The sequence below is a fragment of the Ischnura elegans genome, chromosome 10, assembly GCF_921293095.1.
Source record: "Ischnura elegans chromosome 10, ioIscEleg1.1, whole genome shotgun sequence".
In the NCBI taxonomy this organism is placed as follows: domain Eukaryota; kingdom Metazoa; phylum Arthropoda; class Insecta; order Odonata; family Coenagrionidae; genus Ischnura; species Ischnura elegans.
The window spans coordinates 48,369,814-49,325,003 of NC_060255.1; the positions used below are offsets into that span (position 1 = coordinate 48,369,814).

The 955,190-nt window shown below is 38.0% G+C and overlaps 9 protein-coding genes across 13 annotated transcripts; 7 read left to right on the forward strand and 2 right to left on the reverse strand.

The window, feature by feature from the left end:
• The first annotated feature begins 7,424 nt into the window (after positions 1-7,424).
• Positions 7,425-681,369, forward strand: LOC124166899 (furin-like protease 2). The gene is made up of 18 exons (XM_046544607.1): positions 7,425-7,609; positions 195,388-195,522; positions 659,088-659,247; positions 663,886-664,058; positions 664,730-664,860; positions 665,307-665,452; positions 665,697-665,861; positions 666,057-666,174; positions 667,199-667,521; positions 668,272-668,689; positions 670,002-670,186; positions 671,699-671,855; positions 672,357-672,631; positions 673,415-673,697; positions 674,888-675,087; positions 676,359-676,631; positions 678,481-678,677; positions 679,618-681,369. Exons 2-18 carry the CDS (start codon positions 195,415-195,417, stop codon positions 679,780-679,782), a joined length of 3,477 nt encoding a protein of 1,158 aa, XP_046400563.1. The 5' UTR covers positions 7,425-7,609; positions 195,388-195,414; the 3' UTR covers positions 679,783-681,369.
• A 97,094-nt stretch (positions 681,370-778,463) lies between these two features.
• Positions 778,464-800,851, forward strand: LOC124166905. The gene is made up of 3 exons (XM_046544614.1): positions 778,464-778,763; positions 790,290-790,405; positions 800,661-800,851. The coding sequence occupies exons 1-3, from the start codon at positions 778,754-778,756 to the stop codon at positions 800,799-800,801; spliced, it is 267 nt and encodes an 88-aa protein (XP_046400570.1). The 5' UTR covers positions 778,464-778,753; the 3' UTR covers positions 800,802-800,851.
• A 5,340-nt stretch (positions 800,852-806,191) lies between these two features.
• Positions 806,192-807,470, reverse strand: LOC124167309. Of its 2 annotated transcripts, none has more exons than XM_046545260.1 (3): positions 807,238-807,470; positions 806,942-807,168; positions 806,192-806,853 (listed from the first exon to the last, which is right to left on the reverse strand). In XM_046545260.1, exons 1-3 carry the CDS (start codon positions 807,380-807,382, stop codon positions 806,821-806,823), a joined length of 405 nt encoding a protein of 134 aa, XP_046401216.1. In that variant the 5' UTR covers positions 807,383-807,470; the 3' UTR covers positions 806,192-806,820. The 2 variants fall into 2 exon arrangements, with proteins under 2 accessions (XP_046401216.1, XP_046401215.1); XM_046545259.1 differs by having other exon boundaries at positions 806,942-807,180; positions 807,238-807,466.
• A 79-nt stretch (positions 807,471-807,549) lies between these two features.
• LOC124167307 (poly(A) polymerase type 3) lies at positions 807,550-836,342 on the forward strand. Of its 3 annotated transcripts, XR_006866656.1 has the most exons (16): positions 807,550-807,683; positions 808,060-808,160; positions 808,239-808,433; positions 808,948-809,206; positions 810,016-810,120; positions 810,671-810,821; positions 810,996-811,207; positions 813,777-813,982; positions 814,097-814,264; positions 820,896-821,069; positions 822,031-822,082; positions 822,497-822,760; positions 825,342-825,656; positions 832,804-832,881; positions 833,030-833,646; positions 835,720-836,342. XR_006866656.1 is itself a non-coding variant. In XM_046545258.1 (15 exons), the coding sequence occupies exons 3-14, from the start codon at positions 808,240-808,242 to the stop codon at positions 832,843-832,845; spliced, it is 2,142 nt and encodes a 713-aa protein (XP_046401214.1). In that variant the 5' UTR covers positions 807,550-807,683; positions 808,060-808,160; position 808,239; the 3' UTR covers positions 832,846-832,881; positions 835,720-836,342. The 3 variants fall into 3 exon arrangements, 2 of the variants coding, with proteins under 2 accessions (XP_046401214.1, XP_046401213.1); XM_046545258.1 differs by lacking the exon at positions 833,030-833,646; XM_046545257.1 differs by lacking the exons at positions 832,804-832,881; positions 833,030-833,646; positions 835,720-836,342 and adding an exon at positions 826,048-826,425.
• A 6,691-nt stretch (positions 836,343-843,033) lies between these two features.
• On the forward strand, positions 843,034-861,090 carry LOC124166750. The gene is made up of 7 exons (XM_046544422.1): positions 843,034-843,344; positions 855,458-855,615; positions 856,132-856,595; positions 857,067-857,276; positions 857,391-857,501; positions 857,823-858,059; positions 858,332-861,090. Exons 2-7 carry the CDS (start codon positions 855,546-855,548, stop codon positions 858,680-858,682), a joined length of 1,443 nt encoding a protein of 480 aa, XP_046400378.1. The 5' UTR covers positions 843,034-843,344; positions 855,458-855,545; the 3' UTR covers positions 858,683-861,090.
• A 5,943-nt stretch (positions 861,091-867,033) lies between these two features.
• LOC124166727 (WD repeat-containing protein 43) lies at positions 867,034-876,149 on the forward strand. Its single transcript, XM_046544390.1, has 10 exons — positions 867,034-867,309; positions 867,560-867,840; positions 867,972-868,205; positions 869,042-869,209; positions 870,181-870,331; positions 870,459-870,539; positions 872,389-872,607; positions 873,125-873,285; positions 874,871-875,112; positions 875,886-876,149. Exons 1-10 carry the CDS (start codon positions 867,133-867,135, stop codon positions 876,038-876,040), a joined length of 1,869 nt encoding a protein of 622 aa, XP_046400346.1. The 5' UTR covers positions 867,034-867,132; the 3' UTR covers positions 876,041-876,149.
• LOC124166728 (trafficking protein particle complex subunit 6b) lies at positions 876,093-877,848 on the reverse strand. Its single transcript, XM_046544391.1, has 4 exons — positions 877,573-877,848; positions 877,426-877,487; positions 877,154-877,355; positions 876,093-876,327 (listed from the first exon to the last, which is right to left on the reverse strand). Exons 1-4 carry the CDS (start codon positions 877,666-877,668, stop codon positions 876,202-876,204), a joined length of 486 nt encoding a protein of 161 aa, XP_046400347.1. The 5' UTR covers positions 877,669-877,848; the 3' UTR covers positions 876,093-876,201.
• Positions 877,849-892,357: 14,509 nt separating this feature from the next.
• Positions 892,358-901,336, forward strand: LOC124166873 (brachyurin-like). Its single transcript, XM_046544585.1, has 7 exons — positions 892,358-892,464; positions 894,389-894,494; positions 895,510-895,666; positions 897,142-897,308; positions 898,219-898,317; positions 899,170-899,309; positions 901,080-901,336. Exons 1-7 carry the CDS (start codon positions 892,411-892,413, stop codon positions 901,239-901,241), a joined length of 885 nt encoding a protein of 294 aa, XP_046400541.1. The 5' UTR covers positions 892,358-892,410; the 3' UTR covers positions 901,242-901,336.
• A 20,525-nt stretch (positions 901,337-921,861) lies between these two features.
• Positions 921,862-948,966, forward strand: LOC124167146 (glutamate-gated chloride channel alpha-like). 2 transcript variants are annotated; one of them, XM_046544948.1, is made up of 11 exons: positions 921,862-921,996; positions 932,502-932,806; positions 933,797-933,864; positions 935,008-935,170; positions 936,914-937,004; positions 937,185-937,267; positions 937,402-937,536; positions 944,825-945,023; positions 946,199-946,303; positions 947,582-947,693; positions 948,523-948,966. In XM_046544948.1, exons 1-11 carry the CDS (start codon positions 921,971-921,973, stop codon positions 948,754-948,756), a joined length of 1,521 nt encoding a protein of 506 aa, XP_046400904.1. In that variant the 5' UTR covers positions 921,862-921,970; the 3' UTR covers positions 948,757-948,966. The 2 variants fall into 2 exon arrangements, with proteins under 2 accessions (XP_046400904.1, XP_046400906.1); XM_046544950.1 differs by having other exon boundaries at positions 944,825-944,891.
• The last annotated feature ends 6,224 nt before the right edge of the window (positions 948,967-955,190 follow it).

Below are 955,190 nucleotides of genomic sequence, written 5' to 3' on the forward strand. Positions count from 1 at the left end.
ATTTTTATGTATTCAGAAAGTGCTTTACTGTCATGACATCGGTATCATTTTGTGAGTTAATCGTTTTTGGGATCATTTGACGACGAAGTTGTCCATCTAATAAGAATTAATATTTATCGGTTGAGATGACTTGACTAACTTTGGTTGATAATGCCGTAGAACGGTACCAATGCTAGTAATGCGGTATATGTCAAATCGACCTTGTAAACGATTAATATTCATTGCAATGGGAAACAGTTGGAGCATGTCCATTAGAGTTTTTTCTTCGCTGAATCATGTAAAGTTGTATACTCCTCGTAAGCAAGCATTCAAGTTAATGCTAGCAACAGTATGCTTTATTTTCCTCTTATATTTCTTTTTTGACCAATTAAATAGAAATTTTTACTTCTGGCCAATTTTTATACTAGTTGAGATAGAGTTAACATTTTCATTCTTAATAATTTCATGGGCTCATTTTTTAAAATTTCATGGTTTTCATTTGGTGATGATTTTGTATTCCATCCCGTCATAAATCAGTGGCTACGTTTAGAGCATATGCTTCAGTAACAAAAGTATAGTAGGAAAAGAGAACCAGGAAAGTTAACATTCTTTTTTATTTTTTGATGGGTTGAGGAACGTCATTAGCCATCATTGGGGAAATATCTCCAGCCCGTTTTTTCAGTTCGCTACCCTGGTGGGAATCAGTTGAGTGGAGAGGAAGCTAGGCTATAGGTAGTGGAAGTATTCATGTCCCGTTCATTGTGTATTAATTTTGTGTAACTTGATTTATGATGCACAGTATCATTTAATGACATAATCGAGGCGAAGACCGCGCATGAGTGGTGAAATCCAATTTAGAGAACCTATAATTTACTTTATGTCTCTTGATATGCTAAAGTGAATTTATTGATACTAGTTCATTTCAAGATAAATATGCGATTTTCTTCTTGGATGCCGAGTTAGAAATGTTACGCTATTTTAATTGGTTGTGAACCATTAGGAATTTTTTTTCAGCTATATAGTTACGCCATGTTAAGTTGTCGTGGGCAAGACTCAAGGGCCTGAATTTTTACTGTAGACAAGAAGATAGCTGATGACTTCTTTTTTACTGGTCCAGACTGGAGCGAGATGGAACGCGACGTAACAATGGGCAGAAAAAGGTTCTCAGGGTAGAATGGAATGATTGGTCGAAAAGGAATAGAATTGGATTTCCAGAAGCATTATATAAATGACCGTTATTGGGTATGGGGTCGAACGGATTCGAGGAAAAAAAGCTAATCGCTTGGAGTGGTGTGGCGTAAGGACTTGAGGAATGAATTAAATTAATCCCACCCCTCGAACATTTGGTTGAAAGTTTTCTGGCGCCATGTTGACTGAGAGTAAAATTTATTTTTCCGCTTTTCACTCTTCATCGATCAGGAAATATTAGATTGCTCTTTGAATTATAAGACTTTTTTTTTCCCCCCTCACGGTAGCGTAGTGGGGAAAGCGCATGCTGGCTGACCGAAGGTCTAAGGTTTATATCGCGGATGATGTTTTCGGGAATCCCAAAAAAAAACAAAAATCTTCAATGTGTCATAGGGAAAGATCCTCCGCTCTTTTCGTGCCCGTAGATTAGTACGGGTTGAGCTTTACTCTGATCTACTTCGACCTACGGCTGGAATCGCTGAGTTAGTTGTATGTATTTAAAGAGGAATTTTAGCTTGGCGTAAAAATCTTTCCTTAAAAAAGCGTCCAAAGCATCGTGTATACTTCTTTCATCAGTTCAGAGTCAGCTCGCGTCGTGAGAGGACGTATCGGTAAGTCGCTCTCGTACCAGAATACCGAATACCTGCTGAATGCTAGTTTGCATGATAAACTAGAATTGACATCAGAAAATGGATTTAATAGACTGTACCTACCACATTATACGCAGGAAATATTAATTCGGAATTTAAAAGTGATCAAAACTAATCCCAGTGGTGTTGACGGGATCAATAATAAAATTTTAAAAATTCTAATACCTGTCGCTAAGCCCATGATACTTGATATATTCAACTGCTCGTTAAATTACTCGACTTTTCCGACCCTCTTGAAGTCTGCACAAATTCAGCCGATTCCTAAAATTTCTCAACCATAAGTAATGTCAGATTATCGGCCAATCGCGCAGCTAAGTTCACTGTCAAAACCTGTTGAGCGATTTGTACATGATGCCACCTTGGAACACCTCACTATAAACGACCTGTTAGATCAATATCAGTGAGGAATCAGAAAAGGACATAGTACTCAGTCTGCCCTTTTAAAAGTTACGGACGATAATACTCTCTCGATTGAGCATAAAAAGATAACATTGCTGGTTCTATTAGTCATAACTAAAGCTTTCAATTCGGTGAATCACGAAATTCTAATAAATCGCTTGAATGATGTTGGACTTCCAAATTCAGCCATGCTGTGGTTCAAGTCATACCTCTCTAACAGGAAACAAGCCGTTAGAAGACCGAAAGGCGAGCTTTCAAACTATTATCCTGTAACCAAAGGAGTGTCACAGGGGTCAATCCTTGGACCCCTTCTGTTTTCTATTTATATCAATGATCTTTTTAATGTTATCTTAAGATGCAAATACCACATGCACGCCGATGATCTTCAGATCTACATTGCTGTTACCCCTCTGATGTGACAGAAGCCATTAATAAGGTGAATGATAATATTCGAAATATATGGAAGTTGTCACAGGAAAACTGCCTGCAACGAAATCCCAGCAAGACCAAAAGTATCGTCATTAGTAGTAATATTTATGTTAATAGAGTTATACTTGATGCCCTGCCAAAGATAATTGTTAGAGGTGTCGAAATTGATTTTTATGATATTGGTACTAACTTAGGAGTTACACTTAATTAAACCTTATCATGGAATGAATACATAAAATCCATTTCGCATAGGGTCTTTACAACTAAATATCAGTTAAAACAATTTAGACACCTTATCCCCGTCCCCCTTCGCCAAAAATTAGTTGACACTCTTATTTTGCCTCATATAGATTATTCTTCGTGGTATATTCTGACCTTATAAATGAACTAAATCTGAAACTGCAGAGGATTCAATATTTCTGTATAAAGTATATTTTTGACATCACATATTATGAACATGTGACACCTTATTTTGAAAAACTAAGATGGTTAAAAATACAAGATAGGCGCTTACTTTAAAAGGCAAAATTTATGTACTAGTTAATCACGACAGAACTTCCCACATATTTACACCAAAATGTACTATATAATGCGTGAACAAATAAACGTCCAACACGCCACATGGAAGAACTTTACATACCACACTATCGAACATCTATTTACGCTAGGTCTATCTTTCACCTCTTGCGAAATATGGAATCAATTGTCTTGCGATTTAAAAAAAAATCTAAAAATGCAAGTCAATTAAACAAAAAATACTATGAAATATTGCTACATGTAAATAGAATATTAAAAGTTAAGTAATTATTGTGCTAAAGTCAATAAAATCAGATACATTTGTGAGTTCATACGTTTGTCTTGCTGATAATTAAATAAACATTTGTAAATTTTGTTCTATTTTGTCATATATGAAGTCGCATTCTGTGACCACGATGCATAATGTAAATCTATGTATATTTGTCTATAATCATGTAATTTTATTTTCTATTCTATTCATCATTATTGTGGAAACAACTTTTCAAAATCTTTACTTAAAAAAATGTGTTCGTGCATAAATTATAGTGTGGTTTTAGTGGAAAATTGTTTTCCTTATAAGTACTTAAATTGTGAAGAATCATTTTATGATTTATCTTTCTTGATGCCAGCATATTCGGGATCGTTATCGGTGCATTCTTGTAAAAAAATGACCATAGCTCCCAAATATAGCATCACATTTTGCCAAAGATATAATTTCAGCACTGAAGGTAGTACTCGGATAGGCATACTACTGCATATGCAGATGGGTTCGAATGCGAAGTGTTCTGTGCAAAACGGAGTGAACGCATGTGGAATTTCAAGCAAAGAAGCATATAGGATGTAATTATCTTAGGCTGCATCGTTATCTACCATTCCTTCTTCTGTTTGATTTACGATAGCATTAGTATTTTTGATTTACTCTAAGATATTTTCAATTGTATCGTAGGATGTATCCTATTTCATTGTGTATTATATCTCAGTACTTTGCTTGAGTATGTAATTATTCGTGGGGATTTTTTTAACGATTTTACCATTTTTGATGTTTGCATTGCACCGTTATCTATTAGAAAAGTTTTTGTGATTGTCGAAGTATCATGGCAATGGGATTATGACTTCATAGCAATTATAATTAAATTTTTATGCAGCGTTTCTATTATTTACTGAAATTTACTGCGAAGATAGCATTCTTGCTGGTCGTTCTTAAGGCGCACCACGTTTTAAAAGCCTTGTAATTGAAATATTTGGAATTTTTCTCCTTATTAGTAGTATTTCAAAATTCTAGAGGATATTCCTATTCTATTAGGAATTAATTATTATATCCCCTTTCCTGTACTCAAACTGAATGGAGCTTGAATTTTCCTTTTTAATATTCGCTTAATATTTATAGATTCTTTTTTAATGGTAGGTATATCAATTCAAAAACGATCCCGCGAGAGTATTCGCTAGTTTTCCGTAGATTTAATCATGAATTTCCTTCAAATTATAACTGCCAGTTATTGATAAGGGCCTGTGTACTTTTATCCAAATTTAAATTCGGGGAATTGACATTAGTAGTATAAATTGCAATGCTTGGATTTTTTTTCAAACACAATTTTTGTTTAGTTTGTTGTATATGATGCAGCATGAAGCTACAAAATTTAGGTGGGTGAGGAAATTTACTTTGCGTGTAGAATTTTTATTTGTATTATCAACATTCCATTAAAAAATAATACTTTGTTTCAAGAGTGGTGAAAATTTAATTGCTCTATTATAATGTGAAAATTAAAAAAAATGTATTGAAATGTGTATCCCACGTTAATGGCAGTTAGATAAAATTTTGCTTTCTATTGTGGTATTTATCGTGATAAATTTGTGCATTTGTGCGTTCTCTGTCAATGCAACTAAAGCATTGTATGTTCTGAGTAAGATTACATGTTTCAAATACATCGCTTTCATTGATGGTGTGTTTAAGACATGGGAATACCGAGTTAGATCCATGCACATGTTTTTGTGAATCACGAACGACTAAAACCCGACGATGGTCCTGCGTATCTTATTATCGTTCAATTTTATGAGATGAGTTTGTAGCCGATATTCAAACTTCAAAATTTTATTTTTATTTAACAGTCTTCTTCCCTCCATTTAGCGTACTTGTTGACCATGTGTTTCTAAGGCCGTTTTGGGTGGAATATGTAAGTTGGTAAGCTGGGACTGTTGGGGTTCATTTCTTTTTGGAGATCGTGTGCGCACGTCAGTGGAGTACGATCTTTACCTGACGAAGCCGTCCATGTATCTCCTTATCGTTCTTATGGTGCCACATATGTTGAGTGTATCTCATGACCTCGATAATCACGAAAGATGTAATGTGTCGTGGATCTTAAAAGTAGCTATGTGAGGTCATAATCTTAAAAGAAAGAGAAATAGACTGTGAATACGTTTTGTTATGATGTCCCGTCAAAACTTTTACTCTGTCATCATTTTTATGAAATCACTTGCAACTTTTATTTTGATGAATTTTTCCACTACCCAACGTTAGTGGAAAAATTACGCTATCACCTTATAATGACGTCATGTTTGATTTAAAGTCTCCAATGATATAATAAACTAACATTTGTCGTCATCAGTACGGATCACAAAACATGGTGTATAACTTAAGTGCTGAAGTAATAATTTTTCTTCACCCACCACTCTTTTTCATGGAGAAACCATCCATCCTTTTAGAAAGTTAAGTTCTCTGCAAGGATGAGTTGAGGGTTTAAAAATAAAGGTCAAGGGATGTTAAGGGAAGGTTAAAAGGGTTGTACTGGGAAAATGCGGTCGGCCAAGCAATCCAAGAAGTAAAAGAAGGGATGAGAAGGCGCTTTAGCGGTAGGCTAGGGTAGAAAATGGACGGCAGATCAAAGGAAACGTACGGAAGCGGTAATTAAATAGTTTAATGAGGTGTAGTTTGGGGTTTTGGGTAAAGGACTCGGCAAGGATGGGTGGATGTTTGAAACGAAGTCGTTTGCTGAAGGTTTTGACTTTGGAGTCTACGGGCTCTCTTCCAAGTGAGGTGTTCAAAATGCTCTGATCCTGTGGAAAGTTTTTAACGTTGCAGCAGTGAGAAGAAAATCGAATTTTTTCGCAACCCCGGATCTCATTTTCCTAATTTCCTGTCCTCTGTGGAGCTTTAATTGAATGTGAAGGCTGAGATATGCTGCTTAACATTGACTTATATCTTCTCTGAGATATTTAAATTTTTTATACTTTGTTTTAAATGCACATAAACGGATTATTGCAAGAGTATGGTGAAGACATGAAATAGGATTTTTTTCGTTCAGGAGCCTTTTATTTTACTGCATATACATTAGTATCCTTATGTATAGGCACTTTAAATTCTCTCGAGTTATACCGGTTGCATACGTGTTAGTGTGAATTGCCGAAGGTGAGTGTTAAGACTCGATTGGGGTTCTGAATGTGATACCCATTCGATGGAGAAATATGTTCTAATCCTAAAACAAGTTACTGTCGCACGGATTCGGTCCCTTATTGAACGTGAAGTCCCTTATCGGAGTACTTACGCTGTATTTATTACCTGCTGAAACCACCTGTTCCTCATTTCCGTCCGATTTGTGATGTTGGAGCTATTGTATGGTATGGATTTATGCTTTCGAGATTAATTAGTGATTTTCTATTATTTAATTTATTTCTGATTTGGAACTGCATGAATCCATGCGGGACAATGATCATACATAAATTATTGCCTGGTTATTTTTCGAAAATAGCAGCAAAATGTTTTTCACCGTTATGTTATTTTCCGAGAGGAAGGTGGTAATTATGAATGTATTGGAATGAAATTATAAACAATGTATTTTTTCCTGATCCCTTAAATTCTGTCCATAATTCCCATTTCCTGCTCTTGCTGTTTAATATTCAATTGTGCATTGTGATACTTTTTCATTTTATATTCGTTTGAGTCGTAAAATTTGGACATATTTATTGTTATTCATTGATTTTACTATATATACCGGTGTTATGGCTATACTATAATATTATCATTTAAATTTTAAGTATATTGGTATGCACCAATACGAGAACAAATTTCTTAAGCATGGGCACCATCGTTCCACGAGTATTCAATGTCGCGTGTTCATTTTTCTCTCCAGTTGGTCGAATTTCCGACACAGTCGTCATTTAGATATTTTTTTTAGAAATATAGCAAACAATTTTTATTGCTACCGTCTTATATGAAGTAATGATTTGGTAAATACTAATTTATTTGTTTTATTTTTGCCCTGTAGGTCCACTGGTTTGAGCAGCAGCACGAAAAGATTCGCAAAAAGCGAGATTTGACTTTTCCTTCCTACTTCGACTACGGCGAGGGGCCCAAAATCGCGCTCCCAGACGTCACTCACCACGATCAGCATTACCGTGCCTTCGGACTCTCCTCATCCTTCCCGGATCCCCTCTACAAGGAGCAGTGGTACTTGGTAAGTCTCTTTCATATCAGAAATAATTATTCGTTAGTCTTCTATCACGTTACCTATCATGGAGGTATTCTGTTCAGCCTATTTTATGCCGCAAATTGTTGTCAAGCACTCAGTTGAACTTGTTCCTGTTTTCAGATGACCGGGAATTTTTAATCCCATAATCCACAGTAAACATTAGTGAATCTATTGTTATTGTCGTTGAGCATAAAATGATGATGAAAATGTCGAATAATCACCGGTAAGGCTAAATACGTACTATTTTTGTTCAAATTTGCTTAATCGGAGCCAAGACTTTAAAGCTGAGTTATGTTATTAATGTATTGATTTTTTGCTTTAATTATATTAATGTCACATAATTTGCTGACATGAATTAATGCTGACATCTCGCGATAATTTTGAATTATTTTCGTCCGATATTTATATATTTATATTTCCCTCTCTTATACTGAAATATTTCCAGTATCATTTCCAAAATTGTTTTAACACCGCCTTAAAATCCAGCATGTCGTAATATGCTTTCTTCTTTTATTACGTGTAACCTGAGGTAGGAGATTGGGAAAGCATTTTTCGAACCATTTTTTTACGAGTAGTTATTACACCTGTATGGCAATTTTAATGATGGCGCCCTTCCAATGTATACAGGCCTGATGTTTGGAGTTCATGTTTGGCTCGCACGATGTAGTAAGAAATGTTCTACCAAATATTTTTATTTGAAGGAAGGAGCATGCATAAAATCAAGTTATAAATGAGATTGACTTTTATTACTATACGTTGGATGAACCGCATTACTTACGCAGCAGTTTTTTATGATGATAATATATAGTTCGCTATATTGGTGGCATGAGGAGATATAAATCCTGCATTTAACTCTTCGTATTATTTCATCTCTCGCTCGCTCCGAGTGCTTTATTTCTACACATGTCTGGTCTGTGTTGGACATTCAAGATTAACATGATCAAATGATTGTGACGGCATACCATTCGGTGGAAGATGTGTATTTAATATCCCTGCTACCTCCCGCCAATCACTGAATACTTCACAACTCCAAATTGAGGATAGGAAAAGTTGACGGGGTCATTGAGAAGTCTTGGTGTGGTGGGAGATTTGTGTGAGGTGACATCTGATTAATTTCCCTGTCCATCAGTCACCGGCATTTCTTGGCTATTCATGCACACCTTTTTTTTACCTTTAAATTATAATTGATAATGATAGGGGTAAATATTTTATCCTTGTTTGTGGGTGGTCATCTGAAATATTATGGCAATCTTATATCTTGAGGCTTGCTCATTATGGTTTAAATCAATATTTTTTCCCAATCAAATGGTGAATTAGACCTAATACCTATGTATTATTTATGTGCAATTTTTTTACCATGGAATAGTATTGAACAAAATACCTCGCCCTGTTACTATTTCAGGCACTGTAAGTGTATTTAATTGGTAAATCTCCTTCTCGGATTGACGTATTGGCATATATGGAGGTTATAAGTTTTAAAAATTAGAAAAGGAAAATTTTATTATTTTATCCATATATCAGTTTGTAAGGTGCATATTATGACCCATAGGGAGCGCTCTGCGATCACGTTAGCGTAATTATTTCAGCACCAAATCTTTGAATGTGTTAATCAACGAGTAGAAATGGATATTCATCCGTGCTTCTCCTCTCACGGAGAGGAACTTTTTCCTTAATGGCCATAGCTGGCGGTTTGGCTCCCTGTGGTCACTCTGACTTTTCTTATGGCTGCGTCTGCGCCATCCTAGGCTCGAAGACACATAGGAAAGCCCTTCGTTGACCTCCTAATGGCGGTGGCATTTTACACGGCTCGTGACCCCGCCAAAAACCGCGATATAGTGATTAACGCCCCGAGGGGTCGTTAATTCGGAGTTGACCTGAACGGGGCATGTTTGCTTGCGTCGAGGAGGCGGTATGTTCCAGTGTAGCGGTCCTTGCGGGTGCCTCGTGGCGTGGGGAAGGTTTGAATCTTAATTATATCACAGTCTTGTGATTTTATCCCAGTATTTCTCGGGAAATATGACGGCAGAACTGGGGCAAATGCCTCGTTTAGCTACGGTTCCTTTCTTGGAGTAGGGTAATTTTTCCCTCCACATTTGTCTGGTGGAATAGCTCGTAATTCTCTAGTTTCGGAATGATTAGCCGTCTTCAGCTTTGCCAAGCTAACTTCACAATCAAATGAGACCAGATTTCCTGGAACAAGTTAATGTTGAGGAACGTTAACGATAGAGATATCAACTTTACCATCCAGAAGGGCAGGATTGTGTTGGTTTTAGGTTTCAAAATTCGTTTAACCCGAGTGCCTCAAGTTTGACGGACCTAGAAACCAAGTGGTGAAGGCCATTATTTTTGTCATCGTTGGCATGTCAAAACTATGACCATTTGGCAATGAAAATTTCTCAATCAGTACGCCAAGTCTTTAATAAAATAGTTTTGTGAGCTCGAACATAAGTTGCATTCGCTAAGGAAACTTTTTAATTCACTTACATATCATTATATTCATTTCTATGGCGAAAGTAATTTTCATATTCATGTATTTATCCTACTGCTGTGTATAAGTATTTTTTATCAAAGTTCTTCCATGTAGTTTCAAGTGTTTGCCATATTTAAATATTATTTGATGCTTTCCTGGCAAATAATGAGGGTTAACTCTTCTTGGGATTCCCACCGGGTTAATTTATCCATAAGGGCCAACGTTTCAATCTCCGACTCGGGGTTCATCCTCTGGGCTCATCTTCAGCCCTCCATTCTGATCCTGTTTAGAGGTTACTCACTGTTTTCAATAATGTTAATGTAACCCACGATGTTCTAAATATTACATTGAAGGATCAAAACATTTTTTGACAGGAATGCTTATTTAATGTTTATCCTTTGAAATATTAAATACCTTTTCTTTATTCTATATGCTAGAGAAAATGGCCCAAAAATATTTTTAACTATTTATTTTATTTTGGTTATTTAACTAGTTTTAATTTCCTGCCTGTTTTATGTCAATTTTTGCGTTTTTCTCATTCCAATTTTTTTGCACTTTAGTTAGAGGTTGGTTGTAATTATTTTTAATATTTCAGTGGTCTGTAGGAAACCTCACATTTAATATGCCTCCTAATTTTCGAAGAATTAATAGTGACATCACATCAGCACAGACCGCGCGTATGGTCTTATTGCGGAAAAAGAAAACAGAGAATGTTACTTCTGGAAGTTGATTTAAATTAGTCTGAAGGATAACAAAAATCCTTCAATGAGGTTTTGCATACTTAGTCCATTTAAAACTTTCATGGGTGAATAGATACAAAATAATTTTATTTTAAAAACAAACATTGGACTGGATTTTTTATTTCTATGGCAGTACTACTCCACAATGTGGCCCCGGAAACAAAAAGATTTTTCATATGATAAAATCCTGAAATTTACGGTGAATGGAACACAGATTTGTCGATATTTTTTTATTACTCGTGTGTAAAAAAAATGCTTCTCAGAAAATATTGCGGTTATATTTTAAAATCTGTGATATAGGCAAATGATAACCAGAGTCAAGTTCATATACTCTAATTTTCAGTATGATAGCTTATGTCTTAGGCATAAAAAGCGTCACAAAAAATGCCCGATCGAGCGGGAATAGTGCTTCTATTGATAATGTATCATAGAAAGCCTTTGACTGACATTGGACTTCAGAAATAATAAAAGCTCATGTCAGTCCTTTCTGCAGATGGTTTTACCTTGTAAGGAGGGAACAAGGAATGATTTTCCTTTCCGCGATCCTTTATACGCCCATAACTCGTCGAGTGAGCATTTACTGGAGCAGACCCTGGCGCAGAGCGTACACTAGCAGCTAAGCTATTCAGGAGATGGAATGTTTCCTGTTAGCATTGTGAGGGAAATACGTGACTGTGGCCATGCATAAAACCCTCCCTCCCAAAATGATAGGCTTCTTCCGCCCCCGGGGTACTTGGCCTGTCTACGCGATGTTCCTCCCGGTAACAAAGAAGGCATCGTGACCCGTGGACGGGCCACCCTCACCCCTCTTAACCCACACAGAAACTTTTTGAGGACGAAACGTGAGATTTAGTGCTTGAGGAAGGTGGAAGGTACTAGCGCTAGCCTGTTCTATCCCTTCCTAGGGACGTCCATGTCCTGCTACCTCTAACGTCGACTTGAAAGCTCCGTTTTTTCCTAGCAAAACTCGGCCATTGTCCCTTGGCTAGGGTTAACAGATGTTACTAATACATTTGTAGACAAAATTTGTATACATTGTAAGACAAAATATATTGTTTCAATGTATATCGTTGTCAAATTCATTTTATATTTTATGGCTACACGCTTTCTCTATCAAAATTCAGATGAATCCTTGAAGGCGGCTGTGATGGACAGATGCTTAACCTTAGTGGGCTAAATATTTTTTCAAAGATGCCTTGACGTGTTTTTTCCATATATTTATAAGAAAATAAGGATGAGAAATCACGACCGTGGGTGTCACAAATGTGATGGATCCATTTATGTGGGACTTAGATATCAAAAAAAAATAGTCAGTAACCTGCCCCGTCAAGGCTGTTATGTCGTAGGAACAGAAGTTGCAGAAGGAGTGGGAGGAGTTTATTCCGCTCCTTAGACCCACATGTGTGACTAACTCGCAAGGGTTACATCGCTATGGGAATACCCATGCGACCATCTCTTCCGTTCCTTTGTCATTTTTTTTTTTAGTCTTTGTGTCTGTCCCTGAGGCCTTCATGCTTTGGGTAAATAAGTGGATAAAAGGGTGATTCCGCCGTCCAAACACGCAGAAAGTGCGCGCCTTGTTTTTCAATTCTTTGTTTTCAGAGTTGATGAATGGGATGAAGCGGAAGCTCAGACGAAATAGCGAATGGGGATTGCATTTTCCTAGGGTCATCGAAAAAGTTTTTCGATGAAAATTTGAGAGCTGCCTAGAAGGCTTGTAATTGAAAATATTTTGATATGAATAATGATTATTTTAGATTTTGCTCTTCTTAACTTTTATGAACTTGCACAAATAGAGTTGTCAAGAGAAAGTTCAATATTGAACAAGTTCTTAATTATATAGTAATATTCCATCTCCGTGGCTTGTAAAAAATAAAAATATGTTGAAAAACATATTTATCTTCGCTTTTCTTCAGTTGTTGGCTTTCTAATGGGTCTAATCAATTTTATGACTTAGGAGCTATGAGTACGTTTAGGTTTTTTCATCAATATATTGGGAGATAATATTTATTTACTCTTTCTTTTTTAAGCATTAATGTTTATAGAACTATAACTGATATTTTCTCAGTATTTCTTTCGCAAATATTTGCTCATCTATGAAAATATTTTGTTTTATTGCTTCAAATAACTTTCGCTAGGGTATGTATCTCGAGGCGATTTGTTATTTCTTCTAAAGCGGGAAGCACGCGCTCAGCTAAAATTGCCTCGAGTTTTATTGTCGGTTCTCTTCTCCAATTTCTTTGGTGGAATAAGTATGTGCTCAATGTGCAAAATATGCACAAAAGTATCATGCTGTACTCTTTTTTTTGCAAAATCCTTTCTGATCCTGGCTTCAAGAATTCTTGTGCTATCTATGCCAAAATATGAACCGAGTAAATAATTGCTTCGCGCATGTTTTATTTGTATTCTTCATTCACGTAGCTTAGGGATTTTGCGGGACTTGTCCAGTATATTCTGGCGTAATATCCTTAAATTTTTGTCTAGCCAACATTTCTAATGCCTCTCGTCATTTTAGTAGCTGGAGAAATGTGAACTCATATCTGAGTATTTTTTTTCCTTTGCTTCCCAAGTTATTTTTGGCAGTAGCCTCTATGCGTCTGTCTACTAAGCCTGAATGCAGGTATACATTTCTATCTTGAAATAACTCCAAATACCTTCTCAGGTATTTTATTACTTCGAGAAATAGTTGTATTTCCCCCACTATCATTTAGTCACGGAAAGAGAGAATATTTCAACGACGCGGTATTTTTAATAATCGATGAAAGGAATGAGTGTAAAAAAATATGCTCCTATTACTCAATAAGATTATTTTTATAAGGTCTTAATGGAAATTTTTCCTCAATTCCATTTCTACTAGGCCTCATTCAATAACGCTGTTCAGATGTCAGGGGGTGTGTTTGAGGTTGCAGAAATTCCCTTGCAACACCAAAGCCTAAATGATACACCTTTGGAAAAGAGACGGTCTCGGACGGTTATATAATAGTTTTACTACCTGAAAGTTACTGAATGCAATGAAACTTAATTTTCGTGCCTTAAGCAGTAAGGTGCACTAAATTCAAATCTGATAGTATAATTTTCGTTTCCTGTTAGGGTTCATTTGTAGTCAATGGCCTTTTGAAAGGTCATTAAGAGGTTACAATGTCTCCCCAATGAGCTGGGTAACGAAGGGATTTGATGTCAAATCACTGGATGTCAAACAATTAGACTGCGAGTTGCCTCTGAGAAAGAAAATGGCTAGAGAATTTCGCTGAATATGTGTAATTATATTTCCAGTGGCGTAATCCGGAGCGATCTATATTCTCTCCTATTCCAACTACTCTTGAGGCTGGATCAAGAGTGTGTTAGTGACATTAGATACATTTTGGAATGTATTGATTATTCAGTTTCGGAAAAATCGTTAATACGACCTCCGTTACTCCATTGTCTTAATATGCGGAATATTCGTAGTTTTCTCTCCCTCCCTATCTATTACACTATAGTATTGTTTCACTCCAAGTAAGTTCCATTACAGTCGTCTGTTTGCCGTCGTATTTTCGGTCCCTATTCTCGACGACACGAATAATAGGGGGGAATACGCGTCCACCGCAAACAGACTCGGCGAGAATTCTGTCAGCGTCTCCTCCAGCACATTCCGCACCCTCAAGGGGAAGTTTGAGGGGGGTTTTAGTGGTGCGAGCGATGAAGGAAATCTTGTTTCCGCAAGAAAATGGAGACATTGTGTTCGTTTGCGGTCGTCGGAGGAAATAAGGTTTAGTTTTTTTGACCAGAGATGAGCTCGTTTCTATTACCATTAAGAAAGGCAAACGAGAGGACGGTGTACGAAAAGTATTCTTGGGGGATATGGCGGTGGTAATGTCCATGATGGATGGAAAAACGTTGCGGGATGTGTGATGAGGATAAAGAAATGGTTGAGCACCTTGATTCCTCTTTATTTGTCATCTGAAGAAGTTCTGTGAAGAGAGGTGGTAGATATGTATGAAAAACACTAACATCACCGTAGTAGAGAACGTGAGTGGCGGAGTAGTTGTCTACTGCCTTGAAAGTGGAAGTCTTTATTCAGTGTCTTGGAATATAGACCTTGAAGAATTTTGAATCGAAGTTTGGCCAACAGTGTGGTATATTTATACACCTTCATCGGGGCTATGAATGAATATGAGTATATAATTTCTGATGCATAAAAGGTTATTGCATTGTTTTCTACAGCGATAAAAAAGAATTCAATTTCAAATTAATTGAATAGAAGAGTCTAAAATTTTGACATAATTATTTTTATTGTGTCAAAATTTTAGTCTTTCCTTTTTAAGGAGTATACAACTTAATACGTTTTTATTATTGCATTAAAAATTGCTAAAACCTTCAATGAATCATAATTATGTACTCATATTCATTCATAGCCCTGACGAAGGTGTATTTTTATATGTATACCGAAACTTTTGTTTTCATTTAATATTTTCATTTAATATTCTTCAAGACCTATTCTCCAAGGCACTAAATCAACATTAAACATAGAGATCAAGAGAAAGAAAAAAAAACTCAAAATATGGAAGTGTGTGTTACAAATGGAAGGGGCTGTCCTCAAAATTATTTTCTTCAGGTTTCAATTAGTGAAAATTTTGAGAAGGTTTATTTTTAGTTTTTAAAGATACTCGTAGCAATATGTTTAACGTCGAATTTCGTTCGCATTTCAGTGAGCATTCTGCACGAAAAAATAGAAGATAGATTTGCGAGTGGATGGAACAATAGTTAGAAAACAGATATAATAAAAATATATTGTAGTGGTAAGAAAAGTGATTACGGAAAGTTAATATGGAGATTTCTCCAGTTTTATCAAAATTTTGGTTTCTAGTTTTTCTTTCCTTGGAGTACGGCAATAAGTATTTTTATTGAAATTGATTATTTGAGGGAAAATGCATATGTTATAAGAGACATCTCGTTCTGAAAGACCTAGACTTTTATCAACTACCACACTCCAAAATGGGAATTTAGAATGCAAACGGCTGATAGATTTACTGAGCATTTTACGAGGAGCATAATAGTTATGTCTGTACTATAATTATGGGCGTGGCATTACAAATGTAGCCGTTTGCGGCTTTGGTCTTTGTAGTTGCGAAATCCTTTAAGCGTGAAATGTTATCCGAGAGCAAAGATTACGGGAGAAGGTTTAAGTGAACGTGTTTCAGCTTTCTCAATAAGGTTATTTTTTATGCTTCCTCTTTGATTCAAACATAAAAGGTTCTATGCAATTGAAACCTGAAAGGCTGAAATTCAATTCCTTGAGGAAAGAGGTTGAATGTTATCTGAAATTTCGGCTGCTATTGATGAGGTAACATTTATCACCTTTGATTTGCCATTTTGTCTTTTCTGAATTGTGATCTTGGTATTTGATATGGGTTCCCTCCGTTGCTATTCAAAGGGTTAACTTCAAATTTAGCTTTTTTTTCTAACTATTGTAGGGAATTCTGGACGATAAATGTATGGTTATTCATAACAGGTGAAAATATGAGTGTGAATTGATCTGAGTTTGATTAGTATTCATCTTAATTTTTAAGAGCTTCGAATAAGCGCACAGAAGAACGTGAAGAAATCATCGGAGAGAAATCTTCACTGCTGCATTTAAGTGGATTTTTTTGTTCCTTTGAAAAAGCAATCTTGGGCGATAACATCTAAAGGTTGACGCTTAATATCGGGAATGCGGTCTTATTTGCTTTAATTTGAAACGACTTTCTTAGAAAACATTCCGTTAGTGGCTTCGTTAGCACATGTTTAAGTGTCAGAGAAAAGGATCGTGCGCGATTTTCGTATGTAAAAGAGTGCTTCTACGCTATCAGCTCTGAATTTGGCCCAGATGAGGCCGTATATACGTTAGGTCTCGTCCCTTCCCGTGTTGCTCATGCTCGAAACCTTCTTCCATTACGCCCGATCCTCTCACCCAACTTCTTCTACCAGCTTTCTCTTTTCTTCGCTCGTAATTGGAAACGTGATATTCGGAAATGACTTTTTGCATGGGTCCCCGGGGGTGATGTTTACCCTGGAAAGATAAAATGGGTGTGCCTGTTTAACTTAAGTGTTTGAGGCTTGCTGGATTAGGTCTTGAATTCTTTTGGACCAATTTCGTTGAGTGCTTAATTATTTGTCTTCTCGAGGCGAAGCACGTATTAATTAGTCGCTCTTCACTTCAAATCATTCTTTCCTGTCAGTTCTTCGTAAGGATTTCTTTTCTTTTACTCCTTTCTTATGAATTTACCGCCAATTTTGAATTTCTAGCTTATTTGTCGAATTTTTAGGGTAATTTGCGATATTTTCCTTCTGATAACTGTTTTAAACAAGTAACAGTTGTTTTGGACCCTAATAGGCATCATTCTATATCAGGAATAAAAAAGTCTGAAATTGAATTGTTTATTCTTTTAAACAAGGATAATTAAAGGTATTCTGCATTTTACATTGCACTCTATGAGTATTAATGCTTGCACAAGATTGTATTTGAGCTTATGTAGAAAATCACCATGTAGATAAAGCATAGTTGTTATTCGTTCAATTCTCACGATAAAGGATTTCCTCAAAGTCACGCCCGCTACGACTAATTTTATTAAAAATGTTACTTTAAATAATTCTCATGAAAAATTGGGAATTATTCTCTGCAAAAATAATCCTATCTAAATGATCCAAACCTGCATGATTGTCTCCTATTCTCGTTGGCATGTCTTAAACAGCGGGTGAAACGTCTAGAAGAGACAACGTCCTTGGGTTACCGTCTATTTCATTGTGAGGAAAATAGTTAGGTCTCGTAAAGGGATGATGGGGCTGCGTCGGAATGAAGACTCGATCGGGAGCACCGAAATACGGGCTGAAACTCTCTTGCCGCGTCGCTTCGTTGGGTGAGATAAAGGCCCCAAGATGGGAATTATCGGAACGCCGATGCCACGTGCTAAAGGAGGTGTGCAGGGAAGGCGATAGATTGAGGCTTGGAGAAGGGGCTCAGGGGGATCGGAGTTGGGTTTAATCGCTCCAGCGAAAGGACTTGATTCGAGGGAAAGTGACGGTTATTGATTTAGGAGGTTCCTGCCGGAGTAATTAAGTTTTCAGCGTACTTGAGGTTCCCCTTAAAAAACAAAGTGCAGGGATAATAGGAAAAAGTACGAAGTTACAGGCTGATTGCTATTTAGATCTGAGAGAGTAATTTTTATTACTTGAAGATATTCCAGACAGAATAAATGCCCTTAATGCATTACTTTCTCTGGAAAAAGTTGGTTCTCAGCTGATTATTATGAGAGATACCTCATGAGACTTATTACTTCCTAGTTACTTGTGTTTGAAAATTCCAGACAAAATATTTATGGTTTGTTGATTAAATTTATATTTCACAAAATAAAGTCAATTTATTCCAAATATCTATTTCCAAGCAGTATGATCCCCTATCACTAAGTTAATTTGGAACGATAAATTATTTTTTTGCACCTGGTAACATAGGCGGATCTAGGGGGGTTATCATTGCGTTCATTTTGTAATACGGCGTTCCTTGTGCCCCCCCAGATGCGACCTTTCTTGTGCCCACCCCGGAAAGAAATCCTGGATCCGCCCCTGCCTGGTAATGACGAGGCTAACCAACTAATCCTGAATTCATAGGTGTGAGTCCCGACTAAATAAGTTTTCACCAATTAGGGTATGGCTCTTTTTTTAATTTCTGTTCAGAATTTAGAACATTTACTGTTTGGAACGTGGAAAACGTTATGACCGTGACAAAGCTCTGAGTAAGACGGACCAAGTAAATCAGAAATGGCTACTTTGTAGCTGTAAAAACGGTGGTGCTTGGAGTATAATCGGACAATACTGGTTCAAATCCTAATGAAGGATGGGAATAATTCTTCTGTAGAATGTTTGTACTTCTCTTGAGGTCTCACAAACGCTATCGACATTGATAATTTACAGAAGATCCATTTTTGTATAGCCTTTTGAGTGTAGCCTTTACTGTGTACTTAAGTTTAGATGGATATAATATATTCTCGATTATCCTGGTGATATTATGTCAAGTCCTTACGTATTTACCATGGAATCCTTGCTTCGAGTCTCGAAAGTGAGTTTAAACCGCTCATGGTATGCCTCCATGTGTATTTCCACGTCCAAAAAATATCTACCCTGCGATTCTCTCCTAGGGTGTTTGGTAGGGGGTGAATATTCACCAGCTTGCGCTTTGCCGCAAGCTCGCTTTATGGATTTAAATAATAGCAAAAAATAACTCGTAAATATTTAGCAAATTGTGTGAGTTCCCACTAACCTTGTATCGCTCAGCATCACAGGACTAAAATATAGATGGGCTTGCACATAAAAAAACTAAGGGTAAAACATTAAAACATACTTATCCATAATAAGTTAGTATTTTTGCTAGTACTGTCCGTGGGAATCGTTGTGACCAATATCTCGTATTGGAATTTTAGATGGCCTCTTGGAACCGCCCGTGAAGGAAAAATAATCAAGTTTCTATGCTGTGAAGGGGTTGGATTATTAAAAAGGAAACGGAAAGTAATCAATGCCGCGTGCCTTTTGCGCAATACCTGCTAAGCTCCGCTCGCGGAAGCCCTTACACTATGTTCGGAGCCGTGCATAATGTGAGCATCACGCGAAGATCTTTCTGCCTCGCGTTATATCCCCGCTGAAGGATCAGGACACGAAATCCTATTGAGGCGGAAGAACAATGGCTCGTGAGGCATTGTGGCCATAATGCGCCGTGGAGAAGGGAGCTATCTACTCCACCTTGGGGTCCTCTACCTCCCACCTACTCTACCCCCTGTCATCACGACCTGCTTCCGCCTCTCCTGAGACCCCCTCCCACTCGTCCCTCATTCGCCGTATCCAATATCGTCGCGCAGGAAAGGGAAGACAATTCCCCCATCAGGTGTGTCCCCCGTGTCCTTCACATGTACACATAGATATCCCTGTTAGACTCATTCACTACATTAACGGCAGATGTATGGAGTAACTGAGTTACCGGTAAGGATTACATAGTTGTTAACTATTCATTTTAACCGTTACATTTTCATAAAGTAACTACTACTTGTAATTAACTAATGAAGTTATGATAATAAGAACTACTTTCTTTCTCCTTCTATAACTTGTATCCAAGCATACCCCTGTTACACCCATTCGATACATTAATGGGAGATTATGTAAGGATCACATAGTTGGTAACTATTCATTACTACAAGTGTTGCAGATGTCTGGAGTGACTGAGTTACGCTAAGGATCAGATAGTTGGCAAATATTCATTGAAACCTTTATTTTCATAAAATATCTACTACTTGTAATTTACTCTTTATGTGCTGATAGTATGATCTACTTTCTTCCCACACATATACACTCTGTTACACACATTCACTACATTAATGGTACAGTTTGGAAGTAGCTGAGTTACCGCTAAGGATCGTTTAGTTGGTAACTATTCATTCTAACCATAAAATTTTTATAAAGTAACTACTACTTGTAATTCACTCTTAATGTGCTGAGAGTTATAGCTACTCTCTTCTCACACGTATCTCCGTTTCTCATATTCACTACATTTATGGCAGAAGTAGGGAGTACCGGTAAGGAACATATAGTTTGTGACTATTCATATCACTAATAGACTTCAAATACAACAAAAGCTTGAAATAAAAGGGCAATTTTATACCATTTTCACATAAATTAGTTCAAATTCTTCTAAGCAACAGTCATGCATGTTAAAAAGTTCAAATTAAATACTATACCTAATAAAATAATTCTTTTTATCAAGTTCAATAGAATTAAATGGGCAGAAAAACCAAGGAATGACATAAAATATAGCTCGACAGTCGGTGGAATGCACCTGCATCTTCAATAGATGGCAGCAGTGCAGAAATCGCCAAACGGCGGGAGTTTTCAAAAGACTCTCGCAGGTACGAACGGAATGTCGCTAGGAGTTCATTTGCGATGCGTGCCGAATCCGAGACAAAAGTATGCTCAGCATGCCATTTGACAGGTCTCTTCTCTTCAAAGAATGAGTGGGAGATATCATGGATAGTTGAAATGTCTCTCCCGCCTTAGGGATGAAGGCTTCGGCTATGTGGTCGAATCTACCTGCCGGTCGGAAAGGGAGAACAATGGATTTCGCTCATGAAGCCTGCCTTGGTGCGTCACGGCGGAATCCAATGAGTTTTTTGGTGGAAGTCTTGACGCGGGGGTGGGCCAAGCAAAGGAGAACCAATGAAACTCCGAAGTGTGGGAGATATGAGTTGACGCCTGCGGAAATACATTTTCTGTTAGGGAATCTCTCGTCCTGTCCGATTTTTACGGAGTAATTTTTGGACTGAAGGGGAATACCTGTCACGGCTTATCTTCTACTGTGCTCCACCTGCTTTGATGTTCTCGTAGCTCGAACAAGGGGCTCTCCAGAAATCATTGTAGGAATTTGAATTCCATTATTTTCTATTTAATTTTTTCTCGGTAAATTATCCATCTGTTTGTTATTGTTTAAATTATTTCTCATTTTCACTATGAGTATAGAGCTTCGCATAAACACTCTCGATATGAGTATCTTCTGCCTGCTCAATATCCTTTATGCTCATTTCATCATCTCCAAGTTATTTCAATCGCATGTTTTCAACATGGCCCCAGTGGTACCCACTGAAATTTTTTTGTAATTATCTCCGTATTAATGACGTTGTAATTTTCTTTTACCCCTAAATATAACACATGTTAACCTGATTTTTTCAGTTGTATGAAATTATATGTAATTTAACATCGATGGGGATCCTTCTAAATGTTTAAAAAAATTCTCAAAATTTTGAATGTATATACGTAGTAATGCGTAATTTTTGGTACTGATCGATACGTTAAGTTTCTGTGTGATATGGAAATTGTTCATTTAATCTGATATTTTAATTGGAATTTTCTACAAATTTCTTCTCAATTAATAATCTAGTTACCCTCTTTCATATCAAAACATTTTTTTACTTACCTTCTGATGACTCATATAAGTGCTCCAAGAAAAAATGACTATGTATGCTATCTGATTTTACGCCTTTACGTTGGATCATTCACTCCTGCTCGAGGAGCATTAGGTTTGTAAAAAGTTATCACTTGAGCAAAAGCCTAAAGATGTGCTTTCCCCGTGAGATCTTTTACTTGACTATGATCATTTTAGTGCCTGGAGCTTCTTGCTTTCTTCATCAATTTGAATCGTTGTGTAACCCACCCAGTGGGTGGGCCACCCACGGCAGGCTCCTTTTTTCGCTGCCGCCGTGATAACGCTCGGGAAGAAAGCCTTTAATCAGAAAGGAGGACTCTTGCTCTAAATCCTCGTGTCCTTCTCATTTCCCAGGGCGCAGCATTCCCTTCATCAGCGTCGCAACAACAACAGCTCATCCCTTAGAGACATTATACCGACCCTCCTCAGGATTCTACCCCAATCCCTCAAACCCCAGTCGGGGCTGTTCTTAATCCCGAGTTCTTATCGAAGGAAATCAGAAACCCACTATCTTTCTCATGTTTTGTCGCTCTTGCTCATTACCTCTTTAGATACTTCATCTTAGGTCCTAATCGACAGTATAAATATTATGGGAGGTTTTCCGCGCTATTGTCTACTTCTTCTGCCATTGCTTACTGCTCTTACAGCGTTAGCGGTCATCATGTGGTGTGCATTAGTAATTAGTGAAAAATAAGGGGAGAGAGAGCGTTATGGACTGGCTTTTGTTTCGCTTATAATTAAAAATGTTTTTTCGTCAAAGGGTACGTAAATGAGAAATGTATACCGAATTATTTCATGATATTATATCGGGTCATATTGAGTTGAGCGGATGAAATAACCTTGGGCTTTTCTTGCTGATAAATCAATACTTTGCTGTCTTGTTTTTGAGCGTCTCTCAAATTTTGTTCATTGTGGGTTGCATTTCCTGGATAGCGCAGACGGAGAAGAGTGCCATCATTTCCAAGTATAATCATTTATCAACAAAATAAAGGGAACGGGTAAAGAAGGATGTGTAAGAGAAGACATACGTTGGTGTGATAAGATAACCTGAAAGGAGAACTGAGTGGAGTGCTGCGTCAAACCAAGCCGAGGAGTGTTGACCAGTGATGATGGATTATTTATCTATAATTCACTTTTATTACTTCAAGTCGGAATTCACATTGATTTTCCGATGGGGAAGTGAAGTAGTTACTAATCATTAAGCTAACTTCGTTAAATTCTGTCAGGTGGTATCTCTGTTGGCTGTAAAGCACCGCCTAATTCCGTTGGATGGATTATTAAGCATTAAATTATCTCTACTTTTCATTCCATGTTTTAGCTTTATTTCTTCTACTTGTATTCTGGTAACTCCATTCTAAGGATAAATGTTTTTAGATGGGCGAAGATAACAAGTAGGTACATAATTTTGAAGATCGAAGGAAATGAGCATGACACTGAGTTAGTATGAGGTATATAAAGTGGTTCAGAAAGGTTTTTTGGGAGGAGATTGGAAAAAAGTGGTAAAGGCTCCGTTTTTCTGTAAAAAAAACTCATTCAGACAACGATGTCTGGACTTAATAAATAGATTTTAATAGTTTTTAAGCGTTAATCTTGAAACAGTCATATGCTCGAAAGAATTATAAATGCTGTGTGGTTTCCATAGTTTGAGTTTATTCAATGACCACCCATCAGCTCATTGATGATTTCTGTTCAGTTTATCTCTCCAAAATTGTCTCGAATTTTGCCCATATCTTGGAATAGTTAAGTTGCTTAAAATAGTTTAAAAGGAGCGCTAGGCAGGACCAAGAACTCATAATGGTAAATAAAGCTTTCAACAAACAGTAAGATAAACGTAGGCAACAATTAACAAAAAATATTCAATATTTATTTGGCATAAGTGATATGGTCACTGCCAAAATCATTTTTTAGGTTAATACCTCCCAAATTCACTTTTTTTAACTTTAAGTTTACCTTATTTCCTCTTTAATAATAATGTTATTCATTTTAACCAGAGAAAAGATGTAGTTGTTATATCTTAGACAAATTTTGTGTAATTTTTCTTGTCCCATGATGAATATTTTGGCTGTATTTAGGCGGATACATTTTTTTATTTGGTGATATCTACTTTTCATACCATTTTTGGGCTTTTTCTTTTATTCATGCCGGTCACGTCATATTAAGGAGAAATTAGTGGGTGGTTAAAGAAAGGAAGCATAGAGGGCCGCGAAAGGAGAGGCGAACTGCACTAGGACATAAAAGGAGGATTAGAAAGGATGTTTGGAAGGAGATTGGAAAAGAGCGGCAATGGGCTCAGTTTGCCCGAAAACACCTTTTCAGTCGGACCAATACCCGGATTCGCCCATCCCCGGGAATTTCAAATGAGCGGGTCGCCATTCTCAACGTCACCTTCGTGGTGTCACTTGGATTTCCGCAGTTCTCATCACCTTCTGAATGGAGAGGGTTAGGATTATACCCCGGCCCATCCACCCTATGTCCAACCCCCTCTTCCCCCCCCCCCCCTCGATGTCTCCTCTACATTTCTATCTTCTCTTTACAAAATATCCTCCCCTCCATGGTTGCGAAACCTAATGCCCTCGGACCCCCGTCTTCATTTCGGATTGTCACATCAATGTTGGTGGAGGTGAAGGTTATTCCACCATTCATTTTTGAATGGGTTCATATCCTGAAATCATCCTATTTATTAACTGTTGTTTAAGAAAAGTTTTACTTTCAATTTTTCATATTTATTATTGATTTAATATTATTAAGAGGACTTTTTCCACCACCATTGCTCCCTCGCATGCGTTCCTCTTTTCATATTTATCGATGAAACCGGTGTCAATCTTGAGTTGAGAGCCATTTTACAAGCTCAAATCATCTATAATTTTTAAAAATTATTTTCATTTTCTGTTTAAAAAATGGGATCTTTCACAAACGACTTGTCTTAGCTTTTGACAGGAAAAATATCTATCTCTAAAAAAACTCTATTTTTATATTTGGAGATTATTTTTACAATTTTTTGCAAGGGTGTTTGAACGAATTCAGATACCAAGTAGTGGTGAATGCGTCAAGTTTCAGTATTTATAAGACGAATTCCTCGATTTTCTGTCCAATTGCTACTATATATTACCCATCATGGCATCGTTTTCATTTGTGGACCTTTTTCTCCTCTCTTTTCATCATTTCAGACAATATCCAACCGAAGAGAAAGTACAAGATGTCCATAATAGAATTTTATTGCACCAATGGCTTTCCTATCAAAACATAAATCTTTCCCTTATTCTCCCCCTTTCCTTCAGGCTGCCCTTATCTACATACGCTTTTTTCTGCAAAGAACGAGATTATTCTTTCCTTTGTTCTTGAGGCGTAATGGGATGAGAAACATACGAAGAATTCTAAATATTAGTTTTCCATTTCACATTTCTTGTCGCGTCACTGCGTTGAATTGTTCTTCTTCCGTTGCGTTTGATTACAACACATCGTCTTTCCTTGCTCTGATTTCATATTTTTCCTCTTTATTTGTACTGGCTCGGATGTATTCCATTCATTTTCTCGTTTTCCAGTGCCTTTTTCTTGTTACTGTTTGTGATGTTAGCATATCATTAATGGAATGATACTACCGTAGGAAATTCTCGGAAGGCATTTCTGAATTCTCGTTTCTCTTTCAAATATACTTCAAGCATCTTGCTGGTCGTGATCATTGAATAAGATGTGAATCAGATGGAGTAAGAGGTATTTGACGGTGGCATCATTAAAGATACTATTACTATCAGATTAGAAAGGCTTTTAAGCCATATTTGACAATCAGTGAATTCTTAATAGGGTATTTTACTGTCTTAAAGTATTATTCAACATGTATATACATGGATATCATTAATATTTTAAAAACTTATTTGGATTTATATATTATGAAGGAAGCGACTACCTGCACATTCCCTTGTCGAGAAAATAACTCCGTACAGGGCGAAAAAGAAATGCTCAAACCCTTCGCAGAGCCAAAAGAAACATCCCGTGAAGGAGCCCGGCGCGAAAGGGTTAAAAACTAAAGATTTGGTATGTTTCCTTGTTTGGTAAAGTAAACGGCATCATTTATGGCTATTTACTTATCAAGTACCTATTTAAATAGGCGATGGTAATGGGTGATTAATTTTTAGTCATTCTTCTAGATCGTCACGGAACTGAAGACGAGAATAAGTTTGGACTCCGTTAATACTACTTTTTGTGGATATTTATTTTTGATGTAATGAATGATATTTTTTTATTTGATATGTTTTTATAGCCTCTTCGATAATATGTGGGAAATAACATAATGTTCTTGCCGTTACCTTTCCCCATTGCAATTTACTTTGTTCGCGGGTGCCGAAAGGATTTCTGACCCATCCAAAGATAGGAGTTTTAATTGGTTATAATAAGCTCTTTACCGTATTTTATCCTGGTAACAACCCCAACATCTTTATTTCATTTCGAAAACCCAGTTAAATACCATGTGATACACAGGTCATAGCCCTAGTTAAGAGACTTTTTGTAATAAATCGTTAATTATAGTGCTCCAGCATAACGTCCCGCAGTGTATAATACTGTTATAAAAAATTTTATCTCTCAATTCGATATGAGTGATTGCCTTTATTGAAGTGGCCTACCACCAAGAGATTTAAGAAAGTCTTTTCGTCGTGTTTTTCTGGATGCTGTTAATCTTCATAATGTACCCTCATATTAAAGTTCGCGCTTAATTTTGTATTTGCCTACCCGGGTATAGGTAGCTTAGTTTATTTTTTTTACCCATTATGAATTCGCACAAGGCATTAAGGTTATTTACTATAGTTTCTGTCTTTCGCTACTGAGGATTTATTTAGTAAATCGAAGGATCTCTTCTGTCTTTTCTGTTCCCTGCTATTTTGTACAAGTTTATCGCCGCATCCACCCAGTAATATTCTCCCCAAGGTTTCCTACATATCTTTTCTCTCCTCTTCCGTCTGTGACCTTTCCCTTAACTTCCCACCTCTCGTATTTATCATCATACTGTCATCTACCCCTATTGTGCTCCCTCCTGCTCCGCTTCTGAGACCCTATCATTACAAGCGCGTATTGTGCCCAATCAACGCCTCCTAGATACAGGCCGGAGCACCCGACCTCAACCACGTCATGTCCAGGAGGCCTTAGCTGCCGCGTTCTACCCAGGCGTTGTCTGCGTCTAAGCGTATCAACACCAGTTAAGCTTAGTTAGTGAGCAACAACAATTAAGATAGAGTTATGATGCGGTTCAACTTTTCGTACAACATGTTTTTTTTTCAGAAGTTATTCTTTTACTAATCATTTAGAAATTTCAGTAGCCTCGAAATGTTGTTCCCGTTCTTTGGTGAAATAGTCCAAGGAGTCCTCGAAGTTGGTACATGTCCCAGAATTTTTGCTACAAATGGAAACTTTAAGACAAAATACGTATCCTTGATTGTAAATATCTCTAAAGGAAACAGAATGTAACAACCGAAAATATTAGGTATTTACCTAAAATCGTCAGGCATTCAACATTTTTAAATTTCTCCTACAAGATTTTTAGTGGATAGAGATTCAGTCAGACGCTTCGAAAAGGGCTTTAAAAAGCAGTAGAAACCCTTCAGTAGAAAGCAACCCTTATCTGAACAAGCGAATGGGCAGGCTTCATGCTAATGCGTTCCGTCTTGTGTCTACGTGGGGCTGACACAACCCGCTCCGCCCCAGGTAACCATGCCACCTAGTCCCTCTCCGTCCTACGTAACCATTTACACGTCAACGCCTCCCACTAATGAGGTGGCTTTCTACACACGGTTGTACTGTGTTCTCCTGTGGTGCAAATGTTCTGGGGTTCTGGCCAAAAGAGGCCCTTTCCAAAGGAATATGTCTTAAGGTGTCCGTGTTTTCCCCATCCTGCGTGAAATTTTGGAGAAATTTGTCTTATTTTTATTTATTTTATTTTTATTTTATTCTCATACCACCGGATACAGCTCTTACTGGCCATTTTACACCGGGGTGTTCAACAAATGTAACAAGTAAACGTACACAAACGACCATGCCCTGGACCGGGGAAACCTACCCAGGCGGGACTCGAACCCGCGACCTCTTGTTTGGCAGGCGAGAACGTTACCCCGCCGCCACCGAGGCCGGCCGGCTTATACACCAAACATAAATCGTGCTGTATATCAAGAGATGATTTTTGATAAAATCCCTATTTAGTCTACGTTTCAAAAGTACAATACTTCCTTCATCAGGGAAATTATAAAAAATGAGGCAGCAGTTGTTAAAAAAAATCCAGCATACATTATGCACTCGATAAATCGGACTATAGTTACAAAATACTCAAGGAAAAATAATAATACCAATAATTGCCAAAATCAGCGAGCAATAAGGTTAAATAACTATCTTAACATGCATTATACAAAAGACATAAATGGCCTGCTTTGCATAATTTGTTAACACACAAAATATTGATCTAATTTTAATAAAATTAGGTTTATTATTTGAAATATCTTTTTTATCTCCCCTCTACGCACGGGAAACGCTTAGGTTTTGGCGTCGCAATACAACTGGACTACGTTGGCATTTTATAGTTGCTTGGAGTTGCTTAATATGTGTTAATAGTTCTACTGCATCACGGCTTTAATGTTTTCTTAGCCTTTTTCCCATACGCCAGGGAAATAATTTTCTGCGAGGACACTGTCTATAGAGATTTATTTATGTGTCTCAATTGATAGTCATTATAGTCGTTCATAGCGCATTGTTCTTTTTAGTTTAATTTTATCATTTTTATATAAATTCTTCTCGGTCCTTGATATTCTCAGTAAAGTGAGATTTAATGCCTAATTTATTATATTATATCACACCGAGAAATGCTTGATTCGAGTTATTTTCAGGGTATTGGGATGCACCGGGTTCTGTCCGCTTTAATATTGATTATTGGAAACCCAATAATAGATTATTTTGACTCAAATTCCGCATGGTATTTGTGCCGCAGTAAATCCCAATCTACGATATCGGCCGTTAGTCCTGAATGGCGCATCATCAATATAGACCCATTTCTAAAAAACCGTCATTACAGCTGATTGGCATAGCGATATTGTCTTACCTCATTCTTTTTGCTGGACGAGTAGTCAGCTCCGCTTTCGGGATTACGACGTAATAAACTTTTTTTATTTCATGGCTATGTTAAGCCCCAATCGTCAAAGTTATTCTCTTTAAAATTAACTATTAATCTTCCTATATCATCTGCTTGTTTCATTGATCGTAAAAGCGAGGTGCAATCATAGATGGAAGAAATATATCCGTTATATTCATCTTCGTCGTAATTGTCTTAATAACATAAACTTACCTAAGATTTACTGTTCACTGTAACCCTCAGCATTACTTTGATGTATTTATTGTTTTATGTTATAAAATTTATATTGTGGGAATTTGAATTTGGGCTCGGTGCTTTGGAAATAGATTTTTTTAATTCAATAAAATATAATAAATTAAATTTTTCAGTGCTTTTGCACTTTGGAAAATAATAATAAAATGGAAACAACCGCATGATGATCCCTAATGAGAAAGCAGAAAAAATTAAATTACGAACTGTAGTCCGTGCCCGTAACTTCTTATTTTTTTCTCTTTGTCAAAATCAGAAATCCACACTAATTTTATTATTTCTTCAGGAAGGTACCTAAATAATAGTTTTAGTAAATCATACAAATAGACGAACATTTAATTCTAAGTAAGCAATAGCCATTTTAATTTTTCTCAGGGCCTGTTTTCAATGTGTAGGACTCCAGACTTGAAGATTTAGCTGCATACCTGTGGTTATAACTTTCAAACTGCTATGTGTAGTGCCCTCGTTAATGTACGAAAAATGTTATTTTGCTCTTTTGATGGCAAAAGTTATAGCCGACATAATTATTTAATAATATTTCATCGGTAATGGTACAAAATCGTGAAATGTATAGTCTTGATTTTTACTCATCACCAGTTCCATTTTGTTAATAGACACCTTGGTCAAGACCATTCTTCAATTAATCAAAATTCCGAAATCTCCCAACTACCATGCGATAAAAAAATGACGATAACGATTATTTTTCGGGTGGATCGTGGGAAAAATAAGGCCCCTTTGATATAATGTATTTTGTTTCTAGCTGCTCATAGTTGGTCTTTATCGCACCCAATGACGGAATGAAATGCCATGATATCATTGCGCAATTAGTCCTGTGGAGAAGTGACCACACCCCGATATTCCCACCCCTCCTCCTTATTTGTTTCACCGGAAACATCCCTCAATGTTTGCGCCTTCTCGCTCTGGATCGATTATTCTACGATTCCTCGAAGCCCGGTCCATATCCCTATGGCACTCCTTCCCTTTAACCATCGAACCAACGCCCTTATCCGACCATCCCGCCTCTTTCTCACCCGCTTTCCGACTGTCACCTTAGCTCCCCGATCGCCCATCACGAATGATGGATGGATATCCTGACATGGTGGGGTAAGGGTACCGGACCCTAGGGATTCCAATCCTTTGGGAAGATTCGGCGAGCCAGCGCTGTTACTCCGTAGTCCCGTCACTCCCTCCTCCCGCTTCCTGGACCATGTTACTGGAGATAGAAGCCGCTTCGTCAAGGCCGGTCAGTATTTTTATATTCGCTCCGGAGTCCCCCTCGGGGTTGCGTCGACCGAAGCTTCGGAAATTACGGGCAAGATGATGTTTTGATTGCTCACACACCCTGATACCTGTTCCCTCAACCGCGGCTCGGGGTCGAAGACAAATCGCCCATTCCTCAAATCAGGTTATAATTCTTTCTTGATGTCCGTTTCATTGGGAGGTTCCATCCATTTCGTTCAGAGGATAGGGGGCCAGAAAATCGGCAAAATGGACACAGATTCGAAATGTGTGTAAAAATAGTCCTTCCAGTTACAGAGATGGAGCCAAATCAAACCAATTCACTCATTTTTTATTAGTTTTTGCCGAATGTCGTAGCTCAAGAAAAAAACTGTGCTCTAGAATTTAAATTTTCAATCTGAGGGTTTTAAAACCACGATAACTTCCAAAATCATATTAATGAAGAAGGAAATTATTATTAAAATTACCAATGATTCGTGTTTCCACAGTTCACGTAACAATTGCTATTTCAAAAATTGACTTAGACAACGATTTATTTATTTATCTGAGGACTTAGACTAAGTAACCATTTATGAGTCATAATTAATGCTAAATTAATAATGTCTCAACCTTATGCTCTCCAATACCATTAGATCTCAAAACGTATCGTATAGGTGAAGGAAAGCATACCTACATTACCTATAAGGAATTTTTGTAATGTACATATATGCTCATCTTTTCTAATTGTAGTCGCAAAGTCGTCTTTTTTTTCAAGTTTGCAACAAAAAGTTCTTGCCACAAATATGTGTTTTAGGATAGAGAGGCCCGTAGAATATTATTGTCGAGAGAAAACAGGCCCACCGCGATAGAGTATCCCCTGTATTCCGAGGTGATGATTCTCAAATTCAATACGTGCATTCGGACGTCCGTAATATGGTAATGGGAGTTACACCCTTCGCAGCTGTGATGTTTGAGAGAAAAATAAGCCCTGCGGCTCAAGAAGGGTCAAGAAAGTCTTCAAGTGACTTGATGTGTGGTCAAGATCTTTCCGCTCTCTCACTCCTATCTTTTATCTTTTGTGCATTCAGAAAATATCACTACTTCTTTGTAAGCTGTGGGTTATTTTAGGAAGCAGTAAATATGAAAAATTATTTAGTGTACTTGTTGTTGTATGGAGGAGTGTAGGAATATTTTTCATCAACTTCTCTCTTGCTCAAACGCCTGCCTTCACGTGATCCTGCACCTTTAAACATTGACCTATAGGTATCTCCTCTTTCTAAAATATTACTTCTTTTTGAGGAAGAAATTTTTAATTTTTATTAAGCTATTTGCAACGCTAATTTTCCCAAAGCGCGTAAATATATCTTTCTCTATCTCTTCACTTCTTAAAAAATATTTTTTAGAAAATAATTTTGCAAATCCTGTTGTCTTTTTTTCCTTTTGAAAACAGTTTGTTAGGGCTATATTGACAATGGTATTTTTTCAATGACATTAGGAATGCGTGCATAGGCCTGTATGCAGTATTATAAGCATTTGAGGCCAAGATGAAGACAAAGTTTGGATAGGTATAACTTCAGCAGTCAATGAATGCCATTGAACTACTTGAAGTAAAAGTGAAACGCATTCATAAAAACCTTTATTTTTTTCATTCAATAGTTCCTTGCTGTATTTCCTCAATTCGTCCTGTTTATCCTATCAGGATATTAATGTAAATTTTATATGCCTAAACGATCTTATATCAAGTTAAAAATTGAATTAATGTATATTTATTTAACGTGATACTGATTCCTATTTAGGAGAGGTAATATTTTAAGTGTGGTGCATTTACTTTTCTGATCATTCTATTGGTATTCGTTAATTAACGATTTCTTTCGATAAATATATCTTTTATATAACAGTAGCAAAGGAATTTATGATATTCACATTTTCCTGCAGCAAAGTTAATTTCTAGCAGTAATTAAAATTTAAATATATATTTCTGATTCCGACGTAATATTTATGCTGTATAATCAATGCAGTTGTTGTAATACTAGTGGTTTTAAAGTACTTAGCTTTAAGGGAGATGGCATATTTCTTTTCGTGATCCAAAATGGATTTTTTTTCGCCGTGTGACCCTTGATTCAGTGAATGCTTTCTTGTTGCGTTCCAGTATATCAAGCTCGAGTGAGGAAGGTAATTTTATTCCGTCGTGACTCTATATCAGGCCTCAACAAGTTAATATCTAGAGACATCGGGAATTTAGTTTTCAACCTAGAATCTCTGCAGCGGTCCGAATGTCATGTTCGTTGACTCACGGGGCGTACTTCTTCATCTGATGGAACCTGCCTGCTTGCTTAAGAGACTCATCTTAGGCTGACGTGACGTCCTATCGTCGACGAAATTCCGTACACCGTCCTCTTGGCAGCTCACGTGATTTTTCAACGAACGAACGGATTCCTACGAACGTTTCGAACTTTGGCTTTTTTTATTTTCCTGCCGTGATTATTTTTTCCTACTCGCTCAGCTGCATTCCCATCCGTCTCCCAAACACTTTCCTTCCACCGATCCACCAATCCTCGCTTTATTTCGTTTTTTCCCCCTCGTGTCTTTTTTTATTCGCGCATTCTTTCGTCATTTGTTTCCGAGACTCCGTCGTCGTCGTGTGGAACCCTTGCGAGGGCCCGTGCGGTGCGCTTTTGTTTTGTTTTTTCGCTTATTCGTCCCCGCACTCGCGTCGCAGTCTCTTTTTTTATAGCTAAACAATGGTTTTAGTCAGTCTCGGACGTTTTGGTCTGGAGTTTCAGAACGGTTTCCGCTTCCTCTCATGTCTACGTTATGAATCCGTCAGGACGCTCCTACAATGAAATGCGAGTGACGCTCTGAGACGGTTTTGTTCAAATTAATGTGGGTACTAGGTAAGGTAGGCTCCCGTGCTTCTCTTTTCTACTGTTACTACAGTTTATTTCGATATGTATGGACTTTTTCTTGCTTTAATTAACTCCTAAATATATTACCATTGAAGAATATGCTATCTGGAATGAATTCGTTTTATTTTAAACGAATCACACTAATATATAATTTTTATGTCATTCAGAGGCGGGGAAAGAAAGGTTTAACTGACTTGAGGACTCCAGGTATGAGGACTAAATTTTAAAGAAGTTACCCGCGGTGAAAGATAAATACAGTTGTTAACTAAAACTCTCTCTTGAGATAGATCTAGGGTAATCTTACCATGCGAAAAGTTTTGAAATTGTCATAGGGAAATAATTTTATATTTGTTTTACTTTAAAATAAATTATACATATGGATTTTCTTTCCTTTAATGCATCTCTCTACTTTGCTGAGACGTTCGTTTTTACGTTTTTGAAGTTGGATGTAGCTTGTGATCTGCTTTAGTTATAATCTATTGCTATATTTTTAATAAGTTAAAATTTTGGATGAATTTACTTTATTTTTAGTGTTTTTCTTTATTTACCCGCGTCATCAGTTCGGCGTGCAATTTTAATGGTACTTTTTTACTGCAAGTATGACATTTATCGTACTGCTAACAATTTCTAAGATCAACTAAAAAGTTGCTTTATAAAATTATTAACGTGATAGAGTAAAGGCATTCATTCAGGAAATGGAGGTGATGAAAAACTATTTGGTCTCCAAATTTTGAGTCCAAAACAGGGGAATCAAAATTTTAAGCGAAATGCGGTGTTATTAATTGGTTTAAGTCATAGAAATCATTTGCGATCTATCGATGCGTATTCACAAACATGTGGGGAAATATACAATTTATGTAATAGTATTTTCAAAGTGTTATATTTTTCAGGTGTCCCTATCTAGGTCATGGCAGAATTAATGCATAAAATTATAGTTTTATCCATTTTATTTTCAAATTGAACATTTGTCATGTAATAATCTTGAGAGCATTAATTTATGTTTCTGACAAAATTTCGTGAAAGATTAATGGCTGTGCCTATTTATGCGTTAATATATCTCAAGCACTTTGGTAGATGAAATTCGAGCAATTAAGGAACAAATAAGCAATAAATTATTGTTGCCTCTTGATAAGAATATGTTATGTATCGACGGCTTTAGACCCTCCATTCACAGCATCTCTTGCATTTCAACTAGAAATAAATGTGGAAAATCCTGTGGAGACAGCAGTGTGATTCCGGCGGGAGATACGGCTTGCCCATCACTTATTTTCGTTCCATCCCTCGGACAAATGAGATCGCGTGCTTTCGATAATAAATGATTGATGCTCATTTGTTTCGCCCATAAATCTCTTTTTCCTATTTCTTTTTTTCACGTTTCCCTTGGAGAGGGCTTCTGCCTAATCGGCCACTTCGTTTCCTAGCGGAAGGTGAAAGTACCTGTTCAGGTTCTTTTTTTGAAGTATTAAATTGAATTTTGTATTCAAATAATAAAAATTTAAAACTAAAAATTTATTTTTCCATCTAATTGTGCGATTGAAATCAACTTCAGTCTTTCCAACGCGTCAAAATGTAACTATGAACCATTTTAGTTTTTATTCTTATTTACGTTTCCTTTACTGTTGGTTAAGGTTGATTCCAGAATTTGACAAACCTTCTGGTTCTAGAATGTTACGTAAGATAATGTAGGTAGGACATTTGAGCTTAATTAAGCGAATATCAACAATTAGATGGCGCAATCTCACCCATTTTGAGATTGTTTCAGACAGTTATAATCGCACAGTTTTGTCCAACCTTAAATATTAAATGCCTTTAAAATGCAGAGAATGGAATAAAATATCTTAATGGGTGGATAGCCTAAAAAAATCGTTTTTCATGGTAACTGCAAAATGAACGTTTTTTTATGTTTGCGTTGCCGCAGCTCATTAACTAAGGTGTTTCGACCTCATGTTTATGGACCAAAATATGATTAAAATTGTCTCCCCTATCTCCTCCTGAAGTATTGCATATTCCTCCTGCAAGAATTTGTATAGTAGGGTAGTCCTTTATCAGTGGATGAGGCATTGCCAGTGTTGTGGCAATCCGTGGCTGCAAAATTTGCAAAGGAATACCCTGGGGAGAGAGATTAAATTCAGTTTTTCTCGAGGGACCCTCCAAGAATCGCTTTATGCTTTGGAGAATTATTCTCTTCGATTGACCCACACTTAGCTCAGGTTTCCCCTAATATGATTAGGCCTCGGAGTTGATGCGTCCAATCTAAGTAGTCAATGCCTGTAGGAGGTCATTTGATCGGGAAAGTCCTTGAAAGCCTTCAAATGATTTTCTTTAATGAAGAGCACTTATTTAACGACTATTACTGGTGGCTATTGGATAGAATATGGGAAGAAGAGGTTGTTCCGGATAAATTTCTGTACCAGCGGTAATTATTTTGTGGGTCATCTACATTCCGTTGAGTTTAATTGGAAGATAATTAAAATTTGTATTGATTATATTTAGATAATTTTTGGTATCATATGCTTCACCGCCTTTCAACGTCATCATTATATTAATTTAGTAAATTAATACCAATAAATGCTAATTAAAGTAGTTGCGTAACTCATTATAAAAATTGATGCACTCTTTTGCGGTACTACAACTACCGGCCACTTATAGAATCTTTCACATAATTATTGTTTGTTAGATCTTTACCTTGCATTTATCCTTTCGTTTTACCCCGTAAGATAGGTGTAATCATTTTATCCTCATTGCATTTGGAATATTCAATTGCTTCGTGACTTTCGGGAAGATTTTGGTTGCGTTACAAGTTTACTTTACGAGTTATATTTAAGGGATAACGTGTATTTATTAATTTTTATTAATTTTGGAAAATGCAGCCAGAAAAATCAAGTTCTGTCCCTTTACTAATGCTTCTACTCTACTCTCTACTAATACTTCACACCGTTTAATTTGACGCGTTTGCCATGAATTTTGGTGTATTTGATTCGAATCAAGTTCTGTTAATATGCCTATTCATATTTTTCCTAAATTGCTTGTTTTCGCTATTTTCGTAAGAATTTTGGAAATTGGGTTCTTTAATGCTTACTGAATTTAAATCATGATTTTTTACTGAAAATAAATTAGACACGATATTGCTTCATTGATAATGAGCTGTGATCACTGACGTTTTTTTTCATTTATTATTGTCAAAAGCATTTTCCAGCTAAAGCGAAACATTTGTGGCCACCTTTATAATAAATTCATTTGATTAACAGACTCTTTGCAAGGCTTTTGCTTAAACAAAAACTTTTCAATCTCTTAGACTGCTAAATACACTTGCACGTCAGAGGGAAATGGTTAGACTTAGGGTTTTATTTAGTTGCGGGAAATCATTGAGGCAATCAGTTATTATGAATCGATAATTGTATAATAATTATATAATCGATAATTGTATAATCGATAATTATACTCTAATGGTTGAAGGTCTTCGTTCGGGTGCATACCTTCTATGTTCATCAAGAGGGGTGTTTGGGTGGTAGAATTCACTGGCCTTAATCAATTAAAGGGCATCATTGAGGTACTTCAATGGATAATCACTTTCACTGGAACTTAATTTCATGTACCTTACCATTTCATATTCATCATCAAATATAGTAGAAAGCTTCATATGAATTGATTAAGTTAAACGATCAATAAACCTTATGTTGATTCACAAAATTAGTTATTGAAAACTCTGGAGAGATTTGGAGGAAAATATTTTGCAGCAGTAGGTTAATTGCCTTGCACGTAATTAATTTCAACTTATTTATATCGCTCTTTAAGGTATACCTGGTAATTACTAATAGTTTCAGCATTTAATTCCTACATTTTTAGGCCTGGCATGAGTGTTAAGTATCTTGTATTTACATTTCGTTTTCTATCTTAGAAATCTTGTCGCGGCATACGAAACATGAGGGAGAGATTGGAAGTATTGGAATTTTTAAACTAACCCATGGATAATCTTATTAATAAAACGTTATTCACAAATATGCTCCGCTTAACTCTTATAATGTAAGGGTGTTGATATTTGCTGTAGGTTGCGGGCTATTCTCTTGCTCCTAGAAAGGCGATCCAAAAGCCCAAATTGTATTGAAAACTCCGAATTTTTTCCTGCGTATGACTTTGATAAATTTTAATATCCGTTTTGAATGAAATTTTACTTTTGTAAGAAAATTTCCGTATGGTTTTTCTACCCCGAATGTAATTGTTTACCTATCTAGGAATCGACACAGAAACTGGGCCTGAAATATCCTGGCTTAATTACCTAAGTTCTTTCCCTACCTTTTGTATCACGCGTTCGTTTTTCTAGCGATATTGCCTTCTATCCCACCCCCAGGCATTCGGTTTAGGACTTGTCCGGAATCACCACCGATGTCCCCTCAATACCCTCATTCTCATTAAAAAAGGAAATACGTGAACTAAGCGACTCGACTTGCGCTGTAAGTTTTGAAAAGTCCACATTTTCGCAAACGATGCACCGATCGTCCTACATACCTCGCCCTGGCTTCAATGTATTTCGTCGGGGTATTCCCGAGAGTTAATCGTGGGGTGTGAACAAAAGGGACCTGTGGGGGGGTTATTTTGTGCTCCGGTACCATTCGATTCCTCTGGCTCAAATCCCTTGACGCATGAACTGCCTAATCCTTCCTATCACCCTCTCATCTCTCCCTTTGCTCTCCGCCTCCCCCGTCAAGCGCTCATCTACACCCTCTGACAAACCCTCTTCACCCATCACACCGCAGTTCCACCTCGTGGAACTCATTCTCCAACCAGTACTCTGCTTCGCGTCTGCCTTCCATCATTCTCTCTCTCCATATATATTCCCTCACCGCTTTCCCGTTCGAACCAGTCTCCCGAAACGGAGCTTTCTCCAATAAACCTCCTTCTTCCCTCATCCCACACGCCCACACGTCTTTCTGCATCACATTTTGAGTCCCCGCCTCCTTCGTGCCCGCTTAGCGCGTTCTCAACTACGGCCCATACAGCCTCGCGTGAAGTGTTTCTACATTTAAATACTACTCTGGAAGCAAACTTAATGGGCGTGTGTTTGGAGGTGGAACTTGTCCAGGAATACAAAAAAATTGGCTTTGCTATACCATTTGGCGGGAATACTATTTGGCTTAGCCAATTGCTTGGCGGCTACTATTGTTTAGGTGGCTATCGGACAGAGTATGAGAATGGAGAGGCTGTTCCAGTGAAATGTCTGTATTAGCGGAAATTATTTTGTGGATTATCTACATTCCTTTGACTTTAATTTGTAGATAATAAAATTAAAATGTTTATGGATTATATTTGGATGTTTTTTGGTATCATATGCTTTTATGGGGTGCAGTGTGAAGCAAATATGGTGGCTACCTTTACAGGCGTGGTCGGTCATGTCAACCCGGAATGCTTTTCGTGGCATTCTCGAAGGAGAAAAATAATAGCTTCATAATTTTTTATGGTAATACGCAACTTCACCTTGGTGGGATGTGTTAGGTTACAGAACGTCTACTAGTAAGAGAATGATAAAAAAATATGTGTCTTGAGGTGCTGGATGCCTGAGTTCGACTTAACACTCATTAAATGTCTTTACTGTTCGGGGGAAAATTTATCAAATAAATAAAAGAAAGCAATAAAATGCCGTGTGTCACTGAAGCCGCCGATGAATAGATAAATACCAAAATAGTTGGTCGCCAATGATGAAGCGCGACACACGACAGGAAAGGATAGGAAAATTGAACTGTCTATCATCAACTAAAGAATAGTTTATGGAGCTTATGAGACTCGGATTTCCAGTTTTGTTTCCCGAAAAAAAAAAGAATCGGGAATCCCGCACCCACGCGTGTTCACTCCGCGAGTTCACTTGGCTGCCCGCACCCGCGGAATGCGGCGGCATTTCTCGTCATCCCTCCCATTCTCTCCCCCTTCCTGCACCTCCCCGCTCCCCGTCTATAGCCGTCTCTCCCGCATCCCAAACCACTTTCCAACCGTCCCTGATGTTTCTCCATCGACATCATCATCATCATCATGAAGTCTCTCTCTCAGCCTCGCGATGATTTCAAAAGGGCGATCCACTCGTTGAGAACAACTTGTTAAGGAGGCACACTACGAGCTTGATCAAAATCCTCTTCAACATTGTATTTTTAATATACTATACAATATATAGGACATACTAACGCATACTTTGACATGAAATCAGCAGTCCGAGGAAACATCGGCGAAAAATCTCGAAATTATTCGCAAGAATTTCAAATGCAATGGATTTTTAATAATAATTGGGTTATGTATTCTTTTTTAATTTGACTATAAAGGACCAATAATTGCGGCTACAACGTTATATATTTATATTTTGAGTATAAACAGGATAAACATCTATCGCAAAGCTGGGGAAAAAACGTTACTTTTAATGTTGTTTTCCTTAAATTCAACGCTAGAAGGAACAATATGCCTTAATCCTTGAGTAGTCTTTCGCGGTATGCTGAAGATTCATCGGAGAGGTCTGCGGGATATGCACAGCTTTGTCCATCTTCGTATGGACATGAGAATATGACGAAGACACCTGACGGCATGAGAAGACGCCTGACTCCGACGGATGTGTGTAAAAGATCCACATCTCTGCATTTCGTCGACCTGAAGTAGCCTACTGAAATACCGGATCAACCTTCGTCTACGAATATGGACACAGGCGGTGCATTTCCCGAAAACCTCTCTGCCGAATTTAATATGCTATGATAATATATGTTTTGCTCCTTAAACATTTTAAAATACCATAGATACCAAACCAGGTTGGATCAGACGAGGTTTAAGTAACTCCATAGGCTTTTGCTTGTTGGTACGATCACCGTCAGAAAACAATCGTAATACTTTGTATAGTCGACTAAAAAAAGGCTTCTTAATACATAAATAGAACTTTTGAGTCATAAATAATATAATGTAGTGATAAATAAGTAATAATTCATCAAATTAAAACAATGTATTCGCAATTAAAGTAAACATTTGAATTACAATATGTCTTAATGACGGCACAAATTCGTTCTTACATTATAATATACTGAATAGTATAAGCGCATCATGTCCAAGGTTAAGTAACGAAATGGGAAATAGTCTGCAGCGACGCATTTCGCCGAGGTATTGAGATCCACGTAAAAAGATGCGTGCCGATGTGTGAACAGAAGCAAAGAGCGCCTTCCTTTCCTTCCAAACATGCGGTCTCCAATCTCACTCCTTTCTCTCTACCCCGTTCTTTTACTCCTCTCTTCATTCCGTACCGCGTGCAATTTTTTATATCCAATCCCTCTCGCTCCTCCATTGTTTTTAGAAACTTCGTGCGGAGGAAAAAAAAGAAATATATCTCGAAAAAAATCTCTCTTTCTTTCTCTCTCTCTCCCTTCCCAGTCTAAGCTGCCGAGTTTTTCAGCCCAGCGAGGCGGTCATAATGGGTGTTTCAGGCTTCGCATATTCCAGTGGATTAATGAAAAAAAATCGCACGCCTAGGATTGGTTGGGATTGAATTGAAGGGTTTTCGGTGATGAAGTGAGAGTCCCCCATCTTCATTGCACGCGTAGATATTTGCTTTTTGACAAAAGCCTGGGTTGTAAAGGAGTGGTTGCTTGTTTTGTCTGTTTTTGTTTCTCGCCCTCCCGGTAGGCGTTATACCCTTAAAATTTCATTCTTATGCAGTCCTTATAAGGAAGGGGTGGTATCACCTTCTTAATTATGGTCGTGATTTCGTTCTCGTATAATGTAGGGTTTCCCCTGAATTTAATAATTTTGAAAAGAGAAATTTACTCTCCGAGTTACGTTGTGGTCTTTTGTACAGTTTTAATGCACTATCTTGGGTGTGATAGCATAAAAGAAACTGTGATTTTATGGTGACTGGTAGGATCCAGAAGCAAATACGGTTCATTGCCGTCACGATGGCTAGGAAGAAAATCTGTACCATTTTCCCGTGGGTAGAAATTTATATTAGAATGGCGGAACTTTAAGCTAAAGTTATATGTATGGCTCCCAATATTTGTGTGCATGCGTACGTATGGACTTCTACTGTGCACCTTCCATTTTCTCCGTGCTTCAGACATTTTTAAAAATATTGTATTCATGAAGCAATTTAAATTTGATTTTTTATGGTGAAATAAATTAACTCCTTCCTGGTTCCAGAAGTACCTCAATACAAAGTTGATACGTGTAACCCCTACGTTGTTCCTGCAATTAATCGAGCTATGACTTATTAAATGCCGGAATGATCGAATAACCTCTCATGAATTTCCCATTGACATTTACTTTGAACTACCACAATTACCATTAATTTGTAGTTCTTCTGTGAGTAGTTGTGTTTGGCTCTCAAACTCATAAGAGTTTATTGCATATTGAATAATATTATACTATTACACTATTCTGTACTTCATTAATGGGTAACGTAGGTTTTGGTCCATGCCCATGTCAATAATGTACAAGTAGGGTACTTAGCTAGTATGAATGTTAGTTTTCACTACATGATGGATATTCCTTGATACATGCCACAAATTTTGTTTCAGTTTTATCTCTACCGTTTGCTCTATGGTTAAAATTGGTGGGAGAGCTTAGATCCGAAAATTAATCAGAGTGGAGCGCTTCTATCACCGTTTCTGATTCGCCAACGCTCATCAGGTTATTGCTCGGCATCTCGGATTAGAAGTTCACCATCCAAAATTTGCGGTCGGGTTCTTAGCACTCGAGCCTTGGGATGCGTTTACCCAACTGCTCCTTTCGTCTTAGCTTGATTGTGTTAAACCGTCGGTGGTTTTGCGTTTATCTCCGGTTACCTCGCACGACCACAGGCTTCGCGCCGAGCACAGCCGAGTGGAGAACCCAAATCCTCCTTTCAATCCGATTCGCGGTCATGCAAGACTGTAGAGGACTCCAGCAGGAGATTCCGGGAGTGTTTACTCCCTTAGCTTGCATTCCAGGTGAGAGCAGTGAGCGACCAAGGATATTGTGGGTGCCGCTGAGGCGAAGTTATGAGGGAATGGGGGCTATTCAAGCATATTCGGTTTGAGAAGAGGGGTGCTTGGTATTTCCCCGCGTTAAGCGTGCACATCCATCGTTTTTCCGATACCGCGCCTTTGTTAATTTATTGTGATAACGTTTCCTGAGTTGTTTTCAGTTCCAAATTAAAACGTCTTCAGGCCAGTGAGTGATCCAGTATGATATGATATTTGAAGTACGCGACCGATCGCTAAGATTTTTTGCGCTATTAGGGAAGGTGGAGAGAAATCTGGCGTTGGCATTACCTTCTCTTAACATATTTCGCTTAGGGTATCACGGATGGAGGGAATTTCGCGATTTAAGTGTCCTCCAATCAACACTCAAGCAGCTTAGTGGCAATCTTTGAATATTCTCACCTGAAATGATCCCTGGTCCACGGGGTGTGAATCCAACACTCTAGCCATCGCACCAATTGCATCCCCAGTGATTCAGTATCAAGTTTTGGGTGGGGAATCTATATTGGGGTGTATCTACGTACATGCTGTATTGCATAGTCTAGGTATGTTTTAATTCCTTGATTTATGCTGGTGTTACAATTTTCGTTTTGGCGTAGGAAATAGTTCCTCTGGGATCATTCCACTTGTTCGAGTTTGCTACCCACTATTCATCTACATCTACATCTACATAATACCCCGCAAGCCGCCTAAAAGGCGTGTGGCAGGGGGTGTTAGAACACCAGCCGTTTGCAGCTATTAAAAAAAAAAAGAAGTGCTCTAACGAGGTTGGGACAAGCGTTTATTAAAGTCCTTTATTGTTCGGGGGAAAAACGAATTCCCATATCTATCCGTTCGGCAAAAAATCTCTCTTAATTTATCGCTTCTGTCGGACCTGGAAATATAGTGTGGCTCTAAGATTATGTTCTCTGTGTCGCTCTTAAAGATATCCATTCTTAATTGTTCAAGCAATCTAAGCCTAGCGCGCAGCCTCCGAGTCTCCAACGGCTCCCAGCCTAATTCGCTTAACATCTGGGTAACACTGTCTGTACGCCCGTAGCGGTTTTTGACGAAACGCGCAGCCTTCCTTTGTATCTTATTCAGCTCGCGGATTGAGTCTTTCTGCACTGGATCCCATACACTCGCTGCATATTCAAGGTGCGGTCGGACGAGAGCGAAATAGCACCTTCCTTTTACTTTCTCATCCGAAAATCTTCCCACAATACGCTTGACGAATCCTAATTTCTTCAGGGCTATGCCGCAAATATTCTTTATATGTGTTCCCCACGTGAGGTTCGAGGTTATCGTAACTCCCAGGTACTTCACTTCGTCTGTTGCCTTTATGTTAATGCCATCTACTGCATAAACATTGTTAGTGTTGGACGAATTCCGCAAAAAATGTACCGCCATGCATTTGCTCAGGTTAAGGTCAAGTCCCCACTCTATTATAAATGGGCGTCTGTAAAATGTTCCACTGTCTGTGTTATTGGAGTATCTCTTAAATATTATTTAAGTTTGTATTTTGTTTTGCAGGAGGTAAGGAGATTTTGAATCAATGTTAGATTTGTACATCTGATTTTTTAAGGTATTGTCGCTCTCTATGAATTAATTTTAGAATTGATATTTATCGTCGATTCGGTTTGAAGGTATAAGATATATTTTCCCATTTAATGTTTTGAAAGTTTTTTTTACCATATATTCTGTTTGGATGAAAATTCTATAACATGCGATTGTATCATTTATTCAAAACATGTGTTTCAAATGTGATCGGTAATACTTCAGGCAGCGCTTGAAGCTATAAGATAGTGTTTGCGGATTAAAAAAATTACGTATAAATCTAGAGCAGGGAATAGTCTTGGCGCAAACTCACGTTGGCCAATACTAGGATTGCAGTTGATTTTAGTGTTAGTATTCTATAAATTGCTTCACGTAAGTATTGAATGAGTCCGTAATTCGAGTTCGAAATTCTAAAGCAGTTTTGGGAACATATACTGTAACTAGGAACATATACATAACTAGGAACATATACTGTAAACCAGCTGAGTTTAGTAATGGAACTTCAATATCTCTTCTTCCAATATCACATGGGCAAACTGCCAGTGATATTAAATCTGTGAAACTTGTGGCAAAAGCCAAATGATATTATTTAAGGATGAATCTCATACGTGTGTCATATGAAACGATTCTCGTGAATCTTCCAGATATCTGAAATTATTGATCAGAATTACACAAACGAAATGCCGTTTTGTTGGTTCCGTTTTAGCGAGAAATATGGATGCCCTTTGAAAACTGAATTACACATTTTTACACTCTGCTTATTACAAGTAAGTGGAGGGAGAGGTAAATAAAAGGTCAAATTATTTATCGATATATTAAATTTATTGAGACCCTTGGTGTAAGAGAATACATTTTCGTTGGCTTTGCTATTTTTTGTTTGCTTCAGTAATGAGGGTTGTTTTTAGTTCAAATTTCATCTAGTTTTAGTTTCATGCTATGCAGGCACTGTAATTTTTTCCTTTTTTACTTCCATTCTTTCCTCAAAATTAATTTCTTTATCGAGGCGAGGCGTATGTATTGGGTAATTTTACTAATGGCTCGTAGATGCGTTTTATCACCAAGTTCGCCGGGCTATAAATTACTCTTGAATGGTCACCAAATGTCAAACGATTAAGCAGTGACTGGAACAAGTCCAATTATTATCGACCATTGCTCCCGACCCATGAGTTAAAGCCATCCGCATGAAAAAAATTTCCTTCGCCATTAACTTGCCAAGCGCGAGAAGGCGCCTTGTATAAAAAAAGCGGTCATTACGACTGTCGTTTTCCCTTTCGTTCTCCGTTATGGTAGTCCCGTTTTTACCCCCCATTATTTTGCCACTATTTCCATTAATTATCATGTGGCATCCCTCCCGTTTCAAACGCGACCTTATCCCGAAAAATTGAGTGCGGAAGCAATGGAATGGAAAGGAATGCGGTTTCAAATTATCGCCCGTGAAAATCTGCGTGCGCCCTCCGTGAACATTTTGTTTGGTGCGATGAGGTGGTGGAAATCAACCCTCAGCGCGTGAATGCCAGTCTTTCTCTCCCATTGCAGCCACAGCAAAGTTTCGGAGCGTGTGGAGAACGTATGTGTTCTCCAACGATAATATATATATGAGCGTTCGTTCGAAATGCCCATGATGCTTTTTTATACATCTGCGAAAATTAGGACCCTTGTCGTCCCTCACGTTTTATTTCATTGCTTTCGTTGGCTCGTTCTCGATGTTTTCGGCACCAGGCTGAAAAAATACGTGTGTGCTTGTTGAGGGATGGCCTATGAAAATGTGCTAGAGAATCTCTTGACTGCCATCCGCCATTGGAATGGGTCGTAACAATGTGAGTTTCATTTGATGAAATTACGGCTGTGGCCATAGTTATTCAGAGCTCTCAAATTTTTTAAATGCCCCTAGTTACAGGTCAGCCCCTTTTATGTTTTTTTATATTTCATTTCCGATTATTAGTTTTCGGTGATGTGATTCTAGTATTCCTGTAATACTCGTTGCGTTTCGCCTGAGCAACCACGGGTTAGTGGAGAAAAAAGAAATGCTAAATTGCAAGAAATATATGGATACGTTCATGTATTCCATCTCCCTGTGTTCAGCATGATTTCGTCCGTTTATCTCACCAATGAAATGCAGCTTTTTAAGGTCATTTTCATCCTATCTCGATTATTTTCTCTTTTATTTCATATTTCTACAAAATATATTTATTTTAAGCATGCTTTTTTGCATCGGCTAGTATTCTTTGAATGTCATCAGTAGTCTTTTTTGAATGTGCTCCAACTGCGGCCTTAAATATATTTGGACTAATTTTGGAATTTTTCTGTATGCATAATATATTTTAACATTATTTTAATTCAAGGGGAAATTTAAGCAAAATTATTTACGGTCAAGGATGAATAAAGATTCAGACATAATTAATGATGAATATCGGTGTTTTATTTATTCTGAATATAAATTTAAGCTGACTTAAAGACTTATATAAATGACCTAGAAGAAAGAATAATTTTTCTTCCTAAGACTTTGAGAATCATTTATATGATGGTAGTGTCATGTGAAACAGATTTTGTATTCGAAAAGTAAAATATTTTCATATTAACTGAGTAAGAAAATGACAGTTATGTATTAAATCTTATTATTCCCTAAGTAAGCAAAGAAATATTGGATTTTCACCGTTTGTGAAAGCTGAATTGTCGCAGGCTCTTTTTCTTTAGATTTCGGATAGATGTGTTTGCTACCATCTCAGATTATTTACAATTTAAGAGCATTTAATGATCTAAATCTATGTAATGGAGTGGAACGCAATGGAATTTCTATTTTCCCTATTCTCGGCCACCGTTTTTAAATGCATGCACATTTTTGCGGTAGTCAAATGCTTTTGTGAATAAATTTTTGGCAACGAGCTGATATAATAGTGCAACTGTTACCCGATTACTTATCAGCAGTAAATAACTACCGTCACTCAGAAATGGCTAATGAAAGTTAACATTTTGAGAGCAGGTTGAAAATGTTTCATGATTCGTATTGCGGTCAGCAGGGAAAACCTATGAATTACTGAAATCGCTTCGAAAATTCTTTTATGATAAACCTGCACTTTGAATATGAGGATTTAAGACGCTTAAATTGGACAGAGCCAACGTTTCCCTCTCCTGCAATGTACCCAGGCTCTTGCGGTCATCTTCTGTGCGGAATCTGCTTCAATTTTTGGTATAGCACCTTGAATCTCGTCCCCTTTGCTTCCATCCTACCGAGCGGCAGCGTTCGAGTTTCCGCCCACAAATCGCCGTAATTTGTAGTCGTTAGTACGTCCTCGCATGCTCTCTCCCCACTCTAATTACCCCTGTCAATCCTTTCCCCTTCCAAAAGGCTGTAATTCGATCTTCAGCGGGGACGACCCAACCCGCCTACCTCCTCGCCCTCGAACAGAATCACTCCACCATCACCCTTTGCTCCTCCCAGCCTCCAATATTGCTCCGTCCGATCCTTCATCCTTGACAACCTCCCAGCCTTGCTTTCTCTCGACTCAAACTTAATCTCGGAAAATATGCCGCGTAATGTTATGTGCTCCTGATGAATGATACCTCATCAAGGTTGGAGGGTTGATTTAGGAGGCTCGGTGCAAATCCCCTGGGACGTTGTATATACGTTTTAGTGAAATTCCATTGCCAACTTAATAAGTGATGGACGAAAAAGGAAGTTATCGGCATGGTTAGTGATAAGAAGAAACTGTTTGAATGGTGTGTTCCCGGAAAACTCAAGGCAAAGTGTTCCCGCATTGGTCGAAGAATATTTGTACAGAAATGCCGGTGAGATATTAGATATCCACCGTAAAAACAATGATTAACGGGGATATGATAATTTGGTAGTTTTCTGCCTTCAAAATGTAATAATAAAATGGGCGTGAAAATCCAAAGGTAACGGAAAATAGACAGCCAGTTTGTGATAGATAATCCATTTGAAGCTGATATAGTATAAGAGGTGGATAAGACAGAGTCGAGATCATCATCGGTGATGGTGTTTGGTAACTATGTCAAACAAACTACTTTTCAAGCCAAGGTCATCGTGATGTATAAATCCGCTAATTATCTCTATCACTTGCTGGGAATACGGCTAATACTTCCAATATAATTGAGAGAAAGAGGAAGTAGACTTTTATTTAGAGGAGGTGAAATCGGTAAAAGAAAAATGCGTCGTTTTGGAAAAGCTTCCAAAAATAATCCGTTGTAATCCATTTATTTAACTGAACAATCATTGTTAAAGAGTGGAGAGTGGTGGCTCAGTGAGTGAGCGTTGTACTACTAATCGGTGGGTGTGGTCGCGGGTTTAAGCCAGGGTTCAAGAGACACCTCCATAAAAAAATATGGAAGATCGAGGTAGCTTAGGGTGAGGAACTGACATTCTATGTGTTGCTACTCGCTTCCTACTATTTGCTGTACCACACGTCTGCTGCTGATTCTGGGGTGAGCTCTACCCTCACACGTCCAACCATAACTAAGGGAATGGCCCACGAATATAGTGTATCATAGGCATCCCATCGTATCTATTTCGGAATTATTCACTGATTAAAATTCTGAGGTTAGAATTTATATGTTACAACATAACATAAGTTACAACTACTACTCACGTCTGCGAATCCTTTGTCTGCCGGACATCGTGATGTATTCAAGGCAACAGGCAAACTCGTAGCGCTTGGCGCAAAGTTTTTGTAGTTGAAAAATAATGCAGTTTTTACCTAAAAACCATGAGTAATGTGGTTCCTGCTGGCATCAGCTATCCAGGGCTAAAATTTCGTGACAAAATTTCTCCATTCTGTATAATAACCTATTTTATGCCGACTTTGCGAAAAGTATTTGTTTCTGTCTGCATACGTCGTGGCCGAACGTCCTTAAATCATCGCTCGTGGCACTTATCGGCAGTTCCTGACTCCTGTTTTGCCGGCCTCGGTCATCGATGGCGTATCCCACCCTCATTCGTGCCCTTTACTACTCGCGAGAGGTCTTAATCGAGTGATCTTGGGCGTGCCCAGACCCCTTTTGTGTGTGTATGCTTGTGCTCTCCATCAATACAGATTCGTTGTTTAATGACCCTTTCGCTATGTATAAACGCCGCGGAAGATTGATAACAGCTTTCAGGGGCCCAAAACGAGCGTTCCCGCCCACCCCTTGTAGATTACTAGAGATGGGATCAAATTTTCGTGCATGATACGTCCGTCAAGTGAAATTCTCTCCCTATTAAATTATCCCAAAATCTAATGTGCTGTCGCAATAAATATCCTCTTGGAGGAAGTGAAATTGGCTACTGCGAATTTTCTTTTAAACAAAATGCCGACGGATCACGGAAGTCTTGCGTGATTTATGGTGTCGAACGGGTCACGAATATGTTCATGTTTGATTTATCTTGGAGGTTGCCATGTCGTTTGCAAGTTGATCGAAGTTTTAGGTTGAAAAATTAGGTTTCATAGGTAAAACCTTCCAACTTCCCTTTCTGTGCCTCGTGATTCCTAGCAAACAGTAGAATTATCAAATTATTGCTGAGATCAATCCGACTTCAAAGTTGGTACGCAATGAGAATGATGCTGCTATTGACTGCGGAGGTTGTTGAGCATTTAAATGATATGAATATGTCGTAAGAAGGCTCAGCGACTGAAAAACTTACTTGTGGAGTGTGAAATAGTCCCAGGAATAAATATCTAGGGCCAGCATGAATTATAAAAACTTTTCAACCTGCACTCAAAATGCTAAGTGACTCTTCTGGATTTACTTTCCATTGCAATGTCTGTTTTGTGGTAGTTATTTACTGCTGATAAGTAACCGGGTAACAGTTGCACGGAGTAAGTTGAGGCCGGAGACCGTGTCTTATATTAAATCTATTCGTTGCGAACTGTACTACAAAAGCATGTCATAGGAGCGAAGTAAGATAGATGCATTAAAAAACGGTTGCCAAATATAGGCTAAATAGCAAACAAATCGCTCTCGTAACGAGTGGATGAATTTTTAAGTGCCTTATGTGCATAGAGCGATGATGGTTAATGTTAAAATCACAGCTTCAATTTCTGCTAAGACGTTCTGAACACGGAAAAAATGTTGTTCGCTGCCCTAAGATTAATGAAAACAATAAATTTCATTATGAAGTTAAGCGAATTTTATCATAATTTTTTTCACTAAATCTTTATCATTTGTTTTTCTCCGATAATTATGACTTCCATCTCTACTGAACGTATTTTTGTGAAAATTTCCTAATCGACTGCATTTTCACTTGACCCAAAATAGGTGAAAGCATCTCACAATCTCCTTGTCTGCCATTCTTATCGTTTATTCTAACTCTATGCGTGCATACATTCCTAAACTGCCAGCAGTGTTTTATGTTAAGTAAATTAGGCATTGTGTTATCTGAAGAGTCTTTTTTCATACTGTGCCCATTGCGGTCAGAGTTGTATTTTCCCGGAGCTAGCGGTATCTTGTGAATAATGTTGTCGCTGATGGAAATGCGGAGCAGCCCGATCATAAATCCTCAACGGAACAACGTGAAGGCATCGCCGCGCAGTCCGAATCGTATCTTCGCTCGCGGAGCAAAACGGGCATCGGCCATGCGTCGGGATGTCTAAACATGCGTCCATCGCTTCCTTGCTTGTTCGTCATATGGCGCCGCAATTATCGCCCACGGTCACGTAAACATTCCCCTGGAATGCTTATCACCCGTACCAGGGTCAGGCGCAGTCGCTTGTTCGCGCCGCTGTACTTCCTGGCGGGTCCCTTCTCACATTGGGGTCGCTAACTCTGACATGAAATCGCGATTATAATCATCAATTAATTACGTAAGTGTGAAAGTCATGCAGCAAAAACATACTTTCAAATTTATCCCCTGGGTGAGCACACATTAGTGCTTGAATGGTATTGCAAACTTTGTGTATGTTGGTACATTCCAGCCCTATAGTTTTTCCGATCCCTTATTAGTCCATTCTCACATTGGGGTCACCAACTCTGACATGAAATCGCAATAATTAATCATCGATTAATTATATGTGTTAAATTCATGTAATAAAAACGATTCAAGATTTCAGTCATGGATAATCCAGGTGGGTTCTAAAATAATCAAAGAAAATTTCATTGTAAATTTAGCCTCAGTGTGATTATATTATATTTTGAATTGTAACCCTTGTAATAATTATAATTCTATTGTTAACCTTAATAACCGCAAATTTGGCAAACTGCGTCACAAAAATGAAGAATTAAATACAATTTAGTTCGAAATAATTTTATGCGCGAAATTTTGACAAAAATGGAATTTGGCGTACTCCATTGCACGGCAATCTTGCTATGTTCTCCCTAAACAATGCTTTGTATTACTTACATTTCTATTTTGCCGTCAAACCCTTGTCAGAATCGGCGGTAAAGAAATTGAATAAGCCTTAAAACTTGTGCGGGCAAGGGTTATCATCCGATACGTACCCCTGGGAAATTTCTCTTTCACATCCGCTGTCAATCTCCGTTGGTTTCGCGTCGTAGTTTTTCTTCAAAATTCTGTCCGCCCTTCAAGGGTAAGGTTGTAGGTCAGAGGCCACTCAGTACTGGTCCTGCGTGCCTAACTTATTTCCCCACCCCTCCTGGTCGTGTTCTACCCCCGCCATCTTGCAGCCTTATATCCCACCGTCCATGGGTCATCTGCTTGTTCCCAGCGAGGCCATCAGTCTTCGCAATTAGTGGGCCTCGTGACATTCATCTTCCTCCTGCCTACGTTCTCTCCGGCCTCCCCAACCAGGGTTGTACATTTTTATGGTCCCCTAATTTTATTTCACTCCGCACTCATAAGTCCTTGACGTCTCGTCAGTGTTGTCATCGCGTAGAAAATTGCTCTTTAAGCATAGAATTTTACTATCTGTGATGTATCTTCTGTTATCCACGTACTTGGACTTGTTGGTGTTGTTTGTGACTCTTTGGTGATGAGTTTTCATAATCACACGCATTAATTCCAGCTTTCTTCCTCATATCATTCGATTAAAAGTAAATGTGACGTCATCTTTGTTTCGTAAATAGTTATTTCAGCGAATTTTGTCTTTCGTTTTGATTGACAAATCATGCATATCAAGTGCTGTAAAGTTAAGTTATAGCTAAAAGTTACTGAGGCAGGCGATAATTAGTGGAATAATATCCTGAACTAATGAAAAATAGGGATGGCAATATTTCTAATAATTTATTTTATAATGTACGACTATTTTAGACCGTCATGTCATTATGAAGTACAATGTGAAGTTACTGAACTCAGGAAGTGTTTACATTACTGTATACTCACATAACTTTATATACTTAACTTTAAAACGGCTCCTGACTTCAGAAACTTCACATTGTAGATGAAAATGACCTTATGGTCATAACGTGTACCATATTATACAATAAATTTGTGGAAAATTTGCCATCTCTCTGATTCGTTAAATGAGTTATGACTTTTGGAGGATCGTAAATAAGTAAAATATTTAACAAAACTGTGTCTAAGTGGAATGGTCATTTAATATAACGTATTTTCGAACTTTAAATTGTGGAGAAGTATGAGCCTTGGACGTCATTCCGCGAATAAGCCCTTGCATCCCATGTGTCATTTTCCATACCGGTATCAAAATGATTTTTTGAACGACCAGCGGTTGCTGTATCCTTATTTTCATTCTTTCCGTCTAGCGCTCTCGTCTCCGCACAAGTGGAGGAATTGCGGCGATAGTGTTTTTGCTGCGGCATATTGTCTGGCTTCCTCGTCTTCTCTTTTTGTACTTAATCTATCCTTCAGAAAGCTGGCAGAAAAGTCTCGTAAACGTCATTACGCTGATTCTTTCTCGCAGCGCGTATATCATTTTTCAATTAACCATAATTTCAGAAGTTTGCCCAAAAAATGAACTTTTTCTAATATTAATTAGTTTTTATTCTGAAATATTTCTATCTTGTAGGCTTAGTAAAGCTTGTAAGCTATTATTTAGTCGTAAATCCCTGTAGCATGCGTGGTTATTACATATGAGTGGAGATACGTGTGTTGATACCTGTTTAGATAATCTGAGAAGACAATTATTTCTTTTCGTGGCTGTGTATTTCTATGCATACATATAATCGCTATGCATGGAGAAAAATTTGTCTATTTTTATGTTTTACAAATCTTTCGTTTTTACAGATCATGATAATCTCATTTCAGTTCAAGCGCTAAGGACTACAATTAAAATAATAAGAACCTAAACAACTATACATTATTATGTTCATGTCAACACTGGAACTAGGGACCTATAATTTAAGTACTAGGAACCTAAATTAAGTAATGTTTTACTATAAGCTTTTTTCCGATGCCATAATTATTGTTCCTAAGAGTAGCCATCATCGATGATGGAGTTCAATTAGATTAAACGAGGAAAATCGTCGCTTGGGCAGGTATTTTGATTCACCCAAGTAATTATGGTTTTTAAAGAAGTCAAATTATAGTTTAATAAGTACTATTCCGTGATTATACAGGAACTGCTGTGACATTAATGCATAATAAATATTAAATATTCCAAAATGAGTATCGAAGAATCTAATCAATAGTAAGTTTCGAACCTCGCGTGAAGATTCATTAATGTTGGCCATTCCGTCACAGTATATGGAAAAGCTAATCCATTGCCCTATGCTGGTACTTTCACGTTTCCCTTGTATCACCTCGGGTCAATGGACACATGAAATATCGCTAATCGTCAACGAAGAAAGTTGGCCTATTTTCAATGTCCTTAAAGGGCATTATGCCATATTAAACCGTGTTTTAATCGAGCTGGGATTGTTTGAATGCTGAAAATATCCTTTCACATTGATCCACGCGTAATTAACAGAGTTCAAAATCTAATCATCGAGGCAAAGAGATGTGCCGTGGGTGAAAATCCTCCAAACTTTTAACAAAAAAAGAAAAATTATGCCACGTATCCGGATGACTTAATTAATTCCATCACTCAATTTTTTCAGTATTTTTTTTGGAGAGGGAAAAATATTTTTCTGGCGCCACCGAGATTAACGATTGTTTCTAGCCACGATTTATTTTTTCTCCGAAAAATCCACCGTCATTGTATTTCACCGGCAACTCTGTCTGTAGCCCCATTCTCGCACCGCAAGCTCCTTTGTTCTTTCCCTTGCTTTCGCATTCGCTCAACCAACCTGCTCCCCCAACACTCTCCTCGACAGCAAAATCTACGATCGAGCTCTCTTCCATGGATCCCGGCGTCCCCAACTTGCGAGGCCCGGCGTAATAAATGAATTAATCAATCGCTAATCCCCTTAGCGTTTGGACTCTCCATTCGTCTCATCCCGAAACTTCCTTCTCCCCCTAGCGCGCCGCTTTCCAAAAACTATATCCACGCTATCAGTCTCTCCAGGTTCGCGTCGCGTCGTTCCTTTGTTTCAACCCCACCTTTCGCGTATGCGTTCCCTCGCGCATCGCGGCCAGGTCCTCTTACTGCCATCACCCCCTCCCCTACCGTCCACCATCCGTTCGCGGAGTTGGGACGTGTTGGCCAGTGCAATTAGCGGTAATGGCGTTTGAGGATATCTCTTCACCGTAGCACCTCCTCTCTGTGTGTGGAAGGGTTGAGGGGTTTGGTCATGTGAAGGGCCAGCTTTCCTTGTGGAAATGAAGGGTCGTACATGAACTAATTTATCGTTTGCGGCTATTTATATTTTGCTTGGTAGAAGCATTCGGAATGTGGTGCTGCGGAATACTGATTTTAAGTCAACCGGACGGAGTAGTGAGGAAGTGATAACAATGAGAGAGAAGCTTTATGAAAACCTTAGTGGGTTCATCCCTACCGCTCGGCGGTCTTTTTTGGTTACGTATTATTAGTGCAAAACTAATTTTTACCATTTAGAAATTTGAGGACTATATTCAGTAAGATCTGGTTAGTATTAAAGATTCTGGTATATATATTTTTATAAAAGTTGTATATCAGTATTTTCTCAGTCGCTAATTTTTCATGAGAAAATGTTGATGAATATCTGCTCCGCACACCCTGGTAATTTCAAATTGATGAAGTTATATTTGATTGAGTAACACAGAAATGAGTTATGGTACTTTTTATAAGCTTTTCTATAGTTGCTCTAAAGGGCCTTTACTTAGAGATGTAATGGTACGATGATGAGTAATATTTTTTTGTGTATTTTTCTCTTGACGGCCTATATCCAGAAGAGTTATGCCTAAGTCTAGAGCTGGAGGCCTATGTCTAGAGCTATCAATAAATTATTACCTCTCAAATTTGCTATCAGGCAGCCAATGAGACCCACCATTTCATCTCGGCTTTTGCCACTCCAAAATTGTCCCGTGCGCGGATGCTGATTATTCCTGTTATATACACACTTAATTAGAGGTTCATTATCGGTCATAGGGCAGAGTAGTGTCTCTATTCACGCAAGCACGAATGCGATTCGAGGACAGCTCGTCGGAATGAAGGTGGAACATGCGCTGCTCTGTCCTTGGTTCTCCTGTGACCGAGAACCTCGCGCATGATGGCAAGGTGCTCCGCGTTTCGGGAATAAGCACTCGGGAAACGGCACATGTACACGCGCTTGTCTTCATCTTTCCCCGCATAGACATGTCGGACGCTGTTTTCAGTCCCGCGAAACGGTGCGTCATCCGAGAAATAACACGCGCGGGGACGGCGGGGATGATTCCCCTCCGCTCATTTGACGTTTCATATGCGAGTGGTGAGGGATGTCCGAATATATAAAGCGGTGACGCGAGCCAAACTGCGTTGAGACGAGGACATGTGCAGTCCGTGTCAGCGTCAGAGATGAAGAGGAACTCCCCGCTGCGACGCACAGTACGACCTATGGCATACATGTTTGGGCGCACAAATTTCAATCACTTTGCTCATCTATCTGAAACTAGTTGCACATAGGTTTCTGAGGTAAAAAAATATCTGGGACGCTCTTCAGTTATTTTTTAGCAGCAGGTTCAAAAGAAAAAATATTTTCTTAAATGTAGAAGCACCTATTTAATTTAGGAGCTAGTAAGCGGGTATTCATAAATTAAGAATACGATCTTGGAAGATAGCTATGATATTTCAGTATTGGTAATATTTTCTTAAACTCTGAAGGTTTCAGGCCGGAAACGCTGGTTAGCATTATTTCTAAAGCAGGTAGGAATATCCTCGAAAATATAGAGTTGCTTGTTAGATATCCGCTTTACAAGCATTTCTCTCTTAATTTCAATTGAAGATTAGTCATCCCATCATAAATCAGATGCCCCAGACTTTACTGATTTTATATAATATGAAATTTTTCATCTTAGATTCTTGACTTCAGGTCAATAAAAATGACCATTCATCGCACTGTAGCCCCGGAGTGGGAGCTTCCTCTGACGGAGTGTTTTATCGCGGGATCAGTAGTGCGTCGGACCAAGCATTGAGAGATGTAAAGGGTATGGTCGGACGGAGAATACTTTTTTTTACCACGGGACTGATAATGAATTTATTCCGTCAGGGTTGTCCGTGCATTTGATTCGAGAGAGTGCCCACGTTTTGAATGTGGTCGTTAGTTCTGGGGAAAAACGGGGGAAACGCGAAAAGAGTTGTTTAATTTGCATAAAATCGGCGGAAAACGTCCTATTGATGGAGTTCTTTCTGCTCCGATGTTGGGTGAATTGTTGAAATGGCAATTAATGCGTCGTTAAATCCGACTGGGCATGTTTCGGTGCATTAGTGAACGGTAGCTAACTGTGAGCACAGGCGGTTGTTGTCCCCGCTGCAGGACTCCTCGGTACTTCATTATAATAAAAGCGTTTCCGATTCTTTTTATTGTCCCTAGCCTTTTACTTCCGGATCGCTGGGTATTTAACTGGTTTGTAATTATCTTCCGAGGTAGTAAATTCTTGCGGCAGGGTTCGTGGAGTACATTTTAGTAGCAGTAGTTTTTTAACGACGCGGGAAATTTAGAAGTGTGGATAGGGATTCCTACTTTCCTGTTGTGGGATTAATAATTATTTAATTCAGATGGGTTTTTGTCGCCTCAATGAACCGAATGGCGCAAATTGTGGTAATACTGGATAACCATTGGAATCTGGGCTATATCTTTGGTATCGAACAATGCACGAATTAGCGTTTCGTGTGTGTTTAGAATTTTCTACATATTATTAAGTATAGGTGGAGAATATTTTTGAGCTGTTTTACGTGATGACACTCTCTCCGCTCGTAAGTTGCATTTAATTTTGGATGGATGTGGAGGAGCTATGTCGCCATACCTTTTATTCACCCACCGTAGGAATGGTTTGAGATTTCTAATTATTTATTTCAATGATTCATTATAATCAATGAATGAGTTAGTAATGGATTATATCCGATGATAAATTTCTATTATGGCCAATATCCATGTTCGTACGACAATATTTTTTTGCATGTTAAATTATTTCGTAAGTTCTGGCATCGGGCTAAATAGTGGAGGGTGTCATGATAAAATTCGTTGAAGGGTGCTGTAAATCCCGTGGTAAAATTTCTAGATTTCGTAGATTTTCTTCTCGATACGCTTTATAATACTCGATTTCTCGATACCATTATTTAAATAGGCTAGAGTTATTAAATTTCCTCCTTTATCATTCGTGCTTATGGTGCTAAAGATTTAGAAAATATTTTTTTCCTGAAAAATTGATCCACTTAAGAAAGATTGCGATTTCATTATTATAATCATAGCTTTTTCCTTTTCAAATTTAACCTTCTTTTTTGATGAGTTTAAGTAGGATAAATTGATATCTTAAGCATTTTTTAGTAGGTTGTTTTTTTGGAAAATTGTAGAAGTACCGGGACAGTGCAACATAAGATTTGAAATTGCCCTCATTTGTAGAAATTGCTTAGGCTAAAGGACAGAAATGTAACCGCTGGTAAAACGATCCATACTTCGATACGGTTTGTTGAAAAATTCCCGTACCACGCTTTTACTGATTATGCAATTTTACAAAAGTTTAATTTTTGTTGGTTTACTTTGTGGCTTGTAATTTCACTCAACATATCTCTTCAAAATGAAGAATAGAACATCTGCTAAATTATTCACCGACTATTTTATACATGCGATTACAGCTTGGGTTTTCTTCTGGCTTCGTAGCAACCAAACCTAATAAAACGGGTCATCTCCACACGTGGTCTTATTTTAGTTCTCTAAAACTGCCTGGAACTCTATTTCTATCACTGCTCTAGTGTATATGCGCTATGGAAAAGATCTTTTTTGGTGCGCTCATTGAGTGCGGATAGTTAATGCTATTATTTCTAGTTTTGTTGATACGGTATGCGATTAAATTTTTCCCGCATCTCATGTTATTTTTTCTTATAGTAAACGCTTGAACGTGGTGGTGGAATGAGATGATAGAATATGGTTAAGGGTAATATAAAAAAAACGTTTTCCAATAGGTCGAGTGTGCCGTAAACAATGGATAAGTGCTGTTTCAAAAAAGTATTTTGGTTTATGCATGTCGCATAGTTTTTGGATTGCTATTGAGGCAGTCAGTGCTTTAACGAATTTCGAATTTGAATTATCTGTACTTGTAAAACTTGTTTACCTGAAGAACCTCTTGATATCAACGCTTTTGGCTAATTGAGTCTGTGAAAAGGCCTCAAAAGTGGGAAGCCTAGAGCTTCTTTTCATCTAAATTCGGTCCCATTTATAAAAATATGAATCATACCGCTTCGTACTCTCCCAGTTATTTCACCCTTTGCCTCCTACCTCTACCTAAGATTCCTTTCTTTTCTATGAATAGAAAATTGGCTTGTTCAAGGGGTTGAGAAAATGGTGCCTAGTCACGCGAGGGAGCGACTGGCTCTGCAGCATTAGGAAGTAATAATTGTTCAACGATCATATTTGATATGAGGTGAGCAAAAGGTCTCACATTCGCTCTTGACTGTATCTCCCTGTAGCCGACGCGACCCCGTCATACTAAGCTTCAGGCTGTGAGGAAAACTGAGGGGTGTACGACGTACAGCGGACAACGGTGGAGATGAGAGGATTACGTTGAGATGGAAGCGATGATGGATGTATTCTCTGGCTTGAGAAGATTAAGAGGGGAAAGGTACTAGTAGGCTGGAAAGTGCTTGTTAGTTGCAACCGTGAGAAAAATTCGTGTTAACCCAGTGCGTAATTTCTAAAAATTTAGGTACCTGAACGCATACCCACATATATAATCCACACTTGATTTTCAAATGTTGGAGGTCACCCCCCTTAAACTTCTGGTTTGTTTAAACTTGTAATAAAAGTTTAAATGAGTTATCATGTTTTTACCATGCATAAAAAAATCATGACTTTTGGCATAACCCAATTTTTCCTGAAAGGTGCCGGAACGCCATTCCGGTGCGTTCTGGCCGAAACTAAGTACGTTGTACACCTTTTTACTCGTGCAATCTGCGTAATTTTTTCCTATTGTTCTGATGAAAAAGATGGAATCTGTTGGTCACATGAATTATGCTCTTTTATTGACTTTTATATCCGTGTATTAGCGGAATGGTTTCTTCCAAAACAGCAGTTAATGAATGTATATGTTAGGAACTGCCATAAATTATAGCTATTTTCAAAGAACCGAATTTTTAAATAAAAGAAAAATGGCTACGAACAACAAGCGCGAAAATTTTACATCTGTAAAGCTTTACTGGCAATTTTCTTGTAAATTAGATTCACGGGTTGTTTACCAAATCTGGTTAGATAGCATCGACATTGTATAGCTTTTTACTGCTACCAAGCAGTAGCTCTGCTACCATCTTCCAATTAATGTCGCCCATATGCGTTGGAAATAATGGATCACAGGGATAAGAATTATCAATGACTATTGAATAAAGTTATATGTACTCAGTGTAGTGTGAGAAATATGGAAGATATGAGAAGTAAGCAATATTTAGCTGAATAGTTATCATGCAATTTATCAACAAAGCGATTATCTGGAAAGATTCTCCTAGTAGAGTTAATATAGCTCTTTTCGTTGCCATCTTATAAAGTTAATATGATCTTTGTTGCATAGTTTATATATAGTATCTTAACATCCGATTAGAATTTCTTTCCAAATAAAGGCCAAGAACCTCTTCTAAATATAAAATGACCTCTGCATGGACATTGACGTCTTCTATTTGAAGATGTTAGCAGAGACAATTGTTGTTCCTATTCCCTTTGTTCGTGCAAACTATTTTTTTTAATGATGAGAGATTTGCCTTAAGAAATTATAACTCAGTAATTCACATGAGTGGAAATCGAAAACACTCTTGTTTATATCCACTCTGAGAGGCGTTGAGTCGTGGTGAATTTCAGGCCGTTTTTTTACGCTTGCCGCTGTGGGTGCGACGTGAGCCTTGGTGCGTCTGGGGGAGGTCTTGGTCTCGCAAACGGATCCGTCGCTACGTGATGGATTGATTGAAGCGAGGGGGGATTTAAGAGAAGCAGGGAACTTTGACAAACGTTTGATGTTGGAAGTAATATTACGCCCTAGCAACGCATCTACTGTTTACAGAAAATTGGGAATTTTATCCTTATTAGTAAAATTGATATAAAGCATGCTCTTTAGCTGACCTGAAGTATACAGATACTCATACACTTAACCTTGAAGGTTGAATATAGTTATGGGGATGTTACATTGCTCTAAACAAAAAATGCGTATCAACATTTAAGCCTCATGCTGTTTAGGCATGCATGAGTTTGATCCACTAAAATTATCTGCATCTATAGTATCCTAAATATTTGATGTTGTTAACGATATTAACCCTTGCTACTCATCTACTGTTACATTTTCAAAGAGAAATTATGTAAACGAAGGCTATCTTGTGAAACGACCAATTAGCTATAATCTTAGTCGCGGAGGGGTGTGGGATCGAGTGATGTAAGAGTTTTCGATTCCAATCTTGGTCGCATGTGCAAAAGTTGAAAACTGCTTTTGCTCAAGGGTGTAGCCTTGAAGATGTGTTTGAGGTGGCACGACCCAATGAGCAGAGGGCTAGAACCCCCTCTGTGGAAAATGTGTACTTTTTTATCACTAGATATCACATCTTATGCTATTTTTCCACTTCAAACTACACCATCGATTAGTCGTGGGGAAACTGTTTTGCTGAAACATAATGGTGGAGTAGAATAAATTTGTTTTCTATGTTAATATTTTTGTGCTAAAATTAATTGGATTGGTGTTAAATCTGCTACCATCTTCAGAGTGAAGACGCCCATTTGCGTTGGAAATAATGGATGAGAGGGATAGAGAAATATCAATTACGAATTAGTAAATTTGTATATCCTAACAATAATTATAATGCGAGTAACTTCATATTAGAGGTAAGATAACTCTTATCGTTGCATGCTTATAAAATTAGTACTTAGTTAATGTTTTTTTCCCCCTTACGCCACTGTTTTTGTTTATGTTTAATCTTAAGACTTGTGTAAGTGGTGAGGTGCGTTGAATTCCAGGCCGTTTTGTCGCATGCCGCGTTGGGTGAGTTCTGGGTGTGTCAGGGGAGGTCGAAGGTCTCGCAAGCGAGGATTCTTCCTTGATGGATGGATGGGCGTGAGAAGCGAGGGGAGGAGGATTAACAGGAGTACGAAAACGACGGGGGCCCGTGACGAAAACGTTTCCTCTCCACCTTTCACGCTTGCTTCATTTCACTTTGTCCCCGTGTATCCCTGCCCTCTCTCGCCGGGCCTTTTAATGTGGGTTTAACTTCATCCGAGTCGTAAACTCTGTCCTCATCCTTTTCCCCCCAAGAGAGTCCTCCACGAAAATAGCTGCGCTCCCCACTGCCGCGGGCCCTTTGTACCCCGGGGGAATGTATGTGGTGGACACATTGTGCTCCAGGGGTCTCATTGAGCGGACGATCCTTCTCGGTATTAAGATGGTAGGTTCGCTACTATGTATTTAAAACAAGATGGACTGGGGTTGTATGGCTACCTAGGAGGAAAATTTCCTGTTATTTTTATCCCTAGTAATTATTTTAAATATTTTTCATTTATGCTAAAAGAAATTGTTAATTTCATCAAAGACAACCTTTTTCTTTATTCACCAATATAACAGAATAATTTTTTTGCAAATCATTTTGCAATGAAAAAATTAAAATGATCAGCTGTCACGTCGCTCCTGCTTCCTCTACCCTGGCATACCACACGCCACACGGGATGGCATATATGTTGCTAGTTTCCTTCAAAATGTAAGGAGGAGTTCGTAAATGTGCTAACTAAAACATCAAAATGACCATGCGTTATATAAAGTAGTGATTTTCTGAATAAAACACGCGTTAGCGTTACAAGTAAAATATAAACGCCTAACCCATCATTTTGACAGGTTTTGGTCTTTAAAGATTGGCAGGTGGTATAACTCCATTTCTAAGAGAAAAAATCAAAGCATATTTGAACAATAATCGTACCATAAAAAATAAATTAAAGTCAGAAAAAATCAATTTGGCAGAAAAGAAATTTTATGAAATATGATTAAGTAAGTATAGTTTACTCCTCAAAATGACGGATCTGGTCCTTCTAGTGTTAAAACGACTACTTTTCTCACCTGTTATTTTTAGAATTTATGCTACCATCATACTCACCATATACAGGGTGTTTCAGGAGGAATCTGCAATACTTCCGGAGGTGGTAGGGCACACAATTTTAAGTATTTTTTGTATAAAAACATTGAGTCGCAACTCCTTAGTCACCAAACTATGTCAACGAAAACAATTTTTGGATGCACTTTGAAGTTACCATAAAAACGGGCTTTCTTGGGTATCCAGCGTTTTCGACATTTTTTTTTTTTTTTTTAATGTTCTGGATTTTTAAGGACATTAAATTATTAAGGTTGGACAAAAATATGCTTAATTAGGTTCTCTATAATTATGATTGTTTGCTTTGTTGTCATTCAAATCTCTGAACTAAATACTATTCTTATTATCTTTGTTAGTAATTGGGTTTGGGTTATGAATTATAATATATTTCAAGCCAAATTTCCCTCTTCATTGAAGTTAAGCAGATTTCAGTACACATGGAACAGATGTAAAACAGATTTAAAGATCGTAAAAACTGAAGTCTGAAAGCGTGCAACCTGATCACATTGATCTAATTATTTTCTTAATGAATTAAAGACAACGGTTGATGACGATGGTGGAGTGGGTGGGAATAATTTTTTGTCTTCCACCAGACCTAGGGTCAGGGAACTATTTTTGTGGCAATGACGCAATGTAGCCATCCGCCCACAGCCATCATGTTTTAAAAACATGACGCACATGATGGCTGTGGGTGGGTATAATATGGCAAATTTTACGAGCTCTTGTTCTCCACGCCGTAGTTTTTTTTTCGGAGAATTGGAATTCCTCTTCGAGGTCTTGCTCGTGTTACCGCGCGCTCATCAAAGCTTTTCCATGTGCCGTGCCCCTTTCGCGCTCACAGTCGCGTTACCACGCACGCGTAATCTTTCTTACGCAGAGAGGTGGGTGAGGAACAAGCTCTCATTCCGCGCTTTAGGACCCATCCTACTCCTCTTCGCCTCTGACATCGTGTTCCTTTTTCCGCGGTCTCTCATTTCTGTGCCATGTTCCGCCGCGTCGCGGTGGTGCAATATTAAAAATTCAGCGTCGCCTTTCGATGTGTAAGGTCGCTTCGCGTACGCGGCAGCCATCGTATTTAAATAAAAATCGTACCTCTTTTCATCTTGGATCTTTCAACTGTTATTCGAACGAAATTTAATACGCTACCTCAGGCGTAAGAGGAAGCTTTCACGGGTGGATTTTTTATGATTTTAGTGATCGGCAGGAATAATTAGCGGAGAAATTCGTACTAATTATTATGTTCGAAACACACGCCCAGGCTACTTCCGTTTATTTTTCCATAGTCGAAGTCTCTCATAAATTATATAAAGTTTTGAAATAAAGTCATGTGGTTGAATATGAAATTTTCACCTAGTATGACTCACTTGGTGATAAATTAGTTATTGAATTAAGTAATATAATTTATAATAAGTTCTTAAACTTGCGCAAGGTTGTTATTAAATATTATACCCAGTGGTAATTTTATATCTCATGCAAGAAAGTGTAGCATAATTGGACCTGTGACTTGGTTGCCTTTCTCCTTGGTACAGGTACCTGATGATGGCACCAATTGGTAGAGTTGTATTGTAACAAGTAAATTAATCTGTGGTATAAAACTAAGATGCTGTTTTAAATTTTCATGTCAACTACCTAAGAGTAGAGCCTCATGTTATTTTCAAATATTTTTTTATTCGTCTACATTTTCTTGTCGGCAGACAAGAAAAAATATATTACCTTGCACAAAATATTTATTCTTTGGCATTCGCGGATCTCATCATCGCTGAGGTTTATACTTGCAACGCTTTTGAGTTGTTCGACAAAAAGTAGACGTCATTGCTTCAGTCGTGGTTCTCCAAACCACGGATCTCGGTCCAGTCTAGGCCCGCAAGGTCATCTCTGACCATTGGAGACCATTAAATGTGCGAAAAATATTAAACAAATATAAAAAATAACGGTTGGGTTTATGATAAAAATAATGAATTAAAGCCTTTAATGTTTAATTTTATTTTAATTTGACCTCGAGTCGAATCGACCCCTTAACTGCTGTTTTGACCGGAACGAAAAGTTTTGAGACCTTTGTTGCAGGAATGCTTTCCGGTTCTACACCAGGTAGGGTTTGCATGTTTCGGTGGTGAACGCATGTATCGTCATTAGGAGTGATGACTGTCTAACAAAGGTTTCTGATCGCCCTGTCTAAGGTCAGGTGTCACTTGATTTGTCGCCGTAATGGAGTTGCTTTAAACTAACCCGGCGGAAAGCTCGAGAAAATGTCTGCAGCTAGTCCGCAAAAAAAGCCTACGATAGTATATAGAGACCAATGTTCTAAATGAAGAGGCGAAGGTTAAAATAAGGAACGGGTAGAAAATATTTGTGAGGGAGCGGGGATTGAATGGATGATCCCAACATAAATTATGACACGGAGTTTGTGGGAGAGGTGCCAGTATACTTGATGGCTGGACGGAGGAAGGCTTCGCTCCCGTGTTCTTTCGTGCGTGAGACACCGCCTCTTCTGTTTGTGCGTGCGCGGTAGCTCTGTCTCTCTCTCTATCTCGGCGCAAGACAAATAGAATAAGAACAGGCAATTTAGCAGCTAGACCAAGTGTTCTGAATAAAAGTTCCTGGAGGATCATCACCATCTTCCGCGAGGGGTATCCCACGTTAAAGGAGCTGGGTAGGGAGCGGAAAAAAGGTTTTAATATGCCGTCACATTAATTTGACATTATTTGTCATCAGCATATGCATCCCCGAGGAAAAACACGTATTTTTGTGACTGATGTCTCTCCTCTAAGCTTCCCGGGATGATATCATGTTACATTTTTCAAGTGGTTTTTTTTCCTACGGGATCTTTTCTGTATATTTGAGTGCGTCCTCATTTTGTTGAGAGAATCTTGAGTGATACATTGGTGTGCTACGGATAATTGAAAGCTTGTACAGCTACGTATGTCATTTATCACCTCTTGGGCTCTGGAATTGTCATTATCTGGCACAGAGGTTTTATGTCTACAGTTTCTTATTGCCATTTATAAAAAGATGTGTTAGTGTTAGGGGTAATTTGTACGTATAAATTTAAATATTTTCGTTCAGGTCTTATGTGATAAGTATTCTAGAAACGTATTGAAAATATAATTTTCATCCTGTAAATGTTCAATCTTTAGTGTATGCATTCATAAACAAATGCATGTTGACTTGATAAATTTCAGTAATCGATTTCCTAAGCTTTCGTCGCCTCCTCATCAGTGTTACAAGTCTAAACTTGGCGAATAAAATATATTTCTTGACTTCAATTTTCATTTTTTATTATTGTTAAACTAGGCAAGATTTAATATCTGTTAATTTCCATAGTAAATTCGTTTGACATTCAGAGTTTTGCTCATTGATTCCTCGTTCGTTTCAACTTCTGCCTGATTGCGTATTGAATAATTTTAGAAATTATATAACTAAGCGTGGGTTATGATGAATGTCAATCAAAGATGAAGGCTGAGTGCAGCAATGCACATTCTCATCGGAATTGTTTTCTACTTACCTCGCTGTGGTACTGAGGTTTTTTTGGAAAGTTTTCGCCTATTTGCGTAAGTAATATGAAAATTCCATTTTTAGAGAATAACAGATAAAAAATGAGTTTTGAGAAAATTTGGCTCGTTTTTTCTCCAGAAATTGTAATCATTTTCAATGGTATTCTAATTTTTCAAAATGTGAGGCTCTTGAGTAATAATTCATTAGCTAATTATCCCCATCGTTTTTGGATCAACCTTATGGAAGTTCATTAGTTTTTCTACTAATCTATTAGCTAACACTTGCTTTTTCTATTTTTTCTAAGATAGTGCTTTTTTATTAAGAGCAGTAAGATTTAGAGTGCCTAAATTATCTCTTATTGCCTGTACATTATTCCTTTATGAATCAAACCCCTGTAAGCAAAATCCTTATGCAAGGAAGCGAGAACTATGTGAGAGTTCGCAGTGGGGATAAAAACGGTGAAACTTTAGAAAAACTTAAGACTTGGGAATATCAAATCTGCTTAGTAGTTTAACCTTTGGCGGAGGCTTGAAAAACTTGAAAGAACGGCCTTTGAAATGCATTCGTAGAAACTTTGCGCGGTAGGTGGGTATGTAGCTCACAATGAAAACCTAGTTTCGGGAAGAGTTTTCCACTAAAAAGAAGATCCTGAATTTCTGCCTTTGGGAACTTGCCAGTTTAAAAAATTGTAATTTTGATGGAATAGATTACATTGGTAATATAAATAAGAACCTCTAGCTTGCACTATCCGGGACAGGATTCAAAATAACTGCCTTACAAAACTTTTTATTTTTTTAAATTAGAATTTAATTTAATTCCAGTTAGACAATGGGGAGGATACCGGAGGGAAGATCCTCTTTTCCCAAATATGAAATCACATATGTGCTTGGTGGTCAATAGCTTTTGTCAAGTCAATAGTCAAGTGCTTTTGGTAATTAAAAGTGAGACAGTAAAAAAAAAGCCTTAAGTATCCTTTATTCAGCGAGTACTTGCGTAAAGACGTAACTTTCTGTCCATTTTGGTAATTATGAAACTCGTAAACAGTAGTACGATATTTAATTTGCTCCGCAGCCTATGTCTGTCGTCTTATTTTTAATCCATAGGCACTTTGACCGCCTAATGGCAATAATGTCACTTTTGGAACGTAAAAGAAACCTAATTTAAATCTCATGGTATCTGGATAGGCACCATTCGACTGAGTAATATGCTTTCGTAATGTATTTTTTTCCTGCTTCAAGGCTAGCTATTACAGGTTTCGAATGTCCTTGCGCCCCGAGGTTTTTTTCTGCGATCTATGATGATACTCTATGCAGTTATTCTTCCTATATTTCCCTTTTCTATTCTATATTCTCGCTATTAATTAGTTTCCCCTGGCCTAAATTTTTTTCCTCGAGGCGCCCTTTTTGTGAATGGAATTTGGTGAAAAATTAATCTCAGATCATTTCATTTTTTGCTTTATTACTTGAGTACTTTGTAATATTTTCGTAAAAATGTATTCTATTAATAAAACATTTGTACGAGGCGTTTCTGCCCTCAGAGCCATCCTCTGGTACATGATATTGTAGTACATGAGAGTATCACATAAAGAATTTTGAGAAAGGGATGGGAGAGGATTTGTCAAGTTTGAGGCAGGGATGGGAAACAGACGTACAGTGGTGACACAGTTGTAGTGATATTTATTTTCTGAACAAAGTTAATTAGTTACAGATATTAGGTAAATAAAACAAACTATATAAACTAGGTATTTAGTCATGTAATTGATTTTCCATTCGATATCAGCGCAGAAACGAGGCTCACTCATGCCCCTAGGCAACCCAAGGTTTTGTACATTTCTTCTATCAATTTTTGCTCATAACTCTATTTAGAAAAAAAATACTAGTACCCATTGGCTTCCCATCCTGTCAATAATTGTGGAAAGTGCCACTGCCTTTGATTTTAATATGTGGAACTTCCGCTTCATCACACCTGAATCTGTTGAACTTACTGAATTACTACTTGAATTGATATATTTTGAAAGGTACTTCACTAGCGAGCCAGCTTTGGGAGGTTGAGATCGTCCCCTTTCCATCTCTGGGATCTTTCTTTCCCATCTTTGATGACCCACTATTTCGCTCTTATTCCATTCTTCCTTTCTCTCACTACAACCTTACTTTGCTTTCATCCCACCCACTGTCGGGACATCGTCCACAGCATTCCACGTAGGGTCCTCGCATCTTCCAACCCGGACAGGAACTGCTCCCTCCTCTCGCTCGCTTCCTTCCTCTCTCTCCCGACTCGAGGCTTGATTGATGGTTTTTAGATGCGTTTGGTCGTCACGGAAGTGGAGTGGGAGACATACTCCGCCTCCTTCCGCCTGGTAATGGCCGAGCGGTCAGTTCGCCTGTAGAGTGGGAATCCGCAATAAAAAAATTAAACGAACGCTATAAATCCGTTCCTTTTCCTATCCCCTCTCCACCTAGGGGAACGTATCTCCGCGGGTACTTTTTCCTCGTGGCCGTCTGGTTGCGGGGATAACGAGGATCTACCGTCCTGATTGTCCGGTTCCCGTGGGAGGGGGGAAGCCGTTCTGCACGAGGGAGACGGTTAATTGGGTCGTGGGTAATAATTAGCCGTCTCTCTGCGTCGGATCCTTTTACGGGGGTCAAGAGGTGGTGATGGCCTTCCACGTATTCCCTATTCAATACCTCTTTTGTGGAGATGAATTTCATCGTATTTTTTTTCCGTTCCTTTCCCCGATGTATTGCGTCCTTGTAAATCTTCCCTGGTCGTGAGATAGAAGAATAGTGTCTTATGGAATATGTAATGTAATGTAATATGATTCTTGAATCGATCTATACTAAATAATGATTTTTATTATTTTTTTCAAACAATTCCCTGCAGTTTCGCTCTTAGCTGCATCACTTTACTCACACACGAACATGTCTTTACGGCAAATTACCCTGATTACGTGGCATCATTAGAGAATGAAACCTTTTTCTTGAAATTATAGGAAAAGAATTTGCTTATTTGCTGGGAGAAAAACTGTAAAACTTAAATAAATGCGTAGACTAAATCAATAGCAAAGTTTGCGCTTCGGAGTCTGAGATATGAAGATAGAACGGCTAATGAAATAGTAACTTTTGACGCTAGATGGGTAGTTGGCATATGGAAAGTTGAGTGCCAAGAAGACTTTTCTACCTAAAAGAAAATCCTCGTTTATTTTACTCTTTAAGTTCCCATTAGTTAACATGTTGTAAAGTATACGAAGCAGCTACCTTCGTTTTAGATTTGAGGTACAATTCTCGTGTAATTAAGCCAGAGTCTCTTGACCATTGAAGGTTCCCTGTCACTCCGTCACCTTCCCCCCTTTTGATCCATTATAAAACCGGAAAGATAAGGTTTTTGCTGGAGGAAAAAGAGACCCGGAAAAGGTTGATTGAAGGAGTGTAGAAAAAAGGTAGTTTTCCAGGACCGTAGGAGGTCGTGTCTGACCCCACCTACTTGACGGGAAAAGGGTGCAGTGTTTGGAAATGGATGCCGGATACAGCTGGAAAACTACCAGTCCACTTTGTTGAATCTATTTGTCTTATTCCGATCTCGTTTCTTTCTCCAGAGAGGTCGGGAGGATCCTCTTAAGATTTTTCGAAAATGGCTGAAGATCCATTGAAGTATCCATCCATCATCCTGTGATCCCATGTTTTCTTTTCTTTAATTAACATGAGGTCTTTCGTAGCCTTTCGTCTTTGCAAATCCTACAAAGGCTTTGGTGCGATCTCTCTACGCGATCGTTTTGTGAGGGAGTAGTCTTCCGTTTATGCCCTCTATTTTGCTAAAAAGAACCGCCTAATACTTTCCATTGCATGCATCTCTGGACGTCTTCGCCGGGTAGCATATATTTTTTTTCAATCCATTGATTCCTGGGAGATAAAATACGAAGGTTTTTATCCTGAGAACTACACGTGATTCTTCAATTCTGATGGAAGTAATTTTTTTCTTCGTGTATTGTCTACGTATTGACTCCCATCAAAGAGATTTTTTTTTATTCGAAAGGAAATTTTGGATCAGGTCTTGTGCGCTGCTGCAATGGAAGCCTTTCGAAAGTGTGTCTTTGGAATAAAACAGCCTAATAGAATATAATATACTCCCCGGTTACTTATTTTTGCAAATACGATTTTTTTCTGTGTGAATATGTATTCCATGTGTAGTTAATGTCTCCCTAAGAAATTACTTAGATGGTGGTTGCACGAATCTGCGAAGCAAACGAAACTCTTGCTAATCACAGGAAATATTTAGTAAACTCTAAACCAATGATATATGACATTCATTCATGTCATCGCAGTAAAATATTGGATATTTTAAGCCATGATGGATAAATAATCCTTTTTTAATGGATTATATTCGCGGGACACTTGATTATTCGGGACTTCCGTCAGTTTCCATACCGTTTATTTTCAAAAGTTAAATGTGCCTATGTGTCGCTTTTGTCGTCAAGTAAGAAATAAGTGCTCATATTAAAGTTTCCAAATTGAATCGATCCAAATATTTAATATTGCAGGAATAAAGAAAAATATGTGTAGCGGGTTGCCAACCAAATACTATGATGACTCACAAAAGAACTAGCTGTATTAAGTCAACTTAACCATTAATGAGGGCATAAAAGTGGTGTATGGTGAGATGGACGAATATTTATCTCCAATTACATAATTGTGCCCATAAATATGGCCACTTCAATTAAACAAAATAAGGAAAATTGTATTGTTCTTTGTTAAAATTTCGAGAGTTTTTAGAGAAAATTGCTTACAGAAGTTTTTAAACCAGTTGTAAAAAATAATCACTCTAATCCATAAACTGCAACACCAACCGTTACTATTCCTTTTGCTGCTTGAAAAAATACCGTCAGCCAGTCAGAGCTGGCTGTACAGGATGTAACTTATGCAGTAGCAGCACTTCATAGGATTAATTATTTACTATAATTAAATATATTGTATATTTATTTATTGTATTAATTAGATTGTATACTTTTAATTAGAATAATTAAAAGTGTACAATCAATTATTTGAGATGAAATCAAGTCAAAGTTTTTTTTGTCAATTGCTATGGCTGCGTTTGTTTTACGGATGCTTGCAATGTCGTCTCATCGTTCCAACGTGAAGTTCTACTCATTTCGTTCGTATATATTTTAAAATATTATCTTTTTCGAAGTTTTTATTCAAAAGTGGTCCTTCATTTCGTAGTGAAATGGAAGAAAAGGTGAAGATAAGACGCGTATGCCTCATATTTTTTTCAGTTTTCTTGCACGGGCTAATGGCAGCATCTCTTTTTTCAAACACGCTATTATTCGCATCTTAAATTAGGTAAGTTTCCGCGCTCCCGTTTCCTTTTGAGCTGAAGAGTGCTCCTTTATTGAAATTGAAAATTAAGTTTTCTCCATTGCAGCGAAGGAGTTCATGAGTGCTTCCTTTAAGTTTATCTTTAAGTTAAACTTAATTTGCCGATACTCACCATATTTTGAAATGTATATTTTCTGCCTGAAAACTTGAATTTTTTTAATTTTGTTAATGGAAAGAGTTCTAATGATAACTTGTCTTCTTTTCAGGTAAGCATTATGTTCTACTAACTTCTTTGAAATGGAGGTGTAAGTCTTGATGTCGGTAAGTAGCTACACCTTAGAACAGCATCTACAACAATTTTCAACGGCGTGTCTTTTTGTTAGATTTTTTAACCAGTCAATTCCAGCACTACTTGCGTTATTGATTCAAATCCGTTGCGTTAAAAATTGGATTAGATTTATCTAGTCATTTTGTTAGTGAATATTGCCGCTTTAAACGTCAATCCCTTAGAACTTCACTTCTTTTTTACATAATTTATTGTTATTTTAATTTGCGATAGTGGTAATAATGAGAAATGGTTATGCTCAACTCCCTACATTTATTTGTGCAGTTTTTAATAACCCGATTTCTCTTGGACTATCACGGTTTCTTCGTTTTCTTCTGCCTTGAGAGAAAAGTAGAAAATGAGACGTTAATTAAGTTACTTTAGTGCACAAATTACGTCTACGAGCACCTCGTTCCATGATGACTGTGCTGCAAGAAAGTTCCTTGGGGTTGTTTGTTTGTTTGGTTTTGGGGAGCTTCCGAAATCATCACCCGTTAACATGATGTTGATATGTCGCTGATTAATTCTGTAGCGCAATCGATGTTAGCCTTGCTTCTTTCCTCATACCTTGTATCGTGGATAATTTTATAGGCAACTCTGCTTCTTTGTTAGGATAATTAGTTTGGCCCCAGTTTAAGATGCCTCAAATACTGGTATATGATGTAACGAAAAATACCTATTGAAATTGTATAATCTAATTTAGAATAACAATAGAATAAATTATATCTCCGTAAAAATGTTTATCATTGCCAACGAGATAAAATGGTGTTTCTTTTTCTTTTTTCATTAATCCACTTTTTTTGTGACATCCAGGCACATTTTCTCATTACAAATTCTCATTTTAATTTTATCACTTAGTTATTCCGCTTTCTTGTCATCTATTTATCATCTCCGTGTAATTACCAAAAAGTATTTCAAATCTGTGATTTTCCTAAATCCTCCGCGAGAATTTTTCGGGAACAACTGCAACATGGTTATCACTCATCAGCTGTAAATAAATCAGTTTTACATTTAACTGTGTTTTACTGTGGTTTTTCATTCCCAGGCCGCTGTTTCACCGCAGTTGAATAATATTATTTACGGTCCAATAGAAATTATTTCGTGCATAGTGCCTGTCGTCATATTATTTCGGTGACCTGTATAGTTAATATCATGTTGTAGAGTTATGTTCATAATTTTTGTTCAAGGAAGGAAATGAATATTTGCCGCGTCATTTCTGAATAAGACCTGATGCTTTCCCGGCGAATATATTCAAAGAAGCCCGAATAGCCTACTTTGTCATTTCTTAATCATTGCATGAGGAGGCTGCCTGCAAAGTGAATCTCCTCACGAGTGTCTGGCTCACGCGAATTCTCCTTCATTCTTGTTTTTACGCTCTCTAAGAACTTCCAAATTTCTCTTAACTTACGAATGCAATGGAATCTAGACCCCTGTGATGCCAGATTTTTCCCTTGCCCCTGCAAATACCATCTCATGCTATCTATTTTTTTCTTTGCTCTTTCTTCTAGAACTTAGCGTAGCGGGAAGCTTTATTTTTATCCTGTGAAAAAGTAGTTTTAATAGAAGCGTTGAAAACTCGTTTCCCGTAGCAGCAGGGTTGAGAGGCCTGTTTTACTTTTATTGGAACGAAATGTTTGCAAAATTTTGTCCGTCGGGAAGTTGAGATCAAATCAAATATTTTTTCCATGATCCAAAGCCTGTTCTTTTCTCGAAATAAATGTAATTTTTGCTGCTATAAGAATTTAACCATCTGAAATGCTTATCAAAACTGACTAGTGCAATTGGCAACATAAAATATGTATCTCTCTGAGTAGATACTCATTGAATAAAGTGGATGGCTCAGCGAGGTATCTTAGAGATGTTCTTAATTACATTATTTAAGTTGAGCTGCTTATGTGCTTTAAGTGAAAATTTACGTAGGTAGAAGAAAAATACTAATGGCAATAGAAGTTAAAAAATTAAATATCTCTGAAATCGGAGTTTAAATTAACGCAGTAGTCATCATATCTTCTCTTGCTGGTCATGAGGAATAGTATGTTGTTTACCAAATTAAACCGCCTTAGCCGGTGTATTGCTACCTGCAGTAATATTTTTGTGGGCCACGGAATTATTGAGATCTAGGTTGAAATATCATTAAAATCAATGATTTTTCACTGCAAGTACCTTATTTCGGTGCGTTTGTGTGAGTAGAGTAATTTTAAATGTAAATTCATCGTAAACATTGTCTAACCTTCTGGCACGTAGCTAGGAATTTATTTCGGGGGATTGTGTTGGTTAAGTGCAGTTTAAGTCAACCGTCTTCTGTTTACGTTAGTGGGCATTGATTACTTTCGATTTAATAATTTACTAAGATGAGCATTTCATTGAGATGTTAACGCGAAATTAAAGAAATATGCAGTCATAAATATATAAATTTGTAAACCAATGGCCTTACGATCACTAGCGTTGTATTTAGCTGGTATTGCGCGATATTACTGAGGAATTTGATCAAATTTCGGATGGTGCTTAAGCCTCAGTAGCACCCCACAACCTCCAGGCTGCTTGCCTGGTTACCGGTCTTCATAGTGATTTCCGCCTCCTCTAAAATACTTATATTTAAAATCAACTCTTTGAGCGTTTCAAAGCTCCACATGTGACAACTTTGTTCGCAGTCACACGCACGGGTTCAAAAGTATATGCATCAAGGATGAAGTTCGCCATATTAAAATATTTGGCTTTACCGGGATTCGAACCGGGATCTCCCGATTGCCGGTCAGGCATTATGAATATGTAGCGAGCATGTGGGATCCGGTTCAGAAAGACTTAATCCGTAAACTAAATAAAATACAAAGGAGAGCTGCGCAATTCGTCAAAAACTGCTACGGGCATACAGACTGCGTTACTCAGATGTTACTTAAGCGAATTAGGCTGGGAGCCGCTAGGGACTCGGAGGCTGTGCGCTAGGCTTAGATTGCTGGAACAATTGAGAGTAGATCTTTAGGAGCGACACGGAGAACATTATCTTAGAGCCCCACTATACTTTCAGGGGCCGTATTCTGTATTTCGTCGGTACCGCAACGATCGGTTTCCCTTTCAAGCCCACCGACTGGACATCATTCCGTACCGACGACGCGACGGCACTTTCAGCGATTCTGTAAGGTCGTCGGTTTCAAACCAGTCGGTACGGTTCCCCTTCCTTCCCAAACAGGGAAAATCCGAATATATCCGAAGTTAGAAGTCATCTAACGTGTTACCACCAATGAAAGAAGGGTGAAAACAAGTGAAGACTCATTGGCACAGTTTGTTGTTGTCATTCTCAATTTTTTTATTTGCGGAAATTACGACTTATTGCTAGATTACGATAATCGATATTGGATAAGTTGTTAACAATGCTTATATAATGTGTGGTAGTGATGCTGTACCTACAGAATCGAAGGAAACAATATTACAACATCACAATAAAGTTTGTATGTGATGGAGATTGTTGTTGCTGGAATGAATTATTGAAACTATCCTTAGTGCCGGTGCCGCGCCGATCGGTTTAGAGTTACAGAATACGGCCCCAGGTCCGATAGTAGGGATAGATTAAGGTAGATAATTTATCGAACGGATAGATATGGGAATTCTTTTTTCCCCCAAACTATAAAATACTTATATAAATGTTAGTCGTAATTATTTATCAGAATTTGCTTTTTATACGTAAACGGCAGGTGTCCTTTAACCTCCTACCTCACGCCTTTTTAGGCGGCTTGCAGGGTAGCATGTAGGCGTAGATGTAGGTATGTTAGCCAATTATACCATCAAGACATCTTCTCAGAGCGAATTGAGGATGGATTATACCGAATGCAACCCGGATCTCCGGGTTTGAATCCTGGTTATGCCAAATATTTTTTTCATGGCGAACTTCATCCTTGGTCTATATAAATCTTTGAAAGTCACTGCATTTATTTTTATATTTTCATTTTAATTACGTATTATGAAATTCAGTGTCTGTGCCGGGAACGACACCGACTGCGAAGCGTTGCATGCTGAATTGGCGATCAGCTATTCAGGTTACTCCGTGGTATAGTGGTAGGGATAAGAGAGGGTGTTCGGGAAATTTCCTTCGGCCGCTGCTGCCGCGAAATCGCGTTAATCGAAGCGCGCGTGGTAGCTTCTTCTTCGTCCCGGTGTGTGGCGTCAATTAGCGCTCTTTCCCCGCCAAATTAATCTAACTGCACTGTTGGGTTCCATTCCGCGTCTCATTAATTCCACGAGTGAAGTAGTGCCGCGCCGCACGTCACTTCTTAAAATCAATATGGGTAAGGTACGAAAGGTAGATCTGACGAGGATAGGCTCCGAAACATAAATCTCGTCGATATAGACCGCCTATAAGTAAATTTAAATACAGCACCATAAGTGTCTTTACAGGAGCCCTAATCTGAGAATAGCATTGTAACCATCAGCTGAAATACAATATTACTATTCATTCAGAGTTATTCGATTCTAATATTGGTAAATATACCGTAGCCCCATGTATTACCTTTCCTAGACTTGTTCCTTCCGTTCACTGGCATCGTTTTTCCCTGTGTTCTTAAGATGTGAATTTCTTTAGACATGCTTGCAATTTGATGAGAACTTAATGTGGAATAGATATCTCGGAGAGAGGAGTAAAGCTCCAGCAGATTGCCTATACTTTAAGCAGCGAATGTGAATTTTGCAAGACTTCTGTTAGCATTTCTTCATCCAAATTTTATATTTCCGGTATCAAAAACAAGCATTTCTTTGCGGAGTGCCTTCACCATCATTCGATATCTCGCACGTTGCAGAATTGGAGGTTGTTAAGGGTCTCTATTTTTTTTAGTAGAAAATATCGCGTCTCCCTTCACCTGAATTCATCTTTATCAAGCTAACATAACGATGCTGTCCTTCAATTAGTAAAAGGTCCTGTTTGACTTACGCCGAAAATTTTTATCCTTTTGAAGAGGGAAAATGCAAAAAGTAATGCCAATTGATTAGTATTATTCCTTCCACTGAGCGATTATATGTGCGTACCTTTTTTCTGTTGAGAATTATTTTTATTTTGATCCACGTGAACCAACTGTTTTTCGCTCTGAACGGAACTGCAATTCCAAGAATTATGGTGTTGATATTTGATAAATATATACTAATGAAGTAGGCTCATGAAGTATTCTCTGTTTGTTTTGTTTCTCGCGAAGGATGAATTCTGGGAGGTGCTCATGCTTGATATCTATCTAATATTCTGTGGTGGTAGTTTGCGAACTGCTAGTGAAATTTAATTCTGATAAAAGTCTACTTGCATTTGTAGAAATTAATTATAAATCTTTTTTTTTCATAGCATGCATCGGCTGTTAGTCATATCAAGTAAAGGTCTAATTAAAATGTAATATTTGTTCTTTTCGGAAAAGCTATGTTGAGGAAGGAATTAATTGCATTTATTTTGTATCTCCGTTCTAGTTTTTGTGTCGAAATTCCTCGTAAAAACCTGAATTCTCCCTATTTACAGATAAGATTAGCAAAGAGTTCTAATAAACCCAGGTTCCGATTATGTTCTTGGAATCAATCAATTTTAATGTATTCCCTTTTTATGTTGAAAAGACTTCCTTTGCTCCGCAATGTTGAAAAAGCAACGACCATGAAGCAGTCATTGTCAAGCGCGATTCAAAAGTTTATACGTTTAAAGCTTATACAAAAGTTTATATAAAAGCTTATCCTTTTGCGTTTTCTCTTAAATGAGATTATGCTGCTAAAGGCGAGCCATGCTTATTGAAGTTTAATACATTCATATATTCATTGGAGTTAATTGAAATCAATCGCATTCCCAAATTTAAAATTTAAGCAATTAATTTTCACTCTGCACTCGCGTAATGTTCCCTGTGGCAAGAAAAAGTTAATTGCTAATGCCATTTTAATGATAAATTTTGCAAGATAGTTATGAGGTATACCTTATGGCAAGAGTGTTGATATGACCTCGTCCTGGGTTATCCATAAAGGTGGTTCTTGGAGAGGTTAAATTCGGTTGGCTCAGGGAAGTCAACAGCTTCTCTCTTTGCTCAAAGCCTTTCACTCACTGCATTGATTCAGTCCTGTAAATAGCGTTCCGACTTGTGAATTTTAAAAATCGTTTGTTTGTCTTTGGTTTTAAAGGAAAATTAGCCTTAATTAAGCAAAGCATAATTGTCCCAGGTAAATTGGTGAAAGGATATGCTGTTGTAATTTCTTCTTGGAAAATTAATTTAGCTTCAGTTAGTTGTGATTGCTGCCGTAGAAATCTTTTCATACGTGCTCCATCAATTCATCAGACTCATGGGTGTCTTAGAAAAAGGTTTTTAAACAATTTTTCATAAAATTAATGTAAATGTTGGAGATTACTCATTCCAATTGTTTCACAGTTTTCAACTTGTCTTTGCGTTTCTAATTTCGTGAGTATAGCATGTATTCCAGGGAAACGACTTACCTACATGTTGGCTGCACGTTAAGGGTGGTAAGCTGCGCTTTACGTTTGGTAACCACTGGTACCAAATATTACTTTTGTACCATTCTGAGTGTTTTATGACATCTGTTGAGCAAAAATTAAACCTAATTTTCCAATTTTGTGTGTCAGTTTTAATGGGTGATGCTTGGGAAATAATAATTTTAGTAAAATTTGCGGGATTTAGCGTTTATTTTATGACTTAAAGGGTTCAGCTTGTCTAAAGGTTTATCTTAGGGCCTCCAATGCTAGCACAAATTTGTAATGAATATCAGAGAATTCAGCATAGATATCTTTCGATATTAAATCTTTGAAGTAATTATTTTTCGTAAGAAGTTCTGTTGTTTTTTTAAATGTGTTCACAGAATGTTTCTATGCTGCTTTCTTCGACCGATTGATAAGCCATTTAAGGAGTATTAATTAAAATTTGCAATGTGTCTTTTAAGAAGATATTTTAAGAATAAATCTTTTATTGGTTGGGACAAATTAATCCGTCCTTGTATTTTGAAGAAGCCAAGACAATTAAGTGGACTTACTTCTCCCGTTCAACCGATATTTTCTGTGGCTTGTTACGCGTTTTAAATTTTGCTTTCATCTTGAAATTATCATGCTACGTAGAGTAGGTCACTGGAAACATTTTATATACCCCTAAAAATTTAAAAATAGCAGCGTGAATTCAGCTATATATGGCGAGATATATGGCAAGAAATTGTATTTACTTAAATGAAAGTTTTTGTACCGTCACTTATGAATGTCAAATATTTGTTAGCCACAATGGGTTTCGATGTTTATCATTACTCTTAGGAGAATTGCTCTCAGGGTATCGTCATCGGTTGCAAAAAAAGGCGAAATAAAGGAGTGATGCGTGTTAAATCACGACTACGTTCTTATTTAGGCTGTCCCCTGTGGACTCGTCGCATCCTGTTTGATTGGATTCCGCTGTTGAGTGATTTGATGCGTTTCCATTGTTTGCCGTGCAATGGATGTGCACGATGATATCAACTCTCTTCGCTGCGGTGTTCCCTTCCATGCGCGTGCGTGATGAAATAATTTATGCATCGTTAATCTGCGCTCCCCCGTGGTAAAGTTTCCCCAACCTCGCGGTCTCCCAAACCCTTTCCCGGTTCAATTCGGTGCAGTCTCATCGAGCCTTTGACGGTGACTACAGTTTCGCTCGCCCCTTTATAAGCTATTTGCCGGCTTATCTTCTTTAATCTACATTTTCAAGCCGTACGGCAAATAGCAGTGGGATGAGTAAATTTTGGGCAACTGTTGCGTTTTGTCCGAATCGATTGTTTCATGGGGAATTTGGGAAGTGAGCGTTTATGTTTCAAGTAAACAAGGATTTGCTGGCCGGGCAATGTTTATTCGGACCTGCGTATTCATTAAGTATCCGTTCTGAAGTGAATTTACGTGTGGCATAATACACGTGGAATCCAGTTTGCTAAGAATTATCTTATTTGCAATCGGTTGAGCAAAGCTATATTAGAACAGGGTCGGGTCAAAAGGATATTTCAATAGCATGGTGTCGGCTGAGTTGCTTAAAATTACCGTGGTCATTGTCGAGGTTGTGGATTGAGAAGTCAGCTTGATTTAGTGTCGTATCCCAGACCCTTGCTCAATCTTAGGTCCTTACTCTAGCTGAAGTTGAGTTTGAGTCAGAGTTCGTAGTTTACAAACTAACTTCAACTCAAGTTACTCGAGCTAGATTAACTACGGTGAAATTAAAAAAAAAAATTCAATTACCTGAAATTTTTTCATTCGTGGTCTTTTCCTCATCACGAATAGCATTACTGGAGTACAATGACTCACGTGGAAGTACAGTATTATAATAAAGGTACCATTTGAACATGGCTTAAATGAAAACGCAAATACTTACAGTTTATGTTTTTAATTTTTTGAATTTTTCATCTCAAGCAGTTTTTTTAATGACTGATAAATTCCAATGTGTGCACCCTTAGTAGCGCAGAAGGAGATAAACCCGGTGTCGGCTGAGGCCTACTCGTAACTAAAGGCGCCAAGAGGATCACGGCGCAACGTCCCATCCGACGGACGGAGTGCTTCCCTTGAAGTCCCCTCCTCAAGGCACTCAAGTAAGAATTGGGCATCCTTGGAAAAATCTCTGCCATCCTATCCCTAATACCGTCCTATGAAAAACTGAACCCGCACCATTATTTTATGATTACCCTGTGTTCGTACGAGAGATATTGATTTTTAAAAACGTGAGCTGATGGCGGTGGACGTCTTGGAACTTGGTGACTCAATATTTTTTGGGATTTTAGTGAGGTCGATCAGTTCCGACGCGGCAACCGAGTTTAGTTCAGTCGGGAGTAAGTCTTCAATAATGTTCTAGATTTTGGCTGTTAGTCTTTAATTACTTTTTTAGTGTGTAAAATGATGCTTTTGAGTATTTGCTCTATTAATTACCAGTCATGTACGACATTTTAAAGCCTCGATGTTTTAAACTTTCTTGAGGCATGAAGACATTCATTCGTAATGAATGGTAGTGTAGATATGTCACAGAGCCCTAAGATTTCTTTGATTAATGGGTTATTGAGCATGTACTTACATTTCCATAAAGATTACTTCAGCTTATACGATCGTTACCTTCAGTGATAATGAATTTAGAACTCATAGGGTAGTTCATCTCACAAGTGGGGCTCAAATATGTTAATGAGTTCCCTATTCATTCTGTAATTTTATAGGGTTTTATTGGGTTACATACCCTAGGCACCACTCCTTGCTCACATGCCTCTAAAATTGTGTGTATTATTTGTTAAAAAGTTACATTTAAGTGCTTCATGCGACATATTAGTGGATATACTGCTCAAACAAAAGCTCCGGGTTTTTCCAGTTGAAATAACATGGAAGATCACTAGCATTCGGTGGAGCTTCTGGATCGTAATTTTGCGGACTCAAATTTTTCGAAGTTACACCTTTTTCCGCCCCGGGAGTAAAAAGAAGTTGCTAGGGAAGTGGGGTAAGGTGCAATGGTTTGGAAACTTTTGGAATCGCTGATTCATCCTGCGGTAAGAAAGTTAGATTCCTCTCGTCTTCTTTTTCATCTCCAGAAGCGTTTCCCCCAAAAGGTTGAGGGAGATTGAATTTGTGTCAAAATATACGATTCGATGCCGTGGGACATAAATGAAAAGGCGAAGAGTCACCGAAACGTTACACCGTCTTGATTGGAGAGGCCTGTTGGCGAAGCCGTCTTTCATTCATTTATTTTCTTCCTTCTGAGCATATGTATTTCGAAAGCTTTTGAAGTCCCGCTGCGATTAGTTCCAAGATAGCAGTCACTGGTTTTAGCCTGTAATTCCCTTCAAAGAGCAGTTTTAATGCAAAAAAAGTTATTCGCTTTCCATGCTTTCACCTTAATGGTGATATTTCACCTCGATGGATTGCTGACTAAAAAATGTGCGCTACATTAAAAAGTGAAATTCTGGTGTATGCCGCGTGGTATATCGGGTTTCAGCCCCAACGTTTCGAGACTGACTGCTGGTCACTTCTTCAAATGAATGGTGGTGGTGTTTGGCACTGTTGACTTAACATTTCAAGTCCACCTCTCTCACTAATGATATGCGTATTTAAAGTGTCTCATCCGAATTTAAGGTACTGCTTTAAACTTATATTCCATCGTCCGCGTTGCTGGCGCTCCACAGTGCATTCTGTACATGAGGTACGCCTTTCAGCCTCACCTATGTATTCTCAACCCTCCTCTTCGATATCTCCCTTGTTCTCAATTCTGCGGAGCGTCGGCTTTGTGTGTGGCCACCCCCTTGTTTCACATTGCGAGCAATCTTCATCCAGAAATGCGCAGGAGCCTGATGACCGCAGGATATCCATGAAGTGACATCACCACCAGACGAGCCGTAATGTAATAAAGCCGTGCTTCTCAAAGTACATCTCACGTGCTCACCCTGTCCACCCTCGCCACAGCACACGGTAGTGACCCATATTGTTAGGAGAGTTAGGAAGTTACTGAGTTACCGATTACGACTGCATTCCATTTGCTTTTTAATTGTAATCGTTGCATTAAAAATTTAACTGTTACTTGTAATACTCTTCTTGCTTTCTGAATGTTTTCGTTTCAATCAGTAAGCAATAGATCACAAAAGCTCGCGCCATGTTAATCGTTTTATCCCCACGTGCATAACTTAGCCCAGTTGCGATAATGATCTCTGTGGTTGTAGTCCAGACGTTGAGGAGAAAGGAGAAACTAGAAATCTAAAAATTTTTGCCGTACGAGTATTGAGTAGGACGAGTAGTAGCATTTTTACCTCCCTCTCATCATGTAAGACAGTGCAAGTAAAAGTCAGGTTGCTCGTCACAGCGATATGATTGTTATACAACAATGCAGTTGTGGGATGGGATGTCTAAAATGAAAACCCCTCACGGGTTTCTTTTAGACAAGACTAATTTGGACGCTGGGTTTTTCTCCATCCTCTCCTTTTCTATCCTTTATGACGTAAATAGCTTAAGCTGTCGGTCACATTCTCCAACTATAGGAATGCCAAGAATGAAAGATTATTAAATCTATGAAAATTTCTACTACCTTACGCAGTGCTTTAATTCGATGTTACTGCTGTTAATGTTCATCTTTAGAAAATGTGAAATAATTCGGAACTCGTTCTTTTGGTAAAAAAGCGTTGATTCAAGCGGTAATACTATTCTCTCAGCCGTAGAAATACACTTTGTAATCCTTATCAACTCATGTCCGCTGACTGAAAACGGAGAGATATCCTGAACTACGGCATTGAGGAAGAAAGAGGAGGCATTACGCTGAAAGAATGCTTTTTTCCCTGCAACGACTGAGGATTTATTTTCTGATATGAGTTGGGAATTTTTTTCTTGGCTTAGAATCAGCTTGATGGCTGTTATCTTTTTCTTCAGGGAAGCATTGTTATTTCTTTCACACCAGCAGGAAGAGTGAAAAGGCATGTATCATCGTATCTCCTTCTGTACGGCTTGGGTCGTTAAGGATCCCCCGAATTAACCAAGAAGGCGTAACGATGTACATCTCGAGTTTTTCTAATGGTCTGAGCTCGTCTCTGCCCCGAAATATGTCGTGGGCGATATATTTTCCTTCAATTTTGACGCCTTTGTCACTGATTTTTTTCGTCATTTCTTTCGTCATTATGGCCTTTTCTCGCTTAACGAGGACCCGTGGATAAACTCGTTACGTCACTGGCAGGAGCTCACTTCCCAATAAGCCGGCAGATCCAGAGGATGTTCAACCGATTTAGTTCATTAGTATTTCGCAAGGTGATAATCGAAATGGCGTCATGAGTAAAGAAACCTGATTCAAGCGACTTAATCCTGCTATTGGGAAATTGTTTCCTTGTCTTGCGAAGGACTCGTCCTCCATAATCTTCCTGTACTTTCTTCATTTTTCTTAATTTTAATTGAAGAACGATTTCTCATTAAAACGTGTCGTTGAGGTGTTCGCCACATGACTTAAGTCTGTAACTACTGAGCAAGTTTCTAGGCTGCAATGTTAGACATTTCATTTCCCCGTCTCTTTTGTAGATTTATTTGTCATTTCCTTAACACCTTCACTGAAAATTGTTGCGGTGAAAAGTTTGGCATTCCACTTTTCTTGACCTTCATAACCGCTAATATAAGGCCAGTTTCCCATATCCTCCTTAAAGAAGCAACATTGACCTCAAGTATTGAAATAGGATAACTTAAACATTCAGTTTTCCCATGAGTTCCATGCTAGAAAATAAAAGAAAGACCATAATATATAGTAGTCATTTCAGTTCCATTTTAAAATAACGGTGTCTTACGCAAGGTGATGGTAAATGTGTGGCCGTTATCTGTTTATTAAGCTGCTTAATTATAATCTATTCATCTTAATTAAACTCTTCTTTCTCCCTCGCGTTGCCATCCTTGATGGACCGCGAGGACCTAACACCTAGAACCATGAGCCTCGGTATAATTGCCATGGGAATCAAAGAACCAGGATAGCGTAGTGGTCTGCGAAGTAGCCCAGTAAGCCAAAGGTCCGTGATTCGATTCCCGGTCCAAGGGATTTTTTTCTCATGGCAATTCTTGTATATTTCACCGCCGTTCACGTGGCAGGTTTAGAAATATCACACATGGCTATTTTTATTTCAAAGAATATGCTTGTTCTTTTGTGATTTAAACTTAGCGTTTTAGTCTGTGGATATAAAATTGGGAATAGTTTAAATTGTCTAGAGTTATCATAAAATGACAAAATTTCAAAATGTCTGTGGCTTAAATTCTATTCTTGTATCAAATTCCTCTCGTGATTAAGCTGTGAGATCGATTTGCATTTCACTTAAAATTCTATAGAAAATAAATGGATATCAAAAAGATACCTCGATTATTTTTAATGTAGTTGGTTTGTTACAATCAACGCTTAATATACGAAATCAAAATAGTAAATATTCAATGTGATAAAAAACTTTGGCTGTAATTTATCTATTTTAGTTCTTTGAACTCCCTTTCACACCATTTATCTTTTATACGACATTTAAAATTTGCTTTCTAATTTAAGATCGCCGCAAAAATTAATTTTTTAGCGTTGCTGTACAAAGTCTCAAGCCAGAAGAGATAACTTTTCAGAGTTAAGATTTGGTCAATTCACCGTGTTGAAAACTGATTTCCTGAGTCCGTAACTCCTCACCTTTTGCGATGTCATTCCTTAATCTCGAAAAACGATTCGCATTTCGCTGAAGTCGCCAAAAGTGTCGAGGATTTAACAGACTCGGGAAGGTTTGGAGGGGAAGGAGGGTTGGGAAAAGCCCACATCTATTTCCACTCCACGGAGGTCCGTGCCAAGAAATCCCTTAGGTCTTTACCAGGTCCCTCGACTCCGTATCTCCAGTCTCAAAAATTGGGTCAGTCGTGAGTGGGCGGTGTGTTGTGGTTTCAAGGTGCTGGAGTCACGAACCAGCGCCGGTCTTATCCGGCGAAGATAGGGTTTATTTATTCTTTGTGTTTGTGTGTCGGCTTGAATGCTACCTCTTTGCCTGCAGGCGCTGTGCTGGCTTTTTTTATATAATAACTTGAGGAATTGGTTATCTCCCGAGCCTAAAGATCTGTGGAATAAGTTGGACATCATTGCTACCATCCTTTCGCAAAATTTTCTTTGCATTTTGAAGCCTTTCATTATTTTAAATATAATAGTAAACTATTTATTGCCACGCGTAGAAAAGTTGTATGAATTCAAAAAATATGTTTGCACTCTTTTCAGGCTTATCGTGGTGAAAATACGATACATCCTTGATAAATGTAAACAACAATAGCTATTTATTGGCTTCAAATATACCGTATATTTACTTCACAACCGAACTTGGTTTTGACAAGTCATTTTCAAGGAAATTTAATTTCAAAATACTTTTACTTGAAACTGACAAAGAGTTTCGAAAACATGTCCTTAAGAGGAGTGTATTCAATTGTGGAAATTACTATTGGTGTTTACGTTTTTTCATTCACTAAAAACTATCAATATCTGCAGTTTTAGTTGTTTACTGTTGCTCAGACATCGTGGGCTTTGTTGTTCGAGGGATAACGAACTAATAATAAATGACTGTGTGAGTGACATTCGTTAAATAATAGAACTCAATTTCACTTTGGAATTGTATTTAATCATTATTAAGCCATCTCTTTATAGTCAGGAGGGTGGAATTTAGTAGTTATTTTTTAAAATAAGAAAGATTTTCAATCACGCATAGTGGTTCCATCACAAAATGCTCTTTACTTAACTGAGGCATATTTGTACACCCAACCTATATATACGTAAATATATTGAACTCGTCTCAGTAATACTGCGTGAATAATAGTAATCACAAATTTTCCCTCATCTAAGATATTGAGTTGGCAATTATTCATCGTATTTCCCCTATTCTTGCCTTTTCACTCAAGTAAACTTCTCACTTGACTGGTTCAGAAATTAAGAAGTTTTTATTTTTTGCTTTAGGTTTTCACTTAATTGTCCTCGTTGGAATTATTTTGCTTACTGCTAAGTGTAATCGATATTTGTGTGTCGTATATTTCGTATTAGAAATTATCCTGTTTGTTGGCGTACTGTAGTACTAAAATAGGGGTTTAGCACAAATTATGCCATTCTGAATGTCTCCTTCCCGTTTGCTTCCTAGATAAATAGTTAGAGAAAAGGTAATATTGGAGAATATATGAGAAGCATACCCTACTTTTACTGTAAACCGTGACTAGCCGTTGATCGCTTTCAATATCTACATTTTATCTCCTAATGCTACACGTGTAAGTATGTAGTCCATTACGTCCTTGGCACGCTAAAATAATATAGCACTTTCCTTCCTCACTTAGCATCCGAGGTCTTGCCCCGGGAGGACGTTAAATTCAAAGTGTGTCGCAGCACCGAAACACTATCATGATTCACACCACCTGATTCAGTCAACCTGCTTCACCTTATAATTATTTGTTTTAACACATTGTTGAATTTATTTTAAAAGGTAACTATCGTCAAACATGGGAAATAAAAATAACCAATATATTTTTGTGATTTCACAAAGCATAATATAACGTAATTATTTTCTTGAGATATTGAGGGGGCTGCGCCCCCCCAAACGAATCTTTGAGGGGGCTCGGGCCCCCTCAGGCCCCATGGAGTCGGCGCCACTGGTAACGTATGTACCAAGTAGCGAGTGGCAGACTTTTTAAATTGCTCGTAAAGGAAACTGCTCGTTTCGTTATTATGCTTAAAAATTATCGACAGTTTTAGTCGGTGATTGTTAGTGTGTGTTCGTGAGGTATGCCGGCCGAGCCTCATTATTCCATAATGAAAAGTAATGGAACTTTCTGTACCAGCGTCACTCAATTAACAAATCAACTTGGCGTAAATAATGCTCCTGTACTTTTCCGTGCCTGCGTAATTGGAGTGCGGATTTCTGTTTGAGAATCTGCTGGAACAATAGAGGTAGTAGTTCATTAAAGATTTGCCAGGTGGTCTGCCTTAATTAAATATACCGCAATCTCGTGAGTCTGGGTATCGCGATTTCGAGGATATGTCTGGCCATAGAAAATCTCGTCCGTGTAGTTAACATGCTTTGCCCTGCGGTCATTGAATTGTTAGCTTGTTAATTTCTTTTGTTGGATGGCTGTTGCAAGTATCTTTCTGTTTCGTAATGGATCTACATCGTCCTAGCGTGGATTGAATCTCTATTAAATAGGCCTCTTAAAATTTTGTAAATTGTACACGTAGATATACTTCACTTAAGCCTGAAGCATTGTTTACTTTCTTAGGTATATTCCAGAGCATTTTTTTAGCTGTATGATCTCATATATCCGATATTTTCATTAAAAAAAATATTTAATAAGTGTTGATCTACTCAGTGGTTGGTAAAAAATATTTTATTTGGACTACCAATAGAATTACCTGCTGAAAGGCTGATTTTGATGTTTTGACTCCTTGTAGTAAAAATCTTCTAATCCTCTTTTTAATTGGCTGTATATAGTTAGTTTTTGTTAAACCTTTTACCAGAAAGTCGAGGTGAATTTTTCTGTCGGTAATTCCCTGGAAACGTAGAAATTCCCATTTATTTGTACCACCGTTTTTAATGCGCTTACTGTGAATTTTGAAATGATTACGTGAGCTTTAACATCGAGTTAACGAGTGATGATTCATTTAAAGTGCTGAAAATTTGAATCCGTAAATGGTCTAAGCAGTTCAGAATTTTAAAGCCTTTTGGAATTTTTAAGTCAGCATTTAATTTGGTCATCGTGGGTTGGTCGACCGCCCTGATGCTTTGATATATGTAACGCTCTGTAATTTTTTTCGGTGATCGAAAAAACGAATTTTCAGAATCCCAAAATCATCGGCCAAAGAAGCGATAATCATTCTGGTGTACGTATAAGGTCGCCTTCCTTTGATGTGAGGAAATTACCATTTTCTTTGGGAAACCGATATTCAGACCATTTTACGTTTCAACGGAATCGATACAGAGGATAAAGGGACACGTAAAATGAGAGAAATAGTCGTAATAAACGCACAGGAAAGTGACGGACGGTGAGGAAAGAGTGATTTGCGTAAGGGAGAGTAAAGAAAAATGGTGAGAGCAGCTCACGAGTGCCAGATATAGTATAGAGATCACACTTGGCCGTGTTAGTTTCTCATAAAATATATGCGTCTGAGTTTCCCTGCCGGGTATACTTTTTACTACGTTTTTCTTAACTTACTTTCGTGTCTGTCTGTCTGTCTGTTTGTTACGATGGAATTTTGTAACACAATTTTAACACACGTAACGACTAGCTAGAGCATTGAAACTTTATATCTAGCTCATATCTTGATGACAATGCATACTTATTTGTTTTCTGTCATGATTCTGGCTAGATTTCAAAATATATTTACAAAATTAATTTTGTATGTAAAATTAATTCCACACTTAGCCACCGGTGGCGCTGCAATCACATATCAGCGAATTTTTGAATGTTGTGCAACATATGAGCGCATTATTCAGAAAAATTTTTAAAAAAAATAAAATTTTGTAAAACTTAAATTTAAAAATCAATAATGTGAAATAACTTGCTTTAGTGAATTCAAAACTATAAATGATCAGTTAGTTGAGTGATAGTGACAGAAGGGAAGAGAGAGAAAGGAAGAAGAAAAGGAATAAATCATTTCAAAATAAAAAGAAGAAAACAATATTATAAATTTAAAAAAATTAAAAACAACCTTTTTATCGCCAACTAAAAAGAAAATAACTTTCTCTGTTCAAATGTAACCTTACATGCGCCCAACGTTTTTCGTTTTGGTCCTAATGATTGTCATAAAGTATGTTACTATTTGAGTAAATATTCATATCGAAACTCAAATATGGATAGAGAAATTTATTTTCTTCTTTTTAGTTGGCGAGAAAAACGTTGTTTTTAAATTTTTTATAATATTATTTTATATCTCATCGTGTTCCAGCCGTCGCGAATTTCGCTTCAGAGTAAAATTAAACGAGATTGATTTCATGCTATTGCCTTGGCGAACAAAATAGAAATGACGAAATCTCAGGTTATTTTATCTAAGTTTTATTTAATTGCTGGATTAAAAAAAAGCATTTGTTGTCATATTGTTTTTTTCGGTAGGAATATTTATTTCTCTTAACTGTAACGCGCATGAAGATGAAATTGTATTTTAATAAAGTATATTCATAAGCATTTAATTTACTTTCTCTTTTACCAACAATAATATTGAAGGGGGACGCAATGTTTTGCTTGGTTAATGTTTAATGGTAAATTCGCAGCCACCTTGCGTATTTAGTATTTAGCAAATAGGATAATGTTTCCTCGAGTTTCCAGCCGGGTGAGAATCCGAAGTTTCGATGTGTGTTATTAGGGTATTATGAAGAATCGCTTCAAATCATACTTTGAAGCGTATATTTTTCATTTTTCATTGAATTAATCATTGAGTCCCTGACGAATGGAAATATGACTGACCGCGAAACTTTTGTAACTATGAATCTTCTCACACCGCTGGAATTCCAAGAAAATTGCATTCAGTTGGTTTGCCGGAAAATCATGGTAATTTCTCTGCCGCATTCCTTTATTAAGGTAGTAGTGTAATCGATATCATTTGATATGTTGAAATTCTGGGAAAAGTCCCCTGCTGTAGGACAGGAGATAATTACTTTGGGCTGATAAAGATGGGCACAAAGAAGACAAACATTTGTGAACTATATTGGGAAAGAAAGCAATAGGAAACTGCTGTACACCTTTCTTATAATTGAGGTACTGAATTTGATCAAGGAAAAAATTGATTATAGGGGACAAAATACTGTCAAATAATTTTTTGGGTGTCGAGGGGTTGGTCTCCATTGAAATGGTTGGATTGTTGTGGCTTTTCTAACGTTTCGGCGTCCTCCTTCGGACAAATAATTACAATATAAATGAAAAGAAATCATTTGCTAGAAGTATATTGTGCTATAATTAGGTAGAGTAATGTTTTTAAATAAAATACTCATCTTAAAAAGTGGATAATCAATTAGGTTTAGTAATTTTAACTCGTAAATATTAACTATAAGATTAAATAATAATAATAATTGCCGATACTCAATGATCATTAACTAAATAGAATGGCTATCAAATGAATCAGTAAAACAGAAAAATAATTTAAATAGTTGATATTGCAGCGCCATAAAGCCACATATAATGTTCGCGGAGAAAGAGAAAATTGTCAAATACAAACATATTGGAGAGAAGTATGTATTATATGGAAATTTAATTATATTATCTATATTTGCAGAGTGACCAATGTCTCATGCATTTGCAAACGAGATAAATTTTGAAGCTAAGAATTAAAATAATAGTTTGCAACCTCTAGCGAAATGTAGTGTTGCTCATTGCCACATTGTGGGGGACTTCCCGAGCTAATAAAAATCTGAAAATCTAGAATAGGGTGAATTCTCTTCCGTAACTGCGTAATCTGCGTAGGATAGTTGGGAAGTTTCCATTTGGTGCAAGATAGCTGAGAATGGGGGATACATTGAGAAATTACAATTAGAATATTGTATTATGTCTTTGAGTATCGAAGGGTAGGACTCCGTTGTATTTAGCCATCGTCCTCCGAATAATTACAATTTCTAACGAACACCAATCAATTACAAGAAGCATGCTTTACTAGAAATATGCAAAGAAAATTTTAGACAATAATAAAATATGCACTGAGTTGTTGAGGCCTTTACTTTGTAGAATTCCATATTTAATGTTTGGAAGGAAATTTCTTAGCTTTTCTACAAAAACACACACTTTATTGCCGACTAGTTTCGGTTACACTGTCGACTAGTCTTGAAAATGGTACAGTGTAACCGAAACTAGTCGGCAATAAAGTGTGTGTTTTTGTAGAAAAGCTAAGAAATTTCCTTCCAAACAATAATAAAATAGCAGCAGTAATTTAATTTTATTAAGGGCCTATAATAGAAATGAACTCTAACCTATAATGGTGTAGTGAAGCAGCAGGGTGGGTCCGGTCTAACAAGACCCCTGGGGTGTCGAGAGCGTGGGTTAGGACTTAGACAAAGGGACTGTGCGGGTGAGTTTTTGTGTGTTGGAATTTTGAAGGTGGGGGCGGTGAAGACCGTGGGAAAGATTCCGGGCGACAAGTGTGCCGGAGGGGGGACGCATTGTTAAGGGGGGGGGGCTTAAGGAAGTTTGAAGAGAGAAGACGGAGGGGTCGACATTAGGAGAGAGATGGAGATATGAGCGAAGTCCTCTTCCCTCAGCAGATCGAAGAGTGGAATCAAGCAACGGAAAGGGAGGTGTGCCCTTGTAGTTATATAGCGTATTGAAGGAGAAAATCGTGCTCTTCATAGAATAGAAACCTAAAACTTGGAGATGTTTTAATGTTTACTCCATACCCACGACGGAGCACGATACCAAATTTGCAATTTCATGTATTTCATTAATTGATTTTTTTTTTCTTTCTCTTGATCTCCATGTTTAATGTTGATTCAGTGTCATGGAACATCTCCAAACAAATAAATCGTAATGATAAATCTTGGTGAGCCTTAATTATTGTAGATTCAATTACCTTAAAAATACGTCAAAAAGCGACTAATAGTTACTAATATAATAATAGGATTTTACTATAAAAAATCCAATTAATTGCAAAAAATGCCGCGATGAGGTGTATAAATATGCCGAAGCGTTGGAAAATTTTCCATTTAAAATTATTCACGACTTATACTCCAAGTCACTGAATCACCATTAATTTCATTTTTATATGGTGATTGGTGATATAGGTTGAATCGTGGCTATGCATTTGAGGTAACTGTTTGAGTGCGTCCGTAATTGACTCCTCGAAAAAACTTAGTTGGTAGTCTCCTTCGAATTGAAAAATAAATCAAAAATCCTAAAATTTAAGCGTGATAAAATGGAGGTTTTTCATATTCAAATAAATATTTGCAATTTTCTCCGATTACAGCTACAAATAACTAACCTCCACCACCCATACTAACCCCCAATACCTCTTTCTTCGGTTTTTCCAGGCAACATCATCTCATCATTCACACTCCTCTGTAATCCGTTCACTTTCTTCTTCAGGTTTTCCCATCTCCTCTCCCTACTCTCTCCTCTCAATTTCCACACTCCAGTTAAAAATTTTAAGAAATGATTTCACTACACACCAGTGCAAAACCTAGGTCTGAGTACGTTTTATAATCGTGGAAAATTCCAAATATTTATTTCAAAATGAAAAATAAAACATTGGATTGAGTGTATAATCGGTTTCTCTTTGATTCTAAATGTAACGGTACACTTTACTGCCATTGTATTCGTGTGTAGCGTGATTGTAAAAAGGACGTATTTATACGTAAAATTAATAAAGGATAGTTCCTATTACCTAACGGTAGGTCCTATTCTAAGGGTATCTTCAGTCTGTGGGAAAGAATGTAGCTATTATCGGAAAGGACGGGCTCCCAGGAAAAGGAAGACCTCTACTCCTGCCCATCTGCTCAATCTCCTTGAGGATGCAGCCTCTTAAAATTGTCATTATACATATTCATGAATTAGTACATATTATTACTAAGTCTCTTTTTGTTGGTGTATGAAATTGAGTGTTTTTTCTTTGTATTTATCTATATTTTTAACGTTGATTAGTGTCTTTGAGTCTGAGTCCAGGTCTTGTCTGTCTAGGTCTAGGTCTGTCTAAGTCTTGAAGAATTTAAATGCCAATTTCTAGCCAACGTATTATATTTATATACTTACCTTGATCAGGACTGTGAATGAATAAGAGTACATAAAGGCATACAAAGGTTATTACAATGGTTTTTAATATAATAAAATAATAAAAATAATTCAGTTTTAAATTAATTAAAAAGAAGATACTAGAATTTTAAATTCGTAATTAGTGTCAAAATAAGAATAATTAATAATTACTGACAACATTATATAATTTAAAATGTAATTGAATCTACTATGATTAAGGTTCGCGAAGATTTAGTGGCTAAATTAGACAAGAAAATTACACGTAGAAACCTTCATTTGATCCCCATGAGGATTTTCTTAAGAACTCAACCCTATCAACATGCCCTACGTAGGTGATTCCGTATAGGGAACCCGGAAACGTTGCACGTCCCTTCCAAGAAGGCAACCCAGGCTTTGGTAAAGGGGAATAATTTCCCGCGTTACCGAAGTGCCGACCCTTCGGAGTTTACCGAGGTCCTATTCCTCGTATTGGACAGAAGACAGGGAGTGAGGAGGGAAAGACTGCGGAGTTGGTACGGAGACGAGGAAAGATGGTACGTCATCAAGAAAGGAACTCTTTTCCCAGAAGTGGGATTGGGAATGGGGGCGATTGTGTAGAAGAAGCACATTTTAATGCATCTAGAATTAAATCCTTTGACTGATGAACTTGTGGGCGTAGCATTGGCACAATAATTTCCGAATTAATTTAATGAAGAATTTCATGCGTTTACCCAATTCAGGCTTTATTTTTTTGCACCCTACGTTGATTATGTGAGTGAGTCGTGAATGTTAGCAATTTAAACTGGAGAAAACATTTTTTTCCAACGATACTCTTAAAAATTTCATTTTTTGTATTCAGTCATTCAAAATCTTGATGTGTGAGTAGGAAATTGCATCGGGTGCCTAAAAAGTGCTTTGATTTGCATGACTTTGTAAGAAATCGTCCGAAATCACTTTGTGCATCCTACACAAATGTATGCATGAATTCTCGTCAAATTTTTGTAACTCTTCCTTCACTTTGAGTAGTAACATGCTGTTTTGTCTCCTTAGTTTTCATTGAACTCTTGTGTAATGTTTCACCACGAGAGGCTGAGGTCGATTCAGAGGTCAGCGCATAAAGATTTGAGATGATCGAATTTGAAAAAATTACTTAGAAATACCGTTAACGGCTCGCACTTACGTTTACCTCCTTAATTTATAGTGGCTGATTAGAATTAAAAATAAAACTGACACATATTTAAACTATACGGTATGTTTTATTAAAAATATCAGTTAATATTATTAGGAGTTGCGAAAAAATGGGCATTTTACTGTTATCAAAATGGGCAATGTAATGTGAGCTCATTTATTGGGCACTTTACTCTGGTTAGAGAAAAGTCACACCCTTAAAATATAATGTACGTTATTTTTAACATTTTAATGAAAGCTATCAGGAGTTTTGAAAAAATTGGGCATTTTACTCTCATTAAACATGCGTACCGATTTTTGCATGGCGTAAAAATTGGTTTCATCAGTTTTCGCTTCCGAAAAGCGTTTTTTTAAAATCACGTTTCGAAAGTAAAAATGTTGAAATGCGAGTAATATAGGCGATTTAGGTGGTGATCCCGGAAAAAACAGTACCGCTTTTGCCCTTAGGGTACATCGGGATAGGAAAGAGATGGAACATCCTGGGTATGATTTTCGCCGGGGTGGGTGGGGGGAAAGTTAGGCCCGTGCGGGCGCCGTGTGAAAAGCCGTCCTCGTAGTCTACAGTGTAGTGGGAGGGTCATTCTCGAGGTATTGTTCTTGGCATGCGGGATGGACCATACGAAATCCTTTACGCTGAAGGGTCTCTCTTACCCCATTCCCTTTTCTCTCCCGCTCATCATCATCGCAGAGGGAACCCCTTCCATTCCCTGTCTCTCCATCTCACATCAACGGTCTTCACTTAGACTTCCCCCTTGCATGCACCCTTTCATATACCTCCTTTACCTCTACAACTCCCACGCCCTTTTTCGCTCCGTACTCATCCCTTCGAGTCTATTCTCTCCTCTTTATATATATATAATATATACATATCTCTCTTCAGGGCCTCACTTCATTAGAGGCACATTCTCGCTTTTTCCCTCCGTTTCGCCAGTCTGTTCATTCTTTCGCTTCATCTCTTTAAAACACCCCTCCTTACTGCACTGACTGCTCTTTCAAAGTTTCTTATCTTTCCGTCCTTTATGCCAGAAGCTACCCTTCCAAACTCTTCGGTGACCGTAGAATTTCCCTTGTTCTTTATCAAGTTCCTCATCGTTGGTCCCTAGATTGCCTCAGGGTGGACTTTCTTCGTACGTGTGCTATGTGGTGGTGAAATTATCGAAAACGCTGGAGTAAATCTCATAGAGTCGTGGCTTTTTGAGAAATATTTCAATCCTGCCGCGTGATCGGCCGTGATATTCACATTTAATGCCATGGAAACAATCCTCTGCTCCGGAAATCGATCCTTGGACCTCTGGATTTCCGGCTGTCCAGGTTCCTTGATTCCCGTTGGAAATTTTACCGAGGTTTCCACCTAGCGTGAAGGCCCAGTTACTTTTCTTTGGCTATCCCACTCTTAAAGCATTTTGTTTTGCTTTGTTCTAAGTACTCACCCGAGATTTCAACCCGGAACCTCGTCGACCAGCAGTGAAGCACTACCCACTAGGCCACCGCACACAAGACCGTTAAGTAACCACGGGTGTTTTCTCCTATGAAGAAGCCGACGTCTCCGCATATTTAGGTTTGTTGATCGTCATGGCGCAGGATCTTAGTTATGACTTCGTCTTGGGTGCTCCTCGCAGCGAGTAGGCCCACGTACGTAATTAAACTCAAGGGAGTGGCTTATCTGGCAATAGCGTGGGTGTGGCTGCGTAAGACCCCACGTCTTAGTGCACCATAATCCTGCTCTTTCGCATAAGAGATAATATTCTATTCGATACGAATGTCTACGTTCCATCATGATATGCAATATTGTTACGACTGCGGGGAAGCTTGGTTATTAGTGGCCTTTTGGTATCGAGGGGTTGTCGGAATTGAAGTCAACCGAGCTTGAGGAAGTTGCAGTCATGTGCTGCTCATATCGAGTTTACCGTGCGACGCATAACTTCAATGTGAAATGTTTAATTTTTATTATGCTGTGCTCGTGGTTACCAATGTAATTGCATGATTTAAAGCGTTCAAATTGCGCCGAAAACGTGTTATTACGCCATGTTAATGTGCTTTTTTATGTTTGATGTTTATGAGAGCCTACGTTTTCCTGAAATTGAACTGTAATAAATATCTCGAATTGTAATTTTTAAGGGCCAATGTACACATAAACATGAACCATTATTAACCCTTTGACTGTGGATTCCATGTCCATCGATTAACTACGAATAAACAATTTTCATCACAGATATGCAATGCAGTAGATGATTTTTTCGACATTTTTCAGTCGAAACACGTTATATATCGAGTGAATTTGGAAGTGGCATGTCTTAAAATTTTATTAATTTCGAACCGCAAACGGATTGGTTATATATAAGAGTTTATTTACTAAAAAAAGTTATGTTCACTATTTCCAATGGAATGTATCTGCTATAACTGTATATTCGCGAAATTATTTTCTTTTGGTATGAATTACTTCAGCTATTTTAAGTATGCTAGGAATAATTTTTCATGCGCTCAGTTACGACTGCCGTTAAAATTGCATCATGAGCTAGATCTGTGTGATGTTAATTTTCCGTTTTTTCAAATTCTACCGTCATTTGAACATTAACAGTCCTACCTTCCCTGGGACACACCATTTTCCTGGTACGTGTGAATTTTTGCATACGATTAGCATTTAGTTCTCCTCGTAATGGTGTAAGACATTTCCACATGCACATCTCTTCAATCGTTGGGCATAATTACTGCTTTTTTACGATGGCCACGAAATAGAGGCATTCGCGCTCAGGGCAATAACGTGCGAGAAAAATGTTATCGTGCCCGGAAGCATTCTATCGCATTTCCCTTACGCACTCTTCGTCCGTGGAGATCTTAGCCGCAGATCCTTATTCTAAACACAACATTTTACGTCCGTGAGGTCGTTCCATTTCGTAAAAGTATGCTCGGAATAGGTTCAGATTATATTATTTTGACATCTTCCCTAAGTTCCTCGTCATAATTTGCGACCGTGAAAATCCCTTTTTCTGTTCTTTTCCTTTCCCTCTCATATGTTACCATACATATACCCATGTGGCAATCCACTTAGGCTCAATTTCCTCATTCTAAATTTTACTGTGATATCTACCTATTCAATCTAGTTAATTCAATGGCATGACAAATTGAGTTTTTTCTTTCTCTTGACCTCAATTTATAACGATGATTAGCGCTTTCGAGCATAGATCTCGAAGAAGTATATGCAAAAGTTATGGTCCAAGTTTCGGTGTGTTTTTATATCATCCTCGGGGCTTTTTTTTGCAATGAATGTGATTTTTTTATGGCTTGTAACTAAGCTTATTGATTGAATGATACGTATTAGCTTAGTTTCAATCAATATAAAAATCACAGTAATTGTAAACATACCCTGAAGGATGTATAAACATATATCGAGACGTTGGTCAAACATTTTTCATTTAATTCTTGAAGACCTTTACACCAAGATTCTAATCAACGGCAATAACGTGGCATTTATCTTTTAACCCGCTAGATAAAATATATTTAAATGATATAGGTCCTTCTCCTTTACTAAAGTAATTTTCTTCATTAATTACTTTCCGCTATTTATTTTTAATAGTTACCGCGTGATTGTTACCCTTAGTTGGGTTTTTCCATTCAATTCCATTCAGCAAGAGGGAAACGCTCCCGAAATTCCTAGTAAAAGTTGACATACATATTTTTAATGACTAATTATATAAATGGGAAACTTGCTGTAGATGAGTTATTATTTTCTAGGGAAGTAACATGCTGTGTTACTGGAGTTAAAGTGCTTGCATCACATATTTTAGCTTCAGGAATTATATGTAATTTCTCGAGTATACGATACAATATAATTGGCTATTTATTATTAATTGCAGCAATTAATACTACGAATTAATTTTTTACTACGCGGAAACATACGTTTTCCATTCTTTCATGGGTTCTCTCCATCGTAACGTTGGTATCGTCCAATTCATGGTCCCGCATATCACACAACCCACGCCCTATTATTGCTGATTTTAGTCTACCCTATTATTGCTTATTTATTCAACCGATTATTTATTGGCTTTTTTATTTAGTTTTGGAATGGGGACTATTTAATATATTTTTGGAATGGAATCTTTTGTTGATTTGATGTCATTCATTTTCAAATTTGTCCATTAATATATTAATTAGTAAGGTTGATGCAAATCAAATGGATCGACCGAGTTAGTAACGAGGAAGTCCTAATAAGAGTAGGAGAGAAGAGAAGCCTCATGAAAATCTTAATAAGAAGACGGAACAACATTATAGGCCACATCTTGAGACATGATGGCCTGATGAAGACAATCGTCGAAGGACAAGTGGAAGGTAAGAATGGAAAAGGAAGACCTCGAACAAAATATATGGAACAAGTAAAGGGAGATGTGAAAGAGAAGAAATACTTAGGTGTGAAAAGATTAGCTGATAGGAGAATAGAGTGGAGAGCTGCGTCAAACCAATCCTAGGATTGTTGACCAGTGATGATGATGATGAAGGTTGATGTTTCCATTCGTTCACATTTCCTAATTTAACCCTAAATTTAATGGTGTTTACTAATGCGTTCAGTTCAGGATCATTTGTCCTCTTTTCTACAGAATCTATTGTTTTTTCATTTTTAGCTTCTTGAAATACTACATTCATTATGAGATAGAGGTCCTTAATAATCCGTTCCTTACGCTCCCGCTAGAAGCACAATAGTTTTTATTGAGGACTAATTATTGGTCAGTACTATATAAATTAATTATATGTATTTAATTCTATTATTTTTACAAATTGGATTCGTTTTTTGTGCATTTATCGAAACAGAAGAATGTTTTTAATGTTCTTTCCATTTGCTTCCAAGGGCTCATGGTATGGAACTTAATCATGAGTCAAAAGTTTGTGAGGAATCAGTCTTTAATTTTGAGGTAAAATTTACTTTACTAATGTTGGATTAGAATCTTGTACTAGTAAATTTCTCGTATTTTGAACTTCCCGAACGAAAGGTTTGGCGTTATCTAGCAGGCATCAGAAATAATTACCCAGTGTACAGTGTATATGCTGGCAAGTCATAGGTATCGTCATCCTCAGCAAAGATAAAAAAATAGGTTCACTTATGTTGAGAGGTGTTACATGCAGTCTAATTCAGACTGCTTTTTTTCCATAAAAATGCCTTTTAAACGTATCGCGACGGTTAAAACCTTTACTGTTTGTCTTTAATTCCATCCTCTCCCGCCCTGCCCACGTCCTTCTTCAAATTCTCCCCAAAACGCCTTTTGCTCGTCTCAAAATGTGCGATGCATCGCAGATGGCTCCTGAGGGTATGCTTCAGAATGTTACTGCTTCAGCCACCTCGCTCTCTTCCCGTGTATATCCGGAATGCCTCCTCTCATTTTCCAGGCACCAATCCACTACCCTGAGGAACCCCGCCGTATTTTCCAGGCCCGCTCCTCCATAATATTCCTCTCCTCAACTCGCAGCATCGGGAATTAAAAGCGTTACTGCGGCCGTGGTGTGAAAGCTGCCCCGTGCCTCTCTTAATCCACGCCCATATGGAGTGGTCTAGCCAATGTACTTCGCAGTTATCTCGCCATTTCCTGCCTACATCTGCCGTCTGTGCCTGGCGGGCCTTTTTCTCTTCATCTTCGCCTCAAGGTCTCGCAGCCTGAGAATTTTGCGTACTTTAGGGATAAGTTCCTTCAGTTATCTCTCGTTAAGAAGGTCCCTCCACAGGCTTTATAATAAAAATGTCTTTATTGTTGCTTGATGTGCAATTTGCCTTAGATAGATTTCATTAATAATGGTGATAAAGACCGAACAGGTGGGAACTTAGCACTATAATTTAGCACTATATACTATAGTTTTAGATTCACTCCTTTTCAAACCATTTTTGACATTTATGATGCTATTTTCATTTATAATACGTGCTTTCTGCAAAAACGGTCTTTTAAATCAAATCGAATATTTTTATTCATCATTACTTCCACGAATAATATATTCTGAATAAATTAACAATTTTGCGCGTTGTTTTTACCATTGCTCATAGTGCGAACTGGCTCAGGGGAAAAATATCGCCCACCTATTTGGTGTGCCAGGTATAAGGACTATTCGCATGTAAAAGCAATTGATTAATTATGTTCTATGCCCATAAATTTTACCAGTCATTTGTAGAATGCGTACTCTATCCACCTGGTACTTGATGACGAGTTCTAGAATGTTTGCATGCTCGGTGCCTCTGTGTGAAAATGAAACTTGTTTCTCCCAATTTTTTATTTTTTTCAAAGAGAGTGACCGATGCAACTTCAGGCCTTCATTTCGTCGAGAGGTGCTTTTTTTGCTAATTTAGCATCGATCCCAAATTCTTTTTGAGCCATCATCTTTCATCTCACTTCGGCTTGCCTGGGAGGGTTTTTGAGCAAATCTTTAATTTGATCATGGCAGGCTTCCATTATTTTAATGGTTAGCCAGCTGTTGTATCAACTGTTTTCAACTTATAAATAGGATAGGTATTTCACCGTTGCCGTGCTTAATTTTCATTGCGTAGGGGCCTATCTTACTCACTTAACAACTCAGGCTAGACTAGAATAATAGCGGTGAGCTAACATTCAACCTAAAATTGCATCTGTATTTTGTGATTTTATGACCCGCCAATATTCTATTTTTATCACTCAGTTATTTTTTTATTGATTCAACGTCTATTCTATGTATACATTTTCTGGTGCTTGTAAATCGTATTCTTTTTGCTTGCCAGCAATCATTATGTTTGAAAAAATGATGCCCATTATATAGCGAATATCGTTTTCCGTTTTTATTCTTTAACTGAGCATGTCATCCTTTAATGCAAATATTCCTTGCATGCATCTCGTCATAAAAGTAATATTTAGATTTTTTAGAAGGCTCTCCCTGACTGTATACATTTTTTTGAGGGTGACCGTTGTAATTTAATCTTCAGCCTCCCTCTCGCCGTCAATGTATTTTTTTTCTTTACCAGAAATCTATCCCCAAACAAATTTTTAAAAATTTATCGACTTCATTGCCTTCATCTCTCGCACGATAGCCGGCCTACGGCCTGTTTTTTATGCACCCTTCGATTGTGTTTAACCGCAGCAGTCTTCTCCGTACCCCGTCACTCCGCGCACCACGTTTTTGCGTTCCCCCGTCACCTTTTCTTCAATGGTTGCCTGTGTTTCTCCCTCTTCTCCGACGTCCACCTCTGCCCTTGGATGCCTCTGGCACGTTTTGAGTGCAGGCCGCAATTAGGGAAGTCGTGTTATTCCCCTCTCTTATTGTCCGATCCTGTCAGTTACGACCGCGAGGCTTCGACAGTCCACTCTGTGCGACATCCTTCCACTTTTCAGTTTGGCTGTTGAAATATTTCTGTACATTGCTGACATTGATGACCAGTATAGATGTCCTAGTAGAATTGGTATATTATTATTTCATTTGGTTAATTTTTATTTGATAAACTTCCGCATAAAGATACTAAATTCGATTTGAACCTAATTGTGTATGACCGAGTGGGCTTCTTTTAAGAAAAAACTTTGTAAGAGTTTGACAAGGTTTTGAAAGGATGTATTTTACGTTATGTAGTGGTATTTAAGTGGTCAACTATTGTTTTATTTTACGGTAGTGTAATAGACGGCAACCATAATACCATAATATTCAGCAATTAATGATTTATAACTAGCTGCTACGATCGGTAATCGATGATGACTGGCGATCGACAGACAATTAAAATAGTGCACGTCTCAAATTTCGTAGCACGTAGTTCAGTTTTGACTATTGGTACTAATTTAGGGTATAAGACCGAGTTAAGATCCAATTTATTGTTCTTTTTCTGCAAATGTCGAGGTGGGAGATCGATCACTAGACCCAATGCAATGTAATGATGATCCCTGTCGTCGATTCCACCGATCCTAAGCGCAGCGTACAGCTTTCGTAGTATTAATTGAGATCATTGCTTGTCAAAATTTGGCTCTAAGTCTCTCGCATTTCCCTAGGGCAAGTCTCTTTCCCCCATCTGCACACTGTATGCCTGCGAAGTATCTGCCATGCATATCCCCCATCACTCTGACCCGCAAACAAATTGAGCCCTAAAGCTCCCCCTTCGCCTTCCTCTGACACTCGTCCTTGTCCTGTCTTTGGTCTTATCAAATTGGCGAGAGGGATAAAAATTCCCTTTTTTTGACTCTCCCTTAAACCGCCTTCTCCTTTTTTCTTGTCTCCCTGGAAAGCGACCGATCAAAACGCTTCTTGCCACATTTTCCCCAACCATTCAACCCCGTGAGGACGGCCCGAAAATTGACTTCTATAATATAATCTCTTGATGTCGCACCGCGACGGAACCGGTCGTATGAAATGAAAGATGTGAAAGTTATTTTATTTAAATTCTATATTTCTGATGAAATCAACCAATTCTTGATGCGTGCGATGCGAAAGCTCGACGTATTAAAATAAAATAAAATTGCACCACAACTTTTAATTCATAGTTAATATAAATTAATTATTAATAAAATTTAATCAATAATTATAATTTATTAATTAATAGTTGTGGACATTTACAATTAAATATATTATAATGTGTCATATTTCTTGTTTAAATTCGTGTTCAGATAAAATACGCCATGGGAATCCGGTCTTCGTGTTAGAATGAAATTCATAAAATTCCTTCTATTTATCTTTTTCTTTCCGAAAATTATTTTTAGAAGATATGAAATAAAGGCAGACAAAGTGAGTGTCTAGGATATTAAGGAAAAATATGAGATTTAAATATCATAATTAACTTTTATGCGCAATCGAGCAAATAGGTGCAACCATTGTTACTGCTCAGTTTCGTTACAGGTGTTGTCTTGAGGAATTTATCCCCTGACGATATTTTATAATAGTAATTATATCTTTTACTAATTAATTTAATTTTTCCTTCAAAACCTCCATTAAAATTTGAGATTGCTTGCCCCATTGCCCTCAGTGTTTTCCTCGTCTATCCTGGGCCGCATAGCTTTGAAAGTAGAAAATTAAAGTAACCCTAGAGAAGCAAGAGGCAAGGGTAGGGAAAAGGTACGGAAGGACGCTGAAGTGGAAATAGTGGGAAGAAAAATATAAAGGGTTTTCTTCCGAGGGCGAACGTCTGTATAGGTGGGCGGCGTCCGAAGGAGGAAGGCGTAGGAAACTCAATTATGAGGGATTTGCCGCGAAATTAATAATCGCCCAGCCTGCTTCCGAATCCTACCGAGTGGAGGCTTTCCCATAGCGTCCGCCTCAAAACCCCTACCTATCGCGAGCTGACCCAGCATTTCAGAACCAGTGCCCCGTATATTTTTCACAGCCTACTTTCCTAGGACTGAGCGGTTCTTGAAATCGTGAATCGCTTCACGTGAAAAAAAAGTAATTGGCAACAGCGGTGTACCGGTTCAATAGAGGGAAGGGTTTTCGTTACTGAAATTTAGTTTTTTTACTGATTTTATTTTTCATCACTGCAGGTTATTTTATCCCCAAGTTTTTTGTTAGCATAATATTTAATAATTCTTTGGAAAGGTAATTTTCCATTGCAAAAATCCTACTTAAAAATGTCGGTTTACTATGATTCTCTCATCAGTATAGCATGCTCTAGTTTGCGAATGTAAATTATTTGATATATTAAATGTAAATATATAAGATCGTACTTGTTGGCTTTTCTTACAAGATGTTCAGTAAAACAAAATTCATGATCATGCGTAATTTGAATCTACCGCCATATTTTTACCATTTTCTCCCTACTCCACGTCATCTCTCTCCACTCAATGCATCGCCTCTTAATATCTAGAATAAAAAAATACTCTTTTGACATTTCCCGATTGCTCTCCCGTCTATACCAATCAAATTTTTTTATGAAACCACTCTCTGATGCTTGGATAATTGAAATACCCTGGCAGAGAAAATTTGTGCGGTCTAGGGAAATGGTTGGTTGAAAAATTAATTAGTGTCGTGGTTTTGAGACCCTGATAGACATTTTTTGTCCACGTTTACTTGCGTCGAAAGCGGAGAATGAAAGTTAATTATCTAATATTATTAAAATTATCTTTTGGCAAGGCGATCACATGTGCTCTTTGGATTTATTTCCGAGATTTCCTTGGTAAAACAAATTGAAACCGACCTATAAGCTCCGATATACAAGATTGTTGAAGCAAATAGTTTTTTGGAATGAAAATGGTGTTGATTTTTGAGACTTGTGATGATTTTCATGTGAATTGCGTTAATTTAGTGATATACCGTATTGATAAGAAAGGGCATGATGTAAGGATGTGGTTCTTCATATTTTCCTTTTTTGTTTTCATATTTTCATATGTTGTAGTTATCTCTCATTACTTATTAAAACAAGAGTAATATGCGGTAGCAGTTTCGCTTTCATCATTTTTTTGTTAAAAATACACTATCCCTTTAAAGGTTTGTCAATTCCTCGTGAGTTTCTGTGAAGATTTAATTTTAACTTGTAACCCATACTTAGAAGATGTATTTTCCATATTCTTTAAGCACTGAATTAATTAATCCCTCCTCTTCTCTTTGATTCACATCCTTGCTCTTTCATTAACTATCTGATGACTCTTTCATTAACTATCTGATGATATTCCAGAAAAATTACACACTCCCACGGCTCCTTTCCTACTAACGGTCAACCACCCGGGTGAGGTTAAAAGGTCGCAGGAGAATGTTATTTCTGTTACGTAGTACCATGATATAAACCCTTGATGCCATTAGGCTGTTATATGAATCACGATTGCCTACTATCTTAGGCAAAAGCTCTGAGCCTGCCATCCAGAGATTTAAGTGAACTTTGTATCTTGTAATCAACCTAATTTAGAACTTTTATTAACTTCGTAATTCCCGATAAAAATACTTTTATTGCAAGTACTAAGGGTGTAGGGGCCGAAATAAAACAGCCTTAATAAAAAAAACACAGCCTGGCTTCATTTTTACGGACGTTGGCAGAGCTTTTTTACGAAACAATTGCATTTACGATGCTATTTACACTGTTGCGAGGCTGAAGGTTCTCATAAAATGAGACAAAAGTGCAATGGGTTGATGAAAACGAATAATAATGAGAGGTAATGGACGAACGTTCAACTCTCTTAGAAAATGAGTCATTTAAAAGTCATTGGTATTTTGGATAATTAAGTATATCCGTGTATTTAGTTTTATAGTAATTCATTTCTAATTTTCCTTCTATTTGGGTCCAAAAAATTATACAGAGGTTTGTTGATAGTAAGACTAAGTGTAGCTGGAAATGCTACTCTATGTAGCAAATTTAACTAATATACTTCCTTGTTACTTAAAATATTAGCCTGGTAGTTTGGTGGTTTGAGCACAATGCCGTTGATCGAAGGGTTCCAGGTTCATAGTCCGATTAAGGTCTCCGTAAACCCTCGTATAAAAATCCTTAATGATTAAGGTGATCCAGGGAAAATGATTACCCCCGCCCTAACCCTGATAGTGTGAAGATCGTATTCCTGTGGCTTCGTTTGGGCGAAACTTTTCTGTTAGCAGTTCAAACTAATCTACAGATTGAATCACTGATTGAAGTTTCATTTTAAAATACATAAAATACATTTTAAGTCTTCTTCTGCCTGAAGACTGCGAAATTTTTTTTTAGCATGTAGAATCAGTGTAAATGGAGACTTTAGGCTTGAGTGTGAGAAACCTTTCCACTATGGAAAATGTAAGAATAAACTTGGTGAGATTTTACACTATATTTAAATAAGCGCGAATCAGGTTTCAAATGATAGATAGCATAGATGACGGTGTAACGATGTTATGTAACAACGTCATTTTCCACTGTGGACTCAGGTTAGCACTTTGAGGTCTGATTTAATTTGAATTTGTACAATTGCAAGTAGTTTACTAATTCAATTAAAAAATGAGTCCTATATACCTATGCTAATTGCTTTCTAAGAAAAATGCTACTTCTACAAAGTGAAGACTGAAATGATAGATATATTATCGAGCGAGTGCTTTTATAGCGAGATCTCGATTCTGTTTATGCGTGCGTATTTTTAAAAAATTCATCTATTTCAGCCACTCTTCCGTGATGGAATGACGTGTTTCTGCGATCTGTCTCTCGCACTTCCGTGAATCGTCGTCAAATCCCTTGTTTATTATGCCCCGTGGAGTCTAGTTAGGTGGACGCCTCCGCGGTGGTGACTCTTCATCCCTCGAAATTAAATCCACGAATATTCCAGTGTAAACGTGATACCGGGGTAACGTACGTAATGAAACCACGTTGACGAGATTGTGTTTATGTCAATCTAAATATTTACCGACGCCCGTTATCGAAGGGTGAATGGGCGCCGCGCGACTGTTTATATCGGCAAACGACCCGCGGTCTTTGCCCGGGAAGAGCGTGACTATTTGTCCCAGCCGTCACGCTGCGCCGTACAGCAGTCGCGGATAGCTCTGTGCAGATGTGCACGTATATAGAGTCACGTGCCGCTTCATGCAATCAGTGCGTGAAATATGGTGGCTTTATAAGCAAGCGCAGTTGCTAGGGAGTTGCAAGGTAAATTAGTTATGCGCCAGAAATTCTGTTTTATTGTTGATTAGCGTCTCCGAGTATAGGCGTCGGAGCGTAGATTCAGTTCATAATGAGCCAAAATTCTAATGTAAATTAATTTGGTCCTACTATAGTTTTGTATATATGTTAAGTTTTTAGGTAAGTTTAGTTATGGTAGTTTCGTTACAATATGCCCCCAGCCATTTTACATATGTCGCCCTGAGCCTTGGAATTATTTTCTTATTTGAGAATTAATGAGCAGAACAATAGAGAGGTAAATTAAAGTTGATATATACTACATCCTTTAAGGACTTTATGCAAAGTAAACACTCTCATTTTTACTTTCTGGCTTTTGCAAGCTTCTGCTATAACACGAATTCAAATTACATTTTGCAGCGAAATAATAATCAGGATGTGGTGATCAGTCTTTCCTTTTATATTCGATTATCGAGGTAACTAGCTGAGTGCATGTGGCGGTCCTCTTGTATGCTGCATGTTGGCGATTGGTCACCCCTGCCAACCACCCTAGAGGTGGCTCGCAGGGATGATATAGATGTATAACGAAATTTGTAGTTAATTCCACATCTTGGCCTAATTGAGTTCAAAATGAGCCAAGTATCACCTGTAAATTAATTTGGTCCTGGGATGGTGTTGTATTTATGTTATTTTTTCGATGAAAACTTTCCAAGTATATCATGAATGGTAGTTTCTATAAAATGTGCCCAAAACCAATTTAGAAATGTCGCCATGAGCTTTGAAATAATTTACTTATTTGAGATGAATGAACCGAAGAAAAACATTTTCATAATCTCTGAGAAACTCTGCTTATGCTACTAAAACCTTAGTAGAAGTATTAATGGGATTTTGCAACTTAATGATTCGACTATCAGACAATTCAATTTCAATCGCGTGTCAATTTTCGACAAATGATGGAATTCTTTTACAAGGGCATTGAAAGTTACCCTTTCGAATAGGTAATGTTTTCCAGGTGATACTTTTCTTGCCAAATTCCGTGAGCAGGTGTGCAAACGTATTTTTAATCCTTTTTACCCATAAATACTCGCCTATCATAAGTTTTGTAGACGACGTAAGTGCGCATATCTTGCGATGAGATGTACAAATGCAAATCGAAGATCACATTTTCACCTCAGTTAAGGGTTATTTAAATCCCCTAGTACTTTTTTTCCTCCTTCCGCTGTGAACCCACGCTTTTAATGACTCCGTTGTCATATTTATTTACCCGTTGTATAGGAGGCAACTGTAGAAAAAAAGGAAAGAGAGAAAATTTCTCTCACCATAACTTGGAGCGTAGTTGAACCTTAATAATCTGGAATTTCCTCCCATAACCTCGCAGTCTCCTTCCAACCTTTCTCTCTCCAACCCCCTCGCTTTACTCCAGACCCTCATTATAAGTACGTATCTTCTCCCATATAATGGCGTCTGCGATTACTGCCTCCTCCCACCTCCATAACCTTACCTGCCTCTCTATCCTCCCGGCTCGATTCCAACAAGGTTCTTGGCCCACCCATTATCATCTCGGTCCCAGCGTTTCCTCTTGCCCCTAACCATCCACTCACATTGCCCCTCTCCCCCGCCCCTAACCGTCTCTGTGTCCCCACTCTGTACTGCAGGAACTCTCTTAAGGACGGCGTTATATTTTGTTACGGACTCGTTTGCCCAAAACGGCCACGCGGAGGAAAAGGGGCAGGTCCGGTACGGAAAATTTGCAAGGTTTTTTGGGGGAACGAGAAAAACAAGTCGAGGGAAGTCAGGAGTGAATAGAATTAATGTTTCCTCTATTATGCATCCCTTCTTTCTCTCTCTCTCTTTCTCTCATCAGCCACCCCTTGTTAGCTTAACAACCTCCATGTCTGCAACCGTCTCAACATGCCCCGTGGCTTCGGTTGTCCAGCTATTCTTCTCTTTGCAGCGTAGACTTTTGAGTGTGGATGTTTCTGGATGTCCTTCTCTCCTGCTCATGAATACGGATTGAATAATCGTCTGATTTTCCAATGCCTGAATTGAAATACCTTGAGTTCGCTGAGAGTAACGGAGGTTCAATTATTTGAATCCAAACCTATCTTGTAACGACCGTTGGAATTTTGTGCTAATGGCTTAATGAAACTCTAATAATTTTTACTGTTCCCATCAGTTCCAGCCAATCTTATGTAATTAATCTCAGAATCCCTGTAGCCTTTCAAATCTTCAACTACATTATCAATATTAGTGATTCTCAGAATTAAATTTAGTAGTGCCTTAATAGTTTTTCAAGTACGACTCTAGCTATCCTTTATCGCGTTACAATATTGTGTGTGCTTTGGATATGAAATGGGAAGTCAAAATATTTTCATAAACCCTAGCAGTCTTACTACGCATGGAATCAAATGGAAGTTGGCTAATGTCTGGAGAAGTACGGTACACGCCTATATATCAGTGTATTTGTATTTTCCGGAGAAATATTTTGTAAGTGAGAGTGGAATGCAAACTTTTCACAAGAAAAATATCATTTACTTCGAGTTAAAGCGAATAATTGTACCTCTGTGGAATTTTAAATGACATTTTCTCTTGTTGCTATTAAGATAATATTTTTGATGTCTCACACTCCCTCAAACAATCTTGAATGATTTAAATAAATTTTATTCTCCGCCTCTCTTCGCAAATAATTTTTCCTGTTTTTTTTTAGCGGCTATAATTCGATAAATATTATCGGCGTCTCTGAATTTTTCGAATAATTGCAGTAATTTTAATTATTATGATTTTCTATAGGTACTATATGGTTTTCTCATTATTTAATGTAAATGTTTTTTGACGTCATAATTAGCAGAAAAGTCAAGCCAAGGGTGAATCATTCAATGTGTGTGTAGCTGTTAATTCAGCATTTAATAGGCATTTAAATTCTTTTATTCGTCGATGTCAATTTTGAATACCAATCATGAAAATAGCCACTTATCTAAGTGAAGATGCCGCTATAGATGCATTTTAACACTCCCATAACCAGAAATTGATACCATATTTTTAGTTATCTGCCCCACATTTTTTTCGCAGGAATATTTCATGGATTAAGTATATTCCTGGATAATGGTTTTGTATCATTCGTAAAAACCTGTTTCTTTTTTTTTAGCTCCTTTGAATTGCTAAAACCTCTGACATTATCTTTTGAGTTCCAAGTTCTCTCTAAAAAGCCTCGCCCTCGCAAAGGAGGAATTAATTCACTCACTTTTCAGCGGCAACGGCGTGCATTCGTGCAGCGCACATACATACACACAGGAGAGTGCTCGGCAGTGACGCAGAGACCGGGGGTGTGTGTTTAGTGCGTTCTCCCCAAATATACAAGTCGTCGAGGTCAAAAGTTTAAATGTCCCCACCAGCGCACGTGGCTGCGTACGAAGATGGGAGTGGAAAATTAAATAATGTCGGAGTTAAAGCGGGACTGGCGGCAAAGAATCTCAGGGAAGTGGAGGTATAAGGGTTGGGAGAGATAGGTTGCGGTGTAGAGATTATGAGAGAGGGTTTTTTTTTTCTTTTACTTTTTCTCTCGGGAAGGGAAGAGAATTTTTTTGTGCAGGGGCTAGGGGGATTTTGTATCTGGGGTAATTTTTAGAGTCTTGTTCGGGGAGCGGAGAGAGTTGGTGGAGGGTGGATGTTGCCCTAGGGGTAGTAAGGAAAAGAGTGTGTCGTGCGATACTTATCTGCGAATTACGCTTACTGCCTTTACCCTCCACCTCCTCCCGGCGAAGAAGTAGGTGAGGTGGTTTTTTTACGCGGAGAAGAGGAGGGAAGATTATAAGGGGTGCTGGGGATGAACATGGAAGTCAGTGGTGTGGTTTTTGGGGCGAGGGTAGAAGCAGATAAGGACGGCCATGCATGTGGAATCTTTTCGGAGGGGAAGATAGGGGGGAGGCACAGAATTTATTCGCGTATAAATTTTTTTCTCCTCGCGGTATTAAAAAGAAAGGACGGGAACATCTGGTCCTAATCTACAAATTATGTGTCGCTTATTTGTTCCCGTTTAATTTCACCCTTGCTTGCATGTGTGGCCTCGTCTCGGTTTGTTCTCTTTTCCTCCCTGTGTGAACCCCGTTCTTCTCCCCCTATCCCCTCCTTTCCTCTGTGTACGTCCGCGCAGATTCCCCCGCACAAACGGTTGTTTCATCGCCGGAATGTAAACCAAAGCGAATGGGCTGCGATTGCCATTTTTTTCGGGTCGGAAAAGGCGGGCGAAGAGGTAGGCTTTCCGCGGGTGAAGAATGTATTAATGTGTTTCCTCCCGTTATCTTTCTGTGGCTTAATGTCAAAAAGGGGAATTTTTTATATCCATTCGCGAATACCCTTCTTCATCCTGTTTCCCTCCTGTAAACATTAGGGGGCGCGAATATATGCTTTGTTTTCCTTTTTTATTTTGAATTTTCCCCTCCTCGCTGCTTTGAGATATATTTTCTGCATTCCAGGGTATAGCATTGGTGCGTATTTGGAATATGAGAACTGCTTGAAGAACATAGAGCAGAATAGCTTTAGCGATAAAAAATAAGTAAAATATTTTTAAAAGAGACTTTTATTTTGGATGTTGTTAACCACATTCCAGAGGATAGCATTAGTTTCTATTTGGATTATGAAAACAGCTTAAAAACTAGATTTTTTTAAGCGATAACTTATATTAGAAGGTAGGAGATTAGTTAAAGTTGAATTTTTAGGTAAAATAGATCTATGTAATGATAATCACAATTTTTTTAATTTGCTCACTGTTAGAATTTATCCGTCAATGTTGTGTTACTCTGTGTAACATGGAAGTTTTTTTTAGATTCTTTCAAACTTGCATTCTACTCTATTTAGGGCTTGTGTTGATTTTCAGATTATTTCTGTCCGCGTTATCAGCATACTTTTTCGTATTCATTGCTTTATATCATAATAACTTCTTTATTTATAAGGAATATATTTATTCCTAAAGTACTAGTCCCATGATGATTTTTTTGTTTTTACTGCGACAGTAATTACAAAATAAATTTCGCACGGAGAAGAATAGATGACGTGATATGGCCGCTGAAGAAAGGGAATATAATTGGAAATTGCTTGACATGATTGATATGATGCTTCCACTAGTGTCACCAAGGCATGCGTGAAGAGCTTAATAAGGGAAAACAGTTTCAGAGAAAATATATTGTGAAGTGGGGTAGACTGAGGAATTAATAATTTGTTACATGGCTTGAATGAAGAGTAGGCTTTACGACAAGCTGAAGAAGTAATTTGGAGGGGGGAATGGTGGCAGGCAAAGGTTTAGTGTAATTAATCTCTCGTTAGCATTTAAAGCTATTTTCACTGAATCTTGTATAATAATCCACGCCTTCTGTCTTGAGTTTTATGCGATATCATAGGCTCCGGTGCAATTCTCCAATTAGGGCAAAGGAAGGTAGTCGCTCCTGCCGCAGGTATCCGCCGAAGCCATTCGGGCTCGCATTTGCAGCGTGATTGGCCGGTCGAATGACCCACTGCGGTGGTGGTCAGTCGGTAGATTCCAACCGTTCCGCATGAGGTCCCTTGCCATTTCCCGAGGCTGAAGATAGCCCGGTAAGGCCTGCTTCCGAGTCCTTAATGGGCACAGTTGAATCATTACGCAATACGTTGTATGGTAATGATAGAAACCATCCCTCAAGCGGCGAAGACGGGACTTTTTTTACCAAAATTGTAACGCTTCCCGTATTTTTATTGATTTCAAATGCATTAGCGACTGATGATTTGCGCATTGAAGTCAGAACTCGCTGACTCTGGCCGAAGGAGAAAAACTTGTAAAATCCCAAAAATGTTAGCAATGACGACTATCATCATTTTTCATAATCCTCCACTTTTTCGCCACACTCAGCGAAATTTGATATTCAAGGCTGAACTTTTAGCCTCGTATTCATTTGGAATGAACTTAACGACTCGGCAGTAAAATATTTTTTGTTAAAAATTTCATCTGGATGTTGTATTTATTAGTTATTCACTTTGACACTCCTTCAAAAGTTATTTAGTGCTTCATGCTCGCTCATTTGTTTTAGTTTTCGATTTTATTGTGTTAAGACGGGGTTAGGAAACAGGTTTGAACCTAGACAGTGAGGATATCAAGGTATCTTGCTGCGTGTGTTGGCTGAGTCTTGAGTCCTACGCTAGATTTAGATGGGACGTATTATGAGCGTCCATTCATCTGAGCCCTCTTGGGAGTGTTAATTGCCGCCACCTTCGCAATCTTACACCGGGGGTTTTCCGAAATGGCGGTTCTAAGTTCTATATAATGTTCTAAGCGTATAGGGCTGTCGTAGGAAAGATGAGTAGGGAAAAGGGACCTCAAGAGTGGTTAAAGACACTGTATAGTTTAAATTCATAGACTCTGCACAAAGCAACAATCTCCAAGCATTTATCATTTTTGTATATGCGAAACAAAAATACCGTTTTCTGGAAAGATAGTCTTTAAGAAACAGCGTAGCGGCGAGAGTTGGAGAAATTTTTTCTCTAATTGTAATGAATTACCTATTGAGACGCTGAACTAGAGTAACTTTTGGGAGACTGTAAATCAATTTTGGCCTTTTTTAAATATTTAGATACCCTATGCCTTTTTTGAAAAGTCTTCATTCTTATTTATTTTGTGATAACTTGTTGGTGGCGCATTTATTGACATTTGCTATCAACTTGTAATTTAAACTTCCTATCATATTTTCAAATTTTGAAATGTAGGATACTTTTGGCGAATGTCAACTCGTTATGCTCAGAAAATTTCAAGACGATAGCATCATTTTAATGGAAGTTTAAGTATTGGATTATTATTAAGGAAGAAAATATACTACCGATCGAGAGGAAAAAATACTTCGTATTAACCTGCATTGTTGCGCAACCTTCAGAATTTTGTGCTTAGGTCATGCGGTCGCCCCTTTGCATACGGTCCATCTACAAACATCAAGACCTAAATCTCGGAACAGCGTTCTCTCCTTAAGTGTAAGTTCAAAAAGAAAAAAAAGCGAAGAAAATCAAGGCCCTTCGCAAAGTCATTTATCAGCACCCGAGTAGGAAGAGCGCCTTTTACTCTTCTTTTTTTTCCACGCTCCGCGGGACCTTTCCCGAATGTCCCCGTTGCAAGGTTGGCCGACGCATACATCTATCTCTCGTCCCTCTTCGTGGCCTCCTTTGGTCTCCCCGCCTCCTATCCGATGGGCGAATCCGCGCTTTCAAATCTTTTCGACCGAGGAAGAGAATTCTCCGTTCTGTGGTTGGTTCCCTTTCTTTTCCCCACATCCGCGCGCAAATGAATCTTCTCCTTCTATCCCCCATCTCCAGGGGAAATATATGCATCAACGCGCATCGTCTTCTGTACATGAGGTTAAAGATTTAAAATGGCAAAAATCAAGATCATGTGGTGAATGCGATGGGTCTGTTTGGCTGGCAACAACGATAGCGTTCGTTTTCATATTATTTCTATTCGAATTTTCGCTATATCTATTAAATCCAACGCTCACGAGGAAGCAAATGTACTAGGTTGAATGCGATTATTGCGGCCGATAAGTTAAGGTATTTTTAATATACAAACAAGTAATGAAACTTAAATATTAATGAGAATCAACACATTTAACTGCACTGCCGCATCATCAGGAATTCAGATCTGATAATTCTGCATGTTAATTCGAATATTATTTCAATATATTGACTCAAATATTCAATTTACTAGACAGCACGAGGCGCTTTTCCCCTTGTCTCTGGTGACCCTTTTTTCCGACCCATGTTATGACCCATTTCATCTGTACCCCCAATATTTTGTAGTCTTCAAAAATTAATTTAATACAGCCTCCTTACTCCTCAGTACTATTTGATGAAAAGCGGGTGAAAGAGGTCACATCACTCTCGCTCTGTCAATCGTTTTTTACTTTACTGACGTATTACTAAAACTGAGCAACTGGATAAAAATCTTGGAAAATTGAAAATAAATTCCCGAAACTTTGGTGCATTTTTTAGAAGAGGACCAAAACTTGAAGATTTCATATTTTTTAAATTAAAAAAGTCAATAACAAATTAAATATATTGACGTGGTACTATTTTTAAGCCTGTGCTGTCATCTTGCAATTTTGTGGATGCATGGAGTAGGCCTTAGAGTAGATCAATAGTCATCGCATTTTAGTAATAGTGGTAGTTTTTATGAACTATTAATTCCGTTGTACATCTTTTGTTTTGTAGATAGTAAATTCCCATATTGTGAAAAACGTATTTTTATATCACTGTACGAATAAGATGCCGTCAATAAAATGGGTATGGCAGAGGCCTAGAGCAAACACATTATACCTGTAGTCAAGTATGAAACCTTTACCTCGCAGAAAACAACAAGGTGAAATTTTCGCATTTGAGATCCAGGTAAATATTTCTTGGGCGTGCTCTCTATAGCCTGAGGATTTCAAGACGATTGCGTTAGTGTATAGTAGGTTATTACTTTGATGTTCACGCTCAAGGCTGTTGAGGAATTCTGTTCGGGATCGTCACGGGATGGCATGCTGCATTTCTGTCAATGTTCAACGAACTTGTAGTCCATGGTCAGGACATGGAGCTCTTCGATGCCATTGTCATTAAGAAATGATACCCTGATGATGATGTTCCTCACGTGCCTCGAAGAGTCGGTAGACATTCTGTGAATGGCAACCCCAACAGAGCTCCTTATCATATGCTGTCAAAATCTAAATTCATTTTTTCACTCTTAAAAGTTATTTGCGCTGTTAGGGAAAGGTTGCGAAAGAACGGTGGATTGAAACCCTGCATCTACCTCAAGGAAATTGTATTCAGATGCTTGTGCTTGATGATGAGATACATTTTCCATGGTTTTAGCGTCATGTGTAGAAGTAAATTATGCAACTTTTAACTTTCTCCTTTTGCGTTTGAAAGAGCTAATCAAAGATATCATACAATAATTTTTCAGTCTTAGAATTAATTTAAGTCTTTCTATATATCTACCTACAATATTCCTGATAGTGGCGTATTTTGTAATTCATGAAATGGATGCAGATGCTATTAATATTATATTGCACTTACTTTACGATTATGTTATTCTAGAAAGGTATAAACATTTATGGCTTGGTTAGCTATTTTTCATGATATAATTTTTTTAAACCGATTTTAAAAATCATCGTTTTATAGTAATCGTGGTAGTTTTATGGTGTGTCCATTCCTTTGTGTGTCTCTTGTTTACAGATAGTAAATTGAAGCAGTCATATCGAAAAAAATGTATTTTTATATGACTGTATGAATAGCCGTCAATAAAATGGATATTGTAGGGACCTGGATAACAATCTCCAAATTGTGTCTTTTATTAATTTTTTACTTATATTGCAACTCTAAATTTCTCTTATTTAATTTTTTATACAAAGCAATTTTTGAGAATCGCCTGTTATGTCATATCAGTGCTATATCCATTATTTTACCCGTGGAGAGGGATTAGTTGACAAATACATAGTTGTTAGTTGCAGTATAATTTTTTGGCGACACTTTCTACTAAGCGTTGTTTTGAAGCAATTTATTGTACCCGTACGAATAGTCCGCGATTTTATTAAAACCTGACTCCCTACTAAATATCGACGATATTAATGAATATGACGTCATAGAGTATTTCATTTTTACTCCTTGGAATCATTGTTGACACAGTTGCTGCAACAGTTCATGTTAAAAATTAATTAATGAATTTTCTTTCGATTCTGCTTCATTAATTAATAATTAACTAGAGGTATAATGGATTACGCTTTGAAAAAAAAATTTGATGGGAGTGATGATTTTTAAGCATATCATTCAGTTTATGAACAATTGACATAAATTTCGTTTTGAAAACTAGGTGTGATTGCTATTTTTCTCTCTCGCCTCTCTCCTGATCATGCTCTCAATATCATCAATATTAAATTGCAATCCATAATTACTTTGAAGTTTTTCGGTTGTCCATGGATGAAAACCATCGTTGAAACTTTCTACTTCTCTCGCTCGATTTAACAGTCATTAAGATTCCGTAATTACCTAATTTTTTGCTCTTTTTCGATGAAATGGGTTCCGCGTCGGTGCTTCAAAAAACTTAAGTTCCTTTGTCTTTCTTTCTCTTTTCGAACTCGCGAGACGCAGCATTGGATCGGAGGTAGGAGGCTGGAGTGCTTAATGCATCTGGAATAGTTCCTGGGCAGGGTATTGCTCTTGGTATCCGTGGAACGGCCTTAATTAATTCTTGATTGATTCAAATTTAGTTTCACTGCACTCCCGTCTCCTGTGTTTGCGCTGCCTCCCAACCAATCCTCCGTAATCACTTCCAGAAGAGACGATCGCCTACGTTTTGTTCTTTTTGACCCCCTTTTTTATTGCTTTTATCGATGAAATCATCGGCATAATTGCGCTTTATCCCCGTCATTTTTTTATAACGTCAGGAAATAGGTACATCCATTTTCCTCTTCATAATCTTGGCTTCATAAATATTTTACTCTATGTGCATTCAGGACAAAACGTAAGTATATATCACATATGAATCGACTTAGTCACGAATCCCTTCACCCAAACGATAATTATTTCCTACAATTTTAAATTCCTTTAAAAATTGAGAATTGAGAAGAAGCTTTTAATTTAGCATTAAAGTTTAGAAAGACTAGAAATTTGATCTTTTAGAAAGTTTTCTTCTTTTTTTAACAGTGAATATTTTTATGTTCCTTCCCGTTAAAGTCAAATGCACATGAAATGAGAATATCCTCCGTTCTAAAAATTGATTTTGGTCATTATTCCAAGAATGGAATACTAATTATTACTAGGGAATCAGCAGTGACTGGTGTCATAATACGATTAATAAGCCGTTATGTAATCTTTATGAAGTAAATACGGTTTTTTAAAAAACGTTTTTGTTATGTTGGTATTAAGTGGCAAGAGGATTTTTCTTTTCCTATTATGTTTACTTCTGGCTCTTGATAACGGAGTTGCATTCGCTTTATTATTGTATTAAGCATTGAATAAAGGATTTTGACGTAGTAGAGCCGGGTAGGATTCTATACAGGTAAAAGATATGTACCTATATGATCGACTTGATTCGTATCCAACAAAATAAAATACTCCCTTCCGCTTGTTTAAATAGTAAGTTGACCGAGCCTTGTCTAGTATCGGCTTGCGAAACCATTCACTCTTTGGGGAAATAGTCCTACGTCGCAGGCTGCCACTTAAAATTCAGAATCCCAGCTTCCTGGGCACAATAACCGCAACATTCTTGAGCCCCCCCCCCCCCACTATTCCTCCCTGCCCGCCACTGGGTCGGTATTCATCCCCAACTCCCGTCGCTTTTAAGGGGGCATAAATTAAGGCCCCCCGAAACACAAACACGCAACAACCGCCCGATATACCAAAGGGATACACGCTCCAATCCCATCGCAACACCCTACCAGTCTTCCGTCCCCATAACTAACGCTTTGCTCATCCCCCATCAACTCGATGCTAAGAGGACAGCGTGGGATGGATTCCTTTATGCGAGGTAATCCGCAAGCTCCTTCGGTTTACTGAGATGTCCCTTCGAAAAATGTATGCAATTTTGTTACGGTAGAGTTTGCGAAAAAAAGTCATTCTTTATTGACCGTATGACGATTGAAAACGATTTTCACCTCCATGACCCAGTTTGATGACAGCTATAGAGCTTTTATTTCCTATAGAAAGGAGTTTAATAACATAACTAGGGCTGTTTTATTTCGATAAGTCGTTTTTATCTCAAAATTTTACGAACGGCATAACGTCATTCTCAGTTTCGTAATATACCTATTGGTCCTGCTTTTACAGTATGGATACTTGAATGCATGTAGCGTGGTTGTCTCTTGAATTGACCGTTTTACTTGCTGATCGAAGGGTTCCTAATCCGAACGACTCTTTTGGACACCCCAGTCTTAAACTCGGATGAACTTAAACCTCAAGTATTTATAGGAATCATAGGCTTAAAGCAATGAGTAATAATAAACGTCGTTTCTGATAGTACTCAGTTGTATCTCTATTTTTAAACAATGAACGTTATTTAAGCCTACTATTAATGCAGAGGACGCTTGAAATCACTTCCCATAAATCATATGTAATTGTACAAAATGTAAATGATCTTATACATGCGGCTAGACTATAGAAGAAAAATTTATTAAGGAACTATTTCTGGGCCAAACTCGAACTTGATACCTAAGAGCTTTTCAGTCCTTTAACGTCATATGTAACTTGCTTTTTCATCCATACTTTCATGTTTTTTTAATTCATGGGATATATGGGAATTAATTTTTTATCGTTTTGAAATCGGAGTGAAATCATTTTTGTTGAATTATTTAAAATTTACGCTGTTGATTTTGATAGAATAAAAATGTAATGATTTCAATGAATTACTTCAATTAGAACATATGGAAGCTATATTTTCTACCAGAGAAAGGTAATAGGTACGAGTACCATGTTTAAAAAAAATGTAATTCAGTTTTTCAAATCCATATTCTACCGAAGGGCCTATCAAAGGGCTTTGTTGTTCTAGAACTAGAGCATCGACTACGAGTGTATCCCTTAGAGACCAGAGAAGCTCTAAGCCCCCAGTTGTTGGGTAGTTGTTTTGATCGCGTCGATTAACCGAACACAATTAATCTATTCCTAGCGATTGATCGTACGCAAATAATCGATTATTTTCCGATGATCTCCCGTACCTTCCCTACGAACCTATTTTAAGCCCTTCTCTCCAACCCTCCCTCAGCATCTCCTTTTCCGTCAAGCCGCGATTAAGCCCATAATCCCCGCGGCGGAATAACAAAGGACGTTCGTCCTTTAGGTGTCCCCCAAGCCTTCCTCGTCTCAAGGCAGTAAGGGTTCCGGAGGAGGAGGAAGAAGAGGCGATAGCGAGGCGTGGGTGCCGTTGAGTTTTCGCCTCCACTTCTCCTGCACCCGCCCGCACCACCCCCTTTACCGCGCTTGATATCTGCTCCGCGTCGGAGTGGGGGAGACTTTGCGCCTCTCCCCCGGGAGGAGAAACTAGCGCACTAAGTTTCCGGAGCTAATTTGCTTAAACCAACCCTCGGCTTGGTGATAAATAATGGCCCGGGAGTTATAGGACGACGGCGTCGGCGTCTTCATTCGGACCTCTTATATGGAAGGCTGGCCACCGGCTTTCCTCCTCACAAGTCCTCCTGTGGTCCATGGACCTATTTCTACTCTATAGAACATTTCCTCAACTCGCATTTAAAATCTGATGGCCAGATTGTTGATCGACTTGAATGAAGCATTCCTACCAATTCTTATTTTTTCAGTCGTAGTGTCCAAAGGTATTAACATGATTTCTTGAAAAACGCAATTTCCTACAAACATACAGAGTAATACAGAATTCACGTCTAGATAAATCATGGAGTTGATTCACGTGTATGTGACACAACTATTATCATTTCTATAGCGGTTTATCCTAGCATTTAATTATGGAGCGTGGTTTTCTATTGGGTTGACCGTTTAGTTGCTCATTGAAGGGTTCCTAGTTTAAATCCGAACGATTCTTTCGGACACTGCTGTTTTTACTATGGGTGAGCTCAACCCGCTCATCGTATCATGAATATATACCACAAATGTTTTCATAAAGAATTAAAATGGGTATCCCATTGTGATGCGGCATAGTTAATTTTTAGTGATCCTTAGATCGTTCTGCTATATATTTATTTCATTATCGCCTACGGGCAACCATCCTGAGATTGCTTTGTTTTTTCAATCGAATCCTCTTTCCATCTTTTTATTTACACTTTCATGTTTCTTTCTAGACATAATTCATAACCCGTTCCATGTATCTTAACCGTAATCTTCCTTAGCATCTCTCCCTGCCCACTGGTCCTTCAACGACAATTATCTTCATATTCATCCACTATCGGAAATCGTCGGTCATTAACAATTAATTTATATGCGCAAGTTTGAACATCGCAAGGATTACTAGAATTAATTTAAGGAATATCGAATATTGATCTTCAAATCGAACTAGCCTCTTGCAAATGACCAGTTACCTTCTTGGAAGGGCTTGACCTTTTCATCCTATGAGGAATGCCAACAAGTAGATTTACAAGCTACCCCTTCCTCCCGTAAATTGGCAATGTAGTTTATGCATGACCCCTGATTTGCGAAGGAATATACCAGAGCCCTTTGTATCCTCGTCTCTCCCACAGGAGATTTCTGTGAGGCCCCTTAAGGGTGGGCAAGGGTTGGGCAAAGGATGTGGCTCTTTTCGGTAAGGTTCAGGATGTAGAATTTCATCTCGAAGCTGCAAAGGAATGGAGTGCGAGAAAATCCCCGGCGACGGAGCTCTGATGGTACTGAATCGCATGAGATTTTAACGTTGGATTTCTAAGGTTCGGCAGCATCCTGCATGTTGATGATTTATGGCATTTTGGATGGGAGATTCAGGGTGTAGGCAGAGGGAATGAATTGTCTGCTGCCTATTCTTGAAAGATTGCGTCTGAATTTAGGGTAATACAGTGTTCTGCCTTGTTTCACCATTGAAAGTCCGTTTCTCTTCATCGTTCATGCCATTTGAGGAGGAAGAGATATCTGTGACATGTTTTGACCATTATTAATAAACGCTTTTGTTAAAAAAAAATTAGTTTCACTCGATCACTTTGTCAAAAATCTTAAGGAAATAATGGTTTATCCCAAAACTACATATTTTTGTGGCATCAATTATTACATTATATATTCATGACTTAAATATAAAAATTTCAATTAACACAAATGAAAAATCTATGTATTTGTAGATTGATGAATTAATAAGTAGCTAATGATCGTCAAATTTCTCGGTTAAAAAATCTCAACCACATTTTAATAATTCCGTAGCCTTATCACGATGCCTTACTATGCCTCATCCTGCATTCGAGTTTTGATCAATATATAATCACTCATGATTCCTTCATGTTGCTGCTTTTTTCGCATCGGAGTTACAATTGTTTTCTGAACTTAGCTTAAACTAGTGTCTTCATCGCCTATTAATTTTTTTCTCTATTGCATATTTTCTCATATTTTTATTCTATCAAGGAATGTATCGATGGCTGTTTAAAAATATTAATTATCTTAATATTCTGGTTTATACACGCCGCCAAGATGTTAAGTTTACAGTTTGTAGAACCAATTCTGGGGAACCAATTATTCCTAATTTAAAGCGTGGAGTTTTCTCATTCTCGTCTTAAGTGACACCCTTTGTTTGAAATTCAAACTATGCAATGTTTTGGAATCGACTGTCTTGAACATAAAAAAATTCTGTCCTACTTTCTCTTGTATTTTTATCTGTGTGTTTGCTGGTGATAGATCTAGTAAGTTATTAATACTTGTTATAGGAATATCAATAACTTACTTCTTCTAGTATATGCGTAGATAATTATTGATTGAGTCAGTCTAATGTCATGAGCCACGTAAATGTGGGCTCATTTATATTTCCCTGCATTTTTGAATAATTAATGGTGAAATTATTTCCTGCTGGTGGTTTGAAGGATTTGTGCTTCATGTGGTACTAGGTGTAACTCCACTCTCTCATTCACCTATTTGAGTTTGCGACAAACAGGTGTGATGGTGCTAATTAACGAGCTCCAATGATTTTTTGGGAGAAAGCCGTGTTTCTCTTAATCTCTGTTGGATGAGCACGCGGTTAAGAATCATTCCTGGAAAGATTTAGTGGAAGATAATGCCGAAAGGTCTTTAAGGGACGGGTCGGTGGATTTATGAAGCTAGTGATACGGAAGAAAAGCAGACGTGACGGGGATCTCTAAGAATTTTCCTAGAGAGAGAGAGAGGGCGTGTTATTCACGGGTTGGGGAAGTTTGGAGCGCGTCCGGAGTGAGCTAATTTGGAAGTTGGTCGCTTCGCTTCCTTGCCCGAACCGGCGCTATGCATCACGCGCCATTCACGAAGTGCTCTTGAGGGACGTGAGTCTGGAATGAGGACAGGTTCGAGTTGATGGGAGGGTTCGGAAAAGAGAACGGGGGAACTGCCGCCCACTGAAGAAATGGATCGTTTTATAAAGTTTCGTTTCGACATGTTCCTCCCCGTATGGTTCGCAACTTGAGCGAAAGTTAGAATATGTGGGTTATAGGAATGGATAAAATGGCTTATAGGAATCGGGATGAAGTGTACTACTATGTCCTAGTTCGGGTCGGCTGCATAAAACGTGTTGGGAAAATTCAGGGATTTTTCGTCTTGGAGTTGTTGTGAGTGGACAGGAATTTCCTATCGTCCATTGCTGATGTATGCTGCTGCGATCGAGTTATAGGAGTGCTCTTAGGAAATAATGATATTAGGACTTAGACCTCCCTTAGGCAAGTAATTGTACGGCGACTCCTGCAAAAAAATCTGTTCTTTAAATTGTGGTGAATGCGTATATCTTATCCAGAATATATATATTAATGCATTGAAAATTTTTGTTAGCATAATAATTTAAAGGTTTTTATTTGACATTTCGTAGTTGTAGTTTCTCACACTGTGACACTGTCGTTTATTGATTCCATAGTTTCAATCCCATCAGATTTTGGTAGTTACGAGAATTATGTTTATTTCTCTAATGGGTTGGCAAAAATAAAGGCAATAATCATACATCACATGAAGCTGCATCATTTTAAAAAGCATATTATGCCTTCTTAACTCGGGAATGCATATTGAATCATGAAAAGCCATGTTTCCTAAATTCCCATGACTGTCCGTTTGGCAAAATATCTTTATTAATTTATCAATACCCTCCGTGTCGCCCTAAAAGACATCCATTCTATATTGCTCAAGCAATCAAAGACTAGCTCCGAGTATCTAGCGGGTCCCGAACTAATTCGTTTAACATCTCTGTAATGCTTTCTATACGTATGGAGCAGTTTTTCCTATTATTTTGTTGATTGGTGTTCAACAAATTTCCGATTGTGGTAATTCTCATTCGGAAATACATATTAAACCCCCCTTGCCTTGACTCTCGGAGAGTCTAAAGAAGGCGGGGTGAAGGCAAGCCACGAGGCTGCCGAGAGTTAAAGGGATGAGTAGTGGAGTAAATGTGAGAGGTGCCTGAGGGAGTGAGCGGTAAGCAAGTGAAGGGATCCTGGCTTATGCGGCCCTCTTGTGCGTGAGTGGGGAGGAGAAAGACTGTTGAGCCCGGGCGTGTGTGTCCGTGGGCAAGAGCTTAATTCGTCCCGGCTTGTGCTCTCGTGGGCTGCACGAGTGTGCCCGGTCGAAAGTGGGAGAGCGCCTTTTCCTGCCGCAGGGGCCACAATGGCCGCTTGGGCGCGTTTAAATGACTTTAAGAAATGCGGTAGTCTTTAAAGGGGACTGGAACGGTTAAACGTTTATCACAGGTAATTTGGTGTTCATTTTGATATTTTTATATTGCGCTCAAAGAATTTGAGGAATAAATATCATTGGCTCCAGCCATGTATAACCTTTTATTACGCTATAATAATATTTTTACCTCTAATAATTCTGTACAAAATCTTTGCTATTAACACTATTTTTGTAACGATAGTTTTGTCGATCCGGAGACTTAAGTCTTTTAAAATTTATTTCAAGATTGATGCAAGGTTTTTTGCTTAATGAAGAGGAATATGTCATTAATTGGGCTGGTTTATAACTATTTAAGCTACGCCAATTTAAGTTGTAGTGAACGAGGCTCAAAGGTGAGCCTTTTTTTCAGGAATGTGGGTTGTACTCCTGTGAATGGTTCTCTCGAGATGGTGGTGGGAAAAGAGGATTGAGCTGCACTTAATCCTGGTTCCTTCACCGACTCTCCAATATCCTCTTAAACATCCCACGCTTCGCCGTTCCTTACCTTACCCGAATCAATCATGTATTCCCCGTGGTATTCGGAACGCGCACCTTCTTGTCCGGGCGTTTTCCCTTCGACTGCCTTTATTACCGCCTCACTCTCTGTGTGCCCGTTAATTCTCTGATTAACGTATTGGGAGGGGAACAGTTTATGGGGAAAGGGAAACTTAGGGGTATTGGAAGACTGAATCCCTCTGAGAATTATCACTGAGATTATGGATATGTATTACACCAAATCATAACAGTGTAGGGCTTAGACCCTCTGTTTTCTATTGATGTTGAATTCTCTGTAAGGAGCTTTGGTTAGAGTTCTCTTTATCTGAGTTACATGGAATCAGTACCTACTCTCACTACTTTTAAAAAAAACTGTTATTGCTTTTAGATTGCAGGTCTGCTCGGATATTATTGGGTGATATCATAATTTGTTTTTATATGAAGCTGAGAGCTAATATTACAGATTGGGTTGCTTTAATAACTCTTTCACCTGTATCATATTCCACTCCCCATTCCAATTTCCATTCCTCCCTCTAAATTCTATTAATATAATTACTAACATAATATAAAAACTAATATAAAAAAAATATAAGTTATAATAAAATTAAACACTAAAATTTTTCAGAATTAGTGTTCCTCGATTCTTGGTATCCTGTATGTCCTTTGGATCTATTCGGGAGAATTGTAAATTGAATTAATTAGTTCAAGCTTCATTTATTAATGGTATTATAATAGAATTAACGTTTTTTGTATCCTATAGGTATATTTTCTGTCCCTTTACTTTTCTCTTAGATAGGTAGACTTTTCACTCATTTATATTAAATCTCATGCTACCACTAGCCATTAGCTTACTTGCAGCAATTTGTAATAATTATGATAATTATTGAGATTTTGGTTCTGAGTTTACTCACCACCGTTACGTTCTAGTCTATTATATGGATATTCTATTCGAACCATCTCTTCAATATCCAACTCTACTCCTTGGTCACCCCTTCAACTTTCACTTCATCTTTCAACTCTCTTCGCCTGCTTTCAAAACTCACCCCATTCATCTTCACTCTCTCGACTAAACTCCACCACGTCTCCCCGTCTCTCCTCTCCATCCTTATCGATGGAATTGATAAATATTTCCCATCTGTCTCCATAAATCTCGGATTTTTTTTCTCCTGCATGGATCACTTTTTTTCCCTCGTAGTTCCCATATTTCTTATCATTTCCATGCACGTCCAATCTCTATCTCCTTTTCCTCTTTCCACTCGCATATCATTTTCCTTCAGAGGGTTCGCTTGTCTGTTGTCTCGTGAGGGTTTTTGTTCCTCGTGACGCTCAAAAGTCGTTGTTTCCTTGTTTTTTTCCCCAACGCTTCTCAAGCGAAGGTCGTTCGTTATTTTAACTCCACGAGGGAGAGTAGATTCGTAAAAGCTCGGTAGTTTTGTCTCTTAAGATAATGACTGAGGTAGTTATTCGATTTTTTTACTTGTTCATTTTCAACATTCCTTCTCCCGGAATCGTGAGGAGAAATATTAACCCTCATTACCCTCATTAAGGGGTTCTTAGAACCTCTTGACACTTGTACTTTACGTTAGGCTTATGGAATCAAGAAAGAACTAGAAAGAAGGAAAGCCTAATAAAGTATTAAATGGAGTGTAGCGCTTTACGGTGCGAAAACAAGGAAACTTAATAAGGAGGACGAGAAAAGACTGGAGACGTTTGAGATGTTGTGATGGAGAAGAATGAAGATGAAGTAGACGGAGAAGAGGAGGAACGATAAAGTGCTGGACATGGTGGATGAGGAGAGCTAGCTTCGTGATGAGATTCGGATAAATGAGAAGGTTTATATGGAGCGAGTTCTGACATGAGTGAGAAGGGGACGTGGAAAACAGTTTTAGAGGGTAGAATGTTGGGTAAACGAGGAAAAGGAAGAACGAGAATAAGATTTTTAGTTGAATGAAAGGGAGTGGGCCTTATTGGAATTGAAGAGAGAAGTGCATGATGAGAGGGCCTTATGCCAGAATAATTCATAAATACTCCATGCAAACCTACCTAAATCTGCAGGCAATTTAATGATTATGTAAGACACGGTCTCAGGCGTTACTTTGTGGAATTGCTTCATGTTGAATGAAATAAAATAACTATGTTTTATTCCACACTTTATTTTAAATCGTACGACCGGTTTCAACACTTAGTGTTATCATCAGGTACAATTAGATGGGTGGCACGCTCTTAAATAGGTAATCGTGGGTGAATCCTTTTTTGATCCCTCCCCTTCCACCCACGTTTACCTATTTAAGAGCGTGCCACCCATCTAATTGTACCTGATGATAACACTAAGTGTTGAAACCGGTCGTACGATTTAAAATAAAGTGTGGAATATAACAGTTATTTTATTACATTCATTAATGATTATGATTTTTTTGAGTGAATACTGTAGACCTTATCGTGAAGGGCCTTTACCTTTGACCAAAACTCGTTTACGACTATGAGAGAAGAATAAAACTTTGCTGGTTCCTCAATAATTTATTCACTTGCGACGGCATTTGATACAATATATCATCTTCTGAAATTATTGTGGAACTAGCAAATTTTCGTTCTTTCCTGATAGCCATGAAGGAGTTCCATCAAGTAAGGCCTAAAACCATTGCATTTACGAAAATCCGTTTATTTGTTCACGGCCATATCGAAGAGCAGCGGCCAGATTTGAGCGGTTATGCCGCTCTCTTGAACTCGCAAGAAAAGCGTTCTAGCACGAAAAGAGCGTTCCCCCGTCCCTTTTTCTCTTTCTGTCCTACCGAAAATTTGATCACGCTTCTCTCATTTTTTTTTCTCTCTCCGAAGCTCCGATTTTGCGAGAAAAGGGGGCTTTGAGTTTCGTCTTTTTTTGGTCCCTTGATCGCCAGGGAGCTGTGAAAACCGTAGGGTGTGGAGCCCACTTCCAAGGGACCATTGTATTTATATATTCGACCGGCAGGGACCCGAGCGCGGCTCTTCCACATGGACGGTTTCGTATTTCAGGCGTATACCGGACTAAATACCCTTAACCTTCTACGGCTGGCGCCTTTGGGTGCCTCCCGTGCATAGCTATCTATAGGTGGGAATTGTTTTTAAAGGTATCCGCGGTAACAAAATATTTTTGTTTACCATGCCTAGTGTTTTTTGTTTTCTTTTTACATCTTGTGCATTTTTAGTTCTAAGTTTTGCTTTATAGGGAGCACTTTCGATGGAATATTCAACAAAAAAAAGAAGAGAGTAGTTTCCTTGGAAACCAGCGCTGCCAAATTAAGGCTTAAAAAAAGTCTGTGTATTTTATGAGAAATCTGAAAAACAAATGGTTGCATAGAAATGTTTTTTCAATGCTAGTGCACATGAATGCAATGCTAAAAATATTCGATAAAAATAGAAGCGAGAAGATTCCTTGAAAACCAGCGCTTCCCAGCAAATGATGGAAAAAAGTCTTTGTGCATTTACTGAGAAACCTTAGAATAAGCAGCATAGAATTGTGTGTTTTTTGATGCTAGTATATATGGGTGCCTAACATGCGTTTATTATGAGGTTTTTAGGACTTTTTGGTGAATTCTTGAATTGTTATCTAATTTTTTTTCTTTCTTGTCCTTTCAGGTGAGTTACCTGTTCTTCTTGTTGCCCAAACCTAGGTTAGCACGTGATAATGGTTCTGAAAGCGTAAGTACGTACAATCTTTTAACGTGTTATGGTACCGTGATTGGATGAGTACCGCAGTTTTAATAAAAAGTGAAATAGATTTGTTTCGGGTTTCCTACCCGGTCAGAGTCTGCATTTTCTAGGCCGGCGCTTCGATAGGATACTTTTCCAGCATTTTCAGAGATCAGCGTAGCCAGGGAAACCCGAGAAGAATGCTTTCAAGTCTTCACTGGGAAAAACTCAAATTCTTCATCACCTTGAAAACGGGTGATAAATAAGTGAGTAAATAAATGAGTGTGGAAATTTAATGCGGCTGGTTTTATCTTGTTAGGGCAAATTAAGTTGTTGTTAACGGGGCTGGACTCCTTCAGTGATCGTTTTAGCCCGTGTGATGTCTCCCCGTATTTCGCTTCGAATTAGATATGATATGATCGCGTAGTCCTCATGGTCTCGCCTATGTCTCGTCCGTTTATCCACCCTCCCCATTCGAGATTTGAACCTGTGACCCTATGTTCGGCTGCTAATCGCTTGGTGCTATGATTGAAGAAATATGTCATCAATCGGTCTGTTTCACAATAAGTGGCAATGATAATACGGTAAGTTAATCCGATCCAGTTTCGTCGAGTTAACTTTGTGGAAATATATAGTAACAAGATAGAAACAGCCGTAGTAAGCTCTTGAATACAGGCGTAGACAGTTCTTAAAAATAACGTGTGAAAACGTTTAAACTTGTTGAGATAAATAAATGTGAAAAATGACTATCGCTGTTTCCCTTTCCCTCGGGGGGCTAAGTTGTCGCGAACGGGCCTAGACTCCTTGACTGAACTTTCCAGCCCGTCCAACGTCTTCTCGCATTTAGCTTCCAATTAGATATGATATGATCGCTTAGCCCACGTGGTCTCGCCTCATTCTCGTCGGCCTAGCCATCTACCCACCTCCCGTCGGCCTACCCACTTTCCCATCTGACCCTCGAGGGAATGCCTTTGAGAGAGCGAAAGGAGGGCGCGGGAGCTTCGGGCAAATCCTTTGGGGAGGAATGGAAGAACGGCTGGGATTCAGGGCAGAAGAGAAGATGAGGCGGACCTAAGGCAAAGGGAATCGGTGGGTGGGTGTAGGAAGTTCAGGTGCTAGCGAGATAATACAAAGGATTGCGCCCCGTCGAATGCTTCGGCTCCAGTGATGGGGAACAAAAGGGAAGGGGTTTGGAGAGGAGAGATTTAAACGCCGCCAATAGGAAAGCTCGTAAAGTATTCCAATTATGGAAATGAGAGCCTTCGTCGGAATAGCATGGGGATAAATGGGGAAGTTTTACTCGAGGAGAACCTTAGAAATGGAACGATTGCATCGCTTAGAGATTTACATTTTGTTTCCTGCTTGCTTGTTAAGAAATATCTAGTGCATTGTGATGTGCTGGCGTCGTTTTTTCCGATTAAATTGGTTTTCCTAATGAATAGACAATCAAAAGATCTACCTTTGAGTATGATTAATTCAAGAATATTTTCCCAGATTCACTTATAAGCATCGTTGTAAACAGTTTCAGTTGTGTTTACCTTCTTCATGGTGACTTCACCTTATTTCAGTAAGCAAGAGCGGATATTTTTCTAGCCATAATGCCAGGCTAAGGATTTCATAGCTTTCTGTTAAGAACTCGACGTTCATTGTAACTTTTATTGTTTTTTTTATTTTTCCCTTTACTCTCAATCCTCTTAATGTTTTCCTCTACCCCGTCCACTAAGTGTGTGTGTACGTAATTCTATTGGAAGAGAAAATAATATAACTTAATTTGATTCAGAGTAATATTTTTTATTCCTAATGCGTTATTAAAAAAACTGCTCACGAAAGTTCGTTGTGCCCTGATGTATGCGGGTAATTGTTTTTTGAGGTTAAAAACCAATGATAACTTGCGGAAAAACGGGATTCCGCTTGATAAAAAAAGGAAAATATTGTTGAAAATAGCCCGCCTCATATGAGCAGAATTAATGATATAGGCATAACTTGCATGTATTGCACAATTTTTAAGCTTTGAGGAGCGCTATGAAGGATATATTTCTTGTTGTAAAATTAAAATATGTAGGTATTCCACTAATCATCTCTGTAAAAGTCACTTCGCGTGTTTCAAAGAGACAATTTTTATTTATGTTCACTCAGACCATTTTTTAGCGTGTTGAGTGCTTTTCTATGAAAAGGTTTCTCGGAAATGTACATTTAAGAATGGAAAAACGAGCATGGATAGTTTGCGCGTGCCATTTAAAATAAATACGCTATGTCTACTAAGATATTTTCCGAGGCACATAATTATTTTTGGTCAATTTAAATAGATGGATTTATGTAAACATGCCTTAGAGTGCCTTTGAGTGCATTAATTTTTAGCGTTTTAAAATGGTTTTGATTGTATTTTCTATTTATTTTATGTATTTTCTATTAATTTCTACTGTAAACTCATAATCTTTCCAATTGAATCCTATGCTAACAGCTGTTCTTCTACATATTTCACCTATGCATGCTAAATCTTCTGCTATTAGTTAGTCTGGGCAGAAGCGAGCCTTTTTTTAAATTTATCTTCTTCTCCGTTGTTGGTTGAACAGTTTCTAACTGCTAGACTCTGCCGTGAGATTGCAAAACTTAGAACAATTATTTAGTCTTCTCGACGGGTTGCTCAAAAGTTCCTCGGAAATTGCGTACAGTTTTGCTTGGAATAAGGATGAGAGTTACATACACTGGATAGCTATCAAGGTCGTAAAATATGTTCAGAGTTTTTAATGTAAGCTATCAGTAGCTGGTGCATTCTAACTTAGTTTGAAGAGCATGTGCGAATGTTGTTTACTGTGAATTCTTTATTTTGATATTATGGTGTAAAGGTTGATATTTTACATTATTGTTTTTGATACAGTGGGAACGCACAGGCAGGAAAAACGACGCTACATTAAAAAAAATCATTTATTCCTGTTCCACAGTCATCTCAAGGTTTTAAATGGCTGAAAAAGATCGGCCATGTATTAGTAAAATTTATTTGTTTCGCGTTTTGTAATAATATGTTAGTGTACTTTCATGCTAGTTTTGGAATATTTTTAGTATTAAGTTACCGTTTTTGTAAATAGCGCAAAAACTACTTTATCATTTGAAACTGTATGTCGTACAACAATTAAGGTTCTCGTGAATTCTTTGTAGGGCTTCGGGATTTCGACACGAGTTTTGCTCGTTAAACTTGAACTGTTTTTAAAGGTCGAGTTCTTAAATATCTAGTCGATAATCAATGTCAAGGCTTTGGATTTTTCAGGAGCAAGAGGTGTCTTAAAGCTGGGCTTCTAGTACATTTATATTTTGATAATCAATTTATAAAAATTGTTTTAAGTGAGATGCTTTATCGCACAATGATTGGATGGAATCACGTATTTGATCATCGTTTATAATTCCACCGAAGAATTTCCTTTACTCGCAGCACGATGCAAACGCCGATTAAAATCCGCAGAGGGACTCTTCTATCGTCGATCAAGGCACGGTGCTCGCTTCAAACATCTTGGTAGAGCAGGTGCACGCTCCAAAAAACCTTAAGAACTTGCGCACGGAAAGGGGATGCTGGAGAGGTTTAAGACGAAGACTCAGCCCGGGGATGGGTGACTGATTCTTTGAGCACAAAAGATATTTTTAAGGAGAGGAAGAAGAACGATATCTCCGGGGCGCGAGGTATGGGTAGACGCAGGGTTATGCGGGGGTCAGGTGAAAAAGACTCCGGAGAATGAGGGGAAGATTGAGGAGTTGCTAAAAAGAGGACGCTGGGTGGGGAGAGGAAATGGGAAGATTCTATACGAGGAAGTAGGTGGAAGTCACACAAAGGAAACGGGGAAGTTGGCTGTAGACCTTGAGGTGGGTTGGTGTGCCTCCTTCTTAGAGGGCGGGTTGGAAGGTTTCTATACGGGGGATGGATTTATTGGGGTCTCTGATTACGGATAGTCCTAGGACGAGGAAATGGGAGACTTGCGGAGTACTACGGGGCCGTGTGAAAGCAGCAAAGACATCAGAGGAATATGAAGTAATGTTTGAAAATCAGTAATCACCAGAATTTATGTTTCATGTTGTATGATAAAATTTATATGCATGCTAACATGCGAGTTTTGGAATGTTGCAAATTTTGTAACTTGCGCTGAAATTAAGTGTGACGTATAATGTTGAGAAAACTAAAAAGAAAATTTCTCTGGCAAGACCTAAAGATCAATAAAAATAAAACAAATTCTTGAGGCAAATAGAGAAAGAAAGATGGAATAAGAACTTCAGGGGACTAAGGAGACTAGTTTTGAGAAGGAATGCATGGTGGGCTGCTATAAGACGACCAGTGCTATCAATGAGTGTATGAACGCTTTAAGATCGTGGTACATCAATACCCGTTATAATCAAATACAGTGGTACCTGCTGAGGACTGTTATTGTATTCATTTATATAAATTTGTAAATAATTGATGCTAGGTAACCTACTTTTATCGCGTATGACTTTTTATACTTATGAATAGAAGCAGCCACGATAGGATATTGGTTGAAATTTTAAATAAATTTGCGATAACTTCGCGAACCGAGGAAGTTGGTTCAAGATTGTGTGGATCGGTAGGCGTGTAGTTTGGAGTGGGCTACATATATATATGAATTTGGGGATAAATAATACTGGTTAACCTTCTGTCATCACGCAAGCATCCATGGTAGTATTTTGTTTGCAATTATGTATAAATTTGCAATTATGTATGCGATAACTTCGTGAATCGGGGAAATTGGCTCAAGATAGTGTGGGTCGGTCGTAGGTGATAGTGGGGCTGGAAGTAGGCTACACATGGGGGATGGATTTATTGGGGTCTCCGATTACAGATCGCCGGAGGAGGGGGAAGGTAGAAGCTTGCGGGTAGCGCGAGGAAGGAGCGGGAACCTTGATACGGGCTTCCAATTGTGGTATGGGGGTCGGAGGAGGAGGCGGGTAACAGGATCCTCCCTCGCACCAGAATACAGACGCACACCGGCTCACACTGGGGCCGCCCCCCCCCCCCCCCCCCCCCCGAACAAGAAGGGAAGCAGCTACCTATGCGCCAAAGAGTGATTAATTGCTTCCGAAGGATCGGAGGCTTGTGGCGGGTAGGGAGAGTGATCTGGGCGCAGGGGATCCTGGGGAGGGGTTTCGATAAAGGAGGAGAATGTGGGCTAGGTATGGGTAAGGAGAAGGAAGGCCACTGGCAAGAATGAGGCGGTTGGGGATTTCTGGGAATGAGAAGATGGCACAAACAGGAAGTGGTGCCACTCCAGCGTTTTAACTACGTTTTTTTTCTGGCTCTTCTTATGCATTATATTAAAGTATTCTACCCATTAAAATAGGTTTGAAATAAGATTATACAAAACACTAATCTATCCTGTTATTTTGTATGGATGTCAATCATGGAGAACACGGAACATAGACCTGAATCGATTTGCAATATTTGAAGGAAGAGTGCTGAGGAAGATTTTTGGCACAGACCTTGATTTAGAAAGAGGAGAATGGAGAAGACGACATAATGAAGAAGTACATCATCTGTATCAAGAACCGAACATTATAAGTGTTTGGGAGTAGGGGTTGGACTAAGTAGGGGCAACTCTGGGAATGGGATGGACTGTGGTTAGATAGATCGGGGATAGATTTCCTAAGATTTATATGGATATGAAAATCTAAGGAAAGAGACCATGGGGTATACTTGTAAGAGATGGGTAGATGGAGTAAGAGAAGACTTGCAACAGCTAGGAACGTGGCGGAATTGGCGGAACATGACAGAGGACAGAAGAGAATGGTAGGTCTTAGTTGTACTATGGCGCAGGCGTCTGGGCCAGATCGCATTCAGTAAAGTAAATAAGAAAGGCCTGAATGGAGTATTTACAAAATATTCTGTCAGTGTCCCTTTTCTTCATGGACTTACCCTCTTCAATTCATAATAAGGCCCTTTCATTCTCTCTAAACATCCTATTCTCTTCCTTCCTCTCCCATATTTACCCAACATTCTACCCTTTAAAGTTTTCCTATATCCCCTCCCCGGTTAGTTCTCACTTTATCAATCTCATGTAAATGTTTTGTAATTTTTGCCTCGGGTTTCCATTCACAATATACTCAAAGATGAACAAAAAGTCAAACCAAAAGGAGAGTAAGTAAGGATAGAACTAGGACATATCTCTCATGGTTACTCATTCTTTGTATTGTTTATCTCAAACCTTGATCCACTTGATAGCACGAACAGGAAGTGGTGCACCTCCTTCGCTCTACTTACGAGCTTTTCACCCAAGGGGCTCTTCTCATGTATATGTTTTGTAATTTTTAATGTCCAGTTTCTATTCTCATGATGCTCTAAGATGGAAAAAAATGCAAAGCAAACAGGAGGAGAAGGAAGAAGAAACATTATTATTATATTAAAAAATAGTCGTTATACTGCAGCCATGTGGTCTTTTAAACTTATGTCTATGTGGCCTCTCGCGTTAGGAGACACAAATAGGGCAAACACGTCTTATAAACATCTATTTATGGATGTTCTTTAATTTTCCAAGAGGTAGCCAGGTAGGAAATAGTGAAGTTTATCGATTATATCCTATTAAGTCATGTTACCGAATGTGGGCCTTTTGTCAGTTCTCGTAATTCCGATTTCGAGAAGAAATCCCATTGTGAATATTCTTTACTGAAAAAATTGAACTACCGAGAAAATTGCTGATCTTCTGAATGGAGGTGGAATAATTTCTCCCGACATTCATTTGATGCATAATTTCTTCATGTTATCCGGGAAACTGTACGCCATCATCGTAAAACGAGACTAATTCCATCTGAAATGTTCGTCATTGCCGCTACTTCATGGATTTTCTGTTACCCGGCAGTGCAACTGTGGGAACATGGAAGGTTCCGATTTCAAATCTGTGTAGTTTTTCCTTTTTTTCATTCTCTCATCTACATGGCGTAATCATCACCATTACCGCCGTAAATCCTATGGGGCCCTTCTTACTTTTGGCTCCATTTTCAAATCCTTTTTTTTAACAGTCTTGTCTCAATTATCTCCAAACCCTCACATGTCAGTCCATACAAACCGTCTTGTTAATTGCGTTCTTCGATTGAAAGTTTCCGTCCAACGTATTTAGTTCCTTTTCGGTTCCCGGGGAATTTTGAAGGTGATGTCCTCCAGCCTTAAATCCCAACTCATTAAAATCGATGTGGCCTCACACGTTTGAAGAATTTATTCGAGAGTCTCATCCTATAGCTTGCGTCATCCTTGGAATTTCATAATTTTCTTAGCTTAGCGATTCGTGAAAGTAATGCCACGCTGATCATGTTCCATCATTGAATAAGAAATCCAATTACTCTAGTAAACAGGAATCAAAGAAAAGGTGGAAACGTCTCTTTAAACTAGTAAATTCCTTTTTATACACATTTTGTAATGTGTATTAGGCATTATTTACTTGATGCATAAGGTTGGCATAAAGACGACCAGATTGAAGAATGAGAAAGAATTAATTTATTATTTATTCAGATCTCATGAAGTAGTTAGATAGTTCGGAGAGAATGAGGCGATGAAGTGGATTTAGTGATTCTTTGCTCATAATATATGTTCAGCAAACATTTTGGGGACTCTTTTTATTTGCTACTTCATTGGCATTCAAAAAAGTGTTGTCCTGTAATTATGTCTTATGGATAACAGCTATTTTTGCCTGCGGCCAAGTTTTTTTTTGCATTTTTTCAACCATTTTTTGGGTCTAATTTTTATGCTAATCCCACATTTTTATCCGAGCGGCAAGAATGTGATAAAACTTATGTACCTCTTTCTCCCGCAGGCCCCAATTATTGAACCAGGGAGCCTTATCGTTGCCTTCTTGGCAGACACCTCGTTATTTTTCTCTCCTCCTAATCTCAATTTCTTCCTATCGGCTCATCTTATTTATTTTTTTCCTCGGTTATCGTGTCCCAGCGAGGAGGACAAGTTTTGAGATTTTGTAAAAAGTTTCTTTTTAGTGCCCTCGAACATCTTTCTATCTATTACTATTTTTCCCCTTTCTATCTTCAGCCATGACTGTTTTTATCAGAAATTTAAGCCATTTCCTGAATATTGCTATTTTTATCCACTTTGTTTTTAAAAAATTTTCAAGCGCCTTCATTTCTTCTTAGGAGGATGCTTTCGTATTCTATAAGGCATCTGTATGTTATTATTCAGTGGTGATTGTTCTTTGAGTCGTTGCTGATTGCCAGCTAAACTTAATAATAATAATTGCACCATGATAAAGAAACCGCGGTCTTAAAAACGCGAAGTAAGTCAAGAAACCAGTCAGTGGGCGTTAATAAATTTGTATTTATGAAAACGGTATACATCTTTCTGTCCATTCGATCCGTTGAAATTTATGTGATCTTCTGCCATTTTCTTGGCATTTCTAATAATAATTTGCGTTCTTACCTCGTCCATTCTTTATGTTTTCTATTTACTTTTATGTTTCCCCATATGTGATTAATGCCAGGTATTGCATAATTTAAGTCCAAAGTTGTTTCCGTTGTTTTCTGTTTGTTTTTCCGATCTATTTTCGTACATTAGGTGCTGCTTTCTTCAAGAATTTCTTATCCACTCTCTGTAGCATCTGTTTCTCATTTTGTTAGTGTCCATGAGTAGTCTAGAGTTATATACCTTGCATTTTTTTTAAATATTTTAGTTGTCTTTTGCTACGGAAATGGGTGATTTTTGAAATTTTAATGAGGATTTCCTTTTTGCGAAATGAGGATAAACCCTAGGTCACGGAATGCCACTTCTTTTAGTTTTGGTTTAAAAAAATATTTTTGGTGTGTTTCATTGCGTATGAAATCCAATACATAGGTTTTATCTTGTATGGTTTAAGGTTTAAGTTCATGCTATCATTAATTGCTATACTTATAGAAAGTTGATATTTGCTTCAGTATCTTCTAGTGAGGGCTTATAAGACGTTTATCGCGAGGCAGTGTTTCAAATTTCGTTCGTTTCAGTTTTCGGCAATTCATTTTCCCTCAAAATTTATTTTTCCCGTACTATACATGATTTTGTGTATTATTTTTCTTCTTTAATTTCTGTAAAGAGGAGATTCTTACGGCTGAGAATAGCGAGTTGTTGGTCGTTGATCTCCTTTCGTGACATTTGAACTTTTTTACCATTGAATATTCCTTCATTCAACCCTTATCTTCCTCTCCTCATCAAATAGGAGGGGATTAATTGTCATGACCCACAGATTAAGCTTTAGGCACGGTGAGGGTCGAACATAACCCAAGATCCACGTAATGTTTTATATAGTGCTATTTAAAGTTTGTAAGGGCTCTCGGTGAATCGGGCTAATTTTGTCTTCGTTTCGTGCATTAAGTCAGCATAGGCAGAGGTTTCATTTAAGTGTGCTTATTTCGCATTGTTACAGGTCATGAGGGAATTCTTGTCTTAGAAAGTAAGCTCGCCACAGTTACCTTTTGTCAGCGAATGAAAGCCAAGCGTTACGCTGCGGTTGGCGCCTTGGACAGATTTAAAAATTCATGAGCATTATTCATTCTCGACAATATCCACAGCCAAGCGCTCTTTCGAGACGTTTTCCTTCCAAGTCTGCATCAGATTAAGTTGGCCTCTCGCTGCTGAGACTCAGGTCAGCGGCCAGCCACTGAGAAATTCATGCAAGCGTTACGTTCACTAATGTCCTCGTGAGGACGCGGAGGAGCGAGGATAAATCTTGGTAATGAACAATTCAGGAGGGCGCATATGTTGCTTTTTCGAGTGATATTACCGCTTGCAAGCTGAGTGGAGACAAGATTTAGTGGATATCAGTGGTGAGGAACTCCAAAGGAGAGAAGGTTACATCCTTGCTTAACTCGAGAATTAATGTAGTAAAATATTCCTGTTTTGTAATACCTCTTCTCCGGATTTATACAAGTTTTGAAGGCATAGTTTATGGTATCGTATGAATCATGGTAGGCAGATATTCGGAGGAAGCAATCGACAGTTGATATCATTCGTGCCAAGGGTTGGGAAGGATGGGTAGAGAAAAACAAGATGCTGGCATTAGTCTGCTCTTGACCAAGGGTACCCAGGGAACCACAGCTTTATTTCCCATTTTACAGACGGAGTCAAGCGCCCTCCATGCAGCCTTTTAGTAAGAATGTGAAAGGTATCAGCTGCTGCCGGGGTTAGAACCTGAACCCTCCGCATAGAATGGCAACAGTCTAACCACAACAGCACTATCACCACATATATACTATTCGCAGCAGCCTCTGGCGAAATTATTTTGGATCTTTGTGTAATTTGTAATGGAAAGTAAAGTAGACTTTATCATTGGTATAAACTGCCAGCTTGTTGCATAGATACTATAGCTTATAAGAGGTGAAGTCTTGATGAAAAAGAGTAACGTGAGAATGGTTACTATGGCTGATGCTGTTTACGAAAAACTTGCACCGACATTTGCTAGTAAATAGGAAAAATATAATTTTATCATTGAAAAGGTAATTGGTAGTTAATAACAATATTTCGTATTGATGATTGTTATTGAATGTTTCATACTTTACCATTTCGTAACCTTACACAGTGAAGGCATGAGTATTAAAGTTTTTTCTCTACTTTTGCACTCGCCAAAAATTTTTCACCCTTAGGCAGAGAATTCATGAATAAAACTTGATGGCGGTTTTTTCTGATATTTTGAATTGTTTAGTAATCGTTTAAAGAGTTTCCTGTTCATCGTCAAAAGTAGTTCATTTAATTGGTAAATGTTTCAAGAGGGCAATAGAGGGTCGAAATTTGATGTGGTTATTTTTCCAACTAATATCCTGGAGGAATGCCTCCTTGGCAGCTAGATATTTTTCTCCGTTGAGAAGTAGTAATTTATGTGGCGTTAATTAGGTATTAGTTATAATGAGTCCACGAATATATCTTTTTTACTTTTTCTTGTACCTGAAACATGTCGCAGCATTTTCATTGGACTTATTTAGGAAGACCTCATTAGCAGTGAGAATGAGACGCCATTCGACTCATAGATACTTCGTACTTAAAGCCCAGCTTCAACACGCTCTTAATTGCACCCCTCAGTGAAGCTCGCGGGCAAAGCGAGTGCTCAGGATCTATGTCAGTAATGATTAATAACCGAGTAATTCTTAGCCGAGGATTTTTGCTTGGTTATTACTCGTTGCCTATTTCGGACTCCTATACTTTCCGGTAATCATTCCAACAATAAATCGCAACTTAAATAAGGTATTATCAATAAAAGACACTTTGGCACTTCCGCAATATTAAATTAGGTAGGCGGTAAGGAACTAACTGTTTATATTGATACCTCCAAACTTTCGATATGATTACGATAACTATCTATTCATGAATTTAGGATTTTTGTGAAGTAATTATGAAATCATATCTCAAATCACGATATTTTTTAAATTTAATACATTTGGGACTGCTTTAAGTATTTCAGGTTCCTCTTCGTCTACATGCTACTTCAATAGGCATATGGTGGGAGGTGATAGGCCACCAACTGGTTTTCCTTTACAGCTAGGCAAAACGAAAACAGAAATGGTGCGGAGTATCAGTAATTTGACTGATCAGTTCGACATGCATTTATTGAATTAATTTGTAGTACGTATGAAAAATGAATAGTTTCACGTATCCGTCCGACAAGATATTTCTCCTTATTTTACTGTTTTTTCGGGCCTGGAAATACAGTGTGTCGCTAAGATGATGTTCTCCATGTCGCTCTGCAAAATGGCTGTTCTTAATTGCTCAAGAAGTGATAAAATACGGACTGTAAATGGTGAAGTTCTCCATGCATTCCATTTTTATGCAGAATAGAATCTTGTAAAGTCTGAATCGACATATTTTCACCATATTGTCCATTTAAGATATTTAATATATATTGTTTCATATACATTAGAGTCTCTCCTTGTCTCCTTCCAGACGAAGACCCAAAGGGGTCGAAAATTCGAAACTAACGTGTGAGTTCTCTTTTATTTGTGTCTATGTTTTTTGTGGCTTATCATGGCATTTATTTATATTTATTTCATATACATTCATATATGTGTTGATATTATTTTAGTGTTTGAAATTAGCTTCTAGCTTAACTAGATAACTGGTTAATGTGTAATTATGCAGAATATAAATTATAATTATCCTTCTAGTTTACTTTTTTCGAAGGATAATCAACCATTTCTTTATCCACACGGTTCCATTGCATACAGGCATCCCTTGTTCCCTTAATTCAACAGTTTAAACTACCTCGCCCCGAGATAGGTTCCAGCTATCATTAGTGATGATCGAATAACCAAATTTATCAGCTTCGAACGGACAGTTACTAGTTGCCTAATAAATCATCGAAAATTAGTTTCAAAATGTCACAAAAATAATGTGGCTACTTTTTCATTCTCCTTAGCAGGTAGCCTATCTGATGGTGCCTTTTCCCGAAAGAGGTATGATTAGGATGACAGTATCTAGTGATCTTAAAACTAAAATTTTGTGGCGAAAAGATTGTCATCGAATTATGTATTCCTCTTATAATAACCGATGATTTCACGAATAAGCCAACATTTTCACTCGGTTTTGGGTACAGATATATTTGGGTAAAACATAGATATTTAACGTTGTTTTTGAGGAATTATTTTTACAAAATTTATTAGAAATCCACTAATTCCTATTTCAACCTAAAATCTCCACGCTCTTTTTGTAAATCAATTATAACTTGGAAACTACTCAGGAGCTCGCCTTCACAAAATAACGAAATGTTTCAAATTTTTTTAACTACTTCTAGGCAATTAACGCCTCCGCAAAATTTGGGAAATAAATTTTTTGCATTTCAATTTATTTCGTTTCAGAAAAATTGATTGAATTCTATACTACAAGTTTATTTTTGGTTCTTAATATCGTTCACTGGACCCTTAAGTAACTCTTGGTCGTCTTCTCTTTTCAACATCTCGTTGGAATTAATAGCCTCACCGTTATATGTTTCCAAAACTATCCTACGGGGAAGTTACTTCATTTCAGGATTTTCCGTGATGGTGATCTTTTTGTAGATATTGTCTTGTTTGTATGTGATTTTTTCCGCTGCTAGATTCTTTGCCTCCTCGAGAAGCTAGATGAAATAAAATGAATCCTAGGGTCTCATATCGTGGAAAAAATAATTACCATGGAGCGAAATATTGGAAATGTCTTACCCTTTCTTCACCATTAACTTTCAACTGGATTGTAAAAAATATGTGTACGGGACTTTACCAACTATCGTTTTTCCGTTGAGGTTTTTTTCTCCGCGTATGTGATAACTTAAAGTATAGAGAAGGTGAGATAACTGAGGTGTGTGTCCTAATAACGTGACCCCGTTTTTTTAGCTAAAATTTGAATGCTTTTTTACTCACTGTCAGTAATAACCTCACTGTTAGCGCATACTTTATTACCGATTTTCCCAAGTGTTACCCTTATTCCCTTCATTTGATTAATGTACTTTTCATTACGCTCCCATTTTGTCTCTACACTTGATGGTGTACCTAAATGCCTGTACTGTAATCGTACTCAGATTTTATGTTGAGATGTTCATGGAAAACGCAATACGTAGCCATTAGCATAGGATTATATTCATCCACGTGCCAAGGATTAAGTGTACTAAAACGTTTATGGGTCTTAATGGGAGAAAAATTTTATTTTGACAAATATTACTATTCCCGTTATTCAATTTTCTGATTACTTTCTTGAGGCACTTTTATTTTACTCTTTTTTCGCTTCATTCAGGAACTTCTTTCGTGGATTATATTTTTGAGGATTTGAGGTCGAGATGATCTATTTATAGGTAAGAGAGTTAAGGCGATTCTGTTAATTTTTGCTTGCTCGGCTGCTATTCAATGCTCAAGGAAATCTTCTTTTTTTTCTCCTCACGGTTGTGATTTTTACCCTGGAAATGAATGATTTTTTTTCAACATGAAAGAGGGGCTTTGTTCCTTCTTTTTTTTAAGGTCGTATATTAAATATAAAAAGAGTGGAGGATTTAATTTAAATGAGAACAGAAAGATTCCCTGTCTCGCCCTCCTTCATGGCACTTTCTCCTTCTGACCTTTTCCCATCTCATTCATTGTCAGCCTTTCTATACCCACGCCAATCTTTTATCTTTAGAGCCATCTCAACGGTGCCCCGGAGCTGTTAACCTCGTTCAAATTAAGTGCTAATGAAGGAGGGCCCATATTCCACGCTCATCAACCGTACCATTTTCCTCATTACTTTTGGTCCAATCACTTTGTCTCACACCCCTTTTCCCCTCTTTTGAATCTTCCATCCTTCTTTCAAACTTTCATCACCTTATAGCCCTTCTTTATCCTGCTTTGCTTTTCCGTCTTATATCCGGTAATTCTTCCTTCTCTGTAGCCCTTTAGTTTTTGTGTTGTGTCTCATATTCAGAGTAGCGATTTTCTTTGATCCCTCTCTACCTTTACCCGTTTACTTACAGGATTATCCTGTGTCTTAAGTCCCAGGCATTATAAATTATGAGTTAATGGTCTCGGGGTCAGGCATGATTCATGATTGCTCAATCACAGAGCTCTAGCATAACTCTCCATCTTTATGGTTGGTTAATGACGCTTTAAAATATTACTGGAATTCCATTCTCAATCCCTATCGAAAAAAAATTATAAAAGCTTATCTTATAAAAGTTCTTTTTTAATGCAAAATCATTTCATCATTCTAGAAATTAACTTCGAAAAATATATACTTTAGAGCTATTAGTTTACGTCTGCACCAAGTTTTTATTTTAAGTATTATTGCAGCTGGAATCGAATGCTCAGAGTTTTCGTACTGTTTGTGTATAAAAAAAAGAATGCTATTCTAGAAGCATTTTAATCTCATTAATTGGATGGGTTAGAGTAGTGTGATTGAAGATATTTTTTCTTCATCAACTGATTCTTGATTTGAGAAAAGACAGATGCCCTTATACTTATTAATCTGAGCTGGGTTAATCGTCGTACGGTTTATGGAAAGATCGACCCCAAGTCTATTGAATAGGTAAAATTTAGGGATACAAGGTAAGAATAAGTAATAGTGGAAGGTAGGAATTGGTAATATGCAAATAGAAATAGGCATTCTTGTATTGAGGAAAATTTTTAATGAGTTTTTAACCTATTAGAAAATGAGAATCGTTTTAATAGATAACAATTAAAATAATTGATATGGAACTATTCAAAAAGTGACATGGCGCTGTATTTATTCTTGTGCATTATCGTGGTATTTGTTAATGTTGCCATCTCTACGCTACAGATTTCTAATCACTCGAAATATTTTCTCAATTTTCACATAAGTAGCCGATATTTTATCTCCAAATTGCTTCACATCTGTTTGATCCAAGGAAGCGGCCGACATCCATCTTCTCCTGATCTCGAATTTTTTAGAACATGCATTTCAATTTTTGGCCAAAATCGAATTAATGTGTGCGAATCTCTTCTTGGAAGCGAGTTGGAACGAGTGCGTTGATAATCTGGGTAATTGGTTTAACGAAAATGCTTTCTAGTTAGAACCCGTCGATTCTCTCTGGCACGTAATGGAGAGGGAAGGGAAAAGTTTTCCTCAAAAGTTAGCTTCGCATCAATAATGTGTTTTATCTACGTAATGGATGCGATGTGTCCCCTAGATTAATAGTAAATGCTAAGAACAGTATAAAAAAATAATTTCTAATACATATTGGGATTTGGGCGACTTATGGATGTTAATAAATTCACGGTATTTTTTACGTTGATTAGTGTCGTGGAGTATAGGTGTTTAAGTATTTCAATGCAAATTTTTGTTAACGTTGCGGTATATTTATTCACCTTCATCAGGGTAATGAATGAATATGAGTATATGAATTTGAGACATAAGTGCATAAAAGGTTATGACAATGTTTTTCATAATAATAAAATGAGAAAAAGAATTTGGTTTTAAATGGAATTGAAAGAAGAGACTAGAATGTTGACATACTTTTTCAATTTTGACTTACCTTTTTAGTTTTGATTTACCTTAGTCGGTGATGGGCTTTGAGTTACTTCAAATGCGCAAAGAATAAAAGAGTCTAAATATTTTGTTCGTAATCTCGTAATCTATGCTATCGGCCGTCAATTGCTCAAAATGCTTACAGGTTGAAACTGACGCAACAAATCAGTTTGTACGTGTATACCGTAAATTAGTAGCATTATTTAAGTATTATCTGCTAATATGTGTTTAATAAAAATTAAATTTTCACGCTTATTGAAAAGAAATGGTATACTTTAGTATTCAGCTGCATAGCTATGCGCCGTGATAGGGTGTGTAATAAGGTATTTCTCTATTGAATGACCTCAGATGTGACACGGAGAGTAAAAACAGAAATGAATGCGTGGAGAAAATGCTCTAAAGAGTGAAATGCCATATTTTTCACGTGCTACTATTTTGGTCCACATATTTTTGTAGCCTGTTACTCAAATTTTTCTCATCTGCTTCGACGTCTCCAGCTGAGAGGCATCAGGATATCTCCGGTTGACGCGTCAGCTATATTTGATTCGAGGCCTAAGCAGAAAAGCTTTGAGAACAATCTTTCCCTCCCATTTTGAAGATTTGGGGACCCGGGCTAGGTCGTCGCGGATCACTCCCATATATTTCCCATCGGAAGGTTATAAAACACCCAACGCTGCGGTATTTCCTCGGCAGGAGGAAACCTCTCTCTTTATCCCTCCTACTCAGGCCTCCTTCCCCTCCCCCGTTCTAGAACTCGTCACCCCTCTCCCTCCTCCTACAATTCCCCCTCTCTGTCAGTCCCTTGTTGATTCAAATCAAAGAAATCCTATTTTCTCGTATTCTCCCCACCCCCAATATCCTTCTCCGCTTACCCCAGTGCTTCCTTCTCCCTTCCTCTGTTTCTGTCGCTAAGGCCCTTCTCGCTTGGCATATCCACTCCACCTGCTCTCTATACTCTCATTGTTGTGCCGTATGATTGAAGACTTAGGGGTCCCTTCTCGGACTGGTGTCGAGGGGGAGAAAAAGGAGCCTACCCGCCCTTCCTCTACCGCTTCCCGCCTCCATCTTTTAACCATTGGCAGGAAGGTTTCTTCACCTCTCGTCTCCTCCTTATGACTTCCACCTTAATCATTCCTTCCTTGTCCTTTACGTGAACCGTCAAACTGAAACAAGTTTTATTCTCCGTCATTGTATATATCGTTCTTTAATGCATGTTTCAACCATTTTACCTTCATACTCCAACTAAAACCAAGAGTTCTAACCTCCGATTTGTTTTAGAAATATCACTATGAATCCGTGAAATTTGCTTCAAATTGAGCAATAACTTGAACCTTGATCCTTCAAAGTATGTTAGGTTTTCTTTCCCCTTTTCTGTAAATAAACCCTTTGAGTGCAAGGTTCATGTATTTTCCCTTCCTACTCACACTCAATATCAATAATACAGGGTGGAGAAAAATTTTAACCCTGGATAGCTGATTCCAGTTGGAACAAAATTACGAATGACATTTCGGTCGAAAACGCACCATTTTTAAACTACAGAAACTTTTGAGCCAAGCCCTCCGATTGGCCTCGAGTTTGCCCTGTTGCCGGATGTCTTGGATACACCACGATCTTCGGCAGGCAAACCAATCGAAGTCATGAGTTGTCTGGATTATTGTGTTGGAAAGGATGCGTGGTGGGCAATCCAAAATGGCGGCTTATTTTCCAAGATGGCGGCATGTTCCGCATGTGTAATTTTTTGGGCCTTTTGGGATTTTGATCTAGGTCACCCAAAGACTATTTCCACCAATTTTCAGCTTGTTTAATTACTTTCCGTAATAACACTAAACATTATAATTATTCGTTTTTTCAGAATACTCATGCCTACGCTAACAGTATTATTAAAACTTGTGCAAGAAATCTTGATTAATGATTAATTAATCCTTTGATAACGATTTTTGAAAGCTCATTTTCCTAAGTTTACTTTACATAGTCCAATTAATTTTATAAATCAATTTGAGATTGATTGGCGCCCCGTTTCGGATATCGTGCTCGGTTTTGAAGTCGTTTTCTGTATATTTGAAATTAATCATTCCTAGTTGGAATAAATGTCGACGTATTTGGTCCGTTCTCGCGAAGGACAATCTTTTTTTCATTTTTAGTTTACCTATCACTTGCGTAAAAACGTGGCAGAATATTCTCTCCCTAAAAGTTAAAAAATCATGATTTCTCCGTAATAAAATATTGGAAGTGTTAGAGTTAACACGAAATCAAGGTTTAAAAATAAGCATAAATATCTTGCAAAAATGAATTGAATAGTATCCCACGTATCAACACAAACCCAATCCGCTTGTGTGATTTGGTATCAACTCTTGATTTATAATAATACGTAGATGGACTGGTGCAAATGCGGAAGCATGTTGGTAATGTGGAAGCACCTTTAGGGCTTGGGAGGTACAGTAGGCTAGCGGTGACCGCATCAACTACTTTGCCTGCTTCTTTAGTAAGTGTAGGAGCAGTGACAGTCAACTCATGGTTTATTGTCTGTGAAATACTAAAGTTTCTCTTCACTCGTAAAACTTTTGAGATAAATTTTTAATTTTAATTTAATCACCTAGTCCACCAAGCTATTTCTTAGCGTATATCTAGTTCTATAGATAGAAGTTATTATTAAGCATAAAACATACTAAAATATGGTATAACTAAGTAATCTACTAGCTGGAAAATGTAGCATAGTTTTAGCTTCATAGTTCAATATGTCGATGCTGGTAATGGGGGATCACAACACTGGGGTAAATGTGGAAACTTTTCCACATTTCCATCACCTAAATGTGTTGTCTACTGCATCACCTTTTCGCCAGTTTCAGAAGCCGATGAAGATTGTTGGCCCCAAGCGCAAGTGTAAATGGGAAAATTGGGATGTCCAATCTATGATAAAAGCGATTGTTTCCGTAAGAGAAAAGAAGAACACACTTTTTGCTTCAGTGTGGAAATTAAGAACTACATTTGTGACTTTTGCAAGTGAACATTTTATTGATAATTGCTATCTTTTTAAGCTTATGCGTTGATTTTTCAATGAATAATAAGTAGAAGCACTGATACTTCACTTTTCTATAGTATGAGAGCCAGAATACAAACGTTTCCACATTACCAGCACATTTTGGAAATCTAATCAGTGTGTCAATTTATAATTTATTATTATTTTTTACGAAGTAAACGATAAATGTAGCGTAAAACCAAAAGCGGTTACTAAGGGTTGTATCTTTGTGAATTTTTTTCATAAATTTAGAAAAATTCCATTGGAAAACAAGGTAGTTATAACATAATTTAAAACAGGGTTTCCACTCTTGCACCACTCCCTCTATGTGATATTGGAGACATTAACTGATTTTGTATTTTATCCGGAATTATTCTTTGGTTCTATTCTTTGTGTAAACTCATTACTATGTTCTTCTAAGGATCGTGCAGATTATCAATGGATGTTATTTATTTTCTTCCGACGTCTTTGTACCCTCAAACTTTTGCTTTACAATGCTTCGTGTGTGATATTACAGAAATAAAATCTTTTTGTATTTTAACCCTAATTATTATTTAGTGCATTGTGTTAACTCATTGTATGTTCTTCTGAGGATTACGCAGACCATCAATGAATATTATTTACTTTGTTCCGAGCTCTTTGTACCCACAAAGATACTAGCCCCCTTACTACTACCCTTCTCGCCACTCTGATCGTAAATCTCTGTCCCAGTGCAGTGGCGAAGTGTACGTATCGCCTCATACTCCTCTTCGCTTTATCAGTTGCCTCCTTTCACCAGCTCGACGAGTCCGGGGGACACTTCTTGCTATTGTGCTATTTTTTATCTACCGAACCTTCTTCGAATAGTTTATAATTTTTCCATGGCTGCTCCTCCAGGTCTGCTTCCCCTTTGATGTCCGCCTGCCGGGTTGAAGAGGGTTAGAACCAGGGGGAGGTCCGTCTGACGCATGCTCTTCCCTTTCTCCGAGCAGATACTATCCTTCCCGTCCCTCTCTATGGCCCTCTCAGTTCTCCGTTGTCACGGCTGTCAGCGTCATGCCAATTTTTTCCTTCCTGCCTCAGCTTATCCCATGTTTATATTGTGTGGCATGCAGGTGATGAATAAAAACAAGCCCCAACCATTCACATATTTTGGAATCATGGATATTGCCTTTGAAGACTGAATAAAATAAACGCTGAAATTCCGCACATAAATTAAAACAATACCTCAACTACAGCGTGGAATCTTCAGGCTGAGATACTACAGGTCTCATAAATGGAGTGTTTTATGTATTCATGATGGAAAATTTTCTGTTGAGTTACGCCGGAAACTTTTTCATTAATTATAAACTGTGTCATGCATCAGTCTGCAGCACACATCCTTCTTAAAATTATATTTCTGCGAATCTTTCTTGTATGAGGCAATGGTGAGTGGTATGTATGCAGTTTTCCATAAACTTAGCATAATTTTTCCCAGGTTAATGCGTTAATGTCTTAGTTTTTGCAGCTACGGTGATGAATTTATTGCTTTTTTTAGCTTAGTTCCTTGAATTTTTCCTTGTTCTATGATGTGAATGTATTCCCTGCATTTGATTTTATCTTATTATTTTTTCTTTATTCTTTTCTTAACCTATTTTGTAAGCTAAACTTAATGACGGTCCCATTCACGCGCATTCAAATTGGACCATAAATATAATTCCCAACTAAGTCATCCAGTTGATCCTCCTCTTTTCTCTAAGATTGTTTTTTTTCAACTCTTAATAAAATGGAACGGTATAAAACTATTGGAAAGGTAAACATTGAAAATAATAATTATTGAATATAATTATTGGAAAGGATTGTATTCGGAATCTGCCTTTTTTCTCGCTTATGAAAAGAGTCGTACCTTTGCAGTTTTTTTACGAACAACATCTCACTTGTACCAAATATTTATTGAAAACTGAGTATTTGATAAGAGGAAGTGAAGCGATTCATCCTACGCAAAATAATTACGCCAGTCTAAATCGTCGAATTGTCTTCTCAATTGAAAATACGACTTGATAAAAAATTGCAATCCTTATTTTCTTTGGCATGTTTTAACTCTTTGTACATTTGGATTATTTTCTGGGCCATAGTTTCTTACTCGCAGTTTACAAATTTAAACTCGATTTTGGTGATGGAAATTCGGGCATGACTAGCACGTACAATGAGTGATAATTTCAATAGGTGAAATATTCACGCAGCGCGGAATTTATTCACTCCTCCAATCCTAAGTTTGCTTTCTATGAATATTAAATTGATTTTATGTGTGCCGCGTAAAATATGGAATTCTTTTTTTTTCCCGCGACCTAGTTTTATGTGCGTACGGTCGTGAGGACCTCTCGACGTTGACTATTGTCCATTTATTGATTAAAATTAATACCCCTCCCTAGTGATTCCATTTTTGCTCGGTTTCCCCAGCAATTTCGAGGCGTCATCGCGAATTTGCTGCGGCATTAGGCAGCGCCAATTTGAATGAACGAGCAAGGAATCAATTCGGGAACTCATCAATTGTGAATTTCGGTGATTGTGCGGGTGTGGTGAAGGGTGAGCGTAGGAGGAGTGGGATACGAGTTGAGTTGCGTCCACTCAAAAGAGTATGCGTCTTCAATAGTTTATATGGCGAATGCGTAATTGCTAATAACGCATCATGGCGTTTGATGTGTCGTGAACCTGGTTAATTGATTGGTTTTTCGCGGATCGAATGCACGCCAGTGTGTGCAGTTCAGTATGTTTCATTAGGTGGGATCCTCTTCCCTTCCCGTTTAACTCGATGGCAGATGTTTCGGCGGCAGAGGAGTAAACCTAAAATAGATCAATTAGAACTGTGCGTGCGTTGTGGGCCTGCTCAATTGGTTGCGCTGACAACAAGAATTGAATTGAGCGAACATCGCTCTGTAGTGGATTATTTTGAAAAGAACCATTAAATGAGAGATTGTCGAAAAGTGCATGTTTTAAACAAATTGCGTAATGTTAGTTTGATTTATTCTTAATTTAAATTTATAAGTTAATTAAACAATCTTTTAGCATCGAATATTAAATATTTTCAATCCTACTTTGTTAAAAACTGTAAGGGAAAATTTACTCAGAGCAAGCCCTTAAGATCATGTAGCTTGTTTTCAAAATAACATTTTGAGAAGGATGCAGTATTGAAGAACTTAATTACCATTCCTCGAGTTACACGTGTTGATGTGATTTTTGTCAATTTAAGTTTCATTTGCTCGAAAATGTCGAGGGTCGCCGAGAAAGAATTAGAAAAACAAATTATTTTGTGTTTTCAATTGTCAAAATAGTCTCTTTTTAGATGTAATCATTTTTCTAAGCATTTTCCAAATATTTTACGTAAGCATATATAAATGTGAGGCAAGAGCTGGTAAACAGGAAGCGTTTTCAATATTCCATTTGAATATGCATCGTGGTCAAAGAATTCGATTGAAGTTGTTCTACCTATTTGAATCTGCGAATATCCCATGAGGAGGTTTTTTTGTTTACGTCTTGTATTTTCTATTTTTATCTTTCTGTTTGGATGATATAATCAATCATTTAAATGGATTTCAGTCAACGTGCTTTGCATTTTGAGCTTTTATACTTTGAACTTCGACTTACCCCCCTCTTACCCCCCCCCCCTCGATTTTCATCCCGTGGTCAACCAGTGAAAGCATTTCATCCCAGTTTATTTTTTTGCTCGCCCCATTTCACTGGCAAACACGGCTTTTAATTGTCGCCTGTAAATTATGGCCATGAGTCCCCATGTTTTTGCCCCGAAACACCTCATTTACCGCTTTTCGATCACCGGAGTCAAATATTTGTGCTCGAAATTAACTCGCGTAATGTCTTTCCCTATTCCCTTTCGTTTCCACATCTTTCCCCTCCCCCCCCCTTCTTACCCCGTCAAACATAACATTCTAATGGAGTGTTATTTTGGGCTAATTTGTCCCCGATAAACTCTATGAATTAATCCATTCCATTTCTCCTAACCAGCCCATCCTACCCTTTGTAACGCCCCCTTTTTTGTCCATTCCACGGTCATGTTCATCTACCGCCTCTCCCCTCTTACCCCTCCCTACCTTAACCAAGAGAAAAAAAATACAACACGGTCTCCGCAGCATCCTCGCCGAACCCAGCATGTGTTCCCAAAATTGAATAAGGCATCTCTTCGGCCGAGTTATCCCCCCCGTATTTTCTTCCATTTCTCTCGTCCAGTCTCCTATACCTACTGTCCTGTACATGCAGTCGAACCTTTTTCTCTTCCACCCTCCAGGGTTCCTTTATTCTTTTTTCGTTTCGGAAAGCCATCCTACCGATTTAGCTCGCCAGTCCTCGCTTTCCCTAGATCGTATTTTCTCTGCTGGAAACAATTCCCTGACCATAAAACTTCGGGGGGAAGGGGAGAAAGGAAGGAACTTGACTGCAATGCTTTTCGTCCCGGGATGGATCGTGTGAGTGTACAGTACATGTGCTGTATTTTTTCCCAATGAGAATAGAGGGAATCTAAATATCTTTTGCTGGGCCCTGGGTAGGAGCGGACAATGAGTGTTTTCGTTGAGTGTGTGAAGGGAAAGCTGTTTCCTTTGTGTGCGTAGTAAGCTTTAAAATGGTAGAAAATTGTAAAATTTTTGCAGTACCTGTCTTTTTCTTCCCTCCTGTGACCTTGTCTTGTTTAAAAGATCTTTTTAAATTACAATCTATCTTCTGTATCCCATTATTATCAACAGCTTCGGGCAATAATAGCTAAAGACGTAAAAAAATTGCTTTTATTCTGCTGTCAATGTTACCTGGCAGATTTTGTGATTCTCGTGAGCCTTAGGCTCATTTTGCTTTATTTGAATTTTTGAGGCGAGGGAGCCATTGAAATTTTGGCTGGCACAGCTCCTGCCTTGCCAGGAACTTACGGAACTGATTTGTGATGAAAGACGTAGAATGAAGTTCTAATTACGTTATTAGCTGAAGATAAATAAAATAAGTAAAATATAAAAAATTAATGACGGTGACGAATGATACCGTGCATCTGCATATACATGCTACCCGGCAATCCATTTCAATAGGCTTATGCCTGAAAATACCAGGACAACAGCCGTTAGCATGTACAGGAATACAAAATAATATTACCTGCTAGGAATTGGACTTCTTGATCTCGATGTAGTATTTACTTAAGCCCAGTGTTTCTCGGGGTAAAAATAAATTGCTGCAACTGTCCGTCTGGCAAAATATCTACCTTATTTTATAGTTTCATACTGAGCCTAGAAATAATGGAGCGATTAAAATGATTCCCTTGTCGCTCTGGAAGATATTTATTTCTAATTTCTCAAGCAATTAATGCGTAGCACGTTACGTCCAAGTTTCAACTGTTTCATGTTGTCTTCATTGTAGATGTTAAGCTCCCCGCATGCTCCTAGGATTCTCCTCGTCTTAGCGCACGAGCGCTCGTAGATGAATTCTGAGATCAGTGGCGTCCGATTCCCAGCTTGAGAGCTTTTACCATTACCGTCGGTCAAACGGAAGTTCTAGTTTGAGCTCCACGAGTCGTAGGTCAAGCATCCTTCGCAGGTCACCGCTATTCGGTGTAGCGTTTGAAACCTTACCCAGACGTGTATTCTGATTTACTCCGGCGACCTGATTGCCAGTGAGATGTGTCGCCTAACTAATTCGTTGAACTTGCTCTGCATGCGTCGAATTAGGGGTCTTAACTTGACATTGTTATTATGCTATTTGTAAGTAGTACTTACGCTTACGTTCCTAAGTATTATTAATCATTTTTTGAGTTTCTCGCTCTTTTTTCAGGTATTAATTATTTTTCTCGGCATTTCCATTATTATCAATACTTCTCTCCGATTTGCACTTGCCCTTATTCGAATTTAATGTGTAACGCTCCTATAACCATTGGTTGATGTAAGAATTCCCGCAGTTTCTTATTTTCGCTAACCTCAATAATATATGTCCTTCTATGGTAATACTTTTTCATGAAACTATTAGTTAGCTCCAGCTCTATGTGAATGTTTATTTAATCAAAGATAATTTGTGCCCTTCTTTACAGGTGGCTGACGGAATTATAAATTATTTGTATTGCTTTAAATTTAGGGTGTTTGAGCTTAATTTGTAATGATTTAACCTGTGAGTCGATTGGTAAAGTTGGGAAATTTTAACTTCGTAAATTGAATAGCAAAATTTCATGAGTGATTTTAAATTAATCCTCAGTGAAGTATAGAATCTCCGCGAAATTAAGGGGAATATAAGTTTCAGAATCCGTGATGAATCCTCTAACGAACAGAAATTACATTTTGGCATCGGCACTCCTCGTCCCTATTGGATTCTTCAGCCGTTTCTGGGAAATACAGTGAGATTACACTTTAACTTTAAGTAGCCGCTGCACCTGTGTGTGTTGGTGCTATTCAGGTGTTTACATAATCTTGAGTAGGTACATTGCACGTCAATATCCTCGCCTACTATCGATTTAGTTTCATTTGGCTACCCTATCTCCATCTCGGCTTATGGGATGGGACTTTCCATGGAAATGGAAAAACAATGGAAAAACAATGGAAAAACATCCAAAAATAGTAGGTAAATTTAATTAAGTCGTTAAGGCGCAGCCTTGTGTTTCCGGAAATAAAATATAGATTATAGCTACAATACGTATGTCATTTTCACCTAAACTCACTTAACCTATGCAAGATAATTATTAACGTAAGTTTCATGATAAAAAATAACCGTTCGCATCTCGCCTTCCTTTTTTCGTTGTTAAACATAAATAAGCGCTGTACTTGGCACGTTTAAGAATAAAATTGGGGAAACATACACTTTTAGCATCTGTTAATATACGTTTTTTTAACTTTTCTATTTATAACGTAGCATGAAATTTGTAATTTTATTAACACTAATGACACTTAAGAATTGATTATGAATTTTTGTTCACAAATTAATCATGCATGTCCTTAATATGGTATATAATTTGTATTCTATGAAGCCTTTAACTTCAAATTTACACAAGAAATGGAGAATAGGAAAAATACTACTCCGTGATAATTTTACTTTTCAACCCATAAAAATCGGTGATAATATTTTTTTTCATTTTTCTCCCATTCATTTCTTCATCTAGATATTTTTTTAAATTTTTATGTGAGATAACAGCTCGTTCTATTCTTGCCAGATCCGCAGTGCCATTTTTCTTTATCAACCCGCCTAAGTGTGAAGGAAATATATTTTTTTCAAAAGTGCCGTAGTATCCAACGCTCTAAATGAACTTCATTACGTTGGCTATTGCGCTGTGGATAATCGACTTTATGTTCACCTCTTGACGTCCACAGAATGCTCTGGGTATTTTATTATGACGTAAAAGGAATTTCCCATGGTGCAATGCGGTCTCATTCGTAGTCGTGAAATTTGCCGTTGGGCATTCATCTTTATATCTATCCTAAAAATGGTCATTTCCTGAACATGTGGCCAATGCGCTCCAAGGAAATTGTGCTCACTATGATTGGCTGGGGAGGCAATTGACTAGGCAATCGTATGGCACGTTGGTTAATAACTTAATTTGGAGCTATTCATGCATGAAGCTTGCATGTGAGGGGTAATATTCTGAGTTCTAGATTGTAGTTGTCCTGGCCTAAACATTGACGGCATGGTTAAAAAAATGAATTCATAATCGTACTCTTTGCATGCCCGCGAAGAATTTTACATTCATGCGAGCATCAAAAGAGTTTTCTGGAGAAATTTCGATAATTTTCTGGAAAACATCCTTGACAGTGTTCATGCGTCAGTGATTCTGCGAAACTTGATAACGTGATTAGGGTTAAACCTTAGACTAAAAAAATACCTCTGTTTGCTTAAATCGGATGTGTTAGTGCAAAAAATATTTTCATTTAAATATTGTTGAACTAGTATCTATTCTCCTACTAGATATCGTTATGTGTATTGTTCACCGTGGCAAACTACGCATTACTAAATGTGATGAAAATGTGCCATAAGATAAATTGCTTGAACTTTTGTTACAGTCATTCCAAGGACCTTGATAATTTGCACAGAAATATTAAAATATAATCATAGTGGTGGAGCCAAAATGGCAACCTGAATGACTGGTTATGGCGTCTCTCTTAGATACGGTTTTGGATGGTATTACATTACTAAATGCTTAGTATGGGTTATTTTCAGAGCTATTTATCACCAAGCTAGCAATTCGGTTTGCTCTGACCATCTCTTTAGTCTTGTGTCTGAATGTTTTTAGCATGTAAATAAAAAGCTCATCACTAAGTTCGGCGAAGTCAGGCACTTTCCATGCGTAACCTTTTATGCAATTCTGCCGTAGTTACTTGTTGCTTTGTTAAGTTCGAAAATAAGTACCATAAAAACATCCATGGGCACTGCTAGGAAACTCCTTCCCCTTCGCTGTAACACGTTCTTTTATATCGAATTTAGTTATAAATACGATTAGTTCTTCAGTTGTAGAATGGAATACATATTATTATCGTTTCTCTGTATTTTTAATTCTTTTCGGAATATTCCTGTTTTTTTCCCTTCATTACCAGTTTTTCTTTGGTTTTCGTCCATGTGAGATATCCGAGGAATAAATAATAACTCCCAGTATGACTACAAATACTAACTACCCAGATATTTTACTACGAGCCCACTCCCTCTTTTTTTTAATTCCATAGTAGCAACGTGTACCTATTTGGCAATAGATGATCGAAAGGGCCCGCTAGTCCGGATAGAATTCGGAGAGGTTTTTGTCAAAACGTCCACATGCTCGATGAAGAGGCCACATGCTCGATGGTGGGGGAAATAGTTTGTTTCGCAGAGTTTGCTGAAGGTTCATCTTGTGCGTAAAGCTCACTTTTTCGCTGCATAGTACGTGCCAGTTTGGTGAGAGAGACTCTGGAATGGGGTAATGTATGGTTCTGGGTGCGCGGATGAAGCCTCCGTGCCCGGGATGTCTTCTTTCAACCCCTCCTCGCAGCCTCGATCTACTGCCTCCCCCCTTACACAAACCCCCTATACTTGACGAAAACTATTCGTTTTGATTCCGGGACTAATTTATGGGCGCGGATATTTATAGCACGAGGCAGAATGATCAACATCCCTGCTGCGGGTAAGGATGGTTGAGTCGTTGGAATGGCAAAGGGGTTGTATGTGACGCTGGGAAGGGGTTGTCCCGTGAAGAATTGCTTTGGGTGGCTGACGGGGATGGTCCCGCAGATTCCGCAGGCTAGGGCGTGGGGGTCTCTCTTGAGTTTAGTGGTGTGAAGTGTGCCCCTGCGGAGCTTTAGGGGGTAGAGTCGCGTGGCATGGCTTGTGGGAGTAGAGGGGGTCGATGAATCTACGCAACTTGCGGCATATAGAAGCACATTGGGTCTGGTAATCTTGTGCTGGAAATTGAGTTATTGATTTTAGGAGGGTTTTTCAAGCCTTTTAATTTTACTTAAGTTCAAATGCATAATATATTATTATTCAAGATATAGCTGGGATGTGTTATCGCCTTGTGGTGAAATGTAGATGAAGAAATTTACAATCCTTTCACTAAATTTTTATTTTATTCTGCACTGGTATTGTGATTGAATGTTGATTTTGAAGAAGCAATTTCTAAGCTTAGTGCGTATACTTGACACGAAGCCAGTGTGTTTATACTCACTTTTAGCACTGAAATTTTGTGAAAAACCATTTTCATATATAATTCTTCAAAATATGGTTTATAATATGGTTAAGCACACATTCGACTGGAATGTTCCTGGAAAATAGTTTTATAATAAATATTCACCGTGATTGAAGTAGAGATACTCGCTAGTTCTGCTTTGTGAGGCGAAACTTGGTGGATTTTGCTTAACACTGTGAAATAGAGCACACACCTTCTCCTTATCGGGAACTTCTTTATTTTCGATCTTATGTTATTAAGTCATCATCATTGAGTTGTTGCACTGTACCTAATAATGCATTATATCCGATTCAGTAAGATTGCTCAATCCTGTTGAATTGTGCTGAAAACGTCAAAACAGGTCGATGGCACAGTTCGTGTGGATTAATAAAGATCCCGCTTTCATTTTACTCGCTAATTTTATGCCACCAGTCCGAAAAAATGGGTTTTTGTCTCATTATTTGTCACATTTCGCGAAATAGATGGATTTTTTCCAAGCATGATCTAAATTTACAAACCAAGAAATATGATCGTTCTCTCATTCTGCTGAATTAACTTTATCACCAGCGAATTTAGACAATCTAGGGAGCGTTATGGGGTTTACAAAGAGGCAGGAGTAAATGTGATGAGGGATGGTTGGCTCCAGAGTGTTATGGCGATGGTGATGGGGACTCCGAAAGCCTCGTGAAGTGGCGTTGCCAGGCTGCGGATGGGGAAATTGGAGTAGTGGTGGGGAACCCCCTCTGTTTCCTAGGTTAGTGGGAGAGACGAGGTGGGAATTGCAGTGTGGTGGTGTCGAGAGTCGGGTGTGGCGGAGAGTGTGCGGTGAATGGATGCTTGGGTGAAAGTGTAAGTAAGTGGCATGGGAGGGAAGAGAAGAATGTGGAGATGGAGGGGAGAGGGTGGGTTTATCACAGCCAGGGATGGCAACCGTTGCCACGCACAAAATGGGAAGCTAAGCGATGGAGGCTGGACGCCATTGCTGCATATCCTGCGATCGTTTTATTATTAATATAATATTCCACCAGTTAGATAGGTTTGTGTAGGGCAAGGGTCTTCAACCCGCGGCCCCCTGGCCTCATGCGTCCCGCCGGATAAGTTGTTTCGGCCCCTAGAGTCTAGAGAAAATATTGCATCGCGTCACACAGTATAAAATAACGAAGCATTCATAAATAAGCAATGTCAAAAATCGCAATGACTGATTTCAATTTTTAACTGATAAAGATTATTGCACTTTGAAATTGTTTTTTTTTTCTATTTTATTGATGTGGAGGTAAAGTGATGTGGATCATTGTGGCCCTCCGGACGGTATTGAATTTATTTTTTACTCTTGCATTAGTAGAGGTTGAAGACCGCTGATGTAGAGCATTTTTCAGACTACCTAGGCCTGTCTTACCTCCCAATTTGGGCTTCCCTCTTCAATTCACAATTATTTAAATCCTATTCTTTTCCCTCTCCTGCTTAACATTCTTCCCGCTAACACTGTTTTGAAAAGAAAAACAATAGCCCCACTTTTCTCTGACCTTCCTCTAATATTTTTATCTCCTTTGTATCCCATCTAGAAGCTTCATCTCCACACCCACAATGTCCAGTATTTCTTTTTTCCTCTTCCTCTCCTTCCAATTCACCCTCTTCATTCTTCTCAACACATACATCTACGACCTTTTCAGTCTTTTTTTTTCTTCATAAGCAACCATGTTTCTATTTCTTAAGGCGTTACACTCCAGATCAGGTTTTTCAACCACTTAACTTTGGTTTTCTTGTGATTATTCCTCGTAACGCATTCTCCGCAAGGCTTTTGTGAAGCATTCACTATAGCCTGCATCGCTGACTATCCTGCGATGGAAACCATATATTATCGGTAATATTACCTGGAAGAGTGTTTAAGATCTGAATGGGCTCGTTCTCCAATTTTAGCATCTTAGGAAGGAGTACGAGGGAAGACTGGAGGCGCTTGAGATGTGGGTGTGGAGAAAAAACGAGAAAGTAAAGTGGACGGAAAGGAGGAGGAACGACGAAGTGCTTGACATAGGGAGTCTTGACGTAGGGTGGGTTGGGAGAGGCATCTTGTTAATGAGATACGGAGGAAGCAAAAAGTATGGGTGGAGCAAGTACTTGGCCGGAAGGGTATGTTGAAGTCAGTGTTAGAGGGTAGAACGTTGAGTAAACGAATGAGAGGAAGGAAGAGAATCGGAGTTTTAGATAAAATGAAAGGGAATAGGCTTTATTGTAAATTGAAAAGGGAAGTCCATGAAGGGAGGGGAGACTGCCTGGGAATACTTATTAAATTCTCAATAAAAACCTACCTTAATTGGTAGAATACTGCAATAAAATGTGATGGAATTAAAAACTTTAGGAAACCCTTTTTTTCTTTCCCAGAACCATTCTGAGCGGAACATTGGCGGCCGCTTTGCTGATACGTTTTATCTCAAACCAAGTAGTGCTGACGAGCATCAAAAAAATGCGAAACCGATTGCCTCGGAAAATTGCGTCTAAGTTAAAGCAAATATGATTTTGAGTAAAAAAAGGAGTCTTGAATTCGACTGTTTGTGTCTGCTTTTTAATTTGTGTTAAAAATTGCATAAGACTTGTATTTTTACCTCCATATGCTAAAGCAGCGTACCTTCCGATCTGCAGCGATATGAATTCGAAAGTGAATGCATGATGTTGATAACCATAAGTTGTCTCTATCACAATTCTAGAATTAGTAAAATGCTATTCATACTGCTTTCCGTAAATTCATAAAAATATTTGAATTTTTAGCATCAATGTAGTCACACCTAAACACTGGGGAATTTAATCAGTTCATACTCTAATTTGAATGTATTTTATTTTATTTCAAATCATGTTTAAAAAATCTTTTTTTCAAATAAATAGACCACTTGGTCCCCCAGCGCTAAAGGCTTATCTGAAGGTGACATTACAAAACATTCACTTGTATGAAATAATATCGAATTATTAAAAGTTCAGAAGCCACTATAAATAAAAACCTTGTGAGCACATTAAAGAAACACTTATGCGAGTTTAAGTTGCTTCACCAGATCATAATACGTAAAAATCCGCTGTCTTATTAAATTAAAATATTTAACAACATGTTATAAAATACATAAAGTTACATAATTAGTTTAATCAAACTTATTGGAATGAAGAATAATCAGTTCCTTGTGAATGTGCACATAGAGGCCATTTGCTTTGCGGAGAATTTATTTCAAAGTACTGCGCATTCGGTCTGTGGAAATCTTACTGCAGCACTTGTAACGATTAGGGACATAAATAATGGTTTGCCTGCTTTCCCAATATGAGCCTCATCTTTCAAGGGAAAAAAAGAAGCATGGAACGGAGGAACAAGGCTTTAAGAGCGTGCTTATGCGGCCTCAGATCAGGTGGTGTCTCGCCGCGGTTCCGATACGTTTTCTCCGCTCTCCGTTCGCTTGTTGTATGCATTAATATGGTAGGCCTTAGTAAGAACCAGGAGAATTTGTCCCCATACCCTTAATTAACCCACGAGGCCATTGTTTTGAGCTCGTACTTTAGGGACATATGAGAATGTTCTGATTTAGTGTGCAAGGCTCTTGAGCATCTGTTGCCGACAAGCACATGTTTCGAATGTTCTCATAAAATAAACACTTATGGGGTCGAGATTAACCTATCATCAAAGTAGAATGCGCATAAGTTATGACCATGGGTGATTATTTTGCATGTATTCGCGTAATAGCGTATGTAATGCGTTAAGTCATGTGATTTAGCTTTTATGAGCATGTTAATTACATAAAAATAGTCACCTCCTCTACTGTATTCAAGCCTTGCCTTGCGTCTCTCTTTGCATGGATTTACTTCCGTTGAAGGTGTATCAGTTTATCACTTTTTATTTTTTTTAACCCGTATTTATTTTGAATATTATTTTCAATATCAGGAGAAGTGTGATACCCGTTTTCGCTGATGATTTATGCGATGATATTAAATATAACATAATATTTCGCTATGCTTGTAAATTAAATGAAAGCTCATAATGAACTCGGGAAAATTTAATATGATGATATTTTATACCTAATGGGCAAAATGTAGGGGTAGGGGTTCAAAAATCCTTCAGTGAGAATTAACTGTTATTGTGTCTACCTACTTGAAGCCAAATTTTTCAGATTCATTTTTTAGTGTTTTGTCTTGAGAGGGTTCTGATTGCTCCGTTTGGAAAGACTCACCAAAATATTTCGTCAATAATCTCCTTGAAATTGTTTATTTGCGATCGTAAGCGACGGCATTGTATTGGTATGCGATGTGTTACCTGGCACAGCGATGACATGTAATTCACGGTATTGGCTTCTCTTAAATGTAACTCGGCATAGTGGTGATATGTACTGTGCAGTATTGCCTTGTACTTTGTTAGCCGGTGCATTATCAAGGAGTATAGTTTCTCTGGTCGCACGTGCAAGCAATGTGCGGTGAGTGAAGACATGTGATAAACTACACCGGCGGATCGGGGAAATGATGGAGAAATATGGGTATCTCGCTGCGTAAAAGAATTACCGGCTGGAAGAGCGGACGTGGCTTTTGTAAGGGAAAAGAGGCCGTCCTTCGGGTTATGCATAGAGTAGGAGGGGGGTTAGATTTTTGGTATGCAATCGTGATTGGTCTCGTTTCTCCTTAATCCTCTTCTTCGAAATTGAGACTAACTGAAGGGCTCTTTTGGGTCCCCTCTGCCGATAAGGGATTCCGCTGCCTGGAAACTGAAGCCAAACCCATTCCCTGACTTTACGCCACTCCCATGCCTCTTACTGCGTAAATGCATACAAGAGTGAGCGTTAAAGATGATATGCTTGATATTTTATCAGTTTTGTTATTTTTATCAATACTACTACTACGTGGTACCCACAGATACTGGTGTTTCCAAAAAAAAACTAATCGCGGCCTTTCTCTCTGATGAACATTGCAGCGAAAAAATTTTTTTTTCAATGTATGCTGGTCACGCGTTACATTTTTATTGTAATCCATCAGTTTTAAAAAAATGAGCCTAATTAGATTGAAACATTTTCAAATAATAATATTACGCTTAAATTTCGAAACTATGATCGATGGAAAGGCCATAATTATAAAAAATTGCTGTGACCCTTAAATATCCACGACCCTATTGCAAGTTCTGTCAAATATTCAATGCTCCTTTTCAACCTACCATGCAAAATAATGCCGACATGTCTATCAATTCATCTCGGTAAGTTATCTAAAAATTCAGATAAATGTAATACATTGAAAAGGGAAAGATTACGGAAAGTTTTTTTTTCCGACAAAGGAAGGACGCTCATAGCATCGTCAAATTTATCTGCATTTAACCCCCGATATTTCTTTACACAAATTTATACATATATAACAATGGTGGCATTAACGTAATTAATTATGCAACAGACCCCACCCTTGTCTGCGTAATGTATTTGTGTGCCCTAATCTTCCCCTGCCTTTCCGTCGGAAACATGCATTTCCACCCCTCCCTTTGAGTGAATAAGTTCATTTGCGTGTATACATAACCACCAAATTTCACCGCTACCCCCCGCTTCACCTTTCTCCCATCTCATCTGCCGCTTCTCCTTTGGCATGTAATATGTCCGGAATGCCCAAAGGCCTCTTGTGACTCTTTTAAGGGAGACCCACTCGCACCAAGTTTCTTTTTTTAAATATATATTCGCCAGTCTTCCCAAACCTCTCTCGTCGCTTTTGCTCCCGCGAATTTTTTCACCTGGATAAAATGTCTGCGGGGAAGGGATTTATGTTTGCTTTGTTTACATTCCCGTTGCTCTTTGTCTACCGTCCTTCTCCAACCCGTAGTACATCTTCTTTTCCCTTTTGTCCCTACCTTTTACCGACTACCACTTGTTCTCTGTTTCAGTTCAGGTTTTCACGTGGGGTCTGTTTTCCCTAAAGTTAAATCTACCTACATTTAAAACGCTTGGAGCCAAAGATATTGTGCGTTATTGAAAGGTTTTAGCTATTTAAAGGACTCTCAGATTAGAACATATTCGTTCTTTAGTCAGCAAAGTAACGTATTTACCGGACATTCGGTGTTATAATACAAACTTCTGTTCATAATTCATGGTTAAAGGACTTGTATATTTTATAAAATTGTGTGTATTGATTCAACCATACCAGTAAACCAGGGTAAGGTTCTCCAACTCCATCTTGGCCGACGCTTCGATGAACGAGTTGTCCATCGTCATCAGGCCATGTCGAATCTTGAAAATCGTCCACCTTATATGCGGATTACAGCGGTATCAACTGGGGCAGGAGTTATGTGATTAGTCGATAAATTCCCGGCCGCATCAGCACCGGTTTTAATGAGGCGCTAAACCGGTGCTGAGGAGCATTCGTGAGGAACGAGCAAAAAGGCGGAAATTTCTCGACCAATCACATAACTCCTGCCCCGGTTGATACCGCTGTCATCCGTGTATAAGGTGGACGATTTTCAAGATTAGACATGCCCTGATGACGATGGCCAACTCGTTCATGGAAACGTCGGCCGAGATGGAGTAGTAGAACCTGACCCGGTGGAAATCCCGAGTAACCTTCCACAATTCTATTCGCCGGGAAAACCTGCGATCAGCCTTCAGTAAAGGCGAAGCTTATTCACGAACATAATTATTCGGAAGAAATATTTTGTATCAGCGGTTGTCATAGAGTTAGCCCGTTTTTTGCAGGTTCTCATTTGGATTTGCATCTGCATTTTCGGTTGAACTAGTGAGAATTTTAAAGTTACCATCGAGAATGGGTGTTTGATACTCTTTCTCAGATCTTTGCTTTTTTATGTTCATATTTTTCTTTTATTCCGCCCTCCCATACTCTCGACCTTCCCCATCAACGTATATTTATTTGCTGAGATTCCTGTGCTGGAGAGCCTTCTCTTCCCCTGATACCTCTTCATTTTTACGCTTCAGGGCCGAGAACTCGCGGATCCAGCTGTATTATCGGGGTGGCCGCTGGGTAGGCTCTGGTACCTAAGGGGAAGATATCCGTGCGACGGTTAATTGAATGCCGAATCAATTTAATCTCGGGCTTCGGAAGGGCTTGTCTTGATTTAATTATCATGCTTCGATGCTCCCAGTATCGATGAAAGCCTCCTGTGGCAATTGAGTTTATTACCAGTCATTCATGTGAGGGCCTATGTGAGACGGGTGATCTAACCGTTTTCAAGGTTCTATTGGGACGTTGGCAGATTGATTAATGGTGCCCTGAGACTTACCTCTTTTGATCTTCATGTTTTGGTGGAAATTAAATTATCACGGTTATACTTTCACGCTAGATTTTGCTTTCAAATGTTGAAAATTCCACCGTATTCGCGAAAATTGGTATGTTGATGATGGCGTATCAGGATTATTCTCCTAATTTAATGAAGGGATATGAGATGCTTTGAAGGGCATTGTGGGCTAAAGAATGGTTTTTGTCTTCTCCACTGAAGAATAGACTGTATTCATTGTGGAATTTCATTTTGAAATTTCTGAGCAGTGGAGAAATTATGATGAGGATCGATGAAAATCAAATTCGTATTCATAGGAGATGTATAGTGTAACGTTCCTGAAAGAGTAAAAAATATTTATGATTTTTTTTGTTTCTTTGATTTAACACGTGCTATAGGGAATTTTTGGCTAAAGGCTTTGTTCCTTGTTAATGCACCCCACAAGCGACTTGTGAAATGAATTATTTCATGGGGGATTTTGTTTTCTAGTCAGGTATTCACATTTTTTTTACCACGTAAGTTTTAGCCATTACTAAATGGGCATTAATTGACAATGGTAGTGTATCAGTTTTGGCCGACTAATGCCGAAATGCGGTTAGTATTGAATAAAATTATTTTTTTTAAAGTTGTTCGTTCGGTTTTTCAAGCATGATAACACCTTTTTGAAGATGGGAATTATCAGTATCTTCAAATGTTTGCGAGTTAACTTTGTGGAATTGGCTCATAGATAAACTGGTTTAAGACAAGATTTAACCAGTTTTGGACTATTTTGTTCATTCAGTTACGTAATATGGTGCCAATTTTTTCACCTTTGTGGCTCTATTGTCGTGCGTTCATCTAATATATTTGGAAATTTTTCTGAAATTTACATATTTTCTGAAGTATATTCAAGGAACTCACTTTATTTTCGCTTTAGTAGCGTTTGTGTGAACCCATTCCCGCAATCGATCACAACTAATCTCTTTTCGCTACATTTTTTTGGAACTTTTAGATGTAAATGATTAATTTTACGATTCATGGTCCAGTTTTTAGTTTTACCTCTGCATACCACCAGTTAATTTTACCTCTGCATAAACTGCGCATAGGACTCAAAATTTAAATTCTCTGCAAATCACTTTGTCCAGCTATTCATATTTTCAATTATAAATTTGATTATTTCCTGTTTATGTAACATTTATATTGATATTTAGCTACTGAGTCCAGCTGCCAATTACGGCATTCCTTTAGGCAACTGCTCACCAAACTTCATCCAGGTAGCAGTAATGTCTCATTTTACCCGCTTGGCTTTTTAATGCTTTCGGCAAATCATCGGAATTTAATTTTTAGACAGTAAAATATTGAATTATGTGTACTCAGTAGTATTATTAAAATCCACTAACTGAGAAAAATAAATCATAATAACGCGAAGTTATTCCGTGAATGTCCATTTTTCAGAAACCTTCGTCATCCTGCATAAATAATAAAAGGAATTCATGGTATTATACGTTGAAATTAAACAAAATCTAATCGAGAGGCTACTTAACATCCAAATTTTTGAAATCTTTTTTAATCAAATCGTTTTATTTCTATTTAGAGAATGCCGAGCAAACTTAATTAGCAGACTTTTTACGGCATGTGCTATGCTTATTGATGGGAATTTCCATGAAAATGTCTACGTTTTCTCTCAAGTCAAAATTTTGGCTGGAAATATTTTATCTTGATAAATATATGATCTAAATTATTTAATTTTATGTAATCAGTATGTAAAACATAATTCAGAGCCTTATTAAAAGTTTTCAAACTATACTTCGATTCTCAGAGTTTTGAAGATATTTGAAATCATTACACTTAGGAGGTTGACCCGGCAGTAATTCCGCCACACGTTAATTTTTGGCATATTTAGAAAGTATTTCGATAATTTATTTTGTTTCTGTGTTATATAAAAATCACCTTAATAAATGTTCTTTGATCGTGTTCCGTTAGAAGTTTGCAATTTCTTTGTATTTTATAATTTTATCGAAATATCCATTGCCATAGTTTTCTCTAAAGGTAATTCCGTCACAAATGGAATTGCCCTGATACTATTTATTACTTCATCAGCACAGTAAAGCCATCATTCTGATGAAATTTAATTTTCTTTCCTAGTGCATGTCTATAAATACCTTGATTTTCTCTTATTAAAGTATGTTAACTATAATCATAAATAATTGATATTATTTTTCAACTATTACAATAATTATTTCACGTCTACCAAAAAAATGGCGCCTACGGTAACAAAAATCATGAGATTGTATATATTTTGGGATAATCATTGTTTCCAATTATAATGATAATTTCAATAATAATTATACTTAATTTAATATTCATAGTTTTTATGCATCTATTTATTATCGTCTGCCTGCTAATTGATCCTTCCATCTATTAGTTCTCTAAAATCGATGCAAAATGATAGCTTCAACGTAAACAATTGTTAATGGACTCGTTTTCCAATTTTATTTTATCGTGTAAATTGGCTTTTCGTACTTCATTTTCATTTTGTGATCGCATTGAAGAGACTTTTTCGCGTAACAAAATAAGCAGACACCGCATTATTGTTACTTGGCTATTCTTTGTCCATATCTCGTGCACCCGTGACGTCAGACGTCACTCCCCTTCCGTCCTGCTGATGCTCCTCGAAGAAATTCTCTAGTCAAGTCTAAGAGTAAAATCAAACATCTACTCCGAAAAAATGTTTTCTCCTCTTAAAGTTTCGGACTGTTTTGCTATAATAGAGCTCACATTGTCAATTTCCGATAAAATAACTTTTCATGTAAAAGTTTTGAATAGGTCCTCATTAAGTATGTCACAGATATAATGAATCTGTGTTCACACCTCCCATTACTAGGGAATGATATTATTGTGGCAACAGCTTTGAGCCTCAGTAAAATAATTGAGGACTTTAGGACTAACATTGATTTACTGAGTCTTGGAGGAATCTCCTTAAGCCGCTTGCACTCTACTCCCCAGCCTTTTGCTGGCTACCCCTCTCCCGTGGCCCGTTCAAGGACTTCTCTAAAGCGGACGTTCTCGGCGTCATTTGCAGGCTCGTGAGCGCTGCTCTGCAGATTCATTGCCATAGTTAGGTGCCATCAAGGGAGCCAGCCAGAATTCTCAGCTCCCTTCCTATTTCCCTTTGTATGCACACCTCTTTTGCGGAGGCCCCGGCCCATTCCTGTAGAGTCTTCAGTTAAGTCAGCGTCCTCTTCCCTTGAATTTATCCTCTGTACTATACTCTATACAGAATCAGCAGCAATACCCAATGACATTGACCAAAAGTCAGCCGTTAAAGGTGGATTTTTACACTAGCGGCCGGAATATCGGAATGGTTAGCCATGGGATATAGTCTGAACGGCGTCAGGCTGTTGATAATTTAGGCAGAAACTATTTACTCAGAACTGGTTGTCGCAGTATAGCTTCTGCGAGCTTTTGTTTACGATTTTCGTTTATATGATTGAATGTAAATCTAAATGTGCCTCATTCCTTCAATTATTTTAAGCGTCCCCAGCTATTCTTTCCAGCTAATCATGGATGAGTCCTTGTAAAAATGCCCATACCCTGGCGAAGTTGGAGGAGGAATGGAGGGTAAGGATTAACTACCTGCTCTTATGCGAGTCAAATTGTCCATTGCCGCTTAAAGTTATATTTCCGTGCTAATATACGATGTGTTATTTCCTCTCCGTTTCTTTCTTTTACCCTTCTCTTATATTTCACCTATTCTGCTCTGCTTATGTAGAAGGCGTTAACTATCACGAGGACTGTGGTTGGGCGTCGCGGCAGGAGGTGGGACGGGCAAGGTTGTGGGATGGGGAGAGACATGGCGGGTGTTGCCACGTTTTCTCGGAACACTTTGTCAGTGTTTGGAAACTAAATTCTGTCGCAAAAACACTCTTCCCATTTGGCAACATAGCTGACTTACAATGCGTGCACAACGGAGGTCTGAAAGCGACTGAATTCTCCGGAGGCTGGGCTTCACCTATCGCATTTTGGTTAGTTTTCAGGAAGTCCCGCGCCCTCCCGCCCCTCCCCTTCCCGAAGTCCCTCAGCCCCCAAAAAACCTGGGCCCATCTCTCAGTCGCTAAGATATTTGAAATGAACTCTAGTCATTGCTGAAAAAATTTCAGTTTTTTTCCACTGCATTTAACTGACATCAAGGATGAACTCCTCTCACTTCTCCCCTAGCCTTATCTCACAGCTCTATCGTTAAACCTGCCGTCTAACGACAGAACATCTGGCGCCGCCTACTGGCCCTCCCTGGCGCATTGGGACCCCCTTCCTGCTATTTCTCACTGGGAGCTTTCTTGATTAGGCTCCGCCGCCCATTGTGTACGCGCCGGTGCCTTGTTTATTACATGCGTTGATCCTTCACTCCCCGACATGTTCAATAATCGGGCGCTTCGTGTAATCACACGCGTTCTCTAGGGAATTCGTGGGTGGACGGGCATTTGCGGTTGGTAGTTAATCCCACTGAGAATTTGCGATTTCATGTAATGCCTTGAGTTTTTAAGTACTTTCACTGAGTCTCCCTACTACAAATGAGTAAAAAAAGCTTATTTGATTCCTCTCAGTTTTGTAAACGTTATCTACTAGATTTAATGCATTAGCGCCATCTGCAGGTATTCAACTTAAAGTAAATATTTTGAAACGTACGTTTTCGTGGTGAGATTCATGTGTATCGGAAGCTTCCGGGATTTGCCGCGTGTTACACTTTGTAAAGCTAGCTTTCGCGACCATTGGGGGGTGCATCATAAGTCGATGAATATTAGATAAATTAAAACTGGAGTGGATGAAAATTAGACTAAATATACACATATGAGAGCAATCAATGTCGCTGCGCAATAACCTAAAGCCGAGGTGAGTATTAAAGCTCCCATATATTATTCTCGGAAATGGAAAATGTTAGCCAAAGAAGCATATATAGATTTTGTTACTTCTCTATCCCATGAGCATTAAATTTGAATGAAATAAAATTTATAATTGAAATATGAATCACGAAATCAAATACTTACATTAGTTTTTATCAGAAAATAGGAGACCTATCAGATATGAAGTGATGTCTGTTGTGCCGTTTTAATTTTGGTCGCACGCGCGGTAGCCGATGATAGCCGTTTTAATATTTACCCTTATATCCCCAGGTGGCAATGGTTTGAAACTGGTTGTAGTATTAATAAATTCAGTAATTCAGTGAATGTACATATATTACTATACGCCATGACTTTCTACATAGTCACAATTTAAATTATAGAATTTATTTCTCCTTTTTGTCTTCCTTTCTCGATTAACCATTTAATGTCTATTTTAGAAACTTAGAGGTAGAATAGTTCAATCAGTGGAATTATGAAGTGATAGGCATAATGTCTTGATAAATTTTATGTTAGGTTAACGTAAAGCTAGTTGCATCCTTTCAATTTATTATCTAGAAAATTGTCTTTGTAAGAATTTTATACTAATTTCGAAATTGTTCGAAACAGAATGATGAACATACGATTCTATGTATTATGTAAAGTACCCTTAGATTATGAAAATGTTGTGCTGTTGCATGTTTTAAAAACATATTGTAAAACTCTTATTTTAATGGCAAAGCTGTGACATAGGCCTCAATATTTTTGAAGTCCTGATTTATTTCCCCTGTTACACTATATTTTCTCTTATGTATTGATTGGACTTGTTTCGCTGAAAGGTTGTATATTACTCTTAAATGGAACTGCTGGTTGATAATGGTCGTCAACGTGTGTAGAGCTACACCATCACATGTACCATTAGGTATGTTGCTCATCTTTAGAGGAGATTCATGGTAGATGTAAGTGACATCAGAATAGGCGTTCTAGGCTTCAAATAGGGATGCTTAACTACCTTTCATGCCCATTCAGTCGAAACAAATCAGGCTTTATCGTACTTTCGTGAGATTGACGTTTTGCTAATTGGGAATAACTTCCAAATCACTTATGAGTTGGCAGCTAGCGTACCCTATTCGGAAAACACCCAAGTCGTATATTACTGGAGGGACAGTATTTTCTGAATTTAGAGGCCCTATGCATGATTTAAATTGACTGGCTTCTGACACATGCTCCAGGGCGGAGAGTGACATTTATAGCTGACTAAAAAGTCTTAACACAAATTAGGCTAATTAAAGTAATGGGATATCTATATTATGGCACGGATTGAATTATCGCGGGGTTTTCAGAACTTAATCCAACTGGCTAAGATTGATCTACATTTTACTTGGGTTCTCGTAATATTTCACCTGTGGTTAAATATTTTTTTCATTCTTATGAAATATCATTTCCGAGCCCGATTGCTACTTTTGAATAATTAAGTTACATGGTAAGTCGTCAAATACTGTCATTAATCCCATTCTTTCTATAATTTGATACCTATGTAGTATCCTGTTATCTATACTCTAGTTTCCGAACGGTAATTTTCTGTACCTACAATTTCTAGGGAGAAAATAATTCATTTTAAGTTAGGTACTAGAAGTTTTGGTTCCTCCCAGTAGATCATAAGCTGTCAATACGCCATGTCTGCATTGTTAAAGGTATTTTTTTTAACTAACTCAAATTTCGTAATATAGAATTTTATGCGTGAATTATTTTACGCGTGAATTGATGGTAAATTAAGAACAATAAACCATTTCCCAAATGAGATTTTAATTCTTCGACATGATGAAATATAAATCAAGGGATTCAATCACGGATGACATATTTTTGGCGATGTAATTAAATTTCATGAAAGAAATAATGCGGTTGTCTCTAAATTGTGTCGTGAAATAAGATGTAGGAATTTTTCATTTCTATGACCCTGAAGAGTTGAGATATCGCTTCAAATTGGGAGACGAATTCAAGATTGAATTTGGCGTCGGGAAAATCAGCATTGAACGCTGACCATAAAGAACATACGAGAGCTAAAGATGGGCGCATTGTTGGAGTGCAAGTAATTATCGTGGCAATCAGTAGTCTTCTTTAGTATTTTACACTTCCGAGGACACATTTGGATGATTTCAATAAAATCCCCCCTCTTTTCTTCCCACCTCTATACTCAACCTAACGACTAAAATTTCATATATATCGCATCCCTCAGCAGCAAGCGTTACTATTCCCTCCAAAGAAGCGACCCTCTGGGGTCACGAAACGTAAACACAGCATGATTAATCGTTAAGGCCCGATAAAGTTATTTCAAATCGATTTTCAGCCGTGAAAGTTTCAATAAAGAATTATAAAATTTGGATGTCTCTTATTTGTTTTGTCATTTTATATGGGCATTTTTCTAAATTTAGCATATCAAAAACCCTAAAGAGTTTATCCTGCCTTCATTCTTGTTCGGAGACTATACGGATCCATTGCGCTCACATCTTCAGTTCGTTGGGACTGGATTCAGCGCCGGGAAATTCAACATTGAGCCCTGCTCTCAAGTTCGTATAGATGGCCTCATCGTGGGAGTGCAAATAGCTCTTGGTGCTCTTCCTTAGTCCTCTCCATTTCCTACTGCCCACACATCTCTTCATTTCACCCCCCTAACGTATCACAAACTTTGTCTCTGGCACTTCAATGCCTGCCTCTCTATTTCCTGCGATTGAACCCTGGTACCTTTCCTCATTCGAAATCCTCCTTCCCGCCTCTTTTCACTTCCAACCTTTGCACTAAAACCTCTCCGGTCTTCCCACGTCTCTCGAACGCTTTGTCTCTCACACGCTGCGTTGTTTTCTCTCCCCCATGGTCAATTAAGGTAGGACGGAGGGGAAGGTAGTGTGTTCCGTGAAGGATTTTACCGGACCGGGAATTCCAAATGGGGTCGCACACTTAAATTCGAACGCACTGTTTAATTCACGAATTCTGTTAGAAGGTGGGAGAAAATAATTCTTGCGAGTATTTTCAACTGAAGATGAGCAAGTTTGTGACCACCTACTTTCATAAGGAGCCTCCTATTCCATGGTCGCAATGCTGCATCACACCGCATAATACGATATAAGGACAAATAAAAGATTTAAAATCTTGCTAAAATCATAATAAGCGGATGATCGTGTTAGCGTGGTGGCTAGAATGTTCTCTTAGCACCCCGAGGGCTCGGGTTCAAATCCCGGCGGTGGCAGAGAATTTTCAGAGACTGCTCAATCCCTACTTGAATGTTTTGTGGAGTACATTTCAAGTGCAACACTTCGTCCGTCAGATGGATGGAACGTTAAGACGTGGTCCACTTGGCATCTTTCGTTAAGAGCGGGAGAGCAAATGCCATCGCCGGGTTTCTCTCCACCCTTCCTTCCATACCCTTCCCTCATGGCGCAAATGCCTTCAGCTGTGGGCCGCCTCCTCCAAATTCCATACTATCAAAGCAACAATTAATTAGCATGAAAAAGATCTTATAAATATATAAATGCGAATTGGGATCGCAAGGAGTAATTTTTAAGAAGGGTAACAAGGTGCCTCTGGTAGCTTGGGGGTTAGGGAAGATCATGATTTAATAGTGCCAGGCTTTTGTTTTCTCCCGTTGTCAATTGAGTCCTTTCTCTCCTCCGATCCGAGCGATCCACGAGACCTCCCACCGCGGCTTTCCATCGCCAAAAGCCTTTCCCACCCATCGTGTTCACGCACGCACGAATAATACGACTTTCGCATAGAGCCGATAGCATGTTGACGAGCATAAATCCTCCCCATTACATGTATATATGCTGCGGCGGGTTTGAGTGGCTGGAATTGGTGCGGCATGGCTGTATGGTGTGAGGGAGAGAGTGTGTGGCTTCGGTTTGGCTTAGCAGTGGGCATGGGGTGGCAGATGAAAGGTTATCTGCGTGTTAAAGGAGCCGTCGAGAGAAAAGTACGTGGGGTGAAGGTGTTGGTGGAATGATAGTGTGAGTACGAGATGTTGGTGGTAGACGAAGGTCTAGGTTTGCCTGTTGGTCTCTTTCCATTATTGAGTTTCTATTACTCAGATTAATCTAAGAATTCCGGTGATGAATAGTATCATTTTTGTTGTTGTTATTATTACAGTATTCCACTGGTTAAGGTAGGTTTGCATGGAGCATTTTGAAAATTAACCAGGTCTGTCTTCCCTTTGAGAGTAGATTTCCCTTTTGAATTCACACGTCTCTCGGAAATTGAAAACTGAATTACCTACAGTTTATGTATTTTTATTTTTCGATTTATAAATCTCAAACATTTTTATCACTCAATAAATATTTCAATCAATGTGCTCCGAGTCGCTTGACAAGAGAGAAACCCAGCGTTGACATTAGCCTACAGCTTACCAAAGGCGAAAAGGGGACCACAACCTCCTTCATATGCGATGGACGGAGTGCTGAACTTGAGGTGCCCGCCTCAAGGTAATCAAGCAGGAATCGGGCAGCGTCTGAAAAATCTCTACCACTGTCACCATTCTTTCAGGATAACCATATATCACAGATTAATCCATATCTTATTAGCTGAGTAAAAAAATGCAAAAGCTCATGATTTCCCATGCATTTAAATGAAGATTAATGCTGTCAATATCCAGCGGCGTAATGTCCTAGCTCCAGCTTAGGGAGGGAATATCTCCATTCCACTTCTTTGAGTTTAGTAAAAAAAAAATGGCAATGATAATTTCAATGAATCGACCCATCGTATTTGCCTTCGGGAATCCACGCGGATAGGGCGAAGCCTCAGATGTGGAGTAGTGGACGGAAGAACAGTTGGATTTTGTCTAGTACACGGCTGTGTGCGGGCTAAATTGAGACCAGAAGGTATCCGTTTGCCTTTAACGCATCGTTAGCAGCGTATTTAAATTTCAAAGCGGGCAAAAGGGGGTATGAATTTGCCCGTTTTTATTTTGTAAACGTCAGTTGCTCGCTGAGTTGAGTCTGCTCTGCTTTCCCAAATGCTTCTCCTGACTGAAGGGTTACTGGATCAGTGGCGGGATGTTGGATCTCTGTTTGTTTTTTTGTTTAATATTTTTCTCTGTCTTTCAAGCGTGGTCTAGGCATTTTTGAATTGAAAAACGCTTACTATCTTATACCTATACGCGATGCCGTATATACCATATCCTCAAATATCCGTTTTTTCTTGGCTGTTTTCTTTATTTTATCAAATATTCTCATGCAGGAATTCCCTCCAAATGTTTGTGGAGTATTAAAATTTTAGCGTTTCTACACTTTTAGGGAAAGAACTTGTTCCTTACTGTCCTTCAATGTGGAGATAAATTTCCTCTCATACCAACTTACTATTTTTTTGATCCACATTAATTTCCCTTCTTGAAAAAGGCCGCCATGGTCTTTTGTATAATAGTTATTGTATTCTACTAATGCTATTTTAAGGCTGCTTGTTAAAGCCTCTTTGCGGTAGAAGTTATATCTTTGGATATGAGGAAGGTAAAAAAGTATGCAATCGGTCCATGTGAAAGGATTGAATAAAGAATGACAATGAGTGGATTATTTTAGGAAATCGAAACATTTTAATTTAGTTTATTAAAATTTCAAATTTTCGTATCGAGTTTTGACGATTTAGCTACCTTCAATTTTCCTTATTTCAATATATACAACTTTGATAAATGTTTACTCTTAATAGCTTGAAATTTTCAAAATAATGTCTTAAATTTTTAATGGGTAGCATGGCAAAGTTTTTATTGTCAAAGTTTAGGAAACGGAAGACGATATAAAGATTTCGTGTACTTAATTGACATAAATATTATTGGTGAATGCTAGTTTTCTTTGATGGATATAAAGGGCAGAGCTGAATAAGAGGGTGAAAAGTCCCTCCTGCGGGATTTTTTCCGAAGTTAGAGCTTGCGATTTGGCATCAAATACGACTAACCTCCCCATACTTCCAGCCCGCTAGAGGCCCACCAGACCCGACCAGCTCGAAAATGAGATTTTCACTCTTTTGGAGATATCTCGGTCAAGAAACGTTATTTTTTAATGCGGTTTGCGGCATTGGAAAACTTATTTGATGGGGCAAATTTCATTTTATTCAACAATTTTCAGCGGGAAAAAGAGAAATGATGTCGATTTGAAAATTTCTAACTCATGTTTTCATGAAATATTTTTGAGAGGGCCACGAAGGAAAAATGTTTTCCAGGGGCATTTTTGTAATACCTTTCGGCTAATGTATCGGAAATTTTTAAGGTGGTTTTCAGGAGCATTCCGGGAGCCTCCCCTTCCATATAGAACTTCCCTCTTTAATTCACAATAAGGCCTACTATCTTTCATTCTATTTAAAAATCCTATTTTTTCCTTCCTCTCCCTCGTTTACCTAATATTCTACCCTCGAACACTTTTCAACATCCCCTCCCCATTTGTGAGAGATATACTAAATTTTGTTGTAAACTAGATCTAGAAAGAAACTAATTTTGTGTATCTTTGATGGATAATAATGACTTAATCCGATGAAATTGATACATTATGATGAATAGGACTAGGATCGACGTGCATATACTTTGTATGAATTGAGTTTTCCGATAATTACATTGTTGGGAAAACTATAAGAACAATTAATGAATGAATGGCACAAAGAAACCATGGACGACCTGTCGTGCAGAATTTATGGAGTCGTTCTTAATGAGGTAGAGATAACATGACGGCAAACCTAAATTTGGCAACACCGCCCGTTGCAGACGATCATCACACACCAAGGAATATGAAAGTTAGATTCAAAAAGAAAATGAAAATGCTATATTAGAAGAACAAAAGAAGAAATTGTCGTAAAATACGAAGCACGGGGTAATTACAAGCAGAATAAAGACAAGGGAGTAAAAAAATTGTGATATGGTTAAATATAGTTGCCTATTCCAAGTGACAGAAAGTGATAACATTGCTGCAAACCTCATATTTATTAACAAATATCTTATTTTTTTAGAGAAGAGGACCAAAAATGCTGCTCTTTTAAGTTCGATTGAGGAACTACGTTGATTTATAGTGGTTTTCGAAGCGGATGAATCCGGCGAGTTGCTGAACTGGACTGTTGACTAGTTGCGATGACCTCCTATTTTTCGACCGATCATCGCTGCCCACTCGGATTGGTCCGCGTGGGAGCGGAAAGGTCATGGAAAATTCCTGAGTAAATACGTGGTGACGGCGTATGGCAGATGGATCATGAGTGGAGTGGCGAGGACGATTACGCCCGAGCAGCGGGGTCCAATCGGCTGGTGGGCATATAATGGGCGAGGGGAAGAGGAGATGGTATGCGGTGCGGTGGCAGGTAGTAGTTAGGGTCGAGCAAGGCACCTGGAATACGCAATGCGACCCGAGAGAACCTCTGAGGTTTCATTCCGCCCTCGCGCGTCACGTGAGATCGGCATAAATTGTGCACGGCGATGCAGCGTTGGTGGAATATGTGGGGGAGTCTTGCCTTCGCGAATCCGCGCACCGCCATAGCCAGTGGCGGATCCAGAGAGGGGTTGGTAGGGGCTATAGCCACGCCCCACCCCCTTGGGGTATCCAATTTACACTAGATTTAATGGTAATGGGCCTCTTATAATATGAAATAAAAACGTAATGCATTATAGACACTTACCACTCACTCAATGACTCAACCAGAAGGTAGACACTTACCACTCACTCAATGACTCAACCAGAAGGTTGGTTTATTTAGGTGATGGTAGAGCTCACCCGGACTATATCAAAGGCATGTAAACTTCACTCATTTATGTTAGGGGGGCCAGTTCCTTCCCCTAGGAAACCTCGCTCTTCAAAGGCTTTACCGGGGTTGTGAACCCGGGACCCCTCTATCAGCAACCAAGTGCTCAACCCACTAGGCTACCACGTTCTAATAATAAATTTTAAAAAGCATTTTCTATTTATTTTTCCAATAACTATCCAAATTCCTCTTAACTAAAGATATCGTATCATTGATGCGCGGTGTTGGATCTGATTTTTGAAATACTTCACTTAGTGTTCTGGATCGTAGAATGCCAAGTAGCGGCGAGGCTCATTTTACTCTCCGGCTATATAATATAGGTAATTTTTGTGTCACTACTTGATGCGTTGGAGTACCTCTAAAATGGCATTTTATCTGTGTTTATTTATTTATAATTCATTCGTAACCCAGGCTTTGCTTGAATTTACAGTTGATTGTGAATGGGGCTGAACTTTATTATTCTCGGGAGTGTGAGATTGCGGTTGTGGTATGGACCGTAGGATGCAAGTGTCTCAGCCGGGTTTCGATAATTGAGCCGAATGTCGGATGACCAGCGCGTCGCCGCCCGCCGTGGCCCGTGCTAATTCATCAGCGTTGCAAAGCGACGGCCAATGTCTCCCGCGGGTCGATCAAGCAGCGCGGGTGGTTGCGGGGGGAGGAGGGGGGGTTGGGTACTCCGTGTGTGCGGTTTCGTTCGTCCTCTCTGCTCGCGGCTTGATCCTCGCAGCGCGAGTGATTCGATCATGTTCTTTTCTCAGCGCATGATGCCTCTCCTCGACAGCTTAATTTTTTTCTTCTCCCCCTTCTGGCTTTCGCGGACAGATACGCAGCCAAAACGCTGTGACTCTAGCCGTAGCTCGATTTCCTTTGCAGCTATAGGCGTAGATGCTAGCAAAATGATGGACTATAGGTGTATCTCCCTTTGATAGGTGTATTTAGCTATTGATCTGAACTCTCTCTTAATTCACCGGTGAAATTCTCGTAATTCGCGGAAAAAAGTCCTTTGTGATGCCCCTTCAATATTTATATTTTTCCCTTGTTTTTTTTACATTAGCTGAGATACTTCATTGACGAAAATTATTCATTTTCAAAAATCGAATTCTGACAGTCTTTCACCGTTTTCTGGGGTCGGTAAAACTCAGTCTTTCAAGTGTGGATAAATTCCTACAATATTTTCATTTCGGTCATACAGGTTCCTAACAATCTATTATCCGCAACAGCCACCCATCAGATATACTTATATTAAACGTTGAAACTGGTACAAGTCTTTAAGTACCATTTTGGTTACATTTGAAGATTTTGACTGAGAAAGAGTGTTATAGAGTGCTATATTATGATAATTGCGGTTTCAATAACGTATTCCTTGTGTCGGATTGGTCATCTTAACGGAATGCTTACTTCGTCCTTTCTTTCTCTTAACTTCAATGCAAAATTTTTCAATTAAAAAAATGCAATTAACTATTCAAATTGGTTTTACAACAGGAAATTTTCCTTTAGCTTCATATTTCTCTTTGAATTTGTACACTCGCGGGGAAAACTTAAAAATATTTTTCGAAACTCTTTCCACATTAGCCTACCGAGTGGTAGGCTTGCTAAACAAATGCGGTCGCTCCATTTTCACGAACATTGATTTATACCCCGACTCATCGTTTAATGCGGTTTTAACATCAATTTATTAGTATCAAGTGATAGAAAGGTAGGTTAGGTTAAAGGTAGGTTTTGTTATCAAGTGAGAGATACCGAGAAAACTATACATAGTCATATATATCACGTGATGCTTGCAGTGCGGGTCATTCAATCTGGTTCTTTCCGCATGTGATGATGATCCTGTGCAACCATATAATTTCTCCTCCTACTTTTCCCTCTTTCGGCGCCCAGGAACGAATACATCAGTGGAACGATGTGACTTCCATAGCAGCTTGATTGCGTTTGGTGCTGCGAGCGCGGGTAGTCTCATGCAAAATGGTCTGCATTTGCGGTTCCCCGTGTTCAAACCGCAGGGTTGCGAATCCTCTCTCATTGAATGTGCTGGGTTTGCGAGTGGGAAGTTAATTCCTGAAAGAATGAAGTGCGAATGTAAATGGCACTTGAAACGAGGTTAGCGCAACGAGTGAGGATTCGTGCAAAGCTATGATCACCGGAACAAAGAGCGTATTGGTGAATATCAATAAGAAAAATTTGCTTGCATCGGCCGGAATTCAAACCATGATCTACCAATAGCCTGTCAATTATTTGGCTTTTAGAAATTATATTGGGTTCTCTTCGTGCATCAGTTTTTATTTCATTTTGATGCCAGTCTTTGTAGGTATCTTCATCATTAGTACATTATTTGTACTTCTTTTACACTTCAATTATTCGTGTTACAAAATTCCAACATAAATTGTTTATTCCGTTCATTCCAGTCCATAATGCTCTGCTCTCCATTTTTTTATCTTAATAGCTATTTCAGCATCTCTCTATTTATTTTTCTATGGATATATTTTCCCATCATCTAGGCGATGGGCGAGTTAATTTTCTTCCAGTCTTTTACGAACAAAATTTCCTTTCCTTCGTATTTATTACACCAGACCGAGTTTTCAGCATATCCTTTGTCAAATTTGTGTCTTTTAAATTGTCTCTTGAGCAATTTTCCTCCTTTCACCTGTCAATTTATCAGATTCTTCACGGCCCTCTCACTTTTGCTCATAATTTTCTGCATGTATCATGACTTAATGCTGAAGGCTTTGTAAGATATTCCTCCTTGTTTGTTCCTCAATGACGTGACATCGTAGTCAAAGGTGTCTACGCGTTAGGTCAGATTTAGTTTCACTATCACCCTCAATGTTGCCGTTATGTTGTACCTTGATGTCAACGGGAGATTCCTTCTTGAAAAGTATTTCAGGCGCGGTTGCGTGATGGTGATCTTCAGTGAAGACAAATTCACGTTACGTTAAATGTTTTTGGGAAAATAAGTTTTAAGCTGTTTATTGGTCGTAAGAAACATACACCCTTCATTATAAGTATGTTATGCAGAATGAATGAGTTACTGTATGGGTTATGATTTTACCCTCGTATAAATGGCACTGAACTATTAGCAGGGAGATCGCGGTTATGTTTTGCGGAGGGTAGTTTGCGGTATAATTTTAGATAATCAAAGAATTTTGTCACTAATATGTTTAAATTTCAATCACAGTTAACGTTCTGGCTCAAGTTCATTGCAGGACGTAAGTGAGTCTGAAAGCCAATAATTAGAAATACTTGCTGTTATTATATAACTGCTTTCATGTCATTGAATTTTAAGCCTATTCACAGTAAAAAAAATCTTTCAATAATTCTCGATTATAACTTTGTATAGCACTAGAAATACCTATCTATTATAATTACGTGTTTTGAGTGAGTTTCACTGCAATGCATAAAAAAGTGTGGGCTAAGTGAAAATAGCTTTAAAAAAGGATCATTTATTTTTATTTGAAAATAAACAGAGCCGTTTTGGATCGTAATTAGCGACCCTATTGTTTCGTTTAATGATGTGATGTGCTTGTAATTTTTGTCTTTTTATGTATTTGCAAGCAAAATCTGGGATGGATTGTGTAAAAATTTGAATGCATCTGTTTAGTTTTTGCAGTGGCCTAGATATTCCTATATATTTTTTTAATTATTCGAACACGCTCACGAAATCAAAGAGAAAAATATATTCGCATAGCCTTTATAGTGTATAATCCGTGAACGTATTCATATTCATGAGCCTAAGCACGGCTTGGCATGCATGGGAGGCCTGCATAAATACGCCATCTTCTGCTCTTTGATTGTCCCAAGCGATTTCATGGCCTTTGATTTCCGCGGTCGTTTTCAATATTCACGCTCGTTACACATCACCTACATTGCTCACCTGCGCGTGGCGCCCGACTTCATGCGTTATGGTTTTCGGTCCTGAAAACCCAACTTGTTTTTATCGTGGGCGGGAGGGATTTAATTAATTCCGGTTTGCCGCAAAATTCTGCGCGGTGATGTCAGGAAAAGAGCCTGGGTGTCTTATGCGGGAATGTGGAAGTTGGGACTTTTAATACACACGTCTGGATCCCCTGCCGTCCCTGAAGGTTTTCGGACGATAAGGTGAAATTAATGCTCTCTGGAAGTCGGAACCGACCACTCCCGTCTCTTTGCCATATAATTTCTACTATTTTTCACCCTGCGTTCCCCTCCCTCTTCCATTAAAATTCAGCTCGCCTTCCTCGGTCTGAAGCATGTGTGATAGTTGTTTTGAAAGTTCCGCCAAACCCCGGCAGAGAGCTCTGGAGTTGGTCTCTTCCCACATCATTTCCCGCCAAGTTTCCGAGCAGTCGACACTTGGAGATTATCGGAGAGGGTTGTTGGAGGCGTTTCTCCCCGAAGGGCGCGGGATTGAATCTTTTCGCTCATTCCGATTTTTTATGGGCGTACTAATTTGTTTTGTATGACATTAATTATTTAAGTTGGAATGTACGCTGTCATTTGCTGTGAATTTATTGATTCCCTCTTTATTCAGTTAGATATGCAAATATTTTGAGAGAACAAGCATTTTTATCTAATGATGATGGTATTTTTTATTACATTACTGTAATACATCGATTGCAGTAGATTTTAATAGGAGCTGAAACCTTTATTTGTGCTAAGAGCCGAAAGTCTTTTTTCGCAGACATTATTTCTTTCTTGAGTTAAAAATGTATCCTCTGCTCGCACTGCACTGCAATGGACTGCTCTACATATCCCTGCTCAGTTCTTCACCAATCCCCGAATTTCAAGCGCCCGTATAATAACCTCAATTTCCGACATTCCTATATCTCTCATCACACCTCTAGCTCGTCTTAATCGCAGCTTGATATTTTTTCACCTTATTTATCGGGTCAAGTGGAGCATATGATATAATATGATATATTATCTTTGATGTTTTTTACCATTTTTGGCATTATTTTGAGGTTTAGCTTTCAGGCGTTCTTGCTGTAATATTCGAAATTACATATATTATTTCGCTTCATACAAATGAATTCTACTTTATTGTCTCCTTGTCAGGGCGAGAGGTGCTTCCGAAAATACCTCGATCTTCTGTCTTTCTACGGTTGTTGGTTGATGTGAACGCCAATGGCACCGAAAACTTTTTCCAGCCGCTGTGCTGACACAGAGTACTGAAAATAAGATCCTGAATCTCGCGGGTTTTGCTCAGTACCAGGATGCGTGCTTAACATATCATCTTATTTTTGCATTTCTTAGTTCTTGGAACCAATTTTTAATCTTTAGTGATCAATGCGCACCCTAGAGACGATCGACGTGGATGCTGGTGCTCGCCCCAAAATATGCGCATGGACGTCACCGCCTTCGAATTTTAATTGTCAATGCACTCGTCCGTATTAAAGTCTTTTGCTGTAAATTTGTATTATTATTTGTCGCATTCGTTACAAGTTAGGCACCCTATATCATCGGATCATGGTCATGGTGGCATTATTGAGGTTAATCTATTTTCCTTCTTCCTTTTTTCGGTATTAATTTGCATGTGATGAGGTCTACAAGTAGAGAATTGCAGGGAATCGTCGCGACATCAACCCGTAGTTAGGTCGTTGGCACTCATAAAACACGTATCTGTTGGAGCTTCGCTCACTACCCTCATACCCTCGAGTCTACTTCCCTCCCCCCACATGTAAATCGCGGTGTCGTAAATTTCTCAATCAAGGGGGTGTTCGCTTCACCTCCCAGCGGTTGCAGCTTCCCCTTACCTCCCCCAGAGGAAGAGTATGGGGGAACGGTGTGGGGAGGAGACACTTTGAGCGCACTTGATGCGTTTTGCGCTGTAAATTGAAACTGAATGCCGTTGGCATCCCCGAGCCTTCCTTGTGTGTCCTATCACCATATTTCTCGTCGCTTGCTATATCTCGTTCCATCCGAATGCATTATCTAGACTGCTTATTAATTTCATTTGATCGATAATAGCTTTACAGTGGAAAGGGATGGAAAATGGTTTTGTGTTTTGATTTAGTTTATGATCAGAAGGCGAAGAAGAGGAAAGAGTAAATTATGGAAGGAAAAAAGTGTGAAATTTTATTTTGAAATTCTTTCATCTGTCTCAACTGCAAATGTTTTTAACTCGATCTGGAAAATATAAGTAGCAAGACTTCGGATCATAGCAGTGATGGACTTACATTATTGCGAGATTATGAATATATTTGCCAATTTATTTTATCAGGGATTTTGTGAGTGATTTATTTTAGTGAATTAGTACAGGGATTGCGTAAGTGAAATTAGTTCAAATTGTATCTATTCATATTTTGCGGGTACCTATTTTTTAAAGATTTCTTGATCGTATTGATTTTAAAGATTGATTGAAGATTTCATGTCGTTTAAAAAAATTAACATCAAATCATTACTTTAACTTGTTTAGTGTGGAATTGCATTTTATTTTTTATGTAGTGTATTTAAGTATGATTGCCTCATAATATGACGGCTCTTTTAACGGTCTGTAGCTTTTCATTCAATGAGTATCTTGACTTAATGCGATTATAACCGTTCCACTCACCGTCTCTTCCTTTATTTTTCCTCCGGCTCCTCTTTTTCCAGCCTTTATATCAACTCACCAACCTGTCTGTTTGTTTGTCTGTTTGTCTGGTACAAATCTTGTAACTCAAATTTGACTCACTTCCTGTGAAGCAAAAACGCTGAAATTTTGCACACTTCTTCATTTCCGATGACAATACATGAAAATATAACTTTTTCTCTCCAACCCCCCTTTAACCATCCCCCAGTCAACCTATAGCCCCCCAAAACATGTTTTTGATCTAAGAAGTTCCAAATGGTCGATTTTCGTGTTTTGCGACCACAGTAAAAGTTATCCACCATAAAATTTCCCATCTTTTGAATACATATACGTACTTTACTCATAACCTTTCCTTATTTTTTGTACATACTACACGAATCTTTACAATTTTCTCATTTATTCACATGTATACATTTAATTTGTGAAAACTGTACAACAGCTAATTATGATCTTCATATATTTATTAACAATTGTAAGGTTTTGTAAATGTTTGAATATTGTTTTACCGTTACATAAAACGTACGGGGTGGCATTTTTAACAGAGGGGGGTGGCATTTTTAACATAGGGGTAGGCATTTAAAAGCATAGGGGTGGCATTTTGAAACATAGGGGGCTTACCATTCACTGACAATTTAATAAATATAGTGACTTTTTTAATACGTCACTTTTGGTTTTTCGGGGTCACTGAGTTTTTTTGCTTTGTGTCATATATAAACGTTGCTCATCCCCTGTAATCTAAATATAAAGGCTGGTTTTAAAAAAAAAAATTTTATAAGAGCTTATTTAATGTAGTATCACGAGGTGTTTGAATGAAATTGATGATCTTTCGCGATTCCAAAGAACGTCAAATGTGCTTGTAGTCGCGAGGGAATGTCATGGGTTGGACCAATTTATGATGTTTGTGATGGTGTCCGCGTGGGAGCTGCCTGTGAACATTGCACAACGTCATTTCGTACTTCGTCATTTTGTCTGTCGGAAGCGAAATGAATATATGAGGATGCGTGTGTATGACGTTTTGTGCGAGTCTCATGCTTTCAGAAGTATTTGTCTTCCGTCTAGTGTTTACAATACTAGTAATAAAGATCGCCCTGTGAGCGAGATTATTGAAATTTTCTATCAATGTTGCTAAAAAAAAAAAGATGCCAATTTGTAATTTCGCTCGTTTTAAGTTTCTGAAAAATGACGTAATAACTCGTATGAATAATAAATTGAATGTGGGACGGTTGTGTTTGCATGGTATTTTTAGCACTTATCTGCTCGAACCTGAATAGATTGTATGAAAATTTCGCCTTTAATCCTTTTTTTAGCATGAATACGCTGGTGTATTTGAAAGGTACTAATGACGCATTTTCATGTGTGTAACATATTTGTTTCTGTGGGTAAACTGTTCTCGGGATTCCCACGGGTTAATATTTTTTTCTCTTAGAAAAAATTGTACGTTTTGTGCAGTAACTAGTATGTTAGGGCACAGCTGCATACCGCCTGAATTTCGCTCACGTATCCCTTTTAGAGAAACCATTTTCTGGGCATAATGAGACATTTGGATTTAAACTGTCGTAGTGAGGAGGAAAAAACACGGCGGCTGAGACATGTTTAGGGCTAGGGTCAGGATGGGCCGATTTGCCGCATGGGTGTAGGCCCCTTTGGGGTCTCCTGTTTTATTGGACCCGTGAGGGAAAAAAGAAAGGTAGGGTTTAAGTTTCACATCCGATTGAGTGGGTGAGCGAAGGTGGACGAGAAAGGAATTAAAAGGGTTTTACAGGACGTCGTGAAAAGGAGGATTCTGGGCGCCCTGAAACGGGTGTTTCCGTGAGAATATTTTGAGGTCACACGGGCTAATTCAATTTGCGTTTCCAGCCCCTTGGAGAGATGGAGAGGTATGGGAGAATCGGGCACGGAGAAGCAGGGGGAGTGGAAGGAAGAGAAACCATCTGGGCTCCTTGCTTCCGCTTTGTGAGGACTTGGGTGGGATTCCATCTCTCGTTTTCCCATACATGCCTTGCTCCCATCCCATCTCCCCAACCGCCCTCGCTCCTGGTTAACCTCCCTTCGAAGTCGCTCGCGTCGAAGTTTTACGATCGGCAATGGGATCGTTACCATGCCATTTATCTCCAAAACCCCATCTCCTCGGAGCCGGGATTTCTTCCTTCTGTGCCGCCCCGACGAGCTTTGGAAGGAAGCCCTACCTTGAAGGCCTTTGGCGTGTTCCGCTCGAGTCTTCTGCGTTCGTCGCGAAGTTAGTCAGATGCGAGCAGCGTTCGTTTACCCGGAGTAATTTTAGAATTACGATGCGGATTCGGTTGCGGTGCGCCAGTTAGTCGATTCGGTGTGGTGGGCGGGAAGCCTCAGAAGTGAAGAATTGTGAGCTCTCGGTTTAAATGCGCTCTTTCATGCGAGAATGGGGGAAAGCCGCTCTTTGATCGTATGACTTACGTTTCGGAAGCAATTGTCATGTGATATTTTTCCATTCCAATGAAACGGGAGAGGGGATCCTTCTAAGTCCTCGTGTTCTTATGGAAATCTTATCATTATCTGTGTGTTAATTTATAGTTAATTTTCCCAAAGGATAACAGGGAATTTCCTCGGTAGATAGCGTATTAGATTATGTCTCTCAGACAGATGATTTTTTTTATCCCAAGCAGTGTCAACTGCCGTAGTTTTCTCTAATTCATTTTTTCAATTTTTTTACAATCTTTTATATTTTGTTGTAAAAAATTATTATTATCAATATTTTTTTATAGAATACTCAATTATTTAAAGTAATTATTTGATAAGAATTATTTTTTTATCTTATCAGTAAATTACCGAAATAAATATGTGAGATAAATTTAAGCGTTATTGAAGAGCTATTAGATGACGTAAAGTGCAGGTAAGTCTCAATTCTAACCAAGAAACTCAGAACGTATTTGCATTATGTATGTTTATATTACACGATGATGTAGACAATTGTGTTACTTTTCTTGCTCTTAATATCAATTATTACTTGGACCATCTGAAGTTGTTACTTATTAACTATCTTATCGAATGACGAGCGTAAAGGATAGAGAAGGGTTATAATTTTCAATTTCGTGATCTACAACTGCGTACTCATTCCCTTGGGTCCACTGTAGCTTTTCCTGTGTGCTGGAGTTGAAAGCTTACTCTTGAAATTGCTGATCTGTTGCTCCTGCATCCTAAAATTGCATTTCTCTTCACGTCCGTAAGGCCGGCGCGCTGAAAAAGATAAACTCTCTCTATTTTCAAGCGTATACCCATTCAATAATTTTGCAGAATCATCTTACTCCTGCGCGGAAGCGGGCGCATCAAACAAGACGGTTATTTTTTTCTCCTTCCCCCAAATCCGAATGGACAAGGGACGCGAATTGATTTCCCCTAAGAACCAGGAAGGTATGGAATCATCCACTCCACAGCCGGAAATGCCCGACTCCTATGCGCTTGATTCCGTTTAATCGGACTGCTTCCCGTCCGACGGCTAGTAACTAGATTTCGTCTTCGCGAGTAAATATGGTGGAAAAAGCAACTGCCGGAGGAGAATGATTAACGATTCTAAATCCGGCGTGCAAACGGCGGGTGAGCTAAAATACACTCCTAGAAGGGGGAACTACACGATAAGGAAGTAGCTAGAGAGAAACGGCATTACTCTTCTACGGTTTTCTGTTCGTAATTGTGCGAGTATCTGTGTGTAGGAGAGGGTGTTTGAAGAAATTATATTGCTGTCTCGAAAAGGTACTCCTGCTCTTTCAAGACTTATGGATCGTGAGGTATGCGGAGGCGATTCGTTTGTTTTAGCAAAGAAAACTGTAGCCGTTCGGCTTTCGCTGTGGGTAATGCACTGCCATTGGCATTTTCGCAGCTCAGGAAGAATGCATCTGTGGCAAATTGCAAAGAGTTTAATTCAAAGAAAGGCAATAATGGGAGTATATTACTAGACAGTGCATGTGTATTTTTTTCGTTTTTACGCAAGGGGCATTCCTCGTGAAAATGTGCAATCTCTGCCATATTATACATATCCGCCTTTGTATTTACACCTGAAGTAGTTGACCGAATTTTTATGTCTAGTCCTACTCCACAGGGCAAGCATTAAAATATACAGGTGATTGTTTTTTTCTATCGTAGGGTTTTTAATGGTATGACTTGGTTGATTTGATTTTTTTATTTTTAGGGTGCCTCGACAACTAAAGTCATTTGCACCACCGTCAATATATAAAATCAAAATTTTAAAAGATACATTTTAAAAAATTTAAACATTCATGAAACTTTTGAAAAAGAAGGGTTAGTCAGATGATAAAAAGGATGGTCCTAGGTAATTGGCATATCCAGAATCAAGGCGTTTCTCATTCCGGTTATATTCATTTATCTATGGGTAACATTGGAATTGCTAAATTCACATTGTCAGTTATTAACTCTGATATGAGGAATTATTTTTGTCTCGCATTCTCGAACTTATCTAATTTAAAACCGATGAAAAATTCTCTCCGCTCACTCTTCGGGAAAAAAAATCATCGACTATCATTTTGATTAATGCAGTATTCAGGTTTTGTAAACGAACCCTTGGATATTCTATTGTACCTGAAAACCGTGTACCATCGTCTTTTTCCTTTTCGTCTGCCACCGATCTTCCTTGCGAGGTTCGCTTCTGTGCGCCGGGCTTTTTAATGAGAGGAACCAGACGTGAAGGCCATCCGAGCAGAAAGACTCACCGCGCGCACTTCCACGAACGCTGCCGCCGCCGTCCATCGTGTTAACAGCTCCGCCTACCGGTCGCGCACATCTCCCTCAAACCTTTTCTTTTTTTCCTCCACTCCTCGTTAATCCCCTTAGGCGAGAGAATCAGCACTCCTACGTCCGGAAGTCCTGATTGCCGCCTTCTCTACCCCGCGCCTTCACTACCTACCCGGCGCGGGGGGTAGTGGTGGAGGCACGGCGGCGCCTCCGCCAACATCCCCGCTTCTCCAACAACTCCCCCACTACAGCCCCTCCCTCGCACGTCCAGTTTATTTATACGTGTACCCGGCGGCCGTCCTCGCGTAGCGTAATCCACTTCTCTTCCTTCGCGCCGACACCCACAAGTCCTTCTCCGCTATTTCACTTCGACGGTCGCCCATCATGGCTCTCCCGTCTCTTCTTCCCGCTTTTTCATGCGTCCTAATTCCGGAAAACAGCCCCAAATGCGGACGCGAAGATACAATTCCTTATCTGGGCAAGCGTCCGTACGGCGTCGTGGCTTGGTCCCTTCGTATTCACGGGGGGTGTTGTTCCACGAAATTAATTCATTTCTTTGCTCTCATAATCCTTCACCCAGTTTTATTCAACCAGGCATCCGCGCTTCCCTCCCGCCGGGTAAACGTTTGTCCGGGGGATATAGCGTCCTTGTGGGAGCATTTTTATTCCCTACGTGAAACTTTTCCGCAAGCATGTCCGGCATCTGAGGTTTGGAAAAATAATGTCGCGCCATAAATTTTAAAACCTTATTCAAAGACTGGTTTTACCGTCATGAATGAGGGCGCGTAAGGTTACATATTTCGTCATGTTTAGCTAGAGGATTTTTTATTATAATGCTCTGGGTTTTCCACTGGCTAGGAGCGTATTTTTTTCTTGTGTTTCTTCTGTTTAGTTGTTTAAGGAAGTTAAGGTTGGGAGTAGACATCAATTTCCCCATGCTCCCAAAACTTTAGTCTATCTTCCTGCAACTCCGTACGCCCTTGATGTTCAAATCGCTGCTTAACTTATCACTATGTTTCTGACGTTCCATGCGAGATATTTCTTGATTTCCTGAAATTGTTTGTGGTCTCTAACAATATTTCTATTTGTTTACAACACGACCTCATATTATTTCCGTTTAGGGAACTTCATATTTATTTTTCTGTATGTTGAGTTATGGATCTGAAGAGATTTGAAGACAGTAATAACAGTACTACTGATTATTGATGGAGACTTTCGCGGAGTGTTGTAGCAAGGTTTTACCGACGCGGAGGTCAATCAGAAAACCATATACGCATGCAGTACTGCAGAATACTTTTCTCATGCTTTATAGCTTTTATTAGTTTACATGGGCGTAAGAAATTATTTTTGACGAGAGTGTATTTCTGAATTTTCAATAAACTTCTCCTTAATTAAGGCTCAAAAAGCACTTCGTATGCTCCTCAAAGTGATATTTGGCTTTACTTCTTCGTTATTCGTTTTCTTACATAATTATTTTTGCTGAATCCTCTATAGTAGTACGTATTCAAAGACCTCTTTGGTAGTAATCCGCATTCCAGTAAACGTTTTGGCTGTTGAAGAAACTATCATTGATTTAATCGCCTCGAAAATTTTCGTGGATTAAATATTTTTCGTTGAAAAATTAGATATTTAAGGTAGCTATTTACTAAATCTTACAAACCGTGCCCTATGAGTGTACTAACGAGGCAGCCATTAAAGCTTTATTTTTTGGCCTTTCCACGTCGCAACCTCGTAATAAGTATTTATTACACGCGCGAACATAAAATATCGGCAGATTGCTCCAGAAAAAAATGTAACGAATGAGCTGCACGAGGACTGCGTACGTTGAAATGCCATCACAGCTAATTAATTTAAGGCCCATCTCAGCGAAATTAAAATATCAAGACAGCTGAATATTCTGAACATGGCCCAGCGTAATTGCCGTGCCATGTGGATGGCCTCATCATCAATCCAGTGGCATCCTCTCCGCTTGACATAAACACTGAATATTGCCCTTTCGAATAGCCTTCGTCGGATAAAAACTAGGTTGTTAATTCGAAGTTACGATTCGCCGCGGGAACAACATGGACCATAACGGGTGGGCTTTGATGGGGGCGGGTTTGCAACCCACCCCCTTTACCCTCCCCCCGCCTCGCGGAGCATGGACGGTTCCTATAAATCAAGGCGCTATCCAACTCCTACAGCCTAGCTCGGTGCGGCAAGCCCGCCTGTGCGAACACATCGGCATTCCTTCTCGCCAGTATTTCATCGTTAGCGGTCAAAATTTAAACGGGCCCGTCTCCCGGTGTCCCCGTTGATGCTGTCGCTGACCGAACGCCGCCATTTTTTCGCCCACCCCCTGGTCGCTCGTATCTGCGTATGTCCCTCTCCTGTCTCATCCCTCAAATGTCATCGCTACCATCCCGTCACATCCTTTTATATTTAAACCTCGCCGCGCGCGCGAAATGCGAGGCCCATTCCCAGTGTACAAGCTCGCGGTGGCAACGGATTGTCATCGCTTCGTCTCCGCTTTAATTATTCGGCATTTTCACCCCGCCCACTTGAGTGATGGCCTAGGCCATAATAATCATTATCCAACTTTGAAGTTGAGAGTTGTGCCGTGTTGGTTGGATTAGCGCCGCGAGTTTTGTCCCGGCCTTTGTGAGGTCTCAGGTTTGACCTCAAGTAGTGGCTTAAATTGATTCTTTGATCATGCGATTCTAGATAGGATGTTGACGGGTTTGTAGGACTTGATGCTTCTATTGTTTTAGCTCTATTTTGAGAAGCAAAATGTCGAATAAAATTATTTTTGTGGAAGTAAATTTTGTGGAAGCGGAATATAATAAGTTTCTGTGGAAGTAGCCAATGCTGTAAGTTACACTTTACAGCATTGCACTAAAGCAATAGATAAACTATTGCATATTAGTAGACGTGGTTATTTGGCATTTTCTCCGCGTCCTTGGGTGATGGCCTGGCGCATAATGTCACTATCTAACTTCACAGTGAGGAGTCATGCCATGTTGGTTGGTTTAGGGCCGTGGGTTTTGTTCGGGTCTTAATGAGGCCTCAGGTCTGATCCTAAGTATTGACTTAAATTGAAATAGGCCGATGACGGTGATTTTCCCTGTTGGGCTAGTTACTTCTACTGTTATGGCTCTATTTCGAGAAGCAAAAGGCCGAATGAAGCAATTTTTGTGGAAGTAAGTCATGCTTACACAGCGTTGGGCTAAAGCAAAACGTTAAAATAGTACATATTAATAGACGGGATATAAGTATTTGTCATTTTTTCCGCCAACTTGGGTGATGGCGTGGCGGATGATATCAGTATCCAACTTCGCAGTGCGGAGCAATGCCATGTTGGTTGGATTAGCACCTTGGGTTTTATCCGGGCCTTTTCAAGGACTCAGTTTGATCCCTGGTGATGGCTTAGCTTGGTTCTTTGATCATACCTAACGAAATTGGACGTTGTCTGACACTTTTCTTGTTTGGCTACCTCTACTGTTTTCGACACAATTTGAGGAGGTAAATATCGAAATTAAAATTTTGGTTGGAAGAATATAGCTGTATTAACAGCAATAAAATTTGACTTAAGTCGTAGTGGTGTGAGGTAGTTCATGCTCATAGTTTTAACGTACTTGCCATATTCTCCGACAACTTGGGTGATCACCTGGGACATTCTACTCATCATCCTATTTTGATGTACAGCGTCGTGCCGAGTTGGTCTGATTAGTGTTGTGGATTTTTTCTAGGGTTTTGTGAGGTCTTCGGTTTGATCCCTGGTGGTGGATTGAATGTTTATTTTGATCATGCGTTTCGGCAGTGGGCGTAGTTGTGGAATTTCTTTATCCACTTGAATTGCCCCACAGTTGTCTGAGTTCAGAGGATTAAACTGAATTTCTTGCTGCATTTTTTTTCATCAAACCAAGTAATGATATTTTCACAGTATTGGGCAGTTATATGGGCTCATATTACCTTATTGAGCCCTTTCTTCGCCCAGTTGAGTGATACGCCCAGCTGTCATGGTAAACATCCGTGTTGGGTGGTCGTATTTGTATTGAGGATTTTCTCTGGATCTTTGATTGGCCAGTTTTGATCCCGGATGGTGGTCAATATTGATTCTTTTATCATACATAACACTGGTGGACATTGTCATTAACTTCCCTACCTCAATTTACTTCTTTGAAATTTTTGGAATGCACTCATGTTCAAAGATCTTGTTGTAATGCATTAATTGTGAAAATTTCAATAGGATGAACTTTCTACCTAAGCTAAACATGATTTAAAATCCCCTTCTGATTATTTTAATTTAAGACCTCTCGAAAATAGTGAATTGAAGTTAAGAAATAGCATTCAATTTTATATTCTTGTAATTAATGAACATCATTTCAATGTATATAGGAATGGCGAAATGTAAGCGATTTATTGGTTAGGGATACGCAGTTGATTGAATCATGATTATTTATTCTTGTGCAAGCGAGTCCGTTTGAAATCCTAATAGACTACGTCGAGTTTTGAATAGTTAGATGGTCTGATTATGCATCTGGTAGTGAGGATGATTTACTAAAGGATTTATCTGATTTATTAGAACCAGTTGCTCTGCTGCTTTGTTTTGACCACACCGATATTTTGATGAGGAAATATGGTGATGAACCCTTATGGGAACAGTGAATGCATTGAATCTCCATAAAATTGTGAATCGATTGGTAGAATACTAAATCATCATTACCATTCATAAGTCAACCTGATATACGTGCTAGAATAGGATTACGAGGTGTTATGGGAAAGAATATTCTACGTCAATTGAAACTAGTCATCTCTTGGACATTCCGGAACAGATCAATTTCCCGGCAGATGACGTTGACGAATGATTTATAGGAGATGGCCGAGGTAGCATTAAAATATAATATTGCATTAATTTTTAATGCTGGAAACATGTGCTGAATGTATGCGGCGATATGCAGCAGTTTACCGATAGCCCGGATAAAAAGTTGAGCCCAAGCGTTGATTTTAATTTTCCATATATTTATACAACTTTAATTCTTTAAACCGTCGTCAATTCATTAATTGCTCTAAAAATCTCGTGAAAAATCGTGTAGCTGTGCACACAAGGGAATTAATTTCAATCCCTCTCCACTCCCGATTGAATATTCTATTCATCTGCTATTGTTTTTCGGGGATTGGGAAAATGATTTTTTCCTAACCCAATGATTTTCTGTGTATTAATGAGAAGGATGAATACAGGTCGCGTGATTTGGTAAAAAAAAAGTTTTCGCTGCATTGCTGCGATTATCGACGGTTGATCGTGGGTCACCCGTGTTAAAGGATTCCTCTGTTTCTAGGATTAGGACTAATTGGAATGTATGCGAAAGGGGCATTCGTTCTATCGCTTTCCAGAAGCGTGATTTTCGCCCATCAGTCCACGTTTTTTGCGCTCACTGTTCCGGATGGAGGCGTCATAAATTTATATAGATGTTGAATATCCCATCATCTAGAGGATTAATTTTCTATTCAACTTAGGAATGGACTATTTCCTTTATTGTTTTTGCTGTTCCCCGTTTCGGCATTGCATTGTGATTTAGTTTTCCAATAGTGTTGTTGGAAAAATAATTCGAAAATATTTATTATGTTAGCGAAATTACCAATATAAAAGAAGACAATTCACACGTTTTCGGTGGTCTAATTTTTCCAAACTCTATCCTTGGCAATAAGAGTATTGGTACCCATTCGGAATCTGTGATGATAGTGGGAAAAACTTTTCCGATGATTTTTTGTTTAAAGTTTTCTACTTTGATTAAAAACTGCAAATCCAAGACCGCGGTTGTACCCGTACTCTGGGAAGTAATACTCAGTGTGGTAGAGGTGCGGCACTGAAGGAGAAAATGAAATACGTGTTCAATATTACGCTTATGTTTGCCTTAATATATGCATCGAGCATTGAATTTTCTCGCTGAAAGGAAAATATGTCCATCGTACGCGGCTCTAATGAAATATTACTTAAATGGAATTGATACATAAATCTGTAAATTTCATGAGATTTGCAACTAAAACACTATTCTTGCTTCCCGGATTGCTATAAGTATTAAGAGATGAGTGTCTAATTTGATGGTAGTAGGACAAAATTGGACTTGGGCACTGTGCAGATCTAGCCGAAGCATTCGAATTGCACAGCGTTTTTCTATTGAGGATATGTATATTTCCATAATTTCGTACTTAGTCGATTTGTGGTGCAGTTTTCACGCTCCTAAATTTCTTTGCAATGTAAGGTAAATAAAGATGAAATGTCAGTAAGGATGTAAAGTGATTAAATTTTAAACATATTCATGGATAATGTGCCTTATTATTTGTTCATTGGTGTTAGATATTTATACATGAAAATTGTACGTACGAGATTAAATTTGACTTCTTGAAATTATATATTTCGTCCGGACGCAAACGAAACCAATTTCATTTTTGATGCTTTTGACATAGTTCAATTTACGAAAGGAAGAATAGCTTATACTTTTATTAAAACTTAATCTCTACTCTTGAGTTAATTTTATGCTGCGTACGAAAGCCCATAATCAGCATTTTTCTGCTCATAAGTATTGCTCATCCCCAATAAATTGTTACTCGTAATGAAGGAAGAGGACTGCTGATTCATCGGTGTTTTAATTTTGATGAACTCCCGTCTTCGGTTCCAAACCGTAATTGGTTATAACGTATTTTGATTGAATATCGTCGATAGTCATATGATTATTTACTCAGATGTTTCAATTATTCAGTATCATTGATGATTTTTGCAAATGACCTTCTTATTCGAAATGACCTGATAAAAACAACTCTCACCCATAAAATTAATAGCCATGTCACGACCAAATATTCGGTTTTAATGAAATGTGCGCCTCTTTGATGCATGAAATCGAGCCAGGCGTTTTGCATCTGCTTTGAATCAATCAATTTCTCACTTAGGGTGATTCTGCATTCCAGTCATCAGAGGACGTGATTGGACTAGCAATTTCATACCAGGTAGGTTCGTTGAAGCCGATAACAGTCAAACTATCTAGTTCAATTGATGCGTATTAGTTCCCCATAGCCGATCGCAAAAACGTGTTACCGGGATGGTGGGCTGATAGAACCAGGAAGTTGTAAAATTTTAGAATATTTGCTTACTGCCAAAACTTTCCGGGTTTTAAGTTTTTTGGGATACTATTGCGAAATTTTCTATTCTTCGCATTTTTTGTGGTGACGAGCTTTGTATGAATTTAATTACTGGTAAACATTACTGGCATGCATGGAAATATTATTATGGTGTGCATGAATGCAGTTGCAGTATTCTGTTTTGCGCAGTAAATTTTATCATCATTTTGTAATTGTATTTATTTAATATTTACATGTTTTATAAGTCCAATGAGCAACCTAAGATTGGGGTTTATTTTTAGATTATCGAAGAAAAACTGTATTTAAAAGATATATGTACAGGTTTTATTACTCGAAAAGTATCACTGGATAATGTAAATTCTTTGCTCGCACTCTTTTAAGTTCAATTACTTTCTAGATTCTCTGAGATTAATACTTATATATTCGTGGGCTATGAAAATTTACCGAATCTGGCAAAGATAATTGTACCCACTTATGCCACACTATTCCTCCGATCACTTTGAAAGAGTTGGCCTTACGTTTCGGGGTATATATTAGTTGTTATCATTTCCTTAATTACGAATCTTTTTCGAAAATAGAAAAAAGATGCGTGATTGCTGAAAAGTGTGCGTATTTTTTGTACTGGCCTTTCTTGTCTGTTTTTTAGCGCTTAAGTGTAAAGGTTTTTATTAGCTTTACACCATTTTATCGATTAATAATCGTTTCAATTCTAATTTTTAAGTAACTAATAACGCTATGTATCGGTAAAGAAGAAAAAAGACAGCTGAAAATGTGAGTTACATGTTTGTGGTCGTACAGGCCCATCAAATGCACTATGGGATTGATCCTGCAAACCTGAATTACATTAATTATTAAGTATTGAATGGTTGCGGTGATTATTATTAATACATTTTCAAAGACTTTTATTCATGTTTGGTCAATTCTAATTCATTCATGTTTGTATTCTTGCAGAATGGCGGTGCGAAGGATGGCTTCGACATGAACGTTGTTCCGGCGTGGCAGCGCGGTTACACCGGAAAAGGCGTCGTGGTCTCCATATTGGACGATGGCATTCAGACCAACCACCCGGATCTCGCCCTCAATTATGTGAGTACAGACGCGTGGTTCTTTTTATTGCAAATTTTAGGGTCAATTTTTAGATGAAGTTTGGTGTCGTCTCGAATGTAATTCATTTACTTTTCTTACCGTGCCATTTTTTTTTTAATAATAAACGGATGTTGGAGGTTTTATTGCTGGCCTCGGCTATTGGGTGCTACGCAGTTATCATGCGTGCTTGTCGACGAGCTCACTGAGCTCATTCACATGGGATGATTCTGCATCACATTTGGGTGGGAGGATCATGACCTGGGTGCTTGGAGTATAGAATATCCCCTGGTAGAGAGGGGCTTTTTTATAGTAGGGGGTGCTACGTTCTATGATAAATATAATTAATAATCTATAACGTTTGGGACTCATAGTCATGCAGTTTGATATAAACTCCAGTTACAAGGGTACAAAAACTATGTAACTAGCAAAAATTTTAAATGTTTATAAAAATCCACCCCTAGCTCTTTGTACCAAGGTTTACGTATTCAATGGCATTTGATGAGGCCCACAGTAGGTCTCTTATGTTTAGGCACCCGTTAGCTCGCTTCCATTCCCAATGTATTCGCTAAAAGCTTGTTTTAAAATTTTAATGTCTTTTTATTTTCAGTGTAGCTAGGGTGATTCATAATACACATTTATTATTTTTGCGAATAAATAATTTTTATTTTCCTTAAATGCTTGTAACATTTCATTTATTTGGTCGGTTGAAATTTTTTAAAGAATTTTAACAAAATTATTTACCTTTACTTGGTGTGGCTCTTGAGTTGAGAACTTGGAAATAGCTTTTGGGTGTTCGCAAATAAAACAAGCGGCGTACATTGTTGCGCGAGCGGGTGTTAAAAAAAGCTCAATTTTATGTCAATGCTAGGTAATTTCTAATAATACAGAATTACTTTGCATTAGTCCTAATACCTTTCGAAAGTCTTTTGAATCGATGTCATGTTGAAGTTGTGATTTTATATTACTTAACTTACTAGTCTAGGTTGTAATGAGGCTAGTTACGGCAAGTGAAGTTGTCGGGAATGGAGTACACACGCTATCATCTTAAAATGTCTGTTCATATAGAGTGGTTAGTGGTCAATTTTTATAATTGTCATAGGTAAAGCATTTTTATGCTCCTTGCATCTCTTTTAAAAGCTTTTGCCATCAGCGTCTGTAATTAAGACACTAATAAAATAAAAAATCTATAACTACAAGGCATTTAATGCTATACATTTCGTACCTGTCTGAAGGAGCCGCTATCAAGCAAGAAGAATTATGCGATAGATTAAAAGTTTTCTGGAAAAATGAAATATAATACCATGACTGATAACGTAAGTAATAATTCCAAATAATGCGTCAACATTGATGAGAAAGGATGAATATTTGAGTGGGAGTGATGCTTCCTCACCCGGCAGAAGGCGCTCCCCATTGTCGCACCCATACTGGTGGCTCGCTAGGTAAATTTATATCGCCAAGCCGTAGGGATCTGCAGCAGGCACTCAAAAGGAATTATTATCGGATAATTTCGCATCCAGACCGATGATAAGAGCCATTTGCCGAGCACTTGCGTTCCCTCCACCCGTTTAGGCCCTCCAAGAAACCCTGCAGTAATTTCCTTTCCAAGCTCTTGATGCCAATTTATGCCTAGCATCTACTTCCAAGTTCTTCGTTCATATCTGGGGTACTCCTCACCGTTTTATTAGAAATGGTCTACTCGCTCATTTCTTTGGCCAACAATTTGCCAGCTGTAGATAATATTGTGAATAGTTAATATAATCATTGATTTTTCAGGCTTGATTTTGTGGAAGTTCGATGTATTCAATATAAAAGAACACAAATGGTTATTTCCACACTTTTAATTCAAAATCAACATCAAATCACAACCGACCATGGTTTCATCACATTGTGTTATTTTCAAGGGGATACAACCTGCACTTTCTAAGTTCAAAACTTTTAGCATTGCTACTGGGAAATTACGTTTATTTCCACTACTTCTTACCGATATTCAAGTCGATTAATTTCCTCAGATGAGATAACTTTTAACGTAGTTTAACTACGCGGTATAGAAAAAGGATATATATAGCGGTAATTTTTATGATTTTCTTATTTTGTTTTCGAAAAAAAATACTTGAAAATTATGCCATTTTGGAGACCGCTGCGCTGAGCTGAGACATCTTGTGAGGAAAAATTGTTTATTCAAACTTATGATTAGCTCAATTTGCTTATTGAGCATGTATTTATCTCTCGATAATTTTTATTTTGTATTTTTAGTGGAATATGAAACGTTATTTACTTATTCCTCAAAACACCCATTCATTTTCCTGTGCTAAAATTGAGGAAATGGGTGTATGCAATTAGTTTTTAGGGACTCTTCCGATTATCAGTTGAGGAATTGCTTGGAAGGAGCAATAAAATTTAAATATATGTCGGGGTATAAGTCTAGGGACTATATTAAACTGAAAACGGCCCATTCAGTGGTAATTGTTCTACAGACTGAAGAATGAGAAATGGGTGGGGTTTACTGCGTCCCCTATCCGCAGTTCCTTTTATTACCTCTCAAACTCCTGGGATATTTAATTCAATTCTCGTTTCACAGAGAAGTGAATAGCCATTGGTCAAATAATCTGGATGAATTCGTTTTATAGATGCTATTGAATCTTCCTTAATTTGAAACTATTCTCGGAAATGAATTTCGTCCTTGGTCACGAACCGTCCCCTATAGGCTATAGCCTAATTTAGTCGGCAATTTTCTATATGTAATTCCCTAGTTGGCCCTCTTTATCTCGTTTCTCTAAACAACTTTCTTTAGTGCTAATTTTATTTTATATTATTTTATGTTTGCGTAATCGCTTTGAGGTAAAGTAATAAAACAGGAACTTAACCAAGTTTACAGAAACGCTTCGTTAAAATGTGTCGTATCCCTGTTATTGGAGGCAAAGCTCATGCGCTGCTTTTAAAGTAATTGAATTGCGGAAATATCAATTCGGAACGAAGACACAGCATTATTTGAGTTCCAATATTATGGAGACCTCTGGTGAGAAATTCAGCGTACGGAAGCAGGCTACCCTTTTTCGTCCGCAATTAAGATCAATTTGAGAAACTCATGGTTCATTTATTTACTCCAGATTTCTCTCCTTCCAGTGTTTAAGAACACCTTGAAACCTCCAAGCAGCAGCTTTCTGCGGTGTACTCTTTTTGCGTCCTTGTTTTGTAATTTCATTAAGAGATGAGAGAATGTAAACAGAAAACCTTTATCAAATTAAAGAATTGCTTTGCTTGATGTTGAGCCCGAAATCGCGGGACCTTATTGCCGGAATTGGTTTCCGAATCAGCACGATGTATTTTTTTTTGCAATTCGTACCCCCGAACATACGTCGCTGTGATAAGGCTAGGGGATGGGAGAGAGGAATGGAAGCTGCGTCAAACTAATCGTAGGATTGTTGACTAATGATGATGTCCCCCGAGCAATTCGATATGATTCATATTCTATTTGTATTTGTGTTCTTTTTTTATCGAATGTTATTCTCTGAATGCGTGGCCAAAGGGAAAAATATTTTTAATTGTATGACATGTGCTGACTGAAAATATAAGTGGCGTAACTATTTTCTCCCATTTTTAAGAATGCGAGTTATAAAAAGTGTGGGAAACATTATTTTCCGGACACATTTATTTGATCGAGATAGATTCATAGGCTCTCCAAAAGCAATTATATTTGCCGTTGTATTTGAATTTTTGTTACGTTGTCAGAATCGTATGTTGGAACAATGAGAGGTTAGAAAGCATTCCCGAGGTTTTCTATTAGGATTACATTTATTTGTTAATTATTTTCGTGATCAGTGAACGAAATACTTAGGAATACTTTAAATTGAATGTATATATAATGAATAACTGATTTTACGTAAATATGTATATAGAATACAAGTGTGCGTTTCAACCAACCAATTCCTTGTGAAAAAAACTTTTCAAATCCATGCTGCTAAATTAACTCATGACTCATCGTAAAGAATGATAATCGGTTTGAATAAACTTTAATATCTACATTTAAACGTATGCTATTATCTTTTTCAAAGAGAGAAATATACTTTATATGAACAATGAGCAAAGGAAGGAAATTTTTTCGTTACCAATATGGTGCTGCATTATTAGTTATAAAATTATCTTCCGGTTCGACTAGAGAAACGAATTTATACAAAAGGTTAGTTGTACTTCCCATTGTTAAAAAATCATTTAAAAATTGTTAGTGCATATTTTTAATATGAAACCTCATCAGTGGTACAAATCTTTCAAACTTACGCTGCTTCGTGGTCATAAAAAAGAATTCTAATGGCAGGCTTATGATTCTTTCAGTTGCTACGTGTAATGAACACCGTCCTCTCTCTCATGCAGTATTCAATAGGATTGCCGTCACAATAATTATCCACGGCCGTCGCGGCTCTCTTGTTGCCCCTTCGTCTCATGAGAACCCTCTCGGCGGGCCACGCATTCTAATAACCCCCCTTGGCTGCGGCGACGTCACCGCTCAGGGCCTTGTCCCTCTATTTTCCTAATTAAGACGCCTCCTTTGGTCTGATTCAGCAGCCCGCCGTCGTGAGGAGCCACCATCGAGGGCCGACTCGTCCAATCAAATTTCTCTTCAAGGCAGATTGCTCCATTCACGCAACGTGACCGTGGGTCTGGGCGGGAAATTCCCCCCGTATAGCTTCGCCGCGCGTAACACAGTGAAAGATCTTACTAGCAATGGCTTGGCACTTCAGGCCGCGAAGAACACCTTGGACGAGACTAGTCAAATGGCTCATTCTGTGCGGTTAGAGGTCGCCTCAAAAACTTCACCCCTCCTCGTGAATGACTCTTGATTTGCCCCTAGGCAAGTGTAAAACCTCAGTTGTCCATGCACTTACATTGCAGGCGGCGGAGCTAAGCATTGCGGATAAGTTCATCTCTGCGAGCATCGGAAAATTAGCACGTCGCGTACGTCAGTGCCTCGGCGAAGCGTCTTAATTTTTTAAATCTCGAACGTCTCTCCTCGCTCCGATGAAATAGATCACTCGGCGGGGTGCTGAACGCGGCCACCTCGTATTCATCCCCGCTTCAGAGAATCGACTGCACGAGGACTCGATTCTGCTCGGAATATTAATCTAAAGATTGCTTGTCTTTCAAAGGTTAAGGTAGCATGAGCGCTGAGTGTTTGCTAGTGCTCGTGAAAGATGACTCATCTGTTCGTGAGCAAACTATTTTAGCAGGGAGCTGTGTTTCTGACAAGCGATACCCCTAACCACGTTGTCGTGCGTGTGGTTTATGACGTAAGGGAAAATTTTCCTTGGAAAGCTGTGTACTTCACTATTTTGAGGCCGGCACCAACCCTTGTGGGAACGAGAAAATTTTATTTTTTAATAATACGTATAATTTTTAATATCGGTTTTCATTTTAATTTCAGATTTCTTTGTACTACATTATTGTTGCATGATTGTATTTCCTTCTCAAACTATGAAATTCATATTTTTGCCGACAAAGTTTTATTTGCACTGGCGGTTTTCAATTGAAATGTTGGTTACTTTGCACAAATGATCAAAAAACTGTCCGTTCTGGTAGGGTGGCGCTACAATCGGTTTCGTTAAAAATGTAGCTTTTTTTGTGCCGTATTGACTTTTGATATTACTGTGATGTCCGAAATTGAACAGATTATCGCGCGTAAATAATTAGCGGTGGGCTCATGTAGTCTAAGTAATCGAATATTCATATCCAGTATCAGATGACGCATTTATTTTCCTCAAAAACGCTGGCAGTTGTCTGTTAACGGAAGAGTATTATCGCCTACCAGTCAGCAATAGCGAAACTATTAGCTCTAATGACCCCTGTTTATAATTTTTAAAAATCAGTTTGTTGTATACTGGAATGCAAGTTAGCCTTTCGCCTATTTCAGCGTCGTTCATTATCGCTACACCAATTTCTCATATCTGAAAGCAGTTTATCCGAAAGTGCCTATTTTCCTCATCGTTCAGTTTTTTCCTGCATCAAAACTTGTGTTTTTTCCTCATTTCCTTACTCGAAACACCGCTTATATTCTATGCTGTCGTTTTACTGCCTTCAGTTTTTTCTCCAACATTTATTCCGATTTATTCCCGTCACCAACGGCACTACAAATACCCTATTCCCATTTTCGATACGCGTTTGAGCACGTTCCCACCTTTTTTCTCCCTTTTGCATGATTTTTCCAATGCTGTGCGATTTAAATGACATCTTGGGCGGAACACTCATAAGCGCCGTTGCCTACGGTTTGTATATGCAAAAGTTCCCTTCCGTTAAAAGATTTCTATATGCAGGGCGCGCTTGCTTGCTTTCCTCTGACTTTGAGTTTTGAGGGTGCTAATCTTACCGGTAGTTCCTTTGACTGCGGGGCTCCACTTACGTGACTTCTCCAATGTTACGGAGGAATCGCAAAAGCGTCGGGCGTTCGTTCCCGTACACAGGGTTCGCTCACTTTCCTCACGACTCAAACCGTCACCTCCCTTCAACCCCTTCTCCAACGCGTCCCCAGGCGGTGGTTTAGAGGCACTAGTCGGACTGGATCCAAAACTGGAGGGTGGGACCCGCGTGATGAGATTTCGTTAATTGCTCGGGCGTAAACTTCGCCGAGGATTTATGCATCTCCCTATCCCATCCCCCTCGTTCATCCTCTGATCTCCGCTTCGTTTTCGTGGCGCCAGGATGTTGGCTTCGACCTGTATAACAGGAGAAAACTCCTCGTTTCGATCACAACGCCCATTGTGGGCTTTTATTTGTTTCGTATGTTTTTCATCTACTGAGTTGAAAAGTGTTATTTTAAACTTATATGTCATATGACGGGGTGAGAAGCGAAGGGGTGCAAGTGATTTTTTTTCTAAGCTTGGTACAAAAATTGGGTAAAGAAAACAAACGAGATCATTCAGGTAATATTTAGGTGTGCATTTTATTTTCCCCTCTATGTCAGCACAGAACAAAGGCTCACTCAAGTTTCAAAGACAAAACTCACTCAAAGACTTCCTCTGGTTTTTGGATATTTCATCTGTCAATTTCTGAACCTAACTCTGTTCAGAAAAAAAAATCATATGTACCCCATGGCTTCTCAACCCCTCATATTATATCTTTGAAGGTGATGATATGGATAGTTTTATATACCTCGAAATGCAATATATCCACGAATCAGGCAATGAGACCATTCAAATATTAGCTAAATTAACGGAATGATTAATTTGTTTTTTGCTCTTTCGATCAATATACTAAAGAGCCACATTCCATGGTATCAGGAGGGAAAGATTTTCATGGTGTCACAAAGACAATCATTGATAAGTCTTATCTATTTTTTACATGTTCGATTACGTGTTGACTAGGGTATTAAAAAACTTTGGGCCGAAATAATTCAGAAATAGCTAAACGTCTGGCTCCTAACCAACGGAGTTCAATTTTTTCGTCTTTCCTGTCTTACTATGACTTCCATGTTCCGCAGCTCGTTTTTTTTTCCTCATACACTTGCGGACTTGCTCAAATACCATGGGTGTGACTATTTATGAAATTAAACAAAAATCCGCTCCAATTATTCATTTTCTTTGAGATAAAAGCTTGCATTCATCCTTTATTGTTGCCCTAAATAGTGATTTTTGAGTTTGATCTATCTAATGACACAGAAAAATCATTTTCAGTAAAAAAAACTCCTCACGTTTGCTATGAATTTCTTTCCTCGACGTGGTGAATTTCGTTATTTTTTAAATTCAAAATCCATCTCTCTGCGCGTAATTTGCATGAGTAATGATTAGGGCCAATGCGGAATCCAGTGATGGTATTGTTAATTTCGCTCCAGTAAATTTGTTTCTCTTTCCTCTAAATCCTCGTGGGTGATAATCCCTCTCCTCTTTTTCCCCTTCCTTTATCTTTATTCTCTGTGTTACCACCGGACAACCCAGTCATTATCCCATGCTTTCCCATAACCGATACTAAAGGTTACGTTGTACTGCTGACCTGAGCTGCTTTGCTGATACCACGACATTTATGCGAGCTATGAAGATCAGTAATAGTATTTTATTTTCTATGATAGCTTATGAATAGAGCTTTTTGTGATGTCTTTTGGTAATGAAGCATGGTTCTCTGGTTACGAAAGCTGTTAAATGACGCGTGGCTTTGAGCCTGGGGACGTGCTTTGTCTTTTGAAATATTGTTCTTGAAGAACGTTCTTGAATGTTCACTCTTTTTTTTGACTACTCTATGGAAATGAAAAAAATATTTCAAAACAACAAAAAACTTCAGAGGCAGGCTGACGGATAATTTCTAACATTTAATTGCGCCAGAATCATACTGATTCATTCTGGCTTGAGAAGATTAAGTACTTACATTTTAGAACATCTGAAATAAGGTGTATGTCTGAGAACTTATACTATGTCGGAATTTTCACCCTCTCGAAGTCTAAATGAAAACGTATCCTTGTACCTTGTTCGCCCGTCTTCATTTCCCTACTGTATCTTTCTTTCCCCTACCGGCAACATCAATTTTTTTCTGCTTCCCTTTTTCGTCCCTCCACTCCTATACCCCCAACGTACGTCAGATTATATTTATGGGTCCTGGAGGGTGTTTAATATTCGTTTGGCATCGCGACTGGACTAAAAGCTTCGCAGAGATGACGATGGAGTGGCCCTAACGAAGTTGAAATACCGGACGCTGTTCGGGAAAATAAAAATAATGACGCGACTTCATTTTTCGTTCGTTTTTTCCACCCCCCCTGGTACCGTACAAGTCCGAATGGGAGCGAAAACGAAGAATTCCGTTGCCTCTCGCCTCGTCAAATGAAGAAGAATGAAGCGTCGATGAGTGAATACAGGAAAAATAGCGTTGCTCCCGAAAAGAGCGATGTTCAATTTTTTTCCCTGCCTGAGCCCGCGTGGCTATTGGTCGAAAAAAAATAAAGTTTCGTCTTGCCCGCCCATGAATCTCGTATGGCTAGCCGACCAACTTCGTTCTCAACTCCCTTCGCGTTTATGACAGGAATGTATGACTGATAGGAGCCGGTACGCTGTCGAGCAGAAAGACACCTCTGTTATTTCTTTCCACCGAATGATATTGGCTATTATAAGGAATATAAAGAATGAGATTCTTCTTTCCAGTCTTAAACAGTCGCCTATTAGTATCATAATGTAGGTTTCTAATGTTGTTTGTTTAGTCGTGGACAATTATTATTATCAAACTATTAAACCGATTAAGATAGGGTTTCGTGGAGAATTTAAGAAGTATTCTGATGGCCTCCCCTTCCTTCATGGACTTCCCTTTTCAATGCCTGATAAAGCCTACTTTCTTTCATTCTATTTAAAGTCCCATTCTCTTCCTGCCTCTTCCTCGTTTACCCAACTTTCCATCCAACATCCCCTCCCCGCTAAGTACTCGCTCCGTCCATACCTTCTGTCTACTCTTCGTCTCATCTAGAAGCTCTCTCCTCTAACTAACCATGCCCAGCACTTTGTCGTTCCTCCTCCTCTACGTCCGGTTTACTTTCCCTTTCTTCTTCAGACCCACATCTCGAACGCCTCTAGTCTTCTATTATCCTCCTTCCTAGGTGTTCATATTTCTGCATTGTAAAGCGATATACTCCAGATTACTCTCTTTTCTCGTTTGTGGACAGTAACTATGTTTCATCTTTGGTCTACTTCAAATCAGCTGCGTTCTGTATTTTCTCTGTATTCTACTCTCAATATTTCCGAGTGAAATGAGTTCAGTGGCGGATACATATGAGGGGGGGAAGGGAGTGCGCGCCCTCCCCTTGCAGGGCCATCTGCATTGCCTTACATTGCAGTACCACAATTGTAACTTTTTTTATATCATAAGGTCGCTTTATTCTTGTATATGTGTATAATCAGCTTAAATGAAACATTCTCAAACTTTTCATGCGACTTATTTTTCATTCCAATAAGGGTAAAGGTAGCTTAAGAAATATTTTGCGCCCCCACCTTGAGTTTTTTCTCTATCCGCTACTGAGTGAGTTAACGTTTAACATGTTAAAGCGTGTTTGCGTAGCACCCTCACCCAGTGGCGCAGCGAGGGAGGGTTTTGGGGGATGAAACCCCCCCAGAGCTCAGAGAAATTTCTTAGTTAAATCCATTGTACTTAACTGGATTGATATTACAAATAGAATAGGGTAAGGATTAAAAATATATCCCTCAGAAAGCCATAAAAATCACCATTTTGAAGCATTTATCTTAAAATTCCGCAATTTATTAATCTCGCATCTGCCGCTTATCCTGGTGGGTACTCCATACCCCACACACCCCGGTATTAGTTGCACCTAAACCCTTCCCATCCTTAATTCCTGGCTGCGCCCCTGCCCTCGCCTGTCCTCATTCACTCATTCAACTTGCTTGTTCTAAAAACCTTTAGCTTCTTATAATGTCTATCAACGCTCCCAATGTATTGTCTTAAGTAATTTCCTTTGCTAAGCCACCATGTGTAGCGCTATATTGTGTATTTTCTTCCTCTTTTTCTCTTGTTCTCCAATTTCCTCCACCCTACCGCCTCCTTAAATGCATTTCCGTTGGCTCTTTCTTCAATTATATTTTTTCATAATTTATACATGATTCCTTTACCTACCTGGGAAACGAATTTTTTTCTCTCCCCAGAGTTGACCGCTGTATTTAGGTCTTGCTAGTTAGGTATTTTTCTGGAGTCGTATTTGACGCCATTCTTTTGCATATAATCCATCGGTGGTAGATTTTCAGCAAATGAGTCCTAGCGGAAAATTTTTCAACTATCAGAAGGCCGAATCCCTCTCTACTACTAATATTCCTGCATTGTTTTTTTCTGATTCTGCTCTGATATTTGCCGAGTAATCCCAGTTCTGCCGCTCTCCGCAGTTTTGAAGAGGCAGAGTAAAACTTATACGGCCGCACGAGATGGATCCTTTCCGTTTTTGACGATTAATTCCGTATAGGGAGAAAAATATATACGCTTTCTAATCGGGGAAAGCACTACAGCATTCGTTTCAGTTGATCCATTGTTTGGATATTAGCTGCTGCCCTCTCCCGCTATGGGCTCTGCGATTAAGTGTTACTCTCGGCATATTCCTTCCCTTCACGATCCACGAACGCACTTTTGTTGAACGTACCTCGGAATAATAGGTTTATATTCTTCCGGTGCTGAAGTTGCAATTTCGAGCCTGCCTTCCTGGATATGATTGAAGCCTTTGCGTTTTGTATTTAATTCCGATGTGCCCGAATCGTGAGCGTTCTCTGTTCTCGAATATGAGAAAGCTGTAATTGTCTACGTTTAAAGAATAAGCCTATTAATCTGCTAGCGCGGGTACCTTTGGTGTCCCCATACGATTATGGCAATGTGTCTCTATTTGGGTGTAGGTAGCGGTTTCCAAGACGTAGCCATAGCAATCTCTAGTACTCTGGTACACCGGATATCATCCTTGGGTGAGAAAATAATGCTTTGCGTATATTTCCCACTAAGGAAAGTTTTGGACGAAAACTGTGCAGTAAATTATATTTTTTGTAAGTGAATGTGATTTTATAATATGGCTTCTTTCTATTACTTAAATATATTCTGTCTATTTTTCCTCTCCATGAATCTATCAAATCCGGCTCATTTGTTGTGGTTTTATGTCTTTGAGTAACTGGCAATTTTAAAATTCTAATTTTGTATTGTGCATCAGTTTTTATTTCCTGAAGCAGTTGCCTTTAGATTTCTAGTGTTTCAATTAGATTGATATAGTCGTGGTGGAAACTAATTGCAGTAATATCTGTTAAAGAGGGCTTGGATGTAATAGATTAATATCTATGTTTTGGATTTCAACTGCGTTGGTTCATTTTTTTCCTTATAATATTCCGCCTTGCTATTCTCCAGACAGAATATTCTCCTCCTTAATGGAACGACGCGGCGGAAACCCCGACGAGCCGATCGTTCTTTCGTACAATATTTGCTTCATAGCTCACTTTAAAATTCAGTCCTTTGATGAGCAGTATCGCTAATGTATCACCCGATGGCCCTTCTCGCAGAACTTGAACTCGCAGAACGGACAAAAGGTTCGAGAGGAGTCCGGGAGCAATGTTCTTCGGTCTGAACTGTCACTGAGATTCATTCCTTCTCCGAATTTTTAACACCCACAGTAGAAGACGTGATCTGGCTGCCGCAGCTGAAGAGTGAACTAACTCAACTAAGTAATAGATATTTAACCTGAGCAGTCTTAAGCATAACTGTATTTATTTGCTCAGTGAGCGTAATTATGTGGTAAATGTAGAACGCTTCTTGAACTAAACGTTATTTTTTATGAAAAGCAATTTGAGAAAACGGCGTAGCGTACGAGCACACGTAATTCTTCCTGAAATACAAGCAAATGGCAGTAATGCCTTCCCTCTGCCTCTGAGATAAAATAGTACGCTTATTACTCTGGGAGTATTACCTCGTAAACAATCCAAATATTCCCATTTGCTTGTATTTATGAATCATAGATCACAAAATTCCCGTTCATTAAAACTTTTTCATTAATTACTGGGCTTCTCTTTTTGCTGGAATTATATAGTACACTGCTGTGGGGTAAATTAGTGTGTGTAATTTAGGTCGGCGCGAAATAGAATCTATTTCCTGTAATTAGCTTCTTTGAATAATGCAGCCCCTGCAATGTAGTGGGGTTTATTTATTATGTTTTGGTATTCTAGCGTAACTTTTGATATGACTGTAACCATTGGTTTTCATTCATAGTATAATACAGAATTGAGTCTATTAGGCTTGTGCTCAATTATTATTTGCCAATCGGCAATTTACTGCAACTACAATGCATGCGAATTTATTAAATTCAAGTTTTACGCTAACGTTGAATGGAATTCAATTAAAATGCAAAAAAGGCACGACAGTGTGGCAATTTTATTGAGTTATGTATTTCGATATATATTTTTGGGGCATCCAATTACTTCAATGCTAAAGAATGGAAGAAAAATAAAGTTTTCATTGAAATATCAACTCATTGAAACCTAATTATCTTTTTTGAATGTCTGCCACTGTAGTATATCCAAGATGCATGCTATTGTATAACTAATATAGTTGGTACACTTTCAAATCGTTACAAGCCTGTCTGAAATCATAGTCTTTTCTATCAACTGTGAAAAAAATAATGATATCGATACACTGCATCTCTTTTTTCCAGAATGAACATTTTAGTGAAGCTGGAAGTAGTTAATTTTATATCGGCAGCATGCATGAACTCTATAATTTCTCAGGCTTGCGATTAGTAGTCTTCATATCTCAGTTAAAAAGGGGTCTCCACGAAATTTAAGACCGTTTGTGGAGTAAGTGAAAGCATGCTTACTACACTCAAACTTCCTTACCTTTCACCGATTCTTGAATATTTTTATTCCCGACTTCTGCGGGCTCCATTTCAGTTTATTGTACTCAAAAACAATCTTTTCTTAAATTTATTTTATTTTTCACCAATGATGTCCTATTTTACATAGAATCGCTTTTTATGCAGGTTTCCACTAACATAAGTGGATACTCCATTTTATTTGGCCCTGTTGGATTGGAAATTGGAATATTTGATTTGCATGGCAAATATTGCTAGGTATTTCGTATTAATTCGCTTGTGGGAGTAAGCTCACTTGTCCTAACGCAGGCTCTCTGGTGATTCCAGAAATTTGCGACCTTTCTACCCCTCCAACGCTCTTTCTACGTATTACCCACCCCCTATGCTCACCCTTTTCATCCTTTTTCACCGTTATTTACGAGTTTTGGGTAATGAAACCCGAAAATGTTTCGCTCGGCGTTTGTAAACTCTTTTTTGTGAACCCTATGACCCTTCCCTATGCCTCTTACCATTCCCAGCTCATTCTCTACCGGGGGAAAAAAATCACTCCATACTTCGCCCTCATTTTTTTTCTTCTCGGGATTCTCCTCCCTCAGGGCCTCCTAGTGTCGTAACTACGGATTAATCCACTGGTTTTCGTAATAAATTATGCCATCCCAGCTGGCCGTGTTTCCACCCCACCCAGTGTCCTCGTAAGGATATATGCCAATATACGAGATTTTATGCCGGCTTTTTGGACTGCGAAGCCGATGAAAATGTTGAAGGCATTTTGGTCGTGAAGATAGGAGAGAAGTATAGGAGGATGTGGAGTGGTAAGTCTGAAGTACGGCCTATTATTCCTTTTTTTCCTATACATTCTGGGATATATTTCTGTGAGGATTTCCGTGGAGTTTCATTTTAGGATAGTGCACCTGAGATACCTACCATTAATAATATATTTAGATCCATTGTTATTCTTTACTGCTGCAATAAGAGTAGTTTTGGGGTTATTTCATTTATATATTTTTCGTATAAGGTGATTGAGTTTTATCTGGAGCTTGTATAAATTGTATTCCTTGGAAAAGGCGTGTAGTTTTTTACTTATCTTGCAGTTTAATGATAACCGTCGAAATTTTTAAATCAAAATGAAGGAAATGCTGATATATCGCTGGATAGAATTATTCATTCGCGCAATTCATATCATATCATAATTTCCGGAGATATTGCTTCTTGCATACCATTAGCCAATGGTGTAATAATACATTGGCGGCTTTGCAGAAGAGATTTTTGTTCGTGAAGGAAGACCGAGAACTCTTCTGCATGCCGGGAAATGGTCTCATCGTACTCAGGCTGCTGTATGTTTAAGGGATTTTCATGCATTTTTGGGTACTGATTCTAGTTCAGGTCGAATTAATTGAGTTATTCTCTATGATACCTTTTCTCCTCGAGAAGATAATTTCGCGACAAACAACTTCAAGTGAAATATTTCATCAGCGGTGCATAATTTCATCGCTATTTAACTCTCTTTCCTAATCAATCCGGTAGTATGTCTCAGTTTTTATCCACTTGTGTATCTTTTGTTTTATAATACTGGCCTGTGGTTTTTTGTATGATCGAAAATATATCGTGGAAATCGAAGAAAATATAACATTTAAAATGCTGGAAAGACCAGATTTGTTGTACCATAATTTTCTTAGCTAAATTTTAATGCATGCACCCTTTAGTTCATGACTTTGACAGCCCCAAACAACCCCACCAGTCCGTATTCTTTGTCCTGTTGTGATATTCTCATTACGAATTTCTGGAATGAATTTGATTTTTTTTAAAGCATTAATGTTGGGGTTGTTCCCAAGAGGAATATTCATTTTTAAGAATGTGCAAGATTATTAACTGTCTTTCTTAAGACTTATCTTCTTGTTCCCTCCCGGCGAGTGTTTCTGCCTTAATTTTGAGAAACGAGGAAAAGAGATTTACATTTTAGTCTCCCAAGCTGCTCCTGAGGCCTCTATTTTATTTTAGCTCCTATTTCAGGAGGATTACGGATCATTTGGTGGGAGCAAAAAAATGTCTTATTTCTGTGTATGCTTAAGAAATTGCCTCAGTTGCTCTCAGTGGAGGGAGAGAGTCATAGCCGGTGCCCCGAAGATAAACTATTATTGCTGGTGTAAAGGAGGTGCTTAATTTTATAGCCATTGCGCTTGAATTCTTGGCAAGTCTTCGTCGTTGTTACCACACTATTACCTGCGGCTGGTTCTTACTCTGGCTTAAGCATTAAACGTACCCCTCGCTAATACTCTCAAAACGCCTTTCTTTCACTTTTACGAAAGTAGTGATTAAACTTTAAGCGAGGAAAGTGTTGACACTGGGCTGAAATATTGTATCTGGCTAATATAACTCCCATGCTTTTTCAGTGAAGAGATGTGAATACGATAAATTGGCTGTAAATCCGAATATAAACGTATTTCTGCCGAATATGTATTTAAAATTCTTCTTATAATCTTTTTCTCTCGTCAAATACCGTTCAAACCCTCAAATCTGTTCACAGGGGGCTTAAAAAGAATTTATTTCCCCTACCTACTATTTATGATACTACTCTTACATGTTATGTCAAAAACTTATGACCAAAATATTACATTCACAAAGGCTGTAGATAATTATATGTCTATGTTCCCAAACTATTCAATAATATGAGTGATGATTGGAAAAATATGAAAATCAATAATATAGTGAAGGGAAGGTCAAATCAATGGTTGCTATGCTTGTAAATAATGTAAAGAGGGATATTTCATAACTCTACCGATAAACTTTTAAAGGCACCTTCCGGTAAATCAAGAGTGGCTTCGCAAGACCATAATGCTCAATGAATTAAATAGTGTGCTTTCAATGTTTTTCAGCCACATTTTAAAAATATTGTTTGACTTTGAAACTTTTTTTCAATGCCACATACTTCGAATCATTGATTTTCTGTATAAAATTTACTGTCTTTTACTGTAAATGTAATTAATGGCACTGTGGCAATGCATAAAAAGCTAATCAGCTTTGTTTGCATTTTTGTAGAATTTCGAAAAGTTTCGAGATAAAAAATATATATGTACAAATATTTAAAAAAATGTACATTTACATTGGAAAATATGTGGAATATTTGCTCTAATGACGTACTTAGCGGCAATTAGTATGTTCCAATCGAGTTAAAGTAATTAAATTTTATCGATATTCATTGATAGTCTTCTCGATTTTTATCGATTGTGCAATCGACAGTCACCGATATCGTCATCATTAGACATTGGCAGCTAAGGAAACGTACTCACCCCCAAGAATGTGGTGAATTAATTACAAAGCAGTGATGATTTTTATGGGCATGTTAGCGAACTACAATTGCAAATATGGCGTGCGTAAAGAGCGGATTGCATCGAATCCGTGAAGGAAATCATGGGAAAACTTGAATTGAGGCGAAATTTAAAAGGTTAGACGTTGTACCTTTTACCTGTATCACGACTTGAATCGTTCTTGGAGTTTTCGTTTTAATTTTAGTTCTAGAAAGTGATTGCTAATCTGAGTAGATCTGCTTGTGTCACTTACATTTTGTATTCAAGCTAGAATCTGATAGGCTCTATTCACGAGATTTCTATCTCTCTTACCAACTGATTAGGGTCAGAAAGAGTTTATTGTAGCAATTCAGGTAGAGAATTCTTGGAAAAGGTGCCTCAATTTTAAGAAAGATGTCCCGTGAGCTGTATGTTGCTACTCGGAACGGAGACTGAAGGATATGAAGAATTTCACAGGAAAACTTGAGATTCTTCTCTGGACTTCAAAATTAAATTAAAAAAGATCGAATTCTGTATACTTGTTGTGAAAAATATTTTTCAATTTTTCCTCCTACCATCACACAAGTAAAAACTTCGATTAAATTTTGCTCTCATACTTTCGTCCTCGTGTGTTTTCACAAGTAGTAAGAGGCTTCATTTAGCGAGTTAGCCGCGTACTTAGTACGTTAGTCCTGCTCTTGTGGAAATATTAACCGTAAAATTCTACGGAGAAAATATCATTCAGCTTGACCCGGATTCGAACCCGGATTTCCTGATTACCGGTCAGGTGCTGTTGCGCTACTGAGGCGTCTTTCCCCACTATGGAAATTTGTGGACTACACCGGACACAGGTGACTCAGAAAAGTACTCACTGTGGCTAGTCGCGGTGTACTGAAATTAATTTTTATCGTATGACTTTTCAGTGTGTTCACACTTCTATCATTACGCAGGATAAGAGTAATTCTATCGTGGAAAACTAGGGTTTTGGAAGAAGACATTTAAGCTGGTGGAAAGAAGGAATGGCGGTATGCTATGGCGTTTTTTTGTTCGGAGAAATTCAAGATTACAGCCATCATATCCCTCGATTCATCTTGTGCTCTTTAATTACTATTTGAGTTCCCTTGAAATTCATTGACTACGTTTGAAGAGATACCGAAGTTTTTCTAATATTAGTATAATATTAGTAAACCGACGTTGCCTGACTTTACACGACAGCAAAGCAGTAGTCTCACCATCGCCGAAACCCAAAGAGTGGGAACAAGACATATTAACCGGTGAGAAAAAGCTCGTAATAGAAGGAAAGAGTCATAAGGCGTGTTTTTTATGTTCACGCTCTCACATGGCAATTGATTCCTCGTCCCAATGTTTATTAGCCCCGGCGTTTCTCACTTTTATTCTTCTCTCACTTTCCCATGGGTCATAATCCCACCTTCCAACAGCAATTTCGGGAGTCCCCGCGAAGGAAGAGACATGCCTTCTATCTTTCATTCGATATTTTTTTATTCTTATTATTTCTTCCTTCCGTACGAAAGTTTTCAGAGAGGCGAAAGGGGGTAGATAACTGGGAAATAAAGAAGATATAAAGAGTCAAAGCTGATTTCTTTATAAGACGCGGAAAATGAGTTAAGTAGGGTTCCGGGACCGGAGTAGGAACTTCGGGGGTGGCCTGGGAAGGTGTCCGTACACTGGTCCCCCCCCCAATTTTCCCCCATCCCGGGACGAAAAAAGTTATTTTTTTTTTTCGTTTTTCGATTTATTTTTCTCCCCCGCTGTCGTGAGGGAAAAATCCCGGCGACAAACTTTTCAATCGACTCCTCTCGTCCATTATCCCACCTTCTCCTTTTCCGCTACACTTTCCCACCTCTGAATGGTATTCACTAGGCATATATATTTGAATTTCACTCGTAAAGTGGTGCCTCAATTGGTTTTTCATGCGTATTAAATAAAAAAGAGAGTAAAGCATTACATTTCACTAGATTTGTGACTATACCACAGAAGCGTTAGTTAGTTGATCTTGGGGCAGAAATTCGTTGGAAGGCCCAAAGAAGTTCTAGAGGAACTCTTCTCACGACGCAGAATTTTTTAAATAGCTATTTTATAAGAAAAGCATGTCGTAAAAAAGTATACAGGCATGCAAGGAAGTCATTGGTAGGACTGTAGTAGTGAGCATCTTCAATCTTTTTAAAATTAAATATTAATCTTTGCCCTCTTAAAGCATTAATTTAAGTATATAAGTTACTTCTTAGATTAATATAAAATAATAGCGATAAATTAAAGGATTGGCAACGATCCATAAGACTTAATATATATAAATTTGCTTATTTTGGGCTCCACAGATTTTAGATTGGGAACCAGCGATTTCACGGGCGTTGCCCCCTATATCCAAGACTATGAAGTCTACTTCTTTCTCTAAATCTCTTGGAGCAAGTCAGCATTCATCTTATTAAATAAATAAATTTATTGCTTCTCGGAAGGAGCAATTTTGGGGAAAATTAAAGGAAATTCTATACGGAGAAGACCCAGAATAAAATATTCAAGCCATATTAGGAGTAGTTATTATTGAAGAAATAAAGTGATTTAAGGAAGAGATGGGATCGAAGCAGTACATTTTTTACCGTAATACAAAAGGGATGTTAATTTCGTGTTTTTTGGCTTGAATATATTACTCACGATTCACAATATAAGACATAATAAAGGTTTTACCTTCATTGCTTCTTCCTGAAAATTAGCTCTCAGGAGGTTTAGAGTTCAGAGATGTTATATGAAAATACTCATATTAATAACTTTTCATATCATGTTTCTTGTCTGGATCGGTGACAAAAAAAGAACATTACGTAAAATGTCTCTACTAATCCTACAATGAGATTCAACTAAACGTAAAGCATGGGAGACATTCTGTCCACATTGCAACCTCTGTGTCCCGAAAACCCTCTGGCTTGTTTATATTTAATTTTCCCCATGCGACCTTTGCCAAACAATTGTTTGTAGGCAATGTTATTACTGTTGTCATATATAATACTTTTCTCTTTAACTTCTGTTAGATTATAAACGTGAACAGTTTAAAGAAACCCTAAACACGGTAGACCGTTAAGGCAGTTTTTCCCAGCATCAATCTGGAGCACTGGCGATAGGTTTCTTGTATTTTTTGCCCAGTTTTCATTTAGTTGTTTCAAATTTCAGATGCGCACCGGTAGTTATGAGGATCACCACACTTGAGGTCCAGAAGAAGCTCCTAATAAAAATTTTAATGCAAAGACCATTTTTTTCCCTTGCTACACTTTTGCTCTATAAATTATAGAAGATCCTTTTTCATCTTTCGCCTAGCCGCTAGTTGTCTATACATGACCAATTATAAGGATTTGATCAAAATACTAAAATTGGCGACATGCAATTTTTTCTAACATTGTATATTAATAGCTTAAACTCGGAGCAAAAGAGGCGATAGGTATTCGTATTTTGACTCAAATCTGTGAGGATTGGGGGGTGATGTCGTGGATTACTATCACAATGGACGTAGGTATATCGTTACGATTATTTTCGCCTCCAACCACGAAGTAATGATTTCCGGATTCTTAGAAATATAGAACTCAAATTCACGTCCTCCCCATTCATTCTTCTCGCCAGCTGTCAGTTTATTTTATGTATTAGGAGCTGCCATAAATGCTATTTCGAGTTTTTTTCTAAGATTTGATATTAGGAAGGTGATATTTATTCCAGAAGAGTAGTCAAAGTGACGGTTTCATTGGCTTCGAAGATGCACAGAAGGAGTTAACGGTCTCAAAATATGTGCAGAATGGATTTTTTCCAATTTACTCATTCAAAGATTTAATCATTATGCGTTCATATTTCTCCAAACGGAGAAAGGGGTAAGGGGTAGTATTGGAGGTAAATTCCGTGAACGAGCTATGTTCACCAATTTGATAAAAAAATAAGGTTAAAATCCAAATATAGGTTGCAGCCTCTTTTTTTTTGACATTTTGGAACTAGTTTTTAAAATCGGGGAAAATAGCTCTCTTATCCGTGAGTTGAAGCATAGCTTAAGAGTTGGGAGTGATTTTTGTGCTATACAGTCTCTATGGACGTGTTTCGTTACGATTCATTTCTCACCACCCAACTCGAAGGAATAATTTCCAGACTCTTAGAAATGTAGAGCTCGGGATCGCTTCCTCCCCATTCAATCTCCGCGCCACCTGAACCGATCGCTCTGCTCCATGCTCCCGCGCCTTTGTCCTGCTCCCTCCTCCTCCCGCACCCAAAGGATCCTTCTTTCTCCCCTTTTTTTCGTGGCGCTAATGGACTTCCGTCGAAGAACTTCCCCGGCTCACCTCCAGGGCCCACCCACTTCTGAGAACATAGTCATGTGTTCGGACGGGGAAATCTCAAAGCATTCCCCCGAAGGATTCCCATCAATTACGTGTCGAACTCATCGCTTACTACTCCCCCTCCTCCTCCATTTTCGCAACCTTTTGAAGCCTTTCTTCCGTACAAAACCTGTACCCTTTCGTTTCCCCATCTGCCCCTTTAATGTTATTCTTCTCCTTGCTCGCCGTAAGAGCGTCTTGGTCTCATCTTTGTGTAAGTTTCAGGCGGAAGGATCTCGCGTATTGTGTTTTTTGTATTTTTCTCTTTTCCCTCTCAAAACTTCGTCTTGTGACTGGTTGTGTTGAATGTTTTGATGGACGGGCAAATTGAATATTGGGAGAGGATGAGATGTGTCGAACCTATGTCTGCTGCTGCATGGTAGTTCATATGGTTCAGCTTGTATGGCGGGGACTTAAGAAGCGTGATCAAGTGAAACATTGGAATGAGATGAGGAATTAGATTTCTGCAATTCTTCCCATGATGTTCATTAAAGGTTATTATTTCGAATCACTACCGGTTTCATTGAACCTTACCTGACATGGTTTGATCGTTAGTGCATAATAATAACATAGAGTTGTTTTTTAAATCATATTTCAGCAATCTCGTCTATTCTCGTTAATCGAAAGGCATTTCTTCACAAAAAATGTACCCTTTTGTTTCGCTCTATTCCTTAAATGTTATTCTTCTCCTCACTCGGCGTAAGAGCGTCTTGGTGTCATCTTCGTGTTAGTTTTAGGTAGAAGAATCTCGCTTGTTGTGTTTTTTTGTAAGTTTTCTCTTTTCCCTCTCAAAACTTCGTATTTGTGACAGGTTACGTAGTGCTTTGTTGAATGTTTTGATGGACGGGCATAGTGAATTTCGGGAGAGGTTGAGATGTGTCGAACCAAGCTCTGCTCCTGCATGGTAGTTCATAAGGTTCAGCTTGTATGAGCGCTTGGCGGGAAGTTTCCAGGCGTGATGAAACGAGACTTAACTAGCATTAGAAAGAGATGACGAATTGGATTTTTTTGGATTACTTCCCAAGATGGTCATCAGTGTTTTTTCGCATCGCTACCCGTTTCAATGTATTTTGTCTCATATCATTTGATCTTCAGTTCATAATAATAATAATAATTTAGCGTTTCTTGTTACATTTTAGCATCCTCATCTATTATCGTTATTCAAAAGGCATTATGTTTTTCGTGAAATACGGTTATTCAGGCTATCACCCTTTCCCTCTTTTTGAACACCACTTTTATTCTCAAGAAACTGTTAATTAATTGTACATTAAAACCTTAAAGTTAGCATATTGCAGCCCTCCATTTCTTTCCCAAGCTAGCATTGTCAATTCCCTGATGTTTTTTTCCTTGTTTACATCTTCAGATGCCGCAAGTACCTTTCTCTTAGTCTGCCCCCGGGGACTTTCCTCAAAAATCTTTTCCTTCAATTTAATCAATACACTGCATTATCTTTCTCAGTTAATGGCTATGGCATATGACATGGGTTATCCACCAGGTCCTTCAATGGCGTATCTTGTCCAGAGGACTCTTTATTACCCATTTATTTGATACACCTCATTTGTCACCATATCTATTCTAATGATCTTCAAGTAACTTGTGCGGTTAATTAATACGGATGCTCGCTTGCTTAAAATGCCTGTATCCATCTTAAACACCATGAAAATCATTGTGACCTAATCTTAGCGTTAGTAAAATTGGGTAAGATATATTACAAGTGAGTAATAATATCTTCTGCTTCTATTGACTAGAACAATTGTGTGGGGTTAACCTTTTTTTCTTTTTGGTATCGCTCCGTCATACCTGGATAAAACCCGCGTTTGATTTGAATGCATAAAGTGAGAAAGTAAATTTTACTGGGCTCTTAAGAGCTTGGTGGGATTTGGATTTTTTGTCGTGTAATTCCGTCAACGCATTGCTTTATGCTTCGTTTGTGACTTCGGCTTGCGTTTTATTCGAATTCCATGCAATGGCGAGACTGCCTTCGGTGAAAAATCAGCGCCTGCTATATTGCCGTTCTCGCCTCAGGCAGTGACGTAATTTATTGCTGACTGCAGCAAATAACTTGGCTTGGTCGGCGGAAGTTGTTAATTTTCTCATTGCGACCTAGATTTTTGTTAGCACGATATTTGTGGGCTACCATTCTCCATTTAAGTGGCTGAGGTTTTATTTAACTTTACGTCCCTACATTCAACTCCTAATCCAAGCGAATAAATTACTTTTTCGTTCGCTTCCCTCATTTTTTTGTCAGATTGCTTTTAAGCTCTGTTTTTTCTTGTAATTACTTTATGGTCTAGAGTCTTTCATTTCCTCGCGAGCTATTTGTTTACGCCGCCGGGGAACTTGGAAAAACTTAAGCATGGATTTCGAGTTAAATTTTACTTTGCAGCGGTGCAATCGGTATCTAGGAGCTATGGAATTTTGTGTTAAGAAACTTTCGGACAGTCGGCATCCTTTTTGAAAAGTTCGTAGTTTATTCTGTGCAAGAATTATATCTGGCTGTTTTATTTCTTCATGAGAGGTTTTGAGATTGTCTTGATTATTTTTTTCAATGCTTTTGCATAGGCTGAATTCAAAATTTTCAAGGGAAGAAATAAATAATTGGTAAAGTTTCTCATTCTTATCTTGTATTTTTTTAACGTGATATAATCACATGGACTCTATTCTGCCTAGTTCATGACCTTTGCCCTAAGTTAGGTTATGCTAGAAGCATTATCCTATGAAATTTTCATTCTAATAGGCATGCATGTTGATAGAAGGTGTTGGAATAGAATTATGATATGAATGGTAACGTAATACGTAATGAAAAAGAAAGTTATCAAACACGGGCGTATATATTTGTTTCTACTGCATTCGAAAATGCCATTACGATTAGGGTTAAAGATAGCGAGTCATATGATATCTTGAGTAAAGAATTATATATGGCAAAGAATAGAAGAATGGTAAATTTCTAACATGAATAGCAAGGATGAAGTTTAAGGAAAGGACAAAAATTAATTTGCTTTAGGTGAATTCAAAAGTACATTCTCTAGATCAAAAAGAGAATGGTATATGGTATAACGGAATGGGTTAGGGTTACGGAATGGATTTATAAGTGTTATTATTTATAAGTATTATTTTTTAAGTTGAGGCAGAGGAAGATTTATGCCCGGAATGTGAATTTTACTGGGAAACTGTGAAAGACCGCTGAAAAGGTCAGGACGCAAGGATGCATAAAATGAAACAGTGTGGTGAAATGTAGAGGATGGTTTTTGGGTGTGCATTATTGGTATAGTGTTAGTCCATTTGCACAGGTCTCAAGTTATTGGTAGGGTAATGACATAGCGTTTAAATTTAGTGTGAAGAATAAGAATTTTGATTGAAATGTGATGGTTTAAATGGCTGTGCGGAATTGTTGCTTCCCTCCGAAGCATTATTCTTTCTCCAAGATGAGTACAAATGAGTCATGAATTCAGACTTTATGAAAGTTCGGGTATTCCTCTTTACGCTATAAATTCTATTTCAAATGATGTTGCGTGCCTCATCAACCACTTATTTTCTTGATCGAGTAAATTTTGCTGGGACAGTTCGTATAAGCCCACGTTTGTAAAGATATGGCTGTGCGTAGAAACCTTCTCTAATGTCTTCATAATGCATAAATCTTTCTCATGAATTTAAGGAGTTGAACACTTTCCTTTTTGCATAAATTTCCTACCGAGGAAGTATACCAAACTCAGCTGTGATCGAATGGTTAATAATTTTTCATCTCGCCCCCCGCCGTGAGGATAAAGAGTTTAATCTTGTTTCCTCTTTTTTCCCATTCATCTTTTTCTCCTTAAATTATCGTCCCGGGTTTGGAGGTTGCGGTGATGAAGATTTCAGCTTGGATCGAAGAAGTCTTTCGTCTGGAGGATCCCTTCCCCCTAATGTAGAAGAATCCAGGGAACTGGGGAAGGAGAAAGGCCTTCGTTAGGCTAGGGGAAACTACGGGGCGGATCTGGAGGAGAGAGTGGGAGACTGTATATGGTCTTGGGTGAGGGAAAGTCTTCGGGTCTTGTTCAATGAAATTAGTGCGATATCTCCTAATAACGTCGTCGTTGGCTTCTTAGCATATAAAGTGCCTCTCTCTTCCTCTCTATTTCTCTTACACGGGAGCAGTTTCTAGCGGCGGGAGGGTTGTGGCGGGAGGTGGAGCTCTCAAGGAAGGGCGTGCCGCAGGGTCGCTCCCAGGTTTTTCGGCTCGGAGGATGAGGGCAGGGTATAAGTGGTGAGGAGTGGGTCGGGGAAGCATCAAACCACCTCACTTTCCCCGGCACTGCCTCCTCTTTTCCCAGGGACAATTTTTCTCAAGGAACTGTCTCATTTATTCTCACCCTCATCGAGGGTTCCTAGGCCTCTCGCGAGAAATATTCAACCGAGGTTGATCGGGTTGTTGGGTTAAGGTACTGGTTCAGTCCACTTTTGATGTGAAATCCGGCAGCTGGCCAGTAATAAGACATTTTTAGGAGTAAGTCTCGATTAATTTAAATGGTAAAAATCCCTCGAAGAAAAAAACATTGCATTTAGGAAGTGATACTTCATGTCAAGTGGACTCCTGAGCTTAATTCTTTTCTTTCAATTCCATTAGGAACAATAATATATTTATTTGTACTCATAGCGTTACAAGGCTTATAAAAACGATGATTTGAAAAGTATTTGAATGTAGCCTAAGTGTAAAATTAGTTTTACTGTAATTTCGGAACACAATTATAAGGTATACATTGGCCTCTATAATGTCCTTCCAGCCGTATATCGTGTTTGTCAAACTGTTTGCTTTCATCGAACTATGATACACAAAACGCTTTTATGTTATTTTACATAATTATACGTAGCTTTACATGAGTATTGATCGAGATGCACAAAGATTTTCTCTATTGTACTATCCATTCCGTTTACAAGTGCTAAAGGGACAAGGCATTAAAAATCTGTGGATTTAAAGGTATAGGTTGATTGTGGTTATTGCTCATGGGACACACGATGTTTGCAAACCTTGAATTATTCGGTTCGTGGGTACTTATTCAGGTAGTTATTCCGTATTTCCAAGAAGGCGATGCTTACACGCCTCACGAAATCTTAATAGAGGGGCATATTCTGCCTTGTGGGCTGAATTTAATATATGAGTACATTTTTTTAAGATGTGCATGGTTTGAAATTAAAATTTATACCGCATTGAACTTATTTAGCATAAACTTTGCACGGCTGAGGATTTCTTAGAACTTGAACCTCGTAATACAGGGAAAATTTTGTCGTAATAACAGTTAAAAAAAAATAATTTGTTGATTGAAATACATATGCTTGGTGCTCATGCTTGAAAATATTTTACTCTTGAATAGCTTCTTCCCCTCATTAGTGATGGTAAGTGAATGCAAAATTCTCGATGAGAAATCTAGTTTATGTTCATTTATATATCTTTCTGCCTCAGTTAGCCGATAAATTTCTGAGTATGCCTAGATTTTTCTGCCGTGAAATAAGACGGAAGTCTACATGGTTATGTTGTGTCAGCTGAATTAAAAAATAACTGGGAAACGCTTTTCCATACGATGATATGCCAACACAGTTTTCCCGACGAATAAAATTATTTTGAGCTTCATATCTTGAGTATAATCCAGGTTTTGTTGTATATTTCGTTAGTATTTCCCGGTTACCCATTTTATTTTCGAAGTGTAACAAAAATAGAGCCGTAATGAACTTCAGTGAGTGCTTCACTGCAGATGTTATTTGGGAATATGATATTTTCATCTCTCGTTTTATAGCGATGCTTAATTTAATTAACTTATGTTTCATAAGCTTTGAAAACATTTCACGCATGGGTTGCGTGCATTTTAGAGGCGCCCAACTTTTTGAGTTCATTTTAATTTTATCCTTCACAAATATCAGATATAAGTGAAAGCGGTTCTGAGAGAGAGCAGCAAAGATACATTTTTGAAAGGTTTTTAGGGATCATCTTCACTTCTATATCATCTAAAATTAAATGAAAATTAATTAATTAATTCCTCACCGGAGTTTCTATAATAATCTGATTATAAACCAAATTTATTAATCCTTTTACATTCTTATAAAACATGTCAAAGTAATTTTTAATGTTTTGGTCAACAAAGAATACCTGGGGGATTCTGAATTCATGTTTATACGTTCTAATTCTTTAATTGCATTTTTAGTATTTTTACTCTCTCTCTCTCATTAAATTGATAACAAAATTTTAGGGATTGTGCCAATTAATAAGTAATGGTGGCGTTAGATTTGAATTTTCCCGAATTTCTGTTGCGTCTGAGGAGAATTTTCCGTTATTTTTAAAATCAGACACACTAGCTGTGGTCTATAAATGGTATCATTCATCCGGGTCAAATAGGTATTTTATACTTTTTAGTAAACGCTATTGTATATTTTTCATGGATTGGTTTTGTTGATACCGAAATCGTTGCATAGCTATCATATGAAATTGAAAATACTTTATGAAAATTGAAGAAAACAAAAAAATAATTTTAAAGCCATGTATCAGCGCTTGAAAATTTCAACCCCGCTTCGCAATTTCATTGGGATTAGAACATATATCATTTTTATAATCTCAATGTATTTTCAAGGCAAATCATGTGAATTATAACAGATCTGTTTGTGGTAATCTGATAATGTAAATCATATTAAATCGTACACGTATTCCAATAATTGTTTAAGTTCTTTTTCCAAATTGCCATAATAAAAAATTCTCTTAAATGACACATGAAAGAAACATTAGTTTTTAAACATGGTCTTGATTTCAGGAGCCCATGTAAATGTATTCAAAGGAATTTCATATTTTACCTGCAGGTTGAGAATTTAGGGTTTTTGTTTGAAGCATTCGTCCCTAAATTTAGAATTAATTTTACTGTATTTTTTATGGATCCGTCATATCTGCGATGATTTTCGCATTGGGGATTTTAGTTAATTATTGCAAAATTTCATGCGGTATTATTAATGCTCCTGATAGTTTCCGTGGAAAGGGAGAGGTTAGATCATATGATGATTTATCTTTCTTTAAACGACTAATTTTGGCCCATCAAGCGTTCATAAAGTAGCAATATAAACACCTTTGAAACCTTGAAAAGATATGAAAATGTTTGTAGTATGTACTAAAAGAAACGTCGGAAGATATTTTTTTCAGAAACTGTTTTCAGCGCCAAGACGGGAACGCTGCAATTCGGGATTGTTGTAAAGAAATCCGTTATTTTACCAGTGCAGCTTCCGAATTTTGATTTGGTAAAGCAGTGCTTTCAACGAAAAAGGCCTAGTTACATTCTCTGGGTACTATAGTTTGCAAGTAGATTCTGGACGTTGATAATGTACGGTTACGTGTTGGGTGATCTCATTATTTTTTTACGGACATCTCGAGTAAACCCTCTTTTCTTTGGAATGGGGGACAATGGCATGGTGTATTGATTCATGAAGGATATTCTATGAGGATAAATCTATCCTTAAAATTCTATGGGAACCCACTGTTCACCCATTAGAGCCTACCTTAGCGCTATCAATATATAATTAACGTGATTTGACTTTTAATCTTGGCATTCATTAGCTGATTTGCTTATAACCTAGAAATTAGTGCGGTAACGAGCTTGGGTTTTGTTTTTATCACGAATCTAGCAATTTCAAGAACACCATGTTAGTTTTTGAGGAGAGTACGCATTCAGTCAAGCATTAATTAACGGTTTTCGTATGTTTAGGCAAGTATTCCCAAGGGCCTATGTATAAATGGGAACGTTGTGGCGCAATTTCCCAGAAATATGGCAAATAAATCCTTTATTTTTTGGTCCTCAGTTGATGACGCCTGTACAATCAAAGGACTTAATTGAAGAACTAATTTTGGCCCAATTGGCGTTTTGTGAAGACGCAAAAATGACACCTCTCGGAACTATATTCCTCTAACAACTGTCAGACGATCATACACGTGCGGCTCACCGTCGCCGGCGTGTTTTCATTGCGTTACCGGGCTTGTTGTTGATCGGGGGCCGGCGTCGCGACCGAGCCAGACCAGGGAAGGGATCGTGGGAGGTTCGGCGCGGTGGGCACTGCTCCTGATGGGAAAACATCGCAGTTTGAAGGGCGCAAGTTGATCCAAGACGGAAAGTCCACGTTGAATGGCGAGCTTGTCCTTCCTGGCCCTGTAGGTGGGCACTCTGCGAGTTTGTCGGAAGCAACAGTTGGTGTTTGTGTTTGGTGGAGGCCCTTCTTGTGGACTGACTAACCTCTCTCTCTCTCTCTCCATTCCCCAATTTCCCTACAGCCTCTCCTTACTCGGTTCCACCAAAACATACTCGGGTCCTTCCTATGTAACCACTTAGCGGAACCCGCAACCCACCCCACTTTACACGTGCCGGCCCACGGAGGCGTTTAATTACAGTTTTGTTTTTGTTATTGAATCCGTTGGGTTGGTATAAGACAGGCAGGAAACCTTTTCATGAAAGCGCTGGGTAAATAATGACTACGTGAGTAATCACGCCCGGAGTCACTTGTTTACAATTTTTTTCAGATTGAATTTAAGGACTAATTTTGGCCCTATTGGCGTTTAATTGAATATATAGCTACGCCTAGGAAACAAAATCTTCTTTTTTCTCGAACAGAAGCGCAGATGAACAGATGGTTTTACATCGAAATTTTTAAACCTGTAGTTGGCTCTTGGACTTATGTTCAAACTGGCGTGACTAAATATGACATGGAGACTTTAGTTTTAATGGAGTGATTTCATTGATAAAAATACACTTATAAAGAAATAATTTTATGTAAAATCTCTGTTAGCATTCTGAGAAGATTCTTTAGCCCTCTAAGTTAGATGCAGTTATTCAGTCAACTTCTAGTGAACCAAGCTTTCACGAAGCATGGGAATGCAATGATAAGATTTATCAATAGCTCTAGAGAATCGCCACTGAAAAGTTTATATTGCAATAATGTTAAAATGCATCTTTTGGATTGATGTAAGATAGTGTAAGGAAACTATTAATCTCTTGTAAGTGATTGAAGTACTGATATTATTGCCATCAGAATTTGATATTTTTTTATGTTATTGACATTTACTTTTTTATCAATCTTATTTGTTTATGGTCATTATATGTCAATTAAGGATACCACTAGCATAAAGAATTTGCCTTAATAGTTTGCAAAAACAGTATGTGCTATACAATTGTGTATAATATGTGTATAATTGCTGATTGAAAGCCGTTTTGAAGGCATTTTGGGAACAAGTGATGACTTCAGCTTGCCAGTGTGTGAGGTTTACCCTAAATTAACTCCTACTCGGCTTCATGATTAGAATCGACAATTAATATCCCGCTTTTAACAGATAGCCCTTCCATCCCCTTTCTCATGAAATAACACGTTCCGATTGCTTCCCCCTGGGCGCGCGAGTCACGCAGTCTCCTGTGAATATCATGTGTTGTGAATTGAAAGGTCTTTACCCTTAGGAAATTGATGCTGTCTCCTCAATTCCATGCTATGAGGATAACTTATGTCAGTAAATACTAAAATGTAATATGCATAATATGAGCAACAATTCATTTTATTTTTAACAGTGTAGTCCTTTTGTGGCCTTTGATGAACAGTCATGATTCGAAGTGGGTAGTTATATGGCATAAAGTATATAATGACTAGTTAGGATAATTAACGTAATAAACTCTAGTTATTAATTCCATACGTACATTTCAATTCTATTTTAATCGTTACTTTTGTCCCAACTGTTTTACAAGTGGGTTTTCTCTTCGAGGCATTTTTGTGAACGATTTAAAATATTTAGGAATTGGTTCCAGTGATAACTTTATGTGATTCGAGTAATTAATGAAATGCTATCATTTCTTTTCTCAATGAGCCATTTAGTTTGTATTTTAAGGTGTTATATCCAAGTGGCTGTAAGTGGCTCTTAACTTGTTGGCAAGTATGCGAACGATTCCCATTGCATTTAAAGTTATTAAATAATAGAAATTCGAGAAGCTAATTTAATATTTGCATTTCGTTCCACTTTGAACCATTTAGTTTGTCTTCTCTCACGGTTTTTCCAAGTTGCCATTAGTGGCTTTTCCCTCGGTGGCAAATATACGAATTCCCCCAGCATTTTTCCCCTCAGCAGGGGTCTTCCGTCCATTAAGTGGAGTGCAATTTAAGGGGGGCGCCCCCCTCCCACCTTTCTCTTCAACGCCAATTGCTTTCGCAATCTCTTCTCTCTCTCTCTCTCCATCCTCGCTCTAGTATCCAGCGATGGGAACTGGAGCCTAATCTAAAGTCATTATATGGGGGCCCATTACGCCAATGTATGTAAGACCCCCTTCCGTTTCTACGCTCTGTAGGCAACCTCTCCTTTCTTCGCCGAAAAATGATTCATTTCTTTCGCCAACTTCCCCGCACAAACTCTCTCGACTATCGTATTTCTTCGTCGGCAGCGTTTATTGTCAATTGAGCTGAAATACTTGGAGTCCTTAACAATCAGCTCGGGCAATTAAACGGGTTATTAACTTTTTAATGGATCAATTATAAAGAAGGAGCATGTGCATTTTTTCTTTGAGGAAATATTTCAATTCTGCCTTATCTTAACACATTGTCTCCCTTGTGTATCTTGCTTCAATTCCTTTTAATCTAATATACCTATTCATTTTGATTTCATTCGAAGCATAATGGATAGCTACGTCTGTTAATACTGACAAATGGTTTGATTATTGTTATTTGGCTATCATCCAATTTAGCATTGTGCTGGATTTTTTTTCTTCAATGATAGGTAATGATAGGTATTGGTATAAGATAGGTTTTTATGTATTTTGTACGAATTTTGTTTTTTTTTTTTATAGAAATCCCCCAATTTTAAGCTAAAAAATTGATGAATTCTCTGCCAAGAAAATCAAATGGGCGAACTATTGCGATTACTTTTGATCAGGATTTTTAGTATCCTGTGTTGTTATTGCCTCCAGGGGAGAAGATCCCTTTATTTCATTTATTATACAGTCTATATCCGTTGAAAAATGATTTATGTGCAATGATTGATGCCGCTCGGTGCGTTGTCGGTGAAAATTTTATTGGATTATGGATTATATTCCTAGCTTTCGAAGAAGATTGTCCTGATTGTTTTCAATTGCCCTCATTTTAAAGCCAGTTGGTATGGAAAATGTTTTCATGTTCAAGGACTGTAGCTGACGTTGCCGACCCTATTTTTTGCCACAGCATTCACTATAGAAGCTAATGAACCTACTGTCTAGCCGGGTTATCGCAAAACTCATGAATATTTGAATCGATCAAATTGAATAATTCTCGATTATTTTTTTCTGCTCCCTGCTTGATTTATTGAACAAATGTTGGCAATCACGCTCGCATGCATACCTCTGTTTTCGGAATTGTATTTGCTCCGTGTAATACTGCGCCACCTTTTGTTTTCTGCTAAGGGTTGTTTTTCAGGGCTATCAATAACACTTGTCAATGACCTTGTAGCCATAAATGAATAAGAAGCTCCAGTAGCTGTACATTATCAATGTCTCTGTATTTTATAATAGGTATCAACGCGGTAAAAATGAAAAAAAACTTTAGGATTCTTTAGGAAATTGCTATGTATTTATTTAAGTACTTTATTTTTTAGGGAACCTCCAAAAAAACGTTTTTTGAGGTATGCGGCGTATTTTTATATCACTTCCACTGACATTTCTACAAAGAATCCATGCATCTAGCCATTTTACATTCAGAAGGCTTCTTCAGAATGTGGAAATATCAAAATGGTGTAGCAAATGTCTTAGGCAATGACTTTTTTGAATTAAGTGAAGTATAAAAATTTAATGGGATTATCTATTGATACAATGCATTAATTTCACTAGTTTTTAATATCAGCTGAAATGAAAAAAAAATCTCTTTGTTTTCCGTTTCCTTGTAATCGAAATATGGGTCATGCGTCTTTCATGTTTTTAATGCAAGCATGAGTCACTTCAAAGTACGAAGTAGTTCATGCAGTCATTTCGGTCTGTGATGGTAAATCACAATTCCTTCTTGGGCAATAATGAAGAAATCTCGACCGAGATCTCATAGAGGAGGAATATGAAAAGCGTTTGTAAGAACGCGGGTTCCAAATTGCTTCTTTTTCAAAACGTTTCTGACCGGCCTCCTCCGTAATTTGATCCAATCAGGTGATTTGTCCGAGTTCTCGAGCGTCCGCAATTTTACCCCCTCTCTTGAAAACCGCCCGAAGACCTTCACCTCCACGCGATCATGCCCGCTTTGATAAATTGGCGTCTTTTTGGCCTGCGCGAAATTCAGCGGCCCTTGTATTTTTTCTCTCCCCTCAACAGTGTGGCCATTAATCTGCAGGGGGCAACACTCTCTTTTCCTTCATGCCGAAATGTATTAAGCATTCATGCTCATGTATATCAATACACTTACTCGTACTTTTCGTCCTTTATTGCCGTTCCTCAATCCGCTACAGACCTTTTGCATATGCATGGGAGGCGTTTTACCGCGTGAGGGTGTGGGTTTGAAAAATGCTGAAATGGAAATACCCGAGTATATTCCGTTCCCATCAAACCACCGTTTCGCTCTCCCGCCTCCCACTTCCTACTTCGAACCGCCCGCCTCTCCTCCCCCCCCCCCCCTCCCACGATCCTCCCCTACGTCATTTCCTCTTCCTCCGCGCTTAACTTCCACCCATTTCCGCGCCATGGCGCCACCGACCGCGCGCGGCATGGTGATTTGTCTCCACTTTTTTCGGATCGCGTGTAGGGAATGAAATTTCCGCAGAGGGTCCCTCTCCTCCCCTTCTTTCTTATTCCCTCAAATGGCATCTCCTTTCACCTCCTCCACGACCCTCTTATTCCCGGTCGAATAGCAACCCTAGTGAAGGGCTCGGTCGAATGCGACGGGACTCTCTCGGGCACTTAAACTTGGTCTAACAGGCTGGAAGTGGAATTTTATAGGGCGAGAAGGATAGATTTTTGGTATATATTCATTCTGAAGTAGGCCACCTCTCTCTTGTGGCTCTTGAACCTAAACAGAAAACTTTATTTTGTACACTACACCATTGTAGTATTTGGTCACAGAATTGACTCGGAGGTAAGCGTGGTGATCTAGTGGGCTGGTTGCTTGGCTACTGGTCAATTGGTTCTAGGGTCATGTCTCCCCCAAAAAAATAATCGAAGTTCGAGTTTCCTATTCGCTTCCCATTTACGAGTGCCATTGGCAAGTATGTGGCTTAGTGTGCTTTGGACTCTAGCCACACTTCCCAAAAACAAACTGAGACGTATACACATTTAGTAATCAGCGAGGTCCACTCATGGCATACGTGACAAATTTATTCACGGTTATTGCTAATGCACATTATTTTGATAACTTTTTTTCTTATTTACTCTCGAAAAATATTGTATTTAATTAGCTTTTGTTTCCCTACATTGAAATTGCGCGATTTTTTATTTATTGCTAGATATTTAATGCTCATGTGACATGTGTTTACATTCTGCGAACAAAAAATAATGCCAGATGGCGCATGCATGAGACTCCGGAATTTGCTAGTTGATATTTGGAGGTCATCATGGTGTCATCTTGAGCCTTATCTTTTCCCTGAGCATATACTGCTTGCGTGCTCGAGGGATAATCCCTAGGAAGTGCGATCACTTTAACGGTATTCGTCATTTTCGGTCGTATTATAAAGTATTCTCCTTCTAAATGGTGGAGTTCGTAACTGTTTGGAAATATAGGTTTTCTGTATGGAAACATAATTATTTTTATTTTCTAAACCCTTTAAATCCACCCATTGACTAATGATTCGGTACATTGTACGTACATCATCTATTCTTAGACAAATATGGCATTAAACATGAATGAAATGACTGAAGAATGAAGGTTTTATACTTCCCTGCAGTGGTGGTTTGAAAGAAAGGTTAAAAAACTCTGCTATTAAATAAAAGAAGTGGCATGTCGAGGCTTATTTGTATCCCTTGAAGTGTAATAGAAGCACCAAGATGAAGCTTCAGAACCAGCGTTGACGTAGTGGTCAATTGAAAGATTTGAATTATTTCTATGACAAAACGAGAAGTGGGAAGTTTTCGCTGCCATATTTCTGTCCAAACGGGAATAGAAGGACCCTGAAAATACCCTTTAATGCTCCTATCCGTAGGTATCCTTATTGCAATTTAAGTACCAATGTACCACTCGACGAGGATATCCTAGAAAAAGTACTTCGATGATATTGATTTCGTATTTATATGTCTTATAATAGGTTCTTTCGATTAGTGAAAAATGACTGGCGTGAGATATTATCCTGGTCGCTTTTATCGTGGGGAAAAAGCTATGATTAATGCGCTATTTGAAAAAATAAGACAGAAAATAATCGAAGTATGTAATAACTTTCGAGAATAAGGGTCTTTTAAGGGCTGAATGCACTTCAGTTTACGAGTGGCCATGGAAAAAAATGTTCTAAAGACTCAACAGCAAATTCATCAGATTAGGGCAGTCGTAAAAATGGGAGAAATATTACTCACACTGTGAAAGATTCAAGTTCTACTTCTCTTGCAAACTTGCAGTCCAATCGAGAGAACGGAGCGTAATTGTGGTAAGTAATTTTACTTTTAAAAATTTTATGTCGTATAAAATGTTTAAATAGTTCTCGGGATCTCCATCGGGTAAGGAACCGCATAACTGCCGACATTTCGTAGTTCTTACTCGGCCATCGTCTTCAGGGCAATGTACGATGGAAAAGAAATGTCGGCAGTAGTCCAGGTCCTAGCCCGGTGGCGATCCCGAGAACTCTTCACGCAGTCTATCCACTGGGAATGCGTCAATTTATTTCCATATAAATTTTTATTATATATTGAGTTATTTATATAACTTTCAAAACGCTGGGTTTCCCCCTCACCATTATCTAGGCGTTGAAAACTTAACAAGGTTTTTGTAGATTTCTGAATAACCTAGGGAATTTACCATATGATGAAAGGTTTTTTAGGCCATAGGTTTATGTCAGGATGTGTAAACTTGGGCGTTGATACCACCATGTTTTCTATCCCTGAGTAACCTGATATTTATGTTAAGCCGCTAAAAGTCAGTAATTTTTCCTCGAGGAGAGGCGGATAATCAGGGTGAATTTTAGTTCAGTGTAATTTCACTTCTGTTTTACATGAAACTGAGATCTTTTACACAGCGCCATACCCTTTTTCAGTCAGTTCCAATATGCTACTACCATGGTTACTTCTATCGACAATTTGTTTTATTGTGATTGATGACTCATTTTCCGTCTTAAAAGAGCACATTTCTTTACGCACGCGTGTAATATGAGGTGTTTTTCCACACAGACATGGTGTGGACAAAAAACCAAATGTTAAGAGTGTGCGTTTTCTTCGACCAGTATGTATGAAACGGGCTTGAAGTTGAAATTAATTCCTATTATGGCGTGAATTCCCTGTCTATCACAGCGTGGAAGGTCATTCTTCATATTCCCCGTATAATCTTTCTCCTATTTGTTGCGCTATCAAATCAGCCGGGTGTGACGGAACTGTGGTATCTCCATCTTCAGGAAAGGGATCGTGGTTTTGGCCTTTCAAGGCCATGCTGTGTAATGTTCTTTCCTCGATACCCCCGCAACCCATCTCCATCATATATCCTCCTCCTATATAATTTCATAAGGCTTAGTCAATTGTCAATTGTAATTACCCTATTACAAACTCATTATTCAATGATCCAAGCATCTATTTCTTGACAATTTTAGTGACTATTTAATTGCCCGCATCGGCTAGAAATTAATAAGTCTTACATTCCAATTAACTTTTATAAAACGTAAATAAATTCAACTTGTAAAATTCTTCAGTTGTACGTATAATAGTTGACAGTGTCACCTGGTGAAACTCGTGAGAAATTTAACAATGATTTTCTGGTAGCAATGCCGTAATAGAGGCCTATATCTGGCGGACAAAGTGAGATCCATTACTGTGAATTTTATGGGTAAATTTAAAGCAATAATATGTTGAATACGATAGCAGCGAAAATTTGTCCTTACATAGTGCAACGGGCAAAATATTTATTTTCAAGTTTTATTGTTCAAATTATTTGAGCCATTAGGTACATTAGCGTAAGAGACTCTGCTGAAAAGTAGTACATTCACGGTTGAAGTCCAGCCAGGTTAGATAATGTATATGTTATTGATAAATAAAAAAAGTGTGTTTGTTTTCTAGAAAAATACAACCGGAAGAGAAGTTTGCAGTTAGAATTTTGGGAGGGTGACACAGCTAAATCGAAGTTTTTGTTCTTCTTGATAATTTAGATTGTGTGAACAGGTCAAAATATATTTTCATCCATAAATGTGAGTAACGCTCTGTTACAATTAAGTTAATTACACCTTAAACATTGGCTTAGATGTAATATTGCGATTTGCAAGACGTGCTTCGAAGGATTAAATGATTCCATGTGTAATCTCAAGTGTTGATGGGCGTTTATTGCATTTTCTGGAATTAATTGTGTTGAGCTGGACGATCATTACAAATCTTGTGGTCAGATCTGAATTGAAATTAGGAAAATTTGTTGCGTATGACAACTTTTAGGCTAGTGCCAATATATTTGAGTGCTTTTCATTCAAGCTTGGCTTAATCGTTAAGTTTCCTCGGAGTAATAAACAGTAATTTATTCCCAAGCTTAAAAATCAGTCCATTTTATGTTGGTGTTCGGTGGAAAGATGGAAGAGACCAAGGGAACGGTGTGGGATATATACATATACCAGGATGTGGTGCTCTTCGATCTGCGGTGTGGAGTGTCATTTCCGAGAAATTGCGTCCCATCTCAACTCAACCCCTCCCATATTCTTTTCACGCATGGTTTATCCCTTAGGGGGAAGTAGATTTCTGATCCTCATTCTCCTCCCCTCCTACCCTATCCTCAGGCCTTCTTCCCCTTCTAGACCTGATGGCTGTCTCCGTTTCTGATCAGGGTATCCTTGCGGCGAACCCTCCAAGCTGTCGTCATCTCTGTCCTCTCTTAATTCCTCCCACCCCTCTTGTCTCCCCGCTCATCGGCCCTCCAGCGTTCCATCTCGCTCCATTTCCTTTCCTTCCCTCCCGTTTGATTCGTGGGAAGAGGTGATCACTGAGTGATTGGAGATGTGCTAAGAGTTATGAGGGAAGCTTCGAAAATCGTTCGAGTACCATTGACGGCGGTGTAATCCATCCCGTAATTGTTATCCATTCTATAGCGTGTTTCAGGGAGAATGTTGCATATTTCAAGGCATTATAGAGAAGAATATTTTGTAATTTGCTAAATAACCGTTATTTTTGTGTTCCAAAAGGACTATTTATTTAAGTTAATTAGTTTAGGTTTGAATTTTGATATTCATAATTAAAATAACTTGGTTGTAGTCCTTAAAAATTTAATTTAATAAGCGATTCAGGTTGTATCACCCAGCATATTGATTGCACTTAGTGATGAAACCCGGATAAAAAATTATAATAAATTAAGTAATTATTACATTTTTGTGAACTAAAACAAACTTTTAGTATTGATTATTTTATATTATTAAAGATCAGAGATTTTAATAGTGATTTTTTCTCATTAGAGACCAAAGATCTTCAATAGTATAAAATAATAATTTTTAACAGATCAGAGACCTTTAATAACATGAAAGTTCTGTGACATCTTCCATGCTATAAAATATTATTTTTAGGTACATAATAAAGCCCACATTATATAATTCCTGACTGAATGCAACACCCAATACTTACCAATCATTGACAGTCAATGCTGGTACACAGATTACATTCCTTAAGGAAGTATCACTATCTCTCTTGAATTATTAAACTTTTTCTATCAAATAGGGTCACTTTCTCCATGGCTATGGAATTCTCCTTTGATAATTCTGCCAAGTTTTCCGGATCGAAATTCCCGATAATTGTTAATACGCATAATATTTTGATATTTTCTACATTTGGAGAACTCTCTGGTGTTTAATACTCAATGGCCAATTTATTTTGGCCACATTTGTCTTCCTGCCCTTTGATTTCCTTTGCTTGATAAAGCAATCAGCGTAAGATATTAATGAGTGATCGCGTAATCAACTCTCCCATTACTCTTCACTGGTACGAATGGACCCTTTGTCTAGTTATAAATCCGGAATATATTGAATTGAATTAATTATTGATTAAACCGCATTGCTGGAGTCAGAAGGGCCCGTCATGAAGACTAGAATTTGAATTTGAGGAAAATGGCTGTGGTAATCGTAGCTACTTCGCAATTTTCAGCTGTAATAAAAGTTTAATCGTCATGTTGCCTCTTTATCGTAAAAGGCTCTTCAATATTACTGTTAAATGCAATCATTGCATTTTTATATTTTAGTCTTTATAGACACAGAATAATCGTGCTGCCAGAGAGTGTTTGAAGAAATGACGAGGAAGCATACAATTTTGAAATTAATATACTGAGTAGCAGGTAGAAAAGTTATTAACTTTTTTCGCTGATACCCGCAGAATTTTCCCATGAACTAATAAATAAGTAACGAATATGAATGAAGCAATGCATGAAGGAAACGCTGTTTAATATATAATTAAAAATGACTCAGTGGTGGTGCGAAATGACATATTGCGACTAAGCACCTTATAGATCAAAGGTCCATCTACCAATAAAAAGATAGCATAGGTACTGTAAATCAATCTTTGCAGCACTGTTTTGACTACTGAAGCAACTCATGGGATGATGTTATAGGCGGTGGCAGATTCAGGATGGGGATTAGGGGGGATAGGTAGTGGTTTTTGGGGTGCTAATCTCCCATATATATTTGACTGAAAAAATTACCTATTTATCTAGTGTAAATAGGATACCCCAAGGAAGCTCTTGGCCCCCTTGTCCCTCTCTGGATCTGCAAATGGTTATAAGTACATTTTGTATTTGGAATTTCCAATATTTCACTATGCTACATTTAGAAACCTATAATAATAACTATTATTTTTTTTCAACCTTTTTACGTTCAACCCTCATTATTTTCCTGGTCTTATTTCGGTTGTCTACGAAAACGGTGTACCTATACAACTCTTAGTTCGTTCCCTTCATTCCTCAGGAGAGCGTGGTTTACGCTGTCAAGGTGTCATGCAGCGTCGCCACCTTTCAATTATTAACGATGGCTTCGATTGGACGGAAAGATTCTCGGCCTCTCGAGAAGGGATCCATGGTTCGCTCTGATTGGCTTCCTGTATAACTGTCTGTCACTCTCCATTGTCCACCGTGGTTGCTCTCTTGGCATTACCCTCCTTCCTCTCAGGAACCCCTTGCCTTCGCCCTTCCACGTCAAGTGTCCACCTCCGTATCTTTCCTTACCGTCCTCCGGCAACCAATACCTTTCCCAGAAACCCAGCCACGTCATCATACTGTTGCCTAAGAGGACGCATCGCTTCCTCTCGACCCGTCTCCATCACGTTTTACTTTGGGTCGTATTTTTCTCTCAACCGGTCATATTTTGGCAGAAAATATTTCTCAGGTTTCACACCGGGCAAGGTTCTTCATATGTTCTTCCGACGTTTCGATGAGCAACTCGCTCATCGTCTGCAGGGGTTTAGGAATGCACTGCCATTCCGTTCATGCCTCAGGGTTTATATTCAAATTGCGCGGTTAAGAACGGTTGCCATCCCAGCGTCTCCTGATTGGCCGCCCGTTCCCTCGGATTTACAGGTGGCTCCATATTTAGCTGATGCCGTAGCCGTAGTGTCCATTAATGGTTTAGTCATGCTCTCGGGTCGAAATAGATTCTTTCACTAAACAATCCCATTATGCATAGGATCGACACATAGGTGTCTACGTGGTCTAGTACCTGGTCCTTCAACTTGATTTTAATTGTTCTGTTCGCATCTCCAATATAGGTTTTCCCGCATTCGCACGGTATGGCGTACATTCCAGAAATGATGAATGAATTTCAACATCAATGAAATGTAAAACACGGTTTAGCCACTCTATATCAAGGTTCTAAAAAATTTTATCGTTTCTGTCGGACCTATTAATACACTGCTGTTTTGAAATAATAACCATATATTTGTGTATAATATTCATATATTTTTAGATAGGTGAAAATATATATATATGTGTTTTTAAAAAGGCATCTATTCTAAATTTATGTGTCAGCAATCTTAGTGTACAACGAAGTCTCCTTCTCTCTTTTTGAATGAAAAATTAAACAATGATTTTCCACAGAAAAGGCCTGAGGAAGACGCGGAGTAAAAATGAGTAAATTCCATAAAATATGCCAGGAACCATAAACTCCTTCTCTCGTTTGTGCCCCTTAATAATCCATGTTTTATTAAGTGGAGCGCTCTTCGTTCGCTAGTAGTAGTAGGGCATATCAAATGTGATTCCATTCTTATGAAAAATTATAATCAGCGTGTTTTCTCGGGTCTTCTACCTGGTAAGGCCCCTTACCTCTGCAGACTTGAAACTCTATTTGAAGTTCGGAAGCGGAATTTGTCAATGGTAATGAAGCCAATTCCCCTGGGAGAACCGATTAGATTCTTCAAATTCACCCAGTAGTTGAATATGCTTCAATTTCCATATGAATTCTCTTAATTATTACTGGATGTCACACAATTAGTTATAGCACTTATTTTATATAAGAGCGCGACCCGGGTTTCAATGAATTATCATCATCTTCAGGCGCAAATCATATGTTATCAAATCAGTTAGTGAATTTTGAATACTCTTATCCGTTTGAAGAGGTAAGATGAGAATACGAGAATGAAGAGGCTCCAGAATTCTTTTTCCCCACGCGTGGACAAAAAACTGATTTATCGATTTTAAGGTTGGCGCGTAATTTAAGTTCTATGCTATGTATTTTATATCTTGATTTATCGTTGCTATTCCACGTCTTACGATACAGATATATGATCAGCGTTAATCTGTTATTGCCTGTTTCTTTAAGCAGAGACATGATTTAGGTGTTACGAGGTTAATAATAATTATGTGCGATAATACATATTTTTCTCTAATTATTAAGGCCATTTTCCGCGGCACATTACACGAGCTAACCCTCCAACTTGCGTTAGTTAATCTTTGCGTTATATTTAACATGTCTTCATAATCGTCTTTGGCTCTTCATTGCCTGCGTGATTAACTGTCGAGAGTAAGTGTGCCTGCGTAGCCAATTTTTTTCTTCACTTTAATTTCTTCATTCGGTTTTTTAATGCGTCTTTTCGCGGTTTGCATATTTAATTCATGTATTAAATTCATAAATTAAATATTTATTTCTGATTGTATGCATGTTTCAGTCGATATCCGTGTAAAACATTGTTGTCTCTCGGTGGAAACTGGGATGATATTAAAAAAAAATAAATTACGATATTGTAATCCTCCGAAATTTAATTATTCTCGTGAAATTTACAGCTCGAATAATTTTCATTTTGTATCGTCCAATATTTCATTTCCAAGTTATTAATTTCTTTCCTACGAATGTATTCTCATGAGCAATAATGCATGCATAAGTTCTTTTCCTTTTTATATGTATAATTTAATAAAAATTCCCTCAGCACAGTCTGTTTTTTTACCCACTAGACCTCGTATTTGGAAACCCCGGTACTAATTTTTATGCAATATTTTATATGCTTTCATATGGATGTCCCTGATGTATTCCCTTTTTCATAGCCAGCTTGCGCGTTGCACTAGTAATTGAGAATTAATTACCTCAATTCTTTTACTAGCCCAGGGATTATTCACGAGCATCTAGGTCGTAATTCATATTATTCGTATGCATGTCATGGTGACCGTCGGGCCCCGTACAATGCAATGGGTGTTTTCTCTACGGAGTGGGTGAACATTCACAGCTAAGCCCCAATATCCACGAATTTGTTTGTATTTATCAGCCCATTTTTTTCCTGGTACATCCTTGGGAACACGAAATTTATCTACTCTAATTATAAATCATCCTTATCCTCAAGCTGACCTCATATTTCGGATTAAATACCAACATATAATTTATTTTATGCTTATATCTAAGGTGTGCGCGAAAAGATTTCCCGGAATTCGGTTTATTGGATGGAAATCAATCGTATTTTTTGTGGAATACTCGTTGCGGAACTAGAAAATTATGTATTGATTATTAGTCCATTATTTGTGAAGTATTATCATTTAAAGTTTTAAATAGGAAGTAATTAATAATTGATGACTTTAATTAGCCTATTTTTTTGCGTTTATAAAACGAATGATCCATTCTTCCAATGCAGCACAAAGGATGAGGAAATTTAGGTATACTTCCCACAAAAGCCGAGGTTTAGTCGTTAGACAATTTCCGGCTTGTTAGTTAAAAACGAGCCAATATGCATAGGTAATCTTTGTCTATATGATAATCACAATTCGGTTGGCCCAGTGGCTCTTGGTTCTTTTATTTTATAGCTTATATGTATTTTTTACCGTTTGTGATTTGTTTCTTTGCTTTGCGCTTTCAAACGTCTAGAAAATGCAGTTTTTCTTATGACGTTTTTCACTTATAATTGTAAGTATTTTAATCCAATTAATCATTAAAACCTGGCACTTGTTTGGAATTTTTTTAAACTTTATATTTCATGTAATTGAAAAGTTCTAAGTGAGAAATCGAATCAATCATTTTTGGTACCGATGGTGTTATCTTAAGTGAGGGTTCTAGAAATTTGCTTTGAAACGTAATTGTATTACCACTTTCTCAAGGTTAGGTACGTAGTCGGTGTTAATGTTTTTGTTTTCATTTATTTCGTGAAAGTTCTCAGGCAAAAGTAGGATACCATTCTTCTAGCCACAAGGAATATTTTTACCATATTTCACCGCTTGGAATGGTATGAAGGTGAGAGAGCCACGAGTTCCAATACCGCACAATGTCAGAAAAACGAGCATAACCTTTCATTTTTATGATCGAATCATGAGAAGAAATCTTGAAGTATCTCAGTTTATGTTCGAACTAATTGTAAGTGTAATAAAGAAACTGCTTTTATTAAAGGAGAATGTAAATGGCATTAGGGATGACGTAGAATCAAGTTTTGATCAAGAATATTCGTTGCCTTTATATGCATGCCAAGGCTGTGCCATCCACGAGTTGTACCTTACTGCTGATTTTCTTTATTCTTGACAAATAAGCCTTTATTTAATAGGGCACCAAATCTTCAATATTATCCAACCGCTCAATTTGTAATCAAAAGGATGAATATTCTTTCGAATAATAGCACTCTGGCAACGAACTTGTTCGTAAATAATTTACTCGAACAAATTGACATGAAGTACAAAAGGTCCATACATATGTACTGTGATACATTGCGAACCGTGTATAAATTTTCCTCCGCGAAAATTTCCCATGCATGAGGTGTGAAATTCAATTCTACGCTCATTTTAATATTTTATTTTTTCAAATTTTATTTAACTTTTGGCAAAAATATTAGTAATATAGGGAATATGTTAAGATTTTCATGGCACCCATTTAATTAAAAAAATGTTGTCAAGGCAGGCATGTGTTTCATTTGCGCTACATATCTGTCTCTTTATCTAGGATTTATCGTAGGTCTAGCTCCTCTCGAGCTAGCACCTACCGATTCTCTTCCCAGTAGATTACTGCCTCAGTTGATCCAAATACCGGTTTCCGGAACTCCATTTCCTTTGTAATTGACTTTAAGGATTATCCTTCTAAGAATACCATATCTTTTCCTGCCCTAGTTCCCAGAGCCACTAGGAGAGCGAAAATAGTCATGACAATTGTCTGAACCAAACCGGCTTATCCCATTCCTTATTCAGTTATAGATAGTCCTACCCCCTATAATGCCTATAGTCAGAGTGACTCATCCAATTTTTGTTAATAACGGAAATTTGACGATTTAAATATTATAACAATACCTATATTTAAAGCTTTTTATATTTTTAATTTTCATTCATAACCTCAATTGAGAGACTGATCGTAGTTAATAAATTTTAGATTTATAGAAAACCCCCCAGGAAGGTAATGTTCCTCCAGAAATATAGGGCTTTCAACTGATTTCCATATAGTGAAATGATTTTTAACCAGTTATTTGAATGTATTTATATTTGTTAAGATCAATTTTAGAGGATTTTATCATAGTTGAGAAACCGTTACCATTGATTGTTGTGAAAGCGTCCCTAGGCTCGTTTTATGGCTAGCTACTGGTATGATGGGAGTAATTTAGTCATTCTGTTTATTTTTTACCCTTATTTTTTCACGCCAAAGCCATAAGCCATTCCGTTGGTTTCGGCTTCCCATTTCGTCGCCTTCTCCCATTTTGCCGATGACTGTCTTATTTCTCACTTTTGCGGTCGCCTTCAGAAATCACATCACCCTTTCGCCCTAAACCCCTCCCTCTTGCCTAGAAGCCAACCCAACCCCTCCAGCCTAACTCCCGCCGCACTGTCGGCAATTTCCAATACGATATTCGTCGGAATCGTTTCCATCCCAAGGGGGCGACACAAGCGATTTGCCACCCTCAGCCCCTCTATCTCTCACTTCTTCTCTTCTGCGTCTCCTCTCTGCTCTGGTACCGATTTCCCTTCGTAATCTTCTTTCCAGGGATTGGGCTTTGTCGCTCTAATTTTGTTAGTGTCTCAGTTTCTGTAGAATTTTGCTTTTTTAGGCTTATTTATTTATTTATTATATGATATGAGGAACGATATAGTAGAAGTTCTTAATATTATTTTATTGAGACTTTGCAATATTTTCTCTGGATTTTATTTTTACACAACGCGTATTGTAGTTGATAGTGTTGTTGGTAACAACAAAACCCGTCGGGTTGAAATAAAATCCAGTGGAAATAATGTAATGTCTCCTTATCTAACATATTTATTTATTTACTCATAATTATTACTGGTTTACAATCCTAAGATTGGTCTGACGTAGCTTTCCACTTAATTCTTCTATCATCTAATGTTTTCATACCTGCGTATTTCTTTTCTTTCACATCCTTCTTTACCTGTTTTATATATTTCATTCGAGGTCTTTCTATTCCGTTCTAGTAATCTTCTCATCCTTCAACGATTTCTTTGTCAGAACATCATGTGTCAAGATATGGCCTCTAAGGTTATCCCATGTTTCCTGTTATATTCACACACACGCACACATATAGGTGACACTGTAAGGTTATATCTAAAGATATGTCTTGCTCGATATGACATAGAGGTTGTGAATCTGTTTCTTTGTTCTTTTCTTTCATAGGAACCTATTTATTAATGTGTTCCTCGGCTGTTATTTGGAGGAATAAATCTAACTCCCACCTTAATTTACTCTTCTATCATTATTGCTTATCAAGGACGCACGCAATATCGTTCTATTGCCCTTCTTTTGAGTTTAGCATTTTACACTTGCTCGGTATATCAGTTACGTGGTCACGGATATTGGAATCATACTTTTAGTTCAAATAGATACATCAGTGGATGTATCTATTTGAACTAAATTATCGAATCGTACCTTTGGAGTGTAGGAAAGTACTCAGGTTATAACAATCGCGTACGGATTCGTCGCTCAACTTGTTTTGGAAACTTCTAGGCTGAAACTTCAGATGTTTGAAATATATTTTCAATGCATGTATCTATGCATCGCATCGGCTTCGTATTATATTTGCTGAGTTTAGGGAAGTATTTAGGTTAGTACGAAGACCTGTCAATCTATTTCCTAAGTCGTATTTTTTCCTGTCTTACATGTGAGGCCTTGAGCGTGATGAGCCAGATGAACGATGCTACAATGCCAGTTCAGCAAACGCTGGTTTTTTAAGAGATACTATTTTTTTGTGATGAACCAACCGAGTCAAAACTTGATACTGTATTGCGAAATCTCCTTGTTTGTAAGTTTTCAAGCAAAAATAAATTTGGCCATTTTGTAAACGTATAGAGCATTCTTTGAGGCGCTCACTATGTGGTTCATTCGGTATCGTATGACAAGAGCTAGGGAGCGCAACAAGACCATGTCATGAATACGATATCCTCCATTTACACGGGGATGATGATGGTGATATTGCTTTGCACTGTGCTTATCGCAAATACGAATTGCGAATTCTCGCTGCGCCTCTTCAACCGTGACTCGGCTTGCAACGCGCGAATCTTCCGTCGCCGAAGTGTGGGTTCTTTTGCCATCTTTTTCCTCTTCCGTTTGGACTCGAGAAATTTGAGGCCGCACCGTGTGGATCCAATCATGGGGATATTGTGCAGCTCTCGGCAGCTTGCTGACAAATGATATTCCTTTGTAGGTAGGTCTCCTCCTCCTCTCGAGGCGTTCATCTTCGGGCTCTATTTGATTTGAAGTCGGGCGTGGGACTCCGGTCGGCGTTCACAAATCGTATTTTTGTGAGCGTTGTTACCTCGCCATCTTACAGTCGGCACCTGAAAAAGAGAAATAAAAAGTGTTGGCTTCGAAGATGTTGATGTAAAAGCTTTGACGCACTCGTCGATTTGAAGGGTGCTGTACCACCTTGCACTTTTATATTAAAAATTGGAGCGCAAGTAGGGGTTATTTTTGTATTTTATTTTATTTCGCCCCTCTGAAACGCCATCGCCTTTTCGTCACATCAAAGAAACATTGCTTTAAGTTCATTTTATAGTAATAGAGGCTCGAAGAACTAAGAATTATCTATTTTCTGACCTAGGTTACTAGGCTGATGCTGGGTGTATTTTATGTGCACTCCTGTAAGCACCTGATTAGCATTCATTTCCTCGGACACCGTGCGGGAGATTTTCTTTTTTCTTAAACTCAAGAGGTTGTCTTTTTTCTTAAAATTCTATATTATAGTAGGTATAGATATAATATCACTTAGAATCTCTGATGGAAAGGTGCACGAATATTACAAAAGAGGATCCTCAAGTCGGCCGCGCATTCAAATGGGTTTCAAAAGTCACCACTAGAGTCGCTGACGGACAAATTGATTCGAGTTTCACGGGGAAATAAGCTATAATCAGCGGATTTAACCTAAATTTATATACATGATGATGTGATCTATCAAATTCATAAAAGCTCAATGTTATTCCTCGCTATTTTAAACATTAAAATTCAAAATATTGGGAAAAAAGTGGATCGCGCTGCAGACTTCGCGGCGGCGCGGACATTTTGAAAACCGATTAAAATGCGACCGAAGTGGCAACAGAAATCAGTCTTCTATGGGATGGAATTACGCCTCCTATATGCAGTTCCTTTGGATAGGTATTGTGAATGAGTTCCTAGAGTTATTTTTTGGAGATACTGAGTTCTGAGCACAAATATTTGTGTGGATAGAATTGAACGTGATATGGTTGTAAAAACTTTTTTTTTTATTTTTATCTCGTCAGTATCACTTTCGTATTTATATTTTTACCTTTCTTTCTGATATTTTATCTTTTCAGCGAACATACAAACAGCCACAGCTACAGTCACGCTGGTCAATTCTTCCCCTATTCAAGGCTCACGCGTCGATAACATAGCGATGTCCTACAGTTTGAATTTTACGGCCAGGATTTGTTCCATTAGAAGTGGAGTGTAATTACCTATAAGGTTTGGTTATTGTTTTTGTTTGGGCATATTATGTAAGGAACTCCTTAAGTGTTTTCCGAGAGATATCTTCATGCACGAGGGTCGTTTAATAAGTCATTGTAATTTCCGAGAGATTGCACTCTTAATATCAAAAATTAATTTTTTCCAATAAGCAGCTTTCTTGACTAGTCGGCTTTCCGAGTTTCAGCTGTAGCCAGGCCATAGTTTAATTGCTGTGGCTGATTTCGGTGAACAACTTTCATTTGTTTATAAAAATGGAGATAAGTGAGTTTCGTGCGATGAATGAACGCGTTTTCCAAAGGGTTAATGCCGAAATAAATCAAACCTGAGCTGTATGAAATTGATGACACATCTTATCTTGTGTTTTCAACTATTTACAATTGGGTAAATTAATTTAAACGTGGCCGTACATAAAAAACAATGAACACCGTTCCGGACGCCCTGTGAAAGTGTCTACACCCAAAATGATTTACAAAATCCACGATATGGTTTTAAGTGATAGACAAATCAAAGTGCACGATATAGTTAAGGCCACAGACATATCGCAACGCACAATTGCTTTAAGTTTACACGAAAAATTGAGTGAAGAAAAAATCTCGGCAGTATTGCTGCCGCGCTTACTCGCATTGGAGAATAAACAGAATCGTGTGCTCAACTCCGAGGATCTTTTGGGCGCTTTTCCGCCGCAATCCTGGGGGTTTTCCACGTCAATACGTAACCGTTTATGAAATGTGAACTCATCACTGCAATAGAGAGATAAAAACAGTCGAAACAAAGGAATTCTGAATGTGAACAGGGTCCAAAGCAAGCAAAGATGGAGAAATGGGCTGGTCACGTCATGGCAACGGCATTTTGTGATGCATGCGGAATAATCTTCATCGATTACTTAGAAGAGAAAAAAGCGGTATCAGGAGAGTATTTTTCTTTGCTTTTGGACCGGTTGATGGTAGACATCAAGAAAAGCGTCCTCCTTTGAAGGAGAAAAACTTCCTCCTTCAACAAGACAATGCACGGTTGCACACCTATGCAGTTGTCTTGGCCAAAATTACGGAATTAAAGTTCCATTTGTTACAAAAGTCACCATATTTACAATATTTAGCCCTCAGTAACTTTTTATCATCTCCCAACTTGAATTAATGGTTTGGAGGACAAAGGTTTACGTCTAAGGAGTAGATCATCACCCAATATTATGTCTATTTTAGGAGATCCCGAAATTATACCTTTTGGGCGGATTAAAATGCTTAGAAAAATGCTAATGAAAAGTCATAGAGTTGAAAGCAGACAAAGATGAAAAATATAAAAAATTGACCCAAAATAATTTGTTTTTATACCTTTTATAAAACCTTATTCGTATATATATTCGACCCTCGTATTTATAAGTCAAGATGGTCCACATAACCCGTTTCATCTTACTTTGATGTAGACATGATTGCGGTCTTTTCCAAAAAAATACGATCAATTATATATTTTCCTATTAAACTCTTACCCAAGGCGTACGCGTCGGTAATATACCGTTGTCATTTTGAATATTCGTATAGTACAGTTTTAATTTTAAAACGAGGATTTGTTCCATTAGATGTGGGGTTTAATTACCTATAAGGTCTGGTTATTGGTTTCTGCTTGGGCATATTATCTAGGGTAACTCCTTCAATTCTATCTTCTTTGCTCCTTATGACCAGAAAAATTACTTCTTAAATTGTCAATGTACTGAATTTTTACCTCCGCTAAATATAAATGCTGTTTTATTTCCAGGATTGTTTATCAAATTGATTTTACCATGCATTCTATTTTTTTTGGAGCATGGGCCCATAACGCTTGTATTGTTCGACGAACTCTTAAAATTACAATTTTTCAGTAATAAAAAATTCATTTGATTAAGTGCTCGAATATTTTTGATCACACATTACGGATCCTTAATTGATTGCTGCATGCTGACTCTAATCCCCATTCGTAATTTATTCATCCAAACTCCAGGTATTTGTTATTTTACTGCACGAAACCCCAAAATAACGGCTCCGCAATGCGCTAGACGTCTAATGCACGTGAATAATATCTAATTTTAAATGGTTCCATTTCTCATCGTGTGTCCATTAAATGGGTCCTTTCTCTTTTGCTAAGGCATGCCGATAAATCAGGACGAACGGTTGAATTATCCTTATTCGGCCGTGATGTTTCGTAATTACAGTCATCATGTAATGGAAATGGTTCCGTCTTTTGATCTTGCTGAGTGAATTGCGGTCAAGTCAACAACGAGGGTGTGTCGCAGTGCCCAGTATACTCTCGGAAACGTTCCCTCGTCAATTAATATTATATTTTCAGAGCAACTCTATGCGCCGCTATTTTTATCCAAACCGCCTTCGAGCGCATTAAGCTAATCGACTTGCGCCCGTGGTACCCTGTATGTGCACATACTATGTCTGCATTTATGAACCTCTATAGGGATGTCGTGAGGATGATTATGCTCAGAGACTTTTTAAACGGGTACTCAACCAGTTAAATGTTTGTACGAGTCCTTGTGTAAGCATTGGTGGATTAAATTGGGTTCTCTAATGTCCCATTTGCTCATACAGCATGGGATTCACATTAAGTCCTCAATGTCGCTGCCTACGAGCGTACTCGGGTTGATATGACTTACTTTATTCAGATTAAAAGTAAATTTTGTTTTCTCCTTTGAAGTTGTAGTAGCGTAGGTCATATTTAGATGCCGTTCTGCGCCGACATATCACACCTTTGCCAACATTAACCAGCCTTTGAAATGTAACTTTTATAATTTACTTTTTTTAATCGAAAAATATTATGGAGCAAATGTGGGAAATAGGGTAACTTAATGAAAAGGCTGGAAAGGCGTTTTTTATCGGTAGCTGATGGTTTCCTTCACTGTCGCTTTCCTCTCTCCTTATAGAAATCGCGTAATGTGCGTCTGCATCAATAAACCGCATAATTTACCGTTGTTTAGTTGAGATTTAATAGGTGGAACGTAATCGTCTGAGGCTGCCTGAAGAAAAACTTAAATCTATCAATTTTTTTAAATACACGTATAAAATCCTGCCTGTGTATAAAAGCATGTATCATTTTTGTTCTACTAAGCGTCATAATGTCCTTACACGGTTGACCTTAGATCATTAAAATGCATCTTACTACATCTATGAGTATAATTTTGAGCAATTGTATGTATTTATAGGGCTAACATTTGAATTATATACACGTATGTTATTAAACAATTTTCGAATTCATTTTGTAGAATTCAACTTCAATTGATAAACTGTTCATGCGTTTGTATTTAAGATTTTAACCCTGGATCAGGCGCAATTTTATACAGCATATTTTTGAAAATATTTGCATGCATACATTTTTTAATTGCCTAATGGAATTTTTTTTATATTTATATAATAGAAGAAATATAAAATCTCGAGTATCTGAAGCTCAAGGCCAATTTTATACTTTTACTCTTGATAAATGCCGTACAAGAATTATATATACTGTCAATTGGATTAGACTGTCTATTATTTTGAGGAGAGGTCAATGGACGTATATTTTTAAATAAACATTTTAGCAATATTATCCTATGTATTACCGTGACAAAACTGCTTTTTATTAATACTTTTTCAAATAAATACGGGACCAATCGGGGACTGATATTGCCTGCGTTGCATTCTCGCACATTTGGAGCAAAATTCCTACCTATCCTCCCGCGAACATGTGGTCGAGAACGCATTGGGATCATGAACTGAGTTGGCTCAGCGCGCCCCGCGGCCCTGGAGAGAGAGAAATGACTGCATTTGGAAGGAGCGAGATGGTTGGTTTGGTTCCGAGGGTTCGAGAGACGTAGCCCCGTAATGGGGTGAGAAAGCCGCCGCCCTCCGGGACAAGTTTGGGTACGACACGAGGCTGAGTGAGTGTTGGGGACTGGCTGGGGTCCGCGGAACCGCTGATGGATGGACGAGCGACTCGTTCGGATTCCGATTCCCGAAACGCCGCGGGAAATTCGAGGGCATTCATCCGGTGGTCCCTCTCTTATTCAGTCGTTCGGTTTCCCCCTCCCCCTCGGGTGTCCTATTCCTCCCTCTATCGTGCCTACGGAGGATGAGCGATGCGTAAAAATATCGAGATCTTAACGTGAACCGCTTTTTCCCATGTGTAAATGCGAAAATTCGGTGATACTTGTTAACACGAGCAAATCGGCATGAGCATTTCGTATATTATAATTCTCACCTTTTTGGTTTCTCTTAAAATTATGCGATGCCATTCCTCGTTTTTATATCGAATGACATCAATAGTTAATTAATAGTAGTTTATTATTGTTATTATTATCAACATCAATTGGTCAGTACTCAATACAGCCAAGTTTGACAATTTAAAAAATATTTGGCTGATTAAAACATTATAAATGCACTTGCACAGGATTTTAAGTAGTAGCAATGTAAAGAAATTAATTTACCAAATTTTCATAACTTTCAAAAGTTGTCTGCTTTTACTATTATCAGGAGTGAAATGAAAATTAGACCAAAAAGTCGCATAACTTTGTCAGAAATTATTAATTTGCTGCTTGGTATTTTTTACAGTTGATGTAGTAATTTTGAGTTACTTTATCTGAGTACCTACATTGGTAATTCTATTGTATATATTTTCAAAGCTAAAATTAGCACCCTCCTCTGAATAATCTCCGATTTGTATCGCTCAAGGGGGAAACCATTCAGCGGGAAACTATACCGGGACATGGAAGTGAGGCAAATGTCTTCCTCAAAATCATGAATTCAACAAGAATAGTTGATTGAAATGGTAACTTTAATTACATCTTGCCTTTTGGTGCTTAAAAATAATACCAATTTTACGTATATATCTACAGCAATTGTAGTGCAAGGAAATTGCAATATTTCAGATGGATCGATAGATGCCGCAAAATATCCGAACTACCAACTATTAAATGCAGGGCATCTGGTGCACATCTGCATCGTCCATTCCCTCCCATGTCCCTGCTACCTCCTCTAATCAAGCATTCGTAGGTGGTGCTGTTTTCTTGCTCTCCCAACGTAGTTTTTCACTTCCATTTTATTCTTCTCTCTCAATTCCAATCCCGTGTCCCGATGAATTTGTTTCCCCTGCTCAACAAGCCACCTGGATCAAGTCCCTAAGGCCAACTCCAATCATTCCCTAAAGCATTTCGGGACCGGCTGCGATTTTACTTATTTCGATCGCGGGTCTTTTTTTCATTCCCTACCTTACACTTTCGAATCTTCTCCGTGCCGTTCTACGGAATTTATTTTCGTGCCATTCGTCTTAGTTCTTTCCCTGTTCGTGCTTTTGAATAGTCTTCTAATAGTTACATCTGGGATGACAAATAATCATGACAATTTAGGAATAAACAGACTGAAATTAGGTATGCCGAAGGTTTTATAAGGAATGTTTTACGTTTGAAGGTACTTCTTTGATGTCGAAATCCGTTGTTTTTCGTATTCATGCATCTTGCACTGCAGTGCAGAATGCAGTTATAATATACATATTTTCTTGCTCGCACGTCATCATCCGCATGTTTTACTCAGTGTTGACATCTGACTTTGTGAATTACCTGAATGATAGGATCATTAAATGTCGTTCAAAGTTAAAGCAGCTTGCTCCTGTTAATTAGCACTTCCATTATCCGTAATTTTAAAGTATTTAAAAGCTAACATTTTTTCGGACGTGATGGTATTTTTGGAGTCTACATGCTGCTGTGGGACATGTAAGTTCCCACCCCTGGTCTCTGGTGCTAATAGTATAGTAGTAATAATATAATTATATAATAGTAGCAATTTAATTTCGATCGCATTCATATCACCATTTTTGATGGTATGCCTTTTTATAGTTTTATTTTTTCTCAACATCCCCAAGAGAGACAAGCACGTCGCTCTAGGCTCTCCCAACTGTGTCACAGCCTACACAAATCCCTGGAAGCCGTCCCACGCAGCGGAATGTATGAATTCATAGCCTGCTTATGGGAGCCTTAACTAGTTCCCACAACCAACACCTCCTCTTAATTTCAGCAATTCTGTACTTTCACTTTCTGTATGATAAATGTAATTAAAAACTTCCTTTTTCACGGATTGCATGCTATTTTTGGAGGCTGCATACGGTACTCTGTCCTGTATATTTCCATCCCAAATCTATAGAGTTAAAAAAGGAGTTACTTCCGTCACCATATTTACCTATGCGTTGATTTTGAAGATTATTCCTTCCCTTCGTTCGTAACTTTACTTTCATAATAAGAATAATATAAGAAAATCTTGCGGAAATTATTTTATGTAATATAAAAATCCAATTTTCCGCATGGTACCAGGCTGTGTCTTCAAAACTACCAGTGCTAGACTAGACACTTGGATGGAAGATCAGATAATTGTTGTATATATCTAAATATTAGGCTGTTGACATAATTACAGATACAGTTACTATGCATGTTCTACAACTGTTTTAATGGTCTTTCCCAGATTTCGACACAATAAAATATTTACTCTCAGAGGTGAAACAAACATTTTGCGAGGTTATTTAATTCCGTTTTTGAAATGCACATATCAGCATAATTATAAATAAGCTTACAAGATGAATATTTTCACCTTTGAAAATTATTTGTGTACAGTATCGAGACCTGGGTCAGACCTTTAAAAATATTGTCGAACATTCAATATTGGTGTATTTGTGATCATGTTTCCAGTTACACAGTTCCACCAAATATCGCCATTCACACTTAAGTTGTAAAAATTAGGTTATCACTAAATTCTAAGAAATTCTTTTTCCATTTTTAACTCCAACACTTTCATGAATCCGTTAAATCTGTCTCACTTCATATCGCCTGCTTGGGTGCTATTTTTATTTTTTTTACTATTTTTGCCTCAATCCCCGCGAGGGACAACCACTTTGCTCTAGGCTCTCCCAACTCTGTCACATCAGACGCAAATCCATGGAAAGCCGTCCCAACGGGGCAGAATACATGAATTCATCGCCTGCTTATGGGCGCCTTAATTAGTTCCCGCAACTACTTCTCCTCCCCACCAAGCTACCAGTTCACGATCTCTCCCGGCCTCAAAATTCTCTCTCTGCTCCCGTCTATCCGCCGGACCCCAACTCCCCCGAGGGTGCCGCGAACCCCCACCCCTCCCCAGAGCTTTCGCCAAGATTTCGCGACAGCTAATCGCAGTTGCGCGAATTACTGGGGGCATTACATTCAAGCCGTTCCGGAGTGGTGGCAATCCCTCACAGGGAAATCAGACTGTTTACTGCCTGGATTCGCGGCGCGATAATATTCCATCCTCGGGCTTAGGAGGGCGTGGGGAGGAATTGCGGAGTTTTAGGAGGATTCTCCTTTGTTCGCAATCACGTTTTAGATGTTCAGGATGAGTCAGTTTCCGCGGACCACTCTAGTAATTAATCGACAGGGGCTCCGGATGTCATCCCACAATAGTTGGTAGTGCGCTACAGTCCTCGGGTGCTAATTACTTTGGTGGTGATTGTCTCTCAGCCTGGGGCGAATTTTCAGCGCGTACTACTTAGGCATTCGCCCAAGGCCCCGTGCCGCAAGCTATCTCAGAATTCCCACATTAATAATACTGATAGCTAGTAAGACTCGACATTGATTTTCTAAGATTGTATATAATCCGTTTCGTAACTGTCTTTCGCTTTTATTAAAAATTCTAGAGTTGATTAGTAGGCAACAGCAATTAATCATGTTTGTAGTTTTTAGGTTATATTTTTTATTCCCAGAAATTAATAATAGCAATTGCGAGGGTTATTTTTATTTTCAGCTGCTTAGTCTCTTGAGGTATTCTTTCCGCATAGTTACACAAGTTCGCAAGTAACCTACGCAGAGAAAACAAGGTCTTTATATGGTTTCAGTGGGTAAATTTGCGGCTGACATTTTTTTTCCTTTTCAATAGGTTAAATGACAGACATTCGTAACACTTACATTCTATTTGCCAATTGAATGTATTAATGCTTTTAGACGTTCAACTTACCCCACGCATTGTGACCTGGGCGGATATCCATTCCCTTTACCTGGATAATCCGCGCCATATTTTAAGCCTTGTGTACTCATCCTAATTCTGATCGAGGTAGTATGGTGGTAGAACTATACTGTGCATGAAATCTTAAATTTTAAAAAGGCTGAGAAAACTAAATCGATTACTCCTTGTCTCTCTATTTATTCAATCACACCCAAGGCGGAGTAAAAAAAATGAGGAACATCATTAGTTTACTTTGCGTAGGTAGAGTGAAGGATTCCAAATAGTATTCCAAGCCTATCTCTTAAGGAGCAATTGAATGATTTATTGCTTCCTAGTCGGGCCCGACTCTGCCTCAAGTATTTTTGAGGCTATTTATCTTCTATTGCAGGAGTCTCTAATTTACTAGGCCACGAGAGCCAAATTCCAAGTTCCGAATCGCCCCGCGGGCCGGATAGCAAATTTGCCGATGAATGAAGTGTTCGATACCAACGTCTACTGAAGTATCCGGTGGCGTACTTCTTATTTACGAACAATTGAAGGGACTTTGACGTGCAGTAGGGGCATAAACTCTTGTCAAATTCTGCATCATTTCTCAATTCTTTAATTAACTTTGCTGCTAATACAACCTATGGCATTACTTCAATCAATACAACCTATCTGATTGTCTTTCTTTCCAATCGTTCGTTTATAAATAGGATGAATTTATTGGTTTCGTTCTTCATACCGAGACGTAGGCATAGAGATGACCCATAAGAATTGAATGATTTCAATTGTTTGACCATGTTTATCCATGGTTAGTGGAATAATGTTTAATCACTCGGTACACTAGGTTTTACCAAGTTCTTGTCTTCACTGAAAATTTCGTTTACTCTTTATAAAGGCCATTATTGAGTGCCCAGTACCAATTTGTAATAGTAATTCGTTTTTTTGCTAGGCTTTAAGCCGCTTTGGTTCCTTATCGTCAGTCTCGTTATCAAATTGAGCCCGTGCTTCAGTGTCCATTTTTTATTTCTTTCCATCAGTACCTATTTTGTTTTTTCCTGCCTTGGCTACTATTTAGGGGAGTAAATCGAACTACCGCCTTAATTTACTCTTCCCTAGTCGTATGCTAATCAGGTTCCTATGCAATATCGTCCTATACCCTTATAGAGTTGAATTTTTTGCTCTTGTTCGGTAATTTTTCCCCATTATCCTCGCTTTTGGAACCGAAATCTGCCCACTCGCCACCGTTTTGAACCTTGATTGTCTATCCGTCGTCATTAATCTTTGCCCTGCTGCACATGCTATTGAATCCCGCAAGCACCGGAGTCATCCGGTTTTTTTCCGTGACTTCCTAACAACGAAACACTGAAGTTTTGCCGGGGTAAAATTGAGTCATAATTCGTCTGGATTTCCATTCGATGCGCCAAATCAATTAAGAATCACTTGGCTGAGCAGTTAATTCCCTCCCCGTAATTAGTGGAAAAATTCCGTCTGTAACGATTCCAACGAGAGAAATATGCTTGACCGTGGGATAAGTCAATAATGGGCCGACTCGTTTTCGAAAGTAATGGGTTGAAAAAGGGAATTCATCCCGACGAATCGTCACGTAATATGAATTCGAGTGAGCTGATTTAATTTCGCGAGAGGAAATGATTGAATTAAAATTATTTATTATTTAGTCAGTTTGATTTTATATTCTGTTATAAAAATCCCCATGTTCAATAGATTCAGGTCGCTCTCAGGTAATGGAAGTTAATCACAAGGAAATGAAATGTGTGTGCACTTTTTCCTCAAATTTAATCATCAATGGAGCAATGAAGCCCATGTTCTAGTGACTATCTTCGCGTGGAATACGATTGAAGTTCGCCGTACTGAAAAATTAGTGTGTGTCCATTTATATCTGTATATATTATCATGCTTTGTGCATCATTTCTACAATATCTTATTATTCCTCAGCTGTTGCTCTTGAATAAATTCTATCATGGTTATGCGGTTGGAAATATTTTTACTCCTTTCTACATATTTTTTTTGTTGTAACAATGCAAAGGGGTTGGTCTCACAGCAAAAATGTTCGGTGAAGCAGACGCAAACATATTAATATATTTATGCCGTTCAATCTTAGCTTTTCGAAATATGTTATTCTTCTCAGCAGTTGCGTAATTAGGAATATGCTTTGGGGGAGATAGAGGCCGGGAGGACAACCAAGGCAATTTAGAGTCCGGGGAAATTTTTGAAGAATGACTAATCTAAATGACACAATTGACTTACTGCCATGATATTTATAAATTATATTTATCTTTAAGCAGATGGAGTTATTATATGACAAAACTAGTCAATAGTTTCAAAAATATTTTTATTTCTTTGAGGCTTTAGGGGGGAATCTATTCCGTCATCCCCCCATAATTACACCACTGCTTCTTAGATATTCGTGTACAAGTATATTTCTATTATGCTTGATGATGAAGGTTTGGCTCAAGTAAGGTAATGACATCCATAATCTAATTGTATTTCATGGGAGTTAATTTATTTATCATTTTTAATTGTAATTTTTTATGTTTTATACATTATTCATTGATCTTTATGCATATTTTTTATTTTTATGCGATTTATTTTTATTCGCATTAGCTTTTGTGGCGTTTAATTTACATATAGCAAACACGTTCGCAAACCACTACAACGTACTCATTTTTTTATATAAATCATTTAGCTTTAAATCGTATTCCGGATGGTATGATCGTTCGTTGGTGTTAAACTTTTTTATTTTCTAATTGTAGCCATAAAATAAATTTTTATTGCACTCCAGATAATGTTGCATGTGCTTGTATCACAGTGGCTCCTTTTTGCTGGAGTGAATTGGCGTAAGATGAGCACAGTGGAATGTAATCCACACTGTTTTTCCGCTCGTAATTGGCAGGAAGAAGATGAACGCTATCCGAAACAATCCCATTTTGAGCAGAGGCATTTTCCCGAAGGACGGACGCTCCGTGATTCTTTTTTTTCTCCTTTTTCGTCATTTTTATTTCGTTTTTCATTTTTTTCTTCTTTTCTTTATCCTCGCATGAGACTCCCCATCGCAATTAGTCAGAAGTACCCTCGCGTGATACAAAGAGTGAGTGCCCGTATGCGTTGCTTAATAGGATGGTCAACCGGGGAGGACCCGAAAAAATGTCCGATGGTTTCCCGCAGCCTGCTCTCAACGTGTCCCGCATGGAATGTTCGACGACGCGCGGCCCTGCCCACCCAATCGGCCTTTTCGACTCCTGCTCATTTGAGCTCGCATCCTGCCTGGCTGACCTGCGCGCTCTGCCGCGGTGGCTTTTGGGTAAAATCCTTTGTTGTCGCCTCCCTCTCTCTCTGTTACTGCTCCACCGAGCAGGATGGAGTCCCCAACAAAGCAAACGTCTTCGTGAACAAAGTGTAAACCGTCGTTGGTGGGCGTGTGCGTTCTGTCAATTAATGGAAATAGTCGGTGGTAATTCTAATCTTCAGCAAAAATGCCATAGTCTCTTATTTTAGGCAGGCTTATTCCGTTGCATGTCATCGTTGGAAGATGAAATTAGACAAATTATGTTTGCCTGCTTCTCTCTTACTACTCCATTAGAGAGGATTTTAAGGATTTTGAGGATTCCCATGAAAGCTTACTTCTTTCACGTACACAAAGGTGTAAACTGTCGTTTCTGGGCCATTAATTTGATTTAGTTGTTAGAAATAATCGGTGTTTATTCTATTCTACAGCAAACGTGTCATAATCCTGGCCACTTTAACATGTTAACACTGCTGTAAGTGGTTATATATATTTAAAATAATGAAAAATAAAATTTAATCTGCAACTGATGGTAGATTTACTCCGTGGTATTTCATAGTTAAAATTGGAAATGAGGTGACTTATCTCCTGCCTCTTTCGTCCATATCAACTCAAATTCCTACGTGTACAAAGGGTGCAGTATTGTTTCTGGGCTTGTGAGTTTTGTCAGTCTACAGTTTACCGGTAAGTATTCTGATCTTTAGAAAATATGTCATATTCCCTCACTCCGGAAGATTTGCGTGGCGTTATTTCACCGCTAAAAGTTTAAATGACGTTATTTATTGTAACCTACACCTTTACACTGTTTACTCACCTTGAGGTATGGGTGGAATATGGCGGTGCAAGTGGTTGCATTATGTGTTTCAAAAAGTATCATTCGCCGGAGAATTAAATTTCATTTCAGTGTCCTTGTTTGCAATCTTATACTCATCATAATCAGTATGAACAATCACTGCGAGAAATCTATTATTTTGTGTATCATTTTCGTTGTGCAGCGCATTTTCACCTGCACGAATGGTAAACTGTAATGGTAAATATAAAAACTGCTCTAGCTGCCGTATAACCCGTGGGGTGGCTCAGGCTCCGGTTGGCATTTTGTCCAGACCTTTGTGCCACGGCCCTTTTCCCTGCATTCTCTCCGGCCACTTCATATTCCCGCGAGCGGTGATGAGCCGCCATTCAAACTGCATGCATGTGCCACGTGGTGATTTTGCGGCAGGGAACTGGGGGAGGGGTGGCTTCTATCATTTTGCCTAGCTTCCGCCATTACGGTCCAAATGCTCCCGACGCTGCTGGGGAGGGATCTAACAATCACGGCCCTGGGTGCGCAGAACTGCTGGAAGAATAGAAATCCCGCTCGTATGAACTCTCCCGTGTTGGACAACAGACTTAGGAACCCTTTCCCTCTCCCTCCAGCGCAGTCTTTGCAATCCCTCCTCGTCCATTCCCCGTGGGACAACGAGGAATGCACGGATGACGCCACGGGGGGTGGTTGAGGATGGTGCCAGGGTGGGGTCCGTCCCATCCTTGCCAAAAACCCCCCACACGTCCACACGCGAATATCATTTGTCTCGCATCCAACGCCCAGGAATTAGCCACAAAGCGGAGGAGAATCCCCACCCATCCGTCCCAGCTCCAACCCAACACCCTTTTCGCCTAATTAGGGGAAAAACCCCTTCGGGCGGGGCGTATTAAAATTTTGTGCCCACCCCTGCATGTCCCTGCAACTAGTTCTCTCGGTGCCTCTGCTTTTCCCCCTCTCGCTCTCTCTACCCAGGCAGGCTATTGGCTCTTCTGGTCGGTCGTCACCGTAAATTTTTCGCCTCCCATCATTCCTCCACAATCGCTGCACAGATGCGGGAACATTCCTTTAGTTGGTCATGTCCATCACTGCTCGGTCCTATGTTCCTGAACGTACAAAAAGACCGGCCTTATCAACATGGTCTCCTACAACGTGGAAGCAACAGAAGCAGATAATGTAAATGTTTACAGTTGCGCTGAATTTAAGTATTCAGCCGGTCACGGTTGGTTTACGTGGAGAATTTTGGGAATCACACCAGCATGTCGCGGGGCTTTCAGTAGTAAGATGGTACCCAGGTAAACTTTGTAGAATCTACGACATAATTCATAATGAACAAGTAAGAAAAATTATGCATGACTTCACGGGATCATTTATTTTACAATAATCGTTCCGTCGAAAAGTCGACATTTTCGGCTGATGATGAAACCATGTTCGTGAAATAAATTATCCTTAATAATTTTGAAATGTTTTTCTTGAACTATTTATTTCAATTCTCAACCAATACGGCCAATTATCAAACAACCAATTACTATTCCGGTTCCCATCCATTTTATCTATAAATCCTGATCTCTTTCTACACCTTCCCCACATACCTAACAACCTTCCCTCCTATATGGTTTTAGCGTGCCCCTTCTTTGTTCTCGATCCATCCAGACGCTTGTCTCTGCCGTATCTCCACAGACACAGGAAAGACAAAATACGGAGTGTCGTTAAATGAAAAACTGGGTAAACCAAGAAAGATAAAAAAAAAAAATGCGGATAGTTCTATTGATCTCACAAAATTTACCTTCTTTTTGATAGAAGTATCCTACATTACATTTTATTGGTTTTGCACTTTTTAAAAGTATTTAGGGAGCGTGCTTGGACATAAATTCTCGAAATTCGAGGGGACCCATGGGAAGGAACTGCTCCGCGACCATGAATGCGTAAATTTTTCCCGCCTTTCCCTTAGTTGGAGAGAGCTCTACCCTCATCAATCAAAAGTAGCTCACTGAGTGAGTGAAACAAATTTTAGGAACAGATTTAGTTTTCAGAGTTTTTTTAAGTGATTGAAAAGAAAAAAAATCCAACTAGCACCGTTATTTATTTTTTATGCTTCCAACTTAGTCATAGTTTAATTTTTTTACTTCTGAATACTATGAATGTGTTGACTATGAGATAAAACTTAACTTCTAACTAATGAGGTCTAACGGGGCATATCTTTTGGGAAAAAACTATTGTTGAAGTTTTAGGCTTACCGCAAGTACTTTGATATGCATATTACACAGTAATAAATTAAATAGTTGTGTTTGAGGACTTAAGACTTGTCTCGCCCATTGTGAACACAGCCATGTTCGTGGAGAGAACTTGTCAAGCGCTGTCCTTTACGGATCTTGGTGCACAACAACGGGTCTCGTGACCCTACTCTGCTCTCCAAACCAACAATGGCGCAGAGGCTTTTGTGCAAGGAAGAGCCTTTCTATTTGCCGAAGCAGGTTGAATGGAATGCGTTGGGGCAAGGTTTTTCGACCCTGTCACTGCCATTTCAGCGCGAACGTGTTCGGATGTACGCAGGCTCATGTCTTTTCACCAGTATCCCAGCAGCACGAATTACCCGTGTATCCTCATATCTCTAGTCCCAATACTTTTATATATCCATCTCTACCATTTTTGCCTAATCATGCGCCTTATTCCAACTGCTATGGAATCGTCTTTCAATACAAAATTCAAAATTATTTTTAATCATACCTCCTGGATCTTAATTATGCGAGAGCTTTGTGCGAGTATCAAAAATACGATTGCGTAATCTCACCCATTTTGTGATTAATTGTTTTAGACAATTATTATCGCACTTTTTCGTCCTGCCTTAATTATTTTATGTCCTTAAAAATCCAGAGAATTAATTAAAATGTCGTAAAGACTGGATACCCAAGAAAAACCGCTTTTATACTAACTGCAGTGTGCATCCAAAAAAATGCTTGCGTTGCCATAGCTTGGTGCCTAAGGAGTTGCGACCCCATCCATGTTTATGGGCAAAAAATGGTTAAATTTATTCCTCCTACCACTTACTGAAGTATTGCAGATTATTACTGCTCCGACACCTTTTGTACGACCACATTTCCATGTAAAACTTGGAAACTCAATAATAAATTCGGACTGCAAAATCAAGGAAAAGCCAGGGAATTGAAAATGGAAGGTTTGTTGAAACCCTGTGCAGTCGTTACCGTTCCCTGAACTCGCATCTAGAAAGCTTTCAGGTTTTCTCCTCTGGGCACTGATTTTAGGTAAAGCATTCTTTCGAAGACAGCTACAATCGATCCACGTGCGTCCATTTCGGCCTGATCCAGGTGTTCGGCCTTATAAATCTGTTTTTGTATCCTTATATGTGGTGCAGATAGCCAAGTTCCATTTTGCGAAGTGATTCATATGATTGCCAACTATTCTTTCTCCTGCTTGCCCTACTCCTGCCAAGAATGGAATCTTTTATGGCGATTCTCGTTTTTCTCAACGCAGAAAATATCTCCGAGATTTATCGGGTCGTATTTCATCGGTTTATGGAAAATATATCACACTCAGTTCCATTCCGATGAGAGAGTTACTACAGCTATAATTTTAAAATTAAGGATAATAGATGAATGTATAAGATTACCATGCAAACCGCCAAAGACAGCTTAGATATATGCTTATCAAATTAGTTTTTGACATTAATTGGAACTTCAGTGATAAAAAAGGCGTGTTTCAGTGAATTACTATCGATATCTATTCCATGTTCACAAAAAATATTATTAATGTTTTTACTACATATTTTATTATGTTAGAAAGATTATAGAATATTTGTAGAAGCAAGTAAGTAAGCAAGTAATTTTAGTTAGCAAGCATGAGATTTTTGAAACCAGAGGTCAAATCACAGTCTTGGAGTGGAGGGATGAGAAATCTCGAAATTACTGCGAATTTTGAGGTTGAGTTTCAAATGATTGTGTTACATAATAAGACAAAGGACAACAGAAGGCCATCAAGTTAGTTGATTGGCGGAAAGTTCATCAAATGCGAGATGTTACATTCTATCAGAGGTGTGTTAATTATAACGATGTGGACGCACAATGATCTTGGGGGTTGAAATCGTCGCTGAAGGAGGTATGTTCCAGTGGCCCCTATATATTTCTTCCCACTCACCCTTTGGTATCAATTGGCGAACCGATAAAGATGTAACTGTATTCATGCTTGGATAAATGCACAATAATCAGACAGTGACTACATATTTTGAGGATAATGATTGAGAAGTCGGGATTAATACAATAAAAAATATCCAATTACTTCCCTCGTTGGAGATCACAGTTCGATACCAGACGGGGAACAATATAGATCCAGTGGCCCCAATATATTTTTTCCAATCACTCAAAGGTATTAACTGCTGAAATTATGTAAAGGGAACTATATTTTGGGGGTTGATAACTGGTTAATAATCAGACAGTGCCTACATATTTTGGGCATAAAGATTGAGAAGTCTTTAATAATATGATAAGGGAACTATATTTTGAGGGTTGATAAATGGTCAATTAGCAGACTGTGCCTGCATATTTTGGGGATAAATATTGAGAAGTCTTTAATAATATAATAAAAATATCTAATTATTTCCGTCATTAAAGGTCACACTTATTGATACCAGGCAAAAATATTCTTCCTCCTTCAAATTTTAATTTAATAAGTCGCCCTTGCGACCGATTCTGACGATAAAGATTCAGAAGTCGTTAATTATATAATAAAAAAATGTGTATTTACTTCCCTCGTTGGAGATCATAGTTCGATACCAGACGAGAATGGAGGATATTCTTCCTCCTTCCAAATTTTAATTGAAAATGTCGCCCCTGCGACCAATTCTAATGATAAGGATTGAGAAGTCGTGTATAATATTATTAAAATGTAGCTAATGGCTTTCCTCGTTGGAGATCACAGTTCGATACTGGACGAGTGCGGGGGATGTTCTTCCTCCCTCAAATTTTAATTGAAAAAGTCGCCCTTGTGACCGATAATCTGTCCTCGCGTCATTTTCCCCGGCCGTAGCCGTGGTCTCCCTGTCCCTTTGAGTTATTTATCCTCCTACCCCGCCACCCCTTAATTTTGCATAATAAATCCTCCCTTTATCCGCCGTCCAAGGGTCTCCATTTTCTACCGGGCTCCCATTTCCTTCAACCCCGATCTCTTCCCCTCCCAGCGCCTCATCAGGTCATAAATCCTTCCCTCCCTTCATCGCCCATCGCTGTCCAGGCGTTCCCCGTGCTACCCCACCCTCTAGCCTAATAACCTCCCCTTCCCCTCCATCTCCTCCCCCTCATATTATCCTTAACCCCGTCCCACGTTACCCCGCTACACCCTCACTCCACCCTGGCTGCGCCAAGCATGATCACGAGGGCGTAATTTGAAAATATGTTCTTGGGAGGCGTGCGTTACTATGTCACCGAGGGGATGATTTTTTTCCTGTGTGTGTTTCGTTATGTTTCCCGTCTGAAAATGCGCATTTTATTCCGTGGAAAATGCGTCGTATCCTTTTCGTCGCGGTGGAAAATGAGCATACAAACAGAAGGAAAAAAATAATTACTCGTCTCGTGATGAATTACTTCCTCCTTCACGTTAGACCAAGGGTTTTTATCAAGATCTTCAGTATATTTCTGTGGTTTTTTTCTCCTTCTTGCATGGGATTCTTCCTCAATTGAATTAATACCTTGTAATGTCCGAGGGTGTTTAATTAAGTTTTAGACCTAAGTGGCTGGTTGAGGTAGAATAAATAATAATTTCCTTCCTATAATAAATAATAAGTTCCCTTCTCTAGTATTTTCTGATTTTATGTTCCCTTTATGGTACTTTGTGATAATTGATGACATTTTCCATGGTTTGGTGTCCTAATAAGGTATTTTGTTTTTATTTTTAGGTAAGTACCAGTTTCTGCAGATGTTAGCGAGTAAGGTAACGGTGAACCTGCTTACTGTGTGAGTACCCTCGCTCGTGAAAATCTAATTAGCCATATAGGAAAAATATTTTTCAGATTAATTGACATCGGCTTCCTTAAAAATGTAATTGCATTGAATTCAATTTCATGATTCTAGTAAGAGACTGCATTTTAGGGACTTCGGGTATAACTAATTTTTTATCAAAAACTTCAGTTTAACTTGAAAGGAAAGTTCATTTCTACCGCTAACCATGTGCTATAAAGGAACTTTATTCCCCTGAGAGACGAATGAATTACTCGTGTAATTATCGAATTATTTTTTTCCTACCATAGAAGCCATGAGTATCTGAGTTATTATCAACTCTATTATTGATTCATTCCGTAAATGAGGAATTTATTTTCTTTTCCGAAATCTTAGTTTTTTTCTATTTTCTAAAATTTTATCTGAGTTATTCACGTTTTAAGCGTTGGGATATTATCAAGCAAGCAATGCCAACTGTTCCAAATAGGCCTAAATGCCAATTTAATCAAACATATTATTTGGTAATGTAATCCCTTTCTATTAGACGTACTCATAGTCGTGAACTTCAGACTATACACATTCGGCTCTCGTAAGCTTCGCTATTTAGCGGGTTTCCTACCCCGGTATTTTGCGGTTTACCTTACTTCCGTTTTAAAAGAGCTTTGCTTCCCTGTGTTAACTCGATAAACTGCCTTTGGCATCCTTTTGCTGCCTAAAATCCGCCTTCCAGTCCGGTGGTCCATGTCACTGTTCACAAGCGGAAGCGTAATCCTTGACTTCGGTGAAATCTTTGCTTCTTCATCTCGACGTTTGTGAGCCAAGTGAAAGGGCTTTCTATCCATTTCCTGATGCACGGTTTAAGCGCTTTGAAGCGTAAAATTCTTATTTTCTTACGGTCCTTATAAACTGTGAGGTATCTGCCATCGCATTAATGTTGTGGGAATAGTGGTTTAATAATTCCATTTGAAAGACTTGGGCCGCTGACCACAATGGTTATAAAGGAGGTCTCAGCAGCATATAGAATTAAACTAATAATGCAAGGTAATGAAAATGTTTATCCTTATTCCGCCTTTGAAGATGGCTTTTGTTTCGTCTTTTGAGTTTTGACCGTCCTTCGTGTGGGTGAAATAAGAGTTAATAAGCCTCTTTGAAGGGTTAGTCTGGCATTCAATTTCGCTGGCTGCTTTACTGTTGGTGAAAAGGGCCGGGGATATTACTGCATGTCGCAAACCCTTTGATGGAGGGAAACTCGGAGCAACGTAAGATAATACGTAATTGGTGAGGTGCTTACCGAGCCTTGCAGTAGGTATTCCGGGAACTCTACGAAGTCCTGCGGATGATTGCCGCGTAATCTCTCTCTCTGGAACAACCAAGAAGGATTATGTTAAGCGTGAAAGCCTCATTCAGTGAATTTTCTGGCTTCATTCGTTTAAATTTTAGTCGCGTCTGCCTGCACTACACTATATTGTAGGTATGCTCGTGAAGAATATAATCTCGTTTGCATTTTGTGTTCAATATTGATTGCAATCTGGGAAATTCAGCTCCTCATATTCGTATTTCGGAGTGAAGTTAACCATCCCTTGAACTTTTTTCGTAACCTCTTTGAACTTTAGTTACGCAGGCTCAATCTCGACATTTAGTTTCGAAATATAAGCTTTAAAATTTGATTGATTGTGATAAGTGAAAATGTCTTGTTACTTTTATTCAGCATTATCCTACTTTGATCCTGTAATTAATCGCTAAAGAGTTAAATATTTTTCAGAATATTATATTTTACACGAAAATAATTGGATCTACTAACATCTTGACGCGGAGGTATGGCTTGCATAAACGATGCTCTAGCACAACTGAATCAATTTTTCGCGATTTTATAATTCTCAAAAGTTACTAGAAAAATGCTATCAGCTGTCTCCTCTTTCTTTTATGAAGTGTTTTATTTATAAAATAATAGTAAGTCTTGCTTATTTTCAAAATGCATAGAAATATGTTAATACCTATTCTGGCTGGTCTTTCTCTGACTCGCTCAAACTGTGCTGCTCTTTTATGAATCTCGGCGAATTTTATTAAGCATTTCACCAATATTTGCAGCACTGTGCTCGTCAATGTTATATATATTATTGTTCGTTTTATTTAATACTCCAATAGTTACACAGGTTGGTTACGATCATAGGTTTTTATGCATTACATTCTATTGCATATTAAAGTAAATATCTGCCTGATAGCTCTATATATATATTCCGTTGCAAAGGAATGCAATAGGTTAATTTCTCGTTTTCAGCTTACATTTTATGACGACTCGATCCACTCTAGTTTTTGCGAGGCTTATATATCCATTCTTTTCGCTCTTAACTTTTATTTCGTCACGATGCTTCCGTTTTAGTTTTCATTCATTCTGGTCAGGATGATGCTACTTTCAATCCTACAGGTGCATTCGGAAAACTATTACGAAGTACATGGTACATATATTTATTCCATGGCACATCCCAAAGTGCTGTAATAATGGTCCCGGTAAACAATTGCATCCCAGCCCTGAGTATTACTCTGGGCATCACTCTTTATACATTAGGCCAGCTTAACAGTAGATTTCGGTGCATGAACGTCCACGTTTGTTTACATTTTTTTCATTCATCATCCCGTATTCCCGATAATGATTCATTTGCATTCCGATCATATCCGTGGAATTACTCGTATGTCTGCGCCCTACTCCTCTATAATCCCTATCGTGATTGCTGTGCTCCATCTGTGGGTATACACTCAATCCGTACACAGTGGCTTATTCCCTCTTCGCAGCTCTGAAATAAAAAGGGAACTCCATTGTATTCTCATTCTAAACGTGATGCAAAAGGTCATCTTTTTTAATACCCCTGATCCGTTGCTTACACCGTACAATCTGGCTCAAACCCCGAGGCCTCGGTTCGGTAACCAACCGTAATATATATTTTTCCTTTCTCGAGCCTCTTCCAAACTCGGCAGTCGCATAATACATCCGTGCATAACCTTCCTTTCTTTTCCCTTTGTCCTCCGCCGTGTACATTTCCTGTTTTCGCGATGAATAACCTCTAAGTTACCCTCCCTTCCTCAGCCCTTTCGTGTACTGGCCGTCTACGATTTTATTTTTGAATTTACATGTTTAGCTATATACAAACATATATAATATAAATACAAATAAATTCACATTTAAATCCTTCTGGTGTGCGGTTTTTGCTGATTAAAATATTCCGGTCATTTCTCCCGGAGAATGTCAAGTTGGCGTTATGCGTTCTGTCTTCAAAAGACCAGCGGTTGAGTGGACAGAAAGAGAGAGAGAGGGAAAGAGAATGGATTCTGGGAGTGGAGGGAAACCCCTTGTAGCCGGTGTTGTAGCTCAGCTCGGCGGCGAGATTTGTTCCTTTTTTTCGTTTGTCGTCGCACCAGCTTGTTGTTTTTCCCCGTGATTTTCGCCCCGGCGGGGAAGAAGAAAGAGACTGGAGAGAAGGGATGGTTGGGCAGAGGGCCGGATATCGATGAAGGCAGCAAGCACAGAGCAGAGCACAATAGGCAAGGGCCATCAGCACATGCTGCTATAATCCTTTGCAACTCTATTAAGGGCTTGGTAGTGGGTCGAATTAATCGTGGTGACGGGTATTTACGGGATAGATAACCTTATGATAGAAATGGTTGTGAAGTAACTGGTGTTTTCCCAGCGTATAGTGTTGGTGAAGTCTTCACGGGTTCTTCGCTGTGTAAGCTAGAAGGTGGTTACCGTTGATTCGACGCCTAACTCTGACCTCGTCCTGAGGGCGTAAATAATTCCAAGTCCCATGTTGGGTAATTAGACATCTTTTTTATTGCGATTCAAGAGTAGAGCTTCAAGATTTTTCCAGCTGCTGTATAACTGGTTGACATCCCGTAAAGACTAATGTTAGAACGGCTCCCATCGACCAAATCTGCTTCACCCTATAAGGTATTAGAGTTGAACTTGGTTAAGTCACCGTTGGATGGATTGTCACACAAATTAATTGTAAATCACTTTTGTTTCCCTGACTGAAAGATATTTGAGAAGCTCTATATCCGCCTCAGCGATGATAAAATGTGATCAGAGTGAGAAATTATTGTGAACGTTAACTCAGGTTGACGAAAATAACTCATTTGCTGTTATCTATTGTTTTACCGGAACAAAAGGAATGTTTAACACTAGAAAGTTCTCTCAATGAAAAAATGCCTCAATGAGAGAAATATTCGATATTCTTTCCTAGTTTCCTTGTCGGTTCATTATCATTTGTTTCCAAACGAAACCCAATAGAACGTTTAAATCCGCGGGAACTGTGCGTTTCCTCGAAGTGCGAGGTGGCCCAGAGAAAGGAACATACATTATACTCTGAATTTGAAAACTTCACACGCCTGTGGATGAACGCGGGATGAGCTATACCCTCGCAAACCTTCGCGTTGAATAGCTGGGTGAGTGTTATTATAATTCACACCATTCAAAAAATAATTTAGCGGGTGAGATTTCAAGGGGTACAAGTGATTTTTTAATAAGCAGAGTTAGGTACAGATATTAGGTAAATTAAAACAATGAGATCAACTAGACTTTTAATCGTGCAATTGATTTTCCACTCAATCTCAGCATACCGCAGAGAATCTCTCGTACCCCTTGGCTACCAAGTTTTTGAACATTTTTTCTATCAATTTCTGTACTTAGCTCTCTTTAGAAAAAAAATCGCTTGTGCCCCTTGGCTTCTCACCCCTTTAGATGCTATTTTAAGAGAAATAGTGAAAGTTCACTTAGAATTTTTCCTCTACATTTCTATCATTAATTTTTTTAATGAGTGCAAATCGGATGTCCAGTGGAACTGTATATACGTCGGATTAGGTGACGTGAAGATAGAAACCTGCGATTATGCCTCTCTCCCTCTATTTAATGCAAAATGTTCATATGATGGCTTCCAACACATTAAGCTCCTGGTGGAGAAGCAGAATGTTTGGCGTGTGGCGGACGTTGGCGATAATCTCTGGCTTCCATCTGCCTGACAGTTTGGTAATTTTAAGCCATCCATTTTCGGGGCTTTAATTTCATGCAGGAACTCGAATGAGATTCACTCGCATAGATGATGAAACCGAAATGAGATAGGAAACGTGAGCGTGTATCTCTTCCGCCTGCTGAGATTCTTTTTCGTGTTAAATATTTCATCCCAAGAGTAGGAATTTAAGCTTTATATCGCGTATTTGTCGCGAACGCGTTTCTCAACACCATTCGTGGAAATATGATTTTAGGTATTTATTTCGATAAGGAGAGGAGAAAGTTGACACGGTGTTGTTGAAAGATAATTATGTGGAGGCACCCGCAAATTTAACTTGTATTAATTAATACCTGTACGCGGTTACTTTGTCTCTCGCATAAGATCCCTTCAGCAAAGCGATTTAGATTACAATGGCTTTATTTGCGTAAAATCCCTCAGTTTTGTAACTCGAAGGTTGGTTAGGATAAGTGAGAGAGCTCATTCCAGACTTAACTTAGGATTTCATCCTCTGAGTACCAAGAATACCAACCAAAATTTGGTATCCTTGGGAAATAAAACTTTCACCTTTATTTTCTTTTGGAGATTTTGATTGAACAATGTCAGTAGTAAGTCTAATGCATACTTATCTTTTGCCTTCATCTTGCCTCCCTCGTAACGGAATGAGGTTGAAATAGAAGTCATATTCCTAGATAAATTGTTCGATTTTGTTTTTGCTGGGGAAAGGGCAGAAAATTTATATTTAGAATATGAACGTGTGAGAAATTATAGTAAGAATATCATGAATAGGGATAAGTGGTAAAATTAACTGAATATATTAAGGATAGTAGCCATTTTTCTGATATCAAATAGTTAATTTAGCATAATTATGCCAAATGTAACAATAAGATTATATGTGTACCCAGTTTTATCGACACTATTGATGTTTTTGTGTTGAACGAGGTAATTCCTTTCAATGATTTTTAGTGATCTCATTATATCTCACCCTTGGGTAAAAACAATTTGTCAACTCTTTGAAAACGTCTTTCCGTGTATTTTCACTGGAGTACGTTGATTCTTTGGAGGTAAGAACCACTTTAATAGTAAAATTATGTTCAGTATCTCCGAAAACAGCTATCGCAGGTAAATCCACTCTATTTTGTTGCTTTGTTGTTTTCAATTTAAAAGTGTTCACTTTGAGAAAATCAAAACTGAAAAGTTTGATGGACTTTTCCAAAAACTTTTTTTTCCTTATCCTCTTTGTTCTACGCATAAACTCATTCTAATATTTTAGATCGCAATGTTTTTCATCGCAGGATTATTTTCAAATTTCTCTCATTGTTGTAAAAATAAATCTCGGATGTCTCATAACCGAACTTAACTATAATCGTCCTTTGTGCTGCTTAAAACTTTATTTTGGTACCAGCATGCGATGAGCAGTAATTGAAATTTCAAATAAATAGAAAAAACTATAATGTTGTATTTGTTGCGTCTATGAATTATCGACGACGAACAAAATGGTTCCCTAATGATAAGAAATGGAGTAAAGTTATAACATAGTGACTAAAGACGAGCGACATATTCCCTGAAATCATAAGTCATGGAGAATACGAAGTAGCCTACCAAAGAATACGTTTACCCGATTTTCCTATGCCTGCTTCACTTTATTCAGCGGCGACACGGATTGCATCTCGCATGAAGCCGTCTGACCGCTCAATTCATTTATCACTCGGAATGATACGTTTCACAGGGAAGGGAATGCACTTGCGTGAAACTCACGCGCATGTGGCTTAGTTCAGAGTGAACCCTATCCTTACCAATCAAAACAACCTTCGGGTTGCGAGACTGAATGTTGACAAAATATCTTTACACGCAATTTTCCTTAATGTCAACACCAGGTTAGTGATCAAATTATGGTGAGAAATCGAGGAAAATATTTATCGTGTGTGGAATATGCACGTGTTGTGTACGCTTGCCTGTGAATCAGTTAATATTCGTCTCTGATTGAAGTCGGGTTCCCTGAAATCATAATTCATGGAGAATGCTAAGTACAAACGAATACTTTTACCCGATTTCCCTATGCCTGCTTCACTTTAATGAGTAGCGCCTACCCAGCCATTAATCTCATAAAGTATTCCGTCAGATGGTTTCTTCCTCCTCGACAGATCAGGTATCACCTCAATTCGATAACAAGATGTTCCTCGCCCAAGTTGGGGTCAGTTCAGGTTATTTCGCGTTCTCTTTCGGCTGTTGCAGAAAATGAATAACTGTCCTAGCGATGAGGGCCTTAAACTCCTCTCGGGGTAAAAACAGGACATTTCCTTCAGCCAGCAAAAAAACTTCATTACCCGAAATATATATCCTCCTAAAAATGAGCTGGCGGGAAAAAATGGACTCGTTTCCCGCGCGCGGGCAAAAAGGGAAGGGTAAACCGACTAACGTCGCACGTAATGAAAATTGAGCCTCGGCAGAGCGGTTTAAAAAGCATCATTTTTCACAATATACCTACACACCTAGCGAAGGGCCCGGTGTGTAATGAGTTTACGAGTTTTCATCATCGGACGGTAGGTATGGTGGGGGGCGCGGGTGAAGGGGTGGGGGAGGGGTAGAGAGGGAAAGGACGTGGTGGGTTATGAGCGAAATTAGGACCACTCCTCCGCATCACTTTTTCAAGCTCCACAGGAAAACATCGACCTTGGATTTTTCACTCGGCAAAAAAAAAAATGGTAGGCTAAAGAAGGATGACTAGATGGGGGTGCGCCAGTCAGGTATATTTCGTGGAGAGTGAGGGACGAGTGTTTAAAACAACCTCTCTTCAACCCCTGAAAAAAAAAAGAATTCCTCTTCCACTCTTCCGTCCTATCCCACATCCTACTAATCCATGGTGCTCTTTTCCCCTCAAGAAAAAAAGAATCGTAAAAAAATCACCCCCACCTCTACCACCCCCTCTCTCTCTCCACATATCACTTTGGTCACTAGAAATTTCCGACTTTTACTCCGCCGCTGCCGGCGTGGAGGCCAGAAATTAAATCAAGACCGTTAAAATTTATGGAAAAAAGTCTGCGAGTGCTAATTAGACGCGCATGAAATCCCATTAGGTTAGGAGGGATGAGGAAAAAAAAGTGTGGAGAGGGGGAAAAGTTTTGGGCGGCGGTGTCGGCCCGACCCCCAACCCCACCCCCCCCCCCCCCCCCCCCGCCAAGGGGAAGAGCGACAGACGTACTCAGGGGCGCCGGAATTAATTTGGCGCGATGGAAGTTTGAAAAGATTCGTTCACCGCAATCGGGTGCGTGGAAATGGTGGCGCTTGAGGAGGACCGGATTAATGGCGCCACGCACTGGATGCGATGCTAATCGAGAGAAGAGTTCCGATATTTATCCGCATGATGCGCTGAGTGTGCTTTACCACTCCTAAAAATTAAATGGCGGGATTGTTCCTCCGAGGGGACTCCATTAAAGGAGGCCCGATAACATGGCGATTAAGCGTTAAGTATATCTGATATAATGTCTGGTTCTTTCTAAAACAATGACTCATTCAATTATTAGATTCCTGAATCTCTGAAGACATTGGGCGAGTTGCTTGTCGGAACGTTTGAAGGAAATATTAAGGACCATAACCGATGCGAAACCCGAGAATCCTTTACTGCCAAGCGCTAAATCTGATGCCGTTTTGCGCGCATTTTATTCATTTTATTCGGCGGCGCCACTAGGCAGCTGTGTCTCGTTCAGTGTGATTATCATCATTAACCGTAGTGGAAGTGGTCTTTTTTATTTGACAGTCATCTCGCATAAGTCAAATGTGTGGTTAATATGATGTTTTGGGTCAGCTACATATTGCTGCCGGGTATTTCCTCGTGAAAAGTAGATATGAATGACTGGAAGCGCCGCCAATGGCGAGTTGAAATATGATTTTAATGCAGACGGAGCGACAACAATTCTGGCGGTAGACTTGGGAATCCTCTAGTGATATTTTTGTGGTTCCTTGTTTTGTCAAGTTATCTGCATAATGCTCTGAGTATGCTTTACTACTGATACAAAACAAGTGGGAGTATGGTTTCCTCCTTTGCCAAGCTGCAAAGAGGATGAATTCTTTGAGCATTAAGTGTATAGTATACACTGTATACTAAGGTCTTTCGTCCACTCAATATTAAGAACATTAGTGATTAAACCCCAAGTGTGGTTTGAATAGGTCAGAGTAGAGATCACCCCATACTTGAGATACTGAATTTTGCACACACTGAGTAGGAGGGCCAATTCTTTCCTCTGGGCCATCTCTCATTTCGAGAATTTTTGCCTAGGAGTACCCCAAGGCTTCACTCGAGATTTAAACCCGGCTACTTCCGATCAGTATTCAAGCGCTCTACTCAATGGGATATCACAGAGGAGGCTAAAATTGGGGTATGGGCGAGGGAAAGGAACGGTGTCGATGGACAATAAATAATAGGCATAATGTCATCCGATCCAAATATGACCAAATAAAAGAAATGGAATTCGAAACTGTTTAGTACAGGCGGATCTTAGTGGAGCTTTTAGTCAATTAGGCGTCACTTATTCGCAGTCCTCGGGCCAGCCTCTCTAGGAAGTATCTAGGAAAGGCCCATGAATATTACGGAAGAGGATTCTTCGGTGTGTTCTGTCTCCCACCGCGCATTTAAGTGGATTTTCAAAAGTCGCCGCTCGCGACGTCGATAACAGAAAGATCCGAATTTGACGGAAAGCAAGGTATGATTTGGGCTATTTACCAAAATTTTTATTCATGATTATTTAATGCACGCGATTCACGACTTGTTAATACTGCTCTTCACGTTTGCAAATACACTATTGCAAATGCTTGGAATAACTGGATCGCACTGCACTCATAGCCGTGTTGCAGAAATTTTTAAAAACCGATTAAAATTCGCCCCTAGTGGCAACAACAATCGAGCGTGTACGGGATGGACTGAAGCATCCTCTAAGTAGTCCCATGGGAAGGGACAATGCCCCCTCTATAGCACAGTGCGGTGAATAGGGGAATCTATATCTACTGGAAGCGCAGTAGAAATTTCAAATTTTACCACGAAAATCGTAAACAAAATCCCGCTGATGTTTATACTCCCCTCGCGATTGCTTCCGTTTTTAGAAGAGGGATGTCTTCATGCCTCGATGTCGTCTTCTGCGCAATGCCGTTATTTATGCATTTGCAAGGATAGTTTGACCGAAAGGAAAATGAGGGATAGCGGTAGTTGATGGAAATATATATACGGGGATTATATTTGAGTAAGGGATGCTTTTCGGTGAAGGGGGTGAATTTAAGGCATTATCTTCTTGATATTTCTTGGGTGGCCCTAACCCCGTGACCACGTACTCTCGCTATGGCTTTTTTGAGTTAGTTAATTGTGGTAGTTTTAGTGGAGGCTACTCATCCAGAAGCCCTAGGTGCATATCTGAGTGATGGCGTGGATATTTTGTCCTTAATTGGGTGATTGGGTCATTGTAGCTCTTACCTGATACAATGTCAAAGTAGAGCATTGCGTATCTTCGTAAATCTATAACCTCTCAATGCTCCTACTTAGTCTCTAAAACGGTAGGTATATTACCTATGAGCTAGGTATATGGCTGAAGGGGACTCCGAATAGTAATCATAACAGCAACTAATGTATCAAATGGTATTATTGCTCTCTGTAGAGAGCCAAAATAAATCAGGAAGTATTAAGAAAACGCATGTACATGAATCTGATGTCTTCTTTCATTTTTAAGGTAGAATTTGGGGCATTGTCTTGCATTGGAGAAATAATAATTCAATAATGGCAATAATTGTCGTACGTAATGGTCGAATGGCCTCAATCCAAGAATTTTTGCTAATTTTTGCTTTGGCAATGTATTTTGCCAGGAATTTTGCAAAATTTTGTGAGAAATAGTAGAAATAGGAATAAACTTCATTCTCGAGAAAAACCCTCTCATGGTGGGAGTGAAATGCAGTATTTTCCGTGCTAAAGTTTTTCTCTTCTTCGTGTTTATTTCGATTTGCAATCGAAACACCCAAGGCAGTGAGTGCATTGCAGAGCAAACTGTGCCGAACAATGGGAACGAGGGACGTTATAAAATGGGAATTCATCCCTCTCGGAAAATAATAAAAGGTGTAATGAATACTCGGCCATTATTTAGTGGAGAGATCTCGCGTCTTTTTTTTATAATGGCTGCATGCGGCGTATTAAAACATCCTCTCATTCCACTAAGGTAACTAGCGTTGGTGAAATTTCTCATTCCTATTTATCATCATCCTATCTCTCGTCGAGGACGGAAAAAGAGGGAGATAATGACTCTGGGTGCTATGATGATGATGAAAAAAAGATACTCTCTTTAGTCCGGACTTCATTACATCATTGTGTTCGGACGGAGAAAGATCAATCGCCCTAAAGCCATTCACCCCTTTACTTCCCATTCTTTTTTTTCTTCTACTCGTGCTTTTTTTATCCTGTATTATTTTGCATTCCTTTGTTAGTTAGTCTTTTCCTTTGATGTCAAGTTGGCTCGGGCGCCGACGGTGTGGTTGCAGTCACTTCGACCCGACCGTCTGCCCACGTGAGGGGTAAAATAACATTTCCCACCCTTCACTCTATCCTCCATTTTTCTGCCCGCGTTCTGCAAAGGGAGAGAAAGACGCGGAAAAAGAAACAAACCGTTTCATAATCTCCTTTTACCGCCGGAGGTAAATTATCGTCCTTAGCTGCACAGCAGTACTCATCCTCGCGGAGAAATTAACTTTGTGTGCTTTCCTCTCGCCGAAATATTTGTGGGCGTGCTTTCTTTTTTCTCTGTTCGTGGACCGCAGATTAAAGTGCATCTCGTGATCTCGCAAAACGTGAAAAATAAATGTAGGCGGATCCCAAATTAAGCGCGTTTTCCAGTTTTCTCGGCACGGCAAAGGTCGCATATGATTTCGGGATGAATATGGGTGAAAGATTCAAAGAGGAAATGTTTTGATCGCTTGTCGGGACGAAGACGAATATCTCTTTTTTTAATACATCCGTCAAATTCTTTTTCTCTTTCGTGACTTCGTACTAGATTCATAATAACCTCACGCCTGGAATTCCATTGAAGACTTCATTTATCATAATGAAAGCTTCTATCGACCCAGGTTTCGGCTCAAAATGTCATCCGCAAGGTATGAAAAATTGCATTATGTGCCGAAACCTGGGTCGGTAGAAATTGGCAAGTACTTTCATTATGTTAAATATCAAAGCTTTCCACCGAAGTACATCGGGAACCTTTTTCCCGCAGTCTTCATTGTCAAGTGGATGCATTAGCGAATTATGTAACTTTTCAATGTTCCATTCTATAGATGCAAATCAGTTCTCTAATCCAATGATAAATAAATAATTCATTCCGGTTAACTAGGGCACAAGTATTCGTTGCCATAACTAATTGGCAACCACATTTATTCAAAGCATTCCGTAAGATTACATATATGTATGTTGAAATCGAAGTAAGGTGTGTATTTGAGAATTAAAATTCATTTTTATTCTTTTATCTGTTATGTACCGAATAGTTATGAAAAAATGCTAAATTGTAAATATTTTCCTTACATTCTGAGAGTAAATTAAGAACTTCGCGTATTTCTCACAGCCTCCACGTTTTGGAACGTCTGATTATATCCTGAGCAGTGGTAAGAGATGAAACAATGAAACAGAATAAGTACTCATGAACAGTTCATTTGAGAAAGAAAATCTACAAAATTTGTTTCTAGTGCTAACAAATAATTGCCTCCCTTCATATAAATGTTAGACAAATATTACAGGGTCGCGTCCGGTGGAAACGGTTTTTGTCCCAATTAACTGGGGCAAACTCGAGATAATTCCTCAATTGGGTTCCGGTTCTAGGAGGCATGTCGCAACTATGCGGTTCCCCGTATTATCGGGTGGCCAAAAATACCAGAATAGTCAATATTAGCGAGGGGAAGGTTATTTCATGGCTGATGAGGCTACTCCTACTTGCCTGGAGGTTGATTACTTCTCTTTGTGTAAATGATGAAAGCACTGGAAAAATATTTTAAAACAAAGTAGCTGCTCCTGAGTAAAGATAAAAATACTTCTTTTTTAATGACACAGAATTTTAATTATAATGGCCAAGCTCTGCTGTAGAATAGCCAAGTCTCGCTGTTCTTTGCCGGAAGAGGTAACTGGAGTAGTCATCTCTCAAAAAAAATTCCTTCATATGTACCTATGGAAAGAGGTGATAACTATTCATAAAATATGCACTCTAAGGGAAAAGTAACGTTTTTTCCCTGGTACCGTATAGTACTTTTCATAGGCCTCACCTCGACATTCTATCGCCATTGTAGATTGCTTTTTTATCACTGGTAGAGTTGATGGAGAGCTCAGGTTATGTTCTCCATTAAAAAAGGGTTCATAGACTGATAATGGAAGAAATTTTTGAAAGCAGAGGGTGTGGATGGAATCCTAGATTTGGCTCTGGTGCACTCATCACGTAAGCGCTTAGAGGACCATATTTTTATCTCGTGCACTTAAGGTTGGGGCAATGCAATCCCTATTTGCCAGGTTTCCATCCGAAACGCATCTAAGGGGGCATCGGGATGCAAGTGAATTTTACCTCTCGTGTAAGGTTTTGAAGTTGCCGGATTGCGAAATCACTCGAATTTATTTGGTTATACCAAGGAACAGCACTCGTTTTGGTATTCGTGGAACATTTTACGATGCCTTTTTGTGTTCGACAAATTACCGCCGAATAAAAATTAGTCGAACATTCTGAACTCAGTTTAAATGTCGGTAATGGGTAAATTAGTTATACGAAAGGATATATTCGTTTTATCATCGTGATATTGTCGAATCACTTCTGTTAATAATCATTAGGAAATAAATTAGGTGTGTATTTAATGGCTCCTATATTAACTTTTTTACAGATCTTGAGCTCCTTTTATCTATCATTGCATACATTTACTCTCAGCAACAATTTAACCATGGTTGAAGTATGTTTAGTGCAGATAACCATGTGATATCTAAGTTTTATGGATAGTTGACGAATGAAGAGTTCGAATTGACGAATGTGGCAAAGAATATCTCTTACCCCTAGGACTTACAATTAATTCTTGTAGACTAAACGCAGAAGAAAAGAGTTTCATGTGATGGATTTTTGACGGGCTTGGAAAAGTAGGTAAAATTTGGGAATGTATTTCACCTCATTGATTTTGTAGTGAAAAGTGTGAAAATCTTGGGCTGCTTTGTTGGTGAATTTAGTATAAGGAGCATAAGGTTTAAACGAAAAGGGATTTGTATAGTTCTTGCCGGTAGTGAAATAAGAATTTTGACCTCTGATGTTGAAAATTACCCTTCCACTGTACAAAAAATTAAATACAAATAGTACAGCCATATTTTAGTGGAATAATATGTCTCCATTTTACGAGTTTAATTATATTTAGTGTTCTTTCTTTTCATAAAGAATTCACAGTCAAATTGTCAGCCACAATAAGTTTTTCTGTTAGTGACCAAAATATCCTTTTTTTGTCGATAACAGCAAGTTTATCCAGCCTAAATAATAATGAGCTATGGGCTTTCAGTCTTAATTTTGATTTAAATATTGTCCGCTATGTAATTTAAATGATTCATCTACCCGTACTCCGTAAAAATATATTCGTGGATCTTAAATAATCCCTAATCCGCTCTAGGTTTTGGCAACGAGAGATCAATTGTGAATACCCTAATAATTAGCGAATTCTAATGGCTAGTTTGTTGTCACCGGGTCTCGTGCTTCTTGTAACCGCGTTCGGAATCCGCTGGGCATTAAACTAAGCCACTGGAGTTTCCGAAGCTTCGTTTCAAATTACGGGGAAATTCCATTGATTTGCGTCTATTTTGTGCCGCAAGGCCCCACCGCGAATACGATAAATGGTTGAGCCGTCCAATTCCTGTTTAATTGCGATCCAGTTTTTCCAAAACATTTTCATTAAGCCTTAGTAATCCCTATCGAAAGTGGACAGTTTTTTCATCAACTGGTACCACCCGTGGGGTGACCTTTGACATGCTGTATTCTTCAGTCGCTAGTAATCCAATCGTGAACAGAAATTTAAAACCCTAAGATCGCGGAGTCGTGATCATATATCTCGTATCTTTCGACCGTCTCAATGTTCACTCGTTACACTCGTAATATATTCGTCTCAATTTTCTCTCTGTCTCAATTTCCACTCATTATAGGAGTAAAAATTGAGACGAAGCTGTAAGGACATCAGGAAGATAATTGCGTCAGGAAATGATGCGTTCATGAACAGGAAGGAGCTTATGAAAGGATCGTTATTTAAGAGTTTACAGAATAGGTTAGTGATGAGTGTGATCTGGAGTGTAGCGCCCTGCGGAAGCGTGGACACTTAGGAAGGAGGACGAGAGAAGACTGAAGGAGTTAAAGATGTGAGTGTGGAGAAGAATGGAGAATGTGAAGTGGGCGAAGAAAAAAGAGGAAAAACCAAGTGCTGAACATTGTGGGTGAGGAGATACCTACAGCTTCTGGATTATATACAGAGGAGGCAGAAGGTGTGGATGGAGGGATTAGGTATTTAACGGGGAGAGTGTATTGAAAACAGTAACAAAGGGCAGAATGTTGGGTAAACGTAGTAGAGGAAAGAAGAGAATAGGGTTTTATATATATAGAATGATAGGGAGCTTGCCTTATTGTTAATTGAAGAGGGATTTATATGGAGGAAGTGGAGTCTGCCAGAATGCTTCGTAAGTACTCCATGGAAACCTACCTTAATTTGTAAAATACTTAAATAAATAACAAGACGAGTGAAAAGTGTGACGGTCCCATAATATTCACTCGTAATTCGCAGACTGAGCTATTTTAAGAAAGAAAGGCGCTGAGATGAGCCTACTTGCCAGATTACGGTCTGGTTGTTGGACAATTTGGAGAAGTGAACCAGTAATATATGCGGAGTCGGTGAATTAGGCGGAGGTAGATGGTGTAGCTGTAGTTAAGTGGGGTCTCAGCGTAATAGCATAAGCTAAGATCTCAAGCCCAGAATCTCCCTGCCAGTTACATAATCATTTTAATATCCTATATAGGAGCATCTCCGGCGTCAAACCGTTCCAATCGCCTATTATCATTTTGCTTTACAGACCATGAGAATTGCAGTCCTCATAATTTTACTTAATTTGAAATACCTATATTTTAGCAAAATGTGCGGCTAACCGCCACTGAAATTACGGATCAGGGGTGTGTTATAAATGTTGTTTAGTTCAAGGAAATGTATTCTATGATTTTGGTATGTGCTACACGCAAATAATGGATTGAATTCCTTTAAAATCATATCTGCTTCCATGAATACTTCACAGGCATAATTTGATATAATTAAAATTTGGAATATCTCTCATCTTGAGCTGAATGACTTTTTTTTCTCTGTCGTGGTGTTATTTTTCCTCCTCTAATATGCATTTCAGATTTTAACCTATATCATGTTTCTGTCATAGGTGATTTTACTCTTCTCTTTTAAATTTATTTGAGTGGCAGAAACGAGAATAATCTTGGATTTGAGGAATTTTATTTGTTTCTCATTAGAATGCGAAGTTTTTTTGTAAAAAATTGCCGGAAAGTTGAATGAGAATATAAAATAGGCGTAGAGATGTAATAGTTAATGAAAGTACCCAGAGTATCCTCATAGTTAAGTAGTTAAGTCCGATCAACGTATCACCAGTATCAGTCTTTCTTTTTGTTCTTCAGTGTTCTGAACTGTGTTTCGGTTCTATTGTCGTGCCTGTGGACTGCATTTTTGAAAATATCTGTCTTCGTGGAGCGGATGGTTCGTATTTTCTGACTAAATTAATGTGTTGACCTCACTCTCTCAAAAAATCAAATTTTCTCGGAGGCCGTAGATTTCCAACTCCTATCGTAAGTGGTCTGAAGGTTGCCTCCTTTAAATAACCCCGTGGACCAACATGGCAAGGCCGTGATAAGATTATTATAACCCCCTATTCATCACTATTTTCTAAATAAATTGAGATGTTAGGTCTGTCACGCTTTGAAAATGATGAATATATATCGAAGCCATTACTGAGGGAAGCAATGTTTCAATGAAATGTATTGATAATTGGTCCGATGATTTACTCTTTGATGACGGGTTCACATTTTAGTGCGTTGTGGTTGCCCAATATGTCATCGCGGTGGTGATAGACTTCGTAAGGGGGAACCTTGACTATAATCTATACCTTTCTCAATGGAAGTTTGTTAGGTTTTGTCGTGAGGATATGATGTCATTTAACTTTATAAACTGGGTGTAAAAAGGTCGGTTGATTCCCTGAAGTGTTGTACTAAAATCAATAACGTTGGTCTGTATGTTTAGTAGTAGCTAATCCTTTTTCACTAAAAGCGACATCGCTATATCTTCATCGTGTAATTAATGTATGTCAGACTGTTTAAAGGGTCTTTTTGCAGTTATTAATTCGAAACTACGGCTCCAAATGATAGGAATTACCATTCATGAGTGCTAATGGAAAAAATAAAAGAGGAAAAAGCCATTTTGTTTTAAAATAACGTTGTAATATATGCATCGAAGGATGTTTTTCATTTTCTTCAATTAACAATGTTTCATTAATGTCTGTTTTTACTCTGGCACTTAAATATAAAGCAATGATACTCTATAATGCAACCGGGAAGAGCATGTTTTCCATCGTTCTCATGAAATTTTAATGCGTTCGCATTAATTAAAACAAACATTTCCCTCCTGCGTCCCCTCCGTTGCATGTTGAGCAGCCGTGAATAGATTGCCGGGGCATTTCAGAATGAATGCAGCGCGAAAAATGCGAGCGAAATTAAAGGACAAACGAATCCCCCGAAAAAAAGGAATGTAATATAAAATTAAAACGGCAATATCTTCATCGTCTCGTGTAGAACAGGGGAGCGAATAGGATGGCTCATTAGCATGCCGGGACCATACCGAACGGAAATGATATGCATGCAGCATATTGTGTGTGCTTGATGAAATTAGAAGAAATAATAACATCCTAGGCGCGCACGGAGTGGGTCTCTCTCCTGGGACAATAAACAGCTGATGAAGACGGGATGCTGAGGGGCCGCTTCCTCGGAGCGTGATGTAAATACCCCATGCGAAGTGTTCCATCTCAACCCTTAATTTTTATTAATTCTCCCACCCCTTCCCCTGCCCTTCATACCCTTCTCCTTTCTTTAGACAAAAAGGAGACGGGCATTTCATTAGCAAGATCCCGAACACGCGCATTTCTGATGTCATCATCGTTTATGACCCGCAGTTCTTCTTGCTCTAACTGCCCCTCTCTTTCTTTCAAGCGAACATTTCCTACTTTTCCCGTCTTCGCGGCGGATGCGTGTTTATTTACATAGATGAGCGTTGCTTCTGCGTCTATTAAGTTTCTTGTAAGCCATTTGGAGTGCGGTGAAATTTAACACAGCATGCTCTACCCAACTCATTGCGTTGAGAGCTTCGATAGAATTTCTTAAATGCACGTGGTTACTGTATGTTCCGAATTACAAGTATAACTATACGTTAACTGTGAGATATCTCAAAGCATTCTCTGTTTCATCCTTATTAGTTATCATTTTTAAACCCTAGATGACACTTATTTTCATTTTGCTAGTTCACTCACCAGCATCATTCAAGTAATAGCAATGCTGGTCACAATAGCTGGAAAATCTTGGGTAAGGGATGGAATAAAATGCTGCGCTACCTGAAAAGCGGCCTGGATTTGAACCTGGTTAGTAATTTCTATTCTAGTCTCTTACTTATTCCCCTCTCTTTCTTCCAAGCTCAAATTTCTCCCTTTTCATATCCCCCAAGTGTGAGGTCCGGCTCAATACTGCTGAAACCATGTCATTGGCTGGAGCGTTCATTTACAAGGATGAGTGGTGTATGTGCTCCTTCTTAGAGTCTAATTGCTTTAAAATATTCGAAAAAAGTATGTACCTACATTAGGCCGGCCCTTATTTTTCAGAATTGAGAAAATTTGAGTTTTCCTAGACAAAAAATGATCCATATGAGGTTAATATTCACTTGTTAAAATTTTCTTACTTTAAAATAACGGGAACGGTGCCCCAAGGGCCATAAATAATGAGGACACTTCATTGAGTTATTTTGGGCAGAACAAGTATTATCTTTATGTAAAACATGAAAGTCCGAATTTCTGTTTGTTTTGACCTATCTCAAAACGTTTACAAGATATTGTCCGTCGTGATGCTATCCAATCCCAAGGGCTCTACACCGCACCGCGGTGATGCTGAGGTACGGCCCGCACCACTTGCTAGAGACTTCCCCTCCACCCTCTTCCCACACTTGGCACACGTCTATGCCGATCTAATGTACTATCATTTGCAAAAGTCTTGCAACAAATTGAGCGGCGCCACTTTCGCTCCACAAAGATTGTGCCCGGAAAATGTATGGTTTTAGGGTTTGTGCAGCAATCTAACACTAGTCTTCATGGTTCAATATATGGAGAACGGGTCATTAGGTGGGTGAGGTATTTTTTCATCCTTTTCAGTCTCGGGATTTGATCGCTTCCGTTTAAGTGAAATTAATGTTCATTACATACCCCAAACACATTGTAGCATTTTATGCAGGAGGAAAGATCGAGGGTAATTCCTCGGAGAGATTTTAAATAAGTTTGTAGCTTGACTCTTTTGGAGTGATTTTAGCTCTTTTCTGAGAGCTGGAAATCACGAGTCGTTCCCTGTGAACATGGCAGACTTTTGTTTACATCTATCGATTCGGGTTGATGTTTTTAATACAATATCTACGACACAAGATACGAGGCAGCTTTGATATTCCAAGAGTTTCATCCTATAAATATCTGAGCAAACACGTAAAATATGAAATTAGTTAAGCTGATCGGCATGAAACGTTGCGTAAGTAACAACAGAGTTCTCCGACATCCGTCAATCGGTAAAGATGTATTTCTTTCCACGTATTCAAAGTATGACGAGGAAAACTTAATTCCAGCTAAAACCCATTTTCAATGATTTTCGGATTTCAACAGGTATTCCTTGATAATATGATCCGCTGCTGAATTAGTGTGAATGCGTATAATAAATCTACGCTGCTATATCGCTGATGATTCAGTTATCATATTTAGCTGCAATCATTTACATGTACTCTGATGAATTCGGGATAATGTAGGATACTTACATAGCATCATTAATTAACTTCTCTACTTGTATTAATTAGGTTACATGGTATTCGGAAATGTGTTTGTTGGCAAGACGTTTTATGTTTAAGGCAAGATTGAAATCAGTGGAACTGCAGCTCGTTTCATAAAACCTTTCAAGTCGAGTAAGAAGGACGTAAGCAAATCATAACAGAATTTCTGTTTGAAATGAATGTATACGCTTGCTTCATTATAAATATAAATACCTAGTTAGAAACATAATAGCAAATGATAATAACTTCCAAGAACGATACCGAACCGGAGTCGCAGGCGACTCGAGCATCAAAATCATAATATTCCTATAGTATATACTAACCAGCCGAAACATAAAGTATGCGAAAGCCTCCGTACTCAAGTTATAATCATATAAACGATTAAAAGACTAAAATACTGAGAAAGTGATTATTTTGATCAAAATTCGTTCACTTGAGAAGCACATGAAAACAGGTCAGTGTTACAATCACAATAAATTCTCAAAATTATCGCTTACAACAATTGAAGTCGAAATAGCTCGCCCAAAATTTTTTATCCTCCTCACAGCCGTATTTTATTTTAAAGTTTTTATATTTTTAAAATGTATTTTAAGAGGGTAACAAATGTTGAATTTGAGCATTTTTTACAACAATTTCTAATTTAAATGATCGAGCGACGGGAATCCTGCGTTGTTAGCGCGGTAGGACGAATCATTGCTTTTCCCTTGAGGCAACTCCAATCAGAATCACTGATGAATGTGATTACCAGTGTTATAAGGTTTCCGTTACAGTTCCGTGACTGCTCATCATTATTAACCTTTGGGATGAGAACTATCGTAGTAATCTAAGATTCCATATACGTAATTTCTTAAATAGATCAATTTTAGCTGATTAAAAAGAAAATTATCCGTGATATTTTGTAAATTTTGCAGCGATTATGCTGTCCGTGTATGTAGTATGCTGTCTAATTGTCATCAACGTGTCGCCATTTCCTACCAAGTTAATTTTCCCAGTAAAGTTTTTCAGAATAATTTTACCCTTTCCCGTTTCGTAAATGAGCAGTGACGGAAAATTTTCTTTGAAAATTTTCAAAACAAAATCCCTCGATAGAGAATGATATAGATTAAGTGAAAAAATTTACTTTTAAACTTTAGGCCTCAATATTCTATAATCAGTGTTTTTTAATACAGGAATTTTGATGGAAAGGGGCAGAATGTGAGTCCAGCTGATCTACTAAGTACAATCCTAGGAATAACCTATGTAATGGTAATCCTTAATCGTGCACGCACCCCGGCGCTTATTTTTAAATATAGGAGAGGCTTATTTTGAGGTATTTATCAACTATTCTTCTAGTGCGTACTTTTTTCAAGCAAATTATGGCATCAGTATGTATAAGATAGAGCTAAAAATTGGCCCTATTTACACTATTTTGGAAGTTTGTGAGAATCTCTTACCTGCAAGTTTTACTCCAGGTAAATTGCTTCCTCGTCCTTGGCTGGTAAAGTTACGATAAAGATGTAGGGCAAGACGAGGTGCAGGACCTATCAGCTGACCAAAACTACGGACCGGGAGCACCCGATTCAGCGTTAAGAGCTGAGGGAGCGGCTAAATTCTCCGCAAAATATTTTACCTCCCGAATCGAGTCTGGAATTAAAAAAGGGCGAATATTGGTTGAAATTGAATTTCAATTTAATCTCTGTCCGTCGTTGCTATAGGAAACCTTACCAATGGAGGCATAGATGGATAGGGAAAAGTCGTACTATTAAGTCACTCTTTAAGTTGGCTGTCCTTAATAATATAATAATGACCTAAATATTAAAATCGAAACAATAAATAATATAACAAAATAGAAGATTAATGCGATATGATCACTAAAGACGTTAGTGCTATCGTAAAAATTTAAGGCTCTCCTAGATACGAGTATGTAAACAGTAAAAATTAAGACACATTCTGCTAGCAGCAATGAGGCCAAGCGATTTTTTTTGCAATCAAAATTCCATTTTTTCCGAGGAAACATTTCCATTGGTGTAAATATATTTATCCAATTAACAAAAATTGATAATTAATGAAGAAGAAAGCTTATGAAGCTATCCTTATCAGCTTCAACCTACGTAACTGTGAGCTCTCGATTAGCATTCTCTGTTTCTCCTTGGGCTAATAAAAATCATTTCCCATAGAAATACTGCTAATTTCAAGTATATTATAAGTAATTCAAGTTAGCGAGAAAAAAATGAGATTCGAAATCGTATGAATTTCTAACTGAGAATATTTTAAATACCATTAGTGATTTCCTCCCCATGGCTTAAGTTGAAATGAATCCACCTTCCTTCCGTTTCTTTTTTTCGGCTGTTTGAAGTTAGGACTCCAATCCTTCGAACTCAAACATTTTGTGTTACCCACGGATAACTCTCCACCCTCCACTCTCCACCCTCAAATGCAATCCGAGCCGAATAACTGGGGAGACAAGTACTTGCATTAGTGATGATCTATTGTGATCCTATACCTATTCTTGTTCTTCGGTCGGGAATCCCGGAAGTAGTCATCGTAGTATTTTTTGAACTTGCTGCATTGTGTTAATAATATTGTAATAAAGTATAAGAGACGCTTTCTGGCTACGCTACTGTTCGCAACATAGCAACATAGAGATTTTTTTCGCAAGTGATGTTTAAATAGTCGTGAAAAAAGACAGCGAAGATCGCCGACGGTACATCGCGCTTGTTTCTACCTTCAACACATGAACATCACCTGCGCCTAGATAAGATGGAAGGTCTTCGAGCTCTTAGGCCGAATCTGATGCCTATCTAGTGCCGTTGTGATGTCTCTCCCTCACAGAGGAGACTCGCTTCCAGTATTGAGGTTGAATCTTCTCTGCCGTGAAGAGATAAGGGCAAGTGAGGACACAGTGTCCTAAATGCAATCTTGAGATAGAGACTAACTCCCTCTCACTGCGCCTGACGGAAGCGAGTCGCGTAGATATCACAGTTCTCAAACATAACGTAGTTCATTGTCACATCACGCCAGTCAGGTTCCTCGCATTAATTACAGTTTTTCATTTCGATTCAACAGAATTGCACCTGTCCGTCTGTTTATGTCTTTGTTTATCTCTCTGCTGATTAATTTTCTCTTCAAATTTTTATCATGCTGATGTCGCATTAAATTTTCGCGAAATTTCTCCCATCATTTTGAAGCACCGTTATGTCATCAACATGCTTAGTTTCTGTCCTAATAATATCGGTCTGTAGATGACTTTTTATGTATTCACATGAATAAGTGCTTGCAATGTAAAGTATCGAAAAAGGATGTTCCCGCCTTCGACATCGCAAAAGCAATCAGGAGATCTGTCTTCGAATTGTTGTATTATCAGGCTATCTTCTTGCAGCAAGGAAATTTCTTTTTCTCCTCTACTATTAAACTATCTAAAGATGTTGCTTCTATAATAATAAGTAATTTTTAGCAAGGGCTGAAGGAACAATAGTGTTGTAATAATGGATGATTTATTTGGAAACGTGCACGATTTTAGGTACCGTCGAATGCATAAATCATTAAAAGCATGGAACAATCATTTTCCGTTAAGCTTTCTCCGAAGCAAAAATGATGTATCCATCAATTTATCTAAAATTTTCTTTGTTATATATAGTTATTAATCTTTTTCTTGATAATTGTTACTCTTTTCCTCATCTTTTTGTTTTCTAAATATCCCAAAGATCACACGGCAGACCCAAAAAATCAAATACCTTCTATATCGATTCACTTATTTAGTTTATCGAGCAGGAAAACTGGTATTTTTCATTAAACTGCACCTTAATAAGTTTTATTATCCCGTACATTGTTCGGAAAAATTCCAATGACTTGTGATTCCTTTTTCTGGGTGACACTGTTAGGCTAGTTATGCAAGAGTAACATCTGTGGCGACTAGCGGTTCGTAAAAGGTTGACACCTCGTATGGTATTCCATGAATGTACCATGTTTTTAGCTTCCCAAGAGAAAGATAGAAACGGGGGAGTGGAAAAGAATTAACGAAAGAACTGTTGTAGCATTCCATACATGAAAGCGATCGGAATAGAAGAAGTCAGTTAGAATGATTCGATTTAAGCAAAGCTGAATGAAAGAATCGAGCGTTTGTACAGTAATGCTCAGGAGAACATTGCTTGAGTATTTCAGATTTTTAGAAAGAGAATAATAAACCGTTTTTCCTAAATACTGAGAAGTAATTCTGAATTCATGCTTTTATATTAGTTTATGTTATTTTTTTTAAATATTTATGCATGGAAAATCTGAATCTATGCTGAATAATTACGTATACCTTTCTTGAATATTTATGATCTAAAAGTCATACTTCGATTGGATAGCCAACGGAAAATTATTAACCATTGGATTATTATTATTGGATTAATTTAGTCATTCTTTTAATAGGGAGTGATTTATTAAAATTCGGTGTGTTGAGCTGAAATAAATCATTTAAAAATTTACTAAACTGCTCTTTCCAAATTTCGCTGATTTTACAAAAATATTACATAACATCGAGGAATTCCGTCAAATTTTATATTTTAATAGATTAGTTGAGTTTTTTTAAATTGCATATTTTCTCGTTAATTTATTACTCAGAAGTTGAGGAGCAGTGATGTAGAAAATATTTTATGGCATCATGTGCCGCGAATGTTTGGTGGCTTATCCCCAAGTATTCTCTGTTTAGTCGGGTTCAGTATTATGGTAAAGGTTAAATATGTACTTAAATAATGTTTGCCCGAAGAAGATATGTAATCGATTTCATGTGCATGCGCTTCTTTTTGTGCCATATCGTTGATTAAAAGGCATGGCAGTTATTTTTTCCCAAGTAACTCCGTTATCCATAACTTTTGAAGCCATTCTAATGTAAAGCTTTTGTTGTTCGTGTATTGCGTACTTTTGCTTTGTTAAAAGAAGATATTTTGTGCTGAATATTGTTATTTTAGTTATTGTCATGAAAGAAAGATTTCAAAATTTTATAATTCATTAACTTGACAAAGAGGATTAATATCTCTTTTATTGTTGTAGGTGAATATAACGCTAATCCTCTTTTTGTCTGAAGACTTTTATGACGAAATTTATTATTTTTAGCCGGTCGGGGGATGTTTAGTGTCACTACAATATGCACAGGCCATAGGGTGGTCTGACGAGTTTCTAGTGTATTCTGGGGTCGAAGCCCGCTGCGTTGCCCCTCAATTGTCCCCTTGTGGTTGTCACTGTTCAAATTATGCCTTTAGTCCTAATTACGCCAAATATGTCGATTGTAGGTCTCTTGCCCTCAGGGATATGAACTGCCGCTGGCCAGACGTGGCCAATTCCGGTTAAGAGAGCACCTATAGGGGTTATGGCAGATCGTGGGTGCATGATGCTAAGCAATTGTCACTAGCGATAATTTGACGTTTGCGAGGAGAGCCTCTTCAATCAGCCCACCTGCCTAGCAAACAACGTTTCATGATTGCCTGCAGGGATGGAAAATATTAGCTGGTTTAGTTGGAATTAAGATACTTTGTGGCGCTAATTTTTGTGTAAGCTTTATGTTTTCTGGGTTGCTATTCCCATATTTTATTTATTGTTGCTATAAAAACTCTTTTTTAGCTCTGGATCTGGATCTGGGATCCCATGGCAATTATCCGGTAAAAAATTGATGTTCATAAAAACAAAGGTAAAGTCTTACACCATGCATAAAGTAGTGTAGGGAAATAGCATTATGATTGGTATGTTAGCAGTAAATACCAGAGGAAATTCTATTTGAATATTTACCTATCGCCTGTCGAGACTATGCCTGTGGGTTGAATAAATGATAAATATTGAATTGAACGCTGATTTTGAGTTTTTTTTTCTGTAATAAAACCCAATGCACCACATTATTTGGTCTCACAAATAATTTAAAAAATACTTTGTAGCTCATAAGTTGGGTAAATTTGCTTCATTGGAAGCAATATAACTTCTCTTGCAGTCTCCTGAGAAATAAGCGTTCTACAGCGATGGAAATATTTAGTCATTATTCAATATCTTTTTAATTGTCTCGGTATTTCCAACTTCATTTCAGAAATATTCACAGAGGCTGATAATACTCTGTGCAGATTTCGGAAATCCCATCACTTGCGAAAAAAGAGATCAGATATATGCAAGCAACCAGGGCATAAATCGAGCAAATTTTTGTCATTGTGTATGCATCATAGTTGACAAGTGCTTAGATGGGCTTGGGCAACAATCTAGACTACCCGGGGTATGAAAATATTTCATTGCTATGAAAAAGACAATGCAGCTAAAATGTTAAGCTCTTGACCCGTCATTCTTCCCTGGAGATGGAATTATTTATGCTATCAACTCTCAGCCTTTCTCTTCAATCATAACTATAAAATCTCGAGACGAGACAAATTCATTTTTTCTCCGAGGCTTAATTCGAAATGAATCCACCATCCTTCCGTTTATTTTTTTTCGGCTGTTTTAAGGTACGACTCCAATCCTTCGGACTCAACCGTTTTGTGTTACCCACGGATAACTCTCTTAAAAATGCAATCCAAGCCGAATAACTGGGGATGCAAGCACTTCCATTATGCACTCATGAGCATTCCAACTCATTGGTGACTGCCGTCTCAGTTCTCTTTGTTTTCCGCAATTCCCTCTTCTCCGCTTTCTGTACGTGACTCTTTATGCGAAATACTTAGTCCTTCCACGTAGTGCATACCCTTTCCCGTGCTTGCAAACAAAAGCGGAACTCGCTACCCAAGAATTGGCCTCAAGAGGCCTCGCTCATTTTCCAGTCTCCCTAGCCTTTATTCCTTCGTCTCGTCTTAAACCTGCTCCTTTTCTCTCGTTTTGTCTTCTACTATTCTGTGCTCAGTCCTCCAGGCAATCGGCCGGAAAGAACTCTGCTTACATTTTTCCTCCTCGCATTAAACTAGGAGACTTAATAATGATGGTACGCAATTGTCAGCTTGGCTCACCGCAGGGGATAACTTTTTTCTCTCGTTCATTTTCGTGCATGGTGGAAAAGCGAGTGAAATATTGAATACACTGTCATCATTCATGCTCTTAGACTTAATGTACCTTGTTTAAAATGCACATTATTCGGCAAAATATAATTTTTGAATTCCCGAGTATGCAATATCGAATCCCAGAACAATGAATGCAGTGCGCAGTATATGTCTCCCCATTGTCATCAAGTAGCTCTGTAATTTACCCTCTTCATATGATCATATCACTCTTGTTCCAATATGCGAGAACTGAGATTTGAAAAGTATAATAGATTTAATTTTCTTCTTCTACTGGCACAGGATAAATTTCCCTAGAATTCCATGCGCGGTATAGGTTTAAATCAAACAAATAATGTATGCGTAATATAAATAGCTCCATTGTATCAGCAATATTCTAGGGAAATAGTACAATGCTATTTATGAATCATATTGCGTTTGTGAGCCTCTTTAGAGTGAATCAAGCTGAGTTGACATATTTCATCCATATTTTTCCGGATTTTGTTCATTTATAATTCAAGTATTCAAGCGTCGTTTTTATTGAGGTTCGCAATTATTGTTTTTCATCTCCATCTTGAAACACCATTCATTTCCACTTTAACATATATCTTCTCTTTTAATTTCTCTTGTCACATGAGCGATGTTAAAAGCTTAAATTTAGGTATCAGTGTTGATACATGATATAAACAACGATTGGTAATTTCCGCACTTTAATATATAGCTCCACGACCGACCATGGTTTCGAAACTCTATGTCATTCTCATAGTGTGTCGAAACTGTGGTCGGTAGTGGAGTTGCATATTAACGTGTGGAAATTAATATTTTTGTTTATATTTTACCGTGGAAATGTGGCATTTCCACCATGTCGAGCCTGAAAAGACTTAATATATAAGTGTTAATTTTTTCAAAGGCCGCCTGGCCTTATAGTTTTCACGATGTTGTCAGGGGTGGAAATGGCTTAAATGATTACAAAAGCGTTTTTCTTCGGTGATTTGGAGATGGGAATCCGAGAAAAGCTGCGGTATTATTGAGGTAATAAAAACGCTACCTAAAACCTCACTCACTTTTGTAAAGAATTGGATACAACTCTGGTTTCAGGGTTTGACTTCAAACTACCTGCTTGTGAAGTTGTCTTCTTGCGTTTGGAATACTTAAATGACCTATTAACAAAAATACCTCTTCTGAACATAGAATAGAATATTTTTATTATGCTGTAGGTAAAACCTATGAGAGCAAAAAATGGAAAATACAGGAAATGTTATGCATCTTAATAAAAGGCATTTTAACAAAAATTAGGCATAATGGAGATTATTGCTGGGCTAACAAGTAGTAGATATTTATAAAAAAATGTAAAATATTCAATAGTAATAACACAAAAAATATAAATTTTAACTTAGACAGTAATGAACACACACATACATATACACATTTATGTAGAGAGCTTTGATAACATCAAATTTTTAAGATAATAACGCTAATGAGTTGAGGAGACTGAATTAAGCTCCAGACTTCAAATAGGAGTACAGCCTTCTTTTAAACGACTGAAGGGATTGTGACGTGTTTATATTTGGCGGAAGAGAGTTCCAGAATCTAGACGCAGTTGGATGAAAAGATTTGAAATATATATTGGTGCGGGCTTGGGAATTTGAAGGTCAGAAACACGGCGGTGGAAATTCCAGTAACTCTTTTGCGGGGGATGATTGATTGGTACAGGTATGCAGGACTCTGTTTTTGGAATAAGGAGAACAGAAAAGATCCCAGGATATAATCCCTTCGGCTGTGAAGATGTAACCAATTCAGATCAGTATAGAATTTGGAAAAATGTTCATCTCTACGTAAATCAAATATAAATCTAACACAGGAGTTAATTAACCATTGCAGACACATTTCAAATACACAAGTTAAGTCATTATAGACTAGTATACAGTAATCAATAATGGGGAAGATAACACATGTGACAAGGATAATTCTCGTGGAAATAGGGAGATTTTTCTTTTGTAGTTTCAATAAATAAAGAGCCTTATTCCCTTTATTACATACTTCAAGCACATGCTGATCCCATGATAGATTGCAGGTAAGCGTGAGTCCAAGATATCTTACAGTCTTGGTAACCGGCACAGTGGTGGAAGCGACACTTAAATTTTGGAGGCTGTCATAAGCAATTGTGTTTAGAAGTCTTTTATTACATACAGGAATTTTCGACTCTGATGTAAATGATCGTTTTTTCACAACGAAAGGAAAAACAGAGGATTATAACTGGAACAAAGAATGATGTAATGAAAGTGGTTTCATCAATATTCTACTTTTAATTGTAGCAATTACTGTATTTTTTCTTTTATTCCTGTATTGAGACTCAAAATTCCACTCATCGCTTTTGTAATGCGTTCGATTGACGCTTAAATATAACTGAAAAATGCTCTAGGAAAGGTAGAAAGTGAATATTTGTGTTCTAACTATTAAAAAAAAATGCCCCCTCCCCCCGCCCCCCGCGAGAGATTTTGATGAAAATTCTAAACAAACTTAAATCTGTTGTTAACACTCAATAGGCAAAGTTTTAGCGTTAATTCGTATTCCAAAGAAATATATATCTGCTTATTCACTTGTTTCATCGGAAGATAGGTTTTTGATAGCATTATAATAAAAGTTGAGAGATAATGAGGGAAAAAGAAACGTTTTCCATAGAAATGCTTATTGCCCAAAGCTGCCATTTCCCGTTATATTACCCTCTTAATGGCCATTTTTTATAACGCCGCGTTTTCTTTGAGCGTGAACTCATACAATTCTGCCTTTACCCTTTTCAGCTGGCTACGTCCCATCGCTGTATTTTCCGGCGGAATTAATTACTCTCACAAGAGTACCCTTGCGATTAATAAATATAGTCTTGCATTTTTTCAAATGTATGCATTTCCCGTGAGGAAATTTAGATGCGCGTTATTTGATTTATTTCATCCCGTGAGCCGTGCACTGTATGCTATTATTATTTTTTGCTGTTCTCTCTCATCCCATGCAGATAACTCCTCGCTGCCAGACTTTTCGCAATGCGTTCCCCCGTTCCCACTGTTCCCCCCGCGTTCGGTTGAACTCTTTATGCAAGGTTCTGTTACTGAATCAGTGGGCCAGAATTAGCGCTTTCTGGTTGTTTTTATGGAATATGTATTGGGTGCGTTTAGTAATTCTGCCGCGAGAGTTTTTTTTAACAAAAAATACTTCGTTATGAGTGATGTTTTTCTCGATTTTCAATCAATATATATTTATTTTTTTAAAGTTTTGTTCGAATATAATTAATATTCATTAGCTAAGACTTACGCCACTTAATTCTATCTTCAGGTCTTATAAACATATAGTCGGCTGTATATTTGACCGCTTTGTCTGCAGTTGCTTTTAAAACTACATATGTTATTGTTTATTTGATAATGTTGCGGTGTATTGATATGCTATTCATGTGAGTTATCGATCTCAATAAATCCATTACTTTTGGTAGGTTTTCTTGAAGGCATCTGTTTGTGTTTTATGATCAATTCTACCAAGAAAAACAACCCTTATTTATATTTTTAAACTTTGTGATGTCGTGGAAATCTACTGCAAGGGCGTTACGTATTAATCAAAAGATGTCTGAGTCTCTCGTGTAAAAACTATCTACTTTCGATTTTTGATGCATCTATGGAGCTCTCATGATCAATTCTTCCGTTCAGCTCGTGAAGATGATATGGTCGTGCGGACGATAATGGTTATGTCCGTAAAGCAGCAAAAGGAGGGAGATTCTATATTCCAATACAAGCGGGATAAACATTTTTAGAAGCGAGAATATTTATTTTAGTGGCCCCCTCAAGACTGGTTGCAATTTGTTATAAATATCATGAGTTTATCAAACCTGCAATAGTAGTAGATACATAGATATTAAATGTGATCCTTCGGCTAATTGTTCTCCAAAGCCGTAAATTCTTCCATTGCTATAGATAATATTTTATTTTGATGTAAGTGATCATTTGATGCTTTGTGGCTTGTATTTTGATTTGATAAACCACTAGAAAATGTAAGGAAGTGATAAAAAATATATCCGAAAATAGAATGTCTAATTGAGGGACTTATTTATTATTCATTCATAATATTCCTCTTAAATCCCCAGTAGTTTTTAGGAATTTGAAGCGGATGGATGTTCTCTGGTATTCATTAATAGGAGAGCCAAGTTCAAAAAAATTCCCCTTTTTTTGGGTACTCAATTAAGGGGAAGTAGAGAAAAATGTATCAAATTTCTTCGAAGCTTTAATTATGGAGTTAAAAATCTTTTACGAAATCACCTTTCTTTTCACGATGTTCCGAGTCTAATTAATTCGTTCATCTCCTCTGAATATTTTATGCTTCATTCTATTGTGTTTAGATTCATGAATAGGGCCGCTAATCAGAACAATCACTTCATTAGTTTCAGTGAAACTCTTTTCCCACATCTTGCGATGAATACCTATCATTTTTATCAGTTACTAGCAGCCCAATCGGCGTTTCTTGGGAAGGACAGTAACCAGAGATGTGGGAAATTTGTAATTGATATTCAAATGGCTGCATTTTTAGGTAAATAAACAAGGCAGGTATGATGGTGATATACATAAGTAACAGCAAATAATAAAAAAAAGATTGCCGTATACCGAACACAGGATTAGCTTATATATTGCTCCACACACGTCACGTTGCGTCCGTACGTGCGTAGAACTAAAAAGTCATGTGAACGCATACCCCAGTACAAAGGTTTGCAACAGGAAGTTTAATAGTGAAGTGTACATTCCTTAGAGTTATTTTTTTTTAATTTGATAATGTCAGGATGTGTGCCTACCTGGGAGGATGTCCAACCACAGTAGTTGTATGACGTGACGTAACAAACTGTAATCTGAAAACGACGCGAATGACACGTCGGACACATCCAGGAGTACTTCGGGGTCTGGGAGCATGAGATGCATCTACGTGCTAACTTTGGTTTGCAATCCGTGCAGCCGTACGGAAGTGCATAGCGGACAGATAAACAGACATCCTCTTTTTGGTGCCCCACCTTTCTCAATGAGTGAGAAGGAACTGTGGATGTCTTCTGTGGAGGTGGAAGTGGTAAACACAAATAGATGCCTTCGAGGGGGTTCGAGGGGAAAGCAAAACACTTTTATGCCACGAAATTGATTGGGTAGTAAGCACTACACACCCGTCTGCAGTGAAAAATTTTCAACTACCCATTCATTTTTGTTGATATCTTTTTCGAGTGCTTAATAAAATAGTTGGTGCGAATAAGGAAACGTTTTTTTATCAAGACGGTATTTGAATACGGTTTGTTTAAGAAATCCTCACTTATATTATATTTTGTTCACATTTTTATTCCATATTAATTCAATATTCATTAAAGCTGCCTAAGTTTTGGTTAATTTAAATGTCTATTACCATCGTCAGTATTATGTCAGCAAGCCAAGCAAGTCAAGATTATGCATGTAAATGGAAAAATTGAGGAATGAATCATAGGAACATAAAGATGGAATCATGTGATCGATACAAATGTGCAAATTATTTTCCAATTTCACTGCTTTATGTTACCGCTATCATAAGTTTTTCTTTTTAGTCTTGTGATGTGAAATAGCAGTACCTATCTAAATTTACCCAATCAATAACGATTTCCTTCCATTTCGATGAATTATTTGTGTATTTATTGTCATTTGAATTTGCGTGTCATTCATTGATATGAAATTTAACATATAACTTCCATGGATATAAGGAAAGTATAACAAGTTGACTACTTCCATTGTTGGCGTAATTTAATTTGAAAAGTAATGACTTGGCGATTCGAAAGAAAAGTGTTGATTTTTATGCTTTCCTGAATCCATATCCAAAAAGGGGGCTATTTTTTCCCTTACATTTTTCTTCAAAAATACCAATGAATGGAACCAGCAAACGAAAATAAATTTTGGCTGAGGGATGTGTTTGGGATTGCAAAGGCATCGTGTTCACAATGGCCGAAGAATAATTTGAAATTCCTTATACAAACAGGAAATGAAAACACTTCAATTTTAGTTTTAAAATACAACCTTTCATCACTAAGTTCACAAGTTAATGGAAAGAGGAACCATGAGCTTAATAAATAAAACCAAGCGCTTCCATAATAATGGATGTTTGTTCTTATCTTCTGGCGCTGTTTTTTTAGCGTGAACAATGATTTATTTTGAGACAACCCCCACGAAGCGAAGTCTTAAACTCATTTTCAAAAGATGAAAGAAATGGCGATAAGTCGTGATTTCATGGAATGCCTTTCCTCAAGTCTGGTTTAAAATAGAGATAATTTCATTTCCGTTATTTTATGGTCAATCCTTATGTATGAATTCACCTTATATTATGCACCATAAAAATCTGTGTTGTGAAAAATGTATTTTCTTTGTCGTATGAAAGGATCTGCTTGGTCTTTTAATCCCTCAAGATTGATCTGTATTTAATTGTGTCAATGATATAAAAGTAAGGAAACCGTAAATTAGAATACGAAATTTTGAGCACATGCTTCAACAAATATTTGGATACATCGACGAGAGTCGGGTCTCCCGTTATGCTCATGGCTGCCATGTCCTAATTGGAAACCTGTGAAACTAAAATATTGAACTATCGACTGGATAAATTATTATCCAATTGGTTCTCCGTGAACTATTGTGATCGAATGCCTTTCTGTGTTGGTGAATAATACTTTTGCTGTAGTTGTATAGCATAATTACATTTTGCTGAGTATTTTTTGTTTAAAGTATTAATAATTTACCTATTGACAAAATAGACCTACTCATCCGAATGCTGTAATAAGTAAATTATTTTTTTTAATTGGAAAGAAATTATTTTTACTGTAATACTCCTTTTTTTTAGGCTCTTGCTTTGCTTACGCACATTACAGAAGTCTCTTTTATACATAAGAATATATCCGTTGCATGGTTACTCTCTCATGGAAACATGAGCCTTTTTACAGGGGTTAAAGAAATATTGAAGATTCTACGGTGAAAATTTTCAAAAATTTCCCCGAGAGAGGATATTGACCACATCAAAGGCGGCGTGGAATTTAAATCTTTTGACATGCTGGTAAAAACTAATCTGTGACCTTTACGTAAGGAGGTAGAAACGACTTTGACCCTCCCCCACCATATGACGTAACATGAAGCATAAAGCCTCCTCACAGTCAAGTTACCCTTCCCAAAGGAAAAAAAAGAAATCTTTTGAAAGTATGCGTATCCACGAATATGAACATTCTCTCGCACCGACAGGATTTGGACCTCGATGGACCCTTTCTCCTTTTTTTCAAGCAATACAGCGTACCCCATCGCATTGAAATGGAAAAATGAGGAAGGGGTAAAAGTTCCCTTCTCTTTTGCGGCAGGGAAAATATTTAGCCGCGAAGATCAAACGCGCACCCATGCGGTCCGACCGTGGCGGAAGTATGTTACGGGCGGAAACAAAAGCCTTTGGGTGGAAAAAATGATATTACACGAAGGAGGGGGTAATGTTGAACACAAAAGGCTAGTGTGCCAGTATAAGACGGCTCTCCACAGTGAAACGGCTACTCTCTTGGATACGGGGAGTCGGTGGTGCTCGACTGGACTGTAGGGTTGAGTGGGGTTGAACACGGTTGGACAGAAAAGAAAGGGGAGCAGGGGTGGTATAAAGGCTTTGAGATAATGGAGCTGCTAGCAACGGTCTCATCAACAATAATAATAATGCGTCTTTGTTGGGTGAGATTGCGACTAGAAAGTCCCTTCTAACCCTCGTCATACATTGAGCTGGTTTTTTAATGCCTGGTTGGAGCTAACAATAAGATGATACATCCTACTCTTTACCTGGCGGTGGCTAAAAGTTCTGGTTTACTTAAAGTCTGATCTTAAAGCCTAAAGATTTTATTCTGAAGCTAAGCAAAACCTTCAGCCACTGCCAAGTAAAGTGGAACGCTTAATGATTTTATGGATAGCGTTAACCAGATATTGTAAATCCGGCACTAAATTTTTGCAGGGGAATAAATTTTCAAGTTATTCTAGAAATTAAGTGAAGTCTCATTATAATAGAAAAGACGTAGAAGTATTCTTTAAAAAACAACGAAAAAATGCAAAGTGGACAAAGTTATATATACCGAGTGTAAAAATATGTGGACAAACGTGGGGAAACAAGGATATTGACTTTCGTCCATATTGGAATAAAATACACTGCAGGAAAACGCCCGCACAAGAAGGATGGCTTGAAAAACCTGCGAAAACCTACTGAGAAAGAGCTAATGTAAACATGGTTGTATTGGATTACAAGAAAATTTCACCCAGGACGCGGAAAGAAAATAAGATGAAGCAGCGGGAGATAAGTGTTGAAGATTTCCTTCTGTTCCCATGGTGTTACATGTCTCGTTGTTGTTCTTGTTGAAGTTGTGTGTAGTTCCCTATTGAAGGAGGCGAGTGATCGTGATTTACGCAGGGGTCAGTCAAATGTTGTTCCATTCGCGGCATGCAGTCAAAAAGACGGCATGCAGCAACTAGACGGGAGAGGAGACATGGACACCGAAGACCAGGGCAGAAATTATCATTCACCTCCACCCCTCCTCTCTCTGTAATAAATGCGACCCCTCGCGAAAACGAAATTACGAATAAAAAAAGTTACCGCTCCGAAATATCCCACCCACGGTCGGAATCTTTCTCCGTTCTCCCTCCATTTCCTCTTTGTCTTCTTATTACTACTTTTTCTCTCCTCAGCAAAATACAAAGCAGGAACTAATGACCGTTGCAAATGTTAAAAAAAGGAGAAAATATGTAAATATAATGAAGGGAGAGGCGCCGGGGACGTAGGGTAGGAGGGTGGTAAGGAGGGAGGAAGTAATGCCTCAGGAGGGAGGGTGCTGGGTGAGACAGCAAGTTTAGCGAGGGAGGGGTGAGTTTTGGGGACTGGGAGGGCCCAAGACGGTGCTGAGACGGAGAAGAATGACCCTGGATCTTCTTCTGGCCTGGGGTGAGAAGGAAGATGAAGGGTTGCTAATTGCTCTCTCTCTCGTATCCTAGTCCACTGAAAACACGCTCCGCTCCGCTAAGGGTACGCCTTACTCTTGACTACCTTCAGCCAGCGGGTCGTTCACAGGGTATTCATGGACCAGTTGGCATCAGAAGTTATACAAAGCCTATGATTTCAACCGTTTCCATGCGCAACATGCTTGTACTGTGGAGAAGCCCTTAGTATTAAGCTTTCTCCTAGTTATGATGTATCACAAATATTTTCCTGGGTTAGCAATCTAAAACTAAGGAAAGTTAGGTCAATTTTTTTCGCATCGTTCACATTCAGTTTACAATTCCGAAAAATGCTGTCTTTTTCAGAAATGTGCTTGTTCTCAACAGAAATAATCAGGATGTGGAATAAATTTTTCTGGGGTTGCTGATTGATATTTCCTCCCCCATCCCCCGAAAGCACGCTCCACTGTAATTAGGGCATGCCTTGCCGTATCGCTGATATTCTCTTCTGCTCGCACGATATGGATGGGGAATTCATGGACCAGTTGGCTTCAGTTGAAAAATACGGACTTGACTACTCTTGAGTTGGAGCCACATTTACCGCTTCGGGATTACTATCCTTATATTTTTTTCTCGTTTTAATATTTTGCTAAAAATCATTGGCAACACTGGCAAACATGTATAACGATTTTGAACGAAAGAATGAGTTATGAAAAACTGTTGATTTCGATCAGGTTTTCACAAATAGCAATATGTATCTATATTACGGCATTAAAATCGAAATCTAAAATTTATATTTTCAACGTGTATTTTTCGAAGATGAATAGGAATAGTCAAATGTAAGAGTTCATTAAGAATCTCGAAGTTGACCAAAATTTTATGAGTATGTAGCTGTAAGGCCTCAATCATAATAATTTAACTTATCATAACGAAGCATTTGAAACGCTTGGAAGAGCTTTTACTGGTTTACAACTGAAAACGAAGTAACTGGACTTGCAATACTCTTTAATAAAAAAAGCTCAAATTTTTTCTCAAAAGAAGACAGAAGCTCGGAAGGTGGTGATGCCTGTCGACACTCACTTGAACAATAGAATGTTCTCTTAAATCAATGTTTTGATTGGTAATCGTTTTTGGTGAAATTATTATATCTACATCTACATAATACCTCGAGTAACCTCTTGGGTGTTTGGCAGGGTAGCTTTATAGCAAGCAAGGTAATTAATGCTGTGTGCATATTTAAATAATTCGGCAACCAAGCGTGCCAATTCACTACCTAATTTAATCCCAATAACTTGAATCTAGCAGATTTCATTCAATTTGTCGGTGTCTCAAATGTCTCAGTGATATGATGTCTCCAAGTTATGCTGTTCTGAACGGGATTATCAATTTTCTGTTTTCTTATGCATTAAGGGGCCAGACCCCGCTTCTATACCTATGGCTTCTCGTCGACTCATTCATTCATCTGATGAAAAATTGCGAAATAATGACTAGTGATTTAATCAGAATATATTTAATTCTCATCAGACCTTATTAAGATGCATACCAACTTTTCCTTCTGGCTGAATTAACCCCCGGTTTTGTTCGCGCTGCTTTCTTTTACGGATACCCTCTCCCTGTTCCTTCATCCTGTATCCGACCACACCATCATTCATGCGACCCCTGGTCCATGGTCCCTTGACCGGGCACTTGAGAGGGAGAACCCCACATCCATTCATGCTGCCGCCCCTCACCCCAACCCAATCCTCAACCCTACTCACTGACCTATTTCTCAGGAGATATCCCCCGACCAACTCCCCCTACTTCCCGACCTTTAACATATCCCTCTCCCTCAACCCTTTCCTTCACCTCCCCCATACACTTTTCACTTTCCGCTCCCACCACACCCACTGAATCCTTATGCATACATTATCGTACAGGGACGTATTTATTGAGTGGGAAGCATTTCGGCTGGATATATATATGGAGAAATTAATGTTTCACTAATTAGTACTTAATTTCATCTTGTTTATAAGCTAAGGTTTTCGAGTCCTTAGAAAATGAATGGAATCTGCTAGATTCAAATTGAATGTGATCACATTTGGCAGTGAATTGGGATATTTGGATGCCGAACTATTGAAAAGTGCATCAATTACCTTTCTTGGTATCTCCATTTGTAATTGCATCCTAAAGAGCGAATTGCTGTTTAATTTATTATTTGCAATAAGGCAGCTTTTGCTGACTTTAGACGATCGTGTCAACGTAGAATACATTTCATTGCTTTTTCGAAGAAAACAGGATAGTTCGCATAAATATAACCGGTGCCTTGAAGTGCTGATGTATTGCAACTTCGACCATTAACCCGTTGGAGAAAATTAAAAATATTAGATGTTTGTTGCGAGATATTGGTTAACTTAATTTGAACAAACTTCTATAATAATACTTATTAATTCCGGGGAAAGATTTACCTATCAATTCTTCAAAGTATTTCTCAAATTCCGTCGTTTCTGTCGGATCTCGGAATAAAGTGTTGTTATACAAGTATCCGTGACGCTCTCAAAGACATCTGTTCTTAAATGTTCAATCAATATAAGCCTGCCACGTGGAAGTAATTGTAATAATGATACGGGTTGGTAAATTTTACGGGGTATTACTGCCGGAAAGAATGCGGTAAAGCGAGGCTCCTCTACATCCTATCTTGTCACGAGCGTCTACCTAAGGAAGATCTTATCCCGTATAGTTTGCGTGTTTACTTTACAGTTTAGCGTCGTCGGTGACAGAATTCCTTCTTCCGGCGGCCGGAATGTTTTCATCTGCTGCCATAACCCTTGCTCAGTTCCACCTGGTCCTTCCTTCATTGCCCCCACATTCTTAATTTTCCCTCGAGGAACGTGCCATCATTAGTGGGGTCTCGACCAAGTCTAATTTCAGATGGCGTTCTTTCGACATGATCCTCATGCCGTAGCTACACTCACTCACTGCATTCTTCTCCGCGTGCCATCTTATTAAACTGGGGCTTAATCTCGAGCCCTTGGATACTACCCTGCCTCAGACTCTTGAGTTGAGTAAATTCTTCCCTGATTGAACTAAGAGTAAGGTCGGTTCAAAATCTTTGCCTTCTTTGAATTTACTTATGGAGTAAACCGTTGATCTGATATAACTGTCATCTTTTTATTTTGCCGTTGTTTTTTATGTGAATTTAAAACGTTGCATGTTTTATTCTCATAATTTTCTTTATTTTAATATGATTTCATTGCTTTGACCATACCACAAGCTACAAAAGATGTTGATCGAGCGGGTCTGAACCCTTCCTTAGGCCAAGAAATATAAATGAAAATCAGGGAGTAAACCACATGAATGCAAAATTACTTTGCCAATTGAATCCCATTCATCTGTCATACTTCATCAAGATTGATGCGTTTCACCCATGTAAGCGTTAGCAATGGGCAACTATTAACGTCTCAAAATATTGAGGTTCCACAACACTCAGGAAATATGCATATGCAAATTGATTTCAGGCCGCTGGTTTTCTTACGGTTTGATTTACCAGGCTAAACTAGCCAATTCTCGTCGCTCCTGTCGCAGATTTAGATCTCTTAATTGATTCAAATGCCATCACCAGCGGAAGATTAAGGATTAGATTGTATAACCTTTTCCTTATCTACACCTCAAAACGCTTGCTTAATCAAGTTTGCGGAATTCACGCCGGGCAGCGCCCTTCATTTGTCCCAACTAATTGGCCCGGGCGTTGGAAAATCTACCTTTTTTTCATTCCCTCCTCGCTCTCCGCCATCTGAAAAGCTTTTGGCCCTTAAACGCCTTCCACATTCTCCGGTCATTATCCCCTCTCGGGCGGCCGCTTGAATGCCGGGAAGTGGATGTGAATAGGGGGTTTGAAATTTTATACATATATATTTCCGTCGGCCATTGTTTGGTTCCAAATCCCGGCAATGGAGGGAAAGGGTTGGTAATAGGTTTGAAGATTTCGGAGAGTGGATAGTGAGTAGGATTGGAGACGATTTAGCAGAGTGAAAATTAAAGGTTAGAATGTTTTTCTTAGTTTAGGGCGGAAAATGTGTGCATAGAAAGTGTTTGTTATAGTAGTTGATTTTAAGTTTATTCAATGAAACTTTTGTCGCAGAGTGGACGAGTTTTGCTGGAAAATGAAAGAAAGAAATGTAATTCTATTCAAATATAGGATAACATGGGGCATCTTCTTTCACCTAGTTATATATTTTATCTGGCGGGTGAAGGTCCTCTCATGTACACTTTTCATATAACCACTGATTGATTTTAGTACGTTATTGACTTTCATAGTGGGCATAATTTTTCCAAAAAATATCGTGCAAACTTCGAATCGATTTTTTTAGGCTAATGTTTTAGTCGTGACGAGTTTAGAAGTAATTTTTCAGGTATAGTGCACGATTAATGTGCGATCATTATTTATCTTGGAGCTTAATTTAGCGAGAGCTTTGAGAGAGTATCAGCAATATGATTGCGCAATCTCAACCATTCTCAGATTAATTGTTTCAGACAATTATAATCTGGCCTTGTCTTCCAACCTTAATTATTTAATGCTCTTAAAAGTCCAGAGTATTAAATTAAGTGCCTAAGAATACCTCAAAATATAAATACCTAAGAATAAACCGTTTTAATAGGAACTGCGAAGTGCATCCGAAAACATTTTTGCATTGCGATAGCTCGGTAACTAAGGCGTTCCGGCCCCATGTTTATAGGACAAAAATTGCTAAAAATGTCTCCTCTAATGCGTCCTGAAATATTGCAGATCATTCCTGAAACACCCTGTATTTCATGTCACCACCTGGTAGTAACCTTCTAATTACAATTTTCATCCAATGAATCAACCAATGATAGTAGTTTATTTACCAAGCGTGGCGCCCATAGATTTCAGGGAACGGAAACGTCTCAGATTTTCCGAACGAGATTCCAAACGGCACGGGTTGAAGGGAACAAGCACGAAGGTTTTTGGCTCGGCTCAGGGAAGCGGAGAGAGAATAGTTGGTTTTGGCAAAGGGTTGAGCAGTTGAGCTCGAGTAATAGGTGCGACGTAATGAGGTGAGAAAAGGAAGGGTTTCACGGGGTGGTGGTGTGCTAAGAAGGGGGTGGGGAAAAAGGTCCCCGCTTGTGGAGGAGAGGCGGTAATTGAGGTTTGAGTCGTGACGACTTTATTTGGGGCCCCGGAGGACCTGGAGACAGGCCTGGGTTGTGAGTGGATGGGAAATGGAGACGGCGCAGGAGTACGTCTGGAGACGCGAGCATGCAATGGTGGCATTCCTTGGAGTATGTATGTATATATATATATATATAAATCTCTCTCTCGTCGTGAATAGCTCCTCCTCTTGCTCCCCAGCCCACTCTACGGAAGAAAGAGCATGCGAAGGGTGTTTTGGGCCGGGAGGGGGGGTTGCGTGGGTGATGGTTTGGTGGAATTCGAATTTCGGTCCTCCCAAAAGAAAAAAGCGGGATATTACGTCACTCCGGGTTAACCTTGAGATGTAATTAGCTATACATCCTTCCAATGGAGCTATATTTGCGGATAGGTGTCTTGGCTGTAAATAGTTTTGTTTTACCCCTCCAACGTAGTGGTCCTCTGTGCGTTGGTTGACGCTATCAATGGGTTTGAATAAGTTCATCAAGTGTGGTAGCATAACCAAGCAGTTTATTTATAAAATTTAATTAATCTTGTGGGCGTTGTTATAATATTATAATAATATTCCCCAGGCCCTGGGGAATTAATTTTCTTTTAACTGTTCAACGGCCGTAGTTCGTTCAATCACTTATATACCTAGTTATAATATATCACATTTACACATACACATATACACACACAGTGTCACCTGAACTTAATTCAGATTTAATTACCTAGACATACTTGGGATTGAGTAAGATTTGCGAATGGGTATCTAGGATGTAAATAGTTTTGCTTTGTCTCCCAACGCGGTGTGTTGTGTAACTCTATTAGTGATATTGGATAAGTTCACCTAGAAACGTAAAATAAGCTACCAGGTCATTAATGAAATTAATTAATTTTTCGGTTTAGTTGTAAGATGTCGCATAAATTTTGCTAAGTAAGGCGTCCCTTAACCAGCAATGTGCACGTCAAGTATGTTGTTAAAACTTTTGAACTTATTTTTCCAACGAAAATGACTGCTTCATATAAGCAGCAATAGAACTACATCATTTGGGTTCCTTTAGGGAGTGTATTCACCCCGGAGGTTGAGTTTCCAAGTCTTCTGTCGTCTATCGTTAATAATAATCTGCCATGGCGACGACCCCCTTTCCTTTGGTTGCCTTTGTCCCGTTACCTGTGATGGAGTAATTGTGCCATTGATCTCCAGACATCCTCCCTCGAAACCTTCGTTAAGGGTTTTCAAAGAGTTTGACATTCGCTTGCTCGTCGCCTATTTCCTTCAGTTAGCATACCTGTTTGGGTTCAGTAATTTTTCAGGGCGTTGAGGTTAGCCGGATAAATATCCAGTATGAAGTTACCGTAGCTAAATGCCACAGTTAAATAACCATTCATGAAATGATTTTCCATTTGAATTTACCATTGATAAATGGTTTTTTTATCTATGGTATGAATAAATTCTCAAAGTGAATATACCCTCAATTTATTAGCTTTATTTATAACTTTTTTAAGGTTTAAGTGGTATCATAGTTACAAGTCTTTATACGTACTTTTTTGGTTTCTCTGTACTTTATTGGAATAAGAATGTTATTCGTGAATGTTATCCGTAATTTTAAATCATCCCACTTAGCAATCTAATTGCTATATCATAGAGAAAAATGTTCAAGCTCTCGGTTCTGAACCCTTCGGTTGTCGTTGCACCTTCAACTGTAATGGAGAAATTGATATTTCATCGATACCGAGATTTCATCGCATGCTACCTACTGCAATGCCCTCTAGGAGGATGATGCAGGCATACGCAAGCTCATCGCGTATTTCTAGCAGTCTCCGCATCCTTCTTAACTACATGTTCTAGTAACCCTATTAACATGTAAAATTTCTATCTCAAAGAGAACTACAGTTTGGATTAAATATTTTAATGCTTTTATTGGAGGGGACATTTATAAATGCGTATTTCACTAAGATTTGATTGTAACTAAACTAAAAACTAAAAATTGATACCCTAAATTTTGACTTTAACGATCTTATGAGGCATAGTATATATTTCAGGTTAATGTGATAATTTATTACAGAATGAGTTCGACTAGGAAATGCATTCCCTCAAATGGACTTTCCCCCCTTTTTATTGAAATAAAAAATTGCCATGGATATAACAGCCACTATGTAACTGCTCGCTTATGTAACTCATGTAGTTACAGTCGATCGTAATGACGCTGCTTAGGTAATAGTTGAAGCTGCTCCTAGAAATTTAGAATTTTGCAAATTGTCTCATGCATACCGGCCTTAAAACTAGTAAAATTCTCAGTCAATTTCAAGTAGATATAGATAAAAATTCAATTTCAAGTAGCTGTAGGCTAAGTGTCCTTGGACTGCCTAATTGCAAATTTCGTCGGTCGTCAACCGTATTCATTTGCCGTAGCGACTACTCCTTGGCCTTCGGCTGCCTTTGCCTCGATATCTATTGTGGATTAACTGTGGCTAATTGATTCCAATGCATCTACAAGATGCACGCATCCTCTCTCATGGCGGAAACATAGTTACACACATGGCGTAGGTATTGTATGTGTATTTCATTCATGTGTGTGTAGGTAGGTGTATGGCGTAGGTATTGTATTTTATTATTCTGTAAGTAGGTAGGAATGTGTATTTCAACCTGTAGCTTTACATCTGCATTAAGGTATTTCCGCTTTTAAGCTCCAAATGTAGTCAAATTTGCTACAAAACATATTTGTTTGGGTACTTATTAATGGTTTGGTTGAGTATTCAATATGAAGGTTTTAATGGCTCTATGAGACCTGCTACTTGAAGGTTAAAGCGGAGTCATATCAACAGAACCTAATCATTGATAATTAATCATAACATTTTAGCATAAATAAAATCATCTTTATTTAATTAGCCCATTTTAGGCCATCAGATTCTCTCGCATTATAACACACAACAATACTTTGAATGGCGGAAAAGTCCACCCAGGAGGAATTTGAACACGTAACATTTGGGTTGACAGGCGAGGAAGTTACCACACCACAACAGACACCGACTCATACAAACATTAAATTAAATAATTGGCTCTAAAGTACCTTCCTTTTAGTGATCAAATAAGATTTTAATCATGAATAACACTAGACACCTTCAAAACTCCCCTACTTTGAGTTGTGTGTCAGGGAGTTATTGTTCCATGAAGACATTATCCCACCAAATATTGTAATTTCGGTGGACATTTGCTCGCTGTATATCTCAGTAAGCAGATCTGCCTTAGTAATAAGATTCTGCCATTTTTGTGTTGCTACATGGAAAAATGCGATTGAGAGAAACTATCGTCCCTATCGCTATTCTATGAAGGCATTATTACCCACCAAATATTATAACTTCGGTGTACCTTTTCTTGTTGTGTATTTCAGTAAGCAGGTCTACCTTAGCACTAAGATCCAGTAATTTTTGCTTGGCAAGATGGAAAGATACGAAGGAGAAACTATCATCTCTGACGCTGTGCCATGTGGCTTTGCTTTCGCAAGCTTCCATCATCTCTTCCCCGTAGCTCATGTGCAGCCATCGCACAGCCTCGTGCTGCTCCTTAATGACGGTTCCCCATGGAAACTCATCTTTAAACATCTCATTAACCGCAGAAGGGAATCGACTCATTTTCTACCGCTGACGTTAGAGTGCTCTGCTCGTTCTCTTACGCTTGCATCTCTTCGTCTTACTTAACGGAGAGCCTCTCATTCCGACGAGAAACTGTTTATTATGACCCTGGGAGCTATCTTATCCCTCGTCACTCCAATACTATTTTTTTTTCCCCGCTCAGGATGACGATTTTCTTGACGGAAGATAATGTCTCTCCGCTGGCGTGGGTCCCTAGTGGGGCCATCTCCAGTTCAGTTCATGAATTTTTCGTGGCGCGTTTTCTGGAGAAAATACCGGATAAGTGTTGCATAGTTTTTTTTTTTAGAAATTCCTCCAGTCGTCATCTAAGATAAATTACCACGATGAGTGCAAGATTATGCGTTCTTTCATCAAGGAATATGTAGGAACGGTAAGAAGATTTAAGGAGGACAAACTAGAAGCTGGAAAAGAGCGATCAATTATGGTTTGAGTGTTGAAATGAAAGGGTATGGTCTCATAATAAAATTATTTCATGTAGTTAGGAGCACATCAGAGTTGAATTCAGCAGCGATGTGGTTAAGGCTTTGCTTTGTAACTACAGGACTCCAGTGGGAATTCCTTCTAGATGTTCTTCAGCTCTCAGAGGAGTGGCAGTGTCCTTCGCGACGTCTTAATTATCATGATATCTAAGTGTTAGGGAGATGTTTTCTTCAAATATGGAGGCAAGTAATGCACGGTTGCCTTGAAAGAAGGGAGCTTGAAAATTTGTTCGTCTTTTATTGGTTGCTAGACTGCACGCGTTTAAATAATATTTCTTTTCATCCTGGGGAACTTTCGTTGTTTTTTATTTACTTTTATTTTTCTACTCTTTCCATTTTGAAATCGTTCCGGCCTTTGAAAGTTTGTTAGTACCTATGTATATATTTTATTTGAGGGTCATTCGATCTCCATTCAAGTAACATTTGTCTCTTAGGGTCTGAGCTTTCGTTGAATATGTCTATGGGTCTATCCATCTCAGCAGTGAGCGAGCAGTTTGCAACCGTTCTTATTATTTTATTTCTATATATGTTCCATTGTCTTTTTCTGCTTTGTTTTGGCGTTTGTGAGGTTCTTTTTTATGATTTATTCTTGGCATTAATATTTAGAAATATTTTGCGTTTGGAAGAAAATTTGTTGCAAATTTCTGACCATTGTAATGCAGTCACGATTAGTTCAGTTACCATTTAATTCGATAATGCTCCTAACTTTTATATGTTCAAAAATATATTTAAATTTTATAGTCGTTAACTTGGATTATTAGTCAAATTCTTGTAATTTTTAAGTTAGAGGGCAAACAAATATTATCATGTATGATCCCTTTGCATGTGATAAAATGTTTTTATTTATGCCGTGGAAGTCGTGAAGGAAGGTTTAATTGGTTCAACTCAAAACATGAAATAATTTGTGAATGCGCATTAGCATACGTTCGGGCATATAAAAATTTTTTGAGTTTCGTCGTTCTCTTGTTAATTATGAATAATAAATATTTTAAATAAATTCTTTTCTCAATCAATCAATTTTCCGCGATTATGAAATGTATTACGACCTTGGTTTCAATGTTGCTGCATCATCGCCAAGGTGACGAGGTAATATTGAATCCTAAGTCGTAATAAATTATGAATTCGTGGAAAATTGCTCATTTATTTCAATATGGAAAAATTCCACTCCATCACGCTTGAATCTTCGTATTTATTCTTAGCAATTTCATCACAAATGTGCTTTGGCATCGTAATATCAAATAAACTCCCAAGTTTTCGCTCATTACTCCAGGATTGAGGCAAGATATTTGCCCCAGCAAAAGCAGAGGAGATAACCTCATTTGCAGGATCACGGTCCCACTCGTTTGCGATAAACTCTCCGGACGGGGAAATTCGCATTCCACGCAATCCTGCTGCCATGGGGCGGATTTTTGTCTCCATCCCGAAGGGTTGGAAACAACCCCCGAGGGTGCCCCCTCCCCGTACCAGGCACGTCTCCAGATGGAGACATCGCGTCGGGGTTGGAGAGATGGGTGGAGCTCCACGAAAGGTGGTAAGAGTCTTCCCCACTCCTGTTTCCCCGATTCTCTTCACTAGGAAGCCCCTTTCATCCGCCTCATACCCCTTGGGGTGCTCTACATCCCCACCAAACCAGCCACTTGATTTCTCATTCCCCTTTCGCCGGTTCTTCCTCGCGTATCACTCTCATAGTCTGCCAAACTAGGTTCCTGGGGAAACGTCTCCCATCAAGCCCCAAGTAGTCCGCCCCTCACTCCAAAATTCCTTCTCTGATGATTACAATTCTCGCGGGACATGAAAACGACCCCGCTTACCTTCCACCCGTTTTGTGAACCAGGGGATAGGTGTATCTACCGTCCTCCTTCCCACACCGTATAGTTGCATGAATTTGTCGGGAATATTTCGAGTGGTTAACCGGGTTGCGCTCAATGCATGCAACATTTCAATGAAAAATGTCTAATATTATTGCCACCTGTAAAAACCATCGTAATTACACACCAGCGGAATTTTGTATCTATGGTTAAAAAAACCAACCCCAGTTGTGAGGTTGCTTCTGGATTGATATGAATAAGGCGTCATCAGATGCGACTGCTTTCAAATAAAAATATTTTAAATTATTTTAATAGCGTTAACATATATGATTTCGTTTATACGAGGGACTTTTTTTTAGCTCCGATGGGCCAAGAACAAAAGACGAAATGATGGATTAAAAATTATTTCATAGCTAAATTTTGAGCATACTTGTGGTGTCCTTTCAACATAATCGCCTCGGCGCCTCATAGGATGTTGCCACCAATGACATAAAATAAATGTTGCCTTCATCGTCCGTTTGAAAACGCTTCCCTTCTATCCACATGTTTACGTCAGCGTAAAGATGGAAATCACAAAGCACTAGGTCGGCATTTTACGGCGGGTGATCGAAAATGTCCCATTGAAATTTCTCAAGGAGTAGTTATGCTTAATCAGCGCTGATGTGACGGGCGTTGTCATGGAACAGAACTATTCCAGAAGTCTCTTCTTTTTTTTTTAATGGGAATGGGCGTAATGTTTCACAGTGAGCAGCTGCATTAACATTGTCACCGACTGCATGAAACCCAAGATCAACGCACCTTTTTGATCCAAAGCACATTAGCATAACCTGTTTGATTGTGAAAGGATGGCGTGAGTTTTCTTTGTTTCCCTGGTGATGTTTGTTGCATCCACCGTAGCGATTTTTGCTTTGATTCAAGAGTGCCATATTTAATCTGTTTCATCTTTAGCCACAATGCACCTTAAAAATTCTCTTTTATTGACATGAAGGTCAATGTCAATGTTGAAGCCATTCGGCGAGTTTTCTAGTTGCCGCTCCCCAGGGCACACTTGGATGGAGAATCAGTAGAAGCATTATTGCTAATGAGATTGCCACTATCCTTAAACTGAAAACTTGCGGTCAGAAATGACTTGAGCGTGTGCTGCGGAGGTCGCGCAATTGCCATATCCGCGTAATACCCGGCTTGCGCTTGAATGGTGTTTTTTTTCTGAGCTATCGCATGTTAAAAAAATGGTCCTCGTATTTTAAATTACTTATGGGGCGTAGATGTTGAATTTTTAATTTTCCCACTATTCTCAAATTGATAATAGTCAGTTATCTGTCGTCGATATTCGTGTTTCATTCGGAAACCTAATTCAATCTACTCCGACACAATTTATTTTATGCTAAACTAGGCCCCAAGATGTCTTCCGTCGAGTAATCCCGCGACATGTGCGTCAGACCCAAAATTCCTATAATGACGATTACAGTGCTTAAGATTACCAAAATCACTCCGTATACCTTCCATCCCACTTTTGAGCTGGGGTATATACTGCCCTTTCTATTAGATCACCGTGGAGAAGTATTAATTTTTCGAAACCTCTCGGGTGGTAAATCTGACTGTGCCAATTTTAAATGACTTGACAGTGAATACTACCATGGTTAATGCTCTCTGTACACATATCCACATAAACGTTAATCACTTAGCGGGTGAAGATCAAAAACTCACCAGCTCAGTTCGACCAGGATTTTCTTTTCGACGAATGACTATTTTAAAGCATACGCTGGAATGTTCTAAATTTGCTAGATGTATGGAGAATACAGTTATCAGCAATCTCCTGCATCTCAAATTTAAAAATGGCACCTTAGTATTTTCTAAGATGCAAAAGTTTTATAGTTGAGATAGTTTATAGTTGAGTTTTATAGTCGAAAAACATTGAAAAAAGTGTACTTTTTTAGTATCAAGGTATTAGCTTAAGTTTCGATGTTTCAGTAGGTTGTAAAAAAGACATTATACGATCGATTTAGAGGGCTTGTTGCGTCCTCTTAATTACTGAGAATACTCTTTCTGCGCCTCTCCCCATTTCTTTTAATTCTTTCGAAAAGACAATATTTACAGTGAACTAAGAGCTCCCTTGAGGCTTTCATTGAGAAAAGTGCGTGGGAAGTAAATTGTTGCTCATTTTAACACCATTTGACCTTTTGCTATCCCACGCATTGATCTTTCAGTGGCATTTTCTATTTTATCAGTTACAATATGCATGGCAAATGTAAAAATATTTTGGTAACTTTATAGCTACATAACGTTATAGCTTTATAGCTGATTAAATTGAGGGCAGATAATGATTGAGTATAATTTTATTCTTCGCGTATATAAGTAGTGATATACATTTAAATCTACACTTTTATTATGTTTAATATACCTTGGGTAACTATATCAGTATAGTCTAGCTTCATAAGTTACATCCAATGACTAAATTCTTGGGAGAAATGATGTATTTGATAATGAGTGACTATTACTTGATCTTATAGCGTATTTCAGTGACGTGTAGTAAAATCTAAATACCAATTATGCTATATATAAATACTAGGTAGAGTATTGAAGTGATCTCACTACCCTAATGAAAGCTCTAAAGTATAATGAAAAGTGTAATTGAAATGCGTGCTGATTGATTTTGCCCTTCATGTTTGATTTTAAACAGGATTTGTACCAAAAAAAGTTGGATGGTGCAGCTTTGGTAACGAAGTGTCGACCTCTTTGAATGGCGAGAGGGTTGGTTTCAAAAAGACTCATTAAAGATCGAGATAGTTTTCCGATAGATTTTTCTTCTAAGAAACCCCTTAAAATCATCGTGTGCCTCAAGGACTGAGGTAGCAGTGTAAGGCTTCAAATATCCTCAATATTTCAACAATTGGGGAGTGATATTTCCTTCCATAAAAGACGAGCCGTTGTAAATGAGACGATAATGGGGGAACGCAAAGGAAGGGGGAGGACACAGCATATTTTGGGAGTTGAAGTCTGACCCTTTATGAAAGAAAAAGGTATTTTTTTTCTTTAGCGATAGTTGAGAAGCAAGGGTAGAGAAGTAGAAATTATAAGATGCTGGAAGAAGACGGGTGACATTACGTCGGTCATAAATAGTGACAGAAACCTTACCAAGCTCACTTTTCCAGCGCTCTCATTATCTAAGCAAGATGAGACGCAAGGGGGTATCTCGCGCCAATCTTTCCTGTCCTCTCTGGTTTCCTATCTTCCCCTTCTGCCCCGCGATACACTTAAAGATGGCTTCTCTTCAGTTTAAGCGAATCCATCAAAAGGCTATATTTAGCCATTAATTTTTTATCGTTTCAAAAATATTAATTTCGCTTATAGTATGCATTTTGCTGGTAAAAGATCCAATTAAAAGGTTCATATAATTCTGACTTTCCTACGTTTTTAATTGAACTGTTGACTTTTTTTATATCAAAAGAGTATTCTATTTGTCATTTTCATAAATATTCGTTATATTGGATAATACGAGTATTAATGCTGAATAATATATGTTCCACTGGGGGAAAAATGTGGTAACCATCTCAATAAATATTTTATTGGGAAGAATCTTATGCCTATGCTGTGTTACTTGTTGCATTTAAGTTGTCTAATGTTTTTTTATGTCTGTGAAATCCCTAAAAGTTAATATTATCTTTTATATAATGCAAGTTTGCCGAATAAGACTGTTTTTTTTTGCATTTCGAGACATTCTATATTCTCTTCAATCCTTTAATACCTCAAGCCGGTGGTTATTTTTGGTTGATCAGGGTACAGCCCGACCCAGAATAAGCTGAAGGTCAGTGTATTTCATAATGTCACGGTAGAGGAGCTAGTTTCTTTTCCTGGGTCCCCTGACATGATGAGGACTTCGTAAGGGAAATCAGAAAGCTTCATTCGTGATTTGATAGTCAATGTAAACTTATATACGCGGGTGGTATACCTGTAATAATATTTATTGAATACAAATGTAGTTCTATTATTGCCCCTGGGTTGAAAAATTACTCACACTTTGTTATATGGTGGCTCTTCCATAACTGCGAACAGTATTCTAAACCTCTCTAGTCTACTGCGAAATTTACTGGATTTAGTTTTTATCCTAATTCTTTCTGCCACCGCGAAGGATCGCTGAATCGCGAGATTACTTGAACCAGACCTTCTTTCAGCCATTTGCTCTTACCACCCCTCCATTAACCATCTCGTCCTTCTTGCCTCTTCCAAGCCAGTTTTTATAAAAGGCACACATTGTTCCTCCACTCACCCCACCACCGTAGCGTCAGCGTGCCTTCGTCTCATTAGTACTAATGAACTACCAGGCTCCTCCGTCTTTTTCCTCCATCTTGGACGCGGTGCATTTACTTGCCAAGGATCTCATTGGTATCCTTCATGGCCATCCTTGCCCTGTTACCTCTTCTGCGGCGGGTTCAAAATTATTTTAGTGATTGATAGTGTATTCACCGAAGCAATAGCTGCAACATTGCCGGTCTCAAAATGGTTCGAATATATTATCACTCTCTGCTATGTTTTTAGACATCATAATGAGTCATTAATCGTAGGATTGTTTTGACGTCGATCTGCCCTCATCTCACGTATCGGCTATTATTTTAATTTTTTTTCTCTGTTTCGTAATTGATCATACATCTTATTTATCTAATTAGTGGCTTACTTTGCCGTACTTCACGTCCACTTGTTCATTTATGGTAGTCATCGTCAAACCTTTACGCCTCATGAGATGAGCGATAAAGCTATCCCTTCTTTTTTTTATAGTATTCCGAGCATTTCTGAATTCTTTTATCCCACTCTTGTTATGCCTCATCATTCTTACTCTTCTGTAGCAACACATATAGACTGCTTGTAATCTTAACTTCTCTTTTCTGTCTAAAGTTTGCTTGTATTTTCAATTATCAGTTGATACTTTTTTAGAATATCCATTTTTTCCTGCCTTTTCTGTTGGCTACTTCTTTTGATCCGATATTCGCGAGTTCTTTGTTTATTTTAAGTGTAAAAATTCCTTAACCTATTGAATGTCCTATATTCTTACCTTAAAATTAATCCTGGCTTGTTTGTAATGAAAAATTCATCGGCCAGCAATTACAATCTTGGATTAACTCAATTATCCGCTCCATAAATTCTACCCGCGACGCCTGTCATATGTTATTTTTTACATTGCATTCTATTTTTTGTGTACTTTATGTATATAAATTTACCTTGTTTAGGCTGCTTTACTTGTTTCTTATTTGTCTATACTAACATTAATTTAAAGTGTACCGTTGGCGTTTCTTATACTTATAAAAAATTATTTATTAGTTGAAAGTAACGTAAATTCAATCATTCGAAAGATTTGTGGTACGTCTGCTTAAATCCTTGAACTGGAAAGATGCTTTGAAGCTCATTTTTTACGAAAAGGGCCATATTCATTGAAGTCATTTGAGTATTATATGTCGGTGATCGCATAATTACGTAGGTAACTTTCACCAAATAGGTTATTTTTACATTTTTATATATATTTGCCGAAAAAACAAACCAACTAGCAGTAATGTGCTTACTTGTGTGATAGGTGTGTAAACTTTGTGTTGAAATTTCAGCTAAAAGAAAGACGTGGTCATTTTAATGGAAGAATTCTCTCAGTCGACTGCTGTGGCTGAGCCTCAGTTTTCGGTAATATATCTTTGTATAAGAGACCGCAAAACGTCTTGCACACGATTACAACGCCCTTGTTTTTTAGCTTGTCTCTTTGCGCTCTGAATCAGATTTTTGAGAGGTGCTTAAGCACTCAACCTTTCTCCAGCTCGTCGACGAGCCGTAATGAATCTTTTGGGGCTCAACTCACTCCACGATTTCCTCCACATATCTCCGCCCTTTCCTTCATTCTTCATCCTTTGTGCCTTTGGCCCTTATCCTCTCCTACCTTCACTTCTCCTTTTCTCGCTTCAAATAATGGGGCTCGTGAGGGAAGGTCGGAAAAGAGGTGGTCGTATGATTCGCCGGAAAATGGGAGCACGATAGCCGTGTGGAAGATACGATGGGGCGCTTCAAGATAGATGTTTGTCCTGGAATAATGCAACTAATCGAAAAAAATCAGTAAAATGGAAATTTTGAGGAATTTTGTGATGGGCACTTGAATTTATCGCATGAAATTAGTACTGTTGTGTTGCTTTCCTTTTAATTTGTTCCACTTGTTGGCGTTACTTATTAATCGCATGCGAGCAGTACAGTTTTTTGGGATGAAAACTAATTAAACGGGTAGCTAGAGAATATTTTAAGAAATTCGAACGAAGTAATAGATTTTGTGAAATAGCCAAATCTTATGTATAGTGTTTCGAACTGCTTACGTCAGGAATGACTGATTGATTAGAACATACGGAACTGATAAAGATGAGAGAGAGGCTGAGTGAAATGACCTATATTGTCGAAGTACCCGTGAAATCAATTCTACCTACAAACTAGTTCACCAAGGGGTGAGTGGTGGCCAATTTAGACTACTGATAGGAGAACTCCGGGTTTAAATCCCGGTTGAATCTTTCGGACGCCCCCAAACATAGAAATTACTCGAATTACGAGGTTATTTTTATGGGAAGGAACTGATCCCCCCTCCATGCATGCAGGGTATCTCAGTCCTCATTTAGGGGCGCCTTTAACTTAGTATGGAGTGAGCTCTACCCTCGTTTATCCGAAGCAACGTTCGTGTCGAATCATTGAGTGAGTTTATTCGCATTGATGTATCTTAAGTCAATACTTAGGTGAAGTGCATCAATATGCACAAATGTCAGGATGATCTTTTGCTTATCGGAACTTGTGCCTATTGAAAAATATGAGTAATGGCTATTTGTTTAAACGCCTAGGTTAATCCCTAAATCGCTGGGTGATAAAATGAGCTTTCATCCATTTAGACAAATATTTTATTGCAAGTCATTCGCTTGTGCAGAAACTTACTCCGCATACCACGGCCTTTACGAACTTATGTCTATGTCGACTTTTCTGAGGTACCTCTTCTCCACACATAATGTACGATGAGAACCTTCGAGTACTGGAGAAGTAGCGTTGAGAGAAAAGGCCGTGGGGTGGTAGCCGTGTAAGACCAAACGGGGAAACCTGAGACCTGTCTTACTCTAGAAAAAAGTCCAAATCTCCATCGTTCTTTCCGTACCAGCATCGTGTGATGACCCTCGAAAACGCTGAGACAAAGGGAAAGAAATTTTATTGTCTTAAATATTTTTTTCTCATTAATTTAACTTAATCTCCTTTCTGGCTGGAAAAATATATTTCTCTGGATTTTTGTATTATGGATACATCGCTCGAATTTTTTCGGGGTTTATTTCCTATTATTCTTACATTATTTATAAAACATTCATTGACTGTATACGTTTTGCTCATGACGATATAGATTGTAAAACAGCTCTCTCTATAGCTTTCATGGAATTTGAGAGGAATTTTTTCATTTGGTAAATTAAAAAAGAATAATGAATGTATTGCAAATTCGTTCTTTGAAACACATCTCTGGTCTTCATCTTGCACCCTTGTGTTTTCTAGGTGAAATTTGAATAGATATATAAATATGGGGACTTGATACTCTCAATTAAATGGCTAACTTTACAAACAGCATAATTTTCCGAAATCCCTGACATGATCCGTCCTTTGGGGCCTAGAAAATAGAAATCCTTTTGTTATGTTTTGAGGTTTTTTTTATGCTCTTCAGCATAAATATTGATTTTCATTTCCTACGATATTATTCCTATTCCCAAAATTGAGATATTTCTTAGCAGTTTTGTACTCATACTCACCTTAAGTCTTCCTTGAAAAGTGATTTTTCATTCGGTAGCTATTTTATTAAATTATTAGTTGTAATAATCCAGCTTTTAATTTCAAGTCTAATTTTTAAATATTAAATTAAATATGGAAGTTATATTACGTTAACTACAATAAATATGGATAGATCTGATGGTTTAATAAAAGAGGCTGTTGCAACATTTTAAAATTAGTACAGAAATAGTCGAAAATATTATTCCAGCACAAGGAAAAATGCGCTTATTTTAAATGAAGTATTAAAAAATATTTTTAAGCTTTTTTTTAAGCCTTCTCAGTATTATTTGCATTTTTATGAATTTCTGGTTTATGGGATTACTTGTGGGCTGTTTTTGGTAATTTGGCCGTAACTTCTTTGTGATAAAAGTAATAGTCCACTCTTGGGGAAAGCGCTGTCGTTATTGGTAGCGCATTCCGCATTATTTTTTCCATCACGTGCAGAATTTGTTGAATCATTTTTCTACAGAATCCCTGAATTTTAAACAAAACATTTATATCGCGTCGTATAATTTCCTCGCTGTTTCTGTCGGTCGTATTTCACCTGTGTTTGCACTTGTTTTTTTACGAGTCAAATTGGATTTGTGAAGGCCGATAAGTTTTTCATCGCTGAAAAAATGGAGCACCCTACGGTCGCGACTGCAGCATGCGTACAATGCAGTGGGGTCGCCGCTTTACCATACTACGTTCTCTCCCCTCCAGCTTTGTTCGTAGCCCTCAGTCAAATGGCGGGATTAGCTTCAGATATCTCCCGTTTCCACCATCCGAGGCTTCCATTTATATTTGCCCGCCACCTGTGCATCTTTCCCAGTGCATTTTACTACGGAACTCCAGAGCACGAATATAGACCGTGGGTTTTCGACGCCGCCCCACGGGTGAAGCCGAAGCATTCTGCGCCATGTGTCGCAAAGTTATATGATTGCGATCACTATGCCGCCATTGTTGTGCTCCACTATATTTCAGACATGTATGTAACTTGCTTCCTCACAAGGCGGTAGTTTGCGATAGGAATTAAATAAGTACATGGAGATTTGCAAGTTGCCTAATTGAGGGAGATTCAAAGGATACAGGGAAGAGGAAAAATCAGAAGATTCAAGAAAATAGCTTAGGAAAACACTGTTCCGCGTAGTTGTTAATATTTATATCGAGAGAGCCACCATGAAATCAAGGAGAAGGATTTGGGTGTGAATGTCCACGGAGAAAGAATTAGTATGCTACGATTTGCTGACAACATTGCAGTAATAACCGAGTCAGAGTATGATTTGAAGAAGACTTAGACAAATGCTTTAAAAAAATATTAGGAAAGCGCAGTCGAAGAAAGCTTTGTACAAAAAGAAGAATCTACCTGCAGTTGAATAATCAAGTGAAGAAGTAAGGAAGCAATTCGTCAGATGCCGTATATGGAGCATATTTCTCTATGAAAGGGTGTCTTGAACGTTGGAAGCAGTAGATAAGTCATGAGTGGAAGCATTCGAAATATGGTGGTACCGAAGAATGATGAAGATAAAGTGGATCGACGGAGTATGTAATTAGGAAGAGCTAGGAAGAGTGAGAGGAAAGAGAATTCTCCTAAAAACCCTTAGGAGAAAACTGGACAATTTATTTGGCCACATTATGAGGCATGATGGCAGGGGCGGATCCAGGATTTCTTTCTGGGGGGGGCACAAGCAAGGCCGTATCCAGGATTTTGTTCTGGGGGGGGGAGGGGGCACAAAGATACCTCGTAATACAAAACGAACGCAATGATAGTGGGACCGTATTGAAAATCTTGCATATTTTTAAGGGTCTGAGGAGGGGCACGTGCCCCCGTGCCCCTCCCCCCCTAGATCCGCCTATGCATGATGGCCTGGTGAAAGCAATCGTATCAGGACAGGAAGTGGGCGGGAAGGAGAGCAAGGCACGGCCCCGAATGAGTTACATGGGTTAGGTTTTAAATGATGTAGAAGAGAAGAAATACGCTGATATGAAAAGGACAGTGGATAGGGGAGAGGAATGAAGAGCTGCATCAAACCAATCTTAGTATTGCTGACTAATGATGATGAATGAATAAAGTTAAGCGTAAACAAATAAAGGAGTTTATTCGCAGTCACGCTCAAAGGTACGAACATATGAATGCTGAAAGGAGAAATTTGCTGCGGAAAGATCATTCGTCTTGACCTAGTCCCAATCCTTTAGCTTATTCCAGGTTTGAATTCTGGTCAATGAGATGATATTTTCGCAGTAAACTAATGACTGCCTGTAGTACTTGCTCTTTCTCTCCTCAGTTGTCGTACAATTACTTGAAACCCACGAAGGTCATGTGAAAAGTTATTAGCATAATATGTATGTTATCTCATTAGAACTTGAGTAACAGTTTTCATGGTGGAGCGTGTTAATCTTGTGCGTAGATTACTTAACTGCTTGCCTGAGGGTCCCAGGTTCAAATCTCGGATTTTAACCATCTCTCGGATACGAAACTGGCCTCGAACTATCCTGCGTATGGATCGGTATGCGAAAAATATCAAGCGTTCCGTTTTGTCTGGGGTAGGCCCTACCCATTTGAGTGAGTTGAATGTCTTTCAATATCACAAAGTATATTATTGGCATTTTTTATATATAAAGTGGAATATAGCTAGTGAACAGTTGAAATGAAAGACAGTGCTTAGCTATAAAAGTCCGTATGTCCGAGTTCCACTGCAATTTGAAGTGCAGATTGCTGAGATTCCACTGTGCGTCACGAATTCCTGACCGCGGCGCGGTTCCATCCTCTCCAATTTTATGCATGTTTTATTGCTCTCATCGCATCCGTCTCGGACTGTAAAATCTTTTCCGCTCCCCCTCCTCCTCCAACGATCATAGTTCCGCTCCCTGTCGTCTATCATCGCCGACTGGCGCTGCGGTGGTCATAACTGTCCCTTATCCGGCGACCACTACCTCACTGTCCTTCCGTTCTACGACCATCCCCGCCACATACTTGCACCTTTCTCTAAGCTGTTCCCCATCCAATGCTAGTGCGCCTAGACTCCGCGGCTAGGCAAGTGTCGCCTCGGGTCGACCCCCCCCTTGTCCCATTAGGAATATTCCCACCAATCCCCAGGCGTTCCACATCCCCAACGGTCTATAACCCAACCCCCCCCCCCCCCCCCAATCCCTCAGTACTCAAAGGCTATGGCTATAATCTCACGGGCAAGCTGTCACATCGACAATATGCGAGCGCTTAAGCATTCTAGTGAATACTCCCCCAGCCAGGCCTCACTCCAATAAAGCCCCGCACTGAATTATACGTGTATCCTTGCGGCGGATTCATCCCTTTGACAATCTTGGTAGGGTTCCTTCGCGCGGCACTGGACGCGTAATGGATCCGTTGTGCTGGAATTATCCCCTCAATGCGAACATTCCCGTGTGCCTAATGACTGGAATGTCCGGTCGAATTTGTTCTTATGCGGTTTGCTTGTCGAGGCATGTTGTCCTCTTTCTTTTCAAGGTCGATTAGTTCGACAGTTTTTTTTCTGTTTTACTTGGAAGGCGCTAAACACGTGCGAGATCATTGTTGCATAGAACCTTATATGAGGCGTCAAATAAATGGAAAAATAAATGGCGTTTTCTTTTTCGTAGGCAGACTTTGATGTTTAGTGGGGTGTATGTATTGCTCATGCTAGATTATCTCTCGTCAGTTAAGTTGTATTGATTCAAAAACATCCAGCATATATAAGGGAAAATCGAGTTATTTATTGTTGCGGGCGCAGATATTCTTAAATAGATTTATCCAATTGGAAATAATTGGTTTAAGCCTCTAATGAAATGTTGGAGATTATTTTTCCGATGCCTTCTTTCGGCGCTCCAGTTTCTGTATCAAATTTTATGGCTCAACATTTTTCTCTACTTTAAATCGAATCGTTTGTAGTCAGGTCATTATGGTCAAGAGGTAAAAAACATTTCGTCATTTTTAATAATGAACCTTTTACTCACCTCAAAGAGTTTCGAAAACTTCACTTTCAAGAGGCTTCTTTTCAAAGAGTAGAAATTACAATATATTTTATAAGTAGAAAGCTTACAAATAAGAGTGTTAGGAAATAGATTTCTTCTTAAAACTCTACGGAGAAGACAGAAGATAGTATAGCTAAATCGGCCACGTAATGAGGCATTATGGTCTGATGTAGAATATCATCGAAAGGAAAGTGGATGTGAAGAAAGGCAAAGGACTGTCCCGATTAAGTTACGTAGGACAACTTAAGGATTTAAAAGAGAATAAGTACGTAAATATGGAAATGTTAGCAAATATGAGAGCGGATTATAGAAGTGTCTCAACTAATCCTCGTGTTGATGACTTATGGTGATGATGATGAGCTTGTGAGACGCCTTGTTGGGAAACTTTTTTTTTTGGCCAATTGTACGTCGTGGATTAGAAATGGAGCACTGGAGTATGAGCCATGTCTTAGTGGAGACTTTACGTACTACATTTAAGGAGAAATGGCACCATCATGCGTTAGGATAGATGGCCCATTGTGTCATCCCGAAAGTCTATTGCTTAGGGAGTAGGCACCGCGCCGCACCTCGGCTAGCTTCCCTCCCGGATCGGGTGCAGTGTCGCTGACACGTCCAGATGGTCATGCCGCTCCGCAGCCGTGATAGATGGCGTGCGTGTTGCGCAGCCTTCCCATTGGTTGGCCGTGTCCGTATTCGATGACTGATAGCGCCATCTCCTCTGGTGTTAAGGGCATTGGACAGAAGCCGATATACGTACTTGCACCCGCCTGCATCTGTTGTACCAGTCTGCTCCCCCTCCTATTACCGTCGCTGATAGAGGCTGTATTTAAGCTGAGTTACTGTTTTAGGTGTTAATATTTTCCTTCACCCCATGCTGATATGGTTAGGGCAAATACCTATGCATCTACTTTCTTTTTGGTTTCTTTCCTATCACTTTATCAATACTATTGCTCATTTGCTTAATTGCATATCTATTTCTCACGAGGATATAGATATTCAATCTCATCTAATAGGGTTAGTTATACCTTCGCAATTGTTTCAATTTTTATAGTGGATTCTTAGTGGCTCAATGATTCTCTTATCATTCGTATCATACTCTTTTCCTACATTGCATGTCTGTTAGGCGACCTGGTCTAGGGATATTTTCATTTAGCTCGGTATTACGAAATATTTATGAATTTTTAACTATGTATAAATTTTTGCTATTTTCTATTTTTGAAATTCATTTGCTGCTTACTACTCTGTATTTTTTTATAACCTAATCTTTTTGTAAACCAAGGTAATCGTCTCAGTCATTCCGCCGCTGCCAAGTGTAGTAGTGTCCCTTCAGATTAATCGTCGCTCGCTTGGTGCTTCAAACCGAGGCTTGGTTTTAACGGGGTAGAGTAGAGCTCGTCTCAAACTAAGCCAGGGTGTGTGCATTCCGGACACTCGGGGTAAGGGGGCAATTCCTCTCCCTGAACTGCCTTACAGCGCGGAATTTTATTGGGACGTCCAAAAATTTCACCTGGTACTTGATCTAGGTTTTATGTTTAACGCTTTAACCATTTGATCACAGATGCTTCTGTAAGAAAGCCGAAAATTATGAAATACTGACTCAAATCATAATTTTAGAAGTGTTGTTAGCTTCAGAGTTAGCAATAAAATAATATTAAATCTTGGGAGTGCTAAGATTTTATTCTCGTTAGAAGGAATGTGAGCGTTTTGAGATCAGGCGATAAGCGCTCACTGAAGAAACAATATAACTCAGTCAGTGTTAAACACATGCAAAAGTCCATATACTCCCTTAACCTTGTTTTGACTCATTTGTTTTTGTTTTCTGAGGTATTTTGTTTGTTAATTTTATTTTCCAGTTAACATGGATGTGGATGAATCGAAATTTCACTTGTATGTTGATTTTTTTTATCAAAGCACATTCTTTAAAACAAGTGCTCATTAGGCCTGTGATTCGTCAAAATTACTAGTTCGATAAATTAAATCATCATTACCTTTGTCGGAAATGTGATGAAGATTCAATTTATTTAATATAGCCTGTAGTTATTAGGCAGAATTCAATATTTAATGCAATATGCATGCTTGACCTAGTAACCTTTGCTTTTATAGGTAGCCTATTCTGGACCTAAGGGGCATATTATATATCCGAACTGCGATTTTCTAGTTTCAATTTTCTCCAATAATCAGAATTAATGAGAGGGATATGATCTAATGGAAGGCTTTGAATCGGGCTCATGACTGATTTACTACTATTGAATGCCATTATTTGTATCCATTAGTCCTTGACTTAATGACGTTTTTCAGGCTTTCCCGACGGATAGCTTTTGTAAATTCTTCTCAGGTGGTGAAGGTGTTGGATCTGGTGTAAAACCCGGAAAGAATCCACTTTATACTTATCTTGTTTTGGATTTTAAGTTTTGAACGAATTCTCAGGACAATCGACTTACACGGCGTAATCTGTAGTTCTTCGAGATTGTCTTCATCAGAAAATCCATTGAAGAATTATAATTTGCTGAAGGTTGTTAGCATTTTGAAATTGTGATGGTTGCATGTGCATATCCTGAATAATTGACTCTCCAGCCTATTATCCAATGAAAATTTCTGTTTCCCGAGTGAGAAGGGTATTACCACAAAGACTGTTTGTTCGGTTTTCAAATTAAAAGCATTTAACCGATTCAAGGTTACTTGACGTCCGCAAGAGTATAAGAAATGCATTGGAAGTAGTTTCATGTTTTGCGTGATCAATAAAAAATAGGGCTACGCCAGAAAAGTTATGAATGCTAGTTAAAATTTAACATCAAAAATAGTTAAGTAAATGAAAGATCGTAGCACTTTTCCACAAGAATTTTTAATGCGTACAACGCGTTTCGGCTCACTGAGCCATCATCTGGGTCTTGTACCAGATGATGGCTCAGTGAGCCGAAACGCGTTGTACGCATTAAAAATTCTTGTTGAAAAGTGCTACGATCTTTCATTTACTTAAATATGTCTAACTTCCACCAATTGAAGCCTGAATCTGTTGAACTTATCAAAAATAGTCTCTAACTCATTTAAAAAGTTCGTTATGAGATCCTTTATTTTCTACATTTTTGTCGGCGCTGAAATATTTTTGATTTTTTTGCGAATATCATGTTGCAGTCGAGAGTAGAATTTGAACTTTTTTATTTATTTATTTTTTTACCTATTTATTTATTTCCAACTTCAACAGGGCATAGAGGCATTTACAACGGAGAAACTAACAAAAAACGACACAAATATCCATGCTCTGGATAGGAACCACCTACCCAGGCGGGATTCGACTTTGTCCCACCGCCACCGAGGCCGGAAGGTCTTCTTGAGAACATAATAGAATAAGATATTTTGATCATATTATGTAGCTATGGATATTATGTAGTGTAGATTTCAAGATACTCGGAAATTCATTCTATTACGCCTATAATTTGCGTTAAATTTTCCGGTGCAAATTTGAAATTATTATCCCTTCCGCTCACCCTTTAATATCGTCGTTTTTACCTTCTTCTTGTCCTCTAGTTTATCATTATGAATCTGGTAACCACTGCGTAACTTTTATGAGTTATTACATGAAGAAAGAAACGAGTCTTAATTTTATGTACTTTATTATAAAATTAAATGAGCGATGATATTAATCCTCAAACTCTAGTCTCAGAATTTTGCAAGAGATAGTTGGTTTGCTCACACATCACGTTCTTGCATCTAATAATGTTCTCTTGAGTTAACTGAGAATGTGATGGAACTTACCAAAGCCACGTTTGTTAGTCTACGTCACAGAAGCGTAAGGGCTTTGTTCTCATGCGATCCAAGTCAGCCGGGTACTGCAAAACAAGGTTTTAGTGTCAAACATGTTTCCAAGGCAGGTATTAGCGTCGCGGTCGTAACAACTAAGAAGACGATTGTTACGTTGCATTTGATAGATAACCTCTTGACTTAAGAGTCAGCTTATGGTAGATCGGTGGGGATGTTGTACGTTCACCGAGTTTGGTTCATTATCCGAGATGTGAATTGTATGGTCCGATAAGATACTAGGGCATTGCTGACGTAGCTTTCCTGCGTCGGTGTATTCCTGAGCATCAGTCCCTGGGATGAAATGCTGGGTGAGTACCATTCAAGTGTCGCTTGCACTGTTGCGAGATTCCATCAAAGATTTACGCCGTGCAGCTACTGTGGTGCCCCATTTTCTCAGCAGCTATCCTATTTGTTGACGTGAATGAGGCGGAAACGACTGACGTTATGATATTTTGCCTTTAAAGCCTATTCTAGATAGTTTTTTTACTTGGTGGATGGGGGAATGAAATGTGCTGCAAAACTTGACACCAACTTGTCTCGTTTTTGCTCTAATGTGATATTTTTACTCAATTTTTAAAGTTCGTGGTAATACGTATTTTTTTTGGAAACAACCCTAAGCCCAATGCTTTGCAATTTAGAGTTATGTTAGGGCTTCTTGTTTAGAAATTGTATTTTCCCCCGTCGATTTCAATTTTGCGTTATTTTTCGAAGAATATACCGATAATGTAACTGCATTATTGTTTTGGCTTTATTTCATTCTATATTTGAGGGATTTTTCGAATTGAGGAAGTAAGTTGGAAAGTACAATAAACTTTCATAAGGGTTCATTCATCAGTAATGGTAAGGTCATCTCCAATCGATGGTCATATTTTTATGGTAGTAGTTGTATTGAATAAGTAATTAGTAATTTTGTGCAAGTTATACGTTATTATTAAATAAAACCGACTGAAAATCTACTAACTTTTCCCTACAGTTAAATTTCGTGAAGTGCGTCGTAGTCGGGTCGTTCTCCTATAATCGTACAAAATTATGCCCATGGACTGCCATAAACAAACCAAAACTATTAAGACAAAACTAAACAGACTTATTATTTTATGTGGGTAACCTTTTACTACTTTTAGTGAACAACTAGTAAAGAAAAAATTATATTCCCCAAATTTAATGTCCACAAACTGCGATTCGTCATGTCGGTGGACATTCCCACATAGATTTTCGAAGAGGTGTTTATTGTATTAACAACCTTTACAAAATAATTTATCATAAAATCTACTATTAAACAAGTTATAACAATATAGACATTCAAAATAGCCCTTTTTGGTTGCTATTTTTTCATTATATTTATTATAAAATAATAAAAAAACATTTGTCCTACCCAAAAAAGTATCGTTCGTGGGCACACAGGGGAATTATTCATATGAGATGGTGGCAGTGTACTCTGGAGTCCACGGACATGACAGATGGTGACGGACATGATGATACACTATGGATAATTACAGAATGTCCAATGACTAATGAAACAGAATTTTTCACGTGGTTAAACATTTAATATTCCTCTTCCATCGTGTTCGTAGACAAATTGATCATGTCTGTAGGCAAGACGGAAGAATAAAAAAAGTGTAAATATTACTAACGATCTCTGCCGCTTATATCGTTAGATTATATGATTGACAAACTGTAATTACACAATTTTGGTATATTTATAAACAAAAATTTTAGTGTTTGAAATTTGCCTCTAGAAAATCGTACGTTTTTGGGAGATTGACCCAGTACTACAATCCTAGGATTGGTATACTGCAGCCATCCTTGTGATGGACGACATTGAAACTCAATATTAATTTTCCTAATTACCTTATATTATTTTCAGTTCTAGAAGATTACGTTGAAAGTAAATAGCTCAAAAAGGGTTCATGTGTTTTTGTAGTCCGGGAAATTAACGTTCACATTCGAAATTGCCGTGTTATTCGAACAACTTGGCATCTGCTGTTTTTCCCTTGCATCTAGCATGCAATTAATATCTTTAAAAGGATGCAGGCCTTACGAAATCGCGAATTTTGGGAAATCATTTGGAATAAGGAGAAAGTATTTTAATTCGTGTAGAATGGTATTTTTTTCGAAGAGAAATTGTCCATTCGCTGAGTAATGGATCTTAGGCTCAGGTAAGGGAGCATTTCAGATGACCGCAGTTGCGTGTGCCCAGGATAATGGCCATGCCAGGAGAGTTATCGGGAACGCTGTGAGAACAGCAGGCTGATAATTCGGGTGAGATCGTCTAGGGCAGTCTTCGTTCGATGGAATTCTTGTGTGGCTCCGTCGTAGGAGAGTTATTGAAGGAGCGGTCAGAGGGCATTGATGCTAGGTCTGCGTCGCTAAGCTTCGTCTAATGGTATTTGCGGATTAATGATCCGATTTCCATGGTCCCGTTTTCATATCCATCGTCCTCCGTTGAAATTCTTCGCCAACGGGTTCATTACTAGGGAGTTTATTATCGTCGTCTATCTGCACATCCTTCCTTTTGTTTCCGCACGTTTGCGGTCGTGAAGATTCATCCGAAAATTTTCCTCATGAATGCGTTGCTAAATTATCATAATTCAAAGAATGTATAATATCGCGTGACACCCTTGTGCGATCAATTGGATATTAACTTCAGTTCATCGGAGTGTATCTCATTTATTACCATCATATTTGTAATTAGGTACGTAACATGTACCCAGCCATTAGAGTTAATTTCCTATTCGTGATTTATCTATTTAATATTAATTAACTATAACTTATATCTCTATTGAGTATTCCTTTTACATATTTATATTATAATGGAAGATTTTAATGAATAAAAGAAATTAAATTAGTTTTTCGTTAATTAGAGTAGTTAATGATGCTGTTACTTGAATTTGAAAATGTAAAATTTGCATATAAAATTTTTATTAAAAATGTGGGAGAAATATTGCTTATCGCATGTTCTCAAAAGAAGGCTATTGGACTAAGAGTACTATTAATACTATGTGACTGTGTAAGATGTATACTTCATAAAACTTTGTTGTTGCTATCATAAGCAACTTCACAAGTTCTCGACAAGTTATGGGTAATAACCAGGAAAGAATTGACGTTTTATATTGACGTATATGTAATCGACGAATAGAAAATTGTCTCAAAAAATTAATCATAATCTCTGAGGATTTTCAGAGTGGATAATAGCGCTTCTATAGCGGTACGTGTTATACAGTCCATCGACTTAGTTATATAATCGTACGCTATAGCAATTCCGGCGGTCATAATGATCTCTCGGAGATTCTGCATGTGGGATTGCAGAAAGATGAAACCATTGAACTAATCTTTCTACATGATATTCTTCATATGGATTTTACGTAATACCTATATTCTTTTAATGTTTCCGGAGTTTGCTCTCTTCAATTGCGGCCATTTCAGAAATTCAATTCGCCTACCATCACGTTGAAAACTATTTGTTTATCTTTTTGAATGGTGGTGATAATTTCTCTGTAAACTCAGCGGCATCCATTAGTTTATTGTTACAAAATGACTGACCTGTACGTGGTAAGAATCACCAATGCGGAGGGAACAGAACAGAACAAAAGGGAACCAAACTGCAACGGTCGTCATTCTTCCCGTTACGCAAAAGCGCCCGCGGAAATCCCTTTTTATGCCCTTTTGCATCCCCCTCCACCCACCAACGCTCTGTTTTCGTTCTGCGCACTCGTCAACGTAAATTCACCCGCTAAACTTTTCCGGGGCGAAGGGGAGAGGAGGTCTTCGTCTTATGCCTGAGCCATTACTCTGTCTCCTCGCTCCCTCCACCGCTACGGCAAACCGTTCGCCATTCCACCCCGTCCATACCGGCGTTAATTGTCTGTTAGGATCTGCAGGCAAAACTATTTGCACCCCATTCATAAACGACCTTTTCACGGGTCATTTGAGCTCCATAGAACGCGTGTGAGTTGCACGGGTGTGTGTTTGTGTGTGCAGTTGGTGGGTACGGAATAGGGCGAGGGATGGGAAGCTGAATCGGTGAGTGTTTGCTGCGCCGAGTTGCGAGGAAGGGTAAAAAAGTTGGCCTGCCCTGCTTCTCACCCTCACTACCCGTTTTCTCCGAGTATTTCCGGCAACCATTTCTCCTTGCAACTAGGTTTGTGGGTGGGCCGTAAGCATTTGGTAACTAAATTTGACAATGGCTTAATTTTTAACGGTAGGAATCGAAAGATAAACCATTGTTTTAATGGCGATCATATTTTTAACTATGGCGTTCGATATTTGTTGTTTTTCGATAGATGTTCAATAATCTTTGGACGTGTTTGCCATCAAGGCTACAGCAAGCGATGGTTGTTAGTGGGCTTAGCCCTAATGTTTAGGAGGTACGATTGAAATTATCAATAATATATTGATGATTATCAATGGCCATTGATTTTCAGTAAAAGTTACCAGATTATTGTATATATATCGAATCGACTGTCAAATTTAGGTTATTAATTAGGTAAATTGTTTCCTCTGTCACTGATGAAGTGTAAGGGTTGCATTCCAATTCTGACTGCTTCCACTGAAACGCTTTTATAGTTGTGTGTATAATACACACTACTTATTGAAATGGTGTTGGAATTTTGGTCTATGCCTAGAGGCACCAAATTTTGAATGTTCACAAGCAGGATGATTACAAAAATGCTGGCCATTGTAAAATATAGTTTCGTCTACCAAAAGTTTTAATTTTTTCGGTCTTTGGAAACTAATATTGATTTATAATATTAATATTTATTATTAAAGGCCCTTAGCTCTTGTCTTGTCTAGTCCTAGTCCTTGCCTGCCAAATCGAAGATCGCAGATTCGAGTTCCGCCTGTCGAGATTGCAAACATTCAGGGCATGGCTGTTTTTCGCAGTTCATTGTTGTTCAGAAACCCCCTGATGTTAAAGGCATCTCTGTGCTGATTTCGCGGTGAGGGTAATAAAAGGAAAACCAAATAAAACCGCATATCCACAGTTCCATCACCCTTCTTCAACGGCGAGTACCACTTTCACTATATTTTCACCCTTGACCCTTGTGCACACCGAACCAAAGGTCGCGGGTTCGAGTCCCACCTAGCGAGGTGGCAAAGACCCAGGGCATGTCTATTTTTAACCATTCTTTGTTGTTCAGAAACCCCCTGATGTTAAAGGCCTCTATGCGATTTCGGGATGATGGCGATAAAAAAACAAAACCGCGTATCCACTGTTCCAGCACCCCTCTTCATTGGGCAGTACCTCCTGGTTTGTTATTTTTCCACCTCTGACTTGAATCAATCGTTTTATTCTTTTTGTGTTCCCTCCAGCCCGCCTTCTCCTCCTATCTTCGTTTCGCCTCCGTGAGCACCATCGCCTGCCTCCTTCTCCAAGTGCAATCTCGCGCGTCTCAAGGCTTGATGCTCGCAAGTTGTGCGGGAGGTGTTCGGTGAATGGGCTAGGCGCCCGGCCAAGAAACCATTTTTTGTTACCGCCGTCTTTCCTTCCCTGAAAATTCTTCCTTATTTCTCTGTATCATCGCCCCTTTCTTCTCTTTTGGACTAACTCAATCCAACTCGAGGTCTGTTTTAGCGGTAACAGCGTGGCTGCGTGATTCGTAGCAAGGACGTGAACCCAAAATTGTCATAATATTCATATTTATGGCACCGAGGAAAAAAGTTTCCCGTATCAGAAATGTAGCCGCGTACTTCAAGCTTTGCTGGTATTCTTGCTATTTAAGTTTTCATGATTCCCATGTAAATTTACCAAAAGCCATTGATATTAGATTTAATTCCCTCTTAGAGAGATTTTCCCCTGGGCATTTTATCTAAGTTTCACCACAGTTCACGCGCCAAAATTAAAATACTCGTGTATCAATAACTCGCTAAATAACATTCTGCTTCTTTTGAAAAGGGCAATTGTCTGGAATAATTTCGGAGGGGATTTTTGAGCTGATTTAATTTGGGGATGTTTATTCCGAAGGGAGTACTCCATAGACCATACCTCCCAAATACCTCAGAAGGTTTTTGAAACCTCTGACCTACCTCACCACGGTCTTGTTTTCATAAACGCCATATTACGATGCTTAAAAAACCTAACAAGGGCGAATAGATAATAATAATAATATCGTTTATTTTCGTAGGCACTGGGGCCCATGAGAAAATATATGTACAGCTTTCTACATTTCACATTGAGATAGATAAATAAAAGAAAAAATTAAATAAATATATATACATATACAGTCAAATGTGAACAGTGCATATCGCCTAGTGCATGAAAAAAAAACAATACAATATTTTCGACAAAAAAATAAATAATCGCTCTTAGATATAACACACTAATTACAAAATTTAAGGTGACAAACAAAAGAAATATGAACAAGAGATATGAACATAAGAAAGTGAATATAAACAAGAAATATGAACATAAGAAAGTGAATATAAACAAAAGAAATTTAACTTGGGGATAAGGAGGCATTCTTCAGAAACCCATATGTGCTGTGTTTAAACCTATTGATATTTGTACTGCTTCTTATTTGGGCTGGGAGAGAGTTCCATATTCGTGAGGCGGTTACTATGAATGATTTGTTCATATGAGGCGTGTGATGTTTTGAAATATGGAGGTGAATGTTATGATTACGGGTAGGTATATTATGAACCTCAGATTTTCTAACGAATTTCTCGTTCAAGTATGGCGGGTAACCGGTCGTTAAGACACTGAAGGCTAGAGTTATTATGTGAAGGGTGCGACGCTCTTTATACTTAAGCCAGTTAAGGCGGTTGTAATAGTTACTAATTTGGTCCCATTTTTTTAAATCGTAAATAAATCTTACTGCTGAATTCATGGCCAATTGGAGTCTATTATTGTTTGCGTCGTCTTGGTTAGTGAATAAGGCTGTACAATAATCCAAGTGAGGGAAGACTAGTGTTTTAACTAATGAAATTCGTATGTCGGGTGTAAGTATTTCTCTGGCTCTGACAAGTTGATGCAGTGATCCCAAAAATTTACGCCTCGCAATTTTGTTTGAGGCTTCCAGCTAAGGGTTCGATCGAATATGACTCCAAGGTTTTTTACCGTTTCCTCATAAGGTATATTGTGGCTACCAAGTCTTATTTTTGGTAGATTTTCATGGTCTAATTGGGAAAAGAAATAATTGCTCCCTATAATTATTGCTGTTGTTTTCTTGTCATTGAGAACCAAATGATTGGCCTGCGCCCAACTGTTACTTCTCTCGATGTCCTCATTGATAAGTGCGATTGAATTAATAATATTGGACGGCGATGAATGACGATAAATTTGAAAATCGTCGGCGTAAAGGTGGTAGTCACAATGCATGAGGACATCAGGGAGGTCGTTTGTAAAGAGAGAAAAAAGAAGTGGGCTAAGATAGTTATCATCAAGAAATTTAAACCAAATATTGGCAATTCTAATGTAATATTTAAGATATTTCCGTCACTATAATATTTTCAAAATAATATACAAAATTTAGTTTGGATATAAACGGCTAACTTGTATATGAATTGAAATTATTTTTAATCATGACAAAAATCATTGTCGAAATTCACATTAGTCGATGACTGTTTTTCAATCAATTATAATGTTATCTTTAATGATTGATTATTTTCGCTTATTTTATTTTGTTTCTCATGCAATCGTGGCGGCCCTTTCGTCTACGGCTTTCGTATATCTCAGTTTCCTTGCGGAAATAGGGCGAGAAGACTGAATAATTAAAGATTGCGATTTTCGCAATTGGGGTGCGAGTTAGATGAGAGGGAAGAAAAATAAAAGGTAGTGATGGCTAATTGGGTGGGCATTGAAACCGTTCGAGAATCCATTTGTAAATCTGTTCTAATAACTTGTTCATTTTTTCCTTTTCAGGTAAGTACATCATCCTTTAACGACCACCATCGTCGTGCATTTACAGCGTATATAATCTGGGGTAGTTTTTGTGAGTACTGTAGTTTTAATTTTTTTGTAATTCCTACTCTATATGGACTTTATAAATGTCATCGTTGGGGAAGACAATATTTCAAAGTCCGAAAATAATGGGATCGAGGTGAAATAATGAGAAATCTCTTGAAAATTATTTAAATTTTTGATTCTGATGCTGTTTGAACTACTGGGTTGATTCAAATTACATATGGTGAAATTAAATTGTTTTGTAGAGAAATTACTTCGCAAAATAGCTTATCACCGAGAAGTACATTTAAAATATGGTTACGTGATAATGGTTGTGTGAACTTCTGTGATGAGCATTGTACCTTCGAACACAATAGTTGAGATGCCAGGTTTCCATGGAAACGGTCTTTCCATTTCTCAATGCAATTGGTGTGATTTATAGAATTCAACGGTACGTTGGGTTATTAATAGTGTTTGGCTAACATCCAATCTCATTTTTTCAAAAAATATCCATAATTGTTTGTAATTATGGTCTGTCAATTCCGTGATGACGTTGAACTATTTCACTGCAACAGGGAAAGGAACCTCCAGACTATTTATATATTTAAGCGTTATTATTTTCTTAATTAATGTCTGTTCTATCTCTATATTTGACTGCTTTTCTGCGGTTATAATTATAAAACTCCATTTTTATTTAAAAATCCCATTGTTAGTCATTAGCAGTATTTAAAATGATTTATTTTAAAAAGGAAGGAAAATTGCTCTGCTATTTTTTATTGAAGATATATGCGATGTTTTATGTCGTTATTTACATGATTTTATAGATCATCCATATCAGATCACGTCGTGTGATAGTGAATTTTAAAATTTCTGTTGAGGGGATGCCTAAATTTTAGTAAAAAATATTCTTTAGCTCATGTCAAAGGAATCGCCTACACCATTTCCCTGTGTCGCACGGCATAGTAGGGCTTTATGCTCGAAGCAAAATTAATTAAGCCTCGAAGTCCGTTGCAGCCTATCGTATAGCGGTCATTTTATCAAGCATAAAATGAAAATTTTGCTGCCACAATTTATTTTCGTGGTCGATTGATCTCTCCACACCTGAAATAATTATCAACCTCAGCAAATTTTTTCCAATACTGATGTTATATAAGGCTTTTGATACAGATTTATACATTAAATTTCTAAGTTCACTTGATTCAAATTTTTAACGATTAATTATGTACTATTATAATAAATTATATTCGAGTACATTCTACTTATCATAATAAGCTCACATAATTCAATTATTGAATGAGTTAGGTGACTATATTCAAGCCCTTTTTTGTAACTTTGAATTCATTTTACGTAATGAGCGCATTCAAATCGGATAATAAAAGTAAGTGTGATATATTATCAAAGTATTCTACAGGTTTATATGGTGCATTTTGAAGATTACTCCCACCCCTTTTATCTCCAATCTTGGATTTAATTATTTAACTCACAGAATGGCCTACTCCCTATCATTCTATCTAAAAATCCTTTTTTTTCCTTCCTCTAGCTAGTTGAACCATCGTTCTTCCCTCTCACTCCATATTTAACATTCTTCCCCCCTATGTACTCTCTTCTTCACCTCAGCCAATGATTCCCCGTCTGCAACCCTCGCATGGGCAGGAAAATAAATATATGTCCATTTCGGGCTGCCTTCATTATCTGCTGCTAAGGCCTGTTTAGTGATATTATTTCTTTCTTTCTTTTCCGATTTATGGATTGGGACTTCTCCCTTAGCCCCAGGGGCGTTTAATTTGGTCATTACATAAGGTTCTTCGTACTTCCAGAATGTTCGCCAGCGCATTTGAATGACCTTTTGAGTATTCACGTGCACTATATGCTAGTGAGGAAATAATCCTTAACGCCACTTGCTAAACATCGGGCTCTTTTTGCTCTAGTTTACTAGAATGAAAACTACCGTTCACACGAATCCAATGGACCAATTCTATGGACAAATGACCGACAAGAGTCTGCGCCCTGGTGCCCCAGCCGACTCAGCTTAAAAGTGGATATGAATCTTCCAGGATAAACTGATTACGAGAACATAACTGAAGATTTAATCTTAATTTTACCCTTGTTAATTTGTAGGACTCAATTTTTATTCTTTAGTGAATAATTTGCTCCGCAGAGTCCGTCGTCGTGGAGGATGGTGCGCGTTCCGCCGCTAAAAATACTGCCCGTAGGCCACTGTCAACGAATTTTAACTCATGCCCAGTTTTGATCTTCTAATTTATATTATATAATTAATAAGACGATTGTGTGAAACCTCTTTTAACCCATTACCGCCCAACGTAGCCATGTTACTATCCACCGTAGTTCTTGATAGAAAAATGCGCCCTATTTTGTATTAAAATGTTTAAAATTGTGCTGCTGAATGTTTTATTTACCTAATCTATCCAAAAGTTTATTTTTGAAGCCTGTGGAAATAATCCCACTCGCTGGTAGAGACGGGTGCAATTTAGTATGTCAATATACTGTCTCTAAGTAAGATGCAAAGTATATTAGAATTGAAAACAGAAATACTTTGAAAAGAAATTTTGATTTTTCATCCTCGAAAGCAATGCTTTCCCTGAAGATTTATCCTTCTTTAGTGCTAGAATGAAATTGATCTCATTCGATTTTGCCACCGCTACCGCCCAATATAGCCATGAGTCCACAGGTCATTCTGAGGAAACTGGTTAATGACTGCATCTCCAAAATATTTTAAAAGCGTACCTTATGTCGAACATAAGAGCAACACACCTCAATGTCTTCAAAATCGCGAGCAGACATTTTTCTGGACGGAAATGGGTTAAACGGTAGATACTTAATTTTGCTATTCTTCAGTTTTCCTTCTCCATTCGTCAGGAATGAAATTGATCGTCCGGCTGCGTCTTTGGCATTAACTCCCATTACGCGCGGTCTCGGGAATGTTATGTCCCATCCTCCTCCACGGGGCGACCGCGGCATGAGGCCGCGGGCGCCACCTTGTGACTCTCCGGTCGTCGACGAGGCCAGTCCGCCACGGTGACGGTCACTGCGGGTCGCATAACCAGTCCAGGCGCGCGGGCAACGCGCTGTGCGCACGCGGTCGTCCCGCGAGCTGCGGACGCTAAATGGTGCACCATATCGTTTGTCATGGAGTCTGCTCTACAACGGTCGTTCTCGTCCTCCTACCACTGCGACATGCTGGTGCTATTCTAGCGTCAAGACGGTGTGTAGGTCGTTGGGGTGGGGGGTTGACGTCCCGCTACGAGTGTTTATCTAGTCCATCGTGTCACTCCTGTGAGGGCAGACCTCTTGTTTCAGAGTGTTTATTTTGTAGTTAGAAGTTTGTAGTTTGAAGCCCCATTCGAAATACTCTTTGCGCAGCTTATCTTATTGTGAACCAGAACAATTAGGCAGTATATCCCTTCAATTACTACATAAAAATGCTCCAGTTGGACTTGCGCACTGTAATAGAAGAACTTACGATAGATTTAGTGTCTCTCGAGAGACAAAATTATTTTACTATCTATTGGTTAATTTCTAAAAAAAAAAATATGGATATTTTCTACTTATGACTATACTATACTATGCTGAATTACGCCATTTTAACTGTTGCGATTAAGTTTTTAACTCCATAGTTGCGCCAAATTAAGTGAAGTTACAATTCCGTGAACAAGGCGTCAGGACTTTTCAGCGTCAAGACGGTGGATAGGTCGATGGTCGGATGGGTGGGTGAGTCGGGGTAATGTCAATATTCAATGTATATATGATCATCATTATAGTTGGAATTACAATGTGTGCGGGGACATATCCTCACTAATGGTACTCTGAGAAATACATGTTAGGCTGTCGACTTAAAAAACTGTTACTTCCATAACCTTTTTCTTGGGATTTTTCTTAGGATGGATTTATTTTCACAAGCCCTATTCCGGATAAAATTTCTCGCTTTTCAATCAGTAGAATGAGAAGAAACATATATAATTAAAATTTACTGAATATATTTCCCACCCATTGGTACTTCATTCCTGACCATTATGGTCCGACAATGATATTTCATTATGAAGCACGGCTAGTCGCAAGGTGGCGCCCACCTGCGGCCCGGTGCCGCGTTAGGTCGGTGAGGACACTGGCAATCAACATTCTGATTACAGAGAACTAGTTACGGGAGTTAATGCCAATGACACTGCTAGACAATCAATTATACTAGTGACTACTTTTAGAGATAGATAAACTACTGAAGTAAAAACTTAAGTGTATATCCAAGTCTAATCTACACGTAAAAAACTGTCCGTGAATGAGATTTACACGTTACATTTGGTCAATGACCACGGCCTATCCCTTATCTTACATTAGTTTTCCCCATTTATATTAATTCTATCGATGGCCCAAGTTACCCTCCTTCCTTGCCTGCCTAACGTCCTTCACTATTTTACCTAGTTAATGGCTTAGTATTTTTGAAACCACGATTGGAAATAAATATTGGTTTGGAATTTACATTTTTTACATTCCCTACGTTTACTTCAGCTAATTTGAATTTGCTGTGTAATATTTTGGCTATAATTGTGTAAAATTTACTCTTGTTCAATGCATCTATGGAGATAATAATCTCTCACAAAAAGGTTTTTAGCGATGGGGAATTAATTTTACGTATGCAATGTGTTATACTGTTTGGAAGGTGTCCGAAACTACGGAAACGCACTCGTAGAACGTATGCTTCTTAAGTAATAAGTAGTGTTAGGTGTAGTTTATATTAATTTTCGGCCATTAATTTTGATTAAATAAAAAATTTCACGAAGTGACATAAAATTATCTTTATTTTCCGCGTATTATTAACATTTATTTAAATCTCTCCGTTATTTATATTTCACCTTTTTGTATGCTTGTGCATATCTTGGAAAATACAGTTTTCATTCTAATGCATGAGCTTCACGTTGAAAATTTATGTACATTTTCGTTTCCCAGGAGCTTAGAAACGCAAATATTTTCGCTGGACTATAGTTAAATTAAAAATGTTAAATCATAACAATACAGATCTTCAGTGAAATCATTGTGTTATCACGTACGATCACTCATGCTCGTGAAAAACCGAAGGGTTTATGTCCCTTTAAGTCATTGTAATTGTGTTATAGATTCATTTATTTCACCTTGAATCCTAATAACATATGCTGTATTAACTCGACATATTGCAGGGAGCAGTGCTCAGAGGAAATTACGTTTCTCGGTCAGAGACATGCACCTCGATAACTAGGATTTTTCATAGCATTGCTTTATCAAATATGGCTTTTTTTCTCGGGATAGTGATGGACTCATAGTAAAGATAGTGTCTAAGGGTGCAGTATACGCTGATGATCGGTCATGTTCTTCGGAGAGTAAAGTGTTCCAGAAGGATTGACTCGAGCCACCCCCAATCCTTTCCGTGCCTGATTCGTCGGCTGATATATTGCCCAGCCCAGGGTGTCAGCTTGCACCGACTGCACCCATCGCTTAGGGCGGTTTTTTTCTTACATATATACACATTCCCTCTCCATCTCAGTTCTTTTCCCTCTCTCAACACGTGTTCCCCCACCCGCGTAAATCGTGAGACATACGCCTCGGATCTTCGGGGTGAAATCGCTGCCTTCGCTCTCGCACTGGACCTTCCCCCCATCTCTCTCTCTCCACGGGACCAAATAAAAAACAAATGGGCAGCGAAATGCGCCCGGTCCCAGAGGGTCAGACGTTTCGTGATTTGGGAGATGAATGAACGGAGTAGGTTCTCGGGACGTCCCCTTAGTCCGAAGAGGCCCGTCTCTCGCTGCAACCTCCCTCCATACCCTCCCCCCTCTGCCTACTGTGGTGTGTAATAGAGTCCTCTCATCCGGGGTCCCGGCTCTGCTTAATGGGGGTCCGGGAGTCCGGTCGGCTAGGTGGCGAGGGTTCATTGCTGATGTACGGGGACAATTTGTGCGCGTAAATCTCTTCGCTAAGCTGATCATTTTGCCTTATTTCTTTAATTTCTTTCGGCCTAAAATGCATGCCGTGAGGTAGAAAATTTTTTAAGGTAATTTTGAGGCTGTTACACTAATTTTTATTTTTTCCTTAATCTTTCTTTTTAGGGGATTACTTACTTCGGTAAAATTAGTCTTTTTCCTTTTAAAATCTGCTACGAACCAGTTTTATAACGACAACTTAAGATAATACAGCTATTCACTTTACCTGTAGGAGGTTGAAAGCTCTGGTTCATTCCTGATGTACGGGGACAGTTAATGCGCGTCTATTAATCTCTTTGTTAAGCTGATCACTGCCTTCTTTTCGGCAAAAACGCAAACTGTGAGGTAGTAATTTTTTTAGGTAGTTTTGAGTCTGAAATGAAATTTTTAATTTTTCCTGTACCTCTATCATTCGGGAATGCTGACTTCGGGCCAAATAGTTGGCTTCCTTTATTATAAAATATTTCCGTTTTTTTTTCATTCAAATCAAATTGAGAGCTACAAATTTTATTAATTGATGTATTATTTTTTTCCAAAAATAGCAAGTTTTCATGTAAGAAATTGCACTTTCCACATGTCAATCGTAATTTTTCATCTGTTTTCAGTATTTAAATATTTTTATGCATTACAACTAATTCCAAGAAACATTTCTCTGGTTTTTTATAGCCCTGATTCTTCTCATTACATCTGTAACAAACAATCTCATGATTCATTGTGCAAACCCCGCCACTAATTATTGTATGATTCAATTCTGCATCCCATTATTATTAGGAATAACGGAGAAAAGATAACTTGGTGCTCTAGAAATAGTTTGATTAATTCAAATTTCTGCTAAATTTTAGAAATAGGAGAAATTGGAATATCAAGTACTCTAGAGTGTAATTCTACATTCCATTAATATTATGAATAACGCAAAAAAGATAACTTTGTGCTAAGGCAATTATTTGATTGATGCAAATTTTCGCTAATTTTTTTAAACGGGAGGAATTTGGGTATGGAATATGGGGGCTAAGGCCGTCTTTTACCGCAGAGTTCTCCTCTGGAGATGGTTGAGAGGCTATCCGCTCCCAACTCAAATAAAAGGAGATGCGGGAATCTGGGTTGCTGGGGGAATATCTCAAAGTCTTGTGCGGAGACTGATCGGGAGCGGGACTTGCTGGACGAGGAGCGGAGACCAGGGGACGTCGAGTAAGCGGGGGAGAAGGTGAGAAATTTGCATGCCAATTGAGCGCCCGCAGCGCACGAGAGCTTGCGCGCAAGGATCACTGGACCCCTTATATCATCCCGAGCTCCAGTTTTCATCTCCGTCTCCTCTCCATCACTGCCCAGACCATAGCCTCCTCACACCCGTGTTTTTTTTTCCACTTTTACAAGGAATGGTCTGAAAACTTTACAGAACTGCTCCAAAGATAAGAGGTTATATTTTCAGCGCCTCGAAATATATCAATTTTTTCCACCGTAACAGCTCATATGCTGAAAAGATTTTGAGAACAAAATGCAGTTTGACTTCATACGTTTTTACGGGTTTCATAGGTATCATGCCTTTGTAAGAAAAATAAATATCAATAGAGTAACGAATCGCAACAAAACGCAAAAGACGCAATTAATCGTCATGTTAATGGACATCATTGCCTGAACTTATATAGATTTTTTTATCGGGTTGTAATAAGAGGATATTTATGTTGGTAAACGGTAGATTTTCTACTTCACTAGCGTCAATGTTTTTTATGAATCACATCTCACTTTAGCACTTAAAATGTATTCAACGGACTCTTTGGACCGAATTATTATGACTCTTTGTATCTAAGACATCGAAGGTAACGTCCAAGTAAATGATGTTCTGTCACCTTTTAACGTTTACCGAGGAGATTCCGTATTTTTTTCTTATATCACGCCTTCGAAAGGTCTCACAAGAGTATATATGAAGGGAGTCTTGAAGTTTTATGACCTTTTGTCTTTAATTCACCTCAAAATTCTACCTGTTTAAAGTGTAATATTATTTTGAATTGGTAAACATATTTTCGAAAGTTTTGTGTGATAGAAATGTATAATTCCCTGTCAAAGTTTCAAATTTTTCGCTTTTTCGTTTTTGAAGCGCTTGGCCAGGTGCTGTTCTGACAACTACAAAATGTGTACTAAAAATCGACATTTACTTCAGTGAGGAAACGTTCCCGGGTCGCCCTCGCCCAGTGTCAAAAAATGATTAATCGGCTGTCATCTCTCCATGCTGAGGGCGTGAGTTTGGGGTGGTGAAGACACCCCTGCTTGGGTTTGTCCCGTGACAGTCCACGACACAAAATCTGTGGAAAAGGGAAAGAAAAATGCGACCGGCTGACAGAATATTATATATTTCTATTCCTCGTGTGAAATCCAATTTTTAAAATCGAGCTTATTCGATGTTCCTCTGAGTTATAGGCATGATTAGAAGGGTATTGCTAGTAATTATACGGCATCGCTTCTACAGATTTTGTTGCGATATTTGAGTTTAAAATATTTCGAGAATGGTTTTGAAGCCTTGTTATGCAAGTATAAAAAAATTAATTTTCTTTTACATTTCAAGGGAATTGAGTGGTGACTTAATTTAATCTAGGTTTTTAGCTCTTATTTCACGCATTTGTCTTTGACACATGTCCATCAATTTTTTTCCTTTTGGACAAAGTTTAATCGCAAAACATATGCATAGACAAAATGAGGCTTTTCCATAACACTTTTCTAATATAAGGTAAATGTTATAAGAAGGGTTCTGGAAAGCTTTACTGGTTGATTTTATACAGCAGGAAATGCGAAATCTCTCTTAGTTATTACGTATTATTGATTATTTTATTTGGCCAATTAGATAAAATCAGCAATCGTCGTTATCTGTAAATGTAATACGGGCGCCAAAAATATTTTCTTTTAATTCTTTGAATTCATTGTAAAAAAAGGCTAATTTTTTCTAATTTATTGTATTCTATTCAATTCTCTTCTTGTAGGTTGTGATTTTGAGGAAAATTTATTTATTTATTAATTTATCTTAATGGTAGCCCAAAAGGGTCAAAACAGATTGGATTTTGGTTACATTACTTGTTGAACTCAATTTTTTATCGCTTTGCACCAGTCAATTTTTGTAACTTTTTACAAAAATAAGGAAAATGTGATCTTATTTTACATTTTATAGCAATTAAGTGAGTGACATCATTCATTCCAGCTTTTTTTTTTCATGATACAAGCAGTTGTCTTTGACACATGTCTATAAAAAATGCGCCCGGTTGACAGAATATTATATATTTCTATTCTGAGAGATTCCACCAGTCAATTTTTTGAGTAAGTATATTATTGATACTACCAACCTTCTTCGTTCTTAATTTTAAATTGTTCCATGTATTTTTCGGTGGCTCGTCCACAACGATATTTTTTATTCCCTAAACATCGTATCGGCGTCACGTATCCCTTCTGTGCTCCCAAGCCAACCCAATACCAGCGTCATGCACCCAATAACCTCAGTACCCATACAGAAATTCCCAGCTCTCGCACAAACCTACATAACGATAAAGGCTTTGTCTTCCGCGCCGCGGCTGCAATAGATTGCAACCAATTCATGATATCTCTCAGTGCGAACCTTTCTCAACTCGTCACCCTCCCTTGATACAAATTTAGTCCACTTAATTTTTTCATGGATATCAATCGTAACTTTTGTTAAAGTTAACCATGAATCAGAAGTGTTGTGAAATCAAAGCTCCGATTAGCGATGGCTATCCTGCTCAAAATACTTGTTACATGTCCATGCTCCGTAACCTAAAAACGTTAGTTACAGCGCTGCGTTTTTGTGAAGTGCTGCTCTTGCTACTACAATAATTTTATGAAAGTATTACATGAGTATATGTATTTTTTCCTTATATATGGTGCTAGACTACTTTCTTGAGTGCTGCAGTCTACGTTTTTGGCAAAAGTTACGAGCACTACCCGTGGAAGTAAGGTATTTGGTGAAACTTTTGCTCAAAACTACCGTTAACACAACTATGAAGTCATTAAAAATGTGCCCACTCGTTACAATAGTATTTTTAGAGAGAGAAAGGGCTCCACGAATTTTTTCATTTTTTCTGTAAAATAAGGAGATTATTACTTCAAATATTTCGATATTTTCCTTTAATTTGCTATACCAATTTCAACGCACCTGAGTTACAGTCACACGACCGGGATTATTAAGGACCATCAAGTCATTTCAAGTAACTACTAATTTTCCATGAAAGATATAGTTTCCGGCGTAATTCGGTGGAAATCTTTGATTCTGAACATAATGAAAACTTTTAACTATTTCCAAACTTTTTTTTTTCTATCGACCCAGGTTTTGACACATATAACCATTTTCAAGGCATTATGTGCCGAACGAATGTTGTGTAGGCACATAATGCTTGAAATTGGCTCTATGTGCTGAAACCTGGGTCGGTAAAAATAAACAAGTATGGAAATAGATAAGTGCTTGCATTACGTTAAATAATTATCAGGTAATTCTGTATGTAAATTATTTATTTTTTGCAATATTCTGTGGGTATTTTGTTTTATTCAGGGGGTACAATAACTTCTGTAAATCCCTCGCGCCCCTAGCGGGGAAAGGGAAGGGAATGACGGAGTAGGTTAGCAAACCAGCTGGCGGCGTGGAAGGGCTATATATACAGATGATTAGGAAGAATTTGTATTTAATTTAATAAAAATTCAAGTAGTTAGGAAGATTATCAAGTTATTTCTTTGGATAGACACACGGATATTTTTGGCATGTATGGTTATTTTCCCCTATTTCATAAGTAAATTATAATTAGCGATTAATTCTGTATTAAGCTGTTTCCCTATGTTTTTTTTGTTACTTCCTGTGGGTATTTCCTTTTGTTCAGGGGGTCCAATCACTTCTTTAGATCCCTCGCACCCCCAGCGGGGAAAGGGTAGGGAATGACGGAGTACGCGCTCAAACCAGTTGGCGGCATAGAAAAGGTATAGGGATTGGGGGATTGCATTGGAAAGACGAGTGTGTGTGTGATAGGGACTTTACTGGAGACATAAGCACCCCCATCTGTCAAACGCCGTAGGTAGGGCCGAACTCTCCGAGCTCCGAAGTTCCCCCGACGGGATTTGGACGCCGTGGAGAAGAGACGAATATCTGGTCACACGTCGGTGTGGATCCGCGTGTGATCTTGTGTTCGTTCCTTTATGTGTGGTCGACGGACCTGGGTCTTCGGCCCCGCGACAGGCCGTTCACAGGTGCGCCAGAGTGGCCGTAGTCTGTAGCCCTGGGCGTTTGTGTCATTGAGAATTGGTGGACAGGTTTGTGAAGGAAGGATTATATCGGAAGAGAGGGGTTATTAGAGGCTGCCTTCTACCTTCTGCCTTCTTCTTGTCTTTTTTTCCAAAGCCCACTGGATATGCACTGGCTAATAACAATAGTTGCAGTGCCAGAAAAAGACTTTAGGAGGATTCTTCTTAAATATAAATAAAATAATTTTTTAATAGGTTGACTTCACTTTAAATCTAAGCTAAATCTCGATCCTCATAAGTCTAAAAAGTAAATGAAATAAAAACAGAATATTTTTATTTATTTTCTGTAGTTATTGCTATAACACTCCAGCTCCAGCCTCGGTGCTTAGAAGTAAATGACTCCATTCCCAGCCTGAAGATCGTTGGTTCGAGTCAGTTTAACTCATCTCTTTTCAGGAAAGGGTTTTTGTAGTCAATAAAAAGCGATGTAAAAGATTTTTTTTGCTCTTTTCCGGGATATGGGAAATGAATGAATAAAGAAATTTTGCAGAGCTCATTAAGAATCTAGTGGATTTTTAACCCTAAAATGTCCCTGACCCCAACGGTACCAAGAGGTTAATGGCGTTTCACCAATAATAAATATCATCGATATATTTTGAATAATGAAACGAGTGAGAGCCTATCTCTAAATAGCCACATGGTGTGGATTTCTTTCATTCCACGCAAAATGATTCATTTAGTGTTGGACCCTGCTCTTTGGCAAGTAGCTGATCGCTCTAATCGATGCGCCGCCGCGTTCCCCAACAATGAAAGCTTAGGCATCAAGTTGAAGATCAAGAAGAAGTCTATAAGTATCCTTCAAATGACTCCATAGTTGTGTTGTTTTATAAAAATTTAATGCTACCTTAGAAACCAGAGGAATTGCTTTATTTTTTACTTTTATGGACCGTACGTAATATGGACCCTGCTCAGCACTTATTTAGCAGTTTACTCAGGATACCATATATTTGTGAGTCATTATGGAGGGGTATGCATATTTAAATAAGGAATTGAAGTCAATAAAACGGTGTTAAAAATGAACACTATTTTTTTACTTTCGAGATAAGTTTATTTCTCTTGTTATTGCTTTGGAGGAGGGGATATCTATAGTAGTCTTGCTCTTTTTCATGGTGGAATTTCTGATCATGTTTCATGCGTGTATTATGACCTTTACCGTTTCATTTGGGAGTAAAGTATTTTTTCAGACTCTGAACCCCCATTTGTATTCTCGATAATGGTCACTCAGAATATGAGTGGATGAATTTGGGCCTCGCATGTCTATTTGTACCCACCACTGTGCTGTAACCGGAGGAGGATCTGCCGAGTTTCTCCGTCAGGAACATTAATGCTTTTCCATTTCCTAACCTTTCTCCTCCAGATAAGTCCTTCAGGGGCTACCAATCTTTCACCTCAAGCTCTCTGCCTAGCTTGAGTGGAGGATATTTTTTATCCTATCGCACTGAAGCACCTTCTCTTTCTTCTCCTCGTAGTCTCGGAATGGAATGAAATATAGGAAGGGAATAGTGATGGGAGATGCGATTGAACCTTGGTCTGATCGTTTCACTGTTCGATTGAGTGTCAGTTTTAATTTTCCAGTTCCCCCAACTCACCAGTTCCGCGTCTCAACCCCATTTCGCATAATGCTCTTGTCGAGGACGCAGTAATGGCTTCCGTTTTGTCGTCTTCGAATTCGGATTTTTTTCTTTTATCCGCTCTCTTCATTTCGATCCAGAGAGCTTACCTTTTTTTGATAGTTCTCATCCTATCGTATTTTGGTTTCCGATTTCTCTCGCACCGCGTCGCTGTTTGTCGCGCGTGGTTTCAGATGTCGGAAGAGATAGATAGAGAAAAGGCAGGGATGTCAATGTCACGGCCGTACGATTTTCGGAACGTTACATCGGCCGGCGATGTATAGCTTTTGTACTCCTTTTTCACCTAACCTCATCCCCTCTACGAAGTGATATGTGCTCCGCTCTTCCGTGGCCAGCTCAGCGTATGATTTCCTCTCCCGCCTCGAGCAGAGGTATATAGCCGGCTAATTCCAATCGGATATCACCAGTAAAACAGATTTAATTCTAAAATTTTTCTCGTCCTCTTTCCCTGTTTCTCAGAGTGAGTGTGGTTGATAAACAAGGAGCAAAACTTTGGATTATTTTCGTAAGCATTGAGACTTCTATCGCAATCAATTCGTTGTATTCTATGGTTTTTGTAAAACTTTCTGAAACTTGTGAATCATTCGTTCAAGAAACGTGGGAAAATTGTAAAAATAAAAATGATGATAAGAAAAAGTGACAAATATATGCCTTTCTGCGTAAATATGGTTGACAATGCAGCCCTTATTATGTACCGTAACGATATTTCGGTCATTCATGATTCCTCCGAAGGACCTGTGATCATCATATTTCCCCAGGTTATTTTACATAGTATAGGTGTGGAATTGAGGAAGAGTCTCTTGGTATGTATACAAGCCCCATATATCACTTAGCTTTAATTAGGCAGCGCCATCTGTCGGGACAATACATGAAACGTTTCAGTCACGCCTTACGGGATACCTTTTATTTACTTAAAATTATGCAATGATAAGATGATTCTAGGCTTTTTTGCGAGAATTTAAGCTATTTAGTTTCTTTATCACTGAATGAAGGAAACTTTCTCGTTGAGGTTTATCATGAAATGCTGATAATGAAAGTGGGCACGTAAGCACATTACTCGCATTCACATATTGTAAATCTTTTAGCGTTTCAATGGTCCCAACTTTGAATGGATTGAGATGTTCAGTCGTTCAATTTGTACTCGTACATTTAATTATGGCAATAATTTTGTCATCGCGAAAACTTAAACTTAAATTTTTGTCATCGCGAAATTTTGCTTGTGATCGTATGTAAAGATAATTTCAGTGTAATTAATTGACTGTCGTTGAAAAAAATCCTAGTTATGAGAGCGATTGAATTAATCAATTTTTTTGTTTTTTAAATATTTTCATACCCTGCTCCGGTTTCGGGGTGCGCCAACGCAGATGGCATGAGCGTTCAAACCACCAATTTCATAACGTATTTTAAATTTATATATAACTTAATTGGAACCACCCTGGAGCTAAAAATAAAACCAATGGATGAGAATGTGGACTGGTTAATGAGGTCATCCGCCTTATTTGAAAAATCGTCTAAACCTGCCTGACCTAATTTACCTATGGGAACTAACATGCTTCCAAGTGTGTGACGCAACCATTTTGACCATGTAAGTACGGAGCTGAAGGTCCTAAAGGTTAGAACTCTCTGTATTAAGAAACATCTTGTAACATTAAGGAATCTCATGCTTAAGGACGGAGGAATTTACCTAGTATAGAGATGAAGGTCCTCAGATTTAGTAGGTGTCGCGTAATTATGAATTATGTCCAGTGCATTTTCCTCTGCAAGTACAGCTCATCCAATACTTGTATGTGTGGTAGTCAATACCGATCCAAACATTTGTATAATCTGCTTCGATCAAGGCTCCCAGTATTTCTCTTAATTCTAACAGCAGTGGCACCACACATTTTGTTTAGAATATTAAAGATGCATGACTATATAATGAAGGATCAGTTTATTGCACATTTCTGAGATTGGAGGGGGTAGGACCGTGTATTTTATTGACATTGTTTTTTTATTCACAAGGGCTTGCTTCGTTTATGCTTATAACCCAGAGCAGTAGTGCAGGCAGAATATCAGAAAGAAATGCAGTCAATTCTAAAGAAACCGTGCTGGGTTTTAGAAATTCAGAGTTTTAGAGCCCGAGAAAAGGGGAATATCGGGGTTAGTAATTAAATCCTATACATTTTTTCGGCTCCTCCGACACTACTCCCCGTGATTTTGAATCGTACCTTAAAAAATAGTGTCATCTGATTCGAGTAAGGTACCCAGAATTTCACTTAATTTAATAGCAAATGTATCCAGGCGTATTGCGGTGTCGAAGGTTCGTCGCCGTTTAATGGAAGGCTCAGGCTGCTGCGCGTTCCCTGAGTTCGAAGGGATTGGACGTTGGATGAAAGCGACTTGTTCCTCACGTGCACGTCACAATTGGACTTAAGCCAGTGTCTCCGCTTTCTCGGAGAAACGCTGATTGCAGGAGTTACGGCCTCCGTAACTCGTCTTTCCCGGGGGCAAATGAATCCCTAGCAGCATTCCCCGGGTAAAATCAAGAGAATTCCTCGTGTCTGCAAAGCCGATTTGTATCAGTCTTCTTGTCCGTGAAGGCTCCAAAACTCGTGCCATTTCATCGCAATCTATTTCGGGACGTGGCAGTTTCCGTCCTAATGAGATATGCCGACGAGGGTAATCCGTAACGTAGCTTCCGCGATTTTTGTTCCCCATGGTATTCACCGAAGTCATCTGCCAAACTCCGGACAGTTGTTTGAGTTCCAGACAATTGAATTTTCCCCCGTTCCTGGAGAAGTTAACAAATGGGAGTTCATCGTCTCGTTTTTTCTTTCTCATTACGCTAACCTGCGAATTTTGAGTTTTTGATCATTGAATAAAAATGAGGACCTGATTATATATAGGTAAGTCTCGCTTAATCCAGATCTAGGGTCTTTTGATCTCCATTTTGTCTGTTACTTGGCTGATTCACAGTGAATGTTTCGATAATTTTACTCAAAGAGTCATTGCGCGGCAGTACCTATACCTAAATATACTCAGTAAAATACGCATGACATTTCATATTTAGGCTATTATAAATTTTTTTTAAGTAAATAAAATTTGTTTTTAATTTTCTTTACCTCGGACAGTTATTATGAGACCATTTTTATTTTGCTTGTGCTAGTAGAGAGAAATTGGTTTCCATCTTTACCGTAGTTACACCGCCTTTACCGTTATTCTCTCTTTTCTCATTTTATTTTTGCAATGGCATTTTTAATAATTCCTGCCCTACATTTCCGAGGAATCCTAGCAGATTAGTCCTCCAAATTTTGAGTCATTCCTATTGTCTCATGAAACTAATTTAAAATTGTGTTCCACTCATGTAATAATAAAAATATTTTTAGCCATTGAGCCTTTAAATAATCCTTTCTCTTCCGACAATCATGATATTTTCAATTAGTAGAATTATTAGTTAGTATAGTAATTAGTAATTCAAAGAATTTCATCCTCCATAACAGTGCTATTAATTATTTTTTACTTACATTTCCTAATAAGTGAGTATGCAATTCATACATTTATCTTATAACGTTCATTTTATGTTTTACATGTAGTTTTTTATAGAATTGGGATTGTATAGATATTAATTATGTTACATTAAAAATTGAAAATATAATGTGATCATTTGTTACCTTATTTTTGCGATCCTGGTAGGGAAAGAAAAGAAATTGAAGTTATTGAAATATTAAGTTCTTATTATCATGCAAATATAGCATTAAAGTCTGTTTTCCTAATCTCTAGCTCGGGGAAATACTTCTAATTAACTACAACGTGTGCGTTTTTCGTATGATTATTCCTGCAGGAAAAAATCTAAGCAAGGTACTTGAATCATCATGAAATCAGATTTACCCTTAGGATACACGTTTAAAATAAATTCTCTAATAAGTAAGTTATTCATATTAAATGTTATTCCATTTAACCATAAATTTTAACACTAGGATTTCATAATAATTCGCGGCAAATCAGTTCGAGAAAATACAGCGCACCAGTCACCTCGGCTTTGAGGGCCGCCCCTTTCCCACCGTCTTATATTGGAGTAAACATTTCCTTGCTACGCTCCGTCCACGGGATCCCTATTGCTTCGGAGTCTTCGGCAGCCGTTCATATCGCCACGATCTCACTCCGGACTTCCTAGTCCATCAGTCGGCAGGTATCAATAGCCTCAGGCTTCGAGGAAATTGAACCCCGAGACTACACACATCTCCTTCCCTTCCAAATCCTCCCAGGGCTTTTTCCAACCGTATCTAGTCAAGCATGAAGTCGCTCCTGTTCTACTCTCTCCAACCTCCCCCGCTTGTACCATAAAGTCAGTCAATCGGACCCAAAACCGTAATACACATTGGGGTGGGGTGTGTTTGGAGGAGGCGACCAACAGTTTAGGCCTTTTGCGCCTTGAGGGAAGGGTGGGATGGGAAGGGTGGATAAAAACCCGGTGTCACCAGCAGCGTGCTGTTATCCAGTGGGTTCTAGTATACTTAGTATTTTAAATTAAAACTTGCAGGCAAAAATGATAAACTGCCTCCTTATTTTGCGATCCTGATGGTAGAAGGAACGAAATTGGAATTGTTGAAATTATATGTATCTGTTATCTTGCAGATTTAGCCTTAAATTGTATTTTTACAATCTTTTACTTAGAATTATACCTCCCTTTAGCCACGATATCAGTATTTTTCGTGTTATTATTCCTGCAGTAAAATACATGTACACAGGTAATGTAGTTATCATGAAATCAGAGTTACCCATAGGGAATAGGTTAACTGACCAATCCGATGGACAGAGTGCTGTGCTTGAAGTGCCCTCTACACATTACTAAAACTGAGATCAAGCAACCTTCGGTAACGTCTCTAACACCCCTGAGATTTGAACCCGAGCCCTCGGTTAATGAAAGCAACACGAGCTAAAGCACAAGCCCCTAGCCATTCATAAAAAGAATTCGGTGGCTGGAGGATGAAAGGAAAAGATTTATTCGAAGAAAACAATCTTCCTCACTCAGCAATTCTCTCATGATCATCATCATCATAAAATATAAATCCATATATTAGTTTGACGCAGCTCTCGCGAACTACTCGGGGTTGATACTCGAGGCCGAAGAGTATTTGAGACAAGGTGACCCCAGGAAGTATTGCGTGACGTCATCAAATAATCTTCGGAAGGGTTAATATTTTGGGTCCATCAATTTTGCACTGCAAATAGCGCTAGAAGTAGGCTACGCATTGAGAAACAGTTGTATAAGGAACGGAGAAAAATACAAACCTCTTTATTGTCCATACTCTATGACGAATTGGCAATATAAAAATTAATGAGCGAGCCCCTGTCGTAAGGCCTCCCTGCCCGCGTTTCCCGTGGACACTCTTTAATATTAAAAATAAAAATAATGTATCCTTTGTCATGGTCTCTTCAAAGTCCCCTTGCCTCGCACGAAGTGTGGGTACTTTTCCCCAGCATACCTCTTTGACACTCCTCCCCTTTTCCCTGCCTTATCGGGGGCATCTCTTTTTTTTCAAGGCTATATTCTCGCCACCCCGCTTGGTCAGTCCCCCATGCGGGACAGCCACGCTAGCTTTGTCGCAGCGATGTTTTTTTTTTTTTCGTTTAATTCCTCCCCGACGACGTTTTTGCCACCTTTCTTTTGTCCTGCCATATGGGCACTTTTTTCTCAAAAAAAAGGATACGCGTACCTTTTTTTCGAAGGTTTTTTTTTATTAAAATTTTTCACCTTTATGGTTCGTTCTCTGATTTTACGTGAGGAGGTGTTAGGTTCCCATTGCCCGGAGCATTTTTGTCTCAGTCGGCCGCTTTGTTCTCTCCGCGTTGAAATTGCTCCTCTTAATCGTTGCCGATCTAATATTTGGAAAAATGCTTCGGTAAAAGTATTTGGCACCTGTTAAATAAAATCGGGAAATGTAGGTAGGATTAAGAGGCCATATTGCGTCGAGTTTTATAGCTTTTATAGATGTAATGAAGCTCGTCAAAGACACAGTACCGCAACAGCCATTGCATGATATCGTCGTTTAATTGTTTGACTCTCGTTACATGTGAGTTTGGTTCTCGTTTTAATAGAAGAGTACACAGAGCTCGAGAATGCAATTATATGAATATCAAGAGTAGGAGGGGGTGTGTTAATTTCAGGGCATGATCAGAATTTTCATCGAAAGCCATTTCAAACGAGCATTGGCTCCATTCAAAAGTTCAGTGGATCGTTCATTATACCTACATTTTCATAGCAAATGCCACCTTTAATTGATCATGCCATAAAGATCCACTGAAATTATTTTAGTACATTTTTGCTGCATGTATCAGAGCTTGGTGCATAATCATAACATTTTTATGATTTGCACGACAAAAAAACTAAATGGTTTCCTTTTATTTGGTATTTTAAATATTGATTTTTTTAAATATTGGTTTTTTTTAATACTATTGATTTTTTTAAATATTGATTTAAAGCCAGTTAGATTAGAAGGCAAGGCTATTTACTTCATTGCGTTTGGAATTTAAAAAATACCATTAATTCCCCGTTTTCTTTCATAAATTAATGACGTTTGTTATTAACGAAATATTAGAATATTGCTATGTAATAAATATAATTTTGGTTCTTTCTTGTAGAAGTCTTATTACTCATTTCTGGGAGTTCTTTCGTTTATACTGAAAGTATGTTATTCTAAAATTGCGACCTTGTATTTTGTTGTAGGATTTGATAATGTTCTAACAGCATTAGAGCAGACCAAGTCTCTCTTAAATTTATAATTAATTTGCGTATTGGAAGTGAGATATCAATCTTCAAACTGAAGATAATTCGACCCCGGCTGTTCGCAGCTTTGCTGTAAGAGGTAAACTGGAACTAAATAATACATTATACTGGATTTAAATAATGCCCCGTATAAGTTTCATGCGTACTTAGTTTTTTTTTAATTCTTTTTTTTTGTAATCGTGATAAATAGTTAGCACGTGATCCAAACGTTTGTTGAGCTTTTGGGTCATAGAAATATATACAGAGTTATTTCAGAGTTTTTCGACGGAATTGTTTCGAGTAAACATGAACTGAAAATAATAATAAACAGCAAGCCACTTTTAACGAATTTTGAAACTCTTTTTGTATTTTTTTAATCAATCATCTGCAGCTATACCCTGGAATCTACGTAAAAGGATGCTGACCCGAGGAAAAAGAGAATATTTCGAGTGAACTGGGGTAGATCGTAAGTGGCGTTATCGTCATTGGTGATGTTCGGATTTTGTTTATACGTTGAAGAGGGACGGTATAGATTGGCTCGCTCGAGCATCGGAGCTGTCCCACGCTTTTGGAGCGGTGCGGAGAAAATAACCAAAAAATTAACTTAATTCTGGAAGTGTCGTTTTAGCGACCCGTGGGGCAGTCCAGAATTTCATTCCGCCCTTCCCCTGTTTGCTTTTATCCCTCGTCGATGATACAGGCATGTGATATATATTCCCACAGCCGTGCTCACCAGGATATATCTAGTACCCTAGGGATACGCTTCCGCGTGTGTTCAATTATTTTTTATTTCACTTTTTATCCCTTCTCCCTCACTTATATGATGGTTTTTTTTCCTTTGTAGCAGATTTTAGGGTGAAAAATAACGGAGCATGTTAGAGCCCAGTGGTTGATGGTTCTAATGGGAAATATTCAATTTGAAGTGTAGCTGGTAAGGATCGAACTACATCACTTTAGTGAACATTGTACGCGTATTAAGGAGTCGGGCACCAATCGCATGATGAATAAATGTACATTTCTGAGCCTCAATTCGTGATAATTTTAGTTGTTTCTCCTGAAATGACTACAATACTTTATTTCACGTACAGATTCAATAACAAGAATCCAATAGTTACGTTATTTTTAATCTTTACGAAAGAGAGCTAATTCCGTTTATGATTTGACTGTCAAAAATAACGTATTTACAATCGCCATCAAGCCCATGTTATTTGCGTGAGGTTTCCGAGATAGATGGTGGATTTATTCAACTGAAAGTTTCATTAATTGCCGATTTCTTCATCATACTTAAGTGTTAAATTAAGGGCACGATTTACACCCGCTGAACGTTTGTATAATATATCTTTTTCGTGACGTATTAAGATGCCGTTGTTCAAAATTTTACATATCATTCGGAAATGTTCAGGTCGATGATTCAAGCATATGATAGCCCTTTATATAATATGTCTGTTTCTCAATGGTATAAATTTTTTCTCTAAGATACGTTAAAAAGGGTCATCACAGTGTCCTCGGAAAAGTCCAAGATAGTAGTGTAAGTTTTCAGCAAGTCATAAAAATTCTCAATTTAAGGGGAATAGTATCCAAAGATTCAATTTCTTAATGTCCAATGTAGATTATGTTCTTAAATAATGATTAATAAAATTTTCCCACCGGAAATATCTATTAATCATCACCAAATTAATCTCCGGATTTGGGTAAAATTACCCGTTAAAACCAGTAAAATTATCCAACTAACAATGTCCAATTTGGTTTTGGATAAACAGAAAAGCAAGGACGGAATAATCAGTTTTTTATATGAATTTAGGGTTTAGAGTCCTTCATGGCTTCTCCAGGCCCCTAAGTTGCATATTAATTTGTTTATTTGTGGGACACTATTTAATCATTACCTTGGAGGACGGAATCAAAAGAGATTATTCTTAGACAAAACAGTTAGGGTCATCGTCCATTGTCGTGATGTTCATTTACGTGAGCATTTTAGCCTTTTCTCCTTTTTTTTTTTAATCTAGGCCTTTCAATCAGAATCATTCAGGCATATTTCCTCTGCTTACACTTTAATCAAATGCTTACAAACTTTAATCATTTGCTGCCACAGTATGCTAAGAGGAAATTTGATGGTGCTGCAGAGAAAAAAATTCATTATTTTTTCTGACATTTTCCGATATAAAAATGATACCTCTAAGTGTTTTTTTATTGAATTTTATTTTCAACTTGATATTGCTAAGGGAAAAAGTATTTTTGTTTCAATTTCCTCGCTTAAAAGGCTTCACATTACTGTCTTGCCTTTGTGAATATTACTCGCTTGCATTTTAAATCTCGTAAATTAGTCATGCCTGACTTCAGTTAAGGAAATTTTAATTGCACTTTATGAGCGGGTGTAATTGTTTCCAGATATTCAGTATTAAATCGAGCACTTGCAGGCATGTTTCTCTTTTGGAAAGTGCCTCGTTTTCCTTATGGTATAGTCCATGTCAATTTTACGGCATTCGTTTGATCCTCGCAAGGTCACTTTCGGTGTAAATATATTTATAGATTTTGCGAACATAATACTCCCTTCACTTCAAAGGCGGACGTGTCCTCAAAAGAATCAATGTTCAGCCATGAACAAGTGCTTGAGGGTTGTGCAAGATGCTGTTCATCATTTAGTTTCCATTTATGCCAGAAATAGATGCTTTTGAACTCGGTTTTTTGCCGTGAAAGTGGCCGCCTTTTTGCCCTGCGTTTTCAAAAGAAGCACGATATATCGGAGAACAAAAGAGGGCTTTTGTTATGCACAGTAAAGTAGGAGGTGGAAGTCGTTCTTCCGTGGGATGTAGACAAAATAATAAAGTTCACTCCTCTTATTAGATTTTTTAAATTTCGACCGATAAATTTTAGGTCTTTGCTCTTTATATTCCAGGGATATGTATAGATGTCTCTACGGAAAAATATCTTTTGGGCAACATGCATGGTCGGAACGACTGCTGCTCGAGGAGAGTGAATCGTTGTCTATTGCTGGCATAAAGTTTTAAATGTTTCAAAAATCTATTTCAGTTGTTCATACTACTTCAATAAGGAATTACGAGAAATTTATTTCTTTCTCAACAACATGGTCAGCACTGCCTATTAAATTACATTCTAAACCAAAAAAGAAGCATAATTAGTTAAAATATGGTACATTTTTGGTCGAAGTTGAAAATATGAGGCTTAATTACTTTTTGTTGAGTCGCAGAAAAATTGTAAAACAAGCCAATGCTCAAGTCTGATAATGGTCACACACACCAATCTTGTAATCATTGAGTCAATCCCAATATTTGGCGATTAGGGTAAGATTTCTATTAATACTGTTTGGTGATTTCAGTTTATCCGAATTCTTTCCAAGAATCCACCTTATTATATCTTCCGTCGTCTCGAATCCCTAATTCTTCTTGCTATGTATTGACCAGCTTATTGAAAGTTAAATTATACAAATATATTATTCATAAGTAAATTAACACATAATGTATGAGTCAATATTATGTCTTGCATATATCCTATATTCTCATTTCAAATAGGTAGTCTTAATATTATTGTAACACATGCAACACTCATGGTCAGCGAATTTAATTTGTATCTACGGCGTTTCCTAACGTTGCGTGCTATTGATGAGTAAAAACTTGCTTCATAAAATTTTCATCTGCATTATTCCATTTACTGCTGTTTTCAAGATATTATCTCCAAATCAAAACTCTTCCATGCAAGTTATTCCCACGGATTTACATGGATACTTATTTACCTGGTTCTCCCAGTTATCGGCTACTTTTTTTAATCTAAGATAGTTATTTTATAGAAATTTTGTAAAAATTAATGTCGTAGGGAAATGATTAGTTGAGCATTTTTATGGAACCCTTAACGTGATTATAACAGAGTACGACTGAAATTTCCTAAGAGCAGCAGACACGTTCCAAATTTTTAAACATCCAGTCAGCACTTGATTTCTGCAGACCTGCGTTCAATTCTGGTCGTTTTCCTCTCCTGTATTGATGTCGTAGACCTGGCGAAATTCAACCGTGTGTGAAATAACGTTGTCAATCAAAGGTTGCAGCTTCTTTCTCTTCGTTCCCCGCTCAATGCTACCGCGCGTAATACATATATTCAGTCAGACGCCGGTCGTTTGCATACAATTTTCCATCGAGTTGATTTCGCGGAGATTACTTCAGAGACGTATAACGTTGGACGTAAATGGAATCCCAAAATCCGTCCAAACATGTCATGCACTTCAGGTCTGGGAGGAGGAAAAAAATCAGTAGCGCGAGACAGGACCCAGGTCGTATATCAAATTCGGACAATCGCCTCGTATTACGAATTCATACCTATTCATCCCTGAAGCAACGGTCAGTTTTACTGGGCGATGAGGGGTGGTATCCATATTTTGATGCGTTCCGCACGAGAGGTTTCTCTGGCTACGGTTGCCGGTCACTAACGATGGGTTCTCGCAAGCCTGTCACTTTGGCCATTGGGGTCGAGAATATTTTTTTTTTTCAATTTCCCTTTCCCATTTTGCCCATCTCCTCAGTGCCTTCTCCTTTCCGATTCTTAAGACTCGAACCCCCACGACCTTAACCCCTCCATGCCCTCCCCACCCCCCCAACTCCGTACACCTTTTCAATTTCCGGATCGCATTCAGTCCTCTTTGGAATGGGGAAACTCCTTGGCCTTCCCTGATGAATGGTTTGTGACGGGTTCCCGGACGAGGATGAAGGGTGGAAATAGTGTCCGTGTGTGTGGAGCGTCCATGTATGTCCTATGTATCCTTCTGGTCCCCGATCTCCTGTCCTCAAACAGGCCTCCTCCGTATCCTTCAAGACCCAATTCTATCAGGTGCCCTTCTCCCTGTCCCTTCTTTCTTTGATTCGGACACGCGGAAAGGGTTCCTTCTCAAGGTTTAGCTCGGTAGATGGCGACTGTAGACGTCAAGGGCTGAGGTCTTTCCCTTCTCGGATCTCGCACTCGCTACACTCTCATTGTATATTCTCCGCTAATTTGCTTCGGTAATATTTTGCATGAAGTTTTCCGTGAATATAAATCTACGTCCCACCAGCCACTGCTAGATGTTTAGCTCCAATTAATTTTTACAAGCAAGTAGTTGCTGTATATTTTAAGGTCATGCTCGGAAAAGGGAGAGAAATTTAGCCGACCTCGGTGGCGGCGGGGTAAAGTCCTTGCCTATCAAACGAGAGGTCGCGAGTTCGAGCTCCGCATTGGTAGATTTCCCGTATCCAGGCATGGTTTTTTCGTGTACGTAAAATTGTTAAAAATTTGTTGAATACCCCGATATAATACGGCCGAACGGAGCTGTATTCGGTGGTTTGAGAATAAAATTTAAAAAATTAAGAGTGCTGTCCTTTATCTGTCCCCTTTTCAGGTATTTCTTTCTTCAGAATCTCATTTTATTGTCTCTAGCGTGTAGCTAAGCTACATCGTTCTCTCCCAGAATTAATTGTATTAACTAAGTCTACATCTGTCTAGCCACACTCAGAATATTTGACGGTAGGTAATTTTCCCAAGCCTGCAATTTTCTGTGCAAATGCTTTAAATTTAGCTATTATAATTTAAGCATTAAGTAGTTGGAATTAAATATTGTCCTGAAATTTCTATGAGTAGAAATTCAGGAAAATCAGGAGTATGAAAGCATAAGGGTAGATTAGGGCGAGGTCTATAAGGCATAAATAAAAATTATTTACTAAAGATCAGGTTTCAAATCGCCGATAGCTGTAAATCTTTCTATGAGTCGTTTGTGCGAAATTTTACTTCTTTATCCTGCTGCGTATTCATATATTTTTACATAAACGTTTAGTTAATCTCAGAACACTATGAGCAGTGTATTGATCTTTGAGTAAAATGAGCAAATCTGCTGTTAGAGGGTTTCTATTTTGGCATGAAATGAAAGAGGCATCTCTGGCACAAACATTTTATGAAGAGATGTAATAGAAATGCAATTTAATTATACAATAAATGAGGGTAAATATTAGTTACTTTATCCCTTGGTTATTCCCTTCTCAGTAGAATTGTGATATTTTTCATGTGCTCAACCCTTTAAAATATCAAAGCATTTCCATCCTTTACGAATGCTTGGTGTCCGGGTTTGAATCCCTATCAAATGTAATTGATTTTTTCCTCTTTGGTAGTTTGGCTGTTTACGTGCTCTTGTGGGTAACTACTAATAAAAATTTCAAATTTATCTAAGAGGTAACAAATAAATCAAACATAACAAATACAAACAAATGTGGCAATCACATGCTGAGTGTCATTCTAGAACACATTATGTTATTTAGGAAAATGTGAGTTAAATCTTAGTCATTAAACGTATCATTGGGCAAGGAATAGTGGTAAATTTCATTAGGAGAATAATCAATAGACGATAAGGGACGGAATAAAAGATAGCGTTTAATTTGTGAAATTCTGGTTAAAGGTGCGGGGATTGGAGATCTTGCCCGGTTCGGATGGGATGGTATTCTTATGGCTATGAATTTAACGATTTGGAGACTCAATGTTGGAATTATTGGAGTTTTACATAACTACTGTGTCCGATTGAAGTATCGAGTTGTAAGTTGTTTAAGCGGTAATTTCTTCAAAATTAAAGGAACGGTAAATCGTTTAAAGATTTCGAAATGCACTACAGGCAGAAAGCAGTATCGTACGGTTTACTTTGATAGCACTAGTTAGAGTATAGAAGGCTAACAGTAGACAAGGGTGATGTCTTTAAGGTAGAAATAATTAGGAGCGTTTCTTTATAAAAGCCAATTTTCAAATCACCGATATCTGTAATATTTCTATGAGTCGCAAATGCGGATACGAAGGTGTGGTAGGAAAAGGCAGTGTGGACCGAAATATTGGCACGGAGCCAATTTCCGTCCTCAAGGTTCAGTTATTAATCTTTTTGGACCCCCTCTGACGTCAAAGGCCTATCTCTGATGGAAATGAATGTCTTTCTCGTGAAATAAACCTGTTTATATGATCCATTTCAGAATCCATTCAATCCTAAGCCTTTCTCCTATCCCCTTGGATTATATTCCTCATGTGAGGGCTCCTGCTAGATGTCTCTAGATTGAGAACTGAGATTGGTATCCGTGCGACGCTGATGAAAAAAATCCCGGAAGTATGAGTAACTGTACGCCTACCTAAATGCATATGCTGCGACTTCTGGGCTAAACTTCAAGGTCCACCAAAGAGGCCTGATAATTCTATCGTCTGTGATGGTGGACGACTGGGAAACTTGTGAAACGGATCCTATCCGAGGTTTGATAAGAGGAATGACGTATGCTGAATAATGGATGGATGGTGGCCATTTGGAAGTCTTCGATGTCCTCTTGGAATGGACGCTCGCCTGATTTTGCAATGCTAATCGGCTGAATTGATATAATATTGGGGCCACACCTTGCGAATTTTGTGTTAGTGAAGTTGTTCGGTCCGAAACGTAATCACAACTCATCATGACGAATAGATTCGTTAAGAGGAAGAAATGATCCTCATTCAACCATTTTATCATTATTTTAAAATAAAAAAACGCCAAATTTTCTGCTCTTTTTTCATAATTTCGTGATTTTATTATAGTTTTGGTTCATGCATTCCATCAGGAAGAATATTTTACTGATTGCAAGGAATCAATAACAAAAAAGAGTAGGGAGTGGAACCCTCTCTCTGTGGTGTTATGTTTCAAAATATTTTGGGTAAATTTCGTGCGAAAGCACGAAAAAATGATATTCCCTGTTTTTTCATTGCATTGGATTAGTTTTAGTCATTTTCAGAGGATTATTTTAATCATTGAATAATTTGAGTGAAAACCAGGTGCTTTGGCTTTGACCTCATATCCATTGCTTCTTTCTCACCATTTAATTTATTCTTTTTACATTACTGTTTTTTTCAAGAATCTCTTTTTTATTTTGTCTATCTTAACCCTTACAGTGCTAGCGGGCCGATCCATCGGCTCGGTGGGTATGTGAGAAGAGTGCCAATGGCTGATCCATCGGCCGGGTTCTTTTACACTCACGCCTTTTATTTTTTTATTGTTTCATATAGCTTTGGTAACTATTTTTAGTATCTGTCATGTTTTAACGTACCCGTAAGATTTGGGCGCAAATAAAAAAAATAGTTTCTGAAAATGCATTTTAGGCTTTATGTAAATTTTTAAGTGTAAACCCACAAATTCGCCAAAAAAGCCCTGGCATTCTTCAGCATACCGGGAAAAATTCGCTAGCACTGAAAGGTTTAAAACAGTTTTATCCTTGTGCCCTGCGGGGAAATGGTGATTTTTTTTAGTGTTCAATACCTCAGCTCCATTAGGTAATTTGGGAACAATAATCTATTTTAAGTACCCCTTACTCTTTTTCTGATGAGCAGCTAATTCATTTGAAGTAGAGCTTTGGCCTGATTGGCATTGAATTGCATGTCTCTTTAGAGTCCTCTAGTCCCATTGTGTTGTTCCATTGCAGCTCAAGAGGCCTCTTCCTTTCATGTGTCGTCAGTAGTCACTCACTTCCTACATACATCACTCAGGAGCGAGCTTGAGAGTGCAGTGGGTATACTAGCGTTTGAATGACTTCGTCAGAAATAAAAAAAATCTCTTTAAGCCAACCAGCCCCTCTAATTCAATTAAGGCTCGTCGTCTGGGTCGTCATTGATCCTTGAGAAATCCTTTCATGATGAATCCCAACGTCTTACATCTCTCTTCCCTCAGCCCATTTTTTTCCTCACTCATCGTCGTTTCATTCTTTTTTTCTTTCTGGAATCCCGGAGAGAATGAGCGATAAGTCACCAATTTAGTGACCCACGCAGACCTACCTTCTCCCCCCTTGGGAGAAGCAAAGCTTGGCAGACCCTAATCATTTGACCGTTTCCTATTTCTTCCGTTGTGTCCTGAGGCCCCTTCGGTCCCCCAGCCTTGCTTCCCGCACGACAAGAAGCCCTTGCTGGGCCTCATCCCTCTCCAGATGTTACCCTCCTGCCTTATTTCTCTCCATCCTCACCTGCTACCCCAAAAGGAGAGGTCGATCTGGCTATAATGGGCGGTCAGCCCAGAAGATTTCTTTTTTTCTACCTTGCCCCAATATATGTTGGTTGCTTAGTGGAGTCTTTATTCTTTTCTTTTGGCCTATGAGTTATCAGTATTTCTTTCTCAACTTTTTAATTATTTAACCATTGTTTTATCCATCATTTTTATTACTAATTCGCAATGTCATTACTTCACAAATTATTTTTCAATTCCACAGTTGAACTAACTGGTGTTCTGTAGCATTCAATTGTCATGATTAAGAATAAAAGCAAAGTTCTTAAAAAATAATTTAATTCGAAATGAATCTTGTGAAATTACCGAAGCGGAAAATATCTTGCTCGCAAGTTCCGTTTTTTTATACCGGAATGAAAAAAAAATCATGGTTACATTTGGATCACCTAAAATCATTTTCATATCCAAAGCTTAATTGCAATTTTTTGATTTCCTTGTTGTGAAATGAGTGCGGTGGAACATTAATTCATGGTTTATTTCTCTCGTTTTCTTGCCTATGCGCTGCATCTTTCCATGCTTTTCAAGATCCATCCTCTTTTTTTAATCATTCGGAAATTTGTGACTCGTTCTATCGTTCGAATACACGACGTAGAACGAACTTATACGCGACAAAATCTCGTGTGATGATATTTTTGGAAAAAACTGTCAATCTAGGAATCTCGGGAAGTAATTCGTGACTGCTTTCCAATGGAGCGAATCTACCGTCACAGGGAATGGATTTCGAGAATTCAGCAGCTGATCTTCGCGAACATGACATCTCACGCATTCACGTCACTTCGCATACTCGTTATCATCTCACCGTTCTTAACGTTTTATTCTCACCAAAGTTCCCTTGAATATCAACAATTTCCTTTCTATTCAGCCTCCGTGGCAAAAAGCAAGGTAGATGAATAATAACGCTTCCTCTTCTTTTTCAAATAAACCCTTATTTCCGGAATTAATGATTTCATTCCTAAAATATCCCTTTTAAAACAGTAGCCATCTGGAATGAGCCGTTTTATCTCTGCAATGTAGACTTTTCAATTTGACCACAATGACGCATTATCTGGTTATATTCTCGTCAAATTATACTTACCGAATCTTTTATTCGCCATAAAATGTTAATGCGGTCATAAGTACTTACGAATTATTATTTTACTCTTCAATGCTGTTATAATTAACCCCTTCGTCGTAAAAATATTACTGTAGCAGATTTAATCTCTCCCAAATAATTGTAACCCTTTGAATTTCTGGAAAGGATCCAGTTCCATTTTTATGGCGCGATTTACCTGATATATGCGGGAATCTCTTTATTAGGATGGAAGTATTTGCATTCCGTGAGGGGATTATCCGCCGTTGAGTTTCTTTGTGGCAATTAAGAAAATTGATCCCCGTGCGTTTTACATTAAGCGTCGCGGAAGGCTTGAGGCATTCCTCGTGGAATAAAAGGGAAAGAATTGCATGGCTTCAGTCTTTTGTTCCCTGGGAGCTCTAAAAGTTACCACTTGCATTACGAGCTGGCCCTTCTGTCGGGTAATCCCTCGGCTTTGCGTCTGGCTACCAGTCTATTTTGAAAGTGTCGTGATGACCAATCTCTTTCTCGGTCTGTTATCCGTCTTCCTGGGTCCAACTATACACCCCTTGGTAAAGTTGTATCCCCCGTCTTGATACCAATCCCTTAATCTCCACCGCAGAATTGTTCCTTTTTTTTCGTCCGCTTCATTTTGCCGACTTAATTTAGGCTTCGCTTAGTTAAAAAAAGAATTATTCTCCTCCCAGGTTGAAGGGGAGTGAGGAGAAAAGATTTATATTTGAATGCCTGCTGATTCTGTAAGAAAAAATGGTTTAATTTTTTGGACGGGACTCGGCGAAGAAAAATAAACGCCCAGTGCACACTGGTAATCCTCTACAGGGGAGCTGTCATCCTTTTAGTCTGTGCAAAATCTCTTTTGCCGACCACTGCTTCTCCGGCTCTTACCTCGATTACTTCATCATGTGTAAATATAATCCTTTTTTCGGTGCGGTGGAATGGAAAGAGAAATTTGTCATTTACCTGAAACTTTTCTTCTGTTAGGAATCTTTATCGCTTTTCTTTTTCAATACCGTTCGTATCTCCTTGGTGATGAAAGCCATTTCATTTTCATATCCCGCATTCATGATATCTTGTACTTTTCCCTCGATCTAACGTTTAATTTATGATAATTCAGTCTCTCTCCAATTGAAATATTCCACCTCTTTTGAAAACTCTTGCTGTTGATGGGGCGCTCCTGATGTTTTAATCGTTGACATTAAAAGGATCGCACCGAAGTGGTTTTCGCGTTACATCCCTCACCTTTTACCATGTTTTTTTTAATGGCGCTCTTCTCCTTTTCCTTCTTAATGGCTTGGTTTTATGATAAAAAGAAGATTCCAACGAGGATGCTGGAAAGTCGCAACTTTTCCTGAAATGGTTCTTTTTCGTCTTTGGTCTTCTTGAGTCGTTTTACGTCCTTGAACGAGAAGCAATCGCACTCCTCTCACGTTATAACCGCGTCCTATCTTTTCCCATATTTTCGATGTAAATCATCGCTCTCAATTATAAAAGGGTTATTGTGATGGTGACGATTTTATTTTTATGTTATGAGTTTTTCTATGTTTGGCCTCTATTAATAATCAAAACACTATATATACATTTTAATGGGAAATTTTAAATTTCCTCTCACGTTGTAACCGCGTCTTATTATTTCCCATATTTTCGATGAAAAAAAACTGGGAGCTTTCGAAGTAGTGACTTCTTCATCAGCCTGAGTGAGAATGGGGAGGAAAGGAGTGTTTTGGACAAGGGAGAAGGGAGAGGTGTATGGGGGAGAGGGTTACGATGACACGGTAGGATGAGACGTTCAACCCTAGAAAGCTATTGGATTTCAAATGCCAAATGCACGCCAATTCGAGGGTGTGGAGATTGAGGGCGGAGTCGGTGGGAGGGAGGGAGGCAATGACCGAAACTTTGAAGCATTGATTGAAAACGAAGTCGTGCGACAAACAATGTGTGGGTACTGGGAGAGATGCGTGGGGGGATGACGGACAGCAGTAGACGCGGTTATTATCAATTCTGAGGTTGAGGGGGGTGGTGCATTGACCGACATAGAAAGCGGAGCAGAAATTACAATGAAGGAGGTAAATGATATTGGTGGACGCACAGGTAGTGGAGGGGAAAATCGGTAGGCATTTAAGTTTGGGGAGAAAAGAGGCAGGGGGTGGAGAGAATATCTTGCAAGTGTTACACCTGGGACAGTTGCACGGTGAGGGTGAGGGTGGTGATTACTGACTGCCGCGGCGCACAGAGGGGCCATATCTATAAAAGGTGGTCATAATTAGAAAAATAAAAGTTCGGGGTTTTGATTTTTCAGATCATGGTTGGGAAGACACTTATTTGAGCCGCAGAGAAATTAATTTGGAGCTTCTTCAGAGATTTCATTCTGTTTTACAAATTCTGTCTTCTGGCTACAGAATTAATAAAGATATCTGCAAAGAGTATTCCATCTGAACAGCACGGCTATTGTTGAATTATATCCCTGGTTCTGTATGCCAACAATGTTTACCCTAAATACTGTTGCACGAAAGGGATGTCATACAAAATTCATTGTTATCAATCGGACAAACGTCAGAGGAAGCACAAGAAGCGTGCAACAAATTGTTGAGGAAATCCAGGGAAGATTTTACCCGAAAGTGCTCGAGTAAAAAAAAAACTGTTGTGGATTTGTTCGTGAGAATGATATTACATTCCGACTCGATTATTGTAAGTCAGATTGTGATGCGGTCCAAGTCATCGAAAGTTTTATGTTCCTAGGCCATGAATATTTTGTATGAATTCTTCCTGACAGAGTCAGTATCTTCATCGGAATCGGGAGATGATTCTTTGGATGGTACCGAGTCTGATTGAAATTAGTGTTTACGTTTCTAAGTCTGTGTGCGCGGCTCTGTTCATATTCAGCGCAGAAAACCTACTATTGAATAATGTGTTATGTCATTGTGTTTGTTAACTTTTTATATTTTCATAGAAAGATTTTTAAGTTTAAGTTTCATGTAAGATTAAAAAAATAAGTCGGTTATTCATATAATGCAGTTGCGATTATATAATTCATGGGAAGAATCCGAGACGGATTATAACTAGTGTTTGCGTTAGTCTAAGTGAGTGGTCGCGGGCTTGTTCATATTCTACGCAGATTGACTGGTAAGCAATATTTTTTTATGTAAATTTCTTGGCTACCTTGTTCCGATGTTCCGATATATATTCACAAGACATTAGTATGCACATGCGTATAACGTGTGCGTTAAGATAAAAGTAACAACATCGGAAATTAATTCGTTTAGAATGTTTGAAAATTAAAAATAGACAAAAAATGATGCTATTTATTTTAAATAATCCTATTAATAAACCTATTAATCGATTGCCTTAAAGCTTTGCAATGCATTTCAGGAAAGGATGATTTTTAAAATCAGTTTCTAATAATTCGTAATCTAATATCATTAAGATTATTCCCCCCTTTTTAAAGGGCATAATTAGCAATCACTGTCTTATTTTAGAAAATTCCAATTTTTCGGAAAAATATAATTTTTCTTTATATTTCAATATTATATTCGGAATTACGACCTCGAAAACTGTTATATTCCAAAATTCAAACAGATTACATGATATTTAATAATTATGACCAACTTTTAAGCATTTGACCCCACTGTGCGGCGGGTGGCTTTAAATATACTACTTCATTCATTCACACGACTCCTTAAGCGTAAAAATTCAAATAAATTCAGAGGTGAAAAAAGAAAGGGATAGGAACATATAATAGAAAAAGGACGAGGACAACGGTGCTGTGGTAGATGGAAAAAGCCAGAAAATCAGTGGGTAAATATGCAACCAAGTTTTACTTTTCTCTTTAGACATTTTTATGCCTATTATCGTATATACCTTGTATTTTGTAAATCTCTATTCAGTTGATATTCTTACCTTTAGCCACGGTCAACATTTATGTTCGGTTTCTTACTTACTAATCATCTCAATTCTATCAGATAGTCTATTACTTGCCTCCTAATGTTGTTTTACTTCCTTGTTGTAATCTTGTAATACCTTTATGAGCACACTATTATTTAAAGTATTTAGATATAATTTGCACCTAAATCTCCCTCTTTTGTCACCTAACTTAATTTTATGTGTGATCTTAAGCAGAACATAATGGAAGCTGATGGGAGAAAGAAATACTATGACCGTGCACAACTCGGGAAATTTTCCTTCTGATGTCTATTAATCTTTATTTTAAATGAGTTTGTGTTTTCCTACGTCTGATTACATAGAATTACTGCAAAATCTATCTAAAATGTCGCGGTATTCAAAATTTGAAAGTTTATTCAGGATGCACGGTTGCGTGTAAATTCATAAAATCTGAACAGAAATCGAAAAGAATGTACTAAATGGTGTGAAAGGTAATATGTGGCATGGCGAATAAATTTCAATTAATTAAAAATTGTATTTTTAATTTAAAGCATCGATTTTTGCGTGTTTTATCGCCCAAAATGCTTTGTTTTTCGGTAATTTTAGAGAGGCTGCCCCCTCATGGCCAGCGTTAACTTACCAGACTTCCGTGGAATCAGTTAGGTAACAAGTTTAACTTTCTTGGAATAGCATCTCTCGCCGTAACTCAGAAACCATAATATCTCTACACCTATCCTATTTCGGGGTGCTAAATGTGGTGGAAGCAGTTGGCAATTGCCAGCGTAAAGGCACGTTTTCACTTTTTTTATTCAAGAGTCGGGGTTTATCTATGATACACTTAAGTGATGACTTATTGGTGCGATGATTTCTCTTTTAGTTCAGAATTGGGAATTAATTATTCAAATTCGTCGCAACTTTGGAGAAGAATCTCCTCAGATTACGATTTCCTCTCAAAATATATTTCATTTTCTCCGGTTTACCTTTTAAGTTTCTCGCGGGAATGAAATCACGAAGCCATTAAATTTAGCTTAATTTAAATAACTTAGGTGTATTCTTAAGCGGTATAACGACAATCCAATTCCTCTCCTCTCTGATAAGACGAATAAAAATGATGATCGAAAATTACGTTCTCAATTTTCACCGTTTGGAAGGAAAATAATTAAATTTAATGCCTTAAAAGTAATCCATTAGAAGAAGGAAATAGCTGTGTAAAATTTTTATTCCTTAATTTTCCCAAATTTGGAGACGAGATGATATGGCGGTGAATATTTCTTTTTTTGTTTTACTGAATCTTTTAAGAAAAATCTTGGTTCTTTGTATTGTAGCTCCTTTTTTCTGAAACGAGAGCAGTATTATTAAAGAATTTGAATTTTGATTATAATCTGCCGAGTATATGAGAGCATTTACATAAAATGCCGAAGGAACTCACTCATCATTTGGCAAAAGCCTCGTAAGATATGAATGTATGTCCATATCGTTATCGAACTGCTTTGTCTGAGGAATGACAGACTCATAGAACGTTTTCCTTTGAATTTTATTTGACCGGTATGATATTGTAGCATGTACTTCAAAAGTGGACAACAATTTTAATACTCTATCAGTAGGTATTTTGTGGCTGCTTCCAATGGGTCGAAGCTTCCGTCACAGGAATAATATTTCAAGCATTCAGCATCTAAGGTACCATATCCGAAGTAATTATGAATGGTTCCTTTCTTTTCATAAGGTATTTGTAATAATGAACCTATTTTAGTTATTATTTCAGTGTGGAATACAAGTAATATATTCTATCCAGAAGGTTATCCGTTAGGTGTTGAAGGAGGGGTACTAAAATACTAGAAACTGGTATGTATTTTATGATTCCTATAAGGTTTTTTTTTCCTTCCCGATCGCAAGCTGTTGAAATTCTTTCTTTTAATCCCTATATAAAAGCACCATTTTTAAAAAGTATTTTAATGTAATTCTTATCAAAATCATTCTCTTGTGGCGCCTAAGTTAATTTTTTGTGTGAACGTAATGAGAAATAGTGGAATTAGTAAGAAGAAAGAAATATTATGAACGTCTAATACTTAATCATGCAAAACAAGGGAATTTTCCCTTAAATTTTAGTCATATATTCAGAATTTATGCCGGAATGACGATCGCTCCACTTGTTTGTAGCGGCTCGTGTCACTTTCTCTTTTGGATATTGAAAAACAAGAGCAAGGAATGCCATGAATTTGAGCCAGTAGCGGCGCAATCAATGGTTCATTATGGCTGTTAATTGTTGTGCTTCACGGCGTTCCAAAACCGTTCTTTTCCGCTCCGCATTAATGGTCGTCTTTGCTACCTTTCGTCGTTTCTACGCCGGTTTTGGGGATCCAACCAGTTTCACGGCATTATTCCAGAGCGCTGCCTCACAAATCGTGGCCTGCGATGCATAACACGGTTTCATCCCGAGAGGATATATGTACTTTCCCTGTCCCCGCTCCATCTCCTAAGTTTCTCTCCTGTCGCTTCTTATTCGGCGGGATGTCTTCCGAGGCGACTGTCGTCTGTTTTCTCGTTTCCTTGTCGTCTTGTTGCTTCTCCTCTTTTCCTCGTAAAACACCCATCTCCCTAACCTGTGCTGCGTCATGACTTTCCTCAAGAGTACGATGTGGTTTCCTGTTGTAATAGTGTTTTAGAAGTTAATGATAGTACCTTCAAATTTTCAGTGTGCATAGATTAGACCGGTGCCGTCATTTATCTATATCTCAAACTGAAAAATGTTTTTGTTTAAGCATATCAGTGGATGGTGGGGGGCGTGGTGGATAATCTAGCGTAGAGTTCTTTCTGCTGATCGAAAGGTACCGGGTTTGAACCCCGAAAGAAGTTTTTGGAGATGTCCGAATAAATAATCTTGTAGTGCGATGTGGCCCAGAGAAAGGAAATTACCGCATAACTGTGAACTTGTTATACTGTAATGTATGAATTTAAAATGACTGAGGCTTGGGGGATCGGGTTGGTGTGGTGGCCAGAGTGTTGGTTTTCCACCCGGCGGGCTCGGGTTCAAATCCCGACAGTGGCAGAGAATTTTCAGAGACCCTGCTTGAGTGTTGAGTGGAGGGCATTTCAAGCGCAGCACTCCGTCCGTCGGATGGGACGTTAAGTTGTGGTCCCCTTGGCGCCTTTCGTTAAGAGCAGGCCAATGTCGACGCCGGGTTTTTTTCTGCACCCTTCCTTCCATACCCTACCCTTATGGCGCAAATGACCTCAGCTGTCGGTCGCCTCCTCCAAATACCATACCATATACCATGCTGAGGCTTGAACTTGGGTGAGAACAACTCCCACCTATTTATAGCAACCGGATGACCGGTATTTTGGTATCATAGCACTATTTATAATTCATTTTAACGTCTCGAAACTTTCAGGTTGCTCAGTGTAAAACATGGTGAGTGTTCTCATATCTCTCTCAAATAAAAATACATCCAATCTCAAGTTAAAAATCTCAAATTGGGTATCGCAAGTTTGAAAATATTCTACGGTATGGTCTCAGCCGCAATCTTTTAAATGTTTGAGGTAGAGGAAAGGAATACTCTGCAGGCTATCACATATTCAATGCGTCAGTCGTAGTTTAAACGAGAATTTCCATAAAAATACCACCGGTTGAGAGGTAGTGATTCGTCATGTAAATCCATTCTCACTACTTACTCATCCTCTTCACCTCGCTATCCAGTCATCTTCCCTTTTCCTTTGACAAACTTGGCTGAAACTTCCTCCGGTTGATTTTTTCTTCAAATTCGCCGTGTGAGCTAGAAGTGACAGTATTCACGCCGCCATATCCTTACCTCGTCCTTAAATACGGTCTTCCCTTCAGTCATTCAGGATATCGCGAATGAAAGGGAGTAATATCAACTCTCTCCCTATTTCTTCAAAGAGAATTATCGCTCTTGTCTGCTCCGTTGGGTTTTGAGGAAAGTTTATCCAGTTGTTTGCTGTGTATATGACGATTTAACTTATGTGTGTTTCGGTTTTGGCAGTGTAGCTAACACTGAGGTCATTTTTATCTTCCAGTTTACAGTTTATACGCGTGTGCTTCAATATAGCAGTTTAGTTCGAACGCATCTGAAAAACTGCAAATAATATAAAATCCGATTTAAGAAGATGATAAATTAGATGATTTTGCTGTAACAATTTCGAGAAATTTTCGGTTTCAGGGTTTATTTCGTTTCTTTCGTCAAAACTCGGTTATGATTCAGCTTTTTCAATTGAATTTAGTTAAGATTTATTGTTGTTGAATGTTTACCTTGAACCCTATTGAAGATGAATTGTTTACATTCCTAAAAAAGGGTAGTTGCAAAGCGGAAACTCAGCCATGAAGACAATTTAAGTTGCAGTTTAAAAATATGTTTGTAGTGAGGGTAAAGCAGTTTTGGCAATGGATTAATAACGGTTTGCAGTTCAAGGTTTAGAAGGTAATGATGGATATAGAAGATGTATATAGACAATTATTTAAGAGTGATACAAATATATGCAGAATTACTTTGCCGTTCCTAAGATTGTATTTCTTTGTATGAATAGTCATACCGTTGCTTATGGACATGATATCACTACTGCGAGGCTTAGTTAAAACCATTGGGGAATAAACTGAGATATAAGCTACACTGTCGTACATATAAATGAGGAACTACCAGCAAGTGGTACTGCTCGGCCAACTTATGAAAGAGACGAAGAAAAGCGAGATGGTTGGAATGGGGTAGGTCAAGTTTTGTTTATTAGAGTTGGTGACAGTGTTGCAAGTACCTTTTATTCGCGCTTAATCGATATTATCTTCGATTTTTTTATTGTTCAACTTATTTATTCCCTGTACTAGGCTATCCTAGCCTAAATTTTTAGACACCATTCCGTTCCTTTATATCTATCAATTAGTTTTCGAGGTAGATAAGTATTTGATGAGTTGATATTTCTGAGATTCCCCCCCCCCTTGTGTAGTAGTAGAAGTCAGTTTCCCTCTCATGTTATCCTCCCTTAAAATACCATCCTATCCGCAGCATTTCAACCTCACCGCTGCGTCCAGCCTCATCCGCCCCGTGATTCATAAGCCTCCTCCCTCACCAGCCCTTAGCATACTCTTCGTCCTATCCTAAAAAAAGGCGGATACAAATGGAATAAAATTTTTCCTAGATTACATTGCAATAAGTTATTTATAGGTCCTAATAATTTTCTAAAGGCATTTTATGAAAACTACATTAAATTTTTTATAAAGAAAAGATAAAGATGCATGATAAGCTCTTGTCTTGCTCACTGTCAGTGGATCAAAACGACATTTTCGGTGCTGATTCGGATAAAGAGTATGAAACTTACGTAAATCCATTGGCGGTTATTCAATACCAGATCCTGCGGGAAACTTACTGTTTGTGATCAATCATTAGCATGCAAGAGGATTCTCACATACACACCGAACATTCATGAAAATGTTGCGCATACTGACTAACTATACTTCCACATTTATTCGTAGGCAAAACTTGCCGACTAATCATGAAGGAAATCTTCCTGCGAAGCTTTGACATGCAAAATATGCTGTTAGAAATACTAAAAACTCATAAGTGTGCATTAAGGAATACATAAGCTTGTCGGCCTACGCATAAGTAAGCCGTAACGCTGGTGTTATCGTCTCTTATCGATGGTGGAAAAAACGACATTCTGTATCCATCTGATCTGCAGCCTATCTCTCATATTTTATTTTTATGATCTGGTTATTATTACATCATTATTCCTTAATCTCTCTCCCTTTCATATTATCCTTTCATTCCCTTCCCTTTTTAAAGGATAATGTGAGAGGGAGTCCTATCCGTACCACTTTATCCTCACCCCCGCCACCAGCCCCATCCACCCCGTGATTCATAATCCTCCTTCCTTACCAATTCTTTGCATGCTCTTCCTCCAATCCTCCCCCTCGTCGTGAGGGGACCTTTTCGCCAGGGGTTTAGAGAATAGGGGTAGGGCAGGTGCTTACGCGAGAGGAGGCTAAAGGTAGCAAGATTCCCCGAAAGGGGGTTGTTTATCCAGTCCCCCTTGTAAACAAGAGTCGCCCTCGGCCGCATGGTCACACGTATGGAAGCGAAGGGGGATGCCTTGGAGAATTACTCAGCCAGTCGTGCTGCTTTACGTGCTATATTGGGAAACTGTATTCGAGAACGATAAGGTGCAAAAATTCATTTTTACGGCGAAGGATAAAATAAACCTGTTGAGCTTTCCTCGATCTGCGACATCGTCGTATGTTGTTGGAGGAAAAAAAAATTTCTGAGCATTTGTGCGTAGGCACATAAGAAGGGGACGTATGTATGAACGTATTAGGTGGATTTAAGATGTTTTTTGATTTTTCCGCGTATAATAAGGGGCTATAATACCTGCTATCGTTTAGCTCCTAGATATCTTGTCTCGGAATACGTAAAATAAAGCTTATGTAGCTGATAAATTAGTGTAATTTTCAATTCTGGCTATCTGCATGAATTTCTTGGCATTTTATACCTCATGACTGATTTTTGTTTTCTATTACTAACTAATAGTTTTATTTCCGTAGTAGCGTGTTCCTGTCCTTAGCACTCTCCTAGTTTCTGATCTGACCGCGTATCCTTATCCTGTGCTTGGCCTTTGTCCGGAAAGCGAGCGCGTTCCTGATTAAGGCTAGGATGATTGCTGCATGCCTGGTGTGGAACACCCCGTGACTTACACTCTGGTGTGTAATGTAGATGTATATATATTGCTACGCATGAAGTGTTTTCGAGTGAAAGTATTTTCGAGACGGCATAGGTTAAAAAATTCATATTTGCGGCTAAGCGTAAAATAAACCTAAATATCTCCCCGCGTTCTACAATTTGCTCTTATTTCTTAGTGGAAACAACGTTTCTGTAAACTTTTAAGCGTTGTCACTCGAGAAGAGGCTGTATGAATGAACGTATTTATGACTAACATTTGGTAATTAGGTAATAAACTGATTTCATACTTACGCATTCCAATCTTGCTTTGTTGTAAGTATCACTAAAGTGGTTCCAATCATGAAGTGCATTCGAAGGAAATCATATTCCACAAAAGAGATCTTTACTAATTAATTTTAAAGGCAAATGTCGATTCGTTTGCGATCTGCAGCCTGGTATTTTTGGGAAGATGATCGTTTCTGTGAACATGTACCAAGAGCCATACCAGAAAAGATGCATATTTAAATGTAATAACAAAATACTAAGAGTAAGTACGGTTGTTGAACTATTGTTTTGATTTCGTTCTTAGTCATGTGTACTTACCTACCCATGCCATTTTTTGCAATATCCCAAGTACTACTTAAACGGTGCCATGCATTGTGAGTCTGTCAGTGACTATATGTCAATGCATTGAGTTTCTGAGGCCCAACTTATACTGTAGTACTTTTAAATAGCTCGTAATTTTTAGTGAAAGCTATTCGTATCCGTGAATGTATATTTGCGTAGATTCATCCAAAGCATTGTAATATGCATAGGTTTCTTGCTTAATAATAGAAACTTTTACAGATCTCATTTGAAGTGACCCATTAGGGTATCATGACGGTGTATCTTTTATTAATTGGATGATATAAGAACCTAAGGAAATCTTAAGAAACACCATTTAGTGCGAAAACATAATATGCACGTAGTCCTTCGTTGACATTAATGATGGTAGTTTGGGAGAGAATAAGCATCCTGTTTTCCGTCATTCATGTAAGTATCTGCTCCAATTTTTATTTTTTCCCCTCCATTTTTCCTGTATCTTCATCACGTGCGGACATTGGGTCAAAGAATCATTGTCATGGATTTTGATTAGTAAATTGCTTTTTCCTTGTATCCTAAGTCTCACACTTTGGTAATCTTCCAGGATAAACTGTTGAGTTGAACACGCTTCAGCCACCTTTTTATGTCATCTTTGGACCGTGTCCAATTTCTTATGCTGTTTGATTCGAAAATATTGAGAAGCATGGAAATTATAAAATTCTTTCATAAAACAGCTTCATTTCAGTTGGTAACTGTTTCCTTAGGATGCTAATTAACTTAAATGAATTAAATGGAAAAAACAGAGCCAGAAAGACAATTGGGCCTCCTCTTTTTGGTCTTCTTTCATGAATTATATTATTTCTATTTGTTTCGTTGGAATTTATTTTACTCTATCGTTGTTAAGCCAGGTTATTCATGTAATGATTTAAAAATTGAAAAAAGGACCTATTGAAGAAAACTTCCAATGAATATGCTAAATATACGCGTCAGCGGTATGAGTTGTAATCATTGCTTTTTTATAGCGTCTGTTCAGTTACGTAATGTATTCATGCATCGTATGGGCTATGTTAGTACTCAGGTGTTGCAACATATATCTTGATGGTAAATTATGTTATTAACCAGACTAAAGCTCTACAGTGTCCCTTAAATTTATCATTCTCTTTATGGTGCTGCTCTGCCAATTGTAAATAACCATGATTACTTGGACAGAGAAAATTTGTAAGTAGTCGATATACGTTATTCGCCTGAAATATGATCTGGGTATTGTCATATTACGCCGTTTGAAGCTTAGCTATTCTAAATTCTGAGAAATGTCATCTTCTTGTGCTCGGCAAAACAATTACTGAGGCAATATATTTTGGTGATTAAACTTCGGCAAATTTCGGAGGGAAGGCTAAATTTATTTCGACCCAGACTTATCTCTCCAATTTTTCCCCGAATCCTGAGACTCGGAAAATTAGTTGCGATTGCTTTTTGAAATCTGATTCCGGAAAATTGTTTTAAAAAAATTTTTCGAAGCTCATAAATCAAACATTTTTGTAATAAAGTCCGTTTTTAATAAAAATGCTTGGTGGACTGTTCATCTTCGCCGGTTCACACCCTTATTCCTCCTCCCACGGACGCTTCAATTAATTTATTCACAATAAATGTTTTATGAAAAAAGTATCGGGTGACACGGGAGTCGAGTTGCCTTGTCCGTTTTTCGAAATGAGCTGTGGGCTTTTTTCTCATTTCGCACCATCCCTTTCCTCCCAGCCATTCTGTCGTTCTTCTCATTTCCTGCTTCGCCCTGGTTCTCAAGACGTTGGTACCCATCTTCTCCCGTGATTCTTTCCATTTGTGCCTGGCCTTCCTCATCTCCTGAGCCTTCCATCATCCCCTTTCCCCTCACCCGGCTCCCCCTTACTTATCAACGGAAAGGAAGCGATTTCGCCTGACCCATCCGTGGGATAAAACCCTTTCTTCTCTCCGACGGGGAAGACTTGGAAAGAGTATGTCGTCTTGATCCCTCGGAAATCACCCCGAATTCTCATCGCAAGCGCCCTTCCTTCGTACTACAAGACTGGGGAAAGTAGGCCAATAATAGGATACAGGGACGCGTTCCTCGTCATCTTTGTCGGACCGTTTCGTGAATCGTATATTCTCATGGAGCGAACTTGAATCCGTGCCTTCATACTTACTCATCATCGTATCCCTTCATCGAATTTTTCGTGTTTTTAGGGTAGAAGCTGCATTTTATGGGTGTTTTGGCGGTTTACTTAAATATTAATGATTTTTAGCTGATAATTCCGGAAGCGTGTTGTTCCCAAGAATTTGGGTTCTAACCTAAGGACATTTAAAAAAAATTACGTTAGCTCTATTGACAGCCTAAAGTAAAATTTTCTTTCTCCAAGAAAGAAACTGGCCATCCTCTGGCTAAGTCCAGGTTGGTTTCAACCCTCACCGATGTAAACCTACCTTTAGGTTGATTCACTGCGTGAAAATGGGAGACAGAAAATGCAGTAAGAGGCAGTGCTCAAATGAAATGACCCCTTCGATTCTTACCTGTTGTAAAAATAAAAAAACGTCAAATTAATATGTTGCAAGCCACGTGGAACTTATTCATCGGGACTTGATTTTACCCTGTCTTTTACTACGCTGCAAGATTACCTCAAGAGACTAAAGTCAAGTTTGTCTGTTTTTAAGCGTACGTAATTAATTGATTATATGCGGCGTAATATTTTCGGAATAATTAGAGGCACCCATATTTTACTAATAAAATGTATTCACGGATTCCACACTAATCATAGTGCTTGAATTATAATGCAGCCGGAAATATTTGGGTGAGCAAACTCTCAAGAAAATTGCACAATTTTCCCTGAACACCTATCTGTGTTATAAATCTATGGTATCTGAGCATTTTCTTGTGTATCGAAGTGATCGATGGTGATTATGGCGGCATTTCTTTAGAGGGATAGATTCCTTCTATTTAGTGGGGTAGAATGATTTCTTCAAGTTTGAGCTTTCCACCTCTACGAGAAACAAAACCTGTGAACAGTTATTTATATGTATGCTTGGAAACTCATTTTAGATTGTCTATTAGAAATTTGATTTGTGCTGTATGTATGTATTTAAATTAAATTATTCGAAATGCCTAATTTTTCTCAATGTTCAGTCAGTATGCAAAGAGTTAGGATTTTGTGCTATGCGATTGTCTTCCATATCTTTTGTCCTATTTTTATGCTGCTTTTTTATCGTATCTTTTTTTCTTTCCCAATACTGAAATTTTGTTGCTTGAATCCCTTATATTTTCCCCCCTCGCCTACTGTCTTTTATCCCCGGTTTATCCCCTTGCTGATTTTCCCACTCAAACAATTTTTTCCCAACTATGTATTCCTGAAAAACTCCGTTTTCATTCTTCTATATTCAGTTTAGTTTCCTCATCTTCGTCCTCTCTTGCATCCCAAAAGCCTCCAATCTGTGTTCTGTGCCTCCCCGAAGCTAAGCTTTCGTTTCACTACAATATCTGTGACCGAATTTTGTTAGCCTTATTCCGAGTTGCCTCTACTTCTTTTGCGATTTCGTCCAGGATTTCCTTCGGTATATGCCGTTCGTGGGAACTCAGGGGTCGTGGTTCGAGTCTAAGTCAAATCGAGATTTTTCTCTCACACTTCGCACGGCCTTAGCCTCGATTTGTTAAGCTGTTCTTGCGGACGTTGTAGTTTCTGGTAGTAATTCACTGCTGTCTTTTCTAGTGGCACCCAAGAATCAGCATGGAAAGAGGGTGACTTGGTAGCTAAATTGCAATAATCTATCAATAAAAATTCAGGGTATATTTTTTAGTAATTGCCAAATTGAATTATATTTATTGCCATTAATATTTGAACTGTGAGTGCTTGCAATTGCGGTTTGACCAATAAAGGTTTACGACTTGCCAGTTGGCGCTTGTTTCCTGAATGCTAATATTTCAGTTTCTCCTCATAACTTTTTGTAGAAGATTTCAGTCACATTGATAATCATGATTAATATGGAATGTATTTGAATGGCTTTTAACTGCTATGCTGCGAGTCAGACAAATATAAAATCCCGTACCCAAGTATGGTATTATTAACTCTATAGAAACAAGAATCTACTTAATTTTTACTACTGCTTTGAAGTGAAATTTTACTTTTAGAATTTTTAAAAGATTTCAGAACTCTCATTGGAACTCAATCTGTTTTTGGTACCATTCAGACAACATGGTTACTAATGGTTACATGGTTACTAATTTCGATGGTATTTCCATTTTCATCTTAATGGAATATTAGAGGTCAGGAATTACAATCACATGACAATAATCATTCGATGTGAATTTAATTTGAAGGTTGGTTTTCTTTTCATGATTATTGCATTCCAAAAATTTCGGCCACTCCAAAAATTGTATGTTTTGTGCCTGGGATTTTTTCGTCGAAATTGGGGAGCTAAAATTCCATTAGCTGCAGGAAAATGTTTGCATTCCTTGCTTATGAGGGATGAAATTCCATTCGAACGAGTATTTGTTTTTTTAGCCCATTTATAAGCGCTACCAATTTCAACGCTTTTTCCATGATTTTATTATTTCTATTTTAGGTAAGAATTTTCCTTTTTCGTTTCTTGTTACGTTTTTCTATGCCGCTATAATTTTTGCGCAACATATAACTAATTCTATAATAAGCAAATTATATTGCGTTCTATACCGCTATGCATAAATTATTGAGTCGAAATGTTATTTTCTATGGTGATATGCCGTGTCATGATAGGTGGTGCTACGTAAGTACGTATCTTACGTATTACATTACTAGGCCCCCTATGAATTTAAGATTGAACTTACCTTTGAACTTATGATTAAAGAAATATAGTGGTGCTGTTTAGGTGTTAAAGTTATCTTTATAAATTATATCGGCAGCTTAAGTGCCTCATTTTTATTAAATGGCTATATTAGCAATTTTATCTCATCGAAAGCAGCTTACTCGAATAAAAGTGACAGCAGCATTTTAACTGTAAGTAAATATTGTATATTTACTTTTAACTCCCGCTAGTTTAAATTCAAGTGCTTGCCAGAGCAATCCAAATTATTAGCCCTCCACCCAGTATACAGCCTCAAATGAAAATCATTCTGTTCACAGGAAATTAGTAAAGCTCCTGGAAACCAGTAATTGTTATCAATTTTCAATTTAGTGAGTGTTCATTGTAAAATTTCTCTCTTTTATTTAACCTTTGGACTACCAAATTATCCAAAATCGGAGATAAACTTCCTATTTTATGTGATTGCTCCTGTCTTTGTGGAAACGTTTCTTAATGGAGAAATAAAATTTCCCTTCTTCAGCAGAAATAGTCGTGCTCCTCTTTTGAGAATGTACGCAGGAACTCAGCGATCGATACAGTTTTGATGTCGGAAGTCTAATTTGTCTCCGTTGTCGTCAGAAAGTATGGCTTCCGGTCTTCTTATTCGAGCAAAAGTGATCCGATTAATGTAATCACAGTAGACGTTCGTGGAGAAATCGTTAAAAGCTGGAAAAGATAAATTTTCATAAAGACGACAAAAGAGAGTTCCTTTTTCAAGTCGGCTGTTTCCATTTCTTGAAGTCTGTTCATCTTTGAGAGTCAAATTAGCGTCCGAAAGGAAAATTAATCGGATTCTGTCTCACTGCAATGAAACATTTAATGTGGAAAGTGAATTTTTAAGTGCTGCTGCCTTGTGTTGATTCACAATGATCATCGTGGTGAAGCCGTTGTAATTTCATCCTTAACTGTCTCTAATGGAATGACTCTTTGGTAGGATTTCATTTCATGGTGAGAATTCTACATGGAAAATTATAAACGTTGAATTTTGCCAATCCAAAATAGTATTACTTTTCATGCCATCCGCTGTTTATTGTTTATGTGTACTAATTTCTTGAAGCTGGCGAAGTATACTTTTAGATATTTTTACTGAAGCTGATTCAAATCAAGTTCTAGGTCTCTATTTAACCCCAATGGTATTTTTGCTTTTGACTGATGAGCTTGCTCTTTATCGAAATAAGATAATAAAGTCCTGATGATTTTAAACTTTGACGAAATGTATTTATATTTTAAAATGCATTCGAAATATTTTATCTTCATGGTAAGGAATTTTTGAAATTAGTGAGTATTCTCTCTAAAAAAAACCTCAGATACCATTTCATTTTCTAATAAGTACCTATCAGTTTTCAAATAAGAATTTTTTACCTGTATTTATTAATTAAGTAATTTTGCTCCAACTGGCACACTTGTTTTCTTAAACTAAGCAAAAATTTCATTTATACCGCCATAAAATTGGGAATTAAATTATTGGCTTCAATTTATCAGGGCATAATTATCATCACTCCCAATTTGCGTTGAAATTCCCCTGTTTTACGTCATTTAGTGCTATTTTCGGCTCTCTTGATATGGCATGCGTTCATTTTTTTATATTATGAGGGCTGAATAGACCCTTAGTCGCATAGAATCATTAATGGAGAAGAGAAAGGAGCCGTGATGAACTCTTTTGAACCTGAGACGAGAAATACGACGACAGCCGTTTGATTGAAGCCGCAAATCATGATGATGCTCGCGGAAGAAAACTACTGAATCGGAATGACGCGCGTATAGGTCATTCATATATATATCATCATCCTATATATATCTACCTTTTCTGGGGCACGGCCGCACGGTATTTAACGCGGGCTTTTTGGTTCGGGATGGCTGAATAGCCGGACTCTTGCCAGAGGGTCCCGAAAATTATACGTCTCCTTTGACCGTCCAAGCGATTCCTCAATAGGGTCCTGACGATTCGTCAATGGTGGGGTGTTAATCAAATTCTCTCTCTCTCTCTCTCAAGCCTTCTCTGTCTCCTCTGGGAACTGAGAGTGGGAGTGAAACTTGTGATTTTGATATTTGTCGGCGCCTCAATTCGGGCCGGAGAAAAACTCATGTGTGATGTGTGGAAAAGGGTCGAGAGAAGTCGTGGGTGGTGATCACTTCGATTCATCTCCTCTGTTGGAAACTCTTCCCTCTCCCCCCCTTGGACGGTTGTCGGACAGAAGTTTTCGCATGAGTTACTTTGTACAATTTCGTGTGCCGCAGTCTTTTGGGGTCTGCGTCGATTCTACCTCGCCTCTCTCAATATCTGCTCAAATCTTTTATATGTACCCTCCATTCCAGGTCCAGAGTCCCGGGTTCAAACCCCAAGGGTGACAGAGACTTGTAAAGGGGCATTGACTATTTCAATATCCTTTTCCGAAGTGAAACGCCCTTTAAAAAGTCATAATCAATCAGTAATCGTCGCAAATATCAGCAGATGTGGCGTATTGAGTTTGGAGAGATGTTTTGGCTTTCTCGGCGGATATCTAGGATATCTGTATGCTTGAAGATTTTTACCCAGAATCTGTGTATTCACGGAGGCTAACATTTCGTTGGATTAAATATCGGTCATCGTCAGGGCTGAGGTTAGATACTGTGTTGTCAGAGCTATTGTTTATATTGATTTCCCTCATTTGTAATATTGTAAGTATGTAAATTTCCTCTCATCCGACCAGGGCTAATTTTTTTATTTTTGGGCCCTAAGTTTATTTAAACAAAATTTTGGTCGGCTTGGACAAGATGACCCTGTGCAAAATCCGAGAAAAATTCATCCACGTTCTCATTCACACCATGTGCACACAACCAGTTAGTGGTTATCTGGGCATGAGGAGTTCGAGGGATTTGGTGTTTGTGAAACTCTCATGACATAAGATGCAAACTAAGATAGCGTGCTTTTTAAGTGCCATAATGTTAGCAGAAAAAAACCTTTGTACATACTCTAAACCTCTCTTTTATTGTGTCGCATTTCTCAAAGAACGGCTGCCACAGAGAAATTATCGATCCTGCTACTATCTGCGATTTCATGTTTTGCAGTACTTCGGGGCCAGTGTCAAATCAACCTAAGTCTCCACCTTCTATGACTATCCCTATTCAATTAAGGAAATTATGTTAACTGTTTGTCGCCTCCTTCAAATATCTACCTACCGGAATATAAGTAACTGAAGCACCAGACACTATTACGTTCCAAGTTATTTTATTTAACCCCTGATCGTTTAATTTTCAAATACTTATAATTTACTTAGTATTGTGTAGAATTCATCATTTATTCCAATAAAACTAATGTACTGACACGTCAAGACTCTCCTAGACCAAAAGCACCGTGTAGACACAAAGGGTTATCCAAAATGTATCTGCAAGTGCTTCACCCGAGAATTATTTAAGATCATGTATCGTAACTTATTTAAGTTGGGTAGGTTATTTACATGTTCGCAGGGAATTATTCTTCAGATGAGCTCACTGCTTGTTAATTATTAAAAGCGGTCGAGGTTGCGGCAGCGATTAAATTCCTTGTAATTCTGACTTGAGGGTATTTGAAAAAGGAAGCAATGCGTCTCATATGCTCATAATATTTTGAAGTGATAGACAGTAACCGTGCTCGTAACTTTAGGTAGTTCTTTTTTAAAACTGTGAATATTTTAATCTAAATAGGAAATTTAAATATTTGATTTATTTATCCCAATTACATTTTTTCTCTGTACTCTTCTTGTCCTCCCTTGCGTCCCGACTTACTCATGGCTTCCCCTTCATGTCTTCGTCCCTTTAACTGTGATAGCACACTTCCTGTGGGAATATCCAACCTTACCCGACCCTCTCCTTTCCCCGCGATGTCCTCAAAACCCAAGATTCCTATCCCTCCCCCGCTCATCCCTAGGGGATTTTCTACAATCCTCACTGATTCCCTACCCTTACTCCTTCCCCTGGTTCCACTCCCACCTCGCTTGCTTTTCCAAGTCTTCTTCCATTGGCGCATTCTATTCCACTGCTCATTTATTTCAGGGTATAAGACTTTGTAAAACAAAAAGTATATTCATCGTTTTATCTATGTATTATATACATACTCTAAATTTGAATTTCACATTGACCAATTGTTGTTCGATTACTTTGAAACAAAAGTATTATTTTTTAGGTTTTCGCTGCGATTAGATGCACTAGTGTAATTAATTTTCGGGTTTACCGCTGCGTGAAATGAATTCTTAACGTTCAATATTTCAGTCAGTGTCCTGACGACGTTCACAGCAGGATGTACGGAACGTGGAGCAATAAAACTTCCTTCCACGCTGCAGTAAAACTCAAAAAGGATTTCACTAATAGTGATAAAAATGCTTCATAGAAATATTTGTCTTGAACTGCGTCATAGAAGAAGAAAAACCTTTAGTATGACTGTGAATATGTTGGGTCAAACCAGTCGCAGCAATGGAAAAAATGAATGTTATTTTAGGGATTTATTTTGTTAAATAGTATTTATAAATAGAAGAATCATGACGAATAATTTCGTGATGATAATTTTCCCTGATGAAATTTTATTTCATGTAAATATTTCATCAAGAACGTTAAATTTGCCTTTGCTCTTTCGCTGTGACGTTTTCCTTCTTAAAAATATCAGTATTCAGCCAACATATTAGAGATAATGTTGTTAGAAAGTATATATTTTTTTAATTAATGTCAGGATTTATTCATAATGCTGAGTAAAAAGTCTGTTTTGTGCCGGACAATATAAAAAAACTGATGATTATGGAAGATTGTAGAGTAGCAGAAATAGTTTTAGATGGGACGGTGCGAAATTTCTCCGTTCCAAAATCGACAGAATTCGTGAAACAGGAAATATGTATGCGTAGGCTGATCGGGACGAAAGAAATAAATAATGACTGGATTCTTGGAAATTCAACATGAAGAATTCGGGATGACGACAACTGGTCTCGTCACCATTCGCGGAGCATTCCATCAAAAGCATCGGAATGGGAAAACTGGGGCGTTTTGGATGAAATAACCCGGCGACGTGAACTCACCCAAAAAAAAACTTACCAAAGTAATGCTTCCAGCTGCAACAGCAGCAACTTTCATCCGCGAGAGCAAACCCACATTCGAGGAGATATAACTCCCGAAAAATTATTACGTGCGTTTTCCCGCTCAGTCATGCGTCGTTTGCGCCACCTACACGTCACAACGGGGTGCTCGGGGCATGATTACGATAATGCTGCCAGCAAGACACACGCTTGAACAACTCCAAACAGTCCCATCCGAACCCATATCTTCAACCTTTCGTCGTCTCTCGCGGTGAGACAAGAGGGCGCCGCGGGAAAAATTTGTTCGCGGGAAAAATTTGCTCGCGGAAACAAACCAGGGGACAGAAGCGACACACGCCCACGCGCTTATTTTTCAACGTCTCGCGAATTGTACAGATTGGGGCGTAAATATGCCAGGCGGCGATGCGTTGATATGGTTCAAAAATAATATTTTTTGTGATTTTATAGGCAGGTACGAGCCTCAGCTGAGGCATTAGCCTGTACTTAAAATAGCGCTAAGGCTTACCGTTTCATCAGACGGACAGATCGCTGCTATTGAAGTTCCTTCCACTAAACTCTTTAAGCAGGAATTGGGCAGACTCGGAATTACCTCTGCCACGGTTGGAATATGAACGCGAGACCATGAGGTGGGGGGCCAAAACTCTAGCCTCCACACCAACGCTAACCTGTGGTGAATCAGTGATAAATATCGGAGCCAGCCATGTGGCATGTTTTAGTCCTTAGGGTAACGGCTGACTGGCATGACGAAGCTATCTCGGGTCTTATATCGTTAAAGTACAAATTAAGATCTCCGAGTAGTATAAAGAGATCAACAGTTGTTATGAACATTGAACATTTTGACTTTAGAAGTCCAAGTTTACAAAGCTTTTTAAACTGAAATCTATTCTCTTCTGATGTAGCAGTGTATCAAACTCGGTTTAATTTTTATGCTATTTTCACTTTATTTATGCAATGAAAACCAGAGATTTATTTTGGATATTACATGAAGTTGTAAAAAAGAAAATTACGAAGGTACCTACGAACTTTCACTTATTTCAACAGTTCACGCATTTCACTCATGCTGTAGCTGTGCCGTGGGTGTGGAGGTATTCCAAGCCTAAAATGAGATTAAAATGAAGTAAAGTTACCGCAATAACATGCCGATTGCTTCACCCAAGGGTGTAGGTATCGTGGCTTTTTAGGTGTTTATATATGCATCCAAATAATACCTTGCAAGCCACCGCAAGGCTGTTTGGCAGGGGGTGAAGTGTCGTGAAAAATATGGAGGTATTTACATAAAAACCCTGCAAGCCACCCCTAGGGTGTTTGACAGGGGGTAGTCAACCACCGACGCGCAGAATGCAAGAGGACCGTCACAAGTCGCATGCACACCACACCGTCACAAAATATTACGCATCATAAAAAATATTATTGTATGAAACTATGAGATGTGAATGCAACTGTATGCTTTCTCTAACCATCCACAAAAAAGAATTGAATATTTTGTTCCCCTTGTTCGGATCCTTTTCCCTTGATCCAGCTCTAATGATTACTCTGCATCAGAGATGAAGGTGGGGAGAAAACGAGACAAAATATAACTGTTTTTCACTCATTTATCCCCAAAAACCCGTACTCGAACCGTTAACAGGAGTCTCTTCCCTAAATGCTTTCTCATTCGCGAACGCTTTTTTCCCCCTCGAAAACCAACCACGAATCTCATTCCGCCACGCTGAATTCTTTTACTTCCTCTTTTCCACTGAAACAGTGGAGAAAGGTAGGATGGAAAAGCGAACTCGCGAAGGAAAAAATAATAAACACTGGGAGAGAGAATTGAAAAATGAAACGTGGGAAGGAGGAGAGAAGATTAAACAAAATTTTCACGTATCTCGCTTCCCCCGCCCTTCCACTACTCATCTCTTCATCACTCGTTTAAGATCCTGGGAAACAATTTTCCCAACCATCAAACCTCCTCCTACCCTGTCTTTCCATTTCGGATCCCCCCATACCGCTTCCCTTTTCCACCTCTCAAGGCCGAAGAACGGGAAGGAAGAATCATTTCGCAAATGCCACTCATCGTCAATTTCCCTTCCCCTATCCCGTGGCCGTACCCTCGGAGATTAATGAGTTGATATCCCCTTCCACCATCTCACCCTTATCCTCAATCCCTACCCTCTTTCCTAAACAGCCCGCCTCCCTCAATCACCCCCTCCCTCAAATTCTCCCTTCCACTCCTCGTTTACTCTAGGGTTCTACATGATTTTTCCCTACTCAGTCCGCTCCTGAAGCCTCGTTCGCAACGACTTAACTTGTCTTTGTTGCCGTAACTACGGAGTGTAACACTTGATAAAAACACCTCCGCGTTTGCTTTGGGGGTCCTTCTCCGATAACCTGATTCAAAACTTATATTTATCGTCGTGGGGATGGTAAACATGAAGCACTGTGATCCCACATAAATATTATAATCTAAAACCTGGGTGTCACTCTAGTGTAGTGTATTCTGGTACATTTACATCATCTGAGTGGCCATAGCCGACATTTAGTAGGCCTAAGGCCGTCTGGGTGATTTTAAAGTGCTTGATGTTGTTGTGAAACCCGGATAAAGCATTAATGTATTAATGTGGAACTGCAGTGTTTCATTTATCTATCTCCGTGTTGGAGAAATTCCACCAAGTTACCAGAAACCGTTTCATTCGAATACTTTTCGGTTATACGAACGTGAAATAGGTTTTTCTTCAGTGGAAAATCTTCGTGGAGGTTCAAGAATTCAATCACGATACACAAGATGTAAATAATTCAAACCCTTTGTTCTTAAGTTAACATTTTTTCAACTTCAGCTAAGGTAACAACTTTTCCCACTTACAGAGAAACCGAAAGACGCTATATTTTCTCCTTACTCTGAGGTTGTGGCATATTAAGCTGTTGCTAACTAGGGTTAACGTTCTTAACATATCTCTATCATACTCTCCTCCTTCAGCTTAAAAATCATCGTTCGTGTGGACCAACTCTTTCTAACAGAGTGAAGTGAATGAAGGAAAGCGGTGAAGGGGGTGGAATGTCTCGTTTTATTAAGAGGGGTCCCCCTACGAAGTATATCCGGCTATGGGGAGGGAGTCATTAAAAAAAATGTAGCCGAAAATTCTCCGTAATTGCTGTTTTTATTCCATCATCTTGAAGCAGATTCCATTGTTTTGTTTTACTCCTCATCTCCGAACTTCTTCCCCGTTGAAAAAAAGAAACGATGTCGTTCCAACCAAACGATGACGGGAATGAGGCGGGAAAAAAAGTATGAAAAGAAAAAAAGTAGATAAAAAGATTTTGCGGTGTTCCACTCATTAATTAAAATTTCCGCCACAATAAGTAGATGCTGCGCTGAAAATATAAAATCGTGTCTTCGGCTTAATATTAGATAACTCTCCGGAAACAGTGGGCTTGATTTTCGAGAGACCAGATTTATGACTTGAATATGGAGGGATATGGAATATTCAACTTCTAATCCATAATCAAAGCTCGTTAATGTCCTTACAAAACGAGGGAACTCGCAAATCTGTTAGCGAGATATGAAAATAACTGATAAAATAATCTCTATCGTCTTTACAACCAATTTGAAAAATAGTGTTATGTTTTTATTGTTAAAATTCTGTTACAATAGGCAGGAAGATTTTAATTCTAAATATACAAAGGAAAATCTTTTCTTGTTAACCTAATTGCATTCTGAGAGTTGCATCGTGCCATGGGTCTTCAAAATATTATTCTAGAGGCCTTGCCTATTTGGGTAACTACATGCATTAGGTCGTTGCAGAACAAGTACTATGGAGGAGTGTAATCATAGTGCCCGAAATTTTGTATTAAGCTGATGTAGGCATGACAGTTCACGTTATTTTACATTGGGAAAAATTTCCAAGTGTTGTAATACAGCTGAGAATCTATATATTTCAGTGACTTATGCGCATCGACGATCTAGGGATTTCCGTAATTGAGTCTTTTATTGGATGAAATTTCACTGATTGTGGACCAAAGTTAGTTGATAGGTGCATATCATGCTTCCAAACCTCGTAGTTCCACTCTCGGTTGCGGCCGACATATTCTTCGCGTCGTTTTCTCATTACCATTTTTTACGTCACGTCATACAACTCGAGCGGTTGGACACCTCTTGGCTCGGTAAAAGTACAAACATAACTCAAAGGATACTACTATTACCGAATAACCCAATCTTTGCAGGTCTTTTTGCTGGATTATACGTTCACAAGACGTTTTTGGTCAACGCACAAACAGACATGACGATCAATGATGTGGAGAGGGGTATAAGCTGTTCATTTGCGCAGTGTACGGAAATCGTTTTTTCTATTATTTGCTGTTCATCGTCTTCCGCTCACCGCCTTACTTCTGCACCTACTTTGTTCCTTCACTTGAAAAATCCTGCAAAGTGACCAATGTTGAATGAAAGCAGCTGCTAAGAGGTGAAATTTATTTTAAATTACATTTTAAGCTTCTATCATACGTTACCACCAACTATTCCGATGGAAGCCAAAGCCTCCGTTTTAAAAATTGTTGTCACGTATTATTTTACTGATCATTACATCCACTAAACAGTGTAATTAAATCCCCTGATGTAATACATTTTTTTACATTCTGCGAGATCAAATGGCCGATACTGTGCCATAGTTAAAGGCATAGCAAAATAATCTGAATATTATTAAGCTTGGTGGTAAATTTTAGATGTGATTAATTTGCACCCCTGATTCTGTAGTAAATATTTAGACGCATATTTCTACAAAATATCTCTGCGTATGTAACTTTGTTGGACGCCGACGAGTTACCATTTTATACAGGTTTTCTATTGAATTTTGCATAGCCACGGATTTGAGTTATATTTTATTTGAGCTTGAGAAAATAAGAATTTAGACTGTCAGAATGTTCAAAAATCTTATCCGGTCTAAATATCATTTAGGGAAGAATGTTGTCTCTAGGAGTACGGGGGAACTCTCATCAAAGCGTGAACGAAGAAGCTCTGTATTTGCAACGCTCTCGAAAAGTCAAACAAAAACTAAACCTTGGAGATTCCCCGCTTCCTGTTTTCCTTCATGTGATAACAGGATGAGCCAACGCTTTGCGGGTGGGAATAAGTGAAGCGCAAGACACCAGCCGCAGAAAGGGAGGAACCTTGGTGGCGCACAGACATGGCATAGTGGATTGAAATCGAAAAAGGCTTGCCAAAAGTCAAAAACCTTTCGTCAGATAGGTTAAAATTTCAACGAGCATTCTTAAAAGCGAATATGCGATGAAACCAATCAAATTAATTTGTAATGACCAATGTGCATGACATCAAATTTTAAATGTTTTGCGAAAAATTACACACGCTCAATTTTCTCGTAAAGTCTTAAAAATTAAGTGGCCCTTAACCTCGCCATTAATTTTCGCGCATCAAAACAGGAGTGCATATTTAAGTCGCATATTTTTAGTAAATACCTCCACGTATCTAACTTTGCTAACATTTTATACATTTACCATCAATTTCTGCAAAGCCTCGAATTTAAGAACCTTTCCTACCTTCTTACTTACTTACGTTTCTTAGTTACTAACCTAGCCTTACCTAGTTAAGAATCGAAATAGTAATAGTTTCTTGGAATAGTTAAATTTGGTTTAGTTAACGTCCTTCTTAGCAATTACTTACCAAATATATTAAACGTAACGGTGGACCTTCATTAGTGGTAATTTTTTGGATATGTGAATAGAAAATGTTATTTTTATCCCGGAGCATCGTGGAGTATTGAATATAAAGACATTCTACAAATCTTCTTGTACACAGATCTGATGAATGCTTATGCGTTCGTTTTCGACGTCGAACCTCTGATCAATATTTCAGTAGTGCGGTCCATAATCTGGTTCAGCCAACCAGCTACGTGGAAATGTGACTGGTTAAGGTTTTATGAGGTGAGCTGTCACGGCAAGTGTGTGGAGTTGATCCTTACTAAAGCTACACCACATGGAATTTTTTAAATATATACGTTGAAGAGAGAATGAATTCTAGAGAAATCCCGGAAACAATTGCACATTTTCTCTGATAGAGTCGTAGTGGTAATTATGGACTGCTTTCATACTGTGTACCGCAGATACTTCTCTTTATAACAGCTTAACACACCCCTCCAACTTCTACGAAAACTTTTAAATGGAAAGTGTATTTTCCTCACATGATTGATCGACTCCTTGAGGCTATCATTCCTCATGGGGTGTCGCTAGGCTGCAACTCTGCCGCCCCTTGTACTGCGTTTCGCGCGTTGGTAAATATGCGGATGGGACAAGTGCCACGTAGCCCTCTTCCCATTTGTATTGCAAGACCGAAAATGGCCTTGAAGATTATGTGAGGTCGACGTAATAAATATCCGGCATGGATTCGTATTTATCATAATTTGAATCCTTCTCTCTTCCTAAGAATATTATGCGAAGCTTTTTAGAAAGCCTGTTTCTGTTCATTTTTACTGATAGGTTTCATAGTTTACCTTCCAATATCATCCATAATTCATTCTTCTTCGTTCCAGAAGTAGGATTTTGAAAATTTTCGTTTCTCCGTGATTATTCTAACGTTCCATCAGGTGAAAATTGGGAGGAGGTGCGTATTAATACATTTATATGCCGATGGTTTTAAGGTTACACAACCCCAGATTATAATGATATTTAAAAGCCATAGCGTTGTTGTGTAAGAGAACTTGAGTTAAAGATCCGTTGCACCTTATTTTTATCCTATATTTATACCGAAACCGTCACGGAAAATAACTTCCAAAATCTGGTAATCATGATACACAGTGCTCTTATGATTTATCTCTTTGTTTAAATCTATACAAGCCTTTTTATCATCCTGAGGCGCCACTCTGTGTGGATCTTACTCTTTTATCCAATTTGCCGTAATCACATTATAAAAGCAAGAAAACCTTCGAGTACGGGGCTGGTATAGGAAACAGGGACTTATTAGAATCACCCCTTGTGTTACCTCGCTGCGTTCGTCTAAAGTTACAATTTAAATTAAAATCAGCTTTTATAAACCTATAAAATGGGATCAATAGTTATGCTTGGAAAGGCTGAAATTAATTACTTTCTCACGAGACACATTTGTGTGGCGCGGAACCATTTGTGCTAAATATGATCCAGATAAAAGCGTTTAAACTAGCGGGATGGACAGTGCACTTCAGCTCTTCCGTCGTAACTTCGGTGAGAGTTTTTACTAATTATCGGAATCGCTTTCAATCCGCCGCGAAAACTTTAAGTGGAACCAATTTGTGTTTCACACGCTATTCGGAAACGTCTCCCGCCTCCGGCGCTTCCAAGTTTCAAAAATATCCGCGGGGGTGAATCAAAACGATGACGTTTGTTTGCTTTCAAATTCGTTCGCGGGAAGGGATTCATTCGACGACGGTGTCGCCATGACGCGGTTCTGCGTTCAACGATTCCAAAACTTTTTCTTGCTTTTTTTCCCACCACCGAATATTTCGGCGTATTTGCTTGTTTTACTCCTAAAAAGCTACTCGTCCTCCACTGTTTTCCATGGGCTCGTGGAGATGCGATGGTTTGGCTTTTAGAATGCGTGAAGTTCCCCCCCAAAAAAATGATTTTTTTTTAAAGTTTTACAATGGCTCGAAGGAAATTCCGTGCGGTTATACTATTGCTGACACCTAGTTAGTATGAATTAGTTGATTCTTTTCTTGTACCCGCAAGGTTTTTGGATGTGCTGGCTCAATCCTAATTGGATGATGGTCATTCTCAAAGTTATAACCTCGTTCCTGCGGCTGATGAAAGCCTAGTGGTAGTGTAAAGTGCATCACAGTGAAATTTTCAGTTGAAAATCAAGTGAGTGGGTCAAATATCAGCGAATTGAATAATGGGCACGAAACTCTCCCAGCGCATTCAAACTTAATTTAAATAATTCCTAATGTGATGATGAAAATTGTATACATAGGTCAGCTGCAAAAGTATTTCAACGAGTAAGCCTAGTCTGGAACTACTTTAATTGGGTGATCTTGTCATAACTGCGGGGATTAAACACTGAGAAGAGCGTCTACCGGTTCAAAGGAACTTCAAGTGGTGAAACTCGACTTATTGTCATTAGTTGAGAAAATCGCAAATTTCTCATTAAAATAGCCAGAAGCTAACGCGCTGCTAATATCTATCGATTTTCATCAGCCATCAAAAGATCCCTTTTATCAATTTTGTGATTTAAAGGGCTGAAATTTGATTTGTGGTCAATTTCACGAATATGTCGTTGTATTTAGCTCAGTTTTATTACGTTCAACTACGCCAAGGTAGGTTGTTGCGAGCGGGGCTGAATGACTACATTACTTGCATGGTAATTTTAGATTTTTAATTTTACTCACGGATCATGGATGGTTCTGTGCTTCTCCATCGTGATTTCTCTATGGATGATTATTTTTAAGATGGTGCTGGAATCGCAGATTTGACCTACATCGTGGTAGAAATAAATTCAATTTAGATTAGGATGAGGAATGGGATGAGGTTTAGGGCTTTTGTCTTTTATACGACTGCGTCTGATTATAATACACACATTAATTATTTATTTGTTATTTTTCATGGAAACACGTCTACTCTCCTTTTTAAAGCCTTCATATTCGCGTGAAAATATCTTTGGATTCTTTTCCAAGTTAATCGCTTTTGGGATCTTTCACGCTCTCCATTTTAAAGAGCGTAATACTTTCCCTTTTGTCATGCATAAGTATTATAAGCGTAAAATACCCGCGTAATCACATACTATCCTGAATAAGTCGCATGAAATACCATGATAAAAATAACCCTGGACCGATAATCGAATCACGGACCTATCACGGCTTTCCGTACATATAGTACAATCAGCCTCGGCACAATTACTGCATGAAATCAGAACCTGGATAGTGTTGAGATATACGGAGTAGTGTAGAAAGCCTAGAAAGAGGTCCTAGGTTCCAATCTTGTTTCAAAGCAATTTGGCCATAGTCAAGAATTTCACCGTCGTTCACGCAGCACAATTCAAATATTACATAATCGGAGTAATATGGCGGAGTATTCTGAAATTATTAACTTTAAAATTACATTTAAAAGGAAATATAAATGGTGTTTTTTTAAGTCCCCATTTATTTCGTAGGTATCTGTGATTCTTCATGATACAAAGAAAAACATAACTAATGAAAATGTCCCTTTCTCTTCTCTATTATTTTTAATAGGGGGCCTGATAATTTTTGCCGTCGTACAAGTGAGTCATTACAGTCTTTTTATTATATCTGTCTTGTCTATGTATCGTAATTGCCTTTTCGTGACCCGAAAGTCAAATTAAGAGTTCTATCGTGTCAATGAAAGAATGTCAAGGAAAAAATGTGGAAAAATAGATAATTCGCCGAGCAGTTGTATCAATGTTATTCTTCATTCCTTCCGGGCGTCGAGGAGAATTATCTCATGGTCAGCTATCTGGCAAACTCAAGAGAAACATTTGTATAAAAATAAGGTCTCTCAGCTGATCCTATCCCACTCTTTATTTTCATTTGTTCTGTGAAGATTTTTTTTCGTATTTCTCTCTCTTCATGCTTGAATCAAGATACTTGCTTTTTTAACTACGGATCCAAGCCAAATAAACGCTCGTATTTATCTTGGTGAGATGGTCCAGCGATTTAATAGATACTTTTTTAGTTGATCTGATAACATAACGAAACTTTAAACTCAAATATTTGTTTGATAATTCATTACCCCTTTCCTGCTAAAAGGAAAATATTTTTAGACTTTGTATGAAATATAGCCAGGGTATACGGATTTGCCATCGACATTATTCCGTAGAATGGTCTTGCGTGTAAAGAGGCTGAGCTTGGAGATGTTATTAATATAATTATATGTTTAAACCAATGATTCTGTTTGATAAACGTTTTAAGGATCTCTGTCGTAGGTGCGTATAGCTCCGGTATAAAATAGTGGTTATGCATATTCGTAAAGATAGTATGGAATAGTCTTATTTCTCTGTAAACGAAGCTCTGTGTCGCTTCATTACTTTAGTGCATTACAGCCCTGTCATGCATATGTAAGAGAGAAATTAAATCAATTGACGATATGTTACGTCAGCAACTCTATTAATATAAATATCTTGAGTAGTTATTATTTTTTGCTTGCTTTCATGAATAGCATGTATATTTATACGAGGATTATATTCCCTATGATGATATGTGTATAATTTTGACTATTTTCGTGCTAATACGGAAGCTGTTGTTATAAAATGCTATCGTAACGTACATTCTATATTTTTAAATTTAACATTAATAGTTATTTATTTTATGCTTTCTCTTTTATTGGTTATTATTTATTTCAGTCCGTCGTAAAGTATTTTATACACTGTTTTGATTTTTTAGTGAATTATGTTTTCTATATTGTGTGGAAAATTATGGATCTGTTTTGTTTGGGGAGCTTATTGAGCAACTGAACGAAGTAATTTCGTGGCATGTTACAGCCCGCTGAGTGTGCTCGTGTATCATTTGGTTGTCACTCAAGAAATCATGATGCGGTGCTCATGGCGATCAAGTGAAGCGTCAAATTTTTCCGCTTCAAAAATAAAGGGTTTGAAAAATGTATCTCCTATCTCCCCTTCAGTATATACCTACCGATCCACTCCTCCTCGCGACTCTTCTTCGAAGTGCACTGCGTATCATCATACCGTTCCTTTATATTTACTGCTTTTTTGACGAATCGTCTCACCACCAAGATTCCAACACACCCTTCCTTCTCTCCCGGTTGCACGACTCAAAAAAAAACCCTATCCATCTCTTATGGATATGGAATGATTCGATGTGAGTTTTGACGTCTTCCATCGCTGTTCATCCCTCGACCGTGTTTTGTCCCTTTTCCCAACGTCGCAAGGGAGGGGCAAAGGAAGAGACATCCTGTATCTTTTCCGCGCCTCGGTGTCGAATTACTCCGGGACGAAGGCAGAAAGTCTTTTCCTCACCAGCTGGCTGGAACACGGTTTTTAATCGCGCCAAGTTACCGTCGCACTCATCCGCAAGGGAATCCAATCTTGGTGGAAAGGCTCTGGGAGAACGAATTTTATCAAATTATTGCGTCCTCCTCGACGCAAGGAAAACAGGCGCTCTTGTGGAGAATTTTTCCGTTTATGTTTTGAGCGAGATGGTGGTATACAGAGAATGTCTCCTCTCTTTCCCCCTCTCGTTTATAGTGGTTCATTCAAGTGGATGATGTGTTACACCACCTGCACATAATCTTTCTCCAGATTGTGTCGTGAGGACTCACTCCTCTCTCTCTCTCTTTTTCCCTTGACTACCTTTGTAAAGAGAGAACGTTGAGTTTCTCCTCAGTCGAAGAGAGTTAACAGAGAAGGCGCAGAATTTGATATTTTCAGCAGTCATTAAAGCCGCGGTGAAATGAGATGTTTGTCTCCAGAGTGGAGAACTGGGGTATTGGATGCCGAAATTCTAGTTCAAATCATGCTACACCCGTGTTTCTTTTATGAGAAATGTTCTCATTCTCATATGGGTATCAATTTTCCTTCACAGTTACTTCTTTATCAACTCTCTCAGTCTCTAACTAATTTGTCAAGAGGGATCATCATGCTCTCAATTCATTAGGCTGCTGTATAAGGTTGTTATTTCATGTTTGATTAAGGTATTTTAGCTTCCTTAATTTCGGACTTAATTAAACGTAGAAATTTTCGTTTATAATTATAAATTAGCTTACTTAAGTGCGAGTGAATATATTAATTGCGTTGTACCGTAACATGACCAAAAATGTATTGAGAGACGGTTCATTGATTGAAGGATGGAGTCGCTTAGCTAGGAGAGGATTTTGAGTATACATTCCTAACAGCCAACGGCGCGAGTTTATAAGGAAGTGTGGAAAATACGAAGAAAAAACCAATTCATGAGGCACCTGTCGTTATTTTTCGCTGATAAAATGAATTTTTTTCTGTTATGAATTGGGAGTAAAAGAAACGATTCACGAGATGTACTCGCATTTCATTAATACCCTTATGGGATATGAGAGTTTTTAGTTTATTTTAGTTTAGTTTATCTCACTTAATGCTAGTCTCTGAGAGTTTCTTAAATTTACTCCCCACTGCCATTTCATAAAAGTATAAATGATAACATTTACTGCTCCCAAGGGAGCCTATCGCAGTCAGAGTCATAATCCCATGTAATAAGACGGAGACAAAGTCGCAGGCAGATTTATATTCAGGGATATAATATCTCGTTTCAAACTACCCAATTATAGATCGTTTCCCCATCACCACTAACCGTGCACTACGGGCAAAAGGAATTCAACAATATTTGCTCTTGCGTCCGGCTTATGGAAGCCCTTTTCTTTTCACTGGTGACGTGGGTATGAATATTTTTTTTTCCAACCCCTTGGGGTAGAAACGTAACAGGCCTGCTAAACATGGAATCAGCTACAACCCTCGAAGAATCCTTTGCATTCGCAACGCAGCCTTTCGCTATACCTCCTGTAGGATCCTATTTTCTCCACCGTGCGAAGGTTGTCAGTGACGAATGAGGGGACAGGGATCGCGGAGTGGTTTTCATCGCGCTGATACACCCTACCTTAAGACCCTTGTGGACAACCCATCGCCAAGGGTTCTCTACCATTCCTTCGTCCGGACCTTAACTCCCTCTTCCCCCCGTATTCAACCCCAACGAATCCCTCTTATCCTATGCAGTATTTCCACCCACGCAACACCCTTAAAGACAGTCAGTGCCTCCGATTCCTCGCCCGACGCTTCGCTGTTTCCTCGCACGTATCAATGTTCGCTGACCGGCAAGGGAGGTGGAGGCATCAAGAATTAACATCCTGACGTAATCAATAAAGGAAAAGATCCCGCCTTCAGAACGAGGCTTTAGGGTATGTTGGCGCGATGGTCATGAAATAGTTTTCTCTACAACTTTATAAAGGCCTGGGTAGACGGTAAATTTACATGTAAAAGTTAATGCCTGATTGCATAAATGATTTTTGTGGACCGGAAGGGAACGTATATGAATGCATGAACCAAATTATAACAATTTCTATTTTCTGTATATGCATTCCAACAAGTGTAGTAGTTACACGGTGCATTTCCGTGTTCATTCTCGCGTTAAGACGTTAACTCGTACGTATATGTATCGTGTAAACAGGCTTTAAAAAACTACTCTCGAAGCCGCTTCCATTGGCCTGTTTGTTAGAGTGATAGACCACCATCTGTTAGATTGAAAAATCTATAGAATGTCTGGGATAGGTTTTAAATAGTTTTTATTTTAGACACATTTTCGCTCTGTACAAAATTTGCATAAAAATGTGACTCCTGTCGTTATCCTGTTTATTGGTTATCAAAAAATTGTAATATTTCAAATCATACTTTTTCTATCTCATTAACATACTTTGCTAAACAAAAATTTTTCCCTAATATCCTGGACAATTTATCTCTGAGCTACTCTTGTACGATTTACAAACCCTTTATTTTATCCGGGGCAGAGGTGTTAAAATCATCTTGGGTCTTTATATGTTTTTGCAGGTGGCCTAATGAAATGAGAATTCTATCGAGGGCCTTTTTAAACATCATCAAAGTTGGTTTTACTTCCATGATTACTTTTTATAATTATTTGGTAACATTTATAAATAATCGCCGATCTCTGTGTAGGCGTGGTAAAGTCCTCGCCTGCCAAACAAGAGGTCGCGGGTTCGATTCCCCCCTGGCTAGGTGCTCCCTATCCATGGCATGGTTGCTCGTTCATCTGTAATTGTTGAACTATTGAATAAGACCATTATGTGCTGTTTTCCGTGGTATGGGAATAAAATCATCAAAATAATCTTTCTTTGGGAAGAAATGATCATGATATAAGGATTATTTAACAATAAACAGATTCGTCTTCTGGCTATCCCACTCCCTCCGCATACAGGCAGCCTACGTAGCCCTAAATTCCTTATCCTTGTGCTGACCTGCCTCGTGTGTATTACCTTCCTTATCCCTTTTCCACTTATGCCACTAATCCCGTCAACTTCTTACCGATTTCCAAGCACCAACCGTTCATCCTCTCAGCCGATCCTACCCAAACCAAGAAAGGAAATGGACAAAACACGTCCCCGAGTAAATCTTTAGGATTGTGTCCGGTAGAGGGAGAAGAATCGCCCCAAAGCTTCCAATTGATGTAGGCGGAGGTGGGACTCCTAGCAAAAGGACTAGCTAAACAGAGCTTCCGTAGTAAATCCCACAATTGGGACTACTGAAGTCTCTTCGTGCGGGGAAACATGGTGCACAAACAGTCTCTCGGCAATAAATTGCCAGACAAATTACAGGCACATACTCCATTCTATTCGTGTTGAATTCTGCGGGAATATTCTTCGGATCAAATTGTTTTAATGGATGGTGACTGAACGGGCATAGATAATACCTCGGCCGAGGACTACATGGGTTAATGGAGATCGATATGCATACTATCGCGCAATGTGAATCCTGACAATAAAAATTACCGCATTTTTAGACATTTAAGATGTTTTCCGATTAAAAAAGCATCGCTCGATAAATATGACATATTTTGAATGGAACTAATGATTTATTAAATTAATAATCTAAATCCTTCATAAATAGAACTCTGTTTAATTCTCATATTTTGCATCCTTTTAATTAATTGAATAATTTATTCCAACTACTTCGTGGATGCGTGAAACGGAATTCAACGGAATGTTAGAGTTTAAATTATTCAATTTTGAAGTTCCTACATGCTGGTACTACTATTTTGTATCTTTAATTTTTTGTTATTTTTTAAATGCACATAATTCTAAAATGGAGGCTGTATGATTGGGTTTTTCACCTCAAGTTTATTGGTGACAAAATTTGTTGCCCGAATCAGATAAGATGCCAAGGTTAAGCGTTTTAGACAAATGTAAATTTTTATAATCATTTCAAGACGTAAGGCAAACAATTCAGTATTAGTAGATGTTAACCGTTGTGTTAATGCATTTACACAAGAATTTTAACAAATAAATTTTCTTATTTCAGGTAAGTTTGGCTGTGTCCTTCAGTAAGACCCTTGGATGCTCGGTAATGTACATAAATTAACTTTATCCACTACGAGAAAATGCTTTTTTTCTCATGTTTATTTCGGTGTAATTATTTTGAAGTTTATTTTTAGCGCGAGAATTAGAAATCTTGGTTCTCTACGGGAAAATATGTAGTTGGCTAGTTGACACTCGAAATTTACGAAGTTGTATTTCATCTGCTGAATTACTTATAGCCAATCTAGATTTATTCAAACTGAAGAGCGAGGTAAAAAAACAGGGTCCCATATATGGACTGATTCCCATTTTCGATTGATTGGCAGCGCAATGGCATGGAGCGCGAAAGGAATAATCCAACCTTTTGTCAACCATGGGATACCTCACTTTGAGAGTCCTCTTTCAACGTGAAGATTAATCCCGCGATAGATCTATTTGGGTGTCGGGTAGCATTTCTCATTACTCATGTATGAATCTGTAATGCATAATATTCCAAGAAGTTCCCTAAGACTGGATTTTTCTGTTTCATCTCCAATATCCAGTAGAAACTCCATTCCCCTCTGCATGATTCTAATTTAGTGATAGCGAGTATCTTAGAGGTAGCAGCAGCTCGATGATAGTTTTTCTTTCAAGTGAACTATATTTTCAGACGCCTTAGCGGATTCATTAGCTCTGATGGATTTTTTTCCTTGAAATATGATTTGTGATCTCGGGTATTGATATAGTTTTTTGGTTATGTTAATACTCCACTGTTTCGCTGTTCAAGAATGAAATATATATGCGTTTCCTTAGTATAAATAGTATTCTTCATGAAGTTTTCAGGCTTTTAAATTTCAACGTGTAGTTCAATACATCTAGGATGAAATTATGAGTGAAAAAATCATTTGGCTCGGCATACATATATACATATAATTTAATAAACAAGATATATACATATGTATACATATAAAAAATAACCAAGCCAAATTGTATAGTTTAAAGGCGGATTTTGGCAAAAACTGCTGTTCCAAAACTTGTTCACATTATGGAATTACCATAATGGAATAGAGTAAAATATTACCTATGCCGGCAATACCAACAGGTCACTTATATGCTTGATTTAAAATCTGTCTCATATGTCGGTCAAAACTAAATTCCATTTGATTTTGTCATTGCACTGAAAGGATTACGCTATAATTATCATTTTCTTCCATACCCTCAGAAAAATGATAATGCTGGCCATAAGTATCCGACTGAACAACTGCGCCACAAACGTTCCCCTTACGAATGCAATGCAATTATTACGGATGATGATGCTTCGAAAATAATTTGAATGCTCTTGTATACATTTTCTCTTAATTTATATCCTTTGTGCGTTCACACCACCCCCAAAAAATTACTTGCGGCAATATTTTTTTTATTTTGACATGTTCCAAACTCATTCTAACTTCTCCCGCTCCTCGTAAGAGCCAGCCTTTAGCCGAGGTAAAAAACAGGGTCCTATATATCGACTGATTCCCATTTTCGATTAATTGGCAAGGCAATAGCATGGAGCGCGAAAGGAATAATCCAACCTTTTGTCAACCATGGGATACCTCACTTTGAGAGTCCTCTTTCAACCAGCCAGAGTTTATTTTTCGAGATTACTGCTTCAAAATGCCACCACTTCCACCGTTCTTCTCTTTTATCAGTAATAAAAATTTAAAAGGGAAATTTTCTGTTTCTAAGCAAAATTCTCAATAAGAAATAGAAGTATCATTATTTAAATAATCCCTGTTTCCAGGCGCTTTACTTGCTAACCTTTTCAATTTCCCATATTATTCCTGAATATTGGGTTTCAATGTTGGCCTTCCCGTTTGGTTGCTGCGCAAACAACTCGTGTTCAATTTGATTTATCTAATGATTCAGTGAGGTTATGAAAGCGCCAAGCGCCATGAATTTTCGTGCATCAAGGTTTTATGCCGGGATTTGAACTCCGATCTTCCGATTGGTAGTCAGCTATGCCATCAGTTACGTCACCAAGCCCAATTGCATAGTTTTAAGGTGGATTTCTGGTTCTTTTCAAAATTTTCAGTACAAATCATGCAATCATATTTTCAGATGTTTCAAACCCATTCTCACCTCTCCCATCTTTCAGCCAGCCCTCGAGTTTATTTCTCGTGATCTCTGCTTCAAAATGCCTCCCACCCTCCACCGCTGTACTTCCTATGCCATCTTATTTTTTATCCCGGACCACTCCGTCCGACGCGAATATATCTCCGCAATCCCGTTTTCCGCGTTCGGTCGCGCGAGGTTATATGGGAAACTGGGTGCGGGGTGTGGGTATCGTTTTCGGATTCGTCCGGCGAAACGGAATCCAATTTGAGCAATCGCTCAGCTGTCGAACGGGTTCGATTGGAGCGATCTTTTTTCGTCCCGTGGTTTATTCCCTGCATTTCCATCCGCGGGAGAAGCCGGGTGCTCTACCGTATGCGGAATCATATGTTTTATCAGCGTCGTCGACATCATCTTGGTTTTGTCCAACCAGGTGCAACGGGGAAAAGGAAAGGCTCGTTTGATGCGTTAGCGTAAGCCATTTCGCACCATTGCGGGTGGCAGCGTACACAATAACTTGTTTTAATAAAAAGTCTTTTGAATGCTTTAAAATGGAAGCCATTTGAAAAAAAATGTAAGACATGAGAAGGCATATAAGGTCCAACATAGATACAGATTTCGGATCATCAATAGTGGCCCTATTTATTTATTAACCTCTCCAGTAGGATTTCTCGTAGCAAACACTGCGAGTGTCTAAGAAGTAATTATTATTACTTGAGTAAATTCGGTTTCACTGGATTGAACGCGGCCACTACTGATTCCGCCTTTTCTTTCAACATCCTCCCTCTAAACATGTACTAGTTCCTTCTGGAGATCGAATTTTTGTGGCGGGTAGTGTTGGCTATTGTGTTGTGTCTTTATTTTGATGAACTATACTTTTTTCAAAAAAGAACGCATTTATACTGTACTGCACTGTTTGAGAAGATCTATTCTAGGAATAGAACATTCGATCCAACATCCCAAATATTTTATCAATTTAAATTCTATCAATTTTTATTTTTATACACATTTATTACATCCTCCCAGCATTGGATTTTTCCGCAATGATTTCTATAGCTCCTGGCAGCGGTCTCAGGGTTTTATGTAACTTTATTCCCATTGCTGCCTCAGGAAGATCTTCAGCCCACGTCAGGATATTCTTTGCGGAGGCGTGGGAAGCAAATTGAGGAAGAAGCGTGATGGTCGATTTTGGAGTGGAGTTCGCCTTTCTTTCCTCGTTGAAAATGAAGATACTTGTCCATTATAGGAACCTGTGGCCTCGAAAGGTAATTAATGGAATGGAAAAACCCTATGAGAAAGACCTTTTGTTTTCTTCCACGAAAAACAACTCCCTCTCGATCATATATTTCTGGGAAAAATATAATCAAAGCTTCGATATCAGAGAGCATGACATCGAAAGAGGAAGAAGGAAATATTATCTCCTCGATGGAACATGAACTTTACGCTATTGGAAACTATTGAAAGTAATAAATACATGTGTAGTCTCGGAAATAAAAAAAATATTTAGCTGACAGTAATAGGTATATGTGCCTTTTATCATGATCGCTTTATGAGCGAGGTCGTCACAGGCATGACTTTTAGGAATTTTCTATTAAGTTTTAAGCGAGTAATTTTCGCAAAAAAACACAAAATGCGACCCTTGGAAAGGGATTTATGCGTCCTCTTAACATAATAACACGGCGTACACCCGTAAGTACTATCATCATGATGAGCCATGAAAGCTGTACTCTATAAATAAGTATTTAAGTTATTTTAGTAGCTGTAGTAGGTGATGAAGTGAATATAGTATGGTTGTACTGACCATCCAGTCAACACTGTGCGGAAAAGGAAGTCTACGGCAGCTTTTCTCATGATAGTGATTAATTTCCCGATCCTTTTATCGCTTCTTGCCACGTCAATCTCTTTAATGTCGACAGCTGGGTCGCAATTTTACGATCATCCGCCACATGTGTTCCATAGCCCATGTCCTGCGCCTGACGGAGGTGCCTTTTGTTTTCGTCGTGAAAAAACTTTTACGGTGGAACGCTGAAGGGCCAATGAATCCCTTCTGCTAGCGAAGGAAAAAAAGAGAAAAGTACACTCATGACAGTAGTCGCTTTCTGAAGGAAACTTTTCCTTTCGCTCTTTTTATGATTCATGCTTTTTTTGCCCTAAGGGTCGACCGTATCATTTCAATATACTTTTCGATCTCCGAGAGTCTTACTTCCTGGATACCTGGTCAACTCCATCTGTACTTAGTGTGCTCTTATTTTCACCATTGGATGCTCTGTTGCAGTACTGCAAGCGTAAGCCATATGTCTGGATTACTTGAGTTTTCATCCTTATTTTTCAATAAATTTATAGTTATTTATTTAACATTCATGATTAAAATTTCTAGCTTTCTTTTTACGATCTCTCTTACATATATGAGTTTCATTGATCCAATATTTTATTGCTAAAGGTCTAGTTAAATAAAATGGCTCATGCGGAAAATACCGGAAGTACTAAATTACGTTATGTTAACAGTTTCACTTAGAGCATTTATCTTGCTCTACTTTGGAATCGTACATTTACATAAATATTTTGACTTTAATGCATTATTTGACCATATTTCCCCATTTTCTCGTATCCACCTTTTATCTCTCATCGTCGCCCATTCCCCTAATATATCTCTCACGGTCTCGACTTCATGGCTCACTTCCCCCCCCCCCCCCCCCCGTAGTTCCTGGAAGTACCCCTTTGTAATATTGAAATTAGACCATAGGCTTTTGATGGATATTGCAATTAACTTTCATAAAACACTGAGTGTTGCGGTGGAAACTCCGGTTGGGTAAAGTGGAGTTTTTCTGTGTTAAATGCCCTTTGTGTCATTATTCTCAGAATAACACAATCAAAACGTAGGCGGTCCTCATCATGCATAATACGTTTTTATGTTACCACTGTTTATATAATAAACGTTTCTGAGTGGAAATAAAAACTTTTAAACTCAAAGTTAAGGAAACTCCTACAAGTGATAATTCTAGGAGCTGGTTTCTGTAGCGTAATGTAAGTCTTTTCATGATCCCTAAAAAAGAAATTTCTCTGAGATAAGTTAAAATTATGACATTTTGATGGCTGTTTTTTCATTTAAAACATCTATGTGTTTTGAAATCTGATGAACTTGAAAAACAGTAGCATGCAACACTTATAATCTAAATCCAAAATTAGAAGTTCACTCATAATCTTCAAATTTGTGACGTATGTGCACTATATCGTTCATTGCGAACAGTTTAGGTTATTCATTTAACTTTTTCGGATTTCCTGATAAGCTAGAGGTGAATATGGCTAGTTGAGAGTTAGGTACGCCATATTGATAGTATCAAAAGGACAATACATGATTTTGTAATTTATTCCAGTATTGTACTGGTTAAAATAAGTTTGCATGGAGCCGTAATATCTCTTTCCTTCATGCATCATTGCGTTAGTATTATCCAATTTGCTACAATTCTAAGCCCTCTCTCGCCCATGTCCTTCGTATATCCTTTAGAGGCTTTCCTGTCCTTGGCTGGCGAAAGTGAAAGATTCAGGGTCAAGACTTTATTCACAAGGGGGACTCCCTGCCGAAATATATGAAAAAGAAGGGAAATAAAACTAGAGAGAATACGTCCTTCCGGCTATATCTTGAATCACAATCTTTTTCCCACTTCGACAAATTCACTACCGTGACGTATCGTTATATCTACTCTATCTGTTTATGGCGCTAGGTCTGGTGAGCCCGTGGGGCATGGCCCTATCCTAGGAAGGAGAGTAACAACTACGCACTCGCGATTGATGAGGTGCGAATCTATAAATTTGATTTTCTTGGCATTCTGGAAAGCATTTTACGATTTCTCAGGATAGCTGAAGTCCGTGCTGTAAAATGAGGGGCATCGTTTGGTGAAGGGTTTAAAATCGTCTTCCACACGTGGTATAGTGATATAATACTATTATGGCTGAATTGGAAATTTCTTGCGCTCGCCAGTAGTTCTTGTTATGAATTTTCTTCCAAACTTTTTGCAAAATGTGTATACCCTAAATTATTATGATGATTGAGTTACTTTTAGACAAGTAATATTTCACGAAAAAATAAAAATTAAAACCTGGTCCATCATGAGTAATGCTTCTCAAACCAATTAATCCTAATTAATAATAATCATCAATGACAATTACAATTTCGTTTCACGGTAGCTGCATCTACATTATAGTGGAGTATTCGAGTTCCCGTAACTCTTTCCAAGCTGTTTCCCATCTTACTTTAGAAACTAAAACTGGTGCACCTATGACGTCCCTCTTTTAGAAGAACCTGGTACTTTGTTTTTAGTTTGCGCACTTTCCTCTTACGCATCTTTTTTGAAATTTTATAGAAGTGCGGCAGCCTCGTCTAAAAGCCTCTAGCCGCCATTTTAAGGGTCTCAAATCCCAAATGAAAGCTTCTGGCACTACAGAAAATTCTCAAGTGCCCTGAGTGCAAGGCAGTCCAGAGAAATGAACTGGTCCCCTTCTTACATGAACATGGTGAAATTAACAAGCTGTTGGTTGAGTTTCGGTTGATATATAACTATTAATCCACACCTATCTTTAACTTGAAACAGTGAGTGATTGAAATATGTACATTTTTACTATTGTGCGCATTTACTTTTGCCTTGCCTTATACTTTTTCCGATTTCCCGACATGGCATTAAATGGCTGGTGAGTTTGACTTGCCAAAGTGATCGAAAAAGACTTCTGTTTTCACGTTTCGCTAAAGCTAAAATTTAAAATTCTGCTGTACCTTTATGGGATGGATTCGTAATGATAATCTTATGAAAATGTTTTATAATTCTCGTTATTCCGTGTTTGAGAAACATACACGTTCTTTAGATATCGTGTATCTACCCAAGATTCATAATTGAAATTTTACTATAATTTGAAATACTCTTTTGTACCATCTATCATCAAGATGTCAATTCATCAACATTTTTCTATTTAGTTTTGAAAGTATGGATAAGATTAATAATGAAACCAAATCCTTGAATTTTCGATTTTCGTGTTGGGAAGATTTTGTGGTTGGTATCCTTTGCGTTTAGTTAAGAACTCATTCTTTCCATTGAATTATTTTCATGGATGTTTAAAAGGCCCGTAGTTATTAATGATGCGGTGGATCACATACGCTTGGATTACTTTCTTCAGTGGATCGAAAGCTTATTGAGGGTGAATAACGGTTAGACAAAACTTTCTCTTCCTTTCTTTCCATGAAAATTAAGTTAAGCGGTAATCCTCATTAGTCTTTAACTGCCAAGAGTGGGCCAAAATCTCTTCTGAATAAATAGTTACACCTTTTCGTTTCTGATCTCTGTGTGCGTAATTACGTTTAAACTTATCCGGAAGGGTTGTAAAATGTTTCCCTGAGTGAGATTACTGTAACCCATGCCGAGATGCGGAAATCAACTCCATCGCTACCGGAATATTTTCTCGTCTGAAGTTATAATTACCAAAATGCCGATTCAGTAGTCCGCGATTAGAATTCAAGGTAAGCTCAGTTATTCTGTGGATGAGATGCAATCTAAATTGGAAATTTTGTCTTTCAATCCCTTGGTTTAAAAAAGTAAGTCAAAATCTACGGCTATCATGAATTTGTCAGAGGTAGATATTAGATTGTGCTTATTCAAGTGAGAGATTACTGGGATGATTAAATTTTGCAGGAAAGGTACTGCAAGAGAAGTTTTATGCAATTTGCCGGTTTAATTTACTTTGCGAAGTTGAAAAAGTTAACAAAACCCATTATGGATGGAAATTACATCAACGTTCTTTTGCAGTGTAATAGTCTACGTTCCAACTTTGGTTTTAATTGCACCATCATTGCATTGCAAGATTACATTATCATCTATTATGAAAAAAATATGACATTATTCTGATTTTTCTCAGCAATTTCTATTAATATGGCTTTACAAAAGTCTTTATTTCATTGAACTTTTTTGTTCTTATGGTCGCACAGTGCTAAAGGAGCTTATTTAAATGAAAGCGATTATGCTTCATGAAAGCTTAATGAAAGCGATTTTTTTCTGGTGGTTCAATAACTATAGTTTTTTCTTCATCACAAGAGTGAAAAATAACAACATCCCCTTTCTTCCTTTGTTTTGTCCCAAGGCTGTCTTTGTTAGCGCAAAGCTTAGATTTTGCGATGGAAACCTGGCTATATACTGCAATGATACACCCAAAATTCTTTTTTGCCCAGTTTCCCTGGGCATCTGATGGATTTTATCTCAAAATTTCAAGCCCGTGCAGGCATTGAAGCATTGCGTAAGTTGTCACTTAATGGCTGCGCCGAAGGCGCGAATGTTCAAACTGTACCGGTGAACTATCCTCCGTCGCTATATATCTGCACGTTTTCATGTAACCTCGTTGCCACTGCTTGGTTCTTTTTTGTTTGGGAAAGCCCTTTGTTCAGTGAGCTACATAATAATGCATGCCTTAGATTTATTTGAGCTCGGGTGCATTAGAGGCGCTTTGAAAATACTCCTAATTTTAAAGATTTCATGTAAATCATGAATTTTTGCGTATAATGCTATAAAAATAAAGACTTAATTTGGCAAAATAACATTTGTGCTCATCCCATCCAAACCTTCTGTTTCCTCCTTCTGTTATAGACGTTTTCTCTTCTCACCCACCATTTTTAATACTTCATCTTTCTCTCCCTCTGACAACTTGTAGTGTACTACCATTACGTCTTTAGGTATTATACACACTAAGCTCGCCACTGCGAAAAAAACGTATCTTTTGAATATGAAGACGATATCATCATCACTGGTCAACAATCCTAGGATTGGTTTGACGCAGCTCTCCACTCAGTTCTCCTATCAGCTAATCTTTTCACTCCTACGTATTTCTTCTCTTTCACATCTCCCTTTACTTGTTCCATATATTTTGTTCGGGGTCTTCCTTTTCCATTCTTGCCTTCCACTTGTCCTTCGACGATTGTCTTCATCAGGCCATCATGTCTCATGAAGACGATAATTCTTGAAAATAATATGAAAAAAATACCCACAAAGATGAGGAGATGTTGCTTAACCTTTCAAAAGTTAAGTAGAGAATGGGATGATCACGTATTTTTTTGCTAAGTATAAGTTTTGGAGATATGTAATAGAATCCAGGACTTTATAAGAAATCAGAAGTTTTTTCCTCACAGATGTACCATTATTGTGATCAGCATTTTTCTTTCATTTTTCCCCATCGTAGCGGTGAAACTCCTGGACTGCCTTGCGGAATGATTCGACAGCGGGATATTTCTCGGCATGAGCGCCGAGGATCTTAAAACTCCCTTTTACACCTTCCAAAGTAATCCGGCCTCATTTCTTATTTGCCGCAGAGCCTCTCTCCTCTTCCACGGTTTCACGTGCGGCCGATCATCCGCCAATAGGTCCCGCACCTTTTGCCAACGACATCCCTCGCATCGGGCGCGGCCGCCTTTAACCCACCTCGTGGGGATGTGAAAACGGGATGATATTGTCGACTATTACGGCCCTTAAGCTCTCTCAGTTCAGGCCGCCGCAGCGTTTATTTCCCAGAGACCCGCTTTCTTACGGGTCCGTATAAATTCCCGTCGGAAGCTCAGTGGACCGGGGGATAACATCAAAGTTTTTGCCCGATTTTTAGTACTTATGCCTTTTGGGGGATATTATGGAGGTATTTTCGTAACTGAGGGTTTCGAAACAAATTCGCCTAATATAATTGGGAAAAGTACTTCCATCATGGACGTTATCCATAGAGATTAATATTTAAATAATGATGGAGATAATGTGTGTTATTGAATCCTGACCTAATTAACGTTTCTCGCAGCAATTTGAATTGAAATTAGCGCCATTTTCATTTAACTAGGGTGATATGTCAATTATGGTAGTAATGTAAATGTAACTGAAAAAATAGACGAGCGATCTATGAATTTATAATTATCATTATAGCTCATTTGAAAAAACGGACTTTATTTCCAATATTGTCAAAACGGCTCATGTATTCTAAATTAAATCCATTCGTATGCATAGATAATTGTCACCTTGACAGTCAGTATAAAAATTCGGATTTAAAATTTATTCTATACTACGTGCACAAGTATTACCGGAGAGTATAGTTACATTTTTTGTATGGGCGTCAATCGATGGGGGACATGTAGATGAGCATAGTCTGAAATCTTCATGTAAATGCTGTGTACCTCGGTTCTCGAACCAACGTCCCTAACAGATATAATTGAATGTTTCAGTAAAAGAGTCTTTCTCACCTCTTTTGCCGTAATCTTCGTGCTTTGTATAAATAAAAGTTTTAAAAATTATGGAAAATTCGTCTGGAGAAAAATCAGGAAACAATATTTTGTGACTTAAGAGCGAATAATATATTTTTATTGATGGTGTTATTATCATAAAATTCTTTCCTCTCTACTGAAGATGCAATGATACATTGAAAAAGATTTCATTTGAAATAATAATGAGACAGGATAATTTTAAAGTCCATATTTAAGAAACTAATAACCTGTTGTTTTCCTCGTGAATGCTTGCGTGGGTTGTTACTCTGGAGTTTTGAATTTTTAAATGTCATTTTAAATAAAACATTTTTTGGGTGTATGCTTGGATTTAACAGAAATATTACTGGCAATCAAAATACATTTTTATCATAATTTTTGTATGATTATTTGAAGGAACGAGAAGACCAACACTACCACGTTTTTAGGGGGGGTTTACGTGGTTTGCAAACGCCCCAATTACGATACATCTCTTTAGCACGAGCAAGAAATTGGTGGACCAAAATGTGGCACTATCTCCTGGTCCTGAAGCCATGCCGAGTCAGTTCTGATACCTTTTTCACGTCCCCAAATCCCATGTATATATATTTGTCGTCGCTATGGGGATGATCCACCGTTTTACAGCAACGATCGCTTGCGTGCTTATGCGGAACAGATCCACGTCATGGGATCGAGCTTATCTCCGCCAAGCGGGGATGGTTCAAAGATATGCGCTATTTATTCCGTCGAACTTGTCGTGCCATTCGTTGAATATTTGAAAATTATGCGCTCGCAGGAAATTTTCCGAGGAATGCGCTGTTTCCCGGCGGAGAGGTGAATTGTTGGGTGCATGGGAATGTAATGGAGTTATTTCCGAGGATGGGACTGGATCAGAGGCTAGGCTCATATGATATTCGTGTCGAAATAAAGGGAGCTCCGCACCTCAGATTTACATTTTACGACTGCGTGGGGAATCCGCAGTGTTTCATTTCAAACTTATCGTATCCGAGAATTCAGCTGTCGTTGCAGTGATCCGTAGTTTCACAAATCGGTGTCGTTTTATACATCGCTGGAGACGTTTTCATTGCCATAATATCAGTATCATGTACATTACGATTCGGTATTGTAGCTACCATTTATAACTTAAAAATACTTGATACGCCTTGTTTTCGGGGAAGCATAAGTAGCCAGAATATGTTTTTATTCTGTCACTATTGATACCTGTTTTATTTTAAACATTCCTGCCAGTAATGCCAAATGTTATGTGTGCCTCAAATGCACGGATATGTTTTTGTATTTTTAACACAGAGCTTTGAATTTATGCCGATCAAATATAATTATCATGAATAACAGCATCTTTAATTAAGACTGCCAAAAATTAACTTCTGCAAGTAATTATTCCTTTTTATATTACTCCAAAACGCTGAATATACTAACCCCCTGTTATAAGGCGGAATATGGGGTTTGATAGAAGTCTGTGTAAACAGTTTATTGTACTTTGGTGATAAATGTATCAGACCAGAGAGTGATACCTTCACTGAATTTGTTCTGAAGTCTACATTGATAGGTAATAGTTCTACTTACAGTTTTGAGTTGAACGATTTTGATGTATCGTTTGTCAAAAATATGAAGCATTTCGGAATCTTTATTCTACCTACCCAATAGATCCTTGGCATCACAAAGCTGATTATCTTTGCTTAGGAGGCTCCCTCAAATTTCAATTGAAGTCATGTGTGTGTAATTCGATGAAATACCATATTAAGTATCTCTTTCTTTCGCTTTTGAAGTTATTATTCTTTACTTTCCTACCTTAGCTTGGCGCTCAGTCGATTCTTCATAAATTCATAAGCTCAGTATAGTTTCTTGTTTCTTCCATGATGACTGCGCGTGGTCCACTATGTAGCTTCTTGCGATCCATTATATAGTTTTGGCCTAACTTACCCAGAGAATGCTCTTTGAAGGCAACTGCAGTAGCTTCCTCAATAAGGCAGGACTCCAATTAGAAGCGGATTTCTCCCGAACTTTGGAGAACCTTGTTTACTTCCGTCTTTTGCTAGTATAGGGTCCATTGTGCCGGTGTTCGGGCGACGAAGTTTCTGTCGAACCAAGTCACCTCTGTTTGTATTCCTTGTGGGTAAATTTGGTGGGTGGGGGGGAGTTGGTTGTCGATAAACTAGCATTAGATCTTCAGGCCCTATTCCAGAATATTCATAACACTGTCTTGGCCTTGAGTGCTTTCGGAAAATTTATCGCCATTTTCTTTGTCCGGTTCCGTATTAGATAAGACTAGTCTCGTTTTTATGTTGCCTGACGGTGGATTCAGCCAAGATGTCTGTCTTTTCCCTCCCCAGGGATCTTATGATAGAAAATTGGAAACTTTTTGCTCTCAGGCCGGGATTTGTTAACAAATTAGTTCTTTTATTCTCTTGACCGCAAAATATTAAATTTTAAATTATTTATATAGAATTGTTCTATTAAAATGTATATTTATTTCTCGCCAATAAAATTAGATAATCGTCGTTGTAATTTCGATGTAATGCAATAATTGATGAGTGCATTTTATTCGATGTCACATCCCGCTATCCAGAAATCCATGTGATGTGCGGATGTCACCATAAGGTGCGGCGTATGCCATAGATTTTCATCGCGCCGCATGGTACACATAGTTACTTTATAGCTTGGCGTAATGCCCCGCCATTTTTGAGTGGTGTAATGTAAAGTGTGCTTAGAGTCTAGACAAAGGATAGGAATTGCGAAAAGATGTATTTCGTGGCCTATATACGTCTAAAATCGGTGATGTTTTTATTCTTACGAATAAAATTCCTACGGATTCTGGAACAAACTGTAACAGCAGATGGATCTCTAGTCATTCTTCGCAGTCACTGCATGGCTGAGTACATTCGTGACCATTTTTGACTGATTCTGGGCTCGCCCATGGGGATGGGAAGGTATGACTCTCCGACTGTATGCAATTTTTTTTATTGAGTTTGAATGGAGGCTATCGTTCCGTCTTTCAAGAAATATTTGAGAGGAAAACTTCGGCTCCAATGCGACCGAAGTCTAGAAATTCTTCTAAAATAGGAGACTGCCTGTCGTTCTTCTGCGTCATTTTAGAGAGAAGAGAATTCTTACTTGTTGAAGTATTCCAAAAATAAAATTTCTCCTTCTCGCTCTTATTTTTCTTTTGTATAATAAACTGAAAATAATTTGTAAATAATGATTAAAACTAGAGGCAAAAGTTTAGGGTCCAATATTTATCTACTCTATTTCTTTGGAATGGTAATTTCGGTCGACTAATAGACTCATTATCTATTAAATCTATTAAAATAATTATTTAAAGAAGTGTTAATTATTATTTTTTCCTTTTTGACGTACAATGTCAAGCTGCTTTGCAGGAAAGGCTAAGCTTTTATTTAACTAATTTTTGGTCACATAAATAAATAATCAATCAATTTTATTTTTATTTTTCAAACTAAATTTTAATGGCGTATATATTCTATTTAGTGACAAATTGAAAAGCCTTTTTTCAGAGCAAGATCATGTTTTTCAAAGGAAATTCCTGATCAAGTACAAAATAGGCTTTTTTAAGTAGGTGTACATTGCGAGTGCTTTACTAACTCTGAAGAATGAATCACGCGATGAAGATCAAGATAAAAAAATACGAAACGTTTATGATGACTATAGCTGTAACATAAACTTTCCCCTCCAACTATCAGTTATGCTAATGTGTTAAATTCACCGTGTTATTACTTTGTGTATTTTAAACGTATCGTCCTTTCACCATATAGTTGTATTTTTGGTGCTTATACCTAATAGTGAACAACTTGCTTGGTTTGATTATTATTTAAAAGCAAAGGATATAGAAATTAGTAGTTCAGTGTCTATACAGTTGAAAATTCCCCTTCTCCCTTCTATCTTTGTGTTGCCTTGGTCGGTAATATGCACGCATAGATAAAGCATAACATATTGTTGTATTGTTTGAGTGTTGAGTTTTTTTGGCACCCTCAAGGATGAGCATAATTTGGTATTGTAATATTAAGTTATTTATTCCTCTCGCATCGTATTATCTCCTCTTATTATTTAGTTACCACATTATCCTGCAAGCGAGCGTGAATTTGTGAATTGTGGCCAATTATTAAGGCGGAATTAGAAATTAATCCGTCCTTAGCCTATCCTAAAATTTATGATGAGGGTCAATGAAGTTGAGAGAATGAGTGTTGGGAAAGGTAAGTAGAAGTTGCATAAATTGGAGTCCATAATGTTACCTGTTACTCCTATTTTATTTCCTCGGCTCGATTTCTGGGCGCTCTCCCTCACCCTATACCTGATCCTTCGTACTACAGTCACGTCGCTGCAGTATTACGAGGAATTTTCGCCAAGGGCTCTTTATGAGGACCAAGACAATCAAGGAATATCATTGGTGCAATGGGAGAGTTGGATGTTTCTGAATTGAATCCAAAGCTAATACTTTATTTATTTTGGCAATTTTAATGCGTAGTGTGTGTAAAAATTTGCTTGCGGGTTTTCATCGTGCTTATGCTATGAGAAACGTGTTTCATTCTAGATTTATAGATACGCCAAATCAAACGGATAAATTTGATAAAGTCAAAAAATAATTTTTGGGATTTTGGAGAATTCGGGGATTCAGTAGGTACAAAATGGTGCTCCTTAAATGTTATACCTACAACTGTTATCTATTTGGCCCTAGACACCTGCCATTTAAAAAAATAGGATAAGTAGGTACAAAAATAATTATGAACGCGAAAATAAATGAATGTACCTGCATGGAAAGCGAGAATATAAATATGTCACTGGTCTAATCTTGTTGAATTTTTTTTACGTGTGTAGAAAAACAGCCATTATTATGACGGTATTGCTTCATTTTCACTTTTTTGTTTTTTTTCTATAATTCTCGATGTGGAAGTGATACTTTTTAGAATAAGACATCTCAAGTATTGAAAATTAATTATGATGTACATAAATCCAAGAAATTAAACCGTCTCCTTATGCTGACTAACTAATTTTCATATTAGTGCCGTTGTTACAAATATTTCACCAAAAATACTGGTTATGTGATTCAATGCAGATATTGTGAGATTTCTCGGAACAAATTCGGTAAAGAGTTCTTAAAAATCGCCCAGAAATGTCCTTCTTTCTCCAAATCATACGCTGCTGTTTCGTTTTGTATTATTTTTCGTAAGCCGCGGCGGCATTTCCTCCAAATCCCGAATTCCGCTGGATCCGCTTCATATTGTCGCAATTCCGTACCCAAAGCTATTAACCGACGTCAGTCATATTCCGGGGGTTCGCCCTTCGGAACCATTCCCCGTATCCTCTCGCTTCGAGCCTTCAGAGGAAAAAAAATACGTTCCTAGCTTTAAAAAAATAAGACCCCTCCATAAAAAAGTATGGGGAGACCTTTCTGGGACACCTGACGCCAGCTCGGATTCCGTAACGATGTCGCATAGAGGGAACCGAGTGCATCAGACAGCGATCAAGTTCTCGAATTTTCCTCGGCTTCTCCCCTCGCTCCTTCCGGGTCCGGTCAAGCTGCCTTCGCCGTCTTTTTCTTTTTCACTCCAGCCTCGCGCCATTTTTGCGAAGGGATGTATAAAGCGACTCCTCTCAATCCGAAACTCTCCATACCTACCTCCCTCCGTACTAATCGTGGCGAAAAAAAGGACTTGTCCATTCTTGAAAGTTCCCAAACGTGATTTTTAAAACGATATACATCGAGCTAAATGCGTTGGGGTGAGAAAAATGTTTTTTTTCACCTTAAAACGGATATTTATTTTAGACGTAAATTCTTTATTTCTCGCTCCCCGTGAAAGGCGTGATAGAAGCTTGATTGGATTGGTGTGTATTATTGTATTGATAAATACCTTTGTAGGTTTTTAACGTCTCGATGCCTACTATCGAGGCATGTGTTTAGAAAACTATGAATGCTTAGGCCAAAATTGCACCAATTTAAAGTTTCATTTCAGTCCTACAGAAAGCCTTCTTTGTAGACATAAATAGTAAATTTATTTCATTGGAGCTATTTATTTTCTGCGATTGAAGGGAACAGCTATGGTATTTTAGCAAATAATGCATGCATCTTAATACGGTATATATTTGGGTATTCACGCAAAAATGCGTATTAGACAAAAACTCATCCTTTTAATAAATGAAAAGGTTTCCATCTTTTGTGTGTAGAACGAAATACTCTTCTGTTGGCAGTAAATTGCATATTTCTCTCTTTTTTTCTCGTTCTCTCCACAGCCAGTAGGTGCTGCTTTTTTATTCGTGAATTTATCCCTTTCTAATATGGGAACGTATCCTTTCCAATCACATCCCAGCCTAGTGGTGAGCTATTGCATTCCGATTCCTGTTAAATCGACTACGAAACCACTTCCTTGAAATACGTACGTGAAGTAAGGGTAGCGTGAAAATTTGCCTTTGGGGGAAGGAGAATTTTGCGCAGGTGTTCAATTGCTTTCCTCGATTAGCATTCTAGGGTGAAGGCGTAAAATCCTCCCTCTTTGTATTTTATTTTTATTTTCGGTAACGCACTCCAAAGCTCTTTTCATCGTCTTGTAAAAATGGGACCTGGAGTACTCTTTCGTAGCATATGTTCCATTCCTCTGGTGGCATCTGCATGCCGGAAATTTCGGAAGAAAAACAATCCGTGATACAGCGATTAAAGAAAAAAAAATTGAAGCATATTATCTTGGAAAAGCGTTCCCCTCGGAAACTGTGCCTTCTTTGTGCGTTCTTCACTTCACTCTCAAAATATTTGGATGTTCATTTCCATATGCTTGTTGCTGAGAGAGGAGTTTCAAGATGTTCCTATATTTAGGATAAATCATTAGTTTAGATTTCAAGCAAAATTGTCAAATAAATGAAATAAAAGGTTTCGATTAAATTACTTTTTTTTAAAAGCAAATAAGTTGAATCTGTGGGCAACCGAATAAACGTAAGGGCAAATAAAGCAAGATCATTATGTTCATTATCGCAGTGGCGGATCTATGGGGGGCTAAGAGGGATACGGCCCTCCCTTGGGTATCCAATTTACACTAGATAGAATGGTATTTTTTTCAGATCCCCACTTCTGCTGGTATTTAAACCCCACTTAGCCCGCCCTTGTCACTATCCTAGATCCGCCACTGCCATCTCGTATATATATTTGGAGCATGCTGTCTTTTTCCAAATGGAAAACATACTTTATGGAAGAAGTTTTCGAAATTGTAAACTTTTCCATTTATTTCTGAACCCAGTCGTAACGCTGTACCTCGTTTCTTCTCGGAGATAATGTGAATGTTGCCTAAATAGTATGAAGCGACTGTAAAATATTTATTCTTCGCCCAACTCTTTGGCCATTTTGGTATTAATGGATTCTTTTTTTGCATATCGACTTTTCACTTTATTTTATTCTCATATGATCATATTGGCCACATTATGATCATGATGGCCTGAAGAGCAATCGTAGAAATACAGGTGGAAGGGAAGAAGCATAAGGAACTGACCCGAATGAGTTACGTTGGGCAAATTGTGAAGCCTTTAGAAGAGAAGAAATTCGTCACCATGTATGTAGATCGAAATTGAGAGCTGCGTCAAACCAATCTTAGGATTTTGACGTTTGATGATGATAAACACATTCATGGTCAAACTAAAAATTCCTTAGTTGTTTCCAATACAGGTTTAGCGCATTACTAGTACCATATAATTTTGGGAATTAAAAATCTGATATAGTGGCTCATTGCTAAGTTTGATTATATCTGTTGTGGAGAGGCTCCTTGTAGTTAATCCTGAATATGCATATAGCAATAAAAATGAGCAATTCGAATTATTTCGCGGGATTTTGTGAGAATTGCAATATAATTTTGGTGACCTTTTCATTGAGCTTTCGGATGCTTGCGGTGGTGAGGAGTTCCTACGCACAAATTTTGAATCCAGGTCCTCCGTCATGGCTTTGCTGTGTGGTATTTGCGGCCATATTGACTTCAGTCCCGATTCGGTAATTGCATGCGTTTATCTGCTGTGTTCGATATCCCTTGTTTTGGATGATACTTCTGAGCGTATTATGCGTGATGCATAATGCTCTCATGTACGCATTTTAGCGATTACAGGATGACGGAAACTCTCGCCGCCTAAAGTTTCGGATGGAAAATTGTGTATGTGGGCTCGGCGATTACGATTTGCTGTAATGCATTACCAACGCTAATTGAAGATTATGCAGCTCATCTTGAATCAGGAATTATATGCGTGTGTTTATTGTAAGCAGCTCAACTATGTTATCCAGGTGTACGTGTGCAATTATCCATTTTTTTATATGAATAATTAGGAAGTAATTTGAATCCAGATATAGTTATTCACTTTCTACATAACCAATTGCACTGCAGTCAGGTAAATATCACAGGCTGATTGATGTTAAGAATACTCTTGCTATATTCAGGTAACTTTGATAGACTATAATATAATCTTGAGAAGCATGGTTCTGGTACAGGAATTAGTTTACTAATGAGAGAATTTGTTTCAATTGCGTTAGGTTTTTTTTATTTTTTTCCTCTTTCCTCTTTGTCGGGACTTCTCAATGCGCGCATGCGTCGCATGATTTTAATATTTTACCCTAATATCCGATAAAAAATGGGAATATATAGATAATTTCCCATCATTCCCACTTGTCTTTCTGTCAGTAGCCTCCTACCCACTTGGGATCCATTCTTCTTGCTTTTCCATGGTAATGGGTGTATCACTTTAACTGTCATATTTTACGTATTTTTAAAATATGAAATATTTTCAATATTATTAGGGCTCTATGTATTCTAAATTCAATGGTAGGAACCCTTGCGATTTAATTCCCGAATCTGTCTATTTTATAACATTTTACGTTGTTCAAGGTATAAGCTTACGGATCATAGTGTACCCTATCGCATTTCTTGAGTTGCGATAAACAAGTTACTATTATATGTGCGTTTTGAAAATTTTATTTTAATTTCCGCAGCTATAATACGAAAACAATTCCCTCTTAAAAATAAAACAGAAATAACTTTCTTGTTCACTAAAAAATATGGCCACAGAAGCACGACCCTCTTTTGAATAGTACATGATTTTTTTCCCTTCCATTTATAAAGATTTGGTTGTAGTTATTGAGATAAAGTTTAAATGGAATAATTTGGAATATAATTTTACTTTTCAATTCTTGCGTTTATAATGTTATATAATCGTAACGAAGTCCAAAATGAAAGATATTTCTCGTGTTAATTCATTAGCTCTTGAGCTACGGAAAGAACTGACCCGATGAGTGTGCGAGCCTCCTGATGAACCATCTCTGCCCCGGGCAATGATTTGTAGCCACTGACGCCAACCGGGGTCGGGTGACCACCGCGACTGAAAAGAATCCGCTGCTGCAGCCACGCTTTGAAGGCTCGGCCATTGTGCGCAGAGTAACATTCGCACCGCGATGGAGGGAGAGCGGCGGAAAACACACTTTAGTCTTTCCGTCGACCGGCTTCCCCGAAGCCTTTCGTGAGCTCCCGGCTGTGCACTGAGTGCAAATCACCATTCACCGTTCCCCTGTCCCCCTCATGCTTCGCGGTGCGGTTGACGATCCTCACCGCCGCTCGGTCAAAAGCCCCTGCGGCCGCTAATTATTGGACAGTGAATCACTTGCTGTACTCAATTTTGTCATAATTAAAACGATTGCGCGGCCCAAACCGCCGCTATCCCACTCCTGACCGCACCTCCGGCCCGTATCCATCCATTTTCGCACGTTTCAGCTCTGCTGTCCTGACTTCACCGGGTTGGATTCAGGAGCTGTCGACTCTCGGGGCCAACCTGTGGCTCGAGGCCTTCCGGATTCGAAGTAGATATTCCTACATTGAATCATCGGAAAATATCCTGATGTATCGATAATAGTCGATACAAATCCATATCGACTTACCTCCATCACGAAACTTCACTGGTTAAAATGATTAATATGCATGAATGGGACATCATTTGCTTTTCAAATTTCACAACTTAAAGTCCCCCGAACTATAATTTTCACCTTGTAAAACGCATCTATCGAATGCTCACTTTTATCAATCATAACTTATCGGGAATCTGATGTTAAATTTCAACATTTCTCGATGCATGGCATTCCGACAGAAATCTTGATATTTGCCCGATAGCAAAAATCAAAATTATGGCTGAGTAGAAGCATTGATGTATCGTGATATTTTATAAGGTTGCCGTTTTTATCGGTTGATATATATCTATAAAAAAATATTTATGTGGTGCAATATCTTGATATTGTATCGGAGGGTGACATTTTGAATGATTTATCACTATATATTATCGTGATATTTTTTTCGGGCACAAAAAGCGAATTTAATTGCCACGTAACTGTTAATCGAATTGACCAATTATCGATATTTAAAAATCTTCGCATTCTACAGGCCTGGGCGGTAGTGAATTTTCAGCTGAGCCCAGGTCTAGAGATATAGTGCGGGATAAAAGAAAATTGCGATCCACTGGGGAACTTGCGTCAAATGGAGGGCATTAGGTGGGGAGTGGATTTTCATAAGTCTATTTGGTGTGCTTCTTATGCATTAGAATTTTAAGCTATTCTAAGAGATGCATTTGATTGATTTTCACCACATCTTTAACATGCATTTATTCAAGTAGAAAATAGCTCGTGGGTACAGTACAAACTAAATGAACTGAATTTAAATACTGTAATCTTCTAATAGATCTCTTATTAGCAAATCAACAACCAGAACATCAAGAAAAGGAAATTTAAATGATCGAAAAATTTTCTAGTGCCAACGTTTAGGAATTATCTTCATTCCATCTTAGGCGCTATATAAGGAGAAATACACCATGGTAAAACATGATGGTTGACTTAATAGTTCGCACGAACCTCAAAAATACAAATTTTCTTGTACAACAAGTACTTTGGAATTTTATATAAGTATATACGCCAGCTTATTCGAAAATACTATTTTCGTTAATTCATTGCGAGTAAAATAATTAAAACTATACCTTTTAGAATTATTAAAGTGTTTAATTTTACCAATTTCTAAAATTTAATTTAATTCATTAAATTTCAGGCAGGAAAACAATATTTTTGACAATATTCAAGGACCTTGACAATCTTACGCTTTAGTGAAACTACGGTCGGACAAAATAAATCACCATGTGGAAAAAAAACAAAGTTTTTTTATTACTTTAACTCCTAAGATAACGCCGTACGCACGATACGAATTTGTTGCGTTATTTTCGATGTATTCAACTATTCTGTATTGTGTTGGGACCTCACCACCAGATTCTAAAACTTCAAGCAATTATGAGATTACCAGCATGAAGGTGCCCGAGCCTGTGCCAAAACCCACCCCTCTGCCCACCTGTGGACTAAAGCCCACCGTATTTCTCCCACCCTTCTCCACACGTGTTGTCTCCGTCCTTCAGCCTCATCTCCCAACCGTGCCAAGGCAACGTGTCGCGCTCACAGCCTTGTTTTCAACCTCTCTCCCCCATACACGCCCTTTTCCCGTCACACCTCTCTCGGAGGAGGGAAGTCCATACGCCCCCCAGCCTCTCCCTCCAGACCGTTCAAGCACGTGGCGTCACACCGTTCCGACAGGCAGCGCCGCTGCCCGGTGAGCGACGGCTCGTGTAAGTGTCCCTTCCGAGGACGACAACCGTCCCACCCTCCATGCGTCCTCGTCCTTTCACTCGTCCGGCGACTTATCCGGCCGTATACTGCCCTCCCATCGAATCGGGCCCCATCACCATTCCTTCACTAATCTGCAGGCTTTTTCAGGAGGAATTTGCAATACTTCAGGATGTAGTACGAGAGAAAATTTTTAGCATTTGATGTCCATAAATATGGGTTCCCAGCTGCTTAGTTAGTGAGCTAAGGGAACGCAAATATTTTTGATGCACTTTGCAGTTACCATGGAAACTGTTTTTCTTGCGTATCCAGCCTTTTCGATCTTTTATTTAATTATCTGGATTTTCACGGATGTTAAATAATTATTATTGGACGAAAATTTGCGATGATAATTGTCTGAAACAATTAATCTTTGAGCTTAATTAAACGAGAACATTGAGCGAGTATCAACAATAAGATTGGGCAATCTCACCCATTTTGAGGTTTATTGTTTCAGGAAACGTAAAATCATATCTTTTATCGTTTCAGTTGGCTGTAGAAAGCTTAAAAAAATCAACGTTCTTTACTGTAAATTGGCATGCTTTTGTGTAAAAAGTGCCATCAGTTGCTGTACCATAGTCTCTGATGCAACGCCCCATGCGGTATGTACGTACACTTGATGTATACATACCCAACACAGATACTGTGAGCACTTAAGCGACCATTATTGCATTAAAGTTTTGCTCCTACAAACTCTTTCTCGCCTCATCTCTTCACTCGGCATATTATAAGGATCACATAGATGCTCCTAGCATTATTTTTGTGTGAAATACATTCTACATATCGCCTTTGCAGAGAACAGACGTCTATAATAATTCAGTTAATTAAAAAGAAAGTGAATTACTTAGCTGCGTGAAAATTGCCACAATTTTCAGAGGCAGGAATCCAGATTTCAAATAGGGATTATTATTATTATTCTCCTTTTATAATGTAATTGTATTTAAATACTCACTTTCAATGTGCATCCCTCGATTATATTTAATAATCAGATCTTCCTCGTGATAAATAAAACTCCACTTAGCGCTATGAAACCAATGAAATTCCAGCAGGCTGTCTTATAAATTTTATATAATGTTTATGAACTAATTCATTTCATTCTTTTTATATTTTATAAACAATATCAACATTCTTCCAAAATGTGCCTCACGAGATCTCTGCCACAATGGAGAAAATGAGGTTTACACAACATTTAAATTTTATAGCACGTAATTTATCTCCTTTGGATAATTGTACTTAACTTTTAACTATAACGATTTGTTAACCTTTCTATCGTGTCATAAATTATCACAAAATCTAAATATTTATTTTGACTTTGTTTTTACAGATCTTATAGTATCTTTATCTTAGATCCAACTCTGGAAATTAACGCTGCTATTGATCCAACAAAGTTGGGCTAAATCAATGCCCAAAATCAATTGAAGCGATTAAATAGTTGAATGGTTTAGGGTTATATTCATTTTCTCCCACTCGAAATTATTATTTATTTCTGATTATCAATCATGTCAACACTTCCAAAAACGAAGAAACATGTGTGACTAAATAGGAAAGAAAATTTATACAATTTTCAGATAAGAATTGCTTGCTATTTTTAATCTTCAGATTAGGTTTCTTTTTTAAATGCATATATACCTTTTTGTGCGTATTGTTACAACTTTAGGTATTTTTCTCAGTAATTGTGTATTTAATTGATTTTCTAATTCATGAATATGAGTATTATTCTGCTTTTTAGACAAAATATGAGTACTAGTTTTGTTGAGTCTAGCATTTTTGTCTAATAGTTTTATCTTATTCCCCTGTTAGAGTTTTTATTCCTCCTTAACGTCTACATTCAGTTTTCTATTACCTCAGAAGGTGAGTATATGAAGCATTTTCAGAGTTTGAATTTTAAATTCCGCTGTCAATCTCATGTGCTTCACGTCCAAATTCCGGTCATTCATTTTTTTATTTGCTCGTGGTATCCGGCAATACATCACGTACGATCTGAATGACGAGTATAGGCTATCGATAGCAACAGCGTGGGGGTGTATAGCGTTAACCAGATACTACGACCAACCGAAGTTGCCGGTCTGAATAAATTTACAGTTTGGAGTTCTTCTTTGGCGCAGGTGTGTTGAATAGATAGAATAATACTCCAAGGCCACCAATTGACGTCAAAAATCTTACAGTTAATGCTTAAGTGTCAGTAAACTGTAATTTAAAATGTCTTTATTGAGACGTTTCTGATATCTAGTAGCCTGTGGTCGTAAATCTTTTGTCATGGTAGCAGAAAGCATTTTTACGATACTGGTCGAATAAAACAATTTTGTTTCATAGTTTTTATTACCCGTTAAGTCTACGGATTGGGTAATGAATCCCGCGGGGTCAACACTAAAACGGAATTTTATTAAAACGATTGTAATTGAATAGAAATAACAGCCTCTAACCACTGCGTCTCTCTCTTGCATTCTCATTCGACTACAACCTAATTATCGTCAATCGTGAAACCAATCCAGCATTAAATTTAGTTTTTTCATGGTCTGATTGTTACACATTACATTTTGATTATTGATATCGATTTCAGTTTTCATTTTGTTTTTTTATGGTGGTCTTACAACCTTGTCTTTGCTGCGCACTTCTATCCAGGGTTATTTTCTTTCTTTTTTCTGTGTCTCTTTTCTTTCTTCTTCCAGTTTCTTCCCCTCCTGAAGTTGAAAGTAAAAGTCTCAGACTTCCCGAACGTCACGGTCTCTACTGTTGTTTTAGAACTGGTACTCTAGTTACCATGGAAGTGTTCATTATTGTTGAAATTCATTTTATCCATCATTGTTGAAATATTCTTCATCGTAACTGTCTTTCAAAAGTAAAGAAATCAACGTTCTTGACTCTAAATTGGTATAGCATCGTTTAAAGAGTGCAATTATCTGCAATACGGTACAGTCTCTAATTGAACGCATTGTACCCACTTTATTTTTTAATCTATTTCTTGATTTAGTCCACAGATATTGTGTGGACTTTAGCCCCATCGTTGAATTAAAAAAAAATAATTTTTGCTCCTAAAAAATCATTCTCGCCTCATCTCTACGCTCGGCGTACTATTAGGTTTACATAGGTCCTCCTTGCCTTATTTTTGTGAGCAATGCATTCAGCAACCCGTACTAGCAGAGTACAGACATCTATAATACCTCAAATCACGTGTCAAAAGCGCATCATACCTATAATTCCATGGCCGACCTGACCATCGTAGTGGGCCTTGTTCGAGCCCTTGTGAAATTGTTAGGTAGACAATAGGCTCGCGTATCTATGGCCCCCGTATAAGCGCCACTTCCCCCTTCCCCATGCACGGGATGCCTCGCTTATTCGCCGGAGTTATTGTAATCCACAGCCGAATTGGAAGCATTGGGCGTTATGCACTGCTAGTTTCTCCCCCGTCGTAATCTGTTCAAGAGCTCATGAGCTGCGAGAGTTACGACGATGCCTCCAGTAATTCGCGTGCGCCCACCGACTCGGATTTCCGGCGACTGTGTTTTTTTTACGTCTCTCCATAATACCTAATATTAACGAAGCGGATGGATTTATCCAAATTTGACACGAGTTGAGGGCCGTGCTACGGATGTAGCTCTCGGACTTCTAAAAGTTATGGCTACACGCCGTGTTCATCATTATTCTCGTGTTCCCGGCCGTACGCTTGGGTGGCTAAAGCCATTGTTATGCTCTACAAAAAGTTTCCCGCCGTGGAAAATATTTTTTCTTTGCTTGTTGCAACATTTTCGGTTCGATGAGTCGGGTCGGTTAAAAAAGACTTGAGGTGCCGATGTATGGAGATGTAATAGGTGTATGAGGTAGTAATATAGTGTCGGCATGGTTTCTATGACATATATAGAAGTTTTGTTTTCTTTTTATGGTTACGGTCAAGCATTTAAATATTCCAAGCACAAGAAGTGAGCGTGAAAGATTATGTACAATAATCAAACTTAATACGAGATTGGGGATCGGGCTGGTGTGGTGGTCAGAGTGTCGGGTCCAAATCCCGGCGGCGGCAGAGAATTTTTCTGAGACTGCCCGATCCCTGCTTGAATGTTGTTTGAAGGACATTTCAAGCGCAACACTCCGTCCGTTTAATGGGACGTTAAGTCGTGGTCCCCTTGGCGCCCTTCGTTAGAATAGGCTAATGCCGACGCCGGGTTTCTCATCACCCTTCCTTCATGGCGTATATGACTTCAGCTGTCGGTCGCCTCCTCCAAATACCACTGTACCATCTTACGGGGTGTGGGCTTTGAAACCTACTGTAAAAACATATTTCATAATTGAAATATTGATAGATATCCTGTTATTAAAAGATATATTCAGGGTATCACAAAAGGTTAGTGTAAGGGTATCATCGATACAAAAAATATGAAAAAATCGAGGTATTCTGGAAATGAGTAAAACATTTTGTAATTAATGAAAGGTGCTGTTAACTCAGGAGTGTATTTTTTGTTTTGAAGGCATACGTGGGTATAGATGCATAGATGAATATTTAATTGAATGAAAATCATTATGGAAAGAAGGTAAATGATAAGGAAAGTTGCATCATTATTAGTGGAGAGAAGACTAACAATTCCAGGGTCATTCAGCAGGATAATAGGGATTATAGAAATAATTAATGCTTCAGATAAGTAGGTCTATACTTCATTATTCTCTTGCCAAAGGTTTTGGCTTTATTGATTCTACTCTTTGAAAAAAATATTTTATTATTAACACGTATGCCTATGTAAGCAAGACTTCAAAGCTACATGTAAAAAGAAATTATAGGTGATGACGCTGAAACATTTAGCGGATACTCCCAGTTATTTTTTTATTCCCTCCAAAGGAAAGATAATTATTACGTGAAATATGTGTACCTATACTTAATGCAGATCAAACTCAAGGGTACTTTTTTATCGAAGCCATTGGCCATGGATTGCTGTCAACTGTTATTTTTAAATTAAGAGCGATATTCTCTTTAAGTGGGTCGTATGAGATGGGAGCAGCACGTCGGCAAATTTATTTTTTCGTACTTTTTTCGCCTCGCAGGAAGATGGAAAACATGCGAAATACCTCTGTGAGCATTTAATCTCGGGCCCGAAGTCATCATCGACGATGCGAAACCTGGCTTTGTGAACGGTGCGCGAGGCAAAACCGATGAGATTCCTGTGTTTTGGTCGTTTTCGGTTAGGGGAAGGTTTTTTTTTCCTTTTTGAATAGTTATTCATTTTTTTCCAAAAGATATTCACGCGTTCCGGATGAAAGAGGTTGCATATGATGTTGGGTTCTTCGCTGTAACCCATTGCTCTGCCGTGGGGTCACGTATGTGTTTTCTCTGTTACTTATTCCACACCGGCTTTCCTCTCCGTGAGTCCAATCCTCATCATCATGCCTTGCACGGTTGAGGTAAAAATTGAGAGCCGTGATGTCGGGTGAAAAGGCGGGAGATGCCAAAGTCGCTTCGTCGGACGGTGGTTGGTAGACAAAAGGGACACGTCACAGTGCTCCCGAGTTCATTGTTATAACCTTGCGGCGAAACCCTTTCAACACCATTTGCCGGCATCCTTTGAATGTTCAAGCTCGCCTTACTTCGCAGTTCTCTCAAGCTAACCTCTCACCATCCAGCGAGACCTTCAACCTCTCCCTACAGGTGATAAAAATTATTTTCTTTCGAGCGTGCGTGTGATCTTCTTTTTAATTTATTTATGTATTTACGACGAGCTAGGGTTTTGGTGTGACAAATTTTCATCTGTATTTAAATGTATTTTAAATGTCGTGCTTATTAAAACTCATTTCAGCTAAAGAATTTAATGAAATTTCTTAAGAATTTTAATGAAATATCTTGATATTTTTTCACTTTTCAATACGTAATCCCTAAATTTAGTCAAGGTTTGAGGCAGTTACCATGATTTCGTGCGTAACCAAAATGCGTAGAATTTTTATGCATCAATGGCAACATGTAGGAGTGCCATAAGATTTCACGCTTTACCCGGCTAACTGCTGTATTGAACTCTTCTCTGGCTTTACACCGGGCGAGGGACTTCATTAGACGCAGAGTGCATTAAATGTGGTTATAATGAGGCTAACAAAATGAGGCTATATTCACCCTGTAAGTGGGCATCGTATACCCTTTTAATAAGCAAGACTTTTATTAAAATGTTCCTTGAACAAATGCAAAATTACTTCCTGGAATTATTCCTTGTTTCTTGAATTAGTGGAATTTTACTGCTGGATTTTTGCTAACAGTTAAAGGGTACCATATTCATTATGAAGCTCATGCTACAATCGTAATTGTGTCCACGTTAGGTGTGATATAGTTACCGAAGTAGTCCTTGTAATGTATGCAGTTATCATTGGAAACAATCCTAAGAGGTATGCTTCACTCAATTCACAAATGATGTGCAAAGTAGTAGATTGCACGGCGCTTATCAGGTGGTATAGGTTGGTATTGGGTTGCATTGGTATTTAGCACGAATTGTTCCAGAACTTTTCATCTCGTGTCAATCACCAAATTTGGTGTGAAAAAATGATTGAACTGAACCGGTAATCGAACCCAAATCTCCTATTTCCCTTTTGTCTACTACAAAGTATAAAACAGTATCACCTTAATAAGAGTATTTCAGCGGGGAGTTTCCGAGCTGCGTGTGAAAGCCTGAAGTTCATGCCAATTGTGACATATTTAAGGAAACAGTTCTTATTTAAGTGTAATATTTATTAATTTCTCGAAACATTATCCTTTCTTGTAGTATTTCATCAAAGGACGTTCTCGGGAGCACTATTTACACAGATGACTCTAGTACGCCGTCAAACTCAGACCTGCGATCTTGACTCACAGAATCGCTGTAAATAACCAATCTTGGTACCCGCATTTTCCTAATGCCGATTAAGTATATTACGACCACTTGCCATTTATATTCTTCCCTACCATCGCCAATCTGGTTTACTGCAGGAAGTGTTCATATTCTTGCAATAATTTTTGTGATAACTTGTCAGATTCCTTAATTCTTTCTATTATGGGTTATTTATTACCCGTACTCTGCTTACGGCGAAAGGTTTTTATATTTTTAGCATAAAATATAAATAATTTTTTTGGAGTCGTATCTCTACAAATCCTGAACTAACTCGCTTTATTAGTTCCCTATCACTCCAGAGCGTAATCCAGCGATAGTTGTACCCAAGATGTTTATCTTACCCAAACCTGCTCTTTAAGCCCTCTGTACATGCGTGAAATCATATAATTTTAACAATTATTTTGAAATGACTAAATATGTGGTAAACGGAGCATGTATGTATGTAATAATGTACTTCAGAACATATTTTTTCGTTCCCTTCCATACACATGCATGCAAGCGCCACGCTATCGAAAATCTGAAAATGTGTATTCAGTCGAGTGAGCATTCATAAAGGTTATGGAATATTTGTTTTCGCCTCCTCCCTTGCCCTCGAGACAAAATAAAAATATTAGATGGCGAACGCTCTGTTGTTATAACGGTTCGAATCACTATTCCTTTTTTTAACTTTCAGTGAGAAAAGGGCGCGTAAAAAAAAACATTATCACCCATCGGTTGGTGAGTGTATTGGTTTTTTCCTTGGAAAAGGCTGAAAGACTCCTGATTTTTTTACAACCTTCATTTATTTCTGTTTACTTCAGCGGCGTTCGCGGAAAGGTTTTACCTTTACATATCTCTCTCTCTCTTTCTCCTCTCTCTCACCCGCCTGAACATCACAGATATCCAGCATGCCTGCGAATATAGGGTGTGGGATAGTGTGTGCATTCCATTGCGGCAGCAGGTGACCTTTGAATGTGCCGTGTGGCTTCGTGCACGCGGCGCTCTTCATCTTGTCACTCCATAGTACACGTCTCGTCGTGCGTTGAACATATCACGGGATGGCATGAGGTAAGGCTTAGGAGTATGCATCTCTCAGGCTCGATCAGTCGTGTTTTGTATTTTCATGGTACATAGGACGAACCCTTTTCAAAACATCAACTTGTGTATCTCAAATATAGAAAAATTTACCATATTAGTTTCTCGGTTGAAACCTTTCTTATTTGAAGCACAGAAATTTATTTTCCTGTACCTACTTTTTAACTCTGTATGCATGGAAAATACGAAGATGATAGCAAATTTCCTGAATAAGCTAAACATAATGCCTCTTTTAAAGCACGCTTTGGTCTAAAAAATTTCAGGGTATATAGAGTTCATCTTTGTATACTTTTACGTGCATAACAAATACAAAACTTTTATTTCAGTTATTTCTCTGTAAAAAAATGTTATTATTGGAGACAATTTTATTTTCACCGGGGTTTTCTCTTTATACCATTATAATTGTAATTAGATGGCTCAAGTTTTAAACAGATATTAATTGAAATGGATTTCGTGGACGCAGATTTATCTATAAAATTACTTTTAAATTAGCAATTGCTAAGTAATTTTGAGCCGCATGTATGTCCATGCAGTTTGTCATTAATTGTTGATAATGTTGATTATGAAAATCCACCGCTAGCACTTTCACGACGCAAAAAGTCGCAGTATTTTTTGCTGTGGCCACAAAATGTTCTTACCAGGTTTAGAATCATCGGTCAACAAACTACAGCTGAGAGAATGGCACCATGTACTAATGTTTTTGCTGTAAGATTTTTCCTCTATTTTGTCGTGAAGCGCCATCATTACTCTATGCCGGCCACCCCCATGATATCAGTAGTGGTTTGTCGAGAGTAAGTCTCATGCGACATCAAACGTCAACGTGACGTCTCCTGTGTAAACATTTATGAAAGTGTACACCTTTGCGTTGAATTTCTACACGGCACTCTCAGTGATCCTTTCCAAGCTTTTTGAGTCGCGCCACATTTCCCTTTACCGTGTGCTCTGCTTTTGTAGTCCAAGAAAAATTAGTGAGAGCCTTCTCCCATGCGGTATGGGATGTGTGGCTTGCCACACTTGGGAATGCTCTAGTTGAAGGAAGTTGGGGAGCTAAAGAGTACGTCGTTTTGCTCTATTTGTCATGATGCTCAAGCCATCTGCTTGGCTCGGGCTCTTGCGTGTTTGCTGAAAGTCGTATCTCTTGCGTCAACACGACTTTGGAAGGAAAAGTCCCACCCAGGGTTTTCTATTACAGAAACCTAGGTGGATGAATCCGCTGTGCCAGAGCGTGATGTAATATTTGCTGTTGCTTGTGAAAGAGGTTTATCTTGCAGTCGTTTCAGTTTTAAATTAATCAGTAGATTTGCGTAACGGTTTCTTGAATTTATTTGTCTCTGCTAAAGTTGGATCAGTAGAAATGAGGAAATTGAAGCTAGGTAAATCATTTATATGGCGGAGAGAAATACTTGTTCAGGGATATTCAACTGAGAAAGTTTTGTTCTTATACTCTAAAACACCCGTAACAGGATGAGTAATCGTATGAATTAAGGCTGATTTATAAAAAGATAAGACTTCTATCGCTAAAAACAGTATATTTTTTTGTTTTTTAGGGGAATGACCCATATAAAAATGAGGGTGTAAGAAGCCAATGGGTGCTAGTGATTTTCTTTCCAAACTGAGTTAGATACAGAAATTGATAAAAGATATGTACATAAACTTAGTGGCCAAGGGATAAGTGTATCTCTGCTCTGTGCTGACATCGAGTGGAAAATCAAATGCACTATTAAATATGCAGTTGATTACAGTTGTTTCTTTGCCAAATATTCGTACCATAACACTGTTGAGGACTAAATCCCTTGTTCCCTTTCGCTTCTCACTACCTCAATAAATATATTTCATTCATTCGTTCATTCTTATACGCCACAAATACCGGTTTACTTAGTGTTAGTTGGAAGCTAGCTAAAACCGAAATCGGTACGTAATGCAGGCGTCATAACCAGGGAACGGGGCACTTGAATGGAACCCAAAGAAGACCTAGGGATCAGAGTATAGGGGTTTGAGATTCCCACTCTCCTCGCCCTAACCCTATCTCTATCCCTTAAAAAAGGAAATCCTTGCCTACCAATAGCGTACCAGACACCCTCCTCCTCTTCGCCTGCTAGGGCTTCCCGGACCGCCTCTTACACCTTGCCGAATTCGTCTTCTTCCCCGCTGGCTTGGGTGGCCTCAACTCCCCCCTCACCTCCTTTGAGTGGAGCCTCGAGGCTGGATTGGAGCCCGTTCAATCTCCCGAGACGCCTGCATCAATCAGGGAGCGGGTTGAGCCTGTGGGGGCGCTTTATCCAGACACCCCTTTGCCTTCGGATCCGTCTCACGCGGAGCCTTAAAGAGCTCGCATACACACTTCGGGTACGATGCTACGCGAGGGAACGGTTCTTGAAGCAGCCGGCGTGCGCTATGGAATAAATAAGAATTTTATTGTTCGAAGACTGATGTCAAATGTAACAGGTTAGCAATTTCAATATTTAGTTTTTGTTGGGCTAGTAGACAATATGAAAATTATTAAAATTTCATGTATAAATGTCAATATAAACAGCACAAGTATTCATACGAGGGTATACACATGCAAAAATACACAAAATATTAGCTATACATATCTTATGAAACTACTTACATGCACATATTCAAAATATATTTAGATATAAACTTATTATTATGCATTTGACAAATGCTACCAATTCGTTTTTCGTTTAGTTTTGCTCTGAAAGTTTGATATATGAGAGGCCTGATATAAGGTTTGGATGATAAAAGTTCTAAAATGAGATGTGATATAAGTGTCATAAGTCTTTTAAACTGATAAATATTGTTGATATTAGCAATTTAATCAGGGTATCATTTCATGTTTTCATTGTTGTATTTAGGTGGAATTACAGAAACGAGTGTATTCTCCATTTGGGTATTGTTACGTCTGCGCGCCATGTCACAGTCGCTAATGTTGGCCATTATTCTTTCGTATAAAGTATTCAGGAGTCTGTAAACTAGTGTTCTAGTATATTGTGCTACAGATTTCAGAGTACTAAGGACAAATGCGTTGCTGGGGTAAAATAGTTGTCATAACGTCGGAGTAAATGTCTGAGTACAAAGCATCTCCGCATCGGACCCAGATAGTATCCGATAGCTCATAATGAACTTGACGAGTAGAGTTGGCTGACTGCTACGATAGTGTTTATGTCAATATTTTTTGTTTCAATGTGTAAATTTATTTCCAATAAATTAATTCCCTGCAAGGAGAATTATCAGGATTTTTAATAAATCTATTTGAGTTTTTACCGTGGCCATGGTACAACATCCTGTAATGTAGCGCAGTGTAAAAAATATATACTCCTGCCGAACTCCACGTTGTTGACTATTAGATAGAGTGTAAGCATTTTAGCGGGGTTTTTACGTTCTTTGTCGGTCAGTAATCATCAGCAAATTCTTGCCTAAGCATTTGTAGGGACGATATGAGTTGGCTTTGATTGAGCCTTCACAAAGGTAAACGCTAAAGGGAAATACAAGCTTCCATCTTTATAACCTTATCAAATCGAGCGATACACAGCGATGTAGCTCGCATCAGTCCACGTCTCTCACCTGGGCAGCTAGATATTGTTATGGGAAGCTTTTATGGGAAAAAGCAAGCGTAATTCTCGCGCTTAGCATCGCATTCGTTGCGAGGAGGCCTTTCCTCTCCTCTCGAGACGCCAAGACTACCTTCGGAATACATCCCTCACTATACCACGTGGGAACGATTTTGCATCAGCTCGAAGAAGTTGGAAGGAGTACGCGGTCGTGTTATTTGAGGGCCAATGTGTATTCGGGTGGGCGTGTGGAGGAATTTTCTTTTGAGTGGGTACACCCTCTTCCGATGGAACGAAAATATTCCCTCCTTTCCCTCGTCGTAGAGTGAGCTCTAGTGTGGGTTGGATATGTAGGAGACGGGTCTCATGCGCGAGTTTTTTTGATTTGAGGTAAGGTGTGGAGATGAATGTCTGAGACCGCTGTGATAGGCAGGAATTTCACCGGGTAGATGTTTACGTTTACCCATGAGGGAGCAGAGAAAAAGTTTCAGATGATAGTAATTTAAGTTTCTTCTCTTCCCTAAGTAGTGGGCTACGCATCAATTCTTTAATTGGTACTGATTCTGGTGTGTAATGAATAAAAAATAGACTTATTTTTTTCAGCTGTATTGATCATTAGGTACAAATCCTATCCAAGCTTTACTTTCAGTATAAACTGAGTTATTAACCTTATTCTTTCTTACCGTCTCGGTGTCTTCAACTGCATGGGGTCTACGATCATTCATCTCAGCAATTACTTATATGGTGACGGTAATTATATAGGAAGTGATACCGTAGCAATATGTTGTTTGCAATTGATAGTGGGCCTTGAGCCAAAACATTTATCCTCATTGTCTCATATAGGTACGTCCTTCATTCCCTCTTAAATTTTAGAGCAGAAGGCATTATATCTTCAATTCTCATTCATTTCCTTTATCTGATTCTCATCATATAACATCTTCTACTTATAGTGATTTCAATTTCTGTAATACTAATTAATAGTTAATGCTAAATGAGGGTTTGACAGTTGGCAATACATTTTTAATTTTTTAATTTTCTTGTCCACATTTAACAAATTCACTCTCAGGACTATCAGGACCAAACATTTTTCACTCGTCTTTTATATTAAAGCAAAAACTGGAAAATATCCGAGCGGAAAAAATCATTCATTAAGAATTGAAGAGTTCTTTTAAGTACAGTGGATCCTCGCTTCACATCATTAATCCGCTCCAGAGGACTCACTTAAAGCCAATTACATCGTATGTCGATCCGGTATTATTATTTCAGAAAGAGGAATCAATTTAAACAGTATCAGCGCTTTTAAATGGTGCTATGGCTATAAATAGTGCTGAGAAGAGTGGGAGAGAAGAGAATTCATCTTAAAACCTTAAGGATAAAACCGAAAAACTTTGTTAGCAACTTTATAAGGCATGATGGCCTGATAAAAATCATATCATAAAAGGACAAGTGAAATGGAAGAAAGGCAAGAGAATATTTTTTATATTGCTATGAAAAGGCTAGCGGATAAGAGAAAGGAATGGAGAGTTGCGAAAAACCAGTCTTAAAATATTTGACTTATGGTGACGGTGGTAATAAATGTTTCGTTTAAAAAGAAGGCGAATAATCACAAGATTGATAGCATTTTGTATGGGTGAAAAAAAGTATGCGAAATTTGAAATTTAAAAAATCTCGCACAATGTAAGCTCATATCATGTGCCGAATACATCGTAATTGGAACCCATGTTAAGGCTAATATCAATTTTATCAGACTACTTTTGAGTTTTTAAGTACTTTAAGTTTAACCCCGTCACCTTTCTTTGTTATTTCTCAATTCGACGCTGGCTAAGAAGTTCCCTTTTTTCCCCACCTTCTCCGTTTAAAACCACTGTATTAATTGCGTGTTCTCTTCGCACATATCCATCAACATGGTACGAGCATGCCGTCGCTTCTCAAGTGAAAGAAGGGAAAAAGAAAAACCGGGTTGGCTTTAAAAGCAAGGCGGTAGGTGTCGCACCGTTGAGAACGGTAACCCCTAACAGGGCAGCCGATTCCTCCTCACCCTCCCTACACGCAAAGGACTAATTGCCTGCGTCAACCCGTATGACGTATTGCGGTTTACGCCGCTCTGCTCGGAGACGCATGGTCCTCTCTTGTGAGGTCGGCCGGTTCTGGAGAAGCCCTTGGATGACTTGTACGAAGAGTTTAAGACTCTAAACCCTGGTTTTAACAGGCATTGAAACGACGGGAGGTGGGATTCCTAAGAAAATTAGCTCGAAGCCGAGTGTGTAAATGTGAAAGGACACTCAATTATTTAGCCCCCCACCCACGTTCTTAACGGAGTGCACATTAATTCCTTTGTGTCAGTCTCAAGATCCTTATTCTTGGACCTCTTTTTAAGGGAGCTAGTCGTTGGTGCACACCTAATTAGACAAGAAAATGTTTAGAGAGATATATTTCCATCTGAAATCTCCTGTAACACCTACTTCGTGGAAAATTTTCCGCACGCATCGTATAGTAATATTTTCTGGGGCGAGTGGAAATTTTTAAAAATGTACGACTCTCAAGCTGGAAATATTACCTTTGTGGACTCGGTAACTAAAATGACTACTCTGAATGCAAGCATCAACCGTAAGATGCTATTTTGACATTTTTATTTCAACTTTTCAAATAATGACTGAAAGCTAAATGTTATTATAGCATTAATAAAATTATATTGCGCTATGCCTTTGCAAAACCGAGAAATATTAGAGAGTCTTAAAAGAATAAATAATAGACTAGCGACTAGGGTTGATAAACTTTTCAAGTAAAATATGTTTGAGTTAGTATGAATACAGCCAGATCCTTGGTTCCTGTATTTGTATCGATAATTCTGGTTTGTGCGAGAAATTCTTTGTGTTTATTTGCTTATGTATCTATTTTTTATTTGATTTTATATTTGAACAGCCTGTATTCACTATTACTTGGTACTGATACATGTTTGGGAAATTTCATGGAAGAAAATTTTTACAAGGTGAGGCCACTTTGAAAATCGTATGATATAGCTGTTCTATGTCAGTACACACTATTACTTGCGTGATGCAAGTTATATATATCAAAACGTTGGACATGTGAGGGTTATTTTAGGGAGAAAAACAAATAAATGAACAGTTTGCGACTGCGTGTATTTTACAGTGGTACTTATACACACATTTTCAGATGTTTTGTAATTATTAGTCCAGACTGGAAAGGTTTAATGTAGTTCAGCTCTACAATATGGGAATAATTAATGTGAGAGCAAATTTATTAAGGAAAATAGTAAAATTGGTAAAGGAATGAACAGTTTCGCTCTTTTCTTTGCTTTTTATCCCTAAATTTTCTGGAGTTGGCCTATTTCTCGTCCGAATTGGCAAAGGTATCAAGTGGTTCAACTATTTTGAATGGCAGAGTGGATCGTCAGCCTCTCTGTCGTCATCCAACGAATCGTTTATCGCAGTAAGGCCGAAGGTTCTTCGGCAAGATACGGTTGTACGGTCTCCCTCGCCGAGTTTCTAGCCCTTCGCTAGGCTCCACAAATCCCTTAGTTCGTATTTCGTCCACTCGTCCCACAATTCCGCGCTTGGAACTCTCGAGGCCGTGCCATCTCAGCGAGAACGTTCTGCTCGCTTACAGATCTCTTCAAGCTTCGCGACGAAAGTTTTCGTCCCTCTCCGAACGGCGTGGGCGTCCTGAAGTTCTGAGATCGGGTGCAGTTACGGCTTTGCGACTCCCACACCGTGCCTCGAGTGCCCCAAGGACGCCCTAGTGAACCTCAAGACTTCACTTCTTGCGCCGGTCGATCTCCAGAAGTCTCCGCTTTATCTACCGCTTCACTTTTCGTAATCCCCAATCGTCCTCAATACTGAATGCGGTCTCATCTGAGGTGACTGGGTCGGCAGGGTGTAAAACGCAGACGCACCGCTTGAAGACTTCGTGTGACGCTAAGCGAAGGAGAATGCAACTGCTATCTTCTCCGCGAGATGTCGCATATCTTGAGCAAAGACTTGCAAGAAAAAAACTATCTCAATTTTTCCTGCGCAGTGATGACTCCTGGAAGTGTGTGGAACGGCCGAGAAATTATTGATGCGTGAAATCAGTACATGCAAAAGCCTTTTCGAAAGCAGTGCTGCCTGTTTTTTCCGATTTTTCCTGTAATTAAGGTTACCTGGGAATATTTAGCTTGTAATACCTATAATGAAAATGATTTCTGTTCTCAATCAGGGTTATACTATGGAAACATGAGTTCTAACAATTATAATTAATGTTTACTACACTAATATCAACATATCTAAAAACAAAGTTTTGTGTTAATAGAATTTATATTTTACTTAAAAGCTTTGGATTTTCTCTTGGGAGCAGATAAATTTACCATTTTCAAAAAGGTTTGTCTTTGAATATACTAATTCAATTTATTCTCAGGTTCTATCCTAGCCCTCCCTTCTTCAGCCAAAGAGTAAAATTCTTCCTTTATTTTTATGTCTTATCCGATGTACCATCCTATATTTGGAACACTAATATCCCATTGCTACTGTAGCTTAAAAGTCACTTTCTTTGCCCCCTTTTTGTTCTCACCGCAATTTATTTCCTTTGCTAACATAAACAGGCACTTCCTTGTTGGTTTTCTTTTCCGTCCTTGCGCCCGATGTTCTTCGGTGTAGTACTGAAGTAAATTGTGAAATTGCTCTCCTACCATCGATCTGCTCTCGAGTATGTCCACTATTTTCTCATTAATCTGCACTTTGATATGTTTACTGGCTTTATACGTTATTAAGCCGAGGGTAATCATTGAGTTGATAGCGAATTAAGGTAACCGATAGGTATCCGGTATTGGTATTGATATGTCCACTTGTCAGTTTTTGACAATCTTTTAACAAGTATTATATTAAAATTTACCTTAAAGGATTTTTAATGCAAATTGATAAAGAGAATGCCACTAATCGATTGGCGTATACTATCTTTGATACTTATCGATTTGCGTATGTTTTTGGGTATTTTAAAATGTCTAGGAAATTTTTTTTAATCTGTCATATTCATTTACCTTATTCACGTCGTATTTTCTGTGCTGTTCTTTCGAATTCTTTCTATACCTCCGGCTTATTTTTTGTCGCTCCCATTAAAAAAAAATATTGCCGGAGCCAGGAGGAATGAATCCAAGAGCACGTATCAGTTTTTTGTTTTGTTTTTATTTTGTATCCAATTAAAGCAGGAAGGGATATGTTTCCCCATCTTGTAATTGATAATATGCCTGTCATTTTCTCTGCTTCCCTTTCTTTTTAACCTCTCCCTTTCACTGTCCGTCAGAACAGACGTGAGGTTTTCAAGCGTCATGGCCCTCGCACGAACTCTTCATAATTACGCCCTGGGTAACCCTTTCGTGAAAAGGTGTAGATTTGGGGAGAAAATATCGGAGAAACCTCTTCTGGAATTGGATTCTTTTCGCCTAATCAGACTAACGCTTTCGATTCCGCCGAGAGGGGCGAAGAAAAAACAAATGCGGAGATAAAGTACGTCGAGGATGTGCCTCTGAAAGGAAAACCGCCGTCCTAAATGTTTCACCGCGGTGTTGATTCTAGCGTGAACTCCAAACGAGTGTGAGATGTTTTTGAAGAGCCGGAGCAAGACACATTGGGCACTGTCGTGTCCCCCGAAGCTTAGAGTGGCGTGGGATACACATCGCCGCAAATAACTCAGGATTCTCTCCCCTCCCCCACTGTTTTCTCTGCCCGCGAAATATACCAGCTCCGCGCCCAGAGGAAGATTGAAACCCACTGAACGTCCGTATTTGTGTGCGTGTGGTAATTTTCAAAAGTCTCTCTAGAGGAACGTACATAGGGTATGCCCCTCTTGATCCCCCAAAGGGCTCGACTCCTCCCTTATCTCCTCAAGAGTCAACACCGCCCATAGGAAGCGTAATCCGCGTAACTTAATTGTTTAGAACAATATGATGCATTCCCTGGACTTGTGGTATCCCCGGTGGCGTAGAAAATGACGAAGTTGATTACGTCCGTCTTGTAGTCCCACGACTTGAGTGCTATCGAAAAACTATTCGGTTAATAAGGGGGAGTAAACTTAGATGTGAACGAATTTTGATTACAAAAATTACGTTTTTATCGCTAAAGATTTTGATTGACAGTGAAAATACCTTAATGTGTGAATTATTTGGCTGTAACGGGAGTTAAATTGCCCTTTCCTTTAAATTTAGACTTCAAAGTTTTGCTATGATATGTTGATTACTTAGATTTTCTTGATTCTATATTTGCTTCCTTGTAAACTTTTTCGCTTGCCTGGTCTTAAATGTTCAAAATATAATTATTACTCTGTAGCCATCAAGAGAATACTTGTATAGTCATTAGCCTCTTTTTTATTGCGTAAATATCTAATAATGCAATTATTAGGTGAAATAAATATGATTAGGATAAAGATTAAACGGAAAGCTGGTTATATATCTATCTGTACTTGCCTTTTTCAATAGCAGGCAGTGTTTTTTTTGCAAATAAATGTAGATATAGGTGATCTAATTGATATTTTAAATCACAATGGAGAATTTAATTACCATAATGTCAAAGGATTCGAGTTTTAAATAAAAATTAGAGAAAAGAAAATTTTTTCTCGCATCTCTCATCAGAATTATGCATTGTAAAGCTTTGAGCCTGAAATAATAATTGGATAGTCTTCTTTTAAAATGCAATATTGTTGTATCACACGCATGCATTAAAAAAAAAACAAATATTACTTATAGCAAACATGAAGAAAGCGTCCACGATTATACTTTTTTATTGCTTATCCGACTGTAGTAGCCTATTAAACTGCATATTTGTTCAAATTTTTATATGCTATCATCAGTTAATGATGTGCATTGTCTTTCTGTTATATTCGAATCCTCCCAAAAGTGTTTAATTAGCTTATACATACGCTTATTAAAATTACCTCTTATTTCACCAATTCTGGTATTTAATATTTTGCGATCATAATTTCAATAAATATTATGCCAGTTCATTGTGAAAATCCGTTGCATCAATCAACCAGGTTATGTTTATATATTTTTTTTACTTCTAGGTAGCCAGAAATTGAGTTAAATAATTTGCAGCTCTTCGCCTTTGTCAGATTCAGGTTCCGTCTATGTCTAAAGCTAAGATTTCCAAAATTTAACGTCGGTGCATCACTGATTGCATCATCAGGGATACGGATGTTAAAAACATGAATCTCGTCCCCGAAAACACTGCCTGTTAGCGAGTGCCAGGACTAAAAAGTCTCACACCAGCTGCTCCATTGTCCTGCCCAATGGGAATTCCCACACGAATTTTGTAGATAAACCAGCCTAACCCTAGTTTTCACTCTATTCTCTTACAGCTGGGAGGTGGAAAATATATCACAAAATATATCATAAATATCATGGACAGTCCCTTACAGAGGATCTTCAGGAGTCTTGAGAACACTGATCCTATATTTATCCACAGAAGAGCTAAATGAGATGGCCAAAAGCGACACTGAGGGAAACAAGAAGTGAGTCTCTTTACCCAATCAAACGCGCGGCCGCTTATGTTTTTTTTTCTTGTTTCCACTGTGATATCAAAGCAAGAGAAATGGATCGCGATTTCACCATGCGAAGAACAATCAGCAAGGGCTACGCATTAGTGCAAGGAGAATGAGGATGTGATTTGAAATGTAGAGAGAATTAGGCAGGGCGGAAGTGTAAGGAGGGGTGGGATGAGTATATTCGTTGCCGACGTCAGGGCCAGTGGTGCACACGTCAAATCTACCCCTCCGAAAACTTCAGCCAACCTTTCCTCTTTCGCACCAGTGGCGAATCCTTTTGTATCAGTTTGCCTTCAGCCGCAAAAGCCTTCCATGCTTTTTGAAAAAGACCGTGCCTGTTTAGTCCCTCTTTTTAGGCCCGATGACCAGGGAGGCAAAGCTCTGTGAAATTTTGGCTGAAAAAGGTGCTGATGCCTTTCTGTGATTCGTCAAGCACTCAAGTTGAAAAGGGCTTTCTGAAGCAAAAGTCTCAATTGCTTGGTTTCCATTGTTGCCGAGGTCATCATCGTTTCCTTTGCTCCGCTGTCTCGCATGACGTAACATTCTCCCGTCATAGCTTCACCTCTCTTCGTCCGCATTAGTGTTTCCCGTCTCTCCTCTCAGTGAAACACATCCTGATATTTCCCATTGTATCTCTCAAATTACCTTTTCATGCGATATCCTATTTAATCTATCAAGAGTTTTATTATTATTAATTGAAGGCTATCAAAATATTGAGTAAATTAAGCGGCTCCATCGGAAAAATTGGCTGGTCACTTCTTCAAAATGACATTCATTCTTAAAAAGAGTTTCCGAATAGATTACGGTCGGTTATGTTTATAGATCCATTCCGTTTACATTCTTAAGCTCCAATGTAACAAAAATTCAATAAATAAGTAATTTATTATTTATCTATGAAAACATTTAAAGCCTAGCTTATGGAGGAATCATGGGAGGATTCGGAGGAAAAAATATTATCATCTCCGTTCAGCAGTTTACTTTCCATGGGGTTTTCGTATATGTCGAGGATTTACATAAAAATGGATGTAATAATGTGTTATAGAACACTGCACGCTCTTTCTTATTTAAAATTGGTAATTAGTTAATTTAAAATTGCTTCGGAATTTTTAGGTTGATGAATTTTAGCTCTGTGTTATTGCGTCTTGTAATTATTGAATTCGTGGATTCTGTAATTAGCATTCAAAAATATAGTGGCCGCAAAATTAGATTGTATTTTTCCTGGCTTTACTTAGTATGTAGTTTTAATCCTGTTTCCCCTTAGGAACATCAGTGTTTATGTCACTTATAGCTTGGCTAATTTCAGTAGGTAAGGACCTACCGTTTTGGCAGTTATTAAACCCGATACTTAGTAACTGTTTGGAGCTGGCTGTCCAAATTGAATCATAGTGGTCGTCATAATAATTCAATAAAAATAAATTTTTACCATTGAAACAATGAATATTCTTTAACTTTTCAACGGCATAGCTTGAGTTTTTGGTGATGTGGGATGAAATAATATTATTTTAAATTTTAAGAACAGAATTTTTAGCCTACTATTCACGCAGTGATTTGCTTTATTTTGTTCCGTTATGCCAGTATCCTCAGTCAACTCTTAATTTTATCTCTTTTTTTCCAAATATTGCGAATGACTTTTGATGAAATTTTCTTTTCACACTAGTGAATTCTTGTAAAAGTTTCCATTCATGCTCTACCATAATCATGTTTTCTTATTTACTCGTGCTGCAGTCGATATTGGAGTCAACATTTTAAGTAACTTCTCCCCGATATTTCTCTGTCTCGCGAGATTTCCAGCTAAACACTTGCCTTCATTGCCCTATTGACTCAATCTTTTGAGTTCTTGGAAGTTCTATCACTTTCAAAGTTTCGTCTCGTCTCTACGAAGTGAAGTTGCATTTTGCGCCAGCGCCCATCAAGCCGCCCGTCCTCAGATTTTCCAGTCGAAGTGAGTTTTACCGCCAATGCGAACCGCAGCGACAAAAAAAGACTCGCTCAATCGCTTGAAAGGAAGAGCTTCTCAAACTTTCTTGCTCAAATTCATTTTCCAGCTCTAGCCTTCATCAAGAGCACAGTAATCTCGTCTCTAAGCAAATATAAATTTGACATTTGAATGGGTGCTCTCAATTGATGTTTAACTTTGCATGGAAATACTCACAAAGAAGGGAAGTCGTTTTTGAGAAATTTATTACCAGAGCTTTCAACGACTATATTCGTTGATGAAGTTTTTATGACAATTTCAAAGAAGCATCCTCCTAGTGGTAATTAACGATCAAGTTTTTCCTCGTATATCAGGGCTGTATCTTTGTTGTGCCTTCCGGTAATTACTCTCACATAGTAGACTGAAAAGATTAAGTTAATATTAGTAACTCGAAAGATATTATTTTGATTATTATATTTTTCCGACCACAGCATCTGAATTGGAAATTATTGTCTGGTGACAAAATATGAAAGGTGAAGTTCTATCGACCACAATGTTTGAAGGCATCGATAGCACTTGCTGTCGGTCGTAGTAGATAGTAAATGGAGTGCGTCGGTAGTGTGAAAAATATGTCGAGATTTATAATTTAAACAGTTTCACTAAATCTATGTCGTCGTACTTGGAATAATTAATAACATCTATGGGGCTAATGTGAAGAAATTTTTGCGATGGCATAGAGGGAATTCTCAAAGCTGCTATTTCCAAAACTAACTGAATACTAAATGCACACAAGATAGTATTCTCTTACGTAGTTTCTGCAGCTGACGACCTCCAAATGCTCCGTGATCCTGTCTCCCATTGCTTCTATAACCACTCGCATTATTCCCATATTTTATCCGTAAAATTCTATGCAAAATGCTCGTATAGCCTGAAATGTTGTTGCTGATGTAGAGTAAAACGTTGCGGAATTACCACCATGTCCTATGAAATCGCTAATGATGAACTACCAAATGAAGCGTAAACTATTAAATGAAATATTTATTTCATGACTCAGAGGCTGTGATAAAATTTTCGCGGGCTAGACGCCATCTATCCTTCTTGTAAAAACTACAAGCTACCGCTATTAACATGGAGAAAACTACCATAATGAAATGATGTTTATTTGTTAGTTCACCTTTTTTTCTTATCCGGAGTTTATTTCTTGCTATTTTCTCATCCGAGGTACACTGTTCCCATGATAAGTCCCATGTGTGATTGTTTAGTCTTGAAAAATACTTTTTGAAGTCATTGAAGGGGATAAAATTGAAAAAGAAATATTAAGATAATGTCTGAAATTATAAAACGATTATTAGCATCATTGGCATTTAACTGGCAGTGAATAGGGTAGTTTCCTTCATCAAAGAAAACGAAAGGCATTGATTGCAATTCGTTACCCACCATTAGTGTATTCATAATACAAATTATTTGGTTTTTGAAATACCGGTTCAGACGAATGGCAAGGGTCAAATTTTATCCTCATTTGAAAAAGGCCAGATCGGCGCCCATGCGATTCCACTCCACGTGACGTCACAGGGACCTAGTTTCTACACGAGAGGATAGGAGTTATACATCGTCTGAGGTTACCAATGCATGCATGAGGCACAGAGCTCAAGGAAACATGTCTTAATAATTACCTATTAAAACTGGCTAAGGTCGGAAAGTTTTCTTCGTTTGATAAGGTATTAATAAACCTTTTTTAAGCCAAGCGCTACCAGCCAGCAAGGTACTCAGCTATCCGCTAGCATCCTGCGTCCTATCAGCGCTCAGAGCCTCGATCAAGGTCACCTCACAAGGCGGGAGGGGGAACCAGAAATGCGTCGCACGGACTTTTTCCCATCATTCCTACTTACGCGTCGCGTTTTCGTGCGCTTGAAATTTTTCACTTTTTATTTAATCGCGAAAAATAGATATCGTCATTTAAAAATCTAAAAGCGTGAAATACGTACTCCAGGAGTAATAACCTTTCGATTTAGGCAATAAAAAAATAATAGGAAACCACCCTATTACATTTTTTAAAATCAGAATGAAGAAGACCCGTGAAAAGTATTTGAGCGTGTGTGTTAATAGTCAGGTTATTTAGGTTTCCAGTTAAGACTTAACTAAAACTGAACAAGAAAAAGGTGATGGAAACGCTGTGGGTTTCTTTTGAGTACTTCTTTTTCTTCTCAGGTATCTCCTTCTATTGACATATTTATTTAGGACAGTTTTTTGCCTTCCTTTTTTTTATTCAAAATTATAAAAAGGAAGGCAAAATATATCTTTCATGGTTTCCCTTTTCATTTTTTATCTCAATAATACAGTCGTCTTGCTCCAAATGTATTCTTTCCGAGTACATTTGGAGGTAATTAGGCGCTGGAATTAATTTACCGTGTAGAAAAATGTCCTATTAGACGGCATTCATACCAAAACATATTGATATGTTGAATCTTGATTCCTTTTCGTCTTTTTCCGTAATCTTTCATCTGTGAAGGTGATATTTGATATTTAATTAATAGTACGCAAAAATAGGCTGCAATCAGTGCTTGAAATCATTCTTCGTTTCGTTAGCATGACTTCCTCCGTAAAATCGACTCAGTTGAAGGAATACGTAAAATTTTCCGGAAAAAGTAATTCATAAAATTCCCAAGACGATCTCTAAGTCGACACTGTTCAAGAAAACGAGAGCCAAAACTGAACGAGGAAAACTCCACCCAATGCTGTGGGGTACTTCTCATATTGAATGCTTTTCTTTCTCCCACACAAAGTCCTTCTCCTAATAAGTTATTTTGGACCATTTTTTGACGAGAACAATTATGACATTGCACTGCTGACTTCCGTCTTCGGTTTTACGTATCTGCGGCGTTTAATTCGCTCAAATGCTTTAGCTACAACTTGGTAAATGTTGAAAAGAAAGTAGACGCTGCAGGTTTATTTTCTATGCTATTCCTGTTACTTGTCGAAAAATAATAATGCTCCAAATATTTATTACATTTTCGACACCTGAAGTGTTTCCTCAGTAAAGGCGCTATTCTTTGTTAGTAATACGCAAATAAATGGTTTCAATAAATATTTTTTGTAAAATTTCGTAAGGCTAGCGAGACTTTTTCACTTTTGAGTGACTCAGCTCATGGGAAACGTAAATTTTAAGGTTCTTAAAAAAAATGGAGTCGAACTTGAGCAAACACCCTGCAAGCGACAGATAGCCAAAACTGAAAGGATACCGAGCGGAAAACACCGCACGTTGCTCTGAGGCACTTCACACATCGAATGTTTTCTCATCTCCCTCGCAAAACCTTCGGCCTAATCATATATTTAGGACCGTTTTGCAGGGAGAAAAATAAAAGATAAAAAGGAAGCCAAGAAATACACTCATGAGATCTTCTCCTGTGTTTTAAGTGGCGATGGGAATGAGGAGGAGGGATCCGAAAAACACACGCGATGGACCTAAGGAGAAAGGGAAGCCGTGTGGGTAGGGCTGGAAAAATCCCAATTTATCCGTCCGGCAAACTACTTTCTCTCTCTCCATTCTCGCCTAACCGACCCATGCCCGTTCCTCTTCCTCGCAAGAAAACCCCCTCGAGGAAGGAAGGGAAGGAAGAAGAGATGAAAGCCATCGGAATTCTTCGAGCCAATGCCCATTGTTTCCTTTAGCGGGCGCGGAAACGGGGAGGGAAGGCGACTTGCGTTGCCAATGGAAACCAAACAAGTCGTGGGAGAAGGTGGAGAAGAAGTGTTGGAAGGGAGGGCTAAGCGAGGGGTTTTCTATGGTAGGAGACTCGAGGTGGGAGAGAGGAGAAGAGCTTGGGATTCAGCAAGCCACGTCGCCAAGGAGCCCTTTTGTGCCGAAAAGGATGACAGGGAGTAGGCGGTGTGAGGCAAGAAGGAGCGGGCACGGAGGAAAGGGCTTTGCATCGTGGATGCTAGGAGGCCTTCTCCCTTTCATCCCGGCCACACACTTCTCATCCTCTGTAGACTTCTCCTCTTCAAGCCCCTCTTCCTATCTACCCCCCCCCCCTCATCTTACTGTTGAAACCCACATCTTCCTTCCAATCCCCACGTGGAAACTCTTGGGAGAGAACATACTTAGTTTCACAGCGCGGTGTGGGTTTTTCACTGAGGAGAGTTGGACTGGAATAAGTGCACTTACTTCGTATGTCGAGTAGTGCCATGGAATGTAGGTCTTTTAAGAATTAATTGCAAATTTTTTTCCAGCGTTTCGGGATATTTTTATACCTTCTAGGGTTTTTTTCAGTGAATATGAATTGTGTACTGTCACTCTGTCAGTAAAATTTATGATTTATGATCGTGAATTACGCTTATTTTTAAATTCACCCCTTGAATTTTATTAACAAGAACTAATCCGTTATTATGACTCTAGAATGTAATAATTAATCAAATATCATAAACAAATCATACTCATTACAAAAAAGAATGATGAAGGTATGATAGTATACCGAAACGGCCAAAAAAAAATGTATTTAATTCTTATAGATGTGCACTGCAAAACACTAATCAACGCTAAAAATTGAGGCCAAGAGAAAGAAAAGAACTCAAGTGACTTAGTACGTTACATTGTTTTACTGTGATCCGTCTGTATACTTGTACATTTATTCTAGCTTGAGTATTCTTCTTGCCATGATTATCACCTTGAGGATTAGGAGGTTGATGCGAATCTCGAGGGAATTGTAAGAAGGGGTCGGAAGGATGACCTATCGATTACATTTATGCTAAATAATTTGCATTAGGATCTAAATGCAAAATCTAAGAGTATTTTACCAATAATTGTAGTGATTTATTTCAGTTGCTTTCTTCGTAAATGATTACTTTACTCTAGGATTACTAAGGAGTGTTTAGTTCGTAATTGTTAAAATGCAAGGCATGATATAATTAGCCGCCGCGGTACTCTTTCCTCTTTTGAAATATGGGTCATACCGAACATTCTAGTGTCATGATAATTATTGCCTATTTCCTAGTAGTAAAATTTAGGATTTTAATATAAGCAATTTTTAACAAGCATTTATTTTACTGGCAGTGAGATGAAGCTGCGATTTTTTTCATTGAAATTAATTTAGTTTTATTTTTTGTTAACGGTCCTTAGACTTAAAGTGAGATTTATATTAATATATTGTTTCTCCCAAGTTTTCTCAACCGTGTAGCTAACATAAACGTCGGGAGCCATGGTAATATGGTTATTCTTAGCCGGTGTAGAGCCCGCGAAACCTTTTGGGGGATGTGTTTGTTAGTATGGCCTTCTCTGCAGCTCGATAATTTCAAAAAGAGGTTTAGCATTTTTCCCTCTGTCTGTTGCATCTCCGAGAAACACTATCTACTTTCTCTCATCTATCTATCTTATTTCGTCTTCCTTCTCATCTTGCCCCTCTTTTACTCGTCTCCTCACTTTGTCGACGATACAGTGTTCTTCGGGAACGGATAAGAGTGTGTTGCGTCTGAATAATTCAGTGCGGCGCGTGGATTGAAGTTTTGCCTCCTTCTTTTACCCGGTGCTGCTAAAAAAATTGTATGCAAAATGATTTCCGAGTCGTTTCACGCGGATCGGAAAAAGGGATCGATCTAAGGGCCTCTTTCCCAGGCGACGTCTTCATCCAGTTCAAAGGAAATATTCCCCAATAGTGCTCACTCTGCCCCTTTTCTCATTCGCGGGACAATGCACAGGGGATGATCACTTGTAATCAGGGATCACCTGGTATTTTTCCCTCGTCGAAATTCTTCGGGAAAATTGGAAACGGTAGTAATCAATAATGCTTTGAACCCCGATGCAGGAGGCGAAAGTTTTCTTTCTATCAATTTAATAAAAACATGCAGAGTAAACAGAAAAAACATCAAGTATTGAATAGGACTGAAGGGAATTTGGTATGGCGATATTGAAGATTGGTTGGTGAGGGGCATGGGCGGTGGCATTCTCGATTTACTACAATTTTTCGTCGAAGAATAAGTAAATAGAAAGGATGAAAAAGGAAGACCTCGAAAAACTAATATATGGAACAGGTATAGAAAGGTGTGAAAGAGAGTAAGTACGTAGGTGTGAAAAGATTAACTTATAGAAAAATTGAGTGGAGAGCTTTGTCAAACCAATCGTAGGATTTCTGACCAGTAATGATGATTGCTTTCGAAATGCACCCTGTATGGGGCCCGATAGGATAGAAAGGCCCACGCTGTAACTCCTAAACTCACCCTTCTTGTGTGCAGTATCTCCAAATTCCTGTAGTTTTCAGTTGTGTTAATATGGCATTTATAAATTGGGAAGATCTCACGTATCTTTCAGGAAGAGAGTAATGTCAAAGCGAAGAGTCGGATGTGGTGTTTTGTGTTTGACGGTTCGGAAACGTGGATTTTGAGAAGGGGAATTAGAGTGGGTATTGAGGAAAATGAAGAGGTTTAAATTGGCAGATAATTTGAAAGGAAACGATGAAGTGCTAGACAAGGTGGACGAACGAAAGGAAGCATTTAAAGGAAATAAAAAGGAGAGATAGGGCGTGAATTTAATTATTAAACTAATTTAATCCTTAGGTTAGATGCTCAAGGTGACGATAGAATGTATAGGCTTTCGGTATTCGCCACAAAGCGCTCGAGATGCCGATATATCGGCCCCGTGTTTAATCACATGTAAATATGTTTTTGTTTTATAATGTTTTTATTATATTTTAATCACATTAATTTATGTACTAATTAGGTATTTTATAATTTGTCTCTTCTTCCAAACATCTAACGCATTCTGACCTTCTTCAAAATCCCGAATCCCACACTAATAAATATTTCAATTCTTTTCAACGTACTGCTTCTAGGTTCTAGAATTCCATTCCTCAAAATATCAAATCATCACAATCCCTTCATTACTTTGAAGAAAGATTCTACTGTTTTAGAAAGACCAGGATTTAAGTTTGTTTAGCATTTTTATTTTTTGTTGTTATCAAACAGTTTTATTCATGTAGTTGTTCGTTAGGATTTATTAAAAAACATATTTATTATTGCTGATAATGAATATTTTATTGTGCTGGTCTCAGACCATTTTTATCTTGTCAAGCCTTGATATTATTTCTTTGAAGCCGAAACTACTTATTTTTTGTATGGTTGATAAGGAAAAGTATGTGAAATTATAGTTGATTTCAAAGCAGTACATTATGTGTATTTTCTTGTCTTTGCTCATATAGGTTATCCTAGAGCATAATAAAAATTTATTCATTCATTCATTTTTTTAAACCTTACTTGAGTTTTCAGGAAGTGAAAACGGAAATCGCCGTGAGAGCAAAAAGGCTATGAGAAGATGACCGATAGCAATAACCGTTATGAAGGGAAGGAGATAGGGTAATAAGGGTAAGAAAAAAGTCCATGGATAAAATAAAGAAGAATCGGCTATATGCTGGCATTATAAGGAAAATTAAATGTGGCATCCTTCTAAGGCGTTGAAAATGCCGTCTTGATGTTTCTTTTTTAACAATCAATATCCTTCAAATTTTACGACTAGTTAGATATTTTCGGCAATAATTAGGCATATCGTTCGTGGGTTAAACGGCATGCCCTCTCCAAGAAACGCACGCGTATCCTTGTTGAGAATTATTGGGATCTGCAAATTTTCGTAGAAGGCAACAGGAAAGCAGGTGCTGAATTTTTCGGAGAAACGATCCTCAAAAAGTTTTTTAGTGGTATTTGTGTCTTGGGCTTGGAGTGGATTGATGCAAACATTTTTCCTGAATGTTCCTGAAATAGCGCTGGCTTTTCAAATAGAGCTAATTTACATCGTTTATGATTTTTAGAACTAAGTTCTTGCTCGTCAATAAAAACGGATTTTGAGTTCCGTAGTATTTTTATGGCTGGAATAACTTCACAAGAAACATCGACGAGTGTATGTTCTCATGATAAATTGTATGTATCCCACTCTACGTCACAAACTCGTTATGAATGGGGCTGGAGGTTCTATTTATCCCACTTTCCTGTGTTTATCTCCACACTTCACTATATTTCCTTATTGCTCTTGTTAGTGGTTGAATTTATTAATCAATATTTATCTCAAGTTTTGATTTGAGATGAATTCAGAGAACTTTTGTAATTTCAATTGGATTAAACATGTTATGGGGGGATTTTATACAATCTAGATTTGTCGGAAAATACCTGGCTAAAGACAAGACTTTTGATAATTCTTGGTGAAAAAAGGTGATTCTATTACTTATTACTCGTCATCACTTAAATCTAAACATGTCACAGCCTTATTAAAAATTAAGGCATGTTTAACATATGATTTTTAATATTATGTTTCAATGAATATAATACATCATTTGTTAACATAGTATTTTTTGCGAGTGCTTTTATTCCTTTCGTTTGTCCAAGATTCGTCTAATAGATCTCTTCGTTGGCAGCAGTGCTGCTATAGTGGTACTAAAGTAAAACCTTTAACTAAAAATCTTTAGAATAGTTTAGACTTTTTCGTTAGGATCTATTTTAGAATAACTATAGTTGATTGAAGTGCTGTACATGGTGGATGCAGAAAGGCAGCTTTTAGATAAAATACGGAGACAGAAAGTATGGATGGAGGGAGTACCTAGCGGGGAGGGGATGTTGAAAACTGTGTTAGAGGTTAGAATGTTAAGTAAACGAGGGAAAGGAATGAAGAGAATCGAAATTTTAGATAGAATGAATGGAAGTAGGCTTTATAGCAAATTGAAGAGGGAAGTGCGTGAAGGAAAGGGAGGCTCCCGGAATGCTTATGAAGTACTCCGTGGAAAGTTACCTTAATAGTTTAATAACGATAGTTGTTTTTTGTTACCTAACCCATTTGCCTCTTTTTTCAACATGGTTTACAGTCTCCCTGTTTCGTTTTGGCAGAAAATTCTACATTCTCCTAGTTCTTTGTTAGGGTCCGTTGTCACAAAATGAGTAATTGGGATTGAAACATGGCTTTTCGCGGCTCACGTGTTATCAATCAAGTCACCCTCCTGATATAATTGAGAACGACGGGTGACTGCCTCAAAGAAGCCATAATTCCGACTTTGAATGACCGAATGGGGTGTCGTATACTCAAAATTTCAAGGGCCCTTAATCCGCGACACGCAGGGCCGGGCGATGTTGGGGGGATCTGGATGAACTTCAGGATGCCTTCCGCCGTAATTAAAACGCATTAAAATAAACGCGAGAAGCTGAAATAACAGTGCGAAGTGAGAGGAGAGAAAGGAAGGAAATTACTCGCTGCACGGTGGTAATTAACTGACGACTTGTAATTCGGGTATAATAATGCAAGGGGACTATATTTTTCTTGCGTTCCTTGTATCGCCTTCTATGTTTGCTCTGTAATTGGTCGTCTAGTTTTTGGCCACTCCTAGGACAAAGAAATTTTCTCGTTGAGCTGTTGGTTTTAGAAGAGAGATGCTTCCTAACCGTGCTGTTTTAGCTTAGATTTTTTTTCAAATAGTAATCACGCTTTAGGTTATAGCATAAATAGTGTGGAGTTTTCTTTGTGTATGCATTTTTTATTCATTAGTTTTCATGAATTATTGCACCGGTGAAAATTATCCCTCATCTGGTAGGTATTTTTACACTTTATTTTGAGTACTTTCACCCTGTGAGCGCTATGAAAATTCTATGGAAAATTTAACCGAAATTAATCTACTATTCGAAGATAAAATATTTGGTGGTTTTGAAATAAAGTGTAAATGAAAGTCAAAATTAAGTAGCTGCCTTTATGAACATAGGCTTGTCATTAAATGGAGCTATATTTAGGCTTATATGCTATGGGTAAGTGAAAAACAATAGCTTATTTGAAAAATGGCTGAATTTAATAAAACAATAGCCATATTGCATAGAAAAATATGGTATTTTGCCATGAATAATTTCTCATGGGTGTAGCTTTAGGCTTAGAGATCGATGATTAGTCTTCTTATTGATATACTGACTGTATTGTGCGGTGTTTTGGCATTACACCGTGCTCACTTTCACTTTTCCCTTTGAAGGCAGGTGTTAAATCCTAGAGTTTTTGCCCCTTTGTGCTCTGTTCGCAATTGCGTGCAAATGCTACGTTTAAGTCCATATCATCCCTCGCACTTTCTGCATGAGGAGTGCATGTCTTGTGGTTAAAATATTAGTGAAAGGAGGCGAAAGTTGACCCCCAGGGTGAATGGATTAGTTTTCTGATTGAAAATTGTCAGGAGTTGGCATTATTTTTTCTGCCCTCCTTGAATACTTTCTCTCATTTCAGGGAACGAATATCAGGGAAAGATGAGTGATAATATTTAGAGTAATTCATTATTATCAACTTAAGTGAGCGGGTAAAAAAATACTACATTTACGAGAATACCGTTACTTTATTTTTTTTACGTATAGCATTATTAGGTAGGTTATTAGATAGATCAGATAGATACTATGCCGATTTTTACCCTGGTCTTTACGACCCCATGCACATTCTATCCAATATTTTTAGTACCGTAAAATCTTTACTTGAGAATTCGTGTATTAATCCTGTTATTATAAAATTGGCCTAAGATTAAAAGATATGCCGTATTATGTTACTGCTTTTAGACCATTTTGCTCACTTGATATAAAATTTTTAGTACCGTGAAATTTTTACTTGAGAATTCGCGAATTAGTCGATTAGAAGTTATTAAAATAGTGGCCAAAGTGGGCGCCATTTTGGCATCCTACTCTTCGTACTTTCACTCTCGCCATTGAAGGCGGGTGTGTTAATCCAGCGGGTCGTACCGAGAGTCTCTCTGTACGCAATTGCGTGCGTATGCTTCGTTGTGCGTAAGCCCCCATTATCCCCTAACACTCTCCGCGTCATCAAACAGCCCCCACCTGCCCGTTCATACTGCCCCTACCTGTCTCATCTCCTTGGGCCAATCCCTCGGCCGTGCCCATAATGCCTCGCGCACCAAACCTGCTCTCCCACCCCCGCAACACGGTGTAGCCCTCCCCCCACCCAGCCCCGCGTAATCCCCCCCCAGAAGCCGCCGCCACCGCCACCTTTTGTGTGAATATTCATTTTCCAAATGGTGTGCCAATCCCCTTAATGGTTTGCCTCTCACTTCATAGGACCCGTAGTCCGTTTGGCATCGGTTCCGTGTTTGCACCGGAATCTTCGTCGTGTGCCCAAACCCTCTGCATTCGCTCTCTCCCATCCTACCTCCTCTCCTTTCCGCGAGTTCTGTGGTACCCTTTATGAACCCTTACCCCTGGTGGCGTAGACTGGAATTTCGTTCGGCGGGGGGACCAAAACCAGGGGTCCCAGGGAAAAATTTTGAAAAACAGGGTACAAAGTAGAGGGTTTTTAACTAATTTTAACATATTTCATAATCGAAAAAAATAATTTTTAAAGAAATCTTTTTAAAATTCATGATTTTCAATATTTTCTTTTCTTTTATGATAAAGCAAATTGATTGTGTATTTATTATTCGGGGGTGGGGGGGGGTTTGAGGTGGGTCCGGAATCCATGGACCCCATTGCTATGTCACTGCCTGCACCCTAGCCTCCATTAACTTTTCCCTTCCCCCAAGTACTACTTCACCCCTATTCAGTCCTTCCGTTTTCAGCGTGATGTACTGTCGAAGTCACCAATCTTTTCCCCTGCTTGCTTTGAGAAAAAATACTGTCTGCTGTTCCATTTATTTATTCTCGAATTTTTATCACGCTATCTTGGACCCAAACCCTTTGCATTCGCTCTACCATCCCTACCCTCCCTTCCGCGAGTTATATAGTATCCTTTATGAACCCTCCCGCCCCCACCTTGAGAATTGAGAGACCACTACCCCTCCTCTATTCAATCCTTCACGATTTCAGCGTGTTGTATGAGTCGAAGTCACCCATGTTGTCCCTTGTCTGTGCTGTGAAAAAATTGCTGTCTGATCATCCATTTATTTATTCTCAAATTTATCTCAATCTATCTGAGACAACATGCATTTGTTTTATCAAATTTACGTTACTGAACTGGGTGGTCTAGTGAGTAGTGCTGAGATTTTATGATGGTTTCTGATGGAGGGGCCCAGGTTGAAATCCCAGGTGAAGCTCTCGGTTCCGCTACCATTTGTTTTTTGGGAATTTGGAATATTTTTGTTTGATGATAGATTTAAGTTTTATCACCACCAATATTCGATATTTTTCACTATCACTTGGTGGCCTAGTGGGTAGAATCATCGGTTGCTGTTCGAGTGGCCCGGGTCACAAATCCCACGAGAAGCTTACGTTTCCTCTACAATTTTTTTTTGGGAATGTGGAATATTATTGTTTAATCACGCATTAAATTCGCCAAGAAAAATCGCCACGACTAGTCCATATTTTCATGATCACTTGGTGGCCTACTTTGGTTGCTTGCTAATTGAAGTGCCTGAGTGCAGGGGTAATTTTTAACTTCACCCTTACTTAAACCTTTGTTTCTTTGCTCTCCTGTTATTATTTTCGTATCATGCAGCTGTATCTGTTTCTTTGCTGATATATCTATTTTGGTAATGTATTAACAGATATTTTTATGTTATCTTTTTTTGTAGCTGTATTGAACTTTTTTGTTTCGCCAACTTCTTCTAGCCTGTGAAATGTTTTTTACTCCAACACTGATTCCCACAGTCTGTAATTGATAGCCATAATTAACCCTTTCTCTTCGCTTTTGTATACCCATAGAATAACTACCACCATACCTTCCATACTTCCCCGTTTCGGCGCGTCGTACGTGTTAAAGTCACTCCTTTTGTGTCACTCCGGCGCTGAGAAATTATATTTTCCCCCTATTCAGGTCTCGAGCTACAAATTTGTACCACCCTTATCAGGACAGTTTATTTTTGATAATGTAATTACTTTTTATCGATAGTAATAAAAAAGAGTTCTTCATTCCAGCGTTTCGCAATTTTATATTCGCGTCATCAAGAGCTGAAGCTCTAGCATGGATTCCGCCGGCAAGAACGTGTGTCTTAGATATTAGCGTGATACTTTTATCTAACATCATTTTGCCATTAGTTTTCTATAGTTCATATATAACCCGTGCAAGAGTTCAATCGAAATCCCTCCCGAGTCTGTTGAATGCTCTCTTCCTTTGAATCTTAGGTATGTGTGAAAGCTGTCCATCTTCTCTCATTTTGTTTAGGAGAAATGGTTCTCTACACTCCTAGAAATACAGTTACAATAGTACACCACACTCCACTGCACTATTTACTCATATGATCGGTAGTTTTTAGTTTGTTCTGTTCCCCAGAAGAATAATGTGTTCAATTGTGAATATAGGTGCTATCATAATTTAAACACTTTCTGATCTGATGAAGTTTTCTCAAATTTAATTTTATATTTGTTTTTCTTTTATGATGAAAGGTCGTTTTATTACTCAAAAGAGATTATCATTCAACCACCCCAGCATTCATAAACTAAGATTAGCAACCCCAAATTGATATCATCGTGTAGGTGCGATATTTTCCTTCATGAACTTGCAGAACTTCGCCTTTTCCAATAATCACGTCTTCCTTCTAAAGCTTTCTTCAAATTTCGAAGGATGATTAGTTGTATGATTGTTATCAATTATTGAATCAATATTTCATTGCAAGCATTTTGGTTTTGGAATCCAGAAAAAATATACTCCCTTCATTGTTGTTCGGCTTTCTTGAAAATAGTGGGGATATCAATGATGTTTTTTTTTCACAACTTATCTTTACTCTGTCATAAAAGCATCTTTTTTATATAACATTTCCATACTCATTTTTTTTAACTTAAGCATTTTTTCCAGTGGTGCGTTTATCTGCAGCACATATTTGCTGCAATGAAATCAATGGCGCTCGTAAATACCTGAAGGTAGTCGTGATTATCGTTTTGAAGCGTTTTACCTTACTCGACGTTGATTTGCCGATGCGTTTAAGATTATATTGATAAAATCTTCATTTGATTTGTGTGTCACGTAGGGTAATTGGTAAACCCGCTTTTCGCCGTGCGAACCGTCAAGCGATGATCACTTGTCTGATCTTTAGCGCCGTACATTTTGCAATGTCATCCAAGGTTACGATTAGGGGTGCAGTTCTCGAATGCAATCCATTTTAGTCATCCTTATCTCTTCAAATACTTGATTTCATTTATCACCGAACCTGTATCCAGAGGACAATAGAATCATTTTATTTTCCTGCGTAGTAATTAATATTTCATGTTTGACAAACGCGAAAGTGAGTCTAAAACGTGTTTGAGGCGACAATTTTCGAAGGAAAGGAAAGAAGAAAACTTTTCGCGGAATGCTGGTATGGTTCTGAGTTCATTTTTCATTTTTGACTGCCATTCCCATTCAAAAATGCGGCAACTTCACCTCGAAAATTTTGTTTAATATACTCATGTGCAAAGATGTGTCATTTTTGAGAAATACGTCAGAGTGATCTTTTAACTCGCCTTCATATCAATATAATAACGGCAACCTCTCGATTTGAATGAAAAATGTGAGCATGATTTTAGGTTAGAGGAATGCTGATATCGATAAGGGAAGAGTTCTTAAAGTTCGCAAGTGAAGAATATGCATCATTTGAACCATTAATATTGGTTGATTTAATCAAAAAGAGGGATGGCAATTTCATTAAATCAGGAAGTCATTCCACTACACCTCGTAAACCTCAGTTACTACTATTGGTTGCTTTCCCTGTGAGATACATGTAGTACACTTCCATGCTTAATTTCTTGTTAGGAAATCGTGTTTCGAAGATATTTCCTGCCAATGCTAAAAAGAAGTTTAGGCCACCATGAAGAATTTTCCTAATCACCATTTTTTAGAAAGTATACTCGCCGTTCTGTGCCAGAAAAAATAGATTCGGGAGCTTGTCCTATGATTCTTTAGATACCTTTTGTTTTGAGCCGAGGCTAGCCTAATATTCTGCCTATCTTGCATTGTGTTCGCTCGAGAAGTTTTCATATCGGTGGAACTTTGCCAGCACCTTCCTTGAAGAGTAAGAAATCTACATCATCTTAATAAAGCATTCTTTGGGATTCAAGATCTTTCATTCGTTGGCCCAAATGCATACGTTTTTAGAGGGTGCGATATATATGTGGAAATTTTATATCCAAGGTACAATGGTCAATAATAATTTATATTTTTAGCGTACATGCTTTGTAAATGGTGATTCTAGACTAGTGTCATGAATCTAAATATCACTTTGAAGGGAATCAATGTCTACTTCCTCTATTCATTGGGCTCTTTGCGTAATTTACGATCTTTTATTGTCTGCAGCAGCCAGCATGTCTGTCATCAATCTAGAAAAGTGTAATTCTTTGAAAAAATTGAACAGAAAATGTCATTAGGCGAATACATTACGGGTCTATAAATCATTAGTACATTATGGTGTAAGAGAATAGCATAATTTTGCATTTGAAGGTATGAAAATACTTCGCCAATACTGTAAATGAATGCAAATGAACTCAAGAACACTTCTAAAATTTTCTACGAGTCAGAAATACAAATATTTCGCTCCTTACCGTTGGATTCGTTTATACTATGCACAGTATCATTGTCTGTATTGTTTTCGCCGTTATTATTCCGAGAAGTAACGACAAAAGTCTAACTACTAGATTGGCATTTACCTTTTGTAAAGGATAACCTAGAACAATGGTTGAATTTTTACCTCGGGTATGTTTCATATTTGAGCGATTTTATTGGTGTTGTGTTTTTTGAACTCTCTGAGTACGTTCAATTCTTTTTTCCGCGTAAGAGTTTGAGGATTCGTAGATTTCACATTAAATTGATCGATGTCGTTGAAAATATAATTTCGGACCCTATTTTACCTCTAGGTAATGCTTCAGTACCATTGGAAGGAGCTGCTTATTCAATTCTGCGTGTTGTAGAAAGGTTTTATTGGAGGATATCTTATTTCAAGGACTTAATGGGCACAACCGGGAATAAGGTTCGATCTCCCTTATCCTTTGATAGTCAGCCGAGCCTTTGCTTGTGTTTTCATCAATCTTGCAAGCAGTTTGTTTGAACACTCATTGCTCTTTGTCTCTTTTATATTCCCCATTCATTGCCATCGGCTTCCACATGCGATCCGGAGAAATAAATATTCAGGTCTGCCTCTAATCTGTTGTTTTCCCTCACTATCCTCAATGCTCTACATCATCCTACCACCGCCTATCCCTACATTTATCCCTATTTCCTCTTCCTCTCTTCTCTTTATCTTTCCCTTCCTTCCCGTTATTGTCCCGTTATTCCCGTATCCTTTTGGGGATAGGCCCCGCATGACCCTTAGATCCGATAAATCCTCATTTTCAATAAGTTACGTTTTTATCGTCCCAGTTCTTTCCATTTGTCCGTCTTCGCTCCTGATCCTTAACCCCTTCCCACCAGCCGAAAAGTATCCCCTCCACCTTCATTTTTTCGCCCCCCTCCCCGGACCCTCTCTCATCTTTCTCCCCTCACCCTTTAAGGGTTTCCCCAGGCCCCATCAATTGCTTTCCCTAGCGACCCTCTCTCTCTCTCTCTTCCCTTCCATTCCCCACGAGCACCCTTATATATTTATTCTTCCCAACCAACCCCTCGACGCTATTTGCTTTATAGTGGAACGTGTTTATTCGTCTCCGGTTATAAATTTGCAGGTTCCTGGCCGTCTTATTCCTCTCTCGACGAAAACCGTTTGGTTAGCGCGCCAGAATGGAGTGGGGGGTTTTATTCTGTATATTCGAATTATTCCATATTATCTTAATCTTCCGTGTGATATTAATCCTGCAAATACCACCAGGTGTGGAAATTACTTTTGCAACCCATAATGAAACAGTAGCCTCATTATAGTTAAGAATTCTTCACAGATTTAGCGTAATACGGGCATATTTTTATTTTGGTCGAGTTATGTAAGTGACCGCCTACCTCACGTGAGGTAGGTGATCACTTACTGAACGATTCACTGAAATGGCTCACTTCCACGTGAACTATTCATTTTCGTCATCTTCCTTGTCCATAGCTAGGAATGACTCATTGAACGAATCATTTAAAGATCCATCACAACTCCCACTGTGGTAATTTACATTCGGAAATTCTGAATAACTGCCCTAAGCTTTGGATACGTTTTGATTCTGCTAATTTTCATCGGCTCTATTCTTTTAATGGGCCGTCTTTTTTTTCAAACGTTACCTGCTTTAGTTTATGTATCCTCAATTATTACAGTTACCTTAATCCCTCTCGTGTTCTTTTCGCATTCCTTTTCGGTGGTAATTTGGAGAAGGCGACAGGCGATCAGTGCCATTTGTGCCATTAGAGATGGGTAGGGAAATAACGGTGGAGGGAAACCCAGCGTTGGCATTAGCCTGCGTACTACGATGTGCGCCAACACAACACGGCCAAACGTCTCATCCGACGAATGAAGCCCGGTACTTCAAGTTCCCTTCAATGAGTACTCAAGCAGATCTGAAAAATCTCCGCCACCGGTGAGATTTGAAACCGGTCTCACGGCGTGTGAAGCCAACACTATGGCAACCATATCAATTTCCATCTCGGTTGCTGTAAATTATTTCTCTATTCAACCGTCGTTAGGAATATATTGTCGAAGCTCATATCGTAATAAGTGAAACGCTAACTTTGCATTTCATTTTATTTATATTACTTGACCGCGAGAATTTTTTACTAATTCTCGTATATACCCTTTGAAAGTGCTGCAACGGCTTTGAAATCCGACGGGTATTGTCATGAAAGAATAGAAAATACAAAGGTAGTATTTTGTGAATTGCATATGATTTCGGCCAACCTTTCCACCATGTGGAGTTTAGGTATAATCTGGTGCTTATGCAGCAAATGGTGTCGTTGAACACTGTTCGGGTTACCCATCACGTAAGTACTTTTCAATATCGAAGCATTGCAGCTCTGTTGGAGTGACAAACAGCCAGTGAGAAAGTATTTACCCGGTGGGAATCCCTCGTAGTCTTATATTTTTGTTTTTTTTTATTATCCCTTATCATAATCAATTAAACATATAATACCGCAATTCTATATGGCGTTTCGTCTATCGATATTATATACCTACTTCATTAGAAATATTAGGGTCCAGGAACCGGCCTCAATAGTTTTTTTATCAACTTTGATTTTAAAATATTACTATTTTTCTAATATTCTTTCTTTAGATGTATACTACAAAAGGATTTTTTGGGAATGAAATTGTCATTATAAATTAAGTGTCCCCTAAGTTTGTTTATTTTTATCATTTTTTACTTATCAGAATTCCTCCACTTTCAGTATAAAAATGAAATCATTACTTGAATTGATTCACTTTTCCGCATTATTCAGCCCTCTTTACTCTCAACGGAATGCTTTTTCTTCGAAATCTACGAGATAAAAGCTGATTTTTCATCCCCATTCTTATCGTCAACTTTGGCCTTACGTGATATTCTGTTTTCTCATTCCCGCTTGGACGGATTTATTTTGTTTTAAATCACATGATGGGGGCGAAAGGACAAAAAAGGGCCCTTGTTAAAGCAAGCGCCGCCGATTTGTCACGTTATCACCGCTGTAAATAACGAACTATGATTTTCGGCGTGCGGAACGGCTTGGTGTGTGCAGGGAGTTGATTCGGGGGAAAAAGAAATACGCTGCATTGCACGCGGCGAAACTCAAAATATCTAGTTACGCTCCTCGCTTGTTTTTATTTTATTTCCTCCCCTCGTTCTTTCTCCCCCCCTCTCTCTCTCTCTCTTCTGATATTTTTTGTCGCTGTCAAAAAATTAAGAAGAAAAAAAAAACGTTTAATTTACTCGCAGCGTCGTGAATCCTCCGCAGTGTTGGCGTTTAAAGATTTATAAACTGCGTTTCGGGAAAGCTGTTTGAAGAATTCTAGTTTTATTTCTCGCAGTCATGTTTTTTCCCACTAGAGACCCAAAATTATGGTCCCTAATGGTTCTTTTCATTGACTTTAGTTATGTATTTTATTTTTCTTCGTTTTTTTCGCCACGGGTGATTCTCACGTGGTCTTTCACACCTCCCTTGCATTCTTTTACATGTCGCTTCGCCTTTCGCTCGTGAATTTTGATCCTCGGCGAACTTTTCATTTTAATTCTCAGAGTAGGTACAACTCCGGCTTCGGGATCGATAAAAATGTCACGCGGTAATGCAGGCACGTTTTCATTCCTCGCATTATTCGCTGGAAGCGAAAAGAAAAAGTTTTTTTTTCATGCTTTCATTCATTTTGGTCACCACGTCTTTCGTTCTTACCTCTGGTCTTCAATAATTTACTTTTGCTGTTTATAAAAAATTACAGTGGTTAATTAAATTATTATTAATGCTAAATAAATACATTTTCATGGCTATAAAATCCTTGGTTATTATATCATAGAGATATAGAGCTTGATCACTTGGTTTTTGCCATGACATCAGCCTCAAATTAATGGTATTTCCAATTTCATAAATGGATTATTTCAATTAACCATCGTACATTATTGTTATTATCACCGTTTTTATCACTTATGACATATTGACGAGATAATGTGGCTACTGTTTCATTATTTGTTCCACATGTAATTTCCACTCCAACTCAGGGTAGTATTAGGGGCATTATTACCACATTTCCGTGAGCAATGGGCACAATATTTCATTTCAATAGTTCATGTGTGTCTCGAGGAACTTGTGACTTTACAAAAGCAGTTCAGTTTAACCAGAGTTTACATGTTTTCCATGGGAATCGCACGAATTTTCCAGCGCAAGCGTGAATTTGTTTATTCTTACTTCGTAGAGGAGAGTTAATTCAAACTTCTATTTTTCATAACATTTCTTGTGAATCATCTTCATAATTCTTCTTCAACGTGTAATTTGAGCTTATTTTCGCCTCTAACATCCATTCAATCTGAATAATAAATAGATGGCTATTATAGACATGTACCAGGTCCTTTAGTCGTAATTATACATAATAAATCAATCATTTTAACCGACGGGCTGAACTTTGACTTTGTTTTTCTAGTTATTTTACTCACAGTTTCATTTATGGTCAAATGATTTTACTAAATTTATGTTTTTATACCTTGATTTTATAAATGTCATCCGGTATTAAAGCAAATTGAAATGGAATTCTGAAATATATTTCATTTATTTCACCAATATCTCGGTAAAGTTAGATTCACTTTTAATTAAACTATTGCGAGTAAATGGCAGTGTAAATGTAGCCATTTTAAGTTGTGTCGTTTGCAGCCTAGTCGCTGTTCATTTAATGTTATTCGATATTTGTGACCTGTGTATAATTTATGATAGAATATCTTCAATTCTCTGTTTTTTCATTTTACTCAGTCCCAATTATCACTTTGGTTCCTCAAAAATTAAACTAGTAGTGTCGAATATGTTCCATTGAAGCCGGGAACAGAAATTAATTGATCACTGAAAAGTATAAAAGCCACTATTAATGAGAAGAAGATTGACGCACCTACTGATTGTGCTAAACTCGTTTGCATTGGTCAGCCCATAAATTTTGTTGATTTCCAGTATTTTAATCCGCCGTACCTCGTTATTATTATTCCATGTAAATCCTGGTAATCCGTATAATTAGGACTGGTGCCAACCCGAATTGTATTGACCTACGGTATCTTTTCTGCAAATATTGGGACTTTTTTGTGTACAAGAAAATGAAGTTGCATGCGAACATCGGCGAAAAATGATTTCTGGAATTGTGGATAAAAAAACATGAAATATTATTCTCGTTTCATTCGAAAAATTTGACTTTTAAAAGCCATGCCGTATTTACATTAAAAGGATTCCAATCCAAGTGCTTTCAAAGCTAATGATAAAAAATGTACTTTTTGTGGATGCTAAAATGTGTTTTTGACATTGCGTGCAGAATAAATTGAATATTTCCTTTTGTAACCGTAATGATAATCTTCAATTCATGTGGTTTGCATATTATATTTTTGCACTCCCTTAGCCATTTCACGGACCACTTGCCGAGGCTTTCTGCTCTTTTTGAGTCCTTTTGGCAGTATTTAGAGCGTGCTTACCGAATCTGCTGGCCGAGCACATTAATACGCTACTTTTTTGGTCTCTGATATCTCTATTTTCTTCTGTAATTAGTTTATCTTTATGCTGGGGTGTTAATATCATTGAGGTGTGCAATATTGGAAATAACAGCATTTCAATTATGTATCATTACAATATGTAGTTTAATGCGTATGTATATAACATTCTGTGCGCATTTTCAACCGAACCATTTTTGGATGAGTAAGCAAGGTATTTAATGTAAGCTTAAAGTTTGTCAAGTTATCTCGAATTATAAATGTAGAGTATCCTTATTTTACAAAACTTCTCTGATATTTTGGAAGCTTTCAGCCTCAATGTACATAGTAGTATTTCGTCTAATCTAAATCCGTGATAATGCAAATGACAGGCTGCAATGTATGGGTATTAATGTCAGAAACATTTTTATTTCAGGTAAGTACCTCCCCGGTGGACCAATGAAAGCGCTGTTTTGCAGGCCACTATGGGTAATGTATAAGAATTAAAATGCATGATGCAAAATATGATGCATGCTGTAGAAGTTATGAAATTTTGATGGGAAAAGGAATCTTTTGGCTTGCCCCTACGTACCACGGAGTATTTTTTTCATCGCGAGCTCAATTTTCTCTAGCGGTAAATGTTTTTTGATATTGAGAATACATTTCGCGAGAAATATATCTCTTGGTGGTTTCCATTTTCTCGCCTTCAAAAGTCGGAAACTTTTTATGGTGACTTAAAAAGAATTAGTAGCAAGTCTGTTTTCTCGCAATTTTCTTGAAATCAGTTACCCTGAGTAATGTGCCTTCAATCAAACTCCCCAAGTCACAAGTAAACCCTTGAGACTTGGGAAGTTTCATTGAAGCATATGAACTGATTGTTAGTTTTTTTAGGATAACCAACATGTTTATCTTCAAACTCTCTCGAGGAGTTAATATTTCAGTCATCTCACACTATTTAGTTATGATTAAGGCTATTTCAACTTGTGGACAGAAATATTACTCGGTTTAATTTAAAGTTAAACCTTTTGACACAACTGATGATCTTAACAGTTCACTGGTAGCTATCTACTTTACTTAAATTTGTAATGAATATGTAGGAGTAGAGTTTTTCTGCCGTAATACCGTAATTATCATTGTTAATTAAACATTATAACACTTTTGGGCTATTTTTTTATTTTGGTTTTTAGACGTAGGTATCACATTAGATTTAGTCGCGAATCTTGTAAATGGCTAACAATTGAAAATATAGATAATTTTTACCTATAAAAACTATAATTAAAAAAAATAATTTTTCAAAAGTATATGTTTAATATGCTGTTTAATTATGTATATTAGATACCATAGGTATGCAAAAAGTTATTTTATGATCTCTTGGGCGAATTATGTTGCAAATAATTTGTTTTAGTGGTACGTTGGCATTACATTGCAAAGGTTTTTTTTACTAAGTATATTTCCTTATTTATATGATGGTTCTCCATTTTTTTCTGTGTTGATTTCTTAAGACTTTGATTACTATAGGCCTTGATTACTACTTAAAAGAAGCCTCATGGTTTGCACAACCGTATTGTATGCGTGATGGTGAATTATTTTCTCGTAAGGTGGGAGAAAGTTTGATAAATCCTTTTCTCAGAGCCAAAAAGATAAGGGTTTTAGAACCGCACCCTCGTCTATTAATCTTTCAGATCACTAGGAATTAATATCTTACCCTTAAGCCATTTCATATGAAGGAAAGATATCGGTTTCCTTTTTATCTGATGAAAATGGGGGTATTTGTTTGAAAAATTGCTCAGCGAAAGGGAAAGAAAAGGGCTATGGGTATCTCTTTACTTTCTCTTTGGCCGATGAATGAGGAATTTTTATCATCTTTTGGGAAAATGTTTTCAAAAACTAAAATTTCAATGAAAGGCGTGAATGTTTTTGCCGTGCATTAAGATATTATGTCCTTAAAAAATATTTTTGTATAAGTCATCAATGTTATCTTTCAAATTAAACAATCCAGAAGATCAGCTATGAACTCACTCTTGGTCTCAGTAAATTGATAACATTCATAATGTTATAATTTGGATATCAAGAATAATTTTATGGATATCATAAATATTTGTTAACTTTACTTTAAAATTTCCGTTGACAAAATGACCTGATATATTATCCTTTCATGTGATGGCGATTATTTTTCTTTCCCCATAATAATCATTTTTTACTATTTTGTAATGAATAGCCTCATGTCACCTTACTTGAAGCCAATCATCCCTTTTTCCATTTTTGATTCACGTAGAGCTATTTTTTTTCTAGATTGCCTTCCCTTATTATCCTAGGATGTTCATGCTTTTAATTTTCCTATATTTTTAACGGAACGACTAATTCCGTCATTTTTCTTCGCACTCTGGCGAAAAATGTATTTACCGGCGACGACGGACGATTTTCTCGGAATTAATTCTCCAAAAGAATGGCTCAAGTTTTAAGTAAGTTAGAGGTTAAGTAAATACTTCCTTGTTCCCCTTCCTCGAAGAGAATATCTTTGAAAATAAAATTATCTTTTATACTTTTGTCTGCGAGGTGATCCTCTTTTAGATGGGTTTTTTCATCCCCGCAGGATATAAGTATCTTGTCTTCCGTCCGTTTGAGTTACTGTAGAGTTTTAAATAGTATTTAAGCATAGAATAGGCATAGAGTTGTCATGCTCAATCTTACAGTTTTCTGATCGGTCGTCTATGATTAATTAATAGCCCGTGGAGAAAATGTTGGCACTTGTACTCCCTCTTTTTCTTCGGTGAAGACTTTTTTATAATTTGTTAAAATTTGGAAATGAAGAATTATTTATGTTTTTCATTATTTTTATATCCCGCTTTTCCTTTGAAAGATAATGTTAAAGGTTCCAAACAACCACTCATTCTAAAATTCTTGAATAACATCTTAATGACGACTTATTTCTACTGCGTGAAACTAGTTAATCCCAAAGTTCTATAGCAATTACGTTTGTATCACGGTTTCTAAAAAAATTCCACTTTTGTAAATGTATAGTGAGTAAAGTAATTGTTTTATGGGAATTAGTAAATTTGAATCGTGGCTGAAGGACATTTAACTGTTATCTTGTGTTGGGAAAGAAAGAATTTATTAAATCACTTTTTAAGAAATAGATGAAATTTTGTTGATATGGGTTTTAGAATATTTTGTGAAACGCAATTATTTGGAAAACAAAATTATAATTATTTATTTATATCTGCCTTTTTGTAATAACCTCATTTCATTATTCCTGTGAAATTTAACGAAAACCAGACAAATTCTAGTGGAAGGCTCGTTTCCCCTTTATTTGGATATTTGACCAGTTTTCCAATCGTTATCTTCACTAAGGTTATAATCTCTCGAAATTAAAAGGATTGGCTGTCTTGAAGATGAAACTATGATGTGAAACCCGGATCGAGGTTTTATTATTGGCACATTAGTGAACCATACAAAGTTATTTTTTTAATTTCCAATAAAGAAAGGCTTCCCGCAGTTAATCCTGAAGTTATCAGTTGCATTTCTATAATTTCTGTTCAGTAAATCTGGTGTATAAAATGATGTTGACATCGTAGTGGACTGATAACACTCCTAGTGAAGACGTTTTAGCCTACGCGACAGAGCGGCAAAGCTGACCAAAGGAAAATAAATTCACAGGCGTAATGCAGATGTAGTAAATGTGGTCGCAAACACGCCAAAATATACGGCGGGTTTTGAAGCAGGGGAAACAGACGAAGTAAAGGTAGGATCGGGGGAAAAAACAGGCGGCGAGATACAAACAAACCACCGCTTTTGGTGCATGCGAGCTGTTCCGTGGAAAAACTATTCTTTTATATCATACCCCTTCTCTTTCTGGTGTGTTCCTTTCACCGCCTCAGAGCTCTGTGCTCATACATGCGAGAGTACGTGTACATTTTAAAGGTAGCCGCACTCACTCGGTCGTGCAAACAAAGTGAAACGGGGGGAGTAGGTTACGGACCCACCTCTTTTGGGCTACCTTAGTGTTCCAAAACCCGCTGACCCTCAATTTAAGCGTGGTATGCGGCAGCATTGAGGTTAGGATGCTGTATTTTAAATCGATTGGTTCAAGCACGGATATTATAGATGAGGATTCTCAAGTCTGCCGCTTGTCGCTCCGCGCGCATTAAAATCAGATTTCAAAATAGCTACTCGCGGCGCTACTAGTCATCTATATCCACTTTTCACGAGGAAGTACGCAGAAGTAATGTATGACAGAGCCAATAAACCATATAAATCACACGTTTAACGCATGCGAGATGATTGCCAACTAAAAAAGACCACTTCCGCTACTGGTGAAAGTCACACTGAACCAGATACAGCTGAAAAATGGCGCCGCCGAATGAAATGCGCACGAAACAGCAACAGATATAACGCTCAACCACCATTTTCTTGGAGCCCCCCTTGGGTTCAATGTTTAAAATTAGGGGCCTGAAGCGAACGCAAAACCCGAACGCACCCCTTGCAGACCCTATGGCCGTCTTGAGTTTCCGTTTGGAGCAACTTGGATTGAGTAGGTGGCCGACCCTGGCCGTTCGCCGGCATTATCTGTCCGGATGTTCGGCTCTCTGCCTCAGCCGCCTAAAATAATCCTTTCGGAAAGAATGATTTTCTATCTATGAACTGCTGGACGGTCATGAGGATGGGCGCCTCTGTTCGCCGGCATTCGGTCTCTGCATACTGTCGTGCCTGTTGGAGGACTTATATTCATGAAATACAGTAGTATGCATTTGGGTTCGCTTTTTCTCGCAGATGCGGACACAAAGAGTGAATTTTCACAACCTCTTCCAGGCCTATAGTTCGGATCCTAGGGAGGCCTGGTATCTCTAATTACATCCACGTGTAGATATACCCTACGAGCCACCCTTAGGGCATGACTATTGTTATCCAGCATGCACTAAGCTTTAGGCCTCGTTTTCTTTTAGATGCTCGCTATATGCTCTATCATTCTTAATTACTCAACATAACCCACAAATTCTTCTTCTTCTTTTCCGTCTGCTATGTGAGCTCTCCCATCCTAAAACTCGCATCATGTCTGTCACATTTCCAACCCGCATATGCCTACTCAGAAAGTACCTCGAAAGAGATATTATGGAGACATAAATATCCCATATGATAGCAAGGGGAACACAAAATTCTGACCCAAAGCTAGGTACAAATTGCTGGTGGGCCGGTGACAAAGACAAACCAGATCCACCATTGGTTCCCACATAACTCCCTATAAAATAGCTCAAGTAGCATTTATGTTTTTGACGGTTTCAGACATGTGAGCCAATCGTGCAATTCATCAAGTGGTCAAGCTTTTGATTTCAAATGACTTTGAAATACTCTGGACGTTCCTTATATCCATCTTTGACCTCTTCCTGCCTCCTCATATTCTTTCTCGATCACGTCCGTTTCCTGTCAACCTTAAAGTGAAAAAAATGAGACGTTTTAATGTCACTTAGTTATTCATCGACGTTATTTTTTGACGTATTTTTGTCATGTCATTGTTTCGCAATGCATCATTATAAACTCTGCCATGCAGACATTTCCAATTGCAATTATTTCATCCATACTGCTGCTGGCATTATTTTTTAGAGAACCACTGACCTTTAATATTTTTAAATGAGGCATTGTGTAGAATCGTTTTCTTCACAAAATCTGTTTCAGTTCCATAAGAATGTCGCCGCTTTTAATGAGAGTCATGCCAATCATCTCAAATGTATCCCCAACTAGCTTTTATCCCTGAAATAATCTTAATTTTTAGCAAAAAAATTCTTTCCTGCTCGTTAATATAGTCACCGTGAGGAAAGAGTTGACAGGTCTTGTGCTCAAACTAGGTGTTGAGGAAAGGACGTTTTCTCGCTATTTTTCCTTACGGATTTCTCTTCGTACGCTTGAGCGCTCAGATACGATTTGTCGGCATTTCCCACTCTTATAAAAAGGCTACATTCCCTATCGTTTTGCGAATATATTTGAGATGATTTTTGTTTCCGTTTCTCCATCTTTTATCTCTTCCTCCTATTGCTCTGTTATTTGTCTTTTCGATTTCTTTTTCCTTTTTTTCTGGGCTTCCCAGCGTATCATGTAACCAGTTTTTTTTACTAACTACGTGTTTGCTTTTCGTGAGATAGAATAAATAAATTGAAGGAGGCAAAGGGGCAATGAGAATTGACATTTTAAGCAGAATAACGTCCGAGTTCGCTTCCAGGGTTATGCCGAAAATCGTTCATTGCTTTTATAATATTTATTCAATTGGGAAACATGTGTTAGTAAGGGTACAAGTCTCACTCTGAGACTTAATGGGGTGAGGAAAAAAATTTAGTTGTCACATTTCACTAACCTTGCGTCCTCATTCGTGTTCGTTCCCAACGGATGGGAGATAAAGTTTTGTGATATAAATGAGGATGGAAGGGTTTATTATTATGCGAATATTGGAAATGATCCCTCCTATTTTTTCTGAAAATAAATCGACATTTTTCTTTTGCCGAGTCCACATAATTCATTTTCTGGCGATGAATCGTATTTGATTTTACGTGTTATGTTGGCCTTGTTATTCCTCTCTCTCTCGGGCTGTTATTCTTGAACTGTTTCGATTGGAATGCTTAACTAAAAAAATTCAAATTATAATTTTCTCAATAAACATCTCAAATAATATGTTGTATTAAAATGTTTAATGAGTCCCGATAGTTAAGTTCCTTAATGATATTTAGATGATCTTTTGGCGCAGACATCGTCGGTGTTATTAATGTACAGATTGTGAGGTGAAATAAAATAAGCTTTCCCCTTTGTTTGTAGTTAAGTTTCTCACTTAACGCATCGAGGCGTTTTGTCCTCAGAGAGACGTTGGTCTTTTTTTGATTAATGTTTAGGTCTATTGAATAAGCATGCTCCGTCATCACTAAGAATTACCAATATTTTTTTTCTGGATAATATGAATTCATTTTATTATTTCTTTTTTATTATTTCTTTATTATTTGATATGCCGAAAAAGGCGCTTGGTATTTTCTTAGGCCATATTCCTTTCTCACTACTTATATATTACTTGATTTCTGGATTTTTATGATTATATTCTGTATAATGAGGATATAAATTTACTGATCGTTACATTCCGGAACGTTAAGTATGGATGACGTTGAATTAATAGGAAATCCTATTTTGAAAAATAAATAATATTAGAATACGCCCTCCGAAGCATGTATCTGCGGTGACAGGCGGGGATACTAACCACTATACTACCGAGGATGTTGCATGTGTAAAGTACTTGTGTGCGTTGTGAGTTTTAAGTGGGAAAAAGTTAAAGTTAAAGTTTTTTTTATGTATCTGCGGTGTTATTCTTGGTTGTAATTCTACATTCCATCGTGGCACACCAGCCAATTCAGATTATGCCCCATTTTTGGCCTAAAAATTAGTAGTGAAATTTTGTTTGACTTAGATTCTGGCGAATAACCGCGGGAAATAATTATTTTAACGTGTGTCGATTAGAAATCTCTGCATCAATATTAGGATTCGCGGGTGAGAACATTAAATAAGGAAAACAGCTATTACTTTTATTCCATCTTTTTGTTAATATATGCTTTGTAATTTAAAAATTCTTAGAAGAGAAATCCTTGCTTTCTGCGGCATACAATCGTAATACTATAAAAATTTAAATTCAAAACTATTATCAAGACATCAAAAGAAGGTTCATTTGTTCTGAGAGTTGAATGAAAATGATAAAATAAAGTGATTTTCTTTTTTTAATTCGTGTATAATATCATCATCACTAGTCAACAATCCAAAGATTGGTTTGATGTAGCTCTATATTCCTCCATCCTATCCACTTGCCTTTTCATATCTACCTATTTCTTCTTGCATATATTCCATATATAATCATAATTAACGTCCTCGTTGATGGCGGGATAAAGTCTTTGCCTGCAGCGCAAGAGGCCACGGATTCGAGTCCTGCCTTTGTAGGTTGCCCTATGTAAGACACTGTTGTTCGTGTACGTTTACCTAATAGTTAAGTTAAAAACTCCAATGTAAAATGCCAATAGTAATTTTTTCGGTGGAATAGGAGTAAATAAATGATAAATTAAATTTCTTAAAATAATCTAATGATTTAGCAAAAAGTATTTCTTGAAGGTTACATGAGTCATATAAATGCCTGTGTCAAAAGGTTATGGCGATAATGTATCCTTGGTTCTTTTAGAATGCCATTTTTGGTCATGAGCCCATTTGAGCATTGAAATAATGATATATTTTCAAACATATTCTATTGTATTGCTTGTAAAAATCCAGCCGATGTATGGTAAAAAAAGCATACATTTGAGGTTGAGGGAAAGGATATTTGCCTTGGGCAACAGAAATTTTGAGTGATGAATTAAGGTAAGGGATGTAAGGAAATGGATGCTTTAGGCCGTAATCCTGGAGACAATGTTAATGGCAATGTTTGATATGTGGGCGTGGAGTATGGAGAAAGCTGGCCTTGGATCTGCGGAGGAAGAAAGAAGTAGGTACTTACGCCGATCCATAGAATGAGTCGTTGCAACTCATTTCGTGCATCCGGGTGAATGGCGACTTTCAAAGCTTTCGTCTTATTATTTTTTTCCTCCTTCTGAAGCCTTTCTTGAATAGGTAGAATACCAATTCTCTTACCACCGCTTCCTCCTTGTGTCCGCCTTTCTCCTTCCATCTTATTAATGGACTTCGCTCCGTGCGAAAATTCATTCGAAATCGATTAATGACTTGAAGAGAATCCGATATTTTTTGGATCGATCTCGTTTGTTGATGGATGGCTAGCTTTCCCGTTTCCCACCTCAGACCACCACCAGCTTTTCGGTTGGGGCATTTACCGGCGTCCTACTTTTTTCCCAAAGAGGCCCACAATGGCTCTACCCAACTCGAAATGGAGCTAAAGTGGTACGGAGGGTGAGGTAAAGTAAACCCTCCCTAACATGAATTTCAAGGGACCGGACAAAGATTTCGCGCTGAGGAAAATTCGTGTTAGGCGTAGCGTATGAATTCCGAATGTACTTCCTGATATGCTGATGTGTATTATGAATTTTACGTATATTTAACTATCAAACTAATACCTATTTAGTCTTTCTTTACCTCTTGGAAGGGAAAAACATTCCTTCGTTTAATTTTAGCGATGCAATAAATTCGCCAAACATTTTTATTTTACACCACAGTCAGGCGTTCCATGAAAATACAGAAACTACGAGAGCCTTCCAAATCCGAAAATTTGGTTATTTTTGCTCGTGGAGTAACTTTTATTCGAGTGCCATGGTTATTATTTCTATTACGATTCGGGTGATAGAATTAATTGTTCGAAATTCGCCAATATAGAAATTCGTGTTAAACCAGTTAAAACTTAGTTAGCTTCAGCCGGAACGGCGTTTGGGCATTTGTCATGGAAAGTTGGGTTCTATAATCCGGCGCTGCGTCGGAAGTACCGACAACGGGTAAACTCCAGTAACTCATCACATCTAGTGTGACGTGGTTCACAGGAAATGGGCGCGGGATGAGATTCTGTCTCTCTCATTCTCACTTTTAGGTTGGGGTGACGGATTATATTTGAAAATCATATGTCTATTAAGTGTGTGGGTATGCATTCCGGTACCCAAAATTTTAGTGTTAAATGGACAATACCCATTGAGAAAATCAAGAATATCGAATTTTTTCGAATTAATTGGGTGATGTATAAAATATTTAAACATATGATATAGTGCGGTGGAAAATGATCTCAGAGCGTACCATCAAAATTAAACTACTATTAATACTACTAACAATACCCCGTAATTCTGTATATTCTTCCCGGAACGTGACATTGTTCGTGTTATCGAGAGCTTACTATTAAAAGAGTACGTGTTATCGAGGATATACTGTTTTCCGAAAAAATGTTGCTGGTGGGAAGTCCGTGGTGAAACAGTAAAGCTCATGGGTTGAGCTTTCGTGGGGAGATAGGAAAAAAGGGAAACGGGTAAGTGAGACGAAATGGGCCGGGGGTTGTTGGGGAACAGAGTAAGGAGCTAGAGTATTCTGAGCGGAGGAAGCCAAGCCGAAGCACTTAAGATCGGCCTCGTTTTCCTCACTCGCGAAGGAGACGGACGTCTGGAAGTACAAGTCTCGACTGATGGGTTGACGAGCTCCGTCGTGGGCCGAAGCAAGGATTTCCACGGTGATGGGTATTATAGTGATGATGTCAGATGAGGAAATGCTGAACGAAAGGGCTGAGTGGTATTTTCAAGGGGTCTTTATTGTGGTATTTAATTCATAGGCCGGACGCTGTTTAAGGGAAATAAAAACTTGATGTCCTATTTTTTTTATCCCATTCCACCGAAAACAGCCCGTTGGACGTTTATGCCGGGGTTCTCAAGAATTTGACCTTTACTCGTGAGCGAACAATCATGCCCTGGATAGGGGCCAACCTATCCAGGCAGAAATCTAACCCGTGATTACTTGTTTGGCAGGTTAGGACCCCACCGCCATCGAGTCCTACATTATTATCTACAGATCGCATCTGGTAATATTTTTTTACAGTTTGCGGGGTGTATCGGTGTTCGTTGTATCAAGTGTTAAAGTAAATTATTACTAATAGTTCTTCTAGCCGCTTGGAATATTTTTCGAGGGCCACTTGGCAAACCCGTCTCGATTTACCGGCCCCTGTGGTAGACCTGTAGGAAAATGCATGCTGTAAATCGCCATGGAAAACATTATGGCCGGGTCTTGAACCCGTGCCTCCCGATAGTCGGTTATGTATGCTAAAAGTTACGCCTTCATGCCATATTAATCAAGTTAATGCTAAGTTAGTATCAAAATGCTGTTTTGTGAGAAGATTTTTAAAGGAGAGTTGTACTAGGAGAGTCGTTTCAAGAGTTATATTCACTTTAACTATTATTTGCAAGGTGAATGCACAGAATGAGCTTAATCGGCGCAGCATGTCAGACGCGGTGGGATGAAAAGACGAGAATCAATAGTAGTAAAGCGTAGGAGATGACATGTTTTTTAAGATTTGGTTAAGTATGAACGCCTACGTAATAGAGAATGTAATGCAGTATTGAAGCAATTCCCATATTCAAGGGGTATTTACATTGAGACTGGGTTTAACTCTCAAAAAGAAGACGAGGTAGCCTTTGTTCGAGAGATTTTTTTTCATGCGGAGGATATTAAATTGATGAGGACGTTGGTTCTAAGAAAATTTAGCGTCTACCAGCAATAATACTCAGCGTCTCTTTGGAGAGCAATCCAATATCCATCGTAATTGGAAGACGTAGTACGTTCAGTCTATTATTTGTGTTAGCTAAGACAGCAATAGAGATACCAATAGAGATAGCAATATTACGGTATTTTGAGACGAACTGGCGGTAATTGAAACGGGCGAGGAGAAATGGTGAATTTAATTCCGACATTCTGAGAAAACTGGAAATTTAGCGAGAACCGTATCGAGGTAGAAGATATTGAGCAATCTCAAGTCTTGGAATACGAAATTCAGATAAGAAAATTATTTGAAGCATCAGAATTAAATGACAAGCTTCTGTAAAAATGGTATTGAAGTCGTGTAGCCATTCTTTCAACCAATTCTCTCTTTCACTAACTATGTAAAATACGACTATGCCAAAAAAATCACCATTAAGTGGAATATATGACAAATATAACGAATACTGCGATTATCTTGGTCTGTTTCAAGAAAGGAACAATTTTTGTTGAACTATAGATTAATTCGCGGAGAGATATAACCCGGCTGGAAGCCCGAACAGCCTTTTTCACTATAATATGTAGATTTTTCCATAATTTTACCTGATTAAGTCCACTTTTTGATAAAAGCATAAGCTGAGTCAATATGAAGTTACTCTAAACACCTCTTCTCCTGCCTCAGTCTTACCCACCACCTACTTGGGTATTTCCTTACCAATAACCTTTTCCACCGAGCCAGTTATTATGAAGACTAGTCTCTGATGAATAGATCGTAAAAATATAGCCAATGGATAAAAAAATAGTAATGTCTCCTCCCCTTTCAATCTCCTTTCCTCCATGAACTCTCAAATATACCCTCCACGAATATCCTTATTCCCTCAGAAAAAGTGACCAGCAAGAAACGTCGGATAACAAACCCAATAAATTTGTGTGGCACACTTACATCAAACATCATATAATAATTTTTAAGCTTAAGAACGTGCATCATTTCAAAAAAATAAGAAAATGCAAATGCATTTTCATTTTTTATATATATTTTTTATTTTATGTCAAAATTATGCGTACAATTTAAAAAAGATTAATCGCTGATGACATACATTGCGTCTAATTTTTCGGAGATAAGGTGATAGTTTGCACTCAAGGAGGGTCTTGGACCTAGCACGGCTTTCTTGAAAACTTGCCTTGATTGCTCTAAAGAAATATGATAAAAATCTGGCCAGTAGATTCATGATGCAAATCGCGACAGTCGGCTAAACTCTAGGCACAGTTTCACTCCAATATCCAGATATCTTCAAAATCGTGACAACCTTCAAATTATATCAGCCAATTTCTGAAATAGTTTCCTCAATCGGTCGCCTTCTCTTAAGAAGATAGCTGGCAATTCGGTATCGATAGTCGATATCGACAGTAATCTCCTCACCTCTCTGGTAAGTAATTTCCTCAGTAATGCGGCGTTTACTCACGCGATTGTCTCCCAACACCGTCTGGCAAAGGGCGTAATAGACTGCGGTGATACTGATCTGTAGCCAGCTGACCGGAATAAGTCCAGTATTAGTGGAACTGAGGAGATGAGAGGGAGAAGTGAGAAACTTCGAACGTAGCGTGTCAACAATCTGACGCGTTCACTGAACAATCTTGACGTCGAACGATGAAGCGCACGAGAGGAGAAATGCCCTTGATATTCTGGGAAAAGGTTTTTGGAGCGAAAGATGGACACTTGCGATAGCAAACTTGGGTGGAAACGGAGGAGTTAAGATGATTTTTACTTCTTATGCCCGAGTCACGCTATCATTTTTCCATGCACAAATTAAGGGGTCATTGGAGCTATGCTTCTCTATTTAATGGAGAAACAGTCATAGTGCACTAAATTACTAGGTATTTTTGAAATTTGGTTCATCATCTCTAGGCAAGTGATTAAATTTTTTAGAAAACTTATTGGCTCCTAGTTTTCTACGGTGTTGTGTAGATGACTCTGTTTACTCTGGGTTTCACTGCGTTCTAAATTTATTCCGCGAAATCACTGCCGCTGTTATTTTAACCAGCGTCTTCAGGTCGTGTGATTTATGATAATATTGTTATTAAGTCAAGAGTGGAATAAGTGATAAGAATAAGCGATAGAGTAAGTGATGAGGAAGTGCTAAGAAGGGTGGGAGAAAAAAGAATTCTTCTAAAAACCGTAAGGAGAATACGTGTCAACTTAGTTATCCATATTATGAGACATGATGGCCTGAATTAAACAATCGAAGAAGGTGAAGGAGAAGAAATTCGTTGCTCTGAAAAGGCTGGTGGATGGAAGAGCGGAATACTCAATCTTAGGATTGTTGACTTATGGTGATGAAAAAAATACTTATATTTTTACTTCTATAACAATGCATATTTTTACCCTACAGTGATCAACATCTCAGTACTTGTTCAGGGAAGGACTGGATCGGGTTGGTGTAATATCTTGATTGTTTGCTTTATCTGGGCCCGGGTTCAACTTCTGGTAGTGGAGGAGATTGTTCAGTACCCTAACCATAATTCAGTGTTTTGTGGAGATCACCTCCAGTGCATCACTCTATACGTCAGATGGGACGTTCGCCATGATCCCGTAGGCGCCTTGGATCAAGAGGAGGCTAATGCTGATGCCAGGTTTCTTTCTACCCTTACTTCCCTAGCTTACCCTATGGTGGAAATTACTTCAGTTGTCGGTGGCCTCCTTCAAATACTTACCCTCAGGGACGGACAATTGCAGAATGAAAGGCGATGATGATTCTTATCATTGTAGTTATACTCGAAAATACCTGAGGGGAGCGAATGCCCAGAAGCATTATCGGCAGTGTGTACCTTGTTCTAATCTTGGACCGTTCGGTGCGGACGTTCGATGTTTCCTTGACGAAACTCAACCTTTGATGCTTATGTATTTGAACCCGTGCACGTAACTGCTAAGCTACCTTCTGAAAACAGTACTCTCTATATTTATTGCCCGACCACCGATGTATATGTCGCGAAAATACTGCTATCTTAAATCGGCATACTCTCATCTATAGAGAATTTTTCACTTATATTCCAAAGTGTGTTTTACTCGTTAGATTAAATACCCATTAAATGAGAGCCGATATCTTATGGTGAAGAATATTAGTTTTATTTATTTCAATTTCGAGTCACTGGATGGAAAACTCTTTCCTACAGCTCTCGTACTCTACTCAGTCACATCACGCGGAAGGAAACTTTTTTTCCAATGTGAATGCGGTGTTGCTAAATCTGAATATATTTTGCAGCGCATTTCCTTCGAATGATTAAGCCGCTGTGCAGTGTGCATTATAATTTGCATCTCCCGAAACCCATCAAGTGTGGGCATAGGTGAGTGCATAGTGTGATATACTGCTTGTCCCCTCTTCCGCATAAGTAACTTGCGAGGTACCGGACTTATCCGGTGATGGATTATCGGAGGATTTATCTGATGAATTGGAGGATTCTTCCCATATTCCGTAAACCCATCACTAAACCCAATTCCGTGGATGTGAGGAGTGCGGATATGCTGAGTTCATGCACTTTACCTCCTATTCCGTGGAAGTAAGTTACGTGGTATCTAATGGCTGTTGAAAAATATGTCCTTTGAATTGATTGATATTTTTATCTTTGTATCCCTCACCAGGTTACTTACATTTCGGTGATGTAGAGAATGCAGATTTGAAGAGTATTGCCGCTTTATTATGGTGCTTGTCTCCTATTGGTATGGTATTTGGAGGAGGCGACCGACAGCTGAGGTCATTTAGGCCATAAGGGAAGGGTATGGAAGGAACGGTGGAGAAAAACCCGGCGCCGGCATTAGCCTGCTCTTAACAAAGGCGCCAAAGGGATCACGGCTTAACGTCCCATCCGACGGACAGAGTGTTGCTCTTGAAATGTCCTCCACGCAACACTCAAGCAGGGATCGGGTAGTCTCTGAAAATTCTCTGCCACTGCCGGGATTTGAACCCGAGCCCGCCGAGTGGAAAGCCAACACTAAAGCCATCACAACAACCCAATCCCCTTTGTCTCCTATTCCGTAGGAGTAATTTCATCCTAAGATTGGTTTGACGCAGCTCTCCACTCAGTTCTCCTACGAGCTAATCTTTTCACATCTACGTACTTTTATTCTTTCACATCCTTCTTAACCTGTTCCTTATATTTTGTTCGAGGTCTTCCTTTTCTGTTCTTGCCATCTACCTGTCCTTCGACGATTGCCTTCATCAAGCCATCATGTCTCAAGATATGGCCTATAAGGCTGTTCCGTCTTTCTCTCAAGGTTTTCATGAGGCTTCTCTTATCTCCTACTCTTCTTAGGACTTCTTCATTAGTAACTCGGTCGATCCAGTTGATCCTCATCATTCTTCAGTAGCCCCACATTTTAAATCCTCTACCCTTGATTTCTCCCCTATAAGACTATCGAAGAATTATCCGGCAAAAAGATAGCTTTCTTTCCTATTTTCCGTATCCCCATCAATATTCTGTATGATATGAGGTGCTGAGTACAGTATCTCTCCGAACGCGGGTACTCATGTTTTCGGAAAGCAGATATCGAGCGTATAGAAGAGTGGACGTGAAGGTGTTTGTTAGCCAGGGATGGAAGATCAGGGTTCTCTCGTGCGTGCTGGAAGTAGAAATGGTGTTCCTGGACAAACGGATGAAGGTTGCCAAGAAAAACAAGGGATTGGCCCTCATACCTCCAGGTCAAGGGCTTCGCTGAACGTGTCCCTTGTTTCCTTATCTGAGCGCTCATAGCACTGTTTGATCACGAAGATGGTAATCGGTTGGCTCCCTTGTTCCGAAGCCTTCCCGCGTCTTTTTCCGCCTTCTCCTATCCAACGCACTTTCCTGCATCAATGCATTTTAATTCTGTCCCTGTGTTTCCGTGACGCGTGCAGTGAAGTACTTCCCGGGTGCATCTATATCGTTTCTTACTAGGTACGTGTAAATAATGAAAGTGGTATTGGCTCTTATGGTGACATTTTGGGAGAATTAATCCCCTTATTAATGTTTACGGAAAGTATTTTAAGGACTAATTAACTATTATTATAATGTGTTGACTGTCAACTCTTCAGGTTGATTTATCTAGACGAGGGAAGGGGTCACATCAGATTACCCCAAGACTGAACCTCAAGCGGGCGAATGTACGCATTCAGAGCTCAGGGGTCAGTTTCTTTCCCTGGGCCTCCTCGGGACGTGAGAATTGTTTGTTTGGTGGTATCCGGAGGCTCTACTTGGATTTAAAATCAACCCACAGTAATTATTTTACAAGTAACCATTATATTATTAATATTTCTCGTCGGTCCTAGAGTGAGACCAAGTGTAGATGCCTATGCGAAAATTTTTACTTTAGGCTGGCCGTCATTACCTATGCAGGTTCCATTGTAAATTTACCTAATACACTCATTGATTTATCGATTAGTCTTTTAAATTCTCTTCAGTATGACAGCAGCCCATCTTTTTAACTCTGGCCTGAAAGAATTACATAGCCTTTAATGCAGGTCAAGTGTTATTAACTCTCTTTAGTCATTACTTCCTATTACCCCATTATACAACATTTCTCCCTTATTTATTTCTTGAATTCTCTCTTACTATCCTTTATCTTCCTTCCTAGAAATAATATCCCGTTGTATTTTTACGCCAGTTAAGTATAAATCCTTTGTAGCCAATCTCTCATTTGTCATTTTCCCTAGGCCTTTCACCATCACGGTTGAATATTGGAGTAAAAATGCAAAATGATCTGCAGGGAGTCCTTCAGGGAACGCCGAAAAAAACACGTTTTTTATAGAGCTTGAAGGAATATGTATTCAAGGCTCTTTCCTTGAGAAACTGCGTTATTTTTTTTCTTTCATGAAAAGAATGGGTTAACGATGGCGAGCGTAGACTACATTAAGGAGGGGAAACGGAAAATTAAATCGGTGCATAAATCACGTGGGGTAGATCCCTTTAGTTTGGAGAGAGGGAAAGACTGCGTAAGAAACTCCCTGATGGATTGGACTGGAAATGAATTTTAAAAATGGCCTGGGTCTGGTGGGGAAAATTTTGGACGTCACTGGTCCTCTTTTGTTACGCGTTCACGGCTTTTGGGATGCATGACGAAAAGAGCAACAGGACCCGCATGGATTCTGCGGTGCGATACTTCACGCTGTTTTCATAACGGGTTATATATAGGGGCCTCATAAGTTCTCTTAGCCGCGAATGCTAAAATAAACCATGCTTAAAATAAACCATATATAACGTAACGCCTTAAACGATTTCTTTTGCATGAGTGCCATTCATGCTTTTATGCGTTTCTGTGCGTGAGCTTTGTCTCCATGTATAATTTTATTCCATATTTTTTCCTGAAGGTATGCAGACACATAGGTGTTTTTAATTTCATAGTAAACTATTTTAATACCCATAAATAAATGTGTATTGAATAGCAGTGATCTTTCGGTCACGGGAGATCTCGGTGAAAATTTATGAATTCAACGAATCCATTTAGCAATAGCATCTGACCCTTATCTTTTTTTTAAATCCTATAAAATTAATAAAATTCGAAAATTCATTCAATGGAGTGGACATTTTTCCATATTGAATTAAATATTCGTCATTTTCCACATTTATAAAATTTATTACGTCGTAAGTTTCAATGCTACTACATCATCTTCAAGGTACAAATGGTGTGTAGTGTATTGAATTTATTCTATGATTAAATGGAAGGGGGGAGAGAGAGGAGGAGGGGGGAGTAAATCTAGAAAGTTAACGTAATAAAATGGGTGATTGTGGTATCATCCAAAAATATTAACAAAAAACTTATTTCTTGTATGGGTTAGTAAATATTTGTTAAGCTTAAGACGGATGTTATGCAATTAAGTTTCCAGCTTATTTTTTCCCTTAACGTTTTGAATTAATGCCCGAGCGCAACGCTTTCAAGTACCTATAAAATTTTTCTGTTTTTTGCTCAGTGTTATAATATTTAATCTTGTTCTTCAAGTAACACTTTCTATAAGTAAACCGAAAATCTGTTTTAAAACTTATTATTTACATCCCTTACACAAAATAACTCTGAGCAGTATTTTCAGCTTAACTTATATCATGAAAGGTGTGTGTTCTCTAGGTAAAAAAAAATCTTGACCCGAAATAAGTTACTTCATAATATTAGTGATGTGAGCAACTGAATGATTCACATGCCTTCCGGAATGAATATAGCGTTATGTTTCATTGTACGCTGTCTACTAGAGTTCTTTTTTTTTCCCTTCCACGGTTTGGTAGAAAAATATGCCATCTCCATTTTTTGACAATGTTTTCCATCTGCACTCTTTGTTTTCAGTCTTCGTTTTTCAGTGGTTTATTTTTCTCCTCACCCTTGTGCAGCGTTGGCCTTTGTTTTCCCGCAATTTTTTTTGTCCGTTCTGTTTCGCGTTCATCGCCGTGGCGACCAAATGTCAAAGTTTGGAAATAAAATCGACGAGAGGTTGGCACCTCACGTTCTTTTTTTTTGCGCGCTCTTGAAAATGACAACGTGAAACGCGTCATTTTTCGTGCTGGCGGGGGAAACAGAAAAAATGAGCATCGGAGTGCGCATTCATGCTTTTCCCATGCACCACACCAAATGATCTAGTTTGGATTCTTCACTTATTTACCCTCTGCACTCGTCCCAGTTTTGTAATTCTGAGAATGCTGTGTAGAAATTCTGATGCTTTTTGATCGCTGGTCTCATGCTCAATTCATGCATTGCCTCGAGAGTTTCACAGATGCAATGCGTGATAAGAGCCAAGCGTCATCGTAAAATCTGTGCGGTTTTCCTTTTCACGTATCTTACTACTGTTATAAATTCGAACTTACGCTGAGATTGATAATATGAACAATAATATAGGTTACCATCGCTGGCTCCTGTTCAGATTCTCTAAGTCAGTGATCCACGGATCCCTTTGTTAGTCGCTACATATATCTACATATGTATAATATATTATATGAATGTGTCATTCCACCTCAACAAAACGAACTATCGCCCGGTAGGGTTTCAGATTTTGATAAATATTCCTCCATGGGTCTTCATCCATCTAAAATGAAAGACCCAGAGACATTTCTACGGAAAAATTAGTACATTGTATGAGTATTTTATTTTTTCGCATTCCTGCCAAAAAATGTGCCTTATATCATTTAATTCCTCATATTTTACTGCTAAATTGTCGTAGAGCCATTAATAGTGGCATATTTTAAATCTATGACTTTGAGTAAGACAATAATTTCGTAAAATATCGTTATGTGATGATTTAGTTAAATTTTTCCCAATATACTCCGTGCCAGAATCATCCCAAAATCTTGTTTACAAATTAAACATATCTAGCTTAATATTCCAAAAATAACATTTAGCGAATGTTTATTGAATATGTAATTAATTACATCCTGTATGCTTAGTAAATGACGTTTAAAGAATTTTGTACACATTTATTGTGTAACCCAAAGATTTAGCTGTAAAATAAGCTATTAGGGCAATTTGGTGGTAAAATAGAAGGAATCATAGGATTCAAAGCCCGTTTTTTTGACAAAAAATTCTGTGCTCATAACATAATTTTTTCACCAAATTATCTCGGGGTGTTGAGTTTGAATTGAATATAGACCCATACAGAAATAGACATCGAAATCCCGGATCTTTAGGAACAAACGCTTGTTGGTTCGAGGTGGTAAAGCTCATTTTTGTATTATTTATTTATGTATTTTTTTCCCAGAACGTGTGAGATTGGGTGCGCAAGAAATTATGCAGTGCAATATATTTTAATATCTCTGTTTTCAGAAAAAATCGTCTACATTTTTGGATTATGATTCTCGAAAATAATTATATCTTTTAATCCCTTAAACTATAATTCTATTTCCGCGATAGTGTAGAACGTATGCAATGTAGAAGTCGTATTCATTTAGGGATCTGTTGTCGCTTATCATAAATGTAGTAATATTTATGGCCTCATTTCGTGTTGCCCTGTTTTCTCCTCTTTGCTCCATCGAATTTGAAACGCGTTCTACGACAAGCAAAGGGCACCGTCGGGCTGGAAACGCACGTACTCGAAGCGAATTGCGAGCAACTTCGAAGAGTTTGGGGAAACTTGGGATTGTTTGAACGTGATCCTTTGGTGCATCCCCTTTCTTTAGCGGGTGAGGTAGCTTCACGCACGTGCACGCAGGGTGAGGCAATTCTGAATCCTTGATATGAATTTTGAAAGTACATTTTTAGTTAAAGAAACTAACGCAATCACTATTTCCTGAATTGTAGCTTTTGCTACGCCAGCGGATTTACATGTGATGGTTTATTATGATAGTGCTCTTGAGTAGTTCCACAATGTATGCCTATTTATTCAAGCAATGTTGATGAATAACATTGAAGCTGTTTTGTTATCAATTTGTCATTGCTTTATGGAGCTGTTGATGATGAGGCGTGTTCCTCAGTGTCTCACTGCTGAAATAATTTTTAAATTACTTTATATTATGACTTTAAGAATATTTATACCAAACGAATTTAGGCCTTTTTCTCTCTTTATGCTTTAAATGGTATTGCTAATGGATGGTTAAAAAATAATTGTATTGCCAATTTTCAATCTTTTCAGGTTGTTGAAGTGATGATTGCGTTAAATTTGAATGTTCAGTCTTATTTGTTGTTCTTATCCGTTATAAATTGATTTTCTTCCGTATCTTTCATTGTCAAATTTTATTTTTAATTCACTTTCGAATCTCGAGGAAGTATAAAATTACACAGGTAGGTAGTGTTGGTTTTTCAGATTCTGGGTAATAAATTAAATATGGATTTCATTGAGAAAGACGGGTTTCTTCGTAGAATGGTTTTAAAAAAATTTACTTATAAATTCTCTTACTACTTACACAACGTCGGGGCTGAGTTAAATGAAATCGGGAAAAGGATAAATCTTTTAGATGTATGGTGAACAATTGGATTTGAAAATATATTTCACGTTACATTACGGGGTGAATATTATTTAAAGTATTATGCATTTATAATTACGGTCCTGAATGACGCCATAGCTTTCAGCGTTTATCGGTTAGAAAAACAGCATCTTGGGTTGTCAGGTTCCACTAGTGCAGCTGAATGGAGTCATAAAAGTGGAACTTTTTCTCTCCAGGTGCATCTGATTCGCCTCCAAGTCTTCGGCGTACCAAAAACATACGAGTTTCGCAACTCGCTTCCCGTTCAATGCAACCTTTGAGCAATAAATATCCCGAAGCCATTCGCCGTGCGAGGTATTTTCCTGTTGCGCCTCTCTGAACCCTCGGCTCCTGGGCCAAGGGTTGACTTTGTCCCGGCGTGCTCCCAGAGGGCGAGTAACGCATGGTTTTCCAGCACGTACCGCGGAGGGCTGTCGTACAAGTTCGACCTTTCGCGGACATACCCAGGTCATCACCCGAGGAAATCCCCACCCGCGGAATGTAAACTTTATCCAGTACGTCTATGTCTAGGCATTTCCGCTCGTCATGTCCGAAAGAGTCGCGGCTTGCCCCAAACAAACAATTTCGTCCGCCAGGGTGAATCCCTAGTGAAATATGAAGCCTGTCAACAGTAGCTTCCGTATTCGATTCTGCGGGATCCAATTAATATTTTGGCCGTTTTTTGCGGTAAACCTTAATATAGCAGGCTTTAGGCGGCGAATAGTCGATTTTGTAAAACTGGCTGAAAGAACCGTAATTAACTCACGTGACTATGCCTGAAACAAGTCATGAGAAAATAGTGGAAGCCTACTTTTCGATTTATCCGATTTTCTTGCTGTTATCATTGCCAACTCCCGCGATGAATTTAATTGTGCTCCTTCTCGTGCCTATCATTCGCATAATTGCTAACTTACTCATATTTTACATTATGTATTAAAACATGTTGCTTACTGTATTATATTTAAAGATGCCGATTCATCAACTATGATGTGCGTATGTTCAATTTTAATTAGTATAAGTACAAAAAATACTGTAAACTGTGTTTTATTTAATAATGTCGAATCCTCATCTACGCTTTAGGGAATTTTATGCTACCTTGACATTAAAAAAAAAAATTGCCAATTCGATGCTTCCGCTCACTGAATGCGTTTTTCCTACCGATCAAAAATCGATCTTGTTTATTATTCGTTGACATTAAATTCTGGTGTAAAATTTGAGTTTAGTTTTGATGTCAATGCGAAAGGGAAATATTTATGGTCAAAATTCATTGGTGATTTTCAGCATTTTTAAATATTGCGTTTGAAGATTTTTGTTTCTTAATTGCTGGTGCAGTCTCCATACACATTTTTTTATTTGTCACGGAACCTAGCTCTCTAATTACGCTTTGCTGGAAGGGCGTCTTGTTAATCAAAGATCCTGTGGGACTTCCATCCAATTTTCGCGACAATGCGGCCTGTGAGCTGAAAGAGCTCCAATGAGCTATAACTCCTAATTAATTATTGGCTCAAGTTTTGCTTCACAATGCTTTTGCTCCGGTACCTTCAAAGGTTTCTCAATCATTCCCGTCTTTTTCTTGAGCATTTGATTCCTTGGTGAAATATCTATGGGCTCTTCGTTTTGTCGGCATTGGCGTTAAGAGCATCCCATTTCCCAGGGAGTTATAGATTGTTACTCCCTGCGACAGTCAATTGGTATAATGAATACTGCTTATAAGTTGTCATTTCATAATGAGAATTTTTTTCTTTTAATTCTATCGATACGATCGCGACATCCATGTATTTTGTAAGTCTATCATCAACTTAATTGGTACGTTAGCTTAGTTATTTCATGAGGTCATACTCTATGAAAAGTCTTGGGGGATGTCGAGTAGAAAATAAATATGTATACAAAATCGTGAGCTGGTAGAAGAATTAAGTTGAGAGGTGCGTCAAATCAATCCTGAGGTTCATATGATGTCACTGTAATCTAGGAGTGGTGATGATGCTTTTTTTAACTATAGTTTTTAAATAGATGACAATGCATCACGCACTTACGAAAAATAGGAAGGGGAATACCCTATTTCATTCTCTTTTGTGCATTACTAAAGAAGCTTCAAGGCCATAGAAAACAATCTCGTCCAGGGAATAGAGTCAAAAGTTAAATAAGTTGATGTTATACTGTAGACTCTAAAGTATAACATCAACTTATTTAACTGTGTATATATAGTATAACTTATATACAGTGTAGAGGCTTATGAATAATAATCCGTAAATGATGATTAATTTAACTATTTAAGGTATTAGTTTTTTCATTTCACGGCGACGACTGCAATAGAAATTTGTTACTTAATATGCTGATTCGTAATTTTCTAGTTAACTGCATCGTCTTTTATCACTTTCACACTGGCAGAAACATCGTTGGAATATTTCTTTCCTGACATGGTAATCTTCCGGAAATCCGTGTTCCCACTTGCCGTCGCTAGGGAAACTTCACGGCTTTCGGGTAATTAAGCGCTTGTATATGAGAAAGTCTCAAGATTACATAGCCTGCATGATTGTGTTGAGGTTAAATAAGTTTGTATAACCCTATTAAACAGTTCAATCTAACCCTAAAAGGTAATCTCTTGTCATATTTAATGTTGAGTACTGCAACAGTAATCTTTTTCATTCAATTCCCATCAATATTTTCCTTGCGTCTAATTGACTCCTCCTTTTATGATGGCTAAAAAGTATTTTTATTGAATACTGAATATTTTGGGTACATTGATTATCGAATCAGTTATGTTGAAAGGGAAGTGCTAGTGGGTTGATTGCTTAGCTGTTGAACGAAGGATCCTGAGTTCAAATCCCTGGTCAACTAAAATACTCACAAATAAACGGAGTGCGATATGGCCCTGTGAAAAGAACTAATCCTCTGCAAGAACTGGCTTTCCAAACCTAAGTATGTGTGAAATTCACACGCATGTGGCGTGGTCTGAGGTTTTCTCTCAAACTATAGCATGGAATCAATGAGTGAGGAACTGAGAGAAGAAATATCATCATTGTAGAGTATACAAGAATATAAATTCATAGAGAGGGAAATAAAGGTTGGGAAAACATGTAAGAAAAAGGACGAGGGCAACGGTGCTGTGGTAGATGAGAAATTTAAAAATCAGAGGGTAATGCGGCTTGAATGGGACTCGAACCAGAATTTTTTGATTGCCGGTCAAGTACTCTACCAGTTGCGCTACGAGGATGCTTAGATTTTCCATGATTTCGGCGGGGGTTTATCCACAGAAAACCCCCTTTGCTATAAAGACATTGTAAAATGATTGGTGAATCTTCTCTGTATGGCCCACAAGCAACTCACCCGGTGGAAAAACCGGGATTATTATCATACGATAAAACGTGAAAGAACAAAATTGTATTTGTAAAATAATATTCTCCGAAATATTTTGCAAGTTTTGATTATTTTATGTTCCGTAACAACGCACAATCAAAGTGTATATTCGGTTAAGGAAAGAAAGGGCGATTTTTTAACCCAGTAATCACGTTTTTTCCCTCACGTGCGAATCCTCCGGCTTTGAGCTCCCACTTGGCGTCGCGCGGAAACTTCACGGCCTTTGGTAATTAAGCGCATCCAGGTGAGAAAGTCCCATGGTTTAAGCAGTTCGAGAGAGGTTCGAAGTCCCTCCCTGACCACCCTCCAAGTGAACAATCTCATCTCGGCGGTCTCTGGACCGTCGAAAGGCCGACTTAACGTACGTGCTTGAGTGCAAGATGCGGATTTGTGTACACCCGGGGATGCATGGCTTCGAAACTTGGGATTAGCAGAATTAGATGGGAGAGTTGCAGTTCGCAGACCAAAGGGCTGCGTTTGTAATGTGCCGGCGGAATAGGTCGCTGATAAAAAGAGTAGTCCGTCTCTCCACTGAACGAGGAACTTCGGAAGTAGCAAGTCCAAACCCTTAGGTTTGATCATGCCATAATTCCTCCCTTTTGTTTAACGTGCTGATCATCATTCTCGGGCCATCTTCCTCAACTTTACTCCAGTTTCAAGTCTGAGTAGCTGCAAATCAAACGGAACCCTTAAAACTACTGCTGCTGGTGCTGAAGAATCGCGGTTAAGTCGTCTCGGGTAATTGAGGTTATTGCTCTGCAAATTTGGCTTTTCGGTTTGAAAGTTGCTAGTGAGAGAGAGGGAGCGTTTGTGATAGACCTAAAACGTAGATAAACTGTAGTAGTACCCGTTTGCTACGCTCCATATTTACATTCAAGTGTATCAGACTTTATATACTGCCCTCTCATCATGTTTCTAAAGAATTCAAATATTTATATATCAAGGGTATCAATTTTGTAGTCCTATTTCATAATGTTAGTACTTTTCTTAGCTGTATTATCATTCGTAAATTATTCTTATGATGAAATTTGGTATTGAAATTTTGATTTACCGCCATTAATGTATTAGAAAAGGTATTGATAGAATTTTTTATTTCCCTCATCCTATATCTTATAGTTTTTTGCCTCTTTTGTATGGCATACGTCCTGAAAAAAACTGCAAAAAAGTGCACTTTTTTGTGCGTTGCCAATGCATCGTACTTAAAGGAACAGTATACTTACAGTATACTATTTATAAGTTGGAACGTTTTTCCACTATGCCATAGCAGATAATTTTACATTCAAAGGGATTTGAGCCTCATCTACGGCGTGTAAAGAGATATTACGGGTGTCTTGCTAAAAGCATGTCACCATAGACAAATCTAATATCGTCTGTAAGAAAACGTGGCAATATATTCTCTGTAACTTGAAAATCAATGTAATGTTTAACAAGTAAATCGATTTTTATAATTGTGATGCTTCTGTAGTTTGCGGTTAAAAATGTCTTTTCCTTTTACTCATTCTCCACACATTTTCAACGCAAATTTTATGCGTGTAGCTCGAGGGAAAAAATATACGTATTTGAGTCTGAAGTGTGCGTCAATGGCATATCCTATCATATTCATGTCATTTCTGGTTGAAGCGTCAGACAGTTGAGCATGGAGCGAAGTTACGGGCGTCAGCAAAGGACATCTCTTTTCTTCCCGTTGACGGAGAGCTCGAGTACAGCGTGCTCACACTTAGCGATAATCGATAGTTGGTATTGATTCCACCGAACTGCTTCACACTTTTTCAAGCGAGAGATTGGTTTTCCCAAAGGGTTAACCGATTTCAAGTCGAGTTTCCGTCGGATAGTTCTGTGATTCTGTTGAGACCCATGAGACAATCATTCCGCTATGTTCAAAGGGTTACATCTACATCATACCCTGCGAATCACCTTTAGGGTGTTTGGCAGGGGGTGATCAATCACCAGCATACAAGGGGAGCCCCATATGCACACCACACGGTCATAAAAATGTTACGCATACTAACAAATAATTCTTCCACATTCATGCCAATGCTAAACTTGCCAACTACTCATGAAGGCAATCTGCCAGTATGAAGCTAAAACATACTGTTAGAAATTCTAGGAAAATTAATAAACATGCATTAAGGAAAACATAAGTAATTATGCTACACTGCAAGTTAACTAACCCATAAATAAGTCCTAATGTCACTTATATAGTATAGTATAGCAAAGTATATTCACTTATTGACCGTGGAATAAACTATATTTTTAATCTATCTGTTCTACAGTCTATCATCGGAAAATGGTGTTTTATTCGTCATTAAATGTTGTTAGGCGTGAATTTGCGGAAATTTTCAGAAATTTCCTTTAGCGTTTCTCTATTTAGTGAATTAATATCCTAACCATTGCTTTACTCAATTTTTTTCTGTAATTAACTCACTTCTTGTATTTTTAGTATTAGGCTAACGGTGTATAATGTCTTATAACTAGACCTAAAATCATGTTTACTTCATATCCCGCTTACTTTGATCTAGTTTCTTGTTATGATAATTTTAGTCCACCCAAAAGTTCGTTTTTTAATTCTATATCCAAGTATTTACCATTCTTTAAGTACGACGACTTAGAATTTAATGCCTAAGATAACGTTTGCTGCAGTTGTACATACTAATGTGATTCATTTGAGCAATCGATGGGCATCAAGGTATTAGATCGATATATTCAACTTTCACTTGGTTAAAATTCATGCTGGATGAAGATAAACAACTTAGTAAATGTTCACAGAATGTTGTATTTGATACGACGATAAAGCTATTGCACAGAGAATGACGCTTTAGCGTCGAAACGTGTTGTGCCACGTAAAAGTTACAAAGAAAATAAAAATTACAAAGTAAATATACAAAGGTTGTTTATTTTCGCTTATCGGTGTTATTATTCCAGTTATGTCGATTGTCACTCGTTACGTTCTACATGAACAAGTTGGTTGACAGCAGTAGATAAAGTGATAAATGCTTGCATGGATACTTGTACGTTTAAGTCCAGTCATGATTTTGTAGAAAATCAAGATTTCTCTCTGTAATTCTCACTATTGATAGTTTTATCGTTTTATCGAGAGATATTTGGTGAAAGGAGAAGGTTTATCTCGATTGCGAGAGTTCTGCACTGGGAAAGTTTTCCGGAGAGTCAAAGCATGTAGAATAAATAGTCGGGAAGAAAGGAAAAAAACGTTATTTCTCCCACTCGCTCTTGTCTTCTTGGCGCTGAAGTGCGGGTCCAACGAAAACATTTGAACATCTTATTTCACGGTATCTCCTATCCCTCTCTCACAACCCTCATGCCCTCACTTCGGAGGCTCCCGCCTCTTCCATACGTCAACACCCACGGTTCCCTACCCCCTGTCCAACCCCCTTAGCTTATGCTTCCTGTGGCTGTTACATAATCTCCCTTATTCTCCCGTCCTTCCACCTCCAGTTTTCGCGGGCCTTCCTCAATCACACCGAAGGCGACTGATACTCATGCTTCCCCGGGTAAGACTTCGAGGATCTGCAGATTATAACGCGCCGAGGGAGTCCATATACCTCACCCGTTGTCTCTCCCACGCTTTCTGCCCCGCCCGTCTCTCGCGCCACCACTCTAATTCCTGCATTATCCACCAGAGGGTGGGACATTCTTTATCCCCTAATCTCTTCTGCCCTCTCATGCTGTGCCATATTCCCGCCGCTCCCTTACTAGCGTGTCTTCCTGTTTAGGCTTGAGGTAGGAAGGAATGAGTTTTGGTTAACTGAGGGATAAGTCTTCTCGTTTCCCACTCCCTAGATCTTCGCCTAGTTCCATTCTCTCTCGGATCTCGTTTTCATTTTTTTTCCTCCTTGTTGGTATTTTCTCCCTCTTTTGCTTCTGACCTTCCTTGGCACATCATTCCTCTTTCCAATTCTCATCCATTTCCCATATCCCTCCCTTCCTCATTGCCAGCACCCGCGGAGGAATTCGCGCTTTTACAACTGCAAAGTGCAGTGGGCTGGGAAAATATTCAGAGATTCATCGTCACAAGTCAGCAATTCCAAGTTTGGTCTGACGCACCTCTTCATTCTTCTCTCCTATCATCTAGCCTTTTCATTGCGACTTATTTCTTCTCTTTTACATCTTTTGTAACCTGTCCAATGTAACTCATTCGGGGCCGTATTTTGCCCTTCTTCCCTTCCATCTGTTATTCTACGATTGTCATCCATCATGCCTCATAATGTGGCCTACTAAGTTGTCCCGTATTCTACATAAGGTTTAGGATAATTATATTTTCTCTCACTCTTCTTAGCTCTTCCCCATCACTTACTCCGTCGTTCCATTTTCTCTTATCAAAGATTAAGGTAAGGATTTTTGTAGAGGTATGTGTCGGGGTATTTATTTATAAATTTAATGACCGATAGAAAAAAACGAAGAAATGCTGGACGTGGTGAGTGAAGAGATGAAACTGAGAAAGAAGATGAAAAGGAAGCAAGAGGCTGTGGATGGAGAGTGCGCTGAGGGGATGTTGAAAATAGGTGGCATAAAGGATTTTAGATATGTGAAGAAAGGGTCGGAAGAGAGATGGTTAAATACCCAGCGATTAGTGAATGAATACAGGTATTGGTATTTTTTTGGAGTATTACCTTTTTCCTTGTTTCTCAGAGTGTACTACTTGGAGAATTTAATTACGTTAAATAAATATTAATTTATTGGCCGATGCGAAAACGTTAGTGGGAGTGCTACACATGGTTAGCGAGGAGATGAAACCGATCGGAGAAGATGAAAAAGGATACTGGAGGCGTGGATGATGCATGCACTAAGGGTAGAAGAGATGCTGGAAACTGAGGAAGAAAGGAGTTTTGGTATGCTAGAAACAGGTCGGAAGAGAGCTCGGTTCATGAGTAGCATAAATAATAACTATCTTTATTCATGATTGAAGGATGAGATTCATCGTGGGAAAGAAGACAGGTCGGTGCGAGTAGCCAGATGTATGTACGTAGGAAACTTAATTTGGAGGGTAACTTACTCAAGTTAAAATATTTTAACTGCTTCTTGAAACATTTGCAATATTTTTAAAGTATAAAAATTGATAGTTTTTTTCTAACTTTGATGTGGTTTTATGTGCAAGTAGTATCATTTTTATGCACTCTTAAAGAATACCAAAACTTGATAAAACTGTGGATTATCTTATCACCTGCTGAAATAAACGTTAGGCCATGTCATAAGACACAGTTATGACGTGAAAAATATAATGGAGGAAAAAAAAAGGAGATAGTGTGCTCTAGGAAGGCCAAGGGATATATATTTGGGGTGTATAAGGAATAATAATCTCAATAGTGTATAGAACTGATTTATACAAGGTAGAAACATGGAGGGCTCTAGCTTAAAGATATTAAGACTGTATAACTATGTATAAAATGCATTTCCATAAATACGTGTATTTCGTGCCTCGCTGTGATTTTAATTCAGCTTCTGATTCATAAATCTCCGCCTTTCAAGTTATGGTCGGGTACTCTAATTGTTGTTACTATGAGTTAATTGATACTTATTTACCAAGAGGAGGATTAATTCCAACGCGAAATGCCGTTTCCAGTCGCAATGATAATATCCTTTCAAATTTTCGTAGCGTTCCTGAGTGATCATTTTAAGCCATGCTCGTGGAAAGGTTGTAATTCTTCCGTCGACTAGTTGCCAAGTATGCGGAAGGTGATTCCTTACGAGCCTTTTGTGCCTCTCGTAAAACAAAGACATCTGCTCACTATCTGAAATGGATGTACGTATTGCGTTTACAGGCTCTGCTTCGCAGCCTTCATAATTATCGGAGAAACACCGCTTGAGGAAGCCAGAGGATTGCAAGGCTTCTGGATTAGGTCTCGGCTTGTTTGCAGGATAAGGGTAACTTATCTAGAGGTCTAACGGCTCCCACAACCTCAGTAGCATTGTAAAATAGTCAACCTGTTTTTATTCTGCTCATTTAAAATGAAACAACGCATTCAGCAGCCAGCGTATGATTAAAAAGGGCTTTTATATTTTATATCTTCTTTGATGTGTCAACTGTTTAGTCTAAGATTATGGCTAATAGATAAAGTTCCCGCTATTCTTTGCGTCTAGTCTACATTAAATATCATGTGTTTTCCTGTCCTATATATTTCATTACCACACTTCTAAAATATAATTTTCTCTCAAGAAATGCTTTGTCACAAAATATGCAGTTCTCTATTCATCCCTCATTTTGCTTGTGAATCCTGGGTGTAATTAAAATTAATGTAACGCATGATTATATTTTATAATGATAAAGTCGATACATATGTGGCCTTATCATGAAGTAAGACGCTACAAGCGGGTGAAATGTCAAGAGTATCTAATCAAGGAATTCACGTAATGGTGTATACTGATATTCTTTTCAGTCATCATCATTCGTCTTATTACAATAATTCACATAACATTACATAAAGAGTGCACTAAATTTGGTAAATGATGTGAGAGAAAGTAAATTTTTAAGTAAATTTCGTTATATTTGTTGGACATATCATTCTTCAACAACAAAGAAATCCGTGTTTGAATTATAATGTGAGAAGGGATGTTTTTGCATGCTATTACATTTTCTTAGCGCTCAATTACTCCCTTTAATCATTTTACTCCTTCAGAGCTTAAAAACCAATTAGCCAATTTCTGTCCGAAATATTTATACGCCTGAGAATAACTAATGAATTTATGGAAATAAATTATATGGTGTAAATGGTCAACGTTCTCTTCGGTTCCTGGACCATAAAACTACAAAATTTCCACGAAAAATATTAACAAAAAGCGTATCAGTTGAAATCAGTTCCATTGTGCTGGGCACATATAGTTGGAAAAACTAAATGGACTATTCTTTAGGGAAAATATCCTAATGTTTTTGCGTGACTTCTTATTCCAAGCATCGAGAAAAAAATAAAAATCACCAAATATTAATGGATAATCCCTTTGGGATTAAAAGAAAGAACTTGTCTACCAAACCAGATTTCGGTACATAATTCCATTTTCAAGGTACCTACCTTGAATTTAGAAGTATGTGCCAAAACCATTGTCTTTAAATAATGAAGTGTTGACTAGACAAGTGCTTTCATAATGTTAAATATCAAAGATTTTCACCGAATTACGCCGGAAACTGTGTATTTTATCCATCCATTAATGAAACAGTATTGAAACTGATCGTGTAATTACTATATTTGTGGAAAGTGTCAAAATATTTAAATTTATTTACGTAAAACCTTCAATGGAAGACTCGGAGGTGGGAATGGGAATAACATTATTGAGAGGAGGAGGTATACCTGAAAGAGATGTAGGATGAGTAATCGATGCTGGAAATAAACCCCTCCCCAGTCCTATATCACTCCACATCAGACCACGCTCCACCCCACCAATCCTGGGATGGGATGAGGTGGGAGTGTTTGGATGCTGGATATGAGTGGCGTCTCGGACGCGGAGGGAAAAAAAATATAAAGGAAAGGGAACTACCACAGCCCCCCTTCTCCCTAGGGAAGCGAGACAAGATATACAGAGCGAGAAAGTGGGAGTTGGGAGGCCAATGGTAGATTAAAAGTGGGGACTAAGGGTGGTGGGGTAGGGTAACGCCTTGGGAATATAGGGTTGCTTGTGGATAAGGGTGGGTGGCTATGTAAGGATGGGGATTGGCGGACTAAGAGGAATGGTGTGGAAAAGCAGGGTGACGACGATAAAGAAGAGATTTTCATTCGGGGTAATTTTTTATTTCGGGTCAGGTTTATCGCTCGAGAAGGTCCCGAGAAAGCTTGCCGATGAAAAACTTATGGTACGAGCCTTTGACGCTCGCCGGGAAAAAGTATCTGATTCATGAAGCCCATTGTAAATACCCCAGGATGAGAACCTACAATTTTGTGTATTAAGTCGGTTAACTACGTTTGAATGGATGTTCACGCCCAAGGACTTTAAATATGTTCATGAAATTTCACTACAAAGAAGTTTCAATCACCAAGCCGCCAAGTATCCGTTTCTCGCAGTAAAAATTTCGTGATGCAACGTTTGGTAATGTAACTGATAGTGTACTTGACCGGCGCGGCGATCGGGTAACCCGGGTTCGAATACCGGATATGCCAAATAATTTTTATGCATGGCCAATTTCACCCTTGGTGTTAGTAACCTTACCGTACACCTGCGTGACTTACGCATGACGTCGTACAAAGTCACTTGTTAAGCGCACATGAAGTCTAATACACAAGGAATGATACTCGTAAGAACTTGTGTAAATGTATACCATTGTAAAAAGTTAATATTTATTCTCGTGAGCGTAGTACAACACACATGATGAGTTAGAGCAGTTAATGAAGAATGTGAAAAAGAATAATGCATGTGTTAACAATTTTGATGATTGCCGAATGGAGTGAAGAGCTGCATTAAACCAATCTTCAGACTGTTGTTAGCTGAAGATAATGATCTTACATGATAAATGGTGGACAAAAAATGCGATGAAAATTTATTTAAATATAGATGGAAAAAATTCTCCAGGAAGCTAAATTATTTTTTCAAATCGAAGCTCACTCCTGGTTTTAAAAATTAATTGGTGAAATTTTTAGTGTTCAAATAATTGAATAAATCAAAATTTTAAACGATAATAAACGATGTAAAACAGTAGCTGGCTATAATGGGTGGGACTATTTCTAAGAAGCTTTCTCTCCTAGATTTCACGTTGGAGGTCAAATCATCTTGCCTGACTTGCCTCGTCAGTGTCATATCCCTTCCAGCGGCGATTTAGCATCAAATTTGGGGTGCGGGGTCGTGACCTGAGTTCGGGCAGCACGGAATACCCCCCTACCGAGAGAGATGGGCGTTCTTACAGTAGGGAGTGCTACCCTCCACGATAAATACCGCTCAGACCTCTCTCATTTTTCGCTCTTATAGCCATGCATTTGCATATGCACTCGCTTTCATCCTTTGCAAGGATACAAAAATTATTAAACTAATAAAAATGTACAAAACTGGATTGGAATTGAATTTCGGGTGTGCGGGTCTGTGACACACCCCTTAAATCCACCCTTGTCTTCTCCCCATTGGTTATCAAATCTCAAGTTAATCTCCATTCTTTCAATAGAATAGTTCCCGTCTTCCTGGGCCACGCACCTCTCTCACCAACTTGGCAGCCTTGAGTCTCACCCCATGACTTTTTTTTCCATTTCCAATTTCTCCTCGTGTACGTGCCCTGTGCTTACGTCATGGAATCCTACACCTGTTTTTCTCTACCTCGGTCTTTCCGATTTGACCCTACTATTTCAGCTAGAGCCAAAGGAACTCGAGCCTGCGGAGAATGTCTTGACGGGTAAACAACTCCCGCGAGTTGTTTTAGGCCCTGATCTCCGTTGTGCTCTTCGATTACGCGGGGTCGTTATTTTCATCTAGCAGAATTAAATCTTGGATCTTATTCCATCGCCTATCTCTGTACCAACGGTTTGTTTATGCTCCAAAACAGGTCTTGCTTCGTCTATTTTATTTCGTGTGAGACTTGGTTTTATTTTCAAATCATATACGTACTCGTGGTTCTCTTCGGACCACCTCAAGCGCATGAGTTGGGGTGGATCTTTTCCGTCATGTATTGCAATCTCATGTCATTTTAATTTTTTGTAGCTACGTCAGTACTCATTCTTGTAACTTGTTCTCTTCTAGAGAGTACTTATGCTGACATGTCTCTATGATTGGCGGTAATGATCCAGGAGAATACATCCATGTGTGAGGATTGTCGTATATTGTAGAATCTCCTCGTTTCGGTTTTGAAGCGCTAGTAGGTAAATTTTTGTTGATGATACAAAAATTTTATGAAAGAAAACGTGACCACAGTGTTACAATCTGTCAAGCTCCCTTACTACTAAAAGTGGATATTGTATCGAATGCTCAACGTTTAAGTAAGGGCCTCCTACGTGGAAGATGGTTGCAAATTTTCTCCATTTGGTAAGGGAAAAGAAACTATGAAAAGAAAACTAGTGTCAGTATATTATATCCTTATGACATAAATTGACCCCAAAAATGCGTTCGCATCCCTAAGGAGAACATTTGTATGCAAAAGGATATGTAGTCATCCTAATACGTACCGCTCTGGCATTTCCGTAATCCATAGTCGTTGCGCTCGTTTGGATATAGGAGAAATAATTAATCTTTCCTTCTATGATTTAAATGTTATTAACAAGTTTTGTGTGCCCTATCCTTTATAGAAGCATGCCTACCCCCTCAGATGCACGTGTATGGTGGTGAGGCCTCCACCTGTGGGGTTGAATAAATATCTCAGATGCCGACCAGAATTCTAGGATTTTGTTTAGTGATTATTTTCATTATTGTTCTTTACGACTGATAGCTTTTATAGCTATCAAAAACAAAATTACAATCTTCCATGGCTGTTTGAGATGGAAAACCATAAAAAATATGTGCATTTAGTTGTAGGATAAAGAAAGACAAATCTATGTTTGCAAAAAATTTATGTAGGCATGAACGTAAGCAATCATTTTTAAATTGTGAAGACAAATAAGATGAATATTTTAATTTATGAGCCCCATTCTATAAAACTGAATTTCAATTCCCTCATCGGCATGTGTATTATCTTCAGGCTTCCCTCTGAGATGTTCAATTAATATATCGACCCCCCATCGTTTTCCAGGATCCATGCGCCTCGATCTTCATATTGTATAAATACGCGCGCCGGTGCTGACTTTGGGCCGGCCTCCTTTCCCGCACGCGCTGCATCCGTGCCTTATCAAACGAACGCGCCTGCCGCCGCTTCCTCCTTTTTAACTTTTCTCCTCCCAACGCTCCCCAAAAAACAAACGCCCTGCTCCTTCGTTCCCTTCTTAGCCCGTCACAATAGTTGGCAGGTGAGACAACGCTCTGGATCGCTCATCTCTAATATGTTTTCATTTCCTCCTCCTCCTCGTACCCTTTCCCCAGGGTCTCATCCTTTCCTTTTTCGACCAAACCCTTGCTCTTGCCTCATCCCTACCCACTCCCGCCCCCCCCCCGATACCTTTCCCCGCTGACGTAGTCTCATCCGGGTGGGGCCTTTTGTTATTCACTCGCCAGGTGATAAGCGTTCAGCCTCCAGGGTGACGGGCGGAAGGGGGTGTAAGGGATTCTGGGGAACGAGTGAAGTCTTTTTCGTTCATTCTCTCACTAATGAAGCACCGTGGAGGCTGAAAAGGGGTGGAGGTGATGTTCTTCTCGCGTCGTTGTACCAACGACCCTTGATATTCTTCTTCTTCCTTCTTAGAGTCATCTCTCCCTTTGCGAAATCTTTTGCCCGGTTCCGTTTGGTGAATCCACCTTTTTTTCATACCCCTCGCTGTGCAAGGTTGCTCTTTGGTGTAAAGCCTTTTGTGAATAACCTTTGTCTTGTCAAAAGGTACCTCGGCGTGAATGTGTTTGATTCGTCAGCTAAGGTAGAAGGTTTTGCTTGTGGAATAACGTAATAAAATTCCATCGGATTAAGAACAAAGTGAATGAAATTCTTCCAAATTTATTAAAATATCTACTTTGCCTTTGGGAACTGAGTTATATTACCTAAAAGACAGGCTTCGTAACAATAGGACCAATGGAAACCTAAGTCTATTGCACCACGTTGGCCGGTTGGGCGTACTTGAAAAGTTATTTATCCATATTAACAATGAAAACACTTTGTTACTTCCACAAAATACACAGTTTCTATTTATTACCGGTATCGGCTATTACACCATTTTCAAATACCTACTAAATAATAATGCTATTTGAAAATGGTGTAATAGCCGAAACCGGTAATAAATAGAAACTGTGTATTTTGTGGAAGTAACAAAGTGTTTTCATTGTTAATATGGAACCCTTCCACCACGTAAATGCTTCAAGTTTTGATTTAAGTTATTTATCCAAGTGCAAAAATATTTTCGGCATGGCGTTGATTTATTTATCCTATATACCATATATCCTTGCTCATAATTTTCATGCCATTCAGGAGCTGTTTTTTGATGCAATTATAAAGTCATGTAGCAATTTTCCGTATGGAAATATTTTGCACAATTTTTTAAATAAAACTAACATATTTTAAGTATTTCCATGCGGGTAATTTCAAAATATTTCCGCATAATGCGGATACGCGTTTAAAATATTTCATTGTTTATGCCAATGGAAGGGATACAGAGATATTAATGTTTCTGCACATGAAAATATGTTACAATGTCAAGTTGGTATGTTGTGATCGTGCTACCTTAAAGATAGATAATAGAGGATCGAATTTCACTGGGAATATTTGGAAAACTTTTGTCTTTATAATTTTTCTTGGTATCTCTTGACGAGTATTTTCGATCCCTTCTTGTGTCATCAGGCAGTAAAAACCATCTATCTTAAGGAATGATTAATATCCTTTTCTATTTCTGTTGGTAAATTAGTAGTAAATAAAATAAACTAGTACTTTGTAAAATAGTAAAAAAGAAAGCGTGGATGAATGTCAGTGGTTTAAATGTTTGTCATGGGATCATCTATCCCATATTTTTGAAACAAAAGCTTTCTTGAATTTCAATTACATTAATTCATGTGGGACGCTACCAACGACAGTCTCTAACTAATCGAAGGAATTCAATGTACAAAGAGCTTTTTCTTAATAACTAAGCGTTAAGGTGTTAAAATCAATCTTCGACGAATGCGAGTTAAGTTGTGGAAAGAGTATGACATAATCATATCAATCTATTGAAATATGGCTATCTGTAAATAATGGTATCTTGAGAGCTTTGAACTATGGATTATCCAAAAATCTCCATTCGTTTAGCTCTGTGGCGTAACTGCGACTTGACTTTAAGGGAGGACATGGATTAGATTGATTAGTACTCCTCACCGTGTAAATATGCATAAAATTTGACTTCATAATTAGATTATGAATTAAAGTTACTATGAATTAAACGGTAATGATTAAAATATATGTTTTAACCATGAAAATAAACTTCTAGTTTGAATATATATCAGGGGCCAATTGCATTATCATGATCATCAGTAGTCAACATCCTAACATTGGTTTGACGCAACTCACCACTCCATTACAGAGGCCAAATTGAAAAATATTTCATCACTGCATTATGTACAAGTAGGATTGGTGTGATAAAAATATTTGTATTTTTAGGATTAAGGTAGGGTTCTATTCTCCTCATCAGCTCCATAGTAACGGCTCTGCTTTAGGTTACCCTGGAATGAGTGAGCCCTTAATATTTTAATCATGTATGGAGATAAATGATCCCACATCCCCACATCAAAAGGAAATGGTTTTCTGGCTTTGTATGCGTTCGCGCATTTATTCTCCTGTATCTCTCTCACCCTCAATCTATCTTTCCATCGCCTTCCTCAACCACTGCCTTCAAGGCATCCGGAGAAACAAGAAGGGTTGGAAAGAAAGAATGTATCCGGCCGTGATGGTGCCTCTTTTGAGAAAGGGTAGGCTGAGTTGAGGTGGAATAAGGGCCGGGCACCCCCACTTCAAAGGTTCCTTTTCTCTTATCTCCATCTCTTTCCCCGTCCCGGGGCTCGTTTTGTGAGGAAAGGATGATGCATCATATCAAATCTCCAGAGGGTACAAAGAATGGCATGTATACGTGGGGATCCGGAGTTGGGTCGCCACTTGGCATCCACCTACCTGCTGGTGAAACTTGATTATTAAATATAAATCTTTTTCGCGCGTCTTGATTTCATCATGAAGCGTGGGAAGGTTCCCGTCGTCCATTTTCGGATTACGTCAACGGGAGTGTTTTTGTTTTTCGTTCGGATATGGGTTGAAATGAGAGAGGAAGAGGTGGAAGAGTTTTGTTACGCAGGTAACCGAATAACCACTGATTAGCGAAACAGGAAAGAGCAGAATATTAAAGGGGGAGAGACACAATAGCAAACATTTAACTAGGAAAACAAAAGCTTGAAGAGGTGAAAGTGTTCTCTTTCCTAGGAAGCCGAATTACCAGCGATTGGCGAAACAAGAAAGAAATAGTAGAGTATCCCAAAAAAAGGAGAATCTACTTGTAGCTGAAAATACAAGCATGGAAGTAAGGAAACAGATGCTACATATGGAGCCGGTGTCTGATTGATAGTGAGGCTTGGAAGTTGACAGAAGTAGAGTAGTCAAGAGGAGAAGCATTCAAAGTGTGGTTCTGCCGAAGGATGGTGAAGAAAAAATGGATCAACCGAGTAAATAATTAGGAAATGCTAAGAAGAGCGGCAGAAAAGAGTAGTTTTCTAAATACCTTACGAAGAAGATGGGACAGCTTAGTTGGCCACGTCATGAGATACGATGGTCTGATGAAGAAGAACATCGTCGAAGGACAGATGAACGGGAAGGAGGGCAAGGGACGGGCGCCCCTACATACAGAGGACAGGTTATTAATCCTTTGAGTGCAAACCGATTTTCTAGATACTATGCTAAAAGTACTGTGGCATTTTGCTGATTTTGCCGTAGGTTAGGAAAAAAATTAGGCCTAAAAAAAACTGAAGTTTTAATATATTCAACAACTTTAGGAAATATTTAGTGTATGTGTTTTCACATTTTTAATATATTATCTGACGAATTTTTGGTAATATAAGTTAATTTTTAAATTTAAAGAAAAGAGTTAATGTTAAAATGAAATGAATGTTGACTATTGAATGATTAGTGAATTATCATAATCTAACAGTGACATTGCTGGATGAGCGCTATCGGTGAAAATAGCAATCTACATCCACCTACTACCCCCCAAGCCGCCTAAAAAGGTGTATGGTAGGGGGTGTTAAAACACCAGCCGTTTACACATAAAAAGGAAGTGCTCTAATGAAATTACGACTAGCATTTATTAAAGTCGTTTGTGGTTCGGGGAAAAAACCAATTCCATTAGCTATCCGTTCGGCAAAAAAGATTGGATGGATTATTTCTTTGTATAAATTAGTCCTTGCTGCCATTTTATGTTATGCTTCTTAATGAAATTATCGGATTGTTGCTTGCTTTCTTTTCTTGGTGGTCTGAAATCGTGTCAACAACGCTATTATAAGTTTTCCACTAACGTATAATTGAAAACAATGTTTTTTGTCGATAATCTGTTTGATTTTTGTGTTCTACGACGGGGCTGTTAAAAATAATTCCATGTATTATGTTCTCTAAACCTGCAAATAACGTTATTCCCCAGTTGCAAGGTGCTTTTCGCGTTTATAATTGCTTATTATCGCTCTGTTCCATCTGTTTTCCATATCAAAGTTCAACTTGTGACCTTTTGATTCATACCAGATTCAAATTCAATTAAATGGCGGAATATTTGAATGCCATTTCCGTGAAAATTTATTGTTTTAGCCATCCTTTCTCCCGTAATGACTCTTTATTGGCTCGAGAACATTTTTCTAGTGCTCGTGTTTCCATTTAATTACTAATTAAACCTCCGTCATCACCGGCCATAAACACTTATGCCGGAAAATATAAAATCAAATTACCATTTTTATCGAGTGAGTTTTTTCTCCAGTGTATAGTAATTGATTATTCAATGTCCAACGCCTCTCAGCTCCGCGAATACAGATATTTTGATCTTACCAAATCGCGTTCAATCATTTCAATTTTTCGGTTTAGTGTCTTAATTTCACAGCATCCAAATTTGTACCAATGATTGTATTAGTCGCAAAAAATGATTAGCGCTAATTAACGATTAATGAGGAAAACGAACTCGGGACCACCTTTTCGAAACCCTTTTTCTTCACGGCACAGTGATTTTTGACCTGACATTATTTTGCTACTTAAGGATAAAAGTCATCACTACTGGTTAACAGGGGGTTCGGGTTGGTATGGTGGCTAGAGTGTCGGCTTGCCAACTCGTGGGCTCGGGTTCAAATCCCGGCGGTGGCATAGAATTTACAGAGACAGCCCGATCCCTGCTTAAATGTTATGTTGAGAACATTTCATGCGCAACACTACGTCCGTCGGATGGCACGTTAAGTCGTGGTCCCCTTAGCGCCTCTCGTTGAGAGCAAGCTAATGGCGACGCCGGGTTTCTCTCCACCCATCCTTTCATACCCTTCCCCCATCGCGTAAATGACCTTAGTTGTCGGTCGCCTCCTCCGAAGTACCATACCATGGTGGTTAGGAGTCCAACATAGCAATGGTTTCCTCCAGTTATACCTATGTGCTCTCATGAGCTACTCTTTTCACTATCGCTTAATTTTATCTTCACATTTATCACTATATACACCGCTTTTATCTGTAAGGTAAGAGAGATTCATGATATGGCCTATTTAGTTTTTCCGTTTCATTCTTAAGGTTTTCATCAGACTTAGTGCGATTTTTTATCCATTACTCTTTAGCACTTTCCCATTATTCCTTTGTTCGATCTATGTGACTTTCATCATTCTTCTAAGGAACAAAATTTCAAACCCAAGCGTAGAAAGTAAGTTAATTCGACGCTACCAAACCACTAGTTAAACGTATGTATATTTCATGTATATAATGCTGTGCTTTCGTGTGTTCATACCATAGTCGATTCTAACGCCGTAAGTCAAGTTCGACTGATCTTTTGTAGTCAGTGAGTCGCTGGAATTGGGTGATTTTTTCTGCTTTAGAATGACTTATATCGCCTAGTCACGCCTAGCGAAGCCAAATTTATCCTAGATTTGCGGTTGGAAGGAGCACTTTCTCCTCCGGTACTATTCCTATATTGATTCGCGGGCTTATACATTTCGACGTTTTTCCATTTCCGTCGGCTGTCTTTCTCTACAAACTTCCGAATGCCTTTTTTTTAATCTGATGCTACGCTGTATCGAACGCTTGATCTTCTGACGTCGATACAATGTTGAGCCAATCACGTTTACTTACGGTAACTAACCCCCTGAAGAGCAGCGCCCGCCTTCTTCCATCAAACCATCCTTCGACTCACCTGTGCATGCACGAGACCATTTGTCTGCCGAAGGGAAATATAGCGTGGCTCGTCGACGGGCGAATTTTCCGTCGCAAATGGCACTATCGGAATTGAGACATCCGAGTTGGTTTCCACTTCATCGAGAATCTATCCTCTTCCAGTGTCGAGAATCGCATCTCTTGATTTCCCTTTCCATCCCTCCAGCAACCTCCATTCTGGATTGATGAAGAGACGAAATCCTATTTACTCCGCTACGAGATTGGGTCGTGTGGGTGCGTATATTACGAAGATTTTTATTATGTTTTTAGTTTTTTTCGGATGGGATGAGGGAGTAACTTATCCTGGAAACGGGACAATATTGAAACGGAACGCTATCGGGCAAAGGGGGTAGGCGTTATGGTAGTATGAGGGTTTTTTTTACATTTTTTGTGCCTTTTTTTGGAAGGGTAGAACCCCTAAGGCTTAGATGGTGCGGGTAAGGTGGAGGCGGGAGCCGAAATGGTTTATAGGGGCCTGAGGGATTGTTTCTTCCTCCCAAACCTCCCAACAGAATGTTTCTGAAGATCTGACATCTCCACAAAAATGCATGCCTTTTCTACAGATTTGGAAAAGGGTATCCAACTCCTTTCCTCTTCCCTGCGAGGTACTTCCGCGAGCTCCCAACCTCCCTTCCTTCTCTCCGATGCCCTCAGCCCCACATTCCCCTCCCGTCATGGTCGGAATTTCAATAATTTGCCGTTTTCCCATATTCTCCTTTCCACGGTGGAGGAGAAGGATTTCGTTTTCCAAGATAGAATTCTTCCGTAAATAGTTTTGCCGAGCCGTTGGTAGTGGTTAAGTTTTCCGAGCTTGAGGAATGGGGTGAGAGGGTGTATGAGATGTTGTCGGAGCCGTTTGACTTCTCCCCCTGCTTATTTATTCGAAGTGAGCATCGAGTTTCGCTGTCGTAATTGTTTATTTTTTCCCTCGCTCTCTTTCCTCCCTTGGTTCCATTCCTCGCAGTTCCAACTTATTCCGATGGCTGGAGTGGTCCCAATATCGATTTGTGGAGAAAAATGAAGGGCTCGCATACTTTGCAACTTTGGTCCTTTCTTTACTTTTATTGAGTATTTATACTCAATGCGTAATTATATTTTCAATTTTTGCGAGTTTACTTTGTATTAGATGCTCATGGATTTAGCTTTCTCTATTACTCGTAGTTTTACGCGTTACCACCTCTACCGGTTTCAACCCATTTCATTATCGAGAGATAAAGAGGTTTTTTTCTATTCATGATGACACAGGTGTGTTGAAGTCAGTCGATGTGGCACCGAATACAACTGTGTGGAACGAGCAAAGTTATAGATATATTTATTTAACCCTGAGTGATTGAATTCATACAAAACGTTTCGCGAAAGAAGAGGTAGAATTGGTTACAATGGTTAATTTACTTGTTATCTGTTTGAGAATTTCTCGTGTGATGTGTACAAACTTGCCTATCGTGTCAACTTCCCAACATGGCATGTCTATCAGGTTTTTATTTTCTTTACTTAAGTTAAAATTATGGTAATTTGTTCAATTTCTATATTTTGTGCAATTCATAATCAAGATTTTAATAAAAATTCACCTAAATAATTTATTTTGGGGTGGAATGCGTGACCACAATTTGATTCCACTTTTGACAAGCAACCTCTCAGCCATAACAGGGAAAGATTATATTGCGTTATTGGTTTCAAATTTTATCTATTTAACTTCCATTGCAAGACATAAGTGTAGACTTTGTTCGCGACTTTAGGAATCAAGTGAATGAGGGTTAATCATGTTGATAATTTTTTTCTCCTAATTATGTAATCATCTTTTGTAAATGATATGATTTCTTTTATTGATTCACCGTTCACAGCTATTTAGTATTGGTAAAATAGAACTTTGGTAATGCTCTTAAGCTTTTTATTAACAATTCGGCCGAATAATAAACTGTATAACCTTATTGGTAGAGTAATTGGTTGAGTGACAAGTCTCCTCACCTTCCACTTAATACAGTTGTTACTATGCATAGACCACCATTTTTTAGATTCATTGTTATTTTGTAATTAATATACTCTTTCTATTTTCAGGTAAGTGTAATCCATGATCCTTAACTAGTGGTTGAGAATTCCTTTGAGCTGGTGAGTTTTTAAAATCTAAGTGTAAGAGCAGCAATCTGCGATTGCTATCGAGCATGAAGAGAGTATGTACGAGAATACCGCCAAATTCCTTGGGTGTTAAGAACTTAGCTATTACCACCTAGGTCCAGTATTAGCATTTAGTATAAGAGGGTATCTAATCCTTGTTTATAACCCAAATTCGTAGCATTTTAAATAAATATTATTTATAAAAAATAAATTGAACCTAAAATTTTGAAACGTGTCATCATCACTGGTCAACAATCCTAGGATTGGTTTGACGCAGCTCTCCACTTTATTCTCCTATCAGCTAATCTTTTCACACCTACGTATTTCTTCTCTTTCACATCTTTCTTTACCTTTTCCATGTATTTTGTTCGAGGTCTTCCTTTTCCATTCTTGCCTTCCACTTGTCCTTCGGCGATTGTCTTCATCAGGCCATCATGTCTCAGGATGTGGCCTACAAGGTTATTCCGTCTTCTTATTAAGGTTTTCATGAGGCTTCTCTTCTCTCCTACTCTTCTTAGGACTTCCTCGTTACTAACTCGGTCGATCCATTTGATCTTCATCATTCTTCTGTAGCACCACTTTTCGAAGGCCTCTATCCTTGCTTTCTCCGCTGCGGTCATTGTCCATGCCTCACTTCCGTATAGGAGCATATTCCAAATGTAGGTTCTTATAAATTGTTTCTTTACTTCCATATTTTAGTTTCCCGCTCTAAGCAGGTCTCTCTTTTGGTGGAATGCTCTCTTCGCCTGGGCTATTCTGCTTATAATTTCTTTCTTGCTTCTCCCGTCACTAGTTATCTTGCTTCCCAAATAACAGAATTCATCCACCTCTATCAGTTTTTGCCTCCCTATTTTAATGTTGGTCTTGACTTCTTCTCTTCTGCTGCATACTAAAATCTTGGTTTTCTTCGTGCTTATTTTCAGTTGATATCTACTCATTACCCTACCCATATTAACCAGAATATTTTTCAAATCCTTCTCTGTTTCTGCTATAACGGCTATGTCATCGGCAAATCTTAGCATGCTAATTTTTTCTCCATTGATATTCACTCCCAATGCCTTTTCTTTGATTTCATTAATGGCTTTCTCAATGTAAACGTTAAAAATTACGGGTGACAATGTACAGCCTTGTCGCACTCCTTTCCTAGTTCTTGCTTCTTCACAGCTGGGCCCTGATTTTATCACCGCTACTTGGTTTTTGTGTGAACTGTGGATGATTCTTCTGTCATTATAAAGAACCCCAATGTCCTATAGGATTCCAAGCATTTTGCTCCAATCCACGTTGTCAAATGCTTTCTCTAAGTCCACAAATGCAACGAACATTTGCTTGTTCTTTTCCATTCTCTTCTCTATGAGCAGTAAAGTAGGATATTAGTCACTAGTGATATTTGGAAATTTAATTTCATTTAATTTCTCCTTAAACCACTAGTGCCTTCTTTATTCACGCTCAGTAACATCAAATTTTATGACAAAATATTATATAAAAGGTGTAAAGTTGAATTTTATTTTATTTCAGCTGAAGTATCCCCTTGGAGGTTTTCACGGCGTAGCTAAGTTAAAGATTAAAATCTCTCAGCATTTTAATGACAAGCGCCCATTCACACAGGGAGCAATTCCACCGGCATTGCAACAGAAGTATTTAGATCACTGACGGATACAAGAACGGCTACAAATAGACTTTGCATTTGAGTGGCCTTAAGAAGTTGGGGCCACGTCGGCAAAATTGCCGTTCGTATAAATAAATACACAAGATGGAAATCTCGAAAATACCTTATTTTTAAATATTAAGTATATTTAATTATTATATATTTATATTTGAATGATTAATACGCTCTGTTTATTCTTCCTTGACGTAATTTATGCAATTATAATTAATTATAATGATTCTATTAACTTTCGCAAAAACGTATTCCATAAGAAGGTAAATACATCACTTTTAACAGTTTCAGAATCGATCCATCCATAGCATAAGAAGAAAAAGAATACAATTTCAAAATTCAAGCGAATGCATTTTGTATCACCGCTAATAGTATGGACACAATTCAATATAACATTATTGCCAACAATGAGAAAGATCGCAACAGTGATGTAACGGAAATCAGTCACTGACTCTGAGATTATTCACTGAAATTAATTAAATCACTCAAATTAATCACTGAGACTAGCCTTCAAAATGAAATTATTTTCCACGTGGTCTAGTGTGATATGATTGGTAAATATTTATATATTCAGTTTTTTATATCCTGACTCGATCCTCATGGTGTCTTTTGCTCAAAAAATTCTGGGAACTAGTTAAAATGCCAAAGTTTGAATCATAATCCGTCGCGGGGAGAAAAATTGGATTGGGAGGAGGAAGTGGATTGCAGTGTGGATTTCCGGATTTCCACCTGAAGTTTCCTCAAGTTTTTAAGACTCAAAAATCTTTGGAAAGTGGGACTGGCCCCTTACTCTTTTCATATCCATCCCCCATGTTTTCTATTTCCCAAGGAAACGGAAATGGAAACATGTATTCATCCTTTCAAATCACTCCCTCCCCTCAATCGGGTCAACACTCCTTTGAAATTCTGGGGAAAATTATAAGTTTTTATTCCTTCTATTTTTTTGTAATTTTCTCTCCGGTTGGAAACGTGAAGTTGTCCCCATCTCTCTGCATCTCCCACGGCAACCAGAATCAAAAGTGCTCCCCCGCCTCCCGATTGCTTTTGTCAGATTGGGTGGTTCGAGTACACGTCTGGATTTTTGTTGGTGGAAAGAGGTGGTTCCGTCTCCCAGTTTTGCCGGTGTGTCGCGAAAATTTGAAGGGAATCTCGAGATAGTTAATTTCCTCGCTCTCAAAACAGCTCCGGGACCGTTAATAGAGAAAAAAATCGTCGTGAAAGGGGCGATAATTCGAACTAACTTCCCTTAAGGCGATGATTCGTGAGGTGGGCGCTACATTTGAGTAGAAACGGAACATAGTCGAATAGCACGGGTTTAGTGATGGAAAAATCGATTTCGATTCAAATCGAAAATCGAGTTGTGATTGTGAAAGACCAATGAAATAGATATCTTCGATTTACGGCCCTGTGAACCTGCGTGGAGAGATCTTCGTAGGGTCCGGGTTAGATGAGTAAAGGCAAGTTTATTGAAAAAAATATCAATTAATTATCTATAGAGAGCACTTAACACGATATTGCAGTGCCCATGTAGTGATAGAAAAATTGATTTCGATAAAATTCGAAAATAGAGTTATAATAGTGAAAGATCGTGGAAATCGAGATTGAGCTATGATCTTCGTGTTTCAATCGAAACTCAATTTTTCAACTTCGTTCTTGACCACTTCGTTTGATCTCTGCAACATCACTACCGGCTTATAATAACGTCTTCCATCCCAAGTGAAAGATTATGATGCCGGTAAAATTGGAAAGGCACGTCCTCCATCATCAAGAAAGCATCTCAATCAGTTGATCATTCTTTAAAAAAATTTTTGTGAAGCCAATGGTTCCAAGCGGTTATCTCAAAACTTTAATGTGCGTGCATTTGTAAACTTTTACCTCTTGTAATTCAAGCATGTATTTTAAGTGGATTTTTTCTACTACTCAAATGTGTTGGTAATTTGAGTGTTTTTGGAGTAAATATTCGATATATTTACGTAAAAATTGTGTTTTTTAAAAGAACCGTCGATTTTTCGATAAATTGATCTTTTTTCGAATTTCATTGAAAGGTGGAGCTTTTTATTTCGATTAAAAATCGATTTCCAACGACATTTTTCCATCACTTTACGAGTTGTTCGCAGGTGTGAATAGTTCCATAAACGTTAGGTTCTTTGTATCTCACTGATTCCTTTTAAATGCGATATCGCAGAAAACATACCGTTTTATTTATTTCCCTGCACTCGTGGAATTGCGATGAATTTGTACCTTTTCTGAATAATTCAGCTAATTCAGAGCGCCTACAATTATTTCCAGAATGAATACCTCGAAGGGAGGTGCAAAATGTGTTCCGAGGGAACCCAGTGAAATAGATAGTCGAGAGAAAATCTAAATTTAAAGCCCAAATAAGAATATTCATAGTCGATTTTAGTTCCAAGTACTGGCTTACGCACATCGACCTCTAATAATAATGAATGAATTAAATAGCTCTCCAAATAGAGCGACTTGGGAGAGTGCTGGGTGTTGGAAAATGAGGGAATGAGTTGAAAGTCTAAGAACTAGTTAAGGGCTTTGTTTAGGAACCATGTTTGTTAATTTTTACTGTAACATATGTGCTGTTCTTACACCCATAAGAGATATTGACATATAGTTTATATAGAAATATATTGCTCACCTTTATAAGCAGTTTAGTATACCCCAATTTGGTGAGTATGGTTTCAAAGATCGTGCATTTAAGAATTATTGGTTATGTTTATCGTGACAAAAAAAGCTTTCCGAGTCCATAAAAAAATGTTATCATTGTTCATTTGACTGAACAGAATGCAAATGAATTTCTTTGCATTAGTAATTTGCCACGCTCCCTAATGCCACTCCCAATTAGTTGCTAACGTATGAAATCGTTTCTGGCCTGACGTGGTGGAAATGCAGTATATCCATGATAAAACATAAACAACAAATATTTAATTACATGCGAGATTAAGGGTACCATAATAAGGGATGTGCTAAGTAAGCTATCGGAGAATATGGTCGCAAACACGAACAAATTTAAGTTTTAGTTGTCATAAGAAATGATCATGAAGGACATCAGAACTTAATAAAATTTCCCTAAAGAGGAAATCACAATAAAGACATCCAATTTTCAAGAGCTTACAGAGAAATTCTAATTCTTTTGTCGGATGTTTATCGTAAGATAAACATTGCGCGCGAATGTGCTCAAATATTAACAAAGCTGAGCCACGTGGAAATTGAGGAAAACCCAAGAATCTCGCGGAATGCGTCAAATTTCAAATAGGCGCTCGGACTTTTTCTTTCAGAAGCAGGTACCCATTTCGAGGAGATTTCGAGGTTTTCTCAAGCATTTAAACGAGGTCCCTGCGAGGCGAGGCAAAATAAATTTGCGAAAAAATTTGAGAACACTCAAAGGGGGAGGAAAATCGCGCCCAATGCCTCGTCAACCCACTCCAACTCCCCTTATAAACTCCCACGCGGCCCTCCCTGCGATTGGAAAAGCTCGAGCAAAGACGTAATCCGGGGTGTTTTCCTCTCATCTCGCGCTATCCTTTGGCCCCCTCCCCATTCCATCCGCCTTACCGCCACCCAAAAACCACCCGACCGAAAAAGAACCTTCCCTCCTCAAAAGATCTCTCTGCACAAACAAAACCGGGAGGGGGAGGTAAAGGAGGGAAGAGCGGAATCCAAACACCTCTTGGGAGAACGCCTTTCCTTCATCCCTACGAAAACGCTCACACAGTTCCTCGATACTCAATCTACAGTCTCTCTCCCTCTCTCTCTCTCTCATCCCTACTTTTTTTCAACGCCGCCTCCCCATCAGGTCTCACGCCTCCCAGGCCTACAACCAAAATCGTTCATTTTGGTGAGTGGTTCAAAGAGCCTAATATGAAATGAAGAGGCCTGAACTGGCAAACTTGCTTGATAAAATATAAACAACAAATGTTAATTTCCACACTTTAATATTTGACTTCATAATATTTTAATTAGTTAATAACTATCAAAATTCCTCTATCCAGTTGGAATAAATTTCAGTTGAGGTAAATAATATATTCATTTTTTCAATGGTACCGAAAGAATTTTACAAGATCCAATTCCCAGTTTATAATTAAGAGAAAAGTTTAGTTAATTTCTCTGCACCTTAGTCCTCTGTTGACCCTCAGGTTTTTACACTGGCTAACCCTGATACGTGCAGGCGAATCAGTGGAATTTCTTCATGATCTTCGTGATCATGCGGTTAATTTTTCATTATGTTATTTTGGATATTCACCTGAATAACTTTTATCTTTCGTTAATCAAGGGCACCTAATCTGAATTTTGTTTCCCGTTTTTAAGTGTCTACCGATTTTATTAACTCTGTCGCGAAACGTTTTCCGTCCATGCCTTATTTTGTTACGTTATTTGGAACCTTATCGCTGTAATACTAGATTCATTGGTTGTTAATGCCGTCGAGGAAAGTATTCCTAAACGAAGGAAAAAATCATCGGAATGCGCTCATTAGCTTATCTTATATTTGGAACTTACTTTTGTGGTTAAATCAATTACAATAATGCGTGTGCGAGTGGAAACTCCTTCAGTTGGTATCTTTGTGGCGACTCATTACCTTTCTCAGTAGCCAATGGCGTAGCTTAAGGAATGTAATCAAGTTTTATAGCTCAATGATAATTTATTTATTCATCATTCCTGTGGCCACTCAAATTCAAGTCCATTTTTGGCCTCTCCAACAAGTTGTCTCCAGATTCCTCTGTCCTCTGTTATGTCAACCTCTCTCCCAAGTCTTCCCATGTCTTCAGACTCGTGGTATTCCATATTAGTCTTCCCCGTGGGCGCCTTCCTTCTGGTTGACGTCACCACGCTCTTCTTATCATTGCATCCTCCTCCCTTCTTCTTACACGACCAATCCACGCCACTTCTCCCGTATCTCTTCGTATCATAGCCACAATATTTTATTTTCTGTACAGGATCGTAATCTCTATGATTTTCCGTATTTTCCAAACCCTTTTTTCAAATGTTGGCTCATATATCCTTTTTATAGCTCAATGGATGTACATTGTACAATAATGATCAGAATTCTTGATGGTTAATTTGTGTAGTCATAGTCGTATGGTGTCAGGTGTATGTTATTTTTGCTATGCTATCATTTTACCATCGTGATACATTTTTTGTAATACTTGAATGAGTCTATTTATTTCCCCGCGTCTCGCCATCTCTGGGTCTGAGACTCAAGAGGTTTGTCTCTCGGTACTCAAGAATGACATTGAATCACATGTGAGCGCGCGGCCGCTATCATAAGGAAAACTACCAACTGCCAGACTGGAAAACACTTCATTGAATGCGCTGCGCTGGTTGGAAATTTCTGTAAAATTCCATTTCGTCCCGCTTCCTTGGGAAAATATTTTATCGGAAATCATTTTTTGTGTTTTCAGTCACTCAGATAACCATCAAGCTTCGTACTGAAATATTAAAAAAAAATCGGGCAGCAGATTCTTATTTTGTTAGTCTTTACTTCACCAAATACGCTTCCTGATATTTTTTTCTCAATTCCCTGCTCCTCCTTCGAACTCATCTCTCCGTATCCGTCACGACCTCATCCGTAATCTGAAATGCTGTTTCCGAGAGGCTTGCTCAGCACGGTTTCATCGCGATGTGCATGGAGGCCGTGAATTTTTATCGCGGGCCTTGCGTCTTCGCCTCGCTTGTGCGTCGTCGATTGGGAAACTTGTTTCTTACATCGGGGAGCTGCGATCATGCTTGCTCGGAACGATTTTAACTCGAGATTTTATCCTACCCCCTGACGGCATAACTTCCTTCCAGTCTGCGTCGCTCATCCGCTAATATTTCTAAGAGGTATTCCTAAATTCGTTGTTTGCTTTCCCCTAGCGGTAGGTGGAAATCAATTTTCTTTCTATTCCTATATCTCATTTGTATTTCAACTGCATCGATTTATAGACATACTCATTTTTCTCGCTTCTCGTAGCAGCTAATGGATAATCTTGTTCTATCTAATCTATCTATTGTGCATCTTTAGGCAAATATGGCTGAGGTATAGAATAGAGGAATTTCTTTAAGAATTGTACCTTTTAGCTTTTTATACTTGCATTGGCCTAAATACAGTAATATTTTAGTTATTTACTACTATGTATTAGCTTGTTATGCCTGCATAAGCGTAAATGCAGCAATAATTAATTATCCTCTACTGCCAAACTAATAAAACCATGCTAAAGCTTTCAATTAAACGTTCGGTAAAATTTAGACAATTCACGTAATGACCTTGCCAGCAATCAAAATATTATAAGTTAAATTTTTTTCATCATGGCGCAATTCTACAGATGCTCATTAACTTATATTTAGTGGATGTCCTGCAAGTAATTTTTCTATTATCCGGAATATTCGAAGCTAAATTCTTACCATCAATCTGAGGATGAGCTACGGCTAGACGTACGTAAAATTGGTAGCGGAATTATTTCAATAGTCAGACCCCTAGTGATACAATATCTCTTGCTTAATACTTATTAATTATAGCAAAAAAAATTTAGGGTCACAACGCGTCGCGACGTTTCTTATTTAAGGCCACTTGTTTCCGCATTAGTTTTTTTGTAGATTTATGTCGAGATTAATATATTGATGCTCATGGTTTCTGATGAACCAGAAATGTCTAATATACGTCGTTTTTTTCCTTTTTACTGACGTATATTCTCTTTCATCAATGTATCGACATTACGCGTGAAAGAAACGTGTTATTCTCCACCGAAAATTGATGATTCTGGAGAAGAGGGAAGCTCTGCCATTAGAGGCCTCATGGTGATGTTCAATATTCCTTTGAACGATAGGAACTCGTGGAAGGCATCCTTTTTCCAAGCCTTTCATTCCATTTTGAATGGAGTTTAGAGGAGTCTTGTTTACCCTATCATGTAATGCATAACCAAAGGATAATATCCTGGGTATAAGAGGGGGAGAGAAGGAGATCTTGTGTTTGCTCGTCATATAATCGATTTCTATTCGCCTCATGTTCAATTTCCTGCCTGCGATCGTCCATAATATATGAGATTGTTTCGCGTTTCGGAGGGGGTTTTGCAGCTGTCGTGTCCGGTAACCTCTTTCCGCCCCCAGGATTCCATTATGCGGAACCGGAGTTTCCTGAAATGAACTTCTAGTGCGATATTCGAAGTCTGGTATCATTGGGCCAACCCTCCTCCTCCTCCCCCGGCTTTGAACTCCGATGCCGTCTTGTCAAAACACAATCTTTACTGTCTTCAATCGGTCGGGAGGAATCACTTGGATGGGGGAGTGGGACAACATCTCCAAGCCCTTGTTTTTCCGAGGAGGAGGAGGAAAAGCGGAATGTATGTCGTCCGCCATCACCTGCCTTCCGTAGAACATGATACGCTGAATCTTACGCAAGGCACCATCTCATCATACGATTTTTTTCCTGGGAATAGCTCACGTAAATTTTCCTTTTTACTAATCTAAACATGTGCCTGATGTTAAGTAAATATTTTCTATCAGAATACCTGTAGTGTTTACCTATTTAACTTGCTATTTCTTTTATGGCTGCATTGGTGTTACGACGAAAACCATAATTATACGCACCGGTTATGACACAGCGAAATTGGTCATTGATTGAACTGTGTGATTTTCTGGAATGATGGCTGATAGAAGTTTCCGCAGCATTAAGAGATTACCTTTAAGCACCATGTGCTGATTTATATTTCGGAAAGCAATCTCTTTCGTGTAGCAGAGAAATCTTTTCCGTAGAGCTTTCTCATTCCATATTTCTTCACGCTCATCTGCTTATTTTTTCATGTTTTATCGTGTGTTTTGCATCTATATATAATTCATTTTAACATACTGTAGTCTGGAAATATGATAGCATCTTATTTTCTGCACAAAAACATTATTCTTGGTTTGACAAATTGCTAAAAAATTTGCTAAACTCTGAAATTTTGATGCCCTTCGTCAATCTACCTCAAGTCCTCTCAGTAAAAGCGTGTATCGATCGTTTTCTTCTTGTATCGATCCGATGTTGGAATTGTCTCCTGTCAGGTTGTTGGGCTTAGCGTGGACGCTGACGATGGAGGAGTAGATTTGCTGGAGGCCTATCAGATGTTGGTTTGGAGAAGTAATAAGAAACTGAATTGGACGGAAGGCGAAAGTAATAAGATTCATGGATGGTGGGGAGAGGAAAGTATTAGAGGAGATTAGGTTATTCTGGTAATCGTGATGGTGGTAAGGATTTTGGATAGTAAGGGAATGGGGGAGGTGACAGGGTTCTTTCGTATAATGAATTATGCGCTGAACTATTGGAGATTAAATCTTGTGTGTGAGTACAGGGATGCTGAAGTTATCGGCAAACATTTCCATGCATGTGTATTTTTATTCATTCATGGATTTTCCATCGTAATTCAGTTTTATGTTATAACTTTGTTTTAACATTATTTAAGGTACCACACAATTATTGACGCTATATCATAGTGACACCATAAAATCGTTATTTAAAAAATTAGTTAATAAACAGGAGATATTAAAAGTTATGATTTTTCACGAAATAAATACTTTATTGATATTATTGTTGTAAATACAACTAAAATTATGAGTAATAATGTTGTGCTAGTTAGATTTTATGAAAAATGTCATCAAAGTGAAGTGTTTATATGCGACGAATTGTGTGTAAAATGTGTAAGTAGTGTAAGTAAGGCACAATATAGAATAGAGAGTGTTTTGTTACGCGGGGTGATGACCGCATCCAAAAATAAACTTGTGCGTGACTGATGAATGCGTCTGCGCTGCATTATGTCGCGAACGTCGCCCATTGTAGACATTTTTACGAAGGTTACCTGCTTCGTTGCTTGGAGCCGGATTTTGTTGACGTTGTGTACGAGGTTTCGGAATCTATCGAAGATAGATCCAAGTTTTTATCCATGTTTACACTTTAAGTTTGGCTGTACTTAGGAACGAATGACGTTATGTCCATTTAGACGTTAATGCCGAGGCCGGGATAACCAAGTTACACTGTATTCGTACTCGCTGTCGCTCGCTGGCCCCACATCCCCTCAGAAAAGGCCCGCGGCCTGTTCTGGTCACCCATTGTGACGCAACACCGTATCTTGCTCCGTTGTTAAGATAATATTTCACGAAAAAAGTGAAATTCCACGATGTGGCCTAAATTAAAAGTGCTTCGATCGGTCTGAAAATTGGTTTCTCCGCTCATCACGTGGTCTAGATTCGAAAGATGACATTTTTAAATCGATTTTTGATCCCCAAATGTCCTCCAAAAGTAGAATATATAAGCAGTTGGTAACACTTTCATAGTTAGAGAATGGAAAATTATGTGTTAAGACGATTTTTCCTAGGGTTTCAGACCATTTTAGGGGGGTGATTCTGTGACTTTTTGTCGTATCTCTTCCCGTTCAACCCATAACGGTATGAGTGAGTGGTCGGAAGTATGTTTTAAAGTAAATAGATTCTACAGCCCTCCATTTTTCACTTTTGCATACTTCTCTAACTGCCCCAAATACTTTTCTAATGGTCTCTCCTTTGGGACTTTTCCTTTAGTTTGTACCTTCATTATGTCCCTTAGGTAATTGCTGTCTTATGACGGATCGTATCCTTCGGTTGTGCATGTTTCTCTACTCTTTCTTTCTTCTCCTTTTTTCGGTACATCTTGTTTCTCATCATATTCGTCTATTTGATCTTCAATCATACCTCAACATGTAGGTTGCAATGCTCACTTAGTGATTCAGCCTTGAAGGTTTATATGGGTAGGTTATGGTAGAGCTCATCCCAGAATAAGGTTTTTGAAATCACACATTGACCATTTTTTTGTTTACGGAAGCTCAAAGTGATAACTCGGATTTGTGCCTGGACTCGTCTGCTAGTTGCCCTTAAATCGTAGTTTTGTATATTTTTAATTCTTGGAACTAAATATATTATCGTTAGCAACCAATTCGCACCAAAGAGATCATCAATGTGGATGCAATTGCGCTTATTTATACAGCCTTTGCCGTCGAATTATATCACTCGGCCAGTACATATTTGTAGCTTGTCGACTTTGACAGAAATTATTCATTATTACCTGACGACATATTGAAAATATAAAAAAAATCGAGGTACAACGATAGAGCTCCTATCGAGGCGCTTGGCACCTTTTCAGACTTTTTTTATGTTGTCGTGCACCGCACATTTCTACTTTCTCGGAATTCCTCTCACCTAGCGAGCACTCTAGCGGCCCCACATTCACTTGAGCGCTAATCTCTCCCAATCCGACGACCTCCCATCACTCCTAACCTAGCCCCTCCAAATATCGCATTTCACATCACGCACCTCTGTCCCCTTCACCTCTTCCCTTCACTCCTCGAGAATCTCCTCCTCTCCTCTTTCCCCCCTTTCATACTTCTGCTTCTTGGCCCCCGCGACTCCCCCCCCCCCCCAAACACCGGTCTCTCTCCTACTCCCGAAAATCTTTTCACCTACAGAGCATTGCCGCTGACAGCTCCCCGGATTGCTGCGTGAATGACGTCTTCAACTCAACCCCTCTACCTTAGCCCCGCAAAATCCTTACCTACCCACTCCCCTTTCTCTTTTCCAATCTCTTCCCGCCCTTATCCTTTCCCTGAAGGGTAGAGAATTCTACCAACCCCTCTCTCTCTCTCTCTCTCTCTCTTACACTGCTTACACAACGCGGAGATTACTTTAATTCAGATTGAGAATTTTTACCTTTTTCTTGAGGTAAAATTGTCGTTTTAAGCATATTTTTAGAAATTACTTCCACTATAATTCCCCTATCTAGCCATCACTATAAAAACTATCCCGCAATCCTATGATAATCTATGATATTGTGGTTATCGCAGTGGAAGCGTGCTAGGCCCATTACCTGTGGTTAACATATGGTATGGTTGGTGCTGACAAAAAACTAGAGATTACTTACTAATCTTATCTTATCTCTTTTTTCTCTGTTAAGTTCTCTCCGTATGCCGACTCTTTTAAAATTAAACAATAAATTACATGGATAAATATGCTTTATTAACAAAGACAAAAAACGAAACGATAAACAAAGAAAAACCTGGAGACCGGCAAAAAAAATAATGAAGAAGGTAACAGATAAGCCATAACGACAGTTTTTGCCTGAACGTATCGGGAAAATATGGAGAGGTTATTTTAGATAGTTTACCAAATATTTGAGCTGAGGCGCTACGGGATGAAATAGGTAATTTGTAAAAGCACACATCTATAACGCAATTATTGTTTCCATAGAGCGTCCGAAATTCGGTTTGGACTTTCCTGTGATGATTTCAGGCATTTATGGGTTTCTGTGTAAAACCTGGATTGAATTGTTTTCTATTTATTCTCATTGTATCAGATTTTTTGCCCAATTCTCTTTCGTAAGGACAGGTGAGAACTTGAAGGAGAAGGGAACTTTTCTCCGCAGCTCTAAGTCGAGTGAGTAAGATGTTTTGCGTCCTAAATCCCCCTTGCCCAAGGCTTCCCTTGCAACCTCCCGCAGGTGTTGAATTCACTCAAATGGGGGCTCCAACTTCCTCTCGGCTTTCTGTCGCTCAGAGGGTTGGGTAATTTTACCCCCCACTGATCGAGGCCTATTCCTCCTCATTGATTGACTTTGGGTTTCGTTTTCACCCTATTTATATCTCGTATTTCTCCTCATCCATCTTCGTAGTGAGCTTGATCCTGAAATCTAAGTTTCACTGTATTTCTAACAAAGATTGTGTTCTATTGACTAAGATTTACAAACCTCACCCCACGCTTACCCTTAATTAGTCTTCCCTATTTGGCTCAATCTTCTCTCCTATTCGATACATAAACTACCCACCATACAAAATCATTAATTTGCAGCGTTATTGCGTGATGCAATTGCTTCGTATTGAACTGAGTAATTAAATATTTATTATATATTAATTATTGAATATTAATAACTGTACCAATGATATGTTTTTGTGCTTCCTCTCTCACATCGTTTTTGGATCTTACCCTATCATGTTATCCTTTGTAGAATGCCTGCAGATATTTTATTACGAATAGTGTAATTTGATATTGATAATTTTCCACATCCTTTTACCTAGTAAATGCGGAGGGAGAGCTTAAATCTTAACTCCAAGATATTTAGTTTCTACACGTGCTCTCCAACAGCCATGTTTACGGCTGAAACCTGAGTTTGCCAAAAGTCCTTTGTTGATACAAAACTGCGTAGCTTATTCTTCAAATTTCCTTCCTTGGTTTGCCGAAGTTACCAGTTGTGAAATTTTCATTCTGTAGTAAATATTACAGATTCGTGTAATATTGTAATGAAACAATGGTCGTTTTCTTTTACATTAATTCAAAGAACTCGCAGAAGAAAGACTTTGGACTAATCTGGGCCATCCCTGGATAATCTCGCGTGTCAGGTCATACTACTCTCCCTTAGCACCGTCTCAAGGAGGGTCTCCAACTCTCTTCGCCTTACTTCGGAGTTAAATGTCCGTAACCTCTGACCCGGGGCCTCCACTATCTCCCTCTGACCCGGGGTGTCCACTACATTCCCCCTCGCTATCTCCCCTAACCAAAGTGGCGCATCCAATTTCGTCCACTCCCGGCTTTACGGTCAAAGGTCGTCAAAGTGGTCATTGAGCCTGAGCTCTTCCCCTCCCTATAATAATGTGAGACAGTTTGGGAGGCAGTAATCCAAAAAGCGATGAAGATCGAGGGCGGAGCCATTTTCCGAGGAACCGGCAAGATGAAAGAAATTGGATTCCTCCGAGATATGTAGCGGAGAAAAAAATTAAAAGAGATATTTTTCTATTGTTCGCTGACTTGATAAACTTAAGGGAATGCCGACGAATGGTCATACCTTCGCGTGGAGAGCCGATAGGGGGAAGTGGAAAACTTTTTCAGCTCTTAGTTTGGGAAGTAGAACATATGGCGTGGGAAAAAATGATAAGAGTTCATTTACCCGCGGTCAACCCGTATTATTCTTAATTTCATTAAGAGGGTATGTTTCTATGCAGCCAACCGTCAAAATTACCAAACTTTGGGAAAATATTTTTGAAATAAAAAGGTCACTTGGGTAATTTTGAGAGTGACCTTCCCTTAGGGGTAAATATTCATAAATTACGCATCCTAAGATGAAGGTAGACAGAGGAAAATTGCTAGACTTACTATTCTTAAAAAAAAGATCTTTTAGCTATAAATACAATACTTATATGCATTTTATCATTGATAGTAGTTTTTATATCCACAGTTTTTATATTTACTTTGAAGTGCAATTATTATGTCAAAAGAGAGAATTGAAACCCGTCTTCCTTAGAATATTTTTCCAGATTCTGCATTAAGGGTCGGAAATGAATGAATGATGCTGTTCAAATCCTTAATTTAGCCTCCACTGAGAGGAATGATTTGTGACATTTCGCTAAAATGACTCTTACATCGTAAATCTATCTCTAAGAACGTATTTATTTATGTATTTCTGACATAGATCCACATTCCACTGAGATATTTAGTTACAGTTCGTATTAAGTGCGTAGGGTATAATTCTAGTTTTATAACGTACTTAGCTTTTACTATTTTTTTAGCATCCCTGCACTAGGTATATTCTTTGGTGTGTTAGAACAATCTGACCCTTATTGGCTTTGCCCACAATCCGTCGTAGTCACTGTTTAGGCATCGTTACCTAGGTGTATAAAATTTTCTCAGGGTCTCCTTTATTATTCTTTGCCTATTCAATGTATTTATTTGCAGTAAATCGTTCTTAGGGAAACGCTAAAAAAAGCGGAATTTATTATGAGCCTCCTTTTGGTAAACCATATGTCCAGTCTCGAATAATGATCGATGAGATGAGGAATGGAATCCGGTAGATTATTATGACAGTTTTGTACATTAATTTTGGTTTTATCCGACTTATATTTAACCCCGAGTCAGTCAGTCAGTCTGTTCTACTTATTCCTTTAAATATTCAGAATATGATTTTTATGCGCTAAAAAAGCTATTATGATAAAACAGCTCCTATTTTTATTTTTTCCTGCTATTCTCGAAATAAAATGCACATTATTTCGAATTTACTCTGCAATTAGGCATTTTGTTTCATTTAAAATGACAAAGTTGAAAATTTGTGTGGCAAGCAAAGGCTGAAATGCATCTGAATGCGATGTTGCATTCCAGGAAGTGCTTAGTAGCATTAGGTTCAATTTGCCGGATGCAAACATGGAGCGAACGTTTGATATTTGGTGTTAATGATGATTAATTGATTTAATGCGATGGGAATCTTTTTATATTCTCTCTCAATTTTGCAATCTTCGCAAATTTTGCTGGATTATTGAGAGGATGGAAACGAGTTGGTGCCTCATCAACATAAAAATTTGCTAATGATGGCGTAAAATAGGACTCGCGAAGTGTCTGCTTAATTGCTTAATTGAGTGGTGCGTATTCTGATGGTATAGGTATACGCTTAGTAGCTCGAATTATGCGTAAATTTGGCGCGCAAAATAAAGTTTCACCGAAAGATAATTATCGAAGAGGATTGAAATTTAAACTGTCCATCGCAAATTCATGAAACTATGTCATTTTTTTCTCTGAGGAAAATGAGTTGAGGCATCAAACTAAAGATGATGTCATGAATACGCAAAAGCCGGAGGCATCGAATGTAGCTAATGCCTATTTTGTAAAATCTCACTTCGACCTTATGTTTAAATGAGCATGGAAGTTTTCCTTTTGTATTTGCGTAGTATTCCCGTTTTTTGTTATGAAGTCGGTCTTGTTTTATTTTATGAATTAAAGTGATTTGGTATATCGTTATGTACTATCCAAATATTTTGCCTTGGAAATGAATTTTATCGACTACCTACTTAACAGTATTTATTTAACCATTAGCAGTCTGAAACCGAAAAGGAGCCGGTGTTGCCGTTGTCAAAAATATGTATTCAAAACTCGATCGCGACTTCTTCGATCACTTATTATTAGAACAAGATTTTCAATTTAAATCGAAATCGATTTTCCTATCGCTAATTGGGTAATGCAATGTCTCGCCAAGTGATACCTAGAGATTTGTTTTGCTAATTCTTTCTCCAAAACAGCCTTTACTCATCTAACCCGAAGACGTCTCCTCTCGGGTTTACCGTGACCATCGATTGATAGGAAGCGACGCACTGGTACGCTCGTATTACGGAAGTGAGGGAAGGGGTGGGGAGAATTCGCGATCTGGGAATGCTTTTTGGGAGCCCTGTTGGGTCGGGCCGAGTGCGTCTGATAAGAAGGGTCGGTCGGAACAAATGAGAGGGAAAGAGGGGCGGTTTGAGAGTGTGTGTGCCGGGAGAGTTCAGTTAAGAATCCCAACTCAGTTTTCCCCATCGGTCGGCAGAGAGGTTTTTAGGGAAACCGGAAGCGAGAGATCCCCAAGGTTGTTCCGAGACTCTTGGGCAAGTTCTGTGGAGAGTGGTTGGTCGAAGAGGAAGATGAGGGTATGGTTTCGTAGTTTCCAGTATCAACCTCGAATCGGTTTTCGCCAAGGCTTGTTTTTTTTAAGGGAAATTGGCTCACAGAACGAAGCAAAACTCAATTTTATGAAATTTTCTGTATGTGCTCATGTTATTGTTCTTCATCGATTGATGACAAAAAATAGACTTTCAACTTCGAGTAATTAGTAACAAAATGTTGTTATTCAAGTCAAACCATGTTGACTTCTTGAAATGCTTGCTACAATTGCCTCAAATAGCGGAAAATATAATTGACGTATTAATGTTTATTTTATAAATTGATGTATTAATCTTGACCTCAATTTTTGTGGTGGTTAATTATTCCTTGAAATATAGGTCAGTCTGACCTATATTTCAAGAAAAAATAATTACTCTATATTTTCTGGAAATGTAATTTGGAAATTTGCATTTTTGCTAAGGACCCTTCACTCATACTTGCCGTAGTAATAAAAAATTAATTTATTCCAAAATATGTGTCGTTATTGCAAATATAATGGACCGCAACAAGATAGCTGTCATGATAAAATAAACCTTAGGCTCGTTGCTAGACTACTTACGAGTAATTTAGAAACTTCATGTTGCAATTCAATTCAAATCACGTAAACTGCGTGAGAATGTTGCTGCAGTTGCCTCAAATAGCTGATAAAATTGTAAGGGTTGAATGATCGATATTTTACCTACCTAACCTATTTTCCTTGTTAACCTCGATGGACGTTGTCCTCGACGGCAGAACTTATTTTAATGACGTAGTTGAATGGTATCTCTCTTGAATTTCCCAGCTGCCCCCGTTCATTCTTACAAATGCGAATTTCAGTCTGTTGAAATTTTATTGCTGATAACCGATTAAACACCATGAAAATTTCAAGGTGATTGCGGGAGTTTTTAAATAGGGAATACCTCACAAAAAATCTTGTCAAGCAGGAGATATCTGTCCTCCTATGATGACGCATCTCTAGTCGTATATTGTCTTTTTTAGCGACGAGTCCCTCGTCTTAGATGTTGGTCAACCATTAGTTTGTCAATTAGTCATCATCAGTTTTTTTAGTATGCTGAGTTTTGTAATATAGACCTATATTGCAGCTACTCATACCTTTGCCAATATTTGTCTAATTCTCAAATATTAAAATTTTCTATCTGAGATAATACTGATGTCATTTTTTTAATTTCAGATAGATAATTAATTCCACGAAATTGCCAAAAATAATTTTGACAGCATTAACAAGGAAAGCATTTGGCAAGCAGCAAGTGTTGGAGTTGCCATTACTTAAGGTTCTCTTAACGATAAGGAATAAAAAGAAACAGTTGGCTGGTGCGGCCAAAATTGAGCATTGCCGCTTTTATTTTTCTAAATCCTAGAAACCATATTTTTTTAAATCATTCCTCTTTGCAAGGACAGGGAAAAACATAAATCACCAATAGTCATGAACCAGAGCATCAATATAAAAATAAATTGTCAATATATACATTAATCACTTTAGTTTGTTGAAATAGATGAAGGCAAATACTTAAAGGAGCATTCTCCATTCACTGGAAAATATATGATTAAGTGATAGCCCAAGTTCTATGCAAGTAATACTTTGTGGGAAAATAGCCTGTCGATGGGGAGAGATCTGTCCTCTTAAGAATACACAGTTTTCCCGGTCGCGTCGATTGGTCGAAAGGGTTTTGGAGAACCGGAAGCGAGAGACCCCCACGGCTTTCCTGATACTCTTGGGCAAGTTCGAGCGAGAGTGGTCGGTCCAGGAGGAATAAGTGGGGAGAAGGTTTGGTAGTTTCCAGTATCAGCGGCGAAGTGGTTTTCGCAGAGGCTTGGTTTTAAGTCGGCCCGTCGTATTACGCCGTAGGATTAGGGCACGAGGGGTTGAATACAAATTGGCCCTCAAGGGGTAGTGCTTCTTCGGGGTTGAGGGAGTATGAACGGTAGTGACCCTTTTCCCTTCCAGCTACATCGGTTCCCTCCCTCCTCACTCGTTCTACTTCCAGCCCCCCACCCTCTTTCTGCGTAATGGGAATAGATTTCGGGTCGTCAACGAGTATGCCCCGCCCTCGTGTTGGACTGGTTGGAACGAAGTGGAATTTATTGCTGCTAAACTTCTAAAGACTGCGTCAATCTAAATATAAATCTGCGAATGATACGTTGAGGTCAATATCTTTCTGAGTGTACTTATAGGTATGAATGGAAATATACTCAAAAGCATCCGAAATAGTGGACGATGTACTGTCACTTTCAAAAGTTTTAGGACGAAGTTTTTGGCGCCACTACTGCCTCTCACGGAACAATCGCTAAATCCAAAAGGATTTGAAAAAGAAATATAAGTTTTTTATAATAAAGTAACTTCTTACATTAAGAACATATATATTCACGTACAAGCGACATATTTACCGTACATAACCACTGCACTGTACTGCACTGGACTGCAAAAGAGTGAGAGAAACTAAATTTTCTTCTAAAAATTCCTAGAAAAATTACTCGCCTTGACGTGTAATCGAACCAGGATCTTTGATTTTTGTATTCTTTACATCTTGTTTTTAGACTTGATTAACTTCGAGATGTGTAACTAAGGTAAATGATAATTCTTGTTATTATGACATTTTCTTACTTATTAGTATACTAGATTTTTCTGGTAGCAATGAGGAGAATCATATTTTCTGTCTAACGTAGTGAACCAGATATAAATTTTATGTCAATTTCTCCTTCTGTATATTTTTGTACATAGTACATCCACTTGTGTGAAACATATGAAGGTACAAACATTTTCTAATTACCAACTTATTTAGCAGTTCTTTTCTTTTCTTAATTATTTTTCTTCACACTCTCTTTCTATCTCTACCTCCAGATTTTGATGGTGGGCGTTTTTATTCACATGATTGTCGGCTCTTATATTTCTCTCTTTAGGAAATTGTTCATTTTCTTTTATCTTCAAAGCCCTTACCATCAAATTTCTCTTTATTTCTCGTCTCCCTTCTCTAAAATGTATTATAATTTACTAAATTAATTTCTTTTTAATGTCCTTTGTTTCACCCACGTTGATACTCACTTAGTTTTTGATCTACGTGATCTTCCCTTTCTGGGATTTTAACTTTGGTTCCGGGAAGTTAAATATTATTTTAGTTCCTTTTCGTTAATATTTTTCAAATTGTTAAGTATGCAACATTTTTTTCGTGCTCTTACTATTTGCTTTTCTGTGCATATTATTTTTCTTTTTTGCTTCTCCTCTACGTTCACTTTACATTATTGGCGTGGAAAAATATTTTTTTAGTCCCTCACTTTTCCCCTCTTTATAAATTTTATGTCGTGTTAGCATGTTCACCGCTTAAAAGGCGTATTCTCAGTTTTATTTTTCCTGCTAATCTTTGTTTTTCTGGTAAAAATACCATTTTTTCGTTTCCTCTTGACTCTTAAGTATAACTCTTGTATTTTGTAATGAAAAGAATTACGTTTTTATTTTTTACAGTTGGACTACAATCTACGTCATTTTAGGCGGCGTATTGTATCTTGTCCTTGTAAATTCTTTATAGGAGTTTGCGAATGTTTAGGATGACGAATCGTGCTCTGAAAGAATGCTGCCACCAAGCCAAGAAATTTCATTTTCATGAGCCAAATGAATTATGGGCCAGTGGTAGTAAATATTCAGGGCTCGCCTAAGTTCACCATGCCTGGATTACGAGGCAAGGATTACGCAATAGAGGAAGCGCAGCGCACCGCGTAGTTCAGGTTCATCCGTACAAGTTCACTTGCGGAATAGGTATCGCTCCTCCGGGATCCATTTTGCTAGGGGTGAGAAAAAAAGAGATGGATCCTTTTCATTACGGAGCCTCTCTTCCAACCCCCTGCCTAACCCTCTTAAACTTTTCATTCCTAATTTCCTCCGCCTGTTGTCAACCCTATCGGCCACTTCGTGTTTACTTAGGCTTCCCCCTCCATACCATTCAAGATCCTTGCATCGTTCCATACCGTGCTTCGCTTGCCCTTCATTCCAAGTTCCGGGGCGGCCAAAAAGTTTTCTTCTACTTTTTTTCTCTCGGTTCGGCTGTTTTTATTTCTTTCTTTTCCATCCTCCTACATCTCGGGAGGCCTGCAGACGCCTCCTGCTCTCATCCCCCCGGCAAACGCTTCTTCGGGGAAACTTCCCACCGCGGTCTTCTGCTGAAAATAAACTGCAAACAGTGATTTGGCGGAATAGTTTTATGAAAAGTTGCCCAATTAGGATTCGTTTCCAACTCCTCGCTCTCCCCGCGTCCCGCAGCGCCGTGTGGACGTGTGTGAATAAGTAATACGGGAACTACGTCCGCCCTGGTCCTTACCGGCTCAAAAAGCGCCCCCATAGGATTCGTCCGCTCATTTCCACATCACGCTTTGCTGTAGCGTGTTGGCGACGCAAATGCCAAAACCAAATATATCGAGTGATGCGTTTCGTGTATTTTTATTGTAAGATTTTGTGCACGTTTGTACAATTTTTGCTTTCTTGACAACTGTGTGTACGTCTTGAGTTTTAGCAAAGAATTTCGCTACCATTATCAATCATTTCCGGTAGCAGTGCGGCTATCGCTTGATAAAGTTGCCGCGCAAGATTGATAACAATAGGGTAGTTTCCTTCATCAAAGAAAACAAAAGGCATTGATGGCGATTCGTTACCCACCATTAGTGTATTCATAATACACAAATTATTTGGTTTTTGAAATACCGGTTTAGACGAATGGCAAGGGTCAAATTTTATCCTCATTTGAAAAAGGCCAGATTGGCGCCCATGCGATTCCACTCCACGTGACGTCACAGGGACCTAGTTTCTACGCGAGAGGATAGGAGTTATGCATCGTCAGAGGCTACCAATGCATGCATGAGGCACAGAGCTCAGGGAAACATGTCTTAATAATCACCTATTAAAACTGGCTAAGGTCGGAAAGTTTTCTTCGCTTGATAAGGTATTAATAAACCTTTTTTAAGCCATGCGCTACCAGACAGGAAGGTACTCAGCTACCCGTTAGCATCCTGCGTCCTATCAGCGGTCAGAGCCTCGATCAAGGTCACCTACCAGGCGGGAGGGGGAACCAGAAATGCGTCGCACGGACTTTTTCCCTTCATTCCTACTTACGCGTCGCGTTTTCGCGCGCTTGAAATTTTTCACTTTTCATTTGATCGCGAAAAATAGATATCGTCATTTAAAAATCTAAAAGCGTGAAATACGTACTCCAGGGGTAATAATCTTTCGATTTAGGCAATAAAAAAATAATAGGAAACCACCCTATTGTATGAGACGTTTAATGCAAGATTTTTTTCATGCAGCAGCAAAATAAAGTTTCTCTAGTACTTAATCTTAACGTCTGAATAAACTATATCGGTTGAGAACTGTGTATAGATCATTTTTCCCTAGAAAGATAAGGATATTTTACTTTTAATATAACCTCAAGTATCCTGCAGATATATATAGGCAGTCTTATAAATTCCCTCATTATTTATGATGTAGTACACGCTGATGAATGGTGAAATATTATCATAACCGTAGCTACTGTAAACCTTGAGGAATGATTAGGCCAACCAGGGGTCAAGGAACCGCGGCTCTCCCTGGTAGTGTATTTTAATTATTTCAATTAATATATAATCAGAGATGTAATTATGAAAATCCAAAGTCGAATTTTATTGGATCAATTTTAAACACATCTCCTGGTTAAATTTTATTTTTGAATCAAACAGCTTTTACAAATTGAACTTGCGGTCTCGTGGAATAAAAATTTTGCCGACCCCAATGCTGAACCATTGCATTATCGATGCTATTTTCGTATCTCAATTCTGAATTCCGAACATTTTTTAAAAGTAAAAAATCCTTCCGTGCGATTCACGCTATGTTCACCGAGAACAAGTCGATGATAACCTTTCCTAACTCCACGGGAATGATTAAATTTCGTTTCATTTTGGAAAGTTCCGTCCTGATATTTAATCGATCCACCTCGGATGCATGCTGGAAGGCTAACCGCTATCTTCTCCGATGCCTTCCCTAGGTGATTTCTGTTCCTCAACCGTCTCGCACTCCACCTCCCTCCCAGGTCTTATCTCGTTGAGGGAAGTCGTGTACTATATCCCGAGCCTTACTAAGGCTTCACATCTCTCCAGTGCCTCGACGGAAAGATGAGGTAAGGGAGGGAGGCCCGCACCCACATAAACCACCCTAGTCCTCCTTTTTAAACCCAAGGAATCATCATCCGGCCGAGGTAAGGATCCTTGCTTCCCTCTTTCGCAAATCCACCTTCCTTAGGGGTGGGGAGCGTTGAAGGTTAAGCGTGGTGCGGCCAGTGTGTGGATTTTATAAGGCTCCCGCACACTCCACCAGACGCAAACTCCATCACAGAGGCGGCGCCGCACCCTCGCTAAGGCTTTAATCAACTTCAGGAGTTTGGAGCCGCCTTCCGGGGCTACAGGCGTCCAATCCACCTCCTCATTCTTCTTGCGGCCTTAATTTCGTCCTCTACCACCTCCGCGAGTTAAAAAAAATAAGAAAAACAAAAACAAATCGCGAAAAAATCGCCGAGCCGTGGTAGAGAATCGGTTCTGATTGGTTCGAGAGAGAAAGTTAATATCGCGAGGGAAGGTGTTTGTTTTTTGGTATCAAGCTGACGAGAGGGTTTTAGGGAGTCGTGGAACTCAGTGGATATTCCCGTCAATATATCTTTTTTTCCGTCGGTCGAGGGAGAAAAGACCATGTATGACTGAGCAGGTCGTGGAACCGGAAATCCCTCGTGGAGACTTCTAGAAGAACTCGTAGCCTCTCTTTACCTATGCTCTTGTTTCTTTTTCATCCACTCAAGAAAGTTGCGATCTAAGTTGAAAAACCGCTGCTAAGTTCCCATCCAGCAGGCTTCAAACTCTTGGCAGAAGTGGAAATTTTTTCACTGCAATCCAGATTCCTACGTCACCTTTATAGAGTAGCTAGTAGTACTGTGCGTCGTTGCATCGTAGCGATAGCTTGCAGTTGCCTTTATTCCTCGCCACCACAAAAATTGCATTACTTCCTTGCGTGATTGTTGTATCAGTCTGCATTGAAGAGGAGGCCCGAGTTTGGCATCGAGAAACTATCTCACCTGCTCGTTGGAAAACCCATGAAGATCAGCATCCACAGCACAGGTTTAATATCACTTCAAGAGTATCAACAAGTACCATGTGCTGATGGCTTGCTATTCACTGTATACCGAGCGATAATAAAAACTTATTGGTAGTGAAGATCTATTTATTAAAGCCTTGAGCTACAGAACAGAGGCTCATGTGTTCAAATGCTGAAAAAAGAGAGTAAGTACTTATTATTTAAAGGAAAAATTACAATCGCATGTGAGGGTTGTTTTTCCATCACGTTGGCAAGGAGAAATTGGAGGAGCAGTATGGGTGGATTTTTCAATCATTATGTGAACATTTTGCATTGGTAGCCGTTTTAAAAGCTTTAAGTGCGTGAATTTAGAACACCAATGACTTGGTACAAGAGGACTCTATACTCACCGAAAACAAATAATATTCCGTTTGAAAACAGACAAATATGTACAATTTAAACTTTAATTTGTCACCTCAAAGTTATTAGACAATTTTCTTGATTGAAATGCCTCATAATAATCATTTTACTTCCTTTTTTACTTCCCAACTTTTTTCATTATTCCTGGTTAATATCACTTTTCAATAATTTCCAAAGAGCACACTTTCTTCTAAATATATTTTCATAAACACTAGTTTTCTGACGTAATTTGCCCAAGGCACCTTATTGGAGTCTTCTCTAGCCTTCCTGTTTCGCTCTTTGAAAATATCACTCATATTTAACTACTTTTAAAACGTTGTTCCATTCTATCTCCTAATCAAATCTCAACTACGATCCATGAATGTATACTATAAACGGTAAACTAGTTTGCTCTTACGGGCTAGTCCACCAAGTTGTGGGAGATAGAATCATAAATTTATTTATCAAGACTAGTTCTTTGTCACCTTGCGAATTATCTGAGGAAATGTGTTCATTGTACTGCGTGAATATCTTATTCTTATCAATAAGAACCTATTCCTGATGGAGACATGAAATATTAACGTAAATTAGGTAGCATAAATGTAGCGTAAATGTCTCTTATTGTGCGATTGCCAATGATCTTACTGTAAGCCCAAAACTTAGTCTAAACTGAACGACTAGTTTGCAAATACACTTATCACGTTGATTGTCCATATCATAGATTAAGTTTACTGATAAATAATCTTGAAAAATAAATGCTCCATTATAAGGCAACCTGTATGAGCCATTATCTTATTCCGTGCTTAAAGTCTTATTTGCCGCCGCGAGAGAGAAAGAATGGACGCTGCATGAATTGAAACGGCTCCCGCGTCGGGCCGTTCTTTAATTCGCCTAGAGGTTCGCGGTTTGTCCCCCTTCTTGAAGTGGCAATTTTCCCGCGACGGTTGGAAAGTAGTTCTAGGTGTGTGATGGGTCCCGTAGGACCTAAGATCCTCGTCCCGTTGAACTTACTCAAGCGTGCATTGCGGCTTTTATGTCCCCCCAACCTGCTCAACGCATCTTAACGGCTGAGCCAAGGACTAACTTCGTCTCTGGGTTAACGCGGCCACTGTCCTTGGTGCGGGTTTTAAGCCCCAGCAGTTGAGTTCATGACTTCTTTATCCCTTTCCTTATCTTATCACTTCTCTGGCTTGATGTATAATCCAGCATATTTTTCTCTGCCAACTAAAATTCATCCTTACTTCCTGTTGAGTTAGGACGTAGCGTTTATGATGCATGTGTATGTGAAAATATATTTTCTTTGTTACCTTAAGAAGCGATTACTTAAATAGTATTCTTAAATTCGGGCAGGGAAGGAGAATGTGGAGGCTGCACTTTTTTGTTCAGCTTGCGGGGTTACATTGGTATTCCACGTGCACCGGGTCGGTACTTGCTCATTTTTTTCTCGGAGAAGCTATATATGCGGAAGAAACACAGTAGTCAGCTAATACAATTAAGCTATTTTATACAGAATTACTGCAAGTTGTATACTACGCTATTCTCAGTCTTAAAAAAGGCGTAACATGCGTTGAAGACGTAGAATTATGTAAGACGATCGTAAGTTTTTTTTTTTTCATTTTTTCGGTATTTTTTTCAGAAAACCAAAACTACACGATTTCATTCATGTGTTTTGTAAGCCTTGTCAATGTATATATATATGTATTTATATGTCAATCTATATTTTATGCTCTCCGAGTCTATCACTTTTTTGCTTTTCATTGAGGAAGTTTTTCAAGATAAGTGTGAATTCACACGCATATATAATCTTGCGCGAAGTTCTTCGTTCAATTTTATGAAAAGTCGCCCTCTTACAAACACTGAGGGAGTAGTACGTATGGTAATGAGTTGATTTGAATATCAATTCTTTGCGTGATATGCCTGGAATAGTGTAATAATTATCTCTCAATAATAAACGGAAGAAATACTGGAGTCAGTTTATGTAATTTACTTTCTAAAGAATTTCTTCCACGTACAGAACATGATGTTCTGACTCTTAAAAAAGGTTTATTACGCGTATATAACGTAGAAGTACATGATTTTGGCAAAATGTGGAGATATGAATTACATAGTGTTTAATCAATTAGAAGTTAAAATAATTTTATAGTTAAATAATTATTGTTCCATGCCTTTAGTTACCAAAGCTTTATGCTTCAAATACAGTGATTGAATTGTCGTTTTATGTTCATATTAGCATTGACAAATTATATTACGCAAGAATAGTGGAGTAATTTATTGCTGCATGAAAACCAGGTAATGAGGATGTAACAAGAGAATTAATATCGGAAATAGTAGACGGCTAATTTTTTCTCGCTATAGTGTCTGTAGTCTTCTTTTTCACCGCATAGTTTCAATTATATTTGTTCACAATTAGTCCAGGAAATGAAGCATTTTGGCTTGCAATTTTTTCAAACTGAATCGATTTTGTTGAAATTTTCACAATAAGTAGGGAATATACCAAGAATCAAAATCTATATCATGCCGACGGGCGCTTTTACCCTGGGGGTTTTTTCCACCCCATCTAGGGGGTGGAAACTTTTAATTATATTTTCACCACTGGAATCGATAGAAAAATAAATTCTAAGAATAAAATGTTCTTTCCATTTTTTGCGTAAAATTAATATTTTCCGAGTTATTTGCGATTGAAAGTAACAGTTTTTTGACGAAAAAATCAACGATTTTAATCGAATATAGGCAAATAACTTGAAAAGTATTCATTTTATTAGGAAATTATTAATTACAAAACTGTAGCTTGTAAAAAATTAAATAAAAATCTTATTTTATATTTCCTTTATTACCAATTCGGACCGAGCTACAACTTGTTGATGGTTATCTATTGTTTGTCATACGCTAAATTTGAAAGATTCAATACCAAATAGCGGGAAAAATATAATTTTCGAGGAAAAATTATGTAATCTGTTTAAAAGTGTTTTTAAAAAAACTTTCTTTTAAAGAGAAAAAAATTTTTATCAAGAAATTTGAGCGAGTTATGATTAAAAATAAGATCAGTCCCTACTTTTTTGCACGAAAATATCGGTGAAAACAGCTCCTTATTACCACACTAGACAAAATTGATCAATGCCCTTCAGTATTTCTCTTTATTTAAGTATTGTCAATTGATACTAGAAGTTTGCTTAATTTACAATTCTAAATTTTGAAAAAATTGGAGGAAAAAGTGAAAAGTCATTTTATACAATTTCGTTAAAAAACAAGAGAATTAATATCGGAAATAGTAGACGGCTAATTTTTTCTCGCTATAGTGTCTGTAGTCTTCTTTTTCACCGCATAGTTTCAATTATATTTGTTCACAATTAGTCCAGGAAATGAAGCATTTTGGCTTGCAATTTTTTCAAACTGAATCGATTTTGTTGAAATTTTCACAATAAGTAGGGAATATACCAAGAATCAAAATCTATATCATGCCGACGGGCGCTTTTACCCTGGGGGTTTTTTCCACCCCATCTAGGGGGTGGAAACTTTTAATTATATTTTCACCACTGGAATCGATAGAAAAATAAATTCTAAGAATAAAATGTTCTTTCCATTTTTTGCGTAAAATTAATATTTTCCGAGTTATTTGCGATTGAAAGTAACAGTTTTTTGACGAAAAAATCAACGATTTTAATCGAATATAGGCAAATAACTTGAAAAGTATTCATTTTATTAGGAAATTATTAATTACAAAACTGTAGCTTGTAAAAAATTAAATAAAAATCTCATTTTATATTTCCTTTATTACCAATTCGGACCGAGCTACAACTTGTTGATGGTTATCTATTGTTTGTCATACGCTAAATTTGAAAGATTCAATACCAAATAGCGGGAAAAATATAATTTTCGAGGAAAAATTATGTAATCTGTTTAAAAGTGTTTTTAAAAAAACTTTCTTTTAAAGAGAAAAAAAATTTTATCAAGAAATTTGAGCGAGTTATGATTAATAATAAGATCAGTCCCTACTTTTTTGCACGAAAATATCGGTGAAAACAGCTCCTTATTACCACACTAGACAAAATTGATCAATGCCCTTCAGTATTTCTCTTTATTTAAGTATTGTCAATTGATACTAGAAGTTTGCTTAATTTACAATTCTAAATTTTGAAAAAATTGGAGGAAAAAGTGAAAAGTCATTTTATACAATTTCGTTAAAAATGCTCTTTTTTTCAAAATAACTAAAAAAAACTGGAGATATGAAAAAAATTCAAGAGTAATAAATTGTGGCTTCATACTTTCAAATATTTGGTGTGTTTTAATTTTCTATACAATAAATATTTGGTGAGATATTGATAATTAAAACCTCTATTTCGAAGGGAGCTCCGCCTTATTTAAACCCTTAAATCCCTCCCATTTCAAAATTAATGACTCGAATAAAATTTAATTCACATGACCTTATAGTCAGTAAAAACCCTACAAAATACAATTTAAATGAACTTTCTATCATAAAAAATAAAGGAGCTATGTTTGAAATACCATTCAAATTTATTTTCGAAAAATTCGAAATCCACAATTTAGAGCATAATATCCCTTATAATCAGCATATACTTAGTGTACATTACGTTAGAAGCTAACGATTCACTCAAATTTGCTACAAAATAAACACACATACCCATAAGATGTATATATACATACACATATGTGAGTATGTGTGCTCTTGCTCACAGTGACCTGTGAGCATGCATGTGGTGGAAAGACTGGAAGCCATACAGTCTCCGTTTGATTGTGTTTCATGTAATGTCTACATAAATGTTCATTTATTTGTTTATGTTATCATGACGTAGTTTGTGTTGTTTATCCTATTGTTATATCTTTTCTGTGCTGTGATTAAAATCATGAGAGAAAAAAGTGAATACATAATAAAAGGAGTAAGAAAGTGATTGAGAAGATACAATGTGATAAATAATTTATATTTTAAGGGTAAATATATTTTTTGCATTAACTCCCAATAAGGGTTGATTATTATCGGTTGAAACGCCTTAGAATTATTTTCCAAACAAAAAAATAATAATCAAATAATTTAAACTAAATTTTACCCGTATTTAGCTTTAAAATATAATTTTTTAAGTTTTAGCTTTTAGGGGTAGTTTTCACCCCTAAAAAATAAAAGGCGCCCTTCAGCATAATATAGATTTTGAAGAAGGGGGTATGATTAGTCTAATCCCAAATATTTATGCAAATCGATTCGGTTTGAAAAAAATTTTTAAAGGAGGTATGATTAGTATAATCACAAATTTTCATGCAAATCGATTCAGTTTGAAAATTCTTTTTTACATTAACCCCCAATAAGGGTTGATTATTATGGGTTGAAACACCTTAAAATTATTGTCCAAACATAAATAAATAATTATACAATTAATTTAAACTAAATTTTACAGGTATTAGCTTTAAAAAATATTTTTTTAAGTTTCAGCTTCTAGGGGTAGTTTTCACCCCTAAAAAATAAAAAGCGCCCTTCGGCATAATATAGATTTTGAAGTAGGGGGTATAATTAGTCTAATCCCAAATTTTGGTGCAAATCGATTCAGTTTGAAAAAATTGCAAGGTTTTTCACTTTTGTGAGCTTCATTTCCTGGACTAAATAATCGTGAAATATGTTCGCAACTCTAATCATTGTAAAGGTTTTATGTACCATTGTCGTTCTGTATAACTTCTTACTCCTTTACTAAAGATTATACGCAGTAATTAATTTTCATCCTCTAAAGCACGTATCCAAGAACCCTTAAAAACTCTTCCTTCAACATCTTTCTTATTGAATTTAGTTGAAAAATAATGGCATTAAAATCGATGTAGGTTAAAAATGTATATTTTCCGTCTGCGGCTACGTTTCATAAGGCTTATACTTAGGATTCACTATTCCTGCTTATATATTTTCATCTATAATATTTTAAGTCAAGATACTCTATTTTAGTTGTTATTTTTCCCGGGAAATTTTGCGGGATAATCCTATCTTTCCCCTGCATGAATTACTTCTCTTAGGTTGTCCATGCCCTCTAACTTGACGATTCATGTACGAATACTTTTCGGGCTGTGAATAATTTCTTCTGCATCCCCTAATAAAATGGGTAGAAAGCGAGCAGTTTGGCTTGTAACTCGAGTCTTGAAGTACTAAATTCAACGGAATCTGAATAGGAATAGCTGCTGAATCTGAATCGAAACTTTTTGCTCATGCGCCCTTGGCACTTCGCCCGTTCCGAGCATGAAGGTAAAATTCCCACTTAGAAAAATCAAAATCTTACACTGGACTACTTCCTATATAAGAAGATATCAGCGATTCATATTTTCTCCTCTCTCTATGTGGCTAATGTAATTTAAGTCATCAGCCCTTTATCACCCAGGTTAACAGGCATAATCATAAAAGTAGCTGAGGCTGGCGATATGTACTGAATGACATCCTGATTCAATGGAAAAGAGAGATGTGTCAAGACTTTGTATTTGAAAAAGACCTGACGGTTGAAACGCGTCGTACGTCATTAAATTAATTTGTAGCAAAATTGCCATATCTTTTTTATTAAATAAAACGTAATCATGCTTACAATTTCTTAATAAAATTCTGAATTAATGAACTTAAAAGGTGATTTACCTCGTTTACGATTACGAAATTTACGCTGTGACCTCGTGAAGTTCATACTGCAAGTTAATTCTGGTAAATTTAATTTAACTAGCCTTCTAAAGCTACCAACGATCCCATTTAGCTTCTACTCATTCTTTTGTATCCAAAGAAATTTTAGATCGAGATACTGGGGTAGAATATCAGTGGCACTCACCATCAGAATAGGTTTTGCAGAAATTCTGATCACTTAATGTAAGAAAATGAGCCTTTATTTCCCTTGCAATCCGTAATTTATCCTAATGTATTTTTACCTTCAAAGACTATAATTTTGGAATGGGATTTTTCCCTCAAAGCATCTGAACAGAAAACTCATCACCTCTTTGAGATGGCACAACGGAGAAAAATAATTCTCGGCAGATGTTGTTTCCTGGTTCTCGGCAGCTTTGTTTCAAAAGCTAACGTGCAATAACAAAGGATGTTCGGGAATCGTGCGAGAGATAACTTTTCTTGAAAGTAAAAACGAATGAAAACAGAGAGCAACTTTTGTTATGGCGCCGGGATGGGGGCTCCCTTGTGACGACTAATCCAATTCACGAAAGGTATGCCTCGAGCGGCGAGTCCTTGGACTTAAAAGCGAGCGCGACGGAATGCAAACACCTGAACAGTGTTTGACGAAGTTGAGCTTGCTTCCGAGATACAGAGATGCTTGGTTAAAAGTCGAGATTTTTTGTCGTTGTGTAGGTTGGTATAGGAAGTGCAGGGGGGAACAGTTGAAGGAAGTAATTTCAGGAATTATTCTATGTATTGCTTTGTAAGTAACTATATATATTTTATTTGGCTACAAATATGTTTAATCTCTCAGAGACTCGTGGTTAGCGGCAATGAAGTATGTAAATGAGAAAATTCTCCGAAATAAATCATATTATAATTATTTTTTTTAATCTTTACTGTAAAATTACTATTGCAATCCATCTAATTTCTAAATCCAAGCTTTTTGATATAAATAAAGTCCTTAAGTACTTATAAATATTTAGCTATTTGATGATAAATGTAGGAAGTGACTCCAAGTTGTTTAATTGTGTCTAAACGCATAAAAGAACTTTTTCTGGCGGCTGATAGGAATTAAAATAATGTAAATTTCAATTCATTTCCTGAAAATGGTCATTTCCCTATATGAGCCAAATAATACACCCTCGCACGTGCTTCTTATTTTGGAATTTCGCCATTTATTGCCTTTTCAGCCCTTTTCAGGTGGAATATCTAAACTATTTGCGAAAGTCGGTGGCAGGACACGTAACTGGGTTAATAATTAGTTTGCAGCGGACGCAGCAGAAGCCTCGAGAGAACGCCACCGATGTAATTTGCGCCCCATTGTAAAGTGCAAGGGAATACGGTTATGGAAAGCGGAAGTTGGCGAAACAAACTGTTTTCATTGTCCCGCCCTCACAGTAAGGTTTCTTCGCTTTTAATAGGCTCATCGGAGGAACGACACGGACCATTTTATCCATTTTGTATTCGTGTTTTTCAACATATATTCAGCTTGCGTCCACTCCGAACGGCGCATAAACAAATAGCACTCCTATGATGTCGACGGAAGTCAAACGCAGGCACGGAGGACTATGGCTCTCTTTATTCGAGCGTACGGTCCGTGAAAGGTGTCATGTGGTTAAACTCGGTCATAATCTACTCTTATAAGTCCAAATTAGTGCAATAAAATAACAGCAAACGTTACTCAATTATGGTTTTAAAAATTATCATAATGAAGTTTCAACAGTCTCACGAACTAAATGTGTAGTTTATTACGTTTTGGTGTTTTTAATGTTACGATCTTTAGCATTTTATTGTACACTCGGTTTCACCGTGGGCAGCAGTGAGAGCTTTATTTTAACACAAAAAATTAAATCGCCGTATGCAATTGTATTCATAATTAGATTGCCTACTTTGAATTAAGGTCCTTCAGTGAAAGCTGAACAATGAATTATTGTTTTTCGACAAGAAAAAAGTACAAAATATTTTTATTGTCGCATAAATGAAACATAATTAATAAATAAAATATTGTAAGTAAAACCACTTTTAATACTTATAGTTGATGCTAATATTGATACTTTAGATTTAATGATCATGCATTGACTTTTATGTAATCCAATGCAAAACATATTTCATTAAGTCATTTATGTCATAAATAGGGCAAAAGGAGGACCCAAATTTTGTTGTTTTTTTTGTTTCTGCTGTAACAGCATCGTGAGATACCATATGAAGTCATCCAATCGATGAAAATTTGAAATATTACTGGCGACTTGTGGTTTTCCTACCAATTTGCAACGTAACCGAAGTCCGCTTACCTAAATATGTGGTCTTTCTGATCGAAAAACTCAAATAATAAACATGCTATTTTTTTTCAAAATTTCATCACTTTGAGGCAATAGTGCTAACAAAAGACATTGACGGATTTGTGTAGAAAATAACATATTTCGCATTTCACAAAGGCAACATTAAGGTGATGTCATTAAGATTGAGCCCCTGGAGTACTTGACTATCCAGGCGCCTGCAATTGGTTAAAATATAATGCTGGTAAACATTCCCTTAAATTCTTCATCTCGACCACGAACACCTGTCCACCTCTGCCATTTTAATGATTTCCATTCAATATTTTCCCTAGATTTTCTTCTGATCTATTGTTTACATGCAATCCTTAAGATAGCATTTTAGCAAGGTATTTTTAAGATAGCATTATTTCATTCCCTATGCTTGAAAAGATTTATATTGCACGCGGTGAGAAATGTTTCTGAATCCTTGAGTAAAGCACATCCTAATTCTCATTGTGACTTTAATTTGGGGTATATCTTAGTACTAATGTTGCAAGGTTGGATATTCTGCATAATGATAGTAGTTTGAAATGCATTAAACCCCAAACCACCTCGATAAATTTGTTGTAGTGCTGTGTTTGAGACGGAACCAAATCCAAAAGGTAATAAAGTGAAACAGCGCCTCGTTTCCTCATCAAAACACCGTTGGCTTACCCCAAAATATCTAACCCTGGATTTGATGGCCCAATGCCCCAGCTATGTTTTAACCCTATCAGAATTAAGTAGTCTCAGCGTCTAGTTTAGAGGCAGAAATTCTCAACGGATGGAGCCTGCGTATTTGAGTATCCCAAAGTGTCCTCAAGAAAACGCTCAATTTTACCTGCCTTAATTAATGTTAGTAAAACTCCTTCATGCCACAAATTGTCTGCCTGCTGGCAGCTTGAGCAGCCTACACGAGTTCGTTTGAAAACTACCGTCATGTTTATATTACATGTTTACAATAATTCATGCAATAGTTTCTTCATGCATAATTTTAATTCTTCCTCGGCATAATATAATAAATGCGTGTTTTTAAGATTATAAAATAAACTGTTTTTATTGTATGAGGATGAATGTTAGAAAGTCCCGTGTCTTATCCAACTTTTCGTCGGTCACTAAATGGAAAAGAGAGTTGACATGAATTGTAAATATTATGCACATTTATTAATGAAAATATGTTAATACCAGAAAAAATGACAGATTGCTTCAATGAGAATATACTAATAATGTATGTGAAGCATGAAAAATGCATGTGAGCATATCAAAATAATTGGTGTGAAAAATGCATTCTAATAATGCCGTAAATTTTATTTAGAGGGCAGGATAGAAACGTGAAATTTTTATCATCTAACCTTTCAAAATTGAATGCAAAGTATATATTTACGCATACATTTTAAAGATGAAGCATGGTCTTTATTTAGAGCGAAATTTAACTGATGTTGATATTATATAATTGTACTATAATCTATAATAATACTTTAATATATAATGATATAAATATCACACTATTTTAGTGATTCGGTGCGTTAAAAAATGTATCTACTTGGTACAATCATGTACTAATGTACGAGAGGTTTTGTGAGAAGGGAAGATTTAAAAAAAAAACGCTAGCGCAGTGACGGAAAATCTGAGAGTGCATGCAAAGCCTTGGAACGAGTTTAATTCAGCATTTTCCCGGGAAAAAAAAGATAGGGATACAGAGGACGCGGAGATGGGTGTATGTATGCATGAAAAAAATTTGAGGTTTCACGCGAAGGAGGGAAGGACTTGGGAGGACTTGGGTGAGCAAGAACGAAAAATGCTTCGAGTGCAATCCTCATGGTCTAGCACCCACCCATCCGTCCCGCGCTACCTACGTCAAGCCCAGCTATTTCTCCCGGTCCATCCCACCCCAACTTCCCCGTCCCTCCGGGCACAGATTCCGCGCTCTCTGAGCGACGTGCAAGGTAGTCGCGTCTGCATTTCTTCCTCCGCCGTATTTATCTCGGTCGAAAACAATGGCGGTGGTTCATCGGCTCAGCGATACGACCCTGTGTGAAACGCACCCGCTCGGCAAAACGCGACAAAAAATGTGCACATACGTCTAAATAGGTTTTTTCCTCCCTCGTACCTTCGTATTAATGTTTTTTTGCCATATCTCTTCTTTCTTTCCCCAAGACCATACTCAATGTCGAGGCGTTGGGTGAGCCGTATTACTGCGTTTTCAATTGCGCTTGACTATTGATTCGGTATTTGAAATGATTGGCGGATGTATACCTCGAATTACACTGCCAATTTCTTGTAGCTTTTGCAACAACTCTTTTAACAGTAGGAGTTGATTGAAAATGCTTGAAAAGGTAATGGCTCTTGGTTATTGTATTTTAGCTGCAATACGCTTTCTGAAGTGGTTTACTAGCAAAAAGTATCAGGAACTTATAATCAACGTATAGATCCAACGTATCCACTTGCGTTGAAAAAAACACGTGTCATGTATGAGAGTTTATCGGAATTAATGGAAAAAATTAGTACATGAGTATAAACAGTACTTTATGAGTTAGACTTTTTTTCCTATGCGGTTAATGAACACCAACACATGACTGCAATACAGAGTATTCTACCCACCAGTTTTACGATGCGGAGTTCCACTTCCAGTTTTTTTTTACTATCTCATATTTTCTTGTCTATAACTTCTTATACTCTGAGTAAGTACTCTTAGCTAATATTGGATTTTTTTCTTAGATAGGGAATTTAAATATAGTCAGTACTTTTTAAAACATAAGACTAATAATTCATACTATTTTCCGGAAGTGTAAAATCATACATAGGCGATAAAATAGCAATAAATACCTGTAGAAAACTTACGGTGGTGTTTGCATTTGAATTTTAGTCTGAAGCATATGGTGAACTCTTTCAACTTTCCTACCATAATGGATGAATTATTGAATACATATCTATTAATATTTTCATCTTGCATCCGTATGCCCATTCATGGATCCTATGCTAGCGCTTAGGTGTGGGCCTTGAGAGAGGTTTTTGGGAAAAAATTGGCGAAAGTCCTGCATGGTTTTATCGGAATTCCTAACCGATAAATCAATAAATATCTGCATGAATATTTAAAGGTGTTAACTCATTTTCATTTTCATCTGAACCATATTATGATCACTTCCACCAAAATGCATGAATAAGTGTATACATAGCTATCAATAATATAGTCCTGCACCTGTGTGACCATTCAATGTTTCCTATTGTGGGCGTAGGTGTGGGCATGGGAGAGAGATTTTGAGAAAAATTTGGATTTGGATTTGCATGGATTCCCATCCAAGCCTCGAGCGAGTCACCAAAGATCTTTCCTTACTCCCCCTTCCTAAATCCCTTCCAGGCTATTCTAACCTCTCCCAAGACCCCCGAATTAAACTTCCGGGGGAAAACTCGTCCTTTCACCGCCTCGCACGCGTTATTGTGGCTGCTTTTTTTTACTCTCTTAAGGACTTGAGACGCGAATGGGACCACCCCCAACACTCAAGTCTAGTGTTGCCTCCCCACCAGTTAGTTCCTTTAGCTTCATACGAGAAAGAAACTGGTAAGTTCGTACCCCCAACTTCTCGCTCTCCCCTTCTACTCTCCCTTTAGGGTATTTGCGGAAAAAAGGCCTTTTTTGGGCGAGAGGGAAGGGAATAGACTTCCCAAGTGTGGAGGGAGACACACGGAGGATACGTCCCCGGAGGCTCTGGCATCGCATTCGACGGTCTCTCGCGAAGCGTGACAAAGATGAAGTCACCGCTCGGAAGACTTCATCCCCAGGCGGCCCCTCGAACCTCAGACCTCTGGAGCGTCTCCCGTCTGCGACGACCGAAAGGAGTGTTCCCGGATGGAAAATAAAAACCGCAGTGGTCCTTATCTTCCTTCACGCCACTTCGCACTTTGAAGGGAGTGGATACCTACACCGAATCATATATGGAGGTTGATGCTTAAATTGGAGTAAAAACGAGACGATTTTTATATGCCTACTTTTGGCTGAATGGAATACGGTGAGGCCGCATCCCATAATGAGGATTTAAGAGCCATGGGGGTAGTTATACATGCTGGCTGCCCGGCATTTTTATTATAGCTTTACGATTAGGATTACGATCCAAATAATCGGATGTTTCCCGTCAACGCAACTCAACCAGCTCTGCAAGGATGTATCTTCACCAAATTCGCCTCAGGCATCGTTTTTTCAACGGCGTTTTTAATTACATCTGTGCGGATTGGTGTCGACATTTCAGTCAAAACCAAGTTATTTTGCTTAAATGTATGCTTTTTTTTAAACTAAAACATTTGGTTTCTTGGATCATCGGAAGTACTTATGTCTCCAGTGTCGGGTTTTCTTAGAGAAAGTATTTTCACTTTTATTGGAATGGATACCCTCATAGAATCAGGTTTCGATGTGTGAGAATTGATCCCGAAGTCGAAGTCAAATCAGGCAATTATCGTATTAATTGATTAATTCAACGAAAACGCGTTAAAATTTCACGAAGATAAACATCTGTATTGGTTACTTAGTAATTACGTCTAATACGGCAAGGATGTAGAATTTGGCTTAGACGGATATCATCCTTGAACTAAGTAAATTCGTCAAATACTTCTGATTGCGAACGGAGAGGTTTATACCGCTTTTCAATAATTAGGCTAAGAGCCACTAGAGACTCGTACTATTTTAGAATAGGTACTTCAGCCTTCTCCTCATAACAATGCTCGTGACATAGATGCACATTTTCAAATAGGTACTCGTTGAGCAGGTAAGCCACCCTAAGCGCCAATAGGCTCCTTCATCTACTTGTTTTATTTTCGATTATGATAGAGATTGAAAAATATAGAGACACGTAATTTTCCATTTTTCAATCCGACTTACTTTTCGAGCTATTAGCGACGAAACATCTTTATTCTTTCGCAAATGATTTGATATCACTCGCTCACTGCTTCTCAATTACTCATTTCTTACACGTATCGGCCTTACCTTGCGTGAGTCGTTGTTGCTAACCTTTTTGTGCGCGATTCCTTCATTCATTGAGCGGTTCATACTGGATTAGTTTACGCGGAAAGAACTGCCAATAACTATCAAGCACATATGACAGGGAGTATTTTTATTAAATATGCTTAAACTTTGATGCAAATAATATAGCTCTTTATTTATTTTGGCAAGTAGTCATGTTGACTATTATCAAACATTTAGAAATTTCATAATTCGGGTAGTTGTACGAAAGATTTCGGCAAAATCAACTGCATAACTTCGATGCGCTTCAGAGTTTGGTAACTTTCTTCTAAGTGATAATCACTTTTACGAGCGTTCTTGCATGTTTGGAATCAAATATCGGACACTCTATAGTTCGTTTTGATCGACTACACCAATCCATTTGCATCTAAGACTGAATACTAAAATACGGAGGATAAATGCAATTATAGGTGTTTCATATTCAGTTATTTATATTATGAAAATCACGTTTTACTGGGTGACTAAGTTATTTTGCGACTAAATTCTTCGAAATCATAACTTTTGTAATGTCTTGTGTCATCAGAAGTTGTCATCTGCCGGCCACTTTCAATGACGTCATTGAAATTGGCCGGCATCTTTCGCGGTTTTTTTCCGAATTGAAATTTATGAGAGAAAAGATCAAGGGGGGAAATTTCTTCGCCTTAACTTTTCTTTGCCCTCCATTTACTGAATTCTTTCGCTGAATAGCGATTTTATTTCTGGCTGAACGACCCGAGACTTTCTTTAAGACTTTTAGCCCGAAGGTAAAAATTATAGCTTTGCCTTGATACGGATTCCTTTTTTCGTCATTTGGGCTGAAAGGTGTTATAATTCGAATAAGAAAATCGAAATAAGTCGTTATGCTAAACAACATTTCTATTGTTTAAGAATTCTGGCGTCATCTATTGATGACGCTCGGATCTGGTGGATATCCACTATTTTACCACGTTATTACTGCTTACCAGAACTTCCCTCGGCACGCCCTCACCAAATATTGGCCTACGTGTGAACAACCAAGGAGTGGAGTCACATCTGCCTTTTTGAGAGGCATCCCACCTCCTCGAAGTTGGCCACTCCAGCTCCACCTCTCTCATGCGTACAACCTATTCAAGAAAACGGTCCTGCCTGCTCTTTGTGTGCCCCGAAGGCCTCCTTTCTTGCTCACGCATAACGATCTGGTGCCCTCCAGCGAATTTTTTTGCTTTTTCTTTATATTTTTTGAAGGCGAAGAAGTCTTTCCCTTTCGCTTTCCTTCCAGTGGAGTAAGAGGTGTTGGGTAAATAGTTTTTTTCCTTCTTCCTCTCTTATTTTACAAGTTAATCTTAAAGCCACTTTATAGAAAACATTTCTATAATTAAACTTAAATAGTATTTAGCGACGGATCATGGCAATTGTGGCTTTTGTTGAAAAATATCGAGTAACCCGGAAAAACTCGCACAAAAATTAGAATTATAGGTTGATATCCATATGATGATCATCGAAATGCATCGACTGTGCTGTGCCGTAGTCATTTATTTTATGTTTTATTCGTGCGTGTATTGTTAATTCAAACATTTGCATACTGACCAAATTTATTTTGGTATAAAAAATGTGGATGGATGATAGAAAGTTATGTTCTGGACAGAAAAAAGTTAAATAAAATAGTAGCGAAGCAGCCTCGCCTCGCTGATTCAAGACAATAGGGTAACGAAGCAGCCCCGTCACTCTATTATCTTAAATCATATGCGGCAGTGTGCTTAACTTGGTCTTATAAAGACAAATGACGACGAGTGCGCGCTAATATCTTTCTATAAAGGCCCATCTTGAAGATAATTTTTTCGTGAACTGTCTCATTTAATTTCCGGCTAATGTTCTTATTATGTCCCGACCTTAGCGAATAACGACCGGATGTCTCCTGGCGCTCTCGCCTGCTTTTCAGCGTTAAGAAGTCATTGCCGTTTACTTTTGTGCAGAGATGCTGGGGAAATGGCCCCTTCCGTCTTACCCTCTTCGTATACCTTTTCATCGTCGCCGCCAAAATACCGTCCTTCAGGCAGCACCTTCCGTTACCGAGCTGCGGGATCTTTCACCTGGAGGTCCTTCTCGTGTGTCTAAACAGGAGGGGACTCACTCTAAGTTATCTTTTATATACAAGAGCGCTCTAGGCGACTGTGCACTGAGCAAAAGCTGAGGAATAATGTGATCCTAGTATGAGGAATACTGTAGGTTATAAAAATGCGTGAGATTGTTTTATAAACATTCTGGTAAAGTTCTGCCTTCCTGAATGTTTAATTTAGTGAAAATAAATTTTCCAATCTAAATAAACAGTTCGAAAACAAACTGTGTTATCGTAGTCAGGCCAACGGACCCATCACGTGATATCGCTCTGGTTTATATTTACGATGGAAAGTGACCGATTTCCCGTGAAGCTAATTCGTATCACAGTATTTAATTAGAATTGTCGTATTTTTCTTATATATGCCGCACTTAACGTATAAATATTCTGTGTCTGCTGGCGCTTATGTTTCCTTTTTTTCAGTTGAAGAAGTCCTTGTCTTTTGGCTCTCCTGGGAAGGTGTTTTTTCTGCCTTTCTGTCCTTTTCCTGTTTGTCTCAGTCGCCAAAATATCGTCATCCGCGCAACGCCTTTAGTCCCTTGACCGCGCCGCAGGACCTGTCGCGTCACTAGTTAACACCAGAGGTTCTCCCCGGTGTGTCAAAAGAGTTGGGGGGGCTCTGCGTTGTCCCCTGAGGGGCCCACATGCTACCTTTGACCCCTCCTTTCCTTTCCTCTCATCCCTGTGTAAGCCCTTTGGAAAGTCAACAGCGCTGGCCTTTCCCTCTTACCTGACCTCCCCACTTGTCGGGTCCCTTGCTGTCCCCGAGTGTTTTCCCTTTCGCGTCCCAGTGCCCGGGGCAATTTTGTCAATGCCGATCTTCCAGGGTAACTCGTGCGATAATATTTACCGTTTCCCTCATCTCCTTGTCATGGACCGGCCCAGATGGGTACGTGGATTCTCTTATTCCTCGTGTATCCTGTAGCCTGAACTATATTCGATGTATTTTTTTTTAAATAAAAAAACAAAGTGGATAGAATTTGCGACTGAGAAAGGGTTGGCATATATTACCCACTGTCGTTAAACTCCTGATTACTTAGATTTGTGACAATATGGATCACGTACAGGGTATTTCTTAGTCGCACCTTATGTGTGATTAAACTGTAGTATATACTGTGCATAGTAGTTTTTCTTCGGCTGTACCCTGTGTAATTCGGCATATTGCCTGACGGTTCTTGGCCGTTTCCAGTCAATCTTAAGTTTCTTTCTGAGAGAAGGCTACTCATATTGGTTACAGAGAGGATAGTAGAATGGGAACGTTAAAAAGGAGTAGTCATTTTATTTGACTTCAAAACAAGATTACTTATCAATAAGGTATCCCAGAATGTCTTTCCAAAATTAGGTATGGGTTGAGATCGAGGTCTTAAAATGAGGAATACTTTTGTACCCTAATGCAAAAACCACAATCTAACGCTTTAGTGATAATGATAGGTTAAGGATGCTGTTGAATCACATTGGAAACGCTCAAAGTTTAATAGCAATATTGCAATCGTTTGGGCGCTTGTCGAGTATCGAAACGCCAGATAGTAGACGCCAAAGAGAATAACCCAACCCCTAGAACCTGGCGTGCCACTTAGCCTGAAAATTAATCAGGGACGGAAAATCCCCATTGCGAATCATACTTCCTGTCAATTTAAAAATGTTTTTAAATGCCTTTTCGATGTCCAAATTTTATTGCGATTGAGAATAAAAGGTTTTTTGACATTCTTTAGAAAGCTGATTCGCATTACGTCGGATGCTGTGGTATTCAAAGAAGGCGACCGATACTTACGGTCATTAGCGAGGGACGGAAGCATCGAGCTCGCCGGTGTCGTTATTGGCCTGCTCTTTGTGAATGACGTCAAGAGAACCACGAATTTACATCCCATCCAACGAACGGAGTGCTTTGCGTAAATTGTCCTCCAAATAGAACTCATGAAGGAATTGAAATTCTGTGAAATTTTCCGCCACTGCCTGGATTCGAACTCACAGGGTGGTAAGCCAATACTGTAGAAAATTGTATTATTTTATTCTTCATGCATGTTTCTGAATTTTCCTCGTATTTCTAGCAGCATGTTTAGCATGCTCTAGCTTCTTAGACAGATTGTCTTCATGAGAAGATGGAAAGTTTTACCTTTGCATGAATGTGGAAGTATCATCAGTTAGTATGCGTAACATCTTTACGGCCGTGTGGTGCTCATGTGGGAATCCTCTTTCATTCTGGTTATTGATCACCCCCTGCCAAACTCCCTACAAATGGCTCGTAGGGTATTATGTAGGTGTAGTCATTACACCAACTCCATCTCCATATTCTCAATGTAATTCAAGATCTCCATTAATAAGAACGGAAACATCATTTTTAACGTTCAATTCATTCATTGGCAACTTCATTTTCCATGCGTACCACTACGCCTTCTCCGAACAATGGTTGGAAACCACTGCACTTTAAGAACCGTGTATTGTTTTGAAACGGTAGATCGGAAAGATTTTAACGGCCTCAGAAAGCGATCAGCAGTCATCCATCTCCGCGACTTTTATCACTGCAATCGCCGCAAGTGTTTTCGACTCGAAGGAGTGAGTAAGAGGGAAAGAAAGGGAGTTAGCAAGAGGTATACATACATGCATGCGATCTAGATGCTTTGTTCGTGGAACGCGAGGAAATGCTTGCATCGACTCGACGTGAATGGAAATAGGAGAGAGTAATGGAACGAGAGAAAGAAAATCGAAGCCTTAGTGAGGAGTTGAGGGGAATGGAGAGGTTGGAAAAAAAAGAAATGGAAAAGAAGATCCAATGTGCTGAATGAGCCGGAACATGAAATCGTTAGTGATTGCATCGGCGTGCAGGCAGCTCTTGTGGATCAATAAAGAAATACAATGACTGAGCTTAAAAACCTTCCCCACGTTCTCCATTCCTTTTTCTTTCCTCAGGGCCACAGTTTGAGAATAAGTATAGCTCTTGCTTCACTGGTCTTGATTTTTTGACATAATTTTTTTTAAACCTGGGGTTTTATATTGAAATTGTTAGGCTTAGTGGAAGTAATCGTCAACAGTTACTTGTATTTCATTATTATTATTAAAATATTCTACTGATTAAGGTTGATTTGCTCGGAGTATTTAAGAAGTATCTTGGCAGTTTCCTCATGCACTTCCTTCTTCAATTCATGATAAAGCCTAATCTCGTTTACTCTATCTAAAAATCCTATTCCTCTTCCTATTCTTCGTCCTATCTTATTCCTATCCTTTATTCTTATTCTTCCTCCTATGCTATTCTTCCTCTGATCTGATCTTCCAGGTCTGATTTACTTCTTTAAAACTTGGGATTTAATATTGAAATTTGTAGGCTTAGAGGAAACAATGTTCAACAGTTACCTGTATCTCACTATTACTATTAATAATGTATTCTACCCATTAAGGTAGGTTTCCCTGGAGTATTTTAGCAGTCTCCCCTCTCTTCATGTACTTCTCCCTTCAATGCATAACAAGGCTCACTCCCTCTTATTCCATCCAAAAATTCTATTCTCTTCCTTCCACTCCCTCGTTTACCCAGCATTTACCCTCAGAACTTATATCAACATCCCACCCCGGCTAAGTATTCGCGAAAACATTCCATCGGCATTTTCTGTGTGACATGATTTTAATTTTTGAGGCACTGTCGAATCTGAGAATTTTTCTATTTTCAAATTATTTTCCCATTGGAGGGAAATACGGTATGCTCTTCTTTAATCATTATCGGTAACGCTTTCAGTCACTCCAAATCCTCTAAGCTCGAGGTGGCTCAGGGTATGGAACCTAGTTCGGTGTGGGGTCTATCCTCAACAATCAAAACCATCCCGCGGGTATGAAAAAATATGGTGAGCGTTTTATTACCCTCCTGTTAGGTTGTGTTCTCTCAAGAAATCTTCGTTGTTGAACAGTCAGTCGTCGGAACAGTTGACTGGTGAACGTGTTACTTTGGACCGTCTGGTGATTTTTTTTCCAATACTAGTTTGCAGTATATTTTATTGAAATCGGTGGATTGCATTCCTTTTATGAGTTATAGACTTCATGAAGAGCTTCCTATTTCCAAGCATGAGATTTTAAGTCATAAAATGAATAACCATTATCCTACGTGTGGAGAGAATGCATTGCAATGCGAATGAAAGATTTAATACTTTTCTCCTAATATCCATTCTTTCTCCTTACTCGCATGTAATTTTCTCATGGCACCTTTCGATTTTTAACCTTTTCAGTCTCATGTATTTTCTATATGTTAGTGAAAGTTATATTTTTTGCTATTTAACCCTTAATATGGTGTCATAAGCACAGCCAAAAAGTTTGCCTTATTTTTGCGTATGCACATTGGTAGTACAAAATCCCCTAAAAATCAAGTCCATTTTAATGGACATTAAGGCTGAAAGGGTTAATATAAATTATTCACATCTATGTGATTATTGTAGATTTGGTGTGGCGATCTTATGTTCATGATCTCTTGAGGTCGATTTTGAGGCACCTCTACCCTGTTCGCCTTCTTTTCACCGCGTTGAAGTGATGCGAGGGGGCAGGAGAATCCTTTCAGAGTCCGCGCCCCGAAGTAATCCGAATGAGACTTGGGACGCCAAATCCAGATGCCATCTCCTTTGCCGAGGGTGGTCTCCCCTAAGGGGACGATAGGTCGGAATTAATAGCAATATCCCCATCGGAGCACAGGGCCGAGTCAAAATCTTCCTCTCTAATCCTTCAAGGATCGCTGTATTCATATTATTCTCTCAACCCTTCCCTATCGTCAATCCTCCCTCATCACCACCGAACTGTAAATAAAAGTTAATTCACCATCCACGCGGGTGGAGAAGGTTAAAGAGATCTCATTTCCCACTGAGTCTATAATACGGCTTTCGTCAGATCTGGAATTCGCCAAATGGAAGATGGAATCTCTAATCACAACGCCTGGGAATTTTCCTTCTATTCGCTATACCCGTCGAAAATGATTGGAGGTGATGGGTGTGTAGGAGAAATGTGTGATCTTTCTTCGAGTGTAATTATGAGACCGTTCACTATTTCCTCGTCGAGAGTAGGTAAGTGTGCTGTACAAGTCATGGATCAAGGAACGGAATTTCTCATTCCTTTTTGTAGGAGTGACGCGGCCTTAATATAAATTACGAATAAGGGGATCTTATAGTGAATATTATTTTCAAAGTGTGCTTTCCTGAGTGATTGTTGATAGATGTCAATGTAGATAAAATTTAATTAATAGATCTTCATACTAAAATGTAATTAATAGATAAAGGTGCTGGAGTGGTATTTCAGCCCTTTAGCTAGGCAAAATTGGATTCTTGTAGTCATTTTTGGCTGGCGTCGTTTCTCAAGTATACTTCGTCGTTAAACAGTCTTAACGGTGGACGTATTACTTCGGGTCCCGTCTGTTGATTTTCTTTGGAATGCTCGTTTACAGTATATATTTTATCGGATTCGTTGTATTGCATTCGTGTTAAATACTTATAGGATCGAATTAGCTTCCTATTTGCAAGCATGAGCATGAAAATTAATTATATGAATAACCGTTAGCCTATGAGTAGAGTAATACATTTTATGGTGAATGACAGGTTTAATATTAGTTCCGTAATCCCCACTATTTTCCTCCGCGTGCTTATGTAATTTTCCCTTAGCGCCTTTTGAAGTTTTAGTTACATTTATTTAGGTCTACATGATTATTTTACTCATCTATACATTAGACTGTGGCAATCTTGAGGTGGTAAGGACTAACGTGTTGAATTTTGTAAGCGTTGTCCAGGCGTTTACAATGGTTATTTTTAATAAAAATTCGCAATCATATCTAATGTGCAAGAGATTTTCTTTTGATTGATCATCTTGAATTACGAGAAAATAAAAAAGTTCTATTATTTTCATCCTCAAACTTATTCCGAAGTTAGCTCCCCTGAAATGACATCATAAACCAATTTTGTATACGTTGTTTTGAAGACAAGTATTGTAGTTCTAATAAGACTTCAGGATAAATATTTTTATGGAGAAACTTTTCGTGTACTTTTCCGGGAGCATTGGAATCTGTCAGCACGAAAAAATTGAGCCGTTCCCTTTTCCAGTGTTTGAATTTTTCAGCGAAAAAAAAAAAACACTCAATTGGTACACTGTGAGGAACAAAATCGGGGACATGTTTTGTGTATGTGCCTTTAGTCATTACGTGAGTCGTAATGGCAGGAGGTCAAGTGCGGAGTACTGCTCGAGTGCAGAGAGGCACTACAACGGTATCAATTTCAAAATATGCTCTCGTGGAAACGAGGCCGGTCGGTTGCTCGGGTGGAGAAAGCACAATGACGCACGGCCGATGGATTCCTTCGATCGACTCTGAAATTTGTCGTCGTGCTGAGTGGCAGAGGAAGGGGAGGTAAAAGTAGGGAAGGGATAAAGAAGGGTGGGACAACTAAGACGGTACGCATAGGTGCGGATTTTAGCGGGGGCGGGGGTAACTGGGGTCATGACTCCCTCCCCCAAATTTAATCTAACATTTTTGAAGTGAAAACTTCTTATGTTGCGTTGAGCACTTTTGTAGATGGGTAAAAGACATTGGACTCGTGTCACCGTCACCGCTACTACATATATGTATAATTGTGTATATTCTGTATGCACACAGTATACTCGCTATATACACAGTATTTGTGTAGGGGTACAAACCATTACGCTCGCATCACCGTCAACGTCACCAGTCCATACTCGTGCAGGAGAGTGTACTCGATACAAGAATAGTGAAGGTTAGTACAATATAACTCTATTTCTCTTAATGCGTTCAATTTGAGTTGCTTATTTAATAAAACACTTCATTAGAAATTATTTCTTACATTCAAACATGCTCAAGTTATTTCAAGTTTTCACTTCTGTCGGCACTCCCGGAGTGCAGCATTTTTTAAAATTGGTTTTAGATGAATACTAAACCTTACGCACGGGGCGGATTTTGAGGGGGTAACAGGGGTCGTGACCCCCAAATATTATTATCAGAAAACTTTTTATTAGTTGAATAGTTTTTGTATAATTGTGGAGGAAAAGGAGTGTATATTAAAATGCATACCTGCAAGTCCCAAACATAAAAGATGTTCGAGTTGACGTTCGAATTTGTCGTAAAGCGTAGCGTAGTTAATATTTCGACTCTTTAGATTTACATTTAGAAAAAATGATTATTGTTCTAGGACTCTTGTCCTCTAAGAACAAATGCAATTTACTTATACTAATTCATAGAGTATATTAAAACATAGAATTAATTAAATTTAAAATCATGAAATCAACTCAACTTACTCAATGTGAGCGATAAACAAGCAGGAAAATATAACAAAAGAGTTCCATTTTACAAAGAAATCATATCATCACTACACTATAACAACATCATTATACAAAGAAAAACATATGATACACAATGTTCTAGTGACAAATCACAGAACCAACGAGGAAAAAGTTTAAGAAATAGCAATAAGTAACATGATGAAAAGAACAAACAACCAAAGAAATATAAGAGATACACATTTTTCTTCAATTAACCAATAAGTTATTATGGGGCAGTAAGTAATAAGACTCTTCTGAGGCATTCATCAGTTTTGGACGTTTACCCGGCTAAGTATCTGCTAGTATCTACCTATCTACCTAGATAGTAGCTACCTGGACATGTGCGATTTTAATACTAGAGTATAGTGATATCTAACTACGTAACTGGCTGTATCCTTACTCTGCGATGTTCATGACTTGGCTCCTAGTGATGGTCTCCTCACCGTTCTTTCTATCAGTATGCAATGAGTAGAGAAATAAGTCATCCTCAGAACCTCAGTCCTTGCAGTGAAACATATCCCTACCATGCGATGTTTATATTTCGACTCTACTGAGGCATTCATCAGGTTTGAATGTTTACCCGGCAAAATACCGGCTAATATGCTAAGATTGTATTACCAGGGTACAGTGATCACTACATCACTGGCTGTTTTCTCACTTTGCGATTTTAATCTCTAAACACTTCCCCCTTGTACTCATTTTTCATGAGGGTTTCCTCCCCCATACTATCCCGTCTTTTAACCTATATTTCCCATGTCCCTGGCTTTCTCCGTATTCCTTCCATTCTGCGAGAATGCCACTCCAAAACCATCCCCACCACGTAAAACTACTCCACTCCTCCCAAGCCCGGCCCTTACTGGCACGCTCATTTCTCAACGCAAGGGGTGGCAGTCAGTCAAACCAGCGACGCTCAAGAACCCGCCCCTGGCGATATCAGTCCTTTCCCTCTTTCTCCCCCCTTCTCTTTATCCTTTTTCCTCACCACTCATCAATCTTAGTGTCGCGCACGCCGATAGTCATGTTGCCCAGGGTGGCAGAGGAAATCGTTCTTATTGTTCAGGAGCGGGCATTACTGGCCTGACTTGAGTGAAAAAAATAAAGGATATATATGGCTGGAGTTGAGAGAACGGGAAAAGGATGTAAAATGCTCCTCACTTCGGTGATAAGAGAGGTTCCTCTTGTGCTTTGTTCCCTATTACATCTGTTTTTTCTCTCTCATGGGACAGTCTTCCTTTCTTCATTATATCACCGCGTTTATTTTCATTCTTCGATCTCGCGTGCATGGGCACCATTGAGAATCGATATGCGTCAGCGTCATTTTCCATGGTTTTTTCGTCGATTATCGCCGGCTGAAATTTATCGACATCCTTTAGTGTCCATTACGGGTTTATATCGTATGATATCGACAGAGGATGGCCTACCACTTGCCTGTGTCACATGATAGTTAATAGTCAAAGGATTGACGATGACCATCCTACTATTGATTGTTGTTCAATTTTTTTAACGGCCAGTCGATAGTCAGTACCCAATGCGTGGTCGCTCGATTCTTAATAGCCATTATATTATTGATACTTGAACGATTTTAATAGCCTTTGATTGTCAATAATCATAGATTTCCGATTTTCATAAGTTGTTTGCTATCGTAGCCGGAAGTCGTTTACCAACTGCCGTGGATTGCTCTTATTATTATTCGAAGACCTTCGTTGATCACATTGGGAGACTGGGGTGGTGTTTTGATTAGCTTCCCATCAGGCGGGCTAGGGTTCAAATCCCGACGGTGGCAGAGAATTTTTAGAGACTGCCCGATCCCTGCTTGAAAGCTGTGTGGAGGACATTTCAAGCGCAATACTCCTCCCGTCGAATGGGACGTTAAGCCGTGGTACACTTGGCGCCTTTCGTTATGAGCGTGTAATGCCGACGCTGGGTTTCTCTCCACCCTTCCTTACCTACCCTTCCCTCGTTTCGCAAATGACCTGTCGGACGCCTCCTCCATGTAATATATTCGTTGACCACACAAAATCCCGCCATTTTCTTGGGGAATAGATTCCGATCGTGTTTTACCCCCTTGTTAATTCTCTGCTAATGATTCATTGGCCCTCTTACATTTTATTAATAATACTCACAGTTTAATCACACTCATTTGGACACTATTGGGAAGCGTATTGTTTTTTTCTCTTTACCTTACGTAGTAAAGAATCATTTTCCTCTGATTTAGATTGTTGTAATTGGCCATGCTATTTTTTTGGTTTGTAGTACACCGATTGCTACTATCTCTTAAATTTTTATGCTGGTGGTCAGTGGTGATCCTTTTGTCATGGTCATCTTATATCTAATGGTTTTTTCATTGTTTATGACTCGATTATTCTGTCCTTCAATTTTGAGATTGGCTCTTGTTTTTAGACTTAAGTGCCTCCCTTACTTTGACTCAATTAGTGCTCTCCTATAAAAATTTCATTTTGTATTCGATAGTTTTTTTTCGTGATGAGTTATAACTTCCGTAAAATATTTCTCTAGTACAAGTGGGAATAGTTCTCATGAGTAGAGTTATTCTCCAGTATTTATACTCTATAGTTTTCTCAATGTCAGATATTTTTGATTTATGAAGACAAATATGAATTCCTTTCGAAATTTGGAACAAAAAATGTCAGTTTTTATTCAGAAGCCCTTAAATAGAATTTTATGAACATATAAACAGTGCTAGAATGTTCTTTAGATACTTGGCTGCAGCTTAGATTTTTTACGCCGAATTTTCATCTTTCTGGCGAAGTTTTTGTCCCAAAATATTCTCATTATCACATTTAACGCATTTCTTTGGATCCTAGCCAGGGTATGAATCTTTTCCAGGCTATATTTCTGCTATTGATTATAATTTCATATGATCTGGCTGGTTTACAATGCTTTCAATTTTTTTCCTCTTCGTGGGTAATTGTTTTTGAAAATTTGGCAATGTTTTTCCTTGAATTAAGGTTTATAAAAGAAAACGTGCAGTGGCTTTTGCAAAAAACGGGCCTGTAAAAAAATATTTAAGTTGGTAAATGAATGATATTCGTTTTTATTTTTCAGTCATTTTTTTATTTGATAAAATGTTATCGAGGGCTTTTAGGTATTGTTTTAAAACTTTTATTCAGTTTGCGTAGTGTTTTTTAGTCTCTATTAAAATTGCATTCCCTGTATTGGGCATATTGTATTACTGGATTCTCGAGTATTTTTTTATTATACGTGGAGTGCAATGTGGTAGAACTACGTATTGAAATTAAATGCATTGTCCTCAATAAAAGAATGTAGAAATAAAAACTATGTCATACTTATAATCTTCGTTGCATAGTTTTAACTGTGGTAGTATTCCATAATTAATAAAGATTCATCCTTTTATTCAAGCGCAATATCATTTATTAGGTTCAAGTATTTTTATTGCATGTAAATTGCTCTTTGCTAGAGCTGCGTATTGAAAGTAAAGTATTTTTTAGGACTTAGATTTTATCAGCCTTTTAATGTTGTATTTCTGTTCTTCTGAGTAATGTTTTATTTATCGTACTCCTTTATAATTTGATGAAAATGCGCCCACTTATTCGAGCTCAACACCATGTATAAGGGTTCAATTCAAGCCCTATGCCGAGTCATTTGTCTTGATAACGAAATGAGTCTTGCCTGCCAATATTCCCTGAAAAGCCCTTGACAGGAAAAGGAAAGCAGTCTCAGGCATCATCTAATATATATCATTCCCCCTTCTTCAGTGATTGCCTCAGTGTTCACGCCTCGAAACCTCTTCAAATATATTTCGCCTGCTTGAACCCCTGTTCTCAAACCCCAATCCCATTTTCCTTTATCCATTTATGCATCACCGTCTGCTCCACATTTTCGTTTCATCTCGCCCACTAGTTCCTGTCTCATTTGCCATTCGCATCGTATATATAGTTATTTATTTTTTCCGCTGCGTGAGAAAGATAAATTATTTCGCGAGCCGACTCACTTCCTCGCTCTCCCGTATATATATATATTCGTCGGGAATCACAAAGTCATCTCATTCCTCCCATCCTCATCCCTTCCTTCCTTACTCAGCATCCTTCCCGTCCGTGTCTTTTCGGAAGCTAGTTTCACACAAAATCCCCGTCTTGTTTGTCCGTCGCGCTGAAATCAGTCGAGTTTCCGTTAGCGCTCATTAAATTTCGCTAGCCATCTCCTTACTCCGAACTCCCTCTCCTCGTTAGGACGTCAAGATGGCACTCTTTGATCGGTTCCTTAATTTTCGGCACAACTTTTTTTTATATTGTTCCTTGAGTGAAAATTTGCCGTCGTCTTATACTCTTCTCTCGATCTTGTTGCCGCCTTTTTTTAATCCTTCCTCTCAAGAAATTTGGACGTCTCGTAAATATATGCAGCCTGGAAATTTGTTGCGAATTTATTCAGTGGGGAGGAGCTGATGACAGCGATCTTTTGCGAGTGGGAAATCATTGTGTGCCCCTGGCTGCCTTAATGGATCTGAGGGAAATAATGAGTTCATTTATATCCCCGAGCATAATCCGGGAGGTTCTGTTGGAATCGTAAGTTCACGAGGGTATTATGCATCATTGAATCACATCTCTTGGCCCGATCCAACGCGTGGAATCAGTGGCATTGGATTTATTCTTGGCTCAGAAGTTTGGTGCTTTTTTATGAAGGTCTTGAAATTTTTTGCTCCTGCATTTGGCTTTGATGATCTATTAATATGTTTCCCCATCTCAGGGAGAGCAAACCATATTTTCTGTCTTGAATTGGATATCTCTTGGATTCTCCTACTCAGAGAGTTCCTTGGAATTTGTACTAATGCAGTTACTACAACCGCCTTCGTAGAATTAGCCTCTGTCTTATAAATGAGAAATGCTTTCACACATGTTCGATTTGCTTGCAAGTAATATTAGGTTGCAATTCAAACCTTTTTTTGCACTGTCCAAATAATTGGTGGCATGTTACAAATTTCCTCGTTCTTAAGGAGCCTTTGGAACCTTGCTGATACAAAAACATGAAATGCATATAGAGTACATTTTCAATGCAGTTCCATGATTTTGGGAATAAGGAAAAAAAATATTAGAATGTTAGAGGGGAAATGAATGGAAGTGGACATGTTTATATAAGTTATTAATAATTACGTTTTTTTTCTTTTAGCAACTAGTGATGCGTATAGTAACAATTCAAATCGCACGACCAACTTGAAATAAGCGTATTTAACTCTAGAAAACTGCATATACTTCTACATATATTGACGAGTGACTAGGCATGTGCAGTAAAAAGTTAAGATTCTTTTTTGATAAACTGACCTGAATTTGTCTCGTTCGCTTTTTTCTGCCGTTCCATAGATTTTATTTAGCTTTGTATATCTCTTGGAAATCTCATAATCATTTTCTAATGTAATTATTCTTCAAAGAGGTGTTTGAACTCTTAAATATTTCACCATATACGATCTCTTACATCTACTCTCGTGTATAATTGGGTGTAATTTATACTTAACGTCACTTTTGGTTATTTTATTGTGCAGCAACAAGGTAGTTCAACAACCTGCGTTATTTTAATAATGCCGCAGCTTATTGACGAATTTTATTCAGCTTTTCTGATTAAATTGTCCTCAATTTTTAAACGTCATATCGCGTACCCTAATTTCTAGTCTCAAACAACTTCGATTTTCCTTGTCGTAGTCACAAATAAGAGCAGCCATTAATCGTTACGATCGGGACGCATTTGATAATTTAATCTTGCCAGAGATATACTCTCAGGCAGCTCTTCATCATAATCTTGCCGAAGCAGGTGTGATTACCTTGTCTCTCTGAGCAAAGTCGAGGACTGCTCCTCGAAAACCTGTTTTTAATGCTTCAGCGTTTCTTGGGCGTTCGTTTTTGCATTTTAGATAATGTGACATTGCTCGAACGGGCTGAAAATACATCCCCTTCGGTATATATAGGCTGAGAATCATTAGCGTCGTCTAGTTCTCTTGGAGAATGCTTTACTGGGGCTCATGGCGCCACTCTTATCGGAGATTGCTCACCTGCTGAGCCTTTTGATCTTTTCATGCTACGCTGCGTCACATATTTGTACCCGTCAAATTACGTGCATCTTCCGCCGCTGTACGCTATTGCGTGTCTTGCCTTGGAATTGGAATGCCTTATTTATTAATGCCTGACAGAAATTCCGGAACAACTATGCTTCTATTTACTGAGCCATCATTCCCAGAGTCAACGTAGTAAACCTTTGTGTGTCCTACCGTTTCAGAATACCGTCAATTAATATGTTTCTCTTAGATTCACGTGTACCGAAATCCTTCAGAGATTTTTATCTTTTAGCCTAAGCTCTGGCCTTATGTTCGCTATTGATTTAATTCAATCACGCGTCGCACTTCAGCTATTGTGCACAGGCGTTTTGGATTTTGTTGGTGAATAAGAGTTTAACTTTGCCTTTCTGAAAGAATAAACTATTAGAAGATATATCTTTGTCTTGTCGCTAATTGGAGTTGCTTGATTCAATCTCTGTGCCTATGATCCAATTTGTAATGCATATTTCACATTCACCCTTGTAATATTGCTGTGTTGTAGTCCTCTTGCGGGAAAAAGTCACTGCAAATACGTTGAACGTTTTCTTTACTCTCGTGCTCAAAATGTATTAGTATCTCTAGCCGAATCTGTGTATTAATCTTTTGTAAGCTGCTCAATTGATTCAGGACTAAAGTAGAGGAAACAGATAAAGAGAATTGCTTTCATATTTTTATTTCCGCTGGGGGGTACTATGAGTAAATTTAACTTTAGAGTAAATATTAAAATATTTAGTTGTGATTCTAACTATAAGTTTGTTGAGCTTATTAAGTATTTTGGTGTAAGAGTGAAAATTAAGTGCGTAATATCGTATCTCTACTTCAGTAGATAATAATTATTGGCTGTCTCTGGCGTGCAAAATTGAAACATCACCACATGAATATATATCTTTTCTCCAAATTATGTGATTTCTTCGGCTGAACGTGTTAACAAATTAGTAAGACTCGAATTGGATATCACCGAAAAATCGAGTAATGTTTATTGATGAAATAAAATTAGTATCTGCTATTTTAAGCGTTTCGGAAGTATTTAGAATCCAACCCTGAAGTTTTTTTTCAACATCCCTCCGATCCTGTACCTTTATAATAATTCTATTCATAAATTGTACTCGATAGTGAAAGTGTGTCAAGTATAACTACAGGTCAAGTGGACTACATAGAGGAGGGCCAAGTCCGTCCCTTAGTGCTTTATTAATGTTGCGACATTGGTCGAATTTTGATCGTTTTCCAAACAATGCTGAAGCGCGGCGATTACTGCAGAGCGATCCATTTATCCGTAATATTTCGAAAAATTACTTTTAATTGCGAGAAATAGCGTGTTGAAACAGCAGAAAATTTACAAATTTCATAGATAACGCCATCATCGCAAATATAAATTTCGGTTTACAGCCCTAACCACAGATAATTTATCCGTGAAATTCGGATCGCTTTGCCCGTCAGCGACGCTTCTGTTGACTCTAGCTAACCACATTGAAATGAAAGGTAGCTTTTCCCGATCATTTAATGCGCGTGCGACTCGTTGAAATAATCGTGGGAAAGAAAGAAAAGTAAGGACCTTTTATTTCAATATTTCAAACTTACACCGTATCACGCTCACAGATGATGGCCCAGTGAGCCGAAATGCGTCGTACGTTTAAAAACATTCGTGTAAAAGTTCAACTACCTAGTATTTCAATATTTCCAACTTCCAGTGTAACTCGCCTGAATTGGTTAAATTTAAATTACTATTTAAATGCGGGGGTGGTGACAGCGCATTCAGTGGGCGACTGGAAAATGTTCCATTATAATATCCGCGCTATTGGTTTTAGTCTCTGCGCAGCCACCTTGTGCACTTTATTTTATTTTATTCGGAGGGGGTAACGCGAACAGACAAGCGAAATATGATCCATCCATCGAGTTGTTCTCCTTCTGACTCCCGTATCGCCGTTCCGCGTCGACCCATCCTAGTGCCTCATTCGACTTCCGTGGCTTTCCCGCGCTCTGCTATCCCGCCGCCATTCCCGTCAGTTTTAGGTATCTCCCACGCGGTTGACGGAAACCCTTGAAATAATAAATGGAGCTGTTTTTCCAGTGATCGTCTCACCTCCTCTCTTACTCCTCCATATCCTTTTAGGCTTTGTGTGCCAGGCTCACTATGCCTTCTCCCTTCTTTTATCCGTCTCAGGGTAAGCGCCACTTTTGCTCCTTTCCCTCCCCTGCTCCGTGTGGAGGACGTTTCGAAGGTGGGGCTGTCGCTTAGGTGTAACTGAAGAAAATATTGTCCGTAGCAAATAAATCGTTTCTCTTCCGTTCCATGGCCATATTCCAGTAGTATAAAAATACCAGGTGATGTTAGCTACGTGTAAAACGATTACATTAAGGGATAGTGAATTCATAGAAGATGGGACAAAGTCAGTATTTACTGTAACTATCATTTTTGGGGCGTAATTTATGGCAAGTTATCGCAACACCAGGTCAACAGGCATAGTGAACTCTAAGGGTCGAGTAACACAAAATTTTCATTCAATCTAATCGACTTTTATTGTAAATTTATTGTACGGTAAATGTATTTTTGAAAGTGAAAACGATGATGCAAAGTGGACGTTGAAGTAAATTATCTTGTGAAGCTTAAATTTGGTAATATCTAAACTTGGAAAATTGCGACAAATACTTTTTCATTTACCACACTATTACTTGATTTGCGTATATTATGGTATTTGAAATGAAGTTTTGAGAAGTCACGTGGTACCGTGCACTACGTTGCTACGATGAACGCTCTGTTTATACTAGCTCTGATATTCTTTTCCGTCAGGAGAACATTTCATGGTTAGAGCCGAGGCTAGGGGAATGCTCCCTCTCTCCTTCCTGTGGATTATGGACCCATCCTCCTCCGGTTCTACTTGTACCGCTAGCGAAAAACCTTCACCCACCTACTGGCCGCATCCACCGCCATAATTCATTACGGGCCATTTAATTACTTTTTAATTCATTTTTTCCTCGGAGCTTCTCGTCGTCCCGTCTCCTCTATTTCTGGGCCTTCCTCTGCACCCTTCTCCCTTCCGCGCAGGAAAGTCCCGGGAAGACTCACCTAATTTTCTCATTCCTCACACTCTAATTAATTACGGCGGACAGAATTTCTTCTCTCCCCCCTCTTCGTCCCCACGCACAGTCCCCTCACGCTTTTCGTTATTATTGTTATTAATTTTTTCATACCTCTCCTCCCATCTCTCGTTCGTAATCAAGTCTTCTTTCCGTCTTCCCTGTGTCCAACTCACACCCGCTTCTGGGATCTCTATATCCTCTCCTTTTATTCCGTCGTAAAAACTTTTTTCGTTGGGTTGGGAGGGCAGTGGCAGTGGGAGTTTTGCAAGCGGGGCAGAGGATAAGGCGTAACTCGGCGGGGAAAAAGTGTGGAGCCTCCCGAATCGTCGGCCATTAGGACGAAGCATCCGTCTTTTCCCGCCCTTCCTCGCGACCAAGAAAATGGGCGGTAACTCGCCACCCCTCCACCTAGGGATCGCTCCACAAATTACCGTCCACTCACTTCCCGCAGCGAGTGAGTGAGTTTTTCAAAGTTGGTTGTCGTGGTTGAAGGAATGGCTGGCAGTCTATGGCTTGGACCGGCAGGCTTGGATGAAGTTGGACGAGACGCAGATTTGGTGGTATCTGTGACGTCGGAATCCTTCAAATAATATAAACTTCCTTGAAATCTCAATTTTGCATCGCACCTCTTTATTACATTTTTTCTCTCCATAACTTTCTTTTTATCAACAACGCATGGCAAAGTTCTTTCGGGCAAAAAATAAACATTGTAAAACATCAACATAGTAACATAAAATGAAATATAAATTAATACTATAAAAACTCAAATAACGAACGAAATAAAATGAATAAAGATAAAATAAATAGAAAAATTAATTGAACAAGGCACGACGTTACATGCTGTGGTTACATGTGCGGCTGTGCCACGCGAATGTCCAGTTGAATGGAAAAATGTTTATAGTTTTTTTTCTCAAATTTAGATCGGTAATGGAGCCGGTATTGGATTTTTGTACCAGAATCCGGATTTAAATCAGCTCACCTCTTTATATAAAAATACTATATATATATCAGGCTTGATATAATACCTTATAAGACATGATCTAACACGTGATCATACCTTAGTATGTTCGTATAATTCTATCACATTTAATTTAATTCCTGATTAGACGTGGGTTTGTGCGATCTGAAATTTCCGCGCATGCAGAAACGACTTCGAGGTTTTTGAAACGGCTTTTGCTAGATCAGTGATAAGTGAATGAATGTCAACAATTATATTGGGAGTGTATTGAAAGATTCTGCGTTTTTTTACAAATTGATTTATAAAAACTAATGATTTTATGAGTGAAGAATATTTTTTATAGTTAATCCATTAATTCGCATCATGAAGTTTTACATGTTTTACATACGTTTCAAAAATGTTTATTTCTTCTTTATTGGATTCCAAATATTATAATAACTCGACTGAAATCGTTCTTGTCCTGTAGGAGGTTGGAGTTCCTCATTGTTGTGTAAATTATTATCTTATCGATATTTTACCTTAACTGTTTACTGATTTGTACTGCACTTAATTGTACTTAGCGATCGAGGTTACTTCACTAGGGTCTCAAAAGCGGGCCCCATCGTAACGAGGTCAGCTGCCGAAATATGAGACTGCCTATCGTCCTTGGGTCTACCTCGATGTCGAGGCGTCAGCGTGCAGAATTTACATCTGCGACGGGAATAGCGTAACTGGGAACTAGGTCCCCCGTCACGAGTTGCAATTTCGAGTATTGCGAAGAGTGCTGCTGCTCATCGAGTCTCGGCTCCGTCGATGCAGTGCCGTGATACTTCCTTGCTCGTTTATTTTTTTTCGTGCTGACTCTGGAACTGCGTTTTTTTTCGTGCGTACCGAATGCTATCCAGGATGTGTCTTCTGTGTTTTCTGTCCTCCCATCCGATGCACTTCGATGTTTTTATGTCGTCATCGTCCTGTACGCCATCAATCCAGATGTGGACCTACAACAATTGCGGATTGCCTCCTACATTTGCGCTCTGAAATCAGGTGACCTCTTCAAAAGTTCTTTTTGTTTTTTTATAATCTTTTTTTGTTTTACTTTTATTTCCCTCCTACATTTCCCTTGAGTCTGCATCTATGACTTGTCTTCTGTGACCCTCGCCGTATTTTTATTTAATGTCAAGTTGAATTGATGCCAAAAACGTAGGAATGTGTTTTGCACCTCTCAGTCATTCAATGGTATTCTCAAGCTTTTATTCGGAGGCCAAAGTTTTTCACTTTTATTTTTATTTCTGATTTGCTTACTCAAAGTCGTCATGAATCTTTGTTACAGAGTAATACTCGGTATTCGTCTGTTCCAATAAGCATTCACAAACTATTTCTGCCGGATATATAGTTTACGTGTCTCTGCTTTCCTGTTGTATGTATCAATGTGATTGTCTTATAAATTCAGTAGTCTTTCGTTATATGCTGTGGAATACAATATTTTAAGTAAAACAGTGTATGTAGTAAAATTTTTGGCAGTAAAGGTTTTGGTTAATTATTTATTTATATATTCAGGTGGTTTTACTGAATTATTCAATGGTATCAAGCACAAGTGAGAACCTTTTTCTGTTCAGAATATTATAATTAATTCTGAAACTAAAATTTGCCAAAGCTTGTTTTGGGGTTTTATAAGTATGAAAATTTCAAGTTTTTCAGTGTCTATAACGGTTAAGAAAATGGTAATTTAAATTGAAATATATAGTTAGTAAGCTGTAGTTAAATACATTATTTTCTCTAATGGTTTAGTTTTTCGTCGAATTTAGCTGTTGGACAATTATTGAATTATAAACCATAGCTCCTATTTGATAAGAATAAATATTGACACTCATCAAGAAAACTTGGTGAGAAATATCTTGTATTGAATGGTAATTGATACACTTATATTATTAATTTCTCCCAATCATGTGTAATTGTCCGATTAATCCAATAGATAATTACGTCAACATGATATTATATGGATAGTTATTGTATCGTATGACTAGATGATTAACTCCAAATGTTATTGCTGGGATTGCTGTGGGGTAACTTATTTGGTAAAAGCTAACCCAACTTAAGGAACTAACTTCAAATTTGGCTTATAAATTCCTTCTACATTGCGGTGTGCATTTCGGAGTTTCTGCTGCTGTCGCCGTTTATTATTCTAGGGAGCTCTACGTGACTGTTTGCATTGAGTTAAGCGAAGGTAAACAGGCATCATTAAATTACATTGGCGTTCCGGCTCTGACTAGCCTGGTGAGAAGTGAATTCATGTCAACAATTCTATAGAGAGTGAATTTTTTTGTGGTAATTATCACCGCCTCCTTATTTGGGTACCAGAAGGGAATTACTCTGAGAAAAATGAGTGTATAATAAGAATAATTTCAAATGTCTTTCCTGACTTTCAATGTCTATCATATTCTTTCTCTCTTTCCTCTATCCCATTATAACTTGTATAAAATAAAATTTGCGTTTATTCCGTAAGTAATGGGTTTCCCATGTATTTAACTCCCACCTGTTTGTTGCACTTTATATATTAAAATCTGGCTTCACTCTTAAGTTGGATATCTTGTTGTTTTTATTAATTTAGCAGCAAGAATTTTGGCTACCTATATTAGCTTTGAATTATTATTTGTTGTAGTCCAAAGCTTATTGTCTTTTTTTCTGGTCTCTGATAGCTGTTTATTTTGTTTTTGCTTTGCTCACAAATCTGTCCATCTTCTTTCCTCGTTCCGCATTCTGAAACCTAGTTTCTTAATTTCCCTATTGTCAATGTTTCTGATCTGCGCAAATAAATTAAAGTTAATTACTTCATGTGCATGACGAAAAAATATTCTCTGACCTATTTTCGAATGAAGCAGATAAGTTCCTCTTTCGGTACAATTCTATTTGGATAGCCGTAATTTAGGAAATGTAGTTTAAAGATATTCTAAAAATCGAAAGTAAATTTTTGCACTGATATATGTGTACTGTTGTTAAGAGACGCGCTTTTCGCAAAAATAACAGAAATGCTCACTCCACTGTTTCTTATATACCTTATCGTACGTATGAAGCACAATTATGGGTAAAAATTATTACGTACATACCTGCATTAACGTAGTATGAACGGCAGTATGTGCAGTACATATGTACAAGTATTTACGAGGGCCGTTTATTTTTAACCTCCAATGGGTCATGAGCAGAAGACGAAGTGATTGATTAAAAATTATTTCCTTGCTAAATGTTGAGCGCACATGTGGTGTCCTTTCGATATAATCGCCTCGGCGATTGAGGAATTGGTTGTGCCTGTGGAATAGCTTTACTATACCTTCTTCACAGGATGTTACCACCAATGAATTTGTCCTGAAGCTCATCGCCCGTTTGAAAACGCTTGCTATTCAGCCACATCTTCATTTCAGCGTAAATATGGAAGTCTCCCGGCACTAGGTCGGCATTGCACGGCGGGTGATCGAAAATGTCCCATTGATTGAAGGAGCATTTGGGCTGCATCAGCGCAGAGGTGAAGGGCGTCGTCATGGATCAGAACACTTCCAGAAGTCAGCATTTGTCTCTTCTTTTGTTTTTAATGGGAATGGGCGTAATGTTTCACAATGTTTTACACTCATACTGTTCACCGTATATACTCTGCGGTGTATGGGAAAGACTAGTTACGTATTTGATATTATAGAGGTTAAATGTTGTTATTTATTTGAATTTTTAATTTTTATTGATGCAAGTTTTTCTACCGTGATACATGTGTAAAATGGAAATTATTTGTGTAAAAGTCCACGTCTATTGAGAATTAGACCTAGGGAAAGATATTTTTGCTTATTTTAAGTTGCCGAGTTCATTTAATTTCTCTTTTCGGAAGTTCTAAAGAAAGCTATTCACTTCATTATTCTCTAGTCTTTGCTGGTTGTACTAGAAACTTGGAAAAATTGGTATCAGCGTACGAGAATATACTCGTCTTGAAAAACTCCTTTATTTTTCCATAAGACCAATTTTGATCTCCCCCATTTTTTTCTCTTTTTCCTGCCATTAGGCCGTGTTTTTATCCCTTTCAAAACTCGTATAAGTTTAACTTGCAATCCGCGATTTATCCTTCAGGCCTTTTGGGCCCCTTTTCCTTTCTTATTCAAATGCGGCGATATGATGTATTCATCCTGACTTTTTTATGAACTCACTGATTCCGTCCCATAACCCCGCAAAATATATGCGTAATCCAAATTATTTCATCCAGAATTTATCACCCGCATATATAACTCACGGATTAGCATACTTACAAATGTGTCATGCCTCGGGGTGTTGTATAAATTAGGCATCATCTTCTCGACGCTCAAATTGATGCATCTTAAATCAATATTATTTAAAGGAATCCCGCTGTCTATAATCTTTTCCCTGTTATATTTGTTGAAGAAGGACAGAAGTAGGTCTTCATTTGATTTTTTATTCAATTCCTGACTATCACCGTAGTAACAGAAATTGTGCTGCTAAAATCTGCTTTAGCTATCTTGTAGCCATCAAAGTAGTGGCAACATTAACGACGAAAAGATGTATTTGTTTTTATGGTGAGAGCTGTACTTTGTGGTATAAATCACTAAAGTTATGATTAAATATCTGTCTCCTTACTCTACCTTTATTTAGGGCTATCAGGGAAGAAACGGTGTACTATGTAGCCCTCAATCCCCGCATAATTATATTTATGTAGAATATTTATCCCTATTTATGTTTTCCATGCTTTTTAATAAAAAAAATTTTATCGCTTAAATGACTTTGCAAACCGATGACAAATTGACATAAAAGGTGAATAATAGATTATTTAGAACTGTCATCTGTAGTTTATTTAATTTATTTATAGACTTTATTTTAATATTTTTTCATTTGCTACATTTTTTTTTGTTTTCTTCCTCTCCCGTTTTAGTAAAAATGATCATTATATTTCTGATTAAAATTTCCTTAGAACCACATTTTCGCTAACATTTTCTCTCTCTTACCGTTTTTAAAAACTCGCAATTTTTGTGCCTAACAATGTTACTCTTCATAATCCACCGAATTTATCAAACATTTATGTAAGTAATAATGTTATGAATTAAATAAATAATATTGGCAATCTATTAGAAATCTACGAATTTCCCCAAAAACCTGTACAATTGCTTAGGAATTCCTATTAAGCTTGCGAACCTAATTATCTTACTATCTACTGTATTACTATTTACTTGCCCGAAAGTACGAGGGCCGTCTTTTTCAACCTCCGATGGGTCATGAACAGAAGACGAAGTGATTAATTAAAAATCATTTCGTTGCTAAATGTTAAGCACACTTGTCGTCATGGCGATCGAGGAATCGGCCGTGCCTTTGGACTAACTTTACTATACCTTCTTTATAGGATGTTACCGCCAGTAACTTACTACGAATTTTGCCTTTGGCCTGAAGCTCATAGCTCGTTTGAAAACGCTTACCCCCTAGCTACGTCTTTATTTCAGTGTAAAGATGGAAGTCACACGGCGCTATTTCGACATTGCGCGGAGGGTGATCAAAATGTCCCATTCAAATTGCTCAAGGAGCAATTGGACTGCATCAGCGTAGAGATGACAGGCGTTTTCATGGATCAGAACACTTCCACATGTCAACATGTCTCCTTTTTTTATATGAATGGATGTAATTTTTCACACTGTTTCACTGTCTAGCCGCAGTTCATTAATATAATTCTCTTTCATCGGCATTAAGGTCATGACATGTCAATTCTGAAGCCATTCGGCGAGTTTTCTGGCTGTCTCTCCGCAGTGCACGCTTGGCGGGAGAATCAATTGAGGCAGTGTAGTTAATGAGATTGCTACTAACCTTAAACTAACAACTTACAGTCAGAAATGATTTGAGGGAGTGGTGCGGAGGACCGTCAACTGCCCTATCTGCGCAGTACCCGCCTGTCGCTTGTATGGTTTTTTAATGAGCAATCGGAGGTCGAAAAAAAAACGCCCTCGTATATTGTTGATGTTTAATTTATATGTTTTTGGATGTACTTCATAATTTTGTGTAATTTTTTTATTTTTTCCTACTCGTTCAGTTCATATGGATTCATGAAAGAGTTTGATTTATCATTTTGCGAAAATATTGCGTTAAATTGAAAACTATTTCTGACAGTGCTTACCATTTCTCATCTTTTTTGTTAATGTGGAAGGGTCGGTCGTATTTGTTAAGTTTCTAGTGCCTGAAAATGAGATTGGGTGAGTATTAATGGAATATCCTGTAATCGAAAAATTCAGAGACCCTAGCCGCAAGGGGTTCTGTTTGAAGGAAGCGATTAGCGACTCGGATCAAGTGGGCATGGAGTCAAAAAATGAACGTGTAATCGTAATGGGGTATGGAATTGGGTGACCCTCGTTGATAAACCGAAATGAATACTTGTGAAAGCAAATCAGACCATAATTTTCCACTGTGCTGTCTTAACGTAAGAATCACTCATTAAAACCTGCGTTGTCCTCGCGTAACGTTAAGACTTGTGTAAATATCTCCCTTTCTAGTTAGCTTTACGAAGGGTGGGTTATAATATATTGCTCATTCCCTCTTCGATTTCCATTTTGTTTGCGTTCGCGGATTGAAAACTTAAACCTATTGGTTGGATTGATTTGTTGTTACTTTAATTTATCGCTCAAATAATATCGCTTGCGCAGATGATGTATTTCTTTTCGCATTGAACATATGAAACGATTATTTTTTACTGTCAGTGATGAACACGTGTATGTTGAATACGTGTATGTTGGATCCTCATTTTTCCTTTTTATATGTTGTTGTGAAATATTTTCTGCCAGTGAACAGCAATGTAGAGCGCCATAGCTAGATTTGGCATTGTCATGAGTTTAGAGTAATGAATCAATATGGATTGTTGTATTAAATGTGGAAGTATTCCAAAATCGATTTTACAATGATATCCTAGCTAAGCTTCGGTTAATAGAATAGTTAAGAAGGTAGTTTGCATGTTATCCTGGTTTATAATAGGTCAATTTACACATAAGTTAAGTTTTTCTTGACACGGCTTAATGTTTGTAACCCAAAAATCACAATTTTTGTGATATTGTGATTTTTGGGTTTGTTCATACGGTGAACTATTTTTTTTATTGCATTGCGTTGTGTCATTCTCTGCCATTTTTTAAGTTGCATTAGTTATATATATATATTCTGCCTTTGTTTTCGTCTTCATTTTTAGCTCTCTTCCTCCCTCGTAACTGTTCTCGCAATCTAAATCCATCCGTTTTTTCACCCCGTTACTAATTCCCGTCCCACCCCACCGATCTTACTACTCCATCATCCATTTCCTGCGACCCGGCGTCTCCACTCCATTAACCATCCCTTCTTGCATTTCCGCACCCCCTATCGCTGCGCTGCCATTTATACTTCCTCCCGTTTTGTTCCCCTAGCCTTTGCTCTCTGCCTTCTCGTCATATCGAGGCGATGTGACTCTTGGTCGGGGATCTTGCAAACTGAGACCCTTTTCTTCGTGGCTTCTAACGTTCATTAATTTGGAGTAGATACGTAGTGCGGGAAATTTTTGATCCCACCATAGTTTATCAATGATGTTATAGAGTTACTGTTGTTACATTTCTTTCTTAAGCCCATGTATGCTGTTTAAGGATAATATCTGTTGTACAGTTTACCATCAAAAACCTAACCCAAAAACTCTTACAAAACACACAAAAACCCTAACTCTTATGACGCTGCACCCCGTTCAACTCCCTATTAGCTAACTGTGACACACGTGCGAACGTCCTCTAATTCTACAGCTTCGATAACTTATGTTAAAGAGTTACTTTGAGGCATTTGGAATTTTACCGTTCACCTGTCCGATGAAGATTGTCTTCATGTGACCACCATCTACGTAGGGTTTTCTTTTTCTTTTGAAGTCAGTATTTTATTCTTACTATTGTCTTCCATCCACTGATTTATAATTTATGGCTAATTTGAAATAATCGAGGGCTGTGTTAACCTAGTGGGTCGAGCTTGAAGCCATGTACTTAAGATTCCCGGGTAGAAACCTTGGGAAGACGCCAAACACCCCTCAGCCAAAGTCCTCGAAGAGCGAGTTTGGCCCGCGGAAGAAACTGAACCCCTGCCCTAAACTAAAAATTCACTCGTGTTTCATTTAGTCTAAGGTGATATCCACCCTCGCCTATCCTTAACAACCTTCGTGTTAGGTCAGTGAGGTGCAATTAGAATTATACTGATCGTGCCGTGATTTTGTGGTGGCTGTAAGCAAGAATCTTTGAGATACCTAATGATTTCGATTGCAATATTTTAATGCAAAAGTGTGCATCAGTTCTAAACTGAACGAAAATTAATCAATCATTCCGGAAGCCTCGGTATAAATGATTCTCTGCTCCCTATATCCTCTTCACCTTAGTCTAAAATCGTCGTTTTCGAGTTCCATCTTGATCTTTACCTCTACCCCCGACATCCCCATCACACTATCGAGTAAAGTTTCTCGGCTACAAATCCATTTTCAGTCTCAAGTTAGTGCCTGACCGGATGTGACGTGTTAGTTACCGTTTTATTTGGAGGAATTCGAGGAATTGCTCTCCCCAGCTGTGATAGATGCCCGCAAACGTCGCTTCTTTTGTCCAATTTTTTGTCATCGGGGCGTAAAATGCTGCTCCTGCCTTGTTCTCGTCCACAATCTTCCTTTATCACAATCAATTTTATTTAGATTCACATCTCCGTTTGTTGGTCCTTGCAGTTGAAATTTTTTCAGTTGAATTTACACCCGTCTCTTTTTTTGCTCAAATCTTTTGAAATTTTTCTCACGTGCTCGTGGAATGATGAAGACAAAATCGAACGATCGTCTTTGGTGAGCTCTGAGTGAGTGAGCTGCAAAATTAATTGAAACGTAACGCTGAGCGTATTCGCTTGACTTTGTAAAATTCACTCGAATAAGCTATCTGAGTAGAGCGAAACTATTGCGTAACCGAACCGACTTTTACCCTGATTGTGTTATATTTAGTGGCTATTATCTTAGCGTTTGATAAGCAGCTCTCCATGTCTCCCTTCCCAAGCTGATCACTTTATTTCTGTGATGTTTTTCTTGCTTGTATCCTTCATTATCTGTTCGAAGTACTTATGTCTTGGTCTTCCACGGCGGAATTGTACTTCTTAATTTTTCTCATTATTTCACTCCTCACATAATTTCTATATCAGATAACATATCCTAGCCACCGGATCTGTGATAATCATCGAATAATAAGGATTAAAAACCATCGATTCCATGGGCTTATTCACTGTATATGATCAAAAAGATATTTACCACTGAGTCACTCCCCCGTTTCTCTGCGTCAGCGACAGGATGCGTCTTAAGTTTCTTCGATTACTGTCGCCTGGCGCCCTTTCTTTGTTCTTCGAGCGGGGGCGTTGTTGAAGGGGACAAAAAAACACGTGACGATCGCCGTTTCCTCCCGCCCTCGTCGGCGGCGCCTCTGTCCGCCTCCCGGTTGCCACCTCAACGCTTCGCTCGATTAGTGCCCTTTGACCTGAGCCTTTGGTCTGTTTCTTTTCCGTGCGCGCGGACTTGTTTATTCCCGCGTTACCCTCCACGTGAACTCGGCTGTAAATTCTAGACGATTTTTTTCTCTCCTCTCCCATCCTTTCCGTGGAGAAATCCCGCGTTAGTCTGTCCAGTTGGCGGATATTTCTAACGTGCCTGTCGCTTCTCAGTTACAGGATCCGACGCAAAAGTAATGCGATCGTATCGTCCCCATTAAGGATTGTCATTTTAGATAGATGATATTAAAGTGCTAGCGCGGATCATATTGAGGGCGTCCTCTTTGACTTCTGGTGTCAAAATGATTGGCACTCGAAGTGGAGTAATAAAATTTAGTAGCGTCTTTTACTTATTTTTAAGCGTCTTTTATTATTTTATTGCTAATTAATGGTTTACATACTTGATTTGTTTTTTTTTGTTTCAATTTTCTATTCCATGTTGTCATTGAATGTCTCTTTGATTAAAAGTTGCGTGTATGCTTTCATTGGTTCGACGCGGATCTCCACTCAATTCTTCTATCAGCTGTTCTATTTCTTCTGTTTCAAATCCTTTTTTACATGCACCATGTATTTTATTCGATGTCCTCCTTTTCTATTCTTGCCATCTACGTATCCATCGATGATTTAATTTATGAGGCCATTACTTTTTGAATTTTTACGCTTTCCTTCCTCCCATGTTGTCTTCCCGAAAAGTACTTTTGTTTTATCTTTTCAGTTAAACAGGCAACAATGCAATGATGGCGCCCAATTTAAAACCATGTTACCGCTTCTTCCTGGGTGCTCCAAATTCTCTCTAAAAATTATGAAATAATCATTTCCCCTCATTGATGAATGTCTCTCTTGGTTAATGTATATGTGGCATCTTAATTGAATTAATAAAATTCGAATTTTATAACCATTATAGTTTTCCCATAAATTTCAGTTAGTTATTTAAATAACAGAGTTTGAAATCTATGATTAAAATATACCGAAGGAATACCAAATGTTTTCCTTCTTTGTTCAAAGTTTCCTTTGTAGTACTAAATTTCATCTTGTGCGATGTTAGGAGTTTTACTAATTACATTAAAAGTTGCATTAGCATTTGCAAAAATTTTTTATGCGTACAGCATAAGAAATTGCCGGCGAAAACACCGTGCTCATGATTTTCATGATCTGTTTAATTATTCTCTTCATAAATTTTCTTAATTAGCGCCGTCGGTGAGAGAAATCATTGTCCTACCATTTTTCTTGTCTTGTGTTAATTTTTATTACTATTTCTTTGTTCTTTTTCAGGTGAGTACCTACATGCGGCAACCAACCTCCACCCAGTTTATGCTACGTCTTGATAAGTACTTTTTTAAATAATCTATATGTTTAGATAAACCAAACCTAGGAAGCGATTTTCAAATGCTGCTTCCCTTGTTCTTTAGATACAAAAAACCTATTTGCATAGCTATTTCATAATTGGTCAAACTCATCCCATACCACAGATCTGGGAATGCTCAGCAGAAGCCCACATATAGCCACATTTATTTAAAATGCCTTTTTAGCCTCATCATATTTTACCTCGTTTTTCCTAGCAAACCCCATCGAATAAGTTTACTTGTTCTAAAATCTTAGGTGTCCGTTTTTCCTCCGGGATTTTGTCTGCTGGTCTCCCTTAGATCTAAAATTTAATTTTCCCTGAACTCCCAAACTCGGATCTTTTCCTTCCCTGTTGAATAGAATTATCCGTGGCGTCACCCACCCCATCAGGACAGCGTGGTCTACTGGTCAGCGCACTGTCCTCCCTAACTGGGGAAATGAATGCCATGGCATACTTTTCGATAGATGGCGTGAACTCTTCCCTTTCTTAATGTTTGTGATTAGTTGAAGAATGTTATAATTAACGTGTCGATAAATCGTTAGCTCCGCTTGCAAATTGCATCATATTTGACTTTATTTGACCTAAGTTAGTAAGCGATAAAAGGTTTACTCCATCATATTTTTTTTACCTTTCCTACCTTTTGCGGGTCCCTGAAGGGTTTCATTTTTTAAAATTCATAATACCCAGTCCTCCGTCAAACTCGTTAGATGACGTAGTCACTGCAATTTTGGAATGAAAATGCGCGTCGTAAAAGCTTGTATTCTTCGGCCAAGGGATTTTGTACATCTTATTAATGAATGTTGAAATCCATATTTATTATCTATATTTTTATAACCGTTGCTCTGATCAAATTCGGAGTTCGGTTATTGTCGCGCACTGCAGAAGTTTGTGTCAGGTTTAAAAGTATTTTTTTCCTTCTGAGTATACATTTCTGCAGGGATACTAGTTTTCGAGTTAAATAAAGTCATCCATGGCGTCACCTAACATTTCGAAACGGCGTTAATATCTTTCAATATGCACTAATTATATTTGGTCTGTCTTGTGGATAATTGTGAAATTACATCCTTTATTCAGCATCTTTACAGTATTTTTTTTAGATAAAATTTCTATTAAATAAATACAAATATTCTCTGTTTTGTTTAAAATGAATATTTTGCTTAATTTCCTTCAAATTTTTATGGAATAAAAAAGATGTATTTTCGGCATACAACCGTGGGTATTGTTCAGCGTAAAAGAATTTTTTCTCTCCAACTCTCATGCCTCCAGGAATCTTGGTTTTCCCGTTGCGTAAAACTATCCATGGCGTCGCCTAACCTTTCGAAACGGCGGCATTCTCCCTATCTGCCCCCCCACGATGAGACCTCTCTACAATTCCTTCAGACTCCAGCGCCCAATCGTCGCCTTTGGGGTAATCCCCCCTTGCTCCTTATGACAAACCGTGGCTGACGTCGCCGTGTCAAGTGTCCGATGGGCTCATTCGCCTTGTCCTTAACGTCCGTGGGGAGGGATAAAAAATGAATCCTCTCCCTCCACGGTTGCCCTCCTTAAGGGGTTTCGGTGGCGTTGCAATTGGTAGACCCCCCCCCCCCCAAGTCTCCCGGGAGAGAAGGATATTTCTATCGGGGATCTTCTTGTCTCAGCTCCTCCCCTTCCTTTTCAGTCGTCGATCTTCCCGAAGAGAGAATTTTAAGGGTTAAATTTCTCTTCCTTCTCTCTTTCTCTATCTTTTTTCCTTTCCTTCCGTTTTTTTGCTCTTTTTATTTTCCCCACCGGGAAAGGGTTCGAGATTTTCCGGGGGTTGGAGATTGAAAGTCTTTGTCGGCGTGGAGGAATGAAAAATTAAAGGCAATATAGGAGGCGAGTTGGTGGAAAAGACCCCAGCTGAGTGAGCGTTTTTTTTTCTCAAGGATCTCTTATACGCTTTGGTCTCGTCAGGGTGTTCATCTGCTTGGTAGCTGTTGGCCACGTATAGGGTGTTTAGTTGGTTGGTTGTGGGGAGAATTTCAGGCGCTATGTGAAACAAGTGACTTTGCACGCAGTCACGCGCACCGGGGCAAAGTTATATACACCAAGGATGGAATTATATATACCAAGGAATATGAAGTTAGCTTATTATTACGTTTAGCTTAACCGGGATCAGAACCCAGATATCCTGATTGACGGTTAGGCGTGTTAGCCTATTACACTATCAAGCATTCTTTTAAAACGCATTTGAGGATAGGTTTTACCGAACAATCCCGGGAGATCCGGGTTCGTATCCCGGTTAAGCCAAGCTTAGAATTAAGCTAACTTCATATACTTTAGTATATATAATTGCATCCTTGGTTTATATAAATTTTCCCCGATGCGCGTGAAAAAAATCTCTGTATTTACCTTTTAATAGTTTTTTGATGCATTTGATTCGTTAAACTCGGTGGTATGATGATCTGATTTACCATTCAAGAAAGGAGCCAGTTGGTTAAATAATGTGGGGAGGGTATTTTGCAAAACTGAAATACTTAAATGCAATTATTCAAGTCGATATTCGTAAATTATTCGTATGGACTAGCATCTGCAGTATATGTCTTCATTTAAATCAAGAATAGTATGTGCATTACGGAAGTAGAGAATGCAAGGGTGGAAATATTTGAAATTATGATCGCAACAAGAATGATTTGGATCAAATGAGTGAATAGAGTGAGTAAGGAAGTCCTAAAAAGAGAGGGAGAAAAGAGTCTTCCGAAAACACTGGAGATGCCACAACTTGATAGGTCACTTGATGATCAATTATGGTATAGTAAAGACAATAAATTTAATCGAATTATCGTCTATTGAGTCGACTGGAGAAAGTAGGCGACGATAGATGAGATCTTCAGATGTTATTTTTATGGTTGTTGAGTAAAAGAAATGCATAAACTTTTAAGCTGCTTGGAGAATTAAGTGACGATGCAATTATTTTCAGTAAGTTTTTCCTATAATAATGGTTCAACCTTAAAGTCAAGGAAAGCAGATCACCATGGAGTTTGTGGTTGGATGAACAAATTCCAGGAAAAATGTCTGGTGATGAAATTCAGAAAAAAATCTCACGGCGATAATGGATTACTTCGAGCCCTTATACCATCCCTTCTTAATCCCCACCTCCCTGCATTAACCCACATACTCTATCACAATCACCGCACTAAGGCCGCCTTCATCCACCGTGACTATAGTCTCAACCCTTCAAGGGACGGCATCACCGAAAAATCCCCGAGACGAATCAATGTCCCGTGACAAGGGGCTTTTGAGGCTATGATTTAAGGTCGACTCGATTCACTCAATATTAGCGCGGGTGAATTGTGATACGGTTGGGGGGACCGTGCTTGATCCATGGAAAAAAGGTGATTCGGTCGGTGGAGATGGGTCGGTATTCGATGATTCCCTTCATCCACCGCAGACAGCAGTTCTTCCTCGTCGAAAAAACCTCTCGGGTGAGGGAAAAACCCATTCTCCTCCAATCTTCCGTCAATGCCTTAATTCTTCCCATATGATACCACCTTCCCCCATGCCCCTCATGCTCTGTTTCTTCGGAAATCTGTCTTGGGAAACTATTTTATCTTCTGTCGTACTTCCTCAGTCTCTCCATGTCCTCCTGTAAGCTTTGTCTACCCTCTTTTACGTACGGGAGTGATACTCTACCTGGGTAAGCTAATTAACTCGCTTCGAGTACGCATCCTTTCACATTCGAGAGATTTTCACTTTCAAAGAGAGAGTTATAGTGTTTTATTTCAGTCATTGTTGTTCCTGCTCAAGCTGAGGTATGTCTAAATTATTTTTTTAGTTAAACTCTTCTCATTGGGGGAAATTTTCTCGATTTTCTATGTATCAATTGATATTTAAGTATTCTACTGTAATCATAAGATTATTACGCTGCAACCCTATATTTCTCTCTTTCACAAGCTAATCCCTTTAGTTCCCTTGTTGTCGGTCTCCATTATATTTCTCGTGTAATTATTTTGTGTTATAAAATGGCTTATATACGCTGCCCTTCTCTCTTTACCGTGTCAGTTTACATTTAAATCAAAATTTTAAATGGCATTTATTATTTATCTCGTCTTTGCTAAAATGAGTAATCGATGTTGCTTCAATCCAAGAAACTTATTTCCATTTGTGTTTGATTCGTATTCCTTAAACTGCAATAAATTGTTGGTGCAATAGAAAAAGCTTATTCAAAATGAACTCTGTTTCCTCCAGATTCCATCTTCGGGAATACCTCAGCTTCTTTCCTTCTTTGTTGCTAGGGTGGAAAAGTAAAAGAGAGGCGCAATTTTGCACTCGTCCGGGCGCACCATGAATGTGCGGATAGCATATGGAATACGGAGCAGAAAGAATTGAACTCAATAACGTACAAAGAAAACAGCGCGATTCGTCAAAAACTGTTGCGAGTACGTGCGTTCAGAAATCGTCACCCAGCTGTTAAACAAATTTGGATGAGAGCCGCTAGAGAAACCGGAGGCTGCGAGCTAGGCTTAGATTGTTTGAGCAATTGAGAATAGATGTCTTTAAAAGCGATGCGGAGAACATCGTTTTATAACCCACTATATTGCCGAAAGAAGCGATAAATTAAGAGAGATAATTTGCCGAACGGAGAGGTATAGATTTAGTTTTTTTTCGCCTAACATTAAAGGACTTTGATAAATGCTAGGCAAAATTTCTTTTGAACATTTCACTTTTTATTTTTATACGTCATACGTATATTATGGCGGCCTACGGGGTAGTTAATAGATGTAGACCCTATCTCTGTGCCCTTCTGTAAACTTCGCTCTATCCCTCGTCTTCTTAAGAGAGTTACCTTGCAGCTACATGAATCAAGCTATTGCCTCATTTACCCTTTCTTTCCTTGTGGTCCATGAGCGTGCTTTCAAAATATGGCTTGCATTGATCAGTTTACGTTCGATTTTAGACTTAAAAATCTATTCTATGACTACATTTTTAATGAGTACCCTCCTTTATAATATGAGTTTACGTCAGTGCTTTTTACTTTTGAATAGTTTTGAGAATGTTTCTCATTTTTCCCGATGCTCGGATAAAAGCGCTTTAGTTAGCAGGTTAGGGATCAAAGATTGCAGATTATTCTGAAAATAAGTAGACTGCAGTGCTTTTTCAATGAAACGAATAAGTTTTGGGAACATTTCTATATCTTTTAACTAACCGCTGAATTTAGGGAGTGTTTAGGCCCCAGATGTTATTGCTTTTTACATTTTATGAAATTAAGAGACAGTTACTTTCATCTTTAGCGCAGGTTTAATACATCCCGATCTTTTGAATGATTGACCGTAATAATACTTTTTCTTTCAATATATTGATTAGTAACCCAAGATTTAAAAGTTCGTATTAGAAAAGTATATACTGAATAATGACTGAACGAATTGAAAGGGCATGTGTGCACGATAAAAAATTAATGAGGAAACTTGTTGAAATGTTAATGAATAGTAATGAATCGATAGCTAGTTTAAAAAAAATCGCGGGGTTACCAGGAACTGCGCTTGCCGTAATGGGTGGTCTTTGACTTCAATCGAACAACTTGTGAGGAACGTATTGATTCATTTTTGCCATTCTAAGAATAAACGGGTGCAGGAGATGCAGGAGAAATAGTTCAGAACTTTTGATTCGTTCCCACGAGCAAGTTTCTTCTCGGAGGAGACTAAAACTTTTAATGTATACATGATTCGTTACCTGGCGCTGATGTAATTGAAATATAAGTCCCCTTACCGGCTCCTCTCGAAGAGGAAGCGAATTTCTCATTTTTTCGAGGTAACCTTCTAGCATCGCCACCTACTATGGCCCGTGTAAAATTCAGACGATTAAGTTTTTTCCCCAAATTGGATACCGCTGTGGCTGGAATGATTTCGGGATAAAGTTTTGAACCTGTAACCACGTTGTCACGGCGCTTTGATGGCTTCTATCCAGGAAAGTTATTGAACTCTAATCACATGAAACTTGTGTCGTTTTCTGGGACTTTTTCTCACTTTAGGCTCTGTTAAACGAATTAGTGATATCTATTGCGTTGTATAGCTCTCAATTTTTCTAATACCTATTTTTTTTCAAGTAGCATTACAAATATAAAATTATGTTTTAGGCGTATTTACGGAAAGATAGGCCGTGATTTTCAAGTCTTTTCACCTCATTTTTTACTTATCCTCCTCGCTGAAATTCACCACTATGTACCCTTTTTGCTGAATTCTTAGGCTCTAAAGGTTACGCTTAGATAATTTGCTTTTCGTGAGAAACACTTGATGTAAATGATACTCTTAGAAAAGTTATATTATTTAGTCATTCCTTACATTAATTGCATTTCGGCGATGCTGCTACGTTGTGTTTTGTAGCATTAAACAGGTTCTTGTTATAATACTTAGTTTCCCTTGGAATGGTCATGTTAATTCTCCTTCTTATCGTCGTAGCTTTGTTCATGACCACTAAAGTGTCACACTGAGTGATGAGGTCTTTAACTACATTCATTTTCCGTTGGAAGCTACTATTTTGATGTTTATTTACGGTATGCTAATTTGTCTTAAGTCATTTTTGTAAGCATGATCAATTGAATCTTCTCAACAACTTTTCAGTATTTTCATGGCCATGTAACGGTTTTGGAGAATGGTGGTTTTTTTCAAAGATAACTTTCCTTGTGTAATAAAATGTGACCCTCCTTGTATACAGCGTTTCAGGATTAGTTTACTCATTTGGCATCTTTTCTACAAATATGTTTTTTATTGATCTATTTGTTTCTACCGATGGCCATGTTATGATGGACGAAATGTTCTCCAAGTTTTTCAAACCTTTGTATGCAAATTGTGCGAAACCGTAGTACCTACGCGAAGCTGAAATACTGATTTTCTGCGTTTCGCATTGTTCACCTCCAGCAATTGTACTTGCTAGTACCTACCTAAGACTCGAGAGCAAACTTTCAGCCGATTTTCGGCTCAGTCAGCAGATTGGCGACTCACAAATGGCGAAAACAAAGTCTCTATAGTTACACTAGTAATTGCTACTGTAAATGAGGAAATTACGCCTTAAAATTTACGTCTAAAATTCCTTTTGAATGCATAAATAATGTGGTAATAAACCCAGACTCGTTAACGATTCATAAATCGGTAGAAAGCCGTGAATTTTTAATATTTTTTTAAAGACTCGAGCGAGAACGGTTAAAGCTTTATAACCTATTCTTCTATTTTCCCCCTGCCTCTCTTGAAAATTACTTTCGGAGAAATTTTATCGGCAACCCTTTGAATTTGAGCGTAAAAACGTGCCGACAGCATATGAATGTCGGTTAGTTCGAATTTTCCCCACCCTCTCTTCTCGTCATTCCATCCGCGGGCCCGTCAGCCCTAGCGTTAGTCTCACCTAAAGGCGATCCTTCGCCTAGCACACCCCTTGTACCGTTTTTGTTTTTTTTTATTTTTTTTTTTAACATTCACCACGTCGCTTCCGTTCCCATCCTTTCCATTATTCCCTCCATTTTCCCAGCATCCTCCACTCGCGCCCCCAATCCGACCATCGGCTGAATATTTGAGGAGCGTCCGATGTGGAGGAAGGAAGCGCTTTTCGGCACGCAATTGTTTTTCCCGAGATGAAAGCGAGGGATGAGAGAAATGCCCTCGTTTCGCAAGGAGTTGAGAGCGAGTTTGGAGGGGTTGGGGACGAGAAAAAACAGCGTTCTTTTTACATAGATATGTTTCCGAGAAAGGATGGTACTATCATTCGTATGCTCGACGGTAGTTTATCAATCCCTCCCAGTTGCCAGCCATTCTATCTCGTCTAATTCAGTCTTTGACTGCTCCCAGTCCCGTCGGCAGCTACCAACTTCCCTTTTTTCCCGCCATTTTCTCTCGCGCGGCGCGGGAATAAACGTTTTCACTTCCATCTAACGTATGCAGCCATGATTAATTCCCGTTCCGGCATACCCATCGTCGCCGGGGGAAATAGAATGCCGTGGAAGGGGAGAGGGAAGAATCATCCTTGAATTTCTATTGTTAAGAATCTGTCACTCATAGAAAATTTTATCGTTCACCGCTTTTTTTTCAATAAAGGGTTGTTAGTGGTTAATTTAATCGAGAGAAATTGAAAAAATATGTACTATTCTATCTCTATCTAATATTTTTCTTTTCATAATTTGCTTTCCGTAACACTGGTAATTATTGAAATGCTTTTTACTAAGGTTTTAAAGTGGCTAATAACGTACCTCTTATTTAGCAAATTGATTTTTCTTTTATTTTCAGAATCGTGGTTGTACGAGTTTCAAATGATAACGAAATTTTTTCAGCTTCACTTATTATCTAAGGGAAAGAAATCACGGTTAATTTGCTTACTTACCTCCAATTATCCTGACGTGCTCACAAATATGTCTCGATGTTTGTATAAATCCACATTATACGTACCCTGTTTGTAAAGCTGGCAATATTTCATTGCCTTTAGTCGGATGTTAATTTACTGCTGCTTTTTTTTTGTTTGAGGAACTCAATATAGCCCTAAAGGTATTTTAACCTTATTTTTCTCCTCTTGAACCTAAGAAGGTGCATCTGAGCTTATGAAGTAGTCCCTAGAGAGCCATATTCCTTACTTCTGTTTATGTAAGAGGAAAATTATTACGAGTAGGCTGCAAGTACCATTCGGGATAGCGTGAAACTTCAAAAATATGCCAACGGTTGCATTTGAAATTTAACGGACGGCATTCGTCTCGTATTTAATGGTCGCGTATAGGATTTTGTGTGAAACCGTGAGGAGTGAAAGGCTGCTTGTTGAGGTATGGATTATGGAATAAATATGTATTTGAGAGACTCATGAAGCCTGAGAAGATACTATGAGCCATTTTATGAGCTCAGGATCTGAAATGCCCCGAGAATCGTTGGGTATTTATGTTCTTGCTATCGGTGCAATTACATGAACCAGAAGCATATTTTTATAATATGCCTATTCATCCGGAGATTATTACGTTTCTGGGATCGTGCACCCGTTTTATTACAAGTGATACGAATTTTAAAGCATTTTCCTGGTTTTAAAATTTATCAGAAAATATAAATCATATTTTTAAATTATCATTCATGTGATACAAGTAACATTCTTCTTAGTTTCACTACATGTATGATTGTTGACTGATAGGCATTTCGGAATTTTTTTATTCCTTATTATGCTGTCTGCGAATTTTTCATTTTAAAATCTGTTTAATGATCTGCATTTTGAATGTTCCGGGAAGAATACTTTTTCTTGGGGAATATAGCACTACACTGAAAAAGATGCTGTTCCAATTATCTACGTGGTGATGATGTTGACTTTTATAGCAGTTCGAAGTTGTTGATCACCTACCCAAGTTTGTAGTCTTGATAGGATAGTTTCCTTCAACAAAGAAAACGAAAGGCATTGATTGTGATTCGTTAGCCACCATTATTGTATTCATAATATACAAATTGTTTGGTTTTATAAATCCCAGTTTAGACGAATGTCAATGGTCAATTTTATCCTCATTTGAAAAAGGCCAGATTGGCGCCCATGCGATGCCACTCCACGTGACGTCACAGGGACCTAGATGCTTCACCAGTAGATAGGAGTTTTACATCGTCTGACATTACCAATGCATGTATGAGGCACAGAGAACAGGGAAACATCTCTTAATAATCGCCTATTAAAAAATACCTATGGTCGGAAAGATTCCTTCGTTTGATAGGGTATTAATAATCCTTATTTAAGTCAAGCGCTACCTGCTAGCAGGGTACTCTACCCTACCGCGATGCTTGGCAGCAAGCAGCCTGAATCGTAGCGGCGTTCATAGCCTCGCCTCCAGGTGGCCTCACACAGCAGCAGCCAGACGTCACACGGGCTTTTTCCAGCATTCATACTTAGCTGTCGCGTTTTCGCGTGTTTGATAATTTTCACTTTTCAATCGCGAAAAATAGATATCGTCATTTAATAAGCTAAAAGCGTGAAATACGTACTCCAGGATTAATTATCTTTCGATTTAGGCAATAAAAAAATAGGAAACCACCCTATTGATATATTTAGATGGGGGTCAATGGGATTTTAACGCACTTAACTCACTCTGAGGTGCAAATGGAAATATGTCTTCAATGCTAAAATAAATGGAAATATGCACGCTTCGATATGTTCGTTGCGTGCATATTTCCATTGCGTGTTATGAAGCATTTTCGCTGGAAATCATGTGGAGACTATAAGGCAATGTACCTGCCTCTGATATCTTTACCTCAATCCCTCTTTTTTCCCGTTGAAATACTATTTGCAAACAACTCGTGAAAGACGTCTGCTGAACTCCGGTATCTGGTGCTTAGAATCGAATCCATGTGGTATTAGCCCCTGGTGTTGCTCCACGTCTCGATGTCAGAGGAAACTGAATATACGTGTATTAAATGTTCTCTGCCGTTTTCCTGGCGTCTTCCTGTTGTTGCCCGGCAAAGGATTTAAGTCTGCTTCTGATATCCGGCGATCACATCCTGATTTACTTTTGTTATTGGGATCCCTCCATAACGGAAATTATACCTCATCGACAAAGAAATACTCTTCGTCTTCAAATGCATATGGCTTGCCTTAGCTACCTCAATTTTTTCCTTTATTTCTGTTCGTTCGTAGTCATAAAACCTTTGAATTTGATCATCAGATCATCTTCTCTGAATTAAAGTTTTCTGAAAAAATACTGAATTAAAAAAAAGTATAAAAATATGTTATACATCCGTAAAATTGAGTTTATTTTATTTTATTTTTTTAGAAATGTTCTTGCGGCTGGTACAGAAAAATATTTATGCGAGAGATATTTGTGCAAAAATTCGGTGGAATTACTATGCCATCATATGAAAAAGGTTAGTTACATATTCGCCCTTGCAATTTATTGTGGATTCAGTATCAAATTTTCACCTTAGAACGGACATGACTGCAGACCATCGTGTTACAAACGTTCATTTTAGGTTAGTATTATTCTAGTGATACTATCGCTGAAAACGCAATGTTCGTGAATGCAAGATCATCAATGAACGTATATGTCTCTCGAAAATATTTCTCGGGCTTTGTGGAATCCGTTCGTTGGACCACCACGTATTGATACCCCACGCATTTATACCCCACGAATGAAGTGTTGAACGCACGCAGAACGTCACACCTGTAGAAATCTTTCTAAACTGTGATAAAATTGAAACTCGTAGGTCTACTTGTTTAAAAGATTACATATGTATTTTTTTCATCATGTCCTTTTTTATTACCAACTACTTTGTCGAGCTTTGCGATCCAATGCCAGATTCTGGAGTTAGTGGCAACATGAAGTGGTTGAAATTTATTTCAATAATCCGGAAATTAATTTTAAGGGAAAGTGTCTCTACCATTTAACTGCTCATTTTTCGTCACGAATCATTCTTTTAGAACTTTCGCTATAATATGGAAATGTTCAGGTTAAACCTATCATGTATATTCTTGTAAAAAAATTCTGTATCCCAACTTTAATGCTGAAAATTATAGCTGCTTCATGTGTAGCATGTGAGATAATTATTACGTATATGTGATCAATACAAATGTAAAAAATAATTTTATTAATAACAGTGATTAATTAATACAATACATACATTTTAAAAGGGTTAACCGTCGCAATTATATACGAAATTTTACCGATCGGATGGGAGTGATGCGCTTGCTCTGACATTGTATTTGTGTTGTTTATGGTGTTAGTAGGGAACACCTTGGGATTTAAGCAAATGGAGTTTTTTTTAATCTCCCCGGGGTAAAAACGAATATGTGGACACGAAGTCTGGTAGGAGGCTAGAGGTTTTGCTGAATTGAATTCGTCACCATTGCTTGGAAGGTAACAACGGGGTTGGAAGCATCAACACCATTCGAAGAGAGGGCCTTGAAAGTTTTAAGGGTTTGCCAGGAGGAGTGGACTATGAGGCCTTGCGAGGTGAGGAAGGGGAGTACTGAGTCGGAAAGTTTCATCTTTTTGTGAGCGGATAAAAATGGTGGAACGAGTGAGAAAAAGATGGAAGACTTATATGGGGAAAAAGGGATGAACTATTTTTGGAATCCATGGATGACTACCTCCATACTGTGTATGGGTTTGTACAACCGCTTTCGGACATGTTTTGGACATGTGTTATTTTTTATCATTATTTCGTTCCTATGGGGATGTCTCGTCTTCCATGTATTCAGCGCCCATTTGTACGCGTTCCACTCCGGAGGATTTTTTTATTGTTACCCCCTCCCCCAATCCAACGAGCCGTAGTACCCTGGAGTTTTCTTTCTCTCCCTTCCCCCCCCCCCCCCCAGTACCTCGTCTTGTGCTCACGAAGGAATTTTCGTCGACGATGCAAATGAGAGAATTTTTCGCTTTTTAACTGATTCCTTTTATGCCTCCGAGGCGGTATTTCGTGTATCTTTTTGTTTGACCAAGATACTTCTCTTTTTTTACCTCCTCCTCCCTTCATCTCCCTTTACCCTATCTCTGTCTGTCTCTCTCTCTCGCGAAATTCGTTTCGTTTTTGTTTTGTGGGGTCGGTTCTTTTGTCTCGCACGCTTCCCATAACTCGGCTTGTAATTTTTCGAATTTTTTTTCAAAAATCGTGCATTCGTCCAGTGGCTTGCGTTTTGAAGGTATAATTTTTTTTCGTAATCCTTTCTACCCTCGTTGTCTCGTGCAAGATGGCTGTCGAAAGCTCTCCACCACCACCACGTGTTTTGAGTAATCTCTCAGATTCTTTTAGCGCTGCTCGAGACAAAAATCGAGTGGTTGGCAACAAGAACGTGGTTCCGTTGTCCTCACGCACGGAAGAAAGCCTATTCGCCCTTACTGGGATATTCGAGAAATGTTCCATAGCCTTAATGTGTCCCATTTTACAATCGACATCACTCTGTAGTTAATGGAATCTTTTGTCTGACGTACTGCGACTCTTGTGTGATTTTCATGGCTTGGTATTGGTGATAAAATAACCTGTAGGTGCACGTGTTGCAGCTGTCTTTGATTTTCTACTTACTTACAACTATGATAAGGAGATTTACTGTTCTGGACAACGTCGATGTATCTTTTATGATCGTCTAATTGATTAAGTTTACGTAGAATTATGTTGATTCTAATTGATTTCCTTAGGATTTCAACGTAAGCCATCTCAAAACTGGTGCTTCCGTAACTTCTACCGGAATGTGTTTCAATATTACCTATTCACCTTTTGCTCTTTAATTTGTTTAACCAACGACCACGAGTTGATATGAAAAAAACAAAAAGTTGTCTATGAATTAGGTACCTATAGTGAAAATTCTACATTTTAATTATCTAATGCAGCGTGAGACTAATTATGAATCAAAGGCTCAGCATTATATTCCCTTGATTAAAGATAAATTAACGGCTTATTTACTTATCACTGAACGCTTTATTTGGAGGAGTAGCAGTTTATAAGTGACCAATTCAATTATCTCCTATTTGATACTCCTTCTCAGCATCGGAGAAGCGAGTATTGTTTTAATTTTCATTCACTGTTGTTCAGCGATATTTTATCATATTTCAGTGTTATTACATTTATCACGCATTTTTTATGCCCTTTAACATGACTTCCGCCTCGTATTTTCTTTGACGTACATATTCTTTCCTGTCATAAGTCAGTCGACCTGTATTTATAATATTTACTAAGCTTCGGTAGCTAAATCAGTCATGCTTACGGCAGCTATTAAATTTATAGATACATCTCAAAATCGTACATATTACATAATAAAATGACAGCTCAGTGATCCTCTCTCCTCTATTTTAAGCCCTTTCCTTCTATTTTAGGTATTTATGTGAATCGCCGTGGAGAAAAGTAGATTTTCTGAAAGGTTCACGAGTTAGGCTCTTAAGAAGATAGAGAAGGCACACAGAAAAATAAAAAGGGAACTTAAAGGAACTAGCTTTTGGAAAAGGAGAAATTGAGAGCATTAGACCAATAATAGAATTTCAGCATTGTAAATGAATGGAAGGGTGATCGTTTTGAAACTGTGGAGTTTTCCTGCCGTTGTTTGAGTTAGCATACGTTTCCATTCCATTTAGACGTTAATGTACCTTTATTAAGAACACGTACTATGTAGTTAGGGATGTTTACACAGTCCTACTATGTATGTATTTAAAGAGTATAAGTCTTTAACTCCTATGAAGCGTTAAACTGTCATGAAACTCATTTTTCGTGAGTTAAATAGCAAGCACGGAAGAGCTGGAGGTGAATAAAGAATACCCTACCCGAGGTGTATTTGAAAACTCTGCTTGCTCCTGAAGTCGGTTCCATTCCTTATGTTTGAATATTTGTTTTTTTCGCCCGTATTTCCTACACGTATTTAGATTACTGCTACTTAAACTCAAGGATGTGGATTTTGCTCTCCTAAAAAAACTAGGACGAGCAGCACTGTCTATCCCTCATATTTTCCTCAGCGATAAATCCTCTGCTGCACTGTCGTTCATTTGCTAATTTTAAGCAATTGGCATTTTGCTTTAAGTGAGCTCAATTACGTCATTTTGTAAATTATTGTTACTCCAATTGAATAGAACTTTATTGTTCTTCACCATTCACTCATAAGTCATGAACCATCGCCCAATTATAATTAACAGACCTGATTGTGAATGTCTCTCGGGTGTCCCATCGGGTTAGGCACTCCGTTTTCGCCGACGTTTCAATGAAATCGTCCTCAGGACTGGTTGATGAAAATCGTCGGTAAAAATGGAATTCCTATCATGAAGGAGGGGAAACTGCCAGAATACGTATTAAATAATCCATGCAATCTTACCTCATTCGGTAAAATTATTTAATACTTGAAAAATATTTTGCGTAGAAACTGTGAGTGTGAGTGAGTGAGAATCGCTTTGGTCAAACCCGGTGTCTATGGCTTACGAGCCCATTCCAAACCTTATTCTTCCTCTCTACCTCACCTCCATTCTCATTATATCAACTACCTTCGACATTCAGCAGATCCACTTTCGATGCCATCTTCTTGTTTATGCCTCAAGTCTCCTTCCCTACCTAATCCATCGTCTCTTCATTCACCTTTTTTGCTTCAATTCCTTGCCCTCTCTTTCTCTATCTCCCTGTCACATCTACTTCAGTTCCTTATCTTGACAGTTTCCAAGTTCCTTTCATTCCCCTTATATACACTTTGCTCGCAGTATCACTGCGATACCTGTTAATTCACCAGCCTTATGCTCCCGCTTCATTCTCACTGGAATAAAATTTCTCCGTTCGTACAGTATTGTTTGCATTTATTTTTTTTTCAAAACGTGACATTGACAGATGTAATAAGTTTGGGGTTTAAGCTTCAATTTACTTGGTATCTAACTATATTGTAGCTCATGAATAGTCATTCCTTTTATTGTCATTTATTTTGCTGCAAAGTAGGTATGTATCTCCGGTTATATTTTCTTTATTCTGCTCATTTTTTTCCGCAATTCCACAAGCATCTTCTGTCCAGAAGTGGAGTATGAAGTAATAAATTTCCCTGCATAAATCGATGTACTTCGAAGTGGTTGTAGTTTACCGTTTCGTACTGTAGTAGTTAGACGTATATAGACAGGCCAATTTCGCTTGAAACTCCACTTCTGCCCTGAGGGTAATGGCGGGATTGCATGAAAAAACGCGGTAGAAAACCGGAAACCATGAGATCATTTAATACGGCAAAAAATGAACTTCAAAAATATTTTCCTGTATACATGCGAATATATATATACGGGCCAACTTTGCATTAAACTCCACTTCTGGCCTGATAATGATGACGGTATTGCCAACGATAATGCCTTGTTAACATGAAATAACGCGGTAGAAAACCGGAAACCATGAGATCATCTATGATTTATCGTGGAAACCTTTGCAAGAACTCCTCTTCTACTGTCTTTCTCCCTCGCGATCTCCTTCTAATGCGATCCTCCTCTTTCACCCGATATGTAATCAAGCCTCCCTTGTGAAGTCAAGCCTCGCTCCTGTTCCTTCGAACGTCTTAACCCCTTCCTTCTCCTCGCGTCTTAAGTGGAGTATCTCCTTTCTCTCCCTTCTCCATATCCTCAACGAGACTTCCCCTTTCCAATCCCTCTCCCCTTTACATCCTCCTCCTCAATTTTCTTTTATTGGTAAACTGGAGCCCGTTTTCTGTCCGCCCGTATACGTCCAGTCTTCGTAAAAGACCTTTTTCCCGCCCTGCACCCCTTTCACAAATCCCACCCAATCCTACCCCTCACCCATTCCTTGCCAAGTTCCTCCACTTTTTCGATCCTTTCCCTCGGTCACTAGTGCAAGGGGCCATCTCCTCCCTTTTTAGGTTATCTTCTTTTTCCATTCCTCCTACTATCGGCGCAAAAAAAAGGTGCAATGCACGCTACCAAAAACCATTTATGCACTGTGCATTTTCCGCGGGGAGTTTTTCGTCATTGTGGTTTATTTTGAGTAAGAGGCACATTATCAAAATTTCCTGTCATGAAAAGTTTAGAAATATTTTTTCCATACAGTATACATAACTTAGATATTCATGTACTTTTCTACACCTCGGAACTACCTTTCGGCCATTTAAAAAATCAAAGAATTGGTAACATTTCATTTTAAAAAGCTGTTTGTAATGCTAAGATATGGTTTTCTGTGTAAAATAACAATGAAGTGAACCAATCAAATATTTTGCCCGCGACGAGATGAGGAAGACGACCATTTCGCAGTTCTCATAGTTAAGCGCGTGTTGTTCTTCACACTTTCGACTACAGAAGCTAAGCGTTTACATTTAAACGCTGTTTAATGACTATTTGTTGTAGTCAAATAAACAATGAGTAAAACGATATATTTCACGAACCAATGGAGTTTCATCAGAATTTCATACAAATGATTAAAGTTCAGCGGTCTACCTTTTTTTGTGCCGATAGTAGTACTTATATTCCATATGAGAACGGAGATTTCCGCTGTGTGCGATGAAGTTTTTCGTTTCTGGTCACTACCGCATCGGTTGCTATGGTGCTGTGAACAGTTTCGCTGGCACTACTGTCAGCGTCTTCAGGTTTTCGCAATTATCTTAGCTTTGTCATATTAATGATAAGATAATTGTGAAAAAACGCAGATGGTACCTCAGAATAATACGAGAATACATTGAGATATGACGGTGCTGCAAGCAGCTTTTTTTACACTTACCGATGCTATCTTCAATTTTTCGCTTCATGTCCAACTTCTTTTTTTCCCGTATTAGGCTACCATTGCCTAAATTTTTACACACTATTTCGTCCTTTTATATCTATCCCAACTTTTTGTTTTTGGAATAGATAAGTCCTTGATGATTAATTTGTCCATCCATTGAAATTGCCCTGACAGACAATTTTAATGGCGATGATGCATGCCATCTAGACACCCATTGGATGAGATTACTCAATCAAACCAATGGGAGAGTAGCAGCAAGAAGTGGCGGCTACGGGACCCTATTTAATGAGGGCGGAAATAGTGAACCGGCATCTTTGAACTAAAGACGCTGGATGTGGTTCCAGCGATACTGTTGTCATCGCCACGGCAACCGACGTGGTGGTAACCAAAAATGAAAACTTCACTTTTTCCCCATCATTCTATAACCCAACCGAATTAATCACAGTTTTTTTTGCGTTGAACAATCCTATATTAGTGTATTCACGCGAATCTTTGCTCTCTTTCCCGACTCGCAGATGTTGCATGTCACTTAACTAACATCCCAAATACAGTTTTTGCTTCCAAAATAGGCTGCGAGAAAAAAAATATTGTACTGTTGTTAGGTGGCTAGAATGTGTAATTGTCTGAAGCATGATTCAACATTCTTCCATAAAACATTCGCGGGTGCTCGTCATGGTAGTTAAAATCTTTTTGGGCTATGTCGCCCAAAGCGATAAGAGATAAAGCGACCAGCATCGGTCGGGAAACGTTGGGGCCACCCGTACATTGCTGCGGCGGCATAATCCAAGAAGTTTTGAATTACCATGATGCCATATGTAGGTACTAAGTAAATCTTACGGGAAAGCAGTGACTCGACTCAGCCGCCATGATATCGGAAACAGAATTTAATGTAAGATTACGTCACTGGATTTTCAAGCAAAGGTTTTTTTGATTCCAATTCTCAACTATTATTTTAATTTATACGTTTCATATTTTATATTTTTTTAATAAAATGAAATCACATCCTGTTTTCGTGCAAGTTTAATCCCTAATTATTGAATTAAAATAGCATTATAATGATTCTTCTATTATTCTTTTTGACCTTTCCGCTGAATTACGTTCGTTTTGTATCTCATTGATGTATTCGACTCCTTAAATCATTTATTACCGCCAATTAGATTTTTTCTTTGGTTTCATACCGTAGTGGTAAGAAAATATTTATTTTATCCTCAGCATTGCCATTATTCCCGCGGAAAAAGAACATGTGGACAGAATCATGAGAAAAACCTTTCGATCGCTTAGCAAGTTTCAGAGCTTCTCATGGCCTTAAAGAAACTCGTAACTCAGCTCATTTAACTCTGAACGTTACAAATTCTGCTTTCTCCTTTGTGTGTTATTATCCGGTTCAAACTCTCTCTCCCTTGCTTCCTTTTTCTCTCTCCAGCGGTACAATTTTTTTGTTCGACGGCCTCATTCTCTCTTCGAGGCTGTTTACTAACTTTTCCTCCTCTGTATCTTCTGAGGCAGCGTTCTGAGAGAGGACCCGGGTATGCCTCAAAGCACTTGTCGATCAACAGCAAAGTTATCTTCCGAGGATGTAATTTTTCGCTGGTTCTTGAAAATGCAGCTTTAGTAGAATCTCGATGTTTAGATAAAGAGATTCTCTCGCGTTTTTCTTTTTTTCCGTCGAGGAAAAGTTTCATCACGAAACCCATGCACGAAAGTTTTCCTGCCTTGCTACAGTTTTCGTTTTTTTCTCAATTTTCACCCGAGGATAACGTCTCCGCCGAAATGAGTTCCTTCTGTTTTCTGGCGTGGCTTCGTGGTACACTTTTTGGGTGCAGTTTCGTTAAGACCTATCATTAGTACGAAAAGCCTTTTATCTGATGTATTGTTTTCCAAATTAACCTTTGTAGGTATTTGACACGAATAAATATATGTAGTTAGGTCAAAGTGTTCTGTGGAAATTTTGTAATTTTTTTGGTCCTATTTATGAGGTACGGTGGAGACAGAAGGTATAGATGGAGCGGATACTTAGCGGGAAGGGGATGTTGAAAACAGTGTTAAAGGGTAGAATTTTGAGAAAAAGAGGAAGATTAAGGGAGAGAATAATATTTTAGTTAAGGATTAGGCCTTATCGTGAATTGAAGGTATATGAATAAAGGGGAGGCTGTAAAAATGCTTCTTTAATACTCCATGGAAACCTATTTTAATCCGTAGAATACTTTATAAGAAAATAGAATGACAATGTAGTATGTATAATAATGAATTCCTTTGACATGCTGAAATGTCATAAAAGTCTAATTAAACATCATGTATCATTCCATTGCAGTTGAAAACATTAATGTAACTAGAGTGATATGAGAAATAGGTTTCCTTCATGTCGGCACATAGGTGAGCTGATATCGGTGAACAGATCTCGAATTAGCTGATTAAGTTCTAAAAATGACGGAAGATGTATTTTTCTGAGAAAAAATTTCACGGGCTGGGAACCAACAAAAAATTGTAGGAATAAACTTAATACTTTTTGCACCGCGAATCGTGCAATGAAGATTTGATTTGATTAATGAATCTTTCGCAGAAAGGTACGGGCGAGAAAGGAGACAGGTGGGGGTTTAAAAGTAGCTCAGGAGAGTTGTCTATCATTTAAAATTACCCTAATTGGTAAAATAGCTGTAATAAAATGTAAATACATGATCAATATGCCTATGCCCTCCCTTCTTTTCATATATGGTCGGGACATGGCGAACGATGGCTGGTGGAAGAAAGTTAAGACCCGTTCACGACTACTAACTTGGCTCCACTTGACCTATTGTGCATCAGAACAAAAATAGATATATTCCTTCAATGGTAGCTCAAACCGTGCATCAATCGATGTTATCGGACTCACGAAAGTTTTTTTCTCTCGATAGACTCAACTATCTTCCATGCATTTGGTTTACTTCTAGGGGAATTTGTACTTACCTCAATTCAGTCTATGCTAAGTCGTGTTACGCCTTTTCAAGTGGTTGTAAACCAAGAAACACTATTTTTGAGATTTCTTATACATATTTTCGTCAATCTAAGTCAAGTTAAGTCGCGTTGAACATAGCCTCTCGGTGTTACGTTTATCTCATAGTACTACTTCGCTGTCCAATAGGTTTCATCGAATGAGTTAGTTCACCGGTACGATAGGAAGGTAGGTAGGAAGCCGATGTCTATGAGCGGGTGCGCTTGGGTGATGAAACGATCCAAAGGTTTTCAAGAAACCTCTCGCGGGTGTAGAGTATGTCAGAATAGTTGGACAAAATGAGCGCCGCGCCGTGCGAGAAGACAAACGTTATCCACGGTACCCAGCCGTCTGTGTACGCCACGTTATGGTCGCAGTGTGTGAATTTACAGCGAATGATCAGGAGAACTCAGTATTGTGAGTGAATGGCTTACTACATTTACGCTCCCGTGGCCATCTCAAACGAAACTAAGGATTAAAACGGGGCAAACGCAGCCCGTTACGAGCAATAGCCAAGAGCTATTTCGGCTCCTATGCAGTAGTATCATCATTTAAAGCAGCATCCCGGATAAGGTCTTTCACAGATTGGTAGTCTTTGGCGTACCTATTACGCTGTAGAATGATCGTGAATATCAAATTGACCGACCGAGTATGCAATGAGGAAGCCCTGTGAAGAATTTTTTTATGGACCTTCTGAAACAGAAAAAAGACAAATGAACTTAATCGGCTGCATATAACATTATTCACCTAAGGCATGACTATTGATAGTTAAATTATCTTCTCCAAGCAAAGGAAGATACCACTTATGTGGATTTACCTACGAGTGCATATTAGTGAAGTAGGCGAAATACTGTGTGATGTGGTCGCTGATTACGACGATTTCTCTTTTAAGTACGAAAAGCTTTCAAAAATCCTGCGAATAATAGAATAATATGTTCATAATCGATTTAAAATAATTTCATTTTTTAATTGCAATTTCTATTCAATTTAAAATTGTTTGCTAAAATGTAATCCACACCGAAATACTTGTGGCCGTGTAGGAATTAGTGTAAATTTTATTTGGTTTTCATCTGCGCTGTTCTTTACCAAAGAGCGCCCCTTTAGAATTATATGCTGACTTTCTTGCTTTAGCCTGTTGTTTCTTGACATATCTATGAGAGTAGTGGATTCATTTCATGGATAAAATTTAGAGGAGAGCTAAATGTTAGGTAATTCACATAGGATCACAATATTTTATCCTCGTACGAAGGAAAAGTTAATAATGCCGATTGAGAATATGGGTCACAAAGAATTTGAGTCGCGCATGTCTAAGCTCTGAAACTAGGATCATGGCTGTATCGGAACTGATAGGGCATCATCCTTGAAATAGAGCATGGGATTGAAGGGTTGTTGAGAGCGCGGAAGAACGTAGCAAAGAGGAAAAAGTTTTTCCAACTATAAACTAAGCCCTCTCATTATTGTAGGCAACAAACTCGGGTAGGGTAATATCTGGGAAAGAGAGTGCACCGCGCAAAGATCGCGCTTAAAGTTGCCAAACAGCTTTGCCCTGGAAGCTCTACCACCTACGCGTACGTAAAAAGTTTTGTAAGTACCCACCTGCGTAGGACTTTTGGGAAGCTGCAACGGATTAAACTCGAGTGCAGCGATAAAGATTGTTTTTTTTCTCTGTACTTTGCTTTGTCTCGCGTTCCGCCATTCCATCAACTTTTGAGGGGCAAAGCATTTCGGACCGCTAGTATTGTCCAATCGGCTGAAAGGCATCGGGCCTCTAGCGCTGGCGCGATAACATTGAACTCTCCATTTAATCCGAAGCCCCCTACGCCGCTTCCAAAACGCACAGCGCAACTCGTCGCGCTTTTGTTTTTTTTTATTTTCGAATCCAACTCGTATGAAATATTGATCATAATTATATAGGCAGACCCGAAGGGAAATCCCAGCCTCATGTTACGTTCTCGAACCGAAGGCGTTTCTCTTTTGTTTCCCGTGCCTATTTTTTTTTCTCCTCCTCTACTCGGGGAATAAAATGAGCCCGGGATGAGATCTATGTTAGAGGGGTTGATGTTTTGTTTTTTTTTCGATTCCTTTTGTTTTTATTTTTACGCCCTGTCCCTATTTTCCTTTTCCCCAGCATGCACACGATTCCTTTCGGAGTTTGGCTCGCACAACGGCGAGCAACTGATGAAATTGATCTTGGGGGAATAATTTCGCGAAGAGGAGAGTGCATCAAATATTCAGCCTCCCTCTCTCGCCACTGGTGGGTGGGAGACGGGCACCCGGTCGCCATTGTCGGAGCTTGAATGGGTGGAAAGAGGGGTTGGGAGGGTGAACTACCCTTTTATAGCATCCAGCAATCTTGACCTCTCCTCTTTCCTAATCCTAGGAACCTCTCTCTCTCTCTTTTCCCTAGCCATGCATTTCTTTTCTTTCGTGTTTGAGCTGGCTGTCCTCGAAATGAAGTGAATACCATTGGCTTGGCGATTAAAAAAATATGTTCTTCTTGCTATGCGTGACCTAACTTTAACGTATAAAAGCGATTATGAAAACTTCAATATCACTGAACACTATGGTTTTTCTTTATTCCTTACATGTAAATATGGCTTCTGGTCCAACAATTCTTTGTTTTTATACGTATTTGCAAGGCGGTTATTCGACCAAAACCCTAAAGAATTAATAAACAACTAAAACAAACAACAAATAAACTTCAGAAAATGAAATAGAATGTAACGTATATAAAAACATGTATAAAAGTGATGTGAGTCAGGCAAATTAAATGCATGAACTTAAGGGTAGGTGGCTTCCATATTCGATTCCAAATATTCTTATCGCCTCTCTGGATTTGATAACCCCCAGACGCTAACACTAAGAACGCATTTTTCAGCTTTTTGAAGCATTTTTTTCAATTGCAAGAGTCCAGTACTCTTTATAGTATCTAGCAATCTTGACCTCTCGGCTCTCTGTTACAACCTAGCCGTTCTCTTCCCTAACAACGTTACTCTTTTTTGTGTTTAAGGAGGCTGCCAGCAAAATGATGTGCTTACAAGTTTCTTAAGATTGGAAAAAATGCCCTCCTTATTGTTATCTATCGACTGTCCGTAAAAACATGCTTTCTGCTCCATTTTTTTCTTGGAAACGATGACTAAATATTCTCTACTTTCCACCGGATCTTATAAGATCAGTGATCACTGAGCGCTTAAGCTTTGACGTTTTGAATTCATTTCATAATTCGATTCCTTTAATGCTTGTCGTGTACTTGGGAAAATATAGCACGCTGTAGAGTCCCAGCATTATTAAGTGCTAATTAATTTACGCAAATCATTTTTTATATCCTTCTTCTATGTACGTCCCTCTGCAGTGAAATGTTTTGCAAATTAATCTGTAGTTAAATTCAGAGTACACTTGTGCAATGTAGATTTCGCTGCAGTCGTCATGCTGAAGGAAAATATTTCATTCGAATCTGCTTTAATTTCTTAATTTACATGCTATGTACTCTATTTTTCGTAGGGTTTTATCAATGATAACTGTGGTTTTTATGTTATGCTCTATGCTTTTATGAGTTGAAAACAGTAATTGCCAGGGTCACAACCCAAATATGTTTTCTTTCTCATTTACTTTGGTAACCCTCATGCCGAGTCTCGACCATTCTCTTCCATTCCTACTTTCACTATTTTGTTCGCTCCGGAAGAAGGTGAAATTTTTAACGTTTCCCACACTGTAGGAAGGATATAAGAAGAGAGTGTAAAAATCATAATAATTCCAAGAATCCTCTTTCCCCATCCTCAACGTGTATGTAAAACTTTTCTGTTTCTATTTCTGTCCAGCATGCAGAAACACCGGAAACAATGCAATATCCATGCCCTTCGGATATCCCATACCTCATTTATTTACGCTCTTCCTAGTGCTTTTTTACACTTTTTTTAAGTTTGGCTCCCCTGCCGGACCCTCCGGCTATATTTCAAGCCGTCTGCGAAAACAGATTACTGCGGCGAATTTTTCTCCAGACATTCCCTACTCATCATACCTGCATTAGTCTTTTGACTTAACCTTGCTGCGGCTATAACCGCTGGCCCACCCATTCTTGATATTCCGAAGTTAATTCAATGGATCATTAAGCTGTGTGTCAGATTCTGTCATTGGACGACACTGGGGTTTTGAAAAACCAATAATCAATTTTATTGTGATTTATTTTTAGTTTTAAAATGCTTGATTTTTAATGGGTCCGGGATTAATTGCTACGTTATGCTATTTTTTGCGCTTTAGTCGCTGTCAACTCTCATGCCTAATTTTTTATAATTGAATGAGCTAAGACTAATGCCTTAAACTTCATGCTAGGATTTTTATCGAGGGACAATTAAGTGCTGCATTTTTTATCTGAGTTGAACCATATGTCAACTCTGAACGATTGAAAAACGAATTTTACGTAAGCTAATTACCTATTTTAAGTAAATATTTACAAATGCAGCTTGTTTATCTGCCAGTGAAGCTTTTTTGGGCTTGTAATAGGTGTACCACCGTAATATGACTACTACAGTCTTTATCCATTTGTTGAGAAAGTACAGCAATAACTACAAATTTTAGAATATTTTTCACTTGAGTTAAATCGAATGTTTTGCGTATATATTTAGATTTCTAGATGACGTAAGAAACGCCAGGGTGACAAGGAGAATAAATCAGTTCATTATTTTCAAGCTAATACTTTTAGTTGGTAAATTAATATATTTTCTAAGCTTTTAACCATCCTTTGAATTTGCGTATTTACTCGTAATTGGTTGCATTAAATAACTCTTTATTCGTATCTAAATAAGTATAGTGAGGTGCGTAGTTTGCTTTTTTCATCGTAATAGACATGCTATGGTGTGCCTTTCATCAGTTTTTTTGTCAAAATAAATGTTTAAATAAATAAATGTAAAAATAAATAAATTTTCCCGTGATCTGTATGTTTTACATTTGTACGAGGGCCTTCAAAATATCCTAAATTAACTGCGGATTTCATAATACTTGTTCTAGACATTATAGTATGGAACATTCAATCTTTTAGCAGTACCAGATGCCATATGATTGCTAGAGTGTGAGTTTAAATGCTCTTAAAAGAGACGTTTTTCGCTTCTATGTAGTATTTTACCTAATTTACATGGATTCGCATGGATGTAGAATGAATTCTCTCTATATAATCTGAAACGTCATGCTTGTTTCCTTGTCCCGTTGACTCGTGCCGTGAGTGACACGCCATTGAAATTTGAGCTCATTTAAATTCGTCATTTTATTTCAGGTACATTCGTGTCGTGCCCATTGATTTCTTCATCCCAAGTCCTGTGTAATTCACCCGTCTGTCTTTTATCTAAATCGAATGACTCCCAAAATCGTGAACTATTTTAATCTCATTTATTTCCTCAAACACCTGACTGCGTAGCGTGATGGTGTCAAAAATTATTTGTTCTCTCCATACCTTTGTGATCGCCATCTCATTTCGTGAGCCACCACACGCGTTTGAGTCTCGGAGAATAATTTGTCCTCATTATTCACGGTTGGATTTACAAGGCATATTGATAGACTTAAGACTATTAAAAAAAATAATTAAAAAAATGAGAGTTTAAAAAACACAAAATCGTTTTATAGTTTGAAACCATTCATTTACTTTTCCACCTCTAATTTTATATCAGAAGACGTCTCAGTTCATCAATTATGATATTACTGGTGAATTTGTTACTAAAAAGGAGAAAAGGTAAAAAATGACACAAAAATCTAAAAGAATGGCGTGAAGATTGTGTGTATTGAATTAAATGTATGGAAAATTGTATCATATATGGTTACCGTTTTCACTTCTTATTTCTCTCCAAATAATCCTTACTGCATTAAACTGGGATTTACACGGAAATTTGAAAAATGCATCAGCTCCAATTATTTCGAACAATAATACTTAATTGAAGTTCTGGGTTGTATTTCAACATTGTTCTTTTTCTAATTCTGTGATATTATTTTTTAATTCTAAGTTTTGGATTTTGTATCAAGTGAATCATTTGTTGTACGACTTTGTTTTGCGAGGTTTTTTAATTAATTATTTTCAGTTCATTCGACGTGCCTACTACATTCAATACATCTTCCTAAATATTGAGGAATCAACTTTGTTTATTTACTTGAGAATTAAGCCATCGGTGCTTTATTTCTCAACGATGCGTTGTATGTATCTGTCATCGTTCTCTACTAGAGGCGTTGTTTACGACGAGTCTTCCACATCTTTAGCGTTCAACATAACACACGCTTCATCGGAACATGGCAGAAGGTAAGTCTGTTGCTTGGAAAACCACGTATTCGTGTCGGAGATATGCAGCCTTTTTGATGGGTAAACATCTGCCTCATTTATCGGCTGATTTATTGCACGGAAACATTATTTCGAGGAGTCGAGAATGAAGAGATGGCTCCCTTCGAAGAGTTTTGTGGCCCCTATCTGCCGGAAATTCACCTGGAAATTTAAAATGAAGGAGGAAAATATTTTTTCTCGTCGGCATAAATCATCTGTTCGTGCGGTAGGAGAGGGAGGGAGTCGGTGTAACGGTTCTTCCGCCCAACTATAACAGTGCGCCCTTATCAGTGCTTCCCCCCTCCCCCGCTTCGTTGCCCTCTTTTCTCTTTGCTGACTCTTACGTATATAATTTTGCAAAGGAATCGAATCGAACGTGATTCGATTCCCCCACAAGTCGACCTCAGTGGAGTTTGGGAATCACGAAACTCTAAACAATCAAATATCGATACCTCCTCCAGAAGTGAAGCCAAGAAATTGCGCATTTCGCCATCTTGAGGAGGACCTTTAGCATTGCGCTCCATGTAAACGGTCCATTTTAAATCGCAACTTTGAATATTTTCCTCAGGTCATATAATTATGATGAGATTAAGACTTGAAAGGCAGTTACTTGGATACCATACGGCAGATTTTTTTACCTCAAAATGCTTTAATCTTTGATTCCAATTTTCCGCTTTGACCCATTTAAAATACACGGGAGTCGGTCATGGTTGGAGTAACGGTGAAGTGCTTCAGCATGGCTTTTACTGTTACCGTGCTCGGTATTTAGCGACCACCACTCCATTGATGAAGGATTTGGTGCTTTCCCGACGAATCTTGTTGATAAAGTCTTCTCGGGAAATCAGCCGCGTCAGGATGTACAATGCTTCCAACGTTTCAATGGATTTCTCTGCCATTGAAACGCCGAAAAGTTGGCAGCAATGTCCATCCAGACCCGGCTGATTTCCCGAGAAGACTTCATCAACAGCACTCCATTGTTGAGTTCAATCTTGGGAATAGTCCTCGCCTGCCAAACCGAAGGCCACGGGTCTAGTCCCTCTAGAGTCCCCCTTTTAGTAATATTTCATCTGATATTTAATGCGGAATTTTGTTTAGATTGTGTAAAAGTACAATTTATCAGAAGAATATCTTTATTATTTTCTTTTACTCATCCTGAGGATAGTTTTCAGACCATTTCCTTCTGATTAATGAATAGGTCTTAAATTTCCTGCACCATCTATGTTAAGTAATAACTAAATGTGGCCTAAAATACATCATTTTTAAATTGAATGGAAAGCAAGGACTTCACATTTCTACAAAGTTTATGTAACCGACTATTGTATGGACATAGACCTTCGTCATCAGGTGCAAAAAATAATTAATGCATGCAAAAGTATGTACCTTCGTGTTCCTTACTTTGTGTTTAAACACGATGAAGACTTTCTATGTCAAAACCATGGTCGGTTAAGTAAAATGGAATAACTCGGTTAAGTAAGTGTGGAATTACGAAGTCTTTTCTTTTCATTAGTGGCAGATTAAGGAGTGGTGGCGCCCCCTTTATTTCTGGAAAAATTGAAAATATGCCAATTTTTCTGGTGGCTCTCCAATGAATTATTTTATTTCTTCAACTTGAAAAAAGTACTAAAAATAATTTATGAAGAATATCTAGCAGCCACTTGTCTCTACGCATATCAGACCTCAGACGCATTGACGCTGAGAGCTATCGTATACCACCGAAGCGAAGCGGAAAGGAATGAACCGTCCACGCCGAAAAAATACGACCTTAATCCTTCCCTGAAAACCATTTACAATGATTAGCAAACTTCACCAAATCACGCTTGAGGAAACTACTTTCATCATTCACCAAATTTCAGTAGAGGATTCGAATTAGTCCGATTCGGTGAATGAAAATCGTTGTTTCGCGCAGCTCGCCACTCCCGTCCCAACTTGGCGTTGGCCTTTTTCCGCCGTCACCCCGTACCCCATCCCCTCTGCCTTCCCTGACCTCTTTGCCTCTCGTGATGACCCTATCGCGGCCGTTGCGTGCCACGGAAGGTAGTCGCGCAGCCCGTAAATATCCCGGCTCGCACGCCTTCCCATACCCTCAAGAATTTTGCCTCTTCCTCCCTTCTCTATTCTTTGTCTCGCTCACGTCCTTATCCGTCCTACTCCACGTTCAGTCTTCATCGAGATACCTTCTCGTGGATCTTCATCGGACGAGGAGATGAAGAATGCGCTCAAGCTAACAGAATTGATAATTTAAGTGAGATACGTTTTCGAATCCGTCGCTAATATGGATCACGCACGCATATGCTCATGTTTCTCGATAACAATGGATTAAAATGACGTTAACCTAGATGAGTTTAAACGATTAACAATGTAGTTTATCGGAAATCTTACATAGCATGCGCGCAGGTACAATTATTTTCTTCACTTGATTCCCGCTTAGTCTCGTTTAAACAAACCTGAATGTTATTTAAATTGGTGAAGGTAGAGCTCACACCTGACTGAGCCACTGGCGTCTTTCCCGATATAACTGTACGATATTAAACATTATTTATTTAACCAAAGTTATAAAAATAAATTTATTCATAAAATTTATTAAATTGATATAACTAGATGAATTCAAAGGATAAGCAATGTAGTTAATCGGAATTTTTTCGCAGTTTGAGCGCGGGTACAATTATTTTCTTTATTTTTACCCACTTACGTTTCAACCCGAGAGTTGGTTTAAATTGATGAAGGTAAAGCCCACATCAGGCTAAGCCACTGGCGTGTAAACTGCACAAATTTCTAGTTATGAAGGCTTTTCCTTTCCTCGGATCACCTCACCAGTCCAGGACGTTTGTTCGGGGATTTCCGAAGTCTTAACCCTAGGTTTGACCTAATTGCTCTTCGGATGACGAGCCCCTCATTGTGATTTCTGTAGGCACTTTTTGCGTAAAGAAAGGTTATGTTATCGTATCCCTATTCCTTTCACTCCTCAATTTTATTCAGTCAAAGTTGAACCTTTGAATACTATATCCAGCAGACTCTGTGAAATGAGAAGATTCACGAGTATCTTTCGTTAGAACCTGACCCTTGCCTCCTGCATTGTGATTTTAGAAAGCCATCTACACACCTTTACTAAGCTTGTTCACGCAAATAGCCAGCTTATTCATGATGGGTCTATTTATATCTAAAGCCTGCGTCCATGTCCTCGGTCTCATCCTCAGTGTTACCTTCTCTAGTAATCAATTATGGCCTTATCCTTACATGTAATCTCCACTGACCTAATGACATGAATAGAATGCGCGGAAGAGATGTGTGAATCAAGCGCAGTGGAAGAGGAAATGAATACGTACGGTTGAATAAATAAATAAATTGATTAATTAATTAATGTTTTCTTATATTTTAATACTTTACTATATCTCTTGCTCTGTTAACACTAGGACGACGGCAGTTTCGCGCTAACTAGGACGGCTAGGGATTGTATGACCCATAAATGTTTTTTTTTATTAAAAGCCTTATTATTTTATCCAATATTCAGTTTTATTGCATAAAGTGTTAAATTAGTTCATTTAAAGCTTTTTTAGCATTTGAAGTTAGTATTTCCACAGTCAAAAATTAATAATTATTATTTTTTTTTAATTTGGAATCACAACATATTTAGTAGTCAATCACAAAACTGATTATGAAATTAAATTTTATGCACTCAATAAAAAAGTTCCGTTTAGTATTTTTACAATAGTGGCGTTGCAACGGATGCATAAAAATGTTTAAACTATTACTCTGGTATATATCTCAGAGACACAGTAATTTTTCAGCGCACTTTCCACAAAATGTTTATTTGCATTGAAGGCTTACATTGGGCGATTTCTTGGCTCCATTCCCTGATATTTGGCACTTTTTTCTTTTTTTTACCTTAGGAATGTGGCTTTTGGATTTGAAGACGGGTAACTTTAAGAGAGGGGAGGTTCACAGCTTTTTAAGGATTAGGTAGAAAACCGTTGGATACTAAGTGACAACCTGCTTTGCTTAAATTGTATGAGCAATGGGTTGATGGTTTTTTGTAGCGACGTAAATGATATTATTGTGGATCCTAACTGTATGCACTCGTCGATGGCGATGGATCAATTAGATTTTAGGGTATTAATCATACCTGTTCCTACGGGACAATTTATGTTGGCTCAATCTTCTTGTAGGCGGAAAACTTAATAGAAATAAAAATATCAAAGCTTTTTGTGGATCGATTGAATTATATATAATTACTAAGTATTTACTGGAACTTTCTAAGGTCAATTTTGCGATTTTTAATTGTAAAATAGCCTGGTTTACTCTGAATCGCGTCGCGAAACTTTTACGTTAAGAAGCCAATACACCGTATACGGACTATTGAAAAATATCTGAAATCTTGACTAAATCCAAACTTAACAGTGAGCACCGTTTTTCTTTTATATTCATCGGAATGATTGATGAATTATTACCTTAGCTCCTTATCCATTTGAATTCCTACAATTTTTTAAACCGTATTTTGAAAATAAATATTTCCCTCTTCACAAGGAGTGTACTTGTGTTTGAAATACTGGAGCGTTTCTTTTCTGTCAACATATTATTGCAAGTAAAAATTTACCCTCAAAAACATAGACACACTTCATAGCGTCATAGATACATGAAGAATGTAAATAGGTTGCGTAGAATATTTAGTTATATTAGCGATATTTTTTTCACTAATACATCATGATTATTATATATTTACTTCATGATTATATTTGCAACACCCCGGAGGAAGCTTGTAAAAAATATTACTTTCCGTTCAAATTTACATTATTATGTATGCAAGCACAACACATTAAATTCAAAACATCATCATCATTCAAATTCATGAAAGTAATTTTTTAAATTTTATTCTCTTGGAAATTGAAATTAAATCACATACATTGGGCTCTATAGGTGTAGTACGTTAAATTTTAATGGTATATTCCTTTTTTATAGATCGGTGGAATTTTGCAGTCATATTCCGGAGATTTAACTAGACATTAAACACTGTTAAACAACCCATGAATGTTTTATCGTTGGAATTAAATATTAATGAGCAAATTTACTTTGTATTCGATTGCAAATATGTGATCTTTTATGCTAAGCCGGCCTAGTTTTACAGGCACAGAGATTAACAAGTCACAAATTGGAAAGGTCATCATCACTAGTTGGCATGATTAGAAGGATCGTTGCTTATTTAGCCCTCGTTATTTTTTCTGATTTTGGCTTTTTTTATTTTCTTTTCATTATTATCCCCATGTTTTTTTATACTAGCGTTGATATATTGCATAGTAATACATGTTCTGTTATTATAGTTCATCAGTGTTTCCCACTTCCTACATGGTAAATGTGTAGAATAAATTATAATCACCCCATACCATTTCTGTTAAGGCATTAATTCATTTGTTTTTATCGTGGTTTCCGAGTATTTTTGCTATTTATAGGGAGAAAAATGAAGTCATTCCTGAAATTGTTGAAAATGGTGAGTGAGAAAATGAATGGGCTTCATTATATTGGTTTAAAAAGTTAGGCAGTTATCCATTCTTAAACGAAAAATGTACTTCATGGCAATACGTTCCAATCATAGAGAAATCCTAGCCTCACCTTTCCTTTGTGAACTCCCTCAATGGTTCCATGTGACCGACTTCAGATGTACGATGACCTCGTCATGCAGCAATGGGTCAATGATCTGAAATACAGTTTATAATCTCGGCCTCTACCGCTTTTGTGAATGTGACGTAGTTATTTCATCGTGACACTTTGGTATCCCAGCAAAATATGATCTAGAGTTACGCATCACCAGAGTTAATATTTCATTCACGCATTCCTTTATGGTGTCGTATATCGCACTCCAAGTGGTAGCACCTCTCTCATATCGCGGTATCGAGCCCTTAACTCACCGGTATGCCGATGTCGAGTATTGATCGCACAGTAGGTACGTACATCTCTGCACGGTATGATTCATTGCGATTGCTGCTCAGATCTATGCATTATCAAGCGAAACTTGATGTCACGTGGATCCTCAGCGGTATCCAAATTATGCATGCTATTCATGTCATATTCTCATCGGTTTGAAATTGCTGTCATTCATGATCGTATTGATAACGATGTCGCATGTCACATTAGCATCAGCAAGTAGTTCACGTATGGAAGGCTAAAATTCATATTTATGCCGCATTATTCATGTTTGAAAGGCGAATAGTGCACTTTTTTTCAAAGGAATTCTTATCCGAAAGCAGTATCGTCGCTCGTGTGGTCTTTATTCAAATCATTTAGACTCATGCTCGTAAAATAAATAATTTTTCTCCTTGGATTAGTTTTTAAAAAGTATTTTATTAAAATATATCGTCGTTTTATTTTTTAAATCACTCAGTCATCATTGCTCTCCCTTTTGCATCATTTCCTAATGTTTGAAACTATCGTTCCGTTGAAAGTCGACGAAGCGTCACTATCGTTATTAATTTTCTACTGAAAAAAAGGATGTGCTCAATGAAAAATTTGTGGGAGTCTCTGTTGCTGGATTAAATTTCTGAAATGTATCACCTCAAGTAGTCATTTTTTGCGAGTGATCATGTGATTCAGGTTCATTACCTATGATCTGAGAGACGTTTTTCAGCCTTGCTATTCGCTGGAAATGAGTATGGTAGGCTAGTGAGTACACATGCCATTGATCGGAGTATCGCGGGTTCAAATACCTTAGAAAGTATTTGCATATTTGTAAAATTATTGGAAAAGGAACTGGCCCTCCTTTCCGGAATATATGCCTGTGGATGAGTCTAGGGTGAGCTCAACCCTCACCGATCCAGGCTTCGATTTGAATCACTGAGCTAGTATTAGTTGAGAATAATATTTTCATCTCCGTAAGCGCACCAATTTTCCTCTTTATCATGGCTGAGCATCGTGGGCAAGTAAATTGAACCCTATTTTACTTAGTATTCGTAGTAGTATCCCAGATGAGTGGTAAAACCTTAGGCAATGTTGGGTGTCGATAGAAATGAAATGGCGAGTTGGACCAATGCAAAACTTTTAAGCTGCACGTATACACACTTTATTTACGTTCATCTCTTTTGCTAAAATACATCGCTACGAGTTTCATCAGATGCCATAAAGTCTCTTTTAAGCATATCAAACTTTCCCTTCGTGTCATGAGGATTTGTCTATATTTTTTCCGTAAGGGGTGATCTAAACATATTGGTGAAGTAGAAAAATGTCATCTCAGCGTTAAAATCTTTTCTACTCCTATGAACGTACGAAGCTCTTCATAGGTCCAAGTATATACAACTTGTGCTTTAAATATATACTGGAAAGTTTCCTCCTTTACAATATAAGTCCTGACTGATTTAATATGATTGTTGTAGGAAGTTTCTGTAGCTTCCTTAAAATATGTTAAAATTCAGCCGTAGGTATTTTTCTTCCGCAAAACTTATATATTGGATCCATTATCACTAGATTGCATTATCCTTGTTTTTGTTACACTTTTCCGTTGATCTATGCACATTTTTCTCGCAAAAAAATTGAGCATTCCGTATTTATATTTATATAGAAATCCCCAAATGGTGCGGGACTATGCGTGATTCTTTCCTCCACGCGGTGTGTTTTCGCTTCTCGTTCCTATTCTTTCCTTCGCCTTCCACTTTGAAATTCGTCTCGTGATGATTAGACTCGCTTATATACATGCATCGCGTTCGTGGCCCAAGGGCCGGGAGGAATCGGGCGAGGACGCACGCAAATGGGAGATGCTTATCGGGAAAATATTGGCCCCTCTGAAAGTTTATGAAGTCACATTTTCGAAGGAGCATAACAGCGTTGGTGTGGGGGAAAGTAGGTATGAAGCGAGGAAATAAACAGCGGAAAGGTTCTTATTTTCGACTTTACGACCCTTTTTAATTGGAATTTCTCGTAGTTTTTTTTATTTTTCATGGTAGCCTACGTGGATTCTCCCCCTCATGCAGCCCTTAAAAAGTTTTTAATGGGGCAAAAGAGTGGTTGAGTTTGGCGATTGTATTATCACACCCAAATCAAATTTACCCGAAAAAAAATGCTGAGAATGCTCGTTGGTGGTTCAGGGTAAACAGAACCGATTGGAAGTGGAGAAGACGAATGATTTTTATAGGAAATCATGTGGGGTAGATGGTGTGAAGAAAGAGTAATTTTACAACTTGCTTTCTCTCTGCACACCACTACCCAAATAGCTGATGCTTAAGTTAACACTGTATTCCTTTTTGTAAATGAGAAACGTTTCAATACATTTAAACTCCTTGTAAGTGTTTCTGTTTTGGAATTTTTCCTCTAGTTGGTGTGGTGAAGTCGATCTTTCATTTCATACCCCTCAATTTCTTTTCTCAAGAAACTGAACATTCAACGAAATACGGCTTGTATGATGATTCAAGGCAGTGATTACAGAATCCTTTATAGAGTATGATCATTTGGTATTTTAAATGCCAAGCATTAATTATCTTGCTGAAGTATTTCACTTGGATTAAAAAGATCATAGGAGCAATAGGTATATCGAACTTAATATGGTTTTGATCACATTTTCTATCGTTTGTTTGGAATGCATGGAATCTAGAAGCCTTAGAGATGGAAATGTTTGAAGACACTAGCTTTGCCCCGAAGATCGAATGTATTTTCACAAAGGATATATCTTCCACGCTGGCTGATGTCAAACCTTTGAATTTAGCATGTCTCGTAATTTCAGAATTGGGTGCGTCATTGGGAGATTTTGATTCGACTCCTGGATGGGGGCACTCTCTTTTCTTTAGCGCAATTTGAGGGAAATTGAAGAAAACTCCATTGAGATACACTTGTTGGTCCATAGTGCTGAAACATTACCCTTCTTAAATCTAAGAAAGAGCCTCATTCGTCTCAATATTTACCGGGCTTTCATCCTTTATCTTTAGTGTTTTTATCCAGTTTATAGCCTGAGAAGTATTACTTTCGTGCTGGAAAACCACAATATAATGTATAAATATTTTGTGAGATCGTAAGATTTCCGTATTCCGCCTGAATAATCTGAAGTAGAATTTTTTAGATTTGGAAATAGGGTTCTTGTATCGATTCTATAATTTGAGGGAAGATAGTACGCCATGATGATCTAATTACCTTCATTTCTTTATCATGAAGGATTACGTGCTAATGTCATCATTATAGACTGCCTTTTGTCTTATCATCTCCGTCCTAAGTGGTTTATCTTTTTCTCGGAGAGCTTTCTAAAAACAATTCTGAGACCAAGCACGGAGTGGTTAGGGCAGTAAAATATGTATCTGATAAGATGCGATTAAAAGTTCACGATCGTATCTGTAAATACTACCTCGTCAAGAGCACTCCTTTCAGAGTCGCCATCTCCGAATCGTGGTGTATATTTTTTTGTTCATGTCCCCGCTTGCGATCTTTAACTGTCGTTAGAGAATGAAGTCTCCCAATTCGAGGAGACCTCCTTCCAGAGGGCAGGTAATAATGGGGTTCCTTGTGGAAAGGGGTGACCTTTTATAAGTGGTCTCGAAAGAGAGGTACCTACTTTGCCGCAAGAGGGGATAATTTAGCTAAACATGGAGACCCAACTGGGTCGTGCGCCTTACCGCACCGCGACACATGGCGGAACTAATCGGCCGATCGGGTACACCTTAAGGGGGCACATACCTCGGTGGAGAACTAAATGCTAAAAGAAGTAGTAGCAATTGGTTCTCCAATTTTCGTGGAAACTGTGTGTTACAATTAATTAAAATATAAATTCAATGTGGTATGTTCTGATGCATATTTTGAATTTTGTCGATAGCACCGTGCAAATATTTGTTAACTAGGTATCTCGAAATAGAAGGATTTGATTCTTTCACCAGTAAGTGTTGGCTGTGAATGCCTCTCGGGCTTCCCATTGGGTTAGGCACTCAATTTCTTTTACGTTTCGATGAAATACTTTTTCATCGTCTTCAGGGCTGGTGGATGTATCGACCTTACACCAGCCTTGAGGACGATGAAAAAGTATTTCATCGAAACGTCGGCAGAAATGGAGAGTGTAACTCGGTAGGAAGCCCGAGAGAAATTGACCGCTGTCTCTAAATATCCGTAATCACTCACTCAGTGACCCAGCCTGAATGATATGAATGATTGGATAGATAAATGTTGAGCTCACCGTGTACTAAACTACTGACGAGTGAATATCACAGAATCTGGAAAAAGCTGTCTATTCCTTTTCCAAGTCCACGTCGCGCTACAATTATTGGGTGGGCAAAGCCTTCAATTTAAAAGTGGGACCCTCCAGTTGCCATGGTCTCTATCTACTGTAATGCTATGCTCTCTTTTTTCAATTATTTAGCTTGTAATTCGTAAATGAAATAATTGATATGGTTTATATTCGTCGATAAAAGGCCAATGCGTATTGCTATCAGGGTTAGTATATTACATTCGTTGTGCCGAAACTACATGAATTACTGTGGGAAAATTGGAGGAAATCGATAGTTTTAATTCTATTTTCCCTCGATGTCAATGCCTAAACTAACAGTGTCCCGTAATGGATGCGGAAATTTATTTTTTACCTCTGAGTATACTGAAAAAGTTAAGTGCATCATGGCCAAGGTTTAGTTAAGAAATGGGAAAGAGTTGTTGGTATGATGGGACAATTTTTCCGAGACTATGAGCGGCCTTAAGTCAGAGGGTACGGAAGAACATGCTTATTCGTGCTGTAAGGCCTTCCAGATAGCCCGCGTTGAATATGCAAATCACCCCACCTTCTGGTTCGGAGGAACTCGAACCAACCCCATAGCCTGTCTATGATTAGAGCTCTTTGATTTAATATCTAGCAAACTTGATATCTGTGGGTATATTCTAGCTTATATCTCCCGTTCCATAAGGCTGGAAGCGGGACACGTTGACAATGCAAATTACCCTTTTCCTGTAGGTGGACACTCCTACCAACCCGTAGCTTGTCGGCCATTAGATTTCTTTGGTTAATGTTGTATATAAGATCTTTTGTGTGTATTTGCTTGTATACCTATCAAGGTTTGCTGTAGTACTTCTAAGACTTGGGATCCGATGGTCAGGAGTTATTAAATCTTGTAAAATTTTAATTCGATTTTTTATCCATATATCCATATTTAAAAATAAATTGTCAAATAACTAAAATGTAACAGTCGTAATTTTTTTTAATTCTTGGTGACTATCCATCAATATCTTTATGTCTTTTAAAATTTCTAAGTATCTCTATCTTACGATCTAGCGACCTTTAAAGGCTGACATTATTGCGTAATTTACTAAAATTAGGCCGCACGTGTTATAATAGCAATGGAAATATGCTTTTTCGTCATTTTTTTCTCAGCGGTCGACAGTTAAACAATAGTTTTCAGCTATATGAATTTTATATCATCTTGGCTTGGTATTTCCATTTAACTTGTTAATCTTCGAAGTGTGTCTATAAATGTCCTTTTCACACGGCCTACTATGAAAAAAATGTTCATGGTTTGCAAAGAAAAGTGTCCCTAATACCCTCTTTATATTCTTCTATCCTGTGGATTTATTGACGCTCAAAAAAATTCTTTGTTGGAGAATGGAATTCCTCATGCACTAGATCTCCTAATTTTTAAGATAATAGAAATAAAAACGACTACCACTGTCCCGCTAGGAGTTCTCCATTCCCATCTTAAGTGGGTGTATTTCCAAGAAAAGAATCTTGGCGGGGGAATATTCGAAGCGACACGACTCCCCAGAAGCCGTGGGACTTGGGAGAATTAAATAGCTATGCGACCCTGTAATTCATGCTGAGTTCTGTTCCTTTTTAATTCGATGTAAATAAGGCATAGCGCGACCCTTGGAATGCCGTTTTCGAGTGACCCTTTTTATCCTACACACAAAAGGGTCAGGATCGCGTAAAGTAATGGCTTGCGTGCTCGCCGAGCGTGGTTTTTTCCCCTCAAGAATGGATTCCGGCGATAAATGGAATTTAGTGTTTTATTCCCTTTTGTGTTGCCAGAGTTGTTGGAAGGTTTTCTTTGGTTCTTTTTCGTTGGGAATACCAACGGAGCATAGCGTTTTGCGCCCAAAAATCCGTTACTAAATGCTGTTCTTTTTATTTGATGGTGTTCTTACGGCCGACTGTTGTTTCCTTTGATTTCTTTGAGAACTAAGAAATTATACATGTATACCATTGAAAAGGTATAACACATATATTTTGAAAATTAATATACGTTTTCAAAGTAATTGCTGCGATCTTTATTGTCTGTGTTCGAGGCTAGGATGTTTGCAGTAGTAGAGGAAGTCGAGAGTATCAAGCAATCGAAATGTGGTGCTAACGAAGAATATTAAAGATATAATGTATCCACCGAGTAAGTCATGATGAAGTGCTAGGAAGAGTGGTAGAAAAGAGAAGTCTTCTATTATCGCTAAGAAGAAGACGGGACAACATATTTGACCACATCATGAGATATCTTGGCCTGATGAAGGCAATTGTCAAAGGATAGGTGGACGGGAAGAAGGGCGAAGAATGACCCCGAATGAGTTGCATAGAACAAGTTATTAAGAATGCAAAAGAGAATAAATACGTAAATATGAAAAAAGCTGGCAGATATGAAAGCTTCGTCGAATCCCTGATTACTGAGATGAATCTAAATCCTTGAATGTCATAATTGCTCGGGTAAAGCTTAATTTCCCATGTATTGAATTTTTAATCGCATTTTAACCCAATTATTCCTGTATGTGTATCGTTTGTGAAGATCTTGGCTAGGTTTTTCATTGCTCATTAAATACTCATTACCATCAAAAGTCACTGAACTGAATTTTAACATAGATCTCCCGCTTAGCATTTCTCATGGTTTCAGGCAGATTCCTAGACACAGTATGTGAGCTTTTGCAGAAAGCCCTGGACAAAACAGCCCAGTGGTGTTCCGAAACAGGACTCTCTGTTAATCCAGAGAAGACCAATCTTGTTCTCTTCACTAAGAAAAGGAAGAGAGAGGGATTCACTTCCCCCTACCTCTTGGGAAAGAGACTAACACCGTCCTCATCGGTCAAATATCTTGGAGTCACTCTAGATTCCAAGCTCAACTGGAGAGAGCACATGGATAGCAAACTCAAAAAAGCATGTGCCTCATTATGGACATGTAGAAGAGCCCTTGGTAAATCATGGGGCCTTCAACCCAGAGCCATTAGCTGGCTATACAATGTAGTGGTGAAACCTAGTTTCCTCCACTGCTCAATTGTATGGTGGAAAAAGACCAAACAAATTACTGTTAGGAACAAGCTTAACCACCTACAAAGAATGGCCTGTATGGGCATTACAGGAGCAATGAGGACGACTCCAACCTTGGCGATGGAAACTCTGCTGAACCTTCCCCCACTTTATGTGGAAGTAGAGGTTCATGCAAGAGCCACGTTATACAGATTGAGAAATCTAGGTATGTGGTACGACAGAGGAAATTTCTCTGGACACAGACAACTGTGGACGGGACTGAGGGAGTCTAGCACCATTTTTGAGATGGGGTCGGATTCCATGATGGCGACGTTCAATTCTTCGCCGCCTCTTTTTAAAACCCATTTCCCAAACAGGGAATGCTGGGCAAAAGAAGAGGGGAAAGCCCTTCATAATGGAGCCCAAGTGTGGTTCACCGATGGCTCCATGAAAGAAGGGAAAGCAGGGGCAGGCGTTTACAGCCAGTCCCCCCCTAGGAGCATACATGTTCCCCTAGGAAGATATGCCACAGTGTTTCAGGCAGAAATTTTTGCTATCCTAACCTGTGTGCACGCTATTGAGGAGACAGGTCAAACCAACAAGAGACCAATCCATATATGCACTGACAGTCAGGCTGCTCTAAAAGCCCTGAACTCACCTTGGTGCAGATCTAAACTATTGGCTGAATGCTACAAGGCTCTCAATATTCTGGGCAGCCGATGCAAAATAGAACTTTTCTGGGTACCGGGACATTCAGGTATCACCGGAAACGAGAAGGCAGATGAACTGGCAAATGCCGGCGCTGAACAGAATCCAATTGGCCCAGAACCAATTGTGCCAGTTGCCCCATCAATTGGGATGACTGCAATTAAAGTGTGGGGAGCAACCCAACACCTAAAGATCTGGCGGGAAACACCGGGTTTACGTCAGGCAAAAACCCTTATAAGAGAGATCTCTCCTAGACTCGAGAGAAGACTTCTTCTTATGAACAGAAGTCAAGTACGGACGGTAGTAGGCCTGCTTACGGGTCACTATCACGTAATGAGACATATGCACCTGCTGGGGATAACAGACTCAGATAGGTGTGAGATGGAAGAAGAAACAACAACTCATCTAATATGCGAGTGTCCCGCAATCATGAGGACTCGATATAGACACCTGGGCTCACCTTTTATAGAGCCCAAGGAAGTAAGAGATCTTCCCATTGGGGACCTTTTGTCCTTCGTTAAGGACATTGGCCTCTATGGATGATCCATTATCGGTGGTTAGCACAATGGACCTATAGGTCTAAGTGCCCTGGGAGCTGATCCCCCACCGCACAAACTAATCTAATCTAGCATTTCTCATCACCTACTTCACCTACTTAATCATAGGCTTTACTGTACTTCCCATGTGCATATCCTTCTAAGATGATCTTTATCACACCTTGTCTCATCGTGTAGCCTTGTAATTTTTGTCACAGTTTTCAAAAAATTCTCTTTCTACAATACCTGTACCAATTAAATTACTACTTCAAGATATAAAAAAATCATTGGATATTAATAGAAAATAATGCATTCTATCTGTTAAATTTGATAAGTCAATGGGAGTTTAATGCCGAAGAAAGTCGACTACTCTTCAAATTTTTAAGAATGAAATTTTGGATGCAAGAAGAAGCCTTTGAAATTATTGATAAGAGGGCATAATGTTTTTTTTATAGTTTTCGGAGTACTTGTGAGATCCAGCTGTCTCTAGCACCCTATCAATGATTCCTGTCGCGAACAGTAACGCATGTGTTGTCAGGGCAGGAAGGTAATACTTAGTTGAGAATTTTGCCAGCGCTGAATGTCTCACAAGCTCCCTTGGTTGATGTAAATTCAGCGTTTCTCGACGACCCGCTCGCGTGCAAGTAAGAAGCACACCAAGTCCGCGTATTGAGGCCCTTACGTTGAGTCAACACTGTTGTCGAACATCTTCTGTTATCTACCTTTCGCTTTATTTGTAACAATGATTGCATAATTTAGTGAAATAGCTTCTCTCCCTTCTGATGGCATTCTAGACGTGTGTTACAGCGGACCTTCGGATGTTCAGGTTTACAGCGGACCCTCATTTCTACTGATTCTTTATTCCAAATTCGTTAGCGTTTATTCTACATTTTTATTTTTAGCAAGCTATTTTAAAGTCTGATTTTGTTACATTTCGGGATAAAGGGGATAAAATACTATTATCAACCTAATCCTTTAAGGGCTTTATGCAGTTTCAACTAACATTAGTGTAATACAACTTACAATTAAATAAATTATTTTTACTTCTGTCATAAGTAAATAAATTTTCGTAATAGAAAGATGTAGTTTGTATAAAGGTTTTTACATCTCTCTAGACCATCGATTACAACTTCAAGCTCTTTGACGTCTTTTTAAGTGGTAGGTATTTGCCATCTAATAACCTTGACCTTGGCAAACCAAGGTATATATCCGAGGGGATGATGATATTAATCATTCCCGGATTGTCATGTTATTTTTTGTGCATTGCAATCTTACTTCAAGAGTGGCCTGTCCCCCTAGGTTTTATGGGCAAATCTTTTCGTGACTTACGCCTGATCGGAAATCATCAAGCACCTCGAATAAGAGGCAAGTCATCCATAATTCACGTGCAGCCCCATCACCTTCAACCCCTTGGAACACTATACCCCATCCCCTGTACGCCGCGTGCACAAATTTATCTACGGACCTTCTCTTCTTGAGTAAGGCGGTGATTATCCGGACGCTGTCGTAAAAAAATCGATCTCTAGCCAGCAACGAGAGTTACTGCCGCTGAGCACACATTTAAGAAGAGCCTCGCGATAGTAAAGAGGCCTATCCAAGGTCATTTTACTGTGCCCTATAACCTTGTCATTCTTCCGATGGTCTCCGGTTACAATCCTCAGGTTTACTTTGACCTGTGTTTCTCCCCATCCAACTCCAGATCTTTCATTTCTCTACCGTTTTTTTTTCCTCATCTCCTTCTTAGTTTACCCTTCAGTGTTATTTTGAACAAAATTAAATTGACTCTAGTTCTTCCTTGGAGGACAGCGTTCGACGTCTCCCTTAATAGCTTCCTTTTAATTTTAATTCTTCCAGGTATATCTTAGCTGCAATGTCTTTTGATTGTGTGTTGTTGAATTGCCTTTCTGTAAAATCTTATTGCTTTTATTTGGGTCTACAGTTCTCTGTAGTAGCTTTTTCTCCTCGTCCTCTTTATTCTGGCTTTTATTATCTATTCGATTTTCAAGCCCCAAATATCCGAAGTTTCTATAGTTTTACGATTGGCTCTCCGATTGTTATTTAAATTATTCCATGTCTGGGGTCCTTTGTTCAGCACGATTTTTTTCGCTGGTATTTTTTGTTCTCTATCTTGCGCCTCTTAGGGTGAGTTGCAGCATTTTGTAACCATGGATGCTGTCCTAGCTTGCGCTATTTAACGGTCCCTTCGTATCGAAATTTTCCCATTACAGGCAATTGTACTTCAGAGGTAGATCGATGTTTGTACCTCGCTCCTTTAGTTATGCTTTGAGTCTAGTGACGGGAACTATATACCACCTTCAGCATAGAAATGCCTTCTAACTTGCTTTTTTCTTATTGCTTATTTCTCTTTCATCTCTTTGCGATTGCGGCTGTTTTCCGCCGAAGCATTCGCTTAGACAGTGAAATAACCTGCTTAATTCAAGGAACTTCCTATTTCTCGATTGCCCAAAGTTTTTAAGCTTCGCAAATTATGAATTTTTTAGCCTTTTAGCGCTCGATTGTTAAGTTTTTATCGCCTGTACTAACTTGTGTCTGTAATGTACCCTTCCAATGCATCATGTCTTTTTTTCTGCTGATGTTGATTAGTACTATTTATATGCTATTTACGGAAGAGACTGCTCTCAGAGATATAATACTTTGAATTTTGATCACATAATTGGCATGATTGGGAGTTTTTCATCTTAATTGGCTTGCTTATCCCGACTCAAGTGTAAAATCCAACGTAGTAGATAGTATCCAGACTATCAGAAGGCAAGTGACCCTGCCTCTGGTGTCACTCATTTTCAGTGGAACTGCTTCATGATACAAAAATAAAAATAACTGAGTTTTTACTCCGAAGTCCACATGCTATTTGATTCCTTTAAATGAACTTAGTCGGTCCGTCCGCCTATCATCCCATAATACTGATGATTATTTTGTGAGTGAATCCTTTGGAACATATTGAAATGATTGGAAGCCAAATTTTGAGTTTTACCTGTAGATAAAGAGGTTTCATTTCAAGAACGATCAAGTAGAAGTCCTATTTTGGATTACCTAAAGTTTACCTTCAAAAGGAGATTGGATTCGCTTTAATTTAATTCTATGAAAATATTTGGCAACTTTGGTTTCAATTTTCCTTTACTAAATCCTCATGGCCGATATTTTATTGGATTAATTTTCATGCCTTCATAAGACCTTTTTTTTAACTTAAAGCGTGTTCTATTCGTGAAACGTATGGTATTGCCTAATATTATTATCAATTTTCTCATTCTACCCCCATCTTTAATTGATGAAGCCAAAAGTCCTTCCGCGCGCTTAGCTTGTTCCTCTCCCACCCCCTTTACCGGAAACCCCCACCCTTCGCGTTAATCCCTCCCCTACTTCCATCCCTGATCCCTTATCCCTCCCTCTTTGCGTGACCCTCATCCGTATCTCTCGAATTATCGGGCCTGTCGTTTATCGCCGCGACATGACTTATTCCACCCCCGTACTCCCACCCTCTATCCTTGTGACCTTTGTGTTATTAGTCGCGACAATCAAATGGAAAGGGGTGAGGTGGAATATAGTTGGATATGAAAGAACGAAAAAACCTTATGATACGTGCCCCATTAACCCCGGAAGAATGTTATATAAATGCCCAATTTTATGAAATCGTATGAAATGAATGACTGAAGCTATACAACGGGGCGTGACGGTGTATTACTATGAAGTTGGTTGCCACAGTAATGAGTGAATATATCCGTAAGGGTTATGGTATTGTGACTGGAAACTTAATTTAAGTTTATCGTTACCCATTTTCGTTATATATTCTATCATGTAACTACTTAAAGTTATGACTCATATAGCACTACTATAAGCTTGCTTGAGTGCGTTTGGAATTGAATACTGAGCAACAGAATAAAAAACCCGTATTGGAGAACCACGTTCATTAATCATAGCCATTAGTGATGGCTCTTTTTATTTTCCCAAGAAATAATACGACGGTCGTTCTCTCTTATTAATTTGTCCTTATTTTCTAGTAACTGCTGTCCTTGGTAAAATTACTGTAGCGATATTCAAGAAATATTATATTGAAATTCCGTGTATTAATTGATCATAGTCTTTATTTTTTCTGATGGAAGTGTCTAGGCATAGAAATTGAAATACATGTAGGCAGGACTTATGGATTATTGCATGCCATTCTCAATCACTTCTCTCCCACTCAAAGTACCTACGCTGCAGGGAAAGGTCTTTTGCAATAAAAGACCTCTCTGTAGCCCACTCGTCAAGCTTCTACATGTTCCGAAAACCCTTACGATTTGCGTCTCATTTTTTTTTCTTCTTTTACTGTCACAGGATCGTGATTTCTTTGTCGTCGTTCTCGACGCCCGAATTTTTTTTTATATCTCCACGGTTCAGAGATGGGATAGTATCCTGACCCCTTCCACCGCTCGTTTTCATTTCCCTGCATACATTTTTTTCTACGTATTCGTGCGTGATCACTGATGACTCGTGGATTCGATGATATGTCACGTAATTTTTCCGCGAGCTATGACAGCCGGGAGTGTTTCAGGTAGAATCGGTATTCTGGGGATGATGGTGTATTCGTGTCATTATATGACTGGAGATAATAAAAGACGCATTTGTGTACTGATGATTGGTGCATATTTTAAGATGAATTCCTTAAATCCTAAGAATAACAATTGCATAGTAAAGAGTTGCTCCAGGAGTGTTTCCAGTATGCTGTCTTTCATTAAAAAATGCTCAGGTTTTATTATATAAGTTGATTTTTTTATATTGATAAACTACGCCATGGTTGCTGCTCAGTGACTACTAATTTTTTATTATTAAATCTCTTTGCTCTTTAAGGTCTAAAGTTTTGTTTCCGTATTTTTTATTTATTTAATCGCCATTGACTAAACGAATTATTTATTTACGGAGTGAGTCGAATTGGATTTCTACGTACAATTCTTATTATTTTTTACGAGTCAAATTTATTTTATGGACATATTCAATTATAAAGATGACCATTATCGTTATTCACTCAATTTTAAATTACCGTGAAAGATTAATAACACATTTTTATGTCGTCTGTGAAGTCATAAGTTGGCCCTCGTTTATTTAATCTACCAATTTTGACTCTAGCATTTCCTCTAATTCATTATCTTTCCTGTTATAAGCGTTGTTACACCGTGTCAAAATTGCTCTGTTGTCCTCGTTTTGCGTTATACTTAGTGGCCTCTTACTACTACGGAGTTAATGGAACAGAAAACAATGATTTTAAAACCATAGTTCAACATAGCTCCACTTTTTATCCATGAAATTGGATATATTCGGCTCTCCTTTCACCGGTCTAACAACAATCAACAGTCGAGATGAGCCCTATGTCGAACGGTCATGTAACTGGGAGAGTGATTTTGCTATTTTCTTCGGTCATTTCGGGGAGGCGTCTATGCTATGTTACACTGACAACCAAAAATCGATGCTATGGACCATTTGACACGCGAAATAGTCTATCTTGTGTTATGCTATTATGGCGTGGGTCATATTGTTTGCATCAGTGTACGTTGATGTATGTCGTTTTCATGCCCGAACAATAGAGGGATAGGTTTTTTTCAGAAATGTGATTGTATTCGACGTATGCATCCCCTTCCCCATTTCCCTTCGCTTCTTCCATCCCTTCCCGATGCACATGCAACGAGAGCAGAAAAAAATTCCGATGCGAGGTTTATACGCTGGCGTTTCGATAATTGGTCGAAGTTGAATCATTCCGAGGGAAACCTTTGGATATATATGTTTCTCTTTCTCCCCTCACTTCCCGTTGTTTATTTTGTCTATTTTTTTATTTTCGTGTTCGACTCTCGCATACGATGGATGAATACAGGGTTCGTAGTTCATTTTTTTTACTCTCGAGACGAGAGTTTATTTGCATGTCCGTTAAGAGCAGAGTTTTGTCTGTGCTCTGGGCGTCTCCCCTACGAAAACGTGCCCCTGAAATCGTTTCCCATCGAGAGGAGTTATTTCAGCTCACAGCGATCCTTTGAAATAATAATTTTCAGGAGCTGTAATAAATCTAGCGTAGAGACGAAAGCCAATGCGTGCCACTGATCTTTGGAGTTTGTCGAAACGCAACTTGACTGGCCAATAGTTCTTTTCATTACAATTCGTTGGTCCGTGTTTTTGGCTTGGTACGTGTGAATGTATAGCGTCTAGTTTTTTTCTAAAACCTAGCTTGTAATCAAAGAATAAATTTAGAGTTTCATATTTTTATCTAAAAAGCTAAATTAAAACTCATAAATTTCAAAAGCTGAATCAGCCGTTTTAGAAAATAAAAAGTTCAATCTATCTTTTTAGATTGGTGCCTGTTGCTCGAATAACTTGTTATTATTCGTTCAAAAATCTTATACCTTATTTTTTTGTGTACAAAATCTTATATATTATTCTTACATATTGGAGTAACATAGGTTACATTCTAGAGTGGTCCTTAAAATTTTCGGTTGTTGCTATAAATCTGGAGCGGAAACAAACCTTATGACCTCAAACTCAGATAATTGGATATCTGTAATTTGGCAAAGCTTAACTGAATTCAGCTAAAATATTTAATTATATACTGGATCTGGCCCGAAAATTTTATTATTTTGTCATAATAACCATGGTTTTGTAACTATTTAATTGGTGCGAAAAGATTTAACAATTTGTTTTAATTTGGGTAAGTATGTATGTTTAATTTGCGTTTATTACTAATATATTATAGTATATAGATAAGTACTATTTTTATTTATTGCAACAGTAGAAGTATAGGCCTAGAGGGATGTTTTTAAATAATAAATTAGAAGAAAGGCAATAAATGTAGAGTATAACAAAAGATAATTTAGGTCAGTACAAAACTTGATTGGTATTACTTTATATTTTTCATCGTGCTTCAGAACTTGTACCATGTAGACGGATACTGTACTCCAAATATTCACTCATTTCCAATGATGAATCAAACGATTGTCACTTCTCAATGATATTTCCTTTCCTATCAGGAAATTTCGAAACATCTTGTCGCATAATAGCTAAACTGGTCTTTTAACCTTTTAAAAATCAAATCTCGGTGTAGCCTTGCGTTTCCTTAAGTCTTAAACTGGTTGACATAAGTGTTAGTGAATATTTATTCCGAAGGAAACACCGCTGAAGTGGGTGCTAATCGAGTCATCTCAAGATTTCTTTCTCAGCGGGAACTTCTTGAGGCTGGGTCCCGTGACACCGTGTGAAGCGACTTCACACCAAACTTTTTTCAGCTCAACTCCTCGTTTCGCCGTCCCGGCTATTCGATTTTTCGAGGAAATAAAGTTTTTTGTCTCGACTCAATATTTTTCACCTGACTTAAACTTTGTGACAAGCACGAAACACCTGAACCTGCGTTATAAAAGGTGAGCATTGGAAGTTGCTCGCCCTTGAGACGAAGCCGGATTTGATGATTCGACGACTTTATTTACATCCCGTCCGCGTAGTACATATTTAACTTAAACATGTCTGAAACAGTCTTCTTGACCTTGATCTAAATTATATACTAATGCCGCCTCAAGCTGTTTCTTAGTCCAAACAGTCTGAATAATTAATGATATCTGCAATGTCAGGTGTTCGAATTAAGTGCGGATGGTGGCAAAAAAATCTTTCGCAGAAATCAAAGCTTCTCCGGGCCAATTCAGATTTGCCGGTGTGAACATTTCGTCGAGACGCAACCTATCTCGGCGAATCATTCATTTCTTTATATTTCTTGATGGTAAGGTGTTTGAAGGAGGCGACCGACAGCTGACGTCATTTGGACCTTGAAGGATGGGTGTGGAAGGAAGGGAAGAGAGTAACATGATGTTAACATTAGCCTGCACATAATGAAAGGCGCCAATGGTGCCATAGTCTAACTGCTCATCCGACGGATGGAGTGTTGCATTTGGAATGTCCTCCACAAAACATTCAATCGGGCAGTCTCTGAAAATTCTCTGCCACCGCCGAGATTCGAACCCGGGGTGGGAAGTCAACGCACTAGCCATAACACCAACCCGATCCCCATATTTATTGATTGGTGTTATTGTATGCTATATTATAAATGTTTCATTGAAATTATATTTTGTGTGCGATTTCTCCTCGTAATCCATGTCTCACTCGCTCATTGGTTCGACCCGAAGGTTGATTGGGATAGGTGGGGATTGAGCTTAACCCAGATTGAACCTGAGGTTTAAGTGGAGGAATGAGTGATAAAAATAGAATTCTGTATTTTTTTGAATTGCGTAGTCGCGTGGTAACCTCCATAAATCTTTCATATCCGTCATGACAGTAGCTGTTTCGTACCCTTTACCTTCTCAACTCGATATTGTAGACCTTCTGGATCGTTTCCCGATATCACTTTCACTCCGTGACCGCTCTCCGTCAGTCCGCATTACTATTTTCTTCATTGGGACTTGCGACGTAGAAATTTCATACCTTTTTTTTCGTCGTCAGCAGTAGGGAGGTGTGGGGAGGGAGATGGAGTGGGTTGATGCCTCGAGGTTTCATCATCAGTCGGAGTGACAGGGGCGTAAGGTCACCGGCGAATCGCGTGGTGGCTCAAAATTGATGCGAAAGGTCTTTCGGATTGTGATCACCTGACTTGGGGTGATTAAAAGAGGGAGAGATAGGGATTTGAGAGATGTCTCGGGTAAGTTGCGTTCTCTGTCTGAAATTTTTATTGAGGTGGGAAGAGAGTGGTTTCAGATACTAGTTCGGTGAAGAGGAATTTTGCTTGAAATTATGAGACTGTTGTATGTGCTTGAATCGGACGTAAAGGAAAAATAATTCCTGCCAAAATAAATTCTATAACCCCAATCCAGGATATAATTACAATCGCCATTTTTTCAAAATTTCCACTTTATTCCTAACCGCAAATTATCGACATTTTTTCACAACAATCTCAATTCAATCTCAAACCTGTCCCTAACATGGATAGACGAAAAAATCATAATCACAATCATGTTTCTTTTATTCCGTCAATCTCTTAATCTAGTCACCATCAACTATACCAATGGTTCACCATGACTTTACTACCTTGAGGCCTGTTTACACCACACAAGCATGTGTTAGTGTCTGGTTTCATGAATTGTTTTTGTGGACCGGAACGATGCGTGTGTAAAATGCATGAATCAAATAAAAACAGGTTCTATTTTCTGTTCATGCATTCGTACAAGTTGGGTGGTTATACGGTGCATTTTGGCGTTCTGTCTCGCGTTCATATATTTAGACATCCACTTTTACGAGCTAATGTACCGTGCAAACAAGCCTTAAGACTGTGAAGTAACTGTGAACCGTTATTGGAGTCGATAGTTAGCGTCGTTAGTGATTAAGGGATTGTTGGAATAAAAAAACATTTGATTTTTTGTACTTTCAGATTAGGGACAGGTTTGAGATTGTATTGACGGATTGTGTCGTCATAAATAACTGTTAATTTGTTGTGAGGAATAGTGTGAAAATAGCATAAATAATGGCGATTGTAAATATTTTCTTGACTGGGGACTAATTTGTTTTATTTTGGCAACAATATTTTACCCTAATTGTGTTGTGTATAGCAGCAAATACTTCCGGGTAGTCTAATCTATTTTCTTTGGAGCTCAACTTTGCCGTTATTCTTTTCTTTCTTCCCCTTTCATCCCTAGTGATCATCATCTGGTGATCTCATCACCCAAGTATTACTTCATAGCTCTATAATCTGTTCTATCGCATAACCGCTGGCGTTATTCAGTAGAGTTTCTTTTTTTCATTTAATTATACCCAACTTCGGGCAAATTATTTGATTAATTTTGAATCCAAATTTTAAAGTAGTTACTGCACTGACGGAGTCAGCGATATTTTATGGTTTCTACCCTATTTCTTTGGAAATATTCAAGAAAAATATATTGAACTAATATATTGCCAAATGGTATAATTTTTAAGGTGTTGTTCTTTCATACGAATAATACATTTATCTCTTAGAATTAAATATAGCTTTTATTGTGGTCACGACGTTGATTTCCGTCCGTTAGGGAAGCATTTATAAATGCGACCAACAATTTAGTATCATATTTGCGGCGCAGTGATCTCCATGGTATAATTTGTCCACTTTAGGATTGAAAATTTCGGGATCACCTATGAATTGGATAGACGCCATTGTGTATATTCTTCTCCTGTAGCCTGCGGATATAGATGAAGTGCGGCCTTGCAGCGCATGCTATCGCTGTAGCTCAGTTAAAAGAAAAGATAGTGTCATATCGGGATTTGTTCAAGTCGATCCATTTTATCCATCTCGAGTGCTATCGTGTGCATTGGCGAGGCCTTGGAAGTTATTGAAGTCTCTCGCACGGCTTGCTCGTGTTTGGAGGGTCTCCGCGTTATCGCCGGACTGGGCGCCTAGTGCTTTCGTCCAGGCTCGACACGAGAGAGCACCCATCCAAAGGCATTTTCCTACTCATCCCTATTCACATGGACGATGTCATCGACGCATTCCGCTTTTTTTTTTACTTCGCTTCGCCCCGCGGACATTGGAATCCCGCGCGAGTTCGAAAGCCCTCAAGTTCGTCATGAGAGCGAAAAGAGTTCCCATGTGACGGCACGGCAGCCGGAACTGTCGTGCCACTGGTGGGTTTATGTTTGTACGCCTCCTTTCTGTCGCGAGTATTCAGTGGTGCATCGGTTGAATTAGCTGGGGAAGAGCCTTTCCAACGCACATGTAGCTTTCTCGAAAGGAAGAGAGCTCTGCGCGTATATATATATATATAATTTAATTGCTCACGGATCGTATTCTGTTACATTTTTAATAATCATATTATCCCCTTCGTAAATCATTGTATTTTGTATGTTCCTGACTAGTAAATTAGCCCACCCACTCCCTCATTTATTCAATCCTCAATTTGCTCCGTTTCAATTTCATGTTCATAATGTGGCCAAATAAGTTAGGAGTTCCGTCTTATTCTTGGGGTTTTTAGAATATTTCTGAATTATATAACTCTTCTTACCGCTTCCTCATTGCTTATTAAGTTGATCCATTTTATCTACATTATTCCTAGATAGCACTTTGCGACTTTTTTCCACTCTTGACTATTTACAATATTTGGTAAAGTTCATTTTACACTGGGCACGTAATTTCACAATGTGACAGGTGTGACAAAGGCGCAGTGAAAATTGCGCCGGTGAATTGCTAGAACGCATAGATGTGAGATGGCTAAATATCCCATTTTAATTTCGTTCGTTCCTTTGCGCAATTGCGCGCCACGATGGGAAATTAATGCAGTTCTAACCTGCGCAATTACGTGCCTCGTCAGATTGATGGTTGACCAGTCACTTAGTGGAAATTCATTGTAATCGTGTGAGATACAAACAGCTGTAGTAATTTTCAACGGGTAAACGTCGCTATCAACAGCTTTCTTAATAAAGCTCTTGATAATGACGTGTGTGCGTGGAAACTCCTTGAGCGAATGAAATAGTGTGGAAAATTACTACAACTGTTTGTATGTTATTACGTGTCCCATGTAAAACAGCTTTCAAAGTTGGTTTGGAAACAGCCCGTGAACAATTGCGTTAAATTATCTAAGGGCTCTGTTCTCCCTACAAAAGCTTTCCCGAAGCGCCGCTCCGGGTCCACTGCTCTGCACTGTCCCCGTCGGGTTTTTGGGTCTACGGCTTGTTTGTTTGTCGACCTCTTGGGCGGCGGGAACAAGTGGCGGGACATCAGGGCACGGGTCCTCTTTGTACCCCAAGGAAGAGGCGGCGAAGTTTTTGGGGAGACCGCGGAAGAAGGGAGGTGGAGGTTGTATGCCTGTCTGGTTTTCATGGGTAATAAGGCCTCTCTCCTCATCCCCAACCTGGTGAAGAATAGAATAGGGACGATGCATATCGTGTATTGTCTTCTTGGCCACCTCTGGTGAATCGCGAGGCATGTGGGAGCATTCTAGTGTGAATATAAATTACGTAGATGTGATTACATGCGTGAAGCCGTAATAGGTGGATGGATCTATGTTCGACCTTTGGTAATGTCATCCAGCATCCAGCTTTCTTTTGTTGGCATCCAGCATTTTTATTGCACTGTTTCATCACCGTAATAATTTGATTGTAGTTCTTAATTTTCTCTTATTTTAGAACATTATTTGATAAAGAAATGAATAAAGAAATCTTAAATTTATGTTTTCATCGTTTCAATAATTATTATCAGTCATTAGAAGAATACCGGTCTTATTTTTTAATGTGATTCTGACTTACTTTTGGTGGAAAAGTTTCTAATTCACCCTTGCATGACTGTAGAAATGAAATTTTAAAAATTTTCATCATTTTAGGAACGTATTACTTCCAGTTTTTTGGATTTACAGTATTGGTGAGAGCAATCTAGAGTGAAAATCCATTACGTAGGTTTGATTGCACGCGTTCGGCCGCAATGGATAGCAATTTTCGACCTTAGGTCATATCATCCAGCACTGGTATTCTTGTTTTGGCATCCAGCAGTGGCAATTATGCTGGCAAAGGAAAATGTTTTATCTCCGTAATAATTTGATTTTAGTTCATTTTTATTTTCTTTTATCTGCTAAATTAATGGATAAAAACATGACGATGTCGGTTAGTGCCGAAACTGGTCGAGATTAAAGATATTTACAAGTATGTGAAATCTATTAGATATTTTCGATTCAACATTAAGCAATTCCACGAAGTCACGCCTCAAACTATCCATTCCATGCATAGTAAATGAAATCTAAGGCCTTCAACAGCCTTATCCAGTGCCAAACCCGAGAATATTTTATCTTGTGTATTCACTGGGAAAGACTAAGGTTTTTTTATAATGAATTATAAAACTTAAATTTATTTTTTTATCGTTGCAACAATCTACGTCTGTATTTAAAAGAATACCAGTTTTATACTTCTTTTTTTAGCGTGATTGGGTCTAACTTTTAGTGGACAAGTTTTTAATCCTCGCTTGCAAGCCTGTGAAATACTTAATTTTTTAAACGTTTTAACTATTTTAGAAACGAATGGTGTCCAATTTAAAAAAAATTGATATCCTACATTTTCACGTTAGCTTTTAAAAACTTCATTGCCCGTGATAATTAATGAAATACTTCTCTTTTTTTTCTCTATTTTTTGATTCGTAGGATAGATTTAATTGAGCCTTGAATCACTTTTTTACATGATGAAAAAGTATATGCGTACCATAAAATAGTGGTATATCCCCCAACCCCTCTTGACCTCCACATTGCGTGCTAATTCAGCCGACTGAATGTTAAGTATAATTAAAGAAAATTTATTGAATAGAACTTGATGCAATGTTAACCGTTGCTATGAGGTTATAAAACCAAGCTAATGAAATAAAACACCCGGTATTCCATGTCTATGCGTTATTGCTTATGCTTGTGGAAACGTATTAATTTTGTGATGTAATGCTGCAATTCCGTGGTGAAATTTAACGATAGGGAATTCGATTAGCTTAGTATTTTATGCATAATTAAATCTAGCCCAATGAGTTTGCTTACATGTGTCGGTGGGTGTTATTAAAGCGTTGCAGATAAACAAAGTTCGTACGTAGTTAAGTGGAGTCGTGGTTTAGATAAAAATTTAAAATATTTGCAGCAACCGGAGCAGTATAGTTAATTGATGTCGCCGCGCGGTTAATTAAATAATTAACTACATTACTTGCGGACGTTTCAGCACGGTCACAGAGTGAAAGGGATGAACGCAAAGGGATGCGTTCCGGACCATATAACATGAGGGGACAACGGAGGAAAAACCCCTGAAAGTTGAGGTATGGGCGCGGCCGGACGACGGAGAGGGGGATCTTGGAGGGGCAAATGGATAGAGGGAATAGATGAACAGGATCGCATGTGTGTTTGAGGATAGGAGGAGCAGGATACAGAATAGGGAGAGGAGAATCTGAGATCAAATGCGCATGAATTTACCGGGGTGAAAGTAAACGCCCTCTGGAATAACCCAGGAGTGGTCTCATGCAATATGCTTGCATTATTTTCGATTGTGGTTGTGTTTAAAGAATTAATGGTTTGGGGATAATAAGAAAAAAATATTTATTTATTATAGTATTCTACCGATTAAGGTAGGTTTGCATGGGGTATTTAAGAAGTATTCTGGCAGTCTCCCCTACCTTAATGGATAAACCTCTTCAATTTCCTTTCATTCTATCTATGAAAAATCCTATTCTTTTCCTTCCTCTCCCTCGTTTACCAAACATTCTACCCTCTAAAACTTTTATCAACATCCCCTCCCCGCTAAGTACTCGATCCATTCATTCCTTTTGTCTCCTACGTGTCTCATCAACAAGCTGCCTGTCCTCACCGACCATGAAAATTTTTCTTGAATGGATGACTGTTACTTACACATACCACTTCTTTTTTTAATTAGGCGACCATGTTTCAATGTATAATCATCATCGTGCGTAATTTTTATGATAATTAATTATAATAGATTAGATAATAATTTACGCCTAATTATAATGATTAATTATCGAAACCAGGTCACTTTAGTTTTAAAAAATAAGTGGTATAAGTAAGGTTTATCCTACCAAGAAACCTTAAAATATAGTAGCTCACAGTTTAAAATGAGTTAGTGAATTTTTACTCACCTACCATGTTGAGAACTTCGTCGTTCGGGAAATTTATTTCTGAATTTAGGGGAATAGGGAATTTTATTTCTGTGTCAGAGTGGCTACCCTGGTATTTATAAGGGGCCGTGGAAGATTGGGGCGTTTTGCCGAGTTTTAGCTAATTCCCCCCACTTTCCTCATCCCGACCCCTCCGTACCATTGGCGGAAACCCTTCCCGAGTACCCCTCCAGACCCTTAACCACCTCTCCCTCCCGCGTTCCCTGTCCCTCTTGCCCTCCCGCTGGATTCAATAATTCAAGCTCGACCGTCGTGCAAGTTCTTCGTCTCTGCCTGTGGTCACCGCACCTCATACCCTTCTTCTCTCCCTCATACCCTGAAAGAATGTCCCCCTAAATACTCCTTCCGACCCCTGTTTCACATCCTCGAAAGTGCTTCCGATCAGGCTGACCGTTATGAGATAAGAGGAAGATATAATCGGCTTTATTTCGGAAGAAATGGATACCTTTAAAGCCTTTTTTTCCACAGCAACCTAACTTAGCGTAACTATAGAGTTGAGAACTCATAAGGACCTTCTGTTGGTTCACAACTACTAATAAGGTCTTAACTTCACTAGAAGTTGGAGGAGTAACGACTCTGCTTTTCCCACAAGGTTGTTTATTTTTCCGACCATGGTTTCGTGACAGTGTAACATTTTCAAGGTTAAAAATTTCACACGGTAATGAAATCATGGTGGGAAAAAAATAAATCTCCCTGTAGGAATAGTAAAGTTGTCATTCCTTAAACCCCTTTGCGATTTCCACTAAATATCGCCCACTTATATTACTTCCGTAACTTGACTAGCTGATAAAAGCGAAATATCTGTTGAAGTTAACCAGCTGCAAGCAGGATATTTTTGTCAATTAAGAAGAATGTAACCTATCGTAAAACCTAGTTCTTAAAAACTTAACTTGGCGTAATTATAGAGTTGAGAACTCAGAAAGACCGTCTGGTGGTTATCATTGACTTAAATTGGCGTAACTCGACGTAGGATAATCATTTGTCGATAGAAGCTAAAAATTTCTTAAAATTAAAGTGATGACGATTATTTTGTCAATCGAGAAGTCCTTTCAAAACGATGTCAAAATTCATACTCGGTTCGTGTTTTTGTGGAAGAAATATGTCATTAATTGACTTGGTTTATTATAGGTCAAGTTACGTCAAGTTAATACATTGTGAATGGAGCTTTAAAAGGAAAGACAATTCTTGCCTCTCGTCCCTTGCCAGAATCCTATCTGTGCGTGTGCAGTGTCCGAAGCGGAAATAAATAATCTTTGGGACAATAAATAACAGAGCTTTAGATTCGTGTAAGGGATCAAGATAAGGTCATTATTGTTAATCCTCTTCCCCAAAACCCACGATACGAAAAGTGGGAGGAATGGCGATTTATGAGGTTGATTATAACGTAGTATTCTGGATGGGATAAATTAGACATCAATTTTTTTTTAGATTTAATGAAAACTTGCGGCAAAAACCGGTATGTTACAATTCAAGATAACGAAGTAGTATTCCTGCACAGTACCCGCTTACCTGTTTTAGAGTACAAATAAAATAATGCCTTCTCAGTATTTTGTGGAGATCGTTTTTACATACAACCACCATTTATTGACGTTAATGATTAATTGACCTCTCTGTTATATTTCCCATACATAATACCCCGTAAGTCGCCTCGAGAGGTGAGTGGCGGCTAGTGTCAGCCCATCAGCCGTAAACCAATGAAGGGATACCAAACATACAATTGGACGTTGTGATAAATTTTGCTTTCATATTTTGACCTGGTATTTATTAAAATCCGTCATTTTTTGGGCGAAAAGCGAAGTCCTATTTCTATTCTTTAGGCAAAGTATCTCTCTTATCGTGGCGTTTCCACCGGACCTGGAAATTTCGGTTCTAAGAACTCTTAAGTTTAGCTATGCCAGTTATTGTAAGTGTACAGTAGTTGAGGCAAAGCATTACCCTGAGCGGGGAGAGAATCAAAATATTTCTTTTCCGATGGTCCCTACCTTCTTGCGATGGTCGCCTAAAAGTAGGTAATTTATTTGTCATGACTACAATAGGGAATGAAAAGAAAATCTTGAATTGGCTGCAAGAATTGGGTGCAAGAATTGGCTGCAAAATTAATTTTCCGAACATTTCTTTTTATAGAAACTAAAATATAGATAAGAAAAATATAAAAATATTTATTATCATATTATTTTAAATACTTTAAAATTATTTTTCCTTAACTTACATGAGAGCATCAATCATATCCTCGATAGAACCTCAAATCAATGTGAACTTCATTGGAAACAAATGTTTCTCCAGAGAAAAGAAAGAAGGTGTTTTATTTTAAGTTTCCCCATAGCTACGTCAGAAATAGAATTCTATCGCCAAAACCCTCTGCAAATCTGTCAGATATTATAGGTTTTAAGTTTAGAATATCAGTGGCTCTTTTCCTGGTCCTCACGTGTAAGAGGATTGGCTAGATTAAATGCAACTCGAGCGGCATTCTATATTTGGTTTAGTCCTTTGAGGATCGTTGTGCATTGAATGTATTTTATGATATGTGGGCGATATCGGGAGAGTGTGTGAGTTTTCCGATACAACCTAAATGGTTATGTCTTAAGTTGATTTTAATAATATCATGCAACGATTCGTGACTGAAAATCTTTTAAATTGAAGCGAAAATGTTGAGACTCGGAAAAGCCATATAACTCACTGAATCAAAGAATTGGTTTCAAATGATACATCAATAAATTGAGCTGCATATTTTGACAGACCCTGAAGTCGAAATTTGATATGGCAGGCAATGAAAGGAAAATCCTAATAAAAAGAGGAATCGTATTTTTCCCGTGAACTGTGCCTCTTTCCGTAGTTTTAATGTTCGATAATGGTAAGACAGGGTAAGCTTTGAGTCATAGACAGTACGTATATATTTCTCCTTTCTCTGGGGCAGCAGTTTCTAGATTCTTTCGCTTTCGGCGCACATATTGCTCCGTTTATCATCTTCATTCCTGAAACTTCTAATATTTCCCCTTTTCTTGAGAATCTTTTCGTCCATAAATACTCGAACCTCTTTGGTGTGCCCCTAATATTAACGGCAATCTCACTTTTTCCCTCTGCGTACCAGATAGGTGGCTCGCTTTTATAATTTTAACATTTTTTTCACATTGAAACATTTATTTTCTTAGACTCATTAGTATTTCAGATATTGATGAATGAAAAAAACAAAAAAGTATTAACATAATGAGCAAATAAATAAAACATGATCGACAAATAAATAAAAATTATCAAAAAATAAAACTCAAACATCCTGAATATATGTGTACATAATATTACATAGATTGAATGAGAATTTGTGTACTATAGCACATAATAGATGAGATCAACTGTAGGTTAACCTTTTATAGCGTATACTGTTAGTATATACTGATGAAATTTAATTTGAAAAATGTTTTTCAACGTCTTATAAAATCTTGACCGTATTCAAGGTTTAGTAATTGGCTGTCGATCATAAAAATCATTCAGTCCTAGGAAAATAATAAAAAAGTATTCCTATCTAGAATATGGTAATTGCTGATGCTAGCATTGTTATATGTGAAGTAAAGGTTTTAGATATCGATAAAAATGTTGAGTCAAACTAGTTATTCGCTTCGAGATAAATTCATGCCTTAAGCAACCCTATAGTATGACTGAATTCGTTAACAAAAGCTCCTGTTTATTCCAAGATCCGATCATTACTTTAAAATGTCGTCGGCGAAAATTATTAGCGTCACAATTGGAAATGGGTGAATACTAAATCCCTGCAATTATTACCATCCAACGGGCCAGAATATTTAGTTTTCTATATGAGTACAATTTTAGCACCCTGATGTGGAAATCCAGCTTCAACCGTCATTTAGATTTATTTGTTTTTATAGCGGATTTTCTCGCTCTACTGTAATATGTCGCACCTGTTTGCGTGACCAGTTGTAAATTTTTCGCAGTCGATAAAATAAAAAAGTCTGGTCGACCTGAAGCGAAACTGATTTTCTCTCTGATTACTGGGCATTTTTCCTGGTGAGCACGTTCTATAAGCGAGCAGTTAGTGTGTAAGATCCGCGTAGCATGTGGTTGACACTCAGTTTGACTTAATGTGGCCTGAAAAGATAGCTGTAAAACTTATATGACCGTGATAAATGTTATTCGGGTACAGATTCCGATGATTTTGAACATGCGAGTTTTTTTTTGATGTGTTGATCTGATCTTCGTGCTTCTTTGCTGTAAACTTTCCGTTCGTAAATGGAGCGCAAACTAAAATGTTACTTAAGGTAACACCGTAATATATTTCTGGTTTTCGGCTCATGGCATTGTAAAAATTTTCAAATTTATATTACGAACAAAAATGAGATGGCTCATATAGTTGAATGTGAATATTTTATTCATAGAAAAATTCTCGACAATCTTGATCATAAACCTAATTATCCGAATATTTGAAATTGTCAGCCATAATTTATTTTAAGTTAAATTTATCAACGGGTATTGACTTTTAAAAAATGTATCGAAAATCTAAAGGATAACTCTGTATTGATGTTTTTATCACTAATTAGTGTTTTTTTTCAAATGATTGTTTTGTGTGGTGATTTTGTTTTTATTCGCAGTATTTTATTTGGGTTTTTCATTTTTATAGCGTGGGAATATTTTTATCGTGAAGAGGATGTTAATAGAAAGAGGGTTCATGTTGGATTTGGAGTAATGAAATTGAATGTCTGTCACTAGAAACCTTGCCGGTTTTAAAGGCAATGATCTACTTTTAGGCACTGTCCATTCTACTCAATCCTTTGAATGAGATATGTACTGTGAATGAATTCATTTTACTGTTCGAATACAATATTAATATATTTTACTTTGACATTACCTATGTTTTTTTACAACAAACCTAAGTTTCATTGGTTCATTTTTATTTTTATTTTCATTGGTCGGTCAACTTTTTATTTCGTATGCTGTAATAAACAGGTTTTCAAGGTTTTTCTTCAATATAATCCATTCCCTGAGTTTAGGAAAGGTATTTATGAATAAGCAGCACCCAATAGCGTAGGACATGACGGCTGTGAAAGCAAATTCACCAATTTCCAATTCGACCGGTGTTCCTATCGGAAGATTGGGTGCACCAGTCACGCATCAAAAACTCCCGGCGTGTCGAACATCACGATCACGCCGGCCGGCAGGGATTATTCCCCGCTCGGTGCGTGACCGCCAGATCACGTTTCGCAACGCCTCGTCTCGCCTGGACAGGCGAAAATATGTTCTCGGGTGCACGGGTGTTGTGAAGGCTCGGGAAAAAGGAGGAGTGCTTGTTTAGTTCGTCCGCCTGCCGATAGGGTGAGAAGGAATCGCGTGGCACACTCGTCTGGCCGTATATGAGCGCGCCAAGAGTGCAAAATGGCGATCCGGATGCAAATTGAAACAAAACGTCAACGATACCATAACTCTGGAACGTTGCGTGGGATTGCTCGTTCGGCTGAGGGGACCATTCGAAAAGCCTATATCGGTCGTTCGCACCGCGAAGGTTTTTATTGTTATGACCAGTCCCCTTTCCCTCGCCAGGTTACATTCTCGAAAAATATGGATAACAGTGGAGCAGCGCATGCAGGTCACTTTCAGGTTTTTTTCAGCCCTTACGTAACAATATTCTTTTGTCGTCTGCTTAATGTGTTGTCACCCACGTTGTATTTAAAGAGTCAGGTTACTTACTCCGCTAGCCAAAACAAATAATTATCACGTATGCATAGTAAAAAAAAGTGTTTCCCTTACAAACATCCGTCGAGGTTACAAAAAGCTAGGGCCACCGAATGTGGATAATTCCATCGAGTAATATTAATTTATTATTTTTTCCAGCCATGTGAACTAATTGTTGCGCCTTTTTCAAGTAATCAGTGTGATTTGGCTGTAATTATATCATTCATTTGCTAAAAACTCAACATGTAGGACAGTTACGTGCCTGTATTTTATGATGTTAATAATTGTTATAATTTAGTAACCATAATATCAGTTTTTCCCTGAATGATATATTTTTTCTAGCTGTAATCACCCATTTTTCATGGCTAATACAAGTACTAACATAAGAGCCTGCATAGAAATACGTATTGTTCGATGCAGTTTTCCGATAATATCGCGGAAAGCCTAATTTTTATAGTTGCCAGTCGATGAGGTGCAGTTCTATCACATTTTTCATGACGATGACGGATACTTACTTCTTCGAACCAATGTGCTACAGTGAGTTTACGAAAATCTCTTCCTGCGACGCTGATAAAGTGATGTGAATTTCCTGAGAAAGTTAATTACAATGACAGCCGTAAACCGAAATTCATATTCCTCATATTTTATTCTATCGAATTTACATATTTCTACTGCTGTTCCTCGCGGAACGAATATTGTTTTGGATATACTGAGAATAAATGGATCGATACGGGCTCGAAGCTTCGCTTCGAATATTTTTTAAACTGAATTAATGGGAGCCAAGTGGTTGCATTTATGTAGCTTCCACAGGACAGATTGGGGACTCGTCTAACTATTTCACTAGTTTTACACAGTATTTTTGTCTCGAAGTTCTGAACCAAACAATGGTATTGCACGCTGGTCGATTTATAAACATTGAGATAAAAATAATTAAGACGTCGTAGCTTTTTTTACTACCCTCGATTCTATTGTATGGAAGCAAACTACACACGCTTTAACACTAAGCATAATCATCGCACTTTATAATTAACTGCATGTATGTATAAAAAGATTTTATGTTTCTGATAAACGGTATGAGGAGTATAGCGTGAGTATCTCAAAGATATGTGTTTTTTGTCTTTGTATGAGAACTTAAGGAAAAGACTAGTAAATAATCTAATCTGGAGTGAAAATTCTTTGAAGTGGGAAAATTAAGGTAATTTTTTTCATTTTAAATACAGTAAAGTGTTCAAAATTTTCTTCTACAAACACTGAAAATATCAAGGTGATAGCTTACGTTTTAAGCAAGTAATGCGTCTTGAAATTAGTGTAAACGATGCGTCCCCTTAATTGTTTGTGTAGTTGGGGTTACGATACGATTTCCCATTAAGTTTCGCCGAACACGATTGAATTCATGCATATTCGAACATAATTCATGTTGTAGCGCAGCGAGGAAAATGAGTATAGAGCGATGACTGTTTACAAAATTATCTCGAATCAAGCAATTTCATGAGTGTAAAAAGTGCGAAACGTATCAGTTTACTAGAGGCCAGGTTATCTTCACTCCATTCGAAATGATAGCGTGTTTTGACGAGAAGCGCTCCTCCCCTATCCAGAGTGCACTGCTTCCACACTAATAATTTTAAACCCTCACAGATACGGTCGCTGATTTCCAATTTTCCCCAAATGTTAATTCCTCCACGGCAGCTCTGAGAGATTGCCTCCCGTTCGTAGCCCATAGATTCAATTTTATCTACGTTAATTTAATTGTTTTCGCGTTTTCTGTTCCATACTGGTGTACAGTGAATATTTTCGTAAAAAATGAAAGCTTTTTTTTTTTAATTTCGAGCATAACTCATTCAAAACTTCATTCCCCGAGTATGGGAAAGAAATGTGGAATTTTGTTTTCCTCCTATTGGCCCCTGAGTTTGCATACGTGGGCATGTATTCGTTTGTAAATTAACTCACGTGACATGAGGATTAGAATCGGTGGCTTTAATCGCACTATCTTATCGAAAGTACATTTCTAACGATTGTTTTTCGGTATCAAAGGTGTCATTCATCAGATATTACCAGGAATCGGTAAATGTTCGTACTTCGCCGCCCAAAAGCGTGCTGATTGACATTTCAATAGAATTTCTACCCCTAATTGCCATCTCGTCTTTCAACTACGTGATTATTTTACGTCATACCTTTAATATGTGGTGTACCTTCTCTTTGAAGCATTCGTGTACACATTATATATATATTAACAATTTGGTGAATGAAATTTATCCACTACCATTCCCTTCTGTGTGGCTAAAATTACTTTTCTACGTGAAAATGTAATGAAGAGGGATATAGGATACGATGACAATATTGATAATGATCTGGATTTATACCATGGGCTTTAATTTCTTATTTTACGATACTTCAATAGAGTTTCATTCAGATATTCACGCACTCGGCGACTCCTGTGAAGGGGTGCCCCGTCTTGTTGAAAAATGAAGTTGACTTCGTGCAGCACCGGAAACTACCGAGGCACAACAATCGATAGCTTGGACAAAATAATACTTTTTAATGAGGACTTTATTTTCAGTAAATTTTTTTAATCACGCGTATAATTCTATTCTACCCGCCTTTGCCCCCAAAATGTATTTTTGTCTCAAAAGTAGTTGTCGAAAATCGCTGGTCATTCATATATTTATATTTTCCATCAGCCTGATTTCCTCGTAAAGCGGATTAAATTAATTTGCTATGCAATCGTTAATTAACCTGGGTTAATAAATTTCTTTTTAGAAAAAAGAAGTTATTGATTTTGTTTTTGTTGAATTTTAATATCCATATAATCTATTTGAAGTTTGAATAACAATCATATAGAAGGTTGTTTATTTCGTATTCCCTGTTGATCGCCTTTGCCATTTTTCCCTCATTTAATAACTGTGTAACTTTTACCGCAAATCTGCATTTTATGTTATAATTAATGTGTCACAGCAGTATCTCCTCAGTGAACTTGTTTTGACATGCGAACCTGTTTGCCGACGCATGGAGAACGCTGGGATAATGAAACATTTTGGAAGAAATAAGTGATATCGCCATTTCCATAAGCGAGTAATGATGCCATCCATTCATCTACCTTGTCCTACATTTCCATAATCTCGCGGTTGACATCTCGTTATTGCCAGAAAGAGCACATGGTAGGTCGTACATAGTGAGCTCTCGTTTTTCCATCCAACTAATTGTTGTGTCAAAATTTTACCCTCAGTCCAGAGGTAGCGTGGGAACTCAGACAATTCTTACATGCGTTATGCTTACCTTGATGATAAATGAAACCACGTGTAAATTTAGTGTTACTAACAGCTTTCGATAATAATAAAGTATAATTTTAATTACAATTGTGCAGTGTATGGTATCTATATTGTGGACGTGTATTCGAATCATAAAATTTACCGTTGATAGAGAAATCATAATTTTCTACTAATAGGTACATTTCATCCTGCTGAAATGTCAATAGCCTGAGGATCTGTAAATGTATTCGATTGTTCAATATAATCACCGTATATTTTTTTATATTAAGTGTTCATGCATTATTCGTATAATCTGCAGCTTAGTTTTCTTGGTTTTTCGTCGATATATTAAATGATTTATAAAGAACAAATCATAGAATACTGACTAATATTCATCCTATGGTAACTCAATGCGCACGTAGCCGCCAAATTTTGCTGTTTACGCATTTTTTGCGTAATATGGATTATAATAATCACGTTTATTGTTTTTTCAGCTTATGATGTCTAATTTCATTTCAATTTCTCTTGTCTCTGGGTCAATGGCTCATACTTTTTGTGGTATTAGAATCGCAATTTCAGTGTCGAACCTGTTTGGATCAAAGGAAAATTATATGTGCATTTTTATGTGCATATTTGGAAAACCCAGAGCATACATATGTGTTAATCCTCTCTTGGGGTAATTAAATTCTAAAGAAATCTTTTCCATGAGAAAAAAAGACAAATAGGCTTCCATATTCCTTCGTAGTATGTTTTATGACCTATTTTGAATTAACATGGACCTATTTTAAATCATCTATTACGTTCTTCATTTTAATTTTTGAGTTTCGGTAGGTGTTTTAGTACTTTTGATCGTATGTATTAAATTTACAATAATTGGTTGTCATCGGTGTTATTTATCCCTTAACTTCTGTGTGAATAAGTCCAAAAGTTCTACCTTTTTATTATGTATTTCTGCTTATTGTTATCAGCGGTAAATGCGCTTACTCCATCGCAGTTAACGATGTCCATCGGGTTATCTTAATTTTTTAATTTTTATCAGCTATTTTTGTTACTATTCCCATGCTTACTAGTCCTCTTCGTCCATCAGTTATCTATATTAACATTTGAAGCTTATTAAGGCCCTGCAATTAGCTTCCATTCGTCTCAGTAACTCGATGGGTTTCAAATCAGCCATCCCAATTAACCTAGACTGCTGTCCAGTGTCCTTTACTTCTTAATTCCAAGTAAAGCTTCGTCTTCTTTTTGTTCTCAGCAACTCTACCCTTAAATAATGGGAGTTTTAAGTATTGGAGCTCACCCTCCTTGCTTTCAACCATGAGCAGTTTTGTATCAAATTCACGCTAATGCCCCTGATAATTTCAGGTATACCCACTGATGTGATGTAACCAAGTAGAAATAATTGAATTTCTGTAGATTAATTGCATCATTGGTAATTTTTACTCATAATCGATACATTTTAAAGAAATTTTTAGCAGTAATTTTCTCCATTGTGTGAATAATTGCTACATTTGGTAATCAAGAGAGAAAATTTTTAATCCGTTGTCTGCGATCTTAAGGCAGTTCCAGCTATACCTCATCCACAAATAAAAATTTTTTGTGGAGCACATTTATTGTGCCTAAAGTACCTAAATATATTATTTTAATTATCATTATATGCAATTGCCTAATGCATAAAATGATAATTATAACAATATGTTTAGGTACTTTAGGCAAAGTAAATGTGCTCCATGATCACAATAAATGGATGGGGTTTAGCCAACGTTTAGCTGGAACTGCCTTAACCCTAGAAGGGCACACTGGGGTCCAGAGGACCCCAGGAGTTTTTTTCTTTGCTGTAACTTTTGTAATGGACAAAATATTGAAAGCTCATACCAATGTAAATTTCCTTTTATATCTTAGTAAAAGTTTCTAGTGTGTGGTGATTTTTTCAGCGTGCTTATTGCTTTATAATTTAATGTTAAAAATGGCCTGGGGTCCATTGGACCCCAGTGTGCACTTCATGAAATTTTTTTGAAATTGCGAAAAAAAATTAACACATTTGTTTATTGCCTTTTTTGCTGCAAATGCATTTGTTATAATGGTATTTATACGTTTATAGTAATTAAAATGTCATTTATCATTTTTTATCACTTTGGGATATTTGAGGACATCAACTTTTTTTGTCAAATATCTTGGTTTCCTCTTTTGCAAATAATTTAGGAACTTCGGAGTGAAATACGTACGAACATACTTCAATGGAATTGATTGTAGAGCAATAGTTTTGAACATATATTACTCATAATAGTAAACTATTCATCAAACATTGACGTTTGAAATCATTTGGAGATCGAAAGAGAGAGCGAAATTTGGTTTCGGATCTGCCTGGATCAAAAGGAGCAGCGCACGACGTCAAAACTCCCCAGCAAGCTTGGAAATTACTGTTGGATAGCGCTTTACGAAATAAAATAATGACGCACACAAATGAGGAAATACAACGGCAGCGTCAAAATGTCACAATTCCTCAATCGTACCATGGTGATGTAGATGTTGAGGAGATTGAGGCTTTTTTTGGACTTTTATATTTTTCTGGGGTGCAGAAGACGTGCCACACAAATGTGTATGAACTGTGGTCAACTGAGTTTGGATCTACGTTGTATCAATGCACCATGTCTCTTCACCATTTCCTGTTTTTGCTGTCAACCTTGCGTTTTGATGATAAAAACACGAGAATGCAGCGCAGAACGATCGATAAATTTGCGCCACTTCGTGAAATTTGGGAAGGGTTTGTAGATAATTGTAAGAAATGTTACACTCCTCATGAGTATAGTACAGTAGATGAACAACTTCTCGGTTTTTGAGGCCGTTGCCCCTTTCGGATATATATGAAAGGAAAGCCAGATAAGTATGGCATAAAAATTGTAAGGATAAATGATGCAAAAACGTTTTACATGGTAAATGCCTATCCTTACATAGGAAAAATAGTTACCAATCCAGATGAAACTGTTCCGACATATTATGTACGGACATTGTCAGCACCAATTCATGGCACGAATAGAAATATTACGTGCGACAATTGGTTCACTTCTGTTGAGCTTGTAAAGAAGATGCTAAAAGATTATTCAATAATGATGGTGGGCACCATTCGTAAAAACAAGCGTCAAATTCCAGTGGATTTTACAAGAAGCTGTTGTTCAATCTTCACGAATTGCCTTTGACCCTGACATGACCCTGGTGTCTTTCACACCGAAAAGAAATAAAATAGTGCTTTTGTTGTCATCTTTTCATTTGGATGGAGCTATAAATGAAGACAATGGAAAGCCCGAGATTATTTGCATGTATAATGCCACTAAAGGAGGAACAGACACATTTGATCAACTGTGTCATGAATATACAACAGCCAGAAAAACCCTTCGATGGCCAATGCGGATTTTCTATGGCATGCTAGACCAAGCTGGTATAAACGCAATGGTTCTTTATTCTCATATTGATAGTAATGAAAAAATAAATCGGAGAGCATTTTTTAAAAACTTGGCTTTGTCACTCATCAAACCTCATTTGCATCAACGGATTTTGAAAAAAAAACCTGCGTTCTTCAATCAGGAATACTACTGCGGAAATTTTAAAAATTGAAATATCAGCCATTGATAAACCTGAAATCCTTCACAGCAAAATACGATGCAGCTCATGCCCAAGGAATAGAGACAGAAAAACAAGAATTATATGCTTATCGTGCCGCGCTCCGATGTGTGACGAGCACCGAAGTTATCTGTGTACTACCTGTACTGGAGTGAGAAATTAACAACAAAGCATTTTTTTCTAAAAATTTATATTTTACCTGTAAAATAAATAATAGTAATGTACATTTTGGAGCAATAGGAAGTCCTAATGAAATTTGTGAAAAAAAAATTTTAAAAATACACTGGAAAATTTTGTTGTTTTCAATTGTTAAAATTAATACGTTTTATGGAAAGAAAAAATATGAAACATTTTTTTACTTGAACTACACAATGTAATACTTAAGCTGGTAAAACTATTTGTCTGTACATCTAAAACATTCGTAAGAGTAAATAAAAGTAGGATTGGTGACTTTCTTAAAGAATTTTTATGTCTTTAGAATGAAAAATATTTTTTTACTTTCATTTTAATATGTTTAAATAACTTATATTTACATATTTGTGTAAGAAACACTTCTATTATTGATATTTACTATATTAATAGTAAAAAAATATCAGGGGGTTAAAATTAAAAATTTTTAAAGTTATGGGGTCCGCTGGACCCCAGTGTGCACTTTATGATTGAAAAAATAAGTGTGCACTTCTGGGGTTAACATCGCAGACAATGGATTTAAAATTTTCTCTTGTGATTACCAAAATGCAACAATTATTCACGCAATGGAGATAATTACTGGTAAAAATTTCTTTAAAATTTTTGTGTAAATATTGACAGCCAATGCATAATATTATGAGCAAAGTAAAAATCAATGGCAAACTAATTACTTTTTAAAGAGTAGTTTGAACTTGCACTCAATTGCAATTTTGACAGTGTAACTGTAATTGAGCCAGTAGGTATACCTTTTTTCAACATTTTTACCATCAATGATCACTGCTACCTCATAAATCAGAGAAAAGATTATCTCCGAAAATCTTTTTCTTTCTATCCAGCTCTGATGAAATAAATAATTTCTTTTTTGATCTCAACCGCAGTTGTTTTTCAGCATTATCTAATGTTTTGAGACGGGAATAAATTATTTTACCGTTGAAGTATCGTAATAGTGGTAGGGAAGAAATATCATTTTCGCATTTATTCACAATTCAGTTTCTGGTGCTTGCTTGCGGATAATTTTATTTTTCCTTTATTTTAGTGATCTCAGTTGGGTCGTTAGAGTTAATATGGGGTCATATATTTAATTATAATTCTCATCGGGGATAATTATATATCAATTGCTCGAATAAAAAATAGCCCTTTGTATACCCCCTCTATCCGTTTGCTAAAGCTCTGATTAATTAATTAATTAACGATTTTTATATAAATCCTTTGCTATTTTTTTCAAACGTGTACAACCCTACCTATTCCTCTCCAAAACTTGAGAACGCTTTGAGGTGAACGGCTGCAGTAATTAATTACCAACACCCATTTTGCATGATATTTTTTTATTCTCTCTGACAATGTATATTGAATATGACATTTTGTGAGCATCAAGTATTATATTCAAATACTTTATTATGAAATAATGAGCATATTTATTTCAATCAAAATGCTTTGAATTTTGGTGGAAAAAAGTTTGTAGGCGTGTGATGTGTCGCATATTTCTAGCTGTCCAAGAGATCTGAACGCCTGACAAATTCAAGCCTCTTGCACGTAGCTACTGTCGAGTAGCGAAATATTTGTGCTGGAACATTATTCTAACTAAATTTTTGAAATTTTATACCGTAAGAATATTAATTTTAAGTTTATTCCTATTAACTCTCCCATAGATTGCGAGAGTAATCATTTTGAAATTTTAAGCAAAATTAAAATAAGTAATTATAATGAAAGTTCATTAAAAACATTGGAATTTTTTATATATTTAGCACCACCGTTTCTTAAAATGAAACCTCACGCGTGTAGGCCATAATGATTAATTGTAGGTAGGCACTTCAAGTGGACAAGCCTTGAAGTGTTTGCTTAAAGATCAATTCTGCTTCTTATTATTATCGCTTCGCTTAGTCTGTAATGCTTGGCTAAAATTTTATGGCAGTGCCTTTATGATAATTTCATTATTGTATTGCCTAAATTTTTTTCCTTTAAAATTTCGATCTTAGGTTGTCTTAGTGTATGTTAGTGTATTGAGTGAATTCGTCAACATATTCTTGTACCTCGAAAATGAAAATATTCCATCTGGGACACTTTTGGCATTTTGAAACTTCAAAGGAGATATACAGTCCATTATTTATGTGGATTGACTCAAGATACTATGATGATAGCGTAAGTTGTAAATGAGTTTCCCTTCTCGAAAATTGATCTGTCGACCAGGAATGATGTCCTCTTAATGAGAATATTCCTAATGACTTCGCGAATAAAGGTATTGATAGTAAATTTCACATTACTCGTTAGAGATTAAAATCGTTATCGAAAACTAGGAAAATCTTAAATAAAAAATCTAATTCTAATACGGCTCTTGTTTGCATTTTACGTGTTTCAGGTCCACGTCAACCTTCGAGTTGAACCACTGAGTGAAGCTTAGGCTGAGGTGAAACTGATTATTCTTTATATTGAATACCATTAAATATATCAACTCAGTAGCGCTTATCTACTAAACCATGCCGAATTTCATCCTCGGTGTATGTCATAGGAAATTCCACAGTGTATAACTGACTTTCCCAATATCTCTCCGGTTCCCATCGCTCTTACGTACATACTTTCTACAACTGATTTTTTTTTCGTGCCACTCTTCCAATCGCGACGAGAACTACTCCACTTCCTTTAACTCCCGACAATGCCCCGTCGACCCACAGCCTCTTCAGAGCCTGTGGAGGCGGGACAGCCCCCCGCCTGCCGATAGCGGAATCATCACTCCCCAAGTGGGACGTGGTTGGGGAGGGGGCGGGCTCTTTTGTCCCAGATATCGACGCGAGATGGCGACGTTTCCTCCTGGGAAATCAGTGAGGACGGTGGTAGATCCGTGGTCCCTCCCCCCTCTTTTTCCCTATTTCCATGGTTCCCTTTCCTCCAGGTCCCTCCCATACACTTACCCCCTTCGACCACCAATATTCAGTTCCCTTCCTACCAGCCACTAACTTTGCTGTCGACACGGGAGACTCTTTGTGACACATGATAATTAGATGAAAAAATTACCTCATCCTTATTATAAATAATTTATATTCATGTACAAGATACGCCTAACATGTTTTTGAAGAAAGTTATAAATAAATTAATACAATGAAAGTTGATTATATGCATTAGAATATTTTTATTTTTAGAATTTTAAGTAGCAGCAGTGGTTTGTAGAAATTGCCTTCGGGTTGTCAACCGAGTGAATGATTCCATCTCCAACGTTTCAATAGCTCGCCCTGCTATCGTCTTCAGCGGTAAATCACCCCTAGTCACCCCTGAATATGGTACCATGTTGTGCTACCGAAAATGTGAAGATTGAGCGATTCTAATGGTTGACGAACAGAGAATTTCAGAACTAACTTTGCTGTCGACACGGTGGCATACAAATTAGATGAAAATGTCCCCATTATTATCCTAAATAATTTATATATTGATCTGCAAGATTGGCGCTTCGTAATTAATTTGCAGTTGTGGTGTAGATAAATTTTTCTATAGTTGTCAACCGGGTGGATGGTGGTTCCATAGTTTAGTTGCAGTGGTGGTTTTTAGAAAAACTTTTCGGGTTGTCAACCGGGTGAATGGCTCCACCTCCAACGTTTCAGAAGCTCAAGCCCTGCTAACGTCTTCAGGGGCGTAGATCACCCTTAGTTTGCCATTTCCAAAGCACAAAATAGACTGCATTTTTGCTTCACATATACTTTTGACTGTTTCCGTATTCCTGATATTTAAATAAAACTAAACTCTAAGGATGTCTTGCCTTTACTTTTGGCCACTATTTATTAGGAAATATGCTGTAACAACGTACTTTGGTTCGTTCCAAGAACTTTCAAACACTGCTATAATGTTATCCATTTTTTATTATATGGGATATTTAAGGTTTTTCATTCCAGATCACAAAATCTTACCTTGCGATTTTTCCGTTTCCCTACTTTTAAAAATTTATTTCCTCGGGTAATGTAATTGCGTTACAGTAGATAATTTTTTCGGCTAATCGGTAATAAGGTGCTGATAACTGGATGGTGGGTAATTTACTTAACGTATTAGTTGAGGTAGAGGTCTGGTGTTACAAACTTAGAGCCTTTTACCCTTTTCTCGTTTTGGAAGTGCTCGAAAACGTACCAAAATAAATACAGTCTCGCCTCTGACCACGAATGTTTGCTCACGAACCGGGACGACAGGCTTCACATTTTTTTGCATCACATTTTATTTATATTCCCGCACACGTTTTAACTCCAACCTCGGCGTCCACTTTATTGGCAAAGAACTATACCACCGGATTTGGTTGCAATCGTCTCGTATGACATCGACGCCGCACGTGAGGAGTCAAACACAAGGGACTTTATTTGTTTGTTTTTATTATATTAAACTTTATTTCCTCCTGCATACGAGGGCATCCGAATCGGTTCACGGGTTTTGTTTTATTTACGTGTGAGGTTGGGAAAATCGGAAGTGGGGTAGAAACGATCGTGGCAGTTGGGTGTATTCCTGGGTGGTATCCCAGAAGTACATTGGAGGCGTTTAAACTGTTTCTGGTTAAAATATAAGAGAAAAGATACTATACGAAGGTATTTTAAACGATTCCACCTCATTACCGAGTGAAGTCTCAGTTAGACTATGTAACAGGACAATCATATATAATTTTTTTCAATGGAATGCATTTTTCAAATTCTAGATGTTGCATAACAAATTTTTGTGCAATGGTATATAACACTCTCAAAGGAATGCAATAATTAACTAAATAAATTCATTTTTTTCGTAGCCTACTAATCTACCTGGTGAATGTGTGTTTGTCTCACTCACTCATTACTTCACCTTGAAGATTGGTGTGGAGAAATGATAGAAAAGAGGATAGAGCTCGCCTGGGACTAAGCCGCAGGCGTGTGTACACACATTCAGAGTTGGGAGCTGTAACTTTCCTTGAGCCTTCTCCCTCTCCGTAAATTTTCTCGTATGGATGATTTTGGAAAACTTGAGTTTAAAGCTGATGGGAATAATTCTCTTCAAACCAATATTTATGCAACAGTGGATGGAAGAATATATAGGGTGATGGTTCTCATGCAGTGGAAGTATTTTATTTCGTCGAGAGGATTAAATGAAAAACTTCAGCCTAAAGCCCGCCGAATATATGCTCTACTACCCTACAAAATTGCCTTTATTGGAAGAATAAGATTGATAAATCGTACGGTGGGTGGTCATCTTTTCCTTGGGCACTTTATTAATACCTTCAGCTCACTACTGATTGGTCATATTACCTACATGCTTACAAATAGTGTACTGAAGTGGAAGGTTTTTTACAATTGAGAATAGAAGAGCTGTAGTTAGTTTGTGCCTGAGATTTTTGTAGAAAATAATTGCTGCAAACGGATCAATCAATGTATCTACTACCGCATCGTCATGACAACTGAGGGAAGAGTTTATTGCACTTTTACATCCCTGCATTGTTAAATTGTTGTTGGAATGATTGAGGAGATGGATTATTTTTACATTGGAGGGTTTTATTGTTGCTTGAAGGTATTGTAAGAAATTTCAGCTCAACATTAACGGTAGTGATTTCCTACCATCCTGGATTGCCAATTCAGTGAGAGAAAGGGTAGGGTAAATAAATAAATTGTACTTTTGAGGACTGTTATTTTTCTGATATTAAGAAAAAACGCAGCTCAAAACTGACCGGACGATTTCTATATCACCCTTTATTATTACAACAGTGGGCGAAGGATTAGAGTGGGTTGCGGAATAGTAGGGTGGGAGGTTTATATCTTTAACAGTACTAACTGTGATAGCCTCAGTTCAAAACTGACCGAATTTACTCCCTGAAACCTTGAATCGTTACTACATTAAGTGTAGGAGTAGAGTATGTTGGGTTGGTTGGTAGATAATTGTAGGAGCTTGTTTGTTTTGTCAAAGCTATGCCAAAAACTTCCACTCAAAACTGAGAGGATAATTTTTATAAAATCTAGATCGCTAAAACAGTGATTGTAAGGCTAAAATAGATGGATAAATTTTGCAATGGAAGGGCAATTCCGTAAAATTTCGCAGAAAACTTCAGCTCAAAACTGACCGGACGAATACCTTACCGCCCTACATTGTTACCACAGTAGGTAAAGGGATAGAGTGGATTTGAGAATGGTGTGGTTGAATGTTGATTTGTTCATCTTTGTTATGTGGAAAAATTCAGCTCAGAACTGATCGGACAAATGCCCTACCACCCTTCATTGATACAAAAGTTGTTGAAGAAATTGAGTGAATGGGGGAATGGTATGGTAGGAGCTTTTTTTGTTTTTGTCCGAACTATGCAGAAAACTTCGACTCAAAACTGAGAAGAAAAATGCTATGAAATCCTAGATCACTAAAACTGTGATTGTAAGGATAGAGTAAATGAATAAATTGTGCAGTAGGAAGGTTATTTTCCTGAGAATTTATCTGGAAGCCTTAGCGAAAAACTTACACCCGGGTTCCCCTCCGTCCTACATTGTTACGAGTGCAGGTGAAGGGAAAAAGTGAATGAGGGAATGATATAGCAGGATGTTGATTTGTTCATCAGTGCTATGTAGAAAAATTCAGCTCAAAACTGACGCCTCGACATCCCTACCACCCTACATTATCACCACAGTAAGCAAAGGAATGGAAGAATGTTATGTTAGGAGCTTGTTTTGTTTTTCCCTGGATTATACAGAAAACTTCTACCCAAAGCTAACAGGAGAAATTCTCTACGATCTAGACCGCGTAAGGATAGGATAGATGAATATATTGTGCTGTGGAAGAGAGTTTTTCTTGAGAATTTCGATTGAAGCCTTTGCTAAAAACTTACCGCACGGATTTCCTAGTATCCTACATTGTTATAAATTAAAGATGCAGATGAAAGTATAGAGTCGATGGGGAAATGGGGTAGCAGGACGTTGATTTGTTCGTCAGTGCTATGCAGAAAATTTCAACTCAGAACTGCCTGGGCGTTCCCCAGCGACCGTGGCTGGCTAAAATCCCCTCCACCCCGTCAAGCTGTCACTCCTGACTCCTCCCCCAACCCAGACCTGCCACCCCTCGGGCCGGCAGCTCCCTCGCAATGATCGTGTTGGATGCGGTAGAGAGGAGCGTTTGATCCCGGACCTCCCGTGGGGGGCCTCGGGAGACCCTCCCGCGTCACTAAAAATCTCCTCTCCCGCACTCACTCCAGTGTCCCAACACACTCCCGCACCGCAGACGCCCCCCGCCCTCTCGACGCTTGCGACATCTCTCGCCACCCGCCGGAATCACTGGCTCGCCGGCGCGAATCCGCGTCTCCATTTCCCCAAAGGGGTCCGCTCTCAATCGTCACTTTGGACGACTCTGCATGATTTCCCTCGGAGGGCTGGAATTTTTTCGTGGTTTTTGTTGGTTTTTTGTGTATAAAACTAGCGGATTTCCAAGGCTTTGCCGTGTGCATGGTCGTGCATAATCAACGTTGCATTCTGCGCGGTTGTATAAAATCTTGGCCCAATTTTGACCTCTTTAGAATTGGTCAGTAGAAAATAGTTTTATTCACCCTAGGAAATTACTTTGAAGAGTTAATGCTATTAACAATTAAGAAATGTTTCGTATGCTATTTTAATTTTATATGTACGTCTTTATACAATGCTCAAGACAAATAATGGGTGTTACAGCTCAGAATTGGATTAATAATTATATAAAGATGCTAGCAATGACTCTCAAATATGCAATTTGTTGGTGCAATGATGTTATTTTTTTCATAAAACTAGCGGGTTTCCAAGAGGTAGCCGTGAGCATGGTTGCACGTGATAAACTTATTGCTAGCTAGATTTTGTTCTGCTTTGTTCAAATCTTTGCCCATTAATGGCTTATTTTAAGATATAGTTAATGAGTCGAGTGTGTCATATATTTTAGGAAACCTACTTTAGAGCTAAAATGCTATGTTAAATTATTTAGTATCTCTCAACACTATGTTCAAGATGTAAAATGTTAAATGTAGCTAAGGATGGGCACAATAATTATTTCAACATTTCATTAACTGTTCGTACGCAGGTTTCCGCGGTGATTACTTGAGTTCAGCATTCTTTCGGGCTGCATCCGCGTCCGTTGTCGAAGAACCACAACAGGAGAGCTGGCGAAACTGTTGTGGTTCTTCGACAACGGACGCGGATGCAGCCCGAAAGAATGCTGAACTCATTTCATTAACTGTTTTCATTTGTGGCATTTGTCCCTGAGTTTTGCTCTTAATGCATAGCACCAGTGCATTTCCCAGACTTCAACTTGGATATGATCGCAAAAAATTAACGTTGTCATGTCCCATGGCGTTTTTATGAAATTGTAGTACCAATTGTTCTCTTTAGAATGATAAAATAGCAAAAAACTGTTTTTCCTTGGATAATTTTTGTTGGGAATTTGTACCATTTCTCAATTCAAATACTTCTGCCCATAGTCAAGAAATATATTGCTCAATGTCTTTAAATATGATTTGTTTTCAAAGCTCTATTTTTTGCGTGTTTAGGTAAATTTTTACTCCCTTTTTCTTACTCAAAATAAATTTTACTTTGCTAATTGTGTCTCAATATATGAATTATTTATTCTAGTCAACACGTTTCAATGCTCTGTAGAAGCATCAGGACTCGATACATTCATATCGCTTTTAAAGAGGGCTTTTATGGAATCTATTTTTACTCCTTATATCTTCCGTTTTTACGGTTTATTACGTGGTGTGAAGTTTTTTAAATCCTCTTCACTGTGTCTCTGTGCAATACTCTTCCATCGTTTCTTCTCCACTCCACTGTATCCAACTGGGAATAGTGTTCGAGTACTCGTTTCCGTCGCTTTCAAGTCTCGTCTTCCTCTGTTTTTTTGCCGATATGTGTCTTGGTTGATCTCAACTCAATATTTTTTTTCCTATTCGTTGCAATTTTTCCTCGCTTAAATAACATATTGACTCGCATTAAAGTACATTCTTTCCGGCTTATTGGGTGTAATTCCGTTGACCAGTTTTACTTGGTTCATTCTGGCTATTTTTTGTTCTCTCATTGAGCTAAAACACGGGCGCGTTCAATGCACAAGCTAATAAAGTTACAGTTTCACAGAAGTCTTCAAATGCATGAACTACAAATGAAAATTAGAGAGTTCCTTGTTTAATGCTCCTAAAATGTTAATTACCAAATGTTTACTTGTTATAAAGTATTTAAAAATAAAAAGATTATTGTGGTACTGATTTTAGTCGTAGATACGTGTCTAATTAATAATGTCCGTTGCGCTAACCTCATGTCTCGTATTCAGCACATCCATGTTACACTTTTTTTCTGGAAATCATCATTTGAATATGTTAACAAATCAGTCTTAATTACCCACGTTGAGTATCTATAAAAGTATAAACTTTGTCTCTTCCACAAGATTTTATTATTTTATTTCTAGGGTAAGTAAATCGCTTCTATTGACCAATTGTAAAATTGGGCCAGGATTTTAACAAAACAAAACAAGATTTTAACAAAATTTTATTAAAATCTTGGGCATGGAATCATGGATCTTTTGTTGGAATCTTTTGCTAGAATCTTTTGCCATGGACATGCCAACATGTCCATGGCAAAGCCTTGGAAATCTGATAGTGCTATACACAAAAGAAAAAGGTTTTGGTAGACACGCCACTCTCAAATTTTATTGACTTATGAAGAAGAGACAAACATTTTGACTAAGTTTTTTTGCTAAGTTAATGAAGCTCACTAACTCATTTCCAACTGTGTGGTATTCCATTTTAAGGTTTCTTGTATAGCTAGTTTCTTGTATGGATAGCTATTACTTTTACCTCTTCTTTTTGGCGAAGATCCAGCCAAGAAGCTATCCATACAAGAAATTTTTTTACAGAGACTTTTATTGACATCATGTTAAAAATTCCGCGGCGTTAAAACTTCGAACTTCAATTTTTCTCACGTTAAGTAACATCCTTCGCTTGACCTAACTATTACCACTTTTTAAGTGACTATCCTCGCCTCTCATTCGGCGCGGAATGTCGGCGACGAAGGCAGAAGTTGTGCAGTTTGACCGCGTATATTTTTTCACCTCCCTCCCCGGATGGATCCGGGATGTTGTGACTGCCTGTCCGTGAGGAAACCTCCGGCTACACGCAACCAGCAGGCCACACTCGCGTCAGCGGTGACTCGTAACGGGGGGGGGAGGGGGAAGGGACCAGTGGGCAAGTTCCTGCATGCAACGACCGACCCAACATTTGGTGCCATAATTAGGGTCCCCAGAGGGGGGGGGGAAGGGCCGAAGGGGTATGGGGGAGGCTTTTGTGGATGTGACTGGTCGCGTGTGTGTATTTTGGTGGACGCGTACTGGAGAGACGGACATATTTATGGGGAGGGGTGAATGAGGGAGAACACAAAGTCAGGGGGTATGGTGTGAGGCTTTGCGGTTTGACAACTCAGTCGTGCCCGTGAACTGGTTCCAAATTCTCCCATCCCATCCCATCACTCCACCCACGTGAAATCAGCGCTCCGCGCGAGTGAAATCGAAAACCCCAGCGTTTTATGTTCCCACGGAAATCATATTGCATTTGTTTCCGCTTGGCCATGATGGATATATTTTTCTGCAAATCGCTCTGGCCCCGCGACTCCCCATCCCTCTTGTGGTGAAGAGTGGGTCCGACTATCGCCCTTGGCGCTTCACTTGTTATTTCTGTCTACCTCACTCCGCCTCCTTTCCCTTGCTTGACCTTCTCCCCTCCCCTTCTCTTCTCCAGCCTTCCATTTCCCCCGCCAGAGCGGGCGAATAAGCGTCAAACAAATTTTCCGTTCACATTCGGTCGCTGGGTGCCTCACGGCGAATTTCGGACCCGTGCATAGCTTCCCTCGCGCTCTGTGACTTCACGTATAACGGGCATAACTCCGTAGCGTGCATTTATTGCCAGAGAAAATTGAAAATAACGCTCGCTGAAAGCCTCTCACGGCTACGATACTGGCGAAAACGTTCGCGGAGATGCGGTATATTGTGTAGGTGACAATTGATAACGCTGCTTTAATTTTTTTGAGCCATAAACACGTTCGTAGAATAAAACAATCGCTGGAAATTTTTTAAGATAGCCAATTTTTCAATTTCATAGGTTTTATTTGTAATTTTTATCTTTAAATAATATTTATTCACTACTGGATGGGATTTCAGGGTTTAACGAAATTTTGAAAATTCAAATCGTAGTGTATACTTTCATGAACCTTTAGTCCGGCATTTGAAAGCGTCACCTATATTTTTTTAAACCATAAAAGTACGCTCGTTGGAAAAACTTCACGTGGAAGAAATTTGCAGGCTAGATGGATAAGTTTAATCAGAATGCCACAGATTGTATTAAACGTCGATGCTTGTCAATTATATAAAATGATCTCCAGATAGTATTCCAGAGCTGGACTGGGTCATGAGATTAAAACCATAGTGGATGAGTTTGGAGTGTTTATTTTTTCTCGGGTAAAAAGACTGATATTGTCTTCCTCGTGGCCTTCTTTCATTGTTAAAATAAAGTGTTATCATGGATTTAGGACTAAGTAAGGATAATCAAATGCTTTTGGCCACATTTCTACTTTTCTCGTGCAATATTTGTGCACATTTTAACCTCCTTGCGCGCCTCATGTTCCATGCTAAAACTTGGACTAATCGCGTAATAAAGACCTAAATTATACAATAATTTTATAAAGTTGGTAATATTGGTGAAATAGAAATGGAATTAATGCTATTTCAATTATCTTTCTCTATGATCTCAATGAATGCCCTGAGTTGAGTCAGGCGATTTTAGCATGGTAATAGGTGATCTTTCACCCAGTACAATTTATTAAGCTATCCCGCTTGGACAAACCCCCAAATATTCCTTTAGTTACGTACATTGTGGTAACATTGGTATGAACTCACCTGCAATGTATGGAAATATTTTGTGCTGCAGTTTTATATTCAGCGACACATATTGGGATAAATACTGGAAGGGTTCGGCTTTTGACCTGCGGAAATGGAGCCATTTTTCGGCGGTGGGAGCCTCCGTGATCCACGCTTTTTAATTTTCCCAAATGATCGGGACGATCGTTAGGCGAGGGAAATAAATATTCCGCCCCATTTCAGGAGAAACGCAGATGCACGGCGCTGTGTCACGCGCCGGCGATTACCAGACTGTACTGAAACTCGTGTAATCCCTAGGTAGCCTTTCATTTCGCTAATGAAGGGTGATTAAATGGTTTGAGGAATGTCCTTGCAGTATCGCACGTGCATTATTTAATGCCGCCGGGCTGAAGCTCTAGCAGAAATGCTATCCGGTACGAGCACCACACGGTCGTTCAACCGTACAATACGGCACTGAACACGCCTACGATCTTTAGGCATTTTTAAAACAACCCTTTTTTCTCGCTTAAAAGATTGTTGGTATGTAAAATATAATTAATCATACGCTTTTGCAAATAATAAGCTTTACTGATACTGAAGTATTCTACTATTCTTGTTTGCTATCGACCCAGGCTACGATAAAAGTATGTCAATATTAAGAGTATGCAAGCTTGACATCACTTTTTTATCACAATGTCTCATTAAAAGTAGTTTTTCGTTATATGAATGTTATATTTCACTTCGAGACCACCCCTTTTTCATTTGGTACCATAAATGTTATAATGTCTACATATATATTGGGTGGATTTTTAGTTGAGAATCTTCATTGCATAATTTTATTTGTTTCGTATATTGAGGAATCAAACTTTTACCCTACTCTACTGTATAGCTATTGGAAGTTCCTTTTTCCGTTTTTTCTGGAATACTCATCTTTGGCATTAATTGTTTCAAATTTTTCCAAATAATCACTAGTTACACAGTAATAACTATCCTTGATATTGACTGTAATTCTCACACGGCTCGAACTAATAGTTTATTTTTAGTTAACCCCAAAAACTGATGCACTTTTATTGACCTTATCACCTAATGACGATTTAAGATTGAATAAATCGAAATTTTCTAGTTGTTAAAGGTATTTTGATTTTGAGCAGAGCTTCAATCAATTTTTTATAAATAGTTTTGAAATAAGTTTAAATATAATGTCAATCGAAAAGGAATAATATATCACATAATTGGCTGGGACAGAGAGAGAATACACTTGTAAATATTTATAGATTGATTAAAGTTTTAGCCATTGCTATTGTAATTCTTCGTTTTTCCGTTTTTATATGATCATCTTAAGCATTGAATTCATCAACTATACTAAATAATCACTATTGCTACACTGGAATAACTATTCTTGATATTAATGATTATTCTTACACGGCTCTAACAAATAGGTCTCGATTTGATCTTGATGTGCTTGATATTATTGGTTATTTCAGGTGATAAGCGTTGGCAACTTGCTGGAATTCTAAGCATTCAATATTTTTTTTAACTTTTACGTGATGGCTTAACCTACTAACAAACTTTCAAGATCACTCTGTGGGATTCTCCTCTTACTCTCAGTTACTAGCATACATCCTCTATCGTATTGTGTGTCATCCTATCGAAAACAAACAACAGTTGGCATATTCCCTTGTGTATTAAATCCACGATTATGCTCGGAGTTAGTCGTATCTTTCATTTAAGTGCTTGAATTTTTTCATCGTATTCAGAATTCAAGGTTTTTATTGAAGCTCTTAATTCACACGAAGAGCTGTGGTATCCACTCCACTTTTTGACATTATTGGCATGTTCCCTGAGTGGTCCAATACTCTCGCTCACATTTTATATGGCTTTACTTAATATCCCCAGCCAGGTAAATCAAAAGATGCGCGCTATGCTGGAAACGATACTCAAAAACTCTCCTATTGGTTGACCAGCGTTGCTGAGTAAACGAGGAAAAAAATTAAATGAGAGATAATGTTTTGATGATTTTTCCTCCTATCACCAGTGTCTCTTATGTTAGCCTTATCCGGTTTCATGATCACTCAACTATTAAAAAATAACTCTCCATTTTTCATGCATCGCGATATGTGTACCGAGCCATCGAAAGGAAAGAATCTCTCGAGTTTACATCGTGGAGGATTTATTGGTCGATAAGTTTCCTCGTGGGCAAATTGCACTTGGGCACGCCTTCAATGTTGGGGCTATTTAGTGTACAGGCCGCAGCCGAATCCTATATAGACCGAAATGTGTGGGGAAAAAAGATTTTTCTACTGGGATAAGTGGAACTCAAAAATAAGACACGCTACGTCATTGACACCGTTATATTTGAGGTGTGTACTTTAAGAACCATTCATTTATTAAACATTATTAGTTTTATTAATGACTTAAGAAGTCTTCGTTTAATTTTAGCATGGCTATGGAAAATCAACTTGACTGCCCTATGCCGCTCCCTTAAAATTGCTCACTTGTTAAGCAGGAAACATTTCGCTTTATAGCTTGCCATGTTGTTATTTCTTCCCCATTTCTCAGAGGCCCATTATATTATTATGGAACAGATTTCTTTTTCTAATTTCTGCTTCATGATGAGTTCATATGTGTATCATTACTTTCAAATTTGAATGCCACGTATATTTCCGAGTAATTTAATATTTATCCAATCCGGTAATACATCAGGTTTAGCGATCAAGTATTCTTCTTGCGTTCTTGATTTCTAATACTATTTTGTATCTCTAAGGAAAGTGCAACTTCACACTATATAGTTTAATACCCAACATCCTCTATCTATTTCCAGATTAAATCAAATCCTTTTGTTTTTTCCTACTAACTTTTTGTATTCAATGGAGAAATCGAAACTCAATTCAAACATCCCTGTCCCCACCTGACTCCGCAGTCATTTACTCGAACAAACGCACTATTTCGAAGACAAACAACATTTTAAGTCATTTATTTTTTAATACTTTGTACAATGTATTCAGAAAATAGTAGTTACTGGGTGTTACTTTTCCGTGCTCGGTGTTCAATTTCATCCATTTGAAGCACAAATCACGTAATTGTTTATGAAACTCATTACCCAGATAATGCCATGATTAGAGAGGTAAAGTCGCCATGGTATCCCTGATTAACAGAGATGAATTGTAATTCATCGCCAAGGAGATTTCCATAATCAGATGGTCGTGGGAACAAGAATCGCTGTTGCTGTGATTTGTGGGAATTTGTTTGATTCCCTTTTTAATCGTAAACTGTGAAAAATAGTTCCCTAAAATTTATCTATCCAATTCTAAATGAATTTTTAGATCTTCTTCGTTCTGAGAAATCTCATGATGTAATTATTTATGAAATAAATAAGTTTTTTCCAATTATCTAATAAGCAACTTCTTGCTTCTCAAAATTTGGATTTTTTTTCCGATAAAAAATTGCAAGTCCTGAATTACCCTTTCCCAGCATGGGAATTCCTTGAAATTAATCATTAATATATTAAATTCATTCATACTTAGGCGTTCTTATTAAATCATGGGCCTTGTGAAATGTGCGCGAGAGAAATACGTGACGATCCTATGGTTCATCCTGAAGTATTGGCTTCTTTTCGGACGCGTAAATGTTTTGGGTTGCGCGTATTTTAGGCGCTTTCTCTCGTGAAATGAATTCGTATCACATTTTACTCGTTGTGTGTTATATCTCGTACCTTACGAATATACTTCTCGCTTTTAGTCACAACTTGCAAATTCCGTTATATGGTGAAAGACACTATTTATCTCCATAACACCCATATCATTACCCGAGGGGAAGCCAATCACTTGCGTGGTATGGAAGAAATTAATTTCAACCCTGGTTAACGTGGAAGATATTTTTAAATAATCAATTTAAGATATAAGATTCCATAAATTTTTTAAGTAGAGAAATTAACATTTTCTATGTAACTTATTTCCGTCAGGATGGATTGAAAAAATCTTAAATGTCCCATATATCTGTGTTGGTGCTAGAGTCTATTTTCATTTTCATTGAATTGTCTTGAAAACGAGATGTGTTTCTCATTCAGGTGGAATAATATTACTCTTTTCAATATAGCTTCAACTGGTCATGTCATTTTTGTAAATGTTGCCATTTCCTATTTTTTCACTAATTGATGGCTTCGCATTTTATTGTACGAGGTACGTTCGGAAAGTAAGTCCCATTTTGAAATTAAAAAATTGTTCAGTTATTTCAAAGAAATTTATAGAGCACATCCTTACCACTGTTGTATCGCTGACCGCCAAGAAAAGACTTCAGATGTAGAAACAAGTGAATTTTACTTGGAGCGAGGTCGGGGCTCTATGGAGGATGGTCAAAAATATCGACAAATAGCGAAGAAGAGCTAAAAAAATGTTTCCTCATGGCTGACTACACTGGCGGCAACATTCTACGAAGATGGTGTACAAAAACCTGTGCCACGCCATGACAAATATTTGGAAAATCACGGGATCTATGTCAAAAATAGTGTAAGAGTAGTAGAGATGTGTGCAATAAACTTCTTTGATGTATCTGTACTTGATCTTTTCTAACTTCAAAACGAAACTTACTTTCCGAACTTGCCTCGTATATTACAAGGCATATTATGTTGTAAAACAGAATTAAGCGTCAATGTCTTATTTTTCAACTTGAAATATTCAGCTTTTGATGAACTTACTTTTTTCTTGAAACTAATAAGTCTTCGGGAAAGATAGTTCGGGCATGAATTAATGAAAGGACACGTGCACGGACGAACTGCGACACGGGAAATACCATCCGTCCATTCTCCCGCTAGTATTCCACCCAAATTGAGGAAATCCATGCAGGGAGTAAATTCGCCTTTCGGTCATCCCCCTTTTGAAACGCTCTCCCTGTTTTATTAATTCATGACCCTCGAAGTGGGAAATTTTTTATGACCATTCTCTGTCTCTTCTCTCCAGGATCACTTGGCGAGTACGGACATCAATGATAACGACGATGACCCGATGCCCCGGGATAACGGCGACAACAAACACGGAACTAGGTGCGCTGGAGAGGTCGCCGGAGTGGCGTACAACGACTACTGCGGGATTGGCGTGGCTTACAACGCTTCCATTGGAGGTAAGACCGAAAACATTGTCCCTCTTCATGAAACCCTGGCGTCCCATCCCAGGCTCTGCATCCACCTCTGCATTTCGGGGAATAATAGCTCTCCTAGATATCCCAGTGAAGTCCTATTGCTGTCGCGTTCCCCCAGGTATCCATAGTGATGTTCTCGAATGCGTCTCTATAGTTCGAAATAAAAGGAAGCAGTCTTGAGAGGACCATAAATGCTCTCCAAGAGACAAGTACTCGTCCTTTTCATACTTCTAACGAGAAAACTTGGTATAAAATGTTTTAGCTCTCCTGTTAACTTTCTATTGGACGCGAATAATTTTACTTAAATAGTATGTCCAAGTATATAAAGTAGCTATTGAGTCACTTCTCAAAAATGTTAGGACCTATGATTATTCCAAAATATAATATGTTTTGATGTGTCCTGAGTGGCTTTCTACGCTTCCAAAATTCAGTCCTCGTGTTCTGCTAATGTTGTATATGATTCTTGAAAAGCATATGCCAAGTCAGCAATAAGAAACGGAATGACCGCATTTTCTGCTCTAATGCTGGTGAGAGATTCGTTTTAACTATCTTTTCATTGTTAATGTAATATTTTTTCTGATCTCTCTTCGGAACTTTCGACTATCGAAACGTAGTGGTGCCAGTTTAAGCGTAAGCTATTTTTATTATGGATTTCTCTGAAGTGAATCGTAATTATTCGCATTTCATTATTAAGGCTATTTCTTGTCTTGGAAATTTCGATTACATTATATGGATGTTTCATATCCTCCAATAATTCTGCATGTATTACGTTTAATCAATTTGCTACGCAAAACATTTTCTGTTTTCTGTGGGCTACTTGTTAAACGTAGCATTTTTTTCATTCATCCTTCCTATTCTTATAGAATTATCTACATGTTGCATCTGTTTCGTCATTATAAAACACAATATTCTCATTTTCGTTCATGAAAATTAATTTCTTAGAGATAGAACGGCTCTCCTTTTTCAAATTCGTGTACGGCATTGCTTTGTTGATTTTAAAAGGGTCCTTATTGCATCCACGTTCGTTTTGAATTTAGATGTTGTTGGCATTTTACATTACTTTTGTTACGACAAAAAACATCAAAATTTATTGCTCAACTGCTCTTTTTATTTTCGTGCATAGGGAAAGAATATTCAGTTTGCACTATAGACATCCGAACATTTTATTTACGGAAAGACATCGATCCGAAAAAAATTGAGAACTGACTCAGTAGCTACTTTATACACTTGGAAAATTCAAGTTAAATCATTCGCGTCAAATAGAAAGATAACAGGATAGCTAAAACATATGATTAACTTCTAGTGTGAGTTTCACTGCATACGTTCATCTTCGGTCAATTTGACAATAAGAACCTAGTCAAACTAATGTGGCGATGTGTCTTTGGTGCCGGCTTGTGTGTATTCGCGGGCGTATTTTTTTCGCGTTTACGTCGCATGGACAGGTTTAAGGGAGACGCCACGAGGAACACATTTCATTTCCGTTCGTCAGACTTCCCATCATCCACCATCTCGTATCTCTGGATTTTGGGGCTCTCTGTACAGCTGCCGCGCGCCAAATCTTCCTCCCCCGAGCTCAAAAGCCTTTAGACTCCCCGGTGTGCTTCAGGCGCGTATGCATCCGTGCTGGCGTTCTGCTTGACAATCCACCGGGTCTGTGCAAGGGACGCCCCTGGGCCAAATGCAAAATCCGATGGCCCATAAACGTCCGAGATTCCAATCCTATGAAAACCAATATTCTTTCCTTCTGCTGGCTCAATCGCTGGTATTCCTTGTGTTGTCTCACTGCGCTGTAATGATATGGTTCTTCCTGTCGGAAGAAGTCGGGAAAGATTTAAAAAAATATCAGTTTTACTCATGCCAGCAATCTGCTAATTTCAAAAATGAACTAATTTCGGATATAAACTAATTTCGGATATAAACTAATTTCGGTCTTGAAATTTACACATTTTCGCTGAAGTATTACCTATATTCGGGAAAAAGAAAAAGGGTGGTTAAAATTAAAGTGGGCGGAAAGGCCTTTCTCCTCCGGAGGAGAAACAACGAAGTGGTGGGTAAAAAGAGACAACTTGTAAATGAGATACTGAGGAGACGGAGTGTATGGATTGAGCGAGTACTGAGCGGTTAATGTTTTCGCTTTTTATGTTAACTAAAGCATCGTTTAGTTAGGTTTACAGTGCATCTCAGCGGATGATGTGAAAAAAAGGACCGCTAGCTCAACATGCCTTCATCTACGGAGTTACTAGTGTTAGAATTTCACGTGTAGGTCGGCCTATGTTACAGGGTTGCCTTTGCACCTTGTGAGGCATTTTTCAATAATTTTGAAAATCTTTAAAATATGATCTGCTTATGTTATTGGGTTGATTTTTATCTGATTTTTTTTCTTTTGGCATAGGTATGTATGGTAAAATTAATTGTTCTCTGCTTTACATCGGCAGAATAAATTTTAGTCTTACATCTACTGTTGTAGCTGAAATGTGCATGAACAATGTGTAATATTTTATAAGTGTTAAGGTAAAATTCAATCCTTGCCATTGTGCTCTAATTTGTCAGAGTTTTAAATATTTTTTATTCGATAAATTCATAAAAACAACATTTTTCATTGAAGTTGTGTTTATCTGTACCCATAATCTATGGGGTCACTAGTGTAAGAATTCCACGTTTAGAGTAGCCTATGTTACAGGGTTGCCTTTGCCCCTTGTAGGCCATTTTTCTACTCGTAGTAAATTTTATTACAAGTTTTCAAAAAATTTGATGTTTTAGAGGGGAAGGAGACGACTTATATTTGAAAATCATGTGTGGATTATAATGTGTGTGGGTGTGCGTTCCGATACCTAAAATTTTAGAAATTATAAGCACTGGGTTCCTCTCAATTACGATGGAGGATGTGTTTTGGATCGTTGCCAAGTTTTGCGGTCAATCATCTCTGCATTTGCTCCCGCGGTTCACACGGTTCCAAATAAACTCTCCACTTCGCTCGATTGCCGCTCCAAAAAAGTAGAGGTTATTTCATTTTGCAAACTTCGTTGTTGTGCAAACAATCGTACTGATTTAAAGACACGAGTACTCTCGATGTTATTTTGTTTTTTTTTGCATAGTCGTGCTCATTATTCGGCGCAGCAATTGACATTCATATTCATGAGGGCTTGGGTTTAATCACGACATGGTTTTGTATGATTTCCTGCCTTTGGCTCCGATTTAATGGACCGTTGAGATTTTAATTGCTTCGGTAAATAAATTTAAATCTCGGTTTTTTTCCTGCTGGAAAATCTCCGATTAACGCTCACGTGCATTTTTTTGTAAATATATCTATGCATTTACGTCACTGTTTTGTGTGAATTCTACTAAATGCTACCTATCCGCAGTTGCAATTTTGTGGACTGCGTTTTGCTGTCCTTTCACAAATATTTGCGATTGAATTTTATTTCCATAATTATTCTTCAGTCTCCTCGTATGTTAAACGGAGTGTTTTTGTATCCTCTCCACTATTGAGACAGATTTCATCCATTTGAAGTAGTACAAAAATGTGCCCTGTTACCGATGTATTTCAAACAAATGTAAATTGTATAATATTTCACACACATTTTCAAGACTTCAAACCTCTCTGTTGAGTGGGTTTTTATTTAATCTCATCATTTCGTTTATCCTTCCCACTTTTTTATAATTTCCCTCTGTGTATCATTTGATAATTCCTTTGATTTCTGTGTGAGTTAATCTCAAAGATCTGACAAAACAAGTATGAGAACCGTTGTAAAGTAACAGATATGATGTAAAATATGGTATCTCAGAATTCTTTAATAATTCAAATGTGATGAACTGATCTCATGTAATGGCCTAAAGTTTCTTATTCTCCTTGGTTAACATTGATGACTGACTATAGTGGTTTATTAATTAATGCCCCTTATAAGTCCAGTCATCTCACTTGATTTATTTATTATATTATATTGTACAAGTTACAAGTTGGCTATTTGCCAGGTGGTAACAGTTTATACAAAAAATAAAAAGAAAAACAAAAATATTGCAAATGAGAAATACATTACCAAAATGAAACTAGAAAAGTGAATATTTAAAATTCAGTGATATTAATTTTCCAATATTAATCCTCTACACCTCTTCTTGAAAATCCTTACGTTGTTAGGGTAGGGCTTAAACAGTTCTGCAGGGAGTCTATTCCATTCCGTAATCGTCCTGTTGAGGTACGAGAATTTTTTTACGTCAGTGTGATACATTCCCAAACTGCCCCTTGAGTGGCAGTGATTTTCAATAAAACTTCAATGGGAATCCCATGGCAATGTGAAAATCACCAGTATGAAATATGAAGTTCAGTTTACCTTAAAAATGAGTGGGAGTGATGACAGTCTCAGTTAAGAACATATTATATTCATCCAATATGCTGGAATATGAAGATGAAATAATTTTAGTTGTTTTCTAGTGCATAAATGGTCATATTGAGCTGAGAAAAGTACATGCGATTTCCTTTGATCATCCTGCATATACAGTGTATTGAATTCATTGAATAAATTTTTAATTGATAGCTCAAGATTTTACATGTCTTTATCTCTGAGTCGTCTCCACCCCTCAACATTTCAACATTCCCAAATCATTTATTTATTTTATTTTTAGGTGTTCGTATGTTGGATGGGACTGTGAATGATGCCGTTGAAGCAAGAGCACTAGGTCTCAATCCTGAGCACGTTGACATCTACAGTGCTTCTTGGGGCCCGGAGGATGATGGGAAAACGGTCGATGGACCAGGACCACTAGCTCGACGTGCCTTCATCTATGGAGTTACTAGTGTAAGGATTTCACATTGAGGGCGGTCTGTGTTACGAGGGTGCAATTGGTCCTGGTGGGCCATTTTTCAATAACTTTGAAAATCCAGTAGTTATGACCAGCTTATGTTATTGGGTTATTTTTTATTTTATCTAAATTTTAATTCTTCCTCTTCTAGAATAGGTGGGATGGTATAAAATTAACTGTTCTCTGTTTCAAATAGGCAGAAAAATTTTGGTTCTACATCTTCTGTCATAGTTAAAATGCACATGGACTATGTATAATTTGTTTAACCATCTAAGTGTTAAGGTAGAATTCAATACTTGCCGTTATGCTCCGCTTGGCTGAGCTTTGAAATATTTTTGTGATAAATTCAGAATAGCAGTATTTTTCGTCTAAGTTGTGTTTGTCTGTGCCTTGTATTTCTGGATATATGTCTGCATGTAGGATTTATACCCAATAGAGGTTTTTAATTTCTTATGATAAATTCTCAAGTCAAGGATACTTTTTCAAAATGCATAATTTTATTTATTTTTCATTGCTACAATAATTTTTCATGTCTTTTATATTGGGTGATAACTGATAAAATGAGCTCATGTTTTACTTCCAGTGATAGTATTACTTTCATTTATCTTACATATTTTTGACTTAACAGTCGTATTCTAATGGTTTTCACATTTACCTTTTGAAATAGGGTCGTAAGGGAAAAGGATCCATTTTTGTCTGGGCCTCTGGTAACGGAGGCAGACACACTGATTCATGCAACTGTGATGGCTACACCAACTCTATCTTCACCCTTTCTATATCAAGTGCAACTCAAGGAGGGTAAGCGGAGATCAATAATTTGTATTTGTCTGCAATTTATCTCTTAATGAATGGTCACCATGCTATATCATATGCATACTATTTTTTGCTTTATTACTTATTCTTTTCAGAATATTTGCCTTTGATTTTTAGTTTATTCACAAGGTAGATGTTCAGCATGTGTCTTAATAATAAAACCATTCAAAATTTTAGTTGAAGTAAATAATTATTCCATGCAATTTTTACTGCTAGAGTTGCTTTATGAAATGAGATTTTTTATAGTTGAAATTATCAATGCCATAAGTTTTCATACTAAAACTCATCCCTGATCCCTCATGTCTATTTCGCCTTATTTTTATACATTCTGTCGACATAATAATTATTTTCTTGGTTTCTTTCTGATGATATAAAATGTAAACTTTATAAAGCAAAATCAATATTTGTATCATTTATCAATCCACACACAGGTACAAACCATGGTATCTTGAAGAATGCTCGTCAACCTTGGCTACCACATACAGCTCGGGCACACCTGGACATGACAAAAGTGTTGCTACCGTGGACATGGATGCCAAGCTTCGCCCTGACAGAATATGCACCGTTGAACACACTGGTAAATATTTTTGCAAACCTGATGTCTTAAAAGTACAATCAAAAATATTGATTGGGTTAAAGGCATAATTATCATTGACATATCAATTGAAATTATTGGGTGATCTGTTGATTCTAATAAATAAATTAGCTATTGACTCTAAGTTTACGTTGAATCTGACTAAGTTGATGCTGACTCTGACTAAAAGTAAAGACTTGGTTCTGTGGTACTGAAGATGGTGAAAGTATTTGATTAAATTTTACAGGAACTTCAGCGTCTGCTCCATTGGCTGCTGGTATTTGTGCACTTGCCCTGGAAGCTAATCCTGAGCTGACATGGCGTGATATGCAATACCTTGTTGTGCTTACATCACGATCTGGTCCATTGGAGAAGGAATCTGGATGGATTGTCAATGGAGTGAAGAGAAAAGGTGAGAACATTTGAAAGTATCCTAGTATCTGAGTAATTATTTTATGCTCAAGCTACCTTTGGCTGTTTTAATTACACTATGAGACATAAAATAGAAGCTATCATGAAAGATTAAGTTTAGTCAAAAATTGTCTCTCTTTTGATCCTGTCTCTGCTAGCTTGGTTAATTATCTAATACAAATTCAATTATTTCTAGTGAGCCACAAATTTGGTTATGGCTTGATGGATGCTGCAGCCATGGTGTCGCTGGCTGAAAAGTGGACTACTGCCCCTCCTCAGCATATTTGCAAGTCACAGGAAATCAATGAAGACAAGTAAGTCAATGAATGCTTATTTTAATTTATTAAAAAACTGGAATTTAGAGTTTTCATCATTTATATCTTAAATAGCTAAGCTCCTATTTATATGTGTTTAAAATCACAAAAGATTTCATTTGATTTTGGAGTCACATATGAAATGGCAGTAAAAATTTCAATATGTAAGAATAATTCTGATGATTTACCTGTATTATTATAGTAGTCATTCTCATGAAGTGAGTTAATACACCATGGATATGATTCCTGAAATTTTTTCCAAATTAAGCCCATTTAAACTGAACTTTCAGAAGTGGTTAGCACTATATAAATTATATTCAACTCTTATTTATTATTTTGTTTCTGCTTTAATCAGATTTTTCATTGAATCTAATGATTTAGATTCATATTCTCTCACAATTTTGAATCTATAAAGAATTTGGTCTCATTTGCCTAATTTCTATGCAAAAAAGTAAGAGGAGCCAGATTCCAAAATGAACTCTCTTTTCTCCCGGATAAACAAAACTGTGGATATGAAAAACCTTAAGTGAACTCTTTCTCTATCAGTCCACCATAAATCCAACTCCTATTATCATGGCTATGGCTCATTGTCCTTGTAGATAGCTCAGAAAACTTGGTTTCATATGAATAAAATTGCTTTTTTTCTGTGGCAACCGTAGAAAATTAGTGACTTTCCAATGTTTACTCAAAAATGTATGCTAGTTAATTCCATTCCTTTTTACTCTGTAATGCATAATTTTTTTCAAAGAACTGGAATCTTACAAGAAAGATATGTTTTTATATTTTACGAAATTGGGAAGATTAATTTGGAGCATTAATTTTGCAAATAGAAATTACAGTTAGTTGTGGTTTCCAACTATATTTTCCCAACAACGATAAATTTCTTTACCACTGAAGTCAAAACATATGCATAGTACATACAACCACCTGGAAGAAAAATAATTTCTTGTGCATATTCTGTATTGCTTGGGCTATATTTAGTGTATTTTTTCATCTAATTTGTATTGCATCGTTCATTTTTCAGGGAAATGCAGCCCATCTTTGGAGCAACCCTTACTGTTCATATGGATGTTGATGGATGCCATGGAACTTACAATGAAGTTCGCTTCCTGGAGCACGTTCAGTGTAAAATCTCACTCCGTTTCTTCCCTCGTGGTAACCTTAGGATAGCCCTGACTTCTCCAATGGGCACAACATCTACTCTTCTCTTTGAGAGGCCACGGGACGTTATCAGCTCCAACTTTGATGACTGGCCATTCTTAAGTGTCCATTTCTGGGGAGAGCGTGCTGATGGAAGGTGGACTTTGCAAATTCTCAATGCTGGGAATAGGCATGTGAACCAACCAGGTTAGACCAGTTTACTCACAGATAATTTTACCCCTTCAAATCTCCATTGTCTACTATATTACTTCCATTAGCCACAAAAAAATTGAAATAAATTTTTCATTTGAGGGTCAATGCTTTTGGTGTAGATCCTTCTCCAAAAACTAATGCTTATTCCCTAATTGCATATAAATAACAATACAGTTTGATGAAGAAAATGAGCTTATCAATCCAGATTGTGCATCATTATGCTATTATATGAATTAGCTGTGGATTTTATTGCCCATCTGATTTTCTACTTGTAAGAATTGATTAATAGATGACATATTTGCTTTTATATTCACCATTGACTGACATAAAACTCTAGTATATCAGCAGTTTGGAATGAAAATCAGTTGAATGTATGACGATTTTTGTAAAGCTTACGTACGTGTACATGTAAATTTATTTATATTAAGGACTCATGATAAAAAACAAATTTAAAATTATAAAGGTGAAATTAGTTCATGGATTTTCTCTTTTGATTTTCTGCTTGGGCTTCCACCAATAGAGCTGATTATTATCAATACTGTATTCCCTCATTTGCAAAAAGCAAAGCTTTGCAGGATTTTAAACAATGGTTTCATGGTTGTCAAACTTGTGCTTTACCTTGAAGGCACCCAGACCAGCCCATGCTCATGCTGTGTTTTGAGTGGCTATGTTGAATTGGTCCTTGATGTCGTAATGCCTTTGGAAGTTTTTGCTAATAAATATTTCTCCAAATTTTCATTCCAGGCATTTTGAAAAAATGGCAGCTCATCTTCTATGGTACTGCCACCGATCCCATCCGCCTTAGGCAAGGGGGAGGTGCTGGACGAGGTAACAGCCCTGTTGGTGCCTCGGTGACTTACCCAACCGCACCATCGCCACCCATTTCTCAAGGATCGAGCATCATCTATGGTGGCTCACCTACAGCCTCCTTCGCTGGTACCTTCCACAACTACCAAAATGTGTACAGCGTATCAGGAAGTGAGAAGGAAGAGGTTGTGGCCTCACCGGGAAAGGCGAATTCCTTGGAAATTGGTGCAATCGAAGGAAGCGTGATGGATGGGAAGCATGTTTTGTTCGACTGTGATCCTCAATGTGATTCTCAAGGCTGTTACGGGAAGGGACCCGCACAGTGTGTTAGCTGTAAATATTACAAGCTGGATGGGTGAGTAAACCTGATTTTTTAAATGTTAATCCTTATCATATCTGTGCATATTAGATTTTATACTTTTGTCAAGCTGTGGTGAGATCTGATCTTATGAAAAATTTCATGTCTTTTCCCAATTAAAATCAGATCAGAAATTGGTCTGTTCAGATCTGGAGGAGCTCTATAACTACAGTTCCTGCTCATAAATAGATATGGAATTGAATTTCCTTATCTGAAACTTTTTGGCACTATAAAAAACTGGTCATATTTTCCATATCAATTCCATACTTTTGTAGTTGCTAAAATCATTGGATAAGGACTACAACGGGAAAATCGGTGTTGTTCCTAATTGTCTTCAGTCTTTTCTTTTCATTTACTTGGCTTCATGCAAATATTTCAATTCAAAAAGATCTTACCATGCTTATATCCTCATTTTCGGAATGGTTGCAAGTGCAACCTCAAGTATTGCCAATGGTGAATGAGCGTGCTCCTTGTCTATTTCTTCACTTTTAATATTATGCTTTTTGACTTTTCCGTTATTTGAACTTTTTATGGACAAAATGCTGTAACACACATGACACAACAATATCTCGCAACCATACATGACTTGCTTGAAGAGTTCAAGTACTGAAATACTGGTTTCTACACTTTTATATCACTTGCCAACAGTTTCTCAACAGTTTCATGGAAGTAATGTTCCTTACTGTCCATTTTACTTTCAGTTGAGAATTGCTTAGGATTCCTCCCTCCCTCTCCCATCCATGCCAGGCAACCTGCATTTTCTCTCCCCGTTGTAGTTGCCTAGCTACTAAATATTAGTTGCCTTTTGTGCTCTTGGATGTTAAACGTCAACTTTTCATACTCTGTGCTGAATCTCCTTAGAATTTCAAATAAACTTCCTACATAATCTCTACATGTATTTGAGAATTAATCAGCCAAAAATATTATCTTAGTTGATCAAGCATGTAAATTATAGATTTACAAAAAATACCAAATATCAATCTTGAATAAGGTCAGAATTTCATAATTACATCGTAAGGCGCTCACTGTAACCTTTGAATTTGCCTCAGTGGCTTACCTACACCTACGGGGATGTGGATAATACAGACATTAATATTGTAAGACTATTTATTTGATTATTGAGAGCCAGATGATTCTTTTAATCCTTTTCATAAAATATTAGCATGTGGACGATAATATAATAAAAGTGTTTTAGTGGAATTGTAACAGTTATCCAGGATTCTCATTCTCGTACTGTTGAAGCATCAGCTACCCTAATTTTTACTCTTCATGGCAAATTCATAAAATAATTTCTTATTTTTCTCAACAGAACTTGTGTCAGCAAGTGTCCACCTCGGAGCTTTCCCAAAGGTCAGTTCTGCTGGCCATGCCATGACTCTTGTGAGACTTGCGCTGGTGCTGGTCAGGACAGCTGCCTTGTTTGTGCCCCTGCTCACCTCCGTGTGACTGACCTCTCTGTTTGCCTGCAGCAATGTCCTGAAGGTTATCTTGAAGGTACGCTCGCAGAAGTTTGTCATATATCTATTTTGGTGTGGAGCTAAAACAATGATGAAGTTACTGCATGTGATTTGGAAAGCTACAAAAAGAGATTATATACTCTAGGTTGGGCGAAAATAATGGAGGGACTCAGATCCCCCTGAAATTTTTTAAGTACCATTATGTGATTTAGGGCCGTATTCTTAGTCGACCCTACATATCCGTCCCTACGCAACAAAAGGCCCCTACATGCGTTTCTCAGTCAACCCTACATAAGTGGTGGGGGGTAATTCCGTCGTCAAGTTGTCTGAAATGACGTAGATGATGGCGCAGCGCCATTTTACCACTCTGGTGGCATAATGGGAACTAACTATGAAACTGAAAAGACGTTCAATAATTTTCGGGCGTATTGTTGGGTAACGGCTCAAGGTAAATAAACAACACGTGTCCCAGGTCATGTCGGCACCTTAATCATCACTACAAATACTCTCATATCGAGCCAAAGGTAGAACCTAATTGTCTTTAAATTACTTCAGAAGCGGTCTGTACAAGATAGTAATAAGTACGGAGCAAATATGAGCATTGACGTGGGAACTTACGTTGCATCATCATTCGTCATTCGCTTTCACCTTCCGTAGTTAAGTTTATTATGTGGCAAATAGTGGCATGAAAATACGTTTTCTATAGTTATACATAAACGAAGTATTAGTTTCCCAAAAGTATACCAAGTGCCAAACGTGAAAAATATTATTATATATTTGTAAAAACAAGGTGATGTATACTGCTATATTGTTCTTATTAGTTCAGTCAATTTTATAATTTATTTAACTTGGTGGTTCTAAAGTGGTAGTATTATTACATTTCCGCTGTTTTATTGTACATTTTAAAACGGCTTGTGTGAGGTCGTCTCCCTTAATATCCATTGTAACGTAGATTCTTTAATCGAAGTGATCAGCAGACGATATTTGTCCGCCTTGTTTTTGTAGGGTGTAGGGTTGGTTCGGATACCCTACATCAAGTAGGGCCCGTTTAGTTCCAAAAACGGCCATATGTAGGGCTTGATTTGGCGTATGTAGGGCGAGACCGGTTTATGTAGGGGCTGATGACGTATCCAGGGTCGGTTGACCCTACAGGGTCGACTAAGAATACGGCCCTTATTTCCGTAAATCATTCACTAGGGCATAGTTTTCACATGCAGTAATACCTTATGTTTTGACATCAATTTCAAATATAAAATAGCTCAGGGAGTCCTTTTGTAAAATTATGCAACCAAACGTCACCTTGATTTTGGTCCTTTCCTCCCAAAATATAACTGTGCTCTTCTCTGGACCAAAGTACTTGTAATAAAAAAATAAATATCTTTTCCTGGGAAAGTGAGTGCAAGGTTTATTTTAATCATTAATACTGATTTGTGTATGATGTTGCAAAGGGAGTGTTATTAATTTCTACATATCTGAGAATACTCTTCTTTGAATATTCATTCCCTATTTAAATGCTAATCTTGAGTATCACTGTTTGTCTCTCTTCCAGATACTGAAAAGGGAGTTTGTATCCCATGTGAGTCTAACTGTGGCAGCTGTACTGACAAGCCTGATCACTGTACCAGCTGTGACCACCATTTAGTCCTGTTCAACAATAAGTGCTACGCTGCCTGTCCAATGTATACCTATGAGACTGGAGATTATAAGTAAGTGATTCAGAATTAGTGACTTATCAAACCTTTGTAACACAAAGAATGACATGTTATTTATACTTAGGTGGCCTATTCTCATTCATAATTTGGCCTTGTTTTTACCATGATTGGTTTTAGTACAATGGGGTAGTTTGTTCGGACCATAAATTGCTCTTGTGTTCTCATTTTTAGGAGATGGATGGGGAAATTGGTGTGACCAAAAATAAATTCTTTTATTCAGCCATCCTCGAGAATATTAGTAGAAAAATTGTTTCCTTCCTCTGAGAATTTGACGCTTTTTATTATTCTTAAAGTAGGCTATGGATGGGTCAAACAAATGTGGTTCTTTTCATATGGCCACTGCAAGTTTATCACACTTGGCAATGAAATTTTGGTGAACTAGCCCATTGAAGCTTAAACTTATATTTTTGTGTTTCAGCAATGAATAAGCATAGACATCCATATAGATAGAAATGAAGGATTTTAGTGTTCTATCGTTCTTCTTTCCAAAATTAGCTGTGCTCCCTGCCATTCCACCTGTGAGACTTGCAATGGCTCCAGTGAAACACAGTGTGTGACCTGTCGGCCGGGGCTCTTTGCTCACTCTGGCACTTGCCTGACCACTTGTCCCGAGGGATTCTACGCCGACAAGAAGAGGCGAGAGTGCTTGGAATGTCACCATGGCTGTGCCACTTGCGATGGACCCACTTGTCTCTCATGCACCAATGGATGGATTCTGGATAACAGGAGAGGAAGGTGCTTGCCTCCTGGAAGCAACCAGTGCGACTCGGGTGAGTAACTCAATTGTTTGGCATCACACAATTTTATCAACATAGCATATTTTAAAAATGCAAGGGCATTTGATGAAATTTTTGGAAGTGCTTTTTTTACACCCCTCTGAATTCTAGCAAAAAATTCCATAAAAATACCTTGTAAGTGCCTCACCTCATCTAAAATGATTTTGATGTAAAGTTCAAAACAAGTGCTATTGAATACAATAATTGTCATTTTAAATGTGTGAATTTTGGTTTCAATATGTAATTATGCTTCAGGATTATTATTCCTTTAATTTAATTATATGAGAATCTTCCAATAGGATCACTGCAGGTGATGCTCATTTTGAGAGAATTGCTATGAGCTGCCATTTCAGGTGGTGTTACAGTATCATTACTGTATTTGAGGGTGAAAATGAGATTAATCTAGGAATTGAGGTTCTATAGTAAGCTGCTGAAAGCTTTTTTGAATACTTATGCGTGATTTTCTGATGTAAATATGTGTGCAAGTACTATGCACTATAGTTTGCATATTAGGAATTTTGAGCATAAAATCATGGTATAATTAGGCCAGGGATTTTGGTGTTTTTTTTAACTGCCTGTAGCTTTGTGAAAAATGAGCTTAGATACCTAATTGAAAGTAGCCAATTCGTATATCATTCATATAGGTCTACAGCATAAATTTTTTTTATAAATATAGTGATGGTAACCCTGAAATTTTCATGAAGGCCTGCATGAATTTTAATGGAATGGCTCTATAGGTTACCTTTATGGTTTTCTGAATTTGTTTTTGATTTACAGCTGAATACCATGATGGAGGCGGTGGGTGCCGGCCATGTCACTCAACTTGCGAGAGCTGTTGGGGGCCGACAGAAGATTCATGCCTAGCTTGCCCGTCGCCCCTCTTCCTACACCAGGGGCAGTGCCTGTCCACATGCCCCGAGAAGGGTGTCTTTCCCGAGAGGGGAACCTGCACTCCTTGCCCACATACTTGCGTCTCCTGCTCTTCTCTCCACAACTGCACCCAGTGCGTCGAAGGGCTTCACTTGCAGAGTGGTGAATGCCGATCAACCTGTGCCGATGGGTAGGTGTCACATGAAAAATTTATTCAGGTGTTTTTTTTTTGCTGCCGAGCAACACATTTTGTTGGATTTGGAGTCATTATGTCTGCATCTGTCTGTAATGTTTCCCTGCATAAATGGTGTGTACCTGGATTGCCAGTCTTATCATGGGCGGACCCAGAGAGGGTCAGCTGCCCCCCTTGAAGCAAAAATCGCAAAAGTCTTCAAGAAAAATCAGTACTGAATTGAAACGAAAGTATTCAACAAATATTCTTTAAACCCACGAAAAATGGTATATATTAGTATAAGATATGTAACTAAAATAAAACTATTTTTTCAAGGAAATAATCTCATAAATCCCATGGCTTGCACCCCCCTAGTTATGATCATGGGTACGCCCTTGAGTCTTATGTTGTCTCGTGAAACTATTTTGATGCTGCTTCTTTTCAATGTTTCAGAAAATTTCCCAAAAAAATAATTCACAATTTAAAAAAAAATAGCAAATATTATCCACAGTTAAGTGCCCTAGTTAAATGATTGCCTATGTTCATGGGCATGTTTTGGATTCTTAGGTATGGGTGCCAAGAGTGAGTCCAAGAATGATTTTTAATAAAGTGTTATAATGAATATAATATAAAAATACATAGTATATCAATTATGCCCATTATTTTACAGGAATTTAACTTGCCATAAATAGGAAATTAAATGAATTTCAATGCTAGGATCACAAGTTATTTACTGAAAAAATGTAATTTTTTTAGTGAACGTAACTATTGCACACCTTGGAGATCATGTTTGGGTTCTACAGCTCCCACTATGAACATACCTATGCTTTGTTTCATCCACTATTGTTTTATATGGATATTCCAGTGGTACATATAATTTAAAGTCAATGAATGAATTGCCTTCAGTCTGTCACCTGGGAAAGCCAAATAGTTTGTATCTCTGTTCTCTAGGCAGGCATCTTAGGGTGTCAGCCAGAATCATTCGGTATCCATCATGATGCTTCAATATATTCAGGATGAAATCAATTGATGATAGATTTAGCTATCCTGACAGTTTAAGTTGTAAATTATGAATGCCTGCCTGGTTAATTTTGATTTTAAAATTGTGCTCTGGGATGAAGCCATTTGCAGAAGCTTTTAAGTCCTACAAATGAAGTTGCCCTTTGGCATGGATATTTGTGTTGATTGCTCGGTAATTTCTATTGCAGCTACTACAGTGATCGAGGAGTTTGTGCCAAGTGCTATTTGAGCTGTATGACATGCAGTGGACCAAGGAGGGACCAGTGTGTGGCTTGTCCTGAAGGTTGGCAGCTAGCTGCAGGGGAGTGCCATCCAGAATGCCCAGAAGGGTATTACAAGGGAGAATTTGGGTGCCAGAAGTGTCATCACTATTGCAGAACTTGCAAAGGTAACTGCATTGAAGGTTTTAACCCTTTCGCGCCGGACCTTCGTTGAGGGAAATTCTCCCTCAATACGAGTCTCTTGAAAGTTTTCTTTACTCCCCTGCACGAAGCTTTTTCGTGTCGACTTAAGGCAGTGGTTCCCTCCATAACCATTTTTGGACCCAACTCAGTGGGGCGCTGATCCCTTTCCTCGGCCTCTGTCCCAGACCCTAGAAGGATTAAAAGCCCCTTCCTAGGACGAGTCCGCGGTCAACTGGCTAAAATATCAATGCAAAATATATGCAAATATTTGTTGTTCGCATTGATTTTTTACATTCAAAATGAATTTTGTGTTTTTTTTCTGAGCGTGCAGAAATTTTAAACGAAGTTCTAACGTTGATATAGACTGATTAATATATTTACTAGTTGTTCTTTAACTCCGTTGATATTATCGTTAGAATTTTGTTCGAAATTTCCAAGGGGTCAGCAAAAAAAGATGAATTCATTTATAGCAATAGATATCAAAAGTAAGCAACAAATATAGTTTTGGATAACACACTGCAAATAACAGTAGTTGACCGCGTGAAGAGGATAAGAAAGGGTCGACCTGAGCGGCCGAAGGAGGGACTGGGCTCGCGCTAAGGTGGATCACGAGGGGCGACCGCGTCCGTAGGTCTATTGTGCCCGCCACGGTCACTTTTTTTGACCTGTGCCGCACAGGCATTCGTTGCTTTGGTTAGGAAAATTCACGCCGCACAGGTGTGGCATTCGTTGTTTATGGAAGAAAATCCTCGCTGCACAGGTGTGGCATTCGGCACGAAAGGGTTAGGAAGGCCATGTGGTGGCTTCATGCAGGGGTGGATTCAGCATTAAATTTGGCAGGGGTCACGAGCTGGGTCTGAGGAGTATGGAATACCTCTAGGAGAGAGAGAGTTCTCCTGTGTAAAATCTTTTAAAATACCCATTTTTTTACTCATTATGGAGCCTAAAACAGTTGAACAAAGAAGTCTATAACTGGACTAGTCACTTTTATAAGATGTCAATGTTCACTAAGCATGAGTAAGCCTATGTTTATTGCATGGTCTGTGGATAGCTGTGTGTTTTCTGGAATAAATAAATTAAATGGCATCAGACTGAAATCAGACTCATATGCAGGGTGGAAAATTTTAAAAGGTGGTCTAATATTTTCTAGTGCTAATTGACAAAAAAGTTTTTACCTGATGCCTATCTCAAACAGTCAATTTTTTAAATTTTCCTTGAGATAGAGATTAATATATGTGATATTATTATTTTTCAGGAGAAGGTCCTTCAAACTGTAGTTCCTGCCCTCCTTACCTGGTCCTCGAGAAGGGACTTTGCATAGAGTGTTTTGCATGGCAGTTTTATGACAACCGGCGCAAGTCGTGTCGTGCATGCCACCCATCCTGCCGTACATGCTCTGGTCCAGGGCCTGTGTCTTGTAAATCTTGCGCCTTGCCCTTGAGATTCGATAGAATCGACAACCAGTGTGTTCCTTGCTGTACTCCTGGTGTGAATCCTCCAGACTGCTGTCATTGTGATGAAGGAACTGGTAAGAGAAAATGAATATATATTTCTGATACATATACACATTAAATCTCACCTGCTAACCAATTACAACTGTAGGGTGTACATTCCACAGAGGAAAAATAATTTACAAGCATGGTGTCCTGTAACATTTTATGTCTGGCAGTACAAGCCACCATGCCTTCTGAGGTCACCCAAACTCCATGGAGGAATAAAATGTCTTGGTACTAGGTAGACTCCAGTCTAATAGGGTAGTTTCCTTCATCAAATAAAACGAAAGGCATTGATTGCGATTTGTTACCCACCATTACTGTATTCATAATATACAAATTATTTCGTTTTAGAAGTACCGGTTTAGACGAATGGCAATGGTCCATTTTTATCCTCATTTGAAAAGGGCCAGATTGGCGCCCATGCGATGCCACTCCACATGACGTCACAGGGACCTAGTTTCTATACGAGAAGATAGGAGTTATACATCGTCTGAGGTTACCAATGCATGCATGAGGTGCAGAGCTCAGGGAAATATTCTTAATAATCACTTATTAAAACTGGCTAAGGTCGGAAAGTTTTCTTCATTTGATAAGGTATTAATAATCCTTATTTAAGCCAAGCGCTACCAGCCAGCAGGGTAGTCAGCTACCCGCTAGCAGTCTGTGTTGTATCAGCGCTCAACTTGCCTCAAGGTCACCTCACAGGGCGGCAGTGGGAACCAGAAATATGCTACACGGAGAGATTTCCCGGCATTCATACTTACGCGTCTCGTTTTCGCGCGCTTGAAAATATTCACTTTTCATTTTATCGCGAAAAATAGATGTCGTCATGTAAAAATCTAAAAGCGTGAAATACGTACTCCAGGAGTAATAATCTTTCGATTTAGGCAATAAAAAAATAATAGGAAACCACCCTATTGTATGAAGAATAGTAGGACCTCCTTTGCTTCTATAGCGTTGGGGTGTTTTTCCCTCATCCTCTCCCTTCCGCTCCTATCCCTTCCCAGAGGCGTCGGCGGGCTCCCATCGCGGCGGCACCTCTATCCTTTTTCCTTCCTCTCCAGCTTCCCCGGGTGATTGGGCATATAAGCCACTGGCTTGGTTCTCGGTCCCGGTGCGTTGTATCCTTCGAAGGGTTCACCTAGAACCCTCAAACTCTGTATGAAGAATACCTTCTATGGAAGTACCATGGGATTTTTCTTCGTCATAGAAAAATGCTTCCCTTCTGTAGGTACATCAAATTATGGTTTTGCTAATGGTAGCCCACGTTCTTCCATCCCATTCCTTTTGTCCCTATCCCTACCCTGGAAGCGTCGTCAGACTCTCATTACGGCAGTGCCTCTTTTTCCATTTTCCTTCCTCTCCAACCCCCTCCTGAGATGACTGAGCGAATAAGTGGTCAAAACTTGGTTCCCGACCCTCATGATGTTAACCTTCCTTCTTTCCTCCTTGAGGCAAAAGTCTCAAACTTGTCAGCCTGGCTTAAAGGGTTTATCCTTGAGGGATTCCTAAGAATCTGGAACCAATCACATGAAGAACATATTTCTGAGCCGTATTGGTTGAATAGATGTATGTGTTAGAAATTTTAATTATTAATAGGAATAAAACCACTGTTTTTAAATCAAACTAATATTTTTATGTTCACTTGCCCAAAACGAGATGCACTACAAAAATATTAAAATAGCTAACTATAGGTAGCTATAAAATAATTTAGGTCACAATATTCAATTAAGGCTTTGAACTTTATTAGAGTGAACAATAATATTTTTAGACAGGTGAAAAACCCATTTAGGCTTGAAGGTTTTAACGCTAAAAGTTATGCCACCTACTGCTTAGTACATATGTATATGGTTTTCTAACTTCAATTGATCTCCTTTGCAGGTGAATGCCTCAACTACTCGTCTGGGGGAAAGAGAAGAACAGCAGCAGGAGCTGATAGTGGAGAGGCCGGAGCAATTACAGGGGAACAGGAGAACCTTACGTTGCGAGCTGAGCCCTTTGCCACTGTGACTGCGTTAGCGATCTGCGGCTGTGCTACAGTTGTTGTCCTATTTGGCCTAATTTTTGCTATATTACAGGTAAGATAAAATTGTCCAAGCTTGGTAGGAATACAAAAATATCATATCATTGCCTTCTGTCTGGCTGTTGATTTTCATCACTCTTCTAGGGTTTTGAATTACATTTTTCCATGAGCCTCTATGGGAAAAAATTCTGTGGAATCAGAAATCAAACCTCATACCCTTGCATCATAGTTTCTTGCATTAATATTTCTTGAAAAAAAATTCATACTGGCTCATGAACCTGAAGAAAATTGCATTGGTGATCCAAGTAATGAAGCATTCTGCACATTGTCCCAGAAAGTCAAAGATTCACATTTGAATCCCGCCTCTGGTAATTTTTTCTAATGATTATTCATTTGATTTCTGTCAGCCCATACCAGAAGGCCATAGCCAGAAATGTTTCTCAGGGGGCTGTGTATTGAATGATTTTCAGTAGAGGGTTCATTTGGAGTGCTTACATGTAAGACTATCTCCTAAACATTTTGGAGGGGGGTTTATTTGTTACAGCTTTTGTCCATACCTAAATTATGCCCTGTATACCCTTTGGACCTTGCAACTTTAAAATATGTAATAATGCATTAATTCTCAAGCTCATTCAAAAAAAATCTCGGCTTGACATATCTTGACTTAATATCACCGAGAACTATACGAGAAATACTCCACATTTACACCTCAGGCTACCTACCAGGAGAACGTCCAATAGTTCTGTCATCACTGCCAAACTTGGTAGTGGCTAGTTATAAGACGTATGTGTCCTTTTCTCTACTAATGACTGTTCCAAGTCGATTTTAACCACTTTTAGTTGTTTTTAAACTGTAGACTATCTTCTAAAGTGTTCAACTCTATAGTAAAGGCAAGAGTAGCTGTTACAAATGTGGCCTAAATGAAGTACATAATGCCATATACATGATATAATTTGGCTATTTGTCATTAATTTAATTTTCTAATTCTTAATCAGGTAAATTCCAACTGTAACTCTTGCTGGAAGCAGGGATATGAAAAATTACCTACCCGAAGTCGTAAAGAAATGACTGAAAAGATCTCATTGGCTGAAGAGGATGAAGCTGAGGAAACTCAGAGCGAGCAGGAAGATGACGAAGAACAGCTGTTTACCAAGACGTAGCCGTAAATGCTAGTCTAGGTTGGACATGGCAGGTCTAGGTGGGTGATGTGATGACGGGAACTTGCTGGAGGTTGAAAAATGATGCTGGATGCCTATGGAATTACAAAGTGCCTGGTTCGTACCTTGATGGTGAGAGTGAGATGGAGGCCATTTTGCATGGGGCAAAGGTCACCACACATTGTCATTCTGACTGTCAGTGAACCATTCCACTAGGGAATGTGGCTTTTTGGATGGACACTCTTGAAAAAAAATTTTGAGACATTGGTGAAAAAAAGAATATGGATGATGTGACATTTTGTCACTTGTTCTTAAAATGCTGAAAAAAGGTTCTCTTATGATTATTAATTTTTATGTCCGAGACCAATTGAAAAAAAAATCAACCTAGCTTATTTTAAATTGTATTGATTTGGGGAAATTCAAAAAACCTAGTTGATGAAATGCATATTCTTTGTGCATATATGTCCATGAGGTTTGTCTTCAAACGTTCACTTTTCATGGGTGAGAAACTATGTTTATTGCTATGAATAAGAATGGACAAACAATGTGATACCATATATATAAATATATATGTATGAAAGAAGTGAACATGAAGCCTATTAATGTAATAAATTGACATTTTTTCAGTGTGATATTTAGCTGTTCACTTAATTCACATTTTCATGAAAGTGTTTTTGTAAGTTGTTGTTGAGTAAAGTCTCTGTGAGTCGGAAGTGTCAATTGTAAGCTTGCATTCATGTTTGAGGGTCAAAAAGCATGAAAAATGGTAATTTGGAAACTTCCCATGTGGCACCTAGAGCTTATGAAACTTATGATGTTGTGTCTAATCTGCAATATTGAATGTAAAAACAGAAGTTATAATTTCATTCATACTTCAATGTTTTTGCTACAAAATGATGAGGTATTTTTGTTCATCATGGCAAATTTTGATGAGAAAAAAAGTGACTTCCTAATAAATATTACTGAAACATATTTCCTCTGGGTCCATGGGAAGCAACTTTTTAGCTACCTGCCTAAATATTTGGATCCCAATTAAAAAGTTAAAAAAAAAATTGATTTTAATCGCACATCAAACATATTGGCTTAAAACTTCATCAAGTTAATTGCGAATCTCCTATCTGGATCTGACTGGAAAGAGTCTCTAAACAAATTTCATGCTTCCATTGAAGTGAATTCTTGAAGTTCAGCTTAGTGAAAATATTAAAAAAATAAAATAAATGACTCGGCTGCTGAAATAATATGGAAATCAGTTGGAATTTGGAATATGTAATGGTAATTTGTCATTGTTTTTTATGTGGGGATTTAATTTTGAAAGCCTTGTGTGTGTCTGTGACTTTTTGGTACCACAAACACCTAGCAGTAAAATTTTAGTTGCATTTTTGTTTCAATACTTTTTTCTTTTCTTGTCCATTGCTGTAAACCAAGTTTGAATTGGTGCTATGTTTTTGAACGATTGTGCTTAAAATTTAGAAATGTGCAAATACTTATGACACTATATTTGTATAAAAATGTAACATATCTCCATAATAATTTGGGGTTCCAAGAAAGGTGTAAATAGATTATCAATAATAAATCAATTTTGGAAGTGAATATTTGATTGAAAGCTGAGTGAAATATTCTCTAACAATGGGTATAACCATGCCATATTTTGACATATAATGGAATTTAAGTAAAGATAGAGATGGTATATGTCCTATTTTTATAAGGGACTCAAATTTTATGTTCACCTTCCTCTTAAATATTTCCACAATAAGAACAATTTCTCTCCAAAATACTTAGATTGTCATACCAAATATATTTACACTCCGTGGATATGATAGAAAAATCATGAGTTTCAATGCAGATTGGAGCATATACCTTGGATAACTCACTCGATCAAAGTGAAAGAAGTTATTTTTTTGATGTATGAATTAGTGAAAGAGAGAATGGTCATGTTTAGCCCATTGGAGGAGGAGATACAAGATTTGTATATTGTATCAAAATGGCTGACCCATGGCTTGACCTTTTTATGTACTCCTTTATCTCTCCATGAACTTAACATTTTTATTATCCACTCTTCATACTTTTTTCTTTCCTGAAAGATATTTATTATTTAACTCTTTCAGAACTCTTTCTTTATAACATCATATCTCATCCTTACTGCAGGCATATGTCAGTTAAATATGTATGTAACAATGTGACGTATTTGATAGAGAAATCTCTCCACCCCAGAAGATTACTTAACGGCTGCACTGTTACTAAAAATTCTTCATAAAGTGGCTAATATGCCTCAGTAGGAAATGTTATACCTTAGTGGTCCCAATGATGCCTTCTGTTAAGCGGAGACAAAGTCAACGTTTCACTTCACCCTTCATTACCTTACCTTTCCTCAGTGGTTCAAATAAACTTCAGAGTCAGTCTCCTGCACCTATTGATTAATAAATAGTTCATTCTTTCTATTAGAATGGGCTGCAATTCAATAGGAACAGCAAATACGGTTTTGCTGGGGTAACACTGTCACCAATCTATAACAGCATACCAATGTACAAACAGTGTACGAATCCCAGAATTAAATGTTATGATTACCATCCATTAAAATATCCCATCTTCCCATCAGGAGCAAGTTTCTTTGATAGTGTTAAGTAGATTTATCATGTGTACCTAGAAAAAGACTGTATGGATAGTAAGCAATTTTATATTGACACTTAGGTTGGAGCATGGTTGTCGGATATTGAGTAACTTAATATCCATGATCAATTTTATTGTAGTCAGTGTTTGAGAATAAATATAGAGAAATTTCATTCTCGGCTTGACATAATCCCTGTCTGTACCAGGGGCCGATTCAGCATCAACTTTGGGATAGGGCATGACCTGGGTCTGGGGAGTATGGAATACCCACATGAGAGAAAGGCGTTTTTACTCTAGGAAGCAGTGACGTCATGGCAAAATTATCAGGGGAGCAGTTTGTTACTTTCTGTGGTGCTTTGGTGGTATGCACAACCTCTCAGTAATAATTTCTGTGAGGTCTGGTATGTGTAGACAAGTGGCTTTTTGATATTCATCAGTAACTTTTAAGCAGGGGCGCAGCCAGGAATTATGGCTGGGGGAGGTTTAGGTGCAACTAATACCGGGGTGTGTGGGGGTTTGGTATACCCACCAGGATAAGCGGTAGGTGCGAGATTAGTAAAGTGCGGAATTATAATGCAAATGGTTCAAAATGGTGAGTTTTACGGCTTTCTGAGGGATATTATATTATTCCTTACACTATGCTATTAGTAATATCAATCCAATTAAGTAAAATGGGTTAAACTTAAAAATTTCTCTGAGCTCTGGGGGGGGTTTTATCCCCCAAACCCCCCCCCCCCCTCGCTGCGCCACTGGGCAGAACGGCAGAAATCCTTGGATTGCTAACCATTCAATCAAATGTAGCAAATGATGCACTATTGACCGACCTGGGGCCGTATTCTGTATCTCCAAACCGATCGGTGCGGCACCGATTCGTCGGGTGGGACGTCACACCGACTCGTCGTGCGATTCTGTATGCACCCGATCGGTGCGGCACCGACAAGAAAACGGGAGATCGTCGGTAGCCGTACCGACACCTATTTGCCGGTACGGCCAACGACTAGTGGGTTTCATGAATTCCCCGGTGCGCATTGCACGTTTTATTTTGTTTTCACCTCATCACCGAGTAAATAATGAGGTTTTCCGCAATTTTATAATTTTCTCTCACTTGGAATGCGCAACTTATACATATGTATCTCACCCAATCACAATCTTTACTTCCTCGTCATTACACTTCTTTTAATTACACCCAGCTCCATATTTTTATAACAATTTCCTTACTTGTTCCTCTAATATAACATTTACATTTGCTTTTGAATCATACCTACGTTCACGTTCCATGGTATGTGATTTTCGTCTGCTACGGTGCCAATGGCATAACCTTCCGTTGATAACATTTAGACGGAACTTACTTAATGACAACTATATTACCAAATCATGAATAAATAGCAATATACGGAACCAATGTATAAAAAAAGAAACTACGATCTCAAAGATAGTTTCAATAATTCATTCCAGCAACAACAATCTCCATCACATACAAACTATTGAAAAATCATGAATTTACAAAGTATTTTTTTAACAAATGAAGTTTTTTCGATTTTGAAAACTGTTAAAATTAGTTTAAAACAAATTACTTAGTGCCCCATTTTTATAAAATTTACCCCCATGGTTTTGGACCCCCCCCCCCCCCCCCCCGAACGAAATTCCTGGCTACGCCACTGCCCTTTCAGTAAGAATTTCAAAAAAGTATTCCATCAATAGAGGTAGGCTTTCATTGAGTATTTAAGAAGTATTCTGGCAGTCTCCCCTCTCTTCAATTCATGATAAAGCATAAGATGATGGAATTGAGACCCTTACATAAAAGTTTCAAGTCTGCTGTGAGGCTATGGTAGGGGTCTCCAAACTTTTCAATGTAAGGGCTACATTCTATATTACCCACATTTATGCGGGCCGAAGGAATTTTTAAAAAATCAAACAAATCTGTGCCATTAATTTAATTTCATCAAAAATTAAAGAGTATAAAGATGGAAAAATTGAGAAACATCTTGTTGGAAAAAAATCAGGTTGATCTAAATAGATTCCTGCCCTTATATTTGTGCAACCAAATCAGTGTGACGAATGATACTTTCGTTTTGACTTCAGCATTTCATTAAAATCAGGTTCCAGATTAGATGAGCCAATTGGAAGAATTGCAAGGAAACACACAGGTATTTGTTTGGCGGGCCGGATGAAATTATGTGTTGTACCGAATTTGGCCCGCGGGCCACAGTTTGGATACCCCTGGTCTGTGGTTAGTGAGATTAGGGTTGGCCAAATTTATCAAGAGGTCTTATCACTCCATCTCTACCGCCGCATATTGTCTTCCTCCCGAATAACTATTCTTTTTGAACTCATGTACGTTAGCATCTTGAAATTCTCAGGATTTATACTGCAAAGTAAATTAATATTTGCCTGGATCTCAAATGTATACATTTTACGTCTGAAAACAGTCTAAAAGACAAAGCCCAAAATTTCAAGAATTTAGCATGCGTTTTAAATGAGGAATTCACCACTGAAAAAACTCTCTGTTCGAGTGGAGTTCGATGAATTAATCTCCCTCTCATTAATTTCTCGGCTTTTAATCCAGCCAATTTTACTATTTTCGTTTTCAAGCTGGAAAGCGGCTTTTTCTGCCGTCACGCTAGTCAGCAAGAACTCCATGCAGGAAGATAACATTTTCGTGCCTCGAGGATGACTATTGTGGACGCCTCGTGACCAAAAACATTTCGGAGAAATAATAATGTTTTAGATTCATCAAACGTAAGATGTCGATAATGGAGCAACTAAGGGTCATCGCCAGTAAGAGTAGGCCATTTATAACAGAGCCTCTTTGTAGTAAATAATATAATACGATTAAACCTCTATCAATTTCAACGTTCGAGCGTCACTTTCAGTAGGAATCAAAAAAACCGAGTGAGAAAAGCAACTCATTTATATATCAGTAATGACTTCCAATTATACAAAAGGGTAATGCATAAACTACGTTGCTTGCTCAGGAGGAAGAGAGTAGACTAAGAACCTGCGCCAGTTAGCGAAGTCTTGTTTTGGGTTTCACATGTGGTTAAATGAACTTAGCTGCTAATGTGCTCCCGGTATTTATTATTCGTCAGCATCGCGTCAATTTTTGTCTCATGTTATAAAATTTTTATCCGATTGAAAATATTGAGGTAAGGTTTTCATATTTGACGTTTAGACGATAACTTATTTAGACATATCACTCCTTTGGACCGATCTCATTTTGTCTATTTTAACAATGAATTATTGTTTTATTTCAGGTGTAATCTTGAAATTTGAGAGTAATCGAGTGAGCTTCTGTCATAATTTGCCGTACCTCCGATTTAAAAAATATTAAATCTAACAATATAACAATGATGATATTTGAGACAACGGTAGGTATATTTTGAAAAGGATTTTATCCAAATTCTCTGAAAATTTCAAGACGATTCCGAAAACTTTTAGGTGAATGAAAAGTGAAAAACTGTTGGCTCCACACAAATTTATTTGTCATTAAAAACTATATTATTCCACATTCTATGCCACGTTTCACATCGTTATTTTTTGTGGGATGATAAAGTTTTGGTAATGATTAATTTAAAATATTAAACATGATCCATGAAGTTTCACCTGACTCAATCAACACGACACCGCAAGTTTGGGTAGGCAGTGATTTGTCCTTTTTTACTGACCTTCATAAGCGCATTCAGGGAAGGGGTGGGGGGTGCGTGCCACCCAGATGCTTAAAAAAAGGCATGATTTTTAATACGTTATCATTACGTTTGTTTTGCTTTGTCCATTACGGTGTCTCAATAATTTAATTTCATATTAATTACTTTCATTTTAAAATAAAGAGAATATTTCGTGCAGTAATTGTTGCATGCTGTTTTCAATCTCAAATATGAGAAGACCGTTTCCCTGTCAGACCCTTTTGAACCCTCCCCCCCCCCCAGAAAAAATCCTGTATCCGCCCTTGCTAACCTTACAGTGGAAGCGTGTTACATATGAAAATAAAACTAGGTGAAATGATAATATTTGAGACTCGGATAAAAGTTGAAAAGTGACTTACCCTCTGAAAATTACAAGGCGATGCCGAAAACATTTTTAATAAATGCAAAATTGATTGTTTTCCACGTAAATTTCTCTGTCATTAAACACGATATTGTTCCGCATTCTATATCACGTTTCACGTCGTTATTTTTTGTGGAATGACGAAGTTTTAATGCTATAATTGATTAAAAATATTAAACATGTTCCTCTAAGTGTCACTTGACACAATCAACACGATACCGCAAGCTTTGAGTAATTCTACATGGAGTCAGGCAGTGGTGGGTCTGTTTTTTGCTAACTTTACTGGGGAAGTGTGACCAGAGTAGTTTGCCGTCAACACTGGGACATCAAAGCTTTTCCAGCCGTGTTTCAAGAAGGGGGAAGAGTTATCATGGTCGAGGGATTGAAGTATTGAGGTTATGCCGCCACCCACGCGTGGCCAAGTCAAGCGCACCAGCGCGAGCCAGCGTTTAACTCGCCCTTGTATCTCCAACCAACTGTTCACTTGCCGCCTTTTCCGACTCGCGAGCTTCGTCCACCGCTGCATTGTGTATGCATGAAGTGAGGGGCACGTGTTATTCGTATGGGTGTTGGACTTACTGCGTCACAGTCCAGAACTGGACATCACCATGCGGTCGTTCACTCACTGCCCAAGTCGCAATTAAATAATATCAATCGGAGTATGAATGGGAAATATATGTAATATACCGAAAAAATAAGTCTTCCTCCTTCAGCCATTAGCCTCGTCCATCGCTGCATTGTGCATGCATGAAGTGAGGGGCAAGTGTTATTATGGGTGTTGGAGCTACTGCGTCACAGTACAGAACCGAGCATTACCATTGAATTTTTCTATCACTGCCCAAGTCGCAATTAAATAATATCATTCGGTGTATGAATGGGAAAGATGTGTAATAACGAAAAAATATGTCTTCCTCCTTCGGCCATTTCCTCACAACTTTAAAGTGAAAAAATTCAAAAGTTCCCTCCAATTTTTATGAGTAACTGACGTCATTTAAGTTCTGTTTCATTGAGTCGTTCAGAGTGATCGCATCTTTGGCGAAAAGAATTACTCATCGAATCGGATCGAAATACGGAATAATACCGTTCTCTTAATTTTTTAGACAGTGTTGCAGGGTAGAATTCTGGGTGAGCGAGGGAAAGGAAGGAAGAGATTATTTTTTTAGATAGAATGAAAGGTGATGGGCCTCCATTTAGGGCATTGGAAATTCTATCCATAAAAGACATTGATGCGACCTATGAAAAACTCAATTTAATTTCAGTATACTCTGTTTGCCCCAGTGTGCTGTTATAGTTCTGCATAGGAAATATATATGGCGTACGTTGCACTCTATTTTTTTCTGTGAACGCCTCGAAGCTACGAAGTTATTTTTTTTGTTAATCCTAGTTTATATTCATTGCGAAGTTTTCTTATATATCGTCTTTACTTAGCCGTGTGGATGTCTTTTCTAGAGTTCACCCCTAGATTCCTTATTATATCCATGTTATTTCATTTTCACTGTTAGAGCTAGCAGTACATGGATCAAAGTGGCATGGAAATTTTTTGGAGACATTGCGCGTTCTAATTTATCACGTTACTTTTATGTGAGGGACATTTTACGTATTGTGCATGTTTTAAGTTGGTTAGTCCGAGTGGTCCGAATTTAAGTGTATAAATTCTAGTATGATATTTAGTGATGAGCGGAACTGTGGTTTTCCACTTGTGACCGCTACTCATCAGTAACGGTGATTCTTAACTGTGAATGCGATCACCGACGAGAATCACTCGTAAAAGTCAGCCGTGTTTTGTGACGCTGCCATTCCTGCTGCTTTGTCCAATTCTAATAAATGAGCTCTCCGCAAAAGGATCGAGTAAACTTATTGAAAATTGGAAAATCAGGCAAAATATTTTTTTGAGGGAATAGTTCTGATTCTGAGTTTGTATTGCGATAGTTAAGTAAATTTGATATGGTAAAGGAATTGATAGGTGGCAATCGTTAAAATAATGTCGGCATTTTTAAAACATATTTTATATTCAATCCATCATGATTCAAACCGTTAGCTGTATATTTCGTAAGGAATGTCTTATTCATCATAAAAGATGGATAAGACGTCCTTTATTATACTGTTGGTAGCAGTGGTAGCAGCTGAAGCTATCTTCACCGTATTCACAGTCGCAGTGATTTTGAGTATTTAGTGATTTAGTCACTGACAGTGATCGGCTACTTCTCTTCAATCACAGGTAGCGATATATTGCTCATCACTTGGTAGAAGCCTGTGCTATCTTCACCGAATCCAGTGATCCAATCACAGTGATTTCGAGTATTAAGTCATCGACAGTGATTGACATTTTTCGGTTACGGTGATTCAATCACAGATAGTGATATACCGCTCATCAATAATATTTGGTTAATTTTTAATTGCAGTGCAGGTGGAAAGTTTTACATATAGCGCGAGTGTAAGTTTATTTAATGTTGTACTTAGAACTATTAGCGCATGTAATGGATGAGAATTACTTAGCTGGACCTTACTCGTGAAAATTCATTTACGATTATCAGAAAAAAGGGTAAAAGAGAATGTGAGGATGAAAATATCGCGGTAAGTATAATATCCTAATTGTAGTTTTTTTTGTAAATCTTCGAATGGGACTTGTAAGGGATTTTATAATGTTCCGTCGATTTTGAATTATCGGGAATGCGATAATATGAATGCGTTTTTAAAACAACGTAAAACAACCCCTTATAACCTTATCCTAATGATGCAGAATCTTACCGAGAAATTTATTTGAAATACTTCTTTCATGATGCAATAATAACCATAATTTTAAATGAGCGTGCTGTATTTAACTTAAGTTTCCCTGGCTGTAATACATGCATTCCTATTACCTGATAAAATGGGAATGATTAGGTTGCAGACCCGATGGTGACTGTCAGGATGGCTTTTTTCTAAAAATTTGGTTTAATAATATCGGAACAAATGGTTTTAGAGTTAGAATCTTTCTTAGTGGCTATAATACCAAAGTCCTTTTATCTCAAGGAGTACTCCAAAATCAAGCCTCTAGGATAATAATTAATTCTGGAAAGAAATATACTTCGGAAGTAAATAATAATTTGCTTTTGGACAGCAATTGAAGGTAACGTTTTCAGACTCACTATTTGCGAATGAATTTATTCCTGATATAACGCACTTACGAGTCACTTTTTTGTAGTTTTATAGGGTATTTTGGTGCATCGTATTGGAGTGATGAAAGAAACTTCTTAGTGTCCGGCGAGTTATCCAGGCCTGAGGCATTAGATAATTTCTTTATTTAGAATGTATCTAGAAGTCCAAGGGTCTCCGATTTAAAATTTAAGGTCGCAGTTGACTGTCGTCACTTCAATATGGTCATCGCTTAAAATATATTTATCCGGCACAGAGTGGATGAAGCTAACTTGAACATATTCCAATGGTAAAAGTATGGTTTGCTATTGCTCTCGAATGTCGCTATAAAAGGTTTACAACAAGGCCTTTACCAATCTATTAACCGAAATTAGGAATGAGAGCCGTTAAATAATCTATATTTTAGCTTCATTCCGAAATACCTGCTATCACTCTTTCCAATTTTCATTTCGTCTTGCTTTAAAGGCCTTTTTACGCGAGGCACATAATTGCGCTGGTTAGAACTGCATTAATTTCTCATTGAGGCGTCTAATTGCGCAAATACACAGACTAAATTAAAACAGGGGCTATTACACCATTTCACGTCCATGTAATCTTTCGTATGAGTTCCAATATTTCACCGCTTCACACGAAGCAATTTTGACTGCGCCTTGGTACACATTGTGCAGTTACGTGCCCTTGTAAAACGACCTTGACGCACTATTGGGAATTCGCAAATTTTGAGCAATGCAAAGTAATTGAAGTTCAGGAAAAATGAAAACTAATATTAGCAATAAAAAGTTTTATTTCCCTCGGGGATAAAAATCTAACAGAATCCTCCTTAAATATATCCCGGTTGCATTTCAGTAATTTTCAGGATTTCCGTATTTTTAAATAGTGGGGATTGAAAATATTTACCCCGGGGTGCCACTAAAAGGGTAAATATTTTCATTCGGAACGAAAACCGATCAAAAGTACAGAAAGTGAGAAAAATCTAGAAAGCCTTACCTGGTTGCATGCAGGTGTTCAAAAATAAATATAATAAAAGCGTCCATAGTCATTGAAGAGTACCATTTATTTAACTTCAACGGTAATATTAATACCCATGAAAAATTTAGCACGCTAAGATTTGCACATGGTATAACTGACATACCAAAGATACAGAGGGATTTGAAAAACATTCCGGTCAATATGGGTGGGGTAATTGGTAGATATCAGCTAAAATATGCCAAATAAATTTAAGATATTAGTTTTCAGCAGAAGAGAAGAAGTGAAGACCAACATAAAAATAGGGAAACGAAAACTAGTAGAGGTAAACTAGTAGTATGAATTCTATATTTGGGAATCAGGACAGCGAGGGTTGGGAGAAGTAAGAAAGAAATTATCAGCATAATAGCCCGAGCGATGAGAGTATTCCACTGAAAGTAAGATCTGCTGACAGCAGGAAATATAAAAAATAGAAGTAAGGAAACAGCTTATCAGAACTTACGTTTGGAGTATGCTACTTTACGGAAGTGAGGCATGGGAAATGACAGCCGCGGAGAAAACGAGGATAGAGGCCTTCAAAATGTGGGGCTACAGAAGAATGATGGGGATCAAATGGATGGACAGAGTAGGTAATGAGGAAGTCCTAAGAAGAGTAGGAGAGAAGAGAAGCCTCATGAAAATCTTGGTAAGTACATGGACCAACCTTTTGGTCATATCTTGAGACCTGAAGGGCTGATGAAGACAATCGTCTAGGAACAAGTGGAAGGCAAGAATGGAAAAGGAAGACCTCGGATAGAATATGTGGGACAGGTAAAGAAGGATGTAAAAGAGAAGAAATATGTAGGTGTGATAAAATTAGAATTGGGTGTAGAGCTTCGTCAAACCAATCTCTGGATTGAAGAATGAATGCAGACCTTCCCGGCGAATTGTATCGTGGAAGGATATTCGGTATTTCCGCTGGGTAAGGTTCTCTATCACGGCCGACGTTTCGATGAATGAGTCGTCCATCGTCATCAGGGCAATTAACAGAGAGTGATTGACATGGGTAGGTTAATGGCTAGATATCAGCTGAAAATGAGCACAAAAAATGAAGATATTACTATGCAGCATGAGAGAAGTCAAGGTTAACATTAAAATAGGGAAACAAAAACTGGTGGATGTGGATGAATCCTAGTCAATGATTAACAAGTCATGCCCTGATGATGATGGGCGAAATTCTTTATACTCATTCATCGAAATGTCGCGTCGACCGTGATGGAGAACCCGACCAGGTGGATATGCCGAGCAACCTTCCACAACTTAGGATTGTTAGCCAATGATGATGATGTTTCATGATGGGTCACATGGCTGTTCCTTGATGTTTTTGATTTCTTACTATGTAACCTCACTGGGCCACCAAACGATATTTAATTCGCACTATTCGTAATAATAGTGCATGGATCGTCTCGTCTTCTGTTATCTATCAATCTTATTGCGACACCATCACGAGCTGTCACTTCCAGTTCCCATCCAAGAGTCGACGTAACGCCATTTCAAATATCTTTCCCGAGAACTTCAGCATACTTGCACCGATCTGTTTTTTCGTCCTTCATCCCAAGCTCAAAAGGCATATCTTCGCTTCGGAATGGGAGTCTCGATTGATGAATAACCAGACGATGATCCGTCTGGTATTTAGAGGCTAAGTAAACTTTCCTTGGACCTTGATCGAACTCGGTTTCTTTCATTCTTTTCCCTCCGCACACTTTTTTCTCACCGACCTCACTCAGCTACTCGCTTGTGTCATGTGAAGACTCCCGCCCCACTCCATACTCGACCAATAAATCCAATGACTCAGGCAGTTCGCGTGGCGATAGAGTGGAAACAATAATCCAGGCCTAATGAGTCCGTTAGCCATATCAATCTTTGAGTATGTTCTTCCCACTGCGTTCGACCTCCGTCGTTGGCAAAGCGTGCTGACGACCGGATTCAACAGAAAATCGACAAATGAATGTCTCTCGTAGAAGACTTAAGGGGTCGCATCACCCCATTTTCTATCGATCGCGTTTTGTCTTTTTTAATCAAAATTGCTCGTTTTATACTCCCCGTATATAGATACCCACGAGCCCCACTTGACTGATGAAGCCAGGTCGGTGAAAACTTGAAAGGCTGGTACATGAAGCAAAGGGCGCAGCTAGGAATTAAGGCTAGCGAGGGTTTTAGGCAAAACTAATACTGGGGAGTTAGGGGGTATGGAATGCCCGCCAGGGGAGGCGGGAGGTGCGGGGGCGCGCCCGCAGAATTATTTTAGATAAATGGTTCAAAATGGTAAGTTTCACGGCCTTCTGATGGATATTTTTATAATCCTTAGATTATTCTATGAGTAATATTAATCCCATTAAGTAGAATGGATTAAACTTAAAAATTTCTCTGAGTCCTGGGGGGGGTTTATCCTCCGAAACCCCCCCTCGCTGCGCCACTGCATGAAGCAACCTGCATCCTTTGCCTTCATATTTCATCATCATTTTAATAACTTAAAAAAGTCGTTTGAAAAAAGTCAGTATTTACTTTTTCTTGAATCAAAACTAGAAGCTTGAACGTGTTATCATTTCTAATACTTTCCCTTCATTCATCTTCATATATTAATCATACGTTTACTATGCCTATTTTTATAAATTGAACGAGTTTGATTACTTGTGATTTGAGCCCTACCAAATATGCACCTAAAAAACCTATTCAGCTACAGAGTCACGTCTTCATGTGACATAAACCGTGAGTCAAAATACGAATCTAAAGAGAGGAAAAGCCTCGCCACGGTGACCGAAAGAAACACTCCGACAACCCAATGTGTGCATGGACGTGAGTTTCCTCAATGGGCTTTTTCCCTGAAATATGACTCTAATCTCGCAAGTTAGGTCGCATCCCAGTCCGTCCTCGTCGGCTCTTGGCGATGTAAAGGCAAACGATGCAGGTTGCTTCATCCGGCCCGGCTCCATCGGTTAATTGGGACTCGTGGGTGTCTATGTACGAGGGTTGCTCGGAAAGTAATGCACCATATTTATTTTCTTCGACATTTATTCATTGCTCACAATGAGAATTACACGTACGGAAGAATGATGTTTCAATTACACACACTATTTTTCCACGCAATCTCCATCCCGTGCTATGCCCTTCCTCCAGCGCTAAACAGGGGCATGTATGCCCAGTTGGTTCCAATTCTTGCCCTGGTCCCCGATCGCTGCAAATCTTGGAGTACCACCCTCTGATACCCTGGTCCTCTGAGTCCAGCTACTAACTGTACTCCTATTGACAAAGAGTATGGGGGTTCAAGGGGAACCCATCAGGGATACAACACACCGGGGCCGGGAACCAAGCCCGTGGGCTTATACGCCCGATCACCCGGGGAGGGGCTGGAGAGGAAGGGAAAAGGAAAGAGGCGCCGCCGCGATAGGAGCCCGTCGATGCCTCTGGGGTAGGGTAGGAGCGGAAGGAACGGGACGGGAAAAAACACCTCAACGCAATAGAAGCGAAGGGGGCCCTACCATAAGCGAAACCCAGCAAGCCACTAATGTTCTCACGATCTTGGAGGATTATTCTATGAGGAAGAATAATCCAACGATCAAATCGTTAGATACTCCTATTGGCAGCCGACACTCAATAGACTTAGCAGAAACGTTTTTGAATATTCCCAAAAGTTTCTATCTCTGCTGTGAAAAATTCAGTGATGGCACGCTGCTTGCAACGTATATCACTCACAGACGTCATTTTTAAACGGTCCTGCAGCTAAGGTAAACGTCGGAAAAGCCATAAATATTTCGCTCGCGCCCATGAAACTTCAGATAATTAAATAATAATATGTGGCATTTCGCATTTTCACCATTGTTGTCGGCTGAGAAAAAAATTGTGGTGCGTTACTTCCTGGGCAACACTCGTATTATTGAAAACGATAGTAAGTCTTAAGAAGTGAATTTCGAATGTGGCTTATTTCAAACCTGAACCTTGGTTAAATTGACAGTAAATGCCATTAGCAAAAATCCTCTGGGCGAAGGCTCGCACCATGGACCTTTGGCTTTCCGAGCCTCTGCTCAGAACGCCTTATGCCTAACATTGAACACCGGTAAAATATCCATGGGAATTAAAGACGATGGATAGCGAAGTATTCTGCACAGTGGTCCGGAAAATCAAAAGACCGTGATTCTATTCCCATTTTAGGGGAATTCTCTTCATAGCAATTAATGTGAATGATATCCAAATGTCAATTAGAATTGGAAAAAATAAATATCTCCTTCGGCAATCACCAAGAATCAGAAAGAAGCATCGTGGTTTTGATTGTTGAAATCAAAGACTGCCACTCCTCGTAATCAGGAACCTGAGCCACTTAAAATCTCGATCTCCAGCTTATTTTTTTATTTATGCATTCATCATATATTTTACTACCTTAGTAATTCGAGGATCTCGAAATTCTTTTGAGTTCGTCTGAAATTATTCATTTCAGAACTTAAGCGATTAGTTTAACCCTGGATAAGATTATGATTGCGTTCCAAATTCCAAATTAGCTGTCGCATAAGACGCTTAGCACTAGTAACTGTCATATTTACCTTCCAAGTATTTACATACCTAGATGATTTGTACTACTCACAACCTGTTTTAGTTCCTCTTAATACCCAAAATACTAACATAAGCATTTCATACCAAAGATAAAAGACTGTCATTATTATTCGTCCATACGTTCACTTTAACTTAAAACCAAAAGCCAAGCTCTGAATTCTGACCCTTTTTTTCTTAGCTATGGGCTTAAATCTCGGGAATTTCGTAAAAAAATGATTGCGAAAAATCACGCTCCAATATGACGTGGATCTCGACTTTCACTCGAAAAACAATCGGTACAGATAAACAAAAAAATCTCATTATATCAAACACTTCTTATTTTTCATCCTTGCGAGATCAATTCGATGAAATACGGGGAAATTTTAATAATATATTTTTTTAAATCTTATGTCTTTTGACCTGTGATTGGCACAGGCTATCCGAACATTTCCTGTCACAAATATCCGCATTATATTGCACCAAAATAATTTAATCTTAGAAATAGCTAATGTTAAACAGCCCTTACTTTATGCTGGCTGAACTACAAACATTTGTATGATGAGAAACTGAATGAGGCATACAAAGTATACCCGGGGATAACAAATAACCACACTATTTTCAAAATACTTACATATATATTAACAGCAAAGACAACTCAGTGAGCACTGGCTGATGACTTCCAGCGTAGATAAATCAAACATATTTAGTGATGTGCGCATTTAATAATCATGCCCAGATATTATTACTTTCACTTGGTAATTCAACTCGGAGCACAGTGGGCGGAAATCGGAAAAAGCCGGACAAAATTACAAAATGGCTTTTTTTGAGTTATAAACTTGAAACTTTGCAATTATACTTAAAAATGATTGAAATTTATGGATATGTACTTCATTTGACATATATCCCACCCGTTACTGAGATACAGAGGCTCAAACGTGAACAAATTTCCATAAAAACTCCCGTCTTCAATTTTCTCTGAAAATCTTCCAAATTAAGTAGATGGTGAAGTTATGGGTGGATTCTTGCGGAATAAAAAAACCACATAATCTCTTGGCATTGGGTTTTTTCTTTAATTTTCCGTAATCTTAAAGAATATCATCGATAAATTGTTACCGTGCAGTTGGCGGACACTGTTTTTCGACAAAGTTTTACATTTAGGTAAAGTTTCAAATGGGTTTTCGGCAAAGTCACGCGGACTAACTTATATGAGAGCATTCTTTAAAGATTTGTTGAGGTGCTTATGCAGTTATCTTTGAAATAATTTTGCGTCGCCGGAAACTACATCGATTTTTCGATCGCGCGGCAGGGTTCGTCTCCGCGCGTCGGGAGTTGGATTAGCCGCGACGCGGTGAGGTTATTGAAGCTTTACGGGTTTTAACGCTCAGCATTCACCGTTTTTATGTTTTGCTTCTAGACACCGATTCTCAAATGGTCCATGGTGAAGACGTTAGAGGTTTTTCAGCCGAGGTAAGTGCACGTTTCATTGAAGTTCATTTCGTTTTCTTTGGATACGATCGAAGACCATGCTTCTATTAAAAGCGTTCAAATCTCGAAAAAGTGAGTTGTTTTCCTGGGACTCATACAAAATGACCTACCAGAAAGACACCAGCTGAGACTCTTATACCTTCTTTACTCTCCGATCCCTGACCCTTGTAAACCCTTGTTTTCGTAAACTTTTTATGCAAGTTTTTACAACAATCTATCGACACTGACAACGTACGAGAAGTATGTGAGTCACAACAGCTAACGGGGATCAGTAGAACCTATGTCCTTCGGATTAGCGGTGTTCACTGGGGTGCTCACCTCCTCCACAGAGCAAGAAAAACATATTGCATTATCTTAACATGGCATCGTAATGATTCAATTCATTATCGAGTTACAGGTCTTTTACCACGTTTCGGCTTCGTAAAATATAGGAGATAGAGTATTTTAATGGATTACTTCGGATGAAATAAATTGTCGTGAACGTTTTTTCAGATAAATAGGTATAGTAAAATAGCTGAAAGTATTGGAGAATGCATTCGATGCCATGTACTTTCAGCAAAATGAGGGAGATGACAGCCTTGGAATTGGGTTGGTGTGATGGCTTGAGTGGTGCCTTTCCACCCCGTGGACTCGGGTTCAAACCCCGGCGGTGGCAGAGAATTTTCAGAGACTGCCCAATTCCTGCTTGAATATTTTTAGTACAATTCAAGCTCAACACTGCGTCCGTCGGAAGGGACATTAAGCCGTGGTCCCGTTGGCGCCTTTCGTTATAAATAGGCTGATTCGGACGCCGGGTGTCTCTCCATCCTTCCTTCGATACCATTCCTTTATGGGGAAAATAACCTCAGCTATTGGCGCAAATGATCTCAGCTGTCGGTCGCCTCCTCCAAATATCAAACCACGACAGCGTAAGCTTTTGTGTATCCACCACATCTGAGACGATCAATATTTTCGATATCATCTTACAATAATGATGCCTATTCCCTTGAATGCACCGTATATAATTATTGAATGTCATAGTCATTTACGTTAAATTCATGACTTTTCAAGTTTCATATTATTGGACGTTTTTTTAGTATATTTTTTACAAAACTATCATTTTTACGCGTAATTTGCTGGGGAAGAATTTAAATCATCTGGTATCACATATGTAATAAAGGTATTAATCGACTACAGAATTAGGCTATTATGTAAATTCGAAAGTTCAAACTCACCAATCCCATCTCTTTATTTATAAGCAACGCCAGAGACCAGGAATTTCCTAAGGATGTGATAATATGAATTTAAATGATGATATCACAAAATGCCATTCACATCAAGTGATAAAATTGACCTATGAATTATTAACGGAAAACTAACTCGTGCAGCTCAGTTACGTAAGGAATAAGGGACTTTAACACTTCCTTAAGTAATATGGGGCAGAAAGTCAAGTTTTTCTGGATATTTCTTACAAGAAGATTTTTAATAGATACGTGATTTCATTCTGGGCCCAGGCTTATTTTTTTGCAAAATATCCTACACAGTTCTTCGTTGAGAGGTTAGATAAGGGTAGAACCTACTAAAACTCTGGTGAATGTTAAACATTTTCGGTAAGGCGGCCTTCCTCGATGACACTAGGCGCTTCGATGGTATCTTTCACAAAATAAAATGCCTGGGATTAACACTTATTTTATTTAAATTATGACATATTTATCTCAAATTTTCAATATTCTTTCGAGAAAATTAATCATTTATAGGTTAAGGTTCATTTTTACTTATTTTAATATAAGTCTATTTCGATTCAATTAGTTTTGATATCTTTCTAGGCACCAATTAACTTTCAGCACCAATAGTCATAGTTTTATCACCTCACAGGAGTATACTCCAAGTAAAAGCGTATCAAACAGGCTCTAAGCTGCCAAATCATGGCGATGGAGGTCAGACCAGACCTTCTGGTGATGAAGATGACGTTGAAAGTCGAAACCATGGTAGTGTTTCAATAAAAATTCTGTGGAAAAACAAAGTTTAATTTTATTCATCCAAAATTTTCAGCAATTCCTCAAAGTATCGCTGGAAACCATCAACTTTGAAGAACTTTCCCGGTGAGTAGATTGGATTAAAGGTTAAAACGCTTTCGGGTTTCAAACCGGGTTAAAATTGGCTCCATACCGACGTTAAAGCTGTTGGATCTGCTATCCTTCGGTCCTCCTCCTGAATGCCTTATCGAATTTTGGTCGTTTTTATACTGGCTGGAGAATCGCGATAATCGGAGACTACCACATTGGAAGGCTGGCGCGCTACTACTGAGCTAGCGAGCCGCATTGGATACATTGCGATCTCCGGTAGACAATGCACGCGAAGTAATGAGAGTTGCCAAGGGCATCCGGCAACAGGGCAAACTGACGGCCAATCGGAGCGCTTGGCTCAAATTTTCGGTATTTTAAGAATGGTGCTTTTTCGACCTAAACATCATCAGTAATTTTGGTTCCTACTGGCACCATTATAGTATCTAACGATTTGACCGTTGGATCATTCTTCCTCATAGAATGATCCTCCAAGATCATTAGAACATTAATGGCTTTCCGGGTTTCGCTTATAGTAGGGCCCTCTTCGGTTCTATAGCTTTGAGGTGTTTTTCCCTGTTCTGTTCCTTCCGCTCCTATCCTTTCCCAAAGGCGTCGACGGGCTCCTATCGCGGCGGCGCCTCTTTTCCTTTTCCCTTCCTCTCCTCCCCCTTCGCGGGTGATCGGACGTATAAGCCACTGGCTTGGTTCCCGGCCCCGGTGTGTTGTATCCTCGAAGGGTTCCCCTGAGCCCTCTTCCGTTGGCATCATTATAGTATCTACGAAAAATCGTAGGATTTTGCTTCCTCATAGGAAAATCTTTCTTTTTTGTAGAAACATTAAATTATGGTTTCGCTAATAGTAGGACTCGCCCGCCTCTGTGACGGTGCCGGATTCCTCTTCCCATCCCTTCCTTCCCTATCCCGTCCCAGGAGGCGTCGTCGGGCTCCTATCACGGCGACGCCTCCTTCCTTTTTCCTTCCTGTCCTCCCCCTTCTGCGGTGCAGAGGTGATAATCTTCGGCTTCAGACTTCGGCCCAGGAGAGTAACCTCGCGAGCTCGCCGTAGGGTTTCGTATCCACTGGCATAATTATAGTCTGTATACCGTAGGGTGGTGCACGGGCCCGCCAGCTACCAGAGTCGGTCCGCGAGGCCCGGGGGGAGGAAAGGACCGACCATTAAAACTCTGTGGGACCGACTCAGGTACCTGGCGGGCCCGTGCGCCACCCTACGGTGTACAGACTATAATTTCCAACGATTTGATCTTTGGATTTTACTTATCTACAGTAAAATCTTCCAAAATCGTTGGCACATTAAATTATGGTTTCGCTAGTAGTGGGCCCTGGTCGCTCTCATAATGGCGAGGGTATTCCCTATTCTTCTCTACCACTCCAATCCCTACCCTAGAGGCGTCGTTGGGCTCCTATCGCGGCGGCGCCTCCATCCTTTTTCCTTCCCATTCCACTCCCCTCCCCGGCAGCGCGGACGATTCAGCTGTAGTACTGGGTCCCGGCTCCGATGTGTTGTAACCTTCTAATAACCCCACTTGGGTTCTCAATCGTGTCATCATTAATATAGGGTTAAAATTTCGTGGTAAAATTTTTCTCCACCCTGTATAGTTCGGGGTGGCGAAGGGAGTGCCGCCAGATGAGTTGATTTTTCCCGGATCCTTTTCATTTGCTGTACGATTAGTGTCCACGTACTACTAGATTGAAAACCATTGTCGATGTTCATTCTGAAGGAGAAGAGAATGTATCGCGACAATAGTTTCTAACTTCCACCCGATTAGAAACCTAAAGCATCTATCACACAATTCGAGATGACTGGAGCGAAGAGCGTCGAACTGGCCGTACTGAACGCTAAAATGAGATTCAAGACCATTCGAGGCGGTCTTTCATTAGTGATTTCTCAGCACATCTTGAGTCGACGAGTTTAACGGCCTTTCACATAGCTGTAGAAAGTTTAAATTGACTTGACTAACGTTTCATAAGCGTGAAGGAAACAATTATAATCATTATTTTACTTTCAGAAAACAAATCTGTGTTAATATCTTGCAGTGACGAACTTCTCTCCTGCTTTATGGTGGTAGTCTGGAGAGCTCACTTCACATAAACACCTTTCCTCCTTCTAAAATTTAGCGTAGGCGTTTCTCTACCTAGCGACCATGATGTCAACACTTGTCCCATCTCCAAAGTAGGTAGCACTGGGAAGTATAGAAAACCTTCACTGATTGATCGAAATGCTTAAATACCATTCGATATTCAATAGAAATCAGAACCGTTCAAGACTAGACGAATTTGATAGAATCGAAGGGATTCAAGAGTATTCAAGATAAGATGTCCGCATGAATGACAATTGGCATGACGTCATATCCTTTCTATAAAGCTTGTTCAACGAGTCTTGTATGGAATTCGACAGTATGAAAAAGCCTAAATAGTACCCTACCTCTCTTTATTCTTCATGGCTACTTTTACCTGGATATCGTTACCGAATTTGCTTTTCGCATGGAAGTAATGGTGCCACCCTGTTTGAGAAAAATAGCCATATATTTCTTCTCCCTTGACACAGACAGGGTCCTTATAGAGATACATAAATATTTCCTATTTATCCTTAGCTAGGAGCTAGATCAAGGACTTCACGGGAAAGGACCTATTTGTTCGATGCCATCTCGCCCGAGAACTTTTAATAATTCAAATCGTAGTGCATTAACGTCATCTTCGAAGAGATTGCGCAGTATCATGGAGTCTGAAGTTTTATAAATATGTCTAGGAGCGATAAGACCTTGTCCGCATGGTTCATAGTGCGCATTCCACACTTCACCCACGCCCTCAAATCAATAAGAAACTGATTAAATTATCGCCTAAGCGAGCAATAAAGCTGTATCTGAAGGACAGTTTAAATTATCCAGTAAAACGTGATGCGTTAAGCAATAAACGTTTACATAGGAATTAGTCACACTTATTTGCTTAACCCATCAGTTTTTTTCATTAAAAAATACCGATTAAACTCATATTTGCTTGTGTAGTCGGTTTTTTAATTTTTTCGCCCTTAAGATATTACCCTGGGAGATATTTTATCAAATTCGTTAGTTTTTCGCCTTGTGAAAATTAATGATTACCTCTATTACTGACTTAATTAAATATTTATTTGTTTATTTTACCACCAAAAACGGCACAAATGCTTTTACATTGGCTGTTCACAATAAATAAATAACAGCTCAAATAAAACTCAATAAATAAAAAACAAACAGAAAACAAAATGTTGGAACATAAGAAGGGGATTACTGGTTAGACAGTGGTAAATTTCTCAGGTGGCATATTAGGGAGGATTTGAAAATGGTGGCTGAGGAAAAGAGGTCCAGGGAAGGCATTTTTGAAACCAGGGAATAAAACAAGGAGGGGATTCGGTAGAAAAGAGAGCGCTGTGAGATAGAATCACGGAATCGCGGAATGTGAAGCAGAGATTTATTACGCAAGGGGCGAGGAGGAACGTGAAAAAGAAAAAGGGGGAGAATTTCGTTGGTCTAGAGAGAACCGCTTAAGGTTCTATGCAGGAACATCAGATCAGATAAGACGCGGCGGTTAGTTACGTTGGAAATCCCGATGGAGGAAAGGACAGAGTCACGGGCATATCTGAGTGATTGGATAATATCTAAGGTTGGATGGCAAGGTTATATCATTGTTTATAGCATTTTAATGACAAAATTTCATTTATTCGTGAATTTTCTCTAGTAAATGTTCTTCGGTAGCTGGAAAAAACTGCTATGTCAGTAAATAAGTGGCAAACGTGATTTTACCTTGAAATATGATTGAATACGGGATTTGTATAGGTTTGAAGAGTTTTGTAGCGTTGATCAGATGATTTCTGCATTTTCTTCGCGTTATCACCGCGTCCGTTGGCTTTTGTTGACAACAGATACAATGAAATTGCAGTCAGCGAATGTTCGGCCTAAAGACTGTGTTCAGCGTCAGAGAAACTGTTGTCATCAAAAGGCAGCGGACGCGGTGATAACCCGAAGAAAATGCGGAAATTATACGGCGTGAATATTTTGCAAAAAGAAAGTGCCTCATGTGTTTCTCACGGGGCGATATTCATCTGTTCGGTCCCCTGAAAATGATATTGGAGGCTGATGTTTGCTTATTGATGATGTAGTAGCTGCGACAAGAACCTTAAGCCTTCCTGCTGCAGACAATCCAGAACTTGTAAAAGGATGTTGAAATATTTATGGTAAAGGATAGAATTTGGGAAAAAAATTACTTTTATTACCATTGCATCTCATGAAGTCTTCTTGCGACTTATTTACTTACCCTTGTACATGCAATATGCACAACTTACCAATTCCACAAGCTGTCAATGCACCCAAACTAACCAAATATACTGCTACCAATCCCACGAATAAAATCAGTTCCCCATTTTATTTAATGATTTGAATACAATGCCCGTGCCTGAAAACGTTACAAGCTAAACGTAAAAGGCATGAGATAGACTATATGATAAAAGATGCAAAAATGCAAGAGATCATTCAAATCGATTAAACCCTCTACCTACTTCATATCCAACTCCTGCAAGCTTCGTAGAGAATCAAAATCGATCTATAGCATGCAAGATAAAACTTCATGCATTAGCACCTGAATAATTATTCCCCAAGCTCTTTCATATGTCACGTGTACAAATTTTATTGTTGATTTGTCACCATGGCCACATTCAGAACGAAGTGTTGCATACAGAAAAGATATTTTCAGTAATCCATTCCTCTAGTAGAAAATATCCAATTTATATGCTTGAAATTTTCAAACGTATGTTTAGTGAGTGGTTAACTGTGTTCACTACAATAGTGAGAAAGTTCCTTTCGGTGTTTATTAATTGACTTAAATTTTTTTCGAAAAAGAATTTTTTCACTTATACATGTCATGTTTATTAATTTGGTGATACCCGTTTGGTTTCAAAATTTTAAACCCCCATATTGCTTGCGACGCGATGGTTCAAACTTGAGATCCAGATGAAATGTTTCATTTTTGCCTATCTTTTCAGACTTAAATGTCGTTTTAATGTCTTTCTTCGGTGAACTAAGCCATTGATTTCCTTTGAATCGAGGTAGAATTCAAAATATAAACGCGTACGTTGTTATAAGTCGACATAACCCGACGCGACGCAAGTCCATTACTACCAAATCGTGTGAGACTTGAAATCGAACATTGGAATATTAATAATCCATCTTATTTCCTTTGCCCTAAAATATTATTTGAATTGGAGAACACCTTACCTTGTGTATCTGTGATACTTTTCAAGTATAAATAATTTTAAATTTCCTTCTCGAAGCACCTGCAAAATGAAGAAGTCTAAGATGATAATTATTTCTGAGAAGTTCTTGTGATTAAAACCTTAATTTCGAAATTAACGGAATTTATGGCATTTTGTATACCTATGTTCTTAAACGATAACCACATTGTGCAATTTCACCCATTGGTAAATAAGTATTGGGTCACGAGATTATTTCGAAATTTTTTCGAATATTCCAATAAAATTGTTTTTTCAGCTATCAAGTGCAATATTAGGTCAGCCATATCGTTTTTGGAAACCCTTGTGTTCAATTTCGTTATCAGCAGCCACAAAAAGGGCAACGCGGTTTATTTAAAATATATTATTGGTTCATTTTTTCATCTTTCCATTTAGGTCACTTTTTATAAGTTGACGTCAAATTCGCAATCAGTTTTCCATAAAATTATTGGATATCGCATTTAAGTTGAATGAAAATTTCTCCATATTTTCTCTAATTTTATTGAATTAAAAAATTTTTTTTTCGGCTCTGTGGCGTTTAAATCAGCAATACAGGAAATAAAAAAGAGACAAGGATAATCCAATTATGATATTGAAGATGAGAGAATTTATGGACTGAATAATAAATTTCAAGGCCACGTTTTTGCATGAGCTATGCTATGGATCTTTACGCAGTGATACTCTGATAATATAGATCTGTACTTGGATATAAACGATGGGAAAGGTTCTTTTGTGAATATTGTTTTTTCACGCAATAAATATTTGATAGAATCAATGGTTTCTTTCACCCATTTGTGACATTCGCGTCCTAGCCCGCAAGCCGCCATGATAGACGAGAGACGGAACCTGTGGAAGGATACGATCAAATTCAGTTGCGCATTGTGAGAGATTTGATTTCTCAAGTTTAACTGCGAATTTATCTTAATTCTTCATTTTTCAGGGGAATATGATTTCTTATACTTGTCCTGAAGGCAAAATATTTATCTTATTTTCTCGTTTCCGTTAGTTCTGGAAAATACAGCTCGGTTCTTAGATTACAATCTCCATCTCATAAAAAATATGTCTTTTTTTAATTGCTCAAGCAACTTAAGCCTAGCACGTACAGTACGGTTAAAACTTAATGGCCTCTGAATGCTCAGAACCACTTCGGACAATCAGGCTGACAGCGAGTCAAACACAGACCTTAAATGGAGACATATCCCAATAAAAAATGGAATCTTACCTACACCCCAGAGTAACGATACTTTTCCAAAATAGACCAAAAACTGACATCCGCGCAGGGGTAGAAGTTAGACATCAGTAGCCTCCTAATTCACGCAAGCTGGCAAACCAAACCTATTTCACCTAATAGCTATGTAATGCTCACTGCTCGCTCGTAACGGTTATTGACGAACCGCTTAACTTTACTATTTTACTTATTTTAGGATCTTTCTTCGCGGATTCTCATGGCCTTGCCACGTATTCGAGTTGCAGTCTCTCTATTGCTAAGTGCCCGCCACGCTTTTTCCCTTTTTTCCGGGGTTCGTCCCGCAACATAATCCAAGAATTATTGATTCTTTAAGGCTTTATCACAAGCATTTATAACTATTATTTCACCTTCTATAAAAGTGTTATTATTGAATTGTCCCACAGTTATGTCCTTGCAGTCAAGTGAAGATTGAAGCAGGAAAATTGAGCATCAAAATGGTATTCTCTAAGTCAAGTAGTTCGACTTTCCCTGGTATATGCAAATTTATGAGCCTGGTATAATCATTCGATGATATATAAGCTCTTCGTCACTCTATATTTTAGAAATGAGTAATTATTATAATTAGTAAATACAGCTAAAGTTGTTAATATCTTTCGATCTCCAAATGTATCTAGTTGAAGAAAGTTGTTTAGCAGTCAATATAGTTATAAATTGTCACCTTTATGACTCCGAGAACAACGCGAGTTATTATTTTGCCGAAATTTGGTTCACGTGAAAAAATATTCTACACTTAGATAATTGGATAGGCTTGTAGACGACTCTAATACGAAAGTTAAATAAAATAAAGGAAAATAGTCGTGTGATCATATTCATCGAGAGCCCTATCTTTCGATAAGAGCGTTAATTTTTTAGGCAGAGAATGTTGTAAATGAAATTTTCGTCGAAAACTAAACGTTATCTGCTATCTGCAAGTAGGACGAGGATACACCAATGGCAATGGAGATGCTGAAATGGGAGAGAAGCTGATAAAGGGGGGGGAGGGAACAAGGAAGTTATATGCAAGGTGTTGGAGGAGAGGAAGCTGTTTTAGGAGATAAGGATACGGTGGTGGAAGATGGAGGGTTTCTGAAGGAAGAAAGACTGCTGGAAACCGCGATAGAGGGAAGGGTGTTAGGTAATCTGAAGACCGCGAGGGAGATTATATAAATAAGTCTTTATTGGACTAGATTGGGACAAGAAAGTCCCATTTCCATCTAACCCCTCGTCATACATTAAATATTTGCAGTTTAATAGATTGTCAAGTTACTCTTGAAATTAAATGCTGTAAAACTAAATTTAAACATAACAAAGTTACATAAACCAAGTGTAAAAAGATGTGAACAAACGTGGGAAAAACCTAAGGATATTATTGACTTTCGTCGATATTGGAAAAAACGCACTGCGGGAAAACACCCACACAAAAATTGGGGCGTGAAACACCTGCAAAAAATCTACTGAAAAAGATCTAATGTAAACATGGATGTGTATAAACGCAAGAATTTACAATAAAATTTAGCTTAGATTGTGAAGAGAGAATAGTCATAACAAGAAGGGGTTTTTGGTGGCTGTACCCATTATTCTCAATCCCGCACTCTGTAAGCCTATAAATAAGAATGACATTATTAAAAGCTAATGTATCGAGTGTCGCTCTTTACGGGAGTGAAACAATAAGTTGTATGGGAAGAGTTAAAAACGAAGAAGTGCTTAGAAAAGGTGGTGAAGATAAAAATTCTTTGAATGGTGTAAGCTCACAATAAATTCTCTTTTGCTAGGTACTCCATTCCACCCCTATTTCGATGGTAGACATTTCTGTGATTAATTTATAAAATTTTAAGTACCGGAACGCATACCAACAAATTTAATGCAAATTATTTTCAAATATTAGCCCTCCTCATAAAACTTCCGATTTTTTTAAACTTGTAAAAAATTTAGAATGAGGAGTCGTGTTTTACCAAATAAAAGTGAACGATTAAATTTTTTGACACAACCCAATTATCCCAAAGAGATACCGGAACGCCGCACAGTGGGCTGAAATCGAAAAAAGCTGGGTAAAACCTCGAAAATAGCTTTTTTGAGTTTTGAATTTGAAACTTTGCAGAGTTTTTGTAAATAAAATAGTCCACGTTTCGACGCAAAAAGTTTTTCATAGTATACTTTTTTTAAATTACATGGCCTCAAGGTTGGAAATTTTTCGCAAAAATTGCTCACGTTGAGTTTTTTTAAAACTAAGCATGTTAAAATTAATAAAAACTTCTTGTAGTAATTCAATAGCTGCAAAAATTACAATATAATTAAACGGTTTGTTATTTTTTATTCTCATCAACTTTCACTGCTTATTTGTAGTAGGTATAAGAAATTTGTTCAATTTTTGAAGACATTTAATTTGTTTAAAAAGTAATCTATAAAGACATTTTAGCGTCAAAACATTCGCTAATGTATTGACAACATCTGTGCAAAGTTTTCAATCCATAACTCCTAAAAAAAAAATTTTGAGGTTTTGGCCAGCTTTTTTCGAGTTCATCCCGCTCTGCGGCGCGTCGACGCGTTCTGGCCGAAATTAATCACTGTTCTATAATCTTCAGGGATGCTTATTACGAGGATGCTTGCTCGTATTTCCCGTCTACCACCTGATATTTACAGTAACCTGTGATAAATTCACCTCAACGATTGCGCGTATGAGTTTTAAATCTTCTATATTATATATTATTATATTCTATACATCAAACGATATACATTCATTTGCACTCCCAGACTCGACATAGCAACAGCCTCAGCCGAAAACTTAGCGAAACCGTTATTTTTCAGCCAAAAAAAATGTGCTGATTCATTTCGAGGACGGGTCCATGCGGGTCACCCTTACAGTCATCATATTGGCCAAAGATTCATTTATGGATCATACTCAGATTTGTCTCTAGATATCGGTGTCGTTTTCTCCTGCTTCGGAGAAGTTACAACACACTTGTTATCGCCAACTCTGACCACGTTTTCTTGGTCTTCCCCATTGATTAAAAATTCTGAGAGCTGTCATCTGCATCAAAATACGTGCCCAGTCACGCGCTCAAAAGGATGTGCTGGCCGGCTTCTTTATAGAATTTCCCATGAGTACGGAGAAATGGGGCACTAGGAATTCGCACGTGTGTTAATCGCATTCCAGCAATATCTTCTTAAACCTTCAACCGCATTTCTATACCTGCTTTGATAAAACAGTATCTGTTTCATCTATTTATCCTTCTTAAATAATTTCTTTCTCTTCTATGTATTTGCTTCCATTAAATAATTTTCATTGTTTATCAAACAAACTTCCTTTTAACCATCTATTCTGAAAATAGCTTATTTGATTACTAGATGCGTATTAAATAATAGATGCGGCGTCATTATTTTTCTTAATGCAACGATCATATCCAATTTTTCCTGCCTCTTGATAATGATCTAGTTGGGCTGTGTGCGTGGGTCAATTCAAACACAAAAAAAATCTTTCACCGCTTTTTATTATTTATTAGCATTACTTTTCTGAATACAAGCGTAGGACCAAAGTAAGTAAGTTACATATATATTATTGGATGGTTGTGTTTCAATGTGTATTTTTAAAAATTTAATTCGACTGTGACACTATTACTAGAAAATGGGCGTTTTTAAAGATAGTTATTTATACGTAAAAAGATTTTTTTCACCAAGAGAATAAATTTGAAAAAAAAATTTACTCGAGATTATATTTCCGAAGTGACGGCTAGAAGTCCTTTCAGTCCACTGCCACTGTGAGAGATTTAGCTTCGAAATTTACAATAAATTCAGAACAAGTATTTCCCATGTGTTTAGCCTACATTTGAAAATAACTCCACTTGATTATGTGAAGCTAGTACCTGATGTTATACTATGTTAAATGCCAATTTTATCTGCAGTTAGCTCGAGTACTCATATAGGAAGTAGCATTCAATTTCGTTTGAGATGCAATGTTATTAACGTTATTTTTAAGTAGATTCGAGGCATAGTATTCACTTAGTTCCCGTAGACATTTAGTCAGCACGGCCAGATTAGAAGTTTCGAGCCAGATGCAAATGATTTTATAGCACGATCGCACACTTATGTAATACCATATCTTGCTGTAAGTATGGAGTCAATATGAACATTACCGGGCCCCTTCTATCGCGGAGATAAATGCAAGAAATACGAATGTTTATTAGCTGATTTTACAAAGTCAACGTAAATGTTCACGAAATTTGAGAAATTATTTACAACTTTTTTACCATAATATGGGGGCATAATCTCCATATTTCATCGTTAGAACCTTAATTAAATAGGACTGCAACTAGTTTTGACAGACTGACTCTATTGCGTTGGGGTATGCACCGTTACTTTAATACACTTATCTTTGTTAGTACTCGGCACCATCTCTTTATAATAAAGTTAAATATTAACGCCGCTTTGAGCAAGAAATGGTTTTGTAGCATCATTTGGTTCGGCCTACTTTACATCTATAGTCTTCCAACGCCACGCTGTGCAGCTCACTGCCTATTTTTTGCGTTATCACTCCCAAACCCGCTTTTTAGGAGACCAGAGAGCAAAAAGAACTCCATAAAGATGACTTCGCTGAGTGCCAGCATCTGTGAAGCATCGTTAGCGTCCGTAACGCCTTGCCAACAGCAAGGATGTACTCCTTGTTTTTTTTCGGTCAACCTTGGCCTTGTGACGTGAAGATGATCTTATTGCTGAGAAGGCCAAACTCACAAGCAACATCTGGATATTTTATCAGCTTTCTCAGTCACCAGTTAACGAGTATAAATTGATCTCGGAATTTTGGGACTTGGTTCCTAGTTAAAGGAGATGAATAACGTATTTTCTCATGAATCTTTTGGTCCTTTAGTTTTTTTGGGGTGTTGCGGACATTTTCAAATAAGTGGTTAATATTTCTTAGGATTTACCCTTTATAAATAAAAATATACAAATGGGTATTGCACTTAAAATAAGCTTTTAACGAGCCAACTCTAATTTACTCACACATTCATGATCTTTTGAGTGATATACGAATGCATTCACCGTTATCATGCATCTATTAAATTTTATGTATGCATGTATGAAATTTTAGATAAATACATTGCATTTATCTGCAGATATGATGATCCCAGTCTCGCACAGATATTCGTATATCTGTTTAAGTCTGTGGAAGTTATTAAACGCACACAAAGATTCAACGATTCTATCCTTCGGTAGCGTAACGCCTGGTACTACATTCCATTGCATCCAAATATTTGCGTTTGGGTTAAAAATATTCTATGGCGACCAGATTAATCTATATAAAATTTTAACCAAACCGCAAGCAAAATCATCAAAGTTTACGGCATTTTCCTCATAGTTCTTCTTCTCATAGATTCTCATAGATTGACTTCATATGAACATACAAAAATTCTCTCAGAGAAAAAAGTATTATTTTTGAGATAGATTGAATCATGGTAACATAAACTCGTGTCATGTTGCCATACCGTAATGAACTGCAATAGATATCGTCGGAGGATATACCCTTCGAAATTTCCATTCTTACTTCGAAACATTGTTCTTGTGTCGGAGTAAAAGAAATATCAATAGCTGAATTCGTTCGACCACAATTTGGTAGATCCTCACCAAATTCAGGCCAAGGAAAATTATTAATCCCCAGAGTAATCCCGCACTTTATATTTACTTGCGATTGACTTCATTCAATTCCCAGAGCTTCTGGTGCTCTTTGTTAAAAATAAATGAAACATTTTTTTAGAAATCATTATTATTTCTCTCAATAAAACTGTTTCTTTCACGTTCAATAAATTTTGCTATATGCTTTAATCATAAGTAACTTTTAAAAGTATGTGCATGATAATTTTTTTATGGTGAAGATAATATCCAATGAACAATTGGAAAATAAAATTTGAATTTTTATTATAATAACTATGAATAGAAGAAACTAAACCTCATTATGCTTAACACTTGGCAGGAAAATTAACGGGGTGACATGAATGGTGTCGAAAGATCCATCTTATTATATAATGAGAGAATTATCCGAATTTTTTCCACCCAATAATCTTTAAAATAGCGTCAAATGTCACTTTCGAAAACATTCGTTGACATGTGTCATTACCGCCACTTATCTTTGCCCAATTTTTTGTCGCTCAAGTTCTGAAAAATGTAGGAGAAATAGTTATTGATGATGATTTTACATTGAATGACGTCAACGGCCGACGTAACAACGCCGTAGATCAAGTGGCCGCCGGCAATGGTTCATTCGCTTCTTTCGAAAATTGTATTACATAATTGGGAATATCACTTACTATGTTTTCAATATTTCGAATCATCCTTTTAGGAATTAGTTTAGGGGTAAAAGCACACATGATAATTTTAAACCAACATTTGCATAAGAATTGGCACACCACCTGCAGGCTGTTTGGCAGGGAGTGACTACTAACCAGCATACAGTGGGCACGCCATATGCGTATATCATGGTAATAAGACAAAAATTATAATAATAATAACAGTACACATTTTTGCGGGTAGTGTAAGCTCCTACCAATCTTGTAACTTTCTTAGACTGTAACGCAAATACAGTTACCTGAAAAGGTAAAATTTGTCAGGGGTTAGTTATTAAAATTCCCATATCCAACTAAAACCATATCTAATAATCTATGCTTTTACCCCTTCCTTTATTACCTGTAAAGGCATTTTATATAACTAAGTTTTTAATGAAAGAATTTTGATAAAAATTTGCTGCATTAAATATACAAAGTGGAAAACGCTAAACAACATTATCTATCATTGCGTATTTTGTTTGGAATTGATTTAAAAAATTACAGATATTGAATCCATGTTCAATGATAATCAGGTTCATTTGAAGATAACACAATGAGGTATCTGTTAGAAGACTGCAACGTGGGTTCAACTTGAATGACTCCACTACGATTTCATACGAAATTTATTACTGCCGGGATTCGGACCAACGACCTTCGGGTTATCTTCCCGCGCGCATTCCAGCTAAAGTTTGACAGCTAATAATTTTCCATTAAGACAGCAACTTTCCCATGCACCAAATTCAAAAAATCCCAGGGGTTAACAAATTTAATCGAATGCTCAACTGCGCTAAGCAACTCGAAGATAAAATTGAAAAATTCGGCTTTAGCGGCAGTTCCAAATGGTCCAATCCACCATGAAAACTCCAATTTCTTCGTATTAACGCCTTGATTTCTTTTACGAGGTTCAACTGGACGACAAAAATTAGCAACTTGCTACCCACGGCCAAAGATGAAATCCACCATAACCTACATTAAGGAGTGTGGCCTTACAAGGTACCTTGCCAGGTAGAAAAACTAATATTCGCGAGACTTGCCGTTCAATAAATGTACGAATACAAGAGCACCAAAGTGCCACAAAGAATAGACAATTCCAGCTGTCGAGCACGCCTGGACCCTGGGATATGACGTAAAATTTCACGAAGTCAGGATTATAGTGATAGAAGGCAGATATCGTCCCAGCCATATCCGAGAATCAATTAGGAAAGCTCGGGCAAGCAATTTTAACAGAGACGATGGATACCACCTAGATCGTAATTGGAGGAAGCTACTCAGACGGACCAATGAGCAGCAACTAAAATTGGAGGGATAAGGCCTGTATATAATGAAGGCCAAGATCGCGGACCGGCATTTTCGACCTGAAGACGCTGGCAGTAGTGCCAGCAAAACTGTTTTCGTTACGTAGCAACCGTCGTGGTAGCAACTGGAAGATGGATAAATTGGAATCTCAACATCGAGGAACCCTTCGTAGTCACACGATAAAAACTGTGTTAGGGACGATTCGTTGCTTAGGGTTTACGAACGGTGTACGTTCCGAATTGGTAGTAAGTAAAAAATGACAAATATTTACAGGATCTGAATCATCTATGGGCCAAAATCTAGATTAAAACGTTGCTACGCTGACTTACGTAGATTCTCCCTGTGAAGTGCACGTAATTTTTATACACTACCCTCTAAACATTTGGAGAATAATAAATTGAAACAAAATTTCAAAAATAACTACCCACAAAACAAAAAATGGATACGGTATACATCAATGGTCATATATATTACGCTAAACTAGGTAGAGACTAGATAGTTCTCTATGCATCCTACACGAAAATCATGAAATAACCTCTTGCTACAACTGCACTTTACCTAAAACTTAAACTTGCTATAAGCAGGTCACCATTAAAATATGCGAACAGCAAGCAAAAACTAACCCATACACAATCATTGCCAGTAACTCGATTGCATACTCACTAGGATTTATCACATCACTGGTATAAGTCCAGGAAAATTTGAATTGAAACTGAATCAGGAACGGTCATCAACGTTGAGCTAAATGCCACCAATCACATTTTATTAGTGCTTTTTCTTAAATTTCTTCGTGTGTTTGTCAGCTTAATCGATGGAGTTTTGTAGTTCATTTTTAACCCATTTTCCACTGTCGGATCGGGTTAAAATTTTCACCACAGTACAGAACCAGATGAAAATGCATTCTTACACTATTCCTAGGACTTCAGTGGCAGTTTTTGACAATTTGGCAATTTTTCACAAACAATATTTGAAGTGATTGCTCAGCTTCAAGGTAAGTATCACTGATTTCATGCTTCGTTATTTCAGTCATCTGTCATTTGACCTAACTGTTAACGCGTCTGCCTGGCAAATGCGATTGGCAATTCGGTACTTCCCCCGCACAAACGCTCAACAATCGCCCACCGAATCAAATCCGCTCACATAGTAGCCCAACAATACAAATGCGCATAGCTGGCAGTATCCGGAGCATAAGCGCTCACCTCCAATTCTCCAAGCTTCGGAGGTGAGCGCTTGTGCTCCGGCTTATGCCACCTGAGCGCATTCGTATGGTTAGGCTCCTGTATGAGGGGACTTTATTCTGCGGGCGATTGCTGCGCGTTTGTGCATGGGAGGTATCGAATCGTTTTCCTTAAATTTTATAATGCTAATTACAACTTGAGTTTGAGCATCTTGCATTGTTTTATGCTTTGCTGTTTCGCACTTAATATGAGGAAGTTTTTGAAAGCCTTGTAGGCTTTACTTTTATAAAATTATGAAAATTATATGAAATTGAATTGAAAAATCGATTTAAAATTCAAATTTATATTCCCAATAAAAAGAAGAAAATATAAAATATACACAATAAGCTTTTTCCAAAAACAATAAAATATACACAAAACAGTCAAAATAATAATATTTTCATCACTCGGAGACAAAAGCGTGGGTGCCAATCCTTACTCACTTCTCAAGCTCTTCTGCATCTATTTCTAACCAGCAGGCCAACCGGCGTTGCTCGGGAAGGATAGTACCCAGAGAAGTGGGAGACTTGAACTTTGGAATTCATGGTCACGTGTCAGGATTTTTATATGCGCTGAACTGCAAACAATGGAAAAAATATACCGCACAAGGGATCAGCATATCGATGGCTAAGTTCTAACAACACGTATCTCAAAAATAGCAACTTTAAAGCAAAAGAAACGATTTATATTTTTAATTCTACACTGAAATTAAAAACCAAGAATTCATAAAACTGAAAAAGAAGCATGCATTCGCAAAGAAAGAGTTGTTTTTTGCTTGGATTTTATTTTTTTAATGTCATTACACTTTGTTTAAGATACCTGTCTCAAACCGACCAAATTTTGAGATGCGTGTTGTCAGAACTTTGCCATCGATATACCGCGCTCCACAATATTGATCATTATGTTTGTCCTAACGTTCGTAAACCAAAAACGTCGTATAAACGCTTACTCTAGCAAAAAGGGTTGCACCGAGAGAATAAACAGTTAAATTTAGAATCCTCTTGGGTCATCCTTACCCTTTGAGCTTGTCAAGAGGTGTACCTACCCTGCAGGATGTCTAACCACACAAGTTGTACGACGTGACGTAACAAACGCTAATGAGAAACGACGCGAAGGACGCGTTGGACACAACCAGAAGTAGCACTACGGATTTTTTAACGATGACATTCACCTATGTACCAACTTCGCTTGTAATCCGTGGAGCCTTATGGAAATGCATAGCGGACAGACAAACAGGCATCCTCTTTTATATGTATTATGATAAGCCTAATCAGCAGTTTTTTAGAAGCGCGTGTTTTTTTTTCAATTTCTTTATATTTTATATTCAAATGCAGTGGGATTGGTACGGGTGTCCGAAATTTTTCTTCGGCCCACTGTCGACCTTGGCCTGGTTCTTATCGCGGCCTAACGCCCTTGCAGGCTGTCCTTCGCCTTCAATACATGCCATGAATTGAAATTAGAGCAACAGCATGTTTTCAAAAACTTCGTTATCCCGAGCCGACGAAATCGGCCGAGACTCCTGACGTCATAGGTAAGGTTGCCACGAGAGAAAAATATTCCGAAAAAATACGAGTCCGTATTTTTCTCCAATTCTGTTTTCACCAATCGTTGCTAGAATTATAACGATATTGATTATTAGTGGGCTTTTAAGTGTTGAATCAGCGTTGATGCTTTCCGGAGAGAAAATTAGTATCCAAGTCGGAAGGTTGCGATTCAGAAAATGGGGGTTAGTGTTGATCTTTTTTCGGAGAAAATAAGTAAAAATTGAAACTCCTTTTCATACGGAATCTTTCAATCAAGTAGTTTAAAATACTTTTTTTTAAATTTTATGTCAGATAAATTGCCTAAGTTAATAAGACTTCTAAAAATTTCTACCGACCTTATATTAAACGGGTGTATTTGCATGGGGCTTTTGTGGAGTAAATGTATACTAACATTGCAAAACAAGTTATGGTTGGCCCGTACGAGGTGTCTACATAGAAAGGTTCATTCAAATTGTCAGTAACAAAATATGAAGCTTCCAGTGCACTGAGATGGTTAAATCGAAGATCACCCATAAACACAAGACTAAATTAATAAAAGTTCCTCACAGGTCAAGAATTCAATAAAATACTCTAAAACTAAAAAGTACCAATAAAATTCATATTTTTTGTTATTCAGTGATGTCCCAACAAGAAGCTACGGCAATTTACATAGTTACTAAAAAAATCACACATTTCTGTACTTCAATATTTTTTCGTTCAGTTGCGATTGAAACTCCGTAATATCGTGTTTACCGTAACGATAGGCTCAAAACGTTCCCTCTGTGAAATCTATTTAACGTGTTTGCTCCATGGAGACTACGCTGCAGTTGTTGTAGACTGCGTTTTCCATCTGTCGCTGAAGCCAACATGATCCTCTTATTGGGCGGCAACTAAGTGGCTTGTCTAAAATCTTGAATCTGTCGTCAACTTTTAATAAGACTCATTGCTCCCACTTCCGCAGTCTTTATTTACGGACAGTTAGTCATTTAAAGCTTATACTTTAATTTTTAACTTTTCAGAGTACTTAGAGTAGACCCTATTGAACTCATGTCTGTTACTCAAATATGAAAATTTCGTCTCAGAATTTTCTTACGTGCAATATGCTTATGTTTGGGATAAAGGAACTAAGTTCTAATATATATGCTATAAAATATCAAGATGATCACTTGATTTTAATAAGAGTTATTCTTTGCCTTGGAAGACTTAAATATGGCAGGTAGAGAAAGTGTAATAAAGTATGTAGTCAACGGGGAGTTATGGGAGCCTATGTCCCACCCGAAATGTTTTCACTTGTGGCAACTACCCGATTCACATCTACTGTGGAGATAACTAACCCAAGGGCATCAATCCTCTGAAACTACATTTTTTTTAGATAAAGTGACATTTCATGTCTGCCAATAACTGACGATGAATTTATCTTTGAGCACTATGAAAGTGAAGTATATATCTGCGTTAATGGAGGGTATGTTTTAACGATGCATGCGCATTGAGAACTAAGCATCTAGTATAGACGACTCGTATACCTCCCAATTACCCCCCCCCCCTCAGGTCCCCTCCCACCGAAGAAAATTTCTGGCTACATGCAAGGGTGTGGTGCTTTCTCTTAACTAAACTCTGAGGATATCAAAAACCCAGCCACTCGAGTTCTGTCCCCCTCAGTTTCATAACGTCAGATTAGTCTAAAAGGTCTATATTTGAATTCTGCCGCCCAGTCGGTGACCTCTGTCTCCTTCAATTCATGATGTAACGCTTTTTAAATATCTATTTTAGGGTCTGTGGTAAGTGAACTACTTAGAGAAGGCCCCAGTCCGTCTGAGAGAAGCTTGATTTATGTAACCACTTTGGCCGCATTTTTAACGGTTTCCGAAAATTTTAGCAGAACGGCGATGAGCGCAGATTGATTGATTTATTCTCAATATTTGCAATATTATAGCAAATATTACGGATGGCATTGAAAATTTACGAACGTGATGCCTTACACCATTAAGAACTTGAATCTCGGTTAACTTCCCTTATTATACCATATATCTCCATGAAATCCATATCGCACTGTCTGTAGCGACGCGAATTGCCACTTTTGTATAGTTATTTAAATGCGCAGAGGATTGCAACGCATTTAGTGGCCAACTGGAGAATCGTCTATTATATTATTCGTGGTCTAAGGTTAGCCCAGATGCGACCACAGTCACGTGACTCTTTCCCCATGCCAGCAACGCGAACTCTTTCGCTGCCGCCAAAAACCACAGTATCTGCGGTAGTGCATTTACTCAATCATAATTTATGGATTGCTCGCTTGGGATTCTGTGCTCGTCGTTGCCATGGCTGATAATAACAAATACTTAACGGCTGATAGTGAAATTGAAAACTTTGATTTGTCATTCTGCAATGAATTTCACAACTATCTTCATAAGTTACGGTAGTATCTGCCGTCAATCTATTCCAACCTTTTTGTCGGTATCTCTTTCGCTTCGTGGACATCTTTGCTTGATTCTAAGGTCCATCTATGGGCTGCGGACGCGGAAATGATGGGACACATTGCGTGCAGCAAAGTTTCCTCACGCGTTAATAGAGATAAACAGTGCCTAATGTGGTACGCCCGTGTTGCATTGAAAGTAAGCAATAATAATCCTGTAAAGCACGGAATTCGCCTTTTTTCGTTTATCTCACCACCGTTAATCAGTGACTAGGAGATCCCTTACTCACAGCTACCTTTTACCTACGATTCCGTAAAAGCTCCTTCCGTTGATATAGTATCTATCACCAATTTCATCATTTACAACCGCCATCAGAAAACTTCCTCTCTAAATCCTTCTTCCTTTTCCCCTTTCCTCCCTTCTTTAATTACCAAAGAACGGTTGAGGCGGTCATACAAGTGAAAGTATGCGTGACTAATAAGTGTGTTTAATATGCGTTTTTTGTTTTTGCTGTCATTTCTTGTTGCACTTAATTATTTAACCATTTGTTTACAAATACAGTGTAAAAGGTCTTCTAGATTGCTTTTGGATTTAAGCAAATTAAAATTAAAATATTCTTTGGCTGCGTAGTTCGATCAACAATTTCCGCTTGCCATGCATCCATAGCCATAGCCTGCCACTGCGTTCAAATTTGAAATGCTTTTGTCAACTACTATATTTGTCAACGTCTACGAGTAAACTCAACTTTAGACAGCGTCGTATCCGAAAATCGATATTCGAAGAGATTGATTTTAATTGATATTGGAGGACATTTGCGTCTTTTTAAATGGTGGAAAGAAACCTGGAGTTGACATTGACATCACTACAGCTCGGCCAATCCCATTTACCTGCAATAAAATTAAGGTCTGAGAAATTATTGAGTTAAAATTTTCAAATTTGAGATAAAAATTGAGGGAGTTGAATTCTTCACATGATTTTAAAGAATGAGAAAATGCCTTTATTTGCATTTATAAAAACTTGGTCCATCTAAGACATAAGGCTAGTCAGAAGGTTCCATTGTTATATTACACAGTGGAATATTACAAGCATAAAATTTAATATTCTGAATTAAAATTACCCTTCTGATATATTGTTTACATTACAATTACTAAAATATTAATAGCTTCTATATTTCTCACTATATTTTTACTGCACTATTACTAATCAAACTTCACTTTTTCGTTACTTGTCAATAAATGCAAACGTCAAATCAAATTATTTAATCACTCACGAATGCCTTTCATCCATTATTCAAATAATTAAAGATTCGTCAAAATTCGTTTCAAAAGCAAAATGTTTCCCTCATTTGATACCAAATGTAGAAAGAATCTTCTCGGTTCTCAAATAAATATTATCTCCGTTACCATAAAATATTTACTCACTGGGATTGGACTTCTGGACCAGATTTTGTAAGAGAAGAAAGGGCGGGTCACAAATCCTTGGATTCTCGGTCAAAATAACGCGTATTTATCGGAAAAATATATCTTTTAACTATTTGAGCTTGGTAAATAGAAAAAAATCTGTTTTATAGCACCCAAGATGTGAGAAAAACTTGAAAATAAGGCGATGAAACAGGGAAAGTGCAAAATTCAAGGAATGAAGTTTTCATGCGAATGAAAGCTAATGGTTATCGGTTCAAAATCATTGCTATAAATAACATGAGCACTAAATGAGAACAACAAATCCCAGAATCTAGATTGTATGGCGATTGAACGTGAGCTAGGTTAAACATTGTAAGCAATATTTCATGAAAATCGATCTACAAAAGATCTGATTCTTGTTGTTTTTGTAAAACTTTTGGAGTAAGAAATTTGAGGTTAAACATAGAATCATGATGAATTACATTTATAGGGATGGATTACGTGATGATCTTGCTTGAATGCTACAATCATGTGCATATTTAGCGATTAAAATATTGCAGAATTGTTTCTGTCTTTTTATAATAATGGTGACTGATAGTCGTTGTGATTAGCTAAAAACATAAAATAGTGGATTTACAGGTAGTTTAAATGATTTGAAAACAATATTTTACCCATTTCTACATCGAAGTTAATAAATATTTTATAAAACTTCAACAAGGGATCTGTTGACTTATCCCACTTGTCAAATTGTTTGATTCTCCGTCAAATTGTTTACTTTCAAGCACTAATGTGGTTTCTCTACTATCAACGTTCACTCTCGAATATCGTCTCTTTTTCTTTAAGAGTACGGCCAATAAATCGCAAAAATGAAGCCACTTAGAGCAGTATTTCATTTTAAGTGCAATTAAAATCAATTCATTGAAAGAAGAGGTCGTTTCTGCCTTTGTGAAGTCATGGAAGTTGAAGCAAAGGAGGACAAAGATGAGGCGAAGAACCCAGTGTTGACATTCGAGTGTTTGCCGTAGATGGTAAGCAACACCATAAGGTCAAAGACCGAAGGCATGGAAGACATAGCCGTAACTTTTGTGATCACGTACGTACAGGAATCGCGAAAATTTTAAATGAGACAAATGAAAGCGTCAATAACTACGCAATAATACATCTGAAGAAGATTGTCTGATACAGCAGTTAATTTGTAACTTGTATGAAATTTGTGAAAATAAAAGCAAACTCAGGTTATATTATGAAATATAAAAGAAGAGCCTACTCTAAATGCTTGTATTATATATTCGGAGATAATTGTAGTACAATTAAGTCTTCACGTTCGCACCAACAGTTTAATGTTTTTTTCATCAAATTAACGACGCCATTTGAAATCAAAATACTGCCGCGTTCGTTAACATATAATGATATTTATATCGCCTATATTAAATAATAGATATTATAATTCCCAAAACTGGCTGGTTTTCAACGCGAAATACTTCGCATTACTTTCGCTGTGCGATTCCTCTTCCAAATCACGAATCAATCATGTGTATAGTGAAGAGTATTTTGAAACCTTAAATACAATCATGAACTATTTTTTAGCGTAATCAAGATTTTTAAGAGTGGAATAGATCTACGAATATTTGAATGGCGAAGAATTCATAAGTGTATCAAAGAGTTAAAAGTGATTTTAAAGAGCAATTTTCTTATGATTACGTCATTGATTCACTTAGTAAAGTAAAGGCTATTTGCTCTGAACGATCCTTAGCTGTGAAGGAATCCGGGTATACTTCGATCATGGAAGTTTAACTCATTTTTTTATATTTGAATGCACTCTTTGCTGGGACTCGTCAAATCGTCGTATATACAAGCTCACATGTGGAGGTATTGGGAGTTGCCGCCCACGCTCATTGATGAAAAATGCCTAAAAACAAGCCAATTAAAGCAAATTAAAAGCTTTGATTTAATACTTGAAATTACTTCTTCGATGCTTTGAACACTTAAAAAATGTCAATTATTAATTACTTAATAATTGACATTAAATACTCAGTACCCAAGGGCTCTGCCCACTATATAGGCCTCCTGATTCCGCGGCGCGAAGCCAATTTTGGTTAAATTTATTTGGTTGAACATTGTTATGAAGTTTAAAAATAAGAAGTTCTACCTTGATAAGCGGAAGCTAGGTCTCAAAGAAAGGAGGACGAGGAGATACTGGAGGTGTTCGAGATGTGAGGATGGAGGAGATTAGAACATGGACAAAGAGGAAAAGGAATGAGGAAGCTCTTGAGATGATGGGTGAGGAGAGGAAACTTCTACAGGATATGCATTGGACGGAGAGAGTAATAAGCGGGATAGGGGTGTTAAAATCCGTGTTGGAGCGAAAAGTGTTTTGTAATAGAGGTAGGGGCAGGAATATAATAAGACTTATGGATAAAATGAGAGAGGCCTTGTTTTCAATCGTAGCGGCGAGTTAAGTGTGTATGGAGACTCGGACTGGGGTGAATTTAAAATTAAGTTCCACTAAAGCAGTCCAACTAAACGGATAATTTACCATAAATATTACCATGAAACTTCATCCAAAGCACAGGGAACTGTACTTAAAATACCCTTCAGATAAAACCCAAGTAGGATTGTCGATTCCTTAAAACATATTCGACACCAACGAGATTGGACCACGCCACTCGTTCTCAGTATCAGCCCTCAAGCCCTATTCTATCACACACACCCAAATATCTGAGGATTTCCGATGACTTATCCAGACTCTAAGATTTTCAACTGGGGACCGAGTAGATATGGTGGCTCGATTGCTTGCATCCCACTTCGTGGGTCCAGGTTCAAATCCTGGCGGTGGCGAAGATTTCTACCTGTATCCATCGGTTTGGACGCTAAGCCGCGGTCCTTTTGACACCTTGCTTTAAGAGCAGGCAAATGCCGACACTTGGTTTCTCATTACATGGTTGATCCCCCATGTTCTTTGTATTGCAATGATCCATAGTTCCCATTTCTTCTCCAGTTCTCCACTACGCCTCATTAGTCAATTAATCCGTCAATTTGATCTCCAGCGTCCTCCTCCAGCATCAAGTTGTATATGCTTCTAGTTTTTTTTCTTATCAGGTCTCACAATAACCCAAGTTTCTGTTACATTGAGTTACACAGTCATTATGAATGTTTTTATGAAATATTACAGTATGCTCCTCTAGAAAACTGGCGGACTGTTTACCATGAATTCTGCGTTGGGTTTTCAGACGGTTTTAATCTTTATTGTGCTCCCTTCAACCAAAATAATGCTGCCGTCAGGTTACAAATTCGTGGGATCATATGTCGTCTAGATTCTCAGAACAAGGGAGATAGGGTGTGTGGGAGGAGTTAGTGAAAAGAAAGGAAGGAACTTTGAGCAGAAGGAAAGCAGGGTGGCTAACTTCTAAATGCAAATTCGATTCGCAGTGGATAATTTAACTTGTCGTGGAGAATGTAGCTGTAAAATAGCCATCCCTCGCTATTCCTCGGCAAAATCTATCAATGAAACTTACATAACCGGTGAATTGAGGAGAGAATTAAAGTAATTCATTTGAGATAAACTGCAAATTCCATAGTTAAAAATCTAAATATGTAATTTACAATCCTTATATTCAGAAGAGAATGCGCCAGAAGTTGAAATCCACTGGGAATAAGTTTTACACTGGCATTTGCCGATGACATAGCAAATACATAGAGAGATCTAAATACAATTCTACTTATTATCTGGAAATTAACGAAAAGAAAATAAAAATGGTTTGGTTTTTGCTTATATGTCTCTCCCAAGTGCTTATGGTTTATGAGTTTAATCTATGATTGGTCTTATATTTCATCATTTAAACAGTTTCATTGTAAGTCGTTGCATCGAGTTAATGTGTTTTGGTAGCGTCAGGCTATTTTTTTCTATTCGCAGTTTTATATATATTAATTCACCGCACATCTTTTGCAAATGGTTAGGTAAGAATTGATTGAGACTAAAAACTGATTTATACCTTTTAGGTTGAAATAATTCCCACACTTCAAAATTTCAGGCTATTTCTTCAATTCCCCAAATTCAAAATCAACTGTCTTCTTGCTTAAGAACCTCTGCTTAACTAAAAATATTTCCATACTCAAGGAAAGTATAAAATATGCTAACGAAATACCGCAAATAAAACAAAATCACAGTGTGAACAGAATTTTAAAAAATATTATTTAAATCACCTTAAGAACATTCTAAGCTTCGAAATTACAGCCTTTTTCTTCTATTTCCCAAATTCAAAATCAACACTCTTTTTGATTAACAACCTTGGCTCAGCCGCAAATGTTTGCATATTCAAACAAAGTCAAAACATGCAAACGAATGCTGTTAATTAAAAAACAAAGACACAATGCAGACGATTTTTTAACAAAAAATGTTCTAGCCGATGCTTTTTACAGGCATTCCATTGATATACAGACTAAATACGGATAAATAAGCATGGGTGAAACTTAATTTGTTCGTTGCCAGATAGAGTGAGAGTATTCAGCATATGGAAATAATGGATGAATGCAAGTGCATCCACGTGGTAGTCATTGAAATGATTTTTCTGCTCTATTTTAATTTCGATAAAAATCACATTTGATGTTGCTCGGATCCCCTAGCTGGATAGTAGCAAACAGAGTTCATTGTTCTAATTCTCTTTCCTTTACGATCGCAATCGGCTGAAAAATAATTTGATGAACCCGAAGATTTATCTGCCCCGCAACTATTTTTCCCAAGTCGGTCAGGGCGTTCAGTGACTCGCAATATATAATACATTCCAATCGATTAAATTTTAAGGGATATCGGGATCGCCGGAGAGAAAATAATAAATTCCCGATCAAAACTACTGCCACACACTGCCTTTGACGCGATAAAATTTAAATCCGGGTCAGGGAATTTATCGAAATACCATCCAACCGCGAGCCAGCTCACACGATAAACAGCTTCTTTTAGTATAAATTTATAATATAGTAATAATATAAATAGTAATAAATTTATTCATAAATTATTATCGAGTTAGTTTAGCAATATTTTATGAAATGTGTCAATATTTCAAGACTTGTTCGTGGTATTTACGGGAATAAAAAATGTCTTACTTGGAGATGGAGACAAACCTAGACTAGATAAAATGATAGTGGTATAAAAATGTCCACTATTTTGTTTTTAGATTTTCACAGTTATTAGATGCATCATTTTAAATCATTTTTGGGAGTATTACTGCGTGTAATAAACTTTAAGCTTGAGTATATTTATTTTATTTTCAGCTTAAAATCGTGTATTAATTTGGTATTCTCTCGGAGAACGTCCCACGCTTAAGTGCACCCGAAAATAGTTTATACTTATATTTCCATTATAGTGACATAATTTGTAGTTTTTTCAGCTGCAAAAAGCATTCAGCAATGCATTTCCCGATAATTTAACTAATTTTGATAACATTTTTGAATAATTTCCAACTAGACTGATTTTTCAATCCAAATTGTTGAATATTGTTAATTTTAATAACCTTTATCATTTTCATCAAATCGTTTACTGTAAAAAATTACTTTTAGAGCATCCTAACGGAAAGGAACTTTTTAGAGAAAGCATCAATGTAATTAATCAATTAACTCATCCCCTTTTACGAAGTCAATGACGCAGTGTTTCATGAGAACCATCCCAATTGCACTTGGTGCTACAAAGCCTATAGTCAATTCTAATTGTTAGTTATTTGATTGCAGTGCAGAATGCTTTTTATTAGAAGTACTTTATTTGAATTTATTCCCTAATGTACTGTTTATTCCATAGTTGAAAATGTAATTTCATTCATAGCCGATTTTAGGGGATAATGAATGCAATTTTCTAATGATTATTCGATACAATTTGATGAAACGAAGAGTTTGCGTGAGCTTTTTCATTCATATTCAATTTGGTGCCCTACAATTTGAGCTACCGGCGTAAATAATAGACTGTCGACATATGAAAATAGGAGACCAAGAGAGAATATATTAAGATCACGTATCTGTCGTATATCCACAGTGGCAATTCAGGTCCATCTCACGAAAAATCACCCGCCTGGTAGTGTTTATGTAGAACTGTGCCATTTTTCCTTTTAGCTTCCTTTAATTTTTCATTATTTCAATATTTAATTTTATCCACAATACATTTGTTAGTATGCTGCAACTAGCGTTAGTAGTTATCTGCAGATATTCTGAAGTATATTTTGTACAAAAACAGGCGCTGGATATTTGTAGTGCCGTGCACCTCACTACTAGCTATCTCTGGCAATTGAAGATTATGTTAACTAAAACTAGTGCAAGAATTCCGTTTAATTTTGCAGCCATAGATATGTAGGTTTTTATATTTTTGATGCCAGTAAATGGAAAGGCGAGTTTTTTTATAATACGGTATCAGAAAGAGATTCCCAAAGTCTCTACTAATTAAATCGATTTTATGCAGAAATTTTCATCATTTCAAGCTGTATCGTGCAAAATCACTATCACTGGTTCGCAATCCTAAGATCAATTCTTCTATCAGCTAATTTCTTCACACCAACGTATTTCTTCTATTTCACATCCATCATAACTTCTTCCACATATATCATTCGAGGTCTTCCTTTTCCGTTCTTCCCATCTACTTCCCGTCTTCATCAGGCCATCATGTATCAAAATATGGCCTATAAGGTTGTTCCGTCTACATATCAGGATTTTCATGGTGCTTCCCTCCTCTCCTACTCTTCATTATATGTTTGTTATTACAGTTTAATATTTATGTAAAATAATTTATGATAGTATGGTGTACAGTGATGATATGGGAATAATGCGATTTCATGAATAGCTGAATATTTTCTAGCGTAATAGTAACGCCCATCTTTATTCACTTAGTTTTTTTAACCCTTTCCAACCCAGAGCTGCTTATGGGTGAAATTAAATTTTAAGACTTCTTGTTTTAAAAATGTGATATTTTCAAATCAATGATAATGATTGTGTCAGCTAAATATTTCGCCATAAAATTTTACAGCACAGAAGAACGATTTTGTAAGAAACCTCCGTGAGTAGAGTTGAATATGTATATATTTTTGATGTCACTTACATGCAAAATTGAGTTACAATGGGTTAGTATCCGTCAACTTTCCGATCATTTTATGATAACCTTTTCTTTTGTGATCGAATTTCAGAGGACATTCGTGGAAGGTTACTCGGGAATTCCACCGGGTCAGATTCTCCAACTCCATCTCGTCCGACGTTTCGATGTGCGATGTTATGTTTGGGAAAGACTGGCAAGAGAGGCCAAGGAAATTCGACGGAACACCACCATCAACCGTGACACTGGCTACACACTGAGCGCTTCATGGAAACCGGTGCTGAGCAGCATCCGTGAGGAAGGGGGATAGGCGGGAGTTCCTCAACCAATCACGTAACTCTTGCCCTGGTTGATATCGCCGTCATCCGCATATAAGGTGGACGGTTTTCAAGATTCGACATGCCCTGATGACTATGTAGAGCTCGTAAAAACAAAACGTCAGCCGAGATGAAGTTGGAGAACCTTCCCGAGTACCCTTCCACGATTCTACACGCCGGGAAAGCCTGCAATAATTCTTTAGAGGGCTTATTAAACCATCATGCTTCTTTTGCGAGTGGAAATAGAAACGCGATGGTAAAAAAAAGCTTCCTAACAATGAGAATGGTTTTTATCGTTGCATAATGAATTAATAATTCCTCTCATGCGGATAACATATTATTATGGTTTGAGAGAAAATATGAGGAATATTTCCTGAAATTTGCAACGAAAATCATATCACAGCATTCGTGTATCCTCTTGATAAATAAATTTATGCATAGTTGATGCCCTAACTGTTCATGTTTCCGTTCCTTCATCTGCCAATAAAGTCATAATACGGTATAGCTTGCTCGCAAAACACTTGACTGCATTGTATTACCAACTCTAGGAAAGCTTTTCGGTATAAAATATTCATAATTTTGACCACAAAAAATAAGTACACTTATTTTAGAAACTTGGCCTCACATCGGTAGGTATGCTTATTTTCCCCCATAGTTACCACAGAACTGAAGATAGCAGAACTATTTTAAGAATACCTTCTTGCTTTCTGGTCTGAAGAAAAATATTTGTAAAAAAGAGTTCCAAATATATTTTTCCAAGGATACAGAAATTTTGGGTGGACCAAAAATAAAAGTTACGAAAGTACTTCCTTATCATTTATTTCGGACGTTTATTTACGGAATGGAGGTCAGACTCCAGCGATAAAAGTGAAAAATACGCAAGATCAAATTCATGACAATTTATTTTTCGATCTTAAAAAAAGAGAGGAATTTTTGTATCGAAGAAGGCGGTGGTGATGTTTTGTGTTACAATTCAACATTTCACGACAGAAATCTACGGAAAAGTCATGCGCGCGAGATAATTACCTGTAATTCATTGTTTTTCGTCATTGGAATTTTCTGTAATGTGTACTTTTTCTCGTTTTAAACCGCGTATAGACATATCTCTATTGTTTAGGAAAAATATAATGGATTTCAAGTGTTCAGCTTGGGGTCAAGTATATAATATAGGTATCTCTAAATTGCTTATCGTGTTAATTCATTCATTTGTAACACAGTTATCCGAATAAAATCGTATCCGGCTCGATTTTGTGGAAGTTCTTTATATCCATGATAAAAAGAAGAACACAATGGTAATTTCACTCAACTCAAAACCGACCGTGGTTTCAACACGTAATCAATCAACACAGTTATCCGAATTTGGAATACGGGAGCCTCCCAAATCTCTGTTTTACAAGGTAGTTCATTCAGTATTTGATGTTCTTCTTCCTTCTGTCATTCTTTATCTGCCCCCCAAATATTTTTCTCCTCTTCCTCAGGGAATATTTCTTTAATGGTTCCCTCCGTTGGATTTCTCTCGAAAAAGTCGGGTATTGTGAAATGGCTTCTGCACAAAGTCCTTTTCTGGCTTAACATACTCCACAGTTCCCATCCTTCGGTGAACTTACTCGTTTTTCACTCTATCCGTCCATTTGACTCTCACCACCTGCCGCCAGCATCAGATCTTAAAGAACTTCATTCTTTCCTGATCAGTTTTTCCATTCAATTATTCGTAGGATGCCATTTCCACAGGAATTCTTTCAATGTATGGTTCCTCGTCTCCATTCTAATGCTTATGTAGCAATCTTTCTACCATGAATGCCGTATCCCCAGGGACTATGCGGCGTTTTATGCCTGTTGTGCTTTTTTCTAATCCCACGTCATGGTGCTCCCGTGGCAGGTGAATAATTCCATTTGCCCCGATCTTCCTCCTTTGAGTTAGACTGTGGAAACTGCTTTCTTTCTACCGAATACAAGATTTTTGGTCTTGTTTTCATATTTATTTCTAAAATCGAAACATGGCAAAGAAACCTTTTAATATGAAAATGAGCAAAAATTTATCATGGCCGACGGTAGTGTTTGTTTACTTTCAGCTAATTGTCATCTAAGTTTCATTTCCGTCACATTTAATATTCACGAATAAGTAGGACTATCAAGATAATATACAAATATGTTTGTGATTATTTCATTCATACATTTGCCATTTCTTATTGTAATATTGAAGTTGGAAGTTCCAATGCTGGCCTACGATTTTGGATTGCGCATTCTGTTTCATATTCACTCAGAGGCCAAACTTGGCAGGCGATAAATTCGCCATAAGCGGTTATTTAATCACCCTAAAATAGATAAAAAATATGACCAAGAATTTATGAAATAATTTACCTTAAATGTTTACAGCTCTCATGTAGTCACTTCCGGCGAATCTCAATGATTATACGATAAAAGCAAACAACGAATAAGGCGGAAATATGGATATGTGCGAAGAAAGTGCACAAGGGCCAATGTGACAGTTTAGGATAGGGGTTACGTTACCAGGGAATGAATACTCGTTGCTGCTTGGGAGTGAGTCATCATGAAATACAACAGCTCCGGTACATTCCTCCTGACCATGCCAAAATAATTAAATACTATATAGTAATTAATCACAAAGCCAGTCCTAAGCCTTATAAAAGTGTGACGCGAATCAGAAACTGAATTAATTCAACAATAAATTAATTTTTGAAATGCTCAGAGGCTCAACCTCAAAAAATGTGCACCTTTTATTTTCAATGGGCGTAACATTCCTTATTGCCGGCCTCGGTGGCGGTGGGGTAAAGTCCTCGCCTGCCAGTCCGTAGGTCGCGGGTTCGAATCCCGCCTGGGTAGGTGATCCCTTACCAGGGCATGGATGTTTGTGTTGTAAGTTGTTGATGTGGATAAACCTGTTATAAAGGCCGCAAAGTGCTGTTTACGGGGAAATTGGAAATAAATAAATAAAATTCCTAAGAAGATAGGGGCTGAATTCCTATGGTAACTTTGGTAACTCCAATAAGGTTAACGCTGCGCTTTCATTGCAGTGCGCTTTTTTCAATGAGCATTTTTTTCGCGAGACCAGCTCAATTACCAAGAGATGGTTCATAATAACCAGTAATTACATCTCAGTAAGGAGCTCGTTATATTTATGCGAAAGCCCGTTTTCTTCCGGGTAGGTGTATTTTTACAAACTTCAGTGAATAATGTGACTACGTAGATTTCCGCGGTGTTCAGGTTCCAATTTCTCCATATTTCCGGTGCAACCGCGTCGGTTTGTTGGTGATGACAACAGTTTCGCTGGCACTGCTGCCAGCGTCTTCAGGTCGAAGATGATGCCGGTCCACGATTTTCGTCCTCCTTATATAGGGGGTCAGTCCCGCCAGTTGTGGCTGCCGCTCTCCTATTGGTCCGCCTAATGAGCCTCCTCCAATGGGCATCCAGATGATAGCCGTCGTCTCTGTTAAAATTGTCCGTCCGGGCTATCTCAATGGATTCGCGGATGAGTCTGGGAAAATATCTGCCTTCTTTCACTATTATCCTGGCGTCGTCAAACTTAATGTCATGTCCCGGGGTCCAGGCGTGCTCCGATATGGCAGACAGCTGGAATTGCCTGTTTTTCGTTGCCCTTCGGTGCTCTTGCATCCGTATCTTGAGTGAACGGCAAGTCTCACCGATGTATGCTTTTCCACATGAGCAAGGGACCTTGTAAACACCTTCATGAAGGTCGTGCTGTAGTCTATCTTTGGCTGTGGGCAGCAAGTCACCAATTTTTGTCGTACAGTTAAACCTGGTGGTGATGCCGTGCTTTTTCAGGGCCCTGGCAATCCTGGAAAAAGCACGGCATCACCACCAGGTTTAACTGTACGACAAAAATTGGTGACTTGCTGCCCACAGCCAAAGATAGACTACAGCACGACCTTCATGAAGGTGTTTACAAGGTCCCTTGCTCATGTGGAAAAGCATACATCGGTGAGACTTGCCGTTCACTCAAGATACGGATGCAAGAGCACCGAAGGGCAACGAAAAACAGGCAATTCCAGCTGTCTGCCATATCGGAGCACGCCTGGACCCCGGGACATGACATTAAGTTTGACGACGCCAGGATAATAGTGAAAGAAGGCAGATATTTTCCCAGACTCATCCGCGAATCCATTGAGATAGCCCGGACGGACAATTTTAACAGAGACGACGGCTATCATCTGGATGCCCATTGGAGGAGGCTCATTAGGCGGACCAATAGGAGAGCGGCAGCCACAACTGGCGGGACTGACCCCCTATATAAGGAGGACGAAAATCGTGGACCGGCATCATCTTCGACCTGAAGACGCTGGCAGCAGTGCCAGCGAAACTGTTGTCATCACCAACAAACCGACGCGGTTGCTTCAGTGAATAAGGCACACGTGTGAACGTGCCCATTCTCGTTGGGACTCCATTAAGAACGCATGATGATGTACTCGCTTCCAACCACCCAGGATTTGTTTCCTTGAGATAAGGAGCTTGAAATTAGTCTATTGGTGTAGCCATACTTATGATCCTACGAAGACAATTGTGTTCGCAAATTGTGTTCATGAGCAGGAAAGAACTGACCCTTACTAAGAGTTTAGAGAAAAGGTTGGTGAAGAGTATGATATTGGATTTAGCGCTCTACGGTGCGGAAGCATGGATACCTAAGAAGTAGGACGAGAGAATACTGTAGACTTTCGAGATGTAGGTGTGAAGAAGAATGGGGAAGGTGAAGTTGACGTAGATGAGGAGGTAGTAAGACGTTCTAGACATGGTGGGTGAGAATTGGCAGCTTCTAGATGAGATATAGAGGGGACAAAAGGATGGAGTGCGTAATTATCGCGGAGGGATGTTGAAAACAGAGCTAGAGGATAGAATATTGGGTAAACGAGGGAGAGGAGGGAAGAGAATAGGATTTTTAGATAGAATGAAAAGGAGAATGCATTATTATGAATTGAAGAGGGAATATCGGAGAGGAGACAGGCTGGTGTGATGGTCAAAATGCTCAATGCCTACCTTGGCCTGTACTTTAAATAAATTTTAATGGCGGGCCAAATAACAAAAATTATAAAATACTAGAGTAGCCTTTTAAGTGTCGGGAATAGAACGTTCCTTTTCAGCAGCAACTATGAATGGTGTTATAAATAATTTTTTGAGTTGGTTAATGCCCATGCAAAGTTTCATTAAGATCAGCCTGAAAGTTTTAAAACGGTTACGTGCCAAAGTTCCCAAGTCGCAGTACGAGATGGAATGAAGTAATGAACAGTATCACGCGATAATTTACTATAACTTTCGACGAAGCCTCACCCAACAAGTATGCGTCGCAGAACTTTTTGTTGTTTTTGGCGAAGAAGCACCACCGAAGATAATCGTTTATCGCTGGAATGCAGAGTTTCAGCGAGGACGCTCTACCCTCAGTGACGAACCGCGTGAAGGGTGACCAAAAACCGCCGTCACTCAAGAAAACGTGGATGCTGTACGTAACATGGTTATGGAAGATCGTCATGTTGCATACCGTGAGATTCAGGCATCATTGGACATCTCAGGGACCTCATTTAAAAAGGTCTTACACGAAGACTGAGGTGTTACAAAATTGGTTTCCCACTGGATACTACACCTCTTCACATAAGAACACAAAGCAGCTCGAGTCAAATGGTGTCGATATACTCTGCAGCTATTCTACTCAGGAGCATCAAAACACGTTCACAGCATTTTAAGTGGTGATAAATCATGGATTTATACCTAAGAGCCTGAATCAATACGCCAGTCTTCAGCATGGGTCTTCCAAAGTGAACTCAAACCGACAAAAGTTGTTCGCTCTCGCAGCGTTGCCAAGAAAATGGTCGCATCGTTCGTAGCCAAATCAGTGCATTTAGCGATGATTGCTCTTGAAAATCAAAGAACAGTTAATACCTAGTGGTATATGACCATCTGCTTGCCAGAAAAGATCGCCGAGATCCGGAAAGGTAACCCAAATCGACGCACTAGGCTCCATCACGGCAATGCAAGCTCTCACACCGCTCCAGTCACAAAGTCGTTTTTGGAACAGCAAAACGTCGAAGTTCTTGATCTTCCTTCATAAAGCGCGGACTTAAGCCCCAATTATTTTTGCACATTCCCCAGAATCAAGAATATGCAACGAGGAAAGCACTTCCAGGAGTCTGTAGAAGCGGTCGATGCCTGCAAAACAGCCATTTTGACTACCCCTACTTCGAAATTGAATAAATGCTATAACGACTGGTTCTATCGAATGCGAAAGTGCATTGACTATCGCGGAGAGTACTTCGAAAAACAATAAAAAAAATTGCGCTATTGTACCTCTTATAGTTTTCTTCATTCCCAACACTTAAAATGCTACCCTCGTAATTTAACATTTTAATAATATTTTTTTAACGCATAGAAATAATTTAATGTGATAAAAATAATAAAGCTACTTTATAAAAACAAATGAAAGATAATATTTTATTCAAAGTAATAACAATATTGTATGAAATGTGATGACTTGGTCCTGCGAAGTCATCATCAAGTTATCATCATCCTTTGTCAACAGTCCTAAGATTGGTTTTGCGCAGCTCTCCATTCCTCCCTCCTTCCCGCTAGCTTTTCATAGCGACGTATTTCCTCTTTTTTGCATCCTTTATAACCTGTCATATGTAAATCTTTCGGGGCCGTCCCCTGCCCTTCTTCTCTTCCACCTTCTACGATTGTTTTCATCATGCCATTATGCCTCATAATGTGGCCAACTAAGTTGTCCCGTCTTCTCCTAAAGGTTTTAATAAGAATTATCTTTTCTCCCACTATTCTCATCACTTCCTCATTACTTACACAGTCGATCAATTATATCTTCATCATTCTTCGGTAGCAATTAGCACCACTTTTCGAAATTTTCGAAAAATTGCGCTCTTGACATATCTGCTACTGTCAACGTCCAAGCTTCGCTTCCGTAGAAAAACATGCTCTATATGTAGCAGGATACATGCTCTGATGAATTGCTTCCTAAGGTACTTCATGCTCCGGGCTAAACCTGGGGTGAACTCTACTACCTTCGAGTAGAGTAGTAGAAAAAATGGGTGGGAAATCTTTTACTGAAGCAATGGAAAGTTAGGGCTAGGTATAATAGGCCTCCCGTAGAAATTTATGTTAAAATATAGCCATTGTTATTTAAAAATTTATCGCGATTTTATAATTTTTATCGACGAAAGAGATTCCAATATAATTCTGTATTACACCACTTGAGAATATTCTCGAATTGGGAGGTAATCCTGGGAAAGGAACTGCTCCCTTACCCCGTATGCGTAAGTTCCACCAGCCTTTGTATTAGAACGGAGTAGACTCTACCCTCACCTATCCAAACCAGCCAATTATTTCAATTACTCATTGAGTGAATCAGTTTTGCCTGTGTAACTTACTATTAATCATTTCGCTGTCAGGATTTTGTTCCCACAAAAATTCAAATAATGTTGCATCTGTTTCCACGAAAGAAAATTTTCCGTTTGTTTCCGCTCTTGGCCTCTTTTCCTATCGTCAATTTAAATATTCTAGATACTTTCACAGCTCAAGAGACACGCCCAATATTATTAGAAGGCTACCTCCCCTTGAAAGCAAAACTACGCCTATCATAGAGAGGACGAAGAAGAAAAATATTAATGACAAGGTCGTGTTTCCACCCTTAAGAAGTTAGGATTTTTCCCATTAGATAATGAGTGAATGGAATACCATCATACTGGGCATTGGATAACCTAACTCAGAACATAAGAATATAGGTTACAATGATTGTAAACTTGCAACAAATATCGGAACTATCCTATTTACACAAGTATAATGCATGGAGGTATATGTATAGCTTTATTTTAATATTATATTAAACACGATAACATTTTTGTCTTGTCAATCCCTTGTAAAGACTGTTCTGCAGAATCCAAACATATAAATAATACCAGTCCATCACAACAAGCCTTTGATTTAGCTGTCCATTTTTCGTAAGTGTTGAAGGAATTAAATCTATGCTTTTTACATGTGCTGTGACAGAACGACTCCTTGTGGAAAAAGCAAAGTTTTATCCATTCAACGCCCATGATAAAGGATTTCCGTCAAGTCACGCCCGCTATTATTACTTATACTGTCCATTGTTGTTGAAATAACCGATTTTTTTTCTTATTTCTTTACTCAACCCACGGATTTAATATAATCTGATGACTTTCTTTGTGTTAAAAAATATACGCCTATCAGGATCGAATTAGAGAAGAAAAGTTATCCCAAAGTTGTGTTCCCATCTTAGTGAATCCATGATACCTTACGACTTGGCATAAGCAATCAGTAATGTGAGAGACATAAAAAAACCTACCTCAACACGGAAGATCGCCCGTTATAATAACATGCATCTAATATCGGAGTTCCCATCACCAAGCACACGCTTACCAGCTGAAAATCAGTCTATTATTATTATTTCTCGCTTTATCATCCATAAATCCGTTTTGACTACCATAAACGACTCGAGTTAGACTTCGGACATTATCAGCCTGACCCATGAGGTCAAAAATAAAAAAATTGAAAATCCGATGACTTCATGTCTATTATCTTTTCCCCTGCGGCACGAGTTCAGCGCGTTCTTTCCCTAGGAGTTCTGGCAGATGCTGGTACATCAGTTCGAGCGAATCCCCTCTAGATAAGCAGAGAAAATAAAACTACCAAAACTGTAGAGCACGTCACATGGGAAGAAAAGTTTAGAACTAGCATAAAACACTGATTCTCGCGTCCGGAGGATTGATATTTGTGTATGAACAACTTAAGTAACTGCCATATATCTATGAGTGTGATATTATTGGATTTTCTGCCTTTTATTACTATTTCTGCCAGGAATTTGATGATCTTACGGGTTATGAATTGATGAATCAAGCTACTGAGTTTTAAATTTGTTGGTTAAATCAATATTATTATTTATGGTAATAGATACTAGTAATATATTTCTGGATAATTTCATTCATTCAATGAAAATTAATTGAAGATAATTATTTTAATAAGCTAAAACATTTCAGTACTTATTCTTTGAGTGCCCTAAGGACATTCATAAAATACCGATTTCTTTGGAAAGCAAATCGAATTTCCTTACATACCCTTGAAATGAGTAAAAATTTATGGAAATAATTTACACGGTAGAAATATCACCCCACAATGATATCAGAATACCACTCTTCTTTATGATAGATTTCAACCATAAATTTGGGGTAACATAACCCTCTGACTCAAAATCAGTACTCGGATAGGATAGGATAAAGCTCCCCTCACATTGAGTCATTGGCGAGCGTATTTCACTCCTTCAGGTTATGGATGCTAGCTCCTTCCCCTGTGTTACCTTTCATAAAGAAGTTTGCTGCTTCAATGTGTACTCAAACTTCATTCGAAATTCGAACTCCGGGCTCCTCGATCAGCAGCCAACCGTTCCACCCACTAGACCACCCATAGAGGTTCCTGGATGGGGCATAAGCCCTCAGACGTGAAGCCAGGCCTAACGGTACTCTTTGCGCATGTAGCCATCATGCCGGGCCCAGCTTTGTCAATTTGCCAAGGCTACGTGTTAAGAAAATATTAAATTTTTCAGAAACCAGTGCCTGCAGAGATCATATAAAGGTACGTGAATACTTTGTAGTGAGTATATTCTTCTGGAAATTATTATCTTTATCGGGAAACATTCCGTTAGGCAGATATATGCTATGTAAAATTTGCATTCGTAGATGCTTTGCTTCTCGGCTTACTGGTGCAGTAATCGCACAAATAGCAGGATAACAGGTCCTACCTACCACCGGTGAGTTAAAAAATAGAATAAAATAGTCACACCAATGCAATATTGCATGAAATGTACTCTACACCTGATAAATATTGAATTTGTTACCCACGACGTTGCACTCGTCTCGGGTGCTTAAAGTGAATAGTTGATAATATGTTAATAGTCAACCGCTGTAATTATGTATTTTATCAAAGTAAGTATCATGTTAACTACTTTTTTCTGCTAGTATAATATTACCGATAGGAAATAATGCGACTGAAACGTGTCACCTACCACACACCTTTTAGATGGGTTGCAGGTTACTATGCGGAATAAACCGTGGCGTTCCGCAATTTCACAGTTATAATCTTAAAGAAGATATAGCAGTTATGATTACTTGGAAGTGTGTAATATTATTTATTTCAATGACGGTAAGATCTTAGGAAAATGTGGCCTTCGCGTGCTTTATGCTATGGTATTATCGGTACTTTATGCTTTAAATGTAGAGGAAGATAGTTTGACATCTAGTTTACTAAGTTTATGAATCACATTATTGGTACAGAAATATTAGCAGGGAAGTTTTATCATTCAGCAATATAGAATTTCAACTGTAGCTGGTCATTTAATCGTTATCGACCCGTTCATATAGTTATGGATTATGCGAGAGTAGCTGATTTTCAGGTTTACAATTACCTGTAATCCCGTGGTTTTAGATTCAATATTGGAGTTTGTGTTGGCAATTACCTTTGCGTCATAATTTCATAGTTATTCTCAGCATATCTTAAAATTTAAGGGACAGAAAATGATAATTGTGGTAATCATTTGTAGTAGGTACCTTGATTTGTGTCCATAATCTAAAATAGTAATATTTTTTGGAATTGGTGTATTTTTTAAAATAATGCTTACTGTCGAGGAAATTTTTTTCCACTCACACCTGTTAGGTGTTACGCAGCCTTCCTTTTTACTTTTTCAGGATATCCTTAGAAGTTTGCTGGTCATTTTTAAAGCCATTTCCGAAAACCTTTCGCCATTTACATTCCTGTCATGAATCATGAAGAGTGGCAGTTGCTCACTGGAAAAATTGTGAATAGGTATCGCCTTATACTGTTTTCAGATCGGTTTTGTATTTTTGGCCTCACTCAATGCCTTGTGTATGTTTATATTTGCTGTTGATCTGCCAAAGATGAATCTTGCTCTTGAGCATTGTCAAAATGATTTTGTTTCGTGAATTTATGCTTTGAAATTTGCCTGTTAAATAAATGTTTATGCTTGATTTTGTTTTTTATTTGGCAATGAAAATGTTTTCATCTTTTCGTCACGTTAAATTTAAAAGCACGCACTTATTGTTAGTCGAGTTAACTCGCGTGCGAAGGGGTATTATGCGATGTAGTATGGATCTTTCTCAAAGGCTTGGATTGTAAAAATAATTTATACAAACACGTAGTGATTTGGTAATTTTTCGAACGAAGTTGAGTTGAGCACTGACTTGCATTACGAGAGGTAGCACCGCTCTTTTCCAGGCGCTTTGACAGTGAATATAGAATTATGTAAAATAAAGTCTTAAAGTATTTCTGTGTAATGCGATTGAAAAAAATATTTAACTTAGGGTTTGATCAGTGTTTGTATCGTACAGGAGCAGTTCATGACGAATTAAATGGTGACGAACGAATTCGAATTATGTTTGCAGAGGAAACGACGGTTGCATAGCAACATGTTAAATCGATCTTTCATTTCTGGATTAAGATTCAGAAAGTAAAAATTAATGCAATTTTCGAATTGCCAGCCATTGCTTTCCGAGTAACATTGAGTCAAATATGTTTGACTGAACTCCTTATTGTCCGTTGTTAATTGTCTTCCTGCGGGTCTCAACAGCTCTAATCCAGCATAAATTAATTCATCGGGCATGTATTACTATTTAATTTCACCTCACCTTCCGCGAGTTTTTTGAGTAAAGAGCAAAAATTGGTCGCTGCCCGGTAAGACTCCGGGCTATAGCGGGGCCCGGTAACATGGCTAATTGCACAATTTGGCCGCGCCCCCTGGCTTCACTCCCCGCCGTTACAGAGGATAGGGCGCGCCCCCTCGAAAACCTCTATGAGACCACCACGTTTCGAGAATGAATGCAATTTTCGAGAGCATCCTGAACACATACGAAGGTTAAAATAATTGAATAAAATTATGCACATTTTTATATACACATATAATATTTAAAATTATGTAACATAATTTTAAAATATAACATAATATTTAAAATTATGCACATAGTGAGAACCATTTGGTTTATTAGACAATATGTGGCAAAGTGTTGTAATGGGTAGCATAAACTTCTAAATTTCTTTTTCTTCGAATTATTTTTCTAATGTTTAAAATATAAGAAATTTACGATATACGACAACATGCGATTAACTACTTATACCACTCGACACCTGATAGGAGTTTGCTGGATAGGACTATGGACGGCAATGATGTAGAAAATCCACAAGATCTTCTACTTTGTTACATCTTAGAGTGAGATTGCAGTTTGCGGATTAGGCCAGGGTACTGCGATGCAGAAGGCAACGGGAGACACCATATTACAATCCCTAGAAGATGCAGCCTTGCATTCACAGTATGGCATTATATTATAGCATCCCTATCGGTTAAATATTCCGGATGTAAAAATCGGATCTCTGGTTGGGGACTAGAATGTAGTGACCGCAAAGTGTATACTACACAATTCAAAGGCATCAAAGGTATTCCATGACGGTTAATTATCCAATAATTATCCATCGAGTATTTTATTCATTAATATATTATTAAATTAAAATTAAAAATTATATGAATTTTGTGGTCGTGTATACCTCATTGCACCTCTCATGCGGAGTATACTTATCCTAAAATTAAGTGTTTAAGTCCTTAAGACATCGTATAATTCTCAGTATTTATCAAAAGCCAACTCCAATGACCAATTTCTACTTCAATCAACCTTAAATTATCATTTATCAACAAGCATTATTTTATTAATTTCATCCATTAATTTGCCTTCAAGCTTAAATATCCAATGTTCACGTACGAGATTTGGCTACGGGGAAAAAACAAATTTATATTAAAGTAAGTTGTAAAGCCACTATTTCGTGCGAACTGCATTATACTAATGTTAGCTTGGAACCAGAATTCAAGTGTTTATTTGCTTGTGTGCAACACATTCAATTGCATGCAACAGATCCTTTTTTCTTACTAGAGCTTACTGTTTTTAGAGCTAGTAGTATTATGACGGGGTTCATAATATTAAGGAAATTTTTGAAAGAATATTAAAAGTTGGTTATACAAGATTTTATATGGGAAAAATTAAAAATGATGTAAGTTAAAGGGAAAAGGCTTTATTCCGATGTTTTTGGTGACCTCGTCAATCGTAAAATACGAACCCAATGAACTATTTCTGCTGCTGGGAGCAACAAACTCAGAAAAACTTATTTTTCTCCACAAGTACATCCATGAGTTCAACTAAACCTAGAAAGAGTGTTTCCGCAATGTTCTATATTTGTGGCATAGTTAGAAATCTTTATCTTCAAATGCTCACTCTTCCGATTCCTTATATTTGTCGAAATCGAGGTATCTCCTGACGTTCGTTTGGATAAAAAAGTTGATTTTCTGTTGAAAGGGATTTATTTGAGAAAATGTTTGCGGACAAACGAAATGCCAATGTGTATGTATATCCGCAAAATCATACGATGGCCACCTTTCTCCGCGGTAGCTGAAAGCGTGATAATTGTTCAGAAGTTTTTGTGGTAACATTTAAAGTAAAGGACTACCAAGCCCGTATTAATACGCTACTTTTGTACATACACAGTTAAACTTCAAGGTATTCATTTTCCAAAAGCATATCTACTTTATGGAATATCCGTGGAAAAAGTGCGTCTAACTTATGAAAAGTTAAGGTACTTCGTCCTTTATAGATTCTTTAGACACTTAACGAACTTGAACCAACATTTTGTATCCTTCTTAGAGGACCGAAAAGTTAAAAATGTTGTAATATTTTAAGGATTAAAATCACAAATTATTTCATACCTTATATATTGCATGAAACGGTCTAATACCAATGAAAATCATCTTTGTTTATTGATTGATTTCAATAACTATCCATTGCATAACTTTTGCGTTCATTTAAATCTCATTGAACCTCTAGCACTGAGTTTACTTACCCAAAAATTACTCGTATTCCCGTTTGACAAGTATTTTTTTGTGCACAAAACTCGTCTAAAACTTCCGATATCATCTTTAAGTTTTTATGATTTATAGATCAGATCCTTACTAACTCTTGCCTTATTTTAAATGTGAACATTTCACCACGGTATTTTCATCCAAAATCTTTATATTTGAGATTTAGACTTAACCCTTAACTATTGGTTGGGGGTGATGGTAGACCCCCAGGCTGGTAAATTTGTTGTTTACTTCCAGGGTGATTTGTCAACATCGCTTAGCTACTTGGTAGCTTCAAGTTTACTCCCCCCCCCCCCCTTCCACCAAACTGTTTTTGTGATTCTATCTCACCCTTGTGAAGTGTAAACATAGTGTAAAGTGATCTGGGGACTCGGTATGTCCCCGCGCCGCTAGTTGCATTCAAGGTATACCTTGTTCTTTGTGGTTGGAAGGAAATTTCTTAGCTTTTCTACAAAAACACACACTTTATTGCCAACTAGTTTCGGTTGCACTGTACCATTTTCAAGACTAGTGAGCATTGAGTGAGTTTTCAACACTAGTCTTGAAAATGGTACAGTGTAACCGAAACTAGTCGGCAATAAAGTGTGTGTTTTTGTAGAAAAGCTAAGAAATTTCCTTCCAACCATAAAATATGGAATTCTGCAAAGTAAAGTCCTCAACAATTCAGTGCTTGTTTTTTGCCTTGAAGTAATTACCATTGTGAAATGAAGTAGTGTATATTACTTTATTTTGCATTTTGTTCTAATAATTGAATCATGAGTTCCCAGGACCTGAATGAAGAGAATACTAAATATGATTTTACGTTTTCACAGAAAAATGCAAGTTCTTTTTCTAAAAATAAGAAAAAAATATGAAATATTAAAAGTATTAAAATCTAATAATCTAAAACTTCTGAAAACAATTTAAACTTTCAAAAATGCATGGTGGTTTTGACAAAATATCAGTAGTTATTAATAAATTAAGTAAATAATTTGGGGATCTGGTATGTCACGACGCCATTACTAACGTCTCAAAAAACCGCGCCAGTAGTTAAGGGTTTAGGTGAAACATTTGTACCCAATGCATCCGGAAAATATCTACATGGTAGCATAAAGTTTAAACAGCAATGTGATATAAAAAAAGACAAAAAAAGACAGTCGAGCAATCGATCGTTCAGTTCTCTAACAGTAATGATCTCTACCTTTTTAGGCCTTTGAGACCATTATGGACGCATTCCGATGTGAAAATAAGCCACTGTATCTAAAGAGGAAACAGAGCGAAGTATAAATGAGGTCATCAATAGGTATTTAGATCCGTTCTATAAACGTTTAAGTGCATCCATGCGTCGCAGTTCTCATCTCACCTTCCTGCTTGCCCTTTAGTTCCTCTTATGAGTGCGAAAGGCCTCGCTTATTCATCACTAGTAGTATGGGAAGTATGGAATTGGATTGAAAGTGGAATTTGTATTCATATTCTTTAATTCCCTATACTCATATTGCCTGTTGCGTCAATCATCACATTCCCTGGCCACTGGAATATGATCTCAACGAGTAGATAAAAATGTATAAGGTCTTATGGCTGGCAGGGTTAAATAAATTTTTAATCTTAAAGCAGTCGTGAACAATTTCTTTTCCTCCAACAAATGCGTACTTAATGTACTTATTAATTATAATTAATTACCATGTTTAAAAATTTGGAGCATGAATGGTACATATTTTGAATACGGCTAGTAGCATCTTCACAAGCAGCCACTTCTGCGATATATATTAATGAGCAATCTAAATAGACACATCAAAAGAAAAAATTAAGCCTGTAATTCCCTCAATTAATTATTTTTTTCTTTTAAATCTAATGGACTGTTGAATACCATCCTTAAGTCAGTTTGGGCGTCATAGGGAATATATATTTCATCTGGCAAAATGTAAATTCCATAATGCTGGTACACAAGCGGGAGATGTGATTTCGGCGTGTATTTTTTCTCATGCTTGGTTGACAAAATTCTAAACGGGCACGTTTTTCCGCAGAATTCGCGACTGATAAAAAAGGGCAGATTAGAACGGCCGTTGGAAGCCTTCGCATTCCAAAGCCTTCGATGATTGTCGTGGACCAATTTCACTCGCCCATCCAATTAATCATCCAATTATCGATGAAGCAACCCAGTTTTAGAACTCTGAGAGAGTCATTTTGTCACGTACGCCGAAAAAATTCTTAAAAAACAAGGCAAATATCGTGAAATGAAAGTGTAATTGACAGCAAGAAAAATAAAATGGACACATTGGACCATTACTTGCTTACTGGTGCTAAAATGGCCCGCTGCGCGAGATTGGAAACTTTAAAAAATCGTCCTTTATGTGAGGAGATGTCCCCGTTATTCACGAGAGGTTTAGCGATGGAAAAATTGATTTCAATTAAAAGCATAGATTGAGTTTTTAATACCAAATATCGCAATAATCAAGATCGAGCCTTGAGCTTCGAGCCAAACTCGATTTTTTAACTTTGATATTGACCATTTTGTTACCTCTCAGCAACGTTACTACCGGTCTAGGATAACGTCATCCTTCCCATGTGAAAGACTTCTCTAAGGCCGGTGAAATTAAAAGCACGCTCTCGATCATAAAGAATGCATCTCAATCAGGTTATCTTTCTTAAAATTTATAGTAAAGACTTTTAGAAAGAAGAATGGTTCCAAGCGGAGATCCCAAAATTTTACTAAACGTGCATTTTTAAATTTTGACTTCAAATAATTAATGCATGGGATTTGTGGATACATCGGAATTTTTTCTAAATGTGAATTTTTCGAACCGATAATAAGTTGTTTTTGTACAAACTGTTTCTTTTCAAAGAAAGATCCTTCTATTTTGTCGATTCATGGATCCTTTGGCTGAAATTTCGATTTTTATCGCCAAGTGGAGCTTTTCATTTTGATTAAAAATCGATTTCTGGGGAAATGATCGAAATTAAGTGGAGAATGGGAGAAGGAGGAAAGTCACACCGAATATCGGGGTCCTTAAGTAAATAACATGCATCTATTTCATCGCCAAAAACATGAAAAAAAATATGGGTTCGATAGGTTTACTGGAAAGTAAATTAAAAATGGATTACAAATAGAAATGTTCGTGAACAGAGCTCTTCAGGCGTTTTAATACTGGCAGAGTTGAACGGATTCATTGCTTTCAGGATCAATTTGCTGAAACTTAATTTTGATTTCAAGATAATCTAGAATATCACCATGTAATCTACTTAGATATTTTTAGCGTGACGATTTAGATCACCAACCTGAGGTCTTCGATTTGCAAATCAGAGACCTCAGGTTGGCCCCATCTTGACGGATTTTTGACATTTTTTATCCACGAAATATAGTGCCAAGCACTCCAACTTCGTCCTATACAGATTCTGTGAGCCAAATCAATTACCAACTCAAGAAAGCCGGCAATAAGTTTCATTTGCCTTGGCATTATCATTTCATTTTCAATTTTCTACTTTCCCATCAATTATTGTTTTTATGAAGAAATTTATAATATCCAGCCTGAGATTACTTTAAAGAGGTCAAAGATGGCCTTGATTATCAGAATTATCCGGTGAAAATGGGGTTTACAATGCAATATTTTCACCTTCACATAGGTCTTTGACGTAGTAATAATTCTATTTGCCTTTTTTATTGTTGTATTTTATAGAATTGTTTTTTATATTGTGATTTCATACATTAAGCGGTGTGATATAATCTCATGGAAAACTCATAGGATTATATTTAATTGAAAACTGTCTATTGACTGCAACCTGCGTAGCCTAAATTTTATATGTATTGAAGATTATAAAAGTTAACTTAGTCTGTTGATGGCATTTACGAAAAGGTGGAATGGACTGTTTTAATTACATTCATGTGTAAGAAACTCCTCAAGGTGACGAATCACACCAGCTCGAGTATTTTTTATTGTGTTTGTATATGCCCTGAAGGACGATAAAATTTTTAGCTGTATTCATTGCTTCCTTTTTCTGTGGCAGCCGCTAAGGTTAGACGTATTTTTATGAGTTCGACGATTTACTGCTCACGCTTCATTGCTTGTTCGTGAATTTTGGCCAAAAACAGTACTCTCACGATTCTTCAGCCTCCATGTTTACCAGATATGGCTCCGTGTGACTTTTTTCTACTTACAAAAACAAAGGGAACCTTAAAGGGGCGTCGTTACAAAAGCATGGATGACATTAAAAGAAATCACTGACAGATCTAAAGGCTATCCCAAAGATCGAGTTGGAGAAGTGTTTCGAGGATGGAGGAATCGCTGGCACAAGTGCGTAATGACTAATGGGGATTGTATTGAAACATTGTTGTAGACAAATAAATATTTTTTTCGAGAAACTAAAAACAACATATTAGAACCAAACTTTATTCCCAGGTCCGGCAGAAGCAATAAATTAAGAGAGATATTTTTTCGAACGGATAGGTCTTCGAATTCGTTTTTCCAACGAACAATAAAGGACTTTCATAAATGCTTAGTGGAGCTTCGTTTGATCATTATTTTATAACGTCTGGTGTCCTAACACCCCCTGCCGCACGTCTATTAAGGCGTTTTGCGGAGTAGTGCGTAGATGTAGATGAATGTAAATCCTTGAAGGGCTAGGTGGCCCAGCTGAGTGTGTGGTATTTGCACGTCTGTGACTTAATCCTTGTCCCCACAAAATCAACCTTCGGGCTGAGCATAAGTTTAAATCACCTCGCCACGACAGCCGAAAAAATACCGGTCGAGCGGAAATTATATGTCCCTTTAAACGTCCTGTCGTCACTTCCGGAATGGAACGAACTTCTTCGATGCAAGGTGAAAAACAACGAAGTAAAACAGAAACCTAAATATGCATACACCTTCCTTGAATGGGAAACGATATTAGCTAGATCTTCGATATCTTGTTTTGCAATGCCTAATAGATGACCTTAGTTTGTCACTTCAATCCGCTCAAGTGTCTCTTCCAGGTAGCTCTTTTTTAATTCATGAAAAGTGTTATTACATAATAGTCCTCCCTGCCTCATTAAATGCAAAAATATTTTTGGCAGGGAAGTAGCATTCTAATATAAACGTCCTTAATTTGGCGAAGTAACAATGAAAAGTAAAGGCGTAAGTTAAGTTTTTAAATGTTGTAAACAGTAGAAATTGCAATTTTAAAAGGAAATTTATGCATTATCATATGGTTACAGTGGATATGGATACAGCAAAACGTCTTAAGAAATTCCTTAATGGTACGGAATTAGTATATATAATTTATTAGTGTTTTCACTCAGTTACGCCTCATCTCTGTAATAACTCGAGCTTAGGCCAAAACGTTGGGGCTGTGTCTTCTAAAAAAAGTGGTACTTAAAACTGCATTAGATAAGTTTCGCTTTTAAGAAGGTTCCTGAGAAATCATACGATTAAAAATATGAAGATTCTAACCATGTAAATAATACTCGCAAATAAAAGTTTGCTTCGCTCCAATTACTAAAATACCTAAAAAATACTACTGCCCTATATGACAAGCTTAAATGATTATTAAATGACTTATAATTAGCATTACATATTTTATCAAAACTAAATTTTGGTATTTTAATTCTTTCTTAATTAACATATAGACAACCTTCGTAATGAGGTAACACATATATATTTGAGCAGTATGTAAAATAATTTTTTGAACCCATTTTAATCGATTGTAATTATTGACTTTAGAATAAAAATCTTCTCCAGAAAAGTATATTAGAATCAGTTTCACGTATCTTACGGTACAACCTCCGTAATATAAGCAATGGTCAATGGTCTTTTAGGATCAAAATAGAAGCAAAATAAGATTTTCATGAGTCAAAATAAATTACTATGACCCATAGACCCAGCGGGAGTTGAGGGGGGCAACTCCCCCCCCCCAAAAGCGAAAATAAATTTAGTTCAAAACAAAAGTATGAAAAAAATTTCTTTTTTGAAGAAAAATGATATTAGTATAACACATGTAACTAAAATAAAAATCTATATATATAATAATTATAAAAACTAATAAATTGCAGTCATAATTTCCTTTAAATTTTGGTTTCATTAACCTTGTCTGTGCAAAAAAGTTACAACTAGAACGACCACGGCTACTTTTGCCCCTTCCCCCCAGTTTTGATTCTGGGTACGACCATGCTATGACCTACATGACGAAGTTGAAAAGGCCAAGTAGTATTTGTAGGTAAATGGATAAATAGTAATACTTAAAGTTCCATAAAATATGGGAAAGTTAATGATAGTATAAGGCGTGAGCCGTAGAATGACTATCTATCTTTGATCGTCCCTTTTGCATTAACTGAACTTCCTCCAAGCATTATCTTGGTCCTTTCATCCTCATGAACATAGAAATTTTCATTTCAGTATAGAAGAACTTTGAGCGAGAGCATTTAAGCAAACTTTGATCTGTATAAATTATATTTTTAGTCTTTACTCATTGTTTTTTACGGAAGAATGACATAATTACTGAATTTTTGGAACCTATTTTCACTCATTATTTCTGGATAATGACGGATTTACCGCGAGGGGCAATAAGTTCAATTCAAGTTAAATGTAAGCAACTTAGGAACTAACAGATTCCTCTTTATTTTGCTGGCGTCATCCTTGAAATAATCTCCTTTTTTCCCATAGACCAAACAACGGAAAGCCAAAGCAGATTGCGCAAGGAGCTTGCTCTAAGAATGGGAAAAAATACAGCAAAGAGAGGATGGAATGAAATCATTTATGAAACTCCTCTCATCTTTCATTTCTTTCTTCAGAAATCTCTCAGATTTTTTTGGGTAAACAAAACCAAATTTAAACCTATTCGTTTGTTAGCTGTGGATTTTTAATGTTCCTTTTGTTCAAATTTGTAATGTATAAATTTTTAAGATGACCAACACTATTCCACCCTCCTGTACCATAAGACACTTAAAACAAGTTTTCATGTCTCTATTTCAAGTTTTTGGTTTTCAAATCACGGTTAAAATATTATTTTGTAAATTGATTAGAATTCAGAAATAAAATCATAAAATTTTCATTGATTAATTTTTTTTCAAAGAATGAGATATTAAGACAGCATTTCACATACTTTTTATTTTATTCTGCCCTTCCCTAAGCTAAGTTAATTTTGTCACTTTTATTTCATGCTAATGGTTTTTTATGCGTTGCAAAAAGTTTAATCTTTTCGTGGGAGTAATTAATTTTTTGAAACGGTATTCGCTTTTTTGTCTCTGTGCCATCAAATTATACAAAATAATTTCAATAGCCTTTTAACAAAATAAGAAAGTACTGTTTTATATAGGAAAATTTTCCTGTCTGAAAGGAAAAATAACACTTTTGCCAGCGTAATAGCCACTTTGCCATTTACTAGTATTACATATGTTACACATATGAAATACCAGTGAACGCCAAACACATTAAATTATGAGTGTAATATATTTACTGTAGAGAGTAAAACAGTTTAATAATACCTTAAATAAATAGCAAGTAGTAGTTACCAGTCATTAGAATTAAATGTCAATTGTATTTGAAAGTAAATAAGGAAAAAGCGGAGTATAAATATTTTTAATGAGCGTTCGTCTTTCATACTTATAGTGGACCAGAAATTTTAATCTCATGGCAATAAGTTGTCGCAGACAAAATTGGCCATATTGAAGTAGTTGAATTTGATAGCTGACAGAAATTTCCTGGTGGTAGCAAGATGATTTTTACATCGTTTATTTAATTTCTTGATTTCTAACGAGGAGTAAAGTATAATTTTTATATTAATAAAATTTAGAATTTATTCCTAGCCTTTAAATCAGTGTTTGTCTCCTTAAAATATTTTCTCATCTTGAAATTATACTGTCCATTGCGATATAATGTGATTTTTCAGTCCAATTATTTTATAGATACAACAATACTTTATTATCATTAATGTACACCTATGTTACGCATGCAAGTAATGAAATACCTATGTGCCGAAAGGAATTTTACTTCTTTTGCCCGAGATTTCCACAAGAATTTTGAATTGGTTGCCCAATTTTCAAAGGACGTTGAAGGTATAAAGCATGTTAGTTACGAGGGAAAACTTAGTAAGTATAATTGGAATGCTATTTGCTTCATTTCGTAATGGAACAGTCTAAAAATGCAGTGCTTGCAGTGTAATCTCAGAAGCCATGCAACAGGAGGATTTATCTCTTTCGCTAAGTTGTCGAGCCTCCAGTTGGCATGGAACTGCGTTATCGAGACGATGGAATGGCTTTGAAAACATAAATTTCCCACGACTGATTTTCCTATCATCCTCGCCGCACTCATAAATAATAATCGTGAGTAATGCACGACCGCTTCATCTCGTAGCTATATGGCTCTATGCACCCACAACCCCGAGCGCGTTTTAACCTTGGCGATAAAATGAATTTAATCTTTCATTATGCGTGGGAGGAAAGCCTCCGATCAACAGAGGGCATAGAGGTCGTTTGAGAGGCGCCGAAGAATATGCATGCATGCTATTTCCCAGTCGCAAAGTTCTATGTGGGAATTTTTACAGGGAGAGGGAGCGGGTTAGGAAATGTTTCGTTGCACCATTGTTTTAGGCACAAATTTAGTCACGAAGGTTCCACGTTTCGCCCCTCATGCACTTCTTCAAGAGTATAAAAGCGAATTCATATACTCGGTTAGTTGCATAATGAAAGGAGTTATCTATTTCCTTACTTCTTCATGTCTACCAACCCAGATTTCGGCGCATAATGCAATTTTCAAGATTTTTCAATAGTTTTTCCACCTTGAAATTGGCTTATGTGCCTAAATCTGGGTCGATAGAAATGAAAAAATGATGAAATAAACAGGTGCTTTCATAATGTTTTGCGTCAAAAATTTCCTCCGAATTACGCCGGATACTGTATCTTTTATTCTCGATTAGGTGAAAGATAAGGTCATTCTTTAAGGTTAATCATATCATCCCACTCAATATTTCCAATTGCATAGCATAAAAGTGCATTCCCCTCACTTGAGACTTTATTCTATGACTAGCAGGTGCAAATAATGAACTTCGATGGTAAAGGTGACTAATTGTGAGTCAGTAGTAAGGATATTTTTCACAAGTATTGAGAATATTGTGGTTTAGGTGAGGTAAAATTTCTATTCACGACTTTTAACCTGTTCAAATTTAAAACTACAACTGGTAACAGTAATAATTTACACCAAGAGTTATTTTTGTCACTGATTATTTCGCAGCATGCCGTAGAACCCCAAATAAAACCGTGGATTGCGCCTGGTAAAGTACGCATATGTCAATATAAATAGGTAAATTCGAAATTCTCAAACACAATCCAGCAGGGTCAAATATTGTGCGGCCAAGCTGATTTTTTCTGTGATTTGTTTTCCGATGAAACTACACCAAAAATTCATCCGTATTTGCAACTCTCGAAATTAATAAAATTCTGGACCACCATGAGGCGGCTAGGTTTGCCGGTTGAACTCGATTTTCTAAGCCGCATCTTAAAATTTACAAAAACTCAAAACATATTGGGAACAAATCCAAAAATCAAAAACTAAAATTTATGGAATGTGCCTTTGTATCCCGTGCATTTTCGTGTTCTGATAATTTAATGGAAAATGTGACGGAAAATGGAAAAAAATCCGTTAAGCATAGAGATGAATTAACTCTTAAAATCATCCTAAGGTTGATTTATAAAAAATAGTATTAGGATATGTAACTTTCAGTTCAAAATTTACTATTTTTACCTTTAGCTTATCAGCTACTTTTCCTGAGAAGAAGCGCTTTGTTTGAATCAAGTTAATTTTTTCAAAGATAAACTTAAGCCGCAACAATTTCAGATTATCACCTTAAAGTTACTGAAATGGTAACTTTTAACATATTATTTACTATATTTATCTTTACCTTTTATCAGCTACTCTTGAGGAAAATTTAAACTTAGAAATAGTTACCTTGTTCAGCTATTTACTTAAGCGTAGTTAATAATACTCATAATGATTTTTATTCCAGATTTGATAACACAATTATCATTTATACAATTATTTTTCAAAATACAGGTGCCCCTGCGGACAATATCTTCATTTTGGGGTCACCGATTTGACCATCACATATAAAATACATAATTAAGAATACAGAATGTGTGTTGCTGCTACCATCTCATAGATGCTACATTGATGCTGAATAAATTAGTTTTTAACAAATGGTTGGAAATAAATAATAAAACAAATCTGTAAGATACATTAGTTTAAGCACTTGTGTTTGAGCTAATAGAGGAAAAATAAGTTTATCTTTGGATATCATCCTAAACGATGCTTCCGACCAAGATCCAGTGTAAGTTTTAGCAGGAAAGAGCAGCCCAGGAAGTCAAATCCACGCTGCGCCCTTGTCTCATGAATGAGATTGAGTTACGATTACCATGTCTGGGGGTGGTCGACTTGTTTTCGCGGGACAAGTTAGGAAGCTGGTCCTTGGAGCGAGGTGGCATATTCTCCCTTGATCTTCGCACAGTGGGTGGGATGATTGTCAGCGGAGGGAGATAGCCGACGCTTTGGAACCCAAGTGGAAGTGATTTCGAATGGTAAAAAAATGTGGAGACACGTTTCGTATGAACGTGTTTTCCTGCAGCACCCAATTGGTCGAGAGACTGGCCAATTCCAGTCCCTCGTGATAAGTATTTCAGGAACGGTTTCGAAATTTCTCTGCGACCTCTGGTTTTATCTTTCTTCTAGTCACCAGGAGTCTCGGACATGGTCACAGTTATTTTATGCGGGATTTTTCGTGGGGGAGTCATCTCATAATTATGGTCAGTCTCTGAGAAAGTTATATAAGCCCTAATGAGTAATGTTAATAAGTGTCTTCGAGTGTAGGTCTTTAAGAATTGAATGCGAATGTTTTTGCCAACGTTTCAGTATATTTTTATACCTCCATTAGAGATTTTTTCAATGAATTTGATTTCTTTATTGCAATATATATTTTTTTTAAACAAATAATATTCTTTGAAAAAAATCCCTGATGAAGGCATAAAAATATACCAAAACTTTGGTCCAAAACTTTGCATATAACTCTTAAAGACCTACCCACCAAGACCCCATTAAAGTTAAAAATTGAGGCCAAGAGAAAGAGTCAACATTTAAACAGCTGAGTTATGTTATTTTCCGATATCACATTAATACAATTCATAAATTTAGGTTTCATGCAATTTCAGTAATTTTTTTACCACAGTACGATAACCTATGTAATTTATCCAAAAACAAAAATACGATGGTACTCCATAGGGGAATATTGTCACGTGTGTATTACGAAGCTCAATGATAATGAGTTTTGTATTTTAATTTCTTTTATTCATTATGCTGATCTAATAAACTCTCTTTCTACACTTGGATATGACAAGAGTCCTCTTATAACCATTGTTAACGAGGATACCAATACCGAGGTTAACTTCCTGTCTCATTAAAGAGGTTGGTACGAGAAATGAAGCATAAAATATCAAAATCCAACACTCCAGCTGACAAGCCAAGATTTCTCCAACAGACAGCCACAATCCGTGCAGTAATTAATAAAATTTGGCTGTTCGAGATAAAACAAGTTTTGAAAAATTGCAGGTCGTTTGGGATTTTTAAAAACAAAGACATTTTAGTTCTGAGTATTTTTCTCTTCTATTCAATCGATTAAATTACACTATTTCGATCATTAAAAACCGCTATCGTCGCATTATCTACCATTGATTCAGTTGAGCAGAGTTTTTGTTTTCTTCTTTAATTAAACTCCAAAATTTTGTTAAATTTCGTTTTGGAGCAATCTATAAGCAATATAGTTAGCAGTGTCTAGTTTTCAATCACCGTAGCCTATACATGGAAACTTTTTAATTTTATGGGACGTCTTGTTTCTATTTTAATTCATATCAAATAGTTGAATTCAAATATACTTCTTTAAATCCCTGACAAAGTTGTTTCTTTTATTAACCTTTTCTCATTCTTATCATAATGAACATGAAGTTGGTTACATAGCGATGAAAATTGAATCCAATTAGTTTAAATAGTAGTAAATATTATATGTTCCGAGTTATACTTTCCTTCCGTGGTTGGAAAGTGCATTACAATAGTCACGAAAATGATTCGGGATGAAATTCAAAAATCCTGACATTCCAACTTCTTCTACCTGAAATAAATTCGCAATGGCAACTTTCCGATCGTTTAGCACAGACTCGGTAGGGGGCCCCGATGCAATGGTCGAAAGTACCGTACGTACGTACGCACCCGATCGGAACATTTTTTTACTCGAAAAGGAAAAGAAACGTTCTCATTCAAAGTGATATTTCGAAGGAGTTTACGATATTACCATTTACATAAAAATATAGCTTAAACTAAGTAACAAATATGTACGAATATTATTTATTATTTAATACGGAATGAAATTGAATATATTGTGTTGAACAAGTTTGTGGAAGGGTAATACAAAACGTTTTCGTTCAGTTTCGTTTGGAAAAAAAACTTAAGAAGTAACATTTTCTTATGTGGTGTATACACCCCTGGAACACGGATAATAAATTGCTTTAAAATGAATTAGAAAGCAAAAAATAGCTCGGAGACTTTAACGAGCGTGAGACAGGAATGCAACCGAGAAATACTCGTCTCCTTTCTGGGAATCATTTATTTATTGTAACATGGCATGAAAGTGAAAAGAAGCACCTTAGTATGAAAGACCCGGGGTTTGAACTGGCAGAAAAGACTGCTATAGCATAACAAACTAATTTGAAGGCACGTGTTCCTCATTACTAGGATGCATAGTACCCGATCGATCGGCCTCCTTTTATTTTTCATCCTGCTATGTTAAATGCCCATAAACGTACGATATATTAAGAGATCTATGCTTTCGCGGACGATTGATTACCTATAAATATATTTTTAGGCGAACTCTGCGTTCTTTTACTACTTTCACTACAATTCGCTCGAAGAAGGAAGTTATTACTAATACAATATCCTCTTCAAATTTTAAGAATAGGCACTTATAAATTTAGCCATTAAGTGTGAAAGTTTCACGTCACAATAATCCTAAGGTAAACTTTGTACATTTGAGATACTACCAAATGTTTAACTTGAAATTTTGTAGTCTTGAAATTTTCAGAGTATAGAAAGTACATTTTAAATTGCACACAAGTATTATGTCACGAAAAAAGACCGTTCTAGAGGGAGTGATTCATCCCCTTACAATAAATACGGACCCATTAACTAAACTTTTTCAATGGCTGCGAGGATCGTCAACAGCGGCGTGTATTTCGTGGCGCAGGGCGACATGCCGCCCACACCACCCAGGTATTCACAGATTTTTTTGTGGGTTTTAATGGGTGTAAATTAAGGGATCTGATTAAACCATATACAATGGGTCCCCTCTATTATAATGGCTAACGCGGCTAAGGCAGCTCTCGAGTTATTATGCAAAAACATGGAAAGATATTCAAATGAGACGGTGAAAAGGAATCATTGGCAAATGGCGATGATAAGAATGGAGGGTCATAAATTTGAGGAAAGTATTTTCAATAAAGTGTTTTGATTTATTTCGAGTGATAATTGATTCAGAACTAAATGAATACAGACTCAAGATCCCAAGTATTCATTTTAGAAGATGAGCAAATTAATTTATGATGCTTTGATACATTCCTTAGCACATAGGGCTAAGGAATACATGGTAGCACTGAATGGTACGAACTATTTTAGCAGCGAAAAAAATCTACTGCCTCTTTCTTATGTATATTTAATATTGATCAATTAATTTAAGAAAAATCTTAAGTTACCAGAGCGTCCAAAATGATAGTAGCTGTTTTATCACATGATGATGATGAATACGCAAATATTTTCGACTTAACTTCGTGATACCATGTTATAGGAAAATAAAATTCTCTAGCACGTATGAGCACAGTATACAGAGTAGAATACCAGCGTTCTTTATAGTGAATACTCAAAGATTTAAAATTTTACTACAGCTTAACTCCACTAGAGTTACGAGTGCTATGAGCAGGGCCGGATTTACCCTAAGTTACGCTATAGGCACCTCTCCAATGAGCGCCCCTCCTCACTTGAGCCGTCCCTCCCCAATTATTATGATAAGGCATAGCCCCTCGCTTGAGGTAAGATTCGGAAAAAAGCGATAAACAGTTATATGACTGACAGCATAAATTTATGTTTGAATTTTTACGCAGGGAAAACATAGACAATTCAATGAAAGAGAAACAGCTTGGAGTAAAACTACGTGAAACCGTTTAACTTTTATGGAACTAAATCACTTCATGAATAATCTTTCCAAAAATAATGTCTAGCCTTAATTCATGCAACAAAAAAGAAGAGTTATTCAAAAATAAAAACATTACGTACTGCAGTAAATGAATAAACTGCCGCCCTTGGACTGCGACGCTCCTATGCACGTGCCTAGTTTGCCTTACGGTAAATCCGGCCCTGGCTGTGAGCACTAGTTTGTGGACCTTTCTCATCAATGTATTGTGCAATACTTCATCGCTGTGAATCGATTCCACTTCATTTTCCTGTTCTTGCCACAAGCTATCGAATATTATCCTGCCCTCAATAATTTCCGCTCAATTGAGGATAGCCAAAGCAAATGCCTAAGAGAGAAAGAACGTAATATTTCTTACGTTGGCTCCTTTTCAAACATATTTTTAAAATACTAAGAAAATAAATTAAAGACCGAACAACTATTTTACAGATTGTTTGAGTTATTCCATATTTTAATTGAAAATGAAGAACGGTAGCCCATGTTACTTACCAGATTAAGTAAACCATACCTACTCCTAAGATTCTAGTATTAAATATTATCATAACCATGACTTAAAGTACCATCTCAAAATTTTGAGTTAGATCATAGATTGGAGGAGAATATTGAAATATTAACGCACCAAGAAGGATAAATTGCAGCATTTTTCCACGCATGTATTAACAGCATTATCAAATCGTCTGTCGGTGACATAGCCTCGCCACGCATCTGGGTTTACGTTTTTATGGACAAGCGAGTCTTCTTCAATGTTCTTTTCCATACTTACGCCTCCTTTCTACCCGCAAGCCGCTTCAATTAGCTTTTGGCGGGACGTATGAAGGCACAAGCCAATTATTTGTATTTTTGCAATATACCTAAATTAAGGTGTGGGTTGTTAAAATGATCTGACTATGGCTTAATTACCATTATTGAAGCCCTTTATTGTTCTGGGCAAATTGAATTCTTATAGACGTATTAATTCGAAATCAAAACAATTTATTTTGTAAACCTGGTTGCAGCCTGGCTCCCACGTACAAATTTTGGTGTCCTTTCATAGAAAATAATTCTCAATATGTGAAAATTAGTCGCCTGATGCTACAAATTCAATCCCTGGAAGCCTACTCGACCAGGCGGAATGAATTTCCAACGAGAAAATCATGGCTACACCACCCAAGAAGCATCCGCCCGTGGTCTCCGAGAGCTCAATTATTCAAAAGCTTTGACGCAAGCAGAGTTGTCCGGTAGAAATTTCTTTCCTGGGGCAAATCAAAATGGTCTCTTTTTTTGCATAGAAATCATTAGCATCAATTTAGGCTAGCCACAGGGTCTATTTCGTTGAAATCACCATGAGTTCGAGGACTGGGCACGGAAATCAGCCCTACCCGCTACCTTCTGCCTGGTTTTAATCTTCCCTTCATTCAAATGGAGCAATCCATCAAATGCAACCTTCTCACTCGTATAAATATTCTCCTTCACGCTAAAAAAGTGACATTATTTAATTGAGCAGTAAATGATATCTTAGTTAGGCAGGAAAAAGTAACGAGAGAGACTGAGGTTTTGAGGTTCAAAATCAGACACAAGGTCTGTCCCTTCATTAAAATGTAAAATTCCATTCAGGGTACATTGACGGTGATAGGTTAACATTCTTTCCCTAACCGAGAATTAATTTTTGCAATGATAATACCAAATCATCTCCATTTGTAAAAAAGCAAGAATTTGAGCAAGGTGAGAAACCTAGTGATGTTACTAGTAGAATACTTGACCGGCAATCACTAGATTGCTGTATTCTGGGAAATTCAAGATCTTATTTTCAGCAAACATCGTTAGCGCCGCCGTGGTTTTCGGTGATGACGAAGCGCTGATCCACACTACTGCTTCTGATGGCTGCAACCAACTGATAAATGGCTCTTGTGTAGTGATGGAAAAATGACGGTCAAATTCGAGTTTTTTTTTAGCAATCATTTCTTAATCAAAATGAAAATCTCGACTTTTCAGCAAAAATCGAAATTTGAACCAAAAGGTGGATAACTCGAAAAAAAGAAGGTTCTTTTATTTTGTAAAAATGCCGTTTGTACAAAAGGATGTTCAGTGTACATTGGAAAAATACACATTCGAATGATATTTTTTTTAAATTTGCCTAGAATACATGCTTTAATTATAATTAGCAAGTATGCATTTACAAAGGCAGGCACTTTTGGGATCACCGCTTGGAACCATTCGACTTCACTCCAATTTAAAGCAAAATCTACTAATGGGTGTGCTTTCGTGATGCTAGAGGACTTGCCTTTCCAATTTTACCGTCCTTAGAAAAGTCATTCACATGGCACGGATAACTTCACCATAGGCCGGTAGTGAAGCTGCTGAGATCAAACGAAATGATCTTGTTAAATCGAGTGTGAATCGATACTCGAAAAACTAGACTCGATATCGATTTCCTCGACCTTTGACTATTAAAACTCGATTATCGATTGTAATTGAAAACGATTTGTCCACAACTCCTCTTAAGGGAACCAGAAAACGTAACAAGTAAAGGAATGAGTCCCCAGGGAATGTGTATGGAAATAGAATTCAAACCGAATATCCCGTTTTTGAACGATATGACGAATGAGTAAAGTATGACGTCAAAGGCGACCCAATTACAAGATCCGAATTCGACTGTGCCAAAGTAAATGGTGAAAATACCCAGGCATTCACAGGTTGCGAGCGGGACTGATTGAAACAGCAGGTGAACGGACTCCATTTTGCTACATTATGCAAGTATTCTAAGAACCAGGAAATGCCCATATGATTTTTATTCCATGCGTCATAGATTGCCTGCCAAATTTGCCCAAATAATGAATGTGAGGACACTGCACTCTTGGCAAAGACAGAAATTCTTCCAAGAGTTATATGAATGGATTTATGCTGTATAGCTGATTGCAGTGAAACTTGTCGTAAGCGGTTAACCAAACGGGCTGAGGATAAGCAGTTACTTCGGGAGGTATCCGCTGAATGGAAGTGAGAGATGTGAGATATTAAGTAGTAAGTAGTAACGAAATCTGACGAAATTCATTTGCTTTCAATTCACATTAAGGAAGTGAGAAACCCTACCAACTATCTCTTACCTGAAAACATGGAGCTTGAACAAACGAGTCTCGAATGGAATCGCGAGATCTGGCCCTTATGGGGGAGGTCGGCAATGTCCTCGATGTCCTTATCATGCGAAATCCTTGCAAAAATATTTATCATCATCATCAGCAGCAGTAGCAGAAGAAAATAATACCAAGAAGATGGAGAAGAAGAAGACATCAATGAATATAGGGACATGGAATGTCAGGGCAATGATGAGGGCGGGTTGAAGAGGGAAGTCGATGAGGGGAGTTGAGACTGCCGGAATGTCTCGTGAAGCTCCATGCAAGCCTACCTTAATCGTTAATAAACTTTAATAATAATAATATTATTATCATTATCATTGAATGCCATGCCAACATTACCGATAAAGAAGGAATTGTGGTTCCAGGCTTCGGATGGGAGGCTAGGATGTTATAAAATTGAACTCATTTGAGCACTCTCCATATGCTGTTCTTAAGGCAGTTTCTATTTTAGAAAAGATCAATTACCAAATGATATTCCAGGGGTGACCGTTTAAATATTAGCAGTTGACCGAAAAAAAATATGGCGATTGGCCATTGAGGGAGAGGGTCACTGAAAAGAGGTGGACTTTGCATTGCTTAAAAGGGAAATATGTCCTATCACAGGGGAAAATGGCCGCTAAAAAGAGATTTTCGCTAAGGTGGGCTCCAAAGTATATCACAATAATTTACTATTTTGAGACAGCCACAACCATAATATACAGGAATTGATATTTCTTCCGAATTTTTATCGTTCAAAATTTTCTGAATAAATGGAAAGATATTTTTCCCAACAACGCGTGAAACAGCAGGTGTTTCTGTCTAGATACAGACTATTTTAAGGAGAATTTAATAGATTTCGCAATTGAAATCAGAGATATTATCTTCCCTTCCACAACTTCCTGATTATTGTTCCCATCGTAAATAGTTTCCCAACCTTAAGAGGCAAACGTGAATCAAGTCCTCATACAGGTTTTTCCATTAAATACTTCTGTGAGCATTCATTGGCATACCTCATTCTCTGAGCTCAAGATGAATTAACCCATATATGACAGCTGCAGGGGATCATATCCAAATTCCGGACCCACATATGATGGATTGTTGTGAGCATAATTTCTTTATCGCGCCGAGAATTTTGCCTGGAGAAAAACGCGTGACCGAATGAAAATTCAGGTTTGACCGCCGGTAGCTAATTGATATTCGTACGTTTCCAATCCTATAGCTGCATGTACGATGGAAGAAAATAATTCGATAATTTTTTCTGACACGTGTCGACACGAGGACCTCCCCATGTGAGAGCGAAAGGGATATTACACGTGACCAAAAAAATAGGAGACAATATGGGTCACTCTCCCATGATCGTGCAAAATAATTTCCATGGACTGCCATAAAAAACCAAAACTGTTAAATATAAACTAAACTGGCATATTATTTTATGCCCTTTTACCAATTTAAGCGAAAAATTAGTGAAGAAAAATTATATCACCCAAATTCAATGTCCACAGACTATGATTCTTCATGTCCGTGAACAGTCCCACATAGATTTTCGAAGAGGTTTTCATTGTATTAACAACCATTACTGAATAACTCATTATAAAATCTATCATTAAACAAGTTACAACAATATCAAAATTGAAAAATAGTCTTTTTGGGTTGCTTTTATTTCATAATATTTTTTTTTAATAAAAAAACATTTGTCCTACCCTAAAAAAGCAATGTCCGTAGACAAACAGGAAAAATGGGGAATTATTTATAGGAGATGGTGGCAGCCCTGAACAACGAGTGTTTAGAAAAGGAGATTTTCAGTTTTATTGGGTTGTTTGAGTTATACTTGGTGTAGTGAGTGATTTAACGCTGGAAGAAAAATTTTAGTTCAGTTTTTTGAAAGAGCCAAGATCATCAGTCATGTCCGTGGACAGGTAAAAACTAGTTAAAGTAAAATCTTTTACTAATTACAATTGATATGTCTTTTGCAGCTATAAAATGCAAGTTCGATTTAGTAAGGACAGTGCCCTAACTTATTAAAAGTTCCAACTATAACTTAATTTAGAGGAAACCGTCATGTCCTTGGACATCATGTTCGTGAAATCTGCAGTCCATGGGCATGACAGATGGTGACGGATATGATGATATCTACACTATGACTAGTTACAGAATGTCCGATGACAAATTTAAAACAAATTCACGTGAGTAAACTCATTATTCCTCTTAAGCTATGACCGTGGACATATATATCATGTCCGTAGACAGCACAAAAGTAAAAATTAAAAAAACAGTGTAAATAATACTAACGATCTCTTCAACTTACGTCATTAGATATTATGATTAACAAACTGTAATTAAACTATTTTGGTGCTTATAAAACCAAAACTTTTTTATTTTGCCTGTATAAAAGGTACGTTTTTTGGAGATTGACCCGTATGTGCCGTATTGCATAATACCTCAGAGTAAGGATAGGGGAGAGTGCGCTTTGGCTACTGCGCATGTAGTCAAGATCCCGCAGTTACATCCCACACTTCCCGCACTTCTTCCCACAAGAAGAGTAAGGATTCCCGCACTTCTTCCCACGATCACGTGGTAACCATGTTGACCACAGAATCTGCTACTGCGCAGCCTGAAAGCGCCCTCTACCCCAATCCTTACTCTGAGCATAATCTCACTCAATCTTAAGTGATTCAGATCTCAAACTCTGAGGCACGCAATGGTGGACAACAATTCTTGTTGACGACGCGAAAAAACAATGGAAGTGATGAACTGCGGTGTTCAGTCGCACGCGTAGTCGCTCCCGATTTTTCTTGGTGAGGACAATTAAGCTGGTGATTTATGTGTTAAGTTGATTTGTTAAGTAAAGGAGTACGTTTCATCGCCTCATTCAAGATCTTCCGCTCATCACAAGCAACACTTGAGTTTGGTGTCGCTCGTGGAAGTATTTTAACGAAAGACATTTTATTTCGAAAATGTAAGACGACCGTGGCGGACATCTTGGAATTTAGCGACTCAATTAGAGTTTGGAGACAACTTATCAGTTGTGGAGTCTAGCTTGAGCGAGCCATGGGAATCGATTGAGGTCTCTGGTTACCAACATGGTAACCGAATAGAGGTTGATTCAGGAACAAGAATAACGTTCCGGGCTATGGGCCTATGCTACATGTGATGATGGTCGTATTTGCAGAATACTTGCGTGAAGATATGCAATTTTCTTAGCACTGTAAAACGATTTTGTACCTTCACCCTCTCCATTGAAGTGATTTTGAACGCGCATATCTTCAGCGTTTCCCTTGTTGTTTATTTCAAACCCGCCGCGTGAGCGGCGGTGAGATTCATATTAATTGCCATAAGATTGGATTGTAAATTGAATTTTGAATATTTCTCTCTTTAACCTTCTCACTTAGGAACTTGTTGAGGCTAAAGCAGTTACAAGAGAGGCTCACATTAAGTGCCTAGAGACCGGGAATCGAACCGCGGACCTTTGGCTCTCCGAGCCACTGCGCAGACCCTACATTATTCAGGTTTTTTATTCCTGATAGCAATTTTACGGAGGTATAACGGTGGTAGACGGCCAAGTCAGCATACTTTACATCCAAACTTCTAGTACCGTTGAACCTCGGTAAAATTGCCATGAGAAATAAAGATCCTGGATAGCGTGGTGGTCTGCGAAGTGGCTCGGAAAGCCATAGGCCCGTGATTTGATACGTGGTGAATTTTTTTCATGGCTGTTAATATAAACCTCTCTTGCAGCTGCTTTAGCCTCAACAAGTTCCTAAATGAGGAGTATAAAGAGAGAAATATTTAAATTCTCAATCTATTCTCAGAATTTCAGGCAAATGCTTGTAATTTTAGTATTTTTTCATATTGATATTTCTGAATTAATGGATCATTATCACTGGTCATCAATCCTAATTTTGGTTGGATGATACTCTTCGCTCAATTTTACTAATGGCTCATCTTATGGCACCTAATTATATGTACTCCTCTATATCCTTCATTACCTATTTCATTTGTTTTGTTCGAGGTCTTGAAATTTCAAGTACCACTTCCTCTTCAATTAAATTTAGCTAGCCCCTCACTATGTTCTGTTGTCAAATTACTAAAGATTTTATATTATTTCATTTTTATAAATTTTTTAATGATCAACTTTTAGCCATAATCCTTTCTTTTCATCCCTTATACTTTTATATTTATGATGAAATAGATACTATCTTCACAATAGCAACACTTAATTTCTGTAAATAGAAACGAAATTAATCATGTAATGATTTGGTGATGCCGCGAAACGGCAAAAACGTGTGTAAAAATTAAGTAAGTTTATAAATTATGTTCTTAAATGAAAAATACTGAAGTTATTTGAGATCAATTAATGATTTAAAGTGAAGCAATTAGGATCCTAAAAATTAACTCTTACATGATAGGGTTAGGTAACTAAATATTTATCGAGAAATCTTAATCGTTCATTTTTTACGCTAATCGTGCGTATGATAAAGCCTTTAAATTCTGACTCTCCCACCGCAGTTAAGCAACGGGACGAGAAAGAGCAGTATTCATGTCTCACTTGGCAACACAAGGTTTGAACACCCAAGCCATTCATTTACTTTTCAAGGCAAAGGCTCTGAACGGAGGTTGCGCCTGGGAAAAATATACACATCATTGTCATTCATGAGTCCCCTCAGATTTCGAATCGGTGACGAAAAGAAAATAGAATAATGATGGCTCTCGAATCTCGGCCGATATTTTCCCACGCGTCACAAACAAGATCATTGATCGTCATGAGGATGTGCCCTGATTTCCAGAAATGTTTTGAATTCCCCCTTTTTGAATTCATAGCGTCCTCAATTCATTAATAGGTAGTAAAATGACGTTATATTCCCGAGTTTGTTATTCTGTCTAAATAATTCCGTCCTTGCTACAAAAATGCCTGTATGGTGGAAGACAGGAAAATTTCAATGAACCACACTCGTAATTTTTCCAAAAAAAAGTATAAACACGGTGCATTTAGACCTAACGATAATGAGAGCCTTATCGAAATCGGTATTATGGTAAAAATTTTCATTCGAAATTGGTAATCTTTTTCATTTAAAATTTTTAACCAAATATTTTAATTTGGACAAGCACAGTATGCTACAATTTTATTTAGGGGCTACTCATAAAACTCAAATACGACAGCAATTACAAGATTCTACGCATGCGACCAAGAATGAAAGTGATACATCCGAGAGCGTGATTTGGCATAATGGTTCCGAATAGCAGACTACAACAAATACGATCCTTTGAATGTTTTTTATACTTATTGGAGCTTTTATTTCCCTTCCCCAAACCGATAGAATACCTTCAATAGTAATGCATGTGATTCTCGTGAAGAAAAAGTACAAAAATTATAATGAAAAATATTTCTGTATACTTAATTTGATAGCTTTTAGCCTTTCCCAGAATAGCAAGTTAAAATTCCAATGCAGGCATCAGATTTTGGTTGAAGCTCATCTACCCAAAGATATCGACTAAACATTTATTCTAAGAGTTCTGTAACTTTCAAATTTCGGTCCACACGATGAGTGTACACGTCTCCGCATATTTCCCACATCAAATCTCGAATAGCTAATGCATTTTATGTCTACCGATATTCAATTTGACTCAAATTGCTTTTGAAACGGACGCAACTTGAATATTTTGCCTACGCCAAGAGAATCAAGCATGTTTTCCAAACCACTGAGCCATTTTTATTCCCGCAGCAAAAAAATTTTCTATATTCGAAGAAACTATTGAAAGGCTTGCAAGGTTTGTCTGAGAATTCTGCATTGCGCGAGGAGGATAGCTCATTATTTTTTGTTCACACTTTTTATTCAATGAATCTACTTTAAAATTCTTTTCCCTGTGTTAATATACAAGCATAAGTGGTATGGATGTTATGAAGTAAGGAACAGATTTTTTGGGATTCGAGATATTTATTGTAATAATGACACTAGCAGAGCTATTGAGAGAATTTTGTTCAAAACTAACCGGTTTTTCAGAGAGTTTTGTTAAATATTGTCTTCTTTTACAGGTCATTTATGAAATATACCTTTGTGTCGGTTTTTTGTAAATAATAGCCATACGTTAAAGTCAAATTAAATAAAGAAGAGATTACTAAAGGAAGGTAAAATTCAAGAACCCTTTAATTTTACCTTCCTCTAGTAATCTCTGGTAGTACCTCTCAATGGCAGCAGCAATTTAAAATTAGCACGGAACCTGCGTTAATTTAAGTATAAATCAGCGTGGGATTTGGTCGATTTTGACTTAGCGTGAAATATTTTAAGCGCGCAGTGTGGTTATCATATTTAAGTTCTTCTCTTCCACATTTTTCTAATTTAAAACAAAATTCCAAATTAATATGGCATCCTGGGATAAAATATAAAACGGGTGTTAAATATAATCAATAGACAAGGTGGAAAGGTAGTTAAAGAACACATAAACGCAACTTTAATGCAGGTGAGCAGTAGTTTACTGATTATTCCCAGAAATGGAATATATGGCATCCTTACACCGAGAGCTTGAAAAAACGTTTTTGTTGAGGAAGTACTTTCGCGACTGTTCTAATAAAACCAATAGATATTGAGATTATTATCGATAAATCTAAAACAAATAATTTTCGCGTGTGTGTCCGTGTGTGCTTTACCATCGAGTACGAAATCCATCGTATTTATAATAAAAATGTGTTTGCTGAGAACGCTCACAGTATAATTCACCACTTACATTTTTTATTTAAATCTTGTTTCAGCTATTCGAGCAGATCACAGCGCCAATTGATGCTAGCATTGATCAAAATTCTCCGTATGCTTAAATAAAAATCGCCGTAAGGATATGTGTAAAAATGAGGATATTCAATTGTAATGTCCATGATGTCTCCATGTTCCTGGGTTTCACCGCGTGGATTTTCTTTGTGACGACAGTTTCGCCGGTATTCCAACCGGCGTCTTCAGGTCGATGGCCTGAAGACGCCGGTTGGAATACCGGCGAAACTGTCGTCACAAAGAAAATCCACGCGGTGAAACCCAGGAACATGGAGACATCATCTAGACAACGCCGCGGAAAACTACGCATCAACTGTAATGTCCATGAACTATGGTACGGTAAGTCTAGTATCTACATCTACATAATACCCTCCTAGCCACCTCAATGGTGTTTGGAAGGAGGTGAGTAAGCATCAACATGCAGCGTTCAACACCCTACGTCTTCGTAGCCGACGAAAAAATAGGCCCTAACACATGCAAGCAGGCGGAGTGAGCTCTCACCGATCATGCATTTTTCCATGCAAAAGATAACCTTTTCTACGTGGATAAGTATCTACGAAGTTGAATTAAACTAGTTAAATGCCAAAAAGGAAAACAAGGGAAAACAAATCATGACCATAAAAGGGAAAAGGAGAAAAAGGGAAATAATGACAAAAATACATGTATTTGGTTGCAGTATTAGCGTTGGTGGAGTTTGGAGTTTTATGTTGGGGGCCAGCTGTCCTGTCGGCGGTTAAGGGGCTATGGAAAACCCCCCAGTGGACCGGGTATTCCCCGTTTGTTTAAATTATCCTCTTAAAACAGCCAGTTTTGTTTTCATTGCACTTGAATTCACAGGTTTCGTACTTTTTCGGACAATTTACCGTTCAAAGTTCGGGGGGCTACACTCCCTCTGCCCTCCTCTAAACTCCGCCCATGACTGTTAGAACCCGATTTTAATTGAGGCACAATAAGTAAAGCAAAATTTGGAAATATTGACGAAAATAGCGTATACCTTTTGCCTCGGAAAAAAAACTTTCTTTTTACACAATCACTGAGCTCAATTTCTCACTAATATTTTCATTAAACCGGTCTTTTATTACTGAGGTAACCACCGTCCGCGGGAACAGCCCTCTGCGAGCTGCGCCTCCGTAGCAAGCCTACCCGGACTGCGTGGTAACAGCGGGGGCGAATCTTTGGCAAGGCTGGGAGGGGGTTGTGTGGGGGTGGAGGGGCGGGGCGGGTGCCGGGGAGGGGAGCGCGGCCCCCACCACCAAACGCTGCCCTCGGACCCTGCCCCCGCCGCGCGAATAATATATCTCCCACATATCAACTGCTCTGCCCCCGCAAACAATAATAACGCCTCAGTATTTATCACCACGTCTACCATCTTTCATTTCCCGAATGCTAGGAATAGGAGTACTCGAATTCCACCAAAAATACAACAGAATAGACTTCTATTCAGCCCAAAATAAACATTTATTTCATAAAACCGAAATAGTGGGTGAAACGGAAGGTTAATATTTCCAAAACCGGTTTTAAGGCTCCCATCAGGAGCCATCACCGGGAATGATATAGGCAATGATCAATCATAATACAAACCGAAATCCGGTTTAACCGGAAAACCGGTTTTGGAAATGGTATCTCTTCATTTCCCCCACAATTCCGGTTTCATGAATTGAATGTCTTTTCGAATCGTAGCCTTAGCGCTAACCCTACCTTACATTAGCTCGCCTAGCGCAAACTAACTGCCAGTTAGCTACAATACCTTAGCCCGCATTTTATTTGTTACCTTGTCAGAAGTCATGTTAAAGCCTAACTTACTTCTGATAGGTGAACATATTCTCTTCCTTGCTTGGGCGCCGGGAAGAATGAACTTTATATCAATTTGTTGTCAAAATTACAATTATATTCCAGTTGTTACCATTTTTTATGCCTAGATTAGAATCATCGTGGGAGGACGCAGCATCGCTCTCACTTGACTGGTCTTTTTTCGCGACGGATTGCTCATTTAAAACTTGCATTGTTATTTCCATATTTTCAGAGCATACAGATTAGTCCGTTGGGATAAAGTAGACTCCCTTTAGATGTTTGCTTAAGTCATCATAAAAACCTTCTTTGAAGATTTTTATCTCCTAATGTCATTGGCATTCGTTTCTGATATTCACTTAAAGCCGTTTCATTGCTAGCCTAGCCCAGCCTTCCTCTTCTACCTCTTGCCAAACGTGTCTATTTTGTGATGCTGCACAGTTCCGCTGGGGTAAAGAAAATACTTTGCTATCGAAACGTTTTTCAGTTGAGTGCCATTAAGAGAATGATATCAACGTATTAAGCAAAAATAGGTATACAATTAAGTAAAAGCAGGTGATAAAAATAAATTTTGAAACAGGACTAAAAATATAGATATGTACAACCTCCGGCTACAAAGTGTTTGCGATTTGTCCCCTAGGATAAGGTAACGCTGATTTTTTTTCACTTGCCGAAAGTGATAATCGCAAAATTTAAATACATTTAAATCTACTATGGAAATGAGCAAACGATGATGACGGATATTTCATTTTTAATTCATTTGAGACTCTGATTTTATATATATTTGTAGAAATATTTTCTTTATCATTAATATAATGTTATTTATTTTTAAAGCGTGTACCTGAAAGCAAAACTTGAGTAAAAACAAAAAAAGGATGACTTTTAGGGATCGTAAAAATAAAAATTCATCCATAGATGAAGTCTAAGAACCTGATTTAAGCAAAAACCTGTACTATTGGAAAAATAATGAGGGTTCCTAGATGCTGCTGAAGATATTTTTACTAAAGGTGAAAGTGATTATTTAGAATGAAGTTAATTGACACGGAACCCAAACATCGAAAAAGAGGTTAATTTTGAAAATACTTTCATTACCTTTTTACATTATCGTGGCTTTATTTATTGCATCAAAGAAAGAAATTTGCGAAACGTGTATTCAAAAACCATTTGGTTGGCAATTAAGTTCTCGCCGTTTTGAAAGTTTTTTTTTTTTCATGAATTTATCAATAATGTATTCTCATTTGTTGTTTACAACTTTTTTTTAGCATTAAACAAGGTTTTCAATGCCTCGTCGGTATAAATCACTTGGTGTATACCTGAAAAATTCATCCAACCAAGCCTCAATTCTGCGTCTTTATTGAAAGAAACTCCTCGCATATCATTTGAAAGAGACCGAAAGAGGTAAAACAAACCGTTGGTTCCAAATCTGGAGAGTAGGTACGGCGGGGGTGGCAAGACTTCACAACCATGAGTTGCAATAGCTTCATGGCCATTGCATGCAATATGAAGGCACGAAAATAACATCATGCTGCCGATTAGGGATATTCTCTTAATGTTACAATGTAAAAAACGGCAGGAACTTTGTTGCGAAACAAATATGTACAAAATTATGGTAGCTGATATTAATTATGAATCGCTGAAAGGAATACAGTTGTTCATCTTTTTTCCGCGACCTCATTATCAGTCCTCATTTGTTTCTTCGTTAATCTCAAAGTTCTTTTTAACATTTCGCTTTGTACAAGCACCCTTTTTAAATTCGTCCCTCCCGCCATTTTTCCAATGAGATGCTTTGATAGTTCGCCACGCTCGATCTGGAGCAGGAGTCTGACGTCATTTCCCTTCCGGGTAATCTCCCGCCTCGGATTTCCCAACCAACTCTCTTCTGAGTACCCAATCTTAAGAACGGGTAAGTACACGATTTAACCATGGAACATGGTAAGTCATAAAAACTATTGTTTGTGATTCAATATTGATAGGCGAAATGTTTTTGAGGTTCATAATTAAATTGATTTGAACTTATGTTAGATATTTCCACTTAATTTTAATCTTAGCCAACCAAAGTTTCAAGTTTAGTTATCTATCAATTGAGATGGACATCAAAATAACCCAATAATGATAATTATGTCAGTATGCATTTCAATGCTCAGTAGCACAGCCCTTAGAACAGAATTTGTACGCAGTTCAATTGTTATTTTCGAAGTAAGAACCTAGAGATTCAAGCAAAAAGTCTAAAGTATTGAAGTAAAAAAAACCTCAGTGAAAACTCGAAAACAGAATAAAGTCAGTGTTTAAGTCGAGAACCCTGGTCGAAAAACTAAAATTTAGTGGAAATTACCTTTTAAAATTCATTTCTCGATTTTGTGATATTGACCGCTTAGTTCATACACATAAGTATATTAAACAAGATTTTTAATAAAGTCTAATCGTTGTTTCACGGGACGCCAAACTTTGCGCATTCTACCTAGGTGTGCTCCTCAGTGATCTATAACTTCAACTTTTCTGTCTCTTGTTCCTCACCTCATTATCTTTCGCCGGCACCGTCTCGAAGGTTTTCATTCTTTCCTTACCTATTTTCCATTGATTCTCATGTCTGATCCGTTGTATCATACAGCCCTAACTAATTTTCACCATCTGTTCCCTATGCTTAATTTGTGCATTTGGGATTGAAAATATCGGCCTCGTTGCCGCTTATTCCATCGTGTGATTATTATAGACTTAATCCAACCTCACTCCTTTGAGGTGGATGTCAATTACAGTTTTATTACTCTTGTGTCAAGTACTTCCATTTTTTTATTATTGATTTCATTTTGCATTCGTGGATCAATTCTGCAGTTGTATAATTGCAGAATAGTTGTATAGTTGCAATTCTACAGTAGATTGCCTGCAGAGTTATTTGAGCCCTTTCCTAGTAATGTAAAAACATTTAAGAAAAAGCTGAAAAAGTATTTAATTTTTTAGAAATTTGAATTAAATTTTAAAATTTGTACAACTGTCTAGTTGATATGTGACTTTGTGGGGATGTTGTGTTTTTCTTTTTTGTATATACATGTTACCACCTGGCCAGTTGCCAAATTGTAACTTATGCAATAATAATAATAATAATAATGCGAATTCCTTAGATATTTCTCGTTTTCGGTTCACAAAGGAAGAAAACTAGGCATTGAAGGAGGGTATCAGGGGTGGAATAATGTTTTATTCTCCATTCGTCTTGAAACTTAATTTCAAATATCTATTGCTTTTATCCCTTTCTTCAAAGTGTTTAGGTTTTCGGCGAGAATATTTAATCTTCTCGGACCCCTCTTAACATTTTTTTGTCTGCTATGGGTATATGTTTTATGCTTGCGTATCTTTGCCAACTAACCCTTATATAGTTAGCTTATTATAATGCTCAGGAGCTTGGTAGAAAAATGGATAGATCACTTAGCTCCTGGCCGAGGAGTCCCAGGTTCAAATCCCTGGTGAAACCTACGGACACCCTCCGAGGAATGGAGGGGATGGGGTTAGTACGGTGGCTTGAGTTCCGGCTTCCCACCCAAATGGTTCGGGGTCATATTCCGGCGGTGGGAGAAAGTTTTTAGAGGCTGTCCGATCTCTAGTTGAGTGCTATTATTTCACTCAATCATCATTTGGCGTTTCTCTCGGCATAGAAATAAGATATTTTTATTTAAGTATGAAGTTTGCCACAACGGTATCAGTTTCTTTCATTTGTAACAGGCAACTATATTCCATTTTATCGTCATCCATTGATTCCCTTGACGATAAAAGAAGATATTTGTTAAAAAGTATGAGGTTTGCCGCAATATTATCATTTTCTCTCACTTGGAATGCGCAACTTTAACATATGTATTTCACCCAATCACAATTTCTTTACTTCCTCGTCATTACACTTCTTTTAATTACACCCAGCTCCATATTTTTATAATAATGTCCTAACTTGTTCCTCTATTATGACATTTACATTTGCTTTTGAATCCTACGTTCACGTTCCATAGTATGTTATTTTCGTCTGCTACGGTACCAATGGCATAATCTTCCGTTGATAACATTTAGACGGAACTTACTTAATGACAACTATATTACCAAATCATGAATAAATAGCAATATACGGAACCAATATTTAAAAGAAACTACGATCTCAAGGATAGTGTCAATAATTCATTCCAGCAACAACAATCTCCATCACATACAAACTATATTGTGATGTTGTAATATTGTTTCCTTCGATTCTGTAGGTACAGCATTACTACCACACATTATATAAGCATCGTTAACAACTTATCCAATATCGATTATCTTAATCTAGCAATAAGTCGTAATTTCCGCAAATAAAAAGATTGAGAATGACGACAACAAACTGTGCCAATGAGTCTTCACTTGTTTTTACCCTTCTTTCATTGGTGGAGACACGTTAGATGACTTCTAACTTCGGATAAATTCGGATTTTCCCTGTTTGAGAAGGAGGGGAAACCGTACCGACTGGTTTGATACCGACGACCATACTGAATCGCTGAATTTGCCGTCGTCGGTATGGAAACCGTCGTTGGTACGGAATGATGTGCTGTCGGTGGGCTGGGAAGGGAAACCGACCGGTGCGGTACCGACGAAATACAGAATACGGCCCCAGAACGCCTACATTCCTAAGAACAAATGGAAGTCTCTTAATCACGCTGAGTATGGACTGTACCGACAGAGATATAATCACTCATTCATTCAACCAGAAGCTTTGTAGGCATGGGTGAGGGTACAGCTCACCCCAGACGAAGCATTCATGGTAGGTGAGCCAGTTAATTTCCTTGGGTCACTTCTCACTTCGATTTTTTTTTGTCTTTCCTTTTTTTGAGCTGCCGACGGTTAAATCCGAGATTCGAACCTGGTAACCTCTGTAAACTCGGCATCCAAGCTTGCAATCCTCTGCGCCAACACGCACTCCAGTTTACAACAACCGAAAATGTTCCTCGTTAACCTACCTTAACCAGTAGATTGTGCATAGCAATAGCCCTTCCAACGCGATCGTGAGATATTTTTTTTGTGTAACCATCCGGTGGCAGGTCTTATTTATAGGGTAAAGTCCCCGAACATTTGCAAACTCCATCATCATTTCAAAGCACTCATCGACGGAATGGAAATATCGGCGTCAATGGTGGAAGGAATGATTGAATAACCAAGATAAGTCGCTTGGAAACCAAACTTCCCACTGCAGAGTTCCATTTTTTCGCGAAATCTGTGAATTTCTCCTTAATAAAAACGAAGGGCGCAATAAAAGCGGAACGATATAACATCTGGCCATATGGTCCTCATCGTTGAATCATTCTTGTTCTCCCCTATCCAGTGATTACGATAGTACGAAGTCATCTTAATTCACCCCATTCGTGTCAACGATGCCTCAAATCCACAAAGGAAAGCCGCTCACCATTCGCACTGCCTCATGATGACCCCTCGGTTGCTCAATGGACGCTCTCATGATAATAGAGATGCCTCAGTTTTTAACACGAGCGCCAGTTTAGGAAATTTGGATGCCAAATGAAAATAATAATAATAATTCTATGACTTTGAAGCATGGCACAGAGTAAGATTTGCAGTTAATAGATTTGCAGGAATTTTATGATGCGCATCAAATTTTTATAGAGGACCGATTTTTAGCGACTATTATATTTCATTCAGTATTTTTCATGCTAAGTAAAGACTTTTAAAATGGTATCGCTTTCGGGATTATCTTTTACCGATGCTTTCGTTCAGAGAACGTCAATTGTAAGAGGGTATTGCGACTAATATGAAAGTAAGACAGCTGTATATTACCAGAGCGAGATACTTCGGCTGGCCCAAAATAGGATATTTATAAACAGCCTTAGACATGAGTTTTAAATTTCAGTCATTATAATGTAAGAGTTACCTTTCCTTGGGCTCTTGCTTCATAGCAATGTAGAGGTTGCGTTCCAGTGAGCACTCTGAGTCAGTAAATTTTTCTCTCAAAAGAATGGTCACAAAATGGTGCAGGTTATGTATCTCATAATGAAATTGTGCCGTAAGATAATGGAGGAAGGGTTCAAGAGAAAAGAAAGAAATTTGCGCCGGAAAAAATGCAGGTGAAGAAAATATTTATAAATGTCTAAATTACAACTGTGCCGTGGTGTCGCGTCAAAAGCACTCTTGCACAAGTATAGCGGTGTCCAGACAGTACTCGAGTACTCAGATAGATAATCTATTACCCAGAAAATGAATAGTAAGTGCTGATGATAGCATGTGCCTGGCGATGACCTAGCGGTTAAAACTCTTTTACCAAAGTAATACTTGTGGAAAAAGTGCTGCTGTCTTCTTCCACCAGTAGGTAAGCGTACGATATTTACTTGAGTACTCAAGTACAATATATTCGTTAAGAAACCCTTTAGTCTATTTTAGATGCGTGGAAATAAAGATTAGTACTGCACGACCTGAGGTGAACATTCAAATGCATTCGCGAGCACTCAATTACTAAAACTATAGAACACAGCTCTCGCCGCTTATCCAGGTATTGGTCTTGGTAATCGAGTAACCAGACAGATTCATTGGTATTCTAGTAGTATTACGGACACTCAAGTAGCTTTTTGAGTAGCTTTGCATCCATCTATATACTAGGGTACTTTCATGCACTCTTGCTATAAGGAAAAGACTCAACAAAGAATGAAGTGTTACATAAAATGGTACACAAACTTAAATTCCTTAGTAGAATTATCAGAATATCAGGAGCAGGTATCTAGGTTATGGGTGCGGTGATTGCAAATAAGGCGCAATACACGATGACAAGGACAAACTATAAAGTGCACGTGGTAAATGGTCGGTGTTGAAAGATAATCTTAAAAAAAAAGAGGAATGCTTAGGAGATAAGATGTGGTACTGAGGGGGTAAAGGAATGTTGACTTCAGTGACTAATGAAAGGATGCCGAGCAAGGGGAAAAGGGCAAAACGCAGACCCAGCCAGGATGAAGAAATAGGGGATGTACTATGCCGACCTGAACGAACGTGTAATAATGGATTGCTAAAAACCTTATTAATATCACAGTAAAAAATCAAAATTTAAGTCGTATTTTTTACACTACCTATCTGTGATTTTTTTAAAACTTGAAATCATCCATCGCGTCATTTTTAATTGAGAAACTTATTACAGCGTTTATTGAAAAAATTGAAGCTGGTATGAATATATTACAACCATCATGAGGTAGAAATTTTGAGCAATTTCATGGTGCGTCAAATTAAATGATTCATTTAGAATTTTTTACGTGGAGTGTTATGTGGGTTAGCTTATCCAGTCCAGATTGGACCTCTTTCTTCAGTTCGCAGGAAGGCATAATCATTTTCATTCTATCAGTAAATCTTAGACTCCTCCTTCCCCTCCCTCGCTTACCTAACATTATTCCATCTAACACGGGTTACAATCTAATTATGAGTATATATCAGTATTTCATAAGATATCACATGCATGCTCACGCCAGGTAAAACTGTTATTTTGTAAGCAGTTTTCGCAGCCGTTTTAATGCAACGCAAAAGTGTCAGTCGGTATCCATATTTCAGATGCAAGTATTTTTATAAATTTTTAACATTTTCTACCTATTTTTATTTCAAACTTGAAATTTTTTTACAAAAATGGAAAACTTATTTTTTCTCAGCCAAAGAGGCCATATCATTAATCGAAGAAATACAAATCACGATAAAAAATCAATATCAAAACCTTAATTTTCCAAGTTTAGGCTCAAATATGCATTTAACAATTTTAATTCTTGTAATGATGTTCTACGTTGTTTCCTTAAGTCATTTTGGAAAGTAAAGGGGTAGTAAATCTCTAAACAGACGAATATCTTGACACATATTCGTGAAAACCCTCACAGATTGAGAGTAACCTTGAGAAGTTACTTAAAATATCAACAACCATTACATTTTCGGTAATATTTCCTTGTAACCTTGTATCATCGAAAATGTAAAAATTCCTCGTGATCTGCACATAAAATTCAGAAAGTAACCGTAAATATTTCTCCTACCAGTATTCCTTTAAGCCTAACCCAAAAACATATGGATACGTAGTGCTATCCAAAATAATTTTAGGAACGATTTTTTCCACCAGCGATTGTACACATAATGGCTTTTATTTGCTTATACTACATGCAGCATTTGAAAATAAAAGCTAAAGGAACACTACACAATAGTTCTAGAGCTATGTCCTCAGAGTACCTTTTAGAAAGTTTTATCAAATGCAACTGCGACAAGTTATTTTTATTATTAATAAAGGTGTTCTACGGCAGGAGCGGATACAGAAAAAAATCAAGGGGGGCGCAAAATAAATCTTGAGTTGTCTTTACTTTTATCGTAATAAAAAAAATGATCAAGTCACAGGCAGAGCATAAGCAAATTTTATTTAAAGTGATTATACACATGTAAAAGACATTGCCATCTTATGATATAAAAAAGTTACAATTGTGGTTTTGCAATGTTCGGCAATACGGGCGGACCCGAAAAGGGGGTGCGGCGCGTCCCCTGCGACCCAATCTGTATCCTCCACTGTTCTACGGTCAATTAAGATTTACATAAGAAATTTTTCGTTTACACCCATCCTGTTTTCTTACATTTGACTTCACTCTTAAAGTCACAGTAAGGCCATTCACTTTTATTCCATTTTATAAAGCCTATTTCCTTCCTCCTCTACTTACATTGTAATGCAGCTAGTAACACTATTAACAGCATACCCTCCCCGCTTAGTATTCGCTTCATGCTGACAGTTAGAGGAGGCGACCGACAGCTAAGGTCATTTGCGCCATGAGGGAGGGTGGGGATGGAATGGTGGAGAGAAACCCAGTGTCGTCATTAGCTTACTCTTAACGAATGACGTCAAGGGGACCAAGGCTCAACGACCCATCCGACAGACGGAGTGTTGCACTTGTTGTACCCTCCACAAGGCATTCTAGTAGGGATCGGGCAGTGTCCGAAAAATCCTTGCCACCGCAGGGATTTGAAACGGGACCATCAGGGTGGGAAGCCAGCACTCCAGCCACCACATTAATCGGATTCCCTCAAACACTCTGTCATCTCCATATTTTCTCTAGAAGTTTCCTCTTTTCATCACATTACTTTGTCTTGCAACTTCCCATACGTCCAGCTCTCTTCTCTATTCTACCCTATACCCCATACATCTCAGACGCCTCCAATCTATTCTCGTTGTACCTATACGCTTTTATGCAATCCTCACATTCCCTGCTCGTGATGCTTTATATCACCGCATAACTTTGGTCTTCTTATGTTTGACCTCCCTGCTATATTAACCTTGGCAATGTGAACTTTAAATTATTCAACATTTCGTGAACATTCCAGATAGATCCAGTGGCTTGAACTAGACAGAATGAAGTTCAACAAATATTTTCTCTCGGGTAGAAGGCTGCAGAGTCTGACCCGTGTGTCACGATGATGAAAATATATTTTCATTTTAAAGACATTCAATAGGAAGGCCAAGGAACATCACTTCAGTAATCGATCTCAGTATTTTATATCATGTTTACTGGAAGCAGTGGTAGTTGAAACAAGTTTATCTCCGACTCTATATAACGCGGATACTGCAATCGCAAATAACATAAAATGCAGATGAATGTAGTTGGGCCGCACATAATTTAATAAATGTACCGGAAATAACCTCATTCAGTCATAATTTCCGATCAGTACATTCTACGCATAAAATATAAATATGTACAAGTGCATACCCTTAAACGTGTCCCATTTCGATATTTCTTTATTATTTATTGATGCTCATCAGGTCAATAAAGGTACACTTAAAAAATTATAAACACCTTTAGGGCATTAAGAGTTATTTGATGGATTCATATAATACACCGCAAGCCATCTCGCAGGCAAATAATAAGATATGTTAGAACACAATCAGGGTAAATGAAGGAAGCGAGAAAACCATGAAACGAGAAAACCATGTCGAGATTTATTGGTGACTAGCACAATTTTCATTGAGATCAGGGGCGAATTAAGGGGCGCATTTAGGGAGGGATGAAGGGGTTATAACCCCCCCAAATTTTATCAAACTTTTTTAAATTTTATTATTTAATAGTTATCATGTCCTTTTTTAAGGAGTAAAGGGGGTGTATATAAAAATGCATGGCTACAAGTTCAAAGCGTAGGAAAAGTTTGAGTTGTATTTCTCGTAGCGCATAGCACTCCCTATTGTAAAAACGCCCCTCTCTCCAGGGGATTATTCCATTGTCTCTCGACTCAGATCATGACCCATTAAAGCTGAATTTGATGTTGAATCCACCCCTGATTGTGTTCACTTATTTTTTGAGAGAAAAAAGTTGTTGAACCTGTTCGACAGTATAATTGTCCCGTCACGTCTGGTCCAAAAATATAAAGCTTTGCTACAAGTATGTGTATCCTTTGCCCTATGAAAATTTCTGTGGCTGTGAATTGGGATGTATTGAAAAGTTGCTCGTAATATGCCCAAAAATGGTGGGTTTTTAATCAGATATTTCAGGGGTTGTATGGTTAACTTCATGACTTCCTGCGAATAACAAAAGTATAACATCAGCACGTTTTCTACCTGATGATGCGATAAAAAAGAAACCTAAAGGTATTTTCAGTACCTAACCTAAAAGTAACCTTAGGTATATTTTAGTACTCAGTTAAAGATTCGTATGTTTGAAAGAGGAGCAGAATTATTCAAAGTCCTCAGACACTTTTATTTTTAACCAAACCAACCTTCTGAAAAATTTAACGAAGATAATTATAATTTCACCAAATTGTATGTTGTCTTAATAGTTTCGATCGAAATCATGGCAATTTGATGGCATAATCTCGGGTGCGCTGTCGTTTTCTTTTTTTTTCTCCTCGTACGATTTTAAGTGTTCACACACTTAACCCGAGATCAAAGTAGGATATACAAACAACCTTAGACTGTACCTACCTCTGGTGCCGGAAATGCTTCGGTTTGCAAACTCAGTTCTCTGGGATCAACCCTAACACCTCATACGACCCCTATGCCTTGGGCGAAAAAACCACTCGGCAGGGCTCGAAGACGCGACCCCAGAGGCAGGAAAGAAATAACTGGAAGAAAGGATTGGTAATTAGGGTTTATCATGAAGGTTGGTTTGGTTTGATGAGGGAAGAGCTTATCCCAATCTAAGCCAAGGGTATGTGAACTGTAAGTATAAAAGGGTCAGTTCATTTTCATTTAAACCTTTAATGCATGCATGTATTATCAGAACAAGTGACAGTAAGGGGTCCCTTGGTGACTTGCGAGCAACTACCCTCACTTATCCATGCTAATCTTTGGGTTGAATCTATGAGGGCAGACTTTTGAAAATCTGCTCAATTGAGGTAGCATATGATCAAAAAAATAAATTTTTTAAACTTTTTTTCTATGCAAATATTAATATATTACAACTACTGGGTTCAAACTATTTTATGCCGAGTACTTTTAAAATGGTATACTTTCAGTAAATAAGAAAGATTTTATGGCACTACTTCTTCCTAAGAAAATTCATGAATTTAGAATCTTTATGATTTTTCTGGGGAAGAAGTAGTGCCTTAAAACTCCTCCTCATTTACTTACATGTTAAAAGCACTCGGAACAAAATAATTCTAACACAAATTTAACGGGGACAGGTATGTAAACTGAAGAAGTTAGGGAAGGATCTTACGATTAAGGATAGCCGTTCATGAATTCCTGTGTGACTGTTGAGTAACCAGCCACGCGAGATTAGGCATTTGTCATATCGTTACCATGGGGGGAGAGATTCTGGGGAAATGAAGAGGAGAAAATATAGATAAACGGGAACGGTGAAATGACTACTCCGAAGAACATTACCGCCGCGGAATCGCGGCTTCTTAGACTGGCTGATCACGTGACCGCGCGGGGGCGGGAGAAAGAGGAGGAATGATGGGTAGAAGGGGAGGGGGAGTAGTGGGGTACGGAGGGGGGGCCGCCCTATCATTTTATGGTGGGGTCGAGAACAGAGCAAAAAGGAGGTGTTGGATGCGTTCGGGGAACAGAACTCAAAACGACTGTGTCAAGGCAAGTGGTTGGGAGAGAGAGATCACGCAAAGGATAGCGGCGGTGTTTCGCTGGAGAGAAGAAGTAGGAAGGAACAGGAGGAGGAGCAAGGACAGAGACGCCCCAAATCACAACTCCGGACTACTAACTTCGAAAAAAAGAAGATCACCGCACGTCCTTCCCGTCGATCAGCGCGGGTGTCCGAGACGTGTCGGCTGAGCAGAACAGGTGGTGATCAACAGAAGCTGCGGTGAAATCGTCGCCATGCTACGAAGTAAGTGCAGTTACAACCATGACATTGGATGAGTTTTAAACGTGCACAGGCTGCGACGGTAATAGGTCTGCACGATATATTAGCGCCGTGTGGCGCGTGCCGGCGTCCACACCGAAGTTCTCTACGGCGTGAACCAGTCGCAAAAGATATAAATGTTGAGTCATAAGGATTAGGAAGTGCAAAACTGAAATTAAATATTGAGTGTTAATTTTGGTACTGAATATATTCTGGGAGATCTTGTTTTCAGCTGAGTCGGCGGCAGCGCAATGGCATAAACTCGGCAGTGAAGATTTCTCGGGTCTTACACCGGGTACGGTCCTCCATATCTCATGCCAATGTTTCGATGCTCAACTCGCCCATTTCCTCGCCTTGGATTTCTGAATCCCTGAGTACAATGGGCGAGTTACACGTCGAAACGTCAGAAGGAGATATGGAGGACCTTACCCAGTGTGAGACCCGAGAAATTCTCACTGCCATTGTTCTTCGGGAAAAAAGCAGCCAATACATCAGAGCATCGACTCTTTTTTGGTGTCGGCGGCCCACCTCAAGTTCTCACAAGACCTGTGCTCCTCCGGCATCAAAATTTAGTCCACGCCCTGGAACCTACGAATAGCTTACTAAAAATAAAACCCTAATATCTCAGAATATAATCAGTACTAGGATAAATAATCAATATATAATCTTTGTTTTTTGTTCAATTTTTATTATTGGAGCTTAATTTTAATCGTTATTGACTTATTCACCCGTACAGATCACCAATACGGACGTCGGGGAAAGCCGCACGCCGCTAAAAAATACTTTTGTACGCCGCCGCCATTAAATTCTCATTTTCGGCGGACAGGTTCGGTTCTAAATGCACATACGAGCGTTGTAATCCCCTATTCAATTCATTTCGGAGTTTGAAAATGTCCACAGTGATTTGTCTTACACTTTTCCATGCAGGACGTGACTAATTGAGGGTATTTTCCTCTGAGAGTGAAAGCGCTTTTTAATACGGACCACATTTGCTTTAAAACCCAATAAAACTACAGACTAACAGCAGTTATGGTGCAAATTGTTCGATATATTGCTACCCCAAACGTGAATCCGATAGAGCAATTTAGACTTAAGAGAATGGAAAACCGCTATACACGACGAAAGGAATAGTTATCGCGTTATATACATGAATTTGCTGCATAATGATATGAAGAAATTCTTTGTTTGTAAGATGTCCCACAGCAGTAAAACTAGTCTAGTATTGAACTTCTATTCATACAGAAAATAAAAGTGTATTTAAGTTTTTATTTCCTAAGGAAATACAGTAGTTTTACGTCAATTCATTGGAACACATTCATATAACCAATAAACTTCTTGTCGTGGCTTGGTCAATTTTTTGTGGCTATCCCCGTTTAATAATGCTGCAAAAATAATTTTCACTAGACAAATATCATCGCGTGAAATAAGAATGTTGTGGAGTACCAGACTCTTTGGCACCTACAACCCGCTTCACACGTAACGGCAAAAACTGCCTAACATGTGATGGAGGTTGCATGGTTTTCTATTTTTTGTCCCCATTGCCCCGTGATGACAGGCGATCATACCGCCATTCTGCATGCTTCGGAAATATTCGTCGAAGTCAGTCAGGGAACTTTGAATTTGATTCTCTCTATATCCATCGCTCTGACTGGGCGTGCCAACCCATCGATATAGGCCTATTGCTGTAGGAGTAGTATCAGATCTTACCGGGAGAGGTGGAGAGGTGGTAAGATGAACTTGAGGATCTTCCCATCTAGCCTGGCTATTGTCAGATTCTACTCCCCTACTTTCCCCTTCGCGTTCCTTCACCGCAAACCTCACCCCCTTCATTTTAGACTTGGATACTATATACGTCCAAGGTTTTTGTTGTATTTTACATCATGATGAGGTCTTCTGCTATTTACGTGTGCATTCAAATTCCAGAGGAATTTTTAAAAATTTTCAGTTTCATATTTCATTTAAACTATTATTTAGGATATAATGTAATTTTTTCCCAGAGAATTAATTGGATGAAGTCTTTTCTATTTCCATCTGTTTAATGTTTTGTAAATCACCAGCGTTTCGATGAATGAGTCCCCTCTACTCCTACAGCAATAGGACAATATTGATGGATTGGCACGTTTTTGCTAGTAAAATATAATATTAAATAGTGATAACAGAAAATGTTGAATGAATATTTAAATTTTAAGTAGATTTCACATTATATTTGCATCAAAAAGCCCGAGATTCACATTCTTTGGAAAAATTTTACAGGGCAGAATAGATCAAATAGTGCCCAAGAGTTGAAATCTATCGTTATCAGAGTGAAAGAATAATTTGACTCAAAAGTATTCTTTCATCCTCGTGACAATGGACGAGTCGTTGGTGATATACAAAAAATTAAACACGTTGATATCCCGAGAAGACTTCACGCAATTATTGACGATCTTATAGGTATACTTTTTTCATTTACAATGAAAATACTTTTCACTCGGAAATTTCCACAAGTTTTATTTTACTTCCATTGACCGGTTGAAACCTTATAAGGTCACTCTTCAGGTCATATTCTATGGGTCAGGTCAGGCCCTATTGAGTATGTTTGATACGATCAAGCTATTCTGCTTTCATATTCTCAGAAATTTTCTAGTTTTTAAAGTCACCTTCACAACATATACAGTAATCCTGGACTTTGTCCATCATTAAATATAAGGAATTGTTGCCTTTAGATAAAAAAACATTGTTGCTAGTCAAAATAGAAAATTAAAAAGTGATAACAAACAGTGTACATTGAATGACTATATATGAAACAGGTCTCAAATAGCATTTGCATCAACGAACCAGAGATTCGCCTACTTTGGACTTTAGCATTGTAGAATATATAATATAGTGTCCGAGAGTTGAATTATTTTTGGCCTCAGATAAGGAGAGGTCTGTTCTTAAATATGAATATTTGGCACGTTTTAGAATGTTCGCTTGCAGGCAATACAATTTCTACGATTCCATTTATTTTTTTTATGTCCAATCCTAATGGAAAATTGTCTTAGAGGGTACTACATTTTTTTTATATCCTATATGTAGAAACTGTAGAAGTAGCGGCGTAGACCTAGGCTCTCTGGCTCTCCGAGTTAGAAATCATAAGTGAAGACTTTCCCTTGCCATTCTTCTGAGGCATAAATATGTTGGTATTGCAACAGGGGATTGGATTGATATGGTAGCTGATGGCTTCTCTTTTCAAATTGATCGTTTGAGGCGTAACTTTGTGAAAGCGATTTATTATGAAGAATGAAAAAGAAGAAAATTTGTTCTTTCACATGAAATATTTATCCATACATTTTCACGACCATGGCTTCAACGTAAGACGTCATCATCAAGTGAACTCCACAGAGGTCCATCTCATCAAATAAAAATATAAATTGATGTGATGGACCACTGTAAAGTTCACTTGATGATGACGTCTTACGTTGAAACCATGGTCGTGTAAATATGTGAAAAATATTTCATGTGAAAGCACAAACTTTCTTCTTTTTCATTCTATTCTTCTCTTTTCACTCCGTGAGGCCGGGCTCGACTCTCCTCGGAAGCAGACATTTTTCTAAGGTTATCCGATCCATGGTCGAGTGCCTTAGCTAAGTAAATTTAAGTTTAGCACTCCTTCCGTCGAATGGACCGTTAAATCGTGTTTCCCTTGGTGTCTTTCATTTGGAAGAGGTTTATTTCGACGCCTAGTTTCACAAACCTTTACCTTCGTTGCCATTTTTTCATGGTGCAAATGACCTACTGTCGGCGTCAAAATGATGTGTTGCTGTGCTTTGCAAATTTTTACCTGGACTTCAATGCATGCCGTAATAATGAAAAATACGTCATTTTAGAGGAAATTTTATTTATAATTCTGATTTATTTTTGTTTCATGAAAAATTCAAAAATGTAGACACGCCAGCGCATTAAATAATTTTTCATAAAACCAAAAAATCATAATTGAGAATAAAATTTTCTTTAAAATGACGTATTACTGATTATTAATGCATGCACTGAAGCCCAGATATAAATTTGCAAAGTACAGCGGCACATCATTTTGACGCCGATAGTAAGCTAGTGATCATCCCCTCCAAGTACCCATACTAATATCTAAACCGTGTATGTCATAAAAGGAACTGTGGACTGAAATAAATGCAAAGGAAGAACTGGTTTTCGTACTATATTATGAAGAGGAGATAAAAATAATCGTCGTCGAGCAGGGGTTGTCTGGTCAGGTCGGCTGGTCAACAATTTCCGAGGGCCCAAAGCTTAGGGGAGGGGTGCACAACGCTCGCGTCTCTAGTACCTGATGCTTTTTTGAAAGGGTTATGTAAGAGTTTTATTCAAATTTCAGCGCAGTTTGAAGGAGCAAATTCATTAAATATAAAATAGAAACATGATACATTATTAAATTTTACAAGCTACGAAATTCCCACTTTTCATATCATTTTATGAGAAAATTGGTATTTTTATTGACTTTTATCTAGTTTATAAGAGCCAGAATAACGTCAAAATCCATTTTCGGGCATGCTATTTCCTAAAATTTTTCGGGGGAGGACTCCCGAATCCCCCTTTAAGATGGGACCCATCATGAGCCCCAGTCCAGGGCCTCCAATCACCCCAGAGCCCCTGACGTCGAGCTCCTTCATCGAGACGGCCGCGGCGCCTCCTTCTTTTACCTTTCCCGCCTCCCACGTTTTGAGGTGCAGAATGAAAAGTCACACTCCTCTGAGCTCTACCTCTAGAGTGTGTCTTTCCGGGATCCGCAAGGATCTCGCTACATTGGTCTAACTACAATTATACATAGGTTCCAGCAAGGTCACCGACATTGAGCAATATTGGGCCAAAATTAAGTTTATATGGGTGACGATTTATGCCTCAACCTTGGTTCTCTCTACTATCTGGAAATGGAAGACAGGGTAAACATGGAGTCAGCAAAATTGCACCAGAAATATTTAACGAAGTGCCTTAGCACCTGACGAAAGCTCTCACAACTATGCAATCTAAGTTAATCTAAAAATTCATCCGCCACTTATTGACCAATGATGATATAAAAAAGATTCTAACCCCGAAATTCGATCCATCAAATGTCAAATTACTGATGTGCAATTCATAAAATTGTGTAAAATTTTTGTGTCCCCTATACCTCGGCCATGTGGCATCGTCCTGGTTTCACTACTAAGTACAATCTACACCACTGTGCATGAACTTTCCACGTTGATAATTCTAACATTCAGATCTATTCACTCCACTCATTTGTCCGTTGAAAGCGTTTCAAAAGATAATTCAAAGCATTTCGCGTTCATTGCAGATCCGCACAGTAACAGACGCACTCTTATCACTCATTTACATTCGAGGCTAACGAAACAATCCTTATCGATTGAGCAGTAACGGCAATATTACATTTTCCATTTCCAGCAACACTATCACCGACTAGTGAGATTATGTACGCAGACATGCAAAAATACCTCGACAGTTTTAGAAAAACAAATCAACAATAAATAGCATAATAATTTGACAGCTCTAAACTAGCTTTATTTTATTTTTTTATTTCCATGTTATTTCATATTTTTCCACATAATATAGAGTATTTTCTGGGTTTTTGAGAATCGAGAATAGCTTCTTTTTCTCTATAGCCATTATTTTTATGAAATCAAAATATAATTAGTTATGCGCAACGCAAATTTTGATAAGCAAAATGTTAGTCATACATCTTGAAATGCGTTGTTTTATTCATTGCCAAATTGGTAGTTGAAATCGTACAAAATAGTTACTTTTCTGATTTTTAGGGGAAGAATCATTTTTTTTTTTAATCTTTCATATTGAATTACAGAGTACCCTTTTAAAGTTATACGTGCCAAAGCAATTCTAACCTAGAATATGCCACATATTTACTTTTACGGGGGGATCGGGTTGGTGTGGTGGATACAGTGTTGGCTTCTCACCCGGCTGGCTCGGGTTCAAATCCCGGTGGCAGAGAATTTTCAGAGACTGCCCGATCCCTGCTTGAATATTGTGTGGAGGACATTTCAAGCGCAACACTCCGTCCGTCGGATAGGACGTTCATCCGTAGTCCCCTTGGCGCCTTTCGTTAAGAGCAGGCTAACGCCGACGCCGGGTTTCTCTCCACCCTTCCTTCCACACCCTTCCCTCATGGCGCAAATGACCTCAGCTGTCGGTCGCCTCCTCCAAATACCATACCATACTTTTACGGTGCCAACAAAATGATTTCTTTATCTTTTATTTCAACAAAAGATTCCAAAATGTTTAATTAATTTTCATAGTCATAGCGAATTAATTTAGGTACATTCGCGCCACTTTTCAATTCAACAGGATTATCCTCATTTTTATCGATTGTATGGCGCACGGATTTGGTGCCCCACGAAATCATAGACAGGGGAGTTAGGCAACTCAAAAAGCATATTTCTATTATTCCTTATTTCTGCGTGGTAAGTCATGTAAGCAATGGAAAAAAATGTTTTAAAATTGTATCATTTAGAAATAATGTAAAAAAATTTAGTTGGGAGCGTGGTAGCCTAGTGGGTAGAGCGCTATGCTGCTGATAGAAGGTCCCGAGTTCAAAGTCCGGGCGAAGCCTTGTAAAGTAAAATCCTCGGGGTCCGATTTTGCCCCGGGAAAAGAATTGGCCCCCGTAATCAGATTGTGCGTGTTTCACAAGTTTGAGGCTTAGTCTAGGCTGAACTCTATATTCACCAATTAAAATTAACTTTTGGGCAGGGATGGCGATCTAAACCAAACGAAAGTCAAAAGCAGTAAAATTTCAATAGTTTAGTTCCCGGGAGCGAAATGTAGAAACGAAACTAAATGGATTTAAACCCGGGAAGCTAAACCCAGGATCGAAACGAAATAAGAGTCAAAACTACTTCGGGTCGAAACTGAACTAATACTCTATGACGAAACGAAATGTAGATAATGTTTCTCGCACCGTAGGGACCACGTGCTTCATCTTCGAGCAGTTTAGTTTCGACCCACACACGAGTAGGTACGAAGTACGGTTGAATGAAGTAGAGATTCTACCTATCGCCATTAGATGCCTGGGGGACTCATATTTTTACCACTCACAGGAGAATGGTGAACTCAAACTGGCCATTCGATTTTTAAGCTAAATGTTTAAACCTCTCTACACGTATATCAAACGCGATGGGTCGAAACTATTCCCTCTCTTCCCCCTCCACTCAACTTCTGGGATCGAAACTTAACTATGAGCAGCGGAGTTTAGATTAATTTAGTTTCGTTCCCGGGAGTAAAGTTTCGCCCCGGGATGAAACTAAACTCCTTGGTGATTTTAGTTTCGTACGGCAACGAAACTAAACCCAGGCCTAGTATTTTCGTTTTTCCCTCTGGTTCGAAACGAAAAATTTTCGTTTCACTGGCCATCCCTGCATTTGGGTTGACTGTTTATAAAGGCGGGGACGAGTGGTCAGATCCCAGTATACCACATTACCAGACCGCTTGAGGGACATAACAAACCCAATAGGTGTGTATTCTACACTACATTTTTCAATACGAAGATTGTTTGTATAGACGAGGGTAGAGGTCACCCTCTAGAGACTAAGCCACAGGCGTGTGAATACCGCACATTCATGTTAGGAGGGGACAGGGCATTTCCCTAGGCTACTTTGACCCCCGAGCTTGAATACGTGATGTTCACACGCTTTGGCTAAGTCAGAGTTGAGTTCTACCCATGCCTATCCAAACCAAACTTAGGGTTAGATCACTGAGTGAGTGAGTGAGTAATAATATTCATTAACTGCGATCTAATATCCTTTTTATACAAATAAATACCATATACTATACAGAACTCTGATGCTTTTTCGGTGAAGATGATATTTTAATACAAATACCATTTTAAAATTCTCACGCATACATTGCAGTGACATACCTGTTTAATTAGCGTTTCAAGAAACTCTTTTTATCATCAATACTGAGTGATGGCTAATGGCGAATATACACACAATTATTCTCTCCTCATCAGCATTAGGAATACGCGTTCGTTTTCATTTCGATTCATATTTCATGTTATTTTCTTTCACGGTATGGTTATTCGAGAAGATCACTGACAGTTTATGTCATTTGCACCATATGGGAGGGGTAGGGAAGAAAAGATGGAGAGAAACCCGGCGTCAGAATTAATCTGATCTTAACGAAAGGCGCCAAGGAGTGCACGGTTTAGCGTCCCATCAGACGGACATAGTGCTGCACTTCAAGTGCCCTCCACTAAGTGCCTAAGCTGGGATCAGGCATTCTCCGAAATTATTCCACCACTGCCGTGATTTAAAATCGGATCCCCATGGTTAAAATCCAGTAATCTAAACACCACACTAACTTAGTCACCCCAATTTCTGCCATACCTTTTCAAACGGCTCTTGCTCTCATCCATCCTTCCTCCATTGTTCATGATTCTGTACCACATTCTATGACTCACTATGTTATTCACTTATAGAGAAAAAATTTAGTTAATATTATACTTTTTATCTCATCTACCCTATCTTCTCCCTTGGCAAGATAATTTAATATCTAAGGTGAAGGTTCTTAGCTCTTTGTTGTCGCACAAATTGCTATTTATATTGCTTTAAACTTCAAAATTCGAGAAAGGTAGGATCTCTTCCTTTCCTAGAAAATTCGATTCTTTCTCTTTCAATTTTGGCGCTGAAAACGTTTTTTCTGTCGAATTATTTTCAGCTCACATCTTTTGTACGTATAATTGTATACGGAGAACAGGGGTGGCCTTCCCCAGCATGCATTTCAAAATCCCCCAAAATGTATATTCGCCCCAAAACTTTTATCAATTTTCCCAGTACATTCCCCTGTGGGTGGCCCTGATAATTAGAATAATTCATAATTAAAGATAAACGATAGCAGAGCTTTAGCTATTATTCATATCCTATATCCTGCGCTTATAATTTCATAAAAATCTATCGGTGCATGTTTATTAATCAGTCACGTATGCAAAAAATGTTTTCCCATAGGTTAACTTAAATATATATATATTAGTTGCAGAAAGAGACAAATACATTTTTGAAGCGAGCAGCAAAAACGAGGCCGTTTTAACCTTTATTGATATATTTCAAACTCCACGAGAAAATTATACACTGATAACATTAGTAATTATTATTCACTTCGTTTTCAAATTTGAAGGTCGTTCAGGTTTCATAATTTCGAAAAAATATTTAAAATATAATTAATTTTGGAATATTTTTTAAATATTATCAGTTAAAACCATACTGCCTGTTTCTTGGGATATAGATTTAATTTATCAGGATAAAATCGCTTTTCTTTCAAGGGCCAAATATTATTAAACTTTGCCATATCCTTTAAGCACTCCTTTGAATAAGCGCAAGACTTACTCGCGCATGATATTCAGGCGGGAAATCCTTATGCAGAGCAATCTCATTCGAAAATTACTCAACCATCCTCTTATGATCATGATAAATCATGTAAACCATGGAGTAAAATTTTATTTTCCAGTTACCTGTCGCACAAAGTTGCAAACGTTATTCCTAAGTGACAAAATTAATGTGTCATGTTACAAACCTTGAACTGAGGGAAAAGTATTTTTTTTTATTCTAAAGATAGGTTCACTAAGTGTCGCCTTAAGTGGGATGAATATACTCAAGTGCAACATTCCCTCCTGTTCTGACAATGCATCGGAAAAAGTGGTCAAGCAATTTATATTCACGTAAACGAATGTACGAGTCGCTAGTTGACCGCAGATAACAGATTTAGTTTCGCAAAACATTTTGTCGAGAACGGCCATTAGAGTGACTCGACGCCTAAAGTACTCCACGCAGAAATGAAAGATGGAAAACGGGTTGTCTTGAACAATTGGAGATTGATGAAGCCTATAAAAACCCAAACGCAAGCCTCTCGTGCGAATTTGTTTTCCCTTTTCTCTCTACGTTGTTCTCCATGGCTTTCTCTTCTTCTAACGAATCCTACCCTTGACCAACTATTAAGTTTTCTTAACCAGCATTCCGTACCACCCTACCTCCATTCCTCCTCATGTTATCACTCCCTTTACTCTCCCACCCCCTGTACAAAATTTCAGAAAACATAAGAGCTGGGCATTTGTTAGTTTGCATCCTGAAAATGCCATCGGAGTAGGTGAAAATCGGGTCGGTATTTCAATTCACACTGTGAAGAATGTACTAAGGTCCGGTTTTATAATTCCAGGTCAACGCTAATCAAAAGATGACACAACCTTTAACTTTACCTGGAGGTGGTTGAAAGCTCTTGCTTCTGTAGAGGATCAGGTTTTAAGTTAACCAGAACTTAAAGCCATCACTAAGTAACGATGAAGGCTGCATAATCCCATGGTTAGGGCTAACCAGAAATTATAAAACCAGCTCTGAGTGTTTTTATTTCATTTCACGTAAATAGTTAGTTCCACCAAGTTACGCCTGAATCGATCCAGCTTATGCGAAAGGCTGTGATACATAGAAATGTCTTGAGTCAGCTGGAAAGGAGGAGGTAGTATAAAGTATGTAATTATCAGCAATCATCTTTATGCCAGTCTGAATTTAGGCATACAAATTTAGGTACACCGATGATGACATTCGCGGTGGAAAAAATCAGTTGCCTAAAATTCGAACCAGGATCTCCCTAGTTCCTGTTATATATGCGACCCGTTAATCCAACGTGCTCAACTGGTAGCATACGTGATGGGCAATTGAGAGATCCGGGCTCGAATCCCAGTTGAGCCAAATTACATTTTCACAGGGAATTTCACCCTAGGAATACGTAACTTTTCTCCGGAATGCGTTCTATGTTACTCTTTTACCTGGTGTAAGTACTTTTAAATAGTAATTTTGGGAATTGAAAAATCCAGGGTTGATGATTTATTATAGTGTATTGTGTTTCATGAAAACCTACCTTAAACAGTTTTGTAAAAATAGTAGGGGAAGGAAAGAACATCCTAGAAATTGAAAAAGTAGATTGAGGCTCGAAGAAAAAAAAAGTGAAAGCGGGCAAGAATATGTTATAATTTTTAGAGGTAACGGCATAAAATTTTGAAATTATCTTCATCCAAACTCAGTAAAAATTTGTTTTAACTAATGTAAAATATGTTTCAATTGAAAAATTATCTCCAGCAACCCACAGGTACATTAAAATTATTTAATCGTCTTAAACCATCGTGCCGTCGAGATATGGAATATTTTCCTGCAAATAAAATGCTCCATGTTTCTAATTCGAATTTCTTTCATCTCTGTGAATACCAAGTTGACTTTAGGGTTGTATTCTATCAATAGTCAATCAATCCTTCAAACTGTACTTTTAATTAGTTTTTGCATTCTATAAGTACTTTCTGTAATATATTGTGATCCTTTTTTCCACTTAAATTCAAAATTAATCCACTCCCTAAGAATGAGAATTCAAATTCCTCTGGGTATTTATTGTCCATCATAATTGTATTGTCCAATGAAATTTCAGTTAATAATTTTACCACCTACTTTAAAATAATCCCAATTCAACTGATGAAAGTTTTTTCTTTCCAAGGATGCACGTCAAAATTCAACATCGTTGTATTAGTAGCTGCCCTTCTTCTGGTCGCAGAGGAAACTGCAGCTCGTCCTTCCACCAGTTCGATTACCATTGATGACTGCCAAGCTTCAGTAAGTTACAATCATTAATAATTCTTGTAACTACACTAAAGCTGCTTCAAAAATGTTGGTTTTTGCTTTTGTAAAAAAAATTTGTTGGTTTCAGCTTGTTTCAGTGTGACTCTCAATACCGAAGCCAAGAATTATTTTTGAAAGGGGTACGTTTAAGAGGATAAATCACTCCCGCCTTCCTTTTTTATGACTTATTACTCGTTTAAAAAATAAGCCTCATCATGAGTTTAAAAGTCTATGATTCTTAAAAGGTTAAAGTCCAAAATTAATCAGGGTGTATAAATTGGACCCTGGTCAACTTTTTCCTGTATCTTAAATGTGTAAAGTGTACTTCTGTATTTTTCGCATGTATTTTATTATAATTGAGGTACAGGGAAATGTTGCCCAAGAAATGAAATTTCAAGATAATAACCGCTGCCGCTGTCCGTATCATTTTATTTAGATCATGGATTTAGCAATTTTGAGCTGGATCACATATAGTCGCTGTGTATTCAAGATGCGAAGTAGCGCCTGATAAGGGCGAATCAACCCCTCTCTTTAACTTACTTGTCCGAAAACCTTGCCATAACACGCTTGACGAGTACTGACGCTATTCGGGCGCTATCACAATTATATTGTTTGCAGTTCTTCTTATGCAAAAATTCAATTCGATTTCAGCGTGAACATGCAACGCGTACGCGATCAAAATTTTTATTGGTATTTTCGAGTCGTGCAACAGGCATTGCTCTTACATTTTTGTCTACCTTCTCCGCGACGAATATTTGCATTGCAGGCTCTCCGTCAAATACGAACAGTCAAGACAGAGTGATGCGTCTTCTAAAATAAACCCCTTAATTAGGCAGTATGAATTCATATTTTTATGGTTAGAAATGTTGTATGTTTTGCGTGCAAGGGAAGATATCTAATGAAAACTGATTATACGCATATAGTTTCTTCATAATCAAGTTCAATGTTGAATAAATAGCCTTCATTGAATTCATTATATGAATACGATTTATTTCGCTATTTTTCCCTACCATCCTTTCTTATTTTTTTCCGAAAGCACCGATATCATTAATTTCACCAGAATTAATTCATTTCTTTACATCACTCCAATTCCCCATAAAACTGATATTGGAGTGGAACAGTTGCAAAGCGGTAATTTCAATATCACCAAAATGACAAAGAGGAGAGGGGTCCAGAAAGTGGCCAATAATTCATCATTTCGTTAGTAAATGTCACATGATAAATGAAAATATATCCTACTTTTATGAATATCGAAAAATATGGCTAATATGACTAAGATATTTGACGAGTAATATACAAAGATCCGACCTTGTTGAAGGCTGACTGAAACGAATTATGTCCTAAAAAACTCTATACTCTGCAGACTAATTACTAAACAATGCCTACGCCAATGGTACATACACAACTCTCAATATGCTCTAATTTTGTCGGCACTCTTACTTTTTAAAAATATAGTTAGAACAATGGTCCAATCATATGAAAGAAACATGTGTGTGAGCCAGATGTAGTTGCCCTGTTACTAAGTACGCTAACTTGGTGAATGCAACCTGAGGATGAGACTTTAAAAATTATTGTTTTCAGAAAAATGAAAACAGTGAAAAATTTTCATCTATCCTCTGATATTTCAATGTAGTACCTACTATTACAATTTTTTGGACGATTAATTTTAAAATATTCACCCTAAAAACGTCTATCACGAAAATATTCGAGTGAAAGTCAGCATCACTCGGTGTGATTACTTTAGCACAGGACATTGTCTTTTACTTCATCATTACCAAAATTATGCAATTATTTTTTTAAAATTACGTCTGTGAGAAAATTCAAGGGAAACATTAAAATTGAATGTATGGTGGACGATAATCATTAAGTATACTTCTTTATCATTACCAAAAATAGGGTTGTTTCCAATTTTTTTAATTGCCTAAATCGAAAGATTATTTATTACGTATTTCACGCTTTTAGATTTTTAAATGACGATATCTATTTTTCGCGATTAAATAAAAATTGAAAATTTTCAAGCGCGCAAAAACGCGACGGCTGAGTATAAATGCTGGGAAAAGCGCTTGTGACGTCGTTCTGGTTCTAGCTGCCGCTGCGTGAGGCCACCTTGGTACGAGGCTATGAGCAACGATACGAAGCAGGCTACTTTCAGGTAGCAGATTACCCTGCTAGCAGGTAGCGCTAGGCTTAAATAAGGATTATTAATACCCTATCAAGCGAAGGAAACTTTCCCACCACAGGCAATTTTAATAGGTGATTATTAATAAATGTTTCTCTGAGCTCTGTGCCACATGCATGCATTGGTAATCTCAGACGATAAAAAAACTCCAGACTACTCGTATAGAATCTAGGTCCCTGTGACGTCACGTGGAATGGCATCGCATCGGCGCCAATCTGACCTTTTTCAAATGAGTTTAAAATTGACCATTAACAATCGTCTAAACTGGGATTTCTAAAACCAAATAATTTCTGCATTATGAATACAATAATGTTGGGTAACGAATCGCAAACAATGCCTTTCGTTTTCTTTGGTGGAAGAAACTACCCTATTGCGTAATATTGGCTACGATGAAGTAAGGTATAAGGCGTTAACAAAATTTGAAAAATGACGGCATTCGCTCATTAAATTAACCTTCATCTATTTTTTATTTCTTATTTAAACATAGGTTTTGATTGCCTCCATTTTTATTGAACAATTCTTAAAAAAGTATTTGTCATGAATTACCTCCACCTGTAATAAATTTCTCCTCTCTAACCTTTCTTTCACATTCATTTTTCTTCCTTAACTCCTTACTGATGCGACTGCTTTCCATTACCAACCAAGTAAATAAAAAAACTACTGCAGTAAATCTTACCCAATTATTTTCACGTACAATTTTCTTTTATTTGTCCCACACAATCTCTCCCGCTTATCTGGAAAGCTTATAATAGCTTTGATACTATACTAAATTGATGCGCATGTTTTGATGGTCTTCCTTGAAATCCAAACAACTTTATTTCGTTTTGTCGTCTGATATACATCCAGTGCTTCAGAAGTAAAGATAGGGAGGGCCTTGGACGTTATCCGAAATTTTTTCAATGGAAACCAATTTATAGCTCGTGGTAGTCATCACAGCTTTCCTTTTTCCTCAGCTTACTTGTTTCTGCTCCGCTAAGCGCCGAACTCCCGATCAGACTTTTAACTAGCTTTTTCCCCACACAAAACGATTCTCTCATCAGCTGTTTCCCATTCATGAAAGCCTTCTTTTATCACGAAATTCTCTTCCTGATTCTTTCACAACTGCTTTTCCCATTTTCCTGTAATAAAGGCTCCGAGTAATTGAAACGTTCTCCGCCGGCTGAAGTTTGTGGCCATTGCCTGGTTACAGCAATTAAAAATACGGGGTTTTTATATCTCAGTGTAAATACTGGAAATTTAAAATCTGTAATTAGGGGCGGTCTGAGTTGGTCGGCTGGTCAGCGGTCGCCGAGGGCCCCGAGCGTAGAAGGCCCACCACAACGCCCGCGTCAATCGAGAAGCTTTTATGAAAGGTGTAGGGATGTGCGTAGTAGTACTTTTTGATCTCGAGTCGAGTATCGAGTCGAGTTGAAAACTACTCGCGAGTATCGAGTCGAGTATGGTAATTTCTGAACCAGGCAATGCAACAATGCATGTACCAACATATTATCATTTTTCCGAAACATAATGAGGACAGTTGATGGTAATTGTGTCATAATTAGGAGAGGAATGAAAAAAATGCGTCTTGAACAGTTGCATAAGCATAATTGAAATTAACTAACCTCTAGTAAAATTCCGTCAATTTGAATAATATATGTATCCATATGTTGGGAAGAGCCCCGAGTAAATGCATTTGCAGTAAATGCATGTAATAAATATTATTTATGCAAATGAATCGGGTAATAGTTCATCCTCTCAAATACTCATGCAGAAAAACCAATTTTTTTACAAATTCAGTCAGCAGGTTATGACTCCCCAAGTTACAGTATCACTTCTAGTACAAAATTTTCTTTCGCTAAACACTTATGTGGCTGGACATTAGAACGACTTTTAAAACGATATTATCATATGAGTTTCATGATAGTGCCCCCTGTCGGCAGATTTCTAAACTGCTGTCGTCCACAACTCTGTAACCGGAACTACTCGACTCGACTCGACATTCGTAATACTACTCGAATCATTCGAGTCGAGTACCAACTACTCGACTCGCCTCTAATTTTCGAGTACTCGCACATCCCTAGAAAGGTGTAATAAAAAAGTCTCCGATTACTTGAACCAAAGTTTTTTGCTATTATAAAATTCTACTTATTCATTAGTTGCTTTAATTCTAACTTACTCAGTGTAAAAAGACTCTTTTAATAAGTAAATAAAATGAAGGTGTCAGAAGGTAAAAGAGAACTGATGTTTTTTTGAAAGGGTTATTCGGAAAGGTTATTTTTAGAGGTTTTTTTTATATTTCAGTGCAGTTTCAAGGAATAAAAGCACCAAATACCTAGATAACAGAACCATAATGCATTATTATATTTTATAAGCTGTAAAATTTTCAGTCTTCATAGTTTTTTTATTAGGAAATTGCTAAATTTATTAACTTTTATCTAGATTTTAATTGCCAGAATAGCGTCAAAATCTATCTCTGGGCATTGAATTTCCTAAAATTTTCGTGGGGAGGACTCCAAAATCCCCCAGGAAGGAGATCACTAACATGAGCCCCAGCCGAGGACCCCCAGTCACTCCAGACCGTCTGTAATGGACTAACAGCTTAAATATAGCGACGAGAGATGAAGTAATGAGGGTAGTAGCATAAGGAATTTCGTAAGGGTGGATCCCGGATGCCAATCATGAATTCTATATATTAATTAATTTACAATTCTGGTGAGTGAACCACCAGGCTCCGTTAATCATACCTTTCGTTCTCTCAATATCATCCATCACCTCTGATATCGGAGATTCCGAGAATAGCTTGATAGGAAGAGTCTCGGAAAGATGCGCAGCAAATCTTCATGGCGAGAACGATTGCTGATGATAAACTTAGAATTCCATAGGTCTAATGAAGCGCCTCGACTTGTTTCATCATACGTTCTCATTATCATAAGAAACGGGTAAGAGGACCATATGGAGAAATAGATATAGTCAAAGGTCTAATTGAGAATATGATTAAGCGCAGAGTGTTGAAACACGACAAGATGTCTTATGAAGCCCAATGACTGGAGTTTAGCCCTATATACGAGGTCGTCATGGCGTTTATGACTCCAATCCTTAATTAATTTATAAGCTTTGTTTTCAGTAGATTTTTTCTAATTCAATAAATGGGATCGTTCACCAATATCATTTTAATTTTTATTGCGTTGAACCTTTAAAAATAAATATTTTCCGTGTCTCTATCCGTCGCCTGCTTTTCGAGGAAATAGCAACGAAAAACCGACAGCCTTAACCCTTTTGCATCCAAGTTGATGACGCCACGAACTCACACCGACCTAATAGCGGCTGCTCCGCAACTCCTCAGTCTTACGCTTTGGCCGCATGAGGAACGCTGTTGTTTGAACTCCTGCGAGTGATTCCTTCCCTCAATGACAGGCTCTCTGTGAACGAAAATATCAGCCAGATCTCTGATGGCGTCACCAACTTATGAAAAAAAGTGCTGCAACTTTCGTGTTTTCTTGTTTTTTACATTCGATCGAATAGACGAATGGGGAAGAATTTTTGCCGTGGTGACTAATATTTCCCTTCTATCTAATTGCGATCTGAGAGGCTCATTAAACTACCCCACTTTATAAAACGAATCTGGAACAAGGTTTCACTGAAATAAAACGTCTATCACCTAATACTTAATTTTGCATTGAGTAAATTTAATTTGTGATTTAAGACGAAAATATAGATTATAATCTAAAAATCTAGCTTCATAAAAATTTCCCACAGAAAAGTATGAAATATTGAAATAAATTTTTCCATCTAATGGATCCATTTTATTTTATGAGAAGAACACTCAAGAAGAACATTGATGTGGCAAGTGTCCGAATAAATTCATCCGATGCATTTTCACAATCCATGGAAATGTTCATTTGCAATGCGCCTTGGCGTAGAGGCAAAATTCTCAAATGGTCTGATATCACACATCGTAAATTCACGTGAAAAAATACAGAAAAATTAAATTAGGTCAATAGTTACTTAGTTGCTCAGCCTCGTGTTCTACAGGCCCCTATTAAAGTTGCTTCTGTAATCCACCTTTCACATATAATCGCGATTTTGTAGAATCTTTTAAGGACTTTTCAGGTGACTCTTGATATCAGGGCTCGAAGAACAACAAAATTTATCGATGAAATCTTCTCGGGTATGGCACCGAGTAAGGCTGCATAAGGCCAACGTTTCGATGAGAAACTTCGTCATCTTCATCGGGGCTAAGACTGACTGCCGAATTCGGTCCACGCCCGGTTTTTATATCGAGCTAGCCAAAGGACGGTTGAGACCCATTGTTGCCCAGCCGATTCAAATTGGCTCAGGTGGGTTGGAATTTTAATCAAGTCCGTGATCGTTGTATTTTCTCTATCAACGGTCTCCGTATTTGGCTGATGTTCCGCCCAGAGTCTCGGTTAAGTTTTTTTCTTCTCGGGACATATTTCTATTACCTATTTCACCACACGATCCCAGTGACAATAAGATCGGCATATGATTTTGGCGCCGTTAAATTTGATTTTTAGAAATATCGATTTCTATTAATTGTCGGCGTCCTATGACTTTCATCAATTGTACTCGCCAGGAAAGCTTACGATCTTTCATTAAATTTTTCGTTTTCGAAGAGGTAGCAGTTGCATACAGAAATTATTTACGAGGCCCAATTTTTGGGGGTGTTAAAAGGCTTAACCTGGGATCTGAATCCAGGTCCCTTCAATCAGCTACCGTATCCACTTGGCTATCATGCGCCCCAAGAAAGTGCTCAAAGAATTTGTATAGAGTTGTCCAAAGGCTTCATTTGGGATCCTTTGGTCAGCAGCCAATCATTCTACCCTCGAAGCTACCACGCTCCCAGATAACCTTCAATATTAAAGGTAATATTGAAGGTTAACATATTTAACTTCGCAAATTCCGTATTCAGTTTTCGCGCAAACATTTTTCTGTTTATTTTGCATATATCATGACTTGTGCGCGGTTTTTACCTCTTGGATATCCATCAACTGCCCGAGGTATCTAAAAGTGGAATGGCATCGAGCCAAATCTCACCTAATCTTATATGGGAGAGTCTCGGCAAACATCACGTGATATATTTCCTCAAGAAATAGTGTAAAATTGAACTGTCCACAGTCAGGGGCGGATTTAGCGGGGATCACATTTTTTTCTTTAAATGTCTAGAAATGTTCGATTTTATCTGTTGCAAAGAATAGAAATGAAATTTTAGACTTCAAAATGCGTAAAAAAACGGACATTTTTTTAAATTTACCCGGCAGAACGTCCCTCTCTCCCGGGGCGTATTCCATATTCCATGGATCAGGGTCTTCAGCCCCCTTCAAATTTTATGCTGAATCCGCCTCTGTACCACAGTGCTCTTGCTGCACCAGCGCGCACAGCGTGACCCTCACAGATTGCCACTCGTCCAGCTTGCAAGTGAGACCGTAAATCAGAGCGAGGTTTAAGGAGCAGGCGATTTTACTGATAATCATATGCAGGCACGTAGCCAGGGTAAATTTTCTTCAAGGGATGCTTGGGATGGATGCGGTTTTTTTTCTATTTCCACGCATCGGAATATCGTAAATTTCGTGAAATCTATATTAATAAAAGAGGATGTCTGTTTTCCAGTCCCCTATGCATTTCCAAACGGCTGCACGGAATACAACCAAGGCTAATACGTAGGTGCATCTTATGCTCCCAAAGCCCTTACTTAAACTTCTGGTAGTGTCCGACGCGTCCTTTGCATCGTTTTCTCTTTACCGTATGATAAGTCACGTCAGTGGCGTAGCCAGGAATTTTGTTCGGAGGGGGTTCCAAAACCAGGGCGAAAATTTTTTGAAAAACAAGGTGCATGCTAGGTAGAGGGTTTTAAACGAATTTTAATACTTTTCAAAATCGAAAAACTTTTCGATTGAAAATAAAATCATGAATTTTTCAAAGAAATCTTTTCTAAATTCATGATTTTCAATATTTTGTTTTCTTTTATGAAGCAAAGTGATTGTGTTTATATATTTCGGGGTAGGGTCCGGGCCCCGCGAAATCACCCCTCGCTACGCCACTGCGTCACGTCATACAACTTCTGTGGTTGTACATCCTGCCGGGTAGGCACACCTCTTGACAAGCTCAAAGGGAAAACATGACTCAGAGGATTTTCCATTTAATTATTTATCCTCTAGCTGTAAACGTTTTTGCAGGGGCATGTGTTAGTACGACGTTTTTGGTCCACATGCATATGGACACACATAACTATCAATGTTGCGGAACAGGTTATGAGCTGATACCATGCACGGTAAACAGAAATCGTTTTTTCTATTACTTGCTGTTACGTTTTATACCACCATTAAACCTGCTTCCTTCCGTTACCTAAAAATCCTGCCATGTGACCATGAATTCCAAGTTTCCCACTTCCCTGGGTACATTCCTAACCGAGGAATGCCACGTGGTATCCTAGTAAGCTATAAATTTCGTTTACATAACGCCAAAATACAGATTCATCATTGTTTTATATGAATTAAGCCGCAGATATTATGGCTTGGTATACTCATATTTTTGTTCCTGAAATTTGCCTGATTTTTCAAAAAAAAATTTCCCTCGTCCACATGTTTATCAAAGAAGTCACTCTTGAAGCTAAGAATGAGTCCCCATAGATTGAATTAGAATTAGTACACTTTATCTAATTCATTAGTTCCTATTTAAGTCCTTTCCTTTGGGTTATAACATGGTCAAGGAGAAAAGGCTTGCTCATTCCAACGATCCCGAGAGCTCCATTGGCAGGAGTTATTCTCAATTACTCCCAGTTAGACCCATGCCAGATAGGTCGAAGGATAGGAGCCAAATAAAAGGTAGTCCCGTGACTGTGTCACATAAAATACACTGTTGGAATGGAAGTAGCAAACCCTAATAACAATCTCTTCTTTGAAAACATGGAGATATATTTCATTGTTCGATTTCTTCATTCTTAAATGAAAAAATTATTTTTTTTAATCCCACACAAATGAGCAGAATTAATGTTTATGAGATTAAGTAGGCAATATTATATGTAAAAGTACACCAATTGCAATGCAAGGATATAATTAAATGCCAAGTGAGATCAAAAACACAAAATAAAATTCAAAACTCAATACAATTAAAATTAAGATTTATAATAAAATTCATCTATTGAATAGGAAGGATTATCACATTGCAAATTTTCTGTGACATGTAGAAATCTAATATCCCTTGCTATGCTTATGCTACTTGACAGCTCATTATAGAATTTTTTTCTCACATTGCCCGATTGGTTCCGGGTGTTCAAGAACCAACAATGACCATTCCTTAATCTCAATCAAATTTTTGATCAACTTTATATCATTATCAATATCTACAGATCACATGGGCGTACCCAGCAAGGGGCAGCAGCCCCCCCCCCCCCCTTTAAGCAATAATTGCAAATGTCTTTAAGGAAAATAATATTTTTTCAAGCAAATAATTTTAAAAATTAATAAAGAGCTGTTACAGTTTCCTTAAAATGTTGATTTCATTCACCTTTTCCATGCTTAAATCTTACCAACAACTTGAACAACCATGGCTTGCCCCCCCCCCCCCCCCCCCCCCCCCCCTAGTTTTGATCCTGGGTACGCCTTTGATAGATCAGGTGTTTTTATTCATTATTATTATTATTTTATTCATCATTATTATTTACTACATATTTTATTATTCATTAAATTTTTAATCCTCATCAATTTTACTTATATAGATATTCATTTCCTTTCCATAATCAATTTGTTCGAAAACCCTTCTTAGCTATTCATTATTTTCTACCATTTTACACAATGATCCAGTGTTTATTATATTATATTATTATTATTTCAGCTACTAAGCTAAAAAAAATTCATTTAAAACAACTATTTTTCCTCACATCTTCTAATCTTGTACTCCATTAATTATTTTGACAAATCAACTGTTCCGCATGAACTTTCATTTCACTTCAATTGCATTACCTACTTAATTGCTTAATCACTTAATAGCTCTTTTGAAAATATTTGTGGGCAGTAAATTCTTTCATCAAGGCCAAGATTATACTTACTTATATTATTTTTTTTTAAATTTCAGGTAGATATACGAATCTTGTGTCAGAGGTGTGCAAAGGTGACAAAGTCAATAGTGGTATATCCAATGTGCTGCAATAATACACAGGGTGCAAGACAATGGTGTTTTTCCTATGTAAGCTACGGCAAACAGCATATTCAATGAACTAATATGTACCAGGAAAAAAAACTTAAAATATACTTACGCTGATATGATCTCGGGGAATATTGTAGCCCCACCAAGCAACGATCTCTAAAATCTGGTTGAGGGAGTAGTGACTGCAGCAGCCTCACAAGAATGTACCTACTACAATGGTGGTTTGTGTCCTATACTATATGTCTTCTATGGACTACCAATTAATTTATATTTTATGACTCTATATATACAATTTGTAATTTATTATTTATGCTCGACAGAAATAATAATATGGCTTGTTAAAAAATATTTTTGAATACTGCAATATTCTTAATTCAAAGAGAAAACCTGAAGTAATATCTATTTATGGAGACAAGAAATTTGGTACTACCTCGAGCAATGTTCTTCATTGGGTGCATTCGGGTAGAGTTAGGACCATACCTCAACAGCTGTGGAATTTCCCCCTGAATGCAACTGCTAGATAGCACCTCAGCATGAGCGCTCAGTCATTTCTCGGAGTAGTACCTATTATCATTTGCTACTAGCCTGAGCACTTATTGCTGATTGATAGGAGATCAAATATTATTTCAAGGTGGCCAATGAGGTACATTGCTAGGTATGTAATTCAAAATCGCCATTATAACACTCTTTTTACAATTATCATTCAGCAAGGCTGATAATTTGCTACTTAGTACAAATACAGTGTCTTTGGTGTTGACAAGAGTAGAGCGACAGTAATTCAACAAACCCTCATACCAAGCAAGGGGGCATCCATTATAATTACATGAGGTAATTTTGGCAATTTTCGCATCACCCTCTTCCCTTAGTGAGATTTGGCTCGACCCCCTCATCCCCTCCTTCTAATCGCACATTAGATTGTTTGAAATGCGTATTAACAAATTTTCAGTGTAAGTGCATTAATCCATGCTTCATTGCTGACATGCTCATGAAGCCATGCCACAACAGAATGTCACAAATGTGGACCCACCATTGGGCTGGCTAGTAGCTAAACAATTCAAGAGCTACTGTGCTACTTTGTGCCTAACTGTCATGAATATTATTGAGTAGAATTTAGTCATATTATTAGAGTTTATTTTGCTCCACTCAACCCAGTTTTCTTGCAATTTCTCACTGTTTCTTGAGGAAAAAAATGAGATATGTACTTGCCAGGATCCTACCTCTCCACCACATGAGACTGGGTGAGAATCAGTTTGATCCACTCCTCCCACTAATGCATCTCACAATTAATGGATGCCCTTTTAGCAGTGTACTCACATGCTGAGCAAGGTTTCTGCTAGCTCACTTCCCTTGAGTGCATCTATGCATGGGAATTTCCCTGAATGCATTAGAAATCATCCAACTTAGAAATTTTTCCTCAACCCTAATAATTCAGATATGACTTAGAAGATAAACAAATAGGATCTAACATGGCAGTTTATACCTCAAAATACATTTGTAATCCTTACATTTAATGCTGCAAATTTTACTATTTTGAATCATGGCAGTTCACCATTTTTGGAGGTTCTGGACTGGCTTTAGCCCTGCTTCTGCATATACCTTAGCATATACCAATTACATTAGCAAATGAGATGATTATGAATAAGAAAGATTTGAAGGCAGAATCATTATTTATAAGTTTAAAGAATAGACCAGACAGGTCTTCTTTGGAGTATAGCTCTTTGTGGTATGGAAACGTGGTTGTCGAAGAAGTATGAAAAGGAAACACCGGAAGGGTTCAGGATGTACGATTACAGAAGAAAGGAGGTGAAGTAATAGAGGAAGATGAATGACAAAGTGCTGCACATGGTGGGTAATAATGGGAAACTTCTTGAGGACATAGGAGGAGACAGTGAGAACAGTTCACTTACTAAGAGTGGGCCATGTTAAAACTGTGTCAGAAGGAAGGAAGGACATGGGAATGGGAGCTAGCAAATATGATTTAGGTATAAAATGAAAGAGAGCGAGCCTCACAAGGAATTGTCGAATTTGGGAGAGGAGACAACCCACGGTAATAAAGTCCACAAATTGTAAAATAGTCCTACCTTATCTGGCTTAATAAATACTTAATAATAAAGAGGAATTTTGAAGTATGTAACAGAGAGAAGTGAAAGAGGACACAGGATTGATATTTTTCAGGCAACTCTACATTTTTTTCCAGTTTTTCATTTTCATTGCAATATGTTCCTCAACATCTTGCCGAACACCGTTGAATACAACTCTCCATATACTTCCCCTGAGTTTTCTAGGTTAACATTTGGATTTAGGGCCTTAATTTGCCTATCCCTATCCAATTTTTTAATTGGTTAATTAATAATAACTAACTAAGGGCACCCCAAATTCTTTTGTGAAGGATCTCAATTGTTTCAATCAAGCTAAATTTGGCTGAAGGCTGACAACAAGCAGGGACATATTGTGCAAAAACCGTGGCTAAATAGCCACGGCAAAATTCCACAGCAGAGTGTGGATAATCCCATCTCAGTAGGGTAAGAAAGGTTTGGCCACCCCACAGAAAACAAGCCCCAATTGGATGAAAGCCAAACCCACACAAACCTAATAACATAGGTTAAGATGGAAAACAGGCAAAGGTTGTGATACTAGTACATACAGAGTTCACACCAAACTCTCACTTTCATATTCCTTCATTTCCAGTCCAAATGTTTTAATTCACCCCGACTTCATATCAACAGCAAAGCAGTTTGATAAAGGGATATATGGAAAAATGCAGCAAGGTATAATGAGAAATATGTACTATCAAGTCATGGGTGGCCACAGGTATTTTGGCTCCAGCACCGAGACAATATACCTACTCATTTGGAATGTATTGAGGATAATCCTTTCACAGACGCCCAGAGGCATTGTTGGTGAAAGGCATACTTAGACACGCACAAGGAGAATGCGAGAAGATTGGCAACACTGCTCCACAAGCAGATTCACTATGTTCGCTCAACGGAGGTCGGAGAACGACTGACTGAGGCCACGCCTACTGTTCGGTGATTGGCAAAGGGAAAGTCACTTGTCAAGAAACTTTCCCTCCCCTCACCTCCACTAGCCTTAATCACACCAGCTCGCCCGCAAAGATAAAATGAACTGAGTATAGCCACATAATATGCTCAGCGTTCCTAACCATCTCGTCTAGTTAAGTCCACAAAATTTTCCACAGAGAGGATTGATGCCTCGCGAGCTTAACTGGGTAAGGGACTAGGCCAGAATCAGGAGATCCAAGTTCAAATCTCGGTCGAGGCAAATGATTTTTCCTCTGTGGAATTAAGGACAGGCACAACTGCATGCCACACAGCCAGGATTGGGGCAAAATGCCCACCTTACCACTTTCTGTGGCACTGTCATGCTCTTCACCATGAGTTTCATGTTTTTTTGCACCTCTGGAGTTTTTCCGTGCCCATAATCTATTTCCCTGACATTTCCATTACTTCCAGGCATAATTTTTATTTACCTGACCTTCATGAACCATGAAGTAAAAACTGTTTGATAACACCATAATGTCAAGAAGTTAGCACAACTGGGGCTTTGAAACTATGCATTAAATTTTCAAGGCCATTAGCTGTGATTGTTATGACCAGACTGCTTACAGGAGGGTCACATGATAAGAAACTTTAACCCCACTTGTTTAGCCCCTATCCCCTGACTCACAAAGATAATTGGGACCCGTTATATCTGGTGCAAGGCTATAATATTTAAAATAATTATGACTGTGAGATTTTACGAAGAAAAAGCCAGGGCCCAGATTATTCTTTTTAAAGAGGGAAAAACCTAGTATCTCAAAGCTAACAAGCATTTGGCCACAGTGGCGCAGACTTCATGAGTCCTGAGGGGGCCCGAGCCCCCTCAACAATTCGTTATAGGTGTGAGGAAAAAATGTGTCAGGCTTGCGATTTTCCCCGAAGTTCCCAGATATCGAGATTCGAGTTAACAGGGTTCTAATATTGATCATATGACTCTTCTAAAATGTTTAAAAAAAACTTAAAACTCACTACTACTAAAAATTCCCGGGGCAAGACCCCCGGTTTGGGCCCCCCCAATATTTTTTTAAGTCGACATCCCTGTTTGCCCATGTTACTAAGGCAAAAGTTAATCTTTGTAGCGTAGGGAAACCCATACAAAAGCCAAACACATCATAAGAATAATTAAGTTAAGGTACTAATAAAATAACACAAATACGTCTGAAGAAAGGAAATCCAAAGGTCAGTTAATGTTATAAGGAATAATATCTCTGAAATTAGTTACTTTATTACCATTGGTAAAAATCAATAGGAAGAACAGGTGATAATCCACCATGTGCTGTGTTATGTCGTAAGATTTTTCTTATAATTGTGCTCAAATATTTGGGACATATGAGAACAATCATATGAATTTCATTGTCACTCATGCAACAGATTTAACAAAAACAGTCACAGGCAAGTTTGGCTTCAACACAGTTAGTATATGATTCAGCTGGGAGCTATCCTGAAGGCGTAGTATCCTCAATAGACTCAAAAAAATACTGCAACTAATACCATAAACCTTTATAAAATAACGAGAATTAAGAATTCTAGATACCATACTCATTTGCTTGCTGATTAAAAAAGGCTATGAGGATGTTGCTCACTTGCCACCCCAGAATAATTTTATCTCATGGCAATTCGTGAGGATTCCATTGCCATTCAAGCAATAGATTTAAAATACCAACATGAAGGAGCCTTGTTATGACAAGTTTGCTTATTAGCATCTTTGCTTTCATTTTCACGCTGAGCAATTTAATGAACCTCTAACTTTGGAAGTCCACAGTTTTAAACTTTAAGGTGCAAAACTTTGGTTCAATCCTACTTGCTGGAGCTACTTATGTAGTAAATCCTCATGTCATTAGCCATAAAAGATGAGTTATATGTATCAGCATGAGTAATACTTACAACGGGAGACCATGTACCTTGCTCTGCCTTTTTCAATGCCAAATTTTTTATGGCACTCAGAATGCCGAACAAATATTGGAACTGGTAGTGGTTCCAATGAATGGGCCTTAGTTTATGCTTGCTACTATTAAAATTAATTTGCCATCGCATCATCAAAATGAAGTTAACCAAATTTTTGCCGCAACTGAGCTTCGAACCCTGGCCCACAAGGTGATAGTCGACAATGCTAGCTACTGCATCAACTGACCCATCTGAAAGTTGGCGTGCTATTTTGAAAATATATAAGTCTTGTTAAAAGCACTGCATGAAAATTAATTGATTACAGCCAAACTAAGGCCCATTCAATGAAACCACTACCAGTTCCGATATGTTCGCCATTCAGAATGCCATAAAAAATACAGCATAGAAAAAGGTGGAGCAGGGTACTTGGTCTCCCTTTATTAGTTAAGTAAAAGGTTTCGCTAAATTGAGTGAAAGAGAATTAATGGGGTTCAAGTGTGTGATTTAAAAGTTATGTACTATGTCAATCATAAATACTTTATTGAAACAAGCAGCAGCTTTCTATATACATATACGTACTCATACCAGCAATGTATCGATGGAACTATGGTAGAAAAAATGGATATTAAAATATGCATAGGACATGTTTACAACTGAGACAAAAAAAAAGCCAGCTGTAATGACTTGGATAAGAAGGCATTATGCTGTTTCGTCTTCTGACTGAGGTAGGTGCATGATAACTTGACTCATGAGAAAACTAGAGCTATCTCACTTGAGCAAGATCAACTATGGTTGAATGTAAACAAAGTTAATACAGATTAATCACGACCCTTTTCCACCTCATAAGCATTATTTGCTAGAGTGATCAAAAATATTTTCACACTTACAGAATATTCTGAGATACAAGTGCATTGGAGGTTGGTAAAACTTGCATCACAAGTCAGGTAATATCTCTTCACTCGGATGAGGAAGCTTCTCAGTCACTATACGATGTATTAAAAAAACATAAAACATCTCTGGGCAATAATTTTTAAGGTAATTTTTTCACAGTCTTGACACTCTGTTCGCTTACTTCAGCTCATAATAACTCCAGAAGAGCCAGGTACCACAAATGTGATGACAATTGGTATCAAACAATCGCTTCATCAACTTTCACTTTCGACATCGGTAGAGTGGAGCTGAAAATAGAATAAAGAAATGAGTGAAAAATCGATTCAAGGCGATGGCTTCATTGAGACAAATAAGCATAAATTAATGACGACTCACTACATCAGCAATTTCCAACCAATCCAAAGCTTTATAAAAAGCATCGTTAGTGGATGGAGGCTTATCCCAATTCCAAAAAGTCATGGAATTAAACGTTCTTGTGACGTATAAACTCTTTCTAGACGGATCCACACATTTGCCACCTTGTGCGATGACTCCAACGTATTTTTCGGGAAGATTAAGCACTTTCCCATGCAGTGGATGACCACGAAACGAGACTTTCACTTCTGAAATAATTACTGAGAATTAATTAATGAGCATAACATAAATTTATCGAAAACTATCACCTTATTTACCATCGTTCTTGGAGTATTGTAAATACGGCTTAAAATATTCAGTTATTTTATGCTGCCCTTCCGCGTGAATACGACATGGCATAAAATGAACATCTTCGTGGGATAACTCAGTTTTCACCTGGCTCACTTTCAAATGCAGAGTCATGCTTTATAAGATATTTTTCACACAAATTTTAACAGTTCCGCCTAATACTACTTTCCCGGCTTTTGCAGATGTTGCTGAAATCGAGATGCCAAACGATACGCGATAGGCCAATGAGATTTGTCCTTGTCTCGATCCCTCGAAAGAATCGAAAGCATAAAAGAATCGAAAGCGACGTAACCGACAATCGATAGAGCAACATTAAGTTTAACGCCATATTGTGCGGTTGTTTTGTGTGATTTTTGTAATAATTGTGCCCGTGTTGTTGAATTTCATCCTAAATTAAACGTTAATACGAATCATGGTAAGTTAAGTTACCTTATGTAATTATAATACATGAATTATTTTCTATTTACTTTTACATGCTGACACTACTTAGTTTTAGATCGTTCGTTGCCCTCGAGGATTCGTTATGTTTATGATGCTCTATGAGGGACGTAAAGTTTTATGATGTTAATGGAAATATTGTGCAGTTGTTCTTTCTATTAAGTTTCATCAATTTGAATTTCAGTATGATAAGTTTGTATTCTTCCATGATTCGGTGATTTGTTTTCTTGTTTGTCATTGGCTTTATCGCCAGTTGATTTACAAGTACTATATGGAGGATTTGGGTACTCTATTTGAATTCTAGCCGTTTAAGTATCCTAATACAAAATTTGTTTACATTTATCCCGATGCAGGCCTTCGGTGTTGAACAGGTGTTGAGGCTAAGATAACAAAACTAGGACAATTTGTTGGGTTAGTTATCATGATTGGAAAGAGTGGCGCAGCATTTTTTCAGGTCAGTTTAAGTCTAAATTTGCGTAATTTAACACCATTGATCTTAAAATTTTAGGTAAAATAATGTCGAATGTTACAGAATGTGGTCGTCATCACAGTCCTCAAACCAACAGAAGCAGGAGCAGCAGCAGCAACAAGCTCTTCGCACTCTTGGTATGACATCCGCTATTAGTCTTGCTACTCCGAAATCTATCGATATTCAGAGAACGAAGGAATTAGAAGAAGTTTTAAAGCCGTACAATGTTTTTGAATCAGACGAAGAACTCAACCATCGGTGAGTACAAGCCAGTCACCGGCTGTATCTTTTGCCTAATTCCCTAAAGCATTATTAAATGTAAATTAAATTATTCTTCTCCGTCATATTAGCGATCCTATTAATGTAAATAGTGTTTATTTACCTATTTGCCCAGTGAACTTATATTTCATAATGTTCAAGAATGACTCTTCATTATTCGTGTTATGTTGATTTTCCAAATCATTTATTTTATTCATATGTATATATTGAATTTATCTTTTTAAACGTCTCAATGTCAAAGCGAAATGTTGTTTTGAAGTACGCATATAATTTTTCACCATACTATTTTGAATGAATGTCATGATAGTGACCAAATTTCCTTGATTTTGATCTTCCTCTTCCCCATTAATTCTATTAAACATTTATCTAAAGTGTGTAGGGTTGTGATCAAATCCCCTTACCTACTAAATGTCTTCTTTAACCTTCACATGATAGGTAACACCCACTTCGATGTGTCTGAATTGTGGTTTTTATAGTGTGACTTTAATTTCAGGATGGAAATCCTTAGTAAGTTAAATGCATTGGTGAAAGAATGGATTCGAGAGGCCAGTGTCAAGAGAAATATGCCTCCAAATGTGGCAGAAAATGTCGGAGGAAAGATATACACCTTTGGCTCATATCGCCTGGGTGTCCATCACAAACGTGCTGACATTGATGCTCTTTGTGTTGCTCCCCGGCACATAGACCGGGTTGATTATTTTACCTCTTTTTTTGAACTTCTTAAGCAGCAAGAGGAAGTCTCAGACCTAAGGGTATGTTGTACTTTTCTGCTACATATTGTTATGGTGGCATGCATTTCTGATATTTATGCTCCCCAATAATCTTTGTGGTTCATAGCAGTTCTTCAATTGTGTTATCAAGTACAGTGCCCACAGAGTACCTAAGATGGTTCGTAACCTTATTTAATTGAAATGTTGTTTTTCCCCTGACCATAGGGAATTACTTAGTAGATTTCTTCATCTCCAAGCATTGCTTGCATACTTTCTATCTTCCTTACTTAAACTTAACTGTCATGGCTAAATAAATAAATATTTAGAAACGTTGTAAAGTCCACACTGTTTTATTTGATGAGCCTCTAATGGTTTTGGCACACGCGTTATTCTTTTAAAGGAATGTCTCTTCAATATGGAATGATTCTATGTGTAACTGTATTTCTTCTGGAGGATGACATAAGTTTTTAAGCAAGTTGATGTTTAACAATTAAAGTTGTGTGGAATTACCAAGGTTTATTATATTTATCTACCCATAAATTTAAGGTTCCACTTAGTAAGCTTTGACACCTTTGATATTAAACTTTCATTTTATTGTGAATGCAATTTAGCATACTTATGACTTGAGGTTGTAATCAACTTCAAATATATCATATTTAATTATCACAGTGAATTTTGATTGTTGAACAATGTTTCCTGTGTGTATTTACTAGATATGGAAATTGTGTAATGTTACTCTGTTCGTACAGCATACTGAATGTTGACCTTGTGTTACAATGTGTTAAATGTATTGATTATTAATTCATAATGAATACTTGATATAGTATACAGCATTTTAATTTTAATTTCAGGCTGTTGAGGAAGCTTTTGTACCTGTGATAAAAATGAAGTTTGATGGCATTGAGATTGATATGCTATTCGCTAGGTTAGCCCTCAAAGAAATTCCAGATACAATGGTGAGTTGCTTCAAAATTTCTGTTTCAAAATACTGCTATAAAGCTTCTAGTTATTATTTTTATCTGCTAAGGTGTTGGTGTATTAAGTTACCACAATGATAAAGTACATGTGTTCTTTATCATTGTAGCAATAAGTTCATGCTTGTATATTCCCTAATTTTTACCTGTTGCATCTACATCATGCATGAAGACATCACTAGGTCATCACATTTTCAGCTAATGAAGCTATTCATTCTCATTCATTTTAGTGGTATATTACATTTTTCATCATTTAAAATATTTTTATGGTCATTTATGTTTCTCTCTCTTATTTCGTGAGAAGTATTCAGTATCCTCACCAGTGCATTCCATTTGCCTCAATTTTTTAATTGTACTCCCATTTTCAATGGTTGAAACTTAAATTTATTAAAGTATTTCATGTTTAGAAAATCTTTTTTGATAAAACCATGCCATAATGTAGCAATGAAATGCTCTATTGGCAAATATTAGAACTATTGAGGAATCAAGGTTTTATATACTGCACCTTATATGTTCTTTCTTTGACTTACAGGACCTCAAAGATGACATATTATTAAAAAATTTAGATCAGAAGTGTGTGAGAAGCTTGAATGGATGCAGGGTGACTGATGAAATCCTTAGATTAGTTCCAAATATCGAAAACTTCCGGTTGACCTTGAGAGCCATCAAATTATGGGCAAAGCGTGAGTTAAATTTTATGCATATTTCTCATAAAATATTGTACTTTTTGTGAATTTCATTTTTTCTGCTGTGAAAAGTGAATTTTTTTTTATCTATAATGTAAATGTATTATTTCAATTAAGTGGTTGTGGTCAACACTCAGAAGTATACATGAAATACCTGTTTTATATTTTCAGGTCACGGCATTTATAGCAATGCTCTTGGCTACCTCGGTGGTGTCTCTTGGGCAATGTTGGTGGCACGAACATGCCAACTTTATCCAAATGCAGTGGCTGCTACTTTAGTTCATAAGTTTTTCCTCGTATTCTCTCAGTGGAAGTGGCCTCAGCCTGTTTTGCTGAAACAGCCAGACAATGTCAATCTCAGTTATCCTGTGTGGGATCCAAGGGTGAGTTTTTACATTGAAATGATACGTGTCTGAGGCATACGTAGACCAAATACTACTTATTGATTAATTAGCCCTGACTTTTCAAGGAAGTTGCATTTAGATAGAATTCAGATTGTTGCTCTGTGTCTAGATACAGTAGACTCTCGTTGTTACGAAGTTCACGGAACAAAAAAACCAGAGGTTCATAATAACGAAGTTCATATGAACGTTTCTTTTATGTATCGTCGAAAAGAAAATAGCATATAATAAACGCGATTAAATTACGCCGAAATACATATAAACAGAAAAATTCATTTCAGTCTCAACAGAAGAATGTGGCATGACGCAATCGAGGGTTGGTATTTTCCTGATTATAGTAAGTCCGATGTACAAACTAGATACATTCCAAGACCTTGTGCCTAAGTTGATTAATCTACAGTCCGGCCACCGAGAGTTGTCCTTATACAGGCAGAATGGTCTAGGTCGGGGTAAGGGGCAAGGTTGCCAGGTAAGAAAGGGAAACATCTGCAGGGTTCCGTGAAGAAAGGAGCCGGAATAGACAACGAGCATGAAGGACCCAGAATCACTTGTTTTGGTGATTCAAAGAAATGGCTTGTTTTGGTCGATCAGGCTTATTTTGGTGCTCCTTATGCATTTGACAACATTGTATGACTTGGCAAGGGTGTGAGGTGCATTTGGGGGACAGCGATTGGCTGTAAACGGTGCTGGTGCAGGGTTTTCCGCCCCTCCTATTGTGGCATCATCAGACAACTCTCGCCGGCCAGACTGTATGCAAGGAATGGAGGCATACGGTTATCCTGCAGAATGCAACACTGCATTTCACTTATGCGCTAACTCACTATAGTGACGAAATGATCTAGCTGGGCGTGCGACGCATCCGGAGCTGAATAAATAGCTCCCCATGGTGAAGAAGAACGGGCAAAATGCAGAACTGTTCCTAAATTCACATTGGATTCAATGATACTTTGTTCAGATTGTGCCCGCTGTGAGAGTTCCTCTACACCCCACCATGCAGCATCGGCCAAATCAAAAGGCACTAAGTTCGAAATTTGAAAATTTTGAATGCTCGTATCTCTGAAAATTCGTAAATCGAATGTGCATAGGAAGAGGACTAACTGTACGTCCAATTTGCAAGCGATTATGAGTGGGTCACCATGACTCCACAGGAATGAAGCTTATTATGTGATGTTGTGTGTAAACCAAGTAAATAATCATAATTGACGCTCTTGGGCACAGTACACAAAAAGAACTTAAATGTGGCACGATTATCAATACTTAGAGTAGTGAATATCCATCTAAATGCCGTTGCTTGTGCATGGAACTTCGTAATAAAGTTCATTTTGTAACCGCCGCTACCGGGACTGAAGTTTGTAATTTCTTAAAAACGAAAATTTCGTACTAACGTTTCTTTTACTATAGCTTGGATAGGCCTTTTCGTCGGGACCAACGATTTGCTTCATAATAACGTTGTTCTTATTAACGAGAGTCTACTGAATTCTATTAAATCCTCCAAGCACGTGAAAATAGTTTTCAATAAACAAATGTAGAAAAAAAATTTGTGGATGATAAGGAATCATCAAATAATTACCTGCCCGAATTTCCAAATGAAGCCATCTCTTGAACGTCACATTTCCCCTTATATATTTAGTGATATCAAATATGCTTCATTGTCCGTAGGAACTACGTCTATCTTATCTACCTATTTCAAACTTTTCAAACTGGGTCATACCTGTGGAGCGTGAAATGCATTTGGATTAATATATGTAAGATGAGTATTCCCTTTTTTGGAATGCCATTGCTGTATGAGTAATTTTTTAAATGTTTCCTGGTCAGGGATGATTGTAATCTAAAGTTTTTGGAATTCCTGTCTTTTCTTTCTCAGCAGTTTTGTTAACCAGTGTGTGGTACTTCTTCAAATAGATATATAGACAATCTTTCTGTGGACATAACATAATGGCTGGTTCTGTCGCTTGATTTAGCTTAATGTTAGTTAGTTGGCTGGAAGTTATCAGGAAGTACTAGTTGCTCTATTTTTTTGTACTTTTTTATCCTTTTTATTTGTTGAAAAATTTCCTCTCACTTTGAGAGTTCATCATTTTCCATCTGTATTCTATTTCTGCTCATTTCACTTTTGCTGACATCTTCAAATTACCTATCTGGGTCTCAGAGTGGCCACTCCTCAGGTAAAACTGAAAAGATATGAAATTTTATTGTGTTTGGAATGACAGGGAAAGCAAAATATATGTACGTTTTCAGTGTCAAAAGGTGTTTTTTCCTCTTCAGGGTTTCAGTTGTGTTCTAGAATATTAAATGCTATAACGGTATTAAATTTTATCATGACAATGCTAATACTACATCCACCCATCCGTGGGATAAAAGAAATGGTTATGTGATTTAGGATTACTATTCAGTCTCATACTTTGTGCTTAAATTTTTGACTATACTAACTTGTTATTTTCTGAATGATCAATCTCTTACATATGATAAATATTCATTTGATATAAGTAAATGTTAAAGATTGTCACATTACTTATTTTTTAAACACTCTGATTTGGTGTTTTAATTTTAGGTAAATGTGGCGGACCGTTATCACCTCATGCCCATTATTACTCCTGCATATCCTCAGCAGAATTCCACATTCAATGTGTCACTTTCCACACGAACAATTATGCAGGAGGAATTTAAACAGGGACTCTTAATCACAGATGAGATCATGATGGGGAGAGCCACCTGGGACAAATTATTTGAACCTCCAAATTTCTTCTCCAAATACAGGTGAGTTGACATATTGTCTAAACATTAGTGTCTTGATTTACTTTCCCTTCTAAGTAAGAATTTTTCCATTTACTTTGTTTCATGTCATTTAAATTCACTATTTGTTATTTACAGGCATTATTTAGTCCTATTGGCATGTTCAGCAACTGCTGAGGACCAACTAGAGTGGTGTGGACTAGTGGAATCAAAAATCAGGCATTTAATTGGCAATCTGGAGCGGAACCAGCATATCACCCTAGCACATGTCAACCCTGAATGCTTCACAGATCAAGAAACTGTTGTGTAATGATTTTCTCTTACTAACATTATATTAATTGTTGTTACATTGCATTCAAGAGATATGTAATAGATACTTATTATACTTAAGGCTTTTTAATAGCCTTATTGCTTGAGGCATCATATTAATAATAAGGGCATTAGAATATTGGGATTACATGGTCCTCATATCTCAATTTTATTTTATGTCTGTGAATATTGCTCGATTCTAAAACTGCCTCTCCCATTTTCTCTGCCAGTATTGTAAGTTAAAATGTGCAATAGCAGCAAAAAAATTTTAAATGCTGGCCAATTTGTAAGGGCAGGACAGTTTCCATGAAGTACACTCAAAGCTAATTACAATAATTTCACTAGTTGTTCTAAACATTGCAGCTGGCTCAACCGTAAGACTGATTAGAAGGGAATAATGAATGTCTCCATCAAAAGTTTATGCATTTACATGGTGAAAAACATTATTATAAACCTCTACTTAAATAACTTTAATGAGAAACCATATTGCATATGTTCACTTCATTTTCATTTAGTTCCTGTTATATTTTCATTCTTTGTGTGCAAGAAAACTAATGAGTCTCTATAATTGCAAAACCTTGATAGAACATCTACATCTAGGCTTTAGCCCATATTTAGCCTGTAAACATGAAAGTGATTTGAATATCTTACAACTTTTTGCCCATGTCTGTGTGGCTGTGATGAGTTTCCCCTGCAATTCATGCAATCTTATCTTTAGTACTCTTATTTTCCCTGGAAAGTCTTAACTGGTTACACCCATGCCTCGTATAACACAAGGGATGCATTCCTTGGGGTCTTCGCGCTGTACGAATTTGCGTTATAAGAGAGCGTTTTAACATTGGGAAGATAGGGATGCGTTCTTGGTAACATAGGTGTTGAGTATCGAATATCCTCTAAACCATATATATTCCCATAATTACCCTTAGAAAACCTTATTTGTATAAATGTTTATAGTTTTAAATATCTTTAAAGATAGTAGTCATACATTTAAAGACTTTTATTCACGTTAAGAAAATTCGTACGTGCTTTTGAAATTCCCTCCTGTCATGCGGGTGGGCTAACGTCTGCTGTCTCAAGAGTTCGTAATGCATTGCCAGCAGTTGACAAGTCTAAAAACAACTACATATTGTGTCACCCAGGCCCTTTTGTCGCTCATCGAAATGACAGGCAAATGTTACTTTGAATGCCATTTCATAGCTAGCGGAGTTAATGAATGATAAATCATTTTAATTTGAAGTCCTCCGAGGCATTAGCAGCAACATGAAACAGTCTTTAAATGCCTTGAAACTTGACCAAGGTTTTCCTTCCCTGAAAATGAACGAGATTGCACTCTTTTCCAAAACAATATCATCACGTCAACACTAGTTGACAGGGAAAGGAGCCACTTTCAATCACAGCTTGGAGTTCATCAGAAAATGTTTCGGTGACTGCGCTATCAACACTTGCAGATTCATCTGATATCACCGAACTGAAAATATGTGCTTGCCGTATAAAATTCTAGAACCAACTGGAGCTTTCACTAAATTTCTCGGAGCGATTACCACCCTGTGCGAGATAATTGACAATGTTTAGAACAACAATTACTTCACATGCGACGAGGTGTGGGAACAGAACAAGAGTACTGCTCAGTGATCGAGAGAGGGGGGGTGGGTGGTAGAAGTGCGTAAAGGAGAGGTAGAGGGGAAGGAGTATGATCCCTATGTCTTTCAAGCGACGAGGTTACGAATGAGGGAGTCGAGGACGAACATGTCATATCTGGCTATTTTGTGATGTCGTTGCCTTCATGAAAAGCTGGTAGAGCTGCGTTATACATGCAGTTGTCATTTCCAGTCCGTGTCTACTTGTTTGAGGTGGCTAATGCTACATTTGTTTCTTTGAAAATTTTGCTGTTTGGACAGTGTTGAATATTGTTGTATAGTGTTGTTGTTACTAGAAAACTAAGTGGCAATCAACTAGAGCTGAAAAAAAAACTAAAATTGCATTTGCGATGCGTTTGGTCCCATTCTTTTTTAAATGTAGTGCATGTCCTCAAATTGCCGAAGCTATCGAGACATCTTCAGGCCCAGAAAATCACGTATCTAGTATTTGTCCTCCAGAAATTGAGAATTGAATCAGCTAGGCTGAAAAAAGTCAATGTATTCAATGGTGTTCGGCGAGATGTTGTGGAACGTATTCCAATTATAAATGAAAAAGGTCAGTTGGCGAGATGGGGTAGGGATGAAACACGCTTAAATTCTTCTTGTGCAACTTGAAATTTTCCTTCGTAGACAATGATTTATACTCGAAAACAAAAAAAAAACATAAGAGGCACAGGCTGATGAAGGGCTGTGGGCGATTTTCTGAAATCTGCGACGTAGTTATTGTTGACGTGGTTATCATCCTTTGGAGCTGAGATTCCCCCAAAGGTTGTTCAGTCTCTTCGGAAAAGTCACACTATGTGCCTGTAGCACATTGCCTTAAAATTTTCCTCGCCTAATATTCTGTAGTATAACCCTAACAAGACATTTTAAACAAAATGGTTCATGACCAGGACAAGCGTCATAGTGGGACGGTGCTGGCAAAGAGAGTATCAGAACTCTTTCCAGCGGCATGTGATTTCTCTTATGGGGACCGCGTTCACTGAAGCATTAATTTAAAATTTCGGATCCAGATCCGATGTCTTCAGTTAATATGGATCCAAAGTATCTGGCGAAGAACAATAACCGTGGATATTTGGATCCAAGGTATCCGATATGACCATCCCTACTGTAATCATCTGCAGTGGTCACATGTTTAATCAATTTAATTCTGGTCTTGTGAAAATTCACCCCTAGTTTACTTCCATATTACCAGCCCATTTGCAATGAAGTCATTTTTTTGTCATGCCGATGCGTCATCAGTAAGTTTTACTGTAGTAATAATAGGCCTGCGGTTGAATATAATTGAATCTACGTCTTGAATTGGGCCTCCCTGTTTATTTTTACTGAATTCATTCGTCGACGTTACTCTCATTTTTGTGGTAGCATATTGGCAAGTTATTATGATAATGAAAGCAAAACTATGAATGAGACATTCGATTTTTTTTCTGAAGTATCAAAGATTTTCTAATGCACATTGGTGATTGAGTTTTCAATCAATTGATGTTTTTTTCTGGGCACAGATTTCACAAAGATGCTGTAATGTTCTTTTTGGTTGAACCAGGCCATGGGAGCGTGGCATGTGATTTTTCCTCATTCTCTTATGCATTGATTAATTTTCAATTGTTGAACATTTTCGACATGATGTTCATTTGGTTCTTCCCTACTTTTAAATTAAATGTTTTCCAATGATTTGTCTTAAATTGCTATAAGTTTAATATTCCTCTCCGCTTATTATCACATTTTGATGCACATTTTTATAATTATTTTTTATCACGCGAAATATTCCGTAAAATATGTACAATATAGAAGTCCAGAAAAGTCAGGTTCACAGCGTGGTACAGTAGAGGCACAGTCATCCATCATTCTGGATATGGAGGTGTGATTTTCGACAAAATAACTTCTATTGGAGTTTCCATGTCACTCTGTCATTGTGAGGATACTAATGAAGTAGATTGGTGGTGTATGTTGTGAAGACACCACCCTAGCGATGATATAGTTACATTAAAAATCATGTCAAATTAAAATTTATTTTTGTGGAAAATTGCTCCTTCATATTCTAATATAAACCAATTAAATCCTGTTTAACTAGAATCCTCGGATTTTACTGGCATCATTGTTTTAACCATTTGTTGGATTATCTATCTATCATTTCCGAGAGAGGCCCCCTAGCAATACCCTTTTACCTCTTCCCTAGCGTCGTCTATTATCACTCTTCACTCTGCCTTTAAAACTGCTATTTTGTAATGAAATGAATATCTATGAAGTGGAGGCACCATCACTCAGTGACCAAAGTAAATATGGCTTAGAATATTATCAAGATTAGATTATTAATCTCCTAGATTATCTGTTTGGACTCTTCTCACCATTAGGATGGGTAGTAAGCGGAGGTTTACCGTGATTGAGTGGCCATCCTGCAAGTATTGAGGTGTTCTCCATGGTCTATTTTGTTACTTTTACTCTTATAGGAGAGTGCCTGTATTCTTATCCTTCAGCTATTTTCAGAGCCATATTATCTGAAGAAAGCAAGCCTTTCATCTTGAAGATGCTGACAGCCAACACCTGTAAAATTTTGGTGCCCATGAGGTGCTACACATGGCTGGAAACCTTAGGAAAATTCGTTTGATATTTTCTGTTCTTCGTATATTTCTTATAGTCCTTTTTTATTATTTTTCTCTTGACCATATTTGAAGTAGTACAGCCTTGATTAAGTTATTACATATAATTAGAAATGAGCCAAGAAGTTAATTTTTTCACCAGTTCTTGAGGTATGATACCTAAGTTCCTGTGTTTGTTGATCAGCATTGCGCATTTTGGGTGTACGTTGAGATTCACAAAAAAATTTCTGTTGAAAGGTACTTCACTTGTTAGATATTTTGCTCTCTTTATCTGTGACTTGTCAGTAAGTGGAGCAGGGTTTGAGAATTAATTTAGAACATGGGCTCTGTCTAGATTGCTAACTTAAGTGACTCAACCAGAACTACTATTTCTTATTAGCTGGTCATTCCCTCACATTTTTTTAGATTGTTGTATAATATTGTACTGAGGGGGATGATCTTCTAAGTTTTCGCTTATAAGTTGAGACCTAGGACCATGAATGGCTGTTGGGAAGTGCCTGCAAAGTAATGTGAAAAAATGTGAAAGTGTGAGCAGTCATTATTACATAAGGGTGCAGCAATTACCCAGGTTTGGCACACCTTACACTATTAATCATGTTAACAATAGGTGGATGGGAAAATTGTGAATAATATTTTTGAATATTTTCCTGTAGTGCTGATCTCATCGATCTTATATCTGCTTGGGAGCTCTTCTGAAAGGAGCATAATATTACTTGTTATAGTTGTGAAGAGTCAGTGGTTCTGGGGAAAATTATTATTTTAACATTTTTCCGTAAGCATGATAACCTTGTTTACATGAAGTCACTGTAACACTCATCATAAACTAAAGAATTGTTGATAATGCTTTCTCAGTCAAGATCTGCTGCATTTCAAAAATTGACTGATTTAGTAAGTCAGTTTCTTAACAATTCATATTTCTTTGAACCCATGAACTTCTCGTATGAATTTCTCCCTTGAGTTTCTTTTGGCCAAATGTACTCAAGTTAATGTCTTATTTTTAAGCCAGCAATACTCCCAACACATCCCTATTTCTTGTGGATATACGTTATGATCTGATTTAAATTTGTGTACTTCACAAAAAGTTGACCACTGAAAACATAATGAAAGTAATGCCAAATGAGAGATAAATACGATATATTATATCATGTCTCTCTAAAAGGGTGGTATTTATGGTATTTTATTGTTTAGTACAAGTTTGTCCTTCCTTTTATTTGAAAATGCTTCTTGTTCATGATTAAATTCACTGGCAACATTAATTTGTGGCATGAAATGAAGTGGTCCTTGGTTTCATCATGATTCAGTTTTACTCATGCTGCCTTTTTAATAATTTCTGAAAAACCTAATGTATTTTTGTAGACCCGTAGTTTTTGGGACTTTGATATCCTGATATTTTGTGTTAAGTGTTTGATGCGTAGATGAGTATGGCATGCGTAGGTCACTATTCACCGCATATAGAATTAAGAAAGGACTCCAGGCATAGTTGCAAGCCACTTATTGTGTTTTTTGAAGCATAATATTTGGAGAATGTATGTAATTACATAATTTTTTGGAAGCCAGTTCTAAAAATTTATGTACGATCTGCCTTTTCTCTGGTAAAACTTTCAGTTACAGCCTTGCATTATCTACTGGAATCCATTTTAAGTAATCGATAAAGCAATTTCAGAAATCGTTTTGACCTCTCAGAGCATCTATTGTAATATTTCCAAATTCATTTTAAATATTGCAATGTCTTATTTAACTAATATTAATAACTTCTGCCACACATCATACAAGATATACTGCAAGCCTACTCTTTTGTGTGATTGCCTGTATTAGCACTCAACTAAATTCTTTGTATCTCATTTTCTTCAGATGTCTCTGACAGAAAGGTAGGCTACTTTGTCTTTGTGAGATTATAAATGAGTGTGCATTTGTAACCTGACGAATTTGTCTTAAATTCCTTTTACAATCTGATGACATTGTTAATGACTTTTGTTTTTTTTTATCTGAAATTGGCTGGCATTTTCAAGGTGAGGCTTTTTGTGAAATTGTTACCTACATTTGTTTTGTATCACTTTTTTCACTAATAGTGATTTTTTCACTCATATTTTATGTGGATTTTATTCTTAAAGTTGATTACAACCTTTATACCACTTTTCTATTCAAATGATATAAAATCCAGTTTTTGATCACAGTGATTCCTTTCGCCATACTCCATGAAGAGCTTGGAAAGGTTTAATAGTAGCCCAGCAACTGCGGATGTCAGGACTCAACAAAACTATTGTTATGAATGATGAGTGTTCAGTGACAGCTATGTTGTGCTCTTTGAAATCCCTTTCATAGTTTTTAAGGGGAATGCTATTTTGTGATGATTTCATTTATCAACTCCTCTTCAAAATACTTGTGTCGATACAGGGACTCAAAGCATTGTGCCATGTGGTTTATTGGACTCGTGTTTGCCAAAACAGAGAATCTTAACGTGGATCTCACATTTGACATTCAGTCATTTACAAATTCTGTTCACCGGCAAGCCATCCAAATCAAAATGCTTAAAGATGGGATGAAGATTGAGGCCAGACATGTGAAAAAGTAAGTTTTCTTCCTTTTAAATTTGTTTAAATGCATGCATTGATATTTCAGTGCATTAATGTGTGTCTTCATCTTTGGTCATAATTGGATGAGTTTTGATCAGGAACCAGCATGTAACACATCCCCCATAGGGTACCCTTAGTTCTATTGATATTTTTGCTTAAGGTATTTCATATAGTGTAACTAATGGTATCAACATATCATTAAGATATCAGTGATATGATAAAGATGAATCAATTTAAGATGGGTAGAATTTCTTTTTGAGATGCTCTCTCTTGTTATTGGACTTTGTTGGCACACCTTTCAGCAGTGTTTTTATTTAAATTTTAATCCAAGTTGTGTCATTGCCTATTTGGCTGATGATGCATTTGTTTGTTCTCTTCGAACAGCCATATACATACATTATCGCGTAGTGTGCTTTTCTCAAGATTTTGGTTGTTGCCGAAGAAAGCAGTACAGAGGCTGAAAGGGGGAGGGGTGAAACATGTTTCTATTGTTCTCGTGATCTGGGGTGCCTGAGGCTTGTTGGGGGGGAGGGGAGGTAAATGTTAGAGGGGTGGACTGAGGACTGATATGTGAGGGTTAGTATATTGGGAAATGTGGGATGTAGTTACTATTCTACGGCGCTGAGCTTCTCATGATGGTAGTTCCATCTCTTGACAAAGATTCACAATATGCATCCGTCATGTTTAGCCTTAATTTAATCATCAATGGAAATTATATAGATGTCATGATTTCAGTGTTTTGTTAAAATCACAAGATCCACCTGGATTGGGAAAGTGACTTTGAAGTGCCAAAAGTATCTTATATTATGAAGTTATTGCACGTATGCTTGTGTACCTTGTTACACAGTAAGGACATGTGTAACTTCTGAAACTTCTTATGAGATAATGTGTTATGTTAGTGTGTGGAAGTGGTTCTCAGAGTTTCCAAAAATAAAAGTTTTTCTTTTCATTTATAGGAAACAATTAAGCCAATATTTATCACCCAGTATTCTTAAGAGAGAAAGAAAGGTAAGCTTTAAGTTTTTTTTTAATTTTGAATCAATATCTTTTTAATACTTATATAGAATCTTTTTAATGACTTGTATTGGTTTCCCCCCCTTGGCTTAAATTATATCAATCCCAAGATGTTACTCGCTATCTTAGGAATAATTTTTTCATTCTCTGAATAATTTCATTTAGTGAATTTAATTTGACGTCTTCCATGTCAAAAAAAAACTGTACCTTCATGATGCGAGTTGCTATGATTGGTTTTATTTTGTGAGGAAACCAATGTTGTTATTTCATCTTATGTCTATATTATGTAGTTGGTTATTCATCGTCATGTGCATATTCATTACAAAAGGCCACTTGTGACAGTTTTTTAATTTATCTCTGAATGAATAGAAATGAAATAATCAATTTCCATAATACCTTTTTTTGCAGACGAGTAATGTTCCATCAACGAATGTCACGCCAACTCCAGGCAGCGGCACTCCTCCAGCGGAACGTAAAGCTAAAAGGCTACGAAATGGAGCGAGTCCCTCGCCATCTCCTCCGCCAGCAGATGCCAGTCCGCTTGTGTTATCAAATGCTTCTACGTCTGAAGTTTTGGCAAGCACTGCTGCAAAGAAACGAGCAGCAGATGCTCAAGATGATCCTGTGAACAAAAAGCTTCGTATTAATGAGGACTGCACTTCTGGGCTTCAGGTGAGTTTTATTACTTGAGCAGTTTTCTATTTCTTCGGCTATCTCTATCATTTTCTGCTGCTGTTTTTCAAAGCCTAGACTTGCAGACTCAAGTATAGGGTGTTTTGTGGACTAATTTTTTTATTTCTATTATAGAATAATTTTTATTTTATGTAATGTATACTTAATGTTTTAGAATTTTTTCAGGATTTAATGTAACGAGTCTTCTTCCTCTTACTTTTTCTTAGTCATTAAGTCTTCTTTGACTTTTTTGCCTTTGTTCTTGGCATTCACTTTCCTCCTCAGCTGAATATAAGCCATTTCCCTTTTCATTGAGGACTCTATTATCTTCGTCCAATTTTCTCCCAACCAAACGTCCTGCAATCAATCACTCAGCCCTCAGACAGGGGTAGAGTTGTTACCCAAGGGTATCAGCAGCAGTGTGGTCAATGAGCCCCATAAGCTAAGAAGAGTACTTATGAAGTATTAGAGCATTCAACTTTAGATGGAAATGTGAAAACAAAACCAAGAATGGTGTGGAACACATCCTCGTTCTGCAGTGTACCATGATAATTGCGATGTAAGACCCTTGATGAGTATGAGAAGAAAGATAGATGGGCCACGATTACTCCAGTTGTCTTGCTTGTTCTTTCATTTTACTGCTCAAGTGCTTGTAGGCTTAAAGGGTAATGGAAGGTGCCTAAAGATCCCAGCTAAAGGGCTACCGAAGCCATCCAGTTGATGTTTTTTTCAATGAATGAAACTACAGTGGAACCTTGATCTGTCGTTTTTCAGGGGGGTGGATGAAAAAAACTATGAATGCGGGTAAACGATCAATGCGGGAATGTTTGTCCGGGTTGCCTATGTCCCAGGATCCGCTTGATTTTTGCAAATTATGACATTCATTAATGGATTCAAACGAGATTTCAGCTGATTACAGGAATATTAACACTTCATATTATTGATTCGACTTATCTCTCTTTCTAAAATCCTAAAGGAACAAGCCGCCTTGCTAAAAAATGTTTGCACTCCACTCGGAATTTTCACGGCTATTATGCATTTCTGTCTGATGTAAAAATTCTTATCCATCAAATGTCATTTCAAGTACACGTATTGACGACAGAAATGTGCGTGTTATGCCTCAAACAACTGATTTTGCAGTCACAGTGATTGGTTATGAAATGGATCAAGAAGGCCAAAAATAGTTAATTATTTGAAAAGTTCCTTTCTAGCAATTAAATTTTTAATATGATTGAGGCAATGTGGCGTTAATCGTCAGCGGCACGCCCACCTGATCCTCGGCTTCATCCCACTTCTTGTTTTCACCAGGGATCTCGCTCTACCCCCACCCCTGCCGTCATGTGCTACTGGACATACCGAGGCATTCTGCAATATTCACGTATTTCTAGCCCGGATTCTTTTCTTCATCATCAATTATTTTCAGTCCATCTTTTAAAGTTGTCACTTGTGTCTTCGGAAGGGCCATGGTCCGAAGACGAATAAGAATAAAACTAATGAAAATGAAACCGGGCTCCATTGAACCCACACGGAAAACACTCGCTAGTTTTAAGTCAATCCACCCCGGAAAGTACGGAACCACTCGTACGAGGTGAAGTTCGGCACTAATGCTATCGCGTACGGCGTAGGCAGAGCTTACTGCAGAGGGTGAAGCATGACCATATGACTGCGCAATGAAATTTTTTATCCTATAGAGATGGCAACTTACCCACTCATTTCCAACAATAAGTAGCGAAGCTCAAGATGAGCAGATGAATTCAGATTGCTAGTAGAGAGAAACAAAATATCCTGAGAAGACATCGCTTCGTTAGCAACTCAGACAAGTGAGACTTGTGGCATAACTCGTACATTGTAACCAGACGCCCGTTTTCGAAAAAAAAAACTTATCAACTGCCGTGAAGCTCACTATCAGCTGCGAGGATATCGTTATTCGCCAGAAATCACCATCGTATTTTTCCAAATATTTCCTTGCTTAAAATGCTTAAATAACGTTAGAAATACGTTGTGTTTGGTATCAATCTTTACTGAATTACGTGCACATCACTAATATCTCAATATAATAAAAGTATAATACCAATTGCTGAAATTCATGTTTAGATACCTTTTGGGCTAATTGGTGATTCATGCAGCAGTTGACCTTCACCTTTGAAGCGAGTCGGCTAAAAAAAAGTCAGCGGTCGAGAGAGGGGGAGGCGTGAAAAAGGTTTCTTTTGTTCTCGAGTAACTTGATATTTTCTTTCGAAGCTAAGGTTGTCGTAATGCGATCCCTGCTCGAGCTGGGACCTTTTTTTATTTCGGATGTTAATTAGCAGGCTTAATGTTAATTATCACCTTCACATAATAAAATCTAAATAAAAACTTCGTAATTCCAGTACTTTTGACCCAGCTTTCGGCGTGACGCATCATCATCTGGTGATGACGTGCCATGTCAAAACCTAGGTCGTTCAGTATTATATTTATTTGGAATTACAAAGTTTTTTTACATTTCTTTATGTTAAGGACATTCCATAAAGTCATGCCCAAGACAACAAATTATGTCACCTTCACAGTTGTTTGTACTGATAAATCTTTGTTTCAAATGCAGGCTGAAGATTCTCCCAGCAATTCAATAGTGGTGCATTGCGGGGAAGATTCCAATTCAAGATTCTCATTAGATGACCGAGAACCACCAGGCCTGGATGGAGTGGGTGGCAGCGCCGACGGTGACCAGCCCTCTGAGGAGGGGAAGGGGTCGGTGGCTGAGGAGGAGGAGTCGATAGAGGATGAGGAGGTGGGCTCTCGGGACAGTGTCGTTGGGTCCACAAACAACAATAATCGAAGCCATGGCCCATCACCTGCTCCCCCTGGTCCTTCCTCATCCTCTTCGAGTTCCTCCTCCTCGCCTGCCCTCAACAAGGAGGTATGCATCTTTTCGCAATCCCAGCCATTGCACCTCATATGTTGCGAGTCTGTTGTTTAACCAAGCTTCATTTTATCAAAGTTGCCTCCTACCCCCTGGCCAAAAGTGCTATTGAAATCCATGATTTTCCATTGAGGTCAGTTATTTTCTTGGCCTAGAGTTTTTGGAAAGCAAGTTAAAGTTCCTTTTTTCACGTTTGTTTTAAAAGATGTGTGCTCTCACATTAATTAGGATATAGAATTTTGGCTATTTGTTGCCATGCCTCGTTTTTGTTTAAATATTTTTCCATTTATGTTATCTTTTCCTATGTTAGAAGGGAGTCCTGATGTGGCATCTCTATTTCTTTTATCAGAAAAACATTCTTATAGATAGTGCCCAAACTCTCTTTCAGCATGAAGCCTTATATTTCAAAATACTCATTACCCACCATGTTGCAGTAATTGACTGTTGCAAGTCCTCGGTCTTCTGGATTGCTCTAAATGTTATTTTGCTATATCATGACATTCTGACTGTTATGAGAATTATATACGTCAATGCCGTCGTTAAAGTTTTGTTCAGAATATGTTTGGTCATGTGAAAATCTTATCATTAGAATGGCAATGTTAGCTTTTTTTTCAAAATTAAATAATAATTGTTTGAGAATATGTGGGGGTAGGAGATCTAAATTCTAATTTGCATGGCATGATATCCGGTGGAACATGTAATTAAAATTTCAATTCTTTTATCAACAATTGATGTTTTTGTTTATGAAATAAACAATTTCAATGCCTCCTGCCTTTTATTTTATGTTAATGAATTCTCTTCATTGTCTAGCCTGCTTATTTGGTGTGTATTCAATGGAAGGGTATCTGTTGGTCAAACTTAAAGTTTGTCAGCTACTGTACAGTCCTTGGGTTAATAGGAGTAGGTTGCTGCTATTATGCGTAAGAAAATTTTACAGGAAGATTATTGGTTTTAAAATTGTTAAATGACATTTTTTCACCGCGAAATAGAAAATGCTTCATTGGGCTTCAAATTTCCTATGGTGATGTGTATTTATTTAAAGTCTCTGCTTCCAAAGAATCTGTATAAATCAAATTGAATGCTCATAGAGGGGCACTTTTTTATGCAGTGACGTATTCTAATCCGACTTTATTCATTATAAAAAATATGGGAGTTCGCAAATTGTCATGATGCGGTACCATAATATTTTCCTTTCAATTCTTCTGTAAAAAGGAATGATGATGATGGATTTATGGCCATTATTTTTGCACTTTGATGTGCTGCCTTGAAACTTGTAAGTATTCTGAAATTCATCTACAGTTTTTTAGGTCATATGGTGTGGTCATTAAAGTTTGACTTTTATTCAGGTTTTATGTTGCAAACAGGTAAGTTTTTAATGTTTTTGCTAACAAATGAGATTTTCAATTTTATGCTTTGTATATCAGTTCTTTCTAATTTAAATAAGTTATGGATTATAACATAATGGATTATTATTGTCAGGATTATTAACATTGCCGTTAGGGCAACCATCTTAATTTTGATCTTGTATTGATAGTTACACGGAAATAAAGATTTGATTAAAACTGTCATACTGGTTTGTTAGGGAGTATTTTTGTTAAATATACTTCAACTTTGATGTAAATTATTAAGCACTTGATTTATTTTACCAAAGGCTCTTGATATATTTCATCAAACATTTTGATATTTCATAATTTGGTCAATTGTACAAAAGAGTTTGGTAAAAATAACTGCATTAATTCAATACGATTCAAAGTTTGGTAACTTTTATCGAATTATGATTAATTTTACGAAGGTGCTTGCTTGTTTGGTAAAAATTATCAAACTCTGCATTGTCATGCAAATTTGGTTTGATAGCATTTACTAAGTGTTTCGTAAAGTATCGAATGGTCTGTTGTTCCTCTTTTGTTTATACCAATACACATTTGTAGTTGAAAGATTCTTAAGCAGGCCTTACATAAAAGATAGGTTGGTTGAAATGATTTTGTTTTCATTATTTGTGATGGCGATATAATTTTGTTTACATTCATTTTTCTGTTTGTTTCTCCTTTAAATTGCAATTTTATCCGCAAGCTGGTGCATCAAAGACAATGATTGAATAGTGTATTATCATGGATATTATTGTCTAATTACTTTATGTCTGCGGGTGAGCTTTCATGAGAGCCCGGACACTCTCGGATGGCTTCGCTGATAGGGGAGGGGTTGTACTGAGAGAGAGAGAGGAGGAGCAAACATAACGTTGCCAAATGTACATAGTCGCCCTACTTTGTCACTAAAAACGTGCGAGTCAGAAGCCCATGGCATTGTCAGCTACCGTGCTGAATGAGGCACCATTGGTGTAAGGCATACTTAATCGCATGCAAGGAGAACACATGAGGTTTGGCAACACTGCTCCACAAGCAGATTCACGATGTTCACTCGGCGGAGGTCTGAGAGCGACTCACTGAGGCCACGCCTACTTTTTGCAGCTTGGCAAAGGCAAAGTCACGTGTTGAGAAACTTTCCTTCCCCTCATCTCCACTTGCTTTGGCCACACCAGCTTATCCGCAGAGATAAAATGAACAGAGTATAAAGCTGTAAGGAGATGTTTGTGTTTTTCGACTCATTAAAACTTTAATTTGAGGTATTCGCGATCATGTTTAATAACATGTGATAAAAGTCATCATACTAGATCCAATCCATGCTAAGGATATCACCCAGCACGTTAAAGTCATCCTTACATCGATGTAAAAAGCTTGCGAATAAATTTTTCTTGCGCATCTGCACTAGATATTGATGAGGAGTACCTACGTAATGCAATTGTGTGCATCAAGTATTCCTCTTAAGCTTACAAAGGGAAACTGTAGTCACACCTTATTCACATTTCAAAACAGAGGTTGATTATTTTCAATAATAGTATATTACGACATTTGTGTGAGCACTTATTATGAAAACCAATTTAGCCTAGTTGTCAGAGTCCGTTTCTACCATGCGAGGGCACGTTCAATGCTTCAAGCAGGCATATTTTCTTTCCACTTTGTTTGTATTTCTTTTGCATAAACGTACGTTATACACTTAATTTTATGATTTTTAATCAGAACAATGCTTTTCTGGGTGGAAAATCTTTGATATGTGCTCGCTACGTTGGTTTTATTATACTTTTGATTTTGATAGTTTTTATCAAACTGCTGTGGCCAATTGTTACTGAATTTGTCAATGTGCCATATGAACCGAAAAATTTGATAAATTTCATCAGAATTCGATAGTTCTAACTAAACTTTTTTCCGTGTAGTTTATAAGTATCCGTAAATTCTTTTAATACTATAAAAATTTTGTTATTCTTCAAAAAACTATTTTTAGTGAGAAAGAAATTAGAAAATATGTAGGTGATATATTATAGACCATCAAAGGGTGCTGAAAAAATTGCAAATTTTGGAATGACAATGAAATAGGAATCATTTTTGTAGCCACTGTCTATTGTTCTTGTTAGTAGGAATCAAGATTCTATGCTTAAAACAGTTAAGATAGGTAGAATCACCTAGGAGATTACCCTTTACCAGGAAGATCTGCCTAGAGAAGCTGTGCCAACTCTTCTGCTGTACCCAGTATTTACTAGTTCCAATTCCAATGCATTCTATCATTGTGCTACTGTATTTTTTTGCTTGTTGGTCACCCCTATTTTTAAAAATAATTATTTGCTCACTCTATGTGGAAAATTTTTCCCTGCTTTCATTTTGAAAAATTATTATACAATTTATCCCACTCCTGTGATGTATAGGTTATCTAAACATTTTGATTGCAAGAGATTAATAGATGGATAGATTGGTCAGCGTGAATGATATTATTGAGTTTGAGGTGTGGATTGTGTTGGAGATAAGTATTCATGTATTTTTTTTATCATGGTGGTTGAGGTCTTTCATGGAGACCTCATTGGATTGATTTTAAGGGAAATATTTTCTGGAACTTGTGAGTGGCTTCAGGGAAAGTGACCCAGTTATATCTTCCGTGGGCTTCTGTTTTGCAATAAAAATAGATATCTTAATTGACTTATCAGAAAACAGGCTGCATTAAAAGTGCCAATGCCTTGTGGGTTATATCTTATCATGACATATTGATTCATGAAGCTATTAAACATTTTTTCTCAAACTGGTTTTATTAGCATTGCAATAGAAGAAGAATTTTCGGGAATGAGTCGTAAACTGACATCCATAGTTATTAAGGCATGTAGTACTTAACCTTTTTGCCATGGTGTTCCTTATACAGTCTGTCAGCTGCATAAGATTTGTATAAAGTGTTGTAATGTAGTTTAATTTTATTATGATTAAAGGTCTGTGGTGAATGAAGCCAATACACTTTTAGGAGTTCTCAAAAGCTCCAAAATCCAAGTTAACTTGATTTTAGTTCACTTAATGACAAAGGACAAGGGTCTCATATGAAAATTTACATACTGTATCCAATGGAGGAGACATCTAACAGTCATCATCACATCAATGACTTCGATAATATGGGTACTATATGGAATTTGATGCCCATTTTTCTAAGTCAGCGATGACTGCTGTTTTCTTCTCTGTTAGAGTTGGTTCATTACTCGTCATATGAGGTATTTGTTCTTTGTCATCAAGTTAACTAAAAATCAAGTTGATTATTAGAGCTTTCAAGGATGTCCTTAGTGTATTCTTTTCTTCCAAGTTTTGAAATTCGTGTTGTCAATTATCCTTATCATACTCTTTATCGTCTTGTGAGGCCATCCTTTTTAACACATTCAATGCGGGCCCGATTTTCATGAACGTCATCAGAATCGGCCGATAAAATAAGAAAGAAAAATAGAATGGTTTTCGTGCCATAACTTCCGTTCAAATACTGCTATTTACAAACAGCGCACATGGGTCGAAAGAGGGAAGCTTGCTGAAGGCCATGCACATAATTGGAAGACTCGGAAGTGGATATTAGTCATGTATGGAGGTGGAGAAAGGCCCCCGTCCGACCAGCTATTTCGGCTTGGACGGACCACGTCACGCTGAATGTGTTAAAGGAAATCAACTTGTAGAGACTGTTATAATTTTACACCAATCATGGTGTGTCATAATCACAGAGACCTGAATTCAGTCAAACAATCATGCTAAATTTGCTGTACAATAATTTATACATTGATGCAGGAAAACAAGCCACAATCACAAATCATAAATACCGTGGTAGATAATTAAACCATGTTTGCCAATTTTTCTTAATTGGGAGTTTTACTACTTGTTATTGGCTGGATTTTAGATGGTAACTGTGAACATTATTGCTAGTGATAATCTTATTTCTGACTCATAATGTTTTGTCCAAAAATATTATGACCTGTCAGTGATGCATGAGTTACTGTTTGGTTAAACCGAATATTATTTGGTGTGTGTTGAAAACGATTCATATTTCCTATTTGGTTACCTCATTCTAGCAGTGTAAGCCAGATATAAAGAAAAGTATATTAAGAATCAGTCATCACCCCTTAATTCCAAATTTCTTGTTTTCTTCATGATATGTGTGACTCATTTCTTATTTTGGGAATTTCTTTTCTGTTGGCAATGAGTTCTGCTAAATAGCCATGCACGCACCCTTACTAGCAAACTTCTCATAATTTGACCCTCAAATCATATATTTTGATTACTTATTCTGATAACAGATAAAGCAGGTTTACAGAGTACGAAACTATCAATTTTACCAATCCCCCCTGCCTATCCTTAAAAACTAAGTGTTCTCTTCAAACCTCTGCCTTGCTTACCAGACGTCCTTTGGTCCATTATTGTTTTTATTCTTCCTGCAGTACATGCTCTAACCATGTCCTGTGCCTCCTCTTTCATTTCATCAATTTACCTCGCATGTTATATTTTCATTATTGGTGAATTACAACGAAATGTGAAAAAAAAACCCTTGAGTCTGGATTCAAGCACCTAGTAGCATGAAGTTTGGTAAAATTGCCATGATTTAAAGAGCCTGCATATTGGTCTGCTCAGTGGCCCAAATAGCCTAAGTTCTGTGGTTTAATTCACATTTTTAGGCTATTTCTTCACTTTGCAATTAACTTGAATTTTATATAGCCTCCGTACTACTTCCTCATTCATTTTCCTGTTTTTTCTCAGTTCTTTTTGGTTCCCATACACCTACAGTTCATCTCTAGCAGCGCCTGCCTCTTTTCATCCTCCTTGTCCTCATTTTGGCCACCCACAGCATAATGCTTCATGTCAAGCAATTCGCTGGCCTTTTTGTCGTACTCCTGCAAAACAACACTCATCAACTTCTCCTCATTCATCTACACCTCCTTTTCCAGTGGTATCTTCCTAATGGTCTTCTTTGCTTGTTTTCCTCAGCCAAACAATGCTGTGCCTAATGAAGTGCCATTGCTTTTAGGATATACTCTGCCTGACTGTGATTTCTGCCCTGATTATGAATTATGGTAGTATTCACATTGTGAAGAGCCCAATGGAGCAAATAACATTTCAATGTATTTTTATGCACTTGAGCGTATTTGTCCCATTGTGTGGGTACCCACATAAACATTTTTTTGCGACTTTGTGTAACCAATAAGTTACGTTGCTGCATTGATTTGACAAGATTCTTACTGACAATTTAGTGATGGTGACGTTATCTTATTAAACTTCTATTTAATGCATTGTCCATATGAAAACTCTTGTTTCCCTTCATTTTAAGGGAAAGAATGAAAGCTTATAATGAATCAATACCAAAGTTGACTTAGTTGTGTCATAAATAAAATAACAGCTTGAGGTCAATATCATTTTCTTGAAACTAACATAGTTGCGGTATAGAACATTGCTAATCAAAAGCAGTAATTTCTCTGTGAAGACTTCATCAACCACTTCTTCTCATTTCTTATTTGGCATAAATACCTGAATTCCTATGTCAGTGCAATTATATTCTTGTCTCTTCTTCAATTTCATTTTCATGCTGTTATCTATCACTTTTCTAAAATAGTACTTTTCTAATTTTGGTTTCATGCAATACATCTCCTATGGTTGAAGGATCTCATATGATACTTAGTATTTAATTATGTGATACAACGTGTGGTATATATTTAATAATTTGTAAATTTATTTAATATTGGGCCTTTCCCCTAGCAAATATGATATGTCAATTTAATCCAGCTAATTTTTTTTATTTTTCTCTCAAATAGGAATCAAGAGGTACTTTGCACGAAGAATATGTCTGTACATGAGGGGCTCTTTAGTTTGGAGAAATTGAGAGTTAATTGGTAAGTTCCTAGGTACCATAGTACCTTGTTTCCAAAAGAATTGCAAGTTGTTTTATTTAATGTATTCTTCATGTGCTTGCAACATCCTGGTGCTGATACAGCTTTTTTTATGGATCAAAAAGTAATGTGTTGGCATTGAACATTTCAGGGAAGTCCTTAAAGTGAGCAGCATGTTAGACTATCTCACCATTAATCCGGTCGTAGAAGGTGGGGAAATCTCAGCTGCTGGAGGAGCTGTTAGAAATCTATGATTTAATGTGGATATAGTCATACATGCTTTTCAAGGGATTCCACTTCTGAAATTATAGTTATTATGTTTACTTCAATGAGTTAACTGTGAGAACTTCCTGTGTGAATTTGTGCTGATGAGATTCTTTTCATGAAGGCTCTGAAGAAGTGATGGCAACTCTTTTGGCTTACCATCTGAACAAAATTCTAGTCCCATCACCTATTTTTACGTGTCTCTCTTGCCTTCACTGAAGTAATCCATGCTCTTCACTGTGAATTGTTGTGAAGTCGTAGCACAAATGTCTAATTGTACATATGTACTATATTATTGGTATAGCAAGGGGTGTATCTCAACTATCATGCAGATTTCTGCATATAAGAAACAATTTGATCACTTAAATTAGTTGCAACAGTGCAATACATGCAAATGTGATTATTGGAAGAATAGCGTTGATTTTGGCCGGGGACCAGCAGTCCAATTGTTTTCAGTGTGCCTGTATTCACCTCCCCAAGGAACTTATCGTGAGTGTAGGGAAGGTAAGATTTGTATGTATAAAGGTGACCTAAAAGCCAAGTATTAGATGTAGAATTAAAACGTTTTACTCTCTGGTGAGTGTCTTATTACTCCCATTGTTTTTTAAATCTCTATGTAACAGTGATTACTCTATATATTATCTCTTGATGTCATTTGTTTCCACTAATTTTTTTAGTTGAGAAATGAAAGAGACTGGGGAATGACTAATCCATAGTGAAAAATCCCTTCATGAGCTACAATCTGTCGAACTTTTAATAGCTCGGTTTTAGTTAGTATTATCCTTTCAGTTGTATACTTGCTTTTAGTTCAATTATTTGTTATTATTGTCATGGCATCACTCAGTTCCTTTTTGGCATAAATATTGTAAATTAATTTTAAGAACCAGAGCTTAAATCGAACTATTTGCTGTGAAATTTTATACTTTTTAAAAATATTTTGGTTTATTAAATATTTGTATCAACTGGCAAGGATAACAATAGGAAACTTAACCACATTTTGCTGATTCTGTATATACAAAGATGTAATTATGTTTAAATCATGTTCTTGGAAACATTGCTGAAAAGCAGCCTTTTTGATTCTTTTATTGGTCCATATAATTTTCCATGTTAGGTTAGCTTCCATATTAAATTTATGTCACTGTGAGGGTAAATTCTTAAACCCTTGAGCTTTATAGCTGATGGACAATTTTGAACTAAAATATTTTACATTTGATCTTGTCCAAGTGTGAGTGTGGGGATGTAGCTCCATCTACTTAACTATGTATGAAGCATAATTTATTTAAAGAAATTTGTGATGCGATAAATTTTAGGCATCCATAATTCTTTAGTTCATATTTTATGAAATTGTGTTCATGCCAATACTGCCTTAAAGTGAAGTAGTATACAGTGATGATTTCTGTGACATAACAACATTGTGAAAATGGTTATATTTTCCACCTAATTGTTACTTGGCTATGATTTTTCTGGAGTTAGTGTTGAATTTTCTGGTGATTTCTACATTTTTCATGTGGCTATTCAGTTTTATGGTCTTTGATTTTGTAAGGCCTTCATATGAAAAGGGAAGTTTTTTTCTTTGTGATAACGTAGTGCAAATGGTCAGTCAGTATATATCAGTTATGAAGTCTTCTTTTATTTGTGATATTAGTCTAAATTGGAAATCGGTATATATCAGTTTTTGGCAGTTGTTTTCAAGCAATTTTTGTACTTCCTTAATTAAGCTTAATCATTCACCTATGGTTTTGTTATCAATGCACTTCACTTCTTATAGCCAGTTATTTTTTTCTGCTAAAGGAAAAATAATTTTTATCTTTCTTGTATATAGCAATCTTTTATGTTTTAAGTACATTGGTGTTTCTTTGCCTGTGGTAAATCATTAATTCAGTTTCTCTAACTCTTACGTTCCTTTTTAAATATTGGGTTTTTATGGATACTATTTTCCTTATTTAAGTGTTTAAATGTCTCTCTTTTATGCATTCAATAGGTAATGCTTTATTATGTAATAATGCTAGAGTTAATTCAAATTAATTGCCAATGTAAAATTTCATTTTACTAGGATGATGATATGTGAAAATAAAATATAAATGCACTTTTCCGTGGTTAACATAATTGTGGAAAAGTGTAAATGTATTTTATTTAAATATGTCAAATATTTACTATGCCTCACCTGAATCGGTTGAATTTATTTGATAATGAAACAAAAGTAATGAAAAAACTGTCTTTGTCTGTCTTTGCCAGGGTTAAAATTAAATGCATTCTTCAGTTAGAGTATTTGGTGCTTACAAACTCAATGGTGCTTCAGCTGTTCTGGCTATCATAAGTAATAATTGAATTATTATAGGATAGTGATCTCATGCTTAAGTTTTGTTGGACATAATGTTTTTCATCATTAATTTTAATATTGTATATTCTCTGTTTGAGATATGAGTTTTTCCACTGAGATATGTACCCCTTTGGTGATTTGAGGTTAGAAATCGATTTCTAAGAAACATTTTAATGAAAATTTTGTGTAGGGACTCACTTAGAATATTGATTATTTCCAATAGATTAATATGTGTGGTTTTTTTTTCTTTTCGACAGGGTGCTGAGTGTACTGTCACATATGGTTGGCGAAAGAGGCATCTCCGCTCAGTGTTGTTTTTTATTATTTTGAATTCCAATGTCATTTTAATCACAGTTAGCTGGGACCATTTTTAACGATAGTTTACTGTGCTTGAAATGAGGATTTTTTTCAAGGATGAAATATACTTTCTGAGTGTTACAATTTCATGCTGGAATAATGAAGTTGTGTGTAAAGTTTAATTTATGTTTTAAGTATATGTGGCTCTTCAGTGAATGCCTACCCTTGCGGTTTGGGGAAGTCCTAACTGGTAAGTATGTATATAGGAGTGTTAGTATGTTTGTAAATGATGCCATCATCGAAAGCATTTGTATGTTGTGCTTCACATCTCGTATAATTGTTGTGAGCTATCCTATGAGTGAGTTAATCGTAAGAATTGAAGCAAAGAAAACTGTCAATAGGAAGAAGACAAATGAATTCTTAAAAATAAGATTTTGTGCTTGGTGTTTGGTTTGGTAAGTGAATATATCATCATTAAGAATGTTTCAAAATATTGATAATAAATGTTTGTATATTTAATTGCTTTTAATACTTGGAAGTAGTTATGTATTAATTTGAAGTCATAATAAATATATCCACTTACTCCTGGTGTTTTCATTTCAAAGTACCACCAAAGTTATCTCTCTTATGCTCCAGTGTACATATTGCGTCAAAACATGTACCTTATGGGTCATTAAATATTCATTTAATATTTTAATTTCAACAGTAATGCTTCAGGGCATGAAAGAATATGACTGGAAAAGCTCTCATTTTTACTGCAAGAAGTGAGGACTTATGCTAACTATAAGGTATTCACTATTAAGGGTGGAAAACTGAGTCAAACCAATATGTACTTCACTTATGATGGCTAATTAGAGACTTTGAGAAAATACCAAAATAACTGACTTACGTGTCAAAGAACCAGTCATCTTAAAAAAATCTTGATAGACTTGTTACAGAGGAAGATGTGTTGAATTTTTTGTAAAAGGTCACTCATCTCTAAAGGAATGATTTATTATCTTTCTTGAAAGAGAAGAGGATTAAATTTTTTTGGTACATGCATGTATGATTAGGAATGGAGTTGTTTCCTTACATGCCATCTTATGACATGAATCCATTAATTCTTCTTTTACATGGGACATTGGGAGTATTCATGTTCAATTTAAAGACTTATGTTTGGGTGATGCGTCACAATTTCTTTTGGTGTTACTTATAGAAATTTGCTTCTTTACAATGCGCTGCATTTAATAATTGATGTACATAATCTTGCCGCAAGGTGTTTTCTGTCAAGGTGATGTATGTTTCCTTTTATCAGTTGCTCTGCTATGTAGTTTTATGAATGCACTGCATGTTCCAAACGACTTAGTTAAACATTAGTTGTTGAATGGGAATGTTATTATTTTCGCTCTTGATTCTTTTCCATCAGGGTCTTGCCTATTTTTACCCTCTCTTCTTGTTGATGGATGTGAATGGACAAGGTTGTAGTCCGAAGAAACTTGCAGACTCTTTATAGAGGGCGGATAGAAATCTGTTAGAAAAAAAGAGTGTGACAGGAGATACCATGGAGAATATGGTATGTACTCAATCTATTGTGAGAAGGTAGAAAATATGTGTTAACCAATATCTAATTTGTTTTTTATTGTCTGCAATGCACAGTCCAGCTGGTCCAAATAAGAGAAAAGATACGTTTGTCGATTAGGTTAGCCGATTGTCACAGTGGACAGATAGTTTTACAAGTTAGCTATGACTTCGATGTGGAGAGGATAGAATAATTCTCTCATATACCCCATCTCCAAGCATGTAGTTTGCCACCAGCATTTTGTGGTATAATTCCACTATCAAATTCATTGATCTTGAAGATGCTTTTGGAACTAGTTTAATGATACCTTAAAACTTCTAGGGAAGGTATTAGATAATTATTTTTTTTTAATCTCTTAATGTTTTGTGTGTTACTGTATTGACTTTTCTTTCTTATGCCTTTCATTATTTTTAGTCATTTCGCAATACTAAAAGCTTGATGAAGAGCATTGATCACCATGATGTTGTATGACATATTTCATGTGATCCCAATGGTATTTTTTTATCAGCTGTATAATATTGGTTCATGAGCATAGGAATTTCATTGCAAAAAATTGAAAGTGAATTTAAATTTTTTTAAGTGCAGCAGTCACAATGTCCACGTTAGTGATTATTCATGCCTTAACAATCTTTCCCAGTAATCTGTGGTGGGGGAAATCCCTTGAGATTTAGTGGCTCTGTGTCCAGTCTATTACCTCAATGACATTGTGGTAGCTTTCATTACCGGTCTCTACAACCAATGTTGCAGTCAACTTTTGCAGATTAAACGTAACACTAGTAAACTGGATACATGACTTTTGTGTCTTGTGATTGTAAAAAAAAAAGTAGTTATTGACGGAATTGGCTCTGATGTAGTTAACCCTTTCGCTGCTGTGAACGTACCTGTTACATTCACACGGCGGGCTGCTGTGAACGTACCTTTACATCCTCCCTGCCATGCGTTCATCGCTTTCACCCATGTGACGCAAGGAAGTGTAATCGGCCCCCTTTCGTTCATTCTATACATTAATGACCTCTGCTCCCAAATTAGCAGTAAAATGCGTTTATTTTGCAGATGAGGCTGTCAAATATTGTTAAATTAGTGATCACTGACTTTGAAATTGTATCATTGGATTTAACCAACGTTCATTTGTAGAGCCAAGAGTGGGGACTCAATCTGAACCACGGACTTAGAATAATCTGAACAAATGCATGATGGTGCATTTTTTGCAGGGTTCATCTAATGATAACCATGTTTATGCTGTGGATGCTATTAACATACGGCTACAGTCGAATTTATGTACCTGGGAGTTAGGCCTCGGGTACGATACGAGCAGCAAGCGGCGTGAGTGGCGCCGCTCTGAAATCAGGCCTCATTTAGTTGCGTGTAAATCCATTCAGGGTGGGTACGATATGTTTGAGCGGCGAGCGACAGTGAGCGGCGCTGCCCAGTGCCGCTCATGGTTCCAAGTCCAGACCGATTTCTTTCCCACTGCCGCTCGCTGCTCAGTAGATTCATCCTTCAGTGTAGTTGAAAATGTAAGCAGAGAAACATCGAAGTAGTGAGAATACGGCCAAACAAAGGAAGACTGAAGTTAGAAAAGGTGAGAAACCTGAGCGGTTAGACAATTGCCGCTCGTATTGTAGCCACCGCTGCCGCTCAGGTTGCCGCCCGCCGCTCGTATCGTACCCGAGGCCTTACAATGACCTCGAACCTCTCGTGGGGAACACATGTAAGCAATATTCGGGTTTTGTTCTAGGCTATTTATACCTCCCCATGTCTTACTTGATCCATCCATCGTATCCACATCATCCCCTAATCTTATTCATAATTTCATGCAAGTGAAAAGCATGTCAACATATTTCAAGGTGTTACCTAGAATTGCATAGTTCATTGCTTCCAAAACCTTTTTCTAGAGGTAATGGTTGCAAATCATGGAAGTGTTTTCTTCAATCCTTTGCTGCTGATAACTATCTATACCCTTACTCTATGAGAACAGTGATGGAATCAGCCTAAGGGTGTCCCCTTCTCCCATCAGGTCGCATATCACCTAGTTATACTGCAGAATAAATGGTTCTAAGTGTAATGCATATTCCAAATATATATAGTGTATAGGGCAATATAGTTTTTCTGCAAAGCAGCCTAAGTTTTGGGTAGGGGAAAATTAGTAAAATGTGGAAGTGTGATTTCAATTCAATCTCCCTCAATTAGTAGTTCGCCAGTGGTATGAAGTGGAAGAAAGCAGTGAAAAACATATGACCGGTTGAAAAATTGAAGGAGGTTCAGCATCAACTGGCTTTTAAAGAAGCTGTAGAAAAGATAATAGGGGAGGATACGACCAATAAACCAGTGGAAGAGAGTTGGAAAACCATTAGAAGTGGTCTGCAGACAGCAGCTGAGGAAGTTGTTGGTAAAAGATTTATTATGAAAAAACCATGGATCAAGCAGGAAGTATTAGATCTCATTGAAAGAAAAAGAAAATACAATGCTGCGAAAACAGATGAAGGACAGAATTGTTACAAGAGAATAAGGAACGAAATATGTCGTAAAGTGCGGAAGACTAGAGAAACGTGGATGAAAAATATTTTTGAAGAGGTACACAACAATCTTAAACATGGAAAAGTAGAGGCTGCTTTTAGGATAGTGAGGAACTACTTTAAGGAAGGGGGGTAAGATGTAATACCCTTAGGGACAAATATGGAGAATTATGATTGAAAACGAAGAGATGGAAGGAATATTTGGAAGATTTGTACAAAGGAAGCAGCCTAAGAACGAACGCTATTGAAAACGAGAGGGAAGTGGATGCCAATGACATGGGAGCCCCAATTTTAAGATCAAAATTTGATGCGGCTGTACGAGACCTCAGGATAAAAAAAGCATCTGGCATTGATGAAATCCCCGCTGAACTAATTAAAAATGCAGGAGAGAAGATGTTGAACCAGCTGTGCAAAATCATCGGTGAAGTGTATTCGACAGGTGAGATACCAAAGGACTTCGAGAGGAACATTATAATCCCTATTCCTAAGAAGAAAAGAGCAGAGAACTGCAAAGATTTTAGAACCATAAGCCAAACTACACATATGTCGAAGATACTGACAAGGATCATCTGTTGAAGAATAGAACGAAGAGTACTTGGATGAGGACCAATTTGGATTCAGAAAAAAACAAAGGAACAATGGAAGCATAATATTGGCCCTTAGACTGCTCATAGTGAAGAGAATGGAAAAGAACTAGCCAATGTTCGTTGCGTTTGTGGACTTAGAGAAGGCATTTGACAACGTGGATTGGAGCACAATGCTTGGAATCCTAAAGGAAATTGGGGTACTTTACAATGACAGAAGAATCATCCACAGTTTATGCAAAACCAAATAGCGGTGATAAAATCAGGGCCCAGCTTTGAAGAAGCAAGAATTAAGAAAGGAGTGAGACAAGGCTGTGCATTGTCACCAGTAATTTTCAACGTTTACATCGAGAAAGCCATAAATGAAATCAAAGAAAAGGCATTGGGAGTGAATATCCGTGGAGAAAAAATCAGCATGCTAAGATTTGCCAATGACATAGCCGTTATAGCAGAAACAGAGAAGGATTTGAAAAATTTTCTGGCTAATATGGGTAGGGTAATGAGTAGATATCAACTGAAAGTAAGCACGAAGAAAATCAAGATCTTAGTATGCAGCAGAAGAGAAGAAGTCAAGACTAGCATTAATATAGGGAAGCAAAAACTTATAGAGGTGGATGAATTCGGTTATTTGGGAAGCAAGATAACTAGTGACGGGAGAAGTAAGAAAGAAATTATCAGCAGAATAACCCAGGCGAGGAGAGACCTCCACCAAAAGAAAAGATCAAATGGATCGACCGAGTTAGTAACGAGGAAATCCTAAGAAGAGTAGGAGAGAAGCCTCATGAAAACCTTAACAAGAAGACGGAACTACCTTATAGGCCACATCTTGAGACATGATGGCCTGATGAAAACAATCAGGAGGGACAAGTGGAAGGTAAGAACGGAAAAAGAAGACCTCAAACAAAATATATGGAACAAGTAAAGAAGGATGTGAAAGAGAAGAAATACGTAGGTGTGAAAAGATTAGCTGATAGGAGAGCTGCATCAAACCAATCCTAGGATTGTTGACTAGTGATGATGATGATGAACCTTTTTTCCAAAAGCTTTAACATGGAGAGATGTGGTAACTTTGCCTATGATAGTAGATTAATTAAACATTAAAACTTTAAATTTTATCCCATTTTTTTAGTTTTATTTGGCTGTAATTCAAGTTCAAAAGTTTTTTTTTGCTGTCATTTATTCAGCGAAATTGAAGTTATTACTTCCGTGTTCGTATTAAAGCGTTTTTGTTTCATGTGTCATTTTAGTTTGACATATTTTGACTTCAATGTGACTGAAACTTCGTAAGTTACTGTTTTTCTATGCGCTCATTGTTAAAAAGTCGTTTAAAAATAATTCGACTTTATTTTTAAGATTATTTTTATACTCAATTGACTTATTCTTCAACAAAAATGTTTGCCACGATTGATAGACAGGTGAAAACTTAAGGATAAATTACTTTATTCTAATAATTAAGCTGAGGTATTAAGCGAAAATGTCCAAAGACAAGAAAAAATCCAAATGGCAATTACAATAGGGAAGTTTCCTTCATCAAAGAAAACGAAAAGCATTGATTGCGATTCGTTACCCACCATTAGTGTATTCAAAATATACAAATTATATCGTTTTAGAAATAGCGGTTTAGACGAATGGCAATGGTCCATTTTTATACTCATTTGAAAAGGGCCAGATTGGCACCCATGCGATGCCACTCCACGTGACGTCACAGGGACCTAGTTTCTATACGAGAAGATAGGAGTTATACATCGTCTGAGGTTACCAGTGCATGCATGAGGCGTAGAGCTCAGGGAAACATGTCTTAATAATCACTTATTAAACTGGCTAAGGTCGGAAAGTTTTCTTCATTTCATAAGGTGTTAATAATCCTTATTTAAGACAAGCGCTACCAGCCAGCAGGGTACTCAGCTACCCGCTAGCAGCCTGCGTCGTATCAGTGCTAAGCCTCGCCTCAAGGTCACCTCACAGGGGGGCAGCGGGAACCAGAATCTCACGGAGAGATTTCCCGGCATTCATACTTACGCGTCGCGTTTTCGCGCGCTTGAAAATTTTCACTTTTCATTTAATCGCGAAAAATAGATATCGTCATTTAAAAATCTAAAAGCGTGAAATACGTACTCCAGGTGTATTAATCTTTCGATTTAGGCAATAAAAAAATAATAGGAAACCACCCTATTGTAAAAGAAAAAACATTACGACACTGGGGTTTTCGATTGGTTCAGGATATCGTCTTTGGGGAGGAGAATAAATGTAAACCCAGAAAGGACTTGGCCAGGAGTACCTCTTTTTCAAGAATTTTGGTTGAGCCAGAGAATTTGAATGCGGGAAACTTGTGGCTTAGATTCGAGCTTAGCCATCGACGGGTTAACGCTTTAAAGTAAAAAAAAAGAGGATAAAATTTTTTTTCCTCCCAGTAGATGTTTACCTAAGTCAATCGCAAAACCGTTCTGGGAGATATTAAAAGTTTTGTTGGAACCATTCGTGGAATTTAAATTCGATATTCCTGTGACAACCGTGAATTACTAACTGTGCGCAAACGTTTTCCCGGAAACTTTTGAAATTTTAGCGCCATTTAATCCTGGCGCCATGCGCTCCAGGGATGACATCGAATCTCCCAGATAACGGAACTGCGCAGGCTATCCAACGAAGAAGGGGGGAGCGTCCCAGCTCCCGTCTCACGCACAATATCTACCTAAAAATTCGAACATTTCCGCTTCAGGTTTCTCGCATCTGTTACCCGGAATGCTCTCCGTGTGTCGTTGCCCGGCATATTCACAGTGCTTCATTTTATGAGCTCCCTCTCAGCGATCCCCGGGCATTTGGCTTACGCGCTCGCACAGCCTACATGCCCTAGGCCCGGAACTTGCGCCCGGGGGATATCGTTCCTGAGCCGGCAAAATCAATACGTCTGTGTAAGTGACTGCCAAAGGGTAAGTTGGAATTCCCGCTGCTAACCCCTATTTATTGTATTGTATCCACCGCTTTCGCATTTCCATCACTTTAGCATCGCGCCTTGGAACTCCACCATTCTCATTTGTCCTCAATGATACCTACCTTGTCTTAGAATCTTGTCTCCCTTCCTAGATAAATAGTTTCGGGGCCCTAACATTCCACTTAGTTTTTCGAACTTGTTAATTATAGGATGTTTGAATTGTTTATCATATGCTCAGATCTCGCGTGATAATTTTTAGTCGAGACTTTTAGAATGGTGACATTTTGTACCCTAATTCGAGTGATCGTTAATTTTTATTTCGATTTGAAATCAACGCATATTCATTTTCGGACTGTATGTTTTTGAGGATAATTATTAATGCTGTTGTACGTGTTTTTCAACATTGGTGTATCTCTGTGATAAAAGTTTTCTTTGAAACGGCCAAAGTTCAGGCTAGATGTATCGTATATCGTTGATGCATGCCCGTCCTCCCCCTTAAATTTTCTCAGATAGGCGCCTCCTGGCTGCTATGGCAACCGCGAAAAGGGATACAAGCCCTGAGATGCAGCACGTACTGTTGTTATCCCTCGGAATGCAACTTTTAGTTCGCACGGCGTTGGTAGTATTAGAAATTAGATTACAGTGTTAATTTCCACGCTCAAAAAAGCTGTATAATTATGGTAGTAAAAGAAGATATAAATTTCTCTCCTCGAGAGTTTCGATTGTCTTACGATTAAAATTTTCGTTATTCAAAACCTCGCGTTGAATCAAACCTTCGCAAAATAACATTAAAGTGTTATCTTTATGCTTTTCAAAGATACATTTCATTTTTATTTCTACTTATTTATCATATAGTCAGCCCCTTTTTTCCTCGAAATCTTCTATATTATTTCCTTCAAAGTGATTTTTCCTTTAATGAGCAATCATTTTATTTCACCACCCCTCTATTTTGGGGGATATGTTTTAGTTACCGTAACCTCAATCATTTCCTCCTAGAATCGTTGTTTGATGTTGAAAGAAGTTTCATTAATACTCTACAATTAATCATTTACAAAATCGGATTAAATGTATCCCATGTATTTCCTCGGTGGTTGTTTGCTTTACTTCCCAAATATATTAACATAATGGGTGAGGCTTTTCAGGTTTACGACAGCTTTTCTCCTTCTTTTCTGAAAAATGTTGCTCACTAACTGTTGTTCTTAGCTGTCATTGTATGGAGGTTAATTTATTCAGTATGCTTAAGCCATGCTAAAGTGTTCACGCACTACAGTGAGCCTTTTTGGATTGCATCCACTTTGAAACATGTCGAAATAGATCGTATAGGACTAGTATTGGCTTAGGGACATTTCGAACGCACATTTTCGACAGTACTATCTAAAGTCAGTAGAACCTGCGGGTCTTCTCTATTATGATGAGTTTAGACTAGTTTGTTTATCTTCTAAGGATGGTCAGAAAGACTTTGATAGTCCACCATCATTCGCATAAAATAACGCTATATGTGAAGGCGTCAAAATCCCGAAAATCTTATATTCCAAAAGAAATATATTGAAGACATTTTTTTTTATTTTAGAAGTAATAATGACGTTCTTGCTATATTTTTTTGTGAAATAATATCTTCCATGAAGTCAATAATCCGAAAAAAAATCAATTATTTTGCTTCGCTGAGAGAAGGCTGTATTCACAAGTAATGAGGCTGCATTTTTAGCCAAGTTGAGGAGTGACACAAAGCTGTTGGAGACAAAAAAATCACCATTAATAGTTGTCATCGGTTGTGTTGAAAGTTTTGTCAATTTTCAATCAATTTTCTGAAATTTAATCGATTGTTTTTTCAACTTTGTGATGGAAAATGACCGGGCAAATATTTAATTTTGTAATGATCATCAGCTGTCACCAATCCTCAAGATTGGTTTGACGCAGCTCTCCGAACAATTCTCCAATCGGCTAATCTTATAACTCCCACATAATTTTTCCTTCATCACCTGCTCCTTATAGAGCTCTGCTTTATGTATTTATCTCATCCAACTCATCTGTGTAGATTTTTTCCATAATTGTACATTATCGCGGCCATCGAATGCCGTTTTCGGTTTCTCGTACTCGAAAAATGAGTTAAATGGTCTTACTTTGAAAAATGTGTGGGAATACATCGAATCACCTGCTAATATTTCCTGGCATTAAAAAAAAGTATTTTTGTTTTCCGACAATTCCTGGTTGCACATCATTTACGGTTATGTATCAATTGCATCTCCGATAGTTGATCCCTTCCGCTGTTCCAACATGTTTCTCATTGCAATATGTGAACCGTGGATCGAAGAATTTTTCACATGGAATAAATCATGATCTTCTCGCCCTTCTTGTTTGTCTGTTGTAATTCGAGCGAAAAATTATCATTCAAGCTTTAACTTCACATTTGCATTTCATACTACTCCGCTAGCCGCCCCAATGGGCGTATGGCGGGAGGTATCAGAGTAGCAATCGCTGACCTGTAAGAGAATACCATTTGACTGCCCGATTTGGACCTAGCATTTATTGACGTCCCTTATTTTTCGGGGGAAAACGAATTTTTATTCCTACCCGTGTGGGAAAATACCTCTTATTTATCGTGACTGTCGGACCCAGGAACGTACTGAGTTACTAAGGTGTTCTCCGTGTCGCTCTGAAAGATATCTATTCATAATTGCTCGAGAAATCTAACCACAGAAAGTAGTCTCGCTAGACTCCTGCGGTTCTCAGTCTGATTCGAGTACAAGCTGTGCATGACTCTCTCGTGTTTTTTTTCGTAGGCGCCATTATAATTTGAAGTATGCATTTCATTTACGAGTTTACCAAGGCTATTCTTTCCCAGACATTTTAAAATCTGCCATAAACTCTATTAGTTTTTAAAACTCGGTTTGTGGGTCATTTTATTTCGTTATTTCAATCTTTTTATAGCATATTTTCCTTGGGGTTTTGATTTTTCTTGTCGGTGTTCTCGGCATCATAAAATCGACTCATGCAAATTTCACGCCAACTGACGTTATGGAATAGAGGATTTTTCTCTTAAAGGCTTGGTTCGCTATCGATCTTAAGGAATGAGCCTTGAAAGCAGCTCTGGTGAAAATGATACTTGCTCTTTAATGAAGGTTTCTTTTTTTATTTTTCCGTCCTCGTAAATTAAAATCCTCCGTTTTTCTCTAGCTTTCTTGGGTTTGTTTCTTTCATTCTCAACCTCTAGATAAGAGCTTTTATCTCGCTTGGCGAAGCCTCAGTGGTACTCCGAATTGTTTTAGCTGGACCGAGATGTTATCTCTGCGTCCCCCCCAAACTTGATCACGGTTAGGAACAGTTCACCCTTAAGTCATTGACCCCTAATGATCTCTATGGGATCTTCGTCGGTGGTCGTCGTCGGGCCGATAACGATTCTCTGCCTGTTGTTCCTTGCGTTAAAAAATATCCCGTATGTTAACTAAAATGAAGAGTGGATAATTATAGTTTTCATCACTCGCAATATCCTATTACTCGTACTTTTTTCTTGGTTCGTTTGAATGTCTTATCAGAATCATATTGAAAAATATTATTTCTACCAACTGATTTTTTATTTTCTTTCATATCTGTCGGGCAATTCAACCTCGAAATTTATGTAATCACTATATTTTAAAAATTTGGCTGCTAGTTATGTCACTTAACATTCGCGATTCTTGAAACCATTTTTATAAACTCATAAAACTGAAAATTTTGATCGCTCGAACACTGTTAACTTAGTAACTTCAGGATATAATAGTACCACTTCGGCTGCATTTAACGTCGTAGGAATATAATTACGCAGGCCCGAAGCCCAGACATTACCTTCCGATGGAGGAGGGGTGCTAAGTTGGTATCGGACACATTGTTAATCTATTCCCAAAAACTTAAGCGAATATATACGAAACAGATAGATAAAAAAGTAACCAGTCAGACTTATGTATTTAACGAAAATCAGGAGAGAAAATAGGTAGAGGGTACCTTTAAGTCTCTCCACCCTCTGAGATTAATTAAGCCTAATTAGAGAATTTTCTCGCACTTTCTTCTTTCATCCTCTAGTACGTAAATAATCCTATTTTTGTGATGAAATTATGTAGTTGCATCGCAGAGAACCATTTTACTATCAGTAGGTCTTATAATTACGCGTCCTTCGATTACGCGAATAAGTTCAAGGAATAAATTCGTCTGTTTCCCCGAATGAATTTTTGTTTATAATTCATATTTTACGGTAATGTTAATGGTTTTTTCGAATATAGCAATATAAATATGACATATAATGCACTTCAGAAATTGTGGGTTGAGTTGCGATTATTTGCATATAGTTTTGGTATTATATTGAGAATAATTTCGTCTGGTGATGTACATATATTTTGTTGTACGCTATTAATTTGAGGTAAAAAAGTCTAATTCTCATCTTGAACGAAAGCATTTCGTTTGCCCCGAGTAAGGTTTTATTTTAGCTTAATCGTTGTTGCTCTGGATTATGATTGCGTAAGTATCCGAGATTTCTCGGTGGAATTAGTGTCATGCTTTGCTTTCATGCTCTGGTAATTGCTAGTAAAGTAGATATTCGTGTTGCATAGGACACTTAACACAGAATCCCATTGAATCTATAAATGTACGAGCCCCACTTTTCATTCGTCTTTAGTCATCCTTTGTAAATTCCAAACTAATTACCCTCGCCTGAACTTTCCTCCTTTCTGGGATGGCTCAAGTAACTTGAGTTCTTTATCACTTTCTTTTCCGACTCGCGCTAATTGGCAACTCAATTGGAAAGCGGGCTTATTTACAAGGCCAGTAATTAATTAAGCTTATCATGAAGAATCAGCGTGTTTAGCTGTATTCAGCCAATTAATATTTCGATCGTGCTTTCTTTGCTCTATCTGTTTTAAACAAAGAAGTGTCGCTTGTGACAATTCTATTCCAGCGACGCCAATGCAAGGAATTTCTTTCTATTAATTTAAACATTTTTCGTGCGGATTTCTAGTTCTTTTCCGCGTGATTTCTCTAACTCTCTTAGGTAAGGGAGCTTGAATTGTGATGACGTAAACTCATTCTCGCCTGTTAATGCGAATGATAGCATATCTAATACAGAAATAATTTTCCGAAGTCTCAAGCGGCAATTTTTACGCGATGTGAGAGGTGTTCAAGTTTATCGCCTAAAATATATGCGATTTGGTGCGCATTTCTTGTGCAATGACATATAGTATTGGTCTAATTTTCGTTGTGAATATTATGAAGTACAATTCGAAGGGAATCAATTGTAAAGACAAAAATACGAAAGTTGAATTTTGTGACCAAGCGTTATCCTCGGAAAATTCTTACCACGGAATACGATTAGTACCCTTGTTTAATTCAATGTCAAAGTTTAGGGGGAAAACGGGCACCCCAACACTGCGAAGTTAACCTTGAATTCAGGAAAAAACTTACAACATGTGCCAATCGATATTTTATAAGCTAGGGTATTTGCTGAGCAATTTCATGCCATTGGACTGCCGGTTTGCATTTGTTCTCTCCAAAATATTGCATAATTCCACAATTAATAAAATAAACCGGTGTATCACCGAAATTCTAGTTTTTTATTATTTCTTTACAATCAAATTGTTTTTTATCTATTGAATGAATATTTTTCGTACATTTGTGCCTTTCTTACACAATTTTATGCAATTGTGGGTGAAGCGAGCGTCGCGTCTGTGAAAATGGAGAATTTATACCGGTGGGAGGTCTGAGAATAATTTCCACGGTGCCTTAATCTCCAACCCGCCTTCCCTGTTTGGACAGACTATGGAATCCTCAGCCTTCAACTGCGACATCGCATTCCAGTTTCTTCACTTCTTTATGGTTTTTTCCACGTATTTCTTCAGGAGCGTACGTCGCATATGAGGGAGCACGGACCCCCCCACCGAAATATGGAGTAACTTAAGCGTTTAATCCATCTACCGCTCGTCACTTAAAATTAGAGCTGTCTATCTAATACTTCCTATCTACTTATGCTGAAGTTATTTTTTGTCAAAGTTGAAAATTTTGCCTCAGGATCGTGACAGATGGGGACTTTTTAATTATATTCCCATTTCCATTTTATTTTTTTTGTTTTCTAAGCTCTTTAATTTTTACGGAAAACTTAAAGAAAAATGGCTATTCTTGTCGGAGGAATATTTTGAAATTTCTTTCCTTCAATTCTGTAATAACTATGGTATTACTTCTCGCACACATATTTTCACACACCATTTCCTTGTCTCCTGCATTCCCTCCTGAAAAGCCGAGTTTTTTTTATTTTCGAAAAGTGGGACAATGATAGACAGCGCGTTTAGCGGATCTCACCTGCTGCTCGTCGGGTGAATGGTCTTTGAAGGATGATGCTGTCAGGAGTGGTTGTATTTGCGGCATGGCTACCTTGGAATCGTTACTCGGTAACCTACAGTAGCAGCAGCCTGTCGCCAGCTCTCGCGGATCGAATACACGGTGAACCCCTGAGGGTATGCTCCCCCGGCATGAATACGTACATGACAAGGTACTCTAACGTGCAGGATAAGCCTGTTTGTCCCCACGGGATATTTTGCTGATAGGCTATTTGTAGAGGCAGCTGGCGAAGGCCATTTTTGCTTTCCTCCGATAGATTATGTATGTGAGATTAAGTTAGTATATGAAGGATTTTCTGGTACCAGAAGGATTTGTAATCTTTTAAAGTGGATAGTTCGTCTCATTTTTTTAAGAGGTTGAAAGGCTTTTTAATAAATATTCCTGATGAACAAGAGCAAACAATTAATTTTTAAGAAAAAATGGGAAATTTTCGAAAGGGAGGGAATATTTTCGACCAAAACTTAAGGAGATTTGGGACACGACAAGTTTTCAAAAAATATGTAAGCAATGCAGTGTTTTTAAAAAAATAAAAAGAACTTTTTTTTGTATTTGTGGAAGACATAAATATATTTTGTAATATATTTTTAAGACATCAATCACTTTTTGGAAATTCTAAAAATTCAGTACAAGAGTTCATGGAGTACATGGCAACTTGCTGTTTTGATTCGAAGATTTTTACTACTACTATTCCTAATATCTGTCCACTTGTTTTTTACAAGAGAAAAACACTATTTTAGCTATTTGCAGTGATAACTCAGTGGCCTTAACCATTTTGCATACAAGGTGATGACATTATGAACTGCTTCTGAGCAGTTATAGGCCTCCCTGATACCCCTGAATACTCTTACGTAGCACATCGCCTTTATGTGGTTTGTTGTTGTTTGCATCCTTGTGAGTGATGCATAAATTTATTAGATGGATGGCTAAAGGAGGAAGGTATCATTTTCCCCTAACGTATCTTTCCCTTTCATCTGATAAGTGTAACAATTCTCCATAGTGATGGGAGAAAACAATGAGAGACAGATGATGGTGGACAACAATTTTTTTGATGATGCGGTAATAAAGAGAGGAGTGATGTAATGGTGAATGTTGGCGTTCGGTCATATGCGTTGTCACTCCTGGTTTTTCTTCAAGAGTACTTATCAAGGACAATTATCTTTGCCATTTATATTAATTTTACTTGTGAACTAATAGTATGCGTTTTCACACCCGATGTTACTTTGTGAGTACATATCCAGAACAATTGTGTTTGTAATTTGTGTTAATTTGATTTGTGAATTGATGGTACAAGTCTTTCCTAGCGATTTTTCTTAGTGAATATTTATCAGGAACAATTGTGCCTGCAATTTGTGAATTAAAAGTGAACCTTTCAAAAGTTAAGATGCCATCAAAGATGCAGGATTCCATGCTTGCTACATATGAAGCATGACCTACTTGACCTAACATTCATGTGATGTTCCTCACTATAATCCTTGGATTTGAGGTCATACTGAACTAAAATGAATATTTTTATCTATGAAATTCATTTGAAATACTCCTGTGTTTGAAAATTTTAGATGGAAATGAAGGTGGAATCACATATGTTTACAAAAAGTAGAGGCTCTAAAAGTATTAGAGAAATGCATTATAACTTTGAAATACCCTTGTCCTTAAAATTGAACAAGTCTTTGTCAGTAACCTTTGATTCAAGAATTATTGAGGAATTACATATAACCCTGTGTGTCACTTTTTTCAGCATGAGAAAAATTTTTTTATTAAAACAGTTATTAAATTAACTTTCCCCATCTTTAATAGGGTAGTTTCCCTCATCAAAGAAAACGAAAGGCATTGATTCCGATCTGTTACCCACCATTAGTATATTCATAATATACTAATTATTTGGTTTTATAAATCCCAGTACAGATGAATGTTAATGGTCAATTTTAACCTCATTTGAGAAATGCCAGCTTGGCGCCCATGCAATACCACTCCACGTGATGTGGCGTTACACCGTTAATCTTGGAGATTGTTCCCGTAAGCCCAGACATAGGGAAACTCCAATCGTCGGTCACAAGCTGGTTCAGGGAAAGACACAAACAAGAAATCAGCTCACAAGAAAAAAATTGTCAAAAATATTTACGAGTTATTTTCAATCAATATCTATTTGAAGTAGAAGTATTCAAAATCATAATTATTACAGAAAACAACGATGATAACAAATGATCCCATAGGAAACTTAAACCAAACTAAATACCAGCAGTATAATTTTTCTAAAATCAGCCATGTCAGTCAAGCCATACGTCCACCACCGGCGCCCGAGCAAAAGAGCTTGGGTATTCCACGATGATACAGGGTGCAGGGGAGGGATTATTCCAAGGAGTGGAGGGGTAGAAAGGGCGATGTTCAACCAGCTGCAAATCTGCCCCAAAAATCGCCCCTGTTGACTCTCAGCTCCACCAAGCATCATCCCAGGGTAGGAAGGAACAGCGTGCAGGGCCGGAATTTTCCCCTCAAACTTCTGGGTTGGAGACATCAGTCGAATCAGAGGGAAAGTCATTGGAAAACGTGGAGGGGAGAGACATAGTGGGGTGAGGTGTTGGAGGGAGAGAGAGTTGTGATAGGACTATGGTAATACTTCTCACTCCAAACTGCATACTAGGGACTCAGCACCCATTTCCCCTTGCTTGCCAAGGAGTAGGTATTCCTCCGCAGTAGTCCTATATAAGTCTTGCTCTGCAGGTATGACTGGGTTCGGGGCTGGGTTCCGGGTGCTGGGTTTCCGGATGCAGGGTTTCCGGAGACAGGATTTTCGGGAGACAAGAGTTTCCGAGACTTAGAGTCTCCGAGCCTTTTAGTCGAAGGGCCTTAGCGCGAAAATCCTTTGCGCGAAAAACCTTAGCGCGAAAAGTCCTTAGCGGGAGAAGTTCTGCGGATAAGTTCGGAGGAAGTTCGGAGGAATTCGGAGGAATTTCTGGTGGGGGGTACCAGAAATTTTGGGGGGGGGGAACACTAAAAAATGCCACAGTGACATCACAGGGACCTAGGTGCTATATGAGTAGTCGGGAGTTTTACATAGGCTGAGATTACCAGTGCATGCATGAGGCACAGAGCTCATTGAAACATCTCTTAATAACCCCATATTAAAATTGCCTAAGGTTGGAAAGTTTCCTTTGTTTGAGAGGGTATTAATAATCCTTATTTAACCCTTTCACTGCTGTTCAATCTCCAAAAACCTTCTCCTCACATGCGGCGTAAAGGTTAACCCTTTCACTGCTGTTCAATCTCCGGAAACCTTCTCCTCACATGCGGCGAAAATGTTAAAATGCGTCTCCTGGGCCCATGGAGCAGGTACTTCCAGGATGGGTGTGGTACACCCTCCGAAGGGTCACTAATCCAAGACCCTTTCCTCGACGAACTCACCCACGCAGGACCGTCTCATCGGCCCAACCAGCGGGGGCCCTACCTCCGGAAAAGTGACCGCTCTGACTGCAATTTGAAAATCAATCAATCAATCCGATCATCGAAATATGATAGTTTTCATCTCACTCCTGCCAATCAAGCAATCAAGTACGTCTTTGAACCGTGTCTCTGCGATAAAAAATAACGATTTTGTTAACTTTGTAACAAAACGTGGCTGCGGAACACAGGAAAATGGCCATTATATCAAAGTTAACAAAATCATTATTTTTCATCGCAGAAACACGGTTCAAAGACGTACTTTATTGCTTGATTGGCAGGAGTGCAATGAAAACAATCATATTGTGATGATCGGATTGATTGATTGATTTTCAAATTGCAGTCAGAGCGGTCACTTTTCCGGAGGTAGGGCCCCCGCTGGTAGGGCCGATGAGACGGTCTTGCGTGGGTGAGTTCGTCGAGGAAAGGGTCCTTGATTAGTGGGTCCCTTCGAAGTGCTTCGGCGAAAGTGCTGACCGCATGGCAAGGAGGAAGAAAAAGTACGTCCACCGCAGTCTGTCGTGCGGACGTACTAGGTACGTCCACAGCAGTGAAAGGGTTAAAATGCGTTACCTTGGGCCATGGAACAGGTACTTCCAGGATGGGTGTGGTACACCCTCGTAGGGTTGCAATCCGGGACCCTTTCCCTCGACGAGCTCACCCTTGCTGGCCCGTCTCATTGGACCCTCCGAGCAGGGGGCCTCCTTCCAGAAAGGTGACTGCAATTTGAAAATCAACCAATCACACCGATCATCAAAAAATGATTGTTTGCATCGCACTCCTACCAATCAAGCAATCAAGTACATCTTTGAACCGTGTTTCTGCGATTAAAAATAACAATTTTATTAACTTTGCTAAAAACGTGGCTGCGGACCACCGGAAATTGGCTATTTTAGCGAAGTTAACAAAATCGTTATTTCTCATCGCAGGAACATGGTTCAAAGACGAAGACGTACTTGATTGCCTGATTGGCAGGAGTTTGATGCAAACAATCATATTTTGATGATTGCATTGATTGATAGATTTTCAAAATGCAGTCAGAGTGGTCACTTTTGGGGAGGGAGGCCCCCGCTCGGAGGGTCGAAAAGAGGGGCCAGCAAGGGTGAGCTCGTCGAGGAAAGGGTCCCGGATAAGGGACCCTTCGAATTGCTTCGGCAAAAGTTCATGTCAGGGAGGAAGAAATAGTACGTTCACAGCAGCCTACCGTCTGAACGTACCAGGTACGGCCAAGCACTACCTGCTAGTAGCCTGCATCATAGCGGCGATCATAGCCTTGCACCAAGGTGTCCTCACACGGTAGCAGCCAGAACTATGATGTCACACGGGCTTTTCCCAGCATTCATACTTACCCGTCATGCTTTCTCGCGCTAGAAAATTTTCACTTTTCATTTAATCGCAAAAAATAGATATCGTCATTAAAAATCTAAAAACATGAAATAAGTACTCCAGGAGTAATAATCTTTCAATTTAGGCAATAAAAAAATAATAGGAAACCACCCTATTGTGCCATTAGACATTTTAAAGTTCTTTTTTGATTTAAATACAGTAAAACCTCTTTACATCGTAAATGAGGGGACCAAAATTTGGGCTATTTGATGTATGGAGGTTCACTATGGAGAGGTTTTAGTGATATGCACCATTTTTTCATATCCCTCAGAAATGAAAGGCAGTACTTTTAATACAATACAGTAATGGTCTTTAAAAAACCATTATATTTATGTGTTTAAACAACCATGCATGCATAAGTGAGCATATATTTATTATTTCATAATATCACAAAGCGAGCACTATCGCGTGATTTTTAACATGATTTGAGAGGAAACGATGTGATCTCTCTTAATTCAACAGTCACTTAAAATGATTAGGATATATGGATACCTTTTTTCTTATTTACTGTTGGGTATGTTCTCATATGGAACAAAATGGCCATAACTAATGGTTAACCCGAAAATTACAGCATGTTAAAGGTATATGAGAAAAAAAAATAAGCGTGAAAGATTTATCGCTGAAAATGTCATTCCATGTAAAGTAGGTACATAATCGCGGCTGCATTAATGGTCTCTAGTTGTCTCGGTACAATTTGCAGAGGTAGTAAGGCCATCTCGGGGGTGTCTCCTTGGTATGATAAGTGGAGGTTTTACGAGATAAAGAGGTTCACTACATAGAAGTTTGCCAATAAATTTACTTGTAAATCTTACGGGACCGTAGGGGTGGTATGAAGTATGGAGGTTTACGATGTAAAGAAGTTCACTACATAGAGGTTTTATTATATAATATTTTGCACAAGTAAACTCTAGTAGATTTTATCTTGAATTTCAGGAAGACCTGTTGCTAACATGGGTTTGCTAAGGTAGCAGCTTTCTGCTGTCATTTTCTTGCATCAAGGAGTATCCATAGTCATTTTCAGATGGATATCCAACGCTGCCCATCAATATTTTTACTCCTTGTTCTCATAGCATTGCCACATTGCTTTCCCGGTAAGTTGCTCTAATGTAACATTTTTTGTAATAAACACCTTGGAAGTGTGATGATGATTTATCCTGATTCATATAAATTATGCTATCTTTTCGCGTGGCCATTAAAAATTTGTGTTTCTGAAGCAAATTGTTTAAATTTAAAAAAATGCCAGATACATATGAAGTTGAGCGAAAGAACAGACTCATGATAATGGCTTACATTTGTTGGCGATTGCTTTGACATAATATCAGCTCTGCAACTGGGACACAGTCTTGAAGCTTGGCAATGATGCATTAAATAATATCAGGATAAAGAAAGTTTTGTAATTGTAACAAAACAAATTTCTATGTTTAAAGTTAAATCTCTAAATAATTGGCTATTTTTCTTAAAATAAACAATGTAACATCAATATAATGTGCTTATTCTCATTATTTACAATACATATATAATATGGCAAATGATATTCATGATAAACCCTCTTTTCTTTTATATGATAAATCTTATTTAATAATACTTTCCCTGTATAATTTACCCAGGCCTCCATGTCAGAAATTCTTCAGAACCAGTTCCAAATACCAATTCCACTCGTCCTCCAACAGTGGTGACTGAAAGTATTGTTGAGGAGGAGGATCCTCTGTTGGCCCTGCCTGATGACAGCCTTGCAGATGCAGACCTTCACGACCATGATGTCATTGACAGCGTTGTTTACTTATATTTTGGTGGAGATGCAGCCCTTTCCCCAAGGACTGCCGGGGGATCTTCAACTTGGATGAATGATGGGTGGTGGCTATGGTGGGCTGCTGGGCCTGTCCTTTCCATTCCACCCCAAGCGCTCACGCTATGGTCTGCCTTGAGGCGTTTGCAGAGGCGCCGAAGGCCAAGGAGGAGGCGCAGACAGGTTGAAGATCCACGCTACCACTATGCTCCTCCACTCCTCGTGGGGATTTTGGCCACCTGCTTAGCTGCCTCAGGATCCCTCCTGTTGGCGGGCGGTACTTGGGTCAGTTGTGCTAAAATTATTAGATTTCAAGAGGGTTCTGAAAATTTCCTTCTAGATTATTAGTAATTAGTTCAGACATAACTTTGTGGAATTTTGCAATATTTTATTATTAAAATGAGTTGGTCATAGTCCACAATAATTTCTTACAATCACCAACCTGGGCTTCAATACTTGTCGGTGTCTTCTGGGTATTAAATGGGAATCAAATAACTCAAGAAGTATGAGGCAGGACCCAATAATCAAGTTATTTTAACTGTAAATTTCTATTTTTAGATCAAAGAGGTTTAGTGATTCCAATGAAAAAAATTTTTGGAAGACATCTATGGCTCTTTTTTAAATATAGTTGGTGATGAGATTATTTAATTTCATCAGAATTTTTTAAAAAATATAGGGATACATTTATAGAGACTTATCTGGCCAAGAGAGGGTATACTTGAGTAATAGCTATGGTATTCCTTTTTACCCCAACAGATTCGTCTAGGAACATTACCTTGCCTTGTTTTAGCTATGGTCACTCATTATATACATCTAGTATGTGCTGTGGGACTTGCAGCTCTTCCAATACTTACACTCCGATCTCTTCCAAGCTCTCCAACTGCTACTACAATGAACAATTCACAGGCTCGTAGCTTGTGTGTTGCCTCGTCTATCATTTGGATTCTTCCTGCCCCCATCTTATATGTGAGTTATTATCCAGTGTAACTCATACCTATTAATTTCAATATTTTGGCTCTCCATGTTTCAAACTTTCTTTTCTGTAAATGGATATTGATGAAGATTCATACTCAATTTCAGGCCTGCTACAACTGGAATTCTCGTGGCTATGAATGGCGTCATTACTGCTGGCTGTCTGTTGAGGGAGGCATGGTGTTGTCATTTTTGGCCCCTGTAGCAACTTTAATTTTGGTGAGTCTCATCTTTTGGTTTTTCAATCTTTATCTAAAGAAATGATAGTGAGTTTCACTTTTTGGCTGTTTGATTAGCCTCTGGAACTGAACCACCAACCATCAAAAAAACAAAGTGAATTTCATTTTGGTGAAAATCCCAAAATTCTATCCTGTAATTGTCATTCATTCACTGATTTTAAATTGTCAATCATTAACTGAACCTCAATTGTGGTGTCCCTGTGAAGAATGACTATGCTATGTAATGTAGTTGATAATTTTTTTTTGTTCATTGGCAGATTTGTCCAAACTAATAAAAGTTTTCTTCTAATTTTGCTTATAGATTGGCACTGTTGCATCTTTAATGGCACTGCGAAGGATTTCTGCAAGCACAGCTGCCACCATTGTTGGATGTGGTGCAAGAGGCTACCAAAACCTGGCAGCTGCAAGGCGCTGGATCAGAGCAGGAGCTACTCTGCTGCCAATGTTTGCTGTTTCATGGTTTTGCAGTGTGATTGCAATTGAAAACCTGGATTCTCTTCTCCTGGTGACAATGTCTTCCGCAAGTTTCATTTCCTTTGTAAGTAATCAATGGCATATTTTGATTTTACCTGTTTTGCTCAGTAAAAATTTTCTTGCTCCTGAATGTGCAAAGTGACTCTAGGCAGCAAGTGCATGCATATTTAATGGATTCCCAAAAGAGAATGGCCGATTCCTCCCTGCAGCTCATAAAATTGACTAAACAAGGCCTAAAAAGGAGTTGTCGCTCAGGTGCCATAAGCTTTTAACAGGGCTCTCTTTTTTATCTTACTATTTTACTCTATAGTGAGTATTGTCTCTCATATTTTCCAGAACTGGACCCTTTTTGTAAGCAGTTACATGGCTCTTCCAAACAGCAATGGTGAATGGAGTTTGCCATTCAACAACCATCAGATTGCCGCTCACCCAAAGGCCTCATGCCAATGCAAACTCCTAAGCCGCAATGATTGTCCCCCTGCAAGGACTGGTGATCCAGATGCAAAGCCATTGCTCTCAGATGTTAATGATGAGACAACATGGGAAAATGTTTTGCACTTTATTTCAGAGGCTGGAACGGCAAGTGCAGGTGGGCTCTCCACACTTGTGGAAAATGAAGAATCACGTACCACCCCTGAAGATTCACTGGAGCTACAAGTTGACTCCATTAGCCTGATTAGCTCTTAGGATCACTTTGTTTGTGATCTTTCTCCTTAAAGGTATTGAACTGGAGCTGCAAATATGTGGTTGATGATATTATTTGTAGAGTAAAGCTTTAGACTAAGTGCCAAAATATGTGCCAATGTATCTCATACATGCCAAATTTTGCTATTCATTGTTTTCATTATGCATCAAGAAAGTTTTTTTGTCAACAATAAAAACTTTTCATCAACTTATACATACATATATATGATGTTAAATAGAAATATAAAAAATATTATTATAGAAATATTTTTAAAGTGCAATTACTGAATGCACCATTTTATTCAGGGCAGGTATATGCTGGATGACTTTTAAGAGAATTAAGAATCTCAAAATAAGTACATTCATAATGATAAAGAAACTTTTATTCATCCAATAATGTTCTGTAGATCCATCCATGTAAGGAAACAATTAAATACTTGTCTAGCCTTTTGGTATGCAATATATTTTTAATAATTTAAAATTTTCAATGCTCTCTTTGAGGTTGTTATTGTAAATTAGCCTAAATTGTTTGAGATGAGACTGAAATGTATTTGATGTGGTCAACCATGGCTGCAGTGTGTGAGGTGGCAGTGAGATGTTTGGAGGAATACTGTTATAGTCCAGTTCACTATAATCCTGTTGTGCAGATTATGCCAAGTCAGTATTAGGTTATAAAACATTGCAGAATCAAAGGCATCAATGAAATAGACAGTGGCAAACCAACAGAATGGGCTCATTCATTAATATCTTAAAATTTCGATTGTTTGAAAAGTTTAAAAAACAAAGACCCTTGTAATTATTCATTTTTTGATCCATCACCTACTTCTCAAGCTATCAGCAATGTAAAATCGAGGGCTTTGAACCCCTTTAAAATAAACTTTCAGGGAAACCCCACCTCATCATGAGCTCCTTCCAAACAGGACCCCACTTCTTTGCTGCTCCTCCTCCATGTGTCTTGCCTTCAAGTGGTTTGTTATTGTTTACACTCTTGTGAGCAATTGGTTCCTCAAACGAGCAGTGATCCCTATGTGAGATAGTAAACCAGAACTCTAGTGACAACCATACCTTATGAATACATTAGACCTTGCTTTATGCAATTTATCAGTTCTGCAGGACTGATTGTAGAGAAAATTTCATCGTATGCTGAATTTGCACAATTTTCCAAAGAGGAATCAGATAACGGAGCATCAACACATGCACATATATTGCTTAAAATATTTAAAATATTTTGTTTACAAATAAGGTATAGAATTCATAATTGATGACATTTTGCGAGTGGAAAAAATTGGCAACCTTATTTATTTGTAAAAACACATGCAAAATTAGCTCAGATCTTCGCCAAATCCATCGTGAGTCAAATCCATAGTAAGGTGAGGGTTTACAGGAGTGGGCAGTGGCTTTCATGCTTTTTTTCCTTCTTAATTTAAACTTCTGACAGAATGGCAAAGAATTAGGAAGATTTTTGTCTAAATTTATCTTTCTCTTCCATCTATTGAATTCTTTTAATGAGCGGTGATTTTGGGTCTGAATGAACCTCCTCGTTTGATGGCCAGTGCACTGCTGGGTGAGGGACATACTATAAAGTACATAAAATTTACGCAACTCACATTGTCAAAACAAGGGAAACTAAAATTTGGGTGCCTATGCAAAAAGCAGTGTGATGAACCATCTCCTCATCCTCTCTGTCGGTCTGCCACTGGAAATATATCCTAAAGTTAATGAAAGAGATCATTATACCACTATTAATCTTAGCTGGTGTTATCATATTTGCTCATAAAATAATCTTTGTTGAAAAGCAGGTGTGGTTTTTTCCTTCTCTGTTTATGCCTTTTTACGAAGTACCTTCCTAATCTCATAAAACTGTTGTACTTCATATTTGAAAATTCTATGAAGGTGCTTTGACATAGGTACTATGAACCATCTAACTTTGCTATAATCCTAGTTATGTTTAATGTATATTATTGACTGCTTGTAGAATGTTCCATAATATGATTATGCAATGTATGCAAGCCAAAGAAAGATGTTTTAATTAATCGTTTACATAAATGATGGTACTTGAGATGATGAATTGTTTTACATCTTTTGGTCTTTTGTATCAAGTTATGACCTATCTGATGTTTCTCTATTTTGATATAAATTCAATTAATTATCTGAAGTTAATTACATGTTTTTACTATAGTATGCATGGAGTGCAAAAAACCCGTATCTAAAAAAAAACTATGCAGGTAAACTGAAAATATTTATGAAGAATAAATCAAATTTGGAGATAATTTTGTCCAAAGAATATCTAACTTCTCAAGTTACTTGTGTACATAGCATAAATATGTCAAATAAGTTAAGGAATTGTCCATTTTTTATCATATTCTTTGTAGAGAGAATGACTTTATTTAATTAAACTGCATGAAGCCTAAGTTGATGAGATTATTTGAATTGTTAACCTACACTTCAGATGTGACACCTTGGTCGTAAGTCTTCCTCAGTATGTGAAAAATTTTGTTTCAATGCATGTGTCTATTTTTTCAGGAAAAGGAAGACAAGGTGATAGATCTTTGTTACCCCTCCCTCATTCCCTATTCTTGTGGTTTCTCAGGGAATCCCAACTGAGTGACAGATTAGTAGAATTTTTAAATCAATTGGGCAACATTTTCCTCTGGTGTAATATTATAGCATGTATAATAATGATGGGTTTTCATGCACTTTTTCTAATAAATTCAATATCAAACACCTGGAAAATCTTACCAATTGGATTAAACCAGTACTGCGTTGACACCGATGCCTATGCTGAGTCGTCTCTAAAAATATGGCTGATCTCCCAAAATTTACACATTCAGGGATGCATATTTATTACTTAATATTTATTTTGCACTTAATCACAATCAGAACTCAATTTTCAGTTAATTAGTGACTAAAGGGCATCATTAAGACCATTGGCATAGAAGCTGGCATATTATTGCCTGCCTCAATTAGCAGGGGCGGACTCAGCATCATATTTGGGGAGCTCTTGACCTGGGTCCAGAGAGTATGGAATACCCCCTGGGAGAGAGGGACATTCTCTCATGTAAAATGTTTTGCAGGGCCCAGCGAGGGGGGGCTTTGGGAGATAAAACCCCCCTTAGAGCTCAGAGAAATTTTTAAGTTTAATACATTTTACTTAATTGTATTATAAGTAAGTGTAAAAGTATACTTATAGAATAGGGTGGTTTCCTATTATTTTTTTTATTGCCTAAATCGAAAGATTATTACTCCTGGAGTACGTATTCCATGCTTTTAGATTTTTAAATGATTATATCTTTTTTTTTCGATTAAATGAAAAGTGAAAATTTTCAAGCATGCAAAAATGTGACGGCTAAGTATGAATGCTAGGAAAACTCCGTATGACGTCGTTCTGGTTCCCGCTGCCTCAAGTGGGGTGACATAATTGGGATGAGGCTTTGAGTGCTGATACAATGCAGGATGCTAGCAGGTAGCAGAGTACCCTGCTAGCAGGTAGCGCTTGGCTTAAATAAGGATTATTAACACCTTATCAAACGAAGAAAACTTTCCGACCTCAGCCAGTTTTAATAGGTGATTATTAAGACATGTTTCCCTAAGCTCTGTGCCTCATGCATACATTGGTAATCTCAAACGATGTAAAATTCCTATCTACTCTCATAGAAACTAGGTCCCTGTGACGTCACGTGGAGTGGCATCACATGGGTGCTAATCTGGCCTTTTTCAAATGAGGATAAAATTGACCATTGGAATTCGTCTACACCGGTATTTTTAAAACCAAATAATTTGTATATTATGAATACACTAATGGTGGGTAACGAATCACAATCAGTGCCTTTCATTTTCTTTGATGAAGGAAACTACCCTATAGTGTTAGGACTAATCAAATATCCCTCTTAAAGCTGTAAAACTTGCCATTTTGAACCATTAATCTTAAAATTTTTCTGGAGGAGGGCCCCCGCAACTCCCTGGTGGGTATGCAATACCCCCACACCCCTAAGTATTAGTTGTGCCTAAACCCCCCTCTAGCCTTAATGTCTATCTGTGTCCCTGGCAGGGAGTGCTACGCTATATGATAAGTACAACTCAAATTTCTCTCACATTGGGACTTGTAGCCATGCATTTGCATACACTCTCCCTACAAAGATCTAAAATCATCAAACTGATGAAAAATAAATTTTTTTATATAAAATTTGGTGATGGGTCATGACCCTGAATCTGCCACTATCAAAAATTATCTCTGGATTAGTGATGTCATTTTATTAGTGGAGGCTGCTTGACTTCACACAGACTCCAATGTGCAACTCACACCATGTGACTCCATTCAGCAATCAAGGTCTCAAGATGAAGAAGAAGGAGAGGTATGAAGAGGACTTTGGGGGTGGAAGGGAGGCGTAATCAGGCCTGTGCTGAACTCCTTCTTAGGGCTGTGGACGGCCATGGCCAGGGGGCACCAGCACTATGCAGGGTGGGTAAACTGGGGGGTGCCAAAGATTTCCAGGCTGGAGGGTGCACCGGGATACATCCTGGTGTCCTGGCAGCCCTGCACAGGCCTGGGCATAACCCAGTGAGAAATGGGTGGTGGAATCCACGTGGAACCCACGTGGAGAATTAACGTGGATACCACGTGTTTTTGGTCGTGGAATCAACGTGGAACCCACGTGGAAATTTGGTGGAAAAATTAAAACAGCAGTTGGTACTGTCCTAAAACCATTAAAACCTCAACCACTCTATATCTAAACCTTCTATATATGTGTCTACGATTTTTCATGTGCTCTCATGGCTGCCTTTCCACGAATTATATAAAAATAGAATGTGCGACACATTTTCACATAACTAGTGTGGTTTCAGGATGATAAATGATGCAATGTCACCAGAGAGTTAAGTTCCACAAATTATAAATTCTGTTTAACATTTTATGATAATCACCACAAATCCACTTGAAATCAACGTGGATTCCACGTGGGTCCAACCACTCAATATCCACCACCACCAAATATCCACCACTCAACGTGGATTCCACGTGGGTTCCACGTGGATTCCACCACCCATTTCTCACTGGGAATGGACTGCAAAGACATGGGAATGGGAGTGTAAGGTAGAGGAAAGAGCTTTGAACAAACTGTGAATATGGAATGCCATAATATTTTTTCAGTTTAAAAAAAATTATTGATATCTTTTACAAATTACCTGTCACATACTGTAAAAACAAAACTTAATGAAAATTCTCAGGTATTCTATTAGCAGGTAGAAAATGTGGTTTTGCACATATTCTCACTTAGTAAATTGTGTGCTGCACATCAAAGAGCACTACCCTGTGTTATGGAGGTATTTCTCACCTCTCAAGAGAATTAAGACCTTCTTCCGGAATATCATGTCATGGGAATGGCATAGCTCTAAGTACACTGGAAAATTTGCAGCTTTCATCTCCCGGGACAAGAAACATCCCTACAGTGTCCCTAGCTGCATATTTTGTCATTAGTAGGGAAAGGGTAAAAATAATTTGCCTCGTATTAGGGGGCCTAACTCCGTATGATTCTCTTATGTGTGCCTTCCATGTTTACATTAACCCTTTCAAGGCGGCGGAGTTTTTGTCTTAGCATGACTGCTGTACTGACCCCCAGGAGACTTCTTTCTCGTGGTATGGAGCATTTTTGGAGGGCATTCGTTAAGAAGGGTCTTGCTGAACCTTTTTCGACCCCTCCACGCAGGCACTTCGCATTATCTCGGACTCCGAGAGCAGTTATGCTCCCTCCTTTCCGGGTTTACGACCATACCTGCGGCATTGGTTCGCAGTCAACTTATGTATTGTTCATATGTATTTGGCACATGGATAATTGTTGCTTGCACGTAAATTGCAGACTTTGAATTGAATTCCTCATTTTTATCTGAGCATTGCCAACTTTTAAACAAAGTTCTAAGGCCATTATTAACGCATTTAACGCAGCAGCAATTTCCATGTCGATGTTTATACATAACTCGAGATATAAGTTAATATTTGTCGTAGAATTTCGTTTAAAAATTGTAAACGCTACTCAAAAGACAAATAATTCAATTCTTAGTGTATATTTCTTGAGAAATGAACAAATTTTTATTTCGAAAATTGACTGTATAAACAATTGAATGACCGCTGCCCGGTACCGCTGAGAGGGGGTCTAAAAGACGAAGGGTCCGGGTACCTGCACCCGGATTCTGAGGGTTAATCCTAAACCCCGAAGCGTTGGGTCCCGAGACAAAGACGTCGTAAACCCACGACCGTCCTAAAAGGGGGAGAGCTAGAAAACGTATATATACGGCTTTCGATATCCTGGCCGGGAAAATCTCACACGTATATATACGCCCGTCGTCTCCCGGGTCAGGAAACGTCCACACGTATATATACGTGTACAGTAGGGAAAAGGTTAAATTTAGGTATATTAAAAAATAATTTATTTTTGAGCCAAGATGGGACCTTCCATCAAAATGTCCACAGCGAGGTGGATAATCTTACCAAAGTAGTTGGTGACCAATGGCCATCAAGCCACCTTTGGCCTCTCAAACAATTTCACGCTCCTTACAGAGTAGTTGGCAACTGACATTTTTCATGGTTGAAGCCCAAATTGAGAGTTTATTATGTAGCATTATTTTAGTTTATTTAGTAGATTTATTATTTATTAATCAATAAAATCACATACATTTGCATTACACATGGTTATCTCAATACCCACACAGAAAATAAACATCTATTAGATATCTAATAGATATCTACAGATAGATAAATAGTTATCTAATAGACATCTATCATAGATATCTATTAGATATATTATTGTCAAAATAGCAGCAGTTCTAATAGATATCTACGGTAGATGTCTATTAGACATCTACTGTAGATGTCTATTAGATGTCTACTGTAGTTGTCTATTAGATATTTAATTATCTGTTTTATACTTATCTATATCTATAAAAAATTTTCTCATGCCTATGCTTGATGCAATTAACATTAATGAAAAAATTGTCGCCGTATGATCAAAATGAAAACTACAAAAAAAATACCACGACATGGCATTGAAGTTGTGTTCCCCACTCCGTAGCCAAACGTGCTCACCACTACACCAGCAGATCTTGTTGAAGAATTGTGCTTTTTTGAAATATTATAACAATTGTTAAAATAACACTCGGAAATAAATTAATTACAGCCAAACTAAGGCAAACTGGAATCATACATCTATTCATAGATGAAAATAGACAATATATAGATACAGTTGGCATAGTCGCCACGCATCGTTCTACGCGTCGCAAAATTTTCTAAGTCCGCCATCACTCCAGTAAGGAACCAAAAAAATTGTCCCTAAATCAAATGTTATATCGCTTCCATAGCTCATGAATCGCGTTTTAAAACACACTTTCGGAGATGTATCCAAAATCGCCCCTTGTCACCTGCACATCTAATAGATGTCTAATAGATATCTATTAGATACGTCTATTCATAGATGAAAATAGACAATATATAGATATCTATTTTCCGAGTGGGTAATATGACCATGTGATCCACTGGCAGATATAGTGATTCTTTCAGCTCTTGCTATGGAAGACAGGAGGGATAGGTAATTTGCTGTTCAACTTCTATTTATTTCTAAGTAATCTACGTTTTGAAAGTCAGATAAATGTGGTCATGTTTTGCATGATATATTGATAAATTTATTAAGAAATGTTGTGCCTAAATTTATGCTTAAAAGCTTAGTTTTTTGTTCCATGTTTTTTTAGTTCCATCTTTTAGAGAGATATAAGATCTTCAAAGGGCAACGGAAGATAAAGATTTATAAAATTTTTGGAAATGTTATATGTTCTCAATCAATCCACATAGTAGATTACATAGTATTGATGATGACTTGATTCTGTAAGGTACGTTACAGCCAGCATCCACTTTACCCTATCATGTGAAATCTAGAGAAATACAGGCTATCATGTCATTGCACGGAGAACATTATAAAATGAAGATTCTTGGCTGAGGAAAATATCTTTCTCAACACATTTTTACCAAGTTTGTTGAAAAATGTATAAATTTTTAATTAACTGAAGAAATGCGATGTCTGTAACAAAAATAATATTTTTTTATTGTATATCTATTTATCTTATTATCTATGATATGATGAAAATGCTTAAGAGGTTCTCAGTTTTGTGAGTAGTTAGAGGAGTATTTGCTTCTCAACAGAGTTTAAACCTACCGCCATTTTACGGGCCACTTTTCATTCGTCTGGCTGGTCGGGCTCATGCAGGTTACTTTGTGTTAAAAGGTTCTGTCTTCAAGTTTAAGGGGATTTTATCAGACTAAAACTCGAATTTTTAAATCTATAGACAAAATATGTGTTTAGCTTAGTTATTTAAATCTCATTTATCATCTCGAGGTTTTTCCCGTGGTTTCCGCATGGGCCACATTGGCCGTGGCCGCATGGTTTTTGTTGTATGTTTGTGAATTTGTTGTTATGGCGATTCGGGGATACTCATCGTTTTCCAAGAATGGGAAATATTTCGCATGTTGCACAGTGGATGGAAAATTAAAAATATGGGAGACATCCACGAGTACGTTGAAGCAGGAGTACATTCCAGGCCAGCATCTATCGGATCAACTCTCCTGTATTTCATGGATCGTCATTCCTACCGTGAGTGCATTAGCTGTAGATTCCAATTATCCTTGCAAATAACGTTTTGATTAGGAATTTAAAGACGAAATCTAAGAGTTAACTGAACTTATTCATTCTAAATTACTCGTTCAAGTCAGTTTGGAGTACCGGTACGCCCGAACCAAAAGTTTTGTCAACAATCGTTCCTTTTTAGATGCTTCAGACCAAATTTCATGAACAATGCTCAGAAGGAACTGTAATTAATCATTCCATTTCCCTATGATTCCAGGATGATGCTGGCGGCGAAAAGGTTCTTTCTCCCTCGTCCCGGAAAAAGAAGAGGAAATCGGACGCAAATGATAATTTTAGCGATGTACTGGCTTTGGGAACTACCAAAGGTAGTATAATTTTATACTGTGTCGCGTCAGGGAGTGCCATTGGGAAGCTGAGTGATGGTCATTCGAAAACCGTGAACGATCTTTCTTATAGTGCGAAAAGGAACAGTCTTTTTAGTTGTGGCGATGATAAGTTGTTGGTGGAGTGGGATGTCAATCAGAGAGCTATTAAAAGGTAAATACTTTAAAGTTATTATGATTTCCTAAGCTTAAATGAATGCTGTTATCATGTGTGTTAAAGAATAATATGAACGTGTCTGGTGTAACAATTGTGACAACTAATCAGTCTACTGTCGTCAATTTCAGAAAGTGGAAAGCTGGAAGTCGGGCAATAAAAAGTGTATTGGACTTAGAGGATGGAGAATCAATTTTGGCTGGGAGTTCAGCTGTCCAATGGTGGGATGTTGATAACAAAGAAATTCTGAAAACCTTTACTGGGCATGCCAATAGCATCAGTCAGTTGAAGTACATCCCTGCTGTAAAAGATGGGAGGCCTCATTTCCTGAGTTCCTCCAAAGAAGAACGTGTTGTCAGTGCATGGTAAACTATTCTTAATTAATATTTTGAATATTTTTTCTCTAAATGTAAAAGAAGTTAGTCATAAGTTACTCTTCACTCAGAAGGACATCAATGTTTCCTAGACAACCCAGAAGCATTCATGTAGAAAATTCATCCATGAATGTGTGTTTAAGAAAATGGTTGTCTATGGGGAAACTTATGAAATAGTACTATAAACATGGTGACGATTTTCAGTCTTGGTTTAGTAGATGTATTTAAATGAATGTAGTCTATAATAAATTTCTAAAGACAGACAAGAGTAATTTAGCTGTAGGGTTGAATTTCTCATTCAATGCCTGGTGGCTAGTGAGGTGCTTAGACCGTATATCTGTGCACTGCCTTTTAGACCTAAAATGACTCTGTGATATGGAGTGTGTAAACACAAGTGTGGAATTAGATTGATAAAGTTTTTATTCCTGCATTATCACACGAGTTTTTGCAGTTAAATGTCTTGTATGGCTAATTTCTTCTGCGTCTAAATCTATGCCTAGGTTTGCCCTGACTTGGGCCCCTGGCAAAACAGGCTTAGCAACATTTCAGACGCTCTCCCATCGGCAGAATGGTCATTAGATCAGTGAGGTATAGTTTGCTGATGGAACATTTTATGCAAAGCATTTTCTGGTGGTAACAGTAGTCATAAAGTTCGAAAGCCTTTATGATATATTCAATAATAAACTTGGTTACTTTTAATGTCTTGTGTGGAAAGACTATCAATTCTTTGGTCATAACCATGTGACACAGCACATTTGAATTTAGGGGTATGGTTAGATTTACTGTTGTCCCCTTTCTTTAAAGCAGCATTGATTGATAATTTTCAGGATATTGGATTATGAAAGCCCTGAGAAAAATTCTTGTGCAACTTTTGCTGTCATGGACTCCCCTGAGTATTTGAGTGTTGGACACCCTACTGCGGAAGACCCGAGCACAAGTCTTGCAGTTGTGACCATTACTGGAGTACTTCAGTGTTATCGCCATTGTATCAATGGGTATGTAACAATGTTTTATAATTTTTTGGCAATTACTTCTTATGGCTGTGAATTCAAACAGAACTTTGGCATTAGTTTGCTGACAATTAGCATTTGAGCAATTAGGTTTTGTGTTGCCAGCCAGTTGCATTTTTAAATTCTTAGGTAAAATTATAGCTATCCCTCTCAAGTTTGCAACTGTTTATTCAATGTATTTTTGTCTTGCTCTGAGGTGTATCCAAGGGATACAGCATGTTGTATTGAAGAGGGTGCCTATTCCAGCGAACTGTACCATTGTATAGATACAGCAGGAAGTATTTTCCTGATTGGGTCACTTATGCTTCAAATGCCATAGTATTGTAGACAAGATGTCCATTTTTATCTCCTGTATAGGTGAATATTCGTTTACATCATAAATGCACTTCATCAAACAGTCTGGAAAATGGGCGTGTTCACCATTTTCTTTTTACTTTTGATTGCATTTGAGTTGGTTAAATAAAGATACCCTAAGTTTTCTGTTTCTTAATTTTTAACATACTACTTCAGCTATCTAGAGTGAAAATTTGACAGCCTTGGCCCTATTGCAGATAAGTTGATGATTTGGCGAGCTCCCTCTGAGTTGGTCTCAGCTGCCCATCGACCTTCCTTAATGCCTCCAGTAGTTGTTTCCACTCTTCTGAGTGTTTCTTTCCATCTATGAGTGATCTCCCTGAACCAGTTATTGAATCAGAACTGTAACGATGTCACCTACTCATGGAAAAGTGGGTGACAACATTTGCATTTTCTATTGTAAATGTATGAGAAAATGGCTGCTCTAGGAAAATTATTTTTGTTCAAAAATCATCTTTCCATTCCATCGCCCAAATTTTCAAGGTGAAAATATTCTGGTTAGTCTGGGAGTTTGTTTGATATTTTTAGTGGTCACACTGAAAAATATCTTGGGACTTCCCATCTCTGAAGTATTTTATTAATTTACATTTCTTACTTTTCAGAATATACCCTAAGCCTATAAAATCAATATTGACTGTAACTGTACAAGATGGCCAGAACCCTGTTCCCATAATTGGAGCTCACATAGATAATGATGGAACTATCTTAATAGCTTATGGTTCAAGTAGCAATGTTCTTTCTTTTGAAAAGTTGGTAAGTAATTAAGTTACTTTGAGCTTGATTTGAATTTTTTCTGACTATATAAGGTAGCTTTAAAATAATTTCAAGTGGTGTTATTTCTTTGATTTGCTTTGAATCATGATTTATTTTTCTTTGATAGCCCATGAATGCTTCAACGTCTCAGTTAAACCTGGTTCGGGACTTGAAGAAAAAGCAAGAAAAAGAAGTTTCCATTTCTAAGGTATGTGTTTGTAAAACATTTTTGACCCTTGCTGGAAATGATTATCATTGACCTAGCTGTTTGACAACGTAGATTTGGCTCGACTCAAGTGATTTAAGTATTAAATTGTCTAAAAATTCTTTTATATGCCTTATCTCATTTGGTGATGCAATATTACCAGGGTTCCCACTCAACCGTGAAAACCTTTAAAACCGTGAATAAGCCGTGAATTTCGTCTACCGTGAAAAAACCTGGAAATAGCCGTGAATTTCGTCTTAAAACCTTAAAAATCTCTCAAACTTGATTGTATAATTACGATAGACAGATTAAAAGAAAAATCGATAATCCGATCATGTTTCAAGGCCGAGTCAAGTGTAGATTCTGTCCACGCATTTTTCTGCACACGTGTATTCGAAGCGCTATTATTAATTGGTCCGTGTGCCATGACGGTACATTGACCTTCAGCCTGCGATTGGAAGACGTTAATCCTGGCAAAAAATCAGGCACTTCTTCACTTCCCTGCCACCCTTCTCTCTTCATTTTCCCACTTACACCCTTTCGCCAGACCTGAATTTTGCTAACGATAGGTGACGTCATGAGAGATAGCACTGTCATTGCTGCGTTTGCATTCAAGGCATCTGTTGCGTTTGTTACATTTATAGTTAACGTGCGGCCGATGATTGTTACGTGATCAATATTTCTGCCTAAAATGTTTTTTCTACAAACCGTGAATTTGATGGCATTTATACCGTGAAAACCTGGAAAAAACCGTGAATTTTATAATGTAGTTAGAACCCTGATTACTTATGTGCTCAATTTTAAAATCTGTCTGTATAGTGACCTCCATTTATTTTAATGTTAATATTTTTCTAAAATATCAAAATTATCATTCTTATTAGGTAACTTTAATATTTGATGGGTGTTCAATTTTGTGGTTTTATATCATATTGCTTTTTAAAAGTTTGTTTATTTTTCTCTTCAAGTTATGTTGTTTTAATAATATGTAAAAATATGACTCCTTTTTCCATTCCCTTAAATGTTGAGGATTTATATGACCTATTAATATATGCATTGAGGGATGTAGTTTTCAATTTTTCCAAAGTTGGATCCTAATTGTTTTCAGCTGGAATGGGTGTTATTGCTCAATATATAAGAAGGGAGTTGACTGAAAGTCGCAGCTGAAAACAAAGAACACAGCCCCAACGGTGTCTGGTCAATGCAGAAAGAGAATGTGGAAACTTGTTGGGAGGAATGGATGTATCAATGGACATGGTCTCTTTTTTGGGATAGACATTTGAGCCTTGTCAATTGAAAATTGTAATAATTTTTATATTGACGTTAATCTTAAATTGAACAACCTGATGGACACAGACACGCATCTGGGCTGCATTCCCAAGATACCAAAGAAAACACTTTCATTTCTCTGAAAGACCACATGGATACGACAGAGGAAATCACTCACTTTTCAGGATTGAACTTGATTGTTGGACCAAGTTTATGAATTATTTTTAGATATCAAAATAATCACTAGCTTGCATATAGTTTTAAAATGCTGCTAGGAACATTGCAGCGCTGTACTGCATGTCAAATTCGCCTTCAACTGTTCGTAAATAAGAAATATGCCATCGGATACTTCAGTTATCGGCAAATTTGCTATCTGGCCCGCGGGGCGATTCGGAACTTGGAATGTGGCCCTCATGGGCTAGTAAATTGGAGACCCCTGTGCTAGATGAATTCCACATAATTCATCTTGGTCTTGTTCTTGATAAGTTTTCAGTTTCTAATTTGTGTCTGAAGAAATGGTGGCTTTAGACTTTCATTGACTTTTACTTATACTTCTGATTACATTGTTTCCAATTTTGTCGTTTAGGTCAAAATCCCAGAGCAAGTTGATGCCAACTATCTGTCTGCTGTGCAGAGTGGTTCTATCCCTGGAAAAAACCGCAGGAAGCATGATGATGATAAACAAATAGAAGCACAGTTGCCAATGGAAGAAAGGTTGAGCAATCTTGCGTTATTGAGTAGCCGAAAAATCTCTGGAAATGAAAAACCTCCAATGGCTGAGCATTCTGCACAACTATTGCTACAGGTGTGTAATAATCAATTATGTATTATGTTCAAACCTTGTCATCTCCATTTGCAAAAGATTCGTATCTGATTGATTGCACAATGTCTGACCCTGCCAAATTGCAGCAGAAAAGATCAGGTTCTTATTGAAATTTGTTTAGTTCGAGTTTAATTTTTGGATTTGTATGACTGGAATTGTGGAACAGTCTCAAAAAAACTTTGGTGGTAAACGTTATCTTTCCCTATGAGATTTTTAAAAATTGGTTAAAAACTTAATAGCAAAATTTGACCTCACCTCAGCCATAATATTCTGATCGTTTTGAAAATTTTGCATCCAACTGAGTCATTATTCTTCTGTACTGTCTCTCTCATTCATTATTTGTCAGTGTTGTCATCAGAGGGCAGTCTATGATAAGGGACATACCCTCACAGGCAGTATACAAATTTAAATTGGTTTACTCTGTAGGATTCATCCTCTGTTTTTGGTTAGAATGTATGTTTCATTATGAATCACAGCAACAATTTTTATTTATTTCTAGGGGCTGCATAGTAAAGACAAGTCCATTCTTCATAGTATATTCATGAAAAAGGAATGTAACGGAATACAGTGGATTAGGAATACTGTTATGAGGCTTCCTGTATCGGCTGTGGTACCTCTTGTACGAGAGCTCACCCAGCTTATTCAGAAGAAAGGGAATCTGTAAGTGTAATAGGTTAATTTTATTTCTGGAATTAATTTTCCTTTTCTTTGACTTGCTGTTAGAATTTCATGGAACTGAAGCATCGTACGACAGCAGACTACTGAGTATTAAATGTAGTCTTTATTATAATGCAAGATGTCAAGATTGACTGATTTATTCACTCTTTTAATCACACCCCAAAGTGCTAATGATACTACTGTAGCATAAGATCAATAATCCGGAAATCTAAATAATGGAATGGTCTAGAGAAAAGAAAGTTTTCCTGAATTTTCCAAATTCCTATTTTTTAGTTGCATTGCGGAAAATATGGTTATCTTAGTGGTTTAATTTTCACCTAAGAGCCTGTCTTCATACTTATCCCTCTAGAGCTATCTCTATTCTTTCTTTGGTTGGAAACTTGCTCCCTCTACCGGGAGGGACGAATCATGCATTTCTCCCCCAAAGGGAGAGAGCTTCTGAGTGAATGTCGTGGGTAAGAGGCATAGGCCATGGGGCTGCTGGGTGGGAGAAGGATCAGGATATGATAGGAGAAAGAGGAATGGAGTAAGGGGTCATTGTCCTTGATAGTGGCTACACAGGGGGCCAGGAGGGTAAGTCTGTAACTTTAGGCGCTTGGTTTAAGAGAAAGAGTTCTCGCCCTAAGTTTTCTCCTGGCCCAAGTCAGTAACTGGGTAGAGAAAACTGTTTCTCCTGATCGGATGGGAGAAAACTCGCTCAAATGAGTGGTATAACAAATTTCTAAGGTGAATCTGATGTTGGAGCGACAGGTAATGAAAATGCTTGTAATAATTATGTTTCCAGGGGAAAACCCTGGCAAGAACAGCTATTTTCACTGTCTGCATCGTAATTACTATGTTTATTTTAGTAAGAACATGTCAAAGATGGTGGAATCGTTTGTAATCAATCATATATAAAGTGATCTGCCATTTTAAATATCTGAAGTTCCTCTTTATGTCTCTAGGTACAGTAGTGAGTTGTTTCAATAAACAATTACATTATTCTTGCAATGAGACTCACAGGATGAGGGTAAATAAAAAGCATATGATGATCATATTGGATTACATGACTCTCCATGGAGAGAGAGAAGAATATAAAAATGAGGGAATTTTTTGCAAAAGAGCAATCTTCTGAATCCGAAGATAATGGTTTTTTGTGGTGGAAAAGTCTGCAAATTAACTAAATACTGGAACAATGTTTTTTTTAGAAAAAGTAATCATTTGGATTTTTAAAATATTTGTAATTTTATGTCAAACTCAGTGATGCAAATATTTTCTAAATTGAATGTAAAATAAATAATAAGCTGTATTCCCACACAGCCCGACTCACATGCATTTTGCTTTTTTTTTTAAAGCCAATTTTGTTGAATTTGTTCGTGTGCTTTCCAGTAATAATATATGTAATGAATTAATATAGTCCAATGGCTGTATTCATTAACTACTGTCCCAGAAGATACTGTTTACAGTTGATTGCCACAGAAGTGTTAGTTTTTACTCCCAGTTGAATTTCTATTAGTTCTGTACCTATGTTAAGATATTACGAGTGTTGCCTTACAGGGAATAATGATGGCATTTTTGTCTATTGCAGAGCTCTTGCAGGATTAAATTGGTTGCATGTAATTCTGGTGGTGCATGGAGGACATCTACTTGCCACTGGATGTGAAGAACTTGCTCCATTGATGGCCATTGTTGAGACACGCCTACCATTGCTCCCTCATCTTCAGAGGCTTAGGGGTCGACTAGATTTGTTGTTGAAACGAGAAGGATTCACTGATCAAGGAATCTCCCTGGCTGAGCCTGTACAAGAGGCTGCTCTTCTGTATTGTGATGGTATGTTATCCAGAGTTCCTTGGCAACGTATTAATGGAATAGAATTAAGCCAAAATATTCAGCCATTAGCTCAAAGGCCAATTATGAAGTAGACTAATTAATGAGCTACTCCATCACTCAAAGCAAAAACTGCACATCATTAGTGAAATCAATTTTATGGGACATGGGACAGTTTTTTTTTAAAATCTCTCAACATAAATGTCTTCCTTGCTAATTGTTAATTTTAACATGTTCCCAGCCGTGGACATTTAGATGAATTCGCCCATTGCACCGACATGTTATTCTTTTTTGTTTCGTTTTAATACTTGAATCCTTTCCATTTGAGTTTTTGTGTGCATTCCGCTATGCACGCTGCATTGGTTACATCATATAAGTGGCACGGAATTAGCTGTGACCGATGGCTGTACGTGTTATGTGATACATTTAAGTTCTCTCTACTAATGACTGTCCTAATTAGAAAATGCTATTTTAGGTTGTCTTGATCCAACAGACATTCGTATATCCAAAATTCCTCCAATGCTCTTCCTCAGCATGGAAATTATATTGTTAACTTTTTATCTTTTATTTGAAACAAAAGCGTTCCAATATACATGGGTCCTCTTGTTTTTGGGTTGCCTCCCGTTTGTCACCATTATAGTTGGTCCAAAGTTACTTTGCTATGTAGATATATTTTACTTCCAGAATAACACTTTTAACTTCTAGTAATATAAGTGTATTAAATGTCTTCAGGTGCCATAAAATGAAATATTGTTTTATCACATTTGTTTTTTAAGAATCATCAGATGAAGAAAGCATGGGAAATGATGTCAGGGCATTGTCATCTGACTCAGATAACTGGGATGAAGACTCAGAGGACGATGAAGGGGACAGTGGTAGCAAGGACTCGGAAATAGATGACAAAGACCTTGAAGATGATGATGATGGCTGAACTGAGCAACTCAGTCATTTGTAAATAAATAGGCATGAATAAAATCAAATGCTAATTTTATAAATTTGGTATATTTAATAACAAGTAATAAATGAGTGACTCACAATGATTACAATGGAATGTATTTTTAACCGGCTCAAGACAGACGCATTAAATCTTATTCAGTTTTTCTGAACCTGGATGTGGAATTTGCATGCTGGCATTTGCTGCACCTCAGCTGTCACTGTACAATCCAAGCCTAAGTTAGCGAGTGCACCTCTAATGAGTCCACAGGTGAATGCAACAAACTGAAAGAAATAAATATTTAAAATGGATAACTACTATCCATGGACAATGTCTCTTAGACTGCTCATTCTACTTTAAAACTTATGTACACTTAACTAATTGATTTCTGCATAGATCAATGGCATTCAAACTATTTTAATGTTAATGATAATTTAGGTGCTCAGGAATGGAATTTTGGCATATTTTTCTGGTTCACCTATGGATGCATCAAATTCACAGCTTTGCAGCAACAAAACATATTTAAATTACGTGTTTCTTATATCATAATTTTCAGCATTGGTCATTACAGTCATTAGTATTATTTTAATGAGGAATATTTAGAAGCTAGTAGTTATTTTCCACACTGCACATGTGGTGACATGTCTTCATGCTTGCCCATCCAGCAATTTTTTAGAAAAATTTAACATTTTTAAGGTGCCTCTCCGGTGTAATTTTTATTTCCTGAGCTTTACGAATGTTAAATAAAAACAGCTTCATAGTCTCCAACATTAAGTACAAAACTAAAGGTCCCAACACCCTGAGGCTTGAAAAGATAATAAATTTAGGGGGTTCTGAGAAGTTGCTAGACTTCTGAACTCATGGGGGAGGGAGATTTTTATATTCTCAGAACACAATTTGCAATCAAACCCACTAATGAAGGTTAAGCAAAACCTCAAAGAGATAAGAAATCGTTCACCATACAGTGAAAACGTTACTTCTACTTATTAATACAGAGAGAAAAAAGACTAAATTGATATGCTTAGGCCAGGTATATCCTAACACACAGAGGTCAAAGATGAGGAAATACTTGCAACACATCACACAGGTGAGTGTAAACGATTTAAATACCTTCGGCGCTGTCTCCAAGTACTGCCTACCCGATGATATCCTTGTCAAGAAACGAAAGGAGTTTTCATGCAGGACATAAACACCTTGGTGGTTTGTTCGCAAATTATCTATTTGCTTCTTATAAATTGATGACCAAAAATCGGTGCATATGAATTTCATTGTCTCCAACTCGTCCTTAAATCTGGGCCATTCTTTCGTCAATCTAAAACGGGAACATAAGTAATGATAAGTGGACATGAGAGATTATATTCATAAACGATTTCTTCACTAACCTTTCAATCATTCGGTATCCAGATGAAAATCCGATATATTCCAAAGTTGTTACATCTCCCTTCTGCAATTAACAACATAAATTGAAACGAATCTCTACTAGAATCAACATTTAAAATACGTTCTTAAGATATAAATGTTCAAATTACCTTTGATTCTTTGGAATTATCAAGTATATAAGAGACTAACTCCGCATGAAGAAATTCGAAGAGAACTTCATCCACCATACCACGATTTCCACTCATTGGGATATTATGTATTAGTTCTTTCGATGGAAAAGTATAATTTGATTTATTTTTTCATAAAAGATCGCATTACATAGGGCTCTTGGTTCGTGCAGCAAATAAATGACGAATTAGACGGATTTCGCTAACTACCACCCAGGAAGGTCGCCCATGTTTTGAATCGCTATATCGCAATTCATCTGTTTATTAATACTTCACCCGCGGGAAACTGCGCTGCGAGCGTTACGTATTTTGAAATAGCGGCTGTCATAAATACTCTACACTCTATGGCGGCTAGTAATGTAAACTCTATGGCGGCTGTCAAGAAAATGTGCCTTATAATGAGGATGAAAGTCTCTCCGATCCTTCTTATTTTTTGTCGCCAGAATCACGCAGCATTTTTCAGATCAAGAATGAAAACTTGAATTCTGCATCTAGGAGTGTTATTGGTGATGTATCAGAGAAAGAAGGAGACAGAAACTAGAGCTCGAGGAGCTTGTTTTGAGTTGTGTCATCAATAGGTACGTGAGAGCTAGCGATAAATATATTCATCATAAACACTGTTTCCCTCATAGTGTTTGCTATCCCTCAGTTTAGATACGCTATTTCATTACTTGGTTTCAATATCCGTAGCTACGCTACGGTCTCCATCTTTTTGTAACTGTTGTGTTGACTGATGGATGATTTGGTTAAGTTATATGTCTCTGGGTTTTCTAACAGTGGCGCCGACTCCATGGGGCTTGAGGGGGCCCGAGCCTTGTCGATTTTCCCCGGAGTGTCCAGATATCGAGATTTAAGTTATCAGGGTTCTAATGTCGATCATATGCTCTTCTAAAATGCTTAAAAAACTTAAAACTCAATACTAATAAAATTTCCCGGGGCAAGATCCCTGGTTTGGGCCCCCCCAATATTTTTTCTAACCCCTGTTGTCTAACGTATGCTTATGTAATGTCTGAAGCAAACACGTCAGATATGCATCTGCTCTGGGACTGCCACTTTTTCCATCAACATGCTGCCTTGCGGCTCTTTTTTCCGGCAGCGTATATGTACCACCCAGTGGCGGCTGGTGATAATTTATCCAGGGTGTGCTGATTAATTTATGTTATGTTAATTATAATCCATGAGCATCATATTTCGTCGCAATAGAATACATAGTATGCAAGATATACCACTGATACTTAACCCTTAAAACTGCATGAACAGAAATAATATAAGCATGCTAATGAAAACAATTATTCTAACCACACCTTTACAAGTGACGGTAGGTGAAAGTCATTCTCCTTTCCTTCTTCCGAGCAAACTTCTCTATGACCTTGTCATCGAAACCTTCGATACCATCCTCGAACTTTTTTTCAATTGACAACATCGCCAAAGCAGTGAGCCTGTCCTCCTACATCTGGCTACGTAAGAATGTTTTAACATGTTTATGGGTTGAAAAAATCCACTCTCCTTCAGTAGTTGTCATCGGAATTGTTGCGAGAATTTTCAGTAGTTTAGTTGTTACTCTGAATGTGTTTTGAATTTTATTGTCAGCGATGAATCCTAGTAGGGCAACGACACTGGAGACTTTCTGGAAGTCCTCGTGCATGTAGATTATTTCAAGCTCAATTTTCAATGGAGTCATTATAGTATATAACTATTGTTTCGAAGTTTTGTTACATATTATTACAGCCACATATTGTTCGATCTTCCTTTTGCTGTCCTTCTCGGGAACCCATTTGGAACTTGTACATATGTTGTATTTTTGTTTACTTTATTCTTTCACTGTCTTGAGTGAGTCCATGAGAGGGGGGGCAATTTGGATGATAAAGATTGTTAAGAAACTGGAATCCTTCTAAGGGAGAGATGTCTTATACAGGGTCATGTCTTGAAGAGGGAGCTTTTCTTTGAAAACCAAGAATATTGTATTTCATTGTGCTAGCTAGGGACTACCTGGTTAAATCAGAGTGAGTGGTTTCAGGTGTATCTTGGGTGAAGCCATGCCAGTGACACTCCACGTTAACAATCGGGACTTTTGTATTCTACCCACCCCCACCTCATGAAATCCATGAGAATCTTAGATTCATCCTGAATACAGCCATCTAGGTGGGTTTTTTAAATTGATAACATACCTGTGGGTCCTGGGACTGTCCACCAATGCAGACCACTTTCACCATATGAATACAGGCTGAACAGTGAAAAAATGTTGGGAAACAATTAAATGGGGTAATAATCTAATGAAAAATTAATTTATTTAAGCAATAATATCAGAAGTTGTCACAAATATTACCTTAAAACCTATATAAAAATGAAATTCAAATGGACTTTCCGGAAAATAGTGTCCGGGAAGCCTATTTTTTGGGGTATTCGGTGAATGAAGAGCAATAGACATGTCCACCAGCTTTTCTTACTCTCTATTGTGATAGTGTTTCAAAAATGAATGGAACAGTGTTTTTTGATGGGTTGCCCACTTCTTCATCTGTTAGGGATAAAAATATCGCTGGCCTTAACCATTACCAGCCATAAGTTGATTACCTCACGAGATCTGCTGAGCTGCAGAGTTCTCTGAGCAGTTCACCATTCCTTTGCAGACTTCTCAGCCCAAAATATGGGCCTCATGTTGCTCATTATTGTTTGCTCTCATTTGGGTGACTTTTATGCCTAATCTTTCCTTGACATCTACAAAATTATATTAATGAATTAAATTCATGGTGTATGTACATAATTCGATTAGGGGATAGATTTTTGAAATATTTTAATATGAGCGGTACCATATCTACTTATTTCTAATACCAACCTCCTGAAAGATGCTTCAGCTGCCATTGATACTTAGGGATTTATTTCATGTTTGTTATTTCTTCTAATCTTCTGAGGAAAATCCTCCAGGTCCCCTATTCATGAAGAGGTATTGCATACCCACGGTGCATACTGTTCAGGAAAATAACAATCCATGCTGGAAGTCAGGGAAATGTCTGGAAAATTTGGTTCTGGTCAGGGAAAATCTTGTAGAATAAAGGTCTTGAGTGGCAGATTTAGGAGGGGGCACATGCCCCTCCCCCCTGACCCTCAAAAAATAGACTAGATTTATAATACAGTTATTACAGTGGAACCACGATCTATCGTTTTTCAGGGAGATGGACGAAATAAACGATGAATTTGGGAAACGATCGATGCGGGAATGTTTGACTAGGTCGCATATGTCCCAGGAGACGTAGGATTTTGGCGAGTGATTGTGATGATAAAGGATTCAAACAATATTTTAGCTGATTAAAGGAATATTAGTACTTTATCGAAACGCTTAGGTCATATTGTTGATTCGACCAATATCTCTTTCAAATATTCAAAAGGAACACGCCATCTTTGGCGTGAAATGTTCCTTTCTAGTAAATATATTTTTCATATGATTGAAGCAATGTGGAAAACGTGAACCATTTGCTTGTCAGGACCTTTAGCCCCCCAGAAAATAATCCTGGATCCACCCTTGAAGGTCTTAATAGTAGTTGACCGTTGCTGTGCTTAAGTGCCTTGGTGGGCATTTTGTTTTTTTTTTGCATTCCAAAAAAGAGATGGAAGAGAGGAAGGTAAATGAACTGTTTGACACTAAATTTGGCTGACCGGAGGGCTGCAAGGGCTAAGCTAGTATATGAGAAAGCTTCAGAAATAAGTGCAAATGATGACTAGATAGCTGCATTGATGAGAGGCCAAGGATAAGTTTCCTTTTTTGTGGTTTTTAATTAAGAAAATCAAAGAAAGTGCAAATTATTTTGAAAAAAAAACTTTAAAGCGAAGGCTGCTTAGATTTAAATATTTATTTTTGTTTTAAATTTTGACTGGGATGTGTTACCGTTCTGGAATTAATTAATGTCATTTAATAATATTCCTTGTCGCACATTTCTACGAAATCTCTGAATGTAAGAATATCGAAATAGTCCCTGTTTAATTAAAAATTGAAAGTTGGTTTAACCTTTGTTACCCTTCAGCACCTGGAAAAATAGCAGTTTGAACCTAGCTCCGAACAATGTCTAGTTGCTGCCAGCTAAACAGGCATGCAATAAGCAATGCAATATATTTTATCCTTATTTGTAATTTTTCATTTGCACCTTTTCATTATAAAATGTCTCCCATATTTAATTAGGAACAAGCCCTTTACAACTTCAAGTATTGTTTAATAGCTCCTATTGGTTTGGACGGCATCGAATCTTCTAGATTTGGAAAAAAAATTCTTCGCCAGGTAGCATCCTAGGGCTTATCCACTGTCGCGCGTCTTGTTCTTGGGGATGTATTATCTGGTCTGAACTGTGCGGATTGTAAAACCTTAAGTGCGTAAAATTTACTCATCCCTTTTAGTATTTTGATGAATCGTTCCATTAGCTAATACTGATGCCTCCTCATTTTTGCGATGCGATCTCTGTGATCATGTTTTTAAACTTCGTTGTAGTCGATGTCTATGTATAGTTTTTGTACTTAGAATGAGAATAATTACCACTTACAGAGCGACGTAAACATTTATTTCACTGATATTCGTAGGTGAAGGCAAATTCCCTATCACATTCAGGAAATTCTATATTAGCTCATATGAAAGATTCAAATTATGGGCATTTTCTAGGATCGTGTTGTCGTAGTCGGGGGCAATTTGGCCATGTCGGCTGATAGGCAATCGCCGTGAACTCCGAGCTTAGGGAGTCCCCACTGCTCTCTTGTTTGTCGTGAAGCGTATATGAAAGGTATAATAAAAGAGACTCATATTACTTGGATCAAATTTTTTGCTATTATAAAATTCTACGTTTTAATTATTTGCTTTATTTTCAAAGTAGTCAGTGTAAAAATATTAAGGAAGAAATTAATAAGATAAAGGTGTGAGAAGGTAAAAGAGAACCTGATGATTTTTTTGAAATTGGTAATTCGGAAAGGTTAAGGTAGAGGATTTTTGGTTATCAGTGCAGTTTCAAGGAGGTAAATCCCTAAATATATATACTAATATACATTATTTAATTTTATAAACTGTGAAATTCTCACTTTTCTTAGTTTATTTTCTGATGAAATTGGTTCTTTTTGTGTACTTTTACGTAGTTTATAAGGGCGAGACTAGCGTCAAATCCATTTCCCCCGGAGGACCCCGGTTAAATGGGCCCCATCGTGAGCCGCAGCCGAGGGCCCCCAATCTGCCCAAACCGCCTCTGGTCGTAGAACTGTGGCAAAGAAATTTCGCTGTTGGGATGTAGCCTTGCCATCCAATCAGAGATATTTATCGTGAAATCTAGCTATTCCACTCATGGTTAAGGTGTAAAACGCCATTATCTTCTCGGTGTTCTTCATGTAGACCCACCGAAACGAGCCTATTAGAAACATGAATGTATCCGAGGTCAGTGGGCGATCGTATGCCATGCGATAATATTTATAGGATTAAAAATGACGAGGTCATTCGATCTTATCTGATATAGCAGTTTAATTCGTAAATTTAGAACATATAGTGAAGTAGATTGACCCCGAGAAACTGCTTGTGTACCAAGTAATTCACTCGGCAAATGAAGATAAAACATCGCAAGAGTATAGTTAGAGGGGTTAATTAGATAGTGTATAGTTAGTTTTTTGTGTAGATGAATTGACTTCGTCACCATACTTGTATCCGAAATTCGCCCGAATTTTCGCAAACTTATAACATTTAGGGCTCTGGCGGCAGTGTTTAATAAAATTCCGGCATTGAAAATATTTCATATCGGAGACCCATACATCATTGCAGAACTATTCCGCACAAAATTTGTATCATGAAAAAATACTTTTTTCGGCCCGACGTACTTAAGAGGTGACCCGAGTCTGCCTTTACACGTAGGCATTTAATTCTTACCGCAGTTTTTCTTGGAAGAAATTTTTTTAGATTTGATATGACATTATTGTCAAGGGTACTCTCTATTGTAAACAATAAACGCGCCTCGGAAATTTTTTCAACCGATTCCTATCGTAATGATTCTTCATGAAAGGCGTGGGCAGTTAATTAATTCCACGTGTATGACTGTGATCGTAGAGTACCCAATAATTACGATAGTGCATTGTGATTCATATCATATCTCAGTGGGAGTAATTCGTCCGCTTAGGTTTATGTGCACTTAGCCGCGCTAATGAGCTCCATTTGTATCACCTCTTAATTCTAATGGCAGACATTTTTGAGCTATGTGTCAATGTCTTTTATTTTGCTCAAAATATAAGCGAGTCTTATGCAAATTGGTTTGGTATGCTTGATATGAATGATTATATTACAGACAACCAGCTGATGCTAGACTTGACATGTTCCAAACGTGATTAGAATATTTGTTTTTGTGTTATTATTAAAGTATTCCACCGATTAAGGTAGTTTTCCACGGAGTACTTAAGAAACATTCTGGGAACCACCCCTTCGTTCAAACATTTCCCTCTTCAAGTCACTGTAAGGCCTACTCCCTTACATTCTGTCTAAAAATTCTATTCTTTTCCTTCGTCTCCCTCGTTTACCTAACATTCTACCCTCTGACGCCGTTTTCAACATCCTCTCCCCGTTAAGTGCTCCCTCCATCCACACCTTTTATCCTCCGTATCCCATCTAAAAGCTGCATCTCCTCAACCACAATGACTAGCACTACGTCGTGCCTCCTCCTCTCCGTCCACTTCACCTTCTCCATTCTTCTCTACACCCACATCTCGAATTCCTCCAGCCTTCTCCCGTCCTCCTTCCTAAGTGTCCACGTTTCCGCGCCGCAAAGCGCTACGCTCCAGATCAGACTTACTAGGTTTTTGTATTATGATTACATATATCAAGTATTGGAAAATGACTGTGGTGATTTTTTTTGAAGAGACGAAATATGATAAAGTGTAGTGTTAGTTTTGAAATTGTTTTACCGTAAGTGAGAAAAATGTTACATCAGCATAATATTTGCGCTCCCGTATTATTCCCGTACCTAAATTTGGAATGCCTTAAATACATCCTATCTCTATGAACGGATTCAAATTTAGTGCATCTGATTCTATCGTGGATAAAATGAATGATATTGTCTACACACTTAAGAAATGGAGCTTTGAATTTCACCTCTTCCCAATTATATTTTTATCCGTTCGAAAGTGAGGTTGCATTAAATTTTTAATTCGTGAATACCGTAAATATAGGCTATAAAACAATGTTTTACCTAATTTATGTAAGATTTTTATGTAAAATTATAATATTGAATTTATAATCTCTAGTATAGTGTAATCACGTAAAAATAGGGTCAGTTACCGCTATTTTGAGCTATTTGGAATTCATTCAAAAATAGCCCTTTAATTAATTACATCTATGAATCTGGCGCTGCATTCGTTTGTTTAACTAGAAGTGTCATTATGGATGAATTCTATATTTTCTGTTTCAATCCCATATTTATGTGTCTAAGGTATGCCATTTCAATGTCAAATTTAATGGCATGATGTATACAACACGAAACCAATGGAAAAATGCATCGTTCAAAATGATTAACACAAGGCCATTGCGGAAAATTTTTTAAACTGGTTCTTATCGTAATGATTCTCAATGGAAAGCGTGGACAGATAATTTATTTCATGTGTATGACAGTGATCAAAGAGTACCTAATAATTTCGATAAGTGCTTTCTCATTCATATCATAGATGCGTTAGCAAATGAGAAACATTTATCTACAGCATTAAACTACCGAAATGATTAAAGCTGCTGCTGGTGAACTGAAATGTGTACTTATTTCGGTACTTATCTGAAAGCTCGGCTTGATACAGCGAGAATTAATCTTCCTGTTGGACCAAGTTTTGGAATGAATTTATAGCATTTGCTGAAAAATATTTTAGGACACATATTTTCAGCATTTCTCTTCTTCATGTTTAGTTGCAATTGTTAAATACTTCATTGTTCGTCGTACGGACGTGTTCGGTAGTTTTTTTGTTCTCATAGTTTTAGTTTCATTACCTTTACAAGTAGGTTCATTGAAGCATAAAGTAGTATTTTGGTTCTGACACGGTTGATGTAGTGGCGACATGTTGGCCTTTATCTCTAGCATGAAGGCCGTTGCACACGGGACACGTAATCGCACAATCTGACGTGTGTACAAAGGCGCAGTTAAAATTGCGTCGTGTAAAGCCTTGAATTGCTTGAACGCATGCGAGAATGCATCCGGACGTGAGCTGGCAAAATAGCCCGTTCTAATTTCGTCCGTGCATTCGCGCAATTCCTTGCCATGATGAGATATTAATGCAGGTCTAATATGCGCAATTTCGTGCCCCTTGTAAAACGGCCTTATGGGAATCTCGTTCGACACAGAGATTCTTTGCGAAATCCGAACCCATTTGTGGATGCTGTATGGAGGTTACTATAACAGCAGCTCTCCATTCGTCAAATGGGAAGTCATGTTTTTCATTGTGCATGTCGTGAAGCGTATATGTTATGTACTTCTTGAGCTGACACATATCTTTTACATATTTATTAATTTATATTATATATCTTAAGATCCTTATTTTTTTGGGTTTACCCGTGTCACAAATTATTTTTGCAAAAATTTGTGACCCGGGTAAACCCCAAAAAAAAAAGGATCTTAATACCATTGACCGTGAAAGCTTTAACCAATTATGTATCTTGTTTAAGCTAGCGCAAAATTTCAACGGGAAATCTACGAATGCAGTATGGGGCAACCTTAATAAATAAGGATATTTAATTTTAATGGTATTAATAAGCAGTTACAAAAGTACTGAAAACATATTAACGGCATTAGTAATTTGTGGGAGGTATGCAATCCCACTGATATTTAATGAGTGCGAATAAATAAGTCGGTTTCCGCATACGCACGTGTTAGGTTTCCTACCGATAAGTACATTAGCAAAAGAAACTTTTGAATCTTTATTCTGGAACCCGATTAACGCACTACTTTATCCTTCAGTTGCCTACGCAAGAAAAGCAAAGAGTCGATTGCGCAATTGTATGGCAATGGCTTACGCTACTCATGAATGATTCTCAAAGTACTGTTTGGAAGAAGATATAAGTGAGATAGCGTTTTCTAAACGTGTTTGATTTGGTTTTCAGAGGAAAGAAGGATAAATACATATATCATCCTTTGGCTAACGAGAATCAATTTTTAACTTTCGAAGTATTCTTTTCAGGAATTTTTGTTTATATCATCCTAGCGAAACATGAGCTGAAATATTTTTATGGAAATTCAATTATTTTTATTCGCATGTTCTTTCTTCGCGATTTTTCGGATTTTATTTCGTCACTTCATTCGAGTAAATGTAAAATATAGGCTGTGCAACAATTATTTGATTTAAGAACTTTTGAAACATTAATTTTTGGTATCTTCTGATCGCAATATGATAGTCATCAAATATCTAGAGTAATAAATTAATTTTTATCGCGAATTTTTAATCTTGGAAACACGTTTTTTATGTAGTATATATTATCTCGTGTCAGTGAACTTCACGTGTAGCTACAAGTAATAAAAAAAATCGTGAAATCGAGGTTTGATTAATTCATTGCCGCCTGTCGATAAAAAGAATAATCTCTGAAGAGGTTTTTAAGATTATCAGTGAAGATTAGGGGGATATGTTTTTGCTAACACCGATGGTGTCAGAGGTGATAAGTACCAGCTATTGTATTTCTGGTTACCAAAAGAGCATGGAGAATCTTTTTGGATTATTGGCTTGCATAATCAGATGTTTGTTTTTTTGTGGATGCAGCTGTTGATCCAAGGTGTGAGGTTTATCTATTTGAGCCCTTACGAATTGATATGAAAGGTTTTCGTTAAGGGAATTGAGAAATATACTTTTAAGGAGTGCAAGCGCCCTCCTATAAATTTAACGTTTAACCTTTGACCACAGATTGGCAGTATAAAACTCATTATATAAGTTTTTACAGTTATAAAAAATGTTTCATTAGATTTTTTTTACCGAAATTAGCTTTCAAAATTCATCAACCCTATTTAACCCAGAGCTGCGCCTGGGAGAAGTTAAATTTCAAGATATCTCATTGGAAAAATCTGAAAATATTCTACTCATTCATAATTATTGTGGCAGCTACAGCCAGATGGCGAAATACGCCATTAATCTAGAGAACACGTAGTTTGAATCTTTCCTGGGTAAAGCTAAAAATGTTTACAATTTTGATGTTTCTTAGAAGCAACATCGGGTTATAATGGGATAAAGCGGAGTCCATAGCCGGAACTAGGGCGAGGCAGAGGGGCGACAAAATTTGAAAAGTGAATTTAAAATATTTCCGTAGTTACAGTTGAGTTACAATACAAACAAATTATTTATATTAGCCATTTATAATTGTATTGTAGTGTATTATTTTAAGTGTTTTTCAATGAAATATATGTATTAATATGAATGAGTGTATTAATATAACTGTTGTTAACAAGTGTTTTTCATAAATAAAACTTCTTAATAGCATATTTACGGTGTGTAATTTCAACTATCGCTCCCCAAAAAATAGCTTAAGGAGATATTGAATTTTAGTCGTGGGGGAAGGGGAGCGGAGGGAAATTATGGTAGGGGGCAGCAAACTGATCTTTGTTCCCTTAATGCATCAGCTTATCCGCGTATACTAGTAAGTCGATTTGTCGGCGGATTTTTGATGGAATACAATATTGATTGTTAATATGTACTAGTTTCGAAGCGGTTCGGTTGAGTAAATCTATACCTAGCTCAAGAATGGGACTGCTGCGTTAGGATTTTCAGATAATAAGACCAAAAGTGTGGAAATGGTAGTTAGTGGTTAAAATTATAGATTTCACAGCACGTTGTATACGCCTTGAAAATGAGGAAATGTCGATTAAAAATAACTCCAACTGTGCTTGTAACTGTAACTATTTTATTTGTTAAATTGTAATTTTTACTAACCGACCACGAATTAAAAATTAAAGGAAACTAATCCTAGTCTTAGACTATTAATAAATAATTTAGATTAATTAGCTGGTAATTTTTCTTTTGTAAATCCCTATCCTTGGTATATTTCGCATCCTCTCTTTTGTTTTGTTTTTGCAGGGGCAAACTTATACTAGCGTCCAATGTTAACCCTGTTTCTGCAAGTATTCGCAAATTTTTGCCGAGGAAATATCATTCGCATCGACATAAGTGACTGGGATAATTGTTTTCGGCAATCGAGTCATTTATGTCCATTAATATGTATACTAACTTCCAAGGATGTGATTGTCCGCCTGTCTTTGTTTTCTATCCAGTAGGCATAACTTCTTTGAGTTCATAAAATTTTATTTGATTTTATCAAATTTCTACCAAAAATAATGTGATTTTGCGGTTCAAATTTTTTCCATTAGCATTGCCTTAACCTTTGATTAATGTTATTGGAAACCGATCAGCAAATCAAAGGCTTTCGTAATAATCGTTTTCGAAAATTTTAAATTTTAATTCGAAAACTAAAAGTTTGTTGTCCAGTCATACGTATATACGTGCATCTAATCAGTTTTTTTATTTAAATTTTACACGATTCATTTTAATTGTGATGACTTGGATTTTTACGCATAAAACTGGTCGTCAAGACTTGATATGGAAGGACCTGCGTGTCGAAGACCGTCAAAATCTTTTTATCGGTGAAGGTGCAGTAGTCCGTGGTCGCTTCTTAGAATACTTCGAGTTGATTTCGCTTTTTAGGACCGAACTGATTTTCGTCAAGATATTTTTTGCGTCTAAATTTTTATCGTCCATTTTTAATCCTCAATATAAAATTTGTCGTCTGTTTCTTACTGCGTATCTCTATTCATCGTAGTCGATGTGTATACTGTTTTTCTGAAATGGGTTCGTAATTTTAAATGTTTTCAGTGAGAAAGCTATGAAAGCAATCACAGTTAAAGGGCTTGGAGTGAATATAAATGGGGAAAAACTACTACGATATACCGATGACGGAACAGTCATAACAGAGACAGAGGGATATGGAGAAATCATAGTTCACTCGGGAAGGATTATGGCGAAGGAAATTAAGTAAAAGAAATACTGGGTGGATGAGGATTTTAAAAAATACGAGTATTCGTTTAAATAAAATGTCTTTGCTTCACTGTTGTTCTCTTTTTGGGATTGTGGCGGACTTGCGTACATTGATTAATGTACAGGGCTATCAGAAAATAATGGTGTGGTTTCGGTAATTCATAGGAAGATAGTAGGGATAGGGTGGCAGAGATATTTAAGAGGCTACCCGATCCCTGTTTGAGTGTGCAGTTCTCTTCATACTCAAACACTTCAAGTCCAGCACTCCGTCAGTCGGGTGGTCCCCTTGGCGCCTTTCGTTCGGAGTAAACTAACGTCGACGCCGGGTTCTCTCTTGTCGAGCGACTAACGGCGCACGTATTGAAATGTATTAATTATGTAAAAAAACTATTCGAGATGAAAAATTCGAAAAATAAAAAAACATGAACTGTAAGTAATTCTTTTGCCACTCAAACCATGCTCAAAATCGCACCATTCTTTTATGATAACCCTGTATTTGGGCTGTAGTAGAAGTTGGAATACGTGGACTTATTGAAAATCGCACGATTGTATAAGTAAATGTGAAAAATATTGTCTTAGTTATGAATTCATTTTATATTTTGCGTTATTCCTACCTTAATATGCGCTTTAAGCATTTATGGGCATTAAAAAAAATAAGTTCCTTAGAAACTATACACGGAGTTAATTCTAAAAGAGATTTTTGGTTTCAAAGATCTGTATTTTCAAATGGCACAAGCAGCAGATCAGCGCGATATCATTTTAAGACCGGTACGTTCTCCAGTGTAGATTAAAGAAAGGATGCACATTCAAACAGTCCTCCTTTAGTATTCAAGACTTAGTCAATTCACTATTCAAACTCCTTTATTACGCAATGAAGTGTAGGTGTTACTGTCAGGGGGGCCGACTTATAAAAAATATTGGGTGGGCCCATATCGGGGGTATTACCCTGGGAAGAGGTTAAATTCAAAGTGTGTCGCAGCACCGTAACACTATCATAATTCACACCACTTGTTTTCAGTTAACCTGCTTACTACCATAAAATTATTTGTTTTAACACATTATTGAATGTGTTTTAAAAGGTGTCTATCGTCAAACATGGGAAAATACCAATATATGTTTGTGATTTCAAAAAGCATAATATAACTTAGTTATTTTCTTGAGTTATTGAGGGGGCTCCGCCCCCCCTAACGAATCTTTGAGGGGGCTCGGGCCCCCTCAGGCCCCATGGAGTCGGCGCCACTGGTTACTGTCTCACACCGAGGGATATTTGTGCGGTTTAGTAAAGGGTCTTTATGCTGACAATGCTTTTTAAGTGCGAGGAATTAAAAGCACGCTTAACCTACTCTGAAGACAATAACTGCCGACTTGCAGCGCAGTGTGTGGAAAGACTTATCTATCGACGTGCCAGTAAAACTCGTGATGGGGGTTTCAGTGTTTTATCTTCACCCTTAGGTCTGATGTTGACTGGGGGGATCGAGAAAAAATTCGAAAAATGTGTAGGCCTTTACATATTTTTCGTGTTACTCAAGTAAGTCGATGTAAACAATGGTATTTTTCAATAAAAAAATAGCGAATTTAGTATTCATATTAAGAGATTTTGCTACTCCGTTTCCCTTGCCATTTGAAAAACATAGAATTTGGGAACGGGCACATTTTTTTGCAATCGCCCCATACGCGTTAATTTGTGTAGGCCACTTGACGACACTTATTTCGAATCGTGCTGTGACGATGGAACCTCCCAAGAGTTTAGAATACTACTGGATTGTACATATTTTCGAATGTGCAAAGTACGGTTTAAAGAATCAGCCGGCCTCAGTGGCGGCGGGGTAACGTCTTCGCCGGCAAAACAAGAGGTCGCGGGTTCGAGTCCCGCCTGGGTAGATTTCCCCTGTCCTGGGAATGGTTGTTCGTGTACGTTTAATTGCTTAATTTGTTGAATACCCCGATATAAAATGGCCAATACGAGCCGTATTCTGTGGTTTGAGAATAAAGAAATAAATCACTCAAGGTGGAAAAAGAATTTGATTGATCTTGGCTTACGAACGTATGCACGGTGCATTCCATTCAGCGAGTGTTCTGAGTAGCAAATGTAGCATACTATTTTCTAGCCTTACGGGCGTGTTTTTTTGCCACAATGTAAAGTTTGATTCAAAATAATTCCAATAATTATGCAAAATATGATGGAATCAAGTTGTTAATGGCTGATGATTTTTCACGCAGCGCGAAAATCATTCATACTTACCGGCGTCTGTATTTTACCATTTCGTCCGCCGAACTCACATCCGCGAATTTGCGAGTGCCCTCTTTGATGACAACCGTTTGAGTATTATTTTTCGTAATCTTTTCTTGTTTACGACGGTAATGTAACTCGCCGCGTTCGATACTGATATTCAGTGGATTAAGGGAGAGTGGAGTTGTGTCGTGTGGGAAATCCCGTATTTTGTCTCGCTACATTGCTTATCGCAATTTTACAATCTGATCGCAGGATGGTTTTTCCCTAATGTCCCAGAGTCATAGTTATCTACCCTTGAAGTTTCTCGTTTGCGAATCGAGCTTACTCGCATCGAAAGGGCGGATGATATGAAGATTTATATCTCGTCGGATGCTGTTATCTCGATTTTCTCGCGATAACAATAACTCGAGGTTCATTTTTTTGCGAATATGAAAGAAACCTTGTTGTCATCCAATGTTTCCAGATTAAGTAATTTTAAAAATAACCTTGCTTGTGTCACAGCGTAGGTAAATTTTTATCGGCGCGACTTGTATATAAGCTTGCCTCTGCTTACCTTCCGTAGCCACTGCTCTTGCTGCGAGTATTGGAAATCGTCAAACATGAAGGTCTTTCTTGTTGCCTTGTTCGCCCTGGTCGTCTGCGCCTCCGTGCAGGTAAACACTTGTCCCTTTTTGTTTTCTTTGAGGCACAATTTTTGAGTTCTTAATTTAACTGAATCGGATTTAAGGAGGTGCCTCATTTCCTCTGTAACGGTCGTAGTTCCTCTTTTTTTTGCGACGGATCTCTTGTTAATATTTGCGTGTACTTCAAAAGTAAACATTTTACTTCCGAGAAAATCTTTTAAATGTTAAAAATATCTACTCTATATTCCGTAAAAATGTCCAGATGATAAAGCAAGTTTTAAACGAGTCTATTAATTTTCATGATATAAGACCGTTTCAGCGCAGTGATGCGTCCTTAGTTAAGTCTTGCATAAATTATTTCAGTAAAATTTTTGTTTTCATCAACGTATTAAAAAGTGATGTACCTGATTGTACTTTGGCTCTGTAGCTTGGCGTGGAATTTCTGTGTCAAAAAAGGGCAATAAATGCATTTTTGGGTGCAAATTCAGCATAGTTTTAAGTTCACTTTCCCATTATCTGATTTCCATTTCGAGCAAAAGCCATTCTTTCTCATACTTCGAAGAAAAAATACTTGACGGTGAATTTTGGTGAATTTTTTCCCGCAATTCAAAGAATAATCTTACTCTAATCGCTTGGTTATGGCTCATCTGCCATCCAGATATTAGGTAGTGTAAAATGTGTTGCCTGTTTACAGGAGCAAAATACGAAACTCTTTGTATTAATTTTTATTTCCCTCAATTTTCAGGAAGAAAATTGGTTTTTATGGTTATCTCACTAATATTTTTATTGAGAGAGAACATTTAGGAATTTTTATTTTTTGTATATTCAATGTACGAGGGAGAGAATGAATTTCAGGGAAAATTCTTCGCCGCAAGGGGAAGTTCTTTTTCAGCCAATGAGGCAAATTACAAGTTAAATTAGTATCTTTGGCCCAATTAAATAACCCATTGTAATCTCCTTGTAGAGTCATTTTGGAATTATTTTTCTAGTTGATTTAAAATGCCTCTTTAATAAAGTTGTGAATAATTTAACAGACCAAAAAACAGTGTCTAAACTGTGCTTGATAAAACTGAAGTGTAGAATGTACGAAGTGGAGTCTCTTTTGCTATTCAGCACATCCATTAGTACAGTCTTAAAGTAACTTATGCCCTGATGCCCTTCACAATATCCAGGGGTTTTGGGAACTTTCCTTCTTTCTAAAGTTATTCTGTTTTCTCAAGTGCACAAGAGGAAGGAATCATTGGATATCCTTTGTGGTAGTGAGCCATAGAAGTTGATTCCATTTGATTGCCAAGTTTTTCTTGCAATTAATGTAATTTCCTGTGTAGCTTTCCAGAAACTAATTGGCAGCTTTTGTACTGACTCTCGCGACAATAAATCTATGAGTTGAGATTAATGCGTATTGTCTCAATTCTCTAGGAGTTAATACTATATCACTTTGACTACTTTTACATTAAGTCACAACAATAATAAATTGGCTTGGTCAAGTTGAGTAGTACCAAGTATTCTATCAATTTTTTTTTCAAGAGATATACATAATTAACATGCCCTTAGCTTGCCTGGAAAGGAACTAACCACGAACTGCCATAAATTGAATAGAAAGCATTATAGTGGGGATTCATTGGAAATATCTTAAAACTCTAATTAGAATTTTAATTGTCTAGAGAATGAATGAAAGCTAAGGCATCTTTGGATATTGAATTGTTTAAAGTCTAAATTGCATTGTTTGCTTTTTTAGTGAGAATCATAGCTTATATCATCATTATCAGTATACTCGTTCAACAGCTCCAATTTAAGACATTTATGGTTGGTTTCATTTCAAGCATACTTTTGCAAACACTGGTATTTCTTCAGAAAATATGCCTTTTAAAATAATATGAATAGTTGTTTCTTAAGCCAGGTTTAATATAGCGTGATCAAGTCACTCTAAGTATGACTATTTCTTTTAACTCAGGCAAGATTGTACCACAAAATTCCTCAGAGATCAGTGTTGATGAGGATACCAGAACAGCCTGTAACTGGAGAGCAGTATGATGCTCGGTTGGAGACCCTGAAGAAATGTAAGCTATTGCAATTTCTCCTTTAACCATTGGCTTGCTGTCCAATCTGAACGGATTGTAAATTGTCAGGAGCTATTACATTATCATGTGACTTATTTTAGGCTGTGGGTTTGGAGAAGTAATACCTGTGTTTAGTTTTCTTGTTTGTAGTCTTTGTCCAAATATTCTCAGATCTCAGCTTTAAGTGGGTATTATTGTATGCATACGTGACTATAATATAAATTTTATTGATGAGACTACAATTTAAAAATTTGATTGAATCTTAAATTATCAATCGATTTGAGATGAGACCAATATTCATGGCTGATAGATATGATTATTGGTTGTGCAAATTCTGTTTATTACTGGTGAGGAATTAATAATTTGATGAGATTTGAGATTGGATTGACTAGATTGAAAAGGGGGCTTTATGAGGAAGGGAGAATTATTTAAAAAGCCTTATGATAAAATCATGGGTTTATAATTATGAAGAGGAATCCAATTTGCTGGAAAACTTAAATTAAATTTACACCACCTTTTTCCAGGAAAGTCCACAAATTTCCTCAGGGAAGAATTATGCCTTGGTAGCTTAAATGGCTAAAGCTAGAAATTCAGGTTCGAATCCTAGTTGAGGCAAATTATTTTTTCTCTGTGGAATTTTTGCACAATTTGTGCATTGCGGGTGACTCTGGTAAAGTTATCACTGTGGCTAGTCCCTGTATACTTAAAATAGAATTAAATTTATATTTGAAGAGGTATGATCAAGAAAAGGTGAAGATAATGTGAGACAGTTTAAAGTTTGTATTTATTTTTTCCTTGAGAGCACATAATCGGCCTGTGTAGTTGTTCACATCTTGTTTTCTTTGCATGAGAAACTTTTTCTAAACGTTTTAATGTTTTCTTAAGATGTTCTTACTCATTGCGAATTTCAAAATAGCAGAAAAAATGCTTATGAACATAAACGGTGACATTGTGTCATATACTAACACCTTCAATTTAATTCGGTATTCTGATTAAATATGTATTCTTTATTTAGGGCAAACCAGTTCTTCATCTAGAATTGTTGGTGGCAATACAGCAACTCTTGGACAGTTTCCATACCAGGCAGCAGTGAGCATTGATGCAGGCTACTTCTGTGGTGGATCAATTATTTCAGCTGATTACATCTTGACTGCTGGTCACTGTGGTGTTCTGTGAGTACTTATTTTAGTAACTCCCCCTCGTCTAAATTATAAGCTCTATATCTTGGTCAAACTGAACACCTATTTAAGAAGGTTATTTTATTTTTTGAATGAGAAATAAACTTAAATATAGCCCCTAATACAGAATTGTTAATTTTTTTAGAGTTGTACTCTAGCCCTTATTTTTGGCAATTTTGGTAAATTTGGTGATGACAATTGGGTACATGTTTAGCTGTTGGGAATATACATTAATCATTCTGATATAATTGTATTTTATAAGAAACTAAAATACATTCGTCTTATTTTTTCTTTTGATTTCTCTTATGCTAATAACTGCATAGTCCTTGAAGCGAAGTACCATTGCCTAAAAATACAGTTAAGATAAATATTTAGTAAATGTTTGTGCAGAAAGATTAATATTTGAATTGGTTATTTACGTTACTAATTCTTTTCCTTGTGAGTTATTTGAAATTCAAAGAAATAGGCACTCATGAATTATAGGCATGATACATTTGTGTTGACATAAACACATTTTGCTATTAGGTGCGCAACTCAGTTCCCACTGTTTTTAATAGATGACTCTATCAGTGATTTTTGGTCGATATTGACATACTGGAAATGTCGTGAACTAAGGTTAGACAATTGGCAAACAAACCGCTATACGACAATGGCAAGTTTGTTATGGCATCATATAGTAATTGTTGTATGAATGTGTCTGAGTTTATGCCAAGTAACCGCCATTTGCTTTAAGTGTTTATTTTCTTATTTTACTCGAAGAAAATGGTGACTGAAGCACATCTAGAGTTCCAAAAAGTTTACGAAGATGCTGCTCAAAGTGAAACAACATGTCATAATTGGTTCTATCACTTCAAAGGCAGTCATTACAATGTTGACGACCGTCCGTGTGAAGGAAGACCAAAAACCTTTAAAGACACTGAATTGGAGGCATTACTCGATGAAGATCCATGTCAAGCTCAAGAAGAGCTTGCTTGTGCATTAGGAGTTTCTCACCAAGCCGTTTTATGCAATAGATAGGAATTTGAGTTCCTTATGGTTCGACAAAGTGATTTTACAGCATGAGAACGCTTCGACCTCATGCTGCCAAACCTGTTATAACCTACGTCAAAACACTCAAATGGGAAGTCTTTACCCTCCCGCTACATTCCCCTGATATTGCACATTCCGATCATTACTTGCTCCTTTAGTCTGGCTGATAAGCAGTTGTGCTTATTTGAAGAAATCAAAAAATGGCTTAATTCGTGGATAGCCTCAACAGATGCACGCTTTGACTGCATTCAAGCTCTGACACAATGATTGGCAAAGGTTGTAGCTAGCTATGGAAAATACTTTGAATTATTCGTTTATAGCAATTTTTTCACAATTTAGTTGTATTTTCATTTTACAAAACAGTGAGAACTTAGCTGTGCACCTAATATTTTTGATATGGCTTTTATAATCTTACTTTTTCATTAAATTCTTTATTTCAGTGGAAACTCTTTCACCATTAGCCTTGGTGTCGTTAACATAAACAGAGAAGCCAGCACAAGGTTGGTGGTGAGGTCCACTGAACCGCATGTTCACGAGAAGTATGATCCAAACTCCTTGTATGCTGATCTCTGCTTGTTGAAGTTGCAAAATAGTATTAACTACAATGGTAAGCAATATATCATCTCTTGTACTAATCCTCCACCACTTGCCTGTTCCTTGATCTTCTTTTGCCTCTTGATGTGATTTCTCACTTTAAGAATTACCATTCCATTCTCCCCTGTCATGTCCTTATCATAGCTCTTCTCATGGTGTAAAAATACCTAACATATTTTGTGTAGATTCATTTTATGCGGATCCATTTTGATTTCCTAGACCCTACTCAGTTGTTGTGTTCAGCCAACACAAACCGTAACAGATTTTCTGCTGAGCATCCCATAGTTAGTCAACTTTTAGTTAGTCCCGTGATTATTTTCATGGGGACTATAGAACCTGTATTTAAAATACTGTTCCTTCACTTATCTTAATGGCTCAACTCAACGAGTGATAGCAGGCATTGTGTCTTTGTCGCAGATGTTCGGTGTAGAAACCAGCAAGGCTATTGCCAGAAAATTATTTTTGGAAGGATTCACTTACGACTTTTCCCCAAAATATCTGGGTGGAAGGGTTAACCCCCATCACCTAGCACTCGTTATTACCCGGTAAAGTCCTGTTCAAATGCCTTCTTGGTGGTATTCATGAGGGTGTTTCTTCCTTATCCCTGTTAAAAACCTTGGAATTCATTTCTATGTATGTATATGTTGAACGTATAGTCTCCAAACCATCCATTTCCACATTTTAGGAGTTACCTTAACTTGTTTTTTTTTATTTCACCCTAATTTTTGCATTGCATTTTATTGCTATCTAAGGCATGAGTGCGTGTGATCATTCATTGGTAGTTGTTGCTAACCCCGATGTGAACACCATTCATTGCTGTTTTCAGCATACTTGCAAATAAATAAAAATTCTTGCCCAGGTTCATTTTTACTGGGATCTTCTATGCTTGGATAACTATTTCAGTATCATTGAATTTTTTGCAGATAATATTGCTCCCATCAGTCTTCCACCATTCTCCAGCAACCCTCCCAGCTATGAAAACACTCAAGTGATTGCCAGTGGCTGGGGAAAGACATCTGACAGTGAGTATTTTTTCTCTCTCGAAAAAAATTTTTAGCTGCAACATCCGAAGTATTTTTTTATGAGCTAAGTCAACTAATCAAGACCTGAGATATAGTAAAATGTTTGTACTCTGATATCATCTTTTCAATGGAGTATATCCTGGATTTTGATTTTTTATAAATGAATTCAATGTATAAGATAGGAAGATCTAGTGAATAGATGCAGAATTCAAGGTGAAAATTTTGTCCAAACCCAAGCAGCAGACGATATCCATTGGATATCTAAATAAGGCTGATGTATCCAAAACTTGTTGTTATTACACAATGAATATTTTGACAGTGTTACATATATATCCTATTTGTAACATCGGCGACAAGTAGTAAAAGTAATTTTGCATACATATTCAAGTTGTAATATTCGTGATAATAAAAATTGTTGTTCCAAACAGTATCCTCAGGTAGTATACATTCTGTATGGAATTGAAGAGCACAAATATTTTGTCTGTATGTAAGGGGATTACCAGAAACCATAATAAAAGCACCCATTATCTACTCATTAGATGCTATGAAGAGATCTGAGAGATGTTGTAATATGGATCTCCATGTCCACTGTTGGACATTGCTGCATTGTCGTATGGCAGGTCCTCTGGATATTTGGCAGATATTCACATAACGTTAATTGGATTAGCATGGAAATTCACAGATGTCATATTTTAACTCTGGCAATGTTGTCTGGGTGTTGTTGGGATATTGATTGCTGCTTGGAAAGAGTGTGTTGAGTTTTATATGGTTGAAACGCACATATTTTTCGCCAAAAACATTGATCTGACATAGCATGCATACCTTATTTATGCCTTCATTTTCTTGTGACAGATGCTGGTGGTGTCAGCCCAACTCTCCAGTATACTCCTCTGACCACTATTTCCAATGATGAATGCGCCCAGTTTTATGGTGACCTCATCTCTGAGTCTCAGATCTGTGCTAAGGGTGATAACAGTCAGAGCACTTGCAATGTAAGAATCTTTATTTATTTATTCCTTTCAGCAGGGGTAATGAACATGTATGATTGACCCTTTTTTCCTACCGACTCATCCTGACCCTTTTTATATTTATGGACCAAAGTCGTTCTCTCTGAACTGTAATAATTGGCTTTGCTCTAACTAACCCTTCCTTCTTTTTATAGGAACCACTTTGCATTGCAATAAACCTTTCTCCCCAGGGGCGGATCCTGGATTTTTTTCTGGGGGGGGCACAAGGGTCTGACAGGTCATCTCATATTTGAGATTAGAAAAAAAATATGTACAACAGTTACTGTGTAAAATATTCTCTTTATTTTGGTATGAAAGTTGTTAATATTAAATTAAATGATTGAGGCTCCATAATACACAAAATGAAACAAACGTAATGATAACCGTATTAAAAATCTTGTCTATTTTTCAAGCATCAGGGGGGCACGTGCCCCCATACTCCCCCCTAAATCCACATTTGGGTCCTTACTTTTCACAAATCACTCACTCAAGAAATTGAAATTTATTTTTAATTTTGAGAAATTTAGTGCAGTTTAGCACTGTAATCTATTAAGTTGGCAACTAAGTTCCCGCCGCTATCAAAAAAAAAATTAAAAATGTATTTTTCATGAATCAGTCATGTTTTCTCCTTTGTTGTTTACAACTTTTTTCCAACATTCAACGTGGTTTTCAAAACCTTGTTCGTAGAAATCACCTGGTGTAGACTCACTCTTCGTTGAACTCATCTGGACAGCTAGGACGAGATGCGTCTTTGACGTTAAAATTTCCATTTTTGAACTTGGCCTACCAATCAAGAGCAGTTCTGTCAGTTGTAGCACTCACTCCATGCACAGCATAAATGATGTGAGAAGCTTCTGCAGCCTTAGCACCTTGATTAAAAGCAAAAAGAAGGAGGCGTCAAATAAGCTCATTTTTCTCAACTTGACATTCCATATTAACAACCCAAAAAGTAACGGAAATTAATCTTATTTAAAAAACACAGCCTCTGGAAGAACAAAATATTCTCTTCTGATGATTTAAAGCATTTAAAGAAATATGGAATGTTACAATGTAAGAAAACGGCAGGAACCTAGTTGTCAACCTTATACATAGGCTAATAAATGATTTTAATTTTTCCCAGTGAATAATATATTAAGGGATTCTTCTCAGGTTCTACACCAGGTCAATTCAGTTTTATTGGTCGACATTTCGGAAAAGAAATTTTCTTCCATTCTCAAGGCGTGTTACTGTCTCAATGTCCAATTTCACACTGAACCAAATAGACCATTTGGCGAGTGCAACAATAAGGCTCAGGTTTCGTTCGAGTGGCTGATGGTCTTACGAAGTCCTTCATATGATTTCCTTATGTTTTTTTACGCAACTGATGCAGGTCCCTATGTATTGCTAAGATGAAAGCCAGTATCACAATTGAAATTCTTTGGATTGAGGTGAGATGGCTTCCTTAATTATGTGGTCCCAGTAGCATTGTGAGTGGTGAAGAATCTTTGCATCTCCTCGTCTAATGGCATGATCTTCATTAATACTGTGTTCTGCCAAAGCTGACTTCTGTGGTTGAGCTAATCTAAAATTCCTTCGGTGCTCATTCGGCCTCGTCTCCCTCACGTATATTTTGTAAAGATGACTGAATTAACCTGGTGTTGAATCTGAGTAGAATTCCTGAATAATACGTAGGTTACTGGTAGGAGTGGTGTGTGTATTTTGGATTATTTATATGGTTGTTCTCTTACCAATACTTGTTCTGCCTGTTATTTATAGGGTGACAGTGGTGGTCCCCTCGCTGCCCAGGATTCTGGATCTCCTCTCCTTATTGGAGTGATTTCTTTCGTGAGCGGTGCTGGTTGCGAGAGTGGCTATCCCTCTGGCTACACCAGAGTCACCACTTTCCGCCAATGGCTTACTGACAACTCTGGAGTTTAAATAAAAAATAACCATTTCTCACATCATAGTATCAAGTTGTACATTCCTCATTTATCATTAAAAATGGAGAAATAAAAGTTATTTCATTCATTAAAGTCATTTTTTATTTATTTCTTAACCCTTAAAGTGTTGGAAGAATGCTTGTAATTAAACACATTATGGTCACCCTTTGAGAAAATCCAGGTTTTCCTACTTTTAGAAAGGTCAAAATGGATTGGGGTCCCAGAAACAGACTCATGCATGTTTCACTATTTGTTGTGAGTTTGTGTGTACAGATGTTCCTTGCTCTTTGCTATTCTTCTACCTTCTGCACGGCTTGTTCTCTAAACTACTGAAGTATGTGTGAACCAATGTGGCTCGAAAGAGACTTTCATCCCACTTGTGGTACCTGAGAAAGGGGTTGGCAGGGCTGTCACAGTTAGGCAAATGTGGTGTACCATACGTGGACATGTGAGGAATTGTGATCTGCTGAAGGAAGTGCCTTCCAAGCATGAAGATACATCATCAAATTATCTACAGTTGAGGACCTCAAATCCGGAATCCAGAAACCCGGAAAACCAGAAATCCAGAACATTTGAAAATTCCTCTGCATAGTGTTTTGACTTGCCACCTCGTGGCACCACTCTCCAAGCATTGTTCTGGGATGAGTAGGAAGTGAGCGCATGCTATGGACATATGCTAAGAACCTTGTCAGGGACACGAAAGGATATCAAATATCAAGTACAAGAGCCTGAGCACATGTATAAATCAATTAATTTACTAAAATATACTATGAAGACCAGAAATCCAGAAGCCCTTCGGTCCCAAGCTTTCTGGATTTGAGGTCCTCAACTGTATATGATATTTTGCTGCTGCAGAGAGGGCACTAAATAAGGGCAGACCTTCAATGAACCCACAGCAATAATTACCCAGGTTTCAGTGGTGCATATGGATCCTCAATTCTGGGCGAAGTATCGTGGTAGGGGTGTTAGATCCCTCACCCATCTCCCTTTTACACATCTATGAAAGGACTATGGTGCTGACAACTGTAGACATTGTTTTGACCAGAATGCAAAATGTTACCTTGCTGATAACAGGTGATCAGGATTTGTGAGTACACTTAAGGAATATTGGTCAAATTCAGTTTGATGATTTAGGCCTTTAGGGTTTGCTGCATTCTGCATCTGCGTTTTTTAAATTAAATTTTTCTGTGTCATTGAACTAACTATTTTTATCTGTTAGTCATCTTACCCAACCCTTTTTGTCATTTTACCCCTCAGGTGCGGGAAGGTGGCATTAGGTATTTATTAAAAGTGAAGTAGGGGTGAGTGGTAGCATTGTCAGGAGCTTCTAACCAAATAATCACAGAATGTAATACGTTTATAAGTTGCTATTTTATCAACAAACTCTCTATCGTGTTGTGTTGTGTTTTTTTACAGCATTTTTCTTTCTTTCTATGCAGGTCATCAGTCCAAAGATTGGTTTGCGACCTTTACTTTTGTTTCCATTCTGCACTATGCTGAAGCAGCCCCTGCAACTCCCAGTAGGAATTGCCACCCATGTCCTCTGCAATCTGTCATAGGTATGTATGCCTTTCTGGGAATTGAGCTCTCTTTAATGGTTTCTATAATCTAATCACTTTATGTTTGTGGGTGGGCTTTTTTGAGAGACACTCGTCGAAGACTTCACTAATAGGGTGGGATAGTACCAAGATAGAGAGCAGAGGTGCGAACTTAACCTTGCCAAATGTGCATAACCACCCTACTTTGTACCTGAAAACATGTGAGTCGTGGGTGGCCTCAGGTATTTACAATATACCTACTCATTTGGAAGGTATTGAGTATAATCCTTTTCACAGAAGCCCATGACATAGTCAGCTACCACACTAAATGAGGCACTGTTGGTGAAAGGCATACTTTCACGATGATAACTCGATGGAGGTCTGAGAGGGAGTGACTGAGGCCACACCTCCTGTTGTTGATTGGCAAAAGGAGAGTTACGAGTCGACAGAGCATCGAGTAACTTTCCCTCACCTTGCTTTAGCCACACCAGCTCACCCGCAAGGATAAAATGAACAGAGTATAATATTGTATCTCATGTCTTGTAGCTCATGTCATTCTCAATACATAGTACCACATGACATCTCTTCCGTTCCTCTAAGGACCTCTCGTATGTCGTATCTCGTCTCCTTCACCCAAAAACAGTTGTGGGTTTTATAGTATATAGATACATAATTTTCTCACTCTGACCCCCAACATTGGTGAGCTATCCAGCCCGAACACTTGTATTGTATTTTGATGGAACCCATGCCATTTTCACTTGGTGGCTGCACTGTCCATGGAGGGTGTTGTGTTCCCTCAGTATTCCTAGCTATTCCCTCCCAGCTTCCTACACCCCTCACTCCCTCCTGGAATAGCTTCCTGACCTAATCGCTATGAGAAGCTTTACCTCCAATGTTGTGTACCCTCTCCTAGTGAGGGCAGTTGCTTTACCCTGATATTTCCACCTCCTCCTGGAATGGCTTATCTGTCCCAGTAGAAAGGCTTTGCATGATCATCCCGGCACAGCTTTGTCCCCCACATTCCTCTACAGCTCCTGGAATAGCTTTACCATCCCATTATTAGCCGAGTCCTTGTCAGTTCTCCCAGTCAGTCACCAGATCCTTGTTGAGGGGAGTTGGTCTCGTCGAGGCACTATAATCTCTCTAAGTGTTCACTGAGTACCCTTACACTCTGAACTGCTGCCGATGACTGATTTCAAACACATTCACATAAGAACATCAAGAATCGCATCTCCCGTACACAGTCATAGCAACTATGCCTTTCAGTGACAGTTATGTTAAATAGAAATATGTAACTTATCTATGTAACACTGATGCTTTCCCCTAAGCACATTGTGGGAAGCTGCGCTCTTCACGTCCATGCCTTACTTAAGTTGAAACCCTCGTCTCTGTTGAAGTTTTTCTTGGAGAGTCGTATTTCAATTGCCTCCTTGGTGAGACGATCCCAGTAGCCGCTGGAGTGGCAGAGCATTTTGGTGTTTTCCCAGCGAATCGCGTGGTCGAGATTGATGGCATGCTCCGCAACCGCCGATTTCGATGGTTGGCACAGCCGGAGATGACGCTTATGCTCTTTGATTCGGGTCTCGATCGTTCTTCCCGTTTCACCGATATACTCCTCACCACACTCGCATGGTATGCTGTAGACACCAGGCAATTTCAGTCCTGCAGGGTCTTTGGCACGGACTAAGACTTGTCTTAGTTTTTTGTGAGGCAGGTGCACTGTCCGTATGTTGTGTTTATGAAGAATGCGCGAAATCTTGCCGGATACCGTAGAGACGTACGGCAGGTATGCGTTGGCCACCGGTTTCCGCTCTTCTTCATGTGTCTTCCTTTTTCCTTCAAAGGCCCTTTTCAGGGCCATGGAGATTTCTCTCGAGCTCTTTCTCCGCCAATCAGAACGACCCAACATAACGACCGAGGATATATAAACCTGGCACTTTCCTACTGGCATCATCGGCCCTGATGACGATAGAAAAGGATTCTATCGAAACGTCGGCAGCGATGGAGATGGAGCTCACCCGGATGGAAACCCGAGAAGAATTCACCGCCATCATACGCCGGGAAAAAGTGAAATCTTTCATACCTTTACTTTTATCGCAATAAAAAATAATCAAGTAACATGCAGAGCTTCAGAAATTTTAACTAAAGTGATTTAACACACATTCAAGACAATGCCATCTTATGATATAAAAAAGTTAAAATTATGGTTCTGCTATGTTTGGCAATACGGGTGGCCCCGCAAAGGGGGGGGGCGCGCACCCCCTGCGCCCCCCATCTGTATCCGCCACTGATATAAGAACAGTTTTCGTCGCGTGAAGTAAATGGATTCTCCCCATTACAGTGTTGAGCGGCATACGAGCAAGGGTTACAGGTTAAATCAGATGATTCAAGATGGTTTACGAGCTCCTTCAATCATGACCAAAATCTATCAATGAGAAATCGTCGACATATTTTCCCTTACATAAGCTATCAAAGTACGTTGTAAAGTGCAACAAAATCGGCGAATTATTTATCACTCCCTATTTGCCGAATCATTTTATCAGACGTACTTAAGGGAAAGCAAACGGAAAGGGAGCGGAAAGGAACCGGAATAGAAACGGAAACGGAGCGGAAAGGAAACGGAAAAAAAGCGGAAATACAACTTGAACGAATCGGAAATGAATCGGACCGTGGCACTACCTTTGCCGCAACCAGGGAAAGAATATCTATTCGTTGATATTTCGAGAGTGTACCTCATTTTCCAGGTTTAATTGAAAACGCATTTTAGAATGCTAAATTCCATTTATTTGAACACGCGTTAAACATGGAAATACGTACATATACGGAATGAAATAGCATTATTCCCAGTTTTTTACGTTCTTTATAAGCTGTCAAGGAAAAACCATGATTTATTTTTGGAGATAGCCTCATTTTCAACGTTTCATCGTAAACGACGTTTTCAATGTTAAAAGACATTTTGTTTGAATCCGTGTTAAACATCGAAATAAATACATTAAGGGGATGAAATAGCATTAAATTCTCATTTGGTGACGTTCTCTATTCGCTTTCAAAGAAAAAACATTCATTTGTTGCTATTATGAGATACCCTTTTTTTATTTAACAGTGTATGATACAGTTCAAGAAAAGAATTTTTCACATATTAGCAGTGTAAAGATTCCACAGAAGACAAAATAACATTGCGGTGAACCATTTCTTACTAACTCTGACATGAATGTATTTGATTAAATGTAATTTTCAACAACCCATCTTCAAACAGGAAGTGGAGTTTGATTCATAATTCCGTAAGCCCTATTCCAGCATATGTTTCCGCGACAAACTCAAAGACTGGCCAGAAGATGTTCGCGGGATCTCCGGCTACACTGTAGACATCAAACTTTAAAAAGCACGATGGAAGTTCACAAAATATAAATGAACTATTCATCCAGGAGAAACACCGGCACATTATATAATAAATACGTGCGGCTTTTGGCGAATCAGCTAATACCTTTAGACTTTAAATAAATACACGGTGACGTAAAATATTGTTTTCGTTACTTATATTGTCATCAAAAACGATTTCTCGTATAATCGTAAAGATAGAGAGACATTTCAGCTCATTTATTCCATAATTATCAAAATAAAAATAACATTGGACACTGCGCAACATTCTTCAAAATCAGTATCCGACGTAAAATTATGGTGATCTTAAATGGTATTTACCACTCACACAACATGATAATCCTTAAAACAAACAATTATTTCATCCACCCTCCTCTACGTGGACAGAGCTCAGCCACAGCCACCTAGTCAGCTCATTACAATGGAATTTAGCATAGGGAATAGAACTTGGCGCATATTCTACCGCAGGCCAGCAGACGGCATATCTGGCGCGGCAACAATACTTTCGTTTACCTTGGCAACCAGAAAACGTAGCCGTACGGTGACATTTTATCAATTGGATTTTCCAAGCGATAGAGAGCGGATGCGATAGCATATTGTGGTGTTATAAACGAAGTTTAGACGCACTGTTTACAGTATCAAACAGCTACAGTGAGTAATACATCAATCACTTGAGTAGCAGAGGAAGAAAATAGTCATCTTGCAGGCGTTTGCAGTCAGCAACAGCCGGCGGAGTTCCGTCCTCGGCCAGCAGAGTTCGAAAAGAACTCGTGCAAATACGAGATTCCATTTATATCCTGCAGTTGAATCTCATAATCGATTCCATTCAGTGGATTTGGAGTTGTTACCAAACAGCAGATCTCGCCATCTATATTTTCCGCCACGTACATCATGGAACGGATTTTAAAGAGATGTGCATCGAGCACCTCTGGAAGTGTGATGGGCAACATCCTGGAGGAGAGGCTGGATAAAGAGTATATCGTCCACCTGGAGCACATTCAACCGAACTTGATTAAAATTCCCAACGAGCTGCGAACCCAGGCAGAAAAATGGTTGATTTATCTGGTGGGAGTGACTCCCAAGACCCTGGACGAAAAGGAGAGGCGAAACATCCACCTGTCCGTTCTCCTCAATGACATGGCATCCGGAACTCTCACGGGGATACACAAGCTCACGAATCCCCCAAGGCCAGGGGAGCCAATGCCTCCGTGTTCGAAAATATACTTCGACGACACCGAGGAGAAATTGCTGGCCGCGGGAGTAGTTGAAGAAGACCTGAGCGACGCTTTGTGCTCAGAACTCAACGAAGCGGAAGGTGATGGTGCAAATTCGGCCAAAGGAGAACGTGTTCAAGACCATCCAGTGACACAAACTCCTGTCGTCGCTAGTGAAAGCTCGCCTGGTGACAAAAACCGTATTCCAATGACGGATGAAAAGCAAAGAGAAGGACGTGACCATAGAAGGGGTAACACCAACGTTCGCCCAGATGCCGAAGGTGAGGTAGTAAATTCAATCCATTCCAACCCCGTGAACAGTGGAACATTTAATCATTCTGACGTGCCAACTGAACAGAAAATAAAAGGCAGGAATGAGGGTAATTGTCGCAAAAGTGCGAACCACAAAGAAAAAGATAATTTGATACAGGCAAAAAGCCGAGACGAGGTAACAGATTACGTTAATAATCGTGTCAGCGTTGAATATGAGGTGGTAAACTCCCAGCATTCCCCGCCAAAAAATCCTGGCGCTACATATCATTCTTGCGTGCCAACCGAACGGAAGACAGAAACTTTGGATAAGGGAAAGGCTCACAAAAATGGGAACCTTATGGGAGATGTTGCAAATGACGGCATTTATTACGGAAACTATCGAGATCTTCCATCTGAGAGTAAAATAATTGGAAGGAAAAATGCAACTGATGCCGAGAATCATTCCTTTCATGGGAACGGTAACGGTATTAATGCACATCACTTCTCACCAGAGCTATTTCATGACTTGGAATATTCTTTTATGCCGCCTAAGAAACAAATATTATGCCATAACATTAAAACGAGATCCAATGACGCTTTCGGCCATGGTGATGGTGATTCATTAAAGCCAATGTATATCCCATCAGAACGCGTTGACGCACACAACTACCCTTTTATATTGGCTGAAGACGATAGAAAGAAATGGGACAATAGAATGGACCGAGAGAACCCATGTCAACATACCGAAGGTGATTATATAAATAAAAACTTCATTCCATCACAAACAACCAGAGCCTCCTACCATACTCTTGAGCTGAGCGGATGGAATACAGGACCCAAAGAATGGACACTCATCTTCACAACGAAGGTGTCGTTATAAACGAACACTACGTTCCATCGCATCAACGTAGAGCCTTCCACGATCCTTATGAGCCAGCTGAGCAGATGAAATTCTGTACCCACGGATTGGACGCGAAGAATAATCGCTTCAAAGCTGAATATGACTTCAGGCATCCATGCCAACATGGACCCACAGAAGAACGGGAACAACGGAAAGGTGCGATGCCTGGTGTCAGGTTTGCAACTGATCCACCACCACCGAGGCGACCCGCACAATATCTGGGAATCTCAGAAATGCCGTTGGATTATCTCCTGGAGCTAGTGGACCGGGCTTGGACAGGCGAGAAGACGGTTTTTGTCACCAGGCGAGCTTTCACTAGCGACGACAGGAGTTTGTGTCATAATCACAGGTTTGTGTACAATCACAGGTTGACAAGGATGAATATCTTTTTTGATTTCCATTCCATCATATTGATCCAATTGAGATAGTGCTAATTTTAATATATTTATCTCGCGCGTGATGTCATCCAGTTCGCTGCGAAGTGGCATCCATACACTTTGGAGTGGAACATTTGGGTTCGAAAGTCTCTGCAGCCCTTCATTGTATGCCGTTATCATAGATTTCCTCTTCTTCTCGAGAATTTTCAAATCGCGTTCCATATCTTCGTACTCTTGCAGATAGGCAGCCATATCTGCTTTACCTCTCCGTTGTCTTCCTCGCGGCTGAGTTTCACCAGGTGCCATTTCTTCCAGATGTCCAGTTCTGCGTTGGGACTGGTTCGTTTCCTCCACGAAACCCTTTACCCTCGGCAAAGGTATTGGTAAAGGCATTTGAATTATGTACTTACGTTTTGGGATGAATGCATTTGGTAGTTAGAGTGGCAGGAGCACTTGCATCCAGGTGAAGTCTGGCCGAAGTATTGGCGGGAAGGGGTCGTCTGTTGCGGGTGGAGCTCTTTATGCTCCTGTCGCCTCATTTCGTTGATGATTTTCTGCGTCAACATGTGTAGTAGGGCCTCTCTTATTAGTAGGGGGTCGGGCTGTTCCCACAGCCATTCGTTTTCTGGCTCCTCCCTCATATCCTCGTAAACGCTTTCCAGGAGTACCTCAACTTCCTCAATTGCCTCGCCTGTCCAAGCCCGGTCCACTAGCTCCAGGAGATAATCCAACGGCATTTCTGAGATTCCCAGATATTGTGCGGGTCGCCTCGGTGGTGGTGGATCAGTTGCAAACCTGACACCAGGCATCGCACCTTTCCGTTGTTCCCGTTCTTCTGTGGGTCCATGTTGGCATGGATGCCTGAAGTCATATTCAGCTTTGAAGCGATTATTCTTCGCGTCCAATCCGTGGGTACAGAATTTCATCTGCTCAGCTGGCTCATAAGGATCGTGGAAGGCTCTACGTTGATGCGATGGAACGTAGTGTTCGTTTATAACGACACCTTCGTTGTGAAGATGAGTGTCCATTCTTTGGGTCCTGTATTCCATCCGCTCAGCTCAAGAGTATGGTAGGAGGCTCTGGTTGTTTGTGATGGAATGAAGTTTTTATTTATATAATCACCTTCGGTATGTTGACATGGGTTCTCTCGGTCCATTCTATTGTCCCATTTCTTTCTATCGTCTTCAGCCAATATAAAAGGGTAGTTGTGTGCGTCAACGCGTTCTGATGGGATATACATTGGCTTTAATGAATCACCATCACCATGGCCGAAAGCGTCATTGGATCTCGTTTTAATGTTATGGCATAATATTTGTTTCTTAGGCGGCATAAAAGAATATTCCAAGTCATGAAATAGCTCTGGTGAGAAGTGATGTGCATTAATACCGTTACCGTTCCCATGAAAGGAATGATTCTCGGCATCAGTTGCATTTTTCCTTCCAATTATTTTACTCTCAGATGGAAGATCTCGATAGTTTCCGTAATAAATGCCGTCATTTGCAACATCTCCCATAAGGTTCCCATTTTTGTGAGCCTTTCCCTTATCCAAAGTTTCTGTCTTCCGTTCGGTTGGCACGCAAGAATGATATGTAGCGCCAGGATTTTTTGGCGGGGAATGCTGGGAGTTTACCACCTCATATTCAACGCTGACACGATTATTAACGTAATCTGTTACCTCGTCTCGGCTTTTTGCCTGTATCAAATTATCTTTTTCTTTGTGGTTCGCACTTTTGCGACAATTACCCTCATTCCTGCCTTTTATTTTCTGTTCAGTTGGCACGTCAGAATGATTAAATGTTCCACTGTTCACGGGGTTGGAATGGATTGAATTTACTACCTCACCTTCGGCATCTGGGCGAACGTTGGTGTTACCCCTTCTATGGTCACGTCCTTCTCTTTGCTTTTCATCCGTCATTGGAATACGGTTTTTGTCACCAGGCGAGCTTTCACTAGCGACGACAGGAGTTTGTGTCACTGGATGGTCTTGAACACGTTCTCCTTTGGCCGAATTTGCACCATCACCTTCCGCTTCGTTGAGTTCTGAGCACAAAGCGTCGCTCAGGTCTTCTTCAACTACTCCCGCGGCCAGCAATTTCTCCTCGGTGTCGTCGAAGTATATTTTCGAACACGGAGGCATTGGCTCCCCTGGCCTTGGGGGATTCGTGAGCTTGTGTATCCCCGTGAGAGTTCCGGATGCCATGTCATTGAGGAGAACGGACAGGTGGATGTTTCGCCTCTCCTTTTCGTCCAGGGTCTTGGGAGTCACTCCCACCAGATAAATCAACCATTTTTCTGCCTGGGTTCGCAGCTCGTTGGGAATTTTAATCAAGTTCGGTTGAATGTGCTCCAGGTGGACGATATACTCTTTATCCAGCCTCTCCTCCAGGATGTTGCCCATCACACTTCCAGAGGTGCTCGATGCACATCTCTTTAAAATCCGTTCCATGATGTACGTGGCGGAAAATATAGATGGCGAGATCTGCTGTTTGGTAACAACTCCAAATCCACTGAATGGAATCGATTATGAGATTCAACTGCAGGATATAAATGGAATCTCGTATTTGCACGAGTTCTTTTCGAACTCTGCTGGCCGAGGACGGAACTCCGCCGGCTGTTGCTGACTGCAAACGCCTGCAAGATGACTATTTTCTTCCTCTGCTACTCAAGTGATTGATGTATTACTCACTGTAGCTGTTTGATACTGTAAACAGTGCGTCTAAACTTCGTTTATAACACCACAATATGCTATCGCATCCGCTCTCTATCGCTTGGAAAATCCAATTGATAAAATGTCACCGTACGGCTACGTTTTCTGGTTGCCAAGGTAAACGAAAGTATTGTTGCCGCGCCAGATATGCCGTCTGCTGGCCTGCGGTAGAATATGCGCCAAGTTCTATTCCCTATGCTAAATTCCATTGTAATGAGCTGACTAGGTGGCTGTGGCTGAGCTCTGTCCACGTAGAGGAGGGTGGATGAAATAATTGTTTGTTTTAAGGATTATCATGTTGTGTGAGTGGTAAATACCATTTAAGATCACCATAATTTTACGTCGGATACTGATTTTGAAGAATGTTGCGCAGTGTCCAATGTTATTTTTATTTTGATAATTATGGAATAAATGAGCTGAAATGTCTCTCTATCTTTACGATTATACGAGAAATCGTTTTTGATGACAATATAAGTAACGAAAACAATATTTTACGTCACCGTGTATTTATTTAAAGTCTAAAGGTATTAGCTGATTCGCCAAAAGCCGCACGTATTTATTATATAATGTGCCGGTGTTTCTCCTGGATGAATAGTTCATTTATATTTTGTGAACTTCCATCGTGCTTTTTAAAGTTTGATGTCTACAGTGTAGCCGGAGATCCCGCGAACATCTTCTGGCCAGTCTTTGAGTTTGTCGCGGAAACATATGCTGGAATAGGGCTTACGGAATTATGAATCAAACTCCACTTCCTGTTTGAAGATGGGTTGTTGAAAATTACATTTAATCAAATACATTCATGTCAGAGTTAGTAAGAAATGGTTCACCGCAATGTTATTTTGTCTTCTGTGGAATCTATACACTGCTAATATGTGAAAAATTCTTTTCTTGGACTGTATCATACACTGTTAAATAAAACGTTGCCTTTTTAGTTCTAAAGCCCCGTGATTATTTTAAACGGATCTTGATGAATGAGAGTGAAATTCTTTCAAAGCGATGGGAGATCCTAGCGGTGATGAAACGGTGGAAAGAATGCTGAGGTGATCTTATAGGGATGTGTGGAGAGAATTTCATGGTGAACACTGGGATGAAGGGGCCGCAATAATTTGAAACAAAGTGCGTTTATTTAAAGCCACCTAAAGGCAGTTATCTAAAAGAGAGAAGTCCTGAGGAATACAGAGCGAAAAACAACGCGAGAAAAAAGCCCGAACGTGTGAATGATGAAGAGTTGTGTGTATTATCGCAGCTGTGAGGTAGCTACTACTACTCTTTTGCTTCGTGAAGACTCGGGTACTGAACTCGATTGCATGCTACATAATCGATAGATTTTATCACCAGGGTCTTAATACAGCAAAAGAGTAGCATCGATTACGTAATAGCTGCGAAAATAATTTCAAGAGTTCATCATACACATATTCGCGATGTTCTCTGGTGTTTTTCCCCCTCTGTAATCTTAGGACTTCTCTTATTTAGCAACTGCCTTTGCCTTTTGCTGTGGTTTAATGCATTACGCAATTACAAAATATTTGGCATTTTTCAATTCTTATTTCCTATGTTTCCCTCCAAATTCTAGGAAAAGTCTGTTTTTCAATTATATCATGCATAAAATAGGAGTAGTATCAGATAACTAAATCATCGACCAAAATGACAATTAGAACTTTGACACACTTAATCGCCGATATGGTGGTACTACCACTCTCTGAAGTAAGGTTTTATAGCTCACGACGGTGGAAGACAATAAAAAAGTGCTTAAATTCACGAAGTGGCTCCTTAATTCATGACTAGCTAAAAATGCCATCGGGTCATTTAGGAGGATGCGTGCAGAGAAATTCATGGTTAACCCTGGAATAAAGGGCCACAATCATTTGAAATAAAGTGCGTTTTTTTTTCTTCAAAAGCAACCACAAAGACAGTTATCTAAATGAGAGAAGTCCTGAGGAATACAGAGCGAAAAAAAACACGAGAAAAAAAGCCCGAATGTGTGAATGATGAAGAGTTGTAAGTATTATCGCAGCTTTGAGGTAGCTACTCCTACTCTTTTGCTTCATGAAGTCTCGGGTACTAAACTCAATAGTATGCTACGTAACCAGATGACATTTTGAGCCAATGATTAATAAATCAGCTCCTTTTTTTAATTTACGCACTTTTTATTGCCCTTCGCCGGTTTCCTCTTTAAGACCTTACTGTAAGAGGGTGGTAATATCACCACATCGCTGATTAAGTATTACAAGGTTCTAATTTTCATTGTGCTCGATGACTTAATTATCTAACAAAACTCCTATTTGATGTAAAGCTTAATTGAAAAAAAAACGGAATTTTCCTGGAACTTTGCAGGAAATAAAGGAAGTAAGATTTGAAAAATACCAAATTTGTCTTAATGCTGTTATTAATAAAACTATGTTTGATATTCGCGCCCTGTAATGGATTTTCTTTTTTTGGCCTAAAGAGGGCAGTAAGGGATTTGCCACTAACCGCGACACCTGTCGGAATATGTTTTCGTTATCTAAAGCTTTCCTGGGCCAATGAGGCTTCGAACCCGGCGTCACTCACTGACTCACCGACTAACGGGCATCATCGTAATATTCAAGACGCCTTACCGTGGAGCCTATAGCCTGGCGGCCTGGGGTAAGTCACTCAGTGCTATCGTGGAGGCTAGTTATCATTTTCGATACAGTCCACTTTGTGTTTTAATTATGAAATGTCCGGCAATTATGTAGGTCTTTCGGATTCCGGTCACTAAGGTGGTTTCCTATTATTTTTTATCGCCTTAATCAAAAGATTATTCCTGGAGTTTTATTACTCCTGGAGTACGTTTTTCACGCTTATAGATTTTTAAATGTCGATATCTATTTTTCGCGTTAAAATGAAAATTGAAAATTTTCAAGTGCGCGGAAACGCGACGGCTAAGTATGTATGCTGGGAAAAGCCCCTGTGACATCTGGTGTGTGAGGCTACCTTGGTGCGAGGCAATGAACGCCGCTACTATGCGGGCTTCTTGCTGCCGAGTATGGCGGTAGCATAGAGTACCCTGCTAGCAGGTAGCGCTTAGATTAAATAAGGATTATTAATACCCTATCAAACGAAGAAAATTTTCCCATCATAGGCAATTTTAATAGGTGGTTATTAATAAATGTTTCCCTGAGCTCTGTGCCTCATGCATGCATTGTTAATCTCAGAAGATGTAAAACTCCTGACTACTCCTATAGCATCTTGGTCCCTGTCACGTCAAGTGGAGTGGCATCGCAAGGGCGCCAATCAGACCTTTTTCTTTGATGAAGGAAACTTACCTATTGCGGACGGAGTGAGATACAATCGCTATAGGTCATATTCATTTTATGAATGCTTACGTGGTTTTGATAAGAACCAGGACTCACCGATGCAGCGACCTGTAGAAGAGTCATGAGAATGCTTGAAGCTTGATTAGAAGATGTTTAATCATGGGTTTTTCATTTAGATTTATCTGGGTTTAAATGAGACATTTTGCTAATATATCCAGCCTCTCCTCATTCCCTCACGTTGAAATTACCTTATTTATTCGGTATTCAGTAAACTATGTATAGTATTGAATGTGGTTTACCTACTCCTACTCTTTCTTTCTTCATCGTATGCTATATAAAATGGTGGAATTTTGAGCCAATGTGGAATGAATCAGCTCCTTCGCGAATTAAGGATGAAAAAAAAATTGTCTTCCACCGGTGTCAGGCATAAGCCCTTACTTTAAGAGAGTGGTAATACCACCAGCTCGCGGATTGATTGTGACAGGATTCCAATTATCATTTTGGTCGATAATTTAGCATCTGATACAACTCTTATTTGAAGTATGGAGTAATTAAAAAACAATGAATCATAATACTGACCTGACCTGAAAAGGTTGAAACCGGTCGAGTCTTTATTAAATATTGTGTGGAATACAACGGAGTTCACTCGCAGCTTGGCTTTCGGGTTGTCCTCCGCGTCCATTCATTTTCGCAATGACAGTTTCGTCGGCATTGCAGCAGGCGTCTTCAGGCTTGAAGTGTCGGTTGCAAGTTTTTTCCCGTCTTACATAATCCTTGGTTTTGGGCAGGTGCCTGTTAACTGGTCGGTTTGTGGACGAGTTTCATCCGGGTGTTGGAGAACGATTAGCTTTCCTCCCTTTTGAAATTAGGTGTGTCTACTTAGATAGCCTCTCGCATGAGTCGTGGATAGTAATACTTCTCTTTAGCAATAAGTAAAGCATATTAGAAGCCTTCATTTTGCGTTGGTCCTTCCCATACATGCTCGACGATGGCGGATAGGTGATATTGTCTATTCTTGGTGGTCATTGGATGTTCCTTCATTTTGCATTTCAAAGCTCGTGATGTTTGGCCAATGTTTGAGTCTGGGCAATGAAAAGGAAAGTATGTATTTTTCCGCCAATTTATTTCCGCGGTACAACTAGTTTCGACGAGGCGGCATCTTCATCAGGTACATTCATCATCATTAGGTGCCTGATGAAGTCGCCGTTGCGTCGACACTTGTTGTACCGCGAGAATAAATTGGTGGATAAATACAGTTTTCTTTTCATTTGCTAGAGTGAAATTCCACAGAGTTGAGCAGAATCAGAGGCGTAGCGAGGGGGAGGGGTTTGGGGGATAAACCCCCTCCCCCAGAGCTCATAGAAGTTTTTAAGTTTAATCCATTTTACTTAATTGAATTGATATTAATATAGAATAGTGAACGAAATAATAAAATATCCCTCCGAAAGCCGTAAAACTCACCATTTTGAACCATTTATCTTAAAATTGCGCACTTTATTAATCTCGCACCTAACGCTTATCCTGGTGGGTATACCATACTTCCACACACCTTGGTATAGTTGCACCCAATCCCCCCAGCCTTCATTCCTACCTGCGCCCCTGAGTGGAATACTATAGAGAATATAATTTGGGACTTTATCACCTATTGCGACATAAGAACATCGAAACTCATAATATTGACTCACTGGTTGACGTGAGTGAATTATGTATTTGATATCGATTCCATAATATTTATCCATTTGAGATTGATGTAATTTTATCATATTTATCCTGCGCGTGACGTCGTCCATAATATCATCCAGTCATAATATCATCTATGATTTGGTGCTTTCCCGGCGAATAGATTCCGTGAAATTTTCTCGGGATTGCCACCGGATCAGGAACTGCATTATTGCCGACGTTTCGATGCCCGACTCGGCCGTAATCCTCTAGGCCAGCGTTTCCCAACCATTGGGTCGCGACCCACTAGTAGGTCGCGGGCGGAATTTAAGTGGGTCGCGGCGTGGCACTTGAAAATGTGCCAAATTTAAATGATTCACCAGATAATTTTAATTTTATGTATGTGTCATTTTTATTATTTTTTTAACATAAAAAATCTTGGTGCAATGCTTGCCTATTACATTGAAACGAAAACAATTGCGTATATAAATGTATATAAATACCAATTAAGTGTACAAAATGCATACATACGTATTTTTATGTGCGTGTGTGTGTAATCATGGGTGGGGTAGGGGTGGGTCGCGAAAATGGAAAAAATGAAAAGGTGGGTCGCTAGACATAAAGGGTTGGGAACCACTGCCTTAGGCTATTGAGTGAAATCTATCGTCCATGGGCCATGGGACGATGTCAGAGTTGGACATCGAAACGTCGGCAGTAATGCAGTTCCTAACCCGGTGGCGATCCAGAGTACTTCAGTTCACGCATTCTCGCATTTCAGTTATGATTTTCTTTGACTGGGGAAAGCACGAATATTAAAAGAGGATCCTCATGTCGTCCTCTAAATATGTTGTCGCCAAGGAGGTTGTAGGTAAATATCCTGGAGGGGGCATCACTGGTTTCGAGCGTGGAGCGAAATGTGGCAGGAATGGGGGTGCTTGGGTAGGATAGCCACGCCCACTTTGACCAAAACATTGTAATCCCTTAAGAGTAAATGCTAACTATTTGGTGAAATATTCGCTTGTTACGCTAAAATAAACTATCGCAAACGAACACAGTAAACCTTTTTTCCCTCATTATGGGATGGCTTCGTTAAAATATGCCTCGAATATCTGTTCCCAAGGAAAAATTATTGTCAATCATCACGGTTCCGCTGTGCAACTAGCTTAGCCGAAAATAACATTTTACAAGTGTAAAATATCCATTCCCCTGCACTAATATCACTTTTCTTGGATTTCCTGAAGAAAATTTGTTTAAAAAAATTTCGTTTTGAACTAAATTTACTTTTACTTATAGGAGGGGGGGAGGGCAGCTGCCCCCTACTGGCCCCCGCTGGGTCACGATCACCGAGAGACAAGGCCTGAGCGCTCCATCGTGACGTAACGAGTCGTAGGCGGACGGAGGGAGTAGCGAAGACTGCCATTGATAGCGCAGATTGGTGGGGAATGCGTAAGAAAACCAAACGATACGTAAACAGACATTTCTCCGGGTACGATTTTCCTTATATAATATCATATGTACTTACATTTAAATGATGTTAACAGTAAATCCTCACCTCGGGAAACATAATTGTATCGAATGGACCAACGCCTTCGCCGAAAAATCTTTGAAGAGAAACAGCTTGCTTCCAAATGCATTCGAAACCTCGAGAATATCTTTAAAATTCTTATATTCAGTAAAACATTTTTTACGCATCAGTGGTACTTATAACATAGAAGTCATAGGATTTTTACATCTTTCACGGGGCTTCTATTTTTTCAGCATCGCTGCTTTAAACGATGATGAAATAAAAAAGTTATGTTCTTTCACATGTGCAAGATTAGGATGAAACTAGATTGTGCTTATGTTAAATTACATAGGGATTGTTTTGATTAGACCTATCTGCAAACTATAATTTCATGGCAGTTTATGCACTTAATGGGGCGAATTGTAACCTTTTAAGAAACGGTGAACTAGGATTTGCTGCTTTAAAGTACCTGGGGAAATTGTTTTGAATGGAAAAATACCATGTCCTACCTGATAACACAGAAATGTAGCATATAATGCATTCAGTTGGGAAAATAATAGTTTTTATTATTGATCCAGTTGTTGCGAATACATTTAAACATATGGACGGAGTCAAGCCTTTAGAGTAATGGTCAAGAATGATGAGAAGGATGTGGATAAACTATACTCAGCCTTGGTGGATTGGTGAAGAGAGATACTGCCTTCCTGTTGATGGATTTGTTTTCACTTATAACACAAACCACATCCAGACCAACTTTTTCGAGACCAATGATGACTTTCTTCAGAATATCTTTTAGAACACAGGCTGACAGAGTACTCACTGGCAAAATATGGACAACATCTTTAAATGAATATAGTAAGTTCTCTACCGTGAACGAGCACTAGAAGCTAAACTGCTGGAGTTATAGGCAGGTTCTACTATACATCTGCCCTTGTAGTCAAGAAAGGGTTTCAAATGAACTTCATCCATCATAAGGGTGATATAACGCTCGTGGCTCTGTAATGAGATACTCGGTGTTTCACGTAAGATAGAAACCCATGCTCATTTTGCTCATTAATTGGACCAACTTTAAATGAAGAGCAGAGCCGTTTGATAGTAACTGAATGTGAGAAAACCAAATAACCAGAATTGCGAGCAAATTTATGAACTTCAGGAGATACAAACAAAACATTGCAGCAAATACAAATATGTCACAGATAAACCTTACTTACCTCCTTTTCTTGAACCTACTCACCTTTTTTTCTGGAACAAGAGACATTTGTGATTTGACAAAGTTATTCAAAGATTAATTTGCAGTCTTTAATTTTGCATTCTTCCAGTAGAGCTACAATATGGCTATAAATATTTATATTATTTGTGGAGTTTTTAAATTCTATCCAACACATCATAGGTACTTTTCATACATGAAAGAGGCTTGAACAAGTGGAGTGAATTTGCCTATTGCTTTTAATTCCCTTTTTCATTGGTATACTTTAATATTATTATGAATGTATACTATGAATGAGTAAGTAATAAGAGGTGGTGCACTCTCTTCCAAATGCTTTAATATAATAGCACACGGCTTCACGACCACATCCCAAAATGCTGAATACTTATTCATCTTCACCAGAGAATTTACGTTTCCGAAAGAGTCTAGCTTTTTCTAAGCCTTATATGCTTCCTGAGTTTTCATACTCTCAGCTAAAGCAGCTTCCACAGTTGCACTTTCAAGACGCTGTTCCCTCATTGATGGCGCATCCCTGGTCTGCTCTGAGAGGCAAGACATTTTGTTCGAGGTCTTCCTTTTCCGTTCTTGCCTTTTCATATCACTCGAAGATTGTCTTCATCAAGCCATCCTGAGTGTTTTTTTAAATAGGGATGCCAAAAATGAAATATTTCGTTAAAATAAATAACGTATGCGATATAGCAACTCAAGTAGGAATTAGCCAATACCACGAAGGCATTGTTTTTTTTTGTTTTTTTGTTTCCGTTAGCGACTTATGAATGGTGTGACGCTATTGAAGTAGACTGCTAGGGAAAAGTTTTGATGTTGGGACCAATATTTTGCTAAAGCAACGTACCTCCTGGTTACACGATCGAAGGTTGGGGACGTCGCAGAGTGAGCTGAAATCGAAAAAACCTTGTCAAAACCTCAAAAAATTTAAATTTTGTTTTGAGCTAATACGCTGAAATTTAGCATAAACAGTTACAAATAAACTGATAACTTAAGCCGCATTAATTTTTTTTAATCGTGCATATACGATAACAGTACATATTAGTACAATAATTGCCGTGAGAAAAAATTCCCCTGGACCGGGAATTTAACCACGGACCTTTTGCTTTCTGGGCCACTGCGCAGATCACTACGCTATCCAGGTTCTTTAATTACCATTGCAATTATACCGCCCATATCTGTATTGCATGGCGTGGATGATGAATAATAGAGACTTTTCATAATCCACGCATTGCTTGCATGGGGGACATTGAAATAGGATGAACAAAAATGAGCCGGAAAGGCTTCTCCACATGGGCGTACCCAGCGTGGGGCAGCTGCTCCCCCCCCCTAGAAGCAAAAATCGCATAAGTGTTTAAGCAAAATTAGTAATGAATTGAACGGAAGTATTCAACAAATTTTCTTTAAACCCACGAAAAATGATATGTATTAATATAAGATATGTAACTAAAATAAAACTAATTTTTCAAGGAAATGACCGTATAAACCATTAAAGCGCTGTCATAATTTTCTTAAAATGTTGGTTTCATTCACCTTTTCCATGCTAAAATGTCACAACCTGGCTTGCCCCTCCTCCCCCCCAGGCCATGGCTTGCCCCTCCGCCCCCCCAGTTATGATCCTGGGTACGCCCTTGCTTCTCCAATGTGGTATACTAAAAAAAGAGGTCAGAATGGAAAATAAACTCACGCAACAGTCATAAATTATGGGTTTGGAGAGGAGAGACGTGCCAAATAAATTCGGTGGATGCAAAATAAAGAACGCGTACTGATGAGGTATTAATGAACCTCGGCGAAGGGTGAATTTATCGGAAAGCGAGGAAAAGTTTATACATGACGGTTTTTCTCAGGTAGTCGAGCTCGAACAAATATGGCCGTAAAGATTTCTCAGGTTTCACATCAAGTAAGGTCCTCCATATTTCCTTTCGTCGACGAAACACAACGATTTCACACGAAATTTATACCTTATTTAATGAAATCTATGGTTTTCGTTTGCAGTGTGTACTGACAACAAATTACCGGAATAGATAATCCGCATACCACCCAAGCACCCCTCCCCCCCTCCGAAAAAAAAATTTCATAGCACGTGCCTGCATCCTCTTAGGCGAATTTCACCAGAAACCGAATATATATATTTCGCAACTATTACCATACACGAAATTGCGAATCCACCGCCGAGAAATGAGCTAAAAATTCCCATGCGGTCCCAGCATCGTGGCAGACGCGTGTAAACATTTGATCATCCCCGGATGTTTGAGGGGAATATTTCTGGCGTCCAAATCCCTGCTGTGACGACTAAAGCCAACAAATAACCTTGTGCCTCCAACTCACCCCTGCACTTTCAAGGTGCTCGAGACAAGTGGGGCGGAGATGGTGTTATAAAGTCTAGCCTCTGGTTTTCTTCGGTCGACACTCTGATTTTTCCGAGCGCCAGATTGTTTTTACCTGGCCGGGTAAAAAATTGGTGAAGGGAAAAAAATTGAAAAAAAAAGAATAAAAAAATGGGCTTCCGGAATGCCGAACTTAGTGTAAACCATTCTTGCGAATCGTTGAGTAAGAGCTAAAGGGTAAAGGCTTAGTTTGGAAAAGGAAGGGCAAGGAGTTTGCAGACAGGCGGATTCGGATCACAGGGTTCACCCATTGGCTTCTTCAGTCGCTTTCTTTCACATCGTGCTGCTACTACCTGGTGCGACCGCTTCCCTTGCCAGCATGCACTCCACAGAATGGGCACTAAGGTAGCTATTGCGTTAGTCTGGTAACCTTTTATTTAAGATAGGGTAGTGTGTTGTACCACGGAACGCCTTTTCAAATTTTTTATATGAAGCAAAAATATTTACTGAAGATTCAGTCTAATGGTGAAAATTCTATCCATCAGGGTTACTCAACGTAAGTTTGAAGTTTTAGACTTGTACCTTTACTATTAACGGATCTAATTAAAACTTCTAAAAGTGTTTAAAATTGTTCATAGGTACATCAGGTTCACGTACCTAGGAACACTAACTATTGTACCATGGAACACAAGTTAGATTGGTGGGAACAGTAATTATAAAGTGAAAAATGGAAATAAATAGATTTTTGTTTATTAAATTTGAAAATACATTAACGAGCCTTACAAAGAAAATTAACGTAGCTTAGGTAAAAACTCAGTTTTAAAATATAACTCCTTTCAAGTAAAAATTAACTTAGGTTAAGCCCTCCTAAATTAAGAGTATTCTTTAAAGTTCAATTATATAATGAATTTCACACAAAAAAGCAAATTATAAACTAGTTCGTAGCACTTGCCGATGGTTTCAAGTAATCCTAGGTACACTATGCCCTAGGTACACCTCCCTCCACTATCATCAGGGGCGGTCTGGGATGATTGCGGGCGCTCGGTTGGGGCTCATGTAGGGCTCTTCTTATCGGGGGATTTGGGGATCCTCCTCCGAAAATGTAAGGAAATTGCTTGCCTGGAAGTGGATTTTGAAGCTATTCTGGCTCCTAAAAACTCGATAAAAGTTAATAAATAAGCAATTTCGATAGAAAAAAATACTATATAAAGTGATTATTTCACAGCTTAAAAATTGAATCATTTAGTATTTTTCCATGAAACTGCACTGAAATCTAAAAAAAAACTCTAAAAATAAACTTTTCGAACAACACTTTCAAAAAAGCATCATCTCTCTTTCAGCTTCAGACACCTTTCTTTTATTTATTTTTTATAAAATCTTTTTACCGAGTATGCTGTAAATAAATCAGATAATTATAATTTAGAATTTTATTACTGCAAAAAAACTAAGGTTCAAGTAACCAGGGTCTTTTTTTTATTCCACCTTTCATATTCGCTTCACGATAGACGCGAGCGTTGTGGGGGCCCCGTAAGCTTGGGCGACCTGTCCACACCGACCTGGGCATCACCTTGAAATACTCAGTGCACGTATTTTGTATGGTAGACCCTTGTCAGCATTTGATTGCAGATAAAAAAAATTTAAAATTTACTTCATAATTCACGCGGAGATACATTCCTGGGCTCAAAATTCGTACCACCCAACTGAGTTAGGTACGAACTCAAAGTAAATATAAACCAGGTTGATTTTCGGCTTCTGACCTTGCGACCAGAATGAAAATTTCAAAATGTCAGATCAGGGGCGCAGCGAGGGGGTAGTTTTGGGGGATTAAACCCCCTCAGAGCTCAGATAAATTTTTTAAAGTTTAATCCATTTTACTTAATTGGATTGATATTACTAACAGAATAGTGTATGGATTAATAAAATATCCCTCTCAAAGGCGTAAAACTCACCATTTTGAACCATTTATCTTAAAATTCTGCATTTATTAATCTCGCACCTACCGCTAATCCTGGTGGGTATTCCATACTCCCACACACCCCGGTATTAGTTACACCTAAACCCCCCCAGCCTTAATTCCTAGCTGCGCCCCTGTGTCAGATCACGTGATGGTTCTGATTGGCAGACTGCAGTGATTGCGATTGTTTTCAAATTGTTTTTTTTTCGACTGGAAATTTTATTTTGTCTATATATAAGTATTTAATTGTCTAAATATTTCGAACATCATCATCATAGGTCAACAGTCCTAATATTTGTTTGACGCAGCTCTCCATTCCGCTCTCCTATTTGCCAGCCTTTTCATAGTGAGGTATTTCTTCTCATTTACATCCTTAATAACCTGTCCTATGTAATTCATCCGGGGCCCTGGATCACAGTCCAATCCAAGTTACATGAACAGAAATTTATTGAATCTTGAAAAAGCGTTCATTTAAACAGGTAAGCGTTGACTAGTGCATTTTGCTTTTTATCATCATTGAATTTATTTTTTGGCACAATTTTCGAAAATGTTACGATTTACGTAAAAAAAGAAGTTTAGTCGTGATTGAACTTCTTTAAGGAGGTAGGTGATCACTGTCCCTGACTCCGCGGTTGAAAACAAATATTTATCGCAAGTGTAAAAAAATATTTTTCCATCACAGACGACACACATCGAGTATAATAATATAATTTTAAGGAGGATGTGGATAACATTACCCTTATATTTCAAAGTTTACCCTTTTCCAGCTATTTAGGTCGACAGTGGCGCCATTTTCATGCGAATGACGTAGCTTTTATTACCGAATGCATACATGGTAGGACCATATAAACAACGTTTAGTACGTCTACGACGAAGTTTATAAGTTCTAAGGCTAAGAACATCAAAATTAGTCCGATGGCTAGCCAGTTCATTATCTTTATGATTAAGATTTAACGAATAATCATCAGTTTTTCGTTGAAATAACATATTTATTTATAGTTAAGGAGGATTTGTCAACATTTTTCCTTGTAGCATCGCCGCGAGAAACCGTAAGTAATTGGATTGGATTGCTCGGAAAGCGTGTTTTATGGCGGCTTTAGGGTCTTTTAGGGTTATCGCGAGCGAAATAACTACGCCCTAAGTAACTGAGAATAATGTATCCATTTATTGAGGCACGGATATAAGTGTGTCGCACTCAGAAATAGGCGAATCGCGATGGCCGCGGATTCGATCACAGGATCGCGCTACGGCTGGCAGGTCAAACTCGCGCGGGCTCCAGGACGCTACTCTCGGAAAAGGGTGCCGAATACCTAGGGTCCCATTACCGGCGCCAAGGGTCCTCCGCCTGTCTCCCTCCAGGCGGTGCTGCCTTTCGACGGTAGCGCGCACTGAATTGAACGCTACACCACCCCCTCACCAGTGACAGGGATCTGGAATGATAGAAATATAGAGAAAAAAAGGAAACGGAAAGGGGGGTGAAGGTTAGGTGCTACTGACAAGGAACATTAACGGAGTGTAACGCCCACTTTTGCTTCAAACTTTGCACATTTGTAGATTAATGCAAAAAAATAAAATGTGTGAAATTTCCCGTGCCCTCGTGACCTGTGAGTCGAGATATCAGCGATCAAAGATGCCCGATTCGTCAATTCGCCGCCCGTCAGGGGGAAGGCATGCCGGCAATTGGCCCACTCCTCGCCGGGCTCGACCCAGCCGCCCGGTGAGCGGCCAGCGATGCGATGCGAGCTATATTTCGTCTACGGCGGAGTCTCACGCCCCGGCGAATCGCTGTTTTGTTTTCTGTTAGTCTTTCTGTATTTCCGATTTTACCTGATCCTTATGGAGCATCGGATTGATGGGAAAATTGCTCTGCATTTAGTTATAATATATAGCAACACTTTGAAACGCGGAAACTTCGGAATGATACTATAACCCGGAGTAATTCGCGATAAGAATTTATGCTTCATCTTTCTGCCCGTAAATGCGCAAAGGAAACGAGATAGGGGGCATGTTTCTTTCAAACTTTTAAGGGGAAACCCAAAATAAGCAACAAATGGAATACGTCAACAGCCTAGGCCTCTCGGAGACGAGACGAGACGGAAAAAATCCCATCCGTATGAATGGACGGGGTCCCTTGCCCTTTGGTGGGAGGTCGGCAAATCTATTGTATGGGGAATGGACAACCAAAACTCACCTAATTGACTGATACGTTCAGACTAATGACTCTGCATTCCGGTGCACCGAGCTCCCCATGGAATATCCTCGGGACGGTCAAGGCCCAAGAGAGTTCCAATGGCCGTAACGTGAGAGGATTATAGATTTACGAATGTTTTTGATTATGACTGCTAATTTCCGGGTTCTTCAGCCGCGTCTGTCGTTTTTGGTTGACAACAGTTTCGGAAGCCATCCTGCTTCCGTCTTCAGGTCGAAGGTGAGAAGTTTTCATTTTTTGCCGTCTTATATAGCACTGGCCGATCTCCTCCTGTGCGCTGATTGGTCAGAACTCTCTTCCAAACGTTGCTGATTGGGTAGCCGTTGTCCCTGTTAATATTTTGTCTTTTGTAAATTTCAATTGCTTCCCTGATTTCCGACGCCGAATCATTAGATTCAGAGAAGAAGCACCTGACCAAAGCACTAATCAGGAATGGCTACGACCGGAAAATGGTCCTCAAAAGGGCCGCTAAGGTCAAAAAGATGCACTCACGACCATCTGAAGAACGCCAGGCCACAGAGGAGGAGGAATTGACCAAACCTACGGCACGACTTACAATTCCATTCATAGCAGGAGTGTCAGAATGTATTGCTAGGATACTAAGGAAGCATGACGTGGTCACAAGGTTCAATTGCGTGACCAAGATACAAAACATTGTACCTGGACCAAAAGATCGTATCCCGCAGGCACTATGTGAAGGCGTGTACACAGTGCCATGCTCCTGCGGAAAGTCATATGTTGGCGAAACATGCCGAGGAATGGCGACAAGGATGAAGGAGCATGTGAGAGCTACCAATAAAAAACAACTGCACTTGTCAGCCATTGCAGAGCATGTTTGGAGTGAGGCCGGCCATAACATTGAATTCGAAAAAGCGAAGATAGTGGCAAAAGAGAGTCGCTACTACCCAAGGCAAATCAGGGAAGCAATTGAAATTTACAAAAGACAAAATATTAACAGGGACAACGGCTACCCAATCAGCAACGTTTGGAAGAGAGTTCTGACCAATCAGCGCACAGGAGGAGATCGGCCAGTGCTATATAAGACGGCAAAAAATGAAAACTTCTCACCTTCGACCTGAAGACGGAAGCAGGATGGCTTCCGAAACTGTTGTCAACCAAAAACGACAGACGCGGCTGAAGAACCCGGAAATTAGCAGTCATCGTGAACAACGCCGCGGAAACCTACGCACGAATTTTTTTGATTGTTCAGTTCAGTTCAAACATGTTTATTTCCATACTGTTAATTTTCACAAAGATATATACATAGTAATAATTCATTCATAAATACATTTAATTACATATTCATACATAAATTCATTACGTATTGCTGGGGAAAGAACCTGCCCGAAATACTCTTCCATCAAAATGTTTTTGGTTAACAATCCTGAAGTTGATGCAACGCAATGAACATTGGCGGCTTGAAAAATGTCCGCGCGTGCGGGGAATTTGCCATCCTTCTCTTGCAAGCAGATAAGTAGAGGGGAGAGGAGCTCACCATCCATTGAAATAGTCGGTTGAATAGTGTAAGAATGAGTGGTTGCATGTAAACTCTGGGCCACTGATTCCACCACTTTCACCCCTCGAAAATCCAGATTGCGCCCGGAATGCATTTCCTTTTTAAAACCACTCTGGTCAGTATTTAAAACTTGCACACTACCATTTGCAATATTACTAATTAAATCCTTAACCTCCGTCACGAACTCTCTGGCCTTTTCTGAAACACTCTGTTGTTCCAAGGAATGCTTCTTGGAAACAACTCGCGTAACCTTGCGAGAAACAATGTTGTTATGCTTCTTCCACTTCCAAAGCCACGGAGGAGTGCATTTAAAGTTTGTGATTGGGGTATCCAGTTGACTATTTTCCTCAATTGCCCACCTCCGCAAATCTCGGTCATTTATAACTATATTATTCTCTTTGGCGGTCTTGAAGCGGGTGAGAAGAGCTTCCCGGATAGATTTATACTTTTCATTTAAGGCTCCGCTTTCTATTATCTGCCTCTCATATCGATGAAGTTGAGTTCGGCTAGTTACGAAGCGGAAGTTGTGCCGAACTGTCTCTAGTCGCAAGTTGCCCTTTTTCCCTGACTTCCAAAAGTCAACTGCCATTTTTTTTGGAGCATTGATGGTTCTGATCTCGGTTTCTTCATAGGGGAAACATCGTATTATGTTGAAGAAGAAGGAGATGTTGGAGAAATATCCTCATCCCTCTCCGAATCACTGCTACTTTCTTCAAACCCCTCCACAGTTTCCTCATTCCTCTCATTGTCATCGTCAAATACAAGATCATCTTCGACCTCCCAATCGTATTCACCATCTTCTGCACAGGATTTCAATATTGCTGCAACACATATATTTATATAACATATTTTTACTACACAATATAATTATAAATAAATTAGAGAAGCAAGTAACTGACTGTTAGCATAATAATTTCATCGTTTAATTATCATAAAACACTTGCCTGTGAGCTTTTCCGCCAGATCAATTTCTTCCACAGTGGTCTCCGAAAAAGAGAGAGTATCCAAAAATTTACTTCTCATCTACCTCAAAACGTTCAATGGGTTTATCACCTCGGCCATTATAATTACCCGAACGATGTTGAAAGCTATATTATACTATTAAAAACCGCAATCAGATCGTTTTTGCTCAATCCACAATACAAGAGCAGAGAGAGTGCTGGAGATAACCGTATGCTTCTGAACAAACCAAAAGATGAAGTAGAACTGACAAAATTCCAATTCCTCGCTGTTTTCCATCTCTACTAGTGTTTATATTTTGTTCGAGGAGACGGGAAATGTTTGGGTTATTTTATGACTGTACCTGAAATGGTCGAGGATGCAGCCGTTTCCAGAAGCGAAAAATCTACGAATCTACGTACGCCCTTTAGAAATACAATAGATTTGCCGACCTCCCACCAAAGGGCAAGGGACCCCGTCCATTCATACGGATGGGGTTTTTCCCGTCTCGTCTCGTCTCCGAGAGGCCTAGGCTGTTGACGTATTCCATTTGTTGCTTATTTTGGGTTTCCCCTTAAAAGTTTGAAAGAAACATGCCCCCTATCTCGTTTCCTTTGCGCATTTACGGGCAGAAAGATGAAGCATAAATTCTTATCGCGAATTACTCCGGGTTATAGTATCATTCCGAAGTTTCCGCGTTTCAAAGTGTTGCTATATATTATAACTAAATGCAGAGCAATTTTCCCATCAATCCGATGCTCCATAAGGATCAGGTAAAATCGGAAATACAGAAAGACTAACAGAAAACAAAACAGCGATTCGCCGGGGCGTGAGACTCCGCCGTAGACGAAATATAGCTCGCATCGCATCGCTGGCCGCTCACCGGGCGGCTGGGTCGAGCCCGGCGAGGAGTGGGCCAATTGCCGGCATGCCTTCCCCCTGACGGGCGGCGAATTGACGAATCGGGCATCTTTGATCGCTGATATCTCGACTCACAGGTCACGAGGGCACGGGAAATTTCACACATTTCATTTTTTTGCATTAATCTACAAATGTGCAAAGTTTGAAGCAAAAGTGGGCGTTACACTCCGTTAATGTTCCTTGTGAGGAGTTAGGTGGCGAAGTCGCGGCGGTGCACCGGGAAATGGACTCTGCGTCCGGATGTGGTTATCCGGCCATCGGCAGCCGGCGCCATACCGTCAGGATGGGGTCACGGCGCGCCGTGGCGCCATGCCGCCGCGGCGGCTGTTCCGTCGCGTCGTCGCTGCGGGCGTCGGCGCTGCGGCCTCCTGGAGGTGCTGCCTTTCGGCAGTAACGCGCAATGATTTGAACGCTGGGTGGTCATTCGTTGAAATGTAGTTTGAAGAGCGTATTTCGTCATTTTTCATGAAAATTAAAAGTTTAAAAATATTTATAATGACTTAAAACTTTCGTACACAATACTTTAAAAAAATACCTTATGAACTACTTAATTTTACTATAAAATTCTTAATTCATCGGGCCAGGGTTCTTAAAAAAAAAGTTGGTCAGGATATTTTTGAAGCGCGATTGAAGGACTTGCAACACTAGAGTACGAAAATGAAAATAAATATTCGTTAGCCTGGAGTGAGATTTTGACTGCTCAGAAGATACTGACCACTAACATATTACGAGACATGGAAACGTGGAAGGAAAGATTGCCTGGCGAGTGCCCCTAGGTTACCGGTCGAAATTTTTCCTCCTAATCATGAAGAATGTACCTACAGTACTCGCAGACTGAGAAAATTTATCACTTGAAACCATGTCTTTCTCATTGTTCTCCTCTTGTGAAGCAGCTTTCGTGTATTAAAAAGTATGCCCGCAAATATTTGTTTTCGAAGAGAAGGCATTATAGTGGCGTCAAGCAAGGCTGGGAGGGATTTGAGTTTTAAAATTCGATTGATTTTAGCTTGAGTTATTCATCAACAAAATATCTTAAAACTAGTTTCGAGTTGTTCAGTCGTGATGAGATGACCTTAAAACGATGTCGAGCACCCATGGCTCGTTGAATTCCAACTTTCAAACAAACTGAACGAAAAATTCCATTTTATTACACTATCGGAAATATTAACGAAGTTAATCCACGGTATATAAACTTTATAGAGAAACATATCCCTTGAATTTGTTTCATAGTCGCGCATCTATATGCTATTCAACCCACTTCCGTCCACTGACTGACTGACTGATTCATACAAATGTTTGCGGTGAACGAGACGAGTTACGACAAAAATTCATAGAATCGATCCCCTCTAAAATCATCTGAAACTATAGGAAAAATTATCAGAACACTAAATTTTCTATTTTATATCTTTCTAGTGTTGCCAGCTACCTCAATGCATCTACTTATTGGGGACATGAGGATTGAAAAAATCAAATTTTCCAATACGCTATTTTACGCAGATAGACCACGAGATACGCCGAGAAATCAATTTTCAGACCGATCGGAGAACTTTTAATTTTGGCCAAATCGTGCAATTTCACAATTTCGTGAATTATCATTTCAACATCGGAGGGAGATACGTTGTTGCGTCATAGGGTCGACGGGGATGGGAGCACGGGGGCACGTACACCCCCAGGCTCTTACAAAATATGCAAAATTTTAATGCGGTCCCGTTATCATTGCGTTCGTTTTGTATTCCGGGGTATCCTTGCGCCCCCCCAGAACAAAATCCTGGTTACGGCCTTGCTGCGTTCTGGGAAAACTAAATTTTAATGAACTTGTCGGTAAGGCTAAATGAATACAGCTGCGTGAATAAAACGTTTATTTTTAAACTAGCAGGCCACTCGGCGTTGCTTGGGAAGGATAATACACAGAGAAGTGGGAAATTTGGCATTCATAATAGCATAGCAGGATTTTTAGATTGTCCTTACAAACGTGTAAATAGGTGTGCCTACCGGGCAGGATGTCCAACCGCAGAAGTTGTATGACGTGTAGTAACATACGGCAATGAAAAAATTCGACGCAAAGGACGCGTCGGACTCAACCGAAAGTAGCACTAAGGGGTTTGGGAGCATGAAAATCACCAATGTTCTAACTTTGATCTCAATCCGTGCAGTTGTATGGAAACGCATAGTGGACTGATAAACAGACATCCTCTTTTACATATATAGATAAATGAACTTCTTGGGGAATGCAGCGGTATAGTGAAAGAAGAATCAAACTAAGTCATTATCCCCAAGTTTTTTATTTCTACACATCTCGGTAGAAATTTGTACGGTTTTTTGCAATTATGGGTTGTTTTATTTGCCTGTATGCCCTCTTATCGATATGGTCTCTTCGGAAAATGTTCTCACCATTGGGTCAGTGGTGTAACTATGGGGGATGAGGGGATAGATCCTCCCTTTCATTTGAATAAAATCTTTTAATAAAAAAACACACGCAGAGTAATATTTCACTTGAAAAAAAATTATTGAAAGTGCCTTCCGGCACTGCTAATTTTGCCTCGAAACCACGGCTTACCTGTATATTTCATTTGCATGCGGATAAAGATTAAATTCATTATTGTAATTAGCTGATATTATTTCAAAAAATGAAGTACTAGACAATGGCTGCTCATTGTACCCTCAGCACAGGTAGTCCCCACGATTGCAAAAATTTTGGGGGAGGGGTGAAGCACCCAAAATCCCTCTTGCTACGTGCTTGTAACTACTATGTACATAGTTCCATATCACAGTCATTATATACTGGGGCAGATCCAGGATTTCTTTCTGGGGGGGGCACAAGCAAGGCCGTATCCAGGATTTTGTTATGGGGGGCACAAGGATACCTCGTAATACAAAACGAGCGCAATGATAATGGGACCATATTAAAAATCTTGCATTTTTTTAAGGTTCTGTGGAGGGGGGGCACGGGGTGCCCCCGTGCCCCCCCCCCCCCTAGATCCACCTATGATTATATAAGTTGCTGTGTTGGAAATTCAGATGGAAAAGTTTTTGAAAGGGAATGAAAAGGTTATCTTCTTTTCTATTAGTTTCATCATGCAGCAAATATTTTTATGCTAAATGTAACTACAAAAAAAAAAATTTTACTACCATGTAACTACCATGTTTTATAAAAAAGTAATCTGTGTAAATTTCAAAGATTTGGGTTTCATCTATTCCTGAAGAAAATTTTCTGTAAAATGTCTTAATCGCAAGCTTTAATACATAAACCGTAAAAATGGCACTCAAATATTTTAATGATAGAAGAAATGTTTTTATTTTTTGGGTGATTTCCTGTTTAATAACCTAGACATCATTATTCCCTAATCTTGGATGTAATTTAACTTTTGTAGGGCATGTTTATGCTGCTTGCTTCTGATAAACAAGGCAGAAACATTGTCTGAGGCTAAAACTGAATGTCGCTATGAGAACAACACAATATGTGCAGAGGATGGTGCCTCAGAGCCTACCATTGATGAAATTGATGGACAAATATATAAAAGTCCAGTAGAGCCCAATACTGATGAAGGATTTGAAACATCCTCCAGTAATGGAGTTACCAATGTGGAATTCAGAAAAATCATACAACCTTACGATAGACTTTCGATTTTAATTCCAGTGCATTATAGTATTCATGAACCTCCTCCTCTAATTGATGGTGAGTACAATTCTAAATTTTGATCTTCATAAGCACGATGTAATGATATTTGTATTATCAGAGAGCTATATGCTCTGTATTATTAAAATATTAACTTTTTGAATTAATTGTTGATGATAATATGTATTAATTTTTCAAGTAATTTATTGTCTATGACCTGCAAGACATTTGAAGTTTTCCTATTCTTAATCCTTAAATATCTTCGACATCTAAATATGTAGCTGCATATTCCAACACTTAATCTTTAATTGAAGACAGTCAGTTTTTTTAAAGTGAATACCCCAGAAAAGTGTAGTTATTGGCTATGTAAAGAGGATAGTGTAGGTAAAATGTATGTATCCATTTTGTCATAAGGTAAAAATTTTCTCTAGTGTATATTTTTCTTTAATAAGGTTTATCTCATTGCTTCTGGCTGAGCAAAATTTGTTTGATCCAATAATTCTTCCCCTGAAAGGGTAAAATGAAAAAGGGAGGGGGGCGGCGCTGACGTCAGCGCCGCCCTCCTCCCTCACTACTATGGTGGATGGGGGAGGTTGGACGAGTGTATTAATTGACAACCAATTCCCTATTTTCATTCATCGCCTGATGATGCACCCTGTAACGGATGCGAAAGCTTGCAAGACAAAGTGCAACACGCAGCTGCACCCGGAAGCCATTAGCAACAATGTGTGTGGTTTAGAGTTGAGATATTTAACCTAGTAATTGTTGAGTTTACACCTACGTATTCTCCTGCCCATAGGTGAATTATAGATCAATCAGAAAATTGGTTTAAGAGTTATGTATTTGTTGCTTCCATCTGTAATTGGCATCACAGATTTTCCTGTCTTCAAACGTTTTCCGCAATATATAAATCTGCCTTGCTGTCCTACCGTCATTTAAACTAGCTTTCATTTCAATGGAACCATAAATATAAGACTCAATGTTATAACTTCATTTTATTTCTTCATTTTCTTGTTCTAAAACCATTGCCAGTAATTTTCTGTATTTTAGGAAAGCCTGTCCCAATCCAGTTTTCTGTTAGCTTGAAAAATATACCAGAATTAAATGAACTGAAACAGGTAAGAAGGTTTACATTTTGAGAGGTGGGTTGTAATGCTTGTTTTCAAGATTTCTGTTCAACACCTTGATACTTTACTAGTGCATGTGTAGTAGTATAATTCAGTTTTATCTGGGTTAATTAATAATGTTTCATCAGATGGCCACATTCTGTTTCTATGACTTACTACTGCAATAATTGTTTTTAGTGATGAGTGTTTCTTTTCCAGCCCTGAAGGCATCTTATTCCATTGAAATTTTTGGTGGCTTCTCGATAATCTTTTGGTGGCACCTTTTTCTTGATACATATGCTGAAATGCCATTGTCTTTATTGGCTACTCTTTAGAGCTTAAATAGCTTTCTGCTGAATAGTATCTGCTGAAGCAGTAAACGCTCAAGTTTCAGTTGTGAAATTTGTATGCTTTACTCTTGATCATAGGGATGTCTCATTCTCAATTTATGCATTATCAATTTCTGTTCAAAAGAGGGTTCTTGATGGCATATCAGCATAAGGTGCTACAGATCATGGGGTAGACCAGGTTACTTGCTATAAACTAGTAGTCTAAGTGACTATGTAGGTTTCTGTGGTATCAAGGTTCCAATGTCTCCATTCTTCTGGTGCTATCGCATCCATTGTTGATTTAAGACAACAGTTTCGCTGGATCAAAGATGCCAGGAGGGGGTGTTGGGAAGGGGGGAGGTCGCCACCCCAGGCCATCCCATCCCCCCAGGGCATATTCCTAGTTATGCCACCGTCTATATAAATAATGACTGTCTCAATAATTGTGTAAAAAAATGAGTCAGGCTTGTCGATTTTCTTCGGAGTGTCCAGATATGGAGATTTAAGCTATCAGGGCTCTAATGTTGATCATATGACTCTTCTAAAATGCTTAAAAACCTTAAAACTTAATACTCATAAAATTTCCCTGGGCAAGATCCCCAGTTTGGGCCCCCCCAATATTTTTTGTAAGTCAGCATCCCTGGGTACTTTTTATCTCCATAGTACATTTTATATATATCTTTGCATTTTCAATCATACATGTACAATGAAAAACTTAGGGTATAAATTTTTGTATGCCAATATGTATTTTGATATATATATACTTATCAAAGTTTAAAAGCTGTTACATAGTTAAGCATTAACCCAAATTTTATCAATTTTTCAGATGCTAAGCATTGAAATGAACCTACGGATTTACTGGCAAGACATAAGACTGAAAAATGGCATAGAGGCATTATTTGAGAATGAGGCCGGACGTAATGTACACAATTATCTCAGTTTTACTTCAGAAATCCTTCCCAAGATATGGGTCCCTGATATTTACACAGGTCAGTTGTTTTGAGATAATTATAACAATCTATTTATGAGGACATGTGGCACAAGTTGCAATCCTGTTAGTTTTAGCTGGGTAACATTTGCTGCTCCCACAGTGGTGGATACGTATGGGGGGTGCGGGAGGTGTGCAGTGTGCACCCACCCTTGCGAGGCCAACCGTATTGCCAAACATTCCAGAACCACAGTTGTAACTTTTTCATATTATAAGATTGTATTATCTTGTATGTATGTGTTAATAATCAGTTTAAATATAATTTTCTTAAATTTTGCATGTGACTTTGATTATTTTTTATAACGATAAAAGTAAAGATAGCTCAAGATATCTTTTGTGCCCCTCATTGAGTTTTTTCTGCATTTGCCACTGCTCAAGCACGAAGCAAAAAGCTCAACTCAATTTTCTAAAATCATCTTGGATCTATAAATATTCCTTTTTCATAGCTAATGTATATTAGATAATTCTTAAAATGCTGTCAGAATTACAAATGCACAGGTTTTGTATCACTCATGTTAAAATAGATTTTATTACTAATTTCTTAATGAAGAATTAAAAAATCACACTTTTAAAAAGGGGTGAATTAGAAGTACACAGAAAATAGAAAAGGTGCCACAGCAAATAATACTCCATGTTTTGTCTGCATTGCCATTATGGTGATGGTGACGGTGGTATTACTCTGCCATTGGTATCCTTAAACCAGACTGAAGTCTTCTGCATAGTAGATGACTATCACCATCGTGATGGCCCAAAAACTAATCGAGTGGTTAATTACTATGCTGTGAAAGCCTTCATCATAAAAATGACACAGTATACCTTGAACATAAATGCATGTTTAAAAAAATCCTCAGTTGCACTGATTAAATTCAAAACACTAATAAATAGACCTTCTCAAAATCTGATTATAGTAAACTTTTAGTTTAGGCAATTTCTGGTGACATTTATCCTCCCACTATTAATGGCCTCTAGACTATGTGTTGCCGTGATTGTTTTACTTTTATTTCTAACAAGACTGTGGCCAAAAAAAATTTTCAGAGGGGTGAATGGGGTTTGGAAGGGGGTGGGAAGTGTGTTTAAACACCTCCTAAGCAGCAGACATTATCCATCGGATATCTAAATAAGGTTCATATGTATCCAAAAGACATTGTTATTGCACAATGGATATAATTGACAACATTACATTGATATCCTACTTGTAACATCCACAACGAGTTGTAATAATAACGTTACATAGATATCCAAGCTGGAATATCTGTGGTATTATTAAGTAGTTGCTCCAAAACAGTATCCATGGGGAGTACATATAGGTATGTTTTGTGTAGAATTGAAGAGTACAAATTTTTTGTCTGCATGTCTGGGGATTACCAAAAACAATAATAAGCTCACCCATTATCTACTCATTAGATGTTCCAAAGAAATCTAAGAGATGTTGTAATATGGACCTCCATGTCCACTGTTGGACATTGCTGCATTGTCGTATGGCAGGTCCTCTGCATATTTGACAGATATACATACAACATTAATTGGATTATCATGGATATTGCACAGATGTCATATGTTAACGCCAGCAATATTGTCTGGATGTTTTTGGAATTTGTATTGATTGCTGCTTGTGCTCTGTTCATTATGCTCTTGCCTCTGATGCATAGCTTATGTACATGAATTGTTGCTTATAATGTTTGCTATGGAGGCTTATGTTAAATTCCAATCATTATTCAAATAGACTGGTTGATTCTCATTTTAGATTATGCAAAACAAGTTACCTCTCAGGAAATACTAAGGCGGCCAATGTCAATACGTTTATATCCAAATGGTACAATAAGATACTCAGCACGGTAAGTACTGCAAAGTTTTAGGAGGGGTTGGGTCATTCTTTTTAGTTCATTTAAGTAAGATACATGTAATTTTAAGGAAGTCATAAGAACATAATTTGAAAACTTATAGTCAAATTACGGTAGTGATTGAGTGACAAATGTTAAATTATTTAAATAATACAGACATAATTTATTTTCTAGGATTATGACCGAACTATCCTGCCCAATGGACTTCAAAATGTATCCGGGAGATATTCAACGCTGCGATCTTAGACTGGAAAGCTGTAAAATAAATTCATTGTTTTGAAATTTTGAATACATATCTTACCTTCAGTTATCTTCTTGTCATTTTTTGATGATGAAAAACTCATTAAAAATATAATAATAATGCTTATGAGGGTTTCTTATAATTTCCTAGATGGCTACACAAGAAAGGAGCTGGAGTTTGCATGGAAATCTGAAGGAAGGGTAGTTAACATTGATCACAGACTGGCACACTTTGACTTTGAAGTCGCCCAAGTTGGTGAGAAGGGAGAGGTAAATTTTGCCTCAGGTGAGCATTGGTATCTATGAGTTAATATTTCCATGTCAAAGCCTCGATTCTGGAACCATGACCCTGTGGTTGAGCAAAGTTTTATGCGCAGCAACATGATCACAGATTTCAGATTATAAATTCATGAAAGCAGTGTCGCAAATAAATCCAGCATGATCTTGCTACAAGCCAGTCAAACAAATATCTTTGTAATGGGATGTAAAGATGCAGGGCCGGCCCTAGCAGATGCGGGGCTAGGGGCGAACATTCAGTGCGGGGCCCTTCACTTAAAATATTAAACTCTATACCCCATCTACAAACTCGAGCATTTTGAATCCCTACCACTCTCTGGCTAAGTATGTGTTCCCCTTCCAAATTCCGACTTCGTAATTACGCCATTATGATACCATCACGCAGTTGAGTTCAAAATAGTATAATACAAATAAAATTTATAATTATATTTATTCATAAAATTGTAACGTAAAATAAACATAAAAAGCGCGCTTTTTCAATTGATATGTATTTTTATAACTTAAATTATGAAAGTTAATTAGTTGCAATGTAAGTATCAGCTGTGTTGCTGGCCTACACAGTGCCGCGCCGGTTGCGATGAATCATCACTCCTCCACTCGCCACACTACGCCTTCAACTACCTAGCCGCGCCCGCTCTCACTCATGTCAAGTTCTCTCACTCGTTGTTATCACTCACACGACACAGTACTGTACTGAGAAACGCAATTGCACAATAAAAATTACTGCATTATTATTCCTTTTTCATAATATTATTTTTTGTTTAGCACGGACTTAACAATTCAGTAATAGTTGAAATTGCGTTTTCAAAACTATCGTATATTTAAATTTTTTTTTTCACGCGGGGCCCCCAAAGCGCGGGGCCCGGGGCGTCCGCCCTGCCCTAAGGCCGGCCCAGTAAAGATGCAAAGCATTGCATTGAGCCAATAACTTTGTACGTGATCACATGCACAGGTGTAAAGTTATATACACTGATGATGAAATTTGCCATGAAAAAATCATTTGGGTTAGCCAGGATTCAAGCCTGGATCTCCTGATCGCTGTTCAGGTATGCTACCAGTTACACCACCAAGCCATCTCCTTCCAAGGCAAATCTCAGACTGGGTTGTTAAATGAAAAAGGTGTTGACATCTCAAGTCCACACTGTGGCACTGGAGATGGAGATCGACCTTATTAGGCCACTGTTGGAGAAATAACCCTCTTAGTTTCTATTCCACGCCGGCTGTTTTCCAAATTATTGTGTTGAACAACAAGTCAGTGGTGCAGCGAGGGGGGTTTTTAAACCCCCCCCCCCAATCAGAGCTCTGAGAAATTTTTAAGTTTAATCCATTTTACTTAATTGGATTGATATAACTAATAGAATGGTGTAAGGATTGATGAAATATCACTCCGAAAGCCGCAAAACTCACCATTTTGAACCATTTACCTTAAAATTCCGCAATTTATAAATCTCGCACCTACCACTTATCCTGGTGGGTATTCATACCCCCGCACACCCTGGTATTAGTTGCACCTAAACCCTCCCAAGCCTTACTTCCTAGCTGCGCCCCTGGAACAAGTAACTTTGTACACAGTGCACGCAGGTGCAAAGTTATATACACCGAGGATGAATATTCAATTCAGGGCTTTGGAAAACTTTCGTCGGGGAATAGCAACTAAGAGGGGTTCATTAACTGATAGTAGCTTAGTAAGCATGATCTCTGTCTATTGCATTACAGTGTGGACTTGATATCCCAGATAACACGGCATTTGTATTACATCAATAATACACAAAAAATACGTGCCCAAATACATATGTATAAGATGGAATACGATCGTATTACATCGGTATATTTCACGTAGAAGTGGTTCAAAAGTCCCTATAGATGTATGTATTCGTGCGTATTACAAATTGGAAATCTGAATACCCATACATGATTTATACATATGTATACAAAGGAATACAATCGTATTACGTCTGTATATTTCACGTAAAAGTGGCTCAAAAGTCCCTCAGGATGTATGTATACATGCGTATTACAAATTGGAAATCTGAATATCCTTACATGTAATATACATATGTATCTGCAGGCCCTCGTACACGAATTATACATATTGATTTTCTGACCCACATCCACTTAATATCAATATGGATCAAACGGATGAATAAATATAAGGAAACCAGAACATACAGATAATAAAACATTTATTCAAAGAGAAAAATAAAATAATACACACAAATAACAAGTGTGGCCATGAATATTGCTAACAAGCATTAAGGGCCAGCAAACAGTAGGTGAAACTTAGTTTTAAAAAATGGCACAAAGATAAATCAAGTACAAACAATGGTTTGAGTTGGAAAATAGAAAAAAATGTTAGCATGGAACAAGCGTTGTAACCCATTGCACAAGAAGAAACCTGAATTCAGGAAACCAACTCTGCACAATTAACCACTTTCTGAAAGGAGAAAAGAAGAAGTCAAGTTTAAAAGTCATGCAAAAATATATCTTTTTGTAAGATCTGAATAGGAGCTCAAGGCCTTTCAATTTGAATTCTGTGAAGTCTGTAATTTTAGTACTAATTCTGTATTCTGAATGCAAATGAAAGTTTGGCTTCTCTGCTAGGTTCCAGACATAAGTTTTAAATCTTTTCATTTACCAATTATGTCGAGGTCCCAGCTAGCACAGATTTGACATTGTCCTTTGAGAAATCATATATTTTGGGGATATGCTTTCATTTTACAAAATTAATAGCCTTTCTCTTAAGAAGAATGAGAAATATGAGAAAAGATCATATGACTACTTTTAAATATAAATTAACTAGGGAAAACGTGAATCCATTGGTATGCTTATTTAGTACATTATACTAATTTATTAGTACCATGATTTAGTATCGGATGATTCACACTGAAAAAATATAAACATGTGATATCAAATTTTCAAACAAATAAATTTCATACATAACCGATAATTTCAGGCTTAACTTTAAGAAACCTCTCCATCATGGATAAAAAAAATTTTTTCCCTCAAACCTTACCTCGGTATTAACAATTCCACCTGGTCTTCTGGCTTTGCTTCGTCGTCTTTTCCGTAATCCATTCTCCTCTTGTCCAGGCCAAGCTATTTACATCGCCGCCTCCTGGGTATGCGCGAAAGAGCATGAAAATAAAATTATAATTAATTAATTTGGCCCATACGCACCTCTTTCTTACATATAATGACAAACTTTCGCATGAAAATTACGTATTTATCTTGTGTTAATAATAATGACGACATGCACCTTGATTGACTGCATTTCAAGATGAAAGAAATATTACATTTTGCTTTAAGGGAACCGATATTACACGACCAATACTTCTTGCTCGTTAAATAATTAGAAGTAGAGGGCAAAACCGCTCGGAACCTCGAGGAATCTATTAGTGACAAGGCTACGCTGATAAGTCTAAGGTCAAAGATGTTATGACTAAAGTATAGGATAACTAGGAATGCAAGAACTACAATACAGTAGGTTGTGGTAATAAACAGCGATAAAACAACTTACACGTGAACGAAAACATTCCTTTAAACAATTTTTTCTGCTCTTAATTAAGAGAAGAAAAAATGTAACTTCAGCCGCGAAGCACGGAATTACTATACGACGCATAATCTATTAATTTATACGTACAAGATTGACATTACTATGTTTTACCATATAACTTCAATGGACACCAGTCTCCTCGATACATAACTCAACAAAAAAGGAAAACAATAGCCAAACATAAACAAAATAATTACCTCTATTGGCGCAATGTGGTGAATGTGGTAGTTGTATCCAAATATACTCAAATAACATAATTAATGTAGTCTATTTATGCGTACAATATAATAAAAGATAAATCATACCTTACCTTAATTATCCAGTGACAGGAAACTGTTGGAGTTGGCTTGCACGAATCGCAATAACGTGCGGGATTGAAGCACATTTCCAGCAAAACATAGCTTCGGTTTGAGCGCACCATCCACACGCACCGGTTATCGAGGATTAAAACACTATGTCAATTCTTCCAATACGTATAATAATACAAACAAATATAAAATTAACTATACATCAGTAGCCGGAGTTCCTCCTACAGCACGTTCTTGACGTTCTCGTAGTCTCGAACGAAATGCCGAGCTAACTGTTAACGAGATTATCACTCCCACTCACTTCCCTAGCTTGTTGCGACAGAATTGAGAATTTAATTTTTTTGTTTAAACAGTTAATTTAAAATATTGTTTAAAAAATTAAACTTCGCTTTTACTTTTGCGCTGTGCAAGAACTATTTTTTGTATTTTTCATGTATTGTGAACCATTTTCCATGTGTATATTTCGCGGATGGAAACTGAATTTTACATATGTAATACGTCTGTATTTCGCGTACATTTACAAATTAACATAAATATGGTCGCCATACTACCCTTGCTCACATCGATCAGTATATGATTTATTTTTAAGCTTCCTGGGTATAAATTCGAATGGATGAATGATCATTGAAATGAGGAAATCTGGCGTTTGCAGTGAACATATTATTTCTGCAGAAATGTTTCTGAACATTTTACTAGACGCCACGAAAATCCACCTCTCAAAAATTACAGGAAATATACATAATGTATATTTTGTGTATTTTTGACCACATTTACATATGTATTTCCTCTGTATTCATACATATGTAAAAGTAGCAAGTGTTACACGATATTTACATTTGTATTTTTGACCACATTTACATAAGTATTCAAATTTCAAAAATACAAATGTATTTATCGTGTAACACGTACCACTTTTACATATGTATGAATACAAAGGAAATACATCCAATAATACATATGTATTACACATGTTATACATAACAAAAATAAATATGTACGTGACCCATGAAAATACAATATAAATACATTATGTATATCCAAATGTGTGCTGTTGGGGATGTCAACAAAGGGGTGGTCTGGCCGGTTCGGCGATCACCGAGAGCCCCGAGCTTAGGGGTTTCCCACAACACTTGCGTCTATTGTATGCATGAAAGTTGTTATAAAAAAAGACTCATTACTTGAATCAAAGTTTTTTTGCTATTATGAAATTCCAGCTAATAATTCATTTGCTTTGTTTAGAAAATATTCAGTGTAAAAAGATCATATTAAAAAATAAATAAAATAAAGGAGTAGAAAGAATAATTTTAATCTGATGATTTTTTGAAAGGGTCATTCAAAAACGTTATTTTAGATTTTTAAAACATTTCAGTGCAGTATCAAGGAACAAATTCACTAAATAGATAATAGAAACATAATGCACCATTACATTTTATAAGCTGTGAAAATCTCACTTTTTAGTACTCAGCGCAATATTTTTTATTACCATATTTATATTTTTTAATAACTTTTGTGTAATTTTTTATTGGCAGAATAGTGCCAAAATACATTTCCAGGCATGAAATTTCCCAAAATTTCTGGAGAGGACCCTGCGTAGCCAAGGCCAAAGAGCATAACGGAGTTGGGGGGTCCGGAACCCCCCCAAAATATAAAAACACAATTATTTTCCTTCATAAAAGAAAACAAAATATTTCAAAATCATGAATTTACTAGATATTTCTTTAGCAAATGAAGTTTTTCGATTATGAAAAGTGTTAAAATTACAGTGGAACCTCGTAAAAGCAAGTACGGGCTATAGCGAAACCCCCGCTATTACGAGAGATAGCCGATGCACCGTCAATTGATCCTATCATAAGCATGTTAAAAATTTGGTTTTTACGAGGCCCTTTTGGTGTTGGCTCTCGCCATAGCGAGGGTTTCACCGCCGGAAAAACATACACCAAGACTCCTTAATCTCTGTAATTGCTAGCGATCTGTGAGAAATGAAGTTAATGGAGTGCTCAGTCTCAAATTTATGTGGTAAACTGTCGTTCGCTAAATAAGTAGTTAATTTTGGTGAAAATATTGTGGCATTAGCATTTGCGAATGCTTGATCTTCTTTTGTTCCTCGGGCGGCAGAAAGCAGTCGTCAGCATGCCCGCACGTCCATGAGTTGCATGAATAGAAAGCATTTGATGGAACACACCATGGCCAAAAAAACACCAAACACGTCCAAGCGAGAAAATAAAAATAAAGGAGTAATATGAGGTATATTGGCTATTATTTGCACCACCTCCGGTAAAGCGATAATTTGCTATAGCGAGTGTTTATTGGTGCACCGTGGGGTGTCGTTTTATTGAGGATCCACTGTATGTAGTTTAAAACCCATTATTTAGTACCCAGTTTTTAAAAAACATTTCCCCCCTGGTTTTGGACCCCTCCCCCCGAACGAAATTCCTGGCTACACCACCGACCTGAACGGCAATCAGGAGATTGGGTTCGAATCCCAGCAGAGCCAAATGATTTTTTCTTGGCAAATTTCATCCTCAGTGATGAAAAGATGTAAAGTCTCACAAGGTTTTAATTATTGATCTTTTTATTCCACATAAATTTACATTACACCATTTCCAATGAAAGCGTAGCAGGAGGCAATTATCAGATGAGCTCAGCCGCTAGCGGAAGGTCAAGACTAGGGATGGGATGGTCTAGCTCTTAGGTTGCTGGTTCCACTGGCTCTTAATCCTAAAACCAGAATAGGAATTGAAGTTTAAAAGAATTGAATTGAATTGAATTTAATACTCCAAGCTTGAATGTACACTTTTTTTTTAACAGGACAACACAAATGGAGCTTTAGGTAGCTCCAATGGTTAAAAAACCAGCATGGGAGCTACCATCTTAAAAAATTATATTCACGGCAGACCAGAAACAAAAAGAAAGTATATAATAAGAATCAGTGCTAAAAGAATTTGTGCAAAAACCTATACAAAAAAATTTCTTGAGAATGGTACACATTAAATCATCAGTCATTATGTTGTGCAAATATATTTTGAAATCTTTATCACTAATATTTCCTTATCCATCACTTCATCACATAAGATTAGGTGTACATTTATCGGGTCTTGAGGCATGGATATGGCTTGTATCTAGTGGTGTAGATCTCTGCAGGATCTCTGTAGATGTCTCCATTGTTTACATCCCCAAGTGTTAATTGTTAGGTTAGGGTGGTAGTTTTACTTGGCTTCTTGCAAACATCTTCATGTTGAACAAAAACTTCCCCTGTCTTGAGGGGAGAACACTCAGAAGCCGCAAGACAACTGTTGTATTACTGCAACAACGAACTAATTGTAAGTGGCAAGATTTTCAGTGAATAAATCTTACATAACATGCATTTTATTTTGGGATTGCTTTGCGTTCAATTTTTTATTTTTTTTTATTTTCAGGAAGTTATCCTGCAATATATTTGTGCCTAAAATTTCATCGTCGTCTGAGCTACCATCTACTGCAGACGTATGTGCCCAGTAGCTTGTTTGTAATTATATCCTGGCTATCATTCTTGATTCCTGTTGAGTATGCAACAGGAAGGCTGGCTATTTGCATGACTTTGCTGCTTACTTTGACGGCAATGTTTGGAGCTGTGAGGTAAGCTGTAGCTAGGAAAAGAAGTACACATATCTGTGTATCTAAAATGGAATTTCATAGAGTACACAATAGCTTTTATGGAGTAATGACTTTCAAATCATTACAATACAGTGGAACCTCGTTAAAGCGAGTACGGGCTATAGCGACACCCCCGCTATTACGAGAGATAGCCGATGCACCGTCAATTGACCCTATAATAAGCGTGTTAAAAATTCGTTTTTACGAGACCCTTTCGGTGTTGGCTCTCGCCATAGCGAGGGTTTCACCGCCGGAAGACTTTCATGAAGACTCCTTAACCTCTGTAATTGCTGGCGATCTGTTAGAAATGAAGTTAATGGAGTGCTCAGTCTCAAATTTATGTGGTAAACTGTCATTCGATAAATATAATGATGATGAAACAATGCTTTGCATGATTTTTATTCAGTGCAGCGTTTATAAATTGTTTGAATAGTTAGTCGTTATTCGAGTAAGGAAATTTAGTGATGCAAAAAAACATCGCCTTTCGTCTGGATTTATGCTTACGTTTATCGGATAGATGTTTATCTGTCGCCGCACCACTCCTGTTCCTGTATATCTGTTCGCAACAGGTATATTGGCTATCATTTGCTCCACCTCCGGTAAAGCGACAATTCGCTATAGCGAGTGTTTGTTAGTGCACCGTGGGGTGTCGTTATATCGAGGTTTCACTGTATTTGGCTAATTATGTATAAGTAAAGTGGCCATTTCTATCTGAGGGTATACTTGTCTTGTAGGTGCTAAGGTAGGCAACCAGGCAAATGGTCCTTCATAGTTTATATACAACTGGTGGTTGTGGTCACCCTCACCAAAATATCCTTGCATTGAGATTCATACCTTTTTAAAAAGTTTTATTCAATTGCTATTGGCCATAGGAGAGGAACTGACACTCAAACTCAGAATTAGTTTCTGTATCCCTATGACATTAACTGTGGATTACAAGTCTAAGCTCGTTAGTGAAGATTGAGGTCTACTCTAACCTATCAAAGCTAACCTCTCAGTTGAAGCAGTGACTGAATGATTTTCAGTCTGAACAAAAACTCAGATTGATATATGTACTCTGTGACCTTATTCTATTTTGCAGTCTGAAAATTAATACTGAAATATTTAAGTTTATTGATGCAGAAAATTAAACTAAAAGACTACTTATCTTCATTAAGGGGTATGACTCCAAGTGTAAGTTACATCAAAGCCCTGGATATTTGGATGGTCGGTTGCATATTGTTTGTTTTCCTGGCACTAGCAGAGTTTGCTTTTGTGTTAAGGTAAGTTTTTTCCAATCTCATTAATAAATTTGTCCTCTTCATGTAAAATTATTTTGAGATAGACCTATGATAATGTAAAATCAAAGGGATCTTATTTTTCCCTTTCATATCAATACTGCACTTAAACTTAATTAATTTTTCACCGCTGTACATAAAGAGCTGCTAAAAAATTCTAACCTTCATTTTTTATTGGTTTCCTATGAGGTTTTAAGTGAATTTTTGGGTTTGCAACCTCAGAAAGTGATGAAGCTGAAAATAATTCAAAATTTCAACCTACACACCAAAAAATTTGGCCCTTCTCTTAAATTCTACTTATTATAGCAGCCAAAATTTAGAATAATTATTTCATCAAAAGTTTTAGATGTAAGTCCTCTCAGTCTGTGAAATGGAGTCAACTTTTTTATGCAAGATGAAGCTAGCTGTTCGAGCAATGTGGTTGTTCCCTAAAGTCCCAAAATTGAATTTTAGGCAAAGTATTATAGATAGAGAATTTTGGCAGAAGAAAAAGATCAGTTACAATTTTTAAAAATCTTTCTCATTCATCAATTGTCTCACAAGTTTAAAATGAAAAAATATGACAGTTCCTACCCACCTTTAATGAGCTGGGGAAGTCATTAGACAACTTCTTTAAGGATAAGAATTCTCAATTATGATTCTCCCTCAACAAGTTAGTGGTTCACTAACATGTGAGGGGAATCACTTATGTAGCAGTTGAACAGCAAAACATGCTTGGGCCTTGCATGTTACGGATGAATAGCTAAGAAGCATTGACCTGCTGGGCAGGAGCTCATGTTGTCCTAAGTACCAAGTAAAAGTTTCAGCCTATTCTTAGATTGAGCATTTGAGAAAATTAATTAAAAATCAAAATCTAAGATCACTTGGAAACTACATTGCATAACTAAATTCAATTGATACCGTATGAGGCCTAAAGCCTTAGCTTCTAAATGAGACCAAAATCATGGCTCTACAACAATTGGATGGAGAGAATGAGGAGATTTATGATATTTGCTAAAACAACAACTGTGAAAAAAATCGAAATAAGTACATACATATTTATAGCCCAATTTTTTTGCTTAATAGTCTGGGGCTATATAGTTTTATATGCATGAATACATTCCTGAACACTTATAAAAATCTGAGACTCACTAAGTCATCTGTTTGTTGTATTGAAGAGGAATGAACCATCAACTCTTTTGGTTCCTTTAAAGCAAGCATGTAGTATCAAAATCCTCATTTACTTCTCATGAAGAATAACATATTTTTTTTCTTCATTTTCAGATTGGATAAAATTATGAAACTAATAAATGATTACCAGAAAAATCTCTCCCCTGAAGTCTCAAGCTCAAGTTGGGATACAATCGAGGAGCAGGAAAAAAAACCAAAGCGCCAGGTAAAGTGGTTAGCACTAGAGGCATCAGACCCATCATTTTGACAGGCAACCTCTACTTCATTATCATATTGCCTAGAATTTTTTTTCTGTCATCTTAATTTTTTTCTGAATTTTATTTATTTTTTATGCTATGTAGTCCGTGATAATATAATTTGATTTTTTCACAAAGAAATGAAGTTATACCACCTGTCTACCTTAAAAGACTGTCACCCATCAAAATGACACTTTAAGCGATTACTATTTTTTTTGCAACCGTAATGTGTGTTTTAATCAGGAAATCACTACAACTAGTTAGGTGTGGCCATTTTGATATTTTAGTAGGCACATTCATGCATTTAATCTTCCTTATAATAATTTGAATGGAAATGAGAAGCATATCTGCCATATTGAGTGACGTGTGGTATGTCAGGGCAAAGGAATCAGGATCGATGTGACCACTGTTCATTTTTAATTTTTAATTGTAGAATGATTTGTAATAAATTACGCAGTTGTATTAATTAATGAAGATAAAGGTCATAGGGGCTAGGCTAGATAGGGGCCTGTAGGGTAACCTCCCAGCAGTAATGGGGGTTTGAACTAAATTACCATTTTATCTAGTTTAATTTGGATATTTAGATACCCGGAGGAGGGGGGAGTTACAGCCCCTCTCTATGGACACGCCACTGATAGAGACCAACACTTGTCACCCGATTTGAAATGTACTACCTCTCCAAATGATTTCTAATAATGATGAATGTTGTTGATATGCTTTCGTAAATAATGGGAGCCAACTCTTGTGACCTGATTTAAAACTCCCTCTGCAAATCCTGTTAATGCCTTTTATTTGCAGGGATGGATTGAAAATGAGGAAAATAGTGAACAAGCAACTGAGCAAGGGGTAAATGGACAATCCAAATATGTCCATAAAAGAAGCAGGATTCCTGTGGCACCTGATTCCTTAGTAATGTTCCGCAAACGCTTGGAGTTCATCTCAGCTGCTCTTTCTCCGATCATCTTCATCGTGTTTAATCTCATTTACTGGCCATGGCTGCTTCATACAATTTCACCCAACAGCATTTGTTAGGCTGTCAAAGATTTGCTCTAAAAATTTCATAACAGATGATTTCTAGAAATAATTTTTCCTAAAATTCAATTCTTTGGAATTGAGATCCACACTCTTCTACCTTGCAGTCTTATCTCCACAAATTGAGTGTGGACCCTGAATAACTGATGAGCATGAACATTAATAAGTAAGATGGCATCATGCAACCAAGAGGTATTTCAATTAAATTATGTAGTATTTTTTTCATAATTTTGCAGTTAAAATAAAATTCAATGTTTATTTGAGTATTTCTAAAATAAATTCTAGAACCTAGGTCCTTCCACTGTACTAAGACCCATAAGATATTCGATTCCCATATTTTTCAAATGCCAAAAGGAAGTTACATTTCCCTCAGGCTACAACCTTGTCACAGAGGAAAGGCTTGCACATTTCTATGACCACTAGAACTGCACTGGCGGGATTAATCCTACCAACTCTCTATTCCCTGAAAACATGGAGCTTCACCACACAATCCTTGTATGGAATTGAGGGACTTAGCCCCAAAGGGTGGGTATTATAGGTGGTAGCAATGTCATTGAGGTCCATATCATGCAAAATTCTTGCAGAGTCTTATCATCAGCAGCATGCTGCAGTATCCAACAAAGAATAAAAGAATTCTTAGAAGATGGAGGAGAGGAAGGCCACGATGAATTTAAGTGCACATAATGTGAGGGCAATGATGAGGCTGGGCAAGCCATGAAATCGGCTATTGGGAAAGAATAAAAATATCCATAAAAATGGAGAAGGGGAGGATGGATATCTTACAATCATGTAAAGTAATGCTGGAAGGATGGTGCAGACTACTGGAGTGATTTTTATAGAGTTAATATAGTAGTATGGAGGAAAGTCAACGAGGGGTAGCTTAATCTTTTAGTATCAAATGGGAAGATGGGTAAGCGTGTGGTATGGATAGATCAGGTTAGCAATAGAATTCTTGGGATAGAAACTGAGGCATGACCCATAAACCTTTTGGTGGTTTAAGTTTACATGCCTGCCGGGGTGGAAGATGGATAAGATGCATATGAATAGCTAGGGGAAATTATTAAGGAAATCTTGGGTGAGAAATATCTAGTAGTGATGGGGGAAGGTAGGGATGGAAGAAAAATAAGAGAATTTGGATAAGACAGCGGAGAGAAAGCAGCAGAATTTTGCCGGAGAAACAAGTTATTCATTAAAAACATATGGTTCAAACATCATGAAGGGTACTCGAACGAAAAGACAGTGTGAGGAGATGGAAAAGTTGGAGAAGGAAGGAGAGGGAGAATTCACATCAAAGGTTAGTCGCTACCGGGTGCAAAAGAGATGTGAAAAATTTAGGCTAAAGATGGAAGGATGCTAACTGAGCAAGACGAAGTTCTGAAGCATTAGAAGAAATACCTGGATGATCTATCCACGTAACAGCAGGAACAGACAGGAATTTTGAATTTACTGGAGGGAAGCCCAGTGGAGGAGAATAATCTTGGGCTGGGGATCTTTGATGCGGTAGGTACTCAGTAGAGCCCTTCATAATATGAAGGCTGGGAAAGACGTTGGCTTGGACCAAAGATCCCATGTGGACTGCTGAAGAATCTAGGGAGGGTTGGTAAGAGGTTTTCCAAACTAGTACACAGGATCTATGAGGAGGGATGTTGGACGGAGGATTTCGTGGATCTAATTCCACTACCAAAAAAGACGGAAGCTGTAGAATCTGAAGATTACAGGAATATTAGCCTAATATTGCTCATGGAAAAAGTCGCATTGAAGAATTTATACAGATGAATGGAGCTGAGGGCAAACGATTATCTGGGCAAAGATCAGTTTGGTTTCAGAAAAGGAAAGTCTATTTGAGATGCAATAGTGGTGATGAGGTCCCTAGTACAGAGGCAGATATATATGGTGGATCCCTTGCGGGGCCACTCACATTGCCAAACATTGCAGAACCACAAATATAACTACATATTTCATATCATAAGATGACATTGTCTTGTGTATGTGTAAAATCAGTTTAAATAGATCTTCCTTAAACTTTGCATGTGATTTGATAACTTTTTTTATCTCGATAAAAGTAAAGGTAGCTCAAGATATCTTTTGTGCCCCCCCGTTGAGTTTTTTCTGTATCCACCTCTGCCATAGTGGAGGAGAACCTAAAATATGACCAGGACATGCCTGCTTCGTGGATTTTGAAAAAGCATTTCATAGAGTGGACTGGGTAAAGCTAATGGATATTATCAAGAAAATTGGCATAGATTGGAGTGATAACTTTCATAAAAGGGAGGGTTTTGTAAGCATGATTTTATTAACGTGTACAATGAGGAGATGGCAAGAGAGACATGGAATGAGTTGGAAGCTGGAGTAAAAGTGGTAGGAATGATGTTTTAATTAGTGAGGTTTGCGGATGATAAGGCGTTGATTAGCCAGTCAGCGAGGGGGCTTCAGGCTCCAGTGGATGCTCCACAATGCTCGCGTCTATCGTGTAGTGTATATGAAAAGTGTTATAAAAATATTCAGATTACTTCAACCAAAGTTTTTTTTTGTAATCATAAAGTTCTAAGTTTTCATTTGCAGCTTTATTTACAACATACTAAGTGAGAAAATATCATACAAAAAATAGATAAATTAAAGGTGTTAGAAGATTAAAGGGAACCTGACGCTTATTTGAAACGGCTATTCGAAAAGGTCATTTATAGATTTTTTTGATGACCGTGCAAGATCATTGAACAAATTCACTAAATTGTTAATAGAACCATATTACAATATTACAGTTTATAAGCTGTAAAATATTATTTTTCATGACTTTTATCTAATTTTTAAGAGCCAGAATAGCGTCAAAATCCATTTCCGGGCATGGAATTTCCTTTAGTTTTCCGGGTGGCCCCCGAGATGAGTAGGAGGGCCCCATAATTAGTTCCAGCCGAGGGTCCCGAATCTCCCCAGACCGTCCCTGGCTATGGTTCCAGCGACGAAAAAAGAAACGTGCCGAGTGATGTAAAACCCACCCCTCGAGCCATCGCGGAAAATGATCGCGAGAAACATTAATCTTTCCGCCATCGCTGAAGTGTCTCTCCAAAGGGACAGAAATGATCGTGTGATTTGGGCTTAGAGCCTGATCATTTTTTCGTCCTCCATCCTTTAGTACTCCATCGGGCGATCGCTTTTCGGCACCCGGAAAAGTGACTGCTTAGAGGCATGCTCGAGGCATTGCTGTTTTGAATCACACGGTCATTATTTCTGTACCTCTTTCCATCACTCCTTTTCGGCGTTGTCACAGCTAGTCGTTCATGCTATGTCATCTCCACGTTTGTCAAACGCTGCAATCGCTCTATGCGGCCATGCGTTATAATCGATTGATGTTCGGTTTCAGTGACGGTTTCAGCAACGAATATAGCGAAGTGCCGAGTGATGAAAAAGGTGATGGAAATCCTCATCACTGGAGCCACCAAGAAAAACAATCGCGCGTGACGACCATTTCCGAGTGATCACTAGAGTGATCGCTGGAGTGAGTACTCGAAAGTGACAAAAAAATTTCCGTGTGATTTTACTTGCTTCTTCTTAATCTGTCCTTAGTGCCTATCTGTGAGTCTTCCCCTGGAAAATTTTTATTTAAGTCTTTCCCTCTATGATATGGCTCACATAATTGCTGCGTCGTATGACATGACCTATCACCTTCCCTGTCTTTAGGTGCCCCAAAGCAGTGGCGGATACATATTGGGGGAGCAGGGGGCGCGCGCCCTCCCCCTTGCGGGTCAACCTGCATTGCCGAACATTGCAGAACCACAATTGTAACTTTTTTATATCATAAGATAGCATTAGCTTGTATAATTGTAAAATCAGCTTAAGGGAAACTTTCTCAAGCATTGCATGCGACTCATTTTTCATTCCGATAAAAGTAAAGGTAGCTCTGGAAATATTTTGCGCCCCCCCCTTTGAGTTTTTTCTCTATCCGCTACTGCCCCAAAGTTCCCTTTCTTCTCTTTTTATTCGGTGCAACTCTTCATTTCTCACCTCACCTGTCCATTTGATCTTCAGAAACCGCCATCAGCACCGTGTCTCGAAGGCTTCCATTCTTTTCTGGCCAGCTTTTCCAACTGCCCTAGTTTCTCATGCACTGAGTGCCAATAGGGTGGTTTCTTATTGTTATTTTATTGCCTAAATCGAAAGATTATTACTCCTGCAGTACGTATTTCACGCATTTAGGTTTTTAATGACGATATCTATTTTTCGCGATTAAATGAAAAGTGAAATTTTTCAAACACGCGAAAACGCGACGGGTAAGTGTGAATGCCGGGAAATCTCTCCGTGTGACCTATTTCTGGTTCCCGCTGCCGCAAGTGAGGTGACCTTGAGGCGAGGCTTGAGCGCTGATACGACGCGTCGTATCAGCGCAGGCTGCTAGCGGGTTGCTGAGTACCCTGCTAGCTGGTAGCGCTTGGCTAAAATAAGGATTATTAATACCTTATCAAACGAAGAAAACTTTCCGACCTTAGCCAGTTTTAATAAGTGATTATTAAGGCATGTTTCCCTGAGCTCTGCGCCTCATGCAGGCAATGGTAATCTCAGACGATGTATAACTCCTATCTTCTCCTATAGAAACTAGGTCCCTGTGACGTCACGTGGAGTGGCATCGCGTGGGCGCCAATCTGGCCTTTTTCAAATGAGGATAAGAATGGACCATTGCCATTCGTCTAAACCGGTATTTCTAAAACGAAATAATGTGTATATTATGAATACACTAATGGTGGGCAACGAAGCGCAATCAATGCCTTTCGTTTTCTTTGATGAAGGAAACTACCCTATTGGCGTTCTCGGATACTGTTTCCACAGCCATTACAGTGACCCCATAATGCACCCCTTCTCAAAGTGAATTTCCCCGAAAAAGTTTTCTGGTAACTGCCTTGTTCGGTCGAATGCCCATACATACTTGTCATTTAAATTTAAAATAGCATTATTGATTTGCTAATTTTTAATATGGTGCGGGTTACGCACCTGCCGGCGATTCCCGCGCTTTAATTTACTCTGTACTGAGAATAAAAATGAACGAGAGGTTATCGGTTTCTATGCATGCGGCTAAGATTGAAATAGCTAAATACGATATTAAATAATGGTCCTGATTGGTTGATACCGGTGGTAGCGTAGGTGTTAATTTACATTTGAAAAATTTCCACTTAGGTATTGTAATATATACGAAGAAGTATGAATAATTTAATACGATATGAATATTTAATTGGACACTTTTTTATTCTTCCCGTAATAATTGCCTAAGTTGGATTTGCCAAAGCTTCTGTTTGTTTGTTTGCTGGCCTCAGCTTCTCAGAATGATAGCTCCATCGATAGGTTTTCAGGGACAAAAAGAACTATCGCTCGACCCTTCATTTTCAGAATCACACGGTTTTACATCACGGTCCTTATATAAGGACTATGATCGTCACTTTCCGTATTTACAACTGTCAGTGCCAGGCGTGGCGTTACAATCACTGTTTGCTGTCGTGCGTTCAGATCATCTGAAGGACGGTGGCAGCGATGGTTTTAGTGACGGAGAACAAGGGACGTGCCGAGTGATGGGAAAAGGGATGGGATTTGTCTCCCTCGAGACGTCGCGGAAAATGATAGCGTGAAGCAGTCATTTTTTCCTCCATGGAGAAGGATGGAGAAGGTGAAGTGGGCGGAAAGGAGGAGGAGCGACGAAGTGCTGGGCATGGCGAGTGAGGAGACCCAAAGTTACGCTATAGGCACCTTGACCGCCCCTCCCCACTTGAGTCCCCCCCTTCCCGATTTTTATGATAAGGCATAGCCACTCGCATGAGGTAAGGCTCGGAAAAAAGGAATAAACAAATATATGGCTGACAGCACACATTTATGCTTGAATTTTTACGCAGGGAAAGCATAGACAATTCAATTAAAGAAAAACAGCCTGGAGTAAAACCGCATGAAACAGTTAAACTTTTATGCAACTAAAACACTTTATGAATACCCTTTCCAAAAATAATGTCTAGACTTAACCATGATTAAAGCACAAATGGTAATATCCACACTATTTTATTTATCACTTGACCTTGAAAATGACACCAAGTGTCGACACCATGGTCGGTTAAGTGATAAATAAAATAGTGTGGATATTACCATTTGTGTTTTAATCATGGATATATCATTATTCCACAAAATTAAGCCGGAAACGATTTTATACGTCTAGCCTTAATTCATGAAACAAAAAAGAAGAGTAACTTCAGAAATAAAAGCATTACGTACTCCTGTAACTGTATGAACTGCCGCCCTTGAAGGCGCCCCTTGGACTGCGACGCCCCTAGGCACGTGCCTCTTTTGCCTTACGGTAAATCCGGCCCTGGAGGCAGCTTCTAGTTGAGATACGGAGAAGACAAAAAGTATGGATGGAAGGAGTACTTCGTGGGGATGGGCTGTTGAAAAGTGTTAGCGGGTAGAAT

Bases quoted from the DNA above. Each gene is read 5' to 3' on its own strand.
- LOC124166750 (XM_046544422.1), top strand. From the start codon at position 855,546: ATGGATATCCAACGCTGCCCATCAATATTTTTACTCCTTGTTCTCATA. The intron at 855,616-856,131 runs GTAAGTTGCTCT...TAATTTACCCAG, and splicing joins ATTGCCACATTGCTTTCCCG to GCCTCCATGTCAGAAATTCT. The intron at 858,060-858,331 runs GTAAGTAATCAA...CATATTTTCCAG, and splicing joins CCGCAAGTTTCATTTCCTTT to AACTGGACCCTTTTTGTAAG.
- LOC124166727 (XM_046544390.1), top strand. From the start codon at position 867,133: ATGGCGATTCGGGGATACTCATCGTTTTCCAAGAATGGGAAATATTTC. The intron at 870,332-870,458 runs GTAAGTAATTAA...TTTCTTTGATAG, and splicing joins TTCTTTCTTTTGAAAAGTTG to CCCATGAATGCTTCAACGTC. The intron at 870,540-872,388 runs GTATGTGTTTGT...TTTGTCGTTTAG, and splicing joins AAGAAGTTTCCATTTCTAAG to GTCAAAATCCCAGAGCAAGT.
- LOC124167309 (XM_046545259.1), bottom strand. From the start codon at position 807,382: ATGACTCTGCATTTGAAAGTGAGCCAGGTGAAAACTGAGTTATCCCAC. The intron at 807,181-807,237 runs GTAAATAAGGTG...ATTAATTCTCAG, and splicing joins ACAATACTCCAAGAACGATG to TAATTATTTCAGAAGTGAAA. The intron at 806,854-806,941 runs GTGAGTCGTCAT...TTCTATTTTCAG, and splicing joins GGTTGGAAATTGCTGATGTA to CTCCACTCTACCGATGTCGA.
- LOC124166905 (XM_046544614.1), top strand. The intron at 790,406-800,660 runs GTAAGTTACAAT...TTTAAATTTCAG, and splicing joins TTGATGACTGCCAAGCTTCA to GTAGATATACGAATCTTGTG.
- LOC124167307 (XM_046545257.1), top strand. From the start codon at position 808,240: ATGTGGTCGTCATCACAGTCCTCAAACCAACAGAAGCAGGAGCAGCAG. The intron at 822,761-825,341 runs GTGAGTTTTATT...TTTCAAATGCAG, and splicing joins ACTGCACTTCTGGGCTTCAG to GCTGAAGATTCTCCCAGCAA. The intron at 825,657-826,047 runs GTATGCATCTTT...ACTCTCTTTCAG, and splicing joins CGCCTGCCCTCAACAAGGAG to CATGAAGCCTTATATTTCAA.
- LOC124167146 (XM_046544948.1), top strand. From the start codon at position 921,971: ATGCACTCCACAGAATGGGCACTAAG. The intron at 937,005-937,184 runs GTAAGTACTGCA...TTTATTTTCTAG, and splicing joins ACAATAAGATACTCAGCACG to GATTATGACCGAACTATCCT. The intron at 947,694-948,522 runs GTAAAGTGGTTA...TTTTATTTGCAG, and splicing joins AAAAAAAACCAAAGCGCCAG to GGATGGATTGAAAATGAGGA.
- LOC124166728 (XM_046544391.1), bottom strand. From the start codon at position 877,668: ATGAGTGGAAATCGTGGTATGGTGGATGAAGTTCTCTTCGAATTTCTT. The intron at 877,356-877,425 runs GTTAGTGAAGAA...TTCCCGTTTTAG, and splicing joins GGATACCGAATGATTGAAAG to ATTGACGAAAGAATGGCCCA. The intron at 876,328-877,153 runs GTATTTAAATCG...TATTTCTTTCAG, and splicing joins ACTTGGAGACAGCGCCGAAG to TTTGTTGCATTCACCTGTGG.
- LOC124166873 (XM_046544585.1), top strand. From the start codon at position 892,411: ATGAAGGTCTTTCTTGTTGCCTTGTTCGCCCTGGTCGTCTGCGCCTCC. The intron at 892,465-894,388 runs GTAAACACTTGT...CTTTTAACTCAG, and splicing joins TCGTCTGCGCCTCCGTGCAG to GCAAGATTGTACCACAAAAT. The intron at 895,667-897,141 runs GTGAGTACTTAT...TCTTTATTTCAG, and splicing joins GCTGGTCACTGTGGTGTTCT to TGGAAACTCTTTCACCATTA.
- LOC124166899 (XM_046544607.1), top strand. From the start codon at position 195,415: ATGAACGTTGTTCCGGCGTGGCAGCGCGGTTACACCGGAAAAGGCGTC. The intron at 666,175-667,198 runs GTAAGTCAATGA...TTCATTTTTCAG, and splicing joins CAGGAAATCAATGAAGACAA to GGAAATGCAGCCCATCTTTG. The intron at 667,522-668,271 runs GTTAGACCAGTT...TTTTCATTCCAG, and splicing joins TAGGCATGTGAACCAACCAG to GCATTTTGAAAAAATGGCAG.